The sequence below is a fragment of the Manis pentadactyla genome, chromosome 17, assembly GCF_030020395.1.
Source record: "Manis pentadactyla isolate mManPen7 chromosome 17, mManPen7.hap1, whole genome shotgun sequence".
In the NCBI taxonomy this organism is placed as follows: Eukaryota; Metazoa; Chordata; class Mammalia; order Pholidota; family Manidae; genus Manis; species Manis pentadactyla.
The window spans coordinates 57448820-58523341 of NC_080035.1; the positions used below are offsets into that span (position 1 = coordinate 57448820).

The 1074522-nt window shown below is 39.9% G+C and overlaps 6 protein-coding genes and 1 long non-coding RNA gene across 20 annotated transcripts; 3 read left to right on the plus strand and 4 right to left on the minus strand.

Moving 5' to 3' along the window:
- The first annotated feature begins 7924 nt into the window (after positions 1 to 7924).
- On the plus strand, positions 7925 to 228637 carry ITGBL1 (integrin subunit beta like 1). Of its 2 annotated transcripts, none has more exons than XM_057494564.1 (11): positions 7925 to 8381; positions 9285 to 9502; positions 90461 to 90607; positions 98148 to 98270; positions 102021 to 102161; positions 112346 to 112486; positions 129358 to 129504; positions 197402 to 197518; positions 215307 to 215453; positions 221824 to 221937; positions 226704 to 228637. In XM_057494564.1, exons 1-11 carry the CDS (start codon positions 8284 to 8286, stop codon positions 226799 to 226801), a joined length of 1491 nt encoding a protein of 496 aa, XP_057350547.1. In that variant the 5' UTR covers positions 7925 to 8283; the 3' UTR covers positions 226802 to 228637. The 2 variants fall into 2 exon arrangements, with proteins under 2 accessions (XP_057350547.1, XP_036749607.2); XM_036893712.2 differs by lacking the exon at positions 226704 to 228637 and adding an exon at positions 223001 to 223900 and having other exon boundaries at positions 7930 to 8381.
- A 130-nt stretch (positions 228638 to 228767) lies between these two features.
- On the minus strand, positions 228768 to 822762 carry FGF14 (fibroblast growth factor 14). Of its 3 annotated transcripts, none has more exons than XM_036893713.2 (5): positions 821742 to 822762; positions 367781 to 367891; positions 361519 to 361622; positions 233407 to 233605; positions 228768 to 230274 (listed from the first exon to the last, which is right to left on the minus strand). In XM_036893713.2, the coding sequence occupies exons 1-5, from the start codon at positions 821947 to 821949 to the stop codon at positions 230138 to 230140; spliced, it is 759 nt and encodes a 252-aa protein (XP_036749608.1). In that variant the 5' UTR covers positions 821950 to 822762; the 3' UTR covers positions 228768 to 230137. The 3 variants fall into 3 exon arrangements, with proteins under 3 accessions (XP_036749608.1, XP_036749610.1, XP_036749609.1); XM_036893715.2 differs by lacking the exon at positions 821742 to 822762 and adding an exon at positions 728564 to 728747; XM_036893714.2 differs by lacking the exon at positions 821742 to 822762 and adding an exon at positions 411380 to 411577.
- Positions 822763 to 898347: 75585 nt separating this feature from the next.
- On the plus strand, positions 898348 to 911248 carry LOC118916545 (uncharacterized). Of its 4 annotated transcripts, none has more exons than XR_005026432.2 (5): positions 898348 to 898760; positions 899771 to 899834; positions 900385 to 900591; positions 904067 to 904139; positions 910668 to 911248. It is a non-coding gene; the product is annotated as an uncharacterized LOC118916545 (long non-coding RNA). The 4 variants fall into 4 exon arrangements; XR_008994589.1 differs by lacking the exon at positions 910668 to 911248 and adding an exon at positions 908660 to 909600; XR_008994588.1 differs by lacking the exon at positions 910668 to 911248 and having other exon boundaries at positions 898357 to 898760; positions 904067 to 906132.
- Positions 911249 to 922991: 11743 nt separating this feature from the next.
- TPP2 (tripeptidyl peptidase 2) lies at positions 922992 to 998834 on the plus strand. Of its 6 annotated transcripts, none has more exons than XM_057494597.1 (31): positions 922993 to 923245; positions 929823 to 929951; positions 937422 to 937517; positions 939291 to 939395; positions 941292 to 941416; positions 952072 to 952235; positions 955054 to 955208; positions 955827 to 955903; positions 957947 to 958074; positions 960042 to 960141; positions 963387 to 963535; positions 965285 to 965400; positions 965954 to 966122; positions 967068 to 967225; positions 967500 to 967576; positions 969935 to 970041; positions 971739 to 971893; positions 973016 to 973132; positions 973379 to 973479; positions 974051 to 974147; positions 974938 to 975075; positions 976322 to 976566; positions 976813 to 976891; positions 978724 to 978762; positions 983792 to 983943; positions 986239 to 986335; positions 989457 to 989587; positions 993274 to 993402; positions 993981 to 994188; positions 995984 to 996103; positions 997909 to 998834. In XM_057494597.1, the coding sequence occupies exons 1-31, from the start codon at positions 923081 to 923083 to the stop codon at positions 997996 to 997998; spliced, it is 3918 nt and encodes a 1305-aa protein (XP_057350580.1). In that variant the 5' UTR covers positions 922993 to 923080; the 3' UTR covers positions 997999 to 998834. The 6 variants fall into 6 exon arrangements, 5 of the variants coding, with proteins under 5 accessions (XP_057350580.1, XP_057350581.1, XP_036749489.1 ...); XM_057494599.1 differs by lacking the exon at positions 922993 to 923245 and adding an exon at positions 935984 to 936573 and having other exon boundaries at positions 929821 to 929951; XR_005026426.2 differs by lacking the exon at positions 993274 to 993402 and having other exon boundaries at positions 922992 to 923245; positions 989457 to 989598; positions 997909 to 998013.
- Positions 998835 to 1000044: 1210 nt separating this feature from the next.
- METTL21C (methyltransferase 21C, AARS1 lysine) lies at positions 1000045 to 1013704 on the minus strand. Its single transcript, XM_036893900.2, has 5 exons — positions 1013586 to 1013704; positions 1010376 to 1010509; positions 1007234 to 1007385; positions 1004399 to 1004516; positions 1000045 to 1003328 (listed from the first exon to the last, which is right to left on the minus strand). Exons 2-5 carry the CDS (start codon positions 1010497 to 1010499, stop codon positions 1002934 to 1002936), a joined length of 789 nt encoding a protein of 262 aa, XP_036749795.2. The 5' UTR covers positions 1010500 to 1010509; positions 1013586 to 1013704; the 3' UTR covers positions 1000045 to 1002933.
- Positions 1013705 to 1035387: 21683 nt separating this feature from the next.
- On the minus strand, positions 1035388 to 1060545 carry CCDC168 (coiled-coil domain containing 168). The gene is given in 8 exon segments (XM_057494459.1): positions 1035388 to 1035522; positions 1040528 to 1040719; positions 1040812 to 1040988; positions 1043086 to 1049986; positions 1052081 to 1057945; positions 1059284 to 1059339; positions 1060317 to 1060487; positions 1060489 to 1060545. Coding segments are annotated over 8 exon segments (13554 nt in total).
- Positions 1060546 to 1063002: 2457 nt separating this feature from the next.
- TEX30 (testis expressed 30) lies at positions 1063003 to 1069887 on the minus strand. Of its 3 annotated transcripts, none has more exons than XM_036893745.2 (6): positions 1069220 to 1069887; positions 1065424 to 1065654; positions 1064626 to 1064677; positions 1063905 to 1064110; positions 1063704 to 1063767; positions 1063003 to 1063249 (listed from the first exon to the last, which is right to left on the minus strand). In XM_036893745.2, exons 1-6 carry the CDS (start codon positions 1069520 to 1069522, stop codon positions 1063209 to 1063211), a joined length of 897 nt encoding a protein of 298 aa, XP_036749640.2. In that variant the 5' UTR covers positions 1069523 to 1069887; the 3' UTR covers positions 1063003 to 1063208. The 3 variants fall into 3 exon arrangements, with proteins under 3 accessions (XP_036749640.2, XP_036749641.2, XP_036749639.2); XM_036893746.2 differs by lacking the exon at positions 1063704 to 1063767 and adding an exon at positions 1066129 to 1066202 and having other exon boundaries at positions 1069220 to 1069342; XM_036893744.2 differs by lacking the exon at positions 1063704 to 1063767.
- Between the last annotated feature and the right edge of the window lie 4635 nt (positions 1069888 to 1074522).

Consider the following 1074522-nt stretch of genomic DNA (forward strand, 5'->3'; position numbering starts at 1 on the left):
CTACAGTATGGAAAGTGACTGACAGAGCATAGGTTTTCAATGAAAGTGAATGGACTTGATTTTTCAATGAATTGTTAGTTCAGTAGCCTTAAAAATCTTCAGGCAATAATGCTATGGGAGAGCTAACACAATGAAAATAAAAATATACAAGTTAAATCATTTAATTGACACCTTCTTGTTCCATGTAGGGCTCTTTCATTAACTTGTTACATTTCATGGCTCTCTCTTTCTATCCACAGTAATATCCAATTAATTGCACAAGTCCTAGGAGGAGAGTTAATTAAAAATATAATTACTAAACAATGAACACTATTTTCCCATTGTGTTTAATATCCTTGCAGTACACTAGGAACTATTAAAGACATGTAGGTTTTTAAGAGTTGTTGAATATGAAGCTTCATTTGACTCAATAATGCCAAGGGAAGTGATTTAGGGGCAGAATTAACTAAAGGAACAAGTTGCTTGACCATTTCCACTAGAGCTTGAAAGGCAAGTGTAATTTACGATGTTGCCATGATGAAGAGGAAAGCAGAAGGGGGAAGAAGTGGTAATCGATGACTGAATTACAGACAAGGTAATGAGCTGCTGTCTCTCCAAAAACCGGTTTTATCATTCCAGTTCTTACTCAGCTACTCAGTTTTCTTCTTTTTGGTTATTGGCCTCAAGTATACACTTTCCCTTTTCCTAAAGGAATCTAATTCATTGCCCATTTACAGAAATTCATCTAGATTGATTACCAGGCTTATAGTAAATGGAATGTTCTAGAAGATTGAATTTCTTCAGTTATGAAAATAAAAATGTTTGCTGACAGTTTCATCACAATAAGATGATGTTTACAAGTTGCCTAGTCAAATTACATCAAAGCCCAGGTAATGACTTTCACACCTATAATTTCAGTTTGTAAATTGCATATTACCATGGGAAAATGTTCAGCTCTGATACGGTCTCTTCTACTACTGGCATTATTCCTGCAATGCTTAGCAATGTCTCAGAAAACGCTCTCAGGACAGGTCTCTGGATTCGCCATACACACCCTGCTGAGCATCTCTCCACCTAGACAATCTCCCTTAAGTCTGTTTATCTTTTCTGATTTATGTAGAATGGATCTCACTCATGTCAGAATAATAATGAAAATAAGGGAAACAGTAGTGTGAATAAAACTTCCATAACAGGGTGGTGTATGGTGTACACCGCACAAAAGCCTGGAGTAGTGCCGAAGGGAGGTGGTGGCTGAGCAGCTTCATGAATCAGCCTCAGCGGTGGGAAGGGCTCTGGCAATGAGTTCAGATAAAAATATACATGCATGAAACCATTTTACCTTCTGGAAACTTTTGCTATATAAACTAGCTCTATGTCAGTGCTCATTACCAGAAGACTAAACACCAGCTTCTATCATTTCCATCTCTAATATGTGTGCACATGTCAGCAAATATATATAATATGTATTTATAATTATATAATGATATTTACATACAATTATATATTAGAATTGATAATATTTATATGTATGTATTTGCTGTCATAGTGCATGTTCCTATTCCCCCTTTATTGCTGGGAGACTGGACAAATATATGGAGACAATATAATAAGAGAAATTTAAAATTGGAGAGAACCGCTGTTCCCTTCCACCATGCCATTTTTGAAACTGAAATTCAGCAGGTTAAGGAAACTGGCCAAGATCAGGGAGCTATTGGATAACAGAGCCAGCATCAGAAACATAGTTTCTGAGCAAACTGTTCAATGTTCTCTCTACTTGTCTGCTCTTGATTATATCCTCCTACTTATTATTAACTGATTAACAGCTGAGCATGACTTTAGGAATTAAGAGTCTATTAGTTGGGATGAAATACTACTGAAGTGACAAATCTCTTTTCCTCTGAAGTCGTTGAAAACAACTTTTAGATTTTTTTTCCCTCTAAAATTTCCCTTTGGCATCAACTAGTAGTATAAAAATACTCAGAAGACTGAAAGATTGTTTCTTATCCCAGAGGGTCCTAATATTTCTAGGTGTTTTTACTACATGAGATGGGGGGTGGAAATGCTTTCTGCTTCTGCAGTAATGTCTGGAAAAGATGGTAACTAAACACCTTCTTATTCCACAGTTCTGGCCCAGCTGAAAAGTTCTTTTTCTTGGAAATTAAACTTATTTTTACTGCCACCTGGGAATATTTAGCCTTCCTGAAAGCTTTACTGTACTTTTGATTTTACTATTTGAAAGTCTAGAAGCTTTTAAAGATTTTGGCTTTACTATTTGAAAACCTAGTAGCCTCCTTTTAGTTGAAAATATTATCCAAGTAGGTTTTGAGTGAAATTGAGTTTTTTGGGGCTTTTTCTTTTACTTCAAACTTAACTCTAAAGCCATAGAACAATAAGTGTGCCACACATATATGGAGCAGTCAGTAAGAGCTGTCAATTACCTGACTCTGGCTTAACTTTCTTGATATTTTTTCATGACAACTATACTTTTCTTGCTGATTTTTATGTCTTAGTTGTCTAAATTCATCTCATAACAGTGTGTTAATTTTTCCCTTCCATTAAACTTGCAATACTCTCCTTTAGTTAAAATTGTTGAATTTAATCAAGGTGTATCACACATTTAAAAGTCATTCATTTATCCAGTCACTCTATGCAAATGTTTGTTGAGGTTCTTCTCTGTACCAGGTACTGGGCTACAGCAAAGACTGAGACAGCCAAGCTCCTTGTGCTCATGGGACTTGCGTTTAAATGGGGAGGGGTAGATTATACTCAGTAGGTAAATTCGTGGAAAAACACTGTTCATTTCTGGTACAGGCTACCAAGAAAATAAAACAGAATAGGGGTACTTGGTTAGGAGAGCAGCTTTAGACAGAGGGAGGAAGGAGAATAGATGGAAGGTAGGAAATAAAGTAGGGAGGGAAGGAGGAAGAGAATAATCATCAATCAATCAATCAATCTCCTAAAAATCTTATTCAACCTCACATCTCACACATCTTGTTGCCTTTAATTTTTGAGCCTTTCCTGCCTTGTTGCTGTGAAGCATAATGACGGCGCTATCCAGCTCTACGGCTCCCATGTTGGAGGTGGGTGAGGATGTCAGCACGGTTGCAAGTTGGGATAGGAGGACTGTCTCGTATCGGAGTGGTCAGTGGTGGCGCTGTTCCTGACACCTAAGACAGTCCCTAGCAGGGGGTGCCCTGCGGAGCCCTCGGCAGCCCATACTGTCATCAGCAAGGGGATGGGTGCACAGGCCCAGGAGAGGGGATCTGGGTGGACCATCCATTATGGACACAGAGTCCAAACATAGAGTGTCTTGTATGAAATTACGGAGTACTTGAGCATTATGCTATACACAATGGAGAGCAGGTCAAATATTTTTCAATAGGGAAGGATGTGGTGAAATAACTATGTTAGAAAGATCTGGTAGGGAGTAGGCTAAGGCTGGACACAGAAGGATGAATGCAGCAAGGCCAGGTGGGGAGCTGTGGCAATGGTGCACAAGATCAAGGTAATGGTACAAGGAAAGATATTGAAACGGGAGGCTAGGTACTTAGAGGTGGAATCGACATGATTCAGGATCCACTGGATAATCTGGTGAATTGCAGAGAGGAACCAAAGACCAGTCTCAGAATTATGACTATAGGAATTAGGTAAATAATGATAAAATTAATAAAAAATTAGGACTTATGGGAAGAGGACCTGGTGTTATTTGGATTTGTGTTTTATCTATGTGATGTTATCTGACAACTGATCAGAATCCACTGTATCACCCGCATCCTTTGTTGACTCATAAATCTATTTTTCATGTTGTGCATAATTTCCAATTAATGTATTCATACCAGATGTATGTATTTAGTATGCAATATGTATTGGGCATGGTTTTAGGCAAAAAACAGGTGTGAAAGCCTGTTTTATCCAATAAACTATGATTAGTAAGGCAACTGATGACATCCTTCATAATATTCTTGTGAACAAAATGAAGAGAGGCTGATTCCAGACAGCTCAGTGCAGTGGTAAGTGATTGGCTCTCCTGTTTAATTTGTGCTGATTAAGGGAATGCTATTGTCTTGAAGAAAGACAAGCTTGGTCCTCACTTAAGCTTGGTCCTCAGCCTAACTTTTTAAAGCTAACTTATAAATTATTTAGGTAAAGATGGAGAAAGGATGTTTATCATATTTACTTGTGGAAGAGTGAAATAAATATGAAAACAGTATCTGTAATAACTTTGATTCTCTGGACAAAAGAGCTGAGCCTAGATAAAATCTAACAAAGAAAAATATCAACTTGTATTTGGGGAAAAATATACTTGTAAAAGTACAAGACTGGAGTGATGAGAAAGTAAAAAAGCTAATGTGGACTTTAGTTTATTAGTAGAAATATTACATATGAAATATGAAAATGCCAATCTGTTTCTGTTAGAAGATGTCTTCAGGAAGACATGACTGCTGGTTGACCCGTGAGCTAGAGCCTGGCAATTGGAGGCTCCTCACCTGTCGCCTGTCCTTGGAATGTACCTTCTGCCTACTGTTTGCATTGTTCCCGTGGTAGGAGCCGTTTTCAAGGGCACAGCCTTGAGAGAAAATGTGGTTTTGAGACCATCTGGATGGTCTGCGCAACTGAACCCAGTTAAGGCTTTTACATAAATATTTATTATTCTGGTTGGTGAGTGTGGAAATCTACTCATCTTATGGCCACTCATGACAAGCCTCATATGAAACTTCCCTTGCTTATTACACCTACCTGCCACCTCCCAGTCTGGAGTGGCTGCTTCTTTCTTTGGTCTCTCTATGCACCCTGTGTTCCAGGCCAGTTTATAAAACCACAGTCCCTCACATGGTAGAGCTCACATACCTTCTGGTCTCAGTTGTGTCTGTCACATTTTACAGAAGCATCCACAGCAGACAAGGCAAAAACACTCAGGAAATGAGGGTTCTGAAGCCTGGAGGTTGTAATACATGAGGAAAGGGAGATGGAAATGAGAATGTTTATCCTGAAGAGTGCAGAATTATTTGGGGAGTAGGTGGACAGGTGGTGGGGCTGGGATACACATACAGTTTTAAAGATTTTAAGCAAGGCTCATGGCCAGGATATTATTTTAAATGACCCCTTGGAGTAGATCTGAAGCTAATGGGTGAAAACTGGAGGTTGCTCCCAGGAAGGGATGTGTGCCTCCTGAATTTTGTTTTCTGACTGACTCTACCTAAGCATTTGGCAGGTGTTTTGCACATTGTCAACAGATTTAGTCTTGGACTAGCTGACCTTTAAAAAAAGTCCCTTGAGCCCTGAGATTCTGTGATTTGTGACCTGAGGAGTCAAGGACTATGTTCAAGAACTGAGATGTTTTCAATCCCTTTGAGTTTGGCTCCAGATGTGGTGGGGGAGATCCTCCCAGGCACCCTCACTGCCTTTGCCCCAGAGTTATCACAGGGCCTTCAGGGTCAGTGAGGAACTCAGGGTCTTCCATGGAGCAACTGGGCCCCGCAGCCGCCCTCATCAGAATGTGTGCCCTGGAGGCTTCTGCAGACTGAAAGGGGAGAAAGCAGGTATTCCCAAGGCATTTATATGGTGGCAGACAAAAAAAAAAAAAGAAAAGAAAAATCAAAGTTTGCTGAAAGGAAAACACTCTAAGTTATTTCTTTTATTTTGACAGTTTCTGTGGATTCAAGACTTTCTACTGAGTCACCAGGTCAGCCACAATATAACCATGTCACTTTACTGGGAATATTATTTCTAAGTCTCAGTAATACAATGATCTGAATATTTAAATGCTCTCAGCCACCGAGAACACACTATCTTTATTTCACAGCTGCACCCTCTGAATGATAAGACCCCTCAATGTATACAAATGGTATGAAAATGCCACCGGTTAAAAAACTTGTTTTAATTCATGAGAGAAATGTACAACTATCAGGTCTCTATTTCACAGTGATTCTTTTTTCCCTCAAAACATAAGTGAAAAGTAAGTAATTCATGACTCACTGATTAAAAGTCCCATGTTTTCATTGCAAATTCCTAGTCAGGCTTTGGTATTGATGCTTCCCTTCTACTATTCCCATATTCTCTGAGTCACCAAGGTTTTTAATGTTGGCCGGAGTGTCTGTTCCTACGTCCTCATAGTGTTACACGTGGCTAGGGAGGAATTGCAATGCCAGAAGTTGAACTGGGAGTGTAAAGAGGATCCTTACGTCCAGGCATCAGTAGCCCCAGTCCTAGGTCCACACTTTGCAAGCTTCTCAAATTCTGATGTGCAAATAGATTTCTCAGCATGCTGTTCTGAGGCAGCCTATGATTCAGTGAGTCTGGTGTGGGGCCTGAGAACCTGCATTCCTAACAAGTTCCCAGATGTGGCTGCTGCTGGTTCACAGATTACACCCTGTGAATATCTGGTTTAGTGACTCCCCTTTGTCTCTCCTCCATACACCCCCTCCCCACAGGCAGAGTAGCTCATGAGATCCAGTAAATGTGCCAACTCAGAGCCTATTTCCTCTGCCTAAACCACTCTTTGGTATCCTGGACTCCAGAATTCCCTGCCCAGACTACTCTGTGGCCTGCGTATGCCTCTCCCCAGTCTGCTCTCTGGATGCAGATCCCACCACCAGTGGGTCCCCATGTTGGCCTGAGGGTTGACAGAAGCTCAGTCATTTGGAGAGGCTAAGCTGTGCGGGCTAGGATGGGCCTCGGACAGAGCCCTGCCTGGTACAGATGGAGGCTGGGGATGCAAGAGGAAAGGCCCGGGCTCGGTTCTGAAGGCCCTCATTTGCCTTTTTGCAAATGGGATGGCCTTATATCTGTTCATGTAAATGGCAGGGAGAAAGCCCATCCTCTTACAGCTTATCCCTGATTTTAAGGCCACAGAATCACAGCTTAGATGGTTCTGTTTCATGAGAAACCACTGCATCTAAAATTCTTGTCTTAGAGCAAGGAAGAACATTTTCTGCCCTTTCGTAAAAACTTCTAGTACACTTTCCCTAGATGACCAGGCAGTGTAGGGGATGGTGTATGGGTTTTGAGATCCTACAGATTTCAGCTGACTCCCACTCCAACTTCTTGTGTGAACATGAGCAACTCTGTCCCTTTTGAGCAAGAGGTCATTCTTTCATCTTTATAAGAATGCTTCCCCATGCTCTTCCCCACCTTCTCCATGTCCATCCAATTTACCTCTATTCATCCTTCAACCTTTAGCTCAAATGGCACCACCTTGATGAGATGGGTGCCTCTTGCTAATTTGGAAGTCACCACCATCCTTTTCCATTGTGCTTGCAACCCTGTTCCTCTTATATTTGTGTTTCTATTTTGATTAACCTGATAGCCTGCTGGATATGAAGAGCAAGGGTCTCATCTCTTTCATGCCCTGCTGGGTCCTCTCTGTCTGGCACAGAGTCTAGTACCTGACAGATGCCAAATCTGTCTTTGCTGAATGAGTAAATGTCTATGTGTCTATCACAATTAGAGATAAGATGTACTAAGCGACTGGCACATAGTAAGTGCTTAAAAAGTGACGCTGATGATTTTTCAGTGCAGTTGACACCATAATCAGACATTTTCTTTCATTTCCTCATACTTGATTCATGGGAGATGATGGGGTGAATTTGGGACAACTACAATTTGAACTGTCCAAGTCAAGAAAAAAATGTAGAGTGATAAATGGCTGGCCACAATAACTAGAAGGCACAACACACTTTAAAGGCTTAAGAAATGAAAGACTGACAATTTAAAACAAAGAATTCAAAGTAGAAGAGAAAGTTGCATTTGCCAGTGTTGCTTACTCCCCCTCCCCCCCCACGACTCACACCCCAAAGAGCGCGTCTTCTTAAAAAGAATGTGGAGAAAGCAGTTTCCTAGGCCAGCGTTCCCGCTGACATCACCAGCCTCCCCCTTCCCCTTCCCAACTGGAGGATTATTTTATCTGTCCCTTTAATATTAGCCTGCCCAAATATTCTCTCCTCAAATATTTCTGGGGCCTGTACTTGGAGAAAGAAACGATTTTTTTCAAATCTGTGAACAGGACATTTTTCTTTAATGTCAAAATAAACCATCTGCTTGTACAACTGTTTCTAATTACTTCCCAGCCTAGACGCTCCACTTGAGGGGTTTGGTACCAGCACCCCGCCCAGAGCGGTGCCGCTGCCCGGGTCCTCGCAGGCAGCTCATCGACGCATTGGCAGCTCGGGGAGAGCCTGGACCTGCGCGCCGGGGTGTCTGTGGGTCCGTCTGCCAGGCCATCTGCCAGGGGCACCTCTCCGCCCTGCAGCCTCCGCGAGTCCCGTGCCGCAGAGGCGCCGCCGCCTGCCCAGCGCGGGGCTCAGCATGCGTCCCGCAGGCTTCAGGAACTTCTTGCTGCTGGCGTCCTCCCTGCTGTTCGCGGGGCTGTCAGCTGCTCCTCCAAGCTTCTCGCCATCTCTGAGGTACGTCTGCTTTCTTATTCTTTCAAACAGACCTGCCCGGCTTTCCGTGGCAGGAGTCAAATTTGCAGGATGGCTGCCCTAAGCCGATGGCGGTGAGGAAGTTGGACTCGAGATTAACTATTGTCAACCTGTTTCCATTCCTTTCCTTGTATCTACGCTGCGTGCTGCTGAGCCTCTGTGCTTTTGCTTTTCCTTCAGAAAAATACAGTAATTAAATAATACATAACTTCCTACTCTTCCAAAAGAGACTAGGAGGAACTTCCACCACGAGTTAGAGGCAATTCTACGTGTACCTGTATGTTCACACAGCCTATAAGGCAGAATGATTTCCTGGAGTCTGTGTTTTGAAAGAGAGTTTGTATTGCATTTTGAAAGAGAGTTTGAGGCACATCGAAATAAACTTTCCAAAAGTACATACAGTTCATAAGCACTGCTTAACACAGCTTTAAAAAGCATTAGGCTGTATATGATCCTAGCATGCACAACTTTTTCTTTTTCATACAATAACTGCCCCTGGCCTTCAGAAAGCAATGGGACTTTTCAAAGAGAACTGGAAAGTCAGCCAAATGTCATACTTCGGATTCACTTGTATTTATTATAAATGCGCTTTTAAGATCCAGTGACAGGCCGCCAAGACGCAGGGCTGGATCACCTTTGTCCACCTGAGCACGGTGCTGTTCTTAGGGGGCCAGGTCACCGCTTAGGCATTTTGAGTCACAGCCATTTCTCAAGTGATGGCGGTGGGTGGTGCCCGCTTGGCCCCAAGAGAACGTGGGGTCTTGGGCTCCTATCCATGGCGTTGGCATCTCCATCCGGGTGGTCTCTGGGGGGAGGCGTGGGCTCAGAGCAGAGGGGCAGTGTCTGTGTCTGACGTGGTCCTGCTGTGGTTTCTCTCCCATGCAGAAGCGGGCCGGGGGCGGCGTGCAGGCTGGCCCGGGCCGAGTCGGAGCGGCGGTGCCGGGCGCCCGGGCAGCCCCCAGGGGGCGCTTTGTGCCACGGCCGGGGCCGGTGCGACTGCGGGGTCTGCATCTGTCACGTGAGCGAGCCTGGCATGTACTTCGGACCCCTGTGTGAGTGCCACGAGTGGGTGTGCGAGACCTACGACGGCAGCACTTGTGCAGGTAAGGGGCGCGCCGCCTCCTCCCCGCGTCGCCCAAGCGCGGAGCGGGAAGTCGCCCTGGGGTTCCGGTGCAGCCCAAGCCCTCCCCAGACCCCTGGAGTTCCCTTCGCTGGGCGCCAAGGCCTGCTGTCTGCTCGTCTGATCTAGAATCATGCATTATAATACTGTCCTCTGCCCTGGGGCCCAAACTTCAGTGGAAATATTTGCAAGATTCAATCAATTATAAATCTGACTTGCCTCTATTTTAGCTCCTTATTACAGTCTAAGTCTCCCAACTGCCTCACACATGGAGTTATTTTGTTGAGCTCTTCTACCCTAATTGAGAATGGTAATCCTCGTATTTGCAGAGCATAAACCTGGATTTTATTTTCCCCAAGGATATACAGGGGAATATTACATTCCTAAATTCCAGAAAGCAGGTTGTTTCCTTGAACTCTGCTGTGCCCTCACACACCGAGGGTATCATTCGCAGATAGCAGTGCATATCAGAAAACTGTAACAAGGGAGAGATGAGCAGGCCCACATTTACTTGGAAGAGATTGTTTTTGTATTGTTCTAGTCGCTTGAAGTTTTCAGCTGCAGTGAAACTTGGTATTTTGTGAAGGTGGAGTGAAAATAAATTTATTTCCCTTGCACATTTTTAAGGAGTGATTCAGGTTCTTATATTGGAAAGGATCAAAACTTTTTTTTTGTAGAGAATACCCTTAGCTTCTAACAGTTTTATGTAAACAGGTCGTTTACTTAAGGCCCAGTGCCTCGATTAGGTCAGTGAATGATATAGGTACTCCTTTAATACAAGGACAACACAATGTTTCCACCCAGTGTTGGGCAAATTTGTAGGAAAAAAACCTCACAACTTATTTTATGTATAATGTAGCTAAGGCTAAGAGTCCAACACTAGAGAGACCAAGAATGAGTTTATAGCAGGATGTGTTTTTCCTGGTACCTGGGCCCAGAAGTGCATCGTAAGCACACTTAACATGCAGGCTGTTTGGCTGTGGAAACAATAGTCATGTAAGTACTGTGGAGGGGCACAGGTGCTTTGCACGCTTTGTTTACCCTCTAAAAATTGTCTTTTAACTCGGTCAGTCCCGCAAGCTGCAGTATTTTAAGGGCAGCCCTTGTAGTGAAAGTTAAGGATGGTCTGATAATTCATTCCAGATTCAACTGTCCCTTGGCTTCTTTTGCCTCTGGTGAGGCCTCTTCAACATCATGGTTCTGAACATGTTTTTCAGGGCAATTTTGTATTGTTCTTTCATTGGAAAAGTAAGAAATAAGATGGGTTTTCCACCGGCATAGGCATAACTAGTTATGGGTGCCATCAGAGAAAACTCCCCTACTGAAGGAGCTTGTCTGGCTCCTTCCTGTAAGCCTGTGGTACCTATGCACTTGTTGATTTCCCAGGGGAAGTGATTGTTATTTACTCCTCTAGCATCGTTGTCACTGTGTTCCTTCCGTCCTGAAACAAAATGCAGTACCCAGTCACATGTGGAGTTGCTTGTTTATGTGTGCATTCCTGTAGGAGGTGAAATACTTCTCTTTATTTCAAGGCTGAATGAAGTAATTGTGTTCATTTTTCACTGTCATTTTTTCTGACTGGTGCCTGGCGAGGGCTGATCTACCAGGCTTGGTGCAGATTCTGCCCCTGTGAAACTCTGGCTGCATTTGCCAGGCCAGTGGGGAAGCCCTGCACAGCATATTGGGCTGCCTTGCCAGCTTGCCCACTTGTTCCATGCTTCAAATTTAGCTTTGCAATTATGTCTGCAAGAAACAGCGCCTGTATTATAGCCAGTGTAGAGAAAATGAAAGTTCCGATGGCCAGGATACTCACCTGACTGTGGTTGGCTTGCTCACTGCAAACGTGTGGGCAATACATTATTACTGACTCTATATAAAGAGCTCTGCCTGGTGCTCTGGGCTGCACGGCTGCAGGAGAGCAGAGGTTGGAGTGGTGGCAGTGCCGAGGACAGAGACTGGGACCGGCTTGCTGTATGCAGTGGACAGGATTGTAGCGCTTGACCTGCCTCCGTGGGAATAAAGTTAGGTATAAACCCTCTCACCCCAAGAATGTTCCATTGCCATTGTTTGGTCTCACCGAATCAAGAGTGAACTTGCCCAGGGCTGAAACACACTGGCAAGACAGCCATTAATACAGGGTCAGAGCAGGTTGCCTTTTCTGATTTTGGGGCACCTGGGCCTTCGCCTCTGTGATAAGCCCTTCTCGTGCTTTTGTTTGAAAACAACATCCTGTCCTGGTAGTGTTCATAGAGTGGTTTAGACTATGGGCTCTGGGGGATAATTTCCAGGATTCAATCCCAGCTCTATTGCTTAACAGCTGTGTGAATTTAGGCAGTTACTTAAACTTTCTGAGTCTTGATTGATATTTTTATCTATAAAATGGGAGTCATAATAGTGCCTACCTTACAGGATTGTTGTGAGTTTTAACATATGTAAAACTTAGAATAGTGTTTTGCACAAAGTAAGTGTTCAGTACCTATTACTGTGCATATATATATATATAAAATGTGATTATAATAGTGATGCACAACAGGTGAGCTGGTGTGGATAGATAGATGCTAGACAGATAAATAATTTGGTTTAGTATTTGTTGGACATTTGATCCACTGAAAGCAATTTTGTTCTCCCAGTGTAGTCTGGACTTGTTATTGATCCAAAGCTCAGAAGGTTGAGCAAGGATAGCTATTTTGGCCCAGCCTCAGAGCAGCTGTATTAGATACACCATGCCCTTTTAAAGTTAAGTCCGTTGGGATTCTTATACTGTGAATCATAAGCATACTTATTTTGGTTTGAGCTGGTTGACGGTGATTATGTGTGCACTATCACAAGTGGTCTGTTCTTTTCAGTGTCCACTGGTTCATGTCATATGCATCTTCCTCAGACTTACAGAGCAAAAAGGTCTGGCTCAGCAATTGTTCCTGTGTGACGGTCTAATAAGGAGTGAACTAATTTTGATGAAATATTTAAGAACAATAAAATGTTTGATTATATAAAAACAATCTTATGGTTAATATTTCTAGGCATCTCTGAATAACTCCCTGAACTGCTATGATTAAACTTAAGTAAAACATTGGTTTCTTAAAAAACTTCTCTAGACAGTTTTGAAATATATCACTTGTAAGAGTTTCAGTTTTAGTAACTGGGAGGAGCTAATTGAATTCAATACTTTTCAGGTGCTGTGTATTTTCTAGCCTCTGCATTTGCTGCTGAAGGGGATGTAAAGATGTGGAATATATGAGAGCTCCCCATTGAGTACGGAGGTTAAGAAAAACACTAACTACCTGTAAGGCAATGCAGAATAGGGTTTCTGCAAATTTCTTCGAGGGTTCTATTGAGGCAGAGATGAAATAATATGATGAAAAGTTCTTGAGAAAGAGGTAGTATTTGACATAGTCTTTAAGTAAGGATTTTTTTAGTCCAAAATGTGGGCTGTTGAAGTTCTGATTGAAGCAAAATTCAAGCAAAATTTAGAGGCAGAAAAGCATGAGGTATGTTTGGGGAATAGGGAGAGATTGGAGTGTCGGCTTGACTGGACCTTAGAGCCATGGGGAAAGTACTAGAAGGTTTGTTTAGAGTTACAGATGGACATATAATGGACAGCTTTGACCCTGAATGTGAAGTTTGTGTTGAATGCAATAGCATATAGGAGCCATGGAGCAGCTTGAACTTGGGAGCAGAGGTTAGTGCTCTGACTCAGGAGAAGTAATATGGTGTCCAAGGGTGTGGCAGGTTGGGGTAGACACTTGATGGAGAGGAACTCAGTTTAGATGCTGTTAAAATTATAGTCCAAAGGAGAGAGGATAAGGCTAGAATTATGATGACTTGTAAAGAGTGTTGGAAGGTAGGATCAATATGCATTAGTCCCCAAGGGTGAGTGAGATGGTGGGTCAGTGACTCAGTGCGGTAGGGCTAATGGAATGAAGTCTGGAGAAAGAGCCACGTAACTCCTCATCAACGGCTAGAAGTGCTTTTTGAAGAACAACATTTCTTTTATCTGAATTGCTGTAAAATGAGGAATTATTGCTGGCAGAATGAGTCTGAACTTTATCTGCAGAAGATCAGGGGCTAAATGGGAATCTTGTCTGAATGGTTAACTTGGGTTAGTTTGTTTGTATCCTTAACCCTGAGCCAGTCATTTGGTTTTTCTGAAACTTACTTTCTTTTTCTGGAACATCTATATGGAGGATAAAGAACCATAGATCCTGCATGGTATTATTCACAGTAATTTTCATATTTATGTATAAATATATTTAATATCCACAAAATTTATGCATTTATACATTTATTCAAACTATATATAAAACATCCTTATAAACAGATTTATATATGAACACAAATAATATAGAAATAATGAAAATACATGGAAGCACTCCTAATAAATATTAGTCATTTTTTTTCTTGTAGGTATTTTTGACTTTTACTTTGTTAAGTAACTAACATGAGAATCCTATGTGATTATTCATGCACACTGGACTTTCTGGCTCTTTATGGTCTGTCTTAAGGAGGTTTAACTTGCCTTTTCTGCACAGTTGCATTTTTCTTAGCTGAATAATTCCCTCCAAGCATATTTTGTGGCATCATTCTTTGGATCTCCTTTTCTTAGTCATTTTCCATATTCCACCTGTTCTTTCTTCCTTCAGACCATTCTTACTTGCCCACGTCTTTGCCTCCCAGCCCACCCTGGCGTTGACCATCCTTTGGTCTTTTTCATATTCCCTCTTTGCTCTGTGCAGACACCAGGCATGTAGGAATCCTAGGTGTTCTGTGACACCCTGTCCAGGGAACGAGTATGTTAAGTAGACAGACTCTGATTTTCACATGTTCCATGTTGCCTCCTTTCGTGTGTTGGCAGCATGGTCTGAACAGGTGTTGTAGTTTTGGAGGACACATCCAGGAGTCCCCCTCTGCTAGCTTACCTGCTTCATGCAGGCTTCTTTTATGAACTCTGCTCTCTCAGGTGCATCCATTTTCAATAAATGCAGCTAGTCTTACCCCACAGGACATGGAAAAGTGAAAGGTTTTATCCTCAAAGATAGTGCCAAACGTGCCCACCTCTTGTTGCCGCTGGGTGCTGGCTTTGGGCAGCACCGGCAGCCCTCCTGCCGATGCTGAAATGCTCCCTTGGCCTCGGACAGGCCCTCCCCACACCTGGACAATCTAGAAGAGCAGACTTAAAATGTGACGGGTTTCCATTAGGTAGCATCAATGTGACAAGTTCAGCAGTTATTTATTTACTTTTTAAGTAACATTTCCCCAGAAAGAAGGGAACATATGGGAATAAATTTATTTGTATTACAAGTTTTAAATTTGCAAAGCATATACCTCCTTCATAGGGTTCTCAAAAGTCTTCAGTGTAACTTGGGACATGATGCTAAAACCAACACCCCATGTCTCTTGGTATCTTTACCTCCCAAAAGGCCATGCAGCTCTCTGGGTGTCAGACACAGATGTTTACATCTGACCTTGTGACTCATGTTGCCCAGGGTCTGGAGGTGGGTGATCGATGCCATCAGACCAGAGATCCCAGGTACGGTCCTTTGTCTGAAGAATTTCCTGTCTGAGGTATTAGGAAGTAAGACACTTTCCTAAGTTCTACCTCCTGCCATTGTGTTACTTTTCTATTGGCGCTATCATGAATTCCCACATGCCTTGTGGCTGAAACAACACAAGTGTATTTTCTTATAGCTTTGTAGGTCCGAAGTCTGACAGGGGTCTCCCGAGGCTAGGGTGGTGACAAGCTACCACCTCTGTTCCTTTCTGGATTCAGAGAGGATCTAGTTTAGGGTCATTTGAGAGAATTTAGTTATTATGTTTACTTATGTCAGGTGCCTCTTCTGCCTAGCATGGTCCTTTGTCCTGAGGTGCTTACTACTCAAGACAGACCTGCCTACCCATCAGGGATCTGGCTTTTGGGGGATACTGTGGAGAGGCCGTACCACAGAGGACTGCCTGCCTCTGGACTGCTTTTGTACATAACAATGATAAACTTTTACCATGTGGTAAGCCCCTCTAATTTTGGTGATTTCTGTCATTGGCAGCTAAATATAACCCTGTCTGAAACAGTGGTTTTATTCAAAAAGCTCGTCTCTTAAAAATGGGGCAAGAGTGGTTCAGAGTTTGAGCTCATGAGAGCCACAGAGCTGGGCTCCCCACCAGTTCACCTGCTGTGTGGATTTCATCAGTTTCGCTAAACTCTGCAAGATTCAGTTTCCTTATCTCTACTATGGGTATGATGCAAACTCCGAGAGGGTTATTACTAAGTGTGAGAAAATACACATGAAGTACTTAATGATGGACACATGATTACCACCCAAAATGGTATCTATTATTACTGTTATTTACCCTAGAAACTCTAAGGGGATTATTCTAGGAGACAAAGGAATACATCTTTGCTTTTGATATTGAATTGCGAAATTACCAGAGAGAATACAAAAGTTATTTATGTATTTAAATATTTTTAAAGTTTGCATCTTATTTATTGATGTATATATTTCAAAATTATTAAAACAATGCCTATGTGCTACAAAAAAGTCAAATAATACATACATGTATGAATATAAATCAATATAGTAGGGTTGCATTTTATGCAGAAAATAGGTTCTGCATCAGCACAAAGATCGGACGTCTGATGTTTAGATATTACCCTGACCGATCTCCAAGGGGGGCTCCATGTTTGAGTTATGACACCATCTCTAGCCAGTCTAGCACAGTGAACTCTAGCAAATGGATGTTCACTCCATGGCTAGAAGACATTTTTGACTGGGTGTTAGGTGAAGATTTGCTGGGTTGTTCTTTCACCCCAGTGAGATGCTCACACAAGGGAATATGCATACACCAAGAAGCTCGGCTCATGGAAGGAACATCCCTCTCACACTTGGGACCCTGCCTTCCCACTGCATGGAATGACAGAACCTCCACACTAAATTATTCCACCTTCCTTTATTGCCAAATATGTACCTTAAGTGCCTAAGCACATATAATTGAATTCAAGTAAGTTAACTATGTGCATACTGTGGGCCACTTAGTCTTATTCTTAGTTATAACCTCTGGAGTTGATCAGTATTACATTTGGGGTGTGTCTTCCCTATTTCTCACAGTTATATAAACATGGGTATGTACACACACACACACACACACACACACACGCCTATTTCTCTCCCTCTTGCTTTGCTTCTTTAGGAATCTACCGTGTCACCCATTCTAGCTTAATAGGCATAGGAGGTTCTGTAGCATGAATGTACAATTTTATTAAGCTATTTGCCTGTTAGTGGACATTCTGGTTGTTTCCAGTTTTTGTTTTTGTTATTTTTGCTGTATGAGGAATTGAAACAGTATTTTCAAACTCCAATTTAAAATTGCGCACACATTTGTCCACACACATGCACACAGCTCTCCAGCTCCCTGGTTCTTACATAGGCACATGGCCATTACCTCCCAAATGAGTTGGGTTCCAAGGCACATCTGAGGGAGTCACCAGCCAGCAGGAGAGTGAATAAAATTGTCTTCCTACATTGCGGATCTTGGCAAAGAGAAACTTTGAATCAGGTGAAACTGAGCAAGCCAAAGGTTTTGTCCTTTGGGAAATTCAGATTCCAAGCCTGGTCTGATTCAAGGTCAAGGGTCACATCTGCGAAGGGGGGGAAGTGTAGCACTGCTGGGGCTGAGAGTACCCGGGGGATTCACCAGCGCAGTTTTGGGCCCTCGCCCGGGGAAATTCTCAAGCTCTTTCCCATTAACTCTTAAACTGATAAAGATAGAGAGCTGCAAGAGGGCTGCAAATCTCATTTTCTTTGGAAAAGAGTGCCTTGTCTTTTCAAATATCCCATTTCCTGGCAAATAAGAGGCTATATTTTGTAATAGAACTCATTCTTCTGTCTACTCCAAATCATCTTACTTAAGGCTGGGTAGAAGAATGACGGCTTTATAAAGGGAAAAGAAAAATAAGACCTTTATAAGGGTGCTCACTGGCTTGCCCTTGTGTCACCCCAGTCCTCATTTGTGTGGTAAGATAAGTTCTTATCCCAAGAACCCTGTCCTCCTAGTCCTACGTAGTCACTAGTCCAAACATCAAATTATGCCAAATGAATAGTTACCCACGCTAGTTTCCTGGTTTTGTTTTTGTTTTTTTTTACTTTTTATCTGGATACTTACTGGGGAAAGGCAGGTAAAAAATTTTTTTAAGAGGTCAATTATGAGTTTTGGTATTGCTTAGAAACTTCTCATGTCAGAGCATTAGCTCTGAATTTGTGAGTTAGTCAATGGGGGAGACTAAGAAGCCAGAATCTCAAAACATGGCAAATATATTTCCTAATTGGTCACTACTGCTCCTTCAAAGCTATCATTTTTGCTGTGCAAAATAGTTAGACAAACCTAGTTGTTTTTATGAACAAAATGACTTGACCATTTAAGCCTTTTCCTCTGCCAAATACCAAAGACAAGTTACAGACTTTTTTATTTCTTTTTTGGTCAACACCATTAGTTATATAAGTTCCAGGAGTAGTCCTGACAGGAAAATGATTCATTTGCTTTAAGCAAAAAAATATTTGATTTGTAGCCATGTACTGGATAGACTTCTCTCAATTGCCTGCTTGGATGGATTTGAGACTTAAAATTAATGCCGAGTTAGTAATACAAAAGAATAATGGGAACATGACTACTTATATTTGAGTACCCTTTGCTGGCAAATATTTTCATACGTATGAATTCATAGCATTCTCCATGACTTTTAAGGGGTAGTCAAAACTATTCTTATTCTCCATCTATCATATTTAGTAACCCTGAGAAGAAATCTGTCCCTACATCAAGAAGAGGCTTCTCTTCAAGCATATTAAAGTTGTCCTGAAACCACATATTTAGGGAAAATATTTTCATGAATTTGGAGTCCTGAAATGACAGCATGATTTTCAAGGACCTCATTTTACATTTAAAAATATATCTTCTGTTGATTTTTTTCTTGGAAAAGTAGATTTTGACTCTCATTTCTGCCTAGACCAGAGATAGTACACATAAAAGCTTAAAGACTTGGCAGAGGAACACTTGATTCATTTAGTGTCAAAAAAGTCCAGGTAACAGAAATCAGTGGAATTGAAATACTTGTCATACTAACAAAGGGCATTTCTCTCAGCTGAAATTGGTACACTTACAGTGATTGCATTTAGCACCAAGTATTATCCAAATAAGGATCCTCTGGCATCTGCAATGGAAAAAACTCTGCCATAGCCTTTGATTTACCTTGTCCATAAAAGTGAAAGAAAATGTACATAGGAGAATTGGAAATAATTTGTTACTTTAAAGGACGTTTACTAGTGTTATTTTGTGTGTAATGTATTTTGGCTATTATGAATAAAATCACATTAATCTCTCATAAAATTTTCTGTCCTTATAAAATTAAAGTATTTATAATATGAAATATGGAAATTCAAATACATGCAATTTTTAATCTAGGGATAGCCTTTTTGAGAATGAAGCAATGTGATTCAATGCATGGTGAGAAGAGAAAGGTGTCTATAGAAAACAACAATTTTGGTTGGATCGTCATGACAGCTCACATTATGCTTTGCATAATCTTTAGGACATGGCTCCTGGGTCATCTTTCATGTGTCATGCATTGATAGCTGCTTGGGATTCCTGAAATTCTACTCCTTCTGTATTTCTTCCCTGCTAATATGCCTGATGTAGAATTTTAGGACTCATGAGTGGCAATGATTTGATCTGTTATTAATATAGTCTTTCCTGAATTTAATAATCTTTTTCTCAAGAAAGCTAAGTGAGCAGGTTTGGATGGGATAGAAATGTGGGGACAGATTGCTCTGGAAAATTCTCGGGAATTGGAACAAAAAAACAAATGGTTCTTCCTCCACTATTGTTATTGACTGTGTGATTTTGCACAAGTCACTTAACTTCTCTGAGTCTTAGGTTAAATTCAACAAGCATTTATTAACTCCAAAAAGATGTGCAGAGGAAGACAAGGTATTGGTGACTGTGTGATGGGAGCCATTAGAAATCAGCAGGAGCTAAATCCAGGGACTGCAGGTTCAAGAATGGGGCGGAAAGATTTTCCTTTCCTACTGTTGACCAACTAAAGAGAAAAAAACAGAGCGCCTTCAGCTTACCTTGAAAGCTTTACTTTCTTTGAGAATTTTAAGAACTCTCACTTCCATAAGTTTTTATTTAATAGGTGTCCAGTGCCTGTATGGTACTATAATAGAGGCATTTAATATTCTGTAAAGTAGACTTGACTTTAACTTCCCAACTATCTGCACACCGCCTAATAAAGTACAGTGAAATAGTATTTGAGCACATCTTTAAGTTCACCCCTTGGGTGTGTAGGTATGAAAAACCACAAGAGTCCCTGCTGCCCTCCACATGGAGTCAACTAGTCATCCTAGCAGGGGAACCTGCCATGAGTTTGAAGAACAGCTGGTGGATGACGTGTGTGGGGGACATTGGGGAAAAATAGCAGTGGTCTAGAAAAAAGGCCTGTAATGTTTCTAGAAGGGCAACATTGTTTGGGATGCCCTTTAATAAAAATCTGTTTAGTGGTGGTGATGTATACCATTATATTATGAAATTGAAGTAAGGTAGTGGTAATATAATTTATCTTTATTTAGGGTTTATTGTATGCCTCTTGTGAGGTGTTGAATTTTCTCCATAAAGCCATTGGGCAGGCCAGCTTGCTATTCTAAAGAAAGATTAAATGGAATGTTCAAGATGACATTTTTCCTGACATGAAAAGCTGTGCAATCAGTCACCCTTGTATAAAGTTATGCCATTTAGCGCAGTGCCACCAGGTAACAGATGCCCAGGAATTTTCAAATCCCCCTCCTGCAATTTTGAGTTAGCATTTTGTTTTGCAATAATTAAATGTTTTTTTTTCAAATGCAGAAGTGCAAGAGGCAGAAAAGTGAGGATATTGGAAAAGAAGGACTGGCTGTGTCCAAAATGGCCCTGGGGAGTTAAACTTCCTTGCATCTCCATTTCCTCACCTCCTGGTGTTAGAGTGAGAATAAGGACTCAGAAAAGTCCCTGGCAGATAGTAATTGCTCAAAGCAGCACTCTTACTATTGTTATCCATGTCATTATCAGGCCGTTCCCCCTACCCTCCACCTATATGCTCCTCAAGGGCAGGAATGAACTTTCTCTAATATTCTCTCTTAGGGCTTTATTGTTAATGGTTACAAGAATGCTGCCTTTACATACCACCCCAAAATTCTATGGCTTATTTAAAAAAACCAAACCAGTATTTATCTCTCACTCTTGGATATGTAGTTCAGCCACTACTCTGCTGAGCAAGGCTGGTTTCTCCGTTCCACATTTTCCTTGTGTTATCCAAGGTGTGTTTTTGTCATAGCAGGTCACAGGAACTCTAGAAGGTGAGAGGAAATACTTGATGTTCTTTAGGGTTTTGACCAACCTGTACATTATGCCAGTGTGCCACTGGGCAAACAGGAGTCACACAGTCAAGCCCCAGATCTTTGCTCTGCCTTCTCCCAGTTGTGCAAGGTGACACGGCAGGAGGGAACTGAGTTGTCAACAGCCACAATTCTATCAGTCATAGGATTTAATGTAGGTATTTGAATATGGTGTCTCCTTAGTGAAATTATTTAACTGATATGATTGTAAGTATCTAATTGATATTTATATTTAATTTGGAGGTAAGTGTGTTTTATTTTTAAGTGTAGCCATGTTAATTAATTACACAGTAAATTATATTTGGCACCTAGAGGATTTTTTGAAGCAGCAAGAAAATTAAAAAGAAAGAGAAAAAATGTATCCAGAAGCTAATATTTGATGACAGAATTCATATCAATGTCATAAAAGTGAATTCCCTAAATGCAGACTTAATGTCCTATAGGTTAAAGGGGAAATGTTCCTTTTCACTGTACTTAAATCTACCCCATCTGTCATTTTATGGCATCTGCCAACTGATGCAGCTTTGCATAAATGCATGCTCTACATGCTGTAAGACAGTGGTTCAATGAAAACCAAACTATTGCTACATGTCATGACACAGGTCCAATAGCTGTATATTTTCCTATGCACATTTGGTAAGGCATTTGTCTACTTTTTGTTAAATTACTTTCTTTAATTTTCACACCTTTCCTACCTTAAAAGAATATTTTATGTTGCATAATATGTTTGGCTCTTTGAATAAGTTGTTTCTGGAATTTCTTTTTATCTTCTGAGAATTTCAAAAAAGTATTGGAGTCAGTCAGCCTATTTGGTACTGTGCAGATTTCTGCCTTTCACATTTTCAAATAGAATTCAATGCACTTAAGAAGAAAGGAGAACGTAAAATTTAAATTGTGTGAGCTGTGGTACAACCATGGGTTGGCCATTCAACCACTGTAGCCTACTGATGACACTGTTGGGTAGTTCATGCACTTAATGCGGAATACCTTTCCTGTTTCTAACGAGGAACTGTAAATCCCATAGGAACCAAAATTTCATAAAATTTGATTGATTTTGGAATTGAAAACTAAGTTTTATTGAAATTTCACAAATAAAAATATTTTTTCATTGAAGTATGATTGATATACAGTGTTATGATGGTTTCACATAAACAACACAGCGGTTTTGACATTCACCCATATTGTCAAGTCCTTACCCCCTCTATTGTGGTCAGTGTCTATCAGCATAGTAAGAGGTTATAGAGTCATTACTTGTCCTCTCTGTGCTGCACTGCCTTCCCGTGACTACCTATATTGTGACTGCAAATTATAGTGCCCCTTAATCCCCTTTTCTCCATCCCTCTCCACCCACCCTCTCCAACCCCTTCCCTTTGGTAACTGTTAGTCCTGTGTCTGTGAGTCTGCTGCTGTTTTGTTCCTTCAGTTCTGCTTTGTTTTTACACGAGTATAAATATTTCTGACAAAAATATGTGTGTAGTTATTGAAAGGTTGCCCATATGAATTACTGTCTTTTTAAGAGTTGAAATCCAAAAATGTGCTGCTTTCTCATATATAAAGAGCCAAAGATTTATATACAGATATACAGTAGAAAAAAATGATAAGTTATTGGCCCACTTATATGAAATACTAGGACAGTGGACTCCAAAGTGTGGTCCTTATGCCAACATCAACTGGGGACTTGTTAAAAATGCAAATTCTGAGGCCTTACCCCAGATTTATTCAATCAGAAACTCTGGGGGTGGGGGGTGTCAGCCATCTGAGACATTTAACAAGCCCTTCCAGACAGTTCTGAGGATACATAGCACAACTGAGAAATGGTAGATTCAGTCCTAGACTATCTTTGGGTGCAACTCATTTTAGGGCTCAAACAGTACCACCAGGATCTCAGTGTGGTCCTCTGTACCCTGGGAAAGCCTCGTTTCCAGGCTGCACATGGCGACCAATGGTAGCTTCAGATAACAATCATCAAACCCTGCCCAGTGGTCAGGGGAAGTGACTTCACCTCAAACTGAGTCTTTAAGACCAGGTAGAAATCTGGATCTACATAAAAGTGTGAAAAGGAGTAGAAATGGTAACTACATGGGTCGATATATAGTTGATATTTTTTTCAATTATTCAAATCTCCTTAACAGAGATTGTCAGAGGCAGATGCATATGACTGCAAAGAAGACAAAAAAGGGACAAGAGATTGGAACAAAATGGGAGATTAGGTTGCTGGGATAATAAATACTCTGAGAAATGGGAGAAAATGGTAAATTGTGCAACAATGGTTTAGTATTTTAAAAGTCTAGATATCTTGCAGCTTTAAAACTTCATAAGCTATTTAAATGTCATGTTTAATATTGTAGAATAATGATATTTTAATCATGCATGGTAACTGTTATTCTCTGCAGCTGTATTACTATTTATTCAGCACATCCAGTATTCCACTTTTTAATTAGGTTAGTTTTACACACAAAAATTTGTTTAATGCTTCCACACTTCCACCAAGCATACCTAAAAATGTGTAAGGAACTACCTCAATCCATTCTCAAAGTCAATATTTTATAATACATTTTTCTCTGATACTTCTTCATAAACCTGGATTTGTTTGTTTTATTGCTTCTAGGTACTCCCAGTGATTTTAATCACCTATTTTATTTTTTGTTACCAAATCTTTATTAGGTAAAAATGCCTAGGTTTTGCATGCTACCCAAGCACATTAAATTTTACAAGAGAAATGCATAGTTTCAGCTCCAAGGCAGGTGTTATGATCCTGTCAAACTGCTCAAGCTAATTTCAAGCAACATGAGGTCAGTTGCTGGGAGACGTTTGAGGAGCACAGGAAATTATATGGAGCCTGTTGATCACAGCTTGTCCTTGTACTGTGACCTAAAATAATACCAAACTTGTCCCTTCACCCTCTTGTTAAAATAGAAAGCCCATATTGGAGATTTACATCAGTATCACTAAAAAGAGAAAACTGGGATGATTTAAAAATATGGTTTTAATTATTGAAAAGTTGGCAGTGAAAATGTAGATAAAATTAGTTGTATTTGCAAATTAATTCTTTTAATGTAAGTATTTTTGATGTATTGTTGAATTACTTCGGTTGTGTTTTCCAAATTTGGGTGATCATAAGTATTAGCCATTGTGTTTTTCTGTTAGCAGTTTTCTTAGCTCCTCTTCTGGAGAAATGCATTTCATAGATGAGTTTGTTTAGCCAGTATCGCAGGTAAGTTCATGCTCAGACATATTGGCAAAGCACTGACTTAAAATAAGGAATGTGTATACTTTTCAAGGGAATGAGTATGGGGAGCTCATAGAAATGTGTTCAGTCTCAGCTTATAAATTTTATTTCCTTATGCTTCATTCATATTGGAAAGAAGGCTTAACCTCCCTAACACAAATGGTGCCCAGGTAGACAGATGAAGGGTTTAGGTTTATGTTCCATGTGAATCTGGCACAGGAGGGGCTGCATACAGCCATGCAAAGAGGCTGAGGCCAAGGAGGTAATGGTAATAGAGATCCTGAGGTTCTTTGGGGATCAAGTAGGCCTTGGCTGACATGGAGAGGGGTACAGAAGAAGAAATTGATTTGGGCCCCCAGTAAAGGGGGATATTGCCGTTTCTTAGAGGATGTTTGGGTCACCCAAACCATGCCTTTCAAACCAGGGAGCCAGCCCTTTCCTGGGCATCAGGTGGGTGTGCAATTCCCAGTGAGGCTGGGGTCACATGAGCAATTGCTTTCTGAGTTAGAAGGCACGGTCTTTTCAGAGCATCTGCTCATTTTTTATTGCCATTTTAAAGGGAGTATGGTTTTTAACTTGACAGATACATTCAGTTGACTCTTGACTTAAGAAGTCGGTGGCATTTCATTATTCATGCCTTTACTTTTAAGTTTAAGATCTGTGCCTGTTTAGTTTTGCCAAGTCCATCATAAAATTGGGGTGCCTTCAGGAATTGACACTGGGGGAGATTCCAGGTTACAGGCTTTGTAACCAGGAAGACTTAAACTGACTCTTAACTACCTCAAAGAGCTGTGTCAGGAGGTAAAAGCTACTAAACCTGCCTGACAAGCTTCCTTGTCTAAAAACTAAAGAATAGGTCACTTTAATAGAAAGTGCTATTTACAGAGCACATACCATGTGCCCAGGCATTGTGCTAAGTATCTTATTTATTACTCATGGAATTCTCACTGCAACCTTTAGAGATAAGCATTATCTTGTTCTGCAATACTGATGTATCTTTCTTACAAGGCTTTTGCCAAAGGCCAGTGAGATTAGAGACATGAAACAAACAAACAGAAATCATATTCCAAAGTACAGATCAAATTATACTTTGGATACGTAAACTGCATACAGCTTTGAGATGACATCTTTTCCCCCAACTCCCACCTACTAAATCGTTACGGAACTCTCCCTCATCAGTCAGCACATGGAGCACAGGAGGTGCCCAGTACATTTTCGTGCCCCTTGAATGCTTCAGCGTGTGTCTTGGAAAGACCAGGTAGTGTAGGTGAGCATGTATGGTCTTCAGGGTTAGAAAAATATTGGATAGATAGAATCTTGTCTGCCTTGGAACTGCTTCGTAACACCGAACAGGTTATTTGACCTCTTCTAAGTCTATTTATCTCTGGAAGAACGGGAATCATTTCATAGTATCATGAAGATTAAATGAAATAATATAAGGAGACCCATCATCAGAGGGATTGACAAAAATTGGATAATATTTTAAGAGAAATGTTATACTTGAATGACTGTACATAATAATTCTTGGTAAACGTGAGACTACATCATCACATCTTTAGCAGAAAGATGAGTGTTCTGGTAAGTGTGAGTGTAAACAATGTCAGAGCAGATTGCTTTTGAGTAACACTTAATCAGATGCATTCTGAACAAAGGGCATTAGTGAACTTCTGTCTTATCTCTTTTTTTCGCCCTAGAGGAAAAAGAACCCGAATGTTCTTTTACATCAGAGGACACTGAAACACTGATGCACAAATATAAAATGGGCTTCAGTTTGACTCACTGGTGAAAAAATACAAACCATTGAGAGGTGGACTAAAGGTCTTGGTGTGAGGATTGCTAGCTATTAGAAAAACGATGTTTTCATTTTAGACTTTGTCTCAGGAGCTTATGTGCTGTGATGGGAGAATCCAATAAGGTAAATGTTTTTCATTCAATTTAGTTAGCACTCTGTTATGGACTGAAAGTTTGTGTACCCCCCAAAATCCATCTGTTGAAGCCCTACCCCCCAGTGTGATGGTATTAGGAGGTGGGACCTTTGACAGGGGATTAGGGTTAGATGAGGTCATGAGGGTGGATTCCCCATGTTGGGATTCATGCCCTTACAAGATTGGGAAGAGACAAGAGTTCTCTCTTTCTCTGCCATGTGAGGAGACAGCAAAAAGGCAGCTGTTTGCAAGCCAGGAAGAGGGCCCTCACCAAGAACTAAATCTGCCGGCCCTTGATCTTGGACTTCCCAGCCTCCAGGACTATGAGAAATAAGTGCCTGTTGTTTAAACCCCCAAGTCTGTAGTGTTCTGTTACAGCAGCAGCCCAAGCTGACTAAGACATACTTAATGAGTAACTGTCATGCACAGGGTCCTCTTAAGCAAAAACGAATGGTCCAGCCGTGAAGCCTGTGAAGGCAAGACTGTTCAAGGTAATGCTACAGGCAGAGGTGTTGAGTGATTTGCCGTTGATGCACATTGTGAGAAGCCATTCATTCTGCCTGGGATTACCCTGTGGGAGGTGCCATTTGGGCTGGGTCTTGAAGAATGAGAGGGATTCGTTTCTGTATCCTTAAGGATGTGATAACTTCAGAGGGGTAAGGAATGGCAAACATAGCCTCTTCTTTGTACACATCACTAAAAGCTGCGTTGGCAGAATATGCCAAGCCTAATAAAATGCAGGCTAAATTAAATGCTATGGCCCTGGCTCTGTTTATCTTCTTGCTCCAGATTTTAGATGGGCAGATTACAGAGTTGCTTGGTCATGAGCGAAATCATCACTGACTTTCATATTTTTCTGTTGATGAGCTGGGACTCCCTTAGTGTTCTCAGCATCAAAATTGCCCCAAAGCCAAAGACATTTAATGACATTTAGTGAAGACTTCTAAAATTTCTTTTTCATACTGGCTCCATTGTTAGTAGGTATAAAATCTTTCCCAGTTTCTGGGTGAAGCAATGGGTGACAAGTCTATAGGAATGATTTTTTTAAGGTTCTAATGGCTTTCCTGCTGTATGATTTGTAAGCATTTATGTGTCTCCAACTTCTAACAATTTAGATCACTGTGAGTTAAATGTGTTTGAGTTCTGTTGTTAATGAAACCCTGTCTGGTTCTCTGTCTCTGATTAAAGGTTGTGAATTAAATGCACGACAGCAGCGTTTGCTTCCATGTCGGCAGATGGCAGAGCTCATCAGGGCCAAATCTGGCATCTTCCTGACTGTCGCCTTAGACCATTTTACTTTCCTCATCTCTGTGTCAACTTCCCCTATAAAGCTGATAGCTTCCAAATTGACCCACTTTTTTTTTGCTTTTTCATCATGAGAAAGTTCACATAAGCAGATATAAGCTGTGATTTTTTTGTTTTCAGATTGTTACATTTGGAGGGATTTCAAGATTAGAGACACTGTGGCAGAGGCTCCGTGCCTCCACACTCATTCTAACAACTTTTCCTGCAACTTACAGTGCCATTTTCTTATGCCACACACTCCTTTGACGATTTTAAATATTTTACTTATGACATCTGAAATGTATATAGCGCCTTCTTTTTGAAGTTCAAGTGCTTCAGATATATGACTGTATTTGTGGTCATACTCAGCAGTTACTCCTCTAGGAGGTGATTTTGCTGTTTTTTGGAGAAAAGGGAAATGGCACAAATGGAGCTGCTTTTAGAGTCCAGAAATCCATTTGGCTCAATGGAGCTGACACACTTTATTGCAGTTTTTAGGGCCTCTTGGTAATTTACAGTGGATACTAATTTCCTGCTCAGGGTTCCTATGGCAGCTTCTGTTGAGTGAGAAAGGAGGCCAGGTCTGGGATGTTCTGTAGAACAACACCCGAGGGGAGTGGGCAGGATTCACTCTACAGATCTGCCTCTTCTGCCTTCCTTTCTCTGGTCCCCCCTTTTTTTGCCCTTCTTTTCCCAGAATTCCTCCCAGCTAGAAAAGATGCAATTTTAGTTCACTTGCCCTTCTTGGGAAATCCATTGTGTGAAATACTAGGATGAAATTCACCAGCCTCAGCTATTGATGGGCTACAAGGTCTCTTCATAGAGCCTGGCTCTCAAGTATGTTGTCTTGAAATACAATCTTCTTTCGAATTTTGGAAGCAAATATGTTTTCTTTCTTTCTCTGTGTATCACTTCTCCAATAATCCTAAAATTCCTCCTTCCCTTCCACCCTGCACATTCAAATGGAGAAGCCTCAGGCTGCCCAAGTGTAAATGCACTTACGAAGAAAAACAATAATCCCTCCATGCAGGTATTTTCTGTGAGTAAATCCCCAAATTTGCTAAGCACATCGTGGATGCCCTTTATATAAAGTTGGTAGGACAAGTAAGTAAATAAATGGTGAATGGGTGGGAGGTGAGGCGGAAATGACATTTTGTGGGATGAGCAGATTTTAAATCACTCCTCAACTTTTCAAAATTTGACTCAGAGGAGTTGATATTTAGAGTTAAAACATCTAGTTGTTCCTACATAAAGGGCTGTTTGAATTCTCTAACTTCATTAGCCAGTGAAAATGGAACTCTTAACTTTGGATCTTTGGCCCTCTATCCCAACAATCTGATGAAGGTAGTTGAACCTTTTGAAGGCTGGGGAAACTTTAAGAAGATCCCAAGATTTACTTTTTGGAAAGAAAAAATCATTAAGCCATCTCCCAGTAAATCATTTTAATATACCTCGTGTCATGTACCCTTTATTATGACTCTTGATATTGCAGTAAATTGTTTTTTGAGAGGCTTTGACTGAAACTCACATTTTGCACTCACTCATGTGGTCTGGAGTGGTTCTGATCTGTGGGTGGGGAAATGACATCTTCCTTTGTCTAGGACAGGCTTCAGCCATGCAGCATAGCCTCACCTCCTGATATGTGAGCTGGGCCTTCTTCACCTGCTCATCCTGTCAATATGTTTCCCGCATCTGTCCTCCGAGTCACCTGGAGATTTATTCTGCATGCCTGATGGCAAAACGTCCTTGCGCCTGGGGGACTGAAGCTGTGGGACATCGATCTCATCTTCTTTCTGTGACACGAGTCCATTAGCTTCATCTGTCTTGAGGACAATCCCGGCTAAGAGCTATCTGATTTTTCTTCTGGGGGCCTTTCAGAATTTCAAGGTTATAGACAGAAATTGGCTTTGTGCAAAGCATGTTGCCATCTGTTGCTAGTTTCTCATCTCAGATCCATTTAAGAGATTTGCCAGGCTACATTTAGATAGACATTTTAACTCATAAAACTTCTTTGTACTTAACCCAAGAGCACATTTTTAGGTTTGTCCTTTCAGTATTATTTACCTAAATATCCCAGGATTCAGCCATTTGGCGGGGGGACATAGTGTTTACCTGCCATCTATTGTAATAAGACATAATACACAGCATGTGTATATTTGGTAGTCATTAAATAATAATGAATACAAGCAGAGAGCCAAAAAGCAAGCAGAGATGTCGAGATTTCCTGTTTTGTTTTAAATAAGAAAACCAAAACCCATGTGCCTTCCTATCAAAGTCTCAAAATTAGCTCATGTTTCAGATGAAATTTCAAGTTCTATCAACTATAGAATCTGAATCAACTATAGAAACTGACATTTTGTTGACCATTCAATTCCTTGGATTTTGCTTGATTCCTTGTTTAGCAAGTGATTCTTTTACAAAGTTATGGATGCTCTAATAAATATTTGAAAAGGGCTAAAAAATATCAAAACTCTGGTCAGTATATATAAAACTATACAGTATCCGTTCTCTACACATGTGCATATATCTATACAGATATATGCACACCTATATACAAATAAGTGTAATAGTTACATATTCTATATTATGTTTTATGTTATATTACATATGCTTCCTACATACAAAGTTGTAACCTTAGAGCATAAGCTGTTTTCTGGAAATTTATCCTAAGGAAGCCATCCAGAGGAAGGAAAATGCTATATACATCTATATACATGAGGATGCTTAATGCACCAATGCCTGTAATAGCATAATGCCTATAAAAGTTGTAGGATAATTATCTCTCTAACAGTACAAAATAAATTATAGCACATTAACTTAAATGTGATAATTTACAGTCATTACAATGATGAATATGAAGATTTCACATGTGGACATATGATATAAAATCTAGTTTAAAAAACGAAAGCTACCATTGTATGTCTATTCTCTGTTCAACTATGGGAAAAGTATGTATGCATACAGACCAATGTGAAAAACTCTGCGACATACTAACAGGGTGGGGGTAGTACAATTATAAGTGATTTTTGTCTCATTAAATTTTTCTGTAATTTAATATTGGTTTATAATCCAACATGACAACAATAGTATGATACATAATGCCAGGAAATGGCAACACATTAGTTGAAGGGGATAATGACATGACCCAAATGCTGTATTTTTCTAGTGTCTGGCACAGATATTCCTAGCTGCTCAGGGAGGGTTCTGAATCCTCAGCTGGGCCTTCAGGTCTGTAAATTGATCAGGGCAGCATGGAAGGTTTTCAATTCTCAACTAGATACTGCAAATTAATTTTTTAGACAGACTGTTCACTTTAAAGGGGCTCCAAAATGTTTAAGCAGCAGGAATGATGATGGACAAAATGCCCTGGTGCCCATCACTTAGAGATGTGTGACCTTGAAGTGATGGGAACGTTAGGAACCGAGCTAGCTATTGGCAAAACCACAGCCAGCCAGCATTTGTTTCTAGCCCCACACAGACCAAGCCCCACCTCTATCCCAATGGACGTAAATGTAGTTGTCTCTTCCCCAGGCTTTAAGCTTCTTTTTTCTCTCATCCAAATGTGCCTGTCCTTATCCCATCCTCTCGAGGACCCTCAGGACTTACTCTGTGTATGGTTGCCATTCTGGTATTGCTATTTACATAGGCACCTTCTGGGTACTCACCTTTTTGCACAGAGGTAACTAGTAGAGAAAAGATCTTTGAGAAGCAAAAAAATCTTTTGGAGCTCCTCCAATCACACTGTGTGAGGGGCCTACTTCACGTGCGGTGCGCCCAGGTAGGGGAGGTGGAAGAGGATTAAATGGGTCTTTACTTGGAGCTAGAGGGACAGGTGTGGGGTTTCATGGGGTCTGAGACACAATTAGGGATTAACTTTCCCATATGGGTGGGAAACTTACATAGTTTATGTAACCAGCATAGTTCCTCTTTATCTTGAGACAGTGATTCTAGGTAAAAGGAATTCATTGAGATAAAAGTTAATGTGTCGTACAGTGTGTATTTCATAAGAGAGTGGGACTTTTTCAGAAGCTTCGTTTGTCTTACACTAGTCTTCTTAATACTCCTTAGTTTTCCCACCATCTTATTTCCACAACTTCTCCACATGCAGATATCTCTGCCCCAATTCCACATTTCCCAGTCGGGATTGCTGCAGAGTTACTACTTCTTACGGAGCATTTCTACTTGAATGATGTGCTAATATATTAAAATTCACATTTTGAAGTCGGGGTTCAGAGCCTATATGTTATAAAACAACAGATAGTAGAATGCAGTATAGAATTTCATACTCTAATTAAATCCCATTTAACCCAAAGGTAGATAAGCCCCACACAGGCCAGCGGCCAACAGGGGCTAAGCCTTGGGCTAGGTGCCTGGAGACCTGGGCTTGGGTTCCCTCTGCCTGACCACAGCTCTGAGAGTCACTAAATCATTTAACTTCTCAAGTTTCCAACTCCGGAGTGGCTTGACCTATGGATCTTGAAACCTTCATCAAGCTTAAAAGTTCTGGTAATATGATTTTAATATTTAACAATACCCATGATTATGCTTGTGCTGCATGAAATCAGGCATGAATGATAAATGGCCCACCGTGAATGGCTACAATTAGTTAAACCTACAGGGGACAAATCTGTTTTTAAGTCTTTCCTCTTCTCATTGTATTGGGTTTTCCAATATCAATAATCAGTATCAAGGCATTTGCTTTTCCCTTGAAACTTTGTATCCTTTTTTCATTACCTTGACTTCCTTTCCTCCAAGTTTTTCTTTTGAATCTTTGTGATTCCACATGGGCACGTATCTTATGGACTGTTATGTTGAATGCTGTTTCCTACACAACCCAATTCTCCTTCTCGTTCCATGGTAGGGTGGTGTCGTTTATGTCCTTTATTCTCATCCAGTGAAGATATTTTAGCAGTAGGTCCCTACACTATTCAGGACAAAGGTGTCCTTAACAACCTAAAAATGAACATGGAGGAATTAAGAAAACAGGATCTATTCAATATGTGTGGGCATTCTGGGAAGTTGGAGTATTGAGTGTGCGAATCCCACCAGGGAAGCCTGGGGAGCAGGGCAGAGGGCAGCATGCATAGTGAGAATGGCTTTGGAAGCCCCCTTCCCAGCTGGGATTTCGGGTGCAGAGAGCAGAGGACACTTGGGCTCACAGGCTGGAGGAAGCTAGAACTGAGGCAATCTAGAGTGGTCATCTAGCTTCGTAAGCAAACTTACCCAACCAGCACCATGTTCATTATTAGAACCAATGTTAACGGGCCACTGCAAATATGCAAGGCACTACGATAAGTGCTGTGCAGGATTATTTTATTCCTCACATTATTCCTTTTAGGTAAATGCTTTTTCAGTTCCTAAGTCATAGGTCAAGAATCTAAGGCCTTGGAAATTCAGGAAACTTGGGCTCAGTCCCACGGGTGGCAGGGGCAGAGCCAGCCGTAGGACGTGTTTTAGGCACAAGGAGAAGGCATTTGCTTTCCCCGCCTGCTTACCTCACACGACCTTCCTCATCCCCAGAATGTGTAATTGCCATATCGATTTTCCTACTGAGTTGGGCCAGGACACTTCAACCAGGAAGGCACTGAGTCTCTGACGTTCTGTATAAGTGAGTGCACTAGTCATGAAGTGAAGCTGGAAGTGAAAGAGAAACTTTGATTCTGCTGGGTGTATTTCAATTTGAATTTGTCCACGTGGAAGCCCTGAACAAAGAAAGGCACTCTGTGTCCCGCGGCCTGGTGCTTGTCTTCTGAACTGGAAGCACGTCGTGTCCCTACTCTCGGGAGACAGGTTGCCCCTCTTAAGTACAGGCCCTTCGGGTGATGACTAAATGGTCTCTAGAGACATTATCTGCCAATGGACTCTGATGCTAAGGAGTCCTTGAGAGAAATAACATGTGTCTCTTTTTCTTCAAAGTAATTCAGCTGAGATGTATTTTCCTTTCAGGCAGGCACAAAATTCCCTGTTACAAGCTTCAAAGATGAGTGTTCATCGTGTAGGGTTTAACACTTCACTGCTTCAGTAGAGGCAGGGGCGGATTTTGATGCCAACCTCTGATTGGAATGTTTTTCCCAATAGCAGCATCTGGTTCTGTTGTGGGATTTCAGTCAGATTTTCCGTTCGGCCGTATGATTCAGTGCTGCAGTTATTCATGTCCTAATTTCATATACCTGACCCATCATTTAAAATTTTTGTTGCATTTTTTTCTTTTAATTTAGTACCAAAAAATGTTCTCTACCTGAGACCTCATATGACATCCATGGAGAGCTGTCTCCACTTTCAACTTGCATTTCCTTTGAAATTTCCCTGGCTGGCCTTCGTTTCCATGAGTGCATGTGAGAAGTCTCTTGTACACAGCCTGGTCACAGGATTTCCTCTGCAGATGTGAGCACAATGTTTTTAACTTCTCAAATAGGGTGAATAACCACGAGTGTTAAAATAATGTGGGACAGTGTGTCTCAGGATGCAAAAAATATAAGGCGTATTTTAATATTCATTCCTTTGTATATCATTGGATGCCTGTGAAATACCTTCGTGAATTGATTTGCTTCCCCAGGACATTTGGAAAGGGGTGCTATTTGTGTTGGCTTATGTCTAGAGATCCATAGTCAAGTATTTGATGAGATTATTTCAGGATTTCAGTAATTTTGGTTCATCATGGCATTAGGATTTTACAAAAATAAAAGCATTATTTAAGAAGAGGTGATATACAGGTGTGATCTAAGTAAATTATTCAAATGTTAGTTGTATACGTAGGTATATATGAGTCGGCTTATTAAAGTGCCAAGCCTATGTCCTCGAGCCTAGTAGCATGAAGGGTCCCAGAAGAGGGTTTCTCTTTCATTCCTGAATGTCCTCTTCAAGTATGATCTTACTTTGTATTGTCTGTGTCTCTACCTACATGCGGGTCATTCCCTGTCCATCTGGAGAAAAAACCCGAGTCCTCCCGTATCTACCCCATATCCTTTTATTGCAGTGTACGATCTATACCCCCGTACCAGAGCATAGCAGTTGCTGGATGCTGTGCTACTGATTCCTATGGTTCTGCTGACTCTGTTTGCCCCCTGCCCCACATCTTGACAGTTACACTTACACAGAAGCACTTGTCATAAAATGGCTTGTGTCAACCATGTAGATGGCTGCAGTAGTGATTACTTTATAGGGATCCCTTTATGGTTTAATCTGGGGAAGGAAAGAAGATTCTTGGCTAGCACTGAACTGTTCTTCCCTTTATGTTCTTTCTGCTCATATTTTCATGCTGACTCTCACTGTACACTGCCCCAACCCAGTTTTGGAACTAGATCAAAGACAACGAGGAAAGTCGCCTAAGGTTGCCGCTTCGGGCTTGAACAATACATTTCTCATGATGTTCCTGTTCCCTTCACGTGAGTCACGTATAAATGGACAGACTTTGGCAATTGATTTTTCTGCTTGTAAGCATAGGGATCGTTAATGTATGACACTGGAAAAGGGAAAACTTTCTGTGTCTTTGAAATTTTTCATAACAATAATTGGGGAAAAGTGAATGAAGAAATGGGAAATGGCTCAGGGCTTAGGTGTCTGTGTGCCCTGATGTGCTCCTCTGAGGACACCCTGGAGCACATTCTTGCTTTCTGCTGTCCCACCTTCCCATCTTTGGTTCTCAGACCTCCATCCCCTCTGTTTGGCTTTTCCTGTGGTCACTGATGGACCTTGCACCCCAGTCACCACTGCCTTCCTCCAGTGCCGTCTCCCACAGCCTCTGCAGGCTGCGGGCCTCCTGCACAGCACCAGTTCACCCATGAGGCCCCTGGTCTCTGTGGTCCCTCAGGATAAAACCATAGGGATGAAGGCAGTAAGTTCAAAACAACCTTTATTTGATCAGTTATGGTCAGAATAATTTCTGACCATTGCCTGCAAGCTTCAGCTAACTAGCGTAAAGTCCAATAAAATGTATCATGAAGTCTCTCTTTATAGATTTTTTTCTTGAATAGTCATGAACTGAGTCCATTGGATTCCTATTTAATGTAGTGAAATTCTTGCTGACCGATAATGGAAATGAACATTTCATTTATAAGGATGCAATTAAAGCATTGCCAAGTTAAAAATGTCACGTCGCCCTTTGTCAGTGAGGTTCATTATGCTATATTATTATATTTGTATGAATCCTTTCTTCTAAGGAGCCCAATGTTCTCTCTGAATATTAAACAACTGCCACAAAATTTTTGTGAGATTATTATTCTTCCAAATTACATAAAATGTAAAAATCATTTACTAATTAATCCTTCCAGATCTCTCAGAAGTAGAGGGGACTTGAGCAGTCAGACGCCTCCCCTTTTTCCAACACTGGGTCAATTATTGCCTCCCCCACACTTACCTTTCATGTGAATCAGCCATAGATGCAGAGGAGGTATCCTGGTGGGGAATGGCATTTTATAGCCTTCACATAGCTTTTTCCAAACAAATAATAATCAAAATTACTTGGGCACATGTCTAAGTCCTCTGGGAACCCTGTGTCTAGCAGAGAGATTGGAATCCACTCCAGTATCCAGTCTGGAAGTGCCTTGGACTTTTTCAGGACAAAAACAAAACTTGGAGTCCTAACCCCGTTCATTACCCAGTTAAAGCCACTCACAATTTATTTAACCTAAATTGCTCTTCCTTCTTCCTCTTGACAGTAAATAAAACAATGAAAAGTTATCTTTAAACAGCAAAGTGCTATATGTATCTTAGTAGTTACTGTTACGATTATTACTGGGTGCCTCTTCTTCTGTTTCACGGTGAGATGGAGTTTGTCTTGACTTGGATTCATCTCTTGGCTCCTGCGTTTGGCTTGATGCCTTCAGCCTGTCTTGCTTGGTTTGTATGGTAGGCTCTGGAATCTATTCTAGGAAGAATTCAAGTAGCCTGGATCTTATTACTCTTCTGGAGGGAAAGAGGACAAAACAGGGAGATGGTGTGAAGTCTTTCCACAATTCCTGGTCTTTTTGTGGCAGCCCCACCTTTGGGAACCTCGTGAGCCACAGTTCTCTGCCGGACACTCACAGCAGTGACCAACCGTGTCACCGTGAGTGGTCAGGCTGTCGCTGCCATCTACTGCCAGTGCTTCCAGCTTTCTGCGGCCAGCTTATCCTCCGCTTCTCAGGGTCATGGCGGGTATGACACTGTGGCATGTCGTCCGCTGTCACTCTTCTAGGGATTTGGTTTCTAAGCAAAACTGAGGAAGAGCTTCCCCATTCAGGGCCCAGCTGTCTGACTCTGACATCCTCACTTGATATACATTGACTGCAGGAGACCAGATTGGAATCTTGTGAAAAGATGGTGACTCTTAGCTATTCCCTGCAGGAAAACCACAGTGTTCCAGAAAATCACAATGCCCCACAGTAGCCCTTAAAGTCTTATGCTTCCTGGTTGGAACTCTGTAAGTGCTGAATGACTTCAGTCTCTACCTCCAGGGGGGGTCAGATTCTAACTCAAATATGTGGTACTGTTCATTTTGGGGGTCCCATGAGGTCAAGAGTTCACCAAGGTCTATCCCATGGATAAGTTTTTGGACCAGTTGTGAGCAGACTATGGCCTGGGAACATATGCTGCCTAACTAGCTTCTTGAAGTGGCTCATCTTGTAAGTTTTGGAAATACCTCATCATGAATATGAAGAAACGGAGGGCCATGGGATCAGATCTAAGCCTGTTACGGGCTGCTTACTCTGCAGAGCTCTCTCCCCCTGGGGCTCAGTCATCTGCCCGGCCCGTCTGCGGAGCTCAAGTGTTACCCGTTGGGGTAAGTACCTGGATGAGAATGTGCACGGGCCCCAGGGGACTCTCTGAGTTAAGGACTGAATGGGTTTCATAGGCCTAAGTACATACATGAAAAATACAGAAAACAGGTTCTCTTTGAGAGATGCCCTTTTGTAAATAAGAACTTTAAGCTTTTAATGTCTCTACTTTTTATGTAAATTTACTTATGTATTTTTATTCTCCAGTTAAAAAATGGTGTTGTTAAATAAAACACAGATTAAGGAAACCACCCAGAACCCTGTATGGCCTAACGCTTTATTAGAAGGCTGAATTCTCAAGTCAAGAAGCTGAAATCTGCAGCCACGCCAGGAGCCATGCGTCCCATCGCACCTCTGGTCCTACTCACTCCCTTCAAAAGTAATTGTTGCCTCGATGCCCATTCCTTCCTTCCTTCCATCTTGCACTGTCCAGCCCCTGTTTATAGAGTGCTTGGCACACAACAGCCTTGTCTCTCCCATTTGGAACATTCAGAATGACGTTTCAGGTGTCCAAGACGTAGTTCTAAGTAAATTGGACTCTCTTGGCCTAGAAACCCAGTCTCAAAAACTGCTATTTACATGGCTGCTCTGATGACTTGGGCACAGATAGGCTAGTCCGTATATTTACCAATGAAATACATTTTATTGCTAACGCTTAATAGTACGTGCCTTTTGTTGGCAATTATGAGAGAGACAGATTTAAATAAATCATGGTATTTGTTTGTAAAGTACTTATCCATTGAGGGAAGCAGACAAAACACGAAGGAAATGTTATTGGTAAAGATGTCGGCGGCTGTTTTCTCCCCTAAATTCTCACATGCCTGTTTACAGCCTTTGAGATAAAAGAAAAAGAAAAAAAAAATGATTTGGGATCATTTTTTCTGGCACCAGCCACTGCCTGAGAGAGAGAAGGGAGGGAGAATGAGGCAAAATGAATTGGATTCTTCCTCAGTCTTTTTCCATGATTCCTCCCCATCTACAGATGACATCTGCCAACAGTTTCCCTGCCTCTGATTTAAATGCAGGGCTCCTGGGAACTTGTTTTATGTGTTCCCAATAAAAGAGCATTAATCTGATAGTGATTTGTTCAAACTGGCACAGATTTTGAAGTAAGTACTATTTTCAACGTGCCACATGTCATATTTGGTAAAAGAAATATGGGTAATCAATTTTAGAATCTCCAGGTCTTACTATACTGTGAAATTTAAGGAGGTAAAAATCAGGATTCAGGCAGAAGGATCCAGAATATGAGAAGAAATAAAGTTATGTGCCTGGCCATATGCACTTTTTGTCTAAATAAGTGAACCCACTATATTTAAGACTATCTGAAGTCAGGGTCTAGAGTAGAGGCTGTCGTCTGCACCATCACTTCAGTTACTGAGATGTAACAGAGGCTCACCAGGTGCTTTCTCCTCAGAAGGGGCTACTAGACCTGGGAAGAAATGGTGACAGGAATTTGAGCTGATAGTCCAGCCTCAGGAAATGGGAAATGCTCTGAAGTAATGAAGGAAAACACACGTGTTTCTACTGTGGGGGCTGGGATCAAGGACTGACCCCCTGGTGAGACAGGAAGTTACACTGTAGCTGGATGGTGGCCATGTGTTCACGGTTGTGGAAAGCCTGCCTGTGGGTGTGACACTGACAGGCAGCTCTGAAATAACCTCCAACATGGCCCCTGGGATGCACCTCAGATTTCTCAAACAATAAGGAACAACTAGAAAGTGAGAGAACTGGTTTCTTTGTGGTGGGGGGTGATGGGGAGCAGGGAGAGGGCGTTAGTTCCTGGTGGGGAAATGTCCTTCCTGAGCCTCTACAGCTGAACCTGTGGGGAGGTGATAAATGACAGTGCTGAGACCAGCCTCTTTTGCTGTTAAAAGCGACAGAATAGACTCTTGCCAAATAATCACGGAACAGCCGCATAATGGTACTCCTTGGTGGATGGTCATTGGGAAGCGGAGGAGTTTTCAACTCAGGGTACTTGTAAATCTGGGACGTATTACTCTAACCTTGGTGGTCATTTTAGGCAACTGGTAAAGCAACAATTATGTTAAAAACTCAGTGTGTAGCCCTCAGTCTACAAAAGACAAAGCCATTAAAAAAAACCCCTCATTTTAAAAGAAAATATATGTGCTGAATGTTGGAATAATTATTAGACATGTTTTGTTTTATAAAGCTATTTCCCAGGAGAGCTGTCAAAAGCCTCATTGTTAGGACAGATAGATTTTTTTAAGAAAGGAAAAGATCTATTTTTGTTGTAAAACTGCTCATCCCTTTAGTACTTCATGTGAGCTACCGGAGACAGAAAGTGGATGCAAAGGAATCAATCCTCATAGAATCACAGGCTAGCGAGGGATTTGAGCATGACAGTCTGACTTCCAAGCCCAGTATCTTAGATACTATTTTATATTGCATCTTAGGTTTGTTTTGAAGATTGAATAAGATAATCAGTTTACCATTAATAAAGGAAATGTTCTGTGCATCTCCTTAGATACCTATGTCAAAACATTCATCAAGAATGTCAAAATGCTATTCTTACATCACTAGTACTTACAGTCAACATTTTCACAAATTCTTTTTTGAGATACAAACCTAAACATGCCCTATGTATACATTTTACGTGAGAGGAGAGTGTTAATGTAATAAATACTGAAATCAGAAGTGTGGCATGAGCATTCCATGTGAGCCAAAAGTCTCTGTGCCTATTGGCAGGAAGATAATTCAGAGGAGCCCAGACTGCGCATGGCGAGTGGTGGCTGTCTGGCTGACTCACTGCTTTCACCTGCTGCTTCCGTCTTGCCTATGTTTAAGGGGAAAATAAACCTGGCAAATTCCTCTAATGGGTACTGCACTCTACTTGGAGAAAATAACATCTTCACCTAATGCCAAAGAAAAAACAGCGCCACACTGCCTTTTTGTACAATTAGGATAATTCTACATAAGTGGAGGAAGGTGAGGGTAAAATGGAGTGTGCAGCAGGTCATCTCTCTGTGAAGTGTTTAATACTGAGACATTTTGGGTGTCCATGCTGTGCTTTAAGCTGTTACCAGCTCTCAAGCTTGCCTGCTTATTTATTATAAACATTTAAAACTGAGACCTTCACCAAAGGCCAAAATTAACAGTGAGTGCATTCACACAAAGGAAATGTATTTGAATGAGATGTCTCCACTGTTAAGTGGATTGTCAGCAGAACTGTCCAGAAGGGTATTTGTGCTTCTCTCCAAGTCATTTGGCTTTGACAGTCAAGAACATGGAGGTTCCTATAGTAGGAGTGTGCACGTAAACTGCAGTTTTACTAATTCCATGAATGTTTTTCAGTACCTATGATGTGCTAGATGCGTGTGTCTTTGAAGAGCTCATAGTCTAGCAGAAGATATAGATAAGTGAATAAATAGATCAATGTGATGAAATATTTTCGAGAAAGGTATTCTTCAGGCCCTGATAACCCTATGTAGGTCATGGCTAACTCTGCCTGGAGGATTTAGGGAACTAATAATGACTAACACAATGAGTATTTTAAAGTAATATTTTAATAATATTATTAATATTAAAATATTAATATTTTAACTATATTCATATTTTATTTGGTCTTTACTGAGTGTTTTAATGTATGTCAGGTTCTGTATTTGGTGCTGGGAATACACTGGTGACAGAACATAACAGTGTTAACAATCGGATCTGCAACTTTCACCCTCCTTGCCTGGCAGTTTCATGGGCACCAATAGAAGAAAGGCAATTCCTGGGTCAGAGACACAGGACTGTCTATTACTCATGTCACAGCAGGCAGCATAAAGTCCATGTTCATATCAGTTCTTCTTGCTCCCCACATGTTATGAAGAATTATAGTGTGGGTTCAGACAGATAACTGTGCACACAGTCTGAATTCATATTTTCTGCTTGTTGAGTAATCTTAATAGTTTGTACCTTATCTCAAAATTTGTTGCATTAAAATTTTCAAATTGTATTACCATTTAATTACGCTATAGCTCCTTATTAGTAGTGAAAAATGTTTTAATTTGTGTTTACTTTTTACTTCCAACAATAATTTTATTATTTCATATGACTTTAGTTTTTTCTTTTCTTTTTTTTCTTTTTAATCTTTTTAAAGTGTCAATGTTTTATTATGGAAAATTTCAAACATAAACAGAGAAAATAATTTGATGACTCCATTTAACAGTGATCAACTCATGACCAATTTTGTTTCATCAATTACCTCCCACTCTCATCCCTTTTTCCACTGTATCGCTTTTATTATTTATTTACTTATTTATTTTCTTGGTATCAGTAATATACACTTACATGAACAACACTGTGGTTACTAGATTTCCCCCATTATTAAGTCCCCCCCACATACACCATTACAGTCACTGTCCATCAGCATAGTAAGATGCTATAGAATCACTACTTGTCTTCTCTGTGTTGCACAGCCCTCCCTGGGTCCCCCACCCCCTACATTATGTCTGCTAATCATAATGCCCCTTTTCCCCCTTATCCCCCCTTCCCACCCATCCTCCCCAGTCCCTTTCCCTTTGTAACTGTTAGTCCACTCTTGGGTTCTGTGAATCTGCTGCTGTTTTGTTCCTTCAGTTTTCTCTTAGTTTTTTCTTTATAAATGCCTGAGTTTTATAATTTCTTTGGTTAGATTTTAAGTAACATACTATTGAATGCATTGATCAATTTTACTAAAAGTTTCAATCAATTTATTTTCTTTATATTTTCTTCCACTGCTTTTATTAAGGCCTTCTGTAACTCTTTTTGTTACTTTTTAAATTTAGGACTTAATGTCCATTCTTTCATTTTTAATTCATAATCATTTGACACCATGAATCTCATTTTATACTGACTTATTAACATGCACATTAGACAACAAGGGATGTGTGAAATATCTGGCATTTTTTTGTGCCAAACAGAGAAGTTTAAACCTTTGAGTGGTTTGGATGGCATTTCTATCCTGACGAGTAGGCTTTTGTGATTAGGGAAATGACCTGTTTCTTTGCCCAGAAAGGTGATTCTTAGTAAAAGATGATAAAAAGGACATAAGAAATTGAAAAAATGTAATGTATAAAATATTTTTATATTTGTGTAGATCTTCTTTGACTTATGATGGGGTTACAGCCCAATAAGCTTGCCGTAAGTTGAAAATGCATTTAGTACACCTGACCTGATGGACAGGATAGCTTAGCCTGGCCAACCTTAAATATGCTCAGAACACTTACCATTAGCCTACAGCTGGGAAGAATCATCTAAAACAAGGCTTACTTTATAATAAAGAGTTGACAGTCTCATGTAATTTATAGATGCTGTACTGAAAGTGGGAAACAGAATGGTTGTCCGGGGGCAGAATGGTTGCCTGGGTCTCCAACGTTGAGCCTCATGATCGGCGGCTGCCCGGTCGCTGCTGCAGCTCACCGCCCTGCCCAGCATCACCAGAGAGGACTGTGCTGAACATCGCTGCTGGGAAAAGATCCAAATTCAGAATTCAAATATGGTTTCTACTGAATGCTTGGCCCTTTTGCACTATCATAAAGTTGAAAAATCATTAGGTTGAGCCATTTTAAGTCAGGGGTGTCGATATCTTATTTTAAATACAATGCAAATAGGCCAATCTTAGGAAATGTAATATAGCATGTATAAAGGGAAAAAACGTGGGAGTTCCCCCATGTCCCTGGACTCACAGAGGTAAACCACATTCTTAATTCCCTGTTAACTCCCATGACCACCTGTGATGCTGACCAAGGGTCCGATTCCAGGGCTTTCCCTCTGCCTGCAGATTGAGCAGTAGCCGACTGCACCGTCCTCTGCTCACTGGCACTCCCAGGGGCAGCTCTCCCCCTGCTTCACACGGGCACTCAGCATGCGGGCAGGGGGAGTTTCGGTGGCAGTGTCCCAGGTCTTCAGAAATGATTGAACCGATGACTTTCTGTCAGAAGGTGGACTCGCTGGAACTAAGTCTGCAGATCTGAAAGTTGCTTTGGCGGTGGGACGCCAGAGCCTGAGCTCCTTTTCCTGGCTGCCTGCCAGCCCCAGGTTGACAGTGCAGTAGTGACCTGAGCGGGAGCTATTACCAAGGGCTCAGCCGCTTCTGAAGAGGTGGGTTTTCCTACCAAGTGAATATTCTTTTGATGATGGGCCTGCTGCCATGTGCTCAATGTGAAACTAAGCTAAGGACAGAAATGTTAAACTTATTTGATTGTTAAAGATAAAACTAAAATATGTTAACTATAATGCCACATTTTTGTTTATTTTGGGATACATTTCTAGAGTCATATATGTCTGAATCGCAGTGAGATTTTGACAGTAGGAATTTTTCCTATAGTACCTGTGAAGGACCACAGGCAGCTGGATATGGGAATAGGGGGAATGTGTGCCAAACATTCAGGGTGAAGGAGCTGGTGTGTAAGTGGGCAAGCAGGGCAGGTTCAGAGCTGCCCGATGTGTGCAGCTCTGCCTCCATGCCCTCTACCCACTCTCTGCCTGCAGACTCACCAGAGCATCTCCAAACCAGCAGGGCTTCCTGACTCCAAAGGAAACACGACAAGATTCTTTAATGGAGATACAATTTGCTTCAGGTTTAAGGAACTATGCCTTGCATTTGATTTCTGATTTCCTTTGACTCGTGTGACATGTAGGATTCTTGTCTCCTGAGATCTCTGACTCTGAACTGCTTACCCACTGTGACATGAAAAATGGCAGGCTTCCAATCTCTAAGGATTGTGGATTTTAAAGAGGGTCTTGTGTTCAGTAGAGATCATGGGTTTGAAGGTGTGATTGGGGGACCTAACCTTTTCTGCACAAGGAATAGAAATACAAAGACACTGGGGAAGATCTGGGAGAGGAGGGGCTGCCCAGGTTGGGAAAGAGGAAATAAAGAAAGGCTGGTTGCTGAAGGATGCATGTAAGGAGTATGCCCTCTCTGTGCCCCAGGAGTCTTCCCGCAACGTACAGAAACCCTTTTGCTTCTAACGTCATGAAATCTTTAGGAAGACATTGGTTTCTCATCAATCTGTTGTGAAGCCAGAGCCATTTGTGTATTTTCTGCTTTTCCCGCCAGAGGCACAGCCTGTTGCATCCTCCGCAGAGAGACCTCACCTGCCCAGGGACTCACAGGTGCCTCAGTTTCTCTCTCCCACCACCCAGTTCATTTCCTTTGTAGCATTTCAGGTGATCTGTACTTACTCATATGTGTCTCTTGGTTCTCTCCTCAGCTGGAATGTAAGCTCGGTGAAGGCAGGGAGCTTCCTTTCATTCACTCCTGTAGCCACGGTGTCTGGCACACTGCCAGGGCTTCACGTAGTTCACACGCATTTGTTATGTGATGGACTCACCCGAAGTTGTACCGTTACTTTCCATTTACCACCATAAGACCTGCAGTAATGAGCATCTTTGCACAAAAATCTTTGTCTACATTTCTGATAATTTTCTTGCCTCAGTTAACAGAAGAGGAGCTATGGGATGGTCAGGCCTGGAACATTACACATTTGCCAAACTACCTCATAAGAATATTGTTCCAGTTCACATTCTTGCCAGCAATGTGTTAGAACCTCTGTCTTATCACCACTGCAACTGAATGTTTTCATGTTTAAATCTTTGCTAATCTTTTCCCACTGAAGCTTACAGGTCTTTTTTTCTTATAAATATTTATTGAGGTTTAGTATAATTATGGATATTCATTCTTGGTCATATTTTAAAAATAAAATTTACATTGTCACATTCTATGTTGGAAATTTTCAATGTCTATGTAGTCAAACCAATTGAGTCTTTCCTTTGTGATTTCTTTCATTGTTAAGAAAGTCTTCATCCAGAGACCCACTGAACATTCTATTTTTAATTTTGATACTTTTAGTATTTTGGTCCTTTGAGATACTTCCTTTATCAAACTTATTTTCACAAACCGTATTTTAAGGGCTTCTTAATTATTTTCTTTATCAAATTTGCAACCAGCTTATATTAGTAGGTAGTAGAAAACATTGGCTCAGAAACCAAACACAAACCACAGAAAAAAAGAAAGACCACAAAACTAAAGTGTTTATATCATATATTTGTCTATTATTAAGCAAGTGTGACAACCACATTTAAACCCTCATCCCTCTTTTTTTTCACTTCCTGAACTCTTGCTTTTCTCCAAAAGACTTTTTTTATTTGACCAATTTATCATTGATATACAATCTTATGAAAGTTTCATGTGAACAGCATTGTGGTTTCAAGATTCAACCATAATTATCAAGTCCCCCCTCATTGCAGTCACTGTCCTTCAGGGTAGTAAGATGCTATAGAGTTATTAGCTTTCTTCTCTGTGCTGTACTGCCTTCCCCGTGACCTACCTATATTGTGAGTGCTAATTGTAGTGCCCCTTTTAATCCCCTTCTCCCTCCCTCCCCTCCCACCCTCCCCTACCCCTCCCCTTTGGTAACCACTAGTCCCTTCTTGGAGTCTATGAGTCTGCTGCTGTTTTGTTCCTTCAGTTTTGCTTTGTTGTTATACTCCACAAATGAGGGAATCATTTGATACTTGTCTTTCTCCACCTGGCTTATTTCACTGAGCAAAATACCCTCTAGCTCCATCCATGTTGCAAATGGTAGGATTTGTTTTCTTTTAATGGCTGAATAATATTACATTGTGTGTATGTACCACATCTTTATCCTTTCATCTATTGAACACTCATCCCTGTATTCACCTGTATTTTTAACTGTATTCACAAACATAAAGTAATGTTATGCCCATGTTCTAAGTGGAAGGACGCCATCAAATCTGGTTTTCTTAGCACAATGTTGTGATTGTTTCAATATTATTATTGGATAGCATTATTATTGTTGGATGGTAAGGTTTGTACATGAACCTGATTGTAGTGACATCCCATAGGCAAAGATGAATGGCAGGAAATTTGATTCTAGCAATGCAGGAAGCCAGTCATCCCCAGTGTCTGACTCTAGAGTGAATGGAAATAACATGCACTCCTGTAATTCCTTTCAAGTGCTAAAATATCAACTGAAGCCCTTAAACAAATCTCGTTGAAAAGCACTCTTCTCAATTTTCTTGTTGCTAACTTCAGATCAAAATTAAAATCGCCTATGTTCTATAACTGATTGTAATAATTAATTAAATTTAACGATGTGCCTGCCTAGACATAGATTATGCAGTGACCTTGAAAGAACAAAGAATCTCAGAAAATTTAAATATGCCCCATGCTGATTTCTTAGTTTTCTTCATTTATTAGCTTTTTAGGAGAATAGTCTTTCTCTTCTACTCAATTTTGGAAACAACTCTAGGACTACAATGGGAGATGATTTTTTAACATGCAGAAACTATAGGTTTACCTGTTTAAGCCTTATAAATGAGAACTCTCAAAGAAATTCAGAATTGAGTATGAAGTAGCGAGCCAGACACACCCCAAGAGAATTCCCAGTGAGTCACGCTCTTGTATAATCTCCCCTGGAGTGGAACCTGGGAGTTGCTTTTAACCAGTAGAATATTGCAGAAGTGATGGGATGTTCCTCCGCTGATTACGTCATGTTAAGGCGAAGGTGAAAGATTTCGCTGATGCATTTAGTCCTAGTCTGTTGTCTGAGTTAATCAAAAGGGAGATTATACTAAGTGGAACTGGCCTCATCAGATGAGTCCTTTAAAGGAAGGTCCAGGCCTTCCCTGGAGTTAGAGATTCAAAGCAGCTGAGCGCTCTCCCTTCTTCCCTGGCTTTGAAGAAGTAAGCTGTCATAAATGCCACAGACACAAGGCAATGGATGTCATCGACAATCTGAAGGAGCTTGCAGGTGGACCCTTCCCTGTTTGAGCTGCCAGATGAGAACACAGCCAGACATGACACCTTCATGTGCATCTTCTGAGAGTGAGCAGAGAGTCCAGCTAAACTATGTCCAGACTTCTGATCTACAGAAACTGTGAGATAATAAATGGGTGTTATTTTGGCCTCTCAGTTTGTGGGTATTTGTTATGACATAACGGAAAACTGGAACAAAGAGTGTCCTTGATGGCATCAGCTAGGGGTGGGGGAGTATTCCTTTTCTCAGACACCCCAAAATGTGCAGTTCCTCTCAGTGTGCAGATTAACTTGAATGTTGCCCTTCTAATTTGGAATTATATCCATGCCTAAAAGCTGGTTTGGTCTCTTCCTACTTCTTTCTTTGTAGACTATTTTTATTAAGAGATGCTGATAAAAAAATGCCAAAGGGAATATTCTTGAAATAATGCCTCCTCTGCTTGATAATAGCATGTGTTTCCATATGTTTTGAGTTTCCCTATAATTCTACTACTCTCTTAATTTTGTCTGTTCTAATTTAAGTCATTTTACTTCCAAGCTCGAGGGTACACCCCTTTTCCACTTCTCATGGGTTTGATGACCTTGTCTCTTCCCATGTTATTTGTATCTTTTTGCCTCCACTGGGTGGGCCCCCTTCACTTCCATGGGGCCAAGGTGCTCCTTTTGGCTTGCATGCTTCTCCCCAGTCCCATTCTGGGTACACTCCTGACCCTCAGCCTCTGTGTCCTCCTCAGGCCCCTCAGCATTTAGGACATTTCTGTCCCCATTCCTCTTCGAGACTTACCTCCACGTGAGAATTTCCATTTTTTGTTTGACAGGTTTCGAATTTAGGAGTGTAGAGCTGAGGCATGTTCTTTTGTGAGATTCATGTTTCATGCTTATGTTCCTTAAGAAGGAGTGAACAAATGGAGATTCACCCTGAGTGAGCATGAGGTTTTCATCGTCACTGGATACAGATCACCTATAAACATCTTGCCTGAGCTCTAGAACTGTGGGATTATTATTCAGAGGTTGTGAGTGAGCACAGACTGTTCGCAGTGGATGTTCCACCCTTTGTGAGCTGGAAGCATTGAAGGCAAGTCGGTTATTCTTTGACCCAAAGGACGTCTTCTGTAGCCTATGTGTTTGTATCCCTCAAAATTCACATGTTGAAATCCTACCCCACCAATGTGATGGTATTAGGAGGTAGGACCTTTGGGAGATAATTAGGTTATAAGGGTAAAGCCCTCTCAATGGCATTAGGAGCCTTATAAAAGTAATCGCAGAGGGTAATAACCTTTCTCCTTCGGCCGTGTGAGGTCACAGCAAAAAGACAACCATCTATGAACCAGGAAGTGAGCCCTAACCGGACACCAAATCTTCTGACACTTTGATCTTGTACTTTCCAACCTAGAACTGTAGGAAATAAAGTTTTGTTTATAATCCGCGTAGTCTGGGGTATTCTCTTATAGTAGTCTGAACAGACTAAGGCACCTCCTTTGTGGTCTGAATGCTCTGGGGTTTATGGCTTCTCATCTGTAATTATCTTCCTGTATGTTGATCTCTGTGCCAAGGTCCCCCCAATTTCCACATCTGTGCCTCCTTCTCTGAAGCAGGGAATCAGAATATATTATAAGGATGGCATGGGTGTTTCCTGCACCAGGACATAGCCCTGGCTTGGCATCTTGTACATCCGTGTGGCAAGAAATATTCTCATTTGTGCTGGTGAATTCATTTTATCTGGAGCTTTTTCCTTTACTAAAAATCTTGTATTCTTTCACTTAACAAACATGTAAGGAGTAATTATGATATGCCAGGGAGTGTGCAGAGGGCTATGGGGGGGTATAAAGTGTATAAAGTGTGAAATATACCGGGAAGGTGACACTGATGGCTGGTGGGCACACATCTGTTGTGGCATAAGGTTGGTTGGTAAGTCTTGCTAAATCAGAATTTCTGGGTAGGGAACTTGGAGATCCAAAACCCTCCCATGTGATTCTTCCACACACTGGAGTTTAAGAGCATGATTACCTGGTGCCAAAATAATGTCATTGGTGGTAATGATGGTATGATCAAAATACAAAAAATCTTCCCAATTTCTTTATATCTTTAAGAAAATATAATTATATGATAAATCGTATACTCCATAATATTATTATCATTAGCCAAAATTAGCATTAGGGTTAGCACTAGAATTCTTGTGCCTTTATGATTCTCTTGTACTTGTAAGTCTAAAGCATCTAATACAGACTTTCGGAATTATACTTTGGATTAATGGAGAACCATTGACCCTGTGAAATCAAGTTCTGAAATTGACCTACAAGTAATGAATTTTTAATAAGGATGTATTATTCACATCTGCAGTAATTATTTTGAACTAGTAATATTCTAGATTAAAATGATCTTGGAAATACCTCACATGCAATACTTTCAGATCTCAAATCGCAATTTAATAATGAATAATGTATAGTTATTTTTATTTTTCTGTGGTAACTGGGAATGAGGAACTGCCCTAAGCATACTTAGATGCACATATATAACATTTATTTGTCTAATGTTTGAATTTAATTGCATATAATTAATACCCTAAGCTGTAATACTTCCTGCATTATTAACTATTGCTTTGCATCGTGAGATTTTAAATATTTCTAACATTTAACATATGTTCTGTTTTTGTATGATGATCTGTAAATGACACATTCTAAAATTAGAAACAAAATAGCCTATATATAAATATTTCATCCTACATGTCTTTGCCTTTTTTGCATTATATAAAGATGTGTGCCTGTTTATAATAAACTGAATAATTAACCATACATTTATTTCTGGATTGATGATAAAGGGAAATGTGGATCTGAAAGTGGTCAAAATGTCATTGACATTTGCTAAAAAGTTGCTAAGTTTCAACATCGAAATTACCATAATGTAATATCCTCCAGTGAGTAAATGTCTCCCTTGGGAAAAAACACGAATCACTTTTAGAAACACATTAACTCTTCCAGGTCACCAAGGTGCTATTTAATGAATTGCATCTAATTGTCTATTTTTTGAAGTTAAGAATCACTTTTAGGATTTTTAGGTTAATTTCCTAAAGTCTCTCATTCTTCTTTGGATTTCATTTATGTAGTGAGAGATAAATACTTGCAAGTAATGACCAAGCTAAAAACAAATATCTATTAATAATTACGTCTACTAATATTATGGACTTTCAAAATTTTCCTGAAGCTCTTGTCAAGATCATCTGGTTATTATCTGAATTTCATTTTCTATGATATTCCTTTTATATGAAGATCTAACTTGGAGTCTGAAACAACCACTGAAAGTATTCTCTTAGAAAAAGAAGATGTGATTTCACTTACCTGAGCTTCGGTGACTTCAGGTCCTTCCATCCATGTAGGGGACTCTGGGATGTAGTAACAGACCCTTTAATATTGGCCACCAGAGGGCTCCCATATTCCTCCCATCCAACTATAAAAGTACAAAGTGCTGCTAACATAAAGTTCACCATCAAATAAAAAGTATTATAGGAATTTATGATATAGTTTTCTATAGGGGAAATATGTTCCAAACCCTCTGGGCTCTTACCCAAAATGCTTTTTATGGACAAACTTAAAAAACTAAACACTTTGATTCAAACACAGTGATCAAATTGTATGGTTGATTTTGATTTTGTTTCTGGAGACTGCGGTATATGGACTTAGAATCCTTCGAGCTCGGTGACTCTGTTTAGAAAATACTGACATTAGTTAATTTGGGTATGAGTCTGTTAGTATTTATGAATGATGTAAAGCGTAACTGATTCTAGTTATTGGAGTACAGGTTTTGATCACTTGGTAGCTGTGTAGATTATCCTGAAATAAAACTGGCTGTTTTTGCTAGTCCAGCTTTTGATATTATGCAGAACCTTATAGAACAAGATGGTGAGGTTTCTCTGGGTGGGTGTTAGTGGTAAGAGAAATAATGTCAGAAGCTGTGGCTATTCCCACTGTGGAGGAAGGAAAAGATTGTTTCCTTTGTGGAGCATAGTTCTTGTTGAGTTGCGTTAGCTGGAAGCCAGTCCCAGGGGTGATAGCTTGCCAGGGAATTCTAAGGCTTTCTAGAAGCAGCAGAGGCAATTGTCATTTTTCATTTTCATTTTATTTATGGCCATTCGCCTGCCTTTGACAATCCTGTTGCTGTCCATAGAGTTCACGTTTGCAGGCACATTTCTGCTGTGAGGTAGAGGGTAGGGTCCGCAGTTAATGGAAATGTTATAATTCACTGCAGGGCAAACTTCCCAAACAGCATCTTTATGAACTCTTTGAATTCAGGTGAAACACTTCAGATGAGTCATCAGATTGATCTTTCCTGTGATGTTTTTAAACCAGAACTCATTTATCATCAGTAACTGAAAATGCCATTTAACCATTCTACCTTTTTCAATTACATTTTTTTCTAGACGACATTAGTTATTATGTCTGCGCTTAAATGGGCATCAAAGACAATAGCGACATGGAAGGCCTGATTAACTCAATTATACACCCACACCTAGATGCTGTCTTTTTGACTGTAAGACTGAAATATTGTGCTACAGAAGAAAATAAAACAATCTGTTCCCCCTTTTATCCATTATGTTCTTCTGGTCTAAGAATTATTCTGGTTTTTCTTTAGAGAAAGAGAATAAGAAATAGAGCTAATTTTGGTTTCTCTTGTGTTTATTGAAATAGTTTTAGAGCAGTATTATGAATTCTGCTTAATCTGTGTTTTCGAAATGATATTTCTCAGTGCAGTGGTCCTCCAAATCCTCTTCTATGCCAACCATTGCTTTCTCTCCCTAAAACATTGGGGGTTAAAAAACACTCTAATCCTTAGGCTTAGATGACCATGCCTAAATGAGATATGCATGTGAAATTCTGAGAGTGTAAAACCTATGTTGGGAGTTGGGGTAAAGTTAGTTACACTCACAACCCCATGGTAACAAATCTAGTCCTGCTCACCCCCATGATCCATGGGATTTAGATTTGTCTCCATTTCTGCTTAAGGAAACCCATAGCATTGCAACAGAGGATTAACTGCATTTTTCAAACCATTGCTAATCTCTAGTTCAAGATATGCACAAACAAAAGATTGAAGACATTTTTGATAGTGACTGGATATAACAATACCCCACAAGCCATATGTTTTATGTTCCTTATAGAAGTCTTTGAGTTCAAAGTCCAGGAAAATTTTCTGGGTTACTCAGGTTTCATTCAGGAAGGTCTTTGCTAATTGTCATACTGTTTCTAAGTTTCTGTTATTTAGGAATGAAAATATCTGGATATATTTTAATATGTCCAAACTCATGTCATTTAATATTCCCATTTTTTACTTCCGAAATTACTTCCAAAATTCAGTATATTTAGATACTGTTCCAGTTGTACATATTTACCATTTAGAAAGAAAATTTGTGTCTGGACTATGTGAAATCAAATTGTCGTAAAATGAACTTTGACTCACAAGCTTCTCCTGACATTTATGTGCAAAGGTTTCCACGGCCAATATTCCTGTGGCCAAGGTGACATTAAGCCTGTTGGTCACCAGGGAGACTCTGGGCTTTTCATTCATTCTGGGTGTGAGAAGAAAGGAACCACTTGTGGGTGTACCAAACTTGATTTTGCTTCTCGTGACCATCAGTGCTTGATATTCTCGGTGCAGGCAAAAGACAGAAATACTGAATCACCAGTAAGGCGATCAGAGAGAGACCCTGCATTGCCCAGCTCCTAACACTGACCTAAGTACCTATTCCTAAAACCACTAACGGGTCCTTGAGGCCAGCCTCTCTCAAGCTGTTAATGCATATCATTCTTTCCCCAGGATTTTGGGATCTCTTTAACAAAAAATAAAATAGAAATATTACCTTAGAGTATTTGGCTGCACATGACGATCACCAGCTAATGTCTGTGGTTGGAACCAGGCGTCAGTTCTTTAAGCCCCTGGGTGACTTTAATATGGAGCCAGTTCAAGGATTACTGTCTTATGAAGCAGCATCCCCAAATGATACTGTAACCGTACATCCTGACATGTGTAGTGGATGAAGACCTCGGTCTGTAGACCCAGATGTTCCAGAAATCCAGGTTATTTTCTAATAGCCTAATGTCATTTTGATTATGAGTTGCACACTCCAATTTGTGTAGTTCAGCCAGTGTGGTGGAGAGTTGACCCTGGCCAATTTTGGATTCTTCCTTTCCCGAGGACTGCAGGTGAATTCTGCTGGGCTTAGGTGGTAATAATGTGCTTGTGGGTGGGACCGGAGAGGGCTCCGCTTTAGGTTGCTACTTACCCGCACTAGCCTTCCGGAAAGACGAGCCAGTGTGTCTGTCCCACAAGGGATCGGTGGCCCCCCTGGGTCCCCACAGCACTGCTCTTCCTTGCTCTGCTGTCCTACTTGGAGGCCCTTTCCCGCTCCCATGCCACATCAGGGTGTGAGGCCCAGGGCTGCCTTGAAGCACCATTCCATTTTCTCTTCCCCGCATGGGGAGAATGGCTATGGGTTTGCTGTTTTCTAGGAGACTTAGTGTGATGTTAAATGAAAACATTAAAAAATCAACCAGTGTTCTGCTGGAGCTTCTGGTCAGCAACACCAGTATCCCCTCTTCTTTAGGCAAAAGTCAGGGCATTCCTTTTTAGTTTATATGGAGTCATAAAATTACATCTCTTGTCTTGCAACAGCTTTTTTTTATCAAGGGGGTGTTTGATTAAGAATTATTGTTAACAAGCCTATTAATGTAAATATTCAACTCCAAATTGTTTTGCTAGATAAATCTAATTCATCTCTGTCTCAGGTAATTTTGTCATCTGTCTAAGCAGTGTGAATCACCTTTAAAATTGTATCAACTGGTGCCACCTAAGGTGGAAAAAGGCAATGTGTCTTAATCCTACTAGTGCTGCCTCTCTTATCATTCAGAACCTGTCCTTAATTATTGACTTCGATTAATTACTTCATTTTAGTGGACATTTGAAGCCGACTCAAGGGGAGATGAACAATGGTTTATTGATCAGTACCATTCCTGACTGCATCTTCTCAGTTCATCTAATAATGTAGGGAACCTCCAGGTCTGTATAACCTTGGCTGTAAGAAAACATTCTGCCCTGCCACGTCCAAGTCAAATACTCATAGCACCTATGTTATTGTTGTTGTGACAACAATATTCATTAATTGTGTGTTGGACACATACTTTATAAATGTTGTCTTGTTAAATTAGGCTGTCTTCATTTTACAGATGAGGGAACTGCCCACATCACTCGTCTGAGGTCACTCAGCTAGTTAATTGCAGTTAGGACTTGTCTCAGGCTCTTTACCATTGTACTGAAATGTATGAGTTGAAGGCAGTTCTTGATATTTTGAAAGTGATTATTATAAACATGCACACACACTAAACTACTTCTTTGCCTAGCAGGTACTAAACTTAGAAAAAAATTAATGCCATGCACTAAAAATAAATATGTTCAAATTCATGTGGAATATCAAGAGAAGCCTGGAAATATTTTGAGAATAATCCCTTTGTAGGTAATGTGATAGGTACTACCGAGGCCTCCACAAAACAATGTCTTGATACCCATGTCTGATACAGGGCGCTGTGCTAAGGGGACCGAGGGCCTGCCCAGGGCTGCCTGACAGAGTTGTGTGCAGTGATGGAAATGTTCTTACTTGTGCTGTCCAACATGGCGGCCTCCCTCCCTTCCTTCACGTTCTCTTTTTGTTTTGTTTCTTTGTTTCTCTCTTTCTATCTTTTAAGTAAAGGGAATAAATAGAAGCCCTTCTGCATTCCTCAGGGGAAGGCGGCCTTCCTGAGGCCACCACGGGTGGTGGGGCAGGCATCGTCCGCCCAGGCCCATGAGGCCCTAGTGCATCCCCTGTCCACGCCCCCATGGCCCTGCGACCCCATCTCCTGCTCCTCCTCCCCCACTCCCTCCACCAGCCACAGGGCTCTCCATTCTCTCCTCAAATACAAGGGCAACGCCTTTGCACCTGTACCCCATTTCAGACACCCCATTTCAAGCCACAGCTCTCCTCAGCCCAACAATCCCTTTTCTCTCTCCTCAGTGTGATAAATGAGAGCTTAATTTCTAGTAATAATCTGAGTAACTGAGTTTTTCCTTCCTAAATGCAAACAGTAAATAATATCACCTACTTACATGGTTATTTTGGGGGTTAATGGGGTGACCCATGAAAGCGTGTAGGAGAATTCCTGCCATAAATCATCTGTTGATGATGATTTGAGTAAGAAAGTGGCCATACTGATGCTAATGGTGTGTCCGGTTAGACAATGGGATGAAAGCATCATGGGTGCTGCTGTGCTAAGCCACACGCTTCCTCAGCGATACAGCACTAGCTCCCCACTGTTCACAGTGCCAGGGTGTACACATGGGTTTATGGTCTGGAGCATTTTATCACGTATGAGCATGTACATGTGCTTTTTGACATAAGGGTTGAAATATTAGGCTTATTTTACTAGTGATCATTACATCAAAATCTAACAAAAGGAATTTTCTGCTTATCACATAGAACTTGCACTTAGATTCCCATCTCCTATTTCCATATATGTTTCTTTCTGCATTATCATATATTGCCCCTTGCAAAATAATACGAAAGACTCTTAAGTCTCAATGAAAACTCTGAATGTAGGACTTCATTTAAACTTTTTGCTACAAAAAAAAATAGACAGTAATGTATTAGACTCTGTGGTTTAGTATGATCGAAAGTCCAGATGAAACGATTTTTCAGTAATGTCTCCTCTGTTTTAACAGACCATTAGCAGTGCTATTTGGAGGGTAGCAGTTATTCTGTTTAATCTTGTAATTAGACGTTTCAGCCCAAGCCCTTGAAATGACAGCAGCAGTGGTTAAGTTGGAGAGGAAATGCAGTGTTCTTAGGGAAGAAAAAGTGAGAAAGTAACCTTTGGCCAGGACACATGCCATGTCACGTGCCCACCTCCGTCTTGCACCATTGTCATAACCCCATGGGGGGGGGGAGGTGGCAGCTACTCAGGTTCAGAAAGGGTCATCATTCTGCTCAGGGTGTCTTGCTGCCTCTGTGGGGCACGAGCAGGGTGTGGGAGACGCCACAGGTCTGACTCACTGGAACCAAAGGATTTAGCAAATGGCAAGAAAGGAGAGCAAGTTCAAGCTGAGAAGGCAAGGGATTTGCTGAGATGCAAGAAGAATGAAACCAGAGGATGCCTGGGTCCGTCCCAGACCCGGGAGGGCCGAGCGAGGGAGTGCGGTGGTACAGGCTGGGTGTGCTGCCAGTCCAACACGCTGGTGTCAGAGGCTGGAGGAAGAAGGGGACACAAACAACGAGTAGGATGAGAAAGGGGTGAACTCACTCCTTTTAGGCTGCTACAGTGTAATCCTAATGGCTCTGACTCTTGTCTTAAAATGCCACTTGAGAGAGAGGATTTGGGCAGCAATACAGTAAGAAAGGATGACCAAGTGAAGAGATGATTAAAAGAGACAAACTTTGGGTGGACTCAAAAGAACAGGACTTTGCTCACGTAGGGGCCGTGTTCAGTGACAGAGTAGGCGGCAGTATTGGAAAGTTATCCCTCATTCATTAGTTCACTTATTTACTCATCTCCAGGCGTCATGGCTCTAGAAGCTGGAGGAATAGCAGCAAATACAGCTGATAAGGATGCTCACATCCAGCTTTCATTGTAAGATGGGAAGCAGACAATAAGGAAGAAAAGTAAAAAATAAAGTATGTTAGATGGTGGTAAATACTACAGAAAAACTAGGTGGGGAGAGAAAAAAGGAATTGTTGGGCTGAGGAGAGCTATGGCTTGAAATGGGGTGTCTGGAAAAGGTGTGCATGTGCAAAGGCCATTGCCCTTGTGTTTGAGTAAAGATTGGAGACCCCTGTGGCTGGTGGAGGGAGTGGGGGAGGAGGAGCAGTAGATGGGGTCGCAGGGCCGTGGGGGCGTGGACAGGGGATGCACTAGGGCCTCATGGGCCTGGGCGGAGGATGCCTGCCCCACCTCCCGTGGTGGCCTCAGGAAGGCCGCCTTCCCCTGAGGAATGCAGAAGGCCTTCCTACCCATTCCCCTGATGTATTATCCATCCCTAGTGAGCTCAGACAAAATCATAATCAGACCTGCTGATTGCATCTTCCCCTCTAGACTAGTTGTTTTCCCTCCAGAAAACTACACTAAAAAAAGAAAGAAAAAAGGCACTTCTACTGTTCCCTACACTTTACCTCCATTGCCAAATCCATGAGGGTATGATTTCTATGACTCCTGACACATATGTCGGAGGGATTTGAGTCAGCCGTGAGATGCCACTGAAGTGTTGTCAAAAGCAAGGAGAGAGGAGGCTGTGTCAGAAGCATGGCTCAGGAAGAGTAACAGGGACACTGCCTTGGGGAGGGCGGAAAGCTCAAGGGCAGAGAGCCCAGTCAGCCAGCTTGAGTTGCTCCGAGAAAATGGGATGAGGCTCCTAAGTGGACACGAGTGGAGGTTGGTTCAGGCAGCGGATACTTCCCGTTGACTGTGTCCCATCTAGATGGTTCTAAGTACCAGAAACAGGTCAGGGTTCCTTGCACTCAGGATACTTAACATTTAATGGAAATAACGACAAGTCAGATTTGAGGAGCTTTAAACCCAGACACAGGAAGACTTTTTGGATCAAGGCCGACAAGTGGCAAAGATCAAGAGCAAAGAGTGGCAACAGCAGAAAGTCTTAGGAAAATGAAGCAATGGTGTCGAAGCAAAAGAGAGCAGTTGGTTATCCAGTGGCAGGCAAAATAATGCCAGTGGACAGACACCTCAGGGCACACTCACTTCTCATCCAGAGATTCCAGCTCGGATCATGCAGGGCTTGCCTCTCCCGTTTGTATAAATTCACGGTGCAAACTAAATGGAAATAATGCTGCTTTATGAAAATTCATTCTTTAGCCACCTTTCCCAGAGCACATCTGTTCTGTCCTAGCTCCTTTGTCTTCAAAATAAATACTTGGTCTGAGATCCAAGATTTCTTAGGAAATTGATTTACTTGCTGGAAGTGTTCCAGTAATCTGTGAAGGACCCTGTTTTACCTGTTCATACGAAGAGAAGGCCAGGGCTGGGTGGCAGACAAAGTAGCCTCCTCAGCCTTCCCATGCCGTCCCCTCCTTGGCAGACCATCCCAGTCCTCTTCGTGGGAGCCTAATTCCCTGACTTTCTGGCCAACCAAGTTGGTTTAGAAGATGCCTGGCGGGCACAGCTTGCCACCCACTATATTGGAGGCTGGAAGTGTTTTGCTAGCTGAATGTCAAATTAGTGAGTTTTACTATCTAGGCAGCATAAATTGACAAAAATACTATGTACCTTTCTTGACAGTGAACCTTCTGCTCTGGATTAATGCTAGTCCAGCCTGCTTTTTTTTTTCATGTGAGAAAACCTCAACCGTCTTATTAATGCAGGTGACTTCTAAAATGTCAAAAGCCACACACTTTGCTTATTTGCTAGTGGGGAATGTGTTGTTTGTGTACAGGGTTGCTTATTTTCCTTCTCTTGAACTTAAAATGGATGTGCACCAGGTCATTTTTAGAGTATCTGGGATGATGAAAAGAAAATAAGCCCTGTGCTCATGTGTCATTCCATCACAGTAATCTTTAATTTTTGGTCAGAATCGGTGTGCATCACTTCCAGCGACTGAGGGCCAGCTTGCGGGAGGGCCAGCCATTTCCCCCCGCCTTGAGCAGTTGCTGTGTGGACCGAGAGGCTCTCCCAAAAGCTCTGCTCACTGCTCTTCAGACCAAGTCTGTTGTGGCAGAGGCGAGCTGTGATGGCTGAGAATTACACGCTGCGGCCGAATGAGTTGTCACTCCCTGGTCTCATGTGGGCGAAAGGGAGAAGAAGGTGCCAGAACCATTTTCACTGCAGTTAAGTGTGATTAATCTATGCTTTTCTAATGAGGTGAAGGGAAAAAAAACCAAGACCTTACTTTCATTGTTTTTTGGCCAGCTTTCCTCTCCTCTGTGAGTTAAGCAACCTGTTCTGTGGAAATTGCTCTCTGAGTTAAAAGCATAGCCTGTTTTTCAAAAAAACAACACAGAACGATACCATTGATGATATGCTTCAGACTTTGTATAATCATCTCGCATGGCTCCTAATATGATTTACTTTATAAGGGAAATTATTCAGTTTCCTTATTGGTGAGATACTGTACAACTCAGTGTTTCTTATTCACTCTTTTTGCAGTTATTTTTAAATAAAAAACTTAACATATGACACTAGAACTTGAAGACTGAAGTAAGGAATGTAAAAAACATTAACCCTTCTTGGGTTTGGGAAGGATATGGGTGACCATTAGGCCACATGATTTTCTTTTATATAGTTGTCTTCACTGATACGATTTTTTTTTTTTTTGCATTTTTTTTTTTTTAATCATTAATCTACACTTACATGATGAATACTTTGTTTACTAGGCTCTCCCCTATACCAGGTCCCCCCTATATACTCCTTTACAGTCACTGTCCATCAGCGTAGCAACCTGTTGTAGAATCACTACTTGCCTTCTCTGTGTTGTACAGCCCTCCCCTTTCTCCCACCCCGCTATGGATGCTAATCTTAATACCCCCCTACTTCTCCCCCCCTTATCCCTCCCTGCCCACCCATCCTCCCCAGTCCCTTTCCCTTTGGTACCTGTTAGTCCATTCTTGAGTTCTGTGATTCTGCTGCTGTTTTGTTCCTTCAGTTTTTCCTTTGTTCTTATATTCCCCAGATGAGTGAAATCATTTGGTATTTCTCTTTCTCTGCTTGGCTTGTTTCACTGAGCAAAATACCCTCCAGCTCCATCCATGTTGCTGCAAATGGTTGGATTTGCCCTTTTCTTATGGCTGAGTAGTATTCCATTGTGTATATGTACCACCTCTTCTTTATCCATTCATCTATTGATGGACATTTAGGTTGCTTCCAATTCTTGGCTATTGTAAATAGTGCTGCGATAAACATAGGGGTGCACTGATCTTTCTCATACTTGATTGCTGCATTCTTAGGGTAAATTCCTAGGAGTGCAATTCCTGGGTCAAATGGTAAGTCTGTTTTGAGCATTTTGATGTACCTCCATACTGCTTTCCACAATGGTTGAACAAGTTTACATTCCCACCAGCAGTGTAGGAGGGTTCCCCTTTCTCCACAGCCTCGCCAACATTTGTTGTTGTTTGTCTTTTGGATGGCAGCCATCCTTACTGGTGTGAGGTGATACCTCATTGTAGTTTTAATTTGCATTTCTCTGATAATTAGCGATGTGGAGCATCTTTTCATGTGTCTGTTGGCCATCTGTATTTCTTTTTTGGAGAACCGTCTGTTCAGTTCCTTTGCCCATTTTTTAATTGGGTTATTTGTTTTTTGTTTGTTGAGGCGTGTGAGCTCTTTATATATTCTGGACGTCAAGCCTTTATTGGATGTGTCATTTTCAAAGATATTCTCCCATACTGTAGGGATCCTTTTTGTTCTATTGAAGGTGTCTTTTGCTGTACAGAAGCTTTTCAGCTTAATATAGTCCCACTTGTTCATTTTTGCTGTTGTTTTCCTTGCCCGGGGAGATATGTTCAAGAAGAGGTCACTCATGTTTATGTCTAAGAGGTTTGTGCCTATGTTTTCTTCCAAGAGTTTAATGGTTTCATGACTTACATTCAGGTCTTTGATCCATTTTGAGTTTACTTTTGTATATGGGGTTAGACGATGGTCCAGTTTCATTCTCCTACATGTAGCTGTCCAGTTTTGCCAGCACCATCTGTTGAAGAGACTGTCATTTCGCCATTGTATGTCCATGGCTCCTTTATCAAATATTAATTGACCGTATATGTCTGAGTTGATGTCTGGATTGTCTAGTCTGTTCCATTGGTCTGTGGCTCTGTTCTTGTGCCAGTACCAAATTGTCTTGATTACTATGGCTTTATAATAGAGCTTGAAGTTGGGGAGTGAGATCCCCCCTACTTTATTCTTCTTTCTCAGGATTGCTTTGGCTATTCGGGGTCTTTGGTGGTTCCATATGAATTTTTGAATTATTTGTTCCAGTTCATTGAAGAATGTTGCTGGTAGTTTCATAGGGATTGCATCAAATCTGTATATTGCTTTGGGCAGGATGGCCATTTTCACGATATTGATTCTTCCTAGACATGAGCATGGGATGCGTTTCCATCTGTTAGTGTCCCCTTTAATTTCTTTTAAGAGTGACTTGTAGTTTTCAGAATATAAGTCTTTCACTTCTTTGGTTAGGTTTATTCCTAGGTATTTTATTTTTTTTTGATGCAATTGTGAATGGAGTTGTTTTCCTGATTTCTCTTTCTGTTGGTTCATTGTTGGTATATAGGAAAGCCACAGATTTCTGTGTGTTGATTTTGTATCCTGCAACTTTGCTGTATTCCGATATCAGTTCTAGTAGTTCTGGGGTGGACTCTTTAGGGTTTTTTATGTACAGTATCATGTCATCTGCAAATAGTGACAGTTTAACTTCTTCTTTGCCAATCTGGATTCCTTGTATTTTTTTGTTTTGTCTGATTGCCGTGGCTAGGACCCCTAGTACAATGTTAAATAACAGTGGGGAGAGTGGGCATCCCTGTCTAGTTCCCGATCTCAGCGGAAATGCTTTCAGCTTCTCGCTATTCAATATAATGTTGGCTGTGGGTTTTTCATAGATGGCCTTTATTATGTTGAGGTACTTGCCCTCTATTCCCATTTTGCTGAGAGTTTTTATCATGAATGGATGTTGAACTTTGTCAAATGCTTTCTCAGCATCTATGGAGATGATCATGTGGTTTTTGTCTTTCTTTTTGTTGATGTGGTGGATGATATTGATGGACTTTCGAATGTTGTGCCATCCTTGCATCCCTGGGATGAATCCCACTTGGTCATGGTGTACGATGGTTTTGATGTATTTTTGAATTCGGTTTGCTAAAATTTTGTTGAGTATTTTTGCGTCTACGTTCATCAGGGATATTGGTCTGTAGTTTTCTTTTTTGGTGGGGTCTTTGCCTGGTTTTGGTATTAGGGTGATGTTGGCTTCATAGAATGAGTTTGGGAGTGTTCCCTCCTCTTCTATTTTTTGGAAAACTTTAAGGAGAATGGGTATTATGTCTTCTCTGTATGTCTGATAAAATTAGGAGGTAAATCCATCTGGCCCGGGGGTTTTGTTATTGGGTAGTTTTTTGATTACTGCTTCAATTTCGTTGCTGGTAATTGGTCTGTTTAGATTTTCTGTTTCTTTTTGGGTCAGTCTTGGAAGGTTGTATTTTTCTAGGAAGTTGTCCATTTCTCCTAGGTTTCCCAGCTTGTTAGCATATAGGTTTTCATAGTAGTCTCTAATAATTCTTTGTATTTCTGCGGGATCTGTTGTGATTTTTCCTTTCTCGTTTCTGATACTGTTGATTTGTGTTGACTCTCTTTTCCTCTTAATAAGTCTGGCTAGAGGCTTATCTATTTTGTTTATTTTCTCGAAGAACCAGCTCTTGGTTTCATTGATTTTTGCTATTGTTTTATTCTTCTCAATTTTATTTATTTCTTCTCTGATCTTTATTATGTCCTTCCTTCTGCTGACCTTAGGCCTCATTTGTTCTTCTTTTTCCAATTTTGATAGTTGTGACATTAGACCGTTCATTTGGGATTGCTCTTCCTTTTTTAAATATGCTTGGAGTGCTATATACTTTCCTCTTAAGACTGCTTTTGCTGCGTCCCACCGAAGTTGGGGCTTAGTGTTGTTGTTGTCATTTGTTTCCATATATTGCTGGATCTCCATTTTGATTTGGTCATTGATCCATTGATTATTTAGGAGCGTGTTGTTTAGCCTCCATGTGTTTGTGAGCCTTTTTGCTTTCTTTGAACAGTTTATTTCTAGTTTAATGCCTTTGTGGTCTGAAAAGTTGGTTGGTAGGATTTCAATCTTTTGGAATTTACTGAGGCTCTTTTTGTGTCCTAGTATGTGGTCTATTCTGGAGAATGTTCCATGTGCACTTGAGAAGAACGTGTATCCTGTTGCTTTTGGATGTAGAGTTCTGTAGATGTCTATTAGGTCCATCTGTTCTAGTGTGTTGTTCAGTGCCTCTGTGTCCTTACTTATTTTCTGTCTGGTGGATCTGTCCTTTGGAGTGAGTGGTGTGTTGAAGTCTCCTAGAATGAATGCATTGCATTCTATTTCCTCCTTTAGTTCTGTTAATATTTGTTTCAGGTATGTTGGTGCTCCTGTATTGGGTGCATATATATTTATAATGGTTATATCCTCTTGATGGACTGAGCCCTTTATCATTATGTAATGTCCTTCTTTGTCTTTTGTTACTTTCTTTATTTTGAAGTCTGTTTTGTCTGATACCAGAATTGCAACACCTGCTTTCTTCTCTCTGTTGTTTGCTTGAAATATCTTTTTCCGTCCCTTGACTTTAAGTCTGTGCGCGTCTTTGGGTTTGAGGTGAGTCTCTTGTAAGCAGCATATGGATGGATCTTGCTTTTTTATCCATTCTATTACTCTGTGTCTTTTGATTGGTGCATTCAGTCCATTTACATTTAGGGTGATTATTGAAAGGTATGAATTTATTGCCATTGCAGGCTTTAAGTTTGTGGTTACCAAAGGTTTAGGGTTAGCTTCTTAACTGTCTTACTGTCTAACTTAACTTGCTTGTTGAGCTATTATAAACACAATCTGATGATTCTTTATTTCTCTCCCTTCTTATTCCTCCTCCTCCCTTCTTCATATGTTGGGTGTTTTGTTGTGTGCTCTTTTTAGGAGTGCTCCCATCTCGAGCAGTCCCTGTAGGATGCCCTGTAGAGGTGGTTTGTGGGAGGCAAATTCCCTCAACTTTTGCTTGTCTGGGAATTGTTTAATCCCTCCTTCATATTTAAATGATATTCGTGCTGGATACAGTAGTCTTGGTTCGAGGCCCTTCTGTTTCATTGCATTAAGTATATCATGCCATTCTCTTCTGGCCTGTAGGGTTTCTGTTGAGAAGTCTGATGATAGCCTGATGGGTTTTCCTTTGTAGGTAACCTTTTTTTTCTCTCTGCCTGCTTGTAATACTTTGTCCTTGTCTTTGATCTTTGCCATTTTAATTATTATGTGTCTTAGTGTTGCCCTCCTTGGATCCCTTGTCATGGGAGTTCTGTGTACCTCTGTGGTCTGAGAGGCCATTTCTTCCCCTAGTTTGGGGAAATTTTCAGCAATTATTTCTTCAAAGACATTTTCTATCCCCTTTTCTCTCTCTACTTCTTCTGGAATGCCTATGATTCTTATATTATTCCTTTTATATTGATCACTCAGCTCTCTTAAAATTCTTTCATTCCTGGAGATCCTTTTATCTCTCTCTGCATCAGCTTCTCTGCGTTCCTGTTCTCTGTTTTCTAGTCCATTAATGGTCTCTTGCATCTCGTCCATTCTGTTTTGAAGTCCTTCCAGAGCTTGTTTTATTTCTGAATTCTCCTTCCTTAGTTCTTGCATATTTCTCTGCAAGTCCATCAGCATGGTTATGACTTTTGTTTTGAATTATTTTTCAGGTAGACTGGCTAAATCTATCTCCCCAGATTCCTTCTCAGGGGAAGATGTAGCAGATGCTGAAGCTGTCTGGGTTAGTCTTGTCTGGATCATATTTTTTTGCCTTTTCATGTTGACAGGTGCTATTGACTGTCAGCTGGGAGGGCCAAAATTTTCACTTACTACTGGCCTTTCTTTACTGGGGCAACTGCGACCCCTAGTGGCTTGTGTTGGGTAATTGCGTGTAGAGTGGGTCTTTGTGTCTTGCCCGGCCGGAAGGGAGGAATTTCCCTTTCTGTGGGCGGAATTTGTCTCAGGCTGCTTCTCTGCTTTCGCAGCGCCCGGTGGGGTAATGGATGGGGGGGCTGCTTGACTGTTTGCCTCCGTGAGGGGTCTCAGAGCTGTTGCCCAGGGGGTTAGTGCACCCGGTTTTCCCTGTAATTTCCAGCTGCTGTACTGTGACCTGGGTTGTTTCCGTCAAGCTGTTAAGTCCCTGTCCCTTTAAGACTTTCAAAAAGCCCCCGCTTTTCTTTGTCACAGGGGCATCAGCTTCAGCACCCGCTCAGAGGTCTTACTCCCTGTTCCCCCAGTATCCAGGGCCCCCTGGGCATGTACTGTGTCTGCGCTCTGGCCCGGATGGCTGGGGCTGGGTGTTCGGCAGCCCTGGGCTCCGTCTCCCTCCCGCTCTGCCTATTCTTCTCCCGCCGGGAGCTGGGGGGAGGGGCGCTCGGGTCCCGCAGGGCCGGGGCTTGTATCTCACCCCCTTCACCAGGCGCTGGGTTCTCGCTGGTGTAGCTGCAGTCTGGCCACTGTCCTGCGTCTTCTGGTCTCTCTTTTAGGGCTAGTTGTGTTTGTTGTATTTTCAAAAGTATATATGTTTTTGGGAGGAGATTCCCACTGTCCTACTCACGCCGCCATGTTGGCTCCGCCCCACTGATACGATTTTGCATGTGTTTGTGTAGTTACTTGATTACTCTCTGTCTCCTCTACTAGTGCATAAGGCATACGAAGACAAGAATCCATCTCATCTAAGTAATTTTCAGAGTACATGCATTTAGTATTTCATGTTCTGGGATGCTATCCTAAACAGAATTGTATTATTGATTTCATTCTCCAGTACGTTGTTGGTAGTATATGGAAACATACTGAATTTTGTGCACTGACTAATGTTCTGCAGATTGCTATCTCAATAGTTTTATGAGCTTTAATTTTTTTCATTAAAACAATGTAAATTTATTTTCCTACAATTCTGAAGGCTAGAAATAGAACAGCAGTCTCACTGGGCTGAAGTCAAGCTGTCGGCAGGGCTGGTTCCTCCTGGGGACTCCGGGAAGGGCCCATTCCCTGCCTTTTCCAGCTCCCAGCTGCATTACTCTAACTTCTGATTCCGTCAACCTCTGCCGATCATTTTTGTAAAATTGAAGGTTCCTTGGGATGTGACTACATAAACAATTATGTCTGCAAAATGACAGTTTTCATTTTTACTTTCCTAGCTGCATGGTTTTTAATTCCTTTTCTTGTCTTGGTTCACTAGCTAGGACCTCCAGTATTACACTGAACTGCAGTGGTGAATGGGCACCTTTGCCCTGTTCCTGATCTTCGGAAGCCATCACTGTGATGCATGGTGTTGGCTGCAGGTGTTCAGAGATAACCTTTGTCAGGGTTAGGAAGTTCCCTCCTGTTACTATGATTTTGAGGGTTTTAAACATGCATAGATGTTGAGCTTTTTTCAAATGATCTTTCTGCATGTATTATGATAATACATGATTTTCTCCCTTATTCTGTCAATATGGTGACTTACCTGGTTTATTTTGAATATTAAAACAAGTTGCATTCCTGTGATAAATCTCAATTATCATGATGTGTTATTCTTTAAAAATAAATATGGATTCAATCAATAAAAAAATAATTTTTTAAATGAAAGCTATTAGTCTGCAGGTTTCTGTTCTTATAATATCTTTGATGTTAGTGTCAAAGTTACTGGCCTCATAAAATCAATTAAATACTTTTTCCTCTTCTAGAATCAGAAAGTTTGTGTAGGATTCTTATTTTTTAAGTGCTCCTTAGAATTAACTGGTGAACCCATCTGTTCTGGTATTTTCTTTGTGCAAAAGTTTTTAATTACGAACTTGATGATTTTAGTAAATATAGGGTTATTAAGATTTTGTTTCTCTTTTGTCAGATTTTATTATTTCTCTCTTTCCATGAACTTATCCATCTCATCTAAGTTTTCAGTTGTTGGTATGGAGCTGTTGATAATATTATATTATTGTCCTTTTAATATTCAAGGAATCTGTAGTGCCCACTCTGATTCCTGACATTTGTGATTTGTGTATTTTTTTTGTTTTTAACAGTGTGCATTGTTATCAATTTCATTGATATTTCCAAAGATCTAGTCTTTGGTCTTATTGATTTTCCCTACAGTTGTTTTGTTTTGTTCATTTATTTTAGCTCTTGCATTTGTTATTTTTATTGTGATACTCTGCATTCTTCTTTTTCTAGCTTCTTAAGGGGAACTTTTATGTTATTGATTTTAGAATTTTCTTACGTTGGTTGTCATTATTTTGTTTTAAATCTTTTCAAATTTCTTTGTGATTATCTTATTTGCCCCATGATTTGCTTAGAAATGAGTTGTAATTTTCCAGATATTAAGTTTAGATCATGAATGTCCTCTAAAATCACTAATTCATACTTAAGATGAAAGCAACAGAAGAGGAAACTCTGTGAAGGTAGCAAAGATCCTCTGACCTTTACAATTATGGAGAAAGTAATTTTCTATAAAAATAAGTAGTAGCAAAATATTGAGGCCATATCTCATAGTAAGATACTTAGGACAAAGACAATACAGAGGCAAATAATATACCTAGATGCAATTAAAAAAAGGTGAGGTGGCATTGATCAAAATTGTAACCTTGTATTTGAAGAGAAGCTAAAAATACATTAAGAAAATAATTCAGGACACAGAATAACATTATAAAACAGAAGTAGAATACTCAAAAATTAGGTTCTGGGGTGTTGGAAAAAATAGAAATGAAAAAAAAATTATTTCAGAAACAGGGACTAAACTAGAAGTACCACAGGAGCAAAAAAAACCAACAAAAAAACCACATGGATAGTGCTTTAAGAAAAACTGAAGATGAAAAATAAGACAATTTTGAAAATGAGAAAGAAATGAAGAAAGAGATTAAAAAAGAATTTGAGAGAAAGTGATATATACTGGAGAAGAGTAAAGAAGTTCTGAACTATGGATAACAGGAATCCCTAAAAAAGTAAACAAAAGCAAGAGCAGAACAGATTCCAAATAGTATAATTCAAGGGAAAATTTCTGCAGTGGAAGAAAGAAGAAAAATGTACATTGAAAAAACAGACTGAGTATCTGAGATAATTGACCCAAATCAACTGAGACAAAAGTGTGTGTCAGTAAAACTGAAGGACTGTAAAGAAAAAGAGAAAAAACTGTTTGCTCTTCTAGGAAAAACAGTAAGTGATATAAGGAAAAGGAAATATTACAGAATTTTGTCAGCCCTGCTTTATTCCAGAAGAAAATAAGGTAACATAGTTAAGAGAGTTAATGAAAGAACATGTGAGACGATAATTTTATATCCAACAAAACTGACATTCCAATATCAAAAGCACAGTTATATACAAACAAAGCTCAGGGAATATTGTTTTCAAGCATACTTCTTAAGTAATCTAATAAAGAATGAGTGTTAGGCAACCAAAATGACTAAAAGGAAAATTGACAGATGATAAGCATTAAATTTATAGTTACTTGTGTTGAGCAAAGTTTATTGCCATACTAAAACTAGACTAGAACAAGTCCTAGTGTAGAAGTGTAACTAAATGAAATTCAAAGGGAAAGCCATTGCATACCATCCAATGTGTTTTTTAGAGAATCAAAAGACATTTGTACTTTTTTTTAGAATATAATATAATAATGGCCACTAGTATATCTTATACTTCAAAAGAGTAACTGTAATCATATTAGTAATTATTTTTGGAATTATCTTCCAAACATAATGGGATTTCATGTATCGGGGTTGTCTTTCTCTTCACACCCCTATTCCACAAGTGTGTTAATTAGGTAGCTTCTCCCTTAAGATTGCTTTTGCCAGTATTTCCTAGTTCCTAGGCTTTTCTCTTGGCAGAGGACCTCCAAAACAAGTCTAGAAGTAAAGTTTATTTACACTGGTGTGTACTCCTGAGCATTTTCCTTGTAATAGAAATTCACAGTTTTATTTCACATCCTGATAGCTTTAACATTTTATTTAAAATTATCCAGAAATGTTTGGTAATTTCAATATATGGCTGTCAGTTTACAAAAAATTTAACAGAAGGATGGAGTCTAGTTTGGTCTGTAAATTTTATCTAATCATAAGTTAGCATACATGATGACTACTCATGATGAGTTGCTTGATTTCACTAATGCTGCTTAAAAATTCTTTGGAAAATTAGGTATGGGTCTATATAATTTACAGATAAGATTTTGACTCATGAACATGGTTATTGATCTAAAAACACATTTTTGGGATGTGTTGTATGAGTGCAACAATAATTTCCATTGAGCTCTTAGACTGACCATCTACTCCAAGTCCTTGAAGGGCGAGGTGCACACATGCTGTGGTACTTGGTTGAGCATGTGCTAATGTCAAGAAAATGACTAAGAAAAGAAAAGCCGCATGTCTGAAAGTACCCTGGGGGTTTCTTTCTTATTTTCTTTTTTCCTTGTTTTTAGTATTGGAACTGCTAAAGGAGTTGCAGTTCATTCTAGGAAGATATATTACAGGAACTTTCTGTTGATTCTCAAAACTTTTGGAGGAATGCGGGATAAACTTTAAATGATGGCTGAGTTCATTAAACTCAACTAAAATGACTAAAGTATATATTTAGCTTTAATTGTCAATTTTTAAACATTTTAGGCAAGTTGATCCAAATCAGAGATCTTCAGTATTACTTCATATGATTAAAAAGTGATGAAAAAAATGACTAAAAAAGCCAATAACACTTCACGTAATTAAAAGGTGACTAAAAAGACTTAGGAAACATAAACATTTGCTTAGATTTCAGGGCCTGATATTTCTGCTGCTCCACTATTGGACTGATATTCCTTCTTGTCACTTAAAGCTTTGGTGTTAGCTTTTCATCCTCATTAGTATTCATCCACTTACTCAGTTGTTAAGTATTTATCCTGGTCCTCCAGTCTTCTTTGGATTAGATATTGTGCTTTCTAAAAAAAAATTTTTAATGCAGATATATTTGACATACATTAGTTTCAGGTGTACAACATAATGATTCAATATATTTAAATATTAGGAAATGATCACCACAATAAGCCTAGGTAACAGATATTGATGCTGTTTTAAAGTAATAACTCTGGAAGGGGATAAAAATTAGCCACCAACATTATCATGTAAACTCCAACTCATGGGGCAGGTTTTTATAGAATTAGAAGGGTGACATGTATTGAGAAACCGTCTCTGCAACATGCCACACCCATTTGCTTCATAGTTTTGTTGAGAATCTACCTTAACATCTATTAAGTAGTTTAGACTTTTTATTAGTGATTTGGACTTTTCTTGACAGTTTCATACTTTTTAATTTGTTCTCAAAGATTCAAGACAAATAAGTTGTACATCTTAAGGTATACACCTCTATTTAAAGAACTTATCTTTTGAAATTATTTCCTAGGAATAAGTTGTTTATTTGAAGACATGTGAATTTAAAAAAATGATATGAGTACCTTTAAGTTCATTTTTACAAACAAAAAAGTATGAAAATTAATTTACAGTAATTCTCTACTTATCTAAGAAGCTAATTTCTATTTTAAGAACATCTAAGTAAATATTCAGTACATTAGCTGACAAGTGGTGTGTTTATTTGTTGCAAATTAAAAATCAAGTTCACAATTGTTCTCCTTAATAGATGCTTAAATATATTATAGCATATTTCAAATAAATGTTGATGTATAGTTTTGGAATTCAATATCAGTATATTTAGATGCTAATTGCATATTAATCTTTCTCTCTAAACTTTCAATTTCACAGATTATAAACATCATCCCTATTGCAAATTTTCTAAATAGTGATTCCCCTGGAAAAGTCCTCTTTATTCCCTGGCACTTCGGATTAGAAAGAGGAAAGGCAAGTAGTTGGACATACGAAATTCTTCTCTGAACATGATATTATAAAGTGAGAATGTGAGATGCAAAACACTTTTAAACCTTTACCTTGCAAAATATTTTGTTTTCCATAACACTGTTTTAATAAAGGTTTTGAAAAGTTGATGGAAGTAGTGAATCTAAATAATAGCATTTTGCTAGCTTAAGAATTATTATAGTTATCAGGGGAAGCCTAGAGGCATTAAGTCCTAACTCCTAACATTAGGTCCAATTGTTATTGTGTTGTTACTTAAAGACATATAATTAAACTAACCTAGGAGAATTTGGAATAGAAAGTAAACTGCTGTGGGAAGCCATATTAACAATACATCATAGAGGTGCCATATTCTCAAAGGCTGGGTGTTAATATTTACATTTAAATGAGTTTAAGCCAAAACTGAATACCATCAGCATAGAACTTCTAGAATTATAAGAATAAATCTGAAAACTGATGAAAGTTAATTAAAATTAAAATGAGATTAGTTTTATCATTAAAAGGCATAGTGGCCAGATTTCAAAAGATGTCCTGGTCATGTTAGTAGAGTTTGAGCCCCTTTAGTCTCTTTCAAATCATCTTGGAGCCTCTATGAAAATAATGACTGGAGAAATTTTTCTCAACTCCTTTGACTTGCTGACTCGGGGTGTGTCTCTGTGGAAATTTATCTGAACTTTACTTAGGTCCAGACTCGTTCCTTAAGGAGAAGCTAGGGAGTCACCCAAGCACCTGAGATCTGCCCAGAACTGAAAGCAGTTGACACCACTTCACAGACAGCAAGGACAGCAACCACCACCGCAATAAAAACGAAACATACCCCAGGCTGTCCTTAGCTCTCCGAAGACAATTTGATTCCTCGGAACTTTGGTGGAGAGAATTACTAAAACAGTTTCCTTGCAAGATTTCCCAGCTCAAAGCTGTCCTTGACAATCATTCTACCGAAAGTTCAAGCTGAATCTTTTTCATATGACCCTTAGGAACTGTAAATCAAACATTGACAATAGCTTAATTGTGTTGGGATAGAGTTTCTAAAGTATATTTTTGTGGTTAGGTCTGTTCTTGACATAGATTTTACATCTGGGCCCCAGTTTCCTCCCTTCTTCTTAAATATGGGTATCTGGGGAAGCTTGGTGGTCTTATTTTTAAAAGGACTCTGCTTGGCAAACAATCAGAAAACAAGTCTATAATTATTTCTTCTAAAAGCAATATTAACTTCCTTCTCTCCCCAAAGTCAGGCTTACTACAATAACAATGTTGCACTTTTTTTTTTTAACTTCTAGAACTGTTCAGTTTCAGAAGAGAAAATACATAACAGCCATTTTCTCTGGCATAAGCAATGTAGGTAAGATTACATAACAGTTTCTAAACAGACATAATTTTAAAATAAATTACTGTGGAAGCATGCATATTCCTGAAAGTTATGTTGCAAAGAGGCAACATTGAGAGTGATTGTTGAAGCTAGGAAGCGTGGTACGAAAGAGAAAATTATGAATATTAAGTTTGAGTTAAATTTTATTTGAGACAAGCCATGTGGTCTCCCTGAGCCTATGAGTTCGCTTTCTCATTGCAGATTCATAAGGGTGTGGTAAACAATTCACTGTGCTAATGAATGTGAAGGGCCTAGACTGTGGAAGCTAATATAATAATAGGTACTCAATGAAAGTTAGTTTGCCCCTTTCTTATGCTTGTTTTTACCTTACCTGCCTCATGAAAATTTCTAATTGATGCAAGCCTTCTATTATTTTCCTGTGGTCTTCTCACTAGCAAATACCACATTAAACACAGAGGCTGACTTCTGGTTAAATTAACTTGTCTTCATCTCATGCTAAAAATTGTTCCCTGAGAAATGTCTAGCACATAAGGATATTTATGCATATTCAAGAAAACAATTGCATTTAAATATTTAATTTAAACCAGTAGCACTTAATAAACTTAATATATCAGCCTTCTTTTGCTTATCTCCATGACATATAAATGTAGGTGGATATTTTTGTCTATGATGAACACGATGTACATTTTCAATACATTATTTCCTAAGCCTATTCTAGCATCCAGTGTTTCTCTCCCTGATTGTGATCACAGGTACTACTAGAATATGAGCAGACAGAGGTGATAATGTTCAAGTGGCACCTCCTTGTCATATTCCATGATCAGTTTCCTGAGATATGTGAAATTCATAATTTTTTAATCAAACTGACTATGACAGCCCTGACTATGGAAAAATAATATTAGCTCTGACTCCCAAAAGCACATCTTGGCAGTCAGAAACTGGCATTCCAGGCCATTCTCTATTTGAGAAGAATGCCAATAACTAAAATAAATTTTACCCAAGTAACTTACACATCTTATGTAACTATTAAAATAGAACATATATCTTAAGTGATAGAAATTTATTAGACTAAAATAACTGTATATTACTTAGTCTTTAGAGATAACATAGCATTAAAAAAAATGCCTTGAGTTCAGCCATTAAGACTGATAATATGGAGCAGTTTGGGGATACTGTTGTCCATGGTGTGGCTTTGGCAAAAGTTCAATTGAAATAAAAGTATAAATCTTGACAGCTGGGCAATTAATTTTATTCAACATACAACACTGTGATAATCTCACTGAATTTCCTGGATTCAAGATTAATTCATACACCTAATTAAACAAAACTATTAATTTTAAACCTTTTTTTTCACTTAAAGCGGAAATGTTCCTCTCCATTCCCAGAGAATTAAAGTTGTCACATGGATCACAGCCTATTAAATTACTGTAATCAAATCCCAGGCATTTTACAGACTCTAAATGTAGTTTGTATCTTCATTCTACAAAGATGTAAGGGGTTCTATAAGATTGTTTGCATGAGGAACAATAGTCATATTTATCTATAGTTACTGGCAGTATAATCAAAAATGAATTATATAATACTTTTATAAGGGTTTATTAATCCTATGTAAAATTTGGTTACATAGATGGAAACTATATTTAGACAAAGCTTTATAATCTCATATGAATTAAAGCTTATTATTAATGTCTATACAAAGCATACACCATAATTTTATCAGTATTAGAATGAATCATTTGCAAGAGTCATTTGAAGGATAATTATAATTTCAAGTATATAAAACATGTTTTTGACCTAGACTTGAGTCCTTTAATTTGTATTGATATAACTGAGGAAAGTTACAGTGAAAAAATATGATTTGTAGGAAGAAAAACTGGATTTCTATTCTATTTTTCACTTTTTACAAGTGGTGTGCCCCTGGGCAGTAATTTTATGCTGCCTTCATCATTTATGTATTTATCATGTTTTGGGCAATTACTATGTGCCAGAAAATTGGATAGGAACCAAAGATATGGAATTAAGATGACACAGTCCCATTCCTAATGAAGGTAATAGTTTAGTGAGGGAGGGAGCCATGTAAAGAGATAATTGTGGGTTAGTGAAGTCATAGATTTGTGCACAATATAGTGGGAGCCGGAAGCGGTTTCCTTCTCAGGCTCCGAAGGGCAGGAGCATTTTAATCAGAAGGCAAAGTGTAAACAGTGCAAGTCAAAAAGAGGCAGGGAGTTACAGTTGGTGTCAGAAATGAAAGTCAGTTATGCCATTTTAGAAAACATGATCACTGTATCTGTTTAACTTGTATATGCATTTAACATTTACTTCACCAAATTGACCTTTACAAATTAATAATGAAATATTTGTGCCTAGGTGCAAAGTAATATTCCCAGAGAAGGCCAGTTATCTGGTTCCTTTCCACATTGTCCTTTCAAAAATAATTGTTCCAGGAAAAAAAAATCCCTCTCATTCAGTGATGAATAATAATTAAGAAATTAGCATAAGACCTGTGGAAAAAATAATACAAGAAATACAGAGCATGAACAACAGATAAAACTCAGATAACAATAATCAACACCTGAAAGAGCTTACTATGGAGCTGATATAAATGAACAATTTGTCATGTTATGAAATTAACAAGAAAGTTCTTTATAAAGCAGCTAATAGATATATTACTTCTAGTCACTAAGAGTTCCAAGGAAAGATGTAAGTACTGAATTCAGGAGAAAATTATGGGAAAACAGAGTTTTCTTTAAGGATTTAACAAATGCTTGTATAGTGTTTATGTGACATCACTGTCTTAAGTACTTTACAATTGTTATCTGATTTAATCCTTATAATGACCCTATATTGCGAGTACTGTTGTTCCCATTTTACAGATGAGTATTCTGAGATATATGTAGAGAGAACTTGCTCAAGGTCACCCAACAAAGTGATGTGATGGGATTTGTACACCTGCAGTACAGTTAGAGTTTGTGCTGCTTCCCCAAAAGTAAAATGAACTGATGGTGTGTGTGTGGGGAGCGGGGGTGGAATACAGGAAGGAGAAAAAAAACACAGTTATAAATGCAGAGAAAAGACAAGACCCTCCCCAGGCCAATCAGGAACAAGGAACACAGGCTTGAGAATATTAAGAATAAAATGAAAAATAACAATGATTAGAGAGAAAGTGGAATTTGAATAAGGAAAAAAGGAGACACAACATAAACATAATCGGTATCTATAGAAGTGAAAAAACATGGAATAGAATAATTTTCAATGATATAATTCAAGATTACTTTGTTGCAAATATGTGCACTTAATCTGTAGCAAGGGAACAGCATGCTGCAGCAAAAAAAAAAAATACAAATCAATAAGCAATAAAGTATAATGTGGTTAAAATTATTGGATTGAAATGTGAAGAACCCTGTGGGAGCACCAGGCTAAATACAAACAAGCAAACAAAAGTCACCTTGTTCAGGGACATTTATATAACACACATCATTCAGATATGTATCCAAAGGAGATACTTTCAAACACGCAAGAATGGAGAGAATGCACACTGTAACAGTTCTTGGAGACATTACCAGAGAAAAAGTTTCTGTCAAGAACAGATGAGAATCTTTAACAAATACCTTTCCTGGGCACTGTGGATATAGTAGTGAGCAAGACAAAAGTATCTTCATTCTCAATGAGCCAAACATTCTAATTATGTGACGATATAGAGAAAAAAATCAGAGAAGAGGAATTCTAGAGTATGATCAAGAATATTTACAGCTACGGTGATAATCACCTAACTAGTCTGTGCTGATTAAATTACAACAGTTAATATCAAAGTACTTTTCTAGCTGTTGGTGAAAGGATGTGGCCCAAGTTTCCTGAGAACTTCCAGGACTTCTGCAGCAGAGGCTTTCCCTTGGGATCCATCTATGACCCAAAAGAAAAAGATTAACAGGGTCTAGCAGGGAGCCTCTAGACTGGTCTGTGTTCCATGCATTAGTCCTAGTTGTTAAATATTTAAAAGAATCTCTCCTGTTTACAGTCACATTATTGATATTGACAACCACTGGAAGCAAGGTCCAACCAAGCATAATTTAAAGAAATGATCATTCAATGAGACTTATTAAATTAAAATGAATGAATTACAGTTACTGTGACAAAATGGATGAATCTTGCAAGCATAATACTAAGCAAAATGTTATGTTATAAAAATACATCAAGTGACAGAATTTATATAGTATGATTCTTTTATAAAGAATATACAGTTAGTCATAGAAAATAAGTGAAGCTAAACCATTGTTTATGCATGTATACAAATGCAATAGAATTCTGAAGAAGAGCAAGGGAATCATAAAATTCAGGTGGTTGGTGCCACTGTAGCATCAACGACTGAATTAGGGGTTCAGTACTTGTGTTCTTGTTCTTCATTATCTGGGTGGTGGGTACAAAGGCTTTCATTTCATTTGTAGATGTCAAACCATGTGTTGGCTTTATATATTATTCCCCTTTGTGTTTATGATTTTGTGTAATAAAACACTTCACATAGCAAAACTGAAACCAACAGAAACAACTAAAAAAATTTTGTGTCCAAAGTCAAAGAAAAAGAAAGCACAATAAATTCAAAAAAGAAAAGAAAAGCTTAACACAATAGAAGACAAAAACAATAAAGTGAAGAAATGGTCAAATGTTAGGTTTTTGAAAACTATGCAATCTTTCTGCAAACTGAGTCAAGGAAGAACAAGAAAAAACAAGCAAATAACAAAACAAACAAAATGAAAAGCAACAAATAGAAAAACAACAAAGAAACATTAAAAGAAATGTTATGAATGAAACTGTATACAGTAACTACAGAATCAGCATTATTAAAAGTACAGTGAACAATGTTTTCCCAGCAAGACTGCAAATTTAGATGAATCTAGCAATTTTCAGGAATACATAGTTTATAAATATGATTTATGAAGAAATAAAAAATTGTTTGCCATCAGGAATGAGATGGAGATGTTCACAATCATAGTTCTATTCAGTATTTTTACTGAAGATGCTAGCAAGTGAAGTTAAGAAAAAACTAGCTTAAGAATTTGAAAGAAAAATAATTCTTAAATACTATTGTAGTAGGGTCAGTAGATCTCTATAATTTTAAAAATAAAATAGATAAAGCAAAATGAGAAACTATCGATCATAAATTTAAAAATCTCTCTTGAAACTCCTGCAAAAAAGGATAATTAAACCCTAACTTCAGCCTACCATGACTATAAAAATAATCAAAATACTGAATATCAGAATTTTCTATGTATATATAAAACCCATTTATTCACCTTTCATGTACTCATTCAGCAACTTACTTACTTTTTTCAGAATTTGTTGTAGTTTTTCTTAGGTTATTTTGTGAACATCTATCTTCCTTTTTGTTTTTATTATGGTGCTGATGGCTTTGCTTTTTTTTTTTTACTAGCTATTAGATTTTTTGGGCTCACTTATTCGTGGGACTCCTCTAACTTACTGATTTCTGCTTTTATCTTTAATGGATACTTCCTTATTCTTTATTAAAACTTGTTATTTTATAACTTTACCTATTTTTTTAAGTTAAAGCTTTGTTTCTTTATGTTCCTTCTCATTTAGTAATAAAGATATTCAAGGAGATAAGTTTTCTCCTTAAAATTTCTTTAGGTATATACGAAAGGATTTGAAAGTGTTAAAATAATCTCTGTGCATATAAATTTAAAGCCTAGATGAACAAAATGATAAGCATAATAAAAAATAATTACTTTTAATTATTTAACTATCATTAACTTGATTCAGATCTTATAAACCTAAAACAAAACAAAACAAAATAACTATTTGAAAAAGATAATTCATGTAAGTAATAAGAGGATACAGGAGTCAAGTAAAATTGAAATTTACTTACTATTCTTATAAATTAGTATATATCTGAGGGGTGGAGCCAAGATGGCGGCATGAGTAGGACAGTGGGAATCTCCTCCCAAAAACATATATATTTTTGAAAATACAACAAATACAACTATCCCTAAAAGAGAGACCAGAAGACACAGGACGACAGCCAGACCACATCCACACCTGTGAGAACCCAGCACCTCATGAATGGGGTAAGATACAAGCCCCGGCCCCGCGGGAGCCGAGCGCCCCTCCCCCCAGCTCCCGGCGGGAGGAGAGGAGTCGGAGCGGGAGGGAGACGGAGCCCAGGACTGCCGAACACCCAGCCCCAGCCATCCGGGCCAGAGCGCAGACACAGTGCATGCGGGGGTCCTGGATACTAGGGAAACAGGACAGCAAGACCTGTGAACGGGTCCTGAAGCCGGTGCCCCTGTGACAAAGAAAAGCGAGTGCTTTTTGAAAGTCTTAAAGGGACAGGGACCCCACAGCTGGACGGAAGCAACCCGTGTCACAGTCTAGTAGCTGGAAATTCCAGGGAACTCCGGGTGCACTAACCCCCTGGGCAACACCTCTGAGACCCCTCACGGAGGTAAACAGCCAAACAGCCCCCCATCCATTACCCCTCCAGGGCCCTGCCATAGCAGAGCAGCAGCCTGAGGCTGGCCATGCCCACAGCAAGGGAGCTTCCTCCATACCGGCCGGGCAAGATACAGAGACCCAGTCTACACGCAATTGCCCAACACAAGCCACTAGGGGTCGCAGTTGTCCCAGTAAAGAAAGGCCAGGAGCAAGTGGAAAGAGGCTTGACTCTCCCAGCTGATAGACACGTCAATAGCTACCACTGCACCTATCAACATGAAAAGGCAAAAAAAATTGATCTAGACAAGACTAACCCAGACAGCTTCGACATCTTCTACATCTTCCCCTGAGAAGGAACCTGGGGAGATAGATTTAACCAATCTTCCTGAAAAAGAATTCAAAACAGAAGTAATAACCATGCTGATGGACTTGCAGAGAAATATGCAAGAACTAAGGAGGGAGAATACAGAAATAAAACAAGCTCTGGAAGGACTTCAAAACAGAATGGACAAGATGCAAGAGACCATTAATGGACTAGAAAACAGAACAGGAACGCAGAGAAGCTGATGCAGAGAGAGATAAAAGGATCTCCAGGAATGAAAGAATTCTAAGAGAACTGTGCGACCAATTGAAATGGAACAATATCTGCATTATAGGGGTACCAGAAGAAGAAGAGAGAGAAAAAGGGATAGAAAGTGTCTTTGAAGAAATAATTGCTGGAAACTTCCCCAAACTAGGGGAGAAAATGGCCTCTCAGACCACAGAGGTACACAGAACTCCCATGACAAGGGATCCAAGGAGGGCAACACCAAGACACATAATAATTAAAATGGCAAAGATCAAAGACAAGGACAGAGTATTAAAGGCAGCCAGAGAGAAAAAAAAAGGTCACCTACAAAAGAAAACCCATCAGGCTATCATCAGACTTCTCAACAGAAACCCTACAGGCCAGAAGAGAATGGCATGATATACTTAATGCAATGAAACAGAAGGGCTTCAAACCAATATAAATTAGTGTATATCTGTGAATTTATCCCGAATTAACTTTTATATTTAATGTAAATAACTCCTCTTTCCCAAAAAATGATTTTATGTATGAAATACAAATGGTTTATAAACCATGAAATAGATATTGAATATCATCCATAGTTGTCACATGCCAACAAAAATATCCAGTGCAATTCTTAATGCTCAGATTCATGCAGGTTATTTGATAATATTCTGTGTTATGTGTTGGCAAGTATATCCTCACACATTGTTGGTGGGAGTGTATTTAATATAGTTTTGGAAACAAGCTGTCTATATCTATTAAAATTTCAATGATAGGCATATTCTTTCATCCATAAACTCCATTCATGATAATTTATCCCACAGATCTAGTCACACTTCTGCACAAAGATACATGTGTTAGGAAGAATATTTATGACAATGTATTTATAGTGATGACTGATCAAAACTAGTTATATGCACATCAATAAAGGATGGCTAATGGATCATGGTTATATACAATGAAACATTATACCTGAGTCTCAGAAAGTAAAGTAGATTTCTATGGGCTAAGATGTTAGTATCAATACATGTTGGGAGAAAATTCTCCGTAGGTCTCTTTTGTTTCTGTACTTCCTGTCAACATAGGCATTAATTGCTTTCACTCCAGAATGTCCTTTCATGGATGTTTGTACAGAGAATAGCCTTGGAAGGTAGATATGGTGACTGCCTCTATAGCAGAGGTTTGTTTATAGCCTCGTGTAATGAAAATATTTCCCTCTGGTGCAAGTTCAGGCATGCTTACTGGCCATTATAAAAGACTGTGGATCCCAATTGTGCTGTGTCCTTTCCTGTAACACAACCCCTTGCCTGTGCAAGCATCACCTGGCCCTCCTTGTGTTGTCCTGTGGGACCTGGGCTTAGAAAAATGACTCAAATCAATATTTCAGTTACTGCCATTGATATGACTAATAAAGCCCTTTGACACTGACCCAAGAGTCTCCTGTGTTCTGCCAGAGTCCGTGAAGCCGTGGCAAGCAATTTTGTTATTTTCAAATAGGGTAAGTTCACACCTCAGCTCCCGCTTTACAATTCTTGAGAAAAGTTCTCCAAGATATTTTAGGTGGAAAATTAATTAGGGTTCAGAACAATGTCAATTGCTACATTGCTAACTTTAAGAAACCTGATGTGTGTTTATGTGGCAGATTCAACTTTATATTACATATCTTGAAATTTGGATATTTGGATATACACAGGAAATGTTGCTTTTGATTCCTCCCTTGTTTTCTCTGCTGTTTTGCATGAGCCTTCCTTCCAGTTTCCAACGGTTCACTGAATGCCAGGGTAAGACAATAAAACAAAATGAAACAATAAAACATAGTTTGAGCCTGCTTAAAACCTATTGTGATTCAGTAAAGATTATCTTAGATATAAATAACTCTCTTTAGAATAAATACTTCAGTCTTTTTTATTCCTCTTATTTGCCTTATCTTTTCTAAGATGCACTGGAAAATATAGATTTTACTGATACTCTACCTTTAGGCGTGATGGAAGAGGGTAAGGAGGCAGAGAAGGGCATGGAGGGGATAAAGAGATGCCAAAGCATAAGTGGCAACCAATGAGGACAAGACTCAACTGTCAGTTGAATTAAGGAATAAAAAGCATGTTAGTCAATTTAGTTGGAAAAATATCAGTAGAGTGGTGGGATTGAAATCTGATTGTAGAGAAAAGGTGAGACTGGAAGTAAAAACTACCTTTTTGGGAATTGGAATAAGAAAGGGAAATTCGGCTTGAAATAGAGACTAAAACTAGGGACAAGTGTTTAACATGGGGAGTATTGGTTAATCCTGGAAAGAACAGGAGGCACATGTTCAGTTTTATGGTATCAAAGGAGGTGCTAATAATGAAGCTGAGATTGAAATGGAGGAAAAAGAAGAAGTAGATACCCAAGAACCAGAAGGCAAAGAAATCAAGGCTCCTGGAAAGGAATGGACTTTGACGTGGCCTCTGGGGCTGGTGAGAAGGTGGCAGCCAGGGTGGATGAGGGTAATAAGGGGTGAGGGTGTTGACCTCTTGCTCCTGAGGTTGTGGTACTCAAACTGAAACAGGAGACTCGAGAGTTTGGTTGAAAATTTGGAAGAATCATTTCAAGACATTAACTAAGAATCTCCTCTTCTATAAGTGATGATGGTAATAACTTGTTTTATTTTTTCATGCTAGTTTGATAATCAAATAAGATAATATGAATTACAGTGATTTGTAACTCTGAAGTTTAATATGTATCTCTTATTTTAGGCCTAACAGTGTAGCTTGATAAAGCCATGGTCCAAAGTAGATATTTGTATGCCAGTGCAGAAAAGAATATAAGATACATTATCTAGAGTGATTAAGAATGGGATACTTTTAAAATTTAATGATAGGTGAAGCTTGTCACTCATGAAGTGTAACAGCCATAGACTTTCTGAATGGAGCACGACACTGCTCATGACTCAAGAGCAGCGAGGCCATCCCGGACAGCGGTTGGTAAGTTTCAACCTGATCATACTTGCACGTGAACGTCCTCCTCTTTGGAGCAGTGGCCACCACTGTAGTCACTCTGTTTTCTCACTCTCTAGATGCTTTAGTTTGGCTTTAAATGGATTCAAAACAACTCAATACATGATCACCTTCTCTTTTCCTCTCCTTTCCCTTTTGATGACCTAAATGCTCACCTTGGTACAGCCCGCCTCCCTTCTTCCGAAATACATGCTGTCTGTAAGAGCTCCATCTGTCAATGAGCTGTGTCTAGTTTTCACTTGTCAAGAATGAGATAGATATATCAGAATGGAGGGACAGAATATTGTATCTTAAAAGAAGAAAAAAATGTTTTTCCTGTGACTTCATTCCCAATTTAATTTTTTTTTTTTTGGTCTACTGATCTAGATTTTTAAGGTTTTAAAAAGAGGATCAAAGGCAACAACTCATTTAAAAGATTTCTTGCTTTGTCCATGAACTGCTTCTTAAACTTAATAAAATACTTCAGGAGTTACTACAAGTCTGAAAAAAGAATAGTAATGAGCTCAATTCAGTCTCCATGCCAACTACTGATATTTATTTTTCTCGTGACCAATGTTTGTATTGTAGAAATGTCATGACTTGACATCCTTTTACTTTTTTGCAGGAGAATGGTTTCATTTTTTTTCCAGTCAAGTCAACAAAACTGTCAACTTTTATTAACTACCCACTTCGCAATGGCTTAGAAAAGAGGTACCCTGTGGAGTTACAGAGTTAATGAAAGAAAAGTCATTGCAATTAGAGGATTCACAGTAAAGTTAATCGAGCATATACATGTTTGTTAATTTTTAAACTAAGTTAGGAGGAGGTAAAATAATAAATTATTGCTCTTTGCCCCATTATAATTGGATAAAGAGAGAGTAACATTCCAAACTACTGCTGGATGATAACATGTGAAACTCATGAAGTGACTATAACTAATAAGTTAGCCATGTACCTAGACTTATTTAAGTTACAATAAAGGTTCTTTGTAAAAATGAGATGTTATAAAAAGTAGACTTTATAAAAAGTCTTTATAAAAGTTCAGACTTTCTATAAAGTCTACTTCTAGGCTGTATTTTGGAGGCTTTTATGGGGAGCATTTACACAGCTTGCTGTAATTTAGTAATTCAATGGAGCTAACGGGAGAGACCTGTTATTCTTTTCAAAGGAAATGGTTTTATTTTCTAGAAAACAGGGTTTGGGAAATGGAGGAATCCTAATTAGAATGACTAGAAAGGTAAGCCAGGGAAAGTTATGTGGCCTGTTTCTTATGATTGCCTGAACAGTATGCTTCATTAGATGGAGGATTCTGTTGGACTTCTTTCCTATTGACTTTAGACACAATGTAACAAAGAGAAATGGACACCTTTGTTCAGAGATTTTTTCCTTCTTCTGTAACCCTTAGGATGGTCTGGGTAGAGGAGGTATACATTCAGATTTAGTTATTTCTCTCAAGATGGAGGTTGAACTTCAGCCATTGTTTATGGAGTCATCTCTTAAACATATGGGTTAAAATGTGTTGAAAATGTCAATAGGTAACAATCACTTTTTCAAACCCTAAACTTAGAAATGTAAAGTGATAGACCTTCATTTCTCTGTAACCCGTTTAAACTCTACCTTGTGTTCCTGTATTAGTTAGGACGGCTATTCCAAACACCACAGCCTGGATGGTTTAAAGTACAGACTCTTTTTGTCGGGGAGTTCTGGGGGTTAGAAGTGTGAGGTCAGGGCGTCAGCACGGTTGGTGCCCTCTGAGGGCTGCGAGGGACAGTCTGCTCTGTGACTGTCCCTGCGCGTCGGGAGCTTGTCGGCAGTCGGTTGTGCACCTCGGCTTGGGGAAGCATCGCTCGTCTCCGTCTCTGCGTTACATGGCATTCAACACGTCCAGATTTCCTCTGTGTCAGGACACGAGTCATATTAGATTAAGGCCCGTCTCCACTCCATATGACCTCATTTTACCTGTTTACATCTGCAGCAAGCTTGTTTCCAAGTGAGACTGCAGTTGTGGGGCACTGGGTTGGGGCTTCAGCGTGTGAAAGGGGGACAGGAGCACAAGTCAACCCGTAACAGCCCCCTCCCACCGTGATGTAAATCCCATGGTTCCAGGTCTCCGCAGTCAGCTTGGGGTTCCCGGGAATGAAGATGATAGGGCCCCGGAGGTGAGGGTGGTGGGAAGGGAGCTGCTCCGTGCTGCCGCCTCCTCGCCTCCTCATCCGCTCATCTCTCCTTCTTGGTTGCTGTCTTCTCTCCTGGCCTCCATTTCCCACAGCACCTGCATTTCCCATTTGGTCTATTCTATGCTTTGCAGCCCTTGTGCTTCCACCTACTTGTCACCACAAGGCCTCTTCGGGTAGCAACCTTCCCTCTCCAAAAAACTCTGACTGCCCTGCTGCACGATGCCCAGTCTGCTGGGCACGTGGTGGCCTGTGTCCCGTGCTTGTGGCCCTCACACTGTTTCTAGTCTATTAAAGCTGCTCCTAGCTGGTTCAGAGACAATGCAAAGCTTCTCCACGGATGTGCAGTGGCTCTCCAGCCCTGTCTCAGTGTCCTGGGTTCCACCCCCACTGGAGGGGACAGGGGACAGGGCTGTTTCCTGAGACCCACGCAGGCCCTAACTCTTCTCTGTCCCTCGTATGTGGGCTCAGCATATATTCTGCTGAATAACAGTGTCCCCCCTTCAGGTAATCAAGTACAGTCTCTACAGCCCTTCACAGACTTTCAGATTATAAAGATTAATATTACTTTGTCTTCTCTGTGCCGTATTTTATGAATATGAGTCAGAATAGTGCCACTTCATGGATGCCACAAAGTCCCAAAACAGTATTCCCTAACATTATCACTTATAGGACTGTTGTTTCTCACAGGTGTTTCTTCTTTTTAATTTTTTGAGGGAAATATTATCATAAAGTGTAAAAGATTAACAAATTGATATTGTGTCCCCACCGCCTAGCTTAAGAAAGATAAGCTTAGAACTTTGCAAATCTGTTGCTTCGATCGGTTGTCTCAAAACTCTTGATCACACCTCCAAAAAATTGAATTTACCCATATGTGTATTGTCTTATAATTTATGTAGATGTATTTCATATCAATATGTTGCACACATAAAATATATGACATGAACATTTCTGAAGACAAAGTAAATATGAAGGCAAATTCTAATTGTTGTGTGTGCTCTGAATGACGAGGCCCCCATTTTGGAAACGACCACTTTGTATCAGGACCCTCGCTCTGAAACTGAAAAGCAAAGATAGATACTTTTTTTTTTTTGCTGCTTTTTGTGCTTTTGTTCCTTCTCCAAAGGCATCCAAAAGCCAAAGTCTAGTATGAATGTGGGAGAATTTTAGGAAGCTTTTTAAAAAACGCACAGTCTCACACACACCCAAATCTGTACATATTTAAGTGTATGTATCGTTGCTAGCACATCAGTTAACACTTTAAAGTCTTTAAATTATCATTCAGCTATAATTAAGTCACTGGATTAGGTAGTAGATTTGCCTATTAGTTTTGTGAATGCGGATCTCACCCAGGAAATTTTTAATCTCTGTAATAGATGTACTGTTAGTATCAGATCAGAGATATTTTTCAGTGCAATATGAGGGAGGGAGAACTGTGAATCAAAACTCACACTTAATACCCATCTTTTCTTCTGCCAAATTACCTCTTCACTTAAGTTTAGGATTGTGATTATCTCAACATTTCTGATCTGCAGGTCTTGGGAATTTACATATTCAACCAAAGCAAGTGAATGCTTACAGGGCCAAGTGAGTGCTCAAACTAAAACATTCTATTTCAAGGTCACCCTGAGGCTCTAACAGGGGTATACCCAGCTCTTTTGACACTCAGAGAGAATAATTTTTTAACATCCTTCCTCCTCTAAATGATAAAATTGTTGTCAATAGTATTCATAGAATAATACTGGATAATCAGGATTTTTCCAGTTTTATTGAGACATAACTGACACACAGTACTGTGTAAGTTTGAGGTATGTAGCAGAATGATTTGATTTCCATGTATTGTGAAAATGATGACCGCAGTAAGTTTTGTTAACATCTGTCATCTCACGTAGATACACAGAAAAGGAAGAAAACATTTTTTTCCCTTGTGATGAGAACTTTCAGGATTTACTCTGTTCACAACTTTCAAACATGCCATACAGCAGTGTTAACTAGAGTTGTTGCACATTACCTCCCTAGCACTTTTATTTGTCTTATAACTGGAAGTCTATATCTTTTGACTACCTTCATCTAATCACTGTTTCCCCCACTTCTCACCTATGATAACCACAAATCTGCTCTCTTTTCTATGAGTTTTGTTTTTTGTATTTTTAATTTCATATATAAGTGAGACCATACAGTATTTGTTTTTCTGTGTCTGAATTATTTCACTTAGCATAATGCCCTCTAGGTCCATCCATATTGTCACAAATGGCAGGATTTCCTTCTTTCTCATAGCTGAAGAACATTCCATTATATATATAACCACCTTCTTTATCCATGCATCCTATACCTATACTTACCTGCGTCTGCACCTAATTATCTATCCATCCATCTATCTACCTACATACCTACCTACCTATCGTTTACCTTTTCTAGACGTCAAGAGGACTTGAAGCCAAAGATGTCTAGCTAATCCAATAGGCAATTAGTTTTGGCAGTTTATGTCCATCCAAAATATCGGTAGACTTGAGGCGAGTCAAGTGCTGTCCCCTCCATCTTCTTTTATTTTTTCTTTCTTATTAGACAAAGTACAATTATTTTTCATTGGTATATGCAAATGGCTAATTGATTTTCTTAAAAGTTCTTCATGTTGGTAAAGTCTTTATTGCCATTTGTTAATAGTTTGTTTTAACTTAAAAATACAAAGCAGCAACTAAAAATACAAAGTGCACCAGTGTACTTCAGCGAGTTCCTCACCGCCGACGGGAGCAGGTCTGGGCCTTCGCATTCTCAGGGTAAAGGGATCAGGACGCAACGGTGGAGCTATTCTTGTTAGTTTATTTAGGAATCATGAGGCCTCTTCTGTTCTCTTTGCTGGAATGCCTTTCTTTTATCGGGTCGATCAAGGCCTTGCTCTCCTGGGAAGCGCTGGGGATACCTGGCCAGGCCTCCCTGTTCTTTCCTGACAAGGAGACCACACCACTACACCACTGGAGTTTACTCTCCATATTGGCTTGCTCTGCCTTTCCAGTGCCTGGTTGTGCCCCTGACAAGGTTGGAAGCAGTAAGAATAGCCTTTTATTCTTTCATCCTTACTGCTCTGGCAGGGGTTGTTCTGGCATTTCTCTGACTTAATAGTTTTGTGTGTTTGCTTTCTCCTGACAACTTGCGAACTTATTCGAAGGGTAACTGATTGCCTGAAAAGCGATAAGGACTGTTCATCTTAAGGCCGCATGGCGTGATTGTGGAAACTGAATCATCTGGACAAGAGTAAGACTGGAACAGCCTAGATGGTCAGCAATGGGGATGCTCTGCTGCTTAGGACTTGGTGTAGCCCTGAGCAAACCCTCCAACCTGGGCAGTTGGAGCCCACTTCTTGGCCTTGTGATTTAGGGGTTCTGTTCTGGTCCCCCATGGCCATCCATTCCTAACAGATGAATTATTTTGAAAAATAGGATGGGTTTCAAAGCCATGTTATTGACACTGCTGTGGAAATGACTTTGTCACAGTAATGTAGCAATCCAATTCCCTGAGCTCTGCCAAAGCTCTTACTAACCATGGGCAGGGAGTGAAAGGTTAATTTTACAAGATGTTTATATTTATATGGATGAAGAGGAGAAGATGATTTTCTTTCTGAAAAATAAGTCTCTCTATACAGTTATCTCCAAACCAGGTTGCGCAAACTACTACCTGATAATTCTTGACAATGGAAAAATTAATTCCTATTAGCTTTCCTGATGAGGGAGAGTAAATCAAGGAGGTCTTCCCAGGGCATAAAGTTTAGGAACAATATGAAGACAGATGGCCCTGTCCTGTACTGGCTGGCTACCATCTTTGCCTCTGATCAGATGCTAAACGAAAAGCTAAAAACACTTTATCTAGTACGGTGTTGGTCCAAGTGTGGTCTAGGATATTAATATAGGTTATGAGGAAAAGGGACCCCTGGTAAATAAATGCTGTGTATTCTGAGCTAAATAGCTCTTTCATGACAGGCCATCCAAGGACCTTCAGGGTGCTGATTTATATCATGACACACTGAAAGAAGAGTATAGTAGGACTTGCTCATGTTTATTTTACCATATGACCTTTTATGGAAGGAGTTTCTGAACCTGAGTGTCCATGGACTAAATCTGGGGTATAAGCATCATAGAATGTTACTTCTCCTGATACTTCATTGGATCAGTTTGGGATGAAGGAGTCTCTCCCTATCATCTGTACGTTTTCATTATTTTCCCATTTAAGAAAATCTCCCTTTTAAAAATCTTAACCTTTGGCCCACATACCATTACCCATCTCTGTTATGTATATCTTAGATTACAGTCTAAGATGTCCCAAACAATATAAAAGAAGCATTGAGTGTTCTTGTATTCTAGCTTTAGCAGATCATTACTATCACATTTCCTTATCTTCTAAGTCATTTCTATTTTCTTTGTTGTCAAGATGAAGTCTTTTTATTGGAATGAACCATGAGAAATAGCAGATATTATAAAAATGGCAATCTTATGTGGTTCACCCTAATACACTACTATTAAAGAATCATTATAGTTACCATGACACTTCATTTACCAAAAGACGCTTAACCACTTCAAGAATTTGGTTTAATATTTTTATAAATAGCCTGGATGGTTGGCAGGAGAGAACACTTATGCTTGTAAATGATACCAAGTTGGCCGAGACTGATAATATCAGATAAGGCCAAATAGGAATAGAAAATAATAGAATCAGTTTGAAAAAGTAATGTGCACTGGATAAAATGAATTGCAGCTAGGGTTCATGGAAGGTTGTGTTTGTAAAATGGGATGATTAATCTGAAAATTGCAACAGGAATAGAAACATTGTCATGGACTGGGCCACATGCAGAGGAGCTTTAATGTCATATACAACCACAGATTCAGGAGCTGCAGAACAGGCTCAAATGGGGCACTTCTGAGCCATCCATTCTGACAGGCCATCTGGACCTCATCATGTAAGGTTTGGCTGCTACACTGAATGACTGATTGGCACCAGATCAATGATTCCATTCCACTGTGGGCTATAAATTTCAGGCATTAAGACATAATATTATTCTCTTGAGTAATATAAGAATATTATCCCTGCAACCCATTCAAATTCTGCTCACCTTTCAAGGGTCAGTTAAAGGAGAAATCCAGAAAGTTTCTCCTCTCTTATCTCTACAGGTTTTAGGCTATACTGATCAACTTAACATAAGGTCTGACAAACATTTCGTGCTGAAGAGAACTCTTCTTTGTGTATCAGCCTCAACTTTGAAGTTTGTAACTTCTTTGAGGCAAGGGCCAAGGGTTGTATGTATTTTGAATTTTGCTGTGACTAATACGTAGTCAGTAAAATCTTTAGTAGACTTGATCAAGCAGGACTTAATTAATGATCAGAACAATGCAAAAGAGCACAATGTCGATTTGAGAGCATGAAAAGTTGAGGAATTTCTGTGGAGGTAGTTGAATGTAACTCTTTTCCTTTTGATTCTTGAGCCAAATTTCTTCATTAAGCAACAAAATACATATTTATTTTTCATGTCAGTCCTATCTAAGGTGGTATTTAGTATATCCATAAAATTATATTACAAACTAAATTCAAATAAGTATGTGACTGATGTTTAGTTTAGTGGAGTTTTTTGTAAGATCCATTACTCAGTTGGTAGTTTTATGTGTTATAAAATGTAGTTAAATGGAAGTAAGTTTATTGGGCTTTTGTGCTGAATGTGGAGGTACTAGGTTTGTTTTTAGTGCTGAATTTTCTGATCATGTGGTTTATTAGACTTCTGGCTTATTATCTTGCCTAATTTCTCTATAAATTAACTTAATATTTTTACAATTATTTATCAATGTTGATTATCAAAATAAAATTCACATACTCCATTATACTGCATATAAATATCACTATTCCTCAATATATGTATTTGAATATATTATAGCTCAATCCTGAACTAATGTCACCCTTAAGACTTTTAGTTCGGTTGGGGAGGAAGAATTTTCCTGTATCCCTTAAGGTTATAGGTGGTCCAAGAATCAGATTGACACAGACAGATTGACAGGAGAAAAAACAGAACTTCTGTTACATACACAGGGAGGACCCATCATGACATGGAGACCCAAAAAAATGAAGCAAGGCATGCAGATTTTATACATTTTAGACAAAGAAACATAAATCTGTGTGGAACCCACAGGACAAAGAAATGTAATTCCACACAGAATTTAGGCTGGGATAATGAATTAGTAAGAAGTCACAAGACGTCCATGCAGGCTTCTTTGGCCGTGAGTGCCCCCTCTCTGACGATAAGGATGGCTCTCTGCCTCCTGGTGCAGGGAGGGCATCTTTTCCAGAGAGACTGAATTTCTGGTTTCAAGGTACGTGGGACAGAGGTGGGTCAGAGAATCCCTCCAGTTTCTGCTGTTTCTCCCGTCAGTTTAACTCAGTTACCAATATGCCGCACTGCGGGGGCAGCCTGCCCTTGGGCCCTACTGTTACACTAACTGTTTCCTTTGGAAATCTAACTGGATGCTGTTAAATTCTCAGGCCATGGTAAGTGTGACTGTGGCAAATGCACGTGTGATGAAGGGTGGTCCGGGGATGCGTGCCAGTACCCAACCAACTGTGACCTGACCAGGAGAAAAAGCCACCAGATGTGCAAGAATTCTCAAGATATCATCTGCTCTAATGCCGGTAAGAAGCCTATCCTAGGATAATTCTTACAGGAAAAAAGTCAAATGTTGGTTTTCAAAGGAAATATGTGGGTGTCGAGAAAGTTGAACCTCTGAGTGAGACTGCTTTTGAATGTATTTTTTAGAAATGAAATTCAGATAAATCAATAGGAAAAATATGTCATCTTGCTGAGACTGGCAAGTCTGATCCTCTCCAGCTGTTCCGAATGCCTCCTGCAAGCAGGATATTCCCTGGAAACGACACCCCAACAATGTTTTAGGCAAATTGTGAGCCATGATTTTGAATGCTGGATTAAATCTTTTAAAAAGGGTTTATTTAAACTGACTTAATTATTTTCGGTTTCAGATCAAGGGTGCTTTGAATTCTACCTTAGCATCAAATAGAACCAAACCTTTTAAATTTGATAGACATTTCAGAGGCATTGTATGTGAAACTCATTGAAGAATAGAGTGACAGTAAGATTTTTTGTTTGGGCAAAATATTTTTGTAGCTCAAAAAATTCATTTTAAAATGTTTTGTAAGAAATTTACAGAGAGGCTGTTAAAATTAATCACTGAGACAATACAAAACAACACAACCGTGGTTTGGGTTTCAGTGGTAGTTAGCAAGTGTTACCTTAATTAAAGACTTTTTAACATTTGGACTCTAGATGGATCCTCAGAAGTCAGCCTCTCTCAACCCTAGTTGAACTTGAGAATGCTCCTGTCCTATAGTAGAGGCTCTGATGCAATGGTGTTGGGGTGTGGTCTGGCCCATAGTGGGTTTTTAAGGTTATCCAGGTAATTCTTATGTGGTTCCAGGGGTTGTGAGCCATTGCTCTGCATATAAAGATGAGTATTTGGCAGCATGAATGAGTATCTTCCTCCTGAAGCTTGCGCTGTTGATAGGGTCCCTCTACAATCAGAGCTAGGATCTCTCCATAGTATTTGATTGAGATAAACTGCTGTGTAGACTAAGCGCAGCAACGGTTTTGCTAGTTGGTCTCAGTGCCATACCGAAAGCAAGGTGTAAGTGGATGGCTCAGGGACCATGACAGATGGCCTTGATTGGCAGGCCACTTTCTGTCGTCACTGACATTCTCCTAACCTCTCTCCAGCACTTAAATTTTTCCTTTCTTCTCAGTAGGATTTCTGTACCTCCAGTTCATATCACCCACCTCTCCACTCCAAACATTCTCTTTCTCCCTCGTCTTCCACCGTGAAATTCCATTTTGGTTCTTTGTTCTCCATTTTCAGATCTCTTTACTTATTATTTATTTTTCAAATCAGATCCAGGTTACTTTTTTTTTCTTTTTAATAATACCCGACAACCAAATAGGTCAATGAAATAGGGTTAGCTAGGGATCCAATAATGTTTTGACATTAAGGAATCTAAATATGTGATTTGCTGCATTAACGTATATTAAGGAAGAAAATTTACAGAATTGTTTCAGTGGATAATAAAACATACTTGATGAGATAGAAAACATATTTCTAGGATTTTGGTACCTCTTGTGTTGTTAGCACTGAGATGGTACTTTTACGTAATCTGCCATCCATTTTGAGTGTCGTCAGAGGACCAGTGGGATCCTCCATGGCAGCCCTCGCCCTGTACAGGATGCAGCCCAAGGGGTGTTAACCTTCGTTGTCATCTGTCTTCAGCATCCTTTAATCTGGAACTATTTCCAGATGATGCCCTTATAGCACTGGAGCTTTTGAAGAAACTTATCCCCAACCTTTTTGTTTTTAATAGAATGTAACTCATTTTGGGGCTTGTCTGATGTGTACTCATGCTTAGCTTCATGTTATACATTCTTCGCTGAAACACTAGACGGTTTTCTGTCCTCAGGGTGTGTCCTCTGGAGGTACCTCACATCCGTCCGCTGTCACTGGTGAGGTTCGTTCTGATCGCCTTTTCAAGGTGCTGTCTGCAGTCTCAGCTCTGTGAATACCGAATTTACTTTTGTAACTGTTAAAGAACTAAAATTTGATTGAAGATCTAATCAGCTTTAATAAGCAGTTCCTGAATTGGGCAGCATCCCTCGTACTGTCAGGGAGATGCTCCCTCTGAGGAGTTGCACAGAATGGAAGGTTTTACAGGCAGGAGGGTGGGGCAAGGAAGTTACTAGCAAATAGAAGGAAAGGACTGTTCCCTGTTTCAGGCCAGGACAGCTCCCTTTTGTGGGGAAGGAACAGCAGGGTTTTATCATGCAGTTTACTCACTCAGTGCTGATCAGGAAATTTCAGGTTCATTGTTAAAACGTCACATTTTGGAGATGGGTTGAAAATGTAAGTATTGGTGTGTGGTCCAGGGGCCAAATAACTCCATTTTGGGCTTTTAGTTCTTTTTTTACACAAATGAACAGTCTGTGGGGAAGCACTTTGAAATCATAAAATATCCCATCCCCACCAGGATTACCTCAGATTGGCCATACACTGATGACTCCCGCCTGATTCAGTGATTATAATGATGACTGCAGAATGACGATTTCCAAACCCCAACACCCCCTCCTTAGTTCCCCGTCGGCACTCGACATTCTACCACAAATAGGAGTCTTCTCTGATCTACCACCTGATATTTCATTTACTTAGCAATTTATTATCCATCTAGGATCCCAATTACTATTATTTCAATGGTTGATTATTCATTACTATAATGATTTATTCTGGTGCTCAGATTATCCCCGATTCGTCTACTGGAGCCCCTTCAAATTGGCTTCTCTGCCCTGTGACATGCCCCCATTGCTTTGGTTTGTTTTAACAACTCTTTCCGGCAGAACAAAATACTCTGGAGTCATGTTGTACCTGCCCTACCATAGCTTTGGAATCTACCATTTCTCCAAAGAGCCCCTGATTCCTTGTAGTGAAGAATAGTATTAAAATAAAAATTGTGAGCACCAGGGAAGTTTATTTCTACTGGGGTGTATCAGCTTCTTGGCTTTTTCTTCTAGCAGGTTATAAATACACACATGAATATATCCATATGCACAAAAGCACATGCACCCCTGCATGTATATATGTATATACATACTTACACATGTTCCAGAAGTCATGAGTTCACACCAACACATCCAACTCCAGCCCATCCCCACAAGGTAATTTCTTGTTTTTCCCCTTCCACATTTGCATGTGTTGTCTTCTGCAGTGAGGTCTCTGGCTCCCAACATCCACACATTCCCTCCTTTGCTCAGTCCTGTACTACATCTGAAACTGGTTTTAGAATTGTTGCATGCATTCCACTATGCAGAATAAATCTGCCAAAAAAAGATCTCAGGATTTGTTTGGAATCCACCCCCTCCAGTTTCACCCTATTCCAGTCTTGCCCAGGATTGGGGTATATAATCTTGGCTATATTTATTTGTTACTTGGCCTTTTTTCTTTTTCTCCCTGTTTAGTGCAGTTATGATATTTGAAATACAGTTGAGCTTATTTATTTCAGTTTTAGGGTTTTTCCTCCTTCCCATCCTTATTGATTTCATGTTATTTTACAATATGTAGAATATTAACATGCTTCAAAGTCTAAGCTCTGTAAAAAGGCATGCTCATGAGTCATCATTCCCTGCCTTCAACCTTCCATTCTGTTTCTTCTCACCTATGATAGGTAACCCGCTTTACTGCTTTCTCTTTAGTTGTGTGTTTGTTTATTTCTTCTAAAGATAAATAGATACATATATGTGTTACTATTTTTTGGTTTTCATTTTTTCCCCAACACAAGGGTGGCTGCACTGTATGCTCTTTGGTACTCTGCCTTTGCCACTCAACATTATCTCCTGCAATCCACTCCATGTCAGTACATAGAAATCTTCCTCATTCTTTCTTCAGATGCATAGGACTCAATTCTATACTGGTGACATAATTTATTTAATAATCTCCTAGGCTTGTACATCTAGGCAGTTTCCAATATTTTGAAACCACAAATATTAGCACATGGAGTAAATTGGCTCATATATATATATATATATATTTTTTTTCATATATTTTGTGTATACTTTTCATGTATTTGAAGTATATCTTCAGGGTAAATTACTAGAAGTGAGATAGCTGGGCCAGAAGGAAAGTTCATACCCAGAGTTGCATTTAACCTTGTTTCCTCTTACTCCCCACTCATTATCTGAGCCTTTCAGGCTTGCTCTGGCAATCTCATTCTCACACGTCTTTCTTTTAATGTCTATTCCTCCAGCCTCATTCAGGACCATACCTCTGAAACTGCATCAATCCGTGAGTTCTCTCTGCTCATCTTTTCTCTTCATATCCCAGTTTGGTCTGCTAGAAGCAGCCTGGGGCAGAAGGGGAAGGGGGTACATGGAGTGGGGTGTAAGACTGAAGGGCAGGATGAGATGGAACTGGGGACCAAAGGGGTTCTGGAAGTTGGCTCTGTAGGGGTGCAGAAAGGCAAGGCTCTGTCCCCACTGCACAGGAATGCGTATAAGGCTGGTGTTCAAGACTGAGAAGTTATCCTAGAGAGAGACAGCTATATTAGTCAGAATGAAGTCAGAGCTAAAATAATCCCGCACAAAGCAGAAGACCGATCCTGGAGACTGAGTTAATTGGCAACCAAGAAAGAGAAGCAGTGTCACGTGGCATGAACACAGGAGTCTGGCACCTCTGCTGGGCTTCCATATGCCGTATCTTGGAGCCTTGGTTGTGAATTCTACTTGAAGGGTGAGGCAGGAAGTCTCTGAGATGTTGTCAACTCCCCACATCAGCCAGGAGTGGTTGGGATGTTTGGATGGGGGTGAGTCTGCCTGTCGGGGGGTGTCAGTGAGAAATTGTAGAATTCAGAGGCTGAGGCTGTGCCATCCTGTCTTTCCTGAAAACAACGACTGCATACACAGCGCTAAGTCGCACCTTCCTCCCAAACCATGAAAAGCTCCAGCAGATTCCAACAGATGACTTCTAAGAGCTGTAGCCAATATCCGTGACCCTCTACTATCTGCCTTCAACCTACTCTTCTCTCCAAACTCAAGCCAGACTCTTCACTGTTCTTGAATTGTCCATCCTGTTCCTTCGCCCGGGCTCTTGCCCCAACATTGCGATTCTTTTCTCCATCTCCATTTGTTGAAATCCTAGCCGGCTCCAGAACTGTGCCTTTCCTCCCCCACACCCCCAGGCTGAGATTTATGCTTTCTACAGAGCGTTTGTCACAAATCTGTTGCAAATGCCTTTGCATCATCTGGTTTCATATATATATATAAAAATCATCTATCCTCTAGCTCTTTCTTCTGGCCTATGATTTACTTAGTTTTAATTTTATTCATCTAATTCTCACCTATAGCATCTAGCACTTTTCCAATAATAGAATACACAACAAGAAACTTCAGTGAATGGGTTTGCAGATGGTTCAAAGACAGCATGAATAAATGTGAAAATGTAAAGGAAGAGCGATAATTAGAGTAAAGAATGAGATGAGACAATACCATGAATTATAGTATTAGATTTGAAGTGGACTTTGATAAATTGAAATCGTTTTTAGGAAAAAAAAACACAAGAAAATGAAGTTTAATAAGAGTAAAATTCACATGAGTATTCTCAAGGAAGAAAAATAATAAGCTCAAATTCTACAAAATCACATTAATATGTGAATGTGAGAGGACAAACTCTCACAGATAATAGCAAATCACAAAGACCTGGGTCACAGAACGGTGTCGAGAGTATGAAAACAGGACATTGTGGAGCCTGTGAGTATGAAGTGAATCTGGAAGAAAATGTCCTGGAGTGTGACTTCTCTCCCTGATACCTAATAGGAGAAGAACCCAAAGGTCTCTGAAAGCCTACCGTGTACTAGATATACAAGCATTTTTAGAAAGATAACTGGGTAATATATTTATCACTCAGTGCTTGCAGCAGCTCTGTGAAGTAGAAATTATTCACAGATTAGGAATCTGAGAGTTAGAGATAAAAGTAATGACCTCAAAAATATATAGCTAGTTGGGATTAAAACCTGGATTTGGCTACAAATGTACCTTACTCTTCAATCTGTGCTCTTTCTAATACACCTCATACAGAATTGCCCATATCCAGCAGCTCCACTCAAATGTCAGTATCTTTGATTCCTCCCTGTCTTTACTCCTCATCCTAAGCACTCTATTCTTTGTCCTGAAAATATCCAGGTGTATTTGCTTCTTTCTACAGCCCATGTCATTACCCTGGTCAGCCTCAGCCTTCTCTCCTTCAAATATAATAACATTTCCTCATGTCCACTTTTGCCTCATTTCTGCTCATTTGCCATATGACAACCAGAGTAATCTGGTAAAAATGTGCACCTGGTCACATGACTGTCTTGCTGTATCTATGGCTCTCTGTTATTCTTGGGTTAAAGTTGTCCATCTTTAACGTGACCTATTAGACTTCTGTAAACTGCATGTTCTGCTCCTTATTCATTTATTACCACTTTCCACATTATTTCTAATATGCTAGCCCTCTTTGATTTTTTTTCTCTTATTTCCTCTCTTTCTACAGAGCCCTTATTGCTGCTCTTGCTGGGGGTGGGCCTCTGCCATCTCACTTATCTTGGCTGTTACTTCTGCTTGGCTTACAGCTCTCAGCTTAGGGGCTACTTTCCCAGGGACTCTATCTCTGACCCCCAGGTCCCAGTTAAATCCTCTCTGTGTGCTTCTGCAACACTTTGCTTTCCTCCATCTATTTTATCACATTGGCTTTTACTCATATAAAACTCTAAGTGGGAGATGGTGGCTGACTTGATCGCTGTTGCACTTCCGGAATGTAGAATAGCATCTGGTGAACGGTGAAGTCCCAAGTACATACATGTTGATCGCTGTAATGATCAATTAAAAATTGAAAGTACATATTAAAAAGGAAGTTCCTCAAGTGGACCTCTCAATACCATTAGAATGCTGTTTTGCTGTCAGTGAAATCACTCCTGGGGGTTGTAGCCCAGTCCTCACACTTGGCTGAGTATGACTGCCGGGCCTCTGTGGTCACTGTGAGCTGCCCTGGGGTTCCGGTGAGGCCCCAGGACTCTATGCTTGAGAAAATCCACTCTGATCCATTGTCATAAGGACATATATATCAGTCTAACACTGTGGAGGTGAAATTATTAGGGAGACCTAAGTTTTTAATTTATGAATTTGCTAATGAATTCCACAAATATTTATTATATAAATAGTATGCTCAAATATGTGCAAAGCTTTAAATAAATACTGGTGAGGAAGATAAGCAAGATTACTTCCCTCATAAAGCTTAGGATTTTCTGCCTTACTTCACTTCAAATTCAGGTGTAATCAGAAGATACTCATTCATGCTTTGGTTGGATGGACATGGATAAGGTATCTGTGTACTTGGGGAGGTCAAATTTATATTCATGGAATTATTAGAGGTCAATCATAGTGGCTATGTGGTATGAAAAATAATTGCTGTACTTAAAATAATCTTGAGACATAATGCTGTTATCTTAGCTCATCATACCCACAGTGATACATGATTAGAATATTAAACTGCTTTAAATTGTCTATATCATTGAAAGCAATAGGTTAAAAACTCATTATCATATGCATTATTATATGCATTTAACAAATAATTTTTGCTTTGTTTTGATGGTGCAGGTACATGTCACTGTGGCAGGTGTAAGTGTGATAATTCAGATGGAAATGGACTTGTTTATGGTAAATTTTGTGAGTGTGATGATAGAGAATGCATAGATGATGAAACGGAAGAGATATGTGGAGGTATGTATACTAACTGCAGAAATTAATATAAGTACTTGATTTTTAAAAACTGTTTCATTGCACTTTTATCTCTCTGTAAAATTTCTATACTGTTCATTAATTTAATCTGAACCTATGTTTGGAAAACACTTCACATAAAGAGAGGTAGACCAAATCATTCAGAGTAGACTGGTACTTCTTAGATGCAAAATCAGATTGTTCCTGGTGGAGAGCCAGGTTGTCATGGCAATAGCCAGCTGATGTTGGCTGAAGTTAGTTCTAGTTGGACTAGTTCTGAAGTTGTCCTAGTTGGACTCCATTTTCTCTCTCACCTTTGTCACTTTTATTCTGTCCCTTTTTCCTCAATCTCTCAATTGCATGTTCTAATTTCATTCTCTTTCCCTTTCAAAACCATTGCCTTTAAATGGTCTGTGTCCAACTAGGGACATTAAAGGCCAATAGAATTATTAGCCTAGAATCCATCCCTCCCGCCACATACTTGGGTAACATTTATCATAGTCCTTATGTGCCACCATTCCCCAGTCCATCTTCCTGTTGCACCAGCTGTAGCATGTGCCAGGCTTACTGGTGCCAAGCATTGCTGTAAGTACTTCATGGGCATTAGACAGCCTACCCAGGTCATTCCAGCATTTATAGTGGAATTTAGACTCACGTCTGGCTGACACCAGAGACTGTGCTCTTGACTGTTCACCATGGAGAAGTGCCCCAGTGCCCTGGAGTTTGGAGCTCCATGATGAGAGCCCATGTCGCCCCCTTACCTATGGGCAAGCCTCTCCCAGTCTCTGTTTGCAGCGGTGGCTGGCCCAGGGAGGGAAGTGGAGAGCGGCCAGAATCCCCTATGTCTCGGTAAACTCTTCTCAGCTGTTTTAAATGTTTTACCCTGAGAAATGGCCTCATATTTCTGTCAGTAAACAATTGCTTATTTTGTTAATCTCTGACAAGATTCTAATTCATGGAACCGTATCCTGCACATGGAATGGGTAATTTCAGAAGAGTATTTTCCTTGGAAAGATCAGGGGTAAATGGGGCAAGGAGGAACCAGAGGGCCATAGAGAAAGTGTCGTAGATGAGCTGTCCCTTCATCACAAAAACAAGTTGTCGTTTCAGCTCCTGTGGCCGCCCAGATACCCTCTTCTACTTCTGCTTGGTGCTTTGCCTATGGTTCCCTTGCTGTACAATCCACCAGGATAAAACAAACACAAAAACCTTCATTTTTCAAGCCAGTGACCTAAGCTAGATGCTGCTCAGACAATTCCGCTGGAGGGCTCAGTTCAAAATGATTAGAACAATTAGATAAATCCACCCACAAATATTATGTATTTGTCCTCCTGATGTTTCATTTCCAATTAACGGAGATCAAAAGAGAGGAAGGCCGCTGGGGCCAGTGTATCCTATGCACAGTCCCCAAAGCAAAGTCTGTTTGCATGTGTAAATAGAGACATTTAACTTGAAACACACAATAGGAGATGTTTAATTCTCACCCTTTTCACCTATTATTTCCATTTGTTTGAGGCTTAAGCAATTTCTTGGTGCAAAGCCTCTGCCCGCAGACACTAGAACCCCAGGAAATGTCCTGGGGAAAGGGGGTGACATCGACCAGGATTGTATGTCTTCCCTTGTGTCATTCATATGGAACCAGTCTGTTGAGAAGTGATGCTGTTGCCCAAAAGGGAAGCAATCCAAAAGGAGACACTCTTGCTCCATCAGTTTACACAAAGCAAAGTATGTTGTTTATTGTCTGGAATGCGTACTGTCCTGAGGCTTATATTTTAATTATCCAATATCTTGGTATAATATTTTCATTTGGGTTGTGAGGATATGTGCTTAATTTTCCATATCTGCATACCAGTAGAGTGTTACATGATTTTTCTTCCCTACTCACCTGTCTCTCGATTCAATACTGAATCAGTGTTTCAATACTCAACCCTAATTCAATACTGAATTTAAAAAAATAGACAAAGAATTTGGGTGTGGAGAATGTAGATTTATGATCATTTGTTAATATCATGGTGATCTTTATCTAGATAGCACCTAACATTAATTTCTTGAAATTGCAGAGGAAATAAATTCTTGAAGTTTCCTGAAACTTCAGAGGAAATCAGTTCTAGCTAAAGAAGTTAACTAAGTCTTAAAAAAATACCCTGACTCCTAGGAAAAGGTTTCAGGACACAGTTGTCTTGCTTTTTTTCTAGGGTAATCCTCACATTCCTGAGGCTGTGATACAGTGCTGGAGTGTGATATTTTGTTTGTGTGTGCATGTAGGGATATTTTTAAGTTCATAAATAAACTATACAGCTTTTATATTTTATTACTGATGAAATCATTTGATAACCTTTATTCTACATTTGCTTCAGTGAACAAATTAAAATTAAAATTTGTTGTAGGGATGATCACTGTCTCTTAGGTCGGGGAGAGGTTTTGTGTGGGCACTCCAATACGGCACATTTAGTCAGAAAACATGGCATTATGTGATTGGGTTGCTGTCTCTCACTCTGTACCTCATTACAGCGCGCTGTTGTCTTCACTGGTCGCACTACTCTCTTTGTCCCTCTGATGAATGACTGCTTGAAGGAAGTCTCATCTCATGGACAACAATAGGATAGGAGACCAGAATATTCTACTGTATTTCCACCTTTTTATGTTGAGTTTCACAGACCCTACAGATGCCATTACCATTGTCCAGAAATGCCATAGTGTTTAGAAAGAAAAATAGCCTCACAATTTCCTGTGGGCCCTCTGGGATTGTGGCTGTGGGAGAAGGGAAAAGGAAGAACAAAACCGTTAGCCATAGACTCTGGTAAAACATACATTCCTATAAAACAGGAAGAAAAGACCATAAAACAAAATTCAGCATGACCCTGGTTTTCATCATATGTACAAGAATAAAAACGTACGGACATTTGCGGTTGGGTGGCATAACTACAGAAAGGGAGGATGTGCTTTTGAGGTAGCTAGAATGGCCGGCCATCTTTTGGGAATTTGCTAGCTAAGGATGCAAGAAGGGAAGGGGGGACAGTTCATTGCAGGCTGCTTGGACGTAAGTACAAATGAGCCAGGTAGTGATTTCACAAGCGGTGGGAGCTGAAGGGGTGTCATGGCTTCTGGACACAAAACAGTGGGGTGCCCTTATTTATCATCTGTGTCCCCTTGACAAATAGAAGAGGAATTTGATTGTGAGACAAAAGATTCACAATGGTTTATTGGTCTAAATGAGCACTAAAGACTGATTTAGCTGAAAACCTTTTTCCACATGGTGGAACACAACAGCTTGTAGGACACAGTTGAGTGGAAAGATGAAATATTTTCTCTGGTTTATGAAATGGTTCCATCATTTATAATGTGCATCCAAGTGAATATGCACTATTGGTTCCTTAATAGTTGATTTCAAATGAAATACTTTAATAACTAATTCAAGAGATTCCCTTAGAGTGAATGCTTGCATACATTTGAGTTTGGAAGGTAATAGACTCCCACAGTCTTTTGGGTCGTTCCTTGAAAATTCTTTCATTTTAATCAGCTACCTGGCTAAGATAACTTAGAGGATAGCTTGCTTTATGTGTATAATTATGAAGGTATAGGCACAACTATGATGTTTCGGGGACAAACTATATAATTGGATTATTTTAAGCAAGGACTGTGGAGCGGATATATTATTTCCAAAGGCAAAAATGATCACAAAGAGGTAGAAAGTTAATTTTGCATTTTAAAGTTGCTTTTTTCCTCACTGTGTAAAATTCGTTTTGGGTAAAGGCCATGGAAAGTGTTACTGTGGAAACTGTTACTGCGAGGCTGGTTGGCATGGAGATAAATGTGAATTCCAGTGCGATATCACCCCCTGGGAGAGCAAGAGGAGATGCACATCTCCAGAAGGCAGAATCTGCAGTAACAGAGGTGTGTCATTCATACACGTTAATACGTAATTGGGAGGAAAACAAAGCTCTTAATTGCTGACACTCTTTTCTCTGCATTTCCTTCAGTGTGGGAGGAAGTCGCCTTTTATAGTGTTTGACTTTGATGAAATCAACATTTACTATATGAACAATCTTCTCTTTCTTATTTTTTATTGAGTAGGAAGCAGAAAGATAAGCTTCACTGAACAAATAGTTAACATAGGGACTATAATTTCTTTGGCGGCTGTCCAGAAATAGCACAGTACAGCTGAAAGGCAATTCTTATATATACTTCTGTTAAATGTCTCTTGACTAACAAAACTGTCTCCATCATGAGCATCTAATTATCCAGAGAGTATTAAAAAAAACTCTCTTGTCTTAATTATGAGTAAATTGAAAGCTTGGTTGCCATACAGAATTGATAGGAGTCATTTAACTTTTATACGCAATAATAAAAAATGTGATAGCGAACACAGCAAATATAGAAGAAAGTGTGTATCAAATAGCCATATAAAATTCAAACTGACTTTAAACATGAATTTTAAAGTTGTATTAGTATGGCTAAGGTATGATTTAGTGTGTGTTCTTGATGTCAAATTAGTTTTAAACACTTCTAACAAATCCTTGAAAATACTTGTTTATGCATAGAGAAAGGAATATTCTTGCCACATTTTCACCTCTGCCAATATGACATCCCAGATAATTGCAACTCAGTGTTGTTTTAGTTTTTCCCACCCTTGTCCCTTAGCAGTAGTAGTTTGGTAAATATGTTTCATTTTTATTAATCATTGTTACTTCTTTACAAATGTTCCCATTGCTGTTCTTTGACTGTATCTATTTTGCTTTAAGCATATTTGTCCTTTAAATGTCCTTTAAATATTGTTTATATTTGTGAAGTGGCTTTTTGTCTTGTGTGTACATACATGTATATATACATGTATGTACACACACACCCATGTATGACTATCTGCTCCAGCTTTTTTAGTCTTCATGTTTTGCTCCCAAGCAAAGTTTTAGACTTTTTTTGTAGGTAAATCTTTCTTTTTCCTTTCAGTTATTTGTTTTACGGATTTTGAATGGAAAGGATTTATTTCATATTTAATGGTGTTATATTCTTAAATCCTGTGTCTAACTGGAGTCTACTTTGTTGTAAGACATCAGAAGGGGGTTTAACTTTACTTTTCCCCCAAATGATTAGCTGTTTGCCCTACAGATGATTATTGATAATCCACACAAAGTAAATATGATCTACAACTGAACACTTATCCTATGCAAATCTCCAAATGACCAAAGTTATAGTTTCTACTTGTTCCCCAGCATCCTCTAAACCTGAGCTCATCCCCTCTAGCAAACGTTATTCTGTGTCTTCCTTAACATTCACTTTCTGTTCCAGTGATGCAGAACTCCCAAGATCCTTCTCTGCTTCTTGCTTTCTTGACTTTCCTTGAATCGTTCTACCTAACAACCAGTCCTAGAACATTTCTCCTGCGCTCTGCATCATCTACCCTAATTACATCAGCCCACACTGATTTCCCCTTCTTCAACCTCTTTTTTTTTTAAATAATTATTTTTTATTGAAGGGTAGTTGACACACAGTATTACATTACATGAGTTTCAAGTGTACAACACAGTGGTAGAACATTTATATACATAATTCTAGGTTCCAGCTATCACCCTACCAGGCTGTTACAATATCTTGACTATATTCCTTATGCTATACCTTACATCCCGGTTACTAATTTATTTTACCATTGGAAGTCTGTCCTTTTTTTTTTTTTTTTTTTTTGTGAGGGCATCTCTCATATTTATTGATCAAATGGTTGTTAACGACAATAAAATTCTGTATAGGGGAGTCAATGCTCAATGCACAATCATTAATCCACCCCAAGCCTAATTTTTGTCAGTCTCCAATCTTCTGAGGCATAACAAACAAGTTTTTACATGTAGAACAAATTCCTACATAATGAATAAGTTACATAGTGAACAGTACAAGGGCAGTCATCACAGAAACTTTCGGTTTTGCTCATGCATTATGAACTCTAAACAGTCAGTTCAAATATGAATACTCATTTGGTTTTTATACTTGATTTATATGTGGATACCACATTTCTCTCTTTATTATTATTATTTTTAATAAAATGCTGAAGTGGTAGGTAGATACAAGATAAAGGTAGAAAACATAGTTTAGTGTTGTAAGAGAGCAAATGTAGATGATCAGGTGTGTGCCTGACGACTATGTGTTAATCCAAGCTAGACCAGGGCAATAAAACATCCACGTATGCAGAAGATTTCTCTCAGAACGGGGGGGTGAGGTTCTAAGCCTCACCTCTGTTGATCCCCAATTTCTCACCTGATGGCCCCCCTGCGACTGTGCCTGTCTTAGGTTGTTCCTCCCTTGAGGAATCTTACCCGTCTCTGGCTAACCAGTCATCTTCCGGGGCCATACAGGGAAATGTGAAGTTGGTAAGTGAGAGAGAAGCCTTATTGTTTGAAAAAGTTAGCTTTTTACTTCTTTGCATATTTATGCCCTGTGGCTTCTATGCCCAGCATTTGTCTTGAGGTATCTTTACCACTTGGAAGAATTATGATACTCGGTAAATTTGATATGAGGCACGAATTCTATTTAAGGGTTGTAATTAGGAAGGAAGAAGAAAAGCTATAGAAGTAGCAGACGGAAGAAAACATGGGAAGATTGATTATTTCTTTGACATATCTTCTTGTAGAGTAACTTCAGCATGTATAGGTTTTAAGCTACTACTTAAATTGCACACACACATTAACATAATAGGAGTATAGTTACATAACCAAAGCATATCTGTAATTACCAGCCATCTCCAGTGAAACCAAGAAAACCAGTTAGGCACCTTAGGCATTTGTGAAAACTTATCTATGATATGGTGGATATTGTCCAACTGAACTTGAACAGTCTGAGAGAAATCAGACAAATTAAAACAACCCATTCCTGGGGACTGTTCACATGCCATATGTTCTTTTAACAGTAAATAGTTTGTAGTTGTAAGACTTTGGAGCGCTACAATTTGCACTTCTCCAAATACTTGGTTGAGTTCCAACAGTATAGATCCAGTCAAATTTTGTTGTTTTACTGTATGCACAGGCCAGCTTAGATATCTCCTTCCACATTCCCATGGCAAGTCCAGGAACTGGTGGGATGAGTGCATCTACAGCTGTAGCAGTGCGTGGATCTTTGTTGGGGTTTTTTGATGATCATCTTCTGGCATGAGTCTTCCAGAGAGTTCAGATGTTGGAAGTTCTTTTTCATATCGTATCTTAGTTCATTTTCGGGGTAGCCCAATTAGGCTTTGATCCTCTGTATAAACACAAACAGACCCTTTGCCTACACTTTTATATGCCCTTTATACCCTTGTGTAGAACTCGTTGGAGGTTACCACACAGGAACTGCCCATTTTTTTTTTTATTTTTTATTTTTTTGCTATCACTAATCTACACTTACATGATGAATATTATGTTTACTAGGCTCTCCCCTATACCAGGTCTCCCCTATAAACCCCTTTACAGTCACTGTCCATCAGCATAGCAAAATGTTGTAGAATCACTACTTGCCTTCTCTGTGTTGTACAGCCATCCCTTTTCTCCTACCCCCCCCATGCATGTTAATCTTAATACCCCCCTACTTCTCCCCCCCTTATCCCTCCCTACCCACCCATCCTCCCCAGTCCCTTTCCCTTTGGTACCTGTTAGTCCATTCTTGAGTTCTGTGATTCTGCTGCTGTTTTGTTCCTTCAGTTTTTCCTTTGTTCTTATATTCTACAGATAAGTGAAATCATTTGGTATTTCTCTTTCTCCGCTTGGCTTGTTTCACTGAGCATAATACCCTCCAGCTCCATCCATGTTGCTGCAAATGATTGGATTTGCCCTTTTCTTATGGCTGAGTAGTATTCCATTGTGTATATGTACCACATCTTCTTTATCCATTCATCTATCGATAGACATTTAGGTTGCTTCCAATTCTTGGCTATTGTAAATAGTGCTGCGATAAACATAGGGGTGCACTGATCTTTCTCATACTTGATTGCTGCATTCTTAGGGTAAATTCCTAGGAGTGCAATTCCTGGGTCAAATGGTAAGTCTGTTTTGAGCATTTTGATGTACCTCCATACTGCTTTCCACAATGGTTGAACAAGTTTACATTCCCACCAGCAGTGTAGGAGGGTTCCCCTTTTTCCACAGCCTCGCCAACATTTGTTGTTGTTTGTCTTTTGGATGGCAGCCATCCTTACTGGTGTGAGGTGATACCTCATTGTAGTTTTAATTTGCATTTCTCTGATAATTAGCGATGTGGAGCATCTTTTCATGTGTCTGTTGGCCATCTGTATTTCTTTTTTGGAGAACCGTCTGTTCAGTTCCTTTGCCCATTTTTTAATTGGGTTATTTGTTTTTTGTTTGTTGAGGCGTGAGAGCTCCTTATATATTCTGGACGTCAAGCCTTTATCGGATGTGTCATTTTCAAATATATTCTCCCATACTGTAGGGATCCTTCTTGTTCTATTGATGGTGTCTTTTGCTGTACAGAAGCTTTTCAGCTTAATGTAGTCCCACTTACTCATTTTTGCTGTTGTTTTCCTTGCCCGGGGAGATATGTTCAAGAAGAGGTCACTCATGTTTATGTCTAAGAGGTTTTTGCCTATGTTTTCTTCCAAGAGTTTAATGGTTTCATGGCTTACATTCAGGTCTTTGATCCATTTTGAGTTTACTTTTGTATATGGGGTTAGACAATGGTCCAGTTTCATTCTCCTACATGTAGCTTTCCAGTTTTGCCAGCACCACCTGTTGAAGAGACTGTCATTTCGCCATTGTATGTCCATGGCACCTTTATCAACTATTAATTGACCATATATGTCTGGGTTAATGTCTGGATTCTCTAGTCTGTTCCATTGGTCTGTGGCTCTGTTCTTGTGCCAGTACCAAATTGTCTTGATTACTATGGCTTTATAGTAGAGCTTGAAGTTGGGGAGTGAGATCCCCCCTACTTTATTCTTCTTTCTCAGGATTGCTTTGGCTATTCAGGGTCCTTGGTGTTTCCATATGAATTTTTGAATTATTTGTTCCAGTTCATTGAAGAATGTTGCTGGTAGTTTCATAGGGATTGCATCAAATCTGTATATTGCTTTGGGCAGGATGGCCATTTTCACGATATTAATTCTTCCTAGCCACGAGCATGGGATGAGTTTCCATCTGTTAGTGTCCCCTTTAATTTCTCTTAAGAGTGACTTGTAGTTTTCAGAGTATAAGTCTTTCACTTCTTTGGTTAGGTTTATTCCTAGGTATTTTATTTTTTTGGATGCAATTGTGAATGGAGTTGTTTTCCTGATTTCTCTTTCTGTTGGTTCATTGTTAGTATATAGGAAAGCCACAGATTTCTGTGTGTTGATTTTGTATCCTGCAACTTTGCTGTATTCCGATATCAGTTCTAGTAGTTTTGGGGTGGAGTCTTTAGGGTTTTTTATGTACAGTATCATGTCATCTGCAAATAGTGACAGTTTAACTTCTTCTTTACCAATCTGGATTCCTTGTATTTCTTTATTTTGTCTGATTGCCTTGGCTAGGACCTCCAGTACTATGTTAAATAACAGTGGGGAGAGTGGGCATCCCTGTCTAGTTCCCGATCTCAGCGGAAATGCTTTCAGCTTCTCGCTATTCAATATAATGTTGGCTGTGGGTTTTTCATAGATGGCCTTTATTATGTTGAGGTACTTGCCCTCTATTCCCATTTTGCTGAGAGTTTTTATCATGAATGGATGTTGAACTTTGTCAAGTGCTTTTTCAGCATCTATGGAGATGATCATGTGGTTTTCGCTTTTCTTTTTGTTGATGTGGTGGATGATGTTGATGGACTTTCGAAAGTTGTACCATCCTTGCATCCCTGGAATGAATCCCACTTGGTCATGGTGTATGATCCTTTTGATGTATTTTTGAATTCGGTTTGCTAGTATTTTGTTGAGTATTTTTGCATCTACGTTCATCAGGGATATTGGTCTGTAGTTTTCTTTTTTGGTGGGGTCTTTGCCTGGTTTTGTTATTAGGGTGATGTTAGCTTCATAGAATGAGTTTGGGAGTATCCCCTCCTCCTCTATTTTTTGGAAAACTTTAAAGAGAATGGGTATTATGTCTTCCCTGTATGTCTGATAAAATTCCGAGGTAAATCCATCTGGCCCGGGGGTTTTGTTCTTTGGTAGTTTTTTGATTACCTCTTCAATTTTGTTGCTGGTAATTGGTCTGTTTAGATTTTCTGTTTCTTCCTGGGTCAATCTTGGAAGGTTATATTTTTCTAGGAAGTTGTCCATTTCTCCTAGGTTTCCCAGCTTGTTAGCATATACGTTTTCATAGTACTCTCCAATAATTCTTTGCATTTCCATGGGGTCCGTCGTGATTTTTCCTTTCTCGTTTCTGATACTGTTGATTTTTGTTGACTCTCTTTTCTTCTTAATAAGTCTGGCTAGAAGCTTATCTATTTTGTTTATTTTCTCGAAGAACCAGCTCTTGGTTTCATTGATTTTTGCTATTGTTTTATTCTTCTCAATTTTATTTATTTCTTCTCTGATCTTTATTATGTCCCTCCTTCTGCTGACCTTAGGCCTCATCTGTTCTTCTTTTTCCAATTTCGATAATTGTGACATTAGACCATTCATTTGGGATTGTTCTTCCTTTTTTAAATATGCTTGGATTGCTATATACTTTCCTCTTAAGACTGCTTTTGCTGTGTCCCACAGAAGTTGGGGCTTAGTGTTGTTGTTGTCATTTGTTTCCATATATTGCTGGATCTCCATTTTGATTTGGTCATTGATCCATTGATTATTTAGGAGCGTGTTGTTAAGCCTCCATGTGTTTGTGAGCCTCTTTGCTTTCTTTGTACAGTTTATTTCTAGTTTTATGCCTTTTTGGTCTGAAAAGTTGGTGGGTAGGATTTCAATCTTTTGGAATTTACTGAGGCTCTTTTTGTGTCCTAGTATGTGGTCTATTCTGGAGAATGTTCCATGTGCACTTGAGAAGAATGTATATCCCGCTGCTTTTGGATGTAGAGTTCTATAGATGTGTATTAGGTCCATCTGCTCTACTGTGTTGTTCAGTGCTTCCGTGTCCTTACTTATTTTCTGCCCAGTGGATCTATCCTTTGGGGTGAGTGGTGTGTCGAAGTCTCCTAGAATGAATGCATTGCAGTCTATATCCCCCTTTAGTTCTGTTAGTATTTGTTTCACATATGCTGGTCCTTCTGTGTTGGGTGCATATATATTTAGAATGGTTATATCCTCTTGTTTGACTGAGCCCTTTATCATTATGTAGTGTCCTTCTTTATCTCTTGTTACTTTCTTTGTTTTGAAGTCTATTTTGTCTGATATTAGTACTGCAACCCCTGCTTTCTTCTCACTGTTGTTTGCTTGAAATATGTTTTTCCATCCCTTGACTTTTAGTCTGTACATGTCTTTGGGTTTGAGGTGAGTTTCTTGTAAGCAGCATATAGATGGGTCTTGCTTTTTTATCCATTCTGTTACTCTGTGTCTTTTGATTGGTGCATTCAACCCATTAACATTTAGGGTGACTATTGAAAGATATGTACTTATTGCCATTGCAGGCTTTAAATTCGTGGTTACCAAAGGTTCAAGGTTAGCCTCTTTAATATCTTACTGCCTAACTTAGCTCGCTTATTGAGCTGTTATATACACTGTCTGGAGATTCTTTTCTTCTCTCCCTTCTTGTTCCTCCTCCTCAATTCTTCATATGTTGGGTGTTTTGTGCTGTGCTCCTTCTAGGAGTGCTCCCATCTAGAGCAGTCCCTGTAAGATGTTCTGTAGAGGTGGTTTGTGGAAAGCAAATTCCCTCAGCTTTTGTTTGTCTGGGAATTGTTTAATCCCACCGTCATATTTGAATGATAGTCGTGCTGGATACATTATCCTTGGTTCAAGGCCCTTCTGTTTCATTGTATTAAATATATCATGCCTTTCTCTTCTGGCCTGTAGGGTTTCTGTTGAGAAATCTGACGTTAGCCTGATGGGTTTTCCTTTATAGGTGACCTTTTTCTCTCTAGCTGCCTTTAACACTCTTTCCTTGTCCTTGATCTTTGCCATTTTAATTATTATGTGTCTTGGTGTTGCCCTTCTTGGATCCTTTCTGTTGGGGGTTCTGTGTATTTCCGTGGTCTGTTTGATTACTTCCTCCCCCAGTGTGGGGAAGTTTTCAGCAATTATTTCTTCTAAGATACTTTCCATCTCTTTTCCTCTCTCTTCTTCTTCTGGGACCCCTATAATACGGATATTGTTCCTTTTAGATTGGTCACACAGTTCTCTTAATATTGTTTCATTCCTGGAGATCCTTTTGTCTCTCTCTATGTCAGCTTCTATGCGTTCCTGTTCTCTGATTTCAATTCCATCAATGGCCTCTTGCATTCTATCCATTCTGCTTATAAACCCTTCCAGAGTTTGTTTCATTTCTGCGATCTCCTTTCTGGCATCTGTGATCTCTTTCCGGACTTCATCCCATTTTTCTTGCGAATTTCTCTGCATCTCTGTCAGCATGTTTATGATTCTTATTTTGAATTCTTTGTCAGGGAGACTGGTTAGGTCTGTCTCCTTCTCTGGTGTTGTCTCTGTGATCTTTGTCTGCCTGTAGCTTTGCCTTTTCATGGTGATAGGAATAGTCTGCAGAACTGGGACGAGTGACGGCTGGAAGGACTTCCCTTCTTGTTGGTTTGTGGCCCTCCTCTCCTGGGAGAACAGCGACCTCTAGTGGCTTGTGCTGCGCAGTGCGCGCAGACAGGGCTTCTGCTTCCTGCCCGGCTGCTATGGAGTTAATCTCCGCTGTTGCTGTGGGCGTGGCCTGGCTCGGGCAGCTGCTCCAAAATGGTGGAGTCGCGTTGGAGCAGGAGCTGCTGGGAGGCTATTTGTCTCCGTAAGGGGCCTCCCTGCTCCCTGCAGCCCAGGGGTTAGGGTGCCCAGAGATCCCGGATTCCCTACCTCTGGATTAAGTGGCCCGCCCTGCCCCTTTAAGACTTCCAAAAAGCACCCGCCAAAACAAAACAACGACCACAAAAAAAAACAAGAAAAAAAATTTTTTTAATTAAAAAAAAAAAATTTGTTTTAATTAAAAAAAAAAAGGTGGTCGTTTGTTTTTCTTTATTCTCCGGTGCCAGCCTCAGGCCTCTGCTCACCGGTCTTTCTGCCCTGTTTACCTAGTATTGGGGTCCCTGTCCCTTTAAGACTTCCAAAAAGCGCTCGCCAAAACAAAGCAGCAAAAAAGCAAAAAAAAAAAAAAATGGTCGCGCGCTTTTCTTATGCCCTCTGTCGCCCAGCCTCCAGTGCCTGCTCACTGTTCTTGCTGCCCTGTTTTCCTAGTATCGAGGGCCCTGCACTCTGGCCCGGATGGCTGGGGCTGGGTGTTCGGCAGCCCTGGGCTCCGTCTCCCTCCCGCTCTGCCTATTCTTCTCCCGCCGGGAGCTGGGGGTAGGGGCGCTCGACTCCCGCGGGGCCGGGGCTTGTATCTTACCCCCTTCGCGAGGCGCTGGGTTCTCTCAGGTGCGGATGTGGTCTGGATATTGTCCTGTGTCCTCTGGTCTTTATTCTAGGAAGGGTTGTCTTTGTTATATTTTCATAGATATATGTTGTTTTGGGAGGAGATTTCCGCTGCTCTACTCACGCCGCCATCTTCCACCCCTCCTACTGGAGCGTCTTCTTCAGCTTCGGCCTGTGCATCGCCTTCCTGGGGCCCACGCTGCTCGACCTGCGCTGCCAGACGCCCCCCTTCTTCAACCTCTTACAAGAGTTTTCTCCTAGTTTACAAAACATTAAAATCATACTTTTATTGCTTGGTCACTTTCTTTCACCAGCTTCTTTTTTTATCAAATAGATTGTAAACTTCTTGAAGCAAAAGGATTATATCTTATATTAATCATGTTTTACTGTTTTCAAGAGAAACCACTATAGTGCTAACGATACATCCCACAATCCCACATAATCAGAGACTTAGATAATAACTTTTGTTTATTAAAGAAGATCTACTTTAGATGATGTTCTTCCTTTGTGGAATTTTTTCTGAACATGTGTATTTTCCAAATAAAAATAAGCCACAGTTTAAAAAGTAATTTGTAAGGTGCTTTCTTTCATGATTTTTCTTCACCAGAACCATATAAAAGAAAATCCTTTCTCCCCCTCCTAGGGACTTGTGTGTGCGGTGAGTGTTCCTGCCACGACGTCGACCCCACTGGAGACTGGGGAGACATTCATGGGGACACCTGTGAGTGTGATGAGAGGGACTGTCGAGCTGTCTATGACAGATATTCCGATGACTTCTGTTCAGGTACACACTTTCCTGATTCCTACTTTTAAATGAAAATATTCAATTTCGTCTTTTCAGGATTCATTCTGATTCTCGCAGAAACTATAAAAGAACTGGAGGTGCATTCAAAAGCATCTGATATTCACGGCGCTCCTACCAGGAACTTGGAAGACCTTCAGAGAATTTACACAAGAGACGGAAGTCTCACTCCTTAATATCAGTCTAACTCCTCACCCAGGAGAACCATTGTCTCCAGATACCTATCACTCAACCCTGACAATCCCCAACTAGCAGACCAGATGACAACGTGCATGATAGGTACCATTATTGATGTACTCAACTCTGAATAATATGGTTCTCATGACATCTTAGTACATTAATTCTTTGTATAATGTATATACTAAAATGATTCTGTGAATTAGTCTAGGATTCAATATCAATTAGTGGATTAGAAATTGTATTCCATAAATATTTATGGAGCAGATACTATGGCATCCGGGCTTCTGGCTCCAGGCGTGAAGGAGGCAAACATGATCTTTGGCTTCACAGAGCTTGCAATCTAAGTGCAAAGGAAGAAATACCCTGCCTGAATTTCTAATGGTGCAAAGGAAAAAAGAAAGCAGTTAGATTGATCTGAGAACGTGTCATTTAGCAAAAACGGAATGATGGATTTTCAGTGCAGCTGTAGTTGACAATCCAGAAAGCAGAGACATATGCATTTTCATCTTTTTAAGCTTGACTGCTGGATTGGTGTTTGCAGACAGATCGGAAACTCCACTGGTCTCTTGGGAGTTTGCCAGCAAAGGGAGATGGAAGGGCTGCCCTGTTTAATCTCATATTGTAAAGACCTCTGTGGCCCAGCTGAGGGGGGCAGCTGCCACAACTTCCCACTGCACAAGGACTTCGCTTTCCTGATTATCCTTCGTACTCTGGAGGATTTCCTGAATGTTTTGTGAACACCATTCTGTTGAGGGGATGCCCTTCTCAGAGTTTTGTATTATTAGATATTTGTGTTCTTTGTTATCATCATCAATACAGTGGTAATAAAACAGTTGACAATTATTGAGTGGCTCTGCATGTCTAACACTGTGCTAAGCACTTTCCAGATTGTTCCAGATTTTACGCTTCATAAAAATCTATGAGGTAGGGAATATATTTATTTTCATTTTATAATTGGGGAAACTGAGGCTTGGGAAAATTCTGTAACTTGCTGAAGGCCCCATAGCTAAGAGGTAGAATGAAAGTGTTAATGATGTCTAGAATGGAAGAAGTTTAGATTCTTTCTTTCCTCAAATGTTTGTTTAAACTTCAATTTAATATAACAAACGTTTATTGAGCACCAACTATGCTAGAGGCACTGTGAGAGATATTTGATAAGGGCATAAAAATATTTTAAAAATCATGCATTGTACCCCCAAGAAGTGTACCACTTAGCAAAGAAAACTGCCACACAAACATAAAATTTTAATAAACCATGGTATGGGAGGTGAGCATATTCATGAATTTGTTACTTATCTGGCCACAATACTGGGGACACAGCAATGAACGAAACAGATGAAATCCCTCCCGTCATGGAATTACATCCCAGTGTGCCTGGACAGGCAACAGATAAATGAGTAAGCAAAGTGTACGGTAGGCCTGTGCTGTATTTTTCTCATGGGTGCAGGGCTATAGAGTAAAATGAGGAGGGGAGGAACAGCGGGGTGCGGGCTTGTTTGACATTTTGATTCGGGTGATAGGGCTGTGTGTGTGGTGGCGGGTGGCTTCTGCACTGCACGATGTTCTCAGGTCAGTAGCACACACAGGTGTGCCCTAAAGGCAGACTTGCAGGTGAAGAGATGAGGGTTGCATCTCGGGCAGAAGGAATAGAGGCACGTGATCTTTGCAGGGGACTGGAATCAGATTAGTTATTACTGGAATATATAAACAGCCAAAGGTAAAGTTAGTTAGAAACAAGAGCTAGACGTAGTATTTCACTGCAGCAAAGACTGTCCCGGCTGCAGGGGGCGCTAGCGACTGTTCCAGGGGGGAGTGCCACGGTCACAGGTCTCTCGTCTGGTTGTCTGGGTCCTTGTGGGTGCCATTGACCAAAATGGGGAATATAGAGGGACATTGTGAAATTCCTTTCCACACATATTGAGCAAAAAGGACCAGTGAGAACCCAAAGTTGCTATTTTTTTTCAGCCTGTTGAATAAGGTGAGTCTAAAGAATCAGGGCTGAACATGAGCAGTTAGTCACCAGCATGGAGTTGGCAATGAAAACGAATCTGGGGTTCAGGGAATGCCATTTATGGATGGCATTTTAAGATTGTGAGGCGAAGTATGAATTAATACAACTTAAAATAAGAAAATAAAAGATAGTCATTTGGTTATATATAAAAATGATGTTTATGACTTTGATAGAATGCTTTAAAAAAATAGGGTATATTCTTCTTTGTTAAGATCTTGATCCTGATTTTGGAGTGGGGTTGAAAAATGCAAAATGCCTCCATAATAGGGATAATTCAGGGTCATGTGTGCTGATCTGTGTCACAGGAGGGGCCAGGACCATGGGGTGGAGGTGGGCAGTGGCACGCAGTTGACCCTTCAGTCGTATAAGCTCCCAGTCCCTCTTGCCTATAACGTAGGCTTTGAGGCACTACTGCAGATCGGGCAGGTGAAGGTCATTAGGAGCCCCCCATTGGAATCTGAATTGTCCACTTCACCTCCTCCTTTCCTTCTGCCCTGCTCTCTACTCCTCCGTGTCCCCCGAGATTGCAGGGCAAGTGAAGCGATCAGGTGGTTCCCTGCTGTGCGGTCGGTGGGGTTTCTCATGGCAGGAACTTAGGAGAGCGTGCTTAGCCCTTTATATGCCCTCTCCATGCTTTGGATGTAGACAGGAAGGCTGGGGGAAGGGAGAAGGTAAGAGGCTGTGTTCGAATCATAGAACATTAGTCTAATTGTGATTTTTAAAAATCCATTTGTGGAGGTGAACTTCATGTGGCCGGTGCCCCACAGCCATCCGCACTTAAAATGAGGAATTTAGGAAAGAAGAAACTCACTAACAGAGACCTCACTCCTTCTAAGTTGTTTTTCACATCTCATCCCGTTTGTGTTCACACCCAGAGAGGGAGACATTATTATGTACATTTTAACAGGAGAGCAAACAGGTGCAGAAAAATTAAGTAACTTGACAAAGTTCACACTGCCACTGAGTGTCATTTGAAAACACATACGGCCTAAGGACTCATGTAATTTAATTTCCAGGTGATGCAAGTGAAATTCTTCAATTTTACTTTATTTTTGTAAGGAAGATCTGTCCTCTGGGTGTTCAAAATTCTTATAAAACTAAGTTTCTCAGAACATAATTATGATGTGGGGTAGGTGTCAATCTCTGGAGTGTTTCTTTATTCTTAGCTAGATCTATAAATTTCTAAATATTATGTATAGGGAATTATTAGTCTTCACAATTTTCCTAATTGCCAGCCTAACTTGTACCATAGGAAGGGTACATACAGTTGATTATTGAGTGGATTGATGCCTTTGCGTTACGGAGCCCAACTATGTCAGTTTTCTCTAGTGGTTCATGCCGGGCTGGAATGTAATAAGGTTCAGATGAAATGCAGCTTTATTTTTAGCTCCCATTCTTGCCATTCTGAGGGTGTCGTGCTTATTTAAGCCTAAGGGAAATCTCTAAATGGGTTAATTTACATTGACTCTTTCAATGACTTTTTATTTTATTCATTCATTCCCATTCTACCCATTCTTGTATTTAACAATGCACTTAAATGTAAATATTTTGTGTCTATTACATCATGGGTACAGAAGATACAAATATTTTAAAACAGGCTCCCGGCTAAATAAATCAGTTGTATCTATTTCTTCTTTCATTCCTGTCTGTTGTTGACCATCCACATGGTGTGTGTGTGTTTATGGGCATGAATTCATACACACACACACACACACACACACACACACACACTCACTCAAAGATGATACTATCGATAGCATTGCAGCGTGACAAGAATGACCAGGGCCTGACCAGCCATTCTGAAAGTACCAACTGCTATTTGATAGTTGAGTCATATAAGCTTCTCCACTGAATTTACTTCCTGATTCTGAAAGAACTCCTTTATTCCCGATGGCTGCTTCCCACTCTGGTCTATTTCCACAAATCCCATAATTGGAAAAATATGCTGCAGTGTGACCTTAAACTCTCTTTCAGTTTTTCCTTCATGATGAAAATGTAAGGTTAGCCCTGGCTTCAAATTCCATCAGTTTGGAAAATGGAATCATTTGATAGAACTGTATCATATGAGGAAATCTGTCATTGTGGATTCTCAAAGCATTAAGGAAAGAAACTGAAGGAAATGATTAAGTATATTCAGTTTGCATTGTCTTGAAAGGGAAATCAATATATTGCATGGATTTTTAAAAGTAAGTGCTAGTTAGATCTAATTTACTCTCCCCAACTTTTCCTATTGATGATTTTCATATTACTTTGTAAACATCCAATTATAATTCATGAGCATTTTTGATCATTTGAAGGGAAAGAAATATCCTCTGCAACAGAAGGCTGTTTGTCTAGAGTGAATGCGATTTGTCTGGGGCTGCTGTTTCTGAGACAGCTTAACTCAAGGCAATACAATGGTTCCAAAGGAAGAATAAGTCTTGGTGTCAACAGCCTCTCCTGTAATGGCCTGAGAGAGCCTCCAGGGTCCCTACCTGCCCAGCATGGGCATGGTGCCCTGCCCTGTGGTACAGACAGGATTGTGATCCCATTTACACACCAGCACTAAATACCATGTTGTCGTGTGTGTGTGTGTGTGTGTGTGTGTGTGTGTGTGTGTGTGTGTGTGTTTAATGCATGCTCATTGGTCTTTTGAAAGGAATTCTCTAATGTGTATTCTCGTGTTTCCTATCAGGGATAAACAACATTCTGCACCTTTCATCTCTATTTTGTTGATCCTCTGCCTGCACACTTTAAAGGAATACTTGTTAGAAGCAGGGAAATAACACCTGGAGGCCTAATATACATGTACATAAATGTGACACACGTGCAAGGAAGCAGTAAGGTTCAGATCAGTGTGGAAAATTCTTTCTTTTTAGTTCTCTCTCTTTAAAGATGAAGTGAGATGAGACCCAGAAAGGTGAGCTAGTGACGTATGCAGAGGGAAGACACAGATCTCCTAATTTCTCCTTTTATGGCTCTTTCACTACTTATTTACAAAAACCCATGATATAATACATTATAGCAGTCAAAAGATTTTCATGCTAAATAGATCTTGTCATTTCTAAACTCTTTGTATAACAAAACCAAGCATTTTCATCTTAGTCATTTTATCCCTATAAAATGATTGCTTTTCTCCCTTTTTGGTATAACTTTTATGCTGAAGTTGAAAAACTAGTAACTCCAGAGAGAAATTTCAATTTCATTTTATGATTTCCTGTCTTCTCCAAAAGACTTAGTGCCTGTTTCAGAACCCGGTATCATACCTTACATTTTTACATGATTTCCTAACTCCACCAATGAAATAACTAAGGATTTTATAGAAAAGGTATAGTTCCATTTAAAGGGGGATCCATAACATTCTGAAATATATCTTGGCAGCACATAACTTTGAGTTATTGAAAGACGTAGGATATAATTCTCATTTCTGTGAAAGTAACAGTTATATTTCTGTTTTAACTTGTCAATCTCTGTCAATACTATTTTTCATATATTAAACTACAATTATTTAAACCTTTCTCTATTATTTTTTTTTGAGGGCATCTCTCATATTTATTGATCAGATGGTTGTTAACAACAATAAAATTCTGTATAGGGGAGTCAATGCTCAATGCACAATCATTAATCCAGCCCAAGCCTAATTTTCGTCAGTCTCCAATCTTCTGAGGCATAACAAACAAGTTCTTACATGGAGAACAAATTCTTACATAGTGAATAAGTTACATGGTGAACAGTACAAGGGCAGTCATCACAGAAACTTTCTGTTTTGCTCATGCATTATGAACTATAAAATGTTCAAATATGAATACTCATTTGATTTTTATACTTGATTTATATGTGGATACCACATTTCTCTCTTTATTATTATTATTTTTAATAAAATGCTGAAGTGGTAGGTAGATACAAGATAAAGGTAGAAAACATAGTTTAGTGTTGTAAGAGAGCAAATGTAGATGATCAGGTGTGTGCCTGTAGACTATGTGTTAATCCAAGCTAGACCAGGGCAATAAAACATCCACGTATGCAGAAGATTTGTCTCAGAACAGGGGGCATGAGGTTCTAAGCCTCACCTCTGTTGATCCCCAATTTCTCACCTGATGACCACCCTGCGACTGTGCCTGTCTTAGGTTGTTCCTCCCTTGAGGAAACTTACCCGTCTCTGGCTAACCAGTCATCTTCCGGGGCCATACAGGGAAATGTAAAGTTGGTAAGTGAGAGAGAAGCCTTATTGTTTGAAAAGGTTAGCTTTTTACTTCTCTGCATATTTATGCCCTGTGGCTTCTGTGCCCAGCATTTGTCTTGAGGTATCTTTACCACTTGGAAGAATTATGATACTCGGTAAATTTGATATGAGGCACAAATTCTATTTAAGGGTTGTAATTAGGAAGGAAGAAGAAAAGCTATAGAAGTAGCAGGCGGAAGAAAACATGGGAAGATTGATTATTTCTTTGACATATCTTCTTGTAGAGTAACTTCAGCATGTATAGGTTTTAAGCTACTACTTAAATTGCACACACACATTAACATAATAGGAGTATAGTTACATAACCAAAGCATACCTGTAATTACCAGCCATCTCCAGTGAAACCAAGAAAACCAGTTAGGCACCTTAGGCATTTGTGAAAACTTATCTATGATATGGTGGATATTGTCCGACTGAACTTGAACAGTCTGAGAGAAATCAGACAAATTAAAACAACCCATTCCTGGGGACTGTTCACATGCCATATGTTCTTTTAACAGTTAATAGTCTGTAGTTGTAAGATTTTGGAGCGCTACAATTTGCACTTCTCCTAATTCTTGGTTGAGTTCCAACAGTACAGATCCAGTCAAATTTGTTGTTTTACTGTATGCACAGGCCATCTTAGATATCTCCTTCCTCATTCCCATGGCAAGTCCAGGAGCTGGTGGGATGAGTGCATCTACAGCTGTAGCAGTGCATGGATCTTTGTTGGGGTTTTTTGATGATCATCTTCTGTCATGAGTCTTCCAGAGAGTGCTGATGTTGGAAGTTCTTTTTTATATCGTATCTTAGTTCATTTTCGGGGTAGCTCAATTAGGCTTTGATCCTCTGTATAAACACAAACAGACCCTTTGCCTACACTTTTATATGCACTTTATACCCTTGTGTAGAACTCATTGGCGGTCACCACACAGGAACTGCCTTTTTTTTTTGTATCATTAATCTACACTTACATGATGAATATTATGTTTACTAGGCTCTCCCCTATACCAGGTCCCCCCCTATAAACCCCTTTACAGTCACTGTCCATCAGCATAGCAAAATGTTGTAGAATCACTACTTGTCTTCTCTGTGTTGTACAGCCCTCCCCTTTCTCCCACCCCGCTATGGATGCTAATCTTAATACCCCTCTTTTTCTGCCCCCCCTTATCCCTCCCTACCCACCCATCCTCCCCAGTCCCTTTCCCTTTGGTACCTGTTAGTCCATTCTTGAGTTCTGTGATTCTGCTGCTGTTTTGTTCCTTCAGTTTTTCCGTTGTTCTTATATTCCCCAGATGAGTGAAATCATTTGGTATTTCTGTTTCTCCGCTTGGCTTGTTTCACTGAGCATAATACCCTCCAGCTCCATCCATGTTGCTGCAAATGATAGGATTTGCCCTTTTCTTATGGCTGAGTAGTATTCCATTGTGTATATGTACCACATCTTCTTTATCCATTCATCTATCTATGGACATTTAGGTTGCTTCCAATTCTTGGCTATTGTAAATAGTGCTGCGATAAACATAGGGGTGCATTGGTCTTTCTCAAACTTGATTGCTGCATTCTTAGGGTAAATTCCTAGGAGTGCAATTCCTGGGTCAAATGGTAAGTCTGTTTTGAGCATTTTGATGTACCTCCATACTGCTTTCCACAACGGTTGAACTAATTTACATTCCCACCAGCAGTGTAGGAGGGTTCCCCTTTTTCCACAGCCTCGCCAACATTTGTTGTTGTTTGTCTTTTGGATGGCAGCCATCCTTACTGGTGTGAGGTGATACCTCATTGTAGTTTTAATTTGCATTTCTCTGATAATTAGCGATGTGGAGCATCTTTTCATGTGTCTGTTGGCCATCTGTATTTCTTTTTTGGAGAACCGTCTGTTCAGTTCCTCTGCCCATTTTTTAATTGGGTTATTTGTTTTTTGTTTGTTGAGGTGTGTGAGCTCTTTATATATTCTGGACGTCAAGCCTTTATCAGATGTGTCATTTTCAAAGATATTCTCCCATACTGTAGGGTTCCTTTTTGTTCTATTGATGGTGTCTTTTGCTGTACAGAAGCTTTTCAGCTTAATATAGTCCCACTTGTTCATTTTTGCTGTTGTTTTCTTTGCCCGGGGAGATATGTTCAAGAAGAGGTCACTCATGTTTACGTCTAAGAGGTTTGTGCTAATGTTTTCTTCCAAGAGTTTAATGGTTTCGTGACTTACATTCAGGTCTTTGATCCATTTTGAGTTTACTTTTGTATATGGGGTTAGACAATGGTCCAGTTTCATTCTCCTACATGTAGCTGTCCAGTTTTGCCAGCACCATCTGTTGAAGAGACTGTCATTTCGCCATTGTATGTCCATGGCTCCTTTATCAGATATTAATTGACCATATATGTCTGGGTTAATGTCTGGATTGTCTAGTCTGTTCCATTGGTCTGTGGCTCTGTTCTTGTGCCAGTACCAAATTGTCTTGATTACTATGGCTTTATAGTAGAGCTTGAAGTTGGGGAGTGAGATCCCCCCTACTTTATTCTTCTTTCTCAGGATTGCTCTGGCTATTCGGGGTCTTTGGTGGTTCCATATGAATTTTTGAATTATTTGTTCCAGTTTATTGAAGAATGTTGCTGGTAGTTTCATAGGGATTGCATCAAATCTGTATATTGCTTTGGGCAGGATGGCCATTTTGATGATATTAATTCTTCCTAGCCATGAGCATGGGATGCGTTTCCATCTGTTAGTGTCCCCTTTAATTTCTCTTAAGAGTGACTTGTAGTTTTCAGAATATAAGTCTTTCACTTCTTTGGTTAGGTTTATTCCTAGGTATTTAATTTTTTTTGATGCAATTGTGAATGGAGTTGTTTTCCTGATTTCTCTTTCTGTTGGTTCATTGTTAGTGTATAGGAAAGCCACAGATTTCTGTGTATTAATTTTGTATCCTGCAACTTTGCTGTATTCCGATATCAGTTCTAGTAGTTTTGGGGTGGAGTCTTTAGGGTTTTGTATGTACAGTATCATGTCATCTGCAAATAATGACAGTTTAACTTCTTCTTTACCAATCTGGATTCCTTGTATTTCTTTGTTTTGTCTGATTGCCATGGCTAGGACCTCCACTACTATGTTAAATAACAGTGGGGAGAGTGGGCATCCCTGTCTAGTTCCCGATCTCAGAGGAAATGCTTTCAGCTTCTCGCTGTTCAATATAATGTTGGCTGTGGGTTTATCATAGATGGCCTTTGTTATGTTGAGGTACTTGCCCTCTATTCCCATTTTGCTGAGAGTTTTTATCATGAATGGATGTTGAACTTTGTCAAGTGCTTTTTCAGCATCTATGTAGATGATCATGTGGTTTTTGTCTTTCTTTTTGTTGATGTGGTGGATGATGTTGATGGACTTCTGAATGTTGTACCATCCTTGCATCCCTGGGATGAATCCCACTTGGTCATGGTGTATGATCCTTTTGATGTATTTTTGAATTCGGTTTGCTAATATTTTGTTGAGTATTTTTGCATCTACGTTCATCAGGGATATTGGTCTGTAGTTTTCTTTTTTGGTGGGGTCTTTGCCTGGTTTTGGTATTAGAGTGATGTTGGCTTCATAGAATGAGTTTGGGAGTATCCCCTCCTCCTCTATTTTTTGGAAAACTTTAAGGAGAATGGGTATTATGTCTTCCCTGTATGTCTGATAAAATTCTGAGGTAAATCCATCTGACCCAGGGGCTTTGTTCTTTGGTAGTTTTTTGATTACTGCTTCAATTTCGTTGCTGGTAATTGGTCTGTTCAGATTTTCTGTTTCTTTCTGGGTCAGTCTTGGAAGGTTGTATTTTTCTAGGAAGTTGTCCATTTCTCCTAGGTTTCCCAGCTTGTTAGCATATAGGTTTTCATAGTATTCTCTAATAATTCTTTGTATTTCTGTGGGGTCTGTTGTGTTTTTTCCTTTCTCGTTTTTGATACTGTTGATTTGTGTTGACTCTCTTTTCCTCTTAATAAGTCTGGCTAGAGGTTTATCTATTATGTTTATTTTCTCGAAGAACCAGCTCTTGGTTTCATTGATTTTTGCTATTGTTTTCTTCTTCTCAATTTTATTTATTTCTTCTCTGATCTTTATTATGTCCCTCCTTCTGCTGACCTTAGGCCTCATTTGTTCTTCTTTTTCCAATTTCGGTAATTGTGACATTAGACCATTCATTTGGGATTGTTCTTGCTTCTTTAAATATGCTTGGATTGCTATATACTTTCCTCTTAAGACTGCTTTTGCTGTGTCCCACAGAAGTTGGGGCTTAGTGTTGTTGTTGTCATTTGTTTCCATACATTGCTGGATCTCCATTTTGATTTGGTCATTGATCCATTGATTATTTAGGAGCATGTTGTTAAGCCTCCATGTGTTTGTGAGCCTTTTTGCTTTCTTTGTACAGTTTATTTCTAGTTTTATGCCTTTGTGGTATGAAAAATTGGTTGGTAGGATTTCAATCTTTTGGAATTTTCTGAGGCTCTTTTTGTGGCCTCGTATGTGGTCTATTGTGGAGAATGTGCCATGTGCACTTGAGAAGAATGTGTATACTGTTGCTTTTGGATGTAGAGTTCTGTAGATGTCTATTAGGTCCATCTGCTCTACTGTGTTGTTCAGTGCTTCCGTGTCCTTACTTATTTTCTGCCTGGTGGATCTATCCTTTGGGGTGAGTGGTGTGTTGAAGTCTCCTAGAATGAATGCATTGCAGCCTATTTCCCCCTTTAGTTCTGTTAGTATTTGTTTCACATATGCTGGTGCTCCTGTGTTGGGTGCATATATATTTAGAATGGTTATATCCTCTTGTTGGACTGAGCCCTTTATCATTATGTAGTGTCCTTCTTTATCTCTTGTTACTTTCTTTGTTTTGAAGTCTATTTTGTCTGATATTAGTACTGCAACCCCTGCTTTCTTCTCGCTGTTGTTTGCCTGAAATATGTTTTTCCATCCCTTGACTTTTAGTCTGTACATGTCTTTGGGTTTGAGTTGAGTTTCTTGTAAGCAGCATATAGATGGGTCTTGCTTTTTTATCCATTCTATTACTCTGTGTCTTTTGATTAGTGCATTCAGTCCATTAACATTTAGGGTGACTATTGAAAGATAAGTACTTATTGCCATTGCAGGCTTTAAATTCGTGATTACCAAAGGTTCAAGGTTAGCCTCTTTAGTATCTTACTGCCTAACTTAGCTCACTTATTGAGCTGTTACATACACTGTCTGGAGATTCTTTTCTTCTCTCCCTTCTTATTCCTCCTCCTCCATTCTTCATATGTTGGTTGTTTTGTTCTGTGCTCTTTGTAGGAGTGCTCCCATCTAGAGCATCCCTGTAAGATGTCCTGTAGAGGTGGTTTGTGGTAAGCAAATTCCCTCAGCTTTTGTTTGTCTGGGAATTGTTTAATCCCACCATCATATTTGAATGATAGTCGTGCTGGATACAGTATCCTTGGTTCAAGGCCCTTCTGTTTCATTGCATTAAATATATCATGCCATTCTCTTCTGGCCTGTATGGTTTCTGTTGAGAAGTCTGATGTTGTCCTGATGGGTTTTCCTTTATAGGTGATCTTTTTCTCTCTAGCTGCCTTGAAAAGTCTTTCCTTGTCCTTGATCTTTGCCATTTTAATTATTATGTGTCTTGGTGTTGTCCTCCTTGGATCCTTTCTGTTGGGGGTTCTGTGTATTTCCGTGGTCTGTTCGATTATTTCCTCCCCCAGTTTGGGGAAGTTTTCAGCAAGTATTTCTTCTAAGATACTTTCCATCCCTTTTCCTCTCTCTTCTTCTTCTGGTACCCCTATAATACGGATATTGTTCCTTTTGGATTGGTCACACAGTTCTCTTAATATTGTTTCATTCCTGTAGATCCTTTTATCTCTCTTTCTATGCCAGCTTCTATGCGTTCCTGTTCTCTGGTTTCAATTCCATCAATGGCCTCTTGCACCCTATTCATTCTCCTTATAAACCTTTCCAGAATTTGTTTCATTTCTGCGATCTCCTTTCTGGCATCTGTGATCTCCCTCCGGACTTCATCCCATTTCTCTTGCGTATTTCTCTGCATCTCTGTCAGCATGTTTATGATTCTTATTTTGAATTCTTTTTCAGGAAGACTGGTTAGGTCTGTCTCCTTCTCTGGTGTTGTCTCTGTGATCTTTGTCTGCCTGTAGCTTTGCCTTTTCATGGTGATAGGAATAGTCTGCAGAACTGGGACGAGTGACGGCTGGAAGGACTTCCTTTCTTGTTGGTTTGTGGCCCTCCTCTCCTGGGAGAACAGCGGCCTCTAGTGGCTTGTGCTGGGCATCTGCGTGCAGACAGGGCTTCTGCTTCCTGCCCGGCTGCTATGGAGTTAATCTCCGCTGTTGCTGTGGGCGTGGCCTGGCTCGGGCGGCTGCTCCAAAATGGTGGAGTCACGTTGGAGCAGGAGCTGCTGGGAGGCTATTTATCTCCGTAAGGGGCCTCCCTGCTCCCTGCAGCCCAGGGGTTAGGGTGCCCAGAGATCCCCAGATTCCCTATCTCTGTATTAAGTGTCCCACCCTGCCCCTTTAAGACTTCCAAAAAGCACCCGCCAAAACAAAAGAGCAAAAAAAAAAAAAAAAAATTGTCCGCTCACTTTTCTTTTGTTCTCTGGTGCCAGCCTCCGATACCCGCTCGCCAGTCTTGCTGCCTTGTTTCCCTAGTATTGGGGTCCCTATCCCTTTAAGACTTCCAAAAAGTGCTCGCCAAAACAAAACAGAAAAAAAAAAAATGGCCGCTCGCTTTTCTTATGTCTTCCAGTGCCAGGCCTCCGATACCCTCTCAGCATTCTTGCTGCCCTGTTTCCCTAGTATCCAGGGCCCCGCGCACGCACTGTGTCTGCACTCTGGCCCGGATGGCTGGGGCTGGGTGTTCGGCAGTCCTGGGCTCCATCTCCCTCCTGCTCTGCCTGCTCTTCTCCCGCCGGGAGCTGAGGGAAGGGCGCTCGGCTCCCACTGGCCGGGGCTTGTCTCTTACCCCCTTTACGAGGCGCTGGGTTCTCGCAGGTGTGGATGTGGTCTGGATGTTGTTCTGTGTCCTCTGGTCTTTATTCTAGGAAGAGTTGTCTTTGTTATATTTTCATAGATATATGTGGTTTTGGGAGGAGATTTCCGATGCTCTACTCACGCCACCATCTTGGCTCCACCTTCCTTTCTCTATTATTTTTACATTTTCTTCTTCTGTGGTTTTCATTGGGATATTTGATTTAGACACTTCTACTTTCCCAAAACAGTGAAACCTTCAGCAAACATCTCGTGTGCCACTTTCATCATCTAAACTGGTTGCCATGTATTCACTGACTCTCAGAAGTTCATTCATTGTGGATGATTTACAAGGTCAGTCATATCTTAAAAACCCTTCTTTCTTCAGTGTGAACTTCTCCAAATGATGTTGAGTGCCGATGGCCGAGTGTAGGAGACTCCTAAGTGGATGACTGAGGGGAAGGAGTGGCTGCTGTGAACTAGATAATGTTCCCTCACTTTGATACTTTTCTAATTAGAGGCAAAGCCTTGTCCTAAAGCCAGTGGCAACAGTGGCCTGTGTTATCAGTCCACCCCGGTGTGTGAGATGTCAGTTGCAGTGGGTTATTGAGAGGGCTTTGATGGGGTGAAGGCTGAGGCTGAGGCAGAAAGCACAGGAGCTTTGGTACGAGCACACACATGGTGAAAGTGCGGACACATTGTATGTGTTCTTCCCAACTTTGTTTGGAGTTGGTGCTGCCTGGAGGTGAAGCATAAATTTGTAGGTGTCGTCCTTGGGAATGTTCCCGATGCTGCATTAAATGCACAGGAAGTAAGACACCTTAGATAAACAGCAACTTTGAAACAGAGTTTAACAGTTAAAGTACAGTTAATTTGCTGTTTTTTGGAGTGAATGGCTTTGAAATTCTTGGGGACAAGTGGTTTCATCTCAAGGACCATTAGATGAGCCACGGCATACTGGACAGAGCGCAAACATGCTGTCAGTGGTGGACGATGAGTTGGTACTTGGCTTCGTTTCCTCCTCTGATTGTATTAGAGCATAGAAACAGCAAAGGGATAGAGAAACAAAGCTAAGTAACAGCAGAACATTAGTGCTGGAAAGCAAAGAGACTAAGAAGGGAGTGAGGAAATAGTATGATAGGAAACCGGAAAGTGAACGTGGGGCATAAAGTTCAAAAAGCCTTTTAGAGATTTTGACTTTTAGATCTAGAGCAGCTTGCATTCCTTTTTTCAAACCTTGTTAATGCATCCACAATTCATCTGCCTTCTTTTGATATTAATTGGGCCAGGTTTTCTCTCTAAAAATCTCTTTAAAAATTTCTGATCATTTTCATGGATTTGTTTTATTCCAGCACAAATTTTTTGAATGTTGACATGTGAATGAACCTCAGATAGAAAGTGCTCTCTGCTCCTAAGCCTATGTTTCAACTGCAGCATCTGAGCACACTCTTCCCCTCAGCCAGGGGCCTCCCTCTGCCCGGATTCCTGCTCCATCCGGGGCCCTCCCACTGGCTGTGCTGCCACCTGTGACCTCAGGCAACTGCAGCAGAGGGCGCCCCCAGACCACGTAGGATTGCCTGCCACCCTTGCCTCCTGGATGATTTCTTCTTTCACAGGCTATTTAAATTCCCAGGAGTAAAGCTTTTCCCCCTTCTCATCTAACTGTTATTGTTGAAGTATCAACTCATCTTCCACAAAGACAGTATGTTCTGTACTCTGTCCAGTGTGCTTGTGGCAGATCTCATTGTCCTTGAGATGAAACTACTTGTCTCCATGAATTTCAAAGCCACTGACTCCTGTAAAACAGCAGAGTTACCTGTACTTCAAATGTTGAAATCTGTTTTAAAGTTGCTATTTATCTGTGCATTTTCAATATAGCTCTGTTTGCAAATTTTGCTCTAAATTTTGAGGGTGGGAAAAAGGGAAGGAACCTCCTCAGCTGGGATAAATGGCAAAAAGCCACAGAATCCAAAAACCTCTGAAAATATAACTAATATAAGTATAGCTAATAAGTTAAACTACTCTAATAAAAATTCTTATATTTGAAGGTCTCAATGATCATATTCACATATCATATTTTTATTACATGTCACATTTGATCACATATTGCATATATTAGCAATTGTAAGTTTCTTTTCCTTTAAAATGCTGAGCTGTGAAGCAGTGTTAATGATGATGGTTTACTGTTAAGACTGTTACATTGTAGGTGCTTAATAAAAGCATGTTGAGTTGAAGTTAGTAGTAAGTGGGAGATTTGGATTCCTTAATATCTTACTCTACTTTGACCTATGATTTAAAGAGTTATTCCATGAAGATCCAGGTTAATAGAAGGTGCTATCATCCAATTCTTCAAACTCAAAATATAGACATCTGTCCACAAACTCATGGAATACAGATAAAACAGGCCAATCTTCACTGAAGGCCCATTTCCATGTTGTATGATATATATTAATATCAGATGCCAAAGCCAAAATAGTGTGGACTTTCATTCATTAACATTGTGCTGGGCTTACTTAAAAAGTGTAATTCCACTTCCTTTAAAATTCCTCAGGCATTTTTACAGCAATCAGAAATCCACTTTATTTTGCATCTGTAATATTGTGTATCTGATTGTTCATTAGGGGTCAGGGAAAGTTCAGCTAAGTCATCTTGTTTTCCTTTTTATACTTGGTGACTTAAGTGGGCTCAAATGAATAAAAATAACAATAGCTCAATTTTATATAGTATTTTAAACATATATTATGTGCTTCCTGGTAATATATTATTATCCTGTTTAAGAATGAAGAAACTAAGTTGCAAAGAGATTGACCTTTGACCAGTCCTGCTCTGTAAATAGCAGGCTCAGAACTTGAACCCATTTATTGGACTGATACCGTAGGACGCTTTTACTCTACCATATCACTACTCTGCTCAGTTCTTTACAGGCTTTGTGTCTATGTATAAAGAAATTTAATCTTTCCTGACCTCTTTAGTGTATGCTAAATGCATCTTCAAGGAACGTGAACTCCATGCAAGTTGCTGGTTTTAGACTGAGTGTTTCTAGGTTAAGCATGTAGTATGTAGTTAGTAAAAAAGTAATGAAAATCAAGTGTGGGGGATTCCAGAAGATAAGATCCTGTTTCTAAACCAAGTTGTCTTCCGTTTCCTATGGCTGTCCTCCATTTAAATTAATTGCCAAATCCATCAAATACTCCATTTGGGCCCCAGCAGACAGTATAATCACATGCACCTGGATTTCTATAGAGTCACAATTAGGGCCCCATGACCCTGTTTTTTTAATCTGGAGTTGTTGCTTTTCTATACTCTTCATGGTAGATCAGTTTACATCAGGTATTCAAGAGCCTGAGAAAAATATGCCTTTGCCTTAATGTTTTACATGGTGTTATTAAGATTCTGACTCATTTGTGACATTCCCTGTTGAGATGAAAACGAATTCTGACTTCATCATATATTTTCTCATATTTTTTTATTACACTCATTGTGAAGGTCATGGGCAATGTAATTGTGGAAGATGCGACTGCAGAGCAGGCTGGTATGGAAAGAAGTGTGAGCACCCACGTTCCTGCCCGCTGTCGGCTGAGGAGAGCATCAGGAAGTGCCAAGGCAGGGCTACTCTGCCCTGCTCCGGAAGGGGTAAGTGAGGGCTCATGGGCCGCGTCGCTGCCTCCTAACCCTCTGGGTCAAATGCACGCAGTTCACATGCATCTTACTTAACAGACCGCTGAGATCCCTGCACGAGGAGGGACTTGAGTCTTCTTGGAACTAATAATACACCCAGCTGCCATGAGTGGAAGTACATGGGAATATGCAATCTCCTCTCTCCCTCTCTCCCTCTTTACCACACACACACACACACACATACTCTCTCTCTCTCTCTCTCTCTCTCTCTCTTTCTCTCACTCTATCAGTTTAACTTTAAGGTCTGTTTCAATTTCAGTTCAGTTCGATGCTACAGTAAAAAAATAGAGTTTGGATATTTGCTCAAAGCTTTCTGAATGAGACCATCTAATTGTTCACTGACATTTCTGAAACTCAATAACATTGTGTTGAGGAGATTGTTGGCTTTTGAAAAAGCAGAATATAAACAGATAGCTCTGAATGAGCTTCTGTTGTTTTAGAAGGCACGTAGCCTCCAGTGTGCTCCTGGTACCAGATCAGTACAAACTGGCGGAGGAGGAGAATTCATCCGGAGGAGACCTGGTTCCGTTCTTTCTGACTTATCAGAATAAGAAATTCAATTTCACCTCTCACATGAAAACGGCCAAGTTAATATGAAAAATGCTTTCAGAGGAACTGGTAATTGAAGTTATTATAATATTTGTTCATGAAAGAGAAAGAGGAGAAACACTTCCTTTTACTTGAATCTTTGATTGGAAATCTAATTTCATGTTGCTGTTCCAGTTTTGAAAAATGATTTTCTTACTAAGATATAATACAAATACCATACAATTCACCCTTTTAAAATGTACAACTTAGTGGATTTTAATATATTCACAGACTTACCCAACCATCACCCACTATCTCATTCCAGAACACTTTTGCCACCTGTACCCCTTACCACCTGTACCCCTTACCACCTGTACCCCTTTACCCTCAACCCTCAGAGACCTTAATCTATTTCCTGTCCCTATGGGTCTATGTATGAGGATACCTCATATAAACAGGATCATAAAATATGTGGTCTTTCTGTTTCTAGCCTTCTTCAATTAGTGTAATGTTTTCAAGGTTATAAATAACCTTGTGGCATGCACCTCACTCTTTTTTTATGGCTGGATGATACTCATTTGTAATGCCATACCTCATCTATTTATCCATTCATCTGTTGGTGGCCGTTTGGGAAGTTTGTACTTTCTGGCCATTATGAATCATGTTCTGTGAACATTCACATATAAATCTTTGTGTGGATGTGTGTCTTAATTTTCTTAGGTATATACCTATTAGGGGAGCTGCTGGGTTATATGGTGACTCAATGTTTGACTTTGAGATATTGCAAAACTCTCTAAAGTGGCCACACTTGATATTTCAACTAGCAGTAGGAAGGTTCCAACTTCCTCACATCTTTGCCATTATTTGTTATCATCTGTGTTTTTTATAGAGTTCTTTATGTAGACAACTCCCTAAGTCTCCAGGATTATTTGTATCATAGGTATTTTCCTATACTCTTTTATCCCGAATGATTTTACGTAGGATAGGATATGAACAGGAGAAATTTTTTATTTCAGAAAGATTTCTGACTTGCCCCATCTTTCACCAGTAACCTCAAATAGGGACCACTGTTGAAATTGCATTAATACATTGTCTTTATAGTGCTGGAGAAAGCCTTTCATGCTTTTAAAGACTAAAATTTAAAAAGATTATGATTTAATATTCCTTAGACTATTGTTACATATTCACTCATTCATTGGGAAAAATAACAAATTACAGAATCAGAAGAGCATATAAAATATCTCTCAACCATAGAAAAATCACTCTAAAAATATAAATATATATTTACCAAGGCTTTGCCATTTGTCTCAATTTTTAAATTAGTGCTAGTGCAGGAAACTGTTGTGAACTTTATATATCAGTCTCTAATGAACTCTGACAATCACGTATTTGTCTCTTAGCTGTCCAGAGATTCACAAATGTATTTAGCTACCGTTTTTAAGCAATCAAATATACATAAAGTTTATTTCATTAAAAAGGTGTTGTATATACATATAGGATTACAGTATTTAAAATTTTTTTAAATTCATATAAGCCTTTTGAAGTGCTTTATAGATAAATCATAAGAGTCTTTAGTTTCCTCAGAGGGAAGTGGAGGTATTGGTGAGTGAAGTGGTTTCCCAGGGAACTGTAACAAAACATCAGAATTTTGAGACTAAAGACCAGGGGTGCGTGAGAGACAGTCTGGTGCTCGGACCAGTGGTCTAAGACTCTGCCATCCATCTGCAACCTCACTGGCACTGGGTGTTTTAAAGCAAAAGGCCAATATGAAAACTTCTAAGGGATTAGTTTTGTGGTTTATGAAGGACAGCGGCAGCTGTGGTCACCTGTGTGAGGAAAGCCATCACAAGGCCCATCGGTCCTTGAGCCAGAGTGCCTCGGCAGCCCACCAGCTCGGGCCGAGAAAAGAAAACTCTCCCAGTAGGCTGTACTGCCTGCCATTCCTCCGTGCCGTTCTCTTCAAGGGCCCAGTGAGACGTTTTTCCACTGGAATTAAATTAGAATTCTTGCTCTGGCTGGTGATGACTCAGTGTGATCATTGTGTCTTGAAGGCGGGGGAATACATCAGATAAGCTTTTAAATTCTCTAGTAATTCTGTGATTCCTTGATCCGTATTCCTTATTGCCTTTAAGTATCCATATATTTCATGACCCTCATATAGGCAGTTAGGATATATAGTTATTCATTTTGATTTCTGTCCTGGGGGCTGGGCAAGGGGGACAACTTTATTCTCATAACAGTGTTCTGATCAAAAACTTGAAATGGCTTGTGATAGGCTAAACATTAGTTATAAACTTTTGTTGACTTAAAAATATGTTTTTATTATTATTGAGGTTCTCCTCCTGCGAATGCACTTGGCTTGGGCCAAAAATGTAGCAAAAGTAATGTGTGTCACTTCTGAGTCAGCTTGAGGGGCAGTGCCGAGATCTGCCCTCTGTCTTTCCCCCCGGCCTGGGGTTTGCAGCGTTCGCTCTGGTGGCTGATTTGGTAGCCTGGGTCTCTGAATGAGGGTGATTAGCAGAAACCCCTGCTGACCCACTGACGACTTGTAACACGAGTGAGAAATACATCTCTGCTGTTTTAGGCAGGGGAGAAATTCCAGTTGTTTGTTATTGCAGCAGAACTCCTGACTCATACTCTCTTCCACATATAAAATTCAAGGAACACAGGCAAACCACAGCAAACTCAATACAAATCATGTTTAAACCCAAACAGATAAGCAAAAAAGAAAAAATAGTTGAGGTTTACAACTCTGTGTATGTCTTATGAGTATCATTATCTCAACCAAAACGAATATAAACATGTATGTATGTATGTATAAAACAGGTGATGAATTGGTTCTATCAATAGTGTTTATGTGCACTTATTTAACAGGTAACATGCTGAGACCATAGAAGGTATTATCTTTTTTAATACCCCTGAAAATACAATGAGGTAGGAAGAAGAATAATTACTCTTCTTTTTGCAGAAAAATAAATTAGAAATTTGAACGGCTTGCCACCTTCCATAGTAAGTGCCAGGGGTGCCAGTTTTAACAAACTTTCCACACAGGCCCTCTAACTGCAGAGCTGCCATTTTAGATGATTTACTGGTACTTTTAACATGCCAATGTGCTGAGCAACATGTAATAAATATATGTCTTTGAAATAACTATTCTTAGGCAAAATCTTTGATACGGCTGCATAATATTCCACAATAGGGTTACAGCAAAAGATTTTAATAGATCCTCTTTTAATAGATATCTAAATTGTCTCTTACTTTATTCAAGTTCTAAATATCATAATTTACATTCTCATAGCAGGAGATTTGTACAAATCCTTAGTGTTAGCTCCTAGATGTGGAATGCATAGATCCAAATGAATAAGAATATATTAAAACTTTTCAATAAAAAAATTGCCCAAACTATTCATATTCTCTAGAAAAATTGTACCCATATTCCCCCCTACCAGGAGCATAGGAGGGGCTCCTTTACCCACCAATTGTGACAATTTAAATAACCTGGTAGCTCTTAGTGTTATAAACTTGCCATTTATCAAACTCCCTTCACTGACTTCAGTAATCATCAAAACAAGTGATTTATCTGCAGGCATTATTATTCAGAGGCTTGTGTTTGCAGGGTTTGCCTTCTTTGATCATTCACCCTTGTGTCTAAGTCATTTTATTGTTTGGTTCTGCAATCCCATGTGCTTTTGTTGTCTGTCCTCTGTGCCCTTTGGTTTTCTTTAATCAGACCCATTCTAAGAGGTATTGCATATGTTTTTTATTTCTTAAACACACATAACCCCCAGAAGGGAAGGTGAGAAGTAGAGGAAGAATGATAAATGGTGGCTAATTATTTAAGAGTGCAGCTTCTAGAAAAGAGAAACGATGTCCTCATTTTTATCAATTAGTATGTTTTAATTAATGAATTAAGCAAGTTGGTTCAATTCCCTTAGCTAGGAACATACTTTCAAAGAGTAATAGCATGCCAGATTATCACCATCTGGAGATTTTTCAGTTTAAGCCATAATTTATCTCTCTCTTTTACTGGCAAAGCACATCTTTAAATTTTCTTGCTATTATTTATCAGAGGAGTTTCCCATAATGCATGTATTTTTTTAAACCTGTGTTTTATACTCTGTCACTTTTTGACAACCGAATCTTTTTCTTTATTTTTTCGTTCATGTTTGCCGAGATGTTAATTTGGAACAGAGAAAAAGTTAAAAAAAATTCTGAAGTCCTCTAAACGTTTTGAGAGAGAGATTTTTATCTTTATTAAAATTTTTTTACAGCTTTAGTGAAGTAAAATCGATATACAAAAATAGCATGTATTTAATGTATACAATTTGATGAGTTTGGACATAGGACATATGCACATACTTATGGTGCCATCGCCACAGTCAAGGAAATACACATACCCATTACCTCCAAAAACATCCTTGTGTCCCTTTACTTTAGTGTGTATGTATGTTAAGAATGAATAAGATGAGAAGTATCGAAAATAGTCAAATTTATAGAAACAGAAAAATAGAATGGTGGCTGCCAGAGGCTGGGGATAGGGGGAAACGGGAGTTGTTATTCAGTGGGTATAAAGTGATGCTGTTCAAGATGAGTGAGTTCCAGAGAGCGGCCGTGCAGTGCAGTGCCTGTAGTTAACAGTCCAGTGTTGTGGACTTACAAATCTGTTAAGAGGATAGACCTCGAAACATTTTAAATTAAGCACCATTCCACCTATTGTGATTTTGATTATGTTTTAATAATTCTTGGTGGCCTAATTAAAAATCTTATTGTAGGTTAGCAGCAGTGGGATATGCACAGTTTGCAAGTGACGGGGAGCTCCGTGTGTTCTTTCGGGAGTATTTGCAGACAGCAAGTGGGATTCACATTTCCTCTGTTCTGAGTGTCCAGGTTGATTGATCCTTTTCATCTGCCAGTGCTCAAGGGCCTTGGAATAGTCATGCGCTAAATTACGGCATTTCAAACATAGTCGTCAAGGACCGCGGCCAAAGAAGATAAAGGGATGACCCTGTAAAATTAACTTCTTTACTTTCCTTATCCAGAAGCAAGCGTTCCACTTTTAGAGATGCACTAAATTGGGAAAATATCAGTGAAAATTGGTAAATCATGCCAGAAACAGATGTCAGTACTTTGCCGTAATACAGACGTTCAATGATGAGGAACCACCTTGTGGAGCCCCAGAGAGCCGCCCATGGCTCTTTGAACACACTTTGAAAACAGCTCCCACTAGTATGGCTTTCATATGTTCGATAATCGGGGAATGACCCATAGTAGTAAAATGGTATCTAGGAAGAGAAAAGCCTGCCTACTATTTGTTTTCTTGTATTCAGAAAAACTTACTAGAATGTCTTAACTTGTAGGTGCATCCTATATGTCACAAAACCTTAGGAATGTAAACATTATTTATTATGATTTTATTAAAGATAGAACAGAGGCAAGAAGATTGGAATCCAGGGAAGAGTCCCTGGGGTCCCTCTAGCATCCTGTCTCTGCATCCTCACGATCTGCTGGGCTTCTGGGTGTTGGGACATTTTCTACCCTCATGAGAAGTCCAGAGGTAGAGGCGCCCAGGACCGGTGGTTCACAGGAAGATCCTGATGAAATCTATATTAAATCTCTCATTCGTATGAAGAAGCCATGTTTACTACACTAAAGACATAATTTGCACGTATTGAGAGCTGCTAAAAATAATTGGAAAGAGCCAATTAAATAGGAAAGAAGGTCTTGTGCGAGTTGATTATTCAGGGACTCCCCTTTCTGGTGAATTATTTATGTTCCTTACTTAAATAAGTAAGTAATTATTTGTGTTCCTTGTTTCCCTTCATTTTATCTTGCCTTTCTTGCCATTTTTATATTCAGTGGTACAGATATGAGAAGAAGGAGCTCAGTAGCTGAACTGAATAATTTTGCATATCTCTTTAAAAGATGGTAGAAAATATTTCAGTGGGAAATAACAAACAGTATTTTGTTTAACTTACCAGAGGTTTTTCTAACTGATAATCGAGGAAACTGTATCACTCCCAAGACCGAGTATTTTTTGTGTTCCAGTCAGTGATCTTGCTTAAATGTTTTATCGATGGCAACAGAACATTTTGTGTCAAAGGTAGGAATTGATCCAAATAAATAGACAATTTGTATTACATTTGGCATAAGCTTCATGTAGTAAATTGAAAACCAGTGAAATTCTTTGGCTAGAAAGACTTCCTAGTAAAGACTGCAACAAACATTGTCGAAGTCTATTTGAAATAAAAATAGAAAATTGGGCATGAATTCAATCCCAATTTCTTTAAGTGAGCTTAAAATGGGATGTGTGACAACCGTGACAGTTTTGTTACTACAATTATATATTTATTTCTATTAAAACACTAAACAAATAGTAAAGGATAAGGACACGGTGTGGAGCTCCAGCAGTTGTTTGCTTGATTTTATTCATTGTAAACAAATAAAGCAGGTACTTTCAGTGGGAAACAATCTGGTCTGGCTATCAGCCATAATCTTCATGGAACCATACACGTGACAGATTTTACAGAAAACCAGTGAGGTCGACTGTCATCATTTTGTTTAAGTGTTTGGGTCTGACCAGCAGCCTGTGATTCCCCTCTTGGAAAAGTAAGATGTTATTAAAAATTAATAGGGTCAGTCATTGTGCTATATTTGCATAATGAATGGATTCAGTATATAATCATACTGTAGCATATAGCCAACCCATATATATTTTCATAAGTGATGTTGCTTATCAAATTTAATCCAATCTGATTTTTATTGATCATCCTACTGTGTATCTTTTTGCTAAGCCAAGGGATTAGGAAGCTAGGACCAGGAGGCCCGCATTCTGTTTTTATAAATAAAGTTTTATTAGAACACAGCCATGCTCCCTTCTTTACATATAACTGTTTTCTTCCTAGAATGGCAAGAGTCAGATGGTTGCCAGAGAGCGTGTCTGGCACATAGGCCCTAAAACAGTGATTACTTAGCTGTCTATAGAAAAAGTTTGCTGACCCCTGGGCTGAGTGTTTGTGATTAATGTGACAAATGGTGGTGGGAGAAGGTATTGAGTGTCATGAGAGTCTGAAGATGTTATTTGCTAAACAAATTTGGAAGCAAATATGGCTTCAGAAGTGAGTGAAGCTAGAATTGAGTCTGCAGGGATAAATAGCATTAGACAGATAATGATTTAGAAAAAAGTGCATTCCAGGCAGAGGGAACAGCATGGAAAGAAACACTGAGTTAGCAAGAGAATAAGATGACTTTTGCAGAGCATGGTAAACCAATTCACTTTGGATGCTATATAAAGAATACGAAAGTGATGGGAGACAGCTTGGGGAAGATGCCATCTCTCCCACCCCCACTACCGCACCCCGTGTTGTGATGGGTTTGGGACAGGAAAAGCAACTTCTTAGCAGAGCTCTTGTTCTCGTCATTGTCTTATGAGGTCGTTAGAAGAAGGACATACATTGTAAGTAGGATTATAAAAACACTAAAATGATGTCATAGAAATGCCATGTCAACCTGCTGAATGCCCCCTCCATTGTGTCATTGCTAAAATACCAAGTTTATTGTAACTAAAGTTACCAAGATCCACGTCTTACCATGAACTGGACATGTGGGTTAGCATTCCTCTCTCAGTGTTCTTCCTCCTTCCTGTGCTTTAGATCACGGTCATTTACTTACTGATAGAATATGAGAAGACACACAAAATCTACAGTGGCTGTTTTACTAAAAGTCATTCATGTTGGCAAAGTAGTAAAATGACAACAGTTTAGCCATCAGTTTAGTATTTTGAGGGTCACATTATTTGTCCTGGGTGTGTACACCCAGACCTATGTATTTTAGAAGGCGAAAGGACATCCTGTCACAAGGAAGGCAAGAGGGGGGTTTTGGTGTGGGGAGTGAGGGACCCTGGAGGTCTTCTGGGCTCTGCCCCTAGCTGGGTGTGAGACAGCAGGTCACAGGCTCCAGCGTGGCAGCAAAACCCGAGTGGTGACTATGAATTTAGCTTCTTCAGGCTCTTCCCTCTCCTCACTGCTCTCTGCAGTAAGTGAACTTGGCTGTGTTCTAACTCATTTGGCCCCTGGATTTTATGTTTGCTCTCACAGCCTTTCATTTCTGACTCACCTTCACAGCAGACTTTGCATCTGTTTTTGCATAGCTAACTAGACAGACAGAGCTCACTAGTCTTCCGGAGAATCAGGTGACGAGCCAAGCTGTTCTTCTAGACTCTGCTTTCTGCCAAGTGACTCTCCTGGGTATGGACTAACATATTCTTCAGTTATGGCATCCTTTCATTTGGAATATAATGGTTACGATAGATAAGATTTTGGTTCTCCACAAATACTTATTTCTCATGTGATGCCTTTTATTTGGAGGAAAGGAGGGAAGTCAGGATTCTTTGGCTTCTTATTTAAGTTTCTAAATAATTTTGGCCTCTTTGCTGCTCAAAATATTCATGCCATGTGGATGTTTGTATATAGTACCAAATGGTCTGGCATAGTACACTCATGAGCCATATAAGGTTTGAATGGTCCCAAGGATGAAACAGTGGACATTTGAGGTCATACGTAAAGTCTTTACAAGGACATTAAATCCTTGGCCGGGATTTCTTTCTCTGGATATCTACCCAAGGTCTGTATTGCACAATAGTTAACTTTAAAACTTAAAAAAAAACACTTAAAAAAAAAAGGAGGAGATTAAAAGAACTGTAAAAAATAAATGTAAGCAGATACAGAGCATATTGTGACTGGAAAGGTCTCTCATGCTGCTTCCTTTGATTAGTTTGCTGGAAGTCTGGGTATGGTTAGTTGTTGCAATCGAATCATAGTCCCAGCGATGAGATAGAATTGCACAACTACACTCTTGAGTATAGTTTATTGTAATTATAAAAGAAGCAGTAGCAAAACCCAGGTGGAGAAATTCATGCTCAATTCTAGATGCAGTCTTCTGGATGATTCTACTACATAAAGAGAGAGATCCAGAGGGATCATTGACAAATGAGATCCTGGATACATTAGGAGGCCTGACGTCTTGTGGCTGCACAAGGGTGTGCCAGGGCGTCACACGCAGGCATTGTTCAGCTCTGCCCCCAAATGTTCCTCCCATCCTTCACTTGTGTGCTCCCTGGGACAGCTGTCAACAAACATCAATTTCCTGTCTGGTAGACAAGCTCACACATGCTACCCATATTGTGCTTCAACTCAGCAATTTTAGCCTTATCCAGCCGGCTACTTTCCGATGGTGAGGTCACGTGCCTCTCCAGGGGCAAGAATGAGTCAGATGGCCATATGGCCTGTCACAGCCTCACGAGGCAGGAGTACTCACACTTATTGTTGTTTGTCTGCCCCTGAAAACACTCTTTCAGCTTTGTGGACTCTCAGTTACGTTATCTGTGAAACAGTTACTGTAACTGTTCTGTGTCCTGTAAAATGTTTTGAAGAGCAATTAAGTTGGGACATGTGAAACTGTTTTGTTAACTTTAAAACTAAGATGCAGTTGTAAGGGATTACGAGGACTTAAGCGAATGACATAGTGGATGACATACTTAAAGACATGGACTTTAACAGAGAAAACAAGATAAATGTTCATTCACTCATTCATTCATTAATTGATTCATACATTCAACATAGATTTATTAGGGCCCTACTATGTGGCTAAAACCAGTCTAGGTGCTATATAATATATAGGCAACTAATGTCAAGACTTTCAGAAAAACTCCAGTGAGTTTGGTCAGAGAAGTTAAACACAGAAATAATTTGGGTTAGTGCTGGGAGAAGGAAATCAAGATAACATGGTGGAGTGGCCAAGGTGGACTTTGGGGCCACTCCAGATGAGGTGGTTGGGGGCACCTCTGAGGAGGACCTATTTGGCCAGATCTATGTATTGAAAGGGGGCCAAATAATGATTGAGAGAAGATGGCCAGAAACCAGAAAAAAAAGGGAATTTATAGAAAATTTCAGACTCAGGAGATACAAGATTTCCTGGAAGAGATCAACATTGGATGGGCTTTGTCCTTAAAGAATCCGTGGAGGAGACTTGAAGTTTGTTGAAGAAGTGTTTTAAAAATACCAAAGCTGAGTTCCCACCTGATTTAATTTGTCTGCTATATGGCCTGGGCATCGGCGATTTTAAAAGCTCCCTGGTGACTCTACTATGCAGTCACACTGAGAAATCACTGCTCCGCAGAGTTGTGTAATGGGCATAATCCTGCAACAGAAGGATGGACACTTTCAATTTGCCCCACTTCCCACAGAGCAAACAGGGCTCCAGGGAGTGCTTAAGAGCTGCAGAAAAATTACTGTCCCCTGGGGTCTCTTCAGGATGCCTCTTGAATGGAGGAAGAGCAACGAGGCAGTGGAGGTTGGGCAAGACACACTCTGGGAACTAGGGGGAAAATAATTTCCAAAACAGGAAATCACATCAGGAGACACAGAAATATGAAAGAATATGATACATTTGTTTGAGGAATTGCTCATCCTAGTTTCTGTATATCTGAGGTGGAAGTGAGAATCTGTATTTTTAACTTATCTCCAGTGCAATTATGAAGCGTTTGGTGTGAATGTCCTCTCGTGGTCTTCAATTGCTCAGAAGCCTTAGACCTGCTTTCAACCCTGAGACCTGCTTCCTAGATTGTTTTCTGAAAACTAATCTGTGATGTGTTTCCTTGACCAGAATACTTTGTATTGTAATGAGAGATTCTTGGAAATATAGATTCAGGATTCTTAACCTGGAATTCATGCAACTCTGGACGTCTGTGATTGGGTATTGGGGTAATAAGAACCTCTTAAAAGAGCACAGATATATTGTATGTGCCTTTTTATATTTTTAGGAAGAGAGAGTCCACAGCTCCTTTTACCAGATTCTAGAAGGGCTGCATAATATCAAGAGAAGGTGGAGTGACTTAGAAAACACAGCATAAAACCAAGGCAAACACTTTTAGGGAGAGAGCACAGCAGATCACTAAGGAACAGATTTGGGGCTAGCTGAGCCTTACCTATATACTGTATAGTTTAAAATTGAACTAGTAAATTATCCAAATTGAAATCAAATATAGAAACACTTTGTGATATCTAGTTGTATATATAACTTATGACTTGGCATCTTTAAAAAAAAACATGCTCACAAGATTCAAGTTTGGAATGAAAAGATGGACCAAACCCAAAACCAGTGTATTCTAAGTCATGAGAATTTGTCACTGAAGTTTCTTATTAGGAGAATTGGAAACACAGGCAAAAGTTCAAGCAGAGAAAAGAATTCTATTTCTGTTTCTCTGTCAGAACAGAATGACATTTCTTCTGTAATGCTTCAGGTTTTAGTCTTACCCATGAGAGGTGTCCATTCGGTCAATAAATGTTGAAGTACTTGATGTTTATAAGAATACAACCTGGTATTCTAGAAATAACAGGAGTGTAGGAACAGGAACAGAAGGAAATGTAATTTGTATGCTAATCAGGTTTCATTTGGAATTGTTTTAAGGAGACCCATCTCATTATGAAAAAATAAAGTATTTTATTAACAAATATAAAAATTTGATAAAGAAATATAATTGGTGTTTTGCAATTCCTACATGGCTTTAGGTTAGGATTTAGTGAGTCTATAAACTTATCTCCAATCAACATTCAGCTATATTATTCCTGTTTTAGCTTTGGCTGGTTAATGTCCATATGAACCTTAGAAATGTGTGGGTTAGGGCTAAATTATCAAAGAAAATTTCAAACTGTGTGACAGAACTCATAAATGAGGACACAGCAGAGGAGATAGACAAACAAGTCGTGAGACCACAATAACGGTCGGTTTTGAAATTGAATGATCCCAGGTCTACCTCCTGGGCTTGTAACTGTTTATCCATCACATACTCAGTCGGGTATTCATGTATTTACTCAGTGTAGTTAATTACATTGGCAATATCAATGCCAAGGAGGATTCCCCCTCCTATTTACATTAATGGGATAATTTGGGTTGCTGTTATTTTACTTCTCTGAGGTTGTTTGTAGCTTCTGGTTGAATACAAGGACTTGATCTCTAAATTATAAACTGGCTAAACTGAGTGAAATAACATTGAATAAGAATATTTGCTGTTATTTGTTCAATGTAAGCAGTACGTATGGGTGTTGAAGAGACCATAGTTGGTGCTTACTATAGAGCAAAGATTCTCAGTAACAGATGAGGTATTCCTGCCCCCCAGACCACAGTTAAGAGCAATCCCCGGTTTGGGATATAGTAAGAGTTGTTTGGTTTTTATGTCCTGAAAGAAGGCTAGTTTTCCTGATTATGTGTTTGATCCATTTGCCATTAATTACAGTGCTGAGGATGTGATGAGGTCCATAACATCTGTTGTAATTAAGAGTCTTTCACTGCACATGCAGAATCCCGATTCCATGAGAAACAATCAAATGAGGTCTGTGCTCACAAAACCAGGGACAGGGGTAAGGATGACCTTTAGGAAGAATGTAAAAGGGACTTAGACAACCTCACATCATTCTCTCTCTCTCTCACATGCACACACATACTTGTGCACACATATCCACACTCAACTGCCCTTGGCACACACATTTCTGCTTCTGCCAGAGGTTTGGTCTTGCCTACTGCAGATGAAGTTTAGAATCAACCAGGGTTATATTTTTACTGTGCCCTGACCAGAGAAGATGAGAGAAAAAATCCAGAAAAAACTGATTAGTTTGTCTTGGAACTGTGATCTATTTTGAACCAATCCCTGTGTCCAAGCAGAGGGATGATGGAGTATTAAGGTTGGCCCTCCCGGAGGCCTGTGCTGGAGTGGTGAGATGTAAGGTTGTAAGGCTTCAAAAAGTGCTTCTGAGCAAACAAAACAATTTTAAGTGGTGACAACTGCATTTTAGGTTAGTACTGATCTTGAGAATTTTTGGATGCTCTATATAGCATATTTTCAAATTCATAACCAAAGGATAAATCCACAAGGCAATTCATTAATGATTGTGGGAGGCAGAATAACGGCCTGCAAAGGCGTTCAGGTTCTGATCCCTGGAACCTCTGAATATGTCAGATTGCATGGCAAAGGGTAAAGAGCTGCACATGGAATTCAGGTCGCTAATCCAGAGATTAAAGTGGATTAGCTGGGTGGGCCCAGTATAACCACAGGGGTCCTCACAAGTGGAAAATGAGATGGAAGAGGAGTCAGAATTGGAGTGATTTGGATTGAGAGGCACTTAACCTTCTGTTGCTGACTTTGGAAATGAAGGGATGGGACCACAAGCCAAGAAATGTGGTGGGCCTCTCGACGCTAGAAAAGCAAGAGAGTGTATTTGCCCCTGGAGCGTCCATAAAGAACACAGTCCTGCTGACACCTTCACTTTAGCCTAGTAAAATCCATTTGGACTACACAACTCCAAAGCTATGAGAAATAAATCTGTGTTGATTTTAGCTGCAGAGTTTGTGATGATTTGTTATAGCAGCAATAAGGAACTCATACAGTGACTTATAGAAATATTGCTTGATATAGTCAGTAGAATATACCTTGGATTCTTTTTCTGAGTGAATTATGTACTCCTGTGAATTTTTTAGACTTTTTACAGCTGATCTGAAAAATAATAATGTTAAAAAGCTTATTTCTCTTACTGCTAGTACTTCATCTATTGGCATAAACATAAAAAGATTAGGTAAGGTATGATTCTTTATGGAATTTCCTCTTGCATTATTTAAAAATAATGGAAACTAGTTTGTAAACATAACTTTTTATCTTACTTTTTGCACTTACATGAGATCTTACAATTTGTTTCATGTTGTAATATAGTCTGAATTTTATACTGTATTAAGTCATTTTGACCAAGCATAATATGCATCTTTAATCCATTATTTAATCCATTTGTCAGTTTAAGTGGCTTATGAACACAAGTACAAGATTTTAATATTATAGTCTGAATTATTTTTTCTGTTTCTGCATTGTAGTGCTACATTGTAATTCTTGTATACATCGTTATCTAGGGTAAATGGTATATCTAAATGTTACAGGACGTATATTTTGTGAATCTTTTTTAATAAAATGAATTCAAAATTACAAGTACAAAATTACTTATGCTATTTATTTAGATGAAAAAGGAGATCAAGATGCATTTTTAAAAGGAGACACATACCACAAACATCACAAAATCCAGAATATTATATAATTTTACTCTGTTACAAATGGCTCTGTATAATTCAAAACTTGTTTTTTCTCAACTTCCCAAATGTGGGTTGGGCATTATAGAATGCATTCAGTATTGTGACTTTATCTCTGACCTTTCATGTCATGACCCGATTGCTTACTTTAGGAGTATCACTAGAAGCTATCCCTGTGCCCTGAAAAGCCATATAGGTGACTACACCCCAGTAATCCCCTAGGAAGTGTGTCCTCCAACTTCCCTGTGGCTGAATCCCCAAAGTGCCTGGAGCCATTCCAGGGCCACTTGACATGAGGGGAAGTGGGAATAGAGAGAGGGAGTAGTCTTAATTCAGGTAGCATTTCTTAGTTCTGGAAATTTTAAAAAATCTCTACTTCCTATTGCCAGGGTCTCCCCCAGCCCCATGGAAGGGACGGCCACAAGGAAAGAAATCTGAGGGCTAATTGCCATTAGCCCCATGGTCAGTGTGCCTGTAAGCCTCTGATGGTTGACACTGAAAAACAGTTCTTGCAGCTGGTCCCAAAGTAGAGAACACAGAGTCGCTGTATCCTGTCATTGACTTTCTATGCTTCCCTCTCCAAACAAACAATAAAATAAACAAATCATTTGCACAGATGGCATACTTGCTGTGGCTTCAGCCCTTCTTTGTATCACTGTAAGAGGTGCAGTTCCTCTGGAACTGTTCGTGATGCTCCCCGGAGGGACTCTGACACCACTGTGGCCTGGCCGCTGCCTATTTCCTGACGTTAATATCATAAACATTCTTCTGAACTGTTACAGGAAAGTATTGGTTTTATGCATGTGGATGCTTCCAGCCCAGGCATCCTTCCACTCCCTGGACATGTGTGGAATTAGAAATTTTTGCCACATTATCATCTTCCAAATACATGTTTTAAATAATCTGGAAGTGTATATCCTGGGGCCTCATGTTTCTATTTTTATTTGTTATACAGAATGTCACTTCTCACCTGAACCATCCCGCCCTTCCACAAAATTTCATCATGATGCTGAGTCTTAGTTTCGCAGACCATAAAAAGACTTTTTGGTGATAGAAATTCAGAGTTAAAGTCCTCCTGTTTTTTTCCCCTCACTTAAGAAAAGACAAGGAAGCTGAGACTCTCCATCCCCAAACCCCACTGAGGCTAAAGCCTCCAAGGAGCTTTGCATACTCATTGGAAAGTGTTCTCACACCCTGGACTCTTTATACCACCTCTTAAAATGCTCTTGTCCATCCTTCACAACACACGGGAGACAGATTTCTAAGTCTTAATGCATCGATATGAAGATGATAGAAAAAGAAAGCTTTTTTCCAAAACTTCTTTATTCTTTGCAACTTCTCTCGGGGGAAAAAAACAGACCTTTATTTTAGTCAAAAGGGAATAAGAGGCAATGGAAAAATTTAAGATTGAAGGATAATTGAAATAGAGAAGTGGAAATGTGTGGCAGATGATCCCCAAAGACTGAATCAGAAAAGGAATAAACCAGAGGCAGCACAGATTTAAATGAAGATGTGCACGCTCAGGTCAAAGAAGTAGAACACGGAGAAATGGGAGGAAATGTTAATAGACTGAAGAAGTAGCTTTTCTATTTCTTTCATTTCCTTTGCTGGCTCAGAGCCTAGGAATGTACTAGAGGTTTAAGTGTTGATTGAATGAACTTTTCCCTATATGCAAAAATCCATGTGATTGAACTTTTGTTCTTAGGCAGTGCTTCTAATGGGAGATCGAAGATTTAATGAGGAACAGTAGTTGACATGTATGGAGCATTTACTGTGTGCTAGGCACTGTGCCAAGTGCTTGCTGCATCTCATTTAATGCTCTGATGACTCATACTGGCGGTACTGTGATTATCCTTACACAGCTAGTCACAGGAGATCTGTCTCTCTCTGTCTATAAATTCTGTTGTTTCTGTTTCCATCTGTACTCTTCCAGCCCAGGTTCTTGCATCTGTCTTACTCTCTGCCTAGTATCCAGTGACATGTTGTGTAAACTGGGGTGAATCAGACCTCACGTGTGGCTGTGATCACATTCTCCTCCGTGCTGTGTGTTCCCCAGCTAACCCTGCACACACTCAGTTTTACCTATACTCTACTTTACTCTAATTCTTTGTTTAGGTTGGGCTCCCTTATGGTTGGCCTCCTGAGTAGGGGTGTTTTTTCTGTATTTCTAGATTCTAGCATCAAGCAAGAACTCGGCTGATAATAAAGAGCGATGACTGACCCGGAAGCAAATGACTAAAGGGGCTGCACCGATAATCCAGTAGGTCCTTGCTTAAATAAATGATCATGTGTGAGCACTTAAAGAGCTGGTTCTAAGTGTGGGTTCCTAAGTAGTTAGAGACCCATGAATGGAAGACCGTTTATTTCAGGGAACACAGTGTCTCCTCCCAATGGGTTTAGTTCTATATTCCTTAGCAATGATCAGGAAGGGAAAAGGAAAATTTAATATGGAATGAGGCTGGCTCTGTCGCTTATGGAAACTCACTTGCCTTTTCAAATTTCTAAGCACCAGGCATGTTCCTTAGGTCTGGGTCCCGCCCCTCCATGTCCAGTATCAGCAACAAAAGGTTAAGTCCTTCTCACGTTGAATCTCTCTGATTCTGGTGTGTGTGTATCTTACTATACTCATGACGTGGGTATCTGTGACTTAATTCCAAAGTCAGTTACGACAATATGGTGATTTTCCATAATTTACACTTTTTTTCTCTAATTGAAAGTAGATTATATTTACATTTTTCAGGCAGATGAACAATATTTTGCTTCATGAATAATATGTAGCTTCTATAAATTGCTGACACTTGCTAACGTTATTAAGGTGGATTTTAGTCTTCATTTGAATCATGTTTTAATCCTTCCTACTAAAAGTAACTCACCACAAATTTGAAGAAAACTTCAAAAATTAATCCAATAATTTAATATGTTTATTAATTTAGCTTGAACCTGTAACAGAGTGATCTAATATTTAGTATGTGATCAACAACTTATAAGAAGTGTTTAGAAGTTACCTTTTAAATTATTCTAGGGTGACAATACTTTCTATGAAAGTAAAAAAATTTGTTAAATGAATCAAGTGCCATGCATTCTTATACTGACATGGTTTCCTTGTTTTTACCCAAATACCTAATGTATAATTCCATTTTATTTCTCATTCCACATAGAGAAACACTATGGCATTATTTTTATATAAGGCTTAAAAACAAATTTAGTTACACCTTCATGTGTAGTGCCATAAAGATTCCTGAAGAGATGATTTTGTAAGATTATAAAACTCAGGTGTCCTGTTGACTATCACTGGAGAACAGGTAAAGAGTTCACCTGTGACTCATTGTAGTTCCAAAGATGTAAAGAAATCTTGCAACCACACTTAACCTTCACCTAGCATGGATTTAAAGGGCGATACAAGATTTTAAATTGTTAATTAACCTAACAATTTTCTCTTTCACATTGGGTGAGATCATCAGGGCAGTCTAGTGAATAGTCTGATTACAGAACATTTCAAAGGAATGAAATACTGTTTTTTGAATATGCTCTCTAGCCTTTTGAGCCTGTTTTAAATCTCATTTCAAAATATCCCATTGCATAAAACAACTAAAGGAACAATATTCATAAATATTCCACTAGACTGATTAAACATGCCCTCTGCAGTCTATTTAATTAATAATATATACCAGCCCTTGTATTCATTCAGAGTAGTGATTTACACAGGGTGACCCAAGCCCCCGGGATTCCTTAGAGAGAGAGGTTACTTTACTTTGGAGAGAAAAATCTGGGCCTGTTGTCTGCCCACCCCAACCACCCCTTGCTTCTTCCAGATAAATATCACTTATAGATAGGTGTTTTACTGAACAAGAATCTTTTAATGGTTTCATTTGGAATAAAGTGTTTCTGCTAGTTTCTTAGTGTTTTCGTTCACCATTTCTTCCAGAAGCACATCTATGCTCTAGGCAAGTGTTTATCTTCTATGCCCCAGTGACTACAGTATTTTTTATTTTCCCTGCTCTGAGCCTTTAAGTGTTCGCCTGAAAGCATTTAAAAATAGTCTGTCACTCCAAAAGGCAACTAAGTGCCTGAGGAAGGGGGTGGAGAGGGCTCAGGATTGCAGATTTACCTGGCAGCAGTCATGGCTTAAGACCAAAAGAAAAACTGAGGTACAGTAAAAGCAAAGGGAGAAGAATGAACAGCTGCGTTTCCTCTTGTCTTTTACTGACACTTGGCCTGCAGACACTCTGTGTTTATTGCTGTAAAATCACTGATGCTTCTGAGAATCTGTCAGGAGGGCCCAGCATCAAGGATTTCCTCTCCCTTCAATCCTAGTCGTTGCAACCAGCTGGAGCCACCCCCAGATTCCCTTTGTTGATAAGTAGTAGTTCAGGAAGGTAAGAGAAAACCTCCCCATTAGTAGGCTGCAAATGAACTGCACTGCAGCCCAGCTCACAACGTGGCTAACATTTACCCTCATTCTTGCAGGGGGTGGAAAAGGTATTTTTTATAGTAATAAGGCACAATCTGTGAATCTTACCATATACCAAATTAAAAGAGCTTCTGCCAGTGCAGCTCCAGTCCGTGGAGAGGAGAAGTAGGTAATTATTCAGAGATAATGCTTCTAGAACAGAATGTTGTCACCACATAATGGTCCCCTGCTGATAGATAAATGTACGGGCATGGCAGTGTACTTATATTTTAAAGCAAGAGACATTTTTTCGGTGACACAATTGCAGCTCTTGTGATCATCTTTCCTGTTTTACCAAATGAAGGGTTGTAGATTTAATCATAATGCATGATGGAAGACTGGTGTCACAAAGTGACTAAAGTGAGCCCAGTGATGATAGCCTGCTGTGTGCAGATTGACTTGGTAAACACTCTTTTGGAACAGACTTTAACCACTGAAGAACTGTTTGGTTATAAATGGATAGATTCTTGATTATGCATCTTCTCAAATTCTACATTAATTATATTCCTGCCAGTTAAGCCTTAACATGTCTTTGTTTTGTCAGTGAAAAGTCAGCTGGCCAGTGGTATATGAGATGATGGATTTAATTTGATTTCAGAGGATGACATTGTTTCATCTGTTGGTTGAGGGTTACATGTAGTGGCTGGATAGTTCTAGAACTACTCTTTCTTCAGGAACTACCAACTCTGTATTTATATCCCATAATAGCGATAGCTAGCTTTTACTGAGCACTTAGAATATGTCAGACACTGTTTTAAGAAATTCACATAAATTTTTCATTAAACCTGTAATATTTAAAAAATATGCAGTACTTTATGCAGGTCAATGCATAGGAGAAGGTTGGTGACGTGGTCAGAGATGTATTGGGAATTCCATCATCACGCAGGCTAGGTCCTGTTAAAGATTGTGGCTTTTACTCTGAGTGATTTGAGAAGCCACTTAAAGGCAGTGATCATGAATAATATATACTCACTAGCTTTAGAAGATCACACTGGCTGTTGTGTCGACAAAGTACAGAAGAATGGCAAGGGGAAGACAAGGATGCCAGTTAGGAATCCATTGCAACATGCCAAGCTAGAGGTGACTGTGGCTTGACTAAAGTTTTTGGCATTTGGGATCATGAAGACATGTTAGGTTCTAGATGTTTTCCTGAAAATAACACCAATAGGATTTCCTGGCAGACAACATTTGGAATATGAAATAAAGAAAGAGGTCAAGAATGGGTCAGTATTTTGCTCTAAGGCTCTGAGCAACTGGAAAATGGAGTTTTCATTAATTGAAAAAAAATTCAGTAGATCCCCCTTTACCCAGGAAGAAATTAGGACTCAGGGGAACGACTTGTACAGGAGCTCGTAGCTACTAAACGGTGGGACTTTGGCTCAGTAGGCTGAACACCACACCAGACCTCGTAACTACTGCACCCTTGCTGTTCAAAGTGTGGCTGTTGGAGTCACAGCACCAGCATAGATCTTGTTGGGAGCTTGTTAGAGAGACAGGGTTTCAGACCTGGCCCGACCTGCTAGTGAACATCTGCAGTCGAATGCCATCCTGGGTTTAAGCCACCATGAGGTTTAGTAAGGACCGTTTTGTTTCTGTTACATGTTTGCTGACATATTTTGCTTCTGTTTCTGAGGGTGAGGGTTTTGAAGGCCCGGGTGGGGGCTGATGATGATGACATCTTTGGAGGACACGTGAAAGATCCTAGCAGGGCCTGGAGGCTGGGACTTTTCTCTGAGCATGGTGGGGGACAATGATGCTTGTAGTTTAAATGACAAGGGGCAGAAGAATGCCTAGGAAGTATCTCTATGAAATCCTAAAAGGAAATGATGAACTGAGAAAGCAATTTTGAGATACTCAAGCATATTTTCAAATAATTTCCTCTCATGGTACTGTATGAGATCTTTTGATTCTTCATCACTATACTTCATGTCCAGGTACTATACTGGACCCCATGGGAATCACATTTGTGAGATCATTTTGTGGGTCCCACATTTAGACCTAATGGAGACAAGTTATACCCACTAAGGTGTGCTGGCCCCTTCCAAGCTAAATGGTAAATTTGTATAGGAAAGTGAAATCTGTAACTTAAATACATTAGTAATGTACTTAACCTTTATAGTTCTGAAATACGTCCTCAACATGTCAGAAAGTAAGGTTGGTATTTAAGCACTTGACAAATTAATGTCTAAAAAGGAAGTGACTTGGTTTTTTATTTTGAAAGATTGCATTAATTATTGGAGAGGCCAGGAAATACACCTCAAATGGCTTTCCATCATTGGATAGTATTGCAATTCAGTATTTTATAGAACATAATAAATAGCACATGGTTTAAAATATTAGAAACTAAAAGCGGTAAGAGCAAATCCTGTAAAATAAGCCTCATTATTTTTGTCATATTTCATAATACTACTTTTGTTATTAACTCTCATTACTTGAACACTCATTATTTGAACCGATATATTGGGCTCTGTAATGCTTGTCAGCTTTAATATCACTAATAAAGTAAATTGGAATTGGGAGTGTTCAGTGAAATAATCACAAATTGAAACTTGGAAAACAGGGAGAGGTGGATGGATATCAGTTTCTTCTCTGATGACAGTTACCGAGAAAGGGACTGTGGTGGTCCAGGAAAGGAGCTGTGGCATGGCAACGTGCCTTGCATAAGCTGTTTCCTAGATTTAAGACATTTGGTGATAAAGCACTCCAGTGATTGGCAATACTTGAGTAACAGGCTCAGTGCAGGAATGCTATATAAGAAGTCCATACTAAAAACAATTGAAAGTAGCAAATAGCTATCAATTTATTATCTGCAACAAAATAAAATGTAATCTAAGCCTTCATGACAGACAATGTCAACATATTCTTCAGAAACTTTTTTGCTATATTAGAATGTGCATCACTATGACCCATAAATTTTTATAGCCTTTCCCATAATCCTTGATCTGTTAGCCTTGTGAAAATGACAGTGTAATTTTCTGGGCCCCAAAACACACAGTAACAGAATTTTGTGAGCATTCCAATTTTTAAAAAATGTAACTGTAAGTGAGTAACAATTTTTTCCAAGATAAGCAGCTTACCTTAAAAGCTACATGGTCACTAATTGGGGTTAGTACTTGAGGGGTGATCATTTTGAAGAATCAGTCTTCTCTCTCACTTAGCTTTAAAAAATACCATCTACTCGAGAAACCTGGCACTTACTATTGCTTTTAACTGCATTCATTTTCCTCTGCCCATGATAGTCTTTTGCAGGTCCGAGAACTTTCATGTGTTTCATTGCTTCGTAAAGATACTTTAATTACAAATGAAGGATTTACATTTAAATTAAAATCCAACTGCACACATTCGTAGTAATTCAGTTAAGGGGAAAACTGAATCAGTTGATATTTTCTATTGATGTTAACTTGCCTATTCTCAGGCGATGAAAAGTACCTCTTTTTTTTTAAGAAATCATTTTAAGATTTATCGTTATTTCAGAAAACTTAAAATATGAAAATAATATTTTAGAATCAAGGGGTTGGCTAATTAAATGCTTTCCTATTACAATCTTAGATATTCACTAGAGAGCCAATGGGGTATCTTGAAAATCATCCTGGATTAGGAGAGACGGGCTGGTCCTTCAGCCACTTTCAGACTGTGCAGAAGGCACTGAACCTTTCTGCATCTCCTTTTCTCTTGTCTGCAAGTAAGAATAAAACTCCTGTTAGGATTGAATGAGGACTCGGTAGTGGAGTTTTCTCTTCTGCTTCACTAATCTCGTGACAAGTTCTATGTTCCCTTTCAGTTTCCTGGCTCCTCAAAGTATAGTCTGACTTGTAGGGTTTCTCTTTCATTTACATTTGTTTTTGGTCATTTCTTTCTAACTTAATAGTATAAGGACCACAGGTTATAATACGTAAAGGACAAAACCATATGACTATATTTAGTTTAGCTGTTTGCTATTAAAGTCTGCTGGGTCTGAAAGTTACAAAATATGCAACTTTCTTTAAACTAGCCATAGAACATTTACTAAATTTGGTTGTTGTTTTTTGTATGTGCATGATACATTCTTGTCAACCCTTTTACTTTTATTCTTCTCCAGTCTTTTGAGTCAGATGGAGTCACATTTGTCTCCTGTGAGCCTCATATACTTGGATTTATTATTTTGTTTAGTTTTTATCTAATCTGTGAATTTTTTCTTTAAGAGGGTGGAGACTAAGCTGTTTGAGTTTATTATCCTAAAATATATTCGATTTTATCTCTGCCAACTTGTGTTACCCTTTCTTCATGCCACTTTTTATTTTCTGTGTTTGGTTTCAAATCCTAAACCTGTAAAACATACTTTATAGGTTTAATTTCCAATACTTTGCAAATACATGTATTTGTTTTATTTCTCCTAATAGTTACCTTATATCATTTTAACATTATCAGAATTAATTTTTGCAATTATCAGGGCCTCGCATTAAATGGTGTCATTTGTTTTTAATCTATTTAAAATGAAAATTTAACATCTTTATTTTCTGATCATCTTTACTCACTGAAAATTACTAATGTCATTTTGGACTTTAGAGCTAAACAAGTAAAATTAAATTATGACTATTTCATAGTGCTTCCATTTTAAGTACCATTTTTGCCATTTTCATTGAGCTGTGTATCCCTATTTATAGCAATTATTAAATCTAACTATTAGTAATTATTACATTGCTTATAACCAGTCCTGTTTTCCACTTCTCCCATATTTTTCAGTCCTTTTATTCACATTTCTGTTAATGCATTTTAAAGTAAATTTTTAAGACTTATATTTGGGAAATTTATTTCCAAAACATTGACTCTCTAAGATTATTTTTCTGTTGCCCCCCACCCCCAACTTGAACAGAGATTTACCTTTGGAAATCAGTATCTTGAAGGATACTTTTAACTCTAAATGCCCCATTTTCTTCTTATGTTTTAATTCTAATAAAATATGACCCTCTGTAGGTGATCTACATTTATTTCCCACCTGTATATTTAAATTCTGTCATTATGTGAATCTCTCCTAACTGATCTCTCCATGGAGCACAGAGAATTCTTTTTCGCTGTATACCGAGATGTCATTTAGGTGCAAAACGTGTACTTCGAAGATTTCTTCTATATCATTTAGTGCTGTTGTGCTTGGTTATTCCCAGGGAAGACCAATGATTCTGAGGTTGGAAAGTTCTACACCCAGCACCATGCTCAATGATTTCATCTCTACTCATTGCCTCTGCGCTTTGACAAACACTGTCAAGTCTGTGTTCCAAATCGCCAATTAAGTCAATCCTTTGAAAGTGCTACTCTTTATTGTGGTCATTGGGGAGTTAATGTTACAAAGGAGTTTTTCTTTTTTTCTTCTCCCTCTGCTCCTTTTTACTCGTAGTTGGCTCTCCTGTATTACTTGATTTTTTTTAGAAATCAAAGCTATATGTTTTTATTGCAATCAATAAAGACAAAAAACCACTCTTTTAGTGATAACATTTTTTTAGAAGCATGTGTTTTCTTGAATTTCACTTGCTTAGCTCAATCTGTGGTTACTGCTACCTTCAGTGTGCTGATTAATCTGTCCTCTTTGTAGAAATACGCAGTGCCCACCAGTGTCTTAAAGGTACTGATACACCCACAGTAGAAAACTTTACTGTCTGACCTAATGTCTGCTAACATTAATTGATCCTAGAACTTTTCGCCCTGAAACACCTCACAGAGCCAGTGTCTCAGGAAATTATATTTGACCACCTATGGCTAAACACATGTCATGTTATAACCTGTAAATCTTATGAGAAATCCTTTGACTGCTGTAATTTTCCACTAGTACTCATTTTCATGAAGGCCAATTTTTATTATGATTTTATTTTTAGTTATGGTTTCATTACAAATGAAAAGAAATAATGACACAGAGCTTCCCAATGTTTTCCCTTGTTACATAAAAATTATATGTAGACATTAAGAATATATCTTTTTGTTGTTGAAATGAGGAGGAAAATCATTTCATGAGGATTTTATAGATGCATTTTCAGACACCCACACAGAGAAACTGCAGAAGAAAATTGCAAACATTTATCACACGTGTCATACTATCATAGATCACATTGAAACATTGCAAAAGAGCGCTAAGAGATGTCAAGGTGAACTAATTACAGGATGCAGACTTATGTTTTTGCCTACATTTGCCAAGTGAGGAACTCTGTGTGTGGGGGGAAACATTGCAAAGTGTCAAAGGCTTATTTTTTATGTTTCAAAAAATTATGCTTCATTATTTTATAGCCACATAGAATATGAAAGATGTTACCTAAAAGTATATAAAAGCATAAAGGTGAAGAGGTCCTTAGCACCTGCAGCTAGTCACCAAGGCATGCCAATGAGGACAGAGAAACTTCTCAACAAATGGCACTGAAACAATGGTATAAGTGTGTGAAAATAAATGAAAGGACTACACACCTTACATGACCAAATGTAAAAGCCAAAATGGCAGAGTTTCTAGCTGAACACATGAGACATATTTTTATGACCCTGGCTGAGACACAAGAAGCACAAGCCATAGAACAAATATTGACAAATTGAACTGCCTCATAATAAAAACAATAAACTGTAGTTATCAAAAGACTATTAATAAAATGAAAAGGAAAGTCACACATAGGATACAAGATTGTCAATTCATATGTATGACAATATCTTACTTGTACCTAAAATGTATAAACATCCTTTATTACTCAGTAATAGAAAGACAAATGCCCCAATTACACAGGATAAAGATGATTAGATTTCACAGAAGACATATCCTTGGCATAACTATATGAGAAGGCACTCAATATTCTTATAAGGGAAATATAAAATTAAAACTCAAGTGTGTTACCCCTGCACAACCACTAGAGTGAATAGAATTAACTAAAAGTACCAGATATTGGTGAGGATATGAAGTCCAGGCCTGTTGTACATTGAAGTATAAAATGGAACACCTACTTTGGGAAAATTTCACTCTATTGTATGACCCAGCAATGCCACTGAGGTGTTAACCCAAGAGAAATGACTACAGAAAATACTACGGGAAAGTAAATGGTGGCAATTCATGAAATGGAATATTAATAATAAAAAGGAACATACAACTTATCCAAAATATGAATTCTGTGGATGAGAGATGCAACCATATGGATATATTTTACTTATCTCTACTCATCTGAAAATAACTTTGGGAGGAAGGTACATTCTTTTCTTTGTTTACCTGAGTTTTTCTTAAAATACACTATGAAGTTTTCCAGTTTGATAGTAAGAATACTGCTCTTCTAAAACACTGATTCAGAAGCAGGAACACCTGGGTCACAGCCTTCAGTTTAATTTCACCTGACAATGTTTTTATCTGATAATTGCTGTTAATGACAAAAGAGTGGTTCTCAGAATGTGCATTAGAATCACTTGGAGTCTCAGATTCAGCAGGTCTGGGGTGGAGCCTGAGATTTTTTCATTTCTAACAAGTTCCCAGTGATATCCTGGAAACAGAGGGGGTACTGGTAGATAATGGGCTCCCGGGGTGCCCTTGACCAGCTGAGAATAGTTAACTTCCAAGTTTGTATTTTGAAGAGTATCCAAGTGGTGGGATCACCAGCTGAGACCTGCCCGTCAAGGTGTATCATTGATCTGTCTGCCGTTGGAGTTCTTCGAAGCCATGGATGGCAATATTCATAATGAAAGTATTTACTTGTGGTCAAAATTTACTATATTAATATCTATGTGCCCGAGGAGAAACAATCATGAAGTGTTAAGAAGCCATGTCATTGACCCACGGAAGGGGGTGGGATGGCGTGGTAGCCTGATTCCTGGGCCCAGTCCATCTTTCCGAGTCTGTGGCCATGGGACGTAGGCTGCCGTGTGGGTGGGGGCACAGGAAGGCTGTTTCCCCCCTGACTGAGCTGTGGTCCCATGAGTTGTTCTAGCCACTAAAAGTGAGTGGAAGATACAGTTCCGAGGAGAAGCTTTGAGAGTCCTCCTGTGGTTTCTCAACTGTCATTTTTTCCTCCCCCTGCCCTAAGAATGGCCTGTCACAGAGAGTGGCTGCTCCTTTGGCCAGAGTGAGAAAAGTGCATGTGGAAGAGCTGCAGCCAACATGTAACCTGAGCAAGAAATAATATTTGTTATTGTATGTCAGTGATATTTGGGGGCTGTTCTGATAGCAAAATCTGGAGAAAATGGTTGAACACACCATACCTCCTTGTTGATGACAGATACTGGGCTAGACCGATTATGAGTATTACTTTAGTTTTAGTTGGCACAGTAATCCTGTTAGATAGTCTTCCTCAAATGATCAGGGAGAGGAAAAGGTTTATGAAGAGTGGACCATTCCAGTTCTGCTAAGAGACTTCTTTCAGCTGCACTGTTCAGAAGGCTGCAGTCACCAGGGCACCAGCGAGGGTACGGGGAGTGCCTAGGAACCCCATCTTTGGTTAGCTGACTCTTGCCTACCTAGATCTGGTCACAATGTTCCTAAACCTCTTCGACTGGACAATCATTATTTTCATGCATGTTTCCCTATCTCCTGGAGGAGGCGAGCTTCAGGTGAGGAGCTATTTGCAGGAATCTCAGCCTGTCAGCAAAGTTCCTTTTGATGATCCACAAGCCTATACACAGGGCTGCAGGGCTGAGCAGAAGCCCTTTTCTTTTCTTCTTCCATTTTGGCTAAAAGGTTAAGGCAGCAAAGGAGACAATTACAACATAGAGGCAGAGATGCCACGCTTTGTCTGTTACAATTCCATAAAGTGAATGAGGAGACAGCATGAGCCTATTTTAGAAGGATTTAGTTGAGTAAATAATTATGACAACTTGATAGAGTATTGAAAGATGGATTGTTAGGGAGGCAGTGAATGAGGGATTCAAGAAGAGATGATAAAGGCCATGGAATCTGGGGTTTGTGCTTAGGAGGCCTGTCTAAGCATAGGGATATGCAAGGTAAGGTCCTTTCCCCACCAAGACGGGAAAGATAGCAGTAGAGATGTTCTTTGAGGAAAAATTAGAGAATTGACTGGGCAGGTCATTTGGAAATAGCTTTCTCAAATGTTTCATTCATTCATTCTTTAAGTAAGTGTTTATAGTGCACCTGCTCTCTGCCAGGTGCGCTAGGCGTGTGGTGTGTGCCGTGAAGAGGAAATAGACCTGCTGTCAGGGATTTTTTACATTCCAATGGAGGAAACAAACAGAAGGAATCATCTTTTGGAAATCAGAAATGCAATGAAGAAAGTGAGAAAGAAGGAGAGGACTGAGGGTGACTATTTGTGGGGCATGGGGTGGTACTTGCCAGAGGAAGGGGGCAGATGGAGGGAGCAGAAAAGGACGCTAATGAGAACCTGGTGTTTGAATTGAGACCTGAATGGCCTGAGAGCCAGTTCGGGACGTGTGTGCGGAAAGAGTGGTCTTGGGTGGTACCTGCAGGGGGAAATGCACTGAGGCAGCAACCCTGTCCTCTTGCTCCCCAAGATCGCCATGACGAGTGTTTCCAACAGTTAGAAGGATATATAGATATTGGTATCAATATAGATGTATATCCCTTTGAATATAAGGCTGTGTGTGTGTGTGTGTGTGTGTGTGTGTGTGTGTGTGTGAATATTTTCCATAATTGGGTCCCTTTAAAATAGTTTTATAGACAAGTATGGTCAATTTCTATTTTAATTTTTTTTCTTTTACTTTTTAACTTCAGGGGCATGTCTTAACTGTAACAGCTGTACTGGGAACATGTTAAATTGTGTATTGTATAGTCAGAGAAAATGAGAATGTACAATTATCTGTCAAGTCTCACAGCATTCATACAAACTTGGTGAAAAATAATTTGGGTTGCCTAAATTATCTGGGCTACCTCTCCAGATAAGTTTCTCAAGTGGTGCAAAATATTTTTGTGGTGCAAAATATTTTATGGAGCAAAAGATTTAGTCACTAGGTTATTCCCATCCCTGACCCCCTCAAAAAAAAATACCTCTCATCCAAAGAAAATAAGTCACGTGTTAAATATATGGATAAATAAACCAAGCACAGGAACCAAAAATAGCATCTTTTACCATAGAATGAATAAGACTATCATCTCTTCAAAATAAATCCCAACTTAGTCATACACAAAATACTTCCGCTAGTCATAACAGTATTATTCCATACCATATAGTTGTATACAGTAAAAAAAAATCAGTCTCAAAGCCTACTAAAGGGAGTACAATTGTGTTATTTGAACAAAGGTTTAGAAATACATAAAACATGGCCCCATTTCAATTAGTGCTGTTGTATAAATACTTTAGTAGCACCCATAAGTGGGGACAGAAGACACATCCCTTGATCTGAACACACTCAGAGAAGATTAAATGCGCAGCTCTTTGCGTATTTGAATTAGCTCCAATAACTAATGTAAGCCTGAACTATATAGACAAAAGTGATTATATATGAGTAGAGGTGGGCATATTAAGCCTTTCCAAATACTCCAAACAGTCCCTGGATTAGTTTTGCACTCTCATATGAGGATATGAATTGAAGAAAATCAAGACTATAAATTGCTTCACCACTTAGAGTCATCAAAGCTTGATTTTGGCGTAATTCGACCAGTATCTAAAGAAAACCAAAAAAGTTACTGTTTTACCATCAGCACTGAAAACAAAGTTATTTCTGTATCAAGTGACATATTTTCCAATGAACTGTTTATTAGAAAATATAGAGCATCTAGAACTCTAAGAATTAGTTTACTCAGTGATGAGATGAAATGTCTTTTCCTGTGGGGAAGAGACCACATTTTAATACCTTTCCTTCTACTTCATTTGTTTATGTAATAACATTTAAAATATGTTTCCTTTTCAGTTTGTCCCAAATGTGAGCCCAGAGATTCTCCATGGCAGTTTGGAATAGAAGAGCGTTTAAATCTAAAAATATAATTTTGGACATCAGAAACCTTTTGCAGCTGTTTTCAGGGAGAAAGTCTACTTTATAGTTAACCATCAAACATATTTGTTTAGTGAGGACGTTACCTCAGTTTATTACTTAAAGTTACGATTAATTTTCAAGTGTAAAGAAATTTGCATGATCTGTTGTTTAGTGAAGGTAAACAGGAGTAACTGGCTCATAGTATGCTCCATAAATATAGATTCTCTATATCCGATTAGAAGCCTGTGTTTAACTTTCACAGATTATATAGGCTGTAAATATATTCCTTATATTTCCTCAGTGCTTTTTACAAAAGGAAACTAAAACTTAGTTGGAATCTTTTCATTGATTTTCCTTAAAGACACTAAGTTCTAGCCCTACATTAGCAGAGAACTTTTGAACTACTTAAGAAAGTGCATTGAACAACTTAAAAATAGCTGCAGTCTGTCCTCTGCAGAGGTGGGAAGGAGAAGCTATAACAGATAATTATTCCTTACTTCCACTGTGTGATAAACTGGTCATAACCATTTTCAGTACTTCAGTGTGTTCCAGCATTTCTGAATTTTCTAGTTTTGATATTGCTGTGTCTTACACTGGAAATATCATATGTTATTTGGGATACCAAAGATTCAGTCTACTGCTACTGCTTTATAAATTTTGTCCTAGCACATAACATCAGATATATTATATGAAGAGATTCAGAGTAATTTTATATATGATATAATTAAATGATCACATCCAACTTAATTCTGAAATTAACTGTTCACTGAGGCCAAGGTTTAGACAGTTTAGACAGTTCAGTGGATACTTTAGAAAATCTCCTTTTCATAGTCATAAAGAGTTTTATGTATTGATGACCAAAAATAACAAAATGGGAAGACACATCAGAAGTTGTTTAGAACAGGCTTTGCTAAACCTGAATTTTCAGTATTCACGTTGGCATTTTCAGTGACTTATAGGCAATGACTGTATACATACAGCAAGATGTGTCTGTATGTAAGCATGTGTGTGTGCATACATTGGCTTTAAAATCAAATCAATGACAGGGGAAGCAGGTCAAAATGATTGGAACAATAATTTTAAAACCATAAATTATTGTAACACTGCAGCATCACACAGACAGAGATACTGCCATTACTGTTGGCCAAGTACATCTTTACCCTTTGTTTACATGGAAATCCCATATCTAGCTATAAAGAAATACATTTCCTAGGAATCATTTTAGTTTTCCATTGCCCAACACTTCTAGCATTTAAATGAATCTGTCATTTAGCAGCTCATGGCTGAGTTGGGTTGATTTAATAGGCTCAGGTCTGTAACAAAAACAGATCCTCACTTACTTGTATTGCCCCATTTAATTATTACTGAATGTGAACTCATTGGAACAAATAAATCCCTTTAGAAAAGGAATATTCCCAGTACACAACAAGTTATATTACTGAATATTAATATAAGAAGAAAAGAAAGATCTGTAATGCAAATATATTGAAAAAGGTTTCTACCTGTCCTGATACACAAATTGCAGGGGTTTTGAGAAGTTCTGATGAAAGTGAGCTGCTCATCTTTGGAAGCTCAACTTCCTCTCTTCAAAGAAAGTCAGGGGCACATTTTATAGATGATTTGGTAGGAATATGTAATTTAATGCCATATAAAAGCAAAAGCATCATATTCGTAATTGTTACACAGTGTATATATTACAAGTTGCTGCCATCCTTAAGGGACATCATTTGAAGTACAAAGGGAAGAGAATACTGTGTCATGTCATTGTGTGATTTGAGAATTGAATGAACAAGCACAGTGCTTGGCTTGTATTTGGCTTTTGATATCTGTTTGTTTCCTTACTCAAAAAAATCAGATGTTGCGTGGAATAATTATTATGCAAAATGAGATAGAACTGAAAATCTTTCATGGTAATTCCTTTTGGAGTAAAAAAAGTAATTTTGTCTTTCAATACTGAGCGGTTTGAGTTTTGCATGTTTTACTTAACTGTTTGTGTTCATTAATAAATTTTTGAAACATTAAGGAAAACCTAACTGACTAGGAAAAAAATGAAGGGACGTGAGCCCAGTGCTACCTGCTGGGAGGTGACCTGGTTCACAGTATGTGGTTTCCCTTCCGAGGGCCGGGGTCCCAGCTCCCATCTAAGAACCACTGTGAGGAGCCCATATGTAAAGATCAGTTCTTCCTTCTTGAAGTCAAGACCTAAAACAGCCACTTACGTCTGGAAGATAGTACTAAAACTATTCTGCTTTGAACACCTTATCTAGAAATGGAAAAAAGAAGCTTTTTCTTTTTAAAGTCTGAACATCTCATAGATTTTCTAGGCCTTATTTTCAACTCATGGCCAATGCTCCCCTAAGACAACATTTTCTAGTGTTCTGAGATTCATGGGATAAAATTGCTTGAACAACTGATATTTGAAGATACCAATGAGGGTTTCACAAGAAGCAAAAAATACACATATTTCATTATCACTGGAAGTCAGCTGAATCATCTTCAAACTATGTCTATGAAATATATTTAAAATTAATTATATAAAATATAGCCTAAAGAGAGTCTTGAAATTGTTATCCTTTCAAGTGACTTAAAAAGGAATTAAATATTTACTTTTAATATTCATTCTAAAACAAAATATTTTATGACATTAAATAGATGCAAGATTTCAATTTGGGTTTTTAGGTATAAGAAATAAAAAACCCTGCTTTTTCTTTTGAAATTGTATTTAAATATGCCTTTATACTTCTGCATTTCATGAAAAATCCTTGTGTGTTTCTAATGACAAGACATTGTTTCACTGGGTTCTTTTAGCCTTTTACAGCATTTTGGTTTTGTTTTTGAAATATTTTGTGGTTGCCTCCTCTCTAAAATGCATTAGTGCAATTTTATTTAAACTTCAGATCATCCAATTATCCGAATAGCACTATGTAGACAACACATGAAAAAGTGAGTCATTCACCCATTTCCCATCTTTTGTTTCCTTTCTTGACTGAAGGGTTCAATAAATTGCTTCAGCACATAATGACTATGAAAGTTACATACTATTTTTATCCATTCAGCTGGATTTTAAATACAGCATGTGGACCCATCATTCTGTCACGGCAGAAGCTCTGAAAATTCTTGACAGCTTATAATCTTCCCTGCTCATATGCACAAGTGAAAATTATTATACTTAAAAGCAGGAACTTTACACACTAATTTTTGAATCAACTTTCACAAAAGCAACAACCATGCTTTGAAAATCAGTGCATTCTGTTGCTTCCGAGAAAGTGTTGATCTCTGAGAACAAAGCATTCAGGGTTTAAGGATTAAATCTCTTACTTGTTTGTCGAAAAATATATGGACTTGAATTATTTGTGATGACACTTTTGATTTACTTATATGTAAATGTTCTAAGATTACAGCTGGATAGAAATATTTGGGAGTCTGCTGGTAGAAAACACCGCTTCTACATTAGAAGGCACTTGCAAGATCCTGGCCCACTCAGTTCAACCGAAATTGCACCAAGCCCTCCTACTTCTCATCCTTTACCCCGGTATATATTTTTTCTTAGCACTTTTTGCTGCCTGAAATCATGTGGATTTTTTGTTTACTTCTAGAAGCCTATTTTGCCCATGAGAATAGAACGTACAGCTGAGCGCATACTTCTGCTATTTAGCTCTGCAGGCTTTAGCCCTAGACTAGTACATAGCGAAACATATGAATGGTGTCCCAGTAAATCGCTGATTGACTGGCTGAATGAATCAATGAGAAAAATCATCACTTAGTTTATTTAGTACAAGTGCACATTTTACTATCAAGTATTTTTCACACATGGCATCTATAACTGAAGGTTTTGAAATCATAACCACAAGGCTTCCCAATGGATCTTTATGTTAGTCAGTATATAATACATTCCTTAATGAGTTGGATAGCTTTCAATGTGGGAAGACAGCATTCTTTTATAATTCAGTTGATACTTGGAGTTTTGCAAAGGGCCAGTTTTTACTATTGTGCATAAAGACACTGTAGAGAAAAAACAATAAACTCTCCTTTCTTAGGGTAACGGCTCATCTTAACATTTCCCACCAGGCCATTTCTTTCTATTTTATATGTTTCTGTATTTATATTATATATTATATATAACCATATAGTTATACTATATTATATTAAAGAGAATTCACATAAAATAAATGACTCTCATGTAACATGCTACAAAAATACAATTATAGCCAAGTCTCTGTTTTCCATAATAAAATAATTAATTAAATAAAATAGAAATAGAATCTATAAAATAAATATTTCATTTTTAATTAAGCAAAACTAGACAAAAGTTTAAAAGAAGAACACAAGCACAAACTATCATAAATATAAATACTTAAATGAAATAAAAATTTTAAAGTCTATTCTAGCTATGTAGTGAATAAAACAGAACAACTATAAGAAAAGTGAATCCCAAATGAGAAATCTGAAGGGTCAGTCATATAAATTAAATCAAAATCTGTGAAAATCCTGGGGCGTTTTGCTCTTACAGTGCGATGAAAGGCAGTGTACAGCGGGGGCCACGAATCCCAAGCTTTGCAGTCTGTGGAGGAGCTCTGAGCCTGGGGCTTCAGTTGCCCCGTGGGTGTTGGACATGATCTGATCAGCCCCTCATGTCTCTAGGCTGTGGCCAAGCATCCCTGGGAGCTGCACGTGGCTAGGGGCCTCTCACCCTGGATTATGTGTTTTGGCACTTCTGGTTTTTCAGGGAGAAGTGCTATATAACTTCTTCCTAAGTTCCAAGTTCTTTCTCATCTCCCTGGGGTTGCAGCCCAGTGATCCTCCAGATTGGCCCCCACAATGTTAGCTCCGCTTCCAAATCATGACCAGCATATGTATTTCTGGAAACGCTTGAAAAAGGAGAAGTTGGGCCCCACTGGCCTGAACTCCCAACTTCCCACATCACCTCGGCTGAGTGTGGTTGTATGGAAGGTCACGTGCCTTCCTCTTTGGCCCTGAGATTCTTGTTGCCTCCTCACCTGAACCTCAGTGGCAGCTGCCAGCTGTCTTCACACTTGTTTAGTAGAGTCAAGAAGAGAATAAAATAATTACTCTGCACTTTCACTCACTGAACTTACAGCCTTGCTCTCTGTAGATATTTGAGTGTGTCCTGTCTCCATCAGTGTGCAAAGAAGTAGAGTTTCATGTGTAAATGAGAGACAGAGAGTTAGGGTTAATTTTACCCCTTTCACTGCATTTGGAAGCTGAATGATATGCATGGTGAGAACAACAAGGGGATTGAATATTAGAAGTTGTGTCTAATATTTACTGGTAACACGTAATGGTAATAGCAAGCATCTGGGACAAATATGGGTACTGATGAAACATTAAAGGTATGAACTAGGATATCCTCAGATTTCTAATTACTCTGTGCCCACAGTGAGATTACATCAGGAAAAATAAAACTCACCAAGCCCACAATGAAAAAAAACAATTTTTAAACACAATCTGCCAGGTAAAGGTTCAGACTCCTCTTTCAGGGCTTCTGAAATTACTTAGAAATGAAAGCCATCATGTAAAGTCGTAGTAGTGGTTAAACGCAACCTAGAGTTTATGAAAGGCTCAGTTACTGTTGTATCTTCTGGGTATCTCCCTGATTACAACACCAACTTATTCTATATGTTTTCTTTCTATTCCTGAATTAACCATACCCCTGATTCTCTGTATAATAAAAAATCCAGTAACTCTTTCGCAGTTGAGTGGTAAGAATTTACTCATTCATGTAAATAAGCAACTGGCACATAAAGGAACAAATCAGATGATGTAAAGTACCTGGTACAAACATTAAGGGGTATAAATTAGGATTTCTAATATTCTCTGCGAGAGAATATTAGTCAACTGCAGAGGGAAAGGTATTAGAACAAAAGCATAATCAAAATAGAGAAGCAGCAGAGGAAAACAGATGAGGTAGTTAAATGAGTTCTTAGATAATTTTATCAGTCAGGAATAACTTTTGGCTCTGATTAACAGATACCCTTCCTCCCAATCTAACAGTAGCTTAAACAAATTTTGGGGGGAGGTCCAATGTTAAAGAATTCTGAAGGTAGGCCGTGTAGGAATAGTATGACAGCTCTGCGACGTCATCAGGGGCCCAGGCTTGCCTTAGTCCTGTGGTCCGTAGACTGGGGCCACTCTAGCCCTCACGCTCTTGAGATGCCTCTGGAGACTCCAGACATCAAACCTGTTTCACAAAGGATGAAGGCGAAATGCCAAGGGCAGAAAAAGTTGCTTGCCAATGTCTTTAAAGGAGCTTTCTCGGGAGCCTGCCCCGTGGGTTCTGCTTCTAGCTTAGGCTAGTAGACCTCACCAGCTTCTGTCTATAGCAGGACGCTAGTCATGCCTGGCTACAAGTGAAGCTGGGATAGAGCTTGTCATTGAGGCACATTGCAAACATGAAGAAAATAGGAATTTTTTCAGTAAGAAGTTGGGGGATCATTATAGTGTGCAGACTGCTAGCATCATGTCACATTTCTCTCATTCAGGGAAATTAAGTATAGTAATCCCTTGTTGCAGAGTTGGAAGGCTCTTTGCAAGCGCCTCAGGTGGTTTGAGCCTGGAAGCAGCCATGTGAGAGGGTCAGAGGGTCCAGATAGAGCCCTTTTGAGGGGAAGGTGAAAAGCTTGGGACAGGGGACGACATGGCCACCTCAAGATTCAGACCCCGAGACTACCTTGGACAGAGGGGACACATGGTCCTTTCTGACAGGTGTATGCAGATGTTGATTTTAGATGTGTTTTACAAGTGAACCTGTATTTGTTGAAATAGTTTCTTTTAATTTTTTGAAAACTAAATAGGAGGAAATCCTAGAATTTAGCTTTTGATGTAGAGTTTTCGTTTTTCCTCCAATTGAACTTCTCTTCCACCTGACTCCAGTTTTGCTGCAGGAGCCATATAATACTGTTTGCTGCCTAATGAAAGCAGCTAATAATGATTAATGCCAATGAGTGTGTGCTCAGTGGAAGGAACAGAACGGCTGGATATTGTCCTCAACTGTCTGTTAGATTGATGTTCCCATTGGCTTTAACCCTCCATTTCCTTACAGCCACAAAGGTGTGTCCTCTGAGCTCTGTATTGACCATAACATGCCTTTTTTTGGAGGGCACCACCTCTGCGTGAATTCTGCCACTCCACTGAGTTTCTCAGTGAATGAAGCACTACTATGGTAATGGATATAATTACTTTCCCCTAGTTGAAAATCAGTAGGAATGAAGTAGGTTATTATTATTAATATGAAGAAGCCTAAATACTATATGGAGAATACAAATTACACAAAAAAGAATGGTCAAAGGACTTAATTTGCCCAAAGGAAAAATAAATAATTTAAAGTGGATACATAAAAGTTCCTTTGAATTGGAAATTTAAACTTTATTTACATGTAAATTAGAAGAATATTTTTTATGATATTCAGTGTTGATTAAGGATTCACTATGAGGAACATGCTTTGGCTTGACATTTCTTAGATTATTTGAGCCTTAATAATCTATACCCCTAAACCCAACTGTTATATTTTAAAGAATTTACCTAAACAAATACCCCAAAATACAAATATTTGTCTTTGCAGTATTATTCCAATAGTGGAAAAATAGGCTTTACAATATTATTCCAATAGTGGAAAAAGGAAAAACAACCTAAATATCTAATAATAGGGTTAAATGAGTAAAGGCAATAAAATGCAGAACCACACTTAAAAATACATTTTCAAAGGATAGTTGAAAGACATTGAGAGTGATCATGTTATAGTAAGTAAAATAAGCAAGATTCAAAATATACCGTTAAGTTTTATTATATATTACATGTAATATGTTTAAAGGAAAGACTATAAACACATAGCCAAATGCGTAAAGGGATAAACTCTGAGTGATGGATTTATAAATTGTTATTATTTTTCCTAATTTATGTTTATTTCATCATTAAATTATCTTGGTTAGCATATATTTATTATTCACTGAATTATTAGAAGGCAATTTGTAGGACAAATGATAACAAAAGTGTCACATGATTATAAGAATAGTTTTTAGATTCTATTTGTCAAAATTGTAGAAATCAATTAATATCAAGCAAGTAATTCAGTAGTAATAGAAATAGTTACCTAAATTATTATTTTCAATGTTCAGATTCCTCTGTGATAAATAAGATTTGTTCATAATTTATTTGTAATAAAATACAAGATTTGTGTGGCAGATTTCCCTATAAACACATTTTAAAAATTAATAAGTGGTTCCATTTCTCACTATGATGAAATGGTTTTAATAGACCAACGCTAGGCCAAAGACAGTGAGAAAAGCTGGGTAAATTAAACAAACAAAAAAATCTATTTGAAGGAACTGGAATGCAGTTGAGGTAGCCAGGGCATAAGAAGCCAAAATCTCATAGAGAAGGGAAACAATTTAAGTGTGAATCTGATATTCTGTGCAATGCTTTCCCCTCAGATTATTTGCTGATTTTTACCTTATGCAGGGAAAAGGGGTTAGAAGCCAGAGGAGGGCCTGGTTGTTAAAAGAGAAGACATTAGAACTTCCTGGAGTCTAAAAGGGATGGAGACAAAATACAGAAGGTTGAAGTTGCCAAGACTGTCAGGACTTGAGAGGTCATGATCTTAGAGGAAAGGGCAGTGGAGATAGTGAGCCAAATACTCCAACCTTGTTTTCTCTCCAAGGCGTTTGCCAATTCATGAGCAGGAAAAACTTAAGAGACAAAGAAGCCAAGAAGAAAGTGACTGACAAGACTACTGGAATTTCAGGGAGTCATGTGGTGCTTGGGAGACAAACACTGAATTTCAAGATCCCATATTCTCATGGAAGCCTGCAGAAGTGTTGGAGAATCAGAGACAGATCAAACCTAGCAAAGACTGCAGTCTAACTGGAGTCAGCTCAACCCCTGATTGATGCTGCACCATGTAGAGTCTCCTCTATTCAATGCAAATATGTCCAAGTAAATGAGAAAAGAATGAACAACAAACAACTAGGACCACTTGGAAATGCAGAGTAGAAACAGACCCACAGGTGGTATTGGAATATCACATATCTGGGTCTGTGTTAGAGAGAAGAGATGGCTAGGTGTAGAGTTTCAACATATATGTAGCATCAGTACAAGAGGTGACTAATACTTGAGAACACAAATGGTGAATGTAATAGCAGACTAGGCATAACAGAAGAGAAGATCAGTCAAAAAGAATGAAAACATGTATTTAATGATGAATGTCTAAAGCTTTTCCCTGAGATTGGGAAAAGGAAAAGAATGTCTATATATATAGAGAGAGATACACATATTTCAGGCAAACCATTGAAATTATTAAATGAATTTGGAAAGTTCCTGGAAAACAAGAATATAAGAAAAAAAAGTCAGTTGTATAATTTTATCCCAGAAACAATGCTAGACGCAAAATTTTCTGTATGATTCCATTTATATATATACATAAAAACCTTGATCTGTAGTAATAGAAGCTAGATTAATGGTTATAGTTATAGGCTGATGATGGGGGCAGAAGAGAGACAGGTGAGTAGGTAACATTACATTTTTGCATTTGAGTGTCACATGGATCTGTTTGCTTGATGGAAATCTGAGTCATATAGTCATACTTGTGCACTTCTCTGTATGTGTATTAAAATGACTTTAAAATTAACACACTACAAATATGAGACACCTACATAAGATTTTGAAGATTGAAATGAAAAGCCATAATTAAAGTTATGATGAACACATTTTTCCTCTTAATAAAGAGGACTATATATATGAAGCAAAACATGGATAGTTTTAGTTTTAGAATCTGTTGGCTTTTGAACATCTGCTCACTTCAGTTGTTCCTAGGTTTTCAGTTTTTATTGAAATTCAAATGTGAAAAAACATCTGTTTCTCTGATTCATATTTTTGTGGTGAACTCTGAAATGAGACAATTGTTGTGAACCAAGAAACCATTCAAAACACAAGGGATGTATCTTGATATTATTTATGGGGAAGAAGTACACAAGCAGGTCCTGAAATCAGCAGCTTGGCCCTGCTGGCTCGTTTACATGAGAATTTATGTTTAATATTTACTTTTCTACTTGTGTTATCTCTGCCTTTCTCAATTAGAGTATAAGACCAATGTAAGTAGGGTCCCTCAAGTAAAGACTGGGAAAAATGAAAGCCTAAATTGCTGGGTTATCTTTTAAATTAGAAATAGGTTTTTAAAATATTTTAAGATATTGGCCCTGTGCTGATAATGCTTCTTATGGGAATTTTTACCTATTTAGATCCTCTCCTTTCCAGTCAAATGGAGAAATGTCTGCCCCTCTGCCCATGTCTGCCACAACCTCAGCACACGCCATCGGGTGCGTTGCTCCAAGAACCTCTTACCTGGCTTCCCTACTACTTGTCTTGTGGACTTTGATTCACATTTTTTTCACACTGCTGTTAAGGTAACCTTGGCAAAATCGAAATCTGATTTTCTGATTTTCCAGCTGGAGTGTTGTAAGCCTTTAGGAAAAGTCCAGCCTGCTTTCCTCTCCCACATCCACTTCGACTGACTTTACAGCTCACTGCTGGTGTCCTCTTCTCCAAGACGCTGCCTGGATCTCTGGGTTCCCCGGCTGCGGTTGTCACGTTCCTACCACACTGTGCTGTAACAGGCAGGCTTCTCTGCCTGCTCTGCCCAGTAAGGTGTAAGGTGCCTGAGGCATAAGGAGAGTGACTTAGAGAAGGAGAGACTCTGAGAGCGCCACTGGCTGTTTGCCTGAAAGCATGTGGCTGCCTTAGGTTCACGGTGCTGCTGGGTCTCAGTTTTTTCTCATCAGACCCTCAGATGCCCCAAAGATTTTTCGTTAAGGTACATACAACTGATGCTACATCATGGTTTTATATTTTGTCAGTTATAGATTAGTAGCATTCGAAGACATACCTTGTTTTCCTTTCTTTAAGAAGAAGCAGTAGGTTAGTTTGTTTTTAAAATGAGCAAACTAGTCTGCAAATGTGTTTGTAAGAAGGTGACATAGACTGTTTTTCCCATACCTGATGGTAGAGATACTTGGACGTTTGTATTAGACATCTTCCCAGTACCCTCCCCCTTGCATTGAGAGCAATTTTTATATCATGACCCTTATTTAATTTTGAAAATTAAAAAGTACATTTTATGCTAACAGATAATAGTAATTACTTACCTTTGGCATTTGTCTAAAATAAAGACTAAGTATAACCTAATGATTCAAAACATATGTTTTTGAGTAAGCCAGATATTGAATTGAATCCTGGCTCCACCGTTTACTAGTTAAATTACCTTGTGTGCCTCACCTGCAAAATAGAAATGAAATCAGGACCTTCTTCCCTGGGGTCACGGTGGAGAATAAATCAAACAGTGGGCAGGGAGTAGCTAATACAATGCCAGGAAACTGGCTGAACGCTCATAGTCATACGACTCCCTCAGGGTAGGACTATCTTTCTGCAAACATGCAGTCTCAGAACATTCTCAGGAATTCCAGCCCCAGAACTGCTCTGTGGAAAATCCAAATTAATTGTCTAAAGACAGTGAAGGTCTCAGTGAATGTCTGCTCCCCTACAAGTGCTTTGGTACAGTTATTTAAGCACATCCACTTCTAGATGGGAAAAGGGCGAAAAGATTCTGAAACAAACAGCATGCATGAGAAGGAAATGGGTATAGATACACCTGGATTGCCACTTTGATTGATGGCATAGACTAGGTTTTTGGTTTATCTCTTCTCTCCATTTTCTTATGTGGGAGGAATGGACATATTGCAACAAGCAGTTGTTAAACATGCATATTTAAATGTAGTGAAAAGCAAGGTGATAGACAAGATAAATTTAGTCAAATTAATGCATTCATAATTTATCCTCAGAAAATGCAAATCCTTCTTGTAATTCTCTTCCTATTTCTACAAATGTAGTTAAAGCATTGATAACGCAGGGAAACCATAGAACCAGAATTGAGAGCAACCTGGTATGTAAGGAAAGAAACTGACAATTTTAAGTTCCTCTCTCCTCTTCTTCTTAATTACTATTTCTGTATTTGTAAATCCAATTTTCACTTCCCCTTTCTATGAGGCTCATCACTAGATCTTACCCTTTACCTACATTGAAAACATCCAGTATTACCTCTAAAATCCATTTGCTTCTCCTTTGTCAAATCAGATGGTCACAACTTGCCACTTACATACTGTAGTGTGGCACATACCTGTCTGGTTTGGGGGCAGCTCTTGTGACAGTGGCCATGCTTTTTCCCATCATTGCCTAATGATAACTGGCAATGCCCTTAAGATAAGCAGTTGGAAGCCTTAATATCCAGAGAATGTGATGGATTTTCATAGGCAAATTTAAGGGTCACCCACTTAATATGCTACTTTCCAAAATATACTCATATTCCAATTTGCAATAGTTGGCAATATTTTCCTTTCCTTGTGGATAACTAACCCTCACCCTTATTGAACACATTCTTTGAGAGTAGTTTGATATTTTTATTGCAGTCCCAAGACTACATAATCTATTGTCACATTCTCCTTGTTTACTTTTTTCTTTTGTCAATAAAATACATCTTAGAGAGATGTTCAGGCTCCTCTTTAGCTCAAATAGTGTTGATTAAATTGTCTAGATTATGTCTCTAGTTTTGCCCCTGATGGAAAACTAGTCCAAAATCAGAAAAGAAAGTGCCTTGACTTGGCTTTAAACATAATGAAACTCATAGAGTGTGCATTGTATTTTAAATTTGAAAATGAATATAATAGCTACATTTTTGTTGTATGAAATCAGTGAGCTTTTAAAATGATATCTTAACCCATTATATCTTAAGTCGCACAAAAATTCATTTTGTTTCTTAATAAAATTACTCACTGCTAACATTTTGTTTAGTTCATTGTTTTATGTCTTTATCAAATCTGCCCCTTATATACTGATCTGATGATATACTGACCCTGGTTAATCAGTTTAATCTAACATGTACCAAGAATGCAGTTCTGCCTTCTTTCTCACCTGCCCATGACACATAAAATAAAAAAATAAAATAAAAAAAGTTTTAAAGCATCTAACGATTCATTCTTATCCCCATTCTGCATGTTATCCTGTGGGTTCCTTTTTACTCCCCTTACACATTAGCTACACCCACTCAGACTGTAGCAGTAGTTTTCTTTACAGTTACAAAATATTTTGAGGTCAGTTTCCTTTCTGTGAAAATTGGAATACATATTGGAGGGTAGCTTTCCCTTCCTTGGAGCCATCAATCTTCATAAATATATTTGTTTGATTTAAATTTTAGACACTCCCTCTGTGCTCTGTACCATATCTAGAACACTGCCCATGTGGTTGAATGTTAGTGATTGTCTTGTCAGATAGTAAAGCAGAGAACAAAGGGTTCTCTATTAAATAACCTACATTAGAACAACCCTGAGTGAAGGGAGCAAAGTAGAGAGTTCCCCTCACTTTTCCATCTCTGCTGTCCCTTGGGCAGCACACAAGACAAAGAAGCTCATTTGTAAGAGTTCTTGGGCGATTTTAAAAGTGTAAGGGAGAAAGATGAAATTTTCAGCTGGAGATGTCCTACTTACTTATGTAAGCCACAAAGTCAGCCTTCTCTCTCCCCTGGGGGTACATGGCTAATCAGTCAAACTTTCAGAAAATTAATCTACACTTGAAATTCTGTCAGCAGGAGGAATTCAGATGCGTGCCACAAAGGTTTTGGCTGGTACCACTGTATCTGCCCTTTTAAAAAAATACGATTGCTCTTTGGGATTAAGTACAACCACAGTTTAGATTATGAAAAGAGCTACCAGAAGATCTTAATTGAATTGAGTCCTTTCCAAAGTGCTCCTAGCTAAAATATTTGATGTAATTTTAGATAAAATTATATTGCAATACTTACTCACATATGTGAAAATAGGTGTAGATAAAGGACTAGGAGGAAATTCATTGCAGCATTAAGTTATTGTTCCCAGAGAAGAGTTTAACAGTATTTCTTGTCTTATATGACTGTAGTTTTTAATTTATATTGATCCTTTATTGATTTATGATTATGTATTGCTTTGATCATAATATATTTAAAATCAGTTAAATTGTAATTTAAAAAATAAGAGGAATCCAGTATTTTTGTACGTGTGTGTGTGTGTGTGTGTGTATGCATAACATTTAAAAGTTTGATTTGAAATTAGGGAACTGATTTTTTAATATAGAATAATGGGACTGTACATTAAAAAATATAGTGAGTGGGAGTCCTAGGTAATGACTTGCACAGACACTGAATGCAAGATGTGAATGAGCAGCCTAGAATTAAAAATCATACACCAGAGTTTGACATCATGGAACATATTTTAGAACAGTCAGTATCTATTAGACTAGAGCACTGCCAAGGTTCTAACTTAAGATCATAGTGACGCTCATCAAGCACTAAGGTGTGACTGAGTACAGGGTGAGAAAGTGGCAGTTGATGCTTTTCAGAGAAGTAAAACCATTAGTCCTAAAGGATGCAGTGTAGACTTTGGTAAAGTCATTTTCCTGTGAGCATATACATGTGTGTGTGTGTGTGTGTGTGTGTGTGTGTGTGTGTGTGTGTGTGTGTGTGTGACCTACATGTCAGTGAGTTAGGACCTCCTGGGAGGGGTTGGGTATATAAGAGAATATCACAAGTCAGCCTTGGGAGGCTCAGTCATTAATTGGATTAAGGCGATTTGCCCTCACTTAGTATTTCTCACTAGCAGCACTATTAACATTTGGGGATGGATAATTCTTTGTTGTTGGGGGTGTCCTGTACTGTGTAGGGTGTTCAGCAACATCCATGGCCTCTACCTATTAGTAGATGCCAGTAGCACCTTCAACCTGTGATTACACTAAAAATATCTCCAGACATTGCCAAATATCTCCTTTGGGACATTATTTCTAGGAATGAGACATGCTGCTCTATCTGTTTACAAGAGGTGAACTACTTCTGGGGAAAAAACTATCACCCAGAGGTTTTGTAATCTTTTCATATACAACTTCTGACATTCAATCAAAGAAATAAGGTACAGAAACAACAAAACAACAGATAATAGAAACATGCAAAAATGACCTAATTATTGGAATCATGAGTTACATATATTAAAGTAATTATACAAATATATTAAAAAAAGATGGCAAGAGTGGTAATTAGACAATATCAAGTATATAGCACAGAACTAAACAAAAAACTGTTTTGACTGACTTTCACTCATGGTGTTTTGTTTCCTTGTGTGCACATTTGTTAGTCTTTGTGAGCTCATACATGGTTTATCATAAACTCTGGAAAATCTTGAAGCCAAATCCAGGACTCTCCTTCACTGAGGATTTGTATTAGTTTTTCACATGTTATTACTGATTTTGAATCTGTTTGGTCCTCTTTAAAGGGACCCCAGTTTACACAAGAAATCTGAGGTCCAAATTCTCTGCTTTTATTCCTTGAAGTGCTGATATAGACTTGTAGACTTTTACCCCCAGGACCCCTTTCTTGTGACCTTATGGTAGTTGCTCTTGTTCCAGCTCATGTGTGTTTTTGGATTTCTTGGAAAATTATATTACTTCCCATAAGCCCAGCAATGGGACACTTTATGTTAGGTACAATATGTTATTTACTTTCCATATTGCTGGATGCTAAAGCCCATATACTATGTACTTCATTGTAATATACCTTCTGTAATGCTATTTTAAGAAGTGAAAATTAGTAATAAAAACTCTACATTTAAAATCAGATCTTCCCACCAAAAAATAAATAAAATTGAAAATTAAGTGGAGAATAGATAATAAACTTAGATCTGGAAGAGAATAAGCTTAGAATGTTTATTAATTATACTTCCTTGTATGTCAATGTCTAGCCAAAGAAAGGAATATGCAAATTAAAATTCCCAGTGGAATTAATGCAATGTCTCATTACATAACATACCATCAGCAAGCAATCCATCCTTTGGACTTTAAGCAATCAGATATGTTTAAGCCAAAGATGACTCAAGACAAAAGTAATCATGGTTCTTCCAGCATTTCTTTCTGCATGATATAAACTTAATCATTATTTAAAGCATCTAATCTCTTAAGTCTTACTTTGTTCTAATTTATTACCTCATTTCATTGCATGAATAGCTTTTGCAGTAGTGAGTTTATTATTGCCAGGACTGATTGAATAGCCTGTTTCTCTTGATAAATCAGGTGAAAACAAAAGTCATTTTGCCTCGAACTGGTAGTGCCATTTCCTGTTACTTAAAGATGACATAGCTGTTCAACCAATGGCACGAATCTTTTTGACAGTTGGCAATTACATGTGATTTTGTTTTGTTCTGTTGTTTATTATTCTGTATTTGCTTCTTTGATTTTATTGATTTGAATGGGAGACACATACAAGCATAGTTTAACTCATAGTATGAAGAGATCTTGGGTAGGCTCATATTCTGTTTCAAACAAATGATTGTTTACTCTACATTTTCTAGTGAGGGAGATGTGCAGGTTTACATGAAGGACCTGCATTCAAATGACATTATTTTCTAACTTGTTTTCCATTGCAAATAGAGACAGATAATCACATGCATCTGAGTGTTCTTTCCACACCCTCCTTCTCTTCCTCTTTTCCTTAATTGGAAGCATATTTCCCTATTTTCCTCCAGCTCTACACTACCCCTTTGATATGCTTATCCAAATGGAATGTTCCTCTTATCTGGTAGCATCCAAGGAACATAGAGTTCTCATTTATTTGGCCATCATTCAGTTTTTTAAGAAGCTATGTTTAGCTACAGAAATTTCTATGGTCTTTCCTATGACTATTTAATTTTCTTGAAATAGTAAAAAAGATTTTCAAATAATTTTTTTCCCATGTCTTCTCACAGTCTCTGAACTGTTTTCATGACTCTTAGCTATTTTCTTTTGCCTTTAAAGGGAATATTCATTAAGATCTAATTTAGAATATCTGTATTTCCACAGAGACGGATCATATATATTATGGTCCCAGTAAGTTCCATCATTTGGAACTGGATTTCTGTAGTTGACTAATTTTATTTCATAGCCAATGAAAGTGCTTCTCTATCTTAGTTTCTCTAGAAAAGAAATTGATTTGAAGGGAACCATAGGCAGTTGGCTTTCTATTTTTGATGATTATTTAAATAAGTTGAATAAATTGGTATGATTTTTATATGAACATTACATAATAATACTCTTTGAGAAAAAAATTGCCAGTGGTAGGAAGTGCTTCTCAGTTCTCTAGAAAAGAAATGATTTGAAGGGAACCATAAGCAGTTGGCTTTCTATTTGTGATGAAAGGTAGAAATTTTAATATTTAAATGTAAGTTGAATAAATTAGTATGATTTTTATATGAATGTTGTATAATACTAGTTTTTGAGAAAAAATTATAGGTAATAACCATGGCAGCTGCCATTAGAGTCTAATAAATTTTACATGTTGACCAGAAAGACTTGGAACATTTAAGTAGATAACAGGACAGCTAAAATTGGTATGATTTTTAAAAATCTAATTCTATGATTACATCTGAGGCACTGGAGATCATTTAGTCCAATAGTTTTGCACAGAGAATAGAAAACTGAATCTATGAAAAGTGAAAATGACTAGTCCAGGCTAGATAGAATCATTAAAAAATCAACCTTAACCCACCACACTGCAGTGTCACCTCTGTCATAATCAAGTGACCTTACATTGTCTTCCCTTGGTTTCTATTGTGTTGCACTGATCTATTTGTCTTATCTTTTACCAGCAATACTTTCTTAAATACAGTAGCCTTATAGTATGTCTTAAAATCTGGTATTGTAATTTCTCCAACCATTTTTCTACCACAATGTTTTGACTATTTTTATCCGTTTGCATTTACATACCATTAATGATACCTGATGGTATAGGATGCACTTAATCTATAAATCAATTGCTGGGTAATTAATAGTATTAAGATTCTAATTTATAAGCATTCCCTCTATTTATATATTCTTTAATTTCACTTATTTATAGTTTTCTATGTAAAGATCTTGACGTCTTTCATGCATAGTTCTCATAAAATTTTTGTTATTAAAAATTATATCATTAAAAAAATTTTACATCCTAGGTGTTTGTACCTGCTAAATAAAAATATAACTAAATTTTAAAATATTAACCACTAACATCTTATGATCTTGCAAAATTTGCTTAATTGTAATAATTTATATGTAGGTTTTTTGGGTTTTTCTACCAACATAATCATGTTATATGTGAATAATTAGTGTTATTTCTTCCTTTCTTTATTCTTTTTATTTCTTTTTCTTGCCTTAGAGTTGTAGATAAGATGTATGTGTAAAACTGATTAGAAATGGAGATAGTGGACATTTTTGTCTTGCTCCCAATTTGAGGGAATATGTTTTTGATATTTTACTTCTAAATGTGATGTTTGCTACAAATTTATTTCATATTACATTCCTCAAAATAAGCAAGTTTCTTTCTGTTCTTTTATTTTTTCTTCATGAAGGAGTTTTGAATATTATCAAACATACAGTGTTCATCTACTGAGATGATAATATGTTTTTCTGTTATTGTGATGAAATATTTTAAATTGATTTTTAATGTTAAATCAACCCTTTAATCCTGGACCAAACCCAATAGGATATAATTATTTTTGCAAATTGCTGGATTCAGAGTTTGTGAGAGAGATTGATTTGTAATACCCTTTTCCTATAATGTCCTTGTGTGATTTTTGTTGTTAAAGTTATTGTAGCATATGAAATTTAAGTTCTAGACGTAGTTTGATCTTTATAAAACATTGTTTTAATTTTATAGACTTTATTCATTCAGATTTACCTTCTATTTACTTTTTGTTTTTTATTCATTTCCTTATTTTAGTGTTTATGTTTTGGGTCATTTTCCTTTTGTGTGAAGAATATTTTCTTTAATATTTATTTTGATAAAGCTCTCTGGTTGCAACTTCAGTTTTTGTTTGTAAGTGTTCTCATTTTGTAATCAAGTTGGAAAGATAGTTCTGTTAGGCATAGAATTCCAATTTGAAAGTTTCTTTCAGAATTTTAAAGATGTCACTCCTTTGCCACTTGTCTTAAGCATTTATTCAATTGTCAATCATCCATTTTTTTCCTTTGAAGGTAGTGCATATTTTTAACTGATTATTTTTAAGATTTTCTCTTTATCTTTCAGTAATTTTGATGAAACTATCTTAGCTATGCTGTGTAGGCTCTTTTTATTTATTCTGTTTCAGCTTCATGAAACTTCTTGTATCAGTAGCTTAAATTCTTTCAGCATTTAAATTTGTTTGCTATGGCTACCATAACAAAGTAGTACCAAGTGTACTTAAAACACAGAAATTTATTTCTTCACAGTCCTGGAGGCTAGAAGTCCATGATCAAAGTGTCAGCAGGGTTAATTTCTTCTGAGGAATTTTCTCCTTGGCTTGTAGATGGCCATCTTATCTCTGTGTCTTCACATGGTCTTACCTCTATGTGTGTCTGTGTCCTAATCTTCTTTTCTTATAAAATTGGGGTCACTTAATGGATGGCCTCATTTAATATTAATAACCTCTTTAAAGATTCTGTCTCCAAGTACTATCACATTCTGAAGTTCTGGCTATTAGGATTTCAACATATGAACTTGTGGGGCACATATTCAGCCCATATCTACACTATTAGAAATGTCTTGTCGATTATATTTTAAAATATTACTTCTGTCTCATTCTCTTTTCTTTGGGAACCCAATTAGATGTATGAGGTATTATTTCATGTCCTTTGTTCCTTTATCCTTTTTTTCCTCATTCTCTTTGTTTTCCATACTTCAGTCTGGGTATTTTCTACTGACCTATCTTCCAATTTGTTAATCCTCTCTTCTCCTGTGTCTAATCTATCACTGAATCTCTTTATTCAATTTTAAGTCAGTTACTATATTTTATAATTGAGAATTTCCACTTTTTTTTTTTTACAGATAATTCTCTGATGAATTTCTCCATTTAGTACTATTTAAAAAAAAACAGGTTAATCATAGTTACTTTAAAGTACATTTCTGACAATTCCAGCTTGGTTACCTGTATCATTAAGATTTTCTCTTTGTCTTTCAGAAATTGATGAAACTGTATCTTAGCTATGCTGTGTGGTTTCTTTTTGTTTATTCCTCTTAAGCTCTATGAAGCTTCTTGAATCTATAGCTTAAATTCTTTCAGCAGTTGTATTATTTAACATCTCCTTTTAGCATCTTTTTATTTAGTTTTTAATTTTAGTTACTGTATTTTGAAATTCAGGATTTCCACTTGATTTTTTTCTATAGATAATTCTTTGATGATTTTCCCCATTTGGTAATAAAGCTTTTTAAAAAATATATTTATCATAGTTATTTTAAAGTCCATTTCTGACAACTGAAGTTTGGTTACCTGTATCATTTTTTGGATCTCTTTCTATTGCCCATGTTTTCTCTTTTATTTATCACCATTCTCTCCTGTCTCTTGTGTTTGTGTGATGTTTATCAGTGCTCTCCTTTGCAAAGGTCCCTGAATTCCAATTACTGCCTTTTAGCTAGATGAAAAAGCCAGAAATTCTCTTAGTTCATTCATCTTTTAGATGTTGCTTTCTTTCAATGTTTCAACCTCTTGCCCTAAAAATTTTCAGGCTTCACAAATGCATGAAGGGGATTATTTGCATAGAGAGTAAAACTCACTTTCCTATGGTCCCTTTTTCTCTGGGATCTTAGTCACTTAAATCCAGGCTACCTGAAAAGTCTTTGACTTAATTTCATATATTGAATTTTTGCTGGTTAAAAATTATTTCTGAGGCTAGAGATAAAGTGGAGATAGGACTTACAGGTGCAATAGGGGTTCCTTGAAAAATAATATCAGTATAAAATACCTTCTGAACAAATAGTATTACTTAATGTTGAAACCACAAGTTATCTCACACATGTTAGCAGAGGGGAAAAAAAAGAGTGTGGAAATTCATACCAAGGGAGAAACATACTAGCTTTGAAAAAATGCTAACTATGTTCAATTATATAAAAAATATAAAGTTATAATACATGTGGGTCTATTTGTAGAAGCCTTTTACTCTTTAAGTCCTATATTTATTTAATTTTTAAAAATGTTTATTACTACCACAAACAAATATCACAGTGGTACTTAGGAAACCCAAACAGTAATAAAAAATAGTTTTTTTATTTCAGTCTCTAAAGGTTCTTAAGTAGGCATTCCCAATTTTGCAAAATGTTCAGTAAAGGTTTAGTTACTTCCTAAGATTATAGAGCGTGTAAATGGTAGATGTTATGTTCTATCTTAGGTCTTTCTGAGTCCAGAGCACAAGCTCTTTTAACTCCTACCCAGAGACTCCCTTCTTGGCTTTAATTCCTTCAGTGAGGGGTGCTTATTCCCTACCGTGGCAGGACATCCCTACTGTGGCAGGACATTCCATTGCAGACTACTCTGATGGGTAGGCTGTGATTTATTATAGGATATTAAACTCTATTTCCCTATAATTCTTACCTATTAGTTCTAATTATGCTAGTTGTACTATAAAATAGCAAAATTAAAACAAGTTTACTATATCCTTATATTTTACTTCATTTCTGGCAGTTTTGGCTGCACGGTTCCCAGGCTCTGCCTATGTTTGACACCACTTTATTGAAAAAAAAAATGGTTTAAGTCCTGGACATGATGTGAAAGAATGTTTCCCAGAACTGAATAAAATGTGTGGGTTGGTATATATGTAATTATTATTAAGACTTCATTTTAAGATACCATTTAGCAACATAGATAAATTATATCTTGACTTTTATTTTATATATTTTTTAAATAAAAAATTTTTTGTTTGAAATAATTTCAAACTTAAAAGACTGAATAATAGTACAAAGGGCTTTTGTACAGGAAGCATTTGAGGATAAATTAGTCACATAGAGTTCCATCACCCTCAAATCTAAATGTACAATATATACATATGTTCTCATATATACGTAACATATATACACACAGTATTCTTTCTAACATTTTATGATTTCAGGAAATCAATATTGTTAGATTCAGAAGCAAAGAATGGAAAATTTAGTTATCAGTAGAGAATAATTGTTTTATGATATATATTTTTTTAATTTTAAAAGATGAGTTTGTGATATAGATTTCATTGTTCAATTTGTAAAATAAATTTACTAACTCTCCCTGATATGGGAAGAAAGCCTGTGTAACATTGTAAATTTAATTCACACTTCTAAATGTGTTTTGGAGATGTGGTGTAGTCAGTCACAATTGCGAATTTTTTAAAGTAACAAAAGCCAAGAATTTAAAAGCGACTAGGGCTTGATTCTCCCCTACCTCTCATTGCCCAAAGTTTATCTTCAAGAAACATTCCATAGAAACATTTCTCTGATTATATCAACCCCAAGCAAACAGTGAAATTCAAATTTGTTGCCTGTGTTTACCCTTGTGCATTTATGCCATAGAATCCTTCATGATGAATTATAGTTTTGTGCATTTATTTATGACCTAGAATGGAATCATTACAGTCCATACCAGGGAGAGGCCCAGATGTAATATGATTTATATTTGTAGACTCTCAAAACCTTGTTTCTTGAGCAAGTTACTGCCCAAGGTCCTGCCACAGCCCTTACCAGCTGAAAGGGAAGAGATTCTTACTCTAAGTGACATTGGCCATTTCATGGGGGCCACATTGATTAGTTACTTAAGCTCCACATTTCCTACCTTAGTCATTCAGACATTTCAGCCTCGGACCTCTGGTGTAGTTTCTGAGTTACATTGGTAAATGAGTATGATATTGTTCCTAATTAACAGAATTTTTATTAGAAAAAAATGAATCAAGTAATTTTACTTGTTGTATTAGAAACTATCTTAAGGTTGAAGTAATGACATAATCTAACTTAGATGTCTAACAGACCTCCTCTGTGGTATTTTCTTGATCCCTTGGAAACCATTAGAAAAAAGTGAAGCCTGGTACTCCCACTTCCCTTTTTCAATTTTGGACACTCAAGGAAATTATATCAGCACAACACTTGTTTAAATGTCTTGTTTCCTCACATTGTCCATGACTGATTACTTTAATCCTTGTGTGTACTAAGAAAGCACAACAGAAGGCTTGACATTTACCCGTGTTTGAGAAAGTCAGGAACAACTCCTCCTTGGTTAGTAATTGTAATGTCAGTGTGGCTTGAATTCTAAGAAGTCCCACTGCCCATTTTGAAATGGCAGGTGAAAGGTGCCTCTTCACTCCCAAATGTCTGATGGAAGGTACTTTATTCCCACACAAAAATATTTGTACTCAGATGAAGTGGTGCCGAATATTACTGTTCTCAAGTGTTAAATTCCTCCTCCTAGAATTTTCAAGGGAACTTTGGATGCATTTGGCAGGAGCTTTTTCTAGTTCAATCGGTTGCTATGGTAAACCTATTATTTTAGGCAAAGGAAGACTGTTAGTAAAGCGCTAATCTCTTCTCTGTTTTTTGTGAGCCTCTAAATCACTCTCCAGTGATCGAGCACATGCTGCAAGTGTGGTTTTTACCATTTTAAAAGTGAAAGAAAATAAGGTCATAGAGCGTGTTCCTGCTGTTCCCAGGCTGGCAGGTGCGTTGGATGAGGTAGGGCTCTCCTATAATAATCTGGTGCTGGATCAGTTATTTTTTTTTAGAGAAAAAGGAATGAGAAAGGAAAGGAATGGATTTTATGTGAGTAACTGAAATCCAAGCCTCCCAACATGGTTTTACAAAAATGTGAATAATAATATTTATTATTTATGGAGCTCTTACTATGTGTCAGGCTCTGTCCCATGTGCTTCATATGAATTACAACATTTAGCCTTTACAGTAGCCCTGTGCTGTCATATTATCATTCCCATCTTGTAAGCATGATGCATGAGATTTAAATTACCTTCCGAGGGATCACATTGGACAGTAAATGTGTCAAGATTAAAATCTAGATTTATTTATAATTAGAGCCCATGCTTTTCATTGTTTCTGTGCCATAACATTTATTTCCCTTTTACAAACATTTTAAGACTCATTCCCAGGTGTCCTTTGACAGGAATCTTCTCTAGTCCAAAGGGTATGTGTGCTCATGCATTTTACCTTTATTCTCTATGATATTAAACGTTTTTAAATGTCCTTCTTCATTTCATATCTTCAGTTTCTAGCACACACTTAACCCATAGTTGATATTCAAAATGTGTTTGTTGAACGAATGACTGAGGGAGTGATCGAATGAGGGCAGATATGCAAGATTGATGAGCTGCTAAATCTATTCTTGAGCACGAACACATTTGTGGTTCTTTATGTGGTATAATTTGAAATAGGTTACAATCATTTTCCAGCTAAGCACCTCAAATGTGAACATATGGGGTAGAAACAGTGTGTATGCTGTGTTGTGTTTTCAGTTACGGCTTCAGGAGATGATTTCAGTCTTTACCTGTCACTGTTAGGTCCACACGTCTACCATGCGGCATCTGAGAATTCCAGATTTTACTCCTTCACAAATGCATAGCATACTGCTGGTGCTAATGGAGAAGAGAAGGTTCGGTTAGTCCTAAACACCTAATGAAGTATGAGTTTACCCAATTAGTTGTCGATGACTCTCTCCTGAATGTTAATCCATGAGGCTGGGGTGGCGTCCGTCTGGTTTTTCTTTGTATCTCCTCCATTAATACATGGCAACTAGGCACCGCTGATTTGCAGGTTGTTCCTGTGAAAATGAGATTTTAAAAAGGAGAAGGTCGTAGACAGCGAGGGAAGAAGACAGAATCTAAAGATTGAGAGAGTTGTCGCTGCTGAGATTGTGCTAAAGGAGGAATCCGAGGAGAAAACCCCCCAGAAGAAAGAGGGGGGGAGCGATCACGTGTGCGTGGGGTGACCCAGGGGAGGTCTGTTGGGAGGCAAAGGAGGGAGCAGCGATCAAGAGTAAGAGTAGGATGGAAAGGCGGAGGAGAAGATGTTTGCAGGGAAGACAAGGTGGTCACGGTCTCAGTCTCACATAGTTGGCCTGATACGAGTTGAGAGAAGTGGCCTCTGTTGGAGATGAATGCCTTTTCTTCAGGCAGTGCTTCCAGAGACCTCTCTGTTTTCATTAGGAAAGAGTCTCCATCCTAAGTATTAAAAGGGAAGAGCAGTAATTGTTATAGAAATGACCGAGGAGGAAGAGCTGACCTTTCCGTTCTTTTGCTCACTCTGTGACGTTAGTGAATGGCCCGCGGATCCCTTGTTCACTGTGTGACTGAGGAAGTCATATCTTATCTCACTCAGACGTTCATCTTCCTCATCCGCAAATTGTGGGGCCACTTGAACTTGATTGTCCTTCATAATTTTTCCACCTTTTAACAGCCTCCAATTTTATGAAATAATTAAATGATTATTTCTGTAACTGCACTCCAGCAGTGACTAAGGACGAAAACTAGTGAAATTACTAAATAAAATTTGATCTTTCAATTTCTAAAGAGGGAAATGAGACCAACTAGCTTTCTGAAGGTTTCAAGCTACCCTTTTTTATCTCATCGTACGATTTATTGATACAGAGCTATCCTTTAGGCAGAACAAAAGTCCTATTTTCTGTTACTTTAGTATTAAAATAATGTTTTGTTTGTTTATACCTTGCAGCCTCTTGTGGGCAAAATCCAAAAAATCGTAAGTGAAGGTTTCTTCTAGGCTCTGTCAGGCATATCTTAGCAACTTAAAATATTATAAAAATTTCAAGTATTGTAATGAAAAGTGACTCACCAACAAAGTATATTTATTTTAATTTTGCAGTTTATTCCATGGGAGTTACTAAGAGGTACAGATAATTGACTGTTGATAATGATCATCGTGTGATATTTGTATGGTGAATGATCCATTTTTGTTCTTGGTTTATTTTTCTTGTGGTTATATATGAGCTCATAGACAGAGTAAGTTTTACTTATCTGCCTTATTTGTGCAAATATTTTGTCTCAATTTATTGATTATATTTCAGTCTTGCTTATGTTATCTGTTACCTTAAATAAATTGAATATTGAATATTTTCCGGTCAAATCTGTCAATGTTTTCCTCTATGTTTCCGATTTGTTGCCATGTTTGGAATAGTCTTTCCCACCTATATTCCTGTCCAGTATTTTATGTTTTCAGCTTTTACATTTAAAGGTTGAATACATTGGGAATTTATTTAATTTTAATGAACTAAGTAAAGGGACTAATTATTTTTATAACGTGGTTCACTCGTTATATCAGTATGGTTTCTTGAATAACCCATTATGTCCAGAGAAGTATATAGCATATTAATTTATACATTATGAATCACTAGAAAGTGATCACACACCAAACCATGATCGAGGGTCAAAAATAGAATAAAGCCAGAATCCCAGAATCTCCTTCCCTCTTCCCCGCCTCAGTTACCTCATAGACCCTCCTCTGAAAAGACTATTATTGTCACCTTCGTGGTGATCACCTCTCTGCCTTTCTCTCAAGTTTTCCACCTCAAAGCATATTCCCAAACACTGGTGTTTAGGCTTCCCTGTTTTGAAATGATACCATCAAATAATACGGATTATTTTGTAGCTGACTTCTTGTGCTCTACATTACGTTTTGAAGGTTCAGGCATGATGTGGCAAGTAGGGATGCTGCCCTTACTGTAATTGTTGTTTGGCGTTACATTTAAGACTGTAACTGACATTTATCTGTTCTCTCATTGATGGACATTTGAGATATTTTTCCTTTAAGACTATTAGGAATAGTGTTGCCAGGATTGTTCTGCATATCTCCTGGTACAAATGTATATACTTTTCTCCAGAGAACAGAACCAAGAATTGATTTTCTGCCTCATAGATTATGCATATCAACTTTACTAGACAATGCTAAACAGTCTTCCAGAATTCTCTACCAATTTATACTTCCATCAGCTGTAAAGAGTATGCCATGTTTTTCCAAACCATTGCCAAAATGTGTCATGGTCAGTTCTTTTTAAATTTTATTTTGGTATCATTAATCTACAATTACACGAAGGACATTATGTTTACTAGGCTCCCCCCTTCACCAAGTCCCCCCCACATACCTGTTCACAGTCACTCTCCATCAACATAGTAAGATGCTGTAAAATCACTACTTGTCTTCTCTGTGTTGCACAGCCCTTCCCATGCACCCCCAATATACATGCTAATCGTAAGGCCCCCTTTCTTTTTTCCCTGCCCTTATCCCTCCTTTCCCACCCATCCTCCCCAGTCCCTTTCCCTTTGGTAACTGTTAGTCCATTCTTGGGTTCTGTGATTCTGCTGCTGTTTGGATCCTTCAGTTTTCTTTTGTTCTTATACTCCACATATGAGTGAAATCATTTGGTACTTGTCTTTCTCTGCCTGGCTTATTTCACTGAGCATAATACCCTCTAGCTCCATCCATGTTGTTGCAAATGGTAGGATCTGTTTTTTTCTTATAGCTGAGTAATATTCCACTGTGTATATGTACCACATCTTCTTTATCCATTCATCTACTGATGGTCATTTAGGTTGCTTCCATTTCTTGGCTATTGTAAATAGTGCAGCGATAAACATAGGGGTGCATCTGTCTTTTTCAAACTGGAGTGCTGCATTCTTAGGGTAAATTCCTAGAAGTGGAATTCCTGGGTCAAATGGTATTTCTATTTTGAGCATTTTGAGGAACCTCCATAATGCTTTCCACAATGGTTGAACTAATTTACATTCCCACCAGCAGTGTAGGAGGGTTCCCCTTTCTCCACAACCTCACCAACATTTGTTGTTGTTTGTCTTTTGGATGGTAGCCATTCTTACTAGTGTGAGGTGATATCTCATTGTGGTTTTAATTTGCATTTCTCTGATGACAAGCGATGTGGAGCATCTTTTCATGTGTCTGTTGGTCATCTGAATTTCTTCTTTACAGAACTGTCTATTCAGCTACTCTGCCCATTTTTTAATTGGGTTATTTGCTTTTTGTTTGTTGAGGTGCGTGAGCTCTTTATATATTTTGGATGTCAACCCTTTATCGGATCTGTCATTTTTGAATATATTCTCCCATACTGTAGGATACCTTTTTGTTCTATTGATGGTGTCCTTTGCTGTACAGAAGCTTTTCAGCTTGATATAGTCCCACTTGTTCATTTTTGTGTTTGTTTCCCTTGCCTGGGGAGATATGTTCAAGAAGAGGTCACTCATGTTTATGTCTAAGAGATTTTTGCCTATGTTTTTTTCTAAGAGTTTTATGGTTTCATGACTTACATTCAAGTCTTTAATCCATTTCGAATTTACTTTTGTGTATGGGGTTAGACAGTGATCCAGTTTCATTCTCTTACATGTAGCTGTCCAGCTTTGCCAGCACCATCTGTTGAAGAGACTTTCATTTCCCCATTGTATATCCATGGCCCCTTTATCGAATATTAGTTGACCATATATGTTGGGGTTAATATTTGGAGTCTCTATTCTGTTCCATTGGTCTGTGGCTCTGTTCTTGTGCCAGTACCAAATTGTCTTGATTACTGTGGCTTTGTAGTAGAGCTTGAAGTTGGGGAGTGAGATCTCCCCCACTTTATTCTTCCTTCTCAGGATTGCTTTAGCTATTCGGGGTCTTTGGTGTTTCCATATGAATTTTTGAACTATTTGTTCCAGTTCATTGAAGAATGCTGTTGGTAATTTGATAGGGATTGCATCAAATCTGTATATTTCTTTGGGCAGGATGGCCATTTTGACGATATTAATTCTTCCTAGCCAGGAGCATGGGATGAGTTTCCATTTATTAGTGACCTCTTTAATTTCTCTTAAGAGTGTCTTATAATTTTCAGGGTATAGGTCTTTCACTTCCTTGCTTAGGTTTGTTCATAGGTATTTTATTCTTTTTGATGCTATTATGAATGGAATTGTCTTTCTGATTTCTCTTTCTATTAGTTTATTGTCAGTGTATAGGACAGCCACAGATTTCTGTGTGTTAATTTTGTATCCTGCAACTTTGCTGAATTCCGGTATTAGTTCTAGTAGTTTTGGAGTGGAGTCTTTAGGGTTTTTTATGTACAATATCATGTCATCTGCAAATAATGACAGTTTAACTTCTTCTTTACCAATCTGGATTCCTTGTATTTCCTTGTTTTGTCTGATTGCCATGGCTAGGACCTCCAGTGCTATGTTGAATAACAGTGGGGAGAGTGGGCATCCCTGTCTAGTTCCTGATCTCAGAGGAAAAGCTTTCAGCTTCTTGCTGTTCAGTATGATGTTGGCTGTGGGTTTATCATATATGGCCTTTATTATGTTGAGGTACTTGCCCTCTATGCCCATTTTGTTGAGAGTTTTTATCATGAATGGATGTTGAATTTTGTCGAACGCTTTTTCAGCATTTATGGAGATGATCATGTGGTTTTTGTCTTTCTTTTTGTTGATGTGGTGGATGATGTTGATGGATTTTTGAATGTTGTACCATTCTTGTATCCCTGGGATGAATCCCACTTGGTCATGGTGTATGATCCTTTTGATGTATTTTTGAATTCGGTTTGCTAATATTTTGTTGAGTATTTTTGCATCTACGTTCATCAGGGATATTGGTCTGTAGTTTTCTTTTATGGTGGGGTCTTTGCCTGGTTTTGGTATTAGGGTGATGTTGGCTTCATAGAATGAGTTTGGGAGTATTCCCTCCTCTTCTATTTTTTGGAAAACTTTAAGGAGAATGGGTATTATGTCTTCCCTGTATGTCTGATAAAATTCCGAGGTAAATCCATGTGGCCCGGGGGTTTTGTTCTTTGGTAGTTTTTTGATTACCGCTTCAATTTCGTTGCTGGTAATTGGTCTGTTTAGATTTTCTGTTTCTTTCTGGGTCAGTCTCGGAAGGTTGTATTTTTCTAGGAAGTTGTCCATTTCTTCTTGGTTTCCCAGCTTGTTAGCATATAGGTTTTTATAGTATTCTCTAATAATTCTTTGTATTTCTGTGGGGTCCATCGTGATTTTTCCTTTCTTGTTTCTGATTCTGTTGATGTGTGTTGACTCTCTTTTCCTCTTAATAAGTCTGGCTAGAGGCTTATCTATTTTGTTTATTTTCTCGAAGAACCAGCTCTTGGTTTCATTGATTTTTGCTATTGTTTTATTCTTCTCAATTTTATTTATTCTTCTCTGATCTTTATTATGTCCCTTCTTCTGCTGACCTTAGGCCTCATTTGTTCTTCTTTTTCCAATTTCGGTTATTGTGACATTAGACCATTCATTTGGGATTGTTCTTCCTTCTTTAAATATGCCTGGATTGCTATATACTTTCCTCTTAAGACTGCTTTTGCTGTATCCCATAGTAGTTGGGGCTTTGTGTTGTTGTTGTCATTTGTTTCCATATATTGCTGGATCTCCATTTTAATTTGGTCATTGATTCATTGATTATTTAGGAGCATGTTGTTAAGCCTCTATGTGTTTGTGAGCCTTTTTGCTTTCTTTGTACAATTTATTTCTAGTTTTATGCCTTTGTGGTCTGAAAAGTTGGTTGGTAGGATTTCAATGTTTTTGAATTTACTGAGGCTCTTTTTGTGGCCTAGTATGTGGTCTATTGTGGAGAATGTTGCATGTGCACTTGAGAAGAATGTGTATCCTGTTGCTTTTGGATGTAGAGTTCTGTAGATGTCTATTAGGCCCATCTGTTCTAGTGTGTTGTTCAGTGCCTCTGTGTCCTTACTTATTTTCTGTCTGGTGGATCTGTCCTTTGGGGTGAGTGGTGTGTTAAAGTCTCCCAAAATGAATGCATTGCATTCTATTTCCTCATTTAATTCTGTTAGTATTTGTTTCACATATGGTGGTGCTCCTGTATTGGGTGCATATATGTTTATAATGGTTATATCCTCTTGATGGACTGAGTCCTTTATCATTATGTAATGTCCTTCTTTATCTTTTGTTACTTTATTTTGAAGTCTATTTTGTCTGATGCTAGTATTGCAACACCTGCTTTTTTCTCTCTGTTGTTTCCATGAAATATCTTTTTCCATCCCTTGACTTTAAGTCTGTGCATGTCTTTGGGTTTGAGGTGAGTCTCTTGTAAGCAGCATATGGATGGGTGTTGCTTTTTTATCTATTTTGTTACTCTGTGTCTTTTGATTGGTGCATTCAGTCTATTTACATTTAGGGTGATTATTGAAATGTATGTACTTATTGCCATTGCAGGCTTTAGATTTGTGGTTACCAAAGGTTCAAGGTCAGCTTCTTTACTATCTTAGTGTCTAACTTAACTTGCTTATTGAGCTATTATAAACACTGTCTGATGATTCTTTATTTCTCTCCCTTCTTATTCCTCCTTCTCCCTTGTTCATATGTTGGGTGTTTTGTTCTGTGCTCTTTTTAGAAGTGCTCCCATCTAGAGCAGTCCCTGTAAGATGCCCTGTAGAGGTGGTTTGTGGAAGGCAAATTACCTCAACTTTTGATTGTCTGGGAATTGTTTAATCCCTCCTTCATATTTAAATGATAATCGTGCTGGATACAGTATTCTTGGTTCGAGGCCCTTCTGTTTCATTGCATTAAATATATCATGCCATTCTCTTCTGGCCTGTAAGGTTTCTGTTGAGAAGTCTGATGATAGCCTGATGGGTTTTCCTTTGTAGGTGACCTTTTTTTCTCTCTGGCTGCCTTTAATACTCTGTCCTTGTCTTTGATCTTTGCCATTTTAATTATTATGTGTCTTGGTGTTGCCCTCCTTGGATCCCTTGTCATGGGAGTTCTGTGTACCTCTGTGGTCTGAGAGGCCATTTCCTCCCCTAGTTTGGGGAAGTTTTCAGCAATTATTTCTTCAAAGACACTTTCTATCCCTTTTTCTCTCTCTTCTTCTTCTGTTACCCCTGTAATGCAGATATTGTTCCATTTCAATTGATCACTCAGCTCTCTTAAAATTCTTTCATTCCTGGAGATCCTTTTATCTCTCTCTGCATCAGCCTCTCTGCGTTCCTGTTCTCTGTTTTCTAGTCAATTAATGGTCTCTTGCATCTCGTCCATTCTGCTTTGAAGTCATTCCAGAGCTTGTTTTATTTCTGTGTTCTCCCTCCTTATTTCTTGCATATTTCTCTGCAAGTCCATCAGCATGGTTATGACTTTTGTTTTGAATTCTTTTTCAGGAAGACTGGTTAAATCCATCTCCCCAGGTTCCTTCTCAGGGGAAGGTGTAGAAGATGTCGAAGCTGTCTGGGTTAGTCTTGTCTGGATCATATTTTTTTGCCTTTTCATGTTGACAGGTGCAGTGGTAGCTATTGACTCGTCTGTCAGCTGGGAGAGCCAAGACTCTTTCCACTTGGCTCCTGGCCTTTCTTTACTGGGACAACTGCGACCCCTAGTGGCTTGTGTTCGGCAATTGCGTGTAGACTGGGTCTCTGTATCTTGCCTGGCCGGTATGGAGGAAGCTCCCTTGCTGTGGGCGTGGCCAGCCTCAGGCTGATGCTCTGCTATGGCGGGGCCCCGGAGGGGTAATGGACGGGGGGCTGTTTGGCTGTTTACCTCCATGAGGGGTCTCAGAGCTGTTGCCCAGGGGGTTAGTGCACCTGGAGTTCCCTGGAATTTCCAGCTGCTTGACTGTGACCCGGGATGCTTCTGTCCAGCTGTGGGGTCCCTGTCCGTCTAAGACTTTCAAAAAGCACTCGCTTTTCTTTGTCACAGGGGCGCCGGCTTCTGGACCCACTCACAGGTCTTACTTTCCTGCTTCCCTAGTTCCCAGCACCCCATGCACGCACTGTGTCTGCGCTCTGGTCGGAATGCCTGGGTCTGGGTGTTCAGCAGTCCTGGGCTCCGTCTCCCTCCAGCTCCGACTCCTCTCCTCCTGCCGGGAGCTGGGGGGAGGGGCGCTCGGCTCCCGCGGGGCCGGGGCTTGTATCTTACCCCCTTCGCGAGGCGCTGGTTTCTCACAGGTGTAGATGTGGTCTGGCTGTTGTCCTGTGTCTTCTGGTCTCTCTTTTAGGGATAGTTGTATTTGTTATATTTTCAAAAATATATATGTTTTTGGGAGGAGATTCCCTCTGTCCTACTCATGCCGCCATCTTGGCTCTACCTCCACGGTTCCTCATGGTCAGTTCTTAAATGTTTGTTAATGGATTGGTTTGGAATAGAATGTCTGTGGTTTTAGTTTGCATTTCCCATAGGATTAAGGGGGAGTATCTTTTCATATGTCTACTGACCATATGAATTTTCCATTAGAGATGTATCTTAAAATTTTGGCCTTTCAGTTTTACAGTATAATACATTTTTATTATGAAAAGAAGTCAGTTGTGTTGCTCAAAATAATAAAGTGTTTAATATTTGGAAATGTCATTCTCCAACATTTTCAGTTGGAGTTCTTAGTGAAATGAAATAAGCTATGTAGAAGAGCAGAAATTATAGACATACATATCTTGTTTGGCATTATATTTTCACGTCTAATCGAATACTTCACACAAAACACATTTTTAATATTTGTTGAATTACAAATAACAAGTATTTTGGAGTAAGTATATCAGGATTTTAAATTTTAATCTAGTGCTTATGAAAAAATGTACTCTAAGGCAAACATATACACATCTTTGAAAGAAGATGTCTATCGTAATGAGTGTGAGAAAATTTAAATTTAAGAAATTTAAATTAAAAGAGATATATTTTATTTGCTAAAATGATTAGTTGTGCCTAGAGCTATATAAATTGTGCCTTTTGTCAATGTTGTGACTAGAATTTTCCCCTGTAGAAGTTAACTGTCAAATTTGAAATGTTAGGTAAAATCTATTTTAATCAGGATTTCTAGATATCCGCCTTACTTCATTACTCTTTGCTGGTGTCTAATAAGCCTTAAAATACAATTAATAGGGATTGCAGTCACTTATAAAATATTATCACTGGACTGACTTTTTGTGTATGCTTAAAGATGATCTGCTTTATTAAAATTTAGTAGGAGTGGGACGACTCAGTGTAGAGAAAATTTCAGATGTTTTGATTGGATGATACTGATGATGTTGACTGAATTAATTTCTTCTCAGATAGTTGTTTTCTATCCTTTCCATCTGTTCCTGAATTGTCTTCTTAAAAATGACTTGGCTCATTTGTGTTTCTTTGAGTATATCTTTCTTTAGATTTTTTCTTAATTTGTTATATAAAATAGCACTTACTAATGCTAGACATGCAAACTTCCATTATCCTTCATTCTTAGTTATGAGAATATTAATTTAATTGTCATTTGAGAAGCTATGATTCTATCTCCATAACATTAAAACAATCATTGAAATAATTTTGTTTAGTAAATAAAGGAAAGTGATTTGAGTCAATGTTTTATTTTACAAATAAGGACTATAAATCAGTGTGCAAAAGTTTCCTACTACATCAAGGGAGAACTTTGCTGGCTGCTAACATATATTTATATCCTGTTAGGATATAAACCTCACCAGTAGCCTGGATCGGATTGTAAAGAGTTCATATTTATGGGAATGGTCAGGCATATGCTTATGTAGTATAAATCTTGCTTTCAGTGATCTAGTAGTGCTGTGAACAGAGTACTGTGAGATCAGAAAGAGGGAACAATTTTGCCAGGTAACTGGATAGGGTTGGCATGAAAGGTTTCATAGAGATAGGATTTGAGCTGACTATTGATCACTGGGTAGTATTTTATAGAGAAAGTGGTATAGTATAAAATAGAGAGAAGTGGAGTATGTAAGCAAAGTCTCTGAACCTGAGTGCACTGTGAACATGGCATATTTGCTTGGAAAGGTGGGTTGGACCAATAATGGAGAGTTCTGTTGAGGAATTTGACCTATGCCCCTAAAGTCACGTAGAACTATCCTGTGAAAGAGAGAAGTACTAATCATAGGTATGTTTTAAGAAAGTGGATTTTATGAAACTTCAAACGGAAGGGAGAAGAAAGTTCATTAAAATCAGGAAAGAATCAAACATGTCAACAGGTATTTTTAAGGTTTGGTGACAGATTAACTTTAATGGTGATCTTCTCCTAGATAAAAAGAGTCAGGAAGAGGAGTAGGTTTGTGAATAAAGATAATGAATTTGCTGTGGGACTTATTGACGTAACTGGGGAAAAAATGGTATTCAGTTGATTGGAAATGCATATGTATCTGGGAGAGACATCCTATTCTAAGTTCACATTTTACCATTAAAGCTCATACATTGTCTATTATTACCAAACTATTTACATGTGATTGTTGTTTAGTGTGTCTATTCAATAAACATTGATTCAAACATTATGAGGACACATGAGAGGTGCAGTTAATTCTGCTATATTTGTGGAGTTGCTTGAGTAGAGGGTGAAAGCATTGTAGATTTGGTGAAATTTACTTTGGATCTTGAAGGATGAGTGGAAATGTACCTGGCAGATAGATGTCTTGGTAGTGACTGGACCAAAGTTGTGAACTGAGACTGCAAAATAATGCACTTTAAAATGTGGGCTGCATGAAGAATTTACTCTTCTTTACCTTTCTATCTGTGAAAAATTAGCCTTTCTTGTACGATTTTTTGCCTTTCCATCAGAAGTTAGTATAACCTATAACCTACAATAGAGCTACGTCCATAAAGTTAATTTAGCGAATAGTTGCCTTGCTCCATCTTCTTAAAACTCCAGCAGATATGCGCCCCCACTCCCTGCCAAAAGGAAAGAATTGCAGAATGGTTAATTATTCTGTGGTATTTGAAAAAGATATGTGAATTGAAATCTATAAGGGAAAAAATGTACCTAGGACTGAATACTAATACTTTACTATCCAACTTTATTGAAGAAATACAAGACAGAAACTATCCACAATGAAAACAGTGAACTGTAGATGTTTGAACACATATGCCAGTATTTAGTTCATCTTCCAAAGAGGCACAGATACTAATAATATATATCTAATGTATATCCAGGAAACTTCCTATATGCTCTAAGATGTTAATGAAATTGTCATCATAAATACATATGCTCTTAAACTTAAAAACTGATGTTGTCTTAGTAACTGGCGCTGTGTGTCCTTTTGGGAATACTGGGATTGATGTTTCCCACATCTGTCCACAAGGACTGGTTAATTGTACCTGCCATACCACTGATGGTCCTATAGTTTATCTCTTTCTCTCTGCAGTCTGGATTATTGTTGTCCTTCACACATGCACCGATGGTGAGGGCCAGCATGTTTATGCATACCAGAAGGTAACTGAGGCTTAGAAATTCTGTGTTCTAGCATCAAAACTGCTAATGTCTACTTGCTGGCCTTGGGCAAATCATTTAGTCTCAGCATGCTGGAGCGTCCTCATCTGTTTAATAAATTGTGGGAAGTCATGGATCCTCCTGACATTTTACAAAACAGAAATGTGTGCTGGTATATTTTTCCAGGGAGAGATATGGCATCTACCAGTTAGATCTCTTGATTGCAAACAACAGAAGCCAACTTCATTAACTGGGATGAATCAGATTTTATTGAACGGGTTAGGCTCAGAATGCAAGGTTGGCCCCTCGGCTCACCCAGCACACTGGGGAAGCATGGCACTGCCAAGACCTGGCCTGGCAGCCCTCACTTCTGAACTCCGGCCGCTTTGTGCTGCGCTCCCGTGTCCTGGGCACTCATGGCTCTGTTGTTGCACTAGTCACTCTGCCACAGACCCCGCACCTCAGCCTTTGCCCTCAACAATTGGAGCCCTGGCTGTGTGGTCTAGGGTGTCCCTGCTCTGTCTGCCAGGGCACAGGAAGAGGGAGTATCATGGCGGAGACGAGGGCTCTGCTTCCTGCTGGGCTTGGGGCTGCCTCCAGCCGGAAAGGGAGACAAGATGAAGGGCCGCCAAACAACGCTCTCTGTTGCCATCTTTTCGCCAGATTCTCAAAGGGGTCATGGCCCCACCACGTCTGCCAGAAGAGATTATGAATCACTGCATTAGATTATCTTTAATTACAGCTCTGAAATTATATGATTCTAAATACCTTTCTTCCATCCTCTACCAACTCAGAATTTCTCTAACAAGATACAAATGCAGCGACAGAGGACTAACAACATTCCAGGGTCAGCCCTGAAGCATCTTATGATCATTTCAGGGAGTAGGTAATTATGACGCCTGGGCTAATGACAGAGAGTAACAGATGTCCTGAAGCAGTCACCCAGCGGAATCTCTGCCAAACTAGTCCCAGTTCCTTAGACAAAAGGAATGTACTTTCCCATACAGACTCCTGGTGTCCTTATGTGTCTGTTAAGATGCAGTATGGCTTAACGGTTAGGTGCACAAACTTTAAAGTTAATGAGAGTGGTTATGAATTTTGAATCTATCCCTTACTAGCTGGTTCACCGTAGGAAATAACTTGACCTCATTGTGTCTCCGTTTCCCTCCATATTACTATCATGATAGTGATGCTGATTGTAATGTGTGGTATGAAAACAAAATCATGGAATTCAAGGAATTACAGTGTTCGGAGCATAGAGACAGCTCAGGAAATAATGATGAAAGTCATAATGATAATAGTTGAGGAATTCCAAACTGTGAACCAAACTCATTCCAAAAACTGTTTAGACTTTAAAATTTTAAGTCAAAAACAACAAAGCTATTTAGGTCATGTTCTTTGACACATGTGGCCCCATAAAATGAATTCTGTGAACTATAAAATTGACACCAAATAATTATTAAACAATCACGTTGAGATGAATTGTTTTTCTTACACTGCAGGTAGACTACAAATAAAAGTATTTTTTTAAAAATGACCATATTATTCTAATTTTTGTCAACATATGTAAGATTAATCCAGTTTAGTTAGATAGTATCAAATTAAGTTGAATATGAAAAATCTGAGAGCCTAATGACCAAATCATTCTTCAAAGAGGAATGAAAAAAATTGGAAAGTTGTGACTGTACGTGACTTACGAGCCCGCAACTGGCACTTCAGCTCCCAGCTTCATTGGCATTTGTGCTTGACCTTCAGCTTACCTTAGGGAGATAAGAAATTATCTGCTGAACTATTAACAGGCACAGCCTGGAACCAGTCTGGGAGGTTTGAAAGCCTTGCCGATTCTGTGACATCAAAGGAGTATTTGTATTCTCCTTTGTATTTTGCAGGTCAGTGTGAATGCGGCCGATGTACGTGCTACCCTCCCGGAGATCGCAGGGTCTACGGCAGGACGTGTGAGTGCGACGACCGCCGCTGTGAAGACCTTGACGGTGTGGTCTGCGGAGGTGAGCGATTCTCACAGCCCCTGAGACCTGCATGCAACTTGCTTCCCCCTCCTTTCTTATTCTGTGTATCCTCAAAAAAAAAAAAAAATCTGTTAAAAGGAAGATAAACAAAAGCAATGAGCAGTAAGACCTAAAGGCAATATACGGCTAGGGTTGTGGAGATCTTTATTATCTTGAACTCTTGATTTAGGAATATGTAAAAGTACACAGTATACTGTTGAAGGGTTGTTGAAACTCGACTAAGTCCTGTGAGGATAATGAAAGGCTTTGCCACAACTGACCAGTTTAAAATGATTTTTATTTCTGTATAATGAAAACTGATAGGCCAAGTATCACCTACAAACTTAAAGAAAAGCAGTCAGGTTACACTGTAAGTTTAATTCCAAAATTGCGAGGGATACACGCTCAGTTTCCATGATAGCTCTGAGCCCCAAACAAGAGCTTATTGAAAGTATTGAACTGCGAGAAAGAATGAGACAGACAGAGGATATTCAGCCAAGGTAAGAAAGGTAAGGCCGCTGAACGAGAGCCCGGAGGCAGAATGCTGAGGGGTCCACCTGAGCCTCATCCTGAAAGGAGCAGGGTGAACATTATTCCTGTATTTCAGCCTTGCAAAACTTCACGCTGTTGAGATGATACGTGTTGATTACAGCTCCTTCCAGGTTTCCGGTGTGACTGAGGCGAGCTGGATGTAGAAACAAACCAAAAGAATATAACTTTATCTCCTTAAGGTCATTATCACAGTGTAGTTGGGCGGTACTTTTGGGAAAAAAAACAAAATGCATGTATAATTCACAGAAGGAGGGGACACCATCCATCTCCATCATTTACCTAACATCCGCATGTATCTGTCTATCTAGTCTCTAACTAACTATAAATATGTGTATTAGAAATAAATTTATAATTTATAAATAAATATTATGTGTAAATATGTAACCAACTATAGAATATGTTCTGTCATATATATATTTATGAAACTATAAAAATATATTCTTCCTTTCCTGTGAACCAAGGGGAAAGGCCCTTTTAATCGCCCTCGTGCTGGGTGGTCTCACGTGGTCCTTGTGAGGCTGCCCCCGTGGTCTTTGTGTCACAAATGGAAGCGGGAGGGAGGTGCTCCTGCTCCATCACTAAAAAGTGGCAGACCTGGTGTGAGCTCTGGCCTTCTGCTCTTGGATATCTCGCTACACCTCAGATTTCCCAAGAGTGACACCGAACTGTTTTGTTTTATCAATATTAATTTAGATTTGAGTCTCTCTTCGCTGATATGAGTTAACCAGAAATACTTATGCTGATTATAGCCTTTAAAAAAGTACTTTGCACATATTAACTCACTTAATTCTCACAGTGACACACAGAAAGACTGCCTGGCTCCTGGAAGTACCCGACCCACGTCTTTGTTTTACTGTCACGGCCATTCGCCCTCCAACATGCGGGGCCTGCCTCATGTGGGTCTCCTTGCCCATCTGCTTTGGTGACTTGGTTGAATTGGTTGATGTTGTAGAAACCTGTGACATTTACATATCCATCAAATTATATACCCCCTCCCCCACAGTGAACCTGTCTTTCTCTCACTTTGGGGAGGAAATGAAAGAGGAAAACAAATCTACATATCTCCCTGTCATATGAGATCAAATATTTATTAGGTAAGTGAGAAAGAATATCACAAAGTGATAATTTTTAGACTAATTCTTAACTCTGTGTGTCTATAGTCTGTATTTTGTCCACCTACCCAGAGCTGTCTGCACCCTAGGAGGAACTGACTCCCATTAGCCAAACTAGTAAAAGATCAATGTATAAACATGATTATCAATTACTTGATATACGAGAAACATAATTTCCCCAGACACTAGAACACTTTGCAGAGAAACTGTAGGAAGTAAGATTGTGCAATAAAGATTTGGATGCAAGTAATTTATTGGGAAGGTAGAGGAGATACTGGTAGGATAGTGGAAAAGTGGCAGGAATGGAAAAGCAGCCAATTAAGGCTGTGTTATCCATACAGTTACTGCTGTGGTCTGTACAAATCTCGTGGATATTATCAAACTGTCTCTCTCAAATTATTGTATCTTTAAATTTAGAATAATGGTTGATGCTCAAGAACTTTTTATGATTAAATTATAAATTAAGGGAATCACTTATAAGTTAAGCATTTTCTTTTAAACTAAGTGGGGCCATGCCACGCAGCAAGATGAAGGCGAATCATATTCATATGGAGCAGGATTTGGATTCCAGCTCGATTTCTTACTCACTGTAGTCACTTCGACAGGTTATTTGGCTTCTTTGCCTCGCTGGACTTAGGTGTACAATAGGGATAATAATGCTCACCCATTGGCTCTAAGGTAAGAATGAGACATAAAGAATGAATGTGCCTTGTACTATGTGCCAAGTGGACATTAGGTGAATGCTCTCTGTAATGGGAAGTAGACGATTAGAGTGTCTGCCTCCATAATGCAGCAAAACAATACATCTGCCACAGGTATCTCGAAGCACTAGCTGTAGAGTATTACGGAATGAAAGTGGCATTGTACAAAACAGCATTTCTGGGACTCAGGGAAGGAATGGGCACCAGTTTCCAAAGCATTTAATCTCCCCATGATGTGGCAGCTGGTGGTGAAGTGATCTAACTACCGAGCATGGATACACACCAGCACCATCCCTACGGTGTGGCTGCAGAGGAGAACAAACTCGAGACTCACTGATCTGGGTAACGTTCTCAGTTCACCACTGGACAGTGAGCCATGGTTTCTGAGGCGTTTCTCCTGGATCAGCAACAACCCTATGAGGCCAGCAGGTGTCCAGGCAGTCAACAGGTGTCCAGGGAGCCAATAGATGTCCAGGGAGCAAAAGGTTGGTCTCTGACTCTGAAGCAGGGACTGCCTGAGTGTTTGAGCGAGTAAGGAATGAGTTAAACTAAAACCATCCATAAATCTACCTAATCAGCAGGTGCCTGGCAACCAACAGCCAATGCTGCTCTTGATGAACCTTCCAAACAATAACACTAGAAATGATGAAGCCAATTCTGGTAGGCTGGGAGAAATTAATGACTGTACATGAAGGTGAATGCAAGTAATCACATAATTTTAAGCAGTTCAGTTTTGATTACAATGAAATTACAACCTGAAAATGAGAGTCATGGGGATGACTGGTGGAAAGAAAGTCAGTGTGAAGTCCAACCATTCTTCCTGTAATTGACTTATTGATGCGTCCTAGTCAATGACCAGAGAACACCTGTGGACCTTCTCAAAATATCTTTATTAACACTGAGAATTTGATGTGACCTGTATATGTATGGATTTTTTAAAAAGATCAGTTACTACTGAAAAAAACTTTGTCCAGAGTCCTAGTTCCTAAAATGTATTATTTCTTAGAGTCGTATGATTGTAAGATTTCATTTAAGATTGGCTCATGTGCCTTTAATTGTTTGAGCCTAATAAGAGCTTGATCAGAGGCCTCCCTCCTGTGTGCCATATACCTGGCATGAGGAGCTGGCATGGACTGGACTGTTCTTCCCTCTCTGCTCCTGGAGTAGCTGCCCATGAGTCCAATTTAAGAAACAAGAAGGAATAATGAAGAGCCACCTCTTAATTACACAATCAGTTCACATTTCTTCAAGGAGTTCTTTAGTTTATAGCTACAGTTAAAGGAGATGGTGCTGCCTGAGACTACACATGTGGTGACCCCCAGACTCTCCCGGAGCTCTCATGCAGGGGACGACCTCAGGCATGATGCAGGCCAAGCCTTTCTTAGCTGGACAGTATGGATGAGGCGAGATTTTCTCCAAACTACGTCTTCAAATAAAAAAATCTCTTTATTGAGTTCAGAAGGGTACCCAGTAAGGACTGTGTTTGGCTGTAGGTAATTGATACAAATAAATCTGCAGGTTGTCAGTCTGGGGTGGATGGTGAGGTGACCACCTGACAGCCCTCAGTGTCCGCACACCTTCCATCTTCACTTCCTTCCACTTTGCCTTCCAGTGAGACTTTTATTGTCATGCTCATAAGAGCCTGTAGTTGTGCCCCTCTTCCAGGAAAGAAGAGAGGGGAGGTAAAGGGCAGAGGACACATGCTGGCTGCGTCTGTTCCCTTTCCTTTGAAAGATAATAGCTTTCCTGGAAACCTCACCCTGGGGATTTTCTCCTGTATCTCATTTATTAGAACTATGTCCCAGGGGCACCTCGAGGTCAAAAGGATCTTTGGTAATCAAACATTTTCCAGGTGGACATATTATCTTCTCCCTAAAAAGAAAAATGAGAGGTCTCCTAATTTTAACAAGGGAAAAAAGAATATCATGCAGGCAAAATATAGTATCTGATGCAATTAGATCCACTCATGGGCCAGTTTCTTAATTAAGAGCCCTCCTTGCAGTGTCTTAAGGAAATGAATTTTATGGGAAAAGGCCATTGTCTAGAACAGCACTGTTTAATAGAACTTCAAAGATGATGGGGTTGTTCTATATCTGCATTTACTCGGCACAGTGGTTTCTGGCCACATGTGATTACCTGAGCACCTGCAATGTGACCAGCGCAACTGAGAAACTGAATTTTAAATTTTACTTAACTGTAATGAATTTAGATAGTCCCATGTGGCTAGTGACTACTATATTGGACAACACTGGTCCACAGCATTCTTGGTGAGCATTTTAGTAAGGGGGAGGGGAAGAAAATAGGAAGGAACATCACTGATGGTGTTTCCATCAGGGCAAGGAGGTAAGTATCTGGAAGGGGGTGAATGGCGTTGGAAATGAAAATCAAATGGAAAATACTCCCCTGTGTGAAGTCTTAGGAAGTCAGCTGAAGGCAAATTCAGCATACTCCAAATGGTTCTTCAAGCTGGTTCTCTGTACAGGTTCTTTCTGGAATGATCTGTTGTACACTTATTATACGAAGAGGACTCATCACTGGATTCTACCACAGAGCAGAATTGTTCTTCCTGAATGGTATATGTAGATGATTCTCCAGTATATTTGCCACCCCTGGGTATTCCAGGCTGAAGTGACAGCACAGTGGGGTTGATCCAGCAAAAGTTGACTGAAACTACCCTCATAGTATTTTTCTTTTTCCTTTAAATTTCAGCTTTCGGGAACATTCCACTCAGCAGGCCTCCTTTATAGAATGCTTTCCCTTGTCATAGAAGACAACACACTCACCCTTCCTCTTCTTTCTTTACTGGACGTTTTTGTTTGTCTGGCTTCTCCTGCTCTACCCCTACCCTAAGATTGGCATTTCCTGAGACTTATTTCTCCCTTGGAAGGAAGGCTCATTCATTTCCAAGCTTTAAGTGCCATCTGCTTTTGGAAACTTCAGCCTGTATACACCCAGCCCTCACCTGATGTCTCTGAATATCTCAGTCAATTCAAAACAGAGCTGATGTTCTTCCCCCTCCTGCAGCTTCCTTATCTGATAAGTAGCATCATTATAAACATGGTTTCTCAAGCCAGAAAACCAGTCCTTTCTTTCACTCAACACACCCAGTCCTCCAGCAAGTCCTTTAGGCACCACTACTTTTTTTTTTTGGTATCATTAATCAACAGTTGCATGAAGAACATTATGTTTACTAGGCTCCCCCCTTCACCAAGTCCCCCCCACATACCCCTTCACAGTCACTGTCCATCAGCATAGTAAGAGGCTGTAAAATCACTACTTGTCTGCTCTGTGTTGCACAGCCCTCTCTGTGCTCCCCACGCACTATACATGCTAATCGTAATGCCCCCTTTCTTTTTCCCCGCCCTTATCCCTCCCTTCCCACCCATCCTCCCTAGTCCCTTTCTCTTTGGTAACTGTTAGTCCATTCTTGGGTTCTGTGATTCTGCTGCTGTTTTGTTCCTTCAGTTTTTCTTTGTTCTTATACTCCACATATGAGTGAAATCATTTGGTACTTGTCTTTCTCTGCCTGGCTTATTTCACTGAGCATAATACCCTCTAGCTCCATCCATGTTGTGGCAAATGGTAGGATTTGTTTTCTTCTTATGGAAGAATAATATTCCACTGTGTATATGTACCACATCTTCTTTATCCATTCATCTACTGATGGACACTTAGGTTGCTTCCATTTCTTGGCTATTGTAAATAGGGCTGCGATAAACATAGGGGTGCATCTGTCTTTTCCAAACTGGGCTGCTGCATTCTTAGGGTAAATTCCTAGAAGTGGAATTCCTGGGTCAAATGGTATTTCTATTTTAAGCATTTTGGGGAAACTCCATACTGCTTTCCACAATGGTTGAACTAATTTACATTCCCACCAGCAGTGTAGGAGGGTTCCCCTTTCTCCACAACCTCGTCAGCATTTATTGTTGTTTGTCTTTTGGATGGTGGCGATCCTTACTGGTGTGAGGTGATATCTCATTGTGGTTTTAATTTGCATTTCTCTGATGACAAATGATGTGGAGCATCTTTTCATGTGCCTGTTGGCCATCTGAATTTCTTCTTTAGAGAACTGTCTATTCAGCTCCTCTGACCATTTTTTAATTGGATTATTTGCTTTTTGATTGTTGAGGTGTGTGAGCTCTTTATATATTTTGGATGTCAACCCTTTATCAGATCTGTCATTTATGAATTTATTTTCCCATATTGTAGGATACCTTTTTGTTCTATTGATGGTGTCCTTTGCTGTACAGAAGCTTTTCAGCTTGATATAGTCCCACCTGTTCATTTTTGCTTTTGTTTCCCTTGTTCATGAAGAAGTCACTCATGTTTATGTCCATGAGATTTTTGCCTATGTTTTTTTCTAAGAGTTTTATGGTTTCATGACTTACATTCAGGTCTTTGATCCATTTTGAATTTACTTTTGTGTATGGGGTTAGACAGTGATCCAGTTTCATTCTCTTACATGTAGCTGTCCAGCTTTGCCAGCACCATCTGTTGAATAGACTCTCATTTCCCCATTGTATGTCCATGGCTCCTTTATCGTATATTAATTGACCATATATGTTTGGGTTAATGTTTGGAGTCTCTATTCTGTTCCACTGGTCTGTGACTCTGTTCTTGTGCCAGTACCAAATTGTCTTGATTACTGTGGCTTTGTAGTACAGCTTGAAGTTGGGGAGTGAGATCCCCCCCACTTTATTCTTCCTTCTCAGGATTGCTTTGGCTATTTGGGGTCTTTTGTGGTTCCATATGAATTTTTGAACTATTTGTTCCAGTTCGTTGAAGAATGCTGTTGGTAATTTGATAGGGATTACATCAAATCTGTATATTGCTTTGGGCAGGATGGCCATTTTGATGATATTAATTCTTCCTAGCCAGGAGCATGGGATGAGTTTCCATTTGTTAGTGACCTCTTTAATTTCTCTTAAGAGTGTCTTATAGTTTTCAGGGTATAGGTCTTTCACTTCCTTGCTTAGGTTTATTCATAGGCATTTTATTCTTTTGGATGCTATTATGAATGGAATTGTTTTCCTGATTTCTCTTTCTATTAGTTCATTGTTAGTGTATAGGAAAGCCACAGATTTCTGTGTGTTAATTTTGTATCCTGCAACTTTGCTGAATTCCAATATTAGTTCTAGTAGTTTTGGAGTGGATTCTTTAGGGTTTTTTATGTACAATATCATGTCATCTGCAAATAGTGACAGTTTGACTTCTTCTTTATCAATCTGGATTCCTTGTATTTCTTTGTTTTGTCTGATTGCTGTGGCTAGGACCTCCAGTACTATGTTAAATAACAGTGGAGAGAGTGGGCATCCCTGTCTAGTTCCCGATCTCAGAGGAAAAGCTTTCAGCTTCTCGCTGTTCAGTATGATGTTGGCTGTGGGTTTATCATAGATGGCCTTTATTATGTTGAGGTACTTGCCCTCTATACCCATTTTGTTGAGAGTTTTTATCATGAATGGATGTTGAATTTTGTCGAATGCTTTTTCAGCATCTATGGAGATGATCATGTGGTTTTTGTCCTTCTTTTTGTTGATGTGGTGGATGATGTTGATGGATTTTCGAATGTTGTACCATCCTTGCATCCCTGGGATGAATCCTACTTGGTCATGGTGTGTGATCCTTTTGATGTATTTTTGAATTTTGTTTGCTGATATTTTGTTGAGTATTTTTGCATCTATGTTCATCAGGGATATTGGTTTGTAGTTTTCTTTTCTGGTGGGGTCTTTGTCTGTTTTGGTATTAGGGTGATGTTGGCTTCATTGAATGAGTTTGGGAGTATTTCCTCCTCTTCTATTTTTTGGAAACTTTAAGGAGAATGGATATTATGTCTTCTCTGTATGTCTGATAAAATTAGGAGGTAAATCCATCTAGCCCGGGGGTTTTGTTATTTGGTAGTTTTTTGATTACCGCTTCAATTTCGTTGCTGGTAATTGGTCTGTTTAGATTTTCTGTTTCTTTCTGGGTCAGTCTTGGAAGGTTGTATTTTTCTAGGAAGTTGTCCATTTCTCCTAGGTTTTCCAGCTTGTTTGCATATAGGTTTTCATAGTATTCTCTAATAATTCTTTGTATTTTTGTGGGGTCTGTCGTGATTTTTCCCTTTCTCATTCCTGATTCTGTTGATGTGTGTTGACTCTCTACTTCTCTTAATAAGTCTGGCTAGAGGCTTACCTATTTTGTTTATTTTCTCAAAGAACCAGCTCTTGGTTTCATCGATTTTTTCTATTGTTTTATTCCTCTCAATTTTATTTATTTCTTCTCTGATCTTTATTATGTCCCTCCTTCTGCTGACTATAGGCCTCATTTGTTCTTCCTTTTCCAGTTTCAATAATTGTGACATTAGACCATTCATTTGGGATTGTTATTCCTTCTTTAAATATGCCTGGATTGATATATACTTTCCTCTTAAGACTGCTTTTGCTGCGTCCCACAGAATTGGGTGTTTGTGTTGTTGTTGTCATTTGTTTCCATATATTGCTGGATCTCAATTGTAATTTGGTCGTTGATCCATTGATTATTTAGGAGCATGTTGTTAAGCCTCTATGTGTTTGTGAGCCTTTTTGCTTTCTTTGTGCAACTTATTTCTAGTTTTATACCTTTGTGGTCTGAAAAGTTGGTTGGTAGGATTAGGATTTCAATCTTTTGGAATTTACTGAGACTCTTTTTGTGGCCTAGTAAGTGGTCTATTCTGGAGAATGTTCCATGTGCACTTGAAAAGAATGTGTATCCTGTTGCTTTTGAATGTAGAATTCTGTAGATGTCTATTAGGTCCATCTGTTCTAGTGTGTTGTTCATTGCCTCTGTCCTTACTTATTTTCTGTCTGGTGGATCTGTCCTTTGGGGTGAGTGGTGTGTTAAAGTCTTCCAAAATGAATGCATTGCATTCTATTTTCTCTTTTAATTCTGTTAGTATTTGTTTCACATATGGTGGTGCTCCTGTATTGGGTGCATATATGTTTATAATGGTTATATCCTCTTGTTGGACTGAGCCCTTTATCATTATGTAATGTCCTTCTTTATCTCTTGTTACTTTTTTTGTTTTGAAATCTATTTTGTCTGATACTAGTACTACAACACCTGCTTTTTTCTCCCTGTTGTTTGCATAAAATATCTTTTCCTGTCCCTTGACTTTTAATCTGTGCATGTCTTTGGATTTGAGGTGAGTCTCTTGTAAACAGCATATAGATGGGTCTTGATTTTTTATCCATTCTATTACTCTGTGTCTTTTGATTGGTGCATTCAGTCCATTTACATTTAGGGTGATTATTGAAAGGTATGTACTTATTACCATTGCAGGCTTTAGATTCGTGGTTACCGAAAGTTCAAGGTTAGCTTCTTTACTACCTTACTGTCTAACTTAACTCACTTATGGAGCTATTATAAACACTGCCTGATGGTTCTTTATTTCTTTCCCTTCTTTTTCCTCCTCCTCGATTCTTCATATGTTGGGTGTTTTGTTCTGTGCTCTTTTTAGGAGTGCTCTCATCTAGAGCAGTCCCTGTAAGATGCCCTGTAGAGGTGGTTTGTGGGATGCAAATTCCCTCAACTTTTGCTTGTCTGGGAATTGTTTAATCCCTCCTTCAAGTTTGAATGATAATCCTGCTGGAAACAGTATCCTTGGTTCAAGTCCCTTCTGTTTCATTGTATTAAATATATCATGCCATTCTCTTCTGGCCTGTAAGGTTTCTGTTGAGAAGTCTGATGATAGCCTGATGGGTTTTCCTTTGTAGGTGACCTTTTTTCTCTCTCTGGCTGCCTTTACTACTCTGTCCTTGTCCTTGATCTTTGCCATTTTAATTATTATGTGTCTTGGTGTTGTCCTTCTTGGATCCTTTCTGTTGGGAGTTCTGTACACTTTCATGGTCTGATCGATTATTTCCTCCTCCAGTTTGGGGAAGTTTTCAGCAATTATTTCTTCAAATACTCTTTCTATTCCTTTCTCTCTCTCTTCTTCTTCTGTTACCCCTATAATGTGGATATTGTTCCTTTTGGATTGGTCACACAGTTCTCTTAATATTGTTTCATTCCTGGAGATCCTTTTATCTCTCTCTGCATCAGCTTCTATGCGTTCCTGTTCTCTGGTTTCTATTCCATCAATGGCTTCTTGCATCTTATCCATTCTGCTTATAAATCCTTCCAGAGTTTGTTTCACTTCTGTAATCTCTCTCCGGACTTCATCCCTTGGCTCTTGTATATTTCCCTGCAGCTCCGTCAGCATGTTTATGATTTTTATTTTGAATTCTTTTTCAGGGATACTGGTTAGGTCTGTCTCTGCAGATCCTCTCTCAGGGGTTGTCTGGACTATTTTGGACTGGACTAAATTTTTCTGCTTTTTCATAGTGATAGCGGTGGCTGTAGGCAGGTTGCTGGTGTGTCAGCTTGGAGAAGAAAGTCCTTTCCTGCTTGCTGGATGCCTTGCCCTTCTCCGCTGCCTGTGTCGGTTACCTGCACTCCTGGAGCAGCCAGTGGGTTAATCTCCTAATCTGCTGTGGGCAGGGTTTCCATCAGAGCAGTGCGGAGCCCTGTGGGGAGTGGCAGGCACGCCAGGTGTGCTCCTCCGCAATAGCGGCTCCCCTGCTGGCAGCTCTGTGCCGGCAGCAGCCTTTGGGTCTGGTCCAGGTGGCTGTGTGTCGGGCTGGGATTCCAGTAGGCTGCTGGGAGCACAGCTGCTCCCTCTGGCACCGCTGTAGGTGTGCGCAGGCCTCTCCCATGCCCCTCTGGTGCCGCTGCCACCAGCACGTGTGGGCCACTTGGTCACCACCACTGCAGGCTCGTGCAGACCTCTCCTGGGCCCCTCCGGCGCCGCTGCCACCGACGCATGCAGTCTGCTCTCGGGCTGTTCAGTTGCCGCTGCAGTGGGCTCACACGAGCCGCTCCTGGTCCCCTCCTGCGCCACCGCCCCCGGTGTGTGCTGCTACTCTCCCACTACTTGGCCGGTGTGTCAGGGTCCATGCCAGTTGGGGGAATGACTGGCAGACTGCTTAGTGCCACGAAGGGCTTCAGAGCTGTGCTGCCGCCCAGGGGGTTAGGGCGCCTATAGTTCCCCAGGATTCCCAGCTGCTGGCTAAGTATGCCAGGACAACTTCGTCCAACTGTGGGGTCCCTGTCTCTTTAAGACTTGCAAAAAGCACTCGCTTTTGTTTTGTCTCAGGGGCGCTAGTTGCGGGGAACTGCCCGTAGGCTTTGCTTTTCCGTTTCTCTAATATCCAGCACCCCGTGCACCTTGTGTCTGCGCTCCGGGTGCGGATTTCTAGAGCTGGTTGTTTAGCAGTCCTGGGCTTTCACTCCCTCCCCGTTTTGACTCCTTTCTTCCCACTGGGTTCTGGGGTTGGGGGGCGTTCAGGTCCCACCTGGCAGCGGCTTGTATCTTACCCCCTTCGTGTGATGTTGAGTTCTCGCAGATGTAGATGTATCCTGGCTGTTGTACTGTATCCACTGGTGTCTCTTTTAAGAATAGTTATATTTATTGTATTTTCATAAATATATATGTTTTGGGGAGGAGATTTCCACTGAACTACTCACGCCACCATCTTCCCATGATCTAGGCACCACTACTTTTAGATGTCCATTCCTTCTCCATCTGCACAGCCATCATGCTTCTTTAAGTCTCTATCACCTTTCCCTTGGACTACTGCAATACCCTCATTTTTCCCATACTTCCTCCCAGCACACCTTAATCCCTCCTATCCAGTTGCCAAAATGAATTTGCAAATTATAAATTATATCACATCACTGTCTTGCATAATACCCTTGTATGATTTCTCATTCCTCTAAGAATAAAACTTAAACTCCTTACCAAGAATAAACAATTTGCTGTGCTCTCATTCCTGAATATTTCTCCAGTTTTACTATTTATTCCATTTTTTTCTGACTCATTATTCTTCAAACACATTGACCTTTTCTCACTGCCTGTAAGATGCCACCCGCTCTTTTTTATTCCAAGAACTTCTCATTAGTTTTCCTTGAACACTGGCTGCCTGACTCCTCCTCATTCCTTAGGGGAATCACAGAGCCCTTTCCTGACTTTGCCAGTTAACAGGGTTCTGACTACTGAAGATACTAGCACCCTCTTTAATTCTTCCATAGCTCAAGTGTATTTCTTCACTGTTATTGCTTGTTTTCTCCCCTAGTGGGCTGTAAGCACTATGAGTGTAGAGCTAGTGTGATGACTGGTGCCCAATAAATAGTTCTTGAATGGATGACTATATTATTAGAGTTTACTAAAAAAGATATTATTGAAAGCCTTTTTAAAAACTTCTTAAGTAAAGGAAAGTCATGTAAATGGCAAAGCAAACATTTAACTACCAAGGCATTTTGACTGTTGTCTGGGCTAAATGCCAACTTAATTTTGTGGGAGGATGTGATAAATGAGCTAATAAATGAAGAACTATCTCCTATTTCCTTAAACATAAATTTCATATTAAATTACTTGCAGTGAGGAGCCATTTAGTTATTCTCAATGATATCCTAAGTCAAAGGTAGACTCTTTCTGTGCAATAGAAATTAAATGATTCCAATTATATGAAATTGGTAGTAATTCTTACTAACCCAGGGTCAGTAAGAAACATGTACATTTGATAAGTTCATAGTTCAATGGGATTGGTACAAGAAGTTCTTTTGCTTTCTTATTCTTTTGGTTACCCCAGATTATCTGCTTCCAAAGATGACAACTTTTTTTGAACTTCTTAAGCAGGCCTCACTTTAAATGGGCTTTTGTTCTATTGGAGAGGTCAAGATATAACCAATTTAATGTCTATTCATGGAGGATGTAGCTCTCAGGGGGCACTGATTCCTTAACATTCCTCTACAGAGCACAGAAATCAAATAGAGCCATCTAACAACTGTCCATTGTCCTGGAACAACAGTTTATTCACCAGGTGACCTGTAAATAAATCCTAGATTCAGTTTATGGCTCTCATTTGGAATTCATGAAAAAAAAAAACTGAGAAGGAGATTTTGTTAAAAAAATAACCTCAGTCTACAAATATTTTTTGAGGATCCGCTTTGTCTAAGAGAGTGTGCTTGGCCCTCTGAAGACTACAGTGATGAATCAGGAACGATTCCTGCTCACGAGGAGGCGCAGTCAAGTAACGGGTTTACGTGAAACATAACAGCGTATCCCAAGATGGAAGACAAAAGGTCCACATGGAGGGAAAGAATAAGGTGGTGTAGAAATTCAGAGGAGGAGGAGATGGGTCTAAGAGAAGTCTTCCCAGAGATACAGTAACTGTTTCTGAACTTTGAAAATTCATCAGTATCTGGATGTGTAGACTAGGGTCAGGAGATTCCTGCCTCAGCTAAAGCATGATGTTGTAAAGTCACAGGAAATGATTAGGGAACAGTGAGTAGGTTCATTTGATTACGTCAAAATATATGAGAGAGAAGAAGCAAGGGAGGAGGGTTTAGGTTGGAAGAGTAGCTTGGGAGCCTGTTTCAGGAACCCATAGCATAAGGAAGGCTAATGTAGGTGAGCTGCCTCCCAGCGGCTTTCAGGAGTCACAGGGTGCTAGGTCTCAAGGCTGGGAAGTGCATGGAGAGGCGCTATGGGAGGTTGTGAGCAGGGATACTGGAGAAAGACATGATAGATGGTTTCTCAAAGATGTAGATGGGGGGACATGGGTGGAAAATTTGGAGGTAATTTTGTTGGGAAGGAACTGGGTTCGAAGATTCAGGGAAGTCAGAGTGAAAACAAAGTCAAGAAAGCAAAGCAACTTTTATTGTACCCTGTAATGGGGTAACAGGTTACTAAGGAGCATGGCCGTACAGCTGAAGTCCTGCCTGGGTCACCCGGGTTGTTACAGGAACTTGCAAGCCCAAATCAGAGCTCTCACTAGCCCCGCTCTACTTGTCTGAAGGAGGAAGAGATTATTACGGCAAAAAGTACACATTCCAAGAAAGGGGGGTGGAGGCGATCTCAGAGAGGAGATGCTCTTAAGGGCTTAGGGTTTGGGGTTTTATAGGTCCTTTTTGGGTAAGGGTCAGCATAAGGCATGATGTATAGGGGTGATTTATAATTCCTTTGAAGTTTTGTCTTAAGAATAGGGGTATTTAGGTGACAGTGTTGGTCCAGATCTCTACCTTCTTTATGTACATAGGTTAATTTATATTTAGGAGGTCTATTTCCTGTCCTGATTACAAAGTTACTTAATTGACTAAGGGGCTGAAAGAAGAGGAAGAACACAGATTAAGTCAAACAATAAACTGGGCCTTTTTTACAGGCTAAATAGATTTTACAGTGGCATGACCCTTGTCCCATCTCCCTGCCCTAACTCATAAAGTAGGGCAGGGAAGTCCTTGATTGACAATCTTTGGGCTTGGAGGCCTGATCTAATTGGTACAATGAAGACATGGGCTGTGCTCTGATGTTTTTCTTTATCTGGGGAATCGTTTTTCATCTGGGGAATATTGGGACATTCCGAGTTACTCATAGCCTTTGAAACTAATTAACCAGTTAACTCTGTGAGCCCTTTCTGGCTCTCTGGTTTTATGCTCTCTGCACCCCGCTCACGTCTGTCTGCATAATAGTTTCAACAGGATCTGGCAACTCTTTACTTAGGTGAAGGGAATAAGGGAGACTCAAACGCGATTTAAAACACGGTGAACTGGTTGACTGGAAGGAGAGCTGTGCTATTAAAAGAAATGGATAATACAGAAGAGCAGGATTTTGGAGACTATTACATGTAGAGGTCTAGAAGTATCAATTGTTGATGCTATTAGAACACAAAAAGTGGAATCACAGGACTGGAACTCAGGAGAGGTTTAGAGGGTGGGATAGAGCCCTGTGAACCCTGTGGTTATCTGAAATCCTGTGATTTGATCAATTTTTTAAAAGATTTTAGAGTGAAAAAAGAAGATGATTAAGGATAGACAGGGATCTATCCTTAATTAGGTCAAAAAAAATGGTTGAAAGGATAAGGAGTGTCTGTTGACATGAAAACCTATATAGGAGAGACTTTTAAGAAGAAAATGCCCATGAAATGTCAAGTGAATACCTTCAGACTATGCAGCAGTCAACAAGATAGTAATTAAGAAAAGGCTACCAGAAGTCTAGAATTGATAGTCATTGTTTATCTTCACAGTGAAATATAGAGGCAACGTGACACATGGGAAAAGAACGGTGTTTAAACTAGAGAAACTGGAGTCATGTTTTCATCTGGAGTGGCTGAGTTATGTGATTTGAGGCAAAAGTACTTAATTTCTCTGTCCTCAGTTTCTTGATGGTAAAATGGGTGTAATGCCTGACCCAAAGGGCTGTGCTGAAATTAAATTCAGTAAGTCAGCATGTGGATAAGAAGAGGCTATTAGAAATTGGTCTGTTCATCTGGTCTCCTTTGAGTTTGCTTCCCATTGACTTTGTAGGGTCCCAGGGCAGGCTGCCCCAAGATGTGCCACTGTGACGTACAGATTATTTCAGAGTGGAGAAAGATCAAGGCCCAAAAGACTCAGAATGAAACTTTGACCTCCTACTCCCCAACTGCGTACAAATAATTTAGATGCAGGAGCTGCTGCAGAAGGAGAGCTGTCACCACAGAGAGCTGTGTTATAATGTAAACTAGGTGTGGTAGGCTGGGAGGAGTGTGACTGGGTTTGTTAAGATTTGTTTCTGTGGGGTGCATCAAGTGTTTTGTTCATCAAACATTTACTCTTTTCTTATTCCTGTGAATTGCTTCTCTTTTCCTGTGAAGTCTCAGACCCCTGCCTCCTTCTCCTTGGTTCCTCATGACATCTGTGCCTCAGTCTCCCTGACTGTCTTTGGAACCCATGTCTATGGCTTTCCTGTACGTACGTAATTAAACTTTGGGTTTTTTCCTCCTGTTTATCTGTCTCATGTCAATTTGATTCTTAGACGAGCTAGAAGAATCTCTAGGGATAGAGGAAGTTTCTTTCTCCCCAGCAACTTCCAAAGATGATCATGTATTATGGAGAGATGTTATTTTGGTATCTGAGTGGTTAGGTTAAATTAATCATAGTGATGAATTGCAAACCATTAGTATTGGCCACTCATCCCTCCTTGTGCAGAGCTGAGTGTGGGAGGAAGCAGATGGACCAGGTTTACTTTTTGTGGGTAAAATCATGATATTTCCAAAATCTCTTCGCCTGGCCTTAGTGCATCTTCATATCAATAGGTGTTTCCAAGGGGTGGAGAGAAGTAGTCCATCTCCGAATCAATAGGTGATTATAAAGGGGGTGGAGAGCAAGCATGCACCTGGACCAGAGAGGTTTGTTGGGGTCTTTTTGCCCCCGGGTTGTGAGAGACATGGGTGAGCAGTAGGCGACTATTTGTAAGCAATAGACAGTTTTCTCCCACTTTATTTCTCCCTTTGATTTCAGTTTCAAAGGTTACTTGCCCTGGGCTGGGAACATATTTTCCTCTGGATTTACAGTCTTGAAGATCCTGCCAGAGCAAACGGTTGTGCCCTAATGGTGTCAACAGATTCATAAGGGCTGATCAGTTGGAATGATTTTATCTGTTGCTGGGCATATGGCAGAAAACACTGTTTCCATTATGCTAGATTTTGTATCCCCTGGTGCCTAGCAAAATGCTCTGTTCACAGAAAATAGTCAATTTTGCTAACCAAATAGCTGTTTTGTTTGTCCTGTTTGGAGAAATCTGGTTGTAAGGTAACATGCACATGGGAAAAAGCATGACGTGCTGATTGGAAACAGGAAATTAAATGGGAGATGATGTAGTTTCATGGGGTGTTGGCGGCAAGCAACACAGACAGATCTATATGCCGCTGTCTAACTGTCACAAATACAATGCTGTAGACATACCAGAAGACAAACATCCCTAAAATCAGGAGCCCAGTGACAGAAACAAAAGGTGAAAAAAGTTAAGGGATATGAATCTAAGTCTCATGCTGTTTTTAATTTCTGTATGATAAGAGAGAGGCGTGTTCCTTATACTCGCATCTGTTCTTATTAGTAGAGAGGTACACAGGTAAAGTAATATGATCCTGGCTGCCATTCAAATGGAAGTTAACCTTTTGTTTTTATTAGCAAACAATAAAAGAGCAATCAATAAATGCTACAAGCTCCAGTAACATGATTCACCTGGCAAATTGGTCTGGCTGTCATTGTGTTCCCGAGGAGAGCCCTGGGACTCCGTACTGATAGAGATGCAAATGAGAAAGTGTTTTGTATCAAGAATGAAAGCCAAAAATCCGATTTTAAATTGTTTCAAGGTTCCTTTCTTTCTTAGTCCACTTCCTGTGCTACGTTCAAATATATTCTGTCAAGCTAGAACTCTGTAGTGAAGTTCTTTTAACAATTACATGCCAGATTTACTACGCATGAAGGGAAAGTGTCTTTGCTTGATAGGAAGTGAGATCCTAGGTTTGCATCTTTCTTCCTCAGAAACCATGATTCAGCTGGGTATACACCCACCTCGTCCTCTCCTCTCCCCCTGTGATTGCTTCACAGGCCATGGCTCGTGTTCCTGCGGTCGCTGCGTTTGTGAGCGAGGCTGGTTTGGAAAGCTCTGCCAGCATCCCAGGAAGTGCAATATGACGGAGGAACAAAGCAAGAGTTTGTGTGAATCAGCAGATGGCATATTGTGCTCAGGAAAGGGTGAGTACCTCTGCCGGAGCTTGGACCAGGTCCCTGTTCTGACACATGGTGGGTACAGAAGCACCTACAACCATCTTTTCCAGACCTCACATTGCCTGCACGTAAACCACACTGTCCTCTGCTTGTGCCTGACTTGAAGCTTGAAACTTAACCATGTGAAGTATAGGATCTAAGAAAATGAAATGTGTGAGAAAGGTTTCATACAATAAGATCCCCAGCCACTTGTATGCAGCGTCATTGCTGAATGGAGGGGGGCTGATGAATGTATCAAGAAGGACGGGATACACAGGGCACCGAATGGACACAACAACAGGCTCACGGGCAGCTGATGGGCTCACCATTCAGCAGCACAGCCAGAACTGAGAAGGAAGATCACACGTGTCCGAGCTGCCCAGAGATGCGGCTTTTGGCATGTCAGAGGCCAAACCAGGCAGGTGTGTGTGTGGAGGGCAGGTGTGGGATGTGAGAAAGACCTCAAAGGAGGCTAAATATTTCACCTTGTAAGAAAAGGAAAGAAAAAAAGTGTATGGGTCCCAAAAGTCTGGCGTAATTTTCTTTAGCCTGAAAATTACCAGTTTTGCAGCCAAATATGTGTAATCTAATATTTTAAAAAAACAAAAAAAATGTTGAGCCTACCATGTGGCCAATGTCCCTCCCCCACAATTTTCTTATCTGGGTAGGGAAAGAATAACTAATAGATTAAATTTTGGAAACCTTGATGTTGACATTTCTGTACAAATTCTTGAAAGTGCTTTAAAATCCCGCACTCAGAGTGCTTATGGGCCCATCCAGGAGTGCCTGTGAAGGGGGTCTCGGAGGCAGGATGTGCTGCAGGGATGTGTCCCTGAACACTGGCTGTTCCTTCGCCAGCCACTCAAAGCTGATGCTGTCAGATTGCAAGAGGCTTCTTGGCAAAATTGCAAAGATAAAAACAGATGGATGTTGTGACAGTTGGAAGAAGGAAGACAACTGGAACATGCTCATTTCGATAGACAACTGTGGTTGTCTTGGTTTCCAGGAATTGAGACTGTGGGTTAACAATGATCTGCAAGGAGGCCATGCTTTCAGCCTGATGCATTTACACCAGTCAGGCAGCACTCAAAGCAGCTTAAAGGCCCCACTTTGTTCCCTGTTTGTTCTATTAAGTTCATTCTAATTCCAAGTCCCAGACAAATCTTGCATTGGTTCCATTTCCAGCTTCTGGAAACACTTGCTTTAGGTTCAAGCTAAACCTGAACTTGCTTTAGGTTCAAGCTCTATTACAAGAACAGTAGAGGCGGAAGGAGAGGTTAAGGAAGGAGACAAAGGGAAGGAATTGCAGAGGAAGTAATTAACCAGGAGAACAGGAAAGGAGGTAGGGATGGAATTAACTCCCAGGGGAAAGAGGGAGGGGAGAAAAGAAATGTCTGAGCAAAGGGGTGTGGCCTGCATATAAAAAAGCACTGAGAATGGCTAACTTGCCCCAACTATATTTTTTTCCCCCTAAGTATTGCTCTAAACACAGAGCCCTAAAGTTTAGATATTTTTTAGTTGGTTCTCCATAATGGCATGCGTATTGGAATAATGATAATTAACTTTCCACAGAAACTCTACTGAATGAGGATGTCCGTTTGTAGGAAAACATTAGTGTGCTTGTTTATATCCACCTATTTTAAAATCAGTGTTTGGAGGTGTGTAAATGTGTTTACGAGACACACTAGCAAATCATGAACATTGTCCATGAGCAGGTCTTTGCTAAGTCATGGCCAGTGGCAGGTACAGGGGAAAACAGACGGCACGCTCACCAGTGTAGTGAATACCAGCCTGTCCTTTCCTACCCTGAACTTCACACAAAAAGAGGAGTAGCTTCTTTTGGAGAAATAAATATTCTTTTTAAAGTCAGTTCATTTTGAGGAGAGATTCTGATTCTCATTTGTCAACATCATAAAAGTAGAAAATGCAAAAAAAAAAAAAAAAAAGAAGAAGAAAAAGAGGTTGACTAAATACTCTCCCAAAAGCATTGCCTCAAAACAAAAGAAGAAAACCTCTCTTAGTCAATGCCTTTTCAAGTTGCTTTGGGTGGTGGACCTATATCCAGAGATCAGTGAACGGTTAAAAGCGTATTTGTCTAAACTGCGTGTTTATCCTTCCATGGGTACAGAATTTTGGTGCCATTAACCTCAGAAGGCAGCGCACAAGCTGCCCGGAGGCCGCGTGTTTTGAGTCGCGGTGATCGCAGGCAGTCTTACCTCTGGCAGCGCCGGCTGCGGCTCCTTTCTTCCCTCCTCCTCTGGGGACCGCTGCTGGATTGTAGAGGTCCTGGAACTGTGCCCTCTCTTGGGCACACAGGAGAGCGGGGGACGCCGCAGTCACTCCTGTCCCCAGGGAGGGTCCACCCACCCCCACCCCAAGAACCACAGGAAAAGGCGCTCCTGAAATAGACTAAGGGTCCTCAACATGGCCGTGGGAAAGAGAACCCTGTTCCAAGCCATGTGGCTGCAGCCGTGTATCTCTTGGCATGTCTCATTCCACGTACTTGGGCTCAAAGTTGTAAATGAAAGCCCCTGGCAGTGATGATCACAAAGGAGATCGGGATCTTTTTCTTTTGCCAATTAGAGGACAGGTGAGAACAGTGGGCAGATTGCCGCAGTGCGCCACGGAGCAGCCCTACCCAGCTACGTGTTTCTACCACTGAGACGAGTCTGAAACGTGCGCTGCCCATGAGCTGTGAATAAAGCCGCCACCTCAGGAGACGATGAAGAAAGAGCGTTTTATTTCTTTACAAATTTATAGCCAAGACAATAAATCACTCCATAGAAAAATTTAAAACAAGATACATTGTTGTGACCTTCATAACAGATGGAGTAGTCAGCACAGCAGTGAGAACTGCCTGCTGGGCGTCAGGTTGCAGCACGTTGTCAGGCTCGATGAATGAAAAGGGGAGTCCAACTTTATCAGTGGGGCGGCTGCCGAAGGGGCCTTGCGTTCAGACTCAGATTGTTGGGGAAATAACCACGGCAATGAGCTGAGGGCCAGGTCTCCCCCAAATTTTGCTACCTTTGCAGAATGTGGGATATAATTCATAGGCTGTTTGTTTGGGGATTTATTTATTTGGGCCCAAGAGTACACAATAACCTTTTTACCTTGAAATTTCCACCTAGATCCAAGTCATCCCTTCCAACATTCTTAAAGATACTGTGGTATGACAATGGCTGTAATCACATGTCATTAAAAGTCTCCTTAAAAGTGGTAATTGTTGAGTTCCTCATCATCCAAGTGCGTCCATGGAACACCCATCCACACACCGATCCCTCACGGCTACCTGCCCCTGCCAGCCCCCCTCTCCTTCCCTGGGAAAGAGAGATTGGGTAAAGACTGGCTTCAGAACCAACCGTAGCCCCATGTTCCAGCTGCCTCACTAATCTGCAGGGACATACAACTCATTTTCTTTTGAAGCTATATGATAGTTTTCCCTGCAAGGCATTACTGATAGGTAGATACATAGAAGAGCGGATTGGATCAGACTGAAATCTTAGGTCACTGTTATCTAGAACCCATGTGGCAATTTCCTTCATCCTCTCTGTACTTCCACTTTGCATCTTTGAAAGCAGAAATATTTCATTTATTTCCCCTTCAAAGTCTAAGAATGCTCTGAAGACACATGAGCAAATGTGGCAGAATCCCCAGGAATGGAAGGCAGTAAGAAGCACAGAAGGGAGGTGGAAGTACGTTTAAGGGTCTTTATGCTGAGAAAGAAAATAAATGGAGTAGCGAGGGTGTGGTCATGAACTTCCTACCCTACGGTTCCTGCCAAGATGGGCCAGCTGCTCCCTATGGCTGGAATGGGTCTCATGGGTGTGAGGGGGGCCCAGCCAGCTGAGCTAACAGTTGGTTACCTCTTGGCAGTCTTGTGGCCTGTGTCTGTCGGAGAGAATCCTGTCCAGAGACAGGCAATTTGACCTCCAGTTATTGATGAAAGCGGCCCGAGCATTGTACAACAGAGGCACTGCAAGAGACCTTATAACTCACACAGGGTTATTATTACATCTGTGCGCTTCCTAGTTTCACAAGCAGTAGGATTTCCTACCTCTGAGATGTGCTGAGAATTGATGAACACGAAGGAACAACACAGCTGGGGAAAATGCTGACTGAGAAAAGCCAGTTTTTGAGAGCACGTACAAAAACCAATCCCCATTTTGCATTCTAAGTATTTCGGTGACTAGTTGGCTTTTTGAACTGGAATTTACTTGTCAAATGATCCATCAATGTATTTCATGTAAACTTTAGCTGAGCTTCATAGTTTTAGGGAAATACTTTGCCATGGCCTGAAGCTAAGCATTTCACAAGGAAAAGCAGTGATTTGAATAACGATTTGAATAGCTAGAGGTTAAGTTTAAAGATGAAATGTGAGCTCATCTTGTGAATTGTGACAAAATTAAAAAAAAAAAAGATATACTAAATGTACTACATGAATATCATGGACATTTAAAGTCAGTTACTTCTTCATAGAAATAATTGTGCAATGTAAGGGACATACTATTTTAGAAATAACTGAGAATGGTTTAATTGTTCAAATAATTAGTAATTAAGCACTAAATACGATGCCTTCTAAGGAAATTTCAATAAAAAGTCAATGAAACGTCCCATGTTTTGTTTGCAGATATACTGTTAACCATTTGCTAAATGAACAGTTGAATGGTGAGCATTTCCATGCCTAGACATTTGAAAAGTCTTTAAAATTAGGACAGATAAATGTATACAGTAAGGAAGCACTGTTCCTGGCTGAGACCGAGAGGAAACCACCGCCCGCCGCGGACACTGACCACATGGGCTCAGCACATGGCCTCTCAACTACCACCAGACCGTCAGCCCCTCATCAGGGCTGAAAGTTGTCCGGATATGGTCAGAAGCCTGCCAATCAACTGAGACCCTCAGGAAAACAAGTCAAGACTGAAAGAAATCATCCTGTGGTTATGCAAGAAGTTAATAAATGTAAACACGGTTCTCAGCATGGAACTAATTTTGACTCCTCCCTTACCTTGAGAAGTGTGACAAGGGAAGTGGACAATTTAATTTGGCCATTGGGGATTCTTGCAGCTAAAATGCATGTACCAGTTTCCAATGATAAAATATCATAGAGTGCTTAATGCTTGGGACAGGCTTAAATGAATCCTTCCATGGTTTCTATGATGCATATAATTCCTTTCTCTAACCATTTTATCAACTGGATTGTTAACTCATTTTTCAATCATAAAACCACTAATGATTGATCCCTGCCCTGCTCCCAGTGTATTTTGAATTGGTATTTTGTTAACTATGCCAAAATACTCCTACTTCACATTCTCTTAAGGTAATCTTTGACCTGAAAAATGTAGTGGTGGCCATCCTTTTGTAAGAAGAAATCACATTTAGAAAGATCAATGGATCCAAGGAAATAGAAAGGGGAGTCCTGTTCACGGGTGTTCCTTTTCTGATGTTAAGTTGTCTTTACTGCTGTGGTAGAAGTGATTTTGCCATGTGAGGGTTTTTTTGTTTAGCCTGTTATGTAAAGACATGTAGACCAAGAGGGCTTTCCTCTCTTTGTGACATCATTTAATTCATGTATTTTCATTTCTTTTAAATATATCATTAATGAAATTGTTTCTCAGTACATTAAAATATTTTGCATGACCAAAGAGGAAGTTTTTAATTAGGTAGGAAGTAAAAAGAGGAGAAATAGATAAAGTAGTGAGGAGAGTGGTTAGACCTAGAGCCTCACACGAGATGAACGTCTGGGGGAATGAGAGCTGTGCTTGATCACGCCAGGGCCTCCTGAGGGCGGGATCTGGTGAGTCAAATATACACGAGCAATTGTGTATACATTTTGAGCACTTCAACAAGCCACCCAATAGGCAGGGGGTCCCTCCCTTAAGAAAGTCATGTAAACAAAAATCCAAAATTTTAAACAGAATAATTTAGCAGTTATTTTAATTATAAAATGCATCCTTATTTAACAGAACTTATTATTCAATTCCTTTAAAGAGCAGACACTTATAAAACATGATTGAATTCTGGAAAAAGAAAAAAAAACATCTATTTTTGAACACCGTTTTGGAAGGCCATCTATAAGAATTAGCCACGTTCTGCTCTCACTGACATTTCAATCAGGCTGGGCATGGAACATTTGCTCAAGGCTAATTGCAACTGTCTAGATCCATAATGAAGCCTTCCCTGGATAACCTTTACGAATTACAGTGAGGAAAGGTCCCTTCTAAGCAAAGGGCTATTCAATAAACTTTCACCTTTGGAAGATAAGTGATTAGAAGCCTATTGTCAGTGGGTTGACAGTATTCTCTTCTAGAGGGAAACCTTTATACGTGGAAACAGCAAGTAATGGCCTCTGTGATTGCAGGTTCTTGTCACTGTGGAAAGTGCATTTGTTCTGCTGAAGAATGGTATATTTCGGGAGAATTCTGTGACTGTGATGACAGGAACTGTGACAAGCACGATGGTCTCATCTGCACAGGTGCAGTATTGGCCTGCTCGACCTGGTCTGTGCCGCAGTTTGCGGTAAAGACAAACACCACCCACACGCTGTGGTAGCTGGCTGGGCAGGAGAGTGTCCACCAGCTGCTCGTGTGCAGGCACCGCACGAGGGGAGGCGGGCATCTGGGAATATGCACCGGTATTAATCCCAGGCATAGAAGAATACAGAACAGTGAAGCCAATTTATATGACTGTTGGAAAACTTCCACAAAGTAACCCCCCCTTTCCCCAACCCATACATGGACAGTTATATATTGAAAAGAGACAAGAATTCTCTTGACAACCATTTCACCTGGAGCCTGGCGTGGGGAATGGAGGAGGATTTTGAACAGGCGTTCAGGTTCCACTAGTTCAAAGATGGTTGGCGTGGTGGTGGTTCTCAGGGAATGGACTGTGTGTGTGTGTGTGTGTGTGTGTGTGTGTGTGTGTGTGTGTGCATGTGTGTGTGCAGATGGGGTTGTGAAGAACACTTGGCAGTGTAATAGATCGGGCTCTCCTAAGTCACTAAGTCTTAATAACTTGCTATAAAATACATCTGCTTAAACAAGTTACAGAGGACAGAGAGACATGCATATTTGTTTTCCGTGTTTCTAGCTGACGGTAAAAGATGAATATTTGTGTCATTAGGCTGGACACTCACCTTCTGTCCTTCCCTACGACTGAAGGCTCCTCTTCTAGCTGATTGTTCAGCCTACCTCATATTATTATGTCAAGGCGCTTTATGTTTTTTACTTTTTATTCATAAGTCAGATATAACTTGCTCTCTACCAGAAAACAAAATGATGACATGGAAGTCCAGCTGGACTGATACAGGACGGTCGCTGGTGTACGGATCCACATAAATGGGGGCCCCAATAGACGCCAGTGTTTGAAAGATCAGATTTTTCCTAGCTACTTAATATGACAATAATCAAATGGCTGCCCAGCAAGAAAATCTGTAGAGGATGAGTGGAATGGTTTTGATTACAAATAGTTACGGTTTAAAACATCTTCACATGGTGCATTTCCACATGTTAATGACTCTCACGTGTGTTTTATTGCAGGTAATGGAATATGTAGCTGTGGAAACTGTGAGTGCTGGGATGGATGGAATGGAAATGCATGTGAAATCTGGCTTGGCACGGAATATCCTTAAACAGCTCCACGGAGGAGGATGGGATTTTTATTTCTCTAGGCCATTAGAACACATAAATGCAACGGAAACCGTGTATAATCACCACTAGGGCAGGTCAAACAGACTATTGTATGTTTTTCTATTTCTGAATGCCTGAATGAAATCTGGGTAGCCATTAAAAATGAGTTAAGCAAAGTCTGATGTAAATAACACCAGAAAGAATTTTTCTTCCATAATTTACATCAGTGGTTCTCAATGTGGGTGACTCTGCCTCCCAGAAAAGAGTTGACATTGCAGACAATTTTGATTGTCACACTGGCTGGGATGGGAGGATGTGCTACAGGCTTCTAGTGGGTAGAGGCCAGGGATGCAGCTAAACATGACAGAGCACAGGACAGCCTCCACCACAGAGAACTATCTGACTCAAAATGTCAATATTGCCAGAGTTGCAAAACACTGAATTACATGATTGCTAGAAATGCACAGCTCTATGCAAAAAAGACCATATTAGCATCTAAAGAAAAGATATATCCTCACATAAATCCATTGATTATATTTTGCCAGGATTCCTTATCATTCAGCTTTTCTTTAAGGGGACAGTCAAGGCAAACCCACATGAGGTATACAATTGGGGGTGGGGAACGAGGGGAGTCCAGAGACCTGTTCACCAGCGCTTTTGAAAGAAAAAGAGTGGTCGGTTTTAGCCATTAAGTCATTTGTCTAGTCTCACTTTAAACTCACAAGACAAGATTCTTTTATGATGAAGGAAGAAAGTATGAAAAATGTACAATTTAACATTTTTAATAAATAGTGTTATAAGTTGTTTATACCCTGTGTCAATATATATCTTCCACTTGCAGCTTTAACCCCCAAAGTGAGTTGTTCTTCAGGGGTATCTATTTTCTGTTACTAGATCAGTTTTTAAACTGGGCAGGGGTTACATGTACAAGGAATCTGATTTTTCACAACTTAAATTACTCCATGGTAACTTGCCACTTAAAAACACAATATCTGGTTAGATATACGATGGGGATGAAATATGCATTCATTTCCCTTAAAAGATTCTCTTATTTCTAAGGATACATTTACTTACTAGAAAATTAGTACCATACAAAGAAGTCAAAAAGAGATACTGTGATAAAATGGCACCAGTCTCTAAAGCTCAGAGGATAGAAAAACAAAATAAAAAATGACTTAAATAGAAATTATAAATATTCACTCAGTGATAAGAACAAAACATTTATTTTCTTAATGGTGAAATTTTGCTCTGTATGAAATTCACATTGAATTATGAAAATGTACAATAATTTGGACTTCCCTTACATATTTACAGTTAAATCTACTTTCGCACATTAGTTTAGGCAACCTTTAATTATTTGGAGCGAAAAAAAAAACACATTTTTTTTCTAAATGTGAATTGTATTTTGTAAAATCCTAGAATAATGTAACAAAATCATTTCCTTATTGTTTGAGATGAAAATTTTACTTGGAAATTTTAATGATGTAAATATTCTGTAGCCATGGCTTGAACTTTTTAAGTCACATCACCAAAAATGAAAATATGTATCCACTGAGTTACTTAAAAATTTAATATTGAAAAATATTTAAGAGAAAATTTAACTGATGCTGATTTTTTATAGTACTAACAGTGTTCTCATACTTTAGAAGATTTATAAAACTGTTATCTCTATCCTGAGATTAAGGAGTGCAACCCTATTAGCTGTATCTACTACTGAGCATGTCAATTGATATATCAGGTTTGTAAAGGAGGGAAATATAAGCAGTTAAGAAAGAATATAGGTTATATTCTTTCCTGTCCTCTAGCTAAGCATTTTAAGGCTCAAACAAACCTATTTCTAATTGCTCAGTAGCAATCTTGATGACTTGAGGATGCACACATATTAAGATTCATTACACTACCTAGCCGGTCATAATACAAATAACATTCAAATTCCCCTGTTGCAGAGCTCTGCTTTCTATAAAGGACCAGCTAGAAAATATTTTAGACTTTGTGAGCCACATGCATCTCATATTCTTCATTTGTTTGTGTTTAATATTTTAAAACTGTTAAAAAAAAGAGAGGAAATACCCTCATACTATGTTGCTGGGCCATACAAAAACAGATTGTAAGCTGGGTTTGGTTTGCTGATGAGTGGTAGTTAGCCAGCTTGCTTGATCCTTGACCTGCCCTTAGCTGCCAGTGTCTTACCACGTAAGCCTAGGGGTGTCTTATTTTCTTGTTATACACTATATTTGTTATCCCTTTCCATTAGCAACAACTATAGCAAAAGGCTCCTCTTTTCGTATTTTCATGTAAAAAAAAATGTCCTCAGCCTTTATGTTTCTTAAAAAAATGTTTAGATATGGAGAAAGTATTACACTATAAGGTTCAAAATGTAATTTGTCCTGATTTTTTGAAGAAGGTGTAAATATATTACAGTCAACTGTATCTTGGGTTCGTTTAGCTACACATTACTGAGCCACAACTGAGTTATTGCAGAAGTCACATGGTATCTAAACTCTAATGAACATTTTCCTTTAAAACAGAGTATTTCTTTTTACTTATTTCTGTCTGCCATATTTTGTGTGTGTGTGTGTGTGTGTGTGTGTGTGTGTGTGTGTGTGTGTGTGTGTGTGATTCTGGCTCTGGCGATGCAGACATCCACACAATCTATTAAGAAGTGATTTAATCTACATGTTGGAAAAAAAAGTTCCATGGAAAGACTAAATTCTACCCTTCAATGTGATTTTGTACCTTGACTTTTGATTTCCTTACTGAGATAAAAACTGCCCCTCAAAAAAAAAAAGGTGGGACAAGAACAAACTTGTAATAGGTCAGAGGGAAAATGTGCAAACCTCATTGGCTTGTTCAAGTTTTTCTAAAATTACAGTGGGATTAATGGCAACTGGGAAGGTTGCAACAGTTTTGCAGCTGCTTGTTTGGCAAACAGTCACTGAGTTCTTTCATGAAGACTTTGCAGGGAAATCTGGTGAGGGTCCTAAGGCCTAAAGAGGAGAATCATTATACCCTGTTTTTCCTCTGGGCACCTTGAGGTAACCCAGATCACCGCAGCACATTGAAAGGAATCGCCTCCTCTACCTCAAATGCCAACCTTGGCCAGCAAATCATATAGGAGACCAAGAAAAAACAAAACTGAAACATAGCTCAGCCTTCATTTGCAGACTCACTATCAGAACTTTGAAACCCTACTTGGTACTCAAGAGAGTCAATAGCCCCCATGTGCCATCTGTAAGCTAAGATCCCTAACCTATAAAGTGTAGTTTACTCCAAGGTAACACAATTCACATCTGGCCAGTTACTTTCCCAGGACATAGTCTTGTTCTGAAATAAAATGAAAATAAGTTGAAATTATTTCCACTTCCTTCTAAAATGGATTTCTTAGTCAATCTGGTCTCTTCAAATGTCATTCTCCCTCTAATATTAGGAAGAAACCTTTAAGTGAAGTGATACATGTCTTAAAGAACAAGACATTTTCTGGTTGTGTTGTTTTGCTTTTTAAGTTAAACAAATCCAAAATTGGTTAGCTTGAAAACATCTGACCATTTTATTGCTTTAGACATTAATTAAGCAACTGGCCGGCTGTGCTAACAAAGCTCCACTTACTCTCCAGGAGGCGAACAGTTAGAAGGGCTGCAGCAGGAGACCTGTGCACCCCCTGTGGAGAAGCCGCCCCCAGCCCTCAAACCCTCAGGGCAACGGAACGTTTAGAGCAAGAATTCATATTCTCCGGGATTTGTGAGGAAAGGATGCGGTACCACTGTACTCTTCACATAAAGTGGACCATTTACATCTCTTGTGTAATTTTTTCTGGTAGAGTTTAGTAAAACACTTTAGAAAGCAAACTTAAAATAAAAATGGTGACACTTGAAATATTAAAACAACACTCCTGACCATTGATGAGGGGTGGGTGAAGCAATTGGCTACCATAAGAAATCAGTAGAAATAACCCTCCTATAGCAGATATGCATGCAAGGGGATGTGATATTGGAGAGACTCGATACAATTAACATGTACATGGAGGTACAAAACACACGGCCTGTAAATACAAATGAATTCCATCATATTTACTATGCAGAACATCAATAGTAACAGATTACACTTACTTAACAACAGCAAACCTAATTTTGGAAGGGAAAAAATGGTGGAGTCTTACCCCGGAAGAATAGCTAGAGAGGTATCATCAAAGAGCTAAAATTTTCTTTGGCATGGTAGACCGGAAAATTGAATTCACCAACTTATTTACATGACAGTTCTCTATATTTGTGGGTGATGAAATGCCATTTTGTTACATAAAGTTGTTTGATGTTTTATAATATGCCTTTGTATAAATATTTTATTTCAACATGTATTTGTGAGTACAAATGATAGTAAACACAGAAACTGTACAATGCAGACAAACTCTATGTATGTAAATTGAGTCATACATACCAACATTTCTTGATACACACGTCCTATTACATGCAGTTCATCCAGTGTTGTCCTCGTCCTATGCAACAGGTGAGACCAGACACCAGGAAGTGGTCTAATTACAAATAACAAGGACCCCTCTGCAATATGACTAAACACATATTAGAAGAAAGTATTTTGACATCCATTCATAGGGATAAATGCCCTTAGAGACAACTGGGATAAAGCCCAAACTGAGGTGCATATTGACATAAATGTGTCCTTTACGAAAATAAATCTTATCTTAATTTTAACCAATAAACGGGCCTGCAGGGGAAAAAGAAACTAATAAGTCAAGCTGATTACCAAAAAGAGTAGGTGGGGTTGTTTGATGTGTGTGTGTGTGTGTGTGTGTGTGTGTGTGTGTATGTGCGTGCACATGCACACACACTTGTAGGGTGTAGGTAAGCACTGTCTATAAGCCCATCTAATTGGAATTTCAAGTTAAATTATTCATAGTTTGCCACATGTTATGGAATATATGTCTTCCCTAAATAATTGGTTAATGAAATTCATCTTATGTATTTCATCCTGTTAAAAACCATAGACTTTAATCTGGCGTAATGAGAAATCAAGAATGGTCAAAGGAATCATTTTGTGGTATTTTCTTACTTAAGCATTACCGACAATAAATCTACTCAAACGTTATGCTAACTTTTTATTTATTAAAATGGAATCCAATATGAAAATGAAATAAGCATAAACAGTTAAATTTATACTAAATCTTTAATCAGCTAAGCAGGCCAAAATTTTTAAATGCTGGGCAAGGGCTGTCATGGAGACTTAGGAAAACGGTGACAAAATAATTTCCCAGGTAAATACAGTGCAGGTGGGGGAAGATGGCAACTGGGTCATCCTTCTACATGGAAATAATAACAAGAAGCCAGCACACTGATCCCACATGTAGGTTTCTATAAATGAGGTTCAGTTTGGTCTCAATGAACTCTTCTGAGCAGAAAACGCTGAATTTTATTAAGTATACACAGTCAACAAATATTTCCAAACAGTTTAGTACTAAACATTTTGAAACTTTATATCCAATATTGAACATTTGGCATGGTTGCTTCACTGTGTAGTCAACTATCCATAGTCTTTCTTAATAGTTGTCTTCCCTAAGCTCAGAGTTACTCCAAAGGAAATTAAGAAAACGAAAGAAAACAAAAGCAAATCAGTTGAATGGACCGAAACACCTGATGGAACGTGTTGGTTTGCCTTTCATTTTATTTAGAGTCATTGAACAGACTGCATTCTGAGATCATGGCAAGGCACCTCTCCCCCAGCCTGCGGGCGACCTGGGCCCTGGGGGGCTGAGTGACAGGCATGGACCGGTGAAAGACACAGTACCTGACTCAGCATGCTGAGCTCAAAAAAATATTTTTTCCTAATGTGTCCAGTTTAAAAACTTGTCATTAAACACCAAAAATAGTAAAGTCTAATTTATAACTAACGTTTGCATTGCTGCCGCAGAAGAGAACACAACAGCCGCCTGCCCATGCTCTGCTGACTATGAGTGGAATGCAGCCCAAACCGGGGATGGCATTGAGTTTGGTTCATTAAAAACAGGAAGGATTCTATCTGAAATGGATTTAGGTAGCACAATTCTCGTAGGTTGTAATGACTGATTTTTCTTTTCTTTTTTTTTTTTCCTTTTTTCCAAATAATGAGGATTAGTCGATGAAAAATGAACCTTAATCAGGCCTACAAGGCCTACAGAGTTCTTTGGACCCACTTTCTCAAAAACCAGTGGGTCTTGCTCGCTGGGCAAGGCAAATGTTACCATAACCAGTAAGCTTGTGATACGTATAAAACACACACACACACACACACAGGATACTAGAGGGGGAGGTCAAACACATATCATAGAGAGCGCCCCGTGGACTGTGTTCGACTCGTTTCTCTCCCCACCCGGCCGACCTCAGGACGCGGTACCTGCTACTGCACAGAGCGTATATGTGTGTTTAATCAATAGTGTGAACCGGGGACAACACCCTTAATCTCTATAGACGCAATTTGTAATAATATTTAGAGGTCTTCCTGATTTCCTGATCGCTCTCCAGACTAAGCCAACTGCAACATTTAAGATTTAGAGGGAACCATCCCTGCAAAAGGTCACAGACAGTGGAGCGAGTAGCCTGTAAAAATGGGAAGAAGAGAAATCCAGGATAGCACAGGTTTACAGCGTCTAACTAGAAATTACTCAAGAGTATTCATGTGCTACAAAATTGAACTTAAACACATGGATTTCGCTGAAACGGGACTCAAAAAGGATTATGGGTAGCTGTCAGCAGGCAAGGTATCGAGTGTAGTTGTGAAGTATGTCATTCACATGAAGTGTCACAGTCACAGAAAAGATATTAAAAAGGCATTCCATATCTGGTAGGGCATTCCATGGTCTGAGTTGAGCTGGTTGTCCAGGTGTCTTCTTGTTGTGGGGGCGCAACAGGTTGATCTATCCACTTGGAACCAAGTTCGAGACAGCACAGAGCCAGCGTTCGCTTCCTTCCAGCTGCTCCTCAGCCACAGGAGCAGCAACGTCTGTAAGCTCAGTCACTCAGCTGGGCTCAGGACGAGCGAGTCACAACCCCTGTGGGGACCTGGCTATGTCGTCTTGCTCTTGGTGGTCGGTTTGCCTCCGTTCATGATCGCGGACGCGCTTGTGCTTTTACTTGGCGTCACCCCGGCCTTCGGGACTGTTTCTCCAACGTCATGCAAGGATGGTTCTCGGTACATGGCAACTAGAGGCAGTAAGGAGGGTATGGGGAGAAGAGGGAGAGGAGACAGTCTCTGGTTAGGTTTGGGAATGGCCTGCCCATCGCTCAGACCCTCAGCCCTGGGCCCTGGCCTATTTCCCCTGCCATAACGCAGCCCTACTGAGAGGGAATTCCTCGTTTGAAGCAATAGTTTCCCACCCAAATCAGAATTCATTACTTCCCTTTCATTCTCTGGTTTCTATAACTAAAATGTGTACATGGGTGTGCCTGGATTTTTGTCTAGGAGAAGAGGTTTAAATGGAAGCTATGGCCTCTTTGTAGGCTTGAGACATACACACACACACACACACGAAGTATAGAACAGCAAGCACTGAACTTCCCATATGTCTTTTCAGGTCTAAGTATTTACACTCTAGATCGTTAATATTCTCTCATGTGATTCAGAAACAACGTAGCCACCCACACGTCAGCTTCAAAGCTATACAAAACAATAACAAAGAACTGGCTCTCCTTAAGCCGGTACCTTTTGGAAATCATTTAGATTTCCTCTCCCACAATCACAGGAAGATAACTTTAAAGAACAGAAGACAACTGCGTGGCAGTTCATATTTTTTGTGCCTCATTTTCTGATATTTATTAAAAATCAAGTAATTGATGTCATATATAGGGGAAGCCCCACCATGGCAAGAGGGTGGGTGGGCCTGACATCCGAGGAGGCTCTGAGGAACTGCTTGATAGAATCTGGTGACATAATTAATCATAGCAGTTTATGTTGCTTTTTAAAAGACGACTCTAGGGAGTTCTGGGAAAGGACTTTTGAGAGTGACTGCTGCTTGGGGAAAACGAGCTAAGTTAAAATCATCTGCTATCAGAAATACAAGTGAATTAGAGCTGCCCAACCTGCTTTTTAGGCTTTTGAAAGTTTTTGATATTTTAAGAAGAGCCCTATGCTCAGTGAAGGTGAGTGACCATCTGCATTCCCCATGTCTGGGGGGATGGGATTTCATCTTTGGCAATAAGTCACCATATGGGTTTTCAGCAGCACACATTGGAAAGCACGTCTACGTCAGACCTGTACTAATGACTTGGCATGGTCGTAGAAGGGATTTGTCCACATCCATGGAGCACTTTCCAAACTCTTGCTCCCATGACATTCAATTAGGGGACAACAGCATCAGCACATTAACCTTGATCGTCCGTGCACGTAAAGTTGTGTAAGAGATACACAAATGCCCTGCAGCATCAATAATTAATGGAGTACCTAATTTTCCCTAATGTTGCCAATGATATAATTCACATCCTGTATGGGTTTTGAAAGCTTGAAATTAATTTTCCTATTTATTACCCTATGGGATAACCTCTGTCGTTAAAATACCCCCTTAATTGTTTTCAGAGTACTTCTGTCTGCTAATTATTTGAAAATACTGTTTCTTTCTTCCTCCTGTATGACTAAACATGCAACACACACATATACACAACACCCCAGTGTATGGCCCGAACACCAAGGGATGTTATTATACCACATCTTTAGAGTCTCAGATATTTCCTTCTAGATACACTGCTGCAGTTAATAGACATAAAGGCCCCTTCGGTTTTCATTACATTTATGCAATGAAAAGGTTTTGAAATTTAGTCAGTTCCTAACTGTCCATCTTCAAAACAAAAACTAATGTAAAGAGACAAAGCAAGGTGTCAAATAAGCCAAGATTTTTGTAAAGCTGCTCTTCACTTAGTTTTTAAATTTTTCATTTGTATTTGAACATTATTCAGTCTGATGGTCTCAACATTCCTTTAAAATAAGGAAGCCAAATCACAGAGGTATCATTTTGTCAGAACAGATAAACCTTCTAATTTCTTATTTCTGCTCTAATTATCTTATTATCTGTCACATAATGTGAATATTTCACTCACATTTCAGACTCTGGCATGATTTTTCCTTTCCTAGATAGGCCCTAGCCTTTGGGTTTCAGGGAGTTATTCTACAGGCAAATTTAGTTAAGGGTGAGTCAATAACACTGAAATTATAAAGATGGTATTAATGAACAAGAGCAACTTCCCAAACTTAGGCAAACTGAAAGGTGAATTATACATTCACAGGTAAGTAATAATTAATTTTCAATATTTCAGAGTATCTCATTCCTATGTAGCAAATATGGAAACCAATAGGTATTTTCTCTTGATGGTTAAGGCTTTCCTGTAGGAATAAAAAGAAAATCAAACTGTCTAAACTAGTTTAAAGTGTTTATTTAGTTATTGTAGATCTGATTTTCTGCAAAAGCTAAACAAAAATGTTTGAATGAAAAATACTTTTGAAAAGCCTCAATACTAATTTTTTTGGTAGCTCTCAAACAAAGGTAACATAGATAAAAATAAATGACACTTCTGGTAGAATCCTTAATGAGAAAGGTGCAGACATTTCTGAGCAACCAATCTTTGTAGCCTGCTTTTTGGGAATCTGGTTCAAGTAAATGAGAAGGCTTCACTGTTTACAGGTGATCATAAAAGGCGGTAGAGACACAACTGAATATACTAAACAGTCATGCAGTTTGGAAGGGAGGTAAATAACATCAGCAAGTTCTCTAAAGGCCAAGTTATTAACTCTCCATTTTCTGTAATAGAGTAATTCACAGATATATGATTACTTTCAGCTAGATAACATCCAAATTGGCAAATACTTGTATGCCATAATACTCAAAACGTAGCTTTTCAAACATACCTATTGTCCCAGTCACAGATTTGTAATGTCATTGAAGATGTTAAATTTTTAAATTAATTAATTAAAATTATTAGGGGCTAGAGAGGTTGGAGCAGTGAGGATTTGAAACATTAAAAGCGGGTAGAGAGGGAGTTTTCCTGGCATTTCTAAAATTAATGATGCATGCATATATATATATATGTATATATATATATTTCATTAATTACTGTATATGTGTGTATTTTATGTAAATATGCACATAATATAAACACATATATACAGTAAAATGTATGAATCTTAAGTGCACTACTTGAGAAGACACCTGTGTAACCATCACCCAGATCAAGACAAGGAATATTTCTGCCGTCCCCTGAGGGTTCCTTGTGGCCCTGGTATCATTATCAGAGTGAAAAACAAATGTGTAATAAATCTGATAAGGAAAATGCACATGTAACACTCACCTTCCAATGGCTTGGGTAGAAAATGAGCTGCTGGTTTGGTTTTCTTTACTCTGTTTCCTTTCATAACTTGCCCTTCCTTATTCAATCCCAAAAACCAGGCTCTACCAGATTCCTGTTGTCTGTACAGCATAGATGAGTAGATTACATAATAGTTTTCAAAAACAGATTCTTTAAACTTGCATTCAGGGGTAAAAAGTTCCTGTCAAGAGAAAAGGAAGAAAAGAAAGTGAGAAGGAGTGGGAGCTTCCCTGAGCTTTCTCTGCGATCCCTCGGTCACCATGCGAGTGAGTCAGCCCTGGGACTGGGCGACCAGATAGGTCTCTTTCTGCAGCGCTGAGTGTCCGTACACTACTTTCAATGTATGGCGAATAGAGAAGAATCTGCTGCAGCTGGGAAAATATATGGCAAGAGTGTGGATGTCCTTTCATCAGCAAATAGAAGACATGAGCAAACTCAAAATAGTTTGCCTTAAACAGAATACAGTTCAACCAGAGCATAACCTGAGCCAGCACAATAAAGTAGCAGCATACATTTAGAGTAACCTAAACAACTACAATATATATTTAAGGTTTTTGCACCTCTGTTTTCAATATTCCTATAGGAATAATTATATGACACCTTAACACTTACCAACTACTCCCTGAATCATTGATACTATAGGGTGACCCACTGTGCTGACAAAGAGACAAACTGAAAGCTCAAATCAAAGCCATGACAATCAGCTGCCACACACACTGGTCACGGGAGCTGAAGCCGGGTGTGGCGTTAGCGGGCGACCATGGCAGGAGCTGAACAGAATGACCTGATTCCATGGTATGCAGCCCCACCGAAACTCTGGAAGAGAAACATCAAAAGCAGCCCTGACTGAAGTCCACCTGGCCTTTTTGGAAAGAGTACATTGAATTAAATGCCATGACTCTCAAGGTGATGACCTACATCGATGAGCAGCACAAAGCTTACTACTTTGTGATTTTCATTAACAACACAAATATTTATAGATGGTGTTCACATACTTCTAAAATCGAACCATACAAAGCATTTGATAGACTTTTATTAAAAGTAATTAACAAATTCAACCTTCCTAGTTTTAGACTATAGAAGCTGCTTATGTAGTTTTGTGGCTATTTTAAGTAGGCTCAACACTGTGTTATTCTATAGATATGATGTATAGATGCAAAACAGAACTTTATTGTCATTGGTCTTTTAAAAAATGCCACTATACTTGAAAAAACCTCACCTTAATAGGTTTTTATGACTGCAGAAAATATTTTTATTTCCCTTTTAAAAAGTTATTTTCTATACACATTATGTAAAACACGTCCTTTAGTGTCTAAAAAATTAAACCTTTAAGAGTTAAAGTTACGCTAACCATAATAAGGAATGTGACATTATTGCCCATAGAAATTCTTGCAATATTTCCCATGAATGTGAATTATCAAATAGGGTCTCTTCAGGATATAGTTTATTCAAAGTGCCCCATAACTTTAACTGATTCACTGACAGCTAGTTATTTTCCAAGGGAGACAAGTTTTGTTAATGGTGGGTGCTTTTCACGTCAAAGATCACAGATCCAGTGATTAATCTGATGAGATTAAAATAGCCAAAGACAGGTTTGGCCCCCTCCCCAAGGAATTTATGTAGACTTTCATTTCTTCTAGTAATTCTACCTCAGGTTTGAATGATATCAGATCCAAATAAATGTTCTTCCACTAAATTCTATTTCTCCGAATCTCCCCCTTAGCAGTTCTCTCCCTAATAAATGGTGGTTTCACTGAATCAGTCTCCAAGCCATATTTCAGAGGAAAGCCTGATAAAAGGGTGCATGTCCACACATTTGTGATGAGGAAAATAAAATCGAATGCTGTAAATCTGGTTTATCCGAAAGAGAGTAATAAATATAACATATTGGTTGAAAGTGTACCTTCTAGGATAGATTAGACTTTGGCATGTCACTTATCTTTTTCCTCAGATAGGCCAGGGTATCCTAGAATCTTATTCACTGGGTAAAATCTGTCTGAAAACCAGGTGGGGGTGTGGTTGGTAAAAGCTGACCCAGTAGGTCATCAGGGGTCAGAGGAGCAGGCATCTACGTTCTTGGACATCAGAGCCTGGCTCACCTCCTTGAGAGGCTCCCTGATGACTGACCTTTGGAGTCACCAGAGCCTCCAGCTTTGGAAATGCAGGGCCGTAAGGGTAGCAACCGTGATGCTCATCTGCTCCCCCGCAGCAGTGGAGGGAACATGGAGAACACTTCCTGCACTACCAGCAGCAAATTAGGAACAAGTTGTCTCTACTCTAAGGTGACGACATTGAGTAGAGAAGAGAATGAAGACCTTTGAGGTGGAAGAAGTCATTTATTCTCAGGGCACATGTTAAGGACATCCAACACTAAGTCTCCTTAGATAAAATGTTTGCATCTTAGGACTCTAAGGAGGTCGATTCCACATTTTCTGTGAGCTGTGCCAGTGGTTTTGCGAATAGGTGATTCTTCCTGGCATCCACAGCCAAGAGCCCTTGCCTTTGGTGGTTTGTGATGGTGGAGAGGGGTTGGTACATTTGTAGCTTTCTTTATTCTGGGTTAAATAAGCAATGTGCGCATTCACACACTCACATGCACATACTACATCAAAAGTACTGTTGTCCGAATCTTTTTACTAGACTTTAGACTTTTCAAGAGTTTAATCTGCTCATCCAATGGGAGCCCCAAATAATTCAGCATTCCTCAGGAGAGTGTTAGTCATTATAGGACCAAGGAAAGTTGAGTTTAGTTATTATTTGTTTGGTGTCATAAGGGACAAATATACTTTCAGTACATAAATGGGAGGCAGTGGAGAGGAGTGACTATGAATGCTTGTCCTGGCCCTACTCCTTACTATTACTAGCTGAGTGTCCCTGGAGAAATCACTTAACCTCTGAGCTTCCAATTCCTCCCCTGTAAAATGGGTACAAAAATCATAGGATGACAGGATGGTTGGAAGGACCGAATGAATTCATACATGCTATATATTTAGAAGAGAAGCTGGCACTCGATATTTATTCTAAAAAAATTCCCCATTACTTATTGTCTAAAATATACCCGTATCAGTTATTTCAATTCTATCAATATTTCAACAAACCAAAACGTAGTTAAATGATTAGTTAAGGAGCACCATTTTATATCAAATATTGGGTTCAGCAACAGATACACCAAAAGAAGTAAGATTAGTCACTGACTAGAAGACTTTTGTCAAAACCCTCGTGCTTCAAAAATGACAGTACAATGTAATGTTTATTACGGTAGACTTACCTCCAAAATACTAGAGGGAGTATAGGTGGAATAAACGATAATGTGAAGGATAAGAGTTGGAAAATGCCATGGGACCTTTGGAGAACCACGGGTAGTCCATTATTGAGACTTCCAGGGGGCAGAGGTGCAGAATGGTGTGGGTAGGAAGTAGACTGGGGAACTGTGACAGGCTCTCAGACACTCTGATAAACAGATTAATTGAAGACTGACTTCTAAAAGGTGTTTCCTTGCAAGGAAAATGTGGCATTGACCAAATAAAACATAATACATGAACATAAATGCTCTTGATAGTAATTGTACAATTAATACAGTCGTTGTCTTGTGTTCAAGTCCTATTACATGCTTTAGAGGGACAGATGGGGTGATAATAATCAAGGGTGCACAAAGTAAAGAGAGAAGTACTACCAGAGTTATGACACATTGCTAAAGTAAATTCTGAGCAAAAGAGAAATGCTACATTATAAAAATTATTGAAGAGAGAAACTCTTGTCTTTTTCTAGGCACTGACTTCTAAAAGGTGTTTCCTTGCAAGGAAAACGTGGTATTGACCAAATAAAACATAATACATGAACATAAATGCTCTTGATAGTAATTGTACAATTAATACAGTCGTCTTGTGTTCAAGTCCTATTACATGCTTTAGAGGGACAGATGGGGTGAAAAGACTTGTAATAATTTTAATGGTTGAGATTCCTCAGGGATCATGTGCGCAGCAGAGGCTGCAACTCAAATGCCTCTGCTTTCCAGGCAGACACAGGAGGGAAGCAGGACGTGGAATCATGGCACCCGTATGAGGATAAACATTCCCTTACTCGGGATTGGCGTTGAGGAGGGAGGGAGCAGTGGAACGACAAAGCAATGGCTGTTCCTCACATGGTTCTCAAGTGGAAATAAAGCCTTAGATCTTTAGTAGATCTGGTTCATCAAGGGAAGTAAGAAATCCAGGTCTCTAGAGCCCATTTCCTTTTAATGGCCGCAACTATTTCCTAGTTCTTATTTGTGGCTAGAGCTTGGACCAAGAGTCCGATGGGGCCCGGGAGCCTCCCGCTGAGACCTCTGATGAAGAGAACCACCAGACCACAGCAGGAAGGACCCCAGGTGGTTCATCAGCGCAGCCCTAACCTAACGGAGGGTTTTCCTGCAGTTGAGTAACACTCAGACTGAGCCAGTGAAACACTCTAAAGCTGGCAAGGATAATATGAGAAAGCCTATTTAAATGTAAGCTTAAATATAAACTTTTTGAAACTGTCAAAATGAAATAGATAAGGAGTTTGAAATGTCTTTTTCCTCATCGAGCCTTCCTATATGTTTAGAAACACCAACTCCACCACAATAAAATCACCAACAGTTGAGTTCTAGCAAAAGCTGAAATATTAATTTATGTCATTGCCAAGCTAAATCATCAAATCACAGAATAGAAAAAAACAACAATTAAATAAAACTGCCCTATCTCCTTTTATGTTGTGGTTGTTCAGAAATGAAGCGCCATCTGTGGTAAGCTTATTTTCTGAATGGTAACAGCGGAATTCCTCTACTGAGGGAAATACCTTTGTTTAGGAAAATACCCCCACGGGCCATGTGTGTGCACAAGGCTAGGCTCCTGGGCTCAGGATGAAAGGAGAGGGTGGGGGGAGGGAAGCAAAGAGGGAATGCCTGTGTTCCCACATTCATGTCCAATAAACAGCTATAAACACGGATAACTCAGCGTAACTGTAACCTAAGAACTAAAAGTGACCTTGAGAATCTAATTCAGTGGTCCGCAAACTACAGCCAGTAGTAGGTCACATACAGTTGCCACCTGTTTTTGTAAATTCAAGCTACGAGTTCAGAGATGAGTTGAGACAGAGATTATATGGCCCGCAAAGCTTAGATGTTTACTGTACAGTCATTCTCCAAAATATATTACCAACCCTGATCTAAGATAAATTTTGAGGATTTTTCCAACCTAGGTAATTGGGGGAAGTGTTGTCAAATTTCAAATTCCTAAGTAGCTAAGTATTCCCAAGTTACACTTGGATTGCATTAATTTTCATTTATACAAATTTATACAATTTGAATCAGATTTTCATCAGTTTCACCCTTGGAAAAGCCTTTATAGTGTGTTATGAGCCTTGGTTTCCAGAAGGAAATGCAGGTAGTAGCCCACAGCTTCCATTTAGTTACTGCAGCACCTTCGGCTTTATCCGTGACTCAGTGAAATCATGTTTGGTTAATATCTACAGGTTTGCCTACCATGAGCACCACCACTGCCACCACCACTGCTTCAAAGAGAAAAGATAAAAACAGGCTTTCCAGACAAACATATAGCATTTATTAGCATACAAGACATTTCTAAAATAGATTAATAAGAGAGGACAGAGAAATATTAGACATACAATAGCAAATAGCACATAAAATAAGCACAATAAATATGAGCTATTTTGATTCTATTAACCTTTATATTTCAGAGTCATCAAAAACCTCAGTCTCCTCATAACAACAACCCAATTAATGACCCTGACATTGAACTTATGAATATTTCTCCCCAGGCTTACACTGAGAGGAGGGAGCCTCAGATTCCAAGCTCTTTGTTGGAGAGTAATAACAAACCACAAAGGTTTCTTACAAATCTCAAATAAGACAATATCAGTGCAAAATGATTTGTAAACTATAAATTGAGTTGTAAACTCTAGCTACATTTATAAACTATAAATAGTACTGAAAAGTCCAACTCAAATGTTAATTGTTATCATAAACAAGGTGGTAGTCAATTATTCTTCACAGGTTTCAGCTTAATTAGACATACCTTCATATGGGAATCCTGAGGAGTCATTTAACCTGCATTCTCAGTTCTTAATTCCCTTTCTATCTTTAGAAGACGTAGCCTGCTAGAACTTATCCTGGGGTCAGCAGAGATTTATCCCATTCGCCTTCATCTTCTCTAGTTTTAAAAGCAATTAGATCCTTTAATGATTATTATGACACTACCCAGTTCTCTAAAGAAAAAAATTGCAGAACACTCTTAAGATTACATAAATGGGAAGAATTTTCTGACCTTTCGGAAGATTTTACAGTCATGAATTTTGAAACTACAAAGAATCTGTTGTTAACATTTAAAAACAGACAATTTAATTGATAAATGAATTTTATTTACCTGAAATTCTACATAATCAACTATTGATAATATTAGGTCCTGATCAGTGCCCAAAGGGAGAAAAACATTAGTAACTTGTGTGTGTGAACTTCAAACTACAGTATAATTATATGTGTGTTTAAAAAACAACTTTTATTTTATAAGACCGAGTGATTTTAAGTATAATCTCACCTTATATTTACAGGTCCAGAAGCTGTTAACCTAAGTAGTTTCCAGTGGAACAAAATTGTAAATGAAGGATTTGGGAGTTTTTGCCTGTAAACATATTGCTTAATATTTAGAAATTTTATAAACAAACAAATACATATATCTTTAGACATATTATTTTATTTATTAAAGATATTTTTAAGTATTATATTATGTATAATATATTTTATTTTGAAGATTTATTAGCAGTTTTAAAAATTGTGGAAAGAACACAATTTGTTTATTATAATGATTGAATATTAAATTCAATTATTTGTTATATAATATAAATATGTATTTTATATATTTTAATATATATGTTATGTGGACATATATAAAATCTTTTCATATTCATATTATACATATTCATATATATCCTTATTATATATTATCTATATTGTATATATTTACATATATAAATACATACATATAAATACTCTCACTATTCAGGGACCTATAGCAACTTCTTCACCTAGGGACTTGTTAGGGATGCAGAATCCCAGGCCCCATTGCTGATCTAATGAATCAGAATTTGCAATTTAACATGATTCCAGATTATTTTTGTGCATCTTAAAGCTTGGTAAGTATTAGAATATGTACATATTACCACACTGAACAAATAAACACATCAAAGCAAAATTTTAGGGAATATCAACTAAACTAGTATTATTCATAAGCTTGTTACCATTTCTTAACATTAATGTAAAATTTACTAAAGGAAGAAAATGGAAACAATAAAAATATGAAGTATTTACAGCCCATCTTTAATCAAGAAATTGTAAAATTATACATAGAAGTACATTCCAACTGCTTCTATAATGTTAAATCTGTTGTCTCTAGAATATAGACATGGATAAATTCCTAAAATAATAATGCTTGTAACGTGAACAGATGGTATCAATGCTATAAATATGAGCAAAAATCTCACCAAATAAATATGCTTGAGAAAGTATTCATATAATCATACACCATCCTCACACATTTGTCAGTGCTCAACAGTGAATGTCTCAACATAAAAATGATTATTCTAATAAATATTATAAATAATATTTCATTACATTAGTGGCTATAGTTAACACTTAATTGTGTATACTTGGTGCTGGATCCTATTCTAAGCACTTTGTTTAATCAACTAATTTAATCCTCCCTATAATTGCATGGGATTGGTACTATTATTATTCCCATTTTAGAAATGAAGAAACAGCACAGAATGGTTAAGTAACTTGCCCAGATACATTTGTTTTTATCAAGATAAATATATTTAACTACTCCAACTCACTTATCAGATTCTTCAATTGAAAAGATTTACTTTTTTAGATTTGTGATCAATTGTAAAAATGGCCCAAGTTCTTCACCCTCCCCTGGATCAATGCCCTTAAGCATGTACTTTGACATTTCCTCCCACTATGAGCTCAGATGAAGAGAGCAGAGGCTTGATAATCACTTGTTAAAAAAAAGAAGTTCACCCTCTCTCTGCCTCCCCCACAGCCAGGAGAGCATGGCTGAGCTGGGGTCAGACATATACGGAGCAGAGCCCGCTGCCCCAACCTAAATCCGCCTATTCCCGGACACGTCATCAAGCTTAAGATCTACAGAGCTACCTAGCCAAGCTCCATATGACCCTAGATGCACACGCTGTATACTCTTATGGTTATCTGCCCTGTCAACTCTTGTGCTGATTAGTTACATGGTATCATTAAGGCAACTGATAACTGATACAGATACTTAATAATTCAACTAAATTATTCATCCAACTAAAACACAGATAGTATGTACCTTATGCTGCTGATCTTTATCTACATCTTTATCTACATACAGAAGAAAATACAGATGTAAAACAGTAATGCATGATATGCTAGTATACTGGCAGAGATGACACATTTTAGAATATAATTGTAAGTGGAACAAAAATAAATTCAAAGAGTTAGAAAAATAAACAAGAAAGCATATGGGTACTCAAAATGAATCTCTTCTCCCCTTCACCCAACCCTTTCTCCATTGAACAATTAAAGAAATATTGGATTGGCTGCCATCTGTTGCCAACTATTCCCCCAGAAAAACACTTATTGCTGTCATAAATTACCTGGGGCAGGGTTGACATGGGATGAGGGTGTCCTAGTGGATGGTGTTGTGAATAACAACTGAGCTCTCAGGTTAAACGTGCTCTGGTGTTTTGTCACCTATCAGCTTCCTAATATGCATGTATTTCTCCAACATGGTCATATATTTGTGGCATAGAACTTGGCCTAAAAGGGAAATGTGAAACTGTCATAGGTTTTTATGTGAAAGGAATCAGACTGAATGTATGTAATAAGATCCAGAAAAAGTGAAGCCGTGTGTTTAAAAAATGTTTCTGGATGGTCTGGGTGAATAACGTCATCAGGTAGAAGATGCACACTGTTACATGCGAAATCTCTTGGTCTGACAAATACTCAAGGCTTCATCAGAGTAGAGATTCGTGGTGTCTCAAAGTCAGACTGTCAGCATTGCTTTATCCTCCGTGTCGAGGATTTTACAGATTCAGTTGGTGATTTGTAATTTGTCACAGCGTATCACATTGGGCCAAATTTATTCATATCCTAACCATGACAATATCAGTGAACATTTGAACATTTTAGAAATGGTGTTATCTCATTCAAAGGAAAGTAATAAAATATATTACATAGTGTCCATCATAATACTACTTAAGGTATGGTCAGCGGCACTGTGCCCATCTACTATTTCCTGTCTCCAATGAAACAAGAACAGAATTAAACAAAAGCATTTATAAAATTACAACAGCTTAACAGAGTACATTTCTTATGTATGTTGAACATAAAGATTAAAAACTCTGGGCATTTTTTCTATATTTTTAAAAAATGCTTTTCTAATAATTTAATCTTATTATGTTTCATGGAAGTATCTCTCAGAAAAGACTGGAAATTAAAAAAAAATACTGCCTTTTACCACAGTTAGTCTAGGGAATAGTACTCTATCCTAGGCAGTCTGAGTCTATGGCCTGGGCTCTAAGTCACTTGTTATACCCCTGATCAATATAGTTCTAAAAGCAAATCGAAGAGAGGAATGCGGCTGGACAGCAGTGACCCCAAGGGAAGTTAAGATAGTTTCAGAACAAAATTTCTGCTTCAATGAATGATTTTTAAGAAAGGAGTGGAAAAGATGATTAAATCCATTTGGATAAATTATTTTAAGAATTATCAGCCTTAGCATTCATTTTACTCTTTAACCTAACTTTATTACTTTTCTCTAACATTCAGGGAGGGTTGTGAGCAGGCATGATGGTCCACGTGGTGCAGCGCTGTCACACATTACGTATACCAGAAAGAGAATAAAGAAATACAGAGAGAGAGAATTTATATATAGGTACAGATAGCATTTAAGAAATTAGACTATATAATTAAGGGATTCCAAGGTATTTGGGGAACAAAAGGAACAAAACCTGTGTTTCTGGAGTCAGGGCACCAGTGGTGGTGGTGACGGTGGGGGTGGCAGGGGGGGAGGTGCAACAAAGATATTCCTGAATGGAACAAGTGCTGCAGAAAATAGCCACTTCTTTCACATCCAACTAGACAAAGATATTATCACTTACATTAGCAAACATTTTCAACTCGTTACACTCGATTATTTTTTTGTTGTTGTTGTTGTTAGCCAAAGCAAGAGCAGAATTTGCTGTGCAGAAAATTCCTTTTTAAGGTGACATAGTTGGCAGAGGTCAGTTCAGTCTCCTGTCATGTCCTACCAAAGCCTCGTCTGGTCACTTTATCTTCCTTGATTGATACTTTCTTTCATCTATTCGTCCCTCTCAGCCCCTGCTATCTTGAATGACTGAATGTAAAGTGACAAATATGTAGCTGTGACTTTTATTCTTCCAGATTCTATGAGTGAATACACATTTGCCTTCATGAGTTATTTCTCCCACTTACCTCTCTGAACTATATTTTAGTACTGTTCTTATAAGTCTGTGTGCTTCTCTCCTTAGGATTATTTCTACATGTATCTGTAAGCTTCTTCAACTTTCCTTTCTTTAAACCCCATTTAATGCTTCAGTTAGAGCTTCCCATTAAACTTTTTTGTATTAAGCACATGTTATAGATGTTTCCTGATAAAACCTACTCAGGCAAAACCACTTGTATAAATAAAAAGCAAACCAAACCAATATATCAAAACCACCCTTTGATCCAACTTTAAAAATACAAGCTTCCAGAGAAAAATGAAGGAACTATATAAGCAGGTTCTATAGTACTCCTAAAATGCCATATTCATTGAATAGTATTGATTTGTATTGAATTTTATGATTTTCAAAGACCATTCACATATATCTTGTTCAGTTCAATAATGCTGTTAATAATGCTTAAAGAAGAAAACTAGCATTATCCCATCATAGGTGATGATTCTGAGTTTCCAAGAGTACAAATCCTAACAAGCAATGGATGTTTTTATATCTATCTGTGTGATATTTTACATAAATCATGCTGCTATTATTACATTAGCAAATATCATTATAACGACAATGTTGGAAATATCAACCAAATGCGAGAGGTTTAATTTTTTTCCCAGACACAATTTCCCAATTCTGGAACAATGTGCTCAATAATTCTAAAGTTGAACACAAAATGACAAACACTGAACACTGAAGAGAGAAGCCAGGAAAGTAAAAAGAGAGGTAATACTTTAGCAGAAAGAAGAGGAACCGAGCAGAGAAGAATGTTGACCTCTTGGCCAAATAACTCTAACTTGATGAAGCTGAAGCCATCAAAGTTCACTTCTGCCATGGATTTAATTCCCTCTACATTAGCACTGAATTTCTTTCATGTCATATTAAGAAAATTTACAGGCATTTAAGAATTATACTGTTTTACATTTCCAGGTTGTTGGTTGAGAATGTGACACTGTGAAGTAAAAAGAATTATATTGTTTAAAACTGGTAAAAAAAAAGAAAAAGGAAAAGAAAAATCTACCATTACAAATACTAAACTTCCTGTCCAGGTATTAGATGATAATTTGAAAATTTGAATATTGTGAGCACATGGAAACTAGTTTTCATTATTCTATACCTAATTATGTCCAAAGTTCATGCATTTAGTTATGCAATAAAAATGTAGTTTCTAGTATTTGCCAGTCACTGTTTTTGATCTTGAAATATATTGAGCAAATATTGATTATAGTCTGCCTTCCCTTAGGGCACAGAGTCTGGTAGGGTACACAGATATTTACACTAATAATTATATCATTAAAAATAAGATAAGTTCTTACAAGAAAAGGAATGATTTCTCTAAGAACATAAAACAAACAAATCTGTCCTACCCTGGATCAGTAAGGGAAATTATCAAACTCTGGGCTGCAATCTGAAGCACCAGTATGAGTTAACCAGGCACAGTGCAAGGTGAGGAACACACTGGGAAAGGGCACTATCATGTGCAACAGCCCTGGGGCAGCAACAGAGAGAGATCATTTGAGGGACAAAAAGTAAACAGTGAAATTAGAATACAGAGTGCAGAAATCAAAGTTGAGATCTGGGTGTTGAGCATGAGTGGAACTAGATGGCCATGTCAAGGATTTTGGACTTTCTTTAAGAACGATGGCAAGACATTAAATGGTTTTATGCAAAAGCATGCCACAATCAGGTAGCATTTGGAAAGACTACTCTGGCTATCATGTGAAGAAAAGAAGAGGGTCAGTTTGGATACAAGAATGCAGTTTGTCTATTGCAGTGCCCAGCAAGGACATTAGCAGTGGAGATGCAGAAAAATGGGCAGACTGGAGAAACGTTTAGGTCAAATTGTCAGTATGCTGCCAACTAGGGGAGAAGGAATGTCAAGGGCAATGTGTAGGTTTCTTGCTTGTGGAACTGAATGACACTTGGTATGTGTACCTTGCTGTTTCTGAAAGGTAAATACTGCAGTTTTGTATTCTTGGACAAAATAAGCTTACATGTATAACATACATTTACATGATGCTTTCTGTCTTTTTGTAGAATATTACTTCAAATATCTATAGGGTAACTTTCCACAAGGTTGTATTTTTAAGTTTTTCCTTAAATAGACTGTTTGTGTATGTGTGTGTGTGTGTGTGTGTGTGTGTATGGATTTTCAGTTCCAGATTACTTTTTAAAACTTTGCACATTCCTAAAACAAAGACAGATCATAGTTGAGGAACTATTATTAGTAGCAGAACAAATAAGTTGGAAGAGAAAGCACTGGATTTTGAGGGGAACAGTTCACTAAATTTCATATAGTTTTATTTTATTTTTTTTAAAGTCCCAGTTGGTAAACAAAGTAGTTCCCAGATCACCACTAAATCATAAGAAGATGATGCCCATTACAGACTTCTGAGTTGAAGGTAGAAAAATTTACAGAAGTTTTCTCTCATAAATTTGCCAGGGTAAGAAGGTATTCTAAGTCAGTGAATCGGTTAAATACAAAAGAATGGCCCCAAATTGCCAAAGAAGAATGACCTGTTTGTGACTTTTTCAGAATAACATGAAACATGGTTATTCTTAGAATGTCAGGGCAAGGGGTTAGAGGTAGGCTCCAAGATATTTATTTTCTTAACAACTCTTATTTATTCATCACTCATGAATTCATCTAATTCTTTTAAAATGATTTTCATTTTCATGTTGTATTACAGCAAATCAACACAGATCCCATCAGCACATCCTTCCTCCCCTCATTCATCTGTGCATTTTGATCCTATACTTGCCATGCTTATCTTTCCATATCGAATAGTGTAAACTTTTAAGTCTGATTTCAGAGATTAGATTCTTCCAATTACTCGACCAGTCCAATTTGCTATTGCAGCTAAAAAGGCCACCCCGAAGGTAGGCCCTGTGAAGAGGAAAAGTGAAAATTAATTCGCAAGCATCATCACACCTTGTTACAAAGTTTCCCGAGCCCGTCCCTGGAGGGCTGTGTGCTCCCTGAGTCATTTCACTTCTAAGGATAATATGAGCATGCTGAGAAGGACAGTTAAATCAATCAAGCGGTCAGGAAGTGGTTGGGAGACGATCAATAAATATGAATGTCGTTGCATTAAAGTTATCAAGGAAGAAAGCTATAGAAGAAAGAGCAGTGATCACTGAATACAGCCCCAAGTGTGGTATGGGGATTAGCGCTGAGGATATGGCAATGAAATAGACCTGGGTTTGTTCCCACTTTGGCCCCTTAACTAATAATGATCTTGGAAGTGTCATTGAACCTCCAAAATAAAATACCTATACCTCCGTGGAGTTACTGGATTGGAGGGGCATGAGCATAGCTTTTGGTGTAAACCATGCACTCAATCTCAATAAATGCCAGCTTATTATTTTTATATAAAGACTAAGGAGGAAGAGAATGGTCATAGTGTTGAGAATTCATATCACTCTGAAGGAGAGGAAAATGGTGAAAATTCAGATCTGTTTATCAATCACAGATCTTTACCAATGGAAATGGTAAGCCTGTTGTTTAAACAGGTAAATTTGAGGCATTTCTTTTGGCTCTGCCAGATGGTGCCACAAATGGAATATGTAACCACATTTAAAAATGATTAAGATGATAACATTTTATGTTTGTGTTTTTTAAACACGATCAAAAGTTTTTTTTCTTAAGATGTAAAAGAGAAAAACTCACTTTACTGTCTCAGTGAGCAGTATCCGATAATGTTCGTGTCAGAAGCACATTTGACTTTGGTGTATGTAAATGTAGGTAATAAGGAGTTGCAGTAATAAATGTTCATCTGAGAACTGTATGACTCTCCAAACCAGTTATGTTTGCCTTTACTTCACATTGACATTTGAAAATGTAGTCCAATGAAGGTCTTCTGAACAGATTTTTTTTTTAAATGATGAACTTTTGAGAAAGTATTAAAAATATGAATTTCAAAAGTTGATGCTTATGATGTTCCTATCCTGATGGACAGTGACTTCAATGGAGTATGGGGGGGACTTGAAAAAATGGGTGAATGTAGTAACCACAAAATTTTTCATGTGAAACCTTCATAATAGTGTCTATCAATGATACCTTAATTAAAAAAAATTAATTAATATAGTTGATGCCTATGGACAGTGGGCAAACAATATATAGAGGTCTGTACACTTACTCTTGCTTGAGTGCAGCATTATTGTAGCTCAACACATAATTGTCAGTGTGTTAGATTTCAGACTTGCTGACATACAGCATTTCACTGTACTTAAAAATAGAATACATATAGAATAGCAAAAATTCAGGATGAACTAGAAATTTTCTCTAAAGATGAAAAAAAACTGCATGTAATAAATATTTTTAAAAAAATAGTACACATGCCACACATATGTATTTCAAAAGAAGGTTTGGATTTGAGGGATCACCGCCATGCATTCGTCTTCTCTTCAGGTGGAGAAGGCAATGGCTGTTTCTGCCTAGGAGAAGTGCGGAGCTTTTTAAATGTGGTATTATTTAGCTGGGTCTTGAAAGGGGAATAGGAGTGTGTCAGTTGAAGAACAAAGAGAAAGGCATTCTGCCTGGGAGGAGAAGAGCTGCATTCTGGAAGTCCCAAGGCCCTGTGGCTCTGGCAGGAGGGGGCTGATAGCTCCCGGCAAGTTCACTATGAATTCAGTGAGACCAAATAACGACAACGGAACGTTGGGGGTAAAAAGGAGCACATGTGAAGCTTTATTCCCATGGTGGTCACCTGGCTGTGTCGAGGCGGCGAGCCCGTCTCCGCCTCTGGCCCTGGCTCCCAGGTGCTGCCTCCATTCATGGCTCCGTCTTAGCTCCCTCCTGCTTCCCTCTGCCCTTGTCTCTAGGCTCTCTGCTCTCCTGTGTCCAGCTCCACTCCAGCACAGGGAGGAGCTCTTCTTAAAGCAATGCCAGCCACAGTAGCTTCCTGCCAATGGGTATGCCTCGTGTAGCAGGTTAGGTATTGCCTCATCAAACAGTGGTCGAGATTAGAATCAAGTGAGAATTCTGGCCATGGAATTCCCATTTTCCCTACAGCTGCTGTCTGAGGTGGGAGTCCTGGACATGAGTGGTGGACGCTAAGGTCTGTGTGGTCCCTGAAGATGGCATACAGAAGGCTGTACTGGCTGTGCTCTGGAGTTGTGATGTTCTAAAAGGCAAAGATGAGCCCCAGAGGTTTTCAAGCAAAGGGATGATGTGATTAGATTGTTTTAAAGGATAACTGATCATATGATCCAGCAATCATGCTCCTTGGTATTTTTCCAAATGAGTTGAAAATTTACATTTTCACAAAAACACACATATGAATGTTTATAGTAATTTGAGTCATAATTGCCAAAAATGGGGAGCAACCGAGGTGGCATTCAGTAGCTGAATATATAAATGAACTGTAGTAAATCCATACAATGGAATATTACTCAGAGATAAAAAGAAATTGTCAAGCTATGGGGTGCCTTTAATGAATATCACTGAATGAAGGATGCCAATCTGGAAAGGCTACATACTATGTGTACATTCCAACTACGTGCCATTCTTGAAAAGCAAAATTATGGAGAGAGGGAGAAGATGAGTGGCTGGCAGGCTGTAGGGGGAAGGATGAATTGGTGGAGCACAGGCGCTTCTTAGGGCAGTGAAACTATCTGTATGAGACTGTAGTGTTGGGCACACATTTGTGAAGATGCAAGAATGTGCAACACAAAGAGTGAACCCTATTGTAAACTATGGACTTTGGTTCATAAGCGTAGCTACATTGAGTCATCAGTTGTTGTTTGTGCCCATAGTGTAAGATGTCACTAATGGAAATGCTGAGAGAGGAATGGCACGGGGTTTGTGGGAACTCTCTCTACTCTCCACTCAGTTTTCATATATACCTAAAACTCTTAAAAAAGAATAGTCTAAATTGAAAAAAATTATTTTAAAGATAAATGACTCTGGGTGGAGGGGATTTTCATCCAGAGGCAGTGCGGCTGCAGGCTCTTCCTAGATATCCCCAGTGATGTCTTCATAAAGTGCCAGTAGGAATTCTCAGCAATTATGCATAAGGGAAGATACATATATTAGCAGTTTTCAAGAACAATATTTGAAAGCCCTGGTTGGTGAAGCCAAATGCAACCTCCAGATTAGGGATGAGCCAACTACAGCCCGAAGGCCAAAGCCAGCCTACCTAATGTTTACCTAAATGAAGTTTTATTGGAACACTGCCAAGCCCATTAATTTACATATTGCCCATGGCTGCTTTTGAGCTGCAACTGAAATTTATTAGTGGCAACTGAGACCATATGACCTACAAAACTAACACATTCAGCTGGTCCTTTTACAGAAAAAAATTTGCCAACCCCTGCGCTACACTGCTTTAGGGGCTGGCTGCTTATAGCTTCCATGGGATTTTATTTTTAGAATAAATAATTTTGAGATATGGAAATCTCTGAGGAAAAAATAATTTTGAGCTACAGAAATCTTTAGGGGAAAAAAAATAACAACTCCATCTCTGAAAATATCTGAGAACTGGAGATATGATTCTGGAGATGTTTTTCCAAACTGATGTGTAGAAGTCATATAGTGCTTATCCTGATTCATTAAATAGTCCAATTATGAAACAGACAGAGCAGGACTTTACACTATATATTTTACTTTAATTATCACATAGATATGTTAGGCAGGAAAATAGATAGGAATGGGGTGGAGAGAAAATAAGGCCAGGAAAGCCCACTACAAGGGACTCAAAGAGTTAACCAGATAAAACTAGAGAGCCAGAAAGACTCAGAGGTAATGAGTTAATCAGTTGAAGCCAAAGGCCAGTAATAACTTGGAATGTCCAAATATTCCCCAGATAAAGAAGAGTATCTGAGCACAGCCCATGTGTTCACTATGTCAATTAGAGCATGCCATTGTAAATTTTACTTTAGCCTGCTAAAAGGCCCAGCTTATTCTTTAACAACCTATATGCTGTATTTTCTCCTCCTCCAGCCTCTAATCAAGTAATTTGCAACCCGGGCAGGAGACAAGCATCATGATTAATTTAGCTAACTAGCCCAGCTATAAAGAGCATAGTAAAAACAGGAACTATTCCATCTTAAACCTAAGATTGCATTTTAAAACCCAGGAAATTAAGAAGTAAGATTCTTAACATACACTTTAGCAAACTGACAATAACTCAGCCCACCTTGGGAACAGGGCAGGTGGTCTTGACTGATATGTTCCCCGAGGGAAGCTGCTACCCTGGGGAGGAACAGGATCAGTATATTTCTTGTGTTAAGCTAATTGTACAGAATTACCCGGAGGACTGGTAATAGAAAAGACTGTAATGTCTCTCATCAAAGATAAACACCTTGAGACCACTTAACAAGTCAACACCCCCTAGCCCTTTGTCACATTCCCAAAATATCCTTAAAAGGGGGGGAACACCCAATCTTTCAGCACACCTCTTCTCTGAGCTAGCCCACACTCCCCTTTCTCAGAGTGTGCACCTTTTTGCCTTAAATAAAACTTTCTCTCAACCTTTCAGGGCATGCCTCTCTCTGAGGTTGCCCATACATTCTCTCTCTTTAAATAAAACTTAAACCTCTCAGGGAGCCTCTGCTCCCTGAGGTCCCTCACACTTTCTCTTTAAGTGCATAACTTTAAATAAAACTTTTACTCTGCTTCACTACTGTGTCTCTGCCCTTCAATTCTTTGTTGCTGTGGGGATAAGAACTGAGGAAAATAAACAACATCCCCCTAACAGATACAGTACATTTATAGACGCATATTTCTAATGAAATCAGTAAAGAAGTATCAACAATTAAAGAGAAAAATAGAAGTCTGAAGCATTGTTTTTGCTTAACCAGAAACAATATTAAAAAAATAGATTAACATCACGTTTATCCCCTCAGTGGTCTCATGCACTGCTGCTCCATCAGAGAAGTAAAAATAAAATAGAATTTGCTATAAATTTTTTAGATGCTCAATACAAACTAATCAGTTGCATAAGATACAAAAGGATAGCAGTAATTTACACATATAAAATGCCAAACAGGTATTATTATTATGGATGATGATCTAAAAATGATTGCTTATATGAATAACTAAAAGAGCTTGCTTGGTCAAATCAGTGTCTGTATCGTGTCAGAATGTTTTCAGCTATAGGGAATGGACTATCTAAGTTGTAGTGGTGTAAGTAGAATTTGGGCTTCTCTCATGTAAAAACTCTCTAGAGGTTAATGCTTCCAACATCAGATGAGTACCTCTGATTTCATCAAAGAACACATTCTCTCTCTATTCCTTCTCTGCTATCCTAAGTGTGGGTGCGAGATTCTCTCACAAAATAGCTGTTGTAGCTCCAACCATCACATTTTCGTAGAACAGCAGTACCGTTAAGATGGAGGAGAGCAGGGAAGAAGAGCTGTCTCTCTTTTGAGAAAGAAAGTATTTTCTCAGAAGCTCTCAGAATAGGAGCACATACAGAAACCAATGCTGGCTAAGCTGAATGAGGCCACTGTGATGGGTGTAAAGTTTAAACCTTAAGCCAATCATTATTAATTTCCTAGATTAGAGCATATGGCCACTCAAACTAAAGTGGGATTGTTAGCAAGGAAGGAGAAATTATTTTGGAATGATGTAACATTAATGTAAACTAAACTTAATTTTCCTCTTACAATATTTTAAATATGAGTGATACACACTTAATAGCATGATTTAATTATATCCTACCCAATCTCAAACATAGACATGCAAATGCAACTTAGAAATACCATATATTATGCATGTTATATATTTATATATATATATATATAACATGTGGATATATATATATATACACACAACACACATTTATATATTATACATTTGCACATAATATATGTATTATGTATCTGGTCTATAATTTGAACTGTGGTTAAAGGAGGCCTTAATTCCACTTTATTTCTACCTCCCCAACTTAAATTCTCAAAGCATTTGTGGGTAAGTATGGCAAATCACCCCGATTAGGCCAAACTGCCCTGATGGCTGCTGTCAGCCAATCCAGAAGCACATGATTCCCTGAGGCGCGACGGGCACTTTGCAGCCACCGCTGGAGGGAAGGGTGAGTTGGCAGGGAAGCCAGTCCACCCATTTCAGAACCCGACATAACAATGTTTTCCATCCTCATATCCCAGAGAAGCAAAAGCCATGTGGACAGAGGTTCCTACTGCTTCTGCTGAAACCAGACGCTCATCCTGGATGTCGGGGTGGAGCATGAAATGTTCCACAGCCTGGGGAGGGTGCAGCTCCTCACCTTGAGGAGCCTGTGATTGTTGCATTTTTATTTTCCTAATTACAACCAGGTGAGCATTTTATACGGAAGAGGCTGGTGCCTTAGGCAGTTGCCTTAGCAACAGTTCAGCCATTGGCCCCACCTCCTCACCCTCCCTTGGCATTTCCTTTACCATCTGTGATGCTGAAGGCTCTGCTCTTTCCTTCCCCTCCCCCATGGCCTCTTGCAACGCGAATTCTCGGGCTGCCTCCTCCCTCACTGCTAATGTGTCTTCCAGGAGCACAACCTGTCTTCTCAGTAACTGTCTCTTTTAAGGGCATCCCATTGGTCAGCTCCTCCAAGTGATGCTGAACTGTGTCTCTCTCTTTGGTAACCTTTTCCACTATCTTGAGAAACAAACAGCCCATAATCCCAGCTGCTACACAGCCACTCAGGGCCTCTAAGCAGTCTTCTATCTCACAGAGGGCTGATTCCACGGCTTCTGGTGTCTCCACCCTTCCCCAGTTCTGGAGAAGGACCCACCCATCTAGTAAGTGCATCACCCTAGACCAATTTACCACTAGAGGCTCCCTAAGTGGACTCCCCACAGATAGGGGGTTTCTGGGTGAAGCCACAACCCCCACCACTGCTGGAGGTAAGGGTGAGTTGCCCCCCACCCATCACAGCAGTCACTGGGGCTGCCCCACCATCCACAGGGAGTTTTCCGGGTATCTCCCCACCATCTCTAGGAGCAGCCCACCCAAGCATCACACCCATGAAGAGAGATTATGGGTTCAAAGATCCTGTTGACTACGCTAGATGTAACTCCCGTGGGAAAATATGTTCCCAGCCCAAGGCAAATTAACTTTGAAGCTGAAATCAGTTAAAGGGAGAAATGAAATCAGTTAAACTGGAGAAACCTGTTTATTACTTATGAGCAGTTGTCCATTTCCGCTTGCCCATGTCTCTCATGACCTGGCTGGCAAAAGGGGCCCCATCCGACCTGTCAGTCTAGATATGCCCTCATTCCCCCTTGTAATCACCTCTTGATGTGGAGATACACTAAGGCCAGGTGAGAGATCCTGGAAATAGTGCAGTTTTACCCACAGCATTTTATTTCTAAATATTGTTTTTATCCCTTCAATTTTGTGGTTTGCAAGTTTTTATTGCTGTAGGAAATTTAATTAGAAGTTTTTATTAGTGGATGCTATTTCTTCAGACATTCTGTGCAATTTGACAACATGGATCACTCTTTATGGATACTATGCTTAGTTTTATTCACATAAAAGATACAAACAGGATTAGCATGTATAGTGTTGGGGGGGCACGTGGAGGGCTGTGCAACACAGAGAAAACAAGCAGTGATTTTACAGCATCTTATTATGTTGAAGGACAGTGACTGTGAACTTGGTGACAAGTAGTGATTTTACAGCATCTTACTATTTTGATGGACAGTGACTGTGAATGGGGATGTGGGGGGGACTTGGTGAAGGGGGGAGCCTAGTAAATATAATGTCCTTCATGTAATTGTAGATTAATGATACCAAAATAAAAATAAATAAAAATAAATAAAAAAAAGATACAAACAGGAAGAATTCTATTATCAAGTTAAAATCAGAACTATTTATACACTTTCACAAAACTCACAACAGGTGTCATTCTCTGAAAGAAATGAAACATATTTTCATGGTTGAAAGTTATGGCCATGCTCTTATTATTAGTTATGGATGAATTCTTCTCCTTCCCCTGCTTCATACATTGAAGTCTAATCCCCAATGAGATAGTATTTGGGCTTTTGGGAGGTAATTAGGTCTTCAGAGTAGAGAGGGCAGCTCTTTCCTTTTCACTGTTTTTAATCCTTTAAACCACATAGAGAGCATGTTTGTTCCAATGGTAAAAGTTAGCTGCTTTTTTTCACAAAAATGTCTGGCATTCCCTATGATTTCCATTTTATAAGTGAAGAAACTGAAAACCCAAAATACTATTAATAATGATAAAGAGGAAGATGATAACTCTTAAATCTGGTGAAAACTCAATAACCAATTCTCCTCATTTAACTACAAACTAGAGTTTAAAATGCTATGTTGAATATACTTCCCAGGAGAATGGAAATTAATGTACTCAGGCAGGAAGATATTATATATACCACAATAACACTGTTGGAAGAAAATAGAGAAAAATTAGTAAGTATATACATAGAAACCTACACAAATACTATAAAAGCATTGCCACTTATAATACAGAAATCATAAAAATGTCTGGAAACATAAATGGTTGAAATTATTTCCCAGTCCTGTTCACAAGAAATGCAGAGGAAACTTTTAGAAATATTTGGAGTGACTGGAGTTCTCTGCATTTTCACAGAGATGAACAAAACAAGAATAAAATGAGACCAGAGGATTCTCACTTCACACTGACTGCCTTTGAACCCTGGAGTGCACTCCTCCAGCTAGCTTTATGTCTGCCAATTGCCTCTTAAACTTTAACTTAAAAAGGAAGTAACGCTTTCTTTTTAAGTATCAAAGAGTTGACAAAAAATAAATAAATGAAGCTTTATACTTTCAAGGAATTCAGAAAAATTGGGTCAATCTAATCCTAAACTGGAGAGAGAATGAAGACCCTGCCAGGTTAGCTGCTCTCCATACACACAGGATCTGGCAGATCTGAGCAGGGGGCAGATGATCAGGCAGAGCAGTCGTAGAGTTTAGTCAGAGTTTACAACTGGAAGGAATGTCTGAGTGGCATCCTCATGAAGTAATTAAATTGCATGTTCCTCTTATAGCTCTAATTTGCAAATGAGAGTTTAGCTCCACATTATCCTTATGTTGGGGTGGTTCTAAGAGTGTATGCTATACATAACCCCACTTAATTTAAAGTAATGACTTCTATAGTTTTTAAGTTGAGTTGTTCTATTAGTGGAAAAATATCTAATCTTAAACACAGAAGTAAATGTCTCCAGACAAATAATGCATTAACTAGAGAGAACTGGAAAAATTACCAGAGTACCAATTCTGTATAAACGCACATGTGCATTTGTGCATAGATACTACTTCAGTATGCAATCACAGCAGGCTCATTTTTCTGAGAAGAGAGGTTTCAGTTCAGGCTCTGATCTGCTCCTTCAAAAACCTAATGATAAAACCACCCATCCTTCAAAGACTTACTTCTTTCCAAGGGCAATATCTCCTCACAAACTTAGATGCAAGTTAAAAACTAATTCAGATTAGTTCACGCCATAGAAACTTTTCTTCAGGTTTTAATAGATATATTTCTTATGAGACATTGTTTTCCTGGGTTATAGAGGCAGATGAAAATGGGAACCCAAGTTTAATGACTGTAGTCTTCTTTCGCCAGAGGTTAATTGATTTTCTTGTTCATAGGATACCTATGCTGTGTTCTATAAATATTCTTTGCAATACTCCAACAGAAGAAGCAAATATCAGTACAACTTACCTGTTTTAATAGGATTGACACTATTGTATGCTAAGCTTTTCTTTTCTGTTAAAAATTATTAAAAATCTAAGTAGAAAAATATCAAGTTAGTATATAAAGCATCCAGAATATATAAATATTACTTGAATTCATACTGTTGCAAAATGTTAACTTTACATGCTACTTAACAGATATTTACTATGATGGCTTTTTAAAATAACATTGAACTCTCATGTCTAATTGAGAGATTTTTAACAGAGTTATTATTGTAACATAATAAATACTTTGCTTCTTAAACCTGAACCATGAAAGGGGAACCAAGTCTGCTGTTCAATATTCATTTCTTAGGGTTTGATCCTGAGATTGCCTTTCCCTACTTTTGGTATTTAGAGACCTGTGTGTGTCTTATTTTTAAGGCACTAAATAGAACTTAAAATCCGGCAGGCTTTTGTTTTATTTTGTTTTTATAAAACAAAGACAAGAATTCCCATTCTCATATTTTAAGTTGTGCTTTATTCTGGGGAGGGGAGGGCATTTGAGAAGCAGAACTGAAACAGAGCATTTTAAAATTCACACTCACATTATTAGTGAGGACTTTTACCTGAAAATACAAACTGAGATAATGCCACAGCTCAGTTAAAATGTTGCCAGCAGATCACTGGTTTATTCAGAAACGGGCAGTTATTCAGGTCTGAGTTGGCCCGAAGAGGTGCCTTCTGCCTCACCCTCACCTTGAATTAATAGCGACAAAATCTAATCTTGAGATGGCTGCGGAGGATGCCCTTAGTGTACCTGTGCCCTGACTCAGATAAAGGTCACCCTCTAGTGGGGTTGACACGCATTTCAATCTCAGTCCTCACTCTTGGAGAAGAAACATCATTTACCCTGCATTTGAGTCTCAAAACGACTGAATTTGAAAATCAAGTGCAAGTCCAGATTCAGGGATTTTTTTCTGGGTGTCAAGGATGAAGCAGTAGAGTTTCTTTTATTTAGCACGAAGAAACTGTCCTCACCGGGGATCAAGAAATCTAAAGCACCACTAAGCCTTTTCCATGCCATGTTAAGTCATCTGTGAATAAATCTTAAAATGACCTTAAATGACATAAGAAAAATACCCTGGTTCTAATTTAAAAATGGGGAATAAAAAAGCCTCATTTCCTTTGTTAATTACTGCAATTTTACAACATCTGGATCCCTCTGTGACTGTTGTATGTAACTTCTAACATGACTGTTCATATTATAGGCAACCTATAGATTCACTGGAAATTAAGCAATTAGAAAAATGGAGTGGTTTTAAAAAATACAGACTCAATGTATTCTTACTATGTATTGAATACTTCCCTCTTTTTTTTGTACATTAGGTTAGTTTTATAACAATAATAGAAAATAATATGCAAAATAGCTGTGAGGTATCAATTATTATTATTTTTCTATTACATGCAAGGAAGCTTATATCATCAGCCCTCAACTTTGGCATGCATCAGAATCACATAGAAAGCTAGTGAAAACAGCATTAAGTCAGGGGATGGAGCAACCAAGAATTGGCGTTTCTCAACAAGTTCCCACATGATGCTGATGTTGTTTGCCTGGGAACCACACTTGGAAAATCAACGCACTGTTAGAATGCATAAATGACTTTCACAATGGAAATTCCTTCAGTGCACATACATGATGAGTGCATAGTAGGAGCTTAATATCTTTTAGTGTCCTGTTGTTGCAGAGCATAAAGACATAGTTACTATAAAGCTACAGTAATCACCAAGACAGTAACTAAATAATCACAGGGGCTTTGCACCCAGGAATCTGAAGTTACCGCCTTTCCCCATTTCTGAATCTAGTTGCAGAACTTTCTATGCTCTATGTGATTGGCAACAAGCCAGGAAGTTAGTGAAAGGATGCCACATCATACTGAACATAGATATTGGCCTCTGAGTAGATTAATGGTCCTCAAAATTCAGTATCTGAGCCCCACAGATTTTGATTCAGCAGGCTTCAAGTTGGGATCAGGTACATGCTTAGATAAGCAACCAGATGCTTCCCATGCAGGCAGTATCCCGAAATGCTTTGAGAAACCCTGACTGACAGGTTTAACAAACGTCTGTTTACTTCTGACACGAGAGAAACAGTAACAGTCATCACAGAAGAGCCTTTTCTATCAGGGCTGTGCTTTGAGCCAAGCTTGGCTCAGGCGCCTGTGCACCCCGTCCCGCACCCATGACTGCTTTAGGTGTCAAGTGCAAAACAGGTTAACACAGAGGGTATAGAGCTGTGCTGGGTGCTGGTCATCTTCACAACTCCAGACCTGGCGAGAATGTCAAGATAGGTGAGGGTCAGAAAACCACCTGCTCCTCCCTGCCCCCACCTCCTTGCCCCTTTCTCCCAACCCTCAGCAGCAGGGCATCACATATGGTCAGTGGTGGCCAGCCTGACGCTCTGGCATGGGAGTTTGATTCTGGAGGGAATGAGGCACACACCCGGTGTACTGGGGGCGCCTGGTTGGAGTACAGATGGCAGTGCGTCAGAGAGTGACTGGGTGACCACAGTGGCACCGTGGGCGATAAGTGGTAAGCAGAAATGGGATCGATGTGACGTCACACGCACACTGCTTCTGGCTGGACGGTGCTCCTCTTGGCTTCCATCGGAGCTTGCTTGTCCAGCACGTGTGAAGATTTTCTGAGTGTCTGGTGGCCTGCCCAATGTGTTTCCGTAATTCTTAATCTCGGATCCCTAGGTTGAGGGGGCAGGTCTGCATGCTTCAATGAACGACCGCCTCTCCTATTTCAATGTTACATAGGACCTTTCTGCAAGTGGTACTTTGGGGATAATAATTTAATCTTTTGGGTCTCAGCTCAGCTATAAAATTACAAGGAAGGACTCAGTGATCTCTAAGGCACTTCCAGTCAAGATTCTTGCCTATGTAGCTTCAGAATAAATGCCCTTGGGTGGGAGTTATTACTGTGGAGGAAAGAGGATCAGATTTATTATCTGGCTCTTTTCTGCAGAAGCAGAAATAGAATTTAGATAAATGAGAGGATCAGCCTGGAAGTTTCAGAGGCTGCTTCCATCTCCTCTTAGAAGCTAAACTTCGTGGCAGGCTATGTAATCTAATAAGCTCCTAAGAGGAAAAAGGATTTCCCAGCTGGCAGGGAAATCTCATGTTCCTCCATCCAATACCAATCCCTGAGCTTACCAAAAATAGGGAGACTCCAGTGGTTCTTTTTGCACAGATTGTAGCACTAGCAACTCAAGAGAGTATCTACTTTTTTAGTCAAGGTAGGGTAACAAAGTGCCCATAGATGAGACTATTTTTGACAAGAGATAAATCTGAGTGAAATATAAACCAGTACTTGAGAATGAAAGGTGAGACCGTTGCAGTTAAATGCTCTGGAGCCGCTTCAGTTCCTGGAGTTTGGGAAATAAAGTGTGTCTATTTGGGGCTTACTCTATGCCCACTGCTTCTTGGTTATCTTCCACCCTCTCTTAAAAAGGCCTTCGTTTAAGATTGCAGGTTGTTTGAGAACTTAATAGTCACTCTATCAACACCTACTGTCAAAAGTTGCCTATTCACATGCTCATTTTCCCAAAGACAGTCAGAGGGAGTTAAAATGGTAACAAAACCTTTGAGAAGTAAGCAAAAGTGTACTTTTAAAATGGCTTTCCTATGTTTCAGGTGCTCAAAGCCATAAATGTGTTCCCTTAATCAAAAGTTGTCAATGGCTTAAAGTATAAAATATAAATTTCTTTTGACATTATATGGTGAAACTGCCTTATCCAACCATCGCATCCATCCATGTGTTCACTCAAAGGCTAGCAGTAGTTATTGAGCACCTACTGTGTGCACACTGTCTGGTAATATGACTATTCTTTAGTTCCTTCTAATTTCCTGCATCCTCCAGCACAGGACACTTCCTCATCACCATATTTCCCTCCACCTGAAACATCCTCTCATTCTCTTTATCTCCATCAATTGCAATCCCTCAGGTCTCAGATCATCCCACCCACTCCATGAATTCCTCTAAAATGTCCCAATTATAATGAAAAATTCTCTGTGTTTTCCCAATAATGGTCTTATAATTGTGTTTTGAAAATACTGGTCATGTTCTGAGCTGTGTCAGATTTACTACTACAAATGTTTTGTTTTATGTTTAAATCTGAATTGCAGACTCTTAGATTATAAAGAGACTGTCTAGGCCTTGTAAATGGTAGCTTGCAAAATGGATTTCATTGTTGGGTAACTAGAAAAATCACTGAGGCCAAGGCAAGGCTTATATAAACAGTAGCCCTACAACCAATTTTGTAATTTCTCTGTATCTAATTCCCTCAGTGTATACAATACAGCGTTATCTTCTGATTTTTTTACCTTCTATTAAAATAAAGGTGTTGAAATCATAGTTACAATTCCTAAATGTTCATTTTAAGAAGTTATGATTGCTATCCATGCAGGTAAAAATGACATACTACACTTGCTGTTAAAAACAAAACTAAAAGTCAGAGTCACAGAAAGTCAAGACCCTACTACTTCATGTTTTTGATCAAAACAATTGCTTAAACAAACTTTGGAACTCTCTTAATAATTCTAAAAACAGTAAATAGCAGTAACAATATTATGTTAAATTGCATTTAGTATTTTAATGATATGATTCCTAGTTTCCTACTATTAAATCTTGAAGGTCACCTTGGAAAAACAGAAATCCAGAAAATACTAGTGTCTAATCATTAACAGTTTTGTTTTGCCAGAAGAACAACTTACACACCATCACTGGTCTTTGTGGATCTGTGGGAATCGACGGTAGCATTAGAAAATCAAGATAGTTCTACATTTCAAAATGAGAAAAAATAGATCCTTTAGTTGTATGCTGGTTATGTCCATGATTCTGAGCAAGAATCTAGGCTTCATTATTAAAAGGAGTGGCTTGTGATTAAATGAAAACAATCCATATCTTTAAAAGCCTAGAAAAGTGCACTAGAAGAAATCATTTCAGACTCTAATATAATTTCTTTCAAGAGGATTACCAGATTGTGGGTAAGGATCACAAGGCAGGTATGACATATAAGACCTGTGACTAGGGGACGTATCTGCTACCCGTTAACAAAAGCTTGCCTGATCATATAGCTAAATGATCCTAAAACTGTGTCAACCCGAGCGGGGTTGATATTGGCCTGCCCTAAGCGTCCATCTTTATTTCAAACACTTTTCCTAGTGAATGTGGGATATTTAGCAAATTGAAGTTATCATGAGGTTGAGAGGTTCCGTACGTATATGCTGAGTGATAGACTATAGATCTCAAACGAGTCTAGGAAGTTGGAGTGATAGGTTAGATATAATAAAATGAGATTCATAGAAAATAAAAGTGAATTCCTGCCCTTGGGTCCCAGTTCACTCTTCACACTTACCTAATGGGATACGTATGGCACAGCGGACCTGAAAAGATTAGGGGAGTAGAGTTGACAATAGTCTCAATGACTCAACAGAGGGATATGACTGCTGAGTCAAGAAAATTCAACCTTAGTAACAGCTACTAACCCAGCATTTCTCTGAGCACTCACTGATTAGATGACCTACTTGGAAAATATACTGGCAACTGCAATCCTGGCTGAGCCTCCCTGGCTCAGAAATCTCTTCTCAGTAATACATAAAGTTATTCCTGGTGGAGCCAACATGGCGGCGTGAGTAGGACAGTGGGAATCTCCTCCCAAAAACATATATACTTTTGAAAATACAACAAACACAACTAGCCCTAAAAGAGAGACCAGAAGACGCAGGACAGTGGCCAGACTGCAGCTACACCAGCGAGAACCCAGCGACTGGTGAAAGGGGTGAGATACAAGCCCCGGCCTGGCGGGACCCGAGCGCCCCTCCCCCCAGCTCCCGGCGGGAGAAGAGCAGGCAGACCGGGAGGGAGACGGAGCCCAGGACTGCCGAACACCCAGCCCCAGCCATCCGGGCCAGAGTGCAGACACAGTGCGTGCCCAGGGGGCCCTGGATGCTAGGGAAACAGGGAGTAAGACCTCTGAGCGGGCGCCGAAGCTGATGCCCCTGTGACAAAGAAAAGCGGGGGCTTTTTGAAAGTCTTAAAGGGACAGGGACTTAACAGCTTGACGGAAACAACCCAGGTCACAGTACAGCAGCTGGAAATTACAGGGAAAACCGGGTGCACTAACCCCCTGGGCAATAGCTCTGAGACCCCTCACGGAGGCAAACAGTCAAGCAGCCCCCCCATCCATTACCCCACCGGGCGCTGCGAAAGCAGAGAAGCAGCCTGAGAAAAACTCCGCCCACAGAAAGGGAAATTCCTCCCTTCCGGCCAGGCAAGACACAAAGACCCACTCTACACGCAATTACCCAACACAAGCCACTAGGGGTCGCAGTTGCCCCAGTAAAGAAAGGCCAGTAGCAAGTGAAAATTTTGGCCCTCCCAGCTGACAGTCAATAGCACCTGTCAACATGAAAAGGCAAAAAAATATGATCCAGACAAGACTAACCCAGACAGCTTCAGCATCTGCTACATCTTCCCCTGAGAAGGAATCTGGGGAGACAGATTTAGCCAGTTTTCCTGAAAAAGAATTCAAAACAAAAGTCATAACCATGCTGATGGACTTGCAGAGAAATATGCAAGAACTAAGGAAGGAGAATTCAGAAATAAAACAAGCTCTGGAAGGACTTCAAAACAGAATGGACGAGATGCAAGAGACCATTAATGGACTAGAAAACAGAGAACAGGAACGCAGAGAAGCTGATGCAGAGAGAGATAAAAGGATCTCCAGGAATGAAAGAATTTTAAGAGAGCTGAGTGATCAATCGAAAAGGAACAATATAAGAATCATAGGTATTCCAGAAGAAGTAGAGAGAGAGAAGGGGATAGAAAATGTCTTTGAAGAAATAATTGCTGAAAATTTCCCCAAACTAGAGGAAGAAATGGCCTCTCAGACCACAGAGGTACACAGAACTCCAATGACAAGGGATCAAAGGAGGGCAACACCAAGACACATAATAATTAAAATGGCAAAGATCAAAGACAAGGACAAAGTATTACAGGCAGCCAGAGAGAAAAAAAAGGTAACCTACAAAGGAAAACCCATCAGGCTATCATCAGACTTCTCAACAGAAACCCTACAGGCCAGAAGAGAATGGCATGATATACTTAATGCAATGAAACAGAAGGGCCTCGAACCAAGACTACTGTATCCAGCACGAATATCATTTAAATATGAAGGAGGGATTAAACAATTCCCAGACAAGCAAAAGTTGAGGGAATTTGCCTCCCACAAACCACCTCTAGAAGGCATCCTACAGGGACTGCTCTAGATGGGAGCACTCCTAAAAAGAGCACAGAACAAAACACCCAACATATGAAGAAGGGAGGAGGAGGAATAAGAAGGGAGAGAAATAAAGAATCATCAGACTGTGTTTACAATAGCTCAACAAGCGAGTTAAGTTAGATAGTAAGATAGTAAAGAAGCTAACCCTAAACCTTTGGTAACCACAAACTTAAAGCCTGCAATGGCAATAAATTCATACCTTTCAATAATCACCCTAAATGTAAATGGACTGAATGCACCAATCAAAAGACACAGAGTAATAGAATGGATAAAAAAGCAAGATCCATCCATATGCTGCTTACAAGAGACTCACCTCAAACCCAAAGACACGCACAGACTTAAAGTCAAGGGATGGAAAAAGATATTTCAAGCAAACAACAGAGAGAAGAAAGCAGGTGTTGCAATTCTGGTATCAGACAAAATAGACTTCAAAATAAAGAAAGTAACAAAAGACAAAGAAGGACATTACATAATGATAAAGGGCTCAGTCCATCAAGAGGATATAACCATTATAAATATATATGCACCCAATACAGGAGCACCAACATACCTGAAACAAATATTAATAGAACTAAAGGAGGAAATAGAATGCAATGCATTCATTCTAGGAGACTTCAACACACCACTCACTCCAAAGGACTGATCCACCAGACAGAAAATAAGTAAGGACACAGAGGCACTGAACAACACACTAGAACAGATTGACCTAATAGACATCTACAGAACTCTACATCCAAAAGCAACAGGATACACATTCTTCTCAAGTGCACATGGAACATTCTCCAGAATAGGCCACATACTAGGCCACAAAAAGAGCCTCAGTAAATTCCAAAAGATTGAAGTCCTACCAACCAACTTTTCAGACCACAAAGGCATTAAACTAGAAATAAACTGTTCAAAGAAAGCAAAAAGGATCACAAACACATGGAGGCTAAACAACACGCTCCTAAATAATCAATGGATCAATGACCAAATCAAAATGGAGATCCAGCAATATATGGAAACAAATGACAACAACAACACTAAGCCCCAACTTCTGTGGGACACAGCAAAAGCAGTCTTAAGAGGAAAGTATATAGCAAACCAAGCATATTTAAAAAAGGAAGAGCAATCCCAAATGAATGGTCTAATGTCACAACTATCGAAATTGGAAAAAGAAGAACAAATGAGGCCTATAGTCAGCAGAAGGAGGGACATAATAAAGATCAGAGAAGAAATAAATAAAATTGAGAAGAATAAAACAATAGCAAAAATCAATGAAACCAAGAGCTGGTTCTTCGAGAAAATAAACAAAATAGATAAGCCTCTAGCCAGACTTATTAAGAGGAAAAGAGAGTCAACACAAATCAACAGTATCAGAAATGAGAAAGGAAAAATCACGACGGACCCCGCAGAAATACAAAGAATTATTAGAGACTACTATGAAAACCTATATGCTAACAAGCTGGGAAACCTAGGAGAAATGGACAACTTCCTAGAAAAATACAACCTTCCAAGACTGACCGAAAAAGAAACAGAAAATCTAAACAGACCAATTACCAGCAACGAAATTGAAGCGGTAATCAAAAAACTACCAAAGAACAAAACCCCCGGGCCAGATGGATTTACCTCGGAATTTTATCAGACATACAGGGAAGACATAATACCCATTCTCCTTAAAGTTTTCCAAGAAATAGAAGAGGAGGGGATACTCCCAAACTCATTCTATGAAGCTAACATCACCCTAATACCAAAACCAGGCAAAGACACCACCAAAAAAGAAAACTACAGACCAATATCCCTGATGAACGTAGACGCAAAAATACTCAACAAAATTTTAGCAAACCGAATTCAAAAATACATCAAAACCATCGTACACCATGACCAAGTGGGATTCATCCCAGGGATGCAAGGATGGCACAACATTTGAAAGTCCATCAATATCATCCACCACATCGACAAAAAGAAAGACAAAAAAAACATGATCATCTCCATAGATGCTGAAAAAGCATTTGACAAAGTTCAACATCCATTCATGATAAAAACTCTCAGCAAAATGGGAATAGAGGGCAAGTACCTCAACATAATAAAGGCCATCTATGAAAAACCCACAGCCAACATTATATTGAACAGCGAGAAGCTGAAAGCATTTCCTCTGAGATCGGGAACTAGACAGGGATGCCCACTCTCCCCACTGTTATTTAACATAGTACTGGAGGTCCTAGCCACGGCAATCAGACAAAACAAAAAAATACAAGGAGTCCAGATTGGCAAAGAAGAAGTCAAACTGTCACTATTTGCAGATGACATGATACTGTACATAAAAATCCCTAAAGACTCCACCCCAGAACTACGAGAACTGATATCGGAATACAGCAAAGTTGCATGATACAAAATCACCACACAGAAATCTGTGGCTTTCCTATATACCAACAATGAACCAACAGAAAGAGAAATCAGGAAAACAACTCCATTCACAATTGCATCAAAAAAAATTAAATACCTAGGAATAAACCTAACCAAAGAAGTGAAAGACTTATATTCTGAAAACTACAAGTCACTCTTAAAAGAAATTAAAGGGGACACTAACAGATGGAAACGCATCCCATGCTCGTGGCTAGGAAGAATTAATATCGTCAAAATGGCCATCCTGCCCAAAGCAATATACAGATTTGATGCAATCCCTATGAAACTACCAGCAACATTCTTCAATGAACTGGAACAAATAATTCAAAAATTCATATGGAACCACCAAAGACCCCGAATAGCCAAAGCAATCCTGAGAAAGAAGAATAAAGTAGGGGGGATCTCACTCCCCAACTTCAAGCTCTACTATAAAGCCATAGTAATCAAGACAATTTGGTACTGGCACAAGAACAGAGCCACAGACCAATGGAACAGACTAGAGAATCCAGACATTAACCCAGACATATATGGTCAATTAATATTTGATAAAGGAGCCATGGACATACAATGGCGAAATGACAGTCTCTTCAACAGATGGTGCTGGCAAAACTGGACAGCTACATGTAGGAGAATGAAACTGGACCATTGTCTAACCCCATATACAAAAGTAAACTCAAAATGGATCAAAGACCTGAATGTAAGTCACGAAACCATTAAACTCTTGGAAGAAAACATAGGCACAAACCTCTTAGACATAAACATGAGTGACCTCTTCTTGAACATATCTCCCCGGGCAAAGAAAACAACAGCAAAAATGAACTAGTGGGACTATATTAAGCTGAAAAGCTTCTGTACAGCAAAAGACACCATCAATAGAACAAAAAGGAACCCTACAGTATGGGAGAATATCTTTTAAAATGACACATCCGATAAAGGCTTGACGTCCAGAATATATAAAGAACTCACACACCTCAACAAACAAAAAACAAATAACCCAATTAAAAAATGGGCAGAGGAACTGAACAGACGGTTCTCCAAAAAAGAAATACGGATGGCCAACAGACACATGAAAAGATGCTCCACATCACTAATTATCAGAGAAATGCAAATTAAAACTACAATGAGGTATCACCTCACACCAGTAAGGATGGCTGCCATCCAAAAGACAAACAACAACAAATGTTGGCGAGGCTGTGGAGAAAGGGGAACCCTCCTACACTGCTGGTGGGAATGTAAACTTGTTCAACCATTGTGGAAAGCAGTATGGAGGTACATCAAAATGCTCAAAACAGACATACCATTTGACCCAGGAATTGCACTCCTAGGAATTTACCCTAAGAACACAGCAATCAAGTATGAGAAAGACCAGTGCACCCCTATGTTTATCGCAGCACTATTTACAATAGCCAAGAATTGGAAGCAACCTAAATGTCCATCGATAGATGAATGGATAAAGAAGATGTGGTACATATACACAATGGAATACTACTCAGCCATAAGAAAAGGGCAAATCCAACCATTTGCAGCAACATGGATGGAGCTGGAGGGTATTATGCTCAGTGAAACAAGCCAAGCAGAGAAAGAGAAATACCAAATGATTTCACTCATCTGTGGAATATAAGAACAAAGGAAAAACTGAAGGAACAAAACAGCAACAGAATCACAGAACTCAAGAATGGACTAACAGGTACCAAAGGGAAAGGGACTGGGGAGGATGGGTGGGTAGGGAGGGATAAGGGGGGGCAGAAAAAGAAGGGTATTAAGATTAGCATCCATAGCGGGGTGGGAGAAAGGGGAGGGCTGTACAACACAGAGAAGACAAGTAGTGATTCTACAACAGTTTGCTACGCTGATGGACAGTGACTGTAAAGGAGTATATAGGGGGGACCTGGTATAGGGGAGAGCCTAGTAAACAAAGTATTCGTCATGTAAGTGTAGATTAATGATTAAAAAAAAAAAAAAAAGCAGTTCCTATGTGGTGACCTCTAATGAGTTCTACACAATGATATAAAGGGCATATAAAAGTGTAGGCAAAGGGTCTGTTTGTGTTTATACAGAGGATCAAAGCCTAATTTGGCTACCCCGAAAATGAACTAAGATACGATATGAAAAAGAACTTCCAACATCAGCACTCTCGGGAAGACTCATGACAGAAGATGATCAGCAAAAAAAAAAAAAAACTCCAACAAAGTTCCACGCACTGTCACAGGTGTAGATGCACTCATCCCACCAGTTCCTGGACTTGCCATGGGAATGATGAAGGAGATATCTAAGCTGGCCTGTGCATACAGTAAAACAAAAATTGGACTGGATCTATACTGTTGGAACTCAACCAAGAATTAGGAGAAGTGCAAATTGTAGCACTCCAAAATCTTACAACCACAGACTATTTATCGTTAAAAGAACATATGGGATATGAACAGTCCCCAGGAATGGGTTGTTCTAGTTTATCTGAATTCTCTCAGACTGTTTAAGTTCAGTCAGACAATATCCACCATATCATAGATAAGTTTTCACAAATGCCTAAGGTGCCTAACTGGTTTTCTTGGTTTCACTGGAGATGGCTGGTAATTACAGGTATGCTTTGGTTAGGTAACTATATTCCTATTATGTTAATGTGTGTGCACAATTTAATTAGTAGTTTAAAACCTATCCATGCTGAAGTTACTCTACAAGAAGATATGTCAAAGAAATAATCAATCTTCCCAGGTTTTCTTCTGCCTGCTACTTCTATAGCTTTTCTTCTTCCTACCTAATCACAACCTTTAAATAGAACTCGTGCCACATGTCGAATTTACCGAGTATCATAATTCTTCCAAGTGGTAAAGATACCTCAAGACAAATGGTGGGCATAGAAGCCACAGGGCATAAATATGCAAAGAAGTAAAAAGCTAACCTTTTCAAACAATAAGGCTTCTCTCTCACTTACCAACTTTACATTTCTCTGTATGGCCCCGGAAGATGACTGGTTAGCCAGAGACGGGTAAGATTCCTCAAGGGAGGAACAACCTAAGACAGGCACAGTTGCAGGGGGCCATCTGGTGAGAAAATGGGGAGCAGCAGAGGTGAGGCTTAGAACCTCCCCCCTCATGTTCTGAGAGAAATCTTCTGCATACATGGATGTTTATTGCCCTCGTCTAGCGCGGATTAACACATAGTCTACAGGCACACACCTGATCATCTACATTTGCTCTCTTACAACACTAAACTCTGTTTTCTACCTTTATCTCGTATCTACCTACCACTTCAGCATTTTATTAAAAATAATAATAATAGAGAAATGTGGTATCCACATATAAATCAAGTTTAAAAATCAAATGAATAGTCATATTTGAACTGACTGTGTATAGTTCATAATGCATGAACAAAACCGAAAGCTTCTGTGATGACTGCCCTTGCACTGTTCACCATGTAACTTATTCACTATGTAAGAATTTGTACTCCATGTAAGAATTTGTTCGTTATGCATCAGAAGATTGGAGACTGACGAAAATTAGGCTTGGGGTGGATTAATGATTGTGCATTGAGTATTGACCCCCCTATACAGAAATTTATTGTGGTTAACAACTATTTGATCAATAAATATGAGAGATGCCCTCACAAAATATATATATATATATATATATATATATATATATATATATATATATATAAACACACTTCCAATTGTAAAATAAATAAGTAACTGGGATGTAATGTATAGCATAAGGAATATAGTCAAAATATTGTAACAACTTGGTATGGTGATATCTGGTACCTAGAATTATCATGTATATAAATGTTGAATCACTGTGTTGTACACCTGAAACTAATGTAATGCAATACTGTTGTCAACTACCCTTCAATAAAAAAAAAAAAAAAACAACTTAAACATGAAAGACAAAAAAAAATTAAAAAATAAAAAAATAAAAGTTATTCCTAACTCAACTCATGACTTCATAAGGGTATGACACAGTTCGATGAGAAGAATGAAACATATATTTATATTTAATAGTGATCTGTATTCTAATGGGTAATTTAATCTATATGTATCTCATCACTAGGCATCTGGGAAAATAAGTACTCTGTTCAGTTCTCCAAAATCAGCCCAGTCTACATTTATCCTGTTGCCTCTGATTCTGGCTTCCTCGCTTTGAGAAGAGGAAAGACGATGTGAAACTAACATGGGTCTATGGTCCCTTAGGGCCACAGCACAAGAGCCAATGGTTAAAGCTAATCATGTAAGGAATGAATCTTGGTCTAATATAAGGAAAAACTTTCTATCAGTTACAATGGTCTGAGATGGAGTATGTAGCCCTGGGAGTTCATCCATAGGAGGAAGAAAACCGTGTGTCATTAATGTGTCGGGAAAGAGAGGTCAAGTGTAGGGAAAGCATTTGTAGGCAGTGTTATGGGTGCGTGTTTGTGTCCCCCTCTAATTCAGTTGCTGATATCCTGACCCCCCACGTAAGACATCTGGGGCTGGAGCCTTTGGGAGGTGATGAGGTTTAGATGAGGTCATGAGGGGGGTACCATGGTGATGAGATAAGTGCCCTTATAAGAGCAGAAGGGACTTGAGAACTCATTCTCTCTGCATGCCCGTGAGGTTCCGTGAGGACACAGCAAGAAGGCTGCCGTCTGCAAGCAGAAGGAGAGCCCTCACCAGAAACCAGCTCTGCCGGCTCTACATTTGGACTTCCAGCAGCAAGAACTGTGAGAAATAAACTTCTGTTGCTTAAGCAGCACAGCCTATGGAACTTTGTTCTGGCAGCTGGGACTGACTCAGACCGGTGGCCTTTGGGTTCTCTTCTGACAACTCTATCATTCTGATATTGACAGAAGCAAAAACGTGCCTGTTTTAACAAAATGCTACTATGATTTCATTTATTTAATCTTTAAATGTTAGTCTTTCACCTGTATTATAATAATCTATCTCCATTAAATACAATTTTATAAGCTTGAGTTTACTTAGACTACTAAAAAATGTCACTAATTTCCACTTCACTAAGAATTAATATGAGGTTATAGATGATCTGGCAATTCTCTGACTTCACCTTGAACCACGTCCTCCTTTCTGAGCCCCTGGAGTCATGCTGGTCCGCTGAACCTAAAGGCCTCCTTGTACTTCTCCATCTGGTCCAAGGACTTCCCCACCACAGGGCCTGTGCATTTGCTGTTTCCTCTGCTGGAATGCTCTCCCCCTCACATCCACAAGACTCACACACTCCCTCACTTGCTTCATGTCTCTGCTCAAACAGCCCCTTATAAGAGCAGGGCCCTGAGAATCAGCCTTCATAAAGTAGAGCTCTCCTCTCAGCTCTGACATGCCTTATCTTGCTTACATTCTTTTATTTTTCTTTTGCCAATACCCATCATGTGCATGTTTTTTAAAATTATTTGTTTATTATCTTCTGCCTTCCACTAGAATTTAAACTTCAAGGCAGCAGTGATTTTGACTTATTCATTGATATCCTCAGCCCCTAGAATAGTCTTTAGCATACAGTAAGTATTCAAGGAGCATGTGATCACTAAATTTAAAAAGTATTTAAAAAAAAGTTCAAAGTCAGCATGTTTCATATGTTGCAGAATGAATTATTGTCTTGAAGGGTTAAAAAAAGTACTACTTCACCCAAACCCCTTATTAAGAATTAGGCCTTAGATACAATTCTAATATTATGTAATCTCACTTTATAGACCAAAATACAAATTTGGTACATTCTTTCTTCAAAGATTATAAAGCCAAAAGTCTTAAATTGGGGACATTTGTTATATAAAAACAATAAAATAATGCTATGTGACTCCGTGTTTAATTTACATTAAAAATAACTTTTGCCTCAAATAAGTACATTTTATGAATCTCCAAATAAGTCACAGAACATGTAGGGGAAAACATAAATAAAACTCACCAGTCTTATTTATATAATGTTTAAAAATGAGGAGAAAACAAGATAAATGATATATAGATAGATTTTCTAGCTAGTTGAAAAATTCTAAAGAGAAACTCATCCCTCAATCTATGTTGCACTTTGGGGTATTTTAAAGACTTGAATGACTAGTGTCTGTCACTTGGCCATCCAGGGGACAGATCAAAGCTTGGAACTCACTTGACCATGGCTTCCTCAGACCATGGCTTCAAGAGCTTTTTCAGTGTTCTGAACCCTACAGGAAGGCCAAGGGCAGACACGTGGCTATTTAGACTTTGTGGTCAAGTATACAGAAATGAACATCCTCTCTATTCCTCACTGGCAGCAAAGGGGTAGGTATTTCTCAAAAATATTCTGTTCACAACCCAATGGATTGAAATCACAGGTAAAGGCTCCCATCTCTGGGGAAATAAGTGAACAGAAGAGTCAGTGAGATAGAGACTGCCAGTGGGTAAGCTTTGGGGAGAAATCTGCCGACTCCCAACCTTTTGACTCTTGATGCAGTTGACACTGAATGTAGAACAGTACGTACTGATGGTCCTGCAGGAAGCAACACCTGGTACTGTACTGCACTGTAGGTACAGCAGCTATTGTACTGCAGGTTCTTCCATAGCTGGAAGACTTCAATAAGCTCGAGGGAGGCGAAACCCAAATCTAGGGCCATTTTGTCCCATTCCTAATATTAGGCAGGAAGACAGATCTGAGCGGGATGCAAAGAGGGTGAGGCCCACGAAGAACTCCGGGAGTTCATCAGATAAAGCCAGGAAGCCAGAAAGAACTCACAGAGCTAATGCCCTTTGCAGTGTGAGTTCATTCCACAGGCTCTGAATCTGGGCTGACCTTGAGACTCGCTCCAGCTAACGCAGGTGTGATAGGTCAGAGACCTGGGACAAGCATCGTGATTAGCTTCTCCTGCCTACGGTGAGAAATGCCAAGATATAAATAGTAGGGTAAGAACAGGAGGGACTCCATCCTAAGGCAAAGATTCCATTTTAAAAACCAGGGAGTTAGGAGGTAAGATTCCTGACTTACTCTTTGGTAATCAGACTAACCGCCCCCATCTTACAGCAGGGCAAGCAGTTTTAACTGCATATTCTCAGTGCCTGGGAGTGGCCACTGTCGTGGAGAGGACAGGAAGTTTATCCTGCAGAATTATCTAGAGGACTGACTGTGGATAGTGACATAATGTCTGTCACCAGATAGAGACATCATGAGGCCCCAAGTCAAGCCTACGCCCAACAGCCCCACCCCCGCCTTTGCCCCATTCTTGAAAGCCTTAAAAGACAGAATCCTAAGCCCCCAAGTGTGCCTCCTCTCTGAGGTTGCCTGCACTCCCCTTTCTTGGAGTATTTTTAAGACTTCTCACTGCTCAACTTACTACGTTTCATCTCTGTGCTCTTCCAGTGGTGTCTTTGTCACTTGGCTATTTCCTTCTATTTTCCAGACTTTAAGCACAAGTCTTCATTCTCTGTCCCACTTCAGGTAAGCAGGGAGGCTACTGAGAGCCCTGATCTGCGCTTGCAAGTTCCCGTCAGTGAGCTTCCCTTCCCTCTCCGCTCTATTCAGGTAAACCTGCCTCTGTCTGCCTTGACTGGTCTGTTCCTCCCTTACAGTGTCTTCAAGTAAAACTCTTGCTCTGCGTCACTGCTGCGTCTCTGCCCTTCAATTCTTTGTTGCGGCCGGGACAAGGACGGAGGAGAATAAACTCAACCCCCCCACCTCCACCCCACCACAACACCAACAGTGCTCTAAGCATCTTTTGAAAGTTTGTGGAGGTGTATATTTACTTGAAAGGAATTTTAAGTTACTGTGTCGCACCTCAACTCATTTCAGGTTCCTGGACCCAATTCCAGTGTGTGGCTGTGTGTGTTTTGGGGGGTGTCTTCCCATGCACCTCACCAAGCAATTCTCGAACACCAGCAGGGTGTCTGAGAACTCAATTCTGATGCTATCTGCGATAGCATCTGTCCTAAAAGGCTGCCTACACCCCTCAACTCCAGATCCTAGTTGCAAGTCCCAGGCTGTTGCCTGTGCTCCTGACCTAATGGCTACAGATTAGAGGTTCCCACGACCTCGCCCTTAGGTCCCATTAATTTGCTTGAGATGCTCACAGAACTGAGGAACACTTACATTTACTGGTTTCACAAAGGATACTGTAAAGGATACAAGTTAATGGCCAGATGAAGAGAAACATAGGTCAAGGTCCCAAATCAAGAAGTTTCTATCCTTACGGAGCTTGGGGCCTGGCTCGGTGGCACATGGGAATCCCTTAGAGAAGCAGGATGCAAAAAGAGAAAGAGCACAAAATGCTCTTCACATGGGTTTTTGTGAGGGCTTCATGGCATAGTCAAGATTCACTGAATGACTGACCACTGACTGACTGAGCCTCCAGCGCCCCAGGCCCTCTGCCCTCTCCCCTCCCAGGGGCGGGGTGTTGGGCGCGGAGAGTTCCCTCTCTTCACCTGCTTGGTTCCCCAGGCAACCAGCCCCTACCCTTGGGTGAGGTCCAAAAGACCCTCTATGAACAGGACAAGACACACATTTGAATTTTGTGGCTCTGAAGCATTTTTTCATGAACTGTGGGTGAAGACAAACTATATTGGGGAAATGCATTTTTGGTCATCTAAATGAGCAAATATATGTTTCTTATAAGTCATTATATCGCAGTTATTGTGTGCTGCATTAAATCTTGCCTAGTGAGGCAAAATTTTGATATACTACCCTTAAAAGGGGAATTGGTGATACTTCCCTTGAGCTGGATAAATTTTTCTGTCAATTCTTCAACTCCACTATGGAAAATCCAGACTTTCTGATTGAGTTTGATATCCCAAACAATAAGCTCACTAATTTTTTATAACAAAATAGCTTTTGTCAGGGGCATTCCACTCCAGTGAAGTATAACGCAGGCGTCACCCCCCCGTCCCTGTTGCTTGAAGCTATCTATTCAAAGACTAACAAGAAGTAGAACCTTCGATATAATATAACCCCAATTTGGTTAGCTGCTGTTCATCTGGGTGGTTATGTAATATGAGTGGAGAATTTTCTAAAATGTCAAAACCAAAACATCTGGACTGTAAGATACTGTAATAAACACTCCTCTAGGGAAACAGAGAGAACCATAGTGGAGTCGTCACAATTTTAAGGTTAATGCTTTTTATCAATATTTCAATACCTACACACTTTTTATACACTTAAACACCTGTTGGAAATGTGCCCGGTTTCATTGAACTACATAGTATTAGCAATGGTCATATTTCATTTTCGCAAATCCATATCACGTCCAATCCCATCTCCACCTTGTCCTATTTTTCCTCCTGCCCTGAGGCAGATTTTCATGCTGGTCAGGGCGCTGTACTGCGGCAGGCTGCTGACACGGCCGGCGGGAGTATCTTTTAGGGCTGTGCCAGACGCTCACCCTAACTCCAGCCTCTAGCCTTCCATCAGACGAGGAAAGGTCAAGGGCCGTCTTTCAGAGTACCAACTGCCATTCCTCCTTTTCATCACAAGGAAAGTCAAATATAGAGCACTGGGTTTGCTGGAAGCTTGTAAAATGCATGAAATAAGGGCCTTTGGCCTAAGGAGTTTGGTCAGGGGTAGAATTTGAGCAAATAAGAGTGAGGAAATGCAGACACAGTGCAGGAAACTGTAATCATAGTTATTACACATTATTTTACCTGCGGCAAACAAAGACCCCCAAGCATTCCCCAGCCAGCTGTCCGCAGCTGTGGCAAGGCCAGCAGAAAGGCAGGAAGTGCGTTCGGTATCACTGATTGGTGTCAAAAGGTTGACGGACTCAGCAGGACCCAGAGTACCACTATGAATTTGTCATCTGCCCAAACTACTGGATTTCAGTATTTTTTTAAGGGTCTACTTCTTCCCCTAAAAAGATGCAGTACTTCAGTGATAATGCTAGGTGGAAAGATAGACTTGAGCAGCTGGGGAAGGGGAAGATTAGGTTCAAGGTAAAAACTGCCCAAACTCTGCCCACGTACGGGGTCCCTGTGAAGACCACAAGGGCTTTGAAGGGAGAGAGTTTCTTACCTTTGGGGCCCAGGCTAAACTGGTTCCACCCAGGTTCCAGCACAGGCACAAATGAACAAAACTAAGAACCGCCCAAACCACGCCTCCTCACAATCTCACTAAAATAAAATTGCAGTTTTGCTCCCCCACCATTGGCCTTCAGGTGCATTTTGGGAAAAGACATTCTTACCAAGAGTAACTAGAGCGGTCAATCAAATGACCTCCTCCTGTCAATCACAGAAGTGCCTCGGGTGAGGTCAAATAGACCCCCCCCCCCCCACAAAAAGTTCAGGGCCTTTGTCTACCTAGACTCTGGCCCGCTTCTCCCGTGAAGTGTATTCAAACAAAATTTTCACCCTGCTTCACTATTGTGTCGCTGCCTTTCAATTCTTTGTTGCAGGGGGGACAAGGACCAAGGAGAGGAAACTCGACCTGCAACACTGAGAGTTAGACTGGATGGTGAGGGTGCTTTGCTTCTAGAGACATCGGGATGTGGAATTTGATCCCTACCTACACATGCACATCTCCTCCAGTTTCAAGACACTTAACCTCCCAAAGCAGTGGCACACCAAGGCGGAAGGGCTAGTCAGAGGTCTCATGGAAAATACTGTTTCATCCCTGACATTGTTCAGAATAGTAATAAACAGAGTAAATTGCAGTAGGTTTCATTATTATTATTTCTTAAATCTCTCCAGACGATGCACTCTCCTACTGCCTGAGCCCGGGCATGGCCTCCACCGGCGCCCTCCACGAGGTGGGTCTCCCACCCAGCTTTGCCTCTAGTCTGCACGTGACTGTCCCTGCCCCCGACTTCACAGGTCTGTGAGGAGGAATATGAAGATGCTGGGAAAGTGTTGGTGTGAAATCCTCAAGCCAGCTGTGGCGGTTACGCCCCTGATTATCTTGAGGTGCACTGCCCAGGGAATGTGGTGGAGATTTATAGCTCCCTGGGGATCTCCTAACTGCATCTTTGCTCCTGATTTAGAAATGGTCCTCTAAGCCCCACGTGAACCAGAGAGACTGAGACTGACTCGCTTAACGCCTGGCTTCTTCATTTTCCCTGCTTACGCTAAAGCAGAGCATCGCAACACGGGCACTATTCACATTTGGGACCAGGTAATTCTTCGCTGTGGGGACTGCCCTCTGCATGGTGGAATGCTCAGCAGCACCCCTGGCCTGTGCCCAGTTGATGCCACCAGTACCCCGTCTCCAAGTTGTGACAATAAAAAGTGTGGGCAGGCTTTGCCTAAAGTCCCCTGGGATGGGAGTGCAAGCCGGGTAGAGGTGAAATCACTCCAGGTTAATAACTGCTCTAAAATAATGTCAGTGTTTAGGAACAAGATGGGCAAAAGGTGCAGTAAAATAATCCAGAAAATTTTCAAAGTGTCTATTTCCAAATAATCTCAAGTGTACTTTTTAAAGGCAATTAATTCTACATATTTAAACTGCTGATGTGGAGTTGAATTTGGCCTTGAGTGAGAATCAGTATTTTGACTGCCACTGAGTGGTAGCGATAATGACACCACTGGGCTCGGTAATAATCACTAGCAGGTGGCAGCTTCCCCATCTGGATTCTCCTTGTATCGGCCACAAACTGATGCCTCGTGCATAGTATAATACACTGGGCATTTTGAGAGCTGACAGCTCTCATTGTTCCATTCTGGTCTGGTTCACACATTCTGCAAACTACATAAAGCCTTAGTGGAGAACGGCTTAGATCAGTAGGACGGCACAGTGGAGTACATGACATTATTCTGCTTCCTGTATATGTATTCCTTCTTCTCCCTCCCTGCTTCATATTTCAGTTGTAGGAAGAGCTAATGAGTTAATGAAATTTGACTTGACTACTAAGAAACTCACACCAAAAAAAAAAAAAAAAAAATGAGAGAAAGAAACAACTTGAGAATACCCTGTCTGCATGCCTGTTAAGTACAGGACCTAACTTGGCCAAAGCTGTAAATCCATGAGGCGTCTAAATGACATGATCCCACAACAAAAAATGTTGGCTGCTAGGACCACTGCCATAGGTTAGGAGCATGGTAGCAAAAAGATGCTTTGCTGTCAACTCTCAAATTTTGCTGGAAAACAAGTAGCTTCCATTAAGACCTGCAGGCAGACTGCTTGGCTAGCTGAGAGTTTCCAAACTGCTCTGTTACACATTCCCACTCTTTTCCTGATAGACTTCCTATTTGCCAAGTAAATGTTTTGCCTTACAGATTTCTAAGTCATGGAACTGACAATCACAGAGGTGGATCAGCATATGAAATACATCCTGTTGTGAATATGCAGAGGCATTTTATTTCTTGAACATATCTATGGAGATCGTATTTCCAAAAGTCATGAGGCTCAGTAATTGAAAAACAAGTTATCAGTAGTCATTGATCCTGATCTACTCTTTACAACCAGAAATTGTAGTAGCTGGCACAGTATATTTCATGTGTAAGATATTCAATATGGGCAAGCAATGCCTATATTCTAAAAAAATGAGTTGCAAGAGGCCCACTGAGTCAGGGTACATGTATGTTTCCTGAGGGTGTCTGTGGAGGGAGACCCACACCTTGTGCTGTGTTTGGGTGAATAGCCCCATGTCCTCTCTCTTTCTTTCACTGCTGAGGGCTTGCACGAGCCAGAAAGCATGCTAGGTGTTCACACACAGACTTGAATAAGTCACTTCCCCTGCCTCTAGGATTCCACAGACTGTGGGAGAAAGAGGAATATCACAGACTTCTGCAGCATGTTGTTAGGGGCATTATGTCAGAAGTAAGCAGAAAATGCAAAGTATGCACAGAAGACGCACTGGAGCATGGTTTTGGAACAGTGTTGAAAAACATCAGAAGCTGCAAAGGAGTCAAGTAAGGTGAGGACTGCCGTGGGCTCAAGGGTGTCCTCCCAAAATTCATGCCCACCTGCAGCTTCACAATATGCCTTGACTTGGATGCAGGGTCCCTGCAGGAGTAATTAATCTAATTAAATTTAGGTCGCCCTGGATGAGAGTGGGCCCTACGCACCATACAATGACCGATGAACTTACAAGGAAAGGACACAGGGAGCCACAGACACACACAGAGGGCACGTGAAGATGGAAGCAGAGACTGGGGAGCTGGATCTATAAGCCAAGGGCTCCAAGGATTGCAGGCAACCGCCCTCACCTGGGAGGGAGGCCTGCAACAGGTTCTTCCCCAGAGCCTCCAGGAAGACCCCTCATGAGTACACCCTGACTTCAGACTCCTCTTGCTGTAAGTCACCCAGGTTTTGGTAATGTTTTATAGCATCATGAGGAACCTGATACAAGGACTTAGATGAAGAACGCTCTCCCTAGTCATCCTCAATAGGACTTTTCTCAATAAAAAGGAGAATTTCCTTATATTATACATGGCAGTCTTTACTTTACTAAGCTAGAAATGCAGTTCATAACTCTCCTGGAGTTGTCTGTTTCTCTTCTCAATCTTTACTGACTGGTGATAAGATAAGCGCTGTCCTCGAGTAGCCTAAATTATGGCAGGCCTTTGCTTCTCCCTTTGTTCCAAAGTTTTTTCTAGTCACCTGTGTGATGAGGAATTAGTATAGACTAGGATTAATATTTATAAGGAAGCAGCTTGCTCTACTGTACACAGCCACGGTTTGCCACCATCGCTGTTTTTGAGAGTCCCTAGGAGAGCTGTTTTAAAAATTGACACCAGAATGCTGGCCCCCGGAGATTCTGATTTAATTGATCAGGTGTAATACTTTTGTTTTCTTTAAAAGCTCCCCAGGGTTTCCGAGGTGCCACCAGGTTGGACACCACCAATAAGGTAGCAAGGCTTTACTTGGAAATATGTTGACGCACAAAATGTTCAGTGACTTCCTGAAGGCACTCAATTGGAAATGCAAATAAGATCCAGGAATGTGCTCTCTGTTTAGCTTTTACTGAATCTCTTTTACAAAATCATGCAAAATTTTGCCCAATATGATTTTAATAGGGTGCAAGTAAAAGATCATGGGTGTGACATGAATCAGAGAGACAGCAATAGCATCGATCCGAGGACAGTGCTGACCACAGGCTGGGATGGAGGGAGAGGTCCCCGCAGGGCAGCAGAAATGAGCAGGGCAGGGTTTAGAGATCATAATAAAATCACTAACAGCAGGCCACCCTTCCAGGAGGAATGTCTCCAGAATAAACAACTCGACAGAAGGACGCAATGGCCACTTTTGTTACCGAACGTGTTTTTCTAGAAATGATTGTATTGCTTTTTTTATATTTTCAAGTGTGGATTTAAATTTAAGTATCTTGTTATACAAATGAGGTACTCGTGAATACAAAATTTGACAATATATCTTGACAGCCTAACATGTCTTTCCCATTTTCTTTTTTGATGCCCATACTTATATTTTATGGTTTATGCCATTTAGAGGAAAGCACTGTTCTTTCTAAAATGGACATAAGAGGAACTGCAAAAGTCAACGACATGTAGACAATTTGGCCTGAGCAAGGAGGTCTCTAACTGCACATAAGGTAAAATATGTGTTGTTCTTAGAATCATATGTCCTTAAAAAAAACGCTTTGCTACAAAAAGAGTGACTCAGGCATTTAAAATGTAATGAACAGACCCATAAAATACAGGGAAGAAATGGTTTTGAAAGTACGTTTATGTTAACGTTTTCATTTCTATGAACTCTCCTACATTCATGATGGCAGAATCATTTATGAATGGTTGAGTCTGACCGTAATGTTTGTTCAAACCACGCACTGCAGACGAATGTATGATTACACATTCCAAATAAGTGATATTAGTAATTTCCTTATCTTTGCTAAATATCTGTATCTCCATCCTCATCACAGTGTATATTAGTAAAATCTAACATAAAGGTACTCAAATATTTTAACTAGAATATCAAGCATTTTTTTTTAAGTGGGACTTACTAAGACAGATATCTGACAGGTTAAATTTTATTTGATAATTAATCAAATAAATACTACATTTTTAAAAGAATTATTCTGAAGTACTGGTGTTAGTCCTAACTAACTGGTGTTATGGCTTAACCTCAGAGTTGAGAGTAGTTAAATTATTGATAAGACAAAACATTACCCTGTAATTATTTTCTTGTATGAAGTTTCTATAACTACAAGAAATAAACGTAAATCACATATGGATAAGTAATTGGTATTAAATGTCTAAAATACCGAGTAAGAAGCTAAAAAGAAAAGACCTGAGGTGGCTTAATGTACTGCTTAGATATTAAACCTCATGCTTAAAGGTTTTTTGTTAATTTAGAGAACATGGATAGAATGCACTGACTTTCTAAACAACCCAGTTAACAGAATTCAAATATAAATTGCAGTGTACCTGGAACACTATTTGGAATCCAATAATAAACTGAACAATCAAGAAACTTACTGGGAAATATACAACAAGTAGTAAGAAATAGGCAGAGATTTAAAACCACATGCAAATCAAAACAGTGCATCAAAATATCCAGGTTCCTACCCAGCTATTTGAAAGCAGAGTGTTCCTGTGAAACTTTCCAAAAGCAAAAATGGGGGAAAGTGAAGAAGGAATTGCCATTAATTTCTTTGGAAATTTTTTTATGTTCCCAGATCCAGAAAAAAAAATATATATATATATATAAATACCCTTTTCTGATACCTTCAGACACATCTTGCTAATGGATAAAGCACTGATGCTCAGAACAAGTCAAAGCCATGGCGACTGAACGCGGGGATGCTGCGTGTGGTTCCCGAGGAAGGAGCTTGGGGCCACTCACACTGTACAGGGTGCACGCTGCCTCTGTAACAGCTTGGCTCGCTGCAAAACAAATGCTGGATGCTATTTAGCTTTTGTTACAAAAGCGAAAATCCTCTTGGGATTTTTTCAGTTAGCAAAAACATGTACCAATGTAGGTCTTTTCTAAAAGTGAAGCAGTATATGCACTTTGGATAAGTGGGGGATACCTGTAATATATACTGCATCTAAGGGATTTTAGAGGATGCATAGATGTGCATTCATATCTTAACATATCTATAGCGCAGAAGGATGGCAGGTGCAAATCGCCATGGATCTTCATAGTTCTTCACTGTGCTGAAAGACTCAAGTCTCTACAGGCTTAGCTTCAGTTGGTAATGTGTTTCATTAAGCAGTGTATTGGCATTCTATCTTTGCATGTACAATGCACAAAGCGGGTGTAAGGAAGCCTGGGAAAATACAATGAAGCTCACAAGGCACATGATGAAAGATTAATTTAGCATGTTGCAAGGTTTTAATTATTTAATGTGATAAACACCTCCCTCCCTTTGTATTTTCGAGTATTGACCTGAGAAAAGAGATATTTTCTCATTCTGGCTAGGCTAAAAATCAACATATAAGCATTAGTAAATAATTATCATTTATGTGGATCAATTTTAGTAAATAGTAAGTCTATTCATGCCAACAAAATGAAATTTTGTACTTCAGACAAATACCTGGCTTTTTACTCAATCAGGTTTGTTGTAGTATTGAATATTTATTTGGTTCCCGATAGATAATACAGTCTGATTCTTTGATCTATGAATTTAGGGAATGGGTTGACAGGATATTTTCAGGTAAAAAAAGTTTTTCAACTTGAGTTTTGTGGAACTCTAGGTATTCCGCATATTTGGATTTAACTTCTTTTATCAAAATACATTTTAATAATTTTCAAAATAAAAATATACACAACTTAGAGGAAAATGAATTTTTAAAAAATTATTAAGTACTCATACTATTTTGATTTGCATTTACATTTGTTAAGAGAATGCTGTCAGACAGGTGTTTGATACCTGCCTTTGATACATTTCAAAAAAAATGCAGTAAATAAATAATATATTCAAATATGGCAAGATTCACATTCCCAAGAAGAGCCACTGCTGGTATAGGGAATGGATTACTGAATGACAAGGACACCGAAGAAGCTCCCAAGACCAGAGATGGTCTGATTACACGATGGGAGCCTTCTGAGACTAAGAAACTGCAGAGTGCCAGGAGAATGTTTGAGCTGCAAAATCCAAAAGCTTATTCATTGTTATTTGTTAATCAGTCCAACAGAGTTTCATATATTTAACACAAAGTCATCTTTTAATGAAGAAATAAAACATTTCCCATACTGCTCCACAGATATGCCTTCTGATAACCTGCCTTTAAGCCACTGTATCAGAACAGAACTTTCTGGGCAGAATAGATCCATAAACATTTTGGAGTGAGTGCTCCATTTCCTTTTCTCGTGGGATAGAAAGAGCTCAGTTTCTATAATTACTTTCCATTTGTCTCTAGTTGAAAGTGGGCACACTTTTCTATTAGTTAAATTTGAATTCTAATTGGCAAGTTTAAGACAATGACAGGAATAAATTGTAGCACATAGTGTAACCAAAAGAGGATTGATGTAAAACAGAAACATTACGTGACTTAATGAAGCAGCATTAAAATAAAAGAATCCATGAATTATTTAAGTCCAAAGCATAAATAAATTGTAGCATAAAATAAAATTAGAAAATAAGAATTCCCTTTTATTAGGCAGATTTTTAAAAGAGGTTTGTGACAATCAAGCCATGTATAGATTCAAAGATCATTTTCCTACATAGAGGAGAAAGAGGGGGGCTCACTGTAGACCCCAAATTAGAGATTATTCCTAAATAACTATTTTGGCTTAGTTATTTATAATCCATCAAATCATTGTTGGTTTCTAAATATTAAAAAAAATAGCAGAAGAGATTCTGTGGCTATGGAGTACTTCGTGAAGCCATTGTCTTAGACTAAGACATGGTTGGTAACTATTACACTTTGACCCTTCTGTGTGGCTTTTGGACCAGTATTTGCTGGTCTGCTTCCTTCCATCAGTGGAGGTGGAGGAGATACCCATCAGCTTCTATCAGTGCCTGGTCTGTATTTCCTTCTGGCCACACCCAGAAGAAAAGGATTTTAAAACTCAGCATAAAGCTTTAAAACATATTAGATCGTAAAACTTTTAATGCAGGGCAACCCCTTGGAAATGTTCTCGCCCAGTTTCTTCATTTCACGTATGAGTAACCAGATGCTCTGGGAGGGGATTCTACTCGCCCAAGGTCACTGAGCCAATAGCAAATCTAATTTGCTGCTCATGATAAATGCATGCTCTTTCACACCACACTTGTAGGCCTTTTTTGCCAGTGATATGGGTGAACACAATCTCACACACTTTGAAGATGAAAAGAAACTGAGAGGAAGAACTAACCTGTTAGAAGTGATCACACAGAAGTTCTAACGAACATTGGCAAGTTAGAGTGATGGGCAGAAGGTGGCAAAATAAAATTTCATAGAAAGTGATGCAAAGTTCTCCTCCCAGTTGACCACACATGCTTAGACGCCACACAATTCTACAGTTACAGGATGGAGAAGGTTGATCTTAAGAAGTGCTCAACCCAAAATGACTGGTTTTCAGAAAGACTAGTTTAACTGGACCTCATTAATACAAGTAAAAATCCTCTTCAGTGAAAGCAGTGGTCCAGTGGATTTGTTTTGGAGGAGGAAGTCATACTGAAGCTCTAACTCTGTCACAGTTGTGACTATTATCTGAGTATCACCTGTAATTATTTTTTAAAATGTATGGGTCCCACTAGATTATAAGAGGTACAGGGTGGCACCATACTTATTTTATTCCCTCTGCTATCCCAAGATTTACACTGTGCCCAGCATAGAGTAGACACTCAATAAATATTTGTTGAATCAATTATTTATTAAGGTATGTGACTTCTCCTCTCATATACAAATAACTTACTATAAGTTTGTAAAATTGAGGACCTACGGTTGTTGCTGTAGGAATAAAATAAGAAAATCTATAGAAGTGCTTTGGAAATTCCAAAGTGCTATAGATAAATAAGCAATCACTACTGCTACTGATAAATGCTACCACTGATGCTTAGAGATACAAACAAGTTAGCCTGGAAAGCTAAGATAAGTGGAATGTTATAGTTGTGTCCAAATATTTGAAGAAGTATTATAATAAAGGGAGATTGGATCTGCTTTTGTATATTGCGTCAGAGGGGCAGACCAGGGACCAGTTGGCCAGGCAGGCGTATCTTAATGGAGGGACAGTTTGTCATAGCATATATTCTGTAATTCTCTATCCCTAGGAATCAGCTGAGACTCCAGAATTTCTCAATATGGGGGCTTGAAGGGCAGAGCAACCTGGTGGTAGAGTTGGGTAGGGATAGGAGACCATCGTGAAGCAAACCTGATTCATCACATAGTGAAGTCAATGTTTTATTTAGCTTTTACTTGTATTTATTGTGGTTAAAGGGGCTGAATGAGATTATGTTGGTTCTGAAGTCCTGCCTACCCCCCATCCCTACTCCTAGCCTTGGCTACACTTTGACACCAACATTGGTGGAGATGCTCAAACAGAGGCTAGCGTGGATGATAAGTAAATCTTGCAATGGACATTTGAACTTCAAGGTCACATCCAATTCAAGACTTGGGATAAAATCTGGAGAAATTAAACTTCTTAAATTTGGTGATGAATAAATTAAAGGGACTGGAAATATGGGCTACAAACTTTTCTTTTGCTTCCCTATAATAGAGAAAACAGAGTTTAAACAACAATTTATATTTACTACACTGATCACTTTCCTAAAAAACCACTATATAATATTCTATATAGGAAATAAGTATAATTTTGCTTTCATAAATAAACATGGCAGTTTGTATATAATACATATATACATACATGTAAAAACCATAGCAGAATTACACAGGACAGTTCTCTACTTCACTTATTTTATTTTGGCACTTATGTGAATTTAGCTGTCAAATGCATTAACCTACAGAAATCTCTTATAGAGATTTGATGAACCTTGAAATCTACTTAGAATCTGTCTTTTCTGCTAGAAAAAAAAAAGTGTATGTTTTTAGAAAAACATTTGGCCCAAAGATGATATAAGGGAAAGCTTTTCCCATTTAAATAGCTGCTATTTTTATAAATGGAACCAAATCAACTTATCCATAAGGAGAAACACACTCTTGTGAAGAGCTGAGAAAATCTGAGACACTGGGGTAGAAGGAGGAGCTAAGAGCTGCCAAGTTGTTCTCCTCTTACATTTAAGTAACGTATCTTAGGAAAGAAGCGAGGTGCCCTCAGCCTTATTTCCTCACAGCTGTGTAGATCAGTATAGCAAAGAGTGAGGTCTGAAGGGACTCTGAGGGTACTGGGAAAAGGTGCCTGGAGCATTTCGTGCAAGTCGACAGGTAATGCAAAATGAAATTGGAAAGCAAAGAGGCTGCGTCCCTCTTGGTGCCAGTATGTGCTGTCATTGGATATTAATAGTCACCGAGCCAAGGGGAAACCATCTTCACCCTGTACAGTCATTCACTCAACCAATTGTACCCATGAGCTAGAATGCTCAGGCCACACGCCCAGACTTCTCAATTAGAAACACCGTATGTTTTAAGTATTTAAAGAGTATTCAAGAGCAAATTTTTAAGAGTATGTATTTAAGAGTAAGGTACAAAATATAACGCATGGCAATGTTTTTCCAGGGTGAAAGAAATTCATAAAAGCATTATATAGCTCCTCAAAATTAAAAACTAGCCTGGTCAACAGGGACTACCTGGTGAAGTTCTGTTTTCTTATTCACATGACACAGTTAGCAGGTCCATTAATTTAGACAGAAATTGCACACAGGCATCCAGAAAAGATGTTTCGGGCCCTCCACACTCCCCATTATTGTCAGTGGGAATATCAGTGGGCAGTTCTCCTTCGGTAAGTTCTCTCTCCAAGCGAAAGCTAATCAGTTGAGTGCATTTGTTGGTTGGTATCAGTCAGAACACGAAGATATTAAAATTCAGAACAGAGCTGCAGGAAGGTGGGTGCTCTGTGAAACACTGAAATGAAAATTGCTTGGTGTTATGGCCATCTGAACTTGAAGCCATAATTATTAGGAAGCATTTCTCAGGGGCAGTGTATTGGAAGCACATGATAATAATCAGAGCTTATTTCCTCCTGAAGCTTGCCATTCAGGGACTCTATTTTCAGGTCTGGGATATTACACCAAATCCCCTCCCAGTTTCTACAGAGCAATGTCAGAACTCAGCTGGCAAAAGGCAACTTTCAGGCTGACCTCCAGACACTAAGAGCTGGGAAGAGCCGAGGAAATCCCAGCCACTGAACAAAACTCACACTTCCTCAAGGCACATGCCCGCGCTGAGGTCTGGTCACCCACGACATGATCTACAGCTATGCTTTGGGGTCCTCCTGCTAATCCCTGTGTGGTGACAAAACAGTGGGCTCCAAGTTCCTCCCCACTCGGCTCAATGCCCCGGGCATTGCAAAACTTCCAGAACCTTCTCAGGAGGCCAACTGCTGACCAGAGGAAGTGTGAGAGTGTACAGAGCATGCTGTCTACAGAAAGGTAGCCAGACATGCAGAAAAGGCATGATAAACAGCGGATGCATTCTTCATGAGTCATCATGCTCCACAATTACTCAGAGCCAGCAAGCTGGACCATCATTCTGATGATCCCCGGAAGAATAAAGTGAACATCTATGCATCCTAAAAGAGACTGCTCACCCGTGAACTCCACTCATCCCACACGCAGAACAACCCGGCCCTGCAAACTCCTGCTCGTGGTATCTGTCTTATCTCTTCGTCTAATTTCTAACGTCCTGGAGCACGACAGCAGTATTCCGTAGCCCCTCTTGCACTGAAATTTCTCTAGAGGGGAGTCCACAGAAACCCACTTTGTTACACAAAGGGTCCGTTCTGCACTAGCAAATGAAGGAGGAATAGTCATTAAGAGTGGTCATTTGTTACGATACCAGTCTTTGTTAGGCGGTCTTTGTAATATCATAATTTCATAATTGGCAACATGCAGAAATTGATGCGAGACCCAGCGTGACCGTGTTACCCTCCAGCGCTGTCACCAAAGACCAAGGTTGACATCTGAATTTCCCTGACACTGTTCGCTTGCTTGGAGGCTGCCTTTCCATGTGTCTCTAGCTGCAAATGAGAATATGATGCCCTGAGGGAAGCCTTTGGGATCACAAATATATAAACATCTGGGACTCAAATCTTTTTCGATTACTTTAATGGTCTACTATGTGCAGGAGAAAGTTTCCAGTCTAAAATAACATTAATTTAATCTCAAGGTTAGAGAGAGAGATTTTAAGCTTCTTCTAAAGCCCAGATGCCCTTTAAAGCCCCAGAGGGGAACAATCTATATGCATACTGTAATGAAACTGTGATTAGCTGTGTGAAGGGAAGCATATCCTTGAGTGACTTGGTGAGAGTAGCAGATAAATCAAATGGCCATGATTTTTGCTTCCATAAATCAGTCAAAGGAAAGTCCAGCCTGCAGAACTGTTTACTTAAGAGGAGGCTGTAACGTTATTCTCCCCAATAGCAATTGTTTGCCTACACTCGCTTTATGCTTAAATAGAGTTAAACTCTGCTGATTCTTCCTTTGAAATCTCACTTGTATTCTGATCAGTGACGTTCATTACCATCAGCTACGCCAATCTATCACCCACCTCTTGCCCACCCTAGCCACACCACGTGGATGTTTCAGCACCACTTCTGGCATGGTTCTCCTTGTGTACGCAGCTCACCCATCAGAGCAAGCCCAAACCTTCAACTAGCCTCCGCTTGCAGCCAATGCTCTTTGGCACCGTTCACCAAAGGCAGCCTCTTCCTCCAGGCAGGCCGGCCTCCTCGCTGACTCACTGACATTGACACGCAGCGTGCTCACAGACTCACGTTTTTGCACCTACCTTACTGTGCTCACTGACAGTAACAGCCTTCTACTTCTCGTCATTATCAAATGCTCTCTTCGCCAAGGCCCAGGTCAAGTTCTACTCCATCTGCGAAGCCAGGCTCTTGTGCCCCACACAAATCTCTCCTTCTCTGTAAAGTGTTACCAGTCTGTGCTTTGAACATGGTTGTATTTTTGTACAGGCGTGAACACTTGAGTATTTATAGGTAGACCCAGATTGGAGTTTCTTGAAGAAGTGGCTTCCAACTTTCATTTCTTCCCAAATATTTGAGATCATTTTATGAATTCCTCTGTCCTCACAAAATATGCCTGGCAACCACAGATTAGTCATAATCTACTACCAGTTAACAAAAATAATGACTAAAAATGTTATAGAAGATGGCAAAGATTATCTTCTCTTCTTCCCCTGGCCTCCTAGTCCTGGTACCTCCCTTACCTATCTCACCCTTCATCTTTATATGACATAAAAGAACCCTTGGAAAGGGCCAGTGGCTGTGGCTGGGACCAAAGGCTGGGCAAACATCAATGTCATTTGTACATATTAACAAAGTTCCTTTCTAAGTGAGAAATCAGAACATGGGCTCACCACAATAAAAGGAAATAGCAGAACAGATATTCAGAGCCTTGGAGAGGTTCAGTCTCTCATTGTTTCAATCCATTTTGGGGACCAATAACAGTCTTAAAGAAGTAATAACTGAGGTATAAATGTGTGTCGACAATATGTTCAGATTACAAATTGTGCTTAACATTAATTCCACTTTAAAATGTTTCTCATGGTTCTTGTAAATGTAAAAAACACTGAACATAAAAGGCATATAAATCAATGAATCTGCATGTACCAAATATAAAAATTATTAATATTTGGGGGTTTAACTGTTGATATGAATATTGCATGAAAACACTCCTATTATTATTATTTTAATATGCTCACTTAGCATCCAGTGGCAATTGGCTTATTTAATATGCTCCAGTGGTAACTTGATTTGATTGTTATATTTATAAAAATAATAACTAGCATCTTCTTTTCTAGCAACAACATTATTATGGAAAAGCAATGAGACAAACTACATGAGCTTTGGTTTCCTCTAATAGGACATTTGGGGGGGGCAAATTTAAAGTGGCATCTCTTTATTTTCAGTAAGTATGATGCCCTCTCTTATCAAGGCCATAGATGTTGAAACTGATGGACCTGAGTTTGAGTCTTGGCACAGCTACATTTCAATTGAGTGGCATGGGGCAATTCACTTAATATCTCAGAGCACCAGTGTTCAGACCTGGAATGGATAGAGTGGTCTTGGCTCAATACTTAACTATTAAAGTTACGATGAAGCTAAGATAAATGATTATTAATAAGTTGTCCCAGTTGTTTGATTGATAGAATTAGTTACTAGCTAAAGAGAAACAGTTGTAAAATGCCACAAACTGTGTGGAGTTATCCAGGCACCATCGGTTCCCTCTCTCTTTTGGAAGTCGTCGTTGTCGCAGAATTTCAGCAGCCAGAAATATGCTGCTGGTTTTGTGGTTTTCCAGCAGGCACTTGTGAAGAAGCATATGTTCTAATTTTTTTCTAAGGATTTCCTGCAACACTTAACAAGAAAAAAAATAAAGGACTCATTATGTGAACGCCAGCCTACAACTTCAAGTCTTTGCTACTTTGCTTTGAAACATGAAGTCAAAGTCTCCATCATGAACTTGACTGGTGTCTTTGTCTAAATCATGAAGCTGCATATAATGACGTAGAGTGGTGCAGTGTTGGTCTTTGTTTGAAGTAGGGTAAGGGAAAGGGGTGACACCCTGGAAATCTGTTTTTTCTTTTTCATAAAAAAAAAAAAAAAACGAACTTTCCCCTAAACCCTTTAAAAAAGGTTCATCAAGAACAGAACTCACGGTTCAGCATCGATCTCCAGGCTCCCAGGCAGGGGAGGAAATGAGCGGTTTTGAGCAGCACAGTATAAAGATTTAGTAAGCACTTCTTTGACTGAATTTAGGAACTCTTAATTTTCCTCCAAGGCAGATGCTGTTAGCTCCCTGCACTAAAATCGTTCAACTCCAGGCGACACCATTAACATTCATCATTCTTAGAAAAAATGCAAATTTCTTTATCTAGCTCAGAGTACCCACAGGATCTCATCACTGCTGACAGCTCTGACCTCCAACTCCTGCCCACAGCATTCCAGCCACCAGGACCTGTGTTCTTGCTGTTCCACGTACTTGCCACTCAATGTCACCTCAGGGACCCTACACGTGCTGTTGGCTCCAAATACTTTCTGTCCCCAGGTGTCTCCCTTTCTCTCTCTCACATTTCATTTCAGTCTTATGTCCCTTGAGTGTTGCATCTAAAATAGAGCCACCCCACACAAATCTTGTCATTTTCTTAGGCTGTTTTATTTTACTTCAGAGACTTTAACACTGCCTGAAGTTACATTATGTATTTTTTAAGTTTACTTGTTTATTTTCTCCGTCTTTGGCTAGTTTATGAGACTAGATGCCATCACTCTGATGCACCATCAGTGTGTGGAACATGCTTGGTCAAGTCAGAAACTCAAAGACTAAATGAATAAATGAATGAATGAGTGTTATGTTTAAATATTAACCAGTGGCCTTTTAATGTTGCATTTTTCAGATTTGAACATTTAAGAATTTGCCCGTGGGCATATACTTGGCAAGTGACTGCCAGGATTTGAGTCTTGGGTTTTAGAATACAAATTTGGTAATTTTCCCTTTATGTGACAGATGTAAAATAAGTTTTAAGGACACTAACAGAACTTGACAATCATTATTAATTCTTTAGTTAAGTGGTTATTATTTCCAGGGAACTCTGATTCAGAAACTGGGCTGGGAGAGAAATAATTATATCAATGTTTATATATGCGAACAGCCAAATCAGCATGTGAATCAATAAAACCTAGTATTTCTCATTCTTCTCTGGCTCTCCTTTCCAATTTTCCTTGAGTGCAGGTATCCCTGAAGGTCTGATATGTGTTCTTTTTGATCTATAGTCTTTATTTTCAAGAACTCATTCTTTTTTTTATGTCATCATAACCTTAATCCTGCATTTCTGTGACTGGCCTTCCATTAAACTTCAGCTCTCTTTCCTAATATCTCGTGAACGGTCTCACTTTGGGTTCTAGCCATCATGTCCCCAAAGCCAGTATTTCCCCAAGTCCCTAAATCAGCTCCCTGCTCTGAATTTTCTCTGCCAATGGCATCATAGTCCAGTCACTAAGGATTAGCCACATTTAATTACTTAACCCCATCAATTCTTGTTTAAATCAGGTCTATGCCCTGCATTCATCTCATCTTCACTGCCCATGTCATATTTCAAATCAACATTGGCTCACCTGGATTGTTGAATAGCTTCTCAATTGATCTCTCTGTTTCCTGTGTCTCTATTAGAATTCATCCTGTACATCACTGCCCAATTAAAGTATTCTCAAAAAAAATCACTGTCTACAGCTCAAAGTCTGCACACTGTGGCCTGGAAGCAGCCTTCTGCAACATGGTTCTGATACGCCTGCCATCCTAACTCCTAACTCCTCTTATTCCTTAATGCCCTCCAGTTCGGGAAGGCTTCTGAATACACCTTACTCATTTTTTGTTGTCAGAACTTTTCCCATACTCTGCCCATTTCTTGGAGTGCAGCTGCTTCTTCTGGTCACTCATTAGATCCCTCTAGGCTCAGCATATGAGGCACATCATGAAACCTTTAGTGTGATTGGGTTGCCACGTGGCTCAACTCCAAGCGACACCATTGACATATTTGACTCCGACTGCACATTTCTTTTTCTCTCTTGGACATAAGCTGTTCTTCCTTTTAGCCTTTAATTATATGTAATGTTTAATTGATGTCATCCTGAAGATTCTTCAATCACTTCAATGCTTGAATTGTACTATGTCCTGAATATAATCTTTCCATTCCAACCTATTTGCTCATTCCTGTCTAATCTTTCCCTTCTTCCCCTTGTCAATTCCTGTTCTGACTTCTAGGGGTCAGCATGTATTTATTAAATATCTGCTATTCATCATGGGTTTAAGGCAATAAGTAGACAGCATTGAACAAATCAAACTGATCTGTGCTTTGGAATGGAAAAAAGGCAGTGCTCACCTTGTTGTACTTTAGTCCATGCTGATTCAAGAAGTGCAGGGTCATAAATGGTTTAGGCCAGGCCTCAAGCATTATTCCATGAATAGCTTTCAGGATCACTTCTAGCTTTTTTTATACTATTCCTCATAAAGAGGGAATGGCAGATTTCACATCTGCCAAAATACATTTATTTTCCCTCAGTGCCCTTCTTTCTCTTTTTATAAATTGTTTCTGGGTCTTTTCTAGGTGGTGGAAAGAATCAGGGGTGAGGAGTAGTAAGGATTAAGGTAATTTGCAGTGTCAGCTGTCAGCATGTCCCCAGTGCTGCCATAGTAACTCCATGGGCCCCTAATGCCCATGCCCGGTGACACAGGCCCATCGTGGCTTTCTCCTCAAGTTGCACTTACTAGCTACTGCAGAGCTGTACTGGCCATGAACTTGATCAGGGCTCTTGATGACCTTCCCCACCAGCCATTGCTCTCCCTGAGTTGGTGTCCAGAAGCCTGGCTGACATCACCAGCTGTTGGATGGCATCACCACTCTATGCCAGGTGGACAGGAGCACCTGCCAATAACTGTCACCAACATGCCCATCACCAGCTTGACACCCCAGTACCCACGGGATGGATCATGATACAGACCGTGCATTTTACCCCACTTCACAGAATTACAAAGGTGTTAGTGCTCAAGTAGCACAACTGCCTATTCCCGTTCATTTTACCCATTTATCCACAGGATTAGGCAAAGACATAACTCTTTGCATACAGGGAGTTCCCTGCCCCTCATGGTGAAGATAGTTTTTGTATTAGCTTGTGGGCTGGCATAACAAAGTCCACAGCCTGGGTAGCTTAAATCACGGAAATGAGTTTCCTCACAGTCCTAGAGGCCTGAAGTCTGAAATCAAGGGTCAGTGGGGGTGGTTTCTGCCAGAGCCGCTGTCCTTGGCTACGGTGGACGTCTTTCCCTGGGTCTTCGCCTGGTCTCCCCTCTCGAGCGCCTGTGTCCCAACAGCCTCTCTTTACAAGGACACCAGTCATACTGGACGAGGGCTTCTCCTAATGACTTCAGTCTAACTTAGTTATTTCCTTAAAGGTCTCGTCTCCAGGGACACTCGAGCTGCGAGGTAGTGGGGGTTGGAGCTTCAGCACAGGACTTCACATGGGGACAGAATCCAGCCTTCAGCCCCCAGTACTTACCCCAATTTGTCTGATTTCCCCTATGGCTGTCGACTAGTAAACCAAACAGCATGTTTACAGGCTGCTAGAAGGTCGATGGTGCAGCTTTTGAGAAACTTTAAAAAGTCCTGCTGCCTGCACGCTGGGTGTTCTGCCATACATACCAGGGAGGCCACCTGACACCTCAAGTCCTGTTGCTATTAAATCCCGATCCACCTGCCAGAATACCACCTGCTTTGTCTTCTCAATTACACCATGTACAATCCAAAAGCCAGAATCCAAGGATAATTCTGGTCTTTATCCCCCAGGTGAATATTCCAAACACAGAATAAACCATCTGGAAATGCCACTGGACTATAATTCAGAAAATGTGACATGATCCACATTGCTAATTAATGGTGTTTCCTTCAACATAGTGTCCAAGAGTATATTGTAAAACTAAGCCAGTAATGCTTTCCCAGTTTTCTAATGTTCTAACAAAGAAAGTCTACATCTATAGGAAAGCCCCTTGGAAGTCGTGAAGCACTGGCCACCGGGGAGAAGAGCTATTATGACCCATCTTTGTGATCACGACTGTCTGATGGATGGATGACTTGAGTTTTTATACCTCAAACTCAGTGGTCCAGCCTGTGTACTCCCATAACTCTCTCCAGTTGCCCTTGTTATACTGTTTCTTTTACTTCATTTTAACTGTAATCCTGCTCATCCATTTTCCCACTGGATCACCAACCCCTGGAGAAGCGGATCATGGCTACCAGGAACCGTGCTTCCTCCACGCATAACCCGATGTGGTTCTCAGTGGAAACACACTGCGCTTCCTGATTACTGAAGCACGTCAGCCTGATTTCCATTCTGGGTAGCAAACATCCTGTCCTCTTTCCATCCTTCTCCCCAGACGGCTCGCGGCCCCCAGCCGTCGGCCCTGGCTGTCGAGGCCCACTTCCAGTAGTCTTCTCCCGGCACACCTGTGATTGGGTCTGATATTTGTTTTCACCCCATTACTTGCCTCTGCCCACTGAGAAGATCAAGTCACACAGAAATGCTTGGCTGTTTCCAGTCACCGTGACCTGCCCTTTTCTTCTAAAACCACCAGGACAGCTCTGGTGGCATGCAGGGCACGTGGAATTGCAGGCACGCCGGTGTTGGGTGGCTCAACCCTTTGGGAAAACCACCCAGCTAATTGGACGTTGCTGAAATGTCTGCCTTCTGCTTTCTCTGTCCAGGCTGCTGCTGTCAGATCAGAGCAATTAGCTGGTAATTAGGACTCTGAGTGGGGAAATTAATTTGGGGGACTGTAATCACCATTCTCCCTCCAGGAAATCTACATATGTGCGTAAGCACAGAGGAAAATTCTGAAATATCTGCTAGTGTAATAAAAAGCGGTCTTAAGACAAAATGCTTGATTAATGAACTTCTTATGAACCCCAAGCATGTAGTAATCAGAGGGACCTAATCGATTCTTTTAATGTGACTCGGCCATTTCATGCCTGCCTTCCTTGCTTTGCTTTGAAAGAGATCAAGTTCAAACCAACTACAAGGAGGAGAATAGGCAGACATTTAATTGAATTTCTGTTTTGTGCTTTTGATATCAACCAGAACGATTTGCTTTTCAGTTCTAGGAATATCTTCAGCTGTCTAGGCTGGGGGATATTTCTGCACCTTCTTTCCCCTCCAGGACGCTCCCTGATTTAAGGGAAATCCTCCTCCTTCGTTGTTCTTTGTGACTATGCATTATTGACATTATTAACATAATATTATTTTGCTAGAGAATGAGTGCAGTTAACTACAGCACCCAATAAAGGTACATAGAAAAATGTGACTTAAGCCTTATTTGGTCTTTTCTTATTCAGCCTTTGTGACAATGAGAAAATAAACTGTAAATCAAAGTGTTTACAGCAAAAAGATCTCAAATTGTCATAGCAATACTATTTACACTAGAAACCATTTTACCAGCAATTCAGTGTTTAAGAAGAATTCAGGAAGAGTAAGTAAAGAGAAAGAAAAACAGAAAACACAGATTGTCAGGGGGTGATACAAAGATGAACCGTAAGCTAGTTTCCTATTGTCAGATGGAACCCTAAATGGGAGGTACAGAGCCCTGTTCACACCCAGACTCCACCACCACTCTGGATTGCCGAGACAACAGGAAAAAGGCAAAGAGCTTTCTGGTACAAAGTGACAGCTTTTCACTTTAGTGTTACTTCATTTGACAACTGATGTACAGGACACATGTCACAAGGCATCATTGCCTATGGTGCAGATATGGGCCTTGGAAAATCTCCAGCAAAAAACAAAAACTCTGAAAACACATCGAAACCCTATTTCATGAGCAGAGTTAAGATCAAGGTCATTTTGTGAAGGAAAAAAAGTCATAGAAACTAGTTATTGATTTATGCCCCAGACTGCCCTTGCAAGGGGGTATCAAAAATCAGGCATGTTGTTAGCTGTAAATCCCACATCATGAAACGAAGCTTGTGCACAAATATTTTATTTGCTCCTATGCTGTTTTTTTTTAACTAATTGAACCTGTATTTAAAAATCAAGAGGAGTCACATGAAATTGAGATGTCTAGCTTCTCTTGAAACTGTAACCACACAGGCCCTGTATGCCTCTGACACACAGTAACAAGTTGCTGAGTGAAACCGCCTCCTTCTGTTACCACCATTGTCTATAGCTTCCCACACCTAGACTGATTCGATCATTTACTCACCTGGGCTCATAGACATTTGAGTTTGAGATCCTTTGCTAAACCATAAATGGGACTGTTTATGATTCATTGCCTCTACATTATATTATGAAAATGATTAATTAACTGTACTTATTACTGGACTCGAATGTTGCGTTGTTGATCTTAGGTGATAAGGCTTCTTGCAAAGATGCGTGGAGAAACCCGAAGATACTGAGGGAGAAGTGAAATGCTCCCTGTGTCTCTCTCTGTTTCACACACACACACACACACACACACACACACAGCCCTCCAATGTCATATTAACAACTCAAGCAGTTATCTCCTTGGAAATGGGTGTAGTCTGCCTCTGACATTCACTCTGTCACTCTTCTGACTTCATTCCTTGCTTCACCTGTTTCTACTTTGTTTGCCCTCCTCCCCCCACACGCCCGCCTCCCCTTGCTCGGCCTTTCCTTTTCCTGCTGACAGCCCCCAAGGTTCTCTGCCAGCAGGTGCTGTCTCCATAAGTCTCCTGCCATCCCTGCCATGTTGCAGCTGTCTGTTCTTAGCTCTCTTTGGAAGGCATGCATTTCGGCCAGCAGTCAGGTCTGAATCAGGACAGCATGCTCCTCCTGGCAGACTTCTCAGAGGGGCTGGGGAGGACCCTGTGCAGCTACCAAGTCCCAGTCCCACTCAGAAGCCACTAAGATAGTAAATGTCCATGTGGTGCACAGCATGGCAATTTACATACGAGGAACTGCCCGTAACTCTTTTTTCCGAGTGCCAAAGAGCAAGTATTTTGTCACACGTCCATTTAATACATGGATAGGGTTTCTATGTTTTATCAGCAACTCAAAGCCTGAAATTTCTTTTCTGATGCATTCTTTGTATCCCTGGGGTTTACAGCTACCTAGCAACAGGAAACTCAACAAAACAAAACAAAAAAACCAACCTACATTATATCAAACTGAACATTATAACATCTTTAAAAATTTCAGCTCTTTTGAAATGTAATGGACAAATAAAATTATAAGATATTTAAAGTGCACATTGTAGTGATTTGATATATGCACACATTGTGAAAGGATCCCCCCAATCTAGTTAATTGTCACATCCATCACCTTACATATGTATCCTTTATTTTTTGGTGTGAACATTTACTTTCTACCCTCTTAGCAAATTTCAATTACAGAAGGCAGTGTTATCAACTATAGCCACCATGTTTTACATTAGATCCTCAGACTTATTCATCTTATAATTGAAAGTTTGTACCCTTTTACCAACCTTTCCCTATTTCCCCCACTCTCTAGCCCCTGGCAACCACTTTTCTGTTCTCTGTTTTTATGACTTCGACTTATTTTTTTTTTTTAAGATTCCACATGTAAGTGATACCATGCAATATTTGTCTTTCTCTGTTGGTCTTATTTCACTTAGCATAATGCCCTTGAGGTTCACCCATATTACCTCAAGTGGCAGGATTTCCTTCTTTTTCATGACTGAATAATATTCTACTATATATATACATCATATCTTCTTAGCCATTCATCCATTGATGGACACTTAGGTTATTTCCACCTCTTGACTATTGTTTGTTATTTCACTGACCAATGAATAGTATAAAACTGTTGACTGGTGAGCGGAACAGCAAACATAAACCATGGTCAAGTTTCTAGCAAAATCTCTGCAGAAGAAACTGTGAGGTTGGGGGATGGAGGAGGAACCATAATAAAAGCTGACTGAACAAATATTTATTGGTAGATGATTAATCAAGACAGAGGACATCACATTAGCAGGCAGACCAGGCTTTGAGATCAGTCTTTGCTTTTTGAAGTTATGTATTGCTTTGAAAATAAATTGTGAATTTCTTCATTTATAAAATTTGTTAGCTGACCAATGAAAATGAAGAATATCAACCTTGAGGACAAACTGAAGTGATTGCTATGAATTGGGGTATGTGTGTTTGTGTGTGTGTGTTTTCACACTCAAGTAGAAACGCAGATGTTTAAAGTCAGTAAGGAAAGAATATCTTGGAAGTTATAAACTCCAGAAAACAGAATAATCTTTTATTTGCTTTGAAATTATTCCAAAAAAGGCAGCCTTTTATTCAAAGACAAAAAACTGTAAGGAATGGCTGAATTAAAAGAATGCATAATGGTTATCACATTTTCCATGATCAGATAGTCAGAACTTTTAAAATCATAAAAGTACCTGCTTAAAGGCATTAGATAAGCTCTGGTCTGAAATTTCTTCCCTTTTATCTCTTCTCAGAGCTTAGGAAGGAATTTTTATTTATTTGCTTGTTTGAATATTTGGTTGTTAAGGATCTCTGCACTGTCATGGAAAAAACCCACAAAGTACTGACATAAATGAATTTTTTTTTTCTAGTGGGAGAAAACAAATGAACAAAATCCCAATCTCAATATATTTCTCACATTTCTCCCTAGAGTAATAATAAAAATAAGCCATATTAAGAGCATGTAACAGATAATTTTATTCCACACAGATGTTTTGTTGTGATGTAAAACCAATAAATAAGGGGGTAATAATTCATTTTTTAATCAATGATGTGTGCTCTAGGAAAGCTCTGGTACACTTTCTGGTTTTTATTTTAGCCTGCAATCTGGAAAATATCCCATGATAAAATAGGGTGACATCAAAATAATTCACTTAGGATGATTTATAAACAGTTCACTTTATTGATATAATAACTCATGATGATTTATCCAAAAAAATAATAGGAGAGAAAAAAACCTAAAATCTAAACTAAAATTTGAGTAACATTATTCCACGTCTCAGATATCTAACTGGTCTTTTGAGGGAAGAATTGGTGATCAAAATTGAATTATCTACAGGCCAATGAACAATCTTGTTATGAATAGGCAGATATGAATTTTAATCAGGTACATCTTGCAAGTTGTCGTTTCAAGAGCTGTATGAGAACATAGGCTGTATTTTCCTGGGTGTGTGTTAGATTTGTAACTATGTGGGTTGTAGTAAGTCGAGAGAAAGTCAGCATAACCAATGACCTTGGCATGAAATTTGTGAAAATTTGAGCTAATTCAATTTTGAAGAATTGCTTCTTGAAACTCACTACAGATTCTGCTATTAGACAGACATTGAATTCATTAGAGCATTAGTTACTTGGCAATGAGTTGATCTGAGGCAAAGATCGCCTTGCACAGCTATGCAAACAAAATTGCATTTGCTGGACATGAAAGAGTCACTGAATTTTTAGTGCAATGTGAGTATGCAGAGTGGATACATATCAACTCGAATCTCAGTGTTATTTGGCTTTTCTTTTAACTCAAGTCTATTTGAGGATGGAGAGTTGGAGACATGTTTTTTTCCCTGTCTGACTGCTTTCACTGCATATTCCAGCCCTTTTGTCTTTCACATCTGAAGTCTCTTGGGATATATGAGCCCAGAGGATAGAGAAATCACATCCATGCCTCAGTGTGACATTGACGTGATGGTTCCTAAGCCTTCCTTCTCTCCTTTCCCAACTCAGCTGTTGTTCTTTTGATGGCAAAGGGGTGCCTGCAAGCAGAAGGGAAGTACACTACCGAGGGGATCTGCTACAGCCAAAGACCTCTTTTCATAGTTTGGTGCTGAAAAAAAGAGATTTAAAGCAGAAAAACATGGCTGGGTAGGTCAACTTGGATAATGTGTGGCACTGACAGACACACTGAGCAGTCAAATGTTTGGGGGAAAATTAATAAATATGCAGTGTGCATGTATGGTTTGGCAATAGTTGTTACTTTTCCTCCCTGTCCCAGTTTCAGAAGTTGGATTCTGTTCTACCTGGCAGATCATTTCGCACTCCTTTCCCAAAGTGAACTATTTCCAGGGTAACAGGAAGATCACCCAAAGCAAGCAGAAAAACATTAGTAAATAAGGCCTTGATAAGAATGCTTAAAGAGAACAATTCAAGGTGAAGAGGACACCTAAAAATGGTCTTCAGAACTGTGAACTGTAATCACTCCAGCGGGTTCCAATGGGAATCAGGTGGTAACACAGATAGAGGCGTGTGCACGGGCACTATCAGCTTCCCGAACTAATGCAAGCAGGTGAATTGCCTTTTAGGTAAACATTAAGTAAAAGAAATGCCTATATTCTCAGGATGTTCTCTGGCTAGCCCTCCACAGCGGCACTGACATAGTGCCATGAGGTAATAGGCTTCTATCTTAATGAGTATTTTAGAGTTTGCAGACAGAAAGGGCATCTTGAATAAAACTGAGTATCTCAAAAAATCATCATGGGCTGTATGAATGTCAGTTAAAGATTTCTTTAACTTCCTGTGGGACTACCTTCTCCTTTACTATTAAATAGCTTTCAAAATAATTTATACTTTAAAGGCTATTTCATTTCCTCACATAAAACATAAAAATGAATGAGAATTGATACCTATTCTTCAAATTTAACTACAAAGTATAATAATCATAATTTATGTATATAATAATGTGATAATGTAGGTATATAATAATAATGATAACACTGCATTTATAATAGTCAAGTGTAGCGAAACCCAAAGAGTCTTATCCAACTGCTGAAATCTGGTCTTCAATCATCCCTCAACTGGGACAGAAAGTCATCGTAATACTTCTCTTGACCATAAAACAGAACAATGCTTCCATCTATAAAACCGTTACCTACTTCACCAAACTGAAATCAAACTTATGAACAATCTCTATATTCTGTGGGTTTGGGCATATTTTGGTGAAGTAGATGGCAAGGCAGTTTGACAAAGGGCAGCTCAGCTGCGTCATGTAGAGGCTTCTACCTCATTCTACCTACGGTTGTAAGGGCTTCACTTACAACCATGATCCGAAGACAGAACATTCTGAACCCTCACAAATGCTTAATGAGGAAGCATCGTGGAGGATGGTCTGTGAAACTGTTCCAGAAAATCTGCCATAGTGCCCTGGCATGATTCCCTTAAAAGGAATGTCGAACCTAGGCATCAGTGACTGCCTGAGGGAGGGACGCTGTCTCAGCCCGTCCGGGCTGCTACAGCCGAGTCCCAAGGAATGCATGGCTTATAAACAACAGACATCCACAGCCGAGTCCCAAGGAATGCATGGCTTATAAACAACAGACATCCATTTCTCACAGGCTGGGAAGTCCAAGAGCAGGACACCAGATCAGGGTGCAGGGAGGGCCTGCTTCCTAGTTCACAGACTGCCATCTTCTTGCTGTGTCCCCCTCATGGCAGAAGGGGCAAGAGAGTCCTCTGGGGTTCCTTCCATAAAGGCCCTCATCCCATTCATGAGACTTCCATCCTCATGACCTACTCTCCTTCCAAAGGCCCGACTTCTAAATAGCATCACACTGCGTGTTAAGATTTCACATACAAATTTGGTGAAGGGGACACAATTAGTCTATAGCAGACAGAAGCTGGCTCCAAAAGAGCACACCTCTGAAAGCTATTTCAAATAACTCCTTTTTGGGGGCTCTGTCATCATTGATGCTAAATGTATATTTCTTTTCTTCATTATGGTTGAGGCCTGAACAGAACACCAAGTCTGAACTGAACACAAGATCTTTGTATACAAGGAAAACAATAAAGAACCATGTTGCGTCCATACAGCAAGGAGGTCTATGCTATATTCAGAGCACAGAATATACAATCATTTTTCAAATATTTATTACATGTTTAATATGTGCTGAATGCAGAGGTCAATACACTTTTTCTGTAAAGAGTCAGATAGTAAATATTTTAGGATTTGCAGGACATAAGGTCTGTCTTACAATTACTTAACTCTGCTGTGATAACATGTGGCTGTTTTTTAAAAAGCTTTACTTATAAAACCAGGGGACTTACTAAATTTGGCCCAAGGATCCCATGTTAGGAATGTTGGATGGAAAGATAGATGTGAGCAGCCAGAAAAGGGTAAGATAAGGCTCAAGGATGAAGTTGCCCAGATAAGGCTCAAAGAAGGCGCCCAAACTCTGCCCGGGTCAGGGGTCCCACGCGGACACAACAAAGGCTTTGCAGGGAGGTAACTTCCTCCCCAGCCAGATCCCGGGGGGGCACAATCCAGGGGGACTGAGAACTGCCCAGCCCACACCTCGGCCTGGGGAGGGGACACGCTCACTGAGGGGGATCACCGTGGAGGAGGACCTGCACATCAAGTGACCCCACCTCGGCCAGAGGCGCCTCCTAACCAGATGCAGCAGATAAGCCTCCTGCCCGAAAGATCGAGGCCCTTGTCCGCCTGGACCCTGGCCTGCTCCCCCCTGGGAGTGGATTCAAATAAAACTTCCTCTCTGCTTTGCTACTGTGTCTCTGCCTTTCAGTTCTTTGCTGTGGCGAGGACAAGGTCCGAGGAGAACGAACTCAACCCATAACATTTCCACCATTTCAAAGAAACAAGACATTTGGATGTTCTTGTGAGCTGATGCTGATGGGCCTGTAATTAGAAGAGGTGAATAGAGACCCCAGGAAGACTACAGGCTGGTGAGGACAGGCTAGTTGATGGCAGAAATGGGGAACAGTTGCTGGATTTAAGAGCTACATGGGTGGTAAAATATATAGAACTTGGTAACCAATTGACTATATGATCTGGTGGATGTGTCCCGGATGGAACCCAGGCTTCTGGCTTGAGGAAATGGGCAGATGTTGAAGCATTCGGTGAGCCAGGGAGCACTGGAGGAAGCCAGGTTTGGGGCAGAAGAATACAAATTCAGTCTAACACATATTGCATTTGGGATGCACATGAGATATTGATGTAGAACTTCTGAGTAGGCAGTTGAATTAATATACAAGTTTGGAGCTCAGAAGAGAGAGCTAAACTAAAAATACAAATAGAGAAGCCACTGGCATTTAGATGGAAATTTCAACTGGAGAAGTAGGTAAGTGATAGTGGAATGAGCCTAAGATCAAGCTCTATGGAGCCACAATATCTAAGCTGAGCTAGAAGAGAAGCCAGGAGAAAAGCCAGAGAGGAGGGAGAAGCATAGAAAAGTGTGACACCACGGAGATCACTGAAGTGGTCTAGGTGGGGAATGAAAAATCCATGTCCAAGGTCATTGAGAAGCCAAATATGATGGGCAGTCAGCAACTCGCAGTCTGGAGGACCCTTAGTAAGAATGGTTTCGATGCTGTTTTTTGAGTTTGAGCTGAGTAGGTGAAAGCTGGATTAACATGGATGGTGGAATAGATAGAAAGTGAGGAAGCAGAGGAAGAAATACCTACAACAGTGGTAATTAAAGTGGGACAGCAATACGCCTTAGCGGGACTTTGGAAATTTGTGGCTGTGTAAGAGGTAGGTGCTGCTGGCACTTAGTATGTAGGAGTCACTGATGCTGTTCCCACAACGGGTGAGCCGGTCCCACACGACAAGCAGGAATTACTCTGCATTGTACACAACCGTTCAATGTCCCACAGGACATTCACGCAGATGAACAACCTGTTTATAAATATCTCTACATAAATCATTAGTCTATTTCACATGCACAGACACATACACATATTCACCTTCTTAGGGTGATTTATTTTTTCATTCTCTGGAATAAAATACCATTTATATTTTCCTATGTGATTTTCTATTCAACCTAACATAGCCCGCTAAATTCAGAAAGAAGAAGAGGCAGAGAAGATTAGAAAGAACAGAAAAATAGAAGGAATGATGCAGGAAAAAGAGTAGAGGAAGGAGAGGAAGAAAACGATGCTCAGGGACCTTATTTTCGACTCACTCTTGACATCGCTTTTAGTGGATGAGCCGTTACCATTGAACATAACATTATACATTTTTAAATCAGCAACTGGGGTATACCCACTACTTATCTCTGTTGCAATTATTAAGAAGATTAGAATTGTATCAACATTTTGACTTGTATCTTGAGCGAACCCATAAACTGACAAGTGCCCCCCAGCTGCTAACTGCTGAGCAGAATCACTTTCTACTTTAGTAGACAAAGTTAATAGGCTTGGTGGCTTCATAAAATTATGATTTTTCCTGAAATTACAAGCAGATTCCTTACTTTAAATGTTCTACCTGAAGGCTAAGAGGTATCGCAGCAATTGATCCACATATGCATGTACCACCTCCTATTAAGCAATATTTTTTTCTTTTTGATATATGTGTATTTTTCTGTGTTGGACTCTCAACTAAAGCATCATTTTTTCTCTTCTAATATTGCATAATTTGAAAACAATGAAGGAAAAAGAAGGTGCTATGGGTAGGTACACAAGACTAGGCTAGGGAAAATAATCACTGAATGCACGTCATTTTTGAAACTGGAAAGACATCCTTATTTAACAACACTTTCAAACAAGAGACTGCAAAGAAGTGTCTCGAATCCACATTCGAATAGGGGGTGATCTGGAGAGATTGTTACATGTTGTCAAGTCAGGGAGATATTTCAATTATTTTGAGCTTACCATTTTGTTTATAGTAAATTTCATAATAATATATTATGGAAGTAAGAAAAACACTAGATTCCAGGCCCTCAGCTAGGTTTTACCTGGTACAGTAATGATATTATTCTGCACTATGCTGGTAGAGCCCAGGAATAATTTGTGCCTGTAATCCATTCTGAATGGAGAATATAATGGTTTGCAAGTTGGAGAAGTTAAAAAGCTGCAAACAGTGGCTAATGAGCAAGAAATATGCTTTATGTTGTTCTCCACAGAGTTTATTTAGTACTGCGCTTTATATCTAGTAGGTACAGTGTATGTTTATGGAATGAATGAAATAAGTTAATGAATTGTTTTCCAAAAAATAAATAGCAAACAGTAACTCATAGCTCAAATCATTTTCAGGATATTATAAGCAATATAAATAAGAAAACACCATTTATTTGAACTCAAATGTGTCTGTGAATCTGTTAAACAGCTTTCTCTTTCTCTACCTCTCATTCTTATTTCTTCTGTTATCCTTTTCCTCTTTTTTCTTTTTTTCCATATTTCTTTCTGTGTTCCTTTACTTATTTCTCCATTAATTAATCTCTTTTTGGAAACCAAGTGATGCATTAAATATTTTTAATCTAATATAAAATTTGCAATCTCATGCTTAACTTTATAAAGCTGTTAATTTCATGTTTTCTATATCTTTAAAGATTATGATTAGAAATTCACTTGGGAACCCTTAATAAATTATAAAACATACTGTCCCTACCACAAATCTAGAGTACAATAAATCAGCTTTTGCTAACAGAGACAGAGTGAGCTATGAGTAATAAAAATATGGCTTGTGGCTCACTCCCTTGTTAGAAGGCATGATTTTACAACACACATATTATTAATTGGAAATTCCTACGAAGAAATTGGTATTGAAATATTTAAGATATTGAGCTGACTTACTACTTCAGAAATTTTTCTAGGTGAAGGTTTTGAGTATGTACTGGATGAAGTTGATGATCTGGATATCAAACAAAAAAAATGCAATGTTCAATTTTTTGTAACATTATTAAAATAGGGAAACACACCCATAAAATATAGTAACTTTGGGCATGATGTAATTCACAATTTTTTTTCCAATATCATGTGAAAACTATATTCTTGGTCCTAGCATGCTATTCTTGTATACTCTGCTATTAACTAATCTTACTCACTTCCACTCTAATTGGCTCCCAAACTGTAGACAACATTTGAACATTAAAACTCTCTGGAGTTTATAACTTTCAATAAATTGGGGACTTGATCCAGTGTTATTTCACTTGAGTATAATTCCTATATTAAAAGTATGACAATGACACCTACATTTTCACAATTCAGGTAAATGTTTTCACCTATTCTACGTTAACAGTCAAATAATATGTCAAGATAAATCGACAAAAGTTTACCTAGTTAGAAAAATACTTCATACAAAAAAAAAAGTGCTTACTTTGGATTCCAGGATATTATTTTTGTTTTCAGAAAACAAGATTAAAAGTCTTTAACCCTGTGCCTTTTTACTGATGGCCAATAACCACTTCAACAGTCAAGAGACTCATGTCATATTATACATGTTATCACACACCCACTTGGCTGTCTCGGTATAGGCTCTGAAGACTTGATCATAAAATCTAAAACAGCATCGCCCCACTGTTATTTAACATAGTACTGGAGGTCCTAGCCATGGCAATCAGGCAAAACAAAGAAATACAAGGAATCCAGATTGGTAAAGAAAAAGTTAAACTGTCACTATTTGCAGATGACATGATACTGTACATAAAAAACCCTAAAGACTCCACCCCAAAACGACTAGAACTGATATCAGAATACAGCAAAGTAGCAGGATACAAAATTAACACACAGAAATCTGTGGCTTTCCTATACACTAACAATGAACCAATAGAAAGAGAAATCAGGATAACAATTCCATTCACAATTGCAACAAAAAGAATAAAATACCTAGGAATAAACCTAACCAAAGAAGTGAAAGACCTATACCCTGAAAACTACAAGACACTCTTAAGAGAAATTAAAGGGGACACTAACACATGGAAACTCATCCCATGCTCGTGGCTAGGAAGAATTAATATCGTCAAAATGGCCATCCTGCCCAAAGCAATATACAGATTTAATGCAATCCCTATGAAACTACCAGCAACATTCTTCAATGAACTGGAACAAATAGTTCAAAAATTCATATGGAAACACCGAAGACCCCGAATAGCCAAAACAATCCTGAGAAAGAAGAATAAAGTGGGGGGGATCTCACTCCCCAACTTCAAGCTCTACTACAAAGCCGTAGTAATCAAGACAACTTGGTACTGGCACAAGAACAGAGCCAAAGACCAGTGGAACAGATTAGAGACTTCAGACATTAACCCAAACATATATGGTCAATTAATATTTGATAAAGGAGCCATGGACATACAATGGGGAAATGACAGTCTCTTCAACAGATGGTGCTGGCAAAACTGGACAGCTACATGTAGGAGAATGAAACTGGACCATTGTCTAACCCCATACACAAACGTAAATTCGAAATGGATCAAAGACCTGAATGTAAGTCACAAAACCATTAAACTCTTGGAAGAAAACATAGGCACAAACCTCTTAGACATAAACATGAGTGACCTCTTCTTGAACATATCTCCCCGGGCAAGGAAAACAACAGCAACAATGAACAAGTGGGACTATATTAAGCTAAAAAGCTTCTGTACAGCAAAAGACACCATCAATAGAACAAAAAGGAACCCTACAGTATGGGAGAATATATTTGTAAATGACAGATCCAATAAAGGCTTGACATCCAAAATATATAAAGAGCTCACCCACCTCAACAAACAAAAAACAAATAATCCAATTAAAAAATGGGCAGAGGAACTGAACAGACAGTTCTCCAAAAAAGAAACTCATATGGCCAACAGACACATAAAAAGATGCTCCACATAGCTAATTATCAGAGAAATGCAAATTAAAACCACAATGAGGTATCACCTCACACCAGTAAGAATGGCTACCATCCAAAAGACAACAACAAATGTTGGCAAGGATGTGGAGAAAGGGGAACCCTCCTACACTGATGGTGGAAATGTAAATTAGTTCAACCATTGTGGAAAGCAGTATGGAGGTTCCTCAAAATGCTCAAAATAGACTTACCATTTGACCCAGGAATTCCACTCCTAGGAATTTCTCCTAAGAATGCATCAGCCCAGTTTGAAAAAGACAGATGCACCCCCTGTGTTTATTGCAGCACTATTTACAATAGCCAAGAATTGGAAGCAACCTAAGTGTCCATCAACAGATGAATGGATAAAGAAGATGTTGTACATACACACAATGGAATATTATTCAGTCATAAGAAGAAAACAAATTCTACCATTTGCAACAACATGGATGGAGCTAGAGGGTATTATGCTCAGTGAAATAAGCCAAGCAGAGAAAGAGAAATACCAAATGATTTCACTCATCTGTGGAGTATAAGAACAAAGGAAAAACTGAAGGAACAAAACAGCAGCAGAATCACAGAACCCAAGAATGGACTAACAGGTACCAAAGGGAAAGGGACTGGGGAGGATGGGTGGGTGGGGAGGGATAAGGGGCGGGGAGAAGTAGGGGAGTATTATGATTAGCATGCATAATGGGGGGGTGGGAGAAAGGGGAGGGCTGTACAACACAGAGAAGAGAAGTAGTGATTCTACAACATTTTGCTATGCTGATGGACAGTGACTATAATGGGGTTTGTAGTGGGGGACCTGGTATAGGCGAGAGTCTAGTAAACATAATATTCTTCATGTAATTGTAGATTAATGATAACAAAAAAAAAAGAGAAAGAAAAGGGGGATTACTCCCTGATAGGATAAAACTAACTGTAAATCAATGATTAATGCATGCTTTACATATCCTTAATTTTGATCATTTAAAGGGTGTCAGATGATCAGCTATGGAAGTACATTTCTCTGATAATATTCCTTTCTCTTAAAAAAAAAAAAGCAGTTCCTGTGTGGTGACCTCCAATGAGTTCTTCACAATGGTATAAAGGTCATATCAAAGTGTGGGCAAAGGGTCTGTTTGTGTTTATACAGAGGATCAAAGCCTAATTTGGCTACCCAGAAAATGAATTAAGATATGATATGAAGAAGAACTTCCAACATCAACATCCTCTGGAAGAGTCATTCCAGAAGATGATTATCAAAAACTTCAACAAAGATCCAGGCAATGCTGCAGTTGTAGCTGCATTCATCCCACCAGTTCGTGGACTTGCCATGGGAATGAGGAAGGAGATATCTAAGCTGGCCTGTGCAGACAGTAAAACAACAAATTTGACTGGATCTATACTGTTGGAACTCAACCAAGAATTAGGAGAAGCGCAAGTTGCAGTGCTCCAGAATCATGTGACTATAGACTATCTACTGTTAAAAGAACATATGGGATGTGAACAGTTCCCAGGAATGTGCTGTTTTAATTTGTCTGATTTTTCTCAAACTATTCAAATTCAGTTAAGACAATATCCATCATATCATTGATAAGTTTTCACAAATGCCTAGGGTACCTAACTGGTTTTCTTGGTTTCACTGGATATGGCTGGTAATAATTGTAGGTCTGCTTTTGTTATGTAGCCATATTCCTATTATGTTAATGTGTGTGCGCAATTTAATTAGTAGTTTGTTAAAACCTATACATGCTTATGTTACTCTACAAGAAGATATGTCAAAGAAATAATCAATCTTCCCATGTTTTCTTCCATCTGCTAGTTCTATAGCTTTTCTTCTTCCTTCCTAATTACAACCCTTAAATAGAATTCATGCCTCATATCGAATTTACAGAGTATTATAATTCTTCCAAGTGGTAAAGATACCTCAAGACAAATGCTGGGCATAGAAGCCACAGGGCATAAATCTGCAAAAAAGTAAAAAGCTAACCTTTTCAAACAATATTGCTTCTCTTTCACTTGCCAACTTTAAATTTCCCTGTATGGCCTGGAAGATGACCGGTTAGCCAGAGATGGGTAAGATTCCTCAAGGGAGGAACAACCTAAGACAGGCACAGTCGCAGGGGGGCCATCAGGTGAGAAATTGGGGATCAACAGAGGTGAGGCTTAGAACCTCACCCCCCTGTTTTGAGAGACATCTTCTGCATCCGTGGATGTTTTGTTGCCCTTGTGTAGCTTGGATTAACACATAGTCTACAGGCACACACCTGATCATCTACATTTGCCCTCTTACAGCACTAAATTATGTTTTCTACCTTTATCTTGCATCTACCTACCTCTTCAGCATTTTATTAAAAAAAATAATAATAATAATAATAAGGGAGAAATGTGGGATTCACATATAAATCAAGTATAAAAATCAAACAAATAATCATATTTGACCTGATTGTTTATAGTTCATGATGCGTAATCAAAACCGAAAGTCTCTGTGATGGCTGCCCTTGCACTGTTCACCATGTAAGAACTTGTTCACCATGTAAGAACTTGTTCGTTATGCTTCAGAAGATTGGAGACTGTTGAGAATTAGGCTTGGGGTTGATTAATGATTGTGCATTGAGTCCCCTATACAGAATTTTATTGTTGTTAACAACCATTTGATCAATAAATATGAGAGATGCCCTCTCAAAAAATAAAATAAAATAAAATAGCAAATTCTACATAGAGGCTGCTTCCAAGTGCCTTGGTGTCCTCAGCTGGTTTAGAAACCAAAATAGGGCACATGAAATTATGCAATTTTGGTGTGGTTTATCCAGGAAAAATGATGTGGCACTCCATTTATGTAAAATGGTTGAAATAAGATATGTTACAAACATTAAAAAAAAAATCTAAAACAGCAAAACTCACAATAGTGAAACAAGACTCCGTTTATCTTCTCTAATTCAAATTAGATCAATTATCCTACACATGAGCACAGAGGACCGTCACCAGTTAAGATGACCCAAATTTGCAAAACTGAGCAGGTAGAGGGATATATAGCAAAGTGACAACAGCGTGTAATAATTTCACACTCGGGATCCGGGGGAAAAGATTCATTCAAGGTACATGATAGACTAAAGGACTTTATATAACAGACCATGAAACACTCACTCAGAGTTCTAGGACTCTTCTGCCTTGCAGTTCCTGAAGACTCTGTAGACTGACTCTTAGCTAGATGGGTCATGCTGTTCATGGACCCAGCAAACAGAGCTGGCTATACGATAAACTCTTTTAGTCCTCACAACAGTTCTATAAGGTGCCTTCATTATAACCCATATTCTGCAGAGGAGGAGACTCCCTAAAGCCACACAACTAGTTAATCAGCTAGTGAACTGGCAGAGTTCGTATTTGAACTGAGAGTTTGACTCCTTAACTAATTTAGATGACAAGTTTCTTGAAACAGGATCCATATCGTCACTCTTTTTGTATTCCTATGGTATTTACACATTAGTGGGCCTTTGGCTGTTGTACACAATTATACTAAGACACAATTTCAAAAATCCCACTTATCATTATGTCCCAAATGGACTTATTATTAGTCACAGCTCCATTCTTCCCAAAATTCATTTCAAATGGCCAATGCCATACTTCACGTTACGTGCTGTGTTTTGCATTCGTTACAGCATACTTACTGGGTGATTCAACACACTGATGCCTGTACCATGCCTGCCCAGGGCCTGCGGTTTACGAATCTACTCAGCGAGGCCCCGCGATCACTCTCTCCTCAGCAGGCGCCCGCGTCCCATCAGCCCTCTGTCACCCCAGCTCTGTTTAGCCTCTGCCTTGCAGCCTCCGCTCACATCCCAAACCTATTCAGACACTGTGGACATCACTAGCCAACCTTCCGGGTGGAGGTGGGAGTCTTCTTAGGGTGGTTCACAACCCATTCCTACAGACGTAGAGGCACATTTTATAGCTTCCAGAATATCCTGTTCTTAAATATTGCTGACTTTCTTGAGATTTCAGAGAAATCTGTAAATCCTGTCTTTTTTATGATGAGATGCTGAAGGGCAAAACTGGAAGAGCCTGGACCGTCTTCTCATTGTCTGACCTTGGGCATGACGCCTAATTGCTATGAGCCTCATTTTTTCATCTGTAAAAATCAAAAAGATTGGCCTTAATATTTAAGTTTATCTTTCAGGTCTAAAGTTTGAAGGTCTCTAACAGGTAATTTTGTTCATGTTTGAATTTTATAGTGAAAGATGAACAAGCAAATTTCAGTTATTTAATTTCCTAAATTGAAGGGTAATATGAAAAAGCATCCCAGAGACTATCAGAATGGATCCAAAGGATTCACCACTAACCAGTTACATACTTCTGCTAAGCCACTTTAATTTTATCTAGATTCCCTTATCTCTAATAAAAGAGATTAAAAGGCACTCCATTTCCCCATCAGGGTTGTTCTGTGGAAAATATGTGATGGCATTCTAAATTCTTTAATTATATTATGTGATTGGAGATTTTTACAATTATTACTCAAATCATCATTAGTTAATTGATAATATTTTTTTTTATCTTGGAGAGTTTCCAGAGAAGATGTCTTAATCTGGGGACCACAGACTCCCAAGTTAAGTGAACAGGATCCAAAGTATTTGCAAACTAAAATGGAATATAATGTATCTTTATTTTCATTAACCTTTACTGAACTTCAGCATTTCCTTCCCTGGTGAACATAAGCAGTAAACCACAGTGATATTATCAATAACAAATATTTTGCTCTCAATAGAAATATAGGTATTTTCATATTATATTTAGCTGCAGAGATCTCAAAATATATATGCTCATCATACATAGATTTGCTATTAGTTTGAAAGAACACATATGTCACTGTATCATTTTTTGTACTTTGAAACCTGTATTTTGATATAATTGCTTTCCTTAGCAATCCTATGGACTTTTATTTGGTGCATATCCAAATGATTTTCTCAGAAGGGGTCCAAGGCTTCCAAAGACTGCCAAAGGGGAGAGGCCCATGGCAAAAGCATCTCTAGTCTACAGGTGGAGAGAGAGATGTGGTTCTAACCTCACAGCAGTTCAGACAGACAGCGGCAGCCCCTCCGCCTGCCTCTGGGTCTTCTTGATGTCAGACTACTGTCCTTTCTCCCTCCCATGCCTTCTCTCTAAGTCACCATTACAACGGCCTTGGCCTCTGAACCTTGAACACTGGCCAAGAAAAAAGGAATTTCAAGTGGGCCCTGTATGAAGTCCTCTAGAAACAGATATATTTAACATGAAAGTAAAGGTTTCAGGTATGTGAGATCCATTATTTCTAATGGACAAGGGTATGTAGGTAAGCTGTTCCTTCCGAATTCCCTGTTTTCAGAGACAATTGTTTTCCTAAAACATCCTTAACAACAGGACTTTGATGAATGAAAGTTCAGAGGAACTAAAATGATCATTGGGCTTAATTTAAATGGTCCCTGACAGAAGTACAAGGCAGCATCAAATATTTCAATGGTCAAAGGATCTAGCACCAACATAGCTAAGGAATTTGTTCATTGAACAGGTTCTTTCCATATCATAAACAGTTAGATGAAACTATGCATGTTTCTGCTTATTTATAATGGAAGTATAACCTTACAAGTGGAGAGACAACTTAACACCCTACTACCAAAATGTGGTCCCCAGACAAGAAATATGGGCAACCTCTTCAAGCTGGTGGAAATGCAGAATTTCAGTTTCCAACCAGAATCTTGAATCAGAATCACATTTTAACAAGATCCCCAGGTGAGTTGTATGCACATTACACTTTAAGAAACATTGTCAAAGAATACTGGAGCTGAGAAAAATGGAGGGATATTTAACTGAAAACATACATAAAATGGAACTATGCAAAAACCATTTTGAGAACTTAAAAAAAGTTATCTCCTACAATTTTTAGGTTGAAGCAGAATTTATATGCCATAAAATTTACCTTTAAGGGTGCAAATCAGTGAGTTTTAGCAAATTTAAACAGTCATGCAATCAAAACCACAATGCATTCATCATCTCAAAAGTTCTCCTGCCTCTTTGCAGTCCATCCTCTCCTCTGTCCCTGCCCCTAGATAATATTCATCTCCTTTCAGTGGCTATAATTTTGTCTTCTGTAAAAAGTTTGTATGAATGGAGTCATACATTATTTAGCTTTTTTTTTTTTTTTTGCCTGACTTCTTTCACCTCACATGATATTTATGAGGTTCACCTATGAGAATCAGGAGCTGTTCCTTTTTATTGATGAATGACATTCCCTTCCATGGATATACCGCTTGTTGTTTCTCTATTCAACAGTTGATGAATATTTGTGTTGTTTCCAGTTCAGGGTTTAGTATGAATAATGATGTGATGAACATTTGCATGAAGTCTTTGTATCTCCACAGTGGTTTTGATGTCTCTCAGTCCAGCAATCCAATTTACAAGTAATGATGAATTTAAAAGGAAAGATCCAAACAGACTTACTAGTCTTCTTGACGGTTGTTCTTATAACAACCATGTGTGACAACAAAGTACCCATCTCCTGCTGTGGAGAGAGCACCACGATGTCCCATGCAGGGAAGAGTGGAACTGGTGTGCACCTGCCCAGGAGTGGTGGAGGAAGACTGACTTTGCTACTAGAGGAGGATGCTGACATTTGGGCTGGTGGGTGGGGTCTATATTAAGCAACCGTGTTTGTGGGCAAGTCCAATATTCAGATTGGTGTGCTGAGCAGGTAAAAGGGTAGAGAGAACCCTAAGTCTGGGTAACCAACAACAGATACCTGTGAAGGACAGTAGAAGAAAAAAGGCACTCAGGAGGTCACGTTAAGATGAAAGGTAGGTTCACTAAGGGTGTCCAAGCTTTAGGTCTTTCAAGAATGCTCACTGACTGAACAATGTGGCGTCCCAAGGGGCTAATCACAGAGACCCTCCTTCAGCTCACTGGTGCCCACCTGGGATTCTTCCGTGACACGGCAGCCACCAGGGATGTGACTCCAGATACTTGAGGCGGCCCTGACCTTCTATTTTAAGAAGCATTGGAGACAAGGGCAAATTGGAGACCCTGGCATAAGCAGATGAGTGAAGCCAAGTGAGGGACGTTACAGTTATCCCTTCCCCTCCGTGACTTGAGAAGGATGTGTTCATCTGCTAGGCAGCTCACCCCAAATGCTAACCAGTTGCAGCTGGAGGAAGAGAATGATGTAGCCATTGGGGTAACACTCTCTTACATAGATTTCTCCTAAGCACTTTTCCAAGAAAAAAATAGGTGTGAGCTGGGATGAGAAGGTTCTGTGCACCTGAGTGTGCAGAAGTCCAGGATGACGTGAGAGAGACACTACGGAGGGTGGTGCCGACAGGCGGGTGGTGGGTTCCAGTAAGAGAGGGGATCAGCTTTCCTGGCCACGGACGAGAACAAGTGCTTCAAATGCAACGCAGGTGTATCACAGTCCTGCTTACTCTGGCATTACTGTGAAGACCTTCAAACAGCTGGCTTACCTGAAATCTAAAAGGATTTTGAAGGTTTAAAAGTTGTTTGACATCTACCTCTCTGACTTTCGGAACTTCCTGCTGTCCTCTCCTACCTCATGCGACCAAAGAGGGATTAAAGATCCACTTAAAATGAAATGGCATAATTGGTTAACAACATAATACCATTTTATTCCCTAAAATATAATCACCTAGGTGGCCATTTTGATCCAAGCCGTTTATTAACATAAAATTATGTAATAAGCCCTATAGCTACAGAGTTTGACTGGATGAGAAAAAATCCAGTTTATCTCAGCATGATTTGTGCATATTTTAATAAAGAAAAATATGCTGTTTTTCTACTTCATTAACCTTCTCATACCCTCACGCGTAAGTCATTCTACTGTATAGATGTCTCACTATGGAACAGAGAGAAAACCAACACACTACTTGTATTTATTCTTATCAGAAAATAAAACCCACGCATATTCACATATAGGAAGTACATTTTTAAATCCATATTTCTAATGCCATAAAGATAAGCACTCTTAATGGGGAAAATTTCTCCATTTTGATAATGTTAAGCGTTATTGTTACTTGGCTAAACTCAAGGGCAGGTTTTATAAACTATGTAAAACCATTTTATCTTCTTTCCAAAGGAACACACTGAAGGCCACATCTCATTTACCTTTTGTCTCACCTTTAAAGAACTTTTAAGAGGATGAACAGAAAACTTTTGTTCAATTGTTCTGAGACCTTAAGTAAGTGGCTATTTCAAAAAATGTACATGTCTGACCTTTGGTTAAAATCTCCCTGGTCCTGGGCCTGGTTTCTCAGTGAGGGTCTGGAACAACACTGCTAATGTTCAGGCCACACTTACTTCATTTAAAAATCTAATTCCCCTGCACCCCCCGCGCCACCAACACTCTGTTTTTCTGCTTTCCTTTAATAAATGGGTGTAAATTGTTTTCCAGCTAATTAATCAATGAAAGATGCTTTGAAGAGCCTGAAACATACATACATAAACAAACAAACAAATAAAACACTAAATAAGCCTCAAATACAATGTGTTCTCTAAAATGCATATGCTGATTACTCATCTGGGACTTCCTACACATTAAAAAAAATGACATGTTATTCGAAAGAACCGTGCTCTTGCCTTCTATTCATTTTCCCTTCAAGTACACACTTTTATCATCACTAAGGCTATCACATGGTTTGGCACTATCTTGTTTGAAGAGGCACTTATATCAATCTTTGATTTTTCATTTTTATTCATTTTTCCCTTTTACTGGCAAGGAATTGGAGAAATAAAAGGTAACGCTGAGCCTCTGACGTTCTGGGTAAGGGTGCTCTGTCGGGTCCCACTACGTGCCTTTCTTCCTATAAACTTAATCAGCATCCTGGATGCCATCAGGATCCAGCTACTGTAGGAGCAAGAGCTTATATAAAACAGAGAAATTGAGTAAAAATTTGCCTATGAATGAAACAGTCTGAGAAACATCTTCACTCCTTTACTCACAGAGGATTAGCAGCAACGTCTTAGTTACCAAAGCAACACATTGTGAAACTGTCAGTCACCGTGCACAGATGTACGGCACGGGCAGGGTCACCCTCATTCTTCACTCGCTTGCTCTTTCCTTCACTGAGTTGAGATGCACCTCTTGGGGGCTTATTATGCATTAGGAACTGTATGCAAGGCGCTTGGAGAGTCACGGCGACTGAGACATGAACCATGACTTGAAGATGCCCTTGTTTCTAGCTTCTAGCCGGAGCCTTTTGTCTTGGGAAAGATACCCGCTGACGCATGACACCTTCAAAAGCTCAATGAAACTCGAACCCACTAAGAATATTGTGTGTCACACTGTCAGGAGTGAAATATAGCTTCTTTTGTTATTTTCTTAAAACTTCTTTAGATGGAAATAGTCCTGGACCAAACCCAAACTCAGCAATTCTGATAAAGAAATCATTCCCAACCATAGTATTCCTTTCTCTGTCAGCTTGGGCTCCTGCAAAGGACTTCAGCTGGGACGCCTGCCAAAGCAGAGCCTCCCTTTGCTGTACAGGATTATTTTGGAGAATGCATTCCATCCTAGCTTCTGCTAATTCTCCAGCTTTCTTATGGTGGTGAAAGGCCATTGAAAAAAAAAAGTATGTGTGTGGTAGTCAACTCAACACAAGTTGAAAGCAACGGGGAGTCCCCGCCCTGACCGTAATATTAATTTGAAATCCTCTTGGCTTCTTTTGGGTATCACGACTAAACTCTGAAGTCTCTGGATGGTTTGAGGAGTTTTGTCAACACTTACCAATAGGTATCTCAGGGGGAACTACAACCCACCAATGTATTTCCCAATACATTATATTTCCAACCATTCCAGAACAGTTTACAAGCTTTTAGAGAATAACACAATGTATTTGACTTAAGATGAACAGAGGTCTAGTTTACCAAAGGAAGCATAACACCAACCTTTAAAATATAACAACCCCTGTGTAGAGCTAAACCTACCTGATTTGGTTTTATTAATAGGGTTTCCAGTGTACCTTCCTTTTCCAGCCTAGGCTTGTCTAGACTTTATCCAGCTGTTACTCCAGGTCAAAAACAACTTCTTAATCCATTTCTTCAGCTCCCTCCTATGAAGTTACCCCCTAGATTGTCTTGAGCAGTTGCCAATTAGAAAAAAATAATGACAGTGGCCATTTGTTAATCATTTACCTTATGTCAAGTGATTTGACCTTTTTATTCCTCATAATAAGCCTATAAAGTAGGGAGTAGTTATCCCAAATTCAGAGGAAAGGAAGCCAAAGCTCAGAGAGTTCAAGAAACTCATCTAGTACTACAGAGGTCTTCCTTAATTGAGGTGTTAAATTAATTGGTGTTAAATTAAATTGCTTAGAGAAGGGCAACAAGAAAAGGAGAGAAAGATGAAAAACAGCCAAGATCCTTCCTTTATAGGCAGTTATTTTTCTTTTGAAGAATAAAATAGACTCAATGAAAAGACCCAGAACACCTTCGGAGCCCCGGGCTGCATCATGATAGCCTTGGGGAGCAGTGGGAAGACTGGCATCGAACGGGGTCCAAGGATGTGGGATGAAGAGGAGGAAAATCCATGTGTTAGTAAAGAAATAATTATCTTCTTATCATTATATTCTACCTATCAATAACTTAAAAGTTTACCTATATTGCAGATAAATAGGAAGTGAATAATCTGGTATAATTCTGGTACTTAAAATCAGAAAGTGAAACTGAATCTCTCAAGTAATAACTGCATCACCCATCATCGGATTCACGGTAATTCTGGAGTTCAAAACAATGCACGTTATCTACATCTTTTCTGGTACTGTCACTCATTCATTCCCAAACTATCATAATCATGGATTTTTAGAATTTTCATGAAGATACATGATAGATTAACTATAGGTCTTATGATAAGAGAGAAAACATGCCTCTCCATCTCCTTTCTTGGGGCTTGAAAACCTCACTTTTGAAGATAATCACCTCTTCTTCTGAGGTTGGGGCCCCTCTTGATGTGCGTGACTGACAACTATGCTGGGCACAGGCTATATCATTAGAAAAAGGCAGAGGACTTGAGCCTCAACTGCATACTCATCAATTTTGTCATCTAAGATCCACAGTCTTTTGGCAAAGCAGCTTTTCCTAGCTATTTCTTGGCTAACAGCAGGTGAAAAGACTTAAGATGAGAATTAGTTATACTGATATAAAGCTACCAAAGGACATGCCGATGAGAACTGTTCATTGGCCCCAAAGGATATAAAATGTCAGAAAAACAGCAGCAGCGATATATCAATGAATGGATGTTTCTGATGCTTGGAAAAATACATTATATCAACAAAAGACTTGTGTTTGGTGATGACATTGCATAAGAAAAGAAAAAAAATGCACCACTTTTAGCAGATACAGTATTTAAAACAACAAGTTTTCTTTATGTATAGAACTGAAGGTGCATAGGTGAGCCCTATATAATTTTGACATGTTTGTTATTAAAAGTGAGGGAACATGCACCCCTATGTTTATCGAAGCACTATTTACAATAGCCAAGAAATGGAAGCAACCTAAGTGTCCATCAGTAGATAAATGGACAAAGATGTGGTTCATATACACAATGGAATATTATTCAGCCATAAGAAGAAAACAAATCCTACCATTTGCAACAACATGTATGGAGCTAGAGGGTATTATGCTCAGTGAAATGAGCCAGGTGGAGAAAGACAAGTATCAGATGACTTCACTCATCTGTGGAGTATAAGAACAAAGCAAAAACTGAAGGAACAAAACAGCAGCAGAATCACAGAACCCAAGAAGGGACTAACAGTTACCAAAGGGAAAAGAGTTGGGAGGGTGGGTCCAAAGGGAGAGAGAAGGGGATTAGGTGGTATTATGATTAGCACACATAATATAAGGGGGCCACGGGGAGGGCGGTACAGCACAGAGAAGACAAGTAGTGACTCTGTGGCATCTTACTATGCTGATGGACAGTGACTGTAATGGGGTACGGGGTGGGGACTTGATAATAGGGGGAAAGGTAGTAACCACAATGTTGCTCATGTGAAACCTGAGCATAAGATTATAAATCTATGATACCTTATTTAAAAAAAGTAAGGAAAAACAGGTTAAAATAAAGAAAGCATTGATTAATAATAAAATTAAAATTATGAACTAGGATCAATATCCTAGGGGTTAAGCCTTCACATTCAGCTTCATTTCTGAGTTGAACTATTATTTCGAAGTCATAGTTAATATTTAAGGAGAAAAGTTAAATTTGAATATTGTATTTCCCATACCAAAAGCTTATCAAAATACAGTCATGTCATTTTTTTCCCCATGTAAATGGAAAGGGAACATAAGCTAATGCAGGGGGACTGAAAAGGATGCTGGAAGTGCTTTTTTAGACCATGTTTCACCCCCTTTTTCTGTTCTTCTGAGGTATAACATACACGTATTAAGACATTCAAGAATTAAGTTTACATCTACAGCTATATTACACACATACACACACACACACAGACACACATATAAACACACCCCACACATACAGATACCAGACCTAGACACAGAGCAGTTTGAGTGCCTCACTTGTTCCTCCTCCTAGCCAATAATCTCTCCTCAAAGATAACTCCTTGCTGACCTCCATGATCAAAGACTGCAAAGGCCTGTTTCTGAATTTCATAAATACTGAATCATTCACCATGTGCCCTTCAGTGTCTGGCTCCTTTAGCTCCTTATTTTGTCTGCAAGATCCACCCATATTCTTTGCATTCAGTCTCATTGCTGTATGGTACTCTACAATATGGACATATTGCAATTTATTTACCCATTCTATTGATGTTACTCATTCTGTTACTAATAAATCTGCTATTAACATTCTCATACATGGCCTCTTAGTAGAAATAAACACTCATTTCTCTTGGCTATATAACCCTGAGAGGAAATGCTACTTTTTAAGATATCTATATGTTTAACATCAGTAGACCTTGTCAAACAGTTTTCTTAAATGGTTATACCAATTGGTATCCCAGTAGCAATATATGAAAGTGGAATTTTTGTTTTCTACATCACCACCAGCATTGGGTATTCTCAATCATTTTAATTTTAGCTTTTCTGGTCAGAGCTTAGGGGCACCACTTCGTCATTTTAATTTACATTGTTCTACTGATTAATGATGTCATGAGCCTTTGCATAAGCTTATTGACTATTTGGATATCCTCTTTTGTGAAATGTGTTCACTTAATTTGCCCATAGTTAAGTAAGAGATGTCATCTTTTAAAAATAGATTGTTGCATGGTATTAGAAAATGTCCTTTGCATTTAAAATGCACGTGGCTTGGTACTGAGGACAAAACAGTGACCAAAGGCAATTAAACATTACCAAATATTCAACTCAATTAAGTAAGGATAATCAAACATTATATCAACCCCCTATTGTTCCAGTAATTTGGAATTCCAAAATAAATGTGTCTTTATGCTTGTATTTTGAAATAAATTGTATAATTTTTATTAATAGCCATCCAGGACTTGTTTTCTACAAATTCTTGTGTTTTCTACAGTTTTTTTAATCTTTAGAAAGTAAATCTTCCTAAGAAAAATATCTGTGAAAATGTGAACAGAAATTCATTATTCTCATTATTTTTGTGTAGTTTATTTATAAAGAAAAGTTGGACAATGAAAACCATGTATTTTAATCTAGGTCTTTTTTATAACCCAGTTTGTCTGTGAGTGTGAGACCATTCATGGTGACCCCAGTTGTGCGGTATGAAAATAATCAGTGGTCTCTTTGTAGTACAACCAAGGTACAGTGTCACACTTTAGTTCACCAAGCCAATATAGGTCTTTAAGTAGTATAAAACACCTTGACCTGCTTCAGGTCATTAGTCTGAGTCATTATAGGTGAATTTAAACAAATCACTACATATATGGCTAATTACTAAAACATGCTACACTGTGGTATGCTCACCCTAGAGATGTTGAGATGTAGATTTCAGTGTCATGTCAAATTACTATTAAATATACTTCTTTATTCTTCAATCTCAAGTTTAACTCATTCAAATATATTTATATTGTCATAAATCAACACACATATATATGTATATTATTCTGAATATTTTTTAAAGGATACAAGCATGATGAGATGATTAGCAATTGTTTCAGTGAAGTAGTTACACTACTTATTACTGATCATTCTGCAAAGCTTAACATGTCTGAGATGCCACGGCTGGTTCAAGCACAGTGCAGTTAATCACCTTCGTAAGACTGACTTTGAAGCCCCTCATCGAGAATTGAGTATCCTCGCTGGATCCTCCATGACATTTAAAATAAACATACTCATCCCTGGTAACTGTTTCTGTCACTATATACACTCATTAACCATCTCTGTCACTATATACACTCATTAACCATCTCTGTCACTATATACACTTGTTAATGGTTGAACAATTCCTAGTGCTCTTTCAAAGACTTTAGAAATAAAACAGGCATTTATTTTTGCAAGGAGGTGGGTGAAAGCATACCTTGTAATAACCCCTATAAATACACCTGATAACCAATATTATTCTGAAGTTTCCAAATTGAGGACTACAAGGATGTACAGTACTCTTGGTACTGAGCACAGTGCCCTGAGCTCCACACAGCCACACAGCCAACACTGATGTTTAGTTTGGTCCATAACTACCACGCTATCCAGAATAGACAGTTTTAATCCATGGATTAATTCAATTCTTTACATGCTCTAATTTTATCCAATTATGCTTGCTGGGTTGAGATAAAAATATCCCTGGCTTTCAAAAGGAAGGAATACATTTTAAAGAAATCCTTACTGATTTGCTTCTGCTGTATTTATTTTTACATACATGCTTAGGAAGGAAAAGCAAAGAGTGGAGAGCCACCCTAGTCCTCTCATACCTTCCCTGTCTTTTCATTAGAAACTCATTACCAGTATCACCCAAAGCAACAGAAAATCCTGACAGCTACCTAAGTCAGGGTCGAGGAAACTCATTTGTGCTGTCTGCCTTTCAGGGTCTGCAATGCTGTGTTCTGGTGCTTATAAGTTCAAACTTTCACTATTTATTCCTGGGCTGAGACATAGGTCTGATTACAGGTGAGTAACTAGACCTATGACATCCAGGGAAACAAGCAGAATCAAGTAATATTATTCGCATCCAAAAGTCTTTACAGAAAGTGCAAATGAAGTCAGTTGCAAAAGGAACCTACTGGCTCGCCGCTGGACTGGTTATTATACATTTTATATTATATATATATATACATATATATATATAATATATATAATTATTATATGTTATACATCCCTTTGGGGGAAGCACCTTTAAAGTGGAGGTGTCAAAGAGCAGGGAGATAATGACTTTTGGCTGTAGAAACCAGTTTTGCACAGTCTCACATGGAATTATCTTAGGGTTCTCCTATGTTTAAGTTAAAAAGAAATTCCAACCACAATAGGGAGAGAATTGAAATTACATAATTACAAATAATGAAAGCCTGAAAAAAGAGCCTTATAGTGGTTTAAAAGGTAGTGAATTACATTTCTTATACCAATTAATAGCACGTTAGCCAGTCCGCATTGCCAAACACTCTTCAAAGTATTTCACTCTTCAATTGTTCTGGAGTTAATGGTAACAAACAGGAGTTCACCTTACTTAAAACCCATTTTCAGCATCATAAGCAAAAAAGGTCCATGGTTTGTCAGGGAAACTGATGACATAGGGCTGAGGTAAACACTGGGGTCTTTTTTGGGTTGGAAGAATATAACAAATAACTGGCTTGGCTGATGACCGTATTGCTAATCCACAGTAGATTCAGATCTTCTAGATGACAAAATTTTAAAAACTGCTCTATCAGTTATCTCCACTATGAGGCAAACTTTTTAAACATTATGCTATTTAGCCCTCACAACAAATACATAAGGTGGGATCTTTATCTCGAATTTGCAGAGCTTCAAAATGAAGCTCTAAATAGTCAAGTGATGTTTCCATGATCTTTAAGCTCCTGGGGAGAATCTATCTTCTTGCCCTTTCCATATTTTGGAGGCTGCCTGCACCCCTCAACCTGTGGCTCCTTCCTCCATGTTCAAAGGCAGTGATGGCAGTCAAGTCCTATCACATTGCATCATGCTGCCCTGCTTTCCTACCTTTCTTTTCTGCTTTTGAGGATTCTTGTGATTATGTTTAGTCTGTTTGCATAATCTAGGATAACTTTATCTCAGGCTCCTTAATCACATATGCAAAGTCTCTTTTGCCATGTTAAGGTACCATAGTCACAGGTCTTGCAAATTGGAAGGACACTGGTGTGTGGCATTTTTCTGTCTACCCCACCATTTCATATGGTGTTATGAAAATTAAATGAGATAATATATGTCAAGCACTTAGAAGGCGGCTGGACATATATTGTTATGTTAATATCCACTGAATTCTAACTAGAGACAGATATAGTCATTCAACTGCATCTTCTGTAGGATGCTTTCTGAATATTTCCTGTAGTAGAAAACTCAGGATGGTTAAAGGGGGAACCTAGACTCAGGAATACTGCCGTGCACACACAGGGAGATTCTGTAGGTTCAATACCACGCTGGCATCCTGAAAAGTAGATTTCCCAGGAGATAGAACAATGTCTTTGGGGCCCCAAGAATTTTCTGGATTTGGGAACTCATTCACTCATTTACCCATTTAACAAGCATGTCTTTATTTATTGTATTGAAAACTTCGCCTCGATTTACTGGTAAAGGAGCTAAAAAGTTCAAGGATCAATTCCCAGGTTAAAAGAAGGCCATTTATCAATGTACGCTGCTGCCAAACTCTGATAGGTAGAGTTGTCTGCAAGTGAGTAAAGTCTGTGGGGTTATGGACCAGGAGGAAGCACCCCCATGCGGCTGGGGAAGGCTTGGTAGGAATTAACTGTCCAACGTTGGGCGTGACGGTGTTCGATTGGACAATACGTAAGCTGAATAATGACCAGTAAAGGCATCAGGTCCTAACCCCCAGAACCGGTAAGTGTCACTTTATAAGGAAAAGGGTACTTCACAGATGGGAAGATTACCCTGAATCATGTGGGTAAGACCTAAGCTCCATCACATGTCCTTCTAAGAAGGAGACAGAGGGTGACATGGCACACACAGACGAGGAGGGGCCACATGCCGTGGAGGTGGAGATGGGAGTGATGTGGCCACAGGTCAAGGTGTGCTGGCAGCCAGCAGAAAGCAGAGGGGGCAGGGACGGGTTCTTCTCTGGACCCTCTGGAGGGAGCATGGCCCTGGGAATAGCTTGATTTTGGCTCTTTGAAACTGATACGTACTTCTGGCCTCCAGGACTGTGAAAGAATAAAAGTTGGGTTAAGCCACCAAGTTTGCAGTCATTTGTTACAGCAGCCACAGGAAACCCATACAGGCAGACTCGATCAGATGGGGAATTCAGATGTGTACAGGGAAGGGAAGTCAATAGATCTTGGAATTAGAGGGTTGAGTTAGTCATTCCTGAAGAAATTTTAATGATCAGCTAGACTTTGTGGAGGAAGAGACAAAATAAGAGGAGAATGTATGATACTACAGAATGTACGATAGAATGGCTGGCATTGTAAATGGGGACACCACCCCTGGACAATGACATTACAAAGAGAAAAGTATGTAGACTTTAAATGAGCAGTAATTGGATGTGGAGCCCTGAGGGCTCCTGAGGGCAGGCTGCAGGAGGAGGGTGGGATGAGCTTCCATCACAGGACAAAGATTGGAGCTGCTCACAAACAGGTTTAGAATCTAAATACTTACAAAGAACTTCTCGATGTTTCTGCTCTCCTGTGGTTTTCTCACAAATTCTGGTCAGTTCTCTATAAGTAAATGAATTATCACTCAGTCCAACCTTATTAGCACCACTGCTGGAAAGGGACCACAGACCAAAAAGCTGCAGCTCACTGTCCTGGGAGTAGGGATCTAGCTTGGCACCCTGGCTTCACTGTCCTGGGAGTAGGGGTCTAGCCTGGCAACCTGGGTTCACTGTCCAGAGAGTAGGGGTCTAGCCTGGTAACCAATAGCGGACGTTGTTTTCCAATCCTTGTATGGCTTAGGGTGGCTGCCTCAGGCTAGTTTGGGAGGAGGTAGAATCCTTCCACATGGTACACAAGCCCTTTTCTTACACCTTTCCCAACAGGCATGGCATTATTACAGGCAATGCTTCCTAGAGGCCAGTGAAACTAAGCCACAGATAAATGTACAAGCATTAGAATCTAATTTTTCTTTAAAGTTTAAATGCAGCCATGATTTAAAACTATTTCTTAAACAAAATTACTTTTCAGAACAGGGAACTTTTATATAATAAATGCTTAAAAAAGACAGATATTGAGCAAGTCCACTGATTTTTTTTTTTTACAAATATTTTTCTTTTTAACTTGGAAGGAGAAAGAAGCAGGATTTCCATTTAAGAAACATTTTCAGCTATATTGAATGAAGTTACTACCAGCACAAACTATTCAATGCTTGGGGATACAGAGATGAGAAAGTAGGGTTCTAGTCCTCCAGAAAAAAATATACAGTCTAAAAGTTAAGTTGATTTGTAACTAGAAGACTGGAAGGCAGTCTCTTGCAAGTTGCTCAAGGAAATGGGACACCTGCAGTTTTAAAATGACTATGTATAAATACATATATAAAAATGTATATATTTATTTATATCTTAATAAAGGAGATCATAGACTATATGTTGGCTAGTCTGCACACAGTTAAAATAAAATAAGTAATTATCATCTCCACTGGTTTAATTACAATGCACCATCTTGCCAATTGCCACTGAAATTCAAGGCCTGTTGTTGTGTCTTGTTGCTTAATTATAGACTCAGGGTATCTGAACTTATGCTGAAAGCAGAAGTTAGCAAACCTCATAGACTGTTGAATGCACTGTGTTATATCTTGACATAAATCCAAGAAATTTAATGGAATGTTCTACCCAAACAAGATCGTAGTTCTATTTCATACTTAGTGCTAGTCCAAAGAGAACACCACAGATACTTATTTCTCAAGCCAATAATATATTCCCTTAGTAATCAAACAACTTACCTCCAAATGAGATTATGACACAGGTTGAAAACATTAGATCTTGAACTGTAACGCTGAAGTGTTCCTAGCAAATTTTGGGCTGTAGGTAGCCCACTTTATTTGATAAACAATCTCCCAGGTGTGGCAAACTTCATTCATTCTCTTTAGCAATGGCCTGTTATCACATTTAGTGTTGATCCCCAGGTCCTTACATTGCATTTTACTGCATCAAAGAATTGTTATAATTTAAATATTTGGGAATGTGGGTACTTTGAAGATGTCTCCTTTCACACGCACACAAAAATGAGACATTCTAAATCAAACAATAAGAGATGGCAAATATGTGGTGGTCTCCAGCTATTGATAAGCACTACCTAGAAAAAAGAAAGGCTTTTCATCAATTCAGCATTGATTCCTTAAACCAAGTCAAAGGATTTTTCCCAACACCATTAGTTATAGGTACTAAATGGAAGGTAGTAGGTAACATGTGCTATTATTTTCGATGCTAACAATACTAAGTATCATTCTTCATAAAAAAGGACTTCAAAGAAAAATCAGGGAAAAGAACTGAGTACTTTTGAGTATCTATTCTTCACAGAACCACCAAGTCAGATGAAATTCTTTCCATTTCAGGACAGTTCAAGACAAAACAGGACTGGGAAGGTATTATAAAAACAATTAAGGGCGGAGCCAAGATGGCGGCGTGAGTAGAGCAGCCGAAATCTCCTCCCAAAACCACATATATCTATGAAAATATAACAAAGACAACTTTTCCTAGAATAGAGACCAGAGGACACAGGACAACATCCAGACCACATCCACACCTGAGAGAACCCAGCGCCTCGCGAAGGGGGTAAGAGACAAGCCCTGGCCCCGTGGGAACCGAGCGCCCCTCCCCCCAGCTCCCGGCGGGAGGAGAGCAGGCAGAGCGGGAGGGAGACGGAGCCCAGGACTGCCGAACACCCAGCCCCCGCCATCCGGGCCAGAGCGCAGACACAGTGCATGCGCGGGGTCCTGGATACCAGGGGAACAGGGCAGCAGGACCGGTGAGCGGGTACCGGAGGCCGGAGCTGGAGAACAAAGAAAAGCGAGTGGCCATTTTTTTTTTTTTTCTTGGTGAGTGCTTTTTGGAAGTCTTAAAGGGACAGGGACCCCAATACTAGGGAAACAGGGCAGCAAGACCGGTGAGCGGGAGCCTAAGGCCAGCGCCTGAGAACAAAGAAAAGCGAGGGTGTTTTTTTGTTGTTGTTGTTGTTGCTGTTTTGTTTTGGCGGGTGCTTTTTGGAAGTCTTAAAGGGGCAGGGCAGGACACTTAGTCCAGAGGCAGGGAATCTGGGGATCTCTGGGCACTCTAACCCCCTGGGCAGCAGGGAGCACGGAGGCCCCTCACAGAGATAAATAGCCTCCCGGCAGCTCCCCCTCCAAAGCGACTCCACCACTTTGGAGCAGCTGCCCGAGCCAGGCCACGCCCACAGCAACAGCGGAGATTAACTCCACAGCAGCCGGGCAGGAAGCAGAAGCCCTGTCTGCGCGCAGCTGCGCAGCACAAGCCACTAGAGGCCGCTGTTCTCCCAGGCGAGGAGGGCCACAAACCAACAAGAAAGGAAGTCCTTCCAGCCGTCACTCGTCCCAGCTCTGCAGACTATTCCTATCACCATGAAAAGACAAAATTACAGGCAAACCAAGATCACAAAGACAACACCAGAGAAGAAGACAGACCTAACCAGTCTTCCTGAAAAAGAATTCAGAATAAAAATCATAAACATGCTGACAGAGATGCAGAGAAATATGCAAGAGCAATGGGATGAAGTCCGGAGGAAGATCACAGATGCCAGGAAGGAGATTACAGAAGTGAAACAAACTCTGGAAGGATTTATAAGCAGAATGGATAAGATGCAAGAGGCCATTGATGGAATAGAAACCAGAGAACAGGAATCATAGAAGCTGACATAGAGAGAGATAAAAGGATCTCCAGGAATGAAACAATATTAAGAGAACTGTGTGACCAATCCAAAAGGAACAATATCCGTATTATAGGGGTACCAGAAGAAGAAGAGAGAGGAAAAGGGATGGAAAGTGTCTTTGAAGAAATAATTGCTGAAAACTTCCCCAAACTGGGGGAGGAAAAATTGAACAGACCATGGAAATACACAGAACCCCCAACAGAAAGGATCCAAGGAGGACAACACCAAGACACATAATAACTAAAATGGCAAAGATCAAGGACAAGGAAAGAGTTTTAAAGGCAGCTAGAGAGAAAAAGGTCACCTATAAAGGAAAACCCATCAGGCTATCATCAGACTTCTCGACAGAAACCCTACAGGCCAGAAGAGAATGGCATGATATATTTAATGCAATGAAAAAGAAGGGCCTTGAACCAAAGATACTGTATCCAGCATGACTATCATTTAAATATGACGGTGGGATTAAACGATTCCCAGACAAGCAAGAGCTGAGGGAATTTGCTTCCTACAAACCACCTCTACAGGGCATCTTACATGGACTGCTCTACATGGGAGCACTCCTAAAAAGAGCACAGCACAAAACACCCAACATATGAAGAATCGAGGAGGAGGAACAAGAAGGGAGAGAAGAAAAGAATCTCCAGACAGTGTATATAACAGCTCAATAAGCGAGCTAAGTTAGGCAGTAAGATACTAAAGAGGCTGAACTTGAACCTTTGGTAATCACGAATTTAAAGCCTGCAATGGCAATAAGTACATATCTCTCAATAGTCACTCTAAATGTAAATGGACTGAATGCACCAATCAAAAGACACAGAGTAATAGAATGGATAAAAAAGCAAGACTCATCTATATGCGGCTTAAAAGAAACTCACCTCAAACCCAAAGACATGCACAGACTAAAAGTCAAGGGCTCGAAAAACATATTTCAGGCAAACAACAGCAAGAAGAAAGCAGGGGTTGCAGTACTAATATCAGATAAAATAGACTTCAAAACAAAGAAAGTAACAAGAGATAAAGAAGGACATTACATAATGATAAAGGGCTCAGTCCAACAAGAGGATATAACCATTCTAAGTATATATGCACCCAACACAGGAGCACCAGCATATGTGAAACAAATACTAACAGAATTAAAGGGGGAAATAGACTGCAAGGCATTCATTCTAGGAGACTTCAACACACCACTCACCCCAAAGGATAGATCCACTGGGCAGAAAATAAGTAAGGACACGGAAGCACTGAACAACACAGCAGAGCAGATGGACCTAAGAGAAATCTATAGAACTCTACATCCAAAAGCAGCAGGATATACATTCTTCTCAAGTACACATGGAACATTCTCCAGAATAGACTACATACTAGCCCACAAAAGTAGCCTCAGTAAATTCCAAAATATTGAAAATCTACCAACCAATTTTTCAGACCACAAAGGTATAAAACTAGAAATAAATTCTACAAAGAAAACAAAAAGGCTCACAAACACATGGAGGCTTAACAACATGCTCCTAAATAATCAATGGATCAATGAAAAAATTAAAATAGAGATCAAGGAATATATAGAAACAAATGACAACAACAACACAAAGCCCCAACTACTGTGGGACGCAGCAAAAGCAGTCTTAAGAGGAAAGTATATAGCGATCCAGGCACACTTGAAGAAGGAAGAAAAATCCCAAATGGATGGACTAACATCACAATTATCGAAACTGGAAAAAAAAGAACAAATGAGGCCTAAAGTCAGCAGAAGGAGGGACATAATAAAGATCAGAGAAGAAATAAACAAAATTGAGTAGAATAAAACAATAGCAAAAATCAAAGAAACCAAGAGCTGGTTCTTTGAGAAAATAAACAAAATAGATAAGCCTCCAGCCAAACTTATTAAGAGAAAAAGAGAATCAACACAAATCAACAGAATCAGAAATGAGAACAGAAAAACCATGACAGACTCCACAGAAATACAAAGAATTATTAAAGACTACTGTGAAAACCTATATGCCAACAAGCTGGAAAACCTAGAAGAAATGGACAACTTCCTAGAAAAATACAACCTTCCAAGACTGACCAAGGAAGAAACACAAAAGTTAAACAAACCAATTACGAGCAAAGAAATTGAAACAGTAATAAAAAAACTACCCAAGAACAAAATCCCCGGGCCGGTTTTACCTCAGAATTTTATCAGACACACAGAGAAGACATAATATCCATTCTCCTTAAAGTTTTCCAAAAAATAGAAGAGGAGGGAATACTCCCAAACTCATTCTATGAAGCCAACATCACCCTAATACCAAAACCAGGCAAAGACCCCACTAAAAAAGAAAATTACAGACCAGTATCCCTGATGAATGTAGATGCAAAAATACTCAATAAAATATTAGCAAACCGAATTCAAAAGTATATCAAAAGGATCATACACCATGACCAAGTGGGATTCATCCCAGGGTAGCAAGGATGGTACAACATTCAAAATCCATCAACATCATCCACCACATAAACAAAAAGAAAGACAAAAACCACATGATCATCTACATAGATGCTGAAAAAGCATTTGACAAAGATCAACATCCATTCATGATAAGAACTCTCAGCAAAATGGGAATAGAGGGCAAGTACCTCAACATAATAAAGGCCATCTATGATAAACCCACAGCCAACATTATATTGAACAGCGAGAAGCTGAAAGCATTTCCTCTGAGATTGGGAACTAGACAGGGATGCCCACTCTCTCCACTGTTATTTAACATAGTACTGGAGGTCCTAGCCACGGCAATCAGACAAAATAAAGAAATACAAGGAATCCAGATTGGTAAAGAAGAAGTTAAACTGTCACTATTTGCAGATGACATGAGACTGTACATAAAAAATCCTAAAGACTCCACCCCAAAACTACTAGAACTGATATCGGAATACAGCAAAGTTGCAGGATACAGAATCAACACACAGAAATCTGTGGCTTTCCTGTACACTAACAATGAACCAACAGAAAGAGAAATCAGGAAAACAACTCCTTTCACAATTGCATCTAAAAAAATAAAATACCTAGGAATAAACCTAACCAAGGAAGTGAAAGACCTATACCCTGAAAACTACAAGTCACTGTTAAGAGAAATTAAAGGCGACACTGACAAGTGGAAACTCATCCCATGCTCATGGCTAGGAAGAATTAATATCCTCAAAATGGCCATCCTGCCCAAAGAAATACACAGATTTGATGCAATCCCTATCAAAATACCAGCAACATTTTTCAATGAACTGGAACAAATTATTCAAAAATTCATATGGAAACACCAAAGATCCCGAATAGCCAAAGCAATCCTGAGAAAGAAGAATAAAGTAGGGGGATCTCACTCCCCAACTTCAAGCTCTACTACAAAGCCATAGTAATCAAGACAATTTGGTACTGGCACAAGAACAGAGCCACAGACAGGTAGAACAGATTAGAGACTCCAGACATTAACCCAAACATATATGGTCAATTAATATTTGATAAAGGAGCCATGGACATACAATGGGGAAATGACAGTCTCTTCAACAGATGGTGCTGGCAAAACTGGACAGCTACATGTAGGAGAATGAAACTGGACCATTGTCTAACCCCATACACAAAAGTAAATTCAAAATGGACCAAAGACCTGAATGTAAGTCACGAAACCATAAAACTCTTAGAAAAAAACATAGGCAAAAACCTCTTAGACATAAACATGAGTAACTTCTTCTTGAACATATCTCCCTGGGCAAGGAAAACAACAGCAACAATGAACAAGTGGGACTATATTAAGCTGAAAAGCTTCTGTAAAGCAAAAGACACCATCAATAGAACAAAAAGGAACCCTACAGTATGGGAGAATATATTTGTAAATGACAGATCCAATAAAGGCTTGACGTCCAAAATATATAAAGAGCTCACATGCCTCAACAAACAAAAAACAAATAATCCAATTAAAAAATGGGCAGAGGAACTGAACAGACAGTTCTCCAAAAAAGAAACTCAGATGGCCAACAGACACATGAAAAGATGCTCCACATCGCTAATTATCAGAGAAATGCAAATTAAAACTACAATGAGGTATCACCTCACACCAGTAAGGATGGCTGCCATCCAAAAGACAAACAACAACAAATGTTGGCAAGGCTGTGGAGAAAGGGGAATCCTCCTACACTGCTGGTGGGAATGTAAATTAGTTCAACCATTGTGGAAAGCAGTATGGAGGTTCCTCAAAATGCTCAAAATAGACTTACCATTTGACCCAGGAATTCCACTCCTAGGAATTTACCCTAAGAATGCAGCACTCAAGTTTGAAAAAGACAGATGCACCCCTATGTTTATTGCAGCACTATTTACAATAGCCAAGAATTCGAAGCAACCTAAGTGTCCATCAGTAGATGAATGGATAAAGAAGATGTGGTACCTATACACAATGGAATATTATTCAGCCATAAGAAGAAAACAAATCCTACCATTTGCAACAACATGGATGGAGCTGGAGGGTATTATGCTCAGTGAAATAAGCCAAGTGGAGAAAGAGAAATACCAAATGATTTCACTCATCTGTGAAGTATAAGAACAAAGGAAAAACTGATGGAACAAAACAGCAGTAGAATCACAGAACCCAGGAATGGACTAAAGGGAAAGGGACTAGGGAGGATGGGTGGGTAGGGAGGGATAAGGGTTGGAGGAAGAAAGGGGGTATTATGATTAGCATGCATAATGTGGGGGTGGGAGAAAGGGAAGGGCTGTACAACACAGAGAAGACAAGTAGTGATTCTACAACATTTTGCTATGCTGATGGACAGTGACTCTAAAGGAGTTTATAGGGGGGACCTGGTATAGGGGAGCGCCTAGTAAACATAATATTCTTCATGTAATTGTAGATTAATGATAATTTAAAAAAAAAGAAAAGTAAGGAAAGGTGGATTACTCCCTGATAGGATAAAACTAACTGTAAATAGATTAATGCATGCTTTAAATATCCTTAATTTTGATCATTTAAAGGGTGTCAGATGATTAGTTATGGAAGTACATTTTTCTGATAATATTCCTTTCTCTTAAAAAAAAAAAAAAGCAGTTCCTGTGTGGTGACCTCCAATAAGTTCTTCATAATGGTATAAATAGCATATCAAAGTGTGGGCAAAGGGTCTGTTTGTGTTTATACAGAGGATCAAAGCCTAATTTGGCTACCCAGAAAATGAACTAAGATACGATATGAAGGAAAAATTCCAACATCAACATTCTCTGGAAGAGTCATTCCAGAAGATGATCATCAAAAAACTTCAACAAAGATCCTGGTGCTGTTGCAGTTGTAGCTGCATTCATCCCACCGGTCCCTGGACTTGCCATTGGAATGAGGAAGGAGATATCTAAGCTGGCCTGTGCATACAGTAAAACAACAAATTTGACTGGATCTATACTGTAGGAACTCAACCAAGAATTAGGAGAAGTGCAAGTTGTAGCACTCCAAAATCTTACAACTGCAGACTATCTACTGTTAAAAGAACATATGGGATGTGAACATTCCCCAGGAATGTGTTGTTTTAATTTGTCTGATTTTTCTCAAACTATTCAAATTCAATTAGACAATATCCATCATATCATTGATAAGTTTTCCCAAATGCGTAGCGTGCCTAACTGGTTTTCTTGGTTTCACTGGAGATGGCTGGCAATTGTAGGTCTGCTTTGGTTATGTAACTGTATTCCTATTATGTTAATGTGTGTGCACAATTTAATTAGTAGTTTAAATCCTATACATTCTTATGTTACTCTACAAGAAGATATGTCAAAGAAATAATTAATCTTCCCATGTTTTCTTCTGCCTGCTACTTCTATATCTTTTCTTCTTTCTTTCTAATTACAAACCTTAAGTAGAATTTGTGCCTCATATCGAAATTATCGAGTATCATAATTCTTCCAAGTGGTAAAGATACCTCAAGACAAATGCTGGGCATAGAAGCCACAGGGCATAAATATGCAAAGAAATAAAAAGCTAACCTTTTCAAACAATAAGGCTTCCCTCTCACTTACCAACTTTACGTTTCCCTGTATGGCCCTGGAAGGTGACTGGTTAGCCAGAGACGGGTAAGATTCCTCAAGGGAGGAACAACCTAAGACAGGCACAGTCGCAGGGGGGCCATCAGGTGAGAAATTGGGGATCAACAGAGGTGAGGCTTAGAACCTCACCCCCCCTGTTTTGAGAGAAATCATCTGCATCCATGGATGTTTTGTTGCCCTTGTCCAGCTTGGATTAATACTTAGCCTATAGGCACACACCTGATCATCTACATTTGTCCTCTTAGAGCACTAAACTATGTTTTCTACCTTTATCTTGCATCTACCTACCACTTCAGCATTTTATTAATAATAATAATAATAATAATAATAATAAGGGAGAAATGTGGGATTCACATATAAATCAAGTATAAAAATCAAACGAGTATTCATATTTGACCTGATTGTTTATAGTTCATAATGCATGATCAAAACCGAAAGTTTCTGTGATGACTGCCCTTGCACTGTTTACCATGTAAGAACTTATTCACTATGTAAGAATTTGTTCACCATGTAAGAACTTGTTTGTTATGCTTCAGAAGATTGGAGACTGTTGAGAATTAGGCTTGGGGTTGATTAATGATTGTGCATTGAGTCCCCTATTCAGAATTTTATTGTTGTTAACAACCATTTGATCATTAAATATGAGAGATGCCCTCTCAAAAAAAAGAAACAAAAAACCAATTAGTCACTCAGTTCTTCCTAGAGGTCAATGGTGATAAGCCGCAAATAAATGTGTAAGAATGAGAGTCCATAATTTTGCCATCCCAAGAGGCTCATAAATAAGGAATGTGCTAGGGACCTAAATATACTGGTTACAATAATCTGGTGCATAACTTGCTGATCTTGATCAAGCCAAAGTAAATACGTGACATTCCAGGAAGTTGTACTCATATTTATAAGCCACACATGGCTAGAAGGGCTCCTGGTCGCTGGTGCCACAGGGCGACTCGAAGTTCACAGGAGTGGCACAGACACATTTGGAAGAGAAAGAATTGTTCATTGGGACAAAGAATTGTGCTTGAAATCATTTCTGATAAATCTATATTCAGTTTGTCTTATTTTTTCATAATAAGAAAGCTTCAAATTTCCTCTTTCGAGTGATGCGTTGGGATTGGCAATACACTTTTCTGAAGATAAATGAATAACGTTGCCTCCCCTTACCCTTCCCAGGCTCTGTGTTTGTGTGAGGTAAGTGTGTGTATGTGTGTAGGGGTGTGTGTGTGAGACACGTTTGTTCTTTTTCAATATTCCCAATATTTAAACAAACTACTTCTAAATAACCCATCCAGATTAGTTTAGATAACAAATACTCTGACCCCAAGAGAATCATAAGCATTGCAAAATCAAGTAAGACTACACAGAGACATAGTGAAGTTTTCCAGGCTTATAAAAGAAGGATAGAATTAGACTGTAAAGAAGCAAACAGTGCACCACGCTCTTATACCATGTCACAAACCCCTGTGGTGGCCACAAACTTGACAACTTCAACTCAAGTCTCCCTTTGGATGGTGTTTCTCCCCCTCACTCTGAGCACAAATACACCTTTACACATGTAGTTAAGGGTCACACGGACAATGATGTATACCCGTTTGGGGCACTACTCTACCCTCAGTGTGAGGAACTGTGCCTGACACATGGTAATTATATAACTATATGAAATAAATATGTGGTGAATGAATGAGTACACTTCTCTGCATAACAGGGGGAGGGGGCACTATGCTGCTGTATTCTGAATTTAAACATTGCCAAAGTAAAACATATTCTGGGAATCCTGTGATTATTTATGGTTAGCCAAGTACAAGTTATTCGTGATCTTAACTCAGTCTTAATTACCAGCTAAATTAAAATTTCTATGACAGGTAACCAGATTCCCTCTCTGTATCTATCTATCTATCTATCTATCTATCTATCTATCTATCTATCTATCTATCTATCTATCTATCTATCTATCTATCTATCTACCTATCTACCTATCTGTCTACCTATCTACCTATCTATCTATCTACCTATCTGTCTATCTATCTATCTATCTATCTATCTATCTATCTATCTATCTATCTATCTATCTATCTACCTATCTATCTATATCTATTTGCATTTATGAGGCCTGTCTGAACTTTTATAAGCTTTCTACCAAAGGAATCTTATATCTGAACAGGAAGAACCCCAAAACCCAACCAACTTTATATTGCTGGTTCACCAAGTTCTTTATGCTAAGATAAAACATTTGAGCTCACATTCTTTATCAACAAAAATACTGCACAGCACATTAAAAAACATGCAATGAAAGTCAATGTGTGCACCTCTATGAGTACACTGTAAACAATCAAAGTAATTAGAGATCTAGGAACATTCCCCAGTTACTGCCAGCTGGAACCAGTGAAATCTTTTAGGTTCCAAACATGGCTCAGACTCAACATTCCAGGAAAGCCTGCAGCAGATGCTGACTCTAGCCCGCGGTGTTCTTTGTGAAAATCAGTATTGCTCTTGGGCATATTTAAAAAGAACACCAGACTATTGCATCATTACATGTTTCAAAACAAATAGGAACAGTAATACTACACAAAATACACACTTAATCCAAACTATCCCCATTTAAGCAACCTTCCATTTTTTTCCAGTAATATGTATGTTAGTAGGAACTGTTTTAAAGCATCAAGCACTTTCAAATATTCTTTGAAAAGTTTTCCCATCTGCAGCACTCAGATGATTTAATTTGCAAAAAAGGTGGACAAAGAAAGAATAAACACATTTCCCCCCTCCCCTCACCAAAACAAAGAACCACACACAGTAAACACAGAAATAGACAACTCCTCATGCCAGATCAATGATTCATATTAAATCATTCTCTTGATTTCCAAATTTCTTTATTTTTCTGAATTATTTAATGACTCTAAACTACAGAATCAATCAAGAACACTTGGAATACCTTCTGAGTATAAACTGTATGGGGAATACAAATAATATGTTGGGCATATCCAAGTGGAAAAATCACAGATTCTGCAATGGAAATGACTTCATAAATAAAAGTTCTAATTGTGCCAACATATAAACAGCCATACCTAAAATTCACATAGCACTTCATAAATTACACAGTGCTAGCATGTATTATTTCCTTTTCTAAAGCACAACCCTAAGAAACAGGTATTAAAAACTGTCACTCACACATAAAGAAAACTCAGTTGAGGACTTGCCCGACCAGAGAGAGACATAGTCAGACTTTAACTTTCTGAGATGTTTACCCCTACACCTCAGGAACTGATTGAACACTGCCAGATCATTTAGGAGCATATGTAAAATTACAAAACACTTCTGCTCTGTCATATCACCTTAATCCAAATGGAGACAAGTCCAGGGCAACAAGAACAGCTAGTATATGCCTGAACCTACACATAAGAATAAACACAGACGGTGGCTAAGTAAGAACAATAGTGCCATAAACGTTTATACCTAAATCACGAACCATGGACGCAAAGGTGATATTGTCTAATAATAGAGTCAAAATTTCTTGGAAGAAAATATCACATAGGAAAATTAGTGGTTAATCAAAGTTGAGTGTGCATAAGTACAGTCTTTAGAACTTCTTAAAATGCAGACTACAAGATCCCACACCCACCTGGAGATTCTGATTCAGTAAATTGGGTGAAATATAAGCCAGGGGTTCCTAAATTTTTCTGTATGTGAGAATTACCTGGGTTGCTTTTAAAAATCCCAGTGCCCAGGCTATACTCTAGAGCAACTAAATCAGAATGTCAAGGGGTAGAAGCCATGCATCAGCATTTTTTAAAAAGTATTTTTCTCATGGGTTAACTCAGAATGACTATTTAAATGTATTTCTTTTGAATAAAAATGGGAAAATGTTACATATAATTACCTCAGTATACTCTGAATTACATCCTAATTGCCAGCAGGAGGAATTTCATCCTACCCCTGCTCATATTCTGAAACAAAAGGTGCATCTGTGACCCTACAGCTTTTTGCAGCTCTCGGGAGTTTTGTTAGATGATGTCCTACTTCTCTTAAGAGAAGACCCGGAGCCAGAGGGCTCCCCAGTGATTCCTCGCACTCCTTTGGAAGCTCAGCTCCGTCCTCGACAAAGATTTTGCTCCAGGCACAGTGATTCATCCTGAAGCCAAAATGTGCATGGAAATCACTTTTCACAGATTAAAAATTATATTTGAAAGAGAAATGCTGGGAGAACTAATGAGTGCTTATGCAGAGAATTCTGGTTGCTTGGTAATCACATAACCTTCCAAAGTTTTCAGAGGTCAAAGTGCTTTTGACCCTTCTGCTCCAAAGGATCTAAAGCAAAGAGGCAAGAGGTTATGGTGTTGTGCGAAGTAGACCAAAAATAAAGTCCTCACTTAAATGCACTTTGGCATAACATGAGCTTAAACTAAGCAAGCAACTCAGGAAAAGCATACTTGTTCAGAAGGAGAAGCAGCAGCTAGTGCCAAATACTTCAACCTGATCAGCACTCCCAAATAATGAGAAAATGGGCAAGTAAAGAATGCCAAGGCACAAATTCTAAGAGACAAGTATGATTGCTGGGGCGAGAACTTGTATTTTCCAATTGTTCTCAAAGAATTTTTTGTTTTTTGTTTGACTTGTCTAGATAAACCCGGGACATCTATTAGAATTCTCTAGGAAGCTTTCAAAATGATCAGCACAAATACCCACACCCATTTCCAGCCCTATTTGATCATATTCTCAGGTGGTGCAACCAGGCATTGATGTATGTTAGAAGTCGCTCAAGGTGCAACCAAGGGTAAAATCCACTGCTACAGATTAACATGAAAGATATGATAATGATAATAATCATGTATGTATTTATTAATAAATAGAATCTAAAAACTTTAAACACTATTTCTCTGCACTGTACACTGATGAAATTACAACTTTACTACAGTATTTCAAAGGCTTTTTATGAACTTCAAATTGAATAAAAAGTCAGGTTCTCTTTTGTTCTTTACAGCAATAATGGCTCATGAAATACCATGTGAAATTTAACTTGTAGCCCATATACAAATGTGATCATGAGAAAACCCTTGGCTTTTGACTAAAAATATAAAAATTCAGTATATGAGAAGGATATTTAGAAATAAAGAGAAAGATGTAATTATAACTCTCATAAAAAGGTCAAGTTAAAGTAAAATTCAACTATCAGTTCTAGCAGCTTAGTAAAGGCCACAACAAATGGACAGATGAGTTCAGGAGAGTCTCAAAAACATTATTTGAATATAAAGCTTCATCAAAGGTTTTGTTTACTGTGTTTTCTTGATGTCTCTCTTTTACTGTTTAAACTGAATTATAGTCCATGCAATATTAAAGAAAACCCTGGATAAATGATGCATGGTTTAGAATATCACTCCATGAATTCAGACTCAAAATGAAGAAAAACTTAATGTTTCTCCTAAGCTTGGAAAACCCAGCAGAATAGACTTTATGCACTCTAGGGATGTTTTCGTCCAAAAAATAAGATGAGAACTTCCTCTCCTGAACAGAACTCGGAGGAAATAAGATCTATTCTACGCTGCAATAATGGCTGGTATGTTTTTATGTTCCCTGAACACTGGTATTTAATAAATATTGTGATTCAATACCCAATCCAATGAAGACTTTACTAAAGAAAAACCAAGCCTCAATCTGTTCTTGGAAAATAAGAAATAATGTCCTGAAATGTAAATACCAGTTCAATTAGCTCCAGTGTTAAGTGAAGATTGGCTGATATTTCAGATCTGCTATTTTAGAGGAAATATTGACTATATCTATTTAAAAAGGATTCTAAATTTGTTTTAAATTATGGAATAATTTGCAGTTCCTCTGGTCTATTTTCTATTCAATTCATAAAAATTAATATGGTCATTTTCTATATGTCATTTAAAATACATTATGTAGAAGCAATCCCTAATTTCATGCACCTTATTTAATTACTTGAAAACAACCTTTCTTTATTTCTCAATTACTTACAATAGGTATCTTAAGTGTCAATTACTTTATTTCTCTCATAATTTAAAAATGTTTATGAATATGTTTTCAGTGATGTGGAATAACTCTGTTATCTGCTAATATAATGATACACTTTCTAGTTAGATGACCAGATCCATTATGTGAATTAAGATGCACATTTATAAGTGCACATTTTAAATTGGTAATTAGAAAATACACAGAAGGATATTGTTGAAATAACACTGAAAGAAACCATAGATTTAAGTTAAAGCATTTGTTACTTATATTTAAATCTTTCATGCAAAGTAGCAAATATACTGTTTTGTTACATGTATGACAAACAAATAGATAAAACAATAGGGAATTACACATGTACAACAGAGCATTCTTCTCTAAAATGTCATATACAGTCTGTTATTATAACCTTTAACTATTCATAACTATATCCAGAGACAATCAAGAATATGTGCTTTTATGTTTAATATATTTTATAACCAACTCTCTCAATAAAAGATGGATTGGTATAAAGATATTATTAACAAGGCAATTATCATCTCTAATAAGGAGTTTACACTTTCATGTGCGGGGCTCAAACAGAAAAGTCCTTCAGGGTGAATATAATGGATTAATCATATTTTCCAGTGTGGACACTATGAGATCAGGGAAGCCTAAATAATGTGTAGACACAATGCATCCCACTGGCATTTGGTTCTTCCGCCATTAGTAATAGTTATCCTTTGGTTTAAAAAATAATCTTACGTGGCATATACAATAAGATTGATAGCAAATAAAATGGCATTTGCATTGCTCATTTTATTATTTTGTCCATTTGCTTGATGTTATTCACTCAAAATGCACTGTGAACATGGTCTATGGGGATAGTGGTTTATGAGGCGATACCCCAAAGGATCATTGGCTGAGCAGAGTAAAATAATCCCAACTACTCCTATACTAGCTTCAAGAAATCAAAGATCCATATGGGTAATTTTTTTTCAGAATCTAAACTTTTCCAAGTAAAGAAATTATGTTAGCTTATGTTAAATTAGAGTTAAGCTAATAGATTTGTTTTCCAACCTAATTAACTAGTAAACAGACATACTACTTAGTGCTTAGCATACATAAGGCAACATTCCCACATGTTAGACTCAAATAAGTTGAGCATCTTCCCATGAAACCATGAAACCCCAGACTGGGAGCAGGACAAGGGTCCCGAGAGACAGAGCAGGGGCCAGGCTGAGCACCGGACTGGGAGTGTCCCTAGAATTCAGCTAGGAAATCAATAGTGACCCTGTAACAGTTGCAAGGTGGCCAGGTTCTCATGACCCCTATTTCTGTAGGACATGCAAAATGTCATTTTTATCAATTCTTTCTGAATCATTCTTCAGACTTCCTGTTGGTTCAGTGGGTATTTTAATGATCTGAGTGCCACTGAGTCACCCATACAGGAATTTCTGCTTCTTCTCTGTCTCTGTCCTCCCACCTTTGTACAATAGACTCAAAAAAATACCCTTTTTTGCATGTGAAAATAATACTATAGTCGTTTAGGTGAACCACCTGATTACTAGTGGGGTGTAACTAAGTATGCATATAATTAAATATACATCAATTTTGATATATTTCAGGTTTTCTTTCAGAACATTATGATCTGTTTATGATAACACAGCTCTAGAGTTTATTGCTCATTTGGCGCAGTTTTAGGCTTACACCTAGTATTTCCTCAGAAACCTCAGACGCGAAGTGATCGGAAAGCAGTGATGCCCTGTGAGGTGCTGTGCCTGTCCTGTCCCCCCGCAGGTGTCCCTGTCTCCTCTCGGATGACAGGGCTCAGGGCTTGTCACACACCCTCCTTCCGTGTTTGGGTCTTCACTCTCTCCCTGCTGTCCTCATCTTAGTAAGATATCTGGGACCTTTTCTCCCTTCTTGCCTATCAGCACATTAGCAACTCTTTTTATAAGGTTAAGCTTCACCGTCAGTGTTATAACCCATGAAATGTTAGTTTTACAAATGGCAAATGGAGCCATAACGATGCTCCTGGACACAGGACCCCCACAGGGCAGGAATACTGGTGGCCTGGGTATGGTCCATTCAGACACCGGGAAGACAATGGGTGGATGAAAGTCAGAGCACATTCAGGAATCCAAAGGCTAAGCCTACTGGATGGCTGGGTAGCTGTTCTGTGGGGGAAATAAAAGGGTATAAAGGAGTATTATTTCAGTGTGAAAAGTAACAATTTTCATCTCTACACCATGTAAGGAAAAGGAAAGGGCTAGAAGACGGCAGGGACAGGGATCAAAGGGCAGGTCTGGATCAGGGTGACTTGAAGTGCAATGAGCATCACTATGAGTCCCAGCAGAGTTTACTCTTTTGACAGCAGCAATGTTTATTTCCAGCACAGCATGCATGCCAATATCCAAATGTATTACAAAAATAATTTCAAGTATAATTATAGCTAGGGTGACCATATAATACCCTCCAAACTCGGACACTGTTAAGAATGAAAAGGGCACTATTAATGTTTATGCCAGAAAAACTTGTGTAGACCAGCACTGTCCTGGTCAAACTAAGACAGATGGGTACCCTAGTTACTAGTCTTCCACACGCAGACATACACGCGTTCGAGGCTTTCAGTGACAAATGTGTATCGCACACCTGTATAATATGCTCAGTGAATGAGAGAGTCAGTGAGTCATCATTTTCTAAAATAAGCAAGTAGGGCAAAAATTAACTTTACGTAAACTGAGTCTTAGGTACTTTCTTAGGGCTGTAACAATTTTGGAGAGTAACATGCCATGTTGATATACTCAACTGAACCAGTTTTCTTCCAGCACTAAAACCATACACTCTGCGTCCCTCCTCGTTGTACCCCAGGTAGATAGCTTTCAGGGGCCAACGACACTGCAGTTTCAGATTGTCACATACAGTGTACAGTGAATTACAGTCACTGTGTAGATACACGACGAGAGCTCACCGAGCTGAATCAACAGAAGGAAAGCAGACCCACATCTCCCAGCTGGGCTCATTTTGAGCACACGCTCATGCTCACAGCTTCCCCACCACTTGTTAGGACTCCAAGTCCATATGCTTGGGGGATTGAAGTTATGTGATATTCTTCACAAAGTTGAAAAATATACACTTAACGTGAATATTTCAACTCTAGTTAGAGGAGATGATGGCACTGTAGACAAATCCTTATAATAACTATAATAAGGGACAGAAGACTATGTGTCAAGATATAAAGGAGTAGGGAAGAAATAATGACTGAGTAGGCTTCAGGAGGACCTGGGAAGGTGACCTTTGCCCCGGTCTGTGATCAATGAATGGAAGGCTTCCTGACAGAGTGAAGGAATGGCGGCTAGCGGAGGACAGTAAATGTCATGTCAGAGAGAACTCCCTCCACCTCTCTGGGACTTAGAGTAAGAGCATGGGGCATGAAAATAAAACAAATAATGTCAGTTAGCTATATATATAACTTTTAAATTATGAGGAAGAACACTATAACACTATATGAAACTCACTAAACTAAGCTATACTGTCCTATTATAAAGCTTGTCATGGACAAGATAGGAAAATAATTTCAATGAGTGTAAAGGACAGAGTGAGTTGCAAAGGTAACAGACCCTTGAAAATACTTTTCTATGTCTTCTAAGTTTATTCCTGCAAACATCAGGACACAAACTGAAACCATTAAAATAAAACATTCTTAAAACCATAACAAATAAGCCATAGGAAGTAGGTCCTTCCATTGCTGGTAATTACCAGCATTTGCAAGACTAGAAAGGCCAGATACATAGCAAGACTGATGTGATGAGTGATTTTTGACAGTATGTCACCCATACGCATAGGCTCACTGTCCGAGAAATGTGTTCACTATACCCTAATTGTCATCAAAAGATGTCATTCCTTGAAATTGGCTTGAAGACCATTCATGAGAACATGGTCCTCCATGGAAAGCATTTTTGCTTTAGAGCCCTTATGAATAAAGGATGTATACCTAAAGCCCATTTACCATTATAACCACGGAGTTGCACGCTCTGAACTTTTTATTCAACACATTTCGTAGTTCCCTTCTCCCACATATGGCTGTTACTTTCGCTTTTATATCCTCCCTCCATGGCAAGACTGAATTGCCTGTTTTATAATACGGGATGCTCTGGGTTTAGCATAGGCAGCAGAGTCAGGCTTTGTCTCTTTCATAATTCCCGAACACTAAGTGATAAAACGTAATCACTATGTAATCCTCAGTGTACACACCCATGGACTTTTGTTTTAGGAATAATATAATTTCCCTAAATCACATGTAAGTATTTGCTTGGGAGAAATTTCCATGGAGGTACACATGTGTACTTGAACACACCTCAACAAATCAAAAGCAATTTCCTCAGAGCACAGAGTTATGCTGTTGGAAATCTGTAAGATTTTGCAGTAAATGCCAGAGACCAACACTTCCCTCTCCCCTGACACTGCAGAAATTCAATGGATCTGGATCCAGAAAATCTTTCATTGGGGTTGGTTCTCTCCAGTATTTGGTTGAATAATGCTACCCAAAATGTGAACTCCCAGCCCAGAAGGACTTGTCGTATGAGGTACTTATCACCATACATCTGCCAGGACTTTATAAACATCACACAATGGCAACAGTGCAGGAAACAGTCAGAAAATGAAGTGCATTTACAAAGGAAACCCTTATACAATAATAAATAGGATATTTTAGAGTTTAATGATATTTTTAAATGTTTGGTTGGGACAAGAAAAATTAATGTGGCACTTGAACCTAACACAATCTTAGTTGATGAAAACAGTTTCTTTAAAAGTTCAATGTCAGTCAAAATTTAGAAATGTTTTGGATTTTTCAATAATCGTCACAATAGTTTTCATAGACTGTTGTATGTTGGAAGCATTTTTAATGCAAGACTTAAATGTTGGCTGAATAAATCTTTATATGCACATAACTTCAAAAACAACAAATAACAGCTCTAATTGGATAGGAAAACTTGGGAAGCCATTCCTGTAATTATAACAGCTGGGTAGGGTGAATGGCTGCTGTGTGGAAAAGAACAGCCTTCCGAAGGGGCCATTTACAAAAATATATGTAAGGCGGATGATTAACTTGAAAATACCCAGTGGCAGAGACTAATTACAACCTGAAGGAAGTGGTGAGGGTCTCAATGTAGAAACAGGGAGACAGAGAAACCACAGTGTGGGCATGCTGAGAGGGACGGAAAAGAAACACAGGAGAAGAAAGAAGAGAAGGGTAACTTGAGAGAGAAACTGAGATTTACAGCAAATGTCTATGAGAGAAGAAAGAATGGCCTCACAGCCATTAAGGAGGTACATGTGATCTATAGTGGGTGTCTAAAGAAGAGAGAAGATTGCTCTTCCTTGTAGGCTGTGTTGGGGGTAGGGGCATGGATTGGGGATGACTTCATAGTTGAGGTTGGCAGAAAGCTTTGAGTCCCCAGGGAAGGAGTCTTGACTGCCCCCTATGGAGGGGTGCTGGCGGCAGAGGCCAGTGTGTCATTAAGAGCGTAGGGTCAGTGAACGCATCTGGTCAGTGTGCCCACAGTCTGGTCAGCATGCAGCTACATGCGTATTTCCCACATTTCCCAAGACTGCTCTGTGCAGCTCACTTGAAATTTATCTCTTAGGAGTTGTGTCTAATTTGTTTGCCAAGTGTATACAATTCATTAGTGCTGCTATCGTGATGCTTTAGACAGAAGTAAAAGTTTAAAAAAAGAATACCAAAAATGAACCATATGGTCCAGGAGCAATGATATAAAACTATATAATCTGAATTAGTGCCTTTTTGCTCCTGTGAATATGATGAGTTCTTTGAAAATTTATCAGTATCTGGAGAATCACTAATGAAGGATATAAAAGCAGAAATTTGTGCAAATATCAAGCACATGACAAGTAACCTCATTACGGTTCTTAGCAGGGGGGAAAATGGAGATGAATTAAAATATTATTCTCTGGGTTCCCACCCCCTTTCAGCTTGCAGGGAGTTAAGCTGTAGGTGTGCTTTCCCTTAATTTTTTCAATATCTTTTTCAAGAAAACATTAACATTTCATTCATCCTGGCAATCTGGATATAAAGAAATTTCCCTGATTGGTACACATACATTAAGTAGGATGAAAATAAATACATACTCCTTATTATGACAGAATTACAAATGTCAAATGGAAAATATACTGAAAACAGCATCACAGCTAAATATGGGTGAAATACTTTTCTAATAATACATACATATCAGTAATGTGAATACTGGTATTTTCCATGCAAATAGAAATAGAAATACAGCCAACTTTCTAACAGATGATCACTGTTAAGAAGAAACAGAAATGTATCAGAATCAAATAAATTATATTTTCAAAAATAACCAATGTGATAAAAACACATATACCTTACCAGAGAAATGTTTGTCTTCTCCAAATGAGGTGATAAAATGGCCCTCTTAAAATATGACAAAGTATACATATTATCACAATTGTTATCACATTTTATTATGATTATCCCAAGTTCTATGAAAATAATTATCAAACCGAAGTGATATTCTGTCTTTAAAATCTTAAAAACCACAGACTGAATTCATTTAATTGACTTTCAAGTCAATACATTAAAAAAGCAGTAACAAGTTGGCCTAAGAATAAGGCAAAAACTTTTTAAGTTTTATTATATACTTATTTATATTATATTAACATTTTATCTAGTTTCAGATTCATAAATAGATGGCATGGAAATGTTAATTTATGAGTTCTACTTTCTTGGGATTGTATCTAGGTCATCTCAGAGACGGAGTGAGGGCAATCTGGCATTAACAGAAAGAGTAATAACAAGTGCAGGCATGAGATAAACTCTGAGGTCTACCAGTGAAGTGAGCTGAGTTATAAACCTTAAAAAAAAGACTCTGGCCCCAAAGCTCCAGAATTTCTTCCCTATGGACTTGTCGCTTTAATTATTAGAATACTACATAGGAAAGGCTATTTCTTGCTCTTTAAAACTCATTAGACTACATTAAACAGAAAACTTAGAAAACCATGACACTCTCAGACCTCTTACAAGTATTCAAATTGTGTGAGCACTATTTTGAAGGGCCTTGTATTTCAATGTAATCTTTACTCTGTTTGAGATTTTAACAAGTATGTATACACACTCATGGGTAAACGTAAATGCCTTCTGCAGACATCATAATTTTAGTCTCCCTAAAATTTTGAAGAGGGATCCTGAGATAGATAATAGAGGAGATAGAGCACCCACTCTGCCTGCTAACCCGTGTTGAAGAAAAGGGACGTCCCTGTGGCAGAAGTGTCAGAGAGGAGAGGATATGGGGGGCGGGTGCTGTGCCCACCAGGCCAGCTACATACATGGCTGGGGAAATTCTGACTTGTTCGTAACGTGTGTACAACAGGCATGCCTGTAGTTGTTGACCTAATGTAATTAGTTGCCATCATCCCACAAGAACATAATCACGGTATCAGGAGATTAAAGAAAACATAATGAGTGTTTCATCTATTCCTTGGAAATCATTTCAAATGTCATCATCATGTTACAAAAAGTCACTCAGAATTCTCAAGGTCACCCAGATAGACGCGAAGGCTTAAATGAGTGCTGGTGGCATTGCCCCCTCTCATTTACTCTTCGAAGTTGGGTATTTTCTTCTTCCATTATACCTGTCCACCTATTGGCCCCACTCTGTTGTGTGTCTAAGAAATGAATCATATATGGCATTTTCCTTTGAAACATTAAAAGCAACAGAAGGAGTGAATTATAGGTCCTATACAGTATCCCTAAAGATGGATTTTAATTTCATTGTACTTCACAATGAGTCTGTGGGAAAATGTCTAAATGATAACTAAGAGAAAACACCCACATGTACACATCAGAATGCTAATTTCTAGGTGTAAACCCTTTTCATTGCGTGTGGCAAAGAGTATTTCTCAGTAGTTTATGATTATAGAATAACTATACACACATCCGCAGCACACAGTGCACACAGAAAAATAACTCTCCTTTCCCGGTGGTAGCATACCCAGGTACTCCACATTTACCACTTCCGGTTATTGAAGTACCCCCCAACAAACTCATTCTGAAGTGGAATTAACAAAAATAATTCATTAATGTGTTAGAAATTACCCTGAGGTTTTGCATTTTCTACATCTACAGAACTTGGCCATTGCATTTATTCACCTATTGCTGTTCTCACTATCTCAAAGGAAAAATCACCTCAAGGAACCAGCATTGCAATCAACTACTTTTTTCAGAGTAAAAAGTAACAGCTCTTCAGATGCTCTCAGGTAGAACACTAACATCAATAGAGAATACAGTTAGGTGTTGAGCCAAGGGCTAAGGTAATTTTAACCACGACTGTTGGATCCATCTGTGCACGGTCACTTCCAGCTATGCAGACCCTTGGGCAAGTCTCTTGTTAAGAAAATGATTGGAACATTAGATCATTTGAAATGAGGTACTACAATGTGCCACATGCCATAGTTTTCTCCAGTCATATGAGAAACATAATGTTTAATGAAGTTGTTACTCACAAAAAAATTGAAAGAACATATTTTGCCCTTGGTGGTTATTGGTTTAGTGAGTCTGAGGCATCTCCAATTAGTCCCAAAGAATAACCATCAGGAACAAAATAAAATCAGGACCGCCTTTTGTGGCAGAGAACCTAAGTATGACTGGACACTTGTGTGTTTCAACAATCACATATTGCTGACATGAGTTCTCCTTTTTATTTTTTTGGTTATTGTTATTGCATGAATGATGCATAGAAATTAATAAGAACTTTTCCTGCATCCAAATTCCTACAAGGTGTTATTTGATTTTTTTAGATAAACACAGGGGAACTCTTGCCTAAGGCAGTTCTTCTGTCTCCCCATTTCACTGTGCAAACCCTCTCATGAAATGTAATTTTAAATTAAATAAAGGCTCACTGCTATTTCTCCTGGGTATACATTTGGCCTTACTAAGTCTATAAAGTAGTCTATTAAAGGACTGAAACTGCATTAGGAAAATAACTAACTCACTTATGGCACCTGTGGACTGATTTCTTAATAATTTCCTCCTTTATTTTAGTTTGATTTTGCACATTAGAGTTTCTTTCTCTGTGGACATTAAGATATTGTCTTTTATGCTGTCTCTAAATAAGAGTAGTCTAGAGAACTTTTGAACACTTTAAAAGTTGGTTTTCTGTTATTGATATTACTAGAAATATAGAATTCTATTTGATATTGGGGTGAAAACAGTATAGAATTCAGGCATATTGGACACCTTAAATGGTAGGTAGAGTTATCCAATTGGAAATTCTTGATACCAAGGCAATCTCCACTGCTTCTATGGATAAAATTAATTGATGGTTATAGGATAGAAAGCAAAATGTTAAATGGCAACATTTAAATAACAGTGCAGTAGATGCCATAATTTCTTTCAAAGTCACATAATTTTTTACCACTTAACACAATAGGAAAAATAATGTGAGTTACAAGTCTTGAATACAGAGGAGGTGCTTGCAAATGAATTTGTATCTTTGCATTGTGAGCATCTAACATGCCTTCTAATGAAAACAGTTGTTTTTCATAAGCAAATAAATATGCAGCTCTCAAAATAACATATCCTCATGTCATAACTTTACTCTTTATTACCTACAAGCAAGAAAGATACTTATTTCTTCAAAGGTATGTCTGAAGAACAGCCAGGAAACCAACACTATTGAACCATTAACAGAGTATCAGTTAAAAATAAAGTTATTGGCCATGATAAGGATCTCTTATGCAGTGAGTTTAAAGTTTAGATAGTGGAAGCAAAGTCATAAAGAGCGCACAGCTGAGAGACAGATGAGCTCGTTGGAGAAGTTTGCAATAATGGGGAGTCATTGAGGATCAACCCTCTGCCACTGCACACTTGTGAAGGGCATTCAGTTAATTTATTATATAAATTAGTGTCAAAGATTTATTATATAAATCAGTGAATGCTTCTCTCATGACAGAAACCAATATTCATCATTGTCAGGTTAGTACCTTTAGGTACTAGTTGGACCAGCTTCAAAGGAAAGCAGAAAAATGTTTCCTGTTTCCTACATACCTATTTCTTCTAAATAGTAGCCTGGGCCCAGGATTAGTGACCAAATAAAATATTTCCATCTTGTCAGAGATGTAGTAATTCCAACACCTCTCAAAAATATCTTGTTTCCATTCAGTCTCAGCTATTGGGACAGCAGATAACAACCAATTATGACGCCTTTGCATGGACTGGAACATGCCTATTAACAAGCAACTCACCTTTCTTCATTTCAGATAGTCATTAGATCTTAAAACCAATTATCTAACTCAAAAGGAAACTCTTAAGAGACCTACTACCCTTGCTCAGAAGTCCACGAACTTGCATTCCAAACTGAACACGTCTTAAAACAAACAGCCAACATTCAGTGAAACCCTCAGTAGCTCAGAGCACAAAACACACCTCCATAATGGAGGGAAATGGAGAAATCACTGACATTGTGCATGGAAATCACATCTATGGAAATCATAATGTCCACAAGGCCATAATGGTCTTTTTCACCATTATTTCTCTGGGTTCTAGTATATGTTGCATCAATATGGGTTGATAGGTAGCGTTGGAAAGGCGATGTGGCCAATATTTTTAGTCAAGTAAATGGTCATCATTCCTCCAATAATACTAGAGCTCTAAAATCAGTAGAAAGAGCACATAGAAGAGGAAACAATGAAAATTGTCCGCAAAGGAATGATTTTGCCAATGGTTAGTCTATAATATGGGAAGAAGACACAATTTGTCTTCTCAATAAAGGTTGTTATAGTTTTTTCTCTGAAAAAAAAGAAAAATAGGGTTGTTTTTCATATTTTTATGAATTATTCACAAATTATTTTTCTCATGAATTCCCAAGTGACTAAGAAATGGGTTGTAAATGATGGGGGCTGCTGTGAGGAATGCTCGGACACCCCTGGATCTTGGGCTCTCAGAGTTCTTGGTGGGCAGCTCACATGCAATCCCACCACCAGAGGTAAGAAGAAACAGAACTCTCTAAAAGTAAAATAATCAGAAACAGAGCTCATCAACTCAACTTGGGTGGCTGACGTGTGACAATTTCAATCACGAGGCCTCCCGCATATGCAAACAATTTTTAAAGAAGCAGAATTTTGCCCAGATTTTAGTAGCTATTCATTGTTGCTTTAATGTTAAAACTGATTTCTCATTCACTGCATAGTCTATTGGCCTTCCTGACATTTATGCAGTTTTTTGTAAATTTTTTTTCTTGATGTAAAAATGAAAACAAAGAGATGGCTCATTCTAAAATACTGTTTATCATTTTATTTTTTAGGTCATTATTACAACTCCTTATTTATAACAGTTCCTTTCACCATCTACCATCTACTACCCACCCTCTATAAATGCAGATTGTAAAAAATTGAAAACACTTTGATCAAAAGTAAACTTTGTTGCTCCTTATAGTATTTTGCAGTTTTCACCCTAGAGAAAGTCAGGGTAAATTCCAAACTGCAATGATTCTTTTCTCTTTGACACTAAAATGAAACATAAAAAACAAAGCATTTCATGCCATTTTATGAACATATGGAAAAAATTAAGTTTTTTCTGTAATTATTATTGATGTGCTTGCTTTAAAATGTCCAAGTTCAAGTAGTAGTAATGTTTATTAAAAATCAGGTTTTATTTTTTTGACCTGAGATTCTCTCTTAAGGTGAAGACTTAACCATTCACCTTATTAATGCATATTTAACCATGTTAAAATGGAAACACTGCTTATCTGAGTGCTGTCTCTGTGGGGTTTATCCTGCATTTTCAGGGAAAGGAATAGTGCTTTTCTGCAATTCTAACTTGAGAATAAACAAACTCATATATTCTTTGCTGATGCTTAATGTTTTTCAGTGGGGAAAAATGGTAAGTAACATGCATAATAAATATGAATAAAAGGACATTCAAGGAATAAATTAAAATTTTCTGGTGACACTTATTGCGCCTTAACAATAATCAATCAGGCACTACAGATTGAAGACTTCCTACAAATCCATCACTATTGAAAGAGTGATAGGAAATGTACAAATATATAATCATGGAATTACAGATTCTGAGAAAAGATAGGAGCCTTAGAATTCATCTAATCAAGACGCAGTCCAAATGACCTCCCATCTATTGGGTGTTCAGGGTTATTTTGGTCTTGTTTTTAAACCAGGAATTCTTGACTTGTCTCTGAAGTCCCAGCACATACAGAACAATAGCTGTCACTGGAAGGCAAACAAATGTTTGTTGAATGAGCAAATATACGAACTCATGATTATACGCATCCCACCAAGTACTTGACTCTCCAGCCTCTATTTAAGCGTTGAGTAATTATATTGAGTAGAATTGAATTTCCATGTATTTCTCACAGTCTTTTGTTACCAGACATAGGTGTTTACTTTTTCTTGGGTCCATATGGGATCAAGCCACTATATCCAGGACCCAGAAAAGAAATTCAAGGGTGGGCTAAACACCAGGGTCCTGCTCACCACCTAGGGAAGGAGAAAGAAGTCTCCTCTATTCCAGAAAAAGGACTTCTGTTGGAAGGCCCTGCTTGGAGGAAATCAAAATTGTCTCAGAAGAAATACAGGGTTAGGAAAAATAAACAATTTATTAAACCTATGTTGGTATATGTATTTCATTAGAATTCTTTTTAATTCTAAAAAGAGTTGACTTCTGAAGCAACCCAGATTTGTGTCCTCAGAAGTGTACTCTGACAGGAAGCCCCTGTTCTGAATCACCCCTTCAATTCGGCAGGTACCCAGGGGCCCCTAGACCGACTGTCTCAGGCTGAGTTCTCCCCTGAGCTCTGCATGATGGAGTCTACCTTTCTTTTCAGGATTGTAAACCAGCCATTATTGGTTTGAACATCAATGTCCTACTTTGTTTATGGTTTTTCTTATTTCATTTTCTCAAGTCTATGCAAAATTCCTGTCTTTTTTTGTATCATCTTGATGCTCAAGAACACGTTTCTTGTCCTGTTCTTCCCACAGATTAAGCAGAGCGGCCACAGGGAGGACTTCTGTCCATGCACTTGCTCAAAGGGCAGCTCCCTCGGTCCACGGGAAACGTAGCACTCAGAAGTCCATCCCTCAGGTGCCTGCACTAGAAATACCTGGGGTGCATATTCAAAATTCTGATTCTTGGGGCATATGGGACTCACTGAATTGTAATCTTTTAGGTTAATATCCTGGGATCTGCATATTTACAATGTTATCTGAATAAATCTATGTATGTGGAGGATTGTGGACCACATGGGAATATCTGAAGATATGATATTTCTCACCCATATCATTAGCATAATTTTTATAAAGGCACATGTTCTACCTCTGTTAGTTCCCTGATCTATTACCCAGTGTCTGACATCACCTGTATTGATTCTGTGTACTTGGGAATCAAGTAAAACATAGTTGAAAGCTTTCTCAAGAAGTCATGTTATTTAATAAAGTTCTTTCTAATGTCTAACTTCAGCCATGCTGATGTCATTGACCCCATTTCTTCATCTTTGTCCCACGTTAAGGAGGAAAAGGAAAACAGTCACCCACTATTCCTAAACAGCCCTTAGATGAGATTCTTGCAGGATAAATGAGCTTTGTCGTCACCAGGAGTCATCCAGTAGGATGGTAACCAGCCCGGCCACCCTGTACCCCACTCTGACCGTGGCTTCATCCTCCACCTGAACCCCTCCTCCTGGGGGCTGTTTTCTCCATGAAAAGCATCACAGCTCACCTAGTTCTGGCTTAGTCATACTAGTGAGTGTGGCTGCCATGCCCCAGAGCCAGACAACCACAAGTTCTTTCTGCAACTCCTCAGAAAACACTTTCAAATATTTTTCTTCCCTTCCAGCCCCTTCTTTCAGGGGTTGCCAACACCAGGATCTCTAGGCCCAGAAACAAAGTTATCATGTGAATAGTTTCTTCCTTTACAAAATTAAAGAGAAGTTGTCACTAGACCAAACTGTAGACTATAGAGTACATGGCCCCCTGAATCACAGAGAGCACATTGCACACACGCATGACCCCCACACACACACACACAATCACGCACACTTATGCTTTCCAAAACAAATGTTTACAGTTTGCAAGTTGTATTTGGTCTTCTCTCCTTTTTTCTCTGTCCCCCATCTCCCCTAACTCCCTGACTACTGTTCCACTCTTGCTTCTGTGCCTTTGAATGTTTAGATTCCACATATAAGTAAGATCATACAATTTTTTCTTGATGTGGCTAAATTTTTCTTTACCTGGCTTATTTTAGTTAGTATAACGTCCCCCAGGCTCATCCATGTTATTGCAAGTGGCAGGATTGCCCTTTTATTTTAAGGCTGAGTAACACTGCATAGACTCAGCACCCCTCACCTGGACTTTTGCAATGATTTTCACACAGCCACATCCTCCATGAATTCTCACTGTCACAGGTGTGATTCTCTGGAAGTTGAACATGACCATGTGGTTTCCTTGCTTGGAGAACAACATCAGCCAGGCTGGGCTGGCTCTCTGGAGAGGAGGTTAGGGGCAGGGGAGCCCAATAACGTGCACGGGACTGGAGCAGAAGCAGCACTTCGGGCGTGGCTGGAGACTAAGTGGGCTTCCAGAGGGAGGATTTTGTTTCCTCTGCTGGGAGTGAGGGGCTGGGGCCGGGTCAGGTGCCTGAGCAGCAGATATGCCTCCCTCATCCCGTCCTGGGGTGCGCCCTGTTTCCCTCCCATCCCTGTCTTCCCTCCTACCCTCTCCTCTTTCTTTCTCTTCTCTCCCCTTACTCCAATGCTGCCTAATGCACCCTCCTTCCACCGATTTGCAGTCTCTATTCCTTTCCATTCCTCTTTTAGTCCCTCTTCTGCCTCCTAAGCTCCCAGGGTCTTTTCCACCTGAATCCCAGTTCCCTCCGTCATACCCCATAGAGTCACCCTGTACCTCGGAGAGCCTGAAAGTATGCTTACTTCTTTTTGTTGTCTACTTCAACCTAACAATAGGATAATGGGACGTTTCCTATTTTTCTTTTGTCTAAAAGGCTACTTCAAATTAGTTATTTGCAGTCTACCATTTGCATTTTTTCTCCATTGCCTTTTTCTTCTGGCGAGGGCTCCATTCCTGCCTTTCTCACGATCGATTGTACTCTGTGCAACCCTGGTGCTCAGTGTTGGGGGAATCACGTGAACATGGGGGGATTATGAACTGAAGTGCCATTCTTCCTTCCTTATTACTATAAATTATCTTAGCCAAAATACCAAGAAAGGATAATAGTCATTTTCAACCTCGGTAATATATCCAACTGAATCATACTGTGGAAGAGACCCTAGGAAAATTGAATGAAAAAAGAAATATTTTTTGAGCATAGCAAGGAAAGCTTTAAAACATGTGTAAACATTTTAAAGCTATTATTTAACATTGCATGAAAAGAAACAGAAACACTCTGATCAGAAGTATAATCATGTGAATAAATGTGTGTATAATTTAAACACAAAGCATAATTCCAATGAAATACACCCAAGTATATATAAATGAATTCTAGGTACATATATATTCAAAAGGTATTAGGTAGTGTTTGTGCATAAAAACCAGCATACGGGGTCATAGGCTGTTAGAATAACAGAGACATTATAATGAATCACCTCATATTTAATATGCTTTTTAAGATAAGAAAACTGACCCATTCAGAGAGAGGAGCACTGAAGGATGAAAGATGGAAGAATTTCCATCTGAAAGGGACCCTTCTGTGTAACCAGATGAAATTGGAACCCTGCTTGATTATAGTTTTGTCTCCCATCCCCAGGGGTCACATCAGAGTACAAAAGGCCGGTCCCCAGGATGAGCGGTCCCCAGATGCTACTAAGGCCGGCGGTTCACCTACAATGGGTTTTTGTGGCTGGTAATGGTTGCTGCAGCTCAGATCGTTTGATTAATCCCACGCACTTCTTGGTGCCTGAAGAAAAAACACCAGGAGACATGGGTAGGGTACCATGCCTGGGCTGCCTAGTGACTAGTTCCTGAGGACAGAGGCCATAGATTTTGTTCAGAGATAGGACAGGAACCAGGGGTGGGTGGAGAACTCGCATAGGGAGCATAGAGTACAGGAGAGTCTGTATGCCTTTATACGCACAGCTCCCAGGGAAGACTTGGAGAGAAATTAGGTACCACAATATGGAAAACAAAGCAGTTCCACTTCTATGCCTCAAAACTTACGTAACGAACAGAAGAGCAAATGTCAAGAGGAAAACAGCATTGTTCCATCCTGTTCTGTTAGTCTGCTGAAGGAAGAGGTACAGTTGATGTACAGAGCAAGGCAGGGAGCTCTGAGGATTTCCTGTCCAGGAAGCCATGGAACATTCAGGAAGAACAGCAGCACAAATCAAGACAAGAAAAAAGCGGTGTCTGCTGACATGGAGGAGAGGTGGGGCCACCTTTGTAGAAGAGGCTTATGAAAATATTTCTGGAAGATATGACTGTAGTATCAGAAGACCATCTCAGGCAGAGTAGATTGGACTCTGAGGACCTTGAAAATGCTCTCACAGAATACACAGCGTGTACCATTTTTTCTTTAAGCAAAGGACACTTTATTCTCCCCACACACACTGTTATTATTGTGGGGGGTGTTCATGCCAACAAACAGAGGCGACAGTATTTTGATGTCCCAGGGCTTCTGTGTTGCTGCATTAATGAAGAAGAGAGCAGAACCACTTCAGATTTCTATAAACTTCATCTTAGTGGTACATGAAGTTAGGAAACCAAGAATTTCATTTTATTCGATGGTGGTCCCCAGGCAGCCCACCTGCCAACTCTCTCCAGCTCCAGTCTCACCACCTTGGTCTAAAGCCACCACCACGTCTCTCCCGTGGCCACTGCACCAGTGCTTGCCATGTGAATGTTGGGCTACCCAGTTTAGAATCACCACCAGTGGGCAGGTGGGGTGGTGGGGGATCCTTATTAGACTAAGTTCCTGGCCTCCCATCAGACCTGCTGAACTGTGGTATCTAGAGGTTGATCCAAGGAATCTACATTTTTTCTCTCTTTCCAGGTGAATTTTTTGAGCCCTATTATTTGCAGAGCACAGTAGTGGTGCATTTTCTTGATTCATTTTAAAAATCAGTGGTAAAGGGATTGTCTTCCTTTCTCCTTGTGTTACTTGGGGGAGAGACTCAGATGAAACACTAATTTCAGGAGAACACCAGGGCCTATTGTCTCCCCAGAAGCCTGCATCTGGGTAATAGAAACATTATCAACATTGTTTTGAAAGTAATAATCTTATAAATGTCATCCTGTGACAAGACAGCAATAAGGCATCTTAATATATTTTATGTACATTTTTTACCTTATCATTCAGAAAAACCAATCAAACTAAAACCAGAATTTTAAATCCAAAAATTAACTTAAAGCATCCAGGGAAACATTCTAATTTTATGGAGCGAAAGGCTGACAGCCAGGGAGACTAGGCCGTGACAACAGAGGTCCTGGCTGTCGGATGCAGGATCCAGGGGCCTCTGAATGCAGCCTGGGGCTCCACACACCCCCATCAGTCCGCCTTCCTTCCTTCCCTCCCTCCCCCTCTTCCTTTCCTTATATCTAAAACACATTCTGATTTCAACTATTCTTTATCTCTGCCCAAATAATGAATGATATTTTTCTCTCATTCCAAGTTTTTCTTCAGTGTTCAGAATTTATATTCAAACCTTGTCTTTCTATGAAGGATTTTCTTGGTCTTTCAAAGTCACAGGTTGTTGGGAACAGAAAAAAAAAAACCTTGACTGTTCTTCCCAGAACTACATAGTTCATAGTTGGCCAAAATACATATTTTCCTTAACATGATATTCAACCAATTCTTTAACCCAAGTATGTCCTTGTCCATTTCTGTTGTGCGACCTTGCAGCCTGCATTCTACCTCCAAGCAAACTCTTTATATGTAACATTACATCTCTTGAGACACGGCTTCAAGTTACATACTATGATCGTTATGACCGCAAGAGAAATGACAATTGTCACATTGAAGAAAAGATTCCACAGGGAGCCAGTGCCTTCCGCTTCAGAAATGTGATTATTTACATTTCAGACAAGACATCTTTTGTGTTCCCTGAGGGGGATTATCTGACAAACTGAATATCTTCATTTGGATGGCAAGGGATTACGAGAGTTACTTCCTGAAATACAAATAGAGGAATATGTAGCTCAGGACAAAACATTAGTGTGATTTCCATTTAACAGAATTCACTTTGAGTATTTAACTGCCTACATTTTAAATCCTCAATATGACCCTACTTTACGTTGCACAGACACGAAGATGATCTTTTTTAAATGGGTATAAACGTAAAACAGCTTCTTTCACTTCCCAGACTTAGATTTTCATTAGCATTTCTCTTTAAACCTAACTTTGACTGTAGTTTTCCTATTAAAATATATCGTCAGCTTAGTGCCAAACTTCTGATTTGGGTGAACCGTATTTGTCGTGGCTTTTAAAATTTAAAGTTCAAATGTTACATGTAATAGACTTTAAGAATGTTAAACACCAAAAGCATCAAACGTTCCCCAGATAAATATAATTTTCTATGTTTTTTTATTTGAGAATCTCTGGAAGAAACCGATTGTTTCATATTATACTTCTTAATAATTGAAGTTAAGTTGCTTCGCTATGTAACAATTCCCCAAAGGTTTCATTACATCATCATGTGTTTATAACTTCTTGTTAGAATAGGTGCCAGACCATATTATGAAAAATGTCTAGTGCACTGAATCAGTATAGTGAAACAGTTAAAGATGAGTCAGACTAATAATGCTCAAATCCTGTCTTCTGTATTTACTACCTGGGCAACTTTGCATGGATTCTTAAATTCTCTGTACTGTCGTTTTAACAGTATTTGTTTAATAGGTCGCTGCAAGATTAGATGAGCTAATACTGTAAAGTGCTTACAACAGAGTCAGGCAGAGTGTACTATATAAATATTAGCCATTATTATTATTATTATGGAGGTAGAGCTATTAGAGTGTAGTTATTGCTGTGTAGTGTAGTAGGCTCTCAGTAACTGATGGAATAAATGAATGTGCAAAAACATTCTTTTTGCTGAACTATTTGAAGGACACATTTCATTACATTGGAATAAACAGAATGCCTTAACTCTGAAGTATTAGTAAAGATTGGAATTGCATTTGATTTTTATCTAAGTCATTTTCCTCCAACATGGCTGAGGGTAGTAAGCATCTGGGAGAATCGAGTGCCTTTTACTAGATCCAGGCCTCAGTGTCAAGATGGGAAGAGGAGAAAAGCAAAATCTGTGAGTCAAGCTACCAAAGGGGAGGCCCAGAAGCCAACCAATGGGAGAACTAGGGAGGAGTGGAGAGCAGAAAATGGGTCAAAAATGAGCCGGAAGTCGTCAGCGGGACACGTTGTGGTTCAGATGCCGTAGCCCACAGCGTGAGACCAGATTCCCGGCGGGAGTCCCCATGATGCCGGAGAGCAGACCAGGCAGCTGGTAACTTTCCCATTTCTGCTCCTGCCATACTTCTTGGATTGCATGGACCATAACCCGTATTGTATTTTCAGTCAAGACACAGACTCAAAATTATGTACACTATGTTTAAAAGAATAGGCATGCATGTGCAAACTCATCACCAAAAAGTAGAAAGCATCTCCCTCAGTAGCAAAAACATAAAACCTTCACATTTCCCATGTTAGCCACACATATACCAGAGCACAACAATGTGATAAAATCATCAACAGACATAGGACTAGAGGCTATGGCAGATACTGCCTCTAATAATTTTTAAGCATCTCAAAAATTACTTGAGGGAAAAAGAAGAAGCAAAAATAACAAGACAAATATCAAATCAATAAAGTGGATTCATATCTGAACTAAAAGTTATATCCAGAAAATGTTCTTCATCTGAATTGGACTTTTCCTAAAAAACAGGTAGGAAATCCTAGTTTGATTGGCTCTCAGTATGTTGAATATTCATCTTGTGCCACAGAATGCAATTTGCAGATGGAGGGGCCCAGGTCTGTGTGCAGGAACACCATTTAGGGAACTTAGATAAAGCTTCCAAAATAATGAGCATTTTGCAGCTCAGAGGGAACCTGCAGCTCACATTTCATTTTCCTTGATAAGATTTCCCAGATTTGCTGAAGAAAATGGATCACGTATTATGAGAGGCTCCTGGGAAGGTTTCTGCTTAAGGTGTGTGTGTGTGTGTGTGTGTGTGTGTGTGTGTGTGTGTGATCAAATACTGATGAATAACGAATAAACAGTTCTATATATAGCATTGCAGCAAAGATCAAATACTAAGGCAAAAAGAGCAGAGGCAATAGACACAACTTCATCGTATCTGTCGCTGCTGCTCTTGTCCTTCACTTTGCAAACATTCAATCAATTGGCCAGTATCTCTGGCCTGGAACTTACTGATGGGTAGAGGTGACCTTCTCCATTCATGGCTATGTACAAGCCTGTCTTCACTCCCTGGATGGCGACAACGCGCAGTCCCACTGGAATGAGGTTGAACAGTGCTGTAAAGAGAAACACGGTCTGTCACGCCTGGGCAGGAAGAAGCAGAGCATCAACATCACGTTTCCGTCTCTCCCTTTCATTTAAGAAACATCATCTTAGTTACAACCTTTTTAGAAGTTCCAATCAACTCGCTCTTATTTGTCTTTATAATTAAAGCCTTTCTGCCGCAGGATTGGCACTAGACCTCCAGTTTGTAGATCTTCTTAGCAGTCTGTCTATAGCCATTCTGAAGAGCTGGTGGGATAATAAACAGAATCCACCTGCCATCATGATCCCAGTATCAGGGTCTCTGGTGCTCTTTGATGCCCAAAATAAATCAGCTGTGCGGATTCTCAAAGAGTAGTAGGATGTAAGCGGTCCAATCGGATGCTTACTCTGGTCCTTCACGCAGAAGGTGTGCTTTAGTACTGCAGTGCAGGACAGGCCAGAGGTTAAAAAGGTAATTGCAAAACAAAATTACTCTTGCTGAACCAACATGATATACCGGCAGAGCCTAGACAACGTGTGCAGCTGGCAAAGGGATAAATTTAGGAAGAACTAATCACATAGAATAGTACGCGAATTTTAAAGCAATAATTTTCTTTATTAATATTTCATAGAATTATGAGTGAAAATAAGAGGAAAAAGTGTTAAGTTTTATCCACCTTAGAGATAAAATCTCTTCTGTGTTTCCATGTTTTTCTTACCTTATTGACAACAAAGTTATTTTTGTATATTTTCACAGTTTTATATATATTTATATAGATACATGTTTTAAAATGTATATAAACTATATAGTATTTATGTTACTTATACTTATATTACATTATATATTTACTTACATTTATGTATTTTTATAGTTACATATGTATTTTTATATGTCTATATTATATTCTTATATTTATATTGTTATTATATATTTATATTATTCATAGTATATTTTAACTATATAGCTATATATATTTTATATATCATTTTATATTTTTTTCACATTGCAGAACACAATGTTATGATTGGTTTTTAAAAGTCTTAAGGCATTTCCATGCCATCTTACGTTCTGATCATTTAGTGGGTATTCTATCATCATTGTTAGTTTAACTACTTGATGATTTTGGAGGCTTTATTCTGGATACATTTATGAGAGAACCACTGATCATCCTCTATGAGGTTTTCTGCTCCCATCCAAGTTCTTAATTCAAGACTAATTCTAAGCCATAGGACCTGACCAGAATAGGCAATGGCAGCAATAAAATGTTGACGTAAATGTATAAATAAAATATCTTAGGCTTAGGCTCTGAACTATATTCTACAAATGACAAGTAATTTGAAAAATGTGGGCAATTTTTACTTCAATCTATAGATCTACTCAGCACATAATTAAAAGTGGGTGTTTTAAATTGTACTTTATTCCAAGGGACATGTTTTCTCAAAATGGAGTGGGGGAAATTATACCCTCTCTTCCAACGATTACACATTACAGATCCCAGTCTCAAGGTACCTGTGGTGAAAGGAAAACGGCAGGTCATGGTCATAGCTAAGTATGCCCACAAGAATACTCAGGGGCATACATGGCGGGGTGGACATCAGCTTTCACGATGCAGACTAATGTCGGACTGTCTTCTGTAGAGCTCTACGGGCTTATTACATCCTTATGGAGGAAAGAGTCTAGGTTTACTTATTGCTATTGTTTAATATTAAACACAACTGTGCAGTTGTTGAATAGCATAAGGTACCAGTATCACTGTGACTCTCAGGATTCCTTCTTTGTGAAGAAGGTGACTGAACTTTCTCATTCTCGTCTAGAATACCTGAAGTATCCCATCTCCCTTGTATTTTGAAAGGATAGGTACCATAGGATAATTCCTAATTTATGTGCAAAAGTTTTTAGAGGAATTCATAACTACATGCCTGTGCATGCAAAGTAGGGTAGCCTGACCTACTCAAACTTAATCATTCTAACCTTACACACCCCTAATGGGATTTGTAGGCACTATTATTTGATGGAGGACAGATGATATAATCCTAGGCAGTAAGTGCATCCTGAACTCACTAAGATAATGTAGCAGGGGAAAGACATACAGAGGAGAGTCTAAAGTGACCATACTAACAGTAAAAAACATCCTGGTTTTGTTTTTTTTTCAGGATTTTGTTTGGGATCTGAATTATTTGATATAAGTTATTATCATTTACAGAATGATAATAGAAAGTGAGTCAACATACCACTGTACTGTGGACGCCCATTCACGACTGACCACGCTGGACCCCCGGGGCTAATTAAAACCACAGACACCCATATTAATTGGGCATCATCACATTTTTCATTCCTTTTGTATTTACATAATTGTAAAGCGATGTCACAAAGCCTTGGGGAGTGAGAATAATGAAGGTGTTTGTGCTGCTTTGTTTATTCTGTGTAACACTCTGTTTCTCCATATCATAGTGATTTCCTACCCTGGATGCACTTTAAAACAAGCTGTGTTTTTAGAATAGGATGTCCAGGCCCAACCCCAGACCAATTAAACCAGAATCTCTGAGCTTAGGTTTAGGGCACAAGGGGTTTTTTTAAACAGCTCCCCAAATGATCCTAAATGAAGCCAGGGTGACCACTACCATCCTAAGGCCTGGGGGGCTGGGGTGGCCACTGTGAGTACCTGGCAATTTTTACACATCATGTTATCAGGTTGGGAGTTTCTAAGGTGAGAGGGACTGGTCTGTGTGAGGTTTTGATGTTACTATAGCAATAGCTCACTGATGTTTCTATAGCCCCATTCTGCCTGCAATATTCATTCAATCTGGTAATGGGATCAATGAAGCCCAAGAGCACAGGAAAACCCCTTGGCAACCTGGGGAAAAGAAAGCCACCCCCTCATCAAAGACCATGGGTTGTGGTAATGCTGAAGGTCAGTAGACAGATGGGAAGCTCTACGAGTTTCACAGGAATATGCCCCCAAAGTGAGTGAGGGGATGGCACAACCCAGCGCTCACTTCCTTCTGTGAAGGATCTTTCCAGGGCACGTGGGAGCCAGTGATAAGCAGTCAGGCTGCTGCAGTATCCTTCTCTTATCCATCACCAATCATTTTCCTGCCATTCGTCCTTCCAGAGCTTTCTAGATGTCAGGCCAGAACCCGGGTGTGGGGAGGGGTGGAGGGGCCACTGGTATCAGGTTTGCCTGCCTGCGAGCCTTCCTCCCTCTTCTTAGCCCCTCTAAACTTGGGCAAAGGCAGTTTACCAAGGTGATCTGACTTTACCTAGTCCTAAATAATTAGTTGTTTAGTGGTGGGATATGTGTTGAACTCAAATCATGGATTGAGGTTCAAGCCTTAGTTTTGTCATTTGATAACTTTCAGAATGGCAGCAGGGTAATGTTTAAGTTCTTTCTCCTTATTGCTCCTATTTATAGGCAAACTAATCCTTGTTTTGTATTCAGAGAATTATCCAAACACTGGAAAGTGTGTGTGAATTATTACGCCACACCCTTCCTCCAACCAGAAGGGCAGGACTCCCATCAGGACCTGCCTATCAGCAGCTCCAAGGCTCACTCCCATTTTTAAAGAGTACTTTTCACTGCTAATGATTTTCTTAAGGAAACTATATTAAAATTCATCCTAAAACTCTGTTTTTCAATTAAAAAGGCAACAGTACACGGAAGTAGAGTTAATTTGTAATTCCCATTGTTTTTATAAAGCTGCTCCAATCCGGCCAAGTTTTATTCAATTTTATAGACATATCATTTGTATAGGGTTTTGAGGAGAAAATCTTAATCTCAGCCTGTTTTATTCTGCTCTGCTAGGTCTTGCAAAAGTTGAAATGGTAACAAAACTAACCAAAGTAGTTTCAAGGGCACATAAAATGGAAAGTGACTTGTAAGGGAAGAAGATGGGGGTCACATCTTTGCACAGAGATCTAAGTCCCACGAGTGGGGGCGCTGTGATCTGGTTCTGATTTGCTTGTGGTGGGGGCTCCTGTCCCAGCTTCCGTGCCAGAGCTGTTCCTCACCAGCTTTGAGAGAGATTTGAGAGGATTTCAAGTGACCCAGAGGTTCTTATTCCTTTCAGGGTAGTTACACAATAGGAGGAAAGAAGCCCCATGTATTTAGAGAACAGAAGGTCAAGTGTCTTTTAGTGTCTCAGCTTTCCAGTTCAGTGGTAATATCATTCAGATAACCAGATAGCAGTACGCATACATATGTATATAATATCTACATCTGTACTTTCACAGGTTAGAAAATATTATGCTGTTTATTTAATTCTGAAGCAATATGCTTTTAAAAGACAGTGTCTACTTAACCGCTTTTTAACTGGACATTGATTGCCAGCATTAAAAATAATCAACTTGATTGGAATTACAAAAGCCAGAGAAGATAGGAAAAAAGTTTTGTCTGAAGGAAATGATTTTTCCAAGAAATCCAACTGAGCAGCACTTTCATGCAGCTCTAGTTTATTTCCTTTTATGAAAAACTTTGTCATAAGGGATGACATCAGCCTCCAGTCTGATAAATCAAAGTGTCATCACTCTTATAATGATCAAAGTTATGGAAAACTAGTTCTCATGATCTACTAGACCCTGACCAAAGAAAATCAGAGAATATTGAGGACATATGAATTTATGAATTTATGAAGTCCATGACCCCTACAACAGCAAGACATAAGAAAAAGAGCATGCCTTTCATCAGAGAAAGGGTAAGGAGTTAACAATAGGGAAGAGGAAATGAGCAGACATACATGTATTAGCTTGAGCCAGAAGAAACTGACATCTTTTGTAGGTCAAAGATGGTCGAATACTGATAATGTTAAAAGGTTCAACCTAATATCAAAATCCTAACATGTAAACAATGCTGACATTGGTCTAATGAATAAAAATGCCTTCTTTCTTTCCTGTGTCTGAACTGTTTGTTGTACCTTCTCTTTTTCTAAATAAAAAGAAGGCTAAAAAAAATTTCCCATGAACTAATATATGACAGGGGAAAGTTCAAAGTACCAAAGGATAACATAATAGACACAAAGAGAGAAAGATATTAGAAACTGAAAAGGAGGAAGTGGAGATAAACCAAGAAAAATTAAAAAGTTGAAAGAAAAATAAAAAATGAAGTCGTGCCCAAAGTCAAAAAAAATAAACACGATGGCTAGAAAAATAGTGACATTTCATGCAACAACATTAAATGTAAAAATAATCTACTTTGTATCATTAGCTGCTCTCAGTGTTACTGAAAATTTGATTACTAGAATTTAGAACAGGAAATGTCTATAAGTTGGTTATGTGTATTCAAATCACCCCTTCTTTTCATGGAATGATATTCTAGAAATGACGGGTAAGTGACAAATGAAAGAAAAGATCCATAGCCACTTCTGAACCACTAGTGAAATGTGCTAAAATATTTCTAATACAATCAGTTTTTGTTTTCACTAATTCTCAGCAATAAAAAGTGTGCCTATTTTAGAACTGATGTGCTAAATTAAAAGGAATGAGATGCCAGTGTAAACAGAAAATGGGAAAGGAAAACACCGACAATTGAATGAGGGACACCAGAATGAAAATACAAAGAGAAGTGGTATTTTAAAAAATAGCAAAATGAAGACAGATATTAATTCAATGAAAGGTGGGTAGCTTTTTAATAATAAAAAAAAGTTATCACAGACTCAATTCTGTAAAGTAGTTAAGTGTACAATGGCTTTAAAGACACACAACTTCATATCCTCTCTACAAAGACAGGTATTATCATTTCTTGGCATATGCAAAGAATTTGAAAAATTACATTTCTATTATTTGAAACAACTAATCCTTATAGCCCTCGAATTTCCACAATTATGATTAATAAGCTACAAGCCTGATAAAAATAATGCTTTCATAGTAAACATGTAATCAACTTTCATCTGAATGCACTAGTGTACTTATTTGACTTTTATGATAATGAGACTAAAAGTAACAATAATACTGCATATGACAGTTGTTTGAAAAAGAAAAGACAATATTAACTTCTAATTATCTTAAAATGATAGGTTTCTTTTATTGCCCTATCCACATGGTCCAAGTAAAATTCTAAACGGCATTCTGCAGTGTAACTTTTGCAGAAATGAACCAACACAATTGAATATTTGCAAATGTATTTTAGGAAGTCATTTAAGTAGCAGTGTATCTTCTACCAACTGTGTCAGCGGGCGGCCTGCGGTTGTCACTTACTAGAATTAGTGCTGTCATCCTTGGTTCCGTCGAGAGCTCCATCGGGGTGCATTTGCAAGTAGTAGCCTTGCCTGCAATATAACCTGGTCACTATACCCTTGAGCTGGGGATCTGAAAGGCAAACATAGTTATCATAAGCCTCACAGTGTGCCACAGTTGCGTTTCTTTTTTTCTTTTTCAGAAGTAAAAGGGCATTTTGGAAGTAGCATCTTTTATTTTGCGTCTCCCAAATTCATCTGTATTTATCAAACTTATAGCACCATAATCAGAGAAGGTAAAGAAATGCAGTTGTAAACTACATTGTCAGCTGCAGAAATAGGTAATTTTATGAAACTGATTTCTGTGTGTATAAATTAGTAGTTAAGACAATTAAACTCCCTAATCTATTAGTTTAATTACTAGTTAAGTCCTAAACGAATTAGTGTAATAGTTGAAATGAATGTCATTCAGTCTGGGGGTGCAAGTTTTGCCAACTTCTGGCTCTAAGAAATCTTATTAAAGGCTTTATAATGGATTTTTCCTTTTGCTTAATTTGACAAGTAATCTCAAAATGTGTAAGATCTGTAGTACAATAAACATACTAACATTCTTAGAAACACATTTTTAGAAACAGTTCTGATAGGGAGAAAGCTTCCTTGAAATCTAAAGGGTCACCTTAGCTTGAATGGAAGCATTTCTGGTACTTAACGCACAATCCACAGGAAAATGGGAAAATTGACTTCTGAACTCAGGAGGAGGGCACAATGCTATGAAGTCAGCTCTGTGATTATAATCTGCACAAATTAAATGAATTGAACAGATAATCCCACTCATTTATATAACTAGAAAGAAGAGTAAAATTATAGAATATGGGTTTTGATTCTCAACCAAAAGAGCCTGAGGTACTGGACAGTGGAAGTTTATTAAGATGAAAAGGGAAATTACATGGGAAGAGACTTCTCATTTCATGATTCGTTGAAAAGACAGCCATTCTAGTGACCCAGTGCTTTGCAAAGAACCAGTTGTACCTTTGAAAATAAATATTTGTATGTGGCTTTTCAAAGGCCATCCCCACGTCATGATTAGGTTTGCTGTGGGACATCATCCTCACCATGGCAACTGGCATCTCTCCACAGATGCTGAATGGGACATGCAAATGTCATGCTGTTGACACAGAGGGATGCTACAGAATGATGAGACCTAGTGCCTTGTAATCACAGAAAAATTGTGGGCTGGCAAACAAGTGACCACAAGAAACACACAGGCACAAAAAAATCAGCTATTCAAAATGACAATATCTTAGTCTTTCCTTTAGTTCTCAAGAAGTTAAAAGGAATGCCAACATCTGTGTCTACATATATCTCATATCACTAATAATTTGAAAAATGACTCCATGGTACACAGATTTTCTTCAAAGATGGGATGATATTGAAGAAAACCTGGAAAATAATACATGAACACCACAATATCACAGCATCAATGTGACTAAACATATTAGAATCTGAAGTCTTTTAGGAGACTGAGATTGTAAAAAGAAACATCTATCTGGTTATGAGGATTGTGTTGCATATGTTCCTTATTGTGAAGTATGTACCTTTAAAAATCACATAATTCTAAGATGTGCATTACTGAAAATTAAATTACTCTTGTACCTTAGTCTGCCCATAACCAAGTACAACTTGACTAAACATCAACCCTCTAAGTACTAAGGGTTGCCTTTTTTTGGTTTTGTTGCATCGTATCAATGCAAGTCACTGAAAATAAGTAGCACAGAAAAGAAGAGAACAAAAATAAAGAGGTGGGAGAGTTTCTTAATCACCACGAAAACATTTAGATAATTTTAGAGATGGAGAATTTTTCTGCAAAACCTTTATGTTCTGAATCACTTATTTTTAGTAATCCTATGCTTTAGAATCTATATATTCTGGACTTGAATTAAGTAGGTCAGACAAGGCAATAAAACAACACATAACCCCTATGGGCTCCCTCACCCTTACACAAAGAGAACCCTTCTTTTTGTTTTTTCTATTACCAAAGGTAAGAGATAGCAAGTGTTGATGAGGATGTGGAGAAATGGGAACCTTCATACATTGTTGGTGGGATTATAAACTGGTACAGCCACTGTGGAAAACAGGATTGAGGTTCCTCAAAAAATTAAAAGTAGAACTACCATATGATCCAGCAATTCTACTTCTGGGTATTTATTGAAAGGAAATGAAATTAGGATCTCAGAGATCATCTGCAACTAATGGGCACTTCATCTGCACCCCATGGGCACTTCAGCACTAGTCACAATAGCCAACATATGGAAACACCTAGGTGTGCATCGACAAGTGAATGGACAAAGAAAATGTGGTATAATAATTATATATATATATATATGTGTGTGTGTGTGTGTGTGTGTACATATACATATATGTATATGATGGAATATTATTTGTCCTTCAAAAATAAGGAAATTCTGCCATGTACGACAACATAGATGAACCTGGAAGACATGATGCTAAGTCCTTCTCGACCACACCTTCTAATAAGGAAGTATAAATAAACATGAAATGGTGTTTTTTGAGCTCATTTAATTGTGAGAAAACAAAACCAACTTCATTTCTATTTATCTAGTTTCACCTTATTTGGTATTTTCTTTTTAGAAACCACAGTAACATTGATTGTGCTCTTCTCAAGCCAGGCACTGTTCCAAGCACATTACAGGATTAACTTACTGAACTCACCACAATTTATTGAATAAGAAGCCCATTGTGAAGATGAGGAAGTGGAGAGCACGGAGCGATGAAGTAATCTGACAAAGAGCGCTTACCTAATAAGTGCAGACCTGGGGTTTGAGCATGATCCTGCCCACTTAACTACTGAACTGTGTGGCTTCTATAAATTGCATGATTAAACTTAACCAACTTAAAAACTTAAAATGAAAACCAATACTTTTTTTAAAGACTAGGGTTTCAAAGATTAACCCCAGCTGTGTCTGACCCCAAATTTGTGATATAAAGCAATAACATGAAGTTAGAAAGGATCAAAGTTCTTGAAAATCTCTCTTAAGGTCCACCCCACTTTGCCATCGGCTGCATTTTCAATAGATCTCTACCCAGGAAAACTTCCTCCAGATTTCACATTTACTACTGTACGTTTGAATTTCTTCTAGGATCATTTTCAGTTCTCCCAGTTCCACCGGCCCAGCCTTGACTACTTATGTTAACAGTATGTGCGCCCTGGGATCAACGCCTTGCTTGCCTTTTTTATTTCAACTAATGAGCTGTCCAATCCCCAAAGATGCTGTCTTCACAATCTCCCTCACTCCTTTCCCTTGTTCCATTTTCACTGCCAGCAGCCGTCCAGCCCCTCGTGCCCCTCCGGGGTGGTCGTCTTGCCTGCAGTGTGCCTGTGCCAGTCCCTCGCATCAGGAAACAGGCAGTAAGTCTTGGCGGCCCACGGCATCACTCACACACCCTTCAGTGTCAGGGCCCCTTCTTACCTGCCTGGCCTTGTTTCCTACAGCTCCCACACGGTCCCCTGCAGCCAGCGCAACCTGGGTCACTGTGGGCTGCCTACAAATACGCCGTAATCTCTCACATTTACCCCACTCCCTTTACCTTCCTGTCTCAAATGCGCCCACCTTCACAAAGATGCCCCCTCGCTTGTCTGTACACACACGCCCACATGCACACATCTTTGCATGGTTAATTCCTGTCCTTCCTTTCCAAGTTCAGCATTATTAACACTTCCTCTGGGGCACTTTTCTGACACCTCAGACAAGATCAGATTCCTCCTTCGAACGCTTTGATGGCAACATTCTTAATAACTATAATTTATTTTTTTTAAAACAGCAAAAATATTTCACTTTGAAATGTTTTTAATACATTAAAAGATACAGGAAACAATACACCTACATCTATGTACCCACCACTGAGATTTAAACAGATGTTAATATTTTGCTTTATAATTCATGGTTTCAGTTTCATATTTGTACAATTACATGATCGATATCTGGCCCCAAACTGGACTGTAGGTTTCATGAGGAAAGTTAAACTATGATATTGCATTACATCTCCAGGGCCTAGATAAATAGGAGCTGTGAAGTACATATTTCTTGAATGAATACTGATAGGGTGTAATTTATCTAGTAATTTCATATATTGCTGGTAAGAGTGAAAACTGGAACAACATGAAAACCCAGATGGTAGTAAAGACTTAAAAATGTCCACAACTTTTGACCAGATAATCGTACTTTCCAGATTTCTAACTTAAAAATAAATCCTCAGTGTTATAAAGTTTTGTGTAATAACATATGTATATAGAACATGAGCATGACTAAATAAAAAGTACTATCTAAGGGGAAAAATATATGGGAGATAATACATCAAAATGATAAATATAACTGAATTTTGATGGTTACTGGAATATTTATTTTTCAACACTTTATTATTTGCAGAGTTTCCTGTAATGATGGTGTGCTAATTTTGTAATGGAAATGCAGGGATTTTAATAAAAGCTGTCAATGTTTTTTGACAAAGAATGTGTAAAAATAACATTTTGTATATACTTGCAAATAATACTGCACACATATATGCAAATAATCTAAATGCATATTACTGTTGTAGAAGAACTGGTTGTCCCAGATTTTCAAGGATTCTAATGAATAATTTCTCTTTCTGCATACTCACATGCCCATGAAACCTTTACTATGATCCTCACTTATAAAATGGCCATTGTGAAGTGTGGCTATTGACAGCTTAAGGTCAGTCTTTCAAATGACTAAAGCAAAAGAAAAAACCTTTTCCCAAAGGCCAAAGTATTTAACCAAGTAATCATCACAAAAACAAAACAAGCTTATTGAGAAAACAACCATATCAGTTAAGTGCACTTAGGCAATGGTGTAGCTAAGTTTCTAGATCTACTGTGGAGAGGAGAACATAACCCTTTTCTTTCTCCCTCTACATCAAGTCTACTAGGTGCTGGACAGTTTATTTACATGTATTACTTCATACTCTGGGAGAGAAAAGGTGACAAAAAGGGACCAAGAAAATCTCACACAACCACCAGAATGGAGAGAATGAAGACTGGCCAGTTGCAATAGAAGAATATGCCTCTGAAATAATAGTGTCCAAAGTGGGGTGCCTCTTCCCAAAAAAGGAATGAAAGGCAATATATTGCAGCACATACAGACCCAGTATTAGAACTTCTTGTTTGTTTATTCTCTCTAAAAATGAGAACAAAATTAAGCTTTGCTAATATTTAACATAAATTGACATCAAAGTCTTCAGGGTCATATGTCACATCGGCCCTTAAAGTACCTGAGGTAGGTTGGGCCATCCTATTTCTGAGAGGCTGACACAGTGACCCTGGTTGTCAGTCATTGCTCCCAACAAGTCCTTTGCAATATTTTAAAGTTGATGTCTTTTTGTCTTTTTGGCTAAGTAGACTTAGAAGTTATATAGTTGAACTCGTTAGGATATTTTAGGGGAAAAAAAATCCCACAGAGAGAGTGTGGATTAAAGGTGATGAAAAAATATAACACCTAAAAGAGCAAAGATGACATCTCTCCTACATGGATTATGTAGTTAAAAACAAGCACACAAAGAAATAAAAGCAACGATAGCCTGATCAAATGCAGAGTCATTCTTAAAAATGTCAAGAAGATGATCTGAAATACATATACTATGATAAAAAATGAAACATCACCCTAAATGAATATTAAGCCTTGATAATATTCAGTGATACATAACAGTGACAATATTGCATGCATGAAAGAAACTTCTATTAAGGTATCACCTCACTTTTTTCTTAAACTGATGGGATAAGGTTTGAAGACATTCATTTAGTGAATGTTAAATACAAGCCCTACAAGAACAAGGATTTGCATTCAATTCTGATATATCCCAACTCCTATAACATGGACTTTCAGTTAATAATTGAAGGATGAATAAATATCTGAAGGCCCACACCTATATTTTAGCTAGCCATGCAAAACATGCAAAATGCTTTTCCACTCATAAATTGCTAGAATTCTTTATTCTTTTCTAAAATGCTTATGCATTCAGAAGATATACTCTGCTTAAGGAAGTATGAAAGATTTGTCTGTCTTAATTATCCTTTTCCTTCTGTTCTTTTATTTTCTATTTACTGTACCTGCACATTTTGCTAATGTGGATCCTCCTTGTGCAAAATGCTGTACTAACTATGCTCTCTGATACTAATTAAAATATAAATAATGAAAGCTAATGTGCATGAGGTTCATAATGTATTAGCCTCAACACTCAGACAGAACTGAAAGAAATGCAAATCAGTTCAACTGTCTTCAGATACAGAGAAAAAATACCCCACATTTTTAATTAAAACAATCACTCTCTCAGAAGTGGGTTCATTTAAATCAATCACTGTCACAAATTGTTTTCACACAATGTACAGACTGATAAAAGAGAAATCAGGATAACCTTTAGAATGATGTATACATTTTAAATCATTATTTAAATTGAAATATGTGCAATACGGCATGTATTTTTATATAGCAAATATATAAATGTATATTCAGCACACATACTATGTTTATTGACACATAAATTTCAGAATTAATTGGTTATCAGTGTAGGTTCTTAAATGTCACTCCTATATTAGCTATGGAAAATCACATGTCCTTTACAGGGTAAAAAGCGAGTTTGGAATAGACATTTCTATACCAGATCTAATTAGATTTTGGCACTCCTAGTAGCAGAAAATAGTATTGTGAATAATTTACCCAAAGCCATAAATTATCATATAATTCAACCATAAAAATAAACCATGATCAGGAACTCTTCCAAAAAGCTGAGGAAAAAGGGTAGGGTGGGGAACTAGAAAAGTGATAAATGAAACTAAAAAGTATGTGAAAATCCCAGGAATTCCACTCCTAGGAATTTACCCTAATAATGCAGGAGCCCAGTTTGAAAAAGACATATGCACCCCTATGTTTATCGCAGCACTATTTACAATAGCCAAGAAATAGAAGCAACCTAAGTGTCCATCTGTAGATGAATGGATAAAGAAGATGTGGTACATATACACAATGGAATATTATTCAGCCATAAGAAGAAAACAAATCCTACCATTTGCAACAACATGGATGGATCTAGAGGGTATTATGCTCAGTGAAATAAGCCAGGCAGAGAAAGACAAGTATCAAATGATTTCACTCACCTGTGGAGTATAAGAACAAAGAAATACTGAAGGAACAAAACAACAGCAGACTCACAGAACCCAAGAATGGACTAACAGTTACCAAAGGGAAAGGGATTGGGGAGGATGAGTGGGAAGGGAGGGATAAGGGGGAAAACAGGGCATTACAATTAGCAGACATAATGTAGCGGGTGGGGTGGGAAGACACGGGAAAGGCAGCATAACACAGAGAAGACAAGTAATGACTCTATAGCATCTTACTACACTGATGGACAGTGACTGTAATGGGGTATGTGGTGGGCACTTGATAATAAAGAGAGTCTAGTAACCATTATGTTGTTTAAATAATTGTACATTAATGATACCAAATAAAAAAAAAAGAAATCTGTGAAAATTGACTGTATCTTTCTGTTAATTCTTTAGGATTGCATTTCATTTCCTCCATGAACTAAGCCCATGCTAACTTGAGAGCCCCATCCCTCAAGGACTCTTGTTTCAGCTATTTCAGAGTGGTTGCCCAACCCACCACCCCAATCCAAATGCTGTTACTATGTCTGTTAAGTTTTAATTGCTGCTTCTACAGCCTAGAATATCCTCTCCACCTCTGCCTAGCAGAATCTTATCCCTGGAACTAGGAATAGAATCTTACATAAAAAACAGTCCTTTCCCTCAAAGAGCTTGCTGTCCACTGAGGGGCAGAAAGGGAAAACTTATAATATGGCTTTATGTCAATTAGCCATATGCTAAATTATTGGGTTTACAGGTCTTTCTGTCCTGCAAATACATTATAAATCCCCTGATAATTTGTGTTCTGTATTATTCAAAACAGCCTATCATGCTTTGCAAAGAGCAGCTGCTCAACAAATATTAAATGACTGGACTTATTTTGTTTGTCTTTAAAAGAATTTATATAGATATAGATACAGTTACAGATATAGATATAGATATAGATATAGATAAAGATATAGATATAGACATAGATATGGATATGGATATAGATATAGATATAGATATAGATACAGGATAGAACTTAAATGAAATTCAAGATAAAATGCATTGTTTGTACCTTATTTAAGAATTGTAGGAGCAAAGATGCTTGAGATGAAGATAAATATGGGTTTGAAATAGGAACATCAATAATTTAAAATTTTTTCTAAAACAATTTTGTCCAGAAAAGTCCCTTTAAATAAAATATGTTAAGAAAACAACAGTGGGTAAAGCCTCTACTTAAAAAAATATATTTAAGGAGATCATTAAAGGGAAGGCAGGTTGTAATCATCTTGCTTAATATCTGACCCTGAGGTCCAAGGAGCAGACAGACCCGGGAGTGATATCTCGGGATCCTAGCACAGGTTGAACTCTCACTAGCTTTTTGAATATCCAGTGTCTACAAGCTCCAGAAGGAAGCAAAATTTTGGAGCTCAGTCAGTAAAGCACCCCTTTCTAATACCATTTTCCAATGAGGTTGGATGGTAAGATTCTAACATATCAGAGACACATTGGAGCTCCTATAGCCCCAACGTAATTCAGAATTGAACAATAAAATGGCCAAAATGTTGGATCTATTGTTCCACCTTTGAAGATGAATAATTATATCATAAAAAGTTGTGTGATTTGATCCACTAACTTGCTCATTCTAAATTGTTATTATGTATTTAAAAATTAAATTATAAATGTCAATTATATAATTGCAAAGGCAATACTATACAAAATCCTTGTATATATTTAAGAAATTAAAATATGTGTCCCTCAGTGACAACATTTGAGATCCAAGTCAATCATTATTATTATTATTATGTCTAGAAAAAGCTCTCCCAATATATGCTATGCAGGGTTTCTAGTTTGTAAATGACTTCATCTTCTCCTTGTAGGACACATATACACATGTGCAAAGAAGACATATCTGTGTCTCATTCAGAGTGCTGATGTGTTACTCTGTGTGTCCTCTGCATTACTTACAAATATGAGCACAATATTCATGTTCGGATTCTTCATTAATATGTCAATGACACCAAACCTAAAAGAAACTCAATATTACTTTAGGACATTTTATATCTTCTTTATATTAGCATAAGTGTTAGGAATGAGTATGCTGCCAAATGCGAGCATAATGTTTCCTAGATTGCCAGGCACATAACGAAACATTTTACTTAAATTTTCAAATGCTATTGTCATATAGTGGAGTCTGAGATTCTTTCATTTAATTTCTATCTAAACACTAATTATTTAACTCTAGTTATACATTTTGGTATTTGTGTTCCTAATGCCATTTTCAGATAGGTATCTCAAAGGAGTGTTCAAAATCATAACAATACATTTGCAAAAAGCACATATTACCAAGTATTTCTTGTGAAATTACCAGACTCTTCCATGCTTATTCAGTAGGTCTCTAAATGTTTGATGATAACTTTCTTTCTATTTACTCATTACAGAATTATTTTTGTTATGATAACTACTGGGGCAAGAACTATTACAGACCTCTTTAGGATCACTGATTCTGAAAGGAAACTGTACCATCTTGACATACTCATAAATTCTATGCTGAACTTGTGATATCTTGTCACAATAAAGACACACACACACACACACACACACACACACACACACACACACCCCAAGTAGCAAAGAGAGGGGAAAATAGCTTTTATTTTACCATGTAAGTAGCCAAAATCACATCCTTTGATTTTATAAACAATCCTTTTACTTCATGCTGCTCAACAGAAGAGCCACTTTATACTTATTATAATACAATATATAATTGTATATTATAAATATTAATCATGCCTCTCACTATGTTCCTTATAAACTTTGAGGCTAATCAAATGTAACTAAATGGCTTGAGGAACAAAGGCCTCAGAGTGTTATTAGCATTTGCTGATATTTTGTGGTCAAATACAACCATAATGAACAGATTTCAATTCTGGAAATATGACTGAAAAAAGAATGTGAATGTTACATGAGTCATAAACCATAATCTGAGAGAGTTTAATAATTATGCAGACTTTCTTTAAAAGCCTGAGTGACTTCTAAATCTGACCAAGACAGAGTAATAGGTACCAGAAGTGCCCTCATGTGTGAAACAATAAAATGCACAACAAATTGAATGTTGTAAGACACTGGACATCAGGAAAGGAAGGACAGTATTCTCTGAGTGATGGAAAAGAAATGAGGTGAGCCCTACTATTGCCTGAGTTTAAAGCCTTGAGAGAGATTCTGGGGGCATGGTGAAGGGAGGAGAGCCCAGTGGACACTCTAAAATTGAAGAGATGGGGCTGAGAGTCCAGAGAGGTCAAGAGAGACATAACACTGGAAAAGAGAGCTGCAGAGAGACAGAACTTCCAGGATCTGCAGAGGGTTCCCTTGAATACTCAGCTGCATGCTGATCAGCAACTGTATGTGAGGAAACCAATCCAGGCTGGGGGAAGCCATCGGAGAGGATTAGCAGTAACACTGGAAACAGTGCCTATCCCCTCTAACCAGACCAGAAAATTTAATAATTTATGGGACATTGAGCAGAGTACAGATAGGGTCTTGCTTCAATAGTAGGGGAAAATGAACTTTAGTGTGAGCACTGCTTTAGTCTCACCTAACATATTTTTAAAACGAGAACTAAAAACACATCTACTGTTTTCACCTAAGTTAACTGCATCATCAAGTAGGCTGAAGAATATTTATAGGAACACAAAAATATCAAGCACCCAACAAAATAAAATTCAAAATATTTGGAATTGCCCAAAAAATACCAGGCATGCAAATAAGCAGGGAGATGTGACCCATAAGGGGAAGAATCAATAAAGCAAAACTGACCTAGAACTGGCCCCGATGTTAGAATATTAGACAGAAACACATGCAAACAGCCATTACAGCTGAACATTGAAAAAGTTAAGTACAGACAAAGAAGATATAAAGAAGGCCCAAAATTTTACAGGTGAAAAACCATAATTTCAAAACTGAAAAAAAATACATTGGATGAGATTAATAGCAGATTAGGAACTATGGAAATGCAAGTAGTGAACTTGAAGACATAGCAATAGAAATGGTTCCAAATGAAGCCAACACAGAAAAGAGAGTTTTTTAAACATTTACAGAGCTTCAGTGAGCTTCAGGAGGATAATAACTTCAAGCAATTGGATGTATGTTTAACTGGGACCTCCAGAAGAGGATGTCAAGTGGCAAGAAAAGAAAAAAAAAATTGAAAAATAATGGCTGACAAATTTCCAAACTGGTGAAAACCAAAGATCCAAATAGCTTAACAAACTCCAAAGACAGGAAACATGAAGAAAACTACACCAAGGCACATGATATTGAACATACTCAAAACCAGCAAGAAAGAGACAATCTCTTTTCTTCCCTGAGTCAGGAAAAACATATTACATATAGAGGAACAAAGAAAAGAAAGATAGCAGATATCTTTCTTTGTAACAATTCAAGCAAGAAGACAATGGAGCAACACCTTCAATGTACTGAATAAAAAATAATATCCTAAAATTCTAAAACAATGAACATATCTACCAAAGACAGAGGTAAAGACATTTTCACTCATACAGAAGTAGAGAGTATCAGCAGTGGACCTTCATTAAAAGAAATGATGAAGGAAATTCTTGAAGGATGAAGAAAGTGATACCAGACAGAGATCCAAATCAAGTAACTAAGATCACTGAAGATGGAAAATACTCAGGCCAATACATATACATTTTTTCTTGTTATTTATATTTCTTTAAAAGATAATAGACCATTTAATCAAAAATAATAACAATGTAACGTGGGGTGTATAACATGTAAAAGTAAAATGTATGACAATAATAAAGCTCTCAGAAGAGGAAAGATGGAAATATACTATATGTATTCAAATACATACCACAGATGCTATTAGAAAGGCCCCCACTTGGTTTAATGCTCACTGATGCCATCTTGAAATTCTTAATTTTTCAACAAGGGCCCTGCATTTTCATTTTTCCCTGGGTTCATGGCATGGTACAGCTGCTTTGTTCTTAGATACGACACCAAAAGCAGGACCCATTGAAGAAAGGTTTGATAAACCGCAATGCATAAAAATTCAAAACTTCTTCTCTTCAAAATAAACTAGTAAGAGAGTGTAAGGACAAGTTGCAGACTGGCTGAAAATATTTGCATGTTTTATATCTGATTAAAGGCTTGTATAAACTAATGTATAAAGCTCAATAACAGGAAAACAAAAATTGCAATAAAACAAATGTTCAAAATGATACAGAAAATCAGTAAGGACATAGGATAAAAGATCTAAGACTTACAGCATTATACGCTAAATTTAACATACTCAGTTAAATTACTATAAAGAATGATTCACTTCTCCTTTCAGAAACTAGAAATGGAATTCCCTAAATGTAAGGAATCTAAAAAACAACTATTTGACTCATTCGTAGAATTTCCACAGCCAGGCAAACCCAGTGCAGAATGTATTAGCTTCCTCTCCAGCTGTTACTACATTATATGAAATTGAGGATTAACAGACAAAAAATGTGATGTTAAAGACTCAAGGACATCTCTTGAAATTAAAGTACATTATTGTTTAATAAAAAAGTAATAACTTTCAGTGATTATTATATTGCAATCAAGATACATCATATTACATTAACCATGCAAATAAGAATTACAGTAGATGTATAGTTTTATTAGCTTTTTTAAGAGAATTGCAGAGTAGTAAACTTGGAATTTTGTATGAATAAAGTGGTTTCCATTTTTAGCATGCATTTGCTTTAGGGTGAGGAAGAATTTCCCTAACTGGACTATGCCAAAAAAACCCACACGAAATCAGGACAGTGGGCAAAATTTAAGATAGTAACTACATATGACAAAGACTGATCAATATATTTTCCAGAGTTGAGGGTCATACATTTGAGACACAGTATTTCAGGGCAAGTACAAAACCCATTTTGCCTGTTCACATGTAGAACTTACACAGACACCTCCCCAAGGGGGCACAGTTGGCTGTGTGAATAGTTGGAAGAGGTATTGGTAAATACTTTAAGGGTAAAAGAAAGGTGCAGATATCAGTGACCTGCTTCCTTCTCAGTTTCTGTTTCAGATGTGTGTCTTCCAGTTGCTTCTAGGAGGAGATAAGACTCATACACTGTCTTGTTAACCAACATAGCTGCCTCCAAAGCTTCTAGAGCAGCAGGACAGAGAAGACACTCTGAGACCCTATTCATCACAATTGACAAGGACACTTTGAACTAGAGAGAAAAAACATTTAAACCAGAGGTCCTGAAAAGAAAAAATGAAAATGGCATCTCCTGGAAATCAGTGTGGAAATACCATAAAGAATGATACAGAATTTAGTCCTGAATTTAGAGTTCAGTTGTGACCAGGTATATGTACATTGAAAATCGAAACCTGTATATTTTATCACTAGGAAGTGGTACTTTTCCACCATTTTTATTTATTAATGGCAGTTCATAACAATTTCCTCAAACAATCCTTAATGGCACATCAGTCACTAAAATCCTACAAAGCTATAGGAATAGATCAAGTCACATTGGAAAATAAGAGAAAAATCTCCCTCCCGTGTTCTAAGTATATTTTCAAAAGCCAAGATATGTAACTTGCTTACTTAGCAGGCATTTCTATTTATTTATTTATTTTTATTTTTTACTGAAGTATAGTTGATATACAATATTACATTGGTTCCAAGTATACAACATAGTGACTCAAGAGTTATCTACATTATTAAATGTTGACCCCAACTAATGTAGTTACTATCTGTCAATGTAGGAAGATGTTATAGTATTATTGACTATATTCTCTATGCTGTACTTTCATCCCTGTGATTAATTTATGATCGAAATTGTGTGCCTCTTTATCCCCTTCACCATGGAAACCACCAGTCACTTCTCAGTGTCTATGTTTATTTCTTTTGTTTTCATTTAGTTTGTTTTGTTTAGATTCCCACATACAAGTGAAATCATATTGTACTTGTCTTTCTCTACCTTAGCAGGTATTTCATGAACATCTACTTTGTCCCAGCTTCTTTGCTTAGCCAGAGAAATTACTGTCCAGTATTCCTAGCATTAGTAAGCCAACATATGATGCGGTCCAGAAATAATGAGGCCACGTGAACAGAAAGGTTCAACACTAATCATAGCACCATCAGAATAGCTTTCATCCCCTAAGCACATACTTTGGGCCAGGAACTACTCTAAGGGCTTCACCTGCATTGACTCACTCAATCCATAGTCACTTTTTGAGGTAGGTGACATTATTATCCACACTTTACACATGAGGAATCTGAGGCTCAGGGTGGTATGTAACATGCCCAAAATTACACAGGAGGGAAAGGATGGAGCTGGTATTGAAGCCCCTGGAGTCTGGCCTCCAACCTGTCCATATCGCGTGGCCAGCTCTGGTTCACAACCCCACTGTCCTCCGAGCACTCAGAGGTCACAACGACTTGCTGAAAGCGCACAGTGTGGAGACAGCGACAGACTGGAGGACAACGGTGGACCTGGTGGGCTCTGGTGAGACTGTACCAGAGAATGTTTATCTGAAGAAGAGGAATTTACTAATTCTCCATTATTTGTGGGGCTGTCCTGAGAACACAGGAGAGTTACTTAGTCTTCCTTTAGAAGACGGAAATGGGACAAAAGGTAGCATGACACCAAGGCTGAACATGAACAAGGGTGGTGACTGCCATGGTCACTATGACATTCCAAATGTCCTGAAGAACACCTGTCATACATTAAGTGCTTAATAAATAAATGATTGATATATGAACAAACGAATCAATAAGGATGATGACATTTCCAACACTCTGAGCTGTTCCATGAAAGAAAGAACTGTCTCCTCCGCAAAGTAACGGGCTCTCTGGCACTGAAGGGCTCAAGAAGAGGTTAGGTTATCCCTTCAGGGAGCTGGGGAAAGAATTGCTGCTCTAATATCAACCTTGCTTTGAAAAAAATCATTTATTTGAAGATACAAAATATGAGAAAAAGCTGACTTTATTTTAAAAAGTGGAATCCATTATTAGCACTTGAAAAGGATGGTTTGAGGGCCATTGTCCTTCCCCCCACACTCAGGGGCATATGGTAACGGGCCCCTTTCCTCTCCCTAGGAGCTGCGCTGGCAGGGTGGGCAGGGTGGGAAGGAAGGCGGGGTGGGCACTCGCTGAGGCGGAAGAGAGCAGAAAGGGAAACTATTTCTTACTAAGTTGTTAAAGGGAAACAGACCTTGCTTATTAGCAGAAAGGTTTAGGAGCCAGAAACCTGTAGCAGTTCAAAGGTCGAGAATGTTTGATACCTCATGAGCTATCAAACTGTCCAGGACAAAGCTGTAGTCAAGCCAGGCATATTTTAATAGGAACTAGATCTACTTAAGTCTGGGAGAAAAAATGCAGAAAACTTAATTCTAAAATTATTACTTTAACTCTATTTCACAAACATAGTTACACAGTCATAGAGTGCTGATTTAACGGCCAACCCCACTGTTTGGAGGCGTCTTCAGGGTGCAGGGTGGGCAGGAGGAAGAGAAGTGGGGTTGCTGATTGAGAAGCAGACCTTCTCTCCACCCTCTCCCACCTCATCTGAATGTACAGCGAAGTCCTAAGTCTTGCTTTTTAAGCCCTTTGCTAAAACTGGATTTGCGGTTTGTAGCCTTGCCATCAGGTCCATACTTTAAATTTCTAAAAAAGAAAAAAATGCTGGGAAGGGCCACACCCAGAGACCATGTTCTGGCACCCTCCTGTAGAAACGGCACAGGGAACTGCTCATTCCTTGTCCCCGCGTGGTCTGTGCCCCCACGTTCACCTCCTGCTCTGCTCCCTGCATGAAGGTTCTCTTCAGGCTCTCTGACCTATAACTGATCTCAAGTGGCCCCTGAGAAAAGTCACCGTGTCCTGGAGAGGAACCAGAGAGGCCAGGGTCCCCTGGAGCAGCAAAGGGGCCCCAAATCTGGAAAGTTTGCAATCACTGGTCAAGAAGCCTGGTTTCAGATAACAAAGAATAACACAAGCAAATTGCAAAGCAAAACCTTACCCTCAGAAATACCACTATCCATGTGCATGCCCTTGCCTGCAATTTTCTTTCTTCTTTCATAGTATAATTTTGTAGGGAAAATAAATTCCAACATTTTTGCTGATTTTAAAATCTCGGTTCAGTCCTTCAGCATGCATGTATGGAAACAAATTAAAAACTTTTCATTTATTTCCAACTGAGTACAAACAGGTCTTAGACCCAAATCTACTAGGAAGTTTAAGGTGTTTTCTTCCTTAAGAAATTTGCAGCTTTATGTGGACTTCAAGTTGGATTAGACAGAAAACAGATCAACAATAGTATGAATTAAATATTCGTTCATAGAATGCCACTGGCCAATGAAGATAGCCATCCTTCACAACTAACTGAAGGATCTGTGGTATAGACATAAATACAATGAGCTGGCCATCCTAACCCAGGTGGTTAATGGAAGGCTTTAGAGAGAAAGCGAGGTGTAAGCCAAGTCAGAGAAGCCCTGATGTGGATGGTGGCATGAGGTGGGGCTTCCAGGTACGGGGAATATCCTCATGGAGGAAGTGGTTTCCGGAGACGCTTTGACTAACAAGACGGATTTAGGGATGATGTTAGATCAGGCTGATGGCAGCCTGCCGGCAGCTCTGGGCGTATGAGACTCAAGCTAGGCAGTTGGCACATTAACGGTGGAAAGATAAAAGCATGTTTTGTCTGCTTTTCCTTAACTGAGACATGATCTGATGTTGTGACATTTTAGAGAACACTGTCAATGGCAAACTATAACTCTACATACAATGAATGCTGGGTAAAATGAATTTTAAAAATTTAACGTGAGAAATTCATTGGATTGTGTTTTTAAATTTCCAGATCCAAATTCTAGGCCTTGCTATAGAAAATGTTAGCTGTGTGTGGGGGTGTGTGTGGGGGGGGTGTGTGTGTGGGGGGGGGTGTGTGTGTGGGGGTGTATGAGATGAAAGTTCAAGGCTGGCTGCTTGTGGCCCTCATATTGGAAGACTTTTAAGTGTTGTGACTTCAGATCATTCAAGATCATTCCTATTGACATTTCCATATGGGATTAATTTAAATAATATTTTAAGCAAGCTTATTCTGTTGCTTCATGAAGGGAGGATATGTAACAAGATCATTAATAGAAAAATACACATACACAAAGCATTAAATCCATATCAATATTTTTCTGAAATGTGCTCATACAGCTAAACAAATTAGTATCTTGCCAATCAGTTCAAAGACAGGCAACTTCAAAAGGCCTTGCCTTCTTTTTGAGATGAGCTTCTGATGTAAAACAAGAACAAATAATTAGAAGGTATATTTCCATTTATTTGTGTACAATAGCCCTCAAGGGAGTACCAATTAGAAAATGAAGTTTTAACTGTCATGATGCCTGATTTAAGGTAGAAACAGGCAAGAACATCTGAGCTGCAATCTCCACCTCCCTGGAGAGCTGCTGTCCTTTTCACATGTACTAACATATTTTGAAGAAATGATGTAGATGTAAAATTTGTGTCTTATCCAGACTTTGTATTTTCTAGAATTTAAACCCTCAAGGAATTATAGAATTATGCATCTAACTTAAATCATGGGATACAGAAATGAAGAGAAAAGAACAGCTGAACATGTTTACAAAGCCACACTTGAAGAAACCCACCCACTTCCATGCTTGGGAACAAACCGCAAACCACTGATCAAAAACGTAATGTCGGGTTGATGTTTGATCAGATTAAAGAAGGGGGAATAGTACTTTATTGAGGCTTATTTGACCTAGCAATTTTAATGCACATCTATTTTAATCTTTAGGCCAGCTCATGTACTAAACAAAGAAGACTTGGATCTGAGAATATACATCATTTATTTGCCACCCATTTACGGTTAGTGAGAGACGGAGTTGATTCCAGATAGAATATGTTTGGGCTCTGAAGGGTGGAGCTGCTTTGCCTACATATCCACATATTTATTACACACACCTTTATGCCAATTATTTCCTCTGCCTCTCCCTCTGTCTAAACACTGCCCTATATCTGGACCTCACCTAGACATCCCATCTATGAAATGATCTTTTACCCACTGTGGGGAAACAGTCTTTGTGTCCTTGATTTGGATATTTTATCAAACCACCTTTGTTGAGTTTTAAAACTCAATGTATTTAGACAAAACAAAGCAAAACAAAAGTGTAGCTCCTCTATAGTGGAAAGGGTTGTAGTTAAGTGTGGATACAAATCTTGACCTATGCCAAGGCCTGAGCACAAGGTAAGAAGGGCTTGTGTGTGGATTTCAGAACCTTTCTAGGGTTCTGTCCCTTGTCCCCCAGCACTCAGAAAGGAGATTGCAGGGGAGCATTTCAGAGCTGCCTCCTCCCCAAAAGCACCCTTGTGTCTGGAATTGCCTGGATGCATCCTTCTCCCTCATGCCCGCTTCCCACAGAGAAGGAGCAGCCCTTGAGATCTGCTCTGTCTTCCAATATGTAAAAATAATGGTAATGACAGCCCTCACTTAGCAGTCACTCAGTACATATCGAGCACAAGACATAGGATTTCATAAACGTTACTTAACGTGATCCTTAGAAAACCATACAAATCAATTATTATTACTCTAATTTTATTTCTTTACATATGTTTAATTTGAGATTAAATCAAATAAGGAATGTGAAAATATTCACAAAGTATGTTATAAGGTTTGGAGCATTCTTTTTGGATGGCTTGTTCCTGTTCTCCGTGGAATTCCAACAAGTTCTATTTGCAACTGGCTCACCCAAGAAAACACTGGTCTTGGGCAGCCAAGTAATCGTGACTTCTCAAGACTCCTTTACGAAACCCTTACATCTGCTGTGCCCTGTAGTGCGCACGGAGAGCCATTTGTTGAGTGCTGTTAACTAAGCCCCACCATTAAAATGAGATCTGCATGTTCAATAGATCGTCCGGAAAGGCAAAGCTTTAAATAAAACTGGGACTAAAAAAAAAAGTCCCCAAACCCTCATATCTCAGAGAGGACAGCATACAGTAGGTTATAACCATACGGGTTGTAACAACGATGCTGTCCCCCCCCACAGCCTACATGGCGGACCACAGTGTTTCCCAGTCAGAGAACAGAGTTTACGCCTCTGTACAGCCAGGACCAGATCATCGGGTACCCTGGGGCCTCATGCTGCCCTTGTGATGATGTGCAGCACAAAGGCCAGGCCCAGAGGTCCCCTGCTGCTGACAGCCCTCCTCCTGGTGCCTGCAGGGCTGGCAGCTAGGGTGGGATTCAGGGTGGAGAGCAAACGCCTGGACTGGGGGCCAAGGTGGGGCCAGTTTCTCTCTCCCCAGATTGCTGAGCTGGGTAAGTGCTTGTTTTCTCATCTGTAGGAAGATGAGTGGAGTCCTGCCCGCCCATCAGGGGCGTCCCCCATGAGGTCAGGTACACGTGGCTGTGAGAACTGCAGTAGGCATCTAGGGGAGGCTATGCAGTGGGGAGATTTCCTCCTCTTCTGCCATTTCTTTCCCTGCTCCTTATATAGGAATTTAAACTAGAATCCCCAATCCACAAATCTTTGGTAAAATCGGAAATATTATAGTGATGGAACAAATCTCCCCTCTGTTCTGTGCCTCTTCCTCCACAAGATCCCTGCTGGTCACCACACTCCAGACGCCTGGACCCTCCCAACACCCTTGCCCACCCCTCTCCCCAGCTGGGTGGGATGCACCCAGTTTCTAGATGTTCCCCCTCAGGATGGGCCCCTTGTCCCCCAGCACTCAGAAAGGAGATTGCAGGGGAGCATTTCAGAGCTGCCTCCTCCCCAAAAGCACCCTTGTGCCTGGAATTGCCTGGATGCATCCTTCTCCCTCATCCCCGCTTCCCACAGAGAAGGAGCAGCCCTTGAGATCTGCTCTGTCTTCCAATATGTAAAAATAATGGTAATGACAGCCCTCACTTAGCAGTCACTCAGTACATATCGAGCACAAAACATAGGATTTCATAAACGTTACTTAACGTGATCCTTAGAAAACCATACAAATCAATTATTATTACTCTAATTTTATTTCTTTACATATGTTTAATTTGAGATTAAATCAAATAAGGAATGTGAAAATATTCACAAAGTATGTTATAAATCTAAGTTTTGAACCATGTTTTCAAAGCTGCTGGATGTAGTAATAAATTATGGAAGTGTTCTCATTTATTCTGCTAGTCACAGAGGGCTCTCCTGAGCTATACTTCTCTGATGGAGCATATTCGAAACAGGAGAAGAAGACGTGGGATGAGAGCTCTATATGTATGTGCAGACAGCAAGAGTGTGTGTGCCAGAGGGAAAGAGGTTGAGACAGACAAAGAGAAGTCATCCAGTTATTTGATAGGATTTACAGTAAAATTGTTAATAGTATCAATGGCTAAAGTTTAAGGTATCTATTATTCACATTACAGGAAAAATAAATAACTCATAGTCAACACAAAGATGCAAAAGAAACAGCTTCTCTTTTTACATTTATTTGCTGTTTTAAAGTATGTCCATTATTCAAACTCATTTTCCCCTAAGGAAAACTGTCATTTATTACATAAAGACTTTGACATGAAGATTTCCATGTAAGTCCTCTTTGTACATTCTTTAACAAGTGTTTCAGGAACAAAGGAAAATGATCCTCATCCTAATTGTTTATCATTTAGCCACACATACTATTTGGGCATCAGAAAAGGCTTTAGTAAAAGCTAATTAAGATCAAGACGTTGTTAACTTGATAATTCTCTGAGCCGCCTAAGGGAAGTAAGTGCCTGTGCTTTGCAATTCAGTGGGCCATTGAACTGGTGAAGCTGAAGGAATTAAAGCTGTCATGACTCATACCGTGCCCCCAAAATGCCCAACCTCAGAGTTATCTGTTTTAAGGGAAAATGAATTGGCAGAAAACGATAAGGTGGTTTGTGGCTGAATCCCTGAAATCCAACCACAGTGCAGTGGTCAGACATCTGCTGGCTCTGTGGTTTGAGGTAAGTCATAGCCTCCAAAATTTCTCTGTAAAGTAGACATAAAAATACTTGGTCAACCAACATCACAGGATGCTACGTGAATGTCAAACATCATTTTAAAGGAACAAGGAGCAAAATCAAGGAATGTGGGGAAAACATCCAAATCTTATGAGAGCAGGTTAATTATGTCTGAAATGAGTTTTATCCCAGGCATATGGTAGGTCAATAAATTGAAGAGGCAAGTGACAAGATCCTACGGAGATGTTTAAGGTACTGCTCTGCTCTCTGGACTGTTAATGATGCAGGAAATTAAGCTGTCACCTGTGTCGCCACGCTGTAGGTCACAGGGCCTTTCTCTAAGGTGGGAGTGGGGGGACAGTGAGAAAGGCACCGACCTGGGGGCCATGCAGACAGTAGAGATGAGCAGAGTGATTGGAGCAGAGACTTACTCTCTGCGTTGGCTGCCCTCCATTTAAAGCCAGCCTCTGCATCTTCTCAAAGGCTCTTTCCTACTCACCCTGACATCACCTCTCACTCCTCTCACAGGTCCTTCCTGACCCCTGCACCCAGGGATGCCTCCAGCCAGCTTGTACCTGCTCTCACGCAACTTACGGCCAAGTGCAGCTGTTACAGGGGCTGTGTTGCATTGTGATTATCTGTTCACGGGGTTGTCTTGCTGTGATCGACAGAATAATGGTTCCCCAAAGATGTCCAAATCTTATTCCCTGAAATCTGTTAATATGTTACCTTATACGGCAAAAGGGCCTCTGCAAATAGGATTAAGTTCATGAGACTGCCAAATGAGATTCTCCTGGGTTATGTGGGTGGGTCCCGTACAACCACAAGGGACCTTAGAGGAAAGTCAAAGGCAGGCATACTGTGGAATAATTACCAGGCAGATGCAGTGTTGGGTGAAGGAACGGCCGTGTGCCAAGGGATCCAGATGGCCTCTAGAAGTTGGAAAAGGCAAAGAAATGGATTCTCCTATAGCGCTTCCAGAAAGGAATGCCACCCTAGTGACACCTTGAGATTTGTGCCAGAATTCTAACCTACAGAATCATAAGATAATAAATGTGTGTTGTTCCGAGCTACTGGATGTGCGCTAGTTTGTTACAGCAGCAATAAGAAGCGGTTGTAGCTACACTGGGTCTGTTGGCACCTCAAATGGAGGGACTGTACCTTTGACTTCCTGCAGCATCGCATAGGTAGGCCGGCCCCCTGTGTTTGGGGAAGCACGCTCACTCATTACTGCAGCCTTTCCTGTCCCGTCCTGCCCTTTGTAAAGGCCCTTTCCGTCCGGTAGAGACGCGGAAGGACGGAGTGTTCATAATGACAGGCGGCCTTTACATTTGGAATAGCCCTGTGGAGTTTTCAAGGTGCTTTCATATACCTTAACTCAATTCAGACTTACTAACTCCCACTGAGACTGGATTGTATCCATATTATGATTAAAAGAAGGTACAACTATGGAAGAGAATGCAGAAAAATGAAAACAATCGCACGAGTATTTGAGCTTTAAATTTGCTTGGGTGTGACCATTGTAACCATATTTTGTTTTATTTGCCGATACTGCTGAGGGAATAGCAACTGTATGGGCCAGGGACCTGTCATAGTCATGGGTGGAGAATGTCAGCAATTATCTAGTAACTGCAGTGAAGCTTCCAGTTTTCAGAGGAACTAACTGAGACCCATTTTTGTCCAAAATACAAGGAAGCAGGACCAGAAACCAAGTCTGGTCCCACACCCAGGTCTACTACAGGGAGACTGTGAGTAAGAATGTCCAGTCTCACCCACCACTGAGGCCAACATGCTCTTTACAGCACATTATAGTGTTTACCATACACTTGTTGACAGACTCCGCTGTTAATTAATTTAGAGTGGGTATTGGTGGGGGAACCGAGCTTCTCAAACTCTTTTCAATGGTTTTGGCTATTCAGTCAGTTTCTCTTCACTTTAAGATAAAAAAACAAGGAAGAAAGGAAGATGAGGAGGAAGTCTATTAAGCAACAGTGGTGTCAGTAATCAAGACTCAAATGTATTTGCACTTTACTCTGATACTAAGTTACTCGTAATTTTACATTCTCAGCACAATTTGCATTTCTATCGTTGAGGGCCTAGTATGGAAAAAGAAAAATGTTTAACTCCATTGTAGCTTAAGACAAAAAGTAAAACAGCCGAAAGAACTTTTTCTTTTCCTTATTTAAGGGCCATGTAAAGAATATGAATTTATCTAATATAGAATTTTTTTCAAATCATTAAATCTGGGACTTTAAAATCAATTATTTCCTCAATACATCTTTGGTAATTCAACTTCTGAGACTCAGCTAACAATCTCTCTCTGGTTTTCCTTAAGCCAAGGCCTAAGCATCTTCCTTTTGTCATAATTTTGATGTGTGTATATGCTTGAGAGATCTTAAATGCCATTAATCTCCTAATAATTGTTTGGGAAGGATCATTTTACTTAATCCAAAGTAAAGTAAAATTTTAAAGGAAGCCATTGGATTTTCAAAAGTTTTTGAAGTCTGATAATTTAATTTCCTTTCAAATGTCTTGAGTCTTTTACAAATACAATAAAACCATTCATTTCAGCACCTAATTCTCTCAGGTGAGACACTTCATGAATCTCTTCTCTATTTCTCCTTTTAATTCCTCCCCCTGTTCATTCACTCAAAGTTGGTTTTGCACAATAGAAAAATGCTTTGTTCTTATCCTGGACATGAATATAACGTGTTCTTTCACAGTAGGCAAAGAATCATTCCAGTTTGTGAGACCCTTTAGAGGCAGATGAAAAATAATTACTCTCATTAGAAGGGGCACTGAGGTACAAACACAGCTGTCCAAGAAAAGTACCTTAAGCAAGTTAAACTGTAAAAGGCAAGAAAGCATCAATATGTAAAGAATCAACTTTCCATACTTTGCATTCATAATTAGAAAGAGCAACATCTTATGTTTGATATTTAGAAGGCTAAAAGGTGGCGGCAGGAATTTTTCAGAATTATCTCGGGTGCTGACATATATTCTACAATACAAATGCTCCAGTGATTCCCAGATATTTTCATGTAATGTATTCTCAGCGGTAGAAGAACGGAGGTGGCCACCCGTGTTTCCTGGTAAGTCTGAGGGAGGTATCTCCTCAGAGCACCCAGTAAACAGGAGTTTCTCTGGAATCTTGATTTCACTCAATATTTCTGAAATTTGTATTCTACTCAATAATGTGATTTTGTTTGAAATAAAATATTTTGAATGACCTGCCATAACTGAAATCGATGCTGCATGAAGATACATGTGTGGTTTCTCACACCCCCATATACCGCTGTGCTCAAGGGCATCCGGACCCATTGGCAAAGCATGCTCTGCATACTTGGTCTGCTACTGAGGCAGAACATTGTTATAATTTTGTGCTCATGTTACCAGTCTCATCTATATATTTAGCCTTTTATTTTCTGAATCAATCATCCTTCCACCCCCAAGTATAAAATTTACAATGATCACATTCACACTAAGTAAGGTGTCCTGTATTTTCTTTTTGTGCATGCCCACCTTCCAGAGCTCCCCTTTCCAGTTTCAATGTCCTGTATATTTCGCTTCTGCTCATCGAGTCTCGCTCTCCAGCCATTACACCCCCTCCTCAACAATTTTATGTGTATTTTATCCTATTCACAGACTTTGGTTTTACTAGTCAGATCTTCTCACTGTGTGATTCCACAATAGAGAAAAACATGCTGTCACTGAGGCAACAGAAGATCTAATAAGAAGATGTCGGTGCTGCACCAGAGAGGATGTGAATGGAAAGAAGATCCTCTTTGGCATGGAAGAAGAGAGGAGAAGTGAAAGCAGATCCTTTCTCTGCTTGAGGAAAGTTGTTTTTTCTTCTCTGTGTAACTGTCTGCACACAAGCAGACACATGTGTGTATCTGTGTGTGTGTGTTATCTGAAATGTACAATGCTGTGTCATAATCATGGCACATCAACAAAATGAATTAGGAAAACCCTTTCTCATCTGGCTCTGGCAGTGACTGACCACGAGACCAGCATAGGGGATTTCACATTTTCAGGCTTTATCTATATTTGTGGGTAACCTTACTATAAAATGAGATTATTGAACTGGATGATTTTTAAAATTTTTCCTAGGCAAGATGTAGAAAATACACAAAAGCACAAACAAAGATAAGAAATATTGGGATAAATAACCAATACCCAGGCTTGATATCCAAACTGATTTGTATTTATATTCCTAGGGATACATTACAAACATGCTATGCAGGGAAGTGTGTTGTTATGTGTGTAGAAGAGGAGGGTCTCGATCAAGAGATGTGCAGGAGGGTTCTCCCCAGGTCCAGAGCCTGCCTCCTCCATGTATGTATATAGAGTTTGGCTAGAGCACACTCATATGCACTCTCTCATTTGAGTCCTACTTTTGAGGAGAGCAAAACAGACATAATTATATTAACTTACTTGACAAACAAGGTCTAAAGATTAGAACAACTGAGGCATTTATTCAAAAGCGCAAGACTCTAATCTGAAAGAGCTCTGCAAGATGAAGGCAGTTTGAGGTGGAGCCTCCGCCAGCACCAGCACCAAAATGTGCCGTACAATTCAATCAGTAGTCTGGTTTCTTGTCAGGACGATGCCAGTATCTCCAGAGTGCCTGTGAGTGAGACCAAACCTGTTGCCCAGAGTATTTATAGCAGCCTGGAGTATTGGATCTACCGTTTCATCTTTCTTGTAAACTTCAAAAGCTAAGCCAAAATTAGAACACACACACACACACACACACACATCACTGCCTTACTCTTCATAAGGTAAACCCACACATCGTAACATTCTGCAAGGTGGTTTGATCATCTAGAATGTTGTTGCTGTTAGCAACTGTCGGGGAATCACTTTAGAGAATGAAAGAATAACTCAATTTTTATAATAGAACACAAAAGGCTTAAAATCATTCCAGCTGGCAGTATTAGCAATATATTAGCATGAGACATATAATACACAAAAGATGTATATCCAAAAACAATTATGGACAAAAATAGCCATCTTTGCCCCAGATTTTATCACAAATTAAAATTGAAAATGGATTTAGTCACATGTTGTTTCAAATGACCAAGTCAAATAAAACACTGGTCAAGAAGTGTCTTCGAACAAATCCAAAAGTCTTTCAAGGGAAGTTGGAAATGAAAAATTGCTCATACTTATAACTCACAAGAAGCCTCTCAATTTTTGTCACCAATTTTATTTCTATATTTAGGAAAAGTCACCAAAAATGAAGTGATACTTCCTACTTGTCAGTTTCTCTGAGCACAGGATTTATTATTAGGAAAGCAGTTTCCTGCTGATTATGACCAACTAAATAGTATGAGAGCAAATCTCCCACCAAATATGAAAAGTAGATAGTTTAAAAAGGAAAATAAAGAAATGTGGCTGAAGGTCCTAGAAACCTTCCCAGGCAACCAGGCCTGGAGGGGCCAGTATCCTGAAGTCAAACATACAGAGGTGAGCACAGTTTGGCACGTCATACTTTCTCTCAAGAACGTGCTGCTGTAGAAGCAGAGGAAGGAAAAGGCCTGAACATGAGAGCAAAGCCTTCAGCAGCCCACAATAAGGAGAAGAAAACGGGAGCTTGGGTGCTTCAGGAGTAGCAGCCTTGGTAAACATTCAGGCTTTCAGTTGGAACCCCTATAAAGCTATACTTTGGCCAAAACAAACTAGAAATAGACAAGCTAACACACCCACATACATACATGCACACACACCTCAAATATATTTCATACAAGAATTAGGATTTTCGTCCCTGTTTTAACTACCTGCAAAATATCTTCTCCAAGGAAGAGAAAATCATAGACAGACTCCATGGCTTCTTATCCAGAATGTCCAACAGTCAATAAAAATTGCCAAAATTAACAAGAAAAATACAAAAAGATCCAAGAGAAAAACATAAAATTAAAACAGACACTTAGATGGTCTAGACATTAGAGTTAATCTGGACACAGACTTTAAAATAACTGTGATTGACATGTTTAAGAAAATAGAAGAAATGATGAAGATATAACCAGAAATAACTGACATAATCGAATGAAACTTCTAAAATTGAAAAGTATATACAAATGGAAAGAAAAAAGTAACATGAGTTTAACAGCAAAAGAAGAGAGGATTAAATAAATGAAAAATAACTCAGTTGAAAATAATCCAGACTAAATCACAGGGCATTAAATGTATAAAATTAGAAAAGAGAGCAAGAATATGTGGGACATAATGAGAAGGACTAGCATCAGTATAACTGAAGTCCTAGAAAGACAGGAGTAAGAGAATGATGGAGTAATATTTGAATATAATAAAAATATTCTGAAGCTGATGTAAAAATCTTGTATCCCAGATTCTCAATGTCCTGCAAACCTCATGCAAGATAATACAGATGAACAAATACCTGGGCACATCACAACAAAACTGCTGGAGTGAAAGACAAGAGAAAAATCTCAAAAACACCCAGAGGAAAATGAACTCACATTCCCTTCAAAAGAGAAGTGGTAAGACGACAGCTGATTTTTCAATAGGAAATGATGGAGGCCAGAAGACAATGGAATGACACCATTCTCATCAAAGTGATGAGAAAAAAACAAAACTTCCAATCTAGAATTCTACACCCAAGAAATCAAGAAATTTTCACGCAAACAAAACCAACAGAATTCATAGCAAGTAGGGTGCACTAAATGAATAATAATAAAATAAATGTTGAGGCAGAAGGAAAAAAATTCTGGGTAGAAACACAGAAGTGTAAAAAGGAGTAAAGAGCAATGGAAAAGGCAAGTATCTAAATAAATATAGAGTGCATTAAACAATAAAGATAATTTATTATAAATTTTATATGTACATAGAAATAAAAGCGTGGCAAAAAGAACAAACAACTAGAGAGACTAAGTGGTGAAGTATACTGAGGTCCTCCTATTGTATTTAACGGGGCAAGTTCTCAAATTTATAGTAGGCTCTATTAGGTCAATATTAAGTGTGTGATGTCCAATAATTACTAAAATATATTACAGTGGATTTATATACTTCAGACTAATAATGATGGAAAATGGAATAGTAAGAGAAATTCTTGACACATTAAGGGAATACAATGAAAAAAAGGAAACAGGAACATAGAGTAGGATGGATAAATAGAAAACAAAGGGTAAAATGGTATCATTAAACTCAGTCATGTCAGTAGTTTCATTAAATATGAATAGACTGAACATTCCAATTCAAATAGAGAGTGTCAGAGTGTACTAAATAGCTAAAGCAAACAAAAATAAATCCATGCTTACAAGATGTCCAACTTAAGGACAAAGATGTAGAAAGCAAATACTAAACCAAAGATGGTGTAGTTACACTAATCACTAATAGCAAAATAAACATTAAAGCAAAAAGCAAGATATTATGATAAAACATATATCTACAGTAACATATAGTAATTTTATATTAATCTTTAAAGAAGGCAAAAACTGACAGATCTAAAGAGACATAGAAAAATTCACAATCATAATGGAAAAGTTTTAACATAGCTGTCTCAGTAATGAACAAAAGTGGAGACATGAAAATAAATTTTTAAAAGTGAAAATTCTAGCTACATAATTCACAAATTTGAAATAATTGAAGTACATAAAATGTTTCACTGGATAACTGAAAACAATTGGTTTCAATCCTCATATTTCATTTGTTCTCTGATTGTGGTAAATTTAATCTAGAAATTCAGCAATTAGTTTTTATAAAAAAAAATACTCGACAATCCCTAAATATTTGAAAATTAAGCAATCACTTCTAAATAATTTGTAGTAAAAGAATAAATCACAGTGGATATTAGAAAATATTTTACTAAATGAAAATTAAAATATAGCACAGCATATCTTATATGACCCAGTTAAAAGTAAATGTTTATACATCTTACTACACTAATGGAAAGTGACTTCACTGGAGGGAGTGAGGACTTGATAATACAGGTAACTGTTGAACCACTGTGTGGTGTATTTGAAACCAGTATAAGATTGTATATCAATGATACTTAAATAATAATTTTTAAAAAACATAAATGCTTAATAGTACATGCTTACAGATAAATTTATAGTCTTAAAGTATGCATAAATTCCTTATAGGCTTAAAATTAGTGAACTTACACTTTATACTCTAAAGATGGTTTTTTAAAAGCAGAAAATTTAATCTAAAGAAAATAAAAGGTAATAATAGTGAAGACAGAAATGAATAAAACACAAAAATATACAATAGAAAAAAACCAATTAAGCCAAAAGTGGCTTCATTCAAAAAGACTAGTAAAATGTAATACATGTTAACAAAACTGCTCATGATAAAAGAAGAAAAGGTAAAAATTATCAATATCAGGATAAAAGGGAATATTGCTACAGATCTTATGAACAACTCCCACAGATAATATTAATGAAGCCCAAGCGTGTTAAGTAAAATACAGACACAATAAGTAGATGATGTATGATATCATTTATATAAAGTTTTGAAACAGGCAAACAAATATATAGTGTTAAAAGTCAAGACAGTGCCTGCGTTTTGGGTTTGGCATATAAGTGGGATTCCCAGGGAACTTTATACAAGTATAATCAGGTGGTCTTTATATAAATGCATTCATCTTGTGAAAATTCACTAACTTGTAACTGATTTGTGCACTTTTTACTGTGCAAGTTGTCCAGGGCACTTTATACAAGTATAATCAGTTGGTCTTTATATAAATGCATTCATCTTGTGAAAATTCACTAACTTGTAACTGATTTGTGCATTTTTTACTGTGCAAGTTGTATTTCAGAAAAATGTTTATTTTAAAATTGAGATAGCATTTGGAATATAAAATGTGCTCTAAAATTTAAGAGATATAATTATACATCATATATATCATCTTCAAACTCTAGGTCATTTATTAAACCTTCTGAACTGTTCAGTTTAGTAATTTTTACATCTTCAACTAGAGTCTTGCATGAGAAACACTGAGAGGATTTCAAACACAAAAGCCTTTATAAAAAACGAAAGCTAGAAATGGATAAAAAGAGTTATATTGTTTCTAAAAGTTGGGCAAGAACATTTATTCTCTTAGTCTGCCTCCTAGATTTTATAGTCTTGCAAATTTTATGAAGCAATAAAAATGAAGAAAGTCTTTCTGAAAAAAAAAAAATGGAGCGGAATTGCCCGTAATTATTTAGAAGCGTGGAAGCGAAGGAAGAGGAGGGAGGAGATGAACTAAAGCCGTTATTTGTAGTATCCCCTTCCCACTTCCCAAGGGATGAGTTCCAAGTCTGATCGGGAAGAATGTTCCCCGAAACTTGCAACTTGTCCCTTGATTGGAAAGAAGATTGTACATTTTTCTTCTTTATTATCAAGAAAACTTCAGGGAGAAGGTAGTTACATCATAAGGGAGCAGCCCTCACACTAGAAAAATCCCAAAGCACAGGGCTGTAACCCCACTGCTCCTACGGTATAGACTATATGACCGAGGAAAAATTACTAACACCCAGAAATTTCCTTCCCTGCACTTAAAAAATAGTCATGTTGCCTACTTTAAAGGATATTTGTGGGGCTCAATGCAGATAATGGTAAAATTTGATGAGCTGAGATATTTTTTGCCTTATATTTATTTGCAACAAATAGGAATATGTCAAGTTTATAAATATAGTCACTGTGTAGGTTATTCCAGGCACCAGATGCTTAAAGAGGATCAGATACATGCAGCCCCTTTGCCAGGGGAACACTTCCAAGAGCGTATAGGTCCCAACCTGCAGAATTCTGCTTGCTGACTGTTCCTTCTACATTTTAGAGGTTCCTCTCTCTCTCTCTCTCTGTCTCCCTATATATACATTATGCATAAATTTTTCTGTCCACCTTCCTGATGGTGTTTCAATTTAAGGTTTATTTTTTTAATGTAGTTCAAAGGCACTTGAATGAAAAGGACTCATACATATATCTTAAGAATAAGCCCCACAGACAAGTATCAAAAATTCCTTTTTTGTCTTAGGTAGTTTCTTAACTGCAATTTGAAACCTCGTATGAAGATAAGCAGTACATGCATGGCCCATCCACCTTTTTCCTCATGAAATGAGATGCTTGCAGCCAACGCTGATACAGGGGCCACTAAACCAATGTGTTCAATCGAACCACTCGTGGGAAGCTCTCTTTAAGTGGAATCACCTTGGATACAAATGCTAATAACCACAGAATAACCGACTCCTTGAAGCATAAAGGAATCGTCTTGACTTCGTTATTTTCTTCACTAAGAAAATTACCACTTGCTGCGATTTTTACCAAAAGATGCTTTTTCCTGTTCCAAATCCTGTGATGGTTTTTAAGAATCTGGGGCTTCACCAGCTGATCGATAATCATAAGTGCATTAGGGCAGCTGACTTTCAACTACAGCACTCTGACACCAACCCAATAGCTTTAGCCATGTGTTTGATTAATTCAGCTTCTTAAAGTTGAAAGCCTCATGTATTCAATGCGTCTCCCTCTTTCTCAAAGAAAGCTTGCTGCCATTCCAACCGGTTAGTTACTACACAGTGGTCTTGTTTTTCTAGTCCATCCACTGCTGCCATCTAGATGAACTTTTCCAGTTTTCTGTTTGAAGTTCTTTTCTTTATTGCTTTCTTTAAATGCACGCCAGTTATTCTTTAGGGTATGCTGCTTTTGAGGAACATGTTCAACATTATTTAACAGAACTGAAAACTGAAGATTGAAATTCCTATGACATTCATTTAAGCGGTAGCCACTGTTGTGGGGCTGATGGTAATGGAGTGGTGTGGTGAGTGTGTGTGTGTAGTCATCCATTTTAGTCACCCTCTTTTTCTAGGCTTTTCATTATACTGAAACTGTATTCCCTTCAAGTGGGTTTTAGCTTAGTCCTAGCATGACTGGGTCTTATGTATCAAAAGTGTAAATTAAAAAATACTTCTATGCAGACTCTGTGCAGACCCTGGAAAACTATAATACGGTTTGTTAAGGCAAAACAAAGAAAAGTAACTAAAACAACTGAGTTCTAGAGATACTAGGAGGCATTAAACTGACTTTTTAGTGGAGACCCAAGTGGGTTTCTCTCTTTCTTTTCAGAAATATTGACATCTGTGAATGTAGGGGAATGGCAAGTTTTCTCTGCCTAAAGATGGAGTGGGTAAACTACAGGGCTGGGCATGGGGGCTGAACACATCAATTTAAACAATATCTGTACATTTGGAATGGAACACAGTGCTTTTTTTTTATGGTTCATGTATCTGCATCACATAGCATGCTTCACATTAATCTTATTTACACACATAAACAACACACTTTATCATTCTCTGTGTGAGAGAGGTACACTTAGCTGCGATTGTCTCAGACTTGAACAGGTAAGACTGTAAATATTTGGATTATAAATCATATGAGGTAATTAGCCAACTATTTTCAGGCTGTACTTAGTGAACAGCCAACAGAAAGCATGGAAAGTAAACTAAAACAGAAAGTACGGGGTTTGGGAAAGTGTGAGAGCGTGGGGCCTGGGCAGGGGACAGGGGGACGGACACTGAGAACCGACCTTTGGGAGGACAGTTCTGAATTGTGGACGATCTTGCAATGGAAACACAATGCCTGTGGCAAAAGAACATAGTTCTGTCTTTATTTTCTAAGGTCTGGCCCATGTGGGCTTTTAAACAAGTGAGCAAAAGAAGAATTTAAAGCTAAAAGCTGTCTTACAAATCATCTTGTCCAGCCTGCTGATGGCATACATGTCTTCACTTGTTAACAGTTTGCTCAGCCGGGGAGAAGCAGGGAGAGGCCCGGAGTCTCCCGCTTCTGGGTCCTTGCTCCAGCTCTGTGCAGCGGTACCACGGAGGGGTGGAGTGTAGGGCTGTCTGCAGACGGTGGTAAGCAATAGCGAAGGGATTGTGTGAGACAGAAAGTGCCGGTGAGATTCTGGGTATTTCCTTGCATTCACTTTTGAAGAAGAAAATCAATGGTCCTCAGAAGACAATGTGTAGCGGGTAAAAAAACGAACAGCACTATGGAGCAAGCCAGCTGTGATAACATTTCGGTTCGTGTTAAAAATCTGTGGTGTTGAAAAGTGCTCTATTTCCTTTTCAAAAGGTGACAAATAGGAATGTTGTCACAAATTAATGAATTTAGGGACATAATGTCTTGGTACTACAACCATGGGGCAAAAGAAAAACCCACTCTGACATGAAACGTCTACTTTCAGGCTGATTTGATGATGTGGAAACTGTGAGAAGTGCTGACTGCCACACTGTGAGTCTCAGCCTCCCTTGACCACCATCCAGAAAGTAAAACAAAAACAGTCATGGGAACATTTGAATGCCAGGGACATTTCTTATGATTAAACATTGCAGGGGAAGAGAAAACTTTTGCTTATGAATGCCACGTTTGCAAAACTTCAGCAACGTTTATTACTTTTATAATTTTCCCAAATGCGAAGTGAATATTAAACTTCAACCACTATAAAATACTCCAAATCTTACAAGAAAACTTCAGTGCTACCACACCATCTGTGAGGGCTTCCTCCAACAGGGAGGTGCAAGGGAAGGTGGGACGAACGAGTCTGGGCTCTGCCGCTCTGTACAGCTTGTTGACCTGGCGTCCCAAGAATTGGACAGAAATGGAAATGCGATGCACAGCCAGAGCACAGCATCGCTGGCTGCAGAGGCGGCTGGGACACCCGTGTTCTCCCATATAGGACCTGTCAGGATACTCTTATTAGTTAATTCATTGGATTAGTTCTAAAACTATATACCCTTCATCAGTCAGCCCTGCCTTCAAAGACTATTTCTGCAAAGTAGGAGTCCCTGGGAAAATTACTTCATTTCCTCTCCTCCACGAAATGAAAATAATACCCCCTATTTCCTATGTCTGGGAGAAGTTGAGAGAAGTCCATACGGTGCCTCTAACACTAGCAGATTCAGGGAAGATAGTTGATTACTCCTCCCTATGTTTTCTCTTAGTGTATCAGGCACGAAGCTAAGACAGATGCTTCTGTTTTGAATAGACTTGTCCATTCCAGTAGGTCCCCCCGCCCCAGACAGAAAGGAGACAGCAGACGCATTCCGTCTGCTCCACACCAAGGCTGGTCCCAGCATGGAATTCTCGTTGTGCAAACAGCAGTCATCTCATTTGCTGGAATAAGGATGAGGTAATTATTGAACAATCTAAGCTGCAGAAATGATTCAGGTGCTGGTGGCATTTACTTATGCAGAAAGATTAATAGAGTTAAACAATTATAAGTTGACCAAATGCTAAGGAGGATAAAAAGCCATGAACAAACATTTAAAGGGCATAATATGGTGAAGGCTAGGCAGGAATTGTTTACAGAAATTTAAGGAGATAAAACAAGGCATGTGGTAGAATAAAAAGTCACTAAGCAATGAGATTCTATTTCAAAGACCCTTTCCAAAAGGGAGAAAACTGTCAGATTCAGAAAAAAACGAACAATAGCCTATCAAACATTCAAGAGTATCCTGAGAAAAGATACTGAATTCATGCAGTACCAACCAAATCTAGGGGTTACATTTCACCCTGGAGAAACTAACAAGGAGAGATGATAGAATTCGGGCTATATATTTATTCCTAAACTCTAACGGTCAGCACATCACCCTTTCTTACACTTCAGAAGTTCTTTGTCTTTTGACAGGAGATTTAAAAGTATCAAAAACGCTAATGGCAAAAGTTACCTCAAGTTTGTCACCAGAGCTCATAATTACAGAGCTATACATAATAGGTAGATACATAAGAGGACATATAAGCACACCTTGACACCCAACATATCAGTGCAAACATTCCACATACAGAAAATAAACTATATTAAATGGCCCGTCTTACATTTATGACTACCTCTTTCTATGTAGTGCTTGAACTTACCCTAACACAAACTAAGCAAGTATTTTAATTTGTCAGTTATTATGAGGTTTGCTAGTGATTAAAGTGGTAGGAAACCAGTGATTACTTAGTCAAAAATCTATTATATTTGATTAGAAAAACAAAAAGTTCAAGGACTACCTCTTAGAAAGACCATTCAAACTCTTCTATTTTATGGAGGCCAGTCACTCAGGCCCGAGATAAATATACCCGATGAAAAGAATATTCTTTCCAAGTAAGGAAACACCAAGCATTGGCTTCTAATGGTACCTGAGTGCCAACTGAGTAGAGATAGTGTTTGGCAGGGCATCACGTCACATGATGGCAATAGTTAACACATTGATATAATTAGAAATCTGGACCTATCATAACTATGAAAAGATGATCACATGAGTGGTTTTAGTGGAGTGAATGATACGTTAAAAATATTTCGATGGGCTCTTCACCAAGGTTGGTTTCAGCAGGAATAAATGTATACCCACATTGTAGTAAAAAATATATATAAATTTCTTGTGAAAAGTTGAATTCCAAATACTGTACAAGTAAGACTAGGATGGAGAATAGACCCTTGGGTCTGACCATTTTCAGGTCTGGTGACATTGACAAGAGCAGTTTACTTACTGTTAGGGGTTAAGGGAGCAAAAACCTACCTACAACGGGTTCAAAAATGAACAGGAAGAGGGAGGTTGAATATTTCTCTTTCAATAAGTTTTGCTGATATGAGACAATTGGTTTAACAGCTAGAGAGGAATGCATGATCAAGAGGCTATTTTTTAAGATAAAACATATCATAGCATCTTTATATATTGATGAGAATAATTAAGTAGGATATGGAAATCATATGATGCAGGAGAGGGAAATTACTGGAATGATGTCCCTGGGAAGAGAAAGGACTTATTCCTGGATTGAAGGGAGTCTTGACCTTAAAATAGGAGCACTACGAATTCATCCCAGGTTTAGGAGGAAGAAGAGGAGTAAGTGGGTAGATCTGTAGGCAGGCTTGTAAACGCAGTTGTGGAGTATGTGACAATTTATTTTTGATTATTTGCATTTTCTTAGAGAAATAATAGTAAGAATCAGAGTTGAGAGTAAGTATGGGAAGGAGGTATATAATATGTTTGAAGAGAAAGAAGGTAAGAAGTATCATCTAGTTTAGTGGGAATAGATTTTTTTTTAAAAATGAACCTAGAGTCCTCTTGATGTTACTGACTATTAATTTAAAGTAGGACCAATCCAAGTGAATGCATATTTTTCCTTCAGCCCAAATCAGCTGTGTAGGTGCAGGCACAAAATTGGATGGCAGTTGGATTAACCAGTTAGTTTTGGCATGTAAGTAACAGGAAAGTAAGAGCCAGTTAGTATAACTAGATTTGTAAGGCTGTCTCTGAGTTAAATATTCATCTAGGTGCAATTTCTATCAAATACATAATGCAGCTTACAAAAAAACTTAGACCTGACTACCTCATGTTCTTCTGGCATCAGTATTAAGAACCAGATGTAAGAATTCACTAGAAAAGAACTCTGAACCAAGGTGTTAATTCAAAGCACCAAACAACACACAGTATCTAGATCTCCAACAGTCTGTAATTTTCATGACTAATTTGTGAGTCCATAACTTCGGTGCTTTGTTTCACTGTATCATGTACAGTAAGATCACCAATAAGGCATCCTATTAGAAATGACAAATGTCTAAAATACATGACCTAGGAAAATTATTGAAAGACTTAATATGAAATTCATTACACACTAACGAGAGCACTGTAAATTAACCCCTCACAGAATTTCAGGTCAACGTTGCAATTCATTAAAGATGTAACATCAACATGTGTCTCATTTCAAACCTTTGTTGGAAAAGCAAAGCTACTTTCTTGTGTCAAAATGGCCTGGCACAATATAGCACTTTTTTTTTTTTTTGGAAGTAGAGGCCACATAGAAGTCTCTACTTCTAGGCAAACCTTCTTCTCTATGTTTAGAAGTTTATAATATACTATTACATGCATCCAATCAACAGATATATGTTGAACACCCACTACATACCTTGAAGTAACATGTCTTCCATTGATGATGAGTTTACAATGGTCATGAAGAACAGAAAGAGAGCAAAGTACTGGGACAATAGAGGACTCAAGGACAGAGAACTGTCTTCTAAATTTTGGTTGTGTCACTCACTAGGTCTAAGTCTTTTGGCAAAACACAAACTCTCTGAGCCTCAGAGTTTTTTTGCTGTGAAATGGTGATGATGTATCTCAACTAACTGAGATAATGAAATGAAGTATGGGCAACTGAGAACTGGCATTGGTTAAGAGCAGCCATCTGGAGTCAGCCTGGCAATGTGGATTTTTAATCCCAGACCCATTCTTCAAAGTTATATGCACTTGGACAATTTACTCAAACTTTGTTTGGTCTCAGATTCCTCATTTGTAAAATGGATGGATGGATAATATTAGAGTATCATCCATTGATGGCTAAATTAGTGTATCAATGGTTGGATAATGTAGTGTACCTACCACATAGGTTTGGGGTGAGAATGAAATAGTACTTAGTGGTATGGTGCCTGACACTGAGTTTGCATCCTATACATAGTTAAACACATTAATAATATCCAGTCAGTTTAACCATTGCTACGTGTGCAGTGATCTCAACCGCCACTGTATGCCACTGATACATATAATCCTGACAAATACAGCATCTTTCATTCATTCAGCAAAAGCTTGTGGACTCTTAGTTACATGCCAGGCATGGTGAGTCACTGAATTTTAAGTGGCTGTTCCCCATTGTCATACCATATGGATCCTTATTAAACCTGATAGCAAAGAACTATAAAAGCACAGGGTGAAATATATATTTCACAAAAAAAATTATTCATAGTATACAGCTTTATGAAAAGAGTCTCTTCCCTGAAGGACAAAGTAGTAACTACCATAAAATGGTTTTATGAAAGGTGTCTCGATTCCTCCTACTACTCCCCACTGCTATCCGCCTACCTCCACTAAACAGTAAACAGTGACACAGTCATGTGATTTGAGTTTGTCAAAATGAACATTGGAATCATTATAGATAAAGTTACTAAATGAATGTGTTCTAGCAAAGCCAACATAATGTTACCGACCTTTAAATTGCACCACTCCCACTAAAAACATATCTTGTATGTTTGAGTTCACCATTGTAGTGTTTCTTTAGCCCTTGAGAGGTAAAGTGACAATATCTAAAACATGATATACAATTTGTATTGTTGAAATATCATAGTTGGTTTTGGTTAAAGTTTCCCACTACTTGGGGAGAAATTAATATAAAGTATACCTGGGAAGAAACCTAGATTTCCAGAACTAAATGGGCCAATCAGATTGAGAAGTACTTCACCTACCTTTCCCTGTAATTTTCCATGTTAATTTTAAATTAGGTTAATAAAATTTAGACTATATCATTTTATATAGATGAGAGGGAGGTTCCTGTCTATTTGAAAAAGAAGATTTTCTCATAGTAACATTATATTGAATAAAGTTATTAACAGTAAAACAGAATTTGGGGCTAAATGTGGAAGAACTGTATTAATAATTCTATGTAAATTGAAACCTCTATCTGATAATGGCAGCCTGGTGGGGGGCTTGAAGGAGTTGGTGCTTCTGAAATCTTACATTAGGAAATGTCAACGGATTTACTCAACAGTTAATAGTACTATTTTCTCAATATACGTATTTAACTCAATCTATGAATCTAACTCAACCCACATGAAACTGACTTACTTCACTGTACTTGCATCTCATCTAACGACTATGCTGTCTTACATTTTACTTTTCGCACCACATCTTAATTTATCGCACCACTGAGGTATTAACCACTTTCAGAAGCGTACAGCAAACATGCAATGTTGAAATGCAGAAAAAAATATATAAGCAAGCAGTCAACTTTAAAAAAATCTCTAACACTGTTTTATATACCAATTCAGTAATAGTCCCACAAGATCTCTCACCTAGAAACCCTGCATTTGACAAAATATCCCATTTTTTAAAATTAGACATTTTAATTTAGAAAAACTATAATTTTGTCTTACCTAATACAACTAATGGACAATGAAACTCTGGTGATCAAAAGTCTGCAACAGGTATTATCAAAAGACAGGAAGATGCTGTGGGCACGGCCTTAGAAAACCAAAAAAAGAAAAGCACAGTTGCAAAAGATTGCTAAACAATCTCTTGTTTTATTTTGACCTAAACAGCCAAAATAATCATGGCGTCTTTGTACCTTCACATGCAGATAGCTCTGAAGCAATAGCAGACAGAGCAGTGGGCTTTTGAATACTCTTTTTTGTTGATAATTATCTGAGAGAGTGGGCACATCTTTCCCAATGTAGTATCTTGTAACAAGGGAGAAAGACCACTTTTCTTAGGATGAACTGATGGGTATTACTATTGAACTAAAGCAAACGAGTTGTATTTATATAGTTGTACATACACTTCTACTTTTTATACTACAGAATAACTTGAAAACAAATTTTAAGTAGCTCATTTTTCATTCCTCATTTATCATGACCTCCTGTAAACTTATTTTAGGTAAAATGCATAAGAAATCCACCCAACTATTGATTAAACATATATAACACATGACACCATGGCTTCTCTGACAGTAGCCAAAAAAAGCAGATTTCAAAAAACAATTGCATTAGCCGCACCAAAGATTTTGAAAGGCTATTATACTACAAGCAACAAAGATTCTTGTTTGATTTAAAAATTAATAAGAAGAATGCAACATCTGGGGGATAAAATGTTCATTATATGTCATTGCATGGAGTTTCTATTTTAGTTTTCATTCTTTTGTTAAGGTTTTAAATAATAAAACTATTGGAAAATTGTTGGTTTCCTTGTTCCTTATTCTTTCATTAGCAAATTAACAGTCTAAATATTTATTTTCATAAATTAATTAATCCTTAAACTGAAGTTGGTTATATTCTTGCATTTTTTTAGAACAACTCACAAATATGTAATTTCCCTCTAATGCCTTAAAAAAGGGATAGACTATATGTATATATTCAGGGAAAGTAAGTAAGTATATATATATTTTTGAAAAGTATATCTACTTCTAATTGGTTTATTTAGAGCATTGTGGTTCATGGACAGTTTTTAAGATTTGGACCTGTTGACCTTCCTTATTTCACTTCAATTCAAGGGCAATGCCAAGTACCCAGGCATGGCAGACACTATCAAAGTCTGAGGCTGTGAAAGTGAAGAAAACAGAGACTTTACTCCCAACTACAACTAGTCACCTCTTGGGATGTGGCATAATTAATTATTATCAGGCATAAACACTAGTGAGGTATGAAATACCACAGGAGGATTATTTTCACTTCTTTGCAATGAAGAAAGACTTCTTAGAGGAGATGGCGTGAAAATAGAAGACAGAAGATTCTATGCATAGAGTAAAGCCGAAGCAAAAGCACAGAGACCTGAAAGCATGTGGCTGATTAAGGGAACTCTGAGTGGTGTTTGGTGTCTGTGGAGCCAGGGGAAAGGCAGAGAGATGAATCTGGGAAGGGGAGAGGGTCATGGTACTCACACAGCCACTCACAGCCATCCCATCGATTCCTGTCCTTTACAAAAGGACAAAATGGAACAAGTGGTACTCCACTGGTACAAAATCACCCTTGTATGGGGGTAGGAGGTGATCAGAGTTGGGGGTAGGTGTCCAACCAAAAAAATATAAGTAAATATAAGTCATATTCTTTACATGAAATATACTTCTACTTAAAGAAGTGTTCAAAAGAAAAAACCCTGCACTTAAAAAACTTATTTACCCTTCCCCAAAACACAAAACATTGGCGCTATTCTTTATTCTGCTTGCCAATATGTCAAATGTATTTGCCTTTACATGTAAAATGTAAACTTCAGACAAAATGGACTATGATACAAAACCACAGTGTGCTTAGTTTCTACACCTCTTGGCTTCTCCCAAGAAGCTAAAATTTTCCCACCTCTGGGCTTTACACACACATTGTTCTTCAAATCCTTCCATCATTCTCAGATGTCAGCCCTCAACCTGTAGCTTTCAGTGTGGCCCCGTCTTTGTGCTTTACAGGACTCTGAGTTTCCTGATGTCTTATTAATTTGTTCTTTTCCATGTGCAGTGACTTGATCACCCATGTTCCTAAGTTGCATGATGAAAAGCACTGTTCTATACATACCTGAAGCTGAACCTGACATATTACAGATTCAATAACTATCTGTCAAATTAATAATTAATGATGTTCCAATACGAAGACATACAGACTTGTCATACCCAAAAGTTGTATCTTCAAATTGACAAATCAGATTCTTTAAATTTTCTGGGGGGAATTCCTATGCAAAGAGTGAAGCAAAGAGTAAGTCTGGGAGAAAAAAGTAAATACGTTTAAAAGTATTCCTTAAAGAGTATTTCATTAAATAATGAAATAATTATATATAGTTACATGTATTAATTTAAAACCACCTAATTATCTATCAATATATAATTTCTACAATATAAAGTTTTTCATCTTTATTTTGCTTAAATTAGTAATGATAAATTAATCCCTTTCTGGTACTCAAAAGATGTATCTATATTTTTTCTTCACTAAAGAATACATTTCTTTAAGTATGAGAAATAAAAAGGATAAATAAAAGGTTCTGACAAAATTTCCTTCTGGTCTATCTTCCCTTCCATTATGCCATTAAAAATAAGACAGCAAAAGTGACCTCCAGCATATACTTCTTCACAGAGCACTGAGGCAAGCATTTCATTGCAAACTCATGAATACCAAGAGGCCAGTCAGGGTTGAAAATGGTGAAATAGTCTTTCAGGGCACTCAGATATCTTTCTATATCTGGAAAAAAGTATACCCCCATCTTAAAATTCAGAAGTGTAAAACAAACCCCCTTCCGTCATCCAACATGACAAAAAACATTCATTGTCCATAATTATAGAATAATCTAGTTATGTATAAAGAATACACACAGTAAGTTTTAATCATTGTTTACATTAAAATAATCTTATCTAGAAGAGAACACACTTATTATCTTCAAGTAGAAGGCAACTTTGGAGCTCTGCCTGGTGAAAACTGTGTTCTAAAAGGTAATCTGAAGAACTAATGGTGAGAAGCAAACACTTTAAGTCATAATAATGTGATCCCATGGGGATCAAGAATGTTTACAACAATCGACTTGGTCTTATAATAAAAGATTTGCTGGTTAGGGCTCTAGGTTAAAGTGGAAAATTAAAATCCATTGTTCTTAATAGCTTCTACACTACACTAGTTTGAAAACATTTTCCCCAACTATTTCACCAGGAAGTATTATATTTATATAATATCATCTCCCTAAAAACAGCCACTCTAATTTATCTCTGATGTTTGCCTTTTTAAGCTTGATTCTAAGAGCAAGTAATTTCCAGTTTCTAATTGTGACAATAAGCTATTGTCCTTTTAAAATATTTAGCTGCAGCTTTTTGAAAGAGGAGTATTAAAACTTTTGGTCAGAGATCTGTAAATAGGTGGAACACACACACACTCACATATATACACAAGTATAGCATATGCTTTTCTCTCTATCTTTGGAACAACAAGGCATTTAAAACAAATACAGCTGGGCACTGAGAATATAATGTGCTGGGCAAACATATACTCCTATTAACGTAAATATATTCTTCCGTGTTTCCTGCCAAGCCCACTTAGTTATGAAAAGCAAGCCTTGTCTCCCACAGAACACCCCACATGTTCTCAAAACAACTGCCTTTAGCAACTGGCTGCGGAGACAAGCAGAGATGAACAAAAGCCGCTGGCCTTGGGTCCTGAGAGAGTTGCCTTCTCAGACCCTGACATTTTAAAAGCAGCAAAAGAAGGTCACGCTAGGCACTAGCTGTTTCTCAAAAAATATGTACAGTAAGGAACCATTCTATCATCTGTAAGTAGTAAAGGCTTGCTGTGCCTCCTGCAATTGGCGAGTCGCTGCATTAAAACTGACACAGACTGGAGACGCACACTTCACCAAGCACCCAATTCGGACGACTCCTTCCTGCTCGCATCCCTCTCCGCACCCCCGGCTGTGACCTAAAGGCTTCAGAGTGCTCAATGCTGCCCGGGGAGCGGCGTTCCGGGAAATCTCAGCTGAACTAGCCCTTAGTCCACACACCCCCGACCCCCTCCCTTCTCCTGCACCTGCCCTGCTAAGGGCACGGCGGGGAGCACCACGTTTCTCCAAGGGCTGGGAGCAGGGAGGTTTCCAGGAGGCCTGGGAGGCCAGACACCCAGGAATTCCCGACTCCCCCAAGCAGACTGGAAGCAGCCAGCGGGCCCCGGGTGTTGCAGAGATCCTTGCCCGGCATTCTGGAGTCAGACTCTATCCCCAGGGGAAGCCGGGACCCTCGGAGGAGAAGGGCATTTCCTCCGGAACGCAGCCCGCGGGAGGCTCCGAGCAGGGCGCGAACGGGGAGGAGCGGGCCAACTTGCCGGCTGCCCGCGGGGCTGAGTTTGCAGGGGCTACAGGTTGCCCGAGAGCCGCCTCCAGCTCCGCGGGCGGAAGGCGCTCGGGGCGCACGCGAGGGAGCCCGGGCTGGGGACGCTGAGAACCGGGAGAGCCCGAAGAGGCCCCGTGCAGGCGGGAGATGGGACAGATCGGGGGCGCGCCTCCCGACGGTGACCCCCACAGACCTTGGCGCCGCAACCTGCGCTTCTTGAGGCCGAAGATGCGCACTTTGGAGAAGATATCCACCAGGTTGCCGTTGCAGAGCCCACGGTTCTTGCTAGGGCTGCTCCGCCTCCTGCTGGCGGACGGCCGGTCCCAGTGCTGCTCCCGCGCCTGCCGCTTCTGGCGGATCAAGCCGCTGGCGATGGCCGCGGCCATGGTGGCCCCTGGAATGGGTCCGGGGAAGGAAGGGGATGGAGGGAAGAGGAGCCGGCGAGAGGAGAGGGAAGGGGCGGCGCAGAGCGCGGTTCACCCCGGGGGAGGCGGTGCGGGGAGGCCGGAGAGGTCGGCGAGAGGCGTCAGGGCGCTCAGTCCCGACCAGGACCCATCGCCCTCTCCGCAGAGCTAGGGGCCCGGCGCGCAGATGCGCCCAGGGCGCTGCGGGGCGAGTCCGGGGATCGGAGGTCGTGCCCGCCGCCGCCCAGCCGCGTCCGAGCCGGGAGTGGGGCCGGGCTGCGGGCGCCGCCGGAGCCGGCTCAGGGGTCCTCGCCCTGCCCGCCTGCCGGGCGGGAGGTAGAGCCCGCCGCCTTCTTGCAGGGCCGGGATGGAGGGCAGGTGCCTGCAGGGGCTCGGCGCGTCGGTCAGTCCAGGGAGCGCCGGGCAGGTCTCAGCGCCGGGCCCGAGCCGCCCCCCGGCCGGTGCCGCCGCCGCCGCCGGCTCTCGGGTTCTGCTGGTGATTGTCAAGTGCTTTGGAAATCAGCATCTGGAGAGAGCGGTCTTCTGCCCGGGGATCTCTAATCAAAGCGCTTCGTCCCCACCCCTCCACACCCCCTCCAGTCCCCTCCTCTGTCTCTTTTAAGAAAAAAAAAATGTAAATGTAATAATGATTTTCAAAATAGTAATAATAAAAAGAAAGCTAAAATGGATTCCAGGGGGTGGGGTGCTAAGAAGCTGAGTGAAAGCAGGTGGGATTGGAGGAATATCGGTGCGCTTTTCTTGGATGAAACTCGCAGGCTTCCGAGGCTTAGTGGGGCTTGTGGATCTTAACGTGCCTCCCGGTCCGCGGAAACTCTCGGCTGCGGTTGGAGGGCGAGGTGGTCTCCGCCCTCCCGTTAATCCCCTCAGCCCCAAAGCCTCCCCACCCCGAGAGGGGAAGGAGGAGGTGGACTAGGGAGGCTGGGCGGGAGGGGAGTGCGTCCCGAGGGCGGAGGCGCCTCCACGCCTCACCTAGTCCACCCAAACTTGCTGGACTCCGCCTTCTGCTGCCAGGAAGGGAAGGTTTGTCATTTCCAAACGGTAACACAGGGCGAAAAGGAGGTAGGAGGGGACGGTGAGACGTGCGGTAAGTGATATGGAAAGATCCCCTTCCCAATCTGCTCTCTAGCACTTGGAGAAGTTGACAGTGGCTGTAGCTGCTACAAAACCAGTTGGACAGAAGAAAAGCCCCACTGAATACTGGAGAAGTCACTGCAGAAATATTAAAAGCAGGGGAGTAGTCCAGTGACAACAGGAAGCTGACTGAGGGACACTCCCAATTTAAGCTGCTGGCTTTGGCATCCCCGGATAGAGAGGCTCTGTCGGGGAGCAAAGCCATATGAACTGTATCTGAAATTCAAATACAACAGCTGCTGCCTCCTCTCTCTGATTTCCTGGGTGTGTCCCAACAGTGTTCCGTCTTGGATAACTGAAACAGGAAAGTCTGAGAGGAAGGGCGCAAGCGGAGGGCACCCTAGGAGAGGGAGTTGAGAGAGAAACACTTCATGCACGGCTGAAGACAGAAGTGGTTTCTAGGATACACTCTGAGTGACAGAACCAAGTGCAGCTCTTCCTTGTGTGGCTTCCTACATTTCCTCTTTCCCTCTAAGCTGTTTTGCTTATCATTGTAGGAAGATAGAGAAAAGAAATGCTAAAACTAGGCTTCTCAAAATCCAGTGTGAAGGATGCAGAAAATTCATTTGGTAATTAAGAGACTTGTAACAATCACTTTTCCAGTGACTGTTTAGAGCTGGAAGAGGTTCCTCAAGCAGTCCTGGGAACAGTCCTGAACCAACACACACTCTTTTCTTGTCTCAGGAATAGGCAGTAAAGTGCTACAGAGATTTGCAACCAGGCAAGCGGAGAAGTTCAGCCAAGGGCTGATTACAGGAAGGCTAGATACCATCTGCTTTGCAGAACTTAGCCACAACCTCTCAGTTACTGCTCAGTCCTTACTCATTGGATTTACTACATATTTACTAACAAGTCTCCTTTGGTGGAGAAAATTTAAACTAAAGGGAGTGTGTACGTTTGCATCCAGTGCAGACAGCATTAGCTTTAGGATGATGTATATCATATTTAACATTAAAGAACATGTTCTCTAACTTATTTTTCCCACTTTACTATGTTATATATGCAAAACCACAATCTTGAAATGGGATATGCAGGAGTAATTTTGCCAGAAAATTGGAATCCCAAATCACCCATAAGACCGTAAGAGTGGGAAAAATGGGTGTGTTGTTTTGCCCTATCTCTACCTCTCTATTTTCTGAATGACATGTCTTTGTTCTTACATTTTGACTGAGTGTGTTTTTATGTTGTGTAGCCATGCTCCTGCTAAAAAAGTGCAGGCATCTGCACAGATGGAACCATCTAATAAAACACTATTTAAGTGTGTCTCCTCAATAACTCACTGAAATAAGTCCCATTAAACATGAAAGAGTACCTACTCCCGTCATCCATTACTGAAGAGGGGCCCTTTGGCCAGGTATGGATTGGAATTTTCAAATGACTTTACAATGAAGGCGAACATGTTTACTTATGCTAGTAGTGAGTTTTTGAAAGAAGTAAAACGTTAAATATAATGACCTCAAATCGAGTACAACTCCTCCAATCAACATAACCTAGTTTGCTTTGAAAGGTTATCTTGTTAATCCTTATGATATATGTGTTTACTGCATTAATTTGAATAAAGTAAGATTAAGTCTTCTTAATATTATAGCTGTGTTAATTATTTCCTTCCAGGTATTTTGTTGTATTGTATTTCCCCCAATTCTTTGGGTTGGATAATTGGGAGGTCGGGTTTTTGGCGTCCTCAGACCCCTTCCTTGTCCTGCACCATCCCGAAGAGGCTGCGGTTCAGCACCGCGGACAGGGACCCTGCGCCAGACGCGGCTCACAGTTGCAGCGAGTTTAAGTGTGAAGAGCGCACGCTGCGAGTGTCTCCTCCTTAAAAACGGCTTTCCACCTTTTTTTCCCTCTTCTTCTTCCCCTTTTTTTCAAGGTGGAAAGGAAACTAATCCTCACAGCTTGCACTGACATTAATAACACGCCTTGGAGTATAAAACCTTTCAGCTTTTTGATAACCGAGAAATACTCTTGCTTTTCCTGGTGCATTCTGACCCCTGGCGCAGCGCCTGCACCGCGGACTCCTCAGTCCTGGGGCGTCTATTCAGATGGTGGATTCACAAGCCTTCTGAGGTCGTTTCTGTTTTATGTGGTTTCCTGTTTTAAGGGACCTTGGGGTGGGGGCAGCATTGGGGTAATCAAGGTCTTCTAGCTCTTAATCCCTGCCTTTTCCTTTTACCTCCTCAAAACGCGGTTTAGTTGTTTACAGACAGAGGTAAGCGAAAGAAAACGCAACAGAGCCATCTGCTGTTCTAAGCGGTGATGAAAGCCTGTGCAAAACTAGGGTGAAAACCGTTCAGGGCGGGTGAATACTAACCCATATTGCTGTAATTCAGAAAATAATTTCTCACTCATGAGAAACTCCCCAGAGTTAATTTGACCTTTGACTTTATAAAAACAATAAAGTAGTGCCCTAGCAGAGTGGCACCTGACCGACCTGTCAGGAGTCTGAACTCTGATTTCAGATGTTCTTGGTTCCTTTCTTGACTCTGCTACTTCCTGGCTGTATAATGACCTCCAGTAAGCTGCTTTAGTCTCTCTCGGTCTTAATTTCTTCATCTCTAAGAGTAAGATGATAAAATCTCCTTTTCAACTCTGTGAGATCAAATTGAACAGATGAATGTAAAGATCCTAGTTCTCCAGGATGTGTCTGGCACGTCCCAAGTGCTCAAAAAAATGACAGCTACTGTCATTATCTTCCAGATCACTCATTTTTATCTTCTAAATTCCTTTCCAATTTCCATGTTTTTTCAATACTAAAATATATGTACTCCCATGTACATTTCCTCATCTCCTAAATGGATTCATAATTATTCAAAAGAACCATAAAAGTAAAAAAAGATTTTAAGTATTGGAGGGGGAAATCCAAATCCAAACCTTTAGTTTGTAATTGACTAAATTTATGAACTTAGCTCTGTAAACCTATTTGCCTACTCATTGAATACTGAAAATAAAAACATTTCCCTCTCACAGAGATTAATATGTGTGCTTATGAGAAAAGAGATCTAAACCTGCCATACAAGAATTAATTCACTGTGAGCTAATTAGCTGGCCATTTCCCTGTGCTTGCAGGGCTTCTGAAGATCTCTTGCTTTCTTTGGCCTCTGCTTTGCATATGCTGTTCCCTCTGCCTGGAATATAATATAAAACAGTGGCTAAAACCACAATTGGACCAAGGCAAACATAGGCTTGATTGTGTATCCTTGAGCAATTCATTTAAACCTAAGACTGTTTCTTCTTCAGTAAAACTGTCATAATAATATAATAAGGTTATTATGAGAACTAAATGAGAACATTATGTAAAACACTTAAAGCAGTGCCTGTCACATAGTGGGAAATCAATAAATAGTAGCTACTGGCAATCACTTAGCCCTCATCACTCAGGTTTTCATTTATTCAGTGACCAAGTCCTAGACTGACATCTCGATGAAGATAATCTAATAGGTATCTCATGCTTTACACAGTCAAGATAAACTCTCTTTCTTTCTTCTCAAACCTGCTCTTCTCCAGTCTTTCCCATCTCTGGAATGATAACTCCATTTTTCTTGTCCCTTGGGCCAAAAATTTTGGCATCAAACTAATCTTATTTGTTTCTTCAATATCCCATATGTAATTCCTCAGCAAAATCTATTCACTCTATCTTCAAAACACATCCAAAATATGGTCACTTCTCTACTACTATCACTATCTCCACTGCTACCTACCACCACCATCTTTTGTACTATTACAAAAATAGCCTGATTGGTCCCTTGGGATCACTTTTGCTCTTCTTTGATATGCTCTCAATACTGCGGCCAATGTGCTGAAAGTACAAATCAGATTACGTCATACCCCTATTCAAAATCCTACACATTCCTGATTTGAAAAGATGTATGCACCCCATGTTTATTGCCTCATTATTTACAACAGTCAAGATATAGCAGTAACCCAAGTGTCCATCAATAGACAAATGGATAAAGAAGGTGTGGTATACATACACAATAGAATATTATTCAGCCATAAAAAGGAAATGAAATCCTTCCATTTATGACAACATGGTTGGACCTAGAGCATATTATGCTAAGTGAAATAAGCCAAGCAGAGAAAGACAAATATCATATGATTTCACTTTTTTGTGGAATCTAAAAAAAATAAAAAATCAACAAAATAGCAGTAGACTCATAAACACTGAGAAGTGACTGGTGGTACCATGGGGGGAGGGGTTGTGTTGGGAGGGTAAGGAGGACAAAAGGGCATGAAAATTCTCAATCATAATGTAAGGTGGTCACAGGGATGGTAGTACAGGGTGGAGAATATATCCCATGATGGGTAACTGCTGAAGCACTGTGTTGTATACTTGAAACCAATATAAGATTGTATATCAACTATACTTCAACTTAAAAAATCTACACATCAACAGGAAACAAGTCCTCATAGTGTCTACAATGTCCCATTTGATTTGTATCCCACACCTGCCTTCCTTTGGTCTCTGACATAATTTCTGCTTCTCTCTCTTCATTTGCCAGTTGCTATTCCTCAAAGCACCTGGCGTGCTCCTGCGGCAATACTTTTTTATTTGCTCTTCCATCTGACCCTCTCACCTCCTTCAATTCTTTGCTCACATATTGTCTCCTCAGCTGAAGCATTCTCTTACAAAGCTGTTTGCAGTTGCAGCTCTTAAACACAGCCAGTCCCTTCTTTCTTCTATGCTTCTTGATTCTACATATCACAGCTTTTAAAATTCTATTGATTTTCCTTATTTATTTGGACTGTCTTTCTCCTTGGAAATATACAAGAGAACATATTTTCTTATTTGTCTTCTGTCACATATCCAGTGATTAAAATGGTGCCAGAGTAGGTGCTCAATATTTGTTTATTGAAAGAATAAAGATGCCTGATACATAAACAGACAGTTAATACCAAACAAGAGGAACAGAAAATCTAGCCTAGCCCAGTCTGTCAAGGATGGATTACCCCGTGGTGCTGAATCTCTTTAAGCACCAAGGTATCTGAAATTCTATGTGGATTACACATAATCTAACCCCATAAAAAGGATATACAAAGAGAATGTTAGCCTCCGCTCCATGACTCAGGCTCAACCTAACATGACATGTAGTCTGAATGATGAATTCCAACAGTGATACCCTCCGGGCTTCCTGAAGGACGTGATACTGATTCTTCCTGAACTGGAGAAAACCATACTACTGATCTTTGTGACTCAAGCCCCTACAACCTGTTTTTGTCCTTGCAGTCGGGTTGCCAATTGACAATATGCACCTTTTGAAACTTGATACATCTAATCTATCATAAATTAGAAACAATGATGAACATATTTGTCAGAATTGTCTATAAATCTAAAAGTAAATGAATTCTAAGGGAGAAGACTATAATGTATTCTAAGGGAAAAAAGGAGATACATATGTATGTGTCTGTGTTTGTGTATAGCCAAAGAACACACTTTATGACATTGGTATCTATATTCAATGCTATCATGTTTTATTTTTCAGTCATAATTTGCCCCTTTTTCTTTTTTCTGCCATTGTCATAGCCATTATTTCAACCTAACCAAATTCATCAAATCTCAGAAACTACTGATTTTAAGATGCATCATTATTTTAGGTAAGGCAAGAAAGGAATAAAAACCACTTTATTGAACTACGTCACACCATAGATTGTAAGATGTATACCAGTTCCAGAAATGTTTAAACATAAAATATATTTGCATCTTTGAATCAATGAAATATAGTGTAATGGCACTATATAAGTCTCTAAGTGGGAGTTGTACTTTTATTAACCCTGTTGGACTCTGTATTCTGCTTAGACATCACACATCTTTTGATTAAGAAAGATTTTAAGTGTTTCAGAGCACCTGTGCCATGAAACATCTTTAGTTTTATTGTTATTGTTGTTGTTTCAATTCCTTTATCTCACAGTGGCTCTGAAATGCAGGGAGCGATGGGATGGAAACAAACATTTCCCAAATATATTTCCTGTCCACTTATTTGATTGTCACCATGCAGTGAGGGACCGACTCCATTTTGTCACAGGTTTCCTCTGTGAATTGGTCACTTTTGTGATTTTAAGTATCTCCTAAATTAAGGATAAAATAAGAGGGTCCCACATTTTTTCACAAATACTATAAACTAACTAGAGATGAGCTGGCATAGGGTTAAAAAGGATACATTGGCATTGTGTTTTTATCCTTTGTTCTGGATAAATGGGTTCTGTTTGAAAATGCATGAGATCATTCTGGGAATATAGTCAGTGTTAATGTCCCTTTTCATGTTTTACTCATTTGGAAGAACACCAAAAAGTAATGTTAAAATGCATTTGGGATAAATTTTCAGCTAGTTAATTAAGACTGAATGCCTGTGTACTCATTACAGTTCAAGTTCAAAATCATATTTTTTTTTTCCTGTGGTAGTATTATTGACCTTTATATTAGATTCAAAAGATAATCTAAATGAATGTTAAAGTATTTAAAATTATATTTTCAAGAAATAAGTGATTGTGTAATGTTATAACAATCTTGTTGATTTTGCTGGATACATTTATTTCTAGTAGGCAACAGATTTTCATCTAATAAAAAAACCTGGAAATGATTTTATTGTTGCTTAATATTTTGACTCAATAAAGAAAAAGTGAAAACTATTGATACCCAAAACTTGTGAACATTCTCTCCTATAGAAGCAATACCAGATTGATACTAGCAGATGGCTCAGTTTTACAAATCTAGTGTATTTTTTTAATCTGGCTAATATATTGGAAAAACATTCTCAGTGGCTTCCAGCCTGCTATGGTAAAATGAACCCAAGATGTGTGCAGCATTCATTTCGGAGCTGTGAATATTGACTTATCCTTCCTTACTCTAAATCAGTAGTGAGAGATGATAATAATGCTAATTTTAGTGATATGTCAGTAAACTGAACTTTTTAGAAAATTATTGAATACCTTAACATGAAAAAATTACTCAATTTATGAAAAATTTGAGAAATAAACATACATTTATAATCTCAATGCAAAGATACTGTGTGTACATATGATACAATTTTATCTATGTTTATTTAGTATGGTAAACAATTTTGATTCAATGATTACCAGACTGTCCACTTACACAGAAGTTAATTGTTCTAGATTATGTTCTTTGTATTTTGTGTGTATAGCTTAAACACATATATAAACATGTGTCTACACACACACGAGTACATGCCTCAATTCATAACCAAATTCCTAACTCTGGCAAAGATAATTGTGAAGCATTAGTGATTGCCAAAGAAAACTGACTCCCAATTAAAACCTCTTATAAATTTTCTATATATTCTCTTTAAATTCAATTTTGAATTGTTCTTGGTAATGGTTAAGTGGAAATTAAGAATAAGTTATAGATTTTAGTCATAACACTTTAAACATTAGCTAAGACCATGCCTCTCTCAATTTACGAAATGTCTAAATAACATTTGTATAATAGTCTGCTAAGAGCTTTTACATTTATTGAAGTAGGTATCGTGATCTCCATTTAGTAGAAGAGAAGAGTTAAGCCCAGACATGTTAATGATTCCTGCAGTTTACAGTGCTAGGAAGCAGAGGAACCAGCTCTGAGGCTCAGACTTTTTCTACCACATTATCTCTGCACAGCACGCAGCCCTGTGAAATGTAACTGTCTGTTACAGCACCAGGTCTAGATGGTGGACTCCTACTTGGGATTCAAGGACTCCCAGCAGTTTAATGGATGGATGTAGGATTATCTGCTTTTTCCCTGAAATCTAAAGGGAAAATAGTGTGCATGTGAATTTTTATGGCATCCTGGTGCAGTTCTCACCCAGTTCTCAGAGATTTGTGTCTAAAGCAATAATAAGGACCAAAAGTGCAGAAGGAGGCAAAGAAGGGATAAGCAGTCCACACCCAATGCTAGGTTTTCTGACTATGTAAGTCAGATAAAAAACTGGAATGTAAAAATAAATGATAAATAAAAATCACTTCTAATCCCAACATTAAGACTATTTGGTGTATTTTTACCAATTTAAAAAAAAATATTTAAAATTTTTCTATTTTTGGCACAATCTAGTGACTGAAAAGATATAATTGAGGAAAAAACTGGTGTGTCAAAAATCATACACTTTAACTATATGATCTGTAAGTCCATCACAAACTACTATATTCTACACACCTGCAAAAACTCTGCACCTCAGAGACCATTTTCTTCTAAGTCATGTTCTACATGCTCCAGTCTCTGGGCTTTGATCTTGTAATCTACTTCTACAAGACACATGTGAACGTAATTTCCAAAGTGCAGTGATTTAATGAAATATTATAATAAATTAATGCTGTGTTCCTGAGTCTAGTCTCTACTTTGTATATAAGAACTAAAAAATTAGATCCCTAAATTATTCCTTTGGGTCCTTCTACATAACCTACAATGCAAGTTTCCTATTGCTTCTATAACACATTACCACAAACATAGTTCCTTAAAACAACACAAATGTATTTTCCCATTGTTTTGGAGATCAGAAGTCCCAAATCATTCTCACTGGGCTGTAGTTGTGATGTCTGCAGAGATGGTTCCTTCTGGAACCTCTGAGGAAAGAGTCTGCTTTCTCACTTTTGTCCCTGCTAGAGGCCAACTTCATTCCTTTCCTGGCATGGCTCCACCTCTTGCTTCTGCTGTCATATCTCCTCCCCCTGATTCTGATCCTTCTCCCTCCCTCTTGATGACTTTGGGCCGCCCCAGATAATAAAGGATAATCTCCCTATCTCAGAAATCTGTAATTTGATCACATCTGCAAGGTCGCATTTATTATGTAAATTAATATATTCACAGGTTGCATGGATTAGGACTTGAACATCTTTGGGGGGCTGTTATTCAGTCTACCAGCCCTCCCTCCACTAAATCTAAAGCATGTGGAAATAGAGCACTGCCTAGAACTGGCCAGTTGGCCACCCAACCCCACGACCATCCACAGGATAACTGCTCCTGATGACAGTTTTTAAATTACAGTCCTGTTTCCTACAAATGTAATTTTTAAACACGAGCTGTGGACTTTATTGAATCTCTGACTATTACCTGCTTCTGTGCTTCCATTGCTTTATTCCCTGCTGAGAATTGATGTCTTATCATTGGCTGGGCCTCTCTGATACCACCTGCTTAGCCAAAATTTTATGCGTTTACTTCCTGCATTTCTGAAGGAGAAAAACATAGCAGTTCTCCGAGATGGTGGAAACAGAGCCATTGCTCTCCCCTGGGGGTCATGAGGATGCATTTTCCAAGTCCCACATAAATCCATGAAGAATTTAATTTCTTGAGTTTGTAACATGACTTTCATAAGATTTAGGGCCATAGAACTGAGCTAAATAAAACTGAAGCTAGCCACGTGATGCCCTTCAAGATGAGATTTGGAGCCTAAGGCTGTCACCAAATAAAGGAAATAGATTCTGAAAGTCTTTTCCTCCGCATTCCATTTTCATTTTTATGTAGCTGTAGAGGTGTAGATAATTGTTATTTTTAAAAATTCAGACTAGCTCCTTAGGTAAGAATCTGCCTTAACTGTACACTTGACACTGACTACAAGTGAATGGTATCATCCAAGTCGAAGTTTTCAAAGGAATCAGAAACATTTCCCTGAGTTTGATGTGGACAGAAGAGGAGGAATCTCAGAAAAAGAATAATTTCAGGCAAAACACCATAGAGATTTTAAATAAACAAATGTTAGGTCCCTGGATTCTGCATCTCTCTTTGCCCCTTTACCCTTTTTGTGTCCTCATTCACTGCCTTCCTCTGAGTACCTGAGATTTGCAGCTGGGTTTCCAGGGATAAGGTACCCAGTGGTTCCAAAAAGTCTTTGGCTGAGAATCAAGAGCACAAGCTATTCTATTTGTCAAGTTTTCATGTATGTATATATATAATTTGAATATATAATTTATATATACTATACATAAAATTTGGCAGACCAAGGCATATCAGTAAATGGATCTCTACCCAACAGGCAGGGATAAACCATCCAACTAGAATTGCTTTTCCCCCAGACACCAAACTGCTAAGGAGAAGACCGTTCAGGCCTTGTTCACAGGCTGTGTTCATCTCTCCATAAAATAGGCTTAGTGATCCTCTCAAGAGATTTAGTTCTGGCAGGACAAATCTCAGATTAGCTTGTGTCAGGGATTTTTGACTACACACAGGAAAGAACAATTTCACATAGTTCTATATGACCAGGTTTCAATTTTAGCCCTCAGCGCCCAGCTACCAAAGCCAGATCAGATATCCAAAGGCTGCTTTCTCCGTCTTAGGTCTACTCAGGCAGGCACACCAGGTGTCCGAAGTCCCTGACATCTGTCGTAGCTTCTGTTTCATGACTGTCAACTGCTCCTTTCTGTGTGTGTGGAAGGGGCCGTCGACCTCCGTCAGTAAATTCATGTCCGCTGACTGCCAGCTTCTCAAGCCATCCCCGTGGCTCCTAAACACTCCCAGCCATCATTCCAGGGCAGAGCTGGGGACCTCAGGGGCCTCGTCCCCACGTGCCCGAACACAAGAGGTACTCAGCTAGCCTTTGTCAAGGGAAGGAAGGAGGACAACAAGAAGGGAATAGCCTTGGTCTCTGGACTTCTGCTGGCTTTAATTCGGCCCCCACATGTGAAACGTACGTGCCAGTGGTCCCATTCCCTCTTTCCCACCTTCTCATCCAGGTAACCCTGTAACTTTTTAAAAACACCTTCTCTTAAGGAAGCTGCTCTTGGCCTTGAAGCACCAGAAGAGGCAGGAGGGGCAGAGGCTGGGGGAGGTCTCAGACCTCTTGATTTCTGCTTATCTCAATAAATAGGCAAAATCACTAGATATGCATCAGAATCCTACCTTATTTCTAAATGCTAATGATTTATGGATTTGAACTGAAATCTTAGCCTATTACATTTTTTTATTATACCTTATCTTTAAAAACTAAAACAAGGAGTAACTTTAGAGACAATCTAATCTAATAACCACATTTTACTGATCAATAAACTCAGGCCCAAGGAGGTTAATTAATTCACAGTTAATTAGTTAGTTAATTAATAAGTCACTCGAAGCAGCTCCAGGCCTGCATCCCATGTCCCCTGCCGTCCTGTGCAAGACCCTCTCCGTCACACTCCTGTACTTCCCAGCAGAGCGTGGCTGCCCTGGAGGAGGGCCCATCACACCGCGCACACAGCATTTCTGGGACACAGCCCTTTCTCTCTTCTTGTTAAAAATAGCCCGTTGTTGTTTCTATGCAGATACACATACTATTCTTAAGTAGCTTGAGTTGTCTATGAATTACTGAATCTAATATTTGTAAAATAGGCTCCTGTCAGTCAATATATTCATAAAAAGATTCTTTTCATAAAGACATACATCTTTGGTTACATGACTGACCTCCATTCATGCATCCTTTCATTCATTCACTCAATCAACAAATCTATTGAGTACTAATTGTCTATCACTATGCTTGGTCCAGTATTTAGACATTGGTAAAAAGTGATTCTGTCCTCAAGCAGCTCAGAGTGTAGGGGAAGATGGTTGCATATGTATGGGGGACTAAGTGTTACAGGTGTGGTGTGTAAAGGGTGTGCAAAAGAGGGGAAGGAGGAGTCAGTTCTACCTGGTGTGGTCAGGAAAGACCTCTTGACAACAGTGAACCCTCAAGTCAAGTTTTGAAAGATGACAAGTATTCACCAGATAGATGAAGGGGGCATGGGGATTCCAGGAAGAAAATGTCGGAAGAGAGAAAGCCCGAGTCCAGACGGCTTAGTGTGTGAAGGTAGGTGTGGACAGTGCCAGGAACCAAAAGCGGCCGATGTTGGGAGAAGGGATACAAAGAGCCTCAGCTGGTGAACATGGTAGGAGTCATGCCATTTGGAGAAATCTGTACCGGCTGTGAGCGATGTTACGTCATAATTCGTGGAGAAATGTTTCTCCATATAGGCTTGCAATATGGCCCACCAACTTATCTGGGTATTTTCATGTCATCTCACTATTCTCATATTGCTTCTCCCCCATACTTTTCTATTAATCTGAGAGGTGGGGGTCATTGGAGTCAAAATATACACAGAATAGGATATATGTGTTTTATGTATACATACACACACATATACAAACAAACAAATAGACTGAAGGGCAGTAAAAACAGTGTTTCTCAGCCGTGGTGAGTTACAGCTGTTTATATTTATTTTCTTCTTTGTACTTTTCCCTCAGTTTTTCCCGAGGGGCATGGGCTAACTTCATAATCATAAAAGGCTGATGTTTTTTAATAGAGAGGTTAATTTAGAAGAAATAGGAGGACACCACACATATAAAGGAGACACTTTTCATGTTGAGCTGAGGAGCTAGCTACGGACATCCATTAGCTGATTTTTCTTTTTTTCTAAATTTCATATAATCCTATACTACTTTTAATATTAGAGAATATTCTATTTATGTGGAATCAAAAGCCTTGCATTTAGAATTCTTAAACATCAAAATCTTTCCCTTTCTGTTTTCAGAGATGTAAAATATTAGTGCCCCAATAAGGTCATTCTAAACAAACAAAAAGCTTAAGCCAACCAAAACAGTATCTTTTTCCTTGAAAAATCGAGTTGCAATTTTTAAGACAACCTTCAATATAGCTTTTTAGGATATGACAAATATAATATATGGGTTGAGAGTATTTACAAGCTCTGGTGTCATAAAGAGCAAAATTAATTTCCTGCAATAAAGAATTGCTCTCTTTATGGCCATACTGTGGCTCCTAGGTAAACAGACCTGATTTTATTTTATAGCACACCATGTCCCCGTATTCCAGTGTTAATGCTGCGCCGATAAACACAGAAATCCGTCTCTGTCACTGGGATGCTTAGCTCTCCCGATGCTCTCTGTGTGGTTATACTGCCACAGAGATTCTTTTTATCTTAGACTTAGTCACTTGCAAGTTTTCTCCAACTTCCCTGGGTAGTTGGTATCAACGATTCAGTTTCATTTTCTTCACAGAAGTAAACTATTTTATACTGTGCCAGTCCTTGCACATTCAATCTATATTAAAACACACACACACACACACACACACACACACACACACACACACACACACACTTAAGTAAATATTGCTAAAACCTCTGGGTCTGTGAAGGAAAATAAAAATAACTGCTTCCCTACACAGTTCCAGAGACTAGTTGTTAAATTTGCATTTACTCCTCTGCTCAGATTCCCATAGGAAGGGGCTTTATCATCATCTAGTCTTAGTTTATTCTAATAACCAAGTTAGCAGGTGGTCTGGTTTCCAGCTGGACTCTCCACTGACTGAGGACCCAACAGTTTGAGAGTAACCCTCTCATTTTTCGGATGCCTTGGCTTTTAGAATACCTGTCCCAGGACGGGGCCTAACTATTGATTTTACACTGCCCATTGGAATAAAATATCTTATCCTCTTCCACATGAAGATCTTTAAGTATTTTATCACTACAGATACCCTCTCTTATTTCTGTTCTTCTAGTTCCACGACATTTAAACGACTGGCCCAACTTTGTCAAGGTCGCACAAAACCCATAGGCTTTTTCCGGCTTGTCTCTAAAATTCTGATGAATCTTTCACTCTCATCTTCTCTCCTTCCTGGCCCTGGGCTCCCTAAGTCCTTCCATCCTACCCTCAAGCTGTCTTGCTCGGTTCCAAGTCTTAACACTCAAGCATCCTCTAGGCCTCTCACTGGCAATTAGTGAGTAATATATACTCAACTTCCCCTGGCCCTTCAGAATATACTTGATATTCTCTGTAGTTGCGAACTCTGAGACCTTCAAGTGAACCTGTCTACATCTTAATTCTTCCAAATGCTGTGGACTGTCTGTTCACCTCTCTCCTCTTCCGCCATGTCTGACAGATGAGGAAGAAAGACTCAGTTTCACTAAGTAGGGCCTTGTCTGTTTTGTTTGCTGTGCACGCAATCTTTCCCCAGAGCCCAGCATCATGTTTAGTCCCAAAAGTGATTCAGTGACTAACTGTTGCATAGTCGCTGAAAGGTTGGAAGGTTGATTTCCTCTGGGTGCTGCTAGCCACGGTAAATCCTCAGATCAGAACTTTGCCCTGCACAGTCAAGTCGGGCAAAGATCACAGTGGGTCCGTACCTTCACTGTGCCCAGTGGCTGAAGAACACAGTCAGCTCATCCTGAACTTTCCCACTGTACACTTAGTCTTCTTCACATCACTTCCTATTAGAAATTAGTTTATTATTTTAGTTCAGTAGAGTCCCATAACTGCTGCTTATGAGAATCACATATGAAACTTAAAAATAATCTCTGGGGGTGGGTGGGTCCCAAACAGAAGAAGCTTCTCAAAAAGCTCTCCAAGATCAATTCCAAATATTAAGATGTGACATAAATGATCAGAGCATATCATTAAAATTAAGAGGATATCTTTTCAAAGATTTTGTGGGAACATCATTTCTTTCAGCGATACCCTGTGGCCTTGCTCTGCTCTGCAATCTTTCTCTCAGCATTTGGAAAACAGAGCCCTTTAATAGAAGACAGTCTGACCCTTATTTCAAGCCAACTGGAAAAGGTGCATATTCTTCTTTTCATTATTTTTAAAAAGGAAACTTTAAGTACATAAAACAAATGTTATCATCCCAGAATTTCATGGGGACTGTTCTGGGAAACTCCAGTTCTTGGGTCTCATGTAACTACATTTAAATGACATTGGCTCATTGAACTATTACTGAGTTCAAATAGGCAATGGGCAAGTTTTCCAAAATGAAGGGACTTCAAAAAAAAAAAATCAGTAAAATTGTTTGTCAATCAGTTGCCCATATCCACTTTTGCTAAGTCTCTCCTTTAAAAAAAAAAATTACAGTAAATTAAATTAGGAAGAATTCTAAGGGTAAGAAGTAGGTTCTAAAAGTCAAACCCAAGATATTTTGTGCCTCAGTGTTTAATCCATGGGACAAAACAGAAGGAAGAAGAAACCCAATCAAAGGACTTTGAGGTCATGTTTCATGAGGTGAACGATAGAAGCCGGGGGGGGCGATGGAACCAGCCACTCAGTCATAGTGACACCCTGAAATCCTCTTTTCCCTCACTCATTTCTTTTTCCTTTTTAAAAAAGAATCTTTTTTTTTTTACCTTTAATTTTTCACTCCAACTATCTCCATCTCTCCTAGTTGGTCATACTATGGAAATGACTGAGTTATCATTAAGAAAAGTGGTGATATTTTGTACATTTTCTTATTATTTTAAAAGCTGAGTTATTTTTATCCTTTAAAACATATTCAAATACATTAAAACTAACCAAAATTACTGATGCCCTTTTCCTTAAAATACGATTTGTGTATGTTTGTGGTCAGAACACACTCTCTACCCACTTCTAACCTCCCACCATACAGAGAGCAAATGCTTTAATTAATAAATAAGAAATTGCCTACTGTAAGACTTTCAGATTGTCTTTTGTGAATACATGTTTGTTGAATTAGATAGAATTAATGTTATTAATTATATATTGATGCCTTTATTCAATTTGTGACTCTAATCTTATATGATTCTAAACTTTTTTACAATTTTAGTAAGTGAACATTACTCAAAATACTATTGCTTTTATGTACATAAATATGCATATTTCATATGCATATACTTCTGTTTGTTTGCTTTCTATAGGTATGACTTCAGAGTAAAAAACACATTTTGATTCCACAATTTATTTATTTTCGATTGCGGTTTTCGTCAGAGCGTGAAACTGTGAACTTCTTTATCTAGGTTGGTTAATATTCTCAAGTGATGACTTTTCTAATAGCCAAGGGAAGATAAGAAACATTTTAAGAACTTGATAGTTTCAAACTTTTGATTCATCACCAAAGAAAAGATGAATAAGTCAACCTTGAGTAAGTCAGTAATCCACAAGACAGAAGACATTGATTTGATAAACAAATATGGTTGATACAACGTCAGAAAGCAAGCTCCACGCTGGAGTGGTGCATGATAGCAGAACAGGGGAAATACCCAACTGTCCATCAGCAGGTAATGGAAAACAAATGGTGGCATATTCATACGTTGTATTTACTCCTCATTAAAGCAACTCCAAGTCTCTGCTATCCACAATAACAGCCTTGACCTCAAAAACATCATGTGGAGCAGTTCAAGAAGGTAGACAGAAATGAGTACAATCACGAATCCATTTAAAAAAGAGAATCTGGTATCTTAAACATGAGGACAGTCTTTTTTCTGAGGTGGGGAGATTGACTAGAAAGGGCCAAGAGGGGATTTTTCTGAGGGGCTGGAAATATTCTTTGCCTTGATCTGAATAATGGTTATAGGCATGCATATATTTTCCAACATTCATTGAGTTGTACACCTAAAATATCTGGTTTTACTTTGTGTATATTATACTTCAATAAAGTACTATTAGAAGAAAACAAAAACAATAGCGAAAGCTTCTACTCAAGTGAGCCAGTAGCCTTGTGCACACGTATGGCACATGGGGATTCTCTAGAGTCCATGTGCCCTGCGCTCCACACCATCATTTGCATTAAAGTCCCTCTGACAGTGGGTGGAGATCAGGGGAATATCATGTCCTCCTGCCAAAGACAGCCGGGTGGTGGGGTAGTTCCACAGTCCCAACTGTTAACAAAGGAAACTCAGTTCTAGCTTTTGAAATACAGAAAGGCATTATGGAACTGTAGATATGGTACACTGAAATCAAACAGAAGAAATGAAAGAAATGGCAATTATTCCCAAGAATACATTTTGATAAAACATTTCCTACTAAAGTTGAACTGATAATAGGAAGCTCATCATTCCTACAACTGGGGTTATGCAAATTTTGACTAAGTTGATATGAGACCGATGTCCTCCTTTCAGCCCCATCTGGGCTGTATCCGGCAGCAGCCTGGGCTCCTGATGCCCACAAACCAGGTAAGGTTGACCCCTCACACCCAACAGACCTGGCGCCTGCTTCTTGGTCCTGATAGCCAGGCTGCCCCCAACAACAAGCCCAGCACGCACACACGGGCATAGAAATGCACAGAGACTTCTGTCCAGCAAATTCTCTTTCCCTCCACAGAGCTTCTAAACTGTCATCTAGCTACTATGACCAGTTACTTTGGGAATGCATTAAATGCATTCCCTTTTTGTGCTCAGGTAAGATGTTTTAATTCTTAATAAGAGATTTTGAAGCTTAGTGTGTAATCTCAAAAGAATAAGATGATAGTCAATGAGGAGGGAGATTTTGAAGGCTGGATGGTGGTGGTGAAAAGGGTCTTTCCATGATCTCAAATACCCTGCACAAACTAACACTTATTGAGTGCCAGGCACAGTGGCAGACCCTTAACATAGGTTCTCCCTTTTGATCCTTGAAACAGTCTTACAAAAGAGAGACCCTGCCCACCATTCCCAAGCTGGGTCACAGCATCTGCAATCTCCTGAGACCAGATCAAAGCTGCTCAGCATGTCCAAACCACGAAGCTTTCGGGCAGTTACTCAGTAAAGGAATGAAGAGGACTCCACAGTGTGTTTGTTTGGAAGGACACCTCTAGAGGTGATTACTGAGACAACCTGAGGTTTGAGGGAGAAACGAATCATGCCGCTTGCCCCCAGGGATCCTGAAAGCCATGTGTGAGGCCATGTCCCATTCTCTGACACAGAGCTGAGTGATACAGTCATCGTGGTTCCCAGGACCCAAGTCACGGACACCAGTCTCTTGTATCATCCTTCTAATATGAGAGGCCAACCACTGGACAGCAAACTGTTGGCATTTCAGGGGCATTTTAAACCATTTGTGGAAATCATGGGATTAAGTATTTTAATTTGTCTCTGACTTGAAATATCCAGAATTTAGGGCTGCCATACCCAATCAGCACCAACAATCTACCAGGGGAGCTTAGCTGCTCTCTCCCTGTAGATCTCCTGTCTTATTTCTTCTGTTCTCAGAGCAAAGTGAGTCATGCCATTTGTTTCCCACTGTGTCCCCAGGACTTAGCACACAAGGCTGACTGTTAATAATATTTGTTGGAAGAAAGAATGCATGATCAAATGAATGAGAGAATAGGCCCAGTCTACTTGACTGAATAGTTGCTACCCTTAATTTAGCCTCCGTGGGATGTTTGTATATGCATGTTCTTTCTCTAGACAGGAAAATTAGTGAATATATGGGAGTAAATCAGCTCAGAAAAGTTAGAGAAAAGCAATGGGGCTGGGGGTTCCAGGAACACCAGCAGAATGAAGGCTGTTTTATACAATTGTGTGCCTGCAAAGTACCCATAAACTCCCCTGGCTAGAGAGGACGGTGCTTACATTTGTCACAGCACCTCCAAGCCTGCCTCAGACCGCGAGCCATATTTGTGGAGATCTGAAACCCACTGTCACTGTGAATACAATTCTCTCTTTGCACCTATGTCCTTGTGTGGATGAATGGGACCAGCTGAGAATGATATCATGGAATGATTCTTCATTTTATATGACATTAATGTGCAAGTTCTTTATCAGGGGCTGAATTGTGTCCCCCAGGACTCACATGCTGAAGCCCTAACTCCCAGTACTTCAGACTGTGACTGTATTTGGAGAGAAGGCTTTTGAAGAGGTGAATAAATTAGGATGAGACCCTTAGGGTGGTCTTTAGTCTAATGTGACTGGTGTCCTTACAAAAAGAGGAAATTTGGGCACAAAGAGAGACACCAGGGATACACACAGAGGACAGATGGCATGAGGTCGCAGCAAGCAGGCGTCTGCAAGCTGAGGGCAGAGGCCTCCACAGAAGCCAGCCCTGCCAGTGTCTTGGTGTCGGTCTCCCTGCCTCCAGACCCGTGAGAAATTGAATGTATGTGGTTTATGCCACCCAGTCTGAGGTTCTCTGTTACGGAAGCCCTACCAAACCAATATGCTCCTTGAAAACAAATTCACTCCTCTGTTCAAAGAAAGAACTCAAGTCAAGAAGGCTGCCAGCCCTCACGCTGTGATGCTGTTCAGACCAGCGATGGCTTTACACAGGCTTTTCAACCAGGTGTCCCTGAGGCTGAATCCTTCACTGGTCCTGCTAAGCCAGGCACTGCAGTGCTGACACCCGTGAGTGTAAGAACAGGACCTCACCAAATTTTCATTTGTGACTCCACAACCTGGTCTTGGAAACTAAATCCGTTTGTGAATATAAAGCACCACCCCCACACAGCCAGAAATTCACTGACAGCGCGTTTACCAGGAATGATTTTTCTTAATTTTTTTTCTTGATTTTTCTTAATCAAGCGCTGCTGAAATCATGATGGACATCATGAAGAATGTCTTCATGAAATCAATGTTTACAATTATTCCCTCTGCTCCGATCCCTTGGATTTTTATATATAAACATAGGAAAAGCATTTATTTAGTTCCTAGTAGAAAGTGCTACTAAAAATAACATGCCGTGTTTCTCCTGATAGAATCCATGCCAAAAATAAAGTCTCCCTCAATATTTTTCTCCCCATTTATCAGACGAGAAGAATTATCTTATTTCCCTTTTAAATTTCCCCCTTAGAATCTCGGTTAAATCTGTTCTTTAAATAGAATTGCATCTTCAGCCTTGATTCCTCTCTCCCTTATCACTGTATGTCATTTGATCTTCAGTCATTAAACTAAAAAATATGCCAAACTATGTTTTTCCCTAGAAGATTCTTCGAATCCTTTTCTAGAATTAGGAAAATGAAAACCTTCATCCCAGAGCAGAGGTTCTTCACTCAGATAATTCTGACCCCCACCAGGGGGCATATCTGGCAAAGTCTGGGGACATTTTTAGTTGTCACAACTGGGAGTGACAGGTGCTACAGGCATCTAGTGGGTAGAGGCCAAGCGCGCTGCTGAGCATCACATGGCACTATTAGAATGAGTTTGATGTTTGGTGAGTGCATTAAGTCTGATGAGTTTCAGGTCCTACATCAATCTTTAAGTTTCTCAGTGTTATACTTTCCAGTCCCAGAACAATGATTGTTCAGTATTATTCTGTGCATTTTATAGACCTTGTGGCCTCGGTCTCTTTTTCAGTGGGTACTGGTGGCAGGGCTTCTCCAGCCCTCCTGGAAATAGCTTTAAAGTTATTAACAGCACCAGAACCCACTCAGCAAAGGATGATTAGAAATGGCTTGAAGCTGTAGCCAGCTTGCTAGACAATCTCAGTCCATCCCTTCCTTTATTTCTTTCTGGCTTTCTATGATCCCAAGAGTGAAAGCATATTCTTTCTGGATATTATCCCTGACTGTAAGCCCAACTCTCACCTTTAGTAAGGGTGAGTGAAGAAGTTAGAACTAGGCCAGGAAGTTCCCGGGGAGAACTCTTAGTGTACCACTGGTCACGGTTTGATTTGCATCTTGGGTAATAAAGCTTTGTAAAAATCTCGGTATGCACAGATGGTATTCAGCCTTTTATCTCCTTCCTTCTTCCTGATTCATAAACTGCAGTGCCAGTTGGGTTTGTACAACTGTGCTATCTACCTGAAATAGTGTCAACGTGAGAAGGAGTCAGTGTGTAAGTAGCCTCACTGGTTGCATTCAATGCAATTTATGGGGAAAAGAGCTATTGGGTTCAAGGCCACCGAACACCCCTATGAAATGGACATGGGGAAAAGACCTGGCCTGCTTTGGAAGGACACAGTATGAAGAGAAGGGTCATAAGCAAAAGGCCATGGATCCAAGGGAAGAGAGGGGAAAGGTGGTAGGAGGGGAGAACTGGGGCATTGCAGAGGCATGCACTCCAGTAAGGAACTCCAAAGAGCTCTGCTGTGGGGTGCACAATTCCTGGGTTCTTTTCTTTCTTAAGCTGGCAAAAGGGCCTTGTTAAAGTCACTTAACTCCTTTGAGCCTGCAAAATAGGGACCTACCTTGAATGATCTTCATTAAAGTCCTCCTAGGCAGTAGTTAGTTCTGTCTCTGCCTTGGGTTGGATAGTAAGAAATTCAGTAATCACTGTGCCTAAATAAGCAGGCTTTCACAAATAGGATACTGTGCAGAAGAGCAATTTAAGAGGGTGATTTGGAGGCCAAGCAAGGGCACCTCTTCCCCCGGGAAGTATGTTGGGACACAGTGGTTATGAAGAGAGGAAGGGAGGCTCATGTATTCAGTGAAGCCGTAATCATCCAGTGGGAGATGAATGGGGAAATTATTCCTTGTGCTCACCTGTCCTTTCCAAGGTGAAACTGGAACCAGTCCCAGGAAGCAGAGTGGCCTGCTTTCTATTCTGCCAACATGCAAAGCTTGAGGCTTGGGTGCAAACTGCTCTCTTCTCTCTGAAATACGTGGTGGGGTCTGCCCTTTTCTGTCGTTCGGGCCTCTATTCCAGTCTCACCTCCTCAGGGAGGTATTCCCTGCCCATCCAGTCCTAAGGAACTGCCCACACTCTTTAGCTCTCAGCCTGTTTTCTTTGTCTTCAGAGATCTTTTCTCATGTGATAGCTCATATTGATTTTTGTCCTTATGCTTTCGTGAATTTTCTCCTCCCATGACAGCAGAGGACTCATAGGTCTTGTTCACTGCTCTGTTCCCATCCCCTGGCACCGAGTAAAATTCAACAAATATTTGTTGAATGAATAAATGCGTAAGAAATGCTGCAAGTAAAATTTACATGTGGGAAGATCTGGAAGGCAGAAAATGGAAACAGAATATGGTGAGAGCCTCTCTTTAGGGAGATAGGCTCCCAGTGGGTGGCACCTGTAAGACATAAAAAGGGGACTGAGTTGGATCCTGCTGGTCAGGTGAGGCCTGAAGTGTCACAGAAGAATCACGTCATGAGCTAAGAGCAAAACTGTGGAGAGACTGATACTATTGGTCAACCAGGTCTGGTACCCAGAGGCCTACAGCTTCAAATCTCAAAAACTGGGATTCATCACAAAGCAAGAACAGAGAGAACAGGGACAGGGCTGCAACACTTCCACACGATGTAACGCCCTTCATCCGTGCGCCCTGTCTTCACGGAGGCTACATGCCCCCTTTTACAGCAGTAGCTTCCCAATCCCCAAGCCAAGGAACACTCAAATTCTATACTAGCTGCCAAGTATCCAAGCTAGATTTCTATCATTAGAATAAATTGCTATTTGTTGACTTCCAAAAGTTAAACAAACACGATAAAACTATTTTATTCATGTATCCTAATGTTTTTTTCTATAGCAAAAAAGAAAAAAGAAAAAAAAAACCCCACAAACTCTAGCTTTTACCATCTACAAGTATAGATTTTAAGGAGGAATTTAAAAGAGGAGCAAAAATCTGTCCCCAGCTTCAGCAAGTCTCCTGCTCATGACAATTTACTGAGCCCTCTGCTGCCTGTTTTTGGCATTGAAATCCAAGAAGCCTTCCTAAAGCACGTAAAATCTTGGGAAAGGGGCCATTTCTAGTTAGGCTTTTGTCCAACTGTCCAGTTAAGTAAATTAAATTCTTAGATTACAAAATACACTTCAAAGATTTAAGAAACTGAATTATCCTTAAATATTTTTAATAAATTAAAGGGGAAAAGTCCCATTTTAATCATCTACTCTCTCTCTTCCAAACCTATGATGAATGTGCTGAAAATAATAAATCCAGATAAATTGTTGGTGAATTATTATATGAAATGATTTTTTTAAATGCTGTTGCATCACCACAAAATGATAACTGACTTAGCTTATTTGATAACACCAAGTACCAACTTCTTCGTACAAAACTGTATTTCCTACTCTCGATAAAGTAGACCTCAATTATGTTTTAAAATTTAATTAAATCTCAATTATCTGTCATGTTTTTGTACTCTTCAATTTACAGCAGCAAATTGTTGTATTCTTAGATTTACAGAACCAAATCATTAATTGACAATTGGACTAAAAGTATTTCTGTTTCAATCACCGTGGTATCCTTTCAGGATGTATCTTAAAACCTTACCTAAAATGGCATCTGGTGAAGGTGAAATGTTACTCCTTACATGCAGTAACTGGATAAAGTATGGGGCAATTATCTCATATACAGTAACTGGAGAAAGTATGGTGCAATTTTCAGACCTGCCAGCAGTGGACACTGTTACTCTAGTTATCACCATAGAGTGAGAAGGGGAAAACTGCTTAGTAACTCAGGAAATGCCTGCTCTTTACTCCCTTAAGTAGAGCAGGAGTAAGTAACATTGGTGACTATTCTAGAAAAATAATAAGATGCATTTTAGAAAAAATATCAGTGTTATACTCAGACCCCAAAGAAATGAATACCTACCTTTAAAACTAAGGTTCTCACTTGATTTTGCTTTTTAATTAACAGAACATACCTATTAGCTGCAAAATATCCAATTGTCATCGTCGCAAGTAGATCTTACACAGCTACGAAAGATCCCTCTCCAAGAACATGTTGATATTCAGTGTAAGAAACACATGAACTGACAGTCAGTGCCCGGGTCTCAGTACTGGGGCCCCAGAAACTAGCCCTGCAACCCTAGACAGATCACCAATTCCTCTCTGATCCTAGTCATCGGTGTGCAAAGGAAATGCCTGAACTACCAAGGCACCAAGAACTCCTACACTGAAGTCTGTGTTTCTATGACTCTCTCAGGACACCCTACAGCTAAAAGCCTTTGCTACGCTTGTATAATCAGGTAAGGTGTTATTTGCTTAATCTCCTTCTAAAAACTACCCTTATAAGACAGCTATTCCTTCGGTAATGAGGCCAGAGACATAAGCTCCGGCCCTCAGGGCAAGCATGATGGAAATCAACCTGCAAAGCTAATGAAAATCAGGCAATCGGCTCGAAATAGAAAGCCTCTTATTCTTCACTTTCTAGCCTGCACAGCAGAGCACAGCCTGCCGTGCTCAGGGGTTTACTGTGTGCCAAGTGGCTGTTGTTATTATTCCCATTTTATAGATGAGGAAACTGAGGCACAGAAAATTGCTGTCTAGCCCATGGATAACAGTAGTTATGTTGGATTTGAATCATGAATCTAGGCAGTCTAGCTGGGAATCCTGTGCTCTTAAAAACACTGGGTTCTGCATTTTACCGAGTCCCATATACTCTCAGTTCGCTACTGGACCTACGGCATCGGCCCTCTGTTGAATTGCAGATTGCTTCAGGATAGACAGAAGAGCACCCTGGTGCAAAGACGTGGGAAGAGACCGGTGCCTCTCCACCCTGCCTGGTATCCCCCTCCCTCAGGGCTCTGCCATGATCTGTGCTTACACTCTTGGCTGTCACAAGAAAGGTGCTACTGGCACCTAGCGGGTAGGAGCCAGGCATGGTGTCACACATTCTATAAAGCTCAGCCACCACGTCAAGAATTGCCCAGCTCAAAATATCATGGTACCCTAAGGGCTGGACATTATGTTTCTGGCCTCATTACCGAAGGAATAGCTGTCTTATAAGGGTCGTTTCTGGAAGGAGATTAAGCAAATAACACCTTACCTGATTCTACAAGCGTAGCAAAGGCTTTTAGCTGTAGGGTGTCCTGAGAGAGTCATAGAAACACAGACTTCAGTGTAGGAGTTCTTGGTGCCTTGGTAGTTCAGGCATTTCTTTTACACACAGATGCCCAAGGTCAGGGTACCTGCCCTGGAGTTAAGAGAGGCCGGGTTGGAGTCCTCGCTCTGTGCTCACCAAGACTTGCGCCATCTGCTTAAGCTGCCTGAACCTCTCAGGATCCTCCCTTAAAAATGTTGAAGAAGATTATCTATCAGACAATTAGGATTGTGAAAGGGTTGAATGCTTCCTGACTGTGGAGTCATTGATGTAATATTTTCAAAAATTGGGCCATAACATAGGAAGAGCAGAGGTTTCAGAGCCCAAGGGGCATGAGTTCTTGAACCTCCTAAGCCCTCGTTTTCTTCATCTACTAAAAAAAGGTGTGCTGACGCTGTTTCCTCAGGATTAAATGAGATGATGCAAAGATCCTCTCCAAAAGCCTGACACGTAACATATCCCTAAAAGTGATTCTTCCCTCCTCCCAAGCAAGTACGTGTACGTTATTTATTTTGTCACCTAGTTTGCAAACCCACTTTCCACCAACTGCTTTCCTTCGTTCCCAAACCAAATCCAGTTTTGCTGAGTTATCTACCTTAGCTCTCCAGCCACGTGCCTCAGGAAATGGCCCCACTCCCCGCAGTTCAAATGAGCCCCATTGACTTGATCCAGCACACTAACCATGTGACAGAATTAGCACCAGTCATGTGACCTCATCCCAGCCAATGAACTCAGGGGACCTTGGAGAAAGTGGTTTTCTTCTTAAGTAGTAATCCCAGGAAGAGACGACCTTATATCCCCCTGGACGTTGCTGCCAGGAACTACGGTGGTCACTTGGCTACCGGCCTGAGGGGAATGAATGCCTGTGCCACAGGTGGCAGAGCAGGAAAATGGGCAGATCTGGAGGAAGGACTCTAAGGATCTACTGTCCAGCTGTCCTTCCCACTCTCAGTCCATCATCATTAAGACTAAAAGAGTACAGTTTCTAAAACACAATTCTACTCCATCCATCTGCTTTAAGAGCTTCAAGAGGTCCTGACCACTTACAAGGACGGAGCCCCAGCACCCCAGACCTCGGCCTGCAGCAGCCACTACTCATCCCCGCCCACCACTCTGCCTCTCCCAGCACCACTGATGGGCTTCTCCTGGGTCTCCTGAACACCACCCCGTCTAACAAGGCTTCCCTCAATCTTCAAGACCCTTGCCCAGCACAAACTAGCGGTGCAGTCAATGTTTAATGAATAAATGAATGAATAATAAACTTCTGTCACATCACAGCTGCCTGTTGGAGATGTTTGTGTTTTGTTTCTACCTTTTTGTTAGTTTGGTGTTTGAATGATTGTCTCAGCCTGCTGAAGGTGCCAGAGAAAGTACGTGAACAAGACTGGCCTGGCTGATGGATTTCATTATCCTCGGGGTCCTTCAAATTCACAATGGTCACTGAGAATGAATCTTTTAGAGCTGGTGAGATGGTGTATTTTTGATAATTACCTTACATGTTAATTTTTGTGTTTTAAAATGATATGCCCTCAGTATAAGAAATAAGTATCACCCAAGAGTATTTGCTCTATTTTGAGTTCCATTCATTTGAAAAGCAAACTGTTGTACAACATTAGAAATGGGAATTAGTAGCAGATCATGTCAAAGTAGCTGTACTTAAATGGAGCATGAATCTGATAAAAATAATTTATTCTGTATATTACTTTCCATTAACAGCTTGATTTATGTTCTTTAAAATACTACTGTACTACCCAGAGAGTCAACTTACATGAATATTTTTCTCTGTTGGACTTAGTGAGGCCAACTAGAGAAAAGAACTGTTTGTTCCCAGATTTTTAATCACTTAATGCTGAGATTCTCTAATAAAGTAATCCTAGAAATAAATCTTTCTTTAAAACGAGTTGTTTTCAAAAAATAAAAGTAATATGTAAAAGGCAGTAGTCTGGAAATCTAATGATGGAAAAAAGACTTTTTAAAATAGGACAGTTCTAAGACAATTAAGAGGCGTTCATTCAAATAAACCTTTAGACTTGCACTTTCAAAGAAACAAAAAACTTTGTTAAGAGGCAATGACGTCCAAATAGGCCATTTGTGTGCATTTCTAGAGCAATTTTGTCTTTTGTCAACTCCGAAAGTTGTATTCAAGAGGTTATTACGCTGAAGTTCGGCAGGGACTAGAGTAAAAGTCGAGATGAAGAGAGGACACAGTCATACTTTTGAGGGCATATTATGTGGGGATTTTTTTGCTTGTTCTTAATAGTTAAATTATTAGCATCAAAATGAATTTTAAAATATCTCAGGTTTCATGCCCAAGGGTAGCGTGCTAGATGCACACTGAGAATGAGTATTGCTAAACAATTCTGTAGGAATGACAGGGAAAGAGAAATGAGAGAGAGAAATAAAGACAGAGACAGAAGTAGCCGCATACCATTTTCACTATGAAAGGACAGACATCCAGATTTCTGTAAGGAAGTGAGCTTAATCACCAATGCAGATATTAAAACGAGTTCATTAGCAATGGTATTTAATGAGCTCCCAAAGCGCAAGCCTCATTAATGATGCAGAAGGTTTTTCTCCTTTCTTTAAAGAAAGGAGGAATAAAAGGAATTTGACACAGAATTTTCACATTTGTAGAAGTCTCTGTAACTAATACAGTCATTAAGCATACCCAGAAAAGGACACATGCCAGTTCTAATTTGCCCTGAAATTTTGAAATACCAACATAATCTTCCTCCAACTTTGCAAGTTTTTCTTTTGGCTCAGTGTTCCATATACTAAGTCCAATTCAAATGTCTCTGATGATCTTATTTGCAAGCATTTGAAGACATGGAAAAGAGCCAAGACTGATTTTCCTTCTCTTTCCATTGTGTGTACCTAGGGATGGGGGCGGTTATAAGAATTATAATGGACCGGATTGGAAAATAATGGCACTGTGCCTACCTCATCTGTGGTGTTACCGTCTTACATGTAGATTAAAATTTCTGTGCCTCTGTTTTCCCTTCTGTGAAATGGCCCATGGGCCTTGCATTAAGGAGACTGAATTCTGGCCATCAGTTTCTCTTTCAGGACACTTTCTTAGTAATGAACCAGAACCCTGTTCTAGTCCTTCAGATCATCACTGCCCAGTGTGCACTTAGTTGGCAGTCTGGTCTATCTGCCAAGTTTCTTTCATATTCCTCCCTAGGGCCTGGCACAGCTGTTCAGCTTCAGGTCAGCAGAAACCCAAGGGAGGCACTCATAGCTCTGTGGGGACACTTCAGGTTCTATTTAGCACACGAGTGCCATTTACAGATACAATTAATTTGGCAAGTGCTGAAAAGTAAACAGAGAAGAAATCCAGTAAAGACACCTTGGTGCTTAGAAATGCGTGCCCTTTAGTTATTGTACTGTGGGGATTTAACCCACGCACTTCCCCACAGGCCTCAATTCTCCCCAAGAAAGATGTGAACTTACGGAAAAAGACCCGAAGAAGAGTTAGTTAAAAAGTGCGAATTGCTTGCTGTGGGAGATACTAAGTTTTCACCAAAGAGCATCTTGCCCACTTTTGTCAAGAGAATCCTGCTTTTATTCACTGCAGCAATAGGTGCGAACCCCAGGAATAGAACACAGTTACTCCAAGCCAGCCATGGTTAGCCCACTTCTCTTTTCTAGGCACTCACTTCCCCTGCTTTCCTTGCAGAAGTGTGTGGTCATGGGGCCTTGTTCCAGGCCCAGTGCATGTTGTAGAAAACAGCTACCTTAGTAAAGAGGCATTATTAGCAATATGGAGTGCAAGTTAAAAGGCTTTACCAGTCTAAGGAAAGACTGACATCTATCTGCATAGACCATAGCAGTGGACACAGGAACAGAAAGAATTTAATTCCATTTTCTCGGTTTTTCCATTACCCAATTTTAATCTTTAAGTTGGACAACTTCAGAAATTGTACTTACAAGTAAATCATTTCTTATACATATTACATGGAGTCCAGGGCTTGGAAACATGAAGGTATGGAATTGAAGAATTAGACTCAACTTGTATTCCCAAGAAAATGAATATTCCAATTCCTTAAAAGGGTTGAATTTCAATATTTAATCATCTATTTATGAAGGCTCAAACTAGTTGGTTTTCAAAGGAGTCAATTTCAAGCCTTCAGATCTCATCAATACACAATTGGACATCATCCTCACATAGCAAGGATTTTAATAAGAACTCTGACGTGGAATTCAACTGCGAAGTGTGTGACCTTGTCCTCCGAGCAGTTTGGTGTGTCATCACTATTATTCATTTACCACATCAAATTTCTTTGAATCATCTGTTAAATATTTAACAATGGCTGAGGTATCACACCCACTTCTTACATCATAGTTTTCCAATTATATGAATAAAAGTGCTCTACCTTGAAAACTTGTGTTTTGTAAATGTGACACAATTAATTTAAATGCAGTTAACATTTATGAGATGCCCACCATGTTAAACACTGGATGTTATTTGGTGGACTTTTTTATTCTTAAAATAAGCATGCAAACTATATATTACTATTCCACTTCATAGATAAAAAAATTAAGAATGAGAAGATAACTTCGCCACGATCGCACAATAAATAAGTAGTAGAGCTGGGGCAGGCTACCAATTCTTCTCACTGCAAATTCAATGTTAGTTTGCTTGCCGTACAAAACATAAACATTTTCCTACACCACAAAGTTAAGACTTTAAGGCAGGCTTCTCTAGATCCTTCTTTAATACCTTTTGCCTCCTGTCCCCATGACTCCTCGCTTATTCTTTTGCTCTTCTCTGTTCTCTTCTGCCTTCACTGTTTAAAAAGAAACAAAGTACCAAGCAAAATAGTAATGCTGTTCGAGGCTGGTTAGGCTATGTTATAAGTAAATTTGGATGGTGAACGACCTACTTGGCAAAAGTGACTTCGTGATTGTTTCCCTAGCTTAAGGGTTTGATGTTGAGAACGTGGAGCTCTAGCTGTCTTTTATTTCCTGACATGTCCAAAGGACACTCAGGCTTCTTGGAACAGACAGGAGTCACACAGCCTCTGCCTGACCTTCAGTCCCTGAGATTCCCACAATGCAGCCAAAGACAAGCTCTCAGTGGAGTGGGTAGAAGGATCTTATCACATGCAAAAGAATCTGCAAAGGTGTTTGGCTGATCATGGTTTAGAATTCACCAAAACAGTCACCATGTTTACCTTATCATTTGTAAAATCTCTAGCACTAGACCCTTTAAAATGTCATTATTTTGAAATCCAGTTTTTTGTAATGACTACATAACCAGTTTTTGCTTTTATTTTTTTTTTAAAGAATAAAAAGCACAGGTCTATAGAACACCTGTGCCTGAGTATAGGAGTACAGGGACTTCCTCCCAGCTGCCAAGCCCAGGAGAGAGATGAGGCAGTGAGCAGCCCTGCTCCGCCAGGGACCAGGGCGACCAGGGAGTGGCCTCTGCAATACGGTCATCAGACGGACTAAGCACCTTCTTCATAAATCCATTCCTATTAAGTGATGGCAGACGACGCTCACCAAGCAAACCCGGCACTAAATCACACGTCGTCCAGACCACTCCTAAACATTTCTGATGAACAGGGCAAAAGAAGAAGATTATCTTGGGGAATTTTGCAGATAATTGTTTTGCAATCACCCTCTATGATTGGCCAGAGATGTCTTTGTATAGAACAGTCTGATAAATGTCAGCATTTTGAGAAGTTTCTTGTCATCTCAGACGCCCGTTTCCTATCTTTGCCTATTACGTTTCCACAGACTGAAAACCATCTTTTCTTCAGATTCAGCTGTGTGCAGTTTTACATCCCCTGAGTTTTTCTATTTACTCTTTCTTTTTGATCCACTCCACTCCTTACACAAAGCTGTCAGCAACCTCTACCCAAGCAGGACGGTCAGCCAAGCACCCTGAGTGCCTCTTTAACCCATCAGGAAATCGTGGTGGTGGCCTGGTCCAGTAGAGATGAATGAACTTGACAGCAGAGTGATAGACGAACTGACTTTTGAACTCCAACTGGGTGATGTCACATTCACTCCTGTAATCCCGCCTAGTCTAAAAGCTCCATTTACTACTCTAAGTGCCATGAGATGTTGCTTGGCCAATTGCTGGCTTGCTAAATTTTACCCACCTATGAATTTTACATCAAGACATCTATGTCTCAGCCACAAAAGACTCGTTGAGTTTGGGTGAACAGCTAGATTGCTCTGCTCATTTTTGTGGTCCAGAGTTCTTTCCATGGCAGTACTGTGGGCTTATTAGAGGACAGGCCTCATCTAACCTCTTGAAGAAGCAGATAAAAGCAAGGCTGGAGGAGGTTTTACGGCTCAGTGTCCATGGTTGAGAGCATTTCTATAGGACTGAGTGTGTCATCGAGTCCTCAGACCAATCTCTCTGGACCATGGGAAAACCTGACCAGGCCCGACCTTGAGTGGCTCTGCTCGGTGAAATCATTTCAGTCTGTAAATATTTATGGACTGTCAACAGCGTATGGGGCACTGGGGAGTGCTTGGCAGTGGAAACAATTTTGTTATAATTTATGCTTGTAGGAAACTGGAAATGAGAATATGAAACATATTAATGATTTTCTTACTTTCATTAGCTGTAAACCACTTTCTTTAATAATAGGTTATGGGGGAGTTTAATGAAAAAAGCAGAAATAGATTGAGCTATGCCCCTATGGCCCTTGAGGCAACTTGGCAGAACAGTTTAGAATTCGCTGGAAGTGCGTGTGTATGTGTGTGTGTTGGTGCACGCACACTGTAAGACAAGCAGCAAGGAGATGGGACCAAACAGCGGTACGAAGTCTAACAGCCGTGGGAGGTGAGAGGCTGGAGGAAGTCAGAAGTGCGAGTGGCTGTAGGTCTGCTCAGCTACACAAAATGTGGCCTGAGTCTGGGAAACACTGGGATTCAGAAGGATCTAGTTTGGACGAGAGAGTTTAAGGCAGGAGAGACAAAGGAGATAACTTTGTCCTTTTTAACTAATCACCCCAAATCCCCGAATTAAATTTGAAATGAGAACTATTTCTAAAATAGAAATTAGAGAGACACCCTTGCTGTGGCTTTTACCAACCATTGGGCTCGTATCTCTCCGCTCCTTTGCTTGAGCAAAACTGCCCCTTTTCCCGAGCTCGTAAAGACTGCCGACCGAGGCGTTCTCAGCTGGAGGCTGCGGGTAGGTCCAGCAGGCCAGAATTCGCAGTCTCAGAGTTCGGCTCACCCTGCTCGCTTTCACTTCAGATGTCTGAAAAAGCAGCAATAATCCAAAGCTGTTTTCCACACGCAACTCACTTTTCAGGCAAGTCCTTGAACCAGCAGGCAATTGCCTAGAAACCCGTCTACCCTGCAATTGGTTTTGCTTCTAGAAGGCGAATCTAACGCGGCTTTAGTGATGCTGACAGCCTGTGGGTCCCAGCCTTCCTCTGGACTGTGACTATGCCATACGGCTTGTTCTCTCAGCCATGGGTGAGCCGGCGTCTTGTGAAACTGCAAAGGGACGCAATCCTTTAGGCAAGGAACGAGCCCATTATGACATGAAAATTAGCTTTCAAAAGGATTCATTCTGCTGTTTCATGTCAATAAAACAGGAAAATGGCTTAAAATGTTGTAAAATGTGTATGCATTTAGATGTCAGTTTCCTGATCTTTAATGATGGGCAATGTTGACTGTGCATTAAATGCCACCTTCAAACTCAAGACTTGAGGGACAGGACAAGATGCGAGTGACTAATAATGAGCAGAAACACAGTGAGAGCAACTCATTTTATGGTATTTTCTAAGGTAAAAATCACTTTAATGGCATATACATTTCTGAAATGACTGCTTCAGAATCAAAATCTTTTGCTCCAAAATAATAGGGAAGACACATTCGGTTTAGAAACACTTGCATAGATATCAGATAGAGCTATTTGCCATCAAAGCTAACTTTTATTTGTTAACTGAATTTTTACATGAAGTTAAACTTCAGATTGACATTTAAACCAAAGACAGCTACTGTCTAGCACTACCCAGGGAGGAAAGAAGCAACTCTCTTATTTTTGTGTTTGTTTTTCATTCAAGTATTTGACAAATAGATTCATTGGTGAAGCTCCAGAGGGAAATATTAGGGGGAAATTAAGCATTGCCTGTGATAATATTGTAAATTCGTCGCCTTAAGCCACTGCAACTTTCCTTTGTAACCCCTGCAACTCCCTGAGGGAACGGATCTCTTCCGCCGGTTCCCCTGACATAGGAGAAATACTGCAGGAAAAATCTCTACCCAGGTAGAGCAAATGGCCCATTAGTTCACAGATTCACACAATAAATTATATTGTTATATGAATATTGAATCTGAGATAGGTACAGATGTTAATATCTCATAACATCTCTTTTTACACACACACACACAGACCCCTATGGTATTTCATAGTATTATGTAACTCATCTCTAATTTTAGATTACATTATTTTATTATAGTAGTAACACTATAATACAATAGTGGTAGCTTTTAAAGCAAATAGAGGAAACCTGAATTTGTCCCATAGCTATGTTAGGAAGCAACCATTCTGTGAGGTGGAATGTATAAGGCTGGGATTTACTGGGAGACTGGCAGTTATTTCTGGCTTCCCCACACACCAGCCAGATTTGGTTGAGGAATTCGCCTTAGTTTTGAGCTTCAGTTAGCTGCAAAATACAAACAACAGGGAAGCCTGACCTATATATCGGCTAGAATCGATGATACAAAAAATATAATAGGCACATGCTATTGAAATAGTAAAAACTCATATAGGGTGACTACTATGACTATTATTTGATTTGCAAAAGGAGCCACAGTTGGTGGTCTTTAAATGCAAAGCTCCCTGATGCACTTTACATATTACTCAGTTTACCAAAACACAGAAAGAAAAGAAGTATTTTAAAAACCAGTCTTCAGGATATCAAAGAAATAGATTGCTGAGATGCTTCCAGAAAAGGAGAAAAAGAGATAAAATACCTCTTCTGTTCTTGTTCTGTCTTTCTCCCTGTTACAGATTTCATTATTTCATTTCAGAGGTAGAAAATTAAACCCTTGCTACAATGACACATTTAACTGTGAGACGAATGAGACCACAGCTAAATGTAATAAATATACTCAAGATGATCAAGATAATATGCATAAACATAATCAAGAGTTTCCTTCATGAATGCAGATGATTGCCAAGCTAGACAGAAGATAACTGGACCCCGAGGAGGGCCTATATGTCTAGTGTTTCCTTTGAGGCACTCAAATTGGCATTTAAATATGAGAATTATGATGCAAAGCAAAATGCAAACAAAAGCGATATGAAGCAATATACCTTGAGTGCTCTATCTTGTCTAATTCAAAAACTTAGGTTTGCTTTAGAAATGTAGTACAAAAGTAAATAGGTTCCTAAAGTTTTCCTTTTGGGCAAAGAAAGCAGAGGTGAGAATGGAAGAAAGGAACAAGGGGACCACACGTGTCAGATGTGTAGGGGGAATGAGAAGAGAGAAAAATACAGAACCCGTGGGGAAACTGGAGAGCTCATAGAGCAGTAGATGGTCCACAGTTAGGCGCAAAGACAGACTGGAAGTGGAGCCCTTGAACCAGAGCATCAGCTTGGCCTTCTGCCAGCAGTCAAACCAAAATCTGCCTTTTCACGAGATCTCCAGGTGACTCTTACGCAGGCTCACATTTCAGAAGCTCTGGACCAGGGCATCCTTTCTGCCTGTTGTAATTTAGAATTCTGCCTTTCCCTCCATCCCACTCTCTCATAACCAGATAACCATTCCCCATCGGCAATCTTCACGCATTTACATAGGCCTGCAATTGTTTATATGCAGACACATATGAGACTCAGTTCTGAAGCAGGATATGTGGCATGGCTTAAAGAAATCATTGTCGCTCCTTAATCCATATAGCATAGTTACATGTGTATGTACATGAGAGCCATTCCCTCCATCCACCTGACTATGAAAAGAAAAAAAAAATTGGCAAAGGACAAAGGCTAGAAGTGCAATCTGGGTCACCAAATTATAAATTAAAATATAATAAATGAAACCATGCCTATGGCAAAACTAACATCCTCAAACAACTTTCACCTGAATACCTAGTACTTGGGGAACACGCCTTCACTCTACCCAGCTCTCAGGGCAACTGAGAACTTCCCCAAAGCATGTTCTGCATCTGTGACGTTGGTGATTTATAAAATAAGGCATTTCTATTGCTACAGAAGCAATGCTCAGAATGAACTGAGAGGTGAGAGGTTAATGCAAAGCCAGACATGATGGGCAGCTGCTAATGTCAGCGGGGATTTAGGAGGTCCAGTGTGTGGGCACACCGGTCACTGGCCACACCGATGTGGAATCATCGTCTCCTTCGCTTTGCCTTTCCTGCTTGCTGCACACCTTGGAGTGCACACCTCTTGGACTCTGACGGATGTGTTGTGCATTCGGTCTGGCTTGGAGCTTATTTCTCATGTGGACTCTCGCAACTGCTCTCTTAGCCGCCATTCTCTTCTCACTTTCCTTGCAGCTCTCCTAGGCAAACACCTATCGGAAAGTATTAATCCTCAGCTCACAAGCCCTCCACTACCTGCAGGGTGCTACTGTAAGTCTTGACCAAGAAAAAAGAACATTTCTGACACACAGAAGCCAGCCTAGCACTCAGAGGTTTGCCACAACATGCTCTGTGCGTAAACAATCTCACAGAATACCCACCTCAGGTGCAGGTTACTCTGAGCCCATAATAAAGCGAGACAAGTCAAGGATACTTCGTGTTTTTGCTTAAGCTTGATGAGGTCATGGCACCACATGAAAAGTACCAAACAGCCCCTCTCTTGGCCAAAATGAGCATTAACTACTGCTTTACCAATTACAATTCTGGCCTCATTCTACTCTCTCCTCCCTATAGACCAGACTGATTGAGATACCCAACCATTTGGTCCCCAATTTCTCAGAACATCCAAGCCCACAGGACACCCCCAATTGCTTAGACCCTCCTCCAAATCACCCAACCAAAGCCCACATCCTATCATAGATTCCTTCTAGCATCATCCTCCCAAGACACCCCACATTTCTCCAGAGAGTCTGTTCTCTCTCCAAGCAGCACCTATTCACCCACTTGCTTATCTGCAGGGTTTCCTCGGGATCTTTGGCTGAGGGGCGCTGACAGGTTCAGTGTGATGTGGAACACTCACCCTGACTCTGTCTCACAGTGCTTTCCCAGGCCCTCATCCACCTCATGAGACTCCACTTGCACCTGCCTTCCCTGCATTGTATTTTCACTTCTCTGTGTGTGCTGAGCTAATTTCAGCCTGGAGTGTCTCCTCTCCTTAACTCATAACTACTGAAACCTTGTTTATCTTTCAAAGCTGACGTTAAATTCTGCAGGCAAGTTTCTCTGATTCTTCTGGTCAAATCTTACCACTTTCTCCTCAGTGTTTTGTTTATATGTCACTCTTGACATTTATCCCATCTTGCACTGTACTTATTTATGGACTTCTTTTCTTCTTCACTGAATTGGGAAGCTCCTTGAGAATTCCAGTCACGCCTCATCATCTCTCTATTCCCTAATGACTTCTCAGCTCTCTCTCTCTGCCTGGTGTAGAATACAATTTTAATAAATAGTCAGTGCATTGGATTTGTGAATTTTCAAATATCTGACTTAAAGCTGAAAATTCTGAGAGGTGTATATACATTCACTTAAGAATCTCAGCTAGCATCCTTATAAAGAGGGGAAACACCGACACAGGCATGTGCCAACAGAACGCCATGTGAGGATGAAGGCAGAGATCGGCGTGGTGATTTCCAAGACAAGGGATGACAAGGGTTGCCAGCAATCAGCAGTTACCTCCAGAGAGCAGCTCCACAGGGGCAAAGCAGGATTCTCCCCCGCAGGAAGACTAGCCCTGCCAATGCCTTGATTTTGGATTCCGAGCATCCAGAACTGTGGGAAGCAATTTTTCTTGTTTAAACCATCCAGTTGGTGGTACTTTGTTAGGTCAGCCCTAGGGGACGGATACAGAAGGACTATGAGACAGGTGGTTACTGTTTGAAAATTGCATCAGGAATCCAATCAGGTAAGGGGTTTAAGAGCTCAGATAAATAAGCTATAGAATGATGGTTGCCAGGGCCTGAGGAGTGGGGAAATGGGGAAGTGGTAGCCAAAGGGTACAAGCTTCCAGCTGTTAGACAAATAAATTCTGGGGCTCTATTGTACAGCACGATAACTATAATAAACAATACTGCATCTTATATTGGAAAGCTGGTAAGAGTACATTTTACCTTTCCATGACTTTGTTGAGATAAAATTTACAAATAACATTATAAGGTATTTAAACTGCAAACATGATGAGACATCTACACTGTGAAAGGACCCCCCCCCATCAGATTAACTCATACATCCAACACCTCTCTTATTTACCTTCCTTTTTTGTGTGTGTGTGAAAATAGTTAAGTTCTATTCTCTTAGCATATTTCAATTACACAATGCAGTGTCATTAACTACAGTCACCATATTATACATTAGATCTTCAGACCTTATTTTTTGTATAATTATGTACCCTTTTACCATCCTCTATTTCTGCCTCTGCCTTATTCTCCACCCAAGCAACTGACAACCACTTTTCTATTCTCTGTTTGTGGCTTTGAATCTTTTTTTTAGATTCCACATATAAGTGATTCCATGTGTTATTTGTCTTTCTCTGTCTGGCTTATTCACTTAGCATAATGCCCTCCAGGTCCATTCATGTTGCCAAAAATGGCAGGATTTCCTTTTTAAAGACTGAATCGAATTGCACTGTGTGTACATACCACATTTTCCTTTACTCACTCATCCGTCAAAAATCACAAAGGTTGTTTCTTTATCTTGGCTCTTTCAAATAGTGCTGCAATGAAAAGGGGAATGTAGATATCTCTCTTCTGAGATAATGGTTTCATCTACTTTGGATTCATACCCAGAAGCGGGATTTCTGGATCAAGAAAGTAGATCTTAAGAGTTCTCACCACACACACACACACACAAAATAGTGATTCTGTGAAGGGTTGGAGGTGTTAACTAACCTTATTAATGCAATCGTTTCACAATATATATGCATACCAAATCATGAGGTTCTATACCTTGAACATATGTATGTTATGTCAATAATAAAGCTGGAAAAATTTTAAAGAAGAGGTTTGAAAATATACCTAAGAAAATTATTTTAGGAACCTAAGAGTTTGTTTAGTCAGTTTAAACTCACATCAATAGCCAAACCAGTCTCTGAATAAGAACACCAAGCATCCACACAATGCTGTAATATTTGATTCTTTGAAAAACAGCACCAACCCAGCACTTCTGTGATATTCGTTAGGCTTTTCTAATAGCAGAACATCTCAGCATGTGGCTGTGGGCTTCCTGCAGCAAAGTCATGTAAAATGTGACTTAAAACTCTATTTCCAATGTTCATCCCAAACCTACTGACTAAGAGAGAATTCCTAGGGGTGGGTTGGTCTCTTCTTTTGAATAAAAACATGTGAAGGTGGTATTCTACTGAATCAGAGGGTCTAAAGGTATTTGTAATTACTCTCACATAATCCTTGTGCACATTAAGGTTGAGAACCACTATTTTATATTTTCCTTGACTGTCTTCATAATGTTTCCTTTCTTACTATACTAAGTTATAATGTGTGCTAGAATCGGTTTTGTCAGTACAGGCAAAGCATGATTATTTCAATGTCGTGGTGGGGACTTTGAGAATAGCAATGAAAACACTAAAAGTCATAAGTAAGCAAATATGTTTCTTAAAGGTTTTCCTTTCAAAGCTTCTTCTAAATTAAGGTTTGTTTAAAGACACTGCACACGACCTATGCTTCACCTTCTCTATGATACTATCTGTGGGGACCATGTTTGCTCTGAATGTCTTTGAACAGCCTTTGACTCCTCCATCAGTCACATGCCTTAGACACATCAACAGCCCAATAAATACCTGCTACCTAATTAGTAGGAAGGAAATCTGATAAATCAATACTCTTAGATTAAATGGGTTGATGGCTTGGGCACGCCAGTAACGAGAAATAACATGAGCTTTTCCTGATTCTGAAGCTCACCTACAGTTGTAGTGAAGATGAGTCACTGGGTCAATGGTCAGATTGTGAATTTGTAGCCAACACTTTAAGATGACTTTTTAAATGATCCTCTGCATTTTATTAGCTAAGATTGATGACTTGGAGGGGAAACTATAATTGATTACATATGACAACCAATTTCTGTTCCTCAAACAAATGAAAGTGCAGCAACAGGTGATAAATATTGTCTCAGAAATGAAGATAAATTGATATACATGAATAAAGGTGAAATTGTGATGTTATGGCTATACCTAATGTATGAGCAGTGTTGTCATAAATCTGACAAGAAGTCTGAAAAGTATTTTTGAATTTTCTTTACAACTTACCAAACTATAGGCACCATTTTAACTGTTGGATGTACAATATCCTGTTTTCTTATAACAGCTACTGGACACATTTTATTTTTAATGATAAAAACAAAAAACTTTAAGGAAGGCCCCACATACAAGATTTCTAGGATTTTATATTTGAGAACAGCCATGGCAAAAGAGTCAGAGCACATAGCTGCTAAACTCAGTTTCCCCACTGCTCCTTTATCTCTCTCCTCTTTCATTCATTCATTCATTCATTCCACCAGCAGACTCTTTTTGATCTGGGTGTTGTTTGGGCTGAACAGAACTGCGGATTTGGAAGTCAGGAGGGTACTTCCAGGGAGATGGTGTGGGTAAAACTGCAATATTTCCAGAATCTCTTGCCAGGCCTTAGTGAGTCTTCGTATCAATAGATTATTACAAGGGTGAGCGAGGGCTTATCTGGACCAGAGAGGTTGGGTGGGGCCTCCTTCTGCAGCTGGGGTGTGAGAGACATGGGAGAGAAGAAGTGGGTGATGGCTTATAAGAAATAAACAGGTTTCTCCCACTTTATTTCTCCCTCTTCCTGATTTCAGTTTCAAAGGTATTTTGCCCTGGCATTTCCCCCACAGAGTTGTAAATGGGTTTCTATAGCCAGCTTACTTGCTATCTACAATTTCAACTTAGGATCCCCTTGGTCTGGACAGAAGAGAAGGACATGCCTAAGGCGAGGTCATCACAGAACTGACCTGGTGACAGACGAAAGAACTGTGGCTGGAAGAGAGGGTGGGGACATTTGGCCAGTGGGCTCCGTGGTTGGAGACATTCATGGAGCCTCTGCAACGGGAAGGACTGCCCAGATCTTCACTGCATCTCCCAAACTTCACAGCAGCCTGTGCTCATAAAGTGTTGGTAGTTAATCAATGCTAAACGAATGCGCCTAGTCCTGTGACTGGCCGAAGCACAAGCAATGGCATAGCCTCGTGTTTCCGGCCGCCCTCTTCTGGACAGTCAGTCATAGTTAAATCCCCTGCTGGCCACGTTCTCTGGTACCTTGTAAACATTCTGTTCCAGTGCAGTGAAGGACCGGCCAGGGGCTCAAATGAGTCATCCGTGGACCCCACGCAGCAGGCTCACCCCACCCCCTCGGCTTTCTGTATATCACTACACACACTAAGTCCCCATGTTTCTATTACTATTTTCACACCAGATTAAACTCAAAACTGGCATATTTCCATGTATTTTAAATTCTAGCTTATTTTATCTGAAAAATTTGCTGCCTGGAGTAGAAAAGCAGCATCCAGTGAGGAAGGTGGGAGCAAAGCCTTACTTGGTAAGGTGCTGAGTGGTGCTGAGTGTGGATGGGGGCAAGAGGTTGCTCCTTTGTTCTGGCGCACAAAACACCCACAGCCTGACAGTCACCTCAGAGGCCAAGACGAGTGTACTTTTCATTATTCATGCATGAAAAACACTCATTGTTTGTGGATCACGACACTTTGGATGGTTTTTCTTCTGGTTTTATTGGTAGCTGCCTCATACCAATCTCTTAATCGCTCTTGACTCATATTTTATTCTACTCAAAATGAATAAGAGTGTGACAGGTTTCTCTAATTGGCTCCATTGGCTGTCAGTTCCGGGGAACCACATTTGGGTCTCCTATTTTGAGGATGGGGGAGCTGAGAGGGTCACAGAGGCTACGATTTCATCGATTTGTCAACAGTGACAGTACATGGGGGATCTAGACCCTGAACTCACAGCCTTTCTTTTCTATCTTCAGTAAAACCAGAAAACATGTCTGCAATTCATTTTGTTCACAGCATATTTTGGGGCATAACTCCTCCTATACACCATATGTTGTACTCTTTGCATGTGGCCCCCTGGGCAAAAACTATTTTGATATTTGATTGCACTTTGCCTTGCCTAGAGGAACTTGAGTGACATTTAAGGACCTCAGATTAATCAAATATGCAGACACAGGAATCCTAAATGAGAAAACAACAAAACATTGATTTTATAGTTTTCTGTGGTTCTTGCTCTCTCTAGTTATCTAATGGGGCATGGAGAAATTCTCTATGCAAAATTAAGTTTTAGTTCAGTTAAGTGTTTTTAAAGCTACATAGCACTTTTAGGCTGGGATGAGAGATGTTTTGTCAAGAGGATCTAACACAAAAGGTTTTTTTCCCATCATAAAGTGGCTTCTCTTATGAAATCAGGTCAGTGATAATACAGTATAGCAAATAAGCACTTGGAACTTTATAGTGCAAGCAAATGCATAATCATGTATATTCTATATAGCAGGACAAGGACCACATTCCCTGTGTTTGCATTTTCCACAGAGATAGGATTCCTAAATGGGAGTTAAATGCTGAGGAATATAAAGGATGGGGAAGTGAGATAAACTCTTCCAGCAATGTTACTTTAAGCTTCCAGGAAAATCCCTGATGAATGAGACTTGATACAATAACAGGTGAATACAAGATCATTTGCTCCAAATAAAAACAAGCGTGCTTTCAATGGTGCTCTGTTTGTTCTTTCGTGAGCACAGCACAGATTTCCTCATCTTATCTCCCCTGCACTCCCGGTGCCTAAGGAAGTTACTGGCACAATAGCAGCTCTTCATGAGGCCCCATGACAACAGACCTGACGGAATCTCTTTCAAAGCGACCAACTGGAAATATTAAAGCAAATTCTAAGGTCTCACTGTTGAATTACGTGAAGACTGACAACAGATTTCATGGCTATTTTTGCCTGAGGCTGCAATATTTTCGCCTAAGAAGGCAGAATTGGAAGCCACAGTGTAATTGTGTCCTCTAGAGGGCTGATTCCCTTCAAAATTTTCTCTAGTTTCAGAATATTCAGAGGAGAGAATGTGCCCTGAGAGGTTCTTGAATCCAGCTTTCTCTTTCCACATTTCCACTAAAAAAAAAAAAGATAGAGATTCTTCTTTTACCTTTATTACTCATTATAATTTTCATGATGAAATCTTTCTTTCAAAAAAATCGTGTTTTGGTGAGGGATGAGGTCGGTAAGTGAAGCCAGAGAAAAAGTGGGTTTGATGGATAAGCGCTGGCAAATACGATGATCAACAGGAGATCTGAAGTTTAGTCTTGGACATGCGCGCTGGTGATCTGCTAGGTGGTTGGACAAATAACCCTTTAGCGCTGTAGTTCATCTCCATCCTTCCCATATGCACTATCTCTAGCTGACAGAACAATCACAAAATGCACTTCCTTTTATTTCTGTTTTTAAAGTTTTTGAGAAAGCATCTAACCAGCTGGTTTGGTACATAAGGAGAACTGAATAATACACATGCATGTCTAAAAAAAGTTATCCCCTTCCTCCAGAGGTCGTAGGCATGGAAACCTTCTAATACCTTTAAATAAAATGTAGCCATTCTTTCAAAGGAAAGCTTTAGCATCATTTACATAGATAACTACTTTCTGCAATAATTCATGTTGGCTTGGAGGTATTCTTCTTCGTCATACTGTTTTACTTTCCCTTTTATACTTGGCAAAGCAGCTCTAATTTGGTTGTTATTCAGTTCAGTTGCCAGTTACAATGATATTTGCTTCCTCAGATATTTCTTTAAAGTTTGGATTTCAAATTTAACTTATCAGTATAAAAAACTCATTCAATAATCATTCATTACAGTCATGGAATGCAGTAGTATCAATACCCCTAAAATGCAGTTAATAAATCCTTTGTATCTTATTAGTGCATTTTGATCTGTTATGGCATCTAATTCTTAGTCAAGAGAGAATATGTTTATTCTGGTACACACACTCTCAGGAGCCATATATGGTTTCTCAACTTCACAAGAACTTTGAGAGTTATGTATTAGTTTCTTCATTTTGCACAACAGCAATGTTGAAGCTCAGAAAGGTTAAGTAGTTTGTTTAAGGTCCCACAATGAGTGGCAGAGCCAGAACTGAGGACTGTCTGACTCTACAGCTTACTATGCCACATGCCTCTCATATTAGATCACAATGAAATATACCAAGCATTTAAAGTGTATTAATATAAACTAGCTTTAATGGCTGAGTCTATGTAAAAAATTGCAACACTGCAGACTAATATTTTATTTTTAAATATCAAATACCCTAAAACAATATACCTCAGCTACCTGAAACAAAGCCACCACACTGAACACCTCCAGGGAGCAGCATTCCCATCATACTCCATAGGAATGATCCCTCTGGGAGCAACACACTCCAGGCCCTACACAGCCATCATGTCAGCTCTGATGATTAAGTCTTTCTAATGGTTAAAAAACACTCCCTTAAGCAGTGGGGGAAGAAAAGGTGGGGACGGTGGGAGGGGGGTGGGCAGCAAATAGTATTGCAAAAATAATTTACTTTTTATAATTGTCAAGTCAAAGAATCAAAACGTACCATACAGATACTCAATAAATCCCTGTTGAAGGATGTAGGTTCAGTCCCAGACCAGAAATGAGATTCTTCTTTGAGTGGTGATGTATAAATAGGCCGAATAAATAGGCAGGAAAATGTAAAAGGAGTGTCAGGGAAACAAGCCTAAATACAGAAGAATAGAGAGCAAGAAAGGGACAAGAGGGTAATGACAGGTGTAAAGGATGAGAGACAGAAGGGACAGAGAGGACAGAGGGACGAGGTCGTTGACATGACCCTGGGTTCCTGTCTGCCTTTCCTGGGTGTTCCACTCACAGGACTACTGAAGCCTTCCCTGATCTGCTCAAAATCCTCAATCACAGAATTAAACCCAACGTCCAGAAAAATAACAGTTAATACCCACCCTCTGTTGCTCCAGCCCTATGCCCATCCCCACTTCAAGTCACTCTTTCCCGCCTTGCTAACCACTCCCTCCGTCAACTGCTACACACATGGGCTGCTTCAGCCGCCTGGGTCTGGCCTGCTTTTCACACCTGCTCTCCCTGAGCTGTGAAACCTTGCTTTCCATTTTCCCTCCATCTCCAGGGCCTCAACTCCTTCACCTGGTGAAACCCACTGATGCCTTGACCCCCACCATGGATATCACCTCCTCCAAAGAGTGTTGTCCATTCACCTTCTTCAAAAGTCATGCTCTGCTCCTCTCTGTTTTCATTACTTAAAACCCCCATCCAACCACCCTCAACTTTCTGCTGTAATTAGTTAACCACAACCCAGGTGCCTTTATTGCATGCTTAGGCATCTCAAAGACAGAGTTGTGTCTTAAGTATGGTGTTAGCCTACATAGGATAGAGCATAGACCAGCCATGGTAGCTATATTGTAAAGATTTGTACTGGCAGTGTCTAAATGCCTGTCATATGCCAGGCTTCATGCAAAGTCTTTCACATGGAAACATAGACCTTCTTGACCTTTTATGGGAAAGATGCTAAACTTATAGGGAGATAACTTACTACAATCAAAACATTGCCTGTTAGAACCAGAATCCTAGTTCAGGCCTACTGAAAGCCCATGACCCCTACATTCTTTATCCTGTTTTTCTGATGGGGGAACAAAAGCCAGTTAGATGAGTAGAAACTGCTAATATTAGCCTAAAATATATACATGTCAGTAGCTTCTCAAGGCTACATCAGGCCCTAAATCCTACCATGTACATAGGGCCTGGTTGAGCCTGGTTCTGTGGTGAAGCATAAACAAACTGTACTGAAGTCTGGAGTAATGTTTGGCGTTTAGAATGATGAACCTGGGTTATTATAAAAATATTTCACCCAGTAAACATGTTCTGCTTTAGAAGGCAGAGAATTGGATAATACATCAATAATTTTCTTAATTTATTAATTTGCTAACCTGATTGTACAGTAGTCAAACAATGGAAGCCAATTGTCCAGTCCAAAAATAGCATCATCCAGTCATTCCCAAACTTTCTCAGCTCACAGCAAGCATAGGTGTCCTAGTGATCACTATACTCTAGACCAAAAGGACCACCTAACGGTTAAATTTATTCAGTAATTAGGTCAAAACACCTTAAAAAGCCTTGCTATCCTAACAATTTAGTAGCCAATTAAAAAATAATAATGCAATCATATTTTTATCTCATTCTTGGATAGCCACAATGCCTAAAGGGATGTGTGCTCCCATGGAGCTCTGCCCGGCTTCTTAAACCTTGGCATCAAATTGGACACTGAGTCACCCTCATTTCCTGTTCTTCATTGATTTTTTATGCAGTACTTGCTTTTTATCAAGCAACTCTCAACTAACCGGTTTTTAAAGACAGAACTTCATCAAAATGAAGATAAGAGGTCTACTATGGAAGTTCTAAACTGCCCTGAGTTAGTAGTTTACGTGCTCAGTAGATGTCACGTATTGCTGAGGTCATCAAAATGTTCAGTCACAGCATAGCACACATTTACTGTGCTACCCTGGGGTGCCTCAGCGGATAGTTTGGGAACCTTGGTTATAATCATTTCATTTCACAGAAGTTATTTTATATAAACTTTACAGTCTTTTCCATTCCCAATTAAGGTTTACATTTAATCTATTTATGAAAACAGGTACAGAAGTCATAAATATACTTACTAAATGAATGTTCAGAAAGTGAGCATATTCATGTATCCTCTCTACCCAGATGAAGAAATAGAATATTAACTACATCTGATGAGAATTCTTCACAACCCGTGTCCAGTCACTGCTCCCCTCCTCCCTAAAGGTAATCACCATTCAACTTCTAAGACCATAAATGAGGTTTGCCTGTGTTGAACACAAAGTACTTTTTTTGAAACACAGACATTTCTGAGTTTCAGTGAACAACATGGTTGCTTCTTAGTCATTTTTCCCACCTCTTCCACATTGTAAGGCAACTATGAATATTGATCTAATTATTCTAAAAGGCTCAGGAATGGACTTCTTACCTGAACCAAAACCAATCACCCCATGACACTACCTGGCCAAGGTGAAGTGGCCTAAGACAACCCAATCAGAAGAAGGTCCCAGAATTTTCTCCTTTCTTCTCCTTTTTTTCCCTTCCTTACTTTCTTTTCTCTTTCCTTTTCTTTCTTTCTTTTTTTTAATGCAACACTTTCTCTGTTTTAGCTGGACAAGAAAGTAGGTGATCCCAGGACCTTTTGACAGCAATATTGGAACTGAGCTAGCCTTGGAAAAAGCATCAACAACACAAAAGGCATATGGGAGAAAAGAAAAACAAACACACAAAAATGAAACAACTTCTCCGATATCATCTTAGGGTCACTGAGTCACAACTGGACTTACGTTTATGTGAGCTAATAAATTCCCATTGTGTGTAAGTTCTCTTGAATTTGAGTTTTCCATAACTTACATACTTAACATCATAAGATCAGCTAAAATTCAGCTTGCTAGAAATTTCAGTAATGAAACAACCCAGTTCCCAATGTGGAAAAACTAGAATAAAATTTTCCCAAAAGGAAAGACAATGCTAGTGAAATAAAATTTCCATTTTAAAGAAAAATCAGCTATGTCAGCTTTTGCTATAATTATTTTATCATTCTAGGACTCAGTGATTAACCCTCCACTCATCCCTCCTGCAAAAGAGAGAGATTTAAACAGGTTAACAAAAATTGGTGTGTTTTTTGCTGAGTTTAAGTTATTCTGTTTAGGGCAACCTTCAAGCTGCAAAAGACAAATCTCTTCTCTTAATAGAGTTTGCATTTTCAAAGCACAAACCCTTTGCTGTCCTTATCTTGCTAGTGAAGTTTTCCCCTTACCTATAATCTGGGTAGAACGGGGATATTTGATGAGGCATTTTCTTGACATTTCTATCCTACTATAATCACACTCTCTAATTGTGTCTGACTCATCTGTGTAGTAGAACTGACATCCCATCCTATTTTCTGATTTTAATCATAATTCCGTGGAGCCAGAAGTGTCACTAAAGAGCACTCAGAAAACACTGTCATCAAATATACATTTTCCTAATATTTTAAAAGGCCAAACTATATTTTTCTAAAAAAAAAAAAAATTGAGGTCATATGCATATATGGCAAAAAAAAAAAATAAAAGGATGGCTTTGACATTAAGTGCTGAATGGACTTTCTAAGCACTAAAATAGGATAAATGCCAAACCAGACCAGGATGCATCTCTTAGATTATTGGGCTGATAACATCATCTGAATTCATTAGGCCTTTTGAGAAACAGTGATAATTCTAATAAATGCCAGATCTACTTTCAGTGTAGCACTGTTGAATAAATTACCTCTGTGAGGCCACCGAGGGGTAGTGCGGTTCCAGAGCACGACCATGGCTCTGGGAGGAGCCCTCCCCTGAGGAGGGTGGTCCATTCCGGAGAGCCAGCTCTTGCTCAGTACCACCCCCGCCGCACGGAGACGTGGGGACTTCCCTGGAGGACCCGCAGTGTGGGATGGAGTGCCAAGTGGCGGGGCAGAGCGGAGAGCGGAAGGACGGACAGCACCAGGAGCCAGAGCGGTGGCCGTGGCAGGTCCCCACAGAAGAAAACACGCCACCTTACACTGTTTTCCTGAGCAGGAAATAAGAGAAGGCACACCGGCAGGAAGGGCTTGGGGTGGGGTAGGACCGCGGCCACCGCAGCTGGACCTCCTGGCCCAAATGCCACCTGGGACGGTCGCTAGCAGTGTTGCCTTAGACATGCTTCTCAGCTCTTCTGTGGTGCGGTTTTCTCTTATGCAAAAACAGGGAAAATAACAGGACCTATTTCTCTGGGGTAGCTATAAGAATTCAATAAATTAATACCTGTCAAGTGTTTACAACACTATTACATACTGTACATGTGTTGTGCAAAGAAATACACTAGAAAGAAGGAGTATCATGTACTGTGGCTTTTTTCATTGCACTTTAACCTCTTAATTGCTCCCACAAAAGCAAAGGAAAGAAAATATGTTGAGTTTACTTAGTGAAACAGATATTTCACTTCCTCTGCCTCATTAAATTGCTCTAAACAAACAACCAAATAGGCAATATTACACCCATTTTACAGAAGAGAATCAGGAGGAACAGGAAGTGCATTTCACTCTCTCCCAAGGCCACTACGATTTGCATCCAAATCCCCATGACTCCAAAATCTGGTGTTATTTTGTTTGTTTATCCATTGAAAATTATATCTATAAAATTGGCAACGGATGGTGAAGGCCTGAAATTGAAATAGGAAGAGGATAAACAAAAGGAAGCAATAGACAAAGACTAAAAGGGCTCAAGGCAAAAGAGGACACTTTCTCATGTCTGCTGTCACAAACTTAGTACACGTATTTACTTAGACCTGGTTAATGAAGAAACGGAGATGCCAAAAAGAAAAGGAGGCAAGAACAATACGGAAATTCACTCTGATGGCAATGCAGAGCCATGTACCACAAACAGACAGCAAAGTGGAATGAGAGAAAGCATCAAAGGCGCAGAGACTTCCAGAATCCCACTAAACTGCCAGTCAACATTTAATTGTTGGCTGCAGAGAAAGCAGCTGCCCACCCATCAGTAGTAAGTCATTCAGAGCCATTTTAAAGGACTTGATACTACCTAGAAGTGCCAAGACTCATGGTGTTATTGCTACTATTTATAAAGAATGAAAAGATTAATTATCTAGGAATAATGCCAGCTCCCTACTTCTGGCTTCCTGTAGGGGGAAAAAAAACACCCTGGTGTTTTTTTTTTGTAAACAGATAAATGTGTGAAAAAGTCTGATGTGATTAAGTAAAATTGCAAAAAGGCAAGGTAGTAATTTCTAATAGTTTGTTAGCTAAACAGTAAGTATAGGTAGGATAAAAGCTAGTATATTTATTCTGACTGACATGGATTTAAGGGTTAGCTTTGTAATATTATTCATCAGAACAAAAATGACAAAAACCAGAGCTAGAAGATATTGTAAGGTTTTCTATTATGGGAGTGTTTTTGGAAGTCTCTGCATATATGAGAATGTAAAAGAAATCTACTGAAAGTGAAAAATGATAAAATGGAAACCAGAGCATCATAATGGTTTTGATGAACTTGTTACTGGAAAGCAGTTGATAGGGGAATAATTTCCATGTGTGGATATATAATTGATTTGTCAAAAAGTCCAGGGCCTCAGAAGAAATGGTTGTCTTCTCCAGAAGTTCTCTTATGGACTCCAAAACACTCAAATGCATTTGCTGCAATGGATCAAGTCACAATCTATAGAAGACCTTTCTCCCCTATCAAGTGCCAACACTCCATGAGGAAGCATTAACACACTCATGCATAAGCTGTGATGTCACATCTCAGTGTCACAGCACAGGCCAGGACACAGGAGGAATGGAGTAAAGACAAAGATGCTTTTGGAATATGTAAGGTGAGGTCTACCCAACACCCCAGCAAAGCAAGGGGTTAGGCTTGAAAATGGAAGGATTAGGCTTGAAAATGATAACAGGCTAGAAACCATAGGAAAGAAAGTTGCAATAATGAAAAAAATTAACTCACAATTAAACCAGGGTGGGAAGAGGCAATATAAACCTTTGATTCTCAAGTTTAGTTCAAGTAAGGCCTTCAGGGGTCCCTTGAGGATTAAGAAGTCTCCTCAAAAGAAAACATACTTCCCAGACTCTTGGCGAAATGGTCCAAGGACAGAGACGGAACATACTAGCTTTTCCTTCAGCCACAGTAGAAGAGGGATGCTAGTGAAGGCATTAGGCCATCTTTGAAGGAGCCTACCTTGACTTCCACAGCCGTAGCTACCATGACCGTTTCTACCTATCTGGGGACTCTCAGAGAAGAAAAAATGGTTGGAAGGGAGATAGGGTGGCCTCAGAAATGAACAAGCCTCCTCAGTGTCCAGTGCAGCCACTGGATGAAAGATGGCCACTGAATTCCCCTAATTTTACCAGTTGCTAGTGTGAACATAAAACTTGGCATTCAGAAACATCCTTTCTGAGATGAGCTGCTAGCATACTTACAGTGGGACAAAAGGTTTACAAACAAACAGACTACCTCCTCTAACTCCAATGTTTATTTGATACATTTCCTCCATCATGGTTACAGAACATATCAAACACATATTTCTAATAGACACATAGGTTTCAAATTGTATCCTTCAATTCTATACAACAGATTGCTACCTAAAAGTATTTGTTTCCAAAATTAAATTATTCCTTAAAATATTCTGGTATGGCATGATGAACCCTTTAAAAAATGTGCTGCTTTGAAAGACAGGATTATAAAAGAGAATTTGCGACAAGAATTTGAATACTGCAGTACACTGGAGTCGGGGGTACATGCATTGCCACCCTGCGAAGTGATTAATTAAAAGTCAACACCTTTAATATGGTTGTGTAATTTGTGGAATAGTCTCTAAAAAGTAGATCACAACAATTTATGCACTTTCTGAAAGTGCAAATTTGCATTTTAATTATGTCTGGGAGATCGACACGCTGGGTATCTGAGAAAACTAAGGAATATGTTATAGAGACAAAAAGCCCCATTACTCATGTCACTTGAGATATACTAAGAATATAGGTGGCCTTCTCTGTCCAGGGAACAGAAAGAAAACTTGGGTAACATAAAATCTTACTTATTGTCTGATCTAAATAACTTATCTTTGAAAATCTGCAGAAGGCTCTCAAGTTGTTTTAGCTCAGTAGTCTTCCAGTAAGCAGATGGAAAAACTGGAAAGAATGTTTTTCTATATAAAACCGTATTACTTAAGAGACATGATATGACCTAATGGTTCAGATGTAATAATGCTCTGTAGAAGTTCTCCTTTACATGAGCTTTCTACCTAAAGGTTATGGATATGATCAACCTAGATGCCCACACAAAAGCATATTAATTGATTACAGCCAACAGTTGATAAGAGTGGTTGTATAGTATCTCTCTGGGACTATAAATAAATGAACTTATAAAGAGCCTTTCAGAACTAACTTGTTGGGATCTAAATAAACTTTCATGTAGCTACTTATCACCCAGAATAATTTGTACCCCCAAAGTCCTGGAAGCCAGCCACATAGTTCAGTATTCCCAACAGATGGATTAACCTGTAGCACCAGGGTTCTGTAGATTAATTCCTTCTCTGTAATTCCTACTTCTATATTTTTATACCAGAATTATGAAATCTTCCACTAAATATTAAGCTATTTTGGGGATGTATTATTACACTCTTTTACTGTTAAAATATTTCCAATACTGTATCATTGTAATTCAAGCCTTTGGCCTGTTCTCAAACACTAATTGGAAGCTAATATGAAATGTGAAAAGTAAATATGGTCTTTATTAGAAACAGGACAATATAATCAGTAGTGAATTCAAACCAAAACAAAATAGGAAAACATCCTCATGTCTCTGGTCATTAGCCCCGGATCCACACGAGGTAGAACCAGCCAGCTCAGGAATCTGCATTCTCGGCAGGCAATTTATAGTTTTGATTCCTCCTTGGTTGGAATGCATTGTCTCTGTGATTCAAGGAGCTAAGCCTCACATTTTCCCCAGGTGGTCCTGAGACAGCGTTAACAGGAGAACTATTTCAAAAGACTCCAACCCAGAGGAGAGCTAAGCCATTTCTGGGCAGACATCAATTATCTGAAACATAAGACCAGGACTTAGGCTTCGACAAGCTTTGGGCCCTGCCATCGTCCATGTGGCCCACACCGACGTGGAACCACCTCACGAGCGGGGTTCTCCTTAAGCGGAGACGTGACAGCAGGTGGCCGTGCTGGGGACTGCATTTCCCAATAATCCTGGTTCATGGCTTCCTCACTGTTGCCTGTCGACACTTTGGAGTCAGAGACCTCTGGATTTGCTTACTCCTGTGACCTCACATAAATTACTTACCTTCTCTTTCAGCCTGTTTATCCATCCAGATAATAGAGATAATATTCTTCCTCATGGCATTACTATGGGAATTAAATAAGAAGGCATGGAAAGTAACAGGCCCTCAAAAACATAACTATCTTGTATACTGATTTGACAAAAGGCCCGGTAAATAAATCCCAAGATTGGCATTGTGACACTTTTCAATTTTGTGTCTTTCCAATAAGTATTTCACACATAAATATGGAGAAAGAAATTGCATCTAAAAGCCATTTTAGTAGTCATAAGTTTTCTAAGAACTTAGCTGAATTCAATCTATTACCTGTCACCATAAACATTAAAAAATATAGATAAATCACATTTAAAGTTCTTTTTTTCATCTGTTGAGTACCTGCTTTTCAGTCTCTCCAATCAGATAGGGTATCCCATAGAATTAATAATCATTGAAAGTCATTCACATAAAAATAAATAAAGTGGATTTTACTAAAACTCATTACCAACTGTAATTTTTAAGCATACTTGGAAAAGGCTTCATTCAGTTCCATACTATTTCATTTTATTTAACTAAAGCTAATTAACACTATATTTTAAGGCCGTCAGAATCACTAACTCAATGTATAACTTTCATAGGTGGGGGGCTATTTTAGGAGGCAGGCAGGATCTGTATTCCTCAAAGAAATACGTATGAATTGAAAAACAAATCATGACAAGTAAATTGCATTGAAGACATGTGCTCACAAAAAATTTAAGAAAAGTGATATTTTGGGGAAAGAGGTCTGAGTTGTGAAAATATTACAATTATACTTATGCGGATAGCATCACAGAATCTGGATAATTTATAATAAGAAAAGCACAATCTATTCTTGAAAATATAAATTTTCACAAAACTTGGTTGGGCTATTAATTCAACTTTCTAATTTTGTAGATTGGGAAAGATAAGCACCTAAAATGTGAAAAAATAACTGCAACAATCAGCCACTTTAGTAGTAATGATCGTTTAAGAATTGATTATGAATTCAAGATTTTCAGCAACAAAATTATCTTAGAAGTTTGCTTAGAAAACAGTTTTTCTAATTCTTATACAAGCAGGCCATCAGGTTACTTGTATCATTCTTTTAAAGGACTTAACCCTGAGTGGGTGCTTAAGCTATGGAGGCAGTTCCCAATCTACTAGAAATTTTTTACTTAGCTTAAGTAAACGGATTTAATTCCCATGTGTACATGTGATTTCCAATTAGAAAAACGAGAGTTATATTTATGTGTGTGTTGTATTATTTTCATAGAACTCATTCTCATGTTAAATAACTCCTAGAAATCAAAAAGAATTAGCAACCAAAAAAATATCCCATGGACCATGTGTTAAGATGATTGCATTTCTAAAATGCAGAAAAATCCCATTATTTCAGTATCTTGCTGTGTTTCACTGAGTCATCAGCATTAATCATAGATGACATATTCCTAATGCATTAGTGCTGTCCTTCATGGTGTGAGAACACCTCCCAGGGAAATAGCTTTTTCTTCGTTGAAAAAAAAAAAAATCCATGGTTCAGATGAAAAATCCTGAAAATATGTGTTTTTCATCTTTATCTCTGGCTCTTTTTGGAGCTCCAAATGACACCCTGTAAAATGCTGTGCATAGATTTTTGAACAGTTATTACTATTCAGTTCACAATGAAAATTACTCAAAATATAAGCTGAATAAGCACAGGGACTTTGATGCAGCTTAAATTTTTAAAAGTAGATAAAATGGTATGCCAGCTTCCCATTTTCTCCAAAATTTGGTCCAAATAGCTACTTATTAGGCTCTGCCATTTTCACCATTCCTACCAAGTCTGCAAGGATTCAAAAGATATCCATCTTCTACCTGACCCTGGGGCTGCCTCCTTGATTCTTAATGACTGATCTACCCCCACACAGAAGACAGACGAAGCAGAGAAAAATCCAATTTCAAGGTTAAGAAATTAATTTTGCACCCCTGCCTGGACTCCAGACTGCCAGGGAATTCTGTCAGCAATACCTTCATAACATACTAGGACTTAATCACTTCCCACCACTGCAGTGGCTGCCGCCTTAGTCCAAGCCATTGTCACCTCTGGCTTCGATTATTGTAAAAGACCCCTAACCACTGGCCCTAATTCCATTCTTGTCTCACAGGCTACAGTCTGATCTCCATATACTATCTTCTTTCTTTAGCAGCATAATTCAGATCACATCACTCCTCTCCTAAAAATCCTCCAATAATTTCCCATCCCAGGGTAGAAAATCCACATCTCAGGGTAGAAATCCACATCTGCCCTGACTACCACTGTGGCATCATCTAACAGTCTTTCGGCCCCAGCTCTGCCCCCTGCCCCAGTCCAAGGAGACTCCCTCCCTTTCCTAGGTCTCTCCTCCACGGTTGCCCTATTGGAGATGCTATTGTGGACCACCAAATATTTTTAAAGGCTTTTGTCTTATCACTCTCTTCCCCCTTCCTTGCTTTAGTTCCTTTTTCATAGACGCTTTTAGCCCTTAATTTTACAGATTTGTCTTTTCATTAATTATTTTCATTTTCCTTCTATAAAAATATTAGCTTGAGAGCATGATTTCATCTGCTTCTTTTCCCCAGAGTTATCCTCAGTACCTAGAACAGTGCTTTCCATGTGGATGCTCATTAAGTATTGGCTTAACTAACCAATAGGAATGTAATATTTAATGTATTTTTATAAAGAAACATCTAGGAAGTCTTTTAATCTGTTTTATTAGTTATTTTTCAAGGCAAAGGCACACTAGACATTATCTGAGTTACCAACCAAGTGGGCATCTCTCCCATTAGAGCATCAGATCCATAAGGGCAGGGATTCATTTTATCCTGTTTGCCAATATGTCACCAGTGCCTACAAATGACCCTGGAATGTCTGTTCGATGTTGCGTGAATAGCTATGTTTTACTTTCCTGCTCTAGAACTATAAATGAAATGCACACAAAACAATATCTCTTGCATAAGAACCCATAAGTAAATCTCTTAAACACACTTCAGGTAAGATGGGACATACAAAAATTCAGGTTTGGGAAGGTAAGAAGCTGCCTGGGTCATTAGCAAAGACAGGTGATTATAAAGAGCTGGGAACAAATGGGGATCAAATCAATACAACTCAGCCCTGTGTTGAGTAAAATAACTGAGAGTAAAATAACAAGAGAACACAGCCAGGAAAACATACGTAGAAGTTGGCGATCTGCAGCATAAGCTAGAAGCCGGTCAGTCAGAAAGAAGAAAGACGGAGTACTTCACTAGTATCACAGATACTGCTCAACTGACATTTTCCAGGAAGTTCAACCCAACCCAAACAAACGGTTTTTATCTGCAGAGAGATAACTCGTACCTGAGGACTTAATCCTGAGATAAAACTTCATTCTTTTAAAGGATCTGAGTGTATCACATTGAATCTGACTTCCCCAAGACAAGCAAAGCCCGAATTGCACTGAGTGCTTTAGAAATGCCTCTTAGATAAATTAACAATCTTCCTTGGTCTTTTGATCTCTCTGACACTTCAGTGATTTAAAAAGAATCTTTTGATAATCACTTAAATCACTTCAAACTTGCCTTTTCAAAAGAGTTGTATATACAGGAAGGAGTTAATAGGCTTTAAAATAATCAAGCAATTATAGTCCCTTCTGGAATATATTATTTGCAAAGTTCACTATATTCAATGTATAAAAAGTTGTTAATTTTAATTTATAATTATTTAAAGCTCCAATTTACAATAAAATTGTCAAGTGGGTTTTTAAGTCTTCCATCTTCACCTCCTACCTACTAAATGATTATCTATGAATTTTGCTTTTTGGAATGATTACAGGGAATTCTATGTAGATTGTAAAGAAGGATATTGTACATTTGATTTCTTAGATAATAACATGTTTTCCTCTATTTCATATATACTGGACTAGTCTTGGTCAATTTCACAGTGACTATTTCCTAAATCCATTAGACAGGGATAATTAATTGATTGATGAACTTCTGTAGCTATTCCTTTAATAAATAAAGCTTAGGTAGATCATGCCACGTACCCATGTATATGTATTTTTGTGTATGTAAATATATAATTATTGGTTTGAAGTTTACTAATACATCAATTTGGTTCATTTTTTTATGGGTTCAGTGATATTTTTAATTAATGACAATGTTTTAGTCTTAAGCTTCTTGGTAGACAAGTAAAGTAAGCCTTAGAAGTTTCCCTGTAGTAACATTTATGGGCTTTAACTGGGTTTTCTGTTATGGTGCCACCTGAAAGAGTTAATTAGCTATCTCACTGCACCTATTTTTTATCCTTTTGGACATCATCCTGAAGTTATTTCACTGAAAACTTCTAGCTATAAATGCTTGCCAAGTTCTTTCTATTACTCATCCCAAACACAAGCCAGATTTATAATAAGATTAATAAATTAGCCCCTAAGAGAGCTGTCTCACAGTTTCTTCCAAACACTCTTTGTGGACTTTTTGAGAATAGCTTTTCAAAATCACATGAGCTGAGGTGACCTAAAATATTACGAGGTATAGCTCAGAACACAAATAAGAAGCACAACTGGAGTTTCATCTAGGTCCACATTTCACAAACAGGAGCCTCACTCAGAGAAGGGCTGGCAAATAGAGGGCTTGAGGGCTGCCTCTCCCCAATATGCAGACGCAGGAAACCTCTTTCGGCCCCCTTCACACAGATCCAGAGGCAGCCCCTACAGACCGAATGGACCGGCTCACAGGCAAGGTGACTCCTACTTGCTGTCCCTGAGCCAGTGCACTGCTGCACAGCTTAGTGCCTGAGCCTAGGTGCCTAACATGCTTTTCAACAGTAATTTTGGGAGGGTGGGGGTAACAAAACCTTTTTATATGTTACTCTAGGTTTTTGCTTATTAAGTGTACTTCAAAGGTGACAGGACGATGAGACTAAAGGCTGACTGTCTTGGAGCTACATTAGTGTAGGATTCTGAGTGCCAGTACTGGGCTGGCTCTGCACAGGGCTTTGGGGATGCTGGCTTAGAACTAGAACTGTGGGAGGGAGAGATAGACAACATCCTCAATGAACTACAAATAACACTGTAACCAGAGAAAATGGTTAAAATCAATCCCAGTTCATTAGGAGACATCTGATCTTAATTACATTATTTTTAGAGTCTCAGTTTTTCACATGTTGCATTAAGATAAAACACACTTCACAAAGTTTTTATTATCATCAAGAAAAGTAACTTAAGTAAAATCAGCTGAACCTCTAGCACAGTTGAATCCAAATTTAAGGGAAAAGAAACAATACTAATACATTTACATTAACACTAATGCACCTCCTTAACCTGCAATTACAAAATGTTTTCTATGAATCTTTCACAGAAGGTTAATTTATCAGAAATAATAACATACTCAGTACCCTTAAAAATAACTTTATTGAGATACAATCCACATACTATAAAATTCACCTACTTGAAGTATACAGATCAATGTTATTAGTAGTTCACAGAATTGTGTAACCATCACCCAAATCCAATATATTCTTGAATTTCTTTTGCAACATCATCAAAGGATGTCCTCTCCATGAGGAAATAATCTGACAAAATCATAATGTAAAACTGCTATTGTTCAATTTACACTGACATTTTTAAACAAGTTTGAGTTCAGTTGAATTGTTTCCAGATTAAGGTAGCTATAGGGTCACAATAACCAACTGAATGTGTGACACTGTTAGGTTCCTGGGTCAAACACAGAAAATTTATGGACTTCCTGTTTCTAAGCAGACATATCAAGGGCTTAGAAGTTGTCACTCCCATCCTCACAATACGAAAAAGTTGAATAAACTTAAAATAATCAATTCTTCTTAGATCCAGAAGAGAATTGAGACCACAGGGCAGACTGTTTCCCTGAGTACTGGAGAGGTAGGTGGGGGCAGAGAATCACATCTTATCAGGGGCAGAAATTCAGGACCAGAGCACAGATGGGGCCAGTACTGATAGGACGCTTCACCTGTGACCCATGAACTGCTGGAGGCTCCGTGGGGACTAGCTTAAGATTTAATACTCTGGGAAGGGGGTGGGGCACACTGCCCTGAATTTTACTTCCAGGAGTTCCACAAGGTTCTCAGAAAAAATTCCCTTTTGCCTCATGGAGGGAAAGAGGAAAAGTAACCATTTGGAATATATCCAGAGCTCTCTGTTCTCTTTAACAATGCCTACTCTCAAGCCAAACTATTCTACTAGAGCCCAACCAATTTGGGTTTTACCAAATAATAAACCAGGTGGAGGAAGGGAAATACCAACTCCAGCCCCCTCTGCCCTTCCCACGTCACCTGTGGGAGGAAGAGCAGTTGAGAAGTACTTGTAAAGGTCACAAGCTAGTGGCACAGGCTCACTAAACACAAAGTCTGAACCACTGACTCCTGTTACTCCTTACCACAATATTAATAGGGCTCCTATATAAAGAGAGGGGGTTATAACTGAAAGAATTGCAACTTATCTAAGAAGAAGTCTCTAGGGAAGCCCAGCAACATCAGGGAGACATAAACAAGGACAGTAGGAGAAAATTTAGGTCCTGACACCAAAGCTACAGTAAACAGTAAATACAGCCTAAATCCTAGGCAGGTACACAGAAAAACTCCCATTAAAGGGCTGTCTACTACAGTTCCTTTTACCTGATACATCATGTGTACTTTCAACAAAAATTACAAGGCATGCTACAAAGCAGTCTGTAGAGACAAGGCAAGCATTAGAACATGACAGATAGGCCAGAAAGTTTGGAATGATCAGACCAGGAATTTAAGATATCTGATGAAAAAAGTGAACGACATGCAAGAATAGATAGGAAATGTAGACAGATGGAAACTCTAAGAGAGAATGAAAGGAAATTTTATTTAAAAAAAAATAAAGAAACTGAAACAGAAATGAAGAATGCCTTTCATGAATTGGCCAAGAAAAGAATCAGTGAAAATGAAAACAAGTCAATAAAAACTTCTCAAACTATAAAGAAAGAAGATTTTTAAAACTGAAACTGTGGCATGATTACAAACAGTGTAACACACATTTTTGGAATACTAAAAGGCAAAGAAAAAGACAAAAGAATAAAATAAATAATTAAAATAATACTGGCTAAAGATTTGACAAAATTAATGACAGACACCAAATCATAGATCCAGGAATTTCAAAGAACACCAAGCAAGATAAACACCAAAAAAAACACTACAGCTGGGTATATCATATTCAAAGTACAGGACAGAAAATCAAAGACAAAGAGAAAATCTTGAAAGAAGCCAGAGGCAGGAGGGACAGGGGGAATCTTATAGGGAAACGGGGATAAGCATTACATTAGACTTCTCTTCAGAAACCATGCAAACCAGAAAAATGGAGTGAAATATTTAAATCTTAAAAGAAAAAGTCTACCAACCTAGAAATTTGTATCCTACAAAATTATCCTTCAAAAGTGAAGGAGAAATAAGACGCAAAAGACAAATAAAAATAGAGGGAATTTGTTGCTGGGAGACTTGCTCATAAAACATGTTAAAACAATTTCTTCAGAGAGAAGGAAAATAATATAGGTGAGAAATTCAACTCTACATAAAAAAAGGGAGAGTTGGAGAAGGAGTAAGTGAAAATTAAGTATTTGATATTTTTCTATCTTAATTAATCTAATGGATAAAAGTCTGTTCAAAATACTACTAGTAACAGTGTATCAGGTGATTCAGGTTATGGATTGGTGACATGAATGAGAGCAATGGCATAAGGGACAGGAGGGAGGGACTCTAAAGTTCCTACACTGCCCATGAAGTGGTACAGTGTAGTTGAAAGTGGATTTACATTCATTGTAAATTATTTTGCAAACTCCTAGACAGCCACAAGTATAATTGACAGCCAAAGAGAGGGTAGAAAATAGAATCATATAAAATGTTCAATGAAAACTTGAGAGGGCAGAAAGTGTCAAAGGGAAGAGAAGAAAATCTGTGAAAGAAATTTTTAAGCTGGGGAAATATGAATATAGGCTGGATAGTAGAGGATAATAAGGAATTACTTCTTTACTTTCAAGTGATAGGGTATTGTGGTTACATGGGAATAAGGAATACCCTATTTAGGAATGAAATGCCATGGTGCCTGAAACTTACTCTCAAATGATTCAGTGTGTGTGTTTATGTATAAAGAAAGAGACAAAATAGGAGAAAACTCCAATAATTGTTAAGTCTAGGTGATGGTTACCTGATAATTAGTGTATATTTTCTTTACCTTTCCTGTATGTTCAATAAATGATTAAAAGTCATATAATAAACAGAAGAAGGAATCAATGAACAAATTAATGTTACTACATATCTTGTATTTGTTTTGGAGTAGGCTTTGAAGCAAAGATCTTAATCAAAATCCACATTTTAACTTGTAAGGTGCCTGAAGAATCAAGTTGAGAATATCAACTTACTGTTAATGAGTTTGATGATTTCTGTTCTTTGAATTTATAACAAGATCTTTTGTGTATGATGCTGTTGCTTAGTTTTACTCTAATTTCCAGAGAAACCGGTTTGGGTTATAAAAGATTGTCAAATTGTTAGCTAATAGTCATTTAAGCCCATAAATCACAAGTCATGCAATGTTTATTTTACTTCCTAAATAATATAATTGCATAATGAGGATTAATCTGAGGTTTATAGGAACTGTAGGAAATAAAATTAGTAGCATGTGAAATTAAAACTGAGCTAATAAACATGTTTTGCTAAGTGTACAATTATATTTCATGCTACTCCTCATGGAAACACTATTGCCCCCGAATCAACTGCCTAGTTATTTGAAAACTGCCTTGTGTTCTGTGGTACATTCTCACCATGATTAAAAGACCTGCCACAGCACTGTTATGAACTGGGTCATGTAATTAGGCATGACACATCAATATATGATTAATAAACTCTCAAGACTATTATAAGCATCTATCTTTCTACTTTAAGTTCTTTGTACTGGTATCATCACCACAAGATAAAAAGAAATTACAGCAACTTGAAGAAAACATGTGCTAGTGAGAGTAAAGATCATAATGTCTGTTATCACCTCTCATGTGAAAGTGGTCATAAAGATACCAGACAGGTGGTAATTTCCTAAAAATTCATTGAAAGCTTCACCTAGTTTTCTGGTTTTCCATCACGTTTTAAAAGAAATATATTTGTGTGTGTGTGTTTTGTGTGTGCGCTACTCAGGATAAAATGGATATGTGAAGACTTTTTGTAAACAGCATGATCCTAAAACAAAAAGAATATATTTTATGCATTCATGGCATACCTAATTTTTCTTGATTTTTAAAATATTTCTAGGCTATGCAGTTTCCAAATTCTTTCAAACTGTTACAGATATCCAAAAAAATTTTCAAATGTATTTATTGAAAAACCACATATAAATGGACCTGCATAGCTCAAACCCATGTTGTTCAAGGGTCTACTGTGCTTGTGTGCATAAAGTTGTCCTAAGAATTGGATTGATATAAAAATGACTGACACTAGTTCCTCCCTCTAAAATAGGTCACAGTCTAATGAGGGATAACAGATGGGTCAACACTCAACTGTAATACAAGACAAAGGACTAAACAGAAGTAAAATTATCTTATCACAGTAGAACTGAGAAGAGCACCCTCTTTAGTTGGAAAAATCAGGGAATCCTGCTTGGAGGAGCTGGTCTTGAGCTATGCCTTGACATGTGAAAAGGATTTTGAATACTGATAGGAAGAGATGGCTTATATGGGTTTTGAACCAGTATAAATTGTAGAATATTCAGGACACGAGAGTGAAAAGTAATCTGAGGTAGATTATAGAGGGTTGGGATTTGGGGGCTGAATTCACCGGACTTTGGCATTGTGTCAGGGGAGAAACTTTCTGAGGAGGGTTGTGACTAATGTCCATGTTTCCAGAATCCAACTCTAGTAGAAAAATAGATGGTGAATTGGAGAGGACAGAGACTGGAGACATGGACAGTTATGGTGTTGTTGGAACATTCCAGGTGAAAATGAAGAGAGATAAAGAGAGTAGGTAGCCACAGAAACATCCAGGAGAAACAACCGCCCAACTCAAGTCAGACTGGAGGGAAGGCGATAAAGAGATGAGATTAATGATAACTCGGGTTTTCTGGCCTGGTGGAGATCTTGTCCTACAGAATGGAACACAGAAAGGAGCAGGTCTGAGAAGAGAGAAGGGAGCTTTATGAATTCATGCAGCAGCCACCACCCCTCCCAATCTACTTTGCAAGTAAGTTAGGCATCAGTGGTCAATAAATAAAAGGAACTCCTGATGTTCTAGGCAATCTCCTCTGAGGTTTCCTTTATTCTCCTTCCAAACTTATGGGTGACAAAAAAGGAAGCTGGTTAACAAAATGACTAATGAAGCAATTTCTTCCACTGCCCAAACACAGACCAACAGAACCCACAGTATCCAACCGTAAAACCACCTAGTAAATGTGTTGTCTGATGCCAGAACATTCCTGCCTCTAAGCATGTGCTCCTGCCTTGCCCTTTGCCATGGACACCAGCAAGACCATATGGCTCACCCCTTGCGCCACTTAAATGCCTCCAGACCAGGCGTGTGTGCAGCCAGCTGAGTTAGCCGTTGTCCCCGCCCCAGACACTCTTCACCCTGTGGGTCGGCTCACAGCACTTCACAGCACGCGTCCCCACTAGTCGTGGTGCTCCACACTACTCAACACGGATGTATTTGATCTGTGTTTATTGTCTGTCTACCCCCAGTAGGAAGAAAAAAATACTGTTCCATGAGATGGGCCTTCGCCTTGTCCACCACTGGACCCTCAGTTCTAGAATGGTACCCACTACGCAGTGGATCCTAATTAAAATTGATTGAAAGAGTGTTCCTTTTATTTTGGCCTTGAAACTATCAGACATCCTAGTTTCAGGAGTTCTCAAGGTGATTAGTTACCACAAGTGCAATTTTCAATCAACTACATATATCATAAGGCACCCATGTCCTTTCTTATTTACTAGGTTTAAAACAAATTATTTTATACCTATAACACTACTGCTTTATTCACAGAGGCAGCTGACTTGGCAGTTGGTGGCATTACAACAGTGGTTCTCAGACCCAACATGCTTCGGAAGGCTTGTTGAGGCAGACTGCTGACCTCAGTCCCAGGGATTCTGATTCAGTGGGCCTGGGGTGGGTCCAACAGGCTCCCAAACGATGTGGATGTTGCTGGCCAAGGACCACACTGGGATGACCACTGCATTACTGGTTACAGCACAACTGCAGCAGAAGCACGAGAGAAGCACCGTCAGAGAGTTGACATGGGTCAGTGTTTTGGTGATGGAAGAGTAGGTCCCAAGGGAAACAGATCACTGCTCCTCTGTTTGTAAGGGTGGCAACTTTCTAACCTACTTTTAAAATACCTAGAAGCCCTTTTTGCTCTCCTCATTGGATTAAAATGTTACAGTCCATTTCCTTCAGTTGCATTACACTGCTCAAAGAAGTAAATTCATCTTCCAAGAGCATTAAAAATGTAACAGGAACAATGAAAGTTATTATTAGGAGAATGTGCCATGTGACTTCTAGGGACTAGCAAGACAACATTAAAGACTGTCTGAAGATGTCTTGGTGAAATTATGCACCATCAAACCTTGGGAATTAATGTCCTCTCTTAGGTCCTTATTGACTTCTGTCCTAAGACCATACAGATTTTAATTATGAAAGAGAAATAAAGAAGGATCATATTATTTATCACACAAACCAGAGAGGAGGGGGTGCTATTAATTCCACTGGATTAAGAGCTATCAAACAGGACTTTTGTAAGGGGTGTGATCATCCTCATTATGTAAGGAAATTGTATTAAATGAAAATTAGATCATGCAAGTTTGTTCTTTATTGGTTGATTTTTTTGTTTTGTCATTCTGAAGGATTCCTGAAATTCATTTACAGTTGCTCTCCAAGACCTTCAAAAAGTCCCTCCAACCTCACCCAACACAGCAGATCTTCAGATTTGCATACAGGTTGGAGATTCCAACTGGTGCATGTAGGTGGGAGTTTGGCAAAGTGTACTTTGCATCTCTTCTCTGCTGTGTGGCCTTGGACCTCTCAGAACCTCTGTTTCCTTAGCAGTAAGTGATGGACTGTAATACCTACCCCACAGAATTACCTACATCAACAGTATGAACCACCTAGAGAGGGCTTGCTTTATAGCCTATATCTGGTGAACATTCATTTTATTTTTTTTCCCAAAATTTACATAAAGAAAAAATTTAATCCTGCTCTTCTAAGAGAGTCCTTAGATTTCTTAAAAGTCCTTTTTAAATTTCTCAGACTTACAAGAATATGGGATTTGCTAAATAAATTATATAAAATCTGTATGCTGAATCACAGTTTATCCATAAAAAAATCATACGCTAGAATATTTCACAGCATGTGAAGATGTTTATGATATATTTTTTTAAAATCAGGTTACATTATGAATGCAAATATTTGCCAACCTAAAAGAGTGTGTATGAAAGATTATACACCAAAGTGTTAACAACCAGTAACTCTAGGTGCTTGTTTAGTGGATAGATTTGTAGTTTACTATGATTTCCAAAAGTTTGTGCTATTTTTGTAATGATGAAAGAGAGAAAATAACAGTTGGAATAAGTAAGTAAATGTTCTGAGCCATTTCTGATCCTCTGTTCTGGCCCTCTCTTTCTCCCTGCCCCTGCTTTCTCCCCAGTTTTTTATCCCTGAGTCCCCTTATAACTATTCTCTATATTTCTCAGTACGAATGCTCCTCCTGATCTTTAGTTTATCTACATATTGCGCCTCTGATGTCAGAGGAGCATGGTGCTCCATTATGAACTCTCATAATTCGACTTGCTAGAACATTCCCACGGAAGTGTCTTGCAATCAGCTAAATATGAGTGAGAACCTAGGGCTGGAGCTGAAAGTTGGAAAGGAATCTACATACAGAGAATAGCATAAGCCAAAGAGATCAGAAACCGAGGAATTCTTAGCAGGCCAAGACCCTCCAGCAGACGTTCAGGGCTGGATGTAGGGAGAGAGCCTCCACGTGGGGTTGGGATGAAGAACAGAGTCAGGAAGCAAAGAGAAAAACCAGCAAAAAGTGATGTCACGGAAACCAAGGAGAAAGATCAAGGAGGTTGAATGCTCCTTATTTACATGTCATAGCAGAATCAGGACAATTAAAGAATAAGTGGAAAACATTTAAAAGAAATGACGGCCAAAACATTACTTTGATCATTTAAAAATGCAGAACATTTCTGGGAAAAGGACACCTGAAAAATTTCCATATGTGGCCCTTTATGATTAGAAATGAGGAAAACCCTCCTAAGCATAATAGCTGGTCCTAGAGGAGGGATAGAATCCAGGAGAGGAAATCTGTCTTCACGGATGCTCATCAACGAAGCTTGTGACCAAAAAACCAGGGAGCGTTAAGCTCAGAGACACTGGGAAGCATGTGTTGGATCACCCTGGTAGTGCCAGATGCCCCGTCATAGACAAGACTCCTAGGGGGGCAGATCGCTGCCCTGGCTCCTCTCTAAGCCCCCAGTGGAGGCTTCAGATGTACAGATGACTAGCGCCACACTACTGACCATCCTTGTTTACTGTGAGCCAGGACTTCCTTCCAGTCTTCCTGCCACGTAAGAATACAACGAGCCATTTTTCTTTTTCTATTTTCCCCCTTTTTCATCTTTTGAATCTAACCCTGACAATGAAAGAATGGCTAATTATGGAAGAGAGTCAAAGTATCTGTTTTTTCCTAGTAGGTTTGAGATGCTTTTTAAAGAAACTGGAATTTAAAACAATTCAGTAATTTATGTGGCAGATAGAGTTTTTTCTCTTGTACTGATACTATGACTTGGTGCATATAGGGTGAGTAAGACATGCATGCAAAGATTACTCATTGGCTGATTATACAAATCCCTAAGTTCCCACGGAAAACACCTGGTGCATAGGTCTGCTAAAGGCAGCCTCAACACCATGGCAATAATCATGCCAACATTTGATGAATGCTCCCTATGTGTCAGGTGTTGTTTTCAACACTTTACATACATTGACTAATTTAATTCTCAGTCAAGGTGGTGAGGGAGGTAGTGAGGAGTTGCTACTTGTATTTTTATTTGTAAAAATCAAAGGAGAAAGTCTAAATAACTCACTCAGAGTCACAGTGCCAGTAACACGCAAGCCAGGAGGTTTTCCACCGGTTTCAAAGCTTGTGATTTTAACCATTACTCTATCGTGGCCTCTCATTAACAGTAGTTCTTGGCCATTGTTTACATACAAGTAGATTGAAACCATAAATTCATTTATATTCATGAATTAAAGTCACTTTTCCCATGGAGTACCTCTTCCAAAATATCAGGCTAGAAGTTAAACTCTATTGTCATTAGCTATTGTTTCTTCAACCTTCTGGTTTCTCACTCACAGCCTAGGAAATAGATTAGTAGTGCTGTCTACCAGAAAAGACTCAGCCCCTCTATGAAGACCAATTTGTTTTCATTCATTCAGTATTTGTTTGTTATGTATCTGTCAGACACTGTACCTGGTTCAGGGGCCGTGGTAAAGTAGACGGCCATGGACCCTGCCCTCAAAGAGCTTATAATCTACTGTCATGGTGCTTTCTAATACTCTCACATCTGGGCACCCAGGAAAAAAATGACCGTATTTGTACCGAAGTAAAGAGATGAGCCTGTGGGTAGCAGCAGTTGATACGCAGTGTTACTCAAGCTCTGCCAAGTGCCCACGGGCTAAGCAGCAAATGACCCACACATGTGGTACCTTTCTAGGCACACAGGTGTGTTCCACTCCCATGAGAATGAGAACAAGAACCACAGTGTAAGCTTAGTTACATCAAAGATGTCATAACCGCATGGCTGGTTTTTGTTGCAGAAGTTGGCTTTCTTTTGCTCATGTGGGCATGGGGACAATGACATAGAAAACACTACAGTCCAAAAAGGGAAGGAGCCATGCCTGCCTTTCCTATGCCGGCTTTCTTCTGGTTTCAAAAATAGCATTGATCTGGGATCAATGGATTTGTTAAATGTTCCCAATGCTTGTGTGTAGAGCCAAAATAGACATTAAACTCAACAGGGAAACTAAAGTCACCACCCAGTTAGGGATGAAGTGGAGAATAGAGCTCAGCCTTCCAACTCCGTGTCTGGTGCTTTTATTGTCCCAAATCCAGCCCCTCTGGTTTCTCATTCCATCTCCAGGGAGGTAACTCACTATGTTATCCCCACTTACAGACAACCTGCCAAGCTGAGTCAAGCACAGTTGAGTTCCAGATTTCATCAGGGAATTTGCAGCCCTTGCTTCTGCTTTGACTGGCACATTATTGAAGCAAAAGTAAATATATACCATATTTGCTCATCAAGTTGGCAGATAAAGCATCCAGTGCCTTCAGCAGAAGGGAAAGGAATTTCTAATAGGCTTATATTTGAAAAGGGACTAGATTATTGCAGACATTTCCTATCAGTCTGGTTTATGTTTGGGGAGAGAAAAGAGATGAGTCACTTCAGAATGTTATGTTTACTCAATTCCATGCAGGCATAGAAACCAGTTGTTTTATCAGATCAGATGTGAACATGTCAGGTTTGCCGTGCACAGACTAAGTCCAAGCTTGAGCAGAAGTTGGACCTGGAGTCTCCTTTTGCAAGCACGACCCATCAGCCAATGTAAACCCCTAATATCCATCTGAGGGTCAACTTCAGTGACGGTCTCTACCTACCCAGAATCAATGGCCCTCCCTGCATTGATTAACCCGACCAGCTCAGACCTGAGTTATATCACCCCTCAGTAACCATCCTGGCTGGTCTGCCTTTGGAGGGACAAGCATTTATGCGGAGGCACCAGTTCCTTTCCAGAGAAGATACCACATTAGAACACCAGGCAGTGAGTGACGTTTTGGCCTTTGAGGCATTTGATTTAATTTATTCCTGGGATTTATTCTGAGGAAGCAATCCAAAATGTAATACAGACTGTGCAAGTTATGCTTTACTATCTCTTTTCCACAGAGGACTTCTTTCTACCTCTTATACCATTCAGTGACTCTGTTATAAAAATCCTCACGTAGATATACAATCAAATGCATAAGCCCAAGAAATAGACATTTTGCTCTTCAATGACCATATTCTCTATGCAATTAATAGCTTTTAAGGTTGTGCAGAGCTTTCTCTGTTCAATGCCAGTGCCACACAAAAATATCTTAATGTGGCTTCAACTTCTTTATTGCTTTTCATCTTTTTCTTTGCACATAGTAGGGACAATATCAGCCCACTGTTTCCTCCCAATGTGCTGTGTGTTTTTCTGATTGGTTTTTGAAGGGCAAGGCTTATCAGCACATCCAGCATATCTAGCTGACTTGGGTAAAGATGACATTTACAAAGATAACCCCTAAGAGTTCCGAAGACAGCTGGCAATGGACATTAGGTGGCACACCTTTTCAACAGCTTCTCATTACGAACCAAGCTTTAAAAAGTCTGATGATGTGAGTTACCCATGGAAAACTAGCTTGTAAAATACATCATTCAGGTATAATAGATGAAATAAATGTCAGTGTTTCCTGACAGATTGTTATAACTTGTAATCAATATGGAGAAAGGGACCAACTCTTATAATCTCTCTCAGAGTTTTAGGTAAAATCTTTGCATAACTAAAGCCACCATTATAATCACCTAGGGAAGACATAAAGACATTTTAAATAAATAGCTTGCTCCTGACCTTGAAATTAATGTTTGTATTATACCTGTAATAATTACAACAGCCACTTTTATTCACCTATAAAATATAAATCAGCTAAATGTGCTGTTCCAATGATGCATTTACCCTCAATTTATTGAAGCCCAATGAGTAAATGCAAGGTACAAGACAAATTCTTAGTGTTATGATGAGCTTTAGAAACAAATGGGACACAATTCTCTGTCAATAGAAGTTTCAAGTCTTAAGGGGAAAATGTTAGCAATGAGGAAAGCATACACGTGAACTCTATATCATCTTTGCAACTTTTGTGCAAAGCTCAAGTTATTCCAGAATCAAGCTAAGTCAAAAAATCTTATCAGGGAAATGAAATACAAGCTTTCCCCACTATCTGAAAGTAGAGGATTTCAGGGAAGCCTTTCATAGACTGAAATGACATAAAGCAAAAAAGCAATTACCATTAATTTATATGGAAAATTTTTTGAGTGTTCCCAGCCTGAAAAAAATCACTTCTCTTAGGAATTTCTGATAACTTAGGACTCATCTTGCTAACGGAAGCAAGAATAAATAGAGCTAAAGCACACAGGCGCACAGGCCATTGAAAGCTCTGCAGCTTGTTACTGAGGTGCTGAGAGGCTGCATGCGTCCCCAGTGGGGAAGCTCCGCAGGGCCAGTCTCGCTGCTCAGGGTGTGCTGCCTCCCTAAGGCTTTTGCTGAATACAAAACCAATGCGGAACGCTGTTTTCAACTTCCACCTTTTTTTTTTGAAAGACTGAAAATCTGCTTGGGATTTGTTTCAGTTAGCAAAAACAGGTACTGAGTAGGTCTTGTAAAAGCGAAGAGGTGCACCATGGAACTTTGAAAAGCAGGGGACACTTGTATATTCATATGCAATTTTAAGGAGATAGGACATTAGACAGCTGAGGAAGGTTAACAGAAGGTGGTTCTACTAACTGTTAAATGAATTGTATAAACAGTAGGTGTGGGAGAAGCTCAAGGCAGGGCAGCAGTTAACCATATGGTAGACTATTCTTTTGAAATAACTTTTAATTTTCAGTACGATCAGATTTACAGAAAGGTTTCAAAACTTCACCTTGTGAGTCCACCTATTTCCAATCTGCTAAATTGTGCAGTGAAGCTCTGAAAAAAGGCTGATTTTACAAATACCACAAATTACAGAAATTGAATAGAAGTTCTCAAAGTTGGTTCCCCTCTATTCTACCTAAACGTAGAAACAAACAAACCAAAAGTTGCTAAACTGAATTTTGCAATACAGAAGCTTTTAATAGCTGAAATAAATCCAAATGAACAACCAAAAGCCTTGGAAAATACCAAGGTCTGAAACACAAGTCACAAAATCTTAACTTCTGAGAGGTGGATCATACAATTAGGTCAAAAAGAAATTACTTTTCTAGAGTACTAGTATTCTGTGGCTCTTAAACTAAAAGTTTTTAAGTATAATACCCAGGGCATATTTGCGTTAGCACAGCCCTTTAAGGTTCTCATGGGTAATGATGATCTCAGGTTTTATTGCCCCTGATTCACAGTCTGAGATACGAGGCACACAGACTAGTGTATGCGCTCAGCTAAGTCTGAGGCCCAACTAACAAGTTTCACTTCCAGGCAGATGTGTCTAATAAAGAGCCATGAATGCGTTCATAATATAACATAGATGTGAGAAATTGGATGAAATTAACGGTGGGCAAACTGCAACACTAAGGACATGTTCCTGAACTTCTAGTGAGTGAACATAGGCACCTACCAGGCCTGGATTCAGGGAGGGGAGCCCGTCACTGCTCTGACACTATCCTGCAGGTAGGAACATTCAACGACTCGGTGACTCTCTTTATCTTCCAAACAGGGTTAATCAAACTCTTCCTATCACTCAAATTGTGCTGCAGTGAATGCCAAAGAGTTCATCTCTGTGAGAGCCCGGTTCTGAAGAGGGGAGACTTGTGAAGATGCCTATGATTTTGTGAATCTTTCCATCCTAATGACAGGTGGTTATTGGTCTGTCACTCCGTATTGTTACAGTCCAAGGGCACAAGCCTCCTAGTGAGGTATCTGAGTTAAGGCAGTAATGAGAAAGCTGTAATGAGGTCCTACTGTGCTTCCAAGACATCTCATTACCTGATAGAATAAATTGGAGCAGAGGAAGAATATAGAAATCAGGGAATCAGTATAAAATGATGAGCCTTAACATCTAAGTTAGATGAGAACTTAGATGGGGATCAAGTTACAAAGAGATCAGCTGACAGGTCACAGTGAGCCATCCTATCTCACTACTCTGTACTCATAGTTTATGTAGAAATTACACAAAAACAAAGAAAATCAATTTTCTATAAGTTTAGATATCTTCCAGTTCCATCTAATTAGACAACACTTATATGACCAAGAGAAAGTTATAAGAAACCATATTATCAATGGCCATCTAATTGGAGTGTGTATGCTGCATGCGCATCAGCTGTGGGGGACTCAGGGGCAAATCTTTCCTTCTGGAAAGCTATGGAATGGTCTTCTGATCTATCAGCTTTGAACACGCATTGATCCATTCTCCACTGCCCATGGTTACTGAATTTCTGATTATTTCCCAAACGAGGGAAGGCCTCTCCAAATAATTCCGTCAGTATTAAAATCATATCTGCTGAGTGTCCATCTGATGAACAGACCTCAGTACCGAAAGGCATTTTTGTGAGGCATTTTTGTATTTGGGGTTACGTAAGTCTCGCTGTGAAACTGTGCATCTTACAGGGCAGGCGCTAGAAAATCCTGACTTCCTGCACTGGGCAAGTGCCACGATGCTGGTGCTTAATCGTGTCCATGTCCCACTGCCTTTAGGTCACACACTAGGAAGACAGCAAGATGACTGGTACATTTCCATGTGATGATTTGACTGCTCTGTTGAACAAAGAAACTATGTGTGTGGATGTAAATGTCAGTGTTTTGTAGACTGTGAACAGATGTTATTTTGGCCTTATGGGAACTAACCTATTTAATATAAACCAAATAAATTTTCAATAGGGAGACTTAAGACCCGAGCAACTCACAGGCAGTCACAATCCAATTGATTATTGGGTGGAAAAGGCTGAGTCATGTGTCCATTATCTCTGCTCTAGGGTCTAACTTTACAAATTCTCTGTCTATATATTTTTTTCTTTAATAATTTATTAATCTATCCTTAACCACTTGCATGCATATAGCAGCTCTAGCTGTTAGGAATAAATGACTTTTATCTTCCCTGTTTGCTGGAAAATCCTGTGTGTCTATATTATATCATCAGTGATAATCAAATATATCCACCCTGATTTGCAGGAATCTAATAAAAAATTTAGGCTAATTTGAACATTTGTTGGTTGTGAGGAGGGAATTATGAAAAATGTTCTCCCTTAATACAAAAGCCATATGTGTTCTTTGAAATAAAAATGGAAAGAATAAATTAAGGAAAAAGCCCATAGTTACATATGTATAACATTTTTAACATCTTATTGTATATTGTTTCATGCCCTTCATGTATATTTGAGACTGTATAGATTATACAAACCATCATATTGTGTGCCTCCTTTTAATTTAATTATATATTATAAGTATCTTCCCATGTGAACAGATTAGAGAGACATATGACACATAGTTACAACTCACTTTTGTTGGCTGAAAAGTATTCTATTGGTAAATTTTCTAACCAATTTCCTTTCGTCAATTAGGTGAAATTTGTTCTTTATGAATTTAATATTCAAGAGTTTGTGGTTTCACTGTGCTTTGCAATAAACATATTTGTAGTTATATCTGTATACATGTTCCAAATTATTTCTTTAGGATACAATTTAGGTATAGAAAATTTGGGTCCAAATAGATGTTCTTTTATACATTTTTTTATAGAGATTTCAAAATTGTTCTTCAAAAATTCTCTACCAATATACATATCTACCATAAGGATATGAGCTTGAAAAACTAGCTATGTCTTGCTTTAAAATTCTGACAGATTAATAATTTTAATAAAAGAGGGAACTTGTTCATAATTGTGTGATTGACTATAGGTTGATTACCAGATTCCAAAAGGAAATAATAAAAAAAAAATAGGTACCTTCTTTTCTCTTCTCCTTCACTATAATACACTATAGTAAGATAAAGCTTAGAGTCAGGTTTTCCAAAGCCAGACAAAGATGACAGAAAGAAACTTGATCCCTTCAAATTTGTTATAGAAATGCAGCCAAAGTTGACTACAAAGTATCACAAACCAAAAGTTTTTGAAGTTTGAACGATGAAAAAATATACCCAGACTGAGATGGGGAAAGAGACATGTCATTCTAAACGGAAGCAGCAGTCGACCAGAGAAGGGAAGACGGTATGGCTGCTACCTCAGGGCCCTATTTAGCTACTTTCACACTTTAAATGAACCATCTCTTTGTACTAAGTACATGGTGGAAATAGCACAGGTCCTCACTTCAGTTTAGAAACAGAACATTCTCTCACAGTGGATTTATATTATATAACAGGTTTGAAACAGAAAATGAAATTGATGTGAAGCCATTAAACCAAACAGTTATAATGGCAGCAGATGGCAATAAAGGTAGAGGCCATTCCTATACAGGGAAGGGGTCCTGAGGACAACTTGAGCCTGGCTCAGTCCACTTTTCAGAGTACAGAGACGTGCATACTCCACAGAGGTAACACAACTGGGTCTCAGCAGCAAGTGTTCTGCCCAGAATCTGCTTCCTGTTCTCAGGTGTAAACACAGAGAAGAAAAGGAAAGTGTTTATCCTTTACAAAGGCAGAGTTTCATGCATTCAATTATTTACACAATAAGCATTTATTAAACACTTCTTATGTTGCCTCAGAAGAAAGAGCTCCTTAGAAGGGGATCATAGCTCAGCATCTGGAAAAAGCTAGGATTTAAAGTCAAGGAAACCTAAGTCCAAAACTTGATTTTACCACCTACCAATGATAATACTTCATATGGTAACTTCTCTCAATTTCAGCTTTCTCTCCCAGGAAATAGAGATGGTAATAACAAGGTTCCCTTTGCAGAATTACTGTGTTATGGAAAATGCACCCAACTCAGGGTAGCATGATAAAAGGCAGGAAATAATGGAGTGACATCAGAGTGACAACCACTTGGTCAATTTCAATCATATGTGGGCAGGGATGAAAGGTAAGAGAATGTGGAGAAAAACACATTTAAAAAAGAATCAAAGTGGGTTGGTTTTGTTCTCTTAACATTGCATATATAACTCAGAATACGCTAAATTTAAGAAGTGAATATACTTAGACAAGGTTTTCTATTTTTAATAATGCCCCTCTTCATTCTAGTGTATTATTTTAGTGATGTGCCCTTTACAAGAAGCTGAGAGTCCCATCTCCATGGGAACATGGTTTAAAAACTCAAAGACATTTTCTTTGTTATAGTGCATTCATTTGGGAATCATTTAGAATGGCATTATTATAGAAACATGTTATTAATTGCTTAATCATTTATTATATGCTCCTAAATACCATAGAGAGAAAAACTGTGATGACATACCTTGATCTTTCTCTCGAGGAGTTTCCAATAAAATTCACCTAACCCATTAAAAAACCTTCACTACAAACTACACTTCTTCCCTCATCTGAGCTTCTTAACATCCAGGAAAAAGACAAGACTTAGGTGTAGTTTCCTTATGGTACAGGAGTATTGTGCTGAGCCACAGAGCTTCAAGAGCAAGGCAAATAAACATGGTCAGGGCTATTTCAGAATGCTTTTCGAAAAATGTTTTGCCATCCAGATGGTGGCAATCCATAGAACAGAGTTTCTGGAAAGATCATAGAAGTGCAAAGTCTTCGGCCGCCCAGTTCACAGAGCATTCCCTCTGGTGATGTGACTGGGCACACTGACTCCATAAGTTCCCATTTCCGGTTCATCCATCTGCCAAGAAAATGTTTTTCCTGCACCTGAGTTAAGTGGAGAACTGCCTCATTAAAAAATGCATGGAGCAAATCATCCATCTTCAGCTGTCACTTACAACTTTGCTCATGAATGATAATTCATGGCAACATATGTACTTTTTTTTCTTTCTTGCTACCAAAAATAAGTACAGCTTGTTGAGATTTTTCTAGCTTTAGCTTGGAGATCTAACTAGAAATAGGCATAAAATAGTCATGATTCCTTATGCTGTCATAGGGGAGCAAAATTTGTCACCCCAAAATATGTCTCTTTGGCATATGGATTATTTTAGACTAATTATTTTTAGGAAACAGAAGAATCAAGTTTTTCTTTAGGCCTGCGCCTCAACTGCCTATAAGAATTGAGATAAGGAACCTGCTATCACCAAAGATAACTATGTACAATATGAACCAGGGGTAGCAGACAGGGAGGAACTTAGCAAAGTCTGTTCAAATTCCTATGTACCATTGTTTCTGTATAGGCCAGAAAACATTTATTCACCCAACATTGACTCTTTCATTCTTCCTGTGAACTGCCTTCCTTCCCTTTGAAGTCCCAGACCCCTACCCTTTCTCCTTAGTCCAGAATGACATATAGATCTCGTTCTGCCTATCTTTAGAATCTCTCACATTTATGTGCATTCCCCATGCATACATAATTAAATCTGATTTTCTTATGTTAATCTGTCTCATGTCAATTTAATCTTTAGATCTGCCAGAAGAACTTGGAAGGGTAGAGGAAAATTTTTCCTCAGCACTGCCACTAGGAGAGATGTCACATTAAGCCTTGAGCAGTCCTTCACCCTTGAGTTTAATTAACTCCCTGGCCTCTCTAGTGACTGAACAATATCCTGTGGAAACAGACGGGAGCGAAGGATGGGGACAAAGGAAAGACCATGGCCTCAGCTGCCTGGTGCCATGACTATTATAAAAATCACAATTTTCTCTGATTATAGTATTTCTCACTCTGTGTGCTGGGGTTTGGAAAGAGAAACTGAGGTCTTTGATGCTAGGGAGACAAACAGTTACTCTCATAATAGTTGAAGTGCTTTTTTTTTTAATCTCTGGGCTTCCGAGGGACTTTTCTCTAGATTGTTCTGTCTGCACGTGGAGCGTTCACACACACTCTCCTGCCCAAGCTGGTGATCGGCCGAGGCCTGGCTGCCACTGACGGGACAAATACGAGGCAGCTGGTAACAGGCAAGACCCACCATCAGGGTGTGCTCTGTGGACTGATGTTTGAATGATGTTTACAGTGAAATAAAATTGCCTTCAGAACGAATACAATTAAAAGAGTTAAATCGATGGAAAATAAAACCATGTGGTAACATAACAGCCTGAGTTCTCAGGACTCAACAAAGCTAAGATGATGGTAAGCGAAAGAAGGGGCACCACTCTGAGGCCAGGGTTTGCGGGGGCAGGAGACGCTCCCTGCGACGCCTTCTCCTCGCCTCCCGGCCTCAGCACCCAAGGCCCCGGGGTGGATCTGGCAGGGGATCTGCCTCTCCTGGGCGCCCCATCACCCGTAGTACACTCCTCTGAAAAACACTTGGCTTTTCTCAAAGGGTTGCCATGTAATCAACTATTGATTTAGTGTAAGTTAAGGTATTCGTGAATGATAATGGTGGGTTGAATCTTATCATACCTTTCAGAAGAAGAACACAGATACCAAAACAGAATCACTTAAAAATATGTCCACACAAAAACCTGCATGTGGATAGACAGCAACTTTATTCACACCTGCCAAACTCTGGAAGCAACTAAGATGTTGTTCAGAAAACAAATGGGTAAATAAACTCTGGAACATCCAGAGAATGGAGTATTATTTGCTGCTATAAAGAAACAAGCTATCATGCCATAAAAAGATGTGGAGGAAACTAAAATGCATATTATTAAGGGAAAAAAGTCACTCTAAAAGCCTACATACTGTAGAACTCCAACTATACCCAATTCTGGAAAAGAAATTTCTGGAAAATTATGGAGACTGTAAAAAGATCAGTGGTTGCCAGGAACTGTGGGAGGGAGGGATGAATACAGAGTGCACAGAGGACGTTTAGGGCAGTGAGATACTCTGTAGGTCACCATCATGATGGATACACATTCGTTCTACATTTGTCCAAATTCACAAAATGCACACCAAGGGTGAACTGTCCTGTAAACCGTGGACTTTAGATGATTACGATTTGTCGATGTGGGTTCATTGATGGTAACAAATACATCACTGTGGGGGGCATTGATAATGGGGGAGGCTGGGCAGGTGTGGGGCCAGGCAGTACATGGGAAATTGCTGTACCTTCTGCTCATCTTGCCATAAATCCAAAACTGCTCTAAAAAAGATAAATTATTGGTTAAAAAAAACGGAATCATAAACGGAGAAGAAGAAAGAAGAGCAGGAAAAAAGAAGAAAGGGAAAGATAGAAAACTAAAGTCTCTATTAACCCTTCTTATCTAGAATTTCCCACTAGGTGTGCTAAACTTTAATTCTTAAAAATTAACTATTCCTAAGCTTTTCTGAGAAAATCATTGAAACAGATGTCAAAAACACAGAAATTTTGAGAAATATTACTGACTGCATATATTACAGTTTTTCTAAGGATCATTTTCTTGGAAGAAAACATTCTCAAGTGGTATTTTAAGTTTCTGTCACAAATTTTGAGATGCTCACAAACTCTCTGTTGTCCTACCAGAGAGCTGCTTGAAATTGTCTACTGAAACAGGAATTTATAAGTAAAGGGTTTCTGAAACCCAAAGGAATTGTGCAATTTTTAAATTTCAGAATCCATCGACCATGCAATTCGACAACTTAAATACAAGAAGCAGTTTCTTAGATTTAACGACCTTCCCTCCTAATCTCCCTGCAGAAACACAAGGTCCTTAGAAGGATTTACTTTTGACAACTCTTTGTTTCATAGCCCCTGCAAAACAAATACCAAACACTGTCATCTATGCCATGATTTTTGTTCCTTAGGACAACTGTGTCAGGTCGAGATGTGACGAGACTGGCTTAGAATCTAATAGCTTAATAGGGTTTACAGAAGACGTGTCCCAGCGAAAGGGGCATAAAGGAAGATCGGTAGCTAGTAGTTGCTGAGTGCTTTCTGTATGTCAGCTGCTTTTAATGTACTGATGAATTTAATCTTCACAACAATTTTATTAATCACCTATAAAAGTTCCATTGTAAGTGTGAAGAAAGTATGGCACAGAGTGGCTAATAAATGCATGTAAGGTCATAGAGCTAGATTGGGGAGCCCATATTTGAACCCCCGCAGTCTCCAGCAGTCTCAGTCCAACTCCAGACCTTGAGCTTTGAAGCCCTGCACATACTGCCTGGACATTTGAGTGGACAGAGGAAAGCATGTCCATAGAGAACATTAGGTGTACTGCGCTGATCTCAAAATTCTCTCCTTCTCTCTTCTCTGATAATTCTTTTTTTTTTGGTTGACTAATACAGGTAACATGTAAAAAGAGACTTAGTTAATTTTTTAAGTGAAATATTTTTTTCATCAATTTAACAGCTCTATAGTGTTTAGTGAAATCTTAGTTCTGTATAGATTGATCACAACTAGACACAATCCCAATAGAGCATGTAAAAAGTTTCAAAGTCCTAGAAGAGAGTCTTTTCAACACTGTAAGCTGTCAGGAAAGAGAGGAGCTATGGAATTCAGTGGTAAGATGTGGTCTTTGTAAACATATGGCATGAGAATCTCTGGGCTGAGAAGCGCTAGGTTCCAGTACAAGTACTCAGGAGCCAAGTGCCCCTGCTAATGCCGCCTCCTCTGAGCATAAGGATTATGGTCCACAGAGTGAGGATCATGATGTCATAGATGTTCAGAGAACAAAATGCAACAATATATTCAATGCACTTTGAAAACCATAATACACAATAAAAATACAAAACATTATCGTACGTATTAAGCTGGTTTCCTATCACGTCTTCAGCATTCTCACCAACATAGGTAATAACAACCAGCCCTAACAGAGGAGTTGGGAATGTAGCTAATCTCTCTAATATAGTTATTTTACTAGACTAGCAATTAGTATCAGAAGTTGTAAATATGGTTACACTCTATTCCAGGTAATAAACTCTAAATAAATCATGGATTAAGGAGAAAATATAGGAACACAAAAATCTATAATGTATACAAAAGAGAGATAATGCTTTAAACAAAAATAAGTCAACTTCCAAACACTGCAGGAGTTTTCAAATTATTTAATATGTTAATATGCACTGTGATTCAGAGAGAGAAGAGAGGAGGGGGAGGGGAAGGAGGAGGGGCTAAGAAAGGGAGGGAGGGAGGCAAGATCAGAGAGACAGACATGGTGCACAGAACTTCTAAATGTGACACCATGGTCCCTCAGAGAACTGTGTCTCTTCATTAGCAATGAATATTCTGAGGCAGAGTTGAATATGAGTAACTAAGTATGAAAACTAGCCAAGAAATCACAAAGATTGTGTCCATATTATATCTATTATGGCAAATGCATTGGATTGGATCCCAGGTCAACTAAAGCAAACAAAAATGATGAAATATGCAGAGGAACTAATCATCAAAGAGTAACTGATATTTAATTAAACCAAGAGTTATATTCTTCACCTCTTTTCTCAGTCCATGAGAGTTGATCATTTCTTTTTTTTTATTGAAGTGTAGTTGATATACAATATTATATTGGTTTCAAGTATACAACACAGTGGTTCAGTAGTTACATTATTAAATCCTCACACCAACCAGTGCAGTTACTTTCTGCCAACATAGAAAGATGTTACAGAACTGTTGGCGACATTCTCCATGTTGCACTTCCATCCCTGTGACCAACTTATATTAAACCATAAAAGTTTCTTCTTTAATATCACTATAAAACTATTTTTAACCCATTAACTTATATGACATCATCAAAGGCCCAATAATTACAAACACTTGGAGACTTGAAGAATGAGTTCAAAAAACAATTACTTTTAAAACTAGTAATAAAAATCTGTACTACCAGTTATACATTAATTGGTCCTCTCTGTCACTGTGCTTATGCATGGAAGACCTTTAAAATATATTATTTTATTTTCTAAGGCTGTTTCTAAGAGTTTTGTCCCTGGATATGGTATGTAGACTGACTGATCACAGATTTCTTTGTGTACATCAAACATGGAGGTAATAAATGTCCAGATTGTAAACTGCTTCTGGGGTCAGGGTCTAGAGGATGGTATGATAGGACCACCACCACCTACTGCTGTGCTATTTCCCAAAGAACATGAAGCAACATTCTTAGTAAAATTAAAATCTCCATGCATGCTTTTTTCTGAATGGAAACAAATTTGACTAAAAAACATGATTTGCATTTCTCTCCCTATAGACTCTGAAAATAGTCTTGGTTCAAGTTTAGTTTTCAGCTTCAATAGCAGTCTCAACAAGCAGTATACTACGTTTTCAAAAAAAATCACCAAAAAACAAATAGAAAGTCTCTCAAACATGATACCTCAGTAATCCTCAAAACTGAGGTGTAAGAAGATAGAACTATTAGTCCCTCATTCCAAGCTCTCTTTGGAAAACGGTTATATGGATTTTGGCATAAACAGCATCTTTTCTCAATAAAAAAAATGAAATTCATTATTGTCATGAATAACAACTAGCATTCGAGTGGCCAATAAAGTCAAAGCTTCATTTTAAATATTTTAAGTGAATTTATTTAATCATAAAAATAACCCTATGATGCAGTTCAATTTTAAGCTATATGGTTCCCATTTTACAGTTGAGAAAATTGAGATCTTGGAAAGTTAAGGAAAACTGTATGTTCTCTCCACATAATAATGTGTATAACTATATGTGTTAAGAAGTTTTTAATAACCTGTGGTTAGGATAATTTGAAAAGGCTTTGGTGTTTTAAACAAAAAGCAAGCCAAACATTTTCAAATTAACAAAGTGAATGAGGTGAACCAGAGAAACAGGGAGCAAGGTGAGAGAGCTGAGATCAGTTCATTGTTACAGCTGATTTTGTCTAGGAGTTTCTGTTGGAACAAAATCTTTACAGACCCACAGACCTACATAGAACATGACCTGTATTGCTCAGGTTTTGGAACCAGATAACATAGTGAATAATATTTTCAAATACAGAAGCTCTTTTTAAATATGGGAAATCTGAATCCATTTTGGAACTTAGGGAATTACCAACTCCCAGGTCATACTCCAGATCTGCTGAATCAGAACCTCTAAATTTGGGGCTTGAACGTGTACATTTCACAAATAACCACAATGAATTGTATGCTCAAAGTGGAGGATATGTATCCTTATAATTTACCACATTCAAACTATTTCCTCTGTACCAATCCTCTATAAATTCAAGATGGTAAGAGAATAACACTAGATTCTGACTCAGTGAACATTTTGCAAGGCATTATGGCACGAAGCTTAGCTTTGGCCTGAGCCAACGTGATGATGCAGCTATGACCATTTTGAGTATGATTAGTTGGTCAAATTCTCTCCTCACACAAAACCTGGACAATTCCTTCCAGGTTTTTGTCTTGACATTCAAGTAATTAGAAGCTGCCCAGCCTTCTCAGAAGAGGACATCAGTAACTCTCGCCCTATCACCAGTAGGACTCATGAATCATTTCTGCTGCTTTATGAACCTGACGAATCTAGTTCGCTGACCTTCCTTCCAGGCATGACCACCTCCCTGCCTTCTTCTGCTGGTTAAACTCTCAGGAAACTGGGTTCCATTCTATAGCCTTTTGTACTAACTTTGAGCCTGCCTTCCCTGATCCTTGTGACAGATAAATATTCCATTTTTCTCTGATGGCCCTGTCTCTCTCTTGGAGAAGTTACAATTTGCTTAAATTCTCATAAGTAGTAAGTTATGAAGCAGGTATTCAAATTAGGTCTCCAATTCTAAAGGTAACACTCTTTCTACTTTTATAGCATACTGATTAGCTAGTCTTCTCAAAAAATGAGATGTTTTAGGCAAGCTTTGGCAGGTGCTGAATCCTGAGACATTCATAATTAAATTTTCTCTGTGTTGTACTTTCACTGCAGATATGCTCTTTGGGTTGTGTATGTAAGACCTGAATACTTTAAATGACAGAGCTGGGAGAGGCAGAATTGTCCTTCTGTTATAAAGGGATAAGAACTGGATTTGTACTCTTTCCTAGAAGGAGGGTCATCTCAATTTAGAACAGGTGTAAAAATTGGAGATATCTTCAGTTAGAGATGATATTTAGTTCGAATAGAAAGAATAATTTAATTTTGTCACATACTTGTCTACAGGAAAACAAATAAAAGCATGAAAGACTTCATTATATAAAAATATTTAGGGAAAACACACATACTTAATCATCTCATTAATTTATAGAAAGTGTCATCTAATGATTATGAGGTTGGTGATAATGAATAGAATAAGCATGGTAGTATACATTTTTTTGAGAAAGAGATGGAATCCAGAGGAAAGATGGGGGAAATGGTGTTACTGGAGGAAAGGACACAAAAATGGGGGCAGGTATGGCTTGTAGATTCAGTAATGAAAAGTTGAAGGCATTTATTTTTTTAAGTTTTCCCTGAGAAGAAGGAGAGCATGACAGAGGATGGTAGAAAAGTCACATATTTGAAAGCAGAAGAGTAAGATGGCTAGAGAAACAGAGCAGCATTTTAGGTAGCAGGGAGGCCAGTCATAGGGCGCAGTTGAGGCCAGTCATAGTGAATCTACATTGTTCCAGTGTTAGTGACTTTCTCTGGTAACATTTAGCAGCCAGAGTGCAGGGACACTGGAGATGGACCATAGGAACACTCCACGGCTGGCGCATTGCCTTACGAGAGCAATGGGTACCCTCAGAGCCGAGGCACTGATGTAAGATTCACAGGGATGGGAGACAGGAGGAGAATGAGAAAGCAAGGTGTCGGTAACATGGGGGTTCACACAAGGTTGAAGAATGGTCCTGGTGGGAGACGTAAACAAAGCTAGAGGGAGAGCATTAGTGGTCGGAACTCGTGGTACTGAATTAGTGGTTCTGGAAGTGGGTAGTTTTTAATGGTCACAGTGCCTCAGACCACTGATTGGTTGCAGCTTATGTGGAGTGGAAAGAGATATTGGAGGTGAAGAGTGGATGGACCTAAGGCCAAGGGTAGAATGGGCTGTATATCATTAAAGAAGAAGCAGAATTTGGAATTAAGAAGACTGAGAGTCTGGTGCCAAAGTGCTGGATAACTGAAGAGCAGAAAATGGACAGTGTATAATGATGATAGACTTAAAGTCAACATTCCTGAAAAAACAGAAGGTTTGAAAAGTGGTAAGGAGTTCAGGTAGGATGTCAATGCATCTCCTAATTCTGAGAAAATGTGATGAAGAGAGATGAGCCTCTTGAGAGAACGCAGGGGGGGCTCAGCTTTTCTAAACCCCATCCTTTTGTGAGTAGCTCTCTGCTGTGTCTCACTCAGCAGCAGTCCTGGGACACAGAGAGGAGATGCCAGATATCCTGCAGCTAAGGGAGCGACAAGCAACAGGAGAGGTGGAACGCTGGTGTGCTCTGGACCAAGCAGGGGAAACTGTTGGTCAACTAAATTTAAAAGATATTTACTGACACATTATCTTGGTTAAGAATCCAAGATGAGACATTTCATACTGCCAGACATGCCACACTGTTTCCCTGAGCCCACCATCCTCAGAGTCTAGGGCACTCATCCAATACACGAGGCAGCTCTTCCCTTAGATTCCCCAAAGGGAGGAACCGGAAGCTCTGACTTGTGCATTGGCTCTTCCTCTTCTGTTAGATGTTGAGCAGCCACTCTTCCTAAATCGCTGACTGCTTGCCTGCAAAATGAGTGCTGATTGACTAGATCATCCCGAATTATCTTTCAGTTCCCAGGACCAGCGACGCCATTCATGATTCACAGGAAGGAATCCCGAGACAGACCAGCCACAACTTGCCTTCCACTTTGGCAACACCCCAGCTGAATTCTGTCTACTCCATGGGTCCCTTCCCGCAAATATTTGGGATAGAGCCTGCCTCGTATTATGGACAAGGAAAACCCCTGGATCATTTAGGAAGACATAGCAGGTTGCCGCTCCTGGCCCTCTAAAAAGTGACAATGGACATCACACGTTTCTAGTGCCAGAAATCATCTCTTTAAATAAAAACAAGAGGAGAGGGGGTAAAAGCAAGAACAGCTCAGAGACTTCCTAATAAGCCTCTAAAAAGATTCCCACAAATATAGGCAGTCTCTTCAGATCCTAAGAGCAAGGCGGCCACCAAACTGGGGTGGGAGCTAAACCCTCTCAAACAGATGGTAACATCAATCTCTCTCTTTTGTTGCTGTTTTGTGTTTTTTTTTCCCCTGACTCCATCTGCTCAGAGGAACCAAATCTTCTTCCTGAATTGGCACAAAGATGGCTGGAGAATTAAAAATAAATAGGAAGAAATTCAGAGAAGATAGATGGATGACACAGTCTGAGAGAGCCAATAAATCTGCCTTTACTCAGTTTAGTATCCATAAGAAAGGCAAAGAAGTCTTTCACTGAACATATTTTAAATGCCACGAAATTGTTAAGAAGTATATCATAATAAAATAGTATTCTTATAAAATTTATGTTAAGTTCCATTTTAAATTAGAAGAAAAGAAAATCTTTGGATAAAGATTTGGATGTTAATTTTGGACTTCCATGCAAGGGCTTTACATATCACTTTTCATAAGGTATGCGTAAAATTACCTGTTCCCATTTTGGCCTTTTAAGCAAATTTCTTATCCATTAACCAATCAGAACAACCATTTGGCGTGAAGCCCTGTGCTGGGTTCCCTAGCGAATAGGAAATAGTACAAGGGAGGGCCTCAAAGCTAAAGAAATTCATGGTCTAGTAGGGAAGCTATGCACACCACATGCAGTAAAATGCTTGTGAAGATGTACACGTACCCACATCTGCACAGAAACAAGTAAGAGATTGACATCGCCAGGTAGCACTTAACCGGTTGCCAGTTAAAGAAAACAAGAATGGTATTTCAGAGATGGGAAAAGTTCTTAGAGAAAGACTTGAAATAATCACATCAGTTAACCAATTACTCTTTTAATTTAGTAGCCACATGTGCCAAGAGCTGTAAACAGACAGATAGATGATAGATAGATGATACATATACATATATTTTAATTTAATCTTAATATCCACCTTCCCCAACTCATTTGATTCGAGCAGTGAATTAATTCTCCAGGTTATATACCTGGTAAGAAGCAGACCAGTATTTGAACTTAAAGTCAGATTTGTTCCACCTTTCACTGAGCTGTGCAGCCAGCTAAGTTTGAATAATGGGATTTGCTTGATAAAAAATAATAGTGTTAGACAGGGTGTAGAGTTCTAATTAAATGATTTTCATAAATTTTTAACAGTTTTACTGAGACAGAATTCACATACTAAAAAATTCACTTCTCGAAAATACAATTCAGTGACCTTTAGTACGCTCACAGAGTCATGCAACCATGGCCGGCCATCCTCTAATTTTACATGATTTGCACCATTACAAAAAGAAACCTCAGACTTATCTGCAGTCGCTTCCCCTGCCCCACTTTTCCCAGCCCTGAAAACCACTGGTCCACTTTCTTTGTCTGTGAATTTGCCAGCAGCCCCTCGGGGCGTCTAATGTTGGGAGCAGGCTGTATTTCTGCAGTACCTCCTTTGTCAATTCCCAGGGCAAGATGGGATCAGAAGTGAGACTTTCAAATAAAAGTAACAAGTACCTCTCTAATTAAAAATTCACTGAACTTGAGAAATGAAAAGAATATACACATATACAGACATACATATAGTATGTATATTTATATATATATAAATATACACACACACACAGAGCCTTATAAAATAGTATGACATACATATATTACAGCTAGCATAGCCCAACAGGGTTTCTTTTCCTTTTTAAGCTTTAAATTACAAATATTCTTCTTCCACAGTAAATGAGGAATATTAAATGTAAGCAAATTTCCTCTGATACATGTGTTTGTTAATATTCCAAGTAGCTAGCAGAAAAGATAATTCTAATGAGACTTTACACATGTCATCTTCTTAAGGTTGCAACTATCTTGAATCCTCTAATATTTCCCATTTTCTGCAAAAAAAGGAAAATCAAAAATGGCAGGTGAATTTTTCTCATCTGTGAAAAATGCCAAATCGGTATTAGAAATTTAGGAACTTTAGCACATGGCTTTCTCATTTCTTAAACTGCCCATCTTTTGTTTGATGTATAATCTGATTTGCCAACTATAGCCATTCAGAGAAACGAAGAGTTTAGATATGGCTGGAATTCAGGGGTGTGTGTCCATGTGTGTATGTGTGCATATGTTAACCTTGGGCCAGTGGTTGTCCCTCTCAAAATGGACACATATTTATTATAGGCCAGGCTGTAGATATTTCTATACGAACATCTCTCGATGTTATTATTTTTTGTGTCACCAGAGAAGGTGACAATCTTGTGTGCTTTTTTTCTCAGTAGAAAAACTAATAGAAGCAGCTACAATCTCTGGTTCTCTGATTATTCATCACCCTTGATTTGGAAAATAAAGCTCTGGGTTTTGGTTTGGTATCACTTGACCTCCGACACACCTAAACTTCTCTCCTACCTATTCTCCAAGGCACAGCACCACCCCTCTGTCACTTCACTCACCCCCAAAAGAGGACGGAAAAGAAAATAAGGATAAGGGAGGAAGGGAAGTAAGGTGTGTCTTTCAAACGACAGCTGCGCCAATGCCTCCTCTGGCCTCCCTTCCTTCCTCAAGCGCCTGTCAACTTCTTACCATGTAAAAGCAAATGCTTCTCGCACTGAAGGAAGCATGAGAAAACTGGCCATTGCTCTGGCCCTTGAGTCTTTGCAGTAAAGGATTTTTTGCCCTTTTTAAAAGTCTTAAATAACAGATGTCCTTCTGATTTCAGAATAAATGAAAATTGAATGAGGAGAAACCTGAGGGTGTGAGCAGATTTCATATAATTTCACCTAAAATCCTCTCTGACTGTTAAGCCCACGCGCCACTCCAGGGCTGTACAAGTCCCCCACTTGGCTGACTCTAGGTTCTGAGACTTTCTCTCCCAGAGGGGAAGGCACCCTCAGCTGGAAAGGAGGCTCAGCAAAACACACCCTCTGAGCACACTGGGAATCCACGGCTCATCAGGGCGGAAATAGAACATGCCTGCTTTATATACAAACAATGGTGACGTGATTGTCACAGCACACATGGTGACTCCACTGGCTTGGGAAATTATCCAAAATTCAAATAACAAGCACTTCAAAGAGGAGGGCAGAATCGAGCTCTCATGTTGCCTGACACGTGTGTTTCTTCAAAGTCAAGTGGCCAGACCTACTTAGAACAGATGTTTTCTTATGTCTGAAAAGGCTGATTTGGTTAATTCACTGCTGCTATACATAATATCAGATATATTTCCTTTTATAATAGTATAACTTGGGATGCAAAACTCTCCATCTTGTCCTCATTAACTAGATCCCACATCTACAAACTACCCCTCTTATAGAGTCCCTCTGGCTATGGTCAATCTATTGTGGAATAAATTGGTAAAATGACATTCATGGTGAGGTCTTGTAGAGCTCAGTGGATGCCTGAGATACTTGGATCCATCATATACAGAGTTCATTTACTGTGTGTTACAAAAAGCTCCAGGGCATAGGAGAAAATCAGTCCATTTAAAACATTCATTCCTTGTCCAATCTTAAGATCATTACAAATTTCTGGAAATTAAGAAAAGTATATTTTAATATTTATTTTGAAAAATTAAGTGAAGAAAAGCAACACAGAAAGCAGAAGACTCCATCTACAGATCAAATAGTTACATCACAAATATTTCATCTTACACTAGATCACATGAACAATCTATTGTAAAATAAATGCATTTCAGAAATGAAGCAATTGACTCATATAACCTCGTATATGTAAATTGACATGAATTGTGTCATTCCAAAAATTCAGAGCTGCAGCAACATTAATAATCTCAAACGCCCATTGTAACTCTTCATTCTATGATTTTAAGGGACTTAGCCCAGAGTAGAAAGCTGCAGAAATATTATTGACTTAGAGGTTTTATAAGAGAAAATAAATGGAAATCTCTGGAGTAGTATGATTTATGAAACAAAAGTATTTTTTCTCTCCACTGCCAACATTTACCCATATGTAACAATGGCCAATAAAGGAACAGACCTAATGTTTTCTTTGGGAGTCTGAACAACTACTTAATAATAATAATGAGAAATGGCTTTGTATTATTCAGTTCATTAGATTATTTACCATATGTTAAGTTTCCATTGTGTTAGACTGAATGATAAATGCTAAGAATATAGAAGTAAAACAAAAGAGAAATGATTTGTCTTGTCTTCAGAGAACTCATGATCTTGTGTGGGAGTCAATAAACAAGTTTGCAAATACATGATGAACTCTCCTTGCTAACACGTGATAAAGGGACACTGTGTGTCAAGTACACAATACAATTTTAGCAATACTAGGTCAACTATATAAGAGATTTTCATTCATGCTAACATTATTTATTGAGCCCCCAAATCCCTAAGAAGAAATAATGTATTTTAATAAAGGGAATATATCTCTGTCTATGGATAATTTGTTTACAGAAAAATGTGTTGGAAGCCAAGAGAAAAAGTACGTCTTGACTTTATAAAGTCTACTCGATGGTAAAAATTAATGTGCAAGTCTGATCAGTCTGCCTTGGGATCCCAGGAACCTGGGAGATGCACCACTGCACGCCTTCAAAGAGGAGGTGAGCAGGGGGCTGGTGTCCACACAGCTCTGAACCTCATCGACGTGGAACAGTTGCAACCAATCAACCAGGACAGGGCTCCCAGGGCAGAGGGGGTAGCAGTGAGCAAGGGAAGGTCACCAGGCAGTGAGAGAGGCTGAAATGGAGGTATTCGGAGGAAAGATGAACAGAAAGTGTGCAGTTCTAGACCAGGAAGGGTCCTTAAGACAGTTTCTGACCCTTGACTTTGCAAAATTTTGAACTTCAAGAGCTCATTTCAAGGAAAGCTCAGGGACCTAACTTCACTGATGTCCGTGGTGGAGCCCTGTTTTGCCAATGTCACAGGTCAGCGTGAGTCCTGGGCTGGGGTTTTGGGGAAGCCTAGAGGGAAGGTGACCATGGCAAAAGCAAATACAACATTTCCCCCAGCCCTCCTGCCCCTCGCCCTCCTGCCGCAGCAGCCGTCTGGCCTTTGACTCAATATCTAACCAGGCTCCTGAGGTTATTCCCAATTGAAAATATACTATAAGTGAACACTTGGTGTGGATGTCAATGGGACCACATTGCAATTCTCATGTTATAGGGGGAAATGAAGTTCCACATTACATAGAGAATGCACTAGGTATTACTCTCTCCGTGTGAAACCTGACTTCAGCACAGCATGTTTGGCAACAGCTTTATAACAGAAGTCAAAATAAAATCGGTTTCCATGCCTCCCATACAGTTACATAAAAGTCATAAGTAGCAAAAATGCTAATGCTTTACATTTATGGCTTACCCAGCTTTTGTGCATTGTCCTATTATGTAACCACCCATAAAGAATATGTAAACTGGTTAATTTTCATCCTTTCTATGTATTCATTTACATCTTTTATAATTGGGGCTTGATTGTGAAAAAGATCCAAGCACAGCATATTTTCTGTTGAAAAATAAAATTTAAATTTTGCTATATGAGAATGAGCAGGATATGGCTTACAGTTAGCAAAGCATTGACCATCACTGAGTCCTCACAGCAAGATAGATACCCTTGTGCACTGATGAAACCTGAGGCTCAGAAATGCTAAGTAATTGTTGCATGTTTTTGTAGCTAGCTCTGGGATTAGAACTCACATCTGGGTTAATATGAAGACCACATGCTCTTCATTAAAAGTTCTTCTTCCTAATTTATTCATTGTTTGCTAAGTGTGTTGGCCTGTTTGACTCTTGTTATGAAATTAGAAATACAAATATTCCTCCGGATGAAAGATTGAAAAACCTGTATTTTCTTTCTTCATTGAATTATGGCTAAAATCCTAATAAAGATACAATGAAAACATAAAACAGCAGAAAAAAAAGAAAGTATAACAATATCAGCACTCTCCATCTTGGACCACTGCATAACTTTTGAGTCCATAAATGAATCTCAAAAGACCTTTAGAAATTTTCCTTAAGGCTAAAAGAAGATATATAGCCCACAACAAATACCTGTAGCTGAGTTCATTCATGTGAATATTTAATAAAACATTTTGTAAAGGGATGAAACATTTATTTAAAGATAATGAAGATGAGGTACTATTCACTTACTCATCGAGATGTTTAAAGGGTAATAATGAAATTAACATAGTTAGCTGTACATTACTAAAATTATAAATGTGTTCATTAGCTTCCTAAAAACAGAATCATGAACAGGAAGGGTGGGAGTGACCTTGAACTCATAACATCAGTACAAAGCTTATAAATCTGCTACTCTTGATATTCTAAATAAAAATGATCAGTGCCAGACTCTAAAACTCATGCTGGTCCACAACTCCATATTCCCTTCACCCCTTCACACCCAGCAACCAGCAACATAAGGACTCTGCCCACTGGGAGCTTATATTTATGATGGAATGCAATTGACTGAAATGCTGCTGCTTGCGGCCGTTCCGCTCTCCTGCTCACTAGATATGATTTCTATTGGCTTTATTCGGCCTCTTCCTTCTTTCCAAGGAGCGTCGTGATTTGTCTGCCTTAGTTGCTGTGCTCTGTGACTGACTGGGAAGAAATAGGAAGAAAGAAAAGAACGAGATGGACAAAAAGATGAGTGCTGGTGGAATTTTACAGACAAAAAAAAAAAAATGGAAGGAAGGAGAGAGCAGCCACCGTGCAAGAGGGTAGTGAATGGGAGAGAAAAGTTGGTTAAGACCTTAAGCTATTTTGAGGAACTATGCATTTATTTCCTTCATGATATTTGAGAGATTCCAGCATAGATCTTGAAATATTTGGAAATATGTTTTGTTTGCATGCATCTGCTGTGTTCCTCTAGGGCTGCATTATGTGAGCTGCCGGTGGACAAGTGTGGCCCAGGTTGAGGGGTAGCCGGGCGTGGGGACAGACACTGCACTGCCATTCTAATTCTCTCCAGGGACAGCTCTTGCCCTCAGGGTTGCACTGTCACAGCCCTACTTAGGATGGCATCACACTGAGGCAGAGATCCATGAGGAAATGTCCAGGGAAGACATCAGGAATCTAGATGTGTCCCCCTCCTCCCCTCCTGGACACTCACCTGATAGCCAGCCAAGGTTTTATTCTCTGGGAGTAAAAATCTACCTGAGAAAGCACAGTGGCTCAGTGCTTAGAGGCTCATTTTGGCCCAAAACTTTTCAGTAGAATAAATCTAATAACATTCAAGACCTCTCTTGACCCAAACTATGTATTTGCTTTCTGAAATGTCCTCACACCCTAGAAAATGCCTCGCAATAAGAAAATCCTTGTAAACTCTCCTCACTGACTTTAAAGGTTGGAATCTCTTCCCAAGAAAACACACGCTAGTCTTACAGTATCTTCATGATCCTTGTTACTTTTTCATTGCATTTCAAGCATACTCTGATTTAAAGAACATTTAGAATCACATCTGACTGTAACTAACCATGGAAAACCACAAAGCGTACCAAATAGTAGCAAGGTCATGTAACAGAACACAAATGAAATAAGAGAGTTTTATAACATGACTATCTTGAGGGAGCGACTGGTTAACGGGGCACTTAACAAAAAATGTTTAGGTTGGACCAAATCCTGGTAAAAAGATGGGTGGGTTTTCTATATTTTAACAGAATACTATTTAACAGAATCATTCAAATCAGGATTTCAGCCTACCTACACACACACACTCATGTACACATGCACAAAGTCACCATAAAACTCAAAGGGGACTTAAAAGGCTTATACACTCAGCCTTGCCCCTTAGCATTGTCTTCTCTTGATTTGTAAATCCCCTTTCAGGGTAAGATGTGAGCTACCCACGCTGAAATACACACTCAGGGAAGAGGAGGAGAGCCTGGCAGTTAGGCTGTATTTGGATGCAATGTCTATCCAAAGAACTCTCACTGATTCTAAGGCATTCATATCAGTTTTAAAGTTTATATGCAAAGAATCATTTGGTTTCAGCAAAACACAGACATTGAAGTGCTTCCACAACTGCAGTTCAATGCACTTGAAACCCACATTTCCTTTCAGTTCTGCTCATGTGCTTGCAGTTGTGCAGTATTAGCAGGTGCAGCCAGTATCTCACAGGGTGTTGTCACCCGTCTGCCTGGCAGATGCTGCATCTCAGGAGAATGAGCCCAGAACAGTGATGCCCAACATCAGAGGAAAATGCAAGCTTTGTATTGCCATGATTTCAACAGCTGTACTACCCTTGTTTCTCGGATCGATGCAGTCCTTTACCTAACAGCAGGAAAGGAGATGACTGTGTAATGTGGCAGCAGGTACAAAAGGAGAGAATGTTAATGCAGAGGTTACAACTCAATTTCCCTAGAGACTGAATCCTCCAGGAGCCAGGACTCCAAGATCCAACAGAGTGAGAGAGAGTTGGCTCAATAAAGCGTGACAAGTCATCCCATTACAAGTCAGCTGGAACCTCGCTGGAGTGACAGTGTTTTCTGGCTGCTGGGGAGAGAACAATGGAAGAGAAGGCTCTTAAGAGTTAGAAGTGTGGTTAGGAGGCAGGTGATTTGCACAGATGACTCCCTCCCAGTGATGTCTGTGTGGGCAATCAGAGGATGCGAGCGGCCGCATTAGTCACTGCATCCAGACTTTCTTCTGTGAAATAAGGAAAGCATCCTTTCTCTTGTCTCTCCCCCTGACCAAGGCAGGAATGAGGGTGAGGCAAGCAAAGCATTAGCCATGGGCAAAAATTTAGGGGGGGTGCCAAGACACTCAGAATCAAGATAACATTTCAGTAGAATATTTGTAAATGAAAATTAATGCAAAAATATCCATGATGAACAATACATCACATTTTTAATTAAAAACAGGATACAATCCTGTTTTTGTACCACTCAGTTTAACTGCCCCATCCTAGTCCTGGTCCTGCTCTTCTGAGGGAGACCACTAAATGATGGATAAAATAATGAGACCATTAAATGATAGATATGTCAGGAAGTCCTATGAAGAAAGGATATGATTCCATTGAGCACCTACTGAGGTCCATGCAGGAACCTACTAGGCTTTTTATAAACAGCATCTTGATTAATCCTTGCAAGTTTTTGAGGTCACCATTGTTCCATTTGACAGATGAGGGAATTAAGGTCCTCATAAGCCAAGTATCTGAACCAGGACCTGAACCCTGGGTGTCCAATTCCATCTCCGTGCTGTTTCCACCCCATTATGCCATTATCCAATGATAATGAAATGTGTTTGATGCATTCTAAAGTCTGGAAATAATTCAGAGGCCAGGTAGGGTTGATAAACAATTGAATGATACACCACCCAAAAAGAGTCCTTTGTTCCATTAAATTAGCCTTTTGGCAAAATCCACATCAGAGAAAAGTTTCTAAGGAGACTTAAGGCAGAAATCTGAAATGGGTACAGGAAAAGCAGGTAGAGGAGAATGTATGACTCCTTTTCTGTGCTTGTTTACTTAGACCATTTTCTTTTGCAGCAATGTGACTGGATGAAGAACAGTTGAAGAAACCAGGTAGCTTTACTTAGATGTGAAACTTCCAGGAAGGGTCTCTCACCCCTTACCCCATCTGTCCTGCCATGAAATGCTTTGTAACACATTCACCAAATGCCCATCTAGTTCTCTACTGGGCTGGCTCTTGGCTCTAGACTGTATGTGGCTGAAGAGGCCCCCGTGGCCTGGGGACAGATGTGCGCATGGCTGCCCAGGAGGGTGCCAATCTTACGGCGAGTGTTCTGCGGACTCTACACCAGGCCCAGTGTACCGGCTGACCCAGGACACTGTAAGTCAGAGCTGACCCTGGACCTGTGCCTAATGTTCTCACACACATTGCATCACAAGCTTTCATTTCCCACTGCCAGAGCTATTCTCAGCCTCTCAGTCTCATGGAGAAAGAAGCTACATTTTTGTAATAACATCTAACAGTTGTTAGCACTTTATAATAATTGAGGTCCTTTCTTAAGATACTCCAGTATCTTTTTGTTGAGTCAGGGAATGAATATTCTGCTCCCCACCTGTGAAAAGGTAGTTGCTTTACACACGGAAATTTGCAGTATCTGACCTGAGAATCTCCAAGGGTCCTTCAAGCTCTAAAGTTCTGTGACTACATGTCTAGGAAGATATACTAAAGACAGAACAGTGGAGTGAAAATGGAAGCGCATAAAGGGAAGACAAATTAGGAAGAAAAGCCTGGGAAACAGAAGAGCATGTTAAATCACCTCATATGTCCTAAGTCAAGGGTGGAAGGATGAATGTTAACAGGAGCAAAAAGAGTAACAGCTGCCAGGCTGTAACCTGGCCTGGGGATGTGGGGATTAGATAGAGGCAAAGAGAGTATTCTTGATGTTACAGACACAAGAAATGTATTTTAACTAGCCCTTAAGATGATTCTGATGCTCACTAATGTATGAAAACCACTGGGCTAAATCACAGTGCCGATACTTTTTTAAAAAGAATTTCATTAAATTACTGGTGTCAACACCAAAATGACCAGTGGGGAAGTCTAGGACCTCTAGAAAAGGGTAAGAGTATGGTAGGAGTTCTTGGCAAATGGGGATCTGACAGCCAATCTGCATACCCATTTCACAGATGTCTTTAGGAATACAGTAAGTATGATACACCTGCTGCTCTTTTGATGATTAGATACAGAAACATCAGCCTGTCCCAGGACTGTGACTGTAAACAAAGCACTAAGTTTACCTCTAACTCCTGGAGGGTGCCCCTGAAGAGGCTGGAAGGCAAGCAGGCTCAGTCTAGGTTGGTTTTGATGGTGAGAAGCAACTTTTAAAACAGCATCACACTACGCTACCAGTGGCATTATCCAATGCTACTTTATAACTTATGAATTTATCACAAATTCCCAGAGAGATAACGAGATAATAGAAATGAAAAATGTGGATCAAAGAAAGGGGAAAAAAAAGAAGAAACCTATGTCTTTTTGAGCCAACCTGAACAACACCAAGTATAAAACACACCATGCCATATTATTCAGCCATAAAAAGAAGAGAAATTCTGCCATTTGCAACAACATGGGTGGATCTAGAGGGTATTATGCTCAGTGAAATAAGGTGGAGAAAGACAAATACCATATGATTTCACTTATTTGTGGAATATAAAAACAAAGCAAAACCAAAGGAACAAAACAGCAGTAGATGCATAGACATTGAGCAGTGACTAGTGGTTGCCAATGAGGAGGTGTTGGGGTGGGTAGGGAGGGCGAGGGGGATGAAGGGGCACAAAAATTCTCAATCACAGTACAAGTCGCTCACAGGGACAGTAGTACAGCATGGAGAATACAGTCAATGATTCTGTAACATCTTTCCACTTTGATAGATAGTAACCACAGTAGAAGGGATGATGATTTAATAATATGGGTCACTGTTGAACCACTGTGCTGTACATCTGAAACCAACATAAGATTGAATATCAAGGATACTTCAATTTAAAAAAATCATCATGCCTTGGGTGGAAGTCATGGATTCCACATTCAGCTTCTGAGAAATGCAGGCTCCTATGTCACACACACATTTGGGATCCATGAAGAATGTGAACTTGAAAAAAGAGAAAAGAATGGTAATGTTTCTCCTATTTTAATTATCTTGGAAAGATGAGATCAAGGAAGAAAAAGAGATATCCTTCTCTTTTAGCAACCACAAAATCAGAGTGGCCCCAGCAAAACACAGAGGAGCACATCTCCAGAGGAGTCTACTGTCTGGATTCTGCACAGCCCTCACTCTGGTGGGTGAGACTATGTTGGTCAGGCAGCATTTGGGAAAAAAAATCTCTTGTGTCCTTAGGAGTTTTTGGTAATTTATTATTGTGGTGGATCAAAATGAGGACTCTATGACTCTTTGTTTTCATTATTAAAGTGTATCCTATAGACTTATTGTACTGCATTAATTTCCTGTTTTTGCTGTGGCAAATTACCATAAATGGAGGGGGTTCAAACACCACAAGTTTCCTGTCTTGCAGCTCTGTGGGTGTGACGCCGGTCTCGCTGGACTAAATCAAGAATTCGGCAGGGCTGTGTTGCCTTCGGAGGCTTGTGGGGGTCTGTCTCCTCGCCCCTTCCAGTCTCTTGTGTTCACCTTGATCTTTGGGCTCATGTCTCCTTCCTCCAACTTCAAAGGCAGAACTACTGTATCTCTCTTAGCCTTTTTTCCTAAATCACACTTTCCTCTCCAACCACAGGCGGAAAAGGTCCACTTGTAGGACCCAGGTGCTGACCCTGAGTTACCGGAATAACACAGGATAGTCTCTATCACTGTCTTTAACTTAATAACATCCGTAATACCCTTTCTGCCAGCGGGTGTGACATAGTCACACGTTCACAGCTTCCAGCAATTAGGACACGGATATCTACAGGTTTGAGGGGGCGCATTATTCAGCCGACCACGGAGATCTGCTCTTCTCATGAGAGATGAAATGTTCAGGTGAGCACCATGTGTTGTATGAGGACAATGCTCTAAAAGCCACCTCATAATGTTTAAAACCACAATTTCCTAAAGAATCTGTCCTGAAATTAAACTGGGCAAGTTTCAGAGAGAGCATTCATCAAGGAAGAGGAGAAAATAAGAGAATGGGGAAAAGATCGTAACCACTACAGCCTCCAGCACTGAGTAATTAGCTGGCAGATGCCAGCTTCTCTGCCAGGCAAAAGCCAGCAATTTGGTAAATTGATTTAGAATAAAGATTTGTTCTGAAATAGCTACGTAAAACTTACAAAAGAAAATCCATTGCACATTACACACCAATAGCCAGTGAACTGAGCTAGCTGACGTGTTCGTGTCCTCGGGGCCTGGTTCACACCCCTGAGCAAGTCACTCCCTAATTAGTATAAAGAACTCCTCTTTTCTATCAAACATTCACAGTTCCTCTGTGGCATACCTCCGACATGAACAAGCAGATGAGCAAGGAAGGGAATATTGCAAATGAGGCAGAACATGAGTACAACTGATTTTCTGCACCAGGCTAAGCAGAGTGAAGTGTAGAATTAGAATTAGAGAGATGATAAGAGAGATGACTAGGTGTAGGTGTGGAGGCAGAGAGAGGACTAGGAAGCCAGATGAAAACTTGAACTTGTGAGAACATCCGAGTCGCCTGCGGGTTTTATGAAAGCGCAGGTTTCGGGGCCCGCTCCCGAGGTCCTGATGAGGCAGCGAGCCACCTGTCAGGCAGGCTCTGTGTGTACAGTGGGTGACCGGCACCCTCTTCTGGAGCCTTCCCCACTTCCCCTCCCTGAGGGACTCGGAACCATCGTGGCATTTACTGTCTGATCTCTGTGGCGTTAGAAACTGCTCCTGAAGTTCAGACCTAGTGACCCCCGCTTGGCCATGTGTGCGAGCAGAGACTTTAAGCCTAGAGGCAATACCCATAAAGAATCTGAGGTTATCAAGTTTTTCTTACTCTTTCCATGAGTGGAAACAATTGAGGCCATAGAAAAGCTTCTTTATGATGTGGCCCAAATTCCCTGAATGTAGCCCGCTGAGCAGTAAGGTTCATGGAGGTGACCACCTCCATGAAGCAACTCACAAAATGAAAAGTTTGTGCACAGCAGGCAGACCCCACAGTAGGGCCCGCACGAGTTGGGTGGGGGTGGGGGTGGGGGTGGGGGGCAGGGCATGGGGGAGGGGTGGAGCCCCAGTGAGCTCGTTTCCCACCATTCATTCCCCATACCTGTCTGGAGCTTCTGATAAACGCATCACATAAAGAATTATTTGTCCCCAAACTGCCACTCTACGACTGGAAAAACACAGCCAAATAGGGGTTGATTCAGTGCACACGGCCACGCCTGTCCTCGACTGGGCACGGGCCAGGGTTTTGGGGCACAGGGCTGTGGCCACTGAGGGCAGATTCGGGCTCCTGAGTTCCAGGCGCAGCGGAAGAGGGGGAGCAAAGCCCAACAGCTGACCGTGTACCAGGCTGGTCACCATCAAGAGTGTATTCCAGCTCTCCTTTAAAAGCCTGCCGAGGTCGCAGCTCTAGAGGCTGGAGGCCTGGAATCAGGGGTCAGCTGGGGTGGTTCCTCCTGGAGACGGGGAGGGGGGTCGTTGCTCGCCTCCCTCCTGGCCGCAGGCCATTGCAGCGATCCTGGGGACTCCCTGGCTCATGCTGCCTGGCTCACTCCGATGTCAGCCTCTGTCATCACGTGCTGTTCTCAATGTGACCGCGTCCAAATGTCCCTCCTTTTCTAAGGACATCAGTCTTATTGGAGTAGGGCTCCCCCTCCAATATGACCTCATCTTAACTTGATTGTATCTGCAAAGACCTGATTTCCGAATAAGGTTGTATTGATAGGCACCAGAAACTAGGACCCACGGCAGTTTCTTACCCCCTGGAAAGAGAATAAAGTTCTTTTTGGAATAATTTCCCCAACCACAGAAATCCATCCTCTGCAAGGCCCCGGAGTGCCCCTGCGCATGGACCACAACAGTGCCGCTCTCGTGCTGGTCCCCCTGCGGCACAGAGCCTTAGCCAAGGTCTTCTCCCCGTCTGGCTCGCCTGCCATTCCAGGACTTCCCCCAAGTCAACCCCAACTACTGTCCCCTCTGTGAATTCCACCTGGGACTCTTGCCTCAAACCTGTCAAAATCGCACGCACTCTTCATGGCCTTTGAAAATTGTGATCTCTTATCCTAAAATGTTCTCTCATAGTTATCTGCTCCTAGTGCATTGTAGTCTCTGTGATGTTAAACCTTTTTTGTTCTGCCCTAAAATTTCCATGATAGGATCTTTCTTCCTTAATATCTTATATTTTACCACTCATGGGAGGGATGAGTAATGACACCTGTCCTTGTGTCTCTCACTCTCTGATATACAAGACCTTCCACACAGAGGTTACTGACTAAATGTTGGACAACTGGACAGATATATTGTCAAGAATATCAGAGAATATTGCATTTCCAGAGTTAGTTGCTGTTGAAAGAGTAACAAAGAATCAAATGCCACTTTATACCTTCGAGTTCCGACTTGCAAATCTATATATTATAGATAAAAACGACTCCACATTGATTTCACAAATATCAAGTGAAACACTAGTAACATTTCTTCATAGAATATATTGCACATAGTAGATATTGAATAAATATTTGGTGACAATGTAGTAACTTCCTGATTCTGTTTCAGTTTGTTAAAGCCCTGAAAATTCTTGAACCTTAACAGAGGCATATCAAGGAAAAGCTACTGAATGCATTCTGGTTACTTTATCTTCTTTCTGGGCAATCAGTCCAGTTGTATCTGGGAAAATCATAATTCTTGTCCACTGTTTGCAGGATTTAGCGGCTCTTCATTTTACTAATATACTCTCTGATTCATTTCATAAAAGCTCTGAGGTAACTGGCTCCTCACTGAGATTTAAGGCAAGCCACCATCCTTGGCATTATAATCCCCTTTATCTCATATTAGGAAGTAATATAACTTCCCATACCAGATTGGTATGCTTGCTGAGGGTGGGGGACATTTACTCAACCATACTGCTGTACCCAGCAGGTGCTCAATAAAGGATGAATTGAATTTCTCCACCAAACCCTGTAGTTCCTAATCTAGCAACCCCAGCACCTCCTCTTAAAAACAAATATTTTATATTGTTCCTATTTGCTAATCTGAAATAAAATTCACATAACATTCCTTCACACATAATTTCTTAAAAATTCAATTTAATGCCCTAACTATAATATAAATAAGCAATAGAAGAATAGTTATTTTAAGTGAAATCTCATGTATCTCAGTACATAAATAATTAAGCATGACTATTCTAGAAAAAATAATAAAAGATCAGATATGGAGAATCTAACTAGTGGTTCTGTAACATCTTTCTGTGTTGATAGACAGAACTAGTTGGGGTGAGGATTTAATAATGGGTGTAAATGTTGAATCACTGTGTTGTATACTTGAAACCAATATAACATTATATATCAACTATACTTCAATTTTTAAAAACTTAAAAAATATAGCAAAAAGTAACAATAATTTAGTGCCAAAATTATCAGGAAAAATGTTAACTATCTTATATAATCTCTCTAGAAAATTAATACAGCCCTTTTTTCTGTCATGCATTGTAAACAGGTGAAAATTTCATCATGGATAAGTATAGGCATACCTCAGAGATATTGTGGATTCAGTTCTAGACAACTGTAATAAAGCACATATTACAATGAAGTAAGTCAAATGAAAAAGAAAAATCAAATAGCTACCTCTTACGCTATATGTCCTGAACTAATAGAACTGGCTAGAATATTGGGATTGAAATTAGAAATTTCTAATCTGTTTGGAAAATCACTGCGTTTATGAGTTACAAATTCAAGCTGGTATACATATGTTTTATTTGTATTGCCATTTGTGATAAGATTTGCCAAAATGTCAAACAACTCTTGGTAAAGTTCTCAACAAAAATAGTATGATCTTCTGATTTACATGATAGATATATTCCTGAAAAATTCAGCACCATTCAAAAATTAAAACCATACAAAATTAATTCAAAAAAGAAGAGGAACAAACAACCCAATTTAAAAAATGGGCCAAAGACCTTAATAAATACCTCACCAAAGAATATAAACAGAAGGCAAATAGCATATGAAAAGATGCTCCATATCATATGTCATCAGGGAGATGCAAACTAAACAAGATGCCACAACCCACCTGTTAGAGTGGTCAGAATCGAGAACACGGACTCCACCAAATGCTGGTGAGGATGTAGGACAACAGGAATGCTCACTCATTCCTAGTGGGACTGCAGAATGGTACAGCCCCATTGGCAGACTATACTAATGATAATAACTATGTAACTATTGTATATAGTATATATATAACTATTATACAACTATAATAATCTTATAAAACTAAAATAATTTTACCATATGATCCAGCAACCTTGTTCCTTGGAATATGCCCAAAGGAGTTAAAAACTTATGTCCATGCAAAAGCCTGCACACAGATGTTTATAGAAGCCTTATTCATAATTGCCAAAACTTGGAAGAAACCAAGGTGGCCTTCCCTAGGTGAATGGATAAATAAACTGTACTCTGCCCAGGCAATGAAATACTATTCAGCAATAAACAGAAATGAGTGATCAAGCTGTAACAGACATGAAGGAACCGTAAATGTGTATTTCTAAGTGAAAGAAGCCAATCTGAAAAAGCTACATGCTCTATGATTCCAACATAGAACGTTCTAGAGAAGGCAAAACTGTGGAGACAGTAGAAGATCAGTTGAGGGATGAGATAAGGATGAAGAGGAGCTCAGATTTTTTAGGGCAGTGAAACTGCACTGTATGAAACTGTAATGGTGGGTACAATTGCTTAAATTCATAGAATGTACACCACCGAGAATGAACCCTAATGTGAACTATGGACTTTGAAGGGTCATGATGTGTTGATGGAGGTCTGCAGACTGTCATAAATGGGCTACCTTGTGAAGGGTGTTCATAGCGGGGACAGTACACATGTGTGGGGTCAGGCAGCCTATGGAAAACCTCTGTATCTTCCTCCCAATTTTGCTGCTTAAAGCTGCTCTAGAAAAGTCCATTAAAAAAAGACTTAGGTTTTATCATTATTAGCCAGTGTTTCTCCTATGTGAAGTGTACCAGGAAATATGAAAGTCAGAGCAATTCTTCAGTGCGCAGGACCATCCTCCACCTTAAAAGATAATTTGGGGGAGGAGGGGCCTTAACCTTGCTGAAGGCCTGAAGTGCTTGCAGCCTTCCTCTACCAGCCGCCAGACCTCCCCTGGGGTTGGGGAGTGGGGGATGCGTGGAGAATCCCAGCCCTGAGCACAAGCTCCTTTAGCCTCTAGCTCTCCGCGTGCTGTCCTAACCAGCCATCAGCACCTACGGGGCAAGTCTCCCATTTGCTTCCCATTTCTTCTCAAGTTCTCTTGCTTAATGCACATCTTAATACCCTGTGAGCCGAACAAAGGTCAAGTTGGGAATTTATCTGAATATCCAACACAACAAAATTTAGGCTAAAAATTGAGCATAACCAAGAAGGGAAAACTTTCCTTCATGAGTCATCTCCTTTTGCATAAAATAGTTTCCTAAAATGCAGAATCCATTTTCACACATGAGTTCCAGTTTGTACTCTACCAAGCACATGGTAAGAGCCCATGTATCAAGTAAAGGATGGTGATGAGTTAGTTCTCATCTGCCGGAAGCTAGCACGGAATGCAAAACAAAATATGGTGTCACAGAATACAGAGGTGCTCTGTGTGTGACACCAAACGGGGAAATGTGAGCTAATTCATCTCTTTGCAATGAATTAGTGCAATGTGTTCATCTTTTTCTCACTTATTGGTCACTCCAGTCTCGCTCAATGAATTTAGGAAGTCAGAATTATTGTTCCTTCCTGACCCTGTCTTACACTTAATATTAACTCTAAGAGGCATGGTTCAGAGTAAGAACTTTCCACACACTAGAATACATTTCAGCAGGACAAGGTTTTTTGTCATTTCTATCCAGTGATCCACCCCAGAATCTGGAAGGGGGCCTGACATAGAACAGATGCTAAAAATAAGTATAAAAATGAAAACATTTAGAATGAATGAATGAGTGAACCAATGAATACTGTGTCCAGTATGTGTGAAGCATCATGATTTGAAACATGGTAAAACAAAAAACAAACCCTCCCTGCCCTCAGGGAACTTCCAGTCAACTGGGCAGATGACCTCATCATACTGTGATGTACATGCCAATACATGCTTATGTATATTCCTAGGAAATTATCAAAAGCAGAGAACTAGTATTTCCTATGGGCAAGAAACACTTGATAAAATTTTATTCAGGCTGAAGCAGGGTGTGTCACCCTCAGCACGAGTGACATTTTGGGCTACAGAATTCCTTCCTGCAGGGGGCTGCTCTGTGTATTACAGGATGCTTAGCAGCACCCTCACCCCCACCCAATGGATGCCAGAAGCACACACCGGGTTGCGACAACCAAAAATGTCTAGAGACAAATGTTCCCCCAGTAGAGAAACATTAGTCTAAAGAACCTGAGATTGCTGGACAGAGGAAAGCAGGAAGAGAACATCATGAGCCCCTGATGGAGTCCGGACTGTATTCATCTTCGCATTCTAGCACATGGCTTTGTGTTGATAATAGGAAATAAATAATAAATGCGTATGCTGCTCTTATAATTTATGAAGTCCATTCATGCTCATGTGACCCCTACACCAACATTGTGGGAAAATAGGGTTTATACTTACTCCTTCCTTAATACAATGAAAACACAATCCAGATAAGGAAAATGAAGTGTCCAGGGTCAGCCTTAGCTTGGTTTGGTTCTTTGCAGGACTTCCTTCAATAATTGCATTTTGAGCCACTCTAACCACTGAGGTTGCTTAGTCTTCCAGTTGTACCTGGCTGCATTATGTCACAACTGTTTAACAGCTTCCAACCAATTGTAAGGTGTCTACTCTACACCAGGCACTCTGCTAAATGCTACAGCTGAAACTGTGAGAAGCAGGTGTTTGAGATGGCAAATCTTAGCTACTATGTTGAAAGTGGGGCACTTTCCCTCTAAAGGAATAAAATTGTGAAGTGAAGAGGAAGGTCTTATAACTCTAAGATCAGTTTTGGGGGTGAATTAAAAAGAGAAGGAATGCACTATGGCACATGAGAACTGACATACTCTCAAATAAGGCCAGAGACATGCAAAGCAGAAGAAGAGCAGACACCTGGCTCCCTTTTTGTTCCTACCGTCAGCTGCAGAAAGAGGTTGAATCTATGAAAACTGCTTTTACTAAGTAAATTCTACGAATGGTCCATTTTAGGGGAAAAGAAAACATGTAATTAATAGTCCATAAAAACTGCACTCCATGTTCCTTGTAAAGTGATGTAAATTGTTTTTCACGTCTTTGACCCTGTTGAGAAAGGGACAAAAGCAAAGACTCCTCTTCCTTCAAAAAAAATATGCACCAAATTCTGTGTCGCTTTCAGGTGACACAGGCATCCTCTGGAGCATTGAGTTAAACCCCATTTCAAAAGTGCTGCCTTGGCTACTGTAAACAATGCTACCAAGAGATGGAAGCAACCTCAGTGTCCATCAACAGATGAATGGATAAAGAAGAGGTGGTACCTATACACAATGGAGTATCATTCAGTGATAAGAAAATAAATGAAATCCTGCCATTTGCAACAACATGGATGGACCTAGAGGGTACTATGCTCAGGGAAAGAAGTCAGACCAAGGAGAACAAATATTATTATATGGTTTCACTTACATGGGGAATCCAAAAAATAAAATGAATGAACAAACAACAATCAGAAACAAACTCATAGATACAGGAAACAAACTGTTGTTACCAGAGAGGGAAGGGATCTGGGGACAGGAGAAATAGGCAAAGGAGATTAAGAGGTAAAAACTTCCAGTTTTAAAGTAAATAAATCATGGGGATGTTATGTACAACATAAAGGATATAACCAGTAATATTATAACTTTGTAAGGTGACAGATGCTAACTGGGCTTATCATGGGGGTCATTTCATAATGTGTAAAAACATCAAATCACTATGATGTTCAAAGGGAGAGACAGAGAGAGACGAAGAGAGAGAAAGGAAGGAAGAGTGCTACCTTAAAGTGACTAAAACATTAATTATTTCCAAACCCATGGCCCCTCAAAGCTATTTCATCATTGCATGAGGCACTATTAGAGAATGTAACCTCAGATTATTCTCTACCATTTAAGAGGAAAGAAATACATTGTTAGTCCCCTACAGCTCTCCCACACCAAACTTCAAACACACTATATGACCAGATACATGTAGATCTTTCAGTTCAATGAAAATACTGAAGAAACATGTCAAGAAAAATATTCCAGATCTGTTGGAGAAACATCACTGATGTGCTCTGACTCCCCACAGGGGCCTGCATGTCTTCTTCTCATCATGCTTGCCCAAGAACAGAACAGCCACAGTGGTGAAAATACATGGTTGCCTCTCACTTACATTCCACACTCATGTCTGCCAAGCTGTCCTGAATCTGCTGGCTTTTACTTATCTGATCATTTTGATATTCTATCGGAGGAGTTAAAATGTACACTGGAGAATGGAGTTCCAAGCATCAACTCAGATGCTTCCAAGCAAACATGCGGATGAGCCCATAGGTAGACTGCGAATGTCACAACACCAGCTAAACCTACATCCTTCAGGAACGACTCAAGGGCAAAGCGCTGTGTGGATGGAAGAAGGGCTGTCACACAGACCTGAATACATGTGAAAACACACAGAAATTTCAGTTCTCATAGGATGTCTGAAACAGGAATCTTTCCACAAACAGGGAGTCTGTAGAATTTCATAAAAAGTGATTAAAAATATGCAAAATGGCAAAGAAGGCTGGGATAGGAAAACTCAGTTAAGACATAAAGAAACCTTTATCACAGCTCACTTCTTTCTGATGTTGACTACTGTGCAGAGCCACGAAAATTTTTATGAAAACTTTTGAATAAGCTAGTAGAGTAGAAAGGAGCATGCAGGAGCAGGTAATGGGAAGGTAGAACACACGGTAATGCTCATAGGGAAGAACCACAAGTTGTATATGTCTGATGAATAATCATACTGATCCTGATATAATTTAGAGAAATACAATGAATATGTTTTTTCCCCCTTGATTGTGGTTGTATGTTTTAAACTGAGCAAATAAATTGCATGTCTCAAGCATCTTAATTTGGTCTGAAAACCTCTGCTCCTCAAACTCTAGGACAGCCCGTCTGGTAGCTACGTGGAAGCTACTAGAACACGAAGATAGTCATAAATGCAGAAAGGTCCAGCATCTGACAACCCACTGCATAAAGGTAGGACAAAGAGCTAACCATCTAGGTTCCTCCCCTTTGTGTCTTCACAAGTGTGAGCACTGCTAATCACTAAGTTATCTCAGTCTTTTCCCTTCCAACCAAAGGTCTTTTGATGTGCTGATGTCACCTTTACTCTACGCACAAGAAAAACTCCACTCTACGCACAAGAAAAAAGAGGTTCCTGTTATCCTTGCCCCAGTCAAAACACCCTGATTGTCCAACAGTCCAACCCCTTTCTTCCAGGGTCTCTCTCTACTCTTTAGCTGATTCCTGCAAAGATACTCAGTATAACATTTTTAACATGAGAAAAGATAAATCAGCTTAATAGAACTATAAACACAAATAGATTGTGTTTAGCTGCAACCACAAACAAACATTATTAAAATTAAGCTTTGTCCATAATGATTGGGAAAAATTAATACATATTGCCAGGAAATATTTTTGAGGTTTATTAATACCAAGAACACCAATATAATAGCTTTCACAAGTTATTTATTATTTTATAGGAACTTGAATAAAATATGAAGAACCACAAAGAGCAAGAGTATGATAATGCAGCAAATATAAAAAGCTGAGCACAGATGCACAGGCTTAAATTTGGGGTCTGAGTCATCAAGCTTCGTTGGGCACAACTTAACTCACTGGTTTGTCAAACTATTGCATTGATCTCCGTGGTCCTCCCTCAAACAGCACATATAACAAACTGCAAGTCCTGTGCTTGATATCCAGGAAAAGCTAGAATATCCTTAAAAAGTTTATTTAAAGTACTTCAGATGACTGTTGAAAAGCACAAAATTGTGGTAGATTGAAAGCCTTAATTTCTTTCCTACCATTAGCAAGTGAGGATTTTTAAAAAGTGAACGCACCGATTCGCTGGAAGCGTGATTTCCACATGTACAAATTAGCTCAGAATAAATGTTGCTACCCCACTGATTCAGGCCCCTCCATGATGATCACTGCCATATTTATTTTAGAAAAAAATAGTAGTTGGGCCACCAAACTGTCATATTCGAGGGATCTTTGCAGGAGATGTCAGGTTAGTGTTACTTTTTAGCAGAAAACTATTCAGAGTGTTACTTTGCAGTATTCAAAGAACCAAATACATGCAACTCTGCATATGAAGACAACTACATTTAATATGCAAAACTCACATATCTAGACTTCTTATCAGCCTAGATAAGAAGATATTTAAATGAAAAATTTAGAAATGAAATGCATCTAAACATCATGAAAGGTTATTTTTACTTTATTAAACAAAATTAACCAGTTCATGCCTCTCCACCTCCATACATACTCAATGTTGGTAGTTTCAAACTTTTGGCTTATTTTAGGAATAATTCAGAAGATAATGCAAGCCTCAAAGATTCTAATGGTGATCCATTTCTTCTCCTGAGAGATATTTACAGATATTCATTTCTTTTCACTGGCCTAGTGAGAATAGGATAAGGACTGAAATGTTTTAAACATCTTCATTTTACAAGTATTTTTTGTTCAACTTAAAAAGGAAAGTTTTTTCTGCCTTCTATTTAGAAGAACAAAATGTATTTTTATAGGAAAAGAGAATGGGTCTTCTCGTTGTGGAGTATATGCCTTTGCAATGAGACTTTCTTAAGCCTGTTTTATTATTCTGGCTGTTAAAAGAAGCAGCAACTGATAGAATTTTTTTCTTTTTAACCAAAGTTTACCCTGAAGAGATTAAGAGAGTTTCTGTTTCATGAAATGATTTGCTCCAGACTCATTTACTCTTTCTCTCCTTCCCTGCCCCAGAATGACCAGGTACAAGCTATTTAATGGTTTCCACATTGTATGTTGTATGGAACCACATAGTGGAACACTGGGAATGCACTGTGGCCAAAGCCCATGTCCAGCTCCGGAACTGGGGCTGTCCTGAGGCAGGTACACGTATAAGGCTAATTGGGCTTCGCTTTACTGGCTCTGTAAGAAAAACAGGTTCCTCCTATTCAATACTCCAATTCAACTCTAATTCCTCAACACTTTCATTCTGATGATTTTAATCTGCATAACCTTCTACCCTAAAACAGCGGTCTTTGACCCTCCTGTCTTTCAGCTGATAATTGGAGAAAGACCTTGGATTCAAAGGCAAAAATTTATTATTTGAGATGGAAAAACTAAAACCCATGTCTCCTGAGAAAACAGAAAAATCAAGCGTCATCCCCATCAACCACATGAAAGGCAAATTTTGAAAGGAAAATGCAATCCAAACAAATTTGAGAAAATATGCTTCTTGAACATGGCCTGAAATTCCTTCTAGACCCCACAGAATTTATCATAAAATGTCCAAACTTGGCTGCACAATCCAGTGCTCTTCCCTTCACCTTCCCAATCTTAAGTTTAATGAATCAATAAATGTGCTCTTTCTCCACCTAAATGAATCAGAAAATTCAATTTCTTATTGACTCTAAAATCATTGTTCCAGGAGGGAGCACCCAGACTAGACACGTTGTCACAGGACCTACATGTCACTGTAAATCCTTTGTTCTGTGTTGGACGGGCTTAATAATTTTGAGTCTCCTAATAATTTGTTCAGTTCCAAACAAAAAACTATTAGGAGACCCAAACCATTTTTTAAAGTCCAAATCATCATAAAAATCCCTTGGTTGCCCACCTGAGTGTTTTCCTTTGAATTGTTCCCTGAAGATGCCTGTGTTACATCCTAACCCCCAATCCTTCAGGATATGACACTATTTGGAAATTGAGTCATTAGCAGTTGTAACCCATTAAGATCAGACCATTGTGGAGAAGGGTGGGCCCCTAATCCTATCAATGGTGTCTTTAAAGAAAAATTTCAACACAGATACACGTGTAGGGAGAATGGCAAGTGAACAGGAAGGGAGAGACCCGGGAGAGGTGCCCACAAATCAGGGAACGTTACAGACTGACAGCGACCCACAGGAGCTGGGAGAGGCGCAGAACAGTCTCCCTCACAACGTCAGCGGGAACCAGCCCGCTCACACCTGGATTTTGGATTCCTCACCTCCAGAACTGGGAGACGGCAGATTTCTGTTGTCTAACCCCCAAGTCTGTGGTACTTTGTTACCAGCCCTCCTAGCAAACTAATGCAGAGGCTGTCTCGGCAATATACTGCTAGGACATGGTGTTCTGTTTTCAAGTTTAAAAAGCTACAAAAACATATGTAAAACACAAGAGGAAGTCCAATGTAGCTTATTTCCTTTCAAGGATCAGAGGATGATTCAAACATGTTAAGAGGAAAATAAGCAAGATGTTTCTATGACATGCTTATTCTTCCTTTTGGGTAAGGAGCCAGTATAATCAATAGATTGGTAAATTCATAAAATGAAAGGCTCTCTGGTGAATATGTAAAATCATCTTGGGGGTTGAGGGAAGCTCTCATAAGCAAAGAAACAAAAGTATGTGGTTTGGGAACCACACTTCATAGTGAGTGTACCCATAATCACATAACCACTGACTTTTACAGATCACTACAGAAACTGTGGACATTGTGCCTACACCTAGCATCCTATAGACATTCAATAACTGACAGCCATTAGTATGTCCATTCTCATCTTAGATATAAACTGATGTCTGAACTGATCATGGAGATTGGGAAATGAAACTACTTGGCAAGTCCAACAGTTCTTTATCTCAAGTGTCAGTGTATTACACAGACCTGAAAACGAAATGGAAGTTAAATGAAAATAAGTTACTCTGTAAGCAATAGGTCCCCACAATATCTTTTCAAAAAAAGTGTTAGATGAAATGTTTCTCATTTCAGGGTAAAGTTGGCCATTGAATGATGTAGGGGTTGGGGTGCCCACCCACTGCACAGTTGAAAATTCTTGTATAACTTTTGACTCCTCCCAAAACTTACCTACTAATAGCCTACTGTTAACAGGAAGGCTTATCAATAACATAAAAAATTAACGTATATTTTGTATGTTATATGTATTCTGTACTGTATTCTTACAGCAATATAAGCTAGAGAAAAGAATATGCTTTTTCAAATTGCCACAAATAGCTAAAAATTTTTCTAGTGCATTTATTGAAAAAATTCTGCATAGAAATGAACTACGCCCTTCAAACCCATGCTGTTCAAGGACCAACTAATATGAAAAATTTCTAATCAAAGCCCGGTCTTCAAATCTTTTCAATAATTACCTGGTTCTCTTAAGAGTGAATGATCATGTAAAAATCAAATTTAATTAGTAAAAAAATGAAGTCGCATATGTAGTCTCCACAGTGATATTTTAAATAATGACAAATCATTCCACAACCTCTGAAATTAAGTATTTTTCAATCAACTCTTATTTTGATTGCAATACTTTCAAGGAAATCTGGTTTCCTGTTGCTTCCTTCTTTATTTTCTATTAAACAAATTGGATGGTAGGACTCCAGTCTCAGATTAGAAATCTTAACCTCTATTTGCTTTTGTACAACAGAAAACAATTAAACAATTTAAACAATTAAAGAAAGAGCTTTCAAAATGTATTTATTTGGAGAAAGTTAATGTGGCACATAGATAGGTAAATACCAGAATGATGCTTGTCAGGATTATCCTGTATCCTTCCAAAAGGCTCATAATCCTGTATCTACAATCGAAACCCTAAACTATCTGAAAACCAAAAGTTTATTTTTAAACACACTTGGTGGCTAAACCTGACCTGAAGAGATGTGTTGCTCTTTACAGCTCTCATCTATCCCACTTCACATGAACAATCGTAGTTTTCCTGAATACACATTCAAGTGTTGGGTTGGGGGTGCTTCCCAGATCCCACTGGTTATATATAGCACAGTGTATGATAACATAAGATATGACATGATGGATATCTAAAAATTTTTAAGTCTTAATTGTGAAACATATCTTTCTGCCCCAAGGATTTTGGATAAGGGATTATGAGTTTTATATTCTCAACACTCTCCACACCAATAAAATAAATTAATCAAGACATTTTTGTTGGGTATCTATTTTGCACTAGTTTCTGCAAATAAGAAAGAGTCTTAATTCATTAATAGTTTATAATCTAATTGAGGTGATGAAAACATGAGCCCACTAAAAGAAAAACATGTCACAGATTGACCAATATTAACTACCGGATCAGAGATGCCAAATCTCTGCATTATATAGAAAATCTTCTGCTTCTCTATCCCTTGTCCCTGGCAGGCATCGGTCTTTCCCTATGAGAAAGAAATTGCCTAAAAATACTCCTAACCTAGGCCGTCCTCCCAGGCACAGAAGAGGAAACCACTTGTCACCCCGAGGCAAATAGACTTAGAAAATAGGTTATCAATTCATAACAATAAATATATTTCATTGAACTAAGTTTAACCTAGACCCATAAAACCCCTGCAGTGCTTAATGCAAGCTTCCCCCCTCCCCCCACGAACCAATATTAATTGTAGCTCTTTCTAAGGGTCAGGTCCTTGCTCAATGCTTTATAAATGTTGTATCATTTGATCCTCACCCAGCCCTGGGGTAGATATAAATTATATCCACTTCCCAGAGGAAAAAAACTTCAGAGAAGTTAAGCAACATATACAAATGGTCTAGAGCTTGTACCTTGCATAGTTGGGATTTGAAAATAAATTGATACATGTGACTCGAAAGGTTATATGGTCTCTACCAACTTCCCTCATAGGGGACAGAGTGTATTAGAAGGAAAGAGAACAGAAGGGTCGGTTCACTTTACAAAATAATACGTGGGAACCCAGGTCTTAAAGTTACCCATTTTACAAAATCTCCCCTACCACCACTCTCCTCCATGATTCTTTCATTTTATACAAAAGTAAATGAAATTTCAGTTCTATCTTCTCTGTGTTCCATTTCCTTTGTTTTTACTAGATTGCAAATCGCCTGAGAATAGAGGTTACCATTTTTTCCCAATGCTTAACACAGTGTCTGGCACATAGTACTCACACAAGTTTTAAAGGAATGAATGAAAGAGACTTCACTGCTCCAATTCCTTTAGACTGCAGGCGTGTGGCCAACATTTATTTAATGCCTGAGACATATGTCTCCACAGTCATGGACATCAACGCATGGTTTTGGCAGCAGCTTTGGAAATAAGGCAAGATATGATGGACTAAATTTAAAGCAGGAAAAAACAATCTGTTGCCACTTATGCAAGGGAATACTGAGTTGCTTTTTAAAAACATAAGTTACAGTGCGAGATTATATTTTGAGAAAATAGCCATAATATTAGAAAGCTGCAACTTCTGACCCCACCTTTTTGGTATGAGACATCATACTAATAATTTTCTTATAAAAATAAATTTTTAAAAATCAGTGCATTTAGAGATTTTCTTTCCCGGAATCTGAGTGCCCCTTTTATAACAGACATTATTTGTAGACTGTTAAGTTTAAAACCAGCCATTCTGTAATGTGAGGGCCAGGCTCACCCACCTTTGCATGTAAGATAATGGCTGGAGCATACTGAGCCCCAAGTGCTGCCAGAAGAAGAAAGTGCTCATTTTCTTAAGCTCCCCTCAGCCCATCCCTCATTGGTTAGCAGTAATCAGGCAGCCAACCTTTGTCCTCTTCTCGGTCTTCCAGCCCCTCTGCATTTTCTCAGCCCTTTGATGGTGTCAGTTGCTAACACTCTCTGCTGAGCCCCAAACATCCCCACATCTCTTATCTTCAGCACCTGGCCGGACATCGCCCTGATGACCCAACCCAGATTTAACCTCAGCGTCCAAACCGCAAGTTACTGTGCGTCCCCCTCCTTTCCCATCTCTCTTCATGCCTCAGAGCAAAGTGTCACCCCTCTACCCCCCACGTAGTTACCAGAGCCCACCCTCCTTTTCACTCACCCCCTGCATAGACCCGGTCACCAGCCCCATCAGAGTGGCTGCAGAAGAATCTTCTGGAACAAGGTTACCCTCTGTCCCCAGCCCCGCTTCCAGGGGGGATCTTCAGTTTGTCTGGACTTCTGCTCTAAGCATCAGATTCTCTCGCTCCACACCGACACCCACGCTAGGGTTCCTGTTTGCTCCCTAAATGCAAAATCTGACCTCGCCCGCCTGCAGACTTCACCAGTCCTTAGTTCGTTCTCACAGTTCATGGCCCCACCTGCAACCCTCAAGGATCCAACCTAGCTTCTCAGTCTCATCTCCTACCTTAATGTACATGTTCTGCTAGTTGCTTTGAATTTTTCCAATCATCTCCAGTAGATGCTGAGTCCTGTTTGATTCCTGCTTCTCACACACTTTCCCTGTGCCTGAAATGCCTCTCCCTGCTTCAGTGTCTGGCAAAATCCAGGTTACCTTTATGACCCAGATCAAATGTCATCTGCTCTGTGAAACGTGTATCGATTTCCCCTGGAAGCACTTATCTCTAGGGTTTTTATTTCCTTCTGTACTTTGACAGCGCTTTATATCTTTTCCAAATAGAAGGCGGCAGGAATCTTTCTGAAACATAGCTAAGATTATAAAATATTCCTGCCAAACACCCTGCAATGGCTCTTTATCCTGCCGAGAATAACACGTAAACTCCTTACCCTGTCCTACTAGAGCGTCTCCCTCAGAACTACCCAGTGGGGCCTCTGCCCTGGGCCGGGTACAGCACATCAGAAACACCCATGATCCATCTACTAAAGAACACATGGCTGCTTCTGTCACCCGAGTTCAGCGATGGCACAAGCCAGGGAGCGGCACGCCACATGGGATGGCCAGACCTGGCCTGCATATTTCTGCAAATAAAGCTGCCAGGCATGCAACCCCATCCACTGATTCACATACTGTCTGCAGCTGCTTCGGAACCAGAATCATTGCACTGGTGGGTGTCATACATTGTAGGGCTTCACGAGCCAAACACATTTAGCCCTTTACAGAAAAATTCTGCCAGCCTCTGGCACAGCCAGTAATTCTGAGCACTGTTCTTATGACTACCACCATTTAGGCCCAAAGAAATGCTTCCCAATGCCTGTTTCCCTTTGTCCTCAAAACCAAGATACTTCTCGTCCAAGTGCTACAGAATTCTGTGGGTCGCGCCAGCCCGGACATCAGTGATTGACACTTGACTGCAGGGGTTAGCAGTGACAGACACCTCACTGGCCGTCAGGGAGGACTGGAGTGCTTTAGATGTGAGAAGACACACTCATCATCGTGCCACATCCCTCCTCTGTGAGAATATGGATGCAGGAGATATTTCCCCAATAAACTATTATTTCCCCGAAGTGCTGAGTGTCCATTTTCTTACTTCTCTCCACGTTCTCATTTGTAGTTCCCGAGGTACTCACAATTTGGCACATTATATGCAACCAAGAAACATTTTGTAATATTAAAACATTCATTTTTATCTTAAATTTACAAATAAGTTGGTCTAGATGTAACACACATGAAGCATGATTCTAATTCTTCACCCTCACAACTCTTCAACCTTGAATACCATCTTTATAAAATATAATATAGAAATAATACTAAAATGAATATAATTTTATATTTATATAAACTATAATTAAATTTTAAAAACAGTTTTGACATGCATGCATTACCATTAGTATTTTCTCCTTTATTATAATAGGTAATTTTGAATATTTTAGAAAAACAACTATTTTTGCAAATACATATAAACATTTTTCAACTTTTTCAGTTTGCCTTGACTTTCATTTCTGGTCGCATATTTAAATTTTGGTATAATTACAATTATGTTTTATTTTTTACTCTTTTAGGTCATTGCTGCCAAATAAAATGTCATGTGACTTTTTAAGCTTAATTAGTGATTAAAATAAAATCTATGGAGAATAATATAGCTGTTTATAAATTATGAATGTTTTTGCTATTTGATGGATACAAGATCACTGATGCATTTTATAAAACATCCAGAAATAAACAACACTAATGAGTTTGGTCATCTTGAATCTTTCGCTAACATTTAGTCAAACAAATCTTATTGTCTTACGAGCATTTTAAAATCTTGTATTTTTGAAGGCATATATGTCAAGGCAGAAGAAGGGAACATTACTCAGTATGCCATTTGTGAGTTTGACCTGCATCGCTGACTCTGTAGACCTACAACTGTCCTCATTCACACTCCTGCCCTGGGCTCTGCACTGGTTGGAAGAGGCCAGCCCACCTCAGGGGCTCAGTGCCTGGCCCTGACCACCTTTCAGCCTTCTTCCTAGGTTCTTGCCCCACTCCAGCTGATTTCCTGGAGCATTTGCACTGCTGTTCCCTCTCCAGAGGTGTAGATATTCTTGAGACTGGCCTCGTGAGATGTTCAGACCCCAGGCTGAGTGTCAGCCTCAGATTTCTGCACCAGCAGCCTCAGGGAGTTCCCTATCACATCAGTCTGTCCTGCTTTCCGCAGAACACCCATGGCAACCTGGCAGCTCCTTCTTAATTTACTAACTTAACATCTGACTCCGCCAGATGGAATATAATTGGTACTAGAACAGAGATCTTATCCAACTTTGTACACTGCATTCACGTAAACACTACAGTATTTGAAACACAGGAGGCATGTAATAAATACTTGTTGTGGGTGGAGCCAAGATGGCGGCATGAGTAGAGCAGCGGAAATCTCCTCCCAAAACCACATATATTTATGAAAATAGAACAAAGACAACCCTTCCTAGAATAGAGACCAGAGGACACAGGACAACATCCAGACCACATCCACACCTGAGAGAACCCAGCGCCTCGCGAAGGGGGTAAGATACAAGCCCCGGCCCCGCGGGAGCCGAGCGCCCCTCCCCCCAGCTCCCAGCGGGAGAAGAGCAGGCAGAGCGGGAGGGAGATGGAGCCCAGGACTGCTGAACACCCAGCCCCAGCCATCCGGGCCAGAGCGCAGACACAGTACGTGTCCAGGGGGCCCTGGATGCTAGGGAAACAGGGCAGCAAGACCGGTGAGCGGGTACCGGAGGCCGGCGCCCGGGGACAAAGAAAAGCAAGTGGCTTTTTAAAAATTATTTATTTATTTATTTTATTTTTTATTTTTTTGGTGAGTGCTTTTTGGAAGTCGTAAAGGGACAGGGACCCCAAAATCAGATGGAAGTGTCCCGGGACACTTAGTCCAGAGGCAGAGATTCTGGGGATCTCCGGGCAATCTAACCCCCTGGGCAGCAGGGAGCACGGAGGCACCTCATGGAGATAAATAGCCTCCCAGCCGCTCCCCCTCCAACGCGACTCCACCATATCGTAGCAGCAAACCCAAGGCAAGCCACATCCACAGCAACAGCGGAGATAAACTCCATAGCAGCCGGGCAGGAAGCAGAAACCCTGTCTGCGCGCAGCTGCGCAGCACAAGCCACTGGAGGTCGCTGTTCTCCCAGGAGAGGAGGGCCACAAACCAACAAGAAGGGAAGTCCTTCCAGCCGTCACTCGTCCCAGCTCTGCAAACTATCCCTATCACCATGAAAAGGCAAAGCTACAGGCAGACAAAGATCACAGAGACAACACCAGAGAAGGAGACAGACCTAACCAGTCTTCCTGACAAAGAATTCAAAATAAAAATCATAAACATGTTGACGGAGATGCAGAGAAATATACAAGAGCAATGGGATGAAGTCCGGAGGGAGATCACAGATGCCAGAAAGGAGATCGCAGAAATGAAACAAACTCTGGAAGGGTTTATAAGCAGAATGGATAAGATGCAAGAGGCCATTGATGGAATAGAAACCAGAGAACAGGAACGCATAGAAGCTGACATAGAGAGACATAAAAGGATCTCCAGGAATGAAACAATGTTAAGAGAACTGTGTGACCAATCCAAAAGGAACAATATCCGTATTACAGGGGTACCAGAAGAAGAGAGAGGAAAAGGGATGGAAAGTATCTTGGAAGAAATAATTGCTGAAAACTTCCCCAAACTGGGGGAGGAAATAATCAAACAGACCACGGAAATACACAGAACCCCCAACAGAAAGGACCCAAGAAGGACAACACCAAGACACATAATGATTAAAATGGCAAAGATCAAGGACAAGGAAAGAGTTTTAAAGGCAGCTAGAGAGAAAAAGGTCACCTATAAAGGAAAACCCATCAGGCTATCATCAGACTTCTTGACAGAAACCCTACAGGCCAGAAGAGAATGGCATGATATATTTAATGCAATGAAACAGAAGGGCCTTGAACCAAGGATACTGTATCTAGCACAATTATCATTTAAATATGATGGAGGGATTAAACAATTCCCAGAGAAGCAAAAGTTGAGGGAATTTGCCTCCCACAAACCACCTCTACAGGGTATTTTAGAGGGACTGTTCTAGATGGGAGCACTCCTAAAACTAAACAGATGTCACCAGAGAAAATAAAATCACAGCAAAGAAAGCAGACCAACCAAATACTAACTAAAGGCAAAAAAATAAAATCAACTACTCACTAAAAGCAGTTAAAGGAAACACGAAAGAGCACAGAATAAAACAACCAACATATAAAGAATGGAGGAGGAGGAATAAGAAGGGAGAGAAGGAAAGAATCTCCAGACAGTGTATATAACAGCTCAATAAGCGAGCTAAGTTAGGCAGTAAGATACTAAAGAGGCTAACCTTGAACCTTTGGTAACCACGAATCTAAAGCCTGCAATGGCAATAAGTACATATCTTTCAATAGTCACCCAAAATGTAAATGGACTGAATGCACCAATCAAAAGACACAGAGTAACAGAATGGATAAAAGAGCAAGACCCATCTATATGCTGCTTACAAGAAACTCACCTCAAACCCAAAGACACGCACAGACTAAAAGACAAGGGATGGAAAAACATATTTCAGGCAAACAACAGCGAGAAGAAAGGAGGGGTTGCAGTACTAATATCAGACAAAATAAACTTCAAAACAAAGAAAGTAACAAGAGATAAAGAAGGACACTACATAATGATAAAGGGCTCAGTCCAACAAGAGGATATAACCATTCTAAATACATACGCACCCAACACAGGAGCACCAGCATATGTGAAACAAATACTAACATAACTAAAGGGGGAAATAGACTGCAATGCATTAATTTTAGGAGACTTCAACACACTACTCACCCCAAAGGATAGATCCACCAGGCAGAAAATAAGTAAGGACACAGAGGCACTGAACAACACAGTAGAACAGATGGACCTAATAGACATCTATAGAACTCTACATCCAAAAGCAACAGGATATACATTCATCTCAAGTGCACATGGAACATTCTCCAGAATAGACCACATACTAGCCCACAAAAAGAGCCTCAGTAAATTCCAAAATATTGAAATTCTACCAATCAATTTTTCAGACCACAAAGGTATAAAACTAGAAATAAATTATACAAAGAAAACAAAAAGGCTCACCATCACATGGAGGCTTAACAACATGCTCCTAAATAATCAATGGATCAATGAACAAATTAAAATGGAGATCAAGGAATATATGGAAACAAATGAAAACAACACAAAGCCCGAACTACTGTGGGAAGCAGTGAAATCAGTCTTAAGAGGAAAGTGTATAGCAATCCAGGCATATTTAAAGAAGGAAGAACAAACCCAAATGAACAGTCTAAGATCACAATTATCAAAATTGGAAAAAGAAGAACAAATGAGGCCTAAGGTCAGCAGAAGGAGGGACATAATAAAGATCAGAGAAGAAATAAATAAAATTGAGAAGAATAAAACAATAGAAAAAATCAATGAAACCAAGAGCTGGTTCTTTGAGAAAATAAACAAAATAGATAAGCCTCTAGCCAGACTAATTAAGAGAAAAAGAGAATCAACGCACATCAACAGAATCAGAAATGAGAAAGGAAAAATCACGACGGACCCCACAGAAATACAAAGAATTATTAGAGAATACTATGAAAACCTATATGCAAACAAGCTCGAAAACCTAGAAGAAATGCACAACTTCCTAGAGAAATACAACCTTCCAAGACTGACCCAGAAAGAAACAGAAAATCTAAACAGACCAATTACCAGTAATGAAATTGAAGCGGTAATCAAAAAACTACCCAAGAACAAAACCTCTGGGCCGGATGGATTTACCTCGGAATTTTATCAGACACACAGAGAAGACATAATAACCATTCTCCTTAAGTTTTCCAAAAAATAGAAGAGGAGGGAATACTCCCAAACTCATTCTATGAAGCCAACATCACCCTAATACCAAAACCAGGCAAAGACCCCACCAAAAAAGAAAATTATCCTGATGAATATAGATGCAAAAATACTCAATAAAATATTAGCAAACCGAATTCAAAAATATATCAAAAGGATCATACACCATGACCAAGTGGGATTCATCCCAGGGATGCAAGGATGGTACAACATTCAAAAATCCATCATCATCATCCACCACACCAAAAAAACAAAGACAAAAACCACATGATCATCTCCATAGATGCTGAAAAAGCATTTGACAAAATTCAACATCCATTCATGATAAAAACTCTCAGCAAAATGGGAATAGAGGGCAAGTACCTCAACATAATAAAGGCCATCTATGATAAACCCACAGTCAACATTATATTGAACAGCGAGAAGATGAAAGCTTTTCCTCTGAGATCGGGAACAAGACAGGGATGCCCACTCTCTCCACTGTTATTTAACATAGTACTGGAGGTCCTAGCCACGGCAATCAGACAAAACAAAGAAATACAAGGAATCCAGATTGGTAAAGAAGAAGTTAAACTGTCACTATTTGCAGATGACATGATATCGTACATAAAAAACCCTAAAGACTCCACTCTAAAACTATTAGAACTGATATCGGAATATAGCAAAGTTGCAGGATACAAAGTTAACACACAGAAATCTGTGGCTTTCCTATACACTAATAATGAACAAATAGAAAGAGAAATCAGGAAAACAACTCCATTCACAATTGCATCAAAAAGAATAAAATACCTAGGAATAAACCTAACCAAAGAAGTGAAAGACCTATACCCTGAAAACTACAAGTCACTCTTAAGAGAAATTAAAGGGGACACTAACAGATGGAAACTCATCCCATGCTTGTGGCTAGGAAGAATTAATATCGTCAAAATGGCCATCCTGCCCAAAGCAATATACAGATTTGATGCAATCCCTATCAAATTACCAAAAACATTCTTCAACAAACTGGAAAAAATAGTTCAAAAATTCATATGGAAACACCAAAGACCCCAAATAGCCAAAGAAATCCTGAGAAAGAAGAATAAAGTGGGGGGGGGATCTCACTCCCCAACTTCAAGCTCTACTACAAAGCCATAGTAATCAAGACAATTTGGTACTTGCACAAGAACAGAGCCACAGACCAGTGGAACAGATTAGAGACTCCAGACATTAACCCAAACATATATGGTCAATTAATATTTGATAAAGGAGCCATGGACATACAATGGGGAAATGACAGTCTCTTCAACAGATGGTGCTGGCAAAACTGGACAGCTACATGTAGGAGAATGAAACTGGACCATTGTCTAACCCCATACACAAAAGTAAATTCAAAATGGATCAAAGACCTGAATGTATAAGTCATGAAACCATAAAACTCTTAGAAAAAAACATAGGCGAAAACCTCTTAGACATAAACATGAGTGACCTCTTCTTGAACATATCTCCCCAGGCAAGGAAAACAACAGCAAAAATGAACAAGTGGGACTATATTAAGCTGAAAAGCTTCTGTACAGCAAAAGACACCATCAATAGAACAAAAAGATACCCTACAGTATGGTAGAATATATTTGTAAATGACAGATCCGATAAAGGCTTGACATCCAAAATATATAAAGAGCTCACCCACCTCAACAAACAAAAAACAAACAATCCAATTAAAAAATGGGCAGAGGAGCTGAACAGACAGTTCTCCAAAAAAGAAATACAGATGGCCAACAGACACATGTAAAGATGCTCCACATCACTAATTATCAGGGAAATGCAAATTAAAACCACAATGAGGTAACACCTCACACCAGTAAGGATGGCTACCATCCAAAAGACAAACAACAACAAATGTTGGCGAGGCTGTGGAGAAAGGGGAACCCTCGTATACTGTTGGTGGGAATGTAAATTAATTCAACCATTGTGGAAAGCAGTATGGAGGTTCCTCAAAATGCTCAAAATAGACTTACCATTTGACCCAGGAATTCCACTCCTAGGAATTTACCCTAAGAATGCAGCACTCAAGTTTGAAAAAGACAGATGCACCCCTATGTTTATTGCAGCACTATTTACAATAGCCAAGAATTGGAAGCAACCTAAGTGTCCATCAGTAGATGAATGGATAAAGAAGATGTGGTACCTATACACAATGGAATATTATTCAGCCATAAGAAGAAAACAAATCCTACCATTTGCAGCAACATGGATGGAGCTGGAGGGTATTATGCTCAGTGAAATAAGCCAAGTGGAGAAAGAGAAATACCAAATGATTTCACTCATCTGTGAAGTATAAGAACAAAGGAAAAACTGATGGAACAAAACAGCAGTAGAATCACAGAACCCAGGAATGGACTAAAGGGAAAGGGACTAGGGAGGATGGGTGGGTAGGGAGGGATAAGGGTTGGAGGAAGAAAGGGGGTATTATGATTAGCATGCATAATGGGGGGGGTGGGAGAAAGGGGAGGGCTGTACAACACAGAGAAGACAAGTAGTGATTATACAACGTTTTGCTATGCTGATGGACAGTGACTGTAAGGGGGTTTGTGGGGGGGGACCTGGTATAAGGGAGAGCCTAGTAAACATAATGTTCTTCATGTAATTGTAGATTAATGATAACAAAAAAAAAAAGAAAAGGGGGATTACTCCCTGAAAGGATAAAACTAACTGCAAATCACCGATTAATGCATGCTTTAAATATCCTTAATTTTGATCATTTAAAGGGTGTCAGATGATCAGCTATGGAAGTACATTTTTCTGATAATATTCCTCTCTCTTAAAAGAAAAAGAAAGAAAAAGCAGTTCCTGTGTGGTGATCTCCAATAAGTTCTTCACAATGGTATAAAGGGCATATCAAAGTGTGGGCAAAGGGTTTGTTTGTGTTTATACAGAGGATCAAAGCCTAATTTGGCTACCCAGAAAGTGAATTAAGATACAATATGAAGAAGAACTTCCAACATCAACATTCTCTGGAAGTGTCATTCCAGAAGATGATCATCAAAAAACTTCAACAAAGATCCTGGTGCTGTTGCAGTTGTAGCAGCACTCATCCCACCAGTTCCTGGACTTGCCATGGGAATGAGGAAGGAGATATCTAAGCTGGCCTGTGCATACAGTGAAACAACAAATTTGACTGGATCTATACTGTCGGAACTCAACCAAGAATTAGGAGAAGTGCAAGTTGCAGCGCTCCAAAATCTTGAGACTATAGACTATCTACTGTTAAAAGAACATATGGGATATGAACAGTTCCCAGGAATGTGTTGTTTTAATTTGTCTGATTTTTCTCAAAATATTCAAATTCAGTTAGACAATATCCATCATATCATTGATAAGTTTTCACAAATGCCTAGGGTGCCCAACTGGTTTTCTTGGTTTCACTGGATATGACTGGTAATTGTAGGTCTGCTTTGGTTATGTAGCTGTATTCCTATTATGTTAATGTGTGCACGCAATTTAATTAGTAATTTAAAACCTATACCCGCTTATGTTACACTACAAGAAGATACGTCAAAGAAATAATCAATCTTCCCATATTTTCTTCCGTCTGCTACTTCTATAGCTTCTCTTCTTCCTTCATAATTACAACCCCTAAGTAGAATTTGTGCCTCATATTGAAATTACCGAGTATCATAATTCTTCCAAGTGGTAAAGATACCTCAAGACAAATACTGAGCATAGAAGCCACCGGGCATAAATCTGCAAAGAAGTAAAAAGCTAACCTTTTCAAACAATAAGGCTTCTCTCTCACTTAACTTCACATTTCCCTGTATGGCCCCGGAAGATGACTGGTTAGCCAGAGACGGGTAAGATTCCTCAAGGGAGGAACAACCTAAGACAGGCACAGTCGCAGGGGGGCCATCAGGTGAGAAATTGGGGATCAACAGAGGTGAGGCTTAGAACCTCACCCCCCTGTTTTGAGAGAAATCTTCTGCATGCGTGGATGTTTTGTTGCCCTTGTCTAGCTCGGATTAATACTTAGTCTATAGGCACACACCTGATCATCTACATTTGCCCTCTTACAGCACTAAACTATGTTTTCTACCTTTATCTTGCATCTACCTACCACTTAAGCATTTTATTAAAAATAATAATAATATAATAATAATAATAAGGGAGAAATGTGGGATCCACATATAAATCAAGTATAAAAATCAAACGAATAATAATAATTGACCTGATTGTTTATAGTTCATGATACGTGATCAAAACCAAAAGTTTCTGTGATGACTGCGCTTGTACTGTTCACCGTGTAAGAACTTATTCACTATGTAAGAACTTGTTCACCATTTAAGAACTTGTTTGTTATGCCTCAGAAGATTGGAGACTGTTGAGAATTAGGCTTGGGGTTGATTAATGATTGTGCATTGAGTCCCCTATACAGAATTTTATTGTTGTTAACAACCTATGATCAATAAATATGAGAGATGCCCTCTCAAAACAAAACAAAACAAAACAAAAACAAACAAAAAAAATAATAAATACTTGTTGAGTAAATACCTATATATAGCATGAATAATGCATGGTAATTATCTGTGGCCATGAATTTCTCTCGGTTGACAAGTCTTTAATGCATAATTCAGTCCTGACTCAAAAACACTTCTTAAGTGAGTGGAGGAATAAGTAAATGGATACATGGTTGAACAGATTCATCAATTGTAAGGACTATATTCTCAATTTAATTAATGGAATATTTTAGACATTGGGTTAACTCTTCTAGTACCTTAGTTTCTCCATGTGCTGAATCATAGAATTCCTCTCTTCTGTCACCAAGTGTATTCTTGATTTATTTGTGCAGCCCCTGTAACTCCTCCCCGGACAATCACATAACTTTATTATTGCTGTGTCTCAGCCACCAGCTTAGGACATGTCATTTTCCAAGAACATGTTCAAAGCAGATGGACATGAAATCTGTGAAGCTTTTATTATTTTTATCAGCACTTGTTATAAGGGACATGAACTTCTACAATCAAACATCGCTAGAGAGAAGCAGAGCTGTCCTGACAGCCCGTCACCACACCAGCCCTGCTGACATGAGTTTGGCTACTACTGACATAAACAGAGTTCAGTTGAGTGCATAAAGAAATGTACTTTCTTTATTAACAATTTTCTGTCTTTCTAAGAACTTCTTTGACACAGGTATGGAAACTGAATAACATGAAAATAAAATCTGGACACACTCCCTTGATTAGAAGACCTCTGTATTGATTTTCTCTGTTACTCCAACTCATATTTCATCAGCAAACAGACCAAAAGTTTGCATGGCGTTCCTCCTTCTTAGGCAAATTATCTCCTTAACTTTTCATCAAGGGGTTTTACATTGGCTCATAACGTTGAGAAACTTATAATTCTTTCTTTTAAAAGATAAAGTTGGTAACTTATTATTCGTAAAGTAGAATATGTGCACTGTAGAAAGTAGACAGATACAGAAAAGGTAGAAAGTAAAACCATCATCTTAGGATATTAGTCTCAATAAACACACACTTTCATATGCATTCTTTAAAATTAAGATAACACAATACATGGGTTTTATAATTTTTTTCAATTAAGGATGTTTGTACCTTCTTTTCAAATAAATTCTCCTGTCACCTAATACCCAGACCTATTCAAAATTTGAATTTGCCTAAAATTTCCATTACTGCTGATTTGTTTGAATCAAGACCCAATGCAGGATCACACGTTGCTTTTAGTTGCTATGCCTCTTGAGTGCTTTTTAATCTAGAATAATTACACTTCTTATGACATTGAATTGATAAAGAGATCAGAATTAGCTCCACTCTTAACTCAGAAGAAAATAGAAGTTTATGAAGAGAGATAACTATGCGACCACAAGTATGCAACTCCAACAAATTCCTGATGAAATAACCAACAGGATTTCCCAAAACGGGAATGTCTTATATGTTCTAGAAACATAATGATGGATGCTACTTTGCATGCCAGAACCAATAAAGAACATCTTCTACACATAGGGCAGACTGAATCAGATTGGAGAAAAGCAATGTACTCTCAAAGTCTAGAGTGTGTAGGAGGAAAATGGAAGGTGCCGAGGTCCCATAGCCCATTGAGTCTAGACAGGGGGACAGTCTCAGCTCAGCAATGGCATCTTTCACTCACTTTGGCATCTCTGTTGCTTCTGTCAACCAGTAGTCTTTGGAGTGGCCCAGTCACACTGGAAGACAGGGACTCACTTCTGCCATGAGTGCCCACACCAAGCAGACAGCAAGGTTTGAACCTCTGAAGGGAAAATTCTGTGGCTCAAAGGCTACACAGAAGCCATGTTGGTGGACGGGAGCATAGAAAAGAACAGCAAACATTCAAGGATACGCAAGGACTTAGAAAATGTACCACCTAGGAAGGCCTCCTGAATAATCCAGCTGATGAGTTATGCCAGAATAATAAAAAAATGAAGTGAAGTCAGTAAGACAAGAATGGAGGAACTGAGTTATCAAGAATGGTAGGAGCATGAAACCAGTTAAATATAGAGAAATAAATCCTGACAAATATTCTAAACAGTGTTACAAAATCAACATCCCACAGTATTTTGATAGAGATCATCAATTCCTTTTTAAAAATATTTTATCAGTTTAAATTAAATTAATATGGAAGGAGAAATGAGCAAGAAAAAAGGAGCAAAATTCCCTACTATTCCAAAAAAGAAGACAAAAAATTGTGGGTTTTAATTACTTTTAGAGATTAGTAACATTACATGTTTAAGAAGGTCTCTGTGACCATTAGTAATAATCTAACGGAAGGCTGTGTTTTCCAGAAATGGTCACAACTATACTTCCTATCCTATATGCCCTTTTAGAACCCGGTCGGCCTTTGTGACTGCCTCAGCTAAGGGAACAAGGTGGAGGTGATACCATGTGACATCTAACACCAGGTCACGGGAGGCAGTCCTGCACAGCTCTTCCAGTCTCTCTCTCAGGACCGTTGCTCTTGGAACCCAGCACCATTCTGGGAAACAGCCCAGGCCACAGAGAGAGGTCACATGTAGGTGTTCTAGCTGAGAGCCTGATTCCGTGCAGCTAACATCCAGTATCAGCTGCCAAACATGGGAGGGAGGAAGCAGATCAGCCTGCAGCCCCTGGAATACCCAGAACGAGAACCACCCGGCTGAGACTAGTCAACCCCCAGGATCAGGAGACATAATGATAACGAACAGTCACTTGCTTCATTCCACAATGCTTGTGGTGGTGTGTTAGGCAGCAGTAGAAAACTGGATAACAGCTAGAAGTCTGTGGATAAAACAGAGAGGATAAAAAGCAGCAGAGAAACTAAACTGTAGAAAATGTTAAGACCCATAAATCAAAAACCAAATACAGTTTTTACAATAAATGCAAATGGTCTAAACACTGCTATCAACTGGAAAAGGTACTCAGGTTGAGTTAAAATAAAAGCTATGAATAAATCCCCCCAAAAAATTTACAAAGAGGTCAAAAGCAAAAAAATTAATATCAAAATATGCATAAAAAAGAAGAAATAATTTGGGAAATTCCATTTCCAACTTTTTGTTGTTATTGAACTGAAGAACTTCTGAGTCCATAATAAAATAATGGTCACTGTGCATCTCTAAGAGTAGAGAAATCAGTGTTTTCCAAACCTTCCTTACTATAAAATGCTTTTATCCACAGAATATTATCAATGTGCAATAAAAGAGTAGAAGGAAGGATTGGAGGACCCGGTTTAGGACATGGTACTATAAACCAATTTTACTTTGAACATAGATACAACATATGTCAAACTCAGGAAGTTAACAGTGATGTATTTCCATTCATAACACCTTAAACATTATACTAGAAATAGGTATGTCTGTTATAAACTGGCAACATTACTCTTAGTGCTAAAACATTACATAGAATGCCATTAAAATAATAAACAAAATGAGAATGCCTATTATCACTAATATTTTATTTTGACCTAAATATCAAGGTAATGCAATAAGCCAAGAGACATGAATAAGATGTACAGATGATTCAAAAAGAATAAACTCATCAGAATTTGCAGAGGCTATGGCTATGTACTTCCTGCAAAGCCAGAGAATCACTTGAGAAGTGGAATTAATATACCACACCAACAATCAAGCAACATACTCATGTGATGAGCCACCATGCAGCCGCCAGAAATCATGCTTTTGAAGAGTTTCCAGACATTCTCATTTAAGTTAAAAAAAAAAGATTAGGAAATTGTAATTATTGTAACTACAAGGTGTTTTTTTCTAATAAAAACTAAGAAGTCAAAGGAAATAAAATTAATGGTGATTAGTTTGTGAAGCTACAGGTGATTTTAGTTTTATTTTTTATTCCTTTCTGTTCTTTTCATAATGTGTAAAAGGAACATTCACTACCAGTATAATCAGATTTTTATTAATGCAAATATTTTAATTTGGCCTTTTGTTATATCCCACAATCTCTTAAATGGGTGACGTTTATGGGGCCTTCCTTGATACTCTACTTATCTCACTATATGCAAGGGATGGTCTTATTAAAATCCATAACTTCAAATAGCAACTGTGTACTCATGACACATTCAAATATATTTAACCAGTTATTATTATTATTATTAAATACTATGTTAACTACCTTAAACATCTTCACTTAATTAATATGGATGAATTTTATACAAATAAAGTATATCCAAAATTGAAATCATTGTTGTTCTAAAAATCACTCATCTTTTATAGAGCTAGCTGTTTCAGTAAAATACATTTATTTTACCCAGGCACACAACTAGCAAAAGGATGTTGAAGAATTATATCATTTGAATGAATGATGGCTTTAGAGAAGAAATGATTTTTGAGATGGGTCTCAAAAAATGACCAAGGCACCACCAGGTGTAAAGCTGGGACATGATTTGTTCATGAAAAATTACTACATCTTATCAGAGCTCAGAGTAAAAACTGACTAAAGGCATGAAGATAAAGGAACTTTAATCTGAGATATCTAAAGACAGATGACTACCTTCAGATAAGCTCCTACTTAGAGTTTACTAAGCTTATCACCAACACAGTTGAAAAGAAATTATTGCTTGTGCTCTTGAGACACAAAGTGCAAAGCAAGCTCCTGCTGATAGTGACCCAGAGAGATGCTGACCCTCACTCACCCTGTCTTTTGGAGGTTCTAAGACGATGTGCTTCATGCATGGGCTTAGAAGGGGTTTAAATGTTTCTCAAAATCTCAAAGGAGATGTATTGCTTAGGTTAATTTCAAGAACATTACAAATTTGTATTAAATGTAATACAAGCAAATGCAACATAAAGTGAATATTTTCTGATGTTGGATCTAAGCGTTCATGTGTAATGTTCTTGAATGTTACTCTCATTTCATAAATGTCTCCATGAAAAACAATTCCAGAAGTTTAAACAATGTCCTTTGCTCCAAATATCATTATTATTAACACAACGAGATTCAGCTCAGTCAACAGATTATTCATCATCATATTAAGACTGGATGGACTACTTGTGAAGGAGAAAGGAGTTGGACTTAGAAGTTTCTAGCTCAGAAATACCCCTTTCCTCTGGAATATATATCATCCCTGTAAAGGTTTACAATGTCTGACTTGTGGCTCAAGGCACATCATTCATACATGCTCTACTGTGCTCTGTTCTAGCAACTGAAGTCACACACAGGCCAGTACCCCTGCCTCCTCCAATTGTAAGTGATTTCCATCAACAGCAAAGCCTGGATAGTGAATATGTAGCAACATAGCTAAAATACCCCTTAAAACACTTCTCCTACATGAGCGGCTCCACAACTATGAAAATTTATTCCAGGAGTATAAGAAAGATAACATAGTTTATTTAAAAATATGTGAAAGAGCAGTAAATCACCCATGTTTGGATAAAAATACATACAATAAAAAATCCACTGTGATTTGACCAGGAATGTATGAAGTCATCAAGTAACTTAATAATGAATAAACTATCAATCATTTTTCATCATTATCTGTGGATATTCAGTCTAATAAAAGAGTGTTCTCTCAATTCTGTGCTCAGCACATTAAGAGTCATTTTGCTGATGCAGATTTTGAGTGAGACAATGTAGCTCTTGGCTCTATGTAACTATGTATCAGATGGAACTAGTCAAGAATGTCAGTGCAGGAGAATATCCTTAAGTAATACATTAATAATAACATTTGGCTTAAACTATACTCTGATTTTAAGCAGGGGATTATTAATGTATTATGAACCCATACTAATTATCATGATAGACTGCCCAGGGTTTTAAATAGAAAACTAATTTGTAACAGTAATTTTTATTTTTAAAAACTTAGGCTTAGTTTGATGTCTAATAACTGCCTTACCATGTACTTGACGTTCTTTGTCATTGTTACTGTAGTATATGATTTGAGAACAAAGGAAAGGCTAGTACTTTTTCTGACATCTAATTTGCATCAGTTCTTAATTTTCAACTGGAAGCCACTTACTATAATTTTCATTTAAAAATAGAAGAACCAATGAAATTACTTTACCAGTAACAATGTAATTTTACCAAAGATAATGAGTAATAAAGACACTAACAGGCATGTTTCACCATCAAATACATTTTACTCTTTTGAGTTCGCGTTTATAGCATTCCCATCCTAAAAGCTTATGGGGCCAAATAAATGATACAGTGCTTATTCCTTCCACTCTGCTCCTAAATTTCCAGGTGATACATCCAAACAGTGCTTCCAAAGTTTCTAGGTGAAAATATTCCTCCTTACACACATTTCTCTCTTTAGTCATATGAATCTTAAGTCCCAGGGTCTTTCTAATTATGGTCGTCTTTACTGAACCCTAGTTTTGCCTCCATTAAAATCTCTCTTGAATCTGTATAACACCTGCCTCCCCTGGGTCTGAGGCCTTATCACCTTGTACCTAGACTATTACAGGAACCGGTGCTCCTGCCTTGTTCTCCTCATCCACACCAACCCCCCAGATTCATGCTTAAATCATGAAATATGCATGCTCAAAAATTGTATAGGTCTCCATGGCTTGAGGAGAAAAATATATATATTCAAAGGTCTCCACAGTCTGACATTAAATTATGTTTTCCCCATACCTCGTACTGTTTCCCAGCGAAAGCTCTCATCTCCCACGTTACTCCTTGCAACTCTGCCTGAGGAGCATACACTGGCCTACTCGGAGGTCAAGGTCACATGTTTCCTCAGGTCTCCAACAGAAGTTTGTGGAAAACAAGCAGCATGTATGTCAAGTTTGCATTTATGCCAAGGCATAGATAAGATCATCACACTTTTGCACTGAAACAGCAATCTGAAATTGGTTCAATTTTCTCATCTTATAAATATAAATGTTGAGTTGCAAGGCAAGATAATCAAGTAACATATGCATAGATGCCCAGCTAGATCCTGATGAATCAGAAGCAGAATTCTGCCTCCCAGGTTACTACTATTTTAATCATTTCATATTATTGCAAATAATTGAGAAACATTGCTAATCTGCTGAATAAGATATCATGACATGCTTCCACTGCCCACTAAAAACTGTTGAGACCCTGTTCTCTCAACTCCCAATCCCTGTACCTGAGCTATTACATAGAAAATGTTTCTCTGAATGACCAATACTTTGACAAAGGAATTGAAATATACCAGTGAGTTTTCATGGAATTTAGGACAATTATAGGTTACATAGTTAAATGAAATATGTTTTTTAAATAGGATTTCATTTTTCTCCTGTGCTAAGACCTGTGCTCATATCCTGCCCTCATGGATAAAGGCATGAAGTCAGAATCACACCCAAACGTTAACTCCAGTTGGTAACTCGTTCTTGAAGGACTGCAATCTTACTGGCAAGGAAAAGAAAAGATCAATGAAAACTTCTCTAGGCAATTCTGAGGAAACAAGCATCTGTGATCAAATAACTTGCAATTCTAACATCGAACTAAGTAAGAGCTTGCAACAGCAAAACCGGGCAGCCCGGCTGCTCTGTAAATCACAGGTAAACATCACGGGGGGAGAAAAAGGCATCAAAAGCCAAGTTATTTCTTGCCCTTGGAAGCTGTTGTGTGTAGATAGTAGGTGGCAAAACAGCAGGGAGAGAGAGGACCAGATCAAAACTCTAGGGCAGGTTTACACATAGAATCTTTACAGACAAGCAAAGGGAAAACAACCAAAGCCATTTTTCTGTCACCCACACAGATCACAGAAGAACGTGTCTCAGGAAGTCTGGGGTTGAGGATCTGGTGCTTGAGCCATCTTCAGGGAGTATTCAGTTGTAGATTAACAGCATTCATCCCCCGGATATATTACTGGCCTTCCATTTACTTTCTACTTGTCTCCTTAGCTTTACTATTTGTTCCACTTTCTTCTATCTTCTTGATACCTTTGATAATCATCATGTCAAGACTCAGTAACAGCAAACTGCTCTGCCTTAAGGCAGCATAAAGTGAGATTCATCACTGTCTTTCTTGTGTAGATTTGTATGATTCACTTTCTCAGATGTAATAGAAAGGGATAATTTATTATCCCCCTTTCCGCATCCCATCTTTGTACACCAATGGTAGATAAACAGATACAAGCTCCTATCTTTCTCTATTCCTTATCCCCCCTTAAAAGATACCTAGAGGTAATAATATCATGGCAATTGTTTCCATTTTTCATCGTTGAGCTAAATTAGAATGTGAGAGATCTAGGCAATAGGGACAGGAGAAAGCCCAAGAGTAGTCCTGAAAATGCCAGTAGGTGCACACCTGCTGTGAGGTGTAGGAATTGCACACTTGTACAAAGACTTGCTATTGCAAAAACATAAATGGGGCAAGAACTGCCTCCCTACACAGAGAGTGGATATGGAAAATATAAGTATCATGGTGGCCATGCAAACTCCTGCACAATAAGGGAAAAATCATGAAAACCGAGAGGCAGAGCTCACTATTGTGATAGAGACTTATCGTAAGGATGCAAGAATATAGTAGTCTTTGTGAAAGAACAGAAAACCATAAAGCAGGCAAAGGTAGAGAGTGAAGGCATCACAAATAAGATGAAGAGATGGTGGAGAGAAGGTTGAATTTCAGGATGCAGAATCGTCACCCTCATGGACAGCAGCACAGAGCAGCATTAACTTGGGCAAATTGAGTCACTGATGTAGAGAGGACAGTCAACACAACCATTCCTAGAAGTTACAGAAAAAGCAAAATCAACTTGTAAACAATAAAGTAAGTGGGCTAAAACACAAAGGATGGCGAGCACAGTGTCACTCAGAATCATAGGCTTCCTGAGGAATCATCAAGAACAGAAGCGATAATTAAAAGCCGAATGAAAGGAAATTTTCCTAATGAGTAGAAGTCATCTGTATATAGGGCTGTACAATTCCTATCAAAATTGATAATGTCCCCCTCCCCAAGTCCTGCCAGGGTTGTCGATCGACTAATATGGAACAGTGGAGCAACTTTGTACAGAATTTTGAGGCAAAGCTTTTATGACTTGTTAATTTTACACACAGTGGAGTTGCTTTACTGTGTGAGCAAAATGAAAAGACACTTTTAAATGGCAAACTGGGCAGCATACCACTCATTTACACTTCCTCCAAAAACGACCTGAAACCTCTCAGATGATAGAAAAATAGAAACAAAGAACTTAGGAAATGGGGAAATAAAGTTGTAAATTGAGGTCTCAAAGCAAATGTCATGCCGGATGAGGACCAGTAATGTAAATGTGCAAATTGGCTGATGCCAGGCAATGGAAAGCAGTGATGTTTGCAGCAAACTGGAGATTTCATGCCCTCCTAAAGCCATGAAATGCAAATGCTGAAAATGCACCCACTGTGGCCTTCCAGCCCCAGGAAAACCGACTTTTTGCCTCTGATAGGAATACATGCATGAACCTTCGATTCATCAGTTCAGATCCCAAACTCGACAGTCTGCTTAGATGACTAGGCAGATTTTAGGTCTGTGTGCAGGTCTCAGACCTCCCTTGAGCTGCTCCTGTCCCCACCCAGTCCTGTTCCACCATCCGGCCTGCATGAGGTCACATCCTTTACCACAGAGCTCAGGAGAATTTAGCAGCACCTTGGCTGATGGCTAGAATGATCACAGGTGTTGCTCTGTTGCTGTGCTAGCTGGGAAAGCCTAATATTTATACATGACTGGAACTCTCCGCCAAGAAATTTTAGTTTGCACAACAAAACATATTTTCTCCCTTTTAAGCTGCATGGAGAAACATTATTGCCAATTTCATTGCCAAAAATTTTTGCAATACATTTAACACCTGCAATTCATTCACTGGTTCCTTAAACCTTATATTAATTGGCTCACACTTGCATGTTAATTGAGTATAAAATAATTATCACAGGGAAGATCAGTCTGTTGTATAATGTTTAAAATCAAAGACCTGATTATAGCTACATTAACACGTTAAAAATCCATATTAACAGTGGAACTTGAACTATGTAAAATTTGATGGAAAAAGACAAAGAAAACAAAGTTTTTATTTTATAAAATTCTGGATTATTTTCTATATTAATATTTCTGTATTCAAAAATTTACATAAATGCTTTTTTATGTAAAAAGAAAATATTTTTGAAGTATAGTTCTAAAATCTGACAATGAGTAAAGGTTACCTTAAAGTGGAAAATAATCTTCTAATAATTTATTTATAATAATTTATTATAAAACATAAAATAAAGTTCTAATCTGGTCATTCAACATGCAGAACACCATTTTCTCTCAGAACATGGTTTAACTTAATGGTTTAACTGTTCATACATTCTGACTATTCCAAGCCCTAATTAACAGTCAAAGGGTATAGCACGTTTTGTTCAAGATTATTTTCCAAAAAGGAAAATTAAGGTTAGGCCTTTCCTCAAGCCTTTTGCAAATTAAATTCTAAATTGTTAAAAAAATAAATGTTAAATTAATGTAAGTAAGAAAAGGTGCTTCAGTAAATATGTGTGTGACAACATCACACATTTTAAGTGTAAACCAAAGGAAAAGAGAGTAAAAATATCAATAGATTAAACTATAAATATGCAGTTTTGCTATCATTGTTAGATAAGGCTTTAAAGATCAGTAGATACATATCACAAAAGAAAAAACATACAAAAGACAGAAATACAAATTCAGATATGCACCAAATAAAAATCCAAATTCAAAATCAATACAAAGCCCTATTTACTGTTAATTTTGTTTTTGCCTAGAAAATTGGCAGAAGATTTTTAAAATCTTAATATTTTATTCTGGAAGTACACAGGGAGTTTGTGTGGTATCTACTGAAACAGAGTAAATTGTTATTTTTATGACAATTTGATATTAAGAGTCTCAGACTGTTTTCATAGCTTTGGTTTAGTAATTCCCCATCAAAAAACTTATGCTAAAGTTGCAATCAGATCTATATCTATGCATATATATTTATATGTGTATATATATACATATATAGGGATGTTCATTGCAATATTATAATTTGTAGAAATAAAAATCACATAATATAATTAAACTCAATTTCATAGTTCATATGTTAAAATAGCATACAGTCCTCAAAATCATGTTTTCAAAAATAATTGTTTAATGAGAAAAATCATCATAATATGGTTTTAAGAAAATAAAGTGTGTGTCCAGTATGATTTTAATTACATAAGCATCTATATCAAATCTCCATCATGATTATCTCTAAGTCATGATTTGCTAGGAAGCATTTATTCTATGTATTTTTTGGATTCTCATTCTATGATGAGCACACCCAACTTCCATAACTATGGGTTATTTTTCTTATGTAGGATAAATCTTTTTATTCATTCACTTTACAAATATTTATAAATGTACAACACACAGGGTGTCTAATATGGGTAGAATTTAACACGAGGTCTAAGTTATAAAGTTCATTATTTTGTGCCTCTAAATTAAATTCACTAAATTTACAGTGTTAATTATGACAGAATTAGTCCAAATTAAAAAACATCAAACTCCTGGTACTCTTACATATTCATGCACTTGAACATCACTCAACAACAGAGAGAACAAACCACCGATACACACAACAACACAGATGAAACTAACCTGTGCATTTTTAATATTTACTTCAATCAAAATTATTCTATTGATGGTAACACCAGTTCCATGAGGAAAACATTGTTTGGAATGATTTTATTTTTTTAAACTGGGTTACAGGAACTCTAACTTGTAGCAGTTTTGCACACTTAAAAATTTGTTCTTGGCTGTGGAAGATGCTTGCTGACAGAATTTCCAGGGCTCACAAAAATGACCAAGAACAACACTTTCAGGGTATCTGGAAACAGATGAATCATACAGCGTGGCTCTGGCCTTTTCACGCCTTAGGGTAAACTGTTGCAAAATACATGGGATACTGAGGAAAGGCGAGACCATCCTTGCCCAGAGCAACTGCTGGCTTTGCCGTGGTGAACTCCCCGCAGACGGAGCAGGCGCTCCTCCGGCACGAGCCCTGCTCTCGGCCCAGGTGTGCTGGTCTCCATCAGGGCTGATAAAGCAGACAGACGGCGGCAGGCAAATGTGAAGCCAGACGGTAAACCTTGGGGCCACTTCCCAGAGTGCGAATTTTACTCAGATATAAATAATTTAAGATATTTTAGAATCACACTAAAATAAATCTATTATAAAGTGTAATTCAAATCTATGCCTGTTCTTAGGGTAGAATGTGAGTTTTCAGGGACCTACGTGGACTCTCTACCCCAGTCCCCGTAGAGGGTTTTCTTCCATCAGCCACTGGGGACTTCTCACAGAGGAGAAGGTGGGGGTCACACACCTGCAAGAGGGTGTCCCTTGTGATATAAGCAAACCCAAAGTCCTGCACACACTTGATGTTCTGAATGGGGTTCAGGGTCTCTCTGGGGAAGCTTCATGGGGTTGGCACGGCCCTGCCCGAGGTGCCCAAGCCTGCCCCAGGTAGCCTCAGACTGTGCATTTCTCTGTGTGTGTGTGTGTGGTGTGTGTGTGTGTGTGTCACAGTGGAGCATCTCAGTGAAGCCCCTCTGACAGTGGTAGTTTTGACTCCTCTAATTCCTAAGGTTGGAAATATTCCCATGTACAATTTCCCTGCACCTTGACTGATACTCAGGCTTTCTGGAAAAAAATGTCTGCTGGGGTTTGGTGATGTGACACATGAATGCAGCACAAGTAAAACTGCTTTCAGAGGGGGGGCACTGCTATTTTTTTTTTCCCTATCAGAGAACACACAGAATTAGAACTTACGTTTCAAACTTCTGGGAGCTGATTTCATGTAATTTTGACAGTCACAACTTGGAAAATTACAGACTTCTTGCTGGAAGTTGCACATTAGGAAGTTTTGGTGAGAATCAGTGGCAGGGAAGGTGAAGAGGCCAGGGCCTCCTGGTGCCCCTCTCACCCCTGCTGGGTGTGTGGCCTGGCATGTGAGCATTAGAAACTTGGAAGTTCCACAGACTCTTATCCCAGAGCCTGGTGAGACTTGATGCTTTGGGTCTCTCTGGGCTGTCCAGGCTTGGAAGGCTAAGTGCTCTCACTTTGCACATTGTGTCCACCCAAGAAGGATGGCCGGATAAAATATAGGACACCCAGTAACATTTGCATTTCAAATAAACAATGGAGAATATTTAGTGTAAGTGTGTCCCACACAATGTCCTTGACCCTGTCAAGGTGACATCTCCAAAGCTTGAAGAGGGTCCTGCTGGTGGGAAGAATCACCCGTCCTCAGATCTTTAGAAAAAAGCTCAGGCCAGTATTCCACCGGGTATGCTCCGCTCCCCTGTGGATGGAACCCTTGGTGTGGCAGGAAGCAGGGGTAGGCAGCGGATCCTGGACTGTACCAACTCCGGGGTCATCTCTGGCCCCTGCAGACTTCCTCAGTGGTCTAGAGGGTGGGCTGAAGACCCAGCCCCTCCAACCAGGACCCCTGCTCAGCAGGGCACAAGCCCAGCCTCCTTGCAGGTGGGTGAGCCGCACCACAGCACACTGGAGAAACTGGGGTTGTGCTTAAGTCTGGCTCGTAATGGGTGGGGGAAGGGAATGGTGGGGCAGGGAGCGGGGAAGTGGAAACTCACAGAATGATGCTCAAGTTGTTCTTTCAGACAAGTCGGAATGTGTGGTGCCTCACCAGGCCTGCAGCTCTCCCCTGCAGCTGCCAATCCTGTAGCTAAGGCCTTGAATCGGAAGCCAAGCGATCGTGCCAGCTGTTCTCCCCGTGCCCCGCCCAGCCTCTCCCACCCCCGCTGCTGCTCCTTCTCTCTTCTCTATGCCTCCATGGGGTGTGGAGAGGTCCCCATGGACTGCAATACCTGGGATTCCTCACCTTCCAACTTGTAGCTGGGCCAAAGGGAGATAGTTGAAGACGACAGAGCAGAGAGTAGGAGGGAGAGATGGGGGCATCTCCTCTCTCAGCCTCTCCTGGCCGTGGATTTGGCTGGGGCTGCTTTTCTCCAAGGTTCCTGCTTCTACAAGTGGACCCTCTGCACAGCCCCAGCTTTCTCCAGCCTCTGGAAATGCCCCTGTGCAGGCCAAAGGGGTAGAGGCTCTGGACTTTGCTGGTCCCTGGGTGGTTCCCATCCTGTGTTGGTCCCTCCGACACTGTGAACACCTCTGCAGACAGCATCTTCATCAGTAAGCTTCAAAATCCCAGCTGAGTAGGCTTCTGCTCCTCTTTCAGAGCATGAGTGATACGCCATCCCCAGTGAGGCCTTGATCTGAAGGGGATGTGGGGCCCTCCAGAGCCAAGGGCAGACCCTGCTGAGGCTTGTCTCCAAAGGCAGGACAATTGTTTGTGCCCCTCTCTCATATTTCCCTCTCTCTGCCCCCCACCCCCAACAAGATCTAAGAGACAGTTTCCCCAGAGAAGAAAGGGCTGTTGCCAAAATACCACTCTCTATGAGCCCCAGGCCAACCCATTTGTTTCTAGGGGGTTAAAGTCTTCATTTTTCTACCCAACTCCCCAACCTGAGGAACATTGTCCTAGATGGTGACTTGCAGATATTGACACCTGGAGAAACAAAACCAATCACTCAAGTCTGGAATACCTAATATGTGGTAGGGATTGCACTTGGCACTGAACACATACCTGTAAATAGGGAAAATGTAGCCCACACCTTCAAGGAACATACAGTGCAGAGGAAAACACCAATGTGTAAACATGCAATCATAATCACACTACCACCAGGTGATATCTGCAACCTTCGCCCTAATGTGGGGCACTACAGGACTTGTGCAGATGGCTACGTCTATTAAGCAAGTATCAGGGAAGGCTTCTCATCCAGGCACACAGAAGATTCACACAGAGGATGAATAAAAGCGATGCAATCTTATGGGGAGTATGGTCGAAGGTTGCAGAAGACAGCAATGCTCATAAAGGTCCCAAAGACTAAAAGAATGGGGCCCAGTCAAAGTGTGTTAAAAGCTGAGAGAAGAGTGAGCCATGAAGGTGGAAACTCCTGTGAAATGTATTAAGCACCTGAACTTTATTTTCAGATCAATGAGGGGAGGCTGTCAGAGTCATACGCAAGGTCGTGACATGCCCACATCCACCTCTTAGAGAGCGCTCTCCAGCCAGGGTAATGAGGAAGTCTGGGAAACCTGGTGGTTAGGATCCCCACAAGAGGTCCTGCAGACAGTGGGGAGAAGCAGTGAGAGCAGAGAGAAGAGAAAGGGCTGCACAGTCAGGAAGGAAACCGGACAGGTGCAGTGGTTCGTCACATGCCAGTGGACCTGGGTGGTGCTCGGACCCGGGCCTGCCCCCTCCTGCTCCAGCGCTGCTGACAGCCACCTGGACAGCTGTCAGGAGCTCGTCCTCCCCAGAGTGGCACAGGGACTCTGCCACTGGCCCTGTCTTGTCTTGCTCTCTCTCCTGTTAAATTCTTCTTTACTACTTACTATCTTTCAAAAGTCACTGTTCACGATTTATGCTTTTTTTATGGAGTGAAATTCATTTGAGCCTGAAATTTCAAGGAGCCATAGACAAAGAGGATTAGCATGTTTTCTTCCCTGAAGGAAATCATATTAATGACAAAAGTAAGTTATTCACTGATCCAGTCAATAAATAATGATTATTCAGTCTATGATATGCCAGGCTCTGTTCCTGGTGGCGGGGGCACAGCAGTGAGCAAAAGAGATAAAGCCTTGTCTCCCCAGTGAGCTTACGTCCTCCAGGAGAGCAACAGGTGATCTGGGCCTAGACATGTTCACACATAGAATATGTCAAGATGTAATATGCCAGGTGCTCTTAAGAGAGGAGGTGTTGCTGTAAGTGCCAGGGAAACCTCAGTGTGAAGGTGACCTTTGAGCAGAGACCTGAAGGAACTGACAGAGGAAACATCCAGTTATCCAGGAGGAAAATGGTCTGGAAGTAGAATCGGTAAGTGGTGACTTGCCTGGCAGGTGTGAGAAATGGCCAGATCATCACAGCTGGAGCACGGAAGGCAAGAGTAACCAGGCTGGGAGATGGATTCAGTGTAGCTGTGGATGGCGTGGAGAGAGAGGGTCGTAAGGGGTTGGCTCTCACGTTTGCTGACCCGGGAAGCCATCTGAGCAGGGGCATGATGCCATCTGCCTCGGGTGTTTGCAGGTTCCATCTGGTTTCTGGACAGAGAGTGGATTATGGAAGGACAGGGCGGAGGCAGAAAGACCCGTGAAAAAGCTTTTACAATAATCCAGGACAGGAAGTGTGTTGGGCTAGAGTTGTCATCACAGTGAAGGTGGTGAGAAATTGGCACATCCTGGATATGTTCTAAAGAAGCATCCACAGACTGCAGGAAGAATGGGGATGGGGCAGGAGAGCGAGAAGTCAAGGATGAACCTAGGCGTGGTTCCACGGCCTCCCGGGCAAGCCTTTCAACAACTGTGCCTTCCTCGACTCCTCCAAATACCTCTCTCACCTCTGACTACTGGTTCCCCCACCATCCATTTGCTTCTCTTTCAGAACTAGTAGATTTAAACAGCAGTCTTTCAGTGATCTACCCCATGTCCTTCCAAAAATCTACATCTATATTCCAGCAGTGTGCAATGTTTGGGAAGACCAAGATATTTTTAGAAGTGTTAGAAGTGATGAAGGCCTAAAAGGAGAGATGTTGGTGTTCTGTCTGCGTGGCCTCTTAACCTCTCTCTGGAACTAATTCTCAATGTATAGACAGTGGAACAGGGAATTCGCTTGGGTCCAGAAGAGCTCATCATATTCTGTGAACTTACCCACCTTTTTAAGAAGCTCATTTGCTACATATATCATATTGTGCTATTGAATCTAAGACCGAACAAAACTTCCCTCTAACAGAAATCTAGGGAAGCACAAAGCATCAGGAAAGCACCCCGGGAAAGTCACTAGCAGCCAAGGTCAGACAGGACCTGGCTGTCCTTCCAGCCCTGAGGCAATGACCCTTTCCTTTGGGTAAGGAATGGTCTAACGATTTCTGCCTGAAGTAATCTTCTCACTTTCTGGGACCATTAGAAATATCTTAAAGCAAAGAACAAAAGAGCAGGAGAGAAAATGGTAACTCATGGAAAAAACAAACCATAAAAAACCTGAATGAATGTGCGTGATGCTGAGAAAGGCCCTCATGCTATGAGCTACAGTCAAGTCATTGTTTCTCTTTCCCACCGTTCAGTCAAAGCATAACCTTTACACCAGGCAGCAGAGGATTGTTTCATCTTGCTAATTCAGTACCTTAGAGGTCCACAGATTCTTTGAAACTCTTAGTGGAGGCCTGACGTGTCTACATATGTATCAAATATTTCAGGTAAAGCAATACAACTCTGATTACAGAATTTAGGCCTCAACCAATGAACAAAAAGTTTTAGGGGCTAGCCCAGGATCTCCTGGACCTTTCACACATAACTTTGCCCTCACTCAGGCTGTGATGTTTCTCATTCTCAACATTGCTCAGCTCTGTAACTGCTCATCCCTAGATCCCACTGATATTTGTTGAAGTATTACTAGCAATATTTTCTACCATCTTTCGCTATCTTTTGCCAAATGCAACTTATCATCCTTTTGCCCCTTTCTCACTCTGACTTAATTATTTATTTGAGTAGATGTTCATGTTCCAGTTTTGATGATGGTAACATTCTTGCATAGTTATTGTAAGTATTGTAGGTTTTTACTTATTTACATTACTATAAGTGTATGCTTTTGTCTTACATGTGAAGCTACAAACTCTACATGTAGGAATAATAACTGTTTGCTAAAATGTGCCAGAACTCTGAGGCAGTCTTACACAGACCTACATACTAACCGTGAACATGAATGGCGAAAACAGTAAAAGCAAAACTAGCATGAGTCTGCAAGCGTAAAACTCTGTTTCAGATTTACCATCTATAGAATCACATGTACATAGCAGTATTTTATTTCAACTGAAATCTCTAAACTTGTAATTTTAAATTAGCTATAATTGTTTGAGCAACTGAAACAGAGAAACCAAAAATTCCATATCAAGATGTTTTAATGTGCCCAGTCTGTTATTACTATACTGGGACTATATTTAAAATTACCACCAGGAAATTGATGGTGTGAACTCAAAATGGAAAAGGAAAAAGCAATATTGAGACCATAACATTTTGTCAACAGCGTTCTAAAGAGATCACAATACAGGTAAATGTAGAAAAGTATCATGAAATGCTGTCTTGGGAAGAGACATAAAAGGAAAAACATCAACAGAGTTTCCTTTAGTTCAGTTGGGACTCGGCAAGCCCTCCTACAAAGCTGTTCTTCAGCATTATTAAAAAACCTGAAGCCATGTCTTCTCTTGTTAGCTTGTGTTCATTATTGAAGAGAAACTGTGATAAGAAACAAAATAGAACTGGCATTTGACAAATGAGTTCAATCCGTCTTTCCAAAGACTGGTTCCCATTAATTTCCGGAACTGGAGCCACAATGAGAAAATCAACAAAAGCAACAAAGAAGGATAAATGATTACTTAAACGATGGGCTCAGAGCCCTGTTCAATCCCAAACAGAGAGATGCGGAAACATGGAAACACGCCTGACATTAAACAAATGCATAAGTCCTTGTGTCTTGAACAATAAGCAAAATATTATAAATTCAAATTTTTGGTTGATGTCTTGGAATACACCTCAGCAACTTATGTCATGATTTAAATCAGTTCCTATGATGGCCTTAAAGGTCCTAGGAGGCTAATCTCTCTTCTCAGAGTGCATCTACTTCTCTGCCTGTCCCTCTCAGAGCTGGCCTTCTTGTTTGCATAACTATGCCCCATCTTGAAGGCTCTGCCTTGTTCCACCTTGCCAGGATACACAGCACACCACACACACACACACACACACACACACACACACACACACACACACACACACACACACACGAAGCTTCTCTCCCTGCTGAATCCCAACTCCCCACACATTCCCCAGCTCCCCGCTGTGCTCCAATTCTTTCCCTTGCACTTATCATCTTTCAACATACTCTATACTTTTCCTATTTATTGTGATTATTCTTGACCCACTGCAACACAGACTCTGTATCAGTAAGGCGTTCAGCCTGTTTTGGTTCACAGATATGTCTCCAGCACCAAGAATTACTTGTCAGTGTTTGTGGGGAAAAAAAAAAAATCAATGAATAGAGGAACATTTTTTTTTTCTTCCTTCCATTTAACTTTCCTACCAACAAAGCAATTTTAGTTCCCTACTTTCATTTTCTAATAGACACGTAAGGAGAAAACAAATGTATAGACTAGTGATTAAGATGACTGTGTTACCTGCTGATCGTTGCAAGATAGGGCATGAAATTAAGGCTGAGAGCTACATCATCATCATAACGGTGTGAGTTATATATAGTCCAAGGAAGCAGGACGTTTTTGAGGCAATCACAGGGAAAGAAACGGCAGCAGAAAAGGCTTTGAAGATGTATTCCCCAGATAACTTACAATCAAAATCAGCACAAGAGAAATGCATTTCGAAGGAGAGGCTTCTTGCCCAGGTGTGAATTCCCTCATTAATGTGCTGGATGGACTGCTTCCTCGGTGAAATGATTGCGACAGTCCTTACTACAAAGAGCTAAGCTGTAAGAAATGGCTCCCCCAAAATGCTCATTAATATTGAATTCCCAGTGCCTCCTACTACTATAATTTCTGGTCTTTCTTCTTTAAGTGGAGAGTTTCCACAAAACTCCCAACATTTATCCTTTGACTGTACTTGAAATTCTCCCAGGAAATACCATTGGCCAAATATGAAACAAAGGAAGTTATAAAAGTAGTATAATAGGTCTTAACATTTACCACCTTTACTCAGACACTCTGTGTCATTCACTCTTCAAACATTTTCTGATCGGTTAAATTCAATTCTATGTGTTTAGTGGACATGTCATTGATATACAGTATTATATTGGTTTCAGGTGTCACAACGCAGTGACTCAACGATTATACACATCACTAAGTGCTCATTACAGTAGTGTGGTTGCTGTCTGTCAATATATAAAGAAATAACAATATTTCTGACTATACTTCCCATGTTGTACTTTCATCAATTCTATTTGAATTAAAGCTGATGTATCTCTCTTTCTCTTTTTCTTTCTCCCCACTCCCTGAGTGTATGAGGTGGTGTGGGGAGTGTGTGTGTGTGTGTGTGTGTGTGTGTGTGTGTGTGTGTGTGTGTGTGTATGTGTGCGCGCACACAGCGTGGAGTGTGTGCTGGCAAGGTAGAACTGAACGGCCATTTATCAAGCTTCCTGTATGCACCAGGCACTGTGCTTAATCCAAGTTCATTTAATCTGAAAATGATCCCCAAACAGAGGTTCCTTTGCCCATAATCCCTCAACTGATATATGCTGGAAAAATGATTTGGTCTAAGTTTGGCAATTTACAATTGTGTGTTATTTTTCTAAATCATTTTCTCATAGAACAATGGGGGTGGTGTCAGTCCATTTTCTGACTGCTTATTAAGAAGAGAACTCTGTGGAATAAACCGTGACTATGACATTATTTAGAAATGGAAGACATAAGCAACTTCCTAATTTTATATCCAGAAAATCAAAAGTGAGTTCACTAGATTCCCTGACAATGTATAATCCTGGACAGCTAATGGTTTTTTCCTGTTAAGGTGAGAGTACGTGTCCCTCAGGAATGGAAAACAGGGGTATCCAGTGGCTGTGCAGTGAAACTACCTAACTTCTTCTTTGGCTGTGGGAAGGCCAGAGGCGCCAAACAGAACTTCCTCACCTGAACCTTAAGGTAGATGAAGGCTGAAATTCTTGAAAGGAAAACCACTCTCTACTTCATATAGAAAGGACAAGCCAAAGATGAGGTAAAAACAGAGATAAGAAAGCATCTTCAATTTCTACTCCCAGAATTTTATTTAAGTAACTGTCCTAAAAATCAAGCCTTTGGTATTTTCACTGCTCTATTAAGTTGTAGCTAAAAATAAATGGTTGTTTAGCATGGTTTACCATCCAAGGTCCTGCAAGCAGGCAGAAGGGCAGGCTGCTATTTTGAAAACCAGATAGTGGAAATGAATCAACAGTTAGAAAGGTTCTGACCATGCATGGAAATGGGCTAAATAGCAATTCTTGATTAAAAACTAAAGACGATGCTTTCCTTAAACCTAATTTTCATGGGCTGTGGTTGATCTCAACTTTAAGTGCAATTTGCTAGTTAATTTTAATTCAAGTTAAGTATAAACTCTAGAGTTGAGAGACACCTAAAACCTTATTTCATCAAATCTCTTTATTTTACAGATGAGGATGTAAGCAACTTTCTTAAGAAAATTAATAACAAAATGAGCAATTATATACTTTTTGAAATCTCAGACTTTGAAGGGTACATGTGCTTAGACAGCTGTATATTTGATAAAAAACTTTTCTTTCCTCCTATTCTGATTCAAGCCAAATAAACTACCTAGTTTGAAATTCAACATGTGCAACTGTAACTATCTTTGAAGATGCACTGACATGCATGAAGCTGTACATTTCATTTTTAAAACTTATAAGAATATAGAGTTGAGTAAAGGCATTTAGACAGGAGGTGGTCTGACCATGTGGGGGGTGAACTGAGAATCCCAGATCTCCCCAGGACTACTGACCTGTGTCACCTGGAAGTTCCTCTATAAGCCTGACCCATAGGATCTGACGCAGAAGGATCCAGTCTTTGGAGCTTTTGTCAGGAGGAGCACATGGATCCAGAAATAGCCCTGCCATTATTTAGCTCATCAGAGTAGCCAGATGAGGAAATAGGACACAGGACTGGTACAAGTTGAAGAGTTTGGAGTTGGAAAGGGTCATTGTGCATGTCCACAGATGACCTACTATGATATGAGCCCTACAGTGTAAACCTCTGTGTTGCTAGAAGTAGCAAGCATCCCCGGGTAGGTAAACCATCAGAGAAGAAACAGAAGGCAGGCGCTAACTGAAGGGCTCCCTTGCAGTGGGAACTGAGGCAAGGTTCTCATGTCTACTGTACCCGGACACAGTGAGCATTAGAGATTGTAACTCTGAACACTGGAACAAAGCAGGTCCCTTGCAAAAGTGGTAATAGAAGTTGTTTTTATATCTGCTTACGCCTTCCCTGCACCAGACACTACACTGAGCATTCTGCACGCAACTCATTGAATACTCTCAAAAACTATCTTACAGAGGGAAATGTAAATCCCAGAAACAAGTACACAAGGCAATATTTATAGAGATGTTTGTCTGATTTCAAAGCCCCTGGCTTTTCTACTTCTCCATACGTGTATAAAATAATATTGAGAATTACCTTACACTGAGCATTTACTTTGTATTAGGTCTCTCATTAATACTCATATCAAACTTATTAATTTGAAATTATTATTTTTTATTTTACATAAAAGGAACTAAGGCTCAGAAAGGCTGGGTTTCATGCCTAAAGTTGGTAAGTGGGTTGGTTTTCTATTGCTGTTTGGGTTCATTTCTCTGGGACCCACAGCCGACCCACATACTCAACTATCCAGCTGAAAGGAGCTGGAGAGACTAAATTTTGCCTCGTATTTTGTCAGGTTTTAAGAATGAGGCATTTTAATAAAAACACATTTAAAAACAATCACTACTGAGGTGGGAGAAATAACAAAAATGATCAATTTAATAATCAGAGGAAGTTCTTTATTCCATATTAATGAAAATGGATGTCAAAGTGTGGCATATATATGTACCAGCAGTTCAGAAACAAGTTAGTGTTCAAATGTACAGCTTGCAAAACGTAGAAACTTAATGAAATTAAATGTAACAAATGGAGTGTTCTTTTAATCCTTGAAGTATGGAATCATATTTAGATCATAATGTTGAATACTTTTAAGATTTATAGTAAAGATGTTTTATTGCAATATTTCCTTCATGAGAAACCAAAATCAATCCATAACGTGTTGGATGTATGTAATTGGAAATTATGAGTATGATTTCATTGGAAAAAATCTAAAGATCTGAAATGCTATAATCTAACATTTATAAACATATATACCTTATTTAAAATAATTTTTTTCATATTTAGAGATTTTATCTTAAAAGAGGCACTTGCTCATGTCATATAGGTCTTATCATAGCAAATGCTGTGGAAAAGCAAGTAGCGCAGACGAGTATCATAAGTCAGGTACAAAGACAAGAGCTGCTTGCATAGACTCACTGCATCCTCACAATTACCATTTAAGGCAGGTGAGTGTTTTATGCATAATTTCCAGCCCAGAAAGCTGAAGTCCCGATTCAGAACTGGGACCCAAGTCAGCATGAAGTCAAAAATTGTGCCTCCAGAAAAGGCTAATAATGGTCAAATGTCTTTTGCTTCAACTCTAGCTATTAAAAATTTTTGTAAAATCTATTTCCCTGCCATAATAGATATGAAATTCAGGAAGATAGCACCTTAACTTGAGAGTAAAGTTTTCCAGAGTGTTAGGGAAAACTAAATAAATATTAATGCATTGGAAATATTTGCTCATATTCCTTTGAATTTAGTCAATATAGTGTATCCTTTATGCTCATAACAAAACCAAATTGTATTCTGTTATGAGCTGTTTGCTCTCTTAGAGGTGAAGGAGAAATTCGTTAGCCCATGTGTAAAAAAGGCAGATAACTTCTAAAAAGGCATTGTATTCTCTCCAGAAGAGGGTGCTGGCAGACATTCAGCCTCATATGGGGTATTTTGGACAGAGAAAAACAAAGCTCAGATATAATAAGTGCATATTTCAGCAAGATGAGCTTCTGTTCATGCCCTGCAATGTGGCTGTAAGGGCCCCTAGAATATCTGGATAAAATGACGTTTTGAAAATGGGCACTAGTATTTTTAGCTGGTAGCTAATTTTAACAGCCAGCAGGAGATTGTGATTCTAGTCAGTGTGACTTCCTAAGGGTTCCACATTTTCCCCAAGCTTTACTTTCAAGGAAGTTTACATTTAGCATTTGGTTACAAAAGTCCTTTCTGTCCAGAACCACAGAGCATTCTGTAAGGTGGCTCTGAAGAAAATGCTCATGATGGTATCAAGTCTTCAAAAGTGATTCCATTTCATCAAAGCTTAGAAGACATAGTAATAGAAAACAATGGCAGTTTTGGTAAGTCTGATCTCCTGAGTGACTGAGACAAGTGATTTATCAATCACATAATTGCTTCAGTTCATTTTAATTACTGGCTTTGTATTCTAAGTAATTTCTTTCTTTTCTGCACTGTACAGATAGGAAAGTATGCTTTATTTGTATTCAAGGTTTACACTTGGAAACTGTCTGGGAATAATTGTCATTTTTAGTGCCTTGTCTCTTTTTCTTTTGTGAAATTCCCTTTGGCACACCTGAATCTCAAATGACAGGAGACCTCATCACACAAGTGTCTTCTAGTGTTGGGTGACTAGTTTTACTCTGTCCACTGGCCATTTAGAAAAACTAATTTGATAATGCACTCAAGGTCAAAAGAGGGATCAACTTGAAAATCATCATTACATTTTTTATCAATGTATTCATATATATTCAACAAATATTTCCTGATTCTAATATGTACCAGGCATTCATACTATGGATGTATGGACTCAGTTAACTAGTGTCAATTGATCTGTCAATAACTGTACTGTTTGCTAAAATGACCCCTCACACATAATGAGTTGTGTCTTATGTTTCTCCTGGGAGGCAGAATGGAAAGGGGTTAGAGGTCACCGGGAACAGGTGGAGTGGGGCTGGGGTCTCTCACTTACGAGGTATGTGGTCTTGGGCAAGTCCCAAGGTTCCTGTAATCAGTTACCACATCTATAAATAGATGTAATATTTACTACTTAGAAAGTGTTGCGAGTGCCATAATAACCTTGATCAGGGTCTAACTTTTGTAGAAGTTCAACAACTGGTAACTATTGTTTTTGAATATAGTTTTCATAAAAAGCCCAGGCCCTGACTGCAAAGGGCACTCAGAACTCTGCCACTGAAATGGCAAGGATGGCAGCTGTAGGGAATGTCACCTCCTCACGTGCCTCCATCGCCTTAGGAAGGAGCAATAAAGAGCTGGGGACAACCAGGAGGGCGGCTGAGGTTCCCCTTCCCATTAATGCATGCCCACTCCCCAAAATGTGGGCCCCTGTAGATGGTGTCTTTACTGCAGTGAGACTCTACATGCGCCTGAGTCCTTTTCGTATTCACGCCTTACAGCTGAGGTCAGATGGCACCGCAGCTCGGAGCTGGCAAGCAGCCACTAGCCTGAAGTCTGAACACGCACTACACTGCTGGAACCTCGGTACTACAGACTCAATGCCCGTTTTTTATAACAAATATTTTGTGATGTCTTCCTTTGCTACGCTGAAATGAATTAACTCCCTCTAACCATACTTTTACATCAACTTTACATGTGCATCGTAATAGAATAATAGGAAAAAATATGTGAAAGTATAGTATATATTATATACAATATGCAAACGCCTAGGTACGACAACACTAGGCGACGTGTTTACAATGCGTAAGGTGGGACTTAGGAGATGCAAGACGACAGCCACACGCGCCAGCCATTTACTCACGGCCTCAGTTCCAAACTTGCTCTCCCACACTCTGCTTCCTGCCGCTGGGCCTGGGACCCCGCAAACCACACAGCTGCGCTGCCAAGCGTCTTCCTCGTAGGACCTGCCCCTGGAGGCACTGGAGACGCCCAGGCTGGAGGAGGGCGCAGCAGCTTGCTCCTCCCCACCCGCCCAGGGCGGCCTCTGGCTGCCATGGCGCCTGTGGGAATCAGCCTGCAGGCTTCGTCACCCCCAGCAGGAGCTGAGCCTTCGTGAGCACCTGAGTGCACCCTGGGGTTTTGTCCAGCGCTTGACAAAACTGCTCCACTGGCCCCACTTCCCTCAGGTACCTCAGTTCCTTCCGCAGCCGCCTGTACCCCAGCTCGGGACCCCTCGTCCAAGCCCAGGTGCACCAGGACCAGCCACGCCGCCCTCCTCCCTGCACACCTGAGTTGAGTTTCACAGGGTCTTGCCTTACAGTTTCTAAGTTTCCCCCTTTTTTTCCCCGACCCTAGTAGTGGTGGCTGCTTCCTGGAACTGCTGCTTCCAGGATGCCTTAGAGTTTCTTTTTTACCTCTTACATTACCAGCTGACAGCTTTTTACTAATTAAAAATTCCTTGAATTCTATCTGTTCAAATAACTGCTGTCATTTCCCTCTCCTGACCACACTGTGACGGTGACATCTACTGAAGATGGGCAAAAGTATTTCTTTCTTATTTGAACATTTGAAATAGAGACTAAAACATATGGTTTATGTGTGGCCATCCGAGATCATAAACACCGCGGCTGCAAGACCGCGGACAAGCTCGACGCCCTGGTGTGGCTGCGCCTTGATGCCGCCACTGTCGGAGACGGGAACCTCTCCTGAGAAGGAGCTGAACAGAAAAGCTCCAGTCCCCCCTGATTTACAGTGTACTTTCGTTCCTGGGAAACTCAGTGCATTTATTAAAACAGCAAAAAAACACTTTGTGTTTATATGGAAAACAGTTATATGGGGAATGGAAAAATGTGTGCAGGATGGTCATGAATTGCCACACATCAGACCATCTGACTCTTGAATGCCAAGTGTGGTGAACTTTTGCCGACCGTCAGCAACCGAAACTGCCCCACAATCTCTAAAAACACCTCTGGGAGTCATACTATGTCTGTTCAGAATCAGAAAAGGCAGTAATGGGCAGGTGAGGCAGTTTCCTGTATGCACCGAGCTGAGGGGCAGCACATCCCACTGGCCTCCACGGGGCCAGAGCTCCCCCACCCCATCCCCGATATTTCTTCCCAGTAGGTCAAAGTCTAAAAGTCTGAGTTGAAATGAAATGATTTTCTAGGAGGCATAATGTACTAAAATAAATCATTACTCCCTATAAACATATTTTAAAATCAATATAATAAGTCAACTTTAATAGGAAAGAGAACAAGTAGCATTAATATTAATGCACGATAACAGTCTAATATGCTAATGCCTAGCACAGTGCATTATATCTTGAGAATGAATATGATTATCAATCTAGTTGTCCTGGGGGTTCCTAACACATGACACAGGAAAGGCAATCATGGTTTGGGAAAAGAAAGATAATAGTAGTTCAACATCTTAGCAAAGATGTTATACAGCGAAAGGGTTATAGGTAAGAGGACAGCCTGAAAGCCTAAGGTTAGGCTAAGGAGTCCGAAAAATGCAGGCGGAGTTGGGTGAGAGCACACACATGCACATATATGTTCCACATTCGTGTGTATTCTCACTCTGGAAACCTATTAATATGGACACAGATATATACATATTGAATACAAATTGCACACACATATCCACTTCTTTGGCATAAATAGGATATTGTCTTTTTTGTATCTTACTCAAAATTGTTCGAGTTGATTCGCATCACTTTGCATATCCAGTATATCAAATATATAAGAGGAGTTATTAGGGTAAAGCAGAAATACCAATGGATTTTAGCAAAAGTCAGCTCATGAAATAGCTGCAAAACCAGGAATAAATGACAAGTTATAAAGGAAGAAGAGTCAAATGAAAAGGAACAAAACTGTAGCTGCTGATGGATGTGTTAAACTGCCACCTACACAGTCACCAGAGCGCTAATGGTGGAACTCTAGCTCAGGTTCACATTGGAATTAGAGGTTAGACCTCCTTGAGGAATGGTGGTCAATGTGCCAGTATGCCAAGGAGAGTCCTGATTCATGTGTGCCATGCTAGTTTTGATTAATTTTCATCCTTAAAAAGAAAATAACTTCAATACTGATCACTCTTGCTTGGAAACTTGAGAAAAAATATATTTGATAAGAACAAAGAACATTAATTGAAGAACTAATATGAGCCAGGAATTGTACTTACTCCCAGGTTGCCATCTATAATTTTATTTTCTTGTTGGAACAACCAAGCTAGGAGGCGTGTTTACCTGTTTTTACATCTCAGGATTCTGAGAGACTCGGAGAGGGTACCTGACTTTTCCAAGGACATACAGTTTCCAACTGTCAGAGGCAGGATTCCAACCCACAGCTCCCACTTAGCATGCCTGGATTTTTCTTTCTAAGTGAAGGGTGGATGCAAAACACAACTAACCAGGAAATAAAGACTTCTTAGGAAGCCAGAAAGGGAAGTCACTGGGCCAAGTAGAAACAGGACCTTGTTTCAGTAATAACTTCCAAAAATTAAGAAATCATCTACAAGATACATTTTAAGGCAGACTAATTTGTGTCCACAGCCAGTGCCTATTGTATATTGTAGACCCCCTTGTGTGTAGGGGTATGTTCCAAGACCCGTGTGGATGCCTGAAACTGCAGATAGTACCAAACTCTAGGTACACAATGTTTTTCCTACACATACACACCTATGATAAAGTTTAACATCAGTTAGGCACAGGAAGAGATTAACAACCATAATGAATAATAAAATAGAACAATTATAGCAATATACTGTAATAAAAGTTATGTGAATGTGGTCTCTTTCAAAACATCTCCTTGTGCTCCACTCATCCTTTTATTTTTGTGATGATGTGAGATGATCATATGCCTGCATGGTGACATGAAGTGACATGAATGACGTGGGCATCAGGCTACTATTGACCTTCATCAGAAGGAGTATCATCTGCTTCCTGGGCCATGGTTCACTATGAGTAACTGAAACCTTGGAAAGTGGAACTGTGAATATGGGGATGATGCTGGGTAGCAATCACCTGTGAGCACATGGAGTCTGTTCTCATATAGCCCCTGTACTTGCAGTAAAATGGCTTCTGTCTGGCTCAGGAGAGCATAATTTTTTCACTGACTATGGGATAGGGTCATACAAACAAAAAAGCTGTGTTGTGAAACAGTTCTTCCCAGATAACACTCCAAAATCCCAAGTTGTAGCCACAAAATGCCATGACAAACTTTCGTTGCTTGGCAATTTGGACAGTCAACCTGTAAATGGTCCCTGACTGTCAACAACACTCCCAGGAGTGGTGAAGCCACTCTATATGAGCAGAGCAGAGGCAACGGGACAATAACACAGCCGTGTGCGTGAGGCTCACTCCTGGCTGAGGTCTGTGTCCAAAGGGTGAGCTAAGAGCCCTCCTTCCACTCATCACAATGAACAGTCAACCAGAAGGAAAGTGCTGGCTGTGAGTCCAAGGCTGGGAGGCCAGCCACATTTTGGAAAGTGTGCAGCTTCCAGGGCAGCCCAGATTGTATCTGGAGAGCCATGTGTTGCCCTCTTCCTCTCCAGCATGAGTTCCCACCCCACCTCCAGCATGACCTGGGCTCCTGCAATCAGACCTGTCCTAATTCCGCACATTCGATGAAATGCAGTCCCCAAGTCTGCACTGCCGTAACAAGAGCTTCCTGTTCACCTCACACATCCTGAGTATGCCTGAAACATGCAGACAGCCTGCCACCAATTTGCTTTTTCATTTAATAACCCATTTCTAGAAAGGTATTTCCCTGGACATTCATACTTAGAATGGTAATATGGCTGATATATCCAGATGTCATGCCTATATATTGGTTCTTACAAACCAAAGTTGTTTGTTTGGTTTTTTTCTGAACAAATTCTACAGAATTATGTGTGAATTTTTCAGCAATTAACATATAACTCTCGTGTTTTTATGCTAAGGCAGTTTATGACAGTTCAGAAATATGTTCCATTTACAATAATTAACAGTTTACTCTTCTTACATTCCATTGAAATACTTATACAAATACACTGTACATGATAATTAGCCTGATTCGATTTAGATACTGAACCATGAAACAAGCAAGAATTGACTCAGAAAGCAGGCGATGTTAAAAATGTTGCTGTTATTAAAAATCAGACTAAAGGGGGTCAGAGCAGGATGTGAGCTGAATCCTGAGGTCTCCCTGCTCAGCACGTGCTCATTTTGGAGAGGGCCTATCAGCGGACGTCAATCAGTGTGCTTTTAGGACACCAAAGGCTACTTTAATGCCCAGGTGACTTGCAATAGACCAGATGCCTAAAATTATTTAACAGGGGTCAAATCCTCCTTTTTAAATGAAACTTATACTTCAAAATATAAATACCCCAAGGAGAGGAAACAGATTGACTTGAATCCACATTAAGATGGAAGGACAAAAAACTGTTTTCTCTCAGTTTTGATAGAAGTGGAATGGAAACTATTGGCTGCTGAGTATAAATCCAGTAGAAAAGGGACCTCCAGAAAGAGTCAAGAATTCAGCATTAAGGGGCCAGGCTCTGGGGGCAGCCACATCAAACTCTGCCAAGGGCTGGGGAATTCTCCTAATCTCACTGCAGGTTCTTAGCAGAGTCTTCTCCAGTTACCCATAGGCCATATTTACATGCTCCTAAAAGTCATGTTTTTGCAGGGAGAATAAGAATGGAGACAGAAGGAAGACAAATGGAGAGGAAAAGAAAAGGAATGCATAATACATTACAAGGACCAAAATTAGTGGGAAAAGGACAAAAATAACAGAGTGCTTATGAAACAGGGATTTTTTTGTACAAGAAGCAGTGAGTCTTTACCACCAAGCACTGTCCTCTCTATATCTCTCCACATCTGAACTTCTCCAGGCCTCAGCCACCTACCCCTTAACTGCACACAGTTTCTGAGAACTGAATGTCAATGATAGATGAAAATAAGTCTAATTTATTAACACTTACTATAGAACAGAATGTGTTAGGAATTTTATACAGTTACATCACTCAATTCTTATAAAAACACTATTGGCCCACTTTTGCAAGTTCAAAACATATACCTTAAACTTACACAAGGTTTATATGTCAAATTTACTTCTTTAAAAAAAGAGTAAGTAGCTTACTCAAAGTCATGATTAGCAAGTAGCTAGCAGGGATTCAAAGCCAGCTTTCTCTGCCTCTAAAGTAAAAGTTCTGTCTCATCGCACACACTTCAATGATGTAATCTTATATTGGTTAATAAAATGCACTGTTTTTATTAAATTATTTAATAAACATATATTTTATTAGTATTTTATTAGATGTTAAAATGTTTAATGAATATTTGTTTATGAAATTATTAATAAAATAATTATGATATATGTAAGTTATTTCTAATAGTTCTCTACTGGTGTGAGATTTGATATTCAGATATATCTAGGGAAATTCCTTCCTTAGAATATTTACTCACATCCATGGAGTTATTTATATAAGGGCTGAGGAGGCTTCCAAAGAAAGCAAAAATGTGATTCATAACTTAAATTGAGGCTTAGGTATATATAGACATGCTTGATGAATTGCGGTGAATTTAGGAGCTTAGGAAGATAAAAGCTAGGCTTTATTTATCCTATGAGAGAATTCATCATAAGGGAAAAAGTGTGGCATGTTAGAAAGAGTCAGCCCAGGGCCTAAGAATCAAAGGAAGTGTGAGTCAGGTAAAAGATGGCAGATGCCTCCCGTCCCCCATGGTTAAGCCACGGTGGCAGAGTGTGCAGTCCAGGAGATGATGGAGTACACATGTAAACTAAACAAGCTCTCTTTCCAAAATCTGCAGATTGGGTGACCAGCAAAGCTGCTGCAGGACCCTCCCTATAACTCTAACACAAGGGAGAGTCATTTCTCTCCCAACCTTCAGCAAATTGCCAAGCCCTCCTGCTGATAGGAAAGGGGGCTTGATTACTCAAGACCAGGCTCCAACAGCAGCAGGCTCCTGGCTCTGCAGAGCTGACCCTGGTGCTTCCAGCCAGCGTGTCCAGCCAGCATGGTCAAGGGCAGAGAGGAGGCTTGTCTGTAGTAACAGTGACATGAGGGGCTGAAGACCGGAACGAAATGCTTGGGAAATCCAGTGCCTTTATGAGACTCGGCAAGAAATGAGTTCAGTCTTAGAACGACTTAGCTTCCAATCTAGAGTTGCCTCCTTTGTACACATACCATCTGGGAAGTAAGTACTACAGTAGACTCCTTGTGTATATTAGTTCACCAAATTCTGCAACAATTTTTCATGACTTTCATATCTTAAAGATGAATAATCTAAAGACCAGAATGGTAAAGTGACTTTCCAAGTCACACAGCTTAGTCTTATTTTGATATCATGATATCCTTTCATGTCCTTTCTACTTAATGGCCTCATTTCCCTTAGCTCCTGGCCTTCGAGCAACAACTTTTTATACAGAAAAGGGTTATATAGTAACATGTCCTTTCCCTACAATTATAATTTAAATGAACAGAATATGGTGCAATCCAAAAGTAAAGATGAGTGAACAGAGACACATGGACACACCTGACAAAAAGGAATATAGCCCAAATTCACTATTTATGGTTTTTAAATTGCTAAACAGAAGAATTATGGTACAATCAGTTTTAGAGAGCCAGTGGACTAGGCCCACTCTTAATCTCCAGCATACTTTGTGTTTTTTCTAAACCAAAGTGCATTTCCAGAGTGTATAAAAATTTGCAGATGAATAAAAATCAGGTATACAATAAACATCCCTAGAAATAGTAACTGTCATCATTCTGTCCATGTTTCCTTTGCAAAAGACAACCTCCAACAGAAGTAAGTTGCTAAATATTTCTTGTACAGAGCAACCTTTCAAAGGACCAAAGTTAAACTGATCTACTGAAAACCGATCTAATAAACTGGCCATGAGTGATTTATTTTGCACAAATGCAAACATATATATCAACTGCTCCCTCAGTGCTCCTAGTTAACTACTTTAAGGGAATTCCAAACCAGTAGCTGCAAGAACAAAATGTAAGAAGAAATGGAAGTGAAAGGTGTTTTCTTACCAAAAGCCACCAAGATATTTAGAAATGAAGTTAGAAATGGGCTCCTTACCATTCTGAATGGCTGCTGAGTTGATGCCTGGCAAACAACTGGTGTTCTACCAAGCAATGGTAACGGCGGTGTTCTTTGTTCAGAACTACTGTCAGCTAGATGCTGAAAGTGGGAAAACTTTGTGCTGATTTGCGATATGCGGCAAAGTTGGGGGGTGTGAGACTTTCTCAGGGATGGGGGCCAGGGGCCGGCTCCCAAGCCTGCAAGTCCTCAGTCTAGTGCACTGCCAGGAGCAGAGAAATTCAGAAGATCTAAATCCCAAAAGAAGCACTGTGAAATCTGCCCGGCAAAATACTGTTTCTCCAAAAAGTCAATTTTTCAGAGATGACATTGAAGGTCTATTTGCCATTCTTTAAAATATGAAATTTGCAGAGTGGGAAGGCCCCAAACAAAATTTATTGCATCAGGCAAAGATCCCTGATTGAACTCTCCATAAAGAAACCAAGCAAGAGACTGAATACCAGTGGTAAATCATGGGCTCACAGATCAAGAACCACTAAAAATACCTCTGCTCTGCAAGCAAATGAAACTTCTAGAAGCAAAGGAACACCAACGTTCTCACGAGGTAATGCTAATAAACACTCAACTTTAGATCACAAGCCTTACAGAGCAGAAGCAAAAGGCTTACCTTAAGGCAGACCCATACTCAGTATTTGCTTATTTATGTAAGCCAAAGATTCTGACACTCTGATACTCTGAGGACATTTATAAGGTTTCATCTGCTATGAACTGAATCAATGCTCTGTTTGTCTAAAGGTTCAAAGAGCCTCATGTTAGAGTAAAAACATGTTTCTATTCCCTTCCAGACTTGATTTGCTCCTGTGAACGAGTAATCAGTTTTTAGGCCTGGCCACTCAAAATATAGTCCTCACACTGACAGCATCAGCCTCACCTGAGAACTTGCTAGAAGTGTAAATCTGACCCAGGCCTGCTCACTGAGCACCATGCATTTTAACAAGGTCTCCGGGTGGAGAAGCACTTTTTTAGAGGTCTTCTACTGAAGCAGGGAGAATGTGAGGCCCTTACCTGCCCTGCATAGACCCTTTCTCCCGTTCTCAGCAATTGGATAACATAGAAGTCACCAGTCATCTGGGAATCAAGGATGCCTAGCTCCACAAAGGTCCTTTTGCACCATCAGGACACAGGGATGTTCGTCCTGGCTGTCCAGCAAATTAGTGATAGAGACTGAGGTCCAGTCTAATTTCCTATCCTCCTATTTGAGGGATCTTCTCATTTACCACTTTAATTTTATTATTTGCTATCCCTGTATGTGCCTCCCTCTACTGCAGTCAAAACTGTGAAACAATACATTTCTCTTCAGTATACCAAGGACTAAGGATCCTTCTGGTACTATTCTTTCCCTAAACCTGGTTGTCAGCACCACTATCATCATTTGCTTACCAAGAAGATTTTACTCTGATGGAAGCTCCGAACCTGTACTGAAGTTGCAAAGATGTTTCAGTCAGAAAGAAAAATAACCACCAAGAAAGAAAAATAACAACCAGGCAGTGTGGCCAGGCAGTGAGCTAGCACAACACTCACTGCCCACAGCTCCATTAGTACACAGTAATACTGAATTCTGTCTTTATTGCACTCTACCTGCAGGAAAACTGAACGTAGAAAGCTGAGGAAACTTGCCCTAGGCCACATGACTCGTGGATTTAGTCATTTATCCAGAGCATAAGGTGACTGGTAGTTTAAGAGCTCTGTCTCCCAGAGGCGTCTGCATTCAGGCAACAGTAAAACCCTAAAGGGAAAGGTTGAAATTTCAGTAGCCACCAGGTAAGGGCCTTCTTTTGCCCCTGGAAGCACAAACACCTCTCCAGTGCCCTATTTACAAACATGAAAGGATACTTAAGCATTAAATCAAGAGTGAAATGCATTTCCAGAATCCAAATTAAATTAGAGCAAAACCCAAGTCCACGGCGTGCAGCAGGACATGATTTATGCCAGGAAAATACACCTGTCCTAATGTAAGGAGGTACTGCTACACCGAACTGCTGCCAGTCTGCCCTGCTTGCGAGGAGATTTGCTAAGGAACTTTAGGAAAATGAGCTTCGCTGGCTCATTACTTAATGTAAGTAAACTAATGATTACATCTTGAAGGTCATGTATTATGATTGACTGCTGGAGGTTAGAATTCCACATTTTGATTGAACAGGAAGTATTTTTCCATTGTTGCAGGCAAAGTCTTGATTTCTTTTTCCAAGAGAAAAGAAGAAAATGGCTGTCAGTATTAAGTAGTCTAGAGGAATAATTAGGTATTTTCCCCTGATCATTTACTTGACCATGGTTGACCTCTATGGGAGCCAATTAAATTTTTTCATGAGGAACTACTGACCTACTTTATTCCATTTTCATGCTTCCCAGTATTTGACAAGATGGTAAAAATATATACATATATCTAATTTGATTATGAATGTTTGTGAGTCCTTAATTACTAAAGAGTCTAAGACATCTCCAGACGTTTTTATTACTGACAATCACTAGCTTTGATGGAGAGCATCTCTGCATCATTGGAGAGTAGATTTCTAAAGGCATGAAATATTACAAAGTTAAATATAGCTAACTGGGACATGAAGACTTTCTCATTTATTTTGTTTTTCCAGCAGGGCTTGGCTGACACATTGTTCTTGCAATCCATTCAGTGATCCAGAACCACTAGTTTTTTAAGTGGAAAAAATTAAATGGAAACGCCCTGTCATTTTGCAAATTCGGTTTTCAGAACTGTTTCAGTGCCCTCAACCAGATGAGTTAGGTGGTCAGAACATCATGAGATACTGTATTAAACACAGATTGTGTTTAAGTCTAAATTATCATTGTTATCATCTGTTAATATATATTGCCATGTATTATAATTAGTATTCCACATATTTAATAAACATTAAGTAAAGATGGTGATGGATTCAAACTGGTAAATTCATTGATTACAGGGTCTCCACTTACAGGATTTTACATTCAAGAAGATAAACAGATTTTACACTGGATCATAGGATTTGGATCATACTGAGAAGCAGCTCGAAAAACGGTTCATCTTCAAAATATTATTTTCTAGAGAAATATAACTTCCTTTATGTAGAAACATTTAACTTGAATATTTTTATGTTCAGTAAACCAATGTGATATTAATGGTTGATGCCAAGATACACAAACCAATTTGCATGTACTGCTAAGAATATAAAATACCTAACATTAAATCACTTTTAATAATCGAAAAATTTTAACCCTAATGAACATGATCACAAAGTAGACAATTAATGCAAATATTTCTATTTGTATTTATAAATAATAGCTTCACATATTTCCAACAGGACTGGTTTAAGAGAGAATATGCTTGCATGCTTTCTTGAGAACATAGGGGAAATGAATTCTGGCTTTTAGCTAATAAATCAAGTAGTTACTTGTATATACATTTCATCTTTATTTATACTAAAACCATATTCCATTAAAGTAAATGTTAGTCATGAGTGAGAAAAGTAATTAGGTGACCCATCTCGATCCTGAAGATAATCTGGATAGCTCATAGAACTATTTTATGAAACTTCTCTTTGGTGCGGACTTTCAGACTGTAAGCAACACACAATAACATCCTGTTGGTTTTTCCTTCTTGAGTAGGTTCTACCAGGCCTTATAACAGATCATTTTGAACTTTGGCAGTTTTTACCACTTTTGAACTTCAGTTTGATGGGTACTAGTTGTATTTTAGATAAGACACAGTTTAGGGACACTTTTCATAAAAACCCACCCTGAAACAGAGGTGGATAGTGAGCTTTGGCAAAGTCTCCCAGCTGCTGAGCCCTTTGGAATCTGGTACTGTTGACAAGTTGTTACAAAATTGAAATAAATGGTACAATATTTAAAGTTCAGGTCAGAAAAACTGATGAAAACACAGTGAAGAAGCAGGCTTGAATTCTGAGGAAAGCTGGCCAAGGCTCTTGGTTTGATTTACCCAACTGCACCTTGTCAGTTACATTATTAATAGTGAGTAAGTGTCAGGTCAGTGCTCACCCTTAGCACTCCAGGGTATTCAAAGATGAAGAAAGCAAGGCAGCTGGCCTCTGCGGAAGAGGGTAAGAGAAGGAAGAGGAGGGAAGTGCTGTTGACTGAGCACTTACTATGCCCTAAACACTTCCCAGCACTTGTTATGATTTAACACATAGAGATGCAACAGTTAACGTGTGTTCATGTACAGCTGACGCGAGAGGGAGTGGCAGTAATGTCCTAGTGAAGTGGCTGCCATTTAGGTTTACTTTGAAGGTGGGGTATGATTTCAGAAGTAGAAGAAGAAAAGGATGGTGTTCCAGGAGGTTGGAAGCACGGGAGTAAAGGCACACACCCAGCAGAAACTGCAGGGCGGACTCAGGAAACACCCCCACGGTCTGGATACATCACAGGCACGCTGGGGCAAAGGGGGACTTTTTGCTTCCTTAGCACTAAAGATAGAGTTATCTAGTGTATTCATCCAAACTTACCTAATCTTATTTGGGAATTCAGCATATATAAAATATTCTCTATAACTTTAATGGATTAAATGAATATATATATTTAGCATTTCTTCAGGACATTTATAAATTATTTAGACTAAATAATGACATTAAATTCAATTACATTATACATAATTCATTAAATATTCATTAAATATGACTTCATTAAATATGAATTACATAGTTTATGTGATGTTTTTCATCTTTGAAAATGATCAAAATTATTTTTGTGCTCTAAATTGATTTTTTTAAATTTTATCTATTGCATCAACTTTGGGAAAATCAGTATAGTTTTCCATATTTTCTTTGCACACCAAAAACTTTGTTATGCATGGAATTTTCTTCTTTAAGAACTGCCCAAACTTTCCCAGTTATTCACCAGGATGTGTAATTAGTCCCTTGTTTTAATTGCCATCTGTTTTACTTCTCAGTGGTTTGCCTCAGAAAACTGTATCTTACATATATTTGTATTCCTAACCCTGTATCTGAAGACACAGAACTATGTAGTAGTGGATATAGGCCAAACAAGGAAAGGATTAGAAATATTTGCTGGATTGCAAACATTCGCTAAGAAGAGAATTATCTTCAAAAATTCAATTCTGGGATCAGATTGGGTATCTGTAAACTATACTATGACATTGTGTCAACTCTTTGTAAAGGTTATTAGCCCTTGAAAACAGGTTCTGTGCCTTGATCTCACCAATGGTAGGTGTATCTTAAACCTGCGTATATGTATAGATGAAAATGCCTAAGTGGATCAGTACATGTGTCTATCAGTTTATGTCTAGGTGTATATATATATGTCTAATGCACCTTTAATTGAATAGCCCTTATTCCCAGATGCGGAATTTTCCATTTGCCATTATAATCTATCCAGTATACCAAGAAACAAATGGGACCAAAGGGTTTCAAATAAAAGCTCCTTGTTGGATTTTAACAATACTTATCTGACCCAGAATGTATTACTGTCGCACATTATGTGTAATGCCAAAGACCTTTCAACCTGACTCATCTTTTAAGTCACTAACAGGAAAAGAAAGTTAAAACAGAGGCTTTTCAGCTGAACCCGTGGGTGATCATGAATCCTCCGTTCCTATGGATGTACACATGAATGTAAAGTTAGGTGTTCATTCATGCGTACACATACTCTAGGAGTTCTTTCACCAAATTCTCAAAAGTACAACCCCAAACAGCTTTGATTCAAACTCAATTATAATTCAAATTAAAATCATAAGAATTTTTGCAATTTGGTTAAGCAAGAATTTTAAGAATACTTAAAGCGTTTCTGAAAATGCAAGACCATGTATTCTTTTAACTAGAATGAACTTGAGACAGCAAAAATAATGCAATCTTCAAAGGTTAGAATATTGTCATTTACTAATACTGTGACCTTCAAAAAGATATTCAACTTCTCGGGACCTCACCTTGTGCCTCCTCAATTTGGGATGATAATTTTCAACTGTATAGGTTGCCCTGGGGATTAAATGAGACAGGTATGTAAGATGCCTTGCACAGAAGCAGTGTGAGTTCTCCTCTCTATTGTTACGTGGATAATCATAGCCTAACTTTACTCTTAGCTCCTCTGCATGCCATTATCAGCTCGGCTCATGGGTCTGCACAGCCCTGCCTCCCTCCACGGGGGGACTTGGAGCATTCCCCAGGACACCATCCTTCTTCCCTCACTGCCCCCTCCCGGCAGCTCCCACTCCCCAGTCCGGAGGTGCTCATGCTAGCCAGACTGCGGGCTTGGGGGTGCATTCTCTGGAGAGAGCACTTTCTAGCTGTGCCACGGCCTCAGCTTCCAAGGTCCTTCCAGCTGTTAAGAGCTTCTGGTCTGTTCTTCTGCTCACCTCACCTGCTCCTCTGGTTTCTGTCATTTTCCCATTGCAGGTTTAGCTCAGGTTTTACAGGGGCTGCCCTGCTCTCGACATTTGAGTTTTCCGAGTTTCTTGTCTCTTCACTCGGCTTCTACCCCTTACCTGTCCTCATCCTTGCCGTTCACGTCGCCCGGCTCCCGCCACGCTCTGTGACTTTGATCCCCAGAACTCAAACATTGCTGTGGCTCTGCGGAGCTGACTTTCAAGTCAGCCCAGTCCTGATCTCAACCTTTATTCCAGGAATGCTCAACCCAGCTCTGTAGGAGAATCACTTAGAGTGCTTTTGAAAATAGAGATACTAAGGGTACAAGTCTGCCTTGGGGACACAGCTCTGCAAGTACAAAATAGTAGATGAGTAAAGAGGCACACTGTCTATAACAGCAGAAGCCTGGAAACTCACATGTTCACTGCTAGGGTGCTGGTTGAGTAAATTATGGCACACCCCTACACTGTGAAGCCGGGGAAAAGAAGGAAGAAAGAGAGCTGTGTTATAGGGACCCTGAGGATAAACTGTTCTCAGAAAAAAGCAGCATGCAGGACAGTGCATGTAATATGCTATCCTTTGTTAGAATGAAGAGAAAATAAGAAAAAAACATGTGCTCATGTGTCCTTATTTTTTCAAAGAGAAACGGTGGCAATAAAAATCAGAAATTCATCAAATGTTTACTAAATGGAGTAGAGAGGGTAGGGACAGAAATAATTCTCTATGTGGACCTTTCTGTATTATTTTGACTTGAATTCATGGAGAGGATTTATATATTCAGAATTTTAAATATAGTAAATGAAAATAACTATGTCAATTTGGTAACTAATCACAAGAAAAAAGTATTTAAAGTAACTTTTTAACACAGAACTCTTGAGTTTATATTCAAGACAAAAGAAAACCTAATGTGAAATATTAAAAATTTTCTGGTTAGTAGTAAGGTTGCAATTGTAATTTTGAAATTATTATATTTATATTGTAGGATAAATTCATATTGTAAAATAAGAAATATGTTGTGTTTATACTGTAGAATAAGTCTTATTTTCTTATCATTATACTACAGAAACAAGTAAATATCTAGTTATTGGGAGCTAAGATTGTTCGTATTTCAAAGAGAAGAGAGAAACAAAGTAGCTAAGAAAAAACATGCAATATTAAAATATTAACTTCTGATTTAAAAAATAAATAAAAAATAAAATTTTCTAACTGACAACTAAAAGAGCCTAATAATTCCATTTAAACACGTTGGTATCTGTCTGTTTGAAGGATTCAGAAGCTGGGATTCAGGGGAACAGAGAAAAAGTGGATATACTTGGTCTGACAACAGTGCTTCCACCAGACGAGAAAATAATTTTGGAAGCAGCATGTGTGTGGGTAAAAATTGCAATATTTCCAGAATCTCTCACCTGCTTTAGTGCATCTGCATATCAATAGGTGTTTCCAAGGGGTGGAGAAAGGTAGTCCATCTCCATGTCAATAAGTGATTACAAGGAGGTGAGGAGCCAAGGGTCACCTGGACTGGAGAGGTTTGGTGACGCCTTCGTAGCCAGGTCACAAGAGACACGGTTGAGCAGGAATAGACAACTGCTTGTAAGCAATAACGGGTTTCTCCCACTTTATTTCTCCCTTTGACTGATTTTGGATTCAAAGGTTTATTTGCCCCAGGCTGGGAACACATTTCCCCCTGGAGTTACAGGGGTCTAAATCCTTAGCCTCCATGGGAACTTGTTGCTAAAATTCCCCTGCCTGAGGCAGCACCTGTCTTGAAGGGCTCATGCCCACTCTTCATCTGCTTGCCCACCACCCCTTCCTACAACTGGGCTTCAACCCTTCACAGAGGAAAAACACTCCTCTCACCAACCAGGAATCTTACTGTGGTGCATTGGCCAGAGGCAGAAATTCTGGTCAAGGGCAATCAAAGGAGTGGCACTGGCAAAGTGTGTGGGTGTCCCCACTGCCCATACCTTCTCCATTCCCACCGCATCCATCTCAGGAAGATACACATACTGGAAAATTTTATTTTTCTATTTACGAACTACCAAAATTTTTGAAAAGGGACTCTACTTTGATCCACTGTTTACTGCTAATAATTGTAATGAGAACTCAGTGCAGAAGAAAATTTTAATCCCTGGAACCTATATTCCAGAAAATTTTAAAGTTTAGTTTGCATTTGTATTCATATTTTGTTACTGAAAATATACTGTTAAGTATTTGAGTGGAGACATTTGCTTATATTAATCTACACACCCTTGTATTCTGCCCTGAAAATATTCTTAAGTGTTTAAATTGTACACACCTAAATACTTCTATAAGACTCGAGTATATGTCTTTGAATCGTGAGTGGGATTCTAATGGAACTCCTTTTGCTTTATAAAGTGTGTTGAGAACACAGCTAATGGAGTATCAATGTCATCAAGGTCCTAATCAAAGGTCTGTCTCATCTGGCTTAAAGGCAACTCAACATCAAGTTCAAGATGTTGAACAATCAGTATAGCTTAATGGGGAGGAGGGGATGGGGAGTGGCTAAGAGATACGTTATTTTGTCATTTAAAAGTTACGTTTCAATAGAATGAATTCAAATGTAAACTGAGCAAGACAAAACGAGAAACCATTAACGGCGGCTGAAATAGTGTTTAAAATCCCAACACAGCCACAGGCTATTACAGTCCTGAGTTTGATTCTCTCGGGATGGTTTTACATTAAAAGCAGCAGATTCAAAAACAACTTACTTTATTCATAAGCTCACCCAAGCAAAATGTCATGCGACACATTAAGGACACAGTTGGAATTTTCTAGGTCCGCACTAGCATAGCAGGCTGTTACTTTCACACTCTGCCCACCTACTCTTCCCGGGACTTCCGCTGCTTGCTGGCACTCTCTCCTGTGATCCATTACGGCCTCCAGATTCCATCCAGTCCCCACCCCACCCTCCAACGGTCAGCAGGCACCTCGGTCTTTTTCTCACAGCTTCTTGACAAGCCCCTAGATAATCTCTGCCTACATCCATTTTTCCTTTTACAGATACGACAGGTGTGTCTCACTGTAGGCAGTGACTCTTCCCATATGTTCACTGAGGAAAGCTCTTTTCACCTCTTAAGTAAGACACCTTCCTCCAAGATTGGAGTCTGCACCTTATTATGGAATCCAAATGGATATTATTCAGTCCTTGTGAATCTTGATTATTTGATAGTATTTCATACCGCTAACAATCAAAACACCACTTTTTATAAGCATTTTGATCATAACAGAAAGATTTAGTTATGTCCCCTAGATTACATTTACTCTGGTAGGAAAATGAACAATTTGGTTGAAGAAAGATTATTGAAATTAATTTTGAAATAATTAATTTCAATAATAATAATAATAATAATAGTAATAATAATAGCAAATGTTAAGGACTTAAATGTTCCAAGGTCTATTTTAAATGCTTCATATTTACTAATGTAAATCTCCAAATAACTCTGAGATAGGTATTCATACTTTCTCCATTTTGCAGAAGCTAAAGAGAAATTTTAATTAAATTGCTCAAAACTATAGTGGTGGCATGTGTTTGAACTCAGACTGCCTGACTCCAGAGCCTGCCCTCCTAGCCACCAAACGAAGCTGAGACACCCATAAAATTTACTTGACCAGAATGCCTCATGCCCCAAACAATCAGACTAATTGGGTTTCAGATGTATAGCATCTAAAAAAATTATATGAAGATTTGATGAAGAGGAAGAGAGGAGGAGGAGAATAGCTAGACAGAGGGATCATTAGATAGACGGATGGATGGATAGACAGATAGATAGATAGATAGATAGATAGATAGATAGATAGATAGATAGATAGATAGACAGACAGACAGACAGACAGACAGACAGACAGACAGACAGATAGATAGATAGATAGATAGATGGATAGACAGACAGACAGACAGACAGACAGACAGACAGACAGACAGACAGACAGATAGATAGATAGATAGATAGATAGATAGATAGATAGATAGATAGATAGATAGATAGATAGACAGATAGATAGAGCCTAGTAAGAATGAACCAATTAAGAAGACACTTCCATGTCAACTAGTTTACCAGCAAAGTATGCTGAGACCAAAGCACAGAAAGATTAAAGAATTTGTTGAAGGTCATAAAATCAAGTCTGCAGCAGAATTTTCTAGGTCAAAGGCAGCCAACCATGGCTGCTACTAGATTGAAAAGAAGCTACATTTTCTTTTAAGCACTTTGCTAAGTAAAATTACAAAGATGGTAGGATGAAAGTGGCCAGGGTGATCAATAATTAAATTAAGTTAGAAAATGAACTTTTACTCAAGAATAAGATATTAGAGAAAAACATTAGAGCAATTAATTAAAATGCACATAATGCTGCTGCTATAGGAATTTAGCCCAGAGAGGAAGATTAAGTAAAAACTGACTTTCCTGAAAGACACTAACATTCAGAACATAGGGCAGTGGCGGGAGGGGGACAAAAAAGAAATGTTAATAAATAATTTTTTTAAATGAGTTGATCAAAGTTATGCTCAATTTTCCAAATTCAAACAATATGAAGCTTTCCAAGTCCCTAGCTACGGCTCTTCCATTTCTCATCACCCCTGTTACTTCTCTTTCATATCGCTTTACATCTTTGAAGGACTTTTTGCATTACAGGTAGCTGTTGTTCACCAAGAGTTTTGAAGGTAAATGATTTTTGTTACATCTCATTCCCCCATCCTCAGCCTCAACCAGATTTTAAGCCCTTTGCATGCCGAGACTAAGTGGATTTATTTTTAAAGAGCTAACGCAAGGTTCTGCACATAATTGACATGAAACAAAACACCAACAGTCATCTGTGTGAATTAAATGTTTTAAAGGGGAAGTGTTCCCGATCTAGGAATAAGTGACTTTAGCGAATGGAAATACTGCCATGCTTAAGATCATTCAATATTTCTCCAGAAGGCAAGGTACCCTCAGAAGCTAGACAGATCTACATGTAAATAAAAGATACTCTCCAGCCTTATTCTCCAAAACCCAGGTAACAGCAAAGGGGCTGGAATCAGAAAAAACAGTGGCATGAAAAAGACTGGAGGGTACAAAGCAGGAATGAAACTGTTCACCCTCAGGGAAATTCTGGGGAACTAGGTATGTGCTATAAAAGGAGGGAAAAGTCGAAAGTAACATGAATAAACAATTACTAAAAATTAAAAGCCTGTTCCATTTGAAAGATTAATGGGGTTACTGAAAGAAACCTGGAAAAATTCCTGTAGACTGTGAAGTGCGGATCTGCGACAAAAGATACTACAGGAAAGTGTAACTTACAGGATGGAAAATTAGAAGTTTTTAAAAGAACATTACTTTGACCACCAATATGGAGGTAATTATACTCTCCAGAAGAGAGAAATGTTGGGGCACAGCCATGTTAGGGTTCTGTTACAGCAAAAGCAGAAGACAACAGATGTTTGCTATTAAATTGGGGTGAAGGGTCAATTTTCTGTTCTAATAAAATTTGGGGGTATTTGCTGAAACTAAAGAAATTTAAAGCAAAAGAATAACAGACTCCTTTTACACTTAGAATCCACCAGCATGGAACCAGATCTAGAACCTTCAAACATAAGGTTTCCAAATTTTCCTTTTGTATTTTTCTACCATCCCCAGCTTTCTCTTGAGCCTGTTTAGTTTTGCACCATTTTCTGTTATTTACATGTGTTTTACAGAAAAATTTCCTTAGCATCCATTTTAGGAATAAAAAGCTTAGGATGATAAATAATAATGTTATCTTAAGCCTCCTTTTCTCTACTTTTAAAAATAATAATTCCTTGGCTCTTAAAACTTAGAAATATTATTTACCATTTCAATATTCAGAACATGACTCAATTTCTCCATGTGTTCTGAAGTTCAGTAAACTACATGAAATCCTAATAATTCCACGGAGAATGTAATAACTGTCTATTTCCATAAGGCATTTTATTGCTTTTGGTCTACCTCTTTTTAAAAATTATAAACTGCTGACTGCTTCTTCTTTTGCTAAATGAAATCCTCAGGTATTATTGTTTAATAGGTAAATTTGATCAAACTTCCCCCATATTGCATTCCTATTGATAACTATTTTTGCTACGGTTGTCAAACTAGATCTTCAATTCTTGTCAATTAGACTTTTTGTTATTGTTGCAAACTGGAAAGCATTATAACTTTTTATTATGTATGTGCTCATGTTATAAAACATACAGATTCATAGTAAAAAATGTTAGAAAACATAGAAATGTATAAGAAAGTCACTCACAATACCTCAGCCTGTAGAGGCATAGGCTGTGGTTAACATTCCGTTAAGCCTCATCATTTAAAATCATAGCTCTTTCTCCAAGAGTAATAGACAAAACACTTCCCTTAGTGATGTATGAAAACAGTCCTTGAATCAGTATAGGTAGAAAGCAAATGTTGGTTCATGACACCTGTTGATGCAGGCGCGCCTCTACCAGCCATTGGATAGTAGCTATTCTGGCTCCGGAGAATCTTCCCATCGGAAGATTGCTGGGTGGCAGGACAAGAAAGCCAGTCTGCCATTGGCTATTTTGACCAATAAAGCCATAAGCCCTTGAAAAACTATTTGCTTGTTTGGTCTAAGTTTTCATTATAGATTTCAGTGGATTTGAACTGTTTCTTTTTATAATAGATTTTGCATAGTATAGCATGGTGTCATACACACAAGAGTATTTCAGCAAATGTTTATTGTCTAACTATCTGCTGGCAACTGTTGAGGCAAATACAGAAGGTGAAATGGGTCCATGCAGAAGCTTTATCTTATTATCCAGAACTCTGGAGTTTTGCAATTTTACAATTGTTCCCAGATCTCTGGAGAAAGCTCACATGGGGATTAGGCAATTGCTTCCTACCCAAACCTGCTCTTTTCTCCCAATTCCCTTTCTGTGGCTAGCACCATCATTCTCTCTGTCACTAGTTACCCCAACCCCGAGAAGCCTGGACGCTTCCCTCTGCCTTCATCCTGACACCTGTCTCGTGCTCATATCACAGCTCATATCATATCTGGTGCTCATATCACAGCTCATATCATGATACCCACTTTTCTCTCCCACAGCGTTTGGCCATCTCTCACCCAGAGTCCTCACTGATGCCACACTGCCTCACTCCATTCTCCCGCCACAAAGAATCCAGAAACAGATTTTATAATCTGTACCCACTCTGATCATGTCACCATGGCTTAATGCTCATCACTGACTCCTCATTCATTGCTCTGTCCAAGATAAATTCCAAACTCCTTAGCAATTTCCACAGGCTGATAACCCCCTGATCTCCATTCATTCCCACCCTTTTCTCCCTCCACCCTCTAACCTTGCACTGGATGCTCCAGCTTTACTAAACAAGTTTCAGTCCTTCAAATGCAGGCTTTTGTTCCTAATGTTACTTCTGCTTTGAGCACTTTCTCTTTCCTCTGCCCCCTTTCTCTGTGTCCTGCTTTGCTTTGCTAATTCTGTACCATTGTCAAGATCTGTCCTCAGACATCATTTCCCCTGGGAAGGCTGCCCCGAGGCCCGTGGCCTGGAGATCTGTGCTCCCCTAGCCCTGGACTCTGTGACCACCTCCTCCCAGGACGGAGGCTCCTGGGGAACACAGACGGAGATTTTACTCCCCTGGGTCCTTTCACAGTGTGGTGCTTATACTAAGAGTTTAATAAATTAAAAAATTCATTGTATTTCCAGCCAATACAACTTTCATTAATAATCAGGATCATGATCCCTAGTTAATCAGAAGGAAGTATTTCAGTGAAATAAAAAAGAGATGGGTTTTGTAGTCAAAGACCCTTGGGTGGGAACCCCAGCTCTCCCACCACCATGCTGGGTGGTCCACAGCTCATTAGTCAACCTCTCCAAATCACTTTTCCTGCAAAATGGGGGAAAATACTAAATCCTTCACAGGACTGGTTGGAGGATTAAGTGAGACAGGACAGTGGAGCACCCACTACTCCCCTAGACCATTATAGCTTTCCACAATAATTCATTTACTCTACATAAAAACTATGCTGTCCACAGTCCCCCAAATCATGTGCATCCATGGGATGAAGTTCAATGACTGCCTACATCTGCTCTTTCTGGGAGGTAGATGTTTGGCATGTATTTCCTACCCTCTATAGTTTCCTGTATATTGAAGTGTTCAGTAACAAAAAGCAATAGTTTTTAAAAACCAATAATAGGCCTGCAACAGACCATAGGAGCCACAGAGACATTCCAGTATGCTCAGCAGCAAAATGCAAAGGGAGAGTCATAGAAAATAGTTAACAGCTCCACCTTCCTCCTGACAGGATTGAAAATAAAACCAACACTGACTCCATTAAGTCAAACACACAGCTGAAATCTCTATCTTATCCCATTAAATGTAATTTCTGTGCCTTCCACACACTAGTATATTTCAGAGATTAAAATAAAGCAATTCAATAGCTGGGTTAATATATTTTATATGAAATAGGTACTGAAAGTTATGCTATATGTTAGGTAATGGTATAGGAACAATTTGTATATATAAATACTTTTATATTTTACATATTAGATATTGCATTATATATTAATAATGGTTTCACTTAAATCACAGGTAAATATCTTGGAATGTTTTCAATGTCTTAATACAATCTATTGTTAATATATTACCACTTCTACATTTTTTATTGTGAAAAAAATACGTATTACATAAAATTTGCCATTGTAACTACTTTAAAGTATACAAACCAGGGGCATTAATTACATCTGAATGTGAAATTATCTCCACCATCTATTTCCAAAATGTTTTCATTGTCCCAAACATAAACTCTGTACCCCATAAGCTCCCAGTTCCTTTCTCCCCTCTGCCTTCCAATCAGCTTCCCGTGTCTACGCGTTTGCCTCTAGGCACCTCATATGTACCCCTCACATCACTCCGACCTCCCCTTCTGCCTCTGTCTCACACTTTCAAGCACACTTGTGATGTCACTGGGCCCACCGGGATAATCCAGGACAATCTCTTTATATTAAAATCAGCAGATTAGCAACCTTAATTCTATCTGCAAAGTTAATTCCCCTTTTTCCATGTAACCTAACATATTCATAGGAAGGGAAAGCATATTGGAGGTCATTATTCTGCCTACCACAAGTATAAAGGAAAATGGGAGTGAATACCAGGGCAAGTCAGATGCCCTAAAATGACACCTTCAACATCACATCCACCTGCCTTGATCTAAACTGTTAAAGCTTACAAAGAGCTGAGTGCTTGGAGGTGTAAGCCTGTGAGAAGGGCAGGCCCTCATGAGCCTCAGGGAGGAATTCCACTCTTTCTGCAAGCTAACATGATAGAGTAAATGATTAGGGACTTTACTGATAAGGGCTGTGGAAAAGGTCAATTTGTCCCAGAACAATTCGCCCTCCCCCACCCAGCATACTTAGATAGTATTTACACAAAGTGTAGGAATGCACAACAAAACTAGGTGCATTCTCGCCTTGTGGACAGTCAACACATCTAAAGAGGGTGACTTAGAAGTAACTGATATTAAAAACAAAAATCTCCAGTTAGGGTGTTTCTGATTTCCGCCTGCAGACAGGCACCCCTTGCTTTCCTGCTCCCTTAAGTGTCTGCCTAGGCAGCAGGCAGCTCTGAGCGGGAGCGGTGGCCAACCTGGGGTGCGCTGCTGGCACACTTGCTACTTGAGAAACATCTTTTTTGCTGATGATGAAATCATCACACGACCAGTAGTCTTTTCAAACCAGAGAGGGAGAGCAAGTTAAATTTCTATTTCAGCAGATGCGCTTATGAAGAAACCACAATAGCTCCCATTGTTTAACATACTTCGTTGAAAACAAAGCTTTCAGTTCCCTCAGAGTGGCTGCTTCCTTCCTCTTTGAGATCAGCGCTGCACGCCCCCAGCCTAGTCCCCTGCTCACCCCAGCCTGCTGTCACCTTCCCAGGCACACACTCAGTTCATTCGTCTCCACAATTTGGCCTCTAATTAATTAGTTTCTTTTCTCAAAACTGTTGCAACATCCAGCTCCCATTCTCTATATGAAGCCTTGGTAAAATACTATGGCACACATGAATCATATACTCTAAAATCCTTTAGCACTTAAGGCCACAGAGATTGTTAATTTGTTTATATGTGTATTTTCTGATCTTCGAACGTATTCCAGGAGCAACTGGATTACATACTCCCGACCCCCCTCGTCTTGTTTTGTACTTTGCTCAGTGTAAGGCAGAATTAAATGCTCACACTCATTAGTCATCAGAGAAACACAAATTACAATAGTGAAAAATAACAAAAAGTACATCAGATCCATCAAAATGCTAGAATTTTAAGAAACTGATTATTGACTGTTAGTAAAGATACGAAGAGTCAAGAATACTTCTGCATGTGTGAAATGAAGGAAAGCTGGCTGCCACCCAAGGGCCCACCTAAATGATTTCTGAGGCCTAAGGGCTGAGGTTTCATTAACCCTGGGCATCTCAAATGGCCACCCACAAAAACTAAACGCCCTCTATTAAGTTAAAAGCTAAGCAACTGGTGTCTGCCTTCCCACTAAAGGAGAAACAAAATGTTTGCCTCTCCCCTTAACTCCTTCAGAGCCAGGCTGTATACTGACCCCCTGCTCTTTTCTCTACACCGCATATCTTATGTCAATGAAACACCCCCCCCTGAAGTTCTGACTTGTCTGTCTCCTCAAGGACATAAGACCTTTGGGTGACATGGGCTGTCTGGGACATACCTCCCACCCCACCCGTCAGAGTTGGAACTTCCAGGCCTACATCCTCAATTTGGGCTCAAATAAACTCCGTCTGTATTTTCAAGGTGTATTAATGAATTTTTTGTCAACATATGTGTGTATATAGAATTGTGCAGCCAGTCTGGAAATCAAATTAGCAGGATTTATGAAATTTATAGTTTGTGTGCCTTAAGGTACATCAATCTTAATCCTGGGTATATGTCCCAGAGATACTCTCAAAAATTTCTTAAGGGATATAGATGAAAATGTTTGCCATGGCCTTTCTGTGGGAATGGGGAGTTGGAGATAGCCCTGGGGCCCCTCGTGAGGGCTGGATAGAAGGATATACTGGAAGTGAACGTTAGAATAGTCTGCAGCAGAGAGAAGCAACATGGCAAGATTTTAAACATGTAACACTGAAAGAGAAAAGAAAAGACAAAAACGTATAGCACAACACTTACAAATTTAAAACATATACACACAGAACATCATACACTGGTGCATTTAAGGACAATTAATGTGTAGATTAGGAAAAAATAGTAAGTAGATGGATGATGGGCAGATTAGATAAATTAGACAGATGGTTAGATGATAGATAAAATTAGATAGATAAAAATAGAGAGAGGACCTTGCAAAGATAATTTTTAATATAGAGCTATTTAAATTTAGGGCATGATTAACTCAGTCTGAATTCTAAGCTAAAGAATATGACAGACTGATGTAGATACATAAATGCTAAGAATCCTTTACTTAAAAGTTATGATCAGTTTACTGTCTCCTTAAATAACTTTACTTACCCTTTAAAATTGACCAATGAAACATTTTATAGAACTGTTAGAAAAGACTTTCAGGTGTTTTGTTGACCTAAATACATTTCCATTTGAGCAATTACATTTATCCCTGAACATAGCCAGCAGGGATCTTTGAAACATTTGCTATCAAAACCATCAAAACAAGAAGGCCTTTCTATTCTGCCTCCCACAATTACACTGAAATGAATTGCTGACCATTATTTTCTACCCTCAACACATTTATTTTTTATCAATAATTTCCAAAAGTATGGGACTACAGTATTTTAATGGAAGTGTTATTTTAAAATAATTATTTTTATTTGTGAGTCAGTATCTACACTGCTTTTAATCCAACAAACTATTTCAAACAGCTTTTTGTTCATAGTTATTATATAAAATTTCGAATACTACAACCAGGTTGGAACTGCTTCTCCTAATTAACCAAGCATGTATAGAAAAGTTATTTATAAAAGGTTGTTTGTACTTTAAGAAATAAAAGAGATTCAGACTTACAAAAGTCTTATTAAGATGGGCTATAATTTAGCTCATGCCAAATCCATTCTTTATATTTATATGTATATGCATATATATTAAAGAAGTATATATTATAGGAATATATATATATATGTACCCATATATACTGTAGAAAACTCAATATATTGCAAAACTTCTGTAGAGAATAATATATAAAGTAAGGGACATAAGAAATGGAAATTAAGGAGGCAGAATTTCCTAAGGAAACAGAAAACAATTCATCCTAATCTACCAATCATGACTCACTAAATTGAAAATCTCAATTAAAATAGTCTCAACATTGTTTGATCAATTGTTAACTGATAGTGACTTTGACTTAAATGAGGAAGGATAAATTAGCTAACAGTTTCACTTGCTCTCCTTAAAAGCATGCTTTTAGCCTTTGTTTGTCATACAGCAGCATTGGCCAGGGGCTGCCTTGTTTAAAATTCCCTGCTTTTTGCATGTGTAGGTTAATACCCATGCCAGGTGCACCAGAACTAGACTATACTCTTCCTTACTATCTGTTATGGGGAAACTGACACACTTCAGTTGCCTTGATTTCTTTCTGAAAACTGCATAAACTAATCAATTATTTGAAGCATCAAAAAACAAAAGCAATGGACAAAATTTTCAGTTTGTCATCTTTCAGCTGCCAATGCAGTGTTTATGACATTAAAACACACATGTCTGCATGGTTGAACAAGGCACAGCATAGACACTGCATATCAAATACAGACATAGGAGATACAGTTCTGCCTTCAAGAAGACTAACATCACATCAGAAAAATGCAGGTGTGATGCATTCCAGAGGGCCATACAGACGAGGAGTGAGGGAACAGCACTTAGTCAAGCTCTGGACTTGACTTCCTGCTTCCTTAGTCTTCCCAGTGCTCAGGAGAGATCTCTAGGCAGCATCAGTTGACTACCCCTGTGAGCTTTTCCTAAAGGTGCTCAAGAGAACAGCACAGGCATTCATTGGCTACCTTGAGGCAATCAAGTCCAGGGGTTGGAAAAGTGGTGCCTGTGATTGGCACTTCCACAAAGCACACACCTATCTATGCTCCCATGGAGCCCAGGAATTACAGTAATAATGGGCATCAAATATTAAACAGCATGTCGTGGGACCTATGTCTCTGCACATGACAGAGTTAATAATCTTAATCTCCTGGCAAGGAAACTGTGAGAACAAACTCACAGTGTAACCTGACAAAGAGCTTTCTTTCCAAGTGACAGGTTGGGTGAATTGATAGTAGGTGTGTGGGGCACCACGCTGAAACTCAGCCATATCGTTACAAATGTTCCTTAATAATCATGGAAACAGCATCTGAAATGGAGGAACTCAAAATTAATGATTTGTGGTTATCTTCTACAAGGTTGTTTAAACTAAGAACTTTAACATTTAAGGAAGAAAATCCCTCTGTTGAAACAAATGTTTTGAGTCTGAATTCTTAAACTCAAACCCCTTCAATGTATCCTCAGGCCAAGTTTCTCTGAACTAACGAATCACAGAAAAAAAATTCCTAGAAACAGATTCCACGCATTCTAGAAAAATGTGACAATCGTCTCCTCTGAGAATCCTCTTCCCTCTGACCCAGCTGAGATCTGGGATCAGTCACTCATCTCAAACTGAGGACACTTGCACAAGACGGAAACAAAAACAAAAGCAAAAACTCAACAGCATTTAGCTTCTACATGTCATATGGACAAATGCCAGATTTGCGGGAAAGCAACTACAAGACAATTTTATCTGAGCTATAGTCTGTATTTTCATTAAAAATGTCTTTACCTGGTTGTTTTTCTTACAAGTAGCATGAAGAGTTAAAAATGAGCAAGATGCTAGGAGTTGGGATGACGGGTCTGTAACAGAGTCAGTGATATTTGGAAAACTGCCTGTAAGCAGTACTGCCCTGCATGTGGGATCCAAAGCTCATTTCCTGTGGAATTTTAAATATGGCTTTGGCTCTAATTCTTATGTATTATTTAACATGTCTTCATGCATTTGCTTCACAGAGCTGTGTTCCCCGAAAGAAATCAGATCTCCAAAAGTGAAATATGTCATAGTGTGACCCAGAATTCTTTATCCAATGATAGTTTTTCAGATTCAACACTCGATTCTATATCATTTTACATCCGAATGATAAAAGTATAACTCATATCTGGAATGCAAATACTGATAGTTGATATTTATCATGTACATATTAGACTCCAAATTTTGCATTAACTATTATACACATTTTAGAAATGCAATCTTCACAGTGATCCTATTTAGATGGAACCATTATTATCATCATAATCTCTATTTTATAGACAAGGACACTGAGATACAGGAAGTTCAGGTAGCATGTCCAAGGTCCCATTAAGGGTAGAGCTGAAGGCTGAATGTAGGTAGTCTCATTACAAGTTTGAGCTCATGACTGTTACATTAGTCTCTCTCCCATATTAACATCAATAACAACAAAATCCACTGAAAATAATCAGTTCCATTATGCCCACAGCATTGCTTTGACAATAGGCCCCCTTATTCAAAAAGCTCTCATTGCAAAAGGCACGACAGTAACCAGAATGGTCCTGCTGGAAGAATTAGTTCTCCTAGGATTGGCACAGTCACCAAGTCCAGCTATAAGCAGCCACAGATTTAAAAAATTCTAAGAAAAAAATGCCAAGATTGATATAGTGAGTCCACAGGCTTGAACACATGAAATAATCCGAAGTAAGGAAGACTGATATTAATACGAAATTACTGTGTTCAGTTAGAAAACATATACACACACACAAAACAAAAATAACATATCCTCTGGGGTTATCTTAACTAACTCATGTATATTTGGTTCATTTTAGATAAAAATAAAATAATGGTCCAGAGCTGTTCACTCCCTGCCTGCCATACTTGGCAAACGGACCAGCCGTGGAGTCTTTGTCAAGGCGAGGCTACACTGGGACACTGGGCTACAGCGGTGCACCCTTACCTGTGGGGGTACACTCCCAGACCCCCAGTGGATGACTGAAACCACGGATGGCACTGAATCGTAGAGACACTGTTTTTCCCACACATACACACCTATGATAAAGTTTATGGATGTGGCACAGGAAGATACGAACAACCATAATTAATAATAAAATAGAACAATTAAAATGATCTACTGTAATCAGAGTTACATGAATGTGGTCTCTCTCTCTCTCTCTCTCTCTCTCTTTAAATATCTTACGGTGCTGCACTCACCCAACTTGTGGTGATGTGAGATGATGAAATACCTGGGTGATGAGAGGAAGTGATGTGAGTGACATAGGCGTAGTGACACAATGTGAGGCCCGTATTGACCTTCTGACAGTTCATCAGGAGGATCACCGGCTTCTGGACCACAGATGACTGTGGGTACCTGGAACTGCAGACAGCAAGGCCACAGATAAGGGGAGACTATTGTACTTGATGCAAACAACACTGAAAATTTGGGATGATGATGAGAATCCGAACCTAGGCCACTCTGCCCACTGTATTTTGGAAGCAGCAGTAAGGTCACTTGTAGACCCAGCTAAGTTCTGGACGCTGACACGGTATGCTCGCTTCACTGTGCAGTTTGTACAGCCATAGATCACTCCTCTGACACCTGCTATCTGGCGTTCTTGAATAAAATTGACCTTTTATTGTTTTTCCCATGGTTGCAATGTATTTATGTTGAAGCAGCCTCATCTCAGACATCTCTCTCTCTTGACAACCAAATCAAAATAATTGACAAAGGTTAAAAGCCAAAATTTACAACCAAATAGTGTTTCTTGTGGTCCTAAATGAACTGTCATTTTATCATCTAGAGACATATTCTGGATAAATAAATACAATTATTTGAACAAGACAATCTGGAGGCTACACACAGGTGTCTGGACTTCAGATTATGCCATCATTATAAAATAGAATATGCAACCAAGGTATTTGTTTGTATGCTTGATGTGTCCCAGACACCAAGTTCTTGGAAATCAATAGGCTTAAGCTCAGTGCACCCCAAGTTCTTCTGGACTGTCAGTACTCCAAATCTGGAGGGTGATGCGTATATTCCAGTTTTTGTTTACTGTCATGGCATAATTAATAATAGCCCTCATTTAATTCTCAAATGCCTTGATTTGGGGCATGAATTGAACAGTCATCATAGCTCAGTACCCCTCAAGTCTGATAACACAAACCTTGAAAATTTTACAGATGTTGTACTATTGTGTTTTTGTCTTATTAGAGCCATAGGTCAGGTCACATCTACCAGGTGGAATGAGGCTTAGTGGGAAAGGAATGGATAGTCTTGTTGTCAATCAATGAAAAGTGTGAGTCCTGGGATAAGATACGGTGGCACACGAGGCGGCCCTTAGGCCTGGGTGATGAGGAAGAGGAGGACTTGACCTAGGACTGGGATTTCAGGTCGACCCAGACACTGAAGTATTGAGACTCCTTATGGTGGAAGGCAGACCACCCCTCACCACATGAAGTGAGTCCCAAGTTGAGAAAAGACGCAGAAAAGAAAAGATGTGAGTTACTGTATTGCCCTTCTGTCCTCACTGCCATGAATTGCTTTGATAACTTTTCATTGTGAGTCGCACTGTGGGAATTAAGGAAAAGAGCTTTGCGTGGAAAAAGAATGGACAGCTGTGTTCCTGCCATCCGAGGCCAGGGCAGCAGCAGGGGGAACAGTCAGCAGTGCAGGCGGAGTACATCAATCCCCCCAGCCGCGCACCGACCGAGGCTCCAGGGGGACACTGGGCACCTGCTCCTGAATACAGCAGCAGGGCACGCTTCAAAGGCAGCTTATTTCTGCAAACCCAAGAATGCCTTATGTCATCATATGAAACATAGCTATTGTGCAACGTGGGCATTGTTCATAACTGGTGAGCAGCTTACATATATGATTGTAACTGATACTGTTTTCATGCTGCTAAACCACTTTTTAAACGTCATGAAGCAACATCAACTCTATGGTGGCTGCTTTAAGTCAAACTCTTTAAGACCCTCTAAACTGATCACTCATGCACATTTGTATTTTGGTGGGAAATTTCAGCAGAGTAGAAATCCTTGGGGACAGTGTCGCTTCTTACTAGCTGCGTGTTCGTAGGCAAGCTCGCGGACTTTGCTCATTTGTAGTGGGCATAAGAATGGAGGCCTTGAAAAGTTGTTGTAAAGATTAAAACTTCATGTAAATAAAATGATTACCCAGTATCTGGTATATAGTACTCAAGAAATGTTGCTATTAGGTTTGGCCAAAACTTATCAATGTTCTACGTGCTAGACACAACTTCAGATGTTAGATCATTTCAGAAACAAAGGAAGCATGCCACCAATTCACTGAAAGATTTTTATACTTTCCCTCCCCTACTGTCAAAAACTGCTTCTAAAAAAGACAAAGCTTATTATTTTAGAGATGAAAGTTTGAAAAATTACCTGGAAGAGGTAACACGTTGCTACAAATGGATCCTAGTGCACTTGTAACTCAGCATGACCTAGTCTTGGTAAGGGGGAATGAGAAAGTAGGAATACCCAGGCCTGCAGAGAAGAGATAGGATGCTTCCAATTAGGGGTGAAAGAGTAGAAACTGGACTTCACAAAGCCCCGTAATGTACATGCAAGAAGTCACAATTGTGAGATGGGTACTGCCTGCCACGATGGCAGAAACTGTGCCTCCGATTTCTCTCTCAATGTTCAAATTCAAAAAGAAAATTCAGAAAGAAAATTTACAGTATACCCTGGGATTATCGTATCAGTTTGGTGAAAAGTGATGAAACCAGGCTGAAACTCGAATTTTCCAAAATGAAACTAGAATTCATTGGCTGACGAAATCCAACGGTGGATTGAATGAACAGAAAGGCAAGGCTATGGGAAGGGCAGACAGCAGATCTCAGCAGGAGTGGAATCCAGGCGCATGGACGTCACCAAAATGTTCTTTCCCATCTTTGACTCGCCGTCTCTTACTAACATCTAGCAGTAAACACGGCCGCCAACAGTCTCTCCCAAAATATACCGGAGGGCTTCCTGTGCTAGAAATAGGCTTACTTTCTAAGTTCTAGTTTCAAAAACCCCAGAGGATGATTCAAGTTGGCTTTGCTCAACTGGGGCAAAGTCTCCCTTCCTGGACCAATCAACTTGGGTCACGTAAGAAAATGGATTTTTCAAATGAAGGCAGTGGCAGTTTCCAGAGGAGGAAAAAAAACTGGGCACTATTAATCCAGGAGAAGTCCAGGAGAGCCGTGAGGCCACGCCTACTTCTATCTGGGTATTTTCCATCAGAGGCAATTCTTGCTATGTTACACAAGACAGTTTCCTTTTTCGTGCGAATCCTTAAGAAGATCCATCAATGCAGAGATAACAAATAGGTTATGGACTTACACAGAAACTTCAAGGAGCTTTCATAAAGCGATTGCAAGAAGAGAAAATATATTTCTCAAAATGTCCTTACTTTTCCTCAAAAAATCATAGCATTTTGCCTGACAAGTGGGCCATAAAAATCATCAGGAAATAGACTCTTGTGACCTAAGAGCTTTCTCTAGCCAGATAAGAAGTGGGTGTTTTTTTTCAATACATAATTTTGAAGCATTTTGAAAATATATCAGACCTAATTACATGAGTTTTTTCCTAAATATGTGTATAGATTAGCATCCTTATTTTGTTATTTGGATGCTGAATCACTATGCACTGAAAGAAAAAGTAAGTCAGCTTTCTCTAACTTACTGCATAAATGTATGCATCTGCCACTAGAGGGCACAAATAAGACTGTTTTCTGGAGGAAAAAGAAATGTTTGGAAATGACAAAATTCCATATTTGGAACAGCATCTGAGTTAAGATATGTAGATATCTCATGTTTTCTTTCAATCTAAGAAGAAAAATCAAAACACACTCTCATTAACCATGGACCATTTTGTTCTGTTCTCTCCCTCTCTTTTCCTCTGAAAAAGAAAGTATTTATGTGAGGAGAATAAGTATCAATGGTTCATAAAAATTTAGACATACATGAAATTAGTGAAGTTAAATGTTATAAAGAGCAGGCTAACAAAAATACTGCTGCAGCAGCACGGCAAAATGCCACAATTGGGAAAAGGATTCCTATTTGTCTAAACTGCACTTAGAATCTTTGGAGCTGTTCTCTCCTAAAACCATGCGGCACAGTACAATTCACAAACTGATTATAAAGCTTGTAAATGTCAGATATGCATTGCGTCTCTCCTTGGCAAATGGGACATTGTGGTAAAAATAGATACGATTTGATTGTTATCTTCACACGATAATGTGCTTGAGTCATGCTTTCAGAATACCTCCATCTTCAAACAGCTGTTTTCCTCTTAAAAAAAAAAAAAGAAGCGAACAAAAAACTTCTCCAGAAAAAGCAGACACTCCTTAATCTTGTCACCCTAGATGTTTGACAAGTACTAATAACTATGGTTAGGCTCAGTGTCTCCCTTGATTTGCTTTCTGGTATTTTACAAGGAAGAGGACCTTTCGTAGAACCAATGATTCTACTGGAAAGAAAAACAAAACAAACTAAGTGCAAAGTTTACTGAGATGCTTTCAAGGTACAGAACAGGTGGAAAAATGAACGGCACAACGATTCGACTTCAGTGATAACAGTGACAATACGAAACATGACAGGCTGGTAGTTCTGATGCCTTTTGTATCTTGATTTTCCCTGATACATTTTAAGTCACTAAATCACAGGAAGCCTCAAGAATGTATCAACATACAGGGTTGCCTTCATACAACACGAATTGTAAAGGTCATAAACAAGTACCTAAAAGATTTCATAGACTTGCTCAGTCCCTCCCAGGGTGCCTTTTAGAAAAACATATTCTTCACTCTTTTTAGTGGTCCACCTCCCAAGCAGCCTGACGCCTGCTACACCTGTTTCCCTCCACCCCTGCTCCACATTTTGTCACTTTCCTCCTGATGCCAACTTGAGATTCCACCATGGTTGATCCCGCTACCATGGAGAGGGCCACGGGAAAAGATGATGATGACACAGATACCCAGTTGTCCTCCCGTTGATGGTCATCCACATGGCAGTCAATAACTATACTTTTTCAGAAATAGCTTTCTCCAAATATGAACCTGTGGATAAAGTTTCCTCCACCAAATACTTTCAAATGCTTCGTCCTATAGGTGGGCATACTGCTTTCATGCAACAAAAGAACTATTATCTATTACTCCTCCTCCTACTACTCCTCCAGTATGGGAATATATATATGTATGTGGTTAATAAAAATGTGTTACATATGTGAACATGACATAGATATGTTAATATATTAGTTAAGTTATGTATGTTAAAATCAATAAACCTTTAAGAGGAACAGCAAGTGCTATGGGAACCATTTAGAAACTAAGTGTAACTATCTACTTAAATATAGCTAATTCACTCTCCCTCAGGGAAAAAAAAATCTCTTATTTTTCTATTTTTCATCTTAGACATTAATATTATAATAAACCAATCACTGAAGAGACCAAAGGAAGTTTCTCTACATCCAGTAGTTCCTGAGTTTGAGAAACAGCCTTAAATAGTTGAGCTTTAACCCATGCTTCCACTGACTCGATATAATCACATTGACTTTAAAATTATTTTCGAACCCCGAAGACAAAAATATGTTTAAGATCTCCACCCACAAGGCAAGACAGAAGCTGCTTCTTTTTTGGGTAGAATGGATCTCTTCTCATGTGGAGGTAAGAGTCTAAAGATGCATGCACTGTTAGAGTTGAGGATTTTTTTTGGTTCTAGAAAAACAAAAGGAGTCAGGACTTTGTATCTAATTTCCCTACCAGAGCCCCTACAGAGGCAAAGAATGGCACATAAGGACTGAGGCATGGGGTCTCTGGCCAACTGGGGGCAGCATGGCGCCTACCATATCCAACCTTCAATATCCAGCTTGGAGGATGTCTGTAGCTCCACCTTAGCTGCCAGACCTGGAGCTTCTGAGTTTATGGCTCCCATAGGATTACCTAGATCCTTTAAGGTAGGAATATTTATTACTGAACAGTTTCCCACAAATAGAAGTGGTTCAGGTTATCAAAATAGATGCTCTCAGGTCTTAAAAATAAAACATGCATCATCTGTTTTATGATTAAGGAACAAAATAATCCCCACCAATCATATGTTACAATTTAATCTCTGATGGGTTCTATTGTGTCCATCATTCTCCATGATTTTCTATTTAAAACCTTGGTTAGATCAGCATGGATGGATAGATATAGATAGATGGTTGATAGACAGATAGGTAGATAGATAGATAGATAGATAGATAGATAGATAGATAGATAGATAGATAGATAGATAGATGATAGATAGATGATAGGTAGATATACAGAGAGAGATATTATAAATGATATATATATATATATATTACATTGAACTGTTTGTTCAAAAGAAATCATAAGTAGAAGTCCAGTAGGTAAAATGATTCAAGTGGTGTTTTATTAATATAATTTTTTTACATTCTGTATATACATGCTTATGATAGCTATTTATAAAGAGTAAGTAAATGAAAACAGGGTCCATATTTATAGGAATATTTAAAATAACTAGTCTTCCTTCTATCTATCTCCCAGTATTTCTATACTGCTTTTAGTTGTAGAGAATTGGAAAATTCCTGAATCCTTCTTCAAGTAAATGGTTGTAAATGGTAATAGTCTTTTAATAGTCTGCCTTGTATCAGAAAACCCTTCAATTGTACTGATCCAGGAACCTCACTGAGGACTGTTGAGAAATACTTTGTCTAAAAATTTAATCAATACAGCATCTATCATCTGGTGCAATTCTTTATCATCTGCTATGGACTGAATGTTTGTGTTGACCAAATTTGTATGATGAAGCCCTTATCTGCAGTATGATGGTATTTAAAGGCTTCTGAAAGACAATTAGGATTGGTTGGAGTCATAAGGGTGAGGCTTTCATAATGGCTATAATACCCTTATAAGAAGAGACACCAGAGAGCTCTTTCTCTTTCTTGCTGTTTCTCTCTCCAACTCACCACGTGAATACACAGCAAGAAATCTGCCATCTGCAAGCCAGGAAAGGGCCCTCCGCCGATCTCAATCATGCTGGTGCCCTGATCCCAGACTTCCAGCCTCCAGAACTATGAGAAAACACATTTCTGTTGTTTAAGCTATCCAGTCTGTGGTATTTGGTTACAGAAGCCCTGGTAGACGAATGCATCATCATAAAATAAACACAAAAGATAAGTACGATTCTCAAGCCTATAAACATACACACAGCCATGTTAATTACAATCACTTCCTGCACACAAAGTGCCTAAGTCTTGCGTGGTATTCAATTAAAGAAGGAATACATATACTGTAGCAGCAGTTGGACCGTTTTACACATGACAGGGGCAAGCCTGAGTTAAGAAGAGAAAGACCAGTGTAGAATCACACCTTTTGTGATTAATATCAGTTTATAAGAAAATCGATTACATGCAGTTATCTAAGGAGTCATTTATTAAGCGGTTTGTCCCCCAAAATAATTTAACTGGCAGAACAAGCCATGGTCTCCATCCAACACATTAAAATTTGATATATTACATATTAATTCTGTGATTATAGTTTTAAATAGATTTTAAGATATGTTTCAAAATAAGTTCAAATACAACGTTAGCAGAATCTCTAAAGCATATCCTCAGAATTGTATCATTTCTTGAGATTCATTTGAAAACTCCTAGATGAGATTGTATATATTGCCCTTTATGGTCACTGGACAGTCAACATGGAATGATACCAACTTCTATCTACACTAATCTCTGCCCACCGAAGCACCCTAGCTAAGCCTAGCTAAGCACCCCAGCATTCATCAGTAAGTCCCCAAAACCCTTTCTAACTTCAGTGCATTACTCAATCCATCACATTTTGTCCTCTATTATCTATCCATATCTATCATCTACCTATCTATCTATTTATTTTTAAGTAAACTGATTATATAACCATCAGGTAATTCTCTGGTAACACGTAACAAAAAAAATCCAAAATAAACATTTCTGGATTTTGTTATGTTATTTGCTTATGTGACAGATAATCTTGGTTGCCAAGAGCCATTATGACCTTTTTTATTCTAACAGAACTTCAAATTTCATTCAGGCTCTTGTGAATGGTAGTCTGAACTGCACCACTTAGGAGAGACAGCCCTTTTCAGTGCTATTACAGGAATTCTAATTAAGTTAATGTAATCCTAATAATTGTTTTTCCTTGCCAATGACTGACTTAGGAATTGTTATGAGACCCAGTTCTGGCCAGTGAGCTATGTTGAGAAGATCTGCTAGGAATGGAGGGTGCTTTGGACATCACTAGGTGACATCAGGATCTGCTGCAGCCATCTTGTAATCACGAGGGCAGAAGCTAATTCACCCATAGTAGCAGAGTGAAAAGACAGAAAAAAATAGATCCTAGAAGAATGTCATTGAATTGCTGAATTTACCAACTCTAGAACTTCCCTAGCTCCAGACTCCTTATTTGTATTTAAGCAAATTGTAGTTGGGTTTTATGGTTTTTCATTTTGAAAGTATGTTGAATCATATGACCTGTGTCTATTTTAAATATTCCATTTCCTTCTGTGGGCCAGTTATATATAACCATTAATAGTCGTCTTTATGCTCCAAAGTTACTAGAGTGTATCTGGCACTCGTGAACAGAAGAGGGGACATACCTTCTCCCCAGAGCTACATAAGGCCCAAAAACCATCCCAGGAATTTTTGGTATATTCATAAACTTATCCATTGTATTTGGTCACCCTAATATATTTTGGAAGAGGAAATCCTGCTGTAAGGGAGAGAAAGTATTTAGAGAAGTATATAAACACTTCTTGAGTTGAAGAGATATGAAATCCATTTATTGTGAAAGAAACCAGAACATCCTTGCAAAATCATTTCTATTTATTTTTCAGTAATGTTCTACTTAGATGCCAAAGATTATGAGTCAGGGAAAAATAGTGAATATGTTATAAAAGAGCAAGTCTAACCTAGCCCTCTGATAAGCAAAGCAAATTACTGAATTCAATAATGCAAGAACTTTTATATTTTGCAAGTCTTGTTTTTGTGAATCATAAAAGTCTTCCTGGTTGCTTGTCCAAAGTCACTTCATGTTGACTACGAAGTCCCTGGAGAAAAAAAAGAGTCTTTTTCTGTTTTATTTTACCCCTTACAGTGTGACCTTTAATTTATATGCAGTACGTGGTAGGTTACATTGATTCTAGTAACTCCTGGTGGGGCCTTGAGGACTTAATTAGCTAATGAATATTAGTGTTGATTTGGTGTTTCACAGGCATTTTATGGAATGAGCACCAAAGTCATATTAGCTCAAGTATAAATATGACATGATAGCACTATTTACCCTTGAACACATTAAGAAAGGTGGCCCCCTTTCCATACCTGGCATGCGCTAGGGAACGTAGATACAGTACTACTTGAAAACCACCTCTCCTGTACGTGTCAAAAAATACCATCATCAAAAATGTGACCCTCTTGGACTAATCATGGGTGTACCGTTAGACTTTCTAAATGTAAATATTCCAGCACAGGATCCATAAGTGCACGAGGCTCAGGGTGGCTGGGTGCCTGACTCTCTAAAGGGCAGGGGCTAGAAAGAGGCAGAAAAGATCAAACAAGTCAAACTTAATTGACCTCGTGGCATGATCTTGCTCTCACCCCACAGAAAGCCTTTGAATGCCAGAAGTGGCCCTCGTTGAACCTTAGGGGGAAAAAAAGTGCACAGGTGTTAAGTCTATTCTGTATGCTGGGCCATGCTTTTACAGAACTGCTGTGCACACACACAATATAAGTAATAATTACCCTTCAAAATTTGGCCAGTTTCCAAAATGTAACAATTCTCCCATACCTGGAAGGTATGCAATTTTTAGCAAAATCTTTACTTCATAAATCTAATTTGAAATGCTTTGCCAAGTGGAGTGCCCCTAAGGTTATAATGGATCATGTGTCAAGAATCTCTGCATCAAAAAATGAAAGTTTTATTATACATAAAATGTGCATTTATCTTCTGTCCATTGACTATCAGAGCTCTTATATTTAAGTACAACATAATTTGGGAAAAAAAACAAGTTATTTTAGAACTTCAAACTGAGAATGTGGTTGAGCAAATAGAATTATTTTTGCAGAAAATTACATATAAAATACTGATTCTCTTACTATTTATAAGGAAGAACTTGTAATTTGATTTTTTATATTACACTTTTTTCATATGTTTTTAATCTCCTTGTAATTTGGATCAATGTTGCTTTTCTGTGTTAGGAATAGAGTTTTAAAGAAAAGTCTCGTAAGGCGCTAATCTCTGTATATCCTACATTCCATTTCCATGATCATGTTTTGAACAAATAAGCATGTATTAGTTATCTGGACTAGATTCTAAATTGCAGCCTAGATGGTGAAGCACTTTGTGGGCACTAACCAGCATATACCATGAATATACAGTATGAACTTCAGTGCCACACATACTTTTATGTACATTAGGATGTGGATAAATTGATCATGGAGATAAAGTACACTGAAGCTTGTTACTAATAATAGCTCACATTGATATGAGGACCCATCATGTGTCAGGCTGTGTGTTAAGTTCTTTTCCTGGATTATCTGACCACTTATAAGAATATAATTTAGTCAAAATAGAAATGTCTGAGGCAGCATGTCATTAATAAAAGTGATTGATTTTCATATAAATGTTTGAAACGTTTATAGATATGAAATGATGTCTCCTCTGGTGAATGCTAAGAAACACTTATTTCTTTGGCTACTATTAGGTATTACTTTTTTAAAAAGAAGTTGTGATGTTAATTTTATGTGTCATCTTCACTGGGCTAAGATGCCCATAGCACTGATGAAACATTATCTCTGGGTGTTTCTGAAAAGATTAGCGCTGGGATCAGCAGACTGAACAAGGGGTATCTACCCTTACCAACGTGAGCACATATCCCCCAATCCATCGAGGGTCCAAACGGAACAAAAAACGCAGAGGTGAAGTTCCCTCTTTCTCTTGAGTTAGGCTGCCTTCTTCTCCTGTCTTTACACATCAGGGTTCCTAGTTCTTAGACCTCTGGACTCGAGGACTTATACCAGGGGTTACCCCCTCCCAAACCTCACACCACCCTTTCCCCTGTGCTCAGGCCTTCAGACTGAGACTGAACGACAGACACCAGCTTTCCTGGTTCCCCAACTTGCAGACAGTGTATGTCATGACTTCTCAGCCTCCGTAACAGCACAAGCCAATTCCCATAATAAAAAATATATTTTATATGTATGTATAAGACATCTACACCATAGCCCTTCATAAAGCCTTTATTATATAGCTAAATACGGAACACTGGGAGAGAGACACAGCAGACGCTGACGTGCACACTCATGCCAAGGTACACGCCACATCACAGAGCATCCCTCCAGTCCGGTGTTCCACAGAACACATGGTGAAACATTAACACAGAGACTCAAAGTGCAACATCATGTCAGTGGTTAGGGGGCGGGACATGCTCAGGAAGGAGATTAGACTTGAAATGTCTGAAAGGTGACTTTCAGTGTGATTGATGGAGGAAAAGGGGAGTGGTGGGGTCAGGTGGGGTGACAAGGACAGAGGCACAGCGGCCGGGCAAGACCCTGTGAATAGATGGAGATCACACGGCAAAAGCAGGCAGGTTGGATCTAGGAAGGCCTTGTAAATCAAGTTAAGGACCAGAGCTATGACAGGGCCCTGTTCTGCTAGCGCTTGCTCCTTGAAGCTGGATTCTCTTTCCTTTACTGGAGATAATAGAAAATTACAGGGCCCTGTTCTATAGCCCTACTTAGATGTGATTTTTTAAATGTAGGTCTCTTCATTGAAAAGAAATTTATAAGCCAATTCAGAGACAAAAATCACCATATCCTTATACGCTGGTAGAAAAACCAGCCTGATTGAGATGAATGTGCAGGCATAGCTTAGAGTGTGAGCTGAAGGGAAAATGCTGCCCCAGTTAAGCAGCACAAGGAAGCAGAAGAGAATTGACCAGGAAATGGAGAATGCCGAGTCCAGGTTCAACCCCCTGCGTGACTGCAGACAAGCCCCTTAGCACCCTGAGCCCCACAGGGCTCACCAGTAAAGGTAGAGACTGTGGCTGGACGGTCTACAGTCTTGCAGTGTCTTAAAAGTCTACGCTCTGTAGCATGCATTTCACATGTTTGTCTTCTAAGCAGCAGCAGTGAATATTGCAGTATGAAATGGGGAAGATAAACCTACCCGGAAGAGGAGCTATGAGGATTTAATGTAAAAGACTAATAGCATGATGTAAACACACAGTCCCATTCTTTCTCTAAGGCACGGCGACGTGTGCACTGGCTCCATGTGCCCACCACTTCCATATGCTTTCCCAAGTCACAACCCTCCCTCCAAGCTCTGCAGTCCTACTTGCCCCATCCTTCCCCGTTCCGCCCACCATGACACATCACGAGGTAGGGCAGTAAGGAAGAGTGACAGCACGGATCAGGGAGGAGGATGCAAGGGCAACGACAGAGTTTCTTTTCACCTGGGCATCAGCCTGCTCATCCCATTCTCACCTAGTCTCTGCAACTCCCCAAAGGATCATCCCAACAGTTCTGGGCTGAGGGTGATGTGCCCCCCAGGAGGCATTCGGCAGTGTTTGGCTGTCACAGGTGGGGGATGGGGGTGCCACTCACACCTTGCAGGTAGACACCAGAGATGCTGCGAAGCACCCTGCGAAGCACCCTACGAAGCACAGGACAGCCCCCACCACAGAACTGTGCAGCCTGCATGCAGCGGCGCGAGGCTGACAACCTCTGTCCAAGTGAGGTCTGCAGTTTAGCAAAGGGAAGACCTGGTGTTGAAAACATTAAGGGAAGAAAGTACACTGGAACTAGGGAACAGAACTGTGGGGATTTAGAGTATAAATTTACAATTATAATTTCTTGTTATTTGAGCTCTTTTATATTTTAAAAGGTTTTCTGATGCACTTATTTTTAATTTTTGGTGGAGCAGAGAAAGACATGCTTTTGGAAAATGACATTGCTCCCAAGGTTTTGTTATGGCAGAACACCGAGGGAGAGGTCGCTAGGAGGGGGATTTCCAAGCTCTTTTATTCTTTCCCCTACAATGAGCTAGAATTCACGGAGGAACCTCTAAATCCAAATGGAAGTGGCAGCTGTGGGCCACGTTAATTAATAGACACTGGGGAGCCCAGTGTGTGCAGAGCAGGCTGTGAACCCCACGTTCTCTCACCTCTTCTGGTCCCCTTCACCCTGAAGGAAACTTAGGCCCATCTTCTGAAGCCATTTTTAAAAATCACATTTAAAAAATTGAAGGAATTTAATTAACATCCATATGAACGTTAAATCATGTGCTGAAAAGGAGCTGATTTTCAGTGCCTTCCATTCTGCCTCCACCTTTAAGCAAAGGGGCCCCGTGAAACAGTGACTCACATTATTATGTAACATGTAACATTTACATTTACATAACTCTGTCATTTACATGGTGCAGTTTTTCACAGCCAATGGCTCACCAATTTCTCACAACCCCCTTACAACCTTACAATACATTAGCTGATTCTACTAAGGAGAAAACGCCCGGGAATGTGCAGTTCACACAGCTCACGGGGGCTTTACGCAAGTCCTGATGCCCAAGCAACTGCTTCTTCACACTGCCCAGCGTGAAGCCTGGGAGGGCTGACGTGTACCATAGTCTACCCTGTCCTCCCTCAGGGACCCAAATGCTGTTTTTCTACCCTCGAAAAGGAAAATGCTGGTTTTCTTCACCGCAGCTTGGTTCACTGCTGCCTTCAGCACTTCATCATTGTGTCATTGGAAATTGAAGACCTGGCCAAGCTCCTAAACACCGTGACAAAGGCTTCTGGTCGCTAGTTGCCTTGGTCTGCTGGGGCTGCATAACAAGTACCGCTGAGCGGGGGTGCTGAACCGATTGAAGTCTGTTTCCCACAGCTTTGGAGGCTAGACGTCCAAGATCAAGATGCTGGCGGGGTTGGGGTCTCCTGAGGCCCCTCCCCTCGGCTTATCAATACCCCTCCTCTTCCTGAGTCTTTACAACATCTCCCCTCTATGTGTGTCTGTCCTAATCTCTTCTTAGAAAGGCACCCACCATATCGGATCAGGGTCCACACTAATGACCTCATTTTAACTTGACCACCTCTGCAAAGATCCCATCTCCAAACACAGTCACATTCTGAGGAGTTAGAACTTCAACATATGAATTTTGGTGTGTCACAAGTCAGCCCAGAACACTGGTATTAGGGGATTCTTTGAGCTCAGATCTGAATCCCATGAATAGTGAAAACCTCAATTTCAAAATAGAAAGATCTTTTTTAGAGGTATGCCACGTTCTGCTTTCACCTATAATTTTTTTAATCTGTTAAAAAATTACCTAAACAGTACATTTTATTCTTAGAGCTTAGCTTTGTGCAGCAATGTGGAAAATGGATCGACATGTTGATCTTCTAATGTTTCAAGTTCTGCTGAATATTTAATTTTAAAAGATGTGAGGGAGGTGTTCAAGAGGTCTGTTTCTGGCTGCTTGGGAAACCACTTGGCGACTTCCTGCGTGACTTCACCCTCCCTCCGACACACACGACGCCCTGGCAGCGCAGGATGCCGGCTAACGTCAGGCAGGGTGCAGCTTCAGCGGGAGCTGCCGGGAACAGAGAGGTCCCTGCTCCCCTTTGTTCTAGGTGTGTTGACCTGACGGCCTCCTATGTAATGAAGTGAATACCTGAATTCAGAATTATCTCAAATAAAACAAAACTTTTCTAACCATACGGGACATTTTCTCAAATTTTACAAGAGGGTAGAAAAGAAAGAATTATCGCAGAAAAGGGAACTGCCGAGGTTAGTGCTGCTCTGTTGATGGAGAATGAAAAAGAACTAGAATTTTCCATGTAAATACCCCCGACATACACATGTGTTTTTCAGTGAAATGAAGATGATGGCAATTGATCTACAGAATAAGAGCACATTATAAAAATAGAAGGAACTTGATTCTTGGCTCATAAAGTCTGGGTCATTGCCCCAAATCTGCCATTAGCTCCTTGCACGCCCTTGGACAAATTGCTCACCTGCTCTTTGAGGCTGACTTTTTCATCTGAAATTGAGGGGTTAATAATCTCACTACTGCTTATGTGACAGCTTTTGAATGGATTGAATGAGATACAGTATGTGAGATGCTGATGTAAACTATCACCATTTGGAGAAGAATCCTGGTTAGCAATATATTTCTGGAAAGAGTAAATTCATTTTCTACAGCTATTACTTATTTTCTTGAAGACAAATTCTGCCTTAAGGAGTTAAAATATACACAGCAAGATTTTGAGCATTAGTTCAACCCCAAAAGTAGGCTAAAGTTTAAATGCAGGTTGTGTTTTCCAAACAGAGTTGTAGGAATACCTGGTACTCTTTCAAGGAACAGATTCACCACTACTTAGATTTGGGTTTTCAGTCTTGCAGTGGCTTCCATTTTCCTTCTCCACTGACAGCACAGGGTAAGTGTGGGAAAGGGGCATGAATGCCAGTCTGTACACCAAACATACCAGGGAGACAATTTCTCCCTCCTTTAGCTGGAAATCCATCTAATCTCAGAGAATGAGTGAGAAACAAGGAGGAATCATAAATCTTATAAGGAATTATAACAACCAAAACTTAATAACCTCTTATTATGTCCAGGTATTATTAGTAAGCAATTCATAAACACTGCATTATCTAATCCTTAGCTAGCTCTGGGGAAACTCAACCAGTGTTTAAAGAGGTAAGAGTCAAAGGCAGGATTTGGTGACCTCAGCTTCCTTGCTTTTAGTGCCTATGCTATATGGTGTCCATGAAGAATAAGAAGAATGTAAACAGAGTTAAATCTTTCAGATCAAAGAATGACCCCATTTTAAGGATTCCAAAATTTAATCTGAAGATCTATGAATTGATTTATGACTTCACTCTGAGTCAGAGTGAGTATATTTGGAAGCTACTGCAAATTATTTAATATCAATCAAAATTATATTATTTCCCATTATTAACAAAATTCTAGAAATTAACACACATGTTTTCATACAACATATGAAAATTTAGCCATAACAGAGTGTGACAAATGTAATAATGATTGGTGATATAAACAAAATATAAAGGCAAAAAAGAAGGCATTAATTGAATCTGACCCTGTTAAGGAAAACTTCATGGTATTAGCATTTCAGCTCAGCCTCAAAGGAGAAATAGGTTTTCTCCAAGTGGAGAGAGGGATGCAAGAAGAACATAACATCAGTACATAGTACAGAATTGAGAGATGGAAAGCATAATCCTTATTAATTATAGTTCAAACAGTTTCCCAAAGAAGATAACAAATCTCCATTATGTATAAATGGGTTTGCAGAAATCTGTGCTTACAGTGGAGTTTCAGATCTTCAGAAGACATATCAGCACTAAAATCAAGCTAGGGCTCCTTGTTCCCTTCCCTGTTACAGCACCCATCAGATTATAGCTTAATTATGGGCTTACTGCTTTGTGAAATCCTGTCTCATTTATCTTTGCAGGCCAAACACCCATCATAGGACTTGACCCACAGTAGAATTTAATACACATTCAGTTAATTAAGTTGTATCAACCAACTGCAATATACAATCAGTATTGACTGAATTTCTATTCAGGCTTTATTTGCTCTTTAAATTTGAACTGTAAGAAATTTACAATTAAAATTTTTCTGTCGGATACTAAGAAAATTAACATTTGTCACTGGTTTATTGAAGTGTCTCATCTCAAGTAAGGTGTACCCTTGAGTTTTATATTTGCCTAACCAATTTTCCTAAATTTTCCATGTCAAATCATCCTTTCCTTCTGGGGAGAATATTCGATCATTAAAACTTAATCTAGGCCAATTTAAAATTCCATCTCATCTTTTATTCAAAGTGCCCCATCTCCCTGTGTAGGACACTCTGCTCTGGACATCCTCTCCTGAGCACACTCTCTTCTAGGCTCCAAGAAAAGGAGGAGAAATGGGTACATTCTGGTCCTTTCCCTGTCAGCCCTTGCAGGCAGTTGAAGGTAACACATGTGCAGGCTCTTCTGAGAGACTCCCCATGCGTGGTTCTGGGTGCAGGGGACCTGGCGCCACCCATCATTCCCGCTCTTCATATCCTGCTATGTATGCCCACCCACTGTTTCTTAACGCTATGGTCTCTTCTCCCAGGGCCAGCCCCGAGGTGTTATCATAGAAAGACTGCCAAGCCCGGCTCTGTTCCTCACCATCCTGTTCACCCTCAGGAAACTCGGTATCCCCACCATGCCACCCATAGCGAGAGAGAGCCGGCGCCTCTCTACTGCATCTGCTCCCAGCCCGTTCTCCCTTACATCCAGCTCTCTGCTCCACTCCCCATCTCCAGGGGATTCAGGGATATGTCAGCTGGCCTCTGCTTTAGCTGATGCCAACCTAGAAAAAACGAGATAGCACCTCCCCTCGTCAGCAGACACCCTCCGCTCAATGAGGCGCTCTCTTGGGACTCTGTCCTACCAGCTTGAGGCAGAAGGACACATGCCTCTCAGGGATGGTAGGGATTACCCTCTCATTAGAAGCACTGTCATGCCCTCAAGATCAACTATCCCAAAGTCGCCAGGAGAAAGGAGAAGGCTGGAGATCGCAGGGCTCAGAGAAGCCTTCACGCTCCTCATTGGGCGCAGCAACGCTGTGATTTGGAGGGTGTGCCAACGCCACAGTGCATGCGCATTTTTGGTGGCAAAAAAGTGGCTGTAAGCTGGTAAAAAACTGGTAAAACTCCTATTTCAACCTTTATATCCAACTTCAGCTCACAAAGCATGTTTTTTGAAGAATGACTTCATAGAACTTTGAGCTTCAATGCTTCACTTAGACAATCTTCAAAACCACAAGAGATCACGCACACATTTCTGCTTGGAGGATATGCAAAGTAATATTGATAGTGAAGATCAACATAGAGAAAAATAGAGGAAAATAAACATAGGGTACTCCTAAGAGGGAGAACAAAAAGGATGGAAGAAGGCAGAATGTGAAGGAAAACCTGTACCTCAAAATTCAAATGGATTAATTAATACAGACGTGTCTTCTGTAACATATTAGGCACTGCAGAAATGTTTTTGAAAAAAATGAATGAACGAGTAAAAGACAGACAAAACTCATAAGCATGAAAGAAATGAGAAGGGCACCTGCCAAAAATCCATGTCTACTTCTCTGCAGAAGCTTTGCCTCACTCTAAACAAGGAATTACTACCTTTCTAGAGGGGAATTGAACCTGTTGTTCTAGTTTCCACTCTTGTCACCATTGTTTCCCTGGTGTCCATCTGGCTAAAGAAATAGGAAATCAGCAAGTATGCCCTTTCAGGGAGCAAATGCTTACTTACAACAGGCAATGGTGATGCAGTTGATGTAACCTGGCTTTCGCAAATGAAGGAAAAAAAAATCAAGGAGTTTTTCAGAAATTCTTGTATATTTAATAATATTTTAGATGTAAATACCAATATGGATACATTAACTTTCCATTAGTCATATTATTCCAAGGGAAAACAAAATATGAGTAATAGAAATTTGTTTAAGAATTCCTCAGTAAGACTGTAAAGTCTGTGATGGCAGGGACTGCTTAATTAGTCACTGTATTCCCAGCATGGGGCACCTAGAAGATACTTAAAAAAAATATTTGGACAATGAATGAATGAGTAAATGATGCTATTCACTCTGGACACTCATTTAATCTTATCAAGAAAATCATAATCTTGCCTTTTACCATCATCCTGCAGGTAAGTTGTAATGATTCAAGAAATGCCTCTCTGAGCATTTCTGATTTATTAATGCCACTCTACAAGTTAATATAAGCATAAAAGCCAAATGGAATAACAACAATCCACAACACATGTAAGACATCTTCATTCTAAGCATCTTTAGGTATGCTATTTCTTGGCTATTAAGAGATACTAAGAGAAGGGACTAGAATCAGTTGCAGGTTTCTTGGAGCTAAGTGGAAACTAATTAGCACATTTCAGCTTTCAAACAGTGCTGCTTTAAATGGCAACTAAAGTTTCAGCAAACTCAGAATCTCTTGATCAGAAACCAAACAAAGCCTGCTATTTTAGACATTTTGTGATAAATTATGAGAATGGATCACAAGAATACGTTCATTGGAAAGCAATTGAAGAGAAAGCTTTTAGAAAAACACATTTTTGGCAAAAGCAGCCATGAGCTAGCTATTCTGGTCTTTGGCATTACGAAGCTCACTGAGTGCATTTTGAAGCAATTAATATAAATGAACATCACATTTAAAAAATCAATTCTATTATATCAAATGCAAGCCTACAGAGACTAAAACTTAGTCTTACAAATAAGCACTTTGCATCATTGAGTGTGTCACAAAGACTTGAACCAGAAGAGCCCATCGAGTTTATAATATTAGAAATACTAAATGCGTTCCTGGACAGATGTCCTCAATCTTCAAAAATAACCAATAAAGTTTCTGGCATCTCACAATGTAACTTGAGATTCTGTTATGCGTTAACTGAGAATGAACTTTAATTTGACACTGGAAATAAGAGAGAGTAAATTATCTGGGCACATAGTGAAGACTTTTCTGGAAGATGTTATTGGTCTGGGTAACTGTCCCCTGCTCAGCAGCCAGGGTTAGCAATGTCCCTCTTGTTTATATGTAGCTTAGTAGTAAAGTCAATAAAGGATAATATGAAGGATACTTCCAACTCTTAAAGAAACACACCTGCTTTGAAAATGTCAAAATAAAGAACTATGCTGTAAACATACTTCCACATATTTCATATGGAGGCTTTCATGAAGTGTCCCCGAATATATAAAATGGGTTCCTTTTTTTAAAAAGCTCATCAAGTTATCAAACACGCAGCCAAGACTTCCAATAAATGTAAATACTTTTAAACACTTTCTGCCCAACTTCACTCATTAATAAACTTTGACAGAGAAAGTATAGCTGCAATGGCAAATAAAAGCCTGTGGGATAGTTTATGGGTATTACACCCATTCTACTGTAATTTTATAAACTATCCTCAGCAAAGAGATATTAGACAGTAAGTGCATAATCTTGTGTTAATATGCCATGTTTTACCAGATAAGGAACTGCGGTATTCTTGGAAGCACTGCCGTGTCAGACACCATACTAGGCACCAAGCTTGTATAACATGAGTAAAGTCGTGTCAAGGGTCTATGATTAAGGGACTTCAAAGCAAGTGGGAGCAAAGCTATGCAAACACATGAATATTATCAGTTTGAGAAATGCAATAAGAAGAGGCAAGCCCTGTGTTTTACCGGAGCAATAGTGAAGGTGCCAATCTCTCGGCTGTGACTCTCAGAGGCTGTCTGGGGCGTGGTCTCTGCAGGGTAGTGATCCGGGGCTAGTATTCTGGTAGGTGATCTGTCTGGTTCCAAACATAGGAAACTCAGGGGCACAAAAGCATGGGGTACACAGTGGGAATGGACTGAGAGGAGGCTGGATTGTGAAGGTTGTAAGTCCCATGATAAGGAGGTTAGGATTTTCATACACAAACTGAGGAGCCTTCAAAGACTTTTGTGCAGGGTGATGAAATGATCAGATTTGCACCTTTAAATGGGAAACTGTTTAAAGGAGAGTGTGCAGCAGGGAGAAGTGCAGAGAGATGGGTTACTGAAGCTATTTCATAACTAGAGGGGAAATTGTGAAAGCCTAGCTTGAAAATGTGACTCCCATTGTAGATTATATCACTTTTCACTAACCATTCTAATGCCTTCCATGCAGGAGGGTTGCACCTTCCCATCCTGTTGACCCCAGCAGTGGCATGTCACTTACAGCAGAAGTTTCCAGAGGCTGACCAAGCAACCAAAACCCTGGATAGAGGCATAGCCAGGTCACAATGAGTACAGGGTGTGAGCAGGAAATAAATCTTTGACTTTGTACACTGCTGAGATCTGGAAGTCTTTATGTTCCTAGCTGGTGCTGAGTTCTATAATCCCAAGGAGCATATGTGTTGTTTTTCTTATTCTCTTGTGTGACAAAGTATGGCTGACACTTGATCAACACGTATTTTTTTTATTTTGGTATCATTAATCTACAATTACATGAGCAATATTATGTTTACTAGACTCCCCCCATCATCAAGTCCCCCCACACACCCCATTACAGTCACTGTCCATCAGCATAGTAAGATGCTGTAGAGTCACTACTTGTCTTCTCTGTGTTGCACAGCCCTCCCCATGCCTCCCCCCCATATTATACATGCTAATCGTAATGCCCCCTTTCTTCTTCCCCCACTTCTCCCTCCCTTCCCACCCATTCTCCCCAGTCCCTTTCCCTTTGGTAACTGTTAGTCCATTCTTGGGTTCTGTGAGTCTGCTGCTGTTTTGTTCCTTCAGTTTTTTCTTTGTTTGAGTGAAATCATTTGATACTTGTCTTTTTCTGCCTGGCTTGTTTCCAGAGCATAATACCCTCTAGCTCTATCCATGTTGTTGCAAATGGTAGGATTTGTTTTCTTCTTACGGCAGAATAATATTCCATTGTGTATATGTACCACATCTTCTTTATCCATTCATCTACTGATGGACACTTAGGTTGCTTCCATTTCTTGGCTATTGTAAATAGTGCTGCAATAAACATAGGAGTGCATATGTCTTTTTCAAATTGGGCTGCTGCATTCTTAGGGTAAATTCCTAGGAGTGGAATTCCTGGGACAAATGGCATTCCTATCTTGAGTGTTTTGAGGAGCCTCCATACTGCTTTCCACAATGGTTGAACTAATTTACATTCCCACCAGCAGTGTAGGAGGGTTCCCCTTTCTCCACATTCTCACCAACATTTGTTGTTGTTTGTCTTTTTGACGTACAGTAAGGTGGCGATCCTTACTAGTGTGAGGTGATATCTCATTGTGGTTTTATTTTCATTTCCCTGATGATTAGCGATGTGGAGCATCTTTTCATGTGCCTGTTGGCCATCTGAATTTCTTCTTTGAAGAAGTGTCTGTTCAGACCCTGTGCCCATTTTTTAATTGGATTATTTTTTGTTTGTTGAGGTGCATGAGCTCTTTATATATTTTGGATGTCAACCCCTTATTAGATCTGTCATTTATGAATATATTCTCCCATACTGTAGGATGCCTTTTTGTTCTATTGATGGTGTCTTTTGCTGTACAGAAGCTTTTCAGCTTGATATAGTACCACTGGTTCATTTTTGCTTTTGTTTCCCTTGCCCAGGGAGATATGTTCATGAAGAGGTTGCTCATGTTTATATCTAAGAGGTTTTTTCCTTTTTTTTTTCTAAGAATTTAATGGCTTCATGACTTACATTCAGGTCTTTGATCCATTTCGAATTTACTTTTGTGTATGGGGTTAGACAGTGATCCAGTTCCATTCTCTTACATGTCGGTGTACAGTTTTGCCAACACCAGATTTTGAAGAGGCTGTCATTTCCCCATTGTATATCTATGGCTCCTTTATCCTATATTAATTGACTGTATATGTTTGGGTCAATATCTGGACTCTCTATTCTGTTTCACTGGTCTCTGGGTCTGTTCTTGTGCCAGTACCAAATTGTCTTGATTACTTTGGCTTTGTAGTAGAGCTTAAAGTTGGAAAGCGAGATCCCCCCCACTTTATTCTTCCTTCTCAGGATTTCTTTGGCTATTTGGAGTCTTTTGTGGTTCCATATGAATTTTAAAACTATTTGTCCCAGTTCGTTGAACAATGCTGTTGGTATTTTGATAGGGATTGTATTGAATCTGTAGATTGCTTTGGGCAGGATGGCCATTTTGACAATATTAATTCTTCCTAGCCAGAAGCATGGGATGAGTTTCCATTTGTTAGCGTCCTCTTTAATTTCTCTTAGGAGTGTCTTGTAGTTTTCAGAGCATAGGTCCTTCACTTCCTTGGTTAGGTTTATTCCTAGGTATTTTATTCTTTTTGATGCAATTGTGAATGGAATTCTTTTCCTGATTTCTCTTTCTGCTAGTTCGTTGTTAGAGTATAGGAATGCCACAGATTTCTGTGTATTAATTTTGTATGATCAACACATATTTATTGGATATCTAGACACTGTGTTTAGTGCTAACCAGTTTTTACCATCAGAGACTTGGCAATTATGTTAGGAAGAGCAGACATTAAACAAAACAATTTCTCTAGGAATTAAGAAAGCATAGAAAGTCTTTCCATCTGGATGGGGGTGGGCCATGGGTGGGTTCCATCAGGGTGGAAAGGGAATGGGGGCAATAAGGAAGGGGCAAGCAGAAACCAGGCTGGGGAACAGGGAGAGGGTGAAGTTACAGGGGCAAAGGCAACAGAGAACATTTGTAAATCATCTCTGGGACAGAACAACCAGACCACTCAATAGGTAGTGATGCCTGTGCCCAACAATATACACTGGCTGTTGGTAAAGTCCAGCTAGCAGTAACCCTTTAACAGTTCCTCAACAGCCATGGTTTGAGGGCTCAACAGTCATCAGTGCGGACATAGAACATTTCCACCATCACAAAAAGTTCTACTGGACAGCTCTAGTCTAGGAGAAGTGAGATATAAAATGAGAAAAAATACAGAACCAGAGAATCTTTGAATGCTAGGACAATATATTACTCAATTCTTTAAAAGTGTAAAATCTGACAAGGACAGCAACAGTATAAAAGTAATGGAAATGATTAATCTGTGATAGCAAGAAGGGAGGGTAAATAAGAGACAAGGCTGGAGAGAGACTAATGGAGGTGCTCGCAGCAAGCCGGAACTGAGTGACCAGGACTTAGATCAGACTCGTGATGGTAAGGACAGAAAAGAAGGAATACAGTCAGTTCACATTATTTGCAGATTTTGTGTCTGCATATACGGGGGGTGGGGGGAGATTTAACTTGCTGATGGCTGTGCACATTCCCAGCTGAGAGTGAACAAGGTCTGGCTCTGTCTTCCTGTTTCAGCTCCTTCCGCAAACAAGTGTCCTCCGTGGCCTCAGAGTGCCAAGTTTTCTGCATGTTTGTGCTATTTGTTGGTGACCTCACTGTTTGAAATGCCCCCCACCCCGAGCACTGCACCAAAGGGCAGGCTGCTGTTCCTATGAACAGGAGGCTTCAGTGAGCCTTGCGGATATGTGTGTGAAGATGAGCTACGTTCAGCAAGACAGCAAGAGTGAGTGCTGTTGAGTTCAATGTTAAGGAATCAACATATATTAAATGAGGTCTTTAAACAAAAATACACATAAAGCAAGGTTCTGTTTTGATCACTTGATGAAAATGTGACCAGAGGCTCACAGGAACCTAACCCTGCATTTCCCCAAGGACAATGCTTCAGTGTTCACTCATTCGGTGTTTGCAGAGACTTTACAGACCATAACTACTGTGTATATTGGGAATGGACTGTGCAGAAGAGGCGTTGCAAAAGGAGGTATTAAACAAAAGAAGGGGAAAAAAATTGGGATGTTTGCTGTCTTGATCTGGGCAATGGTTACATGAGCATATATGCATGTCAAAACTCATCCAGCTATACATTAATGTTTGTGCATTTTATTGTATGTGTCTCAGTAGAACAAATAAAATTTTTCATTAAAAAAAGGTATTGCAGAAGCTTGGCACAGTGAGGCTGACACAGAGTAAATCAATGAACACCACATACTGAAGTATGGTTTAAGCCCCAGACCAGAATTCTCCTTTAATTAAAGCATATGATTTGCTCAGAGTCACTAGAACGAAGCCACCCATGACTGGCTTTGGTGGCACACACACTCAAACTCTTTTCCTTAAAGATACTACCACTGCAAACCCAAGCAATGCTTCTCATAGTTTATTTTGTAAACTTTAAAATACCACCACTGGGTTTGGGAGTTCTAATATCTGAGTCTCTACATAAATCATTCAACCTGTCTTAATTTTTACCCTATTTCGCCATCTGAACAGTTAGCAAATAGGAAGTCTGTAAAATAAGTGGCACACTGAACCCACTGGGCTAACGGTTATATACGTGGAGAACGTCAGTTCCAACAAGCCTTGAGCTCCGAAAACTCCAGTAGAGGATCCTCATTAAAATATTGGAAATGGAAATATCAGATCTTCCTTTTTTCAAAATGTAGTTTGGGAGATGCTGAGCATGTTTAAGGAGGAATGAATTTGGAAGAGAAAAAACGGTCAAGAGCTGTAATGTTTCAAGTGATAGATCAATAAATATAAATAAAGAAAACAGCCAGTCTATTATGCACCAAAAAAGGAAAATCTGTAACTTTCTTCCCATTCATATTGTGGCCTTTTAGTGTCTGTAGCCATTGAACCTCTTTCAGTAAAAATATAGCTTCAAAAAGTGTGAACCAAAAATTTCAGTTTCTTCACATAGACCGTGAGTAAAACTATGAAGCAAATCACTGACAATCTATCTTGAAGCACCCCCTCATTACTCTTCATTAAAGATGAAGTTTATGTTTACATAGTGTTGCTAATTCTAGAACCAACAGAGAATATGTACTTCTACAATGTAAACAATCCAGAAGAATGAAGAAAAAAATGTACATGGGGAGGGGCAAAGATTTCAAATCCCTTGTGGCCATCAAATTGTACTCATCCTTCAAGATCCGTGTTCAACCCCAGCCCCATGTCAGCCGGTCAGTCACCTTGTCACTCATGGCTTTCTGGGATCACTCTTCAAGGTTCTGATGACTACTTAAAATTTTATAGTTGTGCAGTTCCTTAATCAATAGCCCTCTCCCCGGTAGACTGTAAGTGACCCCCGGGAGAGCTTCTTTGCTCACCATTGCATTCTCAGGGCCCAGCTCCGTGCATACAGGAGGTGTGTGCTCTAGGAAACCATTGTTAAACGGGTGACTGAGTCAGGGAATCAGTGAATCTCTGTTCTTTTATAATGTTGAAGTCTGCAGCTCTCCTTTGCACTGACATGGAAAAGAGCACAAAGCACAAGGAGAGGACACGCCTCATAAACCAGTCTTACAAAGTACTGAAAGCAGGGGTTGAACCTCACACTTCCTTTGCGTGGCCCCTTCTCTGTACCTCAGTGCTAAGCGCACAGGGCTCCGTATATTGTGTGGCCATTTGTATTTATAACTGCTGTCTCCTGGGACTTTGATGAACACTCGCATTCAAAAATGCCCTGACTTTCTGTGCTTGGCTTTCATTCTTCCACCCAAGAACAGGCTTTCAGTTGATGCCTGCCTTTTTACCCCTGAGAAGAAAATATGGTTTTGCATTATTGGGAAGCATCAAGCTAACTAGTGTAGTGAAACAGCAAGGCACAACTGAGAAGATGACACATGACAGTCCCTTAGAACTACGAGACTTGTTCCTGGTACGCGTACCAGGCTGGAAGTAGTCGAGATTCAAATTTGGGTCTCAACAAAGATACGAGTTACCATATATCATGGAACGTTTGACCACACTCAAAATAGTACAGGAGTCACCAACCTCATTCCTCAAGTGCTAAGTCTTCCATACATTATACTTACAAGGAGCATTATTTGTCCCTTATTTTATAAATTCTGATTTTAATGATGTATTCCATTTCAAGTGCATAGGATCTGAAAATGTAAGATATAAATAATACTGGGCTCTTACTCAGCTATGAGCGCTGCCAAGACTATGCTGGTTGGTACCCATCTCCTTCCCCATGGAAATTCTCAGGGATCTGCTATTCATTTAATCGGATCCTTTGACATTCCTGCTAATTCTGACACAGGCTGGATATGCTGTGTGCAGAGATAGGTTTTTTTCTTTTTTATGTGACCCAGTTTTCCAGGCACACTATTGTTTCTTTTTGTGGAAATCATGCCTTTAATTGTTGAATTAGAGGCCTCAGCTCTAATCATCAATATCCTCCTCTCCTATGAGAATCACACTGCTCAGAAAGGACTTGGCACCCAGAGGAGCTTGTGCAAAACATACTCTGAACATCTGAGTGTTTCATCTGGCAGTGGAAACATTCATAACTGAAAATCAACCTGAGTGATAAACATGTATCCTACTGCTGAACTAGGATATGCCAGATGAATGACAGAAAAAGGAGAAAATGAGATTTGTTTGTTTTCATGGAGAAAAGCAACTGCCTTCTTTCTCATGCTAAAAAATGTAAAGAAAAAAGGAAAACTGTATGAAAGGGAGCCAGTAACGGATTCCATTTTATTATTTTTAGAAATAATGAGCACATTTTTGATAAGCCCTCCAGAATGTGAGGTAAAATATGGCATCAATGCAATTAATTTTTCCTTGGGGCTGATCAACACGGACTACAGAGCCTAAACGATGGATTTCAGAGCACAGCGCCCGTTTGATGAACGTGGCAAATTGGTCTGTAGCAACTGAAAAACATTTTAAGAAAGACTTCTTGGACTTCAATGCATGGACATGATAATAGTTGGACTTCTTATTTTGACCTGTTTATCATTCATGGATACAAATGTCATTTCTTTAAAATACATTAATTTTACTGCTGGGGGAAAAACTACTATAAAATGGACTTAGGCAGGATCTTACCACCCCATTTATTTTCTCAGCCCATGATGATGTTCCTCAGAGCGGGAGTCGACTTGGCACTTTCTCAAAACAGAACCCAGAGAAGAGGGGATGACGGTCTTGAGCTGCTTCTCCCATGGACCCGAGGCTCACAGGACACCTCATCTTGACCTCTGAGTGCAGCTGAGGCCACAGGACCACGTTGCTACTGAAGGCAGGCCCTTGCCACAGCTGAGCCGGGGTGAGGGGGCTTCTGGATGACAAAGAGAGGCCAGCCCAGCCCAGCCAATGCACTGTGGACACTCTCAGGAAAGAAACAGTAGAGATTCCAGGAGAAAATAACCCCTGGACAAATGTGTACGCCCTCCTGGACTGCCTCAGTCAATGAGCTCACCCTGAAGATCCACCCTGGGCTCGGGAGCAGGACACGCGGCTGACCTCTGAGCTTAAGCTATGACAGCAGAGCTGGAGACAGAGCCTGGAGCATCGGAGCTGATGCTTGGGTGTGTCTGGAGCACTGCAGAGAGAGGCAAGCAAGAGCACACCCTCCCGGAGGACTCGTCCTCCTCCCTGACACTGGGCTCCCTGCTGGATCCTCATCCAGGCCCTCTCCTTGGGTTTAGGAAAGACGTGTCATGTTCAGTGAGATTGTGCTACCAGATCTGAGCCATCAACAGCAAGCTGCTCCTGCTTCCAGGCTGGGCTCCGTCACAGACTCACTAGCAGACCTACTTTGCCCCTGGCTGGGCTTCTGTTTTCCCAGTGTCCTCATTCCAGAGCTCTGGCTTCCTACTTGGCTCCTGGCAGCCCCCTGGCCCCCTCCGCCAGCACCTGGCCATCCCCCTCTGCCTTCCACACCTGCCCTGGTTTGGCAGCTAGTTTCACTCAGGCCCCTGAAGACAAAGCTCAGACCAGACCATCAGACCAAGCTGTGAATGAATCTGAACTGAACCAAGTGAGAAGGAAATAATTAGCCCCAAGTGGGAAGTCGTAAAGGAGAGGCAGTCGTCTCAGAGACATCCTGAAAGCAGAAGTAACCACAAAGGTCTCCCTGCAGGGAGAAGAAGCCATTCAATTCTTTAGAGTTGTATGACCGAATTTGCAAACTCACTGCGGCTCAAAGATGTGCAAATTAAAAAAGAGATACTGTTTCCTATTAACCGAGTTAACACTGCTTAAAAGCCCCAATAAGAAGTAATTTAATCAGATAACCTTTATCCCAGCCAGCAGGAGGAACTTCCTTCAGGAGCTCACTTCCCCATGGAAGCTGTAGATCCGTGTGTTCCGTCAGAACTCTGCCATGATGGAAGCGTGATGGAGCCACACCGTCCACCATGCAGCCACGAGTCACGTGTGGCTCTGCAGCACTGAAAGTGTGGCTAGTGAGACTGAGGAGATGAATCGCTTTTTTATTAAAATTTAAATTTATATAGCCACATGTGACAGAGACATAAAATTTAGACTCATCAGGATGTAGAGGATATTTAATGAAAAAAAGTAACACAAGCTTGATTTATTTCAGGAATTCTGTGAATAGTTAGGAGTTTGAGAGACTCTTTCACTATCCTCTGATCTGACTCCACAAGAATGGAGCATAAGCTCAGCAAAAATAAATGAAATATCTATAGCCACGTATGTCTAGTGGCCGCCAAATTGAATAGCATGACTACAGAACCTAAATGGCCTGCAGTGTGTGGCTAAGACAACGTCATGTGGTGGGGGCTGTCCTCATTCCCATTCATCCTCGAATAGTGAGCTGGGCCAGAAGCAGGCAGATAGGGCTTTGCACCCCTTCTCTGGCATGTTTTCAATCACTGAGCCTTAGGTAAAACTCTATAATAGGGTTGGCTCCTGGTAGGTTAAAGGAAGAGATAAGGTATTTATATCATAGCTTTTTTTTTTTTGATAGATCCTGACTTTCACATCTACTATTTTGATGAGGACTTGGAAATCCTGATATATTATAAATATCAGCTCTTCTTTTTGTTTCCCTCCCTGATGTTGCCCCTCCCCTTTTCCCCCTCTCTACCTCTTCCTCCTGCTCAGGTCCCCTCTTCCCCATCCTTTTACAGAAATGCCACACTTCTGCCCTACATGCAAGGCCAGGACTGTCCTGGTCTAAATTATAGGGAAAGTCATTTTTTACAAATGCAGCAGAAGAAACACAGTAGGATATTTCTAATCACACCTTCCATCACAACAGCATTTATTTTACACTCTGTTCAGTGTTGCCATTCTGTGAAAGACCTACAGTGACCAACAATATAAGGCAGCTTTCTTCATAAAGCAAGAGGTGGGTCAGGATGGTCCTCAGAAATCGCTGTTTTAAAAAATGAAACAAAAACCCTTCAGTGAAATCCAGCTACCCAGCATTATATTCTTCCAGACCATACAAACCAAAGGTAGACCTTTGTAATGACAGAAAGTACAGACTGTTTCTCCGCTGTGCTCCTCATAGCCAATCCATACCTGAACTTATAATATCTTTTCTGCTCTAACTTCTGGATCATTTACCTCTACATTTTCAACTACTTCTCTTGCAAAAGGACTCATGTGAATAACTCACAAAGCATAGTGAATTGCAAAAAAAAAAAAACTGTTTTAAAATCTTTAACAATGGAAGTTTTAAAAATATAAGTAGGATTTTTTAAAAGTAATGGGTTTTGTTAAAGTTATTGTAATGAAAATGAAACTATAGGATGAGAGCAATTTAAAGCATCCTATAACTCAAAAATAATCATAAACTAGGCATGTTAATGTATTATATATGTTATTAAGGCAAAGTAAAGACAGACATTTAAAAACATACTTGCAAAAATGTAGTGTATTCATAGACCCCTTATTTGAAAACCAGTGTTTACCATGTGTTTCTATGTCAGTCTTAAAAGAGGAAAAATCAGCTGTGAGCAGGACACCTGATACTTCCCAAGAACAGCACTGGAACAGTGACTGAGTTGATGAATGATTTCAGAGTAAAGCACTCAAGAAGGACAAGTGCTAATAGTGTCTTCAAGAAATCAAGAAAGGATTAAAATTCATCAGAAATGACAAATGATAACATAGCTTGTAACTTTAGACTCTCCAGCTAGGTATAAAAGAAAGAGTCTTCCTTTGAATTAATTTTTCTTTACTTGGAAAATCCTTCCCAGAAGAGACAAAATTTCTACCCCTCTTTTTTACCACAGAAATTAACAAAGAAAATAAAAATAGCAAGCCTTAATGTCTCTCATTTCTCATTTTAATCTTGTTAAAAAATATTTAATTATTTGTTCAAGAAAATGAATAAAATTATTGCAAGCAACATGTAGTTTTTCAAAAGGAAGTTCCTTCTTTTATTCTGAAAATGATTATATGTGTTGTTGAATACAAAAAATCACATTGGAAAATATTTATGTTGCCAAACAGTAAAATATTTTTAAAACCAGTTTTTTATAAGAGTTGTTATCCTCATAAGAAGCACCACAAGATAGCCCCATGTTTTGATGATTGGACATGCCCACCCACATTATACTTAAGTAAATTAAAATATATATACCTTACAGTTTTCTGTTTTTTCATTGTACCATACATTTTTAAAGAGATCTCACAATAAATTTTTCAAAAAAGTGTAACTGTTTATGTACTTTACATACTGTGATAGTCAATATGTTTGCAAAAAGACACAAAAACCAATCAGATCTTCTGCTGGCTGTGAAGTACCAGGATAACCAAACTGGGCATTTCAGCTGTACAACAGCTTGAACAATACTTTCTCTACTCTTACCTTCTAAATCCAAAGCATTCTGTAGCTCCAAAATACACATAAACTATAAATTACAAAGTATAACATTTAAGGGATTATGGACATGAATATCTTAAAATATTTGTTCAAATCTATAATGTATGAACTGTCCTCTCATTTTTAATGCTTACCACGTGCTGTTTCAATGTCAATCTTAACAAAGGCAAAAGTCACTTACTGCTTCATAAGAACAGCAGTGGAAAAATGAGTGTTGATTAATGATTGACCACATGGTGGAATGTGTGCAAGTACTTGGATCTACTTGCTGAACTTCAAAGCATTGCCATTGATTCTTGCTGAAGGACTGGTCCAGTGGGAAATATATCTTTGTGGAGCTTAGAGTTCAGTAATAAAACAAGTTAACTGGAAAGCATTCTTTCCACTGGTTCCTGGTGTGTCTGCCACTCAAGGAAAATCATCAGCCTTTTTCAATTAATATAAGCCAACAGTGACTGTTACTTTTCAGAAATACCATTCCTCTTCTGCATTGCCTCTCCCTTCTGATTTGCATCTGCTGATGTCTGTGCACCAAATCTACCCTCAAGTGTTTTGATAGCAACTTATTTGCAGAAAAAAATTGCAAAACTCTCAAAGTCTGTTGAGTGATTTCTCAGGAACCTTGTGGCTGAAATCCTGCCTTCATGCAAAGAGGAGTCTACTACTAAGAGCTGTTCCAGGCAAGGGTGACTGGGAAGAATTTATAAAGAAAACTCTCATCTCAGGAAAAAAGTGCCCTTTCTAATTTCCACATAAAAGTTGACATTACTGCACTCTTTTAAATCTGTTATTAAAGAAAATAAATTTTTAATCATGTTCCCAAAAAGCAATTGTGAAAATAATATACTCCATGATATTAGTTTATATATCTTTTTCAATACACATCTTTTTCAATCCATCATTTTCAATACACAGCACCTGTCTCAGCTCATGCCCTGTGCCTCCCCTGCATGCAGTACACACAGCACCTCATGTGGGCCTCCTAAAGAGCAATCGCCCAACATCACAGCCTCCTCTCAGCATGAACACGGGGCCAAAGCCTCCTCCACGAGCTTCCCCAGCTTCCCGGGTACCTTGGCTGATGCATCCCCTTCCCTTGTCCAAAGTCCTGACTTCTAGAACGCCCAAAGCCCAGTGCCCTTCCTCTGCCTCAGTAGCTTGTTGAGGGAGTAGGGTAAGGGCTGTGGAAAGGTAAGCAATTGCCAGTGGAGATTACAGAAACACCATTTTAGCTCAGACGGTTGGAAAACCAAAATCCGCAAATTGAATCATATTCCTTCCATCATGTAAACCATTGCCCCAGTGGCTACTAAAAACTGACTGTTGATTTAAGTCACCAGCTCTCCAACAGAACCACTGAAATCTCACCCATTAGAATTTTAATTTTAAATCATATTTAGTACTATAGTTTAAATTCAAATGCAAAGATTTTTATCTAATTCACTTTTTGTAATCATGGAGCTGTGTGTCCCTTGGGGAATTGACACTGTAGGAACCATACGCAGTGGCAGGGAGAGATACTGAAGAAACCATTAGGGTAGGATGGGGTGGGGGGTGGGGGAAGGACAGGGAAAAGAAGGAACCAGAGCTAAAAGAACTCCCAAGGGTAGCCTGCAGAATGGAACTCAGTAATGCAGCCTATGGCGATAGCGTCAACACACATCACATACCATAGAAATGGGTTTGTAACATGAAATCCACATTCTCTCCTGGGCTTCGTACAGCAAGTGGTAAAGAAACAGAGATGCCAGGGAGAAATACCCAGTTTGACCCAAGAATCAGTGCTGTCCCAGTAGCGCAAGGACAGCCCAATAGAGATGGGAGAGCTGCCTCCTCTGCCTCCCGTAACAGTCCCCTAATAGTCCCCGTAACAGTCGTACCTCCCTCCCCAGCAGCCTTCCTTCAGTGCTGCTTCAAGTGTTTCCATGCAAAGCTGGGGTCCTTCAAGATTCTTAACCATATGCTTAAGGATTGGGGGCTACATATGTTACACTAGCCCCAAGCTTCAACATTTCTCAACAGATATGATCATTCATAAAGAGCATCTTACTAACATCACCACCACCAAAATTCCTACTATTATTACCACCACTGAACTACTACTATTAATAATAACAATAAACAACACTTATATAATGTTTACTACATGCGAGTAACTCTCCTAAACACTTTATGCTTAGGCACCAGCTGGATGCATTTCACAGAGAAGTAGATCAAGACTTAAACAGGTTAAGTGACCTGTTAGGAAAAACTACCCCTGAGATTTAAACCCATTCAGTCTGGTTCTAAAGACCATATTGTTTGTCACTATTTTATGTTGACCCTCAAGAGTAAAACTTAATCAATCTAAGAGAGTCCAAATTTAATACCTAAAATTTTGAAAAATATAATTCCTCCCTCAAGAAATCCTGTGAATGGGATCAAGCAGACCATAATTCTTCCATCCCCTTTCAAAATAACTTTATGGTCCAACAGTTTCTTTATATTACGTGGGTTCTAAAATATATCTGCTAGTGAAACCCAGATTTATAAATATGATCATTGCTCATCCCAGCTCAACATTTCCCATCCCAATCAGACTTACCTTGTATCACTAATGCAAAGAAAAAGCATGTGTTTCCAGCAAAAGGTTATGGAGTTCCCATAAAAATCTATTGAGAGAAAGGTTAACTTAGCAGTGACTTCCAAGGCAGGACCATGGGCTAGCCAGTTAAATGTCACCAAATATAATTTCCTTACTTTGAAAGTCACACTATTTGATGATGCCTTTCTTTCAACAAGATGCACATCATCATTAGGATTGTGGCCATCGTCACCATGCTGTGATTCCACTAAATACCGGAGTTCGCCAATACAAATTAAGATGAAATGTTTTATAAAACAAATAATCTTTTACCAATTAGGTAATGTTTTCCCTAAGAGAGAAGCTTGGTCACTAGAAGCTGCTTACTAGTAATTGCCTGGGAAGAATATATATATGAAATTCTTTGCTGGGTTATAAATATTAGCCTGAAAAAATACACAGGTAGCAAGATATCAGTATGCCTTTGAAATACATTAATGATAAAAAAAATTAAGCATCTTAAATCTGGAAACTCCTTTCAAACTACCCAAAGGAGTTGATTTTACCATGTGGGTTACACCTACGCATGTATTCTAGCCTGACTGGGACTAGAATTTGTAATATATTTTCCAAATCATGTTTATTGTTACACTAAATGGTATTTTTAGTAGCACTCTAGTAGGTTCTGGCCTAAATACTATTTTGTTTAAAGGAAGAGTCAACAAACAGAACCTGTAGGTTAAATCCAATTCTCTGTTTCTGTATGACTCAGCTCAGAATGATTTTTGCAGATTTGCAGTCCATTTGATGGTAGGAACACAAAAATGTTGTATCAAAAAAAATTTTTTAGTAGGTGTGGCAGGCAGAATAATGGACCCCCCAAATGCCCACATCTTTATCTCCAGAACAAGTGAATATGCTTCTCTATAGAGCAAAAGGGATTTATTTGGCAGATGTGGTAATTAAGGCTACAGACTGTTATGGGTTGATATGTCCAGAAACAGCTATGTTGAAGTCCTAACCCTGGTACCTGTGAATGTGACCTTATTTAGAAATGGGGTCTTGGCAGGTATAATTAAGATAGTTATTAGAGGGAGCCCTAAGTCCAATGTGACTGCGATCCTTAAAAGAAGCCAGATAGACAGAGACAGAGGCGGGGAGGAGGCTGTGTGATGCTGAAGCAGAGGCTGGAGCGATGCAGCCTCCAGCCAGGACCTCCACGGATTGACAGCCACTGTCAGAGGCTGGAAGAGGCAGAGAAGGAGTCTGCCTGGGACTCAGAGGGGCGGGCCCTGCTGACAGCTTGATTTCGGACTTGAATCTTCCAGAACTGTGAGCGAATAAACTTGAGTTGTTTTAAGCCACCTGTTTTGTAGTGCTTTGTTATGACAGCCCTAGAAAACGAACTCAGGGACCTTGAGATGGGAAGATAATCCTGGATTACTCAAGTGCGCCCAACGTAATCACAAAGATCCTTAGAAGTGGAGAAGCTTCCAGGACTGTGGTAAGAGGAAGAAATGGGATGACGGAAGCCAGATGAGGGAGATAGTACATTGCTGGCTTGAAGACGGGAAGGTGGCCACAAGCTAAGGAACACAGGTGGCCTCTCACAGCCGGACACGGCAAGGAGCAGCCCCACCAACACCTTGGTCTCAGCGCAGGTGAGACCCAGGTGGAACTTCTGACTCCAGAGCAGCAAGATAATAAATTGTTACTGCTTAAACCACTAAGTTTGTGATAATTTCTTGTGGTTGCAATAGAAAACGAATACAATAGGCCTGATTACAAGAAAAAATTACTCAGTTATCATTATTATTGTTACTACTTGAATGTCGTCAAATTGTGTGGAAATTTGTCCTCTCATTGCAGAAGCGCCTACTTGATGTCTTCGATTTTTTTCATCTTGGCTCACAAAGCCTAAAATATTCTCTGTCTGGCTCTTTACAGTTTGCTGACTCCTTGTTTGGACTGTTAGCATGTTTCAGGTTTGTTAAACACAGAATATTTAAAATGTAGATCTTCCGTTTTCAATATTTCTTGCTGAATAGTTTATTGAAGCTCATGTATAGAGAAGTAGATTTATGGCAAAGAGTTGTGTCATTGCTGCTCTCCAAAAGAATGTTTAAAAATAAATACACTTTTTCTACGACTATGTTTATTCATTTTTCAGGTTCATTTGGCAGTGTGTAACGGACCACCACGCTGCGGCGGGAACAGCCAATACATGCGTCCACAATCAGAAGGAGATACTGGGCGACCTGGAACACAGAAGAGTATTGACTTCTCTTCCCAGGGACACACACGCGAGCCCAGCCACCCCAGAGAGGGGGTACGGCACCGTTCCTACCCACAGGGTGGTGGCTTTATGGAAAGGTGGCTTTATAGGACCTGGACTATGTTAGCATTACGTGAAAGCCATGGGCATGATTATGAATGGGCAAGACTGGGAAGATGATAAATATTTTCCTATTTGAAAAATGAGACTCCCCTACAATACATTCAGAGATTCTGAAGGAAATAAGCAGTAAAGTTAAATAAAACGGGGTTCTTCCTTCTTAATCATGTGTTCAGAGGTCAGAACTTACTCAGCTCAGTCACGCCACTCGGAGCGTGGGAGCCTCACTTGGAAGGACTGGAAGTTAAGCGGGTGTAAGTCCACCGCTGAAGACAGGCTGTATTACGAAAGGGGCTCTGCGGCCAGATCGCTCCTGCCCTGCAGACTGGTGACCCCTGCCTTTTATTGAGCGAGGACGGGAGCTTAATGAAAAGCATCTTCAGTCGGTAGTAACAGAGAGCTGTTCAGCGTCTCCCATGCGCTGGGGCGGGAAACCCACACTGGCCCCGCTCCTCCGCGAGCTCGGGCCTTTGCTGCCCGCGCACCTCCGCGCGGTGGTCCGCACCCACACCAGTGCCCGGCGCACCGCTGCAGAGCCAGGCCCGCGCCGCGGCCAGGGAGCCCAAGCCACCCGCGGCCAGGCCCGGACCCCCGGCAGCCGGACGTAGACTCAAGTGCACCCCCTATTAGCCACGTGACAGGCAAGCACCTCCCCGGGAGGGCCGCGGCGGAAGCTCCCCCGACTGCCCCAGCTGCACGGCCTTCAGAAACATCGAGCCGCCTGGCGCGGCTCTGCAGGAGTAAAGCCAATGTGGAGAAATAAAACTGCTTCGCCTTCCTTGCGCAGCTCTGTAGGAGTCTTGCTCACCCACTGGGTTTCTGTCTCAGAGACCCAGTATAGGGGCCCCTCTGTGCATGGGCGCCTGGTGTGCGCCTCTGGGGTGGCTGTCCTGGGACGCGCGGACAGGCACGGCACAGAGGCACAGGGTGCATCAGACATCCTGGAACAAAGGCCCGGAGGTGACGACCACTTCCAGAGGCACGTGCACGCCTGCTCACCGCGCTGCGTTTTCATGTATGTCGATAATTTCAAACTCAGAGAACAAGACGACGAGGAAAGATGCGTGGAAGAAAGGGAGGGATAAAGGCAAGGAAGGCCGGAGGGGCCAGGAAGACAGACAGGGCGCACAGGAGCAGGCCCCTGTCATCGATCATCCAGTCTCTTCCTCCATCCAGATACACTCCAGCGCTCGGCTGGACCCGGCACATCGGGCCCTAAAGCTCTATGATCGAAATGATGCTATTTTTCAGAGGTACAGTGGTGATAAATAGTGATAGAGTGGTAAGAAGATGATTTAGACAGTTTTCAAAAGATAAGATAATTGGCTAGTAAATATGAGCAAAACAAATGATGCACCTTTTCTTAATAATGCAAATTAAATCAGTGTGATGCAATGTTCAACTATCAAAGGAACACAGAATCAAAAGGAGGCCATCGGTGCAGAGGAGGGCACTGTGAAACACACACGTTCCCACACTGCTGCTGGAAATGTAAACTGGTATAAGAGTTTGGAAAGCAATTTGGTGATATTTATCAAAATAGCTCAGACTGTTCATATCTTGTGACTTATTAATTCTTAGAAACTATCATAAGGTAGTTATAAGGAAATACACCAAATTGCTCGCAAAAAGTTATGTACAGAAGATCCACACAACAGGGAGAAATTGGAAATCCTCTATGAGTTCATTATTAGCAGGATGCTCTAAAAAGCCAGAGGATATCCAAATGGTGGAAAAGTTTGTGTCCATTAAAAATGAAGGCTTTGCAATAACATAGGGAAATTTAATAACATTAAAAATGCCAAGAAAGCATCTGTTCTTACATAAGCTAAACATTTATTGAGAAAAATACACCAAGGAATTACTATGGTTAGAGATGTGAACACACACCTTCCAATTCTTCTTATTTTTCCAATTTTTCTAAAAGCATATGCATTACCTTTAAGCTCAGAAGGGACATAAAACTAAAATAATTACCATAATGAGGAAACAAAAGATGAAAAGAAACTGTTCTCCTCTGTTTTCTTTTAGAGTTCTGAGGCCCTATGTCTAAGAGAAGATAAGAAAATGTTCAATGGGAAAATCATTTCACTTACTGACTTCAGAAAGGCCATGAGAAAGGGGAACAGAAGTTAAGAGGGGCAACATAAATTCTTGAAAAGGGAGCTGTTTCTAGGAGAAGAAACTTTCTAAACCTCTGTTCAACACTATGTACCACAAAATGTGGACTTTCTCATTTTCCTTTCTTAGACTCATTTTTAATTAAAGAGTTATATGATAGAACTAAAGCTTTAGATTACCAGTAGGCTATGCTCTCTTCTGAGGTGTTGCTTAAATCATTTCACCTCTAATACATTTCTTACAAGTTAGGAAAAGAAAAAGTTTTCTCTCTGCAAAAGTCTTCAGAGCTTCATTGTAGTCAACCATAAATGAAATGGCCCTTTCACTTTTTCTACAGAAACCTTTTAAAAATTTTTTCTCCTTCTTGACTTGTGTATTTTAATCTGGTTAAGGGATCTGTCACAGAGAACTGTGTTTTATCTAAACCCTTTTTGGTAGTCAGCAAGAATTATACATATATTGTATATAATGTACATATTTATATATAATGTATATATGCACATAGATCATCCTGATGATGTTAACTGGACATATTGTGGTGATTTTACAACACATGCCTATATCATCATGCTTACATATGAAACTAATAAAATGTTAAATGCCAATTATGCCCCAATAAAAAAATATATGTAGCAATAGTGATTTTTAAAAACCATATCAGAAGAGATATAGAATTCAAAATTTATCTTTGAAAGATTTTTATATGATTTAACATTATACCTTCCCTAGATAGTTCAATTTCCATCTGAAAATTAGTTTAAATTTTATTTAGAAAAACCATATAATAGAGTGAAAGGAGGCTGTGGTTTGGAGCCAGAACACCTGCAGTCAGAGCTACATTCCAGGTTTATGATAGGGACACATCACTCGACCCCCTGACACACACATCTGTCATCTGCTCAGTAGAAATGATACGGTCCTCCCAGTATTATTGCAGCAAAATGAGATGATATAGGTAGCAGTGAGTATAGGTTGTGAAGTTATGATTTTAACTCCTTCATACCAAAGGGGAGGAAGTCTTTTATCTTCATTCAAATAATATGCTAGATTTGTTCAAATGAAGAGAGTATTAAAAGCAAATTTTGTTGACCTCCTCTGGGAAAAGTTGTTAGCCTGAATGCATTACCTTGAATACAGCCTCAAGAATTTACCAGTATTACCGTGGTGTAATTTTCTTCTAGGGACAAGAAAGTATGATGCAGTGAGTAAAGCTGACAGTTTACAAAGTAGAGAGATCACAGCCATTAGAATAGTAAATGGAATATTGCCATTAATAAGCTTAATATGTCTCTGGCAACATAAACATTATTTTCTCTAAAATGGCTCATTGGAGTCAACAAATGAGGACTTGAATGCACTTCAAAGTAGAATGGTATAGTGTTTTGCAAGCTTAAATGATGTAAAGAGCCCCCCGTTTAAAGGAACAGATCCTCTCATTAACTGCAAATGTTGACAAATTATTTTTATAATTATATAAAATACATATATAAAACTAGCATAATCTGCCTGCCCTGTCCTTATGATTTGGTTACAGGTGTAAAACTAAAAATAAATTAATAAGTTAAAAGCACAGAAAACTACAAAAATACTATAAAAAGCATTAACATTAAAGTGAAAAACTGTATTGTTTGCTGAAATTAAACAGTTGTTCTCAGTGTGCATATAGCAGTACACAGGCACATTAAAGTTTGGCATGTCTATAACACAACTTTCTCAACATTTTTCTCTACTCAAACTTCTACAAAATCTCCACTGGTATGATACATGCCTGAGGCAATATGTACAGTACACACACATGCACACATCTGGGTTACACATGTAATATGCATACAGAGCACATGCAGGCACACACTTGAGTCATACATGCAGCGCACATGTGGAGCACATGCAGACACGTGCCTGAGTTACATGCCTGAGAACAACTCTAGCTTTTTCTCATTAACCTAGGATAAATAATAGCACCTCCTCCTAATCATAACCATATGATCAATTCAGCCCAAAGTGTGGGTACTGAAATTGCATGACCCAACTCCATTAGGAACCTCACGTAATCCACAACATGCTTACATTACTTTTATATGACTCTTAATCAATATATGGAATTATAAAGTTGGTCATTTTCTCGAGGAACACACAGACCCTGGGGAAATGTTTTTATACTCCTATTTGAGGACTTACACGGTCTAAGTATTTTGGAGAGTTTTTTATGAAATAGAATCTTAGAATTACTGATTTGCATAGAACTATTGGGGTACCTGGATCCAGCCAGATCCGACTAATTGATGTATGTTGCTGCCTCAGGTCAACAGCATCCCTGGGCTGGGAGCTCTGGCAACGAATGCAGGCTAGTCTCCATCCTTGCCCTGTATCTTCTTCTCTTTCCTAGCTTCCTCTCTTTTCCACCTCAGTGCCCTGTTCTTGCTCTTCTTAAACTTCCCATTCATTTGGGGACAGGCAAAGAAGACATACCATTGAAACAGATTTGTTTTCATACTGACAGCCCGTGAAACAGCTCCCCTGGCGCAGAGATTGGCTTGCTGTCTTGGGAGGCATGGAGCTCTGCCTTGGCCTAAAGGATTCTCGCAGTGTAACCCTTTTGTACTCCTATGCTCTACTGAAGTGATGGGGACTGGGCTGTGTGGCAAATAAATCATGTTTTGTTGTTTAAAAAAGAAAGGAAAGGAAGGTAGGAAAACCACAGTAGGTTGCATAGTGAGAAATTCCAAATTCTCCTGTGAATGGTTAAGACTGAGGCCCTTTCCCTTTGTGAACTACGTAATAACAGACCTGCAGGACTGCTCACCTGCACACATTAGCACAGAAAGTAAAGGACGTTTCCCATGTACTTGGTAGATGCCTCAATAGCTTGCTCTTCCATATGCAGCTACGGTCTGTATAAGGGAAGCACAAGGAGAAATAGGCACCCAACAAGCTGCTCTACTGAATTCTAGCCATTCATTTAGTTTAACAAATAGTTATTAAGTGCCTGTTATCTGAAAAATACTATGCATTTTTTAATTTTTCTCTTTATATCAATGATGAGTTAAAAGAACGAGATACCTAGTTTTACTCAGCCATGTCCTTTAATTAAAACCTATATTGACCATCTACCGTGATGCAGTGGCCATCGTGTTGAACTCAGTAAGAGAAGAGAGGGAGGACTTTCTCCACTGAAGGACCAGGCCTGGGGTATGAATGAGCTGACATATAAATCTAGACTCAAAAACCCCAGAATTGCAAGAGAGAGAGATGGAGAGGGAGAATAAGGAACAATGTCGTGATTGTTTTAAGAACGAGAATGTGTTCAGTGAAAAGATTCAAGTTTAATGTCCAGTTTTTTCAATTACTATCTGTGTGACCTTGGGATGTTATTATCCCTCTCCAAGTTATAATTCTCCTTTTATGTGCCAGAAGGCTAAAGAGATGTACTTAAATAAATGAGAATGAAATGAGAAAAGTAAAGTACCTGGCACAGGGTTAGTGCTCAATAAAATCTACCTATTTTCATTATATTTATTACTTTTAATATGCCTGGTATCAAAAATAGCCTAAGAAAATGCACAAAATGGAAAATATGGAACAAGAATGGGAAAGGCAAGCATTCTGATTTGATTAAAGTTTAAATCATAAAGAAAAGTAGAGGCTGATAGTTTTGAAAGGCTGCTTCTAGTCAAGCTGAACGATTGGGTCTAGCTAGACAATAAGGAAAACTTGAAACTTGAAAAACAGGGTAGTGGTAAAAATCAGAGATGTGCTTTGGGAAGATCACTGAAGACAGTAGGATGAGCTACAGTGGGGAGATGTAAAAAAAGACGGCATGCCATGAAAAGAGTTTCAATTAACCAGTTCCACACAAAGTTTAACACAGTTACCGTCTGATTCAGCAATTCCACTCTGAGTTTATACCCAAGATCATTAAAAGCATGTCTGCTCAAAGATTTGTAAATAAATGTCCACAGCAGCATTATTTGTAATAGACAAAATGTAGGGGAAAACTCAAATGTCCATCAATTGATGAATGGCTAAACAATATGTAGCATGTCCATAAGATGGAACACTAGGCGGCCATAAAAAGGAATGAAATATTTCCACATGCTACAACATGCATGAACCCTGAAAACATTATGCTTATCGAAAAAGTCCGACTGAAAACACACACATTGCATGATTCCATTTATATGCAATGTCCACCAGAGGCGAATCCAGAAGGTAGATTCATGGGTGCCCTGGCTGATGGAACAAATAGGGGAATAAAGAGCAACTGCTAATGGGGAAAACGTTTCTTTCTGGAATAAAGATTTTCTGGAGTTAGGATGGTTACACAACTTTGTGAAGATAAAAAATGCTACTGAACTGTACACTTTTGAAAGGGTGAATTTTACAGCATCTAAATTATATCTCAGTTAAATGGGGGGACTGAACAGTTGGTTGAAAAGAGAAAACATTAATTTGAAAAAATTGTGTTTTATAATGGAAGTGGGGACATGAAACAAATATGATGATGGTGGCGGTGGTGATAGCTCAGATGAGACCAGCTTTCCCCAGATCCTAGGAAGCAGATGCTGTTGATATCCCTGAGTTGTGGACAGTGAAAACCAAGCTTCGCTGGCAAGGAAACCTGCTGAAAGGTACCCAGTCAGGGCAAAAAGTAGCAAAAACAGAATTCAACCCGGGTCCTTTCATCCCTTAGCCACTAGCGGTGATACTGTCCCTACTCTTGAGATCACACTTACTGGGAGAAACACACAGAGGCAAATAACAGTCATCAAATAAACTTGTAATGGAGAGAGCTGTGTGCAAGGGGCTTTCGTACAAAAAGGGAGCAATAGGAGCCTTGCTCTGGGTCCTCAGGCAGGAAGGACAGGAGCATTGTCTGCAGATCCCCAAGGGAACAGATTTCAGACACTGTCTTGATGCCTTTTGGCATCTGCCCTCCTCCCTGACTACTTTAACTTACTGCACTCCCCTACACACAGGAGCAAGGCATAGGCAATGTAGGTAATAACTGAGCTATGACCACATAATTAGCACATTGTAAGGTGAACTGGTTTCTTACTCAAATTGGTGTATTGGTTTACAGGCTGTGCTTGTATACGCTGTAGACAAGCCTTTAGGTATGGAGGCCTATCTCCCGAACATCTTGAACTCTTTCAAGATCTTGTTTGAAAAGAGTTCATTTAAATTCATTTTTTCACAAGATTATTAGCAGCCTATGCAATGTACTACCCTGAACAAAAAGATATGTGAACAGCTATTAATCGCATCAGAGGAACAGCGCCAAGAGTGTTCACAGGCAAGAGGCACTCTTTCAAGCACAGGAAGAACACCGCATCTGTATAATGACTGTTCTGATTAGATTTGTCGCAGACAGACAGAAGACAGAATTAGATCAGTAGTGAGTTTACTGAGCAGCATTAGCAATGAGAAAGAAACTGAATCCACAAATGTCAGTGTGTAGGGAGGAAGCAGCATCTCTTAACAGATTAATTAGGATCAACTAAACAGCGTGTTCAGAAAGTTTGTAGGATGGGCAAATAATGTTTGGTAAGGTCATTATAAGCCATTCAACGGCCATTATGATGGTAATTTATAGCCATGACAATTGTCTAGACAAGAGAATTAAGACATTACTGTTTCCAATTTTAATTTGAGACAAAGCTAACCGTATCATATTAAGTTAAGCATCCTGGTCCTGGGGCCTCCAGCCACTGACGGCAAATGTGAAGCTCATTTGCTCTTTTTCCCAGAACAGCTAACAGGGGTGTGCAGGAGCATGGGAAAGAAATGAGCCAATTGTGAAGATATTTGGATTCAAGCACAAAGACTCAGGGAAGAAGAAAGACCCTTTATCTAAACAGCGTGGTTCGCAGGTGGCCTGGTGGTGCAGGACATCCATAAAGAGCCTCTGGCAAAGGGAAGGGGGGCTTTATCTTTGAAAAGAGTCCACAGCTGAGCAGACTGCTCCTCCTGCCCTTACAACATGACCTTGAATCAAGAAGGAGGCTGGTGGCCTCAAGGAATAAAATGATAGGAGAGGACACAGAAGGGAGAGGCCCATTTCTGGGAGCAGGGGCTGGGAGGACGGGTCCTCGGGACCCTGGTCATGGGTACCCAATGGTGAGACCACGTGTACATTGGCAGCTGATAGCAAGTTAAGTAAGCTCAGGTCACTTTCCTACGGAAGTATTATTACACTCTCTAAGCCAGGAACCTCTTAACATTTCGGGGTGGCCCTTGTACAGCGCACATCAAGTCAGGTTTACAGGGGAAGCATTTCGGCATCGCCCTTAGGAGACACAGTCCAGACCCAGAGCCACACCCTGCCACCACCAGCCGGGCCCCTGCACGGGCTCGGGGTCCTTATGGGGGTGGGGGCAGGGGTGGGGAGGGGCGGCGCGGGCTGCGAGGGGGCAGCCCGAGCCTGGGCGGACTTCTGCCGCCTCCTCCGACCTTGATGTCTATCAGCTGTGACGTAAGACAGCAAGAGGAAGGCCTAGGGTTAGGGTTAGGGAAGCTCCAAATGACCCTCTTAGGTCTAATGTCACAACAGTGACAGAGGTCCTGAAATATATGAGGGACTAGCTCAAGAACAGGAAACACAAAAAAGGCTTTTAGCTGCTTTATCTGTAAAAGGAGGAAACTAAACTTCCACCCTCAAATGTTTTGATGCCCCTCCCCTATGAAATCAGGTCCTTACCTCCTTTAAAATAAATAAATTACATATAAATATTTCTAGATCCTGCTATGTTTACCCATAATTATCTTTGATGTATAATAAAATATGGATTTGTATGCTTATATATAATAAAACAATACCAATTTACATGTACTTATACATACATATAGAGCATAGCACACACATAGGTAAGCATTTACTATATAAACAACATAGGTAACCATGACAGTGCTTTCAAACAATCTCTAAACAGCCCATTCAAAGTAGTTTTAGGTCAGCACAAAATTATTTGGAGTCTCTCAGAATCAAAAGACAGAAAAGCGTGCTGGCACACAGCAGCCCAGCCCTGCGCTGGGGTGGCGTCCACCAGTGGCTAACTTGTAAGTGGACGGGAACCCACATCTGAAACATGCTGTCTCAGCAGAGAGGGTCCCAGACACCGCGGTGAAGTGAACGGTTCCCTCTTCTCCACCATAGCCCTGTCTTTACTGGGGCACCAACTCTGTACTCCTTTCGCCACCCACATGCCTCGAGTCCAAGTTCTCCTCTTCTTCTGCTTTGCAGTCATACTCCCGCCCAGTGCGGTTTTCCTCGGCCTCACCCATTTAAGGTGGGCCGTGGGAGCCACAGCATGAAACCCTGGTGTTTTCTTTGGCACCACCAAGAGCCGAGGCACAGAGCTACCCAAGAATCAAAGGAATAAACACAGCCTTCTTTCCGGGCCAGGGGCTGTTGTCCCGGCTGGAAGAGGAAGCTGGTGTGCAGTGGCCTGCAAGGCACCTCCCAGCTATGGACACTAGGGCAAACCGATCTACACGACGCAAAACATTACACAGAGTTTTCATCGTAGCCTTCTAGAGAACATTGCCCAGCCACCGTCAGTGATGCAAAGAGTGGATATTTCAGGCATGTGGGCTTTTCTGCTGCCACCAGCATTACATTCTATTGGCAGCCGCCTATTCCACACATTGCCCTTATCAAGCCATAGGAGACAGAGGGGCAAACGCGTGCAGCCCGGCTAGTCATGCTGAAATCGAACGGCGTGGACTTCCGAGTGGGGAAATGGGCGTGTGGTTACTGGAGTTCCTCCTTCTGAAGATGAGAGAAGATTTGTGCTCCTCATAAGGAAGGTCTATATCCTTTTGAACTTTTAGAATACTGCTCTGGGAATTGACTGTCCTTTAACTACTGAGAGGAAAATCTGCCCGAGTGATTTGATTATTCAAATGCTTTAAAGAATCATCCAAATACTGCCTCTGGGATGACAGAAGCCTCCTTACCCTTATTTGGGGCCTTCCTCTTGCTGTCTTACGTCACAGCTGATAGACATCCTCAGCCTTTCCGTCAAGATCAACATTTAAACTCACTGAGCAAATGGAAAGCCCTTACTTCTCACTCTCTGCTAGACTCTGAATCTAAAGTTGCTTCAGGGAAGCCCCAAATGACCCTCTTAGGTCTAAATGTCACAACAGTGACAGAGGTCCTGAAATATACGAGGGACTAGCTCAAGAGCAGGCAACACTATTATTCCACTGCTATGAGTCTCTTAAAACTTGTAAAGATGTGTAGGTGGTTCTCAGTTTTATTATCTTTGTCATGAGTCACTATTACTCTATCATGGTAGAAACTGTCCATCCAAATTAAAATGAGTCTTGTCCACAGAAGAGGCAAGTATTAGGTGCTTATTTAAAGGTAGAACAGTCTTCAGTCTTATTTAGTAGACCACTAGTAAAATGCTGTTTTTAAACAAGGAATTAAAACACTGTCATATAATATGTCAGTCTTTAAAATTTTCATCTCCTGTAACTTTAACTTTAATAATAGTGACAAATATGTATCTAAACATTAATGACTGTTTTCTAAAGGTAGATTAAGATTAGCTTTATGTGAATCATTTAATTTATCTTCAAAACTGCCTAATGAAGCAAGACTATTATGACTTGGGGAAGATAAACACGTGTCCAGGTCAGCTAGAATCCCTGTCCTTAACACTGGACTAGCTGATGGACCACCAACTCCTCCAAAAGGGGCCTTATCATCCAGGCTTTTTTTGTTTCTCACTTCTTCCCATTGGCATCTCATGCTGCATTCACTCATGAGATTCAGTCCTTCAGAAAAAACCCACCCTCACACCCCCTCCACATTCAGACCTCAGGTGCGAAAACAATAGGACTTGCTATTTCCATTGAAATACACTGAATAAGGTTCTTTTATCTTCTTTCATAATATGTCACATTCCAAACTGTGGGGCACGCTCCTCACCCTGTGGAACCCCTTTTCTTCAGCACTGTCCAAGGTCTTCCTCAAGCCCCATGTCCTCTAAGCATGCTTCCCACATAACCTACAGGTTATATTACACTCTGAGGACACACCTTTATGCTGGTTTAAGAAAAGGAGGTGTGCTTCAATGGAAAGACCATAGGGCTTAAAATCCAGAGAGTTGTGCTGAAATCCTAGTTTTTGCAATTTTACTTAATATCATGTAGACTTGAAATTTTCATTTGTGATGTAGAGACATTACTCTCTGTGTTACAGGGTTGCTATAAGGATAAGTGAAATTATAAATACACATATATATGTGACATATACACACATATATTCAAATAAATATATGTATACGTTTATATACACATAATTTTGTATATGTATATTTCATTTAATCCTTATACAATACTTATACATTAAGTTATATACATATAATTTTTTGCACACACACATAACAGTTTTGAAAACTATAAAATGCTCTAAAGAGGTAAAGAATCGTCACTATGTCTTAAATAGTAGAGATGCGAGATCTTGGATTCCTAGAGCAGTGATGTCAGTGTTTACTGACATCCTTCTAAGGCCCTAGCATAATGCTATTTACAGTAAAGAATGCTCTAGTTATAACCTAAATTAACCACAGGGATGAAAGTACAGCATAGAGAATATAGTCAATGGTTTTTTTTTTTTTCAACCAGGCTGTCTGCTTTCCCCTCGATGATTGGGACTCCATTTTTACTAATGATATTCAGAGAATTTACTCACTGTAGATACCACCAAGTGGGTGGCATGTCAACTACATTTGGAGGGTGTCACTGCAACTCAAAACAATCCTGACAACTTGAAGATGTGGGCAGATATAAACAGCATTGAGAAGGCCACATATTAGATTTTTTTTTTTTACAAAAGATCAATGTCTTCTTTATCAAACCTCTCAAAAAAAAAGTTTAAAATACAAATGTTGAACTTTCAGATAAAGCTGCCAATCCCTATGTTAGTAAATATGTAGGAACTTTTGACTCCATCTCTTCTTTAAGATACTCCAACTTGACAAGCATAGAGAACGTGGGAAGGCTGCAAGAGAATAATAAGCATTCCTAATGGATTGGCCAACTACGTCAGTGAACGTACATAGTTCACAGGAAGAGAATATGACCCAATCACACAAAGAAAGCAGCTACACCTTTTTCATATCCCAAAAGATTCTCTGAGGTTTAATACCGTGATCTTAATTTGCCTATGGCAAAATGAACATCCTTTCTAAGGCAGAGGATGAAATCTCTTTTGAACACACGCATCCAATTCTTTAGCAAGAGGTCAGAGGATGCTCAGTGGACGGTCCAAGGTTTGAATGATGAGTGACTGAGCATGATTTATAAGACAAAGTGGCAAAGATAGTGGGGGAAAAATGTTTAAAAAATACTAAGCAGGTATGTGTGATCCTGAAGCTGAAGAGATTACTGAGGGGCAACTATCCAGAGAGAGGAGGATTGAAAATGAAAGAGTAGCTCTTCTATTTCTGTCCCTGGTGACAGGCCATTGCACAGCTGTGCCTCCTATAGGCCAATGCACTGGGAGAAGGTGATCATAGTCCCTGTGACACTCGGTTGGCCCAAAGAGCCTGCATGTGTGTAGACACTGACCAGAGGGGTGGTGCGGAAGCCGATAACACTTATTCACCTACAAGGACAGGAGTCTCTTTAGTAAGAAGCAAGGTTTTGCTATTTCATATGAGTTCTGTAGGTGTGATGATTGAAGGTGATGGCCAGAGGGCAGAAGGGGGAATTACCAGATTTCTGAATGACCTCTAGCCTGCTGTTGTTATTACATGAAAACACCGTCTTTATGCCTTGACTGTATTCTGCTGTATCGGAGAAAAAATATCCTTTGGAGCTCTTTCCCAAAATTAAACTTTTTCATCTTCACAGTATGGCTGTTGCTGAGTCTACAAGTTCCTAATGGAGGCCAACTTACCTTAGAAAAGGTCTGGCCCCAGTGCTTTTAGTCATTGTTTTTCACTTCTAATTCCAGACCTTCAAAAACGTTGGCAGAGATGCGCTATGCTTAAGCAACAGACTATTTGGCAAAATATCCATTTCTAAACTCAAGGCATTGCTCTGACCACCAGCAACAAAAGGGCTCAGAGTCAGAATACTGCAATGCTGATATTTTTTTCACGTGATGTCTAAGATTCTGAAAGGTGGAGATTGGGAAAAGCATCTGAGGGGCCTCTTCACCAGGGCTTTGGAGGCAACACTTACCAGAGGTTACCACAGGTCTCCCCAAAATCCTGTCAGGATCAGCATAGAGAACTCAAAACCAGGTTAGGGTTTCCTAGGTGCCTCCAAGACTGAGATAGGCAAGATAGGAAGGCCCTGTTCCAGCTCTGTGCTGAAGACCTGCAACCGGCATGGTCCAAAGCATGGTGCAAATTCTACTTCGGTTTGATGGTAATATATACGGCACGTGTCTTTCTCTTGCCTTCTGAATTACGTTTTGCTTAAACAGATACTGTCACCAATCAGTTTGCATTTCCCAAGTACGTATCAACAGGTAATGGACAGAGGCAGCGTCCAAACGGGTTGGGTGGTGAAAAGAGAGAATCTGCTTTTTAAATATATATTTACAAATCTCAGATTGGATGACATATATGTCAATTTGGAGTATAATTTTCATAAGAAAAAAATAAAATCCTGAGTAACTCTGGGAAGATAGCAAAGCAACTCTAGAGTCACTGCCTCTGGAGAGAGACATTGGGTGGCTTGCTTTTCTCAAATACTCGAGCTACAGTTCAGTAGCACACATCTATTACTTCCTTGAAGATACATGACATGACTGATTGATTTTAATAAAGAATGAGACCAATGAGAGAACACTAGCAGAATTAAATTATATTTGTAATATTTGAAATCTTGAAGTCCCAAGTCTGGGATGCTTACACTGAAACAAATACAATTGTATCGAAACAGTGAATTTTAAAGATTCTTCCACGTTGCTTTAAGTGTACCTCATGGAGTCTACGTTTTTCTCGTGGAATTAGGTTGCAATTCCTTATGATTATTCTTCCAATTAACATAAGTTTTGACACCAATTTGCAAATATAATTTAATTCAAAGAGACTGTTTGCCCCCCAACACCCCATTAAAGTTTGTGCAACTGGAAACAACAGCTAATTGAAGCTTAATTGTTACCTAGTGTGCACTTTTCACTTACTTAGTGGCTACTGTCAGAACAACCAGCTTAACTGTGCTCGACAGAGAGGACCGTATCATCAGGGATTATAGAGATGGGAAGTCTGGCAGAACGTGGGTTTTGACTGTGTGCTCCAATCAAGACTTTTCAATTAGAACAGGGCAGATTGGATCGAGGGCAACAATAACGGAAAGTATGATTTGACTCAGCTTTCAAATTCATCCAGGCTCCGTAGGACCCAGGTAAGGTTGGGAGGTAGGCGGCCTTTGTGCTTAGCGCTCCACCCCCTGCCCACCTTCAGTCAAGTTTGTCACACTAACCTTACAGTTTTTCCAAACAGCTGTTTCTTAGCCCACTTTTCCCAGGAGGCATGCACCTTCCCCACCACACCCTTCTCCCCTTCTCCCGTCTCCACTCTCTGAGTTCAGATTCAACCTGGATGAACTAAACAGCCCCACCTCCACCACCTCTCTGGGCCACGCCTCACACCTGTGGGCACAGAAGTCGAAGAACATGGGAATCAGGAGAGAGAAAATTGAGCATGGCACCATCCACCTGGTTGGTGTAGAGTCAACTATTTTTATTTAGCCAGGGGCAGAGAGGTCTTTATAATAAAACTTTGGGCAGGAAAGGGATGAATATATTTGTAGCATAACAAAGCCAAGAGTTGTATCACAATGCGTACCATGAAAGTCATGTTAACATGAGGCAATAAGGTGGATAATGTAGGAGCGTCCTACAGAAGAAAATTAAAGGTTTAGGTGCAAGGTGGTTGATTTTGTACTTCAGGGGAAGATGGGTGCAAATACCCACCTTCCCTGCACACACTCACTCCAGTCCCATTGTGAAGATGTAATTGAGAATAGCTTTCTTCCCTTCTGCTCACGGAGGCCATACAGAACTAATGCAAGAATGAAACGAGATGATACATATGAAATGTTTAACATAAAATAAGGTACAAAAAATAAAACCCTCAATAGCAACTATTATATTATCACAGTTAACAAAAAGCCACCAGAGGTATTGTATGTAGACATTAGACATCATGTGTGTAATAGATATTGTACCACGGGGATATAATACACAGTCCCTGATTTCGATTTGCCTTCAAAGGTCAGAGGGGGAGGAACATGTCATAGGAAGAAATCGGTGACCTGGACTTTATTTTAAACAGGGAGAGAGGCCCTACTGTGAAGGACGCCAGATTGGAAAATGGTCTCAGAAAGGAAGAGAAAATGCCATAAACAAAATAAATTGCCAACTCTCTCCCATAAGGGGATATAGGGAGCTTCAGGAGCAAATAGAATATCCCCCATTTTCCAGGCATTTGTGGCAAACTAAAGGGGCGCATTCAGAATGGGAAGTGGAAAGCAAACATGTGGCAAGCTGAGAATAGCGCACTGATGTTGGGGGTGTTAGGGATTATCACCCACTGGGCCATCCAGCTGGCGACCCAGGGGCCACTCCCTCACACTGTGCTTCCCCCCGAAAGGAGCTGAGGAACATACCCGTGGCTGCTGCAAGGCTTACAGCATAAACTGGTGCAGGTGTTGGAACGAAAACGAGCCATTTAACTAATTCACACCAGTAAAACTTTAAAACACACACACACAACTATATGGTGTTTACTTTTTTAAAGAGGGTATTGCTAGGGTGATGTATTTGCCTTCATTTCAGGCAATGCCGAAGAAATATCTGGCACATTGTCTCATATTAAACTATTGACCACCTAAATGTCAATGATTCTTGACAAGTTGCATTTGACAAAATGTTCAGAAACAAACCTCCAACACCTTGGATTTCACATTTTCTCAATTCAGTTCATGTGAAGACTTCTGAGAAGCCCCCTTCTACCTCTGACTCTCTACACTGAGGAAAACTGTCAGAAGGCAGTCATCACAGAAAGCCAGATTTAAAAATAAACAAACTGACTTCTTTCCAGATGATTAGGATTATCAATAAAACAGGAGAGGCAGGCTGCAAATGATTTTTATAACATTTTCCCCAAAAAAGAGCATCAAAACACCTGAAAAGTATTTGGGCTAGGAAATATAACAAGGGTATTTTTACAATTTTTGCAATATTTCTCCTTAAGAAAGAGAGTCTGTTTTTATAAAAAATTAAGTAGTATTCATGGACCTAGAAGGTCTCTCAAACTTGTGAATGTTTTGAAGGTGAAAATCAAGTATATGTAAATCTTTAAAACATTTGTGCTGAAGGAACAGTTGAAATCACCTGCTCCAAACCTTGCGTTCTTCTAATTGCAATAGAGAAGTTCAGGGCGGTGACATGACCTGCTCATAGCCACACAGCAAACTGGTGATTATTCTTAACCAGGGATAACAGAAGCTGATTCTTCTGTCTGGACTACTTTCCACTAAACTTCACTAATTTGGAAAACCTATAGGTGATAGAGGGAACCAAATTTTCTTCGATGGGATTGTGCCCTTGGTTTACAGAGAAGAAAAGTGGTTTTTTCTGTTGTTTTCGCGAAGAGCTCTCACTTCACTGGAACTTCAATGCCCAAGACAAGTTCCAAGGTTAATAGAGCAGTTGAAAAACATAAAAGTCATCCTTGTCGTTCAGCTGAGCCAGCACAGAGCCAGGGAGGGGAGGTGCCGGTGGAAAGCGAGCAGGAGAAAGACTCACCACACTCCCCTCCTTTCTCCTCTCTACCATCCACCATGCCGCCAGAAACCAGTGCTGGGAAGCACTGAGATCCTGGAATGTGCTAAGACACAAATCAAGAACCACTCATTTAAAAATAAAATATCTGGATGTGCAAAAGTGTCTCTCTTCTGTGTGTTGCTATTTTATTTTCTAATTCTCATTTCCCTGGAGTCAGAGTACATGACATCTTTCTTCCATAAAAACAATAATTAAAGCTTTGAAAAATATACTTATTAGCAGATCACACACTCCTATCAGTTTGTCTTGTGAATATCATAAATATCATGCACACAACAGATGGAAATGGCATAAACAGAAAAATCCTGCATAATTCATGAACTGTAGTTAGTTTTTCCCCAGGCTCCATGCTAGAGAGCAATATGTGCCCATGTGCGCATGTGCTCTCTGTTAGAAACCAAGTCTTTAGCAACAACATAGTTTTTATTGGGACATTTAAATTGGGGATTATTAAATTAGTACTGCACACTCAAGTTTATCCCACTTCTCACATCAGAATAGAAACAGGTAACAAGGCACAACCAAATTTTTTGGTCATTAGGAAAATATCAAGGAGAGTATTTATTAAGGGTGGGTCATATTTTCAACAGCTGTCCTTCTCAATAGAGATATTTCATACCACAAACACCACAAAAAAATACCATCAGAAATAAGCACAGTGAGATAAGCCCCCTGTATCACTGCCACCCAAAATAGAATGATATTTTTACTCCCTTCTTCAGAATCTCACTCTTGAAGTGCAAGTTAATGAACGGGTGTTTTACAATGGGTTTTCTGGAAACAGATTTGGAGATGGAGATGGGCTTGCAGAGTTTGAGGGATGCTCCTGCGTGTGTAGGAAGGCAGGATGGGGCAGAAAGAAAGAGAGCTCTCAATAGCTGCTCTGGAAGCCTCAGGCCAGTGCTACAGGGTGCTCTGGAGCTGGGATGACCCTGCACAATTATCCCAGCTGAAGCCAGGCTTTGTACCTCTGCAGCAGGCAGACACTGGCCCCGGCCCTGCAGGCTTAACCTTGGGCCAGGCAGCTCCCAGTGAGTGGTAGAGCTGTGTGCTAGCAGTGGCCCTTGTTGCCACTGTTTGGGGATGGGACCTCTGACCTAAAGGAACAGTCTATAAAGAAGATTATGGTATTGCCTACAAAGTGGATTTCTGATTGTAGTAAACACCACCAAGTCAGATCTTAAACCAGAGAACTCTTGATTCAAACTTTCAAGACTCAAGATACCCTTTAGGGATGCCGAGCCAATGAAAAACAATTGCAAAGTATCTATTAAAGAAGAGAGAATAAGTATTTCTTAAATTAAATACAGGGAAAAGAGGAAGAATAGACAAATCTTTTTTATCAACAGACTTATATAAACAAGTGTGCTCAGCACTTAAAAGTTATAAAAATTAAAATAGAATTGATGCTGAACCTTTTCTCACTCTAGCAATAAGTACTATTCATCCGAGATACTTGAACTACTTGTGTTTTTAAACTCCCATCCCATCAAGACATACATTGTAGAATATTTTAGTTTATATGTTTATTAATCACCAAATCTGTAAATTATTGTTTTGATCAAAGATTCCAATAAGAACCCAATTTAGAGAAAGTATTTTTTAAAGTTATATGAAGATTTTTATGACAGAGAGGTATGAAAGGGTGATCAATAAGAGATATTGCAAGCATAGATACATTACTTTAGGTTCTGAGAGTGAAGTTAAATGGAAACATGAATTCAAGGAGGAAAGGAAATGATAGAAATTTCCATATGTCAAAGAAAAGATTGTTTATGTATTTTTTAAATGGAACATGATGAAAACATCACATTTATTGGAAAACAGAGATATTTCTTCATGGGAATATTCTTCATGGGAATATTTTAAATGCATTAAAAACTATGTACTTTGTAACTCTGATATAAAATGTAGGCTTCATTGTAAAATCTACAAGGGACAGATAGAGTTTCAAAACTTTTTTGGAGTGAGTGGCAGGAAGGCAAATAATTTAAAGAGTACCTATTTTAAAGAACCTCCCAACTCTGAGCTGCCTATAATGATACACTGTGTTTCCCTCAGGGCCTGAAACAATTGCCCACTTAGCGCTTCAGAACTACTAAGAGGAAACAGAGCAGTTTAAGAATCCTACTCAGCACAGTAAAGGAATAAAAGCTGTTCACATTTTATTAAGGTGGGTCCTTGTTTATTAAGGGTGGGTCATATTTTCAACAGCTGTCCTACTGAATAGAGATATTTCATACCACAAACACTACAAAAAAGATATCAGAAATAACCACAGTAAGTGAAATAAGTCCCCTGTATCATTGCCACCCAAAAAAGAATGATATTTTTACTCCTTCTCCAGAATCACACTCTTGAAGTGCAAGTCAAGGAACCAAGGAGAGACCGTCATGGAGAATGAGGGCTTTGCAAGGCAGAGAGAAATCCAACTGGTCAGAATCAAGAAGACCGAATGGTGCACTGTACAGAGTCAAACAGCCACTCTCGGCCTCTCAACCATATCGTGAGCCCAATTCGGTGTGGTTTTTTTTGTTCTCATTAGACAATTCTTGCCTTAGGAAGTGGAGAACCTCTTGGGACAAAGGCAAGAGCCCTAGGTGATCTAGGAAACGCAGCTCCCCACCGTGGCAACCTCTGTTTCTTTCTTGCTCTTACTGTCATCCGTCCCTTTATTATCTCTCCCTCTTTCTTCTTTGGTCTCCTCTTCCTCCTCTCTCTCTCCCTCTCTCTCTGTTCTCTCTCTCTCTCTCTGTTTAATGAGCCCCTCACAGTAAAAAAAGAAAAGGTTATTATAATGCAACAATGAGCAACATAAAAATCACTCATTTTGCCAGCAGGACAGACAGACCCAGCCAAAATAGCTTCGGGGGAAGAAAGAGTAAGTTAAGGACACACCCTGATAAGTCTCTTAGATCCTCATATCTACCAATTCCTTAATACACAAAATACATATAGACAATATGTGTGTGATTCATCCCCAGCCTTATGGAATAAAACATTTTAAAGAATGTCTTGCCCTATTGCAAACCTCTGTGTTTCCCTCATTCTAACCAGAATATATATGTGAAAATAGCTTCTTTAAATTATTTCCCAAGATTTTTTACCATCTGCCATTTCAACTTGAAACTAATCAGGATTTTGGTTCAACAACTGATGAACTCTTTCGAAGTTAGAATTGGGGGGGAAAGAAACAATAATATAGGCAAATTTGCCCTGCTTAGTATGTCTTTTGCCACCTGGATGGAGTAAACCGATGCTGAACACCTGGGTGCCAAGCGAGGCCCAGAGGATGCTTGGCTCAAAGGTGTACTTTAAAATTTAATTTTGTTCCATCTTTTTCAACGCAATTTGGTTGCACCTCTAAACTCTACCACCAAAAGCATTCAGGATCGGCAGTGTTAAACAGGACTATACTCTTACCCAAGAACAATTTATACTCAGGGAGCTGAAAGAGAGGCATCCCAGGGGGCCGGCAGCTGAGGTGGGGTGGGGTGGGGAGGTGCATTTTACACTGATTTTCATAAAAAGAACTTCAATTTTGAGACTCACTTTTCTTATTAATGCTTCTTCATACATTTTCATGTGCATGTAATTTTGCCCTATTTTTCCTGTTTCAATCCTAAATTCCTGTTCTATTAAGTCAAACATCTGACTTTGCTTAAATTTCCCTTTCACAGTTGTTGAGATGTTTTCTGACAGCGCACGTAGGGCCCCATTCATTCACGTTTTCTCTTATTCGAGGATATCAGGGACTGAACAGACGGCCCCAGTTCTAGTCCCATGTCCACAGTGTGCCTTCCCCAGGAGTCAGCCTGCGTTTTATTCCCCGCCAGTTCCCGCTTACTTCCTTCTCCAAAATGTGCGTTGCTCTTGTTGATTTAATATCACGTGTTTTTCTTAAACCACTCGTGGAGTTTAATCTGTTTTCCAAGCCAGAAGCAAATGGAGGGAGAGCCTCTGGAACATCACACAGATCCACTGCCTGCAGGCGGGTCTAAACTGCAGTGGCCCAGAAAGCCAGCGAAGGGGCTCACAGCGCCGTGAGCCCGGTGCCCCCCCGAGATACGGTACCGCACTCACTCTGCGCCTTCTCTTCCTGACGGCGGGGTTATCCCAGCACGTGCCTTTCTCTGCCTTCTCTTTCTCTTGACTACTTTATAGCCACAAGTGCCATGCTCTGGGCACAGCTTTGAAACATGCTTTGAGTGACGAGAACAGGGAATGATGATTCTGATATTATTAGCCGATTAACAAGAACTAATTACAAAAAACTGACCTCTGGGGAGAAAAAAAGACCGTCTTCCTCTTCGAGACTAACAGTTACCCTGAAAGCTACAAGGTATCTCAACACACATTCACGTAGTTGAAGCAAGACGGGCTTGCCCAGTACTGCAGAGCCAGGCTTGCAAAAAGCTTTGCTTAGGCAGTTTTTTATTCTAACCAAGCAGTGTGCTTTAACCAAACCCGAATAAAGTCTGAAATCCCACCTCCCTACACAGTGCAAAACTCTCTTAGCTTTTGATGAAAGGGACAGAAAAGTAAGCTGAATGCTGCCACCTGTCAACTTTTTTTTTTAACTTATTGTTATAACTGCCACTTTTAAGGTTATTCAACACCTGGAAGGAAATAGTGACAAAGATGGAGATTTCTTAGAAAAGACTCCATAGAGCTTCTCGCTGAGTAGACGGTGCATGCCTGCAGCCAGCATTCACCCTCCTTCTTTCAAGTTTAGGGTAAGTATACACTAAATGAAATGAATTGCCCGGGGAATTCTGCCATTACTCTTTTATATAAACAGCATAAATATTAACAAGAGTTTTACTTTTCTGTTAGAGGGTACTACATGCCAATACAGCAGTGCACACTGGGAAAAAATAGAAATGGAAATGTCTAGAAACTTGTGCTTGTAAAATAACATTATTCCTCCTATAGACCGCTCCTTTCCCTTATGGATCTCAAAGCACTTGGCATTCCCCAGCTAGGGGCAGGGCTGTGAACAGGATCGAAATATCATTGAAACGGTCAGTGAGAGAAATGTCTTGTAATATATATTGCAAACGGATTTTTAGGGGTCTCTGACTAGATCCATCAAGTGAATTTCATCTTTGGAGTGACTGCCATTGAATCAAGGCCCAAAGGAGAAACCCTGAAATACTGTACATATTAAACAATTATTGTTGTTGTCAGTGTTAATGAAAAAAGCAATAAATCAGAAGGATGGCATTGATGGGTGAAGAAATAGACTCAGCAGTTTAAATGGAATCATTCTTTATTCTCCTTCCCCAAAAGGCAACCTCAGCAGCATCTGTGTCTGCCTGCCCGACTGCCAAGCCAGTTTAGAGAACACTCTCTCCCCTCTACTCCAGGCACCAAGCAAATCGGTAGGCGGCCAAGCTTCTTTGGACTCTATTAATGAAGAACAGCCCACCAGCTTCCCACCTCCTTTAATTAGAAGGCATCTCAGTCTCTGGTACCAATAAGCATTGTTTAGAATGCACCAGCCTCGGATAAAGGGAAGGCTGAGGCTGCCAGCAGGTGAGAATTCAGATCATTACTGGGGAGGCAGTTTCTGTAGATAAGATATCCCTCACCTACAATGACTGACAAACTGGGAAATGAGTGTGGAGTCCATAACCATCTTCAGCCTTGACCTCACCTTGGCTTTCACTGTCCTGCATTATGCTGCACTTCTGTACGTAGACTTAGTTGCACTGAGTAAAGTTAACAATGTTGCCCTATTGCTGTCTCCTCTGGAAGACCCTTCCACTCCCTCCACTCGCTCATTCCCTTCCTTTGCCATTCATAATTTTCAATCAAATGATGAAGTATTGTCATTAGAAAAGGTTCTGCTTAATTTAAAGCCATGATTGAGTCATTTCATTGTGTCTTTTTATTCTTCAGTTGAGAGTCTGACCCACCATTTCAGATTCAGAAGCTTAAAAAAAAAGTTAAATTTACCTTCCTAGGGATAAGTCATTGGATAGCCCCAAGATGGGTCCATAGTCTTCTCTGAAATTATGGGAGCAAATTGGTCACAGCAAGGTAAACATGATTAAAAAAAACACTATTGCATTCATTCAGTTCATCCTTCACACTCTGAGTGCCATTTAGTTCAAGCCCTCAGCACTCCCTGGGGAAGTCAGGTAACCATCTGGAATCTTCTCCCACTAAGTTGTTATTAAGTTCATTATTCATTATGTGTGTTTCTCTATCAAAGGTTCTCAACCAGCAGTGTCTGTGTTCCCTTTCCCCCAGGGAATATTGGCTACTGCTGAAAACGGTTTTGATTGTCACAACTTGGGGACTGCTACTAGCGTCTAGTGAATAGAGGCCAACACGGGTGTTGCCCAATATTCTACAGCACCCAGGACAGCCCCCAAACAATGAGTTCTCCAGCCCCAAATGTCAGTTGTGGCACAGCTGAGAAAGCCAGTTCTGGATACTCTTCCTTGCCTGCCTTGATCATATTCGGTGTGGAAAGACTATTTTACTCATTAGCCTGAAGAGCTTCCCATAAATCCTGAAAGAATGACTCACTTATAAATAAAGGAGTGGGAAACAGATACCTCTTTTGGTGGGAACTGAATGTCACCACCCACATTCTGTGAAGGAGAAGCATAACGCTATTCACTCTTCTAGGAAAATTAAGTTCAAAACTTCACAAATTCTTTCTTTTTGGTTCATATGCAAATTATAATGCACTAAAAATGGGAGACGCTGACAGGTTAATTGCTCCCACTCCTTGGTCCAGCTGCACAGAGCTGATGTTAAGGAATCACGAGCAGGAAAAGGGTATCAGAGAAGGTCAGCCTGCTCCACGGGGCTGGGCGCATCACGTCCCTTCGTGTCGAGCTAGAATGACTGATGACGTAACACATGTACTTAACATTTGATAATTTGATTCTAGCTTTTTAAAATAGGCTTTTGAGAAGAAGCTGGTGCGGCTTTTACTCCTTCGTTTTTCCCTTGTACATCTTAAAAATATAAATGCAACATGTTTCAGAAAAATCGGCTCAGAGCTCCAAAAAGGTAAAAAGACCTCTGCTGGACAGCCAGTGCACTCAAATAAAATCATGTCCAGTTCCCATGCCTGCACTGAGGCTTTCTCGTTATGCGGTATTTGGCACCAACATGCAAATTAAACCACTACCCATAATCTTAGTCCTTAGTCATTTCCCCATGGCCAGCAACATATTTATCATCCATGCTGCCATGTGTGTATGTTTAAGCTGTTTATATAATTCTGATTAGAACATTTTGCACCCTTCTTGAGATGATGAGCTTTTCAAAAGAAAACTATATGGCTTTGAATCATCTCAAACTCCGGTTTTTCAAGCACAGGGTTATATATATAATACTGAACACATGTTGGTTGATCATTTTTGTTTCTGAGTGGAAAGGGAACAGGGATACTATTATTTTAGCCACATGCCTCCTCTTCTTATTCATGATTGAGTTTGAGTTGATATTGTAAGTTCAAGTGCTTAGAACAGCTCAAAAGAGAAAAAAAGTCAGAGATGGAGGCCTGGGTTCCAGATAGACCCAGACATGTAAACTGAAGGCAGAAGAAAAGATGAGTTGAGCAGAAAAATAGTTACAGAAAGGAGCATGAGACTAAACGGAGCATAAAAATAAGAGGCAGGAGGAAGAGAAACCATAAAAGCTATGTCCTTGCAGCAGCAGAAGAGATATTCCCATGGCTCGGAGATGCTTACTATTCTCAGGGCTATGTCAGCTTCTCAGTATGGATCTCAAACCTATGATGTGTCTCAGTGTAGTTTGGAGAGAAAGCAGGATAAATTCGAGGGGAACAACCACTATTGGACCAGACAGAACAGACTTCAAGAGCTGTGCTACCTGCCAGCCAGATGACCTCAAACAAGTCAATTAACTGGCCCCAAGCCCCATTTCCTCATCTTTAAAATAGGAACAATCATGATTATCTAACAGGGTCAAGATGATATGTGTAAAAAATTGGGTGCATTAGCAAATGTGGAGTGCTTTATCATTCTGTCACCCAGCACCTTAGGCACTGAAGACAAAAACCTGTTAGTATAGCATGAGAAAGATTGGATTGTGAACACTCTTAAATCAGGGGCATTTTAAAACTTCATAGGCTAACCACTAATTCTGAGGGGAAAACATTGTCTTCTGAAGAAGACGTTAAAGCACTAACATTATATATATGTATATATTTGGGAAATTGAAGGTCATTCATAAGTAAGTCAAAAGTCACCCCGTCTTACTCAGACAGAGCAACATGCAATCAGTCCCAGCAAAACCGAGGTCCTACTGGCAGAGCCTTACAAGTTGGGATTCCCCAGATGAAGTATTGCAACTAGTAGCCTGTGGCTGGTGAAGGTGGAGAGCCACACTCATTACAGGAAGCTGTGAAAGCCGGGACTGAAGACAGGTTCGGGACCAGCTCTTGAGGGCAAGAGTTATGAAGAGCAATTCAATATTGCAGCATGAAAGACGATGTTTACAAATTAGCACTTCAAATGGCTTAACAATTTCTCCTCAGGAGCAAGATTCGGATCTTTTTTCCAAAAGAGAGCCCTTTCTAACACATTCGTGTGTCCCGTGTTTTAGTAGCGCGATCTGCTTTGACCCTCATCAGATCCAGCTTTGCCCAGCTCTGCGATCACAGAATTGCTTCCCAGAAGAAATAAGCAAGAACTTTCATCAAATCCCCATTTTCCTCCTCAATACCAGAGCTCTGCTTGTACGAAAACACGGACCACAAAGCAGAGAGATTCATTTCCACCTGATTGGTTCAGCAAGCATGACTGAAGGCTAGAGCTTTGACCACAGCAGGATGACTCTCGACCAAGGGCCACCAAGCCCACACCTGACCTGCAGTGCTTGGTAGAACATATCTGTGCATGTGAAGTTGGAATTAGAGGTTAGAGGGGAATTTGGGGTTTGGCAATTGTGATTGGAATGTGTAGAATTCCTAGTTGAATTTTAAAGAGCTCAGAATCTTCTAGGTAGTGCAAGAAAATTTAAAGGGAAGAAAATACATATTAAGAGGAAAAAAAACCAAATCTCTCAGAGCTTGCATGTATATTGTGTTGAAAAGGCACCAAACTGAGCTGGAGTCCTGATAACTTCCCCCTTCTTTATCTTCTTTTTTCGCCACCCCTGGTACTTCCTCTCCAAAATTACTACCTTGGCATGTTTTCATTCACACACTGATACTTGCTCATAATATGCTGACACATATGAGTAGGTGGAAACATAAACATTTATTTTACAAACCTGAGATCATAAATTGATCTTTTCAATTAAGAGTAAATTCATATTTAACTCATTATTTTTCGTGCCTGCATAATATTCCAATTGCTCTTCCTTTTAAAATTCTCCCTTGTTTCAAGGAGCTATACTGGTTAAATAAAATATATTTCTCTGCTGGGCTTGTCATTGAGTGTAGCTTTATAGACTGTCCACTCCCAGCACCTCAGGAGACTTCTCATGTGTATTTCCACAGAGACATATGCCCTCACAGGAGCTGGTGAGGCTGCCCCTCCATGAAACTGACATCCCAGAGACAGAAGAAGGAATTCTTAACCTAGGCCCTGATGCCAATAGTGCTTTTCTAGGGTTCTACTGTCAAGTAAGAGTGCTGCATTTCAAATCTTGTGAAAGTTGGTTGTAGAGCTGAACCTTCTGAACTTGTTACGGCGATTGATTTAGAACTTGGATACATGATGTTCTCAATCATGAAAGAAAAACGAATATGCTTCAGGTAAGAATTTACAAAGTTTACTTTTTAACTTCCCTGGAATTAGAGGGCTAGATTACCATTTTGGTGGATGGTGTTCAGCTATTGAAAGTAATATTAAAATAACCTCAATTTACATATCTCAAGTCCCACCTCACAGTTCATAGCTCTGAATTCTACAAAGAATCTCCAGCACAATGATCAGAATACAGTCAATAAGGGCAATTAAAAAGCAAAGATTTCCTTTTAGTTAAACCTGAGCCATGTTCAGAGCCTCTCAAGAAATGTTTATTCATCAAAACTAACCTTGGGTCACTACTTTATTGCTTGTATATAGCTTAATTTAATTCTTTTAACAACAGTATTAACATAAATACTAATCATACGAAAACTATAAATGCTTGGCTTTTGGAAAGTGACCATACATTTTGGGTTTTCATTTTCCCTACCATAAAATCTAAAAGCTGGATGAGAACCAAATTTCTAAAGTTTCTCCATATTTAGTTTTTTTGAATTGTAAACTTCTAAGAGCATATGATCCAGCACTGCATAGAGAAAGATGTTTCTACCGGAGGAGCAATTTTAGTGACTCTCCTAACAAAAATATGTGGCTACATTTGCCATTTAAGAAGGTAAATAAAAGTGCTATAAGAACAATTCAGAATCCAGATCGATTGTGAAGAAAAGAACTCAAAATGAACTTCACTGTCATTCATTGGAAGGATAAACTCTAGATCTACACATGAAATCCAAAACTGGATATTTTATGTAATCATTACTAAAAACAGATGCAGAAAGTTAAGGAACAGAGAGCTAAATATCTAGGAGTTTCAAGACACCAAATATACCTTTACTTATGCTCTTTGCCAAAATACAATTCAAGTCACTGGAGATGGTTAATACATTGCTATAGTCTTTGATCATGTTCTTGTTCTAATACACAGCAGAATTTCTCATGATATTATATACCTTTTTCAAAAGCCCAGTTTGTAGTTTGTTGTAACTTGGCACCAAGAGGCACTTCACACGATATTCACAGCTACAATTTACTGATGTGTTTCCTTATTGAATTCACAACACGTATGCATGTCACAATGTGAGAACATACGATGTATGCAGAGTAAGAGACAGCCCAGAGCTGATGCCTGCATGCCGTTTCCGAAGCTCAGCATCCCCTTTGGCTGTATAATCTTCGACTGATCACTTAACCTCCCTGATATTCCTCTCCCTCTCTGTAAAACAAGGAAATCCACTGCACACGGGTGTTGAGGTAGCAACTGTAAAAGTGAAGATGGTTTAAGAGCACCCCATAAATGGGTTACAGCAGCATCGACATTCATCATGGCAGAAGGAGAGCAGACAGCAGATTCTGTGAAAGGACTTTTCTTATAATTCCTTAGTCTTCAATGCCCACCTTAAGTCTAAATATCCCACAGTGCAAATAATAAAGAACAGAATTTTTACAAACACATCCATACAATTTTAAGCAAATTACATTATGGAGGCAATTATTATCAGAAGAGAACTAGATTTTGAGATAAAAGTGGTTTTTTTCAGATGGAAATTTTATTAAATAAAACAGGACTTGCAATCAATTAATGAATCCAAACCCAGCAGTAAAGAAAGAGGAACATTAAACTCACATAAATGCCTTTCTTCCAAGAACACTGAGTGAAAAGAGCAGGAAGTTGTTTAAGACACTAACTCTAAATCCCCTTGCCTACCACTGCGTTAAGCACTGAAGGGGCCCCCAAAGGAACAGCGAAATGCCTGTCCTCAATGGGCTGAGAATCTAAAAAGCATGGACACAAAATCCATCCAGGAGTGAAAAGAAGACTAAACGTCAGACAACATCAAACTATGCAAACCATTTCAGCCTTTCAGAACATATACTTGAGTGCTGGGTTAATGGGGATGATTTCTCACAGAGAAAATGGATTATGAATGAGAATATGACCACACAGTTCTTTGCATCAACAGGTAACTTGCAAAGAGATGGGATGAAAGTCATGATTAAAGTTCAACTGCAAATGTAGGATTATGATATAAATCAACAACTGTTAAATTTTTCAATGATTATTTATCTCTTATCACTGCCAACTTTCCAAGGAGACTACAAGATTCTCGAAGGTAGAATGACTGCCATTTGTTTTTATAATCCCCCTACTAATAAATAACTGTTGGCTGATTGTCTATCTTAATCACTTACTTATGTAGGCAGCAGGACTGTTTATTTTATGACTGATTCAGAGATAAGGAGAAGCTAGAAATGGTTTCTTTATCTTTAGCAGTTACACTTTTTGGTACACAACAACAATGGGTACAAGTACAGAGATTACTGTAGATTTCTAAACCCTCCCCACCCCAAACCAATGGTCTCTGTGGACTGTGAAACTCAGTCATGCTCTGGGCACAGAATGTAGGAATAGGGAAATGCCTGTCAGTTACATGATAGGTGTGGAATAAATATCTGGTGAATTCCTTAGCTGTTGCTCCTTGGGACCCCTACACTGTCACTACACCACTACTGGTAACTACAGTATGCTTGCTCTTATGCATGTCATTTCCCCCAGTTAGATAGCTGGACCCTTAGCAGGGGGTTCATATTATACTCAGCACTGCATTTCATTGCACTAGTACAGTGTCTGGCACACACATGGTCAACAAACACTTGCTTGGCAAAGCAGACAGTTTTGAAAATGGCAAGTTACTTAAAAGACACACATTGCCACTCTCCACCCAGTAAAGAAATTCTGACCAATGATTGCCAGCCCTGGCCTAAGGCTGCCAGCTGGCAGAACCGCTGAGAAGGCCCTTCGGTCATAGAGAGGAGCAGCCGTGGGGGTGAGAGCTTTCCTCGGCTCCCCTCACGCTCCTTGTCTCTGCAGCCCACTGCGTCTGGCGATGATGCATTAAGAGAAAGGCTGAATGGCTTGTTCTACTACTTCGAGAGGATGTTCTTTGAAATGTAGGTCAGCAATCTTGTCTCATTCAGGACGTTCTTTCCCAAGGTAAGTGTCCTGTTCTCCTTGAGTAGTCCTTGTGGTACGTGGTCTCTGCGTCAATGACCATCTCCATCATTGTCTCCAAATGCTCCTGCAATCTGTGTCCTTTTTAATCCAGCATCAGAAAGGAGTCCAGTCCTTTTAAGAGTACTGATGACATACCAACATCCAGGCACAATTCCCCCATTAATGCAGCCCAAGACCCCACTTAGGAGAACAAGGGGGAAAGAGATGTAAACTGTATTTTAGGGGTCTACTCAGAAGTCAGCATTCCATAGATACCTTTCATCATCTATAGGGATGCTATGTGGGTCAATTAAACTACCCCGGAATATGCTGGCTTTCACTTTGCCTAAAACCTCATTTTCTACAGTTCCAAATATAGGTTTCAAATTATCTAGAGAAAAGCCATCCTAGAAAAATGCTAAAACTACACACTAACACTTTTACCAAAGTTCAGTGTCTGTGGGGATAAGGATACAGCCAAGACCCTTTCCTAAAAGCTGTGGCTGATGACTCAGAGCCAGCAGCAGTAACTAGAAACAGAGACTGGCATTTGGCCAGGGGCAGAGGGCAATGCATAGGGATGGGAGCTTTTTGATACAAACATGACAACTGTCACAGCTCCTGGAGTTCGGGAGAGACCAGAATTATTCGTAGTTTTTATATCATTCCTGATTAAATGTGCTTTCAATGCTGTTCCTGGGACCACAGCAAGTACCCTTGGCAGTTTAGTGGTTTAAACATTATTTAAGAAGGACTAGAATTTTGTTAGCACTTCCCATCTAAATTTGGTATCATTATTTTACTCTGCTTTTTCCCTCTGCACAGTGGTAATCAGCTATTACAGTCCATGGCTTTCGAAAGTTTTACCCTATTTTTAAAATATTTTTAAATCATCAGGTTCTTGCGCTTTTTAATCTACTGTCATAATTCATATTATGTCCTATTTCATTCTCCATCAACATCTATCTTATATTTTGCTTATTTAGTTCACCAGGAAAAATGTATAAAATATTCTACCTTTGAATATATTACGATATTTTGCTTTTTCATTCTGTTGTACATGATAGGAGAACATAAAGATAATGAGCCCCTGTGCTGAGCTACGGTCGCCAGTGTGAAGAGAGATGAGGTGCCACAGTCTCTGCCAGGGCCCTTGGATTTTATCAGCTGGCTTCTCTTTTCATATATTAACACTGAAACTAATACAAAGATTTGATTGCAAAATATTATCAAAATTATTTTCAAGTTAACTTGCACCCTCCATTATTAGCAGAAAAACAGTTGGAGGACAGAAAATAAATCTCCAAAGATGTTTTCATGCATTAGTGAAACAAACCAGTCCTTGGATTAAAAAACACTCGCCTATGTCATATTGACAGGCTCTAGACAGCTTGCAAGGAAACTCCAGATTAAAAGGATTTTAGCACTATGGGAATATTAGTTCAGAATCACTTTCCTGGTGGTATCTTCATGAGAGAGCCCTTTTTCTAAATAAATTATTTTAATTGTACTACATTCAGGGTTATTGGATATTAACTCTTGCTTTCACCATTATATGATACTCAATTGTTGCTATGGTGAATTAATAGATCTCATTCATCATTTCCATGGTTTGTCCAGGGACAAAGAGAAGGCAACATTCAGGGTCCTTCCCAGCTGAAACTGAGACAAAAATAATTTTAAAAAGCACCAAGACTTCCTGAAGGCAGTGTATCTAGATGGTAATTTGTGTTATGCATACCAGACTTTAAACTCTTAGATAAGGTGCTTTAAGTCTCCTTACACCTGTGAGTCTAATCAAACTGTACTGTACAATGTATTTCCATCCTGTAAAAGACATGATACAACTACTCAAACATGAGCTATAGTTTTATCCCCTTGAGTGATAACCTTGATGATCACTAAATGGCTTATCTTAAAAGATGCCTTGGAGAACACAGGTTTTAGCTCGGTATTGGCAAGTTCATCTCCTATTTTCTCTTTGATCTGTCTTCAGTGACTAACAACTGATCACTTAGAGCTTCCCTTGTTTCCCCACTTCCCCAACATCCACAAAGAAAAGTGAACTTTTCTTTAACGCATTTTCACCTAACTTGGTCCTTTAAAATGATAACTTGGTGCTTAATATGGAGCAGCCAACATTTTACTAATTGTTCCCATTTCTTTGCAGAACTGCTTCAAATCTCTTCCTTTCCCAGTCCAAAATCTGGCCTCCAGTTCCCAGGAAGCGCTGGCTCGTACCTCCCTGAGGAGAGCGACACCCCTGTACAGGTATCGGGCGGTGCTCTGCAGTGGCACCCTTCCCCATGTCTCAGCTGCCCTCCTGTCACTCAGAAGCCTTCCCCACCCCATGGACAAGCCCTTCACCCGCAGTCTTCCTTCCACCCTGCCTCACCCAGCCCTCAAGACTTCAAGTGTCTGCATCTTCAACATTCCATTTCCAGATGTAGTAACAATCACTTCCATTTCTAACTAAGCACTCATTGAGGACTAGACCAGCTCTATGCGTGCCTGGGCTGGCTAATACTTTTAAGCCCTTTATTTTATAATCTCAAAAGGAGACAAGTTTCTATGAAAGCAAACTGCATGCCTCTCAGCCAGTTCAAAGTAAGACATTTATTTCCTGCACTAAACCTATGCTACTATTAACCGATTAAGATTTGCCATTCATTTGGCACTCCTGCAATCACCTCTAACTAGATACTAGTCTCCCTAAGCACCCAACAAGGAGACAGGTAAATTACAGAATAAAAAACGGATTCAAAAAAATATTCATTTGTTTATGTACTTTCAGGTCAGCAAAATATGTCTTCCCTTGATTTTTTCTCTTGCTGTTTTAAAGCCAGACACTTCTTGAAAGCATATTAAAGAAATTAACGCTTAGGTAATAAAGGAAACCATGGTTTCCTTGAAAACAACACTGCAGGACATTTGTTTGGTTACCGAATTTAAAACTGGGGCTGGCAGTCTGAGCAAACTCACTAAGGTACTCCCCGAGCTGGGGCTGTAGCCCCATGCTTACACCTTCCTGCTGGCAGCACCCTTGGAGGGTGTAGCCACATGTCCATTGGAAGTCCCTGTTCACCTCTGCAGTCTGTCCAACTGGCACGGCGTCAAGTGTGCAACGGCCCACCTGTGCTGTAATTCCCCCCAGTCGCACACCAGGAAGTCACCCGGCTGGCCCACCGCCAGCACCACATGCCGCACACCTCACACACACACACCACATCTGACTCTTACCCTAAGTCACTACTTTAGTGGGTAAAAAGCTGGGCTCAGCAGCCAGACAGCCTGAGTTTTCATCATATCTGTCACTGATCAGCTGTATGATCTTGAGAACATTGTTTAACTCTTCCAGGCCTGAATTTCCTGAACTGAAAATGGGCCCATGAGGAGTCCTGCCCCACTGGGACGTTAGGGAGATTTAAGCTAATGCGCCAGGCACGGAGAGAGGGATCAGTAAATGATAACCAGTTACGCTGATTTTAAACGTATTATCCTGCTTACCTGCTAACGCTATTCTTGCTATTGTCTTCAGCATGTCTGTTCCATTACTCTCTTACTTCTTATCCTGTTCATTCGTTCACAGCATGTCATGTTTGGGGATAGCTTTGAGATGGCCTTCCACATCTCAGCTTCAATTCTTCAGCAGTCCTCCCTCCTGGCTTCTCTGAACATTCATCAGTCAAGGAGACTGAGGAATAAGTTTTATAATTTCCTTCCTCATCCCTGAAATGTACTTATTTCTTCAGTTTTTGTTCTTGGCCTTTTTCTCCCCTTCATACCTGATCTCAAGATAGAGTCACCTACTCTCAGTTTATAAGTAGAGCTGTGGTTCAGGTAATTCTCAAATCTATGTCCGCCAGTCCACTTAAACCAAACCATTATTTCTAACACTTGGAGCACATTCCCTAATCAATAGCCACCAGAATTAAATGTATAGCTTTAACCAAGCATCACACCTGCATTCCTCCAGCGCTTCTGAAGCCTCTCCTCGCCCTGCGTTCCCCCTCATGGCTAACGGCACCGACTTCCATCCTAGGGACCCGCACAGGAACAAAGGATCCTACTCAACTCTATCGCCACTCGGGTTTACCTCCCAGTACACGGTTCACAGCCAAGCCTTGTACCGCCCACTATCCTACCATTTCAAGGTCCTGGGGCCTGTTTTCCCCCCTTACTGCCTGTGTCTTCCTAAATTTCATCTCTGCTCATTTTCTACTTCCCAGTTGAATTACACTTAACAGGTTCCCATTTTTGTCAAAATAAAGTCTACATTATCATAATCCCAGTCGAGCCTGCCACTGTCTCCTACTCCCATTCTGTCTGCCATGCAGCCCACCCCCAGCTGCTCCTTCAGGAGGGTCACACACCCTCTTGATTCAGAGAATTTTGCTTTTGCTTTTCCTCAGCTTGGCATGTCCTGGTCTATTCGTCTGTGAGGGGAGCTCTACCTATTCATTCCTCAGTGCACTCATAAATTTATGTCTCCACAAGTACTGCTCTACATCACACCAACCTATGTCAGTTATATATCCACCACCACCTTGAAAGTTTCACTAATCCTTGTCTATAAAAATATTTATCCTCGGGTGGGGGGCGGAAGATGGCGGCGTGAGTAGAGCAGCGGAAATCTCCTCCCAAAACAACATATATCTATGAAAATATAACAAAGACAACCCTTCCTAGAATAAAGACCAGAGGACACAGGACAATATCCAGACCACATCCGGACCTGAGAGAACCCAGCGCCTCGCGAAGGGGGTAAGATACAAGCCCCGGCCCCGCGGGAGCCGAGCGCCCCTCCCCCCAGCTCCCGGCGGGAGAAGAGCAGGCAGAGCGGGAGGGAGACGGAGCCCAGGACTGCCGAACACCCAGCCCCAGCCATCCAGGCCAGAGTGCAGGGCCCTCGATACTGGGAAAACAGGGCAGCAAGAACAGTGAGCAGGCACTGGAGGCTGGGCGACAGAGGACATAAGAAAAGCGCGCGACCATTTTTTTTTTTGCTTTTTTGCTGCTTTGTTTTGGCGAGCGCTTTTTGGAAGTCTTAAAGGGACAGGGACCCCAATATTAGGGAAACAGGGCAGAAAGACCGGTGAGCAGAGGCCTGAGGCTGGCAACGGAGAATAAAGAAAAACGAACGACCACCTTTTTTTTTTTAATTAAAAATTTTTTTTTTTTTTATTAAAAAAATTTTTTTTTCTTGTTTTTTTTTGTGGTCGTTGTTTTGTTTTGGCGGGTGCTTTTTGGAAGCCTTAAAGGGGCAGGGCGGGCCACTTAATCCAGAGGTAGGGAATCCGGGATCTCTGGGCACCCTAACCCCTGGGCTGCAGGGAGCAGGGAGGCCCCTTACGGAGATAAATAGCCTCCCAGCAGCTCCTGCTCCAACGCGACTCCACCATTTTGGAGTAGCTGCCCGAGCCAGGCCACGCCCACAGCAACAGCGGAGATTAACTCCATAGCAGCCGGGCAGGAAGCAGAAACCCTGTCTGCGCGCAGCTGCGCAGCACAAGCCACTAGAGGCCGCTGTTCTCCCAGGAGAGGAGGGCCACAAACCAACAAGAAAGGAAGTCCTTCCAGCCGTCACTCGTCCCAGTTCTGCAGACTATTCCTATCACCATGAAAAGGCAAAGCTACAGGCAGACAAAGATCACAGAGACAACACCAGAGAAGGAGACAGACCTAACCAGTCTTCCTGACAAAGAATTCAAAATAAGAATCATAAACATGCTGACAGAGATGCAGAGAAACACGCAAGAAAAATGGGATGAAGTCCGGAAAGAGATCACAGATGCCAGAAAGGAGATCGCAGAAATGAAACAAACTCTGGAAGGGTTTATAAGCAGAATGGATAGAATGCAAGAGGCCATTGATGGAATTGAAATCAGAGAACAGGAACGCATAGAAGCTGACATAGAGAGAGACAAAAGGATCTCCAGGAAGGAAACAATATTAAGAGAACTGTGTGACCAATCTAAAAGGAGCAATATCCGTATTATAGGGGTCCCAGAAGAAGAAGAGAGAGGCAAAGAGATGGAAAGTATCTTAGAAGAAATAATTGCTGAAAACTTCCCCACACTGGGAGAGGAAGTAATCAAACAGACCACGGAAATACACAGAACCCCCAACAGAAAAGATCCAAGAAGGGCAACACCAAGACACATAATAATTAAAATGGCAAAGATCAAGGACAAGGAAAGAGTGTTAAAGGCAGCTAGAGAGAAAAAGGTCACCTATAAAGGGAAACCCATCAGGCTAACGTCAGATTTCTCAACAGAAACCCTACAGGCCAGAAGAGAATGGCATGATATATTTAATACAATGAAACAGAAGGGCCTTGAACCAAGGATACTGTATCCAGCACGACTATCATTCAAATATGACGGTGGGATTAAACAATTCCCAGACAAACAAAAGCTGAGGGAATTTGCTTTCCACAAACCACCTCTACAGAACATCTTACAGGGACTGCTCTAGATGGGAGCACTCCTAGAAAGAGCACAGCACAAAACACCCAACATATGAAGAATCGAGGAGGAGGAACAAGAAGGGAGAGAAGAAAAGAATCTCCAGACAGTGTATATAACAGCTCAATAAGCGAGCTAAGTTAGGCAGTAAGATACTAAAGAGGCTAACCTTGAACCTTTGGTAACCACGAATTTAAAGCCTGCAATGGCAATAAGTACATATCTTTCAATAGTCACCCTAAATGTTAATGGGTTGAATGCACCAATCAAAAGACACAGAGTAACAGAATGGATAAAAAAGCAAGACCCATCTATATGCTGCTTACAAGAAACTCACCTCAAACCCAAAGACATGTACAGACTAAAAGTCAAGGGATGGAAAAACATATTTCAAGCAAACAACAGTGAGAAGAAAGCAGGGGTTGCAGTACTAATATCAGACAAAATAGACTTCAAAACAAAGAAAGTAACAAGAGATAAAGAAGGACACTACATAATGATAAAGGGCTCAGACAAACAAGAGGATATAACCATTCTAAATATATATGCACCCAACACAGGAGCACCAGCATATGTGAAACAAATACTAACAGAACTAAAGGGGGATATAGACTGCAATGCATTCATTCTAGGAGACTTCAACACACCACTCACTCCAAAGGATAGATCCACTGGGCAGAAAATAAGTAAGGACACGGAAGCACTGAACAACACACTAGAACAGATGGACCTAATAGACATCTACAGAACTCTACATCCAAAAGCAACAGGATACACATTCTTCTCAAGTGCACATGGAACATTCTCCAGAATAGACCACATACTAGGCCACAAAAAGAGCCTCAGAAAATTCCAAAAGATTGAAATCCTACCAACCAACTTTTCAGACCACAAAGGCATAAAACTAGAAATAAACTGTACAAAGAAAGCAAAGAGGCTCACGAACACATGGAGGCTTAACAACACGCTCCTAAATAATCAATGGATCAATGACCAAATCAAAATGGAGATCCAGCAATATATGGAAACAAATGACAACAACAACACTAAGCCCCAACTTCTGTGGGACACAGCAAAAGCAGTCTTAAGAGGAAAGTATATAGCAATCCAAGCATATTTAAAAAAGGAAGAGCAATCCCAAATGAATGGTCTAATGTCACAATTATCGAAATTGGAAAAAGAAGAACAGATGAGGCCTAAGGTCAGCAGAAGGAGGGACATAATAAAGATCAGAGAAGAAATAAATAAAATTGAGAAGAATAAAACAATAGCAAAAATCAATGAAACCAAGAGCTGGTTCTTCGAGAAAATAAACAAAATAGATAAGCCTCTAGCCAGACTTATTAAGAAGAAAAGAGAGTCAACACAAATCAACAGTATCAGAAACGAGAAAGGAAAAATCACGACGGACCCCACGGAAATGCAAAGAATTATTGGAGAATACTATGAAAACCTATATGCTAACAAGCTGGGAAACCTAGGAGAAATGGACAACTTCCTAGAAAAATATAACCTTCCAAGATTGACCCAGGAAGAAACAGAAAATCTAAACAGACCAATTACCAGCAACGAAATTGAAGAGGTAATCAAAAAACTACCAAAGAACAAAACCCCCGGGCCAGATGGATTTACCTCGGAATTTTATCAGACATACAGGGAAGACATAATACCCATTCTCCTTAAAGTTTTCCAAAAAATAGAGGAGGAGGGGATACTCCCAAACTCATTCTATGAAGCTAACATCACCCTAATACCAAAACCAGGCAAAGACCCCACCAAAAAAGAAAACTACAGACCAATATCCCTGATGAACGTAGATGCAAAAATACTCAACAAAATATTAGCAAACCGAATTCAAAAATACATCAAAAGGATCATACACCATGACCAAGTGGGATTCATTCCAGGGATGCAAGGATGGTACAACATTCGAAAGTCCATCAACATCATCCACCACATCAACAAAAAGAAAGACAAAAACCACATGATCATCTCCATAGATGCTGAAAAAGCATTTGACAAAGTTCAACATCCATTCATGTTAAAAACTCTCAGCAAAATGGGAATAGAGGGCAAGTACCTCAACATAATAAAGGCCATCTATGATAAACCCACAGCCAACATTATATTGAACAGCGAGAAGCTGAAAGCATTTCCTCTGAGATCGGGAACTAGACAGGGATGCCCACTCTCTCCACTGTTATTTAACATAGTACTGGAGGTCCTAGCCACGGCAATCAGACAAAATAAAGAAATACAAGGAATCCAGATTGGTAAAGAAGAAGTTAAACTGTCACTATTTGCAGATGACATGATACTGTACATAAAAAACCCTAAAGACTCCACCCCAAAACTACTAGAACTGATATCGGAATACAGCAAAGTTGCAGGATACAAAATCAACACACAGAAATCTGTGGCTTTCCTATATACTAACAATGAACCAACAGAAAGAGAAATCAGGAAAACAACTCCATTCACAATTGCATCAAAAAAAATAAAATACCTAGGAATAAACCTAACCAAAGAAGTGAAAGACTTATACTCTGAAAACTACAAGTCACTCTTAAGAGAAATTAAAGGGGACACTAACAGATGGAAACTCATCCCATGCTCGTGGCTAGGAAGAATTAATATCGTTAAAATGGCCATCCTGCCCAAAGCAATATACAGATTTGATGCAATCCCTATGAAACTACCAGCAACATTCTTCAATGAACTGGAACAAATAATTCAAAAATTCATATGGAAACACCAAAGACCCCGAATAGCCAAAGCAATCCTGAGAAAGAAGAATAAAGTAGGGGGGATCTCACTCCCCAATTTCAAGCTCTACTATAAAGCCATAGTAATCAAGACAATTTGGTACTGGCACAAGAACAGAGCCACAGACCAATGGAACAGACTAGAGAATCCAGACATTAACCCAGACATATATGGTCAATTAATATTTGATAAAGGAGCCATGGACATACAATGGCGAAATGACAGTCTCTTCAACAGGTGGTGCTGGCAAAACTGGACAGCTACATGTAGGAGAATGAAACTGGACCATTGTCTAACCCCATATACAAAAGTAAACTCAAAATGGATCAAAGACCTGAATGTAAGCCATGAAACCATTAAACTCTTGGAAGAAAACATAGGCGAAAACCTCTTAGACATAAACATGAGTGACCTCTTCTTGAACATATCTCCCCGGGCAAGGAAAACAACAGCAAAAATGAGTAAGTGGGACTATATTAAGCTGAAAAGCTTCTGTACAGCAAAAGACACCATCAATAGAACAAGAAGGATCCCTACAGTATGGGAGAATATATTTGAAAATGACACATCCGATAAAGGCTTGACGTCCAGAATATATAAGGAGCTCTCACGCCTCAACAAACAAAAAACAAATAACCCAATTAAAAAATGGGCAGAGGAACTGAACAGACAGTTCTCCAAAAAAGAAATACAGATGGCCAACAGACACATGAAAAGATGCTCCACATCGCTAATTATCAGAGAAATGCAAATTAAAACTACAATGAGGTATCACCTCACACCAGTAAGGATGGCTGCCATCCAAAAGACAAACAACAACAAATGTTGGCGAGGCTGTGGAGAAAGGGGAACCCTCCTACACTGCTGGTGGGAATGTAAGTTAGTTCAACCATTGTGGAAAGCAGTATGGAGGTACATCAAAATGCTCAAAACAGACTTACCATTTGACCCAGGAATTCCACTCCTAGGAATTTACCCTAAGAATGCAGCAATCAAGTTTGAGAAAGACAGATGCACCCCTATGTTTATTGCAGCACTATTTACAATAGCCAAGAATTGGAAGCAACCTAAATGTCCATCAATAGATGAATGGATAAAGAAGATGTGGTACATATACACAATGGAATACTACTCAGCTATAAGAAAAGGGCAAATCCAATCATTTGCAGCAACATGGATGGAGCTGGAGGGTATTATGCTCAGTGAAACAAGCCAAGCGGAGAAAGAGAAATACCAAATGATTTCACTTATCTGTGGAATATAAGAACAAAGGAAAAACTGAAGGAACAAAACAGCAGCAGAATCACAGAACTCAAGAATGGACTAACAGGTACCAAAGGGAAAGGGACTGGGGAGGATGGGTGGGTAGGGAGGGATAAGGGGGGGAGAAGTAGGGGGGTATTAAGATTAACATGCATGGGGGGGTAGGAGAAAAGGGAGGGCTGTACAACACAGAGAAGGCAAGTAGTGATTCTACAACATTTAGCTATGCTGATGGACAGTGACTGTAAAGGGGTTTATAGGGGAGACCTGGTATAGGGGAGAGCCTAGTAAACATAATATTCGTCATGTAAGTGTAGATTAGTGATAGCAAAAAAAAAAAAAAAAAAAAAAGGGCAGTTCCTGTGTGGTAACCTCCAACGAGTTCTACACAAGGGTATAAAGGGCATATAAAAGTGTAGGCAAAGGGTCTGTTTGTGTTTATACAGAGGATCAAAGCCTAATTGGGCTACCCCGAAAATGAACTAAGATACGATATGAAAAAGAACTTCCAACATCTGCACCCTCTGGAAGACTCATGCCAGAAGATGATCATCAAAAAACCCCAACAAAGATCCACGCACTGCTACAGCTGTAGATGCACTCATCCCACCAGTTCCTGGACCTGCCATGGGAATGAGGAAGGAGATATCTAAGCTGGCCTGTGCATATAGTAAAACAACAAAATTGGACTGGATCTATACTGTTGGAACTCAACCAAGAATTTGGAGAAGTGCAAATTGTAGCGCTCCAAAGTCTTACAACTACAAACTATTTATTGTTAAAAGAACATATGGCATGTGAACAGTCCCCAGGAATGGGTTGTTTTAATTTGTCTGATTTCTCTCAGACTGTTCAAGTTCATTTGGACAATATCCACCATATCATAGATAAGTTTTCACAAATGCCTAAGGTGCCTAACTGGTTTTCTTGGTTTCACTGCAGATGGCTGGTAATTACAGATATGCTTTGGTTATGTAACTATACTCCTATTATGTTAATGTGTGTGTGCAATTTAAGTAGTAGCTTAAAACCTATACATGCTGAAGTTACTCTACAAGAAGATATATCAAAGAAATAATCAATCTTCCCAAGTTTTCTTCCGCCTGCTACTTCTATAGCTTTTCTTCTTCCTTCCTAATTACAACCCTTAAATAGAATTCGTGCCTCATATCAAATTTACCGAGTATCATAATTCTTCCAAGTGGTAAAGATACCTCAAGACAAATGCTGGGCATAGAAGCCACAGGGCATAAATATGCAAAGAAGTAAAAAGCTAACTTTTTCAAACAATAAGGCTTCTCTCTCACTTACCAACTTCACATTTCCCTGTATGGCCCCGGAAGATGACTGGTTAGCCAGAGACGGGTAAGATTCCTCAAGGGAGGAACAACCTAAGACAGGCACAGTCGCAGGGGGGCCATCAGGTGAGAAATTGGGGATCAACAGAGGTGAGGCTTAGAACCTCACCCCCCCGTTCTGAGAGAAATCTTCTGCATACGTGGATGTTTTATTGCCCTGGTCTAGCTTGGATTAACACATAGTCTACAGGCACACACCTGATCATCTACATGTGCTCTCTTACAACACTAAACTATGTTTTCTACCTTTATCTTGTATCTACCTACCACTTCAGCATTTTATTAAAAATAATAATAATAAAGAGAGAAATGTGGTATCCACATATAAATCAAGTATAAAAACCAAATGAGTATTCATATTTGAACTGACTGTTTATAGTTCATAATGCATGAGCAAAACCGAAAGTTTCTGTGATGACTGCCCTTGTACTGTTCACTATGTAACTTATTCATTATGTAAGAATTTGTTCTACATGTAAAAACTTGTTTGTTATGCCTCAGAAGATTGGAGACTGACAAAAATTAGGCTTGGGGTGGAATAATGATTGTGCATTGAGCATTGACTCCCCTATACAGAATTTTATTGTCGTTAACAACCATTTGATCAATAAATATGAGAGATGCCCTCACAAAAAAACAAAAAAAAAAAAGGACAGACTTCCAATGGTAAAATAAATTAGTAACCGGGATGTAAGGTATAGCATAAGGAATATAGTCAAGATATTGTAACAGCCTGGTAGGGTGATAGCTGGAACCTAGAATTATGTATATAAATGTTCTACCACTGTGTTGTACACTTGAAACTCATGTAATGTAATACTGTGTGTCAACTACCCTTCAATAAAAAATAATTATTAAAAAAAAAAAAAAAAAAAATATTTATCCTCTACCTTCGCTAAAAGGCGTGTGCAACCTACAATAAGTGGTATGATAATACAGGAACAGTAAGTATTAAAATAAAAGTCCTCAATAAAGGGTTTGGGAAAATCTAGGATTCTTCCCATTGTGTTCTCAGACTACCAGGTGGGTGCTTTCTCGTCTTGAGTGCCATTCAACCAAGCATACACACCATCTGGCATCTTTGCTGAGCTACAGAAATCACCCGCCTTTGTTTTACATCATATATTGCATGCACCACATTTTTGTCCCACATGACACTTTCAGATTCCGTTATTTCAAGTATGCTCACAAAGGGAAACTTCGCATAGGCTGTTCTCCATTGCTCATTGAATGACAGCCAACTTTTCTTCCTGAGTGTTTATGCCAACCAACATTCTCATTCCTGTTTACTAACTGTAAAATGTTAAAATGGAAACATACCTTTTCTGTTGCTTCCTCGCAGGAATTTTTCCTATTTCAAAGATTTGTTTTCATCAAAATTGAATGATGTTAACTTTATCCTCAGGTATGTTGGACAGTTTTAGTTCTTTACCAACACAAATGTGTTTTCTAGTTCAATGAGAGCTTTAAAAATGAAGATTCATCACCATTTGAGAGGGGGTGCCACTGAGGAAATGGTCAAGGAGAAGCAAATGGAAATTCTACATGATTCAAAGTCTCATCATCTTCCCTTCTTTGACAGTGATAGTGGTTCCATTTACTCAGAGTTATCAATTGAATGGTTTATGTGATTAGTAAGGTTAAAACTAGAATTGCCTAATTAATAGTTAATATCTGTTTTCCTGGGATTGAAAACAATGTCTATCTATCTCAAAACTATCCATCAATCCATCCGTCGCATTCTATCTTTCTTTCAATATCTACACTGATGGATCCTTTTCTATGCACAAGGCCCTCTGTAAAATGTTTTGCTCATATTATTCACTTTCATCCTTAAAGTGGCCCAGTGAGTTAGCGATTGTTAACTCCAATTTTACAGATAAGAACATTGAGGTTTATGTAAGGTAAGAAACCTCCCCTGATCACACAGGGAATATGTGCTACCCCCAGGATTTTTGTCACAGGCTCTGCTAAGTCTAAAAGCATGTTCTTAATAGCTCTGCTCTGCCTTCTAAACATAGCACACCTCTGTCCTATGCAAGCTGAATATTAAAATATAAAACCTCCTCCTCTGTCATTAAGTGTATTTTTAAGAGCAATCTCAAATATATTTGGGGCTGACTTAAAAATGATACTCTCAAGAATTTGTTGCTGAATTTCATCTCCTCTCCTCCACTGACTTCCTTCTCATAATCCTTTATTTCTTACCCTTTTTCTTCTATTTTGAGGGAGAAAACAACCTGCTTCTCCTGGTTCCACCTTGAAAGGTTATGCATCCTGTCAGAGCCCAACCTGTCCCGAAGCCTGGGAGGCCCAGGAGCCGATGCTGCCTGCCGTTTCTCACTCCCCACAGGTTTAGTGCATTTTGTGGCTCTTCTTTTGCTAGAGACAAAAATCTTACACAGTGATATCAAGTTCTACTTTACTAACTTCGTTTGGCTTACACAGCCAACAATTGTACGAGTAGCACTGATTCAGCATGGATGACGTGCGGGCTCCACGCAGGGACTGCCACAGGACTGTACGCCATCCCCATGGCAAGCGCACGCTGAGGCATGACTGTGACCCGGTGCCCGGACGACGTGAGCAGAGGGAGGGGATGATGCAGAGGCTGTGAGCCCGTGTTTGTGGCCCCATTCAGCACTCCCTCCCACTCTCTCTGTAACGGTGGGTGTACAAGGTCCTGAAGTTGTGGTCGGTAGGGACTTACAGACAGGCAACTGTCCCTGAACATCTGCAGCTCTCCTGCACGGGGACACGCTGCCCGGTTCTCCTCCTCTCTCTCTAGGGGCTCCTTCTCAGCCTCCTTTTCTGGATTCTCCTTCTGTATCCACCTCGGGGCTTCTCAGGACGAGGCCCAAGTGCATTAACATAGCTCTGCCCTCCCCACATCTACACGGTTGGTGGCTAGTGACCTTTATAGGAGACGTAGGACTAAATAAAGAATATAGCTTTAATTCCTGATTTGCCAGATACACTTTAGGTTCTGACAGATCAGAGGTAGACTTGTGGTGAATTGTCTGAATATGCTCTGAATGGCTTTATTACATGAGAAAAAGGTTGAGTTATTCAATGAAGTACTTGTTTATTGATTCTGGGCATTGTACTATTCACTGGTGAGCAGAGATAAAGAAGACATAACTTTGTCTTTAAAAAACTCACAGTCAACAGAGGATAGACTCAAGTAAACACACAATTACAGATCAAAACAGAGTCCTATAATAGTGATCTAAAAAAGATATATTGGGGTCACAAAGGAGAGTGTGGTTAATTTACATGGGCACTCCCATCCCAGCCAGCCCAACCCCACTGCAGGGAAGTAGTCTCAGGAGGCATCAGGGAGGAGGTGGCTCAAGAGGCAGTAGCAGACAGAAAGGGTGAGGGCCATTCAAGAAAAAAGGAGTGTGCGTGCACTTTTTAAATATTTCTATTATTGTGTTAGTTATTCCAGAAATAATTTGCTTTGTTTATTTCTGAAAGCCCCTAACTTGTCTTTCGAGTTCTGAGTAAGAAGGTGGGAGCAATCAGAATACCTATTTGCAAACCACCATAATACTTGTACAGAGCATTGAAAAAAATATGCAGTTGTGTAAGCTGAAGCTTATTAAATAAATGTAAAGTTGGACATGGCTAAAGCCATATTTTATAAATATCTTACTAATGTTCAAACCAAGGTGGGGGGATAGGTAACCCTATCCACCTGGTGAAGAAACACACTTAAAGTGTTAAAGGGACTTACTCAAGGTCTCAGAGCTGGAATCTGACCTTGGGTACCTTGATTTAAAGTATGTTCTTTCCACTAAACTATTTCCCTTCTTCTTTTATTCCATCTTTCATTATCATATCTTGAAGTCTACCAACCAACTTGCCACGAAATATATTTGTCTCTCTCTCCCTCTCTGAATAGGCTGTGGAACATGTGGATTACTCTTTAAAGTCTTGAAATTTAAATTGACGGTCAAAGAATTGCTATGGAATGGTGGCCTGCAAATCAAAGGCTTATGAAAGTCAAGTTTTCATTTAAAAAATAAGCACCACACTTTGCATTTTTACCTATTTCTTTGAATAGTAATCTTCCCTGACTGTTTGGTATGCTATGACCCCAGAAAAATATCCGTCATGAATAGCAGTGCCAAGAGGCAAGCTGGCTACAAGGAGGAGCAGGAAGCATTTAGAAATGAAAAAAAAAAAAAGAATTTAAAGCCAGAGCCAAAATGTGCGGGGTTGTGGGGTGAAGAGGGAGGCAAACGTCTCCACAGACAGAAGTGATGAACTGAAGGCATAATGCTTGGGATTTACGAAGCAGATACCCTAAGCATGCTGCGCTACAATGATGTTGCTGCACAAGTGGACAATAACTGCCAGTCCAGCAAAGATGGCATAGAGTGTGTCTCTCCCCCTGCTACGATCGGTCCGAGGGCTGTTTGATGACTGATGAGCACCTGCCACAGAAAGAGCTCAGCCACTGAGGCTGGGGACAAACCCAGAACTCACATCCCACCTCCACCACTTTCTGGCTACCAAACACGGAGCACAGTCCTTAAGTGCCACCTAACTCTGGTTCCCCACCCGCAAGGCAGTTCAGTATGACAGTAACTCTAACTCACAGGATAACTGGGAGGACTAGATACAAGAATACATGTAAAAATACTAGCACAAAATAAATGATCAATAAACTTATGGTGACGATTAGTTGTTACTAATTGTGATTGAAAAATACCTTGAGATTAAAGTATCCAACCAAATGAAACAAAATTAACTAAAGTTAACACAGTTTACATTGCTTTTGTTTTAGCCATTAAATGATTACAAGCAGACAGGAAAGATCACAATGGTGTTGAGCTAAAAGCTGACGGGAAACGTGATAATAAAAGTATTTTTTTCACATTCACATCAGTATCAACTTTACCTAAATAGTAAGGTGCAATTTTATATATCCTATCAAGACATATCACAGGAATTTAAAAAATAAATATTAGGTGAACACTTAGAGGTAATTATTTCCAGTTAGGCTTTTCATTTATGAATAAAAACTACTACATCCACATGTATTATTTTCAAAGAAGTGCTTGCAAATGTCAATCTGAACACTTTTATTTCTATATATAGAAATAAAACAAGATTATGAATAATATACTAGTTGACTTTTTATGCAAAAATATAAGAATCCCAAATCCCAAGTCACAGTTCTTTAATTCCAAGTCATTTTGATCTATTCTTGATTCTCTGATATATTCCATCTATATTGTAACATCCATTTGATCAGAAAAATGAACGTAATGTAATGATGCCCTTTTAATTCTGTAATCCTGCCTTTTCTTTACAATCACTTCAAAGTTAAGCAATACGTAACACATATTAAATGGGAAAAGGTCAAAAATTCCCTTTATATATGAATCTTAGGAAACACTGAATGAAAAGCTACCTTTTTATTTGACAGTGGTAAAAAGCAGTTGTTTCATTGAAAAATATACTAAGTGAAATGAGGGAGACTTTCACGAAATTACGTGTCAGGGTAAAAAGAGGCCGCTGACTCACAAAATCCCGAGCCACTGCACCTGTGAGCTCTCCCGGAGGAGAGCCGGACGGGAGAGGCTTGCCTGGCCGCCTCTGCGAGTGGGGGATGTCCCTCGCGCCCAGGGCTCGGAGCCCACGCTTCTGAAGGTCGCAGAACTGAGAGATGCTTTCATCTGCAGTGAGGCCGAGACACGCTTTGCTTAGCTTCCTCCCTTCCTCCCTTCCCGCTCTCCCTCCTTCGCTGGTGCCTCTTCGCCAGCACGCGCTCCGCCACCCCATTCAGTCCACGGGTCCCGGGGCTCGGACCCTGGCCGCTGCGCTTGCCTATCACAGTTGCCCCCTCGTTGGTCATCTCTTAGGGTCTGGTGGCTTTAGCCACGCTGCAGACTCACTCCAGGGCAATCTTCTCCTGAAGACGGTGGACTCACTCTCAGGCCAACCGCCCGCGCCTCATCTCTACCTGAACACCCAACGGGCTCCTCAAGTTTAACGTAACTCTTGGACCTTCCCTCTCGTGCCTGTCCTTCCAGGCGTCCCGTTAATGAGGGTCAGCTCCATCCTTCCCTGTGCTCAGACCAGAAGCTACAGGCTCAGCTTTCCAATCTTTAGACACATCTTGTCTTTACCTTCAAAGCGTGGTTCACCCCCTCCATCACTACCACCCCAGCAACGAGAGGGACCCTTGCGACCCATAAGATCAAGCGCCTGCTCTGCCAGAGCCCTTCAGAGGCTCGCACCTCATTCCGAGGGGCCCCAACGTTCTGCATGACGGACTGCGGGGTCGCCCCCCTTCTGGCCTTCTGTTCTGTCTCCAAGCTCATCGCCTCCCCTCTCCCCCCCACTCACGGCTCTGGCCGTGGTCCCGGCTGATCCTGGATGTGCCAAGCGCCCCACCTCAGAGCTCTGACTAGTGTTCCCTCTGTGGGAGGCCTCTGCCCAGCCCCTGCCCTCCTCTCTCTGAGGTTTACCCCTCTCACCTTCCCACCTCACACCGTCCCTTCCCTCTTTCCTGCTTCATCTTTGTTGAGTTGCTCACCACCTAACATACAAAATCATCTTTTATTTAGCTTGCTTTTTGCCAACATCGCCCACTAGAGTGAAAGTTCTGTGAGGGCAGGGATCTTTACCTGCTCTTCTCACAGCTGTACCCCAGCACCCGTAACAGAGCCTGGCAAAATGAAGGGCTCAAATTAGATTGCTCAAACAGATGAATGAACTTGAAAGATCATCTCTGATGAAATATCTGAGCCCCTTGCAACTGAAGGGAGAGCCAGGTGTGGCTCCTCTATGACATCATTCTGCTTCCGTGAATGAGGAGAAAGCCTAGCAACTTCAGCACCACACATACTGTCACTGAACACAGAAGAATGAAGTCCGTAAGAAACTGGACCCTTGCATCCTTACATTTCAGTCATGCTGACTTTCAATGTGCTTCTAATTGGTTTCTTATCAAGTTTTTAAACGTCCATCTTCATCCATTAAATGAACTATGAACTTCCATTTTTTATTATCAAATAGTAGACAATTTCCATTTATATGAGGTACTTAGAGTAGTCAATTTCATAGAGACAGAAAACAGAATGGTGGTGCCAGGGCCTGGGAGGAGAGGGCAATGGGGAGTTGTAGTTTAAAGGATAGTTGCAGTGGGCAAGATGAACAGCTCTGGAGAGGGATGGTGGTGATGAGTGGATACGTAACCATGGGACGGTACTTAATCTCATAGAACTACACATGTAAATGTATGCCAGACACATGAAATGCATCATTCATAAATTATATCAGAACTCATCAGCTAAACTTTCAGTATCTCCAGAAAATGGTTCTAACACAATGTGTACACGGAATCACACTTACTTTCTATAGAAAGTCAAATAGTGTGTAGAAAAGTCTTGAGGAGTTACAGAAACTTTAAAACACTGAGTGGGAGAAACCCAAATCTTTTTTAATTTTGATCAAAATCAAATAAAAAATATCAAAGCCTTTTTTTTTTTCAATTTTCAGAGGATGAATTCTGTTCATGTGCATCATTGTCTAAGATTTAAACTTAGAAGATAGTGTCCACATTCATACTCAAGAGCCCCAAGGAGTAAGATCTCTCTTGTCTGGTCAAAACCATGCAGCATTTGATAATTATGATACATAAATTTGATTCATTCACACATTCTATTGCACATATGCCCAGTAAATTTCTGAAACAGAAATCACAAAACCATGTGGCAGTGTTTATTCCTTTGGAAACTATATTTGGGGATTTATTTATATTTTTCTGTAATGGTTAGTCATGCCAAATAAGATTTATTAATCATGGAGGATAATATTAAAAATCAAGCATGTCATTAAAGTTTCACAAATGAATAAATTAAAAATCATAAATAATTCACAGATCTAATCTCCACTCAGCTAGTAATACAACTTAACAAAATCACTTATTGAAAATTCTCTAGGTCATTGGTACTCAAAGTTTGGTCTGTGGGGCAGCAAAGCCCTGGTAACTTGAGAATCTGTCAGATTAGAGTCCCACCAGATTAGTGTGTACTTTAAAGTTTCAGAAAGACTTCCCTAGAGATACATAAGTACATATAATGAAATTTTGATATTTAAGTGGTCTCCTTTCAGATGTATGGCCACAGGGGATCTGAATCACAGAAGAACATTTGCTTATTATTCTGATATCTTGATCTCTTATTTCTTAGCTAGTAAAACACACTTTCTAGAGAAAAGAGTGTCTCTATAGGACAACTGGATATTTTGATAAGGGATCCCTGTCTTTAAACTTTGGGATCACCAGAGAGATGAGAACAGGGAGAAGTAATCAGCAGTGGCCTACAGTTACAAGTCTCTCTGGAAAGAAAAGGTTTCAAGAGCCCTAGAAAAACTCTACATAGAGTAAATAACCCATCAATGCTCCCAATCAATTGAGTGGTTAGACTAAGAAGTCTCCCAGTAAACAAATTTTTTTCCCATCTTTGGGTAAGTATACAAAATGCCTGACCCAGTTAAAGAGCAACAATTCATGGCAAAAATACAAAAAAAAGTGCATTTCCCTGGGAAGCCGAACAGTATGCAGAGCTCTCCTACAAGGTGGAAAAAGGGCCTCAATTCTGAACAGTGCCCTGCCTCCCCCAGCACAGCCTTCTAGCATCCACAGCAACCAGATCACATGCTTCCCCCAGGGCTGTTCACCCTCTAAAAAGGAAACCCTGTGAATAAGAATCAGATAATATGGGGTGAGCTGCCTCCGTCCAGGCCACTAAAAATGCAGGTGCAGGTTCCCTGCAGAGGGGAGGGGACTGGGCTGGCGTGCCTTCCTCCAGAGCCAGGAAAAGCCTAGGAGAGGCTCTGCAAGGGAACCAGTGCAAGCAGGGCACTGCCATGCTCGTGAGAGGTGATGAGTGTCGCAGTGTAACTTGTGTTGAAAGGGACAGACAACCAACTGGTGCAAACTGTGTTTCAGCAGAACCAGTATTTGCACTTAACTTCTAAACCATCTGGCATTTTTTTCCCCTTTAATAAGAAAAGGTTCCAAACCTAGCTCAAATCAAGCAAAATATACATACTACCAACAATGTTTGTCACCTGAGCCATAAACTAAATACATTTTTTAATTGTCTCTAAGCTTTCATGGTAAAAATATCACAGTATAGATCTAATACCTGAGAACTCTAATTTTCTGCCAATTAAAAAACAATTATAAACCTAAAAAACAAATCTAAAACATCTCTTAAAGTGTTGAATTAATAGCGAAGTGATTTGATTTACAATTACAGATTCATATGCAGATTTTTGGACCACAGATACTGAGAAATCAGTGTTGGCATCTGCTCTAAACTAGTATTAGGGACACATATTACCTGAATAATCAATCACATTTTAAAAATCTACTTAAATTTTAATCATGCAGCTATTTACACTCCCCCCCAAACCTAGTTAATTTCCATTTTTATGTGCCTGGCTTGTGCAAATTGGGCAACATTTTCTTTATCATCATTAAATTGCCCGTTGATTAAACAGACATGCTTGCTAAATGAAATAATTGGGATGTAAGAAATTCATATTGTAAAAGCTGCACCAAGTCAAAATATTCTGAAATATATTAAAGAGCTAATTGAACAAAAAAATATAAGGTGACAACTTTAAGAGAATGAGATAAAGGTTAACCCAATGATTAACAAATGTACAATTTAAGATAAAATAGGTTGTAGACACTTGTCTAGAGATAATTAGAAGTGTGTGTGTAGAATATAAAGAATGTTTCCATCTTCTGCACTATCTTGTATATCCTGTTTTTCTACCTCCATGTAAATCAGAGATAGTTTCTTTCTGGGATGTTATTCTAAAGTACAAAGGACACACATTTCATCAGCCTGCTTGGCACTATATCTCTTTCAATGAAAATTAATTTACATATCTTACATCTAAATCAGATGGTATTACAGACAGAAGCTGAAATTCCCTTTGCCTTCCTTTAAGATATATTTGCAGACATGGTTCATAATAATGCATATACATAAATTTGTTGGTGAATCAGAGCATTGTGTCTTCACCAAAAGTTTCCCCATATTGTTATAGCCAGGAAATCAGGTTAGAAATACACATGGGTACTACAGTCAACAGCCAGGGTCACTGATTCATTTTTAGAGCAAATTGGCAGAATATTTAATTGGAAACTTACTGATATCATTCCAAATATTAAAATAACTTAATAGTGCTTTTACACTGATCCCCCCTTACCCCTGGCTCATTTATATGTCTGTGTGTCTGGTTTATGCCTCTGCTCTTAGAAGGGCAGTACACAGAGAATAAAATGCGAGTTATTGAAAAGCATACCCACACTGAATATAATTCTGTACACACATGAACTCTCGCTTATCAGGCTGACGTAGTGGACAGCACAGTGGAGTCAAAAGTCTATGGAACTGAGCATCTGAACATTTCACTTCAGCTGTGGGTGGGGAAGAGGGAAATAATTTATTGGCAATGAAACTGGTAAATCACAAAACCACGATTCCAGCTGCGGTCTCTCAGACTGCAGAGCCCTGAACCAGCTACTGCATTGAATGTATTTCCATTATCTGCTTATTATAGATTTTTTTCCCTTTCATCATACTCTGGTCGCACTGGGCTTTTCTTTTTTTGTTGTCGTTGTTCTGTTCAAAGAAATATCTAATATACTATTTTTCAAATGAGCTAAAGATAATAGAAATTAAGGTCAACATTGTGCTTGGTCTACTAGTGCAGAAGAACAGAGTCTCTCAAACATTAATCTTATTTTTAAAAAATTGGAGATTCTGACTCACTAGATCTGGGACAGGGCACTCCTCACAAGCTCCCGGGTGACGCTGATGCGGACACTGCTGGTCCAGGAACCACACTTAGCAGCAAGGCTTATGGAAAGACTAAATACTTTGCTTCAGGGTTTGAATAAATCTGATGGACCACTAAACTGGTGCATGCATTTGCAGCATTAGCTGCACATCTGACTAACACAGGGATCTCCTGCAGGCTGAAAAAAATGGATGAAGATTATGAAATCAGATCTTTATCCAAAAAGTGTTCCTCTGGCTTCTGAAACTACAACATACAGATGGAGTCAAATGGCCAAGAAAATCTGTGCACGGTTTTACTTGTTTCTGTAACTTTTCTTATTACAGTCCCTCCAACATTTTCTTTATTTTTGATTCTTTACCCACTCAGAATGGGCTACCTTCTAAAGGAGGGAAAAAAGACTCCTCTCGTCCAACACAAAGTTTAAGGAAACACACCTTTAAAAAAATGGCAGTGGAAGCAGGGAAGTCTTTCCAAAGAACGCAATCAGGGTCAGTAAGTCTAGAATATAATTTCTCAAGGAAAACACAAAGGATAGGTTAGTATTTTATTTTCATTAGAAGAAGACGAAGGAAACAGTCCCCAAATGTGCTATTCTACAATGTAAGCTTGAACGCGATGCATCTCCCCCTTCAGGTCACAGGCGAACTCAAGGGCATTACCAGAGACGCTGCCTGTGTGCCTTGTATCTGCACTATTATGTTTTCTGTCAGCACCATAGGAAGAAAATCCTTCTTCCAGATAACAGACATAACTTTCGGCAAGACTATGAACAGACGCTCAGAGGTCACAGATTAATAGTTCCATGTAGAGCAATCGTAATTCAAGGCGGAGTTTATGCATATGGCCAACCGCATCGGTCATTCTGTCCCCCATGCAGTTCTCTGCTCCATAAAGTCATGATTTCCCCAGCTCACACATTAGATAATAAGGGCTTATCTGCACTCTGAAAAGCACTCCTTCCTTCTTATCTGTCCTGTAACATCGCCCAACTCAAATAGATCTTTTCAGAAATTTTGAGAATAGAGATTTGCATCTTTTAGAAATAATGGACCAACTTTCCGTGTTTCCCATTGCATCAAGTTCCTAGTCTCTCCTTTCACAGAGCAGAGTCGTGGAAAACACTCAGCTTTTAAGCCCAATCTCAGCCATCCCGTTCTCCCCAGCTGGGGACCATTCTTCCAGTGTTGCTGTGCAAACAGCTGCAGGGGAGGCAGACGAGGAAGGAAGTAAACTCCTACCACAGAGGAACGTGTAAATCCCAGCACTGAAGATCCGAACATCAACGGTAAAAAATAAAATTAGAAGGAACAATATAGAAGAATAATTATTACCCTCTTTTGGGGGGATATTATCAAAATATATAGTAGTGAAAGTTTTAAGGTCTGTAACAGGAAGAGAACTTCTCCAGAAATCATTAAGAGAAAGGCTTACAACCCAATATAAAAATGGGCAAGAACTCAGAAAAGATAGTTCCCAGAAAAAAAAAAAAAGAAATGTAAACATGAGTAAAGATTTTCAATCTTATTAGGAATTCAGAAAATACAAATCAAGAGAACTGAAGTCCATTTTTCCCACCAGATTAATAATAACCTCTGGTTGGATGATCATAGACAGAGAAACATCCTTGCACAGCCTAGAAAACTTATCTCCCAGGCAATACAATGCCTATTTTTTTCTTTGCATAGAAATGGCAGACTATATACATGTGTGAGCCACCCAGAATAAAGGGAGCATAATTCCAAATGCCATATACCTTTACCCTAGCAAGGTCCCTTGAGACCTCCACTTTCCCAGGGCTGTCCTGGGATTGTACCCTGTCCAACCCCTGCAACAAAACACAGCAACCTTGTTCTGCCCACCACAAAAAGACTCTTTAGGAGAAACAACAATTAAGTTGAAAGACTTAGGTTTCTTTGAGTATTGGTCAGAGGAACTGGAACAACAGGAAAGAAAATTCAGATGCCCCCCCTGGAATTTTGCTGCAGAGAAAATTTCATCTGTCCACCTGCTTTGCTAATTTGACCTCAAGAACGTCAACATTGAAATAGCCTCTTTATTTCCATTATTAAAATAAATCCTTTCCATGAGTATCAGCCAAACTGTCCTCCTGTTACCTACAGAACAATCCACTTAATAAAGGAGAAAGTGTTTGTTTAGAATGCAATGAGGATGGACAGACCACTAGAGACAAGCTTCTGCCAGTGAGAATCCCTAAAGCTCTGATCCAGCAAATTGCTCCTGCCAGAAAGTCTTATTTTTAGTCAGGAATTTTCTACAAGCCATGCAGGTTTTGCTTGCTTTGTATTTAAGAGTTACAGGATCTTTGTTCCTGGCAACCTGAAAATGGAAAATAAACTGAATGCCCTCTTCAGGCTCTAAAACCCCAAAGAGGGGTGATGAAAAATATCGGTTTTTGGGATGGGAAACCAAACCCCTGCTTCTTTTACTCATGGGCCTGCATTTCGAGTCTAAAATATAGTGAGCATTATCAGCTGGGAGTCTGAAATAAAATTAAAAGATTTCTGAACTGCATAAACAAGTTTTGAGCTCACAGAGGTCCCAGCCAGCCCTCCCCCACCACCTCCTCTTTCTCTAGTATTCCTTAAGCAACAGGAAAAATACTACATTTAAAGGTAATATTTGCATTGTTGTTTATATGTTAAATATATTTAATACTTAAATGCTCTTGAATTTGTAATTTTGACACAAAGAATCTGGCAGACAGCAAGAGCCATGCCCTTGCGATAGAGTCACATGACAGTGTGTCTTCTGGACATATCCTCTTTGCAGATTTATCCTTTGTCCTGTTCCCAGTTTCTTGCTTGCAAACCTATTTGTTCAACCAATCCTATCTTTTTAGAGTACAGTGCCTTCCAATGTACAGCAGCTTGCTAGCTTTCCCTCAAGATCAGTTCCCTAATCTTGCCCCTGGCACATGGCTGCACAGCTAGAGACTATTTTCCAGGGTCCTTTGCTGTGAGGTCTGTTGTGATTAAGGTCTTATCGGTGGAAGCGAGTGGAAATAGCTGCCATTTCCACTCTGGGCCACAAGACCTCGGGCATGCACTCCACTATTATTTCTTTCCCATTTCTCACAAGCTAAAACAAGGTTAAAACTGTGACCCAGTCATAACTACGAAGATGAGGACTAAGGCCAGAGGAGGTAGAACAAGAGGGGGAGAGCCCAGGACTCTGAATGACCCCGAAAAGCAGAGCCACACAGTCAGGCTGAACGGTCGGAGCACCGCATGGGAACAAATAAATTTCTATCTTCTTGAAGTGACTGCCATCTGGGGTTTCTTTGTCACAGCAGCTTAGCCTTTACCTTAAACACAGGAGAAAATATATTCCACCAATTTCTGCTCCTTAGAATACCACCTTCTTCAGCATAACTGCACTTAAATATAGACATTCAGCAACTCAAAATATTTTACAAGTCCACAACAGATTATCTCATTTTTTTTTAAGCCCAAGTCATTGATGATAAATAAATGTCTAGGGCTGACAGTTATCTCTAGCAACACCTGGTTGAATAATTTCACTAAAACTATGCAGGAAGAAGGACCAATTTCTCAATGTTGTTGTAAAATAAGTTGGGGGTGTCAGTGTGATAAATGTGTCAGAAAATGGAAAGGAGGCAAGCAGGCGATGGTTTATAGTCAACATCTCACAAATACTCGGTGTGTTACTTAATTTCTCTGAGTCTGAATGATAACAATGTAATGCATGCAATATGAGGATAAGACAGTCCAGCCCATCATGTTGTAGGAAGTGTTTAGCCTGGAAACTGGCAAGTCAGCAAGAGGGTAGCTACAGCTGTGGCCCTTTAATTAATTAACATATTCATATACAACAGTTATAAAGAACAGCCCCTCCCACTGAACCACTGGTAAAAATCCTTTAACGACTATGCTGATGAGAACGCTTTCATTTCAAGTCCCATCTGATCCCCCTTTTGGGGCTGTCTAGACCCAGCGGATGCTGTTGAGTGCCTGTCCTTATTCCCATCCCATACTGTTTGTACCGGAATGTTTTCTTCTCCAGGAAAGCTCTTCACCATTATATTTAGAAAATGCTAACTCTTTATCTGCAGTCACTCACACGTTTACCCTAAACTTTTGAGCATTTAAGGAGAGTACTGCTAAGGAGGTTTACATCTTCCATGTGACCTGTAAAATCTAAGCTGGCATTCATTACTCTGGGCCTGGATTTTCTTGGACTTTGTGAAGCACTGTAGGTCTGCCCTGGGTCTGAATTCTCTGCATTTTGGATTCTGAATCTGGTTCTGAGTTCTTTCATGAAAAGGGTAACTTGCAAGTTGGGTGTGAGGTGAAAACCTCAGCCCTAATAGGAAGAGGGAGGCGGCTCCCACATTCTCCCTGGTTTCTCAGAGTTTTGCTCTTTGGCCAATTCACATACACATGTGTGTGACCTTAAAAAAAAGCCCAGCATTTTAAATGAAAAAAAAAATTCCCCCTTAAAATTATAACACTGAACTAAAGAGTTTTGAAGCCTTTTGTGGAAATGATAAATGAGAAGGCTGAGTAATAGCATCAGGTGAATCTACATGAATTTTCTTGAACCCCTTAGATTTTTCAGGCTATGGCACTTTCATCCTATGCCATTTGGTGCCATTTGATCATTCATGGATTATTTGACCACAACCAGCTTTGTGAAGTAAATACATCTTCTCCTCATGTGCTGAGATAAAGGATATTGAAAATAACCTCTATCTAGTGATAGTGAAATGTGCTTGATCCCTCACAGTGAAGGAAATCATGCTCCCATCCTGACAGAGGCTGCATGGACTAGTCCGCTCTTGTGAAGAGCCTAGGGTATTAGATCGCCTTTCTAAGGAAAAAACACATACATTTCTGTGAACACACATAATTGCACAAGTTAAAAAGATTTAATGAACTTGAATCAGAGAATGAAATGACTTCACAGTGATCAATGACAGCCCTTCAGAAATGTGGTCGAAAAGCTACCTATTTGTTTTTATTAGATAACATGCAGAAACTACCAACTCTTTAATCAATGTCAAAGGAAAAGAAGAGAAGAGCAACTGCTCACCCCTTGGAGAACGGCACCAGAGATACTTCAGCTTTCTTAAGACATGCCAACCAGAAGGCAAATCAGCCTTGCTGGTATCCCTTCTTTAAAAGATCGCAAATGCCCTCCTCCTGAGCATGGTAAGTTACTTAATCCTATCTACAAAACAGACAGGGTGCTACTTGAACCAACTCTCTTAAAGGTTATGGTAATAATCACTGCAAAGAATAAAGTAGATGGCTTACCAAACCTGCATCCTGTTAAGCATTCTTATCACAACAAAATAAAATTTCCAAAATAAATTAGTTAAAAAACATGGAGAACAATTATTGGAAATTTCTCAGAAGTACTTCTAGTGAGTCATTACAAAATGTAGGCTAAGTTTCACCTGACAAGGGACCATGTTGGTCATAAACATATTTGGATGACAAGGGCTTAGCAAAGTGACTGACACATAGCAGACATTACTAAGTGAAGGAATGAGCAGTTAAATAAGTAGTGACATCCTCAGTGATTCTGTAACATCTTCCTATGTTGACAGACAGCAACTGCTCTAGAAGGGGTGAGGATTTTATAATATGGGTAACTGTTGAACCATTGTGTTATATATTTGAAACCAACATAAGATTGTATAAAAACACCTCAATAAAAAAATAAGTAATGACATCTTGGAAACAGAAAACAAAAATTACCCATAATCTTTAACTCAACTACCATTAATAGTTTGATATAATTTATTCTAGCTTTTACTTCTCTAGGGCCCTCATGAAACACATACACATACATATATTACATGATAATAAGAACAACATTTATTGAACACAGACTGTCCATTAGAGTCAACAAACACCTGACATCAAATCATTTCATTGAATAAACACAATTGCATGTGTTTAGGGTCTTCTTTTATCCTCAGATAATTAATACGGGAATTGAGGTATGGACTTAAAATATCATTTGATGTCCAAACCTTGGTTTTTGTTTCATATTTATGGGCAAACCCATGTGCAGGAGAGGTCCACTACATCCAATTTAAAAGTACAGTGGAGAAGTAATTAACTTAGCATCTAACAATCAATTAAAACTGTATGCCTTCATTTTGCCTACTTACTACTTGAAAACAATTACCTGCAATTGAACATAGCACATAAAAAAATTGTGTTCTATTCCTTTCTTTTTAACACATATGATGTAATAGGTGGATATTATCGTTTTCCTTTGTCTTAGAAAAGAAGTGAAGCACAGAAAGATCAAGTCACTTGACCAAGATATCCAGCAGGCTTCAGGGAGATTTATTCCCAGAATTCATCTCTCCATAATTTCTAAGCTATGGCTTCAGCTACATGACCTCTCAAAACTGTTCCTCATGACCATACTAAATATGAGAACTGAAAAGCAAATGGCCATCCATGTTAAAGTTGTTACACTACCTCTAAGTCACGATAATGTTAAGATTTTCAAATAGCAATTAGTCCTCAAATGTCGAACTAGCAGAGGAAAGGAAATGATGCCACACAAATGCATCTGTGTCCACTTTTTGAATCATGTTGCGTCGGCAAACACCACACTAATCCACACACACACAAGAGCTCCTGCAGCGGGTGGGGTTGGCTCCTGCAGAGAAGGCAAAACAAACTGGATACAGAAAAGCACAAATCCAATCATCCTCAGGGAAAAGTAAGGAAAATGCATATCCAGGTTTGTTAGACAATTAATGACTGGCTCTGTTCTGTTTCAATCAAGCAATATTAAATTAATATATACTCCATTTGCAGGGCACAATATACAGCATTATGGGATATATAAAGACATAGAAAACACTGTACCTGTCATTTAGACTCTTAGAAATTTTTAATGTGTACTTCCTTACCAACTAAAGTAAAATGAGGAAACACTGCACACACACACTGCTACAGAAGTTTGTAGTAATAGCCCTTCTTCAAGCTCTTTGAGACTCACATGAGAGGAGAGGGGTGAGAAACAGAATTAATGTGTTCAGTATGAAAACGTGGAGGTCAGTGTGCCTCAAGCACTGTGTCTGTGTAAAGGAGCCAGTGGAGCGTACGTAGGAGGGGACGGTGGGGCCAGATGACAAAGAGCTTTGGATTCCTGGCTAAGTTTGGACTTAACGCATCAGGAACTTGTGAGATGTCTGTTTCAAACCACAAATTAACAGAGTCAAACTGAATCAACAGAACCAGCAGAACCAGGGCTGTTTTAGGATAATTTCAGGTGAAACACACAAAACATAGCATGCAGAGAGAAAAGCTGGAAGCAGAGGACATCGTGCAGACCAGTCTCTCGCGATATAAAAGGGGAGCGCTAAGGCACAGAGCTGCTGGGACCTGACAGATGCATCGCATGTACCTCACGGACACGGAGTCCCAACACTGGAATTTCAAGTCTCAGCGATCAGGAGGCTCCCGGTGCCACTACAGCAAGGGAGCCAGGAGGGAGCGTCCTGCGAAGGACATCATGGAGCTCCGGACAGCGGGGCCTCTGCAGAAACCTGTGCTGCCCATAGGACACATGTATCTAGATCCATGTGAATGGAGCTTGGAAGGGATATCAAGGCCTGAGATGAAGATTTAAGAGCATCTGTTACAGTGCATGGGATTCCCAGGAATGGTGGAAGAGTAGCAAAGGATCAGGAGTCTGTCCTTACGTTATTTCCTTACTTGGGAATAAAGAAAAGGAGAAGGAGAGGCAGTGAAGAACTGGTTGGAAAAGGAGAGGGAACCTTGATCATTTACTGTTGATACAATGGAAAGAGAAAATGTTGAGATGGTCAGAGAAAGAGGACTGAACAACGATAAGGGAAAGAGGACTGAACAACGGTAAGTGGGCTATGCAATCAGAAGGAAACCGAGGACCTTGCAGATAGCAACTCTGCAAAATGATGGTGCAAACTGCTGAGGACTGAGGGCACAGTAGTCAGTGACGAGTGCAGGCACCAACCATTCAGCAAATTACAGTAGGGTACTGAGAAAAGCATGTGTGGGTGCGGGTGGGGGTCAGGCAGAGGTATCTTCTGTGGTTAAATAACACCGGGTACAGGAACAGGACTTCCCCTGTGTCTGTTTCAACCAAGAGGCCAACCTGGTATCACTCAGGTAACCAAGTAAGCAGGAGGGAGAGAGCGCCCCCTGCCTGTCCCAAGCGGAATTCAGAAAGCGAACCACCGTGGGAAGCTTCCCTGTCACTTGCACTCCCGGTGAGAGTAGACACGGACAAGATTTCTTACGCACTGGAATGCAGTAGCATTCCTGAGTCCTGGAACAGATTCCAGAACCGATTACCGCTGGAGAAGGCTGGCCCTCCTCTCTGAAAGCAGCGCCGGGGACGCCTGAGTCCCCTGACTCCCCGGGGAGGCACGCACGAGCGCCCCTGCAGCCCAGGTCCGAGCCGCAGGAGAGTGAGCGCACCTTGGGCCAGTCCGTGCAGGACTCCTGGAGAAACAGGAGACGGAAGACCGAGGGGAAGACTTCGTGGCCCAGGGCTTGGGAGACCACCTCTGGGTAGAAAGAAGCAGATGTTTCCTGTCAGGGGAACCGGGGGACAGGAAGCCCAGAAAGCACCATTTGGAGAGAAGGGTGAGCTTCACCGTGCCAGGGGCCAGGTAAGCAAAGCAACAGCAGCTGCCACACCTGCCCTACCTACACTCCACCGCGTCCAGAGTTGAGTGGCAGCCGCCAAAAGGAGGCGTTGAGCAAGGAGAGGGCAGCTGGGACGCAGGCGTCCGGCCTGAACCACACGTGACCTGGGAGGGGTCCGAGACTGACTCACTATACGTGCTGAGCATTTTAATCATACACAGTATATCGTGCATATGCTTTCTGAAGAGCAAGAAGGATATATATCAAGGGCAATTTTATCACCCAAGGGTGATCAATTATCATGGCCCATCCAAATCTCCACCCAAGACAGGAGGAGACCACCTCCACCAAATCTGTAAGGGGTGGGTAGACAGAGTAGAGCTGAGTTCCCAAATTTACTTATCCAAGTAATGGTTTTATCAGAGAACTCCAATTAACATCCTCATAACCTAATATTTCATTGGAAACTGAGAATCATTGTTTGAAAACATTTTTCTGGTCATGTGGCATATGCCAAATCTCTATCTCCAAATTCCATTTTGGGATATTTAATTATTGAATGGTTCATTCTAAAGAATAACAGTGTTATTCCTTTATTTATAAATGTTACAACAAAAAATGGTAGCTATAATACTTTGCAATTCTTCGTTTAGCTAATCTCATCAAGAAATTAACATCCTAAGTGAATTTTCATGATAACTAGAACTTACTCCTCTTCCACATTTTAAAATGTCACCATTACAAATGAAGCCTCTGAAAATAATTCAGCGTTTTTATTACCCGGGGTAGTCACTGCAAACAGGAAAGTTACATGCAGTCATTACTCACTGGTACAGTGTCTGTGCCCTTGGAGACTATGGGGATAAAGGTACAAGGCTCCCTCCAGGCAGGCTTTTGATGGCTTGGGCGTCTGATATAAATCTCCTTCTGTCTCCTTTTGCAATGTGTCAGCTGCTACCTGCAGGCAGCGGGCTCTGAGTGAGGGCTGTTGGCATTTGTAGCCCTCTAAGAGGCTGCACTTTGTGAAAGCTGTCTTTTCACCCAAGAACCTTTTCTTTTGGCTTGTTAGATTTTGCTTTTACTCATTTACAGAGTCAGTCTTTCACAATGTTGGGAAACAGGATCTCATGCGGAAACAGGATTTCTTTGGTTCTCAGGGATGCTGCGTACAGGGAACAGGTGTGTCCTACGTAAAGGACAGAGGCCAGGGGCTGAGTAGGCTAAAAACCCCTGGCCAGGGGTCCAGCTGTGGAGTCCTGAGCCTGTGGACTCCTCTCTGCACTCACAGGGAGGGTGACACTAGCAGAGGGGGTACCCTGTCCTTTCACCCAGGGGTACCCCAGACTGGAGGCAGGGGTGCAGGGTGGAGGAGGGGTGCTTCTGTTCACATTAGATGCCACTCCGGTTACATGATCCTTTCTAGACATCTCTTCCAGAATCCCCCAAATAATGCTGCTGAATCTACCCTTCCACCAAGCCTCATTTAAACCCCACACAGTAGTCCCCTTATTGGCAAAAGGGCACTGTTATCTAAATAATGCTGATAAATTAGAGCTGAAATTTATCCACTGACCAAACTCATTTTCCTCGTTCCTCAGCATCCTGCCTACACAGGTTATGACCCACAAAGGGATAAAATCTAGTCAGCATAATGGAAGCTGGTCCAGTCACAACATATTACTGAATAAGACACCAGACACCTGAATATCTACAAGGCTAATCCAATCTGTCCAGATCATGTTAGGAAAGTACAGAAGTGGGAAAGGCAGGATGCACATTTGCAACCAAACAGAAGAGATGAGCCCCTGGCCAAATGCAGGCTGCATTGAGAAGCACTAGAGCAGGACACAGCCTATGGGGTGATATACCGTTCCTGGGTGATGCCGCCATGGTGAGGATCGGCTCTGCCACTGCAGGATATTCACTAGTTCCATGGAGAAAGAAAACAATATTTAGTTCTGTTCTGGCCACTTACTATGGCATAACTTTCCTGAGCTTCGGTTCCTTCCATCAGTAAAAGAGGACAACTATGATACCTGCTTCCCGAGGTGAAAGCATTGGAAACTGTGTAAATACAGTGTGCATATCATGAGTCTGGAGCCCGGATGAGTAGGAGCAACCTGGAACAGACGGGGTTCTATTCACTGAGACAGCCCCCAGCCCCACAGGAAATCAGGATGCAGATTCTTCTCCCCCATGTGTAAGAAAGCCAAGCAAAGGTAGTCTGTAAGACACAGCAGGGGTCAACCAGCAGAGAGCTAGGAGGACTGCCACCCCAGCCCCAGAGGCCAAGGGTGGTCGTGTTCCTGATGGGGAATTTCTCCGCTAGTAGGGAAAAATGGCCAAAGGAGTTAGAGGCCACCAAATGAATGGCCACCAAACAATCCCAACACTTCCAAAACTATATAACAGATAACCGCCTTTATAAAGTTAATCCGGTTAATAGTTCTGGTTAATCTGAAGGCGAGCGCCCAAGACAAGGGTTCCTGGGAGGGGTCTAGAATTGTTCTAATGCAGAAGGCAGGCAATCATCAGGGGGATCTGCCAGGGGTCCAGAGAGGTCCTGAGATGACAGCTGAACATCGGCTACACGGACTGAGCCGGGGTCCTCAAACCCCTCAGTGGGGCATTTGTCAGAGCTGCCAGAAGAGGGCACAAACCCCAAATCACTAATCACTGCCCACAGCCCCAAATCCTGGCACATTTTATGTTTTATTATGATTCCTAAGAAGCAGTGATGGACACAAGTCTCCAGAAGGCCTCTATGTGAGCCTAGAGTTGTAATGGGCACCTAACATCCGGGCATCACTGTTGGTACAACTCAGGACTTCCCAACAGCAGCACGGTTGATATCTGGGGCCAGGTAATTCTCTGTGGTGGAGGCTGTCCTGTCCACCATAGCATGTTTAGCTGCTTCCCTGGCCTCTGCACACCCGGTACCTGGAGCACTATCTCCCAGTTATGACAACTAAAAATGCCTCCAGACATTGCCCTACGTCCCCTAGGGAGCAAAATGGCTCCCAATTGAGAACCACTGGTGTAGTTGAAGTCCCAGAGAAAATACAGCAGAGTTTGCATGCTACTGGCCAACTGCTTTCTTTCTAAGTTCATTGTTCATAGACCATTGCAGGAAATAGCTGGGTGACACCCTAAATCATTGATCAACTGATATAGTTCCATTTATATTTGACCAAAATAGCTCTTGTTTTGGAACAAGAGTTCAAATTCTAGGCCCTGTGACTCTCATCATTGTTCCCAGTGCTCTGCTTCCATCCACTAAAACGGTCATTTTGTTCTCGTCAGTCAGAAATACAGCACAGGCTCCCCGCGAATCTCCCTCTTTCACTGCTGCCCTCCTGAAACAGCAAATGATTCTCCTATAACCTATAGCTCCTTTGGCCATTTATTCTGATAAATCTGAACAAAATTGGAATTTGAAAGGAATTGAATGGAAAAGCAGGACCAAGGGCAAATACGAACGTCCAACCATCTTTTGGTATTAAATACAGTGATAAGAAAACTTCATTGAGCTATATTCAGTGAATTAAACACACACACACACACACACACACACATACACACACACAGCAAAGAGGCAGTGAAGGAGTGCTGGAAGGGAAGCAATCCATTTAAGGAAGTAAATTAGAATTATAAAACAGGAAAGAAAACAGACTAACATGTACAGTCAGTTGTCTTACTAACCCGTGAGCAGAGACATCGTCAGGAAGTTTGTGATGGAATAAGGTTTACCCTTGCTTGTAAATGAGGCAAGATGACAAAGTAATGTAATTTCCTGGATAAATTGTGAGTAAGTAATCATCTCATCAAGGAATTCTGCTTCTGCAGGGCAATTAGATGAAGGAACACAGCCTTTTCTCTGTCTTAGAAACTTCTACGGGGAAAGCAAAGGCCACTCCCGCCTGATTTAGTTATGTGTCTACTTGGGTTAACAGCATAATGTCTGTTCAAAACATACATCTGCAGGGAGGAAAAACAACACCCTCCATCAGCTCATTTCTGCAGGGCTAATGTCTGACTGAGTCTGCTTGTCTAGGGTGTAACTCTCGGTACATCCATGCATACTTTTTTCCTCTACTTTTTCCACATCAGGATAGCTTGTAAAGGGACTTTACAGGGACTTGATGTGGGGCAGATTCTGGGAGGGAAGGTAGGTTTTCAAAAATAAAACTGGAATTCGCAATGATAAGAAAATCTATCCACTGATTAGGAAAGTATCCAAGACCGCTTGGCTGCCACCTGGGAACTCAGGCTGGGCACAGTGCTCACCCAAACCCCAAATGATTACTGAGCGAGCCTTTGAGAACCTGAGAGGATGGCACAGTGGAAGAGAGGGGAAAATGAGAAGACTCCGAACTCAGATCACGCATAACCCAAGAGGTCTCTGAAGAGTAACCAAAACAGAGGTGCCCAGCAACTCATCAAATTTCATCAGAATGTTTCCCAAACTTTTCTTGGAAACTACTGTATTAGATGCTCTAAAAAGTTAACACATCTCCTGGAATTTCCCCGATCTTAAGCAGAACTTAGGTACTCCACAAGATCTGGTCTAAATTGTTAGAGAAATTACTAGCGAGTCTCATGCCAGAGCATACAGAAAGCTTAATAAATGGGTGGCGTTGCTTAAGAGTTGATGCTGATAATAAAATAAAATGAGTCTATGCAGAATATAGTTTGACGTTAAGTTACGTTTATGCAATATCAGGTTTATTAAGTGAATTCAGGTAGCTTGGAATAAAACAAAAGGACGTGAACTAAAAAAAATTTAAAAATAAATAAATAAGGACATGAACTGAAAATTTGTGGAAAAGATAAATGGTATTTTTTTCCCAGGGAAATAACATTCATTTGCCTTTAATTTTTAAATGGGATTAACATGTTCTATCTGAATTTAGTGATTTGTTTTAATTGCTTTTCTGCTATATAAGGAAAAGGGAGGATTGGCTTGCATAATAAATGACATAATACAGTAAGAATACTGCAAAATTAAGCATTGACTGGCTTAAAGTTTACATTTTTCTCACCACAATAGCATCAGACTAAATGACTGTATCTATTCAGTATCCTCATTAGAAGAAAAAGCATACCTAGCACCAGATAAAACTTCAGCACACCCAAGGATACATCTTCAGAACAGCACCATTTTTCTGGAAGGAGACTCTTTCAGGAGCTGCTAGAAGCAACCTTTCACTAACTTACTGATGAGTTTAACATTGCCTTGTTGTTGTTTTTTCCTTTACATATGCATGTGTATTTCTAATCTATAGAGTTCCCAACTACCTATCTTGGCCCTAATGTGTATTTTTTCTATCCATACTTCCAGTTTAGTAATTGCTTCCACTAAGCCAGGAGGAAGGGGTAGAGCTTCATGGAAGAAATCAAGGACTCTGATAAGACTACCAGTCTGCAGTGATTCTGGAGGGACCACTTTGTGCCTCCTTCCCCTTCTGCATCCTAACTCTTCAAGCTGAGTTAAGTGATGGCTCTCCCTGCTTAATTCCTCTGCCAGTCATGCCCATAGGTAGCGGCACAGCCACACTCTCAGCCCACGGATGGACCAGGGGTGGTGATGCATGTCTCCTGGGTCAGGAAGCGGGCCAGCTGTTTGTCTTCGTGCCGCTCTCAGTTCAGTTTCTCTGCTTTACAGCCTTTTAGGACCATGCCTTTCCCCTAAACACCAGCCTGCTTGCCTAGACTCACAGCCAACCTGCTGCTGGCTGAATCCCTACTTCAGCGGACATCTCCTGCCCCTTGCAGCCCCGGTCTGAGGGCATATGGGAGGAACAGACGGATGCTTCCAGCATGCCCTGAGCCAGAGCCCTGGAGTGACAGTGGGCTCAATGAATCATTTATTCCACCTATTTTATGCTGTGGATAATGTCAGAGGGACTATACATGAACTTGTGAGAGATGTGCTCCTGGTTTCATTAATCAAGTCGGGGATATGAATGATAATGTAAAAATTTCAGGATCAGTTAAGCAGGTTTGGGACAAATCCTATTAAGGTAAAACTAATAAGAAAACTAAATATAGAATGTTATGCTGGGGGTTTATTCACTGTGATCAATGGTCTCTATGCCCCCTGCAACTACACAGGTATAATTTTACTTGTACATGCATTTTTCTGGATATAATTTTAATATTCTCAAATGAGAACATGATCTGAAAAAGTTAGAAATCATTCTCTTCATTCATCTGTTCATTTTATAAATGTTGCTTCCAAGGCACAAAGAGATTGTCTTGAAAACCAAATATCATGACTTCAGTCCCACTTTGGAAAAATTTCTGTGGCTCCCCACCACTCTCCAGATAAAATCCAAAGCATGAGGTCCTTGGCTTGTGTGGGGCTGTGATCTCAGCTCACCTTTCCAGGTTTGCATCCACACCCATCAACATGCATGTCCTTTGCAGACAGACCGAATCCCCAGAGTTCCTGAAGGGTCCATCCTCCCCACCTCCACCTGGATAACTTTAATGAATCATTGTGAGCGCATACAGCATCTCCTTCTTTGTTAACAACGCCCCTTACTGCAGTCTCTGAGCTCCAGCCACTATTAGCTAACACCCTTCCAAGTTTTTGTGGCAGCCGCGCCCCCCTCTCTCATAGCACAGAGCCCACCCCACTGTTAACGTGTATTTGCTGGTCTCTGGACTTAAAGCTCCGGCGGAAGCACAACCCCACGCAGCTCTTTGAAGATAGACCTTCTCTGCCTTCACCCTCCCCAGACCTAACACAGCTCCTCGAGCGTTCTAGGTTCTCCACAAATGTTGGTTATAAAATGAAAAAAATAAATGAATGAAATTTGAATTATGGAGCATTAAAAATAAAGCACTGAACATCTCATACATTCCAAACATGATAATTTATAGATGAAACAGCTCACCCAGGATGCCCTGTGTCTAGTTTGGGACAGAGCCAGAGCTAGGAACCTGCTTCTGGTTCCAGAGATAATTTCTATCATTGGTGCCCCAGGGCCTTAGGTCTTTGCACTAAAAAAAAAAAAAAAAAAAAAAAATTCAGGAGCATTTTCTCTGTTCCTTTTAAAACCATAAAATATAACTGCTGCCTCTGCAGCCCTCTCCTGGCAGAGGAGCTGCCCCTCACCTTCTCTACAAGGATCACTCTCCGCCTGACCCCACCGCAGCAGACCTACGATCTGCAAATCGGTTAAAAAGGAATGAATGCATCACTAGAGAAGCCCTTGGTCTTCAAAGGGGTAGGAGAGAGAGGAGGAAAGAAAATGAGGGGAGAGGATAATTTTAGGTGAATGTTCTTTAAGACACCAGTTGAAACCTAATTACTTTTCATAAGAGTAATTGACACTCAAATCCTCAGGTATCTCTAGTAAAAACTAAATCTCGAGTTTTCTCAAGTACAAAATAAATCAGGTCCCCACTGATGGTGGTAACCCAACCCCACTCTCCGCAGAACAGGAGGTAGTTTGGGTATTGAACGAAGGCAGAGCACGTGCGGAGCTACGTGATACCCTCCAGGCGCTGTGCTGGCTGCCTGCCCAGGCGCGGGGCCCACCTGAGCCTCCGGGCTGGAGCTCTAGTGACCGCTCCAGGGGGAGTATCACCTGTCCTGCTATGCTTTCATTCCCTCTACAAACCTTCAGTTGCTTCTCTTCTCCAATTCACGGCAACAAACTAATGATAAAAATGCTTCCCTGCCGTCGGCCACACTGACTACCGCGCACTGCCCTAAAAGATGCCAACAAGTGGAATGGATGCCAGAACTGAGAGCAAAGTCACTGGCCGTCTGTCTGTGGAGACGTTCTGTCAATGGGCTGGACCCTATCGGCCCCGGGCATTACCCCCAGGGCGCCCGTCCCTTCTCAGCTCCCGTTGTCAGATGTGAGCTACCTTGCTTCCAGGGTTCTTCCTGCCCCATGCCCTTCTCTGAATAACACCTACTTCACCTCCTGTTACTTCCCAGAACCCTTCCCACCTCCTCAGGGGAAGTAGGAGCCCTGGGTGCCCCCCACAACGCATGCTTTTGCAGTGGCCTTTCCCAGGTATCTCCCAAAACATGGACAGTGACACAGGGCCAGAGGCTATGCTCAGAGGAGACACTCAAGAGTATCTGAAAAATGGATGGCTTCTGACTGTTTTACAAATAAAATTCATGTATTTTTCCTTGAGATGAATATCTGAGTAAAATGGCATCACCTCCCAGGAATAGAACAGAGGTCCCCTAGTAAGGTCCATTGGGACCATCTTCCAGTAGGACCCAGCTAGCACCAAATACAAAGGAAAGGTTTGCAAGAGGCAACTGGAGGATTCAGAGAAATATTTAAGGAGCTTTACTCTTAAATTCTTGGCTAGTTTAACGAATTTTGATTCAGCTGGATGCAGATTGTCAAGAAAAATCTTTGAGATATTTAAGCCCATAGCAGTGCCTCCAAGTTTAAAAGAAATGGGGAAAAAAATGAAAGTAAATGAAGCTGATATGAATGCAGCATCTTTAAAGAATAATAAATGAGCTGCAAACAGCATCCAAAAAGCAGTTTCCAAGATGTCACTGTGTAATTATAGCTCATCAGCGTGTCTTGCATATTCCAAAATAACCCGTTACACTACCCTCTTTTTTCCCAAATTGGGGAAAGAAAAGTGACAGCAGGCCTCAAAAATAATAAGTAATAGTTCCTTACTAACAAGGGTGGCTATCAGCTTCGAAGGTCCAATATTTTCTATAAATACATCACACTTAAAGAAATCTGAAAGCATACGCTTAACATTCAAATTACCCTTAGTCAGTTTTCCAGGGTTTTCATAATGCTTGAGAAACAAAAATGATATTTCCTGTTGAATTTCACATAAAGAGACTATTGCCCTAAAAATAGAAGGTAACTAACAGGTTTTGTTCAGTTGGTGATATGGAGTCTTTCTACCCAGGATCTCTTTGGAACGATCTTCCGAAATGATTCACAGATGACAGGAGTGGCTTTGTTAGCTAGTGGTAGCAGGAGTCACTGATGTCCATCTCAGTCCCCTGGCATTCGGCTGCCTGATTATCCCCAGAAGCAGTGGACTCATGTGTTCACTCAATTAACAACTGTGTCTGAGGCCTGGGCAAATCCTGCTGGACGGATAGAATGAACCATTGGAAAGCAGATGCGCATGGTCAGTATTCCACAACTGGGGAAAACTGCTCTTCGTGGGCGGTGCGAGAAATATTGCACTGATTTCAATATTTAAATACCTAAGATAAAACATTTCAAGGTTTTTACATTTAAAAAGAAACATTTAAATGTTTAAGACGAAGTATTTAGGTTAAACACATTAAAACTTCCCAGAAGCAATCATGCGCTATCTAAAATGGCCACAAAATTCAAAAGTGTGATCTTCTACCTACCATTGCTTGGACTTCCCTTTCAAGGGATGAAAGTCGAAGGAGTTTTGCTTTTTATTCTACTTTCATTTGTCCCTGTGAGGAGCTACTTAAAGGGAAAGGTGCCGTACTCCCTATCACTGAGAACCTTTCAGCCTGTCTATGAATGGGCACTTGTTTATTCTAGATTGTCTTCCTAAAATCTCTAGCAGGGTGATTACTCGTGACAGATTTTTTAGTGTAAATGTATGAAAGCTCAACAAAAGTGTCATGCCCTCTTTTATTAAATCAAGGAATAATGATCCATTATAGCCAATCACAGCCAAATTTAGCACCTACTAAGTGGTGGGCATTTGTCAGGTGTTGGATGTTGAGAAATAACACATTTTCGTTGGTACTGGGTCTTATGAAGAGCCCCCTAGTAATGCATTTTTGCATGTTTTTTTTTCTTCCATGTCATCTTAGGAATCAGTGATTTATTTTTAAACAGCGACTTTTATATTCCTTCAAGATTAAGTAGGGTGGATTTATATTCATTTTAAAGATGGGGAAATGGAGCATGAGCAGTGAAAATCACATGCTGTTATGATCTGATGAACACAACTAAGAGTCCATCCCAAGTGCTTTTGACATAACATCACGTGTTCTTCACTCTTCATGAAACATGAGATGCTCATAATAGAGGTAATGTCTTCTGTGCATGAAGATTAGAGAGATTATGAGATTTAATAGATGCCAATGTTTTCACTGTATGCCAATTTTTATTAAAACATATGCCTAATAGCTTATTTTTTACTTCCTCAGTATTTCTAATTCAGACTCAGTGTATTTACATGGAATCTGAAGTAATATTCTGATTTCACATAATAAATATTAGTAGAGATAAAAATATTTCCAGTACAGTGCTTCAGAGCATGATAATTGTCTTTAATTCATAAGCTGTTCATAAAATTCAGAATTTAAAAAAAGAAAGCAGCCCAATAAACACTTTTACACAAAGTGAAATAATTTACTCTCTGAAATGTGTCTCCATTTAAGGTAATACCAGAATGTTCAAATTAAAGAACAGGAAAAGTGTATGATCATTTAATACCAGAACAAATAGGAAGCTTTAGCTCAGTCTTTCCAAGTCTGGCTGCTTATCAGAATTGCCTGGTAAGGCAAGGAACACAGAATATACAAATGTATACACAAGTTGTACCCCTAGAGACTTTTTTCAGAAGATCTGAGGTGGTCCTGGTCATCTGGATTTTCAAAAGAGCTCCTTATGTACTTCTCACATACACTCAGGGAAACCAACTTTTTTGGTGTATTCAGATGGAAAGAGCTGGAATCATAGCTCTGCCATTTACCAGTTCTGAGATTTGGACAACAGCTTAACACTGTCTAAGCTACAGTATGATACTCACACATATAGGAAAGGAAAAAACACCTTTCTTAACAAGAGTCCTGCTAGAATTACATAGGATAATGAAGGGTTGAGCACTGATACCAACCCAAAATTGATGTTTGAAAAGGTTTTACCCTTCCTCTCTTTTCCTAAAATTAGCATCTCCTATTGTCATGGAGGCATACGTCCAGTTCTCTAACTTGGTAAAGTAATATTATGTAGGCTCCCACTGAAAGCCCAAAAGCTGGCCAAAAATAAATGCTCTGCCCATTTCAGCTGACTGAGCAACATAGAAGAATCACAGCTGGTAAATGAGGAAATTAGAATTAGAATCCGGGGGCAGGGTGGGAGGGGAGTTGTATTTGTGTGTGTGTGTGTGTGTGTGTGTGTGTATTATATGTATGTAAAATATTTGTCCCTCAGATTGAAAACACCTTCATATATATATATATATATATATATATATATATATATAATTTTATTTTATCTTATTTTGATCTAAAACATATGTATGGTTTTAAATCAATACAAATATTTACTTTAATTATCCACTTTCAAGCATAGCAATGGAGAGTTCTGTGAAATATAAGAACAAAAACATATTTTACTCCCTGCATTGCCACTCACAAAAGTAATAGAAGTAATTTAAAATAAGATAAAAATGCAACTACAGCAAAGTTAAGAAGCTATGACAACCCTAAAAGAAAGACTAAGAAAATTATTGTAAAATACAACAGAATTGGAACAAAATGAAAGAAGAAATTGTGGACAATTCAGACTTTTTTAGTTCTTAACCAACATGAAGATTTCTTAAAAGTAACTGGTAAGTTCAAAAATGCCTATTATTGATTTTTCAGTAGGGGTGAGAAAGGCTAAGGTCAACTTCCAACTCCAAGAACAGCAGGAGATGGGGCTAAGGATGGATGACCCACATTGGCCATCTAGAATTTTTTCCACTAAGACTCCTAAAACCAAGAAACTTCCCCATATGCAGTAAGGAGGGCAGAAGAGAGAAGACAGCCCTCTCCGGAGCTGCTGACCAGATCCACCAGGTGAGTGATTTGCAATATAAAAAATATGTGATTTAAATTAAATGTTTGATAACAATAAGCCTAATCTGTGTGCGTGATCTGCTCACCCCAAAGACAAAATATAGAACATCAACAGAGACAGACAGACACACAGAAGCACAGATCAGGTAAACACTGCATGTCAGGAAAGAAGTGCCCCCAGTAAGCAGAAGCAAATTTAAATCAAATGATACTCTTAAAGAATCTAAAAAGAATATGAATCTGGACAAAGAATTTAAGAAAAATTAAAGAAAAAAATAAAAGAGATAGAAGGGGGTCAAAGGTAACAAAGATAAAAAGTGAACTGAACGATTTCATGAAAACAATTGAAAAATGTCAGTATAACCATTTTCCATATGAAATCTATGCTTCAAACAGCAAACAGAATATACACTGCTCAAAGCAATAAGACACAAAGGGTAAACTTGAATATCAAATCATACAAAACAAAATTAAAAGAATAAAAGTAGGAACTCTTAAGAGAGAAAATAATAAAGAAGACAAAATAAAGTTCAAATGTGCAAAATTGATATTCTGAAGAAAAATGAAACAAAAATTCAAAAATTCAACACAAATCTTTCTTAAAATAAAAGATGACTTGAAATTAAAGTCATGTTGCATTTACACAGAAATTATGCAAAATATTAAAATTTAATATTCTAGTGAAGTTACTTGACCTCAGTCCAAAAGTGAAGTTTCTATTCAAAACTATTGGTTAGAATGATGCCCATAAGCCAGACACTAACTTGGAATTCAACCACCCCCTAGTCTGGGAGCTTCTTAATCAAAGAGTCAGATTTCCCATCCTTGTGCGTCCAGCACCTAACACTCTGCTTGGCACAGTGTAACATAGAAAAAGTAAATTAGGAGCATTTCAGACAGGCCTTAGACATTTCCACATCAACTGTTAATGACCAACTAAGTGTAGAAATGCCTACAAAATTCTAACAGAAAAAATACACGACTCCCAAATTTTATACTCAGCCATGATTTTTGAGTCCAATATATAGACAAGATAAATTAACTTTTAAACATTCAAGGACATAAGTAATCTATTGACAACTCTTCAAAAAATTATATATCAATTACATAAATGTATATATCATACATACATATCTCTAACCAAGTGATAAATCAAAATAATGTGTACCTTATGAAGGTACTGTGCTGAATCAATGTAAGTGAAAAACTAGATCTGAATAAATATGGGAATTATGGTTGCAAAACAGAATTCAAATGTTATCATTCCTGATAATGTAAAAATAATAATGTAAAACACTAAAGTTAGGAAGTAAAATATACACATAGCAATTCTCTTATTTTTCAAGGCAGGCAGAAACTGTATAAATTTAATAATCAAGAAATGGTTATTAAAGTGTCATTACCTAAGAATATTAAGAAAACAACTAAAAGAAACTGGTTGGTTCAGCTAACATTTTTAGCCCAAACAAGCACTCAAAAAGTAGTCAATTTATCTAAAAAAATAGGTAAGAATGGAAGCAATACATCATGAAATACAGCATTCTAAGACATCAGAATAAGACCAAAAACACCTATTAAGTCAACAAATGTAAATAGAATAAATTCATAAAAGAAAAAATGTAATAGGGAAAAACTGAAGGCAATACAAATGCTCATCTTTAAGGGCACAAAAATGTGAAGACTTCAAGGACAGAGATCTTGTCTGTCTTGTGGAGAGGTATCTAGCACCCAGCACACATCTAGACACATTGAAGAAACCCATCATTGACTAACTCTTTATAAATTAGTAGAGTCGTTCATAATAATCCATTCAAGGGAATAATGTGTAGCTGTGAAAAATTGTAAGAAAGGTCTAAAAATGACTAATTGAAAAGTTTTCCAAAACATTGCTTTAAGTGAAAAGAGAACACTGAAGAATATTATGCTATGATCTCATTTGTATAAAAACAAGATATATAACTACAGATAAAGGTTATATAAGTAAAACATATTACATGTATATATTATGTTCTTTATACAGGAAAATGTCTAGAATATAAAAGCATACATGAAAATCTCAGTAGAGGCCCTCATGAAGGAAGCAGGGGATAATGGGAAGAAGAGAAAAGGAGAATTTCACTTTCCACTACTGTTTTGTTTTAACTTTTAGAGTGAACATGTTAATTTTATAATTTCAATCATTTAGATTAAAATTTTAAACAGACTACAAATATCATCTGGAAATGTCTTGCACTCATCTTTAGATCATAAAACATATGGGTAAAAACACAGTATATTATTCAAATATAAACAAATTAAGAAAAATATTTACATCAAAAGCCTGACTAAATTTATGATAAGTCCAATGATAAACTCACCATGGCAACAAATTTTATCTGCTTCTATAACAAGATGATGTTTCAGTAAGTCACCAAGAAGATAAAGATGTCATTTATGCCGGCAAGATAAGCTTTAGACTTTATACCATATCATCTAATAGAACTATCTGGAGAAGTAGAACCTTCTCATTAAGTGATTAAACTTCTCAAGTAATACTCAGCAGAGAAAAGCATAACTCAAGCTTAATGTTTGGTTCATACAGAAAAGGTGGTCTGAAACAGGCAGTAAAAGATTTGTTAGGCACACATATGCATAAGAATGAAAAATAATTTACCAGGAAAAGCAAAAGCCCCAAAGTGTTAGGTGAAGCCCAAGTGGACATATGTGAATTCAACAGTTAAGACAAATCTTGTGAATATATCACAAACTGCATGGACTAGTAATTGACTACAGTTGTATAACAAAGTCCCTTTTATTAGCTTTGAAAATGTCTCTCAACGTGGATGGCATTCTCTAACTAAGACCATATTTTAAGCCTAAACATAATTCTGCTTTGATTTTTTTACCTTATTTTATATCAGAAGCATTTCCCATGTTACATAGTTTTCACAAATCTTATTTCAAAATCTCTATCACATTACATGAAGTGACCTTACCAATGATTCCCAGAACACTTCCCTACAGTTGGAAATTCAAGCTGCTTTCAATTCCTTATAGTTACAAAATTATTACTCTATATAAATATTTTCCTAGTTAGGTTCATTTCCTTAGACTAGGTTCTCAGAAACAGAATTACTTAGCAAATATATAAAAACTTATAAGGATTATACATATTTTCAAACTGCTTTCTAAGAAGTTCATTCAATAAATAATACAAGTTGAATATTAAGTCACACACTTTCAACCAAAAGGTAAACATATAGACATTATGACTGTATTATAAATATATAATACATTACATTGCACTATGTCTTAGCCATTTGTTTTTCTTCTTTCTAAATTATTCTTTCACAAATTATTGCTCATTTGTGCCTTAATATTTTTGCCTGTTTATTGTTGTATATAAATTCATGACATAGTATATATATATTAGTCCTTTTTCATATTTGTAGCAACTAATGTGTGTATATATTTTGTGTAAAGTGCTTTTAAAACGTTTTGTGTTCAATACACTTTATATAACACAAGTAGTAATTGTGACTGCCACTGAATAAAGACACTGAAGTATTACTTCTATGCTTACACTACTTGTTAAAAGAAATGAGTGAATAAACTTTTTTACAGTAAGTAGTCAATATGATTTATAATGGACAAACTTTTTGTGTTCATATTAACACTTTAACTCTGCATGCCCTGCAGAGATATTACTAGTTTCATGCTGTTCTATGGATGAACGATTCCATCAGTTGCCCTTCCTTGGAATTAAAACTAAAATACACAGTTATTGGTTCATTTGGCAACTGGTGAATTTTTTTTAGGTTACATCCTGAATCTTTATCAAAGATTAATTTTTTTTGTATCTCGTATTTATCCACCAGATCCCCAGGACTCTTTCTTTGCTACAAAATAAAACTCTCTCACATGTATTGTTCTCTTCCTAATTCTTACTCCTGTCCACTTGCTACACTGTAGTCACGTAAGTTGAGTAGTTCTCCCCAGATACACAACGAACGTTGGTAATTCTGAGTCATGCCCCTCCACTGCCTGCCCAGAGTGTATCTCTGCCCATTCCTCAACATGGCAAACTACATGCCACTGGAAGCTACAGATGTTACTGCTTCAGTGAGCTGTGAGCAGCCCAAACAAGTGAGATGCTGTGCATACCAATGCCTCTCATTCATACTTACCGAGATCATTATCACATTGCATCATACTAATTTTAATGTGTCCATTTTCCCTACCAAACTAAAAGTTTAAAACCCCAATAACTAGTATAGTGTCCAGGTGTTCAATAAATAAATATGTGATGAATTATGATTGCCTTCATCAAGTGCTGTGGGGTGTCTGTCTGGTAGGTGGTCAAGTAGAGGGCATGGCATAAAAATAATCCTTAAAACTTAATTGGACTCTTTCCTTTTCTTTCCACCTCCACAGACCAGGCCCCACCTTTTCTCACCTAGCCCATGCTGACAGCCTCCTACCTGGTCTCTGCTTCCTCATGTGCCCCAACCTAATAGTCTATTCTCAACCCCAAACTTGAAAGAATCATTTTAAATATAAATGTGATGGGTCTCTCCTCTCCAGTGGCTTCCAGTTGCATATAAATAAAATGCAGATTGCTTCTCCTGGCCCAACTGCTCTCAATGAGCTGTCCCTGGCCAACCTTTTTGACGCTCCCCTTTGCCCACTCCCTCCAGCAATTCCCTCCCCTTAAAATGCTTTTCCCCTGACATCTTCTATACTTGCATTTTATTACTATAAAGATTTAACTCTAAATGTCACAGACTCAGACTAACGTTCCCCCCACATCATTCAATACAAACACCCATGTTAATTTATGCATTTCCTATTGGTTGTTTATCTGATGGAGTTTTCTTTTTCTGTTTATGACTTGTTTATTACTTGTCTCCAGCCAGTAGAATATAAGCTGCTGGACAGCTACAGCTTATTATTGTTTGTAAATTCTTCATCATTGTAGCCCAGTGCTTGTCATAAATTAGGTACATAGTAAATATTCCTAAGGGAGTACATAGTAACAGTAACAGGAGTAGGAATAAAAGCTGACACGTGCTGAATGGCTACTACACACCAAGTACTGTTCTAAATATTTTATATGTATTAACTTATTTACTTAGAGCACAAACACACACAGGAAACCATGCAGTAGAAAAGATAGGCTTGTCATCACTCCCATTTTACAGATATGAAAATGGAGAGACAGAAATATTAAATAACTAGCCCAAAGTCACACAGGTACTTACTGAGTGATACAGCCAGAATCTGAATTATGTCACATGGACAGAGAATCCCCTACCTCTTAACCATTGTACTATATTCCTCTCACTTTAAAGCAAGGTTGTAAATTCATCAGATTTTTATATCCTAATTTTAAATCCATTTGGATTTAATTTTGAAAATATCTGATGAGTTCAAAGACGAACACCTCAAAAAATAAAGCTTAGATTGTCATTGTGGAAATCCTATCTTAGGACCTGTCATGAGATGAATAAATACCAGTGACAGAAAGCTAAACTCAATGTCTCTCCTTAGAAAAAAGGCTAACTTTTTTTTCCCTGGAATTGAAGGGAATATGTGGGACTTTGCTGTATTACATTCTCTTGACAAAAATGTAGCAAACTGGTCATATGGTGTGGTTCAAACTGTGCTGAGTGACTTTTGGACAGGGACACTAAAAAAATATACCTAACCTGGCTAATAATAGCAACTACTGATCTGTCAACTAATGGTGTTTATAGGAAATAGAATTCATGAGAAAAAGAAAGAGCAGCATGAGACAGAATTAATCCACAACATGCAATTTCCTTTTCTGTGCACAGCCTTCACCAAGAGGAAACCTGAAGATTCACCACCTGTTCAGATGTGGCTTTCATAAGATTTAGAATGGCCTCCTGCCAAAATGACTAAAGGCATTCATTTATACCACATGATAAAAATAAACATTGCATTTGCTGAAAAGGTAAATTTGGTGATCTAAAGAATGAGCTAAAAAAGTTACCTTCTCCATGCCCAATCTCTTAATTTTAGTAACAGATATTTTGTGTGCACTAATGTAGAACACCTAAAATTTAACATGCAAAATGGAGCGATTTTTAATGCTTTCTTGATGACCAGGCTGTAATGCTAAATCACAGTCAACTCTTCACTCAACATAAAAATCTTCAGCTTTCCTTTCTTTTTGTATGGGTCCAGTTTTAATACCTCTTTCAACTAAAGGTTCCTTTCTCTGTTCTTTTCCTCCCTCTCTGTTTTCTCATTTACTCCCAATAACTCCCTGCTTTGCAGAAGCCAAATCCAGTCAAGGGGCAATGTGAACGGGATTCAAATCCAGTTACTACCGCTTCCAACCACGTGACCTTGAGCAAATCACCCAATTTCTCAGGTTTTATTTTCTCATATGAACAATGGTAAAATTTACGCTTACTTCATGGGGTTTTGTTAAGAATGGTAAACACTTTTTTGCAAAAAGCATCTGGCTCACAGTGAATGCTCCGTACTGCGTCTGTCACGGCTGCCGTCGTCCACTCCTGCCTGCCTGGGGCGACCCCGCTTCAGGTTGCCATTCCTGTTATCAGACATTCTCCTCAAGCACTCTTTTTGGGTACTTACTACAATAACACCTCCAGATATATAATTGTTTTAACACAGTGAATGTCATCATAGGGGTACCTGTACCGCTGGGAGTCAGAAAGACTTCTTTTTTTTAATTCTACAGAAATGCGACATGTATTTGTGAAATCTTAGGCAAGCCAACTACAACTTCAAGTTTCTTTCTAGTAGATGTGGAATGTTACCAGCTGAACTATTTATTTATCCCCCCCCCCACACACACACACATACACACCAACTATAACATTAATTAGAGCAAGAACGTTGTCGGTTTGGGTTTTTGAATGCTGGATCCAGCAAAAGGCAGGTGATCAATAAGAATCAAAGGAAGATCAAAAGATCAGTAAGATCAAAAGGAATAAAATGCCAATTTTCTAATGCTGCCCAGACGCTCTGGTTAACACTTACATATCTAAGCCATTAAAATGCAACCTTGTTTAGAGGTTAAAACTTGTCAAATAAAGGGTCCAAACACATGCACACTAAAAGGAGCCCTTAGTGAAGGAAACAGTGAAAACTGCTAATTGAACCCGTGGTTATGTCTGGTTATGTCCGACTTGGCACATTATGTCTTTGATTCTCTGCTACAGAGTTCAAAAACCACACCTATACACTTCGTGCCTGATACAGAGTTTATTGTTTTATTTTTACTCATCAATACTTAATAAATTATTTAGATAATGATGATAGCATTCAACTCATATATATGCACATAAAATATACATAATTAAATGTATATTGACTTTATGTGAACATATCAAGATTGCATGTCTCCTGTAACTGAATCTTAGCAAATATTTGAATCATTTTCTCCTGAGTGATTTGGTTATGGCTTCCTTGTTGCGTATCAAATGACAAAGATTAATTATTTTCTCCTCATGGATAATACTTACTGTACTACCTGAGAAGCCACTCACCTGCCTGTGGAGCCAACATTTCTCTTTTGTCACTCTAAAATTGCAAATGGTTCATCCTTGGTATTTTTTATAATTAAAAATATGCAAAAATACAGTGTCTAATGAAGAATTTGAATCATGACATATAGACTAGGAATATTCTTTCTTTTTCACAATCTCTGAAAAATTTTGCATTTAGAATTACAGGGATTCCTCTTCTAATCCTGAAATTAAAAACAGCTTTTGAAATATTTGAAAAGTAAAGAATATAAAAATGAATTTGAGATAATGAGCTAAATAAGCATTCAGACATGAAGACACTCCATTGGGAAACAACTTGTCAATAATCCTCATGGCTTACAGGAGTCTTGCAAAGAACATCAGATGTAGAATTTGAGTCTCAGACCTTTGGACTGATAAACTCCTAGATTCTAGAGCAGAAATGGCATTTCTAATGTCCTGTCCTGTGATATGAGTCCAAATTTTGGATCCTCAGAAGAGACTTCCCTCCCTAATGTCCACCTCTTACTAGCCTAATAAACTACTCTACCACCAAACTAACTCCCTCTACAATCTTCCCAAGACTAGAAAAAGGAAGAATTAGGTTAAATGATTTTTGTATATTACGTTTCAAATGTTCTTGAAATTTATCATTATATCCCCTTCTTGAGCTATGACCTTACTACTGTGCAAAGATAAAAGTGGAATAAACCATTATAAGCAGCCCTGACATGGAACAGCTATGAGCTTTGGAGTTAGACTCAAGACAATGGTTTTCAGCAAGGTACTCAGTCTGAGATTTAGTGCATCATTAGTAATGTGGAGACTCCAGGTTGTCCTGAGGATCACGTGGGATATATAAGTGAACACCATTGCATAGAGGAGGTCTCAATAATTGTGCTTTTATGTTAACTACTGAGTTATATTAACTAGGACTTTCTGTCTGCCTAGCCTGGAAATTGATACATAATATAATATAATTTACGTTATATATAGTATTTTATACATCTTACATTTAAATATTTAATATATCATAGCTAAAATATATATTTTACAATATGTATTTATATATGTCCTTTTTACATATTATGTATTAATATTACATCATGCACTGTTTAATTTTAGCCACTGTGCTGAACAGTTATTTGAGTTACCATCAATGTCTTTATGCAAAGCAATGTATGGCTTTTGTTTTGTATTTTATCAGTAGATGTTTCTGTGTCTTATTTAAATAAATGCATTAGTAAAACTGAAAAAAATTATAATTATACATTTTCAAAATATATTAAACCATAGATATAATTATAACAGTATACATCTATATATATACACACACATATATAATTAGTTCATAATCACTAAATCAAGAGTGTTTCAGCAGAGATCTCTCAGAAACTTCTCCAAACTACTGATATATTTAGACTATGGAGCCTTTTTTAAGTTTTATTAGATTTGCTGCAGACCATCAAACAAAAGTTCTACAGCTCTGAAAAGATTGTTCACTGTCAGTTCAAAGAATTCTTTATCCTGTTTTAAGGAATGCTTTAAAGTTTTTGGTGCATTATTCATCTTGCCTAAAAAACACATAACAATCATGGCATACATAGTCTTCTTTCTGAAACATCACACAGTTATATGTGTTTGGCCCTTAATATTTTCAGAGAATTTTCTTTTATTTAGGCAATACCTTATATAAGCAACTAGAAACACACGAATGATTAACTAACCTGACATTTTAAACTAACAATGATTAACACTAACATGACATTTTAAAGTTGACAGTAAATGATGCAAGAAATTAGAGATACAAAGTCCTCATGTTGCCATTACTAACAGGAGAATGTAGCTTTGACTAATTTGGTAGCCTGTTCATGGGTATCCGTGCCAATAGTCACCCTTAGAAACTTAGTGAAGGCCAAGAAGTATAGACTATGAAGCCAGAGATGCTTGCGAAAGGCATACCAACCTAGAAAAGTGGCACAAAAGTTAATACTTTGCCTGGCATTTTCTTTTTAATTTCAATTATTTCATCTGTTCAGGTATTTTTATACATTAATTTTATCAGCTGCCACACTACCAAAATATAGCCAATTTTTACTAGCTTTATTTTTAAACAGATGCTAGACAACAGAGAGATTTTGGTTGGTGAAATTCTATTTTAGAATGACTGTCAAGAAACTCTATTTTAGAAATCATCATCGACTTTATATTCCCATTTTAAACAATTGCAATATCTCATGGCCTTTAACTTATACATTCCTGTTAAATTCTAAAGTTGTGTATAAGCTGCAAGTTATCCAAAACTTGGAAGAGCCACCACTCATTATCATGTCGGAGAAACTGTCCTGCTATCAGCTCCCTGTCTCAAACTCCCCGCCTCCCCTGGGGAACGTCCAGCGGACTTGATCCACCCCATCACCCAAGGGAGCAGCACGCCGGCTCCACGCCATGCCCCCTGTGGTCACTTAGAAGGTCACTCATAAGCTTCACTCACCTCCAGCCCATCCTGCAGCCGACAGACTAGTTATTTACCAGATCTCATCAAGGGGAAAAAAAAAATGGTGAGTGCTGAATACACTTTTTCCACTGATTTTAGTGCTCAAATTCTTCTCTGAAACGTGTTCGTATCTGCTGAAGTGAACCCACAGAGGTGCTCCTGCATTGGGTGACTTCTTAGCCTATTTATGCAATCAATCTACCTTCATGCATGTAGTTTTTAAATTTGCATCCTTACTCTCCTGTGGAGGTCATTATTATCTGTGTTAGATTGCAAATAACACATGGCTGGGATCATATCTGTTCAATTCACTTTGCAAATTGATTGGCCCAGAACCAGATGTGACACTTAGAGTAAATAATTCTCTTAGTAGACAGGGGTCTTCGAAGAGTCCCCTTAAGAACTGCAGTCCAAGTGGGGACCCACCCATTCTTCAGGGCAAGTGTCTGTGCTGCCAGGTTCCATAACTGAATTCTAAGGAAATAAATAAGGCAGTTCAATAATGACTGCAGCCCCTTAGGAGAGGCTGCCTGTCACAGCAGAAAAAACAGAGACCCAGGAACTAAAACAACTGGTGCAGAATTAAAGAGCGAACTGGCGACCATCTCCTGAGGTTCAAGGGTTTGTCCATCAGGACAGATTAAAAATTCTAGAAATCTAACTCCTAAGATAAGAGATAAAAAAAAAATAAGATATAACATCAGTGCCTAGTCATTCATAAAGTTATTCTTTTACAACCTAAAGCATTTAACAATTAGCATACTGGGTAGATTAAACAGGGGTGGCTGGGCATATGTTCAAAATGCTTCATTCCTTCAGAAAACAAAATCAAGATACTCAAAATGCAGAATTTTGGGACCCAACCCCCACAAAAGCAAGCTTGACTTGACATACACTTTATGTATAAAAAAATGTTTCATTAAACTCCAGGGAATACACTACACTGCAAAATTCCTCTCTGCTGCTATCATGATGTTCACTCGTTAATTTTGAAGCTAAATGATTGAAAGCAAACAGAAACTGTGAAAGAGGGAATCACATCCCACCAAATACGGACGGTCCGGTGCCGTCTGCTCTGGGGTGTGATGCTGAAGGGTGCGCTGAGCCCACATGTGAACACAGAGCAGCGCTCACCTGTGATGGCTCTGCACAAAGCAACTAGGACAGGAACATGATGTGACAATATACATGACACATTTTGTGGCTTATACATCAACTGGGTTCAGTTTTTATTTTATTTCATTTCAATGGTATTTTATAACTCTAATAGTTTGGGGAATTTGCAGAAGAAAATTGGGGGGCAAAATTAAAACTGCCCGCATCACTTTATTGAGAGATTACTATGCCTGACATACAGCCATATTTCATTCCAGTCCTTAATATGTGCATGTAGACACAGATAGATAAAAGGATCGATAGATTAAGGTTCACATAGTGTTTTAATCCTTGTTCCACAGAATACACTTATGTGGAAACATGTTATGTGAAAACATGGTATTTGGGTCGCTACCATCATATGTAAGCTTATCCGTTGAACTATTTCTCTATTGGAGGTTCAGTTTACTTCCATCTCTTGGCTCTTATAGTCACTCTACGATTAGCAACATTTTAACAAAATGTACATGTTATATTTAATCAGTTCAGTTGCCAGAGTTTTCTTCTTACTATGGCAACTGTGAGTCAGGTATTATATGACTTTTTATTGCCATTGTCTGTTGTTCCTCATAACTTAGAGTCCTCAGAAACTGATAGGTCCCCTACTATATACCAAACACTGTCCTAAGCATTTCCACATATTTGCACATTTCAATCTTCCCAATAACTTTATGACATATGACTATTCCTATCTTTTATCATTTTTAGAGAGAAAAGGAAACTGAGCCACAGAAAGAACCCTCTGAGGCTTTCTTTCCTCAGTTCACGCAGCTACACGACATGCGTCGGGCTCTAGGACCAGGAGTCTGGGTCCCTGCACCCTGTGCTGAAGGTGTCAATATACCAACTCCCTAAAAAGCAAGATCACATTTTATTAAACATCTTACTTTAATGTATTTCCCTTTTTTTTTAAATAGCATGTAAAAACAGGGACATTGATGTATTTGGAAAATGAGCAGTTTTAGAAGAAAAAAACGTACAAAGGAAAATAGTCCTAGTGACTCAACTTCTTCATTGAAACAGCTTTATTCTCCCTACAAATGACATTTGTCTTACTCCTCCTCTTGTGGCATTACAATCTACATTCTGTCATATTTTTTGAGAGAAAGAACAGGAAAACAAAGTCTTAAGTTCAAGAAGTGCATAATGGAGAATCGTGATTCCCATATTTGGAGGTACCACGGTGAGTTTGGACGTGAGATGAATCCTAACTTAACCCTTTTTTGATGCAACCATCTAGCCACTCACCACTGTAAGTGCCCCATTTCTAATCGGAAAATAGGGATGTTAACCTCTCTCTCGGTATTATGTGAGGATGAAATCAAATACCACATATAAAGCAACAGTGGCTAATGTATATTAAATGATTTTTTTTTCTCTCTGCCTTGCTGCCCTCAGAAAAGCAAACAAAAATAAAACCTAGGAAACAACACAGTTTAAAAGTCTAAGCTTTTATATTGTAACTATTAGCATCTTGTTCAGAATGAAATCCTCTGGGAACTATTTGAAATGCACCTGGGCTCCCCTGAGAAACACCCAGCCATTCCTTCTCACCTGAGTACTCACGATGCCTTCAGAGCCTGCCCCTCAATGTACACTGATTGTTCGCGGAGTTTACATCTTCCTGAAAACAGACGGCCTTGGAACTAGAGACCAAGACTAAAGCTACATTCTGTGCACGATTGAATACCTCAGGGAGAGAGCTCTATACAGGGTAATAACAGTTACAAGCATCATTTGAGTATATTAAGGATGCAGCCGTGTACATATTAAATTATTATTTCCTTTATTCACTCTGTTCAAATAACAGTCCCTACTTAGATGCCATACTGCAAGAAAATAGGCAATTATGTCAGCAGTATCCAGGCATGGCAGCCACTGAAGATAAATAACATATTTATCTTTTAAAAATTATGTAGCAGGTTGAAAAAAATGTCGTTTAACAGCTGGCACCAGAGTTCCCCTAAGGGAGAGAAGTGTCTTTTTTGAGGAAAAGGCCTAGAGAGACTGCTTTAAGCAGGGCAGTGTGACTTGAGGGAATGTTTTGTGTGAACACAGCCAAGTCAAGTGATAACTGCATGCTCCGTGAGACGTTAGCAGACTCTGGGAAGTGGAGGGGCATCCAGGGAGGAGGGCGGGCCAGTGGTCAGTGACAGTGGGGGAGCAGTGGGCGGCAGCACAATGGAAAGTTTAATGGTGCAGAAAAGGAGGTCGGTAGAAGAAATGCAAGTGTCAGGGAGGTCAGGGCATTCAGTCATTAACAAAGTCAGAGCTTGGTGCCCCAGTCAAACACCTGCTTTCAGCATTGCAAACCTTCAGTAAAGCCATTACACACACCCATGCCTTGTTTGAATGGGGGTTTGGGTTTCACTTCTGAGTATGCATGGGACAGAAAAATTAGAATAGCTCCAGGAGCTGAAATAAAAATGAGATACAGAGCTCAGCAGAAATGTGGAAACAGATCAAGGCTGACCGCAGGAACATGAGGCACTGGGCAGTAATGGAAACTGTGCGGAGGCCGCTGAGCTTCCTGAAGTGTGGAATCGGGAGCCTGAATCAACTCTGTCAGGTGCAGAGGGACCTGATACCAGGGCTGCCTGAGTGAACGGAAGCCGTCTCCGGCTGACAAGCATAAAGCAACAGGACCAAGAGGCAACGTCCCAAGGTGCTCGGGGAATCGGATTTGAATTTCATCTAGTTCTGCCACAGACGTCTATTTGTCTCCAAATGCTTGAACTTTTGAAAGTAATATCTTTACAAAGGTACATGCAAAACAATTTTAGATGCATTCTTATTTAAGTTGAGCCATTGTTTTAATGAAAAGAAAGACATTCTTTCTACTGGCTACAAATGCAGTAGCATCACGCCGGGCTTCCTGAGAGCGGGCTCGGAGGGTGTCCGGAGGGTGGTCGTGCTGCCCCATGGCCTGTGTGCCACCACTGCTCCTTTCAGATTTCAGAAGGTCCAGCGAAGAGGAAGCGAGAGTGGCGCCCCTATGAAAACTGTGAGCTAGTGGGCCCCCCACCATCTCCCTCTGCAAAGTCACACATTCTTCGAAGCAGCTTCCGCCCCTCTATGCGACCTGCTCTTCTCCGCCATGCGCACCGACTCCCTAATTACCCAGACTAACAATTCTGTTTTCCTATCCATCGCTTAATTACTCTGATCCTACCTTCTGAGTCAGGATATAGCCCTTCTTCCTCCACAACTGCCTGAAATGGTTTGTTTCCCAGTTCTTACCTGTTTCATCTGTTTTTCCCTGTGTACATTCCGCGCTTCAACCATCACTGCAAATGATTCCCCAACCTACGCCTCCAGGTGTCCCATGTCCCCCCGCTACAGACCCGTATTTGCCAAAGGCATGCTGCACACGCCCGTTTAGGTATCTCACCAAACAGCTCACTGACGGTATGTCCCGACCAGAGGGGGCAACAGCAGATGACCTGGACAGGAGTTACCTTCCTCCACCAGGCAGCCCTCAGATCTATAAACCAAGAAACAAAACCATACATTTGCACTGCAAACCAAGTGCCTCCTTCTAGCCATATAATGACTGATAAGCTCCACCCATGAATAAATTCAGGAGATACCAGGGATTCCGATCTTTGTCCTCCTCCTGTGCCCATCCCTTACAGATCGTCACATAAGCCACCCACCTCTTCCTTAGAAATTATTACAAAAGAAGAAAGAATAGAGAGTTGGGAAGAACCAGTAGTCTCTCCTATAATATCACAGAACCTATCTGGGGACACGTTGGCTTAAAGACCTGATGAATGTGAATGAGAATATGGGTGACACATATTAAGCAAACCAGAAGGAACTGCTTTGCTAGCATTCTCTAAAAGTTCACACTGAAAAAATAATGCTTTGCCATGTTTTATTTTTCCATATCCTTCAATATACTGCAGATTCCAACCATTCTTAGAAAATACAAGTATTTTCTAAGATTTATACTGAAATATTTATCTGAACTCATTATCTACTTCAATCATGCTACACTGAAAAGATGCTATCAAAATTACATTTCTCTAATATATGTACTCATAAGGGAGGCATTAAGTGACATTAAACAATTTAGATCATTTCTTAAGCCTTAAATTTAAAACTGCCACTCACTGGTAGTGTAAACTTTCCAAGTCTCAATGCTTCCACTGCAAAATGAAGGTAATATATGCACACTGCAGTATAACATAGGGTTTAAAAGGAATAATGCATATTAAGTACTAGAATGCAGTGGGCAGTCAATCATTGTTGGCATTTACATTCACATGGTATAACTGGGTGTAACTAGATGATCTTGAATACTGTTTTTATGACCAAAAAAAAAAGTGATGGGTAGAGGGGCCTGCACAACAGTGTTGGTGCCAGAACTTCAGGAAGCACTACAGTCAATGGCTCTTTCCTTTCCCAGTGAGAGAGCAGTATTCTGACGTATGCTGGCACCCTCGGGACCATCTCAAACTCCAGGAAACAACCATGCGCACCCAGAAATGTGCTTCAGGTAGCCTACTTGAGACTCTCCAAATCTCAACTCTTTCACAAAGAACAATCATAAAACTTCCTAAGATTGTCTTGATCTCACCCCACGATGAAATCTAAGGAACTGAGTCCTCAACAAACTCTGTTGACTAAGGGAATGGGTGACGGTTACCGGGTACATAAGGCACGTAATGAGGATAAATATGGCAAAGCCCTAAGAAAGAGCTCATTACTGAATTATTCTTTGGCTAAAGTTTACCCATTGCCTAATATGAGGAACAGGGGAATAAACAGTACAAGCAGCTCTCACAATTCCTCATGTAAAAAATGGAATTAAACTGTGTGTGTGTGTGTGTGTGTGTGTGTGTGTGTGTGTGTGTGTGTGCATGAGTCTCACCACCTTGAGCTGGACATATTACATATTTTGCAAAAAGGCAGGGGAGAATCACCAAAGGCATGAAAGATAAAAAGAAAGAATAAATCTTGGAAGACCATACAATTGAACAAGTTTATTCATTTAGAAATTACAGCTAAAAACTTGTACCCTCCTCATGTCACAGGAAATCTTTCATAGAGCAAAGGATAATATTCATAACTCCATAACAGCCCCTTTGGTGAGTTGACTAATGTTCTTGGTTCCCAGATTAAAACTATTCTTCTAGTTATGAATGTTGCTTCAAGGAATCTTTCACTACTTCATTAAGGAGAATTTCCAGATTGTACATGTGTGTGTTACATGAAATATATCATGGTAGCTATTTTTGGGGGGATAGTAAAAGGTATAGAAAAGTAACTCTCTTGGGAGTATTAATATACATGCAATTCTAGAAGTAGGATGAACTAATTGTTGGTGGGATAAATACTAGGTGGCATTTTTATCACATCAGTAAATAAACCTGGTTCCTGAATAACCTGAAAAGTTACACTAAGAATTAATACCACACAAGCTTTGCCCTAAATTTTTTCTATTTTTTTATTAAGCTGTTTTTGTAATGATTTCCTTCACAAACTTGCCACTATTCTAGGCCTGTGTTTAGTCAGGTAATGGCTAAGACAGATCTTTGTAAACTAGCCAAACTAATACTTTGATACTTTTTGGTACTTCTATAGCATTTAGTTAAGTTTCAGGCCCGGTTGAAAATGTTCTTAACATTTTCCAATTAGGTGCAAATTATTGTTGTTCAGACTCTACAAATGATAAAATGAAGGCAAAGAGAAAGCAAGTGATTTGCCCAGAGTAACTACAGCCAGGACAGGGCATGAAGCCACAGCAGATATCCTTTGCTCTATGAAAGATTTCCTGTGACATGCAAGGCCAGAAAGGCCAGCAGGGGCCACGGAGAGGGCCCCCCCCTTTAACAGGGCTCCGCAGCAAAGCAGCGGCCAACTGAGGTCAGAACCAGCCCCACTGCTGAGGGCACGCTCCAACAGCCTCACAGATAGAGTTAAGGAACCTCATCAGTGCAGGTTTTAACTTAAGGGGCCAAGAGTCATAGGCAGTCATTGACTATTCTAACCAGATGCATCTGCGCCCCCCTCCCAAGTGCATCAGGAACACGTCCTCCCCAAAACCCCCCCTGGCTTCCTCCTTTCTCCCCCCACTGCTCATCTGCCCTCCCTTGAAAGAAATTCCTGCCCCTCAGATCTTTCCCATCACACAGAAGCTGATCAACTTCCACCTCTTCCAGGAAACCCTTCTTTTCCCCTTAAAGGCTGCACTAGTCCTGGTATTTATCTCTGTATATTTTACAACACCATAAATTTCACTGAAATGTTTTGTTTTTCTGCATGAGCATATCACCTGGCAATGCTCTGTGGCCAAAGGCCACGCAGGATGACTCCCCTCTGCCACTCCTGGGCCTCCGTGGTGTGCATCACCCCCAGGGCAGGCCTGATGGATATTTGTTCAATGAATGTCGTAATTTATGGGTTATCCTACTTTTTCCATCAACCCATTTATTTGTGGTCCACAAAAAGTGCTCAATAAATCTTTATTGATTAATGCATTCATTCACTTTGAGTTGAGTCAGAAATTGTTTGCAGTATTACAATGAACAATATGATTATAATCTAGTACTTACTATTTTTAAAGGAACAATATCTAAATAATGTAAAGTCCCCAAGGCACGTTGTGTAATTGCACAGATGCCGCACTATGAACACTACCCCTGGGCATCATTTCTAAATTAGACAAACATTTCCTTCCCTTTTCCAAGCCTAGCGAGGACATGTGGTATAGTTTTGTTCCTGGTCAGTCTTTTCCTACCTTTGACACACAGTTGACAACAGTTGAGAAATCTGAGTTTTAACAGTGATAACAAGCAGGAAGAAGGCTTGTAGCTCAAGGCTACCAGGTCCCTCATAAAACATATTTGGAGTTTGCTTTGACCTTTCTGAAAATGTTGCATTTGTATGCAGCGTGTTTGCATGGGCTCAGCCTAGCGTTAGACTAAGAGTGAAGTTATCTGTGACTGGAGCCTAGACAGCCAAGCCACCTTAGTTTGTGACATTATTTGGGATATAATTACTATTAACATACCTGTTTCATAGCAACTGTTTAAAAGGTAGACAAGTAGATTTTTTGGTAATTCTTTATGAAACATCTCTACTGACGCCCTACCCTTTTTTTTTTTTTTCTGCTCTTTTCCAAATGTTTTCTACTTGTATTCATTTAAATTTCAGACCAAAACTGTAGGGCAGGTCATCTAACAATTTATATCTCTACAATGAGAAAGTATCTCAGTTGATTAATGCATTCATTCAGTGTTAAGTCAGAAATTGTTTGCAGTATTACAATAAAAGATATGATTTGATCAAATGTCTAATACTGAATGTTTCATTTCCAAAATGTTCTTGCTTTCAATATAAATGGCCCAAGAAGACATGTGAGAATACATTAAACGGAATTTTTTTAAATAAGAGACTTATAAAATTATTGTTACTAGGCACAAAATTTTCCTCCCGTTTTACTTCCCCATTGAACCACTCATCCCATTACAAAAACTCCTCTTTGGGAGGATAATCTTTGGCCACTGGAGTTCCACTTTTTACCTTTATCTTGCCATTACTTGAGCATGCTAGAAACTCTCTTTAAACATCTTGTTATTCCAAGCATCAGGCACAGTGCCCAGTATACTGTAGGCATTCAATAACTGTTTGATCAATGAATACATTACAATCTTTTGAAGCTACACAAATGACCTAAAATAGTTTGAGGATGGATGATAAAAAAATGTTTGTGCCAAAGAATAAAGTAGTCTTTGAAGTTGAATCTAAGAATCTACAAATTCAAAGGCTCTTCTACATTAACTTGGCATTTTATTTTATTCACAATACCACTTTGAAGCAATGATTTTTTTTTAATGTAGCTTTTTTTATTTCTCTCAGGCATGACCAGGAAAGACTGATAAAGTAGTTTTTGTTCATGTAAGCCTGCAAACTAAGGCTTATTGCAAATGCATGGAAACAATCTGCTATAATTAGCTGGACAGCCTTTTTCCCACAGATCCTCATATTCTCAATAATTAGCAGGAAACTACTCAGAGTTCAAAGCTGACTTCAAACTAATACAGTTTTTTATTAATTCTAAATGTATACTAAGGTATTTACTTTTTCTTTACTATTCCATAATAATATTCAGAGAATTAAAACAAAATTACTTTGAATCTATCAGAGAAGTATTATTCTCTTATTAAATAAAAGTTATTTAAAGTCACTGCATAACACGATAATAAACACTTTTTGCTTATTTATGGAGTAAAAATATTTCTATTATGCCATATATCTGAATAGGTGGTGTCTTTTAAAAGTGTGTATTCTTCAAGACATTTCTCTATACTCTTAATTTGTCAGTTTTCTTTTTCAACTGCAGTACCACTAAGTGCCAAGGTTAGACACAGGGCACACCACTAACATCGTCACAGTTGCTCCCTGCCCAGCCCAGCCTCTGAATGCAGTGGTGACCAGCCCCCAAGGTTCAAAGGAACAGCTCATCTCTGGCTCTCTGGATCTAATCTACCCTGTGCTGGCACCAACTACCAATTTTTCCATTAAATTCTAGTGTGTGCCTGAGCCCAGCCTCAAAGTGGCATCATGTCCCTCTGCACATGCAAGACTTGGCTGTAGTCTTGAGCTCATGCCTGGAGTGAGTGATAGGGTACAACCCTGAGCCAGGCCCGAGGTCCTATCGCCCTTGCCCTCCACATCCTTCCTTTAAGCCAGTAGTAACTTCACCCTCTGCAGCGGTCACCAGCCTTTGCTAAGCTGCTGTCCCTAGAGATGACGCAGCAGCAGAGAAACCCTGGTGTTTGTGAGAGCTGGTCCTCTACAAACCCACGTACAGCTGACCCTTGAACAGCGCGGTGGGGGAGTGGGGGCTCCAACTACCCACACAGTCAAAATCCATGTATAACTTTTGACTCCCAAAACTTAAGTACTAATAGCCTATGGTTGACCAGAAGCCTTACTAATAACATACATAGTTGATTAACAGGTATTTATGTATTATATACTGTATTCTTATAATAAAGTAAGCTAAAGAAAAGAAATGCTTTTTCAACTGTGTCAAATCTTCAAAAACATTTCCAATGTATTTATTGAAAACAATGTGCAAATAAGTGGCCCTGTGCTGCCCAAGGGTCACCCATAGTTGGTAACTGTCCTTTAGTGGAACATACAAGTTTGTATAATCAAATATAAGTTATATAACCAATCACATTTTTGAAAGTAACATTATTCTTTGTCAGCTGTATTAGTTTCACATAAAAATTTTAAAAATCAAAGCAAAATGTTGAAATTAAGCAAATGTATTTTTTAGTAAGCAGCATGTTTTCTTGTATGTGACTCTAAAAGCAGTAAAAGATACTTTTACTGGCAAGGGTGACTGACATAGGCTCTCTCTTTTCAGCTACAAGCTGTTGAAATTATTAACTACCAAATAGCTCACAATAAGCTTACTACCTCCATTCTTATATAGGCTATCATTTTAAAAGTTAATACTATGCCTTTTGTTCTTTTGAAATTTACAAATTTCAAATGCTACCCTGGGATTTGATACACTGGACTTATTCTACCTTCTGAGCAGAGAAACTGTATTTAGAGTTCTCAGTGGAATGCAGAAAGAAGAACTTGCTAACATGTTCAGAAGATTTGGGAGAAAAAAGTGTGGAAGATTTCAGAGTGGAGCTAAGAAAAGCCTACTGCTCATTTCTTCCGTCTCAAGCATGTGTTCTCTGTTCAACAAAATAAATAAATAAATGTTTATAAGTATACAAAATTAACAAATACAAATAAACATAAATTAAAATAGATGGGCTAATAAATAAAACTTTTCAGAACCAGATAATCATCACCCACCAAACTAAAGGGCCTCACAGTTTCTGAAGCTATACCTTCAGAAAACTGAGACAAAAATGTCAAGAACTCAATGTGAACAAACTGGGATTCCTAAACTGGAAGCTGTCCAAATAGACAGGGCTTAGAAACCAGCTGCTAAGGTGCACTTGGAAGGAATCAGAGCCCCTGGGCAGGTCTCCTTCCAAGCTCTGGTTTGACCACCATGAATGGTATGGTAGGACCCCTGGCCACCCCTCCCGCTTGCCCACCTGATGCCCTCAACCTCCCTGTACATGACTTAGAAGCACTTGGAAGACAAGAGAAATGCCTCAGAGTCACTGCAATGAATCAGCACGTTAATGCTGACTGCACAGTTCTCTGATTTAGAGCCAGTCCGGCTTGTGACCCCAGGTCCCCTTTCCCCCAATCCCAACCACCGCAGGTGAGCCGACAGACTGAAGCCAATGCAAATTCCTTCTTCTGGCATTTCATTAGCTGACACGAATCAGTGATCGATACTGAACCAGCCTTCCCATGTTTACATCTTTGGTCACACCAGAAATTCACTGATAGCTTTCTGACAGTGACTTGATAATCCTAAATTTTGTGGGGCTGTGTTGTTGTTGTTGTTAATAAAAGGGCTACTTTTCATGAATTTAAATGAACTGACAAAAACACATGGGGTTTAAAAGAAGGCAAATCTTACCTGTCAGAGCTTTCCTAATAGACAGTCCAGAGCAAAATACAAAAATTTTTAAATGTTTTCAAAGCAGCAGATTTAAATACATTATTCTTCTTGAGGGTAAACTTTATACTTTATTATCTTCCAGAATTTCAAATGTAACAGGAAAAAGTGTGAAATCAATATCCTACACTGTCTCCACAGAAAAGACTAGATTGTTATTTCTATTTGAAGATGTGCACATCAGCTTGTTCTGGGCTTTCATATACAGAGTATTTACTACCATGTCAGACACTTGCTAAGTGCACAAGAAACATGAATTCTTAGCTTTTCCTTTAAGGCTTCGGTACAACGTTGTGGTTTCCAAGTCAAAAGTCAGCAGAACATTAAGCACCAGACAAAAGAAATTACTTCATCTACAGCAATGGGCTTGAGACGCAGCAGGATAAGAAACATCTGCATAAATACATTTTTTAAAATTGAGAGTCGATCCATATAATGCACAGCAAGGCAGGTGACGAAGACAGCAATGAGAGCCTGGGGCTGTTTTGGCATCTCTTGTGCCTGCAGGAGACCGTAGCAATGGCCCTGATTTCTTTCCAGTTGACTGTGACATTTGGGGCTCTCTGTTTGAGTGAGGTCATAGCACTTCGTGCAGGAAGCACAGATTTAAGGAGCACTTGGTATGTATTCATCAAGCTGAGATGAAAATTACCTTTGTGCAGCTCCAGCCCCTTGCTCAAGGGGTCAGCGGAGAAGGGAAGCCAAGGCTATTAAACCCTAGTTTTTCAGGCAATAGAAAAAGAATCAGAGAATTTATAGTCCCCTCTCCAGCCCCACTTTTCCATCTCTGGTCCCTTTTCCCCCAGTCATACAACGGTTTCTTCTCCAGAAGATGGTGGACGTGAGAAGTCAGGTGTTCAGCTTGCCACAGAAGGCTCTTTCTCTCCGCCACGACATTTTCTGGCATCTTGTCATTTGGCTACAGAGTTCCAGCAAAACGAAATACTGTATAAGAGATTTGCTGATATTTGCAGGTCAGCACTTTCGATATTAGAAAATGACAAACTTTACTAATTGAATTTGTCGATTGTCCTCCTTTGCCTTCCCTTCCCCTCGCTGCTGCCACAAGGACTATATATCTGTCCTGACCTGGCTATTGACGTAAAGGGTCCCACTACAGGGTCTAAGGCACATTTAGGTTGCACATCTCATATCATGGTTCTCTGCTGAGGGTATTGCTTACTTCCAGATGTGTAAATAGCTTGCACTTTAATGTTATCAAAGACTAAAAAGACATGCCCCTTGAAGAACATTGGGAAGAGAGAAAAGAAGAGGAAGCAGGGCCCTGAGATGGTGTCTGTAACGCAGGCTGGATTTCACACGACCTTCGTAAACAATGAATGGCATGTTGTACAACATTTCACCAAGGCATTATTTTCAAATAAATCTCCTTGCATTGTGCATCTTTTTTGCTGTATAATATGCAAAAAAGAAAAAGAACAATGGCTGGAAATTCTGTCTCTGTGATTTGAAGTGTTCTCACTTGCATGCTGAGAAGTGTAATAATGAATATTTTTGGCATCAGCTGCTGATAACAGCTTGGTACTAGCGGCTTTTGATTCAAAATGTCACGAGGTACAATAATACACAAATGGAGCGCACAGAGGGGGAAAACATTCCTGCAACCTGTCACAGGTACAGAAATTTTTCATAAGGGTTCAGGTAGAGAAATGTAGAAGTAGAAACCGAAATACCGAACAATATAAACAACCCAACACCCACAGATATCAGGAAAAAAGTATCAACAAATATAACAGTTTTTATGTAATCATATACAAGTGGTTTCTCTGTGAAAGCCATATGGCATTCATCTATGAATGATCTGGTACATCAAGGCACTGAAGTCCACGAGAAGGCATATTCATTTAGTGTGATCAAATGCTTTTCCCGTTAACTTGTAATGATTAATTTCTTAAAATAATAGCCCTTGTCTCCACTGCTTAATCTTTGTCTTCCATTGGTCTTTCTTCAGAAGCAGATTTTTAAAAAGAAATTATATACCTTAAATATGACTAGGATAGCTATTAGAAATATGATTAGGATAGCTATTAGACTAGCCTCATCTAGAAAAATGTTTAAATATTAGCAAGAAATTACTGATACTCACTTGAAAATTAAGCACATTCCAAATATTAATCTCAAGGACGTTCCCTTGTTCTGTCCTTTGTTGCTTGGGTTTGCCCACTTGAGAAGTGACCAGTACTGAACTGGCACCTGCTGTTTTAGCCCCTCCTCCTGTTTTATTTCCATGATTTTTCCAATTGCCCAAACAGCTTTTTTTCTTCCTGCATCTATTAGTGACATCTTCCCAACTTAATTCTTTTTGGCATTTATAGTTAATGGCCTTTGTCCAAGTCCTGGCTCTCCCAAACCAGCTGTGTGACCTCAGTCATTTCTTCTCTGTGCCTCAGTTTCCCTATCCACCCCAAGAGGTCACTGTGAGGAGTGATCCATTAGGGCAGCACTTAGAATGACACGGGGCGCGCGGACAGCTCTGCGTTCAAAGCTCAAGTGATTTAAATGTGAATATGTATTATTCACAGTATTTTTCAGTATCTATTTGTATTTGTTTTTCCTTCCACTGATCTAGGGATTATTTCAATTTAAGTAATTGGTTTGACCAAGCTGGCTAGCCAGAGGATTTGGAAACCAGGAAGAACCCTTCAAACCAGGTTGTCCAACTTCTTATTTCTTTAGTAGATTCTTAATCATCATGATTGTTGTCATCAGACTCTAGTTGAACAAGTAATTATACTCCTCATGGATTGTTATGCCACTGACATGCATTTATAATCTAAGCACTGGGAGCAGAGATGTCCTCAACAGCATCAACAAATTCACTCTCATCTCTGTCCTTCAGATCCACCTTTTTAACAGCGCCGATCACCGCACCCTGCATCATGACACCTAACGGTGCTCCAGGTAGCGAGGGGTCCTGTAGACCTTTACTTGCCCCTCAGCAGACTTCATTCTTTCTTCTCCTTTGACTGTCGGGCACTGTGCGGTTTATAATATATTTGCACAATTACCAGGCACTGGATCCTAAAACCTAAAAACTGGATCCTTTCTGAAGGTAGGCAAGGCAGTTGCTCTTGTCCCTCATTCTCCCACAGGAAACTGCGGGTCAAAAGTTAGGATACTGCCCAGGGTCACAGAATTAGAAGCGCCAGGGAGCCGTAAAGCCCCGGTCTTAGGATTTCCCCTCCACAGTTGTCCTCACAGCATCATGCTGCTTCGCCCCGAAACATGTCATTTCATACCACCCGGTTCATGGACACCAACGCCCTGGCAACGGGCAGAGAACCAGGCAACGACACAGGAGCAGTAAAGTCAAGTCTGATTGGGCAGGAGCTGCTGACACCGTCCAGCCCCTCAGGATTAAGTTCACATGGGATCTACCGCATGATGCAGATACTGAGGAAGTAGATGAATGAGTTGATATTTGGCCAAGATGGAGTTGAAAAATAAATCCCTTTGGGGCTACAGAAGAGAAAACCTTTAAGAGAACTGGTCTCAGCCTTATTGTCCTTTCACATTGTTAATGTAGGACTAAGTTTAAACTACCGGGACCACTGTTTCTGTGCTTTCTGAGGCCTAGGAAACCACTGTTATTGAAGTAAGCTAAACGAATTTCAATTCTAAAACAATGTTCCCATCGTCATCACAGGAATTTAGGTAAAAGGGAGTCTGGGTAACATTCCAGGCCCACAGAGGCAACAGATGAACAGATGGTCTCTGAGCTGTAGAGATCTCTTCGTGTTCTACATTAAAATGTTTCCAACACACTGACACAGCGTAGGAGTCTGATTCTTTATTAAAAGATCGTTTCTCAGGTTTTGTGCCACTTCTGTAAAGTATGAGCTGCTGTGTTTTGCAGCACCTTATCGGAGTCACAAGCAGGGCCTGGACTTGTCCCCACTGGCTGGCCTCCGTCATCCACTAACACGCTGCAGGGCGGTTACCAAGCACACGTCCGTTAAGCGCACTCAGGAGTAGTAAGAAAAGCTCTAGCCAGAAAATACGGACCACAGATTCAAATAAAATGATCCAGGGAATGGCAGGTGGAGTCCTGAGCCTGACACCCTGACCCATGCAGCCGCAGAAGCTCCAGCCCAGTGCTTCATTTTCTCCCCAGAGCACAGACAGAAACATCTCCGGAGCCTGGGCTTCCTTCACTTCTCATGTTCAAGAAACATGAGACAAAACAGCAACACTGGATTCAGCACACCCATAGGGGAGCTAAGATGACGTCCTCTTGCAGCTAGTCACAAATTGTCACGAAGAGGCCCAACCATCTATCATGAAGCAAACATGGTTGAAAGAATTTAACTGCCTGCACATGTCCCCATGTCAGTGTAGCACACCACCTGAGTACAAAAATCACACAAATGCAGCAGAGGATAAACCTACCTACTACCTGGGTTGAGTGATCAAGATCAACATCAGCTGGAATAAGCATACTGACAGTTTTGATGGGTACCTTCAGACAATGTGATGAGAATGGCATTTTTTTTTCCTCTCCAAAACCCCTGATCCCAGACTAACCATGCGGGAAGCACGAGACAACCCAAACTGAGGGACATGCTACCAAACACTCCACCAGTGCTTCATAAAACTCTCAAGGCCATCAAACACAAGGTAAGTTTGCAAAACCATCGTAGGCCAGGGAACCCTAAGAAGATATGAGTACGAAATGTAACCTGGGTTCCCGGATGGAGGCACAGAACAGAAAAAGAACATTAGGAAAAGACAAACGAAATCCCAATAGAGTGTGGACTTTGATTCATAATAATGTATCAAGATTAGTTTATTATTTAGAACTGCCACACTAATGTGAGATGCTATGGAGGGAAAACTGGCTGTAAGGTGCATGGGAATTCCCTGTCCTATCTTGGCAACTCTTCTTTATATCTAACACTGTTCTGAAATTAAAGTTTGTTAAAAATAAAACATCACTCATTCTATTTTATTGACATCTATGGATCAGAATAATTTAATTAGCCAGCTTCTTTTAATTCCTTCTGCTTTGCAGCAGTGTTGGGATGCCCAGGAACGTTGACCGCACGGCTGGACGCTCTACACTCTCTCCCTGCAGCAGAGTTCTGTTCTTAGCAACACTTGCCCCAGTCTTGTTTATACAGTGGTCCTTGTTACTGTAATTATGTAATTTAATTATCTTTGAAATCACAAGTATAACTGCAAATGAGAGAATTGTCATTTCTGTGAAAAAATAGGTTGAATGATTTGAAAAACCTGATAAAGGCAAATGGCTAAAAATACTCCCTTGAATTTGTGTGTTCTCATACCATGAAAGACTGGGAGAAAATGTCAAGGAAATCAAGAAAGATTCTGCACTCAGATTGCTTACATCCTTCAAGTTCTGCTCCAATTAGACACTGAAATTAGAACTCATAGATCATGAGGGCGATTTCTGCAGGAACTCAAATCAGATAAAATATAATCAAAGGAAATACCAAGGGACTATTGCAAAGTACTGGTAAATGAGCTATATATAGAGCTATTTTTTTTGGTATCATCAATAGACACTTATATGAATAACATTGTGGTTACTTGACTCCTCCCATTATCAAGTCCCCACCATATACCCCATTACACTCACTGTCCATCAGTGTAGTAAGATAGTATCTATATATTTAATATGAAATAAAATGTTTATGGCACATGTGTATCATTTTTAATAAATGCCATTTCATTGTCCTTTTTCTTTAACTTATATTTTCGAATAACCAATTACTACTGATCCTAATTGACTAACCAAGACATTCTATCACAGATGATTTTCACTTTCATCTGCCAAGCATTAGTATTTTACAGCACAGTTTTGGCTGTCCTTCTTTTAACTTGGCAAATTCAGTTTTTATTTTGCACTGTTTGATAATGAGCCTTGTGCAGGTCTGTCACCTTTTTCCCCTGGTGGACTCTAGACACAAGGGTGATTGCCTAATTATGCCGTGCAGCTCCTCAGAAGCAAATTTGTTAAAGTGCCTTCTTAGATGAACAGCTGCCTTCAGCAGAAAGCTGGGAGAAAAATCCCAACAACAAAAGAACTTAAAAATGTGTTTTGTTTTGTTTCATTTTAAATGCAGTGTCTGGGAAAACAATGTCATTTCCTCAAAATTAAGTGAGTCTATTTTCAAAGAACTCTAAGCAGAAGTGAAGAGAACTGAATAAATGTGATGTGCTTCTCTCATGGTTTCTAGGTAATAAATTCTGCACCAGATGATTACCCTAGATGTGAATCTGCTTCCCATACCATGCTGAAAGGAAGACCACTAGGCCATACTTCACCTTTCCCAACGGGATCTAGTTTTCTCAGTGACAGCAACAAAGCTGTTTCTTTCCACATTGGTAGAAAACTCATTCTAATTAAGTTGAATAGCAGTTCCAAGCTGCTGGGATTTTCTAAGTAAAAGAACAGCAAGAAGCCCTAAAGATGCAATGAATGGAATTAAATGGTTATTTACAAATTCGGTTATTCAACAACAAAAAATAGGTAAAACATTCCTCTGAGAATTAGTGCTGTTTGGTCTGGAATATGCTTTGGAGGAATCATTTTGAAAACAGGGCATTTATAAAAATATACTTGAGAAACAAGTCAAAGAAAGTTGAAATGGATGCTAACTATCCCTTAGGACTATAAAGCAGTGCAAAGAATCCAAAATCCACATTCCTTGGGATTAAGCCATGTGCACGTTAAAGGTTAGGATTTTCAGCATGCACACAGGTCTGGCTGGACTTACTAGATTTCCATTGCAAGCACACTATCGCTGGAAATACTGGTAAGAGATCAAGAAGAAAAGCAAACAGAGAAGGCCTGCTGGAGCTGGCTGGATTCCTACCCAGGACCACGGGCGTTTCCCATCAGTCCCAGTTTAGGGGAGGGGACTGACCACAGAGTGGGGGCGAGGGGACAGAAGACGGCTTCAGAGGGAGGGGGCACCAGCAAAGCCTCAGGAAGGCCAGGGCTGCTTGCTGACTGCTTGCTGACGTCTTGCCCTGTCTTTGCTTCCCACGGGAATTAACCTTGAGACTAAAGGTGCCACATGGAGGGGTAAGGGGCAAATCCAGGGAGCCGGGCAGCAGAGCAGGAAGTCCCAGGCCCAGGGGAAGGGGGCACAGGGTGTGAGAGTCCACGTCATACTGAGGGACATCAGGGAGGAATACAACTTCATGAGCCAAGGACAAAAATCCAATTAAACGTTAAAAGCTTGTTGATCTAAACCCTAAACAAACTTCTGTTGGTATCTGTATCTCTTCTTTCAAGTGTTTGAAATTAAATTTTTAACAGATATTTTTTAAACTTTCTCCTCTACCTTTAGAATATACTTCTATTTCCATATAATTTCAAATCTGCTGTGTTAAAGTACAAACCTGTTGAAAGACTGAAATGAACTACATACATAAAGTATGCTAGCACCGACTGTCTGACAAATGCAGCAACAAGAAGTCACCTCAGTAGAGCCTGGCTCCTGCCTCAGCTCTCCCACCCACCCCCTGTTGCTGCCTCAGATCCTCCCTTCCCTCCACCTAAAAACTGCAGAAGCACCATGGATTTCCTGCCTTCTCACCTAATTCCCACTGGACATTTCCATACAAGTGTCTGCATGGGCCTTTCAACAAATCACACCTCATTTATGTTGGCACCTTTCCCAGAGGCTACACTGTGTCCCTTAAACAAGTTAACATCATCTTCTTGGGATCAAAACTTCTATGTGATCTTCCATAGCCCACCTTCCCTTTCCCCCCATGTTTACTCAGTTACCCAAATCTGCCCATTCCATCTCCGCAAAGATCCCACTTTATCGCTCCATTGGATGTTTAACCTCACAATAATAATAATCTTATGTTTTTACCTTTTTACTAAGCACCAGGCATCACACCATGCAGAAGAAGATACACAATCCATATTTGTCAACTAAAGTTATTTATTACTAGACCTGAAGACAATACTTAAGTTCTCAGCTGTCCCTGTTAGGCATAACCACACACAAGAGGATTGTTTTTAGCAATCCTTTGCCAGTCGCTGACCTCTGACTTACTTCTTTTATATTCCGTTTTCTTCCTGACTCCATGAACTCCTGCCAATGGGCACACACACATCTAACTTTAATAACATTTCAAATTGATAACCATGATAATGATATTATTTTCAAAAAAAAAGGTGATTGTTTTTTTCCTCTTCTAGGCGTCCCTCAAAATAAAATAGAGAATTGGCAAACATTAGGCTAATTTGACCAAATGTACGCAAGTCAAATTAAATAGTTCAGGCCAAATGCTTTGCTGAAATATTTTATTTCACCCGTCTACTTAATTGGCAAAATTGACCATATTGTCAAAAGCTTAATTTATCTCAGCCATGCTGATACATCTATAATCAAAAGTCGCATTTCGCAGCAGAACAGTTCCTTATACATATTTATATGGAACTGACTTACAAAAAAAAGTTTTCAATAAAATTTCACATAATAAAACTGATGTATGATGACTAAGAAAAATATGAAAAACAGTCCAGTTGACAGTTATGGATTTTCACTTTGGAGGAAAATGGCTACAGAGTATGTTGGAAACATCAAAGAATGAGGCATGGCTCATAAGCAATTGGGGAAGCAGAGGTGCACATAAATTAATAGAGGAGGCAAGGCCGATAGCAAAATGGAAAAGCAGAAGCCCTGATTTCTGAGTTCGGTTAGCCTTCCTCCTGCCCTCTCGCCTCGCCTTGGGCACTTGCCCACGGTGCACCTCAGATCCGACCCTCCCTACCTCACCCCCTCCCACCTTGATTTACCAGCCGAAACCTCCTCCATACCTGTGCCCATGCAGCTGAACGTCACTGGGGAAAAACACGCAGCTCCCCTGGCACACACCCCTTCAAATCCAAGCCTGCTCACCTCAGGTGGGTGGTTAGTGCTGGGAGGCCGTCTTACAATATTCCTGGAGATTGTTTACACCTCCTTTCTTCTCCAAACTCCAGGATGCTGCTAACCTTGCCTCTAAGTTGATGGCTTTACTTCTGACTTCACTGAGACACCATCAGAAGAGGACCACACATCCCCACCATGGTATCTCCCAGCCGCCTGCACGGGTTCTGGACAGGCTGTCTTCTTGTTACTTTGCAGAACTATCCAAACTTCGATAGAGCCTCCTGCGGCCATACGCCAGACCCTTTTGCGTATTTCCTGTTCAAGAGCACTGCTATAGCAAGTTTTCTCTCTGCTTTGCTTCCCTGCCAGCTTATGGAGATCCAAACAAGTTTTAAAATGCAATATCCAGCATTTGTGTTGTTTTCTCCAGAGGGTCATATGGAGTGCCTGGCTCACCACGTTGCAGGTAACATGAATGTTACTTCTCAGTCATCATCTCACTTGGTGTATCAGCAGCGCTGAACGTAACTGATCTCTCTCTCTCCCTTTCACAGGCTTCAGGAATCATGCTTTCTTAGTCTTCCTTTCTCTCAGAGGCTCCTCCTCAAATCTGTGCTCCATAAACATCAGCTACCCTGTCCCCACTCCTCTTCCCCATCTGCACTGGTTGCCCAGCTGTGAATTCAATCAGTTCAATCCCAAATTCAAATCTCCAACTCCCACCCCATCCTGAACTCCAGACTCAGAGACCCAACTCCCTACTCACCATCTCCTCTTAAATGTCTCTAAAACCTTCACTAACTCAGCATGTCTGAAACTGGACTCTTGACCTCAGCTCCCAGACGTCTGCCCACAGACGTCCCCATCCCAATAAATAACCCCATTCTTCTGTTGCTCAGGCCAAAAGATTTGGCGTCTCCTTGACTCCTGTCAACTCTACTTCAGCTGCTAGCCAGAAGCTGACCTCTTATCTGCCACCTCCGCCAAAGCCTCCCTGACCCAAACAACCAGGACTTCGTGCCGGAACCACTCCAACAGCGTCACATTTTAACTGGGGGCCTGCAGTCCATTGCAACACGGTAGCTGGAAGATCCTTATGGAATGTAAGTCAGAGCATGTAACTGCTTTCTTCAGTATCCTCCAGGGTCTTCCTGTCCCTCTAGGAGTTAAAGGCAAACCCCTTGCTCTGACCCAGAGCACCCTAAGTCAGCTGACCACCCCCTACCTCTCCGGTGCCATCCCCTACCACCCCCTCACCCACTCTGCTCCATCCAAAGGGGACTCCTCCATGTCTATCAACATGCTAAGCCCACTCCTGCCTCCAGGCCTTTGCACTTGCTGATGCCTTAGCCTAGGGTGTCTTCCTGGAGAGCTGCAAAGCGTTCCCTCACTTCTTTCAGTTCTCTGGGCAAGTGTCATTACAGATTTCACCAGTCCTATATAAAATCACATTCCCTCCCCAAATTACCACTGGCTTTCATTCTTCTGTTTTATTTCCCTTGTGGAATTTATCACCATCTTACACATATCACATTCTTGTGCTCACTTTATGGCTAAAAACACCACACCAAGAGGAGGGGGATCTGGCCGTTTTATTCACTTCTGTTCCCCATAACCCAAAAATATGCCTGACAGATAAAAGGAATTCATAAATAATTGTTCAGTAAATAAGTGAATTGAATTTTGAAACAGGATATTTATGTGAATAATAAGAGAAAACGTTTACTGGGGGCTCACTATCATATTGAGTGCTTTACATGTATTGTCTTACTAAATCCTCACAACCATCTTTGAGGTAAATTCTTGTAATCCCCAATTTTACAGATGAAGAAATTAAGGCTTAGAGAGGCCAAATAAGTCACCCAAACTCCCAGATCCCCTACAGGGTGGACGTAAGGCTGGTACTCGGACCTGAGTCACCCCACAGCCCATTGCTTTCTAAATTAACTCCACACACCTCCAACTGTGTTGTTGGGATGAACCTCAGTAATGACCTTAGTGTGCGTTAAACACAATAAACTTCAGCACTTGGTGTCATTAAAACTCAAACGCCACACAGTTCGGCAAACAGTAAATGGTCACCTCTCAGATTCAAATAGCTATCTAGACTGCTAGGCACCACAGCCTCCAGCAGAGATTTTAGACATTTCATATAAATTCATCGTCTCACTAACTGCAGGGACCCTATGAGGGTAGCTTTGGAATTCACTTGTCTTCGGTCTAGCTCCCCAAACTACTTGATGTTTGTTGATGCCCATGTTCATGTTGTTAAAATCTATTTGCCAAGGGGCTGCTGAACCCAACTTTCCATCATCACTTGCAGAACCAGAAAAACTCATTGGGTTAATGAGGATAACTAGCAAGGGGTGCTAATGCTCTCCTCTCTGGGACCCGTTCCCCAGAGTCCTGTCCTCCCACCTAACCCCACAAACAGACAGCAGCTGCCCTGCAATGTGCTTGGTTCAACACCTCCTCCTTGCTGCGCTTGTCTTCCTGACCCGGATTCCTGCTGCTGCTCTGGTTCCGCACGCAGCTCTGCCATCTCCAGCACCCCACTAGCTCCTGATCCTTACCTGGCAGGAGTTCTCTATTCAAGTCTCAATAAGCTTAAATCATATTTTCTAAGCATGCAGAATCATTAGTTACACAGTCAGATAGGCATAAGAAATAAGAAAGAGGAACAGGTGTGTGATAGCCTGCCTCCAAGAAGGCCCCAGTGGTTCATACCTCTGGAGATTTATGTTCTTTTACAGCCTTCCCATGTTGAATAGGACAGATCCACGTGGGGGAGGCAAGGTGCTAAAGGAAATGTGGGGTCCGCTTTGCGTTCTCAGACCATTTGCTCTGGAGGAAGCCAGCCAGTCACATCATGCAGCCCTATGGAAAGGTTCACGTAGCAAAGAACTGAGGCCTCCTGTCAACAGACAGCAGCAACACGCAATCCACATGCATGAGGCCTATTGGAAGAGGATTCTCCAGTCCCCGCCAGCCTCCAGATGGCTGTACCCTCAGTCAACATCTTAACTATAACCTCATGATAGACCTTGAACTAGATCTACCCAGCTAAGACACCCCTGAATTCCTGACCCACAGAAACTGTGAAATGATAAATGTTTATACTTTGAAGCCACTGAGCTTTAGGGTAATTTGTTATGCAGTAACCAGTGACTAAAACAACATGCATATAATATTCACTTATAAGGAGACTAAAAATTCATGAACTCTGTAACAAAGAAAATTAGGTATAAATTCAATGCAGCATTCAAAAAAATATATGGTATGTATGACAGGTAAAATAAGGATTTGTCTTCTCATCAAGCTTAGAGTTTTGAGATAAGTTTAACAAAGAGGGCTATTGACTTAATGTATCTGACCTGAGTAGAATCCTAAATATCAGCATTTCAATAAATGTGCATAGTAGAACAAATGGCTTCAACTACAGAAAACAGGTTTTCAAGGACTTTGAACTTTAAACTCTAAAGTCTGAGAAACATTAAGGAGCATAATATTCTGCTGTTAATGCAATAACCCTTATTTAAAATACAATAATAACCAGTTGAATGTAGAAACAGAAGATTAAAGTGCAGTTCAGAAGATTAAAGACAATGTCAGACCACTATGAAGAAAATATCAAGATCAAGACCAACACAGGAACATTGGCCTTAAGGTTGAAAGTTTGGCATTGATACCGGAATGGCATTGTAATTAGACCTATAAACTTATTGTACTTTCTTATATAAATATAAATTTGCTTTTGGGTAACTAATTAGAAATCTGGACCTAAGTCATTCTGTATATAACATCAGTCATTTACAACTAATACTTCAGTTGCTTGAGTTACAAGATTGATTCTCTTCGAGCTAGTGTTGAAGAGAGTGACCCGAACCAGGTGAACTCAAACTGCCAATCGCAGACAAGATATTCATGTAAACAGATGAAACAATGTGCACCCAAATTACAGAGGCATTGATATTGCCAGTATGTACTCTGCTTTTCATATAGTACACATTACAGGGAGGTAGTGTATCTGAAACTAAAGAGCAAAGACCTGAAATAATATTTGGCTCCTGTTTTGAAGCTCTGGGAAAGCACTTAATAGATAAAAATTAAATAATGTCAATGGCCTCTCTTGCCTTCAAATACCACACTTAGCATTCATCCCTTTGTGAGGAACATACAACTCATTTTGTCAGAGATGGATCACTTTTATGCTTTCTTAAAAATTAGGCTGCAAACCCCTAGGGTACCGGAACTGTGTCTATTTATGGCTCTGCCTCTGAAACCCTAGTTTTGCACCCTGTGTTTGGCCAGTAGGGTAACTGCTGAGTGACAGAGCATCTTCTACAACCAGCACTCCGCATGCTTCTCTGCCGTCAGGCAGCACTGCATGGGGTGCAAGGACTCAAAGCAGTTTAAGGAACAATCCTAGCAGTGAAGGAGCTCACAGGGCAGCGGGGGCCCGGGCACTTAGATGGGTGGCTGCCAGGGTAGGGAAAGCAGGTCACAGCTGAGGGAGCACAGATGACAGGGGGAATCACAGAGAGAAATTCAAAATTCTGGAAAGATGGAGGGGATAGGCAGGCTGAACAGAGCACTGCAGAGAAGAACGTGATGAAAACGATGACCTTTGAGCTTGACCTTTAAGTAGAGCATCCCCTGACTAGCAGTCAACTTCTGACAAGGCAAGAGTGGACAGTACGCCACAACCCTGAAGCCTCTACGAAATAAGACTGTGTGCTTGGACATACTGCTACATCAGTCATCATCAACCAAATGGGTCTCCAAGGGCCCGGAAGACCAAAAGAATAAAGGGAGACGTTAGCATGTCTTCTGGCGAGGTATGGAGGATTTTTACCTTTGGAACAATGAAATTTGTAGCTCAAGGTATACTTATTTAGAAATACCCACATTCAGGTTCATAGGCTAGAGTTTTCCCTCTCTCTCTTTTTTTTTTTTTGTATTCTGTGATGTGCAGAATAATGCCTCCCACCAAAGATGGCTCCATCTTCAGCTCCACAGCCTGGGCCTATGTTACCATCCGCTGGAAAAAGACTCTCCAGATGTGATGAAGGTTCAGGACCTTGAGATGGAAAGAATAGCCCAGATGATCCGGGTAGGCCCAATCAGTCATATATGTCCCCAAAAGTGGAGGACATTTCCTGGTGGTGGTCAGAGAAACAACAGCATAGAATGAGTCTGCTATCCTGCTGCTGGTTCTGAGATACAGGGGCTACATGCAAAGGCTACACAGAGACCTGTCTACAAAGGGAGGCTCTCCAATTCCAAGGAGCAAAGTCCACCAAAAGAACCTGCAGAAGCCACCACCCCTGCGGAGCCCTTTGACACCACCACCTACCAGAATCTCCATCATAGTGACTGACAGCCAGCAAGGCAGTGGAAACCTGGATCCTATAACCACATGGAGTTGGATTCTGCCAACATCTGAATGAGCCTCCAGAAAGAAATGCAGCCTGCTGGTCTATTTTAGCCAGACGAGACCTATAGGGGACTTCAAACCTATGGAATCATAAAATATTAAAACTTATATTTCATACGACCAAGTTTATGGTAATATGTCACAGTAGTAATAGAAAACTAACATGCCAACACATTCTGTTTTTAACATAAAGGTGGAGTTACAAATATAGGTCTATAACTTGGTATTATAAAAATAAACACTATTCAAAATCCAGAAATGTTGTTACAGTGATACATTTATTTTTATGGGCCAGTTCTTCTAAAAGGGAAGAAAGAGTAATAAATAAGAAGAGCTCCTATCCAGTCAGTAAACACCATGTACTGTCATGGCACTAAGTGGTTTACACAGCAATAGTCATGACATTTTTTAAGATAGGTATATGTGTGTTACTAGAGGAAAGGCACTGTCTTAAGCACTTTGCACATATTGATTTATCTAATCTTCACAGCAACTGCATGAGGCCACTTATAGCATCATCCCCATTTTACAGACGGAGGAATTGAGATACAACAAATGTAAGTAATGTGCTAAAGTCACAGGTGGGATCAGCGATTCTCCAAGGCAGCCCTGTAATAGAAGCGAGCATTTATTAGGAGTACACTCTGTTCCACGTACCATGCCAAGCCCTTCCCTTTCTTTTACACGCCACCACCCCAAAGGCCTACTGTGCTCTTGCAGTGACACACTTGGGGCTTACATAGCCTCCATAAACTTGCTCTGTGTCTCACAATGAAAAAACACTGAAGGTTGGAACCAACCCCAGAACCAACCCTCTTAACCAACCAGAGGTTTCTAGAGAAGCCCAGTAAGGCCGGAAGCATAAATGTACAGCTACTAAAGGATGTCCTTTTCTGAACAATCTTCAGATGAGCATTTTAGTGAAAATCTTTCCAAACACTTGAATCAAGTCAGATACCTCCCAGGGGACATTCTAGATCCTCTGTATTGGCAGAGGGTGGGCTTCCTGTATGCCAAGTCGACAATTGGGGATATTCGTATTTAACAACAACAAAAGGCTTCAGTCACCTTCCCACTTTTCATGTAATCCTCATTACAAAATTAATTCAATAAATATTTACTGAGCGCCTACTATGTCCAAATCAATATGAGCATGAAGAAACATCCAAACAGATATCATTTATTGATTTCGACCTTATAATTTTCAAGAGAATTTAAAAGAGCTTCAGTGATCTGTTGGGTAACAGCCATGGCCCCACATAAACTTGTAGACATAAGGGAAAATCAATCACCTACTCAACATCTTCTAGAAAAAATCAATGCAGTTATGTCAGAGGCAGAACTGAACTCAAAGTCAGCAGACCCAGGTTCGACCTGAGTGGCCCTGGACAAGTCATTTCACTTGTCCACCTCCATGTCCTCATTTGTAAAATAAAAAGATTGGCCAACGAGATTATCAAATATGTTCCCAGTTCTGTTCTGTCCTTGCACAAAGAATGTCTAGACTCAAGCAATGTGCTGGACCAGAATGGGCCTGGTACCCTGGAGTGACACCAGGGACAAAAGATGGCAAATAGTTAAACCCCACGGCCACTCATCTGTGAGCTGGGAGGGTTTCTTAAGTATATTTTTTAAGACCCTGCAAAGAGAACACTCCAAAATTATCAGCAAAAAATGTAGTAAATTTTCCAAGACCTGGATAAAAATGGGACACCAGAAATAGTAACCTTGCTAAGGAAGTAATCACAGATGTACTTGACACTTGGCTAATGGGAGTTAAAGAAAAATAAACATGCGCCCACACAAATGCATACATGCATATAGTACACACATCCCCTCGTACAGAAATGAGTGAGTGCTTCCCACTCTCTCAGGTAGAGCAATGAGCCGATCCAAGCATCAACACAGAGGTATTACATAAGCTTGCTGCACTGCACCAAACGCCCGCAACACTCAGGGTGCCTGGAAACGCTACCACATTTTCCTACAAGCACAAAGGAGGCCCTGGAACTCTTCCAAACCCCGACGCTGTTACCGGCTAGGGAAAGGTATTCATTTAACCAGTTGGAATGACTGGACTATCCACCTGCTCTCAGCAGCCCTGGAAGAGGCAGTGTCACGCCGACTCTACAGGACAGGAGAGGGAAGGGGATTCCACCCGGGTCCTGCTACAAATGGATCAGAGGGTGAAGAAAGTGGCATTTTGGTGCCTGCGAGTAATTTCTCTTTGCACAAAAGGACCATGCAGTCTGGGCACAAAGCAAAGAATCACTGCAAAAGTAAATGCAATAGTAAACTGCAGAAATGGGGAGAGCCCTGGAATGTTCACTAACAGAAAGCTGAAACTAGTGTTGTCCACTGCAAAACTGTAAGAGAGGCTGTACTGGAAAATCCATACACTAAAGGGATGATGCTAATGAAGAGTCCACAGAAATAAATAACAACAACCTTCTCAGGCACATTGCTCTGTTCCCTCTCTACCCCACAGATGATAGCAGGGTCCTCTCAGAATCTTTATCATGAGTGTGGTTTAGTCTTTGAATCTCAGTTATTCTTGAACCAGGTAAACGTGAATCTAGCCTTCCATGGAAAATCATCGGCAAGGACTCTACAGCCTTTACTATTTCACCCACGCATAGATCTCCTCACAAAATACACAAGGTGCTCACTGCCCATGACATCACTGTGTGACCCAAAGTCGTCACATTACCAACTGAGGATTTATATTCTTACCCTGTAAAGGGAGACATTCCCTTTCTTTCAGCTCTATGATTCTGGGACCCATTCAAGTGGTGTGGCTTTTAACTGGGAAAACCGCTTCTGGACTTGCTAATGTCCAGAAGATGGAAATCAGGGAAAACCAGTTTTCCTCTTGCCCAATTTAGTCCTGGTCAAAGTGAAACACCAAACATACGTGTGCAAACACACACACACACACACACACACAACCTTCCCTCTTTGCTCAGAGTGTTTTTGTTTTCCATTCTGTTTGGATTATCAACTACTTAAAGTCAGAAACCCTAGCAAAATCCGAGAATTTAAAAAATGGAAGTAACCTTGACAAGCCCAAGAAATGCACGGCACTGATAAATATTAAAGGAGAAGAGAATTGCCTTTTTCAAGCCAGAACGGAAGCTTTTGTCTTTTAGTGTGACCTGCGCTTCCTCACGTGTCTTTGCTGCTTCTGACCTCCGAGTTTGTGCCCACAGGGACAGAAAAGTAACTTTCTGGGTCAGGAGACAGAGAAGGTAAGGAATAAACCTCTTGTCTTTTCCTGTCATTTTTTTTAACTGACAGAAAATGCCCCTTCCTGCGTCTGTGAGGTAAGAAGGCCTAAGGGCTGGTGAGGAAGCATGGCCTCCCCCACACCTGAGGTCCCTTCTCTCAGGAGTCACCCAGTTATTTAGGGCCACCAGATGCCAGACCAGATTGTTCCCCCTTGGGGGCAAGAAGTGACTGCCAGGGTCTCCTCCTCAGAGCTGAGAAATGCAGCCAGGGCATGACCTAATTCAAGCCTGTGCCCTTCTCTGCCAGCATGGCCTCTATTGACACCACCAGCTGTGTCCCGTATGGCCCACTTCCGTTCATCTACACACATGTGTACACACACACACATACACACACACACACTTTGGAGAAGAGGTGGCCAACCATTTAAATAAGCTAGCTGCTCCGAATGCACCTCCATTCAGTGTTCTTCCGTCATTACGTGCAGCCTGGTCCAAGGGAGAGGTCATTTCTTAAAGTGTGAGGAGAGATGCATTTGCAAATGCATTCCTCAGGGAGAAGTGCTATGTTCTTTTCTAAGAAGGTCACAAACAGATCCCATTGCATTAGGAGTCTCTCCTGCCCTGGTTTCTGGGCCCTGGAGAGGGACACTTTATGATCTACTAGGTACAGTTATCTGACTAGTGCTGAAGAAAACATCTTTTCTGTGTGAGCTCTTTAAAGCAAAACTAAGTTTTGTCAATGATTCTCCCCAGAAATGAATAGCGTCTTTACCTGGAGCCACAGTGCTCACGCTGGTGAGCGTCCATACTTTCCCCCAGCGGAAGCTGACCAATTTAGAAGTCACCTCTTGAATTTGGGACAGGTTGGAGGTATGGAAAAACACTACTGTCACAATTCACAAGTACTGTCATACTACCAAAAACCAAAAATAAAGCTGTAGAAAGGAGCAGGGAGGGAAAAGATAAGCAGAAGCGATCAAGGGGCGGGCAAAACAAAGCATTAAAATAAAATTTAAAAAACAGTATATACACAGAATATTTGCAATGAACAAAGAGCTGAGATGTTCTAAGGCACAACTACAAACTCTCTTCTCAATTGTCTGTGATCAACGATGAGAGCAGAACAAATCACTCCCTCTTCCTATTTCTTAGAAATGCAGAAGACATACCACAACTTTTACCAAATGAAACATAAGAATAAGTGGAAAACTGATGTGCTGAAAAGTTTCTTTCATATACCTAGGTGAACCAAACACAAATAAGGATTTGAATACTACCAGGGTCTCGTCACAAGGGATCTTTCCCCTAAAAAGGGGGTGGGGGAAACTTTCACTCCTTTTTTCCAAAGTATTAGCTATATTTTACTAGTTTATATTTAAGGGGCTGATTTTGATTTATGGCTAACTGTGAATTTAGGAACCAAGTGACCTGAGTTTTTGTTGAATTCTTCTGCTAGGGACCGTGTGGCTTTTTATAAGTCACATCCTCTGACCTCCGTTCCCCATCTGCAGGCAGCACTCCCTTCTCTTTGAGGTCCCCCATGGTTTACAGAGCCATTATCATCCTCTTCTTAGAGAACTCTCTGTATCTCCATATATAGAATAAACGATGGAGAAGACCTAGACCAAGAATGGTAAGCCTGGCATTTTTATTTAAATGAAACTGAGGGAAAAACCAGCTGAAGTGCTGGAGAAGGTACAACAGCACCCTCCCCCTGGGCAATACTAACTCTTTGCTTTCCAAGAGCTTTCCCTGACATAGGGTCACTGCCATCGACAAGACACTTTACTGGCTAACATTCATCTCTGTTTTGCCGATGGGGAAATTCAGTGATTATGCAAGGTCAGCAACAACAAAAAAAATCTTTTTTAAAAGAATAAATAGGACTGAAACCTAGTCCAGTGGTTTGAAATGTCCATACATTCCATAACAAGTCAAATCCACCAGAAATCGTATCTCCCACGGGCTCTTATTGCCGGCCTTGCGTCAGCACACTTTAATCCCCACACTTTAAGGTATTCCAACTAAACTACTTCTTGTGTAGATTAAACCAATAAAGACACTGAGTGCTGGCCCTAGGAAAAATGTCACGGTGGTTATTTATATTCAGAGGAGCTTATTTTCCTTTTTAGGGCATAGGTTTGAAAGCTATCTACAGCAGGAAGCTATTGCTGATTATTTTTGGTACCAACAATGTCCTCAGCAACATACAGAGAATAAAGAAACTGGCCCTGACATCAAAGCGCTGACCGCGGCTCTGTCCACAGCCTCCCCAGGCTGTAAGAACAGAAGACAGGAGTGGGTCGGGAGATGAGACCCAAGAAAGACAAGGGGGACCCTCTCTGGGGCCAGGCCAGGTGACTGCGTGCAGGCCAGCCTGCCCCTTTCTGGGCCATGACCACAGATTGAGTTCAAGGACAATGGAGCACCTTCAAAACACTGACAGCCTTACAGCTCTCCAAGGGGAAGGTAAGTGCCCAGCAAGGCTCCACGGCAGAGGCTCACTGATCCAGCCAACGGTAAGCTCAACAGTGTAGCAAACTCCACCGTGAACAGGGCATCACCGGCATAAAACACAGTCCTGACCCTGAAAGAACTCGCAGGCAGGGGAGGCCGACGTGTAAGTGGTTACATTGCAAGGATGAGCTTGGTCTCTTTATAGACTCAGTGCAAGAAGAGAACTCAGGGACTACCTGAGACTCACCCAGAAGGCAGTGAGGAGCTTAATTTTGAAAGATGAGGGGGAACTAATCTGGGCTGTGGGAAGGGCATTCTACTCACAGGAAGGCACACGAGCAGGAATATCAGCATTTAGGAAAGAGCCTAGATTTTAAAGAAAATGATGAGAAGTTTAGTGTGGGAATAGTGGTTAATGATTCAAAAAAAGAGATTCTTTGGGAGCTTTTTCGGAAATACACCAGTTACACTATAAAGGGGAGAGGGAGTCACAGCACTTCAAATGCTTGGTTTAAATGTTTAAATTAATAATATAATGGCATTGAAGATGTCTATTGCCATCTCTAAGCCAAAGAGAAATACTGTTTTCTTTTAAAAAGCTACTCACCAAAACCTTTCAGATTAAGTTCTATGGAAAATCATCCATAGCCTTCAATCCTTCAATCTTTATGGCTTCTTCAATAGTCCAAATGAAGAGCAACAATAACACCCAAACACTTCCCAAATCCCTCCACAATAAAACATATGGCTGTTCAAGACAGAAAAATTAAATAAGCTTTAAAGGACAAGAATTAAACAATAAGAATTTATTGAATATCAATTCTTCTTTCTGAAACCACCATAACTACTTTCCATCAACATGCAGGAAATGCAGCAATTATGCAGCAGCTCTTCCAGGTGGAGGCAGAAAGACACAACCAACACACAAACCCCAACATGTGTATTCCATTTAGGAAAACGCTCCATGTGCCATGCAAGCCATACTCACATACCATTACATTTTGAAGAGAAATGACTCATTTTCTGAGAAGTCAATTGGTAAATAAGAAGATTGAAATTTCTTTCTGCTGCTTGTAAATATTGGAAAATGTATTTGGAGCCAAAGGCAGTTAGCACCATTGTGGCTTACCTGATATGGTGACCTTACAAATTGAAATTATCAATAATGTCACCACCATCTCTATTTATGTATCATTACGTTTTACGCAAATGAAATGGTCCTTCTTTCCAAGACATTTACTGTATGCAAAATCAGGTAGCACATATCCTAGGTGGGTCACTTAGTTCCTTCTGAGTGTGTCCTCAACTGTACCATACCCCTTTTCTGAGGTGACAGAGTCATGCCCATAGGTCTTCACTGTGGAGGTCCCTTCAACCTACTGAACTTCACTTTAATGTCTACACCTTCCAGGTACTAGGTGCAATTAGCAAGAAGCCCTTCTTGCCTGGGAGAGTTGGCAGCCTCATTTTATTAACACAGTAACTCACGAAGCAAGTATTCATAGTAAGTACTCAATAAATACTTGGTAAATAAACAGGTGGATAGAAATGCAAGTAAATAAATGCCAACCACTATTTCAAAAATGTTTACAACAGAATTGCTGGGTTTTACTCTGAAAGGTCATTTCCACTGTCAGAAAAATAATCATCTCATGTGCATTGACTCTTGGGGATTTCCCAGCAGGCTCTGAAACTAAGCACTGGGTCATGCCTGCTAGGAGGGTTTGGGGTTTGTGGATTTGGGAGTAAGTATAATGCTTTACTGATCTCATTTCTATTAGCTTTAGCTATAAAATGACTCATATATATAATAAATATATTAATATATACTATATATAATATCTAAACAATACAAATATATGCATACACCTACAAACATATACAAACATACATACATGTTCCTTTCCTGATAAACCGGTCAAAGAAATGAGTGGTAAAGAGAAAATATAAGACCTGCTATTCCCCCTTTTTACAAACTTTCAGGGTCTTTTCAAAAAGAAACACACATTGCTCTAAAAGTCAGCCACACTTACACAGACAGAGGCCTCTTCCAACATGCTTCCCAGCTTACATCCTCCCTGAGAGGCTAGAGCAACCCTCTGAAGTCCTACTTCAAGTTCAAGAACTGTCCCCTTCCTGAACCCTCCCACTGTAAGCAGAACCTGGAACATTTCACCACATTCTTTGCAGGTCTGCTTTACTTGACTAAGTTCCCTGAGCGCTGCCACTGTGAACCATTCACCTTTAAATGTCTGGTATTCAGCACCATCTATGTCAGACCCCACCATTGCAGGAAAGGGGACTCAATGGCATGTATTAGTTATCAAATTAAAGTAAATTTAAAATGCATTGTCTTTTGAGATATTCTGTAATCCCCCTAGAAATAGTTGAGGATCCCCCAGCATATAACAAAACCAGAGCTGGAAATTTCTGTCCCAAATATCATGCCTCTAAAATATACTAGCTTAGGTCCTGTGTACCTTAGGGAGAACCCCAGGCCTGAAATAAACTAGGTAAGACCTCAAATACAGCAAGGCAGAGCCTAACACAGATATATTAAAGCCTTAATTCCTTCCTCTACCTTTCTAGAAAATTACCCTTTTTTACAATATCCCAAGATATTAAAAAAAAAATGTTGTACATTACATTATACTCTTCCGTGAATATACCAGCACTGTGAAAGAGCAGAAACTAGGCCATAACTACTTTGATGCACAGGAAGTACTATGCAATCCCATAGCTACATTGCGGTACACTTGGTTGGGTACTGCAGCTGACGTGTCAGGAATGTAGAATTTAAGAAAGTAAAATTTTTCTCCAGGTACAAAACTTGCCTTTCTGCTAGTTTCTGATATGTTATAATACTCTAGATTTAATATGGACTCCAAGGGGTGGATCTTCTGGTTTAGAAGCTTGCCTCCTGTCAGGGCTTATTTCCCCTTAATTAGATTGCATGGCTTGCACAGGTGAATACTAGGCATCATGCAAGTACATGTGAAATTCAACATATGAAAGCAATGGGAAACATTTAGAGAAAAATTAAAACACATTTACAGATTGCCTGGCATAGCTCTCTTGGACTATAGTGTCTGTGTGCATGTGTAATCATGGCCGAAAAACAGGATGTCAGCATTTGCTCAGATACCTCAAGCAGATCTCTTTAAGAATCAGATTTTTTTTAATGTAACTACTTTGTTCTAAAGCTGATCATAAGACCTCTGAGAGATTTGAAAAATTATAGTAAAAATCATCAGTCCTGTCCCGGAGTAACGGTTATGACCACCGGTATCACATGCTGACTTCTTTTGGAATGACGGAGAAGCAGAAGGCGACTCACCTGCATGAAGTGGGTCCACAATTCTTCAGGTCATATGTCTGCTTTTCACTGTGTCTGTAGGTCACTCCACATTCATTAATTCAATTCATGCAGTCACTAAGGTTTTCAGACTCATGATACAAAGAGGATGGCTTGCTGATATCAGCGTGCCCTAGGAATGCATTTTTCCTCAATACAAGTGAATTTCTCCTTTATAGCTTGGAGATGTGCTGGTTTCTAAACCTCCTTCATTTATTCTACACACTTCACAAAATATAGGACCAAACTCTCAATGGCTTGGGAGCCCTGAGCAGGCACAGCAAGCCTGAGAGCTGCGGATGGCTGCACTCCTGGCAGGACCTACCCCTCGCTCACCACATGCCCCTCATTTGCCACTACGGGGGGAGCAGCCTACCCCACACCTGGCCTCTATGGAACATGTCGACTTTCCTAATGGTCCCCTACACAGCACCGATTTCTCATTCCCACACTCCGCCTGGGTGGCAGCCAGACTCCAAATTCCGTTTAACTCTTGCTTAGTTCCTGTTTCTTTCCTCAACACAGATAATCCTCTCCCGGCCCCCATCTAACCTCCTGCAATGGCAAGATCACGAGCCCCTGTAACGAGAGAGTCTGCTGTTACAATGCACCCTGCCTAGCACTCTGGACCCGTGGAAATCAAAATTGACCCCAATTATACTTGATTTTTAAAATTTTGGCTGCTTAGACTGATGTTTCCCTATTATTTTACCACCATGTCTCACACAGAAATTGATCATGCCATTTGGCATTCGAGGTAAATGGAGGAGGCCGGAGGCTTCAGCAAACCCACACCCCCCTGAGTCCCTTGAGGGCTGAGTGGGTGAATGCCTCAGTACCCCTACAGGCCAAGCAAGGCACAGAGGTGGTGAGAGTCAAACCACTGGAAGGGGCCAGAATTCACTCTGGACTCTACCCACAGAGGGAGTGCCCTGGACCCTGTAGGAGCCGCCAGCCACACAGAGCACCTGACTGTAAATCCTGAGCCTTAGAGGACCCTCCCCCACCAGACTGGGTGCTCTATACTGGTCCGCCGGGGCTGCGGTAACAAAGAGCCATAAACTGGGGACTTAACCAACAGAAATCTACTGTCTCACAGTTCTGAAGGCCAGAAGTCCAAGATCCAGGTGTCAGCTGGGCTGGTTCCTCCAGTGGGTTATGTTGAAAGGCTCCAGGCCTCTCTTCAGCCTCTGGTGATTTGAAGCAATCTATGGCACTCCTTGGCTTCTACAAGCATCACCCCTTCATCTTTACATGGTGTTCTCCCTGTGTGTGTGCCTGGGTTTACATGTCCCCTTTGTATCAGGACACCAGTCACTCTGCATGAAGGGCCCACCCTCCAATATGACCTCATCTTAACTACCTACATGTACAATGACCCCTTTTCCACAAAGGGTCACATTCTGAAGTACTGTTGGTTGGGTCATCAATTATGAATTTGGCGGGGGGGTGCCTACAATTCCACCCCTAACACTAGGGATGGTATTTACCACTCCCTGGATTGCCCGAGACAGGGCCTGGCACACGGTGGGTAGGTGTTCAGTACATGCACCCTTGGTCAGTGAAGACACGAAGGCCAAGTCCTTGCTGAGTGCAAGATTCATGCAAAAGTGTATCATCTGGTTTGGGGTGAAGAGGTAGCTGGTGTTCATGATCACTACTCAGTGCTCAACACTGCTGTTAAAGAGAGAAGCTTCTGCTGTGAAAAAGTTTCTGAGACTGTTTCCTGAAAAACAGAGGCCTCCTAGCTGTCTGATCACAGCAGAAGGCCCTGGATTTGAAGTTAGAGCACTATAAATAGCAGATAATCTTATCCTTCAAAATGTCATATGTACTTACAAAAAAGATTTTAGTGTCAGATAAGAGTCTGAGTAATTCGATTTATAGGAAAAGGAGACCAGAGAGAACTGACTATATTGCAATTAATTACATATGCAAATGATAGGCTAATTTTAGATGCACAATTACATGTCTAATCATAGCCGGCAAAGGTTGGAAATCGCAATGCTTGGACTGAGGAGCATGCCTCCCGCTTTGCTGGCAGCTCAGGTGCTCAGATGCCATCAGTCACCTCACTCGAAACCGCTCGGCTCTGAATGCTCAAGAGAAAGCCTGGGCATATGCCCCTGGAAGTGCCCAGCCTCCCACCTAGGTGACGTCTCTCAGTCTCTCAGGGACTCGCCCTCCCCAAATGCAGTGCAGATCCCACACAACCTGCAGTCCTATTCGAGGACTAGCCCACACACAGCTAGCATGAGGTGAGGGCAAGAACATCTCTGCTGTCACCGCTACAAGCCAGACAGCTGTGACTGTGCCATGATGGCTACTCAACTACAAGTGACCGCAGAAAGGTCCTTCTGGGTCTGTGGGAGCTTCTCATGCACTCAAGTTGAATGGCAGATGGCCTGTGTCCTTCATCAGCTCTGAAACAATTAGCTCTACGGCCTTATGCTGATGGCAACCAGGCATTTTTTTTTGGAGGACAATAGCTAAAGATAGTGATTGATACATAAATAGAGATATATATGTGCTAAACGATCTGTGCATGTACATGTGTGTGTAGAAAGAGAGCGACTGGTGAAAGCCACTCTGTGGATGTCCCTAAATTGCCACTGAGCTATAGCTTCAAGGTTACAAAGCATGTTGTCAGTGTTTTTTCTGAGTACCCACCAAAGTGTATCTGTGGACAGATACACACCTGTATGGTTTCCACAGTCCAAACGAGTGTGTGTGTGTGTGTGTGTGTGTGTGTGTGTGTGTGTGTGTGTGCATGTTCTCCCAAAGCAGCTGTGGAGCCTGCAAAGAATAATAGTTTGGGAGTTAATCAGGAGTCTTAAGTTTGAGTCCCTGTCCTGCCACTAAAGAAAAATGGAAAGAATGATTTCTGCTATCCAACCTGTGAGCATGAAATGAAAGAGTCTAACTGAAAGCTTACAAACTACAAAAAATATAATATCACAAGTCAGCAAAGATGACTCACAGAGTGAAAGTTTCCGGAGACTCTGCGCTCACCCAGGTAGAGACCTGACTGACCCTTCCTGACCCTGCAGACATGAGCAGACACATCCCCAGCACACATTCGATTGGTGCCACACCACAGGGGCCACGTAATTTTATCCTGAGCCTTTGCCATGGGACTGGAGTTATTCTAGGGAAATGGGGCTGCAGTCAGGTTTCTCTCCCAGGTTTTACACTTCGTCTTTTCATGGCTGCTCTTTCTTTCTTAGAGACTCATTCTCTCGGGCACCGGGAGGGGAAGGGATCAGCTTGACGGGGTCCCAACAGAGTAGTCCTCCTTTACGCACAGAGGATATGTTCCAAGACCCCCAATGCGTACCTGAAGCTGCAGAAACCTAGAAACCTGGATATGTCGAGTTTTTTCTTACATCCACATACCTATGGTAAAGTATAATTTATAAATTTTGCACAAAGAGGTTAACAACCATAAAAATAAAATTGAACAATTACAATATGCTGTAATGAAAATTATGTGAATGTGATCTCTGTCTCTCTCTCTCTAAATATCTTATTGTGCTGCACTCACCCTTCTTCTGATGATGTAAGATGATCAAATGCCTGTGTGATGACATAAAGTGATGTGAATGATGTAGGCATGGTGTCACAGGGCCAGGCTACTACTGACCCTCTGTCATTCGTCAGGAGGAGGATCATCTGCTTCCAGACCATAGTTGACCATGAGTAACTGAAACCTCAGAAAGTAAAACCATGGAGAAGGGGGAACTAGTATAAGATACTGGGGTCAGGGCAATGCCTCTACTCAGAGCACAAGCTCTCTAAAAGGAGACTTCTGAGAACAAGCCAGGGGGCACACGGGGAGAGGCTGCCCGGCACCCACCTGCTCACCTACATGCCCCCACCTGTGTAACCTGTCCCTCAAAGGGGGCCGAAATCTGGAAAACAGCAAGGAAAGGTACATGAAGCCATGGCAGATGTTAATTACAAACCCTTCATGAAGTGAGACCTCATTTCCTGTTTCCTTTGCTTCTTCCAGCAAATTCTTGGCCAACTCTATATAAAAAAGAGTCCTTAGGGGGCCAGTCAGCTGTATGCTAAATAGCCTTTATCGAATATGGGCTCAATGAGTAACCTGGGTAGTTATTCAGTTCAAATGCAGAGAAACTTTAAGCCATTCAAAAGTGTTAAAATGTCTGCTTTCTGCTTGACATGCCAGAGAGGAAACAGCACCCGTCAGTGAGTAGGGGGCCAGAACGCCATCTCTCCTTGACTGCCCAACAGCTGTATGACCTTGGAAAAACCCCATCATTACTATGGATCAAATGTTCATCAACAGAATGACTAAATTGAAATCTGTAGTTCTAATATTCCTTGATTTGGTGTTATAAAACAGATTAGCTAGACTCCTGTTGACTGCTGGAAATTCAAGTTATATAGACTGTTTTAATTTCCATACTATAGAGAAATGGGATGGGATGGGATTTCAGTTGTCTTGGAGTTACTACATAATAATTATCAATTTATCAAGGAATCATAATGCAAAATAATATATTTAACAATGCAACTACAAAGAATGTAATTTTTAATGAATTTGAAATGTATTCTCCTCCAGGGTCATCATAAGTACAAATTTTCATTTTCTAGTGAATCCTATAGTTCTAGTTAGTAGAAGTTTTATATAAATGCTTGTTACCAGACTTTTCTATGCTTCATTTTTGAAGGATGTGTGTGTGTGTCTATGAGATTATTACAGGAGACAGTAACTGACCATTTGGACTAATATAAGCACTACTACAAAATGTGCTTTTATTTCGTTAATTTTGATTGGGTCTCAATGGATTTTCTAAACTAAGACAGGGTAACTTAATATAATAAAGTTAGATTCCATATCTGGTTCATAACCAGTAGCATTTCACTAGTTTCTGATTCTACAACTAATAAAAAATTATGTTTCATTCTAACGAATTGGTTCAGATTTATTTATACTCCTTCCCCACCACATTTTAAAATTGTCTTCAAAGCCAGACGTTCAAGGTGACCTCAAATTTCTAAAAAATATTTTCAACCCAAACTGTACCAGAAACAGACCGCATTTCCTGGCACATCTGGGGCAGAGTGGTCTGCCCCAGAGAGGGTTAGACTGAGTCCAGGGACATCGGGATCTGAGAGACTCCCAAATACTAGAACATACGATGGGTCACCAAGCACGTCCCTTCCAGCATTCACTGGAATGAAAAGTTAATGGGCTGAACATAAGCCTCCTAAGAAGAGCTTAAGCAGTACTTTTCTAAACATACTTACAAACTGCCCTCTATATGCCATGCCCAGATGCCCAGAGTTTTGCCATGAACTCCTTGAGCAATTAACTCAGTGGCTTAATACTTACCACTTAGCAACTTCAAAGTGTAATTGCCTGGCACATGCTTTACCACAAAGGCTGAGGCCTCACCGTGGAAATGGAGGAAGTCAATAAAATATGCCCTGGCACAGAGTACAGGAACTCATTTATTACCAATGGAAAAGACCTATTAGGCCTTTCACAATGACAATATGTAATGTATCCCTGTGGCTTTGGGGATCCCGTAACTGCCATGTCTTTAATGGTGGTGAGTCATGGCATCAATAAAGATGGAGTATTTCAGTGATAATCAATCAGTCTCTTGAGATGCACCTACTCTTAAAAAAATTATCCAGAACTTTGCCTAATGTTTAAGTCTTCTCATACATGTCAATAAAAAGTCAGTATCTCCTCTGCCCCCTATATAATTTCCTTTAGGTAAAATTATCACTATTAACTTTGCAAAATAGTAAAGAATAGAAGGCCACATGGAACTTTTATAAGTTCAGAAGATTGATACATTTATTGTTTCATACCAAAAAGTATATAAATCATTCCTAAAAAAGACACTGCAGCATGTGGTCTAATCCCACATACCTAATAAATAAATAAATCTATACCCATTCCCTTTTGGTCCAATCTCTGCCTCTTCCCAGTTTACCTTCAAACTAAAAATTAAAAAAAAAAAAAGTGATACTAAAAACAAAACAAAATAAAAGCTAGAGAAATGTTCTACTTTGACCTGATTGGTCCTTTCCTTTCTCGCAGACTGATCCTAATAATAGCATTTTTTGAACTGGGAAATAACGTAACGGTGGGTAGAGCCCTGTGGTTTCTCCCCATGACATGAATTTGGTTGGCATGGACTCCAGTGATTTTTTCCAATTTTTTGCCCAACTGTGAGGTTAAAAAAGTTGCTGTAATGTCAATTTATGAATTCGTGTCAATACTGCATCAGCATTTGCCATATTCCAGTATATAAAAAATACAAAGAAAACCTACTACACATCAGTTTGTGACCTTTTAAGCTGTGTTAATCATAAATTTCTCTAAGAATACCTGGAATTCTAAGCCTTCAAATAAAGTAAGATCATATATAGTTATAAAGGATTTATAAGATCTTGCTGTCTAGTTATTAATCTGCTCCTTTTTATTTTGCTTCCTGCCTTTATCACTGATGAAGTAAGCTGAGTACCATTAAAGAGCCTGCTTCATAATTTTCACATGAGTTATCTAATAAAAAAAATACATTAAAAGCTGATTTAACCATTTAAAAGGAAGTGATATGACATTGGTAAAAGCAAAAACCTTATCTCAGAGTCAAATTGAAATCATATTATTTGTACAGTAATCCAGATTGTTTACCAAGAGTTTTTTCTTTCAAAAACCTTATGGACTCCCCTGTGAACATACGCAGTGAGGTCTTACCAGACGTCTGCTTTTTTTTAATTTGAAAACTGAAAACAATGTGGTTCTCACTCGCCCCTAGGATGAACCTGGAAAGGAGATGCTGTGGACTAAAGGATGGAAAGGAGAGCCTCCTCTCTGTGGCCCTAAACACAGTACCTAGTAAGAGCTAGGGCTCCGGGCTCAGTGTGCCCAGATTCAAATTCTGGCCCCACCATTTACTTACTGTAACCCCTTGAATCATTTACACTCTATATAATCTCACCAAACCTCAGTTTCCTCATTTGTAAAATGGGCATTTCTTGTCACTCATTCAAGAACTAGAAATCCAGTGTCTGATACACACGGTGCACCAGTCTCCATACGGGGTATACAGCAGTGAGCCGAACAGATGAGGCTTCTTCCTCATGGAGTTTTCACACCAGTGGCCTTTGTGAGGATGGGATCAGAGCACGGATACAAAGCCTCGAGCGCAGTGGCTGGAGCACAACAGGCCCCCAAACAGTGACCATTAACAGGGTCACTGTTATTACAGGATGCCAGACTCCATGCAAGACACTTACACACACGGATGTCTAATCTTCAACACAACTGGGCATGATGGGTATTAACCCTGATTTACATGTGACGAAATGGGGCCTAAATGAGGTAAAGTGCCTTGGCCATTCAAGGTTCTTTTTTCCTTCTATTTAGACAGATATTACGCTTTCCTATGAGAGACTGTGTGTTCTAAGAACATAACAAATATTTAAATATTTAAATAACTCATTAAAACCCACCACCTTTTCACTCTACCATATTGTCTGCTAACCATTCATTGATATTCGTTATTTCTGTTGATCATTTTAGAAGTGTTAAAGGGTGAATTTTTAAAACTTTACTGTGATTCTCCAGCGAATATCAAACACACACACACACACAGTTGTTATTTTAAAAAAAAAAAGGAAATATCTTTGAAATCAAAGTACATCAAAGAGAACATGCTCAAAGGAAATGGAAGGAACCTGAAAAGAAGCGACGGGGCCAGATCTCCACGAGCAGCTTTCCTACCCACCCCACAACAAGGCTTAAAGGACACCAGAGGAAAGACGAAAGAACTATGTTGGCTTCTAATCACACATGGAATTATTTTTTTCCCAAAGAATTTTGAAAAAGAGCAGAGAGTGTCCAGCCAGGTCAAGATTAACAACAGAAGGAAAAAAAAGGTTAGAAAAATGTTACTTGAAAGTAGTTTTCTCTCTTGTTGTGGACAAGAAACAATGTCCCCAGTCCCTGTAACACCACTTCAGGCTGTTCTCGGATCATTCCCTTTGGGGAGCACCTGCATCGGGCTCCTGCCCCCGTCACTCCCTCTTGCTTACGTCACTCGGCCACTCTGGCCACCCTGGTATCATCTGCACGTGCAATGAGAAACTCACAGGCTGTGCCCCCTGCCTGGAGCCACAGCTGCCAGAGGCCACCACGGGTGATGCCCGCACCGTGGAGACACCCACCCTGACCTTACTACTTAGATTTAAAGTTGCAGCCTTGCCCCCAGTCCAGCATCCCTAATCCTGCCTACCCTGCTTTACATGTTATCATAACACCACCATCCTCCACCAAGCTGGACACTATACTTACCCACCGTGTTGTTTTTATTTTGTCTCTTCCCCCCACCACACCTGCCCCAAATGGGACATGAACTAAATGAAGCCCAGATTTTTTTTGGTTTTTGGCCATCTGTTCATGGATGTACCCTAAGTGTATATAAACAGTACTGGTGTAAACAAGCAAAAGTGTTCAATAAATTTAAAATGCCATTTTTTTTTTCACACTTGCTCCAGTGGACACAGGAGATGCTTAAAAAAGCGTAACAAAACAAAACAGTCCTTGTGTTTCTGGTTGGGCATTCTTGAGAGGAAAGGGGAACTTAGAGTTGCTATTATTTCTGAGATTGAAATGTAAGCTGAATCACAGTCGTTCTGAATATTATTTAAATCAAGTTTTAAAGCATAACCTCGAATAAAAATTAAATGCAAAATATAAAGAAAAAGCCCAGAACCCCAGGAATGATAACCAAAACATCAAATGCAAACACTTAGACAGAAAACTTCTCCACTGAAAATATGGCAGCCAAAATATTTGTAATTTCATTTAATATGCTAAAAGCACAAAACTGTACAATGCCAAAATATATAATCAGGCCACACTAGGCAGAAAATCAATCCATAGTCTAAGTTCATTTAAATAAATCAGATCCAAAAGAATGTTGGCCCCCTCCTTATGGCTTCTTTAGCTTTATAAATTATTTTCTTGGGATAAATTGATGACTAGTAAATAGGTGATGAATAGCATCTTTAGCACCTTTTCCTCGTCACTGACAGGAGAGAAAGGTACTCATCTATTATCACACTGGCTATAAAACAGGGCTGGGTGACCGAAGCAGCCAACATACAAGAAAACAGCTCAAAATTATTATAAAGCATTTAAAAATTGATATTCCACAGAATTAAATACATTTTTAAATACATAAAAAGGAAAAGGGGGAAAATGGCAAAAAAAAAATGGATGTAAGAAAACAAAGATCCCAGAGCCCTAGAGGCTGTGACTAAAGAAGAAAGTCCAGAAGGACTGAAATAAATAAACTATTAATAATAAGTAGAATATGAATGGAACAAAAAGTCAGGGTAATGATCCCAGTTATTCCCAAAAAAAAAGGTAGACTGAAGGCAAGAAACTTCTCAGCTCACGGGTTAAACCAGAATAGTAGTTCAAACTAGTTTAGGATCAATGCCACATAATCCAAAAGTTCAAAAACTGTTAAAGGGTAACTTGCTTCCCAGCATCTATGGCTCACATTTCAAGGTATCTTGATCAAAGCAAAGTTGAAGAATGCCAGTAAATGCACGGCAGCCCAGGAGTGGTGCTCTGGTCCTCCAGAGTTACATGAATTAGGTCAGTACCTACTTGCTTTCAGTAACATAGACACTAGCATAAAATCATATACACAACCCCTCACTTTTGGCTGCCTGTGATGCATCTGTTAGGACCCAGAAGTGCAGACTACTTGGGAAGAGAGCAGTAAGGAGGGGAGCCAGCACAGAGCAATGTAAGAGCACTTAAAATTCAGCCCAAGTCGTTGTGGTCATCTCAAATAAGCTCTTCCATCGATCTATGACACGGGCAAAGTACCCACTAATTACTGAGATGTCTCCAACTCCAAACGATTCTTTTAATTCAAATAAATATATCCTGGTAGCCAAAAGCACATCTATAAATCTCTTTTATCTGATAGAAGACAAATGTACTTATCCTGAAAACAGAATGGGCTCATTTCAAAAAATAAATAAATACTTTATAAGCAAACGGTAGCATAAAGGGAATTGGAAACATCAACAGAAAGATTTAGAACAAACACTACAATGTGACCTGAGGATCTATACCCAGAGGAGATCTTCATCACAACCAGGGACAAACGGTGAGAGGACCAGATGTCACGAGCCTCTCCCCTCTATTCTCTCACGTCAGTGTACAAATGGCCTCCTCTCCTCCGTCCTCGCTTCTGGAGCTAAAGGCAATCAAGTCCAACTGTTCCATTTCCCACCAAAATTTTAACATAAACAAATGTTTACAACCAATTCAGGTTAACAAGCTTAAAAGTTGAAGCCCTTCACAAGTGCATTTATTATTTATCCATCCATCCATCCACCTTTTGATTTACTGATCAAAAATACTTTGAACACATTTGAAGTACCAGATAACTTCCCAGAAATCAAATTCTTTGGAAGTAGCCGCAAAATTCTGTTAAGGGTCTGACAAAAATGGGTGAAACTGGTCCTCTAGACAGGATGTTCTGTCTTCCATATGTCTAGGAAAACTGACATCTAAACACGTCCCTACCTCCTCTATCCCCCTGTAGAGAGGACACGTGTCTATGTTTCTTGTAGATATGTGTTAGTACGTGTGTCTGCCCTCTGGACTGTCAACTCCTCAAAGAAGGCCCCCATCCAATAGGTGAGTAGCTCTCACCTACTGCTCACCTAAAGCATGCATGCAGGGCCTGGAACAGTGCAGATGCTTAGCATAGCTGGATAGCACGATGCACAACAGAGAAGCAATAGCTAGACCACTAAAGCAGCAAAATCTGTAGCTCCTCAGTTGCATATTCTCACAGATGAAGAATCATAAATGCCCAGCATAAATTAAGAGGCCCTTAGCACTGCTCATAGTCTAGGTGTTAGAAGAGCGTTCCCGATATCCTGGTGCTTCAGGGAAAACTGACTCTCCAAGCTTCTACACCGGAAACGGGAGGACCCCAAATCCTGTGTGCTCTTGCAGACTCCCTCCCTCCTGTTCGTCCTCACACCCAGCCTCCCCCCCTCCAGCTGCCTGCAGCCCCCTGGGGCGACCTCGGGCTTCCACTTTCGGGAAGCCGGGATTTTCTGTTCCTTCCTCTCCCAGCCTGCCAGCCCACCCGGCTTTCTGCACTCTTCTAGCCTCTCCACCACCCGGGGTCCTGGCGTTCTTCCACTGGGCCCACCGGAGCTCAGCAGCAGCAGCACACCCCTCCTCAGACTGTCCCCTTCCGCCGCCTGCCCCCGGCAGAGACCTGGTTCTCCTCCGGGCACTTGCCTCCCGGCCCCGTGCGTGCAGGCTGTTTGCTTCACAAGCACCTGAACCGTGGGGCCAGGAGCCAGGCTGGTGTCCTCATTCTCCTCTTTGCCAGAAGATTCTCACTCCTCCTCCTCCTCCCCAAAGCCCGCAGCTCCTCAGCACAGCTTGTGGGCAATACTCCCTGAGAGCAGGCTGTCCTCTGTCCTGCAAAACCCAGCACTAACTTGCTGCTTCCTGCAATGACGGCTGACCCCTCCCTGTTGGAGTTCTGCGACTTTTATCACACCATCAATCTCTGGAGGAAAACCTGAAATAATTCTTGGTGGCCTTTCAGGTCCTGGCACCTTTCCTCCAGTGATCCCGCCCTCTGCCCACCGCAGCTGCTCAGACTTAACGGTTACAGCCAAGAAGGCCTCATCTCCAAGGAGCCTTGGCATCAGGCACTGCGTGTTCGGACCACCCGCTCCTGTTTCCCCCTCGGTCCCTCGCTCTTGGACCCTGCCAGGACTTACAGTCCACAGACCTCCTCACCCTGTCCATGCCTCCCACCCTCCCCATGTCCTCACATCCCACCTCCCCAGCTTAAATTTCATAATTATTCTCTCTTTATTACATTCTTGGGCAAAACCCTCACCACATTTAAACCTAACTTTCCATCAACTCTCTTCATCCTAACCTGGTTTGAGAAGCAAGGTCCTCTCCAGGAGAAGAACCCACAGCCACACCAGTTCTCTCACTCTGAACACGGGCCTCTGACCCCAGGCGCACCCTGAGTGCCGGCGGCCAATGGACCAGAGATGCGCACTAGCCACTCCAGCCCTCCTGCAGGACGGGTCCGCCCCACTCCCTCTTCAGATTTCCAGCACACCGCCCCCAGCCCCAGCTCAGGATCTGATTTCACTTTCTCGGTGAAAACTACAGGAGCAGTCAGGAGAGGATGGCATCACTGCCCAAGAGTCCACCTCCCCGTGCCAGCACAGGGCACCTCCCCCTGCCCTCCCTCTGTCATCCTGAGCCATCTCCGGGCTCCAGCCTAAGACCAAGGCCTCCTCTTTCGCACTGGGCCCCAGCATACCTCACCCACTCTGTAGGTATCACGGCAATTCTCACGTCGCTCTCCTACATCATCCTTCAATTTTCCTTCTCTATTTGGCCTTACCATTTAGCGATTCATCACACAATGATAAAAACAAAATCTTTTTTAAATCTTAAAAAATAATAGTCTGACACTCTCCTGATCCGGGGCCAATTTTTCTAACATGTGACCCCGAAGAGCTGTCTCTACTCCTGCTCTCTCCTACTCCCCTCTCCCCCGGCTTCTCCCTGGCTCTCCCCAGTGGGCTCCAGTCCTACTGTCCCCCACTGCGGTGACACCTGCACAAGGCCTTCCAGACCACCGACTCAAACCTGCAAGCCCCACACCCTTGCCCCTTGCTCCCTGCTCCCTTCGCTGTGCCGTTCTTCTCCAAAGTCCCAGCACCATGTCCAGCCTCTACTCTTCACCCATTCTTTCACTTACCCTCTCACCTATAAGAATAACAGCTCCATGACAGCAGGATTATTTGTCTGTTTTATTCTCTGTTCTCCTGGCATCCCAAACAGTAATATGCCAATAAGAACACAGTGAATAAATGGATAGGCTTGGGTGAATTACAGCCCAGTGATTAGGACTATGCCCTCAATTTGAATGGCAGCTGTGAGTGCTTCAGCATGTCATTTAATCTTTCTGCAACTCAGTTTCCATTTCTGTACAATGTGGATAATAAACTATGCCATAGAATTTCTTAAATAATTAAACAAAATGCTATATATAAAGCAGTCCACAAAATCCTTGGGACACAGGAAACAACCAACATATGAATGGCTACTTTTATATTATCCCAGGCCAAAAAGTACAGAGCTGTTTTAATGATGATATTCTGAACTGTCCCATTTTCTAATATGTTAATATCCCAAAAGACATAGTTCTAGCTTATGCAATTTAACACAGATGTTGATTTAATTCCCATACCTGGGATCCCAAGTAGAAATGGCACTGTGCTCCATCACATATGTGCAGCAATGGCTTGCAATTATTAGCTAAACTTTTGCCTCATTATGATACATTCACATTTTGCTAGGCCCTGAGGAAAATAGCTTGCGGTGCTCTAATGTGTGCCTGCACACAATCACCAGAAAAGGCACTAAAAATGAGGACAGTGATACGAAGCCTGGCTTGTTCAGGACATGGGACCTGAAGCAAACTGCATTCTGCTGTTTAAAATAACTGACCCCCAGGTTTGAGCATGTGTCACGGAGGGGCCTCACAGCATTATTTCTCATGCCACCTTTAAGAACAAGGTGAAGTAAAAATAAGCAAAACACGGCATGATGGACAGAAGCTACATGAAATGCACAGTGAAGGACGCTCAGGGTTCAAATGCATTTTTACATGTAATTGATCACAGGGGACAGAATCCAGAAAGTTTGGAGTTGGTAGTACAGCATCCTCATTTTATAAAGGAGGACACTGAGGAAGTCTTCTGAGTTTAACTGAGGAGAATGGGCACTAAAACAATGCTTCCCCATGGAAAGAAAAGTAACTTCCATAGATCAAATCCCCCAGACCAGAGATAGGCAGGCAGCATATGGAATAGAAGAGGTACAGAAGTAGCAACGAACACAGGACTTAACACAATAAATATTTGTGCAAGAGCCAAACAAAAAATAAAATGACCTGAATTCTGGCCGTGGCTCTGCACACAAGCCTTCCTGGAGTAAGTTCTTCGGCCCCTCTGGTCTCATCTCCTCATCTTTATACTTATATCATAGTTAGGTTCCACCTTTAAGAACATGTTAGGTGGTTGATTATAATGTGGAGGGGTGCAAAAAGGAGAAGAGAAACTTTTTCAAGATTTTTGTGCTAAGACTCATGGGACTGTCCTGAGATATCAGCGCCCAAAGGTCACATTCTATTTCAATAAACCGAACAAAAGGGTAAGAAAACCATAAATAGTTGACTGCCCTTTTCCCCAAAGAAAATGCATAAATGAAGCAGCAGAAGTCCAACAAATCATTATTCCGAGATGACACTATGTGTTAATATTTTCACAATATATCTTAAATCTAAGACAGCATTTTTAATTATCACAGATTTTATTGACTATGTGTGTATGTTTATGTGTATGTGTGTGTGAAACACTAATGAGAATCCAAAAATGGAAAATAGTGAGGATCCCTTCTGCCACACTTATAAAGCTAAGGGAAAATTCCATTTTCCCAGAATCTGATGTGCAATCCATGACTTCTCCAAAAAAGAGCTTACCAACATTTTCTTAAATAAATTCAACTGCTGTGCATCATGTCCTCAAATACATCATCCACAGATGATGACTAACTCACAGCAGACCTGTTTCTTCTCAAGGGCTGGTTGAAACACTGCCATCCTTCTTGACAGTTCTAAGGAGCTCAGTCATTAGTGATAATTTCTACATATGAGTTTCTAAGCATTTGTAAAAGAACTCCCCTGAAAAACCTTGCAAGTTAGACAGCTTTGTTTCACATATGTATTTTTAAGCATCAGTGAAGAGACATATTGAGTGATATTTCTCAAGAAATAGCTCAGGTATAACCAAATTAGAAATAAGACTAGAAATCCCACTTTTAATTCTCTGACTTGACTGTCCCATCATGCTTCTAGCTAACCAGTAAGACAGCTTAAAGCAGATCACAACATAAAGGTCTTATGAAGTTATTTCTATTGACGGTATTTCTAGAAACATTACAAACAGATCAATGTGTCAAGCTGTGCAAAACTTAGGAACTAGATTATCATATTGCTCTAAGTAAGTCTCAGGGTATTCAACATGCCACCCACGGGCCATATGAAGGTTTCAAAAGTGATATATATATATATATATATATATATATATATATATGATTCATTCCAAAAGGTGAAACCCTCCCTTCTCCCTTAACCCAACATGGCTCACAAACAAATGTTCATTGTTTGAAAACATATCAATGTCCGTGGCTTATAACTAGAAAATCAGTTTTTGGCTGTGAGAATATGACACATTTCTAAGCAAGGTGTTGGGGGGAGGGGTCTTTATGCCAAATAAAGGGAAACTGGGCCATAAGAACAGCGCAATCCGGGGCTAACTTGCTGATACATTAGTGATCAGCTGTTCATCATGCAATGATATCTCAAATATTAAAAAATAAAGATTCCACACTCTCCTGACCCAGGACCGATTTTTTGACATGTGACCCCAAAAGTTGCCTAGCTCGGGGTCAACCTGTTGATGTTTCAAGAGTAAATGAGAATTAGAGCTTTGGGCATTGGTCTTAAATTAGACTTGCCACAGCTCCCTTTGGGCTCAGTAAAGAGTCAAGACTATGGATGTTTCAGAAGAGGCACCTTGCCTTCCAGTGCAGCAGGGACACAAAGGCGCTGCCAGGGACATTCGGCGTGATTCCTATTTATGATTTTCTATGTTCTGATGATGGGAGACGTAAACAGTTACCAACCAGTTACCAAAAATAATGAGCCCAGCCATAAAAGCCGCAAAGCGTCTGGGAGTGAATAAACAGTGCTCCCTCTAAACCTGCTGCTGTCGCTCAGTGCCAATATTTAGTCCCTGACAAACAAACTGTCCTTTCTGTGGCACTACTTGGCCATTTGTTATGTTAACCTCCAATGTGTGGGGGACTCTTTCTATCAGAGAAATCACCCAACAGCCACCAAAAGATGTTTCTTCTTTTGATGACTGAAAGGTACAGGCTGGGTCTGAAGGAGGGAGCCATTGATTTATTCTTGCCACTTTTCCCTGGCTGACAAAAATTTTATAGAGAAGGAACAAGCCAGATCACTAATCTGTCTGCTTGGCATGTGTGGTGGTCATGAGAGCCCATTCTGAGGCCATCTGTTCAGGCCCCAGCCTCTGCAGACACACACAGAAAGATGTCAAAAGGGCTGTGTTCCAGCCCTCCTATGAGCCCCTGGAGGTACATCAGAGGACTCAGTCTGAGCAGCACACCCACTCGGTCTCTCTCAGCAGCCCGGTCCAGTGAGGTCATAGGTTTGGGCTGACATGATTATTTTTAAATTGATTTGTCTAAACAAATTAAGCTGATCTGAGTATCTTTTGGCTTAGTCCTGTCTCAGAGATACATAAGTAGATATTCAATGACTCAAGAGAAATACTCCTTGCACAAAACCTACAAAATGACATCCACTTCAGAAGACATCATGCTCAGTGCTGGCCAAATGGTGTGTGAGTGCACCTCCGGACTGAGCTCTCAGATGCCCCCGAATTACTGCAGCTGGAGAGGCTGTCTGCAGCAGAGCACGCAGATAACGGCCAGTCTTCAGAAACAGCAGCATCACGGGGCTCTACTCAGGGAAATAAAACCAAACAAAATGTTCTTTCTTGCCTCACATTAACCCTGTTGCACAAAGATTCACAATCTATTACAAAGAAGTGCCAATCCCTGCAGGTTAGGTTGGGACAAAAGAATGCATTGGTATAAGGCTTTGGTGATGAGAGTTCTAACTTCACATTTCATGCACAGTATTTATGAACTCTGCTGGAAATGATTGATCGTCCTAAGATACTTTGAGTTTTGCTTTTTTTACCCTAAAATGTGTCTTGCTTTTTCTGGGGTTATTGTTTTGTTTGTTTGTTTGTTTGTTTGTTTTGTTGCTGTTGTTGTTATCTATGAGATGAGCCAGGGAAGGATGTCCTAGGTTTTTTAAAATAACCCATTATGATAACAAGGGATCTTCTGGGATCAAGAATTTTGGCAATTGTGTTGGTGGCATCCTCTACACCCCAAGAAAACACCTGTTTTCAACCCACACTGATGCTTAGAGCTACCAGACAGCACCCTGACGAGAAGCCACAACGTGAGACCCATCATCATGACATCTGCTTTTTTTTCTTCTCTGAAACTTCTTCTACCTAAATCTACTTGCCCATCAATACATCCTCAGTTCCTGTTCTTTCAGGGGCCTTCCTGTATCTCACTACAGGGAGATTAACATGGCATGTTACCACTTTATGTCCCTCACTTTATATAACTGCATTCCCAGTAAGGCCCCCCCGTTTTACATGGCCCAATCTCTGAAGCTACTGGAGAGAAAGAAAAATATCATCACAGATGCACTCACACATGATGTTAGCCTCCGTTTCCTTATCCTTTGGTGATTTCCATAAGGTCCTTCCTGTGGGAATTTCTACTGGTTAGATTTTAGACCATATAGATTTTCTAAATTATTTCTTGTTGAGTTACCTATATTTCCATATCTATATACCAGTTTATTCCATATAAAAGTCTTCTCATTAAGAACACTCTTCTGTTAAGATTAAGTAATTTTAGCAGACCTATTCTTACTGAGAAATGATATACAGCCAAAAATCTAGCAGAAAAGAGGAAGCTAAACCCGAGTGCCGTCTGAAGGAAGACACCAACGAGATGGGCTCCAGGTCACCCTGTAGAACTTAGAAAAAGCACAGGAGTTGGAAGCACCAGGTAGATTGTAAGGGAAGGGTACATTACCACAAAATGTGCTAAGAAGGTTGAAAATAGGAGGATAATTTGAAAGTCTCTATAAGGACCATTTATTTTCCTGTTTCCCTACCTCCAGTGAAACCTATTACTGATGACCAAGGCCTCATTCCCACAGCAATGTTGAAAAACAGTCTATGGAGAAATTGATCCTGAGAATCCCAGGACTGAAGGACATCAGAGACAGCAGACGGGGGCCGTGGGAAAACACCGAGACATCACCCCTCCCTCCCACCAAGCTCTAGGGTGTCAACAGCCAGGCTAGGCTTCCCCAGAGGGAGACTGGGAGATCCTGCTCCTAAGGCAGCGTGGAGAGATACACCTGTGCCAACTGTTGGGAATCCCCAGCCAAGAGTGATGGGGATGGTCACAGAAAAACCAAGCAATGAAGAGACCCAACCTGCTCACAAACTCCTCATCAGTGTTCAAGCAGGAACATGAGTGACAAGCAAGAATTATTAAGGAGAGCCTCCAGCTGAAAAGTAGAGAATAACACAGAGGAAAAAGTAACAAAAATGAAAATGTCAGATAAATGACCACTGATATCATCACAGATAAAAGACACTGTGTCCATGAATTAAGAAAATGTCCAAAAAAGGAATAACGGAAGAAAAAAAAAGAGTTATTTGAAGTTGAAAATATGAAAGTAAAAATGTTTATCCAATGAGATAATTAGAAAAAGAAAGCGAGGGAATTTGTCCCCCAAAAAGAACAAAATGACAAAGACAGGGCTTATAAACAAACAAAAAAGAGGAGTGATTTAGAAAATCCATGTGGTCCAAGATATAACTAACATGAGTTTCAGCAGGAAAGACCAAACAAAGCAGTCTATATGGAAATTATCAAAGAAATCATAAAAGAATGTTTCTGAGAACTGAATGATGTGAGTCTCCAAATTGAAAGGTCCTTGAAAATGTCTAGAAAAGCAAAAAGTACCTAAAACATATACTTCAAAACGCCAGCAGGTGAAGCGAGAGTAAAGGTCTCAAATAAAGATTTAAGAAAAAATGGTATAGGATTCTCAACATTAACACTGGAAACTTGGAGACAGTGGAGAAATGCCTTTAAAATTCTAAGGAAAAATGATTGTCATCCTAAAAGTCTGAACTTGGCAAAATTATCAATCCACCGTGAGGGTCGAATACAGGCGTTTTTAGCCATATAGTCCCCCTTTCTCAAGGGAGGGGTGGTGGGAGACCTAGAGCTAGAGGGTCCCCATGAAAGAGGCTAAGACAATGTCCAAATGATTGCAGGGACCACAGAGCCCGTAGCAAACAAGAGGGAAACAGGAACGCTACATGCAGGGTGTGGGTACCCTCCACAAGTCACTTCCCATTTTTACCAGCTTTGCAGAAGACCACAGACGGTGACAGCAGTGGTGAATGACACTGCATAAGGCGGGTGTTTGCTTGGGTCTGGGTAAAAGGTCAAGAGAATTTCAAAGGCACTTTGATCAGTTCATCAGTTCACTTTTAAAAAATAAAACAATAGTGCCTTCAGATTCCTGGTAAACTTATAAAAATTCAACCAAATTAGGTTCATTATCCATTCTGTCCAAAGAAGCATGGCTCTGAATGTCTTTCCAATTATATTGCTTTTATATTCAGATTGGCCCTGCCTCCACCATTACTGGTCTTTTTTGAGAAATACCTTAGAGGGCAGTCAGGTAGTTTGGAACTGGTAGCAACTGCATTTCTATCAGAAGGGTTGTTTTGGGGAGTGGCGGGGAACCAAAGAGGAAACAAAACAGAACAGTTATAACCTTGATTCTCCTTTTAGTTATACCTGGGATGAATAGCAATACTCTGCCCTTACAGCTTTGCCTTACTGAAAACACATACATACACACACACTCCAAATAGCAGTGTTAGAAAATATCATTCCTAAAAAGTCCACCAAAATATATAAGCTTTAACCCTGAATTCTTGTTACATATCCTAAAATTTCTTTTGATTTACAATCACAGATGATCTATTACTTAATCCTTTTGTCTACCAATCATGTTTCCTGATTCTGAAACAATAACTCCTAATCAGGATTGCCTTTTATATACTGAAAGAAATATAGTAAAGTAACAAACAAACCTTAAAATCGATATATGGATCAAGAAGACAGTAATAAAGATTCAAAGGGCCTCTTACTGAATTAGCTAAAGCTCCAGCAAGAAAAAAAGGTAATCAATTAAATTAGCATGAAGAATGCACTATTATAGGCATTCAGTGTCCTTAATAAAATGACAGTCAGATTAATCAGAAGAGTAAAAGTCACTCATATATCTGTAAGAGTTTAGTCAATTGAGTATTTATTAACCACTAAGTGCCTAGCACTGAATTAGATGCTGAGACATTTTTTTTTAAGTTAAATACATGCTATCACATTATCTCATGTGTTTTAGTTTAGAAAACTATATAAGCACCAAGAAGATACAGGAGTAAAGTAGAATTCCAAGAGGAAGCTTTATGGACTAGGTGCTGGTAGAGCTGCATTGCGGAGGCAAAATTGAGAAAAGTAAAGGGGAAAGAAAAGGTCCCCAGGTCTGGGGAGAAAGAAGCCTCTGTGAGAACTGTCAACCAAAATCATCATAATTAGAGAAACTACTTACCATATGTGTCCAGACAATAGGCAAACAATAAAAGCCTCCTTACCAAGGAGAATTACTGTCCCCATTTTAAATGTGTGGGTATCCAGCCTCAAAGAGTTTGAGCTGAGCTGCAGAGAATAAGAAGTAACTGCAGGGGAGAGCCATAGGCTGGCACCTGCAAGGAGCTGCGCAGCAGACAGGGAGAAAGGGCACGGGGCAGCAGGACCCGCCCTTTGGAGGGTGGACACCAGGAAAGCTAGAGGGATGATGAAGAGGTTGGGTCCCAAAGAAGTAGTATGGGGAGCAATCCAGGGAAAAGATGGATAGCTTTACAAAAAGGGAATTTTATTTTTTCTTATGAAAGTAAAGAAGAGTAAGTGGACAATTCTTTTATTTATGCAAATAAAAAGGAAGAAACAGTGTTCCTTTATGAGGAGACAAATTTATTTTAGAGATCCTGTGTCATTCAAAATGACCCAAAGTAGATGTAAAATATCCATCCATCACCCATCCTGTCCACTCATTCAGTAAACACCTCAACATGCAGATTGCATGTTTAGCATTACAGTAGGCTTTAAAGAATACCAAAATGTACAGTTCCTTCCTTAAAATGCTCTTGATGTATAATTAAAGCCTGTTCTTTCCCCCTCCTCCAACCCACCAACTGTCCCTATTGTCAGTTCAAAGCTGAAGGCTGACAAAGCTGCTATTTGAAATATTTTTATGATTGAAAGGGCTGCCTTCTTGCAAGCTTTCCAAAGACAGGGCATTTTTAAAGAACTTTTTATGGCCTTCTTACTAAGAATAAAAGGCAGGAAACTGACACAAAGCTGCGGTATTTTTTTTTTTACTTAAAATTGCAAAATGATTAGAGCCACCTTGCAACAATAGCTGACCGATGGGGGAAGAATGTCAGTTAGGCACCAGTCAGAGGGAGATGGGTGTGGAGATGGATCTAGAAGGGGCTCCTAAGATTGTTTGCATTTGTTTCTGAGGCTCTTTTCTCTCCCTTGCCTCTCTTACTAAAATTCACCATAGCTCCATGTTGCCACCCCAGCTGACCCTGCTCAACATGGAGTCTCACAGCCGTGGGGTTGGGGTGCGGGAAAAGACAGGCCCACTTGTTAACAGAAGTAATTACAGACTGGGAATCATCACTCACTAGTCAATGTTTCTGGTAATTTAAGTAGAAAATCACTGTTTCAGATACTTTTAAGGCACACCTAACAGTGTATATCCACTTTGATAAAGCTAGAATTTACAAGGCGATTTGGTGCTTCAATGTCTTAGTTCACTGAGGACTAACTATTCATGTGGCACTCTTCTGTAAAGGGACAATAAAAAATCAGTGGAAAGTTAACACTAGTGTAACTCCCAGCTCCAAGCCTAGCATCCCCCCTGAATAGTCCCCAAAACACAGTGCTACTGGAGCAGTTTTCAAATACAAAAGGCTGGGGAGGCATTTTGGAAATACTTTGCATGGGGCTCAGTACTTTTCTGACTTTGCCATGAAATCCTAGACGAGTCACTTAAGATCATGGGCTTCCACTTTCCTAATGTCAACAATCAAAAGAAGATCGGAAAAATTAACTCAACACTCTACAATTCTACCTACATCCCAGAACTGACTTCTAAGCCTGCGAACAATGGCAACGACTACCTCTACAACTATATATAATAGCTAACATGCTTATGAATAACTTTCACAATTCAAATAACTCAGAGATAACAATAATCCAGTAATTAAGATAAGTGACAGCTCGAGGGACAAAATAACATGAAACCACTCTAAATCGTCCTAATATAAAATCATTCTCAATAGTTCGGAATCTAGCTAAAAATGGTAATGCCTTTCCCATATTTGCTCCCCTAAAATCCTAAACCCACCCAAAAACACCAGTGGAGGTCAAAATGGATCAATGGGTTCATTTTGGAAGACACATTTCCATGGGGGAAAAAGAGGACAAAATTGAGAATTCTGCTGATTGTGCTCGGTTTTTTTAGCCTAAAGTGTTTTCTTCTGCACGAATTTATCTGAGTAACAGTTGAAATTAAAAACCGAAGCTTCTGCTCTCCAGGGTTTTCAAGTGCAACATTTAAACAAAATCAGTAAGTGTAATAATAAAAGCTCAGGAAGACTTCCCAAGCTGGAGACCATTTACTTTGAAATTGTTGGCAAAATGTCCGCAGAGGATACTGTTTTTGAGAGCAGCCATGTCCAAGGAGTCTCTCAGATCCTGGCCAATCTCTCCGTACATTCATCCAACCAAGTGTCACACAGAGATAATAAAAGCTTAGAGTCTAAGAGAAAAGTGCAATGGCACACAAAACATTAAGACTGACTTGAAAGAACACTGGTATAGAGGTAGAATGATGAGTGCAAAGGAGGAAGTGGTCAGGTCCCCAAAGGGAAGGGACAGAGACCACGCATTCCAGGCAGACAGGGACAGTTGCATAATACCAAGGAGCAGCCAATGGCTGAGGTGCTCTGGGCACTGGGAGTTGCTCCTTATAGATCAAGCATGGATTTCAAGGGCAGTATTGCAAACTCTTTTTAGAGAGGACCTAGTCTGCCAAGCTAAGATGTCTAGATTCTACACTAATGGGCTTTAAACAGATGAACTGCATCATCAGATTTGCCTTTAGAAAGATAACTGTACCAGCTGTGTGGAGAACGGATGGAAGGAGTATTATGTTAGAGACAGTCATATATGAATGTGGTGGCTTTCAAACTAAATTTAAGTGACCCCCTCTCTACAAATTCTGTGGGTCAAACCTGCTACTAAACATAGCTCTCATATTCTCATATTGCCTCTTTAGAAGTGTGGCAGAATCTAAACATATTTTGAAGGTTAATATGATTTTTAATATCCTGTTAGATTTCCTTAGTTGGAAAAAGAAAAGCCACTCAAGGCTGACATTAAGACGCATTCCTTAAGCGGCTGTTTTGGTTATTCTAACCCAGTCTTTCTCTGACTATCCTAGTGAATACAAAGTGTTTAAGCTTTTGCAGGGAAAAAATTCTAATAACCATATTATACTCTGTCACTGAAACAATATGGAGTATTTTTTAAGCTGACTATACAATTCACAGCAAGATCTGCTTCATTCTTGGTTATCAGTAAAAGTATTAAGTTAGCAGCTGCAATCCACTTTCTTTCTGTTTCTACCAGTAAAGAAGGAATGAAATTCATCACTTATAAAATGATCCTCCATGAATAAATTATCCTGTGGGTATATTTTAAAATTCTCTTATACCTATTAAAAACTAAATTAATCAAATCCCTTGGATGTCAGAATGTTTTAAAAAGATAGAGATTGTCAAAATGCTACGATTTCTGGTAACAATTCCTCCAACCTCTTAAGGTTTCTGAATTAAACAAAACTGCTTCCATAAAGAACCTTACTAAACCATTTAGCCATTGAGGTTGTAACACATGCTGCTTCTCGGTAAAAAAATACTCATGCTTGCCCACTTGGGCAAAACACCAATTAGATGTGCAACAAAACAAACAATGGCTATTTACCAGAGTAGTCATTTGAAAATTGTATTTTCAAAAACTGAACTGAATTTCTTTCTAAAAAGAAAATTACCTAAGAGTATTTACTTGTTCATTGACTTAGATTCACCCTTACATCCCATTTGGTTGGTTCCTATTTGGTACCACTTTGACAGTGTTTAAGCACTCACATCTTAGGTTCTGGATGTGGGAAAAATTTACAGCAGAGGAGAGGCACATAACGAGCTCAATGCAACGTCAAGTGCTAGGACAGCCATGCATGAGCCCTATCCGGAGGTTCAAAGAAATCCCCATCTGGAGAAGAGGAATTAAAGTCTGATACAGATGTAAGATTTTTCCAGGTTAAAAAAGGTGTGAAGGTCACTTTATGTAAATGGACCTGCATGGCCTAGCACACAAAGGCATGAAGCAGTCCTGGTGTGGGGAAAAGCTATTGGCAGCTTGGTGTTCGTGGAACGTTAGCTAAGGAATGGGGAGGCGTGAGAGACAAGGCTGTGGATACAGCGGGACTGGGTCCTGGATGTTCTTTGAGCCCGCCTCACTCACCTAGAATAGAAGAGGACGTTTTACTGAATTCCAGGGGAGGCTCCTGCAAACATAACCTCTGCTTTATGATCTCAACTCCACGAATGACTTGCTGTGAACCTCTGGGGAGAATTCACTTAGTCTTTCTGTCTCTTTTTCCTCTTGAGAGAGACCCCACCAACCTACTGAGGTGTGTTAAAGAACCAAAAAGGATAATAAGAGACTGCTTTAGAGAGCACAACCACAATATTACTTAAAAGCATTATGTTATTTTAAGAACAATCATTATTATGCATAGAGTGAACCACCCCAGGTGAACAAGAAGTAGTAAACACATAAATTTTATACTACGTGTGGGTACCACTGATTTCCAGGTATCTAATGTGATAATGACTTTCACGTGGCACTGTTTTAGCACGTCCTTGCCTTCTTTTTCTGAGATACAGGAATAGCCCAAAGGAAAATCAAGAAGCAAATAAAAAATGCTCTCCATCCTCCAACCTACTTTTTTTCTCCTTTCTTTCATTTCTTCCTCCAAAGCATCCTTTCTTACATCCCTTCCTAAAGTCAAAGGCTGGAATGGATCTATCTCATATTTTTATGTTGTAATGAATTTGTTGCCAATTATTTTCCTCTCCAAGGGGTACTGTTCTAACTCATAAGTCCATAGCTCGTATATTATTAATAAAAATGTCCAAATTTCAAGAAGCTAGTATGAGTTCACTAAAAATTTATCAGACTAATCTTCTTTACTTTTTGAAAACTCTTACTGGAGAGGTCAATGATGGGAATGTTGCAAATATAATACATTCTTATTCAATCAGGGCTTCTGGCAGGATTTCTCTTGTCCTTTCTTGTCATCAGAGAAGGAAATTGATTAGGAAAATACCAATCAGTCGAATTGATTCAAAGCTCGGCAACCTTGGCCAAAGTCTCTCGGTGAGTGGATTGACCTCCCTAGGACAATAGGGGGAGGGTCCTCCCAGAATGACACTGAGGGACACACAGCTCTGTACTACATTTACTGTGTTTAAGGCTTGTATCTATAAATCGGATTAAATGTCCAATTATCAAATTTGAATATGACACTCAGACCCAAGAGATAAAGATTGGACGGTATTTTTAAATTATTCCAAAGCCTGAAACATTGGGCTGAAATCAGCAAGATAAAGTTTAACAAGTACAAAAATATAAAATAGAGCTTTAGAATTCAAAAATTAAATTGGAGGATGGGAGAAACCTAATCTAAAGACACTATAAATCAGTGTAGCCATAGAAAGGAATGTTATAGCTATATGAACTATATAGCTATTGTAAGTATAATGTCATATAAATATATAACAAATTTTAAAAGGATAAGAAACTGAACCAAGGTCATACAGCTAGTAAGTGGCAGTGAGATGGAGAGCCCAGATCCATCTGAATTCAAATCCTAGGTTCTTCATATTGCTTCCCAAGGCAGAACAAAACTATATTTACTGACATGAAGATGATAATTTATGACAGTGTGTAGAGGCATATATATATATATATATATATATATATATACACATATTCATATGTATATATATATATATGATTAACATATGAGCTCATGGTACACACATATACATATACAGACATGCTCATGCATATATATATATACACACACATACACACATACATACATACATACTGACATCAATATAGAGAGCTCACGGAAAAGTTTTTACAGTTATAAGTTTTAACACTCAATGTTTCTGGGTGACAGCATTATTTGGTGATTTTAAATCATTATTCTTTTTCACCTGAACTTAGTTTTTTACAGTGATCATATATTGCTTGTATTACTAAGTGCATCATGCAAAGAACTGAGGCATTGCAGTGATCAGAGTTTTAGCATTAGTCGGCAGTGTGCCTCAGGTGGATAATCATTAAAGCAGCCCCTATGTGCAGTAGAGCAGGGCCGGGCTCCAACAGAGGAATACTGTGTTCAACCACCATCCCAAAGTGCGTAGCCAGGACATTAGGTCTGAAGACCACATCCTATGAAAAAAAGCTAAGGAACTGAGCAGAATTAGACAGTGAGAACCAAGGGAGGAAATGAAGGGGAGACCTGCAATTGTAGACAGACAGGAAAGTGTAGAAACAGGGTTCTTTCTTTTTTTTTTTTTTTTTTTGGTGTTATTCCAGAGAGCAGACAGGGTGAGCAAACCCAGCAGTCAAGTCATTAAATACGGAGGTCTTTCTGGGCTCCAGGCCCTACGACTGACACCAGGGACCACAGAGACCTAAAACAAACAAAGCCCTGAGAGAACCCACAGGTAGTGAGCTGGTCGTCATCTTATTAAATGCAGCTAAATAATCACATGGTGAAAAGTGTCCTGAAGGTGAAGTACAGGGGCTCCAGGAGCCACTGGCAGGATGGCTGGACCTGGACGTCATGCAAGGCCCCTCGGATGTGGGGAGGTGGCCGTGTGCAAGCTGATACCTGAAGGATGCCCCAGTGCTGGCTTGGCAAAGAGGGGGATGAACTTTGTAAAAGTGGGGGGATGTGCAGGGAGGAGCAAGCGGGCCGCTGTGGAAACGAGTCCTCCCGCCCTGCTGCCTAGGGAGCCGCACTTCCTCAGGGTGCCCATGATCCGAAGCACCCCGGCCACAAAGCACACCTAAAGGAGGGAGCACACCGCAAGGTCCAGAGGGACAGACTGCTCGTGGCGATTTACTGGAGACAGCTAGCTAAGTGGAATCAGGTCTGCAAAAGCCAGGAGGTGCTACAGGAAATCATCTACTTTTGACCCAAAACTGGAATGGGATTGAAGGGTAGCAGAATATGCCACCCCAAAATATGCCACTTCGGTATAATTATCATTTTGCACTATAGGCACATGAAAAACAGTAAACAAAGGGAGTTTCCTCTAAACTCCATCATTTGCTTCAAGACAGATTTTCCAGAAGGAAAGCAAGTGCCATAAATCCCCTCCCCTGGCCCGACTCAGCCAGAGGACTGACTCTCGTCACAGGAGAGGACACTACGAGTTGATAGCACCCCCAGGAAACACTGTCACAGCTACCATGCCCCCATCTTTTCTTCCCAATCATATTTCCTAAAAATCACTTAGTCTCCCCTAAGAGGCCTGACTCTGCTCTCTCCTCTCCCTATTAAGATGGTACTTAAGTGTGAATTCTATTCCACCTCTGGGGGTTACCTCATTTTTCCCTGTCTCCCATGTACACATAAGGCTTACATGTTAATAAACTTGTTTATTTTTCACTTATTCATCTGTCTTTTATTACAGGAGTCTCAGCTAAGAGCTCAGAAGAGTACAGGGAAAACAATTTTTCCTCTTCTACAGGATCATGTGATTCTGTTTTGTGATAAGAGTTCATTTTCAACATGTAGCAAAGGAGAATGGATCATAAAATATAAACCGAGATGGTCTCTTGAGGACCAATCTGTACTTATTTAAAAATACAAAACATTCTAATGACTAAGAAAGGATAAGATACAGTGATATCTCTAAGAATACATAGGACCCTCAGTAATCTTTACTGGGTAAAAAAATGCAATCTGATAAGGACAACTCGAGGGGATGTGTGAGTGGGCAGGAAATTCACAGATATGTTTCTATGTGGGCAGGTGTAAAATTACAGTTATGCAAAATAATTCAAATATCCCTGTAGAAACATGAGTTCCAAGAAATTAGTTACAGCTCAGAAAAAGGATCTAAAAGTCAGATATTCCCTACGAATGTGTTACTACAGTCAAAACAGCAAATCAAATGCTAAGTGACTTGAGTTTTGGTAACTGTGATAGATGTACGTAACCCATTCTTAAGGGACAGATGTCCTTAAACATGGCCAATCTGGGAGATGGTACAGGATGCATCATGAGAGAATCAGTTTCACTTGGTTTGAAGCAAGATAAAATGCCCAGTAAGAGAATTAAAGAAAGAGGAGGAATCTTCCCTTCATCCATTAGTGCAGAATAGGAATTAAGGAAGACAGTTTAGGACAATAGGAGTAAACAGTGCAAAGATTAAGTAGAAAGAACAAATGTGAACAAGAGAATCTAAAAGTAACAAGTCTGAGCATCAAGCCAATGACAAAAGTAATCAAGAAAGATCTGACAGTAGATATGCCAAAAAAAACTGGTTCTCAAAGTAAGGTCTCTTAGGGATGCAACACCGTCATCTAGAAACTGGTTAGAAATGCAAAACTTCTCTCAGGCCCTCAAATCTATTCAATAAGATCGACTCAACCAGAAATTCTCAGGCCCCCAAATCCCTCCAGCCCTCCACTCTGATGCAATCATACGTGGGAACCAGTATTCCAGAAGCTAACTACAAAGATACCATGTAACTTAAGGGGAGCAACCTTCCGCCACCCCCCAGGACTAGGGAATGGCCTGAGAAGCTGGGTTTGCAAATAGCCTCATCAGTTAAATGCCTTTGACATCCCTTTAGCAGAAAGGTTCTTCTTCCTCAGCAGCCCCTTCTCACTGCAACCTTAAACACACGTTTCTTTTCTAATACAGTTCTTTCCACAGGCTTTCTTGGGACCAGTGGTTCTCATGAGGGCCCTTTGCCTCTCAGGGAATGCAGAGCCAAGTGAGAAATATGGAGCAAAGTGGGAGAATCGAGTGATGGTTCTGTCATCGGCTAGAGGCCAGGGAAGCTGCTAAACACTCTACAGATGTGCAGGGCGGCCCCCCACAAGGAATGGTCCAGCCTGAAATGGCAGTAGAGCTGCTGTTGAGAAACTCTGAAGCAGATCAGTTGCCCTGGCAACTAAATTCATACCCAACGTCGTATATGTGCTCCTTCATTCCTCAAACCCAAATCGGTTCCACCAAACTTTGGGAAATCCTGGTTCTGCTGATACAATAAATTCCCCCTTTATACTCAAACTTTTCTTTATCTGCCCTCCAACTACTTAATTATAAATGGCTTTTCTCAGGCAATGCAACCTTCAGCTGCACCTTCCACGTCAACATTCATTCTATGGCTTAAAAATCCCACAAGAGAATTGATGTCATGTTATCAGCACCTCATCTTCTCTGACTTGAACATGGCGTATAAACATAGAAAGATAGTTTTCATAATAGTATCACTTGGTGAGGGGTCAGAGACCTCTGCAAATTTTTGTTCCACAGAGATAATACAAAATGCATATCTCAACAGAATCAGTGTTAATATTTTTTCTTTTTATCAACAGAAACTTCAAAGCCAGGAAGCTAAGAGTTGAATATTTCTAGGAATAATGTTAAAAACCCTGAACGCATTTGGTTCCTTGGTTTTACCTAAATATAACAGATTATGAACCCTTGAGTCTAAATTAAAGTAGTATAAATTCTGAGTGCTCTGTGGGAAATCTTGGTGCCATAAACCTATATGTTAAAAATAATACATCTACTAATCATCAGTCTGATAGGAGGGGCAGACATGTTTTTCTCCTTCAGAATGAACATTAAATGATATTAAGGAAATATGTATATATATTCATAATTCAGAACTTTGAATTTTGACCTGCTGTTTTCAGATACAAACCTGAAAAAAGAGTGGAACAAGAATGAATTGAGCATGGGTTACCAATTAAAAGCATCTGCTTCTGAAAATATTCATTAGCAATGAGTTAAGGCCTTATGCACTGAAGTTCTCTGTGATGGCATGCAGCAGGAAATTTAACTTGTCAGCAATCGTTTCCACCTGAGCACAGAGGCTCACCCAAATGTTACCAGAACCATCCACAAAATTCACCTTTCCAAAGGGCTTAAGGAAAGAAGCTATGGGCATTATGGAAATTACCCTTTGAGCTCATTTGCAGCAAGACAGATTCATCTCTGCACATTTCCAGCCTGGATAGAAATTCTGACATGTCTCATTTTTAACCAACTCTACTTACTCACCCTCCTTGGCAAATTAAAAACTTACTGGGACAAGAGCGTCCTCTTTGGACTTGACAAAAGTCAAGTTGGCTTTTGCATAGAGCTCATGAAAGAGACACTCGTTCAGTTGACAAGTGTTTACTGGCAACACCGCAGGTATTCAGTATAAAACAATGACATGGGAATTCGAAGGAAACTAGTGGAATAGCAGGGTTTACACTGAAGTAAAGAGTGGCATAAAATCCAGCCTTCTTTCACAAGCAAGATTTCCACGTACGAATGGTCAGAGGCAGAAACCTCTCACCACCTTAAACTCAAGAATCCTTGTCTATAAATCATATTTTTAAGTAGTATTTCACTGGAAATCTTTAGAGAGTAGTTCAGCTGATTAAACAGGTTTTGATGGTTGTATTACTAGGGGTAACAAATTACTACAGAATTTAGTGGCTTAAAAAACAGTATCTGGTCAGGAGGGGCTTAGCTGGGTGACTCCAGCTCAGGGTCCTTCATGAGGCAGCACTTGGGCCAGCACACGGGACTGTGGTCGTAAGGCTTGAGAGGAACTGCAGGTCCATGTCCAAGATGCACATCCACGGGCCGTGAGGAGGCGGCCCCCATTCCTCAGCACGTGGGCCTTTCCTCAGGCCACCACAGGCAGATGGCCTCCCTCAGTGCAAGTAATCCAGGAGAAAGGGAGAAAAAGGGAGCCTTTATAACCTAGTCTCCAAAGTCATACTCAGTCACTTCAGTTTTTTTCTATTCCTTAGAAGTAAGTCTTCCAGCCCACACCAAGGTACAGGAAAGAGGTTCCATCATACAAAGGAAGCGTCAAAGAGCCACTGGACATATTCCAAACCACCAAAGTGGGCAAGGTTTGAGTCCAAGTCCCATTTATGACATCTTTTCCATGGGGAAATACATATGCTATCATCTACCTGCAAGCATATGTTTAAAACATTAAGCTTTTTTGTAAGGAGGATACTCCCCATATTGTGTGGGCTAGGAAGTTGCCAAATATTATTATGTTCTATTGAGACTCTAACTTGCTGAAAGGTATAAATCTATAGTTTTTGTGATTTTTAAATAACCAAATAATCAGGATATCTATTCACACACACACACACACACACACACACACACACACACACATACACACACATACACACACACAACAACACTTTAATTCAATAATTTAATTTGAAAATGAAAGTAACTCTGGAATACCAATAGGGTTCTATAGAAAATAACAGGATTAGATGACTCACCAATGAAAACTGGGGGCGGGGAGGGGCGAAAGTACATTTTAACTACGAAGGAAACAAATTGTTTTAATAGCTCATAAAACTTGTCTAAGACAAGTCATTCATTAGCCATCAGCAATCATGTAATCTAGGTCTTCTTTTAAGATACAGTTAGTAAAAGAACAACGTGTCTTTAGGAAATGGATTTTCCTCTCAAAATACCTTCTCTTATAATAAATTGCTCTCACTCCCACCTCTTTCCACTCCCTTTTTCTATCAACCCTGTCCTGGAAGAAAGGAAGTTATCTTGAACTAGAATAATTTAGATATACTTTCCTCCTCTATAAATACCACATGAAAGGTCCAAATTCTAAAATAACTGAAGTCCAATGATTAGCTCACAAGGAATCAAAAACCACTTATCTAAAAATAAAAGCAATATACCTGATAAGAAGGTATATTTGACTCATATGAAAAAAATATCAGACACAGCTCCTACTGAAAGCATGAACAACAGCACACTCAGGTTGTCGTGAACTGCTGCTGCTTCTGTCTCGATCTCTTCTGCCGGCTCTTCCTCACCATCGAGGTCCTCACGATTGTTGTGATTCAGGGTTCTGAGTATATGGTCCCTCTCTCTTCGTATATGAGGTGCTTTCTCTGGTGTCTTGTCAACCCCCACAGCTTCAATACCAGCTAAATGTGACTCCTGAACCTGAACTCCCAGCTGAGGTCTGTCTCCTCAGTTTCTGACACAGATATCCAACTTATATTAAAAACCTTCACGTGAAAGTCCCAGAAGTCCTTCCAACTCAAAATGTCCCAACATGAATGTGTTATCTTCTCTACAAAATCTCTTCCTCAGGTACCTCCTGTACAACTACCCTGAATTCAAACTTTCCCATTCTCCTAGTCACCAATAATTCCTCTACATTTTTGCAAAGTAGATGAATCTCTCCAATCTATCCCCATTTCCAGGACCCCATCATGTCCCACTTGGATATTGATTGCAATATTCTCTTAACTAACTGGTTCCTTCTTATACTCCACTCCTAAAACCCATTCTTCACATTGCAACATTGTAACTAGAGTATCTCTCATAATTTTAGCAGTCAAATCTAATTAAAATCCTCTGTGGCTTCCACATTGCTATAGACTGAATGCTTGTTTCCCCCCACCAAAATTCTTCTGCTAAAGTCCAAATCCCCAATGTGATGTTATTTGGAGGTGGGGCCTTTGGGAGGTCATTAGGATGATGAAGATGGAGCCCTCATGAATGGAATTAGTGCCCTTCCAAGAGAATGAAAGAGATGATGAAGCCTTTCTCTCTCAGCCATGGGAGGAGATAGCAAAACATGGGCCATGTACAAGTCTGGCAGCAGGCCCTCACCAGACATCAGACCTGCCAGCACCCCAAATGTGAGAAATCAGTGTTTGTTGGATGAGCCACCCAGGCTAGGGTATCTGGTCACAGCAGTCCTACCTGACTAAGACACGCATCGACACTAGACAGAGCCTAAATTCACTTTCACAATTTTGCAGGGCCTACCCTGGCCCCATTCTGATTTCTCCTCTGGCTTTCCTTCCAGCAGCTTCCTAGCCTTAGCTCAACACCCCAGTCATGCTTGGTGTATCCACTCAACTCAGCATTGTTGAAAGAATCATTCACAGTTTCCCTTAAATAACACGTTTGAATATGCACAGAGATGTGAAAATGAAGCCTCTGTCTTCTCATGAATTTGGTAAAATCTGCCCATCCTTCAAGACTCCAGAGTGACTGTACTTTATTTGTAAAAGCTTCCTTGACCTCTCCTCACAGCCCAGCCACAGCGGATCACGCCCTTCTGTGGGTCATCACTGACCCGTATTCTTCCCTGTGTTTTTGCCTTTTTCTCACTGCAATGTTTCTCTTAGCCTTGTTGACAACCCTGAGGACAGGATACCTTCTCCCCTTTGTATTCCCAGTGTCTAAGACTTATTACTTAGAATACACTCAATAAACGTTTGCTGAATGAGTGATGCATAACAGAAATAGTAAAACCAATAAGGGAGCAAAGGACAAACATACATTGTTATAACAAAGCATGAACTTAGATAGATTGTGGGGGAAAAAACAAATATTTGGGCTTTTCAAGTCCCATTAGCACAATTTTCAATGAAATTTGCATGACCACCGTATTTCATAGGTTGCTTGGACTCTCAAGACATATTCCAAATACTGAGTCCGTGGGGTAAGCCCAAGCAGGGTGACTGAGGCCTCCTCCACATGGTGATTCCTGGAAAGCTCAGTTTATACCAGTGGCTGGAAGCGGAGTGCTTTGATACAGGAGGAATGGTTGCTTAAGGGCAATTTAAAAGCCCCCTATTGCTTGAAACAAGATGTGTGAAGTCATTACCTGAATTAACACAATCTGCATATCCTTCTGGATTTAGACAAACATGAGAATGGAAATAATGGAATTTTAAGTTCTATAGAAAAAATGTCATTTTAAGTAGTTCTACTCTCCAATGTTGTAAAATTATTTATTGACAGTATATTCTCCATCACACTTTGTCTTCAGGATCTGATAACCTTATGTGCTATACTTTGAATATAATGTATGTGAATATGTTTACAATAATTTTTCCTTAAAAATTAACTTTTTAAGAGATCATACAAAATGCTCATACCAATTCAACAAAATGCAAAGATAATTTGAACACTAATTCAGTCCTTAGATTTCTAATCCATCTCATGCCACTTTGTAGAGAGAGCAAGTAATGTCTGAGTTAACACGATGTCCTCATCCGCCTGGACATCCATTTTATTGCCCCTGAGAAGTCATACGATCAGAATGTTATCTGTAGAATTTTCACAAAATAGTTTTAATATCTGAAGTGGGGTCACAACAGATTTGCAAGTAGAGAACTAGAGGAAAAGAAAAGTGATGGACATTTCGACAAAGGAAGGAGACTTTAATGAGTCCCTGCTAAAAAGCAACTGAAATAGCTGAGCCACCTCAGCGGAAGGCAGAGCCAGGCCCAGAAAACCTGTTCTTCCTTTACACAGCTCTTTGCTACTTACGGTAAGTGAGACATTTAGACCCAAAAACGCAACTTTCAACAAGACTGAAGAGTTGCTTCCAAGGTAAGAATTAATTGAAGCAATTAGACAGAAACCTAGAACTTCAGGTTTGAAATGCTTTTATTTGCTGATCTTTAAAAATACAGTACTCAGAAAGCTAATAACTACCTCTCACCTGACAAATAGAATGAATGGGCCAATCAGACATGAAGAGTTCCTGAGGCTTCCCCGTCAGAGACTTGTGTTACGTCAGTCTGTGACTGTTCAACGGATACAGATCTGGTAGTCCCAGGGGCCAGAAACTCACCATTCTCAATACCTGAAAGCAAGATTATGCCCCTTTACCCCGACCATCCCATACCCCACTGTCCACTGCCTCACTGAATCATGCAACTAGGACACAACTTAATTTCCATTAGAAGGATCAGTTAAATAAATTATTTTATTACTTTAAATACTATTTATTTTATTTACATTTACTTTACTAACATTGATTAGATTCATATAATGAAATATTTGGCAACTAGCCAACTCTCAATATACTGACATGGACCTCTGAAATTGAAAGATAATTATAGTTCATTAAGTGAAAAAAGAAAATGTCAAAACAATATTTAAAGTAGGGTTTTATTCTATGAAATGCAAATATATAGGTATATATTCAGTATAAACTATGTATTGACAGGGAGAGAGATTCATTTCTGTACTTATGTACTTACTAAATTTACAGAAAGTTGTATTTCAAGACAACTACCTCTGAAACGTGGTAAAGGAGCAAGGACCAGTGTGCACATCACACCATAAAACCTGAGCTGTTTCATTTGCACAATCTTGGACTACTTTCCAACATGGATACTTCCATACTAATGTTTTTTTTGGAGGTAAGTGTCCTAACTCTTAATCAAGGTAAATTCCTCAGAAACCACCAAGGCCACCAGGTTCCACACCTTCAGAGCACAGCACACTGTGGGCATCATATTTCTGGGTAGGTCATTCATGCACACCATGTCAGAGCTCCTCCAGGAAGGCAGGAGACACTCGTGCACACACCCCGGAGCCTTCTGAAGTGGGGCGCAGAGGGCTATGGGAGGACCCCTACAGTATATGAGGGCACTGACATCAGCACACAGAGAAGAGCTGTTGGGAGCATAGTCAAGTCCAAACAGAAGAACACACAGTCAAATTCTAGAATTCTTATTCTCCCTGTGAGAAAGCAACTTAAGGGGGCAGTCAATACAGCCTGTTCTGCAGTTAGATTGCCTAAATTTGAATCCTGACCCCACCTGTTACTACCTAGAAACTGAGAAAATTGCTTTTCTGTGCCTTATTTCACAGCCTGTAAACTGGGGATTTTAATAGGGACATTGTGAGGTTTAAGTGAGTTCATGCAGAAAAAGTGCCACACAAGGGATTGGAACATAAGACCTGTTCAACAAGCATCACTTTTTTGTTAGTGTTCTTGCTGTCCCTACACCAACAGGTGGCAGGTGACAGTTGAAAATAGGGCTCGCTGATCGTTCCCACTTTACACATGTCCCAGGCTAGCCAAGCTCAGAGAGAAGCATGCACACAAGCCCTCAATGTCTGGCATCATTCTCTAGAGCTAGATTACATATTTGTAGGCACATATTAAATACACCCACAATTACATGCCAAAGGATTGCATGAGAAGAGATAGCAGAAAGGAAAGGTTTTTCCACCAACATCAAGTCAATGACTTCCATTCTGATAGGAATATCACACGTGGGAAAAATCTTACTTCTAACAGGCAAAACTTGAATTTTATACAAAGAAAATTAGTGGTAGTGGTCATTTGCCTTGGAAAATTATCATTTAACCTATTATTTTAAAAACTTTGGTTTCTTCTAAATAGCAATTACTCATAAAACAGTGGAAATACAAACCATTAACAAAAATCTGATCCACAGACATATTTTCGGTAATCCATCAATTATATGAACCAAGGTTTCTCCATCATGACTGTCTAGACCTTCCCTGCAGCTCATTTCAAATTAGTTTTCAATGCTTAATAGACACTGACACCACCATAATTACAGGAATTTTCTAAAATCAGGTGTATATCCTGGTGAATTTAGGAGATTTCCTTATGTATAGGCTTTAACCATGTACTATCTTGTTAGGAGACTTGACTGTGGTCTGATTGTTAACAAAGGTCCAGGCATGTAGTGGAGAGAGTGACAAGCTATCAGGGCCCAGGTGAACTCATGATTTGAGCATCTACATGTTAACATAGTGTGTGTGTGTGTGCACATGCATGCATGTGTGTGCATACATGCACATACTCATGGACACGTGTGTTCTTCCCTATCCACCTGAAAATACAATAGGTGTGTTTTGGTGCATGTTTGTTTTTACTTCCATGACACAAAACCACTTTGTGCATAGGCCACAAAAGTGTATTTCTTAACACAAATTAGAGCTCTAATGAAAGCACTGGAAAGGCTTCAGAAGGCAAAATTTCCTTTTTCAAATGTAAGTGCTCACCTGAGATACAACTCTACAATGAAAACTAGTTAAACCCTAGTTAAACCTTTGTCGGTAAGACTCAGTAAGATTTATAACCACCTCATATGTGCCAGGCACATAAAGCACAGACATGCCTTCATATCCAGCAGGAGAGCCTATAAACACACATCAATATGCCTCTCATATTCTTATTTTTAATAAATAAAATTCTTCCCACATTTTGATGATTTGATCAAAACACCATGGAAACCCATATTCCTCTACATCTTGCGAGTTTTCAGAACACACATAGAGAATGCACATAGACTAAGTATATCGATTTTGAATAAAAATGTCATTTCAACCCCAAATATGATGAAGTCTTTTACACCAAAGCTGAAGAGCTATAAATATTAGAAACGGCTACAAAGCAGAAAAGAATGGACTGATTACTCATTTACACCTTTGGCCAGTAAAAGTTCACTTTCACTCAGCAATAATCAACACTAAATCAGTCAACTTAGCATACACAAAAAAGCGATGTGCCGTGTGTAAAAACCTGGTTGGAGGGGGGTCTAAATCATACCTTTTGTGAGCTTGTGGCCATTTTTAAGTGATGGCATATCACGTTCATTATGTAAAATATATGTGTGTGTAGAAGCAGTACACAGGCCCTCTTTCTGGGGTCATTGCTTCTGGCCCCTTCCTCACTACTTCTAGAAAACGATCTGATTTGGCTGTTTCCAGAAGAGTCTAAATTCATCACCATGAGAGCCAAGGCCCTTCAAATAGGGCCTAGGTTTACCATTTCATTTCCACTTCCAGCCATTCCCACCCCCTCTGTCACCATTTTCCAAATACTTCCCAAACTTTTGGCCCTTCCTGATTTTGCTGGAATGGAACTTCCCTCCTGACCCAGAGTCTGTCATTTTCTGCCTCATCGTTCTTCAAGGCCCACATTGAACGTTATCTCATTTGCCAAACAGTATCTCTTCTATGAGCTCTTCTAACTTCTGTCCCCCAAAATGAATTCAATAAATAGTTAATGAGTGTGAAGCAAGGTAAGAACTAGAGATACCAAGAGAAATTAGAGCACTTCTGCCGAAAGAGGTTAAATACTTAGCAGATGGGACCAGAAACTTTATTCATTATGATAAAACAGTATCAACAGGCTAACTGCAACAGGAATGGAATGATCTGGGGACAATTAATCTTGCCTGTAGGCAAAATCAACTGTTCTACCTCTGTGTGCAACAGCACTTTGTTAACTTGGTACTTGTATGTTCTGAGAAATACATTTGCATTGGGAAAAAGGAAATTCCAGAGCCTGGATCCTCACCTGCTCCTAATCTACTCAGCCACTGTGTATGTGCCTCATGTAACGCTTAGCCTACTGCCCAGGCACATGCTTGCATACCCATTGGCAATAAGCCATTACTGCATGTGTTGCTATGAAGAGTTCCACCTGGTGCTAAGAGCAGAGGGAAGCAGGAGAACAAGAGGCTGGAAGCGAGTGCAGAGCCTGGGGGAGAAGCTGAGGAGGCGGCAGACGGGATTCTAGCACTGGACCTACAGCTGTGAGAATAAAGTTTAGTATAAGCCCCTTTCTACTCCCAATGTTCCGTTGTCATTTTTCAGTCTGAGTGAATCCAGACTGAACCTGCCCAGAGCTAAAACCCCCTTCAGCCTGGAACTACAATTTGTATCTCTTTTCACCACCAAATTATGAGTCTGTTGAGAACAGAAACCATGTTCCCCATACCACTACTTTATTCATTGGCCAAGCAAATAAAAAGGGTATCATTTTGACACTCACTTTTAAAGTCTGTACAAATAAAGGAAAAAATTCAAATGTTAAGTAACTGTTTAAGTAAATAAACTTAAAGCAAAATTTCTTGAACCAGATTAAAATAATGCTGTTATCTGTAGTCATATTATGAATTTTAAAAAACTTACATGTTAACTAAGCCCAAGGGGAAAAGTTCTTTTTTGAGATATTAAAAAAGAAAAGGATTTACATTCCATAGAAAAAAATTTAAAATAACGACCATATTAAGAAAACTAAAGCATTAAGGCATAATGCTTTTCAATCTACTATAGATTGATTTAATTTTATTTTCATATGAAATACAATAAAAATTGGTTATTTTAAGAGATATATACATGTGAAAGAAAAATATTTAAATATCAGAGATAAAGACATAATTCTGCACCAAGCTCTTCTAATCATATGTAAAATTAACCCAGTCCCAAACTCAAATTAGTTAACTGACTTAACATCTAGATTGTGACCTTCAGCTTTTGCACTAACTTATTTTTAGAGAAAACATACTCTTATTAATTTATTTGAAATGAAACCACTCACATAGGATGGCATTGATTTCTCCATTTTTCAAGAAAAGAAAAAGGTATTCTGGGAGCAGTTTAGCAATTTTCTGCATTTCACAAGGTAGGTCAACTGGGAAATAAATCAGAAATAGGACTCCAGCCTATTTGATGAGCTAATAAATGTTCACAGAGCTTTGTAAATGTAAAGAGCTATAAAAATGTAGGTGCTGTACAAGCCCGATTAGAACACTGTGTGTGTTCAAGTACATACACTTCAACTAAATTATGTCACAAATGACTCCTTTCCCCATGCCATGACTCTGCCATTAAAATGAATTTTCTTTGTTATTCCAAAAGGAAAAACAAAAGACATTTCCTTGAACTGAAGAAAATATACAATATTTTACTTTTTTTCAGTGTGATGTCTGTCACCTGCTTGCGACAGCTGTCAGGAGCTAATTTGTCCTATTGTCATTCTGAATAGTTTGATTTCCTCCCTATCCGAGGCCACAACAGAAAAGCCAAGATTCTTTTACTTCGTATTTAACATTAAATGGGAAGATAGTTTAGCTTTTCAGGGGAATGAAACGTGATGCCCTGCAGCATTCTGACAAGTCTTTCTGTGGATCTTTTCTTGACTGTGGTTTAACTGCATTTTAATATCTTAGCCCAAAACACACTTTCAACTTTCTTGTCTTCCACCTGAGGTGGAGGCAGGGCCAAACAATTTCAGATCATTTAGATGCCAGTTCACCGTGGCGAATCCAAAGGAAAGTACGTTATTATTACTTTTTTATTACAGGAAAGATGCTATAAGTAAGATGCCCCTGGATTTTGCTGTAAGCTTTTTAAATTAGCTGCCAACAGCACAAATGCCCGCATCCATATCAATGCGACAGCACTGATTTCCTTAGCAAACACTCAAATGAACAAAACCAGTCGGGCTGTCAAACATGTCTCAGGTGGCCCTGTTTGAGGTTAAAAGCAACCAGGGATGCTTCGCCCTGGCCCCACTTCAGGCCTATTTACTAATATGGTTTTGAATTTTTTGTAACAGACCGAAACGTCACAGTGGATTCAATCAGCCTCAGAAAGTTGCTACCACGTTCGCAGTACTTCCAGCCAGAGTGTTCTCCTGTAGGCTGCTTTCTCGTGCAGTTTCAGATGCTACAGTGGCAGTTCTTCAGTGCCTCACGCTTAGGAATCTTTTCTATTTACTACTGATGAGCAAAAAGAAATTGTGGCAGTTGAAGGACTTCTCAACAGAAATTTTTGTATCTTGCCAATTAAACCTTACAATATTTTACTTGAGTGGATCATACCTATTGCACTTTAGATTATAATTTGGCAGAGACAGGCGCTTGTTAACAAAATCTAAGCTTGGTTTCAAAAAAAGGTCCCCTTTTCTATCTTGGCACCACCCACAGCATAACACTGACCACAGAAACTACAGTCTCCCCAGATCTCCCTCCCGGTTCCTCTGCAGTTGGTCATCAGCACGCAGGCAAGTACAAAACCCACGGTCCCTGGGAGAAAAGCCAATGGGACAAGAAGCCCCCTGCACACGGGTGAACGGTAAGTCCGCTACTTAGTCACAAGTCTGTATGGCCTAAGTGCTAAGGGCTGACCTGTTTTCCAAACAGGTGTGAGCTGGTGCAACTCCAAGTAAAAGTTTTCCTTTAAAAATCCACTGAGTTCCAACACTTGCTCTTTTCCCTTGGTTCCACACCTGGGATTCTTCACACCACTGGGTGCCGCCATAGCGGAAATCCCTTCTCCATGATCTAATTATCACGTAAGACCAGGCGTCCCTCCTCCTCCTGGTCACCCAGGCCAGGCAGCACCCCAGAAGAAACAGAGTTCTTGAGCCCTGTTGACTCATGACCCCTTTGAGCATCTCGAATCTGGGTCCTCCACACAGGAACACTCGCACCCACACTCAAGCACACATGCCATCCTGGTGCTTCATGGATCCCGAGGGCCACCATGGACCCCCGGCTCAGGAATTTCTGGAATGATCCCTAAGTATACCTGGAGTCAGAACTCCCATATTCAAATTCCAGTGTTCCCCCTTACTAGCTATAAGCCTTAAGTCAATTCACATTCTTGGCAGTTTTCTCACTTATAAAAGCTACCACCTCCCTGCTTTCCACCAGTGAAAAGCATTCTGTATATCAAAATCTTATAATTAGATCTCCCCCTGTGGGGTAAAGGGTAAAGTTAGAAACCTTGAGGTTACCTTTGAGTCTTTGTTTTCATTTGCCTCCTAAAATCAGTGTATGTTCCTTCCATGCATCTCTCTTTAACTCACTCAGGTCTTTAAGTCTGAACCTCAGGCTCCACTTCCTACCTGTCAGTATATATGTGTGCTGTTATATATGAATAAAAACATAAATATACATATATAATATTTGTATCTACATTTGTGTATGTAAATGTACAAAATCTGCCTATGGGAACATGTATTCATTTACCCCCTTGACTTGGCTATGTTTCTGCTGAATAACTGTGTTTCCAACAATAGTGCATTTTCTGATCTAAATGTTCTCTCTCATATCATTTACCCACTGGCACAAAGTAAGGCAAGATAGAAAAATTAGAGTGTATATAGCTTATTTGCTAATGGAAGGGTGGAAATGGGCATGATAACCAGCCAATGAAGAGGCTTCTGTTAAGAAAATTTCATCTCATCCAACAGAACTAAGATTTTGAAACAGAGATATTCAGAAAATGTCAAATGGAATAGAATAGTATCCTGCTGCTTTTTACAGGGATTCACAGACTACTTACTGACTGGCAAGGGCTAACTTATACCCAAGCTTCCCCTTCCTGGTACCCTGGCAAACAGTGGAATCCACAGCTTGGAGCCCATTTTGGAAAGACTGCAACACTGAAGAGTAAAATCTAAGCGATTAGAACACTGAAAGGCATCATAATGTTATTAATACATGTCATACTGGTGGTCCAAATGCTGCATTAAATTTATTTCTGAAACTTATTTGTAAGTATACCATGCCCCTTGACCACTGATCTAAGTATCAACAATATACAATCACATAAAGATGTCCAGGCACAGCGTGCAGGACAGAATTGAGTCAGTGATCCACGTGTGGACTTGATGGACCCTGTGGCTCATCCCTGGCGCCAGGAATCATCAGGTGCACACGTGGCTGCCTGCCCTCCACCGCGGGATTCTGCTTCTTCTAAGGCCTACCCTCCTTCTGCCCACGCAATACAGCACTGCCCGAAACGCTGAGAACTCTTCTCCTTACCGAAGAGCTGGCAGTTACATCTACATTCGGTCTTTCTCCCTGCAATAAACTGTTAACAAAAACATCCTAGCTTGCTCTTTCCCAAAACTTCAAAATGTGATTTAAAGCATATTATCTCACATAGATAATAGCTTAAAGCAGAAAAATACACATTTGTTGGAAAATAAATTGCAAGAATGCTCTCTTCTGAACTAGCAATGATGTATCATTTTTTAGTATGAGTTTTACACTGAATGTGCTTAAAAATCATTAGATTAAGTGATAAGACTTATTCAACTAGAATTTCATAACACACTATTGTGTGACAATCACTGTGAAATGTACTACTTTGTAATTCAGCTCATTTAAAAACTTACTGTCATAAATATAAAGGATCCCAGAGTTAAGGGAAAACTCAATGAAAGGAAATGCTCCAGAAAGGTCTGCATTGTTACCCAGTGCTGCCCAACATTGCTTAGCGATGCAGTAGCAAACGTTTGCCGTCTCCCACAGTCTCTACGGGTCCAGGACGGCCTGGGAGTATCTTAGGGAGCGGCTCTGGCCCAGGGTCTCTCACGGGGTCGCTGTCGGGACGTTGGTCTGGGCTCAGTCCCCTCAAGGCTGGTGGGCAGCTGCGTCCATTTCGGAGTCGGCTCGCTCCCATGAACGGCCGGCTGGCCCTGGGTGTTGGCAGGAGGCCTCAGTTCCTGGCCATATGGGAGCTCCAGAGAGCGGCTTTGGTGTCCTCACGGTGGAGCGGCTGTCTTTCCCCAGAGCAAGGGACCCCAGAGGGAGCAGGAAGGAAACAATGCCTTCTCTGACCCAACCTCAACGGTCACACGTCATTTCTGCAGTGATGTACCTGTTCCAGGGTCAGCCTTGCTCACTGCGGAGCCACACAGGGGCCCGAGTGCCAGGAGGCACGGCTCACGGGGCCATCTGGACACCGGCCACCTCGGATGCACACATAACTCTAACCCATCAAACTCTGAGTTAGGGCGGGCAGGGAAGGTGGGGGTGGAGGGCATACAAAGATTCCCTGGACTGAGAAAGACCTTGTCTCAAGAACTAGTCCACCAGCCAAGTGTGTGACTGGGGAACATGACCTAGTGTCTTTGAACTTCAGTCTTCTCATTTTTAAAACAGGGCCACAGACTGTAGCAGACGGGCCGTGTGAGCCACTGTGCAACTGCTTCCCTGCCTCTCCTCCCCTCTTTACACCAGGTGGGACCGTGAGACTGGCTCCGGCCAAGGGGGCACGAGGGAGAGTAACTCGTGTAACTTCCAGGCGGAGGCCTTAGTCTCCTGCACAAGAACCCAGACCCCGCTTCCCCCGGCAGGGTCCCCGCAGTGCTGGGCCGCTTCCCTCGGCCTCGACGGCCAGCTAACCTCGGGGAGGGGCTGCCCTGGGAAGCCACCGGGCCCCACACTGAGTTTGGTGTGAGCAAAAAATAAACACACGTTATTGGGCTGCCCAGATTCTGCATCTGTGTGTGTGTGTGTGTGAGATACCACAGTGTAATCTGGCCTGTGCTAATTCACATGCCTCAAATGACAAAACCGATTCTGAGAATTAAATGAGGAAACCCACGTTAAGCTCCTAACGCACATCAACTAACACAATAGGCGTCTCACCACGTCAGTTTCTCACCACTTTCACGAGCCTGTTTCCTCACTAGCAAGAAAAAAGAGAAGAGGGAGAAGAAGAATATTTACCTCAAAGACTTGTTTTCAAAATTAAATAAAATACATGAAAAACTTCACCACATACAAATGAGGTGATAAACTTAGGGTTGTTTGTTTTTCCTTCTTTCCAGTCAGTTGTGGTTCAGGTATTTTTCAGCCATGTGAACTCCTCTTCCTTTACAGTCAAAGTTCAGGGTCCCTGAGAAGCTAACACACGGCGCCCAGATGATGGTTCCAGCAAAATAGCATGTTTCCCACCCTCACATGAAATGCATGACAGAGATGATGACAGTTCAAAAGATTCGCCAATCCTGACAAAAATGCAAAGACTTATGTCAGAATTACTCTAAATCAGGCATTATTTCTTTATGCGTAAAGAAAATGTAATTCACCATCTTTTTAACGTTGATATTAATGGCCCACAAATAAAGGCCACCTTTTAGGGTTTCTGTCCCACTAAGAAGACTATATAAGACACAACTTGGCTTATGTCATCTCTAAATTCAACAACACAGAAAGCTGAAGAATAAATGTATCCTCTGGATCTAAATGAGTCAGAGTAAGACAAAAAGGAGAATTATTTTCTTTAAGAAAACTCAGCCAACTGCGTTCTCAATCATGACATTGTATTACAGGATTTGCCCCAGAGAGATTTCATCAGTAATACTCTGTGAACTCTTGATCACAGACCAGCCCCACTCATGCGTTTCCCCACTGAAAAGCCAGTCACATGTGTCTTCTGACAGAAGCCACAGGATCACTGGCCCATCTGCTCCATGCCCGGGTCTTACCACCTTACCCGGGAGTGCCGGGCTCAGGGGAATGTGGCTTGCCAGGCACACAGAGGCTCCGGACACCCTGGTGTTCTTCTGCCACTGTCCTTCATGGAAAGGCCCCCAGTAATGGCCAACATGCCCGCTGCTCTGCAGAGAAAGTAGGAAGCATGCATTCTGCTCTCTCCCTCTCCTCAGCAAAAGCCAGAAATTGCCCAGATCCACTCTGCTTTCCCCGTTGTAGCAAAGCTAAGGGAAAAAGAGATGCACTATTGAGAAGGCAAGCGCCGTGTCTGTGTCTCAAACTCACAGCCATCTGATGGACCAGCTTTGCTCTTCTGCATGTTCCCTGCACTGAGGAGTCAACCTGGGAGCCGTGCTGAGTCAGGGTGACACAGCATCTTCCTGCAGACTATCACAGGGATGTTACAGCGCTCTCTCCTACTCTGTGGCCATGTGGCTTTTGACCTGCTCAAGGTTAACCATTGCTGCCTTAGGGGCTGGGTGCTTGACCTCATCCGCTGTGCTCACCTGAATCACCCATGTAAAATTAAACTTAAAATCAAATAACATTAAATGTCATCTAAGTAAGAAAAAATATTACACAGAAAAATAAAGTAGAATATATATATATAATGATATTTAGATAGAGCATGAATTTTCTTATATAGAAAATAATACACTTCTCAGATCATGAAGTCCTTCTACAGCATCCCTGTGTGTTATGTCTTTGCCTCATGTTTTATGATAAGCACTGAGCCACAAAACCATAACCATGAATCAAAGTCCACACTTTGGTCTGCCTCAGACGTCCCTAGCATTGAAGTCTTTAACTGTAGAATGGGAAGAACAATTGCATTGACACATTAAAAGATCAAAAGGACTTACCTGAGGAGAACAAGATCACAGATTCAAGAAGAAATATGCACCTGTATGTTTATCACAGCACTATTTACAATAGCCTAGAATTGGAAGCAACCTAAGTGTCCATCAGTAGATGAATGGATAAAGAAGATGTGGTACATATACACAATGGAATATTATTCAGCCATAAGAAGAAAACAAATCCTACCATTTGCAACAACATGGATGGAGCTAGAGGGTATTATGCTCAGTGAAATAAGCCAGGCAGAGAAAGACAAGTAACAAATGATTTCACTCATCTGTGAGGTTTAACAACAAAGCAAAAACTGAAGGAACAAAATAGCAGCAGACTTACAGAATGCAAGAATGGACTAACAGTTACCAAAGGGAAAGGGGTTGGGGAGGATGGGTGGGAAGGGAGGGATAAGGGGATTAAGGAATATTATGATTAGCACACAGAATATAGGGGGGACATGGGGAAAGCAGTATATAGCACTGAGAAGACAAGTAGTGACTCTGTAGCATCTTACTATGCTGATGTACAATGACTGCAATGGGGTATGTGGTGGGGACTTGATAGTAGGAAGAAATGCAATATCCACAATGTTGTTCGTGTGAAACCCAAGCATAAGATTGTATATCAATGATACCTTAATAAAAAATAAATAAATAAGTAAATAAAAGTCAAAAGGATGAGAATTGCAGTTTTAGGGAAATGGTAAAATTAGAAGGGTAGAAAGACATTATTAAACACAAATACAAATTTTAATGAGATCATTCTGTTCTCAGACACTTGGATTATTTTTCAAATTGCATGAAAAATGAATTTTCCAGTATGCATTCTGGCTCATTCCTGTACTATCCAATACATTTATCAAAATAATTAAAAAGTACAGGTATACAAATATGCCCCACCATATACACTTTGTGTTCCTTGTTTAAACTTAGCAGGAACTTACTGATCATTGATTCACTGCAGGGAACCAAACAGAAGTGTTAGGAGAGGGTCCCTGCCTCTTACGACCTCAAGGCCTTGAAAAAATAACACACACACACACACACACACACACACACACACACAAAAGACTTGTCATATCTTCTATCCTCCTCGAAACTTCAGCCCCCATATCAAAAAAAAAAGCTAGAAAAATTGTTCAAATCATACTTAATTCTCAGAAATGTTTCCCACCCAAGAACTCTCAACTCCTCATACAACTACCTGATTCCTGTGTCATCACATCATCGCCCATAAACTATTGCAACAACTGGCCAGCTGCCTTGCCATATTCCAAGTATATTCCTGAAACATCAACACTTAGGGCTGACTGACTTAAAATCATCAGTGAAGCTAGCTTTCCCAGTGCCCCAGGGACACCTAAAGACCTCCACCATCCCCTATGTGCTATGGCCTTGAGGAGACCCACCCTTACCATGTGCTGCAGCATTAGCGGGTCTGATAAGAGACTCAGTCTGGTGAAGGCACAATCCAACATCATGTCCGAGGGTAGTTCTTTATAAAGGGGAGGAGAGATGATGTTCTGTACAGAAGTAGCCTCAATATTTTCTCCTGCTACTGTCTTAAATTATCTTATTGTATAGCCATCGTGAACTGCCCAGCGACACTGATGACATAAAGAAGGCCAACAGACACATGAAAATTGTACAACATCACTGATTACCAGGGAAATGCAAATCCAAACCACAGTGAGATGCACCTCGCACTTCTTATGATGGCTGTTATTAAAAACAAAAACAAGAGAGTTGGCCAGGAAATAGAGAAAAGCAAACCCTGGTACCACGGTTGATGGGAATGTAAATTGATATGACTATGGAAAAGAGTATGGAGGTTCATCAAAAAATTAAAAATAGAACTACCTATGATCCAGCAATCTCAATTCTGAGTATTTCTCCAAAGGAACTGAAATCAAGGTTTCTAAGAGATGCCTACACTCCCACATTTATTAAAGCATTATTAAAAATAGTCAAGATTTGAAAACCACCCAAACATCCATCAGTGGATAAAGAAGATGTGGTATATACATACAACGGAGTACCATTCAGCCTTTAAAAAGAAGGAAACCTGCCATTTATGACAACATGGATGGATCTGGAAAACATTAGGCTAAATGAAATAAGCCAGGCACAGAAAGACAAATATTGTAGGAGCTCATTTACATGTGGAATCGACAATGGTCAACCTCATAGTAGCGGAGAACAGCATGGTGCTTGCCAGTGGCTGGGGCTGGGGGAGAGGGAGGTGATGGTCAAAGGGCAGAAAGCTTTAGTTATTTAAGATGAGTACGTTCTGGAGATCTGCTATACAGCACAGTGCCCCTAGCTAACAACACTTTGTTGTAGCCTTAAAATTTTCTGAGAGGGTGGATTTTATGTTAAGTGACCTTATCACAATAATAGTAATAATAGGGACGAAGAGAAACTTTGGTAGGTGATGGATGTCTATGCTCTTAATGGTAGTGATAACAGGTGTATATTTAACCCCAATCTCATCCAGTTGTGTACATTAAATATACACATTTTTTGCATGTCAATCATACCTCAATAAGGTAGTACAAAGAAACTTAAGTTAATGAGCACTTCCTATAACCCAGGAGCCATTGTGAGCCTTTGTATGGTCCTCACAAACATCCCTACAGGATATGTGCCATTATCTCTGCAAAAAAAGAGACTGAGGCTGAGGTAAAAAAATAACAATTTTCCCTAGGCCATGCAGTGAAGAAGGCTGGAAATGAAGAGTCAAATCCAGGTTTGTCTGACTCCAGGACTACGGGAGCATTTATAATGATGCTATATGCTGACCTTGGTGCCCAGATTCTACCAAAGGACTATAGGAAATGCAAAGTGCTCCAGTGAGTTGACACCAGGCAAATGGCCTCAGGACAGGTAAGTTCCTGAGCAGAATTTCAGGTATGTGTGCATATCTGTGTGTGGTAACATACAGCTGTCTCTAAAAAGTCTTCTCTAGAATCAAAGAGCTTTACAAAACCAACATTTGCCATTCACCTAAGTTTTGTCAGTACATTGGAAGTTTCCTAGATGATACATTATTGTCCTGAGAAGTTGGCACATTTCCACAAAAGAGCCTACAGAACTTTAACCTATAAACACTTCTAAATTAGTAAGGTACAGGCAGATGAATACAAAAATAATCTGCCCATCAATTCTCTGTTTTCTCAGGTGGAATGATTATATAAAAATGGAATGACTATAATACTCTCAGACAGAGCAGAACATTCATCTGAATCACACCAAGTAACTGGATTACTGCTACAGTAAAATTTGAAAATGTTTGAAGTGATTTTTATGATCAGCCTTTTACAAGGCATTCAAAAGTGTGGCAATACTACTTCAAAGAAGATAATTCAAATTTAAAGGTCATGCTCTCTTCTGTTACTTATATAATTTAACCCATATACAGTTTAAACAGTCTTATACTTAAGTCACTATTTGAATAAGTGGAATTAAACACAAAACTAAGTTTGGTAGTGAGGTGTTCATCTCCAGAGGAATTTGATTAGACTGGAAGAATATTTGGTAGGGCTTTTATAAAACAACAGCTCTTAACCTTGACTGCCCCCTGGAATCATCAAAAGAGCTTTTAAGAAATATTGATGCCCACATCCCACCTTTAGAGATCCTTATACAATTAAACTGAGTGAGGCCTGAGCCCTGGGACTACTAAAGCTTTCCAGGTCATTCTAATAGATGTCCAAGGTGACAACAGCCAGTACAGAAGGAACTAAAGCATTGCATGGCAAGTGGCGATGGATCACATTTCAGACTCTTTCCAACCTTATGAGTAAGTTTAATTGTTGATGTAAACCATGCTATAATATCGTACAAGACCAAACTTGAGGTTTGTTTGGATGTGCAAATTAGAAATAAATTGTTACAGTAGTATTTTTTCCTGAGTGGTTTCAAAGTACAAAGAGGACGCTACTATTATTTAAACCTCCTTCTCAGAGTAGCATATCTTCTCCAGGTTCTGACCACACATTGAGGAGATATTAAAACTGAAAAATTCAATGAATTCAATTATTAAATTGACCATCTACTATCCACAAGACACTCCTCAACATACTGAACATTAAATAATGAGTTAACCAAATCTCAGATTGCACTGGAACTTAAAATTTCACACATACAAATGGCTGTAATACAAAAATAAGGTAAGTATGTTTGAAGTCTAAGTGCATGATGGGTTATTTAAGAAATTACATCCAGTTGTGAAGAAGGGGGAATGCAGGCAGAAATATGTTTTCAACAGCATAGAGGTCCATACCTTGTGCATTTGATTGAAAGAGATTAAATATGAAAGTAAGTTTAAGCTGTAGATAATATTTTGTGTATCAGTCAGCAGATGTGTTACTCTTTTGCCTCACTAAATATTTCCTGACAGGAATTTTGTTATACAAATCAACCCAACCCCTTCTAGATATTTCTTTCAATCAAGAGCCAAAGTGAAATTTTCAAAAAATGACTCAAGATATATTGGTAGTTTATGCAATCTAACCAAATTCCCAATAACATGAAAGAATTTCATAAAAATACAAGCTTGCTTGGCAATTACATTGACTCCACAGTGTAAAACATACTGGAGATGTGAGAGAATGTCAATCTGTAAACAGATACTTGCTAAATTCGATTTCAGACAACTAAACTTAGAAAAACCAGAGTTTAGGAAGGCAGAGCAATATATCCAAGCTATTGTTGAAGGAAGACTTTGACTAAATATTCCATAACATCTGGCCAGTCATTTCGGCTGACTCTGCCCAAATGGAACTGAAAATACAGAGATTGATAGAAAAAATCACTCACTCTAATAAAAGTAATAATAGCTCTGTTGCCATAATTCCACCCACCAGTGAAATGCACATCCATTACGTGGTCTTAGTTAAACTTCACCACTGGACACAGGATCGATGGAAGGGCTCAGGGGGAGCCAGAAGTTGGGGTCCTCGTCTCCTAATTGCAGCACATTGTACAAGTCACAACTATGATCAAATCCAAACAAGCAGAAAGTGTGATACAAATAACAAAATGTTTTAGCTGAAGGTATGACTTGGGAGCAAACCAATGACTAGAAAGTTAACTTTTTGACACCAGGTATAATTCATTAATGATAACAATGGAGGTGACTGGGCAACGTTTTATCCATTAAAAAAATCAAATTCAGCATTTCAGATAAAACCTACCTTCTAAGTGAAGTAAATTAAAGATCTGAAGCTCAGAAAATAAGACTGTTTATCTGGGCAGCTACATTTTGATATAAACTTTAGTTTTTGCTGTAGGACTGTGTTCTCCAAATTCCCATAGTAAACAAACATTCGCCTGAGTTTCTTTCCACATAAAGGAACCAATTCTCAGTCTTAAGAAAATCCAACCTCAGCTCAGCAAATAAAATGTCAACAAAAGTTTTTTGCTGTTTGTTTGTTTTTTCAAACCTGCTCCTTAAAAAATTCAAACCTGCCTGAAATGAAAACAATCTATTAATTCTGAAGCCATAGAATCTAGAGTCCATTTCTCATGCTGATATTCAGATTTTAAGGGGTAGTCCCACTCATAACCCCATTAATGAGGCACAGCGTTTCTTACAAGACCCTTGAAAGAGGCAAATTCAAGGTTGATTTTAAGTACCCAGGTTATTTTCATTCTAAAGAAAATAAATCAATGACAGAGCCCAAAATCAGTTAGGTAGGAACAAAGGAAAGGGCTACAGTTTCATGAAGAACACAAATTGAAGGGCCAGGTTAGTCATAGTGTCCAGGTGAGTAGCATCCCAACAGCAAAACTACGACTTAAACACAGAATGTGGGGGGCAGGGTAATAGCCAAAAGAGAGCAAGGCCCAGGGGCAAAACGAACAGTTCAAAGCTGCCCATGAGATTTCTAACTCCAAAGAAGTAAAAGAATAGCTGGGCAGTGACTCTGCAAGATAGCAGAACAATGACATGCAAAGGTGGCTTTAAAATGTGCTTCATTCATTTGTTACTGGGGTTGCAAGCACTGGAGAATGGGAACGGCCCATAAAATTTACCTCTAAGTTTTTGAGACAATTGCTGTTAGATAAAAGCAATTAGGGAAGAGAATAATAAAAATGAAGTAAAATATCCAAATATTTTTAAATATTCACTTTGACTTATATAGATTAGTAAGACTCAAAGCTCCAGGAATGTATACAGGAAAAAGCAGGTATTGTAATATTCTAGCACAGATACTTAACGATGTTCTCTAGCTCAAGAAAAATATAAGGATGTCAAAACTGTCTGTCTGCAGCCAGTCCCGCTCTGGGCAAAGTAGAAAATGGTCCAGGCTCCCTGAGATCCTGAAGGCTTAGGAGCCAAGAACTGGTTAGGCCCATCAAGTACAAAGGGAAGCTCAGCAAGAACGTGGCCTTTAAATCTGTCTTCCTTCAGCCTTCACTTGGACATTTTTTTAAGAATTTATGTAAATGCCCTACAGCTACAGGTAAAAGCTTTAAAATATATTAATTAATAAAAATAACAATTTGAGCATAGGCCACCCGCCAGAAAAATGTAGGAAAAAGCTAACATTGTTTCTATCAAGGAAGTGAGGACAAAGGATCAATAAACACCTGTGTGCTGTGTATTGTGTTAGGTACTGTGCTAAGGTATTCTCTTTTGGTCACTACAAATATATAAAGGAGGTATTCTCCCTCTGTTACCAAAAACAAAACAAGCCAGCGAACAAAAACAGCTCAGAGGTGCAGAAAAATTATAACTAGGATTCCAGTCTTTACCTCCAAAGTACACACACATACACTGGGGTCTTTATCAGAAAGAAAAATGCAACAAAAATTGTTTTTAAAATACACAACTATCTAACAGTAATTATCAAAGGAAGATGGTAAGAAAGCAGAAACGTTGAGTGGCCTTTAGGTAGGGTTACACAAAACTAGCCTGTCTAGATCAACAGGACTGGGGCATCTTGGCCAGCACAAGCCAAAAAAAGATAAAAATCTGGCTTGGACTTGTACCGGAAGATCTTTCCATGACATAGATCAGGACATAAAAGATGGAGATCTTTCTATGCTTCCTGTTTAAGGAAAATACCTAGGCTAACCAAAATCCAGATTTTTAGTTATTTCATTTTTTAACATTATAGTAACATCATCAAAAGCCACTACTAATGAGGTTATTTTTACTGAGAGTTCTATTCCCAAGTTTAGGTTAGAGCTATCTAAATTAAGGGCATTAAGAAAAACATCACCATATTTTCAAGGAAATCAAATATGTATATCCACATATATATACATGGATATTTATATGCATATATATACACACATACATACACAAATACACACACATATACAAAGAGAATTCAACGGGCATTTACTATATGTTTCTGGATGTTAAAAGTACATATAGATAAAGGCAAAAAGGACATCAGCATGCTAATGTGTTCTAATGTTGGGGGGGTCCGAGTAAAAAAAAAGTTAGAGAGGTGAAGCCAAAGTCACCTAATTGCACTCTTCTCTGGCAGTGCAACTGAACATTTTCTTTTTCGTATCATACAACAAAAAATGCACCTTTGGAAGGAAAAACTATTATATTCTATAAGAAAATAAAACCAAGATCTTCCAAAGTTTTCACTGGAAAGCCTGCTGGACCTTGACATCCTTCGCATGCCTCCTGAGATTCCTTTCCCCTTTGGGTATCTCACTAAGGATGGCTTCAAGAGAGAGAAAGGGCACTGCTCTGAGGTTAACGCTCTGGTTCGCACAAAGGTAAATGGCCCTTCTCTTAATTTCCCACCGCACAGCCAAGGCAAGGCTGCCATACTAAATATAAGATTATTAAATATTTGGATATAACACAAAGGAAATGAACCTAAGATGTCATGGAACTAGGTCATGTCTAGCATACAGTTTACCTGTTTTCAGTTTAGCGTGTAGTACATGAATGCCTCCCTACTCAGTTTCCAACCTGCCCAAAATGTTTAATCACATTAGCAACCAAATATCCCAACCCAAGAGAAGTCTTAGGGAAAGCATGAAGTTTCTTTTCCTATGTAGTAAACTCCCACTTTCAGCACTCAAGTTCCGGTCAGAAACTTTGCTCAGATTGGTGCGAGAATGTCCACCTGCCATAGGAGAGGCTCTTCCTTATCTGTAATGACAGGGCTTTACTCTAGTGGAGAATAGAGTGATATTTTTTTCCTTGACAAAGTACAGTAAGCTGGAGCAAGAATGGTTTTTCTGTTCCAATGTTAGATGACATTCATATCAAATAATATTTATGTTTTGCATGAGGTATTTAAGAAGTGAACCAGAACAAATTTAAATAAAAGAAGTATAATTTATATCCCACAGTGAATTCTGACCATCATGCATTAACAATAAAGCTAAGACAAATTAAATGTAAATATTGTATCATATTGTCAGTGTATTAATGAAATGCCTGTGCTCTGAAAATAAACACAGATAAGGGTCAGAGCAATATTTTAATCAAAGATAAACATATGACAATTGTTCACTCTGTATATCTAAAAATAATCTAAGTGATCTATTTTCCTAAGAGTGTTAATTTCTTTAAAGTGCTTCTAAGTTTCACAAGGGTATTAATTTTTTAGGTGCTTATAAGCTAAACTACAACAGAAGTAAGCAGGTATTATTACTAAAAATTTTCACAGTATCCCTATTACAGCTTCATGTCATAGATAACATAAGTTATTTTTTTGAAATAACAAGAGACTTCTAGATTGTTCTTTGATGAATTAAGAATGGTATAAAGGTCTTTTGGTTATATATTAATTCAAGGTGAGATTTATAAGTCTCATGAGGTTTTCAACAAATAGTGCTTAGACAGTTGGATGAAGTTGGACCCCTGCCTCACACTATACATAAAAATTAACTCTAAATGGATCACAGACCTAAATGTAAAAGCTAAAACTCTCAGAAGAAAACCTAGGATTAAATCATCAGTTAGGAAATGGTTTCTTAGCTATCACACCAAATACACAAATGACAAAAGAAGAAACAGATAAACCAGACTTCATCAAAATTTAGACCTGTGCTACAAAGGATAACACCAATAAAGTAAAACACAGCCCACAGAAAGAAAATATTTTTAAATAATATACTTGATGTGAGACTTGAATCTAGAATATATAAAGGACTTTTACAACTCAAAAATAAAGACAAATAATACAGTCAAAAATGTGCAAAAAATAAATATATCTCCAAAGATGACTTACAAATAGCCAATAAGCACATGAAAAGATGCTCAATATCATTACTCATTAGAAAAATGCAAATAAAAAACACAATAACATGATACTTCACACTCACTAGAATGACCATAATTAAAACAACAGACAATGACAAGTGTTGCCAAGGATGTAGATAAACTGGAACCCTCCTATGTTGTTGGAGGGAATATAACGTTGTGCAGCTGCTTTAGTGAACAGTTCGGTGGTCCCTCTAACTATTCAACAAAATTATCATCTGACCAGCAATTCTACTCCTTGGTATATACCCAACAGAACTGAAATTTTTACACGAGTAAATATTAATACACAATCATTCATAGCAGCATTATCTATAGTAGCAAAACAAAACCATGCCCATCAACTAAAGAATGGATAAACAAAATGTGATATACCCATACAATGGAATACTACTGGATAATAAAACAGAATGAAATGTTGATATATTCTACAACATGGAGAACATTGAAAACATGATGCTAATTGAAAGAACCTACATATTGTATTATTTCATTTATATGAAATATCCAGAATAAGCAAACCTTTAGAAACAGAAAGAATATTAATCAATGCCAGGAAATGGGAAGTGACTGCTAATAGGTATGGGGTTTGCTTTTAAGTTAATGAACATGTTCTAAAATTAGATAGTGGTGATGGTTCTGGTTGCATAAATCTGTGTATATACTAAAAACTATTGAATTATGCATTTAAAAGGGTAATTTTATAGTACATGAATTATATCTCAATAAAGCTATTATAAAAATGAGATTTATAACATAATCTGGGTCTGAGATATGCACTTACAACCATATTATAATTGTACCACAAATTATTTTAGATTTGTCATATTACAGAAAGTGTCCTTTAAAGTTTTCTTATTCATTAGACAAGAATGCCTCTTGATAGCCAGTAAACATATTTAAAAGAACAAAAAAATGCACAAAGACCTCAAGAGCATTTCCAGTGAGCCTTATTGGGCAATAAACCAATTTTCAGTCATAACTTATTTTACAGTTGTTGCCATGTTGATTGTATTTTTCAACTTAAAAATTTACTATGAAAATAAATGTATCCCAATTTATCATGAAATGCTATCTAAAGACAGTCATGGACTCTTCATTCTGCTTCAAACACTCCAGCCTAAATCCATCCCTCATTTGGTTCAACATGCAGAATCTATGACATAATTGGCAATGGTAAAGGGAAAAAAAGGAAGGAGGATGGATCAGTTTCATCCTCCATCTCTGTCAATATTGCAATATTGCTTCTTTAGCTCCAGGAATGACCATTCCCAGCAACCTTCTATTTTTATCCAGCCTTCCAATCCCCTCCACTCCCTCTAGAAAGACTAAGGTCCTATCTTCTTTGTGAATCACCCATTGGGCCAAGAATATCACCCCCCATGTAGAAGCAACTCAGTAGGTGTTGGGTGTTGAACCAACTACCTGAAATGGGACTTCATGTTTTAAAAATGTCACCAAAAAATTGTAATTTTTTTTTAAATGAGACCAACCCTTAAATGTTAAAATGTAAAATACCAGTTCTCAACCATGGTGTCCCATCACACATATGCCATCATCAGCTGCAAGATGTTGCCTCAGTAATCTAATATTAACAATAAAGTCCCAATGTTTGTCAATGATTGAATTTTTTCTATAACTAAAATACACTCAAGGGTATTATTGTAATAATGTCTTTGTTACATTATTTATAATGTTATTTCTTGAGAAGTAAAGAAAGGAGGAAATGACAACTAATCAGCAGTGATAATTAGTCATGAAAGTATATTAGACATGACGATATTATCTATCATGATTCATTCAGAGTTTGATTCCTTCCGGAGAACACTCCATGGCTTCTTTTTGGCCTTACAACCCCAGAGCCACAGAAATGTAAGATCCCTCTCTGATCTTACATAATCTACAATATTAATCAAAAGAAATTACTTGAATGTTACACCCTGCAGACATATAGCTTTGTTTTATTAAGCAATCACTTCTAAACAAATTGGGGAAAGTCCCAAAAGTGATCACAGGTGATTAATTTTAAGGAGCCCTAGAATCAAGGCTGTGATCTACCCCCTCCCTAACCAAGTGAGGGGCCAAAGGAAAACCAAGAGACAACAAACAAAATCCACAAAAAATAATGTATGACCGCATCTAAAATCAAATAAAATTTCCCATTTTATTTCCTTTAGATGGAAGATTAATGAGGAGACATGAATGAGTCATAGAAATCCTTAGGAGATTATAGAGTAAAAAACTATTGGCAACTATTGCCAAGAACACTGCACACCTTTATGGGGGGGGTACATTTCAAGACCCCCAGCGGACACCTGAAACCCCGGAGAGGACCACACCGCAGACCCAGTTTTCCCTACACATTCACACCTACGATCAAGTTTCACTTAACCAATTAGGCCCAGTAAGAGAGGAACATCCATAACCAATAATAAAACAGAACAAATGTAACCATACACTGTAATAAAAGTTATGTGGAGGTGCTCTTTCTCTCGCCTTCTCCCAAAATATCTTACTGTGCGGCACTCACCCTTCTCATGATGGGACAGGATCAGATGCCCGCGTGATGACATGAAGTGACGTGAGTGGCATGGGCACGTGGGGCACAGCGCGAAGCACTACTGGCCTTCCGACGACTGACCGGGAGCCTCCGCTCCCGGACCGCGGGTGGCGGGGGTCCCTGAAGCCGAACGGAACCCCGGGAACGGGCAGGCGCGGGTAAGCGGGGCTGCTGGGCGGTTCACCGCAGGCAGTGGGAGTCAAGGATACGGGCTAATTTAAAACTCCTGCCCGACCATATGGAGACAATAACCACAGAAGGCATTCAGATTGTTTTTCATTCCCTGCCAGGGAATTTTTAAATCGCCTAAAGCTGTACTAACTATATTTTTTTCTTTCAGGTCTTATTTTCTGTTTCATCTAATACCTGTCAGTATACAGAGACAGGATGATAGCAAACAATACTGAAACCTCTGAAAGAACCTGTAGCATCACTTAAATATACCATATATTTGGAGGCAGCAACTCTGACTTCTAAGTTATCTGCGTGGCCCACTTGTTGGAGAGAAGTTTAACCTGCTGGTTATACTGACCCCTCTGCAGTAGCCAGACTGGTGCCTGACTGGTAAACCTGACAGAGGAAGGAGACATGCTTTAAAACACCTTGTATCATCACCTCCTCGGCTGCAGATCTCAGGATCTGGTTTTAGTTAAAAATCACTGCAACAAAAGCTACTTGAAAGCCATGAAATGAGCTGGTGGGGATATGAAATATTCTGGTTTTTCATTTCAAAAATCACAAGTTTAAAAACACCAACTTGTTTTCTTAATCCATACAAAAGTACTCATTACTTGTGTATTGATCCTACTTCCTAGTTCTTTTTTTCTGCTTTCAAATGACTGTGAACAGGAACTTTCCTCAATGGCTCTCCTGGGTGAAAGACTGTAATGGCCTATGGGCTGGGTAGGTGTACAAACACCCAGGGTGTAGCCACCCACTAAATGTCTAGCATACATCCATACCACTGAGCACATTCAACATGCTGGTGTTTGCTCTTCAAATCAGAAAAATTCAAACCAGTTTAGTTAAAGCAGCATTTCACTATTCAGCAGCTCAAAATAGGGACATTTTCCCATAATGTAATATAGCAATTAGGAAATAAATATGTGTATCACCTGAAAATTACTTTCATGCTATCTTGAGTTCCTTGCATCTATATTGGCATATTTTTTTGTAGTACCAACTTCTATCATTTTCCTTAATTTTATTAAGTAATTTTCTTATAATTCCAAAGTAGAAAGAGATGAGTAGCTCCTAATAAAATATACATTAATAATTAAAAGTATGTCCAAGAGTGACCAAGGAAGAAATACAAAATCTAAACAAACCAATTACCAGCAAAGAAATTGAAGTGTTAATCAAAAAACTACCCAAGAACAAAACCCCCGGGCAAGATGGATTCACCTCAGAATGTTATCAGACATACAGAGAAGATATAATTCCCATTCTCCTCAAAGTTTTCCAAAAAATAGAAGAGGAGGGAATACTCCCACACTCATTCTATGAAGCCAACATCACCCTAATACCAAAACCAGGCAAAGACCCCACCAAAAAAGAAAATTACAGACCAATATCCCTGATGAACATAGATGCAAAAATACTCAACAAAATATTAGCAACTGAATTAAAAAATACATCAAAAAGATCATAGACCATGACCAAGTGGGATTCATCCCAGGGATGCAAGGATGGTACAACATCCGAAAATCCATCAACATCATGCACCACATCAACAAAAAGAAGGACAAAAACCACATGAACATCTCCATAGATGCTGAAAAAGCATTCGACAAAATTCAACATCCATTCATGATAAAAACTCTCAACAAAATGGGTATAGAGGGCAGGTACTTCAACATAATGAAGGCCACATATGATAAACCCACAGCCAACATCATACTGAACAGCAAGAAGCTGAAAGCTTTTCCTCTGAGATCGGGAACAAGACAGGGATGCCCACTCTCCCCACTGTTATGCAGCATAGTACTGGAGGTCCTAGCCATGGCAATTAGACAGAACAAAGAAATACAACCAATCCAAATTGGTAAAGAAGAAGTCAAACTGTCACTATTTGCAGATGACATGATATTGTACATAAAAAACCCTAAAGACTCCACTCCAAAACTACTAGAACTGATACCAGAATACAGCAAAGTGTCAGGATACAAAATTAACACACAGAAATCTGTGGCTTTCCTATACACTAACAATGAACTAATAGAAAGAGAAATTAGGAAAACAATTCCATTCACAATTGCATTAAAAAGAATAAAATACTTAGGAATAAACCTTACCAAGGAAGTGAAAGACCTATACCCTGAAAACTACAAGAGACTCTTAAGAGAAATTAAAGAGGACACTAACAAATGGAAACTCATCCATGCTCTTGGTTAGGAAGAATTAATATCATCAAAATGGCCATCCTGCCCAAAGCAATATACAGATTTGATGCAATCCCTATCAAATTACCAACAATATTCTTCAAAGAACTGGAACAAATAGTTCAAAAATTCATATGGAAACACCAAAGACCCTGAATAGCCAAAGCAATCCTGAGAAGGAAGAATAAAGTTGGGGGGATCTCGCTCTCCAACTTCAAGCTCTACTACAAAGTCACAGTAATCAAGACAGTTTGGTACTGGCACAAGAACAGAGCTACAGACCAGTGGAACAGAATAGAGACCCCAGATATTAACCCAAACATTTATGGTCAATTAATATATGATAAAGGAGCCATGGACATACAATGGGGAAATGACAGTCTCTTCAACAGATGGTGCTGGCAGAACTGGACAACTACATGTAAGAGAATGAAACTGGATCACTCTCTAACCCCATACACAAAAGTAAATTTGAAATAGATCAAAGACCTGAATGTAAGTCATGAAACCATAAAACTCTTAGAAAAAAACTTAGGCAAAAATCTCTTGGACATAAACATGAGCGACTTCTTCATGAACATATCTCCCTGGGCAAGGGAAACAAAAGCAAAAATGAACAAGTGGGACTATATCAAGCTGAAAAGCTTCTGTACAGCAAAGGACAACATCAATAGGACAAAAAGGTACCCTACAGTATGGGAGAATATATTCATAAATGACAGATCTGATAAAGGGTTGACATCCAAAATATATAAAGAGCTTACCCACCTCAACAAACAAAAAGCTAATAATCCAATTAAAAAATGGGCAGAGGAGCTGAACAGACAGTTCTCCAAGGAAGAAATTCAGATGGCCAACAGACACATGAAAAGATGCTCCACATCGCTTGTCATCAGAGAAATGCAAATTAAAACCACAATGAGATATCACCTCACACCAGTAAGGATCGCCACCATCCAAAAGACAAACAACAACAAATGTTGGCGAGGTTGTGGAGAAAGGGAACCCTCCTACACTGCTGGTGGGAATGTAAATTAGTTCAACCATTGTGGAAAGCAATATGGAGGTTCCTCAAAAAGCTCAAAATAGAAATACCATTTGACCCAGGAATTCCACTTCTAGGAATTTACCCTAAGAATGCAGCACTCCAGTTTGAAAAAGACAGGTGCACCCCTATGTTTATTGCAGCACTATTTACAATAGCCAAGACATGGAAGCAACCTAAGTGTCCATCAGTAGATGAATGGATAAAGAAGATGTGGTACATATACACAATGGAATATTACTCAGCCATAAGAAAAAAACAGATCCTACCATTTGCAACAACATGGATGGAGCTAGAGGGTATTATGCTCAGTGAAATAAGCCAGGCGGAGAAAGACAAGTACCAAATGATTTCACTCATATGTGGAGTATAAGAACAAAGGAAAACTGAAGGAACAAAACAGCAGCAGAATCACAGAACCCAAGAATGGACTAACGGTTACCAAAGGGAAAGGGACTGGGCAGGAGGGGTGGGAAGGGAGGGATAAGGGTGGGGAAAAAGAAAGGGGGCCTTACGATTAGCATGTATAATGTTGGGGGGCACAGGGAGGAATGTGCAACACAGAGAAGACAAGTAGTGAGTCTACAGCATCTTACTACGCTGATGGACAGTGACTGTAATGGGGTTTGTGGGGGGGTACTTGGTGAAGGGGGGAGTCTAGTAACCATAATGTTCTTCATGTAATTGTAGATTAACGATAATAAAATGAATTTTTAAAAGTATGTCTACTAATTATAAACTTAAAAGGACATAAGAAAGAAAGGGTCAAGGATCTGCCTTACATTAAAACTGCAACAGTGAATGGAAAAGCATAGTTAGGCAAAACCTGTTACCAAGACTCACAGAGATAACGTGTCCTTCTGCTTTGGTAATAGAAGTAAGACAGTGAGGTTATGATTCACAGAGGGGGTTGATGACCCTCATTTCCTCTCCTCAAGGATCTCATAAATACAGGTGAGTGGGCACCAAAAAGACTGGATAAGAGAAGTGGGTACATATCTGTGCCCATCCATAAGACAACTTGGACTGTGATTCTACAGTGGCATCTCTATATGCAAAGGGGTCAAATTTTACTTTTCTATTCAAAGCTTTGCTAGCATAACTACATTCAGTCCCTTTTCTTAACTCTGACCGTTCACACTGTGCAGCCATCTAGTACTTGTAACCTCAGTTACAAAAAGTTTGGTCAAATCACTTACATACCCACAGGAATGACAGAATTCAAGTTAGTGCTGCCAGTCTGCTCCCCCCACAATGTGCCTACTGCTGCTATCATCCCTGAAACAAACCCCTTCCCTTCTTATATTAACTATGCATATGCCTCCATAAATATCACTCTTATAAACTGGAACTCTAATAAAGATCCTTGCTCTAAGTTAAAGAAATTGAAACTGCTGCTTATGAGGCATTACTAGTTACATTTTTGTGAAGCTGAATAGCCAATGACTAATTAGTACTAACTGTAATAAAAACTCTCTTCCTTGAATTATCATTTTGTAAATTTTGTGGCATTCTTAAGTGTTAAGACATCCAAGAGACAGATACTGACCCCCTAAAACACAATTCAATTTTATAACAGAAAGGAATAGAAAATCAAAATTCATTCCCAAAAGTTATGCTTTTAGCAACTGTTTCTTAATGCATCTCCCCACTAGTCCTTGATCCACTAACAGTAACCAAAAGTTACTAAAACATCTGTCCACTACTGAAGCCAGGACAGCATATCAGGATTCTCATAGAAGAATATGTGGTCCAAGCTGTTGAAAGGTTCCTTGTATCCAAATAGCCTGTGACATTTTTAGTTCTTCTCAGTTTGTGTTTCACTGGAAAACATCATCTTGCAGGGAAATAAACTGCTGCTGTGAGTGCGTAAGTACTACAAAATGGTCCAGTGTATATCTTGGAAGTACTGCAAGCCACTCCCCATATTTAGAAAGCCAATGAAGCAACCTGAGCTAGACAGTTTGAACTGGGAGTTAGCTTCAAATTACGTAAGAAAATGGATAATAAACGTGCGTCTATCAGCGACATGAAACAATGAACAGCGTAAAGCTACATTTCCTGTCTCACATTGGCAACTGATCTGTGCCTTCGCCGAGTCGACTGAGGCCACCTTCCCGCCACCTCCCCAGGGATGCGCACTCCTGCCATCCACACCTTTTATTTCAGCCTTCAGAATTCAGAGGAAGCCGTGCCCTTCCTGCTCCATGACGCCCCCGTGAGGCGCTGGATTATCCCTTCCTAAGTGCTGAGCAGTTTTCACCTGCCCTTATTCTCTGCCTTACTGAGAGCCATCCTTCCATGCACGCTCCTGTTTCCCATCTAATGAAGGGTCATTTTCATGCGATCGCTCCGATTCTGAAACCCTGCCCTCCTTCCAGGACTAGCCCTCCCACTGTCATTACACCAGTTACACTTTCCAATTGTTACAGCAGTTCTCCTGCACGGCACTCCCCGTTTTGGAAAGGTCCTGTGTTCACTGGTATTTACCACATCCAGTCTCACGCCTCCACCAGGCTTTGGACTCCAAATTATGATTCCTCTAATCCTGCTAAATATGATTGCATTAACCTTCCCGCGGATCCCCAAACATGTACGTTTCACTCGGCCTTTGGCTTTCACTCACATTGCTCCCCTTGCCAAGAATATTCTCTCTCCTGCCAAATGAAACATGCATTCCAGAGTCAGCTCGGGTCTACCTCTCTAGGAGATTTCCCTTTCCTCCCCTTACTCCCTGGGTGGGTCTCCCACAACACTCCCCTTAGCCTTCAGCTGCTGAGGACTCTTTCTCCTAAGGGCTCTCTGTACATTTAACTTAAGTACTAAAGCACCAAAGAACAAATCCTTGTAGAATGTTTTAAATCTCTCCCAGCAGCTAACATGGAAATTGCCTCATAGTAATTTAATAAATGCTATTAAGTTTATCAGATAGGATTGTATAGTGCTTATCTTCTCACAACCTCAGATCACTTTTAACTTCCAAATAACGTATTTTTCTTCAGGGTAACCACATCTTTGGAACAAGAATGGCAGCCCTGAGAGAAGTAGAAAAGGAAGAAAGTGTTGCTTTGCAGAAATAGAGTTAAATGATAACTTACCCATGGGATTTCTGCATGTCTTGAAACAGCTTTTGTCTCAGATGGTCTTTCCAAGGCTGTTGCAACCTTGGAATCTAGGGATAGTCCCTCTTTCCACGTTGGAGGGCAGATTTATTTCCTGAGCAGGATAATAAAGATAATGCCTCCCTGTAGGGAAAAGGTTGGGCAGCTTTGCTAGGAGCTCCCTAAAAGATGGGGGCTTGCCTGAACTCAGAGTTTCTCAACTGTGACACAAACCTGCTCAGTGCAAGCATCCACCTGGGCCACTCAGCATTGCCCCTAGGGGGTTGGGGGATAGGGGGAACTGATGAGAACAGGACGCTCAGGCTGCCTGCTGTGCCCTGAGGAAAAAAGTCCTTCCTCTCTCTCCCAGGAGGCTCCCGTCTTCAGCCAGCTTCTACGTAACTGGGGCAGGCTAACAAGCTGGGTCAATTCTCAAACCCTTTGTCATTTTGGAAACTTCTGGATGTTAACTAAAAGTCTGTTCAGTTAGGAGTTTCTAGATTACAAAAGAAAACAGAAGCTACCACATCAAATTCTATACATCTAACATGCAATGACATGTATGAGCCTCAAAAACAGTATGCTGAGCAACAGAAGCAAACTCAAAAACATAAGGACTCATGATTCGAAGCAACGAGGTTCAACTACAAGCTGGGGTAAGACAGAGACATCAGAATAGTGTCTGGGTCCTAGAGGAGGCACAGGTGAGAATTGAATGGAACTGGGAAGGAGTTTTCTGGGTGATGGAATGTTCTTTATCTTGATTGGGGTGGCAGTGACAAGGAGACACACACTGGTCAAAAGACATCAAATGCTATAGTTAATTTACATGCAGCTTAATGTATGTAAATTGTGCTCAATAAAAAAGCATTGCAAGTTCTACTTATCTAATCATTATGTCACAGTCCCTTTTAGTTTCAGATAAAATGATTCACAGAATCACTAAGACAATACTTGTCACTTTCACACACAGTGTTTGAACATCATCTTTAGAGAGGAAGCTACAGTGCAGGGATTTCAGAGTATACACTCTGCAGGAAGCCTAGGTTTGTACCTGAATCTTTTAATTACTAGCCAGGTGCTGTCAGGCATCTTCCTTAACCTCTTCATGCCCAGGCTTCATCCTTTTAAAGATAAATATGACAAAAGTTCCAACCTGTGGTTTTGAGGACTAAATTAGGTAATACAGTGAAAGTACCATACATAGAAAGTAATCTGTAAAGGTTAGTTTTTATTACTTACTTAGAGCATAGAAAAATAACAGAATTCAGAACAACTCAGGATATTTCCATTAAAGTGGAAGAGCAATATGATTTAAAAATGTAGTAAGTTTAACATACATTCATTAGTGGGAATATCAGGTGGAAAGTTTAGTTATGATAATTCCCCCAAATCATTTAATTATATAATCTGATACGGTAATAGATGCACATTACAGTTTCTTACATGTTATTTGATATACGGAAAGAAAAAAGTCAAGTCAAATAAAGGCCACTTTTGTATTTGCCTCAAGCTCAGTAGATGTGTCTCATTTATTTTCTGACATCTGCATTGTTAGAATTTTTTGCCTTTTTTCTCTAATGTAGTGCATGTGAAAGTTGAAAACACGATTGAATACCTATCCCGACTGTGACTAAAGAGTAAATTGATGACAAAACTTTTGAAAGACAAATCTAAAGGAAATATGTGAAAGGACAAAATCTCAAGTGTAATAGTACAAATCCAAGGAGAGTGGAACAAAGGGGTGATTCTCAGTGAACGAAAAGCACTTGGCTAAAAGCAAAGGGCAAGGGGTCAAGAGGAGAGATGACCAGGTTTCATGGCCCTACAGACGGGGCCACGCTCTATCTGTAGCATGTGTGCCCCTGGCTGACATCCTCATAAGACAACGTGTGTGCCACAGGTATATGAGAACCTCTTTAGCACTGCGTTCTTTAAGATTTTTCCCAAGATTTTAAAACCAGGACAGAGTAAATAAGCAGTAATGATGCATAATTTCTATCCTTTTAAAATTTAGTATTTTTAATGGTTTGTTACTGTATCATGTTTCTAACATTTAGTATGCATTTGTATGGAAAATGGAAGTGTCCATGGCCAGGATGCTCACCTGACTCTAATCTACTTGCCCACTGGGCACATGCAATGATGTAATAATTGGCACATGCTTGCACGTGTTGGCAAGGAGCCCTTATTGTCTATGTAGACCTCCATCCAGTGCCCCGCATGGAGGCCGAGGCAGATTGTGGAGGCAAAGTGAGAACTGCAGGCTTGCCAGATGCAGGTGTGATTCTAGCGCTTGACCTGCTGCAGGGAGAATAAAGCTTGGTATGCGACCTTTTACCCCCAACATTCCATTGTCATCATTTGGCCTCACCGAATCTGGAAGTGAATTTCCAGAGAGGCTGGAACCCCCTGGTGAGACATCATTTCCATTCAAGTTATTTCCAATATTTTCTATCTATTATTATATGTATGACATATGAGGAATTTTATGTCACTTAATTGTCATGTGAGTGGAAACTGTAAAGGTAAAAGAAAAAATAAAGTGAATAAAAATAAATTCTTAGGAAACAAGTCAAGTCATTAGATAATAAAGGAGACAAGAGTATGTTTGGTGACTAAAACGTTGAAGCAGAATGATGGTGACTACTGAGTATGAATTAGGAAACTGACTCAGGCCTCCCAGCAAACGGAAGTCCTTTCTTTGCTTAAGACAATCCTAGGGTATATTATAGAAGATGAGCATCAGGCTTTGAAATAAGTGGCTATTAAAAAAAAAAAACTAGAATTGTTCAGCTTTTAAGTCTTATTTACAAATTTCTTCTTTTTAAAGTACAACAATATACCATGTACTCCACACAAGAAGTGGAAAGAATAAAAATTACAAACCCCCCCAAACCACACTTTACCTAAGAGGCAGCATTACAGAAGAGGTTACCACACACTTCAGGGATCCACTGTAATCAGGCAGACAACAAAATGTTACATACAGAAGGGAAAGACATTTTAATCACAACTACATTCATTTCCATCTGAAAAGCAGAAGCACACACTTACCTATGTAAATTTCATAAAATTCACTCTTCCTTCTCTGTTCTTGCCAGACGGGAATTGTTAACCTGAAAACGTGGCTTTTAATTGCACTATTTCATTCCTCAAACTGAACAAAGTATTGTGTATGAAAATATCTACTATTGACAAAGAATTGTGAGTAAAAAAAAAAACACCTTATCTTTATTGTAAAGCACTTGTTTCCATCCCTAAGGGTTTTCAGGTTTGAAGTCAAGAAAATGAACTTTATCCCAGAGCAACTCTCCTAGAACTACTCAAATTTTGATTCAGAAAGAGAAGCCTGTCAGTTTTCTACCTGCTATTGAAAGCTACCACAGACCCTGGAACATAATGCCTGTAGAAAACCAAGCTTTTACTCCAGGTTTCCAGGAGTCGAGAGTGTTCTACTGGCACATGGTCAGCAGCCCGGGATCAACATGTGTTTCCAGCTCAAACACCCGTGGTCAGAACATAGACGCCTCCCTCCCCTTCCTGGCCACATTCAAACTGGTCACTGAGATAGATGGACACCACTTCCTCTCTGGCCCATCACTACCCGATTTTGAACCTCACCACTTCTACTTCAGTTGCTTCCTGGGTGGCTTTTCTATCTTCGATAGTCCCAATCAAAGCAGTTTTCCACAGTGTAGCCATAACAGTCATCTAAAGGGTAAGTGTGAGCATGTCACAGAGCACATGATCTGCTCTTGGCTACCAGTGAAGTTAATTGACATATCAGGACCCACAAAATGGAGGCTGCCGCAGTGGTCTGGCCCACATCATAGACATAAACCTAAGTCAGCCGGCACTTACAGGAAGCACCTGTCAAGAGAATCTGACACACACCAGTCACGATCCTCCAGCCCAGCTCTGGCTACCTCAGCTGACCCTAGGGAACAGGGCATGCTAGCCTTATAAAGAAATCCCCACTTCCTAGGCCACTATGCTAGTTCCCGTGTAGCCTCTTCTAACATGCCATAGAACCTGCTCTTGCCCCAAATCCGTTCAGGAGAGTGCCTCCTTGCCCATCCCCCTCACTCCCATCCCCATCCCCACCTCCATCCTCCAACCCCCTCCAACCCATATCAAGAATTGTTTTCACTTGAATAAAGGACATCACACACTTGTTCCTAAATTGTTTTAGTTTTGTCAACTGATAGTTTGGCAATGAGATGGGACCTGAAGACTCCAGAGATGGCCACAGATTCCAGGGATGCTCCTGGATGCAGGTGAAAGTACCCCCAAAGCCCTTTTCCTTTGCACTTTCCTCAACTACTCTCTGGGGTCTCTGATTAGCTTCTCTTAGATCTAGTACCACTTATTTTGCTCTTCTGAGCTCTTCGAGATTGTCCTAATCCTTCCAGGTGGAAAATCGGGCTGTGAGAGATTCCAGATTTCCATAGGGTGGAAATTTGGGTGTGACACTGTCCAGATTTTCATGGTGTGACTTAATGGGCCACAACAGTTATGTTTGTGACCAACATCACCTCAAGGTAAAGCATCCTGAGAAGGTCCCTTAAGTCTCAAAACTGTGCACAAGCAGCCAGAAACAGTAAAATTGATTGAATTAGGGAGCATTATTTCGGTTCCCCTCAATCTAAAGAAAATGAGATGGTGACACTTAGGTGGGGACTCACAAAACCTCAAGGTAGGTATACAGTATATACCACTGGGAGATTTGGGAAAATAAACTTAAGACAAAAAATTCAGGCTTTTCCCACCAATGGCACATTGAATCTAAGTAGGCAGTAGGCACAAGTTGCACTATTAAAAGCCATTTGGGTACCTGCCACTATAAAGAAATCTACTTGTGAAAGAGGTAATAGATCTATTGCTAATGGGAATCTCAGAAGCCAAAGATACAAAATCAGTGGGCATGGGTCAAGCACTTAAAAGCTGTTAAGAGTACCAGCCTTCTAACTTTAATACTCCTGTGCTAAAATAAACTGGTCACAGAACAAGTTAGGTTAACACTAGGTACCAGCCAGCCAGACTAAAATTTCTATGCAATGAGGTACACTGTAAAACATCACCAAATCCCAACCCAGGGGCCCTTGCCTCTTAGTATTAATTCGGCTCTAAGAGACCCAAGGCTTAGCTAAAGAAATGAGATCCTCAAGTTTCAAAGAATCAAGCACGCCATTTCCCAGCATACCTGCTTATTTTATGCCTAAAAACTGTGGTCCCCAAAGCTGTAGAGATCTACAAAAATAGCAAAATCTTACTAAGCAACCTGGAATTACAATGGCCATTATGGATAATGTTCCAATTAGACAAGATTCCTTAAGACGTGCTCTTGAAAGTAAGCTTCCCAGATCAAACAGAATGGGATGCCTATTTTAATTAGCATATGCAGAAGCCTCCAAAAGGCTTCAAGAGTCTAGAACAGCTTCGTGGAGCTATTCATTGCAAAAGGCGAATGAAAAATTAAGGGCACAAGAGGTACCTACAAAAGACCCTTGACTGTCATGACTTTACAACTCCCCTCTATCCTCCCTTACCTCAATACGCACTCTACTCAGCCTTCATATGAAATGGCATTTCCACTCTGAAGAGACTGCAAGACTGTAAGGAAAAGACTGTCAAGTTAGGGGCCTTGCAGATGCCCCACATCTATCAGTCAGCTGTCCTGGATCTTTATCTGTAGTGCCCAATGAGAGAGGAAGGTAAAATTTCACGTTGTCCTTTCCTTCCCGAGATTCGCTAGTTATTAATCCTTTTGTCCCAGAGACAGCTATTGCCTTCGTGTCTCATGTTGTGTCCTGAGAACTTAGTCTGGCAACTGTGAGGCTGGGGGCTCTCAAAATATGGCTGGACAGAAATGTTGATTACACTCTATTTGCAGCTAGCGTCCTACCAATTGCTGCCAGCTCTCAAGGGAACTGTCTAAGCCTTTCTTTCCTTTGGCTATCTTTGGGAGTGGCTCTGATCTTGGGAGGCTAACAGCTTTTGCACCTTCTTTAGGGACACCTCTTACATACAGTGGGTTGTACAATACTACCAGAAATATTTACTGTTTGTTCAGGCTGAAACTGACAAGCTATTTGAAAGATTTTTTTTTTTTAAGTAACTCTATGGTTAGAAGTGAGCCAAATCAGAGCCTGACAGGAACTATTTTTTAGGCGTTCTCTCTTAACGTAAATGAATCTACCCAGAGTAAAGGAAAAACATTTCAAAGTCAAATAGCTCTAAATCTAAAACACAGGAATCTTTTGATTTCCATCTTAGTTAAAGACCTCCCTGATCTAAAGAAACAAAAGATAATGTAGTTGGATAAGTGATCAGCCTTTGATGGCATACTGGTTGCAACCCAATTCTTTGAGGAATTAAAAACAACTTGTCTTCTCAATAGAATCTTCACAAGAAAGGAAATGCAGCTCTAGAAGTAATTCAAGCCCATCTGTCCCTTTTTAACAATCCCAAACCTACCCAATCCTCTATAAAAAGGTTTATGGGTATCTTAAAATTCAGGGTTTAGGAAGTCAAAGTCCTTCCTGGAGGAACTTGCATTTTCTCCATGCCTTTGAGATGTGAATGTTCTACCCCTCTTCTCTAGGAACTGAGGCTATCTCTTTGAAATGCAAAATTCAGGCAAGCAATTCTTACCAGAAGGGTATAAGGGGGCGGGGGGGAGGGAGGGAGGTGTACACAGACAACTAGACCAAGGAAAAATCTTAAAAGTTTAAAGCCATTTAAGCAGGTAACCTTAACTTATTCCATCTGCTAGAACTGCAATTTGGAGCCACTGTTCCTTTATCAACGAGTGAGTTTTGTATGATCATATCCTCAAAATAGTCTTTTCTAAATTCTAAATTTACAATGAAGTTTTAAAAAAAAAAAAAAGATTCAGAACGCCTGTGATTTTTCCCAATGGCCCAAAGATGACAGAAGGAAAAACAATCCAGTGTAGGTAGACTTCTCCCCCAAAGACTGAGAGACTGTAGGAAAAGACACCTGGGGATGTAATGGATATAATGGAACATCATCCATTTCAGCAGCAAGCACGCAGCTCTGCGAGATACATGAGTTGCTCTTGGTAGAATCACCAGTAAATACGATGTGTTTCTTCCTCCCAGGCTCAAAGCTGCCGTGTGTCTACAATTCAAAAGCGGCTCTCAGAACAGCCCCTTCCCCACCGTGAAGGAGTTTGTCACACCTCCTAAGGGAGCAGGTCATTCATGATCCCTAAAGCGGCTCGCCATCTCTGATGGTCTCTGATTTCAGAACACAATTTAAATATACTCAACATAATCCAGGAGAGAAACAGGGAAAGGGGAAAGTCCACCTAGAGTCGGATTAGGTGGAAAGTTACAGAAGCCGAGAACAAGAGCTGTTCTAACCAGCGCCCTTCGAGCTGTAGGCCGAGGACTTGAGGCGCCATCCGCGGGCCTTCCAGCAGCCAGCGGGGAAGCTAAGACCGAAATTCGGGTCACCCGCTCCCAGTCCCGAGCGGGGCGCGGCCCACCAGCGAGCCTGCCCCTCCCTCCCGCCCGGCCCCCGTCCTGTGAGCCCGGGAGCGCGTCAGAGGGGCAGCGGGCGGAGGCGGCCACCTGTGGGCTGCGCCCAAACTCCCGCCGCCCTGGGGCCCGGGGGCGCCCCGCGTGGACACTGGCCCGGGGCCCACTACCAAGGCACCACAGGTCGCTCCAGCTCCGCGGCCCCCGGCGACCGCGGTTTCCATAACAACGGCGGCAGGGCCGTGGGCCCTCAGAGACGCCCCCACGGTCAGAGGTCATCTCTGTGGCAACGGAAACTCCCCGGGCTACGGCGGCTCGGACGGGCCCGTTTCTCCGCATTGCGCCGCGGAGCTCCCGGCACGCGGAGGCGGGCAGCACGTGGCGGCGGGCCCCGGGGGCTCTGACCGCGGGTCACACCGGGAGGAAGCCCGAGCCTCGCCCGCGTGCCCCCCTCTCTTCAGGCACAGTCCGAGCCCGGCTTCGGCCGGCCAGATCCCCGAAGGCCCGCCTCCAGGGAGCAGGTCCGAGCCGCCGAGGTGGCCGCTTCGCCGCTCGCAGGACACAGCGACACGCAGCTCGGACGCAGGGGCTCTCCTGGAGCCGGGCCTCCTCCAGACTTTGGCCTCAGCGGACTCCGCGCCTCCCAGCCCCAGGCCGCCGCGGCCCTCGCCTGCCGCCTTGACAGTGGCTCCGGAAAGGAGAAAGCTAAACAGATCAATATGGTTGTGGGACAGGCGGGGAGCTGCCAGCTCTGCAGATAACTGCTCCGAGCCTCGAGGGAGCGGGGGCATCTCCTTGCAAAGCAGCTGCAACTAGAGGCTGTTTCGTGCCGACCCCTCAGGAACAGAGAATCCCTTAGAAGAATCCCGGTTACCATCTGCAGAGAAAGGAGTTCAAAAAAGAAGAGAGGAAAAATTTACCCAACTTTCTGTTGAATGTCTAACTTTGGAAGGAGAAGAAAATTAAAGATTGGGATAGAAAATGAAGGAGGCTATTGCAGGGGCACCTACTGGGGCCCTAACATTGGCTCTTTGTGAAGGCCGAGCTTGCCAACAGCGGAGAATGTTCCTGACTCTCGGGCCTGTATTTTTGAGGAAGGCCTCAAGTTTTGAGATTTAGAACGAGGGTATTATAAAACGTGGACCTAGGGAATGTTTGCAAACTTATGCTCCAGGATGTCCTGCCATGGCCAGTAAAGAGCAAGGCCACTTGGCTTTTTTTCCTTCTTTTTTCCTGGATCGTTTATAAGCCAAATTCTTGGTTAGCACTGTTGGGAAGGAGTAAGCATTGCCTGAACCAACCAAGTAAAATGTGTGATACTGATAGTTATTGTCCCGCAGTTAACTTACTCAGAGAATGCTATTTTTCACTGTTAATTCATGTAATAAAAATGTATTGAAAACCTGCTATGTGTCACAACCAGAGTTTTTGTCAGAAGCTAATGATAAAGGCAGTAGTGACAAATTGTGGATGACTTTTTTAGATGATGTTAGTAGATTAGGTAAATTAGTGATTCCTGAAAAATGTCTGCATTATCCCTCCTTTTTGCCTTCATGTTTAGGAAGACCCTAGAATTCTGACCAAAGTAGAAAATGAGTTTGTAGCAACTGGAGAAATATAGAGGGAAAACATCAGAACATACTTGGTCCTTATAAAGCAGAACAGCAAAAACATTTGTGCTAATCTAGAGGCATATAGAGGAACTGAGAAAGTCTCCCTCAGAAAACTCCCTGCCTTTCAAGGCTAAGGTTTAACTCAGCCAAATCTGGTATGCGGTACACAAATAGAACCCTAAAGAACACCTCACAGGCTATGGCACGGGACAGGTAGATATGTCAGTAGGTATTTCCTTGGCCCACAGTCCCTTTTGGAGATAGTCCTAAATTAGGCTCAAAGGTTTTATTAAGAATATAGGTACAATGCAGTGCCTTGTTTAAAACTTAATAGAGGAGCTTCAGATATACTGTTCAAATCCCAACTGTTTCCCCTCAGGCATAAGAAACTATTTTGAATAAATGTTTCCATTTTGAGACATCTATATGGTATTTATAGAAAGCCTCTGAGTCAGTTGAGTGAGCTACGGTGCCAAAATGTGCAAAGGAGTGACAAGTTGGGTTGCTGTCCTTGTTACCACTTGTATAAACACACTGCACAGAAGCCCCCAACATTTCTGTTGCTAAAACATGGAAGACTGGGCTTGAGCATTTTTAAAGGAATGGTTCCATGAGGGAAATGTGAAGTACAGTATAAAATTACCTTTAGCACCTTCTGAAAGCCATGCCTCATTTGCATTTATGTTCTCAGTTACAGATGCTGTCTAAGAGGAGAACATGCTGGATATGGGTATAAAGTCATCTTCATCGTTAAAACCAAATGTGCATTATCATGCATTGGATTTCGCACTTGTTATCTTGGATATAAATTTCAAAAAAGAAAATTCCTCTCTCCCCACAAATCAACACTTGGAAGCCTACCTAATATGCCTTCCTTCGGTTCCTGAAGTGCCATTTTGCTATTTCAGTAACTAAGGCATCCTGGATGGAGCCCACCAGCCAACTTATATTACAGGAAGCCCCACCCTAAAGGCAAGCATGTCAGAAGGCAAATAACCTGATGCCAGTTTGGTGTCGCAGGTGCGTAGTCTGAATCTGATGTCTCTATTTGATATATACTCAGTGTTTAGAAATGCAGACGCTGTGGCCCATTTGTGGCTCACCCAGCTTCTAGGAACCCAGGGTGAGTCGGCAGGCTGAGAAGGAGTAAAAAAAATGCTGTCTTTTTTTCTTCCTTTTCTATTTTTTCACTTCTAAACACCATGAGAGCCCTGGAAGTAAAGTAAGTAGCTTTAAAAGAATAACATATATTACATGAGTAACAGAAGCAGACGAGCTGTTTGTGGCATCTACAACAGCTTCATGAAAGACAAAAGCAGGTCTAAAAGTCATACAAACAAGTAGGAAGTAGAAAGTCACAATGAGTCCTACCAAGACTTGCTTAGATACGTGGCAGGGAGGGAGGCTGAGTTCAGAAAAGAAAACACACAGGGCCATGAATCTGTGGGGTTTTCTAAATGTATTCTGCAGAACTAGGTCTAGGACATCCGCTTCGTACCCTCCTTGCCACTAACACTGGTACTCAAGAAAATTACCTTCGATGATAATTTATCCTAAAATCTGTGCTTTTCAAAATCCTGTCAAGCTGTGGAAATTTGGGGGTCTTCTATTTGGTTCAGTGGGGGTGTGGCTTCTTTTACTTTTTGGGCATTATGTTCCTGAAGACATAACCATAGGCCAGACCTGAGTATTTAACTTCATTGTGGACTTCTTTTTCCAACCACTTTTATTACCTTAGCAGCCATCACTCAAAGTTCAGTGACCTAGATGATTTCCCAAACTGACCTGTGATACATATTAGTCACTCTTAACTATCATTACTGTTTTAGAGAAACCTACCCAGCCCTCCTGCAGGCAGACCTAGTATTCTCAATTTAACAAGTGCCTAAAATACAGCCACCTTGCATGACTCATACAGTGAAAGTTGAAGCAGGTAACATTTATTCTAAACATACAACTACTGCTATGCTGGGAAAGTAGGGGAAAGTAGGACATTTAGTATTTGTGTGTGTATGTTCTCTGATAATTGTTGTATTGTGAGATAATGGACATTTTTATGAAGATAGTAAATTTACTTTATATCCAGGGTTTCTAAGCTATTGCAATTTACTTTAAAAAGCACATACCATGCAAATATATTTTTCATATTCTTTTCCAGCTAAACTACAAAAGAGGATTTAACTAGCACATCTTATTTAAATACTAGTTAACAACTTTTGAGTAATGAATAACTTTGCCCTTAAGTTTATGATTCCATTATCTGCTTATTTTCACACCAGCCTGATTATATAGCAGTGTTCTGAAATTCCTCCCAGGGATCCTTGGCTAAACTACCTGTACTTGTTGACAATTGAAAGAATTGGGTATAATCAGTAAATTATTTCATAACTTGCAAAGATTGGGAAGAAAACTTAATCTAATAGTCTTCACACCAAATTCATGATCCTAATATAGGTACTTGGAGGTATTCTGCCAAGCTTCTTAGTATGAAACCAGTTAATTGTCCTCATTTTAGATTGAAGACAACATAATAGGTGGTAGGCAATCTGTTCTTTTTGGTTTTAACAGTTAGGAGGATTTAAGTCTTTGTTTTATCTTAATTACCCAATTAAATTCTTAGTTATACTGCTATAATGGGATCAAAAACCTGCAAATGATTTAGGCTTCATGTTAATAGCACAGGAAGGAATAGAATTTACCAACTACAATCCTGAAAGGGAATAGTTAGGCTTGGGTTTGATTCCAGCTAGAAATGCAAAACTTTTAAAGGATGAGATAGGTAGTGTGACACATTAATGTCCCATTTTTAAGATAACTTACAAAATGCTCCACATCCCTGGTTGGAACTTCAACCCCTAACAACCTAAAAGGACACTATCCTATTAGAATAGTTGGTACTGTAGTTAACCTGTCAGTTTCACACGCAAGTACTTTAGCATTCAAAGCTGCAAAATAAATTGCTCTAAAAATAATCTGCCATTTGTTTGACACCCTCCAAGACGCCTTCGAAGGGGGAAAAAAGTCTACTTTATTCCAAAGACATGAAAGTGGATGGGTGGGGGAGGTGTAATAAAAGATCTTGAATCGTGTATGGAGAAAAATCAGTGTTTCCAGTAAAACCGCCTGCCTCCCTCCCGCCCCCAAAAAATGTGTAAAGGCCAGAAAGAAAACTTATTGTTCCCTAAATTACTTTCCACTTTCCCACTACTATGGGAGGACTGACTTGAAGGTCCCTAGATAAATGGCCGAGTCTGAAAAAATGCTTTGACAGTATTCCTTTCTCAAGAGAACTAAATCTCTTCACAGAAGGACACAAGCAGGCTTCCAAAACTATTTTCACCGTGTGGGGGAGTAACCCCACCCTCCCAACTGCAGCCCTGGGCTTGTCCCACTTCGGTAAGTCTTGCTTTAAAAAACGTCTTCGCCTTAACTTGTGAGGCAGCAGTGAGGCAGATGTAGGTAGGACCGAGGCGTCAGCAAGCGGTGGGCTTGACGCCGGGGCCGAGGGACACCTCACAGCGGATGAGAAATGCGGGTGCTAAGGTGACGGCACTGCTTTCTCCTAGACCGCGGCTCAGGACAGTCGTGTCAAGTCCCAGTTGCTGAACGCCGGGGAGTTGAGAGAGAAGGGGACGCGCACGGGGGACGGAGGAGGAGGAGGGGCAGGGGACCGAGGGGACCAGTTGGGAAGGGGCGGGGCCACAGCACGCGGCTGAGAGTCCGCGGGCTCCCGATCCTCGGCGGCGCCCGGGGACCCCGGCTGCGGACCCCGCCAGGCGCCCCCCGCCAGCACGCGAGCACCTGCGCTTCGGAACCGCGCGGCGACTCGCAGTCTCCCTTCCCTGCGGCGGCCAGCACCCCGCCCGCCCCCGCCGCCCCCTGGCTGCTCGCGCGCCGGGCTCCGGGCAGGGAGGCAGCGAGGCCCCCGGCGGAGCTCGGGGTGTCAGGGCGGCCGCGGGGAGCCATGATCTACGACACCGCAGTGCCAGCGTCGGGAGCCTCCCGCGCCCCGGCGGCCACTGCGGGATCGCCGAGCCCCGCCCCCGGCCCCCTACGCCGTCCCACCCGAACCCCGGGCCTCGAGGCCCGCCCCCCAGGCCCGGGAACGCCGCACGCCCCCGCGGCCCGCGCGCGCTGCTCGCAGACCCGGCGTCCAGCCTCCACGCCGGCGCGCCGCCGCCGCCACGCAGCCCTCCGGCCTGGCCTCCCAGGCTTACTAGCCCACAGCCCCCTGGCCGCCCCCCAAACGCCTCCAGCCTGGGATCCCGGGAAGTGAATCCCCGGGACCCGAGTCCCCGAAACACCAGCATTTGCATTTCTTATGTAACGTACTGCAAATTTCCCGGTTGGAGCCCTTTGGAATAGGGGCGCGTGACCACCAGGAGGCTGAAGCTGGGACCCACGGCCGGGCTCAGTCCACCCGTGGGACCCGGACACAGGGCTTTAATGCTGGTTTCTAGAAGGGGGCCTTAAATTACACACAGTAGAGGGCTGGGCTTGTCTTCTCGGTCTGGGGCTCCCCCCGCCCCCGGCACAAGCCCAGCTCAAGTATTCCCAGGGGCAGGAGGTGGAGGCACACGGCGGAATGAGTTAAGACTCGGGCGCGAGAGTTAGGGGGAGGGAGGCGGGAGCTGACGGAGGAGCGGGGCCGCGAGGGAGGGGGCCTTTTACTTTGGTAGAGGTGACGGGGTGGCGAATATTGTGCAAGCTAATCAGAAAGTCTAGAGCAGGTTTTCGGCAGCGAGCTACGTCCCCCAACCTGCCGCACAAGTACGGAGGGCTCGGCCGTTCTTTTTCCCGCAACTGCCCAAGCTTCGCTGCCTCGGGCAAAACCCAAAGCCGTGGCCCTTCAATATTCCACCGAACACAGGCAATCAAATATATATATTTTTTAAAAAGTTTCCTCCTCCCTCTAGTGATGGATTGTGTCACAGCCAAGAGATGCTGATAATGGTTTTCGGTCTCAGAGCCTCCGATCCAGCTGTTACTAATTTTTATCCATGCAACACCTCTATATGCAGCCCTGTCCTGGTTCCCTTCCTGTTTCCCCTGCCTTCCTGCATAGCAGAACTGCAGAGCTAGCTCAATGAGCAAGACAGGTTATTATGAGGAAAAACGTAACATGAGGCATGTTTTGCTTACCAGTTGGGTTCTTGTTTTTCTTAAGACTCTTGCCACAAAGACACTGCAGCATATGCGTTCCTTTGCTGAAAATGTTCCAAAGAAACCACATTGATTTGGGCGAAAAGCAATCCAGCAGCTTAGACACCCTGAGAAAGAAGAGATCCTTGTGGTTGCATAATAATAATTTGAAATCAGTTCTCCTGAAGAGGGGCACCGGTTTTACCATAGGAAAAACGATAATATTCCGGGTCTTCTCCCAGTTTTTTCCCCTCACGTGGTGTATTTCTTTGAGACTTCTCAGTGATTGTTTTTTTTCGGCCAGGGTGAATGATTTATCCCCCTCGATCACCACTGGATTATCACCAAAGGGTGGGGAAAAAATCCTTTTCCAGCTTGAAGCCAAACGAAAAAGCAAAGAAATCCCAACTGAGTCCAGAACTAATCAGGGAGAACAGTAATGCACAAAAGATCCCCAAAGAGAAAACCATAGCCTTTTACTTGATCGCTATGAGGATGGGTGGGTCTGCAGAAGGCAAAGCAGGATGCATCTCACTGAGAGAAGACTGCCATTGTGTAGCTCCTAGGAGAGAAGGGGGGAAAAGGAAAGAAAGAAGGAAAGGAAAAAAAGGGGGGAAAAAAGAAAGAAAAAAAAAACCCCAGCACACACACTCACACACCAAAACCACCTCCGTGATCGAGTCTGACAGCCGAAGACAGAGCCTCCCTTCTCCCAGTGTCGATTTTTTTTAATAAGCAATCGCCAGTGCTCAGTGGGCTCCGATTAAACCTGCAGTTCTCAATCACCACGAAGAGAAGATGCAAATCTAGGTGCCCCCTTCCCTTGTTAGGCTGGTAGTAGGTAGACGGCGCCACAGATCCCCTTCCTCGTTTCTCTCACTCTCCCAGTTTCCGACAGCGTTGAGCATGAGGAAAATCTCCCCTCCGGATTCCTCGCCCAGCGTCGGCTGTGAGTTACAGGCATTAGAGGGAGGAGGAGGAGGAGTTGAAGTTTGCATTGAAAAGACTGGCTTTCCATGACGTAGCCACGTGCTTTCAGACCCGTCACCAGTGAGATGCTTCAGCCCGCCCGGGGAGGGCAGTGTCACTGCAGTCTCTCCGCCGGTTCCCCTGAAGTCCCCCACCTCCGGCCCCAGCCCCGGCATTCGACCCTCTCTCCTCTCCTGCCCTGCCTGAGTAGGCTTGCTGCTTGCTCTGGGAGCCATCTAGCAGAGCCTTCTGTTAAAAGTGAATTTTGAAAAGGAAAATTAACGATTACAATGAGTAAACCTTACAAAATACAAGGGGGGGAGTGGGGGGGGGGGAGTTTAAAGATAAACAGTAGTTCAGTACCACTCCTCACAGCCAGAATTAGTTTCAGCCTACATTTTCAAAAGCATCTAAAGCGTTGGAAACATTAAGGAAAATTCAACTTCCTTTAGTTCTTTACTTGAATCCTACTTAAAATGCTGTTTGAAGAAATATAAACTAGGTATATGACAAATAATGTACTTGCAGAAACAGCCTGTTAAGAGGACAACCATTAAAATCCAAGCGGCATATTATATTTTGGTGGGGAGGGTCATCTATACCTGAAAAAAAGTATGTCTTGTCTAGACAGACAATCCATTATCTTCAAATAATTTTTTCATACAAAAACCATTCTGCTTAAATTTCACCTTAATTCATTGCTGGTTTCTGCTCCCATTAATTGAAGTAACAATAAATTCATCCTCATTCACTTCTCAGCTACACTAATACACAACCTTGTCACCTGCAACCATTATCTAACCTAAAAAAGCACGCAGGTTTTCTAGTTCACCAAGATAACCTAGCTTCCTACTTTGCCAGAAAATAAAAAGCTTTAGGGCACGGCTGTTGATTTATTTTGTCTTATTTGGGGGAAAAAAAATACAGTGTACAAAATAGTGCAGGCTATTACAAAGAATAATATAACAAACACCAGTGTACTCACTACTCAAAGAATAATAAATGTTTACATTTCATCATATTTGTGTGCTGAGCATTTGGGAAAAGTAAAATTAACCACTCTCATGTTAGGTAAGTGAATTAAAGTTTTGCCAGCTTATTTCCATTTTTATGAGAAATTGACATAAACAACTCTGAAACTATATATTTAGAAGCTCCACTTTAACGTCAAAACATTAGAACCACTGCCTCCACTGCATGGGATAGCAAACTATCTTAGAGACAAATAGATGTAGGTTTATATTGTTGGGGGTTGGTAGAAAGTGATTTTTAAAAAATTAACTCCTTGATTATCAGTTATCAAGAAATGAAAATTTAATAAACAACTTTCCACTGGTAGACTTTTCTAATATTTAGGAGACATTCTGAGAAGGCAAAATTTGCTTCCAATATCTTGAACACTTTTGAGAAACATCAGTCACATTTAGGTAAGATAGAAAAGGAATTTAAAACAGTAAGTCTATTCAAGTTAAGAAATTATAAAGTTAAATAGTGATGGCCTCAATGTGCCAAAAGCATTATGATGTATAGCTCAACAGAATTACTGAGATGAACTGCAGTCTAAATAATGTTTGGGAAGTAAAGAAAGAGGGAATATTAAAGAGTCCACGAATTTAATGCCAAATGACTTAGGAGAAGCAGACTGGAAAAAAATTGAAGAGCAGAATTCTTTTTTGAAAGGGGAAAACATGGGATAGCATTGCCAAATGATTAGGAAAGGATTTTTATCAATCAATAGGGACAGATACCGTATGTTGCTTCTATAACATTCTGGTGTCCCACCGGGGGTCCCAGAATATCCCAGTATATTATCATTGGAAATGTGCCAGAGAAACAGTTAGATAAAAATACTCTCCGTCAAGATCTTCTGAACTCACACACACAGCTCTAAGGTTCTCTAAAAGCTTGCTGAGTCCCCTGGCGTGTTTCACAAGTAGAGTAAAATCTGAGGAAATGTTCTGTAATTATTGGATCTTTTTATATGTTATGTTTGTGTAAAAAGAATATTTCTCAAACCAGCATTTCTTGCATTTCCAAATTGGACTCTGTTTCCTAATGATGATGAGTTTGATCCCTACTAAAATAAAGAATGACTGATGGAAAGCTATTGTTTGTTTCACTGTCTATTGGTGTAAAACATACTACTTCTTTGTCCTGTGACCTAAGGTATAACATAAAAGGTAATTAGCTATGACTATTATTTCCTGAGAATCTATGATGACAGGTACTGTATTAGTTACTTCTCATCATTTATGCTACTTAAAGGAAGGAGAAACCTTTTATTACAATGTATGAAATTTCTGTAGTTCTCTTCTACACTTACTGGTACATTATTTACTTACTTATGTTACATAGGCTAATTTTTTAAACATTATTAAACAAATAAAAAAATTCCAAGTATTTTTGTCTGGAAAAAAGGGCCTCACCCTGATTCAGGTTACCATTGATCTAAAGGACTTAAATTTTCTGATGAGCTCTGAATGACCTGATTCAATTATTCAACTAGTATTTATGTAGCATCTAACCTATGAAAGTAAGTACAAGACTCCATTGTTTCATGCTAACTCATACAATTAAACTAGCTCTCCAGTTACCCAATAAGGAAGACCAAGAGTGACCCCAGAGGTAACCCAGGCTTCTGCAGTCATTCAGTTAAGGGATGATCCAAAAATCCTTACACTGACCTAAGTTTAGACAGTTTTGTCTTGAAAGATATCAAAGTGTTACTTACCCTTTGCCATGCGACACTCAAATCAATATTAAATGACAAAAATGAAAACCATTAGGAAGTAAATGCAAGCTTTAGAACCCATGTAAGTAAAGACAGAATAAGGAAAACCTTGTGGTAACTATAAGGAATGACAGTAAAATCTATAATATATATTATATGTATTACATATTTTTATATAATATATATTATTATAACATTACATTATATATTATATGTATAAAATCTTAAGACTGTTTTCAGAAGCTGAAGTAAAATAAGCCCAGTATTCACAAGGAAGTTCATTTAAAAATTAAACTTGCCTTCACACAAACAATTGTGATGACTACAGTTTCAGGACATCATAAAATATATTTTAATACAGGGCATGTGAACCTTCAGATTAATCATGAAAAATCTTTGTATCTGTTTTAGCATGCTTTTTCTAATTGTTTCTAACAGTTACTTTTCTATTTCCTTCTTCCATTTAGTAATAAAACCCAACCCCCAGCACAGTTTTGGAAGAGCACGTGGGCACCTCCACAGAGACTACCATTCCCAACCATTGCTACAATAAGTATGGTCATGTGACTGGACTCCTACCAATGACATAAGAGCAGAAAAGACTAATTCAACCTCCTAGTCGTATCTCCCAAAGAAATTTGCTTGTCTTAGTCTTCTCTCTCTTGTCATTTCTGTGAGCTGAAAGTAATGGTGTGAGCGTCTTAGCCAGTAGGCACAGGAACACTCCCGGGCGTGAGGTACCAAAGGTGAAATCTGGGACCATGGACAGAGCCGCCAGCCTCTCCTAGACTTCCCGCCTACCCCTGCCCTGCTAGATGACAGAGAAAGATACTTTCTTTGTTTAAGCCATTCTGTTTTTGTGTGACTTTGTTAGAGCAGCTTATCCTCTCTACCATCTGTGGACTGGTCTGGTGTTAATACCAACACATTTATATTTCGGTTACTTATTTATGATAAAAAGATAACACCAGCGCATCACATATAACCTGTGGCTTTATTCATAGCCTGCCGGTCTCCTTTCATTTGCTGTAGCAGCTGTTTATCTCTCAGCTGCATGTTGCAAGTCAGACACCCGTCTTCACCACAGTGCCCGCGTCCCACTGCCAGGGCTTACTCCCCTTTGTCTTCTTCTCTGCCCTGCTCCCTGCCCATCAGATGCAACCTGGGACAGTTTAGAGCTTATGACTGACACGAAAGCTTTGACCACCGAAAGAAGAAACACAGAGGGGAAAGTGATTAGAAAAATGGCTCAGAAAGAGAAAAACGACCAGTGGGTATACGAGGACCTCAGTGTCTATATCCATCTTGTAAACTTTTTTCAAAAAGATGGTGCCTTTTGTTGTTTACACACTTATTCCTTCTCTATTGTTGGTGTTAACAATTATTACCACTTTTTAAACAGTAGTTCTGAATTTCACATCAGTGTACTTCTGGTTAGTATCATTTTCTTCCTCTCGCCAGGTTCCTACATTGACTCATGGGATAGAAAACCTCTGCTCTTTTCTCCCAGAGGGAATAGTCTGGAAAGATCCAAATAGCTCCAGTTCTCTCTGGCCCTCCCAGTTTCCTCCTCTCTCTCTCTTTCACTGGATCTGTCTGTCTGCAAAAAGCTTTTAGACTCTCCTGCTTCAGCCCTTCTCTGGGGGAAGTGCTGGGTCCATCTCCCAGCCGGCTGCCTGACTTACAGAAGCAGGTCTGGAGACCAGCCTCTCTCAGAACCCTCCATGGGGGCTGGTAGCCGACATCCTCAGTGCCCCACATAGATCTCTTTGTCCCACCCAACCAGCGTGCTCTGGCCGACTTCCCATTCCTAGTATTTCCATCTGGAACCTGAGGAATTGTTGTCCAAACCACGGAAGGCCCCTTGGTCCAGGCACTCCCAGAAAAGCCTGGGAATTAACACTCCCAATGAGAATTTCTCCACAGCTAAACACCCCAGCTCCCTTCCCCCTTATGGGTGGGGGGGAGAGATGAGGGGGTTGGGGGAGAATGATGAGGCTTGTGTTTTGCATTCTTCCCCAGAGTTTCCCAGTGGGATTCAGATGGACTCCCACTGGGACAGTCGGCTCACCAAGAAGCTATTGGCCCTCTCCTCTTCCCCATGTCCATTCCCCACCCATCTGCTATGTTCTCCCCCAAATCACCTACTTGTACGAGATTCATGCTTCGTGGAAACACAAACCAAGACAGGGTCTGAGAGGCAAGGCAGGGCTTCTGGGTAAATGTGCCTGCTCTCCAGATTCAAACTCTTCCTTGAGTGCTCGTTGCAATTTCCAGATGTGGGGAAGCACTTAGGGGGACCCATTCTTGTCCACAGATTAAATTTAATTTCATTCCCCCAAATAACCTTGTCATTAATAAAACTAGTATCTATTTCTATCTGTCTAACCTGTGTGGCCATATTTCTCAATTGAATCTGAACTCCGAGGGGGAGGGACAAGGCAGTGTCATCACCCCCTAACACCCCCACATACTAGAAAATAATATAAGAAACAACCCCTCTCATTGTTCCTATTATGTTCAGAGAGTATAGCAATAAAACAGTAAGGAACCTGCCAAGAGGTGCAGGCAGAAGAAGGTGAATTCCCTTCAGTCCTCAGAAATATGAGCTGCTCCTGGCAAGATGCCATGAGGCTTCATTTCTCACCTATAGGAACTTTCTCTCAGCCCATACAGATCGGGTGTGCCTGACAGTAAAGCCCCGGCTTTCTATACAGCCCCCATGAGGTCAGAGGACCCTCCTTCACACTCTCTGAGGCAGGTGGCAACTCACCTTATACAAGTAGGACTGGCCCTCGAAAATATGAGGATCTGTGAGCACAGCCCATTACATCAATGTCCCTAGACTTTTATGACTCATGCCTGTTAAAAACATACTAAACCTCCTTTGATGTGAGGTAAATTTGAATATGAATTAAATATCTTGACTGAACAAAGCAAGGATAACTTTTTACAGACTACTTCAAACTACATTCTACATTTCCCCCAACTCAAGTTTTTGTTATGGTTTATTCTCGGGGAGTAGGCCTCCAGTTGAAAAACATTGTCATCTGTGGTTTGAAGCGTTCTAAATGGAAACTACATTTTTTGAAAATAAAATCTTAACATAAGGGATGTGAACATTCCCCAGGAATGGGTTGTTTTAATTTGTCTGATTTTTCTCAGACTGTTCAAGTTCAGTTGGACAATATCCACCATATCATAGATAAGTTTTCACAAATGCCTAAGGTGCCTTAATGGTTTTCTTGGTTTCACTGGAGATGGCTGGTAATTACAGGTATGCTTTGGTTATGTAACTATACTCCTATTATGTTAATGTGTGTGCGCAATTTAAGTAGTAGCTTAAAACCTATACATGCTGAAGTTACTCTACAAGAAGATATGTCAAAGAAATAATCAATCTTCCCATGTTTTCTTCCGTAGCTTTTCTTCTTCCTTCCTAATTACAACCCTTAAATAGAATTCGTGCCTCATATCAAATTTACCGAGTATCATAATTCTTCCAAGTGGTAAAGATACCTCAAGACAAATGCTGGGCATAGAAGCTACAGGGCATAAATATGCAAAGAAATAAAAAGCTAACCATTTCAAACAATAAGGCTTCTCTCTCACTTACCAACTTTACATTTCCCTGTATGGCCCCGGAAGATGACTGGTTAGCCAGAGACGGGTAAGATTCCTCAAGGGAGGAACAACCTAAGACAGGCACAGTCGCAGGGGGGTCATCAGATGAGAAATTGGGGATCAACAGAGGTGAGGCTTAGAACCTCACCCCCCCATTCTGAGAGAAATCTTCTGCATACGTGGATGTTTTATTGCCCTGGTCTAGCTTGGATTAACACATAGTCTACAGGCACACACCTGATCATCTACATTTGCTCTCTTACAACACTAAACTATGTTTTCTACCTTAATCTTGTATCTACCTACCACTCCAGCATTTTATTAAAAATAATAATAATAAAGAGAGAAATGTGGTATCCACATATGAATCAAGTATAAAAACCAAGTGAGTATTCATATTTGAACTGACTGTTTATAGTTCATAATGCATGAGCAAAACCGAAAGTTTCTGTGATGACTGCCCTTGTACTGTTCACTATGTAACTTATTCATTATGTAAGAATTTGTTCTCCAAGTAAGAACTTGTTTGTTATGCCTCAGAAGATTGGAGACTGATGAAAATTAGGCTTGGGGTGGATTAATGATTGTGCATTTAGCATTGACTCCCCTATACAGAATTTTATTGTTGTTAACAACCATTTGATCAATAAATATGAGAGATGCCCTCACAAAAAAAAAAAAAAAAAAAAAAAAGGACAGACTTCCAATGGTAAAATAAATAAGTAACCGGGATGTAATGTATAGCATAAGGAATATAGTCAAGATATTGTAACAGCTTGGTAGGGTGATAGCTGGAACCTAGAATTATGTATATAAATGTTTTATCACTGTGTTGTACACTTGAAACTAATGTAATGTAATACTGTGCGTCAACTACCCTTCAATAAAAAATAATTATCTAAAAAAAAAAAAAGAAAAGAAAATCTTGTTCCTTAATCTGAATAACTCTTGAATAGGATAACTTTGGGTATATCATTTTGAATTTACAAGAGAAATTGGTCCACTGAGCTTTCTCAATTTGAAGAGAGATTTGTATATTCATAACTTCAGAATATTATTGACCCTGGGCAATAGCTCACTTTCTAAAATTTGAGTAACTGGGAGTAAGAATAACATTATTGAATATGTGCCTAAAGAGAAATATATCCCTCTGTGTGAGGACTTGTCTGCGGTGAACTCCACACCACCAACATCCAATCCCAAGGTCCCCTGCAGAAGTCAGGGGTACCTTTCTTAGTACATCCCATCCACGCTAGCTCTCTCCACTGAGAGACCCTCAAATGTGATTTGGAAGGTAGAGGAGAAAAGGCCTGTTCTCTGAAAGCAATTGCCAGTCAGTGTGAGGTGTGCACAGTGGATTCTCATGCATTCCTCAGAACCAAAGCTTTCGTAAGAATCGTGGCAGCGTTCCAGTCAATGCTGCAAGTGCCCACTTGCAGTGCGTCAGGCCAAGATCGTGGGTAATAGTTGACCTCACTCATTCCCAGCTTTCCCAACAGTTCCAAATCTCCAGTTCTTATAGTAAAACACTCTGAAGCCAGAATACATCAAATGGCATCAGTTTTCCTGACTTATCCCTGACAGATACACTGTACTTTCTTTGTGTAGGTTCCAAGTCATTACAGGTACCTGGTACCTTGTTGACAAAGAGTTCTCATTGAGTTTGTGATGGTTTACTTGACATCTAAATATCTGGTATGATTGCAAGACCAGTATCATATATTTTATCAGTATCCACATGTTTTATCACACACTATTAAACATATAAACAGAGATTAATAGAAATTATTTTCTCCTATAAGTATTTGCTGAGTACCCCACCCAAGATGGACTTCCAACAGGCTATTTTTTGGAAAGAACCATGCATCTGTAACACTTTTCACTTTGAATTGAATGAAAATGACTTGTTTGGGCTTATTTCTTGAATTTCCTCAGAAAAGAGGTTCATAAAATTCAATTCAACTCTCACATAAGAAAATGAAAGGGATTATTTTACTTGTAAACTAAAATATCCTGTCATTATGTTAAATGCATCATTCATAAAGATCTTTAGCAAAATTAATATTAGAACCACAATTTAAAAAGTCACATATTCTAACATTTAGTTTACAAGGCAAGTGAAGAAAAAATGCCAAAACAGAGTATTTACATTCCAAAAAATAAGTAGCACAACTCTGTTGAACCATAAATTTCCAGAGTTCAAAAAGTAAAGCTATTTGACTTCTTAAAACAGCACCCTAATAATCTCAGATGTATATATGTTTAATTATTCATGTCCTAAATATGTGATTCATGACATAAATTTAGACTCTGAAAATTACCTTATGAGAAAAAAAATCCCATTTCTTTGTTCATGTCAACAGACAACCTCACAAACATTTATAAGATTGTAGATTTAAGTGCCCATAATTGAATTGCTGTCCATGCAGGTGCGAAAAATGTTTAAAATATTGTGTTTGAACATTGATTTGGTTTAATGCATTATTGGCATCTGGACAATAATGCACTTTTACTTTATTACTTGTCTGAATGAGATAAATAATAGACGACATGAACATAGTATAATGGCTCAAGATAATTACTACTTAGCATCAACTCTGTTTTTTTAAAGTAAACATGACAATAAACAACACAGAAGTAATTAGTCAAGCATATCCAGGCCAATAATTTATATTGAAATAATTTATAATTTGAATAAAATTGGAATAAAAAGACCAAAATCATATTTCAACATTAGTATCAACCACTTTCCTTTAATCGATAGGTATTATTCACACTCTGACACATAGTAGGCTATATACATTTTTTGTTTATTTTAACTTAAACTTTATAAATGAGCACAGGATTTATATAGGTATTCCCAAGTTCTTAGATCTGCTGTTTTAAAGCTCGATTAGTATATGGCATCTGGTATTATTCCATTAAGGTAATATTTTAAAGTAAGATCTCCCTATATGTTCAGATGTGGAAGGTGGGGAGTCACGGTGCTCAATACAGAGCCACGTGAAATAGTGTTATATTAACTTAAGATGGCTAAACATACTTTTATGATCATAGTTATACCATCTTTATCTGATTACAGTACGAGTAACAGCAGCAGCAGGCACCTAATGCTCAAGTCAAATTTGGGAGAAAAATTAAATCGGGGAAAGAAATCTGTCAATGTTTCCCTTTTATTTCTTACAGTATAGGGGAGAAGAGCACTTGGTGCCCCAAAACGTGGTCATTCCGTTCTTGAATAAGGATCCAGGAAAGGCAGCTGGCCAAGGGGGCGTGAATCAGGACTGGAAGCCACGCTGCGCTCCTAAGGCCCTCGTCAGCCAGGGCGTCAAGCGTCAGCCTTGGAAGTGTGTCTTCTTCTAATTGGCTCAAACTGGCGCTGCCTTTTTTCTCATTGGCCCTCCACAGCTACTGCCTTTTTCTGATTGGGTCAGTCTGAGGGTATGCTTTTTGTGACTGGTCAGCCTAGAAGAGATGCCATTTTCTTTCTAATTAGTCCATCCAGAAGAGATTTTTTTTTTTCTTTATTCTGGTTTTTCACAAAGCATTGGATGCTTGGCCTTCCTGCCTGTTGTACCCAGTAGACCAGGGAGACCCATGCAAAGCACCCAAGACACCAAAGAGCCTCATCTCTAGAAAAGACAGTGCTTAGACGCATACGATTGATCCAAGATTTATGCAGATTCAGAAGGAATGGTAAGTTTTGAATGCAGTATGAAGTTTGAAATCTACACCGTAGCTCATTTTCCATTTTTCTAATTTGGTAGGTGGATATGCCTTGATGATACTCCAAATAAATTATTTGGCATTCCTTAAAACCTGAGTGCAAAGCACTGAACAAACTCAAATTCTTTGTTCCAGATGCTGTTCTCAGGGACCACAACTCTCTAAACCATAATATGTTGATTGCTGCACATGCATATTTCTCTCAAACATAGGGAAGTCAATCAAAAACAGAGTGAATTTGTATCTTATAGATTTGAGGATTAATAGTTCTACTTATTTACAAAATATTTGCAAATCCATATCATCCATGTCTGCTGATTTTATTTCTAGCATTCAGCCAGCCAATTCATTAGAAATTTGGTCAGCCTCTAGGAGTGTTAGAAAGTTTCTTTCTGAGTCACTAGAAGTAGCTTTGTCTACATGAGACAGCTAATGAAAGTTTAAAAACTCAGACCATCTTTGTTAATGCTAACGCATAACCTGCACGAACACACACATAAATACAGCTAGGTTAACTTCACTTTTCCTAAATTGACCATGTTTAAAAAACAATCAAGATATGATGCTGCCTGCAGAAAGGGCTTCTGTGCGTGTTTCTCTTAAAAACGCTGGCTTTGGGAACATAAGCATGTAGGGACAGGTTTGGACCACAGCGTGCAGCTGAGTAAAATCCTATGAGGATTGGCTTTTAAGTACTATTGCCAGGGCCAACATATCATTTCCCGTACATCTTCCTCACTACCTCCATTCACATTGGAATTACAGAAAATGAGCAAGTTAACCAGCAAGTTATGAGCAAAATGCTTCATTAGCCCTTTGCCCTTTCCAATGCTATTATCTGTAGATCTAAAATTAGACTAATTTAGGGAAAAAAACATCAAAAGTGTATTTTCATTTCAAGCTATTCTCCACAATATCTTACAAATTCTATCTTCTAGTTATCCATCTTTGAATGCTCTCTCTTTTTTATTACCTCTCTTTGATTCCTGCCTTATTTTCTTTTTACTATTTTTCTCAGTGAAGAGCGTTGTGCTCTGAGAACATGGCGCGCGGAGACGTCCCTAGGCCTGGAACATGGCTAGTTTTCGCTCTCTGCTAACTGCACACAGTTCCCTCTTTCTCTTTGAGGTGCTCCCGACTGGATTTATCTTTATTGAGCCTACACTTTAATTCCAAATTTCTCAGTTATTGTCTTGTCAGATATTTATTCTTTGTCATTCTCTCCATTTCCTTTTCCCGGAAATTCTAATATAGAAATATCGATCCCTTCTTCCTTTATGGCTTTGGTTCATGATTTCTTGCTCATGCCTGATGTATGTTTTTCTTTCTCTATTTAAGCATCTTAAATATACATTAATGTATGCCACATCGTTCTATGTAATGCCGATTGAATTCACATTCTGATTGTTGATTCTCTTAGTGGTTTTTTCTTAATACACAATTCAAATGCATGTTGGAGTTTTGACCTTTGAAGGTGGGCAGGAAGCTTTTGTTTCTCTGTCCTCCCTGTCCTCCCTTCCTCTGCCTCCACCTGGCACTTCCCAGGACCACCGTCCAGACCGAGAACTGACGGCATTGCTGGCACTCACAGGCTGCAACATTCTACGGTAGGAGTGAAATTCCAAGGCAGACCTCAGTCCCCTCCCTAAGCTCAGAACCGCCCCAGTCCCAGGTGGTGGTGACAACAGTTGTGTTTCAGAACTGTTGACAAGACAGGGTGCCCCTCGCAGCCAATGGCCTCCAGGCCCAGTTCGCCCTCAGGAACCAGACTCCCAGCTGCTTCTGCCGTAGGCATCTGAGCCTCACGTGGCTTCAGCCTCCATCTCGGCTGGGAGTTTCTATTCTGGTCCATGAAAATACTAACCTTGATTTTTGACCCTCACTGTGTAATTCTGGTGTCTGGGTTGTATGTTATATCCATCACTGCCATGTGATTGGAGCAGAATAGTTAACTTAAGATGTAAAGGTACTATGCCAAATGTATTAATTGTCTAAATATCACCAACTGTACCTTATCAGCAAAGGTTAAGTGGAAGTAACAAGGATGTGCACCTATTTTTTTTCTGATTGATATGGAAGATACCAGCCCTCACTTCTCTACTCTCTGCTTCTTATAGTAATCTATGACTTTATAAATTTCTTTTCCTAAAGCTCTAGCATCAGTATGGTCCAGTTACAGACTAGCCATCGCAACTGAGCAGTTTCATAGGGTCTGAAATGTTTTTTACTACTCAAGATTTTTTTGGTTACAAGTGATAGAAACACAACTCTGACTATTTAAGACTCCATTAAGAAAGAGAGGAGCCAAAATTTCACTGATTCTCAAGGCTAAAAAGGAGACAGGTTTTTATTATCTCCATTCCTCTCAGTGCATCAGATTTATTCTCTCAAAGAAACCTGCTGCAAAAGTTTGGGGAAAATGACTTCTGGAAGCTTCTGTCTTCCATCTTTCAGTTTTAACAACAGAGGAGGTTTGAGACTTATTCTCCACACCCAAGTTTACAAATTCCAGGGAAATCTTCTGATTCATCTAGCTTAGGTCAGTTGACCACCTCTGTGCCAATTTACACTAGTCACAGGAGCAGAGTATATTCAGACACCCAGTCAAAATATATGGATAAGATAAGAAAGCACCCATCTTGGCAGGCAACAGAACAGATTTCCATCATGGCTTTTAAATAAACGTAGAAGTAAGGATTATATTTGAACTCACAGAAAACAAAGATCATATCAGTCAGTGTACAATTCAGGAAAGAGAATTTGCTCCAATGGCATTAAGAATGTAATATAGGCAATTAGGCCCTAACCAAGTCATTGGAACCAATGGAGGACCTGATGTCAGGGAAGGATGGCCCTGAAATACTGGCTCCAGGAATAAAAGAGGACAATGTATTATAGAACTGTTAGGTGATCTAGACTAAAATTTAGATACTTATGGAGCTGGTGAATCATTACTTTAGGTTACATGAAGATGAATAAAATGTTATCGGGAACTCCCTTATTTTCTTTCAAAAAAATTAAGAGAAAGTGGGTGCAGTTAGGGAATACTCCAGATATACATTGAATGAGGTCTAGAATATGACCAGAAACATCCAAAATTTTCAGAGCTACATTCTCAATTCATTTGTATGATTTAGAATATTTCTCCCCCATAATAAAATTAATTATTTACATTTTTTAAGTTTGTGCCTTGTGTTTTTTGTGAGTGATTTGTGCCTGCCTCTTTCCCCATTGTATGTAACAAAGTTATCCTATCACAAGATACTGGCAAGAATATAGAGCAGTAAATTAAGCATAAAATCAACCAAGGCTCAATCTGATCAGTGTGTTTAAGCTTCAAATATGAGTTCTCAACCAACTTTTCAGACCACAAAGGCATAAAACTAGAAATAAACTGTACAGAGAAAGCAAAGAGGCTCACAAACACATGGAGGCTTAACAACACGCTCCTAAATAATCAATGGATCAATGACCAAATCAAAATGGAGATCCAGCAATATATGGAAACAAATGACAACAACAACACTAAGCCCCAACTTCTGTGGGACACAGCAAAAGCAGTCTTAAGAGGAAAGTATATAGCAATCCAAGCATATTTAAAAAAGGAAGAACAATCCCAAATGAATGGTCTAATGTCACAATTATCGAAATTGGAAAAAGAAGAACAAATGAGGCCTAAGGTCAGCAGAAGGAGGGACATAATAAAGATCAGAGAAGAAATAAATAAAATTGAGAAGAATAAAACAATAGCAAAAATCAATGAAACCAAGAGCTGGTTCTTCGAGAAAATAAACAAAATAGATAAGCCTCTAGCCAGACTTATTAAGAAGAAAAGAGAGTCAACACAAATCAACAGTATCAGAAACGAGAAAGGAAAAATCACGATGGACCCCACAGAAATACAAAGAATTATTAGAGACTACTATGAAAACCTATATGCAAACAAGCTGGGAAACCTAGGAGAAATGGAAAACTTCCTAGAAAAATACAAGCTTCCAAGACTGACCCAGAAAGAAACAGAAAATCTAAACAGACCAATTACCAGCAACGAAACTGAAGCGGTAATCAAAAAACTACCAAAGAATAAAACCCCCGGGCCAGAAGGATTTATCAGACATACAGGGAAGACATAATATCCATTCTCCTTAAAGTTTTCCAAAAAATAGATGAGGAGGGGATACTCCCAAACGCATTCTATGAAGCTAACATCACCCTAATACCAAAACCAGGCAAAGACCCCACCAAAAAAGAAAACTACAGACCAATATCCCTGATGAACGTAGATACAAAAATACTCAACAAAATTTTAGCAAACCGAATTCAAAAATACATCAAAACCATCGTACACCATGACCAAGTGGGATTCATCCCAGGGATGCAAGGATGGTACAACATTCGAAAGTCCATCAACATCATCCAACACATCAACAAAAAGAAAGACAAAAACCACATGATCATCTCCATAGATGCTGAAAAAGCATTTGACAAAGTTCAACATCCATTCATGATAAAAAACTCTCAGCAAAATGGGAATAGAGGGCAAGTACCTCAACATAATAAAGGCCATCTATGATAAACCCACAGCCAACATTATATTGAACAGCGAGAAGCTGAAAGCATTTCCTCTGAGATCGGGAACCAGACAGGGATGCCCACTCTCTCCACTGTTATTTAACATAGTACTGGAGGTCCTAGCCACGGCAATCAGACAAAACAAAGAAATACAAGGAATCCAGATTGGTAAAGAAGAAGTTAAACTGTCACTATTTGCAGATGACATGATACTGTACATAAAAAACCCTAAAGACTCCACTCCAAAACTACTAGAACTGATATCAGAACACAGCAAAGTTGCAGGATACAAAATCAACACACAGAAATCTGTGGCTTTCCTATACACTAACAATGAACCAACTGAAAGAGAAATCAGGAAAACAACTCCATTCACAATTGCATCAAAAAAGATAAAATACCTAGGAATAAACCTAACCAAAGAAGTGAAAGACTTATACTCTGAAAACTACAAGTCACTCTTAAGAGAAATTAAAGGGGACACTAACAGATGGAAACTCATCCCATGCTAATGGCTACGAAGAATTAATATCGTCAAAATGGCCATCCTGCCCAAAGCAATATACAGATTTGATGCAATCCCTATGAAACTACCAGCAACATTCTTCAATGAACTGGAACAAATAATTCAAAAATTCATATGGAACCACCAAAGACCCCGAATAGCCAAAGCAATCCTGAGAAAGAAGAATAAAGTAGGGGGGATCTCACTCCCCAACTTCAAGCTCTACTATAAAGCCATAGTAATCAAGACAATTTGGTACTGGCACAAGAGCAGACCCACAGACCAATGGAACAGACTAGACAATCCAGACATTAACCCAGACATATACGGTCAATTAATATTTGATAAAGGAGCCATGGACATACAATGGCGAAATGACAGTCTCTTCAACAGGTGGTGCTGGCAAAACTGGACAGCTACATGTAGGAGAATGAAACTGGACCATTGTCTAACCCCATATACAAAAGTAAACTCAAAATGGATCAAAAACCTGAATATAAGTCATGAAACCATTAAACTCTTGGAAGAAAACATAGGCAAAAACCTCTTAGACATAAACATGAGTGATCTCTTCTTGAACATATCTCCCCGGGCAAGGAAAACAACAGCAATAATGAATAAGTGGGACTATATTAAGCTGAAAAGCTTCTGTACAGCAAAAGACACCATCAATAGAACAAAAAGGAACCCTACAGTATGGGAGAATATATTTGAAAATGACACATCTGATAAAGGCTTGACGTCCAGAATATATAAAGAGCCCACACACCTCAACAAACAAAACACAAATAACCCAATTAAAAAATGGGCAGAGGAACTGAACAGACAGTTCTCCAAAAAAGAAATACAGATGGCCAACAGACACATGAAAAGATGCTCCACATCGCTAATTATCAGAGAAATGCAAATTAAAACTACAATGAGGTATCACCTCACACCAGTAAGGATGGCTGCCATCCAAAAGACAAACAACAACAAATGTTGGCGAGGCTGTGGAGAAAGGGGAACCCTCCTACACTGCTGGTGGGAATGTAAGTTAGTTCAACCATTGTGGAAAGCAGTATGGAGGTACATCAAAATGCTCAAAACAGACTTACCATTTGACCCAGGAATTGCACTCCTAGGAATTTACCCTAAGAATGCACCAATCAAGTATGAGAAAGACCAATGCACCCCAATGTTTATCGCAGCACTATTTACAATAGCCAAGAATTGGAAGCAACCTAAGTGTCCATCAGTAGATGAATGGATAAAGAAGATGTGGTACATATACACAATGGAATACTACTCAGCCATAAGAAAAGGGCAAATCCTACCATTTGCAGCAACATGGATGGAGCTGGAGGGTATTATGCTCAGTGAAACAAGCCAAGCGGAGAAAGAGAAATACCAAATGATTTCACTCATCTGTGGAATATAAGAACAAAGGAAAAACTGAAGGAACAAAACAGCAGCAGAATCACAGAACTCAAGAATGGACTAACAGGTACCAAAAGGAAAGGGACTGGGGAGGATGGGTGGGTAGGGAGGGATAAGGGGGTGGGAGAAGAAGGGAGGTATTAAGATTAGCATCCATAGGGGGGTGGGAGAAAGGGGAGGGCTGTACAACACAGAGAAGGCAAGTAGTGATTCTACAACATTTTGGTATGCTGATGGACAGTGACTGTAAAGGGGTTTATAGGGGGGACCTGGTATAGGGGAGAGCCTAGTAAACATAATATTCATCATGTAAGTGTAGATTAGTGATACCAAAAAAAATTTTTTTTAAAAAGGCAGTTCCTGTGTGGTGACCTCCAATGAGTTATACACAAAGGTATAAAGGGCATATCAAAGTGTAGGCAAAGGGTCTGTTTGTGTTTATACAGAGGATCAAAGCCTAATTGGGCTACCCTGAAAATGAACTAAGATATGATATGAAAAAGAACTTCCAACATCTGCACTCTCTGGAAGACTCATGCCAGAAGATGATCATCAAAAAACCCCAACAAAGATCCACGCACTGCTACAGCTGTAGATGCACTCATCCCACCAGTTCCTGGATTTGCGTGGGAATGAGGAAGGAGATATCTAAGCTGGCCTGTGCATACAGTAAAACAACAAATGTGACTGGATCTATACTGTTGGAACTCAACCAAGAATTAGGAGAAGTGCAAATTGTAGCGCTCCAAAATCTTACAACTACAGACTATTTACTGTTAAAAGAACATATGGGATGTGAACAATCCCCAGGAATGGGTTGTTTTAATTTGTCTGATTTCTCTCAGACTGTTCAAGTTCAGTTGGACAATATCCACCATATCATAGATAAGTTTTCACAAATGCCTAAGGTGCCTAACTGGTTTTCTTGGTTTCACTGGAGATGGCTGGTAATTACAGGTATGCTTTGGTTATGTAACTATACTCCTATTATGTTAATGTGTGTGCACAATTTAATTAGTAGTTTAAAACCTATACATGCTGAAGTTACTCTACAAGAAGTTATGTTGAAGAAATAATCAATCTTCCCATGTTTTCTTCTGCCTGCTACTTCTATAGCTTTTCTTCTTCCTTCCTAATTACAACCCTTAAATAGAATTCGTGCCTCATATCAAATTTACAGAGTATCATAATTCTTCCAAGTGGTAAAGATACCTCAAGACAAATGCTGGGCATAGAAGCCACAGGGCATAAATATGCAAAGAAATAAAAAGCTAACCATTTCAAACAATAAGGTTTCTCTCTCACTTACCAACTTTACATTTCCCTGTATGGCCCCGGAAGATGACTGGTTAGCCAGAGACGGGTAAGATTCCTCAAGGGAGGAACAACCTAAGACAGGCACAGTCGCAGGGGGGTCATCAGGTGAGAAATTGGGGATCAACAGAGGTGAGGCTTAGAACCTCACCCCCCCGTTCTGAGAGAAATCTTCTGCATACGTGGATGTTTTATTGCCCTTGTCTAGCTTGGATTAACACATAGTCTACAGGCACACACCTGATCATCTACATTTGCTCTCTTACAACACTAAACTATGTTTTCTACCTTTATCTTGTATCTACCTACCACTCCAGCATTTTATTAAAAATAATAATAATAAAGAGAGAAATGTGGCATTCACATATAAATCAAGTATAAAAACCAAATGAGTATTCATATTTGAACTGACTGTTTATAGTTCATAATGCATGAGCAAAACCGAAAGTTTCTGTGATGACTGCCCTTGCACTGTTCACTATGTAACTTATTCACTATGTAAGAATTTGTTCTCCATGTAAGAACTTGTTTGTTATGCCTCAGAAGATTGGAGACTGATGAAAATTAGGCTTGGGGTGGATTAATGATTGTGCATTGAGCATTGACTCCCCTATACAGAATTTTATTGTTGTTAACAACCATTTGATCAATAAATATGAGAGATGCCCTCACAAAAAAAAAAAAAAAAGTACACACTTCTAATTGTAAAATAAATAAGTAACCGGGATGTAATTTATAGCATAAGGAATATAGTCATAATATTGTAACAACTTGGTGTGGTGATAGCTGGTACCTAGAATTATCACGTATATAAATGTTTTATCACTATGTTGTACACCTGAAACTAATGTAATACTGTGTGTCAACTACCCTTCAATACAAAATAATTATCTACAAAAAAAACCAAAAAAGCTTCTTCGATGTGACAGATCACATCTGCTCACATTGCCTTTGCAATTTTGTGACCACGCCTGGGTTGATAGAGTTGAGAAGGACAGCCCTCTCACAGGATGGGAACCCAGACATGATCATTAGTAATACAACTTTTCAGGTCTTGCCCTGCTGAATACCAAATATATGTTCCCTTTCCCTTTTGAATGCAAACTATACTCAACCCCTCTCCACAGGAGACATCCAGAATTTCTGTCCAATCAGTGCTCAAAGCCAGGATCTCTGAGGGATACACGTTAGTTTCTACGTCAGATCTAAATGTGGCTTTTCTTGATCTGGAGACCCGAGAACTAAAGAGACAAAGTATCTGACACTCACATACACAAGAGACAATAGTAAAGAATAATACACTCTCCTGTACTGAAAGAGAAAAAAAAAAAAAGACAGAGACACACAGAAGTCACTGGTAAATAGCAAATTCAAAATCGTGTTGAGCAGATGCCATGAGGGAATTCGTATCGCAGAGGCAGGTGTGCTGTGCCCTCTAGCTGTGCATCCCCAGCCCACTGGGCTCCATGCCGCCTCTTTTTTTCTATTACCATCCTTGACCACAACTTGAGAGAGCATCAGAGAACATGCCTTCCTCGAGGGCTGAGCTTCTCAGCTAGCTTCCTTCCGAGGGAAAAAGGGGTGTGGCTTAGTCGGTTCGGGCTGCTCTAACAGACACCATCGACTGGGTAGGCTATAAACAACAGAATTTTATTTCTCACAGTTCTGGAAGCGGGGATTGCAAGATCAAGGTATCAACAAATTCAGTGCTTGGTGAGGGCTCATTTCCTTGCTTGTACATGGCTGTCTTTTCACTGCGTCCTCACATGGCAGAAGGGGCAAGGGATGTCTTTTTATAAAGGCATTAATTCCATCCATGAAATCTCTGTCCTCACGGCCTTATCATATTCCAAAGCCCCATGTCCAAATAGCACAATATTGGGGATTAGGTTTCAACACATGAATTTGGGGGAGACACAAACATTTAGTCCACAGCCGGTATCTAATTGGTTTCTTAAATGTCATAGCTTCTGTCCAAGGTGGTGGCTCTTTGCTCAATGCAGTTCTCTCAAAAATTTAGGCGGCTTATTATCTACTTTTTTTCCAACCAGTTTTCTTGTCGCATGTCCCCCAGCCGGTATAAATGCAGCAATCTTGTGTTTGTGAGACATTGGTGGGAGAGCCACACAGAGTCTCTTTGTCTTGAACCGTTTTGTCCAACAAAAAGTATCTGCTGGGAGAATACCAATCTCTTCAGAAATTTTAACAGTGTGACAACCGGACTTTTTATTTGATCCTTACTTAAGACTGAATTTTAATGAGCCTTTGACATTCAAAGAATTCCTCCATTTTATCTTCTAATGTTTGAGCTTGAGAAGCATTTCTCTTTTCAATCTACAAGTCCCTGAGTTCACAGACTCTCCCTCACGTCTTTTTCATTCTTGCTTGCAAATCAGTCAATGTTGTTCTGCTCTTGCTTCCGTCTTGTAAAAAACTCTCCAATACAGCCAACAGCAGCCAACACATGCCACTAAAATTATGTTTTCCCATAAAGCTGCAAATTTATAAAGCCTATAATTTCCCTTCTAAGTTAACATAAGCAACTATTTTACTAAATGACTTGCCACTACATAACATGGGTTACCATTCTTTTAGCCTCATTATTAGTTTCCTTGCAAACGAATGCCTAGCCCATAAACCAAAGTCACATATTTTAGGTTATTTGTTATAATAGCACTCCAATCCTGATTCCAACTTGATTGCACTGTGGTAATAAACAACCCTAGAATTTCAGTGGCTGAAAACAGCAAATGTTTACTTCTGTCTCATGTTATATGTCCATCCGAAGTAGATGGTGGTACTGATCCCCATCATTACTGTCCTCACACTTGGTTGGAGGCAGATAGAAGAGTCAATCTCTGAAACATTACCAACAACCACAGCAAGAGAAAAAAGGAGCATTGTGAAAGATGCACCAGTTCTGAAAACTTCTTAAAATTGACACACATTACTTCTGCATCCAGGTCGCACACACCTGAGTTCAACATGGCAGGTAATTATAATCCTAAAGCAGGAAGCAGCACTAGATATTGGTGGGAAATGTTAGAATCTATCATTAAAATCTATCAAGTAAAAGAAAAATAGTTATTATTACTGAAGGAGATAAAAGGCAAGCTTGAAAATTCAATCAGAGCACTAGAAAATGTGAAAACAACATAGAAAACAGAAACAAAAGTTAAGTTAATGCAGGATTCCAGAATTGAAACATGCAACTGAAATTAAGAAAAGAAGGACATATTTAAAAGATCAAGCCAAGCTTAAGATAGAATATGTGAACTGGAAAAAAAAAACTATTCCGCATGCTTACATAGACAGACAAAGATATGGCTAAAAATCACAGAGAATGTTGTAAATTCTCCATTCACAAACCTATATGAAAGGAAGCAATAAATCATATTCTCCAGAAGAAAGAAAATGATCACATAATGGAAGGTCAGAAATGCTGGAAGGAATGAGGGACAAATAAAATGATAAGTAAAAGAGTTAATCTAAATAAATGCTCTAAAACAGTAATAATAATGTCATATGGAGTTTCTTTCCTATACAAAAAGAAATAAAATACCTGATGGTAATAGTATTTGAGCAGGTAGGGGATAAATGAAGAAAAAGTCTTCGCAGACTCTTACATTTCCTGGGAGAAAAAATATCAATTAACATGAGACTTTGATAAGTTAAATAATTTCCAGAGTAACAACTGAATAATTAAAGTAGTATACAACAGCAAAATAATGGGAAAATACGATCATAAAAACTATCAATCCAAAAGGAGATAAGCAATGGGAAAAAAACAGATTCAACAAATAGAATACACATAACAAGATGGTGAATTTCAACCCCAGAATATTGCTAATTATAGTAAGTGTAAATGAATGAGAAGATTCAGATAAAAACAAAGACTTTCAGATTGGCTTAAAAAAAAAACAACCACCACTAAACAATGTTTAGATATACCTGCAACATAAGGAATCAGAAAGAAAAAGTAATAATAATTAAAAAGAGATGCACCACATAGACATTAAATAGACATTAAATAAAAGAAAGCTTTGCTTCATAATGATAAGAGGTACAGTTTATCAGAAGCGAGACAAATTTTACATTTGTGTGTACATATTAATGTGGCTCCAAAAAATACTAAAAATATACACATATATAAGGAAAAGTAGAGAAACACAATGATATGGAAGATATCAATACTCTCAATAAAACAAGCAAAATATCAATAAGCATATAGAAGATTTAAACAGAAAATTAACATTAACTAATAGACACAGATATATAAGTATATAATCCTGCACTCAACAATGATTAATATATCTTCTTTTCAAGCAAATATGAAATGTTTATAAAATTTGGCCCTATGCTGGGGCACAAAGCAGGTTCTCTCAAGTTTCAAAGATATGAAATAGTACAAAAGACATTTTCTAATCACAGTGTAATTAATCTAGAAATAAACTGCAAAAGAATAATTATAATCCCCATATATAGATAAGAAATACACATTTAGGTGAACCATGGTGAAAGAAGAAATCACAATGGAAATTTAGAACATTCAATGAATAATAAAAAAAAGATAGTATACAGTAAAATATATTGGGTACAGCTAGAACATCAGTTAGAGGAAAAATCACAATCTAAAATGTTTACATTGGAAATGAAGGCTGAAATCTAGTGAGCAAAGAGTCAATCACACAGAAGAGTCAATCATACAAATTTAGTAGAGCAGCAAATTGCTCAAATAATTTGAGCGAAGAAAAAAAGAAATGACATCAATAAAATTGAATACAAAAATAAAGAAGATCAATAAATCTTTGAAAAATTGATAAAACTGATGAACACTGACCCCTCCCCCCAAAAAATAAATAATAAATGGAGAAAGCACACACAGCCATGCACACACACACTGTCAGGAATGGAGAAGGATCTATCATCACAGATCTTACAGATATTAACAGGACAAAATGAGAAAATTATGAGCAACCTTATATGAGTAAGTTTTTAATGTTGCTTACTTGATTGACATAGCTTTGTGAATTATTATAAGGTATGCATTCTTGCACCCACCTCACAGATCAAGAAAAAGAACCATGCCACCCCCCAGAACTCCCCAGGGTGTCCAGTACCAATCACAGCTCTCCCCCACAAAAACTAACCACTTACTTTGTTGCAGGAGATTCCAAGAAAGGAGCTTGAGGAAACGCTGCCAATTCGGGAGGAGGAAATCATGAAGGAGAATGGAACAAGCCAACAAAAGGAGTGAGGGAGAGAAGTAAAGGGATGGTGGAAGGAAGGGTGAAGTCAGAGCGTGACCCCTGCACCCTCAGGTGGGAGGTACCAGAGATCACATTCCTGTGGGAATGGTCCAGCTGAAAGGGGAAGAAGTAAAGCTTGGAGGGTGGAAACTAACCAAAGAGTATGAGGAAGCTAAAGAGACAGGATGCAGGGCCCAAATGAAGATCGGAGGCATGGAACTTTTTTAAATGATCCACCTCCCTTTGGAGGGAAGAAGGATGTGACTTTAGATGCAGGTAGGTTTGTGGATTGGAAGTGAGAAAATGGAGAAGTTCCTGCTGATGATTTCAGTTTTTCAGTGAAAATGGAGTCAAAGTTAAGAGTAGAAATGAAAATACAGGAAAGGGGAATAAGAAGTTTGTGGAGAAAGGAAAAGGAACCAGATGGTTAACTTCAAGAGTGAGAACACAACTTACAAGACAAGTGTAGTTGAGCTGTCAGTCAGGACTGCAGTTTTCCATGACTTATTTAGAGAGAAACCAGTCTGTCTGGCTGCATTTCTTTCCTCCTGTGATGTTCATCTGTCTGTACGTAAGCACGGAACTCGCGGCTGGATAGACTGAGCCATCACGGAGCGGGGTTTTAGCAGGCAAAAATGACAGAAGGAGACAGAAGGTTAAAGAGACTGCAGGAGAGTCGTATTAATGATAAACATGGGCTCTAAGTCACACAGGGAAGAAGGTGAAAACAGGAGGGGTGGTTAGATAGTAAGAAAGTGTTGGGGTAGGTTAATTGGAAATAATTAATTAATAACAATTTTTGTAGTAAGATTGTTTGAGCCCATGAGCTGATAGAAAGGGAGGTGGTTGTAAGGTTGGGGTAAAATGAAGATTTCAAAGGCAGTACAGTTTCTACAAATGACAAGCTCCAGGGTGGACTGGATGAAGGCATGGGGGAGCATCTCGGGAGGCTGGAGGCAGGGAGGCCTGAGCACTATTCCCCAGGCTGCATCAGGCTGTGTCCCTTTGCTGAAGGTCATTAATTGTTCAAGGCAGCCAATCCTACAGGATTTTCTGTTCTGGGTTTTGATAAAAATTCCCTCCTGCCTCCCTTGAGGTGACAGCTGTTACTACCTCAGGTTCCTGCACGATTCCATAGGGCTTCTCTACATCCTATTTGTAGCTTTGTAAATGCTCCCTTTTTAATAGCCTCTTTGAATTTTCCTATGTTGAGTGTGCCATCTGTTCCTTGCTGGGGCTCTGACTGATGCCATGATAGAATCTGATGGTGCGAGCATGGAGCTTTGCAAAACAAAGTAAAAAGAGAGAGAGAAAGGCTTAATGATGCAGAAGAGGAGTAAGAATTAAGGAGGACACCTACCCCCTCCATGCACCTGGAAAGACAGTGGTGCATGATAGAGGAAAGCAATGCCTCCAGTTGGAGACGTACTGGGGAAGCATTTCCTCAGGGACTTGCCAGGCATCTGTTAGATGTCAAAAGAATGGCCAAACACAAAGAGTTGAGGATGGAGGGGAAATGAGATGAAATAAAGGAAGGCAGTTACACCTCTTAGGTCCTAAAGATCTGTGACCACCACCGACTCTGCTGTGAACTTGTGCTATTCTTCAAGATAAGGGGAGAATGACCCTGAAGGCAATTCAGATATCATCAGTGCTGCCCCCTCGGTTTCAGCAAGCAGGATGGGGGTCACCCAGAGCCTTGGGGCTGTGACCCCTTCCCTGTGGAGCCACAGAGGCAGGACCTCTATCCATGTGGGTCTGGAAGGCAAAACATTGAGCCAAAAAAGATTATTCTTGAGCATCAAGATCTATATTTACTTACTTAGGACCTGTCACCCCTTCCTTCTTCCCAATTTCTCTGTTTTGGAATGAGAATGTCTATCCCACACCCATCCCATCCCTTACCTGGTTTCTCATCACTTACCTAGAAATAAATTTTGCCTCAGGATGAATCATACCTCAAATCTCACCCATTTTTTATTAAAATAATATTTGGAATTTGGGCTTTAGACTTTATAGTTGATGCTAAAATGAGTTAAGACTTGGGTTTTTGGGTGGAATTCAAGCATTTTGCATAAGAGAACATGAATTTTGGTGGCCAGGAACAGATTATTATGGGCTAGTATTTGTGTCCCTCCAAAATTCATATTGAAGCCCTAATTCCCAGGGCGATGGTATTTGGAGGTAGGGCCTGTGAGAGGCTATTAGGTTTAGATGAGATAATGAGGGTAGGACCCCATGATGGGATTAGAGTGCTTTTAGAAGAGGATGGGACTGGAGTTCATTCTCTTCCATGCGAGAACATAGTAAGAAGGCAGCTTAGCTGTCCACAAGCCAGGAAAAGAGCTCTCGCCAGGAAAAGAATCTACCAGCAGAGTGTCCATCAGTAGATGAATGGATAAAGAAGATGTGGTACATATACACAATGGAATATTACTCAGCCATAAGAAGAAAACAAATCCTACCATTTGCAACAACATGGGTGGAGCTAGAGGGTATTATGCTCAGTGAAATAAGCCAGGCGGAGAAAGACAAGTACCAAATGATTTCACTCATCTGTGGAGCATAAGAACAAAGGAAAAACTAAAGGAACAAAACAGCAGCAGAATCACAGAACCCAAGAATGGACTAACAGTTACCAAAGGGAAAGGGACTGGGGAGAGTGGGTGGGAAGGGAGGGATAAGGGGGGAAAAGGGACATTATGATTAGCAGACATAATGTATGGGGTGGGGGCACGGGGAGGGCTGTGCAACACAGAGAAGACAAGTAGTGATTCTGCAGCATCTTACTACACTGATGGACAGTGACTGTAATGGGGTATGTGGGGGAGACTTGATTATGGGGGGAGTCTAGTAACCATAATGTCGCTCATGTAATTGTAGATTAATGATAGCAAAAAAAAAAATGTGAAAAAAAAAAAAGAATCTACCAGCACCTTGACCCTGGACTTCCCAGCCAGCCCATCTGTGAGATATGAATGACTGGTGTTTAAGTGACCGTCTAGGTACTTGGTTATAACAGCCTGAAGTGACTAAGACAGCCAGTCTGCAAGGTGGTCAATCCCAGAGCAGGAGATACAGAGAACAGTGGCAGGAATGGGAGGGGAGGTCGTCCCTTAGGGCAGATTAGTAGCACACAGAGAAGAACAGAAAGGAGGTTCCAGGTAGTGAATGTGTACAGAGGTTTGGTCTGCAGAGGTCTCCGGGTGAGGCGAACAAGGAATCAAGGCAGTGAAGGCAGACAGGTATGAAGAGCACTATTCTCAGAATACAAACCTTGTTTGGAAAGTGACAGAAAGCTTTTTAGGATGGAGGAGGCTGAGATGTGTTTAAAAGCTAACGGGAAAGACATCAGGACAAGGCAAGGAGTTGAAGACACAGAGAAGAGAGTAATCAATGCCAGGAAGTCTGGAGACAGTTGGATCCTAAAAGTGGGGGATGGGACTGGCCACTTCGTTCTGACAGGAGGGAGGTATTCTGCCAAGATGCCAAAGGATCGGTTGAGAATGGCACGTGATTTACCATGCACACTAATTACTCACAACGAATCAGAAATGACACGCCGAGGTAACAAGCTCTGTGCCGGACAGGTCTGCATACCCCTGTGTGTATTCCTTGCTCCCAGCTTGACCTGACCTGGGATGTGTGCTGCTTTCCTTTCTGAAACTATGAATGTTACCAGCAGGTCTCACCTGTGAGCACACCTGTACATGACTGCACGTCTTCAGAGTATCTGAACACTTGAGGTGAAAAATAGGGGTCTCTTCTCTGCCCCCTTGCAGCCCAGCAGAAATATTCTCCACACTGTGACGCTGCTAAAGATCTGATAGCCCCATGATGGGAGGAGTCCAAACCCATGTCATCTCCAAGTCTAAGCTCCAAGGGAGGCAGAGTTCAAGCTAAAGGGAATACGGACCGAGAAAGTCTCTAACATTACAGGACAAGGACAATGAGACCGACCAAGGGTTGTGTCACAAAAGTAGGGATTGAAATATGAATGGGGATGGGACCAGAAAAGTTTTCCCAGCTGGTCTACAAGGATCTTGTGCTGGCAAAGATCCAAAGAGGGTAAAGAGAAACTCCCCACGATGCCCAGAGGAAATGGAAGGACTTATTCACATACTTTAGGAAAGAAAAGTGGAGTAGGAAAGGTCCCCAGCTGAGAGCATAGGAAAGAACCTGGCACCCCACCTTGAGCACAGACCAGTGACTATTTCCAGATGACTTCTGGGACAAAAGCTATTAATATTCTACCACTGGTTCAAGGAAAACCTACTGAGTAGCTGTTCGGGGAGCTGCTACCGTAGGAATCGTCATGTTCCCATACCACAGTGACCTAAAGACAGCAAATACATAGAGTAAAACCTTGGTATAATTTGACTAATGTACATAACCAAGTGTGTATTTCCTCTGAACAAAATACCTCCCACCCAGGGAACAGAAGGTGAAGCTGATCTCAGAGACAAAGAAATTTCTTTTACCCTTAAGACTAGAGATGCTGAGATTGAAAAGATGAGACTGGTTCCTTGAGAAGGTGAAACTGATGAGCCTGCTGGAAGGCTTGGCCCTGGGTAGGTGGCTGTGTGCACCCTGGGAATTCCATTGCTCTTCACACTAGGGACAGTCTCACAGCACCTTCATGTCTCCAAATTAGATTTAACCTGGCTTGGTCCCCAAATGCCAGACTGGCATGAAGTCCATTCTTCTACTTCTGGGGGTTCTCTGACTCTTCCTTGGATAGTCAAAGAAACTGGAAATCCTACACATCCCAAAGGGTTTCCCCAAATATTCACTTCCAAGAAAGGATGAGCCCCCTTCTCACTTTGGTTTTCAACATGCTGTGCCTCCACCTTCTCTGCTTCAGGTGCCCTGGCCAGGTGCCCAAAGGCAGCCCCTGGGCTCAGAGTTCAGTTGTACACCAGCAATTCCCCGAGCCTGGGGCCACAGCAGTGCTGTGCCAGAACACACATGCCTCTTGCCTGCACCCACAGCCCTCTCCACTCTCGAACCTGGGGATACCCGCAGAAGGGAACAGCTTTTCTGTTCAACCCCTGAAATAACAGCTCCTCTCTGAAAGAGAAAACAATTGCTCAAGAGAAAGCTCTGGAGTTTTTGAGACACAAAATTATCCCTCTGAGAGATATTTTCTCATCTCCAAGAGAAAGGAAGATCCAGACCTTAAAAACATAAAGGCCTTTATACCCTCTCTGAGAGGGGGGTTGAAGGGTCTGATTGGAGGGGCAGAACCCGAGAGCAGCCAGGGGTTGGATCAGACACCCAGGCCACCAGGTCATTCAGGGAGGGGATGTTGAGGCTGGGAGGCCCACGCCTCGTTCTGGGGACACGGAGATAGCCCTGGGGCAGTTGGTTGACCTGTGTTTCAACAGTGACACCATGTGGCAGCAATAGCTACAGGGACAGCAGACCATTAGGGCTGGTTTTCTCTCTGACACTATTGACTGTCTGAGACTATTGACACTCCACCTGAGAAAGCCCCTCAGATTCTCACACCTACTGTGTGTGTGTGTGTGTGTGTGTGTGTGTGTGTGTGTGTGTGTGTGTGTGTGTGCACATGTGGGCACCTGGTTGGGGAGTTGGCAGGAGAAAAACGCCAGGGGCAAGGAAGGAAGACCTTCAAAGATTGGGAGCAGAGGACCGATTCACTTAACATGAAGAAGAAAAATAACGCAACTGCTTTGTACCACTGGTGGAGCAGGAGGAGCAGCTCTGAGACAGGCCTCGTTTTGCAAACCCCGTGAGGCTCCGGAGCCCCTCTGGACTTACACAGTAGAACTGCACAAGTCAGAACAGGCACAGACTCCATAGAGGGAAAGTGTGGATGCTGGAGTGAGGCTGACTTGGGTTCAGATCACAGTTCTTCCATTGATTGTGTGACCTGGGACACAGTCCTTAAACCATCAGCTCCCACATCGACCGGTGGAAATGAGGCACAAGATCAGTGTGAGCATGAGGCCATTGTGCGCCCGTGCTGAGAAATTTTGCACCCTTGCCCTCCTCCTGGGACATCCTGAACTGATGCTTCAGCTGTCAGCACAAGAATAACCAGCCCGGGTTACAACTGTCCACATCTCTGAGTCGTTTATAACAATGACAAATTTAGACTAGAGGGAAATGATGAAATCATATTAGGAAATACTAGGCACTCACTAAAAAATAAGCCTTGGTGAATTTCTCAGTGACATTAGAGATTGCTGACGGAGTAATATGAAGTCAAAATGAGAATACACAAAGCCTCATATTACATGTAATGTGGCCAGGATCACAATATATAGTATTCATGTGTACATAGATGTATCAATATGGAATGCTTACAGGCATTGAAATAGATGCTTAAAACGGATGCAAAAATCTTAATAATGCATCTCTAATGTTTTTTTAAGTGTTTTTTGGGGGGTGGCATGTTCTGAATTTGTCTTCATTAATTAAGGCCTTTGAAAATTAAACTAGACAGTAGCATTGCTTTATGGCTTTTTCAGTATAATTTCAGCTATCACCCCTACTTTAGATAAATATATGGAGGAAGAGGCTGAATCTCTGAAAAAAGGAGGGGAGAGGAAAAGGGGAGGAAACAGGCCATCCAACCCTCTGACCACTGGTTCTGGTCGTTCTTGGCTGCCATGTACTGGATGCCAACTCAGGTTCTGAAACTTGCAGGAAGTTCTATTCCTTCCCTTGGGTTTTATTCACAGGAAACCCGAATGACATCAAACCTGAGATTCATCCCTTCCTTAGCAAGTACACTGTTGTGTTGGTAATGGTTAAAAACGTTTGTTTATTTCTAACAACAATAATAATAATAATGCATGATCACCCTTTCCCTGCTTTTGTTGGGGTCCGGGTGGGGGCTTAGGATTCTGGGGTCTCACTATGGAGGAAGTTAAAACATAAGAGAGGGAAAGCAAAGCAAGGGAAGAGAAAACAAAGAGACAAACAGCAGTCAGTTATCAAATTCAACGGAGATCTCTAAAAACAAAGGAACGTGGGGCTGGGCGTGGGGTCTGGCTCTTTTCCAGCTATGTGGCTGGCATCGTGTTTATTCACAGATAGCCATCTTCGAAGCAGGAAGGTCTGCAGTCAAAGCTTAAGTCGTGCACTTGTGCTGCGAAAGGAAAAGCCACTGCAGGGGCTTAACGTTACACGGATCTCGGCTTCTAGGATCTAAGGCTTTTGGATTCTGCGATAACTCCCCAGTACCGGGTGAACTTTCCTGAGGTCTCAGGATGACAACTAAATTATATTTCTTTTCATTCTTTCTCTTCCAAACTAATTGAAAAAGAAAACTCTCCACAAAAAGGAGGGTCAGATCAAAATCAAAATACTAGCTTTATTCGTGATAAAATGAATAGGTTGTAATCATTTTTTAGATCTATTGCCAGTTGGGAGTCCTAATAGTTGCCACCTCTCCATGGCTAAATTAAATTTATCCACCCAGGCAGAGACAGACCCGGCCCATCCGGGGCCAACTGGGTACCCCACCAGCAGCGGAGGGCAGGAAGTCCCAGCAGAAGGCGGTGAGGCCGCACAGCACCCGCTCACTTCTTCCTTCCCGATCTCCCCCACCAGCAGCCCCTTCTCCTTTGGGAAGGAGGAGAGAAGGGTGAGTAAAACTCTGGAGGAACCTCTTCATGAAAACGGGAGGGAAGGGAGCAGAGGATTCCTCGGCAATATTTTAAGTCCCTTTAAGAGAATAAAGTTGGACAAAATTTGCCCTTTAGCTTCCCCTTCCCCCCCACACCAACCGCCTGCACAATCTTGTAAAATATACTACCTTCACCGTAACACCTGCCTTAGGCTCTGAGCAGTAGCGGGTCAGCAGGTTGAAGAGGCCAGGTGAATGAATTGAGAGCTATACTGATGACAGAGACGAAGATGCTTTCTTGCTCTTCAGCCTTGAAGCATCTTATGCTACAAAGTAGGTACCCATGAGAATTGGGGAGATTCACACAACTGTTTGGACATTGCCAATATCTTGATATGAAGACTACAATTTGACTCATCCAGAAAGCTGCAAGAAGATTCAAAAATGCTAATGCGCTCTCTCTGTTCTCTGTCTCTCTCTCTCTTTCTCTCCATCCTGATCAAAACAAAGCAAAAAAACTGTAAAGATTCAAGGGATGGTAGGTGTCACTGTACAATACATGCACGGTCTCGGAGATGTTATCCAAGAGAAAACAGAATGAAGAGGAAGACAGGATACAGTGTCCATTACTTCATTATCGTTATGACCTCAGACATAAACCATTAAGCTGAGTAAAGAGTAACCTTTACCTCATCCTGTTGGAATAACTCCCTTTTTTATTCCAATGTACAAAATTTTTCCACATGCCTTGTCTAGATGGTGTTCAGAAAACCTAGGAAAGGTGTGGAGATAAAAATCCTTTCCTTCACAGTTTCAAAGATATTTATCATAATGTAACATCCCACTGGAATTTCTAATCAGAGCACCTCCAAATGTGAACACACACACACACACACACACACACACACACACACACACACACACATTGCCAACTTAAGTAGAAGTATCCAAACTGAAATAATGCTATAAGGCCAAATGCACAGAGGACAAAGGGAATCAAAGAAAAAAAGGACATTCAAAATAGATTTGGAACATGAAGCCTCAAGTAATTTCTAAGCCAAATTCCAGGCAGCTACGTTCTCTCTATCTGGTTCCTGCAGACTTGTGCTAAAACATTTGAAGAAGCCGTAGCTCTGAACACAGACTGCACTCAAACGGCAGCCAGTATTTCAGTTACCATTGTTACTGCTATTCTTGCCACCGGCTAGGCATGTACTAGATCCTTTTTTATAAAAGCTGCTCTCTTCAAGGAACTCATTGTTGACTGAGAAATGCAGAAGCAGCCATAAATAAATCGCTCTGGGTTCATCAGATTTCCTGATGGAGAAGTGGATGGAAATACTTTTCAGTTATATGTAATCATGTAGTCAACAACCTCAACTTCCAAGAATTCTTATTTTAAAATATAATTTTGGCTTTTGAAGATCTCATGAAAAATATCTGAATTAGAAAGATGCCGCCAAGGAGGTTAATGTTTCCTCTATACTTCCAGGTTCTTAGCTGAGACCCCTTGTAACAAAAGGCACTGTTAAAGATACTATTAAAGGATCAATTAAAATATTAAAAATTTCAGACATGTGGAGCGGCAAGTTCAATTTAGTGTGTTCAGAGTTGTCTCACTGGTAGAGATCTTATATCTGTACCTTTAAAATTTCATTTCATTTCATCGCTATGAGAATCAAATAGTGAATATTAGTTCTTAAGGGACAAGACGTGATTTATGAGAAAAGAAATGTCAGGTCAAGGAAATATCTAAAACAGCATTGTTGAAGCAGTATATTATGCCCTAGCGGGTTGCCTGAGGAGTTTGATGGGTTTATACTCAGATATCTGTAGCTTAACCATTCCTCAAAATGCATTCATAGGAGACAATCTGCGCAGCCCAGCGTGGACGCCAATGTCAGCAGGTCCCTGCTGCCTGCCAGTGGCCCACAGCGAACAACTGCCTCTTCTCCCGCCTCACTTGACCTCCTGGCAGTAGTCTGCACCATCGATCCTTCCTCCTCCCAAAATACTCTCGCTTTGTCATCACCGCTCCACAAAGCCCTGGCTGCCTCGAGTTTATCAGTCTTTCTCAGACCTTGTAATCAGCTTCTTTTCCTCTCCTTGACCTCCAGATTGGGACCCATCAGCCTCTGCTCCCAGCCTGTCCTTCTTTCTGTCTTCGGGGATGTGATCCAGCATCTTTGGGGAACTCCCACTCTCTGTCCTGGTCCATCCCTTCTTCTCAGCGTTGAGTCTACTAACTGTGCTAATTCCACTATCCAGATCCAATGTGAATCTGTTCAGTACCTTCCTTTCTTCTTCTTGAAGATAATCTTTTGTCTTGGTTTAATCTCATATAATCTTGCCATTATAAGAATGGCTGGTAATTTTTATTGTATGTCAAACATTGTGTATAAAAGAAGTTCACAGGCTCCAGATGGTGTTGTATGCTACCAGAGAAGATTCTCCTGTCCTGTGTTAGGTAGATTGGGTCAAACATTGATCACCTTAATCCAATCAAGAATTGAGGTCGGGCGGAACTGGATTGTAGTTTTGGTAAGACTCTATCTATATTTGGCTTCACCCCCATTTTCATGAGTGGTCCACCTGACTTTATGTTGAGAGCCATTCTGTACTTCCATTCCATGTGCTTTAACGTTGGTAAATACAATGAACAGGACACCAGCTCTGTGTTGCCTCTGACATGGCCCAGAACTCAGCAAACGTCCTGTGATCTATATGTTTGCCACCGCACGTGTCTCTAACTTGCCAGTCCAGACCGGTGTTACTGCTAAAGGTTTGCTTGGGTCCTTTTCCCAAAGGTCTCTACCTGGACCAATTCCAAACCCCAAATCAGCAAATATCTCCAGAGGAAAGAAATCTCTGGCACATATTAGTTCAACTTTCAATGCTTCTTCCTGTCTGATGCATTTAACAATATCATTATTATATGATTGTGTTACTATGATTATTGATTACTCTCTTTCTAATTATCAGAAAGGTAACCTCAAGACCCAGTGGAACAAGGGAACCTTTGTTTTTAATGATAATGCTAAACGTGTCTAAACCAAACCTTCAAGAAACTTGACAATGCAAACATTGTCAGCACCACATGCTAAAAAACAAAGTGGGGTATGTTCCTACTTTTTTTGGTTTTCAGAGACTCCTTAATCTCCAGGTATTTACATATTATAACATTACCAAAATCATTTTTAGAACATTTTCATCAATCATCTCAGAACAAAAGCCCTATGGCCATTAGCAGTCACTGTCCATTCTTTATTACCCAACCAGCCTTAAAGCTACTGTTAATCTTTTTTCTGTCTCTATGGTCAAACCTACTCTGAATGTGCTATGTAAATAGATACAGAGGTTTTCTTTTGTGTCTGGCTTCCTTTACTTAGCATAATGTTTTCATGATTCACCACTATAGAATGCATCAGTACCTCATTTATTTTTATCACCAAGTAATACTCTATTGAGTGGATATACCACATAATATTTTTTCATTCATTAATTGATGCACATTTGGGTTGTTTCCATCTTTGGCCATTATGAATAATGCTGCTGTAAACATTTATGTACAAGTTTTGATGAAGACATAAGCTTTTATTTCTTTTGGAGATAGGTAATGGGGTAGACAGACAGATCGATTGATCTAACTAGGAGTACAATTACTGGATTCTGCAGTGCTAGGAAGGGACTTGATGGGTCGTATGACAACTCTATGTATAACTTTCTGAGGAACTGCCAAATGTTTTCCAAAATGGTTGCACCATTTTACCTTCCCACCAGAAATATATGAGGAACCCAATTCCTCTCCATTCTCTCCAACACTTGATACTGTCCCTTTTTTCCTTTATAGCCATCCTAGTAGGTATGACATAGTATCTCAGTGTGGTTTTGGTTTGCACTTCACTAATGAGTAATGATGTTGAGTATCTTTGCACATGCTTAAAGGCCATTTGTACATCTTCTATGGAGATAATGTCTATTTAGGTCCTTTGCCCATTTTTAATTGGCTCATTTGCTTTTTTATTGTTGAGCTGTAGAAATTTTTTTTCTGGATACTAGAATCTTATCAGATAGATGATTTGCAAATATTTTCTCCAATTGTGTGTTTTCATTTTGATGATGTCCTTTGCAGCAGAAAGTTTAAAATTGTATCTATTTTTTCTTTTGTCACTTATGCTTTTGGTGCCATATTTAAAAGGCTTTGTCCACCAAATCCTTCAAAAGTAACCAGAAGCAACAAAATGCTACCAACTAGAATGTTTTCCCTTCTTGGGTACTTGCTCCTTCCTCCTGCTTTCTGGCAAAATTCCTGACATGGATTCTAATTGTCCAGCATCTATTTTGGAATATTCTCTAGTATCTACTGCTTCACCAGCACTGTCCCCACTTCCTGCCTGTCATCAGCTGTTAGAACTTCTTCACATCTCCTCTTCCCAAGTCCAACCCCTAACAAGTCTTCTCTCCGTCTTGTATTGGCTTCTGGCCAATAGAAGATAAACCAGCCAAAATGCCATCCTGACCACCAGCGAGACAACCCTTCCTATTGACTCTTTTTTTGTTCCCAAACTCCTCATTCTATACCAGGCTCTGGCTAGTATTCTGCACAGTGAAAATCCCATTAAAGCATTTGCCATGTACCCAGCCCCTCCAAAATGTGAGCTCCCACCAAACATTAATTCTGTCCCCACTATTGGAATGGGAAAAGCATTAGAAATTTTAAAAACAGTACCTTACTATTTTTTATATACCAGGTGTCCTTTGCTCATGGGAGGGCAAGATGGGGCGGCATGGCGTGTGGAAAGAAGGGAACCAGTTTCAGCCTATTTCAAGAGAACTGTCTGCAGGGCAATGTGGCTTTGGTGCTGTGTCTCATCTTGAGGGAAGGAGTCACCTCAGGACAGTTGCACTGACAGCTGAGGATGGCACCAGGCACAGTGAGCACACCCTTAGGTGGGCCTTCACAGGCATCATGAAAATAATTGTGACATTTTAATTTTTTATCTGGATATAAGGGAGGTGGGTAGAAATATACTGACAGTGAGTACTTACTTGGGAATGCATGTGAATACCCATTGTGATTTGCAGAAATAGCTGGGGAGACTGAAAAGTCAGAACTTCAGATGCTAGAATGACCTGTGGAGTTAAATTAAGGGAAAAAGGAAACTTTCTACAACCCTTCAGAGCTTGCAAACAGATTGCCTCTTGTAGAAGTGAACTCCCTAAATGAGGTTCAGAGGTTCAACCAGAGGCAGACTGTGGTCATTTCCAATTTAGGGAAATAATAAGATGGGCATAAATTTTTAATTTATTTTATACTGACTTCCTATAAAACCCAGAAATAAACTTTATAAGTTCCAGATAATTAATTAAATCTGACAACAGCATCTTCCTGGTCAGATTTATTGGTTGCTCAAGTTGTTGGAGTACAATTACATTTACTATGATGCCTCTAAGGCTAGACAAAATATTGAAGACCGACAATTGAGAGAATTGATGTAAAATTAAATAAAGCAATATGTCCTTTCATATCAGGTACTTGAAAACTTGGTGAAAAGAAAAATTAGTTGGTATTAAAAGTATCCTATTATTTCATATTATTTGAAGAGAGCCATATTCTGTGAGTATTCCTTGTTGGGAAATTTTCTGTATGGACAGCACCAGCTAAGACTTTGGACTTTGAATAGCAAACACCACAGGAGGGACCGATTCTACCGTAACTGAGAGGTGATGTGGGCCATGATCACTAAGATATAGTAAGTTGCAGTTTCGGTCTCCGTGGGATGTACCGACATCCTCACTCTCTCTACGGACTGTGAAATCTTTGAGACTGTAAAACGTGCTCTATATATCTTTGTATCTCCACAGTTTAGCATAATGTCAGTGCCAAAGTACTTACTCAAAAAAATGTTTCTGAAGCAAACTGATGAGTGAATGAGCAAGTGAATGAATGGCTCATTCATTTAATATCTGCTTAGCCATCACTTGGGAGAGAAGGCAGTCTAGCATAGTGGGGCACGACTCAAAGTAAAGCATCGCATTGACACCCACAAACATGGTTTCTGTTGGCAGAGAGATAGGATGGAAACGGCCAAAGGATGAGATCCAGAAACACTTCATTTTGAAAGCTGGATCTGACCTGAGTTTTAAAATTGTTGAGTTTAACCTAATTCACTAAGCACATCCTTGCAATCCACTAAAATAATTCTGCTTAAATTTTCACAAAAATCAGAAGAAAGATGGTGCCCATAAATTAAAATTTTCCACTTCTTTCCACCAATAGTTTACACTTGAAAATTGGATCTAGGACCTGGTAAGAGTCAGCAAAGGCATTCACAAAATATTTCCAGTGTTTACCCTTAGGTGCTCAGAGCAGCTAACCTGAAGTTAGGCATGATCATGTGATTTACGTTAGACACTGTTGGGTGTCACTTGTAGTCAGAACTTTAAGAGCTACTGTGCGATTAAGGCCACTCTTTCCCCCACAGCACAGGGACCTGCAGTGTGCCACATGGTGCCTGGGACCTGGAAGGAAGATGATGCGGAGCTCCCAACCAACCCAGGGAGGACGTGTAAGTGAGAAATAAAACTTTTTCACTTTAAGCTGCTGAGTTTTCTTGGTTGAGATATCAGAGGAAGAGAATGCCTTTCTAGTAAATGGTCATATAACAGCTCCTGGGTCAGACTGGAAGTTGCAGAACCCTGTGTCTCAACTGGAATGTAAGGGAATCTTTAGAGCTTTGCACAAAAGGACAGTCACCTACATAGGAAATCTCCAAACTCCTGAATTTCACATTCTTTCTGTGTGGGGACAATCTAACAGTAAGAGATCTGGAAGGACAAGAAGGGAAAGAGTATGTCCAGCTTAACTCATGAGAATAGAGGATTAAGCCATAAGCAGAGAATGAGCAATGAATTAATGACTCCTGATTTGGAAGCATTCTTTTACTGCTCATTGCCCTGGAAATTAAGTAACTTTACCAGTTTGGGCAACCAACAGCTAGTATAGGAAAAATAATTGTCAAATAGTTCCAATTGTAATTGTGGTTATCAACTCTTTTCAATGTTTCAGAAAATCTAATGTCAATCATAGAGATGTCCATGATGAAATTTACTGTCTGAGCAGAACAAGTCACTCCTTTATTCTGAGTTGGAATTTTATAAAGATGTATGTTAAAGGGGTAGCCCAACACTTTGGAAAGAGAAAGACTGGGTTTAGGTCCCAGTTCTACAATTTTTATGACCTTGGGAGAGTTATATAATTTTTTTTCTTCGCTGGTGAGTTGGGTACATTTGTAGCTAGCTAATAGGGTTTTTGAGGAGATCAGAGGAGATAACGTGTAGAGTGTCAGGTAATTCACCACTGATGACATAGTAGGAAATTTAGAATCTGTAAAGAAAATAATAATAAAGACTTGTGGAAAGATCTGCTTTTAGCCATTTTATATATTTATGCAATGCATGTGGGTTATAGGATTCTTGAATATTAGCAAAAGGGTTCTGTTGCTATTGAAAAAAAAAAAGTTGCTAGTCATTGATTCAGAGAGGGTAAAATAGGCATTTGATGTAACCTGAACTGAGATTTTTCATTTAATGATGTCTCTTCGGCCTGCCATCATTTCACCCCTTTCTCAATATTGCAGTTGGAAATATTTGCCTGGGGAGTCTGGAATCTTGCATTAAAGAGTCTAAAACCAAATGTCTGTACCACCACTAAAAGGCATTTTTATTAATTCAGTATCACATTTGTGTTTCCTCAAAGCTCTGTCACCATTAATGACCTGAATTATTACCCTCTGTTGCACTGAAGTTAGTCAAGTGACAATTCAGGCAATACAGCATCAGGAGAACAGAGGAAACATTCGCCACTGACCTCATTACTGTAACAAGGAGAATTGTCACCAAGCAAGTGAGGAACTTGATTGATTCTCAGCAGATCATTTTATAGATCGTTACCGAGGTCTTATGCAGAAACCACATACCTTTTTTACTCTTTGCTCACCCATCCAAGCCATACATCAGTGTTCACCAAAGATGAGCCCAGATTTACCCCAAAGGGATAGAGAAGAGCCATCCTGATTGGCGGTGATTTCTAGAACTGGAACTTGATAGACAAGGTAGATGCAAGACTATCCAGGACACGACATTTGTTCTCTTGGCATTGGTGGTTGTGTTTTGTTCAGTTTTGGACCCTTGGTGACTTCCCTCCCTCCTGTACTCTCATGAGTGGTTCCCAAACTGAATAATAATTAGAGTTTAGCGCTTGCTGTGTTAAGAGACAGAATTCAAACCCAAGCAATCTTGGCTTCAGATTGCACAAGGCTAGCCATCCTTCCTTGCTGAATCGTGTCATTTTATAGGAAAAAGGGAAAAAATAAGAAATTTACTTATAAGCCACAGGCCTCTGACAGGCCTAAACAAAAGGAATTGTCACATTATCCAAGCAACCCCAAGGGAGTCATATATGGGGGTTCCGGGCCCAGTCACAGAATGGCCAGGTGCCTGCTCCCCAGGCAAGGTTCTCTGCATATACTTCCTTCAGGACCGTCAGAGGAAGGACTAACCCGTCTAGGCCAGAAAGGAGTCCCTTTCCTCCTCCCCAAATGCCCTCCTGAACTCAACCCATTCATTGTCTGAAAAAAATCCCCAGGTGCAGGATGTGCGAGGGTGTGTGATGATGAGCCGGCTTCGCTGCCCGGCCCAGCGGACAGCAGCGTGCGACACACAGGGAGAGCAGCCAGAGCAGAACCGACATACAAATAAAAACACAAAAGATTTGGACTCCTTTCTAACTTCCAAGAGGAAGATGCTTTGTTGTAGGAGGAGCTGCAAAAGACAGGACAGAATGTTCCCGAGTCCCGTCCCCATCATTCTGAAATCCAGTCTTTGAAATTAACAGATGGCCTCAAACAAAAGCCCTGTGTGTTTGAAGTGCACATTGTGAGGAGCTCTGGCAAGTGAAATGTTTCCTGAGCGCTGACAACTTTATATGCAACAACCTGTGCTTTGCTACTCCCTTGCTAAGAAGAAAGGAAGTTAAGAGAAGGTAGTGAAACACTTCGTAACCATCAGAGTTTCGTGACAGGAAGGGGAGACAAAGAAAAGAACTTGATTAGCTAGATTCAAATAAAAAAAGGGCTTGGGTTGTGGAAATTGAAGAATTTCAGGGCCGAAAGAACCCTATATTTCTAATTCTTTATCTTATTCCCAGTTAAGACTGTTGTTTTTAATTTAAGCTTGGAGTTTCCCAAAGACTCACTGGTTTCTTTGTAAATGGGTCACAGCACCTCTCAGTCTCTAATCAGAGGTTGTTTCTTTGTACACCTCGTAGTGTATAATGTCTACATTAAAAGATATTTTTCTCTTTGCAGGAAGTATTTACTCAGCTACTGAGTTCATACAGATCGTTGTAAATGTAAATGAGAACGGTTGATGATAGAAACACTTAACCAAGGCTTTGAAAAATCTTAGTTGAAATGGCTTGTGTCTGCCACGAACTTGTCTCCACGCACTAAACACAGAATTCCATCGCTCAGAAAAAGTTATGGGCTTTTACTGGCCTTCCCAGCTGACCCGAATTTGCCCCTGTTCTCTTACCCCCTGTACTGATCCATGCATGAAACAGCCCCTTTTCTCTACTTTCCCCAAACAACCCACACAATGCTCTGTGGATGGAGTACAGTTTGTTAAAGATAGGAGCGTAAAAGAGGGGCTTACAGTGCAGGAATACCATCAACTTCACACTGGGAATTAAACATCCCTGGTGTGTAAGCTGAGCTGCCTTCCTGCTTTGGCATCATTCACCCAGCTGTGCTGTGGCTTCTGGGCCCTCCCTCACCTCTCCATCCCCATGCTTCTCCTGTGCACCCTAACTTTATCTGCTCTTTTTACTTGGAAATGTAAATGAAGTCATTCTTCCCTCACTATAAAACTCTGGGTCAACTCTTGCGTATCCAAAACGTTGTTAATATTTCTGCTTACAGGAAGGGTTTTCTCACCTGGGTCTCACCCAACAGCAATATGGAAGGACTGACCAAGGCTTTTGAAATTAAAAAAATTTTTTTCTACCTCTTTCTCTCCCATCTCTAATGAGTATTTTCCCTCTGAAATACTTATTCCTCCTCAAACCTCTCTCCAACAGCAGTTCCGGTTGGCCAGTTTGGGTTTTGAAAAACATTTCTCTTTCATTACATTGAAACAAAAATGGACGCAAATAAACAAACAAACAAAAGCCAGAGGGAGGGAATGCAGGCAGGTTTACCCAGTTTCTGCCGTTTGCTAGCAGAGCTCATACGGTTATATCCCAACTCCCGTCTTCCTCCAGCTGTGGCTGGGCTATGCTGTCCAGTTGCCCAGTTTGGTATTCACTTAGCCACATGTGGCTCAGTTTAAATTTTAATTAAAGTTAAAAAAACACTTAAAATTTCACACTAGCCACATTTCAAGCATTCAGTTAGCCACATGCCGCTTGTGATACTCTATCAGCACCAAATTACAGAACAATTCCATCAATACAGAAATTTCTATTGGATACTGCTATCCTAGGTGAAAAAAAAATGTAATCTCCTTGGCTAACCTGTTTCACAGATTATTAACCTGCATTTAATCTGGTAGCAAAGGTATTGAATAAAACCATGATCAAGGAGATTCAGGTTTTAAACCATGAGGATAAAATGTTCCCTGAGATACATAGTGAACAGTGTTGCTTTGCATTTTGGAATGCCCACCAACCAAATGTGATTTCTTCACTGCTTCTGGACCTTTCAAAGGATGCCCAGTTTTGTAAGCTGACATAAATGTGCTTATTCAAGATGAAGGAGGTGCATGTAAACTCCAGCACAGTGGATAAGGACATTCATAATGATAGAGCTTAGGCACTGACTGCTTTAACTTCCCTTTTTATTTGAGCCCAGATAAAATACAGCAATCTCACTCACCCCTTACTCTAGTTGGTATAATGTACAAGATTACAAAGTAGCACATGAGTGCTGGATATTTTCCTCTGATCAAAGTAATTCTAATGAGGTAATTGAGAGAAAATATTAATGAGTCTGCAGAGAAATCTTAGAATAAGAGTTTTCTACAGTTTATTCATAGATTTTAATGCAGGGACCTGCCTGTCAATAAAAAAAAATGTTACACATTAAAGGAAAAAATAAAATTAATTAAAATATATTTTCTAAAAGTATATATACATATGCTATGCCATTTACATGCTTTAATTTCATTTAAATTCTGGACAATCTCCTGGAATAAGTCTTATAATCTATTCTACACAGGAAGGCACTGGAGAGATGAGATCATCTTAAAGGTCACCAGTTTAGTAGGTACAGAGCTATGATCTCCAAAGCTTCTCTTTTCTGTGCTCCCTTCTCTAAATATAAGGTAGGTGGTTATTCAGGGGACACACAGAACATCAGGTCTTTACTACTCAGTGAGGCTTAAGAGCAGCTGATGCCCGCCAACCAGGAACTCAGTCATTCATCTCAAACCTTCTGCTAAAGAGAAACAGAGGGGTCCGTGAGCCCCGGGCTCCCAGTGATCACACGTTTGACAAAGGAATCCACCCATAGTAGAGAGCACATCATTGGTTCCCAAGTTTGTTGTCAATAGAAACACATCCTTCATTAGTTCGACAAACATGCTTTGATCTCTACCACACACAGGACCTCCGCCAGGCACTGAACCAGGCATATGCCAGAGTGGTCCCTATTCTCTCAGCCTTGGTAAATTGGTGGCCACTTACACAGTATTCTCACTACATGATGCTTTCAAATGATATTTAATTTAGAAGTCAATGAAAGTTTAATATCGGTTGAGGTCTGTTGAAATTTATATGCTTAAAAATATGCCTAACCACCTCATACCATTAGGATGGCTACTATAAAAAAAAACATAGAAAATAACAAGTGTTAATGAGGATGGGGAGAAATTGGAACCCTTGTGCACTGTAGGTGGGAATACTATGGTATAAATATAAATAAAATGGTTTAAATACTGTGGAAAACAATATGGCAGGTCCTCAAACAATAGTAAGGAACTACCCTGTGACCCAAAAAAATCTTACTTCTGGGTATATCTACCCAAAAAAGTGTTAGAATTACTAAACAAATTCTGTAATGTTTTAGGCTACAAAAATCAACATAAAAATATCAGTTGCATTTCTATACACGAACAATGAGTTAGTGAAATAAAACAATAGCATTTACAAAAACATAAAAAATAATTAAAAACTTAGGAATAAATTTAACCAAATAGGATTAAAGTGAAGAGGGTGTAGTAATAGAAAATATTGTTAGGAAGCCAATGAAATGAGGAGGAAATGCAGAAGGCAGAACAAGGAGAGACAGGTTTAGGGGTAATTAGGAAGCAGAATCAAACAGTGTTAAACAACAACTTGATGTGAAGAAGAAAAGGAAATAGAATGCTGTAAGTGGATTCTCTTCTGTTATCTTTTATTTTTTATTTCTTAAGTGGGACCTTGTTAATTTTCATCCTTTCTTCTTTATGCATGTAAGAATCTAAGGACATACATTTCCTAAAAAGTATGGTTTTAACTGTATCACACAAGTTTTTACATGTAGTATATTTAGTTCTAAATGACTTCTAATTTCCATTGAAGTATCTTTTTTTTAACATATTACTTAAAACTACACATTTATATTTTCAAATGCATAGTGATTTTTAGCTTTTTTAACTTATTTTTTACTGAATTGCACTGGAGCAAGAGAATATATATCCTGGGTCAGAACACTTCTTAAGTTACATTGAAACTTCGTCTATGGCACAGCATGTAGTTCCTTTTTATACATGTACTATGTGTGTATGGAAAAAATGTGCTTTCTCTGGTTGTCGAACACAAAGTTCTATATATGTCCTTTGGATTTACACTGTTCATTGATTGCATTGTTTAAGCATTCTATATCCCTATTTTTTTTGCTTCACCTATCTGTCAATCACTATGACAGTATTCAAAACTATTTCATTAAAACAACTGTTTTGTGAATTTCTTGGTTCTACCAATCTTTACTCAGTATGTTTTGAGGCTATATAATGGACATAGTTTGAGTTTGCTACATCTTCCTGAGGAATGGAAAATGTTATCATTATGCTGGGCACCTCTTTATTCTTTAAAGTCTGTTTCGTTTGCTATTCTAGTCTGTTATGGTTTCATTAGCATTTGCCTAAAACATCTTTTTCTATGTTTTCATTTCTTATACTTTGCCCTATTTGAAGTGCTCCTCCTGAAAATAACATAATGATTAATTCATTTTAAAGGTTTGTGTGACACTCCTTGTCTCTTCAACAGGCTTTTAATAAATTTAAAATGTTTTCACCAAAGTAAGTTGCTCTGAAATGTAACTAGAGGGGCTCCCTAAATCCCTGTCATTCTTTGCTCTGCGTCTGCACATTCCAACGGCAGCCACTAGCCACATGGGGCTTTCGAGCACTTGAAATGTGGCTAGGTTGAGTTAGGATGTCCTGTTAGTGTAAAAACACTAGATTTCAAAGACTTCAAACAAAGAAATAAAATAAAATATCTTATTAATATTCCTATGTTGATTAATTATTGAAACCATAACTTTTTTATGTATTTGGTTAAAGGAAATGTATTATTAAACTTAAATTTACCTGTTTCTTCTTACTTTTTTAATACAGTTATTAGATAAAAATCACAGATGGGCCTACCTTCATAGCCCACATTATTTTTCTGTTGGGTGACACTGTTCTACATATTCTTGGCACCCAGCTACATTCTTGTCCTTGGGATCTAGATGACCACTTTGTTATTATTGCTACAAATCCCTCCTTTTTATCTAATACAGTACAGTTTTTTTGTTACCTGCTATCAAAAGAGTCATTATTAATATACTCACTAAAAAGACTTTTTTAGCATATCATATGCTAGGGACTAAATTGTGTCCTCCCAAAATTTATTGGTTGAAACCCTAAACCTAATGCCTGGAGGTGGAGTGTTTGGGATGCAATTAAGTCATGACAATGGAGTTTCGTGATGGTATTGGTGCTCTTTTAAAAAGACATATGAGGGAGAGAGAGAGAGAGATAAAGAGATAAAGATAGAGTGATAGAAAGACTGAGAGAGGAAAAGGGAGAGAGAAAGAGAGCTGGCCATCACATGAGAACACAGCAAGAAGACCGCCAGATGCAAGCCAGGAGGAGGGCCTGCACCAGGAAAGGCCTGGGACAGCACCTTGATCTTGGACTGCTAGCCTGCCTCTAGAACTCTGAGAAATAAAAATAAATGTCTGCTGTTTAAGCCACCCAGTCTGCGGGATTTTATTATAGTAGCCCCAACAGGCTAAGACATCATTTCATCATCCACTGATGCCAAATCTCTTACTATCCTGATCCTGACATGGGAGTTTTCAAGAAACAACTGTATCTTTTAGATAAAAGTCAATCAAATTAAAATATCTAAATAACATTTTTTTTCCAGAATAAGAAGGACATAATTTTTGAAGTGGATCCATTTACAAAGATTACTAATTAAAATTTCTCTCCTCCTAAGTGTTCCAAAGAAAAGAATTTGAAAAATACATTCTGTGATTCTGGGAACTGGAACATGATAAATTCTAGCCCAAACTCACTTTTCTAGAGATTCACAATGAGCATGATTATCACATTACAGATTTTGCAATGCCCTGAAGTAAGAAATCAGATTTCCCTGGTTAAATTACCAAGTTTCTGACACTCATTTGACAATAGAAACCCGTTTGATTTTCTAGTTATACAACCAAAATCTCAAATGTATTTGAGAAATGCTGCCCTAGCATTTTAAAATATTTTTTAAACTTTAAAGATAAAGTCACGAAGATTTTTTTATGATTTTCTTAATTTTCTTTTCAGTAAGTTATGTCAGATTTATTTTTTGAACAAAAAATACTCAGAGGCGAACATGTGCTCTCATTATTTTGTTGGCCCAAATTGTCAGGAAGTCACTTAATCATACCAATCGCTGTTCAAAAGGTATGTAGCTGAACTAATTGGGAAAAACATGAAATGTTATCCTTCAGATAAGAAAGGAGAGATAATAACTCACGATTAGCCCAGGGCAAGAGTTTTCTCACTAGAAATGATAGATATAAGCAAATCTACCTACTCTCTCTTTCTTCATATGATAAGTGACAGTCTTTACTATAACAACAGGCAAAGGTTGGGGACAAGGGAAATAACAGCAGCATGTTTTAAGTAAATCTGTCATTTTTGAATTTTGAACTTTATCAATGCAGTTTAATATTGAAGGTTTTCAAAGATATTCCTGTAACTAAATGGTCAAAGGTGGAGCTCCAATGTGCCTATTTATTTCTCAATTCCTAACTTATCAATGGATAACACCTGCCGGACATTTCAAAAAGCATCATTATACTTGAGACCTAAACCCGCATTCGTGTGTTCCACTGCTAATGTTTCTCTTTATTTTTTCCTTCTATTTACTTTGATATTTGTTGCTGTTTTGGAAAGCTTTTTATTGCCACCTAATAAATTAAATGTGTGCCTACCCTAGGATGCTGAAGTCCGGCTCCTAGACATGATACAAGATAGAAATAATACATGTATGTTCACTGAAAGAAATGTAATTGACAATAGTACTATTCATGATAATAAAACCTGGAAATCTATCCAAATGCTAATCAATAGGGGAATGAGTAAAAAACATTTTGAAATTTATACCATGGGATACTATTCAGCAATGTGAATAAACATATTCCAAATACATACAGTAATACTGATGACTCATGAACATAATATTGAGCAGAAGAATCTAGACACAAAAGAGTTCATCCTGTAGGATCCCACTTAAATCAAATTTTCTAGAAGGACAGAATTAATGTATGGAGTTAAAAATCTAGTTTCCCATTGGGTCTAGTGACAGGAAGGGGGCACAATGTGGACATCTAAGGTGCTGGTAATATTCTGTTCTTTGATCTGAGTGCTGGCCACTCAGCTGTGTTTGATTTGGGAAAATTCACTGAGCTATATATACTTATGATGAGCTTACTTTTCTGTATGAATATTAGATTTTAATAACAAGGTCAAGAAAAAATTAAATATTTAGGAATACATCTAACCAAAGATGTTCAAAACTCCAAACCAGAAAAATCATAAAACATTTTTGAGAGAAATTGAAGACCTAAACAAATGGAGAAATATGCCATGTTAAGAACTGAAAGACAATTTTAAAGACATTGATTCTACCTAAAGTGACATACAGATTCGATCAATCCTAATCCTAATCCAAACACTGACAGGTTTTTTTGGGGGGTGAGAGGGTGGAAATGGGGGGTTTGGCCTAAATTAATCATCTAATTCTAATAGTTTTATAGAAATGCAAAGGGCCAAGAACAATTAAGGCAATCTTAAAGAGTAAGAGTAATGTGGAAGAATTCACATGGCTGGATATAAAGACACACTGTAAAACTTCAGTAGTTAAGATGGGGTAGTGACATCAGGAAAGACAAATATACTAGAAGAGCAGATAAAAGTCTAGCAACACATCCATACATATATGACTTGATTTTTAACAAATGTAGCATGGCAGCACAGTGGGAAAAGACTATCTTTTACTTCTGGAAAAGGCAATTTTGTCAATAAATAATTCTGCCAGTTGGATACCTTTATGGGGAAAGAAATGAAACTTGTCTTCAACCTTAAACTATGTATAAACATAAATTTTAGATTTAAATGTGGAAAGCAAAACAATAAAACTTCAAGATCTTAGAGTAGGGAAACTTTTCTTAAATGAGGCACAGAAAACATTAACCAAAATGGAAAAGACTGACAAATTGGACTCCATTAAAATAAAGAAAATGTTCACCAAACACACCATTAAGACAGGATAAATGTGAGGAACAAAGAGGGAAAAGATATATAGAACACAAGATGAATAAATATTTATTATCCCAAATCTATAAAGAACATCTTCAAATGAGTAAGAAAAAAAAAAACCCTATAGAAAAATCATGAAACTTGAACAAGCATTTCAACAAAGAAGATATCCTAACTGTCAATAAACATACCAAGAGATGTCTAACCTCATTAGTAATTATGGAAAAGTAAACTAAAACCATAATAGCATAGCATACACACTGGGCTAAACATGCACAACCAGTGGGAGGAGTTTAACTTTATACAACTCCTTGGAAAGCCCTGACAAATCTACTAAAATTGTTGTATTCATACCCTTATGACTCAGCAACGACACACCAAGATATATATTCAATGGGAACAAATGCAAATACATTTTTAAAAAATAGGTTAAGTTTATTGTAGCATCATTTGTCTTACTTGCCAAACTGGAAATAATCTAAATGCCCACCAACAGTAGAAAGTATGGATAAATTGCTGTAAATTCATGTGATGGAAAATTTGGTATCAATGAAAAAGAATGAAATCGTGCTAAATGAAACAATGGTATAGTGTAGATTCCTGCCTTCCTGACATGTTGCTCACATCCCATCATTCCCTGCATTCTCCAGCTCTTAGCTTCTCTTTTTACCTCCCACACTGAGATCTGCTCTCACTCTCTGATCACAGCCACTTTCACCCAGCTCTGGTCTTTTTCCTGGTCCACTTCCAGCAGCCCCACCAGGCCCAGTTTCCTCCACAGTGTGAGACATCACACTGGCCCTTTCCTCTAGGTGAAGCAGACACTCTTACAATGTGTGTTTTATGCACATTCCGGTCTGTCTCCCTCAGGAGATCATGAGCTCTCCACCAAAAGAAACTGTTTCACTGGAAAGAATACCTAGGCAGGGCCTGCAATGCAATAGACGTTCAATAAATAAAGAATAATGTTGCCTTGCCAATGTGTTTGGTGAAAGTTGTACCCATATCAAGAGAACAGCAGGGCAGTAGAGACCAAGTTGGGGGAGAGGAGTACTTTTATGCTTCTTGTTCTTGACTACATGGATTTGAAAGGCTTTGATGTATTGTTGTGCTTCCTTTGACTTTGTTCTTTGATATTTGATTTCAAATATGCCTCTGCTAAGCTCTAATAAGGTTCTCTGCTATAATTATCTGATTACCAGAGAGATTAATACACTTTTCAGCTTGGCTCATAAATCAAAAACTTCTACAAGTGGGATATTTTCAAAATAATAAAAGGCAAATCCCATTGCTTAGTCACTCTATTGTCTACTTGAATCAGTTTTAGATTCTAACAGTACTTCCTGTTCACAGGCATATAAAAGTATTAACTTTTTTTGAGATGAACATTATGTTCTAATGACCAAAAGTGATAAATACTGTATTAAATGAAAGTAAGACAAGCCAAATATTTCAAAAGACTATAAATCTTTATGTTCTCCTAAATGAAAATACATTCCCATTTTATTACTAGAGAACAATTTGAAAGATTTAAACTACTAAAGAGGCTAAGTAATATTATGTCTGGTAAAATAAATTGGATATTATTGTACCCAGCAGGGTTTATGACTTGAAGACATTGATATAAAAGAAACATTGAGTGGGTGCCACATGCAGTTAATAAACCAAGAGGAGACAATTAGGGGATACCCAATGTGCACCAGGGTGGGAAATTCTAGGGATTGTTCTAAGGACAATAACCAAGAACTATTACTTGAGAATGCAGGTGTTTGGAACACAGGAAGCAGTGGCTCCTATTATTCAATTAATTCCACTGTGTGAATCGTTTTTGAACAATCCATGCTGAATGACATCTACTGCCTACTGCGGAAACCACTTAGAAAGTTAAATTTAGTTAGGAATCCCCATCATAGTTTACCCCACAATTTCCCCCTCTACTTTTACACCTTTGGCATTACTAAAGAAAATCCTCTAAGAATATACTTTGGTGCCTTTTTCAACCAACTGTTTCTCATTTCGATTGATGGCGGTACAGGGCCCATGGAGTACTTCATCAGCTCCCTATACAATTTCCTTCAAAGGTCTTTCCAAAATTCATAATTAATATTGCAGATAGATGGCCATATCACTACCTTAACTTTTATAAAAAAGAGGAAATTATAAAATAACTCAGAATGGCACCAGAGAAGAGCAAACTCACTTTCCTTAGTCTCGGTTTGAAAAATTCCCTGGGAAGAACCCTGGCATGGGTCACACGCCCATCTTTGCAGACAGGAAGACTGAATACTATGTGATTGGCAGTTCCCACTAGAACAAAACATTTAAGAAGGAAGAGGAATAGAGTAGGAACATGCCAGAAAGCATGTTACTCCCAAAATAGACCAAAAATAGATTTATTCCATATATGCACATTGCAGGGTTTGGGAGATATAATGAATATGCCTTTTGAACTGTCTCTGAGTTTGGAACTGATTGAGAGATAAATATGGGCAACCAGTGAGCAGAGATTAAACTATTTATGTTATTGGTAAAGCTGCATTGGAGAGAATAGCTCAGATCTATAGCCAGGATCTAGCTACCTTATCCTTGGGGCCATTTCCAGATCTTGGGATTGCACACCCAATGGAGAGTCTGGGTCTGCAAAGCAGATACCTTATCCACAATAGTGGCCTCCCACCAACGAACGCCCAGAACAGAGATAGATGTTTGATGTAATGATGCTACGTATGAGCAACATGTGGATGTAAAGGGGGACATTTACAGAGAAATACAATTCATTCATTCAATAAACATCTCAGGAGTATCTCTTATGTGCTGGGCAAACAGCAATGAACCAAACAAGACCCATGCCCCTGTGGAACTTACTTTCTAGAGGCAAAACAGAAAGTGATGGAAATGAAGGAGAAGGAAAAAGAACATCTTAGAGCCGATGATTGCTAGGACGTTAGAATTAAAAAAGAGAGAAAAATAAACTTGTTAAAAACCACATCATGAGTTAACAGTATAGAATAATAAATCCAGGGAAAAGAAAAGCTGGAGAATGTGACATCTATTCCCCCCCAGGAAAGGGAAGCTCTCAATAAAGGAAACCGAGGAGCCTAGTTACTAGAAGGAGTACAAGAATCTGTGTGTTAGGTATCAGGACTCAACCAGCAATGCAGAACCCGTAGGAGATAAATACTGAGAGACACCGGCTTCTGCTTGTGGGAGGCCCCCCTGCAGTCCCACAGTCTGAAACCCACAGGCTGGCTGTCGTGAGGGGCGGGGGCTGAAGCTCCAGCCCCAGGCAGAATTCCTCCCCTCTGAGGGAAGCCTCAGTTCCACTCCTAAGGCCTTCCAGCGGACTCGATCAGACCCACCAGATTATCTAGAATAATGTCCCCGACTTAAATCAACCGATTATGGACTTTACATCTACAAAAATACCTTCACAGCAACACCGAGATTGAAGTTTGATTGAATAACTGAGACAAAAGCCTAGCCAAGCTGACGTGTAAAATGAACCATCACAGGTGTGGAGATCAAAGAAAAAGGCTGCTGCTTCATCAGTGACTGAGAGAGAGAGAGAACATCACGGGACAGTCGAAGCCCACTCCCCCGCCAGCAGAGCACAATGGCCGCCTCATCGTATATGTCCCCTGGGTCACGTAGAAGTCTATCTGTCACCTGGAATGGGTCTGAGGTTTTTATGGAGCAGGAACCTTAAGACCCACAAACCTGTCATTCACTTCATAGCGGTCATCCTGACTGGGGGTGACAGCAGTTATCTCTATACACAATGTAGCCTCCACTGGCTGTTCCCACATCACACCTTGGGGGGCTTGCCTGCCTGCCTCTGTCATGCTTTTCTTTCCCCTAAGAATCACCCTACTCTCGCTCCCTACCACACTCCCTGTACCACCACTCAGCCTGTCTTCATTCTTGCTGGACTCACCACTTCCTAATTTTCACAGTATTTCTGATATGCGTCTTACCTCCTCTGCTGGACAGTAACCTCTCTGAAGACCAGCATTAATTCTTATTTACTAAGGACTGCATTGCACCGAGCAGAGACCCAAAGTAAGCTTAACAAATGAATAATGAGTGACTGCAAGAATTACTACAAGTGATACATTTTCAACAATGACTCAGATTCCAGTGGGAAAACTCAAGAAGCCTCTAAATAATTAATCGTCTCCTGCCAATTCAAGAGTTACACTGAAAGGATCTTTAGGTTTGCAAATGCCTTGTTTTCTTATGTAATATTAATGTTCCAATTGAATGATACAATTAATTTTTTTATTAACTTGAAAAAGAAAAGAGAGAAAGGGCTATGAAGTAAAAGTGATGCAAAATTAACTCAAAATAGTGACACACTGATATACTTAGAAACAAATCCAACATGCCTTCTAAGGAAAATTTGGTAGCTGTTCACCACATTATTGGCATACTACTAATCTGTAGGAACTAGAATAATTTCTCATTAATGTTACCATTAAATCTACATTGAATTTATTTTTTATTGTCGATCCCACCCACAAAACTGACACCGGTGGGTACCATTAAAGCGAATGGCAAGTTCGATTTTCTTTTTCAAGAGAAAATTGTCTAGCTAGGGATTCCATGTGACCTGAAGCTCTCACTATTTAACTCAGTACTGAGACACATGTGTCTATACGGTCACTGTACAGTTTTATATTATTTTCTTGACTAGAAAGGTACATTAGAAACTTCAGAAAACATAACACAGAGTCAGTTTACCTCTCCTGACCAGCTTTCGCTTCTGTCCCTTGCCATGCTTTGCCCTCCACCACATGCAATGGGCTCCTTTTTGCCCAGACACTGTTGCATCCTTTCATTAATCAAACTCCATCCAAATCTTAGCCTTGAGGTTGAACAGATCTTTCCTGAAGCCTGGAGAGATGTCAGCAGTAACTAACACTCCTACTAGCAGTGGCTACTTTTAAATCAGTCAGAGCTCTGGACCAGCCAATGTCTCTGTTTTTCTCCTGCAAGCTTTCCCACCAGGAAGAGAGCAGCTCGCCCACACTGGACTTAAATCCAGCTTATATTCATGCAGCTTATATTAAACTCAATTTACATTCAGAGGTAAATCTTGATGAAGACAAGAAACCCAGAAAGTTCAAAAAAAGTAGACAATCAGCAGTAAGCGTAGGAGTCTGGCAACGCAGCCTGGCTGAGCCGGGAGGAAGGTGGCCCAGACCCGGAAGCCTTCCTGGCAGGCAGGGTGCTGAACGCCTGTCGCTGCGGCAGGAGGGGAGCTGCCCCATGGGCAAGTGTAAGAACATCCATTAGTTTGCCTGCCTGGGAGTGGCCCCACATGCCCTCCTCCTGCTTCTATCTAACAGCCCTATATTTTAGAGCACAGAAATGGAAAACTAACAAAAAAATTAAGGTTCCCTGGGCAGAGGGCCTTTTATAACTTGTCTCTGGGGGGGAGGCTCTTACTGGGTCAGCAACCTGAGCCCGCCTGGAAGAAACCTTGGCCATCGGAAGTGGACACCAGATGGAGAGTAATGGCTCCCCCCCGGGGGGCCTCGCAGATGTTCAGAATGACTAGGAGTCTACATACCCTAACCTGGGGAAACGAGAATAGCAGACCAAAAAAAACCAAACACTGAAATGTCCTATTAGGAATACTGATAATGACCAGCTTCATTAAAAAAAAATTTTTTTAATTTTGAAGCTATCTCAAACTTAAAGAAAAATTCTAAGTCCAATTTGTTTTCCCTGAAGTATTTGAGAGTGAGTGGGTTACCACCACTGTAACCTTCAGGGTACGTTTAGCTATTTTATATTTTGATAACAGTCGTTTATCAGATATATCTTTTGCTAATATTCTCTCCCAGTCTGTGGCTTGCCCTTTCATTCTCTTGAGGGAGATGGATTTTTATTGACATTTGATCTTGTCTATTTGAAGTTTTCTACAATGGGCATTTTTCCCTACTTAAAATGCATTATTTAATATCCAATACATGAAAAAGATGTGATATATATGTAAGTCATGCAGCAGTATCTTAAAATGTATCACTCTCAATTCATAACTTAAGATCTAGAATGTTATGAAACTTGCATCTTATGTTACTACACTGCACCCCACTCAAAAGTAATCATTATCCTGAATTGTGCATTTATTTCTGTTTTAAAAAGTAATGCAATACTATATAATTAATATAATATTTAATTTTGTTTTCCTTAAAAGTTTATAAAAATGGTGACACATTAAAGGCTGTCTAGCATAGCTTGATGTTTTCACTCAGTATAGTTTAAGGTTCACTGAAGTTTTTCAAAATAACAATAATTCATTCATTTTCTCTGCTATGTACTATTTCACCATCTAAATATAGAGCACTTCATCTTTTTTCTTATCAATGACCATGTTGACTTCATGTTATGATATCATAAACAATGTTGTAAAGAATTTATACACACATCTCCTGACACATGAACAAGAATTTCTCTAGTGTATTCTAAGAATAGAACTGCTGTCACACAGGCCATATGAACATAGTACCTAATTGCATTCTGAGGTGATTGCAGCAATTTACATTTTTTATACTCGTAGTATGTAAAAATCGCCCATTATTCCCCTTCCTCACTAACACATAATAACAGGCTTCTTTGCTTTTTCCAATCAAATGATATAAAATGATATCTCACTGTTGTCTTAATTGGTATTTTCTGATTACATAATTGAGCAGCTTTTCATAACTGTTGGACATTTGTATTTCTTTTTCTGTATAATGTCTATTCATGTGTGTTACTGATTTTGTACTGACTTTTTCTATTGACATTTGCTATTCTGTTTATAGTTCTTATATATTCTGATTAGTAATGGTTTAGTGATTTTATACATTGTAAATGTAACTATTTTCTGCCAGTGTGAACTTTTACTTGCGGTTTTTTTTTAGAGTGTCCTGGTGACCTGAAGTTGTTGATTTTAATTTTGTTAAATTTTTCTCTTTTCTATTATGTTGGTTCTTTCTGTATCATGTTCAAGAAATTCTTCCTTGTCCCTATGTCATAAAAATATCTCCCTATATTTTCTCATAAAAGTTATCATATTTAGGTATTTAATCTCGGGAAAGGTACGAAGAAGTAATCCAGTTTCAGTTTTCATTTAGATAACCAAGGGCCCAACACAATTTACTAACAGTCAGTTTCATCCCTAGCAATCCACAATGCTTGCACTGTTATAAAGAAATTTTCACATATACAAGACTTTATCATTGGGACACACAATACTGATTTCCATGGCTTTATGGAAAGTCTCCAAATTTGGTAGCATTAGCTCCTCCATCTTACTCCTCTTGGAAGTATTTTAAGTATTCTGGGGTCTGAAAATTTTAGAATCAGCTTGTCAACTTCCTCAAGAAATTCTACTGGGATTTTACTGGAATTTCATTAGATTCCTAACTCCAGTATCTTTATGATATTAAGTCTTTCAACCATGAATATGTATAATCCCTCCATTTACTTAGACCTTCTCTAGAGTTTACTAATACAGTTTAATCATTTCACACATACAACCCATGCATGTACTTTGTTAGATTTATGCCAATGTACCTTACATTTTCATTGCTTTCAAAATGGTACTTACTTTTTGCTTGCTTTTGCTTTCCTAATTAAACTTTTCATCTTGAGAATTGTAGATTCACATTCAATTATAAAAAGTAACACAGAGAAATATTGTAACCACCTTACCCACTTTCCCACAGTGGTAACATCTCACAAGATTATTATACAATAACGCAACAAGAAAACTGATCCTGATGAAATCCATGCATCTTATTCAGATTCCACCAGCTTTACATACACGTGTGTATGTGTGTGTCTGTATTTAGTTCTATGAAGTTTTATCACATGTGTAGTTTCATGTGACTATCGCCATAGTCAAGACACAGAACAATTCCAACACCATAAGAGTCCCTCGTTATCTCTTAAAGCCATTATCAACTTCCCTTCCTCCCACTCCCCATCCTCTCTCTACCCTCTGGCAACCACTAACCTGTTCCCTATCTCCATAACATTGTCCTGCCAAGAACGTCATCTGAATAAAATCACTCAGTATGCGACCTTTAAGGATTGGCTTTTTGATCCAGCCTAATTCCTTTGAGATCCATCCCAGTTGTTGCTGTATCAATAGTTTCTTTTTATTGCTGAGTGTGTTCCATGATATGAATGCATTTATGTTCAACCATTCACCCACTGAAGGACATTTAAGCTGTTTCCAGTCTGGGGTTATGAATAAAGGCTGCTATGTTCATGTAGATGTTTATGTGTGAACAGTAGTTTTCATTTTTCTGGGATAAATGCCCAAGAGTGCAATTGTTGGTTTGTATTAAAAGTGTATGTTTTTTTTACATGGCATTTGTCAATATCAGCCCAACTGGGTCATGTGGTGTTATCATTTATATGTCACTTATCACTTTGGATAACCTCTTATTTTTAAAAAAATTTACCCTTTATTTTGTTAACCATTTTATAAATTGATACTTTATATTCCATGTCTGATAATGCCAGTAGCTCAGAGGTTGCAGCCCTTACTCAATTTTTGTTGTTTCTTAATTTCACTCATAATTTCTTTCCTTGTATATTTGATGATTTTTTATTATGATGTGTGGTTGATATTTTAATCTGAGGAAACTGGAGGCTATGAATGAGGATTATTTCCCTTGGAAGGATTTGTGTTTGAGAATTTCTGCTGGGAACCAGGGAGTACTACCTGCCTGGGACTCTTCTAGTCCTTTCCAGTGCCCCCAGTTTAAGTTAGGACTCAAATTCAATTCCCCTAAGGGGAGGGCTGTACAACACAGAGAAGCCAAGTAGTGATTCTAGAACATTTTGCTATGCTGATGGACAGTGACGGTAAAGGGGTTTATAGGGGGGACCTGGTATAGGGGAGAGACTAGTAAACATAATATTCTTCATGTAAGTGTAGATTAATGATAACAAAAGAAAAAAAAAGAAAGAAAAGGGGGATTACTCCCTGATAGGATAAAACTAACTGTAAATCAACGATTAATGCATGCTTTAAATATCCTTAATTTTGATCACTTAAAGGGTGTCAGATGATCGGCTATGGAGGTACATTTTTCTGATAATATTCCTTTCTCTTAAAAAAAAAAAAAAAAAAAGCAGTTCCTGTGTGGTGACCTCCAAGGAGTTCTACACAAGAGTATAAAGGGCATATCAAAGTGTAGGCAAAGGGTCTGTTTGTGTTTATACAGAGGATCAAAGCCTAATTTGGCTACCCAGAAAATGAACTAAGATACGATATGAAGAAGAACTTCCAACATCAGCACTCTCTGGAAGACTCATGCCAGAAGATGATCATCAAAAAACCCCAACAAAGATCCACGCACTGCTACAGCTGTAGATGCACTCATCCCACCAGCTCCTGGACTTGCCATGGGAATGAAGGAGATATCTAAGCTGGCCTGTGCATACAGTAAAACAACAAATTTGACTGGATCTATACTGTTGGAACTCAACCAAGAATTAGGAGGAGTGCAAGTTGTAGCGCTCCAAAATCTTACAACTACAGACTATCTACTGTTAAAAGAACATATGGGATGTGAACAGTTCCCAGGAATGGGTTGTTTTAATTTGTCTGATTTCTCTCAGACTGTTCAAGTTCAGTTGGACAATATCCACCAGATCATAGATAAGTTTTCACAAATGCCTAAGGTGCCTAACTGGTTTTCTTGGTTTCACTGGAGATGGCTGGAATTACAGGTATGCTTTGGTTATGTAACTATACTCCTATTATGTTAATGTGTGTGCGCAATTTAAGTAGTAGCTTAAAACCTATCCATGCTGAAGTTACTCTACAAGAAGATATGTCAAAGAAATAATCAATCTTCCCATGTTTTCTTCCGCCTGCTACTTTTATAGCTTTTCTTCTTCCTTCCTAATAACAACCCTTAAATAGAATTCATGCCTCATATCAAATTTACCGAGTATCATAATTCCTCCAAGTGGTAAAGATACCTCAAGACAAATGCTGGGCATAGAAGCCACAGGGCATAAATATGCAAAGAAGTAACAAGCTAACCTTTTCAAACAATATGGCTTCTTTCTCACTTACCAACTTTACATTTCCCTGTATGGCCCCGGAAGATGACTGGTTAGCCAGAGAAGGGTAAGATTCCTCAAGGGAGGAACAACCTAAGACAGGCACAGTCGCAGGGGGGCCATCAGGTGAGAAATTGGGGATCAACAGAGGTGAGGCTTAGAACCTCACCCCCCCTGTTCTGAGAGCAATCTTCTGCATCCATGGATGTTCTATTGCCCTTGTCTAGCTTGGATTAACACATAGTCTACAGGCACACACCTGATCATCTACATTTGCTCTCTTACAACACTAAACTATGTTTTCTACCTTTATCTTGCATCTACCTACCACTTCAGCATTTTATTAAAAATAATAATAAAGGGAGAAATGTGGTATCCACATATAAATCAAGTATAAAAATCAAATGAATATTCATATTTGAACTGATTGTTCATAGTTCATAATGCATGATCAAAACCGAAAGTTTCTGTGATGACTGCCCTTGTACTGTTCACCATGTAACTTATTCACTATGTAAGAATTTGTTTACCATGTAAGAACTTGTTCGTTATGCTTCAGAAGATTGGAGACTGATGAAAATTAGGCTTGGGGTGGATTAATGATTGTGCATTGAGCATTGACTCCCCTATACAGAATTTTATTGTTGTTAACAACCATTTGATCAATAAATATGAGAGATGTCCTCTCAAAAAATAAAAAAATTCCAGTCCCCTAAATTATATTTAATTCACATCTGGGTCTCTAAATAAAAGTAACTGTTTATAGGATAAAGGTAAGCAGGAAGAGAGGAGGAAGTGCTGAGTGGCTTGGGGTTGTGGCATAGCACTGACGAAAGACCCAGGTGGGGTCCCCAAAATACACAAGGAGCCCTGCATAGGGAGAGACAGAACAAGAAAATAAATGTGAGGAGTTAATATGAAAAGGGCTCTGTAAGACCTCGCTTGGGAGAAGACCTAGTCTTTGCAGAGGCGAACTGGCACATTCTTTCAAATTTTACCTGGAAAAAGATATTTCTGGCAGCTTTCAGACATTTAAAAAGTTCCTTTCCAATCTTATCAACAAAATTAAAATAACAAACATTGTTTTGCTAGAATCCCAGCCAGTCCAAACTGAGTCAGGTCGATTAAACAGTCTCTTGGGTGTCTTAAACAGGGAAGGTTGTAAGTAGTACCCCAAGACCAATGGGAATTGGAACATTCTCCATTTATGCAGTTTATAGCCCAACTTTTCTATGAGGTCATAGCTACCTACCGTAATCTGTGGGATATTTCCACACACATACAGTTAGCCAAACCTGGGTACTGCCTTCGGTGACCTATTTCCATGTCTATGACAATCCTTTTTGTTACATAAGGATAGTGAGGCATAGGTTAAGAATGTAAATGCCTGGTTATGTAGCTCTCAGCAAGTGACAAGAAGCATGTTGTTAAATCTTAGATTTCACCACTGTTTCAACATTTTTATTTTGAGTATTTTCAAATATACATTGAAGTAGAGAGAACAGTATCCTGAACTTCCATATACCTGCCACTCAGAGCTAAGACTTTATCAAGATTTTTGTCATATTGAGTTTACCCCTCTTGATTTTCTTCCTTGTTTTGCTGGGTTTTTTTTGGTGGGGGGGATGTTGTTTTTGTGTTAGCTAAAGAAAATCACAGATGTGATAGCATTTCAACACTAATATTTCAATATTCATTAGTTGTACTATGAACATTATCCATCCCACATAAACACAAAGCCATTATCACACCTAAAAAAATTTAGCACAGTGCAGACTTCATAGTAAGGAGTTTCTATCCTTTTTTGTCAACCAGTCTTCTATTGAGGATCATTTGGGTTTTTCCAGTCTTTTGCTTTTATAAATAATCCTCAGACCTTTCATACCTAAGTAATTACTAAAAGAACATAGAAATTTAGTTTTAGCTTGGGACTTCCGCTTCCAATATATGCTTGCTTTACACATTCAAGTCCCCCTGTAGATAACCTGCTCTGGATTTTGGCAGGAAGCATTGAGAAGATACAGTTCTTGAGAATGTTTCTTGAGAAGGTGCTAATACAGTGTGGTTTCATTAGGTGGAGATGACGAGAGCCAGGACAAGGCATACAAATATATTTACAAATAGAAAGAAAGCCAGCCTCTGATAACCCTAAAAGAAAATTTTGATTGCCTTCCGCTGATTTTTAAAAGAACAAATCTTGGAGTTGGCTCCATTTCCATGTGTTCTTTTTAATCAAATGAGGCTTTTGAATATCTGAGTCAGTGTTAGGTCAAGTGGCAGATTTTTATATTCACGATTTGTTCAGTGAAATGGAACTTTTAAAAGACAGTCAATAAATCACTCTGTCACATGAAAAGTGAGCTAGAAAAAAGATAATGGGAGTGGTTAAGAAAAATTATGAAATGCCAAATATATTCACTGTAATTCATTCATAAAACAGAAAAGAACTGATTTTCATCTTTGATGCATAATTCCCAGATAACCTTTCTTTTCTTTCAGACAAGGAGCTCAGAGAGCCAACCTCAACTTGAATGCCCCTAAATATAGAAAATCAGTTTAATTTAGGACTCTGGGCTGTAAAGTGTTAGCAGCGTTTTTTAAGCGGCTGCATGGCCAGTGTTCACCTGTGCATGCTGCTTCTCACATAAAAGGTGAATAATGAGTAACAGCGCTCTATCCTCAGCTCTCATTTACCCAAGACGGAGTCGCTTTCCCTCCCTGCCCTGCCCCGGAGCAATCAGCTAGTGGAAAAGCACAAGCCCTCGAGTGGGCAGAGCCGTGTTCCAGTCCTTACTCTGACACTTACTGGCTGCATGACTTTGGATAATTTATTCAACTTCTGGGTCTTACTTGTGCCACTATTAAAATGTGCATTACAATACATACCTTCTAAGGTTGTGGGAAGAAGTAAATTAACTGTTTCCCAAATTTGATTGCACGTTAGCATCCCCTGGGAAGTTTATAAAAAATATGAATGCTCAAGCTGCACCCAAAACCAATTAAGTTGGAGTCTCTGGGAGAGGACGCCGGCATCAGTGTTCTTTTTTAAGCAACCCAGTGGACCCCAGTGTGCAGCCAAGTTTAAGAACCCTATTGCTCTAATACGTATAAATATCTCGTTGGCTTCCTGTCCCTCGGCAGACCCGCAGGCAGTGGTGGCTGTAACTATTATATCCTGAGGAATTTCACAATGCCTGCCTGTGTGCCCATTCTTACTTTCTCTCACCTGGGGTGTCTCCAGACTGGTAGTGTGAGTGCAGTGTGACAGGAGAGCCTCCTGGCCCTGACCACCATCCTGTTTTTTCCTTTGAGATTCTTGTTCCTTTTTTTACCTCCCCAACTCTTCCCTTAATAAAATGGTAGTCTAATACCCCCAAAATTAAAGATGCCAAAGTTACTCTGTCCAAGTAGAATTCCACACTGCGTGGACCCAAAAAGTAAGATGTACTGGAGGTCAAGGGGTCATCCTGGTATCTCTGAACGGTAAGCTTTGTCACCACTTACTGTACTAGGATAACAAATGGGGCGAAAATATGTGATTCACCATTTTCATCTCAATTCGGTGACACAAAGTGGCTGTTTTGATTACTTTTTTTATACAATTACCTATTTTTATTCTAGTTCCTCTGTGCCCAGTTAAGTGACAATTGTCCTGGCCAATGTCAGATGACTGTTATCAGGGATGCCATGGCATATAGCCAGACAAATACACAAGCATCTGATTTAAGGAGCCTCCCTCCTCAGGGTTGCCAGACTGATCTGTTTGCTTTTAACTGAAATGAAAATATAAGTTAATTAAGATGAGATGATAAGTGATGAGTCTGTCCTTAGTCAGGGAATTACTGCTTCGCAGGTAAACAAGCTGCACTGTGGCTACATGCATGAGCCGCCTCCGATTTCTCACCCAAAGATGGATAACCTTCCACAAGACTTGCTAGACGAACGTTAGAATTGAAAATTGACAGGAAAGATTGAACCTCTCAACTAAGCCAAATGTATAAACTGAACAATATGAACCTTCAATCTCTGCCTCTTTAAGTCTCCAAATTATCTATCCATTCATAGCTCAGCTTAATAAAAGCAATGGGCAAAAAAAGTTCCATTATTTCTGAGACATTTCTGAGTTCATGAAAATAGGATTTTGAGGGAAGGAGTACAGCAAAACTAAGCTTTCATTGTTCTGTGTGTGGAGTTTAACTCCTTCGCAGAGTAGTCTACACTCACATCAGCCCCTTTGAACCCCACCCACTTCTCAGGTCCCTGCAGTAAGTGGATGTAGTAGGAAACTGAATCTTAACTCAATGTCGAAAGTTCCTTGGCTTTGGTCACCTCCTCTTTACTCTGTTAGTGAGGGAGGGGGTCCCACCCCAGGACCAGAGCCAAACACGGGACAGATGTGACAGACAACAGCCTATTAGTCACATACACTCACAGCCCGGAAGGAAAGGACACCATGTCACACAGGGCCCATGGAAGATGGCCACTAGAACAGAGTGAACAACCCGAGGCTGCAGAAGGCAGGCTTTGTAGTTGCAAGAGGGTGGGTGACCTGGGGGAGGATGTGATTGGCTTGTTTGAATAATTTTGTGGCTGGTCAAGAACCAAAGTCCTTTACTGAGCGATAAACATGCACCATGCCTGCTCCCTGTGGTGGCCTGGGGACCCCACCCTTAGGGCAGAGTGGGGAGGAGAACTTATAGTTGGACCACTCAGTGCCCTCCCAGATTTCCCCAAACGTCAAGGTACATACCATGTGGGCCTTAATTGCAGGCCTTATAGCATAAAGCCTTGTACAATGAGGGTTGTATCCAGTCGCTGGATGGGGATTGTGCAAAGGCTAGACCACTGGGGGCCGGCATACTAAATGGGTGTTTCCTTATTTCTTTCTCATTATGGTAGGTAAGCTTCAGATGGAACAGCTGTATCTCTCTTGTTTTCCACCATAGTCTTAGCTCCACACAAAGCATGGCACATTATTAATTAATTAGTTAATTATCTTCACCAGCTCTTCAAGATCCACGTAAGCAGTCTTTAAATCTATGGTTCTAGGGTATTAGCTTAGCTCCATGTTGACAGAGAAAAAACATTAACATTGTCATCTTCAATTTTGCAATCTATCCTTACCCTGCCCTACTTCCTGGAGCTCTCAGGAACACAGATACCCAGGCTCGATCTGCTCGGCAGGACTCAGGAACAAAAGGAGCCAACCTCAGTGAAGAAGGGAGAGCAACTGCCGTGGCCAGTGAGCGCCACCGTGAATCCTCTGCGGCCGAATGTCAGGGGCAGTCCACGCAACTGTACTGCTCGCTTCAACGTGCGTAATTCTGGAAAATTGAGTCAGCCTTTCGGCGTCCCTCTTACTCCCCTTTATAATTGAAAGCTAAAGCCCACTCTCAAATAATGGTTCTTAAATGTTGGCTCAAGAACAAAATATACTGAGTGACAATCGTCTGAAGTCAATTTAGCAATGTCTGCCCGAAGGGAAAATAAAATAATGAGCACCAGTGTCCAGATGGCTTTTACAATTAATAAATTGGATTAAGTCATGTCTAAAATCCATGAGCTTCCTTCTTATATATTACAATTCTTAATTATTCTGGCCGATTATAATTCCAGTGAATAAGGTAGATGGCATAGAAGCCACTGAAAGTGATTCCACGGAGAAAAAAAACTGTCTGTAATTAACTGTTTCAACGAGGATTAGAAAAATATTCATTCTTCACAATTTTCTCCCTCATAATCCTTAGTAGAAAGAAGTCAGAAGACTAGAATCTCCATTTAATAAACTCTCTGGGTTTGGAGATCACTTACTCTCTGAAAGCTTCCGTTTCCTCATCTGTGTGAGATGGGGACCTTGATACCTGCCTTGCCAAGTCACTTTGCAAAATAAATGAGTTAGTATTCCCGAGAATGCCTTGAGAAGTTCACAGTGGTATGTACAAATGTGAAGTTCTATTAGATCAAAACTTTTTTGATATTTTCATTCCATGCTTTTACCCTGGGTCCTCCAGTTATTTCTCTGTCAATAAATGAAATACAAACTAAAGTGTTGCTCTTGTTACTGAAGCTGCCCTCTATAATTGCACCATTCATACATGGGCGGCCCAAATCATCTCAAATTCAAATGCATCTGTGGAGTAGTGACGAGGCGCATGGCCTCTGGGCCGACTGCCTGGATTCGATTCCTGTTCTGCCACCTCCTCGCTGTGTGACCTGGAACACGTCATTTAACTTCACTGAGCCTCAGTTTTCTTAACCATAAAATCAGTGACAACGGCGTCCCCCTCACAGGGTTTTGGTGAGCACTGAGTGGGGTCACACATGTCATGTATGCAGACAGCCAGACACACAGCAAGCCCTCCACAGCTCTGCTCATTGGTAGTATCCCCCCCGCCACTCCCTCCACCTGCAAACCCGCTTCACCCCCAGCGGTGCCCTACTGTCCAGCAGGCTACCTATTCCTGAGCAGAGATGAAGGCTGGAACCTCCTGTCCTGCCATCTTGCTGATGTCATTCTGTCACCCCTTAATTTCTAAGAGTTCTGCACTTCTTTGTCCTCTGTCTTTTATTCTTTTGTTCTTTTCCTTTTTTTTTTCCTTTCGTCCCCTCTTCTCTAATTAAAGTCACTCGGTCCTATGTATTTCTCAATTTTACAATGCTTGTAAAGATACTCAGATACTTCAGGCCCATGAAAATATTGCTAGGCAAGGTTTAATAGTACTTATAATTTACATGAAATATAAGTAGTCAAACTTAAAATTTTTTAACACTTCCAGGGTAGCCTCTCAATATATCAAAAGCTAGCAAACAGCATCTATTAATTAATGCTTAACTAGATGTGGGAAGCCTATTTTTTAATACTCCTAGTTTCTTAATGACGCAATACAGAGAAGTTTCAGAGATTAATATGTAACCAGAACACTCAGCAAGTATTACATTAATAATGTCACTGAAACCAGAGCCAGCTACCAACCAGTGCCAGGTTCAGGGCACAGTGAAGACGCAGAGCACCAGCTGAACCAGGCATCAATCTCCCCTTCCCACTACGCCCTCTGCCTCAAACCACAGTGGACCACTTAACTGTCAGGATAGCAGATTCCTCCCAGGACGTCTGCCCCTCCCGGAAGGGAGCAGGCCGAGGGCCAGGTGCTGTTGGTCCCAGCCTGGGACTCGCAGCCTGTGCCTGACACGGCCCCTCCAGGTGCCCATCTCCAGCACCCCCTGCCCCCCTGCAGGGAGTGGGTGATGACGCACTGGAGACTTTCTCCCAACCAGGCAATCCAGTCCGTTGCTGCCTAGATTGAACGTGGCGGCAGTGCAGGGCAGGGGCCGCCCAGACCCAGGGGTCCAGGGAGGGGGAAAGGGGGTCAGGGGCGAAGGGAGGCAGAACCTCGTGTGAACCAGGCTGTAAGCCTCTGGCATATGCTTCCACTGGACTTCATTTATGGAACACATATTGAAATTATTAAGAAGTTCAAGGCAGCAATTACAGAGCATTTTACCCCAAGCACAGGGCTTTCTGAGTGTGGGGTCCACCACAACCCCAGCCACTTACCGGTCAAGGCGACCCTAAGGTACTCCCGTGTTAGTGCATCTCAGGCAGTGTAGTTAAATGTCACCTGAAAAGGAAAAGAGATGTTTTTCCAGTTTTATAAATCAAAGCTGGGGTTCTATCTATTTATTCTTTCCAATTTTCAACTAGTGTTTACTCAATACCTACCGGGTATTATATTAGATCAACTAAGATTTCTGCATTTCAGAAAGATGGAATCTAGGCACGCATTTAATTGCATGAAACAACCTTTCTTGAATAATATTAGACTATTAGGGTGCAACAATGAGAAGGAGGGGGCAGAGAGGGAGGGGGAGGGAGAAGAAAGATAAGGTTGAATGATAACAAAACAGAGCTGTTACTTTTAGTAAATCCCAACAATTCATATTGATTTCTTCTTGCTGATCAAAGAAATCAGAAAATATGTCAATCAGGCATGATTAGACAGAATTCGGCAGAACAACGTCAATTGTTTATGTTCCTAGTTACGTAACTACTTTAATTTGCCATGAGTTTTCCTAGTACAAAACAAACATAAGTTTAGCAAACACTGAAGGCATTTTACCGGGTTTTAAGGGTGCCAGAAGCTACAACCTTTGTTTTCCAGGCACGTATTTATGCAATTTTATTTTCATAACGTGTCTACATTTTCTTAATACTTAGAGTGACGTTTGCCGCAAATGTTCTTATTTACTGATTAAACTATGGTCATACTCACTTTGCTGCATCTAACTACATTTCAAAAGTTGTAGAATGACATTTACATTAGTTACCCAAAAAAGGTGGATTTTTTCCTACTCCTAGCATTACTTTTCAGTTCCAGGCAAGGCAGAAGCCCTAAGTAAATCTAAAGAAGCCAGAAAGATATGTTTTTAATTCTGTTTAGTCTCTGTTACTTTTAATGATTTTCTTAATGATTTGCTATGAAAGTCCTAGTCCAGTAGCCTGCTCTGCTTTCCAGTTTGATACCAATTTACAACATACACACTTATTAAGGATTTTTTTTTCCTTCTAGGAAAAACTCTGACCATTTGGGTATGTGGAATGGGCTATGAAGACTGTCTATTGAGCACCCACCATGAGCAGTATTTCTCTTATATATCACATAATATTTTGGTGTTCACAAGAGCCATTTGATGTAGATGTTACGCATCTCCACGATTTCTTAACAGATGAAGAAACTGAGGTTCGGGTAGATTAAGCAATTCGGGGAAGGACAGAACAAACCCCAGGTGGATTCAACCCACTTCTGAACGACTTTAAAATTGTTGCTGCTCCTGAGATCTTGCTTCCTTCTCACAGTGATAACTTTGTGTTTTGCCTTTTAAGACAGTTATCTTAAAGTTTCAGTGTGATAAGAGGTGAGGTACAAGTTTAATAAGCCTTAAAGTTTTCCGAAATAAGACCCCTAACTTATCTGATTACACATGCCTGCGTTTTGATGTTCTTACTTTGAGCTGAAAGGTAGGAGCTCTAATGTCCAGTACTCTCGGCTCACAAGCAACGGGATTTTAAGCCTGTGGAGTACTCTATTTTAGTTTTGCTGGAGTCACAGTTGGGGCAGGTGAAGGGAGGTATTTATTGGTCCAGGCACAGCACAGCCATAGCGTGGCCGGGCACTCTTAGGAGGGAAAGAATGGCTGGGAAATGAGGGTGTCCTGCTTCATCACAGAGGGTGAGAAAATCGGTGTTGCAAAGGTGGTGGCACATGTACCTACTACACGGTACGTAGGATCCCCTGTCCTGGTTTGTAAATGCCTGGGAGTGAGTCTTAGGGTCTACCGGAGGAGGGGAGTGGGTTAAAGAGAACCAGAATAGGGGGGTCTCTGATTCCTTTGGCTCACTTAGGAGCCATCCAGAACAGTGTCAGTTTTCTCTTGTATAAAGTGAGTGCTTTGGACTGTGGTACCTTCAATTTTCACCAGTCTGGGGATACAGTGCCCAGCAATACACTAGGAACTCACATTTTGAACAACTAAATATCTCAATATTTTGAAAAGGAGGAAGTATACTTCCTTATGACTGTTTCAAAGTGTCAGAACTGGTCTATTCTGTAAATGACTAATCTACTAGGAAACTACTTTGGGGGTAAATGCTTTCAGAGAAGATCACTTACATAGTTTATGTACTGACAAAATGTATTTTGAGGGAAAAATTGCCAGTCTTAATTCGAGGCAATGTTAATGACAGAGCCAGATAAATTGCATATTTATTTCATTTGTCAGCCCTCTGACAAATGTTTCAGAACTCTATTCTTAATACAGTTAGGTAATAAGAAATCTACCAGGGAATTGTAGATTCAAAGATATTAAATGTGTGGATGTGAAAGTAGTCCATTTTAGATTAACTACTGAGCCATAAAATTCCAAGCTCTGATGTAGGAAATGTCAGCACACATCATGAATACACAGAGGCACTATAGCTTCCAGAAGAAAAAGAACAAAAATGTCCAATAATATTTTTCATGGTTTAAGTGTTTACTACAACACAGACCTTGGGGAAAAACTGTTATTTTATTAACAGGAAAAACACATTTTTCATAATTATGGTAATTCCTGTTGGCATTAGCTGGTAGATCTCAAGGCATTTAAATATTATTCATCAATACACAAACTATATAAATCATATTATTCATTTAACATAATAATTCATAATCTTTTTTGAATCACAGATCCTTTGAGGGAGATAATGGAAGCTTGGAATCCAATTTTCAGAAAGATGCGTATTCACACAAAAGTGTCTCAAATTGCAGGAATTCACAGACTTCAGGCTAACCATCCTATAGCTAGGAGCTACTCACATCTTTAAACATCTTCAACATTATATAATATATATATATCTTCTGCAACAGTTTGAGATGAATTTATAGAAGAAATCGCAGTCTTATGTTATCATTTATTATAAAATTAAATAGGAAATAAAAACTATTTAAACTTTATTATCTAACTAGTAGTGTTTCACTGATCTCTGATGGATAATGTAATAATGAAATACACTAAACAGAGAATAACATTTTAGAAATGAGCACATTTAGAATATATTAGGGTTTGAGGAAACTTATTTCATTTAGCATAATATATTAAATAACTATGAAGCAAGAGGATATAAATACTTAAAAGAAAAATTCAGTTTGCTGATTTTAGCAAGAATGATTACAGGATACTAACTAATTTTCAACTCCTGATTGTGACAATTGAACCTGTCTAATCATAGAAGCAAAGAACCCTTTTTTCATTCCCTTTCACTCTGTCAAAAATATCCCCTTATCTTCCAGAAAAACATGGCTTGTCCAGGATCAAAAACTCTCCTCGAAACTCTGCCTTGACCTCAGTGCCATGTGCTTGTGCAGAGTAGCAAGGATTCCTCCCAGGAAGGAAAAGCTTTGAGAAAGGAGCACCATCACCACAGGCCTATTTGTGGGTGGAAATACCAGTTCTTAAAGGAGCTGATTCATCTGATTCATCTTTCCATCTTCCCCCCATGACAACTCCACAGTGAGTCACTCAGCAAGAAAACTGATTGGAGAAACACACACACACACACACACACACACAAATTATAAGGTTCCAGAACTTCAGCCTTGCACATAATGTACACTGTGCATAATGGTCTACAGAAGCCAGTGCTCTTACTGCAAAGAGCAGCTGCTCCATGTGTTTGCAGGGAAAGGAAATTCTTTTCTTGTTGCTTTTTTTTTCCCCTGTAAATTAGAAGCCAACACTTGCCACCTGGACTCTTTCTGGTCGTCAGCTTGTTTGAATGCTAAAACAAGCCTGGAAGGCCAGTGGAGGAAAAACAGGCTTCTAAGGCCCAGATTACAAATAAAAGCGAGGTTTGTTCATGTTTTACACGAATTACTGAAAAAAGCCTAAACCATGTTACAGCTTATGATTTAAGTACCACACTGGGGCAGCAGAGAAGATCAGTGAGGAGAGCCAATCGCACTACCTCATCCTGTATGCAGAGTTCCTGCCTTTGAATTCCTGCGGTAATTATATGCATAGCAGGGCTAAGGTGCCCTGCAGCATTTGTGTGTTTGTATTTGTGTGACTTCACTGCATTACCTAACACCTTTATGGTCCTAAGTTATAAGCATCCTTCTTTCATACCTCGTATATACTAAGTCCTCAGGAATGTGTCGATGGTTTTGTCAAAAAAAAAAATGGAGTCAAATATGTGATTTGCTTTTAAATGAGGTTACAAATAGCATGCAGGTCATGGACTATTTAATTTCACAAATAGGTTTTGCAGAATTAAAAATCTACAGTTCTTTTATGAAGAGTAAGTGGAAGTACACGTAAAACAGCACGTAGAACACTTACCATTGTTCAGGCAGGCACCTAGCAAGGCCTTGATCAGTTATTTTTGTTGTTATATTCACCTTATCAAGCTCAGCTCTTCATAAGTTATAGGAAGTCAATAAATAGTAGACTGGGTCAATGACGGTGGTTGAAGAGAGAGTTGTCTCAGCCTTGCAAATAGATTTTTCTTAAATAATTGCCTGCCATGAATTAGCTAATTAATGGCAGTAAAGTTTACTCAAGAGCTTTCTATGCACATTAATATCACAACAGAAAAAAATTATATGGACTATATACTCCATTCTACCAAGGTCATACCATTCCTGATAGCTACATACCTTCTATTAATGCAGACAAAGAACTACTCTTTACAATCATCGGTCAATATTGAAAGAAGGCTGTGGGGAAAATAGAAGTTCCCATGGGCAGGATCCTCACCTAACCCTCCTCTACTTGCCCACTGCATACCTGCAGTGATATAATAATTGGCCTACTGTGTAGGCGTACACTTAAACACATGCTGGCAATGAACCATTATTGTCCGTGTTGCTATACAAAGATCTCTGCCCAGGGCTTGAGCAGAGGCAGAGGTGGATTGCAGATGGTGGACTTGCAAGATGCAGACCTGATTCTAGTGCTCAATCTACCACCACAAGATTAAAGTTGGGTATAAAACCTTTTACCCCAATGTTCCATTATCATTATTCGGTTTCACCAAATCCAGAGTGAAGTTGCCTGGAGTTGAAACCCTCCAGCGCTACAAAGGGTCAGCAGGAAATGTCATCAGTGAAAATGTCACATAGCTCAGGGGTTCTCAAAGGATCAGAAGCAGCTCCTTCACTAAAGGAGGAGTGAGTCCTGACTCACCATCCCTTCCAACTTATGAGAGTCTGGTTTTTAACACAAAAATATATAATATGCCTATGACTATGTTCATTTAAATGCAACAGCAAGGATATATAGAACATATTAAGTATGTAACAAGGAAAATTAAGTATAAGAATACAGAAATAATGGATAAAGAAGATGTGGTACATATATACAATGGAATATTATTCAGCCATAAGAAGAAAACAAATCCTACCATTTGCAACAACATGGATGGAGCTAGAGGGTATTATGCTCAGTGAAATAAGCCAGGCGGAAAAAGACAAGTATCAAATGATTTCAGTAATCTGTGGAGTATAAGAACAAAGAAAAAACTGAAGGAACACAACAGCAGCAGACTCACAGAACCCAAGAATGGACTAACAGTTACCAAAGGGAAAGGGACTGGGGGTGGGGGGGTGGGAAGGGAGGGATAAGGGGAATAAGGGGCATTACGATTAGCACACATAATGTAGGGGGTTGGGGGCACAGGGAAGGCAGAATATACAGAGAATACAAATAATGATTCTATAGCATCTTACTATGCTGATGGACAGTGACATTAATGGGGTATGTGGGGGGAACTTGATAACAGGGGGAGTCTAGTAACCATAATGTTGTTCAAGTAATTGTACATTAATGATATCAAAATAAAAAGTAAAAAAAAAGAATAAAGAAATACATGCAACCTGGGTTGATGTAGGCCATGACTACTGATTGGGAGGACATTCAAAAGGTAATCACAAATAAATATTGTTAGTTTTATACTTCACTGGAGAATGATAAACCTTGCACTGCAACTAAGTTATTAAAACAATATGGAGTGGGCCTTGCTGCCTGGAGTAAAATATGTTGGCATTTCACTGCCAGGTGAAATTATAGGTCACAGTCCTCTATTCCCTGACATATTTATTCAAACAATATTTACTGAGTGCCCAACAGCTGGTAGCAGGTAGCTGTAAACAGCGCTCATGTGTGTGGTTCTTATTGTGGGTTGTCATCATGGAATTGGCAAGGTCTTGTTATATTCTGGGGGCTGTAACATAGGCAGAAGGTAACTATGTGGATTTCAGTGTAAAATGCTGTTTGCAGAGGACTGGAGGGGTCCCATGGCCTGAACTTGCTACATAGCAATACAAAGGGAGAAGCTACTTTCCTTTGGTAAATTTGGTGGTCCTGGTTTGACATGAGAAGGATTCAAAATAAATACAGCAGGATCCCTTATTATCTCTATGTCTATCTCCTCTGACACTTCAGCTTATCATTAGCAACCACACATTGTCAGTTAGTAGGCTATGAGAGGGGGCAGCGTTTCTCTACAACGTGGCAAGCTACATTTAGAATTCAACAGGAGCTCAGAAGGTAAGAAATACGTTGAGTTAGGTTAGGAAGTCTTTACAGAGCTGAGATTTGCGTCGGAGAAAGGATGGACATTCTAGGAAACAGAAACAGCATAAGCAAAAGTATAGAAGTGTTGAAAATAATTGTTTTGTTCAAGGACTGGAAGTGAGCAGTCTGACGTGGCTAGAAAATAAGGAAAAGAGCCTAGGAAAATAATTGTTAATGTCTTTAACGATGGAAAAAAACCACCTTACTCCAAAAAAAAAAGCATAGGACTAGGCACTAATACGACTGCCAATACTTCTGCTCTGTGTTCAGTCTGAAATGACAGAGAAATGTCATGGAAAGCAGAAATGCTCCACCTCTGTCTTTGATCAGCTGTTGGACCTTGATCAAACACCCCATCCATTTGTACCTCAGTGTCCCCAACTTTAACAAAAACAAGGGAAGCTAAATAATCTCCACGGATCTTTTCAATGTAAAAAATGCAGTGATTTTCAGAGACATAGAATGAGAAAAGTACCTTAATATATAGCAGAGGTTTATTGAAGCAACTTGTGTTATGTTGTAATCTACACAGCACGTTGGAGACGTAAGACTGAAACTAGAACAGAGGATTGCTAGGGCAGCAGAAATGCTCTTCATGGCACTAGAATGATGGAGACATGTCATTATACATTTGTCCAAACCCATAGAAGGGCGGGAACCACCAGGGACACAATGGACTGTGAGGGATCATGGCGTGTCAGTGCAGGCTCATCAGTGTTCTTTGGGGAGAAGGTGCTAGAAACTCCTGTGCTGCCATTCTGCTGATGTCCCTCTGTCCAGAGCCCTGCAGGTTTCCTTCTCAGCATCCCTCCAAAGAAACTAATATTTGGGTACCATCACCTCTGGAGCGAGTACAGAAAACTGCATTTTAAGCAAATATCCCAATTTACTCTGAGACAAAGAATCCATGGGCCACACTGTGAAAACATTTGAAGGACAAAGGCTTCAGGTCACACCCACCCCTTCATCTTCAAGATTTTGCTTGTTTGATAGTACAATAATTCCTGACCTAAACACAAATACTAACAGAACAAAGAATAACAAAATTATTCCTTATTGAAAATACATCAGGACACCCTCCCTCTGTTGAAGCCAACTAAGCATTCTCTGTCATTAAATATGATTGCTGAAGTGGCCTCAACTGAGAACTAGCCAAAACCATTATTGCTAAATTGCTAAAATCATTAACATTGTTGAAAATAGGAAAGAGAAACGGGCTTTTCAGGCAAGGAATTAATAAGGGAGATGGCTTCTACCAGGGGTGATTCCTTACATCAAAAGAAGTTTGACAAAAAAACCTCAAAGCAAAAGCTTGGCATAACCACCACTTCCTATCTTCTAAATAGTGACACAGTATAGAGCATTTCTTTAAAATGTGGATCCCACATTAACACTACTGACACCACTCAGAACCTTTCTAGCCTACTGAGTGAGAAACTCTAGAGATCAAGCCCAGCAACTTACATTTTAACAAGCTTTGGCAGGATTCTTGTGATAAGAGTAGTAAGTGCTGGCAAGGATGTGGGAAAATTGCAACCCTCGTACACTGATGGTGAGAATGCAAAATGGTATTCTCTATGGGAAACAGTTGGAGGCCAAAAATTTAAACATACAACTACCATAGGATCCAGCAATCCCACTTCTGGGTGTTTATTCTCCCCCCACTCTACAGAGATCTGCTGTACAACATTGTACCTATAGCCAACAACTTGCTGTATTGTACACTTAAAAATTTGTGAAGGGAGTAGATCTCATGGTAAGCATTCTTTGATAAAATAAAATGAAATTTCAAAAATGCCTCCTGGTGACTGTGGTGCAGGCTAACGTTTGAGAACCTCTAGTGTAGGGAGCAGTCAGGGCATTGCTATTTCTGTATCACACAGCCCCTAAATGTAAGAACAGCCAAACTCAAGCAGTCATGGGAAAGAATATAAGCAACACCGAGGAAAAAATCTCCAGCACAACTCAGATTTGCATGAGGGAGTCTGGTTATTTCCAGACACTATTCGACGCACTAACCTTTTATATCCCGCTGCACCACCTCTGCTCTTTGTCTCCCTTCTACTGGAAAAAATCCTTCCATTCCATTTAACTGGCATTACAGTTTACTGTGTTCAGTTTACACAAATGTGTTCCTACACATTATCTCATTTGATCCTCATAGTAATCCATGCAATAGGTCGAGATTATCCCCACTTTATAAATGAGACAACTGAAATGGAGAGATTAAGAGATTTACATGAAATTACACAACTCTTAATTAGCAGATGCAGAACCTAAATTCTAGACCCTTGCTCATTCCCTACCCATGCTGCCTTTCTGTTGACTGCAGTTGCCTACGTTCAGGAAATTCCTGCCCACTAGATGGCAGCAGCGTCCTTCCCGCCGCTGGGACAACCATAAAACGTCTCCGGATAATTGCCAGTGTTCCCAGAAGAGTGTGAGGGAGAATTGCCTCGGTTGGGAACAACTGATTTAGTTTAAATTGCCATCAGAATGACCTGGAGAGCTTCTTAAGCTTCAGGTGGCTGCGCCCCGCCCCCAGAGTTTCTGGTCAGTAGGCGTGGTATGTGATGGGAGAAGGTGCCTCTAAGTTTCCAGATGATGCTGATTCTGCTGATTCGGGTACCCCGCTTTGAGAAACCCCCATCTAAATGACCTGTGAAGTGAGAAAGCATATGCCTAAAAGGTATGTTTACTATTTAACACATTTCATCACCAAGAAATGAAGAATCCGAACAAGTGAAGACCGTCTGGACAGCAGTGCCTTCCCACACATCCAAGCTGAGGCTGAAGCTCAAAGGAGGTTTCTGTTATTATTAACACATAGCCCTTGAATATTATTTAAACAAAAATGCTCTTACACTGCTAAGTGAGAAACCCAAATACTACTTGCTTACCACACTTCTTTATGAAATTTTAAAACTTACTAGACTTCCTAGTCTCCCTTGGTATAACAGATCGATGACACTCTAGTTCTTTTTCACCTCCCACAATACCAGAGACAACAGGTCAGATCAAGGCTAAAATGAATAATACTCTCCTCAGATTACAGACGGGATCACTTTTATAATGAATTTAAAATACTCTCTGTGAGAAACACAGACAGAAATCCTGAAGTCCTGGGTACAGAATTTTATTTTGGTACATGTCAATACTCAGAAAATAAAACAAATTTGTTTCTGGGGATAGAGGATTTTATTTTGTTACTTCCTGGATTCTAAGTAACTATTAATATGTTTCATTCAATATATACAAATTATACCTTCTCAGTTTATTTTTAAATAGATTTTTTAATTATTTTAAAGACTTTTTTGTTTTATAATAGAAATTCATTTTGAGAGTTGTTTTAAAAGGAAGATTGTCTTTCTTCAAAAGAATGAGTTGGCTGTTATTCAAAGATGCTCAAGTTTACAGTGCTAAGGAAATTGTCCATAGTAAATACTTTAAAGCAGTAGGAAGATTGGGCAAGGGGAATTATCTCCTATAATGTACATTTCATGGCCGCTATAGATAGTCCGGCCTCAACTCTGCCCAGCAAGCCGGTTTTCAAGGAGTGCTGGTCATCTGAAAGGTTTAAAATAAAACATCTCTCTAAGCTCTTGATGCTTAAAGCATGGTTGTGGGACCAGCAGTGTCAGCATCCCCCAGGAATCTGTTAGAAATATATATATAGAGTCTCAGATCCCTCCCCAGACCTGCAGAATCCGAGTCTGCCTTATAGCAAGATGCCCAGGAATTCACGTGCATTAAAATCTGAGATGCATTGTGTCAAAAGTTCAGAAATAACAAGAGCAAAACTGATGAATAACCAGAGTAGTAATTAGTAAAAGTTTATTATGCACACACCAATATGATAGTTTGCAGACCAGGAGCCCTCAAACCAAAACATGGGTGGGCTCGGGTCTGTCATTACAAAGCAGCTGATGGAAGGAGACTACATTGACAGGGAACTGGTCAGCGGTTGCCTCATATCAACCGTGGGAAACAGTTCAAGTTTTGCTTAGGATTTCCTGAGGCATAAGCGAGAAATGACCTATGTCAAGTCAGTCTTGCCAAATGTGTATGACGAAACTGGTCTTGTCTGCTCAGGGAATTTTCAAGTTTGGTCTTCATTTGTTTCTGATGCTAACAATTGCCTAGATAAAGCTTGTGATTCTTCAGAATAAAGTCATTGAACAGCAAAAACTGGGAGACTAGAAAACGCCAGAACCAATTCCCTTCATAAATTAAAGAAAACCGTATGTAGTCCAGAAGTTCCCAAATGTTCAGCTTTAAGGTATGTTAGAACTGTTTCATTGAAGATACATCATAAATGTAAAACTGACTTTTCTGAATTTAAAATAACTAAATAATTGATATGGGGGTGTGTCCATAAATAAATGTTACTTTTTCTTTTCATCTGTGCTTTTTTCTAATTAAAAAAATAAAGGCTACAGCTGAGATTTACACTAGAGAATATCATAGTTAACAGAATTCTTAAGATCAGATCTTATTGCAGACAAAATTTGCTTTAGAATTTGAATCTAGGTGATTTTCTGATTAATTTTTTATGTACTGAACAGCTAATTGACCAGATTTCATTCAAACAAGCAAGCTGGCAATCCAATTTTTATTTCCTTGTTAAAATATTACTTCATAGATATTTTTCTTCCTCTATATTTTTTAAATGATATTCAGTAGGTCAGTCACACAGATGTCTAAACAGATATCATATTTTGAAGTCATTATGATAGTGATTGTTGAGGAAACAATTGCTTTATTTCTTCCACCTTAATAAAGAAATAAAGTGATGTTTGTGTAATGTGACTAGAAGTTATTTTACTTTGTTGATGCTAATTTAAATACAACAAATACATTCTGTTGCAGAATATAATTTAACATTTAAAACTAATGTTAACTAATGTTTAAAACTGCAAAATTCCTTTGCAGATATCTTAACATTTAAAAACTAAGCACTCTTATTTGAAAGGGTAATGACACAGAGCAAAGGTCTTATAATTAATGAAATTTTTAATATAAAAAAATAGCAAAATGATTCAAGGCAAAAAGTAAGGAAAATTTGCCATTTTTTTTCTTTTAAATGAATGCACTGTATATTCCATTTAACTAGGATATAAATGTGAAACGGGTTGTTCAATCAAAGCTTTAATTAATGGCTTATTTGTTCGACAAAATGCTGTCTTTGCCTTGCTGGGTATGAACAGGTTGGTCTGAATAATTTTTTTTTTTAGTTTTTTTTTCAGGCAAAATTTAGTTTCAACACTTCACAATTTCTCTTCTCCCCAGATGCCTGGTGACACCAATGACAACATCAACTCCGCCATCAACTAGCGACCACCGGAGATATCAGGTACATGCCTATGGACTGGATGCTAGCTTCCCAAAATGAAAAGTGTGTCTTCCAGGCGGTCTTCAACTGTCTGCTGCACCAAGGGAAGGGCCTCAAGGCCTGACTCCCCGTCCTCTTCCCTCTGGGAATCATCCATACAGACCTGAGATTCAGACCACTTTTTCAGAGCCAAAGAGACTCCTGAACCCCTGCAATTATGAGGCTCCCGTTACAGCGAGAAGCCCAGTCTCACAACCATTATTGCCACATCAATGGTTCAGCGGCTTCTTTTTCTTGGCTCCTTATCGTTTAGTCACAGAAAGTGAATCTAATCCCTTCAAACATATCAATCAGGAGAGGAAACCCAAGACAATTACCTGGGTGACACGACGCTGCAGCGGTCTTCGCCTAACAGAAAAAAAACAGACTTGGCAATTATTTTATCAGAATTAAAGTAAGTCATTAGGGCATTACAATACCCAAAGTGGATTTTATCTTGAATTAGCCATTTGTGCAGACCATTCAACCTAACTTAAACAAATAATGCTTAACCTACATCTCCCCAGTACAGCTTGAATATACTCAGACTCCATTGTCTGAGTAGTTGAGGGAAAATCATTTGTCTTAAACCGTCTACACGAGTCCCTGGCTGGTCTGCTTCCCACCGGGAGAGGCGACGCTCCGCTCAGCATCCCCCCGCCACAGGAATCCACCGAGGAGCCGGCCACAGCGTCAGCACCGACTAACGTGGCATGGGAGTCCTGGTGCTGTTTAACAGGTAAATATTTCAAAGACAGTCACGGGAATTTTTTAAAGACAAACCAAGATGAGAAAAGTACATCTGTCTTTATTTTGCTTGTCTTTATTTTGTTTCACCAATACGTGGATTGAACACGATGTGTCACAAACTGTGCTCATAATATGGACACAAAAGCGAGTAAGGTATAGCCTATGCCTTCAAATATTTCACGCTGTAGTAGGAAAGACAGACAAGAAAACTACCAGGCCCTGCAGACGGCGGCCACAGCTATGCACAGAATGCCCACGTAGCTTTAAGACTGGACTTGGAGGTTCTGAAAGCGCTCTGGGCAAGGGGTGGTGGAGGGGGGTTCGGGCTGAGCTGAGAAGTGGGGAAAGATCTCGAAGATCAATGGCAAGGTACAGAAGCTGTGTAATTAGCCTTCAGGCTTTCACAGCAGTGATTATAAAGGGGTATCACTTATGTATTGACATAGCTAATTCATATTTTAAGAAGGGAGAGTACACATAAAGGGATTTAAACACAACCTTAAACCTGAGGTTTGTTTGAACATCTTAATTGTACCCTTTCAATATTTAAAGCCCAAGTTAGCCTTATTATGTGTCATGCTTCTGTGTTTATGAATCTCCCAATGCTGTTTATACTAAACACTTTATTTCTTAAAAAACTGACAGTCTCCTATGTTTAAGTCTCTCAGCCTCTAAAGAGCTCCTCCCACCCCTCAACACAGTGTTTCTCTACATTTCTCTGCTCCCTGAGGTTAATAATAATGAGTCAATGTGAAACCACAGAATACTTCAAATTACCCTAGAAATGAAAAATCTCTATTACTGTGGTTAAATAATCCCTCTACAGAAAAAAAGGAGAATAATTTAGGGCTGCTAACAACTTTAAGCAAAACAATATCCCAAAATGTGGTTTTCTTTTATTTTATATCTCTTCAACTCCCATTAGTATTTTCTCAGGTGTAAGGAAATTTTAACATTTTTTTAATATACCTCAGGTTTAAGGCCTTTTAACATTATGTTTCTGAGTGAAAGATAGCCACCTACCTTGTATCTTTTTATAATAAATAGACCAACAAGGACTGTAACAGCCTTAGGACATAGTCCAAGGGAGAAAGCCTTGTGATAGAGGCAAATAGGACCAGAATACAAGCAACAACTCCAGAAAAACTCAAAAAGTAGAAAACTTGCCAATTATATGAGAGCCTTGTGAGAGAATATTTTATCAATATGAGAACATAGAGTATTGGTATTCTAATGGAGCAATAATGATATTTGCATCCACACAGAAATACTTCTATACTCTTTCTATATCAATTTATATGCATAGATAACAGTACATGTATACCATACATTATATACATTAGACATATATACATTATATATAATGCATGTGTGTATATGTATATAATCATATATATATATGTATGTGTGTGTGTATATATATATCACTGTCCTGTCTCTTAGCAGTTGCCCAGAAAAATTTTACAGATTTTTATAATTAAACAGTGAGGTTTTTTTCATGAAATGTTTATCAAAGCTTTGTGACTACAGTAATAAGATATTGCTTCAATAAGCTCTTAAAAATTTTTAAACCATCTTCTCACATGAAACTTTCTACAGTATATCTCAACCTCAAATTTATTTTTAAATTTTGGAAAATATGGTTGTCTTATATCACTAAAAAAAAAAATGCTTGAAGATTAAAACTTTGACTTCAGAAGTTGTATGCTTAGCCATTTTTTAATGTTTTCAATTATTTCTTTTTGACATGTGGGTGATTTCCTGAGAAAAGCTTGAAACACTTTCCAAAGGCATTCAATTTTTTTTTTACACCCACTGTATATGATCATTGTTGCCTAGCTAGCAGTCATTCCCTTGCTGTTCCTCCCTCATAGACCCCCAAATTCCTATGGATGTCTTTCCCTGGGCAGCCAGGGCTCTCCAGGGACAGCTGGCTTCACCCCATCCCAGTATAATCTCATTATCCTTAGCAACTGGCTCAGGATTCTAACCTTTGGGAGACCGGGGTATAGTCTGCAACAGACATCACACTACCGGGCTGGCGACGAAGCTGACACCAGGGATTTCAGAGCCACTGAACCAAATCCTGAAATCCACCTTGCCTCTGGACATTCCGTTATGGTCACATCATAAGTGTCCATAGTGTTTGAGTTGGGATTTCTGTTATTTGAAGCTGAGAAAGTCCTAAAAGCTACCAAAATCATGAGGGTTTCACTTAAATCATGTTCAAACTAATCTCTTCCACTAAGTGTTTTTGTTTTCTAAATAAAAGCTTTTGTAAGTACAACTACTATAGTAAGCCATTATAGATGGGAGGAGAAAAGGTCACAACTGCGGACCTTCTTAAAAGAGCCCCTCAAAGTGATCCCTTCTCCCTTCTGCCATTTGAGAACCCAGCAAAACGATATCTATCCATGTATCTGGAAGTGCATCTTCACCAGACACCCAGTCTCCTTGATCTTGGACTTCACAGCCCCCAGAACTGTGAGAAAAAATGGTGGTTGTTTAGAAACCATCCAGTATTTGGTATTTTGTTATAGCAGCTTGAATGGACAGACAGGAGGATACAGCTTCCCTGAAATAATTTGTCATGTTTCCACTCATCCAAAAGTTTTAAGTGTTCCATTTCCATGATTAACAGAAGGAAAAAGGAGAGACTATAAAGTGACAGCTTGAAAACATACCAGAGCTGCAGGTTATTTGGGTTCCTGAAAAGATAGATTCAAACATACTTGTAGTAAATTGGGTCCTATTTTGAATGCATGGCAGGGAGGATGAGGGCTGCTTAGTGATTTAGTGGTTATGCCTCCGGGGCTAGTTTTGGACAAATATTGAAAGCCTCGTCTACCTCAGACACTGGGTTGAGGGCTTTCACATGTGACCTCGCAAAATCTCCCCACATCTGTACGGTAAAAAAAAATATGACCATCTTGCAGATGAGGAAAATGAAGGGGGGTGGGATTTAATAACCTGCATAAGTCACATGGAGTAAACAGAGCCACGAGCCTGGCCCTAAAGTCTGTGTTTTTGATCACCAGACTAGATACCTTCTGAGGTGGGTAAGAACAAAAGAAATTTTTAATAGTTACTAGATTCCTATTGCTCTATAACAAATTATCACAAATGTAGGCTTAAAACAATGCATGGGAGGCCCCAAATCTGAAATCAGTTTCGTTGGAGTAGAGGCGGGGTGTCAGCCAGGGCTTCCATTTTCCCCACCCTCCGCCCTTGTCTCTGCCCTTGTCTGTGCCCCGAGCCCATTCCTCCAGCGTCTCTCACTGGCCCACTACAACAGCTCTGGGGGTCCAGGCCCCGATCCCTCCCAACGCTGGTTAGTCTCCCATGTGCCCCCAGCTTGATCTCACACATGGACCACGATCTATCCTGCCCCCACTCTCTGGCCAACACACTGCTGTTGGTTCCATGTTCCATTTCAGAAAGACCTACCCATCTTCTTTTCATAGGAACTGTTCCCAGTGGGTGCTCCGGCCTCTCAGCCGCCTGCTCTCCCTGTGAGCTGCACAACTCTGCCCCCTGGTAGGCTCTCAGAGCATACCAGGCCCTGTCATGATTCTTCATGTGTCTATGTTTTCACTTGTTACATGGAAAGATATTCATGATTTCATACTTTATTGATGAGACTCCAAAGGGCACGGCCCCCCTGGGGATGTGGGGGGAATTTCACAATATTTCCAAATTTACAAGGTACTTTCACTTTAATCCAGCCATCCTATGGCTAGTAATTTATACCATGCCCACGTACAAAATAACATACATAGAAGATCACTCATTACTGCATGGTTTGTGATAATAAAAGAACGGAAGCAAGCTACATGTTCCCCATTAGAGGATGGTTTAAACCAGGAGTTCTTAGCTAGGGTGATTTATTTTTGGCTGTCACACTGGGGAGGGTGCCCCTGGCATCCAGCAGGTAAAGGCTAGGAAAGCCGCTAAACATTACACACTGCTTAGGACAACCTCCATAACAAAAATTATCTGCTCAAAATTTCAATAGTGCAAGGATGAAAAATTTGGGTTAAACAATCTTTAGCATAATGAATACTATGCAGTCATTTTTTAAAAATAGGACAAGAACGTTCTCTATGTGCAGATATAAAAAGATTTTTAGAATACATTAAGTAGAAAAAGCAAGGTCAGAATAATCTGTATGTTAACTTTTTGTATGAGAAGGAAAATAATGATATACATATATGTGTATATTTGCTTGTGTCTGCATAATGAAAACTAAAAGGATGCATAGAATTAATAAAAATGATTACCAACCAGGATTGATTGCCTTGGAAGGGGAGATGGGCAGAGACATGAGTGGGAGCTACACGTCTCAAAATAAATCTCAATATATTGTTTTAATTTGGAGCCATGTGTCTCTATTACCGATTCAAAACAATACATAAAGACCTGGGACACAAAGATAAAAAAAGACATTTATTGAGAATAAAGGGGTTATATCCTATGTATCTTTGTGTCCAAACTATCTGACCTTATGTCTTCTCTAAAAAGGACACTTAAAGAATTTAATTCCATTCAAACCAAAAGCTTTCACACTATAAAGTACCTACATTAATACATTAATAAGTACTGGGCTAGTTACAAAATTAAATGGAGAGCATAACTTTATAGCCTTTGACCTCATGGAGGTTACAGTCAAATATTGAAACAGACACATAAAACAGTGAAAGAACAATCCAATTCTTTGGGTGACTTAATGAAAGAAATGAATTATTCACTATGATTTTCAGAAAAAAAAATGAGTTAAGCTGTGAGCCATTTATCAACTGCTTCTTTCATTGAACATGAAAATTTGTCGTCTGTTAATTTACAGACATCTGACTCTGATTCATAGTTTTACTATTTGAGCTAGAGGAATGAAGCATAGAATTAAAACAATGACATCATAATACACTACAAACCTAAACCAGACAGGGATGCCCTGGAAATTTAACATCATCCCATCTGGGAAAATGTCATTAAGTACTGAGGGATTGCTGCCCCCCAGAGGTTAATCAAAAACACTCTAAAATAAAAAAGAATGACTCACTGAATTTCAAGAGCCAAACAATTGATAAAAGTAGATATTGGATGGAGCCTTGTTTTATGAGGGAATGAGACCCACACCCACTAATTCTGGAGTTAAAAGAAAGAGAAGGTTGTCAGGAGCTCCTAAGAGTGGAGAAGGGTTTGAGCAAAAGAAAAGTAACGGAAAGTTCTTGCTCATTGCATCCAGTGAACATTGGTGCAACTTTTGAGGGGAAACTTGTTAGCTTGTAAGCTTTTACTTTTTTATTTCTTCCTCTCTGTATTTCTCCATAGATGCTAGTGGGTAACAACAATTAAACATACCTACAGGGCTCTGTGCATGTTTCAATTGTTTAGGAAAAGCTGTGGGGTTTTGTTCTACTCAACAGTAGGCCAAAGGAGGGAAGCCCCCATCAGAATCAACTGTTGAATGCAGTGGAAATGAAAGCTTGCAAACTAAAACTCCCACCACAAAGCTCTTCCTAAAGTAAGGGGCAGAAGGAAGAGAATCTGGGCCCAGAGGGGCCCACTGGGTGTCTAATCCAGCAAAAGTCTGTAAAGCACCCTCCAAAGCATTTTGCTTCCCAAGCCCTTTGGATCGCTTTCCTCTCATTTTTTAAATTGAAGTACAGTTGACATACAATATTCTATTAGTTTAGGTGTATTCAGGTGTACATCATAGCAACTCGATATTTTTAAACGTTATGAAGTGATCCCCAGGGTAAGTCTAGTCACCACACAGTTATTACCACACTATCAACTGTATTCTTGATGCTCTACATTATGTTGCCATGACTTATTTATTTTATAACTGGAAGTTTGTGCTTTTCAAAAGACAAAAAATAACAAGTGTTGGCAAGAAAAGGAAACCTTTGTGCACTGTTGGTGGGAATATACATTGGTACAGTCACTATGGAAAACAGTATGAGGTTCCTCAAAGAATTAAAAATAGAAGTATTATATGATCCAACAATTCCACTTCTAGTTATTTACCAGATGAAAATGAAAACACCAGTTCAAAGAGATATATGCATCCTACGTTCCATGCAGCAGTACTTACAATAGCCAAGATACGGAAGCAACCGAAGTGCCCATTTTAGATGAATGGATAAAGATCATGTGGTACATATACACAATGAAATATTGCTCGGCCACAAAAAAGAATGAAATACTGCCTTTTGCATCAGCATGGATGGACCTAGAGAGAATTACGCTAAGTGAAGTAAGTTAGAGAAAGACAAATACCATATTGTCTCACGTGTGGAATCTAAAAAACAAGACAAACAAACAGAATGAAACAGAAACAGACTCATAGACACAGGAACCAAACTGTTGGTCACCAGAGGGGAAGGGGGTGGGAGTGGGTGGGCACGAAAAAGGTGAAGGGGATTGAGAAGTACAAACTTAGCTTAACAAAGTAAATAAGACTTTTATCTCATTTTAAAGCCCTATCTAATCAGAAATCCTACTAAGTCAAGGAGAACTCAGTTGATGTGCAGTGATCTAGAGTTTAAGTCCCCAAATTCTGCTACCTCAACTGGGAAGGATATATTCAGAGCTAATCAAACTGGAATTCATATGTGAACACTCATTTATGGCTAGACACATTCTTGTACAGGTACACTGTGGGTTAACTAGATGGGAGGTATTGTTTTCTATAAAAAAGAATCTATACATCAAATTACTAACTTATAGGAATTTCTGATTACATGCTCAATAAATGGTAGCTATTATTCTATAGTCATAATTAACCTGCAGCATGTTAGAAATGTAGGATCAAATGAAATTGATAAGCCCAGGTATGTGGTAGAGGCACAAAGGTGCTGCCGGCTGACAGGGATGGGTGATCGATGTCGGCAGGAAATCCGATAGACTTTAGGAATGAATGAGATGAAACCTGACCAAAACTATATAGTTCACTTGAAAAAAATGGCACTCCTAACTTGAAATATTTGTGGAGGTCAAAGATTTAAAATGCATAATGTGCATTCAAGGTTGGTTAACTAGACCATTATGAGAGACTTCTTAACCATAAGAAAATGACTTTAGTCATGAGACGGCACCTCCTAAATATAGGCATGATGATGCCAAGTCTCTATATTCTGAAAACAGTACTTCATTCTAACAAGACATACAATTATGGATACAACTATATCCTTATTCAATTAAAAGCTATGTATCAGTTTCCTGGGGTTGCCATAACAAATTCCCACAAATCTGGTGGCTTCATTTAGCAGAACTGTATTCTCTCTGCCAGTCTGAAGGCCAGAAGCCTCTGAAGACTTGGAGAAAGTTGATCCTTGCAGTTCCTAGTTTCTAGTGGCTGGGCGGTCTTTGGCGGTCCTCGGCCAGTGGCTGCACACCTGCAATGTCTTTCTCTGTCTTCACATAGCCTCTTCCATGTCTCTGTATCAGAGCTCCCCAACCTTTCTCTTACAAAGTCACCTGCCAATGGACTTAGGCTTCCATCCCCCGACAAATCCAAGAAGGCCTTGTCCTGAGATCCTTCACGACGTCACACCTTAGACCCTAGACTAGAGGATGACCCTACTCCTATAGTCACGATCTGCAGTGTGTCTTCCCAGCATGTCCCCTCTTCCTGGCAGCTCCCTGCTTTTATGACCCCACCCCTCGGATTCATCCAAGGAGAGGGTTGTAAGCTAAGCTGGTCTGATGGGATTTCCTTGGGATTTTTGACCCTCTGACTCAGAATACAAAGTAACCCACCCAAACCCACCCATCCCTACATGAAAATCTGAGACATTCAATTTGGTACTAGAAAGAGATAAAGGTGAGTCTTTCTCTGGTGGGGGAAATCATGAGACGAAAACTTCAAGATTTTTTCAGTGATGGCTTTTGTCCCATCCAGTGCAGGAAGTGTGTGGAATGAGAGAGAATGAAGCCAACATACTGAGTAAAGGAGAGTCAAGAACTGGGAAAAAGGCCCCTGGTGGCATTTATGTCCCTGGCTCCAGTTGGTCCTCAGCTACACAGCATCTCTTCTCTTCCGGTTTTGTAAGGTCGATACTTCCCTGGACTCCTGTGGGGCTTGCAGCACTCCCCTACCCAACAGAAGGCCGTCGCATCTTTAGTAGATGTCCTAAGTCAGTCAGAGTCCTGCTGTGCATACCTCACTAAACAGGCATGTTCTGGGGTTCTCGCCATGATTGTGACACCTGCAGGGTGGCTGGGGAAATGAGGAATGGCTGAAGGCACCACAAGTCATAAAGGTGTCTAGTGTGCTTGTGATGCTCATCCTGGTGTTGAGGGAACAGAGCTTCCCAAAGGAGGAAAACTTAACTGCCCCAAATCTGGTAGAAACACCAAAAGGGTATGAAGTAGACTACCAAATAATGAGATGTAAGTCACAGCTACACGCCGATCAGTCTTCTCATGATAGCAAACAAAAACAGCTGAAGCTCCCCTGTCAATATATCTGTTATGCCAACATTATTATTTTAGCCACCACCTACACCTATGATGTGACCACTTACTAGCTCATAAACCCTTTATTGTCACACAGAATAACTCGCATCTAGCACTATGTTCCAGCATTACTATTGCAGATACAAATTAGGGGTAAATTCTCATGTATCACTAAAGCATTAAAACGTGACCTGTTAAAGGTCCCTTATCACATAGACTGGTACACATTCTAAGTCAATGAATTAGTTACTTTATGAAGACTTTATGAGGAGCTTGAATCATCTTTACATTTTAGATATAAAATTTCAGCTTATTGCCAAATACCAAGTATGAAAATCCTCCTTTCTGAGTAAACTTTGTTAGTCAGCGTACTTTTAGGCTGGGAGGTGACTTCTCTAAATGAATACATCCATGTGTGCTCATGATCATCTCAGGAATACATTTTTCAAGCGTTTAAGCTCTCCTCTCTAATAACTTAAACAATTACTATTTTTAGCTAGAAAAAACATGTCCTCACCTTCACATTAAAAAATGCAGTGTGTAAAGTCCCTGGATCCTCCAGGAAGAGATTATAAATGTGAAGCATCTTACTAAAAATGAAAAGAGATGTCTACTTCAGAGTGTACACTGTTCCAATAAGCTGATTTAACGCCAAAGTAAAGACATTTTTAGTATGCTTTCCCAACCGAGACCCAACAGATGCCTTCTCATTTGAGGGGGTGTCACAGGGAATGTCTGAGCAGTCGTCACATATGTATGCTTAACAGAATTCAGCATAAACAATTGGGAAATTGCAGTCTGGTAGGATTTTTATGATATTAGATAGTTTCCTTAGGTATTTTCATACTTAGAAATACGAGGCTGGCATGTTTTCTCAGAATTTCCATTTCTCCAGCCAGGATGGTGCACCACAAAGATGACATCGATCATGCAAATCCTAGAAACCATTAATCATAAATATTTATGAAGTACCTATTGTGCTCAAGGCACTTTGCTCAGAAAATCTAAGCATCTATTATATCAAAGACTTCTTACAACACATGGCAAGTCTTCCTACAGCGCGTGGCTTTGCATCATAGTGCAGAAGAGCTTTACTGCTCATGCATCTGCTGTGGAAGGCATGCCTCCTCCCACCCCATATGGGCACCTCCCTCATCCCTCAACTAAGGAGGCTGGTCATCCTCGGGACGTCACTGAAATGGTCAAATCCGGGGGAGGGCGAGGAAGGTCTCTCAGCAATGAAGGGCTGTGCAGGATTAGAGAAGGCACGGGAACCGTGGATGACAGTCTAAAGGAACATGGCCAAAATTTACAAAAACAAATTTCTGCTGTTCAAGGACTGTTGCTGACACTGTGTGCCTCCCCTCTGCTCAGCGTGCTGGCCCCACGCTGCAGCATCCTGATGGTGGCCTCACATCCAGGGCAGCCACGTCATACTTGTTAAATACTAAAATGAAAATAGTGTTGCCCTGTCTGTTGCTTTCATTACTTCTCCCCCATCTCTCAGCCTGTAATTCTCAGCTATGTGCCTGTTTTGCAAGCATCTTAGCGTCTTATTTTTAAAAGGAAAAAAAAAATCTCTACAAATAATACTTTTTTCAGTCTACCTACTGTGGCAGAAGAGATGGCACTGCTACAGCCAGAGCCAGTGGCCAGGACACACCAGCCAGAGGTGCAGCTGGAAGCCACCTAACAGAAGCCACAAGACCCGGAGGGTCCCGGCAGGACCAGCAAAGAGCCACAGGTGGAATGGTCCGATTTCCTGCTGAAGAAATTGTGGCTCGTATAAATTTTCACCATTTATTGGTGGGAAGCAGTACCGAGGTGGTACCTGAGGACAACAATGCAAGGTGGGGAAACCAGATTTGCAATTACAGAAAAGGAATCCAATTTAGTGGTGTGGAGCATGTGGGGAACAAGGAGTGAGAGTCATATGGAAGCCCAGGGACTAGCTTAATCATTCATTTTTCAGGATAAAATGTATAGATTTCATTTTAAGTGAAAGCAAATTATATTCAATACAGTTCTTTCTTTTACGGTAAATTAGGGCTTAGCATGAACTCTCCTCTCCTCTATAAATGATTTATTTAGCTGAATGAATTAAACTGTAGTTCTGCTCGGTTTACAAATGCAGAGGTTATGGGTTTCAAAAGGTTCAGGGAAGCCATGTTGAGTTCAAAAACAAAAACTTTCTCTGCATTTTATCCTGCGATGCTATGTGGCAGATGTTCCCAGAAAATTTGAAGGAAAACCTCTGTAAGTCTCTCTGTTACTCATTTTTAATAGCCATGTGAATCCAGGTCATTGAAAATGGTTAAAGGAGGACAAATAAAGAATTTTCTTTTCTTTTCTTTTTTTACTCGATGTATAGCATTGTATAATTTTAAGGTGTACAGTATGTTGACTTGATGCACTTCTACACTGCAAAATAATTACCACTCCAGTGTTGGCTAACGCCTGCATGATGTCACATAATTGTGATTTCTTTTTTGTGGTAAGAACATTTAAGCTCTACTCTCTTAGCAACTTTCAAGTTTTAAATCAGTATTATTACCAATAATCAAGGAACTCACTTTCTTAAATAAAAAGGTCTTTGCCAACTTAAGTATCTGGGAAACTATAAATTGAGAGTTATAAAGATTGATCAACTTGAACTAGAGAAAACTCCCACAGACCTTGAAATACTTTTGTGTAGGAGACAAAGAATGCCTCTGACTAATGATCTCACAAGTCCAAATATAGCACTTGAACTGGCAACGGCTACAGGTTCTTTCTTTCTTGTTGGGAGCACTGCTCAGGTCCTAGTTCCTTGGGGGAAATCTCTATTTATGAGCCACCAGATCTAGTATGTCCAATCTGCTTTTAGTTTTGGTGACTGACTGACACCCAGATAACATGAATAGTTTGTACCAGGGAATATATAAATACATTGTGATTTTTGAAGAGCTTTGCCACCATCAGATTTAGAGAAGGAAAAAAAGGAAACATCATATTAATTTCTTAATATTCATGTTTCAATTCAAGGTGAAATTTTTATTTTTGTGCTTCAAGTGAGGTCAATAGGCCATTTAGGTCTGCTTTACTTTCCAAAATAAAGAAAGCTGAGAAGTCTCACAACTTTAGAAACAAAACAAAAAAACAAGGCCAAACAAGAACAGATCCATAGATCAATGGAATAGGATAGAAAACCCAGATATAAATCCACACATATATGGCCAATTAATATACGATAAAGGAGTGATGGATAAACAATGGGGAAATGACAGCTTCTGGGGAAATGACAGCCTCTTCAAAAACTGGTATTGGCAAAACTGGACAGCTACATGTAAGAGAATGAAACTGGATTATTGTCTAACCCCACACAAAAGTGACCTCGAAATGGATCAAAGATCTGAATGCAAGTCATGAAACCATAAAACTCTTAGAAGAAAACAGGAAAAAAATCTCTTGAATATAAACATGAGCAACTTCTTCCTGAACACATCTTCTCAGACAAGGTGAACAAAAGCAAAAATGAACAAATGGGACTATGTCAAACTAAAAGGCTTCTGTACAACAAAGGACACCATCAGTAGAACAAAAAGACACCCTACAGTATGGGAAAATATATTCATAAATGACATATCCAATAAGAGGTTAACACCAAAAATATATAAAGAACTCACACACCTCAACACCCAAAAAGCAAATAACCTAATTAAAAAATGGGCAGAAGATCTGAACAGACACTTCTCCAAAGAAGAACTTCTGATGGTCAACAGGCACATGAAAAGATGCTCCACATTGCTAATCAACAGGGAAATGCAAATTAAAACCACAATGAGATATCACCTCACACCAGTTAGGATGGCCAGCATCCAAAAAACAAGGAACAACAAATGCTGGCAAGGATGCAGAGAAAGGGGAACCCTCCTATACTATTGGTGGGAATGCAAATTAGTTCAATCATTGTGGAAAGCAATATGGAGGTTCGTCAAAAAACTAAAAAAGAGAAATACCATTTGACCCAGGAATTCGACTACTAGGAATTTACCTGAAGAAAACAAGATCACAGATTCAAAAAGACATATGCACCCCTAAGTTTATTGCAGCACTATTTACAATAGCCAAGATATGGAAGCAACCTAAGTGTCCAGCAGTAAATGAATGGATAAAGAAGATGTGGTACATATACACAATGGAATATTATTCAGCCATAAGAAGAAAACAAATCCTACCATTTGCAACAATATGGATGGAGCTGGAGGGTATTATGCTCAGTGAAATAAGCCAGGCAAAGATAAGTACCAAATGATTTCACTCATTTGTGGAGTATAATAACAAAGCAAAACTGAAGGAACAAAACAGCAGCAGACTCACAGACTCCAAGAAGGGACTAGCGGTTACCAAAGGGAAAGGGGGTGGGGAAGGGGCGTGGGAAGGGAGGGAGAAGGGGATTAAAGGGTATTATGATTAGCACACATTAATGTAGGGGGGTCATGGGGAAGGTAGTATAGCACAGAGAAGACAATTAGTGACTCTATAGCATCTTACTATGCTGATGGACAGTGACTGCAATGGGATATGGGGGGGACTTGATAATATGGGTGAATGTAGTAACCACAATGTTGCTCATGTGAAACCTTCAGAAGATTGTGTATCAATGATACCTTAATACAAAAGACCTCTGTATTGGTTAACATGATTGAGAATTAGTACATGTTGTTTACTTAAAAGTATCACAGTATTACAAAGGATTTTGTACATCCAGATATTAGTTTAATAAGTTACTAGTGGCCTTAGCTGTAGAAAGGTTTTAAGCAGAGTTGGAAAGGTTGAATTAATGGAAATAAATAGCACACCTGCAGTCATTGAATTGGGGGCATTTAGGAGATTCTCAACCTGAGAGTCTCCATGTAAGTTGTCTTGATCATTCATGAGGTTTGGCTCAAGTAAGTGTTGCTACTAGTAAAGTGCCACTTTGTGTTAACCGGGAACAGTGTGACAGGTGGGGATTTCCTTATCCTTATCCTGAGACTGGATCCAAGAAGCAGTGTAGTGGAAAAGCACCGAGCTTTATATGTCAAAGGGAATTCAAGGGTTTTCTTATAACAAGGAGACTCTCACTCATGTCTACAAGCTTCTCTCAGTGAGAACGTGAGCGATGAAACTGGGGATCTGTACAAAGCCTGTACCCTAACTTAACACTAAGTAATCTTTGCTATTGAATCAGAAGAGTTGTGTTAATGCAAATGATGTAATGCATCATTTTAACCAAAATAAAAGAAGGAAGAGCTTATGTGAAAAATCTGGGTATGCCTATGGCATTTGCCTCAACTTGTAACTTCATCTGTAAAAGGGAAAAAGGTGAGGGGACAAGATTTAAGAACCATTGTTTTAGATGAATGGCTACTCAAATGTTCATACGAAAGCTAAGCAGATGGCTCAAAAGACCCATCATGGGCTGTGTCTGACCTATATAATACCCCAGGTTTTGAGAAAGAGAGAGAGTGTGTCTTTTGAACACAGGCATTTCATTTGGCCTTTTCTGTAACTTCCAGTGTATGTTTCTAAAGCAGAATCAGTTAATCAGAAGAAGGGAAGCAATCCAAGTTCAGACACACTATTGGTTTGTTTATATGCTTGGCTTGGTCAGTTCTCTTTCTTTACGTTTCCTGCATTCTCTGTGCTTCTTTTGTTCTCTAGCACCTATCAGGTCATCATCTTTAGGGGGAGCTGTCTACTGAGGCTGACTTACCACGGTTCATTTAAGCATCCCCTGGAACAAAATCACAATTTATCAAGCAGGGTGGGATGAGTCTGCACAAGCAGCCGGCTTGTAAAGGCAAACTCCAACCAGAAGGTGGGACTATTGCAAAATCAATGCTGAGTAATAAAAACCAAAATGAATTGCTTTTGATTCACATTTTCTAGGATTTACGCTCACACACACACACACTCACACATACACACACACAGATATTGAATCAAATTTTATATGGATAAAGGAATTGAGAAATTTTTATTCCTGTTAAGGATAATTATAATGGATTTAAAATTATAAAATGGAACACATGATTTAAGTTTGCAACCACACAGCATGCTTTCCTACAAACATGTCTATTTGTAGTTTACTTTCCACTGTAGCTAATTTTCAGTTGTAAATATTACAACCATTTAAGCAAAGCATCACTTTTCTATCCCTCACCGTTCGCCAAGAATAGTTCTGGGCATCTTACACAAAGTCAATTAAACTTTTGGATGGAGAGCTGCAGAGAAAACTCTTCTTTCAGAATCTTGAGTGAGGACCGTCTCAAACTGTTTTCTATCAAGTGCTCCATTCTATCTGCTGAGTTATATTCTAATATCAGATAATTCTCTTGGTCTATGGCTTGAAATTCTCTCAAAAAGCTGGCCACCAAGATTAATTTGGAAAAGTCACCTAATTAGAATGTTTGCTTACTACTCATTTCTTGTTGGTTCATGAACCTTTTTCTCCACAAGTTCAGGTTTTCAGAATTCAAATCTGAAAAGTTTCCATGCATTTTCACTAAGAACCTTAACAGTGTTCAAGCACTTTAAGAAATCACAAAATTCTGGGATTCTTTTCTAAGGAAATATTCAGAGATACAATCAATATTGTGGCCTGTAAGGATGTTTTGTTGGTTTTTGGTAAGTCTAAGGGATATCCTAAAATTTTTATATGGTTCTTTAAAGGCCTCATATCCATAATTTGCTTGGGGATCAAAATTTTTGATGGGATCTATATTTCTCTTTGATTATAGTTACTTAACTTTTCTTTATGTAAATTGTCCTACTATTAATTTCACTGAGATTTGCTAAATGAATTTTGTCCTAAGCATATTGCTGACTGGTTAAATATTCCAGATTACTTATCTAATGTTCCGCCACTGGCAGAATTCCAATTATCCTTTGGTTATTATGATGGTCCGCACTTCTGTCTTTACATTATTAATCAGTTAGCAAATACAAGTCTCAACACATTTCATATTTTCCATCAATTCTTTCCATTCATATCTACTTTCTTCTTGGAAAAGGAAAAATTATCATCAAGGGTCATTTTCACCTGTGACTCAAAATTTTTTTATTTGAATTAAAATTCTTACGATAACTGGCGATTCAAACTTTGGTATCCTCAGCATGTAGATGACCCTATGTGGATAAAGTGAAGGTTCCTATGGCCAGGATTCTCCCCTGGCCCTGGCTGGCTAGCTCACTGCACATGTGTGGATAATACGTCGTTATTGACTCTATATAAAGAGCTCCACCCAGTACTCTGGGCGACATGGTGGCAGGGCCGCAAGGCTGCAGGAGAGCAGAGCAGAGGCTGGAGTGGTGGCAGCACCGAAGACAGAAACTGAGACTTTTGTGGGGGCGCAAAGGCCCAGAGGCAGAGACCGGCATTCTGCATGCAGACTCTAAGTGGATGCGATTCTAGCGATTGACCTGCCACCGTGGGAATAAAGTTGGGTATAACCCTTTCACCCCAAGAATGTTCCATTGTCATTCTTTGGTCTCATTGAATCCATAGAGAATTTGTTTGGGGCTGAAACCCATTGGCAAGACATCTTAAAAACCATGCAACAAGATTTCATCATCAAGAGAGTGCAGTGCAGGTAGAAAAGAGAAGTCCAAGGACTGAGTCATCGGGCATGCTCCAATTCAGAGGTCGGGAGAAAAGGAGGAATCAGCAAAGGAGGCTGAGGCAGGGAAACAGGAAGACAAGAGAAAACCAAACAAAGGCTTTGGTCTGGAAACCAAAGAAAGCCTTTTAAGGAGGAAGCACTATTCACCTGTGTCAAAACTGCTGCTACTGGTCCCAGCTGGCAAGGGAGACATATTTATGAGGCCCAGCTCCCACATCACAAAACAGAACAGAGAAGGGTATATTTCAACCTGAGAGGCAATGCATTGTTAACCGGCACCCTTCCCTGGTGGAAAAAAGTCTTAAACATTTCAGTTTAATTCTCTGCACCGCAGCATCTCCTTAGAATGGAAGACAGCACATCGGTACAGCTGAGAGCTCTCTGAAACTTCCCCACTAGAAGAATTACCAGGATTTTGGTTAAAAATATAGATCTCCTGGAACTCCCCTCAAGATTCCAATTCAGCAGGCCCGAGTCGACCCAGGCAATCTGAATTTTTAAAAAGAGCACTGGGTGATTCATATCATTAGGCAAGTTTGGAGACACTGGTTGAGGAAATCTTTTCCTCAGTATTCTAGTGGTGACTCCTTCCTGGCTTTTAATGTGCACGTGTGGTGTGCGTGTTTAAGTATTATGTGAGTGTGTGTATTTATATATGTATATATATATGTAATGTACACATATGATGTACTTTAGCTCGAGTCTTTGTCTTAATCTGACAAATATGTATTCAAAACTTTAGGAACTCAATTAGTCTACAAAGACTTTAATTTTCTTAAAGTTTCTTCTCTTTCCTTCCTGCCTTCTCTTAGATTCCTTCTATATTCTCCAAAGCCACCCAGAACACCCAAAAATGCTTTATGAATTTATTAGAAATCAGTTTTTCCTAAACATAAAATCAGTTTCAGAAGACTTCGGAGAATTCTCAATTCGGCACCCCAAAATGCTAGCACCCCAATACACCCACATCTATACCCACCCCCACACAGTGATTTTTAATAACTGTCCTCCATTTGTCATTCTCTTATTAAAGGAAAAAAGAATAGTTCCATGAGACTGAGATGTATTTTGTTAAAAAAAAAAAGGATAAGTTCTAGAAACAGTGAAAACTTACCTTGTTCATATTACATTTTACAATGGAGTAAAGGGTTTGGCGTATTTACCTCAAAGAAACAGGCTTACAAAGTCTCTTTACTATTTGCCTAAATTGATTTTTTAAACATTTTCTTCCAAACAAAATAATCCTTAAAAAAAAAATCACGTTGCTTACTTTACCTAATTGCTAACTTTAGGTAGTGGGATGACAAATGGTGTGGCCCGCCCCAGTGCACTGAGTCCCTACTACATACCAGCCACATTATAATAATAGTAATTGTTTATTGCCACTGTGGAAGGTACTTTTTTTCTGTTTAGCTCTGATAAAGTCCTCAGATCTGTAGTTGAGGACATTAAGGTCTTGCTAAAGGTCATGAAGCTAATTAGTGGCAGAACTAGTCCTAGGAGACAAAGCCCCTTAGCTTCTAAAGTGCTTTTACTTGCATATTCTCTGCCTCTCTTGTGCAAGTCAGGATATTCAGGATCATCATCAGGATTAGCCTTTAACTGGAGTGCTAAGATTGATGTGTTTTTCTGGCAATATACGACTGGGCAGATGGACAGGACTTACGAAATCCTGGGCAGGCGCTGCAGAGTAATCACAGTCCTGGGCAGGAAGGTCCAGGCTTGTGCCCATCAAGGGACCCACGGCTCTGAGGTGCTTCTTGCAGTGAAGCAATAGAGGGCAGGACCTGTTCTCTGAACAGTTCCTGCATTGCACCATTTAATGAAGGTCTGTCCACATAAATGTGATTTACTGTCATAGCACACAGTGGGAGTTTGTTTTTGCTAACTAATATATTTCAGGAGTTAGAGTAAAACAAAATAAGTACCATGTGCTCCATTCTAGTTAAATCTCTTTTGATTAAGGAAGAGAAAATTCCAAAAAATATCAAGAGTATTTTAGATAAGCACATGGATGAATCACAAATCATCCAAAAGCAGAAGCTTGGTGGGCCCTGGCTTTTCTGGAAATGGAGCTGTTGGAGTAGTTTGGATTAAAGGGGCTTTTGGGCCCTCAGCTGCAGGCCCTGGGAATCCAGCTTTCAAGAACCTCGCTTGCAGGCTCCACGGCATGCTCCATACCTATCTGCTTCTTTCATCTGCCCCAGGTGGGTTACACTCTTCCTGCCCACTTAGCAGGGACTGTGGCTGACTCCTCAAAGGATGGGGCCCATGAGAATAATCCAGTGACATATAAAACATCTTAACTCTCAGGCTAAATGCCAGACTGATGAAATCAGAATCTCTGGGCCCAAATATCAATATTTTCTAAGTTCTCCAGGTGATTCCAAAAGACAGCCAAAATCAAGAATCTTTGCCCAGCCCAAGTTCAGGAATTCTATTACTTGTAACAGGGCTCTCTCTGTGAGAGCTGACCTAGCTCTACTTTCAATTCATACCTAGTCTCCTGTGCAGTGCTTTGCAGTCCCAGTCCCAAGAAAGGAAAGTTTGCCACAGCTGTCCCCTCTCTTGACAGGCTCTGGACTCAACTTTGTTCCCAGAGCCCTGAAAGTCTTTAAAGAAGAAGAAGAAAAAGTCTCAGCCTCTCTGTTACATCTTTAAGAACTGGCAAAGGTCCTGCAAGGCAAAGCTGTCCCAAATGTTAGGCTCATCTCTGAATTTACATCTGTTCCAGAAATTCTGCACCACAGCTCTCTGATGCCTACAAGAAGATGTTTTCCAACCAGACATTTTTCATGGGTTGTCCAGTTTTTCTCATTATTTTTAGCAGGAGTCTTGGTCCAAATTGCCCAGTTTATCATTTCATTACTGAAGGTTAAAGACCTGGCACTTGGTATTATGTGACTGATTTTGGACAGAAAGAGAGAGGATAGCGAGGATAATTTTTGAAGTGTTTAGAGCCAGAGAAGTCTTCAGGCTAAGTGATATAAGGGGACATGTGTATGTTCTAATCTGTATGTTAGCTTAGTGGGCATTTGTTCTGATTTGTTGGCATCTTTTTAAAAGCCTTCCTATGTAGAACTGCCCACATTACACGGTCCTGCCTGTCCACGGTAGGAAGTCGGGACTTAATCTCCCAGCCCACCTTCCATTAGATCCAGGCACAAGTACGTTACTCCAGCTTTGCCAAATCCGGCTGCCCTCTGGGTTTGGGCTGAAAACCCGGCCCGTGGGGTAGGAATGGTAATGACGGCTTGCGCCTCGAGGGGGCAGAAGTGGCGAGTCTTTCAGCGTCAACCCTCGGCTGCCCTGGTGTGAACTATTTCAGTTCGGGTCCTGCGAGACACCGAGGCCAACACTGGCTTAAAGGGGCGAGGATTTCACTGGGGGCAATGACTGTGCAAGGTGAAATACCCAGGGCTCACGAAAGGCTGAGAGAACCTTTAGGCTGCGATGCAAGAGTGACCCTGAGGAAAGGAGAGAAGCCAGGGTTGCATGGAGCTTGCTAGACGACCGTGCAGTCAGGCGAGGCCTGGCACCGCGCCTCAGTCGGCTCTGAGCGGTGCCTCCTCTCCCAGGAACAGATGCGCCCTTGATTTTCTACTTTGCTCAGTCATTGCCTGGGAAGCTCCTCGCTGCAAATGCTGCGCAGGATTTCGCAGGATTTTCACAACCGGGAGGCTGGGACGTGTTGGATGCTTTCATAGTCTCTAGTTTTGGAAACTCGATTTAAAAATACTCTAAATGATACGGTGCCACTGTAGTTACAAAGGAGGTGACTCGTGAGAAGCTACTGCCTTTCACGGCACCTCTGCACTGGCTTGTGGCCTCAAACCTGGCGGAGATGGGAAAGGCAGACGGGTACCAACAATAGAGGGCTCAGCACTTCCTGCTTTTCCAGCCCTGTGTGGGAGACTTTCACGTGTCCAGCCCATTACATTAACCCAGAGAGGGTGACTGATGCCTTGGTCTACCCTGTTGTGTTGTGTCCTCCCCTTCCTAAGCCCTTGTTTTATTTAACTATATTATCATTATTTCCTCCAAGTATCCTTCCCACATTCGAAGAATTGCCAAGCTGTCAACTTGTACAAACTGACTTAGCATTGAATGATACCCCTTAGCTGAAAATAACATTAAATCCAAGGAAAAGGTGTAACACAACTTGGAGAACACAATGGCTTGAAAAATGAAAACAAAGAGTAAATGACTTTGTATTGTTTGTGATTTCAGGGGTTATATAAAATAGTGGATTTCAAACTGTGGTACTAAGATCCAGGATAATTTCAACACAATCAATATTTGGTTGCTTAAATGTTGTATCTTTTCCGAACTTACCTGCTTGAAAACGTGCATGTGGTAGAAAGACATGCTCACTCTCCTTCACACCTGTTGCACATCTGGGTCTCCTGCTTTTTAGCAAAAAAGCATCTTATTGTGCATCGCCTGCAGGTAGAATTGCTTTTGGGGCAGCAAATGAACACTCTGAAATACTGTCAGTAAAACTGTCTTTAATGAAGGTCCAATGACATGGATCTCACGCATCCTTTTAAAAGCTGCATTTTTAATAACATCTTTTTGTTCTGTAATTTTCAGTCTTAGCCTAAAATTTATCCTATTGTTTTGACCAACTTTCTAATAACTTAACCCAAAAGAAACATTTTAACACTTTGATTCCAAGAAAAAATTTTAAGTTAAATATTCTAATACATTTTTGTTGCAGGTGATAAATGATCAATCGGACTTTCCATTATAAATTTAAATTACATTAGGATGAAATTCTGCATAGAATGTCAATAACACTTCAAGAAGAAATAGTGATGTAAAATGTCTGATTTTAAATGGTTCAGGTATTTCATAAACAGACAATGGTAGGCATCAAAGATTAACAACTGGATATAGTTGAGTGATGTAGAAGTTTCATTAGGGAATGCTAGTATTTACAGTGGATTGGAAAATAGTATACATATAACTCCCCTCTACACCAGGCATTCTTAACTTGGGGTCCATGATAAAATCCAAGGGGTTCAAAATCTTGTGTAGGGAAAATACGTACCTGTATTTCCATTAACCTCGTAAATCTGTTTCCTTCAATTAGGGATGTGAGAGTTGTGTTAGCAGCTACTGTTTTCTACTTTGTCACCAAAAAACTCAGTTTCTTATTATAATACGTTGTTATAAATATCCCCAAATATCATTTAGGCTCTTCACGATTTTGAAATTATGGGAGCTTATTAGATTTGGCACTAGCTCCTGCTACTCCGAAAAGCACACATGTAGCTAGTTACACACATACATAAAACTGCTATTATATACAAAGTTGGTTCTGATATTCTTTATAACTATTTCAACGTAATTTCCATTGCAATCCTGTTATTTCATTCTTTATGTTTTAAAACATTGCTCTGAGAAGGGGGCCAGAGGCCTCAAGCCGACTGACTTTTTTTGGCTTAAAAAAAGGCTAAGATTACTCAGGCATGAAGAGACATCAAAGGTCATTAAAGGACCATTAGTGCAGCCTGGAGCAAAGCCGCCTGCGTTAAACCGGAAGGCTACCAGTTAACAGCTCGGTAATGAGTGAATCTTACGGAACAACCAGGGACTACAACTTAAAGGGGCGCTGGGTGTGTTTTAGAAATCCCAGACGCCACGGGTAAGCCAGGAGCCTAGGAGGGACCCACTTGAGTTCCCTTACTTTGTGCCCGCAAGGCCGACGGACGGCAAACACCCCACTTCCTGTGCGCCGGAGCTCCGGCCTGGCCCCACCCGAATACTCCCCCGCTGCGATCAAAGGAGCACACGCGACCCCTACACCACTGAGTCAAAGACGCCTCAAAACTATGTTCAGGCGTTTCGCCGATGTCCGACGGCTCCGGGAGTGGCTCCCGTTCCTCAGGGGCTGGGCTCCTGCAGAGGCTGACCGAAAACCTTCGTCCACAACCTCAAGTCCGGAACCGTCGCTTGCCCCCAGAGGTGCCCACTACTCCGGGCTGGGGGCCCACGTTCTTCCTCCGTCCTGGGAAAGCGTTTCGGCCCGGGACACAGGAGCCTTTTTCTTGGGGGCGGCCCCCCCTGCTTCCAGTGCCACGTGCGGGTCTCTTTAAGACCCCAGGTTCCACACGGAACCGACGGCGATGCGCCCAGACTCCGCCTCCTTCTCCACGGCCCCGGCAACACTCCGGCCGCGCTCCGGAGAGCGGCGCCGTTGGCTGACGTTGCAGAGCGCGATTGGCAGCCTCAGCCTGGAGGGACGGGATTGGCGGGCGCTCGGCCCCCGCCTCCCGCCCCCGCCCAGGCTGCCGGGTGCCCTCGCGTCGCCCGTCCGCGCGCAGCCTGGCAGTTTGCCTCTAACTCGTCTTCCAGCTAGCGCCCATGGCCACCGCCGCGGCCGAGGAGCCTTTCCCCTTCCACGGCCTCTTGCCCAAGAAGGAGACCGGGGCCGCCTCCTTCCTCTGTCGCTACCCGGAGTATGACGGGCGAGGGGTCCTCATCGCAGTTCTGGACACGGGGGTCGACCCCGGGGCTCCGGGCATGCAGGTGCGGCAGCGGCCGAGGCCCCGGGAGCGGGGGCGCCGGCTCGGGCCCGGCCAGGGGGCCTGGGACGCTGAGAGGTCGCAGCCTCGGAGGCGGCAGGCGAAAGTCCGCGCTGCGGCGAGCCGAGGGCCAGGCGGGCGGGCTCGGGCTGGGCCGTGATTCTGGCCCAGACAAAAGAGGCGTGGCTGGGGGTGCCTGGTCCGCCTTCGGCCCGGGAAGCCCCTTCCTGTCCAGGCCTGCCGGGCCCGGGCCCTCAGGCCCCCTGTCACCGCACCGCCCACCTCCGCAGGTCCCTAGCTTCTCCGGCACCGGCCCGCGCCTGCTATTTCCAGAAGACGGTTTTACAATTTTTATTACTTGTGGGGGGTGGGGGGTGGGGGGTAGGGAAGGAATAGGAAGGGACAAATGACCTACCAGGATTTCGTTTTTGCTGTCGTTCGGGAGATTTGTTTTGGGGGAGGCTTGTTTCTCTTAAAATACGAAAGCCGGGTTTCAAGAAGATAACTCGGTCAACTTCCGGAACTGTTTCCTCTGGTAGTTTTTATGTATTCTATTTTTAAACCATCGTCTGCAATGTACTTGATTAGGGTCATTGAAACGCATGGCTTAGTCTTTGTTTTACGTGAGAACCCAGTTTGGTCTTGGCGACCTCTTCGAGCTTTATTAATATTAAATTAGGCTTCTGTATTTCTTTAGCCTCAAAATACAAGACAACATACTTTAACTACAATATTTAAAATCATTCAGTTTTGCCGTAGACACCTTTGAAATCTTTAGGTCCAGGTACGATACCGAAGAGTAATTTTTAAGCATCTGTCTCTCGATGAAAAGTATCCCACATAAGGTCTTCTAAGTTTGGCTTTTGTAAATTATCCTTAGCCTTTTACTGAAATCCAGTCATAAGCAAAATTTCACCGTTGTTGAAGGTCATCTCCCAAAAGTCTAACCTGGCTAATCCTACTGTATGCTGATCTGTTCCTTCCTTCAATCAGTCCTCCATCTGTGTCTGAGACCCTCCTTTCTGCACTAAACCCTGTCGTTGAATAATTCTCCATTTCCCCCAGGCCCTCTCCTTCCTCTGAATCCTGTGTTGTGCTGTCTAATAAATGAGATAGTATTTTAGAGGTTACGATGTCATGCTGGAGAAGAAGGGAACCAGTCTGGCGGATTCTGTAGAATTCCTCTGGGAATCGAACTCCTCTTGTTCATTCTTCATTGTCATTTTGGAATACAGGACACCTTAGGGTGGCTGGACAGGCAGCTTTGGTCAGTCAGAGGCTCAGCAGGTGATGAGTTCTTCCTGGTACCTCTAGTTGTACAGTTGTATTAATAACTGAAGATATGTAGCAGTAACAGCTATCATCACCTCATTGAGGCTCTATTACAGAGTAGTGATGGTTTTCCATTCTGTTGTAGTGTATGTTTACTTTTTATAGGGATAAGTGGGAGGAGAACAGCTGGGGTATGTGGTTCACTGGTTCCTTTGTCAGGGTAATCGAGTATCAGAAAAGTTTGGAGGAGTTCTGCCTAGGTACAAAATGCTGTTGTAGAATTTCCCAGTCTGCTTATCAAATTGTTCTGTTGGTCACTGTAAAGTAACAGTAATTCTCATCCCACAGTGTTGCCATGAAAATTGAGATGATTAATTTCATGTGACTTTTTTAAATGCTCGAGTGTAAACACACGCGAATTTTAAGTGAGAATATTTAGTAGGAGTTTATGCTGGCTCTTAAATTACCAACTACATGAGGATAAATATATATTAGATATTTGCATGGAACAAAAAATGTTCAAGCAATAAAATATTGAAATAAAACTAAAACATAATTCTTCTAACAACTAGCTCTGAGATACTGACCTAAACATGAGCAGTTAAAAGAAATTCAGTCAGGTGGCTTGCAAACATGAGAGTTTTTAAGGTTTTTTTTCTCCACTTACCTTGAGCAAATTTGCTTTGTAGGTCTGTGTATATATCATTAAGAGGGTGATAGAAATAAAAAGGAAGGAAAGAATGGAGTGGTAGGAAGAGGGGACTGAAGGGAACATTTTGAAAGCCAGATGGGGTCTGAGTAGAGGACTAGAGGCACAAAGTGAGAACTACAAGAACAGTAGTTGTCTCATCCTTTGGTTACTGCTTTGGGCCAGTTCTCTTGTGACCTGGTAGGTGTCTAAGTTTGTGTGAAAAGGTGTAATCCTACTGAATGATTGGGGACACAGTGAGAGCTGACCACTGCACGGATGATTTGGGACTGAAAGGATATGTAATGGCCAGTCTCCCTGCCACTTGTCTTGCTTCTCTTTGCTCCATCCTTCACATTGCTAAAGTTATTTTTCTTAATAACCTTCCATTACAACCCTTGCTTGATACAAACAAAAACTGCATCCCAGATGCCTTTGCATAATGGCAGAGTCCAAAAATTTGAACTTTATATGGCCCTTCACCATTCTGCTTAATGTGCTCATGTAGGCTGGGTTCTTATGTCCACCCCACCATGTACCCTGTTTTTCCATCCTGAACATCTTGTCTTTTCCACTCACCCAGATGTTTCAGGTCTCTCTCCAGTACATGCCTTTGCACACATGTAGAGTTAATCCTCTTGCAAGCGTTCTACGATCACCTGTAAACTCTTTGATCCTTTCAGAGCCAGCTGGGTCTTGACCCCATTACCTTTTGGATAATCTACTGATTTAATTCAGCCACCCCCACACACCGTATATTTATGGATATGTGCTAGCTATTGTGTTAGGACCTGGTGGTTCAAAGATGCGTAAGGCCCAATCCCTGCTAACAGTTAATTTAGGCTTTTTTCCCCCCAGCTTTGCTGCCATAGGAATTTGTTCATGCCCTCCCATAACATTTAAAATATTTCATTTTAGTATTTATTTACATACCTTTTTTCCTGCTGAAGTTAAAATTATCTCAAAAGCATATATCCAAACTCATTTTGTATGAAATGTGCTTTTAACTAAATACTTTTCCTGAATGGAAAAAAATGTACATATATGCATAATGTACATAATTTCCTTATGGAGAAAAAATGGTTTAAAGTAGGCTACAAGTAGTCCTATAAAAATCTATTTTTAAGTTCACTAAAACTGTAGAATACAGTAAGTAAATTATCTTGGATACATAATTATTTACAAATATTGGGTGCTATGCCGTTAATTTTAATTTTTGTTACCTTCCTCTCTGAGTTCCCCTTCCCTGATTCCCCCAGGCTGGGTTTTGTGTTCTTACATGTTTTCATAGATATTCCTTATCTTTGTTAATTATTGTGCTTTATTGCAGCTCTTGACTCATCTGTCTTCCCAACTAGTTTATAAGCTTTCCGAAAGCAAAGCCCATCTTATTTATTCATTATGTTCTCAGAATAACAGTTAAACATTTAATAGTATTTATGAAATATTTTCCTTTGTTTAAAAGACTATTTTCAGTATCTTCCCTGAAAATTTAAGTCAATACTTTACATTCCCTTTGTATTGTTTAGGATAATCTGTGCATTTCCCCCATTTTGTTCTGGTTCTCTGATGTTCAGTGAATGGCTCCCAACCCTCGCCAGCTACTCCACCACAATCGTTTCAGTAGAGACACAAGGTGACTTAGATTCTTGACGTTTGGGGAAAACCTTTGGGCAACTTCTGTTTTGTCCAGCAGGCATAGCCCAGTAAGCATTTCTTAGTCCCCCACCCCAGGACACAGGGCTTATTAATCTTAGCTTGACTCATACAACAACTGGCCGAGGGATCAGTCCCTCCTTTTCAGGTGACGCCTTCCCTGCCTCAAGGATGAGGATATAGTTCTAATGTTAGCAGTAGTTTCTGCCTTTTCTTTAGTTCTCCCCAAGCTCCATTGCAAATTCTCAGGTGGTTTGCCTTTATTAAAACCTCTACTTTCTAAGCCTACTCATCTTTTGTCTTATCTCCAGTGGAGTGCTTGCCTTTATTTACCTATGGAGATGAAAGAAGTACATGAATTAAAAATAGTGCATGTAAGAATCTTTAATGTAAGATTCTGTAAGTAAAGTCTGTGGTGATAGTGAACAGTAAAATAAGCTGCTAAATCCCAGTAGACTTTCTTCCTTTACTCACATAGTGATAATGAGGTTTCTAATGAGCAGGATCTGTGTCTGACTTGTTAGTGATCTCTTGTGATTCTTGATCTCAAATCACTGAAGTTGTTTGCTCATTGAATGAGATGAAGATGAGTGACATGTTCTAAGTACCGTGGTGTGGCTCTCAAATTATGTAGAGAGTTGGGATACATTTTAAAATAGGTTATTCTCTTATATTCTTAGTATATGATTTAGGTAGTTTTAATTTTGTAGAAGAGTATTAACCTCCTGTTGTTTCCATTTTTATTTTGACAGATTTCCTTACATTTTCCATCATTATTTTTATTTCTAAAGATGCTTAGGCAGTCTCTTCTAAATCAGCATCTGATTTAAGTTCTCTCATGATCTTATCAGGGTTTGGTATGACTTCTACAGTGACTTTTTAAATTATGATTTTGAGCCTTCTGAGTGTATTAGAATACTTGTTAACTAGTATAGACAATTTCTAAGAAGTAAACATCCAGCTTGAGAATTACATGCATAAAAAAAGCTGTGCCTGGGAGGCCCTATGGCCCTGTTTATTCCATGGGAACCCCTTGCTTTGACTGGTAAGGAAAAAAATGTGTGCCTTTGTTTCCTCCCCATGGTGACTTTCCTTTCCTCCTCTTGGGAGGACCTTGACTACAAGCTTTCAGGGCAATGCAGTTGTGTTGGGGAGAGAGACATGTGATCCAGAGGACGGACTTAAATGGACATTAAGTTTTAACTTTACAGAGTGGGAATTCTCCAGGTGGAAAACGAGTTGGAGGGCTTTGTGATTTTGTCACACTGTTGACGTCTTTTCATTCCACTCTCTTTCTGATGTTTGGCATCTTTTTTCAGTCACTGTGTCTGTATCTGGTTTCTACTGTTAACTTAGTGCCTGTTATCTTGATCGCTGCAACTGCCATTTGTGAAGCTAGCCTAGAAAGAGCCCAGGACTGATTTTTCCCACAAGTAATATGAAAATACAGTACTCTGGTACCTGTAGCAGTCAGTCTCGTCCAAATGAAAATTTGTGGGATAGCCAAGAAACCAGACATTATGCAGATGAGTCTTCATGCTGAGTAAGTGTCAGATCGTTCAGTAATCAAGTCAGTATGTATTGAGTACCCAACAGGCACTGCTAGCTCTTGGGTAATTTGGTGAATGAAATAGACACAGTCTTTGCCCTTATAGAGCTTATCTTCTAATAGTGGAGATACATGACTTCTAATCAGCTAACTGTATGATTACCAGTTAAGTTCTGTGTAAGAAAGAAGGTACAGCAAGGAGAGATAATCAGGTTTGGGATGAAGCCCATTTAAAAGAGGTCATCAGGGAGGCCTTTCGACGGGGTGACATTTTAGTAGAAAACTGGAAGGTGAGATTAGAATTTCTGTGGAACAACTGAAGGGACACAGAATCCCAAGCAGAAAGATCATGTGCAAAAAAATGTGAGGCAGGAAAACCTCTGGAATGTTCCAGGAATTGAATGGAGGCTGGTGAGTGGTGGGGACAGGTAGGGAGGTTTTGTGTTGCCTGCTCTGTCATCCATTGCAGATGTCAAGCTGAGGACTGACATAGGACAACTTGTTTGCCTCTTGCTTTTGTTGGGAGCTAGGAATGGATACTGTAAGGAGCATCCACTTTAGGAAGGCTGGAGATGATAGTGGTGGAGAGGATCAGGATGCTGGTAGTGAAACTCAAGAGAGGAAGTTGAATCTGAACTATAGTTTAGAGGTACAATTAAGAGGACTTCCTGACAGATTTGATATAAGTAGTTAACTAGAGTAAAGAATCAGAGAAGAACAACATCTGAGTTCCTGGCTGGAGCTACTGAGTGTATGTTAATCCCTGAGCTGGCAAAACCCAGAGAGAAATGAGTTTGAGTGTTAAGTTTGAACTTTGGACTCACTAAGTGTACGTGCTAGAGTAGCATCCTATAATGAAATAGTTTAAACATTTTTCCCCTAAACTTTGTGCTTATCCAGCCCAAGCTCACCTTCTTCAGATCCTTTCTCAGATGTTACCTTCTCAGGAAGACCTTTCTTGACCAGCCTGGTTAAAATTGAAAGCCTCAGACCACCTCCTTCCCTGCTCAGTGTTTCTCTGTAGTAATTGTCCACCATCTGACATGATATATATTGGACTTACTTATTGACTGAATAAAACAGAAGATCTGTGAGACCAGGGATTTTGTGTGTTGATCATTACTGTATCCCCAACACAAAACAGCATGGCCTGTGTAAATGCTTAGTAAGTATTTGTTACCTGAATATATATAAAAATCAGTTGAAGGATTCTCTGGTGTTTTTCATGACTAAATTTTCTTAAAAATATTTTTCAGGCTTTTGGCTTAAAACAGTTCTCTCTTTTAAGTGAATACAGATTTATAGGATATTTTTTATATGTACATGTACACACATAATTGGGGGTTGGCATTGCTTTCTTTAAAAATTAAAAAGTTAAATTTATAATTCATATTTCAATTGTCTCTTAATTTATAGGTTACAACAGATGGAAAACCAAAAATCATTGATATCATAGATACAACGGGAAGTGGTGATGTGAATACTGCGACCGTAGTAGAGCCAAAAGATGGTGAAATTCTTGGTCTTTCAGGAAGAATGCTTAAGGTTGGAGCTTTTATCTTTCTATTGAATTTTTTCTTTTTTTTTTGTATTCCCTCAGAGCATCTAATGTTTTTTGCTTACACTGGGGTAAAGTGAGTATTAGTAACCTATTGCTGTGTACAGATTATCCCCAAACTTCATGGTTTAAAATAACAAACGTTTATTATCTTACAGTTTGTCTGTGAGTCAGAAATCTGGGTGTGACTTCACTGGGTGCTTGTTGTCCAAGGTCTCTCCTGCTTGCTGACTGTCGGTCAGGGCTGTGGTTCATTGGAAGGCTTAACTTGGGTGGAGAAGGGAAGTCTCTTTCCAAGCTTGCTCAGTGATTGTTGGCAGGCTTCGGTTCCTCACCATGGAGATGTCTCCAGGGGGCTGCTTCACAGCATCAGCTGGTCTGCCCCCTGAGTAAGTAGTCCAAGAGACAGTGCCCCAGATGGAGACCATGGTCCTTTAATTTATAAAAACTTGGAGGTGACCATCCCATCACTTCTGCCATGTTCTTTTCATTAGAAGTGAGTCATTAAGTCCAGCACATAAAGCAGGGAGGGGATTTTATAAGGGCACAGATACCGGGAGATAGGGATCGTTAGGGGCCATCCTGGAAGAAGCTGTTGTTCAAAGTGGGCTTAGAATTGGAATTTTTTCAGTGTAGTTGCCAAATGCTAAAAATGTTAAGTTTTGAATAAAGTGGGAAGTGACCAGATGATAGTTTTGCCTTTGTCTTTTCCTGTGCCTTCTGGGAACTTGAACACGAAATATTTAGGCTTTAATATTTATGGACTTAAGTGACTGGCTTTGTCTTATTCCACGTACTTGGTGGAAAGACTGGGGTAAGCTAATTTGAAAAATGATTAGAAAACAAATATAAAGCAGTTCATGAGATATTAGCTAATGAGTTTGTTATATAGCAAGAATTTAATTGTGGTTCAGTAATCTTACCTTTTAAATCAGCAGAATTAGTTTGGAAGATATAGTTGTGCTTATTTATATGTCTAAAGAGCTTTATCTAACTCTTCCCATCTTTATCATCTATCTGAGTTATGTGTATGCATTGTCTTTTGGGTAAGACTGTGGTAACAGTGTTACTAGTTTGCTCTGCCACATAACAAATTTAGCAGCTTAAAACCACGTACATTCCTACATTTATTATCTTGCTGTTTCCCTGGGCCAGAAGACCAGTCATGGCTTTTTGTGGTTCTCTGCTCAGGGTCTCACAAGCCTGCAGTCAGGTGCTGATTGGGGCTGTGTTCTCATCTGAGCTTCAGGATTCTCTTCGAAGTTCATGTGGGTTTGGAAGAATTCATTTCCTTGTAGTTGTAGAACTTGTGACAGCTTGTTTCTTCAAGGCCAGCAGGAGAATCTCTGAGGTGGAGGATGGTCCCAGTCTCGTTTAAAGGGCTCACCTGATTAGGTCAGGTCCACCCAGGATGCTCTCCCTTTTGATTAACTAATTCAGTCACCTGATTAGGGAGTCTTAATTATATCTGCAAAATCCCTTCACCCTGGCCATATTACCTACCACAACCTAATCACTGGAGAGATATTTGCAGGTCCTGCCTTCACTAAAGGGAGAGGGCTCTCCAAAGGCGTGGGTCATCTCAGAATCCACCTGCTCCAGCAAGCAGCAGGATTTAATAACCAGGTTTTGCTTCTTTTTCTATATATTATGGACCCCACACATGTGACATGGATCTTGCAGCCCTCACCCCACAGTGTGATGGTGGTGAGACTTAACGAGTGAGGGTGGGCCCCATAATGGGATTAGTGCCCTCATGAGGGAGCACCTTCTTTCTCTCTCTGTCACATGAGGACACAGCAAGTCAGAAGAGTCTCACCAGACCTCAACCTTGCTGGCCTCCTGATCTCATGCACCCAGCCTGCAGAACTGTGAGAAAATAAATTGCTGGTGTTTAAGCTACCTGGTCTCTGGTATTTTCCCAGTGACCCCAAGCTGACTAAGGTATCATGTGCTTTAAAAAAAAAAAAAAGATTGTGAACTGCAGGGAAATGAGTTTCTGCACATCTGAATGACTAAAGTTTTGCCTGTCTTCCCTGAGTCAGCCTTGTTATTAGGAGTACGTTTCGGGGAGAAACATGGGATTCCTGTGTGTTACGTTACTCTGGGAAACTAGAGAGCACTTCTAGTAAGTCAGGCAGATTTAGAATCATGTAAAATATTATCCTGAACTTGTTTCTTTTTAAGTAGCCATGCTTCAGGTAAACCATGTGAATTGATATTATCATCAGTACTCAGAGGTAGAATTTTGTGTGCCATGTATATGCTATGAAATAAGATCAGGAAATTGATTGATATTTACAACTTTCCTCAATTTGATGACATTTCTTTATCTCCTTAAGTATTCTCTGCCTATTGATATAGTGGGGGGTTTAATTTTTAATTGTATTCAATATGTCTGCAGAGTTTAAAAAGACACCTATTTCTACATGGCTTCTAACATCTTCCCCTGTCACTGTCAGTTCCCACTTAACCAGCATTAAATCTTTGACATATTAAATTATCTTTGGAGTTTTAAATAACATGCTAATATGTCTTACTTTTTGAAATTATTTTTAGTTTTAGACTTTGTAGAATTAACACAGTGGAAGAAGAGGGTTTAACTCTCAGGTCTTTGGTTCCTGAGATATGTTCTTGCTTTGTCTCCTGGGTTACCCCTGCCTACTGTTTCTGCTGTGCTTTTATCTGGAACTCCCATTAGCTGGACATTGGACCTTTTGTGTTGATTCTTCAGTTTTCTTAGTTTCTCCATTCTTTGTTCATTGCTTTTGTTTATTTTTTCCCTTGTAAGAGATTTCCAAGATTTTCTCAGCATTTTCTACTCAACTTGTATTGAATTTTGTTAAGTTTTACCTATTATTTTTAATTGTGGAAGGCTGTTCATGTTTACTCAGAGCATATTTTTATATCACATATGAAACACTTTATCTCGTTATTGTTAAAAAGTTTTTATCTAGTTACTTCTTTCTTTTCCCTCATTCTCTTTCTTCCTCTTCTCTCCCTTTTTTTCCCCTCATCTCCTCTTCCTTATCTTCTCCTTCTTCTCTCCTCTTCTTCTCTTCCATCCTCTGTCTCTCCTAGTTAACTTGGGCTCTGCTTCTCACCTGTGAGCTTTCCGCAGGTGTCTGGTCTTCCCTAGCTGCCTCTGTGTAGCAGGGCACATGAAAGGGGATTCTGCAGGGTCTTGCTGTGGGTCTCAGTGTAGGACAATGAGCCTGTCATGGGAGACCCCATGAGATCAGCATATATTTTTTTCCACCCAGGTGTTTTCATTACATCAAAGAGAATCTTATCCTATTCTGCCCAGAGCTTGTGGGGATGAGGGAGAAATAAGCCTGGCCGTCAGCGTCCAGGGAGTCGTGCCTTGAAAGGTGCCTGGGGAGGCCTCTGCAGATTTTTCATATGTAGCATCTGTCTCCTCTGATGCATGACTTCTCTGGAGCCATCATCCCTACTTCTCTCTGGTTCAGGTTCAGGTAGGGACAGTTGTCCGGTTGATCAGGTTTGGGCAGCAGTGGGATGGGTGGCCATCTAACTTCCTCATACTTTCCACCAATCTTATAATCCCTTCTCTGTCAACATATGCACATACATATCCAGTTATTGTTTTTCAAGGACATGCAGGCGGTGAGCTATTTCACCAGAATCATTAAGAGGAACAGTGTCACTAGTCACCGGGATTCTCGCTGTTTGGATCTCTCAGAACTCTTTTCAGAAACTCTCAGACACCATTTTCAGAAAGCAACATAGTAAAATCTTCAAGTTTCTTTGGCTTAAACATGCTTTAAAATGAGTTAGATATTTGTATTTTATTTCAGCTTCCAAACAGCCCATACAGCGCTGACAGTTAATGTCTTATTCTTCTCTAGTTTAAAATCAACGACTAGTTAGGCTGCTTTGACCATTCCAGTATCTCATTCTCTAAGGATGCTATTCCTAGGCCTTCTTGGGAAACTAGTGGTCATTTACTTTTGACCAGAGGTACTCCACAATGAGTAGCTAGAAGCAAAAAAGTAAATAGAAGCTTAAAATCTTTCATGGCAAAATGTACAGACATAAAGGAAAGTGCATAACACAGTTTCTCGAACAGTTAAAGGGAACACCATTTTATCCAGCACCCACATAAGGCAGAATATTGCCGTACTTCAAGCTTCCTGTGTTCTCCCACATCACAACCTATTTTGACTTTTGTGATAATCATTTCTTTGCTCCCCTTTATGGTTTTACCTCCTCTTTGTGGTTTCATGAAATACACTGTTAGTTTTGCCTGTTTGTGAACTTAATGTGAATATTTGATTTCTGTATCATTTTATGTGATCTTTCTTTGAACGTTTGGGAGATTGGGAATTTGGCTGTGAGTATCCATGTAGTAATGATTTGGTCATTGCTGTGCAGTATACCATGCTTTGTATGTACCACATACTGTCCATGCTACTACTGATAAATAGTTGAGTAGTTTCCAGTTTGGAACTGTGGCTAACAGTTCCTTAAAGAACATTCTTCTATACAGATTCCATGAGCATGTGTATAGGTACCAAATAGGTTTTCTAAGTATTTGTACAAAAATACAAAGAGCAGTGTATAAGAGTTGTAATAGTCATACTGCTGACACTTGGGGTTTTTTTTGCTCTTTAATTTTTCAGGTATACTGAGAATCTAGGTATATCACACTGTGGCTTTAATTTGCACTTCTCTGATTACTAATAAGATTGAGCAGCTTTTCATATGTTTAGACTTTGGATTTCCTCTTTTGTGAAGTGCTGATTCACTTTCATTTGCCCATTTTTTTCCTATTGAGATGTCTATTGTTTTCTTACTGAAATGTAGAATTTTGTTCTATTTTCTATGTGCCTGCCCTTTGATTATATGTGTTTTCAAGTATCCTTCTCCCATTCTATACTTGTATTTTTCCTTTCCATGTGATGTGATGAATAGTAGTTCTTAAATTGAATATAGTTGAGTATCAATCTTTGCTCTTTTGATTAGGACTTTTTAGTCTTTAGAAATCCTTCCTGACTCCAAGATTATGAAGATATTCTCCTGTATTTTTCCTTATCATATTTGTTCTAGAATTCACCTGGGATTGATTGTATGCTCAATTCAAAATAGGAGTCCTATATCCTTTTTTCAATTTGAAGACTCAGTTGTCTCAACACTATGCATTAAAATTCCACAGTTTCCCCACTAATTCTCAGTGCCTTCTTTTACTTTGCAACCTTGAAAATGTGGTGACTTTGGTCTTCTAAAGTCTTACGCCCATTTTCTTTCTTCTTTTAGTTTCTTTTTTCCTTTCTCAAATTTTAGTTGCATTTTGGAAGGGAGCACAGTGCTTTTTAAAATTTTACCACATTCAACTTGAAGCCATTTTTAAAAATCATCAATATTTAGCCTCACATCTTAAGAAATGGTGAGTCCTGACATAGTGAATGACTTGGCTAGATGTAGCGCTGTATTTCAGTGCAGTGGTAGCTGAAGGAGAGCAGGTACGTGTGTGCTGGCAGTACCATGAAGCTGACAAGTTTGAAGTCCAGTTTAGAGGCTGAAGAAACAAACAAAAAAAACCCAGAATTTTACTGTGCGAAACCTAAACACTCACAATGACACTTAACTTGTTAAGAAAATGTTCATTAGGCATCTTCTCTTTAAAAGAGAGAAAAGAGTTGTAATTAGTAATTAAAGGGATTGTTTCTTGCATAAAAATCAGCCTTATTGGTTGATAAATTGGTTAAGGTTAGATGGCAGAACCATGATTTTCTAATTTTTTTTTTTAGTTAGCATTTATAACTAGCTAGTTTGCCTTTACTCTGAGCTAAGTATATAGTAGTGACTTGAGAATTATCTGGTTGCATAGACCCTGAAGATTTTGATCTCATTTATACTTAAGTGTAAATAATGTCTATTGAATTGTTTTTATTGTATTATATATATTTTAAATGACTGTGTTTAATATGTCTTAACACTTGTTTACTTTGCTGCTGTTTTGATTAGTTATTCCATTTAATCCTTTGTCATTTCACAGCTTTTTGTAATCACTTTGTACAAAGAAGATGCCACTAACATAGGGTTACTAAGCCACCTGTGTAGCAAGACACCTGTGATTAAATATTGTTTGAATTTGTCAACCGGTGACAACTTACCTTATTGTTTCAACACTTTATTATTGTTGTTACATCATGAGCTGTTGCAGGAACATTAGAATTAAGAATCTCTGTTCTCTAAAGAAGGTTGATATGTTTTTGAATGAAAGATGTTAGTTTGTCTTCCAAATTTTAAATTTAACGTACTGCAAACATTCACCTGATTCAGAAATGATTACTGATATGCAGGCCTTTTAAAGTCCATGGGTCTTTGAAGTCCTATGCATATTTTCCTCTATTTGTGAGAAAATTTCATCCAGAATTTCCTACCAGGGGAATAATTTGATGAGGGGCATGGGGATGAGTTGGTTAAAGATATTACACCAATGAGAATAGATGAGTCAACCAACTTTGGATCAACCAGCCTTATAATTAGTAGACATTGAAAGCTGTTTTTGATGGCCACGGGTCCTGTGATGACAGAGCATGAATACTTCACATTGCCCTGATGGACATTTCAAGTTGGTTAATGGTCAGTACATTTTATTATTTGTGAGACTCCTAAGGTGAGGATTATTTCCCCTTTTACACATGGGTAAATAAAAGCCTGGGGGTCACATCTGGTTAGGTAGTGACACAGCCAAATTTATTTGACTTTAAGTCCCGAATGCTTTACATGAGTTATTTGGCTCTGTGATGGAACTAGATTCCAGCTTTCTTTTCAGCCTTCCTGCTGTTTGACCAGGAGTTTCATTTCTTTTTGCTTCTTTGCTTTTTCCATTTGTAAACTGGGCATGCTCTTTACATCACTCCCTTAATTAAAAGCTTTAAGTGTTATTTTTCATACTTTGAGATAGTTGAAAAGACTACGATGTTATATATATAATTAACGTGATTTCATGGAAGTTTTTCCTTAAGAACTCAAAGAGCTCTTCTTTAGTCTGTAGACAGTATCCCTGCTGTACTGGAGAAGAGAATGCAGTTCTTTTTCTTCACGGAAGAGCTCAGGGTAGAGAGGCTCTGTGAACTGCACTCCCTCAGGTGGATGGGAAGGAGGTGGGGGAGAGGCCAGTGTCACTGATGCTCAAGAACTAAAGACAGAGCATTCATGAGGCCGCACATGTTGAAAGCACTTTATGAACTATGGAGCATTGTGTAAATGAGAGGTATGGTAGTTGAACCATCTTATTTATAGGTGAGAAAAAGGAGCCAGAGAGACTGTAAGTGGCATCTTAGAATATTAAAAATACTGCTTCTAGTACACCAGCTTGCCTATCCAAGTTGAACCACTAGGGTAGAAGTGGAATCCTTTTTCCCCAGTATTAAGTCATTGGAATTGGAAACTATTTATCAAGTCAACAATTTATTTTTCTCCTATAGGTTCCTGTGAGCTGGACAAATCCCTCCGGCAGATACCATATTGGCATAAAAAATGGCTATGACTTCTATCCAAAGGCTCTCAAGGAAAGGATACAGGTAATGTACAATTTAGTATCAGTGGTTTATCTTCTCCCTCAGATTTTTTCCTACCAAAGGAAAAGAAATTCATAAAATCTTACTAACCTTAATTGTTTTGGAGGGTGGGAGGCTTTCAAACAATGACTGCTTAAAGAAAGATACTGTTCATTGGACTGGTTACCCATTTCAACATGGCTCTTAATCTTGGATACATGGGTATGTTTAGAGAATGAATACACTGAAATTATACTCAAATTTTTGTGTATTTTCGTTTATCTGGGTGATGGAATATAACTTTCATTGAATTTTTTAAGGACTTCTTTACCTCAAAAAGGCTAAATATAGTTGATTTAAAGTTCTGACTGCCTTATTTATTCCCATTTCTATAGCTTCTATGATTATTTGTCCTGTTTTCTTACTGTTTAAACTGCCCTTCTTGATATTAGTTAGTCATCATTCGGTATTAAAGGGTTACTCAGTTCTAAAGCTGCTGAACAATTGCAAACTGTGATTAGAGAAATAAGATGGCAAATTGAGTGACAAGGAGCCTGCTTTAGAACAGCACTATTCAGTAGACCTTTCAATGATAAGGAAAGTGTTCAAAATGTTCAATATCTGTCCATTATGATAGACACTAGTTACAAACAGCTGTTGAGAACTTGAAAGGTGACTGGTATGACTAAGGAATTGAAATTTTAATTTTATGTAATATTTTAAGATTTAAGTTTCAATAGCAACATGTGGCTAGTGGCTCCTGGATTTGACAGTGCCACTTTAGAAAATTGCTTTAACTCCAGTAGCTGATACGGGTTTAGGGATTCAACTGTAAGACAAGATATAATACTCGAAAATAAGCCCGATGGGTAAGACTAATCAAAATATTGTTCCACCTAATCAGAATTTTGTTATTTGCTTTTCTAGGGATCTGTGAACCATAAGTTCCTGAGTATATTACATATATAACCTTCACTTATTTGTCAGATTCTAATCATTCTGCCAAAAAATATTGCAAAAGAAAATATGTAACTTTTATTGGATAATATTTTATAATTTCAGGCTGAAATACACATAGCACAGTATTTATATGCACTGTATTAAATTAATCAACTGTGTTGATAAGGTTCAAATTAACATGCAAAGATAGCATGGTTAAGTGAAAGCCAACCCTCCTGCTTTAGCCCTAGTCGAGTTGATTATTGTACTGGAAAGGATTTTTTCTAACTGGCAGACTTCCATTGGGAGGCACTGGGGGTTCAAGACAGTGAAGATGAAGGTCAGACCAATTTCAGTAACAGGGAACCCTATCGAGTCAACGAGGATAGGAAAAAAATAAGTTAGCAAGGGAGGGAATGGAGGAAGCCTGTATGTCCATCAAAATATAGCTGGAGTCTCACTCCTGTCCTCTACTTCCACTTAGCTTAAGGCATTTCCCAATTTCATAAAGGCCTAAAATACTGCTTATGCTTTAAATGACTGGGAATTCAGTCAGTCGTCTTAACATAGCATTGTTTGTTCTTGAAAGGATTTAAATTGGGCATATGATGTTTTAAAAGACATTTGGATGTGGTTTGGTGTGTTCTCTTATAACTTAGGTGCGGCACTTTACCTAATCAGTTTTTAATAAATGATCCTTTGCCTTATCAACTTGATGATCAATTATTTTTTTATTAGCCTCTGTATGAGAATTGTGTAGCACAACAGCCAACAACAATTAGGTCCATGTATAAAAGACTGTCTAGATTTACCTGAATATTTGTCAACCTCTTTTAAGGCAATTTTCTGTCTCTGCAGAAAGAACGGAAGGAAAAAATCTGGGACCCTGTTCACAGAGTGGCGCTTGCAGAAGCCTGTAGAAAACAGGAAGAATTTGATGTCACCAGCAATTGCCCTTCCCAAGTTGGTGCTAGTTGCTTTTATTTAAACATTACTATAGAGTTCTTAGAGAATAGACTGATTTACACATGTTTTAAGTTGCTTAATTTTACTACTTTTCCTTTATTATGTATCCTGAAATCATTTTACATATGTATTTGTCAGTTTTTTAAACTTCTTAATGTGATATACAATACAGGTGTTTGAAAGGGCATGTGTCAGAAGTGTGTTGTCATGAATTACCAAAGTGAGCCCTCCCAAGCAGCAGTGCCCCACCTCCTTCTCATGTCTCTTCTTCATCATTCCTCTCCCTCCTCCCCAGAGGCACCCACCATCTGGCTCTGTGTTGCCTGTTCTGAATTTATAAAGTGGTGCGTGTTCTTTCACGTATGGTTGCTTTTGCTCAGTATTGTTTGTGAGATGCGTCCATGTGTGGGTGTTGAAGTAGTTTGTTCACGTTTGTTGCTGTGTGATGAGTAAACCACAGTTTGTGTGTCCACCTTGCAGATTGATACTTGCTTTTTTTCCATTTTTGGCTGCTTTCTTCAGCATTCTTGCACATGTCTTCTGGTGAGCATTAAGCAGTAGAACCAGTTCGTATTCTCACAAGAAGTATATGAGAGCTCCCATTGTTCTACATCCTTAAATTGCAGTTAAGTTTTTTAAGACGATTTATAAAATAAAAATGATGTCTTGCTTTATTATTAAAATAATGCAGAAACTTTTGTACAGCACAGGTATGCAAAGTGTCACCCCCCAGGGATAACAACAACTTGATGTTTATCCTTCCAAATTTTTCCTTTAATGCATACATGACCTTCATCAAAAATGGAATCATATGATGGTTCTCAAACCTGGCAGCATGTTACCGTCACACAAAGAGCTTTAAAACTGCCAGTGCTTGTGAGCTAGAGAGGAATTACATCAGAATCTTGCAGGGAGGCATTTTTAAAAGCTCCCCAGGACCTTTACTTGCTGTGTAGTTGGGGTTGAGGACTGCTGGCTGAACAGATCTATACACACATTTAACTTGTATTTACTTAACCTGGGTACAGGATCCTTTGGGAACAGCTCTTTCACTTTGTCCTGATCAGGCACATTAAATATGGCATTTCAGGTGCTACACATATACTTCTAACTTTATACAACAGGAATCTGGGTTTAATTATCCATTTTATTTTGTAAACTGAAAACAGGTCTATATAATTGTCTTATTCCTTTGAGAAATAGTAAATGTTGAATATGTTGAATAAGTAAAGATGAAGCATAACTTAAGATTTTGGAACATGTGAAAATTAAATTTTTATTCACTAGGACTATTGAGGTGAATATAGAGCAGTCTAGTATGTAGTTTTAAAAAATACTTAGGTGTGAAATTCTTATTTTTGTCTATCAGTGGTTAAATAGTTTCTATGTACATGGTCATAAATGTAGTATGTATTTAATTTACCAAATTCTAAAAAGAAAGATGATTCAGGATTTGTTACTGGATTCTTAAACATACTGGATATGGGAATGGTCCTGATAGAAAAATTTTAAAGTCAATAAATAGATAACCTATTTTATAGCAATTTGAGAGTTACTTTTAGAAATGAGTTATACAGATTACAGACAGGTAAGCAATACATATCTTGGCCAAATGATAAGGACCAACGTGTAGTACTATTTTTCTCAAAGCAGATGGAATAAGTGAATGAGAGATTGAGTAAAAGACGTTTTCTTTTAATGTTTAGTTTATTAATTGATACCTACATTAAGTTGAGCTACAAGTTGCATAGATGTAGAAAGAAAATTTTCTTACCTTTCTCTAGGGTAAAGTGACTTTACTGTTGGGTCACGCTGTTTCTTTGGTTGTATTTAATATTAACTTTTTCAGGAACACAAAATGTGCTAATATTAATATATATTCTAATTGATTAGGCAAATAAACTACTCAAGGAAGAGCTCCAAAGTCAAGTGGAATTACTAAATTCTTTTGAGAAAAAATACAGTGATCCTGGCCCCGTATATGACTGCTTGGTGTGGCATGATGGGGAAACCTGGAGGTAAGCTTGTGTGTTCTACAGATCTTCACTTAAAAATGTTCTTTTCCACTCTGGGAGCATTAAGCCTACAGAACTGTCGTGAGATTTGGTTTATGTGACAGTATCATTCAGCAACCCTATTGAAGACTGAAGTTGGCATTTGTGTAGTTTTGGACAAGCCTTTTGAACTTCTTAGTATTTTAGACACTAAACTTGATGCTTATATGTGTTTTAAAGATTATTTCATTTACCAGATAGTAATTGTTAACCAGGTATTAGCAGGTTGATTATTAGTATACGTAGAAATATTCCTGATTTAGGCTGGGCAGTTTAGAAAGTAATTGCAAGAGGGTATTACAGAGCATCTACTGTAAACTTTGAAGGGCAAGTAGGAAACTTGACTGGAGATTTCACAGTAGAGACAAGGTAGCTGAGTTGAAGAGTGGCAGTGCGAGACGGGTGAAGAGCTCAGTCTCTGAGATGGAATCTTAGCTGTGTGACCTTGAACACTACACCTCTAAGCCTGTTTCCTCATTTGTTAATTGGAGTAATAATAGTACCTCCCTAGAGGGTTTTGCTAAAATTAAATTTGGTGTTTCTCAGCAGAGTGTGCACTTGATAGACATAAGCCATTAGTGCTGCTTACTATTCTGTGATAGTGACCGTTTATATGAATCACCTGTCTTACATGTTCTTCAGGTTTCTTAGTGAATTGTACACTGCACTATATCTCTTGGAGCTGGCTAGTATGTCTTCTTGATTTACTGTCTGCATGGAAATAAGAATAGTGTTCTTAATACAGAGATTTAGGCATATGAGTATTTTAGGGTAACTACAATAAACCGGGACGACTCCATGAAACTTGAAATAAGAATAGCTGACATTTTGAGTCCCTGCTCTTATGCAAAGAATTGTTTCCCAAGGCGTGACAGATAGGAGCAAGATATGGTGAAGTTGATTACTTTTCTCAGATTGTTCACATCGCAATGCACTGTTCTCAAAGGAGGGCTTTCCTCCCATGAATGTGGGTACTAACTCATCTCTGATAATGGGTATATAAAATTTTTAATTGAATAAGAAACCCCTGCTCCATTTGGGAATGAAAGTGTTAATAAACTATTTGCATGTAGCCATATTTTTTTATTAGGTATTACTGATATACACTATTATGAAGGTTTCACATGAAAAACAATGTGGTTAATACATTCACCCATATTATTGAGTCCCCCTACATACCCCATTGCAGCCACTGACCATCAGTGTAGTAAGATGCCACAGAGTCACTATGTGCCTTCTCTGTGCTACAGTGTCTTCCCCTTGATCCCCCCCAAACCATGTATAGTAATCAAAATACCCCTCAATCCCCTTCTCCGTCCCTCCCCACCCACTCTTCCCCACTCCTCCCCTTTGGTAACCACTAGTCAGTCCCTTCTTGGAGTTTGTGAGTCTGCTGCTGTTTTGTTCCTTCAGTTTTGCTTTGTTGCTATACTCCACAAATGAGGGAAATCATTTGGTACTTGTCTTTCTCCATGTGGCTTATTTCACTGAGCATAATACAATCCAGCTCCATCCATGTTGTTGCAAAGGGTAGGATTTGTTTCTTTCTTATGGCTGAATGGTGTTCCATTGTGTATAGGTACCACATCTTCTTTATGCACTCATCTACTGATGGACACTTAGGATGCTTCCATATCTTGGCTATTGTAAATAGTGCTGCGATAAACATAGGGGTGCATATGTCTTTTTGAAACTGGGCTCCTCCATTCTTAAAGTAAATTCCTAGGAATGAAATTCCTCGGTCAAATGGTATTTCTATTTTTAGTTTTTTGAGGAACCTCCATACTGCTTTCCACAATGGTTGAACTAGTTTACATTCTCACCAGCAGTGTAGGAGGGTTCCCCTTTCTTTGCATCCTCGCCAGCATTTGTTGTTCCTAGTCTTTTCTATGTTATCCATCCTTACTGCTGTGAGGTGATATCTCATTGTGGTTTTAATTTGCATTTCCCTGATAATTAGCAACGTGGTGCATCTTTTCATGTGCCTGTTGACCGTTTGAATTTGTTCTTTGGAGAAGTGTCTGTTCATATCCACCACCCATTTTTTAATAGGGTTATTTCCTTTTTGGGTGTTGAGGCATGTGAGTTCTTCATGTATTTTGGATGTTAATCCGTTGTCGGATATGTCATTTACAAATATATTCTCCTATACTGTAGGCTGCCCTTTTTGTTCTGCTGATGGTGTCCTTTGCTGTACAGAAGCTTTTTAGCTTGATGTAGTCCCATTTGTTAATTTTTGCTTTTGTTTCCCTTGCCTGAAGAGATGCATTCAGGAAGAAGTTGCTCATGTTTATATTCAGGAGATTTTTGCCTATGTTTTCTTCTAAGAATTTTATGGTTTCATGACTTACATTCAGGTCTTTGATCCAATTCAAGTTTACTTTTGTGTACAGGGATAGACAATAATCCAGTTTCATTCTCTTTCATGTAGCTGTCCAGTTTTGCCAACACCACTTGTTGAAGAGGCCATCATTTCCCCATTCTATATCCATGGCTCCTTTATCCTCTGTTAATTGACCATACATGCTTGGGTTTGTGTCTGGGCTCACTCTCTAGTCTGTTCCATTGGTCCATGGGTCTGTTTTTGTGCCAGTACCAAATTGTCTTGATTACTGTGACTTTGTAGTAGAGCTTGAACTCGGGGAGTGTAATCCACCCAGCTTTATTCTTCCTTCTCAGAATTGCTTTGGTTATTCGGGGTCTTTTGTGGTTCCATATGAATTTTACACCTATTTTCTCTAGTTTGTTGAAGAATGCTGTTGGTATTTTGATAGGGATTGCATTGAACCTGTAGATTGCTTTAGGCAGGATAGCCATTTTGACAATATTAATTCTTCCTGTCCGTGAGCATGGGATGAGTTCCATTTATTGGTATCTTCTTTAATTTCTCTCATGAGTGTCTTGTAGTTTTCAGGGTATAGGACTTTCACTTTCTTGGTTAGGTTTATTCCTAGGTATTTTACTCTTTTTGATGCAACTGTGAATGGAATTGTTTTCCTGACTTCCCTCTCTGCTAGTTCATTGTTAGTGTATAGGAGTGCCATAGATTTCTGTGTATTAATTTTGTATCCTGCAGCTTTGCTGAATTCAGATTTTAGATCTAGTAGTTTTGGAGTGGATTCTTTAGGGTTTTTTATGTACAATATCATGTCATCTGCAAACAGGGACAGTTTAACTTCTTCCTTGCCAATCTGAGTGCCTTTTATTTCTTTGTGTTGTCTAATTGCCGTGGCTAGGACCTCCAGTACTATGTTGAATAGAAGTGGGGAAAGTGGGCATCCCTGTCTTGTTCCCGATCTTAAAGGAAAAGCTGTTAGCTTCTCCATGTTAAGTATGATGTTGGCTTTGGGTTTGTCATATATGGCCTTTATTATGTTGAGGTACTTGCCCTCTACCCATTTTGTTGAGAGTTTTTTTCATGAATGGTTGTTGAATTTTGTCAAATGCTTTTTTGGCATCTATGGAGATGATCATGTGGTTTTTGTCCTTTTTGTTGATGTAGTGGATGATTTTTGAATATTTTACCATACTTGCATCCCTGGAATAAATCCTACTTGATCATGATGGATGATCTTTTTGATGTATTTTTAAATTCAGTTTGCTAATATTTTGTTGAGTATTTTTGCATCTATGTTCATCAGAGATATTGTTCCATAATTTTCTATTTTTGTGGTGCCTTTGCCTCATTTTGGTATTAGAGTGATGCTTGCCTCATAGAATGAATTTGGAAGTATTCCCTCCTCTTCTCCTGTTTGGAAGACTTTAATGAGGAGGGGTATTGGGTCTTTATTAAATGTTTGATAAAAGTCAGCAGTGAAACCATCTGGTCCAGGAGTTTTAGTCTTAGGTAGTTTTTTGATTAACAATTCAATTTCCTTGCTGGTAATTGGTCTGTTTGGATTTTCTGTTTCTCTCTGGGTCAGCCTTGGAAGGTTATATTTTTCTAGAAAGTTGTCCATTTCTTCTCTGTTATCCAGTTTATTAGCATATAACTTTTCATAATATTCTCTAATAATTCTTTGATGTCTGTAATGATTTTTCCTTTCTCATTTCTGATTCTGTTTATGTGTGTATACTCTCTTTTTTACTTGACAAGTCTGGCCAGGGGTTTATCTATTTTGTTTATTTTCTCAAAGAACCAGCTCCTGCTTTCACTGATTTTTTTTATTTTATTTTATTCTTCTCAATTTTATTTATTTATGCTCTAATCTTTATTATGTCCCTCCTTCTACTGACTTGGGGCCTCATTTGTTCTTCTTTTTCTATTTTTGTTAATTGTGAGTTACACTGTTCATTTGGGATTGTTCTTCCTTCCTGAGGTAGGCCTGTATTGCAATGTACTTCCCTCTTAGCACGGCCTTCACTACGTCGTCCCACAGATTTTGCAGTGTTGAATTATTGTTGTCATTTGTCTCCATATATTGCTTGATCTCTGTTTTTATTTGGTCATTGATCCATTGGTTATTTATGAGCATGTTTTTAAGCCTCCATGTGTTTGTGGGATTTTTTGTTTTATTTGCGTAATTTATTTCTAGAGTCATCCTTTTGTGGTCTGAGAAGCTGGTTGATACAATTTCAATCTTTTTGAATTTACTGAGGCTCTTTTTGTGGCCTAGTATATGATCTGTTCTTGAAAATGTTCCACGTGCACTTGAGAAGAATGTATTCTGCTGCTTTTGGGTGGAGTGTTCTGTAGCTGTCTGTTAGGTCCATCTGTTCTAGTGTGTTGTTCTTACTTATTTTCTGTCTGGTTGATCTGTCCTTTGGAGTGAGTGGTGTGTTGAAGTCTCCTAGAACGAATGCATTGCATTCTATTTCCTCCTTTAGTTCTGTTAGTATTTGTTTTACGTATGCTGATGCTCCTGTGTTGGGTGCATATATATTTATAATGGTTATATCCTCTTGTTGGACTGACCCCTTTATCATTATGTAATGTGCTTCTTTGCCTGTTGTTACTTTCTTTGTTTTGAAGTCTATTTTGTTTGATATTAGTACTGCAACTCCTGCTTTTTTCTCCCTATTAGTTGTATGAAGTATCTTTTTCCATCCCTTCACTTTCAGTCTGTGTATGTGTTTGGGTTTGAAGCGAGTCTCTTGTTGGCAGCATATAGACAGGTCTTGTTTTTTAGTCCACTCAGTGACTCTATGTCTTTTGATTGGTGCATTCAGATCATTTACATTTAGGGTGAATATCTATAGGTTTGTACTTATTGCCATTGCAGGCTTTAGATTCATGGTTACCAAAGGTTCAAGGGTAACTTCCTTACTATCTAAGAGTCTAACTTAACTCACTTAGTATGCTATTACAAACACAATCTAAAGGTTCTTTTTTTTTTCCCTCCTCCTTTTTCCTCCTCCATTCTTTATATATTAGGTATCATATTCTGTACTCTTTGTCTATCCCTTGACTGACTTTGGGGATAGTTGATTTAATTTTGCATTTGCTTAGTAATTAATTGTTTTTTCTTCACTGTGGTTTTATTTTCACTGGTGACAGCTATTTAGCCTTAGGAACACTTCCATCTATAGCAGTCCCTCCAAAATACACTGTAGAGACAGTTTGTGGGAGATAAATTCTCTCAGCTTTTCCTTATCTGCAAATTGTTTAATCCCTCTTTCAAATTTAAATGGTAATCTTGCCAGGTAGAGTATTCTTGGTTCAAGGCCTTTCTACTTAATTGCATTGAATAAGTCATGCCACTCCCTTCTGGCCTGTAAGGTTTCTGTTGAGAAATCTGATGGTAGCCTGATGGGTTTTCCTTTGAATGTGATCCTTTTTGCTCTCTCTGGCTGCTTTTAATATTCTGTTTTTATCCTTGATCTTTGCCATTTTAATTATTATATGTCTTGGTATTGTCTTCCTTAGGTCCCTTGTGTTGGGAGGTCTGTGCAACTCCATGCCCTAAGAGACTATCTCCTTCCTCAGATTGTGGAAGTTAGCAGCAATTACCTCCTCAGTGACACTTTTTATTCCTTTTTCTCTCTCTTCTTCTGGTACTCCTATAATGCAAATATTGTTCCATTCAGATTGGTCATACAGTTCTCTCAATATTCTTTCATTTCTAGACATCCTTTTTTCTCTCTGTGCCTCAGTTTTTTTGTATTCCTCTTTAATTTCTGTTCCATTTGTCATCTCCTCTCCACTATATCTAATCTGCTTTTAATTCCCTCCATTGTATGTGTCATTTCAGATACTATATTCCTTAATGATTGAATCTCTGTCCGGAATCCTTCTCTGAGTTCTTGAATATTTTTCTGTACCTTCATGAGCATGTTTATGATTTTTATTTTGAAATATCTTTCAGGAAGATTGATGAGTTCAGTTTCACTTGACCCTTTTTCTACTGTTTGTGGGACTTTGGTTTGAGCCAGGTTTCATATTTGTATATGGTGCCCTGTAGTGCCCAGAAGCTCTATTCTCTTGAGCTGCTCAGCCCCTGGAGTGATGTCGGGGGTTCCAGGGGAGTGGCGCTGGTGCCTGGGGGTTGGAAAGAGCTATTTCCTGCTTCCCAGCTGCTATACTTGCCTCCACTGCCAGAACCAGTGGGCTGAGCACATAGGTGTAAGCCTCTGCTTTGTATTTGTAGCTGCCATAGTTGGGGCTTCCCTCTGGCTGGCCTGATGCAAGGGCAGGGGCTGCCAGTTTGCAAACTAGTGCGGGTTGGTTGGGAGGTAGGACCAGCAGGCTCTGTATCACAGTGGGGGGCCTTGGAGCTGCGTAGCCAGCCAGGGGGATGGAGGCCTTGAAGCTCCTGAAAATTCCCAACCTGTGCTCCCGGACAATTTTGTTCACCTGTCCTTTCTCCTGAGCAGCAAGCTCTGGGCAGTCCTTGCCCCTTTAGCAGCCCTCTTGCTGTTAGGAAGTCTCTCAGTCTGCCTGCCTTTCTTTTGTCCCAGAGCAGCCAGATGTGGATCCCTGTTTTCCACAAGTGGCTGGAATCTCAGTCTCTTCAGGTGTTCCACCTGTCTTAGCTTTCCAACCTCACTGGTCTCCAGAACACCATGCAATGTAGGTTCAATAGGTTCATGCTCCCAGAGCAGTTCTCCAGGGCTGGGTGTTCAGCAGTCCCAGGTCTCCACTCCCTCCCCGCTCCGTTTCTCTTCCTCCTGCCTGTCCCACCAGATCATGGCTTTGGTACGTTATCCTGCTCTGTGAGGTCTGTTCTTTTCTCAAGGTGTATGCATTCTGGTGCAGCCTTCTTTCCTGTTGCTCTTGCAGGATTAGTTATATTAGTTATATTTTCATATTACACATGGTTTTGGGAGGAGGCCTCTGTCTCACCTCTCACACGGCCATCTTTAATCTCTCCACTCTATCGCATGTAGCCATATTTTTATGATTTAAATATTAATGCCTTTTTTGCATGTATTCAGGTATGTTGTTTGGGTGTGTGTATATGCAGCTGTGCACATGTTTGTGAACAATATTTTTTCAAAAGCTTTGCAGAAAGCTTTGATCTGTGTTTATCATTAAAGTCCTCAAGTGTGTGGTTTAGCAAACTTTGGTACATCCACCACATGGTGTAACATGATAAAATCATTCCCAAGGCTAAATTTGAGGAAAATACTGGAAACAAACTGAGTAAATGTGGAAAAATACACTACGAAAGGACTGAGGGACATACTACAACATTAGCAGGCCTGGGGTAGGGCACTGGATGGTCTCAGTTCATTTCCTGCTCAGGCTGACAACACTGTGGCTAATCTGTCCCAAGGGAAAGGGGTTTGCGGTCAGCAGGTCCAGAATGTGGGTCCCTGGTACCAGTCCATGTTCCCAAAAGCTTTCCATGGTCTTTAAGGCAGTGACAAAGCAAGTGACATGCTGTAATCGTTTGTAAACAGTATTTTAAGACATCTTTTAGGATTTTTGTGTTGGAAATGAAATTTAATCCAATATGAATGAAGTAAAATCTGAAATCACATGAGTAACGTTTTAGAAAATAGAATCATTGAAAAATGCAGCAGAATTAAGCTTTCAGGTACTCCATCAATAATTCAGTTTTTTACATGATCCTGTGTGTAATACAGAGCTTTAACTCCATCACCCCATCTCAGAGTTAGATCCGGAGTTTTTTGAGAAGAATCTTAAAGATCCTAAATTTACCTAAGGGGAATCAAGGCACTATCGTTTTGTAAGTGCCAACCACTTCAGAGGTAAGGTAAGGGGACCTGAAAAACCTCAGGTTTTTTTTTGTTTTTACAAAGAACACCAAGTCTGCCCTGCCTCACTGTTAAACCTGGATCTCTGTGGTTCACTAACCTAATTATACTCTTAAGTATTTGTCAGGATTCATACATAGTGTCAAACTCAACTGTTACTCAACATGGAACAAAAACAGGTTAAAAGGAACACCATTTACAGAAGATTATGTAAAGGAAAGACTGTTGTTTCTTTTCAGTGGTTTTTGACCTCATCTCAGGTTTCCTTTGAGATTTCGATGAAAGCTGTGGGTTTTTACCATAAAAAATTGGACAAAGAAATGTAAAAATATCTAGGAATTTTTAAACCAGAATCCCCTTTTCCTGTCTGCTCCCATATGTACTTTAATCCCATTCATAAACCCCATTTTCATGTTCTCCTTCTCTCCATTCTAACAACTGTTTCTGGAACTGTGACAACCAGCCCTTCTGAAAGATAGGGCCCTGAACCTCATTCATATTTGCCCTCTGTGGAGTTACTTAGGAAAGTCACTAAGTTTTATATTTATGTTGTGATACAGTGTTTGAGTCACTTCATGTTGACTTTGGTCATAAGAAACTGATCTGTTAAATGTGCCACTGTATTTGCCATGAGAATGTTGTTAAAGAAGTTGATTCACGGGAAAGGCAGTATATACAGAGAAGACAAGTAATGATGCTATAGCATTTTACTACACTGATGGACAGTGACTGTAATGGGGTATGTTGTGGTGACTTGATAATAGGGTGAGTCTAGTAACCATAATGTTCAAGTAATTGTATATTAACAATATCAAAAGAAAAAAGTTGTTGGAGTGTAGCAGAGAGAAGGCAAACAGTGAATCTGTGGCATCTTACTACACTGATGGACAGTGACTGCAATGGGGTATGGGTAGGGACTTGATAATACGGGTAAATGTAGTAACCACATTGTTTTTTCATGTGAAACCTTTATAAGAGTGTATATCAATAATACCTTAATAAAAATTTTTTTAAAGTAGTAGTAAGATCTGATGATTGTCCGGGATATTATAACACATTAAAAGATTTTTCAAATTAAAAAAAAAAAAGTTGATTCATTCATTCTTTACTCATTGGCAAATATTTGAGTACCTCCTCTGTACCAGGTAGACTCTATGAAAGCTGTTCTGTGGGCTCTAGACCCTGAAGGAGCAACCGTTGGGAACCTCTGAGCCAGTCTATGAAACATGAAAGACTTCCCTGAAGGATCAGCACAGTTAGCGAAGCAAAGAGGGTAGGACCCTGGGCTGCAAGAAGAGAGGAAAGACCAGAGGCTGATGGAGGAACTGCCGGGAACATAGTGTGTGACAGGCTGGTGAAAAAAGGGAGGATGTCCAGGGTGGGTACTGGCCAGTTACATACATTTTGGAAAGAGAAGTGCTACTCTGTCTCGCAAATATCGAAGATTTGGGGGCATACATTTTACCTGTTAACCTCAGTCCTGATTCCATTTGATATGCCACTTGTTTTCTCTTGACCTCATTTTCCTCATAAGTGTTCAGTCCCCTATGTCTTGCTATATTGTACGTCTGTTTTTGAAATGCTGTAAATCATTTTAGCCAGTGTTGATTGGGTGTACATAAAAACCAACTGACAATTGTAGGGATCCTTCTTGCCAAATCATCTTAGCGTATTAGTGAAGTATATGCCTTAATATTTACAATAAATGCCCTCTCTACATTAGTGGGCTTTCATTAATTCATTGTAGCAATTGCGATTGACTGAATTATTAAAACATAGTTGCTCTTATTTAGAAAATGTGCACAAAGGTCTAAAAGCTAAAAGCATAATATTGGCCTTTAAATGATGTACATCCCATTTATGACTTGTATGTTCATGTCTTCTTAGACTGTTTTCTAGTATTTGGAATATATATAAATTACAAAGTTAATAAAACGGGCAAAGAAAAGATAGGAGGACAACCATAAAACTACATAGAAAATATTTTTTGTTAAAGATGAATGTTTGCCTAAGGCTGTTACAACTATCAGACCAAGGCTCAATATAGTTCATTAGTTTTAAGGAGCTTGCATATGCTTTTGGAGTCATGAAGCCAATTCTAAAAGAATCAGGAAGTGTCAAAAGACTGTGTGTCAAAATCACTCTTAAACTATTCTAAAGCTCTAAGCTGTGCTTTGGTCTAGTTTCTAAAGTAGCTAGATAGTTTCTGCCTGGAATTTAGTGGTGGACAGTGTTCCTAAGGCCTTTTGTACATGCCTTCATTTAAGGACTGGTTCTTGTAAACTACCTTACTGATGATGACTCCACAAAGCAGAGGAATCTAAACCAGGCAGTTACTGTGTGCATTGTAGTAGAAGTGATAGTGTGGTAGGAAGATACCTGAGAAACAATATTGTGATTTTTAGAAAAGTAAGAAAACAGATACATTTCATCATCTACCCTTTATTCTCAATTTACAGAGCTTGCATTGATTCAAATGAAGCTGGGGACTTGAGTAAATCCACCGTATTGAGAAACTACAAAGAGGCCCAAGAATATGGTTCTTTTGGTACAGCTGAGATGTTGAATTACTCCGTTAATATATATGATGATGGAAACCTGCTCTCCATTGTGACCAGTGGAGGTATTCTATTATAGATTTGCTAACTAGAGATAAATTTATGAAGTTATAAGATAACTTCCTATAGCCAAAAGCAACCTTATAGAGAATTTAATCTAGAGATTCCAACTAAAGAACTAGATCTGCAGTAATAAATATGATTTGATTTCCCTGGCAAGTTGCTGTATTTTAAAGGGTAACCATGTAGGAGTCATTCCAATATTACAAATGTGGTTCTACCACAAAAAAATCTATCAACATAATTTATCTTATGAGAAGTAACTGCATTTGTAAATATTAACCCTTGAGAAATTCACCCTTGGGTACAAAGAGTCAGATAAAAAGATCCTCATTGCACCATTCCACGTAATTTCAAAAAACTTGGAAACTAGCTAAACACCTAGCAACAAAAGAATAAGTGTTTTCAATATTGTGCTTTATTCATACAATAGAATTATTACATAGCAATCAAAATGAGTAAACCTATAGATACCTATACTTATAAATCTCAAATACATAAATTTTAATGAAGAAATGTTTTAATGATTAAATATTTGTATAAAGTGGTAAAACACACCAAATAACACTATGCAATGTTTATGTATATTGTGTGCTTGTATGGTAAAAATATAGACGGGAAGAATATATACACCAGCTTCCAGATAGTGGCACTTGCAGGAGGGAGCAAGGAGAGTGAAGTAGGATGGCTCTGACTCCTTATATTCCTACCCCGCAACTTTTTGAGTTATAGCTAAAGTACAATAAACTCCATGTATATATACACAATTTGGTAAGTTTTGAAAAATGTGTATACCTAGGAAACCATCACCACAGTCAAGATAATGAAAATGTTCATCATCCCCGCAAGTTTCCTTGTCTTCCTCTGTGATTCAACCCTGTCTCCCATGTCCCCAGGCAGCCACTGAAATTCTGTCACTGTAGATTACTTTTCTAGAATTCTCTGGAATTTTATATAAGTGGATTTAAAAATATGGCTTAAAATTCATCCATATAATTATAATGATTATAAATGGCTTGTTCCTTATTGCTGAATAGTATTTATTCAAGTGGATACATCACGGTTTGTTTATCCATCCACATTATCGTAGACATTTGGATTGTTCCAACATTCGTGTACAAGACTGTGTATGGAAATAGGGTTTTGTTTGATTTGGACTGATACTTAGAGAACTGGTTGGGTATGGTAGGTAGGTAGGTATTTTACATCTTAAGCTTCTAAGCTGTTGTCTACGGTGGCTGCTCTCTTACATACTAGCAGAATGTGAGTGCTCCAGGAGCTCCACACCCTCGTCTACACACCCTCATGCTGTGATCAGTCTGCTTAATTTCAGACACTCTAATTGGTAGGTGGTAGGAAAAGATATGTTTTAGGGAAAAATTACATTAAAATCCAGCTTTTCTGTTTTTACTGCAAAAAATAATATTGGGCCCAAGTTCTTACATGACAACAATTGTCCAGAGCAGAAGAGTCGCAGCATTGCACAGACCCTCTTAGAAGGGCCCTGTGCTCTCATTTCTCCTGGAGTTCCAACTACTCTGTTGTCACCAAGCATTAAGGCCAGTGCCAGTTGGCATTTACCATCACACTTATATTATTATTACCTGACAGTAGTGGGATATTTCTCTGTACCCATGTCTTTTAAGAAACTTTTTCACTTAAAAATAAGCCTAGTTGTTTTAGTCTATTTTTGCTTTATTGAAAGGTAATAGACATAGAGAAAGGCATGCAAATCAAAAATTGTACACACATTGACTTATCACAAAATAGACACTAATGCATAGCTACCACTCAGGTGAAGAAATAACATAGTGAAAGCCCCCATCATCTCTTCCTAACCACTAACTGTCCCTTCATCTCCCAAAGTTAACTACTGTCCTGATTTCCATCACCACATTGTTTAAACCACCTGGTAATGCTGTTTTTGTAGGTAAGAAATGATTAAATAGGGAGCAGTTTCACAGAGTTCAACTTAATGTTTTTACCATTTATATAAATGTGATTATTCAGTATATACCTTTTGTGTGTGGCTTTAGATCAACATTATTTTGGTGTGTTCCATCTTATAGTGTATCGAAGTAGTTCATATTAATTGCTAATATTCAGTTCTATGAATATACTACATATCCATTTACTATGGACGTATCTTGGAGCTGTTTCAAGGTTTTTTGGATTGTATAAACAATGCTGCGATGAACATTTTTGCATCTGTTTTTAGTGCATATGTGCACGTCTCTGTGGGTATGTAGCTAGAGGTGGAACTGCTGGGTCATAGGGGATACCTAAGTTCAGCTTTGCAGGTGTGGGTCTGCACTGCCACCAGCAGTGTGAGAGCATCTCTCCATCCACAGTTGCTGAAAGTTTTGTAGGGGTCTCGTGGCTTCGATGTGCATTTCCCAAATGGCTGAGGGAGTTGAACGTCTTATATATATGTTTATTCCCCATTTGGTTATCTATTTTTTGAAATGCTTCTTCAAGTGTTTTGCCTGTTTCTCTTTGGGGTCCCTTTTCTTCTGGATGGGAACGATGATGCTACTTGCCGGTTGTGAGCTCCATCAGTCACGTGTCACGAGAGCGTTCTTACCTTGGTGCCTCTGCTTTTCTTGGTGAACAGGGTGGCAGAGTAGCATAACATAATTCAAAGATTCCTTTTTTGTGAATCATTGATAAGGTACTTAGGATAATGATATATGACTAGGTATTAAGATGAGAGTATACTTTGCTTTGATTATTTTTATCATAATATGAAAATTTAACTAGATGGTTAAAACTTTGAATCTATGAAAAAAACACTGTGTCATTGTCCCTTCTTTTTGCCTCTAGGAGCTCACGGAACACATGTAGCTAGTATAGCCGCTGGACATTTTCCAGAAGAACCTGAACGGAATGGTGTAGCTCCTGGTGCTCAAGTTCTTTCCATCAAGATTGGCGATACGAGGCTAAGTACCATGGAGACAGGCACCGGCCTCATAAGAGCCGTGAGTGTTTGGGAGGAGCTGGTCTGGAAGGCCATCTGGGGCATTTTTAGGTTTATAAAGTACTCTTGGATTACCAAGAATACTTGAAACTGGTGTATATAATTGTTTCAAAAAGTAAAAATGCTTAATTCATTTTAAAATTGTTTTGATTAAAAATTACTAGGATAAAATTTTCATATTTCTCACTTCTAGTAAATCCCCTAGTAAGCTATTTTGTGATACTTTAAAATAAACAACAAAAAAAGTCTACTTAGCCGGTTTGCTCCATCAGCCTAAGAAGAATTTAACTATTATCCTACATTTCATGTTAACATACAAATTATATTTTACTTCAGTGATTTTAGAATTAGTAAGAACCATTCCATAGCCTCTTCCTCTCTCCATCTCCTCTACTCCATCCTACAAGTACTAGTTTTTTTTTTAATTGGCTGCTTACTGTACTCTGTCCTTTCTATCTTCTCTTACGTTTATCAGCCATATGTGCAGAAATAATATATAAACTTAGATTTGAATTACAATCTGATTGGTTAAGAAACTATGGGATTCCATGCCTTTATTTTACTGACTAATCTGTTTCTGTAAATTACTGCCTTAACTAGACTCTTGATCTTTCAATAGATGATAGAAGTCATAAATCATAAGTGTGATCTTGTCAACTATAGCTATGGAGAAGCGACTCACTGGCCAAATTCTGGGTGAGTGTTCTTATATACATTAGCTCTAGAACCTTAGCTGGTGAAGTAGTAAATGATTTTCACAACTGGGCTGAAAAAGAGCAGTAGTGGTCAGATGATATTGCACATCTTCCAGATGCCAGACCCAGTTCCCATGGTCATGTCTTTGATGTCACTGTTGCCTCCTAGCCAGGTAGACTGGACGGCACATCCATCATTAGATTCCTCATCCACAGGCAGCCTGAACACTTCTTACCTGACAAAATGCTAGGCTCGCTCAAGTCCTATCCATCCCTTCAGCAATCCCACAGCTGACCCACTGAACCATGCTGGAGATGCACACTCACCTTGCCCATAAGACCCCAGCTCTCAGACGTCACTCAGCACTGCCTCCAGGTTGCCCTGCCTCCAGGTGTGCTGCATTTGCTCTTTCACTCCTGTGTGACCATTGTCACCGTTTCTCCTAGAAGACCTTCAGCGACCTTCCCTTCCTTGCCTGGGCTCAGGTGCTTGCCTCTTTCTTTCCCAGAGAAAATAAAAGCACTCAGAGGGGATCCGTGCCCTTCCTACCTTCTGGGCCTTCCCTCCTGTGTAACAGAAGTGCCAGGATCAAAGCCACGTGAGCCCTTGGGATCTGGTTCCCATTTCTGTGTGTTTGAAGCCTGCTCCTGGATCCTCTCCCCTCCCAAATTACTGTCACTGCAAAGACATGTTCTAGAGCAAGCTAGCTTTAAGACAAACAGCCACAAAGTCCCCTCATTTCACACCGCCCTCACTCATTTCTGGCATAATTGGCTGTCAGCTTGTGCGCTCACTGTTCCCAGGCCCCCCAGTCCCCCTTCTCAGCCACGCCCCTTCCCCACCCCAGTCAGCGCTGTCTTCCTGAGGCCAGGTGTTTTAGCCTTGACCTCATGTACCTCACCTTTTTTTCTTTGTAGTAATGATTTTGAAATGACCTTCTCTAAAGGACTTACTCCTTGATCATCTCTCCCCCTCTCCCACCACCCAAGCCATCCATATAAACCTGTCCCCAGCTTTCTGAAGCTCTTTCATAAAGTCCTGACAAAGTACAAATTTTAGGAAGCCAGGCCCTCTTGCTGTCATCAGGTAACTTTATTTCCTCGGATAACAGTACTAGGTTTCCCGTGACATTCCCTTCCTGCCCTGTAACAGGCAGCCTGTTGCCCACAATCATGGCATTTCTGCAGGCAACTTTGCCCCTTCTCTTGTTTCAGCATTTTATCTACCTAAGTTGTTTTCTCTCCTTTGACATTCGTCCTTTTAAAGTCATCTTTCCCTAATATCCTGTCCTCCATGTGTAGACTTCAGCAAATCCTTGGCCTGCTCCTTCTTTATATTGACCCTTTTTCTTGGGGTCTAACTTCATCTCCATATTTAACACCTGTACGTTTGTCTTGTTTACTGTCAAGTTCTAACCAGATTGCTGTGTTTTAAATATCACTCCTAATTTCTTCCTGGTGCCCTATTTCTCCTTCTCCTTTGCTGCAAGTTACAGATAAATAATAGGAAGCCCCTGAGGATCATTTCTGAATGTTACTTTATAAGTGGAGGGTGGCAGTGAAAGTGCCTCTTGCCCCTACTACCTAGTTACTGCTGGTGTTTTTGTATTTGCTTTTGATCCTTTTGTAGTTTATTTTCCCCATGTATATCCAGCGCTATATCTGGCATTTTCCCCACATTTAATCTGCTCTCATAACTCCTTCCCCTCACTAAAACCCAACTAGGGTATATAATGGGGAACAGCTCCATCATGTCCCAACAATGGTAGATGTGTCAAAATGTACTTGGTCATATGATTAAACACTGTTTTGGTATCATAAACTCTGGGAATAAAGCTAAGCATTCATGGTTTGAGAATGTTGTTGAGTGATTATAAAGCACACCTTCTTGCTTATAGCCACTGCTATAGTTCTATGTGGAACTCATATTTTAGGTGGGGTTTTTTTTTTTTATGTAAACCATATTGAAAATTTTTCACATATAATAATATATTTTTTGAAAAGTGGGGCAGTTTTTTATGCTCAAAGGTATTCTCTCTTTCAGGAGAATTTGTGAAGTAATTAGTGAAGCAGTGTGGAAGCATAATATAATTTATGTTTCAAGTGCTGGAAATAATGGTCCATGCCTTTCGACAGTCGGCTGTCCAGGTGGAACTACATCAAGTGTAATAGGTTAGTTCCCTGTTTTATAAACAGACTTGCTTAATATCAAACGAAAAATTCTGTTAATCCAATGTTAATTTTATCTCCATCATATGCAAGACACCATGAATGTATACCCTCTGGAAACTGCAATCTAGTAGGGACCTACTGACCTAGAACGTGCTTTAACGTGGACTAGAATAGAGTATGTGGTTTCGTGGAAGTACAGATGCAGCACTGTGAGATTGCAAAGGGCAGTCACTGCTGATTTGAGAAGCTAGGTCAGGCTTTCTGGAAGAAGTGTGGGAATGAAGATTTCAGTAGGTAGAAATGAGCAAGGGAAGGGCTTTGCAGACTGAGTGAACAATATAAATAAAGATACTTGCTTCATTTTTTATTTATGGGGTATGCCTACTTGTTTATAGTATAGCTTCCTCTAATTTCTCTTGGGATATGCAGAAAGAACCAGATGTTGAGTAAGGGAGCTTTATGAATGAGAAAAGCAGTTAGAACACATTTGTTCCATGAATAAGTGGCTTTGGTCTTGAGGATATGCTGCAGTGTTGTTTTTCACTAACCAAGAAATGCCTGTCAACAAGAGTTAGGGGAAATCACCATCAGTTGCAGTCATAATATGAAATGATAAAATTAGCTTATGGTATTACATAGGAGCTACCAACAGGTACCAAAAACTCCACAAAACATAACACCATCCCCATTTTTTTTACTGTGAGGTACGAATGAGGAGAATGAATTGAGGAAACAGTATGTAGTAAATGATACCTATAATTGTTTATTTTTGAGTTTGAGATCTATATAAGGCTTATTATCCCACTTAATATTTATGACTGGATGCATGACTATAAAAACTTTGATCCTAAACAATTTTTCTGGTATTTACATCAAAAACTGCATACACACACACACACACACACACACATTAGCTATAACATTGGGGTATCAAAGTTTCAAAACTAATCCTTCTTAAAATTTTCTGTTCTAAAATAATAGTAATCCTAGATTTATAGGACGAGCTTTTTTATTCATAGCTTCTAAGTTTTAAGTAAGGCATAGCTTACTTTTGATTTAAAACCTCTGGCTTAATTCTATTAAATCTGTGCTTAGGCAACAGTGCCTGCCAGTGATATAGCCATTAAAATGAAACAAATCTGAAAGGTACCCAAAGATCAAAATACACTAGTTTGGTACAATACTCGGTATTTATACCATCATTTTCTTACTCCCCATATTCACTGACAATTTTAAACTAAATTTTACAGAATGATTGCAACTTTATGTGGCAGCATAGTTAACCTAAATCCTCTAAATCACACATGTTTTATCGAGTGTTCTCTGAACTTAGGTATGTTATAAAGAATTAGGAGCTGGTAGACCTGGATTCTGAATCTTGTTTCTGCCTGTCACTGTATGTTCAGTAAATGTTTTCAGTTTCTCTAGGCTCTGTTTCCAAATTTCTAAAATGAAAGAACTGAGTTTGATCTCTGTATTCTATAACTTTTAGAGTCTAACTCATTTGCCTTCACATATTTATCTGGAAATTATCACATGTTGTGTCTTTGTTATGTGCTCATTATTACAGTCATTTTGGGGAGAAGGATGCTGCCAACTTGGGTAGAATTTTGGATACAATAGCCATTTAAAATAACCATTCAACTAGTTCCTTCATTTTTCTAAAGTTACATTTTTTTAAAACATATTTCCTTTTCTCTTTTACACATACACACAGTTTTAGATTCGTAATTATATTTAATCCACATAATCTGGTAGATTTTTATATGCAAAAGCAAAGCACATAGTCTTATGCTTGGTACATAGTAAACTTTGGTTATTAAATTTTCTTATCTTCCCATGTTACAAGAGAATTGTGGTATAGGGACATGAAGCAATTTACCTATGGTCATACAGCCACGTAAACAGTGATTTAAAACTAGGATCCATATTTTGTGTCCTTTTTAATGATGATGTCTCTCCCATAGGTGTTGGTGCTTATGTTTCTCCTGACATGATGGTTGCTGAGTATTCTCTGAGAGAGAAGTTACCTGCAAATCAGTACACGTGGTCTTCCAGAGGCCCCAGGTAGGTTGAGAGTGGTGGGTGGGGCTATTACAAATATTTTATTAAACTACATTGTGGAGAGGAGTGGGATTTTGGCAATTTTACCGGTTCTTCCCGTTGATTTTTACTTTTTCATCTTCATTTGATTATCAGTTGCATTTTAGGGAAACAGATAATTAAAGGAATAAATTACAGTTATTTCATTGTTAAATATATGACATACTATTCTGAGTATAAATTATTATGCTATTTTATTCATAATCCTTCTTTTATGTAGATCTAAATGAAAAGTGAGAACTTGGTTATCTTTAGAAAGTAGTGGATGCCTTGTTTGTAATAATTTTAATACTTGAACTTTGGTGAAACCAAAGCCCTGAGCTCTTGTAAAGCACCAGTTCCAGGTCTGTGCACCCGTGTTGATGTTTTCAAAGTCATACCCTACTTTAAACAAATGTGGTACAACATAGTAGGCAGTTCTGTTTGATAAATGGAGCTCATCTGTTTTGGTTCCCTGGTGCCCTCTGTGAACTATATTTATCTGATTCCAGGAACTGATTATCTTTCTCAAGAGGTGTATTAGGTCCTAATTTATATAATCCCACATTATGACCTCACTGGGCAGAGGCACCTTCTGGAAAATAAAGTCAATTTTTATTCATCCCTTTACCTCTTTGGAGTTAATTTTTAAAGAGAACAGACTTTAAATTTAGTTCCACAAATACCCTGCTGCCTGCAGTAGATGAGGCATAAATGAACAGGTTGTGGTCTGGGCTCACGATGCCACTGCAGGAGGAGGGGATTGCACAGGCAGGAGCAGTCATTTCCCTTGGCCTTAGTGGGGAGATGGTATTCGAATTGTCCTGGAAGAATGGATAGGATTTTGAGACACAGAAGTAGGGAGTTTTACATGGCGAGAATAGCATGAACCCAAAGATAACAGGTTTTACTATAAGAGTTTGGGGAAATAACTATAGTCAGCTTTGTCAGAAGTGTAAAATACAGAAAAGGGAAGATGAGATTAGAAAAATTTGTTGGGATCAGAACAAATGTAATATTCAATTTATCTTCTGAGTTACAATTATCTTCCTAGCCATCTCTAGGTAATTTATTCTTAAAAAATAACTTTATTTCAGTAGTTTATTTTAACTGTCATTGAACACACAGCCAGGTGTGAATCTCCTGCATCAGCCCAACAGCTGGCCACAGCACCACACCACTGGAAAAGAGCAGTTAGGGATAACAGTGAAAGTTGGCCAAAGTTTATGTTTCATACTCGGTTAATAAAAGTATTAACTATTAAACTTGTTAATTATCTTCTAAAATTGATTTTGAGATATTGTTTTGTCTTATAGTCAGTATAAAAACAAACTATTAGGGAGTGTTTAAACCAGCCTTTGTCAATCTTATTTGCCCATAGAACATTAAAAAAATTATGTTAAGAAAACAACAAATTTATGAATTATGAGGGAAGCTTGGATTAAGGAGATCTTGGTTCACAAACCAGTTCTAAGAATTGAGAGAATCTGTTTCATGTTTATCATACTATAAACATGGAATATTACTGCATATATGTGGTTTAGTTAATTAGATTTAATTACTAGAAAGGGTATAAAATATAAAAAACATTGACAAATGATCACTGAACAGAGTATACTCTGTAGTACTCTTTGTAAATTCTTTGTCAGGAAAGACTGTCATACATAGAGAATTTACTTGACTTTCTGTTATTCGCAAGTATGGCATGTCTCTTAAAGACAGATTACCAAATAATGTCTCCATAAACATTTGGATTTTTACTCTATACTGTATTTTAGAAGAAAAATATCAGTAGCTTTTTTAAATTTAAGGGAACTTTGATATAATATGAATTTAAGGCTCTTAAAAGGAACATAAAAGGTTTCTATAAGGAAAATTATATTTTTAATACAATTTTTATTTACATTTCATGGAACACTGATGAAAAATGCTTTATGATTAGCCACTTTAACAGACTAGTGGAACATCAATAGAGAGCAATAGAAAGTAGTTAGTTAGAATTCATGGCTCTTTCTGGTTATTTTTTCCAGTTACAAGACACCAAATGTCCATTGTGAACATTGGGAGACAATAAAGATGATGCATAGAAGTTAAGAGCACCCTGGTTCTCATCTGTCATTGGGTCAGCTGACCTTTTGATAGATATCCTTTTAGTCATTCTCCTGCATAAATGGGAGAGCACAGAGAGGAATTTTTGTTACTTACTGTTGTCACTCGTTAATACAGTATGAAAATCTTTACAGGTCCAGTAGGTTGTTTTAAGATAATCACTTAAAGGAGTGCTTCCAACCCATATTAGGAGGAAGATACTGTTTGCATTGCTTTCAGCTATTTGTAAAAATTGGAAACCAAATTGCACTAGTATTCTGAGCCAGTACTAAAGATAGTTCAATCATTTGGGGGAAGGATAGTAAAAAGGAGAGACCAGCAGCCTTTCTGGGGAATTGATGGCCACTTTTCCAAGGAAGAGGAAGTAGTGTGCCATTGTGTTGTTTCTTTTCTTGGGGCAGAGCTTGGGTTTCATGATGATTCAAGGATGGACTCTGCGTAGACGAACTTGCTGGTTAGATCTTGCTTAGCCAAAGCCCTCTCAGGAAGGCAGCCCTGTTGACCTGAGCTGTCCAGTATAGCAGCCACAAGTCACATGAGGCTACTCTGAATTGAGATGGGCTCTAGCTGTGAATTATACACCAGGTTTTTCAAGACTTGATACAAAGAAGAATATTACGTTTTCTTATTTTTTTTATCGATTAAATATTAAATTTATATTTTGGATGTGTTGGGTATTAAAGGTCTATTTTAAAATTAATTTTACCAGCTTCTTGTTAACTTTTTTTTTAAATGCAGCTTTTGGAAAATTGTAAATGACTTATGCCCCACATACTTCTATTGGACAATGCTACGTATTACATTTTAAAGGCGAAGCTTCTACTTACTACAGACAAAAGTACATTCATCAAGGATTCTGAGCAATGATACTCATTTTCCCTCTATAAATATGCCCAGTGTCTTTTACACATAACACACACACAGATCATTGCCACTTAAAAGGAAAAAATGGCTGCGTAGTGAGGAAATAGTTGCACTGGATGTTTTTCCCCATTGAGTCCAATGACAGCAAGTAATCCGTGGTATTGTATGGTGACTTACTTGACCAGTGAGTTTCTGTGAACGCCTGTGTTCATCCAGTTTTCGCCATCATAAGCAGACTGTCATGGCTTTCCATTCAGTGCTGATGGGGCCCTTGGAGTGAGTATCAGTGCACCAGGAGGAGCCATTGCTTCTGTTCCCAACTGGACCTTGAGAGGCACTCAGCTGATGAATGGGACGTCTATGTCTTCTCCCAATGCCTGTGGGGGCATTGCCCTAGTACTTTCAGGTAAGGACTTTGCTCAGTGCTTTACCTGGTTTAACTCACTGTGATGTCGAAATTTTCGGTAAGGTGATGGTGAATTTTTAGCTATTCTGCAAGTGTTTTTTAATCAAAATTTAATTACTTTTTTTCATGAAATAAAAGTAGCATTTTAAGATGAATTTTAAATTTACCATTTCATAGTTCACCTTAGTTTTTATTCTAAAGTCTGTGGTTTATAAGGTTAGGTATTAGGTGTTAAGTATCTAGACAGTTTTATATTTATAGCATAAAAGTAAAGTCAGATAGTAGTCACAAGAAGTAACTGGATAAATTTCCCTTACCTTTCTACAGATAGGTATTTTTGTTCTCTGAAGTTCTCATGATGAGAAAACCTGGTAGCATCGGCAGTGTCCTGGCTCAAAGTATAGTTTAAGGTAGAGAATAATTTATGTGATAATAATGAGTTGACTGTGATTCCATTCATTTAGCAGATATATTTATTGACTCTTAATACTATCAAAGCATCATTTTAGCTCTGGAGTTAAATTAGTAAACAAAACACCAAAAATACTCACCCATGTGGAATTAGTATATTACCTTTGGGGAAGACAAAGTAGGAACAAAATAAAAAATAGCTTATATTATGTTGGGAGTTAATTTATATTGCTGTGGAGCAAAATCAAGTGGGAAAGGAGGTAGGAATTCCTAGGTGGTGTGTGGGAGGCTTTCAGCTTTAATAGGTCGCCATGGGCATCAACTCAAAGTTAGGGTGCCAGGCTGTCATGAAGATCCACCCAACAAGTGTCCCTCTGATCAAGTCCCAGGACTCTGCATCCTCATTTCCCGCCCTGTTCAACCTCACTCAATATTGTAAGGTCAGGCAAAGACCCCCCCCATCTTTGGGCACACTTTTCTCTCTGCCTAAAAGTCCTTTCTGCCATTTTTTTGGCCATGAAAACTCCTCTGCCTTTTGTAGGGTCTGACCTACATATCCGTTCCTGTTAGAGCTTCCCCTTTTTTCAGATTCTGACAAAATCAGTCACTGATTTGCTCTTACAGTAGCACAGTATTTCCATGTTTGTTTTGCTCATTTCTTGCCATGTCATATGGGTTTACGTGTTTGCTGAGCTCTGAAGCAGAGAGGAATGCTCTATGCCTCATCTTTGATCTCTAACAACAGTTTTTAATGCAAGGCTGACAGATTGATGGCCTCTATATCCTCCCATGGAACAGTCATTCCCAGCCTGGCTGCTCCCCAGCAGCACCCAGGAAGCTTTGAAACAATACTAAAGACCAGATCCAGTCTCAAAGATGCTGGCTTTTGGTCTCACCAGAGACTGACCGGTCTCTGGTGAGGCCTCATTATGTTTTTTTGATGGTTTTAAGTTCCGAACCCTGGTGTTTATAAATGTGGCCAGTTGAAAACTACTGCCAGTCGCCATATTGTTTGACCAGCAGACAGCAATGATATTTAAAGGAAATGTCAGTCAAATGTGTTTATGTACCTGCTTCATACATTCACATTACCTCTACAGAGCCTGTATTAATGCCATTGACTAATGGGCATGCAGTAATTGTTGAGTGAAGTCTTTGTGTGGTGCCAGCAGTTTGAATCAGACTGTTCAGTTCAATAATAAAAAAAAATTTTTTAATGAGTGTTAAAACACATTAAAGCCAGATAATGTACATGTCACCTATTCTGGTGACAGGAAAAAGGTTTCAAGTGGCAAACTTTTCTAACACTACTTGCTTGTTTTTGTTTTTTAATTTTAGGTCTGAAAGCTAATAATGTTAATTATACAGTTCATTCAGTCAGAAGAGCTCTAGAAAACACTGCAGTGAAAGCTGACAATATAGAAGTTTTTGCCCAAGGACATGGTATTATTCAGGTATTGTTGTTTGTATGAAAAATGGGCAATAAATCATTAAGATAATATCTTAGCTATTGCTGGGTAAATTTCCTAATAATGATGATTGAGTATGAGTCATTAAGATTATATGGCCCTGATTGAGTATATCTAATTCTAGATTATCTGAACTGCAAGCAAAGAGGATATGGAAACACATTTTATAGTTAAGACAGATTTGTCACAATAAGAAAATAGATACAGGGCATATAGAGGGTGGAAATTCAAACCAAAGAGTTAGAGGGCATTACAACTGATAAATTGTAATGACATATGGAAGAGTTCCTAACTTTGGTCACTTGGAAACAATACTGGGAATAATGAAAGTGGAGTACAAAGTGAATCCAGTGGTTACTGGTATTTTGTCTAAAAGGTATCTTCCCTCTCAATTGGGGGTCACCATACAGTTTAGAGAGGTGAGTGTAGAAACTTTTTGGCTTAGACTTTGCTGTAACCGAAATCAGATTGGTAATTTGCAACAAGATATTTTCTTGACACACCAATTGTATCTTGCTGTTTTTATTCTTTTAATTAGGTTGATAAAGCCTATGACTACCTCGTTCAGAATACATCATTTGCTAATAAATTAGGTTTCACTGTTACGGTTGGAAATAACCGTGGCATCTACCTCCGAGATCCTGTTCAGGTTGCTGCACCTTCAGATCATGGCGTTGGCATTGAACCTGTATTTCCAGAAAATACTGGTGAGTATTAGACAGTTACACTGAAGTGCTCACATTTGTGTCTTAAATAAGTTGTATCCTAATAGAGAAATGTTATGTGGGCTAATGTTCTAAAAGAGAAAACAGTAGACAATATTATTTTATTTTATTTTATTTCTTGAATGGATATTAGATGTATTACTTTACTTATTAATGTTTTAAATTTTTTACCAAGGTATTGTTAATATACATTCTTATAAAGGTTTCACATGAAAAAACAATGTGGTCACTACACTCACCCATATTATCAAGTCCCCACCCATAACCCATTGCAGTCACTGTCCATCAGTGTAGTAAGATGCTATAGTCACTATTTGCCCTCTCTGTGCTACAGTTTTCCCCATGAAATATTATTTTAAATCTTACAGGTTTTAAAGGAAATACAGTGGCAGTTAGAAATCTTGATATAATAGCAATTCAGTCTGTGACTACCAAGAAAAACAGTAAAATGGGCCTTCGGTAACCTGGAGTTCTGTAAAATTGTGGATAATAAACATCAAATTCCTTTTCTTTCCCACTTGCACTTACTTGAATGTAAGGGTCTGGGCTGGAGAGCAGGAAGCAGAAGCAGCCCAGGAGAAACACAGCTCACTGATGACTGAACAAAACCGTCACCACTGGCTGGCTGGCGCCATTCCAGTTGAATGCTGTTGACACGTGCAATGATGAAAAAAGAGCCACTGTAATGCCTTACTGTGAGGTGGTGGCTGTGTTGGGGGAAAGCATGAGTGGGTCACAAGTGTACCAAAACGAAAGAAGGTTCTGCGACTTCTGTTTCAGCTGTGTTTTGAAAGCCTGTGCTTACTGCATTTTATAACTAACCAATCTCATTTGCTGAGCTTTTTTGAGAGAAGATTGAACTTTTTAAAATGGAAAAAAAGGAAAAAGTACTAATCTTTTTTTAACGTTTGATCTTTTTAATGCCAGAAAACTCTGAAAAAATATCCCTTCAGCTTCATTTAGCTTTAACTTCAAATTCATCATGGGTTCAGTGTCCCAGCCATTTGGAACTCATGAATCAATGTAGACACATAAACATACGTGTGGATCCCAGGGGCTTAAGAGAAGGATTGCATTATACAGAGGTATGGGTATATCTTCATTTTTGTGTTTATTCTTTGAAATGTGTAAAAGCACTTAGTGTGGCAGGCCATTTCCCCATTAGTCTGAATTAGTCAAGGGTCGTTGTGCATGTATTTGTTTAGGCTGTTTGCCATTAGTTATGCAAACCACCATCAATTTGTGGTTTGGACCTTTAAATTTTAATATTAGATTAATTTATTCTGTGAATAGATTCACCTTTTTTTCTCTCTCTCTTTAAAAGTCTATTTACAGATACTGAAACTACCTTTTTTCCAGGTATGTGGCTATGACATAGCATCCCCTAATGCAGGTCCTCTGTTCAGAGTCCCAATCACCGCAATTATAGCAGCAAAGTAAGTACCAAGTTGCCAGCAGCCTATGGTTACTGTAATTTTTAGTGGCTGTTAGGTGTGAACTATTAAAGGATTAATAGACCAGAACCAGGTAGCAGCTTTAGTCTGCCCCTTGCTTTCAGTTAAGGTGTCAAGTGGTCAGTCATGTTATTTCTTGTCCACCGAGAATAGCTGATTGTATCTGTCACCTGCTTTGCCCCTGCCTTCCACCAGGATGATGGTGCCTCCTAATTGCTCGATTGAGAGGACATTTTAGCCCAATCCCTCTTCAGCAGCTGACAGTATTGCTTTGTCCCCTCCACACCTACCCTTTTCCCCTTGACTCTGGGATCCCGGTATCCTCCTGGTTTCTCCACTTTCCCAGTCACCTCCTGTTTCCAGACTCTTACCTTCCCAGCTGGTCTTCCACCCTGGAACCAAGGAACTTAGATCTGATCATTCTGCTTCCTGTCTAAAATATGTTAGTGGTACTCCCACAGATCATGCTTCTGAAGAGAGCAGACAGTGACCCTTCAAAGCCCACGTTTCATGTTATTCCATCCACCACATTGCACATTTCCACCGACTCACCAATGCTGACCTCAGGGTTTCCTCAGAACGGTGCATTGCTCAGCTGATTCCTTTGTTTCATTCCCTGGCTTTTAACTTAATGAGCAGGCAAGTTCCTGGTCATCCCTGGGTGAAGGGAATCCCTTCTTGCTGCCTCATGGCGTTTTTTTTTTTTTTCTTTAAGGTATCATTGATATACACTCTTATGAAGGTGTCACATGAAAAACATTGTGGCTACTACATTCACCCATATTATCAAGTCCCCCCCACAATACCCCACTGAAGTCACTGCCCATCAGTGTAGTAAGATGCCACAGAGTCACTACCTGCCTTCTCTGTGCTACATTCTCTTCCCCGTGACCCCCCCCCCCACTATGTGTACTAATCATAATGCCCCTCAATCCCCTTCCCCCTCTCTCCCTACCCACGCTCTTCACCCCTCCCCTTTGGTAACTGCTAGTCCCTTCTTGGGGTCTTGAGTCTGCCGCTGTTTTGTTCCTTCAGTTTTCCTTGGTTGTTCCACTCCACGAATGAGGGAAATCATTGGGTACTTGTCTTTCTCTGCCTCATGGTGTTTTTACATGCTATGGTCCAGATTTTAGTCAGTATGTTGTCATTTTTAATTTAACCCCATTTGACTGTGAGCCTGCAAAAGATACAGAGACTGTGTCTTATGTGTTCCCAGATGGAGCCCATTATACAGTATATACAAAACAACATTGTTTATTAGATGAAGCAGGAGATTGGGAAAAGAATACTGGGAACAGTGGAAATTTCTATGTTAACAGTTTCTGTTGAATTAGTTACACTGGTAAATATTAAATGTGCAATGGGTCTCAGTCCATAGGAAGCATAAGATGAATTTGAGAAGATAAAAAGTGACATACACATGGAAAAATTTCAGAATAGTTGAATTCTCAGCTATATATTCCCTAGAAGTCCAGTAGGAACTTAAGACAGTCTAACATGTAAGACTTAGGAATCAACTGAGACATGGTCTCCTTGGGGAAGTTTTCTTGGGTCCCTTTTTGTGACCCAGCTACATTTCATACCTTTCTTGCTGACACTCCCACTCTGTGCACAGCATATTATGTTAAATATTTCTGGTTCTTTTTCTGTTGCCAGTAGATTGACTAGGGCAAAGGAAAATATATTATTTGTTGTTGTATTTGTAACTCCTAATAACAGTGCCTCATATATAGTAGACACTAATTTAATGTTTATTGTACTGACTAGAATTTGTCCTTTGCATATACTTGAGGTTTCCATAGTGGGTAATTAGACATTTGACCTTTATGTTTCATTGATTTCTTTAAAAAATGCTATGAAACTAGTTGCTTTCTTCCCTATGTCATTCATTATGGCATGGGCAGGTTTTGGAGTTACAGAAGGGGTTTAATTTAATAGCAGTCTCAGCTGTAAGACCGTATAATGACATAAACATTACCTTTGACTTTAATATTTAAGACTCGTGATAGTCCAGATTCTGATAATTGGAAAATCCTGTAAATGTTGTAGAATTCCTTTAACACAGAAGAGAGAGGGAGCTTTTTCGTTTTTGTGTGTGTCATGCAAATTACAAAATAGTCAAGTACAAAATAGAAAAATATCTATACTGGACTGTCCAGTTTATCTCTACTTAACATGTTGCAAAACTGAGATAATTTGTGCCTGCTGTTTTGTGACCTGCTTGTAAGTCCCTGTGTTTATTTCTAATGAACTATTAAGACTAGGGTACCAGCGGGTTCCTAATAATAATGCATTTTTTTATTGAGAATATCACACTTATCTATTTATTTTTATTTTCAGAGTAAGTGAATCATCACATTATGATCTAGCCTTTACAGATGTACATTTTAAACCTGGTCAAATTCGAAGGCATTTTATTGAGGTTCCTGAGGGTGCCACGTGGGCTGGTAAGTAAAATTAAAGTCTGTCTTGATCACATATCTAATGTACACTCTGTCTCCACCATGGTTATGGCTGTGTAAAGCCCATATAGCCATGATACGTACTTTTCTCATAACAAAACTATATGTGGCACCCTAGATTTGCTTATTAGGTTCAAAACTTTTTTCAGGTCTAGTACTATTTTGCATTGGCTCATACATCAAATCATCTACACTGTCTTAAGATGTTTTAATATTCAAGATTTTAACTTAGTTTAGAGTAATGCCTTACCAGTTATTGATTAAAGTCAGAGTCACATTATTGACCAGCTCTGGGCTGTCATTCACATAGGGCCCTGTGGAGTCGCCTAATGTCAGACTCCGATAAAATACACGCTAGCGGGGTTAAGGAAAAGAAATCTATGGTTAATTAGTATTTAATCTGATATCTGTTTAATGATAAATGCCGGTAATTATAATGCCCTAATTATGATTTGTTCAGGTTGGTATTGAAAGTAATTAGTTTTTAAATAAGAATTTATTGGAAAAAAATTAAAAAAAAAAAAAAGAATTTATTGGATGATCCAGAATGGAAGTAGCACAGAGCGTTTAGCAGTCTTAGACTAGAAAAGCACTGTCGGGTGCGGGAAATGGGAACATGTTGGTCAAAGGGTGCAGACTCTGACTTACAGGATTAGTAAATTAAAGGGATCTGATGTCCATGGTGACTGTAGTTTACTATATCATATACTTGAAATTTGCTGAAGAGTAGATCTCAGATGTTCTCACCACCAAGAAAAACTGCTAGCTATGTGAAGTGGATGTGTTCATCTTACTGTGATAATCATTTCACAATATATATGTATATATCAAATCATCACAGTGTGGACCTTAAATTTACACAGTATTACTTGTCAGTTATATGGGGGAAAAAAGAGTCAAAGCAAAAAAAAAAAGTATTACAGAAGATTCCTATTTCACCTAATTAGAAATACTGTCATAACATTAAGATTTTGTATTCTTAGCACTTGAATATGTTCACAGAGCTCTGTGCCCACTTGATCTTTTGAACCAGAGAATTCAGTCTTGTTGTAAGTCCCCCTGCATTAGAACAGGCATTCATTAGATAAGCTGCTCATCTTGCTTCATGATGATTTTGGCTTACCTCCAGCTCTGCCTAATAAAGCTACAGTAAATAGGTAGTTAGATGATCATCTTTTCTAGAAGCAAACAGGACACAGACCAAGAGAAAATGAGTGCAAAGTAATCAGTGAAGTAGAATAGAGGGGATACCAATGGAATTTAGGTACGCTAACAGACAGAGGTTTCTAAAATGAAAATCCTCTTAGCTTTATTAGGAATGGATTGATTTTCAGCCAAAGCAAGAAGAAAGGTTGAACTTAGAGGAGAGCAGGATTTTTTAAATCTCTATAAATTAGGGTAATTATATGTCCATTTACAGACAGCTTGCTATTTCATGGTGTTTGTAGTAGACTGGTTGTTCACTTTAAAAGTGATTTATTTCCTGTAGCTAAATCTTCCACTCTTTCAGCTTTATTAATATTCTATTGGTTATTTGTTTTTAAGGAAATGTGCAGATTTTGTTTGAGTATATTGTTTTACTCTTGATATATTATTCCTTAACAAGTAAGCATCATTAAACCATTTTATGTCCATTTTAAATCTTAGCAGTTTAAGATTTTGCTTCTTCCTTCTTATTTCAGAAGTTACAGTGTGTTCATGTTCTTCTGAGGTGTCAGCCAAGTTCGTTCTTCATGCAGTACAGCTTGTGAAGCAGCGCGCCTATCGAAGCCATGAATTCTATAAGTTTTGTTCCCTTCCAGAAAAAGGGACACTGACTGAAGCTTTTCCTGTTTTGGTAAGTTTGAATGAGCAGTTCAGAATCCTAACATGGTTTGTTTCATTTTGTGGATGGGCTAAAACTAAGTTTTTGAATTTGATTTTATAGTTTGTATTCAGAGCACATTGGGGCTATATATTTTGTTAATGCCAAATAAAGTAGGAAAATAGGGAGTCTTAACTAGGATACAGACTGCGTTAGCAGTAATTGTTAGTCTCTCTTTAATTCTTGAGTCCAAGAAAAGTACTGCCCTGCTAGAGCAATGCCTTGTGGTATGGACCCTGATTGAGACTGTTTCCTCATTGTACAGCAAATTATTTCCTTACTTAAGATTTTTCTACATGTTTCCACTTAAATAATTTGTTAATGCCCCATTGTGAGGAGTCCATGAGGTTAATTTGCTTTATAGGTAGAACTGGTACTGCTTCCTACCTAAACCTCCTTCAGATATGGCAGCTCTCCATTCTGTGTGTACTCTGAGAAATGAGGATAGTCGTTCCTCCATAGAAGGTGAATGGACTGATGTTCTTTCTTAAGCTTGCTATTTAGTGTTTTCAATTTCATATATCTATTATGTTTCTGATTACGTTGCTTGTGTTCTTGTATGTGATACATGATTTATCTTTAACTTCCTAATGTACTGTTTACTAGAAAATTTAAAACCCTGTACTAGAACAGTTTTCGTTTTTCATTTTTTTTCATAGGGAGAAAGATGTAAGGGACCATAATTCATTTTGCTTTGGTAGCAGGCATCCTGACCTGGAACTCCACTGTGGCTATGGATTCTGCCTTACCAAGCTGTGACATCCCTTCTCTTATTGTTTTTCTTACTATTCCTTTGGTCTTAAGTCTTTATTCCAGTTTGTTTTCACCATTATTTTATTGCAAGTGCTTTCATGCTGCCACAAATCTTTTAAAACAAGCAGTGTAGGCTGTATGCTTAAATGCCTGTACTCTGTCTATGCAACTGTGATACTCATAACTCCAAGAATAGCTGATGAAAGGTTTTTGAGTGTTCTTGCTATACACATAGGAAAAGTTTGGAAGTGTGGACTTCCTTTGAAACATCTACTATTTGTATTCTATAATTTGAAGGAAAATTAGAAAAGGCATTTACACATCTATAATTTTTATTTGCAGGGTGGGAAAGCAATTGAATTCTGCATTGCTCGCTGGTGGGCAAGTCTTAGTGATGTCAATATTGACTATACTATTTCTTTCCATGGGATTGCGTGTACTGCTTCTCAGTTAAATATTGTAAGTTCTACATTGCTATCATTTTTTAATGTCAGCTATTTGTGTTATGGAAAAATAATCTTGCTGGTTGGATTTAAACATTAATAGGGAAATTACCTGTGGTTCTAAAATTAGCGGTAGTCTTTTGTTTGTGGGTGCTTTTGAACTTGGCCATAGACAAGTTTATTTTAGGTCCAAATACTGTTTGAAAATACAATTCACTTTCAATAAAGTTTGAGGAACTAATTTGATAAATATCCTTTGTAGCATGCATCAGAAGGAATCAACCGTTTTGATGTTCAGTCTTCCTTGAAATATGAAGATCTGGCTCCCTGCATAACTTTGAAGAGCTGGGTCCAAACACTACGGTATCATTAAGTTTCAGGGCTACAAATGAGGTTGAATATTGATGTGGTAGGGGGGAGGTTCTCTTATGTCTTTGAAAAAAGTTGTTTCATTAAATCATCTAAATGATAGAGGTGACAGTACAGTTTATCACTTCCCAGCCTGGGAATCCTGGCAACCCTCAAGAGCCTCAGCCTCTGGCCTTGAATAACATGCATGTAAAGCTCTCAGTGTGTCAGCTGTCAGGGCCCACTCTGTTAACGTGCAGCACTTTCTGCAGTTTGGCTGAAGGGTACAAGTCAAAACCTCCTTATCCTTCAACACTGTTGGCAGTTGTCACCCTAATATTAAGAACCAATTAATAACATTCAAAAATGTCTTTGTCGTGAAAAGATTACCTCTCTAATGTTGCATAATTAAGTCATGTATTGCTGTGGTTCAGTCAGAAGAATTATGTAAACTAATGATTAAAATACTATGAAAAGGAATGCTCATTTGTCACTTCTTGTGATGTGTTGCGTATTTTTTTGATTTAGTTTATTTTACCTCATTAAGTGAACTCTTGAATCAGTTATGTAAATTGTCTCATTACAGCCCACTGAGTGCAAAAACAAAACCATTAGGATCAAGAGATGTTTTGCCAAATAATCGTCAACTTTATGAGATGATCCTGACTTACAACTTTCACCAGGTGTTTGTTTATTAAAATATACCTTTACAATGAACTTATGTGTTTATGAATCAGAAAATCAAAAATGGGAGGATGGGATAATCTGTATATAAATGAATGTGTGCATCCACACACACGAAGTAGAGTCAAGTAACTAACACTGGTTAATTTGGATTATTCTTTGGGTAATTATGGTTTGTAATGATCTACATGCCATTCGTGTCTGAAGTCACAGATTCTAATTTAGTGGTAACCTTGCCTTTGAGCTTTAGTTTCTGTATTCATGGATGTCTGTTCAGCGGTTCCTGTTTGGTATGACTTGTCTGGTGGCTAGACTTCATGTCAGTGCTAGATGCCTTCTGATAACAGTAGTGGACCTGATGTTGGGACAGTGAGATGTCAGAAACTCCTAGGTTGAATGGGTGGCAAAGGTTGTATAAATTTTGGATCAAAGAGTTAATGCAGGATCAATACAATTTCAGTATAACTCTTATTAAGGTGTAATATGAACTCGGTTTTAATGTTTGGCAGATGATGGATTATAGAGAATTATCAAATTCCAATTTTGTAAAGTGATTAGCAGTCCTGAAGAATATATATTGTATTCATTAATGAATAAAAATAGCTAGGTTTGTATTTTTAAAAGTTTGCAAAAGAGAAATACCCTTTATTGGTGCCAACATACTGGATGTTCTGCCACAAGAAAATAGTCTTAATACTTTTAATATAAAATTCTACCAATAACAGTATTACAGATCGGTACCAAAAATCCTGTAAATCATGTCAAATAATCATTCTCATTTTTTTATAGCCCAAGAGTGGGGAAGTAACTCCAAGCTGCCCACTACTTTGTGAATTACTTTATGAATCTGAATTTGACAGCCAACTGTGGATTATATTTGACCAGAACAAAAGACAGATGGGTTCAGGCGATGCTTATCCACATCAGGTATAGAACTGTCAGTGATTTCTTATTAGGGTAATACTTGTTTTTTTGTTAATGACACCATTTTGCATTTAGTGCTTTGACACCACTCGTAGCTCAGTGGTCTGTTACAGAACAGACTGTGACAACTTTCCAGTCTTCTAGTTCAGGTGAATCAAGTTTTGGGGATAGCAGAGGGCAGGGATGACACTTGCAGACACTGGCTGGCATAGTGTTTTATTTCTAATATTTCTCCTTTCTGCCCACTACTTCCACCTATTTGAAGGCTGAAAGCAAATACCTGAGACATGTGAGCCCCTTGAAATGAGCCAGGTCTGAACTAATGAAGAGCATGACAACCGAGCCAAGGGTCACCAGCTTACGAACTTCCAAATTCCTGTGCTTGACCCTGTTATAGTGAAGGGGGAAAAATCCTCATCATGTAACTTAAAGAAATTTTATCCCTTATTGAAATAATGTTACAAAGAAATGAGGTGTTTTCAGTAACATTTATAATTTTATGCTAAACAATGAAAATAATTTACGCAGGTTTTTTTGTTTGTTTGTTTGTTTTTTAGTTAGCCATTCAAAGAATGGTTTCCCCTTTTTCCTCTCAAAGCGAGGCCCAGTCATGTGTCCTCAGTACAGACTGGGTTATTGCATCGTGCCCCTGCTGTGGATGCTTTCAGAATCTCTTCAGAAGAAACTGCTGGTGCAGAGTACAGCATCCCATCCCTTTGAGCAGGCTCACTAGATGGAGCGTGGTGGATCTGTGTTCCTTAGTCTCTGCCTTGGCTCCCTGTTTTTACAGTCTGTGATAAAGGGGTGTGGCATTTCGGTTTTAATGTTAAGATTCCCAGTCATGTTTATATACATGTGTGTACATCCATCTTAGATAGTATATAGTACCTCAATTTTGCTAATTTTTGGTGGTCTATACAGGTCTCAAAGACCCATGAACTAGAGAATGATTACTTGTATCAGCCTTGAGCAGACACTGAGTTAGCTGTGAGTAGCCCTGTTGTGGGGACAATGAGAGGTTGGGGGTCAGACCTGCCTTTAGCTCCCGATCCCTTATTTACTCTGTGTGACCAGGGTCCCTCGGCTGCTTACTGTCCTGCACAGTTGGGCCTTTGTGTTTGTATAAATGTGTGTGCACTCCAGCTCACCTGCTGGAAGCAGTCTGTAAATTGTGACTCATCCTGTTTATACCCTTACTATCATTTCCATTGAACTTGGCTAAACTTTTCCCCAATGTTTTCTTTTTTAGTATTCTTTGAAACTGGAGAAAGGAGATTATACAATTCGACTACAGATTCGTCATGAGCAGATCAGTGACTTGGAACGTCTTAAAGATCTTCCATTTATTGTTTCTCATAGGTTATCTAATACTTTGAGCTTAGATATTCATGAAAATCATAGCCTTGCACTTCTAGGCAAGAAGAAGTCAAGTAATTTGACATTACCACCCAAGTATAACCAGCCATTCTTTGTTACTTCCTTACCTGATGACAAGTAAGTGATAACGTTGCTTCCGCTTAGTGCCCGTCTTCTAAACTGTAGTCGTTTGATGCGCGTTCATTGCACTGGGTGAATTGATAGTACTTAGTCATGTACCATTTAGACAAATGTTTTGATTTTTGAAGTTTTAGGCATGGGGGTTATTTCAGAATGCAGTTGTTTTGATGTTTTTCCCCATAATAATCTTTGTGAAATGTTTTCTTTTGTTCCTTTTTTTTCTCTTTCGAATCTTCTTATTAGAATTCCTAAAGGGGCAGGACCTGGATGTTACCTTGCAGGATCCTTAACATTATCAAAGACTGAACTTGGAAAGAAAGCTGTAAGTGTTCATTTTTTTTAACACTGAAATTACCTATTCCAAAATTTCTAGTTCTTTAAAGATGGGAATCAATTCCAAATACCAAAATGGGTAAAGGAGATCATGTCCCTGGAAAAACAATCATTTTATCCCAATTTACTAGTAAAGGTCAGTTAATATTTGGCTGTATTTTTAAAATATTTAGTGTTCTTTTCCCAAGCCTAAGTATTTGGGCCCTGAACCTGTCCTACATCGTATAACTAATATACTTGAATTCCTGTGAAACACATAGATCCAAATTAGACTTGGCTTAAGTGAGTGGGATGTTTGAAGCATTTTATAGGATTTTACCCAATATAATACTGTGGATATAGGAATAAATCAAATATTTTGGGGTTACTTCTAGAAATTAGAACAATTATTACTAATGAACAGTATTTTTCACAGTGGTACAGATCTTTGTCTTGTTTGAATTTTGCTTAATTGTGTGGATAATCATAAGATAGCTTGGCATTACTTTTTATTTTACAGTTTCTAAGTCATTCTTTTTGTTTCAAACACATTTCTGGTTTATACATTTTAAAGATAAATGTTACAGTTTGCTAGGTACCTGTTTTAGTTTTACTGTCTGTTTTCACTACAAATTTATTATGGGAATTGTGTTTATGTTATAGATAATCTATCATCTTTGTCACAGTATCATTTTAGCTCAGTGCCAGTAAACATGGTCATTCTTGCAGTTTTACATTTCTCTTTAGCATTAGTTCTTACAAAGTAAGTCTACCACATAATGCTGGAATCTATAACTGCTGCTATCAAAATGATTAGATCTCATACATCCTAACAAGTATACTTACTTCTTGCCACTGCCGAACCAAAGGTCATTATCACAGAAGCATAACAGGAATTTTGTGCTTAGAAAAAGTTGTTTGCCATAGCATTTCATGAGTCTCATTTCAGTCTATCCTATTCATCTATATGTACCTTAGTATAATTTGAAGTGAATCAGTAGTTGGTGACATGGAATTCATAGATGCACAAAAAATTGAAGAAGTCCTGGTGGTCTTTTTTGGTAGACTTCATTGCCCAGGCAGCATGGCTGCTCCTGCCCTGGGGTTTCAGTCACAAACTCTCATGGAGGTAGTTCTTCCTGAGTGTCCGCTTCCTTGTGATGAATATGACAGAAGAGCATTGTTACGAAAATATGCTTTTAGCGACTCAGAGATGGTTACTGCTTCCTGGCTTCATTCTTTGAGAGGCAGGCGTGAAGTTAAACTATAAACGTGTGGGGTTAACTATAGTTATTGTTTATGGGGTAGATTTTCTTGAGAGAGAGCAAACACCTCAAAATCTAGAGTTAATTATAATTCTCAACACAGGGTCTCCTCTCACCTCAGTAGTTGCATGTCTCTTACAGTTTTGGCAGTTGGGAAGGGGACTGGTCTTTTCTCTTCTGACTTCCAGGGTCACCACGATTGGTACTTGTTCCAAGGATGCACAGGTGTATACAGTTGTTGTGACATCCGTGAAAATCAGACTCTGCACCCTCAGCTAAATTTCATGTTTTCAAAAGTGTGATAACAAGGATTTTGCTCTACTGAGTTTTTGAAATAAAAAGTTGAAAAACATTTGCCATTAGGAATAACATATCTGAGTACCTTTTAAAAAAAAAATGAAAGTGGCAATGTTGCTTCCTTTACAAGCCTGCCGTTTTGATCACAGACCTGACCCTTCTCTAAGTACTGTGACACATACAGGTGGAACATAAACTGGAAGAGAATTAGACAGAGGTGGTGTCTCCATCCTGTGCAGATCATGCACGTTTTCTTACAGAATGTCGTTCTAACTCCCAGGGGCAGTCTGCAGCAAAACGACAAGGAAAATTTAAAAAGGTACTGATCGTCAGTTCTTAAAAAGATGTCTTAAAGCCTATTTGCATATTAGTTAAACTTTTCTCTGTCACTATTGCAAATCTTTTTTAAAAAATCTGTCCCTTAGTTTCCTTCCTTTAGCCCTGCAGTATAGTGCTTTTAGTTTATCAGTGTTGACATACTGCTCTCTTGGAAGTTTTTCCCTATCATAAATTGCTGAAAGACTTGTTTTATATGTGTGTAGAAAAAAATTCAGTGTGATTCATTCTTACAGATATACCAAGTAATAATATTTGAGATTTGGGATTATCTAAAACCCTGTAGAGAGATGGATCTGGTTTTCTTTTCTTTTTCTTTTTTTTTTTTTTAAGCTATATAGGCCAAAACAATTATTTAAAGTCTAAAAACATTCTTAAATTGGATGATTTGATTAATAAAATATTAGTAAGGTATTTGAAGTGAAATTTATTCCCTGCTTTTGCACCGTCTTAGTTCTAAGGGCAGAGAAAAAGCAGTGGACAAAGGAGGAACAGAAATAAGGACTGTTGACCACAAATTAAAGCTGAATTCACTAATAAGAGCCCAAGCAGATTTAAAGCCATAAGTAGTAAGTGATCTGATGCACTTTCCTGCAGCACATTAGACAATCTATGATGGACTGCTAGAGCCAACCCGAACTCAGAAAAGTCTACTTTGAATGTTCTTAGAGAAAGGGGTACATGGCAGTGAGCTCTTTCAGGTGAAGGCCTGCTGACATCATTTAGCATTTTAGTGATGTTGCATGTTGGAGCAGGAAGCACTGCAGTGGGGGAATTAGTATTTTATGGTATAAACAAAAGATAACTCAGTTCTTTCATAGTGATATGAAACTCACTATGAATGGGGATCACCATTTTATAATAGGTTAAATTCCTTTATCAAAAAGACTTCTGAAATGTCTATGTTATTAGGTAACATATTTTGCAAAGCCCAGCACTGGGAATCATCTTTTCAGATAAAAGAATATTCTGCTTCCCTATAGACCAGTATTTCCAACTGAGCGTCTGTATCCATTTGTGGGCCTTTCCATTTGTTTAATGAAATATAACCAGCATTAGAATGAAAACCGAAAAAAACAAATTGTCATTTCATCAGACTCATAAAACTAATTTCATTTTATCTGTAGATTGCTTATCTTTGGGTCATTGTGAAAATAGCTCGAGGCCCCTGCTTTAGAGATGAGGAAAAGGTGTTCTAGAAGCCCATTAAAAATAGAAGATGCATATCACAAAGGCATAGTTATTCTTTTTTCTTCCTGTTGTATATTTTGGTTGATATTTTGGGAGTTTTGGTGGGTTTTATTTAAATTAGGTTGTATGACATAGAAACCTATCAAATGAATAGGAAGGTTATTACTTGATAGCCTTATCAAGTAATAGTTGGTAGTAAAGCTCCATGTGAAGAACTCGACAGCTAGAGTTCCTCTTCCCATTTTTGTCTTCAGTCCAAGTACATATGAAGGTCTTACTCTAAAAATAATCATTATTATAGTGTTGTAACCACATCCCAAAATACTGTGTGTTTATGTGTACACATATATATGTAATTTATTGTCTGAACAAAATGCAACTGGCTTTTTGTGTGTAATACAAAGGATTTGTTCAGGTTTCAGTGACTTGATTTGAAAGTGTATGTCACCCTCTTAAGTTCATTGTAATATGAAAGAATGTGTTAGTTACTTTTTAAAAATATGTTAATCTTTAAAATAGCTATTTTAGATTGTGTAAACATATTAAAATAAGAATTTAGTTACTTGTAATCTGAAAACTAAGGAAATTGTAATTTTTGAGCTAAACTTTAAATAGTGGTATGTTATTGTTACCCAAAGATAGTCACTGGATTTGTGGGTAGTTTGACTTTCTAAATAGTACTGTTTAATTCAAATACCATTGAAATACTTTGTGAATAGCTGGAATAGTATGTAAAACAAAAAGCATAAAATAAAAAGTCACTGTTAAGTATCTACTAAAGAGAAAGAACTTCAGCATTTCTACTCTGAAGATTCTTCTCGACTATCTTTTTAGATCATAATCAAGATTTCTCAAGATTTCATAATACAAAATCATTTCTATTAAATTGACTCTATGCTGAGTCCTTGAGAAATGAGTTGTAAAAATACTTACTGACAAAAAAAACAGGTGACCATGATAATTCAAATGAATAACTATTTCTCTTTTGTTTGGGAATTAAACCATGTTCATACTTTTTCGTAATAAAGAATTCTTGCCCTGAATAATTTTATAGGATTTTGTTAACATTTATAATTGCTAGTTTGCTATATTCAATATATAAAATGCTGATTACAAAACCTTGATCTTTTTTTTCCTAAGGTCATTCATTATGAACTGTGCCTTCTCTTTTGTGCTTTTCATGATAGTTTATGGTTGCTGGTTGAGTTTCTTCCTATTTCTATAAACTCTTTGTTAGAGTTCATTGTTAATCATAAATGAAGTTTAATGGATCCAGTCCTATTTTTCTCTCTTCTGTCCTGAAACTTAATAGCAAATACCTCACCTCTGAGCTTCCAAGATGGAATTGCCTTACAACGGAGGTTTCCCATCCTGAAGCGTATCCCTCTCCCTAATGAGGCAGCAAATACGGGAGCTCAGGGAGGCTCCTGCTAGGTTAGAATGAATGTGGACTGCCAAGTCTTACCAGGCAAGTGTATATCCACATTCTAGTGTACTGGGTGGTTCGGAAGGGTGCTTCCAAAGAATAGGACCACATGAACAGCGAGTGCATGTGAGAGGCCATTTATGCCCCTTTATTTCTTCAGTAAATTATCAACTCAAATTTTCCAGACACACTTGACCTCCTTGGCTTTGCCTGGGTGGTGCCACCTAGGAAGGAGAGAAAAAGGATGGGTATAGGATCCTGAAGCTGCTCACTCGAGCAGTTTCAGACTTCACAGAAGACCTTTGCTTGCAGGCTGTGGCTCTCTGACTGCAGAGAGAGTGTGGCTCCGAAACAGCTGAAAGTGGATTCGTGTCGTGATTTCACATCAGTGGCTTCCTGTGCTTTAAATGAGTCATATTGAAGTAGTAGTTACTGTTTTATGTTGAAATGCTACTAGAGTATTTCCTTATATTTACTATTATACCCCAAGATAAGGTTTGTGAAAATTGTTAAAATGGGCATATTTATGTAGTATTTACACCTAAAAATCCTATTTTGGTGAAGATGGGGGCTTGCAATACTATTTTTTTTTACTCAACCTATGTAAAGTTTTTTCTGGAGTTAACTGTGATTAGGGCAGTATAAGTCTTTGACTGATGTAAGTTGTTCTAATTTTAGAAACTTTGTTAATTAAGACAAATACAAGATTTTAATTTAGCAGCATTCTTAATGTAAACCTGAAGAGATAATTTGAGAAATTGACTTAAAAAAATGATTTATTTAAGGACAACTATTGTGCCAGAAATGGACCCTGCAAGTGGAGTCATGTGCTCTTACTCCCCCCATAGTGCATTTCACTGCTTTTCATAAGACGTGCTGTAATAGAATAGATGGATGTAGAATTACTCATTTCTCTGCTTTCTTCCAAGCAGAACTTCTCAAAAGAATTACCAGTACTTGTTGCCTTCCCATTTTTCTTCATCTCTTCCTTGATCAGCCTCTTCTCCCCAGCTGTCCACTGAAGCTGCTCTTGTCCTGGTGATCAGTGACCACTGCTGCCGATGTCAGTGACTTCCCTCTTTCACCCCCCCACCCCGTCTGACACCACCTGTCTCTTCACACCGGCTTTGCCCAGGCTGCCCCAACCTTACATTCTCTCTGACTGCCATCTCGCCATTCACAGGGCATCTGGAGAGAATAGCAGGGGCTCCCGCTTCCCTCGCCCACCCTACCTTGTCCATCCATGCCCTGGTTGAAACATCATCACTGCCTGCACTGAATGTCCCAAATCCCATTGTTGCTCCCTTTTCTACAACCTGTTCTTTGCTTCAAGGCAGTGCTGGGACTCCTGAATTTGCTCTCTTCTTGTCCCACTTCTGTCCCCATCATCCATTCTCCAAATAGCATCAAGAGTTCTAAAAACAAACCAAGGTTTTTAATACATACAGGATCCAGAGTCATTAAACATAAAGCAGAAATCTGCAATCTCGTCCCTGCCTTAGGTACAACTCTTCAGGTAGGCTTCCTGTTGCCCCTAAAATAAAACCTACATTGTTTTACCTATTTTTGTCAGCCCCACTCATTACAGTCACTTCCCACTTGCTCTGTGATCCAGCTGAGCTGGCCACGTATTCCAGCTCAGGTACTGGTGTGTGCTCCTCTTCTGCCTTCAGACACTCTTCCTGTCCTCCTTTGGGTCACCTCACCTAGGTCATCGAGGCTCATTGAAATCTGTAATGGCCTCTTCAGAGCAGCTCTCCATAACCACCTTGTGCGCATCAGCTCTCCAGCTGACCCAGCGGTCACGCTCTATGCCTTTCTTCTGTTTTTTCTTCTTCGTATCATGTGTTGTTACCTGAAATTATTTTATCTACTAACTTGTCGTCCACCACTAGAATATATGTTCCCAGAGGGCAGGAAAGGGCCCTGTCCGCTTTGTCTTCACCTCTTAGAGCTTCACCTGGCACATCGCAGGGGCTCAATAAGTCTGCTGATTGAATGAAGAAAGAAGTTTCTCTTTTAGATTTGCTTAAGAAGAGGGTCTTTTTAAAAATTCTGTTACTTCCTCCCCTTCTCAGATACAAAATGAAAGCCCAGGAGACTTTTGTAATTAGTCAAGCAAAACTGAGAATCCTAAATGTGCTAAAATGAGAAAAGTGTGTTCTTATCTCCTTTATTTAAAAGGAGGTATTAGAAGTAGCAGTACTTTAAGTTTGGGAGAAAATTCCTTTGGCCACAGATTGGGATTTTTGATGTATTGTGGCCTTTAAAACCTGGATTACAATGCAGTATAATTCAACTGCAGCCCATGTTATGTGATATTCAGGTATTGAAGATGATTTTTAAAACCTGTAAAATTAAACATGTTCATCTAAGACACTTTGTACATTCATAGGATGTAATCCCTGTTCATTATTACCTAATACCTCTACCAACAAAGACTAAGAATGGCAGCAAAGATAAAGAAAAAGATTCAGAAAAAGAGAAAGACTTAAAAGAAGAGTTTACTGAAGCATTACGAGATCTTAAAATTCAGTGGATGACAAAGTAAGTTTTTAGTGAATTTTAATCATATTAAGTGTTTATTTTCCTAGTTACAATATTGTGTGTATACGCACAGGCTATATTCAGAAATGTTAACAGTGGATGGTAGGACTAAAGGTGCTTTTAACTTTTCTTGTAATTGTTTTTTTAATTCTCTTCTCTGATAAGAATTTTTCCAAATTTTAATCACTTAATTCTGATATGCTCTTGGAAGAGAATTTTATTGGAAGATATAAGGAAGAAAATAAAAATCACTTTTTTGCTCACCATCCAAATATAATCATTGTTGTCCTATTAATATTTATCTCTATACTTATCCATGTATCAATGTGACTGATCTTGTATTATGGCCTAGTTTTCCAGTTACTACTTGATGATGAGCATTTTGTGTGTTATTTAATAGTCATTTAAAATACCATTTTAAATGTATCCATAAGGTCCTTTGGGTGAAATATAACCTATTAAGTACTCTCTTTGGCACATTAATAGCTCTTCTTTACAATGCTTTGATGGACATTTTTATATAGATATCTTTTTTAACATTTGGTCTATCTTAAAAGTACAATTATTAAATCAGGAACACTAGTTTTAAAAAATCATCTTCACACGTTTTGCCAAATGGCTTTCTGGAGGGAATGTAGCAGTGGCTCCTCCCCGCAGCAGCGGATGTGAGAGCTCACTTTGTTCCCTGCGCCTGGGCCAGCAGGGCACCATGGTGGTAGAAGGGAAGCCTTGGTGCTGCAGGCACTGGAAGAAAAGGCCACTGTTGCCATCTTGAGTTGCATTTCTTTAGTTATTACTAAATTTGAGCTTTTTAAATTTTACCATTTGATTCTTTGTATAGCCTCTGTCAGTTGAACATGTTCTTCACTCATTTTTCTCTTGCAACATCAGATTCTTTTAACTTGGTAACATAAAAGATATTAACGCTTTGCTGTACTTGTCACAGATTTTTTACCCCAGCTTATTCTATGCCCTTTAGCTTGCTTTCTACATAGTAGAAATTTATTTCAATATAGTCAGATGAATTGCTTTTTCATTTGTGTTATGCCCTATTTCTTTTACCACTGACTTCCTGGGGCATCTTCATTAGCTGAGCATGTATGTGTGCTTGCTGTCATGTGGGCTTACAGAGAGCAGACGTCGTCATACTGGGAGGGTAACTCCCGAGGATTGAACCGGTAGGATGTCAGTCTACATTCAAACCTGCCTTTCCACTTAAAACTAGGTTGTATCTCCCCACCAAAAGTCACAGTCTTTAAAATGCCAGTCTCTTGTGACTGTAAGATAGCAGTTGGAAATGTAATGTAAATCCTTCCTAAGTGAAACAGCAGAGACTGACTTCTGCCATGACAGCATGAAGCCCCATGAAACTGCTCCCCAGAGAACTAGTGAAAATTCTTTTTTTAACAACAGCCTTTTAAAAACTCTGGAAGTGATCCTAAGGGCATATAGCAAATGAAGAAATATCTATTCAAAACTATCTATTAAAATTCAGTAAGAAAAGTGAGAATCTGTGATATTTGAGCCAAGACCGTTCCCTCCTTCCCCACTGCCAGCTTACTTTAGGCCAGTGCAGCCAACAACACAAGGCTCCCTGGCCCTCAGCTCCCAGTACCGGGACCTTCTGGGAGGAACAGGATGTCAGCGTGTTTCGTCCAGCTCCTCTGCTCTTGCTGAGGCTGAGTTCCAGGCACCTGCGGGCCCCCTCCTTGTGAAGTGGAGGTTATGCCTTTGTGCAGCCCAGCTGAGCACCCTGAGGCCTGAGCACCCCTGCTCCAGCTTGGGCAGTTAGTGGTTTCGTGCCAGACAAGGCCAGCCACAGAGACCTCAGGCTGCTGCCCGCCCCCAGGCCTCCCACCAGCATAAGTAGGAAGAATTGACATAGTTCTGTTCAACTTTCCCATTTGGAAGTTTAGAATGTCTTTTCATTCTTTCAGGACTTCAGATTTTCCATAAAAGTTAAAAAAATTTTTCTTACAGATTTAGATATCTCTAGGCCTTTCTTTCTTGCTATTTGTGAATGTATTTTTTTCTCCTTTTTATAAATTAGTTAATAGCTGGTATGTAGGAAAGCCATTGATGCTTATTTTTATCTGACCATCTTATTGAACTCTCAATTGAAATAATTTTCAAGTTTTTTTTTTTTTTTGGTTTTCTAGGTAATCCTTGTCAATAATTATACTCATATTTCAGATGATGATGCCCTACACTATTAGCTGGATCTTCACAGCAAGGAAAGACAGTTGTCTAAAAGAAATGAAATAATGAACGTTTCTCTCTTTCGTATATTCATAGGTTGGATTCTAGTGACATTTATAATGAATTGAAAGAAACGTATCCTGATTACCTTCCTCTGTATGTTGCACGACTTCATCAGTTGGATGCTGAAAAGGTTGGGCAAGTTCATTTTTCATAAGAGTATTTTATTTTTAATAGTAGATAAGGTTTGTATTTTGAATAAAGGTTGTAGCCTTATATTTGTCTTCTGCTCTAGCTGACTAAAACATTCCCTCAGATTAAATGTTCTCTTAAGTGATTTTCATTAAGCTAAGTACAGGACAAGATGAGGCCATTACCCATGAGTTCAGGATTCTTGCTCACATTTTTGATCACTGGGAGGATTAGTAGATAAGACACCCTAAATAAGGATTGCTTTTCTGACCTTAACCTAAAGAGCAAAGTACACATAAAAAACCCTAAAGAATCCACTCCAAAACTACTAGATGTAATATCTGAATTCAGTAAAATTGCAGGATACAAAATTAATACACAGAAATCTGTTGCATTCCTATATGCTAACGATGAACTAGCAGAAAAAGAAATCAGGAAAACAATTCCATTCACAATTGCATCAAAAAGAATAAAATACCTAGGAATAAACCTAACCACAGAAGTGAAAAACCTATACCCTGAAACTACAAGACACTCCTAAGAGAAATTAAAGAGGATACTAATAAATGGAAATACATCCCATGCTCTTGGGTAGGAGGAATTAATATTGTTAAAATGGCCATCCTGCCCAAAGCAATCTACAGATTCAATGCAATCCCTATCAAAATACCGACAGCATTCTTCAATGAACTGGAACAAATAGTTCTAAAATTCATATGGAACCACAAAAGACTCCGAATAGCCAAAGCAATCCTGAGAAGGAAGAATAAAGTGGGGGGGGATCTTGCTGCCCAACTTCAAGCTCTACTACAAAGCCACAGTAATCAAGACAATTTGGTACTGGCACAAGATCAGACCCATAGACCAATGGGACAGACTAGATACCCCTAATATAAACCTAACCATATATGGTCAATTAATATATGATAAAGGAGTTACGGATATACAATGGGGAAATGACAGCCTCTTCAACAGCTGGTGTTGGGAAAACTGGACAGCTACATGTAAGAGAATGAAACTGGATTACTGTCTAACTCCATACACAAAAGTAAACTAGAAATGGATCAAAGACCTGAATGTAAGTCATGAAACCATAAAACTCTTAGAAGAAAATATAGGCAAAACTCTCTTGACTATAAACATGAGCAACTTCTTCATGAACATATCTCCATGGGCAAGGGAAACAAAAGCAAAAATGAACAAGTGGGACTATATCAAACTAAAAAGCTTCTGTACAGCAAAGCACACCATCAGAACAAAAAGGCATCCTACAGTATGGGAGAATATATTCATAAATGACATATCTGATAAGGGGTTGACATTCAAAATGTGCAAAGAGCTCACGCACCTCAACAATCAAAAAGGAAATAACCCAATTAAAAAATGGGCAGAGGATCTGAACAGACACTTCTCCAAAGAAAAAATTCAGATGGCCAACAGGCACATGAAAAGATGCCCCCACATCACTAATCATCAGAGAAATGCAAATTAAAACCACAGTGAGGTATCACCTCACACCAGTTAGGATGGCCACCATCCAAAAGACAACAAATGTTGATGAGGATGTGGGGAAAGAGAACTACTACACTGCTGGTAGGAATGTAAATTAGTTCAACCTTTGTGGAAAGCAGTATGGAGATTCCTCAAAAACTAAAAATAGAAATCCCATTTGACCCAGGAATTCGACTCCTAGAAATTTACCCCAAGAATGTAGGATCCCAGTTTGAAAAAGACATATGCACCCCTATGTTTATCGCAGCACTATTTACAATAGCTAAGAAATGGAAGCAACCTAAGTGTCCATCAGTTAGATGAATGGATAAAGAAAATGTACATATACACAATGGAATATTATTCAACCATAAGAATAAAACATCCTACCATTTGCAACAACATGGATGGAGCTAGAGGGTATTATGCTCAGTGAAATAAGCCAGGCAGAGAAAGACAAGTATCAAATGATTTCACTCATCTATGGAGTATAAGAATAAAGCAAAAACTGAAGGAACAAAACAGCAGCAGACTCACAGAACCCAAGAATGGACTAATAGTTACCAAAGGAAAAGGGCCTGGGGAGGATGGATGGGAAGGAAGAGATAAGGGGAAAAGGTGGCATTACGATTAGCACACATAATGTAGCAGGGGGCACGGGGAAGGCAGTATAGCAGAGAAGACAAGTAGTGATTCTGTAGCATCTTACTATGCTGATGGACAGTGACTGTAATGGGGTATGTCATGGGGACTTGATAATGGGGGATTCTAGTAACCACAATGTTCATGTAAGTATATATTAATGTTACCAAAAATATATGTGTGTGTGTATAAAGATGAATAAAGTAATAAACAAACAAATGAATAAAGGAATAAAGGAACATACAGAAGGCAGTGGTCCTGGCCTGCTGGAAACCTAACACCTTCAGCAAAAGAAGAACTACTCTACATTGTTCTTAAGAACTGGCCATAGTTCCAGGCTGTCTTAACATGGAGCAACTCTCATTGATAATCATGGTAGTAGGAAAGTGGTAGCCATAACCAAATAAAAATTATCAAGGGTTTAGAGTAAACTAGAAGGTGTTCAAAGGAAACTGCTGAGACTAACAAGAGAGAAGCAAATTACTGAGAACTACATAAACACCATGGTGACCATAGCAAGACTGTTGGTTTTTGGCTTATTTACACTCACCTTCTGGTTTTTAATAATAAATAAGACTTGCTTTATCAGCTAGTGCGTTTTCACTACTGTTTTCATATTAATGCGGGACTGAATTGACAGTCAGTCACATTTCCAAAATCTTTTCCTAAGATACCCCGAAAAGGAGCTGCCTTTGTAGATAGCTCTTTACATTTTTATGAACTTTGTATCTTGTTTATTCTCACTGTTTTAACACCAAGGGGAAGGTAAATTAGGTCTTTTCCCATCTGAGCTCAGGTTTTCTAGAGAGACGAACAGTGGTAAAGATCCCACTGGGAGATGGTACAGAGGCCCCCAGGGTGCCCGTAGACTCCAGAGTCCCCTCTCACTTGAGGTGTAGCACATCGTTGAAATGTCAGAATGAAAATACTTTCGTATACGCACTGACACATCCATTTTTTTCTTACTTCATCTTTTTTTTCCTCCCCAGGAACGAATGAAAAGACTTAATGAAATCGTTGAAGCTGCAAATGCTGTTATTTCTCATATAGATCAGACGTCCCTAGCAGTTTATATTGCAATGAAGACTGACCCCAGGCCTGATGCAGCTACTATAAAAAAGTACCTAACCAGTAAATAATCTTTCTTGCATCTCATTTCTTAGTTACTTTTTAAAATTATTGACAATATTCTTCTTTTCTGATATTTGGTATATCCTTGTAATTAGAGTTACCAATATTTAAACACTCCATCCTCAGATACAATAATTATTTCCAGTGATTTAAGATTAAGCAAAAGAAAAGGAATTTGCTTTCTCTTCCAGTAGGTGCTGTCATGGTGAAGAGATGTGAGTGTGTGTGATCAAGCAGTTCAGGCACCTGCAGATTTGTGTGAACGAGACATACAGAGAAGGCAAACACATAACACCCTATAAAATTAATTTTTAAACTACGTATTAACCAGTAGCATGAAAAACCTCAAATTTAGTTTGTAATCCCTAGTAAAGAAAATCATAAGAAATAAAGTTAGGTTAAAACCATTATCTAGTAACTTCAGTTTTATGGGACTGGCTTTACATATTACTTTTGGGAGAAGGGCGGGGAGGGGACAGTTTGTAGTTTAATTTTAATAAACCTTAATGCCGTATGTAAAACAGGCTTAGCTCCGCTGGTGAGTGAGCGGCGTGCTTCCTTCCAGGTGAGAGTGGTTTCCACCTGTTGCTGCTCTGGTCCTGCAACTCTCACCTGCATCCTTCCGTGAACTCTTATGTCAACTCATAACTGTCCCGATACCAGTTTTTCCTCTGTCATTTCGGTTTGTTTTCAGCTGAGAGGGGCACTGACTTACAAGGGTGGAATATCTCCTTCTTTCAGAGTTGCTATAAGTGATAAACCAAAACTGTTCAGGCTGCCTGAAGGTACTGTAATTTCCCTTAAAGACTTCATCTGCTTAGTGAGAATACTTTTTCTTCCATGAAATACTTGATTGTAAATTGGTAGACTTCTTGGCATTACATTGTTTATACTGGTATGATATGTCTTATGCATTTTATAAGCACTGGTTTTCAAGTGGAGTAAAATTTATTCAGAATAGGATATTGGACACTGTTGGCCCCCTCTCACACTTTCCAAGGCATAATCTCAACTTGCCTTTATGTTGCTGTTGATAATAACAGTTCTGGAGAGTGTGGCCACCATTTATGAGGTGCCAATTATGTACAAGGGGTTATTTTGTGGTATTTTAAATACGTTTTAAGTTTAATCTTCTAAATAACATGCAAATTAGGGGCATTTTTACCCCATATTTATAGATGAGGAAACTGAAACTCAGTTTAAATGGCCCAAAGTGACAGTACTGGGGATGGAAAGCCAGCTTCAAACCAGACATATCCTGGGCCTGTGCCCTGACAGGTCTGGATAAGCAGCCCTTACATTCCTGCCCCCTTTTGAGAACATTCATTCGCCTTGCCTGTCCCACTCTTCATTGCCCTCCCTCCTGGCAGAGGTGAGGAGACTCCTTTCTCCGAGGCTGGCCTATCTGAACAATGAATCCTCTGCCGCACGCCCCACCGTGCTCGTAGGCCCCTACCCCATCATCAGGCATCTTCCCCTCGGCCTACGTCCCTGTTCAAACATCTGTGTCCTGTGCAGCCCCTGGCTTGCTGCAGGATCTGTCCCCACGGCACTGAGTGCCGGTCAGTGACACTCCTGCTGCAGGAGTAGTCTGACCTTGATAAGCAGCAGGAACCTAAGTGCCAGAAACAGTGGCCCTTGGAAGCTGCATTGGCCTTCCTGCAGCAACTGCCATTAGCTGCCCCTGTGCTTTCAGGCATCTGTTATTTCTTACAGTTTGTGGAAATAATACTTTTCAAATACAGGTGTGTGTAAAATAACATGTGGTGGCTCATTTTGAAATACCAGTAAAATACCAAGGCCTATTTGCCCCTGCTGTTATTTTGGCCTGTGTTTTCTGACTTTTACTGTCTACAGAGGAAACTCTTAGGTCCAGGTTAAAGTGAGCCACACATACAGGAGTAGTTGTGGTTTACAACCTTATTAATCCTTGTTTTCTGTTTTTATCTAAGATGCTGACTACAGTGGCTATCAAAAATAACAATAAGATAGGGTCCTGGCTTTAGATTATAGATGTAGAGACTTCCAAATACACTGACATAAAACTAGAGAGGAGCCATAAAACATTGTACAACTGCTGAGAGAAGCTAGTTTAAGTTTTTGGCAACATGGGATCTGTTTGTTCACCCTCATGGTTAAGGTATTTGCCCCAGGCGCTTCCTTGGTCAACCCAAAATGGGCTCAAACAAGCTGTGCTGAGTAGAGGACCTTGTCCTGGCCCAAGATAACCTTGCTCTCAGGAAGAGATGCTCCCAGGAAATACTTCTTGTTTCTTGTAGATATTTTCCATTGGCAGCAGTTGCTAAGCCCTGGTTTCTCATTTCTGTGCAAAACTGCTTTCATTTAGGTCACTTCTCTGTCAGGAAGCATAAGATAGCCATTTTGCAATCTTAAGTAGTAATTTTTGTAGGCAATCTAATACCAAGTTTTACTTAAATTTAAACTGCAATTAACTTACTTAAGTAATTAAAGTATCTGAAGTTGCTTCCTAAAGTGTATCTTTTACCTTGATTGGTACCTGACTAGATAAGGAAGTTTACTGAGCAAACTCTCTATGTAAAGCATCTCTGAGAAGGGATGTAAGAAATGAACAAGACACTCTGTACTCCTAGAAAATGTTCAGTCCAATGCAGAAGATGAAATTGCTGGAAAGGGTGTGACTGAGAGTCATAATAAATATCTTAAATTGTGAAACCTTTTAAGATGGAAAGTTGACTTTCCTCTGAGTGGGGAAAGTCTTGTGGATTAATGCAGTACTTAATCTGAGCAGGTCAGTCCAAATCAGAAGAGGGTAGGGAGGGATATTTCAGGTATGTGGAATTGAGGTTGTTGGACCAGAGAATGCCAAACCAGAAGGGGTCTTACAAGTAGTTTCATCTAGGCCTGGAAGTACAGCACACCTATGTCACCCCAGCCTGCTTTGTGAGTTCCACATCCTTTCAGCCCTTCTTGGGCAGCTGGGACCAGTCAGTCATGACTGCCATGGATGAGAGGTCTGCCTTGCCAACCCAGTTCTATTCCAAGGCCACCCTTCTCCACAAAATGGGAACAGTCATTGTGCCTGACCCCTAGGGCTGCTTACCAGGACAGTGCACATGGTGCCTGGCCACTATGGAGGGTCGGGGGTAGGGGCTTAATAAATGAGAAGCTATGTAAATGCCCCACAGCTTGTAAATCCTTTTGTTCTTAAGGCCAAAATAAGGAAGCACTCTCCAACACTAACAGAAAAAGAGTGTGAAATTCATTCTTTTAAGCTTTGAAATTCTGTGCTGATAAACTCTTTAGGCACCTTTTAGGCAGTATTTCCTCTACGTTGCTGTGTGTATTAAGGTGGAGAACTTAGTTGTCAAGTTGTTTGGGTTTTTTAAATTTTCTTCTCATTTTAAGTATCTTTTTGCTAATTATTGTTGACTTTATAGTCCCAGCAGATTTCTTATGTTGCACATTTCACTCTGGGTCCTTCAGAGTCCTTCTTACTGTTAGGCAGTTTGTTCATCCTTATCTGAGTGCCTCATAGTCATTTTCTCAGCACTTTTCATCCTCATTGTCTTCACACATATCTGAGTTGGACAAAATGCCTCAAGCAAGCATTCAGGAGACCGCCACTGTCCCCTGGAGTGTGGGTTGTTGTCATTGCATTCAGTGATGATTTACTGAGTGTCTGTTCTGTGCCAGGCATTGTTCTGGGCACGTGGAATTCAGCAGAAGAAAACAAAGATGCCTGTCCTGGAACGTAGTGATTAAGAGCAGGGATTCCAGAACCAGACTAAACAGCTTAGGATCCTGGATCTGCCCCTTCCTAGCGTAAGACCTTGAGTAAATCACTTAATCTCATTGCGCCTCAGTTTCCTCCTGCATAAAATGGGGGTCATTAATAGTGTCTTACTCATAGAATTGTTTTGAGTATAAATGAAATAATATGTTAAAACGCTAAACATTTGCTGGTACATTCAGGGTAAGCATTGTATTTGTTTATACATGAAGGTTCATGTCTGGAAGAGCCTCTGTAGATCTGTACACAGACCAATATGTAATAATTCTTATTTATAAGAAATCTAAGCACTTAAAGGTATTGTTCTGATTAAGAATTATTTAGCTGGCAGACTTTGGAATTGAGCAGTCTTTCAACTCTTGCTTATGGCATTCTGTTTCAACCAAGTGCCGCTATCCCAACTCATTTAATGTACGTGTAATAATAGTGGCTCATTTGATGTTTATTAACAGTAAGGAATCATGTTCAGTGTATAGTATAAATATGTATATACATGGCTATACATTATTTCTGCATTTCAAAAAAGAATGCATGAGTTTACTTTCAGACAAGGCTGTACTTTCAAAGAAATTTTACTGATCTGTGAAATGTTTTCTGATTTGGTGTACAGTGATATGGACAAACAAAAATCTACCCTCGTGGATGCGCTTTGTAGGAAAGGGTGCGCCCTGGCTGACCATCTTCTTCACACAGAAGATGAGGATGGGGCCATTTCAAGTGACATAGGAGGCCGGGAGGAGGAAGGAGAAAGCTCCCTGGATTCTCTGACAGAAACTTTCTGGGAAACTACAAAATGGACGGATCTTTTTGACAATAAGGTAGCCTTTCTGCTTCTTGTTTTGGCACCGTTCTTGATGGCTACTTCCCAAATCTCTCTTATCGCCCCTTGCCTGCTGTTTGCTGTTTGCTGTTTGCCGGTTGGCTGACCAAAAGGACTCAATGGAGTAAGGCGAGGACAGGCTCTGAAGAAGACGTGTGTTTAACAAGACTTCAGTTGTCATTACCTATTTAAAAACCATTGTACCATTATGTTCTCTGTCTGCAGAGTAGCCGCTTAGCCATGCTAATTTGGAAAACAGTTTGAAAATGTATGGAGTAATCTTTTGGTTAAACCAGTTATGTATGAAGTTAAAATTAAGAATGCCTTCTAGAAATTGTCTTCTTGCATTCCCACATCTATTTCTGTGCTAATTGGTCAGGGATGGACATGGGAGTATTCTGGTCAGTTTAGACAGTATTTTTCTCAAAGCTCTTTAACGTTTAAATAATTACCATCTTGATTTCTAGATAATCAGTTTCAAAACCCAGTTCAGAAAAAGTAACTTGGATGAACTTTTCAGATTTGGGTTATAAAAATATTTTAAATCCCTTTTAGCTCTCTACTCTAATTTTTATAGTAGAGATTATTGAACTGCAAGTTTATGTCAGTCCCCCTTTCTCGACATAGGGCTCGAAATCAGTGGAATTCTTCTTACCCAGCACAAACCATTGTTTCTTTACTAGTATACAGAGGCTTGTTTTCTATACTAAGGATGGTCATGTATAGTAGAGACCTGAAAGCAGGTTCCCCTTTAAGTACAGGAACGCATATCCAGCCAAGGTGTGCCTTTATACTCGGGGGACCAAAGAAGTCGGAATTGCACCAGTGGTTAATTTGGATCTGAACTCAGACCCCAGGAGTTTGAATCTTGCCCCTGCCACATTTATCTGTGTGACCTCTGGCCAGTTAGTGAATTCTGAAGCCTCGGCTTCTTATCTATTGAATGAGGGAGGTAACACCACCAGCCCACAGGCTTTTATGAATGAGATTAAGTACATGGAAGGGCCTGCAGTAACACAATAATGATCGTATGTCCACTATGGCCAAACACTGCTTGCTGCTGGGAAAAGATAGTAAGAACCTGGTCCAAGAGCAAGTCAGTAAACACTTGAACACCACTGTTAGAAAGTATTCTATTTTTGCCATAGCACTACTGTGTTAGGGGCTGTGTATGATTTTGCCCGTCTGTTTACTATGCTCAGAGCAACAATTATTGAACACTGCTTGGCTTGAAAATACAAATAAATGTGATAGGATTCCTTTCTTTGAAGACATTCTCCACATTGTAAAAGTGGAGACCAAAAATATAAATAAATCATTATGAATGTATTTGACAGATGCAATAATTAAAGGTACAAAACCTTGTGCTAAAGAAAGTACCTGAGTGTAAGAACATGTTTATATAATCCGGTAATTTTTTTTTTAACTTCTATCCTCTTACAGTTTTGGTAATTAATAATGACTGCAGCCTTATACTTCTCTCCTAATTTGTATTTGTGTAATCATTTACTTTAGCTCTGTTTTCTTTTGCATAAAGCATTGTTTGGTATGGATTCCAATAGCTAGTAATTTAGCATAATAATTTACTTCCTCAAAATAAATTATCTGTCCTGTGGTGTACCCAGCTCTTTGAGGACATTAATTGTTCTTTTAAGAAGTTTTAAGTTTGCTGATGTAACGTGTTCATTTTAACAACTACACTTCTGTTAAAGCCTTAATCATTTCATTATAAAGCTATCTACTTTAAAGTGTACATATTTCATTGATAAGCTTTATCTTGTTTTATATTATAGGTTTTAACATTTGCATACAAGCATGCATTAGTACACAAAATGTATGGGAGAGGCCTTAAATTTGCAACTAAACTTGTGGAAGAAAAACCAACAAAAGAAAACTGGAAAAATTGTATTCAAGTAAGTGGTACTTAAATTGTCACTGTTAAGTGTCACTTCATTATTTCATAGTGACAAGATAGCTAAAAAAGCCTTAATCATAGTGATATATCAATACTGACTTTACCATGACCAATTATTACTCTAATTAACATAATATAGACTGTAAACTAAATGTATGAGAGATGGTCAATAAACTATTCAAATTTTTATAACTTTTTATTAAATTAAAAAAATGGTTTTTAACACCCCTGTCTGGAAAACCTGTATTTAGCCTGAAATGTTTTCAGTATAGGCAAAATGCATTAGGAATTTTTATACAGTTAGAAGACATAGTTTTCCTTTATGAAAGAAACAAATAATTGCTTTCAAATATATGGTAGCTTAATTCTAAAATGGTTGAACTTTTAGAGTTTACATTTGATTTATTCTTCACTTGAATTAATAGGCCATTTTGTTATTTTCCCATATAATCATATTCAGAGAAATTATATAGTTGGGTTTTCTGTACAAGTGAATTATCAAGTATAAAAACTTATTGAATTCCACAGAAACCAGCCTCACCTGCCTTGTGCACAGACAATTGGTTTATGCCTAATGGATGTGTGGAATTGGGGAATATTGGTCATGCCAGATGAGGCCTGGAGTCTGATCTCTAGATGTAAAGCTGACCAGTAGGTTCCTGTAGACATTTTTGACAGTTAGAGTAAACTATTGGTTATCTTTACTCTCAGAGCTTTCTGTGTACCTTCACCAGTTAGTCCAAATGGTATTGACATTTCAAATTAGCTTCCTCCGTTCTTTGGGTAGGTTAAGAGAACTCTTTCTGGAAAGGATTGTTACTGTGTGTAGTATGTAGCTCCTCAGGGTAAATCTGTGAGCTTTTTTATTGGTGAAGCCAGAAATCCACCCAGATCTTCCCACCAGGGTATGTTTTAACATGTCACCTCTCCACTCCACTCCTGCACTGTCCATCCTGCACACAGCAGCTGGGAAAGATGGCTTCACCTACTAGTGATGTTCCCCAGCATTTAGAGTGAAATCCAGCTCCTCACTGTGGCACCAAGTGACCTGCCTCCTGCCTGCCTCTCCCGCCAGCTCTCACATCACCCATCCTCTTGTTCACTCTGCTCTGCCACACCAGCCTCCTCTCTGCTTAGCTAGAACAGCCATGCCCCTTCCCACCAGGGGACCTGGCGACTCCAGCTAATGGGGAGTTCTTCCCCAGGTTTACCAAGGAGTTTGCAGCCTGTCATTGTAATGCCAGCTGCAGGGTCACCTCCTCAGAGATCCCCTTTCTTGTGTCTCACTTCTCAGTCACTTTGTTTCATACCCAGTTTAATTTTTACTGCATACCTGGTATGTCTCTTAATTATTTCCTTGGTTATTTACTATTTGGTGTGTAGAACATAAGTTTCCTGAAAGTGGGAAGGGAGTTGGCCGAGTACTGTTTTCCTGATGCCTAGAACATTGCTTGACTCAGGCAGAGTAGGCACTCAGGACAAACGGACGGAGGGAAACCAGGTGGGTAGGAATGAAGGGAGCAAATAAGGCAGAAGGAAGAAAGGGAGACAGGTCTGTAGGAAGGAGGATTGGCAGGGATGACAAAGACCACCAGGACAGGTTCGTTGGTACGAAAGCTGGTTGATCAGCTGGTAGTAAGGGAGGTCACTGAGTAGGAAGGAAGGTTGGTGGGTGGGTTAGATGGAAGGAAAGTTCTTCAGGCTACTACTTTATTATTATTAAATATTTAATATAGAATTCACCCTTAATATTGAGCTTTAAAAGTCCATTCTTTAATGATAAATTTTTGTCTTTTGTTTTAGCTGATGAAGTTACTTGGGTGGACACATTGTGCATCTTTTACTGAAAACTGGCTCCCCATCATGTATCCTCCTGATTATTGTGTATTCTAAAATAGGAACCAAGACTTTAAATTTTTAAAAAGTTTTATAGTGAATGGATATGAACAAATTTGTGGCATTTTTAGTCTAATGCATGTTTTCATTTGCTATCAAATACTGATAATTAAAATGATGTGTATTTATCAGAGAATTCACTGGTGTGTGGCTTAATACATGTAAGTCTAGACCTCTGACATCATGGTGTGTTCTTACTGCCTCACATTGCTGGCACCAGGCTATGTATGCCCTGCCTGCCAGCACCAAGGACTTCATTTGGGTTGCAGCTGTTACGTGCATGATAGGTTTTGAACAATAACTTTTAACTGCAAACCTGTAAAATTCTATTTTTTATTTTATAAATGAACAGGGTTTTAACATGCTCAACTTTAATTTTTTCAATTGTGTGAAGGCCTTAAAAAAGCTACATTAAGCGTAGCTAACTTATTTATTGGACTAAAAAGTAACAATTTCATTTCCAGATTTTTTTTTTTTTTTGACAAACATTTACGTTTAGTTAAGGGGAAAAAAATAAAACTGGCACAAATAAATGCGTGGCAATTGCTGGAGCATAACTGCTTCAGAAAATCTTCATCTTGGAGTTATTTCAGGCCAATCACTTTTTAACATCCTTTGACATGCAGAGCCTCAGAATGAACCAATAGCACATGTATAAGTGCCAGACAGCTGAATCTATATCAGGTATTGTAAAGATACACATATGTGTGTTAATGAAAGTTGAAATAATGTAAACACATGAATATGTGCAAAACCAAGGTCATAGCATATCATATGCAGTCTGATATCTTAAATTTTTTTATAAATAAAAGTGAATATTGAAGGTTCTTAAACTTGGTCTTAATTTTTCATAAATAAAATTTGGCGATAAAACAGAAATAATACATTTAGTCCATAGACCAAAAACTCATCATGAGGTAATTCATAGTGTTTCTTATAAGCTTGCAATTATTTGAATATATTTCTAATTCTTACATGACTAACTTTTGTGTATGTTTAACTTTTTATTATTACTATCTTTTTGGCCACCATACTTGGTTCTCTCATCCTTTCTCCATAAAATGAACAGACACACATAGATAATATTAAAAAGCCTCCACTCACAACAAATGTGTTTGTGTATGTGTGTGGTTTTTACATTTTGTTCCGTTGGAATTTATTTAAATGACCTCCCAGTAATCTTATTTAGGCGTTCATAACTTTCTTCGGGTAATTGACCCCTTTATCTGATAAAAACATTAGAGCCTTTATGGAAAAATGGAAATATGCATGCAAACATTTTGCCTCAATCCTGAGCCATCTAGAGCTGAAGTCCATCCTGAAAAAGCCATATGCATGTTCTCACACACACAGGAACTTTTACCTATGTATACACAGGTCTCTCTATATACAGGTTCAGTCCAGTAAGACTGAGAAGCTCAGAAGGGGCAGGGCAGGGTGACCTCCTAAGGTCGTGCTGCTGACTGACTGGCTGATGGAGCCCATCTTATAACCTAGGTTTTGCCATTCCTACTAAGTACTACCTGCTTGCACAGAGCCGAGAATTTTTACCAGTTTCCTCATTGCTCATTGACGGAGAAGAGGATTTTTGGAGGTGCTTTTTCACTGACAAAATCATCCACCATTTTCACTGACACACTTTAAGCACATGAATTTAGTATTTGATTTCAATGTAAATGTAATTTTAAGGTTAGAAACTTCCTGATAATACATGTGTTTAGAAATGCTACCTTCTGAGTAATGTCAAGATACAACAAATTCTAGGATCCTTCAAATACAATGTTTTTACATAAAGTCACTATCAGAGCTCCCTGAATTTCTCACTTTATTCCTCAGATTTTGGTCTTCTCTCCTCTTTCTCAGAAGGAGAAATTAAGCCCATGGTGGGTTTTGGGTATACTCTTCAAGAAAGCTAAGGAGCTCCAGGCGCCACTGGCAGACCAGGTTCTCAGCAGCCAGAGGGTGGATGCTGCCAGTGGGCACGCCTCTTGCTGCCGCTGAGGAGCAAACCATGAGGTGTGTGTCTGGGGGAGGGGTGAGTAGTGGAGCGTCATAACAGAAGGTTCACTACAGCATGAAAGTTTGCAAGTGTTTTTTAAAGGCTCTGACTCTCTGTTGTAACCAGAACTGCATCTGTAATTACTACTCCCTCTTCCATGGGGCTAATGTCCTCAGGTGATCCAAGTTTAGAATGCAGATTAGTAAATCTGCTATGGAAATTAGAGGTAACACCACAGACTGGCAGACCTGCTTTGAACTGTGATCCCTGGGAAGAGCGGGACTCGCAGCCACTGAGGCCAGACAGGGACAGCCCTTCAGAGCTGCCATGTCAGCCTCCGCTCTCCATCTCGATCCCACTGTGCCTCCTGGGTGACCGCTGGACCCACGTGAGCTCTGGAAGAAGGTGTCCTCAGTAAAAGCATTGCTGTTCCTGTATGATTAGATTCATACAGGGGCTAAAATGGCACTTTAAAAAGCTCAGGGCTGTTTGATTTCCTGGTAATGATGGCCAGTGTTTGCACTCAGGGAACAGCTGAAAGAGCTAGATGAGGACTTTTTAAAGAAGCCCCAGGGATGGCACAGAGGGTGTGCTCAGTACTAGTCCTAAGGCCCCATTCCAGAGATGAGAGAGGCAGCTCCCAACTGTCACTGGGAGGGGTTTTGCCATCGTGGCATTTTTCACTCCTGTCCCTTGGTTTCTCCTCCCCAGGAGAACATCTGCTCTTTGTCCTGGAAAAGTGCAGCCTGGGTTCCTTAAGCTGCAGGAGCTTCAAACCTCTCTGCCCTCTGATCCTGGCTCAGACCCTGACAAGCCATGCCACTTGTCCCCTTGGGCCTCATCTAGAAAATTTAAGTAGTGTATTCGGTGTGGCTGTTGCAGCTCGAGATCATCTAGTTTTGGTTAAGGGAGTCTTTCCCTCTGCAGCGACTCAGTCTCTGTACTCTCAGTGGCCCAGCATTAAAATACATGCTTTTGTCTTTCCCTGTAGGATCCACATCAGAGAAGTCTGGAAAGGAGGGGTCCTCTCATTCCCCTACTCTGCCGAAAAACTCTTTTAAATAGAGAATTTTTAAGGGATAAACAACTAAGAAATAAGCTCTGAAAGTTTGTTGGTCTTGACATAGTGAACATGAGGAGAGATACATTAGTAATAATAGTAATAATTGAATGAGGAAACAGAAGAAGAAGAAGGTGTAAGTCCTGCTCTACCAAGGGCTTGGGCTGAGCTTTTAAACACATTGACCACCAAATACCTTATAGACTCAGATTCTAAATAGGCAGTATCAATCAAAGAAAACAGGCAACTAAATCTTTGGGATTATGTCTAGGATGCTCATTTGACCTTTAAATATATGGACAGTTATATGAATAGTTTTATAGTTTGCTTTAAAGTTTAAGAAATACCAGTGTGTGTGTGGGTATGTATTAAATGCCAATGTGTGCTAGTATTAGCAAATGCTAATTACTGTCAAAATTGTTAGATATTTAAATACGTCTTGATTTTTTGTAAAGCAAATCTTCCCACCAGGTTCTTCAAGAGTGCCTTGATTCTTAGATTTCTCATTTTTATAAAATTTTAGAATCAGCTTGACAAGTTCCACAAAAAAAATTACATGTGGCTGCACAATCTGTTGATCAATTTGGAGGAAACTGACATCTTTAAAATGTCTTTCAATGCACAAACTTGGGATGTCTCTCCATTTAGGTTATCTCTAGTTTGTCTCAATATTGCTATAAATTTGTCTAGAATTCTTGCATATCTTGTTAGATTTATTCTGAAGTATTTAATATTGTTATTGCAAGATCTTTATTTAACTTTCATTTTCCAACTATTTGTGATCAGAATTTATAAATACCATTGAGCTTTATATATTGACATTTCACAACCTTGCTAAACTCGTAAACTCCAGTAATTCAACTGGGGATTATCTATAGTTCCAAGGGTCAAATCCAACCCACAGCCTGGTTTTTTACAGGGTCTATGAGCTAAGAATGGTTCTTACATTTTTATAAATGATTGTAATATATACAGATATACACATATGTCTACATATACATATGCATATATGTAGAAAAAGTATGTGTCTGTAAAACCTATAATATTTATTATCTGGCCCTTCACAGAAAGTTTGCAGACTCTGGCTTACATAAACAGTGATTTCACCCTTGAATAGTGTCACTTTTATTTCATGCATTCTAAATTTTAATTTTTCCCTATCTCAAAGGAAAGCTTTTAATATTTTATAATTGTGATTTTTTTTTTTTTAGATTTTTGTAGACTTCTTTAATCAGAACAAAAATTACATTCTTTCCTACTTTTCTGAAAATTTTAATCATAAAAAACAATCCAGAAATCTAACTGGAAATGGTTCTCAGCAATTGACAGGTGAGTACTTGTTAAGTAAATTCTCTTATGAATTTAATAAGACAATATCCATTTCCTTATCCAGTACTGCTTCCATACTGTTCTCTATAATCCATGTTAAGCCTATAGCTGCTTTTCTGTCACTCAGTATCCTCTCCCATTGCTATAATTAAAGTTGTATTAAGGAGATTCTTCAAATTAAGATATAAGGACCCAGTCAAGCTCAGTTTCATAAAGTGAGAAAAGGATATTGACAGACTTAAAACAGAAATAACATGGGGGAAGTCTACTTGTTTATTAATTTATTCATGTAAAATTTACTAAACATTTGAGACTTTTAGAAGCCAACAACATTGCTTTTTATGTTTTCATGTTATTCTTCGAAGATACTTAGATCAACCTGATAATCTTAGATTATTTTAGAAAGCTGCTGTCATACTCATTCTAGATATGCAAGTTGTTTTTATGTCTTTTTTCCTCAATTTTATAAAAAAGTCTTTTATTAGGGCAATTTGTAACGCTGCTCAAAAGACACACTGATGTTTTGAAAGGCATTTTGTTGACTTTACTCCCATTTTAGTGTTCCTTTAAAAAGTTTGACTGATGACTCTGGAAATTCAGCCAAGAGTATTGTATCGAAAACTTGCTTGAACTTATCTAAAAATTCATAATCAGTGCTGAATCGGAACTTGTTTGCCCAAAGCAACACGGTCCCTGGCTGGCAGAGGTACAGCATAGTGCTGAGCAGCTTGTCCAGGAAGTAATGGTGATAGACCACGTCAGAAGCCAGTACATAGTCATAACAAAAGGTTGCCTTGGGGAAGTGTAGTTCCAGGCTCTCTCCCCATACCAGCTCTTTCACTTCAGGCCGATGTGCAGATCGTTTCAGTGTGTTCTTTAAAAGATTGTACTCAAGGTTTCCTAGGACATCAGGCAAATCCGTTGCTGTGACTTGAGCTCCTAAGAGAGAAAGAGACAAGTTGTAGTAATTACCTGAAAACATTTGGGCAACCACAGTGGACATACATGAAACAGAACTTGGCTCCTCAGCCTTGGCCCTACGACATAGGAACTGGACATATTTGACGTGGATCCGGCTGGGTAATTCTTTCCAGTGGGGATGCCCTGTTCTGTGCACTCTGCCCTCCATCCACCAGGTCACACAGTAGCATCTCCCCCAACCCCCAATCGTGATGATCAAAAATGTCTCCAGACATTGCCAGATGTCCTTTGTGGGGCAAAATCACCTTTGGTTGGGAACCACTGAAATTGAATAGTGTGGCCATCTTTTAAGGAACTCTGTAAGTTATGCAGCAGAGCAGTGTTGGGAGATTTCAAGATAATTAGCTAAACAGTAAGATTCCTAGCATCTGCTTAATGTAATAATTCATAATGTTTTTCCTTCTAACATTGCACTTATCTGAAGATGTTTTTCTCTTATATGAAATATTCATTCAGCACCCAGTTTTTGTTCTACAAAGGATGGTCTATTTCACATGACTCCCCAACCCACTTAAATTCATTAAATTAATTCTTAGGCATTTTAAAGTAGGGGACAAGGTTTCATAGAAAGGGTCACCATATTGCCGAGTTGGTTTGAATAGAGGAACTCTAATAGTCTAGGCGGAGGCATGCCAGATTGGTACCCACATCTTGTCCAGGAATTTATAATCTGCATTTGGGGTATAAGTCTGTCTGTACCCTGGACTAACTCACTAGTTTCTTCAGATGTTAACTGTAATATTGGCAATGAAAGTCAGGAGACAGCATAGCACAGTTGTTTACAGTAGGGATTTTAGACTCACACCTCCAGAATTTCAGCTTCATCACATGGTAATGAATGGATTGGGTAAGTCACCCCTCTAAGATGCAGTCATCTTATTTCTGGGATAACAGTAGTGATAACATTGTGGGGGGTTCAGCGAGAGGTCATGGCCAAGCGCCTGAAGCTCAGCCTGTCGTGAAATAGCACTAGGGCCGGTGTCTCAGTGAAGGTCTTTTGAAACAAGGTCAGGAATAAGCAAACAAACCTAAAATACTGGCCACAATGGAAACAAGGCCTGGTCCAGCACCAATTTCAAGCACTTTGGCATCCTGAAGATTCAACTCTTCTGTGTGTTCCTCCAAATACTGACACAGAGCTGTAGCCTAGAAAACACGTGTCGTGTCACCTGGGCATCGGGACATGAAACCAGTAGCGACCCCTCCCCCACCCCCAGTGGAATTCTAAAAGGCGTGCTTATAATAGTTCCAGGTTATTGAGGGGTTCCTAAGAATTAAAATGTAATGGCAATCCCTATTCTCTGGATATATAATGTGCATCAAAGGAACTGGAGAAACAGACTTGTCAAATTGACTCAGGATCCGTGTCCAGAACTAGGAGAGGAGGAAGTGAGCCCAAAGAACAGCCACTCCCACGCCAGCTCAGTCAGGTCCCCCTGTGCCTGCCGCCTTTACCTCTTCCCTCCTGGCTCCTTATCCAAGTCCAGGTTGGCTAGAAGTGTCTGCTGCACTGGACAGCGGGGCAGTAACTGTCTTAAATAGGCACCTAAGAACCACTGTCAGGTGGTGCCGCACAGGCTCGGGTGCACATGCAGCCCTCCCAGGCCTGGACTGGACAGGGTGCTTCCCAGGGCTGTGGGAGGCCCTTCCTAGGGCTCAGCACTGCATTTCAAACAGGAGGCAGTGCTGCCGGCTCTGCTCACCTGTGGCCATTAAGTAGCAGCAAAGCATTAAAAAACATGTGAATAACTTACGGCCACTTTTTAAACAGAAAAGCCAACATCCCTTTCTTCATTCCCTTCCACCTGTGCCTTCTGACATTTCTATGAAGAGATGAAGGGTATCTGCTGGGCACTGATTCACCTGGGGGTGTCAGCAAAGCCTTAGGGTCGGCAGGATGGGGGAGAGCTATGCCTCCGGAAGTTAGTTGAGTTGGGATGTGAATCCTAGGATGGGAAATGACATGGAATTCCAGTCTGCCGGTACTTTAGCTTCATCTTCCTATGGCTACTCTGGACTGGCGGGGATATGCACTTTCTGTCTGGGGCCTAGGCTGGAGTGGGAGGTCAGGACTGCCTGGGACGTGCTGCTCCCACAATGGCCAGTGGCAGGGGTAGCAGAAACTTCACCCCCCACCCCACCACAGGTCTCGCCCTTTCGTCCTCACATGCCGAGGAACAGCATGTGGTCCTCTCCTCCCCCTGGGGCTTAGGTGGTGGGGCAGGGGCAGGTAAGCCAATTCTGAACTGCGGGAGGGCGAGGAAAGGGCTCCCGGCAACAGTGTAGGGGAAAGGTCAGGGAGTTGAAGGGTGAGTGACCACAAAGAGGAGGGGGTCCTCCGTGAGGGCTGGCAGGTGTGTGGCAGGCCGGGTGGGACAGCAGCAATGTGTGGCTCCTGTGGAGACGGGTAGTCTGGGGGAAAAGCAGCTGTGGTTCTGGAGGGGAAAGGATCATTATTTGCTAGGAGGGGTTTCAATATTAGGGTGTCTTTTAGAGCCATCCCCGGGACATGTGCTCCAAGGGGGGTTCTGAAGTGGGTTTCCTCAAGTGGCCCCCATGCCTTTCTCAGGAAGTGCTGTGCCCGTACCCACCCCCCTCCCTCTGCTGTGTTAGCAAACTCTGAAAGCCGAGGGCGCTCGCTCTCCAGAGGAAAAGCGTGCATTCCCTCTTCTGCAGCTTTTCACAGAACTGAGGTCCCGAGAGGCGAGGGTTTGGTGCCTGAAAGGCTGGGGCCGTTATCAAACTGTCCAGTGGACAAATACCCGCTTTCCACTCCTGATCCCTGATACCCTCGCTGTGCTTGTCGGTTCGCCAGGTCTGGTAGGAAGCTGTGGAGTGCTTTGGTGGTTTTCAAACTGGCCAAAGAAAAGCCTTCGTTTGAAAGAATCTCACGTCCATGCAATTAGGGGCAAAAACTGGGCTCGCTTTGCTGTCATGGGGGTAGGTGAGGGGGCCTAGGAGCCTGGAGCCGGTTGCCTGGTCCCCGTTGGCCACCCCCTTACCCCGCCCCTGCCTTAGTGCCCAGCAGGCTGGGGCGCTCCACTGAAGCTCTGACCAGCCTACGGCAGCGGGTCTGCGCCACCTGGGAGCTTGCAGGAAATGCACGAGCCCCAAAGCTCCCGAGTCAGAATCTGCGTGTGAACCGAACCCCTATGACTCACAGCCGCTAACCCCCCATCACCAGAGCCTCTGAGCTGAGAACCTCTGCAGCGACAAGGACAGCCAGCCGGCCCCCGAGGCACTGCCCAGACCCCAGTGGGACGGCTCGGCCATCGCCGGACCTCTGAGCGTCACGGCCCCCGCGGGAGGCGGACGTGCCGGCGCCTGGGCAGTTATGGCGAACCGAGCTGCCCCTTGGCCTCCCAGCCAGCTCAGGGAGGCTCGCGCCGCCGCCCCGTCTCACGCAGGGAACGAAGGCCAAGGGGGTGCAGGGCGCCGGGGAGCCCCGGAGAGCCGACGCCCGGAAGGAGCCGGCCTCCTGACTCCACGTTCAGAGCTGCCCCTCCGGCTGCTGCCCACAAGCCTGGAGCCAAGGCGCCTCCTGCCCGCTCTGCTCACCGGGCCCCCGAGACAGGAGAGGCGCCCAGGCTCTCCTGCAGTCTACACTCCAAAGACCTCATTTTTTTTTTTCTTTGGTTCACATGAATTTTTCATCTTACTTCCCAATGTATCCAATTTTATTTTAGTGTAATAAATAATGCTGCAAGGAACAGAGCCCAGCGGAGGAGGAGTCCCTGTGGGGGGGAGCCCAGGCCCCAGCCCACCCCCGGCCTCAGGTGGAAACGCCCCCCGGGAGGGCCTCGGCCATGCGGGTGCACCAGTGTCCCAGGCGCCCCGACTCCCAGAGGTCACCGCGCTCTCACCCCCGGCCACACCGTTGCTCCGTAACTCTCTATCGATTCCTGGAGGACGATCTTCTTGCCGGCAAACGCGTAGTGCTCCTGCGTGTAGCTGGCGTAGTTCGTAGGAACAAATTTCAGGAGGCTCTGAAGAGATTGCTCTATCTCGTTCGAATCTGCAGGGCGGAAGATAGACGAGGTTCCATGATCTGCTGATGAAGTGCAAACATCCACCAGGGACTACTGGTGAGAGGGGAACCGCTCAAGCAAGCTTCCCGCAGAGGAGGGTGGGGGGAGAGGCCATAAATGACCACACTGCAAACTTCAACAGGCCTGAGGTGGGTGACAGGACACGAATCCAGATGGGACGTTTTTTAATACGATGAAATGCCAAAGGTTGCCTTAGTTTCCTCTATTTAGCAGAAGACAAGAGGAGGAAGATAGGGCACCCATCCAATGGCAAGGAAAAGCTGTCTGGATAGGGCCCTAAGCAGACAGGGACCCGGGCTATTTTTAGGCCTTGAAGTGAAGTAACATTCCCACATGCTGGCTGGAGCATGTTCCTTAAATGCCTCCTACAACTGCTCCTCAAAAGGATCCTGTCAGCCGCAGAGGGGCCGACTCCGTGCTCCTACGGAGGCTGTCAGATGGGCTGCAGCTATGAAGTTTCTATTGCCTTAAATACATCATCACATTCATGACCCACTCTCGTGGCTGTCAAATATATAAAATGAGGGGAAAAGAGCCCCGACTGGGGCTGGCATCACAGAAGCACAGATTACCGCAGGCTTTGCAGAGCATCTAGGATAGACAGGGCCATGAGTACAGGCATCAGAAACGAGGTTGCTGAGCACAGAGAAGCTCAGCAGAAGAGGGGACGCCGTTGGTACTGGTGAGGAGGAACTGGCAGCAAGGAGTTGGTGGGGGAACCTGCCTGAAAGCTGTCTTTGTTACCTGACACATGCCGAGGACGTTTTAACCACAGGTGGAATAAGGGCTTTGGAAAATCGCCCAGAGTGGTGAACAAACATTTGAGGTTCTCTAATCAGAAATACACGCTCAAAGCGGAAGAGGCGGCGGCAGGGGGAGGAGGTCGTGAGTGCACGGTCAAGGACGGCAAGTCTTTGAAGAAGCCTAGCCAGGTCCACCCTCCGAGGCAGGTGTGACAGGCTACCTGAGGCGCCGCTGATCTCCACGTGCATGAGGGGGGCAGGTCTACGCTGCCGGGCTGCCCAGTGTAACTGACCCACAGCGGGCAGAGCACAGACATTTCGAGTCAGCTCTTAGGAATGTTGACCACAATTTGACATCTATTGAATTCAATTACAAAGAAATCCAGGGCTTGTTTTGTATGCGTTTGTATATATTTTTGTTTGTTTTTCAAGAAATTCCTTTCTGTTGTATTTTACAAAAATGTGTCAGTATGTGGCCAGCTGGTAAATGGTCTTTGATGGCAGCACAAACGAGGTGGCTAGATTGTAAGCCGGCATAACGATGTCTGCAGCCTTCAAACTTCCTGGCCCCTTTCTGAGGCCGTGTGTCCTACCCCTGGAGGGAGAATCCTCTGCACTGGCCGAAAAGGTGAGTTTCCACGATGCTGGGCTTCACGGAGCCTGTAAGGCCTTGCTAATACGTCTAGCCAAGGCAGCCCGAAGCTGCATCCATCCCTGCCTTGGGCCCTGGAAGGGGCTGGGGCTGAGAGGAGCATGGGGGGGAGAGGAAAGGAGACCCGTGGCCCTCGCCTACCTGTGAGCATGAGAAGTACTGACATTCGAAAACACCAACCCAACATTCACGACTGACCAACAAGGCCCACTTGTGCCCTAGGCGGACAGGCTGACTGAATGCTGTCTCGGGGACCACAAGAAGGCAGAGAACAGACCGTGGTGTGCCAGTAAGTGTTTAACAATCAGTTTGGGGCGTGAGGAAGAAGCCCTGGCCTGTAGGGTTTGACAGTACCATGGTGTAAATACTCCTGTGGTGGCGATTCCAAACTCCCAGCAGGCAGTCCCCAGGAAAGGATGCACAGCAACCTGCCGTTAGGGAGCATTTCCATATGGATACCCACAACCTCCAGGCCACAGACAATTGTAAAATGTAGCAAAGTGAGTTATGATGAATTGTATTTATTACCTGAGTTTTCCAGTATATATTTGCCTTTTATATAATCTACTTAATTGTAAGTTTGCATAACTTAAAGTCCAATAATGGCCATGTTTAATGACCAACTCAAAAAATTCCTAAAATGCAGGAGCAGGCACAGGCCAGTCGGAGTAGGGCTGGAGTGCATCATCACCAGAGGAGGTGACCGGGAGCAGCCGGACCCTCAGGGACTCCTGCAGGCCCGACCCGGCCTAGACGGGCCCTCCTCCCCTCCCTCCCGCATGTCACCAGTCAGGGACTTAATTTCTTTTCAAAACTACCGGAAAAGTCAGTGGGCTGATTTTGAATGGCTCGTCATTTCACAGGTTAATAAGCTGATGGCTATGCTTTCCTGATCAACACTGTGAAGAAACGAGGACATATAAATATTTCCCCTTAAGACCCTTTTATATGTTCTACAAAGAAAAAAAAATTTGTGCTTATTGCACATGAACTATTTCATGTATTGTAACGCACTTGACTGATAGGTTTAGAGAGATCAGATTTTAGAGATAGGCATTGCATTTTTATGTAAACAGTTAAGTAAAAATCCTAGTTTAATAGAGCTGGAACATAATTTCACCAAGTTAAATGACTGTAAATGTTTTAAATGCTATATCATGGCTTTTCTGACATTTTTTAAGCCTATTATTTATTTACTACTGAATCCTGTCCAAAAATTTAAGCACTGTATGATGCAGCTGCCAGGAATACGTTTTGGTGAAGAGCAGGAACTAATCTAGATTTCATTTCTTTTTAAAAGTTCTTGTCACAAAAATATAACAATCTTGGATTTATACATGAGATAAAACCAACTGTGGACTTTCATAAGTAAATAATGCCAAAATAGGAGTTACTTTTAATGCTAAACTTCTGCTTCCATAAAGGTATTTTCTACTAAGCTTCATTATAGGAAAACCTAGAAATAAAAGGAAATTAAAATATTTGTCACTGAAGTTAACTGGAAAATGCCATCCCAGGCAAACAACCGAGAAGGTGCTGGGGTGGGGAAGAAGGAGGTTACCTCCTGGGGGTCCGCCGGTGCCATCTTTCTGGAGAGCCCCCTCCTCCGGCTCTAACAAGCCATCCGGGGAGCGCAGTGCCTCCGCGGGGCACCCAGGCTGCTTGGAGCTCAGGCACACGTCCATACTGGAGCGGCTGGAGCAGAGAGAAGGGGCAGAACCCGTGGCTCAGCCCAGGCTGGCTGAGTCTCCTAGAGGCTCTAAAAGGTGCAGCTATCATCTTAGCATCTGCCGAGCCGAAAAGAACACCCGTTTGTCAGCTTAGTTCCCAGCTGAGCCAAGCTGCCCCCCGAGGAGCTGCCATCCTGGTTTTGCAGAGCAGGAGACCACTGCACATTACTGCACCTGTCGGCATGAAAGATCCCCAAACAGAGCAATTGTGGCCAAGGGACAGGCACTACATTCCTGGGGACTAACATGTCTCCTAATTGCTTTTGGAACTGAGTTAATGAAGAAAATCTGGTCCAGCAATAAGAGCCATTGGGGGCACCTTGTGGATTGAGGGGTCAGCAGCATCATAGATGAGAAGCTAGGATTCAGACCTGACACGGGGCTGCTGCCTTTTCATCTGAGGCTTTAGTGCAAGATAGTAGAAAGCACTGGGGCCAAGGGCCAGGCGCCTGATTTGGCTCTGCACTCTAGTGCTTGGCAACTCACTTAATCCCCTCCATGCCGTTTCATCATCAGCAAAAAGGGGATGATAGTATCTGCCTCCCTCCCAAGGCTGCAGCGAGAACCAGGAGAACAAAAGTCAGAAGCCCAGCACAGGAAGCCCCATGGATGCAGAGCAGGAGGCCGGCTGCTGGGATCACTGATGGGCATTGAAGGAACAGCCCCTGACCTTGGCACGTTGTTGTCAAGCTCCATTCCTGTGCTTTTGAGTTTATTGATTCATCTAGTCCTCAAACAAAGCCTGTGAAGTAGAGGCTATTATTATGCCGCCTCTCGGAGGAAATGCCAGCACAGAGATGAAGAAGCAGCCCAAGAGCATGCAGCTGGCCAGTGGCAGAGCTGGGGTCAAAGGCCAGTGGCAGAGCTGGGGGTCAAAGGCTGGAGGTCCAGCCGCTGAAGCCACATCTCAACCGCAGTTCCAGTTGCCTTGCACCAGCCTTGGGTCTCTTGCCTACTTTGCCCCAAAATTACTCGTAAAGTTTAGCTGTCACAGTGACATTTTCTTGTCTTTTTTACAAAATATAAATGGCTTTCCTCCTCTGCATTTACTACTTTCCTTCTCTGCATTTACTCTACACACTCGAGAGTTGCCCCATCATATTGTTCCAACCAGCTGGGGGAGTGACTAGACTCCAGCCATATTTTACCAACTAGCTGGCCTAAACCCAACACGAACCCCAGCCGGTCAGACACTGGCTTACTCCAGTGAGCAGACAGACAGAGGCAGGGAGGAGCACCAGCCGCTGAGGCAGCAGTCACCCCATCCCGCATCTGGACAGGTCACACGTCCCTCACGTCTGTGCAATGGGACTTCAAACTAAGGAGATGGCTGTGAGAGAAACTTCACAATTTCACTGGCTCTAGAATCAAGTGAAATTTCGTCCCGCTCATAGAGCTCACGCAGCCAGCCAAGAGCACCCAGCGGGTCTGTGCTTCCCCAGAGCTTTTCCTCTCACAGATCCTTCCCTGCGCCTGCCTGTCAACTTTCCTGACTCCAGGGATTCATTTGCTCCCAGTCGCAGACTGGCTGTGTGAGAGCGCCGACCGTCTTCAGCGAGGCGGCCTCAGCGCCCAGGGCAGAGCCTGCACGGAACCTGGGCCCTACCATGTGCAATCCCTATGGAAAATGTAGATCACGGTGACCCCTCCCTCACAGTGCTTGCTGGAATTAAGAGAGCTGAGCCACACTTACCAACTTTACATCTCCCTGTATGGCCCCGGAAGATGACTGGTTAGCCAGAGACGGGTAAGATTCCTCAAGGGAGGAACAACCTAAGACAGGCACAGTCGCAGGGGGGTCATCAGGTGAGAAATTGGGGATCAACAGAGGTGAGGCTTAGAACCTCACCCCCCCCTGTTCTGAGAGAAATCTTCTGCATACATGGATGTTTTATTGCCCTTGTCTAGCTTGGATTAACACATAGTCTACAGGCACACACCTGATCACCTACATTTGCTCTCTTACAACACTAAACTATGTTTTCTACCTTTATCTTCTATCTACCTACCACTTCAGCATTTTATTAAAAATAATAATAATAAAGAGAAATGTGGTATCCACATATAAATCAAGTATAAAAACCAAATGAGTATTCATATTTGAACTGACTGTTTAGAGTTCATAATGCATGAGCAAAACCGAAGGTTTCTGTGATGACTGCCCTTGTACTGTTCACTATGTAACTTATTCATTATGTAAGAATTTGTTCTCCATGTAAGAACTTGTTTGTTATGCCTCAGAAGATTGGAGACTGACGAAAATTAGGCTTGGGGTGGATTAATGATTGTGCATTGAGCATTGACTCCCCTATACAGAATTTTATTGTTGTTAACAACCATTTGATCAATAAATATGAGAGATGCCCTCACAAAAAAGAAAAAAGTATACACTTCCAATGGTAAAATAATAAGTAACCGGGATGTAATGAATATAGTCAAGATATTGTAACAGCTTGGTATGGTGATAGCTGGTACCTAGAATTGTCATGTATATAAATGTTGAATCACTATGTTGTACACCTGAAACTAATGTAATGTAACTGTGTGTCAACTACCCTTCAATAAAAAATAATTATCTACCAAAAAAAAAAAAAAAGAGAGAGAGCTGAGCCAGCAGAGCCTCTCACACACAGTATTGCCTATTCCTCTCATCTCTGAGGCCCAAGACTGATCATGGACGCAGCCCTCTCTAAGGATGCTCATCCAGCGCCATGGGGCTCTGCACTGAATCCAAGACATTTCTTCATTTTGCATGCAAGCAAAGGAGAATTGTTTTCAAATGTCAGGTGGTACTTCATGAAATGAAGCGCTCATGAAATGAAATGACTCCCTCTCCCATCATTACAACTGACTTGAGAAATTATTGACAAGCAACATGGAAAATAACTATAGTAATCTACCTACTGTTTGTTATTAGTTGGACATATCATATGATACATATCATATGTTAGTATTCAATCAAGAATTGGGAAGCCCTAAAAATGACTCCGTGTTAGTTCCTACAAAATAATTCCAAACTGTTAGTTCAAGCATATATTTACCTTAGGTAGCAGATGAGATTTGAAGTTTCTGTGTACCCTTAATCCCTAATGTTTTATATAGATCTGCACCTAAAAGGATTAACATTTTGTGAACAAAGCCAGCCAGTGGGAGCCCAAGTTATTTAGGGTAGCATGACCCACCGGTACTCAGACACATTACTTTGCTAGAATTCTCTCTCTCCCTCTGTGTCTCTCTTTCTCTCTCTCACAAGTCTCAGTTTTTTTTTTCTCTCTCTCACACACACACACACACACACACACACACACACAATCTTTGCAACTTGAAATGAAATCACCCTCAAAAGATTCAAAAAAAAACACTGCAGCAGAACAGAGGCTGTCCTCTCTGGCAGTCAGTTGCTGTGATGTAGTTTGACTCTGGCCCAGTAGCCAGACTGTAGCTGAAGGAAGCAGGGTGCCTGCCTTGGACTCTGCCTGACCCTGATTCTAGCAGCCAGAAATAACATAAGACTCTTCCAAGAGGAAGAAAAGAGAATAATTCTCCACAAGAAGGGGCATGAGTCAAAAAAGGGTTACTGAGGCGTAAGGGATATTTAGTTGGGTCACCAGGGAGTAGGAAATCAGCAAAACTGATCTAGGAAAAGGCCAGCCATTGCATTTTATGTAACAAATAAAGGGCCGTTAAAAAGGAAGGAGGAAAATCGTGTGCTCATTCGGAAAGGCTGGAAACTCTTAAAATAGAATATAGGGCATGTAAATTAAAGCCATAGGTAAATGGGAATCAAATAACCATTTGGATTTATGAAGGCCACGTTTAACCAGTGAGCTGAACGAAGGGTGATACTGCTTGGACAGGCGTGACAGCCTATTTTTATTTTTCACCCATCGTTGGCACTCTCTTCTCTGCTGTTACTTTTTTTTTAATGTCCATTTCTTTTAGCTTAGGATCTTCATCTAGATGAGCTGTGGTCCTACGACTGTTAGGTCTTCTCTCCCAGTACACTGAATGAGGGAGGTGGCCTGGAGTCTTTCCCAAATCCATCATTCTACTGCCAAGTGGCCCAGTTCTACGACCGTGTCCCAAAATTCTCAGCCTATTTCTACAGGTGTAACCACCCCTATAAGCAGCAGCAAAAAGATGGTCATCATGACAATTTTATAACTAACTTTAAAAACTAACTGCAATGTGTACGAATATATATACATATACATATTTACATACACATTCACTCTATAAGCATTAAAATTAAAAAAGTACAAAGAAGAAAAATTTTAAATCTTCTTTAATCCCACCAAATAGGCCTAACATTTTTTGGCACCAACTTCTAGGCTTTTTTGGTACAAACTTTATAAAAGCTCTTTACTGAAAAAGAAATTGGACAGAAGCATGTACTTCTTTGACTTTATGTAGAATATCCTAGTATTTTTAAGAGTTTCTTTTTAATACTTTCTTCCAAAACCATCTTTGAGATAGCTGCTTTAAGAAACAAACCAGATCTCTACTTCTGGAGCTAGAAAAAGTCAGGTCTGAGGCTCCTAAATACTGGACTGTTCCTAAATACTGGTGATGGCAGAGTTACCTGGAAGCTTTAAAATCCATTGACTCTTCGGCTCCTGGAAATTCCTGTTCAAAAGTCTGAGAAAGAGCCCAGCCCCACAGCCACCCCTGTGTGTGCAGCACCTGACACGTAGCTGGAGCCAATTATAGGTTAGGGGACGTGGGAGTCATTGTCACATGGAGTGCCCTCCCGGGATGGGGGATTGGGCCTCCCACGTGGCTCTGTGAGTGGGCTGATGGGGTAAGTTCCCGGCAAGCACATTCGGTCTCAGTAGGAAAAACTTTCTAAGAAGCAGAGCAATGGAAATATTGATCTCAGGAAGCCTGGTGTAGTGGAAAGTGGGCCTGACGGGGAGCCAGTCGATACAAGCGTGGATCAAAGGCTCATACAGGGTGAACGAGGAGGCTGTGTGTGCCATCACTCTGCCTTTCTCCAGCAGTGGGGACCTCGGCTCTCTCCCTGGGCTTTTTTCCATCTGAACCTAGCTCTCAGCCAGGGGTCCTCAACAGGGAGGAATCCCTTCCCCCCTAGGCACATGTGGCAGTTGGAGTCTCTTTTGATCATCGTAACTGGGGTGGGATGCTATTGGCCTCTAGTGTACAGAGCTCAGGGTGCTGCCCGGCACAGGACCGCTCCTGACAGCAAAGAACCAGCTGGCCCAAAAGAGCAAGTCAGAAACCCTGGTCCAGGCAGTGGATCAGACTTGTCCTGTGGAGCAGAATCCAATTGCTGTGCTACGTGTACCACCGACTAGCAGGGTGATCCCTGCCTCCTCCGCCTCAGTGTCCTCGGCTATAAAATGGGGTGAGTTTGCATTTACAGTGTCTGATACTTGCCAGATTCCGAGCTGTATCTCCACATAGATCCAACATCACAGCCTCTGGCTTTGTCTGGTTTCTCCTAGGAGCAGACCCCGAGGCGAGGATTTGAGAGAAAGTAATTTATTTGGGAAGTGAGGAAGGGGAATAATCCAGGGAGAGGACGGAAGCCAGCAATGGGTGTGCTATGCAGCCAGCTACTCCAGGGACAGGCTTGGAAATGAGGCAAAATGCCCACCTCAGGATTATTCCACTCCGGGGACAGAGGGCTTCTGGGCGCTCTCTGCACCACCCGCCCAGCACGGACGCAGAGACTAGCAGCCGAGGCACCCACCGTCTGCGGGCCGTGAGTGTGGCTGCAACAGCGTCTACTGAGGCCCCGTGAGCTCTTCCTACTCCTGCACACAACTGGCAGAGCTGAAACTTTACAGGTCGGACCTAATTTGTCATGGTGTCTGGTGTCTACAAATTCAACAACAAATAAATGTCTTATATTAAATTGGTTGCCCTTCAGGTAGAGGGTTGCATCAGCACGGCTCCTTGGAAGGACTCTGGGTCACTCACTGAATCAAGTGGAGACACTGAGCGTTGGGGCTTGAGAAATAAAGGACACAAGGGCGCTCTGGCTGCAGCGATGTCAGCGGTGGGCATTTGTGGGCCTTTTCTTTCAATGGTGCAGTTGGAAGCCTCGCCCACGGTCACCTTCTGGCCTTGTGTGACTGTGGCTGAGGCCCAGGAGATAGAGGAAAGATTCGTATTGGTCTGACTTTGCCCTGAGCTCACACCAGAGTCACGGCTGGGTAATGTGGGAAGCACCCCACCAAATCGTGAGGAGCAGGACCGGGAACCCAAGGAGGGATGCAGGGCCCTTAACAGGCAGGACTTACGTAGGGCCCTCCTCCCCTTCCCGGCTGCCTGTGCACACACCCTTCCCAATGTCCATAAATACAGCTTCACGCTGGAGACCCATCCCCTCCACAGTGGAACATAACCTAAACCCGTTGGCTGTTGCATCCAGAGAGAAGGGAGCCATTCTCCTCCAACCTGAAACCTCTGCTGGATGTCCATTTATTCACTAGTTCCATGCTTCTTCAAAGGCATGTGTTCCCTGGTGACCACAGACAAGAACTTCATTGCTGTCTCATCACTGCTTACCATGGGCTGCTATTCGCATCCCAGAATATGAATGAGGCCTGCTGCTTTCCACATGAACTTCCTCAAAAGTTCTACGAAGGAAGGGTTGCTAATCAAATATATGTCCACCATTGTTACAGGGGAGACTGTGGTGGGAATTCACCACCTGAGAACTGGGGTTTCATTGAAGAACTCGATGTAATCTAAACACCCTGGTAACCAAGAATATTCAAGAATGTGATTTTCAGTGTGTTATGCAGAAAATATTTGCACACAGTGAAATGCAATTTCATAATTTCTGGTCCTTCAATTACCTGTTAACACAGTGGCTCAAAGCTCATAACCCTGTCTGTCAAAAACTTGGGGTTGCTCCAGTGGCCCCTCATGTGCCAGACTTGGAAGTGCCAGGGGAGGGGGCCACGGATGCTGCTGTGGGGGATGTGAGCTTGTAGCGCCCAGCGCTGCAGAGGCAACAGCATGGAAAGCCTGCCCAGCAGGATCTTCAAGTGGGCCTCTTGTCCTGGTTTTGGCAGGGATATGAAGCCAGTGGATTTCTTGTCATGCTGAAGAGAGTGCACCATGCAAAATCTTAAAGTAGCTGTTTAAAAACCATTCAGGCAACACTTAAACTTTGGCTTGTGGACATAGAATTTGCTTCAGTTTCATTTTAAGTGCCCTTTTTATAAGGACAAACATTACCAGTGAGGACGGAAGGGAGAATGTGAGTGAAATAATCCAATCCATTTGGAAACAACAAATGAAGTTATGGTCATTTCATTTTAAAAATAGCACATGCCTGGTCCTAAGCATCTGAGCCGCACTAACCACATGGGAAGGCATGGCTCTCCATAAATTACCTGCCGCAGACACTGGCTCTGACAGGAAACCAATGAGCCATCCGGACACTTAGTTGTTCGTGTCTATTTTTAACATTTTCCCAAGCCAGTTCTTTAAACAGGTTTCTCCTCAAAGAACTCCTTAAAATAAGGATAAGGAGAAGAATCTTCACCTGCAACCATGTGTAAATCACAGTCAGTAATTGCCAGAGTTGATGTCATCAAAACTGCCAAGAATGCGCGGCGTTCAGCTGTATACTGTGATGTTAACCACGCGGAGGAACGTCAGGCTCAGGGAACAGGTTTAGATAAGAAATTCTGACATCGAAACGTATATAAAAATAAGGGTTAGTTTGCTAATAACATTTCTCCTAATTTACAATTTAATAAATGATGACTTTCCAAAGCACAACTTAATCCTAGGATAGATGGAACCACATGAATCTATCATTATGGAAAAAAAGTCTGTCGCAGAAATTCAATTTTAAGAGGGATGGGAGGTGATCCCTCCGTCCCAGTGTTCTTGCCTGCCAGTGTGACAGAAGTGACTGCTCCCCACCACGGGCAGATGCCTCCAATGCCATCTGTTCTCTCTACGTTGCCATCAGCTGCTTGGAAATGGCACTTTTTAGAGGGGCTTAGTGGCAACTAATCATGCTCCAATTTTAGCAACAGCAGTTGACCCATGTTCAGAAAGGTAATTTTTTCCCAACAGGTTCCAATTAGGAAAGAATGTTTACCTGGTGTGGCTATTCTGGGATGTGCCACAATGGGGAGTTCCTTTCATTCTTTCCCCCCATTCTAGGGCAGATTTGATTTGAGAAACGTGTTCTCATCTGCAGCTATGCTGTCATGGAGTATGGGAAATATGACTAATTATTTCAGTATCAACCCAGGAGAAAAGGGTGAGGGAGCCTTTGGGGGCCAGAGAGGAGAGGCAGCTCTGTGGAGGCCTCGCTCTCCCCTGGCCCAGCTGCGCCGTCTCAAAGAAGTCACATCTCAAGGCTTGGCTTTCTCCATGTGTTTGGGGTGAGACACTGCTAACATACCACAGGTTCTTTTATGGGGCAGGTGAGACAAAGTACATGAAACACTTTTGAAAATGACAGGGCCCATGTAAGCAATACCATTAGTTTATTCAAGAGGAGTTTGGGTCCTATGATGTGCATGCATCAATAAAGTTACAAGAGAAAATAGGGTTTGCTTCCAGCCACACGCTGGTAAAGCTGGTGCAGGCATTCTTCCCATTCTGAACACATAAAGTACTGAATAAAGTATTTTCAGATATGCTTTAGAAATGCATAGCCACACTTGAAAGAAAGGGAAATCCCTAGATGCCAGAAGTGAAGAGGGAAATCAAAACCACATTAGTAAGTTAGGAATTCATGCTACCACAAGCCTGGGGTGTATGAAATTCAGGTGTAGGCCCTCGAATCCAAAGGCTTCGGTGTTTTGGTGTGTTTGGGGAACAGAAGGTACGTCCTTGAGCCTACAGGGCATGAGATCTTGGACCAAGGGAAGCCTGGATTTTGCAAGGGCCAGAGTTTATATAACCTTGGGGGAATGTCCTTTTTAAGGGAAAAAATTAATAACAAATATAAAATTGGGTACAAAAATAATATTTACTTAAAATGAGAAGTCACCAAAAAAAGTACAATTCTAAAGGATGAAAAATAGCTAAATATTTTTAAACAGTATGTTAATCATGTAATTACTGTAAAGTTATTATAGCTAATAACATAATTATATAAAAATTTTAAATATTATATTAATTAACATCCTACAATACTTTAAAAATATAATTTCCTAATTTTGGCTACCTACTTTTTCCTTTATATGATAATATCCTAGTTCTATAGAGAAGATAAACATTCCTGAAGTTTTTTTCCCTCTGGCATGGTTCGTTTATATTTATTATAATTAAGAATATTTTGATAAAGTTTCTTTTTGCTTTACAACCCATAATTGGTAATGTCATGTGGATTTTTAGGGTTATTGTCAAATTTGCTTCTTTCATATGAGTTTTAAGATTGCAGGGCATTTCAATTTTTCTTATGAAGAGACGAGCAATAAATATTCTTTGAAGTGACAACACTCATCAACGAGAGGTGATCTACGCCCTTGTTTCTATAGTGTATTATAAGCTTTATTTTTATCTTCTTCAGTGTCAGTATTTCGTATTAAACAGTAAGAAGTTTAATCTTTTTGCAATATGTTCATATAATTGATTCCTTTTTGTTAACTGGTAGGAACATTATGTTTAAGTACTTGAATTCCAGGTACATATGGACTTGAACTCCAAGGAGCAGAGGGAAAATTAATGCACTTACATTAAGGGGACATATCTGACAATAAAAAAGGACAAGTACCACGCATGCTCATAAACAAGAGAGCCAGCATGTGCACACCAGTATAAATATTGGAAATGAAGATACTGTTAAGGAAAAACCAAAGTGGAGAACACAGTTTGAATTCCGCTGTAGACCAAACACAGTCACTTAAACCACAATATAAACTTTCAGGATTCCGTGGAAATGCTGACTGACCTTACGCAAAACTCCCATGGCAGTGGAACAGAGGTGACCCAAGCCATCATAAACCACCTTGGCATGACATTTGCCAATAATGGCACCTTTCCTCCTGTAGCTGTTGACCGATTTTCAGCAAGAAAACCCAACTTAAACTTGACCTTCCCTGGTGTCTGTGTGACCTCACCGCCCCCTGCAAGCTCACGCAGAGCTCCCACCCGACAAGGACTGTAAGCTTCTAGGAGCCCACAGCAGGAGGCCATGTGCTTCGTCTCTCCTGCTCTACAAACTAGCTCAATTGCCAAAGGCTCAGTTTCTTACCACTTACAGTTTTGAAGTCTCCCTGCTCTAGAAAGAGTTTATTTCTTGCTCAATGAAATAACCACATTAAATAAAGCTCTCTGAGTTTTCCTCTGACAATATAAAGTGATCTCTCTTGCATCAAGAAGCCCGGGATTCAAAGCAGAAGTGACAGGGTACAGCTCTGAGGCACTGCTGTCTGTGTGCATGCGATCCACGTGGCTGCCACGGCGGCGCAGGAGGCAGGAGCAGTTGCCACACAGTCGGTGTCCTACACACTCCCTGGCTGAATTTTCTCCAAGGAGTGTGCACTGCCGATCTAATCAGAAAAAGCCCAGCTTCACTGTTGGAAAAAACATCTACGTGTGCAATCCTTCCTGTTAACAGATTAGAGTAGAAAAACCATATGGTTTCCTTAAAAGATACAGAAAAAAGATTTGATAGAAATCAACACCATTCATGACTTTTTAAACATAAAACCAAGTGAACTTGATAACTATGGTAAACGTCAGCCCCTGAAAGCCCACAGCACACATAATATTACATGGGGAAAAATGGCAAAGAAAGGACAAAGACAAAGCCGTCTGCCATCACTACTCCTATTTAGCATTGTGCTGAGGGGCTGAATGTGCAGGGAAAGCAAGGAAATGAAGAAAAAGATATCGTGATTGGAAAGGAAGAAATGAAATTCATATGATTTTCTATATGGAACATTCAGTAAATTCTATAGACAAACTGTCAGAACTAATGGAAGAAAGTTTGTATGACATCATGTATGCAAACAACAAAACTGTAGGAACTGTTAATACACCAACAACAAAATGTAGAAAGGGTCATTTAAAAAATGCCATTTGCAATATGACAAAAATTATAAGGTACCAAGGAATAAATCTATTGAGAGACATTTCAAGAAAATGTCTTTTCCTCTCTTTAGAGAGACGGCTCCAAACAAAAACTCCTGTGACAGTGGGATAGAGGGAACATGAGCCACCATACACCGCTCATGATGACAGCGGCCAATAGTAACACCTTTCTTTCTGCAGCTGCTGACTGATCTTCAGCAAGATACTCAGAAAGTTGTGGAGCTCTGACTCTCCATTCTTTTCTCTCTTTCCCTGTTTTTAATTGTTCAAAGTTCACTGCAATTTTATTTAGCTATATCAAAATAAAGGGGAAGAAAAACCTGAAGCAGGAGGTGAATGCAAATTGAAGAAATCTTGCAAAACCACGAAATAATTCTTGGTGCTTCCAGAGATAGGAGGCACCGAAATAGACCCACACTACCTCTAAGATAGTGAAAGTTGAAAAGGTCTGGAATTAAAAATGATGTTTGCCACCTCTTATCTCTTAGATTCCAAATTTTATTGTCAGCTATAGTGAGAAATTGGTGTATTTTCAATTGGTATCATGTATATAATCCATTGACCAGAGAAGAAAGAAAGAAAAGTGTGTGTGTGTGCATGTGCATGCACACCACAGCGTGTGTGCTGTCGAGAGACTAGGAATGCTACCTGACATGCGAATAGCCGCTGTTCAGTTTTCCAAACCTGTTCGTGAACATTGTCTCATTTAGTGCTCATGGTGATTCTGTGGGCTCCACAGACAAGACATGAGCTTCAACACCAGGGGAAAGAATAGGAGAAAAGTTTCAATTATCATTTCTTCAAGAGCAGCAGGATGGTTAGAGGACAGCAATCTTGCACAGTAAAAAGAAAAGTAATGAGTCAGATAAAAATAAATTTCATCCATAATTGATGATCAGACTCCATTAAAATTTAAAACTTCTGCTCTGCCAAAGATAAATATATGTCAAAAAATTAGACCACAGATTGGGAGAAAGCATTTGCAAAAGACATATGTGATGAAGAACTACTATCCAAATATACAAGAACTCTTAAAACTCAAAAATAAGGAAATAACCTGGTTTAAAAACGGACCAAAGATCTTAACAGTCATCTCACCAAAGAAGAAATGCAGAAGGCAAATAAGCATATGAAAAGATGCTCCCCATCAAATGTCATCAGGGAAATGTGAATTAGAACAACAGTGAGATACCATACACACCTAATAGCAGGGCCAAAATCCAGAGCACTGACACCTCATGCCGGCCAAAATGCAGAGCCCCTGGAACTGTCATTCATTGCTGGCAGGAATGCAGCATGTACAGCCCCTTTGAAAGGCAGATTGGCAGTGTCTTACAAAATGAAACCTACTCTTACCCTATGATCCAGCAATTGTGCTCTTGGGATTTACCCAAAGGGATCAAAAACTTATGTCCACACCAAACCCACACTCATAGATGGCAACTTTACTCGTAAACTCATGATTGCCAAAACTTGAAAGCAACCAAGATGTCATTCAGTAGCTGAATGGACAAATAAACCATGGTGCATCCAGACAGGGGACAATTATTCAGAGCTAAAAAAAGGAAATGGAACTCATGAAAAGATAAAGAGGAAACTTTAATGTATATTACTAAGTAAAAGAAGGCAACCTGAAAAGTCTACCTATTGTATGATTCCAACTACGTAGTCTTCTGGAAAAAGCAAAGCTATAAAGATCAGTGATTGCCAGGGACTAGAGGGGAGGTAGGGATGAATAGGCAGTGCACAGAGGATTTTTAAGACAGCGAAGCTATTCTGTATTGTATTATGATGTGGTACATGTCATTATACACTTGTCATAGTCCATAGAATGTATGGAACCAAGAGGGAACCTCAGTGTAAACTATGATATGTCAGTGCAGGTTCATCGGCTGTCCCATCTGGCAGGGATGTTGTACATGCGTGAGAATGGCAATATGGGAACTTTCTGTACTTGCCACGCTATTTTGCGGTGAACTTAAAATAAATAAAAATAAAAATTACTAATTAAAAAAATAATTACAAATGAGAAATGATTTTAAAAAGTAAGTGGCAACAAAATTCCTCACGATGTAACATTTTAGTTAAGAAACTTTAATTGCAAGAACTAGGGTGGGTTCCGTTTTAGTTTTGTCAGAAAAGAATTTAACAAGTTGATCTTTTACTAATCCCTTCTCACAATGTTAATAGAAAATACTGAGTGGGAATCAGAATTCAATCGTCAAGTCGGTGCAAATTGAAACCCTGAATTGCAGGGTAGCTTAAGTGCTTTACACATGTGTCAACGATCAGCTGATTTAGTTAGAGGCTTGGTTCTCTGCCCAGCACAGCAATAATGGTGGCATTATAAGTGGCATCCATATGGGATCATCTTTTCATTCCAGACACATGAATCACTCTAGGTACTGGAATAACAACACAGTGATGTCTCCCAAAGCAGAGGATTGCAGCATGCCTTAACACATAGACAATAACATCGGAAATACTCAGTTACACATACGTGGAAAACAGCAGTCTTATCTTGCAGTTTCTCTTTGAGAAGGCAGGGATAAACAGGGGAGAACATGGAGATGTCACACTGTTTTCACTTTGGAGAAGATGAATGTGATAAAATGCACAGTTCATGGAAGATACCCATGTCCTCTGTCCCAGAATGTGTTGATTCTAATCTGAAATGCACACTGAGTTATCCCAATCACTTAAAACCTTTAGTATTGCAGATAGGCAGAAAACTGTGACCCAAATATAGACTCTCTCCCTTTTTTTCATTTTAGTCATCCTCTATAGGGTCAGAGATCATTTGTAGATGCCTTATTAATTCCATCAAACTTAGTAATCATCTTATTTAGACTATAACTCATTCTTATAGACATTTCGTGTTTAGAGTTTTATATAACTTTTTACATTCTCTTGGTTTAATTATTTTATAGGTGAAAAGTGAGCTAGACCTTTTGTTTTTTCAAACACTTGTCGTCTCTGGAAAATTCTTCCTGTCTTTCTGACCCAGACAATCCTTAGCATTTCCTTCAGCACAGCTTGGTATCACAGGAGGACTTCAGGACCTCCTAACACGCTCTTCAATCACCGTCCAGTTTAACCCTCTGAGATTTTGTCTCTCGCCCACTGGACTGTGAGGAGGTTTGCTGTTGAGATTCTGTAACTGGTATGGCTACTGGCATAGAAAAGATGCTCATAATGTTTAGGGAATAGATGAAAGTATGAATGAATGATGGGAACAGCTTTCTTGTTTTTCAGCAGCATTCAGATCACACAAATTCAAAAATTTGGTGGAGATCAGCTTCTTTAGATGCAGGGAGATCCAACTACCAGCCCCAGGTTTCCCAAGCATAAATAATGTATCGATCATGTTTTCTCACTAAGACTTCTCTTTGCTAAAGTTAAAATAAATATAAAGGTATAATAAAACTAACACAATCAACACCAAAAAATCCTACCACACAGAATTTTCGACTTTTATCATATTTGCTGAAAGATTTTTTTTTTCAAGATAGAGGTTCAAGTAAAGGTCCCCTTCCACAGACATACAGTGCCAATCATGGGCTTTCTGCTCTATTCACCCCTTCTTGCCTGCTTGTGAAAATAGATGTGGGACCTTGATGTATGTTTTCCTTTGCCAGCTGGAACAACACTAAGCTTTGGCAGTAGAGGGCGCAGGAGGAAAGGGCTTTGGCTCCTCGTCCAGGTGCGCTGCGGCCCTGGCCAGCTCCTCTGGAGCCCTGGGCTTTCCCAGCACCCCCTCCTGCAGGGCTGGGTATGCAGTGCATACACTGTGGTCTTCAGCAGCCAGCAGCTCCCCCAGACCCCTTGGCTAGTTTTGTGGCACAGCCCTTCCCTACTAACAGCTCTCCCTGGCACCCTCAGGGGCAACTTTTCTGCCGTCCAGCAAGGCCCGGCCTCATCAAGATCTGCTCTCAGGCCTGTTGGGGGGTGCAGGGGAGGGTGGGAGGAAGTTCCATCGAAGCTCTAGGCCTAGTGGCTACTCCGTGTATTCGCTATTTCTATCTGCCTTAGAGTTCTCTTCCTACTAGTCAACGCCCCAGGACTCCAGTGCCCTGTTAGTGTTATTAGCTCGCCATGTTCAACTTTTCCTGCTAAATTAATGTGTGGTTCCTTTCTGCTGAGTGGACCCAAGCAGAAACAGACACCACGGGCCCTTTCAACACGTAAGTTAAATTTATATTTTTCTAATACGGTATAAAGCTAGTATTGCTAGGCAGCCGCTTTTACATCTGGATGTGAGGTAGGACTTTATGTGTTACACACACGTACTTCCGGTCCCACAAGTGTCAGAGGGAGATTCTGATCGGGAAGGGCGGCACGTGGACGGGTGCTGGTTCCCCTGGGGACTCACCCTCCCGACCCCTCTGAGCTGCAGGCCGCCGAGGCTCACATTTATGTCCTCTGGAGTCTCGAGCACAGCCTCCGCTCAGAGGCACCCCTGGAGGTTCTGGGTTTGTGACTTCCCAGGTGCCACCCGCAGGGGCAGCCCATTGGAAAAGCAGCTATCGGCCTGTGCTCGGGTGCAGCTCGCCCAGGCACATGCCCGCCTGTCCGGCCTGATGGTCTCGTGCTGGGTGGGTGACACAGACGCCACGGCGAACCAGGTGCGAGGGGCCCGACAAGCCCGGCCTGACAAGGGCAGTTCAGCCATTGTGGCCGCAGCGCCCTGGCCTCTCGTGACCAGGCGGCCGCTGGCCCTCCAGGGGCTGTTATCTCTGCTTCTCCCCGCGGCGGGGCCGCTGGCTCCGTGGGGCCTCGGCTCATGCAGGGCACACTTGGGGCACTCATCGGGAACATACATTCATTCTATCAATTTAATCGATTCAATGTATGAGAAAGGGAGGAAATGAAAGAGAGAAACAGAGGAAGAGGGAAATAGAGGAGGGGAGAGGGTGAGGGGTGCAGGGCCGGGGGGGGTGACCCCGATCGCCCGACATCCCTGGAAGCCCCAGGGTGCCACGGCGTCCATCATCATCAGGCTGGGAGTTCTACCAAGAGAAAAAACTGAAAAGCATATGGTATTGAAAGGAAGAGATACAATGATCATTGTTTTCAGATATGATGGTGTATATAGAAAAAAACAAAGGAACTTACAGGCAAACTATTAGAATTAATAAGTGAATTTAGTAAGTTTACTGGATACCAGTTCAATAAACAAAAATCAACCTTGAAAATGCAATTCGAGTCACAAGGCGACGATACCACTGATAACCATCCGAATGGGTAAATACAGGACAAAAGTTATTACGTAGTGTCAGCCATCGTGTGGAGTTCTCACTGCTGTGGGTCTGTAAATTCGTGCAACTACTTTGAAAAGCCATTTCGCAGCACCCAATGGGGCTGAACGTACATGTCCCCTTTGACCCAGTAACTCCACTCCTAGGGGTACAGATACATAATAGACATGCACAAATATGTGTGCCCCCTGTCAACAAACACAAAAAAACTTGTATACAAATGTATACAAATACCCACGTTAGCGTATTTCACGTGAGTGGAATAACCCCCAAATGGAAGCACCCTTTGGTCAGTGGTAGAACGTACAAAGAAACTGGTTCATTCACGCAACGGAACCTTACACGATAATGAGAATAAACCACCCAGTTCTAAACGGATGAATGTCACAAACAAAATGTTGTAGCACAGAAACCACCCACAGAAAGTACATGTTCTACAATTCCATGTGTATGAAATTCAAAAACAGGCAAGACAAGCATATGGTGATGAAATCAGAGTAATGACTGTTTGGCGGGGTCATTCCTGGGAGGGGCCAGGAAGGAAGTTTTGGAGGGTTGGCAACTTTCTGCATCTCGGTTTGGGTGCTGGGTAAATAGGTGTGTTCTTGCAAAAATGTTTGAGTTGGACATTTATGATCTGTGCATTTTTATGTTTGTGTTATCCTTCCATGAAAATACTATAAAATCCATTACTAAATATAACCATTCCTTTTTAAAAAGTCAGTAGGTGCATTGAAGGAGTTATTTACTGCTGAGACACAAATTTATGGCCAGGAGATCAAGTGGAAGATAATCTCAAAATGGATATAAATCATGAGGGGAAAGATGAGAAACGTGGAAGACACATCTTAGAAAACTTAGGTGCAAATAATAGATGTTCCAGAAGGAGAAAAGTCAACACACAGAGGGGCAGTAACAAATAATAGACTAAGGGCGCTGAGGTGCGAGAAAGACCCAAATCTGTAAGTTGAGAGGGCACATGCTCCTCCAGAGAAGACTGTGAAGACCAGCATGTAGGCATGTGCGGGGGGCAATCCCTGAACTCCAGGATAAAGACGACACCGAAAAGCTCCCAAACTGAATAGTAAAACTTACCGAAGAACAAGATTTGGTGTAGTGTTGAATGTTGTCGTCACTCAAGGCCAGGAGACAGTCAGGTAGGGTTATGAACCGCTGCTAGAAAGGTGTTGCCACCCATGAATCCATATTGAGCCGAGGTATCACTCATTCAGGCAGCAAAAGAAACACATATGCAGATACACCTGGTTCCAGAGACAGCGATGCTCATATTCCAGGTAATGGATATGCTAGAGAAATCTAGCTACCATCATGTGAAAACCGACTTAGAGAAATATGAAGGGGAGAGGAGATATTTTCGAGCAATGACTCTAGTGATATATGGTTAAATCCAAATGGTTGATGATAGATTGTTTAGAATTCTGTATAAATGCTCGAAAAGGAGTCTTGTAACAGAAAAGGCATTCTGCAAATGAAGCCCTGTCAACAGGCTGCAAGTACCTGTCCAATTATTCTCCTTAAACCTGGCAGTGAGGGCGGGGCTGGCACCCACAGGGAGTAAAACTGTCTGAAGAGCTGACAAGGGGAAAATAAGGACAGGTAAGGGGAAGGAAGGAAGGATGAAAGGTCGGCCACAGAGTTAGTGCCACCTTTAGACCCAACAAGGGTCCCTGCTCTGCACCCAGGTTCCAGAGGGCCTGACTTGCTTCCATCCAGAGCCCACCTCCCAGGCAAGGAGAGCACCGTGTGTGTGCCAGGGGTGAGGGGAGGTGGGAGTGAGGGTCACACCCTGCCCCCCCCACCTTCTGGACGGCACTTTGGTTCCTGGGGCTCCAGGGTAGTCTGCCCGAACAGTCCTGAGCCAGTCCCCAGGGGGTGAACACACACACACACACACACACACAGAGCAGGACACAGCAGTGGGCATGGACAGCTGTGTGTGTGTGTGTGAGCGCCCGCTGGGGAAGGTGGATGGAGCTGACATGTGTGCTGGTGTGCCCACACCCGTAAGCATGACATTCTTCCCTGGGGGGCTGGAGCCAGGCTGGGAAGGACGTGGGGAGGGCTCTGGCGCAGCGTCCGGACCTCAGGTGGCCCGCCCTGCACTGTCACCGTCCAGAGCAGATCTCCAAGAAGTCTGAGGTTTCTAAATTTGAGCCTGAGCTTCCAGTGCATTATGATTTATCTGTCACAGTAGAAGGATAGACCATATTTTATATAATGGCTTGTTAGTTTGATTTATAACTTACATATTTAGAGAAATGGTGTGTGGGTCTTCCTTTGTATTCTTGCCCTAGGTTCTATCCATGTCAGGGCAGCACTTTATATGGCAAATCATGAGCATTTTGTATGGCAAATGAATTCAGAGAAGAAAGATTACTATGGGCTTGTGTGGGCTGTCAAAAAAGCCTTCGTGGGACCTCATTGCAAATCATGGTATTTTATGCTAAAAGGAGACAGCTGAGATTACACTAACTAAAAGGGCAAGTATCTTTTATTCAGGTTCTGGGATATAGAGAGGGGAAATCATTAATTTAACACAATGTTCTTGTTTTACAAAAGAAAACCCAGGGAGGTTCTGCAGATAGGAACAGAACTGGGCCCGACCCAAGGACTCCTGGCTGTCAACTCCGTGCTTCTCCACTTCCCCATTTGCTTCAGCTGGCCTGGGAGGGCAAGTTTGGAAAAACCGCAGCGTGGGGGCGGAGAGTTCCAGGAGGGGCAGAGAGAAGAGCAGAGTTCCTGAGAGTTTTCTAACCAGAGGTGGAGAAATGCCTCCCCTCTCCGTCTGGAAACGCAGCTTGGAGTAGCCTCCTTTGAAATCTCATGCCTGGTCTTTAAAGGTAATGTGAGTTGTATCTTCTGTTCTCTAATGGACCTTCGGAATTAGACTGAGGGTGGAACTCAGGTGCTGTTCCCTTAAGTGATGACTTTGGACAAGTTACTGAACCTTTGGACCTCAGTTTCCATATCTGTAAAATGGGAGTAATAATACAGGGTTTGTGGGAGGAGTAACTGATATAATGCCTATCAGAATTGCCTTGTGCTTGATGAATGTGGGCTGGGAGCTCTCCCTGGCATGTGTGGGAACAGGACTTCCCTAATGAAATGGCTACTCTTGGTATGGCCATGTGGCTTTGCTTTGTGCACCAGGAAGGTATTGTTTAGTGTTTAGTATGTTATGTGGCAACTTATTTACTCCCTTTGGAAAATGATAGGCCGGCAACAGCTGAGTCCTGGAGCACCGATGGCATGTTAACTTAGAATGAACACAGACCAATGCTGAGGCCCGGTGAGCCTACCGGCAGCAAGCAGCTTTCAGTCAGCTGGGGTTCTTGGATGAAGGCGAAGCTTCCCTTTCCAGAGTCCCGTCTATTTTTGTCAGTGAGGAGAGGTGATCTGCTTATTTTGTAATAATTCTTGTCATCCTATGATGATATGCATGTTCTAAATCTACTGAGTTGGCTAAGATGTGGTATTAGGCTTTTCTGGATTTAGGGGGAATATCTAAGTAGCTAGAAAAGCCATGGAATGGCTTATATGTTGTGCACAAGGGATCAGGAGTAGATATTTGGCAGTGTTGTATGAAAACTAGCAAATATCTAGTATGAACGTTATATGAGCCTAAAATGAAATTACGAAAAATACAGGACTATGGCTTTGGGGGTAAGTCTGTTCTCCCTGTGGGAGACCATGAATTCTAGAAGAAATGGAGTGTTGAATTGAGTAGAGCGCTGGTCGCTGCAAGTAACAGAATTACTTCCCCCCCTTTGTTTTTTTTTTAACCTTTTTATGCATTTTATCCACCTCTCACCTGACTTCAGACAGCTACCTGTCTGTTCTCTATATCCATAAGCTCATTATTATTTGTTTGCTTTCTAATTCCACATACAGGTGAGATCATATGGTATTTATCTTTTTCTGTCTGACTTATTTGACTTAGCATAATACCCTTAAGGTCCATCCACATGTTGCAAATGGCAAGATTTCATTCTGTTTTATGGCTGAGTAATATTCCATTGCGTGTGTGTGTGTGTGTGTGTGTGTGTGCACGCGCACACATGTATGTGTATATTTTTTTCTTTATCCACCCATCATTGGATATTTAGGTTGTTTCCATGTCTTGGTGCATATATCTTTTCAAATTACTGCTTTTGTTTTCTTTGGATAAATACCCAGAGGTGGAATTGCTGGATCGTATGGTAGTTCTGTTTGTAATTTTTTGAGGAACCTCGATACTGTTTTCCATCATGGCTGCACCAATTTACATTCACACTAACAATGCACAGGGTTGCCTTTTCTCCATATTCTTGTTAACATTTGTCATTTCTTGTCTTTTTGATAATAGCTATTCTAGCCAGTGTGAAGTGGTATCTCACTGTGGTTTTGATTTTCATTTCCCTGATGATTAGTGATGTTGAGCATCTTTTCATGTACCTGTTGGCCATCTGTATGTCTTCTTTGGAAAAATGTCTGTTCAGATCCTTTGCCCATTTTTAAATTGGACTGTTTCTCTTTTGCTTTTGAGTTGTATGAGTTCTTTATGTATTTTAGATATTAGTTCCTTATCAGATGTATGATTTGCAAATATTTTCTTCCATTCAGTAGGTTGCCTTTTTATTTTGTTGATGGTTTCCTCTGCTATGCAGAAGATTTTAGTTTAACAAAGTCTTATTTGCTCATTTTGGCTTTTGTTGCCTTTGTTTTTGATGTCAAATCCTGAAGACCATCTCCAAGACTAATGTCAAAGAGCTTACCACCTATGTTTTCTTCTGGAAGTTTTGTACTTTCAATTCTTATATTCAAATATTTAATCCATTTTGGGTTAATTTTTATATATGCCATGATAGTTGTCCAGTTTCATTCTTTTGCATGTGGCTAACCTGTTTTCTCAACACCATTTATTGGAGAGATTGTCCTTTCTTCATTGTACATTCTTGCCTCCTTCATTATAAATTAATTGACCACATGTGTGTGGGTTTATTTCTGGGCTCTCTATTCTGATCCCTTGATCTAAGTGTCTGCTTTTATGCCAAAACCATATTGTTTTGATTGCTATAGCTTTGTAATGTAGTTTGAGATCAGGGAGTGTGATTCCTTCAGGTTCTTTCTCAAGATTGCTTTGGCTATTCAGGGTCTCCTGTGGTTCCATAAAAAATGTTAGGATTGTTTGTTCTATTTCTGTGAAAAATGCCATTGGAATTTTGATAGAGATTGTACTGTATCTGTAGACTGTTTGGGCCAAATGGACATTTTGACAATATTAATCCTTTCAATCCATGAACATAGAATATCTTTCCATTTATTTGTGTCTTCTTCAGTTTTTTTCATCGTCTTACAGTTTTTAGTGTACAGATCTTTCACCTCCGTGGTTAAATTTATTCCTAGGTATTTAATTCTTTTCAATGCAGTTGTAAATGTGATTATTTCCTTAATTTCTCTTTCTGACAGTTCATTATTAGTGTATAAAGATGCAACTGATTTTTGTATATTGACTTTGTGACATGCAACTTTGCTGAGTCCATTTGAGGACCCTCTTGCTCTCTTTGGCCCTAGACTTGGCAATGACTATTTCCAAAAAAGAAATCTTAGTGGTTGCTAATTTTAAGTGATAATGCAAATGACCATCATCTGGAACTAGAGGTGCATATCGTTCAAGATAATTCCTGGGTGTTACTGGAGTAGCCCCTGGGGGAGCTAGCACAGATTATTTCAGTAAAAGTGGAAGCCGTTTAGAATGTGCACCATGTTGATATTCTAATTTTGCCATTTTTATCATTCAATTAGTTCAACAAATATTTGGAGAAAGAGCATTCTGGAAAGGAGAATAGCTAGAGCCAAGGCCCTATGTGGAGGCATATATGGTATATTTAAGGAACAGAAAGGAAGGCAGTGTGGCTGGAATGGAGTCAAGGGAAGAGAAATATGAGACGAACTTTGAAGATAGTAGAGAGCCAGATCATGTGGGGCTTGGAGGCTGTTGTATAAACTTTGTTTTCCTGAGGTGAAATGGGGAGCCACTGGAGTACACTGAATGGCAGAGAGATCTGCTCTAGTTTTAAATATCACTATGGCTTCTGTGCCAAACGGTGACTAAGGTGGGAGGAGACCAATGAGGAACTGTCCACGCAGGAGGCGAGCACAGCTTGGATTGGGGTGGTGGCAGCGAAGGTTTTAAGAAGTGGTCAGATTGCAGATTACAAGAGCAAACAGGATTTTGTGCCCCGTTAGATGTGTGATATGAGAAAAAGGAAGGAGCTACATATGAACTCGTTCTTTGGTTTTACTTTTTATTTTGAAATGATTTTAGACTCACAAGATGTTGCAAAAATAACATAGAAAATTCCTATGTACACTTCATCTAGCTCCCCCCAGCGATAGGGTCTTAAATAATTATAGTATATTATCAAAACCAGGAAATGTACATTGGTCCAGTGCAATTAACTAGACTACAGATCTTACTCAGATTTCAACACTTTTTACGTGCACTTACCATGTGTGAATACCTATTTCTTCTTTTTCCTTAGTGATTATAAATAATATTGCATTTTTAATTTCAGTTTCTGAATATTTATCGCTCGTATATAGAAATATGATTGATTTTCCTGTTGTTGGAATGTCGACTTAGTTTTCAAAGCTTTCGCAGCGCTGTTCTGGCCTCCCGATTTGTGTGCTACTTAGAGGCCAATCTGAATCCTAGTCAGCATTTCACTGGAGTTTACTTCTAAAACCTTTTTGTTGTTTGATTCTGGTTCATTTTATGCAAAGGTCACCTGGGACACTTCCCAGTGCTTCATATACATATGGAAAGAATTATTTTCTCTTGCTCCTTTCTTTAAGTAATCCTCTCCCCAGCCCCACTTACTTGAGAGAAGCGACACCTCGTTACTGCAAGGTGGCAGTGAAAGTCTGGGTGCCACCCACAGTCTCTGTGACATCTTACCCAGGGGCTGCTAGGGAGGGCAGGGCTTGTCACGTCGTCACTAGAGGACAGGGTGAACTCAGGGCTCTGCCCCCAGTACCAGTGCTAAGCCGAGAGGAAAGGGTGTGTGGTTCATTTGTGGTAATTAAGCCTGTGGAACAGGGCAGGTATTGTCAAAAACGTCTGTCCTGCTCATCCTCTCCTTTCCTGGTCCTTTGGTTACAGAGAACAGTCTTCTTTTGAGGCTTTTATTTTATCTGCTCCTTTTGTTAACATTTCTGGGCTCCAGCATTCTCTAAGTCCCAAGCCAGAGTATGTGAGTGGAAAAATATTTTAAAAAATACACCTCCATATCTTTTGAGTCCTAAAGTCCCCCACTAATTTGTCTTATTTTTTCCACCTCTTAGAATCTTCCAATATTTGTTTAATGTGTTATACCCAGGGTTGTAAGCTATAGTTAAAGGAAGAAATGGGACAGAATGTGTTATTGTATCTCATCTGTAAACAAACCCCAGGTTTTTTACCTAAACAACTGGAAGAACAGAGTTGACATCCACTGAGATCGGGAAGCCTGTGGCTAGGACAGGTTTGTGCATGAAGATCAGTACTTCAGTTGGGGTTATGTTGAACTTGAGATTACTACTCGAACAAGTGGACATATTGAGAGGGCAATTAGACAACCAAGCCTAGAATTCAGGAGAGATCTTTGAGTTGGTGATGTGAATTTTGTGTAATCAAATATATAGGTGCTCTTTCAAGTGCATGAAATCAATGACAGATGCCAAGACATGCAGACGCCAGGGGAATGAGGAAACCGGCGGAAAATGCAACTGAGAAGCAGGAGCCAGTGAGGCCGGAGGAAAACCAAACGTCTGTGTTGTCATGGAAACCAACTGAAGAAAACTGAAGAAAAAGGGAGAGATCACCTGTGTCAGATACCACTGATGGAAGCTGGGTTTTGTGAATTGGATTTAGCATTGAGTTTTACAGTGTGTCGGGTGTTGATGACTTTGATAAGAAAAGTTAAGTGGGGTGGTGGGAGAAAGCATGATTGGATGGAATTATGAGACAACTCGAGAGGAATGAGACGGTGAGGAAAATTCTTTTGAGACTTAAATTGCAAAGAGAAAAGAAATGGGGAAGTAGATGGCAGAGGAAGAAATAAGAGATGGTTTGGAGGGGTTGATTTGTGTGTGTATGGGGGCGTGGTTTTTTTAGATGACGGAAAAAATAGCATATGTGCTGTTGGGAATGATCCACTAGAGAAAACTGAGGTAGTAGAGGCGGGAGGGGTGTTTGAGTGACTCTCATGTGGGTGAGAAGGAAGGGACTCTCCCGCAGATGGAGGCATTGGCCTGAGGTAGCGCAGGGGTTGCCCATCCACGGGGACAGGCAGGTGCAGGTGGGAGAGACTGAGAAGTGTCCTCATTTCTTGGTGAAGTGCAGAGCAAGGTCATCCGCTTGGGAGGAGCGGGGAGAGGTATTTGAGGTTTGAGAAGTGCAGGTATGAAATGGCCAGCCGGGAGAGCTGGAGTGCAAGGGCTGCGGAAGCCCCAAGGCCCGCGGGCCTGTGTCGTCACAGAGGTAGAACGACCCACGTTAGAGTTACTGCGCGTACGCAGGGCCATCGCGGGAAGGACGTGAATTCAGCTTCGGTCTCTCACTACTCTCTTGTTCCTTTGCCCCACCCATGCCGGCCCTCACTGTCCCATTGTTCTTGAAGAACTGCTCTTGAGCAAACTACAAAAAACAGAAGTGTGACAAACTCAAGCGGAGCAGTTCCAAACGCCAGGGCTGAGGCCACAGGGACGATTTTTTAATTGTGAGGGAAACAGCGACATCTGTTGGACACTGTGTGAACTACGAGTTCGAGGTACAGTGGCATTGTTTGGCTTCTACAGTCCTTTCCATTATGTCATCTATTGGCGAAGTTGCGTTCTGTAGCTGCTGCTGAAATAAAAGCGAGTATGGCACAAAAATCAGTGATTCCGAAGTTCGGAAAGTTGTGCAGGGCCCAGTAGGTACACACATTCCCCTAGTGAGTAATTGTGGCTATTTAAAAATGACGTAAAAATATGTTTCCTTTCAATATTTTTGAAAAAAGGTTGCTTGAAATATTTTGAAAAAAACGTTTTTTCAAGCAACTCTTAAGTTGTTAAGATATAAATAGTAATTGTTTGGACCTAAGCTACTTAATACGCAAAATTGTCAGCTATTTATTTTGGCCAAGGGGTGCAATGAAAAAAATTAAGACATGAAAGGCACTGAGAACGTTTGGGAACCTCTGACTTAAGGATGATTTCTTGTTGTTTTCTTTATTTCTTCGAAATAATGGGTCAAGGCCCTTGAGGGCTGTAGTTGTGTGCAGTTGGACTAGGAAATTTTCAGACTACGTCTAAATCTAAACCTATGGCTTATAACAAACAAAACTTTCTCCATGCCCTTCCAAGTTCTCTCATTTTAAAACTAGAGCCTAAATCTCTCTCCCCAGTTTAATGGCACATGGCTACACCATCAGCTTCGGTCATAACTTAGGTAATTAAGGCCAAAGGAAACACACACCTCTCAGCATCTCGAGTCTTGTTTCTCTAAAAGAAGCCAGGCCATGTGGGTCAGCAGAAGACTTGGCTTGGGATGACTTGGGCCAAATAACTGTGGCCTCAGAATTACCTTTGTTTTCTCCAGCAACATCTGCATATGTATTGGGGAATGAGATGCTGCAGGCTGGGTTTAAGCGTGTGTGTATGTGTGTGTGTGTGTGTGTGTGTGTGTGTGTGTGTGTGTGTGTGCGCGTGCCTGTCACAGACATTTGCAAAGATGGTCTCTTCATGACATGGAACTGGGACCTTCCCAAGTCAACACTGTGCTTGGTTAATTTTTATTAGGTCTGGAACCCAGGACAATGCCTGGCACACTGAATAAATGTTTGTAGCTAGAATACGGACATCAGTGAATAATGTCATCTGCTTTGCAGAAATGGGCGTACCGAAAAGCTGAAGAAGCCTGAGCTTCAGGGCTCCAGAGACTTGTAAAAGGGAGACGTTCTAACTGCAGCTTGTTCAAAGTATTACCACTTTCCACTTTGGCTTAACCCTCCATCGTATTACCTTCCACTGACTGCATGTTTGGGGAGACAGGAGCGGCAGCAAACATCTTGGGGACCAGCCTCAGGGAAGCTGAGTTAGGGTGCATTTGGTTTGGGTTTCAGGGACTGTTCGTGTGATTGACGTTCACTGTTGTCTATAGTTAGGCCAGCCATCCTGGTGTAGAAAGAGGCCTCAGGAATCCCTTTGCCCACTGTGAAGGACGCACCTCAGGTTGGGGCCTAAGGTCAGGGGAAGGTCAGGGGCTAGATCATGAGAAAGCGGCTCACGGTGCTCAGCACAGGAGGAATGTATGCAACGGGGGAAAAAGACTTGGAAGGGAAGGTGCAGGACACTGGTCTATGGCAAAGGCTTCCATTCATCCGGTGCGAAATCATTCCCTACAACACCTAGTCAAAAAGGACCTTCTTTTCTGACAGGTCAGAAAAATCAAGAGAACAGAGCACACAAGACACATTCACTATACTTTTTTTTATGGGAATTGCATGACTTAGAGTTTATCACAATTTTCATATATACCAGTACCATGCACAGCAAAGTCGTCCATGTGTAAAGTATTACACATTTTATGGCTATTAGCTGGTCAGCTTGCATCATACTCTATTCAGTTTCCTATTCTGATGAAGTCTGGAGGCTCCAGATGAAATGGTATGTAAAACAGCCATTGAGTCAGCAAAAGTGCCTGAATTTTCTAAATTGTCAATAATAAATAACAAGTTTTGAGCAACCACTGGAAGACTGGTTTACTTTTGATCTCTATATGAAAAACTATATTGTAAAATATTTTATGAAGAGGTGTTCAAAGGGTGTGCAGCCAATAAATGTAGGAAAAAAGGGTATTACGTAGTAAATACAAATGCTATTTTTCTGGATTTATGATGGTTTTGGTTTGATCAGTTTTATAAAATTTGAAATTTACATCGATTTTTTTCTCCCTCTAAATAAATATGCTCTTTCATATCTAATTTTGCACTCAAAATTTTAGAATATTTTTCATTTGGCAAATAGACATTTGATGTCTTAGTGCTTGTTCTTCACCATACGAGAACTAGTCACTCAGTCCCTCCTTATCGCTTTGGTGGGAAATTCACTGTTTCAGCCCTAAATGTTTCTAAATAACATGGGACTATCTAAGAGCTCTGGAGCTGTGACAACTTTAATCTGCATAGCCCGATGTCACAGGGGATCTTCTGAAACAGTTCATTTCATTTTAAGTGCTGTACACTGTGTCTTCTATTTGAAGACCTTTTTAAGGAACAATTAGGATTCCAAAGTTAAATAATTTCAACCTGCCCAAGTGGACACTATCAGCAACATGTGGACTGTGGGAAAAGCTACAGTCTTAATCAGCAACCTGGTTTCTTCTATTTGCAAAATTGCAAGGAAAAAATAAAAGCAATGGACTGGAAAATCTATGGATTAAAAGAAACTTAAAAGACCAAGCACAAAATGGATCAAAGACCTGAATGTAAGTCATGAAACCATAAAAATCTTAGAAGAAAACATAGGCAAAAATCTCTATCTCTTGAATATAAACATGAGCAACTTTTTCCTGAATGCATCTCCTCAGGCAAGGGAAACAAAATTAAAAAAGAACAAATGGGACTACATCATGCTAAAAAGCTTCTGTACAGCAAAAAACACCATCAGCAGAACAAAAAGGCATCCTACAGTATGGGAGAATATATTTGTAAATGACATATCCGACAACGGGTTAACATCCAAAATATATAAAGAACTCACATGCCTCAACACCCAAAAAACAAATAACCCAATTAAAAAATGGGCAGAGGATATGAACACTTTTCCAACGAAGAAATTCAGATGGCCAACAGACATATGAAAAGATGCTCCACATCGCTAATTATCAGGGAAATGTAAATTAGAACCACAATGAGATACCACCACACACCAATTAGGATGGTCAACATAGAAAAGACTAGGAACATAAATGCTGGCAAGGATGCGGAGAAAGGGGAACCCTCCTACACTGCTGGTGGGAATGTAAACTAGTTCAACCATTGTGGAAAGCAGTATGGAGGTTCCTCAAAAAACTCAAAATAGAAACACCATTTGACCCAGGAATTCCACTTCTAGGAATTTACCCTAAGAATGTAGGATCCCCATTTCAAAAAGACATATGCACCTCTATGTTTATTGCAGTACTATTTACAATAGCCAAAGTATGGAAGCAACCTAAGTGTCCATCAGTAGATGAATGGATAAAGAAGATGTGGTACATATACACAATGTAATATTATTCAGCCATAAGAAGAAAACAAATCCTACCATTTGCAACAACATGGATGGAGCTAGAGGGTATTATGCTCAGTGAAATAAGCCAGGTGGAAAAAGAAAAGTATCAAATGATTTTACTCATCTGTGGAGTATAAGAACAAAGCAAAAACTGAAGGAACAAAACAGCAGCAGACTCACAGAACCCAAGAATGGACTAACAGGTACCAAAGGGAAAGGGACTGGAGAGGGTGGGTGGGAAGGGAGGGATAAGGGGAATAAGGGGCATTACGATGAGCACACATAACAGAGATGGGTCACAGGGAAGGCACTGTGGCAGAGAGAAGACAATTCGTGATTCTACAGCATCTTACTATGCTGATGGACAGTGGCTGTAATGGGGTATGTGGGGGGGACTTGATAATGGGGGGAATCTAGTAACCACAGTGTTGCCCATGTGATTTTATATTAATGATACCAAAATTTTTAAAAATTTAAAAATTAAAAAAAAGACCAAGCACAATATGTGGCTTTATATTCCAATTCAAACAAACTATTAGAAAATGACATTCATGAGTTGTTGGAAATCATCTGACTATTCGATATGAAGAAATTAATATTACTTTTTAGATGTGAGATGGTTATATTTAAGAAGTTGTGTCATAGTAATAGGTAAAATATTGATAGATAAAATTATATGTCTGTAATTTGCATCAAAGTGTGGATGGATGAGAAGTAGATAAGGCAGGTTTGGCTTACGTTAAAGTTTGAGGATAAGGGGTATCTAGAGGTCCATCATACTATTCTGTCTTTTTTTTTTATGTTCAAAATTCTCTGTAATAAAATATGTTAAAATATTCAATCTGATTGTCAAATCCAATGGGCAGAACTCACACAGGATGCCAAGACCGTCACTGATTGATGAGAATCTTTTGGATGGTTGTAGTGCATGTCTTGGGGAGTTAAAGTATTACTGTTAAATATCAGTAAGTGAAATAATTTCCCTGTTTCTATTACTAAAATTAAAAGTTGTGTGTAAATTGTATAAACTTACTTTGTTTCATAAAAAAATTGGAATGTTTTATGGTTTTTTGTTAAGTATGCCCAAATATTCCAAGCAGAGTACATACATTTTTTTGAAAAGATCAAGTAGCGTTTATAATAAAGGAAGCATTGTTATCCTTCCCACGAATGTAATGGTGATAAGAAAAACTATCATCTGTCTTGTTATTATAATAACAAACAATTAACACTGTGGAATTTTCATGAGCCCATAATTTCCTTTTTCTGAATGAGACCAATACTTTAGTCACATAGTAGGAAGAAGCCAGTACAAAATGCATTAAAAAGAAACAACTCACTTGGTGCTAAATATCTCTCTGCTTCCCCCACCCCAAATCCCACACATCGGTGTTGTTCTCACAACAGCTCCTGGGTGGGCTCAGCTTGTCTGGGGCTCCTTGCAAGAGCTGGCACAGGGGGCCGGCAGCCCTGTGGGCAAAGCTGAGGCTGTGCGGGTGGTGGTGCTCTGTGCCACGCTCCGGGTTCTCAATCACCTCTGCCAACAGGTGAGCCTGCTCTACCCCTGAGCGGGGCACCTAGAAGCCCTGAGCAGAAGTGCCCACACAGGTGTAGCTGGAGGGCAGGTAGGGCAGGTGCCCTGGGAGGCAGTCTCCCTTCCCCTGCGAACATAGCAGGATGGCCTCCTGTCCCTCGAGAGGATGCAAGCTGGCAGGTGCTCTGGGGTGAGGTTCTGAAGCACCCCGATGCTCCCGCAATGGCAGATGGCGCTCAGGGATGGGTCATGGAGCTGCTGTGGGTTCTGCTGGAGGTTGGGGGTGAGGACAAGGCCATCGGAGGGCTCTGCCTTCTCAAAACCAATACTTAACCCCTGTATCTGGTGACATTTGACATTGCTGATCACTGCTGTGTGAAATTCTCTCCTTGTAGTTTCTATGCGCTCCTAACTTTCTGGTCATATGCTCTCAATCTCCTTTACACACTCCATTTCCTCCGACTCGCCCTTCACTCATTGGTGTGTAATGGAGAGAGGGCTTCCATACTTGTGATCCTCTTCTTTTGGGATTATGAGGAGGCGACATGAACGAAAAGATCTTGGGCACGGTAGGACCAGACCCAGCGCCACCTGCTCCCCCATCCCACCCTCCCAGAACAAGTGCATACACCTACCATGGAAATCAAATAGTCAGCTCAGAAAACACTTCATGAGGAAACCATCTGACTTCATATGGTTTTATTTTACACAGAGTAGCACAATTGAAGTAGCCCTTCAGATGAAGTGGAAATCTAGGTATTTTCATACCAGCCTTGATAAACGGGACTGAAAGACTCTAAGAATGACCGCAACAACTTTTTGGACGAATTCCATATATTCCAAGAACTTGAAATCTTTGCCACCAGAGGCACTCTGAAGTTTCTCTTCCTTTGTATTTTGGGGGGAATAGTCCAGCGAACGGTTTTGGGTTCAATCTCCAGGGAGTCTGCTGATGTACAGGCATAAAGAAAAGGCCGGCCTTGTTTTCTTTCAGACAGAGAGTTGGTATACTCTTGGGGTTTTGATGCTAAACTTATGCTTCCTTATGAAATAGTCCAAACTTTCTGACTCATAATCATATGTTTTCTTCTTTCTTTCGTATTTTGCTTTGCTCTGTGCACAACTGTAATCCGTATTCCACTGAATGTTTTTCTTTCCAGATGAATCAAATCTGGCCTTCTTTCTTCCTTTGCTTTCTGGGTGCCGGTGAGGTTTGTGTTGGCTTTTTGCAAGATGTAATTTAATATTTGATTCCGTCAAGGGAGCTGAAGAGCAACTTGTTCTGCTCCTTGTAGTCCGTGAATGCTTCCCTCCACTGGATGGACTAGCAGATGATATAGATGGAACTTCTGTAGCACTTAATGAACTTGGATACAACCGGTCAGGAGATCGCCTTTGGGAGGATGAACTCTGTTTCTTGCTTTTGTGCATTTCACAGGAAGGGGGTATCGCAGCAGAGAAATGTTTTCTACAGTTTCTGAGATGGGGACCTGAATCGTCACTGCTACATTTCAAGTCAGTTGTGATTTGTTTCATCTTGTGGAGATTTTCTAAAGGAATGCCTTTCTGTAATTCCAATAGAATGTTTTGTGATTCCTGATTTAAATAAGGGTTGGACTCTAAAAACATCCATGCTTCACTATCCAGTACTTCAAGAGCTGAGTATTCCTCCAAGTTAGCCAAGCACTCAGTCTTTGTCTGAGTATCAGTAAAATCTTCAGAATTCTGAGCTAAATGGGGGTCAACTAAACTAGGAGCATTTTCTTGAATTTTTAAATGTATAGGCTCCTGTGTATTTGTTTCTTGAAACCATACGTGATATTTTTTGTCTTTTTCTGGAGTCACATGAGGTTTTAACTCTGAGAGAATTGTGGTATCTTTCTGGACTGGACCTTGTTGATTAGGGTCCGAAGTATACACATCATCTGGATCCAGGAGTTTTCTGATTGGTGATGAGTTTCCATGGGGACTTAGCCTTTTGGAAGAGATACGTTGTTCTAACAGTTCTTTATCAGTGGAGGGACTGCTGCTTTCTCTATTATCATCTACTTTTTTACATTCCTCCACTGTGTTTAATTTGGTTTAGGGAATGTACTTTCAGTTGGAAGGCCTAGGGGAAAAAGAAGATATTTGTATTGTAAATCAAGATCTATTTGATGAAGAGCTTTTTCCTCAAAGAGTAACACAACTCTGTTGTTTTCGTACTTTGACACCAGAATGAATACATTTTGATAAAGGTTTCCTTCTGTCCTGAATGTTGGCCATTACATAAGACTCTATTACGGGTCTGGGAAGGGCTTTCATTTGAGTCTCCAGTGTTTTCACAGTGAAGTGTCTGAGAAGTCTGTCTTTTCCTTCTACTGAGTATTTTTGGAGAATAGGAGGCCAAGGCATCTTGGCAGAAGTCACTGGAGATGTTCCACATTCTAGCTCATTCATACCCTCTAACTTCGTAATGGGCTTCTTTCTGCCACTCAAAACATTAACAGTCAGTGTCTCCATACAGCGGGTAGGAGACGAATCTTCTGGGGATTTGGGTTTTAAATTAAGTTTTATAGTGTTGATGCCTTCTAGAGACATCTTTTGATGTCTTGTATGGAGCCTCCACCTGTTATCTTCTGAAATAGCACACGGATTAGCTTTTAGTATTCTATTACACGGGCTAGTATTTCCATTGGATTCTGCATATCCGAGTTTCCCTGCACCTGCAGACTTAGGGGGCTGTGACTGTGAAGGGGAAGATCCTGTAACTGCAAGCAAGTCTGTGTCTCCTTGGGTCCCTGTATCCACTCTGTGGTGAGACGGAGAAGGGGCGGAAGGAGTTTTTGTCAGAGCCACGTCCGGCTCTCCTATTCTTCCCCGTTTCTGTTCTACTTTCTCCTTAAAGCTCCATTGTGCTTCCTTTTTCTTGCTCAGAGCCCTGGGCTTGGCAACACTGGACACAGGAGGAGGTGGTGATGTCTCTGCCTTGGAAGCTGTGCCTCTGGGGTGTGGGACACATTTCATATGCGCTGTGTTTCCTCTCTCTTCTCCTTCCTGTGGCTCGTACTCTTGTACGGCTTTCATGTCATCCCTAACTGCCTGTGGCTCTGCTAGTTGCCCTGCATCCACTGATGTCTGGAGCCGTGGCTGTGAAGTAGCAGGTCCTGTTCCTCTTTGCGTATCTTCTTTCCCTTCTGCTTCTGATTCATGATGAGCTAGAGAAAATTCAGAAGGCCGCTCCGTGGGCAGAACTGCCTCCTGCTCACCTCTGCCTTCTCCATTCTCTGTCCCCTGTCCTTTACCCTTTGGGTCCATTTCCCCCTGACGGTCACCTTCTGGGCCTGCTGTCCCCCCCTCTTTCAGATTCAGCGGGGTGGCCTGTGGGAGCACGTTCTTTCCTTTCACATCTTTATCTCTTGGATGCAGTGCGGCTCTCCCGGCTGCTGTCTTGCCATTACCCTCCTCTCCCTGTGGCATGTCCTCTCCTGCTTCTTGTGCATCACCTGTGCCGCCCCCCTCAGTGCACTTATTGTTTGTTTTTTTCACTGAGTCTGATCGCTGAGGTGATAGCTCTGGAAGAGAGTCTCTTGTTATTTTAGTTACATGGTCTGTTCTCTTTATTCTTGTTTCCCATTTTAAATGAGAAGGAGGTGGCATGGAAGTGCTGGTATTGGTCAGAACCACACTCGGTTCACCTTTAAATTTTTGGATCTTTTTCTCTTGCTCTTTGCTGTCCAACTGGATTTCCCATAAAATTGGTGATTCTTTTTTCTTCAAAGGTGTGACTTTTGCCATTTTTACTCTCTCCTCTTTCTCCTGCACTATATGTTCTTTGGCTTTTTTCACACTATTTGACATATCATAGTAAATAAGCTTCTTATATGCCCTTTTTCCTGTGTCTGAGGACTCGTGGAGTTCCAGTTGTAGGAAAGAGGACCTTGTTTTTATGAGCATGGCCTCTCCTTTTCTTCTTGTCTGCACTTCAGAGTAAGGGGGGAAAGAGATGGAAGCACAAGATTTGCTCTGAATCACGACTCGTTCATCTTCCTGCGCCTGGTTGTTTCTGTCTCTGACGTTCAGCTGTGATCCCTGTGCAGTTACAGGCCGCCCAGCCTTCGAAGCAGCTCTTCTCTTGGGATGCCTTATTTCTTCCAAGGCCATTGGCACTCTGTCTCCATCTTGCTGTGGCAGATGTTTTGCCTTTCTAATACTGCTTAAAATATCATCAATTGGCTCCTTCCCTGTTCCCATTTCATCTGCTAATTCCCGGAGTGTCAATGATGGAAGACAGAATCCCATTATTCCTTGTATATGTATCTCCTCTTCTACTCCAGGACCGCCTTCCACGTGAGGTGAAGGAGGAGTGGAAGCATGGGATTTCCTCTGCACTCTTCCCACATCACTTTTCTCTTTCTGCATCCTTTTCTCTTGTTCTTTAGTGTTCCACTGTGATTCTTTTCCAAGCAGTGTGGGTTTAATAGATGTTTTCTTTCCTTTAGGATTGATATGTTGGAGATCCATTTTGTCCTTCACATATACTGTATGTCCTCTAACTTCCCTTTTTTTCTGCGGCAAGTATTGTTTTGATCCTATTACATTGCTTAAGTTGTCTCTATTCATTGACTCTGCAAATGATGTTTTCCTGACGTTTGCGGATGCTTGGAGCTTTGGGGGTAGAAGGCAGCTCCTTGGTATTCCAGACTTACCTTTTCCTACTTTAATTCTTAAATCCAAGTTAGGATGTGATAGAGGTGATAAGAAAGTGCACAAGTTTGTTGTTTTCACACCTGATTCGCCTTTACCTGTCTGTGCCTTGCACTCTTGTTTTAAAGTGTTCAGCAGCATGGGCAATTCCGTTCTATTGAGTATATGAGACACTGATGGCTTCTCTGCCTTCAAAATAACGTTGGGATCCATTATTTCTCTCCTACTGCCTTCTTTTATTCTATCCTCCTTTCTCTGTGACATACATTGTTTTATTGTTTTTATATTATTTGAGATAATCCCATCAGTTGTCTCTTTACTCAGTTTGAGGTGAGGTAAAGGAGGGATGAACTCACATGGATTTGTCACGACCATATCTGGTTGACCCTTCCTATGTCTCACATTTACCGTCTTCTCGTTGATGCCCCACTGCAGTGCTGGTCTGCTGCTTGGGATGACGTGGTCCGTGCTATTGAGTGCATTTGAAAATACTGATTCCTTCAACTTCAGAGTTCTTAGGGGGTACATGATGCCTTTCGTAACTCCTTGTTTTATGCTATCCTCCTGTCTTTTAGTTCCAGGCAAAATAGGCATGCAGGTAGAAACAGAATGTAAAAATATTCCAGGCAGACACGTTCCCTGTACCCTTTGATATGCCGTACCTCCCACCTTCCTCCTGACTCTTAGCTTGTGGGAGCTACTGTTTGACAGCAAATGAATTACCTGTGCCTCATTTGATGATGTACTTCCTTCTGGAAACGAAGCAGTCAGATGTTTTATAGTTTTACTGCAAGATCCTAAAGGCAACATTGTATTTTGGTTTTTCTTGTGCCTCAGAGGAACTGAGGGCACAGTCCACTCTGGTCCATCCTCACTTACAGTATTCGGTTGATCTTTAGGAAACAAGTCTAGGCCTTTTGTCCTGTTTGAGATATTCCCTACTTCTGGCAATGCTTTCTTTGTCTGAGGCGTGACATGTTGTAGGAGCTGGGGATCACTGGGAGGGTAAAATATATGCTCCAGAAAATTCTTGTGAGGAATCAATAGGTGTTGCTTGTTTTGTTCCATACTGAGTAAGTTTTGTCTTGTTTTACTTTTTTGAGTATATTCAGATATGACATCCATTCCTTTTAATGGTTCTGCAGCCTGTGGAGTTGAATATTCACAGTGCATCACATTTGTGTCTAATTTCACTTGTTGTCCTGGGGTATTCATTTCATGTAGACCTGTTCTGGAGTGAGATGCAGGTTTTGGAAGAGCCTCATATGCACATTTTTCTTGCTGTTCTTCCTTTCCTGTCAAAAGCGAGCCAATTCCTTCTGCATGTGGAGTGCAATCCACAGTGCTCACTGCTTCCTCTGATGACTTCTTTCTACTTGGCATCTTACTTTGAAATCTATCCCTCAAAGGGTTAGAATTAGGGTTTGGAAGAATCTGGGGTATACATTCCAGTCGCTCTGTTTTTTCTTCAATAGGCAAGCCACTTCCTTCCATATTTGAAGTGTGGTACTTTGGCCTCTCTGCTGCCTTTCGTGATTTCCCTACGCACGGCAATGTAATCTTCAGTACAGCCATTGGAGAACGAGAAACAGATGTTGGAAGACCCTTGCCTGTACTTTCTTTCTGGTACTTTTTTCTTCCACTAGTATGCAAATTAACTCTCATGGAGCATGGAGGTGGGTCTCCTGGAAAATCTGCTTTGTTTGATGCTTTCTCCACCATTTGACTCAAAAATTTAGAACTCATTCCTTGTATTGAGCCTTTTTTCTTTAGCTGTTCAATGTTGAGATGATGTACTATGCAAGAGGAAATGACTCCCAGAATACTTTCTTCATTCTGGTTAGAACTGTGTACCTGTTTTGCCCTCAATTTTTTTGAAAGGTTCACTTTCTGTCCATTTGCTTTTAACTGATTATCAGTTAATTTTGATTCCTCTTTCCCCCAATGATTTACATTTACACTTACAGGGATGCTAATGTTTTCTTTCTTTCTTGTATTTACTGCCTCTTGGGCATGAAGAGGTCCCCTCCTGGGACAAGATGTAGAATCCAGAATGCGCTCAGGAATGTGATTTGGTCTCATCTCTCCTTTACGCACTGCTGATATATTTTGCTGGATCTCTAGATTTGTATAAAGATATTTCTGTCCTTTGGAACCTTGTAAAATATCAGGTTTTAATTTTTTCCTTCTCAGTAGCTGTGGAATGTTCTCTCTATTAACGTACGTATCTTCCTCAGTAACCTGTACAATGTTTCCAAGAGGAGGTGGTGTCGTCTTGGGGCAGGACATGGACCCCTGATTTGTCATTGAAATACTTCCTCGTTTCGGCAATTCTTGCTCCTCACAAGTCTTCTGTTGAGAAGCATCCAACTCTGCAAGAAACATATTCTGTTCTTTTGCATGTAATGAAATATCAGTTTTCTCTGATACTTCTCTTCCCTGTGGAACAATGTCTGCATCTCCTTCCTGTACTCTTTGTGCAATAAGGAATTTACAGTCTGTAAGTATTCTGATTCTTGGGTTGTCCAACCTGCTGTAACTGGCTTTCCTCTTCCATGGAAATAGATCAGGATATGCTTCTCTTTCCAAATTGACTACTAATTTGATGTGGTTGTCCTCCTCCTTCACTGGTTGGCTAATCACCACCTGATCTCTCCATTGTAGGACAATGTCTTGTAAGACAATCTGGCGTTTTTCTTTTTGCTCTCTAACACACTGTTTCAGCTTTTTAGGATTTCTTGATGTAGCACTCTTATCATTGAACTGTAAAGGTGGTCTATTTCTCCTGTTTAATGCTTTCTCCAGCTTTACCTGTGCAGGAATGCAGATGCGCTCTCTTGGCTTGTCTTTCTCCCTTTTTATTTCTATAAACTCTTTAACTGGAGACTGACTATATCTAGACTCACAAATAGTGTTCAGAGCTAAATCTGCTGCAGTTTTTCCTTCCTTGAACTCTTCCTTCCGGCTCTTGACGTTACTTCTCAGTTTCTTTGTGTTGCTTCTGGTTCCATACCCTATAGTTTTAAACAGGTGGGATGCAGGTAGTTCCTGGGCCTTCAATTTTACCTGTTCGGTATGCATAGTGTTTTTCACATCAGCTGTTTCTGCCTTAGCTTTATGTTTTATGGTTTTAGGATACACAGGTGTGTGGGCATAAGGCGCACTCCAGAGAGTTCCTGAGACACATGGTTCTGGCTGTTTGTCATGCAGCGCAAGGTGTTCTAGCCCTGTGAGCTCCATTCTTTCTCTTTGCTGTAATGAATCCTCACACTCTATTGTATTAATAGGAGACACATCAGTTAATGATTTCTCTGCCTTTGCAGTATGAATCTTGGGATTTGCTATTATTTCCCAGTTTGCAGTTTTAAATTCTTCCTGCTGCTTTTCAATCTCAAGTAGATGTGTCTTAGAGAAAGAAACACACTCCAGACTAAGATGTTCTACAACTTTTATGTTTGTTTCTTGATCTATTAAATCGATGTCCGTTTTCTGAGGAGTGGTGTCCATGGGGCACACTGTATTGATTAAGGGTGCTTGTGATTCTGCAGGACCTGACTCCCTCATGCGACATGCTCCAAACTCAGATGCCTGGGTATACCGTGGAGCTGTTCTAAACAAAACATACTGTTCGTATTTTTGTTTCTCCATGACTTTTACTTTATTTAGGATGTTTCTCTTTTCAGAAGAGTCTTTGTGGTTGCCCCAGGTACCAGGTGACCGATCCATCCCCGTGTGTGGCGGAACAAGCATGGAGGTGTGTACAGACTGTAGGTCTGCATTTAATACAGTTTCCTCTCTCTCTCCGTCTCTCTTCTCTTCCTGTTCCTCATTAATGCTGAAAGCAGCATGACCTGGGGCACTAAGGGACTGTACGCTCACCGGCCCCCCAGCTGGCAACCCCGTCTGTGGGGGTTGCACATGACGAGACCTTGATACTCTGTCTGTCTCTGTTTTGAATCTGCTTTCAGTGTCAGCGGCATCCCATGGGGAGGAAATGGTCTTTGGAAATGTATCGGCTACATGTTTTCCTTGCTGCAACCCTTTCATTTTGGTTTTGAAATGGGATCCAAGCTCTCCCCTTTGTCTTATGGTAAGCTGCCGATTGAGTTTGGGTATCTGTGAAACCGGTGGCTCCTTTTTCTTCAGAGTTAAATGTTTGGGATTCAGTATGATTTTCTTTTCTGATAAGTGCACTGTGTTTATCTGGCTTTCGGAGTCAGATACAACGGGCATGAAGAAATCTAAAGACCCCATGGAAGTGGCGGCCAAGATTTCCTCTAGCCCTGCCTTTTCCTCTGTAATAAGACCATTCAGATCTTTGTGATGTGTTCTGTTATATAGAACACCCCTTGCTACTGTACTGAATGGGTGTTTTTCACTCATCAGTTTGGGTGGTGGAATCCCAACTCCCTTGGCGGCACAGATGAATGCCTTTGCCACACTCTCTTCCCATTGCCTCTCTTTTGTCCTCTGCTTGAATTTGCACTGCTTACATTTCTTGTCAGGGCTTCCTGTAAGACTTCTTTTGCCATTAAGCAACTGCGAAATTAGTAGTTTCTTTTCCTTCAAAGTTACGTGCTTGGGACACATACTTTCCTTGCCAACAAACTCTGTGTAGCTCTGGCTTTGGGGCGCAGATGAATCAAGGCTGGAAAAAGCTAAAGGTTTTAAGACTGTTCTTGCTAAGTCACTTTCATTCCATGCCTTTTGCTCAGAAATAGGACTCTCTGATTTTCTCCCAGGATTTCTATCCCAGAGAGTATCACATTGCATCGAACCAGTCTCTGATTTCCCTGCTTTTGGAGATGGAGTCTTTAGACCTACCATCCATTTTATTCCTTTTTGAGTATGAGTATTATTTTTCACTGTTTCGACTTGAAGTAAATTCATTACCTGTCTAGAAACAGTCTCCCAAATAGTTTCTCTAATGTGCTTTTCTTGCCTCTTTTCTGCTGTACAAGGCGCATTCCAAGTCCTTCTCACTGCTGAGCTCTTCAGTTTAGATTCTGATTTGCAATGGCCAAGATTTTTCATACGATGGGCACTGAAACTGAAGTTCTGGCTACAATGAGGGACTGACTCTGGCAATGCTTTTTGGATATTTTCCTCTTCCTTTTCATGCTGCACATACATTCTCATGGTATCGCTGTATCTGTTTTGCATATCGGTCAGACTGGCCTTCCATGCTTCCCCATCCCCGGAATAGGTATGGTTGTGTATTTTCACTCTTGGTTTTGGTGTGCTGTGTACTTTGATACCTATTTTGTTATGAGTTGAAACAGGTGTGGGAGATGAGAATCCATTAGCTATACTTTTATTTTGTTTCATGTCTTTTATCAAAGGTTTAAAATTACATTCCTGTTCCTTTCTACCGTGTAGATCACCATGCTCAGGGATATTAAACATCTGTAAACAAACAGGCTTCTTTGCCTTCAAGGTTACATATTTGGGACGTGTAAGATCTTTCCCTTCTGGAAATTGTAACAACCTTTTCTGCCTCTTGTATTCAGGTAAGACATACGTCATGGGCATTGTTAGTAAATCTCTTTGTAGCTCTCCGTGTGTCATGGCGGTATGACCACCCACTTTCCTTTTAGAGCATTCATCACATGGGTTTCCAAACACTGCATTCCCTGCCTTGGTAGGTGGGATATTTGGATCCACTGTGTATTTTATTACTTTTTGAGTCTTTTTGTCTTTCTTGTCAAGTTGTAGGGAAACTGCACTGGGAACATCCAGCTTCCTTGCAGGCCTCCCATCAGATGTAGTTCTATACTCTGTTTCATCAAGTAAAAGATTGTCAAACATCATTTTCTCTGATTTTGGACATGGGATCTTTTCACCTATTCTATGGAGCATGTCTTTTTGTGATGGGATACTCTCCTTCAGCTTTTCAGTTTGAAATGGAATCACCAGAAGAGAACAAATAGAATCCAGTGCATTTTCTGGAACCTGTGTTTCTTGCTGCATTTCTTGCTCTGTAATAAGCACATGTTGGTCCTTTCCATTTACTGTCAGGATTTTTAGACCTGCTTTGAATAAAACTTCATTGCCTTCTTTTTCATTTTGCCTTCTTGGTGCCCATGAGCTGCTTGAAGTAACCCATTGGTTAGGGGAATATGTACACAATCTTTTCCCTTTGTCTTGATTTAGCTGCTTAATACTGCTTTTTCTTCTTAATGGGCTTTTCTTTGCTTTTACTTCCTTATGCTTTTTGATGGCAGGTAAAGCAGGTGTAGGTGAAAGGAAGGTGTTCCTAGGTATATCTGATGCACCTTGAGGTATTCCTCTGGCCATGTTTTCCAAGAGGCAGTCCTGTTCCCTTCCATGGCTGAGGGCACCAGACCCAGCAATGTTCATCATTTCCGAAACTGATGCCCTCTGTGCTTTCCCAGTTCTAGGCTCAGGGATTTGCGCTGCATTTCTCCACGTGATAAACTCAGATGAAGCTGGCATGGAGAAATCAAAGGACTCTAGGGTGCTGGCCTGCAAATCCTTTTGTAACCTTATCTTTCCCTCTGGGATAGAAGCAGCCGGTTTCTTCCAAGGGCCTCTTTCAGACAGGATGTCACTCTGTGCTCTAAGAATTACAGATTCACTAACTGATTTCCCTGGCTCTGGAGATAAAACCTTTGGATCTTTTAAGCCTTTTTGTGTTTTTGTTCTTTTTGGTAGCTTCTCAAATGGAAGTGAATTCAAAACAGAGCAATTCACAGACTGGGACCCACATTGCATGGGAGGTGCTTGTTGCGGCAGCTCCTGAGCTGTAGTGACTGATTCTGGACCTCTTTTCCTTGTGGGATTCTTCAGTTCTAGACCCGATTTCACAAAGGGAGCCTCTGTCACGTCATGAGCATTGAAACTCAAGTGTTGAGAATGCAGTGAGGCTGCTTCTCCACCTTCGTCTTTGACGTCCTTCGCGTCCCCCAAGGCCCTGGCCCGCCCATCCCTGCAATCAGCCCACTGGGTGTTCTCCCCCGCTAGTGACTGCTTTCGCTGTTTGTGACTAAATCTTGTTTTCCACGGCATGTCTGTCTCTACTTTCTTTCCGTTATACATGTTCATAGCAAAAGAAACAGGCGTGGGAGAGAAAAGGGCATTTAGGATTATATCTGCCCCAGGGGGACCTGGTTTTATCATGGTTTTCAAGTTGCATTTCAATTTCCTGCTGAGGCATGTACATTTTGTGATATTAAATATCTGAGAAACCAGTGCCTTCTTTGCCTTCAGAGTTACACATTTGGCACTCATTTTATTTTTCTTGTCTCTAAGTTCTAGCTTGTTTCTTTTTGTCACAGGTAAAGCAGGTGTAGATAAATCCAGATTCATTGCTGGTAATTCTTGGGCCAATTCTTCCTTTTTCTTTATAGTAAGATCTCCCAGTTTCCCAGAGCATATTATATACACTAAAAAGTCAATAATCTGTGATTTCAGGGTCATTGGAGATAGATTTTTTAGACAACCATTCCCCGGGGTATTAAAGGTCTGTGAAGTCGGTGCCTTCCTCGCCTTCATGACTACACATTTGCCACTCATTTTACTTTTTAAGGCTCTGCAGGTAAATGTCTTTCTCTGCCTTTTAGACTCAGGTAGCCCAGGTGTGGAGACATCCAAAGACCCCAGGACAGTTGCTTGTAGGTCCTTTTTAAACCCTGCCCTTCCCTCTTCACTGTGACTGTCCAGTTCCCACATCTGACTTCCATCACGTGGGACACGTTTCACTGTGTCAGTTAAAACTTGACGGGTCAGTGATTCCTTTGACTTGAGAAGAGGGAGCTTTGAACCCGCTGTGTATGTTGTGCCTTTTTGTGTCTGGTGGCTTTTCTTCAGCCTCTCCACCTGCTCTGGATCTGCAGGCTGCATTAGTTGGGGGAAGTCTTGCTCTCTAAGAGACAGAATTTCCCCACTTCCTGGGCTTTCTGATTTGTGAAGGTCAAGCTCCTCCCTTTGGCCTGAACAGAGTAGGAAATGTTGGCTGTGCGGAAGAATTACTTTTACTGTCTCCCGTTCACTTTCTTCTTCCTCCTTACCTTGAAGGCTGCTCTCCTTGGTGTGACCTGAACTAATACTCCCTTCATGGGATAGTATCAGTTGCTTTACTGGTTTGGAGCGTGGTGTTTTTTCTCCTAATGTATCTTTTTCTCTTTCTGTCTTGCTGTACATATTAATGTCAGGCGTGATAGTCTTGAAGGAGTACATTTTATCTGCCACTTTTTCACCTTGACCCACCTCTCTCATTTTGGCTGTGGAGTTGCATCCCAATTCTTTTCTACGGTTTGGGTTGGCACCACCCTTGATATTCAGCATGAATGAAATTGATGGTTTCTTTGCTTTTAAAATTCTATATTTGGGACTCACTAAAGTTTTCATGTCTGAATATTGTTTGACATGTCTCTTCTTTTTTGATGTACGTAAAGCAGGCACACAGACACCAAAAGCCCCTGGCTCCTTCTGTTCAGCACCACCAGCCTGTTCCTTCTGAGGGTCTGCATCCGATGGGACACCACGGTCCAGGGCTGGGTCTGGTGTGCCAAGCTGGGTCTCCTTTGTTTGACACGCATCAGGCCAGAGGTACTGGGTACACTGCGGAGCTGCTTCTAGCAAAGTCTTGTGCTCCACTGCCTCTGCATCTTGCCCTTTGTCGCAGAATGCACCCCTCCTGTCAAAGAAATGCACACAGGGCCGTCTCCCTTCACCTGCTCGATCCCCCTGCTCAGCCTGAGCCTGACAGAAGCCGTTCGTCTCTCCTTGTGATCCGCTGTGTGTGGTAGAGTAAAGGGCATTTAGGAACTCATGTACCAGTCCACTAGCTTGGCTGATCTTTTCCAACTTGGTCTTAAAGTTGGAGTCCAGTTTATTTCTATGACCTGCAATTTTAAATTTTTGTGAAGTTGACGGTTTTATTGCCTTCATATGTACAGACCTGGGCTGCACTGTACAGTCTCCTTGTGAGAATCTTACTCTGTTTTTCCTCTCTTTAGGAGGAGTTACAATGGGCGTGTGGCAATTGAAAGTCTCTGGGAAAGTGGCTGGTAAATCTCCTTTTGTTTCTACAAGACAGTGACCCCTCTCCCTTGCATCACTTCCATAAGTGTGAGCATCACTTTCTCTTGTTTGGCTTGAAGGGTCTCCAGTCAGTGGTTTTTCTGGTGTTGGAGGCGGCGACTCAGAATCTGCAGTGCATTTTAAAACTGTTCGCGGTGGTAGCTTTTCCTTCATATTCTCAGCATGCGACGAATCCATGACGGGGGAATGAATAGGCTCCATAATGATTTCTGCAGGTATGACTGGCTGGTGCATTTCTTCTGTTTTCAGCCCCTTCTCTGGATGTGCACCCCGTCTGAGGTCCCAGCTCTCGGGAAGGACTTCTTGTGCTTGAGCTGCTTTGTCCCCTCCCACTTCATCTTGCAATTGAGCTTCCAGTGTGTTTCCATAGTTACTGCCATTAGTAATGGAATCTAAACACTTTTCTTCCCTTGCAACTTGTGATTTTTCTTGTTTTGGCTTAATATGTCTGTGATTCTCTGCATTTAATATGCTGGGCATTCTAATACGAGGCAGAACAGTCACGTGAGGGTAACAAGCATTCAGGAGCACATGCGCCACAGTATTACCTTGCGTCATCTGTTTAATTATGATTTTAAAACAGCCTCTCAATATTTTTCTATGACTTGGATTTCCACGTCCATAAATATAAGGCATGAGTAAAGTTACTGGTTTTTTTACTTTCATGTTAACACATCTGGAACTGAGTGCCCTTTTTGTTCGTGGTAATTGATTTCTGACTTCCTGCCTTTTAAAATATGACAAAGGAAGTATGTGGACAGTGAAAGACCCCTGGGTGACTACAGAACCTGGTAAGTTCCTCGATACTCGAAGAGGATTCTGGGGATCTTCAGTTTCTCTGCCCGTAGGTCCGTCTGTGCTTTGCTTCATCTTCTCATCTTGAAATGGACCCATCGTGGGGCATGGACTAGTCCCCAAATTTGTTTCTGTAGAAAGAATGTGTGATTGTGCCTCTTGCTCTTCATTTTGAGTTTTCCTACTTCCTAAACTGCTCTTTTCGATTTCAAATTGGACATATTTGAACTTTTGCTTTAGTTGCAGGCTGAACCTGAAATCCTGTGTCAGCTGTGGAAACGCTTCCTGCAGAGTTTCTTCCTCTTCCTCTCTGTCACGGTCTTGGGGCTCTTTCAATACACACCTCTTTTCAAGGTATTCTGCGTTCCGTATTTTCTTTTCTTCCGGTGATTTCTCTTGCTTTCCCAGTGGATGATGAAGCCCTGTTCTCGATGTATCTGCTCTAACTTTTAATCTGCTCCGCACTTCCGCATCAGGAGGTGCAGGAAGGGTAGTGGCAGCGGCGTCGTGAAATGCCTCAGGTGTTCTTTTCCCTTGAACGTTTTTCGTGTTGCTGCCAGTGTTACATCCCAGTCCCTCACTCTCACTGAGGTTACCATATTCTGTAATGGTAAGTGTGAATGGTTTCTTTCCCTTCAAAAGTACATCTTCTGTTCTCTCTTGATTTTCCACACCTGCTAATTGTTCAGTGCTTTCATGCTTTTGGGTTCCTTGTGAAATGTGCAAATTGACCTCTGAAGACTTCAGAACAACTTCTGGAAAATCTTTCTGTTTTTGTCTACATGCCTTTGGAAAGCATCTTTGCATTTCTGGTGCAGTAGTTGGTAAATTCTCTCCATTTGAAAGTGGAAGATGCGAATGCTCTGTACATTTCAGGGCCTCCCATGTTCTCATTCTTCCTTTCGATTCCATTTGGGGAGAGGAAACAGATTGCTGCAAAGGTTCTGAAATGGCTTCTTCCAAAGGTGTCTCATGTTTTAGAACATACAGATCAAGCTTTTTTTTACTATTCGGGCCATGAAACTCTGCAATACCAGTTTCTTTGGCTTGTGCAATTGAGTCCTTAAGAGACTCTTGATTCTTCCAGTTTGTTTCTATTAACGAAGAACAAGGTGTTTTTAGTTGACAGGTATTGATAGTGAAACACTGTCCTGGCTGAGGTAGAGTTGTTCGTGAAACGTTTTTTAGTCCTTCATTGTCTCTTTCACACAGCTTTACATTTTTAGTACTGCCTGAGGGTCTTCTTTTCTTAGTAGACCCTGTGTGATTGACTTTCTCTGCATCTGGTGGTTTACTTTGCATCAGCAGAAAAGGTCTACAACCTGTTAAACCTGTCATGATTGTCACTCGTTTTTTTCTGGAATACTTCTTAATATAAGGAGGAACATGCTTGGAAGCATCAGTAAGATGCGAAGCTATATCTGATATGCCTCTCCTTTGATGCAATTCTCTCTTCTTAGTGTTGTACTTGCATTTGGACTTGCTATGTCTTGAAGTGTAACATTCTTTGATTTGAAATACCTGTGAAGTTGGTGTTTTCTCTGATTTTTGAGATGTAATTTTGGGACTTGATTTCCTTTCACTGTGTAATGCTTTTCTTCTTTTTTTCTGCCTTTTAATTGTAGGCAAAAGAGGCACTGAGCCGCCTACAGTGTACTGCTTACATTTCCAAGCAATTTGCTTCTGGCCCTTTGGCTTGGCCCTTTTTCGCTGTGGCATCAATTTAGCCATTGAATGTGGATTGAGAGTTAAAACTAGGCATCTGGCATTCTTAAAAATAGTATTTTGCCTCTGGATTGCATATTTAATCCTGTTTGAATCTTCAAACCAAACAGAATATTGGACCTCATCGAAGTGTTTTTTATTTGACTCTAGGCCCTTGACTGAATCTTGAGTCTGAACAGAATGTGGGACTTTGGCCAAATGTCGGCTCCTGTCCGTCTCTTGGGTCTGGAAGGCATCCTGTGTATTGCTGGAAAATGGTGTCTTCATCAGCTCTTGAGGCAGAGCAAAGTGTCTGGCCTTGATATCAGGCTGGCTGTTGATTGAGTCTTGGTTGTTAACAAATTGTTGGGCTTGACTAGTAAATTGGGCTTTGTAAAAACCTTGCTTCCGAATAGCATTTTGTCTTGGAAAAGAATCTTGTGCTTGGGCAGAAATACCCATTTTAATAGAATGTTGATCCTTAATCAAGAACTCTTGAGGGCTTGAGTACAGACAGGTAGTTTTACTCTCTAATGTAGCTTTGGATTTTAAAAGAATTTGACTTCTCACATTTTCTTCCAGAAGTCTGACTTGGTCTCTAGAAAGAAATAAGTGGGCAGGAGGGCATGGTGTCACATCTAGATCTTCACTTTCTGTAGTGACTCCAGAAGTTCTCGAAGAGTTAAACTCAGAAGAAAACATTACATTTTTATTTTTGTTTTTCATTACTGAAAATAATTTCTTTGATGAAAATTGCGTTGTTTCATGTTCATTTTCTGGATACCCTCTATGGCTTAGAAAAATTTTCTTTACTTCTGAATGAAACAGTGACAAAGACGACCTAGTCCCATCAGAAGATGACATCTGACTTTCAATAAAGTAACTTACTTGATAGTTACTTTCACTGGTACCTGCCCATATTATTTCATTTGCTGATGAAGCTCTATCTTCAAAGTGACCTTCATTTTCATCAGATGTAAGTGACGAAGTAACTATTCCTTCTGAAAACTCACCAATGCTGAATATAAGAAAACAGTGTATAAATGAATTGCCACTTAGGCCAATAATTATTATTTAATAATTAATATTCCTTTTATTTCAAAATAATTTAAGATGCTGTCTCCAAGTAGAGTTCTGTCCCCAAAAAGAATTCTGGTGCCAGGGTGAAATATTTTTGCTTTGTTACACATTATTATTTTAACTAATCTTCATGATATTCCTAAGAGGTAAGTCTTCAAGCAGCTCTTTGAAAGGAAGCAAGTGAAGGTATCAGTGAGTTTAAGTCATTTGCCCAAGGCCATGCCGTTATTAAGAGGCAGAACTATGATATAACCCTACACCTTTTTAAATCCAAAATTTGTGCTTTTACACTGCAATATGCTGCCACCATAGGAACCATATCTCTTCCCTAATCCTTTTCCTGCAGAAACCACCCTCACCCTCCAATCTCATCTTCTCAGTAGGTTTCCTCTAATGACTCCTAGAAAGGTGCCACCTCGGAGGTAACATCCACCTTGGCAGGAATGGGAGAAACGGAGGTCACCTTGTTCCTGAAGCTAAGAATCCTTTCTCCCCATTTTCTTCTGTGGCTTCCCCTATTGCCTCTGGTTTGTAATCATATGTGAACCTTTGATCACAGCTCACCCCTCACCCCTCTATCTCAGACGCTGACTCTCGATCTGCTCCATTGCCTTAAGGGTAACCACTTTTTCTGATCGCACTACTGAGGTGCTCTGGTTTACGCCGGCTTTCCTGTCCCCAAGCAGCCCTGACCAGGAGTCTACAGACCTGTACCTCCAGATACTGTTACTGCTCCCCAGGACACCCACCTTACAACGAGAGTTTCAAATACCCAATATGAAAATAGAGCAACCAGATTAAGTGAATAAAGCCCTTTTACACCTGACAAGTGAAAGAAATTAAAGCAATAGATTCATTCTCCACACAGCCACTAGTGATCTAGCTGAAATAACAAAACCGTGTCACTCCTATGCTTAAGCAGCTCTAGTGATTACTACCACCAGAATAAAACCCAAGCCTTCTAATAGGGTGTAGAAAGCCCCGTGTTCCGATCCTGCCTTCTTCCTCACATTCACGCCCTACTGCTGCTCCTTCAACCTTACATTCTAGCCGCTCTGAAATACCACACTTCGATGCACATGCTTCTTATTCCTCGCACCTGCTTCTGTCCTGGAATGCCTTCCTATCCCCCCAACCCGCTCTTTTTCTGGCTCATTTTTCACTTGTTCTTTAAAATGGAGCTCCACCACAGCCCTCTTCGTGAAGCCATCCCCACCACCCCTCTGATGGCTTCGGTCATCACCTCAGTGTTCTCATATTTCCATCGCTGTGTTACCGTACTATAAGGCAGTCATCCTTTATGTATGTCTCCTCCACGGGAATACAAGCTTCCTGAGAACAGAGACTATCTTACTGTTTGTATCCCAATATCAAATACATTTGTATTTGATAATAACATATACTATATTTGTATTTGATAATAATGTACAATATCATGCCATTGTATGGCACATAATCTAATGATTGTTGAATGGATTTGGATGAAAACAATTAAAATATTGAGAGCAACAAGAATAGTGATGTCAGTATTTAATTCCTAGCAGTGATGTATTCTTCGGGATGCTGCTGAGTTCTGGTTGTATAAACTCCTTCCAGGTCACTCTTGCAGCACCTAGCTTGGGGTCGGCTTGGTTCACATAGGTGCTAAATGCCTATTTTGTCAATTGAATGGTTAGACCTGTTGATTACTCCTTCTTTGTGTACTGGAGAGGTCGGAGCAGAGAAGCAAGTCACTATACCTCTCTAAGCTTTGTTTTCCTCATTTAAAAACAGTAATACTACTACCTGGCTGGACAATAATTTCAGTAATATGTGAAAAGCCTTTAACACAGCTTGGAACAGAGCAGTCATTTAAAAGCTACTTTAGATTGCTTTTTGTTGTTGTTTAACATTATGGTGTTGAACTGATGACTCCTCTATACATATGGGAAAATGTTTCCCTGTAATTCATATGTAAAAGCAATTTTGAATAGAACAAAACCAACCTGTTTCATTTAATTTCAAAATATATCCCCTACCTTTCTTCTGAAGATGAGTAAGTTGACCTATTACCTAGAGATAAATGAGAATTTAAAAAGTCAGAGCACCCATGAGAGCAGTTCAGGCTGAACAAGTTTTATATTAAAGTAAGAATTATATATAGTATTTACCAAATGTCATGCTTCTCAGGCAACTGTCTTCCTTCTATTTCATGGGAGACAATAAAATATTAGAGGATTAGTCAAAATACCAAAGTTCCACATTTTTAAAGCTATTCTTTTGTATGGGTTTGAAACTATGGGAGAAGGAAATCAGCCATTTGTTCTTACCTTTGCATTTGAACCACTCTTCTCTGGAAGGGCAGGGTTCTTCTGCAGGTATGTACAAATCTTTAAGAGTGTGATCTCAAAGATAATTCCTAGCAAAATTATAAAGAATATTGCCATCCAATCATTTTGAGAAGTCCAGGACTCCAGAAGTTCCCATAATGCCAAAAAATCTATTATTTTCCAAGCCATCCTGCACCACCTTCTTAAAGAAATTAAGTTGCTTTGACATTTTTACGTAGTATGTGGAAGAGATTGATGTCTCATTATGAAGTCCTTGATTTCTGATGCTCCAAAACACAAAGTTGCTATGCTCATCTCCACATGGCGGTGCTTTGCTGGAAAACAATCCCCACGGTTGGTTGCTCAGTGTCTTATCCAGGGCAGCAGGGACTGCTCTTGGTCTAAGTCAAGTGGGGTACGTGTCATAGTGGGTGTTTAACTGAGCTCACACTAACTTACTGTAGCCATAATGAAAATTCATTGGTGAGACATGTATGGTGTTTTAAGTAGTTTGATTAAAGTTTTGAAAATATTCCTCTATTAATTTTACAAAAAGCACAGTTCTATAACAATATTTTAGCAAAGTTGTGTAACCATTGCCTGTACTTCAAAAAATGAACAGATTTAAACTGGACACAACCATTTTATGTTACCACCAGGAACATAATGCTTTTATGCTTCTTTGTGATCGGAAATATATACATGTAGGGTTGACAAATGTAGAGAAAAAAAACCTAGTAGGTGTCACTGTTACTATGTAGAACATACAATAGCTTGCCTGATTTTTTTTCCTTAAAATAGAATACTTCATTTTATATTTCTTTTTGCCAGAGGGATTTGTTGGCAATGTTCCTCTTCAACAATCCACTGGTTAGGCTGAAAACCAGTTAGATTTGGAGTGGTCTCCTGGTGAACCCCCTGTCACCCTGTCTCTATTGATTCCAAGGAGCAGCTACTTGTGATGCTTTCGGATGTTAAAATTTAGGCTGGGGCAGAACCAGATGTAAATACCATTCACTTTCTCCCAAGCCCAGAGTGTAGGCCTGTAAGCCTATTGAGCAAATACAAGACATTCTGGACTGTTAACGAAAAGTGTTAACGCTACCTTGGATTTAGAGTATTTTCCCTTTGAAGGCATAATTAATTAATTAATACTTCCTTTATCTTCACTTATTCAAGGTGGGTTGAAGAAAGTATACAGATGAGAACTGATGGGGGCCTGAATCAGTGACATCTGTATAAACAGGAAGAAGGGTGAATCAGACTTTGAGACTGAAAACCCAGGACTTGGTAACTAAAAGGAACCAAAGGGGTTTGGAAGGTGGTGAGGGAGAAAGGACTTAAAGGTAATCCCAAAGCTGGTTTGTCTAGGCCAAGGTTTCTCAACTTGGACACTGCATTTTGGACTGGATACTTCCCTGCCCCGGCCGGCTGCCCTGTGCCCTGCAGGGTGTGCTCAGCCACCCCTTTCCTCTACCGATATGACAATAGCATCTCACCTGAGTCCTGATACCCACAATGTTTCCAGACATTGTCAAACGTCCCCTAATGACACATTCAGCCCCAATTGAGAACCACTGGTCTAGGTGAGTGGCTGTGGCATTAATTGGGCTACCAGAGGTGGGTGCCAGGAGAGCTCTTTGTAACCTTAAACCTGAAGGGGCCGCATATTTCCTGGCAAGACAAGAGCAAACCTGTGCAGAATTGCAGATGGGACCTTTTCACAAATGTGCATTTCAGCCTCAGATAATCACTCACATCTTTCTCTAGGAGTTAGATGTTCCCCACCCATGACTAGGTACATAGTTCTCACACGACAAGCCATTTCATTAATCAGATAGTTTCTTATAGACAACTCAGGGAAAAATCAACTTTAAATGGCCTACATATCCTTGTATTTGAACAAGTATCTTTGGCCATCATATTATGCCTATACTTTGCAAATTTGAATATATAATTACATAGCCTGAGTAGTAACCTTTTACATCTATTTTTTCATTGTACTTTTATATTATGGTCTGCTTTATAATAAATTTTCCTTTGTATTTTCCTTTTTCCCTTTAGTTTTACTTCTGGTTTACAGTATTAATACTTCCCAATTGATTTATACTTGCTAATAGACCATGATTATATTCATCAGTTCTGGGTATTTTTTTATCTATTTATAACTTTTGGTATCAGTCTTGTTTTAAAATCTCAAATGTTCTTTGTTGATTAATTATATACCATTTTTTTAACACTGACAGCTGTTACTTCATTTTAAAACAATATTCAAGGCCCCCATATTTGAAAACGTATCTTCATTCCTATCCCTTGAGATTTATTAAAAGATTAGGTGAATAGATGTATACATTCCATAAAACTGACTAAATGTACTAGAGTCAAATAACCAGTTTTCCTTTTTTAAGATGACACTGCTCTGCAAAATTACAGTATTCTCAGTTGCACAGCAATAAGACAAAAGTTGTTGTAACAAAATTCAAATGTTTATTTTTTTCAGAACAGCTATATTAATGAAAATAAATTATATTTAAACCACCTTTAATATTTGTACATTATCTTTATACAACTGCAACAGTGCTTTCAGAAGGCAACTTGTAAAGGACATTAAGTTCACAATTAAAACGTGTTTTAAAAATGGGGGAACATTAAAGAACATAAAATTGGTCTGAAATATATCTCAATGCTGAGAGGTATTCTGTTTTTATTAAATTAACTGTATTTATACTCAAAATAACATGGCTTTTAGCAAAAGACAATTATTTCTTGTTCATTTCAGTTATTTCCTGGATCCAGAACAAAATCTGTGTATTTATTTCTTTGAAAACATCATTTGTTGACCGTCCTTTCACTGCCATGGAATGATTTGCCTTCTCAATCCAGTGGATTTTATTAGGAGCTTGCATTTTCTGTGTCACTTTCTCCAATAAGTTCTAAAGGGAAAAAAAGAGGATAGTAGGAGAATATTCTATTGGTGTTCAATAAATATCCTCTCTCCTGCCCCACCTATGCTGGCATCCATTCACTGAATATTCATTAAATGTTTACCCTACAGACAACTTTTGAGGCAACAGAATGTGCAAAGAAATGTCCACAGAAGTTGCAGCCCACATCTCTCTGATAACAGCAATACCACAGATCAGATCAAGCATTCATTATTGACAATAAAAAGTTAACTGGAGCAAAAAAAAATTCTAATACTTTTCCCCTAAGGAAATGATATGCTGTGGGAAATACACTAATATCTGGTAATATGTACAAATTACTAGCTTTTGCTCAAGAGTCAATCTGCTTGAATGTTGAAACCACATGTACAGTCTAGTCATCCCAATATCACAAGACTCAGATATTAATCCTTCACTTCCCAAATAAGAGTTAATCATTTACCAACTCTCTTTCCAGGAGATGTCAGTATGCTTGTATTTTTAGGTTCTCCAAAGCAACAGGGCAGCTAAGACACAAAACCAGCATTAGTCACATCAGCATCTTTTTAAAGAGACTGAATATTCCAGGTAATTATCTCGTTCCAAAGATATTTCTGTCTTTCATTCTTTCTCTCATTCACACAGACATCAAATTGTAATTCACCTTTTCACACATTTCATCTGCTGAGCCTGACACGAACAGTACAGGGCCTTTTATCCGAAAGAGATCTTCATCTCTGAGTTTATGCTGCTGCTTTGGATGGTGCAGTGGGTAGGAGATGCAAATGAGACCTCGAACAAAGCCATCAGCGTCATCCAGCTCACTGTGACACAGTACAGAAGCAGCTGCTCTTGAGCCCATTGAACGACCTAAAATCAATTAAAATTGAGTTCAGCCCAAAACATAAACATTCACATAAAGTAGAGATGATAATGTGGCAAATTAGATTTCATTTACCATTCATTCATCACATTTGTATAGCAATGAATTACTTAACTCCAAAAGGTGGCAATTAACAAGCTGCAATACCCATAATGGATATATATAGCCCGTGAAGAGCTAGAAATAGATACTAAGCAGATTTTTAAAAAAAGGAATTATTTTTCTGGAGAGTAATTCCTCCTCAAAAGAAGAGGAATCATTTGAGAGAGGGTGATTCAGGGATATAAATAAAAGGACAAATCTTTGGGTTACAATACACATATATGAGATTTAAATTTGCTTTACTATATAAAGTATCTTGATGTTTTACAAGGAAGTGACTGACCAAAACAAAACAAACAAAATTCCTTCCTGTGATCAACTAATTTTAATTCTTGATTACTCGTTCCTTTATGAATATGAGAAGATTTAAAATCAAGTATTAACAAGTATTGCAACTTACCTCCAAGGAAAACACCTGCAAGTTTGTACTCTCCTGAGGTCTTTAGGTAATTCTAGGAAAATCAATCAAAAAATGACCAATTCTTCTCCTATAAAATATTCCACTGGAAAATGACATGTATTTCCTCATCATTACTGAAATGTATGAAAATCTTTGCAATGAAAACCACAAAATCTTAAGGGATTTTTCTTGAAAGAGGTAACCATCTCTTCGCTCTTATAGTCAGAGCTTCACTATCAAATCATATGTTCAGAAATAAAGGTGTATATACAAGCAAAATGTCACTTTACCTGTTTAAAAAATTCAAATACTATAATGTTTTTAAAGAAGAAATTGTTTTTTTTTTAAAAAAAGCCAGTAAAAGCTTCCAATACAAAGTTTGATAATACTAACATCTAATTTAAAGCTCTCAAAACCTTAGCAAGCTTGAAATAATTTGGACTAAAAGAAATTTCAGATTTGTATACAGAAAATCATGCCACATTTGTACATTCAGAGTATAATAGGCAAAATGTCCAGAAATACTTTCTAAAGTTATATAATTCCAGTAAGAAAATTACAAAGTGACTTCCTTGGCAGTATCATGAAAAAACAATTATGATGTAAGCATTCATCTCCATGGAAACTGATGGCAAAAGAAAAATGGGACCACTACATTGCCTACATGTACTGTTGAGTTTCTAAGAATACTCATTAGGAGATTTTTAAATTAAACCAACTGACTGCTAATAAAGTTTGTCTTAAATTTATTAAGAATTTAAAACTGAATTCTAAGGAAATATAAAGAAATGTTCTTACCAAAACTGATTTATATGCCTTAATTCTATGTACAATATTAAGGCCTTTACAGGTAAATCTCAGGCAAAAAAACCCATGAGATGCCAGATGGGATGCCAGTGACGTCAAATGAGGAAGATTGATATCTCCCGATGCTCCATGTGTAAGAATTACTCCGTATGTTAAGCTCTTGTTAGGAACCATACAAACAGCATCCAGTAATTTATTTCCAAAAGGTATTTTTAATTTAACCTGGAATTCAAGAGAATAAAGGCATAAAAAATTACTTCCTTGCCTATTCAGACAACTGAATAACTACATTTGTTCTGTGAGATCCATGATTCAAGTCATGGCCTCCAAATAAAATGCAATGATATTAATAACAGCTAATATTTAATAAGTACTTATTGTGTGTGAGGTACTATTATATGTGCTTTACATGTATTAACTCACTTAACCTTACTAGTAATTCTATGAGGCAATCACTATTATTATCTCCATTTTTATAAATGAGAAAATGGAGGCACAAAGGGTTAAGTAATGTGCTCAAGACTGTACAGCTGGGATTCAAACTCAGGCAGTCTGCTCCAAAGTCCTTAATCTTAACCACAAATGCTATGCTGTCCCTCAAATACTTGATGAAAATAAGGAACTCACACTGGCGCCAATGAATATTAAAAAAAAAGGAACCCTGATGGTGCAGAATATATGAAAATAATGTATTACCTCGGTATGACTCATTTTCACTGTTGAATAACAAACTTAAAGTGCATTACATCTGAGGAGCAAAGGACATCGCCCTGAAAAGAAGATTCTGTTGTGAAAGGTGGGTTGGCAGACATGGGTATGACACAAGAACTATGAAGGAATACATTCTGTAGCTAAAATAAACACACTTAGAACTACATCTCTAAGAACTGGTATCTTTATTGTGCATTATTTAATTAGTTTCAGGGTTCCTATAGGCCCTCGGAATTGGTTATAGTGTCAAGTAGATGTTACATAAAGTAAAGCTAGTTGATACTGAAATGGTACCAATGACATGGAAGGCTTAAGAAAATGCCTATCAAAGCAGGATGCTGTATCTTGGCATATATATTTTTCTTCTAAGCATTTTTATTCTCGACTATCTTCAACTTAATTTCACAGAATCTTTCTATTAACCCATTTCCCTGGTCATTATCCTTCCCAACTATTCCTCCCAACCTGCAATAAAAGTATACTTACACACCCTTCAGCATGAGACTTTGCAGAGCCTGTGAAAGGCAGAGTGAATATTTCCACTCTACTGACATTGGGCTTGACTATGTGACTTGCTTTGATTAATGGAATACATGTAAAAGTTTCAATACACCACTTCTAAGCTGAGGCATGGCGAATTTCCAGAAGCCCTCTTGAACCCTCCCCCTCAGCCATGAGAAAAGCGAGCTCCAGGTATTGCATTTTCAGCCTGGTCCCTGAATGAAGACACATGGAGCAGATCTGAACCCAAAAGTAAAGTACGGGCTCCAGCAAGGACCTAAACCATTGAAGAACCGTGAAATGTCGACCTGAAGAACCAAGAGCATGAGAAGTTGCAGACCACTGAGATTTGGGGTTGTTGTGCAGCATTCCTTCCTACTATAAGAGATCTTTTCTTGTTCAGGATATTATCAACACCAGGATCTCCATTATTCATCTATATTCCCATTAAAATCATTCATTCATTGCATAGGTACACAAAACATGGCTCAAAATTCAAAAGGTACCAAAAATATACTGAAAACTCATCCTCATTCTACTTCTGCCTTCACCTAGATGCCCTTTCCAAAGGCAACCACTATTACCCAATTTTTGCATATCTTCCCCGATATTTTACACACACATGTACATACACAGCTCTCCTTTTTCTTTTTATCAACTGGTGCTCTATTTTTCTGAACCTTTCCCTCCCACTTAACATACATCTTGGTGATTACTCTTTTCTTTATACACTGAGTGCTTCCATTTTTTTAATGCCTGCAGAATATTCCAAGGAAGGGTGGCACATGATTTACTTCACCAACCACCACCTATTAATGAACACTGAGATTGTTTCCAATCTTTTGCTGAAATATACTACAATGGGTGGCATTGTCCTTACATTATTTTCACATGTGGGCAGACATATTTACAAGAAAAATTCCTGGGAGAAGAATTGATATATCAAAGGGTATAATCATTTGCCAATTAATTTTTTAAGGAATACATTTCATTTTTAAATAGGCAATACATGCACATGGTATAGAAGTTTAAAAGAAAACGTACATAGGTAAGTCTCCTCATTCTTTTCCCTCAGCTCCCAAGTTCCTTTCCCTTCCCAGAAGCAACCACTGTGACCAACTTATGTGTGTGTTTCCATAGATGTGTAGAACAACTGTATTATTTGAGTGTGAAAGGTATTAGTCTGGCTGCAAAAATTCTGGGATTTGAGTGGGAGGAAGATGAAGGACTTCAGCCTTCAGTGTCCTTGTTTTAATAAATTTAGTCCCATAATTAAGTGTGCCTGGGGTCCCCTAGTTCAAAGATCTGGTTTTACCTTCTCAAGAGAGTGGCCTCCAGTCTTCTAATGGGAGGAAGGCAGTCAGCCAACAGTGTGAAATGGGGAAAGACCAGAAAGAAACTGGTGCTGCCAGTTTTCTGTGCATCTGGAAGGTCCTGTGGTTTATAGGGAGCTGTTCTGCAGTAATCCCTGTTGCTGGTTAGGATTAAGCTGAAGTTTGCTAAGACATTTGCTTTCTAGAGCACAATATTTCATTGTTGTTGTTTCCTTTCCCATTCTCTCCAACCTTGTGGGTTTATGTCTTTAAAAAAAGCCCTTTATCGTAATTTCAGTGAGATTTCAGGAAGCAGTAAAATTAGATACATGTACTCAAGCCACTATCTTAACCTCGAATGCTCCTATTATTCCTCAACAATTCAGAGGGTTTTGTTTGTTTGTTTTTCAGGAAAACTCTGCTTCCTTCCAGACTGTATGAGGAACAGTCCGTTCTTGACTGCTGCACACCTGCCGGACTACTTCGGAAACACCGAAATTGTTCCAGGACGCTGGCCCACCGCTACCTAGCCTGGGCAGCCCAGGCCATGACCTCTGGCTTCGGGTTCAGGCAGGACCGGGTGGGTAGCCTGGCAGCCTCGGCGTCCTCAACTGCAAACGGAGGAAGAGCAGCAACCTTACAGGGATGCTGCGGTGACGAATCAACCTGTGGCTGTATCCACAGTGTCCCCAGGTCGTGAGCACCCAAGAGTAATTTTATGGCCACCACTGATACTCAGACTACAGTGTGCGACCACGTCTTACGCTGGAGGATCGAAAAGCCACCAGCACAGTTAACTTCCAACCGAAAAACGCCTGCGCGTTCCCGATCCCGCGCGGCTACCGCAGGACGCGGGCAGTCGGGAGCGAACAGGGACGCCAGGGGTCAGCCTCCGGGGCCGGCGACCTGGCCGGGGCCACAGGAGGCACCAACGGTCCCAGGGCCGGGATTCGGCGGCACCTGCGGATCGTCTTACCGAACCGGCGCGCGTGCGCCCGGCGGAGCGGCGGCCGCCTCCAGCCCGGGACTCCGGAGCCCGGGGGCTGCTCGCGCCGGCCGCGGTGACAGGCTCGGGGGTTCGCACCGCCCTGCACTCCGGCCTCCCCGGGGCCGCCGCCCGCGGACAGCGAACTTCTGCCAAAAGCCTCCCGGAGTCGACCAATAGCCCTGAGGGGCGACGGCCGCCGCCGCCAGGCGCCTAGCGCTCCCTCGGGGGGCCGCCCCGATCCTGCCGCGCCGACCGCAGGGGCCGCCCCACTTACCGGAGGAGAAAAAGCGGCCCGGAGCACCTCCCCGCCCGCACTCCCTTCAGCGATCGGACTACCGCGCTCGAAGAGACCGCCTTGCTCCAACGCCGGCGCGTTCCGGCACGGCGCACGCGCGCGCAGGCCCCGCCCCCTGGAGCGCGGGGCACCCCGGGAGCGGGAGTTTTCCCGCAGAGACCGGCGGCGTCCGCTCAGCGTCCGGTACTCGCTGCTAAGCGCCGACCGACTCCACTCTGGACCCTTCCGCATCCCGCCCACTCCGTCCCAACAGTTGCGCGGGTCGGAGAACGTTGGGTCCATGCCGCTTGCTCCCTTTCCCGCACCGCGCCATCGTCCGGGTCGGCTCCCTTGCGGAGAGAAACAGCCGCCGCCCACTCCCTGTGCTTCTCCCACGCCGTCGTCCCCGCCTGGTCATTGGAACTGCCTGCCGGACGTTCGCTGGTCCCCACCTGCCCTCCCTCTTTCCTGCAGGGTCCACAGAGCCGCCAGGGGCAGCCTGCGGCTCAGCCTCCCAGAGCCCTCCTGTCACGCCTCTAACCGCGCGGAAGGCTCGATAGTGACGCCCACGGTGTCGCACGATTGCCCCCCTCACCGCTCACCTTTCCATGACCTCCTGTGCTCTTTTCCTTGGCCCCTTCGATCTGCTGCCCTCACACACAAACCCACCAGCCATGCCCCACTACAGGGTCTTCGTGCTTTTGCATCTCCGAAATCGCAGCGGCGAGCCCCGCATCGCCTCGTCCTCGGAGTTTGCACCCCCTCGGCCTCTTCTCAGGCCTTCCCTCGGCACCTCACCCGCGCTTCCCCTCCTTGAACCCTGGGCACCGATGACTGTCCGGCCCACACTGGCCTGTAAACTCTCCGGGACGGCACGGTGTTCTGTTATTTTACCTGGAATCTCCTGTGTGTGGAGTAATGCCTGGTAAATCAGTATTTCTTGAATGAATGAATCTTCCCCAGGCCCAGTGCACTTGGTAACTGCCCTTTTTTCTGTCACGGCACACGTAAGAAAGTCCTGAAAACCACTTAGTGGCATTTACCTGAAACGTTTACCTGAGTTACAAAGTTTTCATTAACGTTTCTTGACTGGTCTGCTGATTTTCTAGTTATGCTTTTAAAAACAACTTTACTTACATACCACATAATTCGTTTAGTTGAAGAGTACAATGATTTTCGGTAAACTTACAACCATTTGCAACCCAAACCATAACCTAATTTAAGATCATATCCATCACCCCAAACAGAAACTTGTGCCCAGTTGCAGTTACTCCCTGTTCCTACCCAACCTACGGGACAACTAACCTACTTTCTATCTCTGTAGATTTGCCTTTTTTGGGCATTTCATACAAAGAAAGTCGAACTTGTGTCTTGTTTCCTTCTCTTAGAATAATGTTTTATAGATTCAACCATGTTGTAATAGTACTTTGCTCCTTCTTGTAACTTGCATCTTTTCATTGCTGAATAGTACTAGATTTTATGGATAGACCACATTTGGTTTATCTGTTCACCAAGTTGATGGAAATTTGGATTCTTTCCACTTTTGACTATTATGAATAATACTGCTCTAACGTTCAGAGAAACAGGCAGTGTAACAACAGAAACAGATTTGAAGATGCTAAGCTGTGGGCTGGGAAGATGGAGGAAGGGGCAGCAGGATGCGAAAGGTAAGAAATGCACCCCTAGAAGCAGAGAAGGCAAGTAAACACCGAGCTGGTCCTACCAACACCTTGATGTTATCCCAGTAATACTGATTTCAGACTCCAACCTCCAGAACTATAAGAGAATAAATTTGTGTTCTTTTAAACCACTAAATTTGTGATACTTTGTCATAGCAGCAATAGGAAACTAATACAAAACTTTATTTATGGACATCGAAATTTGAATTCCATGTTTCACTTGTCATGAGATAGTATTATTCTTTTGATTTTTTTTTCAACCATTTAAATATGTTAAAATCATTTATAGCTTACAGGCTATATACAAAGACAGGTGATGGGTCAGATTTGGCTTGTGTCTGTAGTTTGAATAGCCTAAATTAAATAGCATAAAGAATCTGCCTGTGAATTAACATAATAACACATAATGACCGTGGTTTTTAGTGTTTCAAAATTACAATACTATTCATGCAATTCATTATGGATTAATGCAAAGAAAGCAAAATAAAACATACAGGTTTAAATAGAAGCCTAAAAAGGATTTCATAAAATTTAATGCCCTTCCTTTAAGTTAGTATTTGAAAATTCAATGTTTTGGTAGTAGTTGTTGATCATAAACTACAGCAAACACTCTGCTTAACTGAAAAATCAGTAGCATCTTCGGTCACCCAATCTGAAGTAGCACCACCACCCACCACACTTTCTGTAATACTGTTTTCATTTATTAAATGCACAATTATTTTGTTTACTTATTTTACTTGTTTACTTTTACTGTTCTTCCAGAAGGGATAGTGACTATTCACTGCTATATCTCTAGAGCCTACTACAATGTCCAGTACTTATAAAATGCTCAATTAATACTTGTTGAGTAAGTTCTCATTGGTGATGGTTAATTTTATATCGACTTGGCTGGCCCAGGTGCCCAGTTTTATGATCAAACATTGCTCTTGATGTTTCTGTGAGGGTATTGCTGGATAAGATTGACATATGGGTCAGGGGACTTTGAGTAAAGCAGAACAAAAGACTGACTTCACCTGTCTAAGGGGGAATGGAAATAGATCCATGCCGTTTTGTGTTTTTGTTTTGAGATGTCAGTGTCAGGCCTGTTTTACTATGGACCCTTGATGGGTAGGGAAAATCTGGGGACATGCCAAGCTTCCCCCTCCTCACTGCAGGATGCCTTACGACTATACGCATCCTCCTGTGTTCATGATGTATTACTGAGTGAAAAAGTGAGTCATTGCAGAAAGGTTGTGGAGATGGAGAAGCTTATATACCTTTGTATGAGCATATGAAGCTTTTGATTCAATTTCTCATACCCTAATTCAAATGTTCAAAGTCTGATTCTCTAAACCAGACTTTGAAAGACACTGACAGATGAGACTTGCCCGGTTTATCATCCATCAACAGGTCGCACATTACCAAAGTCAGGCCTCTTGAATTCCTTATTGGAATCTCATCTCTCCTCATTTACATTTAAAAGATTTGAAGACAAGCAGGGGTACATTATGAATTCCATCCTGTCAGCACCTGCTTTTCACTTACTTTTACAACTACAGGTGGTGTTTGTTAGAGGAATTCCTGCTATGCTAATATGTCATTTGAGGTCTAGGGAACACATGGGCCATTTGTGGCAGTGTCACTGTGATGGATTAATGAGAAACACGTGTCTCAGAAACCTCTAGAGCTTGTATTCTTTGGTAAGAACTCCTAAGGCTTTATCAGAGCTACAAAGTGCACTTTGTCACTTCAGCTGCTGACGTTTATACTGCTAGGATAATGCAGAGACAGCCTCCTTGCTGATTGCACACATTATGTTTTGTGTTTTGTCACTGATCATCCTGGAATTGATGTTTGGTATAGTGTGTGCTAGGGAACCAATTGCTTTTCTTCCGTATATGGACGCCTGTGATACTGTTATTTGTAAAAAGAAATACGTATTTGGTCTACATCCCCTTTTCTGGCACGGAGCTCCTAAAACCCTTGGAATTTCCTGAAAGACCGACTTTTGGAAAGCATCAGGGGGTGGGCCCTGGTTGCCAAGGGAACCAACCATGTGATTAGAGGGTTGGGACTTTTGGTCCCACCCCCAACCTCCAGGGAGCTGAGGGGCTTGAGGTTGAGTCAGTCACTCATGGCCAGTGATTTAATCAATCATACCTGTGTAATGAAGCCCTCAAGCGTACAGGGCTCGGAGAGCTTCCAGTCGGTGAACCAGGCTGTTTCCACATGCCACCAAGCCCAAGAACAGAAGCTCCTTTGTTTGGGACTTCACCCTTCATCTGGCTGTTGATGGGTAGGTGTCCCCTACTATTCTTTGTTAATCTGGTGAGTTACCTGGCCTCCTGATCCCTGTGACCTGCTCCAGCACAATTAACTGAACCTAAGGAAAGGGTGGTGGGAACTCCTGATTTATATAGCCAGTCAGTCAGACGCACAGGTAACAGCTGGACCTGGGATCGGCATCTTGAGTAGAGAGCAGGCTTGTGAGACTGGGCCCTTAACCTGTGGAATCTGATGCTATCTCCAGGTGGTTAATGTCAGAATTGAGCTGAGTTGTAGGACACCCAGCTGGTGTCAGAGAATTGCTTGGGAAAACGCCCATACTTTGGAATTGGAGTCAGGATTATGGCTACCTCTTGTCCCAGCTCCATTCACTGAAATGTGCAACCTTTCTACAACTCTGCAGTTCTTGATTGCAGATTCAGTTTCCACACATATGGGTCTGTTTATGCATCGATGTTCTGTCATTGTTCTGTATCTTCTATCCCTGCACCAATATTACATGGTCCTAAATACTGCAGTATTATAAAAACTTTGGCGAAATAGTGGGGGAAGTTTTCACAATTCATCCTTCCTCAAGTGTGTTTAATTTTAGATTTTTTTGGATTTTTTATTTAGCTCCACATATTTTTTAAGAAGTTTGTAAAGCCCCATTGATATGGGGCCAGGAGTATTTTGGCTGGGATTACAGTGACTCTCTATACCATGTTGGGGGAATTGAATTGATTTTGCCAGTCCGTGAACATGTAATATCTTCCATTTAATTAGTTTTTTTCAAGTTTTCATAATTTTCTGAGTAAAGGTCTTGCCTATTTTAATTTCTCAAATAAGTAGTTCAGAATTTTCAAAGTTATTTTATGTGCTTAGTTTTATTTCAATTTGTTAGTAGTTGGTATATTGAAATGCAGCTGAATTTTATACACCAGTCTTGTATTTGGCAAATGTCAAAGTTTCTTGTTAATTTCAACAATTTGTAGATTATTCTGGATTTTCTGTGTACTGAAGCGTATCTTGCTTTTAATGACAATTGTATTTATTTTTCAGTCCTTCTACTTTATGCTTGTAGATTATTGTGCTAGCTCAGATCTCCAGCATTATATTTAGCAGAAGTATGTGTAGCAGTAGTACTAGGAATCCTTATTTGTTCCTAATTTCAAAAGGAATGCTTTTGAGGATATAATGGGTAGAGTATTGATCCAAAAGATAGGTCCAAGTCCTAACCTGCCTACCTGTGAATGTGACCTTACTAGAAATAGGGTCTTTCTCAGATAATTGAAACCCTTAAGATGCGCTTATCCAGTATTCAGGGTGGTCCCTAAATCCAGTGATGAGTGTCTTCATTTGTAAGACAGAAAAGAAAAT

What these genes read in the sequence shown, in the direction of transcription:
- METTL21C (XM_036893900.2), bottom strand. Translation starts at nt 1,010,499, where the DNA reads ATGGACGTGTGCCTGAGCTCCAAGCAGCCTGGGTGCCCCGCGGAGGCA. An exon ending in CACCGGCGGACCCCCAGGAG is followed by an intron (nt 1,007,386 to 1,010,375) that starts GTAACCTCCTTC and finishes TCCGCCCTGCAG; the next exon opens with ATTCGAACGAGATAGAGCAA. An exon ending in GAGCAACGGTGTGGCCGGGG is followed by an intron (nt 1,004,517 to 1,007,233) that starts GTGAGAGCGCGG and finishes CGTGTTTTCTAG; the next exon opens with GCTACAGCTCTGTGTCAGTA.
- TPP2 (XM_057494597.1), top strand. Translation starts at nt 923,081, where the DNA reads ATGGCCACCGCCGCGGCCGAGGAGCCTTTCCCCTTCCACGGCCTCTTG. An exon ending in TGAGGGTGCCACGTGGGCTG is followed by an intron (nt 970,042 to 971,738) that starts GTAAGTAAAATT and finishes TTCTTATTTCAG; the next exon opens with AAGTTACAGTGTGTTCATGT. An exon ending in ATCAGTTGGATGCTGAAAAG is followed by an intron (nt 986,336 to 989,456) that starts GTTGGGCAAGTT and finishes TTTCCTCCCCAG; the next exon opens with GAACGAATGAAAAGACTTAA.
- FGF14 (XM_036893713.2), bottom strand. Translation starts at nt 821,949, where the DNA reads ATGGTAAAACCGGTGCCCCTCTTCAGGAGAACTGATTTCAAATTATTA. An exon ending in GGATGACAGCACTAATTCTA is followed by an intron (nt 361,623 to 367,780) that starts GTAAGTGACAAC and finishes TTCTCTTTACAG; the next exon opens with CACTGTTCAACCTCATTCCA. An exon ending in TCTACCCAAGCCATTGGAAG is followed by an intron (nt 230,275 to 233,406) that starts GTGAGTGTTACA and finishes TACTGCCTCTAG; the next exon opens with TTGCCATGTACCGAGAACCA.
- ITGBL1 (XM_057494564.1), top strand. Translation starts at nt 8,284, where the DNA reads ATGCGTCCCGCAGGCTTCAGGAACTTCTTGCTGCTGGCGTCCTCCCTG. An exon ending in CAGAATCTGCAGTAACAGAG is followed by an intron (nt 102,162 to 112,345) that starts GTGTGTCATTCA and finishes TCCCCCTCCTAG; the next exon opens with GGACTTGTGTGTGCGGTGAG. An exon ending in TTCCGATGACTTCTGTTCAG is followed by an intron (nt 112,487 to 129,357) that starts GTACACACTTTC and finishes CTCATTGTGAAG; the next exon opens with GTCATGGGCAATGTAATTGT.
- TEX30 (XM_036893744.2), bottom strand. Translation starts at nt 1,069,522, where the DNA reads ATGGACCCAACGTTCTCCGACCCGCGCAACTGTTGGGACGGAGTGGGC. An exon ending in AGGCATATAAATCAGTTTTG is followed by an intron (nt 1,064,678 to 1,065,423) that starts GTAAGAACATTT and finishes TGATTTTCCTAG; the next exon opens with AATTACCTAAAGACCTCAGG. An exon ending in TGCAGGTGTTTTCCTTGGAG is followed by an intron (nt 1,064,111 to 1,064,625) that starts GTAAGTTGCAAT and finishes AATTGATTTTAG; the next exon opens with GTCGTTCAATGGGCTCAAGA.